The following is a 1,051,100-nucleotide window of genomic DNA, read 5'->3' as shown; positions in this document are numbered from 1 at the left end:
AAAATTGTTAAAATAGATTTTATTTATTTATTTGTGAGAAAGAGAGACAGCACAAGCAAGGTGAGGGGTAAAGGGAGAAGCATACTCCCTGCTGAGGGGAGCCCAATGCAGGGCATGATCCTGGGGCCTCCCGGATCATGACCTGAGCTGAAGGCAGACACTCAACCAACTGAGCCACCCAGGCACCCCAGGTAATTTGAATCTTTATTGGACTACAAATCAAAGATGTTCACGGCTGGCTTACTGATAGATAACAAATGCAGGTAATGATAGATGCCATTTTCAAGTGCTATGGATCTGGAGGAACTCTATTTCTAAAATTAATATAGTCATTTTCCATGTCAATTTTGAAAGGATAAATACTTCCCCAATCACCAACACTCTACATATTCTTATAAATTTAAAAGAAGGAGGAGGAGGAGGAGGAGAAGAAGAAGAGGAAGAAGAAGAAGAAGAAAAAGAAGAAAAAGGAGGAGGAGGAAGAAGCAGAAAAAGAAGAAGAGGAAGAAAAAAATTTACTTTAGAAGCCTTAGGGGCACCGAAGTGTATTAGGATCTTCACCAAAATATATGTGGAGCACAAAGCCAGTGGAAAGTGACCAGAATCTATAAAGAATTACAAGAAAACGGGTTATTTCAAAAGAAACTCTAATTCTAGAGTTTAATCTAAGTATTAATAGTATTGCCTATTTCATATTATTTCATCTACTTTCATTAACAACCAGCCTCTCTTCACTCCTGAAATGTCTCATTTCTAACTATGCCTTTCTATTCCAGATGACACCTCAACAATATTGAGATTTGCTTCATAGCTTCTTCTTAGAGATGTGGTTTGGAGAATAGTCTATGAGGAAAATTAACAATCATTTTCAGGCACATTATAGGAAATATTTGCAAGATCAAGTTGGATAATGATTACTCTGAAAAGAAATTTTGAAGAATGGGTTAATGAGGGAATACTAGTTTCTAAAATAAAATATGGGGATATCTGGCTGGCTCAGTCAGGGAAGCACACAACTCTTGATCTCAGGGTCAAGAATTCAAGCCCTATATTGGGTGTAGAGATTACTAAAATAAATAAATAAAAACTTCAAAAAATTCTTCCAAATAAAATAAAATATGAACCTGCAACACAATTTCTGGGAAGCTATCGGTTTTTAGATTGCATGAGGTATATGGAAATGTGTATGTATGAAAGACAGAGAGAGAGAAAATTTCTCCTTTTGTATTATGCTACCATTAATAATAATTTTCAAGAAATACCAAACAACTCCTACCTTTAATTTAGTCCCTTCCTTTAGTAAAGAAATGCTAATACACACAAGCAAATAAAAGTTCTCAGGATTGGGGCCTCCTGGGCAGCTCAGTGGGTTAAGCCTCAGCCTTCGGCTCAGGTCATGATCTCAGGGTCCTGGAATCGAGCCCCGCATCAGGCCCTCTACTCAACGGGGAACCTGCTTCCCTCTTTCCCTCTGCCTGCCTCTCTGCCTATTTGTGATATCTATCTCTCTCTCTCTGTCAAATAAATAAATAAAAATCTATGGGGGGAGGGGGGTTGGGAGAAAGGGGGTAGGATTATGGACATTGGGGAGGGTATGTGCTTTTGGGTAAATTGGAAGGGGAGATGAACCATGAGAGACTATGGACTCTGAAAAACAATCTGAGGGGTTTGAAGTGGCGGGGGGGTGGGAGGTTGGGGTACCAGGTGGTGGGTATTATAGAGGGCACAGCTTGCATGGAGCACTGGGTGTGGTGAAAAAAATAATGAATACTATTTTTCTGAAAATAAATAAATTGGAAAAAAAAATAAATAAATAAAAATCCAATATATATATATACATATATTCTCAGGGCTGGGAAAATTCTGGCACCCTTCTGAAAAGACTGAGCTAGGCATGGGACTGGGTTTATAATTCCAGCCAAAAGAGAGAAAGCTTGAAAGGAGAACAACAACAACAAAAAAAGACAATAGGGGAATGAATTTAATGTTTTGTTAGGGTGGAATCTTTCTAATGGCACACAGTTCAGAAACCACCCTTTCCTGTCCCCAAAACATAGACCTCAAAATCCTTAAAGTAATTTAAATTAAGCTCATAATGGGATATCCCCACACACCTACTAAAATGGCTAAAGTTTAAAAAATTGATTTAGCAAATGTTGGCAAGGATAGGGAACAACTAAAACTTTCATATACTGATGATGGAAATGCAAAATGGTAGCCAGTTTGGAAAACATGCTGCCAGTTTCTTATTAAATTAAACACATAGTGACCAAGTGATCCAGCAATCTCAGTCCTAGGTATTTTGCAAAGAGAAAAAGTATGTTTACACAAAAGCCTATATGTAAATATTTATAGCAGCTTTATTTATAGTATGAATATGAGATGCACATAACTCATTTTTCCACTGGCGAGTAGATATAAACTGTGTTATATCCACAACAATGGATAAATCTCAACCACATTACAGTAAGTGGAAAAATCAGACTCAAAAATGCTACATTCTGTATGATTACACTTAAACGACCTTCCCCAAAAGGCAAAATTGTAGGGACAGAAAATAGAGCCACTGTTGCTTGAATGGAAGTTTTGGGAGAGTTAGAAGTATTCTATAACTTGATTGTGGGTTACAAGGCTAAATTCATTCATCAAAAATCATAAAAATATACACTGAAAAAGTTGAAATTTACACTACATAAAGTATTTTTCCATAAACCTAGCTTTATTTTTCTTTAAAGATTTTATTTATTTATTTGACAGAGACTGAGAGATCATAAGCAGGCAAACAGAGAGGGGGAAGCAGGCTCCCTGCTGAGCAGAGAGCCTGATGTGGGATTCAATCCCAGGACCCTGAGAGCATGACTTGAGCCAAAGACAGAGGCTTAACCCACTGAGCCACCCAGGTGTCCCTCCGTAAACCTAACTTCAAAAGAAGAAATATAGGACATAAATTTATAATACATCTAACCTAGAATCTTCAAAAATTCAAGGTTATGAAAATAAAAACTAGGATATCTGAACTAGATGTAAATAGACTAAAGAAACAAAAATACCAAATGAAATGTATGAACCTAGAACAGATTCTGGTTTAAAATATTGTAAGAGGGGCGCCTTGGTGGCTCAGTGGGTTGAAGCCTCTGCCTCTGGCTTGGGTCATGATCCTGGGGTTCTGGGATCAGAGCCCCTCATTGGGCTGGCTCTCTGCTCGGTGGGGAGCCTGCTTCCACCTCTCTCTCTCTCTGCCTGCCTCTCTGCCTACTTGTGATCTCTGTCTGTCAAATAAATAAATGCATCCTTAAAAAAAAAAAACTAAGAAAATTATCTTGTACAATAGGGATTTGAATATGGACTGGCTATTGGATGATATTATATAATTATTGTTAATTTTCTTAGGCATCAAAAAATTATGATTATATAGAAGAATGTCTTTTTTTTGTTAGGAGATTCATACTGAAATATTTAAGATGAAATACCATGATATTTACAATTTACTTTCAAATGGTGCTACCAAAAAAGCTGATTTTTTGTTTGTTTGTTTGTTTTAGAGAGAGGGAGAAGAGAAGTGCAGAGGGAGAGAATTTTTTTTTTTTTTATAGATTTTATTTATTTATTTGACAGGCAGAGATCACAAGTAGGTAGAGAGGCAGGCAGAGAGAGAGGAGGAAGCAGGCTCCCCACAGAGCAGAGAGCCGGATGCGGGGCTCCATCCCAGGACCCTGGGATCATGACCTGAGCTGAAGGCAGCGGCTTAACCCACTGAGCCACCCAGGTGCCCCAAATCTTTTTTTTTTTTTTTTAAGATTTTATTTATTTGACAGAGAGAGAGATCACAGTAGGCAGGCAGGGGGGGGGGAAGCAGGCTCTCTGCTGAGCAGAGAGCCCAATGTGGGGCTCGATCCCAAGAGCCTGAGATCATGACTGAGCCAAAGGCAGAGGCTTAACCCACTGAGCCACCCAGGTGCCCCGAGAGAAAGAATCTTAAGCAGGCTCTGTGCTCAATGCAGAGCCGGGGACTCTGTCTCACAAACCTGAGATCGTGACCTGGGCCAAACAGTTGGATGCTTAACAGACTGAGCCATCTAGGTGCCCCCAAATGCTGATCATTTTTAAAACCAGGTGAGGAGTCTGTTGACATGAGTTGAGCTCATTAGAAAAATGTCTTTTTAAGTGCTGTGATAACACTAGAACCTGAGATATTACCGTTTTTGCATACCAAATGCCCATAGTGGTTATTATTAAAAGGAAAAATCTAGGAAAATAAGTATTGCATGATTCTAGGTTTTAAATCTTTTTAAGTTCCTAAATAATTTGGTGTTGCTATAGATCATAATGAAGTAGTAGTACTTACTGGTAAATGAGGCGAAGGAGCAAAAATTGGAAGGATCCAAATAGAAGTTTTATTTAAATACTTTAAATACTTATTATACTTTACTTTTTTATTTTTATTTATTTGGGGCACCTGGGTGGCTCAGTGGCTTAGGCCGCTGCCTTCGGCTCAGGTCATGATCTCAGGGTCCTGGGATCTAGTCCCGCATCGGGCTCTCTGCTCAGCGGGGAGCCTGCTTCCTCCTCTCTCTCTCTGCCTGCCACTCTGCCTACTTGTGATCTCTCTCTGTCAAATAAATAAATAAATAATCTTTAAAAAAAAAAAAAAGATTTTATTTATTTAACAGACAGAGATCACAAGTAGGTGGAGAGGCAGGCAGAGAGGAGGAAGCAAGTTCCCTGCTAAGCAGAGAGCCCGATGTGGGGCTCGATTCCAGGACTCCAGGATCATGACCTGAGCCATATGCAGAGGCTAAACCCACTCAGTCATCCAGGTGCCCCTTTATCACACTTTAAAATGTTGAAAAACTTTTGGATGATTTCTACTTTTGTTGTGGTAAAGACGCAAGGTGGAAAGAAGGTAGAAAAGGAGGTCATCTAAAACCTTATTTTTAATGCTTAATTTCCTATCTGTACAATGAGATTAAAATTCTTTCCAAAAGACTTTTGACTCTTTCTAAAACCAAATCCTGTTTAAACGAATGAATATCTACACTGAGGTATTCATAATAGAACACTTCTACATTTCAAAGCAATCTTACAGAAGAATTTGAAGAAATATTGTCAACAATAACAGCATCATTAGAAAAAGATATGCAATCCATGAATAATAATTAGGCAGAAGAAGTCAAAAATTCATTTGTAAATTATTACTAATCTTGTAGTGATACAAAATTATGAAAGTAGAACCTTTTCCTCTTCTGTTCGAGAAATGTAGAAATGTTACTAATGTTTTTATATAATCAACAAAAGCTACTTGGAATGCATAACACATTTCTCCCACACAACATTGTTGAACATGTTGGTAAGGCATGAAAGTGCGTATTGGAAAAGTTTATTTAATCCAAATGTGATGGAGCTATAGTAGTAACAGTAAGCCTCAGTAAATATCTGTAGTATGAGAGAGTGAGAGAATGGATAAGTCAATAGAAAGAACCAGAGTTTCACTAGATTGTGAACTGAGAGGAAGGAACTATTCTTCCTTACTCATGTTTGTATCCCCAACATTTTGCCACATAGTTGGTTATCAGTAAGTGTTGAATGAATACAATAATCCAAAAACTATCTTCATTTTGCCTGGGTATGGAACTGGACATTAATAGTAAATTGTCTTAACTCGTTGCTAAAGGATACTTTTTTTTTTTTTTTAAAGATTTTACTTATTCATTTGACAGACAGAGATCACAATAGGCAGAGAAGCAGGCAGAGAGAGAGGGAAAAGCAGGCTTCCTGCTGAGCAGAGAACCCGATGCGGGGCTCGATCGGATCCCAGGACCCTGAGATCATGACCTGAGCCAGTCAGAGGTTTTAACCCACTGAGCCACCTAGGCGCCCCAAAGATACTTTTTTTTAAAAAGATAGAACCACGAAGGGCGCCTGGGTGGCTCAATGGGTTAAGCCTCTGCCTTCAGCTCAGGTCATGATCTCCAGGTCTTGGGATTAAACCCCATGTGGGGTTCCCAGCTCAGCGGGGAATCTTCTCTCTCTCACCCTGCCTTTCCCCCTGCTTGTGCTCTGTCTCTCTCTCTTTCTCTCAAATGCATAAATAAAAATCTTCAAAAAATTAAATTAAATTAAAAATAAAGATAGAATCATGTGCCTTGTACAAAAATAAAATAAACATGTGTTAAAGAATGTTTCAACCCAATTATTGAGCAAACTAGAAAAGTGTTAAAAGGCCAGTTCAAGGAGATTGGGAAAATAGAGGCAATGAGGAATGCTAAAATAAATTTGTTAGTAAATGAAAAAAAAATGGTCAAAATTCACAGGGAAAAAACCAATTACATCTTCACCAGCAAAAATCATTTGTGTTGGGGTGCCTGGCTGCCTCAGTCATTGGAACCTATGACTTTTATCTTGGGGTTTTGTGGGTTTGAGCCCCATGTTGGGTATAGAGATTACTTAAAAAATAAAATCTTAAAAAAATAATTTGCGGGACACCTGGGTGGCTCAGTTGGTTAAGCAGCTGCCTTCGGCTCAGGTCATGATCCCAGGGTGCTGGGATCGAGTCCCACATCGGGCTCCTTGCTCGGCAGGGAGCCTGCTTCTCCCTCTGCCTCTGCCTGCCTCTCTGTCTGCCTGTGCTCGCTCTCTCTCCCTCTCTCTCTGACAAATAAATAAATAAAATCTTTAAAAAAAAAAAAAAAAGAAAGAAGACTTATAAAAAAAAATAATAATTTGCATTACCAATAGTTTACTGCAACTAACAGACTGAATAAGACTCAGACACAATGAAAGATAAAAATAATGAGAGAGCTAGGCAACACTGGGCCTTTTATAGGACACTCAGTGATATTTTTTCCTTTGTCATTTCAAAGTCTTTCACAATTCTTCTGGATAGTCTCTTCTTGTGAGCATAATAATTTCAAAGATTATTCTTAATTACACCAAAAGACTGATTTTATTAAGTTTGGCTTCATTGTTTTCACAACTGAAGCAAGAGCAGGAGGAGTTAGCTCTTACAAAAGAGACGACACCCCCCAAATGGATGCTAAACCAGTGTCACCAATCTGAGACTTATAGTAACCTAACTGCAGTTTCAATCTCTCCCAGGAATGTTATCTTAAACCAGCATATCTGGAATTTCCTGGTCGGCATCAATGAGGCAATCTACCAGATAGACCTCCTCTGTGTAGCCCAAAGAAAGATGAGTTATTGTGCTATTTCCTTGTCTCTGTCTTTTTCTGCCTATAAAAGTCTTGTTTTGTTCAGCTTTTCAGAGTTTCTTTTTATTTGCCAGAAGGGATGTTGCCTGATTTGTGAATTGTTGAATAAAGTCAATTTAATCTCATTTGATTTTTTTTTTTTTTTTTTTAAACACAGCAAGCTACAACCTGAGGGCTGATTCCAGGTTTTGTAACTCCTGGAGCTAAAAATACTTTTTACATTTTTAAGTGGTTGAAAGAAAAATCAAAAGATAAACAATGAAAATTTGTGACACATGAAAATTCTGTGAAAATCAAATTTTGGTCTCCATAATTAAAGGTTTATAGGAATACAGCTAGCTTATTCACTTGTATATTGTTTGTGGCTGCTTTCCAACAATAATGACAGAGCTGAGAAGTTATCACGGGCTCACAAACCATGGCCAGAAGTAGGGTGAGCAGTTGAGGTACTTACCTTAGGCACAAGGTTTGAGGGGGCACCAAGAACTAAGTAATGAATAGAGGTGCCTGGCTGGCTTTGTAGGAAAAGCATGAAACTCTTGATCTTGGGGTTGTGAGTTTGAGCCCCACATTGGTTGTAGGGATTACTGAATAAATAAATAAATAAATAACAAAACCCTGAGTAATAAATAATGAATGAATTTTACTTTGATGCAATATTTTTAAAAATCAAAAAGAATGAAAAAAAAATACTTAAAGATTTAAACAAACGCAGAATGACTATTACTGATTTTTCCATTTGCCTCAGGCTCCAATATAGCTTGGCAAAGCAGTGCTACATCTCACTCACCTCACCCTGTTCCTGGCCTTACTGGAAGCTTAGATTATTTACTACTGGCTTTTGGAGAAATGTTTATGAACAACAGTATTAACCAATTATATAAGCTACCTTGAGGTTGCTATTCCAACTTAAGCACTAAGCTTCAAGTCCACAAAATAAACTTCTGATTGGGAGATTTAATAAGGAGTCTCGGACCGGAATCTTAAAAGCTTCCATTATTGGCTATCCTAAGGCTAAGAAATCAAGTCCCAAAACATCTCTCCCAAAACCAGACTTCTTCTGCAGTACCAATAAATTCAGTGATTGCCTCATTTTTGAGGTCCTCAAAATGGGCCAAGTTTTCTGGCTTGCCAGTAAGTGGCCTTCTTCTTACTTATTTGTCGACCTCTTTTGTCTCTGATTTCAAAAGCACCACTCTCAGATCATACACTCCAGGCAATTTCTCTAATTATATCCTGGTTTAAAGGTAGATAGATTCTTATTGAACATATGCAACCATATGGTTATGAAAAGCAATGAGACTTAGTAAAGTTTCTGAATTTAGGTGTGTCAGTAAGAATCAAATACCGTGTGAAAATGTTTTATTTCAGCTTATAAAAGCAGAATACTAAATTGTTGTGGGTTATAGGGGCTCCTAACTGGCTCAGTCGGTAGAGCATGTGACTCTGGATCTCACGGTTGTGAGTTCAAGCCCCATGTTGGGCGTGGAGTCTATTTAAAAAAAAAAAAAGAAAAGAAAAGAAACGCAATAAATAAACAAATTGTTCTGGGTTACAGATTGCTTAAGAAGAAAGAAAAAGGGCTTCCTCATACACCTAAAAAACAAACAAAACAAAATAATAACACAATAAACATTATTCCAAACGAATAACCACAATAAAATTTCCCTCTCACTCCTCTATAATTAACTTTCACTCTGCTAGATCTTGATTAGTTAGCAGTCTGCTCTCATGAAGACACCAACCTCTGAATGAAAAAGAGTTAGAAAATTCTGACTCAGTTCATTTGTAAGGTCTGAAAGTTATCTAAGTGTTCTCAATTCAGAAGCTAGAACAAGAGTCTGTTTTTTGAACTGCCAATAATTGAAAGTACCTATTTTAGTCCCTTTCCACTAGTCTCTAACACTGTCCTTGTTTGTTGAAGACAAACTCTGGCCATAATTATTTTTTTATTTTATTTTTTTCTGGCTGTAGTTTTTTTTTTTTTTTAAGATTTTATTTATTTATTTGACAGAGAGCAAGATCACAGGTAGGCAGAGAGGCAGGCAGAGAGAGAGAGAGGGAAGCAGGCTCCCCGCTGAGCAGAGAGCCCGATGCTGGGCTCAATCCCAGGACCCTGAGATCATGACCCAAGCCGAAAGCAGAGGCTTTAACCCACTGAGCCACCCAGGCGCCCCTGGCTGTAGTTTTTAACAGTCCCTAGGCAAGCTTTAGAGTAAACAAAACGAAACAATTTTATCTGTAGATGTCAAAGTCTCAATGGCTATGGTTCATTTATTACTGCACCCAATAATATTAGAGTGGAAGAAAGTAAAATTCTCAATTGGGGTGCACTGCATAACTATTTCCTAAGTTGTATTCTGGTTTCCCCTGGAAGTAAAAATATCATAGACAGCAAACATTTAGGGATGTCCCATAAAGCATGTAAGTTCTGAAAATGTATCTCAGTAACGTTTCTTACAAATCTATATGCTAGTGAAGAGGAACATCTCTTCTGATCTGACAACTCTTGCCATCCACTTCTCATAATAGAAGTATCTCAAACAAACCAAATTGTTTCTAGCATCTCTCTTTCTTCTTTTTTTAAAGATTATTTACTTATTTATTTAACAGAGATCACAAGTATGTAGAGAGGCAGGTGGGGAGAGAGAGAGAGAGGGAAGCAGGTTCCCTGCTGAGCAGAAAGCCCGCTGGCTTCGGGGCTCCATCCTAGGACCCTGGGATACTCTGACCTGAGCCAAAGGCAGAGGCCTCAATCCACTAAGCCACTCAGATGCCCCAGTATCTTTCTTTCTATAAGGTGAGAAAGCAAATCTTTTTTACTTTTTCCTGGGGTCCTTTGAAAATCTCAAAGATGCTTATAGGCATAACAGGTATACTGAACTATTTATTGATTTGTGAAATTAGGGTTCTGATTTGGAGCAGGCAATTTCATAAGAGCTGTCAGAGGATGTGTAGACAGATCATGGGTTACTGAGAAACAATGCTTAGTTACTTATTTAATCAAAGTGACAATAAAAGATTTTTAAAGTAAACCTAGAAGATTAATAGGACTGCAAAGAACCTTGGCACTTTCAAAAGTGGGAACACTTTGTTCTTTTTTTTTTTTTTTTCAGAAATAATAAAAAATGCTATAAAATCAACATAAAGCACAAATAAATTTATTCTGATAAGCTACAGAATTTTTGCTATGTAGGCAGATAGCAGGAAAGGTTAAGAATGAGCTTTCATCTTGTAAGTGATAGATATTAATCAGTGAACCAAGGAAGTAAGCTATTAAAACTAAGTAATCTTTGCTAAAATTTAACATATGTTATAACCTATTACAGACTGAGGTATTATAAAACCAAAGTAGATAAAATTCCTTTTGTAAGTCTTCTCCATTATATTATTTTATATTCTGGAATAAACTGACCCTTTTCTTAAAGGATTGTTTTAGTTCATTTGGGCTGCTAAGACAAAGTACCATGGCCTGGGCAGTTAAAACAACATTTATTTCTCACAGTTCTGCAGGCTAAGAAGTCCAAGATAAAACCACTGAAGATTTAGTGTCTGGTGAGAGCCTTCTTCTTGGTTCATAGACAGCTAACCCTTGTGTCATCCAATGGCTGGAAGGGGGTAAGGGAGCTCTCTGTGTCTTTTCTATGAAAGACCTAACCTATTCATGGAAGCTCCACCTTTGTGATGTAATCACCTCCTAATGCCATCACATTGGGGATCAGATTTCAATATATGAATTTTGGAGGGACACAAACAATCTATGGAAAGGACTGAGTGTGGTCTCAGGACCTGTAGGGTCCCAAAAACTCTTTTAGAAGATGTGTAAAGACTACTTTCATAATAATATTAAGATGTCATTTGCCCATTTCTTTCTCATTCTCTTGCAAGGATAGAGTACCGAGTGTGATATCACAACAGATTAAATGCAATAGCAGATACAAGAACCTAACTATTTTCTAGTAAGCCAGACATTTAAGAGATTTCCAACAATGAAAAATGCCATTCTTCTCAAATTTTTTGGTTTTAGAAAATATAGTTATTTTTCATAAAAATGGTATTTATTTTAACATGTGATAGGTTCATATGATATTGCTGTTTTCCAAAGATTCAAAAAAATAAATGTTTTTTACATTTTTTCACATAAACAAAATCTCTGGAGTCCTGAATAATTTTTGATTTTTTGAAAAGATTTTATTTATTTATTTGACAAAGAAAGAGAGCACAAGCAGGGAGAGTGGAAGAGGGAGACGCTCCCCTGCTCACCAGGGAGCCTGATGCAGGCCTTGATCCCAGGACTCCAAGATCATGAACTGAGCTGGAGGCAGTCACCAACAGAGCTACGCAGGAACCCCCTCGATAATTTTTTAAGTGTAAATGAATATGGAAATTTTTTTAAATTACAGTTTTTGGGGGCACCTGGGTGGCTCAGTCGTTAAGCGTCTGCCTTGGGCTCAGGTCATGATGCCAGGGTCCTGGGTGGAGCCTTGCATTGGGCTCCCTGATGCGTGGGAAGACTGCTTCTCCCTCTCCCACTCCCCCTGCTTGTGTTCCCTCTCTTACTCTCTCTCTCAAATGGATAAATAAAATCTTATTTAAAAAATTACTTTTGGGGGGTGCCTGGGTGGGTCAGTGGGTTAAGCCTCTGCCTTCAGCTCAGGTCATGATCCCAGGGTCTTGGGATCGAGCCCCACATCGGGCTCTCTGCCCAGGGGGGAGCCTACTTCCCCTCCTTCTCTCTCTCTGCCTACCTCTCTGCCTACTTGTGATCTCTGTCTGTCAGAAAAATAAATAAAAATTTAATTTTTTTTTTTTTTTTTTTTAAAGAGAGGGAGAAGTGTGGAAGAGGGGCAGAGGGAGAGGAAGAGAGAGAGAACCTTAGGCAGGCTCCATGCCCAATATAGAACCTGATGTAGGGCTCCATCTCACAACCCTGAGATCATGACCTGAGTGGAAATCAAGAGTAGGATGCTCAACTGACTGAGCCACCCAGAGGCCCCTAAAAATTACATTTTTTAAAAATATTTTACTTATTTATTTGACAGAGAGAGAAACAATGAGAGAGGGAGCACAAGCAGGGGGAGTGGGAGAGGGAGAAGCAAGCTTCCCACTGAGCAGGAAGCTCAAAGTGGGGCTCAATCCCAGGACCCTGGAATCAAGACCTGAGCTGAAGACAGACGCTTAACAACTGAGCCACCAAGACACCCCCAAAATTACATTTTTTAAAAGATTTTATTTATTTATTTGACAGAGATCACCAGTAGGCAGAGAGGCAGGCAGAGAGAGAGAGAGGAAGGGGAGCAGACTCCCTGCTGAGCAGAGATCCTGATGTGGGGCTTGATCCCAGGACCCTGGGATCATGACCTGAGCCGAAAGCAGAGACTTTAAGAGCCACCCAGGCGCCCCTAAAAATTACATTTTTAAGAGAAAAAAAAACCCTACTCTTTTTCTCGGAAAAACAAAAGCACATGCATAATTTTATTTCTGTCACTCTTGCTCCTATTATGGCCTCAACCACTCCTAGTAATTCTAACTTTATTTTTAGAAAGATTTTATTTATTTAATTGACACAAATCACAAGTTGGTAGAGTCAGGGGGAGGGGTGGGGGTAGGAAGCAAGCTCCCTGCTGAGCAGAAAGCCCCATGCGATGCAGGGCTCCATCCCAGGACCCTGAGATCATGACCATAGCCGAAGGCAGAGGCTTAACCCACTGAACCACCCAGGCGCCCCAAATTCTATCTTTAAAAAAAGAAATTGGCTTTTATTTCATAGAGAAAATGATGGTGGAGGGGAGAAGTGATTAGAACTATTTTAAACTTAAAACATCTGACCAATCAGCAGTCACAGAAACATCTAAACTGAAGTAAATACTCCCCAAAATGCAGCTGCCATTGACCTCTCTCTGAGAGATTTTCTCATCGGGAAGAAGTTTGGCCCTTAACACCAGGATGTAGAAATTTAGCTTCCATTAGCATCATAAAGACCAACAGAAAACAAAATAATAAGGAGCAATGAAACCTTCCAAACTTTCCAACTGAAGCCCTAAACCTATCTGTTTATTAGTTAGTATATAAACCTTTACTTCTGTCTATTCAGTGAGTCATTCATTACTGGTGACTTTTGTGAGCATATCTAAATAAACCTTGTCTTTTCTCCTGTCTATAGTTAGTTAATTTGCAGGTCCCTAGGAAATGAACAGAAGTGGCTATAGAAAAATGTTCTCTCTCAACAGGGATGGATTGTTGAACAACTGTTCACTATACACAATCATTTGAGCAAACTAGCATATGAACATATGTAGCATAATTTCTATAATAACATATATCTCTTTTATACCTTGTTAAGATGGCAAAAAGGAACACCTCATTAATATGACTGAAGGTTATAGCCTTCTATAACCTTCTTCTTTTAACATATGAACCAGGATGAAAAGTAGGTAAATTTAAAACTTTGCTTCATAATCAATGGTTCAGTATTCTGATTTGTATAGAAATTGTCCTGTATTCCGTGATTATCTATTAATTCAACTTAATAACAGTCCAAGGTTTGGGTTTTTTTTTTTTTAAAGATCTTATTTATTTATTTATTTGATAGATCACAAGTAGAGAGAGAGGAGGAAGCAGGCTCCCCACCGAGCAGAGAACCTATGCGGGGCTCGATACCAAGACCCTGGGATCATAACCTGAGCTGAAGGCAGAGGCTTTAACCCACTGAGCCACGCAGTCGCCCCACAGTCCAAGGTTTTAAGTTACCTAAAGATCTTGGAAATTATCTTGAAGCCAACATACTAAAAAACAAAATTACTGTTGCAATTACAAGTTTGTCCGAATAATGACTCAATTAGTTGAGCAAAATTTACATTTAAAAAATTCTAAACATCGGGGCTCCTGGGTGGCTCAGTGGGTTAAGCCACTGCCTTCCGCTGGGGTCATGATCTCAGTATCCTGGGATCGAGTCCGCATCGGGCTTTTTGCTCAGCAGGGAGCTTGCTTCCCTCTCTCTCTCTCTCTCTCTCTCTGTCTACTTGTGATCTCTCTCTGTCAAATAAGTAAATAAAAATCTTAAAAAAAAAATTCTAAACATCATGTAGTAGCGATGTCAGCTTATTTGTTAATAAAAGTGAAGCTTAGGGGAAAAAATTCTGAGTAAAATAAAATATACATGAAGGAGTCCAAAATATGATGCCTGCTGTGGTATGGAATTTACTTTGAGCAGAAGGTATTTACGCCCCTGAATTCTCTTATCTACCTAAAAGCAGAAACATTCAGGTTTAACCACTTTTTTAGCTCTTCATTTCCTTATGAAGTCTCCCATGTCAGAATTTCTGGCTTCACAGACAAGTTCACAGCCAAGTTATATGAGTTCCAGTGCTCAGGGGAATAAAGATGAGGTCAGTGGTCCTCAGGGGTATATTGGTGAGTTTTTTATAAGAGCCATGTTTAGAAATCTGTAATTGTCTGTTTTTTGAAGGGGACAGTAATCACTAAGTATATGACTAAGTTCTGGTTGTTTAAAATCTTTTGTTTATGTAAGTCATCTTGTAGTGACAAAATGCTATGAGGAGTATGGTTCTTATTTTGTAGAAAATAGAGCTGTTATCAAGTTTTTTATTTAGTTAAAACAAAAGTAAATACTTCAATGTGATGATTTAGAGCACTTCAATTTGGTAATGTCTCCTATTTTTATTAAAAATGAGTCAAAATAATTAAATCTTCAATGTTATAGTCTTTAATATTATTTTTATTTTCACCTTTTTTCCATCTCCTGGCATTTTTAACATTTCAGAATTTATTGAAACTTACTACATATGTCGATTTTTTTTTAGGGGGAGAGAGCAAGAGGCAGGGGAGGAAAAGAATCTAAATCAGGCTCCATGCCTGGCTCAGAGACTAACACAGGACTTGATCCCACAACACTGAGATCATGACTTGAGCCAAAATCAAGAGTTTTTTTTTTTTTTTTAAGATTTTATTTATTTATCTGAGAGAGAGAGAAAGAATAAGAGAGAGAGAGAACATGAGAAGGGAGAGTCAGAAGGAGAAGCAGGCTCCTGAGCAGGGAACCCAAAGCAGGACTCTACCCTGGGACTCGGGGATCATGACATGAGCCACAGGCAGTGGCTTAACCAACTGAGCCACCCAGGTGTCCCTACATATGTCTATTTTTAAACTATTAAAATATTTTCTCTCGCTGATTATGATGATGCAGATTCTTTGCTTCACTAAACTTTAGTCAGGATCCTGAAGCTTTTCCTAGGCCCATCCATGCACTTCCTTATAAAATACAGTTTTAAAAAAATAAAAAATAAAAAAAAATAAAATACAGTTTTACCAAGAACTCTGTTAAGTTAGTTTAACCAGAATCCCCTACCCTGCAGATCTGATCACCCCTGATATCTGTCAGGTTCCACATCACCCTACCCCACCCCATGATGTTTGATCACCCTGTCTTGTCTTTAGCAAGAATCCTGGGGCACCTGGGTGGCTCAGTGGGTTAAGCTTCTGCCTTCGGCTCAGGTCATGGTCTCAGGGTCCTGGGATCAAGCCCCGCATGGGGCTCAGCAGGGAGCCTGCTTCCCTTCCTCTCTCTCTCTCTGCCTGCCTCTCTGCCTACTTGTGATCTCTGTCAAATAAATAAAAATAAAATCTTAAAAAAAAAAAAAAGAATCCTGTTAGGTTGGCTTAGCCAGAATCACCCTCACCCCTGGTATTTTCTTGGTAATTTTCCATTCACTGACCCCCCGCCACTGGTCTGTGTTATATTCAGCACGGAACCCAAGCTCTCCCAGAAACCAACTGTAAAATCCCATCACAGTGGCCCCTACACCCAACTTGATGCTCCTGAATAAAGTCTGTCTTACCATCTCTGACAAGTGTCATTGATTTTGATTTTTCTTTAAGGGGCACCTGAATGGCTCAGTGGGTTAAGCCTCTGCCTTCAGCTCAGGTCATGATCTCAGGGTCCTGGGATTGAGTCCTGGTGTTGGGCTCTTTGCTCAGCGGGGAGCCTGCTTCCCCTCTCTCCCTCTAACTGCCTCTCGGCCTACTTGTGATCTCTCTCTCTGTAAAATAAATAAATAAAATCTTTTAAAAAATGGTTTAGAGAAAAACTCTGTAGGGAAAATTATGCATTTGATTTTCATTAATTAAGGAAACACAAGAGAAGAAAGAAGTGTTGACAGATGGTATCTTGAGAAAGATTATTATCCTCATTTTTGAGAAAAAGCAATCAATAAAGAATAGTATTCATCTTGGGGCGCCTGGGTGACTCAGTTGGTTGGGCCTCTGCCTTCAGCTTGGGTCATGGTCTCAAGGTCCTAGGATTGAGCCCCACATCAGGCCCTCTCTCAGTGGGGAGCCTGCTTCCCCACTCCCCCACCTGCCTCTCTGCCTACTTGTGATCTCTCTCTCAAATAAATAAATAAACTCTTTAAAAAATTGTATTCATTTTATCATCTCTTCAGACTCTATTTTTATAATCTACTATCTTCAGAAAGCTAGAATTCATTTCTAGCTCTCTTTCCTTTCTTCAAACTGAATTTCTAAAATTATTTTGAGTAAGTACCAAATGTATATGTCAAAGCCATAGCATAAGAAATTTTTCTCATTTGCCATCACTTGCCTCTGACAGGAATTAATGACTCACCCTGGCTGTGTTAAAAAGTCATAAACAATATACACCATTTCCCAAGTCTTTTAAATATTCCTGAAATCTTGTGAGAAATCAATTGCATCTTAGAAAAACACTAAAATGTTCCCTCTTCGTATACATCTTGTAGAAATCTTAAGGAAATACATAGCAAACTTTGCAGGTGAATATGAGGGGCACCTGACTGGCTCTGACAGAAGAGCATGTGACTTTAGATCGCAGGGTTGTGAGTTCAAGCCCTACATTGGGTGTAGGATTACTTAAACAAACAAACCGAAGTTGATACGTCAAGATGCCCTCACTTGGAAAACTCATAACAGGGAGGGGACAGGAAAAAGCAATTAGCTAGGAAAGAGACGGAATGAAAGGAATGCTGAGAATGAAGAGTATAAGGAGTCTTTTGGAAGGGAAGAAGGGAAGAAAACTAAGGATCATCTAATTCCAGTGAGGGAAGGGGAGAGATCTTTTGAAAAGGCTTCTTCAGAATAGGGAGTTGAATTTTTAAAAAATTAATTAATTAATTATTTGACAGACAGAGATCACAAGTAGGCAGAGAGGCAGGCGTGGGTAGGTGGCAGGGGCGGGTAGCAGGCTCCCTGCTGAGCAGAGAGCCTGATGCAGGGCTTGATTCCAGGACCCTGGAATCATGACCTGAACGGAAGGCAGCTTTTTAACCCACCGAGTCACCCAGGCGCCCAGCTGAATTTTTTTTTTTTTAAGGATGATACTGACAATGACAACAGTGAAGGTACTAGATGCGCTTTGATGCTGCTGCTTGATGGTGGTCTGAGGCTGGTATGAAAGATAATTTGGGGAAGGTAATTGAAACCCAAGTTATGTTAAGTCTGGAATTACTCCAAGGGAATCAGCAATAGATAGGCAGTCTTGCAGAACAGATCTTGACTGGCAAAATCTACTGTGGGAGAGTCACTGTTCTCTTCACCTTGGTATTTGTCTGTTCTTCCAAGCTGAGTATTTTAAGCTCTCTCAAATGCTGTAACACAACTATCTCCTCCCCACAGCTTTCTAGTGAGTTTAGTGGCCCTTCAAAAATCCCATTTATGGGGCGCCTGGGTGGCTCAGGGTATCAGGTCATGATCTCAGGGTCCTGGGATCAAGCCCCCGCATCGGGCTCTCTGCTCAGTAGGGAGCCTGCTTACCCCTCACTCTGCCTGCCTCTCTGCCTACTTGTGATCTCTGTCTCTCTCTAATAAAAAAATAAAATCTTTTTTTTAAAATCCCATTTATCACAATGAGCAATCATAAAGAATACACAATATTCCAACTATATCAACCCCACACTTTTACATAAAGAGTAGGAAAGGAGGTTTTGTTTCTGTGAGTGGTGGTGGTGATGTCAGAATTTCCTAGGAGAGGCTTCAGTTACCTCTTAGAAAGTATTAATAATTTTTGTAACCCAAAACTCATTTGGGCCCCATGCCTTCCAAAATTTTCCATTTTGATTTTACTTTCAGTCAGTGAGTCAGTACTTCAGTCAGTGGATACTTCCCTCTCTACCCCCAACACACACACACACACACACACACACACACAGACACTCTTTTGGATGGTAATAGTGCATTTAATTGTTCAATGTCAGCTATTCAAATCCTTCAGGTGGGGGATAGGAATCATTAACATCCCAATGATGGTTATCTCTTATCTAAATCTTTCCTGCTATGCAAAGGAAAAGTCTATTTAAATCCATTAATTCTCTGTGAGAGCCTTCACCAGATCATTTATAAAAATGCTAAGTAAGACGGATACTACCACTAATTCTTAAGAAATGAGGCTTTCATATTCTCATTTATCTCCTCCATTCACTTCTTCTCTCCTGGCTGGCTTTCAGTTTTCAACAATTCCCACCAATTTCCCTGTCTAATTTCCATTTTAAATCATTAGGAAAAACTATGTCTGCCCTTAGTCCCGTTTATCCACATTTTCTGCTTGGAAGAATTCCAGTAAAGCAAAATTTCATTTTGCAAAATAGCACCCATGTTTTTGCTTGGTAATCCTACCGTTTTTAAATCCACTAGTTTAGGTGCATAATAAAGAGAAAGTTAAGGCAAATTCCTTCTCTGGGAGTCAGTTTTCTTATCTGTAAAAAGCTCTGCACCACAGACCTCTTAAATGGTTAATGAGCAATTCTGAGAGGCTCTACCTAACACACAGCCTGTAGGTTCACAATCACCCAGTTCGAAAGTGCCTCTTCCGCACACCACGGATCCTCTGTGACTGGCTTCTGAGGCTCCAAAACTATCAGGTTTATGTAGTTTGGCCAATAGTCATTCAGTTTTATCCTCAAATGTCTTCACAGTTCCCAGATGTTTTACTCATTTTTTTTTTTTCTGCCTTAAATCCTTCCATTAACCAAGCAGGGTAGTATACATGTGCGTGCACATTTTTTTTTTCCAGTGGAACTTGCAGCATTTTAGATATGAATCTCTCTTTGATATGGTAACTCACATATATGCAGTTGGGGGATCATTTACGCATTCAATCAGCGAATAGTTTTGAGCACCTACTCCGAACCAAACACTTCTAAGACACAGTGCTGAATAAAACCATGAGAATACCTGCTCCTAGTGAACTTAGATTGTAGAATAAAGAGTATATATTGTTGGGGGCTGGGAGCTATTTTAAATAAGGTGATTAAGGATAGCCTCTAGGTTAAGTAATATTCGAACAGAGCAAGGAATGCAATATATAAGTAGGCTATGCTGATATCTCTAGGAGGGAAGGTAATGGAGGGGTAGGGGCAGTAAATGCAAAGTCTTTGAGGTGCGAATCCCAGAACGGCAAGGAGCCAATGTAACTGAACCAGACTGATGGAGGCAGAGTATAGTAGGAGTTACAGTGGCAGGTAAGGGCAATTCAAGAATTCCTTTCTTTACCATAATAATGACTTGGAACTTCATTCTGAATGGTTGGAAAACCACTAGGCACAATTCCATTTCAAGCTGGATTTCTCTGCCTTAAAAGAGGACTAGTGCAGGGGCGCCTGGGTGGCTCAGTGGGTTAAAGCCTCGACCTTTGGCTCAGGTCATGATCTCAGGGTCTTGGGATCCAGCCCCGCATCCAGCTCTCTGCTCAGCAGGGAGCCTGCTTCCCCCTCTTTCTCTGCCTGCTTCTCTGCCTACTTGTAATCTCTGTCTGTCAAATAAATAAATAAAATCTTTTTTAAAAAAAAAAGGACCAATGCTGAAAATCAACTCAGTCTGTACACCATTTTTTTTAAAAGGATGAATACTTAAAAAAAAAAAAAAGGCTTATTTATTTCTTTTAGCGAGTGTGTGAGCAAAGGGAGAGAATCCTCAGACTCCCCACTGAGCAGGGAGCTGAGTGTGGGGGTGTGATCCCAAGACCTTGAGATCATGAACTGAGCCAAAATCAAGAGCGGGATGTTCAATTGACTGAGCCACTCAGGTGCCCCTCTTTTTTTTTTTTTTAAAGTAAGCTTCATCCTCAATATGGGGCTTGAACTCACAACCTTGAGATTAGGAGATACACACTCTACCAGCTGAGCCAGCCAGGTGCCCCAGTATGTACACCATTGTGTTTCTACCCTGGAGCATACTCTTAACTGTATGATAATAATGTGATATAGAGATCAGCAAACATTTTCTGTAAAGGACCAGATTGTAAACATTTTAGACATTTCATTCTGTGTAATTTATGTTGTGAAGACTCGACTTTGCTATTAGGGTGCATAAGCAACCATGGACAAAAGAATATGGAACACCAATAAAACTTTATGGACACTGAAGTTTGAGTTTCATATAATTTTATATCATAAAGTACTGTTTTTCTTCTGATTTTAAATTCCAACCATTTAAAAATGTAGAAACCATTCGTAGCTCATAGACCACACAAAAATATGCATTGGGCCAGATTTAACCCACAGGGCATAGTTTCCCCAGCTCTGATTTTCTGTAACTTGTTACAATAATTAGGTTTTTATTTATAGGCCACTGAAAGAAAAAATGAGAAATTATGGGGCGCCTGGGTGGCTCAGTGGGTTGAGACCTGTGCCTTCAGCTCGGGTCATGATCCCAGGGTCCTGGGATCCAGCCCCACATCAGGCTCTCTGCTCAGCAGGGAGCCTGCTTCCCCCTCTCTCTCTCTCTCCGCCTGCCTCTCTGCCTACTTGTGATCTGTCAAATAAATAAATAGGATCTTTAAAAAAAAAAAAAAGAATGAGAAATTATGGCAGAAAGAGAAAAACTAATCCCATTTAAAATCTGTCAAGCAGTGCATTTATATATTTTAGACAAACATATACACGAAAATGTAGTGAAATCTTCTTAAGTAATACAAGATTTTTCATTATGACCAGATTACATATAAAATAGGAAAAAAATAGCCTTTGAAAGTAATCTGAAAAAGACATCTATGTTTTGTTTTTAAAGATTTATTTATTTGACAGAGATAGATTATGAGAGAGGGAGCACAAGCAGGGCGAGTAGGAGAGGGAGAAGCAGGCTTCCCGCCGAGCAGTTTGCCCAACAGGGGACTCAATCCCAGGACTCTGGGATCATGACCTGAGCTGAAGGCAGACACTTAAAGACTGAGCCACCCAGGCACCCCAAAGTCTATGTTTTAATAGCTCAGAAGTAAAACACGAGGTATATTCAGAAATAAACCTTAAATGTGGATTTTTTCTCAAGAACCTAAAGCCAGAGCGGGCTTTATTCATAGACTAGATGACAGCCATCCCTGAGTAATTTCCAGGGCAATGGACAAGTTCTAGCACTCTTAGAGAAGACCATTACATTCTAACAGGATACCTAGAAGTCAGCCATGAGGAAGTCATGGCCAGCTATCAGGAAGGTCAGAGGCCTGGCCTGGCAGCACCCTACAAGAGGCCAGATCTAACCAGACAAGCTCAAGGATGGTTGCCATGACAGGAAATCCCTGACCAAATTAGGAAGAAAAAGCAAGAAATGCTGTTTCCTGCTCCCAGGTAATGAATATTCTGTCCCCTAGTTGAGAGCTGACAATAAAAAATAGAAACACCCCCCCCCACCCCGGCCTAACCCCCAGGCAGGGCACACAGCTCTCTCTCCTTGGAGCTCACCAGCACTCATATCTCAAGAGCGTACTTTTGTTTTAATAAACTTTTCCTCTTGTGTTACTCACCCGCTGTGCTGTGTCTGTTCTTGAATTCACTGGTGTGACAAGACCAAGAACCTTTGGCGACTCCTTTGAGTCTGGCTAGATCAAGGCCTCAGGGCCCAGGGACTCCCCAGTTCACCCAGCAGCAGCACCTTCCCAAATACTTTTCACTACCAGCTTTATGATACCTGAAAGTTTCTTTAAACAGGATTGTAAGGGCCTATTTAGCCAGAGCAGCTCCATCCGGTTAAACAGTGATTTTGTTGTTTATGCAGTAAAACTTAAACTGACCCTGCCTGACACCCCTCCCCCGCAGGGAACTTACTTAAAAACAAAACAGAGAAAATATTTTTTAAATGATTACTCAAATTATTTGTTCATATCTTTTTTGCTCATTTCCTAATGGAACTGTTTGTCTTCGTACTACAAACAGTAAGAGTTCTTTTTTTTTTTAAGATTTTATTTATTTATTCAACAGACAGAGATCACAAGTAGGCAGAGAGGCAGGTAGGAGGGGGTCGGTAGCAGGCTCCCCACAGAGCAGAGAGCCCAGCATGGGGCTTGATCCCAGGACCCTCAGATCATGACCCAAGCCAAAGGCAGAGACTTTAACCCACTGAGCCACGAGGTGCCCCTACAGTAAGAGTTCTTGGTAAATTCTGGGTAACAGACCTTCTTCAGTGGTGCTTGGGTGGCTTAATCGTTAAGTGTCTGCCTTTGGATCAGGTCATGATCCGAGAGTCCAGGGATGGAACCCTGAATCGGGCTCCCTCCTTAGCAGGAAGCCTTCTTCTCCCAAGAACTCTGAGGGAGTAGAAGTAATCCCCTCTCCAAGCTGATAAAGGAAATGAGGTTGAGAGAGATGAAGCAAATCAGTTACAAATACAGTTATTAGGGGGTAGGGACAGAAAACTTGAACTCTGTATTCTGGCTCTAAAATCTATGTTCTTTCATCCATCCCTCAATTTCACAACCACGTGGGTACCCCAGGTTGAGTCAGTGCTTCTCATTACATGATGTCGTTCTTCATCAGAGAACACCATCTCATGTCTTAGGGCTTGCAAAAGAACAGGGTATTTGAAGTGGAAAGGAAGGCTACGGCTTCATGCAAAACTTCCTCAATAATTAATTCCCCAGTGTGTTTGAGATTTATTAAAGCAGACTTCTCACAAGAAGCCAGTGACTGTTAAAGGTGAAAAAGAAGTAGTGAGCCCCAGAAAATTTTCATGTTTAAGAAATTCACTCTCACTTTTAAAACTAGGCTACTAGGAGGGGGAAACGCTTCATTAAAAAAAAAAAAAAAAAAAACGCTTTCTAGCCCAGAGGAAGGAAAAAAACTTCTATTAAGTAGAAGAGAAGGATGTAGAATTGGGGACAGCCTCCAAAAGTATTCCCCAGGGCCTCCTATGGAGTTTTCAATTTCTGCCAAGAAAGAAAATAGGGAGAAAGAAAGAAAGAAAGAAAATTGCTTTGAAGATTCTCATTTAGAAAAATCTACTAAGTTCTTTAAGAACATAAATTTGGCAAAGAAAGAATAATGTATTTTTCAAATTCTCCTAAATAATTTCCAGAACCCCTAAAACCTTCATGAAGACTCTTTAAAATCTTCAGAGTTCTGTTGTCCAAGAAAGAATTCACTGATGGAGCGCCTGGGTGGCTCAGCGGGTTGAGCCTCAGGTCATGATCCCGGAGTTCTGGAATCAAGCCTTGAATCAACTTCCCTGCTCAGTGGGGAGCCTGCTTCTCCCTCTCTTTCTGCCTGCCTCTTTGGCTACTGTGAGATCTCTGTGTGTCACTCTGTGTCAAATAAATAAATAAAATCTTAAAAAAAAAAAAAAAGAATTCACTGACAATTTAAGCAAATAGATATTTATTTGGGCAATTACAACTGTAATTTGGGAGATAGAAATTCAGGTAGAAACCTGGATCAGGTTCCTGGGGAGACAAAAAGGGAGCAGAGTTATATAGGCAAAAGGCTACTAATATAGTTCACATTCAGGCCTACATTGAATAGAGATTGAAACTCGGTTACCTGGGATTGGTTGGATTAATATGCAAAAGAGAGATCAAGCTTGTTAAAACATTGGCTCCTTTTACATGAAGAATGCAGATGATTCGGGTGTCATGGTGAGGAGGAAGTTAATTAAGTCCAGGCTGAGGGGCTTACAGCTGGCTAAAAAAATCTGGTTTTTTTTTTTTTTTTTTTTTTTTTGCTTTTATGGTTGGTTTGTTTTTTTAAGTTCATGATTTCCCTGATGAGAACTTGCATAAATTCCTCCTCCCTTATGGCAGCCTGAACCTGTTTTTAAAAAAGTCTCTCTTAGCTAGGCTTGATTGCTTCATTGCAAAATCTCCTTTTACAGCTCAAATTAAGAAAATGGTAGAACTTATTTAAAAGCAAACAGTCTTAGATCTGTAAGAGTATGAGGAAATAAGAATATTTGTGGGGAAACTAGAGAAGCTCCATGAAAACTTTTAAATTTTTTTTTTTTTAAGATTTTATTTATTTATTTGACAGAGAGAAATCACAAGTAGGCAGAGAGGCAGGCAGAGAGAGAGAGAGGGAAGCAGGCTCCCTGCTGAGCAGAGAGCCCGAAGCGGGACTCGATCCCAGGACCCTGAGATCATGACCCGAGCCGAAGGCAGCGGCTTAACCCACTGAGCCACCCAGGCGCCCCTCCATGAAAACTTTTAAGAAAAAAAAAAAAAAAAAAGGCCCAGATGCAAAACAAAGAGAGAAAAAGACAACACAAAGAGAATATGTTTAGTGGGGAAAAAATGGGTAAATTCACATAAAAATCTTCCAAGATGTTAGATGATATGGATTATACTATCTGACATTTTTAGGCTTGACTGCTCAAACAAGAAGCATCAGAACTGGTTAAAAAGTTCACAGAAGTAATTGTTTTAAATAAATTTTTTTAAAAAAAAGGGGGGGGAGAAAGGAAAAAAAAAAAGAAGAAAAAGAAAAATCATTGTACAAGATTTCCTAAATAATTAATTCCCCTGTGCCTTCAATAATTACGATAAACTACTTTGGAGGGGGAAAATATTGGAGAAAGAAAAAAGAGTATTGAAGCAACTGCTTTTGCAAAATGGTAGGTTTTCTAAATGTACTGTAGTAATTAAAGCTAAATATTGGGGCACCTGGGTGGCTCAGTGGGTTAAAGCCTCTGCCTTCGGCTCAGGTCATGATCCTGGGGTACTGGGATGGAGCTGGCATGAGGCTCTCTGCTCAGCAGGGAGCCTGCTTCCTCCTCTCCCTCTGCCTGCCTCTCTGCCTACTTGCGATCTCTGTCAAGTAAATAAATAAAATCTTAAAAAAAAAAAAAACCCTAAATATTTATATGAGAGGTTTTTGAATGTAAATATTTTATAAATAAATCATTTTGGTATTTGGTATTAAAAAACAAACCCATCCTAGACTTTATGACTTAGCAAGTACGAAGAAGATTCAGTTTCTCTTTTTTTAGCCAACTTTTCAGTTTGGGTCATTGATGATCAACCATAGTCTCATACTAGAATCATATAGGGGAATTTAAAAAAAAATATGCATATGCCAGGCTTCATTTTCCTAAGATTTTGATTTAGTTGGTCTGGTATAAAGAATTAGCACTATTAAAAAAAAAAATCTTTCCAGATGATTTTTTCAAGTATATCAAGTTATACTTGTGAATGTAGCAAAGGTAATAAATTAATGGGTGCAAAGAATTGAGGATATGGATTAAGAAACTGTTAAACCCAGAGAAAGACAAATGCCATATGATTTCACTCATATGTGGAATTTAAGATGAACATAGGGGAAAACAGATGAACATAGGGGAAGGGAAGGAAAAATAAAATAAGATGAAAACAGAGTGGGAGGCAAACCATAAGAGACTCTTAACTCTAGGAAAAAAAGCTGAGGGTTGCTGGAGGGGAGGGGGACAAAGGGATGGGGTAATTGGATGCTGGGCATTAAGGGAGGCACATGACGTAATAATCTCTGGGTGTTGTATGTAATTGATGAATTACCAAACTCTACATCTGAAACTAATGATGTACTATATGTTGGCTAATAGAATTTAAATAAAATTTAAAGGACAAAAACCTGCTAAGGCCAATTTGACAGAATAATTTTATGCTGTTGAATTTAATGGTAAAATATGTTTTTAAAAAAGATTTTATTGGGCGCCTGGGTGGCTCAATGGGTTAAGCCTCTGCCTTCAGCTCGGGTCGTGATCCCAGGGTTCTGGGATTGAGTCCTGAGACGGACTCTCTGCTCAGCAGGGACCCTGCTTCCCCCTCTCTCTCTGCCTGCTGCTCTGCCTACTTGTGATCCCTCTCTGGGTCAAAAAATAAATAAATAAATAAAATCTTTTAAAAAAAGATTTTATTTATTTATTTGACACACACACACACACAGAGAGAGAGAGAGAGAGAGAGATTGAGCACAAGCAGGGGGAGTAGCAGAGGGAGAGGGAGAAGCAGACTCTCTGCTGAGCAGGAAGCCGGAAGCTGCAAGCAGGGAAGCAGCAGGAGCGTTGCTAGATCCCAGGATCCTGGCACCACAGCCAGAGCCAAAGGCTGTTCCTTCCTTAATCAACTGAGCCACCCAAGTGTCCCGATGGTAAATTATTTTGACTCATATTTTATTTGCTTTTATTTTGATTTTTTTCTAATTAATTGATTTGTAACTTACCAACATATTGGTCTATAATCAAGTGAAATTTTAAAATGGAGAATCATTATAAAAAGGGCTTAAATACCTTCAACATGGATTTTAAAGATTTTTGCTGCAAATATAGAAGTCTTTTTCGAGCAGAAGGAGCAAATTATTTTTTCTTTCTGATAGAAGTAATAGTTGATGTACTATCAGAAGGGTCTTAAAAAAATAACTGTACAGAGATGTGTCGACAATAGCATGAGCAAAGGCCCTGCAGTCATACAGACCCCAGAGGAGTTCCAGAGGGCAGGAAGAGAAAGTGGTCAGGTTGTTCATTCTTGCCATGTGGAGGTGGGTTAGCTGTGTGCCTCTGTGGAAGGCCCCAGGGTCTGTCAGTTGCCCCCTCCATGCCCTTCCTTCTGCTTGTATTATCTGCTGCTCCCTTTACTTAACTCTCAGGCCAAGGGGTCGCCAACCATTAACCACCTGCCTTAAATCCTACCCACATCAGAAATTCTTGCCAAATTATCCCGTTTAAGGGCGTTTGTTGCCTGTTCCAAACTGGACACTGACAAACACCATCTTCATATTTTTATACTTAAAAAGAAGACAGGGGCGCTTGGGTGGCTCAGTGGGTTAAGCCTCTGCCTTCAGCTCAGGTCATGATCTTAGGGTCCTGGTATTGAGCCCCCCCCCAGTTGGGCTCTCAGCTCAGCAGGGAGCCTGCTTCCCCTCCTTCTCTCTCTGCCTGCCTTTGCCTGCTTGTGATCTCTGTCTGTCAAATAAATAAATAAAATCTTAAAAAAAAAAAAGACAAAACCCATACATTTCCCAGTTTCCTTATTTTCTTGAATGCAAACATGAATTAGATCCCACCAATCAGATGTAACCTCTGGGATTTGCATTTGGAGATTAGTTTTGCAGGGATACAGGTGGGGTAACAGGGCATCCCTTCTGCTGTCATAGATTATTGTAGAGGGAGAGTGTCAGTGAAGTTCATTCAGGGAAGCGGGGCACTATGAATATATGAAATAAGGATTTATTGTAGGAATCGGACAGTTCACAACTGGAAGAAAGGCTGGGCAGTAAATGCCCCCTCCAACACTGGACGATTAGGGAAAAGGCCAGTGGTTCTGCAACGCTGGGATGGGTGAACAAGTCAGACGTGGGGAACCAGGCACATCCAGCTGCTAGAATGGGACCCTGAAAGGCTGGTGTTGAAGTGAGCTCTTCCCTCACCTTGGCGGTTGTCTCTGGGTTCACAGCAAAGAATTTGATGGTGGGCCTGCGATTGCTTTGCTGTTGGTCAGAACTGTCTGCTGTTGGAAAGGACTGGGAATGGGGCCAGAAAGAATGAGTACAAACTGGATCCCATCAGCACCTCTGTGTCCGTCTCTCACATGGTCTCTAACCCCAGTGACCTCCAGAGAGCAATGGCTGCCACTTCTCACCTTCCGAATCTCTTCCCTATTTCTCTTATGGTCACCTCTAACCCCGAGCCATACCATTGTTCTGCAATCTTTCAGGGAGGTTTTTTTTTGGGGGGGGTCTGCATTTCCATCAATGGTCACTAGAGGACAGCAGGACACTGACAAGACTCCATTGGGATGTTAACGCACAAAATCACGTGTAGCCGCAGATTTGGTTTGAATGCTGAGTTGGCTGCAGTGGAGACGTCCATACAGGGTTTGGCAAATCTCTGTGAAGTTTTCCCCTACGACCCCAGGGTTATGCCAGCTTGTCACTGACGTTCTGACGTCACCTGGACTGTCATGTAACTCCACCTGGCCTTGCTGGACAGACCATGGCAGCAGGAGAGTTTGTTAGCACGACTGGAGGACAAGCCCCTGGAGAATGGTGACCATCTGATCGGCAAGGCTTCTGAAAGGAATACTGCATTCGTTTTGTCCGTTTTACCTGCAACTAAATCCTTGCCCCACCTGGAAGCACCTTGCTCCAACTGGCCCCTGAAGATACAGAGTTTCTAATCTATTATCAACTAAGGATGATTATTTTCTTCAGAAGAAAGGGAAAATCCTCTATTTGAGAAACAAAGCATGAGCGTCATCAGTTGTAAAACAAAAGCCTTGTCGATATAAATCTGCTTTGCAAAGAGATTTATTAGAGAAATAAATCTTATAATCTCACCTCTGCCTTCTCTTTTTATAAAATATTTGGTAATTAAAATTAAACACCAACAAGGGTATATACCATGTAAAGTATAAGGAGTAAAATAAAAGCCACAGTCTCTTGCAAGAATGACTGATTCATTCAGCAAGCTGCAGGAAATCAGTAAGACAGAAATGCATAAAGATAAATTTAGTCATGGCCTCTCCACGTTCTCCCTGTTGCTCAGGCATTTCTTTGCATTTCACTTTATCCAGCTTAACTTAAGTGGTTTATTGTTTTAATAATACCTCCTGCAATTCTCTAAACTCCTATGCCCTTTTATCTTTTCATCCCATGTCTAGCAAAATCTTTATCCTGGATAAAGCCAACTATGTGCTCTGCTCATGTCTGCAAAACCACCAAACCACAGCTGAACAATGATGACGGAAGTCACACAACAGAGAAGATTGTCCCTACTACACACTCATGATTATTGACCTCAGTCCTGCTGGGTTTATCCGGGCAGTTCATGGTCTTCCTCTACGAGGCTTCCAATCTTCCTAGCTCCCCTCTGTATCCCCTCAAACACCCCAAAACCTTCCCCTTTGCTCTCAGTCATCACGCATCCCTTACTTCACAAAGATAATAGAAGCAATCCGCAATGCTCTCTTCCCACTTCGAAACATCCAGACTCAACCTCCTCCGTGCTCTGTATCCCTGTGACGCAGGCACAGAACTGTATACTGGGCAGTCCTGTCCAAGCATTACACTTCATCGCCATAATAATCATGTAAAGAGGGTCTTATCATCTCTAACTTTTTTTTAAATATTTTTATTTATTTATTTGATAGACAGAGATCACAAGTAGGCAGAGAGGCAGGCAGAGGGAGAGGAGGAAGCAGGCTGATGCAGAGCTCGATCCCAGGACCCTGAGACCATGACCTGAGCTGAAAGCAGAGGCTTAACCCACTGAGCTGAAAGCAGAGGCTTAACCCACTGAGCCACCCAGGCGCCCCTCTAACTTTTTTTAAAATTACAAAAGTAATCTTGCTTATAGTACTTGGACTTTTCCAAGAGCCCCTTTTAGCATTTTATATTCCCTGGGGCTGGTATTGCCCTCACCGAAAATGTTTAGCTGGGGTGGGGTGGGGGCCCAGGGACATGCAAACCTAGGGCCTAGTTTGTGTCATCCTAGATAATTAGTTGACAGTCATGCTGTGTTGAGGAATAAAGCAATCAGGGCTGGACCACTCATTTCTCTCTTAGGACTACTACTCAGGGAAGAGAGGCTGCCTCACTTTATTATAACTGCTAAGCCCATGATTGCGGGGGAGGAGTGTGGGTGGATCCCTGATGATATGAAAGGGCAGTGAGATGGGAGAATGTTGGCCCTTACCGGCTTCAGCCTGTAGCTGAGTTCTTACACTAGCTGATGTTACCGAACACATTGGTCTTGCACCTGCATGGAGTAGCTACCCAAGATATGGCAATAGCCAATGGGCTTGTCTAGGAAACGTGGGGAGATACAGGGGAAGAACTAATGAAGCCCTCTCTATCCCATGCTTGTCCCTTGTGTCCGGCCTTCATCTGCTCTAACTTGCATATCCCCCTCCCTTCCACGAAGTGATCCTCTCCAGGCACATTCTCCGCGACCGTTGTGCTTCCCACAGTTGGGGGTTAGCATTGGGACACACCAACCACCCTCTAGCTTTAGCACCATATATGTGGCTGGTTGTAGGGGAGGAAGCCACAGGCCACGCTGGTTAGGGACTGGCGATGTTACTTTCTCAAACGCTTTGTTTTCAGTTCAGAATAACTTGAAAACATTTCGATATCATTAAATAGAACTGTCACAATTTGGGTGCAAGCGGCTTCTTTGGGGGGTGATCTCAGGAAGGACACGTGGACAAGTGGTCAAAGTGAGACAGGATGGCAGTGAGAAGGATAAAAGTGAAACTTCGTAAAGAGGGCAACGAGGAGCCTGCTGGTACCAGGAGCAGCTCGAGGACCCCAGAGCCCTCCCAGGAAATGTTTAGAAAATACCTCTGAGCTTTAGTCTGGAGGGGGGAAGGATGAAATATTTATTTATCCATATCCTTCCTTCATGGTTTGCCCCTCAGGGTCTAAAACTCCCCTATCCTGCCAACTATTCCTGCTGGCCAGGAGTAAGCTCCTTGGGTGTCATGAAGAGCTCTCAGGCGAAGAAGTGAGAGGCGTGCACCCCACTGTGCTGGAAACTCTCTACAGAGGATGCAAGTAAACTCATGGGGTTGAGGGGGCAGGGGATGGTGAACAACCATGTCTGATGACTACAGAGGGACCAAACTAGTGGGAGGATAGCTTACGTAAAGGATAATAATCAGACCCATCACGGGTTTTTGTTTGTTTGTTTGTTTCTTTTTGTTTTGTTTTCAAAGATTTTATTTATTTATTTGACAGAGAGAAAGAGAGCACAAGCAGGGGGAGCAGCAGAGGGAGAGGCAGAGGCAGGCTCCTCGCTAAGGGGGGAGCTCCATGTGGGGCTCGATCCAGGACCCCCAAATCATGACCTGAAATGAAGGCAGACACTTTATCGACTAGCCACCCAGGTGCCCCCAAACCCTTTGTGTTTTAAGAATGAAAAATAGGGGCACCTGGGTGGCTCAGTGGATTAAAGCCTCTGTCTTCAGCTCAGGTCATGATGATCCCAGTGTCCTGGGATCGAGCCCCGCATCAGGCTCTCTGCTCAGCAGGGAGCCTGCTTCCTCCTCTCTGCCTGCCTCTCTGCCTGCTTGTGATCTCTCTCTGTCAAATAAATAAATAAAATCTTAAAAATAAAAAAAAGAATTAAAAATAAGAACCCAGTCCTGCCCTAGTTCTTCTGGCCTAAGAGAACCCCTGAGAGGCGTCTGTGTATGAAAAATAGAAGGAGCTGAGCACAAAACGTTCCTCTCCCAAGGAGCCCAAGCAGGGGACACACTTGGCTGAGCCGGCACTGAGGGGAGGGACCACCCCCCTTTCAAAGGACAATGTACCTCTACTGAGATTTATGTCAGGATTTTTTTTTTTAAAGATTTTATTTATTTATTTGACAGAGAGAGGGATCACAAGTAGGCAGAGAGACAGGCAGAGAGAGAGAGAGAGGAGGAAGCAGGCTCCCTGCTGAGCAGAGAGCCTGATGTGGGACTCGATTCCAGGACCCTGAGATCATGACCTGAGCCAAAGGCAGTGGCTCAACCCACTGAGCCACCCAGGTGCCCCGATTTATGTCAGGATTAAATGAATTATATGGACTTAAAAACACTTTTTATTTTGAAATAATTCTGGACTTCCAGAAAAGTTGTAAAATAGTATAGAAAGTCCCATATGCCCTTCACTCAGCTTCCCCTAATGTTAACAGCATACTACATAATCATAATGATTAAAACCAATAAATTAACACTGGAACAAGAATATCGATGAAGCTGCAGGTCTTATTTAAATTTTGTTAGTTTCCTCACTAATATCCTTTTCTATTCCATTGAGGAACCCACCTTGCATTTAGTTGTCATGCTTTCTTCATCTCCTCTAATCTGTGACATTTCTTTAGTTTTGCTTTGTCTGTCATGATCTTGACATTTTTGTAGAGTACTTACTGGTCAGTTTTGTTTTTTTTTTAAGATTTTCTTTATTTATTTGAGAGAAAGAATGAGAGAGAGCATGAGAGAGGAGAAGGTCAAAGGGAGAAGACTTCCCATGGAGCTGGGAGCCCGAAGTGGGACTAGATCCCGTGACTCCAGGATCATGACCTGAGCTGAAAGCAGTCGCTTAACCAACTGAGCCACTCAGGTGCCCTGGTCAGTTTTTTGTGTGTTTTTTTTTTTTTTTTTTTTTTTAAACACCCTTCAATTGTGTTTGTCTGGTATTTTACCATGCATGGTTAGATGGAAGTTATGAATTTGGGGCAAAAAACCATAGAAGTGAAGACACTTTTCTCAGTCTTATCAGAAAGAACATGATATTAATGTCATGATACTGGTGATGACATTAACTTTGATCGCTTGGTAAAAGAGGTGTCTGCTGGCTTTTTCCAACATAATGTTTCTGTTTTTTCCCTTTTCAATTAATAAATTATCTTGGAGGGGCACCTGGGTGGCTCAGTCTGTTGAGAACCTACTCCTGATTTCAGCTCAAGTCATGGTTTCAGGGTCGTGAGATCGAACCCTGTGTGGGGCTCCGTGCTCAGCATGGAATCTGCTTGAGATTCTCTCTCTCCCTCTCACTTTCTCCCTTCCCCCAGTTGTGTGCTCTCTCTTTCTCAAATAAATAAATTAATAATTTATTTATTAATAACTTATTTATTAATAAATTAAATAAATAAAATCTTTTAAATAATGTCTTGGAGAGAAATTCTTTGATGTTTGATATTTCTTATTATTCTTTACCCACCAATTTTAGCATCCATTGATGGTTTTTGCCTGCACAGTATTACTGTGCTGTTTGTCTAATGGTGATTTGCTATTTGCCCCCGGTTGTAGGAACTGATTTTCGGTACCTGTGGGGCGTCGGTGGAGACTAATGGCAAGAGTAGGCTGATCATGGTGCAGTTCTACCTGCGTAGATGTAGAGGTGGATGGATCTCCTTCTGACCTTTAGGGGATTATAATGGCCGTGAGAATTATTGGATAGATGTGCAGAAGGATGGAGGTTCGAAAGGGAGACACTAAGACTTCCTGCTAATAAGTCAGCTGGGGAACTGAATAATTAAGTCAGAAATACGTGGATATATTAAATGTGTTTCAGTGTTATTGGTTCACTTTTCTGTAGGGTAATATTTGCTCCTAATGAATTTGGGGTCCTGCAATGTTATCAATTTTCTCCTAAAATACTTCATGCTAATCTATTTTTATTTTATTCTTCTACATCAAAATTTCCTGACATTATTAAACATTGCTTTCTAAGTTTTTTTCTTTTTGTCAGAAGAAATTTCTTCCTGAGTATGCTCTTTTTTTTTTTTTTTTTATTTGACAGAGAGAGAGATCACAAGTAGGCAGAGAGGCAGGCTGAGCAGAGAGCCCGATGCGGGGCTCGATCCCAGGACCCTGGGATCATGACCAGAACCAAAGGCAGAGGCTTTAATCCACTGAGCCATCCAGGTGCCCCCAGGGTATCTGGGGGCTTCTGGTAACACCAGTGTTCACTTCCTTTTTTCCTTTTGTTATACCTTCATAGTGTAGTGCTTTGCATCATTAAAGATTATCTCTTTTATTCTCACTATGAATAAGAATAGTTTATCCAGGTTTATGATTTGCACTCCCCCCAATACCATTTATGGCTTCTTGTTGACTTCTTTTCCTATTTTCCCAGGCAGTTTTGGAGTCTTCAGTTATAGCTAGAAGACTAGATATGTTGGTTTGTATTCCCTGTTCAATTATGCAGCTGTATGAGATGAGTGGGAGGAAGCTACATCTATAGGCAACTGTATTCAGAGAAATTTATCTCTGCTCTCTGTTTCTTCATAATTCTGTTGAAACCCCTGCACCCACAGCTGAGTTGGGACAGTGATATTTCCTAACAAATTGTGAAGACATATTACCTTCAGTGTTTTGTTCTTCTTTCAGGATGAATGAACCATTTTGGTGAACAGTTACAATATTTTTTGTCTTCTGGGGGGGGGCAGGGCGAGCTATGCCTGTATCCCCACACTGATTTGCCTTCACTTGACAATATCACTCAGGATCAAGATAGTGGCCCCTGGCAATTATTCCCGTCTCTCTCCCACTTTGTAATGCATCTAGGGGAAAGCCTCTTGCTTGGTTTCTCTTCCAGTTTCTGTCTCGGAGTGTTGGTTAGAGGACTTCAAAGAATATATTCCATATCTTTCTCCTAGTATGCTACTGTCATTAGTTCTGGTATTTCTGAATTGGATAGCTCCAAAGAAGTTTTTGACAACATCTTACTCTCCCATTTTGGTCTTTCCAGAAAGGAAATTCTCTTTGACTTTTGGTATTTACATTTACTGTGCTCTAAATTGAATTATTCTTCATTGGTGCTTCATGAAGTTTGTAGACAAGATCAGATATGTCCCCTTTGTCCAATACCGATATTATTGTCTTTGTACTTTGCTTTTATTCGTTGTTGGATATTTTTTTGTTGTTTCAAATTCTTTTAAATTCATTTATGGGAGGAATCAATACACTTTCTGCAGCATAAAAAGCAGGTTTCAGGGCGCCTGGGTGGCTCAGTGGGTTAAGCCGCTGCCTTCGGCTCAGGTCATGATCTCAGGGTCCTGGGATCGAGGCCCGCATCAAGCTCTCTGCTCAGCAGGGAGCCTTCTTCCTCCTCTCTCTCTGCCTGCCTCTCTGCCTGCTTGTGATCTCTCTCTGTCAAATAAATAAATAAAATTTAAAAAAAAAAAAGGCAGGTTTCACCTCTCCTACCAATAAAACAAGATATATCTAATTGCCTTTTTTTGTGTTTTGGGAGTTCAAAGTATCCCCTAGTTGATTTTCATTGTAACGAATCTCTTATTAGTTTCATAATCGTTTACGTGTTTTATCTAAATACAAATTTTGGAGTTCATAAAATGTGAAAGTACTCACTTAAAAGGTTTTGTTTCTATTAAAACTTTTTTAGGGGCGCCTGGGTGTCTCAGTGAGTTAAAGCCTCTGCCTTCGGCTCAGGTCATGATGCCAGGGTCCTGGAATCGAGCCCTGCACCCGGCTCTCTGCTCAACAGGAGCTTGCTTCCTTCTCTCTCACTCTCTGCCAGCCTCTCTGCCTACTTGTGATCTCGCTCTCTGTCAAATAAATAAATAAAATCTTAAAAAAAATTTTTTTTAGATAAAAAGAGGCATTAAAATACAATTGAAATAATTCCAAGGACATAATTATATGTGATGAACTTATAGGACCACCAGATGTCACTCTTGCTCCATGTCATATTTCACCCAGTGCAGAGTAAGGTAACCAGAATGCTGATTTTCAAGTGGTGAAATATTTTTATCAGCAGGGAAGCTTTATATCCTCTAATTAAACAATAGGACATAAAAGGGAGTTCACTTTGATAGTGGAAAAACAACAATAAAAAAACCTTCTCTATTGACTTTAATTATCACAAGAAAGAGGTAATTCTTTAAAACACCTGTCACCTAAGGAATGAAGAAATTATCGCGTGGAGCTTAGCTTGCTGTTAATTATATATTGGCTTTATTAAATTGACATGTACAATGGCTGTTTCATAGTTTTAATTTATCCCAGCACAATTATGGTGGAAATTTAGAGTATCATTTTCTCCTCAGTTTTGGCAGAACTGATTAAGTACAAACTAGAAATTATTATAAATGTCTTGAATTTTCCTATTAAGGAAATAGCAAGTGTTAACTTTTTGGAGATCACTCTTTCTGGTGGCATGTAAGATGATTTAATTTCATAAATACTATACAAAAGTTATCTTAAGGATTTGCACATTTCAAAAAAATTTAATGTCAATATATGAAATTGCATCTCGATTCTAATTCCTGAAGTTTATTGTATACTCCCTAGACACTAGGCGCTATTCAAAGTGCTTTTTATGTTTTAACTCATTTATTTCTCTCAATAAACCTATGGGGTCCATACTCATCATTTCTTTCTTTCTTTTTTTTTTTAATTTAAAGATTTTACTTATTTATTTGAGAGAGTGAGAGAGAGTGAGAGCGTACGTGCACAGCATTGGAAGGGCAGAAGGAGAGGGAGAAGCAGACTTCCTGCTGAACAGGGAGCCCGCCGCGGAGCTCACATCTGTGAGATCAAGACCTGAGCTGAAGGCAGGTGCTTAATCAACTGAGCCATCCAGGCTCATTTCTCATCAGGCATCATTTCTTTCTTAGAACTGACCAAAGTCTTTCTTTGACCTTGAGAAGATTTCCATGAACTACTCAAGATCAGATCATGAAGTCTGGTTTGGGAACCTACTGTCATGCCACCCAGTAAATTTTTATACGCCAATCAACTATTAAAAATTTGTAGAAGTTAAAAATAAATAAATAAATAAATAAATAAATAAATAAATGAATAATAAATGAATAAATATTTGTTGAAGTTAAGCTACCACAGAATATAGGGTAGTTAGCCATTTTATAGTGGTTTTGCAAGTGTAGTTTTAGATCAGAAAGCTATATACGTCAGCCTACAGGCCAGATTATTTTTGTGTCAGTCTCACCTACTCACTTTCAGAATCTAATGTTCTAGTGGAAAAGAAACTTAAACACTGATTAGCAGATAGAGGGGAAAAAAAAGTATATACAAAAATTAGTTGTTAAAACAAAACTATTAACACTTCTAGTGAACATGCTGAATAGAATCAGTGATATTTTAATAGAGCCATGTGGGAGCAGATGGTAGCCACACTTGTGGTCAATGCAGGGTAATAGATAAACTTGTTGAATCACTATGCTGCATACCCAAAACTAACGCAACGTTGTGTGTCAACTGTACCCAGATTTAAAAGATAAATACAAAGATGTTGACTGGGATAAGATGGGGCATCCAATTTAATTCCTTACCTAAACCATATTAAAATTACAGACAAGGTATATTTTAAATAATCAAAACTAAACATGATGACAACCTGATAGGAGAAAACAGCAACAAAATTTTGTAGGCTGGAAATCGGTTGAGAACAAACAAATGGAGAGACCAGATCTCAATCTAACAGCCTACAAGGCTGTGAGCAAATACAATTTCTGATTTACTCCAGAGTCTTGAAAAAGTTCAGAAACTGTCAGTTCCAGGTACATTTGGAACTGGATGTTAAATGTGTTCAATTGTGGAGCGCCTGGGTGGGTTAAGCCTCTGCCTTCGGCTCAGGTCATGATCTCAGGGTCCTGAGATTGAATCCCCCATCAGGCTCTCTGCTCATCAGGGAAACTGCTTCCTCCTCTCTCTCTGCCTGCCTCTTTGCCAACTTGTGATCTCTCTCTCTCTCTCTCTCTCTCTGTCAAATAAATAAATAAAATCTTAAAAAAAATAAATGTGTCAAAAAAAAAATAAATGTGTCCATTTGTGGATGTATGTGTGCATTGGAGTCATGCTATAATAAAAAGAATGGGTGACTGCTGTTAGATTTTTAAATTTCCTCCTTTCCTTGGCTATGTGCAACTGCTCATTGTCTATCTGGATAGAAGACTAGGAGTTTATATCTGGAGACTGTAAAGCAGGATCTCTGCACAAGGGGTAATGGAAAAGAGCATTTTAAGCAAAGTTGAGAGAACATGACTACAATGCTAAAAACAGGAGGAATGAGTTACCATATACTGAGTGTTGAATGCAGAACGCTCTAGACATCATCCCTTACTTAGCTTCCAGATTAGTCAGCCAGCCTCTCATTCTCCAGGCAGGGTCAGAAGATTCTAAAAATATGACTAAGCCAAAAGAAAGTACCTAAAAATATATCGATGCCAGGGCTTTCCTAACAAATGACTCGTCCAGATAAACTTAAAGAGAAGCCCATAGTTGATAGGTCTCATTCACATGCCCGGAGTTTCTTAATGAGCTTTTTAGCTCCTTTTCTTCTTCTTCTTCTTCTTCTTTTTTTTTTTAAGATTTTATTTATTTATTTGACAGACAGAGATCACAAGTAGGCAGAGAGGCAGGCGGAGCCCGGGGTGGGGTGGGGTGGGGTGCGGTAAGCAGACTCCCCACTGAGCAGAGAGCCCAACACGGGGCTTGATCCCAGGACCCTGAGATCATGACCTGAGCCAAAGGCAGAGACTTTAACCCACTGAACCACCCAGGCACCCTGGTTCCTTATTCTTAATCAAAGGCAGACGGCTAAGGATTTCCAGGTATATGAAGAAAGCTAACAAAAAAAAAGTAAGGACAAAAAACAAACAGAAAACAGCAGGTTGGAGGAAACAGAAGCTATCCAGGTAGAAGAAAACTTAAAAAAAAAAAACAAAAAAACTGAACGAAACCAAAACCCAACCCAGAATGATATTCAGTATTCTCAGAGAGACGGAATGTTGTAGCTGTGAAACAAGAAGATGATGATAAACAATTTATAAAGAACAACAACAAGAAAGAAGATGTGGACATTAAAAACAGCACAGCAGCAGGAAAAAACCCAGCAGAATATTCAAAGATGGAATTGAGACGAAGCCCCTGTAAGCGGAGCGAAGATGTGAAGAGATGGAAAATGGGAATGATAAGATAAGAAAATTAGAGGAGGAGTCCGTTATCCCATGTCCAAATACTAGGAATTTCAAGAAGAGATAACGGAGAGAACTGAATCATTCAAAAATCGAAGGATGTTCGTTTCCTGATTGAAGGAGCCCCAGAAGCTTTCGGGACGATGGGTGCAATGGGCAAATAGACTTGAAGGGCCGCGAGATTGGCTAAAATTCTCACTGTGGGGTTCACCGAATCAGCTGGTTGACAAGCTAACTGGCATCAATTTACCTTCTCTGCCAACTGGAGAGGCCGTACCCAGATTCAGCTTCTCCTGGGATCAGTGACTTCTGCCCCCTGGAAAAGGGAGTGCTAGCCCTTTCCACAGACCCCATCATCATCAAGTGCAAGCAGCTAGTATTCTCACACAACTCCTATGGAAGTCCCAAACCAGACTATGTAGTTTTTTCCCCCTGAATCTAGGCTTGCCTAAGAGACTTGCTTGACCAAGACTAACAGAATGTTGTGGGCATTTGATGTCCAAGGCTAAATCCTAAGAAGTCTTGTCATGTCCACCCTGGTCTTTTGGAACACTTGCTTAGGGAACCTAGCTGCATGTTGGATAGAAGCTCAAGCAACCCTGGAAAGGAACTGAGGCTCCCCTGAGAATTGCAGCTAGCCTTCTAGAGGGCAGTACGTATGAACTTGCTCCATGGAAATGAGCTGACCTGGCATTTGAATTGACAGCTGCAGTCAAGCCACGTCAGCAAAAACCGTAGGGAGCCGAGTTGGAGTACATCTACCAAAGCCTGCTCAAATCTCATGAGAAAATAAATGACTGGTGTTACATGTTTTCCTTTTAATCTGCTAATATGGTGATCTCCATTAGTACATTTTCTGATATTGAACTCCTAGGTTCTTGGAATATGCCCTTTTCTATCTTGATGTACTCCCACTATATGTACCCCATACTGAGCATCATGATCATTTATGGAAAAAAATGAATTTATGGGGCACCTGGGTGGCTCAGTGGGTTAAGCCTCTGCCTTCGGCTCAGGTCATGATCTCAGGGTCCTGGGATCCAGCCCTGCACCGGGCTCTCTGCTGGGCAGGGAGTCTGCTTCTCCCTCTCTCTCTGCCGGCTGCCCTGTCTACTTGTGAACCCTTTCTCTCTTTCAAATAAATAAATAAAATCTTAAAAAAACAACAACAATTTACCAAACAAGTTAATAATGTAAAAAATGCGTCAAAAATGTTCCCCCTGTTTCAGAAAATCTCAGACATATGGATAGAACATGATGAAGTAGTCCAGAGCAATTTCTGCCTGGTAGCACTGAAAAGTACAGTTTGCTTTACTTTGTATAATTAGAATTTTCTTTAATTTGGAGCACTTACTCCAAACTAGGTAGTTTCTCCTAAATTTTTCAGCTATTTTGAAGGTTGTGTTTGAAGTTCAGTGTTTCCATTTGTCTTTTTTGTGATTCAATTTAGGGACTTGATTAATGGCATTCCATTCAGAAAGCAACTGAGGCTTCACTAATCTGAAATAATCTGAGGTGGGACTCTCTCTCTCTCTCTGTCTTATCCCATTGAACATTTCATTTAATGAATGTAATCAACTGTTTGTGTAAAAATGAGCCTTGAGAAGCTTTCGAAAATGAAAAATAAGAAAAAATACAAGTAACAAGGCCACCTAGAGGCTTGGGGCTGCTCTAGTTTGAGAAATTTATCAAGCGAGGGGCGCTGGAGTGGGTCAGTCAATTAAGCATCTGACTCTTGATTCCAGCTCAGGTCTTGATCTCAGGGTCATGAATTCAAGCCCTGCACTGGGCTCTAGCATGGAGCCTAATTAAAAAAACAAAATTATCAAGTGGAAAGATGTTTTCCTGCTTTTCAAATATTTAGGAGAGAACCTCCTACTCACCACCATCCCCCACTCTCCAACTCAGCCCACACCCCCGCCACACACACACACACACACACACACACACTCACTCACTCATTCCCCTATACCTCCCACCCCCTTAAAGGTGCTGTTCTTTTAACCAGTTCCCCAAAGCATCCTTTCTAAGACAGAATTGACGGACCCTCCCCTTCCTCCACCATCCTGTCATCACCATCCTTAAGAAACTTACTTTCTACTATGGTGAATGCTGTGAAGTGTGTAAGCCCTACGATTCACAGACCTGTACCCCTGGGCTAATAATATATTATATGTTAATTTAAAAAAAAAAAGAAAAGAAACTTACTTTCTAGGAAAGAGAAAGAGAGAAAGGCCTTAGCAAATTCTCTTTGGGTGCATTTCCATTTCTAAGATTTTTCAGTAAGAATTGTCCCTAGACTAGTTCTGGCTTGGAAAATTTACTTAAGTCCCAAATAGCAAGGGACCAGCATTTATTGCCAGAAGTGACACTAGTTAGAGAGTAGAGTTCCCAGCTGGGAAGCTGTCATTATGTAAATGTATCCTTGTGACAGCCCTTGGAGGAGGACAAACGACTTGTCAGTGACTTCTTAATCAGCTTGTCTCTAGCAATAATAATCTAATCACTGGTCACCTAATTAAAAATGAAAGAAATTAGTGCCTTTCCAAACACTGAGCTTCTAGAATCTCAGGTTACAGTCTGTCATTAAGCAGAGAGCTGTCAGCTGTTTACACGTCACACCGCAGAGAGGCTGAACTTTGTGGGGTGCTTCATGCTCATGTATGTGATTCGATTACACCTGCCATCATTCATTTAATGCATTGATCTGGATGATTTGTTGCTATGGGCCCCTCATTCATGATTTCCACCACTGGCATTTACTACAGGCTTACTGTATGCTAAGGGTTATGTCCTGGGGATATAAAGATGAATAGGAAACTGTTCCAGCATTTGGAATATATCACTGCAGGGGAAACAGATATAAAAATATTAAACTATAACCTAATTTGATCAAACTGTATTAGGGATAACGAATATGCATGCCTATTGCATATTATGGAAGAGGCAAAATGGTAGCCCACTGGAACCAGTCCACAGAATCTGAGATCTTTTTGGGGGGGGGGTGGGTATATGCTCTTCAGGTTACCAAAAACTCCACCATATCCTATTCTTTGAAACTTAGTCTGCTTCTTCCATTTGTGTTATATGCTGGTCCTTGTTAAGCTTTTGAGTTTGAGATCCCAGTATAGAAACAAGCTTGACAAACAGACACCTGTTAGGAGAAGCTACATTATAATTGATTTAGGTACTGTTCTTGTAAATGAGTTTTAAAGAAAATTTTGCATGCTGTGTTAAAAAACTCTTTACTATACTCCTCTCAGGTATGGAAAAAAAATACCTCACTAGCACCTGTGCTGCACAGCAGGGGAAGTAAAGAAAATTAAAAGTTGTCAATCAATTGCATCTAATAGTATCTGTTTCCATTTTAATTGTCTTTTGAGGATGTTCATCTTCTTTGGGCTCGGTGCTCAGTCTTTAATTTCTCTTCCCTCTTACTTGCTTCTCTTCAGATAATGTTAGGTGTTTGGGGGCTTTCTTGACTCTGGGATGGTAGGGAGAAAAACATCACAGACTCATTGCTGGTCTTCCTGCCAAGTGGCTGCTCAGCTGCCCCAGACCACTGATTGTGGAAGGAAGCTAGTCTGTGGCCTGTCGTGAGCTATTTGGGCATAGGTACCACTGCTGAGTCAGTCTTTGATCACGATTATTTGTCCTCGGATCCAGCATTTCCATTCATGGTGGCCTCTTTCTTCTGCAGTCAGACTTTTGCTCATGTATATTCAGCTGTCGTAACACTTTCAGGCTAACTTTGGGCACTGAAAACTTCTGGATTCCCACAAATTCATGAATTTTGATTGTTGTTATAATTGTACTAGGATCAAAGAATATAGTTTATAAGACACCAATCTTTGAAATTTGCTGGAACCGGCTCTAAGATATTGTTTGTGATCAATTTTAATAAATATTGCATGGGAGATTGAGATGAATATTCATTTCTTAAAGATTTCATTTGAGGCGCCTGGGTGGCTCAGTGGTTAAGGCTTTGCCTTCGGCTCAGATCATGATCCCAGGGTCCTGGGATGGAGCCCCGCATCTGGCTTCCTGCTCTGCGGGTAGCCTGCTTCTCCCTCTCCCACTCCCCCTGCTTGTGTTTCCTTTCTCGCTGTGTCTCTCTCTGTCAAATAAATGAATAAAACCTTTAAAAAAATAAAAAAAAATTCATTTATTTGTTTGAAAGACAGAAAGAAAGAGCACGAGTGGGGGGAGGGGGAGGGGGAGAAGGACAAGCAGGCTCAATCCCAGAACCCTGAGATCGTGACCTGAGTCAAAGTCAGACACTTAACTGACTGAGCTACCCAGATGCCCCCAAATATGCTTTTCTTTCTTTCCTTTTCTTTTCTTTTATTTTTTTAGATTTTATTTATTTATTTGTCAGAGAAAGAGAGAGAGAGAGCAAATGCAGAAGCAGGGAGTGGCAGGCAGAGGGAAAAGCAAACTCCTTGGAGAGCAAGGAGCCCAATGTGGGACTCAATCCCAAGAACCTGGGATCATGACCTGAGCAGTAGGCAGACGCTTCAAGTACTGAGCCACCCAGATATCCCGAGAATATGCTTTTCTTTTTCTTTCTTTTTTAAAAGATTTTATTCATTTATTTGACAGAGATCACAAGTAGGCAGAGAGGCAGGTAGAGAGAGGGGGGAAGAGAATATGCTTTTCTAATGGTTGAGTGTATATTAGTTTTCTATTCCTGTGTAACAAATTAACATAATCTTAGAGGCTTAAAATGATATCCATTTTTATTATCTCATGTTTCTGTAAGTTGGAAGTCTGGGCATGGGTTCTCTGCTCAGAGTGTCGTAAGACTGAGATTGAGGTATCTATTAGTAGTGTTCTCATCTATAATGAGTTTGGGTCTTCCAAACTCATTCAGGTTGTCGGTAGTATTCAATTCCTTGTCATCCTAGAACCGAGGTCCTCCTATTTTAGCTCACTGTTGGCCAGGGGTTGCTCTCAACTTCTAGAGCCCCTCTGGTCCTAGATACGTGATCCTTTCATACATGGCAGGTTACTTTTTTTAAAGCCAGGGGGAGAATCTCTCTCCGGTCTGAAATGACGGAGTCCTATGTAACATAATGTGATCAAATAAATATCTATCTTATCATATCCATGAGTCCTGCACGAGCTAATCATATCCATGAGTCCTGCACGAGCTAAAGGGGAGGGAATTATATAGGGCACACACGTCAAGGGGTGGGAATCACAGAGACCACATCAGATTCTTCCTACCACAGAGTATAGGGGTCTTCATATGTTGATTAAATCCAGTTTTTAATTTTTATTTATTTTTCGAAATGTTTATTTATTTATTTGTTTGACAGACAGAAATCACAAGTAGGCAGAGAAGCAGGCAAGAGAGAGGAGGAAGCAGGCACCCCACTGAGCAGAAAACCTGACGAAGGACTCAATCCCAGGACACTGGGGTCATGATATTAGCCAAAGGCAGAGGCTTTAACCCACTTAGCCACCCAGGTGCCCCAAATCCAGCTTTTTAACTGTGCATTCAAATCTCCTTTCTGTTTATTGTTTTCATCTGCTTGATCTATTTTAATCACTAATGATGTTGTGTTGATGGTGTTGGATTTACTGTTTTTTTCTTGTAGTTCCATCTTTTTCTTTTTTTCCTGTTTTATATATTTTGAGAACAGATTATTAGGTGTATACAGTTTAGAATTATCTTGACTCTCTTTGACTCTACAATGGCTTTTGTCTTAAAATCTATTTTGTTTGATATTAAAATAGAAAGCTGGAATTTCATCTTGTTAGTATTTGTCATATATATGTATATATGTGTATGTGTGTGTGTGTATAATCAATCTTCAGCCACAATGTACCTTATTTTTTTAGTGACAGTTATCTCCTGCTTCTTAACACACAGCTCCAAAATTTAGTAGCTTATTAGAGCAACCACTTGTTTTGCTCATGTTTTTATGAGTCAGCAATGTGTGTTGGACACAGACAGGCAATTTTTCTGCAGGTCTTGCTTGGAATTATTCATGTAGTTACAAGTCACCTAGCAATCTGACTGGTGCTAAGTAGTTTGAGATCCTCATAAGTCTGGCAATTACTGTCAACTGTCAACTAAGCCATTCTCTCTGATTTTCAAGAAGGATGCCTGGGCCTTTTCATGTGGTGTTGGCATGTGAAGACTGAGAGCAGAAGTTGGAAGTTTCCCTGAGGACCAGACTTGGAAATTCATAGGTTACATCTCTCATACTCTCACTGTGTTCAGCCAATGGCTAGGAAGAGTCACAGGCTCTCAGGTCTTTGCGTGAACTTTGCAAGGATCCAGAGGCATGTCAGTCGATAATGCTCCTCATGGCAGTTTCTCTGAGAGGGAAGAATGAGCAGTGCTTCTCCATGGCCACCACATAGATATGGTTTAATACAATAATTAAAAAATGTTTCAGGGCACCTGAGTGGCTCAGTGGGTTAAGCCGCTGCCTTTGGCTCAGGTCATGATCTCAGGGTCCTGGGATCAAGTCCCGCATCAGGCTCTCTGCTCAGCAGGGAGCCTACTCCACCCCTCCTCTCTCTTGCCCGCCTCTCTGCCTACTTGTGATCACTCTCTCTATCTCTGTCAAATAAATAAATAAAATCTTTAAAAAAAATGTTTCAGACTTTTGATATTAGTGAGAAACTTTGTTATTGACTTCTATTTTGAGATTTCAGTGCTTGTGATTTCCTCTCACATGTATCATTTGAAGAATTCAAAATGAGAAAGAATAAAGATGTACTTATTGGGTAGGGATTCACCTTTAAAAACCAACAGTCTTAACCATTGATCGATTAACTTGCACAGAAAATATAAATTTGTTTCCTAATCTTTATAGAAATTCAAGTATACTTTTTTTCCTAAATAACAAGCTATAAATGACTATCATTTTTTTAAAAGATTTTATTTATTTATTTGACACAGAGAGATCACAAGTAGATGGAGAGGCAGGCAGAGAGAGAGAGAGAGAGGGAAGCAGGCTCCCTGCCGAGCAGAGAGCCCGACGTGGGACTCGATCCCAGGACCCCGAGACCATGACCTGAGCCGAAGGCAGTGGCTCAACCCACTGAGCCACCCAGGCGCCCTGTAAATGACTATCATTAAAACAATGTAGGGTCATCTGGGTGGCTCAGTTGGTTAATCGTCTGCCTTCATCTCAGATCATGATCCCAAGTGGGATCAAGTCCCACATCAGGCTCCTTGCTCAGTAGGAGTCTGTTTCTCCCTTTCCTTCTGCCCCTCCGCCTGCTCATGCTCTTGCTCTCTCAAATAAATAAATAAATAAAATCTTTAAAATAAAATAAAATAAAATAAAACAATGTAATTGCAAGTGAAGATTTTAAAAGATGTTAAAACAATAATTAAATTCTGTTTCTCAACCCTATTTTTCAGCCCAAGAGTGTAACCTTCAGAGTGATATTCATTCTGATCCTTTCTGCAACACAGTCCATTGTCTTTAATATTTGTCTTTCGTTTTTCAACTTTTAGCTGGGCATATGGCTGCCACTAATGAACTACTAGTTGTAGTTGTATAACTAAGTTCTGGAAAATGGGATTTTGGTGAAAATGATAGATGTGACTTCTAGAAGTGTCTGTAAAGAGAAGATGAATGCTCATCTCCTCCTTTTCTCTTTCCTGCTGGCTTAATGTAGATACACAAGAGAATTGGAGCTGGAACAGCCATTTTTAAACAAGTGATGGCTGCAGAATGAAGTTGACAGAGCAGCAAGGTAAATGAAGCCTAATTCTATCATTCCAAATCTAGATGATAGATCTGGACATTTCAATGAGAGAAAAATAAAATTCTATTATGCTTAAGCCATTGGTATTTTGGGGGTTTCTATCACGGGTTGCTAAAGTGAATCCTAAGCAATTCTTTTTTATTTGTTTGTTTTTACTCACCATTTTATCCCCAACATCTGTTATGGGACGAGGTGGGAGCTGAAGAGTGAAAGACAGCCATCTAGCAGAATAAATGTGATGGACTTTGCCTAGCCTGGGAAGGGGCATGTAAAAACATGAGTCAAAATTAAGGACAAAACCATCTCTGGTAAACAATATATAGTCAAAAAATATTTGTTGAATGAATTAATGAATATAACAGGTAGTTGTCATATTGTGACATACATACATACATACTGTGACTTGCTTCCCCAAATTCTCCTGGCATTGGGTAATGTCTACCTCCCTCTGCATGCCTCTGCATCTCTTCTATATTTGCTATCATCTTATTGTATTGGAACTTCAGAGCAGGGCCCATGATTTTCCATTTTTGTGTTTTTAATACTCAATATTATGGCTGGAAGGACAGAGGAGAAGCAAGGACACAATTCTTCCAAACATACAAACACTGATATAGGACTTTCCTCTGACGATTTGCTTCCTCTGTGATTTAGGAAAAAAAAAAAAAAAAAAAAAATATATATATATATATATATATATATATATATATATGTCTTTATTTTAAGGAACTGGCTTATGAAATTGTGGGTGCTGGCAAATCTGAAATCTCCGACAGACTGGTAGGTTGGAGACCCAGGAACTGAGCTGATGCTGCAGTATCACATTTCAAGGCAATCTACTAGGAGAATTCTTTGTTCTTTCTCTTCTTTTAAGGGCTTCAGCTTATTGGATGGGACTTATTATAGAGGGTAATTTGCTTTACTCAAAGCCTATTGATCTAAATACTAATCATACCTGAAGAATACTTTCATCATAACATCTAGATTGGTGTTTGGTTAAAAACTAGGGTACCAAGGCCTAGCCAATTTAACACATAGACTTAACCATCAGAGGAACCATAAAGAGAGGGGGATTTATTTAATAATTTTAAGTTCAAGTAATATTGTTCAGATGACCTTTGCCAAGAAAATTGCATTTACTATTCAGTATTATAGCGGTCATCATAAAGCCAAAAACCCTCTTGATTATGACAAATGAGAGAGAGGTCCTATAGAAAGCAATTAGAGAATATAATCAAATGTGTTTGATGACTTCAAATGCATTACTACTGCTTACATAAAGAAAGTTCACTCTCACAGAGCATTTGCAATGTGATAGAATTAGGCCAAGCTCATATGAACCAAGAGTTGTGGTAGAAAAACAAAAAGAACGTGCACATCAGCAATTTCATTTAAGGTTAAAAGATCTTTACTATTATTAATCAAGAATTTGAAAACCTTGAAGATATAATACTTTTCCCAGGACAAGATGTCCTATTCATAGGCCAGATGAAAACTATATAAAAAGGAGGAACGGTGGAAGTGATTCCTAGTATGTGTTGATCTAGATTAATGGTTCCAGTGTGCAATGTTGTAAATTTAACTTTTCTTGCTGTTTGTGCACTAAAGGGTTCTCAATTGGCCCAAAAGAAATAATGCAACTTCTAAAAGTAGGCCAACTAATTTATAGGCAATAGCTTACATACCAGGAAAACTGGATCAATAAGTAATGTTATATTTATTTCCAAGAAACCTAGCAATATTTTCTCAATGAAAAGCGAGCAGGGATAAAGTCAATCATAAAGTGCTTTTTTGAGCATGAGCATAGGGAAACACCTCTCTCTGGAAGGTGTATAATGCAGTGAAGGTGTGGAGGAAGAGAAGGAAAATGCACATGGCGAAAAATCCAATAGATCTTTCTCAGTCTCGCTGAAAAGGAATGTAAAGAATTAGGGTCAAAAGTAAGGGCAAGAGGTGCCTGCGTGGCTCAGTCAATTAAGCATCTGCCTTCGGCTCAGGTTATGATCTCAGGGTCCTGGGACTGAGTTGCATCTCAGACTCACTGTTCAACAGGGAGTCTGCTTCTTCCCCTCCCTCTCCCTCTTCTCTACCCCTCTTGTTTGTGCTCTCTCTCTCAAATAAAATCCTTAAAAAAAAATTAAGGTCAACACCAAAAAAGAAAAACCAGTCCTTTCTGACATTATTACTAGAAACCCACTTATCTTCTCTTTTATTCATTCATGTATCAATCTACTATTTATTCAGCTATAGTTATAGAGTATACACCAGGTGCCAGAGCCTGATCTGTGAACTGATGCTGTAACAGGTCTAGTCTACACCATTCTTGCCCAGCCCATGTCTGCCCAGCCTGCTCTGGAGGATGCTTGTACACATTTCTTACACAGGCTACCTAAGTTTCTCTGCTGAGGGTCTTTGCCAGATGCGGGCATATGCTCAGAAATGTGTTAACACCTCTGATGGGCTCCTCAACCAGTGAGATCCAGGAGATGTTTGATAAATGTAATAGTCCCCTTACCCTTGGATGACTGAGGCCCAGTTTGCTTCCAGTGGTGATCTGCTCGTTGACGTTCTTTTCATTGGTTTTTCCTCCCTTCCCTGTCTCTCTTCCCTGTTCCCTCCCTTCTAGTATTGTTTGGGCTTACCTCACCATCACATCTTTTTCAGTTTCGTGGGTTTTTGTGGGTTTGTTTGTTTGTTTGTTTTGTTGGGGAGTAGGGAACCAAACTAAGCTGGAAATAAAGCAGATATGGTCTTCTTCTTATGGAATTTATCATTTGGGAGAGAGACACAGTAAACAAGTCAAAGAAATAAATCTGCAAAATAATTAATTCTGATTATTGTCAGGACCCAAAGAAGGTAATAACCAGGATTATTGGGGAGTTGGAAGGGAGTGGGCCTTGTCTGGGCAATCTCAGAGAGCTTCAGGGAGGAGGCGACCTATGAGCTGAGGCTGAAAAGAAGGAGCCAGGTTGGTAAAGAGATGTGGGAAAATTCCTTTCTCATGAAGCTCTTTCTAATGTCACCATAATCCCAAGGTTCTTAGGGATACTTCTTTCTCTTCCAGAGCTGTCCCCCATTCCCACAGGGCCCAAATATGTCTGGTCGTAGCACCATTCTTCATTCTGAAACTTGGGCTATGTCCACTGAGAATGAAAGAGGTCTGTGGAGCAACGTGGGCTTTACTACTTTGGGGCTAGGCATGACAGGATGTTTGGGGTAGTCTTCCGGGACTTGTTCTCCCCAAGATCACTGTCTGAAGTCCCTGGCACTGCGGTAGATGGTCTCTGCTGTAAAGCAAACCCCTTCTTTGGATCCATCCCTTTCCCTCCTGCACAGCCAGCAGTGTCTCATTCTGACCCTTTTTCAAAGCCCAGAAGGACCCGGGCAGAAGACAAGAGACCCTGTGGCTGCAGCTACTAGAGTTTCCTTTCCCTTTTTCCACTGGTCACAGCCCCATGGCCTGGAGCTTCTTCAGTCATCACTCTGGGCTGCTCTGGGTGGGGGAGAAAAACACGGAAAGCCATAATGAAGGGGTTTCCCTATACCAGGCTTTTCCTTTATTCTTTCCATCAGAAGGGAAGATGATTTAGGTTCTCACCTGCATAAGATTTGGGGCATCACCCCCCCACACTCCCCCCATCCCCCCACCCCCCCACCCCTGCCCAAACCCCCATGCCAATTCTAACTCATGGTATACATACAGAGTACAGGTATGTATTTGTACTCTGAATTTAGTAATAACGGCATCATTTTATAAGGAAAAACTGTTGATTTCTTTTTTCTTTCTTTAAAGATTTTATTTATTTATTTGACAGAGATCACAAGCAGGCAGAGAGAGAGAGAGAGAGAGAGAGAGAGGAGGAAGCAGGCGCCTCACCGAGCAGAGAGCCCCATGCGGGGCTTGATCCCAGGACGCTGGGATCATGACCTGAGCCGAAGGCAGAGGCTTTAACACACTGAGCCACCCAGGCGCCCCCAAGTCTGTTGATTTCTTTATGAAATCACATACTGTCCTGCAATGATCATGATGGAGGACCGCAGAGCCAGAAAGTCCCACCCCTTTCTTTTAAAGATTTATTTATTTATTTGAGAGAGAGAGACAGTGAGAGAGAGCATGAGCAAGGAGAAGGTCAGAGAGCGAAGCAGACTCCCCATGGAGCTGGGAGCCTGATGTGGGACTCGATCCGAGGACCCACCCCTTTCTTTTAAACTCGTAGCCAGACATCTTGTTCCGGCCACGCTCCATCCGGTTCCAACACGTTCCAACATCCGGGTCCTGCAACAACGTGAGGGCCGGCATGCGGTCAGAGTTCCTCCACCTGCACACTAGCCCGCTGCTGCTCTGTTGCTAGTTCCGGTTTCCGGCCTAGAGATGGGGCCCTGCTGGTTCCTGAGTGATTGGCGGCCTCTGCTCAGAGCTGCCTTCTCGCCTCAGCGTCCGGCGGAACACAGGACGAGGCGCGTGATCCCGAAGGTTCCCCACGCCATGTCTGCACCAGGTTGGAAGGGGCGGCAGCGGGAAGGAGGTTGTTTTGCTACCATGCTGACCTTTGAGAGAACAATGTCAGCGTAGATATTGTTCCGGGAACGGGGTTATGATATGACGGGAAGGATTGGGTAGAGAAGAAGTAGAGAAGGAAGTGTTCATTTGAGATTTTGGCCATTAAGAAAAGAAAAAAGAAAAAAAATCCCAAGAATGGGAACTGGAGGAATGCACAGGGTGAAGGAACTTTTAAAAATTTTTAACCAAAATGAGGTATATCTGAGCATATTAGAAAAGAGAAGGACTGAAAGAGGAGAAGAGAGGATTTATGAAGGCAGTTTCTCAGTGTCACAAGCCTTGTCTTACTTGTGTTGTACAGTCCCCAACATTGACAGCCGTCTCGTCCTCCCATCACCTTCTCCTCCTTTGTCCTTTATCGCCTTGTCCTCCCTTCCATTGACTTAATATTTCATGCTGGCTCTATAGAGAGAGAATATATAATATAAGATAAAGGTCTCAGAATCTGTACCCAAGCTCTGTGATAATTACTGATGTACAACAGTTTGGTGACTATTCCTACAGATTTAAAATATATTAATACACACATAAATGACTTTTTTCGAATATCAGATTTTCAAATATCAGATCATATTATATGTTAACCATTCATTTGTTTCTATTGTAATGACATATGTATAATTTTAATATACCTACACTTTCTTTTCTAAGAGGTATTATTGCCATGTGGTTAAGAGGCAGTATTCTTTTTTTTTAATTTTTAATTTTTTTAAAATAAACATTTAGTTTATTTTTAGCCCCAGGGGTACAGGTCTGTGATTTGCCAGGTTTACACACTTCATAGCACTCATCACAGCACACACCCCCCCACGATGTCCATAACCCCACCCCACCCCCCTTCCCCCCAACAATCCTTAGTTTGTTCTGCGAGATTAAGAGTCTCTTATGGTTTGAAGAGACAGTATTCTTGTGTCAGACTGCCTGGGTTCAAATTCTGGCTAAGGTACAACAGTCAGTCATTTCTTTGTGTAGTTTTGTTATGCCTGAATTTCAGTTGCTACAATTTAGTTAAACAATACTAGACTCTCAACAACACAATTCATAGGGTACCTGGGTGGCTCAGCTGGTTAAGCACTTGCATTCAGCTCAGGTCATGATCCCAGGTTCTGGGATAGAGCCCCATGTCAGGCTCCCTGCTCGGCAGGGGAGCCTGCTTCTCTCTCTTTCCCCCTCTCCCTCTGACTCTCCCTCTGCCCCTGCTCATGTGCTATCTCTCTCACTCACTCTGTCTCTCAAATAAATAAATAAAAAAAGATTTTATTTATTTGACAGATAGAGAGAGAGATCACAAGTAGGCAGAGAGGCAGGCAGAGAGAGAGAGAAGGAAGCAGGCTCCCTGCTGAGCAGGAAGCTGCATGCAGGACTCAATCCCAGGACCCTGAAATCATGACCTGAGCTGAAGGCAGAGGCTTAACCCACTGAGCCACTCAGGCGCCCAGTAAAATCTTAAAAATCTTAAAAACAACAACAACAACAAAAAAAACCCGAACACAATTCTTAAATCTTAAAAATCTTAAAAAAAAAAAACCCCGAACACAATTCCGATTTCAGTTTACCACGTGAGTAATTGCTCAAAGAAGAAATGTTGCTGCTACTTTTCAGACCAGTGACCAGTCACATCATTTCTTTCAAAATCTGTTGGCAATTGATCATTGTACATCTGTTACTCAGTTCACCCGCACACAATAAAACACATGATTTGTGATGCTTCCATGTTTCCTATTGATAAACCCATGTGACATTTTATGGTTAATAAAAAAAGAGAGAATTGGCTAATAACAATGAAAAAGCAGTAAAAAAACAAAAAGTGATAGTGCTGAAAGTGAAATTCAGTAGAATTTCTAGAAGAAATGACTGACTAGGGGGATGTTGACATTGCTGCCATGTGAGAGACACAAATATGCAGCCAAATGACTTAGTGAGGGTGCATTGACATAAATGAGGAAAGTGCTTGTGATGGAAGGAAGATGTCCCAGAGGAAGTGACACTTGCAAAAACTTCACATCACAGACACCATGGGAGCTATTTCACAACATTGAAAGCATAAAGGATTAAATACTGGAAAGTGATTCAAACTTAAAAGTGAAATTACAGTTTGGGTGCCTGGATGGCTCAGTCAGGTAAGCATCCGACCTTTGATTTCAGCTCAGGTCGTGATCTGAGTTGTGAGATCAAACTCGGTATCCAGCTCTGCATTGGGCATGAAGCCTGCATAAGATGCCCACTTTACCTCTCCTTCTTCCCCACCCCCCCAAAAAAAAGAAAAAAAGAAATTAGAAACATTACAGTTTGCCAAAGCATAGAAAGATGCTCCCCAGCACAAATTATATGAGATACAATTTGAATGAATGTTCAAACTATTTCTGAAGAGTGTTTTTACAAAGAAAGAAAACACTTTTAATTCTCAGTGTTCCTAATATTTAAATTGGAGTGTACTTTCATTTGTATTGTTTTCATTTCTCTGTGCACTTATAATAGACAGTAATAGTATGAGTATTTGTAATCTTTTGATAAAAATCTTTAAATCATGGGGCACCCAGGTGGCTCAGTTGGTTAAGCGGCTGCCTTCGCCTCTGGTCATGGTCCCAGGGTCTTGGGATTGAGCTCTACATCGGGCTCCCTGCTCAGTGGAGAGCCTGCTTCTCCCTGTGCCTGCCACACTCCCTACTTGTGCTCTCTATCTCTCTGTCAAATACATACATACATACATAAATCTTTAAAAAAAAAAAGCTTTAAATCATTATTTTCTCATTGATTACAAGCTCACTTTACCATATTCAACATGTGTTGCCATTTTATGGTCCTATGTTAGTGTGTAAAGGAAGGAATACTTGCATCTCGCTGAGTATCTTGAGTGAGTTATTTGTCTCACTTGTTATGTCTTTGGCTCATTTTTTTTCACCTGAAAAAAATGGGGATAATGATGGTATCTACCTTATAGGGATGCTGTGATAGTTACCTGAGTTAATATCTATAAGGCAATTAGAATAAATAATAGGTAATCAGTAAGGAAATAGCATTAATTGAATGCCCTATTATATTTCATTATATGACCATATCTTAACTTTGAAATAGTCCCTTATTATTGGAAGTCTATACTGTTTATAATAATTATCTGTGATAAAGTGTTGCAGTGATCATCTGTGTACATAGATCTTTGAACACTAGATGCTTTTTTAAAAATTTTTTTTAAAGATTTTATTTATTTATTTGACAGCTAGAGAGATCACAAGTAGGCAGGCAGAGAGAGGTGGGGGGAAGCAGACTCCTTGCTGAGCAGAGAGCCTGATGTGGGGCTCGATTCTAGGACCCTGAGATCATGACCTGAGCTGAAGGCAGAGGCTTAACCAATGAGCCACCCAGGTGCTCCTGAACATTAGATGTTTTTGTTAGATAAATTCTTAAGAAGGATAGTTGTGTTACATAAAATGACCTCTTACAAATATAATGATATATTAAATATAATCATATAAATATATAGAAATGCATATTATATATAAATACAGTATGTCATATATTATATGTAAATATAACTAAATATAATATAATATAATATAATATAATAAATATTTCTAGATTGCCTTCCAAAAAGGTACCAAGGACATATAAGTCCCTATTTCCCCATAGTCACACAAATTCTGAATATTAGAAACCTTTTAAGTTTTTGTTAATGTGCTAGGCAAAAATAATACCTAATTTTAGCTAGTATTTCTTTCTTTTCTTTTTTTTTTTTTAAGATTTTACTTATTTATTTGACAGAGCACAAGTAGGCAGAGCAGCAGACAGAGGGAGAGAGAGAAGCAGGCTCCCCACTGAGCTGAGAGCCCAGTGTGGAGCTCGTTCTCAGGACTCTGGGATTATGACCTGAGCCAAAAGCAGATGCTTAACTTACTGAGCCACCCAGGCACCCCTTAACTAGTATTTCTTTATTAAGGAATGAGCATGATCATTTTTCACATGTTTATTCACCATTTTGTATGTGTCTTGCTAAATGGCCTCTTATAGTTCTTTGCTTATTTTTCTATTGATGTTATCATTTTCATAGTGGTTCTTTTCCTGTTTTCCTTTATTTTCACACATTAAATAATGAAATTAAATGTTGCAAAAACAGTCACTATACTATGTAAATAAAGTTAAAAGCAATTTTTCCATACTTATCAGTCCGTCAGTCTAGGCAATAACATACTTACTCATATTTAAAGCTTTTTGTTTTAAAATAATTATAGACTCCCCTGGAAGTGGCTAAAATAGCATGCAGAGCTCTGTGAACCCCTTACCCGTTTTTTCCCAATCATGACATTTTTTTAGATTAATATATAATGTATTATTTGTTTCAGGGGTACAGGTCTGTGATTCCCAATCATGACATTTTATATAGCTATAGTGTTAAATCAAAAATAGGAAGTTGATATTGGCACATAATTGTTAACTCGATTATAGACTTTATTCAGTTTTTGTTCCTCTGTGTATGTAAAGTTTATGCAGTTTTTATCTCATATAGAGATTGGTGTAACCACCATCATAATCAAGATACAGAACTCTTATCCCCAAAAAGGAAGTTATTTGTACTTCACATTTATAGTTGCACTTACACCTGTCCTGTCCCCTAATAACCACTGATCTGTTCTCCATCTCTTTAGTTTTGTCATTTTAAGAATTGTATTTGTACAAATGCAAGCATATAGTATATAACCAGTTGAGATTGGAATTTTCTACTAAGTATAATGACCCTGAGATCCATCCAAGTTGTTTCATCAGTAGTTTATTACTTTTTACTGATGAGTAGTATTCCACTCTATGAATATGCCAGAGTTTGTTTAACTGTTCACCTATCGAGGGACATTTGGGTTGTTTCCAGTTTTGACAGTTGTGAATAAAACTGATATGAACGTTCTTGCACAGGTTTTTTTGTGTGAAATGTAAGTTCTCATTTCTGTGGGATAATTGTCTAAGAGTGTGACTAGTGGGCAGTGGTATGCCAGATGCATGTTCAGTTTTATAAGAAACTGCCGAATTATTTTCCAGAGTGGCTATACCATCTTACACCCCCAAGTAGTGTATGAATGATGTATTTTCTCTGCATATTTGTCAGTGTTTGATATTATCACTGTTTTTTTTTTTTAAGATTTTATTTATTTATTTGCCAGAGAGAGAGAGAGAGAGAGAGAGAGCGAGCAGAGTGGCAGCAGAGGCAGAGGGAGAAGCAGGCTCCTGCAGAGCAAGGAGCCGGATGTGGGACTCGATCCCAGGACGCTGGGATCATGACCTGAGCCGAAGGCAGCTGCTTAACCAACTGAGCCACCCAGGCGTCCCTTATCACTGTTTTTTATTTTTGACATTCTGATAGGTGTGTAATGATAACTCATTTTTGTTTTATTTTTTTATTTTTATTTTTATTTTTTTAAGAGGCAGACAGAGACAGAGGGAAGTGGTTCCCTGCTGAGCAGAGAGCCCAATGTGGGGCTTGATCCCAGGACCCTGAGACCATGACCTAAGCTGAAGGTAGAGAGGCTTAACCCACTGAGCAGCCCAGGTGCCCCTCTCATTGTGGTTTTAATTTGCATTTCTCTAGTAGTAAGTAATGCTGAACATCTTTACATGGGCTTAGTATCCATTCATAACTCATCTTCAGTAAAATGTCTTTTTACCCATGTCTTTCACTCATTTTCTATTTCTTTCTTTTCCTTCTTTTCTTTCTTTCTTTTTTTAAACTCTGTTTATGAGAGAGAGAGGGAGAGCAGAAGCAGAGGGAGAAGCAGGGTTCCCACTAAGCAAGGAGCCCCATCCAGGATTCCATCCCACACCCTGGGATCATGACCTGAGCTGAAGGCAGATGCTTAACCCACTGAGCCACTCAAGCATCCCTTTCACTCATTTTCTTACTGGGTTATTTGCTTGTTTGTTTTTGCTATTGAGAGTTTAGAATTCTTTATATACTCCAGATGAAATTCCCTGGTGGTTTGCAGCTATTTTTCTTGTCTTTTCATCTTTTTTTTTTTTAACAGTTTTTTTTTTTTTTTAAAGATTTTATTTATTTATTTGACAGAGAGAGATCACAAGTAGACAGAGAGGCAGGCAGAGAGAGAGAGAAAGAGAGAGAGGGAAGCAGGCTCCCTGCCGAGCAGAGAGCCCGATGCGGGACTCGATCCCAGGACCCCGAGATCATGACCTGAGCCGAAGGCAGCGGCTTAACCCACTGAGCCACCCAGGCGCCCTTGTCTTTTCATCTTAATAGAGCCTTTCACAGAGCAAATGTTTTAATTTTTGATAAACTTCAGCTGATCAGTTTTTCTTTTATGGCCTTCTTATTGATTTTTAAGTGCTCATGTATTAGGGAAATTGGTCCTATGATAGGGGTATTGGAAATATTTTTTCCAGTTTTTATGTTAGTTTATTCATGGTACTTTGTTCCACATCAAAGTTTCTCTTTTTGTGTAGTTAGATCATCTTTTTTTTTTTTTTTTTTTGCTTAAGATGGGCACACTTTATTTTATGTAAATCACTCCTCAAAGTTGATTTAAATAGAAATTAATAATTTGGGGGCAAAGTTATTTAAGGTGATAAATTATAATTTCTTAGCATAGCAAAATATTTTTTTTTTATCATTTTAATATGTTACATCTTTTCTGCTACGCTGTTTCTAAACCTCTTCCTTAAAATTCTGTGCTTTTTTGGCTTTTCCTTGTTCTCTGTGATTTATTCAGGTGCCCAAAAGTAAGTCGTTGGAAGAAATTCTCAATTATTGACATCTTAATGCATTCACTTTTTTCTCTCTGTATATTTTTTCCAGCTGATCTTGTGTATTCTCACAGCTTCAGCTATAATCCCTAGCTTTGGTTTGTATTTATAGCTCCAAACTGATTGGACAGTTTCACAAGGATAGCCTTCTATCTCCTGAAACTCTCAAATGTCCTCAGAGGAAATCATTATTCTCCCCACTTTGGTTAAGGACATTCCTATCATCCTAGGCTAGAAACTGCAGATCATGTTAACCTTTTCCTTTCTCTTATAAACACATCAGTAGTCATCAGTTCCTACTGATTTATTTTGCAGGACCCATTAAGTTCTTTTTCCCTGGCTCAGACTCTGGTCATCAAGAATTTGAGATGGCACAGTTGTCTCCTAAATGGTGTTCCCATGTCTTCTCCTTTTTAATCCATTCTATACATTATCGTGATTGTTGTCTTCCTGGGACAGAGTCCAGGTTTATCATTCTTCTGCTCAAAATCCTGCAATAAAAGGAGAAGGTAAAAAAAGAAAAAGAATACATATATATCAGTGGGTAGATGAGAGACTAAAACTTTTAAAAAATTTTGTTTTAGACTAAGACTTTTATGGAGGAATATTATGTATAACTCTGACAGTTTAAAAATCTGGGAAATTGCTTTTTTCCTAGAATATAAATTATCAAAATCGAATAAATAAAAAAACTTGAATATGTCCGGCATTGTGAAAAGGATGCAGGAGATTTATCATTTGCAAAGGTGCTGGGCCTAGTGTTAGTTCCTGCAGAGGAGGAAAAAAAATCCAAAACAAACATACACTCTCTACCAAAATGAACTTAAGGCCCACTAAAAAATTTTCAAAATCAACTGTAAACAGGTTCTATTTAATAGTACACAGGTTGGATCTAGCAAAGCAAGAATGTGACTGGTTAGATTACTTCTTGATTCTTTTAAATTAATGGTCTTTATCATTATTTCCCCCAAATCAAATACCTTGCGTATAGAAATGACAAACAGAAACAGGATTTTTTTGTTTTGTTTTTTGCATTATTTTTGTTCTCTGGAAACCTGAAGATGGCAGCATTTTACTTTAGAAGAAGGTATTTATTTCCTGTGGTACCCATCATGCATTTTTATTCATAACAGCACCCAGGAGCCAGGCTGTTGATAGGGGGAAAGGAAGGGAGACAAGGTGGTATATGTTATTTCATAATAATCTGACCTTTGCATTTTTCTCTAATTTGCCATCCACAAAGAACCTCTGTAAATTGGTACTTGAGGTAAACCTTCAGGTAAGCAGTTTCAGGTATTTCATTCTAGCCACATCTGCTCCACTCCAGTTAAATAGCTGATTTTTCTGTTCCCAACAAATTTTACTTTTCATCTTAGAAATTAGGCAGTAGAGAGTCAATTTTATAATTGTGTATTGGTATCAGACCCTGCCCAGACTGAAATGGTTCCTTGCCTCCTTAGAGCCTCTTTTCCAAACTTCCTATCAGGTCATTCTCTCATTCCTAACATCCTGTGGGAATATCCATTGCAATTAAAATAAACCCAGACTCCTTACTGTGATCTGCACACACTATAGGATCTGACCTTCCCTGCTTCTGTGGTCCTCTGGTCCTCCCTGCTTCTGTGACATCATTTTTATCATTCTCTTTCTTGCCTCCTCATTTTGTTCTAGCCACTGTGATCTTGCTGTTCTTTAACACAGTGAGATTGTTCCACCTCAGGGCCTTTGCACTTCCCGATTGTCTCTGATTTTTGCATGGTTTACTTTCTTATTTAAGTCTCAAAATGTCACTTATTAATTTGAGATCAATAGAGTGAGAGGGAGAGAGAGAGAGCATGAGCTGGGGGAGGAACGACAAGGGAGTGGTAGAAGCAGACCCCCTGCCAAGCAGGGAGCCGGACACGGGGCTTGATCCTAGGACCCTGAGATCGTAACCCTAGCCAAAGGCAGACACTTAATGGACTGAGCCACCCATGTCACCCTGATGTCTCTATTTCATCTCTCTTTGTATGTGGTTGTATGCCAGATACTGGGAAAGTAGCAGGGTAAACCCTAATGAGGCAGTCTTGCACTAATTCTTTGAATTTTTTAAGACACCCATGACCATCTACATTTATTTATTAAAGATAGTTGATTTAAAATAGTTTCTCCTGAATTGCCACTAAAGCAAAAATGGTCAGGTAAATGATAGCAGTTAGATATCTTTAGCATTTAAGTAATTTCAAAAACATCAGAATTAGCATCAGATTATTCTATAATAGATCTGTGGAATTAATTTTTAGATGAGGTAAATTTTACTGAGAAGTTTTGCAAGTTACCAAAAGAACTTGTCACTTATGTCAAAAGAGTAACTACATTACTAATCCTGGATGTTATTTTGTCTGCAAAACAGCTCTGAGGCATAGAATATTCAGGCTGCAAAGAGAAGACTGTAAATAATTAAGATGTAAATTCAATTATGGCTGTGTCCCCATTACAGTTCTTTTTTTGGTAATAGCAATATACCGTGTCCTCAATTTATAAATGGAATTGGATTGGATATAAGCATGTGGAAGGAGAAATTATGAAAAGTTCTTGGTAAATAAAAAGGAGTTCATTAAATTTTCCCAGCTGTATGGATCTAGTTGTACTCAAAATATTTGATTCAGTTTTACAACCACATAGAATCCCAAAATTTAATTATAATTTAAATAGTATTCTGAAACATACTAAGATAATTTTCTACATTCTTTTTTTAGCGATAATAAACAATCATTAAGCTGAAAAATACTAAATACCTTCTTATGTGAAGTGGAATTAGGAATTAAAACAAATAGGTTGTTTTTTCATAGTAACACACTGAGTATTCCTGTCTGTCATTTTTGTAAATGCTCATTAGTTTAGCTCTTAGTATTTAAAAAATATTTTGATTATTTTGCTCATTCTTACCATATTATAACCAATAGTAATATCATTTTTTAAAGATTTTACTTATTTGACACAGGCAAAGAGAGAGAGAGAGAGAGAATGAAAGAGGGAATGCAAGCAGGGGGAGTGAGAGAGGGAAAAGCAGGCTTCCCCCTGAGCAGGAAGCCTGTTGTGGGGCTCCATCACCGGACCCTGGGACCATGACCTGAGCTGAAGGCAGATACTTAACGACTGAGGCACCCAGGCACCCCCACAAATGAGACTTTTAAACACAATGTATATATAAGAAGAGAACCACCTAAATCAGGCGACTGCAATGAACAGGGACCTATGCAGCATGACAAATTGGATTAAATTAGAATAACTTTTGTGTGTAGGAGAATATTGAAGCTCTTTCATATTTTATTTTTAAATACCGTTCTTGGCATTTAAAGGTATTAATGCCGGCAACATTTTTCTCTGCCTGTTTGCAAAACTACAGAGTCTGATGCATGCATTATTTGCATTTATTTTCACAATAGACATTATCCATGTGAATTTTTTTAAAGATTATTTATTTATTTGACAGACAGAAATCACGAGTAGGCAGAGAGGCGGGCAGAGAGAGAGGAGGAAGCAGGATCTCTGCTGAGCAGAGAGCCCGTTGCGGGACTCGATCCCATGACTCTGAGATCATGACCTGAGCTGAAGGCAGAGGCTTAACCTACTGAGCCACCCAGGTGCCCCATCCATGTGAATTTGATCTCTTGACTGTGGTATGGCAAAGGACTTTAGAACCAGTACCTGTCTACCCTCTCTGCTAAAGTTTGCCTTTGCCCAAATAGCCCCATCATCTATGACTGCCAGAATTGGCTAAGTTTCCTGCTGCTGCTGTGTCTATACATCAGCATTGATACGATTCCGTGAAACCTTGTTAATGTTTTTCAGCTCACTCATGCTTTGACTCACTAAAGATTAACTCATTGTAGGGAGGTCATTTTGATGAAGAACTCAAAATCTCCTCAAAGTGATATGACAAAATGGCAACTCTTCTTCTGGCATGCCAGGGTAGATATAATGGACATCTGTGGTTTATCCATACTCAACATCCATTTCCCTGTGTTGAGGTAAAAATGTCCTCCTTAAAAGAACCATTCTCTTTCATTGACTCAGTTGATGCCTGTGGTTCACTTGGAGTTGAACCTTCCTCTAGAGCCAGTGGTTGGTACATGAAAGTTGAGAGCAACATATGCCCTGGTCATAGAGACAAGTTCAAAGGTAGTTCATAGAGACTGTGATCCAGGCAGTTCAGTCACAGCCATAAACATCAGTTTAGGACTTTCTGCTGGAACCAGTGAGAAAGAGAAACTCTCTTTTGTCTGCAGGGGTTGCTAAGCCTATACCTTCTGATGGGCATTTTGCCACCATTTCTGCTCAGCCTGAGAATGAAAGCAACATGGGGTAAGCCAAGCTGGGACATGGAGAATATACAAACTACATTGCTTGAGTACCTACATCTAGCTTTACCGGAAGCCAGTAACAAACCCTTAATATTGCATTAGCTTAAGTTAGTTGAGTTGTTTTCTGCATTTTGCAACCAAAAGAATCCCAGATAACACAATGAGGATGACCATAAATCACATTTTAAGAGCAGTGATGGGGCTCTATTTGCCTTCTCAAGGATGTAAACAGTTGACATTTTCCTGAAGAGTAGAAAGTGTGCTTCACTTTCTGGTGTTAAAAAGTGTGCTTCACTTTGCTGGTGTTGTGTTTTACAGTTCTGCTTTGCTGTCCTTTATCCTATTTGTAAAACTAGAATGTCAGAAAACAATAATTAGGGAAATGCTGGTGGTATATCATCTTGTCAACTCTGTAATCATAAAACAAATCTTAGTATTTGGTTGACAGGTATAGTAATTAATCAGTAGAAGGGGAAATTTTAATTGAGGTATCAAAGAATTTCCGTGTGATGAATGTGCTTTTGAATTTAGGCTCTGTTTTCCAGCCTTGTGATCATGGTCAAGTTCCTTAATCTCTCAGCCACATTTGCTTCATATTTAGACTAGATATAATAGTCCTGACTAATAGGGCTTTTAAAAAAAATAGATGGGTTAATTTAAGGAACAAGTTAGAACAGTGTCTGGGCGTAGTAAGTACTCAAAATACATTGGTTATGATTATCATTCCCCTGTGTTTTTAGACATTACGACATGTGGTCCCAGAAAGGAACTCCAGATTTGTTCATGGTGATACCATCCTCATCTGTTTCTCCACACGTATTTGGATGTGAGTTTGGCAGCCCAGGGTCCGAAGACAGACCCTAGGCTAGACTTGAGCATGTTTTCAGTTTCTTGTGGGTTAATGGTTAATATAGAAATGCAACAAAGTATGACTGCTATATCAAGATTATATTCAGCCTTGAAGCAATTTCCATTTTTATATGCCTTCAAACCTTGTTATTTATTTATTTATTTTAGAGATTTTATTTATTTATTTGACAGAGAGAGAAAGAGATCATAAGGAGGCAGAGAGGCAGGCAGAGAGAGAGGGGGGGAAGCAGGCTCCTTGGGTAGAGAGCCTGATGTGGGGCTCGATCCCAGGATGGACCCTGAGATCATGACCTGAGCTGAAGGCATAGGCTTACCCCACTGAGCCACCCAGGCACCCCATAAACATTGTTCTTTAAAAATTTGTTCTTTCCGGGACGCCTGGGTGGCTCAGTTGGTTGGATGACTGCCTTCGGCTCAGGTCATGATCTCGGAGTTCCAGGATCGAGTCCCGCATTGGGCTCCCAGCTCCACGGGAAGTCTGCTTCTCTCTCTGCCCTTCTCCTCACTCATGCTCTCTCTCCCTGTCTCTCTCTCAAATAAATAAATAAAATCTTTAAAAATAAAATAAAATAAAATAAAAATTTGTTCTTTCCTTGCAAAAATGTGATTACAGCATTACAAGGAAGACATTGTAGTTGCACAATAGCCTTCATTCAACTCTCTTCAAGCAAATATTGTAACTGTCTAGTGTAAGTACAACCACATATTATAATGGGAAAAAAGTAAAAAGATGTAATGGTCAGAAAATCATGGAACTGTTGGCTTTTTGGTACATTTTTAGGCTGTTATTTGTTGGCTTGAATTGCTCAATATGAGCTTCTGTTAAAGGAACAAAATTGTTAGAGAATAAAAATAAAGCATTAAGGTAATTTAATAATTTTTTTACTAAGGTAATTGATCTCAATTTCGGTAAATAATTACCCACATCTCTCATTTGTGACTGCTTTTAATACTTTTCTGCTTCCTTCATTGTCAGACTACCAACTATCAAATATTAAAACTGTCAGCATGCCTGAGTCTAGAAGCTACCCCTTTTAAGTTCTTGCTTCTAATCTGCAGTGGAGAGGAGAATTAGATCCCTTCTTCCTTCCTCCTCTCCTCTCCTCCCTTTCTCCCTTCCTCCCTTCCTCCCTTTTTCTTCTTCCTCCCTCCTCTTCCCTTTCCTTTCCTTTCCTTTTTTCTTTTTTTTTCTTCCTTCCTTCCTCCATCCTTCCTTCCTTCCTCTCTTCCTTCCCTCCCTCCCTCCCTTCTTCCCTTCCTCCCTTCCTTCCTTCCCTCTTTCCCTGCCTCCTATTATCTCTTTCCTTCCTTCCTTCAGTAGGCTCCACACTGGGCTTGAACTCACAACCCAACACGGGGCTTGAACTCGCAACTCTGAGATAAAGACCTGCGCTGAGATCAAGAGTCAGACGCTTAATGGAGTGAGCTACCCACACGCTCTAGATTCTTTCTAAAATAAAAGTGAACAGGCTCTGAGAGAGAGTCAGTTTTGTAGTGGTGAACTGAGTTATTTTAGTGTGTTGGTTTGTGATTTCCCCCCGGATATATTTTAAAGAATTTATTTATTTATTTATTTTTTATAGAGAGCACATGCGCACACACAAGCATGAGTGGAGGGAGGGGCAGAGGAAGAGGGGGAGAAGCAGACTCCTCACTGAACAGGGAGCCCCACATGGGTTTGATCCCAGGACCCTGAGATCATGGCCCGAGTTGAAGGCAGATGCTTAACTAACTGAACCACCCATGTGCCCCTCTCCCTCTATATTTAAAGGCTTCTGTTACTTCTAGGTTTCTCATCATGTCCAGGTGAAGATGTAGCCTTTGGTTAAATAATATGCTTTTATAACAAATTAAAAATTTCAGGGACTTTTTCCGTAGCCAAGCTGTATACTTACCTATAATTTATTTTCACTTGCTTAATACCTTGCTTCTGACCATCCAATCGGAGTATTTAATTTCAAGAGGAATATATCTAGATTCTATATTTTTTGTCAGTTGTTCTTCCAAATATCATTTGTTCTTCTAAATTTACCCTTTCCCTTCTCTACCAATCTACGACGGTCATGACCTCATTACTGATTCCTTGATATACCTTGCTTATGCACAATATTTAAACTGTTGCTTTGAGTTAAGGCACATTTTCCTATCCTGTCAACCTTCTTATCTTTCTTGCCTTTCTTTTCTTTCTCTCTCTCTCTTTCTTTTTCCCTTTCCTTCCCTTCCCTTCCCTCTTTTCTTCTTCTCTTTTAAAGTAATCTTTACACTGAACAAGGGGCTTGAACTCATGACCCTAAGATCAGAAGTCCCATGCTCTACCAACTGAGCCAGCCAGGTGTCCCTCTTCTTAAGTTCCTTAAGTCATCTCACAGACAGATGTTTTCATGACTCTCAACTCTGGACCACATGAATCCCTTCCCATTCTAATTGCCTGTAATTACATAGTTTTTCCCTCTGGGGAGCTGGTCAAATACTGTTACTTATCATTCTCTATTTGGGTGTATATATGCTTATTATCTCTAAGTATGCTGTTATCTACTCTGAGCAAATATATGTTCTTTCAGTACAGAGAAGTTCTTTCAGTACAGAGAAGAAAAGAATATTATTGCTATCCCTTTTATATTCTTCCCATTGTCTTGTCTTATGTCTGGAAGAAAGGAAATGACATCTATTCAATGAGGGGTGACAGTGAGGCGCAAGAAGTCTAGTGATTTGAGCAAAATTGTTTGCCCTTCTTTGTCTGTATCTTTATTTCTCCTGGCACAAGCCTTCTTTGTAGAAAAGAGTCTGGATGTTGTCATACTTTATTGGAGTGGGTGGGAAAAAGCGATTCTTTGATCACTCGTGTATTTGTGCAGGGCTTTAAAAGAAATTTGAGTTCAAAGGATCTAGTTGCTTACACAGAAGTGAGATATCAGGTCCACTTGTAGATATAGGATGGTTTCAGGCATTTTTTTTCAGATAGAGGATTTCTTGTCTTAAGTATATGGTTCAGATATATGATTGATACATTGTCTAATCATGGACCGCTAATATGTCCAATTATGGAAGAGCATTTTTTTCCAGAAGAGCATCTTTTTATAATTGTTATTCCCATCTCCATGTTTATGTTTTGTCAAAGGGAGTCTTTTCCATTAAGTTTCTTCTTCACTTTGAAACCACTCTAATGGAAAATTTGCTCTACTGATTTTTTTTTTACCTTCAGATGAAAGTTATTTTCCTCTTACTCTAACTACTTGTTAATGAGTCACATAAATCCTGTGGGTTTTCTTGACCTAAATTCCAAGTGTGTGTGTGGTTTGTTTGTTTTTTTTTTAAATCTCAAAACAATATCACTTCTCAGCCTTTTGGCTAAGATCAAGTGAAATCTCACAACATGACAAACACTTATTAGGAATGAATAAAACCCTTCCTGGAAACGAAATGTGTATCATTAATTGAGCAAGTCATCAGAGTCTCCACTTAATAATTCATGGAACCCAGGAAAGGATTCAAAAGTATCTGAGTTTGGTTACAACAGGATGCTAGTGATGGTAAGGTCAGAAGAGCCCGGTTAGTTTTTATGCTGATGAAATTTCTGCTCTAAATGTGTACACTATTTTTTTCAGTGTAGGCAGCTATCTCAGTGATCCACCTGCTGTCAAGAAGGAACTGAGTGGCAGCCTCACCACTGGGAGTGAAGTTTCAAAGCAAAGAGCCCATATTTCTGTGTACGCAGGGTCAATATATGTCAAACCATGGTTATTTATTTTTAAATAATCTCAGAAATTAAAGATCTCTGCAATGCTGTGTTCCAATTTGTGTTGACCCAGGCCCATTCTTTTTTTGGCGCCATAACTGGCCCACAAAATGATACAGGCATCAACCTGCTGCGATTTCACCACCTGTACTCCTACATTCTTCCCCAAAGCTTGTTATAAAGAAGAGTTAATTACAGATCTAACTACACAAAGCGGACGCATGTAACACATAAAAAGCTTTTTATTGCCATATAAATGCTTTCTCAGTTGTAGTCATATTGAACAGCAAATGGTAATATCCAAGGATGGATAATTATAGGTCTAAATTCCCAGTAGATTATATTGAGGTTGTATCCTGCACTCCACCTCCTATTTCAATGCAGAGGCATGAATATGAATTAGGTAAAACTTTTTACTGTACCTGTTATAGCAAAAAAATTTGAATTTCTTGACTCAAAGGGGCAAAGGATTAGTATAAACTATATTTTATACTTAAAATATATTAAATAACAAGATAATACTGGAATTTGATGTCTTATAATTTTATACAAAGAGAATTTTGATATTTTCACATTAATTTCCCACCCCTTTCTTGTGAATAACATGTTTCTTCATAAGTTCTTGGTGGAGATTTGGAAGTTTGAAGGGAAAATGCCATAGGAAGAAGAAAGGTTTGAAAAATAATCCAGAGGGGCGCCTGGGTGGCTCAGTGGGTTGGGCCGCTGCCTTCGGCTCGGGTCATGATCCCGGGGTCCTGGGATTGAGTCCCGCATGGGGCTCTCTGCTCAGCGGGGGCCCTGCTTCCCTCTCTCTCTCTGCCTGCCTCTCTGTCTACTTGTGATCTCTGTCTGTCAAATAAACAAAATCTTTAAAAAAATAAAAAATAAAAAAAAAATAAAAAAGAAAAATAATCCAGATTTTTATTCCATTATACTTATAAGCAGCTTTTGAGCTCTTATTCTTTAGATGTCTAGCAGAAAATGACTCTTTATAACTGTAGAGCTTAGATAGTTTTTGTTGTCACTTTCTACTTTCTGGGTATTGTCCAATTGTCCATTTGTTCTTTGCCTATAGAGGATTGTGGTTCAACAATCATACAGTAGGCCATCCTTATCATAATGTTGATTTTTATTGTGACCACACATTAATGAAACCTCTCTCATGGAAAACTTTTATTTTATTATTTTTTAAAAAATATTTATTTATTTATTTGACAGAGATCACAAGGAGGCAGAGAGGCAGGCAGAGAAAAAGAGGAAGCAGGCTTCCCGCTGAGCAGAAAGCCCAATGCGAGGCTCGATCCCAGGACTCCGGGATCATTACCCAAGCTGAAGGCAGAGGCTTTAATCCACTGAGCCACCCAGGTGCCCCCTTTTATGGTTTGTTAAGAAAAGGATCTATTTGTACAAGATTATTCTATCAACAATTTTGGGTGTCCTCTTGATACCAATTATCCCATTTAAAAATTAAATTTTTAAGTAGGCAATACATTCACAGAAGAGATTTTAAGAGTTATAAAACATATATATATACACACAGTAAAAAGTGAGCTTTCTTACTGATCTGTAGGGCCACCACTGTTACCAACATTTTTTTTTTTTTTTTACCTTCTGGAGATATTCTGTACATATATACACAAATCCATCTATTTTTATACACAAATGGCAGCATGATATATTACATTGTTACACCTTGCTTTTTCATATAACAATATATCTTGGAGATCTCTTCAGATTCAGCAATCTTTTGGCTTTTATGGTGAATATAATATTCTATCACAATTCTTAAATACACAAAGGACCTCTGATCTTTTAAGACATATTTAAAATGAAAATACATTTCTTTTTCTGGTAATCAGAATACATGATGGTTTATCTTCCTACTCTAATTTAGAATATTTTTGCCCAAGAAAATTAACATAGTATGCATACTCATGCAAATGCCATGTGGTTTGCAGTACTGACACTTTCTAGCTAAGTGGTTTTGGACATACTACTCTCTCAATATGAGTTTTTTCATTTGTGAAATGGAGTAGTATATCTCAGAGGATTGTTAGAAAGATTAAATAGACATGTGAGCATGACACATTTTAGCTCATTACATGGCATGTGGTGCTATGTCTAAAACACTTACATCTGTATTTACCTGTGTATCTATATTTATGTTTATATTTATATACATGTCTGTGTTCATGTCTACAAGAATGCCCATATCTTTCCTGTATGAAATTAAAATGGGAGCATTTGGGCAGCTCAGTTGGTTAAGTGTCTGCCTTTGTCTTAGATCATGATCCTGGAGTCTTGGGATCAAACCCCACATCAGGCTCCTTGTTCAGAGGGAGTCAGCTTCTCTTTCTCCCTGCCCTTCCTCTTGCTTATGCGCGCTCTCTCTCTCATATATAACATCTTTAAAATAAAAAAAGAAAAGTTAAAATTAAGGTGACTCTCTCATCATAACCAGTCCCGGGTTTCTGTATTCCTTTTCTGTACTTTTTCTTCATAGCACTTATTAAGTGACATAACACAGCTGACATTATATGATTATTTACTGTTTGTTTCTATGAGAATATAAGCTCCAAAAGAGCAAAGACCTTGTCTAGCTTATTTACCACTGTGTCCTACAGAGTCTAGAATTATGCCTGACATGTCATAGGTACTCAATAAATATTTGCTGAAATAATGAAGGAATTTACTAAATATTTATGAAATTTATATCTTAGACCCTTACATTGAACTTGACTCTTACAGTTAAAGTGTACATTGAATATCTACCCAATATCCTTTTACATATGACACATGCTATGTGATAGAATCTTGGAATCAAAGCCAAATGATGTGCTTGATGTACACCATCACAGCTTCTGGTCAAATAAAATAATTAGTATTAGAATCAGATTGTAACAGGTGGAAAGGATCTGGATCAGGATACTGGTTCCTTAGTTCACAAATAAAAAGAATTCAGTCTGGGGAACCTGGGTGGCTCAGTTAAGCATCGACCTTCGGCTCAAGTCATGATCCCAGGGCCCTGGGATCCCAGAGCCCCACATCAGGCTCCCTGCTCTGTGGAAGCCTGCTTCTCCCTCTTCCACTCCCCCTGCTTGTGTTCCCTCTCTTTTTACCAAATAAAAATAAAATGTTTAAAAAAATTTAAAAAATTAAAATGCTTATTAAAAAATTATTCAGTCTGAGGAGCAAAGCTTGAATTAAAAAATTAGTCTGACTCAGATATTTTCTACCATATTAATTTGTCTCTGAAGCACCTACTGTGTGTTTAACACTTTGCAAACTACTATGGGAGTCTAGGGTTATAAAGCAACATTTCTGTCCTCAGGAACCTTATTTGAAAAGACAGGTTTAGCACATGTGAACTGTGAGAAAATACTTTGAGGTAGCATGGTTCTAAAAGCTATAATATATAGTAAACTAATTCAGAGATAGTCAAGGCAAGGCATCATAGGAACCATGAATTTCAGCTAGGCCATGAAGAATGAACTAATTTAGATGGAAAATTTGGGAGCAATATTACAGATGGGGGAGACACATGGAGAACACCTGGGGATGAACATGAGCGTTTATGGGTCAGAAAGACAGGGAAGCAGGTGACACATTGCAGAGGTACATGATAGGAAAGCAGTGGGAAATACTGTTGGTTAGGGGATGTTGGGCAAATGAAATAAATGGCTTTTACAACATTTATTTCTCTGTGATAAAAGAATTGAGACTTTTATTTTAAAAAGGAACAGATGAGGGGCACCTAAGTGGTTTAGTTGGTTCAGCATCCAATTCTTGATTTTTGCTCAGGTCATGACCTTGCATGGGCACTATAATCTCAGCCTGTCAAAACTCATCTCATCTTCTTTCCCATACTTCTCCTTTTCCACCTTACTTTCACCACCACAAACCCGAGAGTCAACTAAGACTTCTCCTTTTCCTTCTCTTACTATTGAACCAGTAAAATTTTTATTTAAAAAAAATTTTTTTTAAGTAAGCTCTAGTGGCCAGTGTGGGGCTTAAACTCACGACTGCTACATCAGAGGTCACATGCTCGGCTAACTGAGCCAGCCACATGCCCCTGAAGCAGTCTTTTAAGTCCATTCAGTTTAAACCCCAGTGTATGATCACTTTTCTTTATATCCCGACTGGCACTGACTTAGTCTTGGTTTAATGGATTACTATATTATTGTAACAGCTTTCCAATCAAACTCCTGTTTTCAGCTGTGCTTTTCTAAATTGCCCTTCAGGTATTGTCACTTCCTTTCTTTCTTTTTAAGATTTTATCTATTTATTTGACGGGGTTGTGGGGAGTGGGAATGAGCAAGCACACAAGCAGGGGGAGTGGCAGGCAGAGGGAAAGGGAGAAGCAGGCTCCCTGCGGAGCAGGGGCCCTGTTGTGGGGCTTGATCCCAGGACCCTGGAATCATGAATTGAACTGAAGGTAGATGTTTATCTGACTGGGCCACCCACATGCCCCAGGTATTGTCAACTTCTAAGAAGCAAAACCATTATGTCCTGCTCATGCTTGAAATATTTTATTTATTCTTCATCTTTAATATAAAATTTAAATTTCTTGGCATGGCAGTAATAAGCTCTTGGTGATTTGGCTCTAGCCTCCCTTTCTACCTTGCCTTTTGTTTGTTTAATAAGCAAAGAATATGTGCCAAGTGCTCTGCTAGGCAGTGGAGACAGAGAGAGAGAATGAGATGCAGTCCCTGTTTTTAAGGAATAGGGTAGAATGAAATATAAACAAATGTTTCCAAATGGGGAAGCAGATAGAATACCAAGAGCCTAGTCCAGGCTCACCTGTGTAGTCTAATGTCAACCTGGGCACCCAAACAGGTGCAGTTGACAACTCAAAGAGCTGGATCAGGGCAGAAGATGTGTTATTTTCCTGTGGCTGCTATAACAAATTATCATAAATTTAGTGGCTTAAAACAGCACAGATTGGGGCACCTGGCTAGCTCAGTTGGAGGAGCGGGTAACTCTTGATCCCAGGGTGGTGAGTCTGAGCTGCACATTCAGTGTAGAGACTACTTAAAAATAAAATCTTAAACTTTTTTTTTTTAAACCGCAAAAAAAAAAAAAAAAAAAAAGATTAATTGTTTTCTAGGTCTAGAGTCAAATTTGAAATCAGTTTCACTGGGATAAAATCAAGGTGTTAGAGGGTTGGTTCCTTCTGGAGGCTTTAGGGGAGAATCCATTTATTTACCTTTTCTAACTTCTGAGACTGCCTTGGCTCCTGACCCCTTCCTCATATCTTTCCATCCTCTTGCTTCCATTAATTATCTCCTCTCCCATTTCCCACCTATAGTCAAATCTTCCCTACCCTTCCTGGTCTAAGGACACTTAGGATTATGTTTAGGGTCTACGCAAAGAGTCCAGGATAATCTCCACATCTCAAAGTCCCTTTTGCCATGTAAGGTAACATATGTACAGGTTCCAGGGATTAACACTTGGATATCTTAGGGACCATTATTCAGCCCACCACAAAATTCATAATATGTTTGGTTTCGCCTATAGAGTGGTAATTTTAAAAAAAGAAAACTTGCTAACCATGAAAAAATATAAGGTATTACATGAAAATCCAGATTTCTGGCTTCTCTTGAGACCTCTGTGAGCCTGCACCCCACGTGGCTACTATATGGCCTTTGAAATGGCCAGCATTCTCCAGTCAGCTCAGTGCCCCCCAGTTCTTACTGCCTTGCACTGAGCTGGCTTTGCTCATCTATACTGACTTCGGAACCTCTGCCCTAAAATCTGTTTCGTACATAACTCTTCATCTTTGTAGATGTTCATCCCCTCATCCTGGAGTTCTTTTCCTTATTCTCTCTTCTCTGCAGTCACCTAGATACTCTTACTCATCCTTAAGGAGTATAATTGTCTTTCTCTGGGAATTCTTCTCCACATCTCCTGTTCACTTTTAGCACTGGTGTTTTAACATCTGGCTCACTACATTTGTTATCCCCGTGGAGGCAGAGTTTTGAGTCTTTTTTGTGATGTTACCATATCACCCACAGTAGGACTCAGTAAAGGTTTACTGAATGCATAAATGTGATGGACGAAACTGGTGGTATATTTAATGTAAAGTAAAAAGTGCTATTAAAAGAAGAAATTTCAGAGGCATCTGGGTGGCTCAGTGGGTTAAAGCCTCTGCCTTTGGCTCAGGTCATGATTCTAAGGTCCTGAGATCAAGCCCTGCTTGGGCTCTCTGCTCAACGGGGAGCCTTCTTCCTCCTCTCTCTCTCTCTGCCTGCCTCTCTGCCTACTTGTGATCTCTGTTTGTCAAATAAATAAATAAAATCTTTAAAAAAATAATTAATTTTAAGCTTATAAAACAGGATAATTTAAATTTTCTACTATAGAGCAGCTTTCTGGAAAGACTAGATAGGATGAGATTCTTCTGAATGAGAAAAGATTTGAATCCAGAGAAAGTCTTGGGGAATATGGAGAGGAATCAGGGCAGAATCAGGAGAGTGGAAAGCCCTGCAGCAAGGCTCAGCCCTGGGATCTTGTTTTGTCCTGTAAGACTTGGTCAAAACTGCTTTGCCTCACAGCCTAAGAACAGATCTACAAATAGTAACTTCAGAAGCTGTGACATCTAGTATCATTTCAATTCTAGCCTGGCTAAAGTGTTCTAAGGAGGCACAGTTTGAATAATAAAATTGGTAAAATCTTGTGGAAGACACAGGGGAGATGGAAAGCTTACCTGAGTCATGAATTATTCATGCTTCGCTGGAGAACAATGAGGCAGAACTTGGCTTTTATTACTGCTTCTGATACACAGTGATTAGTTTTAATTTAGATGATTGCACATGCTTATGTAACACACTAAATTCTATTTGGATATTAACATTTTTGTTTCGACCATTCCAATTTAAGACGATTTACTTGAGGTTATGGAATTGTTTCTTTCTAATGAATGCATTAGAATTGAATATTAAGATATATGGAAAACTTCTTCCCAATCCTCACAGTTAATCAGATAAAGTAATTTTTGTCTCTGATGCAGAACCAGAGATGAATGACTCTCTGAACTAAAATTAGATTAAAATGAAACAGTCATCTGAAGAGCAGAAATATACACATCCTTTGCTAATATTTATTACAAGAGAACATTCTTGTTTTCCACTGTTGATCATAGAGGTGCTGGCTATACCTAATACAGTGAAAGTGAGCTGAAGTCACAAGTTGAGTCTCTGAACTTGGCAAAGGTGGGTTCAGCTCTTTCCCCACAACTACGAATATAAACTATGTGGTGGTAGATAGCAACAATTTAATACCAGAGTCATTGACCATAATAATTACTTGAATTTAGCCATAGATAACTTGTTCAGTTTTTGCTGATTAACAGTTGCCACAGGGATTTTAAATCCATAATTTTTTTTTTGGTTTTCTTGTATATCCTGCTTGTTTTCAAGTTCTGGACAAAAGTAGTTATGGATCCCTTATAAAACTTGAAAACTTTTGGTATTTTTATGTATATTAAAAGTAGATTCATTTACCTATTGTTTTGATTCCTGAAAAGAAAGTTGACCAAAGCAGAGAAAATGGTCATTCTTCTTGTGACATGGTGTGTTCTTTTGCTATAGGGAAAATCAAAAGAATGACTGCAATAATTTAAAAGACACTGGGTGAATTATTTTCCAGTTAACTAAGATCTGTCAATAGAATTATATTAAAAATCCTGATTTTACTCATAAGGTGATGATAACCTTTAATATTATGATCAAGACTTAATTTAGATTCTCAAGCATTTAGAAAATAACAGCTCTAAATGCCATTAAGCCTCTAGTGATCATAGACTGTGCAAACCTCCCTTAGAGTAAAATGAGTCCCAATAAGATGAACCGCAAGTGTTTTTCAAAAATTCTTGTGATGGCCTGGATCTGAAGAGAAGTTTTAATTTCTACATTTGCAACACTGAAATGATGATGGCAGAAAATGATCTTTTTTTCACCTTGACGTTATGCATTTTGAATTAAAAATGTATATGTAGATCAAAGAGTGGTTGTGGAAATAATTGTATACCCAAACACTTGCTGTCTGTGCTGGGATCACCTGTTAACTTGCCTACCTTTTTTTTTCCCCCCCTGAAATGACAGGAAACCCACCCACTAATATTTAGAGGTAATTTTCATGACTGAATTGTATTTTTAGTATGAACAGAGATAAAATGGATTTGAAAGTCTGAAATGTAATATTCTCTCCCAAATTGTAAGGATAAAGGTTCATCACCACAAACTCTGTCAAGTGACATTTCTTAAAAACCCTTTTTGAGAGAATACAGGAGATAACAATCTATATTTTTAGGGTCAAGAATGACAGGGCACTTTGTAGTTGCCTTCAGTCTGGCTTTAGCTACCAATGGCATGTCTTGTACTGTATTTTGTAGGTGTTTCTTGTCTGGCCATTTCAAATGCATCTTCCCATAGCACAAAGTGGAATGCTCTCCCTTCCTTTCTGATTTAGGAGTTACTGTGGTAGTGTCCTTCCTCATGCTTCTTGAGAAGGGCTTTCCCCATCTAGTCAGAAGAGCTGAAGAACCACCACCTGCTTAGCCCTAACTAAATGAGCTGGTCTTAGTCATCACACAGTCCCATCTCCCTCACATTTCCCACTCCCATGCCCTGAAAACCAAAGCCCATCAGGTGACAGATGATGACCATTAGGATATTGACTCTGAAAGATTGATGGCGCATACTTGTGAGATTTTGATTTTGATTAGATTCTGAAGTTTTTTCTTTTGTCTTTCTTGTCAGTTTTTTGCTTTATGTTCTCATGTCATACTTTCTCAACAGGAGAAGAAATTCAGTGGTAACATCTACTTCCTTTCATAATCATTCCTAAGAATATTGCTTTTGTTTGCTTACTTCTTGAAGGTTCTTGTAAGAAAACTGCTATGTGCTTGGAAAAGGCCTGAAACATTTTTTTTTAAAGATTTTATTTATTTATTTGACAGAGACACAGAGAGGGAACACAAACAGGGAGATGGGAGAGGGAGAAGCAGGCTTCCGGCCAAGGAGCGAGCCCGATGGGGGCTTGATTCCAGGACCCTGAGATCATGAGCTGAGCCTAGGCAGGAGCTTAATGACTGAGTCACCCAGGCACTCTGGGTAAAATAAAATTTTATTTATTTGTTTATTTTTGGGTTTGTGAAGAGATTTGCCAAATTGAATGCCTCAGAATGAGACTGAACTTCTTTCTTCTTTTGGAGAAGAAAACCAGGAAAATGTGAGAAAGCACTGTATTCATCTGAAGTTTGAAAACTCTGTGAGTTGAATTTCAGATTTTAGAAGGGTTAAAAACTAGAGTGAGAGAATGTGGTTGTGCTCAGTTCAGTGGGTTTCAACTAAAAATTTCTTTTGTTTAATATCCTTGAGGAGTCTTTTTGTTTTTGTTTTAGAAGATTTTATTTATTTATTTGAGAGAGACAGATTGTGTACCTGAAAGCTGGGGGGTGGGGGCAGGAGCAGAGGGAGAGAGACACATGCAGACTCAGTACTGAGTGTGGATCCTGATGCAGGGCTCGATCTCATTACCTGAGCCAAATTAAGAGTCAGATGCTCAATCAACTGAGCCACCCAGGCACCCCTGGCTTGAGGAGTTTTGATAGTGACAGCAAATCTATAAACTGTGATGTCTGAAAACATGTGAAGTGTTCATGAGGAATTCAGTTGCTTTAATAAACTGAGATAACTACTAAGGAGAAGCACTGGGAGGCTCTAACAATCTGTGGAGGATTAGCTACACTATGAGAACTACTTTAGGGAGAAATATCACATTTTATAATGTAGTAGTATAAAATTCTATATTCTCTTCTTACTCTGAGGAAAAATATTCTCAATTTTAAATTTGCATGGGAGAGAAAACAAAACCACGAGAAGAGGCAACATCTATGTCTGGTATTATGCATGCCAAGTACTGTTAACTAAGGCATCATACCTCTCAAAGAGGAATTTGGATTGAGAAGGATGGACATATAATCAAATAACTAATTATAACTGATTAGTTGAGCTCCTCAGAGAACAAAATGGTCAATGCTTGCTTGCTAGATGTTGCCACATATAGTTCTCTTACAAGTCATACTCTACAGACCTTACTATATCTTTTCTGTATGGATATCATAGGTAATGTTGTAGGCTTCCTGGCAAAGCCTTCACATATGGCCATAGATTACAGATGCATGGTATGCTGTGGAGATACGTAGTGCATTACCTACATAGGGCAGGTGCCGTGGCCCTGTGCCTAGAAGGGATTACTTATGGAGTAAACAACTTCTGTTAGGTAGAAGAAGAAAGGGAGGGAGCTTGAAGGTGAAGCAGTTTTTTCTTGCTTCAAAATAAAGTCCTCTACATAATAGAGAAAAACTCCCTTTTATAATAGCAACAGGTATTTAAGAATAAAGTTAAGAAATATCCACAAACCTATGAAAGGTAAATCTTGAGACACTTCTGAAAGACACAAACATGGATTTGAACAAATGCAAAGTATGTCCTCTATTCTTGAATAGGAAAGTATGACATTCCCCCAAAGTGGATTTATTAATATGATGCAAATCCAGTAAAAACGCCACCAGGCTTTAATATAGAGTTAGAAGAGTTAATTCTAAATTTCCTATGGAAAAAGAAACAGTAAGAATTGCCAGGGGAAAAAAAAATCACTAAACAAAAATCAAGAAAGGACTACTCTTACCAGGCATTAAAATATAATACAGAGTTCCTATAATTAAAGCAGTATGATACTGGTGCATGAATAGACATATATTTTGGAATTATTACATACTCAGCACACAAACTCAAGCTAACTTGAGTAACTTACTTCGGAAGTATATTCACACAATCAAAAAAAATTCCCAAAGGAATTTTTGGATGTGCTGAATAATTTGCCTCTAGTTAGGTTTCAAAATGTAAACTGTGGAGATGCGCATGGAATGAGCTTAAGCCATTTTCCTTCTTCACACCTTATGGGCTGAATTATGAAATAAGCAGTTAGTCCACCTCTGTTTTCAGAGTTGCTGTGAAGACCAACAGGTGTGGGAGATATATTCAAGCATATGTTCTACAGTTTGTGAGTATAGATAGTGTAAGAGATTGAACAGGGGACATAATTAGGAAAAACATATCATATGTAATAATCAGCATTATTGAACTTGGAGCTAATTGGCTCCCAAACAGCCAAACCTGAATCATTGCCAAATGACTGAACTGATTGTGGCCAGTGATCTATTGTTATTAGTATCAAATTACATCCTTAAATGTAGATTCCACTTATCCTTCCTGGTAGAATTGCTTAGTTTTTACCCTCAAGGGTAGGTTTATTTGGGAGGAAGGTGATGGGGAGCTTTAAATGTAAATCTAATTGTCTCTGGTGTTCCGGTCTTTCTCCCCAGTGCAGTGTGACTCAGAACTTATCTTTTGTTACTGTTCAAGAGCTAGTACTGTCCAGGGGTCTCTCCCTTCTCCTCAGTAATTCTCAGTGACCCTCTCCAGGGCAGCAGGCTTCTGACCCTACACAGTGTCCCTATGTACTTGCACAGGCAGTCGTAAATCAAAAGAAACCAGAGCCCCATCCTCATCGCTTTTATTTCTGAAAGTGCACCGGAGTGATGAATTTTATTTCAGACTTCCTACACGGAGCCACAAGATTTATTTTCCACTACTTGCCTTCTACTTTTCAATAAAAGCAGTTAAGCTGACCACGGTAATCAGGTCTTTTCACTAGCAGTAAAGCACAAATATCACAGGTTTGAGTTCATTTTTAAAAGAAGCACAATTTAAAAACCTTTAGAAAGTTGATGCCTAGAGCTGGGTGGTATAATGACCTTTCCTTTCAAATCAACATTAGACCCAGATTGTATTTCCAAGTGGAAAGGCTGCTGGGCCACAGAAAGTGACCTTTGGCTGAGTGACTACTTGTTACCTTGTCAGCTTCGGTACTGCCTGCCATTAGGAAGAACTACCAAGTAATAAACTATTTACAGCCTGCACTTATCTATCCCCTACAGGGCACTTTCTGAGGAGGGGAAAAAAAAGGCAATCGATTTTCTCTATTCGATAGTCATCATCTTATACTTAGGTGATCTAACTGCCTAGTACTGCTTATGTTCAATTCTCAGGGTACCTTTACATAACAAGGGTGGCTTATTATATTTTTTTTAACAGATTTTAAAAGCCTCATGCTTTTGTACAACATAAAAAAATACCTAAAGCCATAGACAAATGAGGTGCAGAGACCAGGAAGACAGATAGAAGCTTTCTTGTCCTAAAGGATCTCATTTGAACCAAGCTATAAAAGGAATGTCTAAATTCTCTCCCGATCCACTCCAAACATTTTTATTCTGATGAACTAAGAATTATCTTGAACTCAGAAAATTTCCTTTGAAAATGTTTTAAAAAATGAAATCACTTAATCTCCAAATCTTGGTTTTCACATTTGAAAAATAAGGCAGTTTTTTCACCTCTAAGGTTGCTTAATTCTAAGAAGTAGATTCTAGCGTCAGTTGGTCAGTGGCTCAGTCAGTTAATTGTCTGAATTGTGATTTTGACTCAGGTCTTGATCTTAGGGTCATGAGATGGAGCCCTGCATCAGGCTTTGCTCTGGGTATGGAGCCTGCTTAAGATTCTGTCTTTCCCTCTGCCCTGCTCTGCTTGTATTCTCTCTAGGAAAAAAAAAAAAGTAGATTGGAATAATATGTGACAAGAAACTTTAATTTTTATGGTTAGTTTATGTGATAGAACAAGCTTTTAGACAAGGAAGCCATTGTAAAATACTTTTTAAAAAGAAAACTTGCATGTAAATATTTTAATAGGTATATTTTGAAGATCTTGTATTCACCAGCATCAGGGCTATCTGGGTGCCAGAGTTCACCAGAAGCCTAAGGCTTGGTTCTTATCTTCAGATCTTTTAACCTTGCTGGAGAGATAAGATGTGTACAAATATAAACCAAGTAGAGACTAAAATAGTACACATTCCTGTGGGGCTGACAGTAGACCGGACAGAACTGCTAGGATGGGTCCTAGTGTTTGCCTTCGAGTGCAGTAAATATGACTTAAGGGAGAGACAGAAAGCAAGTTCCCTACACTAGTCTGTAGGACTTTACATTTTGTGGAAGATATGTTTAGAGAGAAGGGTGGTAAGGGGTTTTAGAGGAGAAATACGAATTTGAACTTGGACGTAGATCCTCTGGGAAATGCCTTTTATTTTGAGCCTTTGGACCAGTAGCATCCAACAGGGTGCACACATACCAGGAGTTGCACAAGGTAATTCATTGGGACGTGGAAAGAAAGTAGTAGAACTTTTATTATATTTGTGTTTCTAAATATAAACACTGTGTTGCACCCTTCAAATAGTTCTTTTTTAAAAATATTATACATAACACATTGGCATATGTGCATATCATTTATAAAGAAATATATATATGTGTTGAGTACATTATTCAAAAAATTTTTTTCTGATAGAAGTGAATAATCAAAGAACTTTGGAGATCATAGTTTTATATCATTTTTGTTATCATAATAATTACTACCTTTTATTGAGTACTTAATGTGTGCCAGGGACAGTGTTAAGTATTTTATGTCACAATGTGTTAAATCTAACCAGCACAATAAACTCTATGAAGTCAGTAGTGTATATTATTCCATTTTATGGTATTTGAAACTCAGAGGTAAAGTACCTTGCCCATAGCTACTCAGATGGTAAATGGTAGAACCAAGATCAGACCCCAACCTGCTGGCTGGCTCCAGAGCCTATGAAATACATTTTCATTGTTTTGGTTTGACAAAACCTTAATTGTCAGATCTTGCTTGATACAAGTAGTTTAGACTTTTTACCCTCTCATATATAAAGCAAAGGTGAACTGTTTTCATAATAATAGTTTATGAGAAACCAAATGGTAGGAAGCTTTCCGAATTCTTTTTTCTTTCTGTCTTTCTCTCTCTTTTTCTTTTCTTTTTTTTTTAAGGGAGAGAGCGAGCAAGCGAGCTGGGGCACCTGGGTGGCTCAGTTGGTAAAGTAACTGCCTTCTGCTTGGATCATGATCCTGGAATCTCTGTTCAGCTGTCTGCTTTCTCCCTCTGGCCCTCCGCCTGTCATGCTCTCTCTCTCTCACTCTCTCTTGCTCTCTCAAATAAATAAAATCTTTACAAGAAAAGAGAAAGGAGGGACACGTAAGCAGTGGAGAGTGGCAAATAATCTCTTTTTAATATATATAATATTTTATGGATATACCACATTTTTTTAGTCATTCATCAGTTAATAGACCTTTAAATTATTTCTACCTCTTGGCTGCTGTAAATAATGCTGCTTTGAACATTGGTATACAGGTTTTTATGTGGCTATATGCTTTTAATTTTTAATTTTAATTCAGTTAATTAACATGTAATGTATTATTGGCTTCAGAGGTACATTTTCTTTTCTCTGGCATACTTTATTGTAAGAATACAGTATATATTACATATAACATACAAAATATGTTAACCAGCTGTGCTGTTGGTAAGGCTCTGTGTAACAGTAGGCTATTAGTATGTGAGTTTGGGAGGAATTAAAAGTTATGGTTGGATTTTTGTCTGCACAGGGAGGGTTGGTGTCAGCACCCCTAACCTTCGTGTTGTTCAAGGGCCAACTGTAATTCTGTTAATTTGGCAGCTGGTCCTCTAAATCCTTTGGGCATTTTTGGGGTAGAGGTTAAGTTTTTTAACTATGTACTTGATACTTCTAGCAGCCAGGAGAGGGCACCATCTATATGGACTTAAAGGCATGTGGCCAGACCTCATGAAGAGGTCTGGTAGAGCTATATGGAACATGAAACTAGAAAAAACAGAGAAGCCAGAGGTTAAATTCTGTTCTGTAGAATCCTCTGTGGGGACAGCAGTGGACTCTTCTACTCCTTGTGTTGCCCAGGACCACACTGACAGAAAACAACTGAAATCTGGGAGCTGTGGGGGCTAGTTGCAGGGCCATCTCTCTCACTTATAACTTGGGGGTGGGTAGATACAAGGCATTTATCAATTTCCACTACTTTGCGTATACACACAATTGGGAGTTTTTGCACATTGTAGTATGCAAATATAGTGTTTGATACCAAGCCAATCGGAATTTTCCAGTATTGATCCATCTATAGGGCTAATTGACCTGAAGCTTCAGTGCCTTGGAATAATAATTCCTATAGAAGTGCCTGGCATGTCTAAAATCATGTACATTAAAAAAAAATAAAATAAAACCATGTATATTATGTTCATATGTGCAATGTTGGTTTAAACACAACCGCAAATATATCTAAGGCAAAGATTCTGAGTTTGTGACTTAAAAAAAAAAAATGGCATGAGTCTATGTTTGCTAGGAAAATTGCCCAACAGTACCTCTTGTCTGCCTAGTTAATGGTCAGGCTTTCACAAATTGTAGTAATTTACTCCACTTTTACCATTAGAAGATCCATGTTGTAACAACACAGTATATAGCGTGGTGATTTTTTATTGGAAAGTTGGTTCTGCCAGTTATTTATCTGTAGTATAAGGCAAATTACTGAACTTCTCTGTGTGTTTCCATTTGTAAAATGGTTAAAAGAATAGTTCCCAGTTCATAGATTATTGATAGAATTATATAAACTAATATGTTTAAAATGCTTATCTTGGGGCACCTATGTGATGCAGTTGGTTAAGTGTCTGACTCTTGGTTTCAGCACAGGTCATGATCTCAGGGTCCTGGGATTGAGCCCTGCATCAGACTCTGCTCAGAATAGAATCTTTTTTTTTTTTTTTTAAAGATTTTATTTATTTATTTGACACAGAGAGATCACAAGTAGGCAGAGAGGCAGGCAGAGAAAGAGAGAGGAGGAAGCAGGCTCCCTGCTGAGCAAAGAGCCCCATGCAGGGCTCAATCCCAGGACCCTGGGATCATGACCTGAGCCGAAGGCAGAGGCTTAACCCACTGAGCCACCCAGGCGCCCTCAGAATAGAATCTCTTTGAGATTCTCTCTCTTCCCTCTGTCCCTCCTGCTTGTGCTGTATCTCTCTTTCAAATAAATACATAAACTTTTTAAAAAAGATAAAATGCTTATCTCAGTGCACATATGAACATAATTGCACATATGAACATAATATACATGGTTTTATTATTTTTTTTAATGTACATGATTTTAGACATGCCAGGTACTTCTATAGGAATTATTATTCCAAGGCATTGAAGCTTCAGGTCAATTAGCCCTATAGATGGATCAATACTGGAAAATTCTGATTGGCTTGGTATCAAACACTGTATTTGCGTACTATAATGTGCTAAATGCCCCCAAAATATTAAGTATTATTGGGCACCTGGGTGGCTCAGTCAGTTAAGCATCTGCCTTTGGCTCAGGTCATGATCCCAGGGTCCTGGGATTGAGCCCCATGTCAGACTTTCTGCTCAGCGGGGATCCTGCTTCTCCCTCTCCTGTTCCCCCTGCTTGTGCTTTCTTTCTGTCTCTCCCTCTCAAATAAATAAGATCTTAAAAAAAAATTTTTTTTAAATTAAGTATTGTTGCAGTTATTTAAAAGACTTCTGAATGGCCTCTTGTACTTGTTACCCCCTATTCTACAGGGTGTGGAAGCTTTGTCTGTGGAGCAGGAAGTTTTGCCTCAGTGGTGGTAAACTGATGTTGAGCCGGGGGCTTGAAAGGGAAAGGCTAACTTTACTGAAGACTTATTATATGCCAGGCACTGTTGTAAGTGCTGGGACTCTAAGCAATATATTGTTCCTTGCATCATAGAATTTAAGAGTTTGATGAGGAAGGAAAAGTACAAGAATTGATGGTATCAGACCGATGCATGGTTACAGTTGTGAGATGTGTGTGTGTATTACTCTACTATCAAAAAGAATGAAATCTTGCCATTTGCAGCAGTGGGGATAGAGATAGAGTATATTATGCTAAACAAAATAAGTCAACCAGAGAAAGACCGTTACCATGATTCTACTCCTGTATGGAATTTAAAAAACAAAACAGATGAACATAGGGGAAGGGAAAAAAGAGAGGGAGGCAAACCATAAGAGTCTCTTAACCATGTAATATATATTATATAATGTATATATACTATGTGTATATATATAAAATATATATATATATATATTATATATACACAGTAAGTATAGTGATCATTTGTCACTAGGTTTATCCCTTTACTATATGATTGGGGTCTAGGGAGAGAGAGGAGATAAGCACTTGTTCTGAATTTGCTGCTCGAACCAGAAATCCCAATTTGTTATCTTGAAATTTATAAGAAGTACATTGTATTTCTATAGAATGTTAAATATTTGAATAAGAGAAATAATTATTTTACTAAGTGACAACGTCACTTAGATTGGGACATCTTGGCCTAAGATAGAGCTTCTTGCACTGAATTTAAGCTGAGAAAATCATATTGTATAACCTTCTCTGGTCTAGTCTTTTGATGAAGTTTTAAACATGGCATTCAGATAAATGCCTCCTATAAAATATAAAATGCTGACTAAGCACACAATTGTAAAACACTCATCAGACCCAGGCTCAGATAAAATGAAAAACTTCATAGGAAGCAAAAGGATAAAAGGAGTAGTTGGGAGAGGGTAATGAATTCATGAGTCAGCTAGTAGAATTTCTTGTATCAGAAAAATGAATACCACATTTTTCATAAACATTTAATTTCCATTTGAACGTTGCTATTGAGTTTGCTATAATTACCTCTTTAGGGAAATGGTTCCACTTTCTGACTGTAATTAGCTCCAAGAATATTTTCCCAGTTTCAGTTTGAGTTTGCCCTTTGCTCTTGCTTTACTCTTCTTCAGACCTCTTCAGTCTAAAGTCTGTTTTCCTCTCAAGTCAGGCACTTTTTGAAAGTTTTTTTCTACCTGAAATGTCATTTCTTTAATCTAAATAAATCAGATTTCTTGACCTCTTTTTGGTAGCTTTCTTCTCATATCAGCAACTATTTTCATTTGTTTCTAGAATTTAAGGTTTTTCTCAGTATTTTTTATTTTTATTTTTAAAGTTTTAAAAAGATTTTATTTACTTATTTGACACAGAGAGAGAGATCACAAGTAGGCAGAAAGGCAGGCGGGGGTGGGGGGGCAGGCTCACTGCTGAGCAGTGAGCCTTATGTGGTGCTCAATCGCAGGACCCTGGGATCATGACCAGAGCTGAAGGTAGAGGTGTAACCCACTGAGCCATCCAGGTGCCCCATGGTTTTTCTCAATATTTTAACTGACAAATTCAGTTTTCACATAATATCTAAATGTATCTTTTATGTAAATATAACATAGCACCCTAACCATTTGGTAGTGAAAACTCTTCTGTCACCTTTCAAGTCACAGTTGGGTGAACCTTTCTTTAATAGAAAGGTCACATACAGGGACACCTGGGTGGCTCAGTGGGTTAAAGCCTCTGCCTTTGGCTCAGGTCATGGTCTCAGGGTCCTGGGATCTAGCTCCGCATTGGGCTCTCTGCTTGGCAGGGAGCCTGCTGCTTCCTCTCTCTCTGCCTGCCTCTGCCTACTTGTGATCTCTGTCAAATAAATAAATAAAATCTTAAAAAAAAAAAAGACACATACATACTGTAATTAGTATATTTAAAAACGAATCTTTTGGGGTGGGCTCCTAAGGCAAAGTCGGGCACTATTCAGTGCCTTTTATGAACTTTTTGTGCTGTGAACTCATAGATTCTGCAAGTGTTACTTTATCAACTAATAAACCCACAGCTATTCATGGAATCTCTGCACCCAGCCATTCATTTGTTCAACACCAATTATGTGCTACTGTGTTAGCCACTGTGAAGCCATAGTGAATTAAAAACAAACTGACCCTGCTCTCTTGGAGTTAGGAATCTTATAGGGGAAAAAGTTTCAAATGTGGTAAGTACTATAAGGGAATATCATGGAATTAACTTTGATGGACTAAAAGGTGCTCAGGAAGGCTGCTTGGGATCACAGGTGCAATGTGCAAACATATTTTCTTGGGTACATGTGTGTAAATGATGTTTGAGAAGTATCTGGGGCTTTAGCAGCAATAGCTTGTTTTTTTTTTTTTTTTTAAGATTTTTAAATTAGGGCACCTGGGTGGCTCTGTTAAGTGGCTGACTCTTGATTTATCTGCAGGTCATGATCTCAGGGTCCTGGGATCAAGCCTTGCATTGGGGCTCCACACTCCTCGTGGAGTCTGCTTCAGGATTCTCTCTTCCTTTGCCCCTCCCCCCTCATGCTCTCTCTTTGTCATTTGAAGGCAAGAGAGAGCATGAGCTTGGGGAGTGGTAGAGGGAGAGAGAGAGAATTTCTAAGAGACTCCCATGCAGGGCTCAATCCTATGGCTCTGAGATCATGACCCCAGCTAAAGTCAGGCACTTGATGGACTGAGCCACCTAGACATCCCAGCAATAGTTTTTTTTTTTTAAAGAGTTATTGAAATATAATTCAGATAATGCACAAATTACCCACTTAAAGTATACAAACCAACAGATTTTGGTATGATACATTATCAAGTTTTAATTTTGGTTTTGTGGTGTATATGTATATAACCGAAAATTTGCCATGTTAATGATTTTAACTGTACAATTCAGTGACACTAATTGCATTCATATATTAATACAATGTTATGCAACCATCACTATGAAAACTTTTCATCACCCTAAACTGAAATTCTTTATTTGTGAAGCAATAATTCCCAGTTCCCCTCCCCCATCCTCTGGTAAACCCTATTCTGAATTTTGTCCTGGAATTTGCCTATTCTAAGTACCTCCTATATTTGAAATCATACAGTGTTTGTCTTTTTATGTCTGGCTTATTTCACTTAGATAATGGGTTCAAAGTTCATTAATGTTGAAGCTGTTGAAGCATATATCAGAACTTCATTCTTGTAGCTGAGTAATATTTCATTGTGTGTGTGTATATATGTGCATACCACATTTTGCTTATCAGTTCATTTGTTGATTCCCACCTTCTGACTGTTGTGAACAGTGCCTCAGTAGATATTGATAAATGAGTACCAGTTGGAGTTCCCACTTTCAGTGCTTTTGAGTAAACATCTAGAAGTAGAATTACTGGATCATATGATAATTTTATGTCTACCTTTTTGAAGAACCATTAAATCATTTTCCACAGTGGTTGTGCCATTTTCTATTCCCATCTGTAATATATGAGTATTCCAATTTCTTTACATTCTCACCAACACCTGTTATTACCATTTAAAAAAATTATAGCCATCTTAGTAGGTATGAAGTGCTGTTTTGTTTCTAACTTTTGGGGAAACTGGCAATCTATTTTCCAAAGTGACTGTGCCATTTTACATTCCCACCAGCAGTGTATGAAAGTTTCAATTTCTCTGTGTCCTTGCCAACATTTGTTATTACCTAATGATTTGATTCTAGCCATCCTAGTAGATATGAAGTAATATCTCATTGTGATGTATATTTTCATTTCCTTGGGGAGCCTGGACGGCTCTGTCAGTGGGAGTATGCAACTCTTAATCTCAGGGTTCTGGGTTCAAGCTGCATGTTGTATATAGAGAGTATTTAAAAAATAAAATCTTTAAAAAAATAAATTTGCAATTCCTTAATGACTGATGATATTGATCATCTTTTCATGTGCTTATTGGCCACTTGTATATCTTTGAAGAAATGTCTATGCAGATCATTTGCCCATTTTTTAAGGTAAAATACCATTTTATTGATGATTAATGTGAGATTTCAATAATCTAATACAATGCTATTTTCAAAGATTTTTTTTATTAACATAATATATTATTTGTTTCAGGGGCATTTGCCCATTTTTAAATTGGCTTATTTGTCTTTTTATTATTGAGTGATATAAGTTCTAACAGCAGTAGTTTTTTTTTTATTTTTTAAGATTTATTTATTTACTTATTTATTTGACACAGAGAGAGAGAGACAGCAAGACAGGGAACACAAGCAGTGAGATTTGGAGAGGAAGAATCAGGCTCCCCACTGAGCAGGGAGCCCAATGCAGGGATCCCACAACCCTGGGATCATGACCTGAGCCACACAAGCACCCCGCAGCAGTAGTTTTTAAAAGAATTTATTTATTTATTTATTTGAGAGAGAGCATGTTGCAGGGGAGCGGGGGAAGGCTGGGGGAGAGGGAGAGACAGAGAGAGAGAATCCCAAGCAGACTCTCCACTAAGCATAGAGTCTGAACGGGGGGCCCAATATCAGGACTTTGAGGCCAAAACCAAGAGTCAGACATTAAACTGACTGAACCATGCAGGCCCCCCTAACATAAGTAGTTTTATTTTTGTTTATTTTTTTTAAAAAGAGATAGAGAATGAAATGGAAAGTGAGAGTTCAGAGACAGCAGGAGAGGGAAAGGGAGAAACAGGCTCCCCACTGAGCAGAGAGCCCAGCTCCAGACTCAATCCCAGGACCCTGGGATTATGACTGGAGTTGCAGGCAGATGTTTAGCTGACTGAGCCACTTAGGCGCTCCGCAGCGGTACTTTTCATTCAAAGCTGCTGGGCAATGGTTTGAAACGGAGTTCTTCTTCAGCCCAATAATAAAATATGCCTGTAATTCCTGGGATGTTTTAATGAGTCTTTCAGTACTTCAGGGATTTATGGAGGTTAGTTTCTTGATTCCTGTGGGGTTTTCACAAAAGTCAAATGATTAATTCTAAAAAGAAGAGACTCATTTTAACCCAGTACAATAGTCAAATACCTAAATCTTACTATTTCCCCCTACGATTTTGTTATTTTTCTGTTTAACAGTTCTCCTTGGGTTTTCCAAACTGTTTTGGTTTAGTGTGTAACTATTTTCCAAATACTTAAAATTATTTCCACTATTTCTTCCTTCCTCTTTGGTCAGAATCATTGAGTTTCATAATAAATCATTTTTTGGAGTTATAACTGATACACAACATTATATTAGTTTTGGAGGTACAACATAATGATTCAGTATTCGTATATGTTGTGAAATGGTCACAGCAGTAAGTGTAGTTAACATTCATCACTGTGTGTGGTTATAGATTCTCTTTTTTGTCCTGTGATAAGAAATTTTAAGATTTACTCTCTTATCAACTTTACAGCATGGTGACTATAGTTAATAATACTGTATTGTATAATTATATCATTTATACCACTCCTGGGTCATGGGCAATTTTCATGTCAAATTAATTCACATTTGATTAATGTCAAATGCATTCAGGGTTATTAATGAGAAATTGTACTTGGGACTTATAAAGTAATTTCTACGTACAAAGTACTCTTCAGATTGTAACTAATTATACTTTACAATACACCTGAAAGATAGATTTACTATTAATAATATTTGTCCTGATGTCAAATTCCATGAAACACCCCTTGACATAAATGTCTAATGTGATATAAGTTAATTGAGAAGAACCTTTGCTTCTCAACTTGCAGGCAGCTGTTTATCCAGATATCACATCATTTATCTCTTGGCAGATGTTTTTTTCAAAAGCAATACTCAAAGTGTTACAAATACTTGATAAATTATACCTTGTCTTAATAGAGGAACCATGAACAAAATCTGCCTTTTGGAATTTGATTTCAAGATAAAAGGAAAGGAAAATTATTCAAAATTTTTAGTTTGAAAGGTGAATGTCTTGAGAAATGATCAACTTCTTTAAAGCACTGTGAATTTCAAGTGGGTTATTTGAATACATAACAGTGGAATAAGTTCAATGATTATTTAAGATAAAGGGAGTGCTAGGGACCACAGGAGTGGAGTTCTGTTCTAAACCCTGACACTGAGGACTTCAGTGATGTTTGGGCAGGTCTCTTAACCTCAGTTACTTTACTTTCACAATCTGATGTCTCTGTAAGACTGTTCTATAACTGATAGTTCTGAATGCAGCCCTAATTACAAATTGTTTAGCCCACATAGTATTTTTTAAAAATTTGACCTAGTTGCATACGTTTTAAAAAATGGCAGATTACATATACAGATTCATATTTGTAACATCTCTTGAAAAAGTCGGGTGATCTGACAATAGTTTTCCATGTCTTGACTGACACATACTTGGGATTAAGTAACTGCATACTTCCTTTCCTCCCACCCCTGGCTAAGCAGAACGCGGCTGTATTATTTACCACACCTGGTTCAGGTTATTCGTTTATGTTACCTGCCCAGCCTTTGTAGTCACTTCAGTGTACTACTACAACAAAATAGAATACTTAAAGTTAAAAAAAAAATGTATCTTTGGTATCTATAGCAGAATTCTAAGATGGCTTTCAGATTCCTGCCTCCTGGTGAGCAACTTCTGTATAATCATTTCTCTTGAGTGTGGTCTGAACCTGTGAAAATGATGGATGTCACTGTTGTGATTATGTTATATGGCAGGAAATATTATAGGTGCAGTTAAGTTCCTTAACAGGTAACTATGACTTAATTGAAAGGGAGATTATCGTGATTGGGTCAGACCTAATTAGGTGGGCCTTGAAAGAAAAAGGAAGCAACAGCAGATACTTTCCTCATGATTTCAAGGAAAAGAAAACAGTCATAAACTATGTACATAGAAGGGTAGTCTCTAGAAGCTGAGGTTCTTTTTTTTTTTTTTTTTTAAGATTTTATTTATTTATTTGACAGAGAGAGAGATCACAAGTAGGCGGAGAGACAAGGGGAAGCAGGTTCCCTGCTGAGCAGAGAGCCCGATATGTGGCTTGATCCTGGACCCTGAGACCATGACCTGAGCCGAAGGCAAAAGCTTATTAACCCACTGAGCCACCCAGACACCCCTAGAAACTGAGGTTCTTGATCCTACCACTGAAGAAACTGAATTCTGCCATCAACCTGAATGAGCTTGGGAAGATGACCCAGAATATCAGATGAGACCCTATCCCTTGGTGACAGCTTAATTATCTTAATTTCAGTTTTGTGAGACCTTAAGCAGAGCATCTGGGTAATTCATACACAAAGTCTTGATCCAGAGAAACTGAGATAATAAAAGGATATTGTCTTAAGTCATTAATTTTGTGATATTTTGTGGTACAGCAGTAGAAAACTAAATAGTATCTCTGATGGAATAAAGAAAAAGATACATATTTGGAAATGAAAGGATATGCCAAGAAATTGAATTTTCTTAATGTATCATATTCATTTAAAAAGAAAGTAATGGAGGTGCCTGTCTGGCTCAGTTGGTAGATAGAGCATGTGACTCTATCTCAAGGTCGTCAGTTTGAACCCCATGTTGGATGTAAAGATTACTTAAAAAAAAAAAAAAGAAAAAAAAAAAAAAGAAAAAAAAAAAAAAGAAAGTAACAACTCTAAAGAGCATGAGAGAGTTTTGGGTGATGAAACTGCTGTGTATCCTGACTGTGTTTGTGGTTACACAAATCTATCCATAAGTTAAAAACCATAGAACTAGGGCACCTGGGTAGCTCAGTGGGTTAAGCCTCTGCCTTCAGCTCTGGTCATGATCTCAGGGTCCTGGGATCGAGCCCTGCATTGGGGTCGGCAGGGAGTCTACTCCCTCTCTTTCTGCCTGCCTCTCTGCCTACTTGTGATCTCTCTCTCTGTCAAATAAATAAATAAAATCTTGAAAAAAAAATAGAACTATATACCAAGTGATAAAAGTTCAATTTTATTATAAGATAAAAAGGCCAAAAATATCTGAAAAACCAGAAAGAAAATATAATGACTTAGGATGTAGATCTGAAATGTTAAATATCCTGGGTTTTTATTTTTATTTGTTTATTTTTATTTTTTAAAAGTTTTATTTATTTAAGTAATCTCTGCACCCAGTGTGGGGCTCAAACTCACATCCCCAAGATCAAAAGTCAGATACTTTACCAATTGAGCCAGCTAGGCACCCTTATCTTGAGTTTTTACCCAAGAGTTTGTCTTGACTATTATATTACTTCTCAAAGGCTCAAAGTTAATGAGTTTCATGACTCACATAAGGGCACTAATGCCATTCACGAGGAGTCTGCTCTCATGACCTCATCAAAACCTACTCGCCTCCCTAAAACCCCATCTCCTAATGTCATCATATTTAGGGGTTAGGGTTTCAACATACGAATTTTAGGGACACAAATATTGAGTCTATAACACTCCACTATTTAACATTATTCTGGAGGCATTAGCCAATATAATTAGACTAGAGAAAACAACTGGAGGTGTAAGTACAAAAAAGGAAAATTATCTCTGCAAGTTATATGATAGTATACATGACAAATTCTTGAGATTCATGATAAAAGCAACATAAACAAAGAGTACAGAGGTGTGGTGGCATATACAATTATCATGCAAAAACAAATAGCATTTATATACAGGAGTAATAGCAAGTTACAAGGTAAAACAAATTATGAAAAACCCTATCCACAATAATAGCAATAAGCAAAATACTTAGGAGTAAACCTAACAAGAAATGTTCAAAACTTATGTATTAGTTTCCTATTGCTGCTATAGCAAATTACTATAAAATTAAGTGGCTTAAGCACTACAGATTTATTATTTAACAGTTCTGGAAGTTCAAAGTAAAAAATGGTGAGATGTGGACTATAATCAAGGAGTCTGTAGGGCTGCCTTGATTTCTGGAGAGACTGTGGGGGAATATGGTTTTTGTCTTTTCTAAGCTCTAGAAGCTGTTTGCATTTGTTGGCTCATGGCCTTCTTCCACCTTCAAAGCCAGCAATTGCTGGTTAAGTCTTTCTCATACCATGTCACTTTGGCATTGACCCTTCTGCCTGCTTCTTCCGTGTTTCTGCACTTCTGTATCTCTCCCTCCTCTCTTTCTTTCTCTTTGTTGTTTATTTTGAGCCATCCAGATATCCAGAATAATCTCCCTATTTAAGATAAGCTGATTAGTTACCTTATATTCATCTGCTATTTTAATTCCCCTTTGCCATTTAATGTAAAATTTTCACAACTTCTGAGGATTAACATGTAGGTAGGCATCTATGGGAAGCCATTTTATGCCTACTACAACTTATATAAAAAAATTATAAAACACTCCTGAGATACAGAAAGTAAATTTTCCATTTGATGTAAAATATTTTATTTATTTGAGTAAGTGCAGTGGGGCGAGGGAGAAAAAGGCTCCCTCTTCTCGACATGGAGCTCAGTCCTGGACGATAGAATCATGACCTGAGCTGAAGGTAGACACTTAACCCGACAGCCACCCAGGCACCTCAGAGATAAAATCTTGATAGAAAAAGTTGAGGAAAGGATATAAACAGATAATTCATAAAGATAGATATAAAACTGGCTCTTTAACATAAAAAGATGTTCAACATCACTCATAATCAGAGCAATACAAAATAAGGCTACACTGAGACAGCATTTCTTCTTCAACAGAATAACTAAAATTGAAAAGCTGGAGAGCACTTTCTGTTGATAAGGCTGTCGGGAAATAGGCACTCTCATACTTTGCTGGTTGGAATGCAATATGGAAGTGAGTTTGGCAATGTCAAATAAAATGATGCATGCATTTAGCCCTTGACCAGAAATCTCACTTCTAGGAATTTCTCCTGAAGATGCATCTCCAACATATAAAAATATGTATGCATGGCTAATTTACTTTAGCATTACAAGTACAAAATATTATGAATTGCCTAAATATTCCAGCATAAACTATGGTACATATAATGGGACACTATGCAACTGCAAAAAAGAATGAGAACAATCTCTATGAAATTATATAGAATGATTTACAGGAAACAATAGTAAATGGCAAAAGAGCATATATTGTATGCATTATTTTGTGTAAAAGAAAGGAAAATAGAACATCATACTCACATCCTGTTGCAAAGTAAAAAAGCAGAAATGATAAATAAGAAAGTTTACTTATAATGTGTGGGAGGGGATAAAGTGGAAAGGACACTTGTGAGAGTAACACTTCTCTGAGTGTAACTTTTTGTATAGTTTTGGCTTTTCAAAGCATGTTAATATCCTATATATTCAAGTAAAATTAAATCAATAAGTATGAGAACAGGGAAAAAATCTTGAAAGAAATTATACTGCTTTTATATAAAATAAATACCAGAACCATCCCCAGGGAGAGAAAACAAAGAAATCAAGAAAGAAGTAATACAATAACTTATGCACATGGACTTTCCCTATATACCCTCATTTTGGAATAGGGAAGAGGCTAAGAAGAGAAAAGAATTGCAAACAGACTGTGATCACTTTTTTTTTTTTTTAAGATTTTTATTTTTAAGTAATGTCTACACCCAACATGGGACTTGCACTCACACCCCCAAGATCAAGAGTTGCATTTTCTTCTGACTGACCCAGGCAGGTACCCCTGTGACACTTTTAAGTAGGTTTATTTATGTGGTGGTATGGCAACAAATTCTGAGATGACTTTGAATGTATAATAGGATTAAGCAAATGAGTAAACATATTGATATTGGAAGCAAGAATTCTCATTGGAGGGTTGCCTGGGTGGCTCAGTGGGTTAAAGCCTCTGTCTTCAGCTCAGGTCCTGGGTTCGAGCCCCAAATTGGGCTCTCTGCTCGACAGGGAGCCTGTTTCCCTTCCTCTCTCTCTGCCTGCTTCTCTGCCTACTTGTGATCTCTGTCTATTAAATAAATAAAATCTTAAAAATAAAAAAAAATTAAAAAAATTAAAAATTAAAAAATTAAAAAATTAAATTAAAAAATAAAAAAAAAGAATTCTCAATGAGGAAGAATGGACATACAGATGTGGAATATGAGCAGGGGTTGGAATTGGAAATATTGGTGTATAGTCATGATTTCTAAAATGTGTATGTGTGTAGATGCATATATTAATATATTTCTAACAGCTTAAGACAACAAACATTTATTATCTTACAGTTTCTGTGGGTTAGGAATCCAGGAATAGCTTAGCTGGGTGACTCTGACTCCCTGTCTCTTGAGTTTGCAGTCAAGCTGTTGACTAAGGCTGCAGTCATCTTCAAGGTTCTTTGAGGCTGGGGGACCCACTTCCAGCCTCACTAATGTGGTTGTTGGTTGAGAGCATTATATTGGTTGTGCATTATATGGGCTTCTTCACAGGCTGCTTAAACCATGGTAGCTGACTTCCCAGAGAGAATAAAGGGAGGGAGAAAGAGGGGGAAACAAAAATGGAAGCCCTACAATGTCTTTAATAACCTGATCTCAGAAGTGACATATCATCAATTCTGCTGTGTCCTATTGGTTACTCAGACCAAATCTCTCACAAAACCTTACACCAGGGTGTAAATGCCAAGAGGTAGGGATTGTTGGCACCATCTTGAAGTCTGGCTGTCACAATGCATGTGTATGTGTACGTGTGTATATGTGTATGTCTACATGTTTATTTGTATGGATGCACATGTATATATGGCTAGACATACATGTATTTCCTGGCTCTGTCTACCGAAAAAGCCAAGAGGCAAAGTCACGGCAGTAGCAATCAGCATACCTAGTAACCAGATTTTGATCTCTAATATCATTCTCAGTAAAAACTACTAGAGCCTCTCAGATAAGTGGTTGATTCCAGGGTTGGAGCAGGTAGGTAGAAGATGATACAGGAACAACCTTTGCTACTCCAGAAAAAAAAGAAATACCCAAACACATGACAGGGAAATGTCACAAGGATGTAGAAGCTGGCTGGAAGGATCCACCACCAAATCTTGACTCTTTGAACATCTAAATAATTTAGTAAAATAAGTTATCAATGATTGAAAAAAATGAACTCATGCATTTTTACTGATGATTGTTAGGAAGGTAGATAGATAGATGAGTTCTCTTGCTTAAAGGAGAATGACTGGGCCTTACTGGTAAATGTAGATAGAGTGCTGGATTTAGGAAGTTGTCATTTGCAACTATACTGGTAAAGACTGGATCATACAAGAGTCATCAATGCATGCTAAACTTAAGATGAAATTTTAGTGAAGAGCAAGATATTTATATAGTCTTGAAGAGTCTTCCCCACAGATTTATTGGTTGCAGCTGAGGGAAAAGATCCCAGTGATTACAGAATGGAGAAGTTGGGTAACACCTTGACCAGGTGATGAAAATCACGAGTGAAGGACAGATGTACATTGCACCACCCAGGTGCCCCTCCTTTTGAACCTTTAAAGCAGGAGGAGATCAGTTTATGCACCTATAGCACTTCTTATCTATTCCAGTATGCAAGGGATTTTAGGATTACTCAAGCGGAAGAAATTCATGGGCATATTTAAAAAAATGTATATTTTTATTTTTGGAAATAAGAAATTCACTTAGTTCAATATTCAGAATGTGCAAACAGCCAAATAGTGAAAAGTCCTCCTTGAACTTTTGTTCCCAAGCCACCCTGTTCCCTTCTCTGGGCAATTAATGATAGGAGCTTCTGGTATATCTTCCCAGGCATATTTTATGAATATACATGAAAATATTAGTAATATACTGTCTTTCTCAGGTGAATGATAGTGTGTTATTTATACACACTATCCTGCACCTTATTTTTATTTTTCACCCATGGTAGATCTTGGAAATCCTTCTATGTCAGCTTATAAAGAACATTTCCATTCTTTTCTGAGGTTAAGAATATTTCATCGTGTGAATGTACCATTGTTTAACTAGTCTACTGATAGACATTTAGGTTGTTTTCCATCTTCTGCTTTTGCAAACAATGCTGCCATAAATATACTTGTATATGTGTCACTTTTCACATGCTTAAACATACCTATAGGTTAAATATTTGGAAGTGGAGCTCCTATGTCCAAAAAATCCATTTGTAAATATGATAAATACCATCAGATTGTCCTCTTTGAAAATTGTTACCAGTTTACATTTCTCTACAGTGGGGAAGCATGTCTGTTAATCTACTTGATTCTACCACATAGTGTTTGGTTTTTTTTTAAGATTTTATTTATTTATTTGACAGACAGAGATCACAAGTAGGCAGAGAAGCAGGCAGAGAGAGAGGAGGAAGCAGGCTCCCTGCTCACAGAGAGCCCGATGTGAGGCTTGATCCCAGGACCCTGGGGTCATGACCTGAGCCGAAGGCAGAGGCTTTAACCCATTGAGCTACCCAGGCACCCCTCTACCACATAGTGTTAACCAACATTTTTTGACTTTTGACAAGCTTGTAAACAAAAAATGCTGTTTCAGTAAAATCTTATTTACATTTCTCTTGTTCTAAGTGAGATTTAACATTATCTTATATGTATAAGACCCATTTGTATTTCTTTTTTTGTGAATTCTAAGTTTATATCATTTGTACATTTTTTCCCTTGGTTTGTGGATTTTTTTTATTTTAGAAGGTTTATATATAATTAGGAAAATTAACCCTTGGTCTTTGATATAATCTGAGAATACTTTTTCCAAGTGTGTTATCTTAGAGGCTTTTTTTTTTTTTTAAAGATTTTATTTATTTATTTGACAGAGAGAGATCACAAGTAGGCAGAGAGGCAGGCAGAGAGAGAGAGAGGAGGAAGCAGGCTCCCTGCTGAGCAGAGAGCCCGATGTGGGACTCGATCCCAGGACCCTGAGATCATGACCTGAGCTGAAGGCAGCGGCTTAACCCACTGAGCCACCCAGGTGCCCTCTTAGAGGCTTTTATAGTAGCTGTTTTTTAAAAATTAAATTTATTGAATAAATAAATTTATACACACAAAACATACTTAAATTAGTGATTAAAAAAAAAAAAAGTGAGGGCACTCATGTAATCACCATCCAGATCAAGAAATATAATGTTTTCAGCATTTGTGGAAATACTGTTAATTCCAAAAAGAAATGCAGAAATAAGTCTTTCAAACAGATAAAGCATTTTGTATAGAGACTATAGACAGCATTTTAATTGTCATTATTTATTTAGTGGAATTGTTCGGATACTGATATCAAAAAGTTGTATTTGTAAAAGAGCAGAAAATTATAAAGAATAATGATTTTTTTTTCTGGCTAGATTGCATATTTTAACACTAGCTTACTCATATTTTTTGATGAAGTGAAACATACCCTACAGTAAGTGCTATAAAGAGAGTCTTGAAGAATATTAATTTTAGATGAGCCACAGAAGAGTGATTCCTCACTTTGCTCTTGGAGCAAGGAGCTAGGGATGGTCCTCTGTTCTCAAATTTGCTACTAATTATTTTAGGGTTTCTGATGCATTTTAAATAACATGGAAGCTTTTCTTGTTTGGGTCAATAATGATTCATTCAAATGCTCATTTCCTCTGAGTATTCTAAATGTTCTAGATGATTATCCATTGAAACTTCTCTCCAAGTACATCACTGAGCCTGTGGCAGCAACATCCGAGAAAATAATTTCAAGGCTGAACACACGGTGTCAAAAAGACCTCTTTAAAATATCTTGATTTTAAAAGGCATGCATAAAGTTTGATCTTAGACCGCTTCTAATGGCTATTAAGAATGACAGCAGAAGGGTGCCTGGGTGGTTCAGTTGGATGGGCGACAGCCTTCGGCTCAGGTCATGATCCTGGAGTCCTGGGACCGAGTCCTGCATTGGGCTTCCTGCTCAGCAGGGAGTTTTCTTCTCCAGCTAATCTCTCTCCTCTCGTACTCTCTCTCATTCTCTCTTCCCTCTCTCAAATGAATGGGTAAAAATCTTAAAAAAAAAAAAAAAAAAAAGATAGCTCTCTTTAAAAAAAAAAAAATGATAGCAGAAGAACTTTTCTTTGAATAAATACAATCCAACCATACTCTCAAATTGGTGAAATTATGTTTTGTCTTTCTGTTTTAACTACATTTTTTAATAAGAAGTCTTCATACCCGGTGCCTGGGTGGCTCAGTGGGTTAAAGTCTCTCTGCCTTCAGCTCTGGTCAAGATCTCTGGTTCTTGGGATAGAGGCCCATATCGGACTCTCTGCTCGGCGGGGACCCTCTTTCTCTGCCTGCCTCTCTGCCTACTTGTGATCTCTCTCTCTCTCTGTCAAATAAATAAATCTTTAAAAAAATTTTTTTTCATACCCAAACTGGATTTTAGAAATACCCAAATTTATATATCAGCATGGTAGCCCATGAGAATAACAAATGAATAACAAAAAAGTTCCAAAGGCAGGAATTCCATGTAAGCTCTAGCAGTATAGTGTGTTCCCACCAAAATTTGATCAGTTTTAATTTTTACTTTGACTGTGCCCCTCAGGTATCATGAAAAAAATGTATGAATTTTATAAATTTAGTTTTTTTTTGCCTGCTTTACATATCAAACTCACCAAAGACTTCTTTCTTGCATAGCATTATTTTAAGTTGCCATCATGAGTGATGTCCCTGTATCATAAGACTTTCCTGTAAATATGATGAAATCAGAAAATCAAAGGAACAGAGATTAAGAGAATAGCTAGAAGCCATAGTACATATAAGAATTTTTACAAATGAGGAAAGAGCCTTATCAGCTGTGAGAGAATTTCACCTCTCTCTTTTTGTAACAAACAGAATGTGAAATCATGAGCCAGAAATCCTCTCTTCAACCTTAGGACAAGAATTATCCTCACTGTTGATATTCAAATACATGTTCTGTATGTGTGCTTTGAAGAGCCTCAGAACATCTTGCAAAACTTCACTAGAAAGGGACATACATCAGCTTTTTTAAGGCTAGTTCAGTATTCCAAAATATGCAACTTGTCTCTCTTAATCAGATTTGATCAAGAGCAAAAAAAACCTCAGCAAAATACAAAAGCCAGGAAATGCTTTTCATCTGTATCTTTTGCTTCTAAAGAGACCAACATGAACTGGAGACCAACACAAATTATGTAATAAAGATATATGGCTTAAATGTTGCCAAGCTAAAAATAAGATATTGGCCCATATTTCTAAAGCTCTGATATTTCTTTCGATCCTTTACTGATATTATAGTTATTTTTCTCTCATCAGAATTTCACCTGAAGAACTGGAATAAAGACAGACATACAGACCAATGGAATAGAATATAGAGCCCAGAAATAAACCCTTGCAAATAAATCAAGTTATTTTTGACTGGGGTGGCAAGACTATTCAGTGAAGGGGAGGATAGTCTTTTCAACAAATGGTGCTGGGAATCCTGGATATCCACATGCAAAACAATGATGTTAGGGACGGTTCAGTAGGTTAAGTGTCTACCTTCGGCTCAGGTCATGATCTCAGGGCTCTCTGCCCAGCAGGGAGTCTGCTTCTCCCTTTCCCTCTGTCCTTCCCCTGCCCTCCAACCCCCAACTCATGCTCTCTCTTTCTCAAAAAAAAAAAAAAAAAAACAAAAAACTTTGAAACAGTGATATGATCCTTGCCTTACAGCCTATACAAAAATTAATTTTAAATGGACCAAAAACCTAAACATAAAAGCTAAAAACTATAAAACTCTCAGAAAAAGATGTCAGGAAAACGATGTATGACACTGGATTTGGCAGTGATATCTTGGATATGACACTAAAGGTACAGGCAACAAAAGAAAAAAATGATTTTTTTTAGGCAGTAACTCATTTCTTTGTTTGTTTTTCTTCCTTCCTATAAGTTGATTGAAACATTTTTCCTTATATGCAGTTCCACACCATTTGGCATCCATACCAGTGGGAGGCGGTAACTATATATATATAAATCTTCCTTGACCTGCTCCATACTCCACCAGAATTTGCATGATTTCCATTCATTTCTACCATAATCTGTCAGAGATTTGACTAATCTGATATATTATAATCAGGTAAAATATTAGTCCCTGATAAGAACTTCATTATTTCCCAAACCACATTAGCATTGCAAGGAAACTTCAGGTAGCCCCAACCAAGGAGTTTGGCAGTTCAGAACTTCAGTCAGTTTCAGTCAATGGAATGGGAGCAGAAGGAGGGCTGAGGGTAAGAAACAGTTTGAAGGCGAAAGGATTTTGATGTCCCTTCAAATTATACCCTGTAAGGATTAACTCCTCTTTCTATACAAATAGCAAGTTGGTTATAGCCTGTGCTGTCAAACTGATGGGGATGAGTCTTCTTTTCCACTGTTAGAGGAAAGTTTCACTAGGTGAGCAACCATTCTAATTTTTCCAAGAGGGAGGAATTTCCCAAGACATGGGACCTTCAGTTCTAAAACCAGGAACATCCTAGACAAATCATGACAGAGCAGTCACTTCCCAAAATGGAATGACTCTGTAGGTCTCTAAAATTTCTTAAATCTGAAACTTCAGTATAAGCCACATATAATTATTGTCACTGAATTGCAGAAGTGCACTTGTGAGTTTGTTTGGATATGGTGAAGGAAAATGATGTAGGAGAAAAAATATACCATGTTCTCAGTCATGCAAAATCTAATTATGAGTTTATGGAAGGCCCAGCTTCCCCATTCACTTTCCCACTTTTCCTTTTGGCCATTTCACTGCCTGTTGTTGTTGTTGTTCTTGTTGTTGTTGTTGTTGTTGCAGGAACACCAGATTGGGCACTGAAGCTGTTGGGAAAACTCTTGTGGGTTAGTGCTGCTACTGGTGTTCTGACCCTGCTTTACCTTCAGTTCGCAGTACCTCAGACCTACTGACTGATGTGCATCCAGACTTTCCATTATTGGGTTTTGGCCATCTTCTGTTTGTTTTGCTTTCCTAGTGTTATTCTCTAATCTTTTCATAAAAAATAAGAATGATGACCAACTTTTACTATGTCAAATATTGTGCTATAGATTTTGAATACATTACTTTGTCTAATTTTCACAGAACTTTGAGATAAAAATAATAATTTATCCCCATTTTACTGATGAGACTGGTTAAGCAATTTGCTTGAGGTCATAATGGAGAGGGAAGCTAGCATGGAAATATGGGTTATCTGACTCTGTACAGCAATTCCTAAGCCCTGCCCTAACTACACTGTCTCTGTATCCTTCTAAGGTTGGAGAGAAACCTATAATGCAAACCTAACTTGGTAACTCTAGGCTGTCATCACCAGGTGAGATGGGTCTGAATGTTGGGAAAACTCTTTATTATTCTGACTGTCAGATATATGTATGTACATAGACCTATTTCAATAGCTGGATTTCCTCTTTTCTCCTTGGTTGTTTCTTAGTTTCATTTGCATAACTTGCCTTCAACCGGTCAGTAAATGACGGCATTCCTCAAATCTCCTCTCTCTCTCCTTTCTTTTAACTCTTCATTCTGTCCTTTAGTTACCTGATCCATGTTCATGTCTCACAGATGTTCATCTTTAAACCCTCTCTTCCAAGCTCCAGACCTTACATCCACCTGGCTACCTGCCCTCATCATAGATGTCCCAAGTGCTTCTCATACTAAACATTCTGTATCAGATTAAAGGAACTTCTCATTGTACTTGCTTGAATGGACTTGGAAGACCATATGCATTGGGAGACCAATATGCATTTTCCATATTATGGCTCTGAATTATCTGATTATGCATACTGGGAAACCTAGGATTAATCTTCATTATCTCCTCATCTAATCTATGACAAGTACTGCTAGTGTTTCTTGGACAATTGATAAATTTTATTAATCAGTCTCCCCATAATCATTCTGCCTTCCTTACTCTTTTTAAAAAAATTACAGCCAGAGAAATTTTAAAAACTTTTTAATTAAGTTTTTCATTTTAATTCCAGTATTAGCACAAGTGTTATAGTAGTTTCAGGTGTACAGTATAGCTGTTCAACACTTACATGCAACACCTGGTGCTTTCTTTAATTCCTTACAAGTGCATTCCTTAATCCCTATCACTATTTCACTCATCTCTCTACCAGTCTCCCCTCTGGTAACTATCCGTTTGTTCTGTAAAGCTAAGAGTCTGTTTCTTAGTTTGTTTCTCTCTCTCTCCTTTTCCTTCGTTTGTTTGTTGTGTATCTTAAATTCCACATACGGGTGAAATCATATGGTATTTGTCTTTCTCTTAACTTATTTCGCTTAACATTGTAATCTCTACCTCCTTCCATGTTGCTGCAAATGGCAAGATTTCATTTTTTTTTTTATGGCTGAATAATATCCCCCCCCCCCGTGTGTGTGTGTGTGCTTGTGTATCACTTCTTTACATCTTTATCCATACATCTGTTAATGGACCTTTGGGATGGTTCCATAATTTGGCTATGCTGCAATTAACATAGGGGTGCATGTATCTCTTTCAATTAGTGCTTTTGTATTTTTGCAGTAAATACCCAGTAGTGCAATTACTGGATTATAGGGTAGTTCCATTTTTAACTTTTTGAGGAACATCCATACTGTTTTCCAGAGTGGCTCTACTAGTTTGCATTCTGATTAGCAGCAGTATAAGAGGGTTTCTTTTTCTCCACATCCTTGTCAGCACTTTTTTTTTTTTTAAGATTTTATTTATTTATTTGACAGAGATCACAGGTAGGCAGAGAAGCAGGCAGAGAGAGAGGGAAGCAGGCTTCCTGCTGAGCAGAGAACCCGATGTGGGGCTCAATCCCAAGACCCTGGGATCATGACTTGAGCAGAAAGCAAAGGCTTTAACCCACTGAGCCACCCAGGCGCGCCTCAGCACTCGTTTTTATATGTTTCATGGATTTTAGCTATTCTGGCAGGTATGAGGTGATATCTCATTTTAGTTTTGACTTGTATTTCCCTGATGATGAGTGATGTTATCATCTTTTTATGTGTCTATAGTCCATCTGGATGTCTTCTTTGGGAAAATGTCTATGTAGGTCCTCTGCCCATTTTTAAATTAGATTATTTGTTTTTTGGTGTTTAGTTCTATCAGTTCTTTGTATATTTTGGGCACTAACCCCTTATTGGATATGTCATTTGCAAACATCTTCTCTTATTGCCTTTTAATTTTGTTGATAATTTCCTTTGCTGTGCAGAACCTTTTCATTTTGATGTAGTCCTCATAGTTTATTTTTGCTTTTACTTCCATTGCCTTATGAGACATACGTAGAAAAATGTTGCTACAGCCAATGTCAGAGACATTACTGCTTGTGCTCTCCTTTCGAAATTTTATGGTTTAATGTCTCATTTTTAGTTTCTTGGTCTATTTTGAGTTTATTTTTGTGTGTGGTGTAAGAAAGTGGTCCAGTTTCATTCTTTTGCATGTATCTATCCAGTTTTCCCAACACTTTGTTGAAGAGACTGTATTTTTTTTTTAAAGATTTTATTTATTTGTAAGAGAGAGAGCACAAGCAGGCAGAGCTGCAGGCAGAGGCAGAGAGAGAAGCAGGCTCCCCACCGAGCAAGGAGCCCCACGAGGGACTTGATCCAAGGACTCTGGGATCACTCTGGGATCACGACCTGAGCCGAAGGCAGTGGCCTAACCAACTGAGCCACCTAGGTGCCCCTGAAGAGACTGTCTTGTCCCGACTGCATAGTCTTTCCTCCTTTGTTGAAGATTAATTGACCATGGGTTTATATCTGGGTCTTCTATTCTGTTTCATTGATCTAGGTGTCTATTTTGTACCAGTAACATATTGTTTTGATCCCTATACCTTTGTAATGTAAATTGAATCCCAGAACTGTGATTCCTACAGCTTTGCTTTTCTTTTTCAGGGATCTTTTGTGGTTCCATGCAAGTTTTAGGATTATTTGTTCTAGATCTGTAAAAAATGCTTGAGGTATTTTGATAGGGATTGCATTAAATCTGTAGATTGCTTTGGGTAGTATAGACATTTTAAAACAATATTTGTTCTTCTAATTCATGAGTGTGGAATGCTTCTCTCTATCTTTGTGTCCTCTCCAATTTCTTTTATCAGTGTTCTGTAGTTTTCAGAGTACAGGTCTTTCACCTCTTTGGGTTAAGTTTATTCCTAGGTTTTTTATTATTTTTGGTGCAATTATAAATGGGATTTTTTAAAGTTCCTCTTTCTGCTGCTTCATTGTTGGTATATAGAAATGCAACAGATTTCTGTACATTGATTTTGTATCCTGCAATTTTACTGAATTCATACATAAGTTCTAGTGGTTTTTGGTGGAGTCTTTAGGGTTTCCTATATACAGTATCATGTCATCTGCAAATAGTGAATGTTGTACTTCTTTCTTACCAATTTGGATGCCTTTTATTTCTTTTTGTTGTCTAATTGCTGTGGCTAGGACTTCTAGTAAGTACTATGTTGAATAAAATTGATGAGAGTGGACAGGTTTTTCATCATTGAGTATGATGTTTGCTGTGGGTTTTTCATTTAGGGCCTTTATTATGTTGAGGTATGTCTCCTCTAACCCTACTTTGTTGAGGGTTTGTTTTTGTTGTTGTTGTTTTTTATGGATGGGTGTTGTACTTTGTCAGATTCCTTTTCTGCATCTGCTGAAATGATGTTTTTAAACCTTTGTCTTATTGATGAGTTCTGTCACATTGATTGATTTGTGAACGTTGAACCACCCTTGCATCCCAGGAATAAAACCTACTTGATCATGGTGAAAGATTTTTTTAATGTATTGTTGGATTCAGTTTGCTTGTATTTTGTTGAGGATTTTGCATCTGTGTTTATCAGAGATATTGGCCTACAGTTCTTTTTTTTTTGTGGTACCTTCATCTGGTTTTGGTTTCAGGGTAATGCTGGTCTCCTCAAATGAATTTGGAAGTTTTCCTTCTTCTAATATTTGGAATAGTTTGAGAAGAATAGATATGAACTCTTCTTTAAATGTTTGGTAAAATTCACCTGTGAAGCTCTCTGGTCCTGGACTTTTGTTTGTTGGGAATTTTTTGATTACTGATTCAATTTCATTGCTGGTAATCAGTCTGTTAAAATTTTCTATTTCTTCCTGCTTCAGTTTTGATAGGTTATATGTTTTTAGAAATTTACCCATTTCTTCTATATTGTCCAATTTGTTGGCATATATATATATATATATATATATATATATATATTTTTTTTTTAAGATTTTATTTATTTATTTGACAGAGATCACAAGTAGGCAGAGAGGGCGGGCAGAGAGAGAGAGAGAGGAGGAAGCAGGCTCCCCACTGAGCAGAGAGCCCAGTGCGGGGCTTGATCCCAAGACCCCAGGACCATGACCTGAGCTGAAGGCAGAGGCTTTAACCCACTGAGCCACCCAGGCGTCCCTGGCATATATTTTTTATAATATTCTCTTAGAATTGTTTTAATTTCTGTTGTGTTGGTTATTTCTCCTCCTTCATTTGTGGTTTTGTTAATTTGAGTTCTCTCTCTCTTTTTAGATGAGTCTGGCTAAAGGTTTATCAATTTTGTTGATATTTTTAAAGAACTGGCTCCTGGTTTCATTGATTTGTTCTATAGTTTGTTTTGTTTTGTTTTAGTTTCTGTGTCATTTATTTCTGCTCTAATCTTTGTTATTTCCTTTCTTCTCTTGGTTTTAGGCTTTTTTTGTTTTTCTTTTTGTAGCTCCTATAGGTGTGAGGTTAGGTTGTTTATCTCATAGATTTTTCCTGCTTCTTGAGGTAGGCCTTTATTGTTATAAACTCTCTCTTAAAATTGCTTTTGCTGCATCCCAGAGATTTGGACCATTGTTTTTCATTTTCATTTGTTTCCATGAAATTTTTGATTTCTTCTTTGATTTCTTGGTTGACCCATTCATTGTTTAATAGCATATTATTTAACCTTCATGTATTTGTGGTCTTCCTAGATTTTTTCTTGTGACTGATTTTTAGTTTCATACTGTTACGGTTAAAAAAAATGTGTGGTGTGACTGAATTTGTTGAGACTTACTTTGTGGCCTAATATGTGATCTCTTCTGGAGAATGTTCCATGTACACTTGGAAAGAATGTGTATTCTTCTCTTTTAGGATGGAATGTTCTGAATTGATCTGTTAAATATATCTAGTCTAGTATATCATGCAATGCCACTGTTTCCTTGTTGATTTTCCATTTGGATGATCTGTCCAATGATGCAAATAGAGTGTTAAAGTCCCCTACTATTACTTTATTACTATTGATTAGTTCCTTTATGTTTGCTGTTAACTGTTGTATGTATTTGGGTGCTTCTATGTTGGGTGCATAAATATGTACAATTGTTATATCTTCATGCGACTCTTGATCTCAGGGTCATGATTTCAAGCACCACATTGGGCATAGAGATTACTTAATTAAAAAAAAAAAATGGGGGCACCTGGGTGGCTCAGTGGGTTAAGCCGCTGCCTTCAGCTCAGGTCATGATCTCAGGGTCCTGGGTTCGAGTCCCGCATCGGGCTCTCTACTCAGCAGGGAGCCTGCTTCCTCCTCTCTCTCTCTCTGCCTGCCTCTCTGCCTACTTGTGATCTCTCTCTGTCAAATAAATAAATAAATAATCTTAAAAAAAAAAATGGGGGCGCCTTGGTGGCTCAGTTGGTTAAGCGTCTACCATCAGCTCAGGTTATAATCCCAGGGTCCTAGGATTGTGCCCCATGTCATGTACCCTGCTCCCTGCTCCCTCTCCCCACTGCTCATGCTTCCTCTCTTTCTCAGATAAATAAATAAAATCTTCAAAAAAAAAAAAAAAGAATTAAGGGCTGCCTGGCTGGCTCAATAGCATGCAACTCTTGGTCTCAGAGTTTGAGTTCAAGTCCCATATTGTGTGTAGAGATCATTTAAATATAAAATGGTAGGGGAAAAAATGCAATTGTTATATCTCCTTGTTGGATTGTCTTCTTTATTATTAATGTCCTTCTTTGTTTTTTGTTATAGTTTATTTTGTCTGATAAAAATATTGCTACCTTGGCTTTCTTTTGACATCCATTGTCGTGATAAGTATTTCTTCATCCCCTCACTTTTAAAAAAAATTTATTTAGTTATTTATTTGTCAGAGAGAGAGACAGCAAGTGAGTATGAACAGGGGGAGTGGCAAGAAGAGGGAGAGGGAGAAGCAGGCTCCCTACTGAGCAAGGAGCCAATGCAGGCCTCCATCCCAGGACCCTGGGATCATGATCTGAGCCAAAGGCAGACATTTGACTGGCTGAGCCACCCAGGTGTCCCTCACTTTTAATTTGCAGGTGTCTTTACGTCTGAAATGAGTCTCTTGTGGGAACATATAGATGGTTCTTTTTTTTTTTTTTTTAGTCTACTCTGTAGCTGTTTCTTATGATGGAGCACTTTTTCTGTTTACATTCAAGGTCGTTATTGGTAAGTATGTATTTATTGCCGTTTTTTTGCTTGCTTTTTGGTTGTTTTTGTAGTTTTTCTCTCATTCCTCTCTTGTTCTCTTTTATGGTTTGTTGGCTTTCTTTAGTATATATTTGGATTCCTTTCTCTTTATATTTTGCATATATATTACTGGATTTTGATTTGTGCATACCATTAGGTTTGTATATAACATCTTCTGCACATAGCAATCTTTTGTTTTTAAGATTTTAATTATTTATTTGAGAGACAGAAAGAGAGAGCATGAGAGCAGGGTAAGGGGCAAAGGAAGAAGCAGACTCCCTGCTGAGCGTGGAGCCTGATATGGGGCTCCATCCCAGGACTCTGGGATCATGACCTAAGCTTAAGACAGAGACTTAACCGACTGAGCCATCCAGGCACACCTGTATATAGCAATCTATATTAAGTTTGAACCATTCTTTATTCCTCTCCCCCCACATTTTAGGTATATGGTATCATATTATATATTTTTCTAATTTGTGAGTCCTTTGGCTACTTTTTGTAGATATACTTACTATTTTTTAACTGCTTTTGTGATTCCTACTTTTCACATTCTTGCATATGGTTTTTCCTTTCTTCTTAAAGAGTCCCCTTTAATATTTCTTGTAGTGCTGGTTTAGTGGTCATGAACTCCTCCAGTTTTTGTTTGTTTGAGAAACCAATCTCTCCTTCTATACTGAGTAATAACCTTGCTGGATAGAGTATTCTACAGAATTTTTCCTTTTAGCACTTTGAATATATCATGCCACTGTCTTCTGGCCTACAAAGTTTCTGCTGAAAAGTCCCCTGATAGCTTTATAATATTTCCCTTGTATGTACCTTTTTTCTTACTGGTTTAAAAATTTTTTCCTTTATCACTACCTTTTGCTATTTTAATTACTTTGTGTCTTGGTGTGGACTTCTAGGGTGGATTTTGTTGTGGAATCTGTCTCTGTGTCTCCTGGATCTGGATATCTTTTTCCTTTTCCAGATAAGGGAAGTTTTAAGCTATTATTTCTTCAAATACATTTCTGCCCCCTTTTCTTTTTCTTCTTCTTCTGGGACCCCTATAATGCAAGTGTTACTATGCTTGGTGAAGTTGCTGAGATCCCTAAGTTTATTCTCAGTTTGCATAATTTTTTCTCTTACTTGCTCAGCTTGGTTCCTTTTCATTACTCTGTCTTCAAGGTCATTAATTCATCCCTCTGCTCCTCTAGCCTGCTATTTATTCTATCAAATATATTTTTAATTTCATTTACTGTGTTCAGCATCTCTTTTAACTCTTTGTTAAGGGTCTCATTGAGGTCCTCCACTCTTTTCTCAAGTCCAGTGAGTATCTTTATTATCATTACTCTAAAGTCTTTATAAGGCATATTACTTGTATCCATTTTGCTTAGGTCTCTTGCTGTGGTTTTGTCTTGTTCTTTCATTTGGGACATAGTCCTGTGTCTCTTCATTTTGTCTGACTCTCTGTATCTGTTTCTGTATTAGGATAGCCAGCTACTCTTCCTGCTTTTGCAAGTGATGGCTTTATGAAGAAGTTCTGTAATGCTCTGCAGTGCAGTGTCCTATGTTCCTCAGGACTTGGTGCTTTAGGGAGTGTGTGTGTTGCCTATGCCCTGTGTGTCCTGGCTGCTTTTTTGTTGTCCAGTCATCTGCAGAGATTCTCTTTGCCTGTTGTGGGCAGTGTTTGGTCCCAGCCAGGGTGGGGCACATCTTAACAGCATACACACTGGTCTGCTTGTGAAATGAGACCTGCCTCTGCCCCTGGAACCAGCACTCCACAAAATGCAAGGGTCAGAGTCATCGTGTTGGCAAGGTTTAACCTTTCTCCTGGGGGAGGGGCCCTGCAACATGGGGACTGAGGCAAGCATAATGGGAAGGGTGGATCAGAGAAAGTGATGCGACATGGGGCTTGGCGTAAGCAAGTGAAGTAGCCCGTGTCAGTGCTGCACTGGTTCTTATAGGTAGCCATGTGTTTATGCTACCACCAGGGGAGGGAAATGGCATCTGCCAGATCTTTTATTCCTGGAGGACTTTCCCTGTCATCCCATACTCTAAGGTGAGTACATAACTCTCCCTCCCATATATGCCCCAGACATTTTCTAAACTGTTGCTTCTATGCTGTATCTGCATGGGCTGTTTATCACCTCTTTCTTTAGGTATAGGGACTCAGATTCCTAACATGCTCTGGGCTCTCCCAAAGCTGAGCCATTGATTTTTAAAATTCCAGGGTTTTAAGTCCCGCTGGTTGTAAGATCTAATGAAATTCAGCCGCTCTCGCTTTCAAATCCAAATGTTACAGGGATCCATCTTCTCCTGGGCTTGCCAGTGTGATAGTCTGTTTTTCACCCTTCTTCATGCCACTGGCCCTGTCCTGACTACAGATAGTCTGTTAAGCTCCCAAACCACTTCTCTCTGCCATTCATTCCTTCTTCAATGTAGTCTCCTGTGTACTTTTAGTTGTGGAGTTTGTTCTGCCAGACTTTCAGTCATTATCTGATTATTTGCAGTGATGAGAGTGTTATCTAGTTGTATCTGTGGTATAAGATAAGCCTAGGGTCCTTCTACTATAGCATCTTCCCAGCTTTCTCCCAGAGAAATCTTTAAAACAAAAACAAAAACAAAAACAGAACAAACAAACAAACAAAAAAACCAGACCATATTAGTATGGTTATTTCCTTATCTATCTCTTTTGTCTCATCTTATACCAAAATTATTCCTCTGTATCATACAGGGCTCCTTCACAAATTAGATGATAAAATCGAGTTGGATAATTTGAGGAGAGGCTAATAAAGTTATAGGCAGTGTTAATGATCCCTGGTGCTAGTAGTAGTGATACTGGGACCACCTAATGTCTGAGTTGGGGGAAGAATTACCATAACCAGGAGATAGTAACTGTATAGAAATATTATCTGATAGAAATATTGTCTCTTGGGTAGGAGAAGGCAGATAATCCATGACTGTCTTGTCAGGGAATGTCCTGGGGAAATAAGTAACTCGACTTATTCTCTTTCTGATGCTCCAGTCCCATCCAGGTTCCTCTCATTAGTTGAACTCAACAGAAAGTTGGGTCCAAAAGAGACCATTGTGACAGTGCCTCAGCATCCAGGGAACTTCCAGAATAGGGTAGAGGCTAGATAATGGGGAAGGGACAAATGTAAGAGAGCTAGGATACTTAATAAATTTGGAATAATTTTCAAATATAGAAAGAGTATCAAAGCAAAATAAAAAGCACTTCATACATCCAATAAAAACCAATTATAACTATAATACTTGAATTTCAGATGCAATAGTAGTCTACTTGATGTGCTGTGTACAGTTCTAGAACAAGACTTCCCAGTCATCACAGAGTTCCTTTTTCCACTGGCCATAACTAAGAATTATACTTGCTTATACCATCATCACTAAAATTCTCCTTTTCTAGATGTTGGGCCCTTCCTCATATCTGTGTTAGTCAACCCCATTCATAAATGTTTTCCCTCTAAGCCCTGCCTGACCACTTTGGAGATTCTCCCCTTCTTTGTTGTCATCGTCATCTTTTTTTTTTTTTAACTAATTGCCTCTAAAATATTTCACTGTTTTATTCTAATCAAGAAAGTCTGTTAGTTTTCCTTTTTAACATATTAGGCATGTGTTGTTATTCCTTATTCTAAAATTTTAAAAATATATTTACGTAAACAAAAATAATATAAAGATACACTGACAGGAAGTGAGTTACTTAGATGAAATTGATATACCTCTTTAAAAAGCAAGTGTTTTATAAATATTTGTCAGCTATTTAAATTGTATCATTCTTATGGGAAATGACTGTATGCTTGTGGTGACTATAATATATTTAAAATATTTAACAAATACTTTTATGGCTTCTACTTCTAGAAGTTTGGGAGATGTAGATGTTCTGAAAAACTCTCCTACTATAACACTACTCTCCTACTAAGAACACTGCTTAAGATCAAATATACATCTTTTAAAATGTAAAGATGAGCTCACAATAAAACAGTGAAAAATCTTTAAGTGTCAAAAATGGAGTTGTCTGCCTCTCTGCCTACTTGTGATCTCTGTCTCTCTGTCAAATAAATAAATAAAATATTTTTTAAAAATGGAGAGAAAGAAAAGCCTGTTCGTGATGCCCACAGGTTGCCTTGGGACATCTCAAGTCTTTTTTCTTTTCTTTTCTTTTTTTTTTTTTTTTTTTAAGATTTTTATTTATTTATTTGACAGACAGAGATCACAGGTAAGCAGAGAGAGAGGGGAAAGCAGGCTTCCTGCTGAGCAGAGAGCCCAATGCGGGGCTCGATCCCAGGACCCTGGGATTACGACCTGAGCCAAATGTAGAGGCTTTAACCCACTGAGCCACCCAGGCGCCCCAGGACATCTTGAGTCTTAAGGAATCTAGAGAGGAGAGGTTTAATGGCTGTGAGGGGACCTGAGACTAGGTATAGGGCCTCCTCCACATGTGGAGCTGGAACTTACCCACCTGCATAAAGTCCAGACCCTCAGAAAGTCAGTGTTCTCTTTTTCTTTGTAGAAGAGAATGATATATACAGATATATACAGTTTTTTTTTTTATAAATTTTTTTATTTTTTATAAATATATATTTTTATCCCCAGGGGTACAGGTCTGTGAATCGCCCGGTTTACACACTTCACAGCACTCACCAAAGCACATACCCTCCCCAATGTCCATAACCCCACCCCCCTTCTCTCAGCCCCCCTCCCCCCAGCAACCCTCAGTTTGTTTTGTGAGATTCAGAGTCACTTATGGTTTGTCTCCCTCCCAATCCCATCTTGTTTCATTTATTCTTCTCCTACCCACTTAAGCCCCCATGTTGCATCACCACTTCCTCATATCAGGGAGATCATATGATAGTTGTCTTTCTCCGCTTGACTTATTTCGCTGAGCATGATACGCTCTAGTTCCATCCATGTTGTCTCAAATGGCAAGATTTCATTTCTTTTGATGGCTGCATAGTATTCCATTGTGTATATATACCACATCTTCTTGATCCATTCATCTGTTGATGGACATCTAGGTTCTTTCCATAGTTTGGCTATTGTGGACATTGTTGCTATAAACATTCGGGTGTACGTGCCCCTTTGGATCACTACGTTTGTATCTTTAGGGTAAATACCCAGTAGTGCAATTGCTGGGTCATAGGGCAGTTCTATTTTCAACATTTTGAGGAACCTCCATGCTGTTTTCCAGAGTGGTTGCACCAGCTTGCATTCCCACCAACAGTGTAGGAGGGTTCCCCTTTCTCCGCATCCTCGCCAGCATCTGTCATTTCCTGACCTGTTGATTTTAGCCATTCTGACTGGTGTGAGGTGATATCTCATTGTGGTTTTGATTTGTATTTCCCTGATGCCGAGTGATATGGAGCACTTTTTCATGTGTCTGTTGGCCATCTGGATGTTTTCTTTGCAGAAATGTCTGTTCATGTCCTCTGCCCATTTCTTGATTGGATTATTTGTTCTTTGGGTGTTGAGTTTGCTAAGTTCTTTATAGATTTTGGACACTAGTCCTTTATCTGATATGTCGTTTGCAAATATCTTCTCCCATTCTGTCAGTTGTCTTTTGATTTTGTTAACTGTTTCCTTTGCTGTGCAAAAGCTTTTGATCTTGATGAAATCCCAAAAGTTCATTTTTGCCCTTGCTTCCCTTGCCTTTGGCGATGTTCCTAGGAAGAGGTTGCTGCAGCTGAGGTCGAAGAGGTTGCTGCCTGTGTTCTCCTCAAGGATTTTGATGGATTCCTTTCTCACATTGAGGTCCTTCATCCATTTTGAGTCTATTTTTGTGTGTGGTGTAAGGAAATGGTCCAATTTCATTTTTCTGCTATACAGTTTTTTAAAAGTAGAAATTGATTTCAGGTATTTGGGGGAGGTATAAAATATAAATGCCAAACTCTGTCTATAGAGGAGGACAGGAGGGAGAAGGAAGAAAGTGAATGCAATAAAAAAAGGATATACATGGGGCTTCTAGTATATTTACAGTGTTTTACTCTTGGGGTATGTCCACCTGAGTTTTTTATATTTTTGTATTTGTGAAGTATTTAGGAGTGAAAGACCATAAAGAAAGTTTAAAAATGAGGTTACAAAGTAGCATATATGGTATGTCTGTATCAGTGTGTGACATGTATATATCATATATATATAATATATTTATATTATATATATATATATATGGTATACTTCTAGAAGGATGTACTCTTAAATATAGACTGAGACAAATTGCAGAAGAATTCATATTGTAAGGCAACACAATGAAGCAATACTATTAGTACTTTCAGATATGTATTCACATAATACCATTATTAAAAGAGAGGTGTTATATATGAGAAGTTATATATGTTAATATATGTGTGTATATGTGTGAGTGTGAGTGTATGTGTGTGTGTGTGTGTGTGTGTATAAACACCAAGTAAAGTAGTGGTTTTACTGCAGGGGAGGGTGGGGAACTCACCTAAAAAGGGCCACACTAGGTGGATTGAACAACTTTGAAAATATATTGTCTCTTAAGCTAAGTGGTAGTGCATAAGTTTTAGTTATGTTTTTCTTCATTCCCCCTTTTTAATTTTTTAAATATTATAAAATAAACTAAAATTTTTATAATGAATAATTTGGTGTCATAATCTTCTGAATAGCCCTTGGGCATGCTTGAAGCCTGTGGAAATGCTAGTGATCTGATACCTTTGGAGAGTGACCACCTTAGCTCAGAATTGCCCCTTTGATTTTTTTCTTTTTTTTCTTTTTTTAAAAGATTTTATTTATTTATTTGACAGAGAGAGATCACAAGAAGGCAGAGAGGCAGAGAGAGAGGGGGAAGCAGACTCCCTGCTGAGCAGAAAGCTCGATGCGGGGCTCGATCCCAGGACCCTGAGATCATGACCCGAGCTGAAGGCAGAGGCTTTAACCCACCGAGCCACCCAGGCGCCCCTGATTTTTTTTCTTAATGCAGTGATTTATTTTATTAGGAGTATTTATTGAGCTCCTACTATGTCCTGTCCCTGTTTTAGTTGCTGGAGATGCATCAGTTATTAAAACAGACAGGAAGTATAATCTAATGCATATGAGATTCATATAATCTCAAGTCTTGACTCTGCAAGAAAAATTGCTAAATAGACTCTCTTATTTGTTGTTAATGGGGTTGCTAGATGGCTGGTAGAGAGTGCTGGAAGATTTTTGGGATTCATTTCTGAGAGTACGGTATTTCCTCAATAAATCTAGAAATCATGATCAAATCCTTGGGTCAGCAGCTGAAAAAGTGCACCAATAATTACTACATCACACACTGTTTGGGTATATTCATCAGATAGGTCTGGAGGAAAACGTAATTGAATTAAACTAAATATTATGGCAGCATTTTTCATTTATCAGTTGTTCTGATAAGATAGTCTTGATATTGCTGTGGTTTAGATTTGCATTCTAGAAAGCAGACAGGAATCTGCTTCTGAACCTGAGAAGTCACCATATATCACCCTCCCTCCCAAGTATTGATTATGGTTTATTTGCACCATACTGTTGACTGATTTCCACTATCTTTTTCAAAGGAGTGGAGGGTCATGCCCTCTTGAAAGGATAAAAGTTAACCTGCTTTTCTAGTCACCACCTATCCTCATCACTTAACAAATCACTCAAAATAGGATGCCTTAAACAATAGTCATTTCATTAAGCTCAAAATCTGTGGGTTAAGAATTTGGGCAGTGCTTAGATAGGCAACTTCTGCTGCATGGAGCCCTGATGGGGGTCACTCAGTTTTATACACCTTGTGGCTATTTAGCTTTGGAGAATCCAAGAAGGATTCATTCACATGTCTGGTGCCTTATTTATATTAATAATGTCTGAGCTCAGTTGGGTCCCTCTCCCTTTTTTATTGTTTCAGGGCTTTTCCACATGGTCTCTCCACAGAGTAACTGAACTTCTTATATGGTGGCTCAAGGCTATAAGAGGGTGTGTTCCTAGAGGCAGAAAGTGTGAGCTAAGACACGGGATTCAAGAGGAGTGGATATATCTTCCTGAACATATATCCCCTGTTGGCTAGTGAAACTGGATTAGGATCATTGGTACTCTTTGTCAGGACTGCATCATATGCTTAGCACACTGAGATAAGCAGACTCAGTCAAAGCAGAATAGGTCAAAACAGGACTGGTATATTAAACTCTCTTTTGGGATGCCTTTAACCAGAGGAAAGTAAGATAATGTAGTACCGGACAGCATGTTAGCCAGTTAGCTGGAATAGTGACTCAGCAACCGAGAATTAGATGTTAGAGCCAGAATATCATTCATTCATTTATTCACTTCATTCCACTTAATAAATACTTACTGAGTGCTACTACCTACCAGATAGTACTAGACACAAGGATGAGACACTTGTTCTCATGGATTCTATAGTCTATTGGAGGTTAATAGTAAATGGGTAAATGAATAAGTAACCTACAAAATATGACAGATTTGGCAGGGCTAGAAAGTCTGTCAGTAGTCAGGAATAAATCTCTATATAGAGTCGAGGTTTAATCTGATTATCAGAATGGTACAGAAGAGCCAATTTCAGAAAGAAGCACATTCTGGAAGGAGAAAGAAGTAAACACAAGGTAGGACAAACAGGATGAAGGTCAGGGTGTTTGGAGCACTATGAATGGTAGGAGAGTTGTAAGAGATAAAAATGGAGAAAGAGAAGTCAGATAATTGAGGGCTTGGAAAGCCATGCTCAGAAGTTTGGGTTACATTTCTAGTATGAATGGAAGCCATTAAAGGAATTCGGTTCAGGAGAGTGGCATAATTTGATTGATGTTGTAAAAGTACCTATGGCTGCTCTGTGGGGAATGGACTGTGAGAGCACAGAACAGGAAGAAGGAGACCATGGGTTAGTGCAGGGTGTGTGTGTGTGTGTGTGTGTGTGTGTGTATGTCTGTCTGTCTGTGTGTGTGTCTGTGTGTCTGTGTGTCCCCTGATGAGAACTGAAGGCCAGGTATTAGTGGTGGAGATGGAAACAGAAGAGGGATTCAAGAGATATTTAGGAGGAAACCTCAATAGGGCTAGGTGATAGATTGGAAGGGTGTAAAGGAAGAGGAAGGCCTCAAAGGGAGTGAAGGTTTCTGGTAAGTAGGAACCACTGTCATCCCAGCTTACCTTCTCACCCAGGTTAGGACAGAATATTTAGATCATTATTTTCACTCATCTCGAGCTTGCTTTTGAGAGTGAGGCTTCTATATCACCATGTGGCTTCTGTAAATGCTACCAGCAGCGAGCCCAGAAATGTTCAGAGATACTAAATATATTTTCAAAGTGCCTTTCAATTCACTAAGGGAAAAAAGAGGGGAAGTGCCTCCCTAACCCTTTCACTGTCAGCATATCAGGCTGAGCCAAGAAACACAAGCTCTTCCCAACATGAGTGTCATAGAGCATCTTTGAAAAGTAGCTAACCTGATTATGAAAATGAAGTTGAGAGACTCAGGCTCTGTGGGAAACTATGACTTGTTCCCCCAGCCTGCCACAGAAATAGCTCTAGGATACCTCACTTCCCTGCTACATGATGGTGTTCCTCTTGATTTATTTTCTCAGATGAAGGAATATTGAGTGATCACAACTCCAGCTTTGTGCCATCACAATCAGCTTTCATCAATCATAGTTTCAGACACTGGACCAAACAAGATGCCAGAAAAAAATCTGAGTGAGAATTATTTTCTGGGCATGTCGTTACAATTCTTCAGAGTGTAGTTTATCATTCTAGTCTGTGTAGGGGTGAGTTTGGGCTCCAGGATAAAAAAGAGAGGAGTTCAGGCATACCCTGAAGATGTAGCAATGGAGGGAAGTAAATGTGCTTCACTAGCCAGGAAACGCTGTGGGTTCAAATTTTCAACCTACTTTGCTTCACTTAGCTGCTTGTTCATCTCCCTTGTAAAAATGTCTAGATTCGGGTGAGCAACATATACAAATAAATCTAAGGATCAGAGTCAAAGCACTTTAGTATTCAAAAATCTGTGGTCCTTATCTTTAACCAGTAAATTTTGCATCAACTGAACTGCTTCTCTGGCTCTTCACATGCAGCAATATGGTCTGCTCAACTTAGAGCAAGATGTTTTAGAATTATTTCTAAATCCAGTCTAAAATGCGCACAAATAAACAGAAATTTGTACTCAGTGTCCTCTGTCTGCACCATGCTAACAGTTCCAAAGACCTCCAGTGTGCAGACTAAATATCTGGCACTCAGGGCGGGTTTGTGGAACAGCTCCAGTAGACACCATTCATACTGTATTGTCTTTGAGTCCTGGCCACTGGATAGTTAGCCAAGGGGTGTCCTTCACATGTCCTGTCAAGGTTGTGGAATGAGGCAGCCTTGTTACCATCCATGAATCAGCTCATGAACCTATGAACTACCCTCTTCTTGCATGTGGCATCACCCATGGTACCTAGGGTAAACCTCCAGCTATTCTTGGGCTTACCCAGCTACAGACTTCAACCTCATGGTGCTTCTGTAATTTATAACTCGGCTTTTGCTTTGGTTTCTGAATGTATTCCATCCTACTGTACTAGAAGCCTACCCTAAGCTCCACATAGCTCTTTTCATTCCCTTCTCTAGAGGACTAAAATCTGTTTCCTGTAGCCACCCTGTGCTCTACTCCAACACTTGGCTAGAGTCGTGGCCCAGCAAGCATAATTTGCCTTAATCTACTCCAGAAATTCTTTCTGGCAAATTTCATCTATCAGATCCAATTAAGGGTGTGCTTACCCCCTAAAACATTGTGACTTGTCTTCCTGTGAAATCATGCCCAGACTTCATCCTGCCATTTTGGGCTTACTCCCTTTTTCTTGCAGGATCACTTTGAGGAACTGGTGGGCAACACAAGAGATGACATTATTCCATTTTAAGTCCATATCATTGGACGTCTGAATGTGGGCTAAGTTACAAATAACTACAATTCAGAGCCTCTAGCAGGAATGTTTTAAGTTTAATTGATGAAACATATCAATAAATACCACTTTTGGGCACCTGGGTGGCTCAGTGGGTTAAGCCGCTGCCTTCGGCTCAGGTCATGATCTCAGGGTCCTGGGATCGAGTCCCGCATCGGGCTCTCTGCTCAGCAGGGAGCCTGCTTCCTCCTCTCTCTCTCTCTCTCTGCCTGCCTCTCTGCCTACTTGTGATCTCTCTCTGTCAAATGAATAAATAAAATCTTTTTAAAAAATTTAATAAATAAATAAATAAATAAATAAATAAATACCACTTTTTTCCCCCTATTTTCTTTGTATTTGAAAAGCACAAGGTATTGGGATGATAATTTCTCAAGATTTGGATCCTCTTGCGTTGGGTAGGCTAGTGACATAAACTGCACTGTCATTCTCTCCTTTCTGTCCAAGCTTCTCTATCTTTTCACCCCAGGGAATCCTTAGAAATTTGGACCAAAGGAGGAAGTTAGATATAGCAGAGGCAAGCCACAGGTTGTCTTTAATTGTTGGTTTCCTTTGTGGTGAGTAGAATGAGATCTGCCCTTGTCTTCCTAAAGGGACCCATAAAGCTCTGGACATAATGAATTCTATTCTGAGAAATAAACCAAAAATTGAAATTTGGATTATTTTAGTGCTGCACTCCAGTGATCCAAAGAAAACAATGAGTTGAATATTTGCAAATACTGTAATGTGACTTAGTTACAACATTGTAATCTAGATACAGATTTAAGACACATGAAATCCCTGTGCTCCCTGGTCGCCCTCCAGGGTTGACATCACTTGTTATGAGGTTAAGAGGGAGTAGCTCAAAGAATGTAATGGAAAAATCCCAAATGCATATGTAATTGGTTATGAATCCCAGAAAGTTCACTGTGTTTACACTAGGAAGACTGAACATCTTTTAGGAATCAAGAGTCTTTTGTTGTTACCACAAAACTGTCTGTTAAAGATCCTGTTCTTCCTATTTATACACCCAGATTTTGTTGGAACACATGTGAGTTTGGGGAACCTTTAGCTACAGACTTTTTGGCAAGAATGGGAGGTGGGATATCTAGGGACATGGGGTAAAACCCCACTGCTTGTGTCTAAGAACCTTTTCCATTTCTAGAGTGAGAAGGTTTGGGTAAATGGCCAAAGACTGTTTTCCCTGGTTATGTGCAGTAGGCACAGCACAGTGAAAAGAGCCCTGCTTGGGTATCAGACTCACTGACCTGGGTTTAAATCCTGATGGATACTGACTGTGTAGCCCTATAGGAAAATGCCTTGATCTCCCTAAGTCTGTTTCCTTGTATGCAAAATTGAGGATAAAAATACCTACCCTGCAAGAATTGTTGTGAGAACTGAAGATAATAAACTATTTTTCATGTTTCCCATGAAATAGAAATTCACAGCCAATAATAGCTGTTATAAGTATTCATAATTATTATTACTACTTAACTTACTACTTAACTACTACTTAACTTATCATCTCCCTTTCCTATCATTTCCTCCTGAGAATTTCTTACAAATTCTCCAGTGACAGTCAAGTTCTGAGGAATATTCTGGTTCTTCTTTTCTTTTCAGGTGGTCTAGCCCCCAAACTTATCCCAAACGGCTAAGAATTCCTCAGTCTAATGCATACCTGAGTCTCCTGACTCAAAACCTGAACATGAAGAAGCTGTCGTGCTTCACTCACCTTTACGGAGCCCCTTCTCTCATGCTTAGGAAGTCCCAGAGACAGTCTGTAGCTCCACTGTTGTAGTAGTTCAAATCAGGCCACCAGCATGTAGCATTGCATCTCTTCATGAGAAGTTCAGTCATTGTTTGTGCCTTGAATAAAGGAATTAGCCTAATCATGACACTTTGCTTAGATATCAGAAATGGTCCCTTATTTCTAACTTTTAATAACTTTTATGCCATAACTATAAGTCTACCTATGACCATAGATTTTAAATTTCTATACCACGGAAGTATGCAAAAATGCATTTTTTTGTATCTCCATGATTTAATTCAACTTTCTTAGGACCCTATCCTATCTCCACTCACCGTTTCTTCAGATGTTGGGAAAAATGATCTTGATTTTGCAGATTAAAGGTTATTTAGTCACATTCAATTTAAAATTTAGTCTCTCTGCTAATTATATTCAGGTCAGAATTTAGAGTCACACAATTCAACGTTTGTAGCCTTTCTTTCCATTCCCCAATATGTACTATTATGTCAGGTATCATGTCTAGTCTACAGACCAGCCTCGGCTCTTCAGAAGCTTCCTTTGGCTCTTTAGGGATTGGCCTCTGAAGCACCGTATCTGCTGCTGATATATCTGATCACACCTGCTTGGGGAACTTGGACAGAAATATGATGCTGATGTTTGTTGTCCCTGCCAGAACCTCTGGTGACTGGGTCCATGTCTTCTACATCTCCTCACACCAACTGGGGTCTCTTTCATTCCTCTGGCCTTTATGGCCCTGCTCAGTACCATTTAAGGGAGGCATGAACTTGTGCATGACCACCATATTGTGCTTAGGTCTTCTCTCTGCTTAAACATACAACCCCTGCCTTGCTACCCAACTCCATCTACCCTGTGACAATCCTAGCACACTGAGAGGAAATCTCCTTTCACAGATTGAGACAGCCAGGTGGGCCAGAGAACTTCTTGCTATTCAGCCTACTTCCAAGCCACCTGGGATTTTTTAGTTTTATATTCTTTCCTGAGACAGGCCTAGGGGATGGGGATGGGGGGATTGCTGTTCTAATAGCTCTTCCTCTGGTCTTTCCTGCTAAAAGAAACCCAGTTTGTTCAGGATACCAGTGTGATTAGTATCAATATTCATCTTTTCAGATTTCCTTTTACTTAGTGATGGGCAATAAGATATAAACGGGGAAAAAAGATATAAATGGAAATAATTGGATAAGTTTCTCAGAGGTTTTTGTTTGCAGGAGTTAAAAAAATAAAAAGCTGACATTACGTTTGCTTTTGCCTTTTCTCCTTCTTGCTTATTGAAGTGCATTCATGTTGCTAATAGGTAGAGTACCCATCTTATAACTGGCAAGCCATAAGCTAAGAGTGCAATAGGATGCCAGGAGGAGTCTGGACTGCTGATGAACTACTTATCTTCAAATTTCTTGTTAGAGAGGAAAAATAACCACTAAATAAGTCATTGTGATCATGTCACTTGTACATGTATCTAAAAGTAATAAAAATTGATCAACTTGGGCACCATATTAGATCTTAGTCTTGCTATTCCTAAATATGCATGGCCTCCCAACTTCCACTTTCACCCTCAGACTAACAAATGCTATTGACATTCTGTGTGTCAGGAAACCACTGTTATATCATTGTGGGGAAATAAAACTTCCTGGATTCCTCAGCGCTCATTCAAAAAGCTGGAGTCTCCTGAGACACAGAAATGTAAAAGATACAAAGATTGAGAATATTGGCTTTCACTTCCCCTGGATATGTTTTCGCATGCCATAAGGATTAGATCTGTAGCCATTTATTTTTCTAATGATGTAGCTAACAGCCCTGATCTGAAAGGATAATAAAACTTCTCTTATCTCCCCCAAAGTCAAACATCCTGAGGTAGCCACCTAGGTTAGCTCCTAGGAATTTATATATAAAAAGAGATGGAGGCAGGACCTCTCTAAATTGGAACACTCCAGGCTTTTTAACACCTAGAAAGATTTTATTTACAGACCAAACAGGGTGAGAACTCAGCATTGTTTCCATCTCCGAAGAATCAGAATTTTTTTTTGTTTTTTTCCTTTCTTATTTGGGGAATGGCATAGAAGCAGCTGCTTCTCTCCTGTGTATACATGGAGAAAATCCATTATTCTCTGCCCCACTCCCCCCAAGTTAAAAGATTCCAAGGCTGTCATTGAGAAGTCTGGGAAATCGGTATGGGGGACAGACACTGTAATGTTATTCTGGTTGTTGATCTGGTTGTTATCAATAGAGGATTCTTTTCTCTGCCCAGAAGCCTCATGTTTGCAGCGTACACATAAAAAGACTAGGTCACTGTGCGAGTGGCATAACACGTCCCCAGTTCTTGACAAAACAATCACATCTGTATTCTTACTATTCTGTGGTCTACTTTATAGCCTCTATTCTTTTTGATTTTACTAAGTTCAGGCTCATTTATTTATTTATTTATGGTATACATACCTCATTTTTACTTAATTTTAAATTAAAAAAAATTTTTTTTTATTTTATTTTTTTCAGTGTTCCAAGACTCATTGTTTATGTACCACACCCAGTGCTCCATGCAATACATGCCCATCTTAATACCCACCATGAGGCTCACCCATCCTCCCTCCCCACCCCCTCTAAAACCCTGTTTGTTTCTCAAAGTCCACAGACTCTCATGATTCATCTCCCCTTCTGATTTCCCCTAATTCACCTATCTTCCTTTTCCTAATGTCCTCCACATTATTTCTTATGTTCCACAAGTAAGTGAAACCATATGATAATTGACTTTCTCTGCTTGACTTATTTCACCCAGTATAATCTCCTCTAGTCCCATCCATGTTGATACAAAAGTTGGGTGTTCATCATTTAATACAAAAATTTCTTCTTGCTCTAAACAACCTGACTCTTACACTCTTATATGAAGTGAACTTCATGAACTTAATGTGGATGTCTGAACAGGAACATTAAACCTTTGGTCTTTGCTGTGCTCTTTCCTTATTCTGAAGAGGGCCTTTAGAGAAGTAATCTTATGGGAAAAAAATATCCATAGTACAATATCTCAAAGTATGAGCCTGTTGTATTTTTAAGTGTTAGCTAGTATAACATTATCATTAGTTATATCATGTTATATCTTTCATGACATTATAAATTTAACCTGTTGTCAGACTTCTTCAGAACTACAGTAAACAGTACCTCTGGTGACCTTACCATTCATTTTGCATTGCACTCTTTCCCTCTTGTCTCTTTTTACAGTGTCTTTCTTACATGGACATGGTACTTGGCATCTTGGGGTGGTGTAATGTATGTCCATCAACCTGCTTGTCTTCTTTTTTCATTCAAATCTGGGGTTAAGTGGCCACAGATTCTTTGATCCTCTTCCCATTGAGAAGTGAATTCTGTTTTCCTTCCCTCTGAATCTGTGCACCATCTATGTGCAATATAGAATATGGCAGAAATGACACCGCACTAGTTTATGGGTCAAGCCCCTAAAAGACCAGCTACTTCTTCATAGGAAACACTCTTGCAGCTTGAAATCACCATGGAAACAGCCCAGTTCCCCTGCAGAAAAGATCCCCTTTGAGAGGACAAGAAGTCCAGCTATGTTTATGCTTCAAACTCTCCTTGTCAAGGCATTGAGCATGTGAAGGAAGTTAGCCTGAACCTTCCAGACCAACTCCAGTTGAATACCCAAGTGACTCAGGATTTCTTGTGGAGCAAAAGAATTGCCCAGCTGAGCCTTACCTGAATTCATGACCACTGCAAATTATGAGATATAATTAAATTGACTTGTTTTAAGTCACCAGTTTTTAGAGGACTTTATTACATCGCAATTCATAACCAGAACAACCATGCTCATTGCTGTCTTTCCTCTTGGTCACCAGCACCCATTTTCTCCCCGTCTCTTGAGGATGGTCTCATAGCATCCCCAACATTGATTATATCCAGATGCTGTTTATTATAATAACAGTGTTTCAAGGAACCATATAGAAATCTAAATGCCAGACAAATTGCTTAATAGCATAGGATGCGAATTGTAATAATTATATTTGGATATCTTTAGGACCTAGGTCTGTCTTCTACTTGGTAGGACATTGTATTCACTCAGAAAAAGCCTTTATCAACACTATCATTCCTTATGCTGACAGAAGTATTGGTAGTAATAAACCTTGAATAGCCTCAAGGTTTGATTTCTTTTCCATTTAGATCTGCTAGGATTCATATAGCACAATTTTGATGAATGCAAAGAGATACATCAACATACAATGATGTAATTTTTGTCCAAAATCTTTGAAAAAAATTAGTATTTAAAAAATTTTAAAGCAGAATCAAGATTGAGTATCTGTGCTTTCTAGAGAGATTTAGAGAGATGAGAAAGGAGAAGGTGAAGATGTTTTAGTGTGTTTGCATAGTCATGTCATCTTGATTTTTCTATTAAAATTTTAGAACCTTTCTTCCTTAAAGTTCTTTTTTGCTCATGTGGCAAGGTAGACAAATCTAAAATCCGGGGTAACTCAAGCAGTGAGTATTGACTCAAACACAAGTTCCCTTACTGTTGTGAGATGAAATTCATAGGTAACATAATCTGTCTCTGCAATATTTTGAACAAAATATATAATGTCCTAACTTAAATATAAAAGAGAAATAAAAGGAAATAATTCATAATACAATATTTTAGCATGTAAGAACTTGAGTTCAGTAATACTGCAAGAATAATGAAAAATCAGAATCAGGTGCTTGCATACACAGATACAAGCTCTATGATGGTGAGAACCACACATGATTCAGGTGTGGCATATTGGTGACTCAAATACCACTGTTGCTAAAGGTGATACACAATTTTCTGGAATTATGAACGGCTATTGGTAACATACTAAGCAAAAAGTAAAATTATCCCTTGATTTACATACTTGTTGCATTCTTATTTTTTAAGATTCCATTGTATGTTGAAAAAAATTCATTGTACATTAAAACTATCCCAGCTTACTTTGTTTTCATGAGTGTCCAATGGGATATTCAAAAGTCATATGGCTATGAGACAATTCTCTATTATGTAAGATTGTCCAATACATGAATAACATCCAGCATCCCTGCTCCTTCCATCATTGTGATGAAAAAGTTTCCCTCCACAAATTTTGGAAAGGCTCCGTAGGATAGGGTTGCCAAATTAAATCTCAGATGCCTTATTGAGTGTCAGAGATACAACAAAATATTTTTTAGTATAAATAAGTCTCATGCAATATTTGGGACATACTCTCATTAAAAACAATTATTTTTTCTCCAAAATTCATATTAACTAGGCATCCTGTTTTTACTTGCTAAATCTGGCAACCATACACTACTTGGAGGTACTAATCTCTTGAGAAGCTCTGCTCAGCGGTCTACTCTCAAGACCTCAACATCTGGAATCATGACCCCAGGGAACACTGAGAATCTCATGAGAAGAGGCAGCATAGAGTACAAAGCAGAGCTGCTTTCCCTTTGTTTCATCCACTGCCCACAACATGCAGAAGTTCTCTAACTTGAGACACTGTTTTCTGGGGTTAGTCAAACTTGCCAATGGCTCTGCGTTTGTTTGTAATTCAGTTCTTTATGCTAGTTTTAACTTAAAGGAAGTACAAGAGGTCCAAGTTTGATTTTTTCTAATAAGTCATTTAAAACATTTCCTTTGTGAGGAGAAAGGGACAGTTAACCTGTCACTGATTTTCATGTCAGCATGTTTTCTCTCTGGATACAATAAAGATAAATGGAGAAATTACATAGCACTTTACTGTATCTTTTGCTGCAGATATTTCTTCTGAACACCGAGTACAGACATGGGTGATATTAAGGTGGGGGAGGAAGAAGGGAGTGGGATAAAGGTGTACATGTCTGTCTCTCTATGTAACCTTTCTGATGAGAGGTGTTATGATTCTTACTCGTATGTCTGCCTAAAGGTGTCTGGCATAGTACATTGTAATGGTGGAACTTCAGTTTCTTTCTAACGTGACAGAAAGACTCAGGCACCAGAGTAGAATCGATCTCATATTAAATAATGTAATGATTTATGTGTATCAGAAATAAATTATTTTTACAAGACCCAAGAAAATTTTGGAGCAAATTTCCTCAATTTTATAGATGAGGAAAATAAGATTCAAAAAGTCTTAGCTTCTTTGAATAATACGCTGGAGCTAGAAGCCAGGCATCCTAAAAATGTCTCCAGATTTTATTTCTTTAGACATATTCTTAGCGGGACCTCTGGGTGACTCAGTTGGTTAAGTGTCTGCCTTCTGCACAGGTTATGATCCCAGGATCCCAAGATCAAGCTCCCACATTGGGCTTCCTGCTCAGTAGAGAGCCTGCTTCTCCCTCTCCCTCTGCCACTCCCCCTGCTTGTTCATGCTTTCTCTCTCTCTTGTCTCTCTGTCTCTGTGTCAAATAAATAAAATCTTGAAAGAAAGAAAAAAAGAGAAAGAGAAAGAAAGAAAGGTAGATTGATTCCCAGAAGGAGCTCAGTTGCCCACAATAGCAACTGTTATCGCACGCGTGCACACACACACACACACACACACACACACACCCTTTTTTAGCTTTATTCCCTTCCTCTCTCACATCCTCACTCCCTGTGATCACTTCTTTTTTTTTTTTTTTTTTTTTTTTTAAAGATTTTTTATTTATTTATTTGAGAGAGAGAGACAGTGAGACAGAGCATGAGCGAGGAGAAGGTCAGAGAGCGAAGCAGACTCCCCATGGAGCTGGAAGCCTGATGTGGGACTCGATCCCGGGACTCCAGGATCACGCCCTGAGCCGAAGGCAGTCGTCCAACCAACTGCGCCACCCAGGCGTCCCCCCTGTGATCACTTCTAAAATAAATACTTATACTCAATTTCTCATCTCAGGGTCTGCTTTTAGGGGAACCCAAATTAAGACAATGGTGTGTAACAGTATAATTTTCTTGTTAATTTTCTTTAAAAGATTTTATTTATTAGAGAAAGAGAGAGAGAGCGAGCAAGCACAAGCAGTGGGTGGCACAGGGGGAGAAGCAGGTTTATGGCTGAGCAGGGAGCCCCATGTGGTACTTGATCCCCAGGACCTGAGCCAAAGGCAGACATTTAACCAACTGATCTACCCAGGTGCCCAGTTAATTTTTTTTAAAAGATTTATTTATTTGAGGGCAGGAGGGGAAGAGGGAGAAGCAGATTCGCTGCTGAGTGGGGAGACCAATGTGGGGCTTGATCCCAGGATCCTGAGATTATGACCTGAGCTGAAAACAGATACTTAACTGAATGAGCCACCCAGGCGCCCCCTTGATTAATTAATTAATTAATTAATTAATTTGACAGATAGATCACAAGTAGTCAGAGAGGCAGGCAGAGAGAGAGAGGAGGAAGTAGGCTCCCTGCTGAGCAGAGAGCCCGATGCGGGGCTTGATCCCAGGACCCTGAGACCATGACCTGATCCGAAGGCAGAGGCTTTAACCCACTGAGCCACACAGGTGCCCCTGATTAATTTTTAACCTGTTATTTTATGGATTATTTGTAACTGATGAATTCCTTTACAGAGACCAAAGTGATTTTATTTCATAGACAAAATGTGGTTTTCACTGGGACTATTGGCAAATGTTCTGTTTCTCCTTACTTTTACTTTCTTCCTTTTTTTCTTTTTTTCCAAGTAGGCTCCATGCCCAGCATGTAGCCCAATGTGGGGGCTGAACTCACGACCCTGAGATCAAGACCTGGGCTGAGATCAAGAGTCAGACATTCAATGAACTGAGCCACAGAGATACCCCCTGTTTCTCCTCTTTCTAAGCATATCGTAGGATTGCGTGCCCCCTCTTCCAAGACAGATATGGCTATTTGACTTGACATGGCCTATGAAAACTAAGTGGAGGTGATATATCTTTAAGATCCAGTCCATGGCCTCTCATGTTCACTACTCTTTTTTTTTTTTTTTTTTGTCTTGCTGGGTGGTGGACAGACTCTAAGATGACCTTTAAGATGATGGTGTGTATTGTTTTAAGCTGCTAAATTTGCGGTAATTTGATACACAACAATAGAAAACTAATTGTCAGTTGTAGCAGTACAGAGATGTAACCTCCTGCGAACTAGGTCCCAGCTGACCCAGTGAAAATGTAGTGTTACTGAAAAATAAAACTTTGAGGGGGTCTGTCCGGCCTGTTCGGTGGAGCATGTGACTCTTGATCTCAGGATTGTGAGTTTGTGCCTCATGTTGGACATAGAGAAAATAAAATCTTAAAAAAAAAAAAAGAAAGCTTTGGTATTTAAAACCTCTGTGATTTAGGAGTTGTTGCTGTAGAGTAGTTTGGCCTATACTAGCTGAATTATAATGCAAGTCTTTTACTTCCCCCTCCGGTAACCTATATTATTAAATAAAGAAAAAATCCCGCTGTGATATATGATAGTCACCTTGAGTTACACAAAGAATAGAATTTTGCATGGAACCAAACTTGGTTAAAAAGTATTTTCCTTTAAATTAATATTCACCTATAATAATCTTCATCTTTCTCAGCTACTGGTTTTAAAATGTAACCTCATCAAAGTTAAGACCTATTCAGATCTCATCTTTGACATGCAAATGCCCTAATACTAATGTGCTAATATCCTACCAGATTTCTCAGTAGTTGCCTCAAAACCTAAAACATCTAGTTCTACCCTTGTTGAAAATAACAACCCAGCATCTTGCTCTAGTTTGGTGATTTGCCTTTCTGACATTTTGTGTTTAGCAGGAGGTTAATTAGACACAATTGCAGCACTGCTGTGCTGCCCTAGGGCACAACACAAAGGGCCAATTTGGAGACAACTGTATCTTGGAAACCCTAGGAGATACCAGCTTGAAATTTCCAGCAGGTTTAAAACAGAATCTTCTTTACAAATTTAGTAGCTTTATTGGAACCTTAGGTTTGCAGCATAAACTAATTGGACTAAAGTTTTCATGGCAATGATCTGCTCAAGGACATAATGAAAAGTCAACTTCTCTATGTGTTTATCTACTTCTTGACTCCTAGGCACAATTGGAAATGCTAATATCCAGATGCCCTTTTACAGAAAGAAACAGGACTTTTAATTTGAATTATAGAATGCAGTTTTTTTCTGTCCCCAAAATGAACTCACATGGTTAGACCACCAGGGCAACAGAAAGTAAATGTTAACATGGAAAGTGAGTATAGTAGAGACAACTGCTTAGCTCACTGTATGCTGTAACAAAAGGAAGAAGTAACCTCTCCTAGCATTTGAGGCATTTCCTGGGTAGGCAGGTGAGCCTCAGGCTCCTGCCTGCCAGTCCTTTGTTACCTCAGACACTAACTGTGAAGGCCCTTGTTCTTTTTTGGTCAAATGTACTTTCCTCTAAGACTCTACAGAGGTCAGGTCACTTTTCCTGAAGGGTCTAACTGGCCCACTGAATTCAAGTCATTGTAGGATTCAGGTCTGGATTCCAGTTCCAGATCCCTCACTTACTCATTATATGAATTTAATCAAATTGCTTTTATCTCTCTAATTTCAGTTTCCCCAAACGGGGTTAATACTTCAGAGGTTGTGGAGAAGATTAGGTGAGACAATAACTGGAAAGTCCTCCTTGGCCCCTGGCTGGGTGCTTTGTTAAGAATTTGACTGATTTTTTATACCACTCATTCTATTTAGCAGCTAATTAGTTTGGCCTTTGAAGTCTCTGAAAAAAGGCTACTTGTCATATTTTTGTTTTGCTCCTTAGCCATCTTCTAAGTTTCATAAAAGCAAGGACAGACTGTCATTATTCTTTAGATCAAACCAACTCCTTTTTTTTTTTTTTTTAAGATTTTATTTATTTATTTGTTAGAGAGAAAGAGAGAGCACACACAAGTCTCGGGCTGGGGGCAGCAGGCGGAGGAGAAGCAAACTCACTGATGAGCAAGGAGCCTAATACAAGACTTGATCCCAGGACACTGGGATCATGACCTGAACTGAAGCCAGACGCTTAGTCAACTGAGTCACCCAGGCACCCCTAGATCTAAATCAACTCCTAACACACAGTAAGAACTGGTCTTATGATGTAAATGGGAAGGCATTCCTGTCACAGGGCAATCTGGCCCTCAAGAGTGACTTAATGTATTGAATGATTGATGAGACACAATAGAGAGGTTAGAGAAATGCTAATTTCAGTGACCTTGCTAGAATATGATAATTTCACTAATGTGAATTGTAAATGTAAGCATTTAAAATGAATAACTTGTATTTTCAATATCTTTGGGGAGGAGGCATTCAGTTTGCTGTGCTTTATAAAGTTAGAGTCATTTGATTTGTCCCTATATGAGTGTTTTCAGACACATTCCTGTATTAATTAAGTCTGTTTTTTTAGGGATTTTTAGCAGCACATGCCCCATGTATTCAGGCATGAAAGGCAAGATCCTCTATACATATTCATACATTTGGAGAGGAGATTTGGAGCTTCTCAGGGGAGGGTAAAATTTGTGGAAGGAAGCTCTCAGATGCTTGAGGCTGTTTTCTCTTCCAAGGAAAAATTCTCACATTGGCCTCTTTTCCAGATGGTACAAAGGAATACACACATCTATGAAACTTCTAAGACCCAGAGACATTGCCCTGAATCCAGAATAAACTCTTTTGTGTGTCACTAAGCCAGACTAGTGCATATACAAGTATTCTAATATATTCCATTGCTGCATTAAAAATCCTTGGAAATGGAATTCTCATAACACAGAGAAATTTAAAGATAACTTCACTGCCAGGAATTCCTGTCAGCCTGCAGCTGCTCTGAATCTGAGGAGTGGCAGAACACAGGCCTGATGCACAGCAGTCAGAACAGGTGATGGATTTTACCTAAAGGCACAAATTGGATGATTCATGTTATTCCTGTGCCTTTTTGCCCTCAGTGGGTAGCATATTTGCCCTCAAGTTTTACTGAAACTGTCAATGTTAGTTTAAAGATTTATTTTAGTACCAGTTCCTTGCAGCAAATGTGTGTCTAAGAGAGAGAGAACTTGTGGTTCCACACTTAAGCCACATCTCCCTGTTTTCATTTCCCATTTACATTCTGGCCTTTCTCAAAAGATCCTTGGGCATGTCCCCTCCTCTCTGATACTCCAGTCTTTAGTGAAGAGCTGAGAAGTCTGCACATGCACAGTACTCAGCAAAATGGGCTGTTCAGGATGCACATTTGCTGTTGTCATTATAACCTACACCATGGGTTCTATCGCATGTATTACCCTGTGTGTTGTTATTGTGGATTTATTAATAAAGTAATCTCGACATGAGCAGTTTATTAGTGGATACATCAGTTGATAACAAATGGTTCGTTGTCATGACAATGAAAATGATGATGATGTTGAGGCTGGTTATTACTGTAGTTGAAGTTTTCTGAATTGTTCCATCAGAGAGGACATAGGATTAACTGTGTGATAACAAAGTTAATAACAAAGCGATCCCAAAATACAGTGACTTAATTTAGAGGGAAGTTTCTTTCCTTCTTATGTACCAATCCAGAAGCAAACGTCTGCTTTGTGTGTTCATCCAGAGACTAGGCTGCTGGGTTGGCGCAACAATCCTTAATGTGCAGCTCCGTGTGTAGGTCCAATGCAGCTCTTCTAGTTGTTGCCATTTCTCCTGATGTCTGGAAAGAGGAAAGAGGGAGCCCAGAGTTTCTTTATGGACAAAATAAGAAGTTCACACATCAGTTATAGTCCCATCCCAGTGACCTGAATCCCATTTGGCCTCACATGGTTGTATGGTAGCTGAGAAGAGTAGTATCTAGCTGGTTAGTGATGTGCCAACCTAACCTTTAGGGCATTTTTTAATTAATGGAACTTATGGAGAATGAATGAGGGATAATTCGCAGTATTTGCCAAATACCTTTAGGACTAACCAAAATGGAGCAAGACCCCCACCAGAAAGGCCTTTCGTTTTTTTTTATGCAGTTCGTCTCCAAAACATATATCCAGAAATGTTTGATGGTCAAAGTAAGACACATATTTCTGATTTCTGATTACTCTAACCTAATACAGATTTATGGTATCAGTGGATCTACCAAATAAAATAGTTTTAGAGAGTATAGAAGCAAGAGGCCTACTCAGACCTGAACATTCCTTTCCACTTACAAGAGTTAGTTTTCTGGCATAATGGAAGCAGTCATTAGTCCATCTGTAAGTCTTGTGAGCCCCGTGTATGGGGACCAACATGACATGTCCCACTTAATGGAGTACCATCATGTGGAGAAAAGGGACAACAATAGACATTAACCCAAAAAACCTAACCCAGAATGCATCTGGATCCTGAATGTATATGTATTTGTCAACTATATAGAATTACATGCAATTAAGAATCCTGCTTTGGTTTTGCTGACTGGTAAGTGAAAGAGGTCACCATTTCCAGAGCTGAACCCTTTCTCTATTTTCGTGAGGCATAGATAGCATTAGATAATTGATCAGTGGATAAATACACCTTTCTTTTTGTTAGCTCCAAAGCCTCAGTTTATCTGACTCAGGGTTCTTTTTGTTCCTGCAGATAGCAGATAAAGAAACAGTCTTCTGATAGAAATTTAATAATTAAAATGGTCAAATTTTTGCAGAAATGTTTTTTGGCAAGTATGTATTTTAAAAATGTAACTACAAAGAAAAGTAAATACTCTAAACACATTTCTCTGATTGCATTTTATGCAATTCCTGAAGAGTAATATATGTAAATTTAAGCCTCTTTCTGCTGTTATATCCATAGTCATAATTGTATCACTCTACTGAGCAAAACGTATTTGCATTTCAGAGGTAGGTTGATATTTGAAAATACTGTGTCACCTATGTCTATACAAAATAAGCTCCTTGGCTAGATATTCTTTGAATGTATGATAAGACATCCTATGATCTGCTTAGTAAACAACTCTCAAAGTGGGGGGAGGGACAAAATTTTTTGTTTAGTGTGATTATAGAACACTAAAAAGAGTGTTTAAGAGCTTTTAGAGAAAAAAAAGATGAGCTTTGACTCACAAAGTCATAATATGGAAAATTTTTTATTATAAATGATAGAAAATTAATGTTAGCCCACTTTTCTCTTTTAAATAACACTCTGGTGAACTTAGCCATGTACAGCAGATTTTTAAGAGAAAAGTTTACATGTGATGAAGAAATTTCTAATTCTTTGATTGCTTTTCAATTTTTTTGCTTTTAAAATAAAAAAATGTAATCACATTTACACTTCTGATTTCCTAGCATCCTCCTCTGGTTAAGAATTTCAGGGAATGAAAGGTCTAGTTGAGTGAGTTTTATAATATGAATCTTCAAATCAAATCCAATTAAGGTGGCCTTCAAGGACTAACCAAATGCTATATTTATACTACAGTTCAGCCTCAACTTGTAAAAAAGCAAACTATACAAGTATATTGGCTGCGACTCAGGGAAATTTATAGTCTGTAAAGATTTCTATTGGGATGTTATTTCCAAAGTTGGGATTTAGCCTGAGGCTGAATGAGTGAAGCCTTGTGGAAGGGCCACTAACACCAAATACAGGCCAAGAATTGGCAAGGAAAACTAAGCAAAAAATCACAGTGGTCCCAGCATCACTGATAATTGCTGATGTCAGCCACAAGCAGGTTGCATTATAGGACTGGACTAGAAATATCAGGAGTGGAATGACAAGCAGATGTTAGATGTTTACATTATATAAAAAGAAAAGAAAAATGTTCTGTGCCAGACTGGTCATATTTGGAAGACATCTTCATATTATAACCATTGTTTTTTGTGTGTGTATTTTCCTCATTACTGTAGATATGGTTGACAGTGCTGAGTGCTTTATTGAATATCTTATCTTCCTAGATATTCTGAAGTTGTCTGATAGATGTTGAAAATAGAGATAATAAAATTTCCCATATTGTAAATATATTTTTGTTAAAATTCATATGAAATACTGTTTTAAGGGGAAGGGTTTAGAAGAACCATCTCTTCAAGCAGTACACATTGTATTTGTGCACTGTTTAAGGGAGGGAGGAGAAGGAAATGCAGAGAATTCTATGCCAGTGTGTTTATAGTGAGGTAAAATTAACCATTGTTCCTTATGTTCATGCATTTTTTTTTAACTCTTCAGGATATAAGGGTATAAACAGACAATTGGGTCATCATTTACAGTATCCAATCTTTCTAGATGTTAAGAAGGTTGCCAATATATGACAAAAGTAGAGTTAGTAAATTAACATATTTTTTACATTTTGTGCTAAAATTCTTAGGAAAGGTTGTCTTCTGAAAATTTGAACATTATGGTCCACTGGGTCCAATGTTCCATATGGAACATTATGGGTCCAGTGAAAGAGGGAGAGAAAGGAAGATTTTAGGCCAGAATGTTTATATTTTAAAGACACTTCTGAACTGTAATTGTTACATGTTTGCAGTTTAATTCAGTGATCGCTGTATCATGAACAGATTAAGTCCTTATTTGAAACATCTAATGGAAATACCTGATATATGTTAAAAAGTAGAGGAGCTAGTAAAATAGCACTTTGTAAATATCTTTTTGCTAAAATTCATAGGCAATATTGTCTCTTGGGAATGGAATTGTTAAATCTCCTCTGTGAATAGTATACTACTATCTATACTTGTTCAGTGGTTTGAAGGAAGTGGGAAAGAAAGAATTGTAAAAGTTAATATGCTAATGTGTTCATTCTTTGACATCTCCAACAAAACTGTTTTTCTGTATGTTATGTGCATTTTTTTTGCTGTGATTATAGTTTAACTAATGAAAAATGAATCCTAATGTTGCAACATCTAGTCTCTAGATATCAAAGAGGTTGCCAGTGTATGATAAATTAGTAAAATTAGCACGTTTTGTATCCTTTGTCTTGAAATTCATAGGTAAGGTTGTCTTTTGTACGTGGCCTTTGGATATCATTTGTTGAATTACCTCTAAGCATTACACACACCCATGCTTCTTGTCTACTGGTGTAGTGGAAAAGAGAGGGAACTGAGAAGGGAATGTTGCAAAACCAAAATGGTTATATTCAGAAGATATAACTTGATTATAACCATTTTTACATGCATGCAATTTTATCGAACAGTGCTGTGTACATAGTGAACAAATAAGATTCTGTGTGCAATATCTAGTCTTTCTAGATATTTAGAAATGCTTGATGTATTTAAAAATAGAAGTTGAATAATACCTTTTGTAAATAGCTGTATGCATGTGTTTATGTGTTTACATACTCCATTTTTTTAATCCATTCATCTATTGGGGGATATTTAGGTTGTTTCCATATGTTGGCTAGTGTAAATAATGTAATAAACATAGGTGTGCACATATCTTTTCTAATTAGTGTTTTCATTTTCTTTGGGTAAATACTCAGTAGTGGAATTACTGGATCATGTGGTATTTCTATTTTTAATTTTTTGAGGAAACTACATACTGTTTTCCACACTGGTTGCACCAGTTTACTTTCCAACCAGTAGTGCAGGAGGCTCCTTTTCTCCACATCCTTGCCAACACTTGTTATTGTCATTTTGATACTAGCCATTCTAACTGGTGTGAGGTGATACCTCATTGTGGTTTTAATTTGCATTTCCCTGATGATGAGTGATGTTGAACATCTTTTTATTTGTCTGTTGGCCATCTGTATATCTTCTTTGGAAAAATGTCTATTTAGGTCCTCTGCCCATTTTTTAATTGAATTGTTTGTGTTTTTGGTATTGAGTTGCATATGCTCTTATATATTTTCGATATTAAGCCCTTTTGGATATATCATTTGTAAATATTTTCTCCTATTCAGTAGGTTGTCTTTTTGTTTTGTTGATGGTTACATCTTTTTTTTTGTGAATCCCTTGACTGATTTTTATAGGTATAGTTGATTTTAGTGCTTTTGTGCTTTAACCTCTGCACTGGTTTTATAAGTGATTAATCTGTTGCTTTTATTATGTTTGCATTTATCTAAAAATTCCCAATTTTCTTACTCCTGATTATGGCCTTTTCTTTCCACTCAAGGAGTCCCCTTTAACATTTCTTGTACGGCTGGCCTCGTGATGATAAATTCCTTCAACTTTTCTTTGGGAAACTCTTTCTCCTTCTATGCTGATAGTCTTACTAGGAAGAGTATTCTTTTTTTTAAGATTTTTATTTATTTGACAGAGGGCGATCATAAGTAGGCAAAGAGGCAGGCAGAGAGAGAGAGAGACAGGAGGAAGCAGGCTCCCTGCTGAGCATACAGCCCTATGCGGGGCTCGATCCCAGGACCCTAGGATCATGACCCGAGCAGAAGGCAGAGGCTTTAACCCACTGAGCCACCCAGGCGCCCCTAGGTAGAGTATTCTTGGTTGCAGGGTTTTTTTTTCCCCCCTTCAGCACTTTGAATATATCATGCCCCTTTCTCCTGGCCTATAGTTTCTGCTGAAAAAATCAGCTGATAGCCTTGTGGGATTTCCCTTGAAAGTAATTGCTCTCTTTTCTCTTGCTGCCTTAAAATTCTCTATCACTACTCTTTGCCTTTTTTTGTTTTTTTAAAAGATTTATTTATTTATTTGACAGAGAGAAATCACAGGTAGACAGAGAGGCAGGCAGAGAGAGAGAGGAAGGGAAGCAGGCTCCCTGCTGAGCAGAGAGCCTGAGGTGGGACTTGATCCCAGGACCCTGAGATCATGACCTGAGCTGAAGGCAGGGGCTTAACCCACTGAGGCACCCAGGCACCCTACTCTTTGCCATTTTAATTATTATGTGTTTTGTGTGGATTTTCTTTTCTTTTTCTTTTTTTTTTTTTTTGTTGTTTGTTTGTTTTTTGGGGGGGGGGGCTCTTTGTGCCTTCTGGATCTGCATTTCTTTTTCCTTCCCCAGATTAGGGAAATTTTCAGCTGTAATTTCTTCAAATAAATTTTCTGCCTCCTTTTCTCTCTCTTCTCCTTCTGGGATTTCTATAATGCTTTTATTATGCTTGATGATGTCACTGAGTTCTCTTAACCTATTCTCATTTATTATTATTATTTTTTCTTTTGGCTGTTCAGCTTGGTTGCTTTTCATTACTCTGTCTTCCTTATTGCTGATCCTTTCTTCTGCCTCCTTTAAACCACTATTGATTCCCATTAGTGTATTTTTAATTTCAGTTATTGAGTTCTTTATCTCTAATTGGTTCTCTTTTATATTTTTTTTATCTCTTTGTTGAAGGTCTCACTGAGATCCTCCACTCTTAAGTCCAGTAAGTATCTTTTTGAGCATTACTTTTGAATTCTCTATAAGGCATATTGCTTATCTCCATTTCATTTAGCTCTTTCACTGTGGTTTTGTTCTGTTCTTGCATTTGGGATGTACTCCTTTGTCTCCTCACTTTGTCTAACTCTCTGTTTGTTTCTATGTATTAAGAAAGTCAGCTACATCTCCTGATCTTAAGAGTAATGGCCTTATGAAGAAGAGATTCTGTGCTGCCCTGTAGGTCAGAGTGCCCTATTCATCAGAACCAGGTGTTTTAAGAGAATCTCTATGTGTATTGTGTGTGTCCTATTGTGGCTAAGCTGTATTTTCCTTCAGCCCAGTTGACTGCAGTGGCTCTCTTAGCCTGTTTTGGGCAGGATTTGATCCTGTGCTGGTGAGGGGCAAGTTGGAGACTGTCATGGGCTTGTAGTTGGGAGGTGACAATAGTTGGACCCCATGTCTACCCCCAAGGGTGTGGTTGCACCATGCTACAGGATTCTCTCTGTGGTTCCTCTTGAGAGGTTTTTGTTGATCAGCTGGGCAGCAATCAAGCCAGATGTCTGCCTCTTGTCTGTCTGCTGGGGAGGCAGTCAAACTGGTGTGTATGGTTATCTTCTCTTCTCCCCAGGGCAGGAGTCACTTTGGAGTAGTGTTAATCCCTGTTGGGGCTGCTTGCAGGTTGTGACATGGTAGGATTCACTTTGGAGGGACTCCTGCCAGGTAGGGCAGGTTGGATCCAGGGATGTCCCCAGAAAAATGCAGGAGTCCAGTGAACAATGTAGGTGGAAGGTGTTCATGCTGGTTCCCACAAATGTCTGGCGGTCTAGACTTGGGGTGGGGAGAGAGAAAAATTGTTTCCACCAGCTCTTTTGTTCTTGGAGAAGTCTCTGATCCCTGCCCTCTAATGCTCATTCTGAATTTAGTAAATAAATCTTCACATAAATTCCAGGTGCTTTTCAAACTTTTACTTTTATGCTGTATCTCAGCAGGGTTGTTTGTTATACTTGTTCTTTAAGAGTAGGGACTCAGTTTCCTATAGCCCTCCAAGCTCTGCCAGAGCTAATCCTGCTGATTTTTAAAGTATTAAAAATTAAGTCCTGCTGACTCTAAATACTTGCAAAGTTAAGCCCAGTTGCTTTTCAAAGTCAAATGTTAGGTATGGGGACTCATCTTCCCAGTGCCTGTCCCCCATGTCTAGGGTGCCTGGTGTGGGGTCTTCTTCCTTTTTCATTCTTGTGGTGTCCCTCCCATTTGTGGTCAGTCTCACTGGGAGTTTGGCTCCCAACTGCATCTCTGCCCCTCCTACCCTTTTTTCTTCTCTACAATCAGCTGTGGAGAGTCTGTTCTGCCAGTCTTTGGCTTATTTTATGGGTTGGACACACTAATGTGGTTGCCTTCTAGGTGTGTTCATGGAATGGGCTGAGTCTAAGATCCTCCTACTCTGTCATCTTCCCAGAAGCCCATCTATATGTGATTCTTCTGAAAAATGAAATGTGACACACAAGGAGTCTCTAATACAGTTCCCTGAAGAACAGTTTGGAGCACTGAGGCTCCTAGTATTGAGTGTAGGATAAAAAGAGAGGGAGTAGATGAATAAGAAAATGCTTTTTCAAAAAAAAAAAAGTTGGATAAAGATGTAAATGAAGAGTTGGGATTTGGTAAGAGTGGTGTTATATATGAATGGGGTTACTGACTAGTGGGATAAAGAGTAAATGTGAGGAGGTTGGGAGAAGGGGGGTGGGGTTATGGACATTGGGGAGGGTATGTGCTATGGTGAGTGCTGTGAAATGTGTAAACCTGGCAATTCACAGACCTGTACCCCTGGGGATAAAAATATATATGTTTATTAAAAAAAAAAAAAGAGTAAATGTGATTTGAAAAAATACCTTGAGGGAAATTTCCAGACTGAGGACAAATAGCAAAGGTGCACATTACAAAAAACATGTATCTTTTTTTTTTTTTCTTGCATCCCCACTAAATCACAGTGATGGGATTTAAGAAAACATATACCTATACGGACACCAGAGAACAGTTTAGGAACAAAACAGCAACAATATTTTGGAAGTCAGAAAGCAGAACATTGTTAAATATCAGGACAGATGTGAAAAAAACTATACATTAAGGGGCGCCTGGGTGGCTCAGTGGGTTAAGCCGCTGCCTTCGGCTCAGGTCATGATCTCAGGGTCCTGGGATCGAGCCCCGCATCAGGCTCTCTGCTCAGCGGGGAGCCTGCTTCCCTCTCTCTCCCTCTCTGCCTGCCTCTCCATCTACTTGTGATTTCTCTCTGTCAAATAAATAAATAAAATCTTTAAAAAAAAAAAAACAAAAAAAAAACCCAAAAACTATACATTAAGCCAGCTGTGAGGAAAGCAGAGAAACAACCTGATTTATATCATGGAATCCCCAGATGCCTCAGAAATAGGTAGTACTATGTGCCTCTAGAGGTGAGAGTAAGGGAAATTCAGAAACTAAGGAAGTCTGGGTGAGAGTCTGCTTAAGAAGCAATTAGATCCCTATATTTTCTCCCAGCTCTGCGTAGCCGGGTACCTGATGCTTCCCTCCTGCAGCAAAAGTCTTCCTTGAAGAGAATAAAAGAGAAAGTATCTAGAATAGGGGACACTGAAAATGAGGCAGTTAATTGGTTGTTTCCCTACAGAAGGCTAAAAGCTTCAGAGGACAACCAGTCATTGGGTAAGAATTGCCAACATGACAGATTAAAACTAGAAAACAAAAGAAAGCAGTCTGGATGCAGCAGATTCTTCAAGGAGAAGAACTTTCAGAAAAGAATATTTGTGTGTGTGTGTCTCTGTGTGTGTTTGTGTGTGTGTGTGTGTGTGTGTGTGTGTGTTAATGAGAGAAAGAGAGAGAGAGGGAAAATCATGGTTATATATTTTGTATTTTTACTGTGTATTTTTTATAATAAAAGCATTGGGTAGAATAATAAAAATTACCTGTAGCCCATCTCTATCATAATAGGAGACAGAATGCTCTAAACCTCAGTTTACATTAGAAACAAACATCCAAGACAAAAACCATCAATTCCAAATCACACAGAAGATTTAGTGTTTAGGAAAGGATCATGTGGAAGATGATCATGTGGATGTTCACCCAAAAATCATATGGAGAGGATCAGGTGGAAGGAATCATGTGGAGGATGGAGTTCATCTCAAAAATGGTGAGCGTTCTGCTTGCATGGGAAAATCTTAACAGCAAATCTGTGACCTGAACATTAGGGAAAAGAAAGGGGTTGGAAAAAAAAAACAAAGAAAGGGAGGGAGGGAGAGAGGAAGGAAAGAAAGAGAGAGAGAGAGGGAAGGAGGGAAGAAGGAAGGAAGGAAGGAAAGAAAGAAGGAACGGGTTGGAAAATGTATTAAACCAGAGGTGTCAGTCTTGGAAAAGCACTATTTCTGGTTGAGAGGGAGGTGGTATCTCTTATTAACTTAGTGGTAAAGATACAGAAAGAAGTAGCTCCGTAAAAGGACCTTTAAAGTAAAATAAAAATTTAAAATAACATTCTCTAAAGCAAAATTTATTAAGGGAAATATATTTTAATCAACAAAAGAAGGCAGTCCTGAACTAAGAAACAAAGTAAGCCACGAAATCCCTTCTTACTTGCTATTGGACTGCTTATTGTTTCTGGGCCTAGAAAACACAATTCAAATAATGATGAAAAATAACTTAGGCTACATGCAGAGTTATGTGAAAAAAAGGTGACACTCAAAAGTTTACTGCAGATGAAAACAAAAAACAAAGTGAAGGAAAATAAAAAATGAAACAAAAATCCTGTGATGAGCTAAATATAATCACAAAAGTAATCATAGCTGTGAATGAACCCCACAAATCAGACATTAAGAATTCAGAATAGAAAGGAACAAGCAGTAAGAAAATATGAAATAGGATCTGAATAAACTCAGGGAAAAAAAATTTTTTTTTTAAAAAGACAAAATCATTTTTTTTTAAAGACAAAATCATTTTGATGGTGAAGACTAGGTGATACGGTGCCCAGAGAAAATGTATAGGACCCAGTACACTAAGGATCTTAGAGAACAGAATTAAAGGAACCAAGAAAATTTTAAAAATTAAGTCGGAGACAGAAAAGGAACAAAGAAAAGTAATTCAGGAAAAGAAGATCCAAAGTACATATAGTTGAATTTCAGGAAAGGAAATACAGCATGATAGAATACAACTATATTTAAATAGAACTATATATTTAAAAGTAAATTCAAGAAGTTTTTTGAAAGAAAAAAGTCCTGAATCTACATATAAAAGAATCCAGTCTATACTGGGGAAAATTGTCCCAAATAAGTCAACTTCAAAGGATGAATTAGTAGGATTCCTTGATCTTAAAAAAATAAATACCCTTTGGGTTCTGTGAGCACTTACAAAAGAAAATAAAACTGGCATCAAATTTCTCAATAGCAATAAAAAAAAAGACAGGAGAGAAACAATTTCAAGATACTTAAGGAAAATGTGAACTAAAGATTTTAAATCCAGCTGTTTTCAAGGCTATAAAACATTATTTTTAAATGCAATAGTTCAGAAAATATTTATAGTTGATTTAAGATGGTCAGAAATTGTTTTGACACTCCTTCCACTAATTTCTAAGCTCCTTCCCCTTGAATCTGGGCTCCAATGACTACTTTGACCAATAGAATATTGTGGAAGTCACGCTGAGTCAGTTTTTAGGTTCAGACTTTAAGATATTGAGAGTTTCCACTTCCTATATCTGGAAAAACTATTTCAAGTAACCCTAAAGTTACAACTTATGCAGTCTACTGTCCTACTGGGAAGACCACATGAAGAGATGAAGAAGCCTTGAGACTACATGGAAAGAAGGAGACTGAGCTCAGCCTCTCAGCCATCCCTGCCAAAGCATTAGCTGTAGGGGGAAGCCATCTTGGACCATTAAGACTAGCACAGATGCCAGCTGAATACCACATAGTGTCATCAGTTAGTACTACATGGAACAGCAGAATCCCAGCCAAGCTCCATCTGAATCCTTGGTTCACAGATGAACCAAGTTCATTACAGATGAACTATAATAATGTGATTTTATTTATTTATTTATTTATTTATTTACCCTCTCCCCCCCCCTTTTTTTTTTAAAAGATCTAATTTATTTATTTTAGTGAGACAGAGAGCATGAGCATGCATGGGGAAAGGGGCAGAGGTAGAAGCAGGCTCCCCGCCAAGCAGGGAGCCCAAAGTGGGGCTGATCCCAGAGTCCTGGGATCATGACCTGAGCCAAAGGCAGACACTTAATCGACTGAGCCACCCAGGCACCCCTAACATGATGTTTTTCAATCATGAAGTTTGGGAAATTTTATTGTGCAAAAATAGTTAACTAGAAAAATACAGAACTCTAAAACTTCTTAAAGAATCTGTAGGGAATAAGTTTAACTACGAGATAAATTAGAGAAACTTCAGCAAAAGGACTAGTGGTGCACTTGAAAATATTTAATTGAAGATTTAAGATTAGAACAAGATGAGAAGAGTGGAAGAATAGCATAAAAATGTTATATGTTTTGAAAAATAAAAATAATAAAACTAAAACAAATATGAGGAAAAAGGGGAAAGAAAGGAAGTAGAAAAATCTCATTGATTGCTGTAGAAAGAACTGATAGCAGTCAAGGCATAGACTGTAACATTTTTGTGAATAGAAGCTTATAAGAAAAAAAGGGACTAGACATTATCTAAGGTATTTGTATAGAGGCTGCCATGAACAAAACCCCCGAACTATTATAAATATTAAACATTTTCCTTAAGTTTTTAAAAGAGCAAAGAGAACAGATTACATATGGAAAGACACATTCACATAAGATCCATTACACTCCTGAGATAAAATTTGTCTTTATTCATAAATGTTAAGTGGGCTTAACTCATCTGCTAAAATAAAGGATTTCAATGTCTTATAAAACAAAGCAAAGATATATACCTAAAACAAATTAATTCTGAAAGACTGAAAATAGGGAAAGGTATATAAGGCTAAAGCAAAGAAAAAAGAAGTTTGTGTTTGTGTTTTTCATATGTGACATGGTAGAATAACTGAAAAAACAGTAAATGAGGGGCATGTGGGTGACTATTGGTTAAACAACTGCCTTTGGTTCAGGTCATGATCTCCAGGTCCTGGGATCAAGCTCCGTGGTAGGCTCCTTGTTCAGCAGGAGCCTGCTTCTCCCTCTGCCCTCTCTCTTGCTCTTTCTTTTAAATAAATAAAATCTAAAAAAAAAAAAAAAAAGCAGTTAATGATAAGGAAGAGCATTTTATGATGTTAGAGGCCATAATTCACAAAGAAATGGTAGCAGTTATAATTACCTACACATAAATAACACAGCAGGTAGGTAAGACAAATTATAGGAAATGCAATGAGAATAAAAATATCTAACAAAAGGAGACTGACATTACTGTTACAGCAGCCATATGAAACTAGTACAAAAGCCTTTTCTCAGTGAAGGTGTGAGAACTATATGGTATTTGGAAAAAAATAATTAGATCCATAGCTTGTGTCATTTACCAGATAAATATCAAACAAATTAGAGCTCTAACTGTAAAAATTGAAATGGGTTTCAAGAAGTCAAGGGTAGTTTTCTTTATAAGTTGAGAATAAGGAAATATTTTTAAACTATGACTCAAAATCTGGATGCAATAAAAAAGGGAGATAAATTTGACTACATAAAAACTGGGAGAAAAAAAAAAAGCCCAACTAGGGGCGCCTGGGTGGCTCAGCGGGTTAAAGCCTCTGCCTTCGGCTCAGGTCATGATCTCAGGGTCCTGGGATTGAGCCCCGCATCGGGATCTCTGCTTGGCAGGGGGCCTGCTTCCCCCCACCCCTGCCTGCCTCCCTGCCTACTTGTGATCTTTCTCTGTCAAATAAATAAATAAAATCTTTAAAAAAAAAAAAAGCCCAACTAATAGTTATAGAAACTAAATCAACTAGTGGTTGCTTTAAGGCTGGAAGTATGAAGTGCGGGATACCTTTTTAGGGTAATGAAAATGTTCTAAAATTATGGTAATGAATATACAAATCTGTGAAAATACTAAAAACCAATGAATTATACAGTACATGAATATTTTAATAAAGCTGCTAAAAATCAAGACAATTAAAAACTCCAGTGTCAAACACAGATGACAAGCTGGAAGGTAACTTTTGCAACTCTTATCAGATAAAGAACTAATATTCCTCATATATAAAGAGGTCTTGAAAACAGAGCAGAAATTGAACAAAAATCTGAAGGAAATATTAGCAAAATACCTGTTTAGAAAGGCAAGTGCTCTTAAACAGGAAGAGATGCTCTATTTTGAGTACATATTCAAAACTGACATCATTTTTCATCCATTAGACAAAAATTCAGAAGTTGACGACTTATGCTATTGACAAGACTTTGGAGAAACAGACATTCTTTTTTGTTTTGTTTTACTTTTAGAGAGATAACATGTGGGGGATGGCCACAGGGAGGGGTAGAGAGAGAATCCCAAGCAGGCTCATACTCAGTGCAGAGTTCAGTACCGGTCTTGATCCTATGACCCAGAGATCATGATCTGAGCTGAAATCAAGAATCAGATGCTTAATCAATGGAGCCACGTAGGGACCCTGGAGAAACAGACATTCTTATACATTCCTAGCAGGAATGCAAATGGTACAGCCATTAGGGAGAAGAATTTGTCAATCCACTGTAATAAATCTGTCCTGACACTGTATCTATGCAAATGTACAACAAACATATACACAAGGTTATAAATTGTAGCACTACTTTTAATCTCAAAAGATTGGGAATAACTGGTTGAATAAACCATAAAGCATCAGTATAAAGGACTATTTATCCATCTATCATAAAATAATTAAAAAGATCATAATAACATATATAAAGTGACCTCTAGGCAAGTGAAAACAGAAAGTTTTACAACAGGGTATATGTCCTATGCTAGGTTTTGTATAAAAAAAGATGTAAGAATATATACATACTTGCTAAATATTAAAAAGCTAACATAAATCAGAAACTAATAAATGATTTTCAATGGAGGGAAGAGGAGTTGGGTAGGATAGAAATAAATATGAAATTTCTTTGATATATCCGACTTCTTTTTGACTTTTGAACTAAATAAGTGTTTGATGTATTCAAAAATTAAATAAAAAAGAAAACCTCTAAATAAAAAAGAGTGAAATAAATGAATCTAACTGTATACCAAATTAGTAACTACACAGAAGAATTATTGCAAGTGACTTTTGTATATAAAATTCTTACTATATATCCTTAGATGATGACAAAAAAGAACTGCAAAGAAATTTTAAACTTCACTCAGTAGTTTTACTATTAGGAATAATACGATACTGTAACTGAAACTATATATAAAGAGAAAATACATAATTGTAATAGATATAAACATAGTTTAAATATATATAATGAGATATTATATAATACATAAATATATATAATTATGAACTGATTTTTAGTGTAAGGGAAAATAAAGACAAATATAAAATCAAAGAAATTAAGGAAAAGTTCTGTAATGTTATACTTGAGTTGGAAAATTTTAAATGAATCTATGGTTTAAAATTTAGTGTATTTTTTAGTTCCATTTGCTGAGAGGCAATGACATAGTGATATCCGTGAGCATATCTTGTACTCAGATCCTTATTTCCATATTTCCTACTAACAGGAATCAGGGCTGCTTGGAGAAATTGCTTTTTCTAGGGTTAGGAGAGGTAAAGTATAAGCTGTTTTGCCAAAAAGCAAATATGTTGTCAAGGATTTCTAATGAAGGTGTATTAAAAGAATACAGGAGCCATCTTTTTTTTTTTTTTAAAGATTTTATTTATTATTTACTTGACAGACAGGGATCACAAGTAGGCAGAGAGGCAGGCAGAGAGAGAGGGGGAAGCAGGCTCCCTGCTGAGCAGAGAGCCCAATGTGGGGCTCAATCCCAGAACCCTGGGATCATGACCTGAGCTGAAAGCAGAGGCTTTAACCCACTGAGCCACCCAGGTGCCCCTGCAGGAGCCATCTTAAGGGGGTCCTACTAGGGTTACCTGAGTGGCTTAGTTGGTTAAGTGTCCATCTCTTGATTTTGGCTCAGGTACTGATCTCAAGGGTCTTGTGATCAAGCCCCATGTCTGGCTCCATGGTCAGTGGGAGTTGGCTCAGATATTCTCTCCCTCTGCCTCCCCCCCCACCCCATTCACTCATGTGCGCACTCTCTCTCTCAAATTAATAAATAAATCTTTTTCAAAAAAGAGGGACTCCCACTGTGAAATCTGAGACAATTTTAGCAAAAGAAGAATAATTGTAACTTACGATTAAAAAAAAAAGTTGAAAACCATAAGAGACTCTTAATCTCACAAAACTGAGGGTTGCCAGCGGGAGAGGGGTAAGGGAGAGGGTGGTGGGGTTATGGACATTGGGGAGGGTATGTGCTATGGTGAGTGCTGTGAAGTGTGTAAACCTGGAGATTCGCAGACCTGTATGCCTGGGGCTAATAATACCTTATATGTCTATAAAAAAAAAAAAAGTTGAATAGATAAAAATCCATGAGGCCTAGGGGGTGCACACAAAAATGGGCACATTTTTGACACTGCCTGGCTAAGATGAAAAGAGTACATGGTGCAGGGCCATGGTTGCTGGACTGATTAAGTAATCACTAAACCAAAGTGAAAATTAGATGAATCAATCAAAGTTGGAGGAAAAAAGCTCCAGCAAGGCTCTGACTTATACATTGTAAAAAAAAAAGAAATAAAGAATAATGCATTTGTTGGACTTCTTCCCACCAATGTCAGTTGAATAAAGAGCATATATCATATCTTCTCATGTTTTCAGAATATAAGCCAAAGTATATTCAAAGGTGCATTTTGGGAGAAAATGTTAAGCATCTGTGATACTTGCAAATTCTGGAGAAGTGACACTTGCCCATCAGAAATGTACATGTAGGATTTATGAAGGCCAAAAGATGATTTTGAATATTACACGTTTCCCACAGAAATTGTCTGCATGCAAAATGATAGGATCTGAGGAAGAAAGGACTAGTTACGTGTAAAATAATTTTAACTGCAAGTATCATTGATGCAGTTTAATTTCAGGGATAGTCTGGACTCCCATGCATACCATAAATGTGGAGCACTAGAACTTTCAGATGAAAGAACTTGGACAATTGTTGCCCTGCGCCAGAAATAGTGGAAAACATTTTGAAAAGAGAGCCAAGTTAACTCTCTGTAGTCTGACTTACACATCTTTCTTTTTGGACTCCAGACCTCTAAACAGCTCCTGTGGACAACCTCACTGTCCTCAAGGCAACCATGAATGAGAAGGAACAGCTAGAGAAGTCTCTACTCAGGCAAGAGTTCATCTGGTCAGCTGAATAAAGAAAGATTCATGTCTGTGCCCACATTGTGCTGGACAAATTGAGGGCTTAATCAATGTGCTGAATTAAACACTTGGTATTAAACTCAATGGAATTTTTCCATTGAAATTCCATTTCAAATTCCAGGGCAAAACTGCCCTGACTCACAGACCACAAGTCCAAGAATATTCTTACGAAGTCACAACCCATATTAAAGGACAACCAAAATACTAAATCTAACCTCTGTTTTTCAAACTGTTTTATTAACTTCACACAGGGCATAGGCTGCATGTCCATTGTGGCAAGGAGAGTCCCTGCCCAAGCAGAGAGTACCCAAAGGTCCTATTTGAGGGGCTCAGTTCACACTGTTAAGCCACAGTGACTCACATCTTTGCATTGCCAATGTGAAATGAAGACTGAAATCTGAAGCTGAGAAAAGCAATCGGCACGAGTGTGAAAAGCACGCAGATGGCAAAGATGCCAACAATAAACTTTTTCATGATACCAATAGGCTCAATTCATCTAGGCAAAGAAATATAGGCACACAATGAATACAAGTGTACTTTCCTTCCCCAGTCACTTAGCAGCCTCAACATGCTTCCTTAACATGGAAGAACAAAGAACTTCCAACTACAAATCTTTATGTACTTAAAAAAGAAAACAACAACAACAACAAAAAAACCCATAGTAAATTTTCCCAGAAAAGTCCAGGATCCTAATTTGTCTCAATGGTGGGTCAGAGTGTTGACTGTGAATGAAAAAGACCAAGAGAGACATGTGGGTGGCTCAGTGTCTGCCTTTGGGTCAGGATCCCAAGGTCCTGGAGTGGAGTCCGGGCATTGGGTTCTGTGCTCAGCGGAGAGCCTGCTTCTCCCTCTGCCACACCCCCTGCTGTGCTCTCTCGTTCTCTCTCTGTCAAATAAATAAATAAAATCTTTAAAAAAAAAAAAAAAAGGAGGAAAAGAAAAAGACCAAGATACAAAATCAGGTTGGAAAACAGAAGAAAAATCAGAATCACTCTTTCTTAATATTTTAAGTAATATGTAGCAGTTACTAGAAAACTGGCATGCCCTTGAGCAGAGCTTTACTTCCAGCTTTAAAAAGAAGAGTTGCAAAACAGAAGATAGAGTAAATGATTGTTCTTTTTTTTTTTTCAATTTATTTTTATTTAAATTTAATTAACATATAGTGTATTGTGGGTTTCAGAGGAGGTCAGTGATTGATCTCCCCTTATGTAATACCCAGTGCTCATTACATCACATATCTTCCTTAATGTCCATCATCCATTTACCCCATTCCCCCAACCTTCTCCCCTCCAGCAACCCTGAGTTTCTGTAGTTAAGAGTCTCTTGTGTTTTGTCTTCTCTGATTTCGTCTTGTTTTATTTTTTCCTCTCTTCCCTGTGATCCTCTGTTTTGTTTCTTAAATTCTACCCATCAGCAAGATCATATGATAATTGTCTTTCTCTGATTGATTTATTGCTAGCATAACACCCTCTAGTTCCATCCATGTGGTTGCAAATGGCAGGATTTCATTTTTTGATGGCTGAATAGTATTCCATAAATGGCTATTTTTATTATGTTTGTATGACTGCAAAGTTCAGTAATTCAATCATGTCAGCCCACTTAAATGAGGATTATTTTAGCTACAGAGGCATTCTTATGGAAATCAAGGGATAGGGACCAAACTATAGCAGGACATCATGAGAACAGGTATGAAATCTGGGAAGGCAACAGGTTATGGAGCAAATTTCTTCATATGTTCAGTGGCCATGTGGGAAGTACAAAAGGACCAAGAACAAAATTACCTGAATTAACTTATTCCAAGTTTTTGCTTTAACTTTGTTTTATAGAAAATTATCAATAGTTGTCTTTCATTCAAAGCTAGTTAAAACATTTAATGAAGAATTAAAAGTTACAGCTCAAATTGAGAAAACTAATAATGTGCTTATACTGGAATATTTTTAATGAGCTTGTAATTTGTACTTGGGTTTTTTTCTTTTCTTTTATTGAGATATAATTCATATACCCATATTCACACTTTTAAGGCATATAATCTGTGATTTTTTGGTATATTCACATAGATGTGCAACCATCACCACTGTCTAAGTCCAAAACATTTGCATTACCCCACAAAGATATCCTCTTCCCATTAACAGTCACTCTCTATTCCCCATTTACTCCAGTCCCTGGAAACCACCAGTCTACTTCTTGTCTCTATGGATTTGCCTATTTTGGGCATTTTATATAAATGGAATCACTGGAACTATACAATATATGGTCCTCCGTATCAGGTTTCTTTCACTTACCTAATTTTTTCAAGGTTCATTCATGCTATAGCATGAATATCTCATCCTTTTTATGGATAAATGTATTTCATTGTGTGGCTATACCATGTTTGTTTATTCATAAATGATCGACATCTATGTTGTTTCCACATTTTAGCTAATATGGACATTAATGTACAAACTTTTGTATGGACATATGTTTTCAAATATCTTGGGTATATACATAGGAGTGGAATTGCTGGGTCAAATGGAAACTCTATGTTTAATATTTTAAGGAACTGCTAACCTATTTTGCAAAGTGGCTACACAATTTTAATTCCTACAGCAAAGTATGGAGGTTCTAATTTCTCCTTATCCTTATCCCCAGTTATTTTCCTTTTTTGTTCTGTTTCTTTATGGCTATCCTTGTAGATGCTAAGTATATCTCATTGTTGTTTTGCATTTCCCCAATGACTTACAGTATTGAACATCTTTTCATGAGTTTGTCTGCCATTTGTATGTCTTCATGGGGGAAATGTGGGTTCAAATCTTTTGCCTTTAAAAAAAAATTATTGTTGATTTGCAGTAGTTCTTTATTTATTATGGATACTAGATGCTTTTTAGATGTGATTTGCAAATATTTTCTCCCATTTTGTGGACTGTCGCTTCACTTTTTTTTGATAGTATCCTTTGAGGCATAGAAATATAAAATCTGGGGGGAGGAGTCAAGATGGCGGAGAAGTAGCAGGCTGAGACTACTTCAGCTAGCAGGAGATCAGCTAGAGAGCTTATCTAAAGATTGCAAACACCTGCAAATCCATCGGCAGATCGAAGAGAAGAAGAACAGCAATTCTAGAAACAGAAAAACAACCACTTTCTGAAAGGTAGGACTGGTGGAGAAGTGAATCCAAAGCGACGGGAAGATAGACCCCGGGGGGAGGGGCCGGCTCCCGGCAAGCGGCGGAGCAACGGAGCACAAAATCAGGACTTTTAAAAGTCTGTTCCGCTGAGGGACATCGCTCCGGAGGCTAAACCGGGGCGAAGCCCACACGGGGTCGGCGTGACCTCAGGTCCCGTGGGGTCACAGAAGGATCGGGGGTGTCTGAGTGTCGCAGAGCTTGCGGTTATTGGAACGGGAAAGCCGGCTGCAGAGACAGAGCCCACAGTAAGCTCACAGCTCGGAGTTGCCTTGAACCGGTCGCAAGCTCGGTGAGCTCGGAGCACGGCCGGAGGTTAGGCAGACGCGAGTTACTAGGAGCTGTTCACTGAGGGCGCACAGGGAAGCGGGGCCCTGGGCTCTCGGCGCCTCCGGGCCGGAGACCAGGAGGCCGCCGTTTGTATTCCCGTCCTCCGGAACTCTACGGAAAGCGCTCAGGGAAAAAAAGCTCCTGAAAGCAAAGCCGAGCAGATCACTCAGCCCGGCCCCTGGTAAGGGCGGTGTAATTCCACCTGGGGCAAAGACACTTGAGAATCACTACAACAGGCCCCTCCCCCAGAAGATCAACAAGAAATCCAGGCAAGACCCAGTTCACCTACCAAGGAGTGCAGTTTCAATACCAAGGAGAGAGCAGCAGAATTCCAGAGGAGGAGAAAACAAACCACGGAACTCATGGCTTTCTGCCTGTGATTTTTTAGTCTTGCAGTTAATTTAATTTTTTTCTTTTTCATTTTTTTTTCTCTTCTTCTGCTAAAATTTTTTATAACTTTTACCCTTTTCTTTTTTAACGTTTTTTAACTAGATTATCTAATATATATATATTTTTCTTTTTTATACTTTTCTTCATTCATTTTCTTTTTTTTTAATTCTTTTTTTTCTTTCTTTCTTTTTGAACCTCTTTTTATCCCCAAATCAGAAGAGATCCTAATCTCTTCAATCTTTTTTTTCTTAATTCTTTTTTAAATTCTTGATTGAATTTTTAATTCAATCTCTTTTTTTTAATTCTTTTTTTCTTTTTTTTATTTCTTTCTTTTTGAACCTCTTTTTATCCCCAAATCAGAAGAGATCCCAATCAGAAGAGATTGGGAGATCCCAATCAAAGGAGATCCCAATCAGAGGAGATCCCTCACCCAATCGTGAGGGGGGAGAAACCCCCCCTCATGATTTGGGATCTCTTCTGATTTGGTTAAAGCATATTTTCCTGGGATTGTTGCCACCCTTTTAGTATTTTACTTGCTCCTTCATATACTCTTAGCTGGACAAAATGACAAGGCGGAAAAATTCACAACAAAAAAAAGAACAAGAGGCAGTACCAAAGGCTAGGGACCTAATCAATACAGACATTGGTAATATGTCAGATCTAGAGTTCAAAATGACAATTCTCAAGGTTATAGCCGGGCTTGAAAAAGGCATGGAAGATACTAGAGAAACCATCTCCAGAGATATAAAAGCCCTTTCTGGAGAAATAAAAGAACTAAAATCTAACCAAGTTGAAATCAAAAAAGCTATTAATGAAGTTCAATCAAAAATGGAGGCTCTCACTGCTAGGATAAATGAGGCAGAAGAAAGAATTAGCGATATAGAAGACCAACTGACAGAGAATAAAGAAGCTGAGCAAAAGAGGGACAAACAGCTACTGGATCATGAGGGGAGAATTCGAGAGATAAGTGACACCATACGACGTAACAACATTAGAATAATTGGGATTCCAGAAGAAGAAGAAAGAGAGAGGGGAGCAGAAGGTATACTGGAGAGAATTATTGCGGAGAATTTCCCCAATATGGCAAAGGGAACGAGCATCAAAATTCAGGAGGTTCAGAGAACGCCCCTCAAAATCAATAATAATAGGCCCACACCCCGTCACCTAATAGTAAAATTTAAAAGCCTTAGTGACAAAGAGAAAATCCTGAAAGCAGCCCGGGAAAAGAAGTCTGTAACATACAATGGTAAAAGTATTAGATTGGCAGCTGATTTATCCATAGAGACCTGGCAGGCCAGAAAGAGCTGGCATGACATTTTCAGAGCACTAAACGAGAAAAACATGCAGCCAAGAATACTATATCCAGCTAGGCTATCATTGAAAATAGAAGGAGAGATTAAAAGCTTCCAGGACAAACAAAAACTGAAAGAATTTGCAAACACCAAACCAGCTCTACAGGAAATACTGAAAGGGGTCCTCTAAGCAAAGAGAGAGCCTACAAGTGGTAGATCAGAAAGGAACAGAGACAATATACAGTAACAGTCACCTTACAGGCAATACAATGGCACTAAATTCATATCTCTCAATAGTTACCCTGAATGTTAATGGGCTAAATGCCCCAATCAAAAGACAGAGGGTATCAGAATGGATAAAAAAACAAAACCCATCTATATGTTGCCTCCAAGAAACTCATTTTAAGCCCGAGGACACCTCCAGACTTAAAGTGAGGGGGTGGAAAAGAATTTACCATGCTAATGGACATCAGAAAAAAGCAGGAGTGGCAATCCTTATATCAGATCAATTAGATTTTAAGCCAAAGACTATAATAAGAGATGAGGAAGGACACTATATCATACTCAAAGGGTCTGTCCAACAAGAAGATCTAACAATTTTAAATATCTATGCCCCCAACGTGGGAGCAGCCAACTATATAAACCAATTAATAACAAAATCAAAGAAACACATCAACAATAATACAATAATAGTAGGGGACGTTAACACTCCCCTCACTGAAATGGACAGATCATCCAAGCAAAAGATCAACAGGGAAATAAAGGCCTTAAATGATACACTGGATGAGATGGACATCACAGATATATTCAGAACATTTCATCCCAAAGCAACAGAATACACATTCTTCTCTAGTGCACGTGGAACATTCTCCAGAATAGATCACATCCTCGGTCCTAAATCAGGACTCAACCGGTATCAAAAGATTGGGATCATTCCCTGCATATTTTCAGACCACAATGCTCTGAAGCTAGAACTCAACCACAAGAGGAAGTTTGGAAAGAACCCAAATACATGGAGACTAAACAGCATCCTTCTAAAGAATGAATGGGTCAACCAGGAAATTAAAGAAGAATTGAAAAAAATCATGGGAACAAATGATAATGAAAATACAACGGTTCAAAATCTGTGGGACACAACAAAGGCAGTCCTGAGAGGAAAATATATAGCGGTACAAGCTTTTCTCAAGAAACAAGAAAGGTCTCAGGTACACAACCTAACCCTACACCTAAAGGAGTTGGAGAAAGAACAAGAAAGAAACCCTAAGCCCAGCAGGAGAAGAGAAATCATAAAGATCAGAGCAGAAATCAATGAAATAGAAACCAAAAAAACAATAGAACAAATCAACGAAACTAGGAGCTGGTTCTTTGAAAGAATTAATAAAATTGATAAACCCTTGGCCAGACTTATCAAAAAGAAAAGAGAAAGGACCCAAATAAATAAAATCATGAACGAAAGAGGAGAGATCACAACTAACACCAAAGAAATACAAACTATTATAAGAACATACTATGAGCAACTCTACGCCAACAAATTTGACAATCTGGAAGAAATGGATGCATTCCTAGAAACATATAAACTACCAAAATTGAACCAGGAAGAAATAGAAAGCCTGAACAGACCCATAGCCAATAAGGAGATTGAAACAGTCATTAAAAATCTCCAAACAAACAAAAGCCCAGGGCCAGATGGCTTCCCGGGGGAATTCTACCAAACATTTAAAGAAGAACTAATTCCTATTCTCCTGAAACTGTTCCAAAAAATAGAAATGGAAGGAAAACTCCCAAACTCATTTTATGAGGCCAGCATCACCTTGATCCCAAAACCAGACAAGGATCCCATCAAAAAAGAGAGCTATAGACCAATATCCTTGATGAACACAGATGTGAAAATTCTCACCAAAATACTAGCCAATAGGATTCAACAGTACATTAAAAGGATTATTCACCACGACCAAGTGGGATTTATCCCAGGGCTGCAAGGTTGGTTCAACATCCGCAAATCAGTCAATGTGATACAACACATCAATAAAAGAAAGAACAAGAACCATATGATACTCTCAATAGATGCTGAAAAAGCATTTGACAAAGTACAGCATCCCTTCCTGATCAAAACCCTTCAAAGTGTAGGCATAGAGGGCACATACCTCAATATCATCAAAGCCATCTATGAAAAACCCACCACAAATATCATTCTCAATGGAGAAAAACTGAAAGCTTTTCCACTAAGGTCAGGAACACGGCAGGGATGTCCATTATCACCACTGCTATTCAACATAGTACTAGAAGTCCTAGCCTCAGCAATCAGACAACAAAAGGAAATTAAAGGCATCCAAATCGGCAAAGAAGAAGTCAAATTATCACTCTTCGCAGATGATATGATACTCTATGTGGAAAACCCAAAAGACTCCACTCCAAAACTGCTAGAACTTGTACAGGAATTCAGTAAAGTGTCAGGATATAAGATCAATGCACAGAAATCAGTTGCATTTCTCTACACCAACAACAAGACAGAAGAAAGAGAAATTAAGGAGTCAATCCCATTTACAATTGCACCCCAAACCATAAGATACCTAGGAATAAACCTAACCAAAGAGGCTAAGAATCTATACTCAGAAAACTATAAAGTACTCATGAAAGAAATTGAGGAAGACACAAAGAAATGGAAAAATGTTCCATGCTCCTGGATTGGAAGAATAAATATTGTGAAAGTGTCTATGATACCTAAAGCAATCTACACATTTAATGCAATTCCTATCAAAGTACCATCCATCTTTTTCAAAGAAATGGAACAAATAATTTTAAAACTTATATGGAACCAGAAAAGACCTCGAATAGCCAAAGGGATATTGAAAAAGAAAGCCAAAGTTGTTGGCATCACAATTCCGGACTTCAAGCTTTATTACAAAGCTGTCATCATCAAGACAGCATGGTACTGGCACAAAAACAGACACATAGACCAATGGAACAGAATAGAGAGCCCAGAAATAGACCCTCAACTCTATGGTCAACTAATCTTCGACAAAGCAGGAAAGAATGTCCAATGGAAAAAAGACAGCCTCTTTAATAAATGGTGTTGGGAAAATTGGACAGCCACGTGCAGAAAAATGAAATTGGACCATTTCCTTACACCACACACAAAAATAGATTCAAAATGGATTAAGGACCTCAATGTGAGAAAGGAATCCATCAAAATCCTTGAGGAGAACACAGGCAGCAACCTCTTCGACCTCAGCCGCAGCAACATCTTCCTAGGATCATCGCCAAAGGCAAGGGAAGCAAGGGCAAAAATGAACTTTTGGGATTTCATCAAAATCAAAAGCTTTTGCACAGCAAAGGAAACAGTTAACAAAACCAAAAGACAACTGACAGAATGGGAGAAGATATTTGCAAACGACATATCAGATAAAGGACTAGTGTCCAAAATCTATAAAGAACTTAACAAACTCAACACCCAAAGAACAAATAATCCAATCAAGAAATGGGCAGAGGACATGAACAGACGTTTCTGCAAAGAAGACATCCAGATGGCCAACAGACACATGAAAAAGTGCTCCATATCACTCGGCATCAGGGAAATACAAATCAAAACCACAATGAGATATCACCTCACACCAGTCAGAATGGCTAAAATCAACAAGTCAGGAAATGACAGATGCTGGCGAGGATGCGGAGAAAGGGGAACCCTCCTACACTGTTGGTGGGAATGCAAGCTGGTGCAACCACTCTGGAAAACAGCATGGAGGTTCCTCAAAATGTTGAAAATAGAACTGCCCTATGACCCAGCAATTGCACTACTGGGAATTTACCCTAAAGATACAAACCTAGTGATCCAAAGGGGCACGTGCACCCGAATGTTTATAGCAGCAATGTCCACAATAGCCAAACTATGGAAAGAACCTAGATGTCCATCAACAGATGAATGGATCAAGAAGATGTGGTATATATACACAATGGAGTACTATGCAGCCATCAAAAGAAACGAAATCTTGCCATTTGCGACAACATGGATGGAACTAGAGCGTATCATGCTTAGCGAAATAAGTCAAGCGGAGAAAGACAACTATCATATGATCTCCCTGATATGAGGAAGTGGTGATACAACATGGGGGCTTAAGTGGGTAGGAGAAGAATCCATGAAACAAGATGGGATAGGGAGGGAGACAAACCATAAGTGACTCTTAATCTCACGAAACAAACTGTGGGTTGCTGGGGGGAGGGGGGTTGGGCGAAGGGGGGTAGGGTTATGGACATTGGGGAGGGTATGTGCTTTTGGGTAAATTGGAAGGGGAGGTGAACCATGAGAGACTATGGACTCTGAAAAACAATCTGAGGGGTTTGAAGTGGCGGGGGGGTGGGAGGTTGGGGTACCAGGTGGTGGGTATTATAGAGGGCACAGCTTGCATGGAGCACTGGGTGTGGTGAAAAAATAATGAATACTGTTTTTCTGAAAATAAATAAAAAAAAGCTCAACTAAAAAAAAAAAAAAAAAAAGAAATATAAAATCTTGGGCGCCTGGGTGACTCAGTGGGTTAAGCCTCTGCCTTCAGCTCAGGTCATGATCTCAGGGTCCTGGTATCAACTCCCACATCGAGCTCTCTGCTCAGCAGAGAGTCTGCTTCCTCCTCTCTCTCTCACTGCCTGCCTCTCTGCCTACTTGTGATCTCTGTCTCTCAAATAAATAAATAATTTTAAAAAATATAAAGTCTTTATGAAATCCATTTTACTTACTTTTTATTTGATGACTTGTGTGGTGGGTGTTATATCTAAGAAGCCGTTGCCCAATTCAAGGTCACAAAAATCTACTTTTACGTTTCCTTCTAAGAAATGTGCCATTTCTGGGTGCCTGGGTGGCTCATTTGGTTAAGCGACTGCCTTCAGCTCAGGTGCATTATCCTGGAGTCCCAGGATTGAGTCCCATATCGGGCTCCCTGCTCAGCAAGGAGTCTGCTTCTCCCTCTGACCCTAGCCACCTCATGTTTTCTCTTTTTCTCATTGTCTCTCTCTCAAATAAATAAATAAAATCTTAAAAAAAAAAAAAAGTGTATCATTTCTTCTAAGATGGTGTCATGCCCCAAAAGGGAGAACAGGAGGAAGAATACTGCCCTGGTGCAACAATCTACTTGATTTGCTTTCTTGGTTTTGCTTAGAGTTTTTCCTTCTATAGCTTTGACTTTTTTTTTTTTTTTTTTTTTAAGATTGCTATTTGTTTATTTGAGAGAGAAAGCAGGAGCAGGGGGTGGGGCAATGGGAGAGCGAGAAGCAGACTCCCTGCTGAGCAGGGAGCCCAATGTGGAGCTCAATCCTAGGACCCCAGAAACCTGCCCTGAGCCAAAGACAGATGCTTAACTAACTGATCCACCTAGGTGCCCCTAACTTTGGCTTTCTTAACACAGGTCATCAAGGCCTCTCTGTGCTTTCCTTTCAGTGTTACTGCTAACTGATTGAGTTTCTTGATTCCCCAGTTTCAGGAAAAGAATCTTATTGACCCAGCTGTTTTTTGTTTTTTGAAGGAAGTCACATAGTCTATAGTTGGATCACAAGCATTTGGGACAGATGCCCACCAGATCTAGTGAACTTTGACTTTTAGAGGGAATAGAGAGACCATGTTAATAAACACCTCCACTAATACTGTATTTTGGACAGGAAATTAATTTAGAGAGATAGTTCTCAACATATGTAAAAATGTATCTGATGTTGTGTGTGGGAGTTTAGAAAATAAGCTGCCAGGAATCACTTGTAATATTAAATATTATTGCAGTAGGCCCGTGCCCGTGACCACCTGATTCCACCAGTTTCCCCTTAAGTTCTTTTGCTCTTTTTGAGTGCTTTTAGCCAGACCCCAAGTTAATGCTAGTTCCCAACCACAGGGCACTTTCGTATTGGGGTATTAGTTTCCAATGGGTTGCTTCTGGTGGCTCCCTCCCCATTCTGTTTATCCTTCGGTATCAGTCCAAGCATTCCCATTCCTCTTTACCTCTCCACTGGTGTCTTCTGTACCCATAGAGATCCAGAAGTGTATAGTCCTACATCTCAGGCTGATTTCATGGGTGTTCAGAGTTTTCTGGTAGATATTTAGCTCACTTTAGGGGACTGATTGAAACAGGGTCTCCTACTTCTCCGCCATCTTGCCCCTTCTCTACCAAAATGTGTTTTATAATAAGAGGTTGGCATTTGCCTGGCTCCTCTGAATAAATCTTCTCAATGCGGTGAAGGTAATACTATATTATCCTCATTCTGTAAAATAACTTGTCCCAAACCTGCCTCAAACACATTGTTCATTTTAAAACCATCAAGAGAAGATGCCTGGGTGGCTCAATAGGTTAAGTGTCTGTCTTCAGCTCAGGGTGGCTCAGTTGGTTTATTGTATGCTTTCAGCTCAGGTCCTGATTCCAGGGTCCTAGGGATGAAGTCGAGTCCCACATCAGGGTCCTTGCTCAGGGGGAAGCCTGCTTCTCCCTCTGCCTGCCACTCCCTTGCTTGTGTGCTTTCTCTCTGACAAATAAGTAAATAAAACTTTTTAAAAAAATAAATAAAACCATCAAGAGAAATCAATCTCTATTACACAATGTAACTTGGAAATCTTAGTAATTTTTTGAAGTGTAATTAATATACAATGTTTTATTAGTTTCAGATGTACAATATATTGGTTCAACAATGGTATATGTTACTCCATGCTCATCACAAGTGGTCACCATATATCACCATATGACAGTGTTATAAATATTATTGACTATATTCCTTCTGCTGTACTTTCCATCTCCATGACTTAATTGTTTTATAACCGAAGTTTGTACCTCCCAATCCCTGTTATCTATTTCACCCATCCTCCCACCTACCTCCCCTCTAGCAATCATCAGTTTTTTTCTCTGTATTTAAAAGTCTGATTTTGTTTGTTATTTTTTTGTTTTTTAGATTTCATATGTAAGTGGAATCAGATGGTATTTGTCTTTCTCTGACTTATTTCACTTAGCATAATACCCTACCCTCTAGTTCCATCCATATTTTCATGAATGTGTATCTAAATATACATATGTATATATAATTAAGTTTAATATTCAAATAACTGAAATTCCAGAAAGAGGTAAGAAGGAAAAATGGAAGGGAAGAAATCATCAACAAAGTAATAGGGGAAGAAATTCCTAGAATTTCTAGGACTTAATTTCTGGACTAAAAGGGCATACCAAGTATATAGCACATATGAATGGAAAGAGAAATATATTGAGGTTTATTACTGTGAAATTTTAGAACATAGAGCACAAAACAAGAAACAGAGAAAGGGGGAAAATTGGTCAAACGCTAAAGAAGCTAGACTCTGAATACTTCAGACTTTTTAGCAGTAACATTGAAAGCTCTAGAGGTTGATAGAATAATGCCTCAATAATCTGAAAGAATTTCATGCCAGTTGAGATTTCTGTTCCCCAGGTAACAATGTGTTAGAACAACATAAAGCATCTCCAGAACACACAGCTTCCACAGAACATCACCTTCCATTTCTGTATTTTCAGGACTCTTGGAGATTAAGTCAAGAAAGAGAAAAACATAGGACAAAGACCAGGAGAGCCAACCGAAGAGGAGACTAAAAGAGTGCTAGGATGATGGTGAAAGATCCCAGGATGAGAGCTATCCATTAGACCTCAAGTGCTACCATTGCAGACTGGAAGAAGTCAGAGGCTGTTTGAGGCCCTTCATTAGGAAGACAAAATGGAGGTAATGCTAATGAATCTCACAGTTTTGAGAGGAGCTTTTGACAACTGATTAAGAAGTCAGGGGATGAATTAGTGAAAAGTAAATTTAAAAAATCAAGACAACAAAAAATTAAGATAGTTATTAATTCCTGAGAAAACAAAAAGTTATAAAAGAAAGAATAAGTCATTAGAGTTTACCATTTATTTTTGCGAAAGCTAACTTTTACATCAGCATAATAAAGTAAACCCTGGTATTAACCTAATTAAAATTATTATATAATCATATTGGAAGGATGAGATAAAGGAATGAGAACACATGTATGATAAGAATGTGGAAGGAGGGACGCCTGGGTGGCTCAGTTGGTTAGGCAGCTGCCTTCGGCTCTGGTCATGATCCCAGGGTCCTGGGATCGAGTCCCACATCGGGCTCCTTGCTCGGCAGGGAGCCTGCTTCTCCCTCTGCCTCTGCCTGCCTCTTTGTCTGCCTGTGCTCACTCGCTTTCTCTCCCTCTGTCTCTGACAAATAAATAAAATCTTTAAAAAAAAAAAAAAGGAATGTGGAAGGAAAAGGAGCAAAACCTTCATCTTCTATGGTGGGAGGACATTAGATAATGTCTAAAATAACCGTCAGTGGTAAAAATTCAAGTACAGTATTTTGAGTGATGGAGGTAAATACTAAAATATTTAACAGAGTTTAAATTGGTTGTTTCTTGGAGAGGTAAATGCTGGGGTGGGGATGGAAGAGTCTTCTCTCTCATTACAAACCTTGTAGAACTATTTGATTCTAAAGTAAATGCATATAAAACTTAGATTTTATTAGTTAAAAATAGGGAAAGAGACAAGAGCTAGAGAAGAAAAGAGTCCAGAAAAACAAAATCAGTATAAATGCAGAGGTTTATACCTTATTTAAAAGGAAGATATGGAATGTTTTTGAAGTCTACAGAAAAAAATATGAAAAATAGCTCTTTTCAAAATGTAGTCTGAGAAAGTTATAAGATATTTATTTAATAAATCCAAAATGGCAATGTATGTGACACACATCCAAAAATAAAAGGACCTAAATGGTCTTAAAGAAATCTATCAACCAGTCACTTCCATGGAGAACTAGGGCATATTGCTGAAAACAAAGACAAGAGCATGGTAGGTGGAAAAGTGAATACAGAACAAATGTGTTATCAGTTCACAGATGTGTTATCAGTTTTTAAGAAATTTTTAGTGATTCAAGTCACTATCATCTGGTTCTTATGTCAGCTACTGTTATGGTACAGCTACTGAAAGAGAAAAACTGTAAACAACTAGGCAGAGGAGCTATGTCTAACATAAGGCTTAGATCTTTGGGGAGGATACGTCCTATCAAAAAAACTCCCAGGGAGGAAAGAGGGAGAATGCTGCATAATTGATGGATGTAGGTGTCAATCTATCATTGTATGTGAGCCCTCTAAATTTTATTTGCAAAATTAATTTAAAACAGACTTGAATAAGAATCTAGTTATATTAAAAATGCTTGGGTGATGATAAACAATGGGCAAATGATTAATGATAGCATAATTAACTCTAGGGCAATGTGTAGTCAGGTGTTGCAAGGGTCTGTGTTGGGTCTGGTCTAGTTTAATGCCTTTAATGATCTGGAAAAGGGAGTGAATAGAATTTATAGATGCTACTCAGTTTTCCACTGAGTTCATGGCCCTGAATAGAATGTTTTCCTGGCACGGTATGGGTGGCACTCAATCTGGCATAGAAAAGGATAGATTACAATCTCTTGTCCTTCACCCTTGAATGCTTGCCTTGTATATTAGAATTAATATTCTTTTCACCTGCTCCATTTTGCAAGACTTGGCTTTCTCTGAAACATTTATCCTCTGATTCCCTTTACTCTACTTTCTGCTGAAAGAACATGTACAACAGCTCTCCTCTGTCCTATATGTCAGTTACTATTACTCTCTCAGGGCTCGAATTTATGCTCTGGTCTCTCATATGCATGTAGCATACAAGTCTACTGTAATTTTAGTTCAAATATGACCATCTTGTTCTGTGAATTGGACAAGCAAATTGTTTATATATTTGTATATATTTATAAGTCATATATGTTGTTTGATCTCAATATTTTCATGTCCCTTTCAAAACCATTTCTTTAAAATCTTTCCCTTAGATCATGGGCTAAACAATGCCACGTTACCTATTGATAAGGCATCCCGCACTTTGTAATCCAATTAGGAAACTATTATTCTGTGTGATGTTGTGCTGTCAGTACTTCATTCTTAGTTCCCCAGGAGAGGTTACCAACCTGATTACACTTTCTTCTTGCTTTTGGTGGCTTATTGAATAAGCTTATTTCATCAAAATATTCTAGTCACTTGAAGGTTATGATAGTGCTCTGTTATCCATGCTTTGGGTATTCAGATGGGGAAGAAATCTACTAATACTGCAGGGCTTTCATTGTAGCCAGAAATTTCAACCAAAATCAGCTTTTTCCCATGGTAGAGGAACACAGAAGGAAATGTGGCATTTGATTTTAATTATTGCCTTCTCTCTGTTCTCTTTATTTAAGGAACTAAGGAGGGAAGAACAAAAATTAGGTGGGGACATCAACTTGAGAGTTGATTAAATCATCTGCTTATAGACAGCTGACCCTAATTACAAAAAACCTTGACGTAAAGTTAAAAGATTCAAAATAGAAATGAGAGCAAAATAATGCAATGAGCACATGTATGTACTTCTCTTGCTATATCAATCCCTTTTAGCAATAGAAAATATATTTTACAATGAATAAATCTTTAGCAGCACAAGAAAGCAAATCTAAAAACTGTGCTATCAACAGATAAAGAATTTTGGGAAATTCTTGAAATGCAGAAAGCAGATAGGACAAAAATGGAGGAAAAAATAGCCTTACACACACACACACACACACACACACCTGTGCGCATGTGCGCACGTGATCACAACCAGCTCCATCACTACCACCACCACCACCAAAAACAACAACAAACAACTTTAAAGGTAATGACACATCCAGAGAAACTTCAAGTTCTGACTGAGTAAATAGCACGTTTAAGAGGGGGTCTTGGACTAGCTATTAGAAATATTAAATAAAGAGATGGATGAAGAACGCCAGGGCCAGTGGAATTCCCAACTCAACCTCAGCAGTAAGATGTAGCGACACTTGATCTTAGGTTAAAATCCAAGACCTATGTGATAAATAAAGTGAACTGCCTACTAGAGAGCGTTCTCCATTGAGGGTAGGGAATTAAGGGGAGGAGAATAGACTTTATAGTTACTGTATATTCAACAGATAAATCTCTTTTATCCTGGAGTAAAAAGTCCTAAGGACCTTCATTCCTCTTGTAAAGCTTCCTTATTTTAAGTAACTTGTAAAACCAGCCAGCCAGTGTGCCTTAACCGCCAATTCACTTTGCTAGAGTTTTCAGTTCACCATCCTATAAGATAAATGACGAGCCTGTAGGGGAAAAAGATCCAGACTTAAAAAAAGAAAGTCAGTGCACATGTGATAGGCAGAATTCTGAGATGGCATCCAAGATACCTACCCTCCGATGTACAAATCCCTAATCTCTTTCCCTTGCATGTGGGTGGGACTTATGAATACAATAGGATTTTGCTCCCTTGATTAGGTTACTTAATTGACTTTGAGTTAATAAAAAAGACCATTGCACTGGATAGCCCTGGAATTATCAGGTGAACCTGCTAAAGATGTCAAGGAAGTTTTTAACAGCAGAGGTATTTTCCTGCTGTCATAGAAGAAGAAAAAAATTCATGTGGTCAGCTGCTTATTGCAAGATTCTAGAAGGTGACAGTGGCCCTGCAGAAAGTCACCAAGGAAACAAAGGCTTCTGTTCTACAACGACAAGGAACTTAATTCTGCCAACAACCAGTAAGCCGGGAGGAAGATCCTGAGCATCAGATGAGACTCCAACTCTGAATCTTCATTTCAGCCTGGTGGAACCTTGAATAGAAGACCCAGATGACGCATGCTGATTCCTGACACACGGAAACTATGAGATAACACATTTGTTTTGTTTTCAGCTGCTAAATCTGTAGTAATTTGTGATGTGGCAATAGAAAATGAATGTACTACCTTTTATTTGACCTAGTGTTTTCAGTCATTGAAGTACCCTGATAACCACGGATACCAAATGCATGAATAGGAAGGACCAAGAGGAATGAAGAGAATGGCTTCTGAGAAAGCAAAGATAATTCAGAGGACAGAAAAGAACTGTAAAAAAAAAATCCTAGCAACTTTTGTTGTTTCAGAGAAAGGGGAACCCTCTTGCATTGTTGGTGGGAATGCAAGCTGGTACAGCCACTCTGGAAACCAGTGTGAAGTTTTCCTCAAGAAGCTGAAACTAGGGAGAAGTAGCAGGCTGAGACTACTTCAGCTAGCAGGAGATCAGCTAGATCTTATCTAAAGATTGCAAACATCTACAAATCCAACGGGAGATTGAAGAGAAGAAGAACAGCAATTCTAGAAACAGAAAAACAACCACTTTCTGAAAGGTAGGACTGGCGGAGAAGTGAATCCAAAGCAACGGGAAGATAGACCCCAGGGGGAGGGGCTGGCTCCCAGCAAGCGGCGGAGCAACGGAGCACAAAATCAGGACTTTTAAAAGTCCTGTTCCGCTGAAGGACATGGCTCCAGAGGCTAAACCGGGGTGAAGCCCACGCGGGGTCAGTGTGGCCTCAGGTCCCGCAGTGTCACAGAAGAATCGGGGGTGTCTGAGTGTCTCAGAGCTTACAGGTGTTAAAACGAGGAAGCTGGCTACAGAGATAGAGCCGACAGTAAGCTCACAGCTCGGGGTTACCTTGAACCGGTCGCAGGCTCTGTGAGCTCGGAGCGCGGCCGGAGGTCAGGCAGACGGGAATTACTGGGTGCTGTTCTCTTGGCGCACTGAGGAGTGGGGCTCCGGGCTCTTGGCTCCTCTGGGCCAGAGACCAGGAGGCCACCATTTGTATTCCCGTCCTCCGGAACTCTACGGAAAGTGCTCAGGGAACAAAACCTCCTGAAAGCAAACCCGAGAGGATTACTCAGCCTGGACCCTAGTAAGGGTGGTGCAATTCCGCCTGGGGCAAAGACACTTGAGAATCACTACACCAGGCCCCTCCCCCAGAAGATCAGCAAGAAATCCAGTCAAGACCAAGTTCACCTACCAAGGAGTGCAGTTTCAATACCAAGGAGAGCAGCGGAGTTCCAGAGGAGGAGAAAGCAAAGCACGGAACTCAAGGCTGTCTCCCTATGATTCTTTAGACTTGCAGTTAATTTAATTTTTTTTTTCATTTTTTTTTCTCTTCTTCTAAAATTGTTTTTAACCTTTACCCTTTTCTTTTCTAATGTTTTTTAACTATTTTATCTAATATATATATATATATTTCTTTTTTATACTTTTCTTTATTCGTTTTCTTTTTTTAATTCTTTTTTTCTTTCCTTTTTTTTTTTCCTTCTTTCTTTCTTTCTGAACCTCTTTTTATCCCCTTTCTCCCCCCTCATGATTTGGGATCTCTTCTGATTTGGTTAAAGCATATTTTCCTGGGGTTGTTGCCACTGTTTTAGTATTTTACTTGCTCCTTCATATACTCTTATCTGGACAAAATGACAAGGTGGAAAAATTCACCACAAAAAAAAGAACAAGAGGCAGTACCGAAGGCTAGGGACCTAATCAATACAGACATTGGTAATATGTCAGATCTAGAGTTCAGAATGATAATTCTCAAGGTTCTAGCCGGGCTCGAAAAAGGCATGGAAGATATTAGAGAAACCATCTCCAGAGATATAAAAGCCCTTTCTGGAGAAATAAAAGAACTAAAATCTAACTAAGTTGAAATAAAAAAAGCTATTAATGAGGTGCAATAAAAAATGGAGGCTCTCACTGCTAGGATAAATGAGGCAGAAGAAAGAATTAGCGATATAGAAGATCAAATGACAGAGAATAAAGAAGTTGAGCAAAAGAGGGACAAACAGCTACTGGACCACGAGGGGAGAATTCGAGAGATAAGTGACACCATAAGATGAAACAACATTAGAATAATTGGGATTCCAGAAGAAGAGGAAAGAGAGAGGGGAGCAGAAGGTATACTGGAGAGAATTATTGCGGAGAATTTCCCCAATATGGCAAAGGGAACAAGCATCAAAATTCGGAGGTTCAGAGAACGCCCCTCAAAATCAATAAGAATAGGCCCACACCCCGTCACCTAATAGTAAAATTTACAAGTCTTAGTGACAAAGAGAAAATCCTGAAAGCAGCCCGGGAAAAGAAGTCTGTAACATACAATGGTAAAAGTATTAGATTGGCAGCAGACTTATCCACAGAGACCTGGCAGGCCAGAAAGAGCTGGCATGATATATTCAGAGCACTAAATGAGAAAAGCATGCAGCCAAGAATACTGTATCCAGCTAGGCTATCATTGAAAATAGAAGGAGAGATTAAAAGCTTCCAGGACAAACAAAAACTGAAAGAATTTGCAAACACCAAACCAGCTCTACAGGAAATATTGAAAGGGGTCCTCTAAGCAAAGAGAGAGCCTACAAGTGGTAGATCAGAAAGGAACAGAGACAATATACAGTAACAGTCACCTTACAGGCAATACAATGGCACTAAATTCATATCTCTCAATAGTTACCCTGAATGTTAATGGGCTAAATGCCCCAATAAAAAGACAGAGGGTATCAGAATGGATAAAAAAACAAAACCCATCTATATGTTGCCTATAAGAAAAACACTTTAAGCCCAAAGACACCTCCAGATTTAAAGTGAGGGGATAGAAAAGAATTTACAATGCTAATGGACATCAGAAGAAAGCAGGAGTGGCCATCCTTATATGAGATCAATTAGATTTTAAGCCAAAGACTATAATAAGAGATGAGGAAGGACACTCTATCATACTCAAAGGGTCTGTCCAACAAGAAGATCTAACAATTTTAAATGTCTATGCCCCCAATGTGGGAGCAGCCAACTATATAAACCAATTAATAACAAAATCAAAGAAACACATCAACAATAATACAATAATAGTAGGGGACTTTAACACTCCCCTCACTGAAATGGACAGATCATCCAAGCAAAAGATAAACAAGGAAATAAAGGCCTTAAATGACACACTGGACCAGATGGACATCACAGATATATTCAGAACATTTCATCCCAAAGCAACAGAATACACATTCTTCTCTAGTGCACATAGAACATTCTCCAGAATAGATCACATCCTCGTTCCTAAATCAGGACTCAACCAGTATCAAAAGATTGGGATCATTCCCTGCATATTTTCAGACCACAATGCTCTGAAGCTAGAACTCAACCACAAGAGGAAGTTTGGAAAGAACCGAAAGACATGGAGACTAAACAGCATCCTTCTAAAGAATGAATGCATCAACCAGGAAATTAAAGAAGAATTGAAAAAAAATCATGGAAACAAATGATAATGAAAACACAATGGTTCAAAATCTGTGGGACACAACAAAGGCAGTCCTGAGAGGAAAATATATAGCGGTACAAGCCTTTCTTAAGAAACAAGAAAGGTCTCAGGTACACAACCTAACCCTATACCAAAGGAGCTGGAGAAAGAACAAGAAAGAAACCCAGCAGGAGAAGAGAAATCATAAAGATCAGAGCAGAAATCAATGAAATAGAAACCAAAAAAACAATAGAACAAATCAACGAAACTAGGAGCTGGTTCTTTGAAAGAATTAATAAAATTGATAAACCCTTGGCCAGACTTATCAAAAAGAAAAGAGAAAGGACCCAAATAAAATCATGAATGAAAGAGGAGAGATCACAACTAACACCAAAGAAATACAAACAATTATAAGAACATACTATGAGCAACTCTACGCCAACAAATTTGACAATCTGGAAGAAATGGATGCATTCCTAGAAACATATAAACTACCACAACTGAACCAGGAAGAAACAGAAAGCCTGAACAGACCCATAGCCAATAAGGAGATTGAAATAGTCATTAAAAATCTCCAAACAAACGAAAGCCCAGGGCCAGACGGCTTCCCGGGGGAATTCTGCCAAACATTTAAAGAAGAACTAATTCCTATTTTCCTGAAACTGTTCCAAAAAATAGAAATGGAAGGAAAACTTCCAAACTCATTTTATGAGGCCAGCATCACCTTGATCCCAAAACCAGACAAGGATCCCATCCAAAAAGAGAGCTATAGACCAATATCCTTGATGAACACAGATGTGAAAATTCTCACCAAAATACTAGCCAATAGGATTCAACAGTACATTAAAAGGATTATTCACCACTACCAGGTGGGATTTATTCCAGGGCTGCAAGGTTGGTTCAACATCCGCAAATCAATCAATGTGATACAACACATCAATAAGAGAAAGAACAAGAACCATATGATACTCTCAGTAGATGCTGAAAAAGCATTTGACAAAGTACAGCATCCCTTCCTGATCAAAACTCTTCAAAGTGTAGGCATAGAGGGCACATACCTCAATATCATCAAAGCCATCTATGAAAAACCCACCGCAAATATCATTCTCCATGGAGAAAAACTGAAAGCTTTTCCGCTAAGGTCAGGAACACGGCAGGGATGTCCATTATCACCACTGCTATTCAACATAGTACTTGAAGTCCTAGCCTCAGCAATCAGACAACAAAAGGAAATTAAAGGCATCCAAATTGGCAAAGAAGAAGTCAAACTATCACTCTTTGCAGATGATATGATACTCTATGTGGAAAACCCAAAAGACTCCACTCCAAAACTGCTAGAACTTGTACAGGAATTCAGTAAAGTGTCAGGATATAAAATCAATGCAGAGAAATCAGTTGCATTTCTCTACACCAACAACAGGACAGAAGAAAGAGAAATTAAGGAGTCAGTCCCATTTACAATTGCACCCAAAACCATAAGATACCTAGGAATAAACCTAACCAAAGAGGCACAGAATCTATACTCAGAAAACTATAAAGTACTCATGAAAGAAATAGAGGAAGACACAAAGAAATGGAAAAATGTTCCATGCTCCTCGATTGGAAGAATAATTATCGTGAAAATGTCTGTACTATCTAAAGCAGTCTATACATTTAATGCAATTCCTATCAAAGTATCATCCATCTTTTTCAAAGAAATGGAACAAATAATTCTAAAATTTATATGGAACCAGAAAAGACCTCGAATAGCCAAAGGAATATTGAAAAAGAAAGCCAAAGTTTGTGGCATCACAATTCTAGACTTCAAGCTCTATTTCAAAGCTGTCATCATCAAGACAGCATGGTATTGGCACAAAAACAGACACATAGATCAATGGAACAGAATAGAGAGCCCAGAAATAGACCCTCAACTCTATGGTCAATTAATCTTCGACAAAGCAGGAAAGAATGTCCAATGGAAAAAAGACAGCCTCTTCAATAAATGCTGTTGGGAAAATTGGACAGCCACATACAGAAAAATGAAATTGGACCATTTCCCACCACACACGAAAATAGACTCAAAATGGATGAAGGACCTCAATGTGAGAAAGGACTTCATCAAAATCCTTAAGGAGAACACAGGCAGAAACCTCTTCCACCTCAACCGCAGCAACATCTTCCTGGGAACATTGCCAAAGGCAAGGGAAGCAAGGGCAAAAATGAACTATTGGGATTTTATCAAGATCAAAAGCTTTTGAACAGCAAAGGAAACAGTGAACAAAACCAAAAGACAACTGACAGAATGGGAGAAGATATTTGCAAACGACATATCCGATAAAGGCTAGTGTCCAAAATCTATAACTTAGCAAACTCAACACCCAAAGAACAAATAATCCAATCAAGAAATGGGCAGAGGACATCAACAGACATTTCTGCAAAGAAGACATCCAACAGATGGCCAACAGACACATGAAAAAGTGCTCCATATCACTCGGCATCAGGGAAATACAAATCAAAACCACAATGAGATATCACCTCACACCAGTCAGAATGGCTAAAAGTAACAAGTCAGGAAATGACAGATGCTGGCAAGGATGCGGAGAAAGGGGAACCCTCCTACACTGTTGGTGGGGATGCAAGCTGGTGCAACCACTCTGGAAAACAAAATGGAGATTCCTCACAATATAGAAAATAGAACTACCGTATGACCCAGCAATAGCACTACTGGGTATTTACCTTAAAGTTACAAACGTAGTGATCCGAAGGGGCACGTGCACCCGAATGTTTATGGCAGCAATATCCACAATAGCCAAACTATGAAAAGAACCTAGATGTCCATCAACAGATGAATGGATCAAGAAGATGTGGTATATATACACAATGGAATACTATGCAGCCATCAAAAGAAATGAAATCTTGCCATTTGCGACAACGTGGATGGAACTAGAGCGTATCATGCTTAACCAAATAAGTCAAGCAGAGAAAGACAACTATCATTTGATCTCCCTGATATGAGGAAGTGGTCATGCAACATGGGGGTTAAAGGGGTAGGAGAAGAATAAATGAAACAAGATGGGATTGGGAGGGAGACAAACCATAAGTGACTCTTAATCTCACAAAACAAACTGAGGGTTGCTGGGGGTGGGGGGTTGGGAGAAGGAGGGGGATTATGGACATTGGGGAGGGTATGTGCTTTGGTGAGTGCTGTGAAGTGTGTAAACCGAGCGATTCACAGACCTGTACCCCTGGGGATAAAAATATATTACATGTTTATAAAAAATAAAAAATTTTTTAAAAATTTAAAAAAGAAGCTGGAACTATAGCTAACCTACAAACCAGCAATTGCACTACTAGGTATTTACCCCAGAGATATAAATGTAATGATCTGAAGGGGCACCTGATCCACAATATTTATACCAGTAATATACACAGTCGCCAGACTATGGCATGAGCCGAGATACCCATTGACAGATGAATGGATAAACATGTTGTATATATATACACAATGGAATATTACTCAGCCATCAGAAAGGATGGAATCTTAAAATTTACATGGATGGAACTGGAAGGTATTATGTTGAGCGAAAGAAGTCAATCAGAGAAAGACAATTATCATACGGTTTCATTCATATGTGGAATATAAGAAAGAGCACAGAGGATCATAGGGGAAGAGAGAGAAAACTGAATGGGAAGATATCAGAGAGGAAGGCAAACCATAAGAGACTCTTAACTATGGGAAAGAAACTGAGAGTGGCTGGAGGGGAGGTGGATGGGCGATGGGCTAACAGTGATAGGCGTTAAAGAGGACATGTGATATGATGAACAGTGGGTGCTATATGCAGCTGATGAATTACTGAATGAGTAAAGGATAGGTTATTTAGTAACAGTTGGATCAACTAGTTTTCCATCTGGAAACATGAAAAGGTTAGATTAATACTTTAACTCCGTATGCCAATAGAAATTCGTATGAATAAGGAATGTCTATATGAATAAGAACCTACAAAAGTATTAGTGGCAAATATAGAGAATATTTTTGTAACATTGGAGTGAAGACTCTCTTAAACAATACCCTAATATAAAGCCGTAAAGAAAGAAACAAAGGACTTGGGTTACAATTGAAAACTTTTGAAAGGTGAAATGACATCTTAAAAGATGAGTAAAAAATAACCCCAATCACTATCAAAATGATGTAATGAATTCATACAAATCATTAAGAAAAAGACATTCAAACTTTAAAATGCATAAGGAGAACAAGCATTATAAAGAAAAAAAAATACATGAATAGCTAATAAACATAAAATAGTTAACTCTTTTGTTTTTAAAGACTTATGTATTTATTTGAGAAAAAGGGAGCAGGGAGGGGCAGAGGGAGAGAATCTTCAAATAGACTCCCTGCTGAGTATGGAGCCCGACACTGCGCTGGATCCCACCACCCACGAGATTATGACCTGAGCCGAAACCAGGTGTTAGAAGCTTAACCGATGGAGCCATCCAGGTGTCCCTAAAACAGTCCACTCCCTTAGATGTGAGAACAATGCTAGTAAAGTAAATAGACAAAATGTGTTTTCTATCTTATTTGCAGAATATTATCAGCTGAGGGCAAGCGTGTGAGGGAAACAAATTCTCTGGCATTCTTTGTATATAGTAACCAAGTTTTTATTAGAGGACAGTTTTGTATTATCTAGTAAAATCTTTTGATTTAACCTATGACCTAGAAAATCCACTTCCAGAGATCTATTCTAGAAAAATACTCAGAAATGTGCACAAAGAGACAAGAACAATAATGTTTGAGATATTATTTGTGGTAGTGAAAAACTAAAAACCACCAAATATCCATCACATAGATGGAATACATGGTGTGAGCATTACAGTGAAATATTGCACCAAGCAGGTTTAAAAAAATGAGGTGGATCATGGCCAGGGAGAGTTTACCAAGATACATCATTAAGTGAAAAAGGCAAATTGAAGTACAATCTACTGTTATATGACTTCAGTATTATTATGTAAAAGTAAAAATAATTCTGTATGTTTTTATGTGTGCATATACATATATGGATAAAAAGAAAAAGGCCTGAAAGAAAGGAAGGAGATAGGGAAGAGGAAGAAAAGAAGGAAAAAATAGTGAAGAGAGTGGAAAAATTGAGGTTTATCACAGTTCTGATCTAACAATTATATTCCCTGTTATGCTTTTATGTTTGGAACTTTGGTGCAGAAGAAAAGAGTTCTCTGCATATAGATTTTATTTTTAATTAGCATTTGATCATTTAAGTCAGTTGTCATGCTTATCAGAAAAATCGGAACTTTACTTTTTCCTCTCTTACAAATAAATTTGCACTCACAAGCCAAGAAAACTGTGAGAAAATCTCACCTAAATCTATCCCTTGTCTTTCATTCAAGTAAATGAGGGAAAATAAATGTGTGTGTGGGTGTGTGTGGGTGTAGATCAGAAACTAATAAAAATGATTACCTTCAAGTGATGGATGATAACAGAATGGGAGGAATAGGGAATGCAGTGTTATATGTTAACATCAATTTTACTTTTAAAGCAAGTCATTATTTTACTCATTTTAAACAATACAGTTATATCAACAAGGAAGAAAAAAAAACTAAAATTGAATATAAGCAAAAAAAAATGAACCTAAATTTGTGAATGTCTATTTACAATAAAAGCACAAAAACGGGGGCGCCTGGGTGGCTCAGTGGGTTAAAGCCTCTGCCTTCAGCTCAGGTCATGATCCCAGGGTCCTGGGATCGAGCCCTGCATCGGGCTCTCTGTTTGGCAGGGAGCCTGCTTTCCCCTCTCTCTCTGCCTGCCTCTCTGCTACTTGTGATCTCTGTCTGTCAAATAAATAAATAATAATAAAATCTTTAAAAAAAAAAAAGCACAAAAACGAATCAATTCAAGTAGGGCCTTAACACATTACACTGTATGCACACAGTTTATGTATGCAGAAAGGCAAAGAAATGTGGGATTTTACCTGGCTTGTTACTGGTAGTAGCAATACTATAGTATTGCTATAGTATTATAGTATTATATAGTATAATAGTAGTAGTATACTGATTCAGAAATAATTTTGTTTTTATTATAGATTGCAGCCAATGATTATATGTGTTAATGTTTAGAACCAGTATTCCCACTGTGGGAGTGGAAATACAGTAAGGAATAGATGGTGTTGAAGTAGAATAGACTTTGAGTCAACATACCGGGTGGGGGGAATGGTTATACGCATGGGCCAAGAAGAAGATAAGTGCGGCTTTCCTTGCCCATGTGCGTACTAACACAAGACCTACCTGTCACAGTGGGCCATATATATTAACAGAAGAACATGGAGGAAAGAAGATAAAATTATTAAATGTCTCCAAAGGTGACAAAAAACGTACTTCTGACAAGTTAGCTTTAATTTGGTGTGGCACTTTGTGTGTGTGTGTGTGTGTGTGTGTGTGTGTGTGTGTGTGTGTAAGAGAGACACCAGCAAAGTTGAATACATTCTCATGTGTTTATTAGCTATTTGGATATTCTCTGTTCAAGTAAAAGCTTATTTTTGTATTGTCTGTCTCTGTTAATTTGCACGATTCTTTACATAACCTGTTTCCAGGTTTTTGGTTGGTTTTCTATATTACAAATGTCTTTCCTCACACCATGGGCTGTAGTTTTTCTCCTAAAATGGTGTCCTTTGAAACAGTTTTTTTAATCTAATAGTCCAGTTTGTTGGTTGTCTTCTTTATACAGTTAAATGCTTGTTGTGTTTTGTTTAGGAATTGTTGCCGGAGTCACAGTCATGAAGATACTCTGTTTTCTTCGGGAAACCTTTACCGTTCACATTTGCATCTACAGCCCTCTTAGAATTTTCTGTTTGTATATGGCTGGGGAAGGGTTATAGATTCTTTTTTTTTCCTTTCCATATAGATAGCCAATGTACCCAAGCACCAGTTATTGAAAAGATAATCCTTTCCTCCATTGCACTGCAATGTCAGCTTTCTGATGATTCAGTTCGGGAGACCTACTGTAGAGCATGGTGATGATAGTTAACAATAGTGTATTGTGTACTTGGAATTTGCTTAAGTGTTCTTACCATTAAAAAAAAAGTAAAAGAAAAGTATGGTAGCTATGTGAGGTGATAGATGTGTTTCTTAGCTTCATCGTGGTGATCATTTCACAATGTATACATATGTCAAAACATCAAGTAGTACATCTTAAATATATATAATTTTTGTCAATTATACCTCAATATATCTATTAAATATATATATATATAGCTATGCAGATAACAGATACTGTTCAAGTAAAACCCACTGATTCATATCAATCCTGACATTAACTATCCACTCTGAGTCCAGTAGTTTCATATCACAGGGTGTAGTCAAGGCAAATAATGGTGAGTGAGAAAATAGAAAGAAATCAGAGTTCAGGGGTCACATGAAACTTGCTAAAATCAGACATCTTTGCAATTCCAGTTGATATGTTTCACTTCCTGTCATTTTGCTCCTTTACACTGGCTGAAAGGAGACAAAAGTGGAGCCATGTTCCAGCATTATCGCTCATTATGCAGGTTATGGCTGCTGTCAAATTCTCCTCTAAGGAGCAGCCCCTCATTCCCCAGCTGTGTATGTTATCACGGTCTGCATATCTTCACTGTCTTTCCTCCTAATTTTCGCATTCCATTTGCTGTTTCTGGATTTGCTCTGTATCATTTCGGTGTTGTCTCTGAGTGACAAGTGAGTCTTCAACTTTCTCTCTTTTCATGAGAGTGTTATAGTATCTAAAACTGAAGAAATGCCGTAATATCTTTGTGAAACTGATGTAATACTGTCAAACCTATGGAAAATTTCTTTAGACATGGGGATAGGGAATATATTTTTGTCAACAGGCTTATCTGTTCACTAGATTGAGAATTTCATGCAAGCCACATTTAAAGTCTTGTATGATATTAATACTAATCAGTGTTTATTAACATTCAGACATGTCCACAACTGTTGTAGCAGCTGAGTGCCTGTAAGTTAAATTGATTTCAGTCCTTAGATACCCATTAACAGCACTGCTTCCTATTTTGGTAATGGAGTACAGTTGTTTGGGGTGTTTATGAAATGACATCTATTTGATTTATAAGTAACCTTGACTAGGAAGTCTCTGTGTGTTAGAATGTAAATGATCACCTCCCCCACTTTGATTGCCACACTGCAGCTGTGCATTCCCATTTCCAAACCATAAGAGACCAAAAAAAGATCTGCAAACACAACAAATGCTAAGTTAGAGTCTCTCAGCCTCAAGCAGATATTTTAGGGGAGATAGCATTCAGATTTGTCCTTAGCCAGCCCAAACACCACAAGCCCACTAAGGGGACTGTGTGGTGATGTAGTGAAGCAACCTCAGGAGATTTTCTGGATTCAAAAGAAATTTTTGAATTCTGGCTCAGTATGCTGACAACCTGTTCTCAGGTAAATTTTAGTCCTGAAAAACTTGAGAGTGTGACTTGAATTGTATTGATTTGAGACATTCTATTAAAGCATGCTCCAGAGCTATAGCTCTGCCTTCTGTAGAGGGCAGAAAATACCATCATCTGGATTTCTGCCAAAGGGGGACTTAGAGTTGGTTTAGAAATTTGCTGAAATCAACCTGGTTGCAGACCCTAGAGTCTTGACACCTCTCTGATTCTCTGAAGAAGTGTGCACAGAGCAAGGAGAGGGATTGACAGACTGTTCCTCTGCTTCAGTGATATTCCTTTCAGGATACATGTATTTGAATTTTTTTTTTTTTAATCTTGGCAGAGTATAAGTGCATTGACCAAGGAAAGATAGCTCCAAGTGCTACTCTTCCCTAAGGAGGGGTGCAGAATCAGGCAAACACTCTGAGAGGGTTCCCATTCCGATCCAAGCCCACTTTTAGATAGTAACAGTCTACTTTCTGAATTTTAGCTTAAGAATTCTGTCAGTTTTATTTTGAGCACAACAGCAGGCTCAACAGTGTTTTGTAATTCAGTGTTTTATTATTCAAGGTTGAATCACAATGTCCCTTACATGGGTGTTGCAAGGCAAGTTTATTTAATTGATAGGAGAACTCTTTACGTACCAGATTATTCTATGTGTAACACTAAAGGGGAATGTTTTTATAAGAGAACAGTTCCCTTGGGTTTCATGGCTAAAGAATTATCTGGATGCTGATGTTCTGAGTGTTCCATTTTACTTTGTAGGTAGTAATGCAGTTACCACAGACAGTAAATCTTTTTTTAGGGAATTTTGTGAAAAGGAGGCAGATGAATGGCTATAGAACTAAGTAGGAAATGTGAACTTATATTTGGAATAATGTAGATAATAGAAAACATGTCAAGAGAAATGAGGTAAGAAAACATGTAAGATTGAAGGGCAATGACATGTGTGCATCAGGAAGATTATCCTCACAGAAAGGAAAGGAACAAATGCATTCTCTGGGGGGAAGAATGGAGCTGTTAGCTGTTGGGATTGGGAAGTGCTGACCTAAGGTCATGTAACAACAATGACAACAATAAAGCCCCCATATATTTTATGGATCATTTCTGTGAGTCTCCATCCTGTGTACTTTTGCATTCTGCCACATACCACCCACCTTACTTGTGGTATTCTTTAAAAATTGGGCCATCCCAAAGTGGAAAGATTTGCATATTCAAAGCTGTTATGGTGATTGTCCTCACTCTTGTTTCCCCCTCCTTTTACCTAGATTTCTGCTTCCACCTGATGCTAACCTTTTGGCTCTGCATTTTCAGCTTCAGTCCTACCTCTGACCCTGACCCGCATCTCCTGAAGGGTGTTGGGTGACTTCCTTTATCTTTTATCTCTCTAAGCCCTGGGCAACCAACCTCAGGACAAACCCTCAGATCCACCCCAGCCATATGAGTAGTGGCGAAGCCAGCCAAACCACTATTCACTTCCCAGATGAGTTCCTAGTTCTTGACGAAGTCCAAGACAATGATTTCTTTCCATAAGTTCACCAGCCAGGCTGGGAGACACATGCAGAATTTTTCTGAGAGGGTGTGTGTGTGTGTTCATTCCTATATGTTTTGTTGTTGTTGTTGTTGTTTGTTTGTTTTGTATTTGTTTCTGGGAATGGTGACTTTCATCTTTTTTAGATTTGTTTATTTATTTTAGGGGTTGGTGGGGGAATGCAAGTGGGAGGGACAGAGGGAGGGGGGGGAGAGAGTTCCAAGCAGACTCCACGCTCATTGTGACACGGGGTTTGATCTCACTACTCTGAGATCATGACCAGAGCAGAAACCAAGAGTTAGATGCTTAACAGACTGTGCCACCCAGGTGCCCCAGGAAGCGTGACTTTTGAAGAAGGAAGGAATTATATGGGTTCTCCTGGGTGGCCACTTTTTTTAGAGGAATATAATTGTATTTCTTCTAGAATTACTATTTTATTCTATTGCAAATTCCCATGCTTATGGAAATAGGAAAAAGGAAGAGAAAGTTGTAGAGGTGTAAAAACAGGAGAGAAATTTTTATTATTTTAGGTATTAGTAATTTGCGCCCCCCCGGCACAATATTCCCATATAGTACTTACTCTTAAAATTGATCAGGCCCACAGTGTGAAAGGTTTACTTAAATCTATTTTCTTGTAGTCACATACCCAGAATTGAAATATGTAATGAAAAGAGCATAGAGGTAAACTGGTCAAATTCTAGTTCACTCACTCTCTGCCTAGAAACTTCATCCTTTTAAATATTGTCAGTTTCACTATTCTTACCTGTAAAAATGGAAGTTAAAATTTTTGTAACTTCCTAGGACTCTACTAGGACTGTATGAGATAATGTATATGAAAATCCCCTACACTGAAGCCTGACCCCAAACAGACACCCAAACATGTCACCATCTTTGTGGATGCCAAATGAGGAAGCTAGTGCCCTTTAATTTATTGCTCCCATTTTTGATGGGGATAACAGTTATCTGAGCATATTAGAATGATTCGGTTATACATTCCCACTAACTTGTTCCTTGGCATGTGTCTTTAATAATTAGGTTTCCCCTCCAATCATGAGACTGTGTAATATGGGTATTTCATAAACAAAAGTTGTCTTTAAGCTGCATCTACTGAAAGGGAGGGTCTTTAAAACATGTTTTGAATTTACCTTAAGAAGAACTATCAAACAGAGCAATAATCCCAAGGAAATACTGAGCTGGAATTCAGGAGCAAAAATTTGATTAAAGCTAGCTTTACCAAGCTTTGTGGTCCCTTTCCCTCTTAGGATTCTCAGGCCCTCTATACCTTAACCTCACAGAGGATGTCATGGTTGGAAGAGGTACTTATTTGTCCCCAGACCACACAGCAATCTTCCATTCCTATTTTGTGTTTCTGGCCCATACTCCCAAGCTGGGTGCACTGGATTTCCCCAGTGCAGTCTGCTCTCTTGGTTGTTGTTGACAATTAAGATTTTACAGCCTGTAGTGATTTGTTTGAGGGAGGGAACAACAGCTTTGGGTGTCCTTTGCTGTGATTGGAGGAATGAGCTTTCAGCCTCCGTAATAATGCACAACAGCTGCGGAAGAACATCTCATTCTAAGTGACACCACATTGGAAATGGAGAACCAGCCTCCACAGTCATTTATACAGTCATTTGTATGATTGAATTTCCCATTTTGAGGGAGGCAGATGACATTTTTATCTAAAAACAATTTAGCCTTCTTTCTGTGTTAAGGAGGAACAAGATCTACCAGCAGAATACAAAACAGGTTATAGAAAAAGGGAGAAGGTCTTGATGGGAGGAAATGAAGCAAACCAAACAAAAAATAAAGTGGGGAATTTGCATCCACCTGTTTTTATACACAATGATAACAAAATAACTGTTTTTTTCCTCAAATTTCCTTAAATTGGCTCCACCAGAGTGATCATAATAAAGTTGGGGACAGCCAAAAGTTTAATTTGTATTTATTACATGGTTGAATTTCTGGGCATTTGAGCAGCTTGGGAAACAGGAGAACTGTTAAGGAGAGAAGTGAGAGCTGTTCTGAGACATCATGGATTCCCTTGCCACCAGACCTTGAGACATTTAGAACTGTTGTCCACTGGCTGAACTCTAGCAGTGGGTGGCATACTTTTAATTTGTTGTCACTACTGAGGTGGTGGTAGACTGTATTCTATCAGTTGTGGTATCTAAATCAAAAAGGGCATTGTCATGGGGAAAAGCTGGGTTGTAGACGTAATTCCATATATGGTTCCAAATAATGGCATTTTGGGAGAGAATTATGAACCTGAACCACCAAATCTAATAATGTTTGCTGTAACATCTGAGCTATTTGTGTTGTGTTTTCCAAATTTCCAAATTCCTTTCTATGCTTACTCTTTTAGAATTTCTCAGAAGTTCTTTTAAGAAAGAAAAGATCTGGGACGCCTGGGTGGCTCAGTTGGTTGGACGACTGCCTTCGGCTCAGGGCGTGATCCTGGAGTCCCGGGATCGAGTCCCGCATCGGGCTCCCAGCTCCATGGGGAGTCTGCTTCGCTCTCTGACCTTCTCCTCGCTCGTGCTCTCTCTCACTGTCTCTCTCTCTCAAATAAATAAATAAAATCTTTAAAAAAAAAAGATCTTTTCCCCTAACTTCCCCCAGGTCTTCTGTACATCTCTATACATTTCACAGATATGGAGTCAGAGGGTTGGACCCTCTGACTCCAAATTGGGAGATTTCTAGGAATCACTCTAACTACATCTTCCTCATAATCTGTTTTATTTCCTTTTTAGTTGAACATGTGTTGGACATTCTAAGTTAACCTATATTATACAGGAGCTTATAATACTTGAGCTTATTATGAAAATGGTTTGAATTCTATTTGAAAACTATAATGTGTTTGCTTATGCCTTAGTGAAAAGGAATAGAGCAACAAGAGCTGATTGTAAAATACAGCTGTGTTAGGCACAAAGTGGCGCTCAGGGACTCTTTGCAGAGCTAATATAGAGGTGGAAGAGCAGACTGCAACCAGATATCTAAATTCCAGAGTGTGTGTATAAGTTGGTAAGATCATTCCTATGACTATTTCTCTTTGAAGGATGACTTTCTTTCTACTGACCTCTCTAAAGAGCAGGAGGAGAGTCATAAAGGAAGAGGTAGCATAATAGAGTGTTCCGTCCTGGGACAACTTCTTTCCCAAAGTTTTTCCATTTTTGTCAACACCCATGTGTCCTTCTTGCTCTCAGACATCAATTTAGAAAGAGGAAAAATTGTTCTATTTGAGGGCAAAAGGAAAATTGAAATGGGTCTTAGAGTCTGGTAAGAGAAAAGCGTGCTTATCATGAAGTATCCTGAAATAAAATGCTTGTGAAAATAGCTAAGTGGACTGAGATTTCCTATCTCCTTATTTGGTGAGGGAATTATATTTTATCAGGAGGTACCTGTTGAGTTATACATGAAGATGGGGAAAGCATAAGCTACAGCTTAGTTGTGAACCAGAGTCTCTCTATTATGTGACAGAAACAATGTGAAATTTAGAGAGAAATTTAATATTTGTAAACAAAAAACCTGTAACCTTGGTAGCCATTGGCAGTCATTTCATTACCAGGAAAGAAGCCAGCCTGAAGACCAGACTAACACAAGGAGAAGGGCAGAGCTGAGGACCAGGGAGAAACGGAGCCAGAGCCCTGATCAAACCATGCTTGAAGCCTACCTGATTGCCAAGCTCTTAATTACATGAGCCAATAAATCACTTTTGATGTTTAAGCCATTCTGCATGTTGTGTTACTTCCAGCCAAATACATCTTAATGGACAGAGAATTTGTCTCCAGAAATAAGGTGTTGAAAATAACAGACTATAAAAAGTGGGGGTTGCGGAGTAGGAATTAGATGGAAAAGTGCGAACACACCTTTGTTCTAGTCTGGGATGTTGGCAGTTATTTTCATGTGATAGCAATCTGTGTTTAACTAATTGTTTTGCTATGTGCCAACTGAGGCTATTAGAAAAACTGGTAAGAAAAAATTCAATAGGATAGAATGCCACATAGCCTTCAGTATGATTCTAAAAGACAAGCTTAGGCTTAAGAGGGTTTGTACAAAGACAAAGCAGGGAGTATACATTTTCTTAGAGAGTGCCTCTCTGGAAGACTGATAATCTGGAGTCAAGCCATGTTTAAAAAGCCCAGACAATTGCAGAAAAGGGATGCAACCCTGATCAAATTTCATCTGAAACCCGAAACATAAATGATGTAAGCTATAAACCTCCTTTCCGTGCTTAAGCCAGTTTGAATTGCATTTTCAGTTATTGTTACTAATTTCCGTTGAATTTTTACTGACCCTTAGTTACTTTCTTTAGCCAATACAAGGCCTAAAATATGTTATTGTTGTCATTGTTTTTCTTTCCTTTCCTTTCCTTTTCTTTTATTTATTTATTTTTTCACATCCCCATCCACCTCCTGTCCGGTAACGAGCAGTTTGTTCTCTATAGTTAAAAGTCTGTTTCTTTCATTATTATTATTGTGTTCGGTTAGCCACCATATAGTACATCATTAGTTTTTGATGTAGTGTTTAATGACTCATTGGTTTACTAAAACACCCAGTTCTCATCACAACACGTGTCCTCCTTAATACCCGTCACCCAGTTAGTGCATCCCCCCGAGCCCCTATTTTCTGTAACCCTCAGTTTGTTTCCCAGAGTCCAGAGTTTCTCATGGCTGGTCTCCCTCTAATTTCTTCCTGTTCAGTTTCCCCTCCCTTCCCCTGTGGTCCTCCATGCTATTCCTTATGATCCATACAAGTGAAACCATATGATAATTGTCTTTTTCTGCTTGACTTATTTCACTTAACATAATCCCCTCCAGTTCCATCCATGTCAGTGCAAATGATAGGAATTCATCCTTTCTGATGGCTGAGTAATATCCCATTGTATGTATAAACCACATCTTCTTTATCCATTCATTTCTTGAAGGGCATCTATGCTCCTCCCACAGTTTGGTTATTGTGGACATTGCTGCTATGAACATTGGGGTGCATGGGACCCTTCTTTTCACCACCTCTGTATCTTTGGAGTAAATACCTAGTAATGTAATTACTGGGTTGTGGGGTAGCTGTATTTTTAGTTTATTTTTTCTAAGATTTTTTTAAAAAATTTATTTATTTGACAGAGAGAGACACAGTGAGAGAGGGAACACAGCAGGGGAAGTGGGAGAGGGAGAAGCAGGACTCTTGCCGAGCAGGGAACCTGATGTGGAACTCGATCCCGGGACTCCAGGATCATGACCTGAGCCAAGGGCGGTCTCTTAACCAACTGGCCACCCAGGCACCCCATCCATTGGATGTTCTTTCCTGCTTCATTGAAGATTAGTTGACCTTAGATTCGCAGGTCCATTTCTGGAGTCTCTCTTCTTTTCTTTTGATCAGTGTGTCTGTTTTTATACCATACCATGCTGTCTTGATGATCACAGCTTTGTAATAGAGCTTGAGGTCAGGCATTATGATGCCCCCAGCTTTGATTTTCTTTTTCAACAGTCCCCTGGCAATTTGGGGTCTTTTCTGGTTCCATACAGTTTTAACATTGTTTGTTCCAGCTCTGTGAAAAATGTCAACGGTATTTTGATAGGGATTGCATTGAAATCCCTATGCTGGATAAATATTGTTCTGGGCAGCATAGACATTTTAACAACGTTTATTCTTCCAATCCATGAGTATAAGATGTTTTTCGATCTCTTTGTGTCTCCCTCCATTTCTTTCATAGGTGTTCTGTAGTTTCTAGAGTGTAAGGATTTTACCTCTTTGGTTAGGTTTATTCCTAAGTCTCATATGGTTTTTGGTGCTGTTGCAGATGGAATACATTCCTTAATTTCTCTTTCCTCAGTTACATTGTTAGTGTATAGAAATGCAACTGATTGCTATGTGTTGATTTTATATCCTGCCATGTTGTTCAATTGCTCTATGAGTTCTGGTAACATGGGGTGGAGTCTTTTGGGTTTTCCACATAAAGTATCATGTCATCTGGGAAGAGGGAGAGTTTGATTTCTTCTTTGCCAAACTGAGTGCCTTTTATTTCTTTTTGTGGTCTGATTGCTGTTGCTAGAACTTCTAGTACTATGCTGAACAATAATGGTGAGAGTGGGCATCCCTGCCATGTTCCTGACTTTAAGGGAAGAGCTCTCAGCCTTTCACCATTGAGAATGATATTTGCCGTGGGCTTTTCATAGATGGTTTTATGATATTGAAGTATGTTCCTTCTATCTCTATACTTTGAAGAGTTTTAATCAGGAAAGGATGCTGTATTTTATAAAATGCATTTTCTGCTTTGTTGAGAAGATCATATGGTTCTTGTCTTTTTGTTTATTAATGTGCTCTGTCACATTATTGATTTCTGAATGTTGGACCACCTTGACTCTCACCTGGTTGCGGTGAATAATCCTTTTAATGTACTGTTGGATCCTATTGGCTAAGATCTTGTTGAGTATTCTGGCATTCATGTTCTTCAGGAATATTGGTCTGTAATTCTCCTATTTGTTGGGGTCTTTGGTTTTGGGATCTGGGTAATGCTGGTTTTGTATAATGAGCTTGGAAGTTTTCCTTCTATTTCTATTTTTGGAAAAAGCTTCGGTAGAATAGGAATTATTTCTTCTTTAAATGTTTGGTAGAATTTCCCTGGGAAGCCATCTGGCCCTGGACTCTTGTTTTTGGGGAGGTTTTTGATTGCTTCTTCAGTTTCCTTGCTGGTTATTGGTCTGTATGGATTATCTGTTTCTTCCTGTTTCAATCTTGGTAGTTTATAAGTTTCTAGGATTGCATCTGTTTCCTCTAGATTGCTTAATCTGCTAGCGTATAGTTGCTGATAATAATTTCGAATAATTACTTTTATTTCTTTGCTGTTAGTCCTGATCTTTCTCCTTTCATTCATGATTTTATTGATTTGGGTCCTTTCCCTTTTTTTCTGGGTGAGTCTGGCCAGAGGTTTATTGATATTATTAATTCTTTGAAAGAACTAGTTTCTAGTTTTGTTTATCTGTTCTACTGTTTTCTGGCTTCTATTACATTGATTTCTGCTCTTGTCTTTATTATTTCTCTTTTCCTGCTTGGTTTAGGCTTTATTTGCTGTTCTTCAGATCGTTTAGGTGTAAGGAGAGATTGTGCATTTGGGATTTTTCTCATTTTTTGAGATAGGCTTGGATGGGAATGTATTTCCCCCTTAGGAGCTTCTTTGCAGTATCCCATAGGTTTTGGACTGATGTGTTTTCATTCTCATTAGTTTCAGACTTTTTTTTTTTAAGATTTTATTTATTCATTTGACAGACAGAGATCACAAGTAAGCAGAGAAGCGGGCAGAGAGAGAGGAGAAAGCAGCTCCCCGCTGAGCAGAGAGCCCAATGTGGGGCTCGATCCCAGGACCCTGGGATCATGACCTGAGCCGAAGGCAGAGGCTTAACCACTGAGCCACCCAGGTGCCCCAGTTCTCATTAGTTTCAATGAATTGTTTAAGTGCTTCTTGAAATTTCTGGTTGACCCAAGCATTCTTTAGCAGGATGCTCTTTAACTTCTAAGCATTTTGAGTTCCTTCCAAATTTCTTCTTGTTGAGTTCCAGTTTCACAGCATTGTGGTCTGAAAATATTCAGGAAATAATCTCAATCTTTTGGTATTGGTTGAGACCTGATTTGTGACCCAGTATATGGTCTATTCTGGATGAAGTTCCATATGTGCTCGAGAAGAATGAGTATTCTGTTGTTTTAGGGTGAATGTTCTGTATATAGTTACGAAGTCCATCTGGTCCAATGTGTCATTCAAAGTTCTTCTTTGTTGATCTTCTGCTTAGATAATCTCTCCATTGCTGTGAGTGGAGTGTTGAGGTCTCCTACTATTAATTTATTATTATGAATATGGTTCTTTATTTTGGTTATTAATTGGTTTATATAATTGACTTCTCCTATGTTGGGAGCATAGATATTTACAATTGTTAGATCTTATTGTTGGATAGACCATTTAAGTATGATAGAGTGTCCCTGTACATCTCTTACTACAGTCTTTGGTTTGAAAATCTAATTTGTCTGCTATGAGGATTGCTACCTCAGCTTTCTTTTGAGGTTTATTAGCATGGTAAATGTTTCTCCATCCCTTCACTTTAAATCTGGAGGTGTCTTTAGATTCAAAATGAGTCTCTTTTAGATAGCAGATAGATGGGTCCTGCTTGGTTTATCCAATCTGAAACCCTCTGTCTTTTCTTAGCTCATTTACACTCAGAGTAACTATTAAGAGATATGAATTTAGTGCCATTGTATTGCCTATGAAGTCCCTGTTTCTGTGGATCTTCTGTTTTGTTTTGCTTTGTTTTTCCTGGTCTATGTGGCTCCTGGGGGTCTCTCTTTACTTACAGAATCCCCCTTAATATTTCTTGCAAGGCCAGCTTGGTGGTCACATATTCTTTCAGTTTCTACCTGTCCTGAAAGCTCTTCATCTGTCCATCCATTCCGAATGAGAGCCTGGCTGGATAAAGTATTCTTGGCTGCAGGTTCTTTTCATTTAGTACCCTGAATATGTCTTGCCAGCCCTTTTTGGCTTGTCAGGTTTCTGTGGACAGGTCTGATGTTATTCTGATGTTCCTCCCTCTGTATGCAAGGAACCTCCTCTCCCTAGTTTTTCTCAGGATAATTTCTTTAGCTGTAAAATTTGCAAGCTTCACTATTAAATGTTGAGATGTTGATTGATTTTTATTGATTTTTGGAGGCTTCCTCTGTGCCCCTTGGACTTGAATGCTTGTTTCCTTCCACAAATTAGAGAAGTTCTCAGCTATGACTTACTCAAATATAACTTCTAGCCCTCTCTCTCCAAGACCCCCTCAGGGATCCTAATAATTCTGACATTGGAACCTTTCATGGCATCATTAATCTCTCCAATCTTTTTTTCATGTGCTGTTAGCAGTTTATCTCTGTTTTCCTCAACTTCCTTCCTTTCCATCAGCTTATCTTCTAGATAAGAATTCTAATTCTCTCTTCTACCTCATTTACCCTGGCTTTTAGAGTATCCTGTTTAGTCTGCCTGTCATTCATAACATTTTTTAGTTGGGCCGGATTAGATCTCATTTCTGCTTTTAGAGATTCCATATTGTCAATAATGCTTTTTTCAAGTCTAGCTATTGACATTATGATTGCTATCCTGAATTCTATCTCTGAAATCTTGCTTATGACCATATCCATTATTTCTGTGGTAGATGACATTGTCTCTGTTTCTTTTCTTTGTTGAGAGTTCCTCCTCTTAGTCATTCTGTCAGGGGATGGTTGAGTGATTGAGCAGTTCAAAATATTAACCACGACCCAAGCAAGATGCACCCTAGCAAAATCCAGAGTGGAGAGAAGCCACCACTGAAAAACAAAGCCAAAATGAAGCACAAGAATAAAATTTAAAAATTTAAATTTTTTTAAAGGGGGATGGGGAAACTAATCTCTCAATGTGGAAAAAACAGGGTGTTTCTGTTGTTCCTGGGTGTATTCTGGTCTGTATGTTGGAGGACACTACATCCCAAAATTACAAGGAAAGTAAAACGTGTGTGTGTGTGTATATATATATAAAGGTAAAATTGAATAGGGTAGAAAAAGGACTAAAATGAGGCATATATGTATAAAAATATAGGTTTGAAAAAATAAGTTAAAAAGCAACTAAGAGGGACGCCTGGGTGGCTCAGTGGGTTAAGCCGCTGCCTTCGGCTCGGGTCATGATCTCAGGGTCCTGGAATCGAGTCCCGCATCGGGCTCTCTGCTCAGCAGGGAGCCTGCTTCCCTCTGTCTCTCTCTGCCTGCCTCTCCGTCTACTTGTGATTTCTCTCTGTCAAATAGATCACATCTACTTGTGATTTCTCTCTGTCAAATAAATAAATAAAATAAAATAAAATAAAAAATAAAAAGCAACTAAGAAATATAAGTTGATATAATAAACATCTAGTTGAAATGAGGGGAAGGTAAAAAGAAAAAAAAAGAGAAAAAGCATAAGAAAAAGAAAAGGAGAATTTTATCTGAAAAATAAGCAAGTCATGAGGTCACACCTAGAACTCAATGTACATTTTCCCCTAGCGTTGGGATTTTACAGTCTTACGGGATCCACAGGATTGTCATCCACCTGTTCTTCCAACCTGTCTTAGAGAAGGGCCTGCTGCACTGTTTGTCCGGTAACCCTGACTGTCTGGAGTTCCCCTGCCCCCCTGTCAGGGGGATGGGCTCAGTGGAAACGGATCCTTTGTGTGGCTTTGGTTCCTTGGGAAACAAAATCCTCTTCAGAGGATCAGAGCAAAATGATCACAAAGAAATTTTGACCCAGAGCAGAAAATTTGCAGCCTGCCCTCTTTAATAAACCCTCCAGCACAGTTTCCACTTCTGTATGTGCCACGGAGAACCACAGCCTCCAGTGGTGCATGCCCACAGCAACTCTCTCAGAGGTAGACCCAGGGGCCTGGGAGTGTCACTGCCCTTTGTGATTCTTAACCTGCAAGTGGCTGCAGGCTCATATGCACACCTGAAGCTCCTGGATCATGTCTGGGTACCACTCTAATGTCCTTTCCAGGTTGCTACTGCCCTGTGAGTTTTTGCCTGGTCATGGATCCAGGTTCCAGATTTTTTTAGGCTGCTCAAGAAAAGAGCATTATCAACCATCCAGGCTCATGGTTTATAGCAGTTTGACCTGATAGTTCCCTCCTGGGCTTACTGACCATAACCTGCTTCCCAGCAACACTGCTCAGGCCCTTTACCAGTTCAGGAACCCTCTTTTGCTGTGTAGTTCCTCGTATCCCAAGACCACAATGTCCTATTAAGAATTCTGCTTTTTCATTTCCAGAGCCTCTTTCAGTGAGGGATGTCTCTCACTAGAGCAGATTTCTAAGGGTTTCTAAGGGTTCTGGTGTTATATCTCCAGGAGCCAGCTTATGGAGGCTCTCTCCCCCTTGTGTTTATCTTCCAATATCTCCCTGCAGATTCACCACTTTGCAGGTTTTACCTTGCAAAAAACAGGTGCTTTTCTGCTTGTTAAGATCCCGATATATATTCTTACATCTCAGGCTGATTTTGTGGGTGTTCAAAATGGTTTGATATAGATATGAAGCTAAATTCAGGGAACCGGTTGAAACGGGATTCCCTAACCCTCCACCGTCTTGCCTCCTTCCTTGTCATTGTTTTAAAATCTTTATTCTGTTCTATTGTTCTTGCCTTTTCCAGGAGACTCAAGGTTTGAATATTCTTATTTTGAGTGCCTGGCTTCTGCCTGATCTGAAAAAAAATGGATGAGCTAAATACTACACTGCTTGAATAGAGTAAATTCTTAAACTATGTAATCACAAATTTGAATTTTCAAAACAAACCTGAGTTTGTACTTTATCAATTACTGCATGATAAGATCATCTTCATTGAGGCTGGCTCTGGACAGATCTGGTATCTGAATCATGAATCAGCTGTCACTTATTGGTGTTGGCTTGTGATTTGATCCTTGCCTTCCCTGGTTTTTACTGAGGGCTTGGTAATTTTCTTACCCAGAAAGGGGCTAGGTGAATTTTTGACCAGCTGGCCAAACCTTGGGAATATAGTTTTTCATCTGTTTTTTGATCTTCAACTTCTCAATATACACTTTTCTTTCCAACCCTTTTTCTTTTTTAATCCCTTCTAGGATAGTCATAACTATGTGGTTGTCTCTTTCCATTTTCTTAGCTAAAGCAACATTGTCCATGGATACTGAAGACTTCAGTTGTAATGTACAGAAACACAGTTCCAGCTACCTGAAGGAGGAGTTTTCTGGTTCACATTATACACCATAGAAAATCTGGGATCTGACCCCATGGATGATTGGATAGAAGACTCAAAGGTCAACAGGACAACTCTGTTTGTGTCTCTGAATTTCTTCTCTGCTTCTTTCTGTATGTCAACGTTGGTCTTTGAGGCTAGGTCCTCACAAGTCTCTAATGATGTCCAGATTTAGGCTTACATCTTGATAAGTTCTTTCTTTCTCTCTTTTTTTTTTTAAAGATTTTATTTATTTTCCAGAGATAGAGAGAGAGAGAGTACACACAAGCAGGCAGAGAGGCAGGCAGAGGCAGAGAGAGAAGCAGGCTCCCTGCTGAGCAAGGAGCCCGATGTGGGACTCAATCCCAGGACCTTGGGATCATGACCTGAGCCGAAGGCAGCGGTTTAACCAACTGAGCCACCCAGGTGTCCCACATCTTGATAAGTTCTTAACTAGATTTGAAAGAGTGTTCTTCCCTGCCAGCCCCAGCTGGGAAAATCCTGAGGAAAGGCTCTCATTGGCTTGACATATATCACACACTCAACGTTGTCACTGTGGCCGGGGGAAGGGATACAAGGTTTGGCTGACCTGGGCAGGAGTCTACTTCTCCTGATAAGAGTATGATGATCTGCATCCCTCAAGAGAGTTACATGGTTGAAGTGAGTAAGGAACAATTCCCAAGGGAAGGGGAGAGGGGAACTATCTGTGCAGTAGTGAGGTGAGTGTGCATAATAATATAATTGGTGACTTACATGCAATAGGTTCTCAATAAATGCTACTAAATGGATGGATTAGTCTTGAGTTCTCCAGCTTTAAAAATGGTTTTTACTTACTTCTCTTAGTCTGGAGGTGACTGTTTAACCTTTGTCTCACCCCTATTCTCAGTCTGAGGTCTTTCTGCCTAACTTCTCAAGAAATCTTGATGACTCAGAAATAAAGCTACCAGTAAGTCAGGAAATTTACTTGTCTCATTCCTTCTGCAAATTGAAATAGATTCTCTTCCTCAATCTTTGCTACCCCCAGCCTCAACTCTTGGCTCCCCCTTGAACTTTGTGGTTTCTACAGCCACAGTTACGAGAGTTTTCTAGAAGAGTTACCCTGTATTCCAGATGGCAAGATTTACTTATGGTATGTAAACACCAATGCAAAAGTGCAATCACACGTATAGCCTACATTTAGGAACCTAGATTACTAATCACATGGGGATGCCTCCATTTATTGTAAATCCCTGATGTGTTACTGATGACATGTGCAGAACGAGTACTTCCTGAGTCCTATTTCTAACCAACAACAAACATGGAATATCCTGCAGCCAGTTTTTGAGGGGTTTCCTCATCGAACTTTCTTGCCAACTGACTGCCTTTTTACAACACATGTGGAACACAGACAAAGTTCCGGAAGAGTGATCATTAGTTGACTATAAATAACTGGGAGACAAATGTACGCTGGAAGCACGAGGAGGATTAGCTTGGCAATTAATGTGACAAGAAAAGAAACAGAAATGTATAACTGCTTCCTTCTTAATGGTAAAAATTCAGAGAAATAGAATAATTTCTCAATGTCTTACAAATAAGAAATTTTATTCTTCTAAAAAAACAAGGCAATAAAATCCTTGGGAGAAAAGGAGACTCAGAATCACACCATCTTGCAGCATAACTACAAACAAGAAGCTCAGATAATTTCAAATAGAAACACATGGTATACAGCATTACCACTGCTGTCTGAAACCAACACAAGAATTTAAAATATTGATTCTGGCAACACTGGTATGACTTTCCATTACAGCAAAGTTACTGAAATGGAAACATGGACTGCCGTTTTGCAAAAAGCATAATCTCAAAAATATGGCCATGTGGAGAATAAGAACATGTAGACATTGGACTCTTTATTTTTTCTCTATTATTGTTAGTTTCTCAGAATTCACAAAAACAAAACAAAACACTTCATTAGCATTTACTAAAATGGAAAAAATAAGAATCTCCTATCTGGTATGTCAGATTAGTCATTGAGAAAAATGCAAATTAAAACAGCTTGTGGGGGAAATGTGATATTCTGTGAATATATCTAACAAGTTTAAAAAGGAAAGTGGTAGAGAATAAAAGGAAGCTTATAATATTAATAGCTGACATGAGTTGTCCAAAAATATCTGTCAGGAACTTGTGTGCTGTGAGTTTCATAGCTGATCATTGAAGTATCATATCCTCTTTTATTAACTAATACTGATTTATGGTTAATTCAAAACACTAAATTTTAATTATATATTTTTAAAAGATTTTATTTATTTATTTGACAGAGAGAGAGATCACAAGTAGGCAGAGAGGCAGGCAGAGGTGGGGGAGCAGGCTCCCTACTGAGCAGAGAGCCCCATGTGGGGCTCGATCCCAGGACCCTGAGATCATGACCTGAGCTGAAGGCAGAGGACTAACCCATTGAGCCACCCAGACACCCATTACTTATATTTTTTAAAGCAAAATATATTTCAAGACAAAATCATGAAAACTAAAACTCAAGAAAATTTCAAGTGCCAACCAAATAAACTGTTTGTGAAATTAAGACCGTTTTTCCCCAAAGAAAGTCATATTTTAAATGTACATGTACTGTATTTCTGTCATTATAAGAAAGGGTGTGAATCTTGGGATTCATGTCTAGAAGATGACATAACTGAGTATTGGCATTTCCTCAGGTAATTCCCAATCATCCAAAAAAAATTGAAGGGTGGGGATTAAAGTTAAAAAAAAGAAAGACTTCGAACTTCAGCAGTCATGGAGATGATGGCTGTGACCAAAGCTACAGGATTCATAGGCAGTGGGAAAAGGAGTGACGTGTTGTACAGGGGTTTTTTATATGGTGCCCACTCCCACTGGTTGTATGAAGGGAAATCATGAGTTTATTTCAGTAGCGTGTGAATTCCTGGAACATTTGCCCTCGAAGAGACCTTTGATGGGCTCTCACCCCACACTGGACAGATAGGTAGACCAAAATGGGCTGGAAGGTTAACTCCACGTACAGCATCTGTTCAACTCTTGCTGGCTGATGACCATTTATAGATGAGAGCTTTAGTTCTCAGCACCACAAACACAAAATCTCTGGGGGCCCTGCCCCTGGAAATGAAGCATAGGTTTAGTTTTCATTTTACAGATTTTCATTTTCTGTCTTTTAAAGAGTGGCTTCAAATCTGTACTATAGAAAATATGTGCTTTGAAGAAATCTAGCCAAGGTTTTTCCTACAACTTGCATTTTGGATTAGCCCATGGGCCATAGTGAATTTTAGAGGTGAATTATAGAATCCCAGTATATTTGCATTTAAAAGGTCTTAGAAATCATTAAAAGCCTATCTTTTTTTTTCACTTATTTTATTTCTTTTCAGTGTTCCAGAATTCATTGTTTATGCACCACACCCAGTGCTCCATGCAATGCATGCCCTCCGCAATACCTACCACCAGGCTTACTCAACCCCCCACTCCCCTCCTGTGTATTATTCATCTGTTGATGGATACTTGGGCTGCTTCCATAATTTGGGTATTGTGAATAATGCTGCAATAAATATGTAGGTGTGCACATGTCTCTTTGAATTGGTGTTTTTGTGTTTTTGCAGTAAATAGTATTGTAATCACTGGATAATAGGGTAGTTCTATTTTTAACTTTTTGAGGAGCCTCCATACTGTTTTCCAGAATGGCTATACCAGTTTGCTTTCCCACCAACAGTGCAAGAGGGTTCCTTTTTCTCCACATCCTCATCGGCACTTGTTGTTATTTATGTTGTGATAGCTATTCTGACAGGTATGGAGTGTTATCTCATTTGAGTTTTGATTTGTATTTCCCTGATGATGAGTGATGTTGAGCATCTTTTCATGAGTCTGTTGGCTGGCCATCTTGATGTCTTCTTTGGAGAAATGTCTGTTCATGTCTTCTGCCCATTTCTTGACTGGATTTTTCATTTTTGGGGTGTTGAGTTTGATAAGTTCTTTATAGATTTTGGGTCCTAGCCCTTTATTGGATATGTCATTTGCAAGTATTTTCTCCCATTCAGTAGATTTTCTTTTAGTTTTGCTGATTGTTTCCTTTGCTGTGCAGATGCTTTTTATTTTGATGTAGTCCTAATTATTATATGTATTTTTTTGCTCTTATTTACTACCTCACCTCAGGAGGTATATCTAGCAATGTGTTGATTCAGCCAATGTCAAAGAAATCACTGCTCATAGTCTCTTCTAGGATTTTAATAGTTTCAAGTCTCACATTTAGGTCCTTGATCCATTTTGAGTTTACTTTTGTGTGTAGTATAAGAAAGTGGTTCAGTTTCATTCTTTAGCATGTGCAGTTTTCCCAACACCATTTGTGGGAGAGACTTTTTCCCATTGCATATTCTTTCTTCCTTGGCAAATATTAATTAACCATATAATAATGGGTTTATATCTGGGTTCTCTATTCTGTTCCATTGGTCTGTGTGTCTCTTTTCATGCCAGCTTTCTATAGCTTTGTAATACAACCTAAAGTCTGGAATTGTGATACCTCCAGTTTTGTTTTTCTTTTTCAAGATTGCTTTGGCTATTTGGGGTCTTTGTGGTTCTATACAAATTTTAGGATTGTTTATTCTAGTTCTACGAAAAATGCTATTGGTATTTTGATAAGGATTGCATTAGATCTGTAGATTACTTTAGGTAGTAAGGACATTTTAACAATATCCATTCTTCTAATTCATGTGTGTAGAATGTCTTTCCATTTCTTTGTGTTGTCTTCAATTCCTTTCATCAATATTTTATAGTTTTCAGGGTATAGGCCTTTCACCTCTTTGGCTAAGTTTATTCTTAGATATCTTGCTTTTGGTGCAATTTTAAATGGGATTGTTTTGTGAATTTCTCTTCCTGCTGCTTTATTGTTAATGTCTGTATCAGAAGTCTTGTACTGAAGATGCTGGTAATGTGGACTTTCTGTTATCACTCCCACCTCCATGAGTTTGGAAGCTCCCTAAGAAGACAACTTATATAAAAGAGATTTTCATGACAGGAACTGCTGCCAGACCCGTATTGGTCTTGCTTGGCTCTAACTTCATATTTCAAAAGCCCAAGTGAGCTCCATGTTTGAAGACAGAATTCATTCATTGTGGAAACTGCCCTAGGAAGGTTGTTGAACATAGGTCAGTCAGTTGAACTGTTGAATAGTCTTTCGTCTAGTCCAAGGGCACTATCCCTCCTCCATTAGTCATAGCTCAGAATATTCACATGGGTGGTATACTGGAATGTTCAGGCTCCAAGGTAAGAAATGCAGATTGGTAGTGGGGAATTTGAGACTGGAAAGGACAAATGTGTGATACTCACTTGTTAACACTTATAACTGGGCCTGAAATTACATACATCCTTCAGTCTATGCATAGGATTCAAACCATGACTTGAAAAGTGTTTAGCATTAACAAAGGACATTGTCTACTCCCAGGATCCCCACCCACCTATACTCTTCTCTCAGGTTAAACAAAGGTACTTTCCCCTTGTACCTGGTGACCTTCCCATAGCAACTAGCTCCTCTTCATCCCCTGATCCCCCTAGCCTTCCCTCTGTACTAGGCAGAGCTGAGTTGAGTTATGGCCAGTGCCTGCCTAGAAAAGGAAATTAGTTTGGTTTTGAGTGGCTTCAGAGGATGAATTTAGAGCCATTCAAACAATCTGGAATCAACATGGGCTCCCTTGTTGTATATTCACCTTTAGATCTCTATAGGGTGGAATGGAAATCTAGATGACCACTGATTGTAGACATTGCTGAGGAAAAGATGGGCCTCTGGCTTTCTCACCTTTCTTTCAATACTAGTCTATGACTTAATGATGTCTTTTGTTCATTTAAATCAGTTTAATACTGGATAGAACTTGGGAATTGCACAGAAATAAGCTAAAAATAAGGTAATTATTGAGATGTTCATATCAAATTTATTCCCTAAATGTATGCAAATAGACAGGGGAAAGTCTAGGCAACTCAGAAATAAAAGAAATTTCTAAAATACTTGTGATCAGAAAATGAATTATCAGCATCCATTTATTGGAAGGACAGAAAGATGAACACTATTTGGCAGATATTCCCAGCAGATATTCCCAGAGAGAGAGATAAAAATGAAAAACAAGACCAGAAACGTTTAGCTCATCCTAAGGATGTATTTGTGAATATGTCATTCTTCTGAACTGGTGAACTCTAGAGTCCTGTGGTTTGGTGTATGAAGACTGATTGCTTTATTTAAATTATACAAAGGTTTCATGATTACAATTTGCTTGTCTTTATGGATTTCTCCTAGCAATCCCCATTTTTTGTAAGAAAATACAATCAACAAATAAGTTCTTTTATCTTCAAAAATCTAAATGTTAGGTTAGTAGCAATTTTTTTAGATTTGAAGAGACTTTCTCACTTCTACTTATATAAATAATTCAAGAGTTACTGTTGTAATTTTGGGTCTTTTCCCCCCCTTATTTCTTAGAGAAATCTTCTGTTTGTGGTTGAATGATTGAGGGAGAGTAACTGCTATGTTCCTGGCTATATCTAACCTCTGAACCAAAAATTTGGTGTTCTCCCTTTGAATTGGTCGCAGCTTACATATTTGGCAATCCACAATGTTTTGTACACTGAAATCCAGAAACCTCAGAAATAAGTCTTGCTTTGTTGTTTAGAGGCTTCAGGGTAATAGGCAGCAAGTATATGCAAATTCCATTACATTCTGGACTGTGTACTAGCTCAGGTGGGAAAACATCACAGGTGAGAAGCAGGGGAAAAACAGAACTCGCCGTGATGACCAGCACTGCCACATATGATATTCTAGCACAAAATTACTACAAAGCTAGCCTTAGTCAGAAAGTCCTGGATTGAAGGTGCCAGAAAGAAGGGTGGGGATGGGTCCCAAGTGAGGACATACAATTTGCATGTATTATTTCATTTAATCATCATATTAACCTCTACTGTTTTATAAATGAGGAATCTTGTGTGTCAAGAAATGAAGCAACTTGCCCCAAGAACTAAGAAGTGACAGCAGCAAGATTAAATTCTTGCTATAATTTCAGGTTCAGGGGAAGGAATTTACTGGGAGGACAAGTTTATCCTCCTACTGACTGACTCATGAAATTTTGTTGTTTATATTAAATGAAATTTAGGGGCGCCTGTGTGGCTCAGTGGGTTAAAGCCTCTGCCTTTGGCTCAGGTCATGATCTCAGGGTCCTGGAATTGAGCCCCATATTGGGCTCTCTGCTCAGCAGGGAACCTGCTTCCCCCTCCCTACCCCCCCGCCTCTCTGCCTACTTATGATCTCTCTCTGTCAAATAAATAATTCTTATAAAAAAATTAAATGAACTTTATGTAGTGGTTTTCCAAGTACGTTGTTAGAAAAACAACTATTTTTGAAGCTTTCATGGTTGTTCAGTGGTTCTGGAATGTTTTATTTTAGTTTTATTCATGAAATGGAGTTCTACTGTTGATAAAATGCTTGTGTTATAAACCAATGCCTAGAAAATCATGAAATTATCTGTTTAAATTATTACCAGTTAATTTCATATGTAAATGTAATGTATTGCACCTTACAAAGGAAGGAATCAATGGGGGAAAAAAAACCCTCTCTTTTGTTATTCTACAATTAGAATTCTGTCACCGTCTCATTTGTCGCCTCTTTTAAGCAGTATTTATTGAAAGAATTCATGTTTTTTGATTACATCTGAACATGCTCTCTTCAACCCACTCCAGTCAGGTTCAGTATCAGTAATGTCTTCTCTAGCTTGCCACTACTTTATTGGCCAAATTGAGCCAGCCAAATTTAAGGTCTTTCTTTTTTTTTTTTTTTTTTAAAAAGATTTATTTATTTATTTATTTGACAGAGAGATCACAAGTAGACAGAGAGGCAGGCAGAGAGGGAGAGAGAGAGAGAGAGAGATAAGCAGGCTCCCTGCTGAGCAGAGAGCCTGACGCGGGACTCGATCCCAGGACCCCAAGATCATGACCTGAGCCGAAGGCAGCGGCTTAACCCAATGAGCCACCCAGGCTCTTTCTTCTCATTTTATGTGACCTCTCAGAAACATTCAGCATAGATGACAGCTCCATTCTGCAAACCCTTTCCTTCCTTATCTTCAAGGATACCACATTCACCTGGTGTTCCTTTTGCTTCCTTCCCTAACACCTTTTTCTCAGTGTACACTGCTGATCTCCCTCCTCAGTTTGGCCCCTAAATATCAGAGAGGGCTGTACTGTCCTCTCTGTTCCTCTTAGTCCTCCTCTTAGTCCACAGACTTAAATATTATCTACATGTTGAATAACTGACCCCTACCTTTAATTCAGATTCATATATTCAGCCTCTCACTTGATATCACTACTGAGAAGTCTAACAGATCCTACATTTAACATGCCCAAAATAAAATTCCTGACCTTTCCCCTCTCAAACTATCCCTTGTCTCTTCTGGACCATCCTGGTAAGTGACAGCATTGTTTACCCAGTTGTTCAGAGTGAAAACATGGGAGGCATCCTTGACTCATTTTTCCTTTACTTCCTACAGCCAATTTTATCAGCAGGTCCTCTCAACTTTATCTCCAAAATATATCCTTAGTCACTTTACCTATCTCCCAACACTCCTGTTGATATTCTAGTCCAAATAACCATAATTTCTCATCAGTTACTATCCTACCCTTCTGCTTCCACTCTTCCCCCTTCTTGAATAATCTATTCTCCATACCATACATAGCTTAGGGAGTCTCAACCTCAGCACTACTGATATTTCAGACTAGCTGTGTGTCGTGGGGGTTGTCCTAGGCATTATAGGATGTTTAGCGCTATCCCACTGGATGTTAATAGGGCTCCCAGTTGTGATGACCAAAAAGTATCTCTACACATTAACAAATGTTGCTTGAGGGGGCAAAAAAATCACTCTATTCTGAGAACAACTGCCTAGCCAGAACGATTCTTATCTAAAACATGAATCATGATTAATTAGGTTAAGCGGCTGCCTTCGGCTCAGGTCATGATCCCAGCGTCCTGGGATCGAGTCCCACATAGGGCTCCTTGCTCAGCAGGGAGCCTGCTTCTCCCTCTGCCTCTGCCTGCCATTCTGTCTGCCTGTGCTCGCTCACTCTCTCTCCCTCTATCCCTGACAAATAAATAAATTAAATATTAAAAAAAAAAATGAAATAATAAAAAAATTATGTCACTTCCCTCCTTTAAACCCTCCATGACTCCCTCTGTCTTTCATCATGTCTAGGAAGGCTCTGCATGCTCAAGCCCCATGTCAGCTTCAGCTTGACTTTAAGGTCCTCATTGTCCTTATTTCTGTTCCTCACATGCATTAAGCTCATTCTCACCTCAGGGCATCTTACTTCCTATTCCACCTAGAATGCCTCTTCCACAACTTCTGAACTTCTTCCTTGCTCCTTTCTCCACATATTGGATTCAGCTTTTTAGCAAGCCCTGCCCTCACCACTCTACTTTACATTTTCAGATCTGCTTTCTTCATAGCATCTATAGTTACCTGAATTTAGTTTATGTATATATTTGCTTGTCTGTCTCCCCGCCTACAACATAAAGAGGAAGCCTTTAGTCTGTTGTAGAGCCCTGTTCCACCTCCGGCACTTAGAGCTGTGCTCTGCACACAGATGAAGGCCAGAGAAATATTCATTGAGTTTCAAAATTTTTCATGTCTTGGCTTAACATACTGATACAGTTATGTGTGAAGCTTCACAGTCTAATGTTTGCAAGTGTTTTTAATAGAACAGGATGCTAGTCACACAAAGCTCAAATGAATTCCTGTGTTTGATGAGACAAGTGTGGAGAGTACCTCTTTGGTAAGGAAAGCTGCCAACATGATTGGATTGTGACTGGAGCCCAAATGCCAATAAATAAAGTTTGGCAAAGTTAACACCATGAAATTCATCTTTTTCAAGTGACCTAGGCTGTGTTGAAACCCATTCCCAGAGGTGAAAGCCTAATGAATCTATCTATTGTGCCATTGAGCCTTCTGTTTGATAGAAGTTTTGTCAGGGGAATGAGGTATTGACGTTTTAATGTCTGTGGATTATGTTAATGTGCTTAACTATATTGATCTGTTCAGCATTCTGTACTTGCTTTGGATGCCATCCCAAAAACTCCAAGAGAAGGAAGTGTCCAGATGGCCATAACATGGTCTATAAAAAGGGATCAAAGAAGTAGCACATCACTATAATTCATAAAATATTAGTCATCAAATTTTGACACCTCACTTAAGCCACAAGCCTAATGGGAAGGTGCTTAATGAGCTAAATTAATCCTACCACTGACAAAAATCCATGTGTGTGACAAGAATGAGGACTTTCCAGCTGACCTGCAGTCTGGGAGTAACTTTCCATGGGGGAGGCCTTGGGTTCTGCCATTCAGGCAAGGACCACAGAAGTAATGCAGGAATGGGTCACACAGACAAGAGGCACAGAGCACGGGCAGGTCCAGACAGGCCTGGTAACAGAACCAAGACAAGAATTAGTGGAATGAAAAGTACTCAGGATCTGAAATTGGGTGGCTCTAGATTAACTCCCCACCCCTCCCCCGTTCTGCCAGTTGCTAATAACTTATCGGCATGCCTACCTGTTGGTTACTTTATTTCCTTATACCTTCATTTTTTTCACCTGTAAAATGAAAGAAATAATGTTGCTTCTCTCCTAACATGGTAAGAGAATAAACTATGCTAATGTAAAGTACCTGGACTAGAAGAGGCATACAGGTCTTTCCTTTTTTTTTTTTTTTCCCATTCCCTTCCAGACTTTGTAGTGTCTGTTCTAATTAAGACACTATGTACATTACCTACCTGACCTTGAAACAGCAAAGACCTTCAAAGAGGGAGCCCAGAGTCAATCTTCTGTTCTTAGCAGCTTTTGTCAGCTGCCTCAGAGGAAAGATTAGCCTATGTGAGTTGCTGACATTGAGTTACCCTCTGTTCTGTAAAGGTGATCTAAGGTTTGGCAGGAGCTGTTGGGGAGGGAGTGCTTGGGGAGCATCTGTGCCCACCTGCCAGCCCACAGGAGAAGAGCAGGGAACAGCAGACCCCTGTCCTGCCAGGCTGATCCCCATCACAGATGCCACAGACACTTTACGGCCATTATAATAAACGCTGAGTCTGCCAGCCCTGGCTTCATGAGACGAGGGGATAAACAATAGCTAGCAGATTAAATAACACGGGACATTTTATATTCAAGTTTGAGAGTTTAGTAGAAACTGAGAGCATCATAAATAAAAAGGACTGCAGTAGACTTTAATAAAGCAAACAGACCAAGGAGTCATTCATTTACAATATGAAGGATTTGTTTTCCAGGGCAATCATGCAAAAAGGCTTAGCCTACCCTGCAGATGAAAAACTAGCTTGACCCTATCCTGCCCAGCTGAATGAACTCCACAAACAGGATTTTCAAAGTGCTCTTTTTCAATTAATGTTTTAATATTTTGAGCCCTTTCATGGAAATTATAGCTTTAACTATTCAAGATGACTTAGTGACTGCCTGATTCACAAATGCACCCAAGCAATGCCAATGGCCTTTGCAAATTAGATTTTTAAAATAATTCACATGGTGGCTTTTTAATGTACTCAAGTGCTTCCCATATGCCGCCTTCTAGCCTCATTCTGAAGCACAGATTTTTCAGAGCCTAGTACACATTTCAACTCTTCTTTCATACTTGCCCCCTTCTTTTTTAGTAATTTCAACACCACTTTTCTTTATCGTGTAATGAAAAGAGAACCACAGGGCTCAGGATGAGGAGATGTCAGTATTAAAACTTCCTTCCCATTGAGTCTCAGATCATCACCAAATCTTCAACCCTCTCTCATCATTTTGCTTCTTATATTGTTTCTGTAGTGTCTTGCTGTTTTGATCCACTCTATACACTGTGAAAAAAGTATTTTAAAAAATAATAATAAAAAGCTTTTATTTATTTGTCAGAGAGAGAGAGAGGAGCAGACTCCCCCCTGAGTGGGGAGCCCTATGTGTGTCTCGATCCCAGGACCCTCAGGAACATGATCTGAGCCAAAGGCAGACTGACCCACCCAGGCACCCCAAAAGTATTCTTAAAACATTGCTCTTACCACATTGTTCCCAGGTCAGGAGATATAAGAGCACCCTGCTCCCTCTAATCCAAACCTTTAACTCCACATCCTGAATTTCCTCTCCCATTTAAAAAAAGACTATTATTTCTTTATTTACTTTTTTTTATTTATTTTTAAACACTTTATTTATTTAACAGAGAGAGCATAGAAGCAGGGGGAGCTGCAGGCAGAAGGAGAAGCAGGCTCCCCTCTGAGCAAGGGCCCCCATGTGGCACTCAATCCTAGGACTCTGGGATCATAACCTAAGCAGAAGGCAGACACTTAACTGACTGATCTACCCAGGCATCCCAAAAAATAGACTATTTTTTTTAGTAGTTTTAGGCTCATAGCAAAATTCAGAAATTATAAAGAGATCCTATACATTCCTTGACGTCACACATGCACAGCCTCCTCCACTATCAACAATCTGCACCAAACTGGTGATTTGTTAACATTGACACATTATCACCCAAAGTCCATAGTTTATATTAGGGTTCACTCTTGATTTGCACATTCCTCGCACATTCCAAAGAATGTATCCACAAATGTACAATTATGTGTATCCACCATTGTAGTGGGATATAAAGTAGTTTCACTGCCCTAAAAATCTTCTGTTCCCTGCTTATTTTTCCCCTGCCTCTTCCCTAATTCCAGGCTACCACTGATCCTTTTACCTTCTCCATAGTTTTGCCTTTTCCAGAATGTCATAAAGTTGGAATAATACATCATGCAACCTTTCCAAATTGGCTTTTTTCACTTAGTAATGTGCATTCAAGTTTTCTCCATGTCTTTTTGTACTTTTTAACGCTGAATAATATATTCCATTGTCTGGATGTGCCACAGTTTATTTCTCCATTCATTTATTAAGGGACATCTTGGTTACTTCCAAGTTTTCACAATTATGAATAAAGCTGCTGTAAACATCTGTGTGTAGGCTTTGTTTGGACGTAAGTTTTCATCTCATTTGGGTACATCCCAAGGAGTGCAGTTGCTGAAATGTATGACAAATATATGGCTGGTTGGTTGGTTGGTTTTTTGTAAGAAACCACCCAAATTGTTTCCAAAGTGGCTGATCCAATATGCATTCCCACCACCAGGGAATTAGAGTTCCTCTTGTTCCACATCCTCACCAGGATTTGGTGTTGCCAGGGTTTGGGGTTTTCTTTATTCTAATAGGTGTGCAGTGTGACTGTTAAACCCCTCTTTTAATTCACCTTGTCTTTGCAAATTTATTTTTACTCTTCTCAAACAGGAACATCCTACTGTCGTGTAGCTTGTGTTCTGGGCTCCCACCGGCCTCCCACCAGCTCTTTGCTTTTGCTCATGTTTATCACTACGTGAAACTCTACCCTCTTCTTCTGTGCCAAATAGATCTATGCCCTTCTTTATGGGATTTTCTTGACTGCACCAGACATAATTTTTTCCCCTTTGCTGTGAATTTCTCTAAAGATATTGTTCTCAACCTTCAGGAACTTTAAGAGATACTAATGGCTGGGTTCCATCCCCAGAGATTCTCATGTTATTGAGCTGGGTGCAAGGACTTTTAAAAGTCTCCAGGTGACTCTAAATGTGCTGCTAATGTTAAAAACAAGCACTAGGACTTGCAGTCCTCACCGGACAAATACTTTACTGTATACTAAGTACATTGTATAATGGATATCAACCCTGGTATTTTTTTAAAGCTCCCCAGGTAATTCCAATGTATAGTTAAGGCTGAGAATCACTGGCATTCCACCTTACAATTTGCTTCAGTATTATCTATCTTATCTAGCTAACTAGATTGATAGTTAATAAATAGTGTTCCTACTTTTTGATTGCTGATCCCATTCCACTCCTCCATCCTTAACACATGCCATAATACTGAACACACTACAGAAAATAGTAAATAAATATTGGGGTGCCTGGGTGGTTCAGTGGGTTAAGTCTCTGCCTTTGGCTCAGGTCATGATCTCAGGGTCCTGGGATGGAGTCCCGCATGGGGCTCTCTGCTCAGCGGGGAGCCTGCTTCCTCCTCTCTCTCTGCCTGCTCTCTGCCTACTTATGATCTCTCTCTGTCAAATAAATAAATAAAATATTTTTTAAAAAAGAAAATAGTAAATAAATATTTAAGTAGATAAGTACTTTCTGGTGGCCTGTTGATTTTTCCCCATCTAGGGTCCATGGATTAGAGGCACGATCACGTTTTTTTGTTTTTAAAGATTTTATTTATTTATTTGACAGACAGAGATTACAAGTAGGCAGAGAGGCAGGCAGAGAGAGGAGGAAGCAGGCTCTCTGCTGAGCAGAGAGCCCGATGTGGGGCTCGATCCCAGGACCCTGGGATCATGACCTGAGCCGAAGGCAGAGGCTTTAACCCACTGAGCCACCCAGGCGCCCCACAATCATGTATTTAAATCTCAAATGGGTTACTGTCCTTGCTCAGATTAAATTCCCACCCCACAGCCAAAGGCTAAATATCCTCTTGGAACTGCCCTGCAAATAATATATCCCATCTTTTAGAGCAGAAACCAGCTGAGCAAGTGTTAATGATTTTTACAGCCTATTATATCACTGAGGAAAAGAAGAATATCAGTAAGAGATGAGGAGAATTTACTACAAATTTTTTGTTTGAGGATTTTGCTCCTGCTTGTTCTGTGGTTGTGTTATGATGCCATTTATACCAACTGCTACTTCAAAACAAAACAAAACAAAACAAAAGCCAATAACATAATTAACAAGAAAACAAATGCTACTTGCTGGCCTACCTGCGCTGAGTTTCTAGATTTTTTTTTTACCCACTTCAGCCCATCCTGAAAATATGATTCAGCCATCTAGAAATTAGTCTTAATTTCTTTCGCAAGTGCAACATAGATCTTGAAAAACCCATTGATGATCAGTCACAGCAAAGTTTCCGGAGGATGGTTCTTCCTCATGTAATGAAACCACAAATTAGCCCATTGACTCAGTTGCCTGCAGTAGTGTTCAGACTTTGCCTTTCCCAAAATTTACCTCTTTTAAAGTTTCTTGTTCAGTGTGTTACCAGATTAGTAAGAAGGGTTACTTTGTGAAAATATATTGCTTTCAAGGATGCAACTGATGTTGAAATGAACTAAGCTCATCAAAATGCAGAAGCCAGGTTCTGATTTAGGAAGATGACTGAAAACCTGTATTTATTTCTCCTCTCCAGTGTCCCATAGAAATGACAGTAAACTGTGAAGTATGTAAACCTGGCGATTCACAGACCTGTATCCCTGGGGCTAATAATACATTATATGTTACTTAAAAAAAAAATATATATATATATATATATAGTCTTGTAAAAAAAAAATGAAATGACAGTAAAGATATTTGAAGAGGGATAAACCCAATAATAATACGTGAGACTCATCCTTTCTTTTCCTCTTTCAAAAAAATAATCTCCCTCAAGAATCCTTTACACATTTCTCTAAAAAGAGATTGTAACATTTCCCATTATCATAAGGTTGTAGAAATCCTTCCTCTTCTTTACCATTTATAGATGCTCTTGTAGGCTATACTGCGGACCATATATCAGCTATACATTATAGCTGGCTTGTCTTTGATGGGTCAAGCTTTAGACTGTCTGCTTTAAATCTTTTTCAGAAGAGATCATACCTAATGGGGCCTCACTGTTGTATATGGCCCCAGGAGAATGAACCAAAGTAACCAATCAAACCCACTGGCTGGGGACACTTTAGGGGGCAACATGTGAGCTTTGGCTAAATAGATCTTTCTCAAGGAGTTCTGCACTTACAGCATTAGAATGAACCATTCATTTTGGGAGCAAAGTGAAGCGCGCAGAGGGAAAGTAAGACACCGAAGTCATAGATACTCAGGAGGAATGAAATAGAAATGATGTAGAAAAGAGAGGGAAAGTAGAGAGAAGGTAGTTAGAAGCAGCAGAAGCAGTAAAAATAGAGATAAAAAGTAAATGAATGCTCCAATAGAAGCTGAAGGGGCTTTGGGGAATCCTTTTATTTTATTTTATTTTTTAAGATTTTATTTATTTATTTGACAGAGAGTGATCACAAGTAGGCAGAGAGAGAGAGAGGAAGAAGCAGGCTCCCTGCTGAGCAGAGAGCCTGATGCGGGACTCAATCCCAGGACCCTGAGATCATGACCTGAGCTGAAGGTAGCGGCTTAACCCACTGAGCCACCCAGGCGCCCCTGGGGAATCCTTTTAAAGAGGATGGCCTTGGTTAACATGCTCCTTTGGCTTTTAGACTTTCATGAAAATGAAAATCCTATACACTAAGAATGTCAGCGCAGGAAGAGATAAGGAATCTGTTCCTTGCTTAAGCCACTATAGATGAGTTTTCCACTACCTAAAAATGAAGAATTTCAGGTGATGTGTCCTTTCTTTTTATCTTTGTATTTATTTGTTTTCCTTTGTTTTTTAACTCTGGACTTCAATGCATAGAATTGGATTCACTTTAAATTTAATCTTCGTTAATGGCATACTGCCATTATTGGTCCATTCATAGCTCTCTTTCATTTTCTGTCTTTTTAAGATTTTATTTATTTATTTGACAGACAGAGATCACAACTAGGCAGAGAGGCAGGCGGGGGGGAGGGGTAAGCAGGCTCCCGGCTGAGCAGAGTGCCCAATGTGGGGCTCGATCCCAGGACCCTGGGATCATGACCTGAGCCGAAGGCAGAGGCTTTAACCTACTGAGCCACCCAGGCACCCCTCTCTTTCATTTTCTTTTATTTCTTGGTAATACCCACAAACCACTACACAATCCAAGAATTAGAACATTAACAATGATTTGAATCTCCCATGTCTTCCTCCCCATAGCATGCTCTTGCCTTCCTGACAGAAATAAACATTTTCCTAAAATCAGGGCTTACCATTATCTTGCTTTCTTATTCCATATATGAATGTATGCTTGATCAAAATATTTATTTAATTGGTTTTGAACTTTGCTAAAAGGGCATCATGTTGTATATAATCTAAAATTTGCTTTTCTCATTTAATAGTATGTTACCAAGATTCAAATATACTATGCCTATAGTTACAATTCATTCATTTTCATTCAATTTCATTCATTTTCACTGTTGCATAATATTCTATACTTAATGTATACATTTCCCTGTTTCTGAGCATTTTGGTTGTTTCCAGTTTTTGTTTGGTTATTGCCATTACAACATTGCTGTAAACATTCTTTTATAAAACTCCTGGTGCATGTTCCTTTGGGTAAATACTAAGGAGTATAGTTCCATGCCACAGGGTATGTGAATGTTCAACTATACAAGATAATGCCAAATTATTTTCCAATAATTTGTGAACCAGTTTACACTCCTAGTTGCAACATATAAAATATGCTGTTGCTTTACATCTTCTCCAATACACAGAATGCCAGATTTCTTAAATTTTGCCCTAAAAGTAGTGATAAAATAGTATTTCATTGTGGATCTTGATTTTTTAGCAGTGAATATGTGTTGCTTATGAAATCAGGTAGAAACAGTAAATATTTTAGTTCAGAAATTCACATTACATACATATAAACCCTAAACTTAGAAGTTCCCTATGCTTCAGTGTCAGTAAGAAAAACATTTCACAATGATATTATGAGTGGAATGTGAAAAAGGGCATAGACTATGTAGAGTTTCTTTTCTAAGCTGCTTACCAAGACAAATATACATTCTCTGATTCTTTTTTCCTGCTTAACAGTAAAGCAGCTCTTCAAGAAGATGTAGCATTAAGGGGGAAAAGAAAGTCTGGATTTCAGTCCTAGGATTTCTTTGAATTCAAAGTCTGATTCCATAGGTTGTGTTTATGTGACATCAAAGTAACTATTTTAACTTAAGGGGCAAAAAGTGGGTCTGTGGCATCACACAGAAAAGCGACTTGAGGCACTGGATTATATTTTTCATGTATAACCACTCCAGCTAGCATTTATAGAAAGAGCCCCTCTTCAGTCAGACTATAATGTAGTTATTTTCCTCTTCCATAGAAGATCTGAAAATTATTTAGAAGACCAACTGGCAGGTGTTATATAAACACCAAATTGCAAGTGAACATTCCTTTCAAATAGTGCTGTAGTAAAACCAACAAGGCTCAAAGAATTGCAGTACACCAAAGAACAAAATACAAAAGCCTCAGAAATACTGATATTATTAGTGAAATAAATCTACAACTTTGAATTTGAGGGGGGAAAAACAAATACTAACATGGTAAGGACACCAAAAAAAGAACAACAAAGTCTCTATGTAAAAGGAAGCAACCAATATTAAAGTAAATAAAATGCCCTCCTATAACCAGACGTACTGCTGCTTCCCACAGGTTCCAACTAAAGTGTTTTTATGCTGCAGAATTATAATTTACAGTGGCTTGTGTGGTTAAGAAAGTAATAGTGAAAATGCCTATCTCCTGCAAGAAACAAAAGCCAGGTATAAAGTAGGAAGGTTAAGCTTCCCTATCCTTTCCACCAGATGGAAGTTAACATCTGAAAGAGACCTTAAAAGATCAGGCTGGTGGAGATGGCTGCAGACTGTGTTCCAGATAGAGCACCAGGAGCAAAAGCAGAAATGTGTAAAATCATTATGCTTTAAGACAAGAGCAAATAGTTTAACATAATTGTGGAAGGATAGGAGGAGACGTTCAAAAAGATAAATGGAGGCTGTATTGGTCAGAATTCTTTAGATGAAAGGTCACTGCAGTGCAAGTAAAACTGGACAAAGCTCAGAAAGGCACACAATGGCCCACTTCCCTGGAAAGACAAGGGATGCTCTCGCTTCAGTAGAGCTGGATCCAGGGACTCCCATCTTGCTCTCCAAACTTCACCTCTCTTCTCTCTGTTGGCTTCATTATCATGTTATACTTGTTAACTCCTGGCAGCTCCGATCTTTTATCATTGTTACACCTAACAGTTTCCACAGAAAATGAGCTTCTTTCTCAAATGTTTAGGCAAAAGCCTCAGAATAGAGACTCATTGTTCTGATTTAAGTCATTTCTGCCTCTCCCTGAACCAATTACTGTGTCTTAGAGGTTATGTCATTTGTCCACGTCTAGAGCCAAGAAGAGGGATCAGTGCCAACCAAACCAAATGTATTAGTGAGTAGGGGGCCCCCACAAGGAATCTTAAAGGCACTTACTACAAAAGAACTGGCTTCTGGGGAGGAAGATTTGTAGATGTCCCCTCCTATGAAGCTATTTTGGGGGCTCTGAAACCATGCTGATGAACACGCACCTGATTCAGCAGTGGAAGACCATTAACCATTTTTATGAAGAAAAGTACAATGATTAGAGCCGCCCAAGAACGATCTGGTCCAGGATGGAAGACAAGGAAGAGGTGGGAGTGACTGAAAGTCAGACAAGAGGTGAGAGGAGCCAGTGATAATTGTCTGAAGAATAAAATGAGGGCATGAATTAGAAATGTTGGCCCTGATATTTGAGAGACAGTGGATTAAAGAGACATTTTGTAAGTTGCACCAATTGGTTATTGGATGAATTCTGTGGAAGAGAATGAGGCATCAAAGATAATTGTGTTTTCAAATCTAGTCAACTGGAGAAATGGGTGTCAGAAGTTATTTGAGAATGAAGCTAGTTTAGCTTGTCAGTGCTGAGTTTGAGGATAAGTGGTGCTCCCAGTAGAGATTTTATCTGGCATCTGGGAAGTGAATTCTGAGTAAAATCCAGAAGCCAGATCCAAACAGTGGGAAACACCAAGATAACCCCAGAAGGCAGAAAAGTCAGGATAAATAAGAGCATTCTGAAGCAGGGAGTGACCAATCCAAATGCTTCTTATGTTTGTGGCCAGAAGTTGTGTGTAGAGTCCCAGCAGGTATTGAAGACAATCAATGACCTGGGGTTTTTGCCCAGCTGGTCACTGTGGATAAGAAACAGAGACAAGGAAAAGAGTACAGGGCAGATTATGTGACTAGTTGATTCTTTTCTTCATCTCTCCCCTAACAATTGAAAATTCTCATTTCTTCCACTTTCTTACTTTTTAGTCCTTGTGTATAGACTAATCCTCCGAGTTGGTTTGCCAGTCTGCAGATTTTTATCATTCCCCAGTCTGTAGTTAGTTGTTGTCAGAATAGCTCCTCTGTGGATTATCAGTTTCCCCATGTTTGTAACATTCATTCCAGTGGCTCCTGTGAAGGAAGCCACCTAAAATTGGACTAAGATTTTTGCTATGTATCAGAGTTGCTGGGTGACTGTGACTGAGTTACTAGCCTTTTGAAACCTGTTTCCTCATCTGAAAAAAGAGAGTTAGTAACATACCAACTTCATAGGGTTGTCCTGAAGATTAAGTGAAATACATGTGGTACAGAAACAATAGTGTTGTGTTTAACTTGCCTGGTTTTGTGTCCTAGTGAAAAATAATTGTCAAGTGAGGAGTTCAAAGCTGGAAAAGTATTCAGTCTTCCTGTTCTTGAATTTTTCACTTCACTCGTTATAGGATCCTCCTCCACCTCCAACCTCCCTCCACGCCAGAATCACATGGACACACTTTGAGAGTCTTATGGACAGTCTTCATTTCCACAGGGACATTGTGCCTGAGCAGAAGAAAGTATGTGATCTCTCCCCTTTCACCTTCACTGTGAGCACAGTGTGGCTGTTGTCATGGTAAAGGCCCTCATGAGGTTCAGGGTGTGCAGAAGCAGAGGAAGGTGGAAGGACCTTCCCAACCCATGAGCTGCTATCTCTTTTTCTCAACCTTCATGAATAAATCAGAATACTATTTTAGCATTAGTGCTAACATAGAACTAGAACATAGGGGTATGATGTGGGTAGGGGCATATTGTCATTAGATGTACTGTAGGAAGGAGCCTGGCACATAATAGAAAAGGGGCTGGGTGCAGGTGTGGGAGTCTCAGAGCCCTGGGGGAAGGGTGATGAGCTCAAGTGTACAGGAGGCCTGGGAAGACAGACGATGAAAGGGAAGCGGTGCCATTTGAGAGAGGCAAAAGGCAGGACTTTCTCCTTTGTCCTTTTGCTACAGATTAGAGTCAAAGTCTACATCCTCCTTGTCTTTTAAATATTGTGGTATCTTGACAAAAGGAGTAAAGTTAAGAGGATGTGCACAGCCACCACAGGTGACATTGGAGGGGACTGGGAGGTGTGTGTGTGCTGCAGATGGGGAGCAATTCCTCATTCCCACAGTGGGACCAGCCAGCACCAAGTGTATGCGAAGGAATGACTCTTTAATGAATCTTGCTGTTTTGAAAAGGCTGTTCATCTGTCAGGCTGACCAAAATAAATAGAAGCCCTAAAGAAAAGCCCTTCTCTTCAGTACTCTGATTACAGCTGGCGCTGACGTTCCACAGAATGTAATGATTTATTCAGCCTGAAGATGACTGGCTGCAGGGCAACAGGGGGATTTTCTTCTGCAAGAATTTCTCTTACGGCCTTTTTTGACCCTTCACCCTGGTGATTGAAATTTAAAAGTCAAATGAATGCATTTGCCATGAGTTATTGAGTTTTCCTACCCTGCATTTAGCATAGCTTGCTATTTGGGGGAAAACAGGATAAAGGGCTCTGTTCAGTCAAATGTCTGAATTAATGATCTCCCCAAGCATCTTGGATTTAGATGGTGGATTTGAGGATATAGAGAACATGGGTGTTTTTTAGTAAGGGATGCAGCTTTACTGGGGTTTGTTAGAGAGCAGCATATCAGCACAGCGGTGATGAGACAGAAATGAGGAAGGCAACTGCAGCTGGAGAGGTGATTTTAGGCTGTTCCAGTGAATTGTGGTTTCCAAGCCCTCTCTTCTCCTGCTGACCTGGTTTCAGGAATTGATTCATGAAAGTAGCAGCCTGGACCTTACCAAAGAGGGTGGTAGAAAGACAAATTGTTTTAACATTATATATGCCAAAACGAATCTGGAGATTTAATTGAAAAAGAATGGGTATCAGATCTTGGGGCAGACAAGGCCAAAAGGAATCATAAGGCAGTTCTTTATTTTCCTGAAATTGCTTTAGAGATAGTTTTTATATTTAAGCCAAAAGTTTGCAGGATCGATAGTGATCTGACACTACAAGAAAGGCCATGTCAGAAAGCCAGAGAAAATGAATGTATGTTGTAATAATATGTGATATACAAAAACCTATGCACTTGGGACCAGCCTGTGGTTGGCATTGTTTTTTTCTAGCTAGAAGTTTTTCCCTGAAACTGTCAGAGTCAATGACACAGCAATTTAAAGATAATAAGGCTAGAAATACAGATATCCAAATTAAATAGCTGGGACACACAGCATAACTCAGAGAACAGTGCCGGATCGGAACTAGGAACACCTTTTTCTAAGATGGCTGCTTGAGCAGCCCTGACCACAACAGCCTTCCACTGGAAGGATAAAGAGAGAGCTGAGAGGCTTCCTAAAATTCTCTCATCCACTAAGCATCCCTACTATGCGTCAATGCCAAGAGACTATACACAGAAGCAAGGCACTCAAAAATTTGAAAAGTGAGAAAATACATAAATAGCCATGGTGTAACACATAATATGGTAAATATCATAAACATACAATAATCTCACAGCTAGCTTTCTGGCAATTTTTGGGACCCACTGAGCTGCTGAGCAACTGCCTGGCAAATCAGATATGACTATAGTATTTGGCAAACATTTATTCAGCAGCACCTATTAAGAAGTAAGCCCCATGGGGCAAGGAATTTAGTGTGTTTGGTAGATTAGTATTACTGTTGCAGTAAGAACAGAGACAGCAACAGTAACAGCCGCTCCTTATTGAGAGCCTATGATATCTATCACTGTGGTGCCGATTTTTCAAATATTTGCTCGTTTAATCTTTCACCAGCCTTATGAAATATATATTATCCCCATTTCATTGCTGAGGTAACTGTGACTTGAATTGGAAAAATCAACTTGCCTGATGTCACACAGAGCTGAAGGATAGAGGAGCAAAGATGAAACCTGAGCCAGCCATTGAAGAACAGGTAAGAGGGCATGGCCACAAGGAGGTGGCCAATCGACAAGAAACATGGAAGAAAAGTACGAGAGTTTGATGCAAGTCACAGGGCAAGTTATGGTATGACAGCTGTGCCAAGCCCATACAGGAGAATCGTAGATAACAGAGAATGTTCCTGCTGGATAGCATCTGGTCTAAGGCTTCTCACACTTTAATGTGTATATGAATCACGTGGGGGTCATTTTAAAATGCAGACTCTGAATTCAGCGCTTCCAGCAAGCTTCCAGGTGATATGATGCCCTAGGCAAAGGCTCCAATTTGAGTAGTAGGAGTCATCCATTGGTCTCAGATGCTGATCTAAGAATCAGTACTCAACAAAGTCCAGAGTTCAATGAAAACAATAAAGGTTAACAGACTGAACTTTTTATATAATTTTATTCAGTTTTTTCTTGTTATTTATGTTGTTATAATTCACTTTATTTGCAACACAATATTAAGATAGACTATATGAATATCAGAGTTAATCATAGACTAAAACTCTGGCAACCCTATGTCAGTCTCCAATTTTTTCTTTTTTCTTTTTCAAAAAGCCTAGGAACCACTAATCTAATCCAAACTCTCATTTTAGAGGTGGAGAAGCTGAGGTGTAGAGTGGCAAAGTGCTTTCCCAATTAACAGAAAATGCAGGCTGAGAGTCTCCTGGCCCTGAAAGTAAAAGCTAAGGCTGCAAAAGTAGTTACATTAAAATACACTGCAGAGAGCATTACTAGTCACATTGAGAAGCCTCGATTTTGTAGTACAGGGAAGGGCAGATTATGGAATATTTTGATAAGGGGAAGTGACATAATGAAATGATAAGTTGGGGCAACTGGTCTGGCAATGAAGCGCCTAGAGGCAAGGAGATGAATTCAGAATCTAATGCCCGATTACCTTCATCTATAAAATAAAATCTAAGATGCCATCTGTTATAAGAAGTAGTTATATACCCCCCCAAAAAGAAAAATTCCTATCAATAAAACTATAACAAAATGGTTTATCATTTTGGAATATTATCTTATGCATATTGAATTGCTCCTGTAGAGTTATTTAGATATTGTTCTCGTTTTTATTGTATATTACTCTTGAGCATTTATAAAAGTGAACTATGAGCCCGATGGATGGTTAAAGCCATGGTTCCCAAAATATGCACCAAGACACCTCAAGAAACTCACAGCAGGGATCATGGGATATTTTATATTTTCATGGGAAACACAGTGATCCTTGGACATCTGTTATTCCTGGTGCCAACAACGAGCTTGAGGTTATTCATAATTTTAACATTAGGTCAGACTACATTCTACATTCCTTTCAGTATTTTGTGAAGCTGGAGTATTGGCAGTTGCTGTGAGAAAAAAACAAATACTGAACTTCCAGTTATGAAATAGATAAGTCATGGGGATTTAATGTACAGTGTGGTCACTATAGTTAATAATGCTATATTTGATATTTGAAAGTTTGCTTAGAGAGTAGATCTTTAAAGTCCTCATCACAAGGAAGAAAATTACAACTATGGTGATGGTTGTTAACTAGACTTATTGTCATGATCATTTTGTAATATATACAAATATCAAATCATTATGTTGTACACTTGAAAATAATATATGCCAATTATAGTCATAAAAAAGCAAATAATGCAAAATAATGTGGAATAGGATTAAGAGTTGTGCAGTGCCCAAAAGCATACCTGCCACATTAGAAAGTAATTCTAGTTATTTAAGAGTGAAACAAATTTGGGGCGCCTGGTCGTCTCAGTGGGTTGAGCCTCGGCCTTCCGCTAAGGTCATGATCTCAGGGTCCTGGGATCGAGCTCCGTATCGGGCTCCCAGCTCAGTGGGGAGCCCGCTTATCTCCGGCTTTCTCTGCCTGACTCTCTGCCTACTTGTGATCTGTCTGTCAAATAAATAAATAAAATCTTTTATTAAAAAGAAGAATGAAACAAAGTATTATTTTTTCAGATTTCCAAATGGCTACTAAATTGTTGGACCTAAGTATTTAATAAATACAACTGTTAGATATTTCTTTTGGCCTCATGCTGTGAAAACGAGCTGAGACCCTAGAAATGCAGTGAACTAGGGAAGTTTAGGAATCTGTGGGTTGAGATGTTCCTAAAACTTCTTCACATTCATATAGCAACTCTTCTGGATCACTCTTGTGATTCAGAGTCTGCACCTCTGTTTTATCTATATATTATCTTTTGTGCCGTCATATGCATTGGTGTAAAGAGTGCTCCACTAGAGTCACTGCAATTTTTTTCAAGCCCCTTTCATTCTGAAAATTTTGTTTATGGAAAAAAATCTCAGGGTGTTTAATAGAGGTTTTCAGATAATAATCAGGGCTCATATTCCTTCCTTAGGCATTCTGTTAGGAGCTAGCGGTCAAGAACAGTGAATTCCATTCATACCACCAAGAAAAATATGTCAGACTGAGCTAACATAGTCCATGACGAATGCACTATGACTGCTCTCTGGCCAATAACAACTGTAAGTTGCCACAGAGTGACAAACCTATTTCACTTGCAAATATGTTAAAATGTGAGAAAATATATGTTTATCAACAAACCAACAAAATGTATTGCTATCTATATCACATTGTTACGGGAGCTGAGGTAATAATGTGGAAAGATGATCTGTAAACCATAAAGCACCACCAAAAATATTTTAGTTAGGGACCAGGTGATAAGGGCTGAACAAGGGTATTAAAAAAGGCTGTAGGAGAGGGGCTACACTGGGGTTGAAGCACTGAAATAGAATCAATAGAATTTTAAAATCAGAACACAAAGTAGGTTGTTCAGCAAGTCTCGGGCTAAAGAAGACTATCCTTTAAGTGCTTGATGAGGTAGTATGAGAAATGTATGATCCATCTGGCAGCCCCTTGGTCCTCCTTGTTATAATCCCATTCCACAGTTAGAGCTGTAGACTCAAATTATGTGCTCCTGACCCTGATGTTTATCCCATGGTAAAATTTAGAGTCCTTGATAAAATTATGATGGAAAGAAAGAAAATGTTCTAGATATTTATAGCAAATCACTTATATACTTCATTTTTAAAAAGCAGTTTAAATTTGTAGTTAAGGTATAAATTTACCTGCTTTGGTAGAAGCTGGCCTGGGTTACAAGTTCCCACGAAACCTTTTAGTAGCTGTATGACCTCGGACCTCCAAACCTCAGTTTCCCTCTCTCATAAAATAGGACTAATTATAATGTCAATTCATATGATTGTAATGAGAATTGAATGAGATAAACCATAAGTCACCGTGCTTGGCTTACATTTAATATTTAAATGTCAAAAAGACGAAGATACTTTACTTCTTTTGTCACCTCCTGGCAGGTTTGGAATACTTTCTCATGGGAATTTGTTCCCATGCCTAAAATTTTGTTTTGAAAAGTTTTATGATGTATTAATAAACAGAAGCAAAAGTCAATCATATGTAGGTTCTGTCCACTGATTCCATCTTCAACTAGTTTGCCATAGTGTATGCTACCATCATGTTTTTTACAACTCAGAATCCTTCTACCTGGACATCTTTCTGCTCTTTATTCACTGGAATCTATTCTTCACCCTTCTTTTTCTTCTTTTTCTTTTTTATTTTTATTATGTTATGTTAGTCACTGTGCAGAACATCATCAGTTTTTGATGCAGGGCTTAATCCCAGGACCCTGAGATCATAACCTAGACTGAAGGCAGAGGCTTAACCCACTGAGCCACCCAGGTGCCCTGAGATTGTCTTTTTTCCATTGGATATTTTTTCTTGCTTTGTCAAAGATTATTTGACCATAGGGTTGAGGGTCAATATCTGGGCTCTCTATTCTGTTCCATTGGTCCATATGTCTGTTTTTGTGCCAGTACCCTCTCTTGGTGAAGACAGCTTTGTAATATAGCTTGAAATCAGGCAATGTGACGCCCCCAGCTTTTTTCAACATTTCCTTGGTGATTTGGGGTCTTTTCTGATTCTATACAAATTTTAGGATTGTTTGTTCCAGCACTTTAAAAAGTGACAATGGTATTTTGATTGGGATGGCACTGAAAGTATAGACTGCTCTGAGCAGCATAGACATTTTAACAATGTTTATTCTTCTGATCCATGAGCATGGAATATTCTCTCCATCCTTATACTCTGAAGAGTTTTAATCAGGAAAGGATGCTGTATTTTGTCAAATGCTTTTTCTGCATCAATTGAGAGGACCATGTGGTTCTTCCTCTTCTCTTACTAATTTGTTCTATCACATTAATTGATTTGCAAATCTGGAACCACCCTTGCATCCCAGGGATAAATCCCACCTAGTTGTGTAGATAATCCTTTTAATGTACTGTTGGATCCTATTAACTAGGATCTTGTTGAGAATTTTGGCATCCATATTCATCAGGGATATTAGTCTGAAATTCTCCTTTTTGATGGGGTCTTTGCCTGGTTTTGGGATCAAGGTAATATGGAAGTTTTCCTTCTGTTTCTATTTTTTTGAAACAGTTTCAGGAGAATAGGTATTATTTCTTCTTTGGATGTTTGGTAGAATTCCCCAGGGAATCCATCAAACCCTGGATTCTTGTTTTTTGGGAGGTTTTTGATGACTTCTTCTATCTTGCTACTGATTATTGGTCTATCTAGGTTGTCAGTTTCTTCTTGTTTCAGTCTTGGAAGTTTATAGGCTTCCAGTAATGCATCCATTTCTTCTAGGTTGCTTAACTTACTGGTATATAGCTTTTGATAATAATTTCTGATGATTGTTTCTATTTCCTTGGTGTTAGTCATGACCTTTTCCCTTTCATTCATAATTTTATTACTTTGTGTCTTTTTTCTTTTGGATAAGTCTGGTCAGTAGTTTGTCAGTCTTTTTAATTCTTTCAAAGAACCGACTTCTAATTTCATTGATGTGTTCTACGATCTTTCTGGGTTTCTAATTCATTGACCTCTGTTCTAATCTTATTTTCCTCCTCATGCAGGAGGATAGACTTAATTTGTTGATTCTGCAGTTCTTTAAGGTGTAAAGATAGTTTGTGTATTTGGGATTTTTCTATTTTTTTGAGTGAGGGTTGGATGGCTTTTGTATTTCCCCCTCTGGACTGCCATATCCATGGACTGTCATATCCCATAGCTTTTGGACCAAAGTGTTTTCATTCTCATTGGTTTCCAGGAATTGTTTAAGTTCTTCTTTGATTTCCTGGTTGACCCAAACATTATTGAGCAGGATGGTCTTTAACTTCCAAGTGTTTGAATTTCTTCCAAACTTTTTCTTGTGATAGAGTTCCAGTTTCACAGCATTGTGGTCTGAGAATACGCAGGGAATAACCTCAGTCTTTTGCTATCAGTTGAGACCTGATTTGTGACCTAGTATGTGGTCTATTCTGGAGAAAATTCTATGGGCACTTGAGAAGAATGAGTATTATGTTGTTTTAGGGTGGAATGTTCTATATGTATTTATGGGGTCCATCTGGTCCAGTATGTCATTCAAAGCTCTTGTTTCTTTGTTAATTTTCTGCTTAGATGATCTGTCTGTCTCTGAGAGTGGAGTGTTGAGGTCTCCTACAATTAATATATTATTATCAGTATGTCTCTATTTTGATAAACAGTTGGCTTATGTAGTTGGCTGCTCCCATGTTAGGGGCATAGGTATTTACAACTGTTAGATCTTTTTGTTGGATAGACCCTTTATGAATGATATAGTGTCCTGTATCTCTCACTACAGTCTTTAGCTTAAAATCTAATTTGTCTGATATGAGAGTTGCTATCCCAACATTCTTTTGAGGTCCATAGGCATGAAATATAGCTCTCCATCCCTTCACTTTCAGTCTGGATGTGTCTTTAGGTTCAGAATGAATTTCCTATAGACAGCATATAGATGGGTCCACTCTTTCTATCCAGTCTGCAACTCTGTGCTGTTTTATGGGAGCATTTAGGCTGTTCCTATTGAGAGTGATTATTGAAAGATATGATTTTATTGTCATCCTGTTGCCTGTGAAGTCCTTGTTTCTATAGATTGTTTCTGTAAATTTCTTGTCTATACCACTCTTGGGGCCTTTCTCCTTTTATAGAACCCTCCCCGCCCCCCCACCCCCATATTTCTTGCAGGGCCAGCTTAGTGGTCGCATATTTCAGTTTTTGCCAGTCTTGGAAGGTCTTTATCTCTCTATCCATTCTAAATGACAGCCTTGCCAGGTAAAGTATTTTTGGCTGCATGTTCTTCTCATTTAGTACCCTGAATATGTCTTACCAGCCCTTTCTGGCTTGCCATGTCTCTGTGGACAAGTCTGATGTTATTTCCGATGTTCCTTTCTCTGTATGTAAGGAATCTCTTCACCCTAACTGACCTTAAGATGGTTTCCTTGGTTTTAAGATTTATAAGTTTTACTATTACATGGCTGGGCATTGGTTTGTTCTCTTTGATCTTGGGAGGGGTCCTCTCTACCTCTAGGACATGATTGCTTGTTTCATTTCCCAGATTAGGGGAATTCTCAGCTACGATTTGCTCAAATATATCTTCTGGTCCTCTTCTTTCTCCACCCTTTGGGGATCCCAATCATTCTGACATTGGAACATCTCATGGCATCATATATTTCTTTAATTCTGTTTTATGGATTTTAAGCTGTTTGTTCTAGGCCTCCTCCTGTTCCTTCTTTTCTATCAGTTTGTCTTTTAGATCACTAATTCGTTCTTCTGCCTCATTAACCCTGGCTGTTAGAGAATCTAGATTAGATTGAATCTCACTGACAGCATTTTTAAGTTCTGCCAGGTCACCTCTCATTTCTACCTTTAGAGAATCTATGTTGCCATTAATGGTTTTCTCCATCCTATGTATTGTCTGCCTAACTGTTACCCTGAAGTCTATTTCTGACATCTTGCTTCTATCCATTTCCATTAGTTAGTTAAGTGGCAGAGATCACAGTCTCTGAATTTTTCCTATATTGGGGGTTCCTACTCTTAGTCATTCTGTTGAGGGGTGGTTGAGGGAATGTACAGAGTCTAAATTAGTGACCACAACTGAAGCAATATGTACCTGTTTTACAGGGACCTTAAGGTTGTTGGCCTTTTGTTCTTCCAGCCTGTCTTCTGGAGGAGGGGCCTGCCACTCTGATATTCAGGCAACCCTGTTTGGGCAGAGTTGCCCTGCACCCTGCTGGGGGTGGGTGGGATGGGCTCAGTGAAAACCTGTTTTGGGGGGCTTTTGTTCTTTGGGTGCTTTCCATGGTGGCTTTCTGAATCTCTTCCCAGAGTCAGAACAGAACTGACTGTAACCAAATGTCTGTCTCAGAACAAAGAGATTAGTCTGTTTTCCAGAGAGCCCTCCAGGCCACACTGACTCTGTTTTTGTCTGTGCTGCTAAAAACCACAGTGTCCTAGGTTGTGCCCCCACAGCAACACTCCCAGCCCTCGCTTCCAGGTCCAGGCATGTCTCTACCCTTTGTGCTTCTAAAAACCAGAGGCTGCCCCAATTTGCACACGTGCCCCTGCAACTCCAGGTTTCAGTCTGGGGGGCTAAAGTCCTTTCCCTCCCACTACTAGTCTGCGATTCTGTGCCTGGTCCCCAGCGCGGAAGGCTTTTGCACTCTGGTAGCACAGGATCCCGGAGGCTTCTTCCCCCTTCTGTTTAGCTTCTGATATCTGCCCACAGAATCATGGCTCCCCACTTCATACCTGGAAACCAATTGCCAGAGATCTCCTGTTTGCAAAGATCTGGGTATATCTTCTTACATCTCAGGCTGATTTTGTGGGTGTTCAGAGTGGTCTCGTAGATATCCAACTCAATTTAGAGGACTGGTTGAAGTAGGGTCTCCTACTCCTCTGCCATCTTTGTGCCTCCTCTCAGCATTCATTTTTAAATGTCCTTGCGATTCTGTCATTATTCAGGTTAAAATCCTTTTAACAGTTTCTCATTTCAGTGAGAATAAAGCTCAAATTCAGTACCTGGATTTTCCAAGTCTGATGTTCTATCTCACATCCTACCATATCGCTTCTCTCCAGCAGTGTTCATCTGCCCTCTGTTCCTTCAGCATGCCAAACCCATTCCCATTGTAGGAAATTTTATGTTCCCTGTGAATAGCACTTTTGACTCACTATTTTTCTTGTTCATTAGTTTATTTAACAGCGATGTTTTCTCCATCTGCTCCCAGTTCCATCCCTCAGAATGTAAACTCCATGAAAGCAGATGTTGTCTTGTTCTTTGTTATATACCCAGTGCCTAAAGCACTATCTGGCACATACAAAGCATTCTATAAATAATTGCTTAATCATAAATGAACACATACAAATTAAACATAAGCAGAGTATCGTTATATATTTACCCTTTGGGGTGTACATTTCTTTTCTTTTCTTTTTTTAAAATATTATTTATTTATTTGACAGAGATCATAAGTAGGCAGAGAGGCAGGCAGAGAGAAAGGGGAGCAGGCTCCCTGCTGAGCAGAGAGCCTGATGTGGGGCTCAATCCCAGGACCCTGGGATCATGACCTGAGACTAAGGCAGAGGCTTTAACCCACTGAGCCACCCAGGCGCCCCTGGAGTATACATTTCTTAAGAGACAATATTCTATAAGCAATAAATAACAGCATACATTATAATTTATATCTGGTAGTAAATGATTGAAAGAGTCCCGCCCAGGTACTGACAGACTGAATTTGCACAAAGCCAAGGAAATGATGTCTTATTGCCGTTCCCTTTGTTTTAAAAGTATTCAGTAACTAAGAGCTCACTGTAGTGTTTTTCCTTTTATATCTAAAATGCCTTCTGGTTCTAGTTCCTAAAAGATTTCCTTGTCAGTTTATTTGAGCAAACAATTCATTGCAAAGATTGACATTCCATAGCAATTTAAATCCCTTACAGTTACTTATTTTCCTAGTATTTAACATATAAGCCATTCTAAGATGCCAGGCTAGAGTGTGCTCTGAATAGCCAGCAAGTGGAGGAGACATTTATCTCTCCATTTATCTATCCACGTATAGGACTCAATCTCCCTCTGTCTTTCATTTCCTCTACTTGTTTTTGGTAGAGAAAATTTTGATTTACAAATAGAAATTTATATCTTTGAATTCTTTACTCACAAAGCTGGCAAAAACTGGGGGCCAGACACATTCATTCCAGCATGGAGGACTAGTCTCTTTCAAGCACTCAGCAGTAACAGCTTATAAATCTGTCTGCATGATAGTATTTATTCAAGGAAAATCTGTAACTTAATTACTGGGAAGGTACAGCAGAAAGAAATGGTCCTCAAACTCTGAATCAGTGTAAAAGGATTCTGTTCAGTTTATTTAAATTAAAATGTTTATTGAACAACCACTATTATTCCCCAGCTATAGGCAGTCATCAAGTCAGACACCCAGGGTGGAAGAAAGAGCCTTGGGAACAGCATGTAAAATGTCAAGCACAAGCCTAGACACATAAAAGGTACTCAGCAAATATTGGCTTTTGCCTCAGTTTCTTGGTTCCTCCTTTGACCCTGAAGACGTGTTTTCAAAGGTAGTGTAACTCAACTCAGATATACACGGAGGTGGGTAAAGGTGGGGGCAGCAGCCCAGTGTGACAGTATTCTGTGCCCAGAATAGGGTAGGATAATTCACATACATAAAATCTCATTTCGATCCTTGTAGGTAGGTATTTGCCAAAGTGGGAAATGGAGGCACTGAGAAATTAAATAAACTGCCCAATAATATGTGGTAGACCCAGAATGCAAATTAAATCCTGGTCACTCACAGCTATGTTCATTTTGCTCAGAACACATTTATTGTTCACCTTGAATCCCTGAGGCTGAGGATTCAAACAAACAGGACATGCTCCAAATGCTTAAAGAGCTTTCACCCAATGTGGGACGAAACATAAAATAAGTAACTTTTTAAAGTGAAAATATGGGTGCATGGGTGGCGTAGTTGGTTAAATGTCTGACTCTTGATTTTGGCTCAGGTCGAGATCTCAGGGTTGGAGCCTGCCGAAGATTCTCTCTTTTCCTCTCTATCTGCCCTTCCCCTGCAAAAAAGGTGAAAATATTTTAACAGAAGTATGCCTGGTAGGACAAAAGAGAAAACGTCTCACTTTGCCAAGCTAAATTGGGCAGTGGAGAGTACCCAGAGAGGTACATTTCTGAACTTTTGATTCAGAGCCTCAGCCTCTCTTGCCAGGACTACCAGTGCAGAAGCCTTTTCTCAGATCAGATTTTTCAGAGTGAAGTGAGGGTGGGCAATAGCAAAGACTTCCCCAGGATGTAGTAACAGAAGCGTCTTGAAAAAATACACAACCACTGCAATCTTTGAGCAATCTTTGGAGAGGAGGAGAATAAGGAGATGAGGTGGTAAAGGAGTAAGGGGGGGAGGAAGACAGTCTGGGTGTTAGGAATTGCAAATGCTAGGTCCAGAGGACTTTAGGGAATATAGATCTTCCCATTTGGTCTGGAATGTGAGTGTGTGTGATGGCAGTGGCAGGAGATAAGCCTGAAGGAGGGAACAAAGGTTGGGCAGGAGTGGCTTGTGACAGGCTGAGGGCTTCAGACCTTACCTTGTAAGTAATGGGGACCCAGTGAAAGATCTTGAGCCAGGAGATGACATTCTCAGAATGAAGGAGTCAGGGAGATCTGAGAAAAGGCTTCTGCACCGGTAGTCCTGGCAAGAGAGGCTGAGGCTCTGAATCAAAAGTTCAGAAATGTACCTCTCTGGGTACTCTCCACTGCCCAATTTCGCTTGGTGTGCTCCTTGTAGCAGCTCTGGGCCTTTGGCAACATTAACCAACTTCCAGGGACAGGAGAGAGCCCTCTTCTCAGCCAGTGTCTGGTACTCACTCTTCTGTTCAGTCCTCCAGTTAGATTTTATGTAGGTTGTTGTCCCAGTGATGTTGACTTTGCAAGGGTTCTGAAATTAGCCCGTTAGTCACCCTTCACATCAAGTTAAGGAAACTCCTATTAAAGTACACCAGATTCCGTAGGAGGAATGCAGCGTTATCAGCCACTAATGCCCTGCCCTTAATTGCTTCACCAGATTAATTGGGTGGCTCCCCAGCAGGACCTTAATCAAAGGAGGGCAGAATAGGTAAATGTTGATGAAGTGACAGAATAAATGAGATTCAAAGCATTGGGCACAAGCTGGGGAGAAAGAACTGTGTTCAGCAACCTGGGCAGAACTGGAGCATCAAATACACAGGAGAAGATCAGGAAAGGAGGAGGAGCAAAGAACTTAAATACAAAGGATGCCAAATGGGCTCATCAAGCAAGGAACCAACTTAAAGTATCCCTTTTACCATCTATGACCTTCCCTCAATCCTAAAGAGAGACCATCTCCTGAGAAAGGAATGTAGAATAATCACTGTCATTCCTACATTTCATTCAGCTCTTACAATGTGCTGAACAGAGTACCTGATACTTTCTATGCATTTTCTCAGTCAGCCTCTACTACCATGATATGAACTAGGCTTACTGTTTCCAGGTTTCCCAGGAAGAGACTGAGGCTCAGGGAGCTTAAGTAAATTGCTCACATTCATTCAGCTGAGTAGCAGAGTCAGGATTTGAGTCTAGATGCATCTGGTTCCAGAGTCTTAACCAGTAACTCAACTACTTCACCATTCCATCAGTCACTACCTCAACTCTTCTGACTGGTGTGGGTCAGCCTTTAGTAATCATTGGGTGCATTTTAAAAGCGCCAACCCAGCTCCCATCTGCACCAAATCTAGGCACCTTACTATATCCTTCCATATCCAAGAGCTGCACTCTGTGGCTCACCAGGAGATTCATTATACCTGTAGTTTGAGCACAAACAAAAGAACGTACATCCTGAGGAAGCTGCTGGATTCTTGCATAGTAAGAAGTGTCTTCTTACTATGTAAGAAAACTTCTTACTAAGTAAGAAGTTTAAGATCTGTCTGACCTTAAAGCAAATGCATGTCTATTTTATGACTCTCTCAGGAGATGATGCTTGAGCTGAAATTGAATGATAGGTCATAGAGGTGAAAGTGGAAACTGTAGGCAGAGGTAATACCATAGACAAAGGCATGTAGGCATGATGTAGTCAATAAAAAGCTTGGAGAATGATGAGGAAGGTGTTTGTGGAAGAAGACAGATAGCAGGAGATGAGAATGTTATTCAGTTGTACTGAAGATTTACAGAGGGATAAGTAGAAATTTTAATAAGAACTGTTAACAAACAGTTAAAAACTAAATGTGAGTACTTACCTGATAGTTTACCAAAAAGCCCTATCTCCTGCTGCAGGAGGTAATCACATCTGAGGAGCAAGATCAAGATGTGATCATTGAGGTTCCTGAACTCTGATATTTGAATGCTCACAGTCAAAGTAGGTCTTATGTACTAGGGTAAGGGCTGACATTGGGAAAACTTGGGACCCTGAAACATGAGAGGGAGACATCTGAGTGAGTGCGTCTTTGGCTCTTAACTGTGTAGAATGCCCCCAAATCTCAGAGCTTGAAGAAATGGCCCACCTCTCTGGAGAAGAGTTAGAAGCCCCAAAAGGGAAGATTCAGCTAAGCTCTTTTCCCCCATGAAGCAAAAGATAACCCCCTTAGGAGCTCATCACACCTTCACTTCTGGCTGCCAGCCTAATTACTAGGATTAAATCCCCACATAACTTGGCTGAGAACATGCTGGGCTTGAGAAGGATGGAAAGAGATTTTGGCTAAAGAAATTGGAAGAATTACCCTATGTATATACATGGGCTAGGAGAATATCCCTGGGATTGAGTTTTGAAGGTGCTTAATCAAAGGATCAGAGCATAAAACTGAATAAGCAGAAAATCAGCAACTGGTAACACTTTCTCAGGACATAGAACTTACCACCCTGGCATGGACCCAAGGGAATGAAGCAAACTTTCAACTTGGGTGACTTTTAGGAGCCTAGGGGGGGAAAATGTCATCTTGTACCAGACAATGGAAATGCCTGAGTTGCCATGCATATGGTCGAGGAAAGCGTAAGAAGGCTGCAGGAAGTGGGATCCTGGAGTTGATATATTATGTGAAACTAAAAGACCTCCTGTAGGAAAATATTCCATGGAAGACCCCAGAGCAAGTATCATTCACCGAGGCCATCAGGAATGTATACCAGCAGCACCCAAAGGTTCAGTGATGGCCTCCTCTGTAGGCCTGGGATGATGGTAAAGAGATGGTCCCAGAGCTGGACTCATGATGGGGAAGCAAAGTAATGGAGGCCAAGCAGTGATGCTCAGCTACTAAAAGCCAGAAGGTCACAATTACTGTAACAACCAGTAAGGAGAGTGGGGCAGCCAAGGATGCTTGACTTTAGGGAGTTGTGGAAAAATTCATAGAGGAAAAATTGGCCAGTATTAACTAATATCTACAACCAGAAGCAAGACCAGAGGGCAAAAGTAAGCTGCATGAGCAAGTAGCCTACTCCTATATCACAGTTGCATCAGAACCATTGTCCCACATCTATGACTGTATGTGGGGCCCTTTTGATCAGCTATAGGTAGAGGAAAATGTCTAGGCTTTGTTTGCAAATGGATCAGCTTAGTAGATCTGTACAAGCGAAAAATGGATGGCAGCTATATAGCCACATTCAGGGAGAGCTTTGAAATACAATGGAAAGGGAAAATCTCCCCAGTGAGCAGGTGATATGCCTCATGATTTGCTTTGTGTGCAAGAAAAAGTGGCCCAAGACAAGAAAGAAACCACACACACACACACACACACACACACACACGCTCTCTCTCTCTCTCTCTCTCTCCTGGGCAATGACAAGTAGCCTAACCAGATGGCCAGGAACCTAGAAGACCAAGCACTTGAAAATCAGAGATAATAACTTCTGGTGTAAAAGCAAATGGATAGCATATGGAAGTGGGTACAAAGTATGAAGATTTTCACACATTAATGCCCAGCAGAAAGCATCAACTATGGAGAAGACAGTGAACAATCAACAAGTAAAAATGGCAATTTACATTCACTAGCTTTCATCACTGCCACCCCAGAATTGGAATGAGGGACATATAATCAGAGTGGCCCAGTGGCAGAGATGGAGACTACCTATGAATATAACAGCATGTATTCTCATTTACTAACTGTTACAGTTAGCAGAGATAATACATTTACTAACTGTTACAGTTGGCAGAGATAATAGCCAACCTTTGAGCAACAGAAATCAATCAGTGTTGATCCCTCAGTCTGGTCCTGTTCTTTCAGCAAATTGACTATCTTCTTTGTGGTAACTACACTGAACCCCTTTCACTTTAAAAGGTTCACCCTCACAAGGGTAGATGTATGAGTTTGCCTTTTCTTTCCATAGGTCCTCAGGCAGCATCACTATCTGGGAGCTTACAGGATGTTTGATCCATAGGGTGAAATCCACATAACATAGCATCTAATTAAAAAAAAAAAAAACCACTCCTCAGCAAAGAATTCACTGTTTGCATCACCCATTGCTCCTTCCAGAATCAGCCAACCTCATACCAGACTGTACTAGACCAACCTACTGAAGACACATCTGAAATAACATTCTTAGATGCAGTGCTCTGCAGGGATAGAATGCCATCAGAGACCTCTAAATGGCCTCAGTAGGAAGAAAACATGGATCTGGAAACATGGAAGTAGAAATAGAAATGGTCTCATTTATCATCACTCTCAATGACCCAGTGGAGATCTCTGTGTTTCTTATTGCTTCAACTCTGGCCTCTGTAAGATTAGAGGTCCTGGTAACCAAAGGGGTACATTCTTATGAGAAACAGAGTAAGGATCCCCATGAACTATAAGCTATGATTCCTGCCAGATCGCTGTGGACTCCTTGAGTCCAAATACTGGCAGGTAAAACGTGGAGTCAACATCTTGGCAGAGATAATTGAACCCAACCAGCAGGAAGAGGTAGGGCTTCTTTGACAAAACAAGGACAGGAAAGAAGATGTGTGCAAAAAAGGTGGTTTGGTTGGGTGTTTCTTGGTAACTTTCTTGCTAGTAACTGTGAATGGACATGTGCGTCAACCATAGCCTGAGAAAGTTATGATTTCTAAGAGATCAGACCCATTAAGATTGAGGTTTTGGGGGGTGGGAGGTTGGGGGAGCCAGGTGGTGGGTATTAAGGAGGGCACATATTGCATGGAGCACTGGGTGTGCTGCAAAAACAATTAATTCTGTTATGCTGAAAAAAAATTTTTTTTAATAAATAAATGAAAGTAAAAATAAAAAAAAAAAGATTGAGGTTTTGGGTTATGGCACAAGATCAGCCAACAAGACTGGCAGAAGAGACAGTTTAGCGTAAGAGGAGGGAGAAGATGAGTATCATTGAGGCTCAAGATCAATGGTAGCAATGGAGGCTGTAGTTTTCCCTACAGAATTCCCTCTTCTAAGTTTCCCCTCAGGAATAGAGGTACATGAGGAACATGGAAAACATGAATGGAGAAGTGAATCTGTGTAGCATATAGTGTAAAGTGAGGCATTCATGGAGATATGCTAGTTCGGACCGCCAAACTGCTGTAAGATACACAGTTAATGGATGAATTCTGTCTTCTACCCTGGGAACACTGAGACCATACTTTTCACAGACTGCCCCCAATTGCTAAGTACAGCAGGGTCATAGAGCCAGTCCACTTCTGCTCAACATGGGATTCCTGTAACAGGAAACTTGGGCTCAGTGATGTCTCATCAGCACAGCTGAGATTTTCTTAGAGCTGTTCTGTGGTCTGTGGTTTTCCCATCTAATCCTGACTTCAATCTCTACTTTCATGGGTATCAGATCTGCAATGGGATTTAAAAGCTCTCTCTGGCTACTTCAACACCTTTCTCTTGCACAGGCACTTCCCCCAGTAGATCTCTTGGATGTCTAATTCCATCTTGGTAACTCTTTCTCAGAAGTCCCGGACTGACACACTTACTATATGTTCCAGAAAACAGGAATCATGTCTGTGTTATTTACTACTGTATCCCCAGTGCCTAGCACCATTCCTGGTAATTGAATTAACCAGTGCACTCGTTAATCATAGCAGCATCAATAGCATGGTAGCAGTGGGACCCAGACTGGATGGAAATGGAGCCAAGTTGGGAAGTGTGGGACACTCTTTCAGGAACTGAAAAAGAAAAGGGAAAGAGAAGTAAGATTTGGGGTTGAAGGTGACTAGAAAAGAAAGCAGTATTGAAAGGAGCTCTTTTGGGCTTAGAGAGGTTTAGTCACATAAGCTGAGGAGAAGTCAGTGAAGAGGGAAACACTGAAGGTGCACCAGATATAGGATAAAATTAAAGAAATGAGGAATAGAGGATGGGAGCAGGGAAGGGTTGAGAAGCTGAGCAATTGCCTTGGAGTCCCTATTTTTCTAATGTTATAGGACAAAAGATCATCTGCTGAAAGAGAGAATGGGAAGTGAGGGAGAGTGGAGACTAAGGAGGGATTGGGTGGAAAAGCCCCTGATGGTGAATGGACATAAGAACATTCTGGGACATGTTGAAGACTAAGGGGAGGGGCCTCTGCTAAAGCTGGAACCATGCATCTGTAAATCAACTATGGGATTTTCTTCAACATCTCCTAGGGGCCTAGGGGCCTCTAGAATGGAAATATCAGACAACTATGATAATACAGAGTTGGAGTGGCAGGCTCTGACAGGGACTCAGATGAAATAATGGTAAGAGGAAGGTGATGGTAACTTATTTTAAACAGCGATTTACCAGAATCCAGATTTGAAGGAAGGAGACCTAGTCCCACTTAATGGAATATTAAAGTAAACACCTTTACTCCTGCATCTTGTCTAATTGTCCCATATGAAACTATTTTCCACCCACAGTTGAAGTCCTGGAGGCTCAGAGAGTTTTGAAGAACATGACCATGTTCCCTCAAGTTGTGTGTGTGGAAAAAGTCTTTCAAGGTTTGGAATTGACTGGGTTTGAGGTGTGGGTGGGGAGAGTGATGTCTCATGCTTAAATCTCATCTGAACATTATTTTATGCTTACTTTTAAGAAGGTGTACTTATTTAAGATTTTTTTACTTATTCTTAGGAATATTCAAGAAGGGAAGCTATGACTTATATGGTTCGAATACTCTAGGTCATTAAATAAATAGTAACTATCAATTTTTCAAAAACGTATGAGCCAGTGTTTGGGCTGAGTTCCATTTTTTTCTTCTCTTTTAACAAACATCAGGGCTGTTTTATATATAAATTTAAAAATGATTTTTATCAAGCAGATAGACAGCTTTGTAGGTAAGCATACCAACCTTTTCTGTGTGTGGGATGATACACCGTATTTTTATGGTGTGGTTGATAATCTGTGTGGATTTCAAATTTGTTTTTTTTTCCCCCTAAGATTTATTAAGAATGAGAGAGAGAGAGAGAAAGCGCACATCAGTAGGGGGAGGGGCAGAGGGAAAGGGAGAATCCCAAGCAGACTCCTTGCTGAGTATAGAGCCCGAGGTGGGGCTCAATCCCAGGGACCTCGAGATAATGACCTGAGTGGAAATAAAGAGCTAGCTGCTTAACCAGCTAAGCCAGCCAGGTGCCCCTGAATTTCAGATTTCTTAAGGTGCACTTATTAAGTGAGTTTATGGTTTTGGCTGTTGTCTCATTACATGTTAACTGTAACATATCATAGATAGTAACTAGGTCAAGGAGGTTTTTCTTAACAAGAACAGAAAAAATTGCCCTGACTATGCTCAAAATGGGCTCTGACAAGAATTTTAAGAAGTTTTGCAAATGAGGTTGCTCTTGGAAACTTGTTTACTCATTATGAGGCCCTTCATCCATTATCTGATAAAGATAATTTGAGTCAAGTAAAGGGCGAAGTTCAAAATGAAAGCAATAAAGGATTCATTTTCAAATCTAACGATGACTATATTCCCATAAGCATTCTAGTGAATTTAGATTTATGGACTTATGTGACTCTGCAACATGTCGTAAAATTATCGTGGATTCCCTGTGGTGCCATCTTTAACAGCTGGCCTCATGCAAATGTGAGACTGGACTATTAACCACACAACATTGCAGACAAATATGAGAAGCATGGTTCAGGCTGTCATTCTTTTGTTTTTTAAGAAATTAACTAGAAGAAATGTGAGAAGATTCATTGTACACAAAAGAGGCAACGGAATTGCTTTCCTTGTGTTTTTTTCTAGTAGAGCTGAAGAACTAGTTTGCTGAATTATGTGTCATGAATAAGCACTTCTTTGAGGAGAAGTTTTATTAAAATAATATTTTTAAAATCCAAGATGAGTCAGATCTGCCAAATTTTTTGTGAATTGTTTTAAAAAAAAAATGATAGTTCACTAACGGTGCCGGAAAGAATTTGTGCTGCCAGTTGATTCTGGATCACTGTTAATGAGGTAAGACCCCCAGTTATAAGTAGTACACAACTTACAGTAGGTTTATGTTTCCACTTATTTTGTAAGTGGGCATTTCAGAGCTCAGGATGCACGTGCTGAAGAAAAAGTACGGCCAGCAAGCCAGCGTTGGCCAGATTCATATCACAAGAGGAGTTTTAGGTACCAAAACCTTGAGATACCTGATCCCACAAGGCTGCCCATTTTTTAAGTGAGAGTGGAGGCTCACAGGTAGCCTGCATGGAGCTATAGTCAGGACCAGCGGTGTCAGTCTGTGGTGTGTGTCCTGTGAGAGGGCCATGGCACTCAAGACGGAAGACACAAAGCTCAGAGAAACTCTATCCAATTCTTAGTCTGGTGAACTGCCAAAATAGAGATTGCCACTGCCACATGCAAATCTTTCTTTCTGGCCCAGCTTTCTTCAAACCTTGGTGCCTCTGACACCTCCCCACTCTCCCTTCCAGAAAAACTGAAGCTGTTTCTTGCCTGAGCTGGCACCTGGTTCCCCAGCAGCCTGCCCAGGGGTAAAAATAGTATTTACCCATGGGTTCTAACATACGCAGAACTGCAAAAACTGTTTAGAAACAGAACCCAGCCCAGCTCATTTTAGACCCCAGGCAGAGAGATAATCAAGATTTGTGGCAATGGGAATGAGAGCAAGAAAGCTCTACAAAGAGGATGGAGAATGGAAGGGCGATGAATTTCCAAGCCACAGAGAGTTTGCAGTAGCCTGATAGTCATGGCTGGACACAAGAGAGAAGGATAAACAAATGGGAGGAATAAGTCATTTCTTCTTTTTATTTTATAAGCTCTTATGGTGGTTTTTAATTACATCCACAAATTCTTTCACTCTCCTCTCATCAGCTGATATAATCTGTAGAGCCTCCCCTTGAAACTGACTGGACCTTTGTGACTGCCTCCATGAACAGAATCCAGTGGAAATCACACCGAGTCACTTCTAAGGCTAGATTAGAAAAGCCCATGCAGCTTGTGCTGGTAGCTCCTGTGATACTTGCTCTACTCACTCCGGGAGGCCTTGGCAACCTTGTAAGGATTTTGCTACCCTAATGCTACTTGACACCACATGGAGAGACCACAAAAAAAAGAGAAAAGGACCCAAAACATCCAAACTGTTGTAGCCCCAGCTGTTAGTGTTTTCCTAGTCCAGGCTTCAGTTCTGTGAGTGCCTTCATGATGGCCCCAGTTCCCGCCACTTTTCCACTGTAACCACATGAGAGATCCCAAAGGAAATGTACAAGTCCTGTTGACTCCCATATTTGAATGCCAAATAAAGGATTCCTTTTGTTTTGAGCCAACCTGGTATGCTTTGTTACCTAGCCATAGACAACCTGAACAAATAATGTCTCTATAAAAAAGAGGCTTTTACTTTTCCTTTCTCAAAATGGCAAATATTCTGAAGGCCTGGAGCCTTCTCTGCTCAGGGGAAAGTTAAGAAGTTTTAGTTTTCAAAAACCTGCCCTCTTCTTTTTTTTTTTTTTTTTTTAAGATTTTATTTATTTGACAGACAGAGATCACAAGTAGGCAGAGAGAGAGGAAGGGAAGCTTGCTTCCCATTGAGCAGAGAGCCCCATGTGGGGCTCGATCCCAGGACCCTGGGATCATGACCTGAGCCAAAGACAGAGGCTTTAACCCACTGAGCCACCCCAGCGCTGCCCCCCCCTTTCTTTTTAACAGGATTATTATGTAGTGAGAGAGAGCTCTGATGATTAAGCAAGAGAGAGGAACCTAGCTATTAGAATGGATGCCCTCCCTCCCGAGACTAGAAAAAGTGGAAGGTTGGTGGGGTCTGGGGATTGACAGTCATGCCAGTGGCTAACTTGGGTGCAGAGGTAGCAGGGGTCATGACTAGCAGAAAACCACATTAGCACGAATGAAGGAGGAGCTCAGTACTGCTATGATGAGTGCAACACCAGGTTCTCCTCTCTTGAGTTTTTTTAACTGCACAAGCTTTTTGAGATTCTTACATCATGCTAGATGGGAAGAGGGCCTCCTAAACGTGACTGATACCAAATTTCCTGTCACGTGATGTGATTTTGAAAACTTAAGGAAAAAAATCCTCTCTTGTCCCAAGATTTATTAAACCAGTCTCATCTAGTTATATATATACATTTGTGAATGACAGAAATTACCTTAATCCTCCCAAAGGTGTTTGTTATCCTGACAAGAGGCTTTGACATTAAAAAATTAAACGAATTTCTCTTTGAGGAGAATTTTAGACAATGTAAAAAAAAAAAAAACAACAAAACAAAACATTTAAGAATAATTAAGTCATGGGAAGATCATCATCTGGGGCTTTAGAAGATCCATTAAGCTGACTTTGCTCCTGAGGATCCCTGTTCCTCCATTTCTGAAATGATGAGATCTTTCAAAGCTCCAAGGTGGTTTGAGCTTTTAAAGCTCCAAGGAGATTTTTGTTTATTTGTAGAGATGTCAAATGTGAAGTTTGTTTGACACAAAATGCCGGGCCCACATAGCTGTTGCTATGAATCATATCCTCTGTATACCAGGGAAGATACCTCAAACTGTTCCCATTTTATTTCCAGATAGCCTTGAAAATAACCAAGTGAGATTAGTCATTTAGATTTAAAGACACAGAAACTGATTTCCTGGAAGCATTTAATCCTTAGTGTTGCCTCCTCTTCCTTCCTGGTCTCCCTAACTAAAACAAACCAGTCATTTGTCTTTGTCTGTGAAGTATAATTAGATCGACTAAGGTCTCTTTGCAATTATTTTTTTCTGTCTTAACCATGTCTAACAGTTGATCAGAATAATTAACAGCGATCCTATCTAGGTAGGAAAGTATTTTGATAACCCTACAACTGATCTGAATTCCAACTCTATGCATACCATATGAATTCCAATTATATGCACTGTTCAAAATGAAAGAGGAAAAAAAATGAAATCCTGGTAAAGGTGGTGCGAGATGAAAGCACTGAACTCTCGTTCCTGAGAACTGCTGATGAGTTCTTTTCAAGGTGAGGTGTGCCCTTGCATGCAGACAGGACAGGAAGGGATCAAAGGAACAAATAAACAAACAGAATGTGTTCTCAGAACTCCTGGCCTGATTGCCTCAAAGAAGAAGTAGAAATAGATCAAATCAAAGCATTTTTTAAAAGATGCCAAGGTGGCTTTTTAAAGATCAGCGTCCTAAATGCCAGGTGGCTAATGAAGGTCAGACAGGCAACTTCCATAATTTGTCTTTATGTGTTTAGTTGTGCGCCTTTATTAGGAAAATGATGGATAACTTTCTCCTTAGCAACTTTTCGAGAGTATTTTTTTCTATAATTTGTAAACTATTAAAAATATGACTGCAAGCATGGAGTAGCATAAAAGCAATTAAAAAAAAACTTTATTCATTTGACAGAGAGAGAGATCACAAGTAGGCGGAGAGGCAGGCAGATGGGGAGAGGGAAGCAGGCTCCCCGATGAGCAGAGAGCCCGATGCGGGGCTCGATCCCAGGACCCTGAGATCATGACCTGAGCCAAAGGCAGAGGCTTAACCCACTGAGCCACCCAGGCGCCCCATAAAAGCAATTTAAAGTTTATTTTTTTTCTGGTAGCGCTAAGAGAGCAAATGAACCTCACGATAGCCATGCTTATGCTCCAAATGAGATTAATTGCTTTGCTTACACCTAGAGGAGTCTTAGTGAATCTGAACCACATTTTTGCTAACTTTTGACTTCAAGAACCAAAGCTGAAGAGGGTAAAGCTAATGCAAACACTTAATGTTAAAATGGCTTTTGTAGTACAGATTTTAGAGACTAGAGGGCATAATTGTTTTAGCTGATCCAAGGCAATGGAAAGCAAAATCTATTAATCTGTTTATTACACAGTGACCTAGAGGCTTTAAAATTTGGATCATGAATGCAAGCTTGTTTTTCATTAAAAATCCAAATCACTGTCTGCTGGAAGGAGCAACAGAATAAAATGTGCATTTTCTGTGGTTGTTGTAGATGTTTTGCAGAGGCCCTAGGCTTATGACAGAAACTAGAACACGCTGAGAGGGGCCTTTTGCTTTAACATATTTTTCTGTCTTAAATCTATCAAGCTGTCCACTCGGTCTTCACTTGGCCTTTTCCTCCCCAAAATAACAGTCCTCCCTCTCCACAAAGAATACGTATGTGCATATGTACATGCGTATGTGTGTGATGTACTTGACAAGGATCTCAATAATTAATATTATTATGAAATTATGGAGTTGATTCTAGGTAGAGATGATCTTTTATTTATTTATTTCTTAATGTGCACCTCTCAATAAATATTTCTTCCAAAGCAATTAGCTAGTTGATGACACTGTGTGATCCTAATGCTGTTTTCGTCTTTCTTTGGCCTCTTCTTACTTAAGAATTCTTGGATCTTCTTTACCATTTTACCTTCTTTGATATGACACGCTTCTGGTTTTCACTCCTTAGTATTATATGTGACCCCAAGCCCCAAATCACTTTCCTCTGCGTTAATTTCTTCTGCTCTGTCATGTCAGCACACCCATGTGGAGGGGGGATGGTGGAAAAGTGACTTCCACACTACAAATTCCTGCTTAATTTCATCATGTTTTTGCTTCACAAACCACAATTCTTATTACCACTGTTAAAAAAAAACAAAATTCAACTGAGTAAATTTGAAGATCTAGTTGGCTTTATTTAATGATTCATGAATTGGGCAGCATCCCATCTAGCAAGTAGAAAGGAACTCCTAGAAGTTGTACAAAATGGAAGGGTTTTTATAACAGAAATAGGGCAGGTCAAGGAAGTTATTAGCAAAAGAAAAGAAAGGATTATTTCAGACAGGGCATTCCCTTCAGGGCACGGGCAAGGGGTCTTATTTTGCAGATTACTTAACTAGTGCTGATCAGGAAATTCCAGGCCGATTGGTTTAAAATACATTCTTGATTGGGGGGGGGCTCCTGGGTGGCTCCGTGGGTTAAGCCTCTGCCTTCAACTCAGGTCAGGATTCCAGGGTCCTGGGATTGAGCTCTCTGCTCAGCAGGGAGCCTGCTTCCCACTCTCGCTCTGCCTTCCTCTCTGCCTATCTGTGATCTCTGTCTGTCAAATAAATAAATAAAATCTTAAAGAGAAATAAAATCCACTCTTGGGAGAGGCTGAAATTGTAGTTAGGGTAGGTATTAAGCCTTGCAGGGGCTTAGCAAAAGTAACTCTATTTGGGGTCTGTTCTTTCTTTTTAACCCCACATTCAAATTTTCCTTGACTGATAGGTTGTCCTTCCTCTTTTTCTGCACACTGAAAGCCCACAAGCAGATTATCTGTAGACTAAGGAATGCAAGTATTGAAGGAAATGGTTGAGGCCTTTAATAAGTTTCTAGATAACGGATAAACATCTCATTAGATAAAATGTCAAATACTTTTCAAAACAAGCTTTTGACTTCTACTTCCAAAATCTATTTCAGATCCATCTGAGATAGGCAGAATTTTGGTCCCCATGACCTTTCCCCCCGATTTTACTCTTGTGAATGTTACTTTTCATGGCGGAATGGATTTTGCAGGTGTAATTAAGGTTACTAATCAGATGATCTTAAATAGGAAGATTTTCCTGGATTATCCAGTGTAATGAAATGAGCTCCTAAAACCAGAGCTATTTCTCTGGCTGGTAGTAAAAGAGGAACTCAGATATTTGCAGCCTGAGAAGGATGTAATACGTCATCGTTGGCTTAAAGATGAAGGAGCCATAACAAGGAAAGGAGAGCCTAGTTCTATAACCGTCAAGGAACTGAATTCTGCCAATAACCTGAATGAGTTTTAAAGCAGAAACTTGAAAGCAGAGTTTGAAATCTCTTCCTAAGAGCCTATGGATAAGAACCCAGTCTGGCTATTCCTGATTTCAGTCTTATGAGGTCCTGAGTAGAAGACCCACTTAAGAAATGTTGGACCCATGGGGCGCCTGGGTGGCTCAGTGGGTTAAGCCGCTGCCTTCAGCTCAGGTCATGATCTCGGGGTCCTGGGATCGAGTCCCGCATCGGGCTCTCTGCTCAGCAGGGAGCCTGCTTCCCTCTCTCTCTCTCTCTCTCTCTCTCTGCCTGCCTCTCCGTCTACTTGTGATTTCTCTCTGTCAAATAAATAAATAAAATCTTTAAAAAAAAAAAATGTTGGACCCAGAGTTGAGGGCCACACCACTATGTTTGTAGTCATTATTTACAACAACAAACTAGGATAGAAACTATCATATCATTAACTTTTCTTATGTAGGATTTAAAAAGTCTTTATTGTTTAAGCTGTTTTCATTTCAGTTCTTCTATTGTTTATAATTGAAAGTTTGTATCCTTCTCGAGCTGTGAAAAGTAAGTCCTTAAATTAGAACGTTTCCTTCTGTACCAGTGGGCCGTTGAATGTGTTAGCACTTTGATGAAAAGAATTCTCTTTGCATTGGCTGAATGCCTGTTAAGGTCTAGGTTCTGTACTATTCAGTTTACATATCCTACTTTCAATCCTTATGGCAAGTTTTATGTGCTATGAGGGAATATAAATGATCATATTGGGGGAAAAATACTAACCATCTTTGATGGTAAGAAGAACAAGAAACATTCCAAAGGGAAGCAGGCATATAAAGAAAGTTTATTTTTTAATGTGACTCTAATATGCAAAATATCCAGGATTTCAAAAGCCAGCTACAGAGCAGAAGTGATTCTATTTTTAAGGCTAATGAATTGTAGACCACAAGCTGAACTGTACAATAAATAGAAATTTTTTATTTTATATGGCAGCTTAATTGTTTACTTTTAAGTCCTGTAAAGAAGAATTGTGCCAGACCAGTTAAATAGGCAAGGAAAACTTTATTCAAGATTATTGCAAAAGGTGAGAGAGACTGTTGCAATACAGAGAAGAGGAGAGAGAAGGTGAGCCCTACTGAAGGAAAAGGCAAGAAGATTCCTAAATGCTGGGGTCAGCTAATGGAGAAGTGCTGGAGAAATTGAGGGAAAGTTAGTCAATGACATTAGGCCACCTGCGTTTACTAATTTTGGGTTAGTTTTATTTTGTTTTGTTTTTGGTTTTTTTTGAAGTTAGGATCCTACTCTCTCCACAAGAGTGGAGACAGGAGCTCTTTCTCAACAATTCCCTTTCAAAGGGATGGCTCCCCTGTGTTGTAGAAAATTTACATTTAAAGGAGAAAGAGAACGAATTTATAATTGCAAATTTTCCAAAGTAACTGTTCTAAGAAAAAGGGAGCCAGGGCCACCTGACTGGCTTGGTGGGTGAAGTATTCGACTTTTGCTCTCAGGATAGTGACTTTGAGCCCCATGTTAGGTGTAGAGATTACTTTAAAAAGATAAAATCTTAAAGGGAAAAAAGAGAGAGAGAAGGAAAGAAAAAGGCAGCCAGAAGCCTGTAGTCAGGAAGATGTTTGTCTAACATTTCGTCAAGTTGAAGGGAATGTTGATCAGTCTCAATTTTGCTTAGCCTTTGGAAAATTTAAATGTAGTTTTTTTTTTTTTTTTTTGAAGAGTTTTATTTCTCAACTGCCAGACTCATTCCAACTCCTACCTACCTCTCACCAATTGTTCCATGGTTCCAGGCACCAAGGGCCAAGGTGGACTCCTCTGAATATCAATTGTCTACAGCTCAGCTTATGTCAGAGTGGTCCATAACACAGCTCCTTATAAAGCCAGCAGTTCTCTGAAACTTCTGTGGCAGATTTGGGGCACAGAAATTTTACTTCTAAATGGTCTATGAGCCAGTCAACCTAGATAACCAGGATGCTTTTCTCTCTGACACATTGTTCATCTGGTCAAACTAACAGCCTGATGGAGAGAAAGAGGGTACAAGAAATAAAAAGAAAAATAATATAGTTAATTTCTCAAACAGGTTTTTCTGCCACATCCTAAAGAGTAGGCTGATTCATTCAACAAACATGAAAGCATTAAGATGCTAATGTTTGAATTTATGTGCTAATTAAGGAAAACAAAGAAAAATGCATCTCTTAGCCTGAAATCATCAGAGTCTGAGTTTAACCATCATATAGTTTATATAGTATTTAAGGACTTGTCTGAATTGGAGCAGTAAATTTAAATATTAAATAATTTTCCCCCCCTAAGTAGCATCTAATACTAGAAACCATGGTAATCATTCATTTTTAAAATATGCCTTTATTCTCATATTCTTAAAAGTTTTTGATTACATACTATTGCTACCTGTGTAGGGATTTTTATAATTTAAGTTTTTTTCTCTGCCTTTCTGATAATCACATTTAGTGGAGGAAAAAGAAAGGACAGTATATAACATACAATATAGAATGTATCTATTCATGTCATTCTACAAAGACAAAATTTGGTTTTGCACATAATCTCTGTACGTGAGAATGAGGCCTATGATAAAATTCTTAAGAGATCATTTATGTGTTGAATATGGCTCTGGTGTTCCTGTCAGGCATAAGCATTATAATAAGTCCATGGAATGATTTCTAAGGAGATTGAGAGATAAAATATCAAGAATTTTTTTTTTTTAGAAAATCGTGCAGTTTTAAATATCATAGCAGATACCAACAAACATTAAGGTTGAACTCAATTCATGATGTTGCCATGACAACAGATCTTGAAAACTGCAAGTGAGGATAAAGATGAATAAAAATTTGGTTTGTGGACCTCAAAGAAGGATCAAATCCTTAATTTTTTAAAAAAAGAAGTTTTCCAATGCACAAAGTTTCTGTAGCTCCCTGGGCAAGTACACCCCCTCCCAACCGGGTTTTACTTCTTTCTTTGCCTGCTAAGGGTTTCCTGATGCTTCTACCCCACCCAGCCTCTTGAGTCTTTCTGCTTCCCTTGGCTCTTGACTGAAAAGTGGCAAAAAGAAAAAAAAAAAAAAAATCATTTCTTTGTAGAGCAACAGAAACAGCCTGGAATGTTCCAAGAGAGATTTTAATAGGAAAACAAAAATAAAACTTTAGCTCCCCCAAATCATTTTTCAGGGCTTTCCAGGTTTCATAATCTGGCTTGAGCAGATTATGAAACTGTGGCTAGAGAGACCAACCCACCCCAGCTTTCCCAGGAATTCCCTGGTTTTAGCACACAAGCTGGGAAACCTCCTGATCTTGGGAAACTGGGATGGTTGGTCACCCTACCTGTCTGAGAGGATACCCTTGAAGCCGCCTTTTCCAGTTCTTGGAGTTTTTCCCCTACAATTTCAACTCTTTTTTTTTTTTTTTTTAAATTTGGGTGTGAGAGTGAGAATGAGAGTGCGAGAGCACGCACAGTCAGGGGGAGGGAGAAGCAGACTCTCCGCTGAGCAGGGAGCCCGATGTGGGACTCCATCCAAGGACCCTGGGATCGTGACCTGAGCCGAAGACAAACACTTAACCGACTGAAACACCCAGGCATCCCACCTCCCCAACTCCTTTAGTGTCCCTTTAAGGTAGACACAGATGGTAAGAAGGTTGAATGAGCTGATTTGGCCCACGCAGAATAGAAGAGTCCCACTTATTCCAGTATTTTAGTATGGCAACAATTAGAAGGCCATTGAGCCATACTTATAAAGAAATATTTCACCACCTTAACCAATACTCTTAGAAATAGATGTCCTCAAGCCCCAACAGTGGACAGCTGCCCAAAAGTTTATCACAGGTATTGCAAATGCTGATATCAAAGATAAGATGGATCTTTGGGTGGTGTGAATAGTAGAACAACAGCTATTGGACTGCGTACTTCCTCAACACTTAAAGTGGCTTTAAAGACTTCTTGATCAAATAATCCAGCACACTTGGTCTATTGTAGACCCAACCCACAAGTATGGACAAAGAGAATACCCTCAAATATTCTAAAATACCATATATAGTGAATAATTAGAGGTGAAGAATTGACTTTACTGGAATTAGAGTTGCCATTTACCTCAAATATGGGTGGAAAAAAAAATTTTTTTTTTTAAGCAAGGTCCACATCCGGTGTAGATCCCAACATAGGGCTTGAAATTATAACACTGAGATTAAGACCTGAGCTGAGATCAAAAGTTGGATGCTTGACCCACTGAGCTGCCCAGGTGCCCCATGAGTGGAATTTTTATAAATAACTTTTATGCTTTTTAAATTTGTATCCATGTAGAAAAGAATGAAAAATACAAAAAAAAAAAAAAGAGAGAGAGAAGACAATGAAAATCATCAGTAATCTTATTACACAAAGATATTCATAGTTAATATTTTATCATTTGTTTCTGACCTCTCTCTGTATATATCAATACATGTACATGTATGTATCCTATAACTATCATGTGCATTTGGTTTTCTAATCTCCTTTTTTTGTTATGGACAGAATGTTTGTGTCCCTTTCCAAATTCATATGTTGAAGACCTAATCCCCAATGTGATGATGTTATTTGGAAATGAGGCCTTTTGGAGGTAATAATTAGGGTTGCAGTCATTAGAGTGGGACCCTCATGATGAGATTAATGATCTTATAAGAGGAGACAGCAGAGCCCTTACCCTTTCTATCTCTCTGACATGTGAGGACAGAGCAAGAAGGCAGCCAGGAAGAGAGCTCTCAGCAGGAACTGAATCAGTTAGTATCTTGACCTCGGACTTCCTAGCTTCTAGAAATGTAACCAGTAAGATTCTGTTGTTTAGGCTGCCCACTCTATGGTATCCTGAGCTGACTAAGAAAACATTATATAATGAAAAACTTCTGTGGTAAGCATTCTTTGAACACAGTATTTATAATGGCCAGATAGCAATCCATCATATAGTGCAAATGTACCATGCTAATTCTACCAAACTGCTGGTTTAATACATACACACACACTCTTACTTTTGGTTGTTCTCACTGTTTTCCAAAAAGAAAAGTGATTTTGTTCAGAAATGTACTCCTTCTTCATGTAACCATACACTTCAAAGAGAATGCTATTAGGAGCTCCAGTAATGGACCTGGTTGGCCTAAAAATAATACAATTCTTTTTCCCTGGCATGTGGCCACTTCTAGCCAAAAAGATGTGAAGGGAAGTTCTGATGAAGAGATTTGGGGAGTTTTTCTTCACATCTAAGACAGAGCTATAAGAAGAAATAATCTCTCTTCTTCTTATAGACATTGTGAATTGTGGGTGGATAGCCATCTTACTTTCTGCCAGCTCTGAAGATCACAGAACCTAGTTCTTTGATGACATTGATGAATTACTGAATCACAACCCTGAAACTTACCTCCTCTATTCTTCCTGTTATAAGTTTCCCTTATATTTAAGTCAGCTTGTGTCAGGATTTCTGGTACTTGTAGTTGGACACAAAATATTTTATAAGCTTTGCTGTTAAGCCATCTTTGTGCATAAATCTTTGTCCATATTTCAGATTATTTTCCAGAATAGAATCTCTGAATGAAAAACCCTGAGTCAAAGATAACGAACATATTTAATATTTTTCATAACTATTGCTAAATTTATTCTGAGAAAGGATGTATCAGTTCACACTGTCAGCAATATGTGAACAACTATTTCAGTGTACCTTTACTAGCCCCAGATATTATCTTTTTAAAACTTTTTTAAAAAGAATTTTATTTATTGGAGACACAGACACAGAGCATGAGCAGGGGGGAGGAGGCAGAGGGAGAGGGAGAAGCAGACTCCCTGCTGAGCAGGGAGTCCCACCAACCAGGGCTCAATCCCAGAACCTGGAGATCATGACCTGAGCCAAAGACAGATGCTTAACCATCTGAACCATGCAGGCACCCCTCTTTTTAAAAACTTTTTATTGATGTGGTAGAGAAATAATGGTACCATCTGTGATATTGTAATTTGCATATTTATTAAAGGGATCAAACATGTTTTCATATGTATTTATTAGTCATTTGTATTTAGTCAAACGTACATTGTCTCTTCATGTCCTCGACTACTTTTTCTTACTGTTTTCTTAAGTGAAATTTAAGGATATGTAGTCGTTTTTAAAAGTTGGTCAAAATATACTTTTCATTTTAATATATTTGTGGTTTGGATGAAAGACATATTATCATAGGACAGAAATTAATCTTGGCTTTTTAGTTTTTAAAATGAAAAACAACAACAACAACCACCCTGAAACTCACTAGAGACATAAAAAGCTTCTTTTCTTTAAAAGATGTTCATATCAGGGATGCCTGGGTGGCTCCATTGGTTAAGTGTCTATCTGCCTTCAGATCAAGTCATCGAATTCCACATTGAGCCCTGCATTGAGCTCCTTGCTCAGTGGGGAGTCTGCTTCTCCCTCTCCCTGCCACTCCCCCTGCTTGTGCTCTCTCTCTTTCTCTGACAAATAAATAAATAAAATCTTTTAAAAAAGTAAATGAAAGGTGTTTGTATCTATGGAGTTTGGGTAAAGTCATGCAAGAATTTAATACTTAAAATCCAAATTCACATGAAGTCTTCTACTTTTTTATTTCTCTAATCAGTACTCTTAGGCTATTGAACTGCTCATTTTAAAGCTTCATTTATGACCTGCTCAGCAATATTTAGGTTTCCCTCCACTGCTTTAATAACCCACTATGACTACCCTCATGCACTCTCTTGCTAGAAATTGTTTTATGTCAGGGCTTAGCAAATTTATGATCAGCTGGAGAGAAACATGGGTATGTGAAAGGAAAAATGAGTCCTAATAATAATATATACTTAAAGTATTGGAGGCAACACTTGTTCATTTTTATTCTGAAAGTGCCAGTTTTCAGCATTTCTGCAACTCTGGAAAATAGCGTAATGCAGTCTTCATTATTAATGTGTTCCATTATACCTTTTTATATAGGTTGGCCTTAGCTAGGTACTCTCTTGAGAGAAAAAGGGAGACGTGATGAATGTTACTCATTCCCTCATGCCAAACTCCTCCCATAACTTTGGCTGGGGTGTAAAGAAGAATATTACAAAGTATAGCAGTCTGCTTTGCCCCGGATGTTAGAAGGAAAATCTAGTTCATTTTTGGGTCTGGCTACCAGGCAGCCTTTTCAGTGTGATTCAACAGGTCCCTCTTAGGCAGGAGTGCAGGAGCCAGGAATAACGAATGGGTGATTCCCGAGTTAGATGGGCCTTATCCTAGAAATCAGGTAGAAGGGCTGTAATCACTGAGGTTTGGAGGCGGGACTTTAGTGACCCAGGAGCAGTTGGCAAGGGGAATGTCAGTAGCAGGACAAAAAGCAGAGAAAAAAAGCATATCCTGGAAAATGAAATACACAGTGGTGAAAAGAGCTTCTGTCAGAGGACAACAGGTCTCTTCCATATTTGACAGGCAGCAAAGGACACTCAGAAATGTGGACTCCTAGTGGTTGGCTCTGGAAAACCCAAATTCCAGGTCTGTTGAAGGGTAGCAAAACTCCACAAACACGTTTCAGTGAAGAGAGGGATGCAGAGGGGAATTGTAGGACCCAAAGGCAGGAATTCAAGAAGAAATTGGAATTAAGAACAGGAAAATCACCAGGAACTCAGGTCCTGGTCTGCTGTCTCTTTTCTCAATGTACATCTGCTACTTTCTTCTCTCTGTATGCATATGGATAACTCATTGTGGTCCACGATGAATGCTGCATCTCCTAGCTTCTGAGTTTATATGTCATATTCTACCCACACAAATTCTGAATCTCTCTTTATTACCCTTAGTCTTCTGTAATTTTATCTCTCTAGAAAGTTAGATAGAAGATAGCTAGATAGCTAGATAGATAATACTCTATTGCGATTTCTATTCACTGATAAGCCCAGCTCTAGTCCAGGCATTTGTGTTCATGGCACGTAGGGTCAAAGTGAACAGACAAGACCATGCAAACTCAACTCTAGAGAGTGGAGCCATCTACTCAAGGTTATTCTGAGCCATCTACTCAAAATCTGAATCTTACTGGATTGGAGAGGAAAAATGAGACTCTCAATTTACTGGCTGTTCCATATTGAGATTGGTCTTTGATCTATGGACCCAGCTGTTGTTAAGGACAGTAGATTGAATTGAGCTTTGGTCAGTCTTAAGACAGTATCTGACATAGTTCCTGCCTTAAGGAATACTTCTGAGGAGTGGTTACATAAATGCTTATAATTTCTTCTGGTAAGTGTATATATTTAATATATATTTGTTTTTATACTTTAATAAATACTGAAAACTTTCAGCCATGATGGAATAATAGGATCTGGATTTGCCCTCCCACCATCAACAGTTAAAATACCAGATGAGATATAGAAAATGATGATTTTCAAACATGAGATAATAGGTAGTGCCAGGATTGTGATCCACAAGAGAGGAAGCCTGTGATTACCTCAGTTTACTGCCAGGAAAGGCTTACAACACAGGTAATGGAACCCAAATAGAGGCTGGCAGTTTTATGAGTTGAAAGTCCAGGAAGGCCAGAGAGGCTAGAATTTGTGGGACAAAGTAATGAAGAGAAGGAAGCTGCAAAGAGAGCAAGCCCCAGAGATCTACAAAGGGCTTTCTTCAACTCTTCATCTGAGTAATGATCTGAGTAGGCATGCTTGTGAGGAAACTACCCAAGGCCAGGAAGTGAACCAACAAAAGGGATTAAGAACAAGCATAAATATCACTAGAATTAATGCATAGCTAGGAGTAGGTTATATTCACACCAGCCAAAAGGAAAAGATTTCCTAATATATGAGATATTAGGTAGACCTCTCAAATAGCTGTTGCCTTAGTGGTGGGGCCAAATTAGCTTTAGGTTAAAGACTGTTCTGGGCAAAATCAGACAAACTAAAAAGCAAGCCTCTAAATGATCAAAACAAATTCTAAATTTATCCAAACAAAGCCCAACAATAGTTAAATGAAAGCAACAAAATATAACACTCAATAAAATTCAAAATGTCTGGCATCCAATAAAAAACTACCAGGCACGCAAAAAGCAGGACAATAGGATCTTTAACTAGGAGAAAATCAATCACGTGTATGTTAGAATCAGCAGATAAAAATTGCAGGTTGAAATAAGTATTGTAATATATTCCATATGTTTAAAAAAGTAGAAGAAACATAAACATGATAAGAGAAACTAAAGATTTAAGAAAGACCTTTGGAACTTCCAGAGATGAAAATATAGTATCTGGAATGAAATCTGAAAACCATATCTGAATTGGAAACTACATTGTTTGGAATTAACAGCAGATTAGATGGTACAAATAAACAAAGATTGCTGGACTTAAAGACTAGCTATAGAAATTATCAACAGAGAGGGGAAAAAAAGATGAAAAAAAAATTAATAGAGCATCAGTGACCTGAGGAAACATATCAAGCAGTCTTATACACATGTATTGGAGTCACAAAAGGAAGAGTGGGCTGCAAAATAAGAAAAAAAACTTTCTTAAAGAAATGTTTTCCCGGGGCACCTGGGTGACTCAGTGGGTTAAGCCTCTGCCTTCGGCTCAGGTCATGATCTCAGGGTCCTGGGATCGAGCCCCGCATTGGGCTCTCTGCTCGGCAGGGAGCCTGCTTCCTCCCTCTGCTAGCCTCTCTGCCTACTTGTGGTATCTCTCTGCCAAATAAATAAAATAAAATAAAAACTTTATTTAAAAAAAAAAAGGAATGTTTTCCCAAGGTCAATGAAAACTGTAAACCCACCATTACAAGAAACTCAACATAATTCAAGTAAAGAAACATGAAAAAAACCAGCACTTTGGTAGGCAGAATCACGGTCCCACAGAGATAATCACGTCTTAATCCCTGGAGCCTGTGAATATATTACCTTATATCATTGTAAATCAAGAATCTTAAAATGGGAAGATGATCAGGACTATCTGGGAAAACCTAATATAAAGTCCTTGTAAGACCCAGGCAAGAGAGGCAGAGAGAAAGAGATGTGACAGTGGAACTGAGGTTACAGAGTGATGTAAGGAGCAGGCCAGGGGCCAAGGAATGCACGCAGCCTCTGAGAGCTGAAAAAGACAAAAAATGGATTCTTCCCGAGAGCACTTAATAGGGGGCAGCCCTGCCGCAACCTTGATTTTAGGTCCATCGGACTGATTTTTAAATTTCTGACCTCTAGAACTCTAATATGATAACTTTGTATTTTTTGTACTTACTTTTTTGAAGATTTTATTTAGGATTGTCTGGGTGGCTCAGTCGGTTAAGCGATTGCCTTCGGCTCAGGTCATGATCCCGGAGTCCTCTGATGGAGCCCCGAGTTGGTCTCCCTGCTCAGTGGAGAACCCGCTTCTCTCTTTCCGTCTGCCTTCTACTCTGCCTGTTTGTGCTCTCTCTATCTCTCTGTCAAATAAATAAATAAATAAATTTTTAAAATAAAGATTTTATTTATTTATTTGAAGAGAGAATGAGCACAAGTGGAGTGGAGGGGCAGGGAGAAGAGAGAAGCAGACTCCCCGCTGAGCAGGGAGCCCAACCTTTCGATCCATCCCAGGGCCCTGGGATGATTACCTGAGCCGAAGGCAGCCGCTTAATCAACTGGGCTACCCAGGGCTCCCTAAATTTGTATTTTTAAAGTTGAAGTATAGTTGACACACAAAAGTTGTATTGTTTTAAGTCATTAAATTTGCCATTATTTGTTGCTGCAGCAGCAAGAAATTATATGAATACCTAAGCACTTCATAGAGAAATTGCCAGAACTAAGTGCTAAAGAGAAAAATCTTAGAAGCAGTCAGAAAAAAAAAAAAAGAGCACATTGAATAGTGAAGAAAAAGATATATTTTTCTTAATGATTTTATTTATTTATTCGAGAGAGGGAGAGCTTGAGCAAGGGAGGGGCTGAGAGGGAGGAAGAAGCAGACTCTATGCTAAGCCCGGACCTTGAGATCATGACTTGAGTTGAAGGCCGACATTTAACTGACTGAGCCATCCAAATGCCCCTGAAGAAAAAAATCTTTTTTTTTTTTTTTTGAAGATTTTATTTATTCGACAGAGAGAGATAACAAGTAGGCAGAGAGGCAAGCAGAGAGAGAGAGAGAGAGGGAGGAGGAAGCAGGCTCCCTGCTGAGCAGAGAGCCCAATTTGCGACTCGATCCCAGGACCCTGAGATCATGATCTGAGCTGAAGGCAGAGGCTTAACTCACTGAGCCACCCAGGCAGCCCCAGGCAGAAAAAAAATCTTAAAAGCATCCAGAGGGAGGGAAGATTCTGAACACCACTGACTTTATGTTGGAGTTCACTCATTATGCCTTCAGTATATGTTTTGGTTCTCATTTTTACACAACTTGGAATGTTGTCCTTTTATTAATAATTGCTCTCCTTTTAACGAGCCCTTGCTAGAATGGGCAAGATTATTGGGATAGATTATTACTATTCCCAACCTTACCCCCAAAATAAGCAGTGAGGTTTTGAACCCAAAGATAGGTGATTAGTAAATTTAAGAGCAGGGTTCAAAACCAGACCATCTTGAGAGGACATGCTCATTTCACTGTGAGCACTCTTCTTTCCTTAGGAAAAACCCATGTATTCTTCAAATCCTTACGTAGGTCCCATCTCTTAAGTGAAATATTTTCCTCAATAATTCCAAATGCAATAATCCTTACTGTCATTGAGCTGTGGTAGCTTTTCTTTAAGGATATGCCTTCCCCTTCCCCTACCTCCATGAACCAGACTCCTGATATTAAGGTGCTGTGTAACCCTGGTCTGGGATGACTCTGTAACTCACTTTTGACGAATAGTATGTGATGGAAATGGAACTGCATAACTTCCAATGCTAGATAACGAATAACCTAGTAGCTTCTTTCTGGGTCTCTGAAATGACTTCCTCTTGGAACACTTGCTCTAGGGGAGGCCAACTGTCATGTAACAAATCTGACTACCCTTAGACTGCCATGCTGTGAGGAAGCCACTCTAGTTATATGAAGGAGACATGTGGAGAAAGAGTTGAAGGTCTGACTAACCCCTAATGGTTCCAGAATCCCATTCTCAACTGAGGCTGAAAAAAAATTATATCAGATGGAAATTTGAATCTGGACAGAGAGATGAGGAGAGGCAAAAATGGCAAATATGTTCAGAAATAAAAAATAATTATTTTTTCTCATTTAAAAAAACTTTTAAAAAAGATCAATGACATTAATCAAACACAATAACAGTATATTATGGGAGTAATATGTAGTACTAAAATTATGACAATATGACAACAGCACAAAGCAAGAGGAGAGAAATGAAGGCATACCGTAGTATAGTTCTGAAAAGACACTTTGAGGCGGTATAACATTATTTAAAGGTATACTGCGATGAGTTAAGGATGTGTATTGTAAACCCTGGAGCAGGAGTTGGCAAACTAGGCCTGCGAGCCAAATTTGTTTTGTAAATACAGTTTTACTGGAACACAGCCAAGCCCATTTGTTTTCATATATACAGCCCACAAATCTAAAATATTTGTTCTGTGAACACTTAGAGGAAAACTTGTCAATGCTGCCTTAAACAAGCACTAAAAAAAGCCCCATCAAACAAAGAAGTATAGCTAACAAGTCAATAGTGGAGATAAAACAGAAACATAAGAACTTAATCCAAAGGTAGACATTAAAAGAGGAATAAAGTAATAATCTCTCTGCCGCATCCCATACAGTTGAGCATGCTAACCTTGAGTTTTCTTCTCCCTCTTTGGTTGCTTCTCCTTCGTCTTTTTCACCTACCTCTGCTCCTCTCTTAAATGTTGGCCCCCATCTACCACACCAGCTGGTCTGTCACTCGCCACATGTATTCCCCCTCTCCACACCTGCAGAATCATCTACAGTTCTAAATAGTCCACACTGTTTCATGCATCTGGATCTTTGCCCATGATATTCTTTCTCCATGGACCTCCTCACTCCTTTTACCGTCAGCCCTTACCTCGGCTACTGCCCTGTGCCCTTGCAAACTCCATTTAACTGTAGCTCAAACTAGAGGATTCAACTTAGACATGATCTCATCCATCCCACAAGCCTTCCCTCACCCCACTCCGACCCGTGCCCAAGCTTCTTTCTTCTACTAAAGCACTTGCTGCACTGAATCATAATTATTTATTTACTTGTTTTTCTTCTCCCTGAAATTCTAGGATCCTTGAATCAGGAATAATGTCTTTTTTTTTAATTCCTGATACCTCTATGGAGTGGGTGTTGAATATATATTTGTTAAATAAGTAAATGAAAGATGAAATGAATATTTACTTATGAAATGAGGATATTATAAAATAATAACAGAAGCTAACATTTATTAAAGGACACTTGTGTGCCAGACTCTGTCTAATGTGCTTTACATTCATTAGCTTATTTAATTCCTATTAGTCCTATTCCTATAAAGTCCTATTAGGTAGGTGTTATTCTCATCTTCACTATTTGATAGGTCAAGTCTGTTACTTAAAGTGGTGAAGAAATAACCAGCATTCGAACCTAGGCATTCTGATGCCACAGCCTAATTTCTGGAATGTTTGAGCTGAAAGAAACCCTTCAAGATTGTGTGTCCTACCCCCTCACTTTACTGATGAGGAAGCTGAGATTCACTGAGCCAGTAATGAGGTTCACAAAACGATACTTGATCGTTCAGAAGTATTTATAAATTCTTTGTCTTATTTAGCTTTAATGGTAATGTGTGGTTACAGTTGGGTTACAGAGAAGCTGCAGTTACAGAAAGCCTCTTCTAGGGATCTGTTGTCTTATGAAAGAGTGGAATGTGCATGACTTAATAAATATGTGGAAATCCTTGGAAGAAAGATGTTTCCAAAGGTAGAAGAAGAAGCTTCATTCAAAGAGAATTTACAGGTTTAAACACAGCAGAAGAAATGTTTGTACTGAAACTTGAAAGTGAAAGGAAATAGAAACAAATTTAATGAATTTTTTATCTATAACAAACTCTCCTAAGTGACACTATATGAAACTTATTTGTGCTTGTGATTATGGAAATGTAATATCCTAAAAATCTGTATGCTGGAGTCCTGCATTCCTATCCATTCCACAGTAGTTAGGTTTTGTTTTTTCAGCTTTAAAAATAAATAAGATGGACTCTGAGATTGGCTCTTTTACCACCCCCTAAATAGAATTTAAATTTTTTCTGTCATGTTTTGGAAATGGTTATGTTTTATTATTTCTAGTAAAGGATTTTTATTTCACCTCAAATATTTACCGGTATCTGTTGAGCAGATATTAATAGCAAAATAATCCTATACTATAATTCTAGTGGTGAGACAGGTGATATTAGTTGTAAAGGATAGGTAGAATATGTTCTGTATTCCCAGGATCCTAACATAAACAGATTATTAAAATAAGTTGCAGCTGAGATTTAAGAAATCAGTGCAGACAAAACAGGTAAGCAGAGAATTTCTCAAGAGTAATTTCATATTTACAAGGTAAAAAGTCTGGTAGTTTTAGATTCAGTTTTTGCCTAATGAACTTGCAACAGGAAGATTCCCCATATTCCCAAAGAATAGGCCACTTAGGTGGCTTCAAATACTGAATGTTAAATTAGAAACGTGATTTTGACTTTGACTTTGATTTATTATTTATTCTCAATTTATTTATATTATTTATATTTATTCTCTACTTATATATTTATATATTTATTCTCAATTTATTATTCAGTCTACCATTTGAGTTAGTTTTCTTGATTTAAGGAAAATACCCAAGGTAACAAAGATACATTAAATAAAAATTACGTCCTAAAGGACATTTGGACCTTTTACCCACTTCTATTAGAAAGCCAAATCCTGCTTGCATGGAGCACTGGGTGTGGTGAAAAAATAATGAATAATGTTTTTCTGAAAATAAATAAACTGAAAAAAAAAAAAAAAAAAGAAAGCCAAATCCTTTGAATGAGTACACGTTTCCCATCGAGGAGTGTAGTTTTCAACTTTCCTAACTCTGAGGACTTTGAGTCCTCTGAGACCCACTTCTGGATTAAACACCAATCTCTCTCCTTAAGGAGATAGGCTGCGGATGCTTTCTTTTTATGAGGCAATAACTGCAGTCTCTACTGAATAAACTCAGCAGCTGAGGTATTTATAGGAAATAAACTCAAGGCTAAAAAGCTAAGGGTGTTTTTAGCCTAGGATAGAATGATAATTGAGTATTTCCAGGAGTACACCCTCAGGTTAACTCTATTATACTCAGGCATGTCTCTCCACCTTGCCATTTTTCTCAAGGTCTTTATTGACTCTCTCCCCCTTTAGAAGGTAGATCCAAATTTTGTCATAAATTTCTCACTTTTGCCATAACAAATGCCTTATTTTTAAATAGTCAGTCCTTAAACCCCCTGCGAACTTGCTAATTTTTAGGTCATCACCTAAAAGAAAGGGCTTGGGTCTCCTTTTCATCAGCTATAAGAAGCACAGGGAAAACATTTATTAGAAACCTTGATTTAAAACCAATTAAAAACTATAGTCATAAAAAAAAAAAAACTATAGTCATAGGATAAGGAAATAAATAAACAATTGTAAAACAGCCTTCAGCTGTGTCCTTTGGGGACATTGTGATTTCACCGCTTATTACGTTAGCTGATTTTAGTTCTGAAATCCAGTTTGTTACCGATAAAAAGAAAATGGGCTCTGCAAATAAAATGGAGTCTCTGCTTGCTTACTGCTACATTGCGAGAAAAAGTAGCTGAGCAGATTTCACCAAATCTGAAGGGTATATTGAAGATGGTCTGATATAACAAAAAACAAATTAAAAAAAAAAAAAGCAAAAAGGACGTTACAAGTGTGCCCACGCAATTCATTTTGAAAAATCATTAGGATGGTACTTCAGAGAGACAAGAAAGTCCTCCAGGACAACTGCAGGCTTTCCAAAGGGCGATCCAATCACTCGTACACATGTATCCCGTATGTCTCCAGCATGAGTAAAAGCAGTGACCATTTATTTGACAATGGTTAGTTATCGTCTAGAACAGTATTTGGTTGGCCTGCTTGATGCCGCAAATATTTCTTAATATGTGACTCTATAATCAGTTCTAGTATGTTCTTAGAAATGGATATCATTTTTGTTTCTTTTTTATATTATAAAGGTTCCTTAAAGAGGAATTTACAGGATGAAAGCTAATTTGTTTTATGATACAATTTCACTGAGGCAGAAATCCATTATCATTTATTTATGGAATAAACTGTTTTAACACAATAAGGAAAATTTCTGGCAATTACTTGTTTTGAATTAATTCATATCCTGTAGCAGATGCTGTCAGTGTCCCACACAGATCCAATGAGCTAATGTGCAGCTCACCTGTAACTTCAGCAGTCGTTCTCTAGACACAAAGAGTTCTCCTTTCTTAAGTGCTTACATCTCCTTCTCAGCCCACACATGCTGCAGGCTAGGAATACCAGGGAACTCATCACTTTAGGAACAGTGGCCAATCTGAGAAGGATGAGAATTGGTAGATTAATGTGCCAGCTTCCTTGCCCCTTGGCCGGTCAGTTCTGAGCCACATTCTATAGTCTATCAGAGTTCCCTGGGGGATCGAGCCCACACAGCAGTTTATTGATAAACCCTTTATCGGCTTCCCTCTTTTCTCTGCCTTACCTCCTCGGATGTGTACTTCTGAGATCACCTCCCAGATGAGCTTACGCACTTCCAACAGGTTGTGTCATATTTGCCTTGAGGAGGAACCAAACTAAGAAAAACTTGAAGCATTGGCAATTTCTTATCCTGGTAGCACTTTTCACCCCCCCCACCCCACCCCCCTTTTTACATCAAATTTGGTGGTTAAAATCATGAGCTTTTGCATTAAACAGACTTAGATTTAAATCCAGCTTTCCATTTGGGGGCAAGTGACTTAACCTCTCTGAGCTTCAGTCTTCTGTGTCTGTAAAATGGGGTTAATAATGGTACCTGCTTTAAGGTGTTGTGTCTTGTATCTGTTAATTTAGGTAATACATTTAGCACAGTGCCTGATACATATCAATAAATCTTAGCTGTGGTTTCATAACTTCCTGGTTTTTTTCTGAAAGAAAAATTATTTCATCTTCTTCTGAAGTATGTAATTAGGCTTCAGGGGCACCTGGGTGGCTCAGTTGGTTAAGTGTCTGCCTTCAGCTCAGGTCATGACCCAGAGTCCTGGGATTTGAGCCCCACATCGGGCTCCTTGCTTCAGCCTGTTTCTCCCTCTCCTCCCTACTTGTGCTCTCTCTCACTATCTTTGTCTCTCTCAAATAAAAAAATAAAATCTTTTAAAAAAAAAAGTAATTAGACTCATAGGGGAAGAAAGTGGTTACTCACTGAGAATTGATATGCGAATGAATATTTAGAAGCAGCCTCCTTTTGTATAGCCCTGTAAACTGTTCAGTCAATTAGCATCTGCCTTCTACTCAGGTCATGATCCCAGGGTCATAGGATAGAGCCCCGCATTGGGCTACCTGCTCTGTGGGGAGCCTGCTTCTCCCTATCCCTCTCCTTCTCCTGCTGGTCCCCCTGCTTGTGCTCTCTCTCCCTCTCTCTGTCAAATAAATAAATAAAATCTTAAAAAAAAAACCCTATCTCTGTCTAAAATTTCATATTGGTTCTTTCTCTCTAGAGTATCCTGACTAATACAATCTTCATAAAGTTTAAATCACGTTCAAAATTCAGTGTTTTAGGAAACGCTATGTAAGAAATCATCTTTGGATGACATTAAGAACATATTTATTAATATTTATTTACTTTATAAATTAGTTTTGATTAATTTTAATATAATACACATATTTAAGACAATTATATTACAGAGTAACAAATTATTTTCGCTTCAGACTTCTGGTGAAAGTTAATGTTTCAGGGTCAGAAAGACAAATTATGTCAACAATAAAAGCAAAGCTTATTGTGTATTACTAGCAACCCATAACCTGTAGATATTTATTGAATAATAAGTAAATAAAATGAATTTAAAAATCCCAACCTTGGATTTCTGGAATGATCAAGAACCCTTATAGAATCTTAGCATAGCATGGGCTTTTATGGGTGCTCCGTGCTGCTCACTGTAAAGCATGAATAAGAAACTTAAACCTAGGAAGGTCACCTGACTAGTAATGGGTAGTGCTTGAATTACAACTTATGGTTCAGTGTTCTTTTACTTCAGCCTAACACTTCCCTATAAACAAGGTGGCACTCAAGGACCTGTGAGAGTTAGCCTGGAGGCCCTCCTCTTGCCAGTGTTGTTTGTGTATAGCAGCGACCCAAGGATGTTCTTCAAGCCATCCCCCAGACCCCCGCCACTGGAGACACATTGCCACTCATCACTCTCAAGCCCCTACGCCAAAGTTCCCAAACCACCTATTCCTCTAGATTCTTTATGGCAAACAACAGTTACTGATTCTGGCTAATTCAGTCTAAAAAGAAAATGAATCTATTGTAAAGTTATCAAGTAGCCCACTGAGCTGGTAGGGCAGCTGGAATTCTGATCTGGAAATGGGCAGGGACCAGCAGGGTCAAGTTGCACATCAAAATCCTATCACATTAGTAGCTTGCTGCCATCAGACACTCATGCAACCCTGCTGGCCTCCACATTCCTGGGTGCTGGCTGCCATGAGGCAACCATTGCAGGCCATCCCCGCCTCACATAGGAATATCTGATTGGCCAAGATTGGTAACATCCACCTCCTCCTTCCCCCTCTCCAAGTCAATGAGCTGTTGGGAGAGGGAATATTTCCCATTCTTGAAGTTCATACATGGGAGGTAGGGGCCTTTTTTTTTTTTTTTTATAATTTTCATGGGAAATTTTTACTAGTGTGTTTTGAAAAGATTCTTATTGTCTTTAGTAGAAATTAGAACTAATATTAAAAATACATGCAGTTTTCATATAGTTGAAATTTGAACTGAGCATGTAATAATGTCTTGCTGGTTACTCCAGTTGAACTGAAACCTGTTCATTCACTGTTAGAGCCACTTTATAGATTTTTTTCCCTCAATCATACAACCCCTATCATACAATGATAGGAACATATTTAAAGCGTGTTTAAAAATTAAAGTGTAAAAGGGGCGCCTGGGTGGCTGAGTCAGTTAAGCATCTGACTTTGGCTCAGGTCATGATCTCAGGGTCCTGGGATTAAGTCTGTGCTCAGCAGGGAGTCTGCTTATCCCTCTCCCTTTGCCCCTCTCCCCCACTCATGCTCGCTCCTTTTCTCTTTCAAGTAAATAAATAGAATGTTAAAAAAAATTAAAGTGTGAAAGTTTTTTTTTTTTTTTTTTTAAGATTTCATTTATTTATTTGATACAGAGAGAGAGATCACAAGGCGGCTCCCTGCTGAACAGAGAGCCTGATGTGGGGCTTGATCCCAGGACCCTGAGATCATGACCTGAGCTGAAGACAGAGGCTTAACCCACTGAGCCACCCAGCTGTCCCTAAAGTGTGAAAGTTTTTAAGTTGCACAGGACATTACAAAGACACTGTACTGTATTTTACTTGAATTGTTAGATTTCCTTGAGAGCGTAAGGGAAGATGCGGGTTGTATTGATTTCTTAGTTCCCATAGACCTCCAGGATTCTGTAAAGAGCAACCAGTTAATGAGTGAATTACTGCCTGGATGCCTGGCTGCCTGGCCAACTAACTAAATGAATAGATCTGTGTACCATGCATTGCTTTTCCCTCATGGTTTCATCCTAAGGGTTAAATGAAGGAGTAATGTCTGGCCTCTGGCAAGCGCTCCAAGAATGCTAATCATCGCTATGACTTCTGCCTGTAGGTGGTGTAGGTGGTAAAAAGCACACTGCCCTAGGGAACTCATGGGTTGCAGCCCTGGCGGCCTGGTTAAATCTGGGCCAAGTGTTGGCCACACCCTTCTTGTGCCATCCTGTGGGCAGGACTGGTAAACACAATGAAGCTACAGGGAAACCAAGACTTTGGTGAGAGGCTTAAACCTGTAAACCTAGCTCAGCTCCACCGTAGGTTTTAAGATAGAGGAATGAAAGTGTTTCTAAAATATTTCTGTATATCACAGATATAGCAGAGCAAATGGGGGTGGGGGCTTTCTTCTGTAGGATTTAAATGTTACATGATTAACACTGAAAAAAAAATTTTAAATCTACCCTTGATGATATACTTGAGTTACCAATGCCATTTTGTGTTCAGGCAGTGGGAGATGTGCTTTTTCCTTTCTTAATTATGTAAAGAAGTGTAGAGCCAGCTATTAATGCCGCTAATTTTATTTCCTAGAGTTTGTGGTATTCTCAAAGATGCTCAACGATATATTTATTTATTTATATTTTTGAAAAAGATTTTATTTATTTATTTGAGAGAGAGACAGTGAGAGAGAGCATGAGAGGGGAGAAGGTCAGAGGGAGAAGCAGACTCCCCATGGAGCTGGGAGCCTGATGCAGAACTCCATCCCAGGACTCTGGGATCATGATCTGAGCTGAAGGCAGTCGCTCAAACAACTGAGCCACCCAGGTGCCCCTCAAAGATATATTTAGGCTGAAATTTGTTGTCATCTAGTTTGTAATACAAAATACTGTAAGTGGCTTCCATATCACCCCCTTCACACACACACACACACCCGCACAGTCAATTAGCCCTCAGCATCCATTTCTACCCCTTTCTCTGTGCCTTCCCACAGGATAGAACTACTTTTCTCTGACTTTCTTGCAGCTGTGGTTCTGGGTGAGAATTTGCTTCCACCAATGAGATGCTGGAAGTATAAGGCAGGCCTTCTTCATAGTGAGCTGGCAGCTCATTACTGTTCCCAGCCGGACTCAGCATTCATTCCACTGTTGAGTTACCAGCTTTGTCATGCTTGAAGGCAGTGTCCTAGAGGCTCTTGTCACCAACTTCAGTGGGAATTGAGGAAGTCCAGCACCCAAGCAGTGGAAACAGCAGCATTTCTTGACCTGTGGATTAGAGTGGTCCTCGAAATCAATATCTGGTAGCAGACCCCTGCCTTCTACTCCTTGATACTGTCCCACAATTTTGTAAGTACCAAGTTTCCGGCATTAAGTTCCTTTCTGTCTGAAATACCTAGAGTGATTTCTTTTTTTTGTGCTGTATCCTGACATACTGTTTGGATGTCACGAAGAATTAAAATCTATATAGGCTACGAAACAGTAACTGTTAGAGTAGAAAAATAAAAGTAGGGAAAAGGTATGTAAAGTATACATTTATTCGTGTAAGAATACACGCACACACATATACTTGTTTATGCATAGAAAATATCAAGAAGATTTTAAAGAAAATGAAATTAGTAATTATTTCTGGGAAAATAAAAATAAAACCTGAGATTGGAGAGAGTTTTCCATTTCATTTATATACCCCTTAATAAAGTGTTGTCTTTTTTTTTTTACCATGCTCACAAAATATTTTTTCAATTAAAAAAATTTAAAATACAATAAATTGGCAAGTTTCTATAACAAGTTGCAAAAGGAAAAAGCATCCATTAACCCATCGATCTAACATAATGTAACGTGTTTTTACATATTCCCGCTAACTCTTTGTTGATTGAAGTTCTACAGTGAGATATGTACACATACAACTTTATAATTGTTTTGGGGGTTTGGATTTTTTGTTTTGTTCTTTGGGTTTGTTTTGTTTTGTTTTATTTTGATTGTTACAGTATATGTAACTAACACTTAGAAAATATTTACCATGTGCCAGGCATGGTGATTAGAAATTTTCTTGAATCTTAGTTCATTGAAACTGAGATATTACTGATTGTAACATGCACCATTATCTTGTGTGTCATTAAGAAAGAACTTAAAAAAACTGCTCACTAAAACTCTAACACAAATAACACTTAGGGTTTTTTCCCTTTATTGAACCTCATATCTCTAGAAGGTAAGCAACTTCTGTCTAAAGGCCACAGCACATTTCTGACATCCTGACACTTGACACTAATGATGGTTCCTCATAAGGCATAAATTGGTTATACCAGCCTCTATTACTTTGAAATACCTTTCATCTATTTCAAGGGATTTCATAGTTGTCTTTCTTTCAGTGGCTTTGCTGATGTACGATAGGCTCATAGTTTAGTCCCAAAATGTAAGACAGCTTCCTCTTCAAGGTTGCTTTGCATGAAAGTAGGGAGTGGCAGTCTTTCCTTCAGGGACAAATAGTTGTTTTGCTAATATCAAATTTAAGTTCTACTCTCCTTCTGTATCTTTGTCCGTACACACTAACCTTTATTTCCATGCTGAATCACAATGTAATTTTTAAGGCATTTTAAACATCAATTAAATTCAAATTATAAATTACCACAATGTACATAATTCAGTTGATGGTGACAATCACATGAACAGTGATGATGCTTACATGTGTAGACGACTCTGTGCTTGTAAGATACCATCAACTGCCAGTGATTGCCCAATATCAGAGATGTTAAGATGTGGAAAAGTTCTTATTAGAATGGATAAGATGTTATCCATTTGATCCTCAAACAACCTGTAAGTCAATTCTGTTATTCCTCAAATAGAAAGCTGAGAAACAAAGAGGTTATCGAGGTGCTTCATTATTAGGAAACAGGTCTTTTAAAAATGCAGTCAGTCTGGTTCCAGTGCTCACCATCTTAACCATTAAGCTACGTTGTCCCTTGTTGTTTTAAAACTTCCCTTATTGCTACAGAATAGTCCTATTATAGTTGTTTAATGTTCCATCAAAAGGACAAACTAGAATTTATTTGACCATTAGCAAATATTAGATAATTAGATTGCCTCTAATTTTTCCACCATAAGTTATGCAATTAACATATCAATGCATATGGCTTTTCATGACCCAAAGGGATATGTTTTATTTTCTAATAAAAATATAATACTTATTTTAGAAATTTTGGAAAATACAAAAATTATAAATAAGCAAACAGTAGTTACTATGATTTCTTCATCAAGGGGCTACTATTGCTAACAGGGTGGTGAGTTTCTTTTCCAAAATTTTCCATAGCTCTTCTCATATAGCTGAGATTATAATAGAAATGCCTTTCTGTGCTCTACTTTATTCTCTTAGAGTGGTGTATTAGTTTTCTGTGGCTGCCATCATGAATTACCACAAATTTTCGTGACTTAAAACTACAAAAATTTATTCTCTCACAGTCCTGGAAGCCAGAAGTCCGAAATCAAGATGTGGGAAGGGCCTTTGTACTCCCTCATTTAGGACCGATCAAAACATGTTGCTTTTATAATGTTCTAAGATTATAATCATAAATGAAGAGAATAATAACCAGTTGTGACAATTGGCAGGTCACTGCATTGCTTTGGGGGCCAGACATACTCCCTGTTCCTCATACAACCTGGAACCTAGCACAATGTGGCTGGAACAGACTCAGCACCTGATGTTTTTGAATGAATAGTCTATCTAGTAAGGCAGTGTTTTCCATTGTGGGGCAGCATCATTGTTTAGAAAATTTTCACAGATAGAACCCACTAAAGTAGTTATTATTAAATATTTGCATTTCTATTCTATTCCCCTAGCATTCTCCATGTGATATTGATTCATTAGATAGAAAAAGGGGAGCTTATTAAACTTATAATTAACCTTTTCTCTTGACATGTAATTAGCTAGGATTTATGAGATGCTAAAGGCTGCAGTGTCTGAGAAAAGGAGCATAAATAAGGATATTTTTGTTTTACTGAGCTTGGAATAGTACAGTCATTTATTTTCATTGAAATATTATTTATCTGATTTATTTTTCTTTTTAAAGTGGCTAATGATCTTCTGAACAACTTTAGATAAATTATTCTAGTCCATTCTAGGGGTAGAGATCTGATTCTAATTTTTTCCACCAAAATTGAGGATCTGATTAGGTCAAATCTATGTAAAACATTGAGAAGTGTGAATTTACTTTTCATCCCCATTTTGTTAAGATAATTTTATTATTGTCATGCTATCATAATTCAAAATATACTAGGGTATATAGGGTAACATTTTAGGGTAACATTTTAGATGAACCAAATAAATAGGGTAACATTTTAGATGAACCAAATAAATCTTAAAGGAAAGATGTATTAAAATTTATATTGAACTACAACTGAGAAGGGGTTGTTTTGCACTATGTTGCAAGCAAACTTTTACCAACTAATTTTTAAGTTTTCTTCTTATTTAGGAAGAAACATACTTTTTCCTCAAATATAATGGGGTACCTTCAAAATAAAGAAATGCCTTATGGTAAGGAAACAGATTACAAAGCATCTTATTTTTCACTTATTTGGAAAAAAATTTTAATTGCCTTGCCAAATGAAATGTGAGAGATTCTTATTTTTGGAATCCTCCTACACTTAAAAATGGCTCACATTCTCTGTGTTGTCAAGAACATAGACATCCAACCTCATTCCCAAACTGTCTTTTACTTTATAGTTCTTGGGCTTCTCTAGCGAAAACCTCTCTAATGTCACTTAGACCAGATATTTTCATGTACTGTACTTGCATGTCATCCAATTATGGAGGCTAAAACAAGCTACTGGACCACCGATTCCAAGCACCACTTTTCCTTATCCATGCTATGATACATCATTTAAAAAAATTATTTTAAATTCACTTTCTAAAGTTTAAAACAAAAAAAGGAGGCATTTCTATTAGGCTCAGCAGTCTTCTGTGGCTTCCTGTTTATTTCAGTTCTCAAATAGGAGCTTTCCCCATAATCATTGTCATTATTATTACTATCTCTGGTCTTTCATAAGTACATCATATGTTCTGCTAATCCCCCTCCCCTCTTGCTAGTTAGATATATGTGATCTTTTGTTAACAGGTTTTTATTATAGTCTTTATAATCCTCCTTTCCCATATTTGCTTTTCCCAATCATTTTAATAACATTTATTTATTGTTTTCCATGATTTGACAGTTGTTACAGTGACTTTTATAGTACACTGTTTAAAACGTATTTTAATAGCATAAAATATGTGATTCAAAGGAAGTAAAAATGCATAGAAATAAAAAAGCTATAGGAAAAGAAAGAAGCAAAGTTTAGTTAGCTGAATTGTGGTATCTTGCTTGGGAAGTTATCTTTCTTTCTTTTTTTTTTTTAAGATTTAAATTTATTTATATATTTGAGAGAGAGCACAAGCAGTGGGGAGGATCAGAGGGAGCAGGAGAAGCAGACTCCCCACTCAGCAAGGATCCTGGTGCAGGGCTCCATTCGAGGATCCTGGGATCATGACCTGAGCCAAAGGCAGATGCTTAACCGACTGAGCCACCCAGGCATCCCGAGTTTTGTATCTTATGAGACCTGCCATAAGTCAAAGATAGGATGATCTAAGTTCTTGATCTGTGCTTAAGATGAGCAGGAAAAATGGTTTCAGTTACCTGGTCCAGTATGTGTTCACCAATAATCTGGGTGTTAGTTTTCATTCTGTATTTTGAGTACGATCCCTGGAAAATTTTCTGTTTCCTGTGATAGCAGTGATTTTTCTCTTTTAGAGTTGCTAATGCAAGGTCAAAACTAATTATCTCCCAACCCTTTTATAAGGGTTTTATTAAACGGCATCTATCTGTGCTTAAATATAAGGTACCAGAGCTATTAGGAAGGAAAGCAAGGAGGATGACAAACATAAATACCTTTATCTCTGCTGCTAGGACAAGGTGACCTGAAAGATAGTCACTGTATTGATGTTAATGAGGATAAACAAGCCCTGCAACAAGACTCAGATAGCAGAACCTAAATCACCATGTTTAGTTCCCAAGCACACTAGGCTCTGCAATCTGAATGCAGAGATGAATGGGATGCTCTGGCCCCAAGAAGCCTGTGTAACTTCCTTGTTCCTTTGAAGATGGGAAACCCTATAGATCTGGGGCATCACTGTTGGAATAATGTAGTCGAACCCTCAGAGAAAGCCAGTTAAGTATATCTTGGATTGAGAAAGGTCGGACACTGTGTGACATAAATTTTTTTAGAAAAAAAAAATTGGACTTTTTGCAACTAATATGATAAATCTGCAAACTTTTATTACTAGACTTATCAAACAGCTCATATTCTACTGCCATCTTGATTTCCTCACCACTTAATTCCTTAACCTCTGGAGATCACCCAGCCTGATCACTCCTTTGAAACTACCTCCTGATCACTTAACTGAAACTACATTCTAAAAGGACATAATTTCCTGATTGTTAACTTAATGGTAAAATATAGGCAGACCAGCAAGGTAGTTAATAGAATGGTCTTGGAATCGGGCGGACTTGCATTTAAAATCCGAGTCTACTGCTTACTAACTAGCTCTGTGACCTTCAGAAAGCATTTTAAAACCTCTTCTGTGAAACTGGGATAATTAAATCAATCTCATAAGTGTATCATAAGGATTAAGTGAGATAAAATATATAAAGCATCTAGCACAGAGCAAGGCACATAGCTGTTGCCCAGTAATTTCATACGATTATAATTTTTTAAAGGCTTTCACAGTCTTTATTTCTCCTGACATTTCTAAAGCACCTGAAACATGTCACCATTCCATACTTACTAAATATGTTTTTTTCTTCTAGGCCATAAGCCTTAAATAATCTTTAATGTCCAACCCTGGGATTGCTCTTCTTCATTTCCTAAGAAGCTGTTATCGGTTTTTGCCCAAAGAAGGAGAGAAGGTTGGGGGCACTTGGGTGGCTTAGTTGGTTCAGCATCCGACTCTTGGTTTCACCTCAGGTCACGATCTCAGTGTTCTGGGATTGAGCCCTGTTGTCAGGCTTGTGTTCAGCGAGGAGTCGGCTTGAGATTGTCTCCCTTTCCTTCCCCATAGCCCCTCCCCCATGCATGCTCACATGTGCATTCTTTCTCTCTCTCTCTCTCTCTAAGCAAATAAAATAAAAAATTTTTAAAAAAGGGGCGCCTGGGTGGCTCAGTGGGTTAAGCCACTGCCTTTGGTTCAGGTCATGATCTCAGGGTCTTGGGATCGAGTCCCGCATCGGGCTCTCTGCTCAGCAGGGAGCCTGCTTCCTCCTCTTTCTCTCTGCCTGCTTCTCTACCTACTTGTGATCTCTAGCTGTCAAATAAATAAATAAAATCTTTAAAAAAAAATTTTTTTTTAAAAAGAGAGAAAGTTGTACTACTTTGAGAGAAATAACTCTAAGTGAGACTCAGGGAGACAGAGCCAACCTAAGGCAACCCTTGCTTAGTAGTCAATAAATCGGACCTCACTCTTCTCCTTCTCTCTAGTCTACTGCTGGGGTCCTTACTGGCTGAGAGCATAAGAGACTGTGGATATAGTCCCCAAAGTTCAGCCTCCCAGAGTAGAGAACAAAGTGAAGAAGAGTGAGGAATGGACATAGGGAAGCCAAATGGGAGATACCTAACACAGATACCTAGAAACAAATCTAAAAAATATGTGTAGGGGCACCTGGGTGGCTCAGTGGGTTAAGCCTCTGCCTTTGGCTCAGGTCATGATCCTCAGGGTCTTGGGCTTGAGCCCTGCATCGGGCTCTCTGCTCAGTGGGGAGCCTGCTTCCTCCTCTCTCTCTCTGCCTGCCTCTCTGCCTACTTGTGATCTCTGTCTGTCGAATAAATAAAAATCTTTTAAAAAAAATATGTGTAAGATGTCTATGAAAAAATGGACAATTTTCTAAACAGAAATCTATGTTTATGGGTAAGTAGACTCAATATTCTGAGAATGTTAGTTTCCCAGAAATCAATTCATAATTTAATGCAACTTTTAAAAATACCAAGAATATTTGATGGAACTTTTTTAAAAACAGTTTTTTATTTAAATTCCAGTTAGTCAACATACAGTGTAATATTAGTTTCAGGAATATAGTGTAGAGATTCAACACTTCCATACAACATCTCATGCTCATCAGAAGTGCACTCCTTAATCCCCATCACTTATTTCACCCATTCTCCCCACCAACTCGCATCTGTTAACCATCAATTTGTTCTCTATAGTTGAGTCTTTTTTTTTTTAAGATTTTTTTTTTTTTATTTGAGAGAGAAAGAGAGTGTGTGAGTGGGAGGAGGGGCAGAGGGAGAGAGAGAGAGAATCCTCAAGCAGACTCCCTTGCTGAGCATGGAGCCTGACACTGGTCTCCATCCCAGGACCTGAGATCATGACCTGCGCCAAAATCAAGAGTCAGCTGCTTAACCAACTGAGCCACCCAGGCACCTCAAGAGTCTGTTTCTTGGCTTGCCTCTACCTCTCTTTTTTCCCCCCCTTTACTCGTTTGTTTTGTTTCTAAAATTCCACATGAGTGAAATCATATGGTATTTGTCTTTTTCTGACTTATTTTGCTTAGCATAATACTCTCTAGCTCCTTAATGAAATTTTTAAAGCTGATTCTTAAATGTATAAGGAAAACCAGGGTATCTGGCTGGCTCAGTTGGTGAAGCATGAGACTCTTGATCTCACGGTTGTGAGTCTGAGTCCCATCCTGGGTGTAGAGATTACTTAAAAAAAAAATGTATAAGGAAAAACCAAACAAAACAAATGAAAAATGCCAAGACAATTTTGAAGAAAAAAGTACAGGATTCTTAACTTAGAACTCTCAAGGCTAATTATAAATTTATGATAATTAAGACATTAGCAAAGCCCCCAAACAAACCCATATATATATATATATATGGAAACCCAATATATAACAGAGGTGGCATTATAGAACAATGAGTAAAAGATGAGCGTTAATGATGCTGAAAAAACTAGTTATCCATCTGGGGATTAAAAAATTTTGAGGGTGCCTGGGTGGCTCAGTGGGTTAAGCCGCTGCCTTCGGCTCAGGTCATAATCTCAGGGTCCTGGGATCAAGTCCCACATTGGGCTCTCTGCTCAGCGGGGAGCTTGCTTCCTCCTCTCTCTCTGCCTGCCTCTCTGCCTGCTTGTGATCTCCCTCTGTCAAATAAATAAATAAAATCTTTAAAAAAAAAAAAAAATTTTTGAGAAGGGCACCTGGCTGGCTCAGTCAGAACATTCAGCTCATGATATTGGGGTTCTGAGTATAGAAATTTCTAAAAATAAATAAATAAAATTTTGACTTCTCACCTCACAGAATATATGAAAATTAATTTCAGGTGTGTTAAAGACCTAAATGTGAGAGAAAAATATGAATATGTAGAAAGTAAATATAGGAAACTATCCTTATGATCTTGGTATAAGGAAGAACTTTTTTTTAATCCTACAAAAAGTATTATGATCTTTGATAGGAAAAATTCCTAAAACAAGACACAAAAGGTATAAATACCTTAAAATTAAGAACTTCCATTCTTAATTTTAGACACGGTAAAGAGAATAAAAGACAAGTCACAAATTAGGCAAAGAAGGCAAATATTTGTGATACAATTTTTTTTTAAAGTTTTATTTATTTATTTATTTATTTGACAGACAGAGACCACAAGTAGGCAGAGAAGCAGGCAGAGAGAGAGAGGAAAGCAGGCTCCCTGCTGAGCAGAGAGCCCGATATGGGGCTCGATCCCAGGACCCTGGGACCCTGCACATTAATTCTTCTATGGTACTACTTTTAATATGCTGTATAGGAAATGTATCTGTGATCTTATGAATGACTGAGCATGGTATATAGAACAGATACAATTAGATAGAATTATAGCAATGATGAATTAATGATCCTATTAAAGAATCTGTTATTTCAAAATATTTTACTCTCCTATTTCTCAGTGGTAAACTTAACAGATATATGTAGTTCTCTAATTGTCCTCAAGCAGGGCTGATTTTGCCTTCCATGAAACATTTGGCAATGTCTGGAGTCATTTTTATATGTTATGGTGGGTAGAGGGTCAGCCCTACCAGCACACTGTCTAAAGCCAGATATGCTTCTAGACAGCCTACAATGCACAAGCCAGTCTCTGACCAAAAAATTATTGTATAATTTTATTAATATTAAATTTGATATTAAATTAGTTTTATTAATATCAAAATATTAATAGTGCTAAGACTGAGAAACCTCCTCTAGCCCAAACTAAAGGACTCACTACAAATTTCTGTCTTTACATTTTTGGATGTTAAGAGAGATAAAAGATGTATACACATATGTGTGTGTATCTAGTCACACTGAATACACATGTTATGAGATGGGCTTATAAAATGATGAGGCCGCTTTATTAGCATATGAAATTAATTGCTAACATTTACATAATGTTTATAAATACTTTCTTGAGTACTGTCTCCCAGGTAATATTATCTATACCCATAGAGTCAATTTTCATCTCTATGATTATGACTTTCAAATGTTTATCTCTAGCCCAGACTCCAGTGTGTTACCACATCCCACTGATTTTCTGTAGTCTATTTCCTCTCTCCCATCCTTTGCCCTCAGCACCAATGCAATGTTTTGGCCTCATCCTTATTTGTCTGGATTACTATGTGACTCCATTGTCAATAGTCACCCCATCTTGTAGCTATAAAATAAGGAAACCCTATCTTCTTAGTGCACAAATTATAATAGCTTCAATCCTGACTGACTCCTGGAAATCAGCTGTCATCACATTACCTGCCAGCTGCCTCTAAGAGCTCCCAGGGTTCGACCATGCAGTCTCTTGAAAATGTCCATGGGGTTCTTGTTCCACTAAGCCTGGATGGCAGCAGTGTCTTCCTGTAAGGTCCCACTGACCATTCAGCAGGGCATGGCTTTCTGCCAACTGTTACCAACACACTGATCTCAAGGAGGAGGTGTCCTGCTCTCACCTTTTCACCTCTTCCTGAAGCATAGGACAAGCCCTCTCCGAATTCCCCACAGTAAAACTAAATCCAGACCATAACTTTCAACAAAATTTTCCTGCAGGTTTAGAAATAAAAAGAAAGGATGTAGAATGAGGTAGTTATGTACAACCTGCACAGGCCCAGACCCATGCAAAGATTCCATGCAGGGACCTTATTCCTAGCCAAACCTCCCTGGCCAAGATGACTTTGGCTCTAGAAATGCTCTAGGAATCTCCATGACTTGGAGTCCATGCCAAGTGGATTCTGGCACCAGAAATAAAAGGAAAATTTCCCCTCACCTGTCTGAGATCTGTCAGTTTCCATTCTCAGTATGATTGACAGAAGAATTTAAATTCCTTGCAGACAAAACTTCACCACCTCCCAACTGGGATATGAGCCAGCTCCCAAAGATAATCATATCAGAATACACTGCCAGAAAAAAAAAAATACACTGCCAGTATCAGTTCATTTCCTAAAGTCTGATTAATTCAGTTTTAAATAATTTTTCATGGGACATCAATAATCCAGAGGAAGCTGGACTGCATCAACCTTATTCTAGCTCATTTTCAGTCTCTCCTCACAAATGGTTTAAAATCTTGGTGTCAGTCTCACAAAGAATCACACTGTTATGACAGAGGTGACTTTCTAACCATTCTCCTTCCAGTCTGGCCTCATTGAGTCCACATCTTTGCTGCTGCCTGCGTTCTATAAGGGATGCAAATCTGATCAGTTGCTGCTGCTGCTGCTCCTTTCCTTTTTAATTCCATTAAAATTGTGGCAATCTGAATAGCAGTTAGGAGTTTGAAAAACAGGAACCTAGGCAAAAGTTGAAGATATTGCTAATAAAGGGCCCAACCCTGACGCAGCCCACCTTCAAAAACCTGGCCCCGTTTTTATGTATTTCCATGGGTTTGGAGACATGGTAGTTAATTCCAAGTTGTTTAATGAGTGGGAATGTGGGCCCAGAGGTGAGAACCAATAGGGACAGTGTAGAGAAAGAAGTCCTCCAGTATGTCCCTCCTCCTCTCCCTGGGGTGGATTCAATAGGCTTACCCACAGGGTACCCATAGGAACGTGGTGTTGCCCGTATAGCCCTGAGTACACAATTGCTGACTGCTCACTATGACCTGAGGTGTGGCTAGCAGTCCCAGCCCACCTTCTTGTGTCCTCTCAGTCATGGGAGGTACTGAAAACCTCAGGCAGGGCTCATCAGGTATCTGTCCCTAAGCCACTTGAGCTGGACCAGGCTAGGCTGAGTTCACCTCCCTCAACCCACTTCTGCCTGCCCTCTCCTCTCCAGGAGAGTAGCTCTTTAAATTTCAGTAAGCAGGAACTTCCTGCTCCATTCTCAAGTAGTCTTTTCTTCATGTAAAAGTCCATAGTGGTTCCGCATGGCCTTTATGAATCCCCTCTTGTTTCTTTAGCCCCATCACTTCTCTTTCTGCATCTACACCCTATGCTCAAGTACAGTCAGGACTACTACAAATCCCTGAACTTAGATTCTTTCTCATGCCTCTGCCTTTGCTGTGGTCTAGGCCAGGAATGCCTTCCACCCCATCATCAATGGGACATATCTTATCAGCTGCCATCTTCTCCAGGAATTCTTTCTTTGCCTCATCCCCAAGCCTAGATTAAGATCTCTTATCTGTAGTCTGGGGAACGTAATATGTATCTCTGGCACACCTCTTATCATACAGAAATGGTTTGTGTCTTCCAGGAGTCATGGGAACTTCCTAACGGCAGAGGAAATGTTGTTACCCTCGGTACTCTCAGGTCCCTGGCACAGGGCCTGCAATATACTAAATGCTCAGTTAAATTCCATGAAGGTTGACTCCGTATTTTCATTAGATCCTCTTGACAATCCTGGGAAGCTAGTATTGTTTTCCAACAGTGCTTGTAAGCAGTGAATCCATTTAATTTAAGACTAAGATTAAAACAACCACGAAAATTATGGTTACAGATTACAATGTAAGGTGTAGGAATCATGACAATGTAGAAACAAAGTAACTAACAAAAGATGATAGGAGAAAGGGGTGAAGAAGTTGGGTGTGTGGATGATGTTGATTTTCTCTGTATTGTAGCCAAGGTCACAAAGTCAAGTTTTAAAGTTGACAGATAAGTCATAAATGTACAATCACATTTCAAGATATAAAAGTGAACATTAGAGGGTTACCTGGGTGGCTCAGTTGGTTAAACATCTGCCTTCAGCTCAGGTCATAATCCCTGGGTCCTGGGATCAAGCCTGGCTTCTACCTTGGCCTTGACCTCTGGCTCCGTGCTCAGTAGGGAGTCTGCTTCTCCCCCTCCTCTGCCCACCCCAAGTGGCTCTCTCTCTCACTTGTGCTCTCCCTCTCTTTCAAACAAATTAAAAAAAAAGTAAATTTTAGAAAATGTAGAAAAATAATTCAGTTAAATAAACTCAGCTTTTAGAGGATGAGGAGTGGAAAAGGGGGATATTACTCATGGTTAGGAGTGTATGTAAAGTAAAAAGAAATAGAAAATAAAGTATATTATATAAATTATGGTAAGTTTTAGCCTAGAAACAACCTAAAATGCAAATTTTTAACATGTTCAGAAGAAGCACACACATGTGAGATATAAAATGAAAATATATAAAAATATAGACATTCACATCCTCGGTCCTAAATCAGGACTCAACCGGTATCAAAAGATTGGGATCATTCCCTGCATATTTTCAGACCACAATGCTCTGAAGCTAGAACTCAACCACAAGAGGAAGTTTGGAAAGAACCCAAAGACATGGAGACTAAACAGCATCCTTCTAAAGAATGAATGGGTCAACCGGGAAATTAAAGAAGAATTGAAAAAAATCATGGAAACAAATGATAATGAAAATACAACGGTTCAAAATCTGTGGGACACAACAAAGGCAGTCCTGAGAGGAAAATATATAGCGGCACAAGCCTTTCTCAAGAAACAAGAAAGGTCTCAGGTACACAACCTAACCCTACACCTAAAGGAGCTGGAGAAAGAACAAGAAAGAAACCCTAAGCCAGCAGAAGAGAAATCATAAAGATCAGAGCAGAAATCAATGAAATAGAAACAAACAAACAAAAAAAAACAATAGAACAAATCAACGAAACTAGGAGCTGGTTCTTTGAAAGAATTAATAAAATTGATAAACCCCTGGCCAGACTTATCAAAAAGAAAAGAGAAAGGACCCAAATAAATAAAATCATGAATGAAAGAGGAGAGATCACAACTAACACCAAAGAAATACAAACTATTAAAAGAACATACTATGAGCAACTCTACGCCAACAAATTTGACAATCTGGAAGAAATGGATGCATTCCCAAACATATAAACTACCAAAATTGAACCAGGAAGAAATAGAAAGCCTGAACAGACCCATAACCAGTAAGGAGATTGAAACAGTCATTAAAAATCTCCAAACAAACAAAAGCCCAGGGCCAGACGACTTCCCGGGGGAATTCTACCAAACATTTAAAGAAGAACTAATTCCTATTCTCCTGAAACTGTTCCAAAAAATAGAAATGGAAGGAAAACTTCCAAACTCATTTTATGAGGCCAGCATCACCTTGATCCCAAAACCAGACAAGGATCCCATCCAAAAAGAGAGCTATAGACCAATATCCTTGATGAACACAGATGTGAAAATTCTCACCAAAATACTAGCCAATAGGATTCAACAGTACATTAAAAGGATTATTCACCACGACCAAGTGGGATTTATCCCAGGGCTGCAAGGTTGGTTCAACATCCGCAAATCAGTCAATGTAATACAACACACCAATAAAAGAAAAAACAAGAACCATATGATACTCTCAATAGATGCTGAAAAAGCATTTGACAAAGTACAGCATCCCTTCCTGATCAAAACTCTTCAAAGTGTAGGCATAGAGGGCACATACCTCAATATCATCAAAGCCATCTATGAAAAACCCACCGCAAATATCATTCTCAATGGAGAAAAACTGAAAGCTTTTCCGCTAAGGTCAGGAACACGGCAGGGATGTCCATTATCACCACTGCTATTCAACATAGTACTTGAAGTCCTAGCCTCAGCAATCAGACAACAAAAGAAAATTAAAGGCATCCAAATCGGCAAAGAAGAAGTCAAATTATCACTCTTCGTAGATGATATGATACTCTATGTGGAAAACCCAAAAGACTCCACTCCAAAACTGCTAGAACTTGTACAGGAATTCAGTAAAGTGTCAGGATATAAAATCAATGCACAGAAATCAGTTGCATTTCTCTACACCAACAACAGGACAGAAGAAAGAGAAATTAAGGAGTCAATCCCATTTACAATTGCACCCAAAACCATAAGATACCTAGGAATAAACCTAACCAAAGAGGCAAAGAATCTATACTCAGAAAACTATAAAGTACTCATGAAAGAAATTGAGGAAGACACAAAGAAATGGAAAAATGTTCCATGCTCCTGGATTGGAAGAATAAATATTGTGAAAATGTCTATGCTATCTAAAGCAATCTACACATTTAATGCAATTCCTATCAAAGTACCATCCATGTTTTTCAAAGAAATGGAACAAATAATTTTAAAATTTATATGGAACCAGAAAAGACCTCGAATAGCCAAAGGGATATTGAAAAAGAAAGCCAAAATTGGTGGCATCACAATTCCGGACTTCAAGCTCTATTACAAAGCTGTCATCATCAAGACAGCATGGTACTGGCACAAAAACAGACACATAGACCAATGGAACAGAATAGAGAGCCCAGTAATGACCCTCAACTCTATGGTCAACTAATCTTTGACAAAGCAGGAAAGAATGTCCAATGGAAAAAAGACAGCCTCTTTAATAAATGGTGTTGGGAAAATTGGACAGCCACGTGCAGAAAAATGAAATTGGACCATTTCCTTACACCACACACAAAAATAGACTCCAAATGGATTAAGGACCTCAATGTGAGAAAGGAATCCATCAAAATCCTTGAGGAGAACACAGGCAGCAACCTCTTCCACCTCAGCCGCAGCAACATCTTCCTAGGAACATTGCCAAAGGCAAGGGAAGCAAAGGCAAAAATGAACTAATGGGATTTCATCAAGATCAAAAGCTTTTGCACAGCAAAGGAAACAGTTAACAAAATCAAAAGACAACTGACAGAATGGGAGAAGATAGTTGCAAACGATATATCAGATAAAGGACTAGTGTCCAAAATCTATAAAGAACTTAACAAACTCAACACCCAAAGAACAAATAATCCAATCAAGAAATGGGCAGAGAACAGGAACAGACGTTTCTGCAAAGAAGACATCCAGATGGCCAACAGACACATGAAAAAGTGCTCCATATCACTCGGCATCAGGGAAATACAAATCAAAACCACAATGAGATATCACCTCACACCAGTCAGAATGGCTAAAATCAACAAGTCAGGAAATGATGGATGCTAGCGAGGATGCGGAGAAAGGGGAACCCTCCTACACTGTTGGTGAGAATGCAAGCTGGTGCAACCACTCTGGAAAACAGCATGGAGGTTCCTCAAAATGTTGAAAATAGAACTGCCCTATGACCCAGCAATTGCACTATTGGGTATTTACCCTAAAGATACAAACGTAGTGATCTAAAGGGGCACGTACACCCGAATGTTTATGGCAGCAATGTCCACAATAGCCAAACTATGGAAAGAACCTAGATGTCCATCAACAGATGAATGGATCAAGAAGATGTGGTATATATACACAATGGAATACTATGCAGCCATCAAAAGAAATGCAATCTTGCCATTTGTGACAACATGGATGGAACTAGAGCATATCATGCTTAGCGAAATAAGTCAAGCGGAGAAAGACAACTATCATATGATCTCCCTGATATGAGGAAGTGGTAATGCAAATGGGGGCTTAAGTGGGTAGGAGAAGAATCCATGAAACAAGATGGGATAGGGAGGGAGACAAACCATAAGTGACTCTTAATCTCATGAAACAAACTGTGTGTTGCTGGGGGGAGGGGGGTTGGGAGAAAGGGGGTAGGGTTATGGACATTGGGGAGGGTATGTGCTTTTGGGTAAATTGGAAGGGGAGGTGAACCACGAGAGACTATGGACTCTGAAAAACAATCTGAGGGGTTTGAAGTGGCGGGGGGTTGGGAGGTTGGGGTACCAGGTGGTGGGTATTATAGACGGCACGGCTTGCATGGAGCACTGTGTGCGGTGAAAAAATAATGAATACTGTTTTTCTGAAAATAAATAAATTGGAAAAAAAATAAATAAAAATATAGAGATCATATACAGTAAAAGATAGAAATTAGGAAATTTAGAAGGAATGTCTATTTTATCAATAAATTTACCAATGGAAACAAAATGACCCTCAAAAAGACTATGGAACAAAATCTAATTAAATATGATATAAAAGATATACCTAATACCAACTACCTAGAAAGGTTGAGAATTAAAAAGCAAAGAAGCAAGTTACAGAGTGAAACAAATAACTGATTGAGAAAATACTACAAAATATTAAGAAAAAGGTTGATGGAAAACTCAATAGAAAAGTGGGCAAGAAACTTGATACTATCAAAGAGCAAATTTTTTCATGAACACATAAAAAGGTATTCTACTTCATTATTAATAGGAAAATGCAAATTAAAATCTCTATAAACCTACCTGGAAGGGCTTAATACAAAAAAAGACTAAAAATACCAAGTGTTGGCAAAGATGTAGTGAAATTAGAAGTCTCACACACTGCTGGTAGGGTATAAATTGGTAGAACCACTTTGAAAAGCAATTTTGTGTCATGTTCTCTTTGATGTGGCAATTCGATTTCTACCCATATACCCAGCAGAAATGTGTGCATATGATTACCAACATGCATGTATAAGAATTGCATTGGCCAAAAGCCTGCAACGATTAAATGTTTGTCAGTGGTAGTCATATATATTCATAGAGTGTAAAACAATGCAGCAGTGTAAATAAATGAATTTTAATGGGAGCTGTGACCCAGAAGAATCTCACAAACATAATGTTGGTCTAAGGAGAAAAGTCTACACAGTGTTCATTCCATTTATATGAACTTCAAAAACAAGTTAAATTAAACTCTAATGTAAGTAAATGCACACTTAGATGGTAAAAGAATAAAAAGAACAAGGAAATCCTACGTAATGTTTCCCATCAAAATAAGAAAGGAGAGAGGGAGGAAAGCAAAGAAGAGAGAAAGGAGAGGATGCTGTGGATGGGAATAGATGTGGGAGTAGTGCTTCTTGAGCTTTACCAGTGATCTACCTCTTGACCTGAATTGGTGATTACATGATGTTAACAGTAGTTTATACCTTAAACTGCATGTTTATGTTGCTTGCAATTTTCTACTTACATGTTTTATTTAACAATAAAAACATTTTTAAAGTGAAATATAGCAAACTCTAAAAACTTACTCTGAATTTTTTAATACCCTTTGAAAGATGTTTGTGAAATTTTAGTATAAGAATATCCTTCTTTTAGGGGCTCCTGGGTGGTGCAGTCGGTTAAGTATCCAACTCCTGGTTTTGGCTTAGGTCGTGATGGCAGGGTGGTGAGATCAAACCCACATCTGCAGCTCGGTGCCCAGCATGGAGTCTGCTTAAGACTCTTTCCCTCTCCCTCTGCCCTTCTCCTCCACTCTCACTCTCTCAAATTAAAATTAAAAAAAAAAAAAACAATATCCTTGTTTTAGAGGTCTTGAAAATTAAAAATATGAGAGGTTACCGTGTGTCAAATACATTATATCTGCATATGGAAGCTTTATCAAGTTCATTTAGCAAATTCATTCCTTTCAAAGGTTAATCAGGCCTAATGTTCTTATAAAGCTATGTCTTTGCTTTAAGATAATTTTTGCTTTGTTCACTCAAAATCGACTTTTAAATTTGAAACAATGACAAATCCATGGGTCATAAAGAACATATTCTAAAATGATGAGCCTGTTGACATTACTTCAGAGTTTAATAAAAAGTGTTAAACATCTAATTTTTTAAAATTTCTAGTATTCATTTAACTATTTCTAAATACATATATCATATATATGATATAAAAGATACACCTTTCTAAATATATATATTATATATATCAAAAAGAAAAGCATTTGCAATTGATTTTTTCTTTTTTTTTTTTTTAAAGATTTTATTTATTTATTTGACAGAGAGAGATCACAGTAGGCAGAGAGGCAGGCAGAGAGAGGGGAAGGGAAGCAGGCCCTCCGCTGAGCAGAGAGCCTGACGTGGGACTCGAACCCAGGACCCTGAGATCATGACCTGTGCTGAAGGCAGCAGCTTAACGCACTGAGCCACCCAGGCGCCCTGCAATTGATTTTCTAATAGTCATTAGGTAGATAGGTATTGAGGGAAAAAATGATCAAAGTTATATATTCTAATATATTATTATATGAATTAATCAGTTCCCCAGGGACATTTGGCAATGTATGGAGATATTTTTGGTTGGGGCAATGAAGTGGGGAGTGGTACTAATGGCATCTACTTGGTAAAGGCCAGGGATGCTGTTAAGTATTCTACAAAGCACAGGAACACCCCTGATAATAAAAAAATTATCTGGTCCCAAATGTCAATCAAGCTGAGGTTGAAAAACCCTGCAATAAATGAGCAAAGAGAGGAATTGTCCCATATTGTTAAACAAAAAAAGATTAAAATTAGTGTAGTTCCATTTTTTGTTAAAAAAAAAAGTGAGTGTATGTATAGTGTATATACATGCAAAAATGTTAACAATGGTTGGCTGGGAATGCTGAAATCTTGGAAGAATTTTATCTCTTTTTCCTTTTATTTTGCTTATCTGAAATTTCTGATTTTTTTCTATCATTAATTACATTACTTGAACCATAAGAAAAATGCAAAGTTTAGTTTCTACAAAAGAAAAACACTGGTTTTGGTATCAGAGGAACTAGATTTCAACATTGGTTGGATTTCACTGAAAGTATTACTATTTTTAACATTCTGAGAGTGTTTTCTTTGGGTAAAATGGGGACTTGATACTTCTAATATTGGCATATTGGTCCTTTTCTTTATTTTAGTTTAAATAAAAGTACACACACACACAACCCAACTCAATTCAAGAAAAACTTGAGTAAGAATTCATTTTACTACTATCTTTAATGTTTGAGGGAAAGTATATTTAGAGGGTAGGAAGATAGATGAAGGAGATTATAAAGGTAATTTCTAGGCATGTTCACAATTTAGAAGTTAGCTTCCCATTTATACCTATTTCACTTAAAATCTCTGATTTAACAATGAATTCCTTTTTTCATTCAGAATACATTAAATGAGTACCTGTAATGTACCAGACATTGTGCTAAGCACAGTGAAAACAAATCGGGGGGGGGAGACTCAGCCTATTTTCAAGGGAGTCTAATAATACACCACTGGTAATAGCACACTGTAGCAAATACAATCATAGACACATCCAAAGGATATTGTGGGAACAAAGAGGAGGAACAATTAGGTGTGTTAGCTAGTATTACTAGTATCCTTTAGCACTATGCTTACTCTTCATGTTTAGATCCATTTTTTGGTTCATAAATAAATCTAATAAAGTAATTTTCTAATCATAAGCAGGAAAGACAAAAAATAATGGACATGAATGTACAGAAGGTGCTTAAAGTAGAATTACAGTGTTGTGAGCAGCAGTGAGCAAAGGAAATTAAAGAATAAGAAGCAGAAGGTAGATGGTGGGATGATGTTGAATCAGTCTCCATCCTGTTACCATCAGATGGTTCTGAAATGCCTGGCGAGCATCTGGGGTGGAAGAGTAGGAGATGAAAGGCTCCTGAGTGGGAAGAAGAAGAATCAGTGCACAATCAATATGTGTTAGATTGGGATAAAATTCTTACAAAAATCTGCCTATATTCAATAATTGCAACTATTGAAAGTGCTAGTATTACTCTATTGTGCTAGCAGGAAGTGGTTAAGAAATAAGCATTTTGTGGAGGTAAGGAGATATTTGGGATACCAGGAACCCAATGTGCTTCATAGTGCGCGATGCTTTGAATAGCTTGTGATCAAAGAATCGAGAGGAAGAGTAAGTACATGGTTCCAAAAGAAGTCAACATCAGCTGAAGAACAGAGTGACGGGTGCAGCAGAACAGAAGCTGGAATTGAGTTTGGATCCTTGGTTTGACAGAGGATTTTTCAAGCAAGTTAGTTGTTTATACAGCAGTCCCCCCTCATCCTCTGTTTCACTTTCCACGGTTTTGGTTACCAGTGGTCAACTGTGGTCCAGAAGTAGATGATCCCCCTTCTGACATACTAGGAGGTCAGCAAGTGGCCTAACGCTATGTCACAGCCCCTCCATCACTCATCTCACTTCATCACATTACATAGGTATCATCTCATAGCATCACAGGAAAGGTGAGAACAGGACGATAAGAAACTTTAAGGGAGCGAGAAAGAGACCACAGTCAAATAACTTTTATTATAGCGCATTATTATAATTGTTCTATTTTATTATTAATTATTGTTCATGTTTTGCTGTGACTATTTTTTTTTTTCAAAATTTTATTCGAGAGAGAAAGCATGGGAGAGAGCACAAGTAGGGGTAGCCACAGAGGGAGAGGGACAAGCCAGCTCCCCGCTGAGTAGGGAAACAGCCCCAGACTTGATACCGGGATTCTGGGATCATGACCTGAGCCAAAGGCAGATGCTTAACCAACAGAGCCACCCAGGGACCCCTACTGTGACTAATTTATAAATTAAACTGTATCACAGGTATGTATGTATAGGAAAAAACCATAGTATATATATAGGGTTAGGAACTTTTATGCATCCACTGGGGTCCTACTATGGGGCTACGGAAGATAATGGGCAGGGAACACATCTGAGGAGTTCCACTGTTGGTGCTAGGCCAGTACTGGAATCCTCCAGCTCAATTCCTCACGCAACCCTATTCCGTAGGCCTAGATGAGTATCATTGGAGTCTGGCTGATTCCTCCTCATCGTTCAGGTCTCAACTGAAATAGTATTTCCTCAAGAAAGTCTTTTCTTTTCAGCCCTGTCTCCATCCCCTCCCCATGTAATGAAATAATGTTTGGTGGTTAATTAGTCAGTTCTCTCATTCATAGTCCAATCAACCTCTCATCCTTAAATAATCTTTAGAAGGGCAGAAGGGTGGCGACCTTCAGTTTTTATCGCCAAGGGGTGAGCGTTCATCTGCAGCACCTTGTAATATTGGCATAGCATGTAATCAATAAGCATTTATTGAATCAATGAATGAGCTTGTCTTAACCGTTTAACACTACTAGGCCCCCGGGAAGCACTCAACAAATAAAGAGAACTTACTGATACACACATTCATTACCTCATTTAATTTGCACAAAACCAGAGACGTATTATCCCCGGTACTGCGGTCTAGAAACCTAAGGCCGGTACGCAGCCCGCCGGGAGGTCAGGCGACCCCTGAGCAACAGCGCCGGAACGGGAGCCAGCCCTGTCCACTTCCCTGGGCGGCGGCCCCGGGCTCGCCCTCTGCGGCCTGCCATCCCCGGCGGCCTGCCCCCAGATGAAGCCCGTTTCCGCACTGGGACGGAGTCCCCTGGAGAGAGGCAACGCCGGGGTCGGAAGGAAGACCTTCCAGGGCCAGGCGGGTGGGAACCCGACTCGTGGAAGGGGACCGCTCCGCCGGAGGGTCGCATCCCGGCCTGGGGCGTCAGGTGGTCAGCGCCCAGAATGCCAGAGGTGCCGCCACTCCAAGGACCTGGAGCGCGCGGCGGAACTCCCACCGTCAAGGCTCCCCGACCCGCAACGGGGCTCGGGTCCCCGCCCGCGGCCGCTCTAGGACGCCGGAGTGGGGGGGAGGGGGCTCCTCTCTGTGGTTGGGCCTGGGAGGCCCCGCCGGGAGCCGCCTACCTGGCCGGAGTCCCGGCGAGGCGCAGGCCCGGCGTTCAACTCTGCAGCCCGCCAGCCCCGGCAGGACCTGTGAGAAGGCGGGGAGGAGAGGCGGACGCTCTGGCCTCTGTGCCCCACTCCATGAACGCGTTGTCTCTGGAAGATCTGATTTCTAAATATCTCGGAGAACAACGCGGTCAGTTTTGCCCAAAATTCCAGTCCCTTTGCTGCGTGGCAAGAAAAAACAAAACAAAACAAAACCTGCTATTTCTTAGTTTGTCTTTCTTATTCCCTTGATTTTGTTTCTAATTGTTGCTATAGAAGCTTTGATGTGGTGGAAGCAGTTTTGAGAGTTACCCTCTCTGCAGTTCCCTAAGGCTGAGTATGGCCCTGGGACCTCTTTTTCTCTCTCCAAGCAGAGCTAACAGCCTTCGAGAAAGGATGAAACAATTGCTTGACTACCCATACTGTAGCCAACTGGGTTAATTAGCTCAGACTTTGTTAAGTACACAACGATGGAGGAGAGGGAAAAAAGGGCAGCACCATAAGAACCACAAACATTAAAGATGAGGAGGCGTAGAGCCCAGGACACTAAATGCAAATGGAAATAGAGCTAAATGCTAACAAAAAGGGAGGTAAATGAAACAGCAAGGGCAATGAACTGGTACATGTATTTCCAAATGTACAATTATTGACTCAAGAAAGTCGTCATGACCAGGTTTATGAAGAATTATTGGAATACCTTGCTGGATCAGTCGGTAGAACCGATGACTCTTGATCTTAGGGTCCTGAGTTTGAGCCCCATGTTAGACGTAGAGATTACTTTTAAAAATGTATATTAAGAATTATTAGTAATTCTTAAATGTTCTGCAATTAGAAGAGTTTCTGCCTTATGAAGACAATTCATAGGATTTTAGCAAGATGATGAAGCGTGATTCCTTCACATGCTTATTCTTTGTTCAAAAGGCTTTTGTCAGTTCCCTGGGTCTTTAAGAAGTAGTCTAATTCCATTTATTTTCATAGGTGTACTCTGATAAATACTAATACCCAAATCAAATGTTTCTTTAAGTTTAAACCGGTATAGGTAGAAACATTCTTGCAGTGGATTAGCAAAGAGGTATGGATACTTTAACAAAACAGAAAAAAAGTAAAATAAAATTGATGCCCCTGACTAGTTAAAAACCCCAAGGAATTCAGTTCTGGTTGGAAAGCGTTAGAGCTATTTCAGAATACTTATTAACGAGCTTATTATATTATCCATTTTAGAAATCTGTCTTGGCAATCTTTTATTCTTAGTGGTTCCCTCTAATAACGTCCTCATTTTGTTGCTGTGTGCATAATGATGTTCTTTAGTATATCCAAGAGAGTTTTTGATGTTGGAATGTGCAATGACTCAAGTTTCACTCTAGCAGCTTGAAGGAGTGATAATGAGGTGCTCTCCTTTTTACATTTATACTCCCCTTTCAGGCGTATAATTTCATTTAAAAGTTGGTATTATTCTTCTCGATTTTCTATTCAATAATGAAATGCAAAGCAATGATTGTTCCCCTAAGAACAACTTTAAGTTTTCTGAAAGCCATGATAAGGACCTTGCAGCAAACTGTAAAGGTATCATTTGGGAATTTAACACAATATGCTCCAAACCCAGATAAAAGGAAAGGCTCTAAATTAAAATGTGTGGATGAAAATCTATAATCTGGCACTAAATCAGTGGAGATATAGTGGGTGGCAAATAGAATTGCAGGAAGAAAGTGAAGATATCTGGTTGCATATTTTATTAGAACTGCTCAAGTCCAGCTCAGCGTTGTAGGAAAAATTACTTAGATCACAAACACAGAGGGAAAAGGGTATCCGAGGGTGCGAAGCTCAATACTAAAAATAATAGTAACAGTAATTAATGTTTATGGAGCGTTTATTAAATGCCAGGCACCATGATAGACATTTTATGTGCATTATGCCATTTAATTCTTGCAACAACCCTATGAAGTTGGTGCTTTTATTATCCTCATTAAGACTTAGTTAAGTAATTTCCCCAAGGTGGGAAATTGTGGAGCATGTTCTCAAACTTAAGTTTGTCTCATTTTTAAAGCTATACAGGGACTTTTTTTTTTTTTTTAAGATTTTATTTGAGAGTGAAAGTATGAGCAGGCAAGGGGAGGGGCAGAAGGAGGGGAAGAAACAGTCTCCCTGCTGAGCGGAGAGCCCAACTCAGGACTCATCCCAGGACCCCAAGATCATGACCTGAGCCGAAGATAGACACTTAACCAACTAAGCCACTTAGGCATCCCCAAACAGGGATTTTTTGTATCAGCTGTGTTCATTTTAACTTTGCAAGATCTGATCATCCCTACTGTCTTGTCATTTTGCACAGATAGTGGTCATACTTCTTTCCTTTCAAAATCACTCCTCTTCTTCTGAATCAATAGACCTAGTTACCCAAGCACCTGTGATGACTAAGTGACTCTGGCATTTGGTTAGATCACTTGGATTCAAATAACAATACCCCCCCCCCTTTTTTAAAGATTTATTTATTTATTTGACACAGAGAGAGAGGTCACAAGTAGGCAGAGGGTCAGGGGGTGCGGGGGAAGCAGGCTCCCTGCTGAGCAGAGAGCCCATTGTGGGCCTGGGTGCCTGAGATCATGACCTGAGCCAAAAGCAGAGGCTTAACCCTCTGCCACCCAGGTGCCCCACAATATCCCTATTAATAAGCTGTGAGACTGCGAATCATGTATTTAACCTCTCTGCCTTTCTTTCTTTCTTTTTTTGCATCTGGTAATATTAAAGCCTACCCCATAGGGTTTTAATAATACTTAAGTGAGAGTGTGTATAAAAACAGTTGGTAAGTATCTGAGTACATAAGTACTCAGTTTATACTATTTTTACTGAAACCCAATAGTGCATGCGATTGCATTTTCTAACAACAGTCTATGAAGACTCGGAGGCATAGCTGGCATCCGCTGTAGGAGAAAGAAGTAAAACGTTTACTTCTTCCTGCTTTTGGAATGTGTGAGTAGTTCACTCAGGGATGGGGAAGAGGAGAGAAGTAAGAGTTTATCAGAGACTAAATACAGTCTATGACTGTATAGGAAAAGCAGTTTCTGGGTATTGTACACAATTAGTGATGGACTAAGTACTAAAGCATTCTTCCTAAATTTGAACACTCACTAATATCACTAAATACTCAGTAAAGACTCGGGCTTTCTCTCTAAGGAAAAGATTTATAAAGAATGCCTTTGTCATACCAATCAAACCTAGCTTATTAAGGTTTCTAGTAGATCTTTCTTTTTTTTAAATTTATTTATTTTAAGATTTTATTTACTTATTTGACAGAGAGAAATCACAAGTAGATGGAGAGGCAGGCAGAGAGAGAGAGAGAGAGAGAGAGAGAGAGAAGCAGGCTCCCTGCTGAGCAGAGAGCCCGATGCGGGGCTCGATTCCAGGACCCTGAGATCATGACCTGAGCCGAAGGCAAAGGCTTAATCCACTGAGCCACCCAGGTGCCCCTCTGGTAGATCTTTCTTAACACACATAATATTGATCGTCATTATTGCTGCACTGTGGTTTGAAGCCTACTTATGAACATCCAGATTCAGAAAACAAACACATATGGATGTAGTTAGTCTAAGTTTATTTTGAAAAGGATTCACGAAAGGATTTCTTTAAATTCATTATTTGTAACCTTATTTGGCATTTGAATTTTACTGTGAATAGAGTGTTATTGAAATAATAGTGAATACTTAGCGAACTCTCGCTGTTCTGTTTTTATACATATTAGTGTATTTATTGTCAAGATTACCCTTTGAAGTTGTTTGTATTATTATCTTCATGTTACAGACTGGGAAACTGAAGTACACAGTTTAAATAACCTGAGTAAGATCACCCAGCTATGATCTTACCAGAGCAGGTTGCCTCCAGAGCCAAGAGCTTTGACTTGAACATTTTCCTCAGGAAAGTGTGCCTTACTGTACATATCTATATCACAGAACCTTCCAATTTTCCATACAATTTTATGGCACATGGACTCCCTGAAGTCCGATTATAAACCCCATGATAAAACCTTCTACAAATAGTAAATATCTCTAATATATGTGTGTGTGTTCCGAAAATATAACTTACAAACAATCTGTTAGGAAATTCTTAATTTTATAAAAGTTCTCATGTTCTGAAATGGAAAACAGCGTACAAAATCCCCATACTATCTGTCCTCTTTTAGTGACCCGTAATCAGTCTTTCTGCAGCTGCTCGTAGTGGTAATCTGTGGTAGTGATTAGCACCCATCCCTTCTTTGGAGAACTGCTTTGTCCACCTAAGCTGTGTGATTCCAGCAGAAATTGCAATACACTAAGCTTCTAATATTGTCAGATTTTAGCTTGCATGTAATGTATTTGCTTCAATGACACATTGTCATCTTTTGACATTGCCTATTGCAAACATCATGCCATTGTAGCTTTGATTATTTTAATAGTATTTCTAAGTATATCTATTACATTCATTTTTCTGTTTTGTTTTTCTCTTTTGTTTTATTTTCATTTGTGTCAAGTCTTAAAAGATTGTGTTGGGCACCTGCGTGGCTCAGTCGGTTAACCTTCTGCCTTAGCTCAGGTCATGATCGCAGGGTCCTAGGATTTGAGCCCCTTGTCAGGCTCCATGCTAAGGGGAGAGTCGGCTTCTCCCTCTCCCTCTGCCCCTCCCCACTGCTCATGTGTGCTCTCTCGCATGCTCTCTCCCTTTGTCAAATAAATAAATAAAATATTTTTTAAAAAGTTAATTTTATATTAAAAGATTGTGTTTGTTTTATATTAAATATATTATATTAAAATTGTGTTTACATTAAAACATTAAAAAATATCATTTTATATTTAAAATATTTATGTTATTAAAAATATTATTGGGCTGATGGGTATAAATCAATGCCTTGGCTTATATGTCAGTTTGCTAAGGCTGCTATAACCAAATACCACAGACTGGTTCGTTTAAACAACAGAAATTTATTTTCTCACAGTTCTGGAGATAAGAAGTCCAAGATCAAGTTTTTGGCAGGTTTGGTTTCTTCTGAGGTCTTTCTCTTTGACTTGCAAATGGCTGCCTTCTTGCTGTGTCCTTACACAGTCTTTCCTCTGTGGGTATACATCCCTGATGTCTCTGTGTATGTCCAAATTTCCTCTTCTTATAAGGACACCAAGTCATATTGGATTAGGACCTCATTTTATCTTAATCATCTCTTTAATGGGCCTGTCTCTTGTCATATTTTGAGGTACTGGGCTTCAACATACAGATTTGGGGGAGACACAATTTAGCCCATAACAGCATAGCTTTTGCATTCTTGCACATTGCAATACCAAATTTATTTTCTTTCCAGAGCATATCTTGGAGCTTCTTTCTTAAAGATTGCATATGATAAAGTACTTATTAATTTTGTATATGGTACTATAGGATTCCTGGTGATTATTTAGAACTCTATCAGTTTTCAAGGTGCCTGAAAAAAGTATCCAAATCTCCTTACACACCAGTAGTTTGACAGTTTGAGAGAGAGAGAACTGAGTTCAGACCTCTTTTCCTAAAGTTTTACTACTTTTTATAGAGACAGCCATGATAAAATTATTTATTTTTTATTTTTAAGTTGTTAATGGACTTTGTTTTTGGATAAGTTTTAAAAATTGTTCTTTATTGGAGATTGCTTTATCACTACAGGTATTTCCACAAATAAAATACTGTGCTTCTTGACAGCAGAAATACTTTATGAGTAAGGATTCATACAGCAGAAAACCAGGGATTTGTTATGTAATAAATAATTGTTGGATCAAGTTGAATTATATTTTTGTTACAATTATGTGCAGTTATATTAGAATCTGTTATTTTCAACAATAACATCACCTTAAAGATACTTCCTATGGGGTACCTGGGTGGCTCAGTGGGTTAAGCTTCTGCCTTCTGCTCAGGATCAAGCCCTGCATTAGGCTCTCTGCTCAGCAGGGAGCCTGCTTCCCCACCTCTCTCTGCCTGTCTCTCTGCTTATTTGTGATCTCTCTCTCTGTCAAATAAATAAATAAAATAATAAATAATAAATTTAAAAAATCTTAAAAAAAAAAAAAGATACTTCCTAATATATCCTGTGTTCCTTTCCCTGTTTTCCATCCTAGTGTTACCATGGTAATCCAAACCAACCACCATCACCACTTCCTAGACCATGTTCACAGTCTCCTGGTTCCCCTCTTGCTCTCCTACAATTCATTTTCCACATAACAGCATGAATGATCCTTTTTCAAAAAGCAAAACTAATCATTATTAACCTGCTTTGAACAATCTGTTGGCTTCTTATTGCAGTTAGAATAAAATATGAAGTCCTGTTCTTACTGACAAAGCTGAGCTCAGTTTCCAATTTATCTCCCTGCCTCCTTTGCATAGGTTCAGTATGTTCCATTCACATTGGTTCTCTTTTTTTCTGTTCATGGGATACTATGTAATTTTTAAAATATTTATTTTTTTGAGAGAGAAAGAGTGAGCACAGGGAAGGGCAGAGGGAGAGGGAGAGAGAAACTTCAGCAAACTCCCCACTGACCGTGGAGCCCCATGTAGACTTCATCATACAACCTTGAGATCATGACCTGAGTGGAAACCAAGAGTTGGAGGCTTAAGCGACATCTAGAGGCCCCTCCCCGGGACATTTAAAATTGTTTCCATCTCAGGGCCTTTATATGGGCTATACTTTGATAATCATTGTCTAGAAGATTCTGCTTCTAGGCCTTCCCATGACTGGCTCCTTCTTCCCCTTCAAGTCCCATTTCAAGTGTCACCTTCTCAGATTCTTCATGTAATACTTAGCAGGACCATCTCTGCACCTAGTAACACATAAGCTATTTCTCATATTAATTTATTTCATTTTCTACATAATTTCAGTGTAATCTGAAAATGATCATATTTACTTAATTGTTTATCATCCTTCCCCCACTGAAATGGAAGATTTACTGCTAGTATATTTTAGAAACTTAAGAAAATACCACTTGGCAAAGTAATAAACATAAAATACAAAGTATTTATTTAAAGGTAAAATTCTCACAAAGCTATAGGAATTAAAACAAAATGGTACTGCCAAAAAAAAAGAAAATGGGGAACAGAATAGAGATCCCAGAAATAAGTCCCCACATATATGGTCATATTTAATATTTAACAGGGGATCCAAGAACACTCAATGGGGAAAGGATAGTTCTTCAACAAATGGTGTTGAGAAAACTGGAGAAACACGTGCAGAACATTGAAATTGGGCCATTATCTTATACCACTCACAAAAATTAACTCAAAATGGATTGAAGACTTACATGTAAGACCTGATTCTATAAAGTTCCTAGAAGATAACAGGGGAGAAATTCCTTGACACTGGTCTAGGGAATGATTTTTTTTTTCTCTTGGATATGACTCCAAAAGCATAAGCAACAAAATAAAAATAAACTGGTGGGGCTATATCAAACCAAAAAGATCCTTCACAGCAAAAGATACAATAAAAAAAAATGAAAAGGCAACCTATCGAATGAGAGAAAATATTTGTAAACCATATATTGGCTAAGGGGATCATATCCAAAATATATAAAGAACTCTAACAAGCCAATAACAAAAAATTCAATTAAAGGATGGCAGAGGAACTAAATAAGACATTTTTCCTAAAAAGACATTCAAGTGGTCAACAGACACATGAAAAGATGCTCAGCATCACTCATCATCAGGTAAATGCAAATCAAAACCACAATGGGATATCATCTCATACCTGTTAGAATGGCTATAATCAACAAGACGAGATAGCAAGTATTGGGAAGGATATGGAGAAAAGGGAACCCTGGCACTGTTAGTGGGAATGTAAATTGGTACAGAAACTATGGAAAACAATATGGAAGTTCCTCAAAAAATTAAAAATAGAACTATTATTTATCCAGCAACTCCATTTCTGGATATTTAGCCAAAGGAAATGAAACAGGATATTGAAGAGATATCTGTACTCCCATGTTTATTACAGCACTATTTACAATAGCCAAATTATGGAAATAGCCTAAGTGCCTGGCAATGGATGAGTGGATAAAGATGTGATTATATATTAAATATATATAAAATATTATTCAAGCCATGAAAAAGAAGAAAACCCTGCCACTTGTGACAACATGTATGGGCCTGCAGGGCATTATGCAAAGCAAGATAGACAGAGGAAAGCAAAGACTTTATGATATCATTTATATTCGCAATATAAAGAAGCCAAACTTGCAAAAACAGAGTGGAATGGTGGTTACCAGAGTTTGGGGTTAGGGGGAGTGGGGATCTATTGTTTAAGGGTGCAAACTTAGAACTAGTAAATAAATCCTGGAGAACTAATGTATAGCTCAGTAATTATAGCATAGTAATTATAGTCCACATTATGTATTATAAACTTAAAAGTTGCTAAGACTAGATCTTGATTATTCCTACCACAAAAAAGAAATGATAATTATGTGATGTGATAGAGGGCTAACAAATAGTAATGTGGTAATCGTATTGCAATATATAAAATGTATTGAGCCAATCTGTTGTTCACCTTAAATTTACACAATGTTATGTGTTAATTATAGCTCACTAAAATAAAAAAGGAAAATCCCATTAACTGCAATTAAAAAAACAATTCTCTCTTTGTGAATGAAACATAGTGATTTCTGGGGTGGGGGGGGACCAAACAAACTATAGTTTTGGCCAGGCTTGGAGAAGGAGGAGATAGACAGTATATAATTTCTATCACTCTTATTTGGAGAAGGTCTCTCAGGTTAATACTTTATGATAAATTAAAATTTTTAAATATAAGTTGTTAAAGACCTTCATTTTGTATCACTTACTCAGTTTCTTCTTAGTAGTAATCAAACTGTTACAGAGCTTGTAACAAAGCAAGTAAGGACAAACTCAATTGTTTTCCTCGAAAATGCCCCTAGGAATAAATAATGAAAAGATATTCCTGTATTTAGTTTCTTTTGATATTCTAGATATCCTTCAATGAGTGAGATGATGTAGATAAAATTGTAATCTCAAATTAGTTCTTTTTAACTTAGAATTGGAAAAGCAATGAAACACAAACTGCTGACATACATATTTTACCTGCCCCCTGTGAGACTTTTTTATCAATCCCGATTGTAAACTGTGGTTATAAACTACATGTCAGCACGAACAGATTGGCTCAGGCAAATGAACGGCTTTGTCAATATCTCTTTCTCAGTTAAGCTGATGGACCTGTGCAGGACTCCTCAGTATGAAATGAAGTTTTCCCTTTGCGTTACAAAAAGCCAGGAAAAAATGCCTCAAGGTGCTAAAATAGAAGGGTTTTTTCCTTTCTTCTTCAGCCTCTTTCTCCCAGTTTATGATGGGGAGTTTTATTTGCTAAGTAGAGAATCTTTAAATTATTAGCATGACTTTTATTGTTCATCTTTCTATTACATAATTTTATTTTATTTAATTTCTTTGACGCAGAGAGCACGCGAGCACAGGTAGGCAGAAGGAGAGGGAGAAGCAGGCTCTCCACTGAGCTGGGAGCTGGATGTGGGATTCGATCCCAGGATTCTGGGATCATAATCCGAGTTGAAGGCAGTCACTTAACCGACTGAGCCACCCAGGTGCCCCACATAATGCCAATTTTAATGCAAATATAACTGGTATGTAGAATCAGCAAAATTACAGAATTCATATTTTGTAGCTTGTACGCCAGGATGGTGAAAACTACACAAAACGAGCTCAACTTTTTAATTTCGCTTCTTGGATATGTGCACATCTAGCAACCCTCTCTAGCTTTCTCTGATAAGTGAGAAAGGGCAAGAAGGGAAATTAAATCTTTGATGTCCTGTCTCTCCCTTTTCTCCTCTGTCTTCATTTTAGTGTAAGTAGTTGGCGAACACAAGAAGTGACACAAGTGACAAAGAATCTGATACCGTTCCTTGGATGCTCCCCTTTCTTAGAATGCCAAAGCCTTCTCTCTGTGTTTGAATGACAAGCATGTTCTCTCGGGATTGTCGGTGCCTCTGTTTACTCTGTGACAGACGTAACACACTGACCTTATACTCGCTTCAGACTCGCTTAATCTTATGCATTGTGAGTCCCCTGGAACGCTGTACTCATGAGGCCCTGAGAATACTAATGAGAATAGAATGGAAAGGAACAGTGTACACACACATTGGGCACATCTTCTCTGTTTACTTCTATGCTCCACTGTCCCTTTAGACTTTATTTGCAAAACACAAGTTCAAAGATAAAAATTATTAACATTTCAAGAAGGTGGGGCGCCTGGCTGGCTGTCAATGGAGCACGTGACTCCTGATCTCCGGGTTGTGAGTTTAAGTCTTAAAAAAAATGTGATGGGAGAGCATTAAATCAAGGACAGGGCCTCTCTGAATGGACGGACCTGAACAACTATGCTGTACCTGCGCCAGCATTGTTACCTGTACCCACCTCCCTGAATGCACCCACCTTTCCTTTAATATATCTATGGGGAAACTTTGTATGTGGCAAACTTGCCATCTTAAGATCTTTGAGGGAAGCATCAAGGTTACATATTTTCCTGGACCCCTAGAATACCACTGTCCAAGGTATTAATTTTTTAAGAGCTCTTCAGTTGATCCTTAGTAAAGGAGCTGTATTAAAATTTAGCAAATCAAGTGTTCTTGACTAACAGTGTCTGAATAAATGGTCTCCACAAAAGCCAAAAGCTTTTGATTTTATTTATTTATTTATTTATAAGATTTTATTTATTTGACAGACAGAAAGGACAAGTAGGCAGAGAGGCAGGCAGAGTGAGAGGAGGAAGCAGGTTCCTGCTGAGCAGAGAGCCCAATGTGGGGCTTGATCCCAGGACCCTGGGATCATGACCTGAGCTGAAGGCAGAGGCTTTAACCCACTGAGCCACCCAGACATTCCAAAAGCTTTTGATTTTAAAAGGAAATAATAATACAACAGCATATTTGATAAGAGCTAAAAGTAAATAGGAGGATTGTTATTTCAACAAAAGAAATGAAATATGTAACTGAAAGACTCCGCATATAGACACCCCCCCCAGCCATTGATTAACTAACTGCTTCTTGGCTTTTCTGTAATCGCTCGCCCTTCCCCTGTTAGACCCCTCCCCCAGTTAATTGTTTAACCACTCCCTTGCCTTTCTGTAACCACTTGGCTTTTAGGGGGTGATACTGGTCTCCTGTTTCAACAGGATACTTTATGTGCATAGTCATGTAGGCAAGGGGGGTCGCCTAGGTACGTGGGCCTAGTCACGTAGGCAGGATGCTTCTCTGCTGAGTAATAAGGTCCAACTCCCCCTCCTCACTCCCCCTCCCCACCTTTCTCTTCGCGTGCCGGGGTCCTTCAAAGCCAATCTACAAACACCGAGTATGCCTTACATTTAAACCAGCCAATAAGAACCTTGTAACTATGTTTCTGCTTCTGTACGTATGCTTTCGCTTCCCCAAACCCCATAAAAAGGCCCTGAACAAAGGGCTGGCGCGCGAGTCTTCCTAAGACTTGATCGCCCGCAGGTACCTGTGTCAACTCAATAAACCTCGTGCTGTTTGCATCTGATCAGTGGACTCGGCTTGGTTTTTGGGTCCGGGGGTCTCCTCCTGAGAAGGGGTCCATTCCGGGGTGCTTGGAGCCCCGGGGGATCTTTCATTTGGGGGCTCGTCCGGGATACGAGACCCCCCACCCAAGGACCACCGACCCACTGTCAGGAGGTAAGCTGGCCAGCACTCTATTCGTTGTGTCTGTTCGTTGCGTCTGTGGCTGCGTCTGAACCTGTTACTTGTGAATTTGCGCATGCGTTTGGTTTGGGGTTCGATCGGATCCATTTGTATTTGGCGGGGGCCAGAAGGAGCTGACGGGCTCGGACTTCTCCCTCGCAGCCCTGGAAGACGTTCCAGAGGCGTTTGTAGTCCCGCCGGACGGGACATTTGAGTATTTGCGCATGCGTTTGGTTTGGGGTTCGATCGGATCCATTTGTATTTGGCGGGGGCCAGAAGGAGCTGACGGGCTCGGACTTCTCCCTCGCAGCCCTGGAAGACGTTCCAGAGGCGTTTGTAGTCCTCCCGGGCGGGACATTTGAGTCCTTCGGGACATTTGGGCCCTGGTGCAGCGGGGCATTTGGAGCTCAGCCTGTATCAGAGAGATACGTGGCCTTGGTTGGAGAGGGGGAATCCGGACCCCCAGGATCTCCGCTTGAGTTTTTGCTTTCGGTTTTGTACCGAAATCGCGCAGCGTCCTTCTTGTTAACTGTTTTGTGTGTCTTACTTATTGTCCTTGGTGTTTTCTTTGACTCTAAAATGGGGCAAACACTTACCACCCCCTTAAGTCTCACTTTAGGTCACTGGAGAGATTCTGAGTTTCTCCTAATAGATGTGGGGTTTCTCCCTCACTCACTTCCCATGTTAATGGCTATAACTGGAACCAACGGGTTGGTCTAACTCGAGACAGAGACCATAAGGAATATTCCCAAGCAGCTGCCGAAACTCTCTTTGTTTCGGGGAAGTTTCCCTGTGTTCTCTGGCCCGACTTGGACTGCTTAACCCCTCCCCCCTTGCTGATGGGAAAGCATGGCATCTGCTCCTCTGTTGGGGCTTATGAGCTCTAAAACCGGGAATCTTTTCTCTGCCTCCTGGCAGCACTTTGTTTCTTCTGTTTCCCCCTTATCGTATTTCTGTACCAATGTGCGTGCAGCCTGCATGACTAGCCTCTCGATCATGCACCACGGCTCCTTCTCTCTCCACTGTCAACGAGCAAGAAGAGCACCCCCTGGACCTAACACCCCACTCCAGATCTTCCCACTTGTGTCTCAGGTAAACATTTGAAATGGAGTGGGTCCAGGTGAACTGTAAATCAGTATTAGAATGAAGTTAAGTTTGTTGGTTTAACTAAGATAAGATGTGTCTTTTAAGTTATCAGCAGTAAATGTGAAACTTCGAAGTTTACTGAAGGTCAAATAAGCTCATGTTATTTGTTAAAATTTGTTAGCAAAGAGATGACTAAACTGATGGTTAATTGTCTGTCTCAAAGTTCTAATGGGTAATTGCTGAAGTAGCTTTCAAAGTCTTTGGTAACCTGAAAGTTTTAAAGTTTTGCTTGGATGACAAACGGAATTGAATTGTGGACATCTATATCTTAACCAAACAGGATAAAATGCTAAGTCGTTAATTACTGGATGTAGGTTTATGCTTTTGACTTCTTACTGCAAAGAAACTAAGAGTATTTAAATCTGCTGGTAAACTTGTTTTCCACTTAACTGATTCATAAATTTGCCACCTGAAGAATTCTGTTGTAACAGTTCACAAATGGCTAATAACTAAAGGTGTTTCTAACAATACAAAGTTCTGCTTAGTGTAACTAAGACTGATGAAAATAAAGGGAAACTATATATAGGAAAGTAGGAGATATGTAAGAAAGATTTAAGGAATGGGAATACATTTTGTTGAAGATTAGGGAAGGTAATTTTGTCCTCAATAAAATGGTTGTTTGAAAGAAAATGGCTTGGGACAAAACCTGAATGCAAAGGAAAGATGTAAAAGGTTTGTGAAGGGAAATCTTCAGAAAAGGAATTTTAGATACGGTCAGGACAGACTAAAAAGGAAGAAAAACAACCTCCAAGGTGATTTAATACTCTCCTGACCTGCCTCCACATAAATTATACTTCCAAGTAAAGTATAAGGGCCATTTGGCCTTGAGAGATTAAGGAAGAAGCCCAACCTTGAGAGACTGCGAAAACACCCGGTTGCCATCCTCCATTGCCTGTAACCATAGAAATTCACTCTAATCTGTAAAGAGTAAAAAGGGAGATTGATCACCTCCCATTAGCCAGAGATACCCAAAAGGGAGGGTATCCAACCTGTTTGAATCTGAAGAGTGCCTGACTGTGTAAATCTGTCTGTACGGCTTCACTGCTTCGGCTACGGAGTCTGAGTGGGCTGCACCCTGAGTCTCGCAGGGCGTCATATGGCAGAACGGTCATCTACTCCACGGAGTAGCCTGGTCTGGGGTTTATTTGGACAGGCCTTAGCTAAAACGCTCCTAAGTTCCTGTGGGGAATGCGAGCAGGACAGCAGGGGAAAGATCCCCCTCCCTTGTCTGCGACATCATTCATGATGGGAGAAAAACCCAGAAAACTCCTATCTTAAGACTGCACACTTAAAAATAAAATTAAAAAGGGAAAAGACACTGGTATAAAAAAAAAAAAAAAAGCTGATTTTCTTTGTTTAAAAGGACAAAGTTTTCTTAGATTAATTGATCAGATAAGAGAATGTAAATGGTTTCCTCTTTGCCAGCCCAGAAAACCCAGTCTCTATGTTTTGTTTTATCACGTGTTTAACATCCCTAATTATATTTAGGCATGTGCTTTAAAACTTTCTAAGATTTTAGCAATTGTTGACAAGATTTAAACCAATGATAAACCTTGGGTTACATTTGGGAAAATGCTATAATTATTCTAGAGATTCTATGCATTTCCTAAAGTTTTAATGTTTTGAGAGATCATCGCTTGATATTGTAATTACAGAAATGTTATGTGTCACAAAAATAACCTGATTTCCTTGCAGCTAAATTGTAAACTCCCGTGTCTCTTCAGCTCTAACCATATACATTCCGAGTTTTTGTCATTTATAATTGTTTTAATTCTCTTGTAAAATGAGTTTTATCTTAAAGGAGATTCATATAAAGGACTTCCAGGACAAATACAGATATTTGATATACTTGAAAATCCTAAAACTGAAATGGGTAAGAATTTCCAAAACTAACTAAAGGTGCATTCACCAGAATTAGTAACATGGAACTAAATGAACTAAAAGATTATAATGTTGTGTCTCTTATTTTAGACATTGCTGGTTCTCTCTAATGTTTGCTCTTCCAGACTAGGGATACTTTTTCTTAAGTTATCTGTAACTCACAGAGATGTAAAAGTGCTCAAGGCATTCAACTTTTCTCTCTATCTAAACCCTCTGAAACCAAAAGGTCTCAATAAGTATTCTTTCTTCCATGGCAATCAGTCATTTGCATAAGTTCAATAAGAATCTGTTCTCTTTGTAACAGGACAGCATTGGAAACTGGTTATTTTACCAAGGCTTTGACTGGAATGTCATAGTTGAAAAAGACATGCATAGACTCAGATATGACCAGACAGCTTTAAGGAACTAAGGTTGACTTTATGAAACCTGGAGCCATAAAGCCCCTTGGGACTATTGGCCTGATACCTTGTTTACAGAGTTCCCAGCAGCCTCACCAGGTGAGTAAAGAATGTCACTCCTTGGTAGGTGCAGAATCTCATGAAGAGGCATATGCCCAAATCGACAGGTATTGCAGGCATGCCTGATGGCAAATATGTGGCTTGGCTTCTGGCCTGGAGAGGCTACTAGAAGTTCAACCTAGAGATTCCTTATAAGAAGTTCCAGCAAAGCAGATTCTAAAAGATCTATATGATCACACTCAACTGTTCTTGCTGAGCTTATGTAAATAATGGGCCAAGTTTGTTAAAACTGGACTTGTTTCACAAGTGACTTAGTCCTGATTTGGCTATCTCTGTAAATGAGGGTTATCTTAGAAAGAAAAATTATATTTTAATAACACACCTTTATGGATATTAAATTCTAGATTCGATTGTCTTTAAATGTTTGTTTACCTAAGCTAAACAATTTGAGGTAAACTTCAGAGAAGTTACACAATAGCTTCTTTAATCAATCTTATTATCTTGTGGGTATATTAACAAGACCCCACGGCACATGATTAAACAACTGGAAAATGGGATTGATTCCCCTATAATTGTATAACTTAACTAACACCTTGTTTGTGGCTGGGATAATGAAATTGCCTAAAGGCCAGCCTATTGCACTCCATAGGATTAACTATGGACTTATAGAGATAATGGATGACCCCACTTTCTTTATGATTAGATCGGATGATGCATGGGGAACTCCCCTTATCTCTTGACAAGTTTTCTCACTTGCCAGTGATCCTCTGTAATCAGGATATTGTTAAGGCTGGACCACTCAAAGGTCTTCTTATTGGTTTCATCCCTTAGTCATATTTATCCTAGAGGCCACCTCTGTTGAGGTGCAATTGCAAACAGATGCTTTAGCGAAACCTAAAACAGCCCCTAACTAATGAGTTCACATCAGGTCCAGATTTTTCTTAGAATTCAAAGGCCACCAAAGAATGATGAAGGCCGACTAATTAAATATTGGGCTATACTTACAGATATGCCAGATGAATGACAGTTTACTGATGACAATAGTTTTCATAAAAAAAAAAAAAATAAGAAAAGCTAGGTATACTGTAGTGTTCACTAGCACTTTGCAATTGCCAAAGCCTAAGAATAAACATTAACACTGACTCCAAATATGCCTTCCTGGTACTACATGCCCATGGAGCAATTTGGAAAAAAAAAAAAAAAGGGGATTGCTGTCAAGCCATAACTCCCCAATCAAATATGGGCCTAAGTTACAAAACCCTCCTTAACTTACTAAGGATGGTGTATATCAAATCTGGGATGCATATCTGTGGCTTACACCCACGATTGGACGGCTCAGTCAGAAGGCAGTTTTATGCTGGGAACAAAGAAATCATACGAGTGATATTTGGGCAAATAACACACGATATCTAGGATGGCTATCACTAGAAATGTGTTCCCAAGTAACAGTACTCCAGGCTACTGACTGGTTTGCTACTGACTGGGCAAGGCGACCTGGCATTAGATGGCCAGCTCCAAATGGAACCCAGTGGATATGTGAAACAAACCTGTGGCCCTGGCTTCCTCCAGGGTGGATAGGTCGCTGTACCTTAGGATTTGCCTGGATTCATGGGCGCATTACTAAAACCATTACAACTCCAGCTAGTCTCCCCAACTTAAAACAAAGATGGATGCGATCTATTTTTTAAATGGTATAATCACTTAGCATCCATTTTTGTTCCATCTTTGTGACTAGAGGATGTCATGTGGCATATATGTAATTATCAAGACAGAATGTTGTGTGTACATCCCAGACTATCACAAAAGTGTCACAGGATTAATAAAGGATATGAATGCCCAGATTAAAGCTCTACAAGATCCTTCTCTCTCTCTCAGCAATTGGTTAGCTTACTGGTTTGGAGGAGGACTGTAGCCAAATCTCCTTTTTGGGCTTCTCATTCTTATCGCCTTATTAACCTTAACATGTTGCTTTGTTCGCTATTTCTCTACTTGGTGCCGAGACTCCATCGCTGCAATGACTTCACCACGACAGATGATCCTTACCATGCGCAAAGATACTTTTTCACTGTCAGCACTGGATTCAGCTGCCTCCGCCTTTCGTAACTCCCCTATACATTCCTCCACTGATCAATGTTGACCTGAGTAGGTAGGGACAGCTCTACGCCCCTATTCAGCAGGAAGAAGTTACAGAAGATAAGACCTTCCACCTTCAACCACCTTAAAGATTTAAGGGTCAAAATTGTTCAGGAGGCTGGCTGAAGAGGGAGCAGGGGCTGGCGCCTTGCACCCCCCTCTCCACCCCTCCCCTTGATAATATGTATGACATTTCACAGGCACCCCTGACTGCCCTGAAAAAAAAGAACAAATGTTTATATTGCAGAGATCACAGTCTTGTAAGGCAGGAGTCTCCCTTTGTTTGCAAATGTCCTTGAGATTTACAACAAAGAAGTTACCTTATCAATAGCCCAATTTCCAAAGACACATAACTCAGTTCCTCAAGCCCATCTGCAAGCCCTGCAGCTAGTACACCCTAACATCTGCAAGCTAGCAATGGGAACTCCAGCCAATTAGGACGTAGAAAATTACTTTGACCGCCTTCACAACCATCCCCCCCCGGGGTGACTCGGGTTAAATCCTTGGGGAAGCTATGGGGACTGAAGTCAACAAAGTATGTTAAGAACACTTATGCCCCGGGTTTCACAGACCCAGAGAGTGGACCTACTGTAGTGGGACATCCCACTTTTATAGTCGCTATTGGGGCTGCGAAACCACTGGTGACACAGCAATATCAGCTAATTCGACAGACCAGATCCCAAACTGACCTGGTACAGGACCAGAGCGAATGGATATAAGATTCTATCCATGATAAAGAAAAAGGGGGGAATGAAAGACTCCGCATATAGACACCCCCCCCAGCCATTGATTAACTAACTGCTTCTTGGCTTTTCTGTAATCGCTCGCCCTTCCCCTGTTAGACCCCTCCCCCAGTTAATTGTTTAACCACTCCCTTGCCTTTCTGTAACCACTTGGCTTTTAGGGGGTGATACTGGTCTCCTGTTTCAACAGGATACTTTATGTGCATAGTCATGTAGGCAAGGGGGGTCGCCTAGGTACGTGGGCCTAGTCACGTAGGCAGGATGCTTCTCTGCTGAGTAATAAGGTCCAACTCCCCCTCCTCACTCCCCCTCCCCACCTTTCTCTTCGCGTGCCGGGGTCCTTCAAAGCCAATCTACAAACACCGAGTATGCCTTACATTTAAACCAGCCAATAAGAACCTTGTAACTATGTTTCTGCTTCTGTACGTATGCTTTCGCTTCCCCAAACCCCATAAAAAGGCCCTGAACAAAGGGCTGGCGCGCGAGTCTTCCTAAGACTTGATCGCCCGCAGGTACCTGTGTCAACTCAATAAACCTCGTGCTGTTTGCATCTGATCAGTGGACTCGGCTTGGTTTTTGGGTCCGGGGGTCTCCTCCTGAGAAGGGGTCCATTCCGGGGTGCTTGGAGCCCCGGGGGATCTTTCATAACTTAGAATTTTTCCAATTTTAAAAAATTTCTATTACTGTATATAGACAAATACACATTCACATGTCCATGAAAGACATTATACACAGTTAAAAAATACACTCTTTCAGCCCTGCCTTCATTAGATATACCTTCCCTAGAGCTAAGTCATTAATGTGAGCACTGGGGGATCTATCTGTTAAGATGAACCCATCCATCCATCCATGGTACTTAGTACTTATTTCAGTCAATAGGGTTTCCTATCATTCCATGGTAACATACTGCAATAATGACAAATGTCTGACAAATAAATATAGATTTTTAGTTAAGAAGGGGACCAGAATATTAGTATATGTTTATTACACTAGTGTATATTTATTAGAGTATATTATTTTATAGGAAAGTAATAATGGCTGAGAAATGCTCATTCATTCATCTGCTAGTGGTCCAGACATAGGAATTCTAGCTCATCTGGTCATTGATGTTTTTGTAGAGATGAAATTTGAGTTAAGCCTGAAAGCTTTCTTTGGAAGTGAAGAGTTTTATACTAGCTACATGGCCTTTGTCAAATGTCTGATTTGAAAAAATTTCTCTGGCTTATCTTTTTATCTCCTGCCAATATCTTCCACAGAACAAAATTTCCTAATTTTTTTTCTTGTTGAACTGTAATTAACAGACAATGTTATATTCGTTCCAGGCATATAACACAGTGATCCACAATTCTGTACATTACACAGAGCTCACCATGATAAGTATAATCCCCGTCTGTCACCATACCATGTTATTAGAGTACTATTGACGGTATTTCCTATGCTGTACTTTTCAACTCCACGACTTAATTATTTTATAACTGGAAAATTATATCTCTTAATCCCCTTTATCTATTTCACCCATTCCCCCCATCTACCTCCTCTCTGACAACCACCAGTTTGTTCTCTGAATTTAAGAGTCTAGTTTTGTTTGTTTGTTTTGTTTTCTAAATTTCACATATAAATGAAATCATATGGTATTTGTCTTTTTTTCTGAATTATCTCACTTAGCATAATACCTTCTAGGTCCATCCATGTTGCCACAAATGGCAAGATCTCATTCTTTTGTATGGCTGAACAATAATCTGTTATATATACACACACACACTTTATCCATTATATATATTTTATGGGTAGACATTTGGGTTGCTTCCACATGATGGTTAGTGTATAAAATGCTGCATAGACATAAAAATGGATATACCTTTTAGTATCTTTTCACTTTCTTTGGGTAAATATCCAGTAGTGGAATTATTGGATTATATGATATTTCTATTTTTAATTTTTTGAGGAACCTCCCTGTTGTTTTCCAGAGTGGCTGCACCACTTTACATTCCTACCAACAGTGCACAGGGATCCCCTTTCTCCACATCTTTGCCAACACTTGTTATTTCTTTTTTTTTTTTTTTTTTTTTTTAAGATGCTAAACCATTTTTGGGACGCCTGGGTGGCTCAGTTGGTTGGACGACTGCCTTCGGCTCAGGGCGTGATCCTGGAGTCCCGGGATCGAGTCCCGCATCGGGCTCCCAGCTCCATGGGGAGTCTGCTTCGCTCTCTGACCTTCTCCTCGCTCGTGCTCTCTCTCACTGTCTCTCTCTCTCAAATAAATAAATAAAATCTTTAAAAAAAAAAAAAAAGATGCTAAACCATTTTTTTCCCAATTTATTTATTTTCAGAAAAACAGTATTCATTATTTTTTCACCACACCCAGTGCTCCATGCAAGCTGTGCCCTCTATAATACCCACCACCTGGTACCCCAACCTCCCAACCCCCCGCCACTTCAAACCCCTCAGATTGTTTTTCAGAGTCCATAGTCTCTCATGGTTCATCTCCCCTTCCAATTTACCCAAAAGCACATACCATCCCCAATGTCCATAACCCTACCCCCCTTCTCCCAACCCCCCTCCCCCCAGCAACCCACAGTTTGTTTTGTGAGATTAAGAGTCACTTATGGTTTGTCTCCCTCCCTAACACTTGTTATTTCTTATTTTTTTGCTCCTAGTTATTCTGAAAGGTGTGAGGTGGTATCTTCATTGAGGTTTTGATTTGCATTTGCCTGACGCTGAGCGACGCTGAGTATCTTTTCATGTGTCTGATGGGTATCTGGATATCTTCTCTGGAGAAATGTCTATTCATGTCTTCTTCATTTTCTTTTTTTTTTTTTTCCCCAAAGCTGTCATTTTTATTATTTGCATATCCACTTAGGATATTTGTATTTGGTATTCCCTTTGGAATTCTATTCCCTAGATTTTTTTTCCCTTTTTTTGGGGGGGTATTTTTTAAATTAATTTTTAAATTTTAATGCCAGTATAGTTAATATACAGTGTTATATTAGTTTCAGGTGTACAATATAGTGACTCAACAATTCCATACATTGCTTAATACTCATCATGATCAGTGTACTCTTTAATCCCCTTCACTTACTTCACCCATTCCCTTTAACTCCCACCTCTGGTAACCATCATTTTGTTCTCTAGAGTTAAGAATCTGTTCTTTGGTTTCTGAATATTTTGTTAGTGTTCAATCATATGAGATTTTTGTATTTTGTGTATTGACCCCTTATTGGATATGTGATTTGCAATTATCCACTTCCATTCACCGGGTTGCTTTTTTGTTTTACTGATGGCTTCCTTTGCTATGCAAAGCTTTTTATTTTTGGTGTAGTAGTCCCAATAATTTATTTTTACTTTTGTTTCCCTTGCCTGAGGATACGTATTCATAAATATTTCGGTAAGGGTGATGTCCAAGAGATTAATGCCTGTGTTTTCTTTTAGGAGTTTTAAGGTCTCCCATTTAGGTCTTTAATCCATTTTGGGTTTATTTTTGTCTGTAGTGTAAGAAAGTGATCCTTTTGCCTGTAAGTGTCCAGTTTTCCCAACACCATTTTTTTGAAGAGACTAGCTTTCTCCCATTGTATATTGTTGGTGAGAATGAGGAGAATTGGAACTGATAGGAATGTGAAATTGCGAAATGTGCAACCACTGTGGGGAAAGTTTGGCAGTTTCTTATAAAGTTAAATATATACTTACCATTGGGCCTAGAGATCTCAGCACCTAGGTGTTTGCTAAAGTAAAATGCAAATATATGGCCACACAATAAAACCTATGTGTGAATGTTTAGAGTAACTTTATTCATAATCACCAAAAATTGGAATAAAATTGTCCCTCAACTGGCAAATGGATAAATAATGAAATGCCTCCGTGCAATAAAATGGAAGAAACTGGTAATACACACAGTAACATTAGATCAATCTCAAATACACTATGTGAAGTGAAGGAAGTCAGAATCAAAAGGCTATATACGATGTGATTATATTTATGATATTTTTTAAAAGACAAAACTGCGGAACTGAAGAACAGATCAGTATTGTGTGGGAGGAGGGCTGACTACCAAGGGGTGACATGAAGAGATTCTGTGTGTGTTCATGGGCATGTGTGTGCATGTGTCGGCCTGCAGTTCGGAACTGTTCCACATCTTAATAATGGTGTTGGTTACGTGCCTGTGCTTAGTCAAAACTCATAGAACTGTACACCAAAAAGAGTGAATTTTACTGTATGTAAATTAAAGAGAAATTAAACTACGTGTAAAGGCATAAAGTATTCCATTGCTGACGGGGAAGAGGGAGAGGTAACAGTGAGGGGAAGAAAAGCTTAGATAGTTAAATTGCTTGTAGATTTATAAAGGGCCCTGAAGCCAAGTTCAGAAACTAGATTTACCTCTAAGACAAGGCATCTGAATGTGAGAACAACAAAAAGAAAATGATAGTTAGTTGGTTGAATCTGTTGACAGTGTGCACCATAGAACCCTAAGGAAGCAGGCAAAGAAACCAGTTAAGAACTTGAGAAGGGCTCTCGTAACGTTAAAAATCTTATATATGAATAGGAATTTATAAATGGAAAATCCATTCATTTACTCCATCTCAATGAATCCTCAAAAGAACCAGTGAGGCCAGACTTATTATTTGTGATTAATAGACCCAGAAAGGAGGGCTGAGGAAAGTTACAAAGGGAGATGTGCTGAAATTCATAATTCTGTAACTGTGAAGCTAAGACCTGAATCTTGGCCTTTTGATGCTTCCCGTTCTCTTTATTCCCTCACACCATTTTATTCATTTCCTTCCTTGCATTTATCACAATCTGTAGATTGTCTGTGAATTTGTTTTCAAGGGTACTGTCTGTCTCTCTCTCTGGACTCCAATGGAGGAGTCCTGACCCTGTGTTTCCCTGTCATATCCTCAGAACCCCCATAGTGTTTGGCACATAACAGGTGCTCAAAAAATTCCTTGAGTGAATAAGTGATTATGTCTGATATTATCCTTTTTTTTTTTTTAAGATTTTATTTATTTATTTGACAGAGACTACAAGCAGGCAGAGAGAGAGGAGGAAGCAGGCTCCCTGCTGAGCAGAGAGCCCAATGCGGGGCTTGATCCCAGGACCTTGGGATCATGGCCCAAGCCAAAGGCAGAGGCTTTTAACCCACTGAGCCACCCAGGCATCCTGGTATTATCCTTTTAAATATGTATGCCATCTGTAGTGATGGGGGCAGATATCTGCTCATTGACCTGTTCTTTAACCCAGTAGTTCTCAAATCTGGCTGGACAGCAGACTCACCTACAGATCTTTTTAAATTATTTATTTATTGTTTTTAAAATTTTTCATCAAAGCAAGACAGGTGAAGTGATATCCTAAGATTTATAACATGAAGGATCCCCAGCCCTGCTGTTACTTTTCAGTTCCCCTCACCAGCTCCCTTGCTGGACTCTTCTCTCAGCACTGGTGTTTATCCTTCCTACTATGAAGCCGACTTATAGCAGCCTTTCTTCTGTTCTCAGTGTTAGGAATTATCTGTTGATTCCTACTACAGAAGAAATAGATTTGGCTCTCTCAATTCCTTTCACTCAAGAGTTTCCCTCATCTTATTCTTTTTTTTTTCTTTTTTAAAGATTTTATTCATTTATTTGACAGAGAGAGAGAGAGCACATGCAGGGGGAGCAGGCAGAGGGAGAGGGAGAAGCAGGCTTCCCACAGAGCAAGGAGCCCAATGTGGGGTTCGATCCCAGGACCTTGGGATCATGACCTGAACCAAAGGCAGACACCCCGGGTGCCCCGCCCTCACCCTATTCTTTTTATTTTATTTTTAAAATTAGCATAGAATGTATTATTTGTTTCAGGGGTACAGGTCTGTGAATCATCCGTCTTAACAAGTTCACAACACTCACCATAGCACATACCCTCCCCACTGTCCATCACCCAGTCATCCTCTCCCTTCCAAACCCCTCCCCTCCAGCCACCCTCAGTTTGTTTCCTGAGATTAAGAGTCTCTTATGGTTTGTCTCCCTCTCTGGTTTCGTCTTGTTTCATTTTCCCCTCCCTTTCCCTATGATCCCGTCTTGTTGTTTCTCAAATTCCTCATATCAGCACCCTCACCCTATTCTTAAAATATTGTAGTACCTATAATATTATAATTTGGGGCTAAATCAACATTCAGTTCTTAGATTAGGAAGATTATGCAGTTATTTTTTTTTTAAGATTTTTATTTATTTATTTGACAGACAGAGATCATAAGTAGGCAGAGAGGTAGGCAGAGAAAGAGGGGAAAGCAGGCTCCCCGCTGAGCAGAGAACCCGATGTGGGACTCGATTCCAGAACCCTGAGATCATGACCTGAGCCGAGGCAGCGGCTTAACGCACTGAGCCACCCAGGCGCCCCTGTGCAGTTATTTTTTAGGCTGAGTCACATGCATACTATGATTACATTTTTAAAATGCAGAGTTTAATATAATTTTTTGGATAGTAATTGCATCATTTTCCATTTGCTTCATTTCTTAAATGCGTGCTCTTAAGTCATCTCCAAATTGTGCTATAATGCTCTCTTTATATATCTATAAAAACAGCTCTCTTGTAGTGAAATATGTTGAGAATTCATTGACCCCATGTTTTTTCCCTTGGAGATAATCAGTTCTGGAGACTTACCTTCTCCTGCCTTAGTCTATACTTGTTGCTTTTTAGGCCTGTCGTGCAGTTGCAGTCCTAGAAATTACTTTCACCATCATCTTGGGTATTTCTTTTCCTTTCTCTGGTGTTGATCCATGCCTTCATCTTTTTTAAAATTCCCACTTTTGGTGGAAAACATCTTTGAGTACCTCCCTGAGAAAAGGTTCCATAGGAATAAAGCTTTTTGTAATCTTGCGCGTCTGAGGACACTTTCATTTTATCTTAAACTAAATAATATTTTTTAAAATCTTATTTGAATCTTACTTTTTTATACAGCATACATTTCAAATGAATTGTTTGCTGGGAAATAATTAATAGTAACCTGTAAATTTTCATAAGATATTTATAATTGCCAGAGTTACTATTCTTGGCTAATGATTTTCATATATAACTTTTTAAACTGTTTTTAAGGTTGCTTTATTTTATCTTAGACTTTATTGGTTGGATTTGTAAGGAATTCTAGGTTGTAAATACTCTCCCTTTGGAGTTTAAAGATGTTTGTCTGTTTTCTTCTGGTTTACAGCATCATTATCGAAAAGCCCAATTCTCTTCTCTGTTATCATGCCTAATCCTCTGTATGCAGTCTTTTACTCTATCTGAAGTATTTAAGGGATTCTCTTTATCACTGCTGTTCTGACATTGCCAGATTAAATGCCTTTCTGTGAATCTTTTTTATTCATTTTGCAAGGCAATCACTAGATGGATTTCAATCTGGAAAAACACTTCTTTCATTTCTGGGAAAATGTATTTCTTTGATAATTCCACCCCTCCTCCAACCAACCTCTTCTTTTGGAACTCCAGGCTGGATGTTCTATCTCCTTGATTGGGTTCTAGGTACTTTGCCATAAATATCTTTGGGGTAGGTATCTTTGCTGCAAGCATTTTTGCCATAAATTTTTCACTGCATAACTAATTGGCCCTAAAGCAATTTTGTCATAAAGGATAAAACAATGAAAAATTAAAGAGGGACATTTAAAAGCTCATAGCAAAACACGAACAAATTAATAAAAGTATTAATTTTTTCACTCACTAAGAGAGGCATCAGTCTTCCAAATACTAAAATGCAGTATATATATATGTATGTATACTAAATGCAGTATATATGTATTTTTTGTATATATGTATATATATGTATATATGTATATATATGTATATGTATTTTTTTTTGAAGATTTTATTTCTTTATTTGACAGACAGATAGCACAAGTAGGCAGAGCGGTAGGCAGAGGGAGAAGGAGGCTCTCCAATGAGCAGGGAGCCTAACATAGGGCTTGATGCCAGGACTCTGGGGTGGTGACTTGAGCCGAAGGCAGATGCTTAACTGACTGAGCCACCCAGGTGCCCCCAAAATGCAATATTTTTAACTGAACTTTGGTTAGCACTCTGGACTCTGTATTGCATTGTGAAAGCCCTCTACACTGTTGTTTGCTCTTGGCATATCCTCACATGCTCTTTGATAGATGTTCTAAAGTTCAATGGGAAATGTGGAAGACATGCTAATGTTGTAACGCATTTCTAACTGAGCTTTGTTATTGTTGCAACTGATGTGTTACCATTTTCTAGGACAGTATGTAATCTGGCTTTACACTATTTCACACTTTCAGTAAATTTTATCACGGTATTTTCTATCAAGGCGATAAATGTAGTTGTTATTATTCACTGTTTTAAGACCACCATGTCTGCTGTATAGACCATTATGAGGCCTACCTAAGATTTATATAATATAAAAATGGGAGCTTTGTCACTGGAGAATTGAAGCAAAACTGTCAGTCAGTTATTTTATCTTTTATGACAAAACTGCCTTACAGCTAATCAGTTATGTGAGAAAATGCTTGCAGCAGTGATGATTACAGCAAAAACGTTTATGGTGAAAATACCAGACACACCTGGATTGATCCTAGATTTTCTTTTCTCTCATGTTTGTTTGTTTTTTTTTTCTCTCATGTTTTTCAACTGCTTGTCTTTTTGTTTTTCTTTGGAGACTTTGCAACTTCATTTTACTTACTTCTTTTCAACTTTAAAATTTATTTTTTAATTTCCAAAAGATTATTTTTTTTTCCTTTGAAAATTTCTTTTAAAAAAGAGCACCCTGTTTTCAATCATGAATCTTTTCTTTGTTTAAGGATATCACTAATAGTTCTCAGATTTTTGTTGTTGTTGTTGTGGGTTTTTTTGTTTGTTTTCTGCTGTGGTTACATTCAATTCCACCCCACCCCCAACCTCTGCAGATTTTGTTTGTTTCTTTTATTGTCTGGTTTTCATGACGGTGGGTTTCCTCAAAGAGTGTGGTGATCCCCAGATGTTTATTCATATTGGGTAAATTGGAAGGGGAGGTGAACCATGAGAGACTATGGACTCTGAAAAACAATCTGAGGGGTTTGAAGTGGCAGGGGGGTGGGAGGTTGGGGTATCAGGTGGTGGGTATTATAGAGGGCACGGCTTGCATGGAGCACTGGGTGTGGTGAAAAAATAATGAATACTGTTTTTCTGAAAATAAATAAATTGGAAAAAAAAAAAAAAAAGAATGAAAGAAGTTGCCTGCCTGGCTGGAACTTGTAGATTGGCAGACCTCATTTTTTTTTTTTAATTAAAAAAATTTTTTTTTATTTTTTAAGATTTTATTTATTTATTTGACAGATAGACATCACAAGTAAGCAGAGAGGCAGAGAGAGAGAGAGAGGAGGAAGCAGGCTCCCTGCTGAGCAGAGAGTCCAATGCGGGGCTTGATCCCAGGACCCTGGGACCATGACTTGAGCCAAAGGCAGAGGCTTTAACCCACTGAGCCACCCAGACGCCCCAGCAGACCTCATTTTAATGTGATTAGGCAGGTGATCGCTCTATTGGAAATCACCTTCCAGTATCCATAAAAGTATTTTTCATTAGGCAAGTCGATTTCCTTTCAAAGGAATCCTCTGATATCCTCTCTGCTGGATACAAATCTGGAAAATGCCATTATAGGAGCTAAGTGGGACAGGAATTCTCACAGTTCAGTATGCAGACCTTCAGTTTCTCCCTTCACTCCAGTGAGCAGTAGGACACCTCACCTCTATACTCAGCTAGCTATCTCCATGTCTTCAGGGCCAGAGCTTCTCCAGTTCACCCTAGCCAGGGAATATATCATCTTGTCTCTGGATTAGGTTAGGGCAATATGTTACCTAGCTGTTTGGTTGGGAAGTGATGTGAAGGTTTACCAACTCCTAATATAGATTATCAACCAGTTCTGTTGTTTTCAAGGCTTTCTTCTCATGAATGGCTTCAGAGATCCCTGGGCCTTGGATTCCTAGTGATCTGGATCTGTCTTTATGGGGTGCCAGGGAGTTTGGGGAAGGAGCAGAGATAAGTGCCTATATTTAATCCACCATGTTGACCAGATTCATTGTTCTCATTCCAAACAGATTTTCTGAACTCTTCCCAGACTTTTCAAGTTGGAACCTTTGGAGGGTAAATCGAGGAGTAGGTATTTTTATTTTTATTTTTTTTAAAGATTTTATTTATTTATTTGTCAGAGAGAGAGGAGCGAGAGTGAGCACAGGCAGACAGAGTGGCAGGTAGAGGCAGAGGGAGAAGCAGGCTCCCTGCCAAGCAAGGAGCCCGATGTGGGACTCGATCCCAGGACGCTGGGATCATGACCTGAGCCGAAGGCAGCTGCTTAACCAACTGAGCCACCCAGGCGTCCTGAGGAGTAGGTATTTTTGAAAAGGTTCTCAGGTGCTTCTGATTAAACTAGTGTACTTATTCACATTTGGAGTCATTATTCCAGCGTTCCCCTACTGCTACACATTTGACAGTTATCTTTGAAGTCCCAGTGAACTAGAAAGAAAGGAATGAGGAAAAGGAGAGGTAAATTCGGAGAAAAGGATGACGTAAAAAAGGACAGGCCTTGAGTGATCCAGGGCATTTTGGGGAGGATATGTCTTGATTGGGGATACTGACAGTCATATATCTCAATGGTGAGCCAGGCAGGGAAGCAGGGGAAACTAGATCAGAGTGCTAGAGGACAGCCAGCCTTTTGCTAGGAGGATGGTTGTGCTGGGAGATGGTGTTTTAATGGCTTTGTTATTTGAAGACAGAATAGAGATTTTCCTCCTCCAACTCTATCTCACACTTCTTTTCTGCCCTCCTTCCCTCCTTCATTTTCCTTACACACATCTGTAAAATAAAGGAAGCCATGTAGCAATTTGGAAAGCCAAGGGGAAAAACAAGGCCAAAAGAAAATCTCACATAAATGTGAACACTAGTGACAGTATTTATTCAAGAGAACATGTTTCAAAATCTAGGAAATTTATATATGTACTGAAAACAGACACTGCAACATGTATAGAATAAAGACAGTTATGATTTCCATAATGCGTGCCTCATCACGATCTCCATTTTATGAGGTTTGTGCTGGTAGATAAGTATGAATTGTGGATTAGGGTAGGCAGAGTCATAAAGCAAAGGCGATGGCAGAAAGGAGGAAAGAGAAGAACTATAGGTTAAGGAAAAGAGTGAGGGGTAGGTATGGTGACTGTTGTACTGAGATGGCACACAGCCAAGATTTCTCTTGAAGTGAATTATGAGAAACTATTAAACAGGAAAATGGGAGAGGTAAAGATAAGTGGTAGAGAAATAGGGTAAAGAAATAACATTTATTTATTTATTTATTTATTTAAAAAGATTTTATTTATTTATTTGTCAGGGATAGAGGGAGAGAGAGCGAGTGAGCACAGGCAGACAGAGAGGCAGGCAGAGGCAGAGGGAGAACCAGGCTCCCTGCCAAGCAAGGAGCCCGATGTGGGACTCGATCCCAGGACGCTGGGATCACGACCTGAGCCGAAGGCAGCCGCTTAACCAACTGAGCCACCCAGGCGTCCCAGGAAATCACTTTTAAAATAATTTTTTTACAAAGATTTATTTGTTTGTTTATTTATTTATTTAAGTGGGGAAGGGAAGGGCAAAGGAAGAGGGAGAGAGAGAATCTCAAGTAGAACCCTCCTGACCGTGGAGCCTTACATAGGGCTCCATCCCATGACCCTGAGATTATGAACTGAGCTGAAAAAGAGCTAAAAAAAAATAAAAGTCAGTCACTTGACTGAGCCACCCAGGTGCTCCTAAAATCATTTTTAATTAATTGTTGAAGGTTTGACATCCACATTATTGTATTCATTTGTCCAGGTAAGTAATATTATTAGAATAGACAAAAATTGGTATTTGGTAAAATGGAATATATACGAAGGACTTTTTTTTTTTTTATCTATAACTAGACAGTACTGTGGCATTTTAAAAAGTCATGGTAGAACTTGGTATAGATCTAAATTTTAATGATAGAAGAGTCTCTTAAATTCTATGCTAGGAGTGCCTCGGTGGCTCAGTCGTTAAGCGTCTGCCTTCAGATCAGGTCATGATCCTGGGGTCCTGGGATTGAGCCCTGTTGGGCTCCCTGCTCAGTAGGGAGCCTGCTTCTCTCTCTCCTACTCCCTCTGCTTGTATTCCCTTTCTCGCTGTGTCTCTATCAAATAAATAAATAAAATCTTAAAAAAAGAAATCCAATGCTAACAATTTCAACTAAGATACATGTCCCTCTAGGCTATGTGGGGGTGTCTAATATTTTATAAAGCCTATGGATCATGTAGACAGGAAATTATTTTCCTTTATTCTTTCATACTTTCCCTACATTTACAAGATGTAAGAAAAGTTGCACAGTATTTTTGAAATCAGATGAAATCAAGTGTTTATTAAATTTGTTGCAATGCAAAGTGATAATTAAAACAGATGGAAAATTTAAAGTGGATTTGCTGTAATTGCTTTTTTCAAAAATGCAGTATAGGTTTTTGCCACATTCATTTACTTCAAGTACATTCACTCAAACTTAAATTTCTTAGTACAATGTTTGGCATATGGCACACAGGTTTTACGTTTCTTGAGTGAATAGGTAAGAAACCAGAAAATTGCTGAGGAACTGGAAAGATTCTGTTTTCAGAGATTTGTGTTCCCTATCACACACATAAAAACATATACACACACACAATGTATATCAAGATGTTCTAGTTCACCATTAGACTTTTATTTGAAACCAATTTCTCCAAATATGTAATAATTAATTTACCAAACACATCCTTCCAGATTTAGATTCTCTTTGTATAAAGGTATAGAAATCCTCAGGTTCTTGGAAAAGACATGCCTTGGTGGAGCAATCCCCGAAGCTGTATTTTGGCTTTACATAGTGATTTAATACACAGACATTCATGGATTTCATTTATATTGACATGATATATATCACAACATTTAATATTCACAGAAAACTAATTTGTTTTACATATGCTTAGTTTATGCAGTTAGCAATCACTACAAAATACATATCAAACATTAACCTTGTTATTTCTGATTCTATTAAAATGTATTTGTAGTTCAGCAATTAGGTATCATCTAATCTGAGATCATTTTTAGAACAAATTAAAAACTAAAATATAACAACTTTCTTTACCTTCCTAGTCTCAGTATTTTGGGCATAGGTATATGAGGAAATAAAATTAAAAATAAAATCTTCTCACAACCCAGAAATCCTTTTCACAAAGGTAATGAAGGAATAAAACACAGCGTTAAACCAGCAGGTGATTAGGAAAGAGATTGTATAATTTTTTTTTTTTTTAAGATTTTATTTATTTATTTGACAGACAGAGATCACAAGTAGGTAGAGAGGCAGGCAGAGAGAGAGGGTGAAGCAGGCTTCCTGCAGAGCAGAGAGCCCGATGCGGGGCTCGATCCCAGGACCCTGGGATCATGACCTGAGTTGAAGGCAGAGGCTTTAACCCACTGAGCCACCCAGGCGCCCCAGGAAAGAGATTGTAAAGACGAAAAAAATTTCACCTCTTTGTATCGCCAAACAGATTAACAACCCATTACATAAGTTTTCAAGATAAACAATAGCCACTTCTCAAATAAGAGGCCTTGACAATACCATTTGCACACATAATTCTTCTTAATTTTATTGTGTAATTGGGGTGACCATACTGTGTTAACTGATTACCTTTATCCAGAGGAGAAACAACCTTCTCTTATCTTCATGAAAGAAGGTAGTTTTGCGGGCGCCTGGGTGGCTCAGTGGGTTAAGCCGCTGCCTTTGGCTCAGGTCATCATCTCAGGGTCCTGGGATCGAGTCCCGCGTCGGGCTCTCTGCTGGGCAGGGAGCCTGCTTCCTCCTCCTCTCTCTCTCTCTGCCTGCCTCTCTTGTGATCTCTGTCTGTCAAATAAATAAATAAAATCTTAAAAAAAAAATAAAAATAAAGAAGGTAGTTTTGCAAGTTGGAGTGATTTTCCCACTGAAGTTAGACTCTTAGTTTCCCACGGAAAGTGGGGGCTATCCCCCTTTGCTTTTAATGGCAGTATAATTGACATATTATATTGGTTTCAGGTTTACAGCATAATGATTTGGTATTTTTATATATTGCCAAATTATTATTAACTCTATTGTTAAGTAGAGTTCACATTTGGAACCATAACATAGTTACATGAATTTTTTGTTTTTGTTTTTAACTTGTGATGAGGACTTTTAAGATTTTCTACATCAGCAACTTTCAAATATTTAGAATAGTATTATTAACTATATAGTATTTTTAACTATATATATACACCATGATGTACATAGTTACATACCCATGGCGTATTTATTTTATAACTGGAAGTTTGTGCCTTTTGATTCCCCTCATCCATTTCAATCCTACTCCCAATCATCAATCTGCTCTTTGTATCTGAGTTATTTATTTATTTATTTTAAAGATTCCATATAAGGTAAGTGCCTTGGGTATTTGTCTTTCTCTGTCTGACTTTTTTCACTCAGCACAGTGTCATCAAGGTCCATCATCAAGGTTGCAAGTGACAAGCTTTTGTTCTTTTCTTCTGGCTGAATCATATCTCATTAGGTGTATGTGCATCTGTCTATCTATATAGATATTTATATCTGTATATCATATTTTCTTTATACATTTCTGGGAACTGGTATGTCTGTTGATGTTCACATTTCAGAGTGGTATCTTGATTATCTCCCAAGTTTTTTTTTTTTTTAAGATTTTTAAAAATTTATTTGACAGAGATCAAATTTTATTTGACAGAGATCACAAAGGCAGAGAGGTAGGCAGATAGAGAGCAAAGAGGAAGCAGGCTCCCTGCTGAGCAGAGAGCCCGATGTAGGGCTCGATCCCACAACCCTGGGATCATGACCTGAGCCGAAGGCAGAGGCTTTAACCCACTGAGCCACCCAGGCACCTCTACCAAGTCTTTAAAGACATTTCTGGAGTGTAAAGCTGACAAAACATTAGCTGAGGGAGACCTAACTAGTTTTTAAAAGGACGTTTATACATATACGATTCAAAGAAACAAGAATGTATTTAACAATTACAGGTTTTCTAAAGCAAATGTTGAGAAAGGAAATCTCTTCTCACATTTTTAAGAAGAATCAACTCTTATTATTATTATTATTTGTTTTTACAGCATGTTTTGCTTTCTCTTGACTTTGAAACAGTGGACAAGAAAGTCCAATTTAAGATTTATGTGTAGAGCTGTTCACTATGGTTAAACAACTAACACTGTCGGAAAAAAAGTATTCATCATTCTTCTTTGGCTTCCACATAATCCAAAATTTTAGAGGGGGAGGGTGGAGATGGAGGTTGACGTTAATTTGCCCCAGGCAAAGAATGTGGTTCAACCAATGTACAGGATACAATGCCTTAAAAAAGTCGGCTGCAGGAACACACCCTCCATTAGTGACTAATAACACCTATCATACTGTTGCAGATCACCTAGTTATCTTTGTTTAGCTCACATTACTCATTTTCCACCAAATTCTTTTGGTGAAGGACGCTTCTGAAACAGTCTCCACTGGCAGAGCAAACCAACGCGGGTTCTTCGCGCTTTCTAGACTCTGGAAGAGGTAAGGGCTTATTATTACATGGGACCACTCGTAGGACCTGCTTTAGGTTTAACAGCATCCATCCCAATTCCAGCCTTGAGTGTCTAACCTTCTTTTTAAAAAAGACAGTCTGAGGCATTGGGAATTACAGGAATGAGAAAGACACAGTTCCTGCCTTAGCCGAAAACCATTCTAAAAGTATCAATGTACAGTAAAAAGTCAATGATTCTGAGCGTAAAAGTGCGTATTCAGGGGTGTGGGGTCCGCGGCCCCAAAGCAGCTTCCGTTCTTTACGATTCAGCTCCCGGGCTCGCCCAGCACCCCGCGGGCACACTTAACATTTTAATCACGCCTCCGCCCCCACCCTCCGAATTCCTTTCTGGCTGCCGACCCGTGGGGTAGTCCCTTCCAGGCGGCCCCAGCTTATCAGCCCCTGGCCGGGCCACTTCCCGGTCGCGGCCAGGCGAGCCTCCCAAAGTTTCCTGTGACGCCGCCGTCCGCCTCCCGCCCCATCCCGCCCTCACTCCCACCCCCGCAGCCCTGGACGCCGGGTAGAGAGGAGCGGGTCACAGGGACCAGGAGGGCAGTACGAACGGGAGGACCTCGAGACCCCACCCGAGCCGGGTAGCGGACCCAGAGGGCGGCAGCTAGACGCCCACGCCTCCCCATCGCCGCGCCCGCAGCCCCAGGTCCGCGCGCGCCCACCTGGCCTGGAGCCCGAATCCCACCCCTCCGGGTCCAGGGCCAATCGGCCGCGCCCCGCCTCCTGGGAGGTGGGGGAGGAGGGGGTTGGGGGCCGGGCGGCAGCTCCCGCCTCCAGCTCGTGCCCATTGGCTGGGGCCTCGAGGGAGCCCGAAGACCGGAGTGTAGTTTGATTGGGCGCAGAGGCTCGTGACAGCTGCGCCCATTGGCTGTGGCGGCCCCCGTGACGCGGGGTGGCGACTGGCTCCCGGTTCTGAGGGGCTCCTGCTTGTCAGGTTCTAGGTAGGTGAGTTTCGCGCCGCCGGCGGCTGGCGCTGTTGCCTGGGGCAACGCCGAGGTGGGGGGGAAGTGGAGGGCAGACAAGCGGAGAACGGGGGCAACAGTCCCTGCCCGCAGGGGGGCGCCTGGGACTCAGCCCTGGCTGCGGCGGCTGCGCCGAAGGCTCTTCCTCCGCCCTCGGCCACCCCCCACTCCCGCCCCAGGCTGCAGGGTCTCCCGCCCGTCCTCCACCCGCTGCGGAGCATTACCGGTTGGGGCTCAGGCCCGGCTGTAGACCGGCCCGGCGAGGCCGGCCCCTCCCACCAACCCGGGACTGGAGGCTGAGGGGGCGGGTGCCGGCGCGAAAGGGCTGAGGCGAGCGCAGCAGCCCCGCCCCGTCGCCGGGTCGGTGGGCTGCGGGGTGTGGGGCGGAGTAAGCGCTGCTGTGGGCACCACCCGTCACGCCCGCACCCCCTTCTCCTCTAGCGCTCCTCTCCTGGCTTGGTCCTCCAGCCGGCGTGGCTAACCCCCAACCCTTAGGTGTTCCCTCAATGCCATCTCTCGGGCCCTGAAGTCTTCCTTGACGCGCGCAGCCGGTCCCCAGCCCATCTCCCAAGCATCAGCTTCCCGGCCTCCCTCTTTTATCCCCCACCTTCGATCCCTGCTCCTGGCCAGAGGTGACCCCCAGGACATAGTCAAGAGAAAAGCTATTTAAAGTGTGAAGCTCATGCAGCCGGGCAATTTCTGCTCTGTAATCTCATTGCCATTTAGGGTTGAGGAGGTGTTTCGAGGCTTAGTTTTCTGCCTCTGTCTTACTATCAACTTTCTGAAACGCTAATTTCGGTTGGTGTTGGTAGAGCTGGGCCGGGTACGTCGTGCACAAATTAACTGCGAGGTTGTCGTTTTTTACTTTGTACGTTTTTGTGATCTTGATTTTTAGTGCTGTGCAGTCCCAAATTTAGTAATTTATTAAGGCTGGTAGCCTTTCGTTTTCTTTCTTCTTAACGGTGAAAAAAAAAGGGCTTTATCTTTCTTTTTTTAATTCGTAAGTGGCTGCGTGTATTCTTAGTGCTCTCACTGTCAATTTGACACAAACTGTTCTAAAGGTGCAGTAGTACCATTTTCCTCTTTCCCAGGTATTTTAAGATAATAAAACAATTTCCCCAGCGAAGGCGCTGTGTATTAAATTGTTTTACAGAAAAATTAATAAAAAGCCAAAGCTATTTCAGTGATTAACACTTTAACCTATGGAATGGGAATAGGATTTGAAAAAACCTTGCAAAATGTAATTATTTCACGAATGTAGTGTGGTAGTCTTGGTATACCTTTATAGTCCTTAGAAAGAAATATTCAAGAAGCACTCATTTGTCAGAATGCAAAGGAAGACTGAATGTAATCTTTGGTAATCCAAGAATCATTTTGGCTAGTACTCTTGAACCAAAAGAACTATACTTCCAAAGGTACTGAGAGTATATTAAGAGAATAGGTAGGCATACTTGGAAACCTTCCCCTGTTTTTTCCCTGAAAGGCTTTTGGTCAAGATCTGTTTTTTTTCTGCACTGATGGTAGGCAGCATTAGAAACATACCCGGTAAATTATTTAGGGTCTAGTTAATGCAGCTTCTGCACTATCTTAAAGGTTGATGTCAGTAGTTTGGAAGTAATAGCTCACAGTTTTGGTAGACAAATCACTTTCATTTCATCTTCAACTATTACATTGTTATAACTCTGGTCTGTGAACTTTCAAGCTGCCATTTAATTTTCTTTTTTATTTTACCATGAAAATTTTCAAACAATGAGGTAAGTTTGAATTGTGCAGTAACTACCCAACCACCTACACAGCAGTAACAGTTCCCAGATAGCTGTTACGTATTGTAAATATTAAGGAAAAGGGGACCTGAAATGATCAAATTTGAAAACTGCATAAATATATAACATACCATAATATTGTAAGGAGCTTAATTTCGGCTTGCAGATGGAAATAGTGTTTATAAAAACTATAGTGATTTAATTTCCATGAGACTTACAAAGCAATCTTGTGAGTGAGTAGGAAGTCATGTTTGTACATCAGGGCCCAGATGAGCAAGTTGCATTTTGATAATAAGAAAAAAGAAGAAATCAAATAAACTTGTTATACAAATAAAAGCTTGTTTTAAAATTGGACTCCTATAGTAATAGATGATAGTTTTGTACTTGACTTTTGAATGAGCATCTTCTTCTGAGGACAGGTCTAAAGGACTTTTTGGATTATTCAGTGTTTTGATTATTAGTGTTTATCGATTATTCAGTGTGTCAATAATAAACTTTTTTTTGGTAGGACTAAAAAGCAAAGTAGAACTTTAGTGGGAACTTTTTTTAGTAGAGCTATTTCATGGACATTGAAGTAATTATCTAGAAACATTTAAGTCAGTATTTTGATAGGACTCAAAACTATCTTGGGTGTTGTTTCATGGTGTTTCTAGAAGAACGTTTTAACACAGAACTTTATAATGAAAGAATAATAAATGAATATAAGTTCATGTATATGTATATTTGTAATTTTTCCATACTTAGGAAATTTCTGCATCATTCGAATCCTGCTTTTTTAGTTTTAGTATACCCTAAATGTTTTTCCTCCTTAGCTCATTTATATGACTAATTTCTTAAATATTGAAATTAAGAGCTATCTATGTCTCAGAATCTATAGATCTTAGACTGTCTTTATACTATTTCTCCATATTTCATTTGACTTTGGCATGTATGGTTATGTATGGTTAATTTACCACTCTACCTGAGAGATTAAAAAGAACAAGCAGATCATAGTTTTGGAACTTCAAAAAGAATAAGATGTTTAAATATTTTTTAATTGAAGGTCCAGTTTTTTTTTTTTTTCTTTTACCCCCCCCTTTTCTTCTTTCTTTACTATTTTTATCTTTTTTATAAAAGTTAAATGCTTTAAGATCATCTAAATAGATTTTAAAGATGGGGTGCCTGGCTGGCTCAGTCAGTAGAGCATGGAACTTTTCATCTCAAGGTTATAAGTTCAAGCCCCATGTTGGGTGTAGAACTTACATTAAAACAATAACAACAGGGGCGCCTGGGTGGCTCAGTGGGTTAAAGCCTCTGCCTTCGGCTCCGGTCATGATCCCAGGGTCCTGGGATCGAGCCCCGCATCAGGCTCTCTGCTCAGCAGGGAGCCTGCTCCCTCCTCTCTCTCTGCTTGCCTCTCTGCCTATCTGTGATCTCTGTCTGTCAAACAAATAAATAAAATCTTTAAAAAAAAAAAACACAAAAAAACAATACCAACAGAGGATACCTGGGTGGCTCAGTCAGTTAAGCGGCTTCCTTCGGCTCAGGTCATGATCTCAGCGTCCTGGGATCGAGTCCCACATCAGGCTCCTTGCTCCGCAGGGAGCCTGCTTCTCCCTCTGCCTCTACCTGCCACTCTGCCTGCCTGTACTCTATCTCTCTGACAAATAAATAAATAAAATCTTAAAAAAAAAAAAAAAAACCAATAACAACAACAACAACAAAAGAGTATGGAGAAGAAAAGTCACCAATAATTCCATGATAGTTAATGCTTGGGAAAATTACTGAAACTTTTGTTTCTTCTGTAACACTCCATTGCAGTACTTTGGTCTTTATTACATTATATCTGCACCTGCACCTAAACTTGCAGTTCCAGAACTTGAAACTTGGGTACCCTAATATAAAAGAGGGTTCCACAATGGGTGTGGTACGTAAAAAATGAATTTTGGAACACTGAAAAAAAATAAAATTAAATTAAATTAAAAAAAAAAAGAGAGAGAGAAGAGGGCTCCAAGATCTGAAGGGAAAATGGAAAACAATAAAAAGAGTACAGATTAGAGTCAGAATAAGAGAAATTAGACAAGCAATTTCCCACTTTTTCTTAGTTTATAAATATAATCATAGTTCCCCATGTGAAACTGCTGTATGGCCGACAAAATATGGGACCTCTCAAGTTTTTTCTTTGTGTTCAAAATATCTAGGTCAGATGAAGTTTACTTAGTGCATTTCTGTAAAAATTTTCAGATTTCTCCATTTGGGGGCATATCAAATATTTAGCTTTATAAAATTTATTTTATAAATTTATAAAACTATAAAATTTATAAAATTGTCATGGATGACTGGGAATTATTTCTTAAATACTTATATACTTATCAAACAATGACTAATATTTGGTCTTTATATCCTCACTTATTATAAGCTTGATATCATTTCCTCCTTTTGAAGGTTTTAATTAAAATACGAATATTTTTAATGTAGGTGTTTTTTGCCAGGTTACAGGGTGTAGTGAAAGAAGATTCATTTCTTTTGGAGCTAAACTAATCTGGGTTTCAGTCACAAATCAGAATTTCCTTTTGTGGGATCTTGGGCAAGTTATGTAACCTCTTTAAATCATAGTTCCCTCATCTGTAAAATGAGGATGGTAAGATTGCCTCACCAGGTTTTTGTGAAGAATGAGACAATCTAGGTAAAATATCTGAATTTAGGAAGTTCTCAACTTTCATATTAATTTCCCTACATGGTAGCTTTAATTTTATCTCTCTTAGTATTTCTGTGTTTATTCTACCATCCTAAAAGTCCCCAAACTTTAGACTTTGGATGTTTGGTAATCTACATTAAGGAAATCGAATGACATTTGTATTTGTACAATGGAAATAATTAGTATTATCTCCTATTAGCTGTTCTTTTATAGTTCTTCAATTGCCGTGTCTCAGTAGGGGTAATTGGAAATCAACTTTTTTTTTTTTTTTTAAAAGATTTTATTTATTTATTTGACAGAGAGAGATCACAAGTAGGCAGAGAGAGAGAGAGAAAGAGGAGGAAGCAGGCTCCCTGCTGAGCAGAGAGCCCGATGTGGGACTCGATCCCAGGACCCTGAGATCACGACCTGAGCCGAAGGCAGTGGCTTAACCCACTGAGCCACCCAGGCGCCCGGAAATCAACTTTAAATGCTTTTGACCTCAAAATATGTCTAGTTTGTCTGAATTCCTGAATTATTTTTCTTTCACCTTAGATTATCATCTGTTGGTGGATGGATTCCCAAAAATCCTTTCATTTTAACCTCAATTATTAACTTAAAAGTGGTACAGAAAATCTAAATGTCACTTTCTTAAATCTTTAACTAGTATTCCTCCTTTCCTTAAACTGCATTTACTTAACCTGTATAAAACTTAAGCTTTATTTTCGGGGTAATAGTACTTAAAACTCTTATGTGAGTCTTTTCCTGCTACTACTAATGTGTATGATTATTCTTTAGGGGACTTTACATATATATCCCCATTTCAAAATGTGTATTCTATAAGTATAGGATTCTAACTCCTAAAAAACACCCACTTGTAATTTAAATGCATAGACCAGGGTGTCATGAAATAAGCACTGAGCTGAATAAAGAGTTAAGAGTTGGACCATATAGTTTTTATATCTCGTCTGGCAGTAAAACAAAATTTTGTATCTAAGTCAGTGACTCTCAATTTTTTTCCGACTCAAGGACAATATATTTATATGTATGACGTATTCTAATGTATAGTTTCCTAGCATGCTATCTGTAATTCCATCTCACCCAACCCCCATGTAAGAAAGCATATCAGAATGCAAATGACTAAGAGTGATATCATTATGGGGATAAATTTGAATCTACTCTGATGTCTCAAGGAAAGCAAGTTATTTAAGAATGTGTATAACTATTATTAGTAGTTGATAATCCTTGAGACACAGTTTATAGTACTCGTGTTGAGACCCAAGTTACTTCTACATTTTCCTGAAATGAATGCCCTTCATTTGTGAGTCTTGTAATGCTACAGAAGAAAAGACTGCTATATTAATTTTATGTAACCAATAATGAAGAGTCTTCATTTAAAAATCAAAATAACTGATAATGAGCATTTCAAAACACATGAGCAATAACTCCATGGTCTTTATTGTAGATAAAGTAGTATGGATTGTTCTAGAAATATTGAAGTTTTCCAGTATAAACTATTTTGTTTGCAGAAAAGCATTTTTGTAGTGGGACAAATGGTTTTATTTATTTATTTTAAAGAAAGATTTCATTTATTTATTTGACAGAGCAAGGAGTGGGGGAGAGAGAGACAGACCAAGTAGAGGGAACAGCAGAGGGAGAGGGAGAAGCAGATGTCGTGCTGAGCAGGGAGCCCAGCACAAGGCTCAGTCCCAGGACTCTGAGATCATGACCTGAGCCAAAGGCAGATGCTTAACCTACTCAACCACCCAGACACCATAGGACAAATGGTTTTAGGAGAAGGGGAAGCCCTTAATACTAGAATATTTATACCCTAGGTGTTTAGTATATGAAAATGGCTCTTTACACTGATTCATTCAGAAAAGTATCTTTAAAATTACATTGCTGTGCTTTTAAATAGGTCATCCAGAATGGATGTAGTATATATAATATACAGGTAGAGGTGAAAGCTTAGAAAACCGATGTTTATTGAATCCTTGACATTAGCAAGTGCTATTTCTCCAAAGTTTTGTGGATCTAGGATATAACTATCTCTATAAAATACCGATCAAATTTAATTGAAAATTTTAAGTGATCCCTTCAGACCCATAACAATTCTATTGTTAAGTAATTTTTTGCTTCTAAAATGAAGTCTAGATAATTTTGCATTACATCATTAGTATGTATTACAGAAAAGGTTTTCATTTTTTACTCTTGTGCCCTGGGGTTTGCAGAATAAGAATATTTCTGATTTGATCAGAAAGGCTGCTGCATTGTCACAAAGATGAAGAGTTATTTCTTGGACTGCAATACCTAACACTTGCTGTTTCTTGGATATGTTGTCCTTGGAGTTGAACACTTCTATAGTTCTGTCCTTCCTGCTCTTTGAGTATCCAGTTTGGCAGGACTTCCCAAGCGTCTCTTGTTAGCTGGTCCGGGCTTTATTGTTAATACCACGTTATACAAAGGAAAAGTCATTTGATTCTTAGTAGTAATCAGTTTGCATCATAACTGGATCTGTATCTTCTCTAGTAGCCATACCACTTCTTCATGAAAATGTTTATACAGTGTCTCTACCTTCTCTTGAACTATATTTCCTTCAGAATTACATGCTTTGTGTATATTTTCTTATATAGGTTAACGATTATTTCAGCTTTCATTAAGGTTTTTCAGATTTTCTAGGAGCAAAGGAAACATTCTCTAGCAACACCTGTTTTTTAGTATGCAATCTGGTTTTTTTTTTTTTTAAAGATTTTATTTATTTATTTATTTGACAGACAGAGATCACAAGTAGGCAGAGAGGCAGGCAGAGAGAGAGGGGGGAGCAGGCTTCCCTGCTGAGCAGGGAGCCCGATGTGGGACTCGATCCAAGGACCCTGGGATCATGACCCCAACCGAAGGCAGAGGCCTAACCACTGACCCACCCAGGCGCCCTGCAATCTGTGGTTTATGGTAGACTTTCTAAAGATGCAGATCCAGTCACTGTCACATTTCATATCCATTCTGAATTTACTCTAAATGTATATATTCTGGTAAGTATCATCACTTTGTGTGGCCTTTTAGCTTCCTATGTGTTGAATAAATTGGCACTACTAAAGTAGTTAAAGAGATCTAAATAATGCATTTGTCTCAGATAATTTTTAATGACAACTTGCTAGTTCACTATTCTGATTGTTTATAAAGTTATATTGGACAAAGCATACGGTCTTTTTTCATTTTTTAAAAAATATTTTACTTATTTATTTTTGAGAGAGAGAGAGAGAGAGCATGAGCAGGGGGAAGGAGCAGAGGGAGAGGGAGAGGGAGAGGGAGAAGCAGACTTCCCACTGAATAGGGAACTGGATACAGGACTTAATCTTAGGACCCCAGAATCATGACCCGAACTGAAAGCAGACGCTTAACTGACTGAGCCACCTAGGTGCCCCCTAGGATCTTTATCTAGGTTTATATATAACAGAAAGTTTTTACAAAGCAAGAAACTGATTTCTTTCTCTGACTACTGATACATACAAGTATGTATATATGTGTATAAATAACATAACATATTGTGTTAAAATTATTTGTTCATATATTTACTTTTTTTCTTCCCTCTTGAACATTTTAACCATTGAGGTAGAAACAATTTCTGTCAGTAGAAATTTTTGAGTAAATTACATGGATTCAGACACTGTTATGGGGGAGGGGCATTAACATTTGTTTGGTGCCTGCTGAAAGTGTTACACACTTTTATTTATTTTTATTATTATTTTTTTAAATATATATTTTATTTATTTATTTATTTGAGAGAGAGTGAGAGAGAGAGAGCATGAGAGAGGAGAAGGTCAGAGGGAGAAGGTCAGAAGCAGACTCCCCATGGAGCTGGGAGCCCGATGTGGGACTCGATCCTGGGACTCCGGGATCATGACCTGAGCCGAAGGCAGTCGCTTAACCAACTGAGCCACCCAGGCGCCCTGTTATACACTTTAAAAAAAAAGATTTTATTTATTTATTTGACAGAGATCACAAGTAGGCAGAGGCAGGCAGAGGAGGGGCGGGAAGCAGGCTCCCTTCTGAGCAGAGAACCTGATGCGGGGCTCGATTCAAGAACCCTGAGATCGTGACCTGAGTGGAAGGCAGAGGCTTAACCCACTGAGCCACCCAGGCGCCCCTGTTAGACACTTTTTATGCATTTGTTTGATTTTCTTAACAACTCTGTAAATTGGATACTTGTTTTTTCTTTCTTTTTTTAAGGTTTTATATACTTATTTTTCAGAGTGAGAGAGCAGGCACAAGCAGGGGGAGGGGCAAACAAGGGAGAAGTGTGCTCCCTGCTGAGCAAGGAGCCTGATGTAGGACTCGATCCTGGGACAATGGGATTATGACCTGAACCAAAGGCAGATGCTTCACCCACTGAGCCACCCAGACATCCCTAGCTTTTTTTTTCTTTTTCTTTTTAATATTTATTTATTTGTCAGAGACAGAGTGAGAGTGAGAGAGTGAGTGAGCACAAGCAGGGGAGTGGCAGGCAGAGGGAAAGGGAGAAGTAGGCTCCCTGCTCAGCATGTGGGGCTTGATCATGATCGTGGGATCATGACCTAAGCTGAAGGCAGATGCTTAATCGAATGAGCCACCCAGGTGTCCCCCTAGCTTGTTTTTTCTTTTTGTGATCTGAAACCATTGTCAGATCACATCCTATATCCTAGGAGACCCAGCTATAAAGTGTTAACTGGGTTTTGAACTTAGTTCTTTTATAGGCTAAACCTGAAATGAATGGAAATGGTAAATGTCTAAATACAGCAAACCTGGATTTGACAGCAGTTTAAACTATCTGGAAGTGATTCTAAAGGTCTGTATTGAAATATTTGCAGTTTTGCTCCAGTGAATTATTATCAGAAGTGAGATTCTCTCGTATATGCATGACCCTAGCTAATTGCCCAATGTTTACATCTCGTCTTGGCTTTGTTTTCTGCTTGAGGTTGCTGTATATTATAACTTTTGTCAAGTGATCAAACATTGTTTCTTTGTAAAAAAAAATTTCCTGAAAAAAAAAATCAGCTGTTGGAAATAAAGAAAAAGTAAATAAGTCCAAGGAAGTGGTAGATGTTAGCCAGAAAGTAGACATTTTAGAGTAGGTGTAAAAATGGTATGTTGAATCCAGTGAGTCTTTGACGTGGTTGTGAATCAGTCCACCACACCTAGGAAAACAAAACTTGACTTGTGAAGCATTGTTACTGGGTATGCCAGCTCTGTCAAAAATTCTCATGGTTTTAGACAGATTTCTTGAAAATGTCAGGGATTTTATATTCATAAATCCTGCCCCACTTCCCTTCTCTGTCACCGTTAATAATATTTGAAAGAGATCTGACTTTATAAATAGCTGCTCCTTTTTGGAAGTTAATGTAGTTCTTACAAATATCTTAAAATATTAACTTGAACAGTAGTATCCTCACTTATATGTTAGTGTAGGTGTCCTCTGAGTTTCACAGTTAATTATTACAGAAGAGTAGCTAGACCTTGGTGATGGGCTTTTTCTAAGGTTCTGATTTCTCTTTTGTAGTTTGGAGCCTGTGGTTGGATTTACCCTATGGCTGGAACTGGCATTCTAGAATCGAAGCGTCTTGGCTTAGAGACACTTGCTTTTATTATATATAGTAATACAGTTTTTGGAGGAGGGCGAAGGTGGTAAAGAAAGAGACATGTCCTCAAGTAGGTCTACATTATAAAAATAATTCAGAAAGGTTCCGTGTAACATGAGAGGTGGGTTGTACAGGAGCAGGAGAGAGAGCAGGAGGACATATGACTCTTCCTTTTTTGGTCATGCAACAAATGTTATTAGAGTACTCACTCCATGTAAGGACTTACCTTATGGCTCCAGATAATTATAAAATAAAGAGAAGTTTCATACTGTTATCCTGAAAGAGAGTATGAGGTAGTGGAAAGAGCATTCATCTTGGAACCAGACCTACCTAGGGTTGAATCACCACTACCAGTTATTTTTTGTATGAATTTAGGCAAATAATTTAATTCTTATAGCTTTAGTTTTTTTTATTTGAAAATCACCTATCAGTTTCTCTGATAAACTGATGTTAATATTAAAATTTTCAGTTCATTCTAGTTGCATGAGATCAAAACCCTACCCATACTAGCTTGGGCCACGGGCTCAAACAGGAGTGTGCTTCTTCAAATGCAGTTGGTTTTAAGGGTTTGAGCAGTGATCTCATGACATACTCAGTGGCTTTCTTTTGTGTTACAGGGACTTTCAGGTAGGTTTTCTCCATATGGCACCCTCTGATGGCTCTAGGCTTACAATCCTTCAGTTTAGCAGGCCCACTGTAAAAAAATGTTTCTCTTACCCATAGTTTTAGTATAAATACTGGGATTACATCTCATTGAAGGAATTGGGTCATGTTTCCATCCTTGATGTCTGTGGTCAGAGGGATAGCATCTGATAATAGGCCAGATCTGGATCGAGGTACAAATTGCTGGCACTGGGAGTAGGAAGTATGGTCACTTACATGGTCTGAATCATGTGGACTGAGATCACTGACAGAAAGACTGCAGTGTGACTTGACTGTGGGAAGGGGCAGTGGATGCTGGGCAAGCATAACCAGGAGATTCACTATAATCCTCCCAGTGTGCATTCATACCCTTCCATATATACGCAACCTTGAAAAAAATGCCCTCACCTGACTTAATGCAAAATTTTCACTTACAACTTCCAATACCTTTACACCAGCCCCCCAGCAAAGGAAGGCAACTCAAAGACTCATTTAAGTACTGCGTCTAACTTTAAGTCTAAGTTGGGTAATTTCTCTCAGTTCTGTTTGCATAGATAACCTTAGGGTCTAGGAACTTATGGTTAAATGATAAATATAACCAGTTGTAATAAAGCTTGTGTTCAGTGGTAGAAGAAAAATAGCATAAAGACCATAAAAACCCTCAATTAGGGAAGAGAAAAAAGAAAAACATCCCACAGAGATTTTCCATTCCATGACAAGTGCATATTTCATGATAGGTATGGGAAGGACTTTTTGCCCTGTCAGTGGAAGAAGATTTTTGATTAGCCAATATGGGTGTTTTGTTTCTGCTACCTGGGAAGGTCTTTTTTTGTTTTCTTTTCTCCTAGTTACAACCAAGATGAACATTGAGAGATTCTTGTACTGGGGACTGCATTGCCTCAATGGCTCTCTTTTGATGAGGTTTTGGGGTCACAGGAGCTATTTTAGAGGTTGAGCAGTAACAAATCTTTGTTGGGAGTTTCTTAGGCAATACAACTTTTTATAAACTTAGTGTTTTATTTATTTGTATTTGATCAACTCCTCTCAAGTACCTAAAGTCTGAATCCTAGTTCTTGAACAAATCATTGCCTGGTAGGCCTCTAAACAATTTGCCTATCACTGTAACCCAGTGTTTCCACATCATGGGGCAGTTCTTACCTCAGGGGACATTTGGCAATGTCTGGAGATATCTTTGTTTCATAATGGGAGGCTGGAACAGGGGAAGTAGGTAGATGTTGCTAGCATTGAGTAGGTAGATCCCAATAATACTGTTAAACATCCTACAATGGATAGGACAGCCTCCTAACAGAGAATTTTCCAGTTTAAAATGCCAGTAGTAGTGAGTTGAGAAACCATGTAGATCCTAGATTTCACAGTTTTCTTGTTGGCTTCTTTTTCTAGCCATTGAGATCATTGTCTCTCTGTAATAACTCAGAGCTAATTTGTTCCTGCTTCCAGGATGTGTCACAGTGGATAGTCCTTTTTTTTTTCTTTTGAAGATTGATTTATGCATTTGAGAGAGACAGAGAGAGAGAAAACATGAGTGGGGGAAGGGGCAGAGGGAGAAAGAGAATCTCAAGCAGACTCTTTGCTGAGTGCTGAGTCAGATGCAGGGCTTGATCTCCTGACCCTGAGATCACGACCTGAGCTAAAACCGGGAATCAGGTGCTTTACCGACTGAGCCACCCAGGCACCCTGTGGATGGTTCTTTATAATGAGTAAATATGCTAGGGTGCTTGGGGATGGGCCTGGAGCATTAGGCTTCTCTCATATTTTGTTTTTGTGTGGTTAAATGCTCTAATTTTAGTTTAGGGGTATTTAATTTTCATCCCTGTAAATTGCAAGATTATCAGCTGTCTTGGATTTGTAATGAAAGACTGAAAGATTTTCTTTTCTTTTTCTTTTTTTCTAAACGTTTTATTTACTTATTTGACAGAGAGACACAGCAAGAGAGGGAACACAATCAGGGGGAGTGGGAGAGGAGGAAGCAGGCTTCCTGCTAAGCGGAGAATCCGAAGCAGGGCTCAATCCCAGGATCCCGAGACCATGACCTGAGCTGAAGGCAGATGCCCAGTGACTGAGCCACCCAGGTGCCCCAAGATTTTCTTTTATTAAGAATTTACTCTGTGTGCCTGGGTGGCTCAGTTAGTTAAGTGTCTGCCTTCAACTGGGATCATGATCCCTGGGTCCTAGAATTGACCCTGTGTCAGGCTCCCTGCTTAGTGGGCAGCCTGCTTCTCCCTCTCTCTCGGCTGCTCCCTGCTGCTTGTGATCTCTCTCTCTCTCTCTGTGTCAGGGGGAAAAAAAAAGACTTCACTCAAAGTGTGCTTCTTTTTTAAATGACCTTACTGAAGGCTGTGGCATAGTTGACAATATACCAGTATCCTAACATTTTTTTTATTAAGTATCCTATCCTTAGTAGGCCCATAGTCCAGTTTACAAGAGGTGGCAGTTTGCTGGCAGCTTTGCTGATTAAGGATTGTTGACTTCTTGTCCTACAATAGAGGGATACCAAGTACCCTCCACTTTCTGCTATTGACTCAGTTCCACATTTTAGGGCTGTCACTTGTATTACCTGATTTCTGGCATAAATTTTATAATTGTCTGGTTTCTTTTATATTGTAGTCTAGAAAACTAGTTAAAAAAATTAATCCTTCCCATATCTGTAGGTGGCACTTCCATACTTTTTTTTTTTTAAAGATTTTATTTATTTATCTGATAGACAGAGATCACAAGTAGGCAGAGAGGCAGGCAGAGAGAGAGGAAGGGAAGCAGGCTCCCCACTGAGCAGAAAGCCTGATGTGGGGCTCAATTCCAGGACTCTGGGATCATGACCTGAGCTGAAGGCAGAGGCTTTAAGCCACTGAGACACCCATGCACACTCCATCCTTTTTTTTGATCAAACCCTAAACCTTGAAGTTATCTTTGACTCTTTTTCTTTTATTTCCACTACACAGTAATTCAGCATACTTTGTTGCCTTTAAAATATATATGAAATCTGACCAAGTTCTCACCCACTCTATTTGGAGTTCACTCTGATTCAACACCATCTGTCCTCTCTTCTGTGTAACTCCTAACAAGGTTCCTTGCTAGTACTTGGGCTCTCAGAAAATTAGACTCAGAATATTAGTGTCATCCTTTTAACAAGTAAGAGATAATTTCTTTCCTCAGAATCTTGCAGTGACTTCCCATGTAACTCAGAGTAGAAGTTCAAGACCCCATAATGAGCTAGTTTTTGTGGTCTTGCTCTTCCTTCTTCATGCAGGATCTTTCTCTGAACTCAGATTTTTCTATTGTCTCTATCATGGAGGCCTCCTTGCTTGGTCTTAAATAAGTGCTTCACACTTACTATTACCCTGGACTGGAATGCTCTTCTCCAGATATCCATGTGACCTCCTTCGTTATCTCCCTTAGGCCCTTGCTCAAATATCACTTTATGTTCTAAGTCTTTGATCAGCTAACATCAGTTTGTAATTGCCTCCCTCTCCCGTACTTCTTGTTACCTTTTTCTGCTTTGTTTTTTCTTTTCTTTCTTTAATTTTATTATTTTTTTAAAATTTAAGTTCGATTAGTTAATATATAGTGCATTATTGGTTTCAGAGGTAGAGTTCAGTGATTCATCAGTCTCATAATACCCAATGCTCATTACATTACACCCCCTCCTTAATGTCCATCACCCAGTTACCCCCCTACCCTTTCCCCTTCAGCAACCCTCAGTTTGTTTCCTATAATCTAGAGTCTCTTATGGTTTGTCTCCCTCTCTCATTTCATCTTATTTTATTTTTCCCTATTATATTTCGAGGAGTTGACCTATTTTTATTGATTTTGAGGGGAGTTCTCTCTGCCTCCTGGACATGAATGCCTGTTTCTTTCCTAATTAGGGAGGTTCTCAGCTTTTGTTTGTTCCAGTATACCTTCTGCTTCCCCCTCCTTTCTTTTCTCTTCTCCTAGGATCCTAGTTATTCTAGTATTTCAGTTTATGGTATCAGTTATCTCTCGAATTCTCTCCTCATGATCCAGTAGTTGTTTATCTCTCTTTTTTTCACCTTCTTTATTCTCCATCATTTGGGCTTCTATATCACTAATTCTCTTTTCAGCCTAATTTATCCTAGCAGTTAGAACCTCCAATTTTTATTGCATCTCTTTGATAGCCTTTTTAATTTCAACTTGATTAGATTTTAGATTTTAGTTATTTTATTTTTCCAGAAAGGGATTCTCTGTTGTCTTCTATGCTTTTTTCAGCTAGTATCTTTTTTTTTCCTTAAAAGATTTTATTTATTTATTTGAGATAGAGAGAGAGTGAACAAGCAAGAGAGAGAGAGAGTGCGCATGTATACCCAAGTGGGGGGAGAGGGAGAAGCAGACTCCCCACTGAGCAGGGAGCCTGATGCAAGGTTCTATCCCATGGCCTTGGGATAATGATCTGAGCTGAAGGCAGACACCCGACTGAGCTACCCAGGCATCCCTGCCCAGATAGTATCTTTATAATCATTATTTTGAATCCTAATTCCAACATGTTACTTATATCCATACTGATTAAGTCCCTGGCAGTCAGTACTGCCTCTTGTTCTCTTTTTTGAAGGGGGTTTTTCTATCTTGTTGTTCTGTTCAGAGAAAAATAGATAAATGAGAGAACAAAATACTAATATAGCAATAACGACCCCAGAGAAATATACAGTAAACAAATCAGAAGACACTTGAAACTGAAAAAGAAAAAAACTAAAAAAAAAAAAGAGAGAATATAATCAGGAGAACAGAACAGAGCAATACACTGGATCCTGTGTGTATTTTGGTCTGTTTGTTAGAAAACTGGATCCCAAAATTGAGAAGAGAAAGTTATTTATGTATAAAAATAAAATTAAATACAATGCAAGGATAGAATGTAACTGTAAAAACGAAAATTAAAAGAAAAAAAAAGAGTATAGATGAAGAGTATAGGTGAATAGAACAGAAAAACATACTATATCCGGGGTGTATTTTGGCCTTTTTGTTAGAAGAAACTACATCCCAAAATTATAAAGAAAGAAAAAAATATATTGTGTATATATATATACTCAAAAATAAAATTAACTATATTGAAAGGATAGAATATAACTGTAAAGATGAAAATTAAAAAAGACTCAAATAAAAAAAGAGATAATATCATTAGACAGGTGAAGAGAATGGAGCAATACACTAGAGTCTGGGTATATTTTGGGTCAGTTTGTTAGAAGAGACTACCTCCCCCCCCCCAAAAAAAATATATGTGTGTGTGTGTGTGTGTGTGTGTGTATGTATATACACACACACATATATGTATAATTAAATACAATGAAAGAATAGAATATAACTGTAAAAATGTAAATTAAAAAAGACTTAAAGAGTTGACAAAATAAGAAACTGGTTGAAAAGAAAACAAAAAAAAAAGAAAGACTGAAGAATCATGAGGAAAAAAACCATGCATTCTATATGCTATTTTTTCCTAGCGCTGGAGTTTTGCAGTTCTGTGTGATCCATAAACTTGGTCTTAGCTGGATGTTCTTACTGATCTTCTGGGGGAGGGGCCCATTGCCCTGATGCTTAGGTGTCTTTGCCCCAGGTAGATTTGTACCCCCATTGGCCAGGGGGCCAAGTTAAGTTCAAGTGACTCCGGATTGCTTTATGTGCCTTTTGTTCCCTGAAGGCTTTCTGTGCTGCTTCAGAAAATGAGAATGAAAATGGTGGCCTCCAGTCTCCAGCCCTGGACCTGAGAGCTTGGGGCTTCTCTCCTCCATGTGCCCTCAGGGAAAAGCAGTTAGTTATTCCTATCTCCTTGGTCTCCCTCTGTACTTCATGCTTATCCAGTCTGTGACCCAGGATTTCTATCTCAGGCTCGTGACCCCACATCAATTCTCCAAACCCTGCATACTCCTGTAAGCATGCTTCTGCCCTGCTCCTGCAGGAGGAGGGGAGGGGGTCTCCCTGTGGTTCTGCTGCTTGCTGGGGCCCTGCTCCGAGAGCAGTGGCTGGACTGTGCTGCAAGGGTTCATGGTTTATGGCGACCCCAAGCTGAGAGCCCACTCCTGGCCTTGCTGATTGCAGCCAGCTTCCCTAATCTGATGTCTGGGAACTCCGCCTGTTCTTCCTGTGACCTGAGGATCCTGAAACCACACTATTCCACTTAGGATTCTGTCCTATTTTGTTACCAGAGTGCCTTTCAGGCAGGGATGTTTCTCACCTGAGCAGACTTCTGAAAGTTCCGATGTTGTGCTCTGCTGCTATATCACTTTCCAGTAACTGGCATAGGGATGCTCCCCCTGGCTTACACAGTTTATCTTCCCATATATCGCCCCAGATTCACTTCACTTATCCATAGCCCCTACCTTGCAGAAAGTAGCCACTTTTCTATTTGTAGAGCTATAACTATTCTTTTTTTTTTTTTTTTTTTTTAGAGCTATAACTATTCTTTTCTTTGATCTCTGAGTTTGCAGGCATTCAGGGTGATTTGATAGATCTAGCTGAATTGCTGGGACCAGACAAAACTCAGGTCTCCTACTCCTCTGCCATCTTAGTGATCATTTTTTTTCTTTTTTCAGATTTATTCATTTATTTTAGAGGGAGTGGGGGCAGGTAGGGTCAGAGGGAGAGAGTCTTGGAGCAGACTCTGCACTGAGTATGGAACTTGACGTGGGGCTCAATCTCAGGACTCTGAGATCATGACCTGAACCAAAACCAAAGGTGGTACACTTAACCAACTGCACCCCCCAGGCCTTCTTCCTGCTTTTTCTTGATAGCACTTATCAGGACTTTATACTATGTATTTTATGTATTCATTTTGTGCTGTGTTTTTTCTTTAGAATATAGTCTCCATGGGGGAGGAATTTTTGTCTGAGATGTTTTGTAGGAAAGTGCATGGCACATCACTAAATAGGCTCTCAGAAAATATTTGTTGAATAAATTAATAAAAAAAGGTAATTTATTGCTGCATGTAACTATTAAGCCTGAAACACTTGTAGAACTGAAATTACCCTATAGAGGGAGAGAGATTATTCATTAAGCAAATCTCTCCAGGGGAGAATGCGAAACTGTTTTTAGGTTTAGTGCCCTCTAGAATATAAGTAAATATAAGAAAAAAAAATAAAGTAACATAAGAAATATGAGAAAAAAATATATAGGTAAATATCTTCCAGGGGAGGGAAAGAGAGGGGTTTATTTCTCCAGAGCTTATTGGAGGTCTCTGTCTTTAGGGATACATGCTCTCTAGCTTCCAAGGCTGGATATTGTGCAATTATTCTTGTAGTACCTTTTGCTCAGAAGCCTCTGATTATGCAGGAACATGGGAAGTCCAGAGAGAATTGTTTCTCAGCAGCAATTCCAAAATTCTAGAATCTACATCTATTCACCCCAGAATTCACCTGAACTCAAGTGTGATTAGTTCAAGGGACGAAATATTTTCAGAGCTTTCATTTCTCTTTCCATCTCTTGGCTTTTGTTTTTTCTGGGTTGGCTCTCTGACAAGTTGGCATCTACTGCATTCTTTCGGTTTAGCAACCTCAGCCAAACGAGAACTTTCTGATTAGTTCTGGCAACAATTTTGGGACTGAGTTTTAGTTGTCCGATTGGGTCACATATCCATTCCTGAACTCCTGCTTGGGGAAGGAAATATACTGATTATCCAGGCCTGGGTTATGTACCTGTTCTAGGAACTTTGTGCTTATTTCAGGAACCTGAGAGTGGGAATGGTTAGTGTCACTCAAACTACATGGCTTCAAAATAAGGGAAGGTAGTTCAACAGAAGAAAATTGGGATGCTGCTACCAAAAGAAGGGGAATATAACACAACACAGCTCTGTCACCCGTATGTACGTGCAACCCAAACTAGTTAAAAAACCCCCAACAACATAGAATCTTGTTATATGTGTGTGTGTGTGTGTATAATAGGTATCACTGCCTCATGCTTTTTCATCATATCATCACATCATGAACAAGAAATTTTCTGTGAAAACATGATTTTAAATGGATGTAAAATTATATTTAAATTTATCACTTCATTTTAGATATTTGGCTTACCAGAATTAAATTTTGGTTGATCACAATTGGGTGTTACCTATTAGAGAAGTAAGAGGGGTAGAGGTAGGAAAGAGTAGTATGCACCATGAGTGTGAGAGGCAAGGGAGATGCCCAAGACGTAATTTAAGACTGGATTTCAGGGTCATGTGGCTACAGGGTGGAACTGGTATGACCCTGAGAGTGAATTGCACCCTCGGCACCCCTCTTGCCTCACGAAGAGAGGCACAGTTAAGGAATAGGGACTATATTTTTACTATGATTGTGAGTTAAAGATGGTAGCCTATGTAGTTGGTGAAGTTGGTGGGGAATATTAAGGTGCATAAAAAAGTAGTTATTATGCATTTTCAACTTGTCTGTAGGACTCTTTGCTGAGTTCTGATGAGGATGGCAATATTTTTGAGATAACATAAGGAATATAATTTTTATTCATAGTTTTGTACTAGTTTGAAGAAAGTAATGTTCCATTTAGAAATGCCACCAAGGAAGTTGTTACTTATTTTTAACCCAAACTATTTCAATATCATATGGAAAATTGTTTTTTTTTTCATTGAAAAATAAAAATTATAGAAACAAGTTGTGTTGGAGAATGACAAATAACAGATGGGTGCTTTGACTAGCTTCCTTGAGAAAGACACTTGACACTGCACTGCTCAATGTTTGGCATGTAATCTTATTTGAATAGTTATCTTTCTTGTTCTTAGGTCTTTGAAAATAACTGTTTCTGTATCACAGTGAAAGGCCAGAATATGAAATTCTAGGTATTCTTAGCTTTCTTTGCTGATAGAGGAGTGGCTAAAAATACTTCAAATTAAATGGAGTGTCCTGGGGGTTCCTGAGTGGTTCAGTGGGTTAAAGCCTCTGCCTTCGGCTCAGGTCATGATCCCAGCTCCTGGGATCGAGCCCCGCATCGGGCTCTCTGCTCCGCAGGGAGCCTGCTTCCTCCCCGCCCCCCCACCTCTCTGCCTGCCTCTCTGCCTACTTGTGATCTCTGTCAAATAAATAAATAAAATCTTTAAAAAAAAAAAGGAGTGTCCTGTAATTTTGGGGTCTGTCTCTGGGGTAGAATCTGTAACATATATAATATGTACATTTATGTATGCGCTCATATGTTTTGTTCTTTGGAGATCTTTATAAGTAATATTGTTTATTAGCTCTACAGGGCTTAACTGAAGATAAGCTATTGACAGCAGCATGATTAAAATTTTCATATTTAAGTATCATTTAAAGTCATAAATTTTATCATTTAATGTAGAAACTCTTGTCAAAGCCCTACTTTACACCAACGTGTACAAGTCAGGGAAAACCATAATTTACTTTGGAAATAAATTCATTCAGTACTCACTTGTTTGGTGGCTACAGTGTTCCGGGGATTGTATAAGATGCTGGCTATATTAAGATGATAATCCCTGTTCTCAATCATGTCAGAGTTTAATGGAAGAAGAGGAATGTAATAATACTCTTATTACATGTAGATTAAATTTCCAACCAGTTCTAGCTTTGGGAACCTTGCCACATCTACAGCAGAACATATGCTTGTGTAGGGGACCAAGAAGGAACCTTTTTGGAAATGAATAAAAAGCTTAGAAGAGTAGGAGACTTGGAAGGTATTCCTGACATACTTTGTTTGGCCAATTTCCTGACCAGAGGAAGGAATTATCTTACTGATAACCTCCATGAAGTGTCCTTTGATTCTTGAGAAAGCCAAGGAAGTGGGGGAAATGACAGGAAATAGAATAGGCAAACATTCTTATAACCAAGAAGTCAGGATTAGAAATACAAGGGCCTGAGGCAGAAAATGAGACCTGGTGACAGAGCTGTAAATGACATATATTGACATTAGTAATAAAGAAGAGAGCCAGTGACCAAGAAGCACCTTAGCAATTCTCCTAGTGACAAAAATTGAGAGAACAGTGACAGAGGAGTTAGGCTTTGGCATGCTAAGAGGTATTAGAGAAAATGCCTGTTTGCTGGGAGACTTTTTGGCAAATCTTCCCAGACTTTGAGAGTTTTTTTTACATATTTAATTACTTCTTTAGGCTGTGATAATATTTTAACAAATGTAGTTACTTGCCTCTTTTGATATGCTTCAAACTTGAAATGAGTTTTATGCTCTGAAAAATGGAGAAAAACACAAATTATTTATTCAAAACTGAGGGAATAGATTAGGGGAGAAGGTAAGATGCATTATACCTTGAGAAAGTTGTGGAAAGAAATAGGAGAGAGTAAGCAGGGGATAGAAGAGTTAGGTAAATATAGCATTCTTATTTTTAATGGGGTGACTCTGATATATTGTCACAATTGATTTCCGATAGCAGCCTGCTATACTCCATGTGTACGTTTTTACTTTTTCTCTGTAGTTAACGTTTCTGACTCCTTGAATTTCTTCTTGCAGCTCATGTTTTTCTGGCCAGACCTGTGGTTATTCCCGTGAGACTTCACTGCACATTTTCTGAAGTGTCTTCCTCATCCCTAATGTGTAATCCTTCAACATGGACCTGCTACTTTAGCTAAGATACGACCAGCGATGAATAGTAGTCAGGTAGGATTACTTTAGTCTTCTTAGTGAATTACTAAAAACAAACTGTGAAACAGTTTTGACTTGTCTTGATTTTGTAGTGTTTATATTAGATTATTCTACCTGCACAATCATATCATATTTGTGTTACGTATTTTCTGCTTGTCATTTATCCTGCTGAATTCTGTCTCATTTGAGATGTAATTAATGTTTTTTTCAAATAGCATTTATAATCAGCAGAATGCTGATCCATAACCCCTTCCAGCCTGTGTGTCCCCTAGTCCTGTATTTTCAACCACGTGGCACCAAACTCAGTATATATTATTTTCTTCTCAGTCACTCCTCCTCTGGCTTCTGTATTTCCATTAATAGCATTATTAGTCCCATTGTTTAGTACAGTCATATATTCATTCACTGTTTCACTCATTGTTTGCTGTACATCAATAGACTTCTACTATGTATTAGACAGTTTGCTGCTTCTGGGGATATGATGATGAATGAGCTGGATATTCCATCCTTATAGCCATATTTTAAAGTAGGGGGAAGGTTTAAAAAGAAACCAACAAAATAGTTATGAATTGTAATAAACTTTTTTGATGGAAACCAAACAAGCAGATGGTTTGGGGATAATGAGGTAGGAGCTACTTTATTTTTATTTTTATTTTTTTTTTTAAAGATTTTATTTATTTGACAGAGAGAAATCACAAGTAGGCAGAGAGGCAGGCAGAGAGAGAGGAGGAAGCAGGCCCCCAGCGGAGCAGAGAGCCCGACATGGGGCTCGATCCCAGGACCCTGGGATCACGACCTGAGCCAAAGGCAGAGGCTTTAACCCACTGAGCCATCCAGGCACCCCAGGAGCTACTTTAGATACGGTGGTCACAAAACTGATATTCAAGATGAACATATATATGAGAAGAGGTTGTTTTAAGAGTAGGTGATGTGTGTGTATGTGTGTGTGGTATTTTTGATGGGAAAAGCATTCTCATTAGAAGGACTAGTGGAGTCAGAGAAAGACAAATACTGTGTATACTTATGTATAAATTCTTTTTTTTTTTTTTTAAAGATTATTTATTTATTTGATGGAGAGAGATCACAAGTAGACAGAGAGGCAGTCAGAGAGAGAGGGAAGCAGTCTCCCTGGTGAGCACAGAGCCCCATGTGGGACTCTATCCCAGGACCCTGAGATCATGACCGGAGCCGAAGGCAGAGGCTTAACCCACTGAGCCACCCAGACGCCCACTTATGTATGAATTCTTAAAAAGACCAACTCATAGAAATAGAGTAGAATGGTGGTTGCCAGGAGCTGAGGAGTAGGGGAAATGGGAAGATGCTGGTTAAAGGGTACAAACTCTCAGCATTAAGATTAAATAAGATCTGGGGATCTGATGCACAACTTGGTAACTATAATTTACAGTACTGTATTATGTACTTAAAATTTGTTGAGAGTAATTTTTTTTTTTTAAAGATTTTATTTATTTATTTGAGAGACAGATCAGAAGTAGGCAGAGAAGCAGGCAGAGGGAGAGGAGGAAGCAGGGTCCCCACTGAGCAGAGAGCCCGACGTGGGACTCGATCCCAGGACCCTGGGATCATGACCTGAGCCGAAGGCAGAGGCTTTAACCCACTGAGCCACCCAGGCGCCCCTGTTGAGAGTAATTCTTAAATGTTATCACCACATTCTCACATACACACAGTTATAATTACCTGAAGAGATGGAGATGTTAACTAATCTTATTGGGGTAACCATTTTGTAATATATGCATAGAGCCAGTCATCACATTGTATGCCTTAAAACTTACACATGTTATATGTCAATAATATCATAATAAACCTGGAGGCAGTAGAGAGAGAGAAGGAATAGTGGGTACAAAGACTTTGGGGGCAGGAAAGTTTAGTGAGTTTGAGGAATAGAAAAAAACGCCAGTGTGGCTGACTTAGTGAAAGAGGCAGAGTTGGGTAGGAAGAGGTTATAGAAATGTGCAGGGCTTTGACAGGTTTGGTAGGAAGCTTGTATTTTATTCTAGGTTATATCATCATTTCACCTGCTATGCGAGGAATGGACTGGCCAGCTGAAAGTGAAAACTGGCAGTTTTAGGAACTGAGGTGAGATAGTGATGGCCTGAGAAGGTGCTAGCAACATGAGACAGAGAGATGAATGGATTTGAAATGTATCTGAATCAGAATTTATGGGACTTTGAATAGTTTGGGTGTGGAAACAGAACATTCTCAAGGTTGACTTTAAGATTTTTGTGTTTTGAGCAACTGGGTGGATGCTGGCCTCATGCCCAAAAACCTTTTAGAAAACTTTCTCATTACGTTAAAGATTGGTTAGTTCACCAAAAGGGCAATTAATTATAATGTTAGAAATGATGTTAGTGCTGGAAATAAAACCATCTAGCAAATTTGTAATATGTTCTGGTTAATACTTTGTTTTGCTTTCCCCCTGGAATTTAATTTATGTGACTTTTTGCCTTTTGTTTTTATTTTTATTTTATTAAATTTTCTTTTATTTGATTATAAGTGTTACAGCAGTTCCTGATGTACAACAGAATGATTCAACAAGTTTATATATTATGCTATGACCAGCACAAGTGTAGCTACTACGATCTGTCAGCACACAGTGCTATTATAAGATCATTGGGCGCCTGGGTGGCTCAGTGGGTTAAGCCGCTGCCTTCGGCTCAGGTCATGATCTCAGGGTTCTGGGATCGAGTCCCGCATCGGGCTCTCTGCTCAGAAGGGAGCCTGCTTCCTCCTCTCTCTCTCTCTCTCTGTCTGCCTCTCTGCCTACTTGTGATCTCTCTCTGTCAAATAAATAAAATAAAATATTTAAAAAAAAAAAAAGATCATTGACTGTATTCCTTGTGTGGTACCTTTTAATTTATATGACTTTTAATTAATTATGAATTTAATTTCATTTGACTTTAGAATCTTCTTAGAAGTGAAAATAATTGGTTATACTTTGTACTGATTTTATTTATTTTTGAGTGTGTGCACGTATGTGAGTAGAAGGAGGAGCAGAGGGGAAAGTGCAGACGGCGAGGGGCAGAGGGGGATAGAGAAAAAACCTCAAGCAGACTCCAGATTGAGTGTGCAGCCAGATGTCGGGTTTGATCCCAGGACTCTGAGATCACAACCTGAGGTGAAACCAAGAGTCAGACGCTGACTCAACTGAGCTACCCAGGCAACCCTATTTTGATATTGAATTCTAAATCTTCTCTCCTGTGCTTCCTTTTTAAAAAGAGATGTCTTTAAAAATTTTAAGTCTGTCTGAAACATTCTGAGACTGTTACCCAAAATTCTGGTATATCATTTTATTGTTACTTTATCTTGCAAATTCTGAAGCATCCTATTTGTAGATGTATATCATACTGTGTTCACTCGAAGACATGCAGCTTATCTAAACTCTTAGGAGATTCACTTATTATGGTTTTTCTTTTTGTAGCTTCATCATAGTATATTCATATTTTACCTCTTAGGTTAGGTATTTTATGTGCAAACTGAAATTGAATAGATATTAAATCTTTTCGATTCTGTGCTACTTATTTCTTTTAAGTTAATTTTTTAGTCCTATCTTTTTTTTTTAATGAGGAATTTAAAAAATATTTTCTCAAAATAGAGGAATTACTATTTATTGTCTGTGTTCCATATGACAGGCATTTGGCTAGCTGTTTTAAATACTTTATTTTATCCTTAGAATAGTCCGGTGTGTTTCTCCACTTTGCATATAGTTATCTTTTGGATTCTAGAACTGAGAAGAAGTAGTAGAATAATAGAACTCTGTGGATGGAAGGACCTTGAAGTCATCTATTTCTTCCTCTTTCAGCTGATGCATAAAGAAGTTCTGTGACCTGCCCAGAATCACACAAGCTGATTTTCACTTTTGCTGAGACTAGTGCTGCTTGCACTCATGTTTCATTCCAGCCGGCCTCCTCTCATGCCTTCTATCTTCCCATCCCTTTACCATCTCATTATGATAAAGTTCAGTGCTATATAACACTGAAAAATGTAGGACAGTAAACACCCATATTACCTTTCATCTGTAGTCATTCAGTGTTCACATTTTGGCACATTTTCCTCTTCATATATATGCATATTTTAAAGATTTATATTTATTATATGTATGTATTTTAAAGATTTGGGAGAATGTTCGCATGTGCACAAGCAGGGGCAGGGCAAAGGGAGAGGAGCTCAAGCTGACTCTGCACTGAGGCTGATTCCGACTCTGGGCTAGATCCCAGGACCCTGTGATCATGACCTGAGTCAAAATCAAGAGCCGACCGCTTAACCTCCAGAGCCACCCAGGTGTCCCTATTTATATATTTTTCAAGTTATTTGAAACTATATTGAGCGTATGATAATATCTAGTTTTTATCATGTGTATCCTAAGAACATGGACAATTTTCTGCATGGTCCTAATATCAATATCACATATAGGAAAATTAACATTAATTTAAGAATACCTTAATTAATGGTCCTTATTCAGATCTTCCCAATTTTCCCTAAAATTTTTTCTTGAGATTTCTGGATCCAGGATTCAATCAGGTTTCATGCATTGCATTTGATTCTTATATATCTTTATTTTCTTTTGATTTTGAGCAATCCCTCTTGTTTTTCATGATTTATGTTTTCTTTAAGAGATACAGTTTGTGTATACTTCGTGTCTCTCTTGGGAATTGCCTGGTTTCTTCGAACATTACTCATCTAAAACTTATTTGCAGTTTGCTTCTTTCTTTCCATTTCTCTGAGGTTGCTGGAGATAAAATTGTTTATTCCAAGCTTTTTTCTTTTTCTTTTTTTTAAACTATCATTCCAACATTAAATGGACATTGGCTGAGGTTTTTACATTTGATTGCATTAAATTAAGGATAAGAAAACAAGGAGATCTGTGTTGCATTTGATCCACTCACACCAGTCAGTTATTGGAATTCATTTAGGATGACAGAAGTCTAGGAGCACCTGGGTGGCTCAGTGGGTTAAGCCTCTGCCTTCGTCTCAGGTCATGGTCTCAGGGTCCTGGGATTGAGCCCCTTGTCAGGCTCTCTACTCGGCAGGGAGCCTGTTTCCCCCTCTCTCTCCACCTGCCTCTCCGCCTACTTGTGATCTCTCTCTCTCTTTCTGTCAAATAAATAAAATCTTTAAAAAAATGACAGAAATCTGAAGGATTGCCTCTACTATCCACCATTACCCACCCTCACCTTCTAACCAGGTGGTTATACTTAGGAATGTATATTTAGTCTTCATGAACATTACAAAGCAGCAACAGTCCAAGGTTTTGTCTTTTAAAAATGCCCAGTTTCAAGCAGAAAGCAGATTAAATGCAAATGATATATAAGCATGTTTGTAGAGACAGCCAGAACTAGGCACAATGAGGAAAGATTTAAGTACCTGCTCTCTCTGGTACTTGTGTAGAGCTGGCATTCAGTGAGTATTCTCCTTCTTTCCTTGCTTGCTTTTGAGTTTTACAGATTTGGTTGGTTTTCTTTAAGCATCATATGGCATTTAGGAACAAGTGATGTTTTGTGGGGAAGCAGTAAGAAGTAATAATTTACCAGCATTTTTAAAGAAGGGAGAGTGATATTTTAGCTGAGAGGATAGAAGAAAGTGTCTGTGAGGAAGGGACTACTCATGGTAGTTTAAGGAAGTCTACGAAGCTTTTACTTCTTTTTGCTCAGCCAGGTTTAGATTATACTCTGTGCTTCTACTATACTTTGTACAGGGATTCCTGTAGCAATTACTGCTGTGTGTTAGAACTGCTTTCCTTAATAAGCTCCCTGAGGCTGTGACCAGTAATTTTTTTTTTTTTTTTTTAAATATCTTTGTATACCCAGGACCTCACTCGGTGCCTGGCATATTATAAACATTGAATAAATACTATTGGATGAATAAATGAATGAATGAATGAATGAATGGAAGACTTTTACTAAGACCTAGTGCAAAAGGACAGATTCCTTTGCTGGGCCACCACAGTAATGGCTGGATGTGGTTTGATCAATTCAGTGTTGAGGTGCTCAGTTAGAGCTGGAATTCTTTCAGGAGCCTAGAAGAGGGATAGAGATGAAGCCAGAGCACTCTATGAGTGAGAATATAATTGGAAGATTTTTTGGAGAAGTAGCTATCATGATGTAAGCATCTTTGTCAATTTTCTAAATAAAATAAATATATTTGAAAGAGAATTTTTTTTTTACTATTAATCATTCCATCTGTGAAATTAGATTTTTACTAATATTCAGTTTTAAAATGTTTGTTGAGGGGGCGCCTGGGTGGCTCAGTCAGTTAAGCATCTGACTCTTTGTTTTGATGCAGGTCATGATCTCATGGGTCATGGGATTGAGCTTAGCATCGGGCTCTGTGCTCAGTGGGGGCTCTGCTTGAAGATTGTCTCCTTTGTCCCTTCCCTGACACATCTGCGTGCTCTCTCTCTAATAAATAAATAAGTCTTAAAAAAAAGTTTGTTGGGAAGTCTTTTTTTTTTTCTTATATATTTTTTTGCATTATAAAACAAATACCTGCTTATGATAAATATACAGACTAGAAATACATAAAATAGAAAGTGATGTTCTTCTTGCCATTCCAGGTTTCAGTCTTCAGAAGTAGCTAATGTTAACAGTTTGACTTATAGAATTTGGACTTAAAAAAAAATATATATATATATATATATATATATATATATATATATATAAAACACACATGTTTATGTTTGTATAATTTTAGAAACAGGATCATTGATGTGCATGTTCTGAAATTTGCTTTTCCTGCTTGTCCTTTGAATTTTACCTATGCTCCATATAATTCCAAAATTTATTGGCTATGTAGGAAGACAGAAATAGCAGGAGAGAATAATAGCCTAAAACCAGAGTAATTGAATGTATAAGGACGATAAAATTTAAGGAGCTCAGAATAAGAAAAAACCTGCTAGTTTTTATTAGTATAATTGCTGTTAATTTAGAAGTACTTCTTTTTGACTTGTTTAACCTAAATGAAGTTATAAAAATAGTCATTTTTCATATGACGCATTGTAGAATAAATACAAAGAGAGTGAAACTTGAAGATTTATTGAGTACATGAATATGTGGTCATGAATATAACACACTGTCATTTCTGAGTGCTATGATAACAAAGAGTAGAGGCCAAGAAGCCTGCCTGGAGGAGGTGATCTGAACACAATCCCAAAGTACTGATTAGCTAAGCTTTTTTAAAAAAATGGCTAGAGGAAATGAAGAAGGATTGATTCAGAGCTGAAGGCTATTAAGAGAAATGCCATATCAAGACAGAAGGTCAAGGGAAGTCAGCTAATTTAGTAAGTGTAGGGAAAGAAGTATGGGGGTTACATGCCCCAGTTTGCCTGGGGCAGTCCAGGTTTATATCTGTTGTCCTAGACTAATAAAGAGTAGCACCCCATTTTACTCTTAAAAATATCCACTTCTGGATGATCAGTGGCATACCTTAAAAGGGAGAGAATATGGGGGTCCTGAAGCATTTTAGGAAATATAGTTCAGTCAGTGGATGGCTAGACATCTCTGTGAGGTTGGAGAGTACGTATAGTAAGTAACAGCTGTACCAGAGAGATGGTAATTAGTAGGTTATGGCCTAAAACTAGAATATTAAAATTTACCATTGCAGAGATGAAACAGTTTAGGATTTAGGCTATGGGCAATAGCAGTGGATAGTTGAAATGAAGTTGTATTGACTGGATCTTGGAGAAGAGAGGCTGCAGATGTTAAAATCTCCATGGATGAAGATAAGAATTGAATTAGAGAATAAGATTTGGAGGCAGGTAGAGACTGAAAGATTTGGAGACAACAGAGGTAAGTGGGATAGGACTTGTTAAAGCTGAATAGGAAGAAATTTTTGAATGAGATTGGAAGAGCAGTGATTTGGACATGGCACTAAGGAATCAGGATAATGTTACCCATCCTTCTACCCCTTCAGCCCCATGGCTATGGGTTGTACCATGTAGGGAAGGTGTGGCCTCCACCTGTGAGCATTATGTTTATGGGGATCTAGTTTTCAGATAGAGTAAGCAGTTGAAAGGTAGAGATATATATTTTTTTAATTTTTATTTTTTTAAAGATTTTGTTTATTTTATTTGACAGACGGATATCATACAAGGAGGCAGAGAGGCAGGCAGAGAGAGAGGGTGAAGCAGACTCCCTGCTGAGAAGGGAGCCTGATGCGGGGCTCGATCCCAGGACGCTGGGATCATGACCTGAGCCAAAGGCAGAGGTTTAACCCACTGAGCCACCCAGGCAACCTGAAAGGTAGAGATTTAGGGAAATTTATTTACAAACTGAGTGGAATTCTAGAAGAACAATTTGGAAAGATATGACTTTAGAGAAAGCATAGAGTAGGTGTGGAGATTAGGCCTTGCCTTTTCAGTAAAGCTAAATTATAAAAAGAAGCCAACAATGGAACTGACTTTCCTCTACGTTCTCATGAAGTTTGTCTAATCTGGGTTTTCTGAGAGGCTGTGTCATTGCAGGGTAGAAACCGGCTTTGTCTTAGTTCATTTGGATTATAATTTATGAAACCTTCATGGTTGCTATTCTGCTACTATATGACTTTAATGAACCTATTTGAAAGTACTCGTGTGGATTTAGAAATTATTTTGACTTCTTCCTGTTCTGCTGTTCTCTTTGAAGGGAAAAAAAATTGTTTGACCTTAATTGAAACACTAATCTCTTTTATAATAATTGATGACTTAGGAAGAGTAAAAGGTTAAGAGGTATCTAGATTATGGTTATATTTCTAGAATTTAGACCACCCGGGGTAGTATGCATTGTATCTGTACTTAATCTTTTTAACTCATGTTCCCCTGTTTTCCTTCAGATTAACAATGTTTCACTGACATGTCCCACATTTTCCTTCCTGTATAACCTTGCTTATGTTTAAATTTCTACTTGGAAAGTAACCCTCCTTCATCACTTGCTCTTCCATGTCCTGTCTTGTGTGGAGCTGCTGTCTTTCTCATGCTTTATTAGTAATGACTACTTCTTTTTTTAAACAAGAATTTAATTTTTTATTTTTTATAAACATATATTTTTATCCCCAGGGGTACAGGTCTGTGAATCGCCAGGTTTACACACTTCACAGCACTCACCAAAGCACATACCCTCCCCAATGTTCATAACCCCACCCCCCTTCTCCCAACCTCCCTCCCCCCAGCAACCCTCAGTTTGTTTGTGAGATTAAGAGTCACTTATGGTTTGTCTCCCTCCCAATCCCATCTTGTTTCATTTATTCTTCTCCTACCCACTTAAGCCCCATGTTGCATCACCACTTCCTCATATCAGGGAGATCATATGATAGTTGTCTTTCTCTGCTTGACTTATTTCGCTAAGCATGATACGCTCTAGTTCCATCCACATTGTTGCAAATGGCAAGATTTCATTTCTTTTGATGGCTGCATAGTATTCCATTGTGTATATATACCACATCTTCTTGATCCATTCATCTGTTGATGGACATCTAGGTTCTTTCCATAGTTTGGCTATTGTGGACATTGCTGCCATAAACATTCGGGTGCACGTGCCCCTTTGGATCACTACGTTTGTATCTTTAGGGTAAATACCCAGTAGTGCAATTGCTGGGTCATAGGGCAGTTCTATTTTCAACATTTTGAGGAACCTCCATGCTGTTTTCCAGAGTGGTTGCACCAGCTTGCATTCCCACCAACAGTGTAGGAGGGTTCCCCTTTCTCCGCATCCTCGCCAGCATCTGTCATTTCCTGACTTGTTGATTTTAGCCATTCTGACTGGTGTGAGGTGATATCTCATTGTGGTTTTGATTTGTATTTCCCTGATGCCGAGTGATATGGAGCACTTTTTCCTGTGTCTGTTGGCCATCTGGATGTCTTCTTTGCAGAAACGTCTGTTCCCGTTCTCTGCCTATATCTTGATTGGATTATTTGTTCTTTGGGTGTTGAGTTTGTTAAGTTCTTTATAGATTTTGGACACTAGTCCTTTATCTGATATATCGTTTGCAACTATCTTCTCCCATTCTGTCAGTTGTCTTTTGATTTTGTTAACTGTTTCCTTTGCTGTGCAAAAGCTTTTGATCTTGATGAAATCCCAATAGTTTATTTTTGCCCTTGCTTCCCTTGCCTTTGGCAATGTTCCCAGGAAGATGTTGTTGCTGCTGAGGTTGAAGAGGTTGCTGCCTGTGTTCTCCTCAAGGATTTTGATGGATTCCTTTCTCACATTGAGGTCCTTCATCCATTTGGAGTCTATTTTCATGTGTGGTGTAAGGAAATGGTCCAATTTCATTATTCTGCATGTGGCTGTCCAATTTTCCCAACACCATTTATTAAAGAGGCTGTCTTTTTTCCACTGGACATTCTTTCCTGCTTTGTCGAAGATTAGTTGACCATAGAGTTGAGGGTCTATTTCTGGGCTCTCTATTCTGTTCCATTGATCTATGTGTCTGTTTTTGTGCCAGTACCATGCTGTCTTGATGATGACAGCTTTGTAATAGAGCTTGAAGTCCGGAATTGTGATGCCACCAACTTTGGCTTTCTTTTTCAATATCCCTTTGGGTATTCGAGGTCTTTTCTGGTTCCATATAAATTTTAAAATTATTTGTTCCATTTCTTTGAAAACGATGGATGGTACTTTGATAGGAATTGCATTAAATGTGTAGATTGCTTTAGATAGCATAGACATTTTCACAATATTTATTCTTCCAATCCAGGAGCATGGAACATTTTTCCATTTCTTTGTGTCTTCCTCAATTTCTTTCATGAGTACTTTATAGTTTTCTGAGTATAGATTCTTTGCCTCTTTGGTTAGGTTTATTCCTAGGTATCTTATGGTTTTGGGTGCAATTGTAAATGGGATTGACTCCTTAATTTCTCTTTCTTCTGTCCTGTTGTTGGTGTAGAGAAATGCAACTGATTTCTGTGCATTGATTTTATATCCTGACACTTTACTGAATTCCTGTACAAGTTCTAGCAGTTTTGGAGTGGAGTCTTTTGGGTTTTCCACATAGAGTATCATATCATCTACGAAGAGTGATAATTTGACTTCTTCTTTGCCGATTTGGATGCCTTTAATTTTCTTTTGTTGTCTGATTGCTGAGGCTAGGACTTCAAGTACTATGTTGAATAGCAGTGGTGATAATGGACATCCCTGCCGTGTTCCTGACCTTAGCGGAAAAGCTTTCAGTTTTTCTCCATTGAGAATGATATTTGCGGTGGGTTTTTCATAGATGGCTTTGATGATATTGAGGTATGTGCCCTCTATGCCTACACTTTGAAGAGTTTTGATCAGGAAGGGATGCTGTACTTTGTCAAATGCTTTTTCAGCATCTATTGAGAGTATCATATGGTTCTTGTTTTTTCTTTTATTGGTGTGTTGTATTACATTGACTGATTTGCGGATGTTGAACCAACCTTGCAGCCCTGGGATAAATCCCACTTGGTCGTGGTGAATAATCCTTTTAATGTACTGTTGAATCCTATTGGCTAGTATTTTGGTGAGAATTTTCACATCTGTGTTCATCAAGGATATTGGTCTATAGCTCTCTTTTTGGATGGGATCCTTGTCTGGTTTTGGGATCAAGGTGATGCTGGCCTCATAAAATGAGTTTGGAAGTTTTCCTTCCATTTCTATTTTTTGGAACAGTTTCAGGAGAATAGGAATTAGTTCTTCTTTAAATGTTTGGTAGAATTCCCCCGGGAAGTAGTCTGGCCCTGGGCTTTTGTTTGTTTGGAGTTTTTTTTTTTTAAAGATTTTATTTATTTATTTGACAGGCAGAGATCACAAGTAGGCAGCGAAGCAGGCAGAGAGAGAGAGAGTGAGGAGGAAGCTGGCTCCCTGCCGAGCAGAGAGCCCGATGTGGGACTCGATCCCAGGGCCCTGGGATCATGACCTGAGCCGAAGGCAGAGGCTTTAACCCACTGAGCCACCCAGGCGCCCCTCCTTACTGGTTATAGGTCTGTTCAGGCTTTCTATTTCTTCCTGGTTCAGTTGTGGTAGTTTATATGTTTCTAGGAATGCATCCATTTCTTCCAGATTGTCAAATTTGTTGGCGTAGAGTTGCTCATAGTATGTTCTTATAATAGTTTGTATTTCTTTGGTGTTAGTTGTGATCTCTCCTCTTCCATTCATGATTTTATTTATTTGGGTTCTTTCTCTTTTCTTCTTGATAAGTCTGGCCAGGGGTTTATCAATTTTATTAATTCTTTCAAAGAACCAGCTCCTAGTTTCGTTGATTTGTTCTATTGTTTTTTTGGTTTCTATTTCATTGATTTCTGCTCTGATCTTTATGATTTCTCTTCTCCTGCTGGGTTTAGGGTTTCTTTCTTGTTCTTTCTCCAGCTCCTTTAGGTGTAGGGTTAGGTTGTGTACCTGAGACCTTTCTTGTTTCTTGAGAAAGGCTTGTGCCGCTATATATTTTCCTCTCAGGACTGCCTTTGTTGTGTCCCACAGATTTTCAACCGCTGTATTTTCATTATCATTTGTTTCCATAATTTTTTTCAGTTCTTCTTTAATTTCCCGGTTGACCCATTCATTCTTTAGAAGGATGCTGATTAGTCTCCATGTCTTTGGGTTCTTTCCAAACTTCCTCTTGTGGTTGAGTTCTAGCTTCAGAGCATTGTGGTCTGAAAATATGCAGGGAATGATCCCAATCTTTTGATACCGGTTGAGTCCTGATTTAGGACCGAGGATGTGATCTATTCTGGAGAATGTTCCATGTGCTAAACAACAAATTTATTTAAACAAGAAGATGCTTGACTTGAAGGGAAACTATCTAGGATTCATTTCTTTAAGAGTAATTTATCCCTACTTAAAGACAGATTGCCTTACATGTAGCAGCTACATACAAAATGTTATAAAATTGTCCTTGGTCTTATAATGATAAATGAAAAGCATTAAAATTCTCCAATTAAACAAGGTATGCAAGGATTTTTATGTTGTTCTTTTTTTGTTAAACAATGAGAGCAAAATAACTTACTGGAATATAAAGATAAGTGTTGACTGAGCATGCCATTAATGGAGAGAGGGGGTATTTTCCCCCGTTGCTTCTCTATTTGGTGACAACCAAACATATGTTGACCATTTAGTTAAAAAGTAGCACATTAAAAAAATTTAAAAAAGCACATGACCATTTAGTTAAAAAGAAAAGCTTGTGCACATACACATTTACTTTATGTACAATAAAGGAACGGGGAAGGGAAAAATGAAAGAATAGAGGAAACTATACTGTAGTAGTCAGGATGTGGTGGAACCATATTGTGGCTTTCTATTTGAGAATGTCTCTTGGTCTGGAAGAACAGAGTTCTGGAGTAAAGTAGCAGGTTCCCTTTTTAGTAGACACCTCTTCTCTGCTGCTGGAACATATCAGTTGTGTCTTCATCCTCTATTTCCAACGGTGCAGTTCTGTTTCATTGACCGGCTGCCCATCAAATCAGAATCTAATCTGCCTCATTGACAAACCCGTTCATTAGTTTATTAAGGTGTATGCCTTTTAATCTTTTTTGTTTTGTGATGAGTACTTTATTTTTTAATTATTACTTATTTTATTTTATTTTTTCAGTGTTCCAAGATTCATTGTTTACACATCATACCCAGTGCTGCCTGCAATATGTGCCCTCTTTAATACCCACCTCCAGGCTCACCCAACTCCCTAACCCCCTTCTTTCCATAACTCTCAGTTTGTTTCTCAGAGTCCATAGTCTCTCATGCTTTGTCCCTCCCTCTGATTTACCCCAATTCACTTTTCCTTTCCTTCTCCTAAAGTCCTCCATGTTATTCCATATGTTCCACAAGTATGTGAAACCATATGATAATTGACTCTCTCTGCTTGACTTATTTCACTCTAAACTGCACCATAGAACCATCCTGCCCTGCCACCTTCAAATTAATATGATCGTTGTTCTCAGTCTGGACCCCTTCTTTTTAATAAGTGTCTCCAAACCCAGGCACATTGTATACTTTATCTCACTAATGTTCATAACAACCGTGCAAAGTAGGTTTTAATATCCCAATTTTAAGGATAAGGAAATTGGGCTTCCAGAAGGTTAGTTAAAATGTAGTTATACAGCTCTTAAATGGTGGAGTTAGCATTTTAACCCAGGACTGTCTGTTCCCAAAGCCACCTCCTACATGTATGTTTGCAGATAGACCCATGTGCATGTACTCCTTTCATAACTACCCTCCAGGGTTGTTGGAAATGTTCTCTCTCTTTTCTTTTTAATTAAAAAAAAATGCTTTCCAGCTTTCTTGAGGTACTTTTGACATCTAATGTTGGGTGTTTTCAGGTGCACTATGTGATACATGTATATTATTGTGACGTGATGTTCTCTTCTTAATAAAGGCTTTTTGAGCTCCCAACTGAGCTGTGCTCTTTCCTTTTTCTGTGTCTTTGTAGCACTTTATCCCTCATGCTTTATATTCTGTGACACCTTCCTTCATGACTTCTAGAAAGATGTATGCTTCTTCTGTATCCCCACCGAGTTTGTAACACATTTATATTTGTGAACCAGTTGAATTATATGACATCTGTATGTTTACATGTTTGTCATCTTTGGTAAATTGTGTGCTTTTGAGACCAAGCCTATAATCTTATGGGTCTTGATATTCCTGGCACTGAGAAATATGTCTGACACGTAGATGTTCAATACATGTGGCTGAATGAATTTTGAATGAATTGTATCATTGTTACCTATGAAGTTGTCTATTTATTCTTAATGTACTATAAGTATTTAAAAGTAGTAATCCAAATTTTATTTATCTTTGTACCCCTAACAGTATCTCTGCATGGTAACTCAATAAATACTTGTTGATTTATATTAATACTTTAAAACAGAGAAAAAAATTCTGTTAATAATTCTGCTCTCTCCATTTCAGGTCAGTACTTCAAATACATTTTTGAAATTAAAAAAAACAGTTCATTTAAAAACAAGCATATTCTTCATTTGTTAAAGATTGTATGGTGTTCCTTCTCAGTGGAATACTATCACCCATTAATGTTGTTCCAGTAGGCTGGCTGGACAATCCAGGGCTATTTCAGTTGAATTAACTTTTATTTTAAATTAAACTAAAAGCAACACTTTCAAATGCATGAGAGGAGTTTTAAATATTGAATCTGTAAGGTGGCCAAGGTAGCATATATTAACTGGTAATGAATGATGTTGTCTTTGTAGTTAAACTTTGGTGACTGTTCATTCCTGCCTGTTTAACTGGTTATGAAAAAAACACTTCACTTTGTATTCAGATGACCTCAGTTTTTTGGTTTGTAATCTTGGTTATTACTTGCGTACTTGGTGGCTTTTTATGACTTTGTTTCTGTCTTGCTGCAGGCAGCTTAATAGTTTGTTCAAATAGAGTCACTATTTCTGATTTCTTTCAGTATTGAAGGATATGAAAGGTAAGAAATGCCATTAGATAATTGTATTTGTGCTTTGACTGATTAATGATTTTATAGTCTTTATTAATGAACAAACATATAGTAATAAAGTAATTTGAACCGTAAACTGATTTTGATGGTTTTTATTAGTCAAGGACTATAAATTCAAACTCATTGAATTTCTTGCCAGCTTGTGAAAATATCTTTTGGGGGAATAATGAAATATTTCCCATTTCTATTACAGTTATTATTCACTTATTTGCAGATTTTTAAAAAAATTAGCCTACCTTCGTGGTATATTTGAATTTCTTTGTCAGCGTTAAAGGAAATAACTAAATAGACATTTTTGACCACAAGACATCATCTGTGTTAAAATAAATCATCCTTACTTGAAAGAGAATATTCAATACCCAACAACTTTCTTTATGCTATATAAAAACAATATTTACATCTGTATTCTCAGAGAATGTAAAAGTTGCCAGTTGTGGAGCCAAAAGTTGAAAAATAGGAGACATTTTACAATAAATACTTGCATATATCCTTATACTTATAAGAAATACAATGAGAATTCTATTATTTTACTAAGGAAACTAGTTACCAGTTTTATATTTTGCTATTTAATAAATGCCATTTTAAAAAACAATTTATTTATTTATTTAATATATATATATAGAGAGAGAGAGAGAGCGAGAGCGTGTGAGTGCACAGTAGGTGGGGTGGTAGGCAAAGGGAGAGGCAGAAACAGACTCCCCGTGGAGCAGGGAGCCTGATGTGAGGCTCAATCCCATGACCTGAGGTGAACGCAGATACTTAACTGACTGAGCCACCCAGGTGCCCCAATAAATTCCATTTTTGTTTAAAAGTTTGTATAGATTTCGGAGTGACTGGGTGACTCAGTGGGTTAAAGCCTCTGCCTTCAGCTCAGGTCATGATCCCAGGGTCCTGGGATCGAGCCCCACATTGGGCTGTCTGCTCTGCAGGGGGCCTGCTTCCTCTTCTCTCTGTGCCTGCCTCTCTGCCTACTTGTGATCTCTGTCTGTCAAATAAATAAATAAAATCTTCAAAAAAAAAAAAAAGTATGTGTAGATTTCTTTTATACAATGTCAACTTCTAACTTTTGAAAATGTAGCAATTTTAATGGTTATTTTCAACTTTTTAATAACTCTGGTAACTTGAAAACTCACCATAACTCCCTTGATTCTTAATAACAAGCCAAATAAAACAAATTTAAATAAACCTAAATAGTCAATAATAGTTCATTAGTTTCATTATTTTCACTTTTTAGAAGATGCCATTTAAAAGTAGGCGTCTTTGCTAATAACATGCATGCATTTTTGTATAATACTGTTTTTATCTGATTTGTACTTACTGTCTACTCAATTATAGCTATTTTTATTTTAAAAGTTCATTTATAGATCTTTCAAAAAATGAGTTTGCTCTTGCAATTATTTGCAGTAAATTGAATGCCTGCTGTATCCTGGGTAGTAACTTAAGCCCCTGTGATGTAAAGATGAAAAATATGTGCTATTTCAGAGTTTAATGGGAGAAATATATTTCAACAAATAGCTAACATATACCATGAGAAGTGTTCTGTTAATCACAGATACTTAGGTGATGCCTGAGATCTGAGGAAAGGGAACACGTAAATCAGCCGTGGTGGTTATGATTGTGGGGTTAGTCAGAGAAGCCTTCACAGAGAATACTACTTTAAAGTTTAGCTGTTGATAATTCTTTAGATAGACAAGGGAGGAAAAGAGTTTGGACTGAAGGAACATCTTCAAAGACACAGACTAAATTTAAGGAGCCATAAGTAGTAAGGTGCGGTACTATTGCTGAGGGTGGGAGGTTATCTGGGGCCTGCTTTGATTATCAGGCAAAGGAGTTAGAATTTGAACCTGTATGTTAGGGTTGTAAAATTAATACCTGGTATTATTATTATTATTATTACTTTTAAAGATTTTTATTTATTTATTTGACAGAGATCACAAGTAGGCAGAGAGAGAGGAGGAAGCAGGCTCCCTGCTGAGCAGAGAGCCTGATGCGGGGCTCAATCCCAGGACGCTGGGTTCATGACCTGAGCCAAAGGCAGAGGCTTAACCCACTGAGCCACCTAGGCGCCCCAATACCTGGTATTATTAAGACTAAAGAATGAAGGGGTGCCTGGGTGGCTTAGCGGGTTAAGCCTCTGCCTTTGGCTCAGGTCATATCTCAGGATCCTGGGATCGAGCTGTGCATCAGGCTCTCTGCTCAGCAGGGAGCCTGCTTCCTCCTCTCTCTGCCTACTTGTGATCTCTGTCAAATAAAAAAAAGAAAAGACTAAAGAATAAGGACTCCGAGGTAGGGACTGTGGAGCATAAGAGAATGCATGTACAGTGCTTGGGGCTGTGTACCTAATTCATTTAATAGATATTTATTGCAGCTGTATGCAATAAAGTTTTAAGTTTTAAGCAGTGGAGATACACTGGGGGAGCAGAACAGAGTGCTTCCCTGACTGATTGGAACTTACATTACATATCAGTCTATGATATAATAGCCCCTCTGACCTACCATTCTGCGTTTATGTCTCTCTCTGTAATTTTTGGCTGCAGCGTAACTAACTGAATGCTTCCCTTGCCATTTTTTTCATCTTCCATAGGGTTAACATAGGCAGCTCTTTTGTATTATTTCTGGAAGAATGTAGCTGAATTTGTAATGCCTCTCCACATCTTGTTCTTCCTCAGAGCTATAGTTTGAGATCTGGACATAACTTTTTTTCAAATTGGAATTTCTCTAGAGGTAACTGTAGACAACATACAGTTGTATGAAATAACAATCCCTGGTACATTTTGTTCAGTTTCACCCAATGATAACATTTTGCAAAACCAAATATAAAATGACGACCGGTATATTAATATTGACACATTCTACCAATGTTATTTATAAAAATATGAATTTTAATTATACACAGTTTTAATTATATTCATTTGTTGTGTGTATATTAAGTCCTATAAAATTTTATTACCAGTCTAGGCTCATGTATCCACTACTATCATCAAGGTATCAAGTAGTTCCAATACAATAGAATCCCATGTGTTCCCCTGTTATAACCACACTTGATTTCCTTCCCTGTTCTGTAAGCCCTAAACCCTGCTGACCCTTCCTCTGTCCTTTTTCCAAAATTTTGTCATTTCAAGAATATTACATAAATGGAATCATACAGATGTAAATTTTTGGAATTTCCTTTTTTCATTCAGCAGGACTCTTGGAAATTCATCCAAGTGGTTGCCTATATTGATAGTTTGTTCCTTTTTACTGTGGATAGAATTCCATGGTATGTGTTCACTCATTGAAGGATCTCTGGGCTGATACCTGTTTTTGGCTATTATGAATAAATCTGCTATGAACATTTGTTACAAGTTTTTGTATGAAGATATGTTTCATTTCTCTGGCATAAGTGTCCAAGATTGCAATTGCTGGGTCATAATGTAGTTGAATGTTTAGTTTTATCAGAAACCAGAGCAGATGTACTGTTTTGTACCAGCAACAAATGAGTGATCTGTTTTTTCCCATATTACCACAGCCATTTGGTTTTGTCATTATATTTTACTTTAGCCATTCTGATAAGTGGGTAATGATATCTCATTGTAGCTTTTAAAATGATTTTATTTATTTATTTATTTACAATATTATTTATTTATTTGTCAGAGAGAGAGAGAGAGCACAAGCAGGTGGATTGGCAGGCAGAGGGAGAAGCAGGCTTCCCGCTGAGAAAGGTGCCTGATGCGGGGCTCAATCCCAGGACCCTGGGATCATGACCTGAGCTGAAGGCAGATGCTTAACTGACTGAGCCACCCAGGCATCCCTTATTTTCAGTTATTTTTTAAGTAGGTTTCATGCCCAACGTGGGGCTCGAACTCATGACCCTGAGGTCAAGAATCACATGTTTGATCAGTGAGCCAGCTAGGCATCCCTTTCGTTGTAGTTTTAATTGCATTTCCCTGATGGCTAATTATGTTGAATATCTTTTCATGTGCTTATTTGCCATTTTTATATCCTTTTCTGTGAAATGTCTGTTCATGTCTTTTGCTCATTTTCTAGTTCGATTTTTGGTTCTTGTTAACTGTTGAATTTGAGAGATTTTTCTATATTCTATATACTGGTCTTCTGTCAGATACGTCTTGCAAATATTTTCTCATAGTCTGTCGGTTGTCTTTTTATCCTGTTCACATGGCATTTCACAAGCAAAAGTTTTTACTTTTGATGAAACCCAATTTATTGACTTTTCTTTTTTATGAATTATGTTTTTGTGTCAAGGCTAAGACCTTTGCCTAGCTTTACTTTTTTTTCCTAGAAGTTTTATGTTTATATTCAAGTTCATGATCCTTTTTTTCCCCTTTTTTGAGAGAGAGAGAGAGCACACGTGTGTACGTGTGTGCACACACACAGGAGACCTGGTGGAGTACGGAGGGGCAGAGGAAGGGGCAGAGAAAGAATTCTAAGCAGTCTCCATACCCAGTGCAAGCTCAGAGATCATGACCTGAGCCAAAATCAAGAGCCAGACACTTAACTGACTGAGCCATTCAGGTTCCCCAGTTTATGATCCTTTTGAGTTAATTTTTGTGTAAGTTGTTAGGTCAAGATTGTCTCTGGCTCTCTCTATCTTTTTTTTCTTGGCCTATAGCTATCCATCTGCTTCAGTACCACTGAATTGCCTTTGGACCTTGTCAAGAAGCAGTTGAGTGTATTTGTGTGGATCTATTTCTGGGTTTCCTATTCTGTTCCATTGATCTGTTGTTTATACCCTCCCAAGATCACACTGTCTTGATTTCTGTGACTTTATATTAGCTTTTTCCCCAAGATGGACATACTTCTTTGAGTAATCTTTCAGCCCCACTGTCTTTTTCCTCTCTTTCCAGAACTCTGATGATATAAATGTTGGATCTTTTGTTATTGTCCCACAGGTCTCCAAGGCTTTATTCTTTATTGTCAGTCTATTTTCTCTCTTGTTTGGATTGGTTGAAATCTTTTGCTCTGTCCTTATATTCACTGATTGTATCGTCTTTGATCTCCATTCTTCTATTAAGCTTATCTAGTGAGTTTTTTTATTCCTGTTAGTGCATATTTTAGTTCTGTAATTTTCATTTGGTTATTTTTATAACTTCTGTTTCTTAGCTTAGATTTTCTTTTTTTACATTTGTTTTTAAGAGAATTTATAACTGATGAAGCATTTTTAAGATAGCTGGTTTAAAATGCTTTTTAGGTAATTTCAACATCTAATTCATCTCAGAGTTGATATTAGTTGATTGTCTTTTCTCATTCAAGCTGTGATTTTTCTTGGTTCTTAATATGAGGTGATTTTCAGTTGAATCTTAGGTATTTTATCTATTAATGTCTGAGACCCTGGGATCTATTTCAATGTTTTATATTCACAGGAAGTCCCTCTGTTTGGGTTTTGCATGCAGACCTTTTGGCCTATTTTTATGGGCTGTGGTTTCAATGACAGTTAATTGTCAGAGTCTTTGTGCTGTTATTTTGGTTTGCTTTGCTTGTCTGATGTAACTAGGGCTCCCACTAGTTCCTGCTAGTGCTGCTTGACAGAGCAGAAGATTTTTTTCTCAGGGTGAGCTACTAAGCATCTGTTGGTAGAAAAGGGCTAAGGTCGAATTTCCCTACTGTGCCCCCTAGCTGTCCTGATGTCTCTGAGCAGGAGAGGAAAGTCTTGGAGAACAGCAGCTTCGGCTGGGTTCCTTTTGTTGGTTTTGCCTGCCTGCTCTGGTATCTCTGGTGGGGAAGGAGGTCCTCAGACCTGTGAGGACATAGTTTCCTGACCTGATAGCCGTCTCTATTGCTGGTTCTTCCTGCCTCATTCAGTTTCTGTTGGCAGGAAAGGGGATTCTCTAGGCCTAGCAGGTAAGGAGAGTGTTTCTCCTGGCTGTTTATTTCTGGTGGGACTCATAAATAATTTCTCTTTTGTTGGTGTCTGGCTCTCTGTTGTCAAAGGGCCTCCTATTCGATCCTGAGGGAGTTAACCTCCATATATGGGCTGCCTTTTGTTACTAGATGGGAGGTTCAGAAAATTCAGGTCTCGGTGACCTCCTGTTGGGTGAGGAGAGCATGAGACACTTGGCCTATGTGGTGTTCTTCTAGTCCTAGGGCCAAAGGAGGTTGCCTTTGATCAACCCTTCACAGTTCTTCTTTGGTAGTCTCTTGTGCCATTTCTTGTGTTTATAGTTGTGTTTTATGCGATGGAGCTGGAAGAAGGGTCTGTATCATCTTATCTGGACCAGAAGCTGGGTTTTACTTTTTATTCTTTTTTTAAAAAGATTTTATTTATTTATTTGTCAGAGAGAGAGAGAGAGAGAAGAGAGAGAGAGAGAGAGTGTGTACAGGCAGCCAGAGTGGCAGGCAGAAGCAGAGGGAGAAGCAGGCTCCTTGGAGCCTGATGGGGGACTTAATCCCAGGACGCCGGGATCATGACCCAAGCTGAAGGCAGCTGCTTAACCAACTGAGCCACCGAGGCGTCCCTGGGTTTTACTTTTAATTTTGATTTCTTTGTTGTATGGACTTGGAGGTAGTAGGGTGATATTGGCTGGGGCTGAGTTTGACCTTGTTTGGAGGCCAGAGATTTACTTTCTCTTATGACATTCCATTAAACATCTTGTATTTCTGGATTTAATTTCATCTACCAATTCTTCACAGAGCCTGGAATATTGCAAGCCAAGGCTTCCCTGTCTACATTTTATAACATCCTATCCTGCTGCAGAGAGGCTTCTCTCTTCAGACATTTTCTTGACTTTCCCTAGGTTGGCCTACTAACTATACCTGCTTCTTTTCATATTGGAGCATCCAGTGTGAATTCTCAGGATTTTGTTTAACTCTGATTCCTCAGAAAGTCTTCTGGAAGTTGGGGTATTGTTGGGCACATTTCCATAGTACCTAGAGCCCCAGAATTTTCTCTTTCTTTTCTTTGAAACCATGCTGTGAATGTTGTAGCATAAAGATGGTATTTACTCTACTGATAATATATTTAAATTTTTGCTTTTTCTTAAAAACATTTTTTGTTCTTTTTGTTATGCCCAAGTTTTCATGTCTGAGAGACCACCAAGGAGCCAATACCAATGCAATCATATGAGGGTTTATTTGACAAGCTTAAGCTTGGGCCCAAGTATACCCGGTGCAGTGGAGTAGGGACTTGGACCCTGAGGTCCAAGTTAAGGTCCCTGTTAAGGCAGGGGTTTTTATGGGTCATTACAAGAGGCTGGGTGGGGGGAGGAGGAGAAGTTTCAGACTTTTCTGCAGTAAGCTGATTAGTTGTTGCCGGGGTGTTACAGGGTGGGGTACTTTCTTAGAACTAAAGCAGGTTGGGGGTCCCTGGAACGAAAGTAAAGTAGGGGAAAGTTCAGCCCTTGGTCACAGGGGCCTGAGATGGCTTCCGAAGCTAAGATGGCTGTACTTGTGCTAATGCTAAACGCGAGGTGGGATGGCCTTAATTTTCTCAGCCTCCACACTTTTCATTAGTTATTGGTGGTAGGAGCTTCTGAGATACTACTTCACTATACTAAATTTATCCCCAAATTCCATTAATGACTTTTTTTTTTTTTATGTTTTCACATCTTCTGATAACATTTGGTATTGTAAATACCTTCTTTTTCATCCTGGCATCCATAACTTTACCAAATGTCTTTTACTTTTTCTCTAAAGGAGCTTTGTATTCTCATTCTTCCAATTCTATTGGTATTGCCAACATTTCTTATTAAAGCCTTGAAGTTGTCTTTGGATCATCTGTCTCTCTTTTGTTTTCTAAATTTTTTAAAAAAAGATTTTGTTTATTTATTTGCAGAGAGAGAGGTCACCAGGAGGCAGAGAGGCAGGCAGAGAGAGTGAGGGAAGCAGGTTCCATGCTGAGCAGAGAGCTCGATGCAGGGCTTGATCCCAGGACCCTGGGATCATGACCTGAGCCGAAGGCAGAGGTTTAACCCACTGAGCCACCCAGGCACCCCTTGTTTTCTAAATTTATACACCATGTCAAGGATCCTTCTTTTTAATTCTCACTGATACTGTCGATTATAGATTCTCATTTTTCAAGTTGTATATTGCTAGGACTTACTTGTTTGTCTTATGTCTCATTTATGTTTTTTTCCTCTCTTCAAGCTATTTTATCTCTAGCTTTCAGATTAAAACCTATCTCTATGTCCCTCTTTCTATTTTAATTGCTGTAACATACAGATAGAAAAGTACATGAATCACAGGTGCTCAGATGAAATTTCACAAACTGAACGTACGTATGTAACTAGTACCAGTAAATTAATCATTTAAAAAAAAATCACGTTCGTGATCATGTTGTTTTGCCTTAAAAACCAATCAGCTCAAGGAGTTTGATCCTTATTAGTTTCCTGTATAGTGAAATAAAGCAGATAAATTGGTATGGCATCTCCCACTGCTTGCCATGTATAGGTTGATTTTGGAGACATTTTTTCTTTGCTTTACCTCATCTTTACTTTTTTTTGGTCTCATACTGCTCCTATTTCCTGGAATACATTTCCTCTTTGACTTGTTACAATCTACAAATCATGGTTATTTTCCACCCCTATCTCAACTCTTGCTATTTCTAGGAAACTTTACTGGGCTGGTCTAGCTTTCATTATTTTTTTTTTCCTCTTCAAAAATTCTTTAATTAATATATTTTTAGAATAGGTAATATCAGTTTATTCACTTAGCACAAAATTCAAATGTACAAAAGGATATATAGTGAAAAGTTCCTCTCCTGCTCCAGTGCCCCAGCCACTATGTGTTCTTTGGGAAATATTTTTTGTATTCATAAGAAAAATTAATTTCTATTATTCTTCCTTTTTTATACAGTGTAAGCATACCAAGTTCTGTGTCTTACTTTTTTCAGTTAGAAGTTTTTAATGACAGTTACAGATCAATACACAAAAGATTTTCTTATTTTTTATTAGGACTGAATGATTTTCCGCTGAATGAATATACTGGAATCAGATCTACCATATTATGATTGTGAAGGTTGGACAGTGAACACATTCACATAGACTGTAATTTGAATGGTGGTCCCTAGAATTTTTAAGTTAGAATCATATGCAGCAGCCTTGATTGTAATTTACCTAGTCAGTTTCTTTTGATGGATATTTCTGCTTTTCTTTTTTGTATTGTTATCTTAAACACTACTGAAACAAATAGTCTTATTTATATCATTTGTCTTTAGGATATCATTCCCTTAATTCCTAAAGTATTTACAAGCTCTACCAATTTAACAGTTAGACAAGGTCTTAATTTATTATGGAGTTGTTTTAAAAGTTTTTATCATTTTCATTCCTTGAGAATTGGTAACATAAATGAAATTATTTTATATTTATAGACCTAGAATACTGGTGTGTATAAATATACCTTTTTTTTAAAAAAGATTTTATTTATTTATTTGACAGACAGAGATCACAAGTAGGCAGAGAGGCAGACAGAGAGAGAGAGGAGGAAGCAGGCTCCCTGCTGAGCAGAGAGCCCGATGTGGGACTCGATCCCAGGACCCTGAGATCATGACCCGAGCCGAAGGCAGCGGCTTAACCCACTGAGCAACCCAGGCGCCCCTATAAATATACCTTTAGGATGGCCTGGAGGGTTTCTCTTATAGCTGCCAGATTCTATTTCCTTTTTTATCCTTTTGAGCTCTTCATAATCCTTTTGAAGTTCCTGGTAATGGAAGAAAAAAATATTATCAAAGTTTAGTTCAGAGGTAGGTGTATTTAGAAGCAGAAGTGATATTTATCCCAAGTTTTGGAATAAAATGAACCACAATCTCATATATAGTCTTTGAAAGAAAGGAAAATGTTTCACATTTCTTTGGCCTCAAAAATTACTCCTTATTTTTCCACTGAAAGCATGGGATAAGACAGAATGTATCTTGACTGAGATTTAGATGAGCTGTAGGTAAAATAACAGAAAAATGTCCATTGTAAATTTTTGTGTCCTATAAAGATACAATATATCCAAGTAAAGATTTTATTTTTTTTATTTCTTTTATTCATTTATTTTTTAAAAGATTTTATTTATTTACTTGACAGAAAGAGAGATCACAAGTAGGCAGAGAGGCAGGCAGAGAGAGAGAAGGAAGCAGGCTCCCCACCCAGCTGAGAGCCTGATGCGGGGCTAGATCCTAGGACCCCGAGATCATGACCTGAGCCAAAGGCAGAGTGTGACCCGCTGAGCCACCCAGGTGCCCCTTCAAGTAAAGATTTTAAGGCTGCTACATCCAAAGTCAAAAAACTGGAATTATCCTATTGATATTAAAGTGAATAAGTCAATTACTTTATATTGGCTTAATTATGTTAATTATGTTAAGGTTGCTACTTTGGGAACTTTGATGGTGTACAGTTTTCCAGAACCTTTTTTCTCTCTTCTTCTTGCTTGATAGATCACAGAACTGGCCAGTTTTCTGTTGGGGGAAAAATTGTAATTTGTTCTCTGTTTGGAAAACCCACATTTTTACCATCTCTTTAGATGTTACCACTGAGGTTAGAAACATAAATCTCTTCTCATTTTTCTCTATAGCTTGGAAGATCTCCCTGAATTAACAAGAAAGTGACTTCTGGTATGGCTAAGCCAGAACTAAAAATAAGGGGTGTGTTTCATCATTTCTTCTATTGGGCCCTGAAAAATTGATTGCCTGAAATTTTAGTGGTCTGGAGAGCAGAATAAATACTATCATAGTTTTTGGGATTTATAGCAAACAAGCTGGGTATTTGGGGGGAAATTTCTGAGAACTGACCTTTAGATGATCATAAGTTATACTGTAGTGATTTTTTAAGCAACTTTATTGAGATATAATTCACATACTGAAGAATTCACCGACTTAAACTGTATATATAGTTCAGTGGCTTTTATTTTGTTCACAGAGTTGTGCAACCATTACCACAATCTATTTTAGAACAGTTTTATTGCCCCAAAATGAAATCCAGTATCCAATGTCAGTTACTCCTCATTTCTTCCCAAATTTGCCAGCCACAGGCAACTACTATTCTACTTTATATCTGTACATTGTGGACATTTCATATAAAGAGATTATATCAAGAGATCATTGTGTCTAGGTTTCTTTTACTTAGCATAATGCTTACAAGGTTCATCCATGTTTTAGCTTCTATCTATACTTTGTTCCTTTTCCTTGCTAATATTATATTGTATGTATATGTCATATTTTATTTATCCATTCATCAGTGAATGGATATTTAGATTATTTCCGCTTTGTAACTATTATGAACAATTCTGCTAGAATATTGATGTACAAGTGTTGTGTGGGCATATGTTTTCATTCCTCTTGGATTTGTAACCAAGAGTGGAATTTCTGGGTTATATCATTGCTCTGTGTTTAACTTTGAGGAACAGCCCCATGTTACATTTCCACCAGCAGCGTATTAGGGTTCTAATTTCTTCACAGTCTCCAACACTTGGTACTATCTGTCTTTTGATTAAAGACATCCTAGTGGTGTGATGTGGTATCTCATTGTGATTTTAATTGGTATTTTCCTAATGGCTAATGATACTGAACATCTTTTTGTGTGCTTATTGGACATTTGTAACTCTTGTTTGGAGAATGTCTATTGCCCATTTAAATTGGTTTGTCTTATAATTATTAATATTATATTTTAGATTTTGTTTATTTATTTGTCAGAGAGAGAAAGTGACAGAGTGGCAGGCAGAGGGAGAAGCAGGCTCCCCACTGAGTAAGGAGCCCGATGAGGGACTCAGTCCCTGGACCCTGGGATTAGACCTGAGCTTGAAGGCAGATACTTAACTGACTGAGCCACCTGGGCATCGCACGTTTGTCTTTTTACTATTGAGTTGTAAGAATTATATATTCCAGATGAAAGTCTCTTATCAGATAAGTATTTGCAAATATTTTCTCCCATTCTGTGCTTTTTTCACTTTCTTAACAATGACCTTTGAAGTACAGAAGTTTTAAATTTTGATTAAATGCAATTTATGTACTTTAATTTTGTTGCTTTTGCTTATGGTGTCTTATCTAAGAAACCATTTCCTGAGCCATGGTCACAGAGATTTACTATTGTGTTTTCTTCTGAGAGTTTTATAGTTTCAGTTATAGCTTAGTTATAGATATAGTTAATTCTTTGAGTATGGCCTAAGGAAGACATCCTGCTTCATTCTTTTGCATGTGGAAACCCAGTTGTCCCAGCACCATCAGTTGAAAGACTTTTACCCTTATAGAAAGTCATAAATAGGAGGAGTCACATCTGGACCCTCTCTTCTACTCCATTGATCTCTCTGTTTGTCTATGTGCCAGTACCACATTGTCTTGATAATTGTACCTATTCATTAGGTTTTTGAAATCAAAAGTCTGAGTCTTACAGCCTTGTTCTTCTTTTTCAAGATTTTTTTTAAGATTAGCTTTTCAAATTATGTAAAAAAAAATCCATATGTTAATATGGATTAAGTTCAGTCTGTAGATCAAATTAGAGAAAATTGCTTTCTTAATAATATTAAGTCTTTTGGATCCATTAACATCAATCTTTCTGTTTATTGAACTCCTCAATTTCTTTCAACAACACTTTGTAGTTTTAAGAGTATAGGTTTTTAATTTATTTTATAAAATTTATTCCTAAATATTTTAGTCTTTTTGATGTGGTTGTATCTAGAATTGTTTTTTAATTTCATTTTCAGGTTGATCATTGCTAGTGTATAGAAATTTAATTGATTTTTGTATATTGATCTGTAATCTAACTGTAATCTGTAATCTAACTAAGCTCATTTATTAATGCTAATACTTCTTTTTATTGCATTCCTTAGGATTTTATATATACAGTCTCATGTCCTCTGCAAATACAGTTTCACTTCTTTCTTTTTCAGTTCCCATGGAGATTTTTTCATTTGTTTCATTGTATTGACTAGAACCTCCTTTACAATGTTCAGTAGAAGTAGAGAGAGTGGACATCCTCTTCTTGTTTGACATTGGGGTGAAAGCATTCAGTTGTAGTGATTTTTTTTAACCCTAAAAAGAATAGGCCACCACTTTGCTTTGAAGACAAATTTCCTTTTTTTTTTTTTTTTATTTTTTTTTTAAAGATTTTATTTATTTATTTGACAGAGAGAGATTACAAGTAGGCAGAGAGGCAGGCAGAGAGAGAGAGGAGGAAGCAGGCTCCCTGCCGAGCAGAGAGCCCGATGCGGGACTCGATCTCAGGACCCTGAGATCATGACCTGAGCCGAAAGCAGCGGCTTAACCCACTGAGCCACCCAGGCGCCCCGACAAATTTCCTTTTGATTTAAGATCTTTTTCCCTTCTGTTTACATACACAGATATGTGCTGATTAGAAGGCTCACAGTGCAGTGTGGAGGATAAGACAGTGCCTTACAAAAATGGGGTTTGGGAGTGACCTGAAGAATTCACATGAAGCTGTGCTAAAACTGCAAGACTGGGAATTACGGTTACTGGAAACAGTGAAGAAATTTATGGCCCTGAGAATAAAAAGTGATAAAGAATATGCATCTACTTTACAGAACCTTTGTAATCAAGTTGATAAAGAAAGCACTGTTCAAATGAATTATGTCAGCAAAGTATCCAAGGTAAGGAGAAAAATTTCATTATTTATTGTATATAGCATCATAATTGTGCTTAGGACAAGTAGATAATACTGTTGAAGGAGCATACCCAAATTAGCATTCTAAAGCAGTGCTTCAAAATCTTGCCGATTATCAGAATCTCATGGGGGAAAGTTTCAAAAATTATACATTTTTGTGCCCTACCTCCTGTCTGAGTCAGTAGGTCTGAAATTTTTGAATTTTGAAATAAAAAAAAATTAATGTCTAGATTACTGTAATGACTTTGGTTTGAGAGCCATTTTTACTAATTTTATTATTACCCTATTTCCTTGAGTCTCTTGAGACCTGCTATTTTCTTTTGACACAAACTTTCATTATAACCCATCTTCTCTGAATTCTGTGACTCATTGTATACTGAATCACATGGAATATTTTAACAAATAATGTTCTTTGCTATCATTCATTTTACTAAAATAATAATATACTGATGAGTTAGTCACACAAAAATTCTTTGAATAAACAATATGTTTTTTTTAACTGTAAGCTTATAAAAATAAAAAATTAAAAATTAAGTACCATAAAAATAAAGGACAAATTGCACTGTTAATTGCTCTTTGATGGCATTAAAGATGAAATATTACATAACTTAATAGTTCTTGGATTTCTGCTCTATTTATTTCCATTGTCTTACTTAAATATCACATTTCATTGTACTTATTCAAAATTAAGGGAAATTTTCCTTGTTTTACTATGGAAAGTCAAAAAAAATTAGTGTGTTTCTTTTACCAACATGTCTTATAAATGATTTGAGTAAATTTTAGAGGATACTGTTTACTATGGAATGTGTATGTGGTGTGTATGATCAGGTAAGGATCTGTGATTTCATTGAGAACTCCTTAATGTTAATATCTTTAACTTCCTTTCCTAGGCCACTCACATTCTCCAAAAAGAAATTCTTTAGTCTCTAGTCTGACGGTGGGGTCACTAGACATAGCAAATAAAAATATAGGACATCAGTTAAATTTTGCATGCAGTATTTGGGACACTGTACACTAAGAATTATTTATTGTTTATCTGAAATTCAGATTTATCTTGTCCTGTGTTTGGTTTGACTACACTGTTAAGTTACAAGACCTGATAGGGAAAGTAGGTTGAGTGTACTGAGTTATACTTTAGTTAATCCTTCTGTTTTTGGTAAGCAGCCTGATGTCTCTTAGTCCAAAGTTCCAGTTTCTTCTGAACCGGGGAAGAACAGTTGTGTTTATGTGGGCTGAGCAATAGAAATGAGAGTTCTTTCTGCTCCTTATATAGACTTTGAATCAATTCCTCTGTTTCAGTAATGTCTCCTCTTCTTTCATATGGTTTTCTCCAGTTTCTGAGGTTTACAGGAGTGATAGGTCTGATCCTGTAAATTGGCCTTTTCTTTTTTTTTTAATTGAGAAATAATTGATATACATACATCACTGTATATAAGTTTAAGGTATGCAGCGTGATGGGTTGTAAGGACCTATTCAGCCAGAGCGGCCGCACCCAGGCTGAACTGCCATTTTGTTGTAAAACTTAAATTGATTTTGCTCTCCACCCCCCTCCCCCAGGGGAACTTATTTAAAAGCAAGTCCAGGAAACCAGTCCCAGGTAACAAAAGTCCAAATACAAGGGTGGGTCAGGCCAGGTGGAGGTATTCAATCAGTGGGGGTGCATACTGTCTCCTAGCTACCAAGGAGTATGGGCCCTGCCCTTTGGGCACCTTTTGGGCGCCAATTCTGAACTAGGTGATAGGGTGGTTCAAATGTCTGCTAGGGTAAATTGTAATTCAGTTGGTCGCCTAGCATCACTGTGGAGTTTCCTGTGTGTGTTATAATCTCATTGGCCACCTGGGTGTGGCCAGGACAAACCACATGGCCTTTGCTCTATAAAAGTTAGTCTGGAAAACAGGGAGGGGTTGCCCTCTCTGTAGGGGCGGCCCTGACTGGTCTATTTGACGGTCTGTCTGATTCCTGATGCTTGGCGTGAAATAAAGCTTTTCTTGACCTTTGCTTTGTATCAGTCTTGCTCCTTTATAATCATGGACCCATTATTGGGGTACCCAATTTTTGGGGGACCCAACAGTTTGATTCACACATATTATGAAATGATTACTACATAGGTATAGTTATCATCCATCATTTCATGTAGATACAATAAAAAGAAAAGAAAAATTCCTTTTTGTGATGAGAACTCTTAGGATTTCCCTCTTAACTTTTATGTGTATCATACAGTGATGTTAATTATAGCCATCATGTTGTACATTACACATCTGGTACTTACCGATCTTTTAAGTAGAAATTTGTACCTTTTGATTACCATCTTCCCCTACATGGCCTTTTTTTCTTGACCTACCCTTTGCAGAACATTTATTGTGGAGGCCGAGAAAAACTAAGGCCATCCCACCTCAGGTTTAACTTTAGCATAAGTACAGCCTTCTCAGACCCTGTGTCCAAGGGCTGAAGTTTACCCTACTTTACTATAGTTTCAGGAAGCCCCACCCTACTTTAGTTCTAAGGACTCCCACCCTACTCTAGGAAGCCTCACCCTACTTTAGTTGCAGAGACCCCCACCCTGCTTTAGTAAGAGGAACCCATAAATAGCCCTGCCTTAACTAAGCTCAGGGTCCAAGTACCTACTCCACCGCATCCAGTATACTTGGGCCCAAGCTTAAGCATGTCACCTTGGGGTCCAAGTCCCTACTCCACTGTGTTGGGTATACTTGGGCCCAAGCTTAAGCTTGTCGAAAAAACCCTGTGTGATTGCATTGGTGTTGGCTCCGTGGTGGTCTCTCTGATGCGAAAACTTGGGCACAACATTAGGTTTCAACAGTTCTTGAGATGCTAATAAGTTACCATTTACCTACTTTTAATTGTCTTAAGTTTTGTTGACATGTCTTATCTGTGGTTGTCCCCTTTTCTATTTTCTTTGTTATTGTGAATTTATACTTTAAGCAACTACATTATATTTTAGTGGTATTTTGGAAAGAAGTGGAGAAATAGCCAGGTGTTCTATTTACCACGTTTAATTGGGATTACACTCTTTAGAAAAGTAAGATAATGAAAGTAACAAGAAATAGGACTAGTAGGTATAGAATATTGAAGATTTATGAGGTCGGGTCAGTGGAGGAATCATCAGTGTAGACACTGAAGTGTCAAGTATTTTGGTGAAGGATAGGTGGAGACAAATGCTAAAATAATTAAGGAAGTCAGGTAAGTTTTTGGATTGTGAAGAGGGCTAGGGAAAGTGATAAAGTTTGGGAGGGATGGTTTAAGGGGGCAGGATTGCCTTTCAAAGAGGAAGTGTTGAAAGGTGAGTGGACAATGGTTGGAAACCCAAAGAAAAACAAGGAATTTGTCAGCCTTTCCTCTTAACGCTGAAAAGTCGTCATTTATTCTACCTAAAACAAGTTCAGTATATCAGTTTTTTTCTCTAGGGTGTTGTGTTTTTGGTGTTGCATCTAAAAAAAAAAAAAAAAACAAACCCCACAGTTGCCTGACCAAAATTTGCAGAGTTTCTCCTGTGTTTGCATCTAGAAGTTTTATAGTTCCGCTTTACATTTAGGCTTATGATTCATTTTTAGTTAATTTTTGATAAGGGGCAAGGTATGATTAAAGTTTGTTTTTGCAAACAGATATCCATTTATTCTAGCAGCATTTGTTGAAAAGATTAAACTTTCTTCTTTGCCTCTTTGTCGAAAATCAATTGACTATAATTTGTAAGCCTATCTCTACATACTTTATAATGTCCATTTGTGTTTTTGTCTACCCTGACACTGATAACTTCTTATTTTTATTGTTTTATAGTAAGCACAAAGTCAGTAGTGTAATTTTTCTGTTTTTTTTTTCTTTCAAAACAATTTTGGCTATTTTAGTTCCTTTGCACTTCCATATGAATTTTATATATTCATTTATTTTAAAAATATTTTATTTATTCATGAGAGAGAGAGCAGCAGAGGGAGAAGGCAGAGGGAGAGAGAGAGAGAAGAGGCAGAGAGAGAAGCAGATTCCCCGAGGATCAAGGAGCACCATTTGTGACTTGATCCCAGGACTCTGGGATCGTGACCTGAGCAGAAGGCAGACACTTAACCGACTTGAGCCATCCAGGCGCCCTCATATGCATTTTAGAATTAGCTTGTTAATTCCTATTTTAAAAAAGCTACTGGATTGTGATTGGAATGCCCTGACTATATAGATAAATTTCAGGAAAATGTATATCTTAACAGTATTGGGTCTTCCAGTCTGTAAACATGGTATGTATTTTCTTTAATTTTTCTGAATAGTCTTTCAGTATACAGGTCTTTCAGATTTATGTACATTATGTATTTTTTGATACTCTTCTGAATAGTATTTTTTTTAAAAGGTTTTATTTATTTATTTGACAGAGAGAGATCACAAGTAGGCAGAGAGGCAGGCAGAGAGAGAGGTGGAAGCAGGCTTCCTGCTGACCAGAAAGCCCGATGTCAGGCTCGATCCCAGGACCCTGAGATCATGACCTGAGCCAAAGGCAGAGGCTTAACCCACTGAGCCACCCAGGTGCCCCTAAATAGTATTTTTAAAAAATTTTAGTTTCTCACTATTCATTTTTATTATGTATACTAATCTCGTAAACTAAACTTTGTGAAACTCTCTTATTTGTAGCTTTTTTGTAGATTCCCTTGGATTTTCTACACGGGTGATTTTGTCTTCTGTGAACAAAGACAATTCCTTTTTCTTTTCCATTTGGATGTCTTTTATTTGCTTTTCTTTCATTTTTGTACTGGTTAGAACCTCTAGCAGAAACCCTGGATGGACATATAGAAAATAGATATCCATGTCTTGTTGCTTATCTTAGGGGAAACACATTTAGTCTTTCACCATTAAGTATGCTGTTAGCTTTAAGTTTTTTGTAGATCTTTTATAAGCTTGTGGAAGCTTCTATTCTTATTTAGCTCAGAGTTTTTTTCATGCACTGATGTTGGGTTTTGTCAAGTGGTTTATCTTTTTCTGCTTAGATAATTGTACTGTTTTTTCTTTTCAGTTTGATAATATATTGAAATATGTTCATTGATTTTTAGATGTTTCAGATGTTAAAACAATCTTGTATTCCTGGATTAAACTCCACCTAGTTTTATATATTGCCCATTTAAAAGAAAAATCTTTGGATTCAGTCTGCTAAAAAATTTTTTTTTTAAATTCTTTTCTTAGTTTTACTGAGGTATATTGGTCTGCAGGTGTCTTTCTTGTAATGTTGTAGCAAAACCCTGTTTTGGTATCAGGGTGATGCTGGCTTCATAGGACAGTTGGAAAGTATTTTCTCTTTAGTTTTCTGGCAATATTTGTGTAGAATTCGTTTTGTTTCTTACTTAGATGTTTGATAGAATTCACCAATGAAATCATCAGGGCCTAAAGTTTACTTCAAGACAAGATTTTTAATTATACATTTAATGTGTAATATAGTGGGCTCTTAAGATAGTCTTTTTTCTTCCTGAGTGAACTTTGGTATGTTGTGCTTTTCAAGGAATTTGTTCACTTTTGTCTAAGATATCAAATTTTTTGTTGTTTATTATTTTGCATTATTGTCCTTTGAATACATTTTTTCATTCCTGATACTGGCGGTTTTTGTCATCTGTCTTTTTTTCCTCATCAGACACACTAGAGGTTTATCAACTTTACTGATATTATCTTAGAATTACCCTTTGATTTCATTGACTTTCTATTTTCTGTCGCATTGATTTCTCCTCTGAAATCTATTAATTTTCCCCACTTAATTGGGGTTTTATTTCCCCTGATTTAATAAGTAGAAACAGATTATTGATTTAAGATCTATCTTCTTTTGTAATATAAGCTTATAGTTTTCTTAATTTTCTCTGAGTATGGTTTTAGCTGAATCCTAGAACTTTTTATATGCTATCTATTTTCATTTTCTTTCAGCTCAGGATATGTTTTAACTTTTTTTTTTAATTTCTTTTTTGACCCATGTATTCTTTCAAAGTCTCATACTTAATTTCCAAATATTTGGGGCATTTTTTTCCCTCAAAGACATTTCTGCTGTTGATTTTGAACTTAGTTCCATTGTTTTACAAGAGCCTATTTTGTCCTGTTAAATTTATGAATACTTGTTTCATGGCCCAAAATATGGTTTGTAACTGTTTCATGTACACTTGATTCCTGTTGTTGTTGGGTGAAGTGTTCTATAAGTGACAGGTTAAGATGGTTGATAGTGGTGTTCAAGTCTTTTATTTCTTTACTCATTTTTGTCTTCCTATTCTCTCAATTATTGAAAGATGAGTATTGAAATCTCTGATTATAATTGTGAATTTGTCTATTTCTCTTTGCAGTTTCATCAGTTTTTACTTCATGTATTGTGAATTTTCTATTATTAGGTACATAAATGCTTAGAATTGTTATGGGTTTATTTTGACAAATTAATTAACTTGTGTATTAGGTGACTGATTTTTTGAAGATTTTAAAATTCTTATGAATTGACTCATTTTTCATTTATGACATTACCTTCTTTATCCCTTATACAATTATTTACTATGAAATCTACTCTGATATTAGTAGGACCACTTCAGTTTTCTTTTGGTTAATGTTAGCAAATTATGTGTTTTTCATCCTATTTGGTTGTTATATTTAAAGTGGGTTTCTTGTAGGTAGTATGTGGTTGGGTCTTGCTTTGTTTCCTAATATGACATCACTGCCATTTAATTGGTGTGTTTAGACTGTTTCCATTTAATGTGATTTTTTATATGGTCAGGTTTTAATCTATCAGTTTGCTGTTTGTTTTCTTTTTGCTCAGTCTGCTTTTTCTGTGTTCTTATTTTCCTTTTTTCTCTTATTTTGGATTGAGGTTTTTTATGATTCTGTTTTTACCTACATTGCTGGGTTATCAGCTATAATTGTTTATTGTGTTATTTTAGTGGTTGCTTTCGGGTTCATAGGATACATCTTTAACTTACTATACAATTATATTTTAGTCATATATAGTCATATATATATAGTCATATATATATAGTCATATGTATATCATCTGTGATAATATACTTGTAATGGTATACTTTCATTTCACCTGCCTATACCTTATGCTATTATTGTTATGCTTTTTAATTCTACTTGTGTTATAAATCCCACAATATATTATTATTATATTGCTGTGAATTGTTGATTATCTTTTGAATAATTTAAATAATAACAACCTAAGTCTTTATATTTACCCATTGAGCTACAACTCACAGTACTCTTCATTTCTTTGTAGATCCAGGTTTCTATCTGGCATTATTATTATTTTTTTTTTCTGCTTGGACTTCCCTTAATATTTCTTATATTAGAAGTCTGCTGGTAATTTATTTTTTCTGGTTTTGTAAATGTGAAAATATCTTTAGGCTGTGTTTGTTTTTGAAAAGTATTTTTGCTATATACAAATTTCTAGTTTGGTGCTTTTTTCTTTTAATATTTCAAAGATGTTTTATTGTTATCTACATTGTTTCTGATAAAATAATTGTGCCTAATGTTTTTTCCTCTGGCTTGCTTAAGATTTTTTTCTTTATCACTGATTTAAAACAATCTGTTTTATGCCTCTGTGTAATTTTTTTTTATTTTTCTTGTGCTGGGGGTTTGTTGACCTTCTTTTATCTGTGGACATATAGATATTCTCATCAACTTTAAAAAAATATCAGCCATTATTTTTTTCAAAAAAATATTTTAGTCCTTCCTGTTTTCTTTCCTTTGGGGACTCTAATTATATACATATTGACTGAAGTTAAACTACATTTTACTGATGCTCTATTTTTCTGTTTCATTGTGGTCACTTTCTATTGTTGTGTCTTCCATTTCATTAATCTTATTTTATGTAATGTCTAATCTGTCATTAATTTTATTTAGTCTGTTCTTCATGTCAGAAGAACATGCTTCTGGTACCCTTTCATAACCCTATCAATGAATTTAATTCTCACTCTCTCCCGACCTCTCTTTTTCCAGCAATGTCACTTCATCCCTCCTTCTTCTTCTTCCTTTGGCAATACTACTTACTCTCTTGCCACAATTTAAATTTAAATATGTCTTTGTGGGACACCTGGGTTGTTCACTTGGTTAAGCGACTGACTCTTGGTTTCGGCTCAGGTCATGATCTCAGGGGTTGTGAGATCCACCCTGTGTTAGGTTCTCCAATCAAAAGGGAGTCTGCTTGAAGATTCTCACCCTCTCCCCCTACTCATGGGTGTGTGTGTACTCTCTCTCTTTCTCATAAATAAATAAGTCTTTTACAAATATGCCTGTTTGTTCTTATTCCTTTATCTTCTCATACCTGTCCAAACCCAGCTCTTCCTTCTGCCCCACACCTGTGCTTTAGGGTAGAGAATTGGAGAGAAGGAATGAGAAACTGAGTAGCTGAGCCATTTCTGTGTGGAAAATGAACAAGTCATAAATAAATGAATTATTTTTAATAGTTCAATTTGAATCTTTTTTTGTATCTTCCATGTGTCTACTTAATATTCTTTCCTTGAATGTCTTACAATGTAGTTAAAGTAACTGTTTTATTCTTCTTGGCTTTTATAATCTTTCTTACTTCTAGGTCAATTTTGATTGAATGATTTTTTTTTTCTCCTCATTTTTCTCCTGCATCTTTATGCTTGGTAATCTCTGATTTGATGCCAGGCATTGTGGATTTTACTTTTTTAGGTTCTGAATATTTTCATAGTTTAAAAAATATTCTTGAGCTTAGTTTTGGGATTGGTGACAGTTAATTACTTGGAGACAGTTTGATCTTTTTGGCTTTTACTGAGCCAACCCAGGCATCCCTGGCTCTTACTTTTACATTTGTTAAGTACTTGTAGTCTAGGGTGAGTTTATCTCCTCTACTGAGGCAGCATCATTCTCAGTACTTAAATGATGCTCCTGATATGAGGTTTTACATTGTGGTTATTGGGACCTGGCACAGTTCCATGGTCTTGTGTGAGCTGTAGACTGTGTTCCCTTATAATTACTTTGAGTGGGTTATTCCCTTGGTATAGGGTAATTTCCTCACACCCTTGGGCCGATCAGTACTTAGCTAAACAATCAAGGGGAATCTTGCAGATCTTCTGAGTTTTAGTGCTGCTCTCTCCTCTGAACTACTCTGTTCTTGTCCCTTCTCCAGGACAAGAATTTTGTCCCTGGAGAGAGGGCAACCTTACTATCTTGTTGCTCTGTGCTTTGAACTCAGTCTCTTTAACTTGCAGGTATTACTGAATTTCGTGTGGCTCTTCCTCTTCGGATTTTTTTCTCCATTCAGTGAGCTGAGATAACCTTAGGGCTCAGTTTGTTGATCTGTAGTCTCTCTCAGGGTTTACTGTCCTTCATTGCCTGATGTCCAGTGGCTTGAATGCTGTTGTTTCATATATTTTGTCACTTTTTGGTAGCTTTATGCAGCTGTGTAAAGAAATGCCCGTTTCACTATCTTGAGTGGAATCAGAAGTCTTGCAGCTAGTGGCTTTTATCTCTTTATTCTTTGGCTCAGGTCATGATCCCGGCGCCCTGGGATTGAGTCCCGCATTGGGCTCCTTGCTCGGCGGGGAGCCTGCTTCTCCCTCTGCCTCTGCCTGCCATTCTGTCTGTTTGTGCTCGCTCTCTCCTTCTCTCTCTCTGACAAATAAAAAAAAAAAAAATTAAAAAAAAATTAAAGCGTACAGCTGAGTTTCAAGAGTAAAACAAAGATATCCCTGTACCCTCTACTCTATTTCCTTGTTAACATTTTGTTTTATATACTCTACAGTTTGTTTTCTCTCTCAATATAATTATATATTACTTTTTTTTCCTGAACAATTTGTGAGTTAGTTGAAGACATCATATCCTTTCATTCTTAAATGTTTATTTAAGTATTTTTAAAGAACATACCTGCAGTATAATCAAATTTGGGAAATTTAGCATTATTACCATGCTATTATAAAAAATATGTTCCATACTCGACTTTTGTCATTTGTGCCAATAATGAGCTTTTTTGGGAATTTTTTCTTTTTTTGCCCTGATTCAAGATCTAATCCAGAATCATTCATTTCATTTAGTTGTTTTGTCTCTTAGGTTCCATTAATCTAGAACATGAGTGTAAGAAATCATACTTTGTGCTTTGGTAAATTCTTTCTTTCTTCTTCCTCTTCCTTTTTCTTTTTTAACTGAAAGTTATTTTGAAGTATGTACATTCTGTCTTTAATCCTGAGGGCATGGTTTTTGTGTACTTTTATTTTTCCCTTTTTGTTGTTTGTATTGCTTTTGGTGAAATATTGGGAGATAGAAGCTTTGGTAGCCATCTTTGCTTTCAATTACCTAGACTGTTTCCCTATCATTTTTGAACACTTCTTTACTTCCTGGCATATTAAGATATCCCAGGCTCATCTTGAATGTTCCTTTCCCAGTTCTGAAATAAACCCTTTCTCCTAGGAATCCTGGTTCCTTCTATCAGAGATAATATTTAGATATTCAACCAAATTACTGTGTATGAAATTTTGTGTCTCACGGTATTTTGCAATCACAAATAATGATGCAACAAATAACTTTGTTACATATGTATTTTTGAATATTATGACTATCTTCAGGGTAAATTCCTGGAAATGAGATTTCTAGGTCAAAGTATAAATGTGCATGTCATTTTGTTATGTATTGCCATTGTAATTATGAATTTATTTTATAGATCTTGTACAGTTTTGTATACCCACTATATCTAAGAATGCCATTTCTACTTAATCTGGGCAACAGAGTACGTTGTCAGACTTTTGAAATTTTGTTAGTCTGGTATGTAAAAAATGATTTCTAGTATAGTTTTAATTTATACTTCTCTAATTATGAGTGAAAATAAACATATTTTCATATGTTTAACAGCTATTTTATTTTGAGACGTTGTAAGGTGAATTTTCTTTGTATTTTTTTATTCATTTAAAATTACACCTGTCAGAAATAAAAGATACTATGATGGCAAAAGAAGTAAAATTGTCTCCATTTGCATATGATACAATCTTATATATTGACATCCCTAAAGACTCCACAAAAAACTGTTAGGACTAATAAATTCAGTAAAGTTACAGGATACAGAAAACAGGTGTTTTTATGTACTAATAATGAACTATCTGAAAGAGAAATAAAGCAACATCCCAATTTATAATAGCATCAAAAAAATTCTTAGGAATAATTTCACCAAGGAGGTGAAAGATCTATACACTGAAAAGTTATAAGACATTGGTAAAAGAAATTGAAGAAGACACAAATAAATGGAAAGATATTCTGTGGTAATGGATTGGAAGAATTAATATTGTTAAAATGTTCTTATTCTCCAAAGCCATCTATAGAATCAAGGCTGTCCCTATCAAAATTCCAATGGGATTTCCCACACAAATAGAGAAAAGAATCCTAAATTTGAATGGAACCACAAAGGCCGTGAGTAGCCAAAGTTATCTTGAATAAGAATCAAGCTGAATGTATCAAATTACTGATTTCAAACTTATTATAAACATTTAACAATCAGAACAGTATGATATAGCATAAAAACAGACATGTAGACCAATAAAACAGAATTGAGAGCTTGGAAATAAGTCCATGTTGTATATAGTCAACTAATATTTGACAAGAGAGCCAAGAGTAATAGTCTCTTTAATAAATAGTGTTGGGAAACTGGATATTCATACAAGAGAATGAAATTGAACCTCTCTCCAAAAGTGCAGGCAGCAAAAGCAAAAATAAAAAGATTCTGCACAGCAGGAAGCATTCAGCAAAATGAATAGATAATCTTAGGAATGGGAGAAAATATTTGCCAAATATCTATCTGATAAGGAGCTAATATTCAAAATATTGGGAACTCCTACAACTCAATAGCAAACAAAAACAAAAACAGACCCCCCCCCCAATGGTGGAGAATCTGAGTACAGTTTCTCAAGGAGCACATAACAAATAGCCAGCAGACTCATGAAAAAATAATATCACTAATCATCAAGGGAATGCAAGTCAAAACCACAATGAGATGTTTCCTCATAACTATTAGAATGGCTATTATCAAAGAGAGAAAAGATAACAAGTGTTGGCAAAGCTGTGGAGAAGAGAGAGTTCTTGTATACTGTTGCTGAAAATGAACATTGGTAATGCTACTTTGAAAAACAGTATGGAGATACCTCCAATAATTAAAAATAGACTACCATATGATCCAGCAATCCCACTTCTGGATATAGATCTCAAGGAAATGAAATCGTTATCGTGAAGAGATACTTTCACTGTTGTGTTCATTGCAGTATTATTTATAATAGTCAAGATATGAAAATAATCTAAACATCCATCAATGGTTGAATAGATAAAGAAAATGTGGTTTATATACACAGTGGAATATTATTCAGTCATGAAAAGAAGAAAATCCTTCCTTTCACGACAACAGGGTGGACTTGAGTTCATTATGATAAATAAGTCAACTCATAGAAATAGAGATTGGAATGGTGATTGTCAGAAACTGGGAGGTGGTGGAGGCAGGAGAGAAATGAGGAGATGTTGATCAGCAGGTACAAACTCCCAGTTATAAGATGAATAATCTCTGGGGATGTAATGTACAGCATGTGACTATACTTAACAGTACAGTATTATATACTTGAAAGTTGTTAAGGGAGTAGATCTTAAAAGTGTATCACCACAAGAAAAAAGGACAATCATGTGAGGGGGTGGAGGTATTAACTGACTTTACTGTAATAATCACTTTGCAATATATACATGTATCAAATCATTATGTTGTACACTTTAAACTTGCATATGTTTTGTTATTAGTATCTCAATAAAGCTGAACAAAAATGAGTAAATATACAATTACATCTGCCAGAATACAGTCAGCTCTCTTCTGAAATAGTGTAGTGATACAGATAATTCTCAGCACAACTTATTGAAGAGAAATATTGGTTTACCTTTTGAATACAAAGTGGACTAAATATTGGCTATGTTCCATATACTACATGGTAATTAAAAGTAATGGATGGGACGCCTGGGTGGCGCAGTTGGTTGGACGACTGCCTCCGGCTCAGGGCGTGATCCTGGAGTCCCGGGATCGAGTCCCACATCAGGCTCCCAGCTCCATGGGGAGTCTGCTTCTCCCTCTGACCTTCTCCTCGCTCATGCTCTCTCTCACTGTCTCTCTCTCTCAAATAAATAAATAAAATCTAAAAAAAAAAAAAAAGTAATGGAAACTGCTTTTTGATGAACCAGCTTTATTATTTAGTAGTCACATAATAAGTATATATTGTAACTAGAAATCTGTATAACTAGATTTTCAACTGTATGTATTTTAAGACAGTAATTCTTAAGCCTGACTGTGGAGTCAATTCTGCTATAAAGCCTGCTTTAAAAACATGAATTTGTTCCAATGCAATGATATATTGGGGAACAATTTGAACATAATCTGATTTTGTATTTGTTCATGCACAAATCTGGAAGAAGTGCTAGGTGAATACCAAAGACTACCTAGATGAATTGAGCTGTTTAGGAATGCATCAAACTTGGGGCACCTGGGTGGCTCAATGGGTTGGGGCCTCTGCCTTCGGCTCGGGTCATGGTCTCAGGGTCCTGGGATCGAGCCCCACATCGGGCTCTCTGCTCAGCGGGGCACCTTCCTCCTCCTCTCTCTCTCTGCCTGCCTCTCTGCCTACTTGTGATCTCTGTCTGTCAAATAAATAAATAAAATATTTAAAAAAAAAAAAAAGGAATGCATCAAGCTTACACAGGCGCACTCTTTCATCATTTATAGGCTACCTGTGTTCATCTGTTGGGTTATGAGCCACACCCATCCTGTGGTCTTGCAACTTTCTGTCTAAATTTAGATAACTCTTTCTACTATTTTACAAAAACTCAGAAGTTGCAACCCTTCTGACACCTACTTTTGATAAGCAAACCTCAGGTCTTTTCGAGATAAAGTGCCATGTCTTTTTTAGTACTTATGAGTTCTTAACCACTTCATCTATGTAAAACCCTGCAAAGATTTTCTTAGTTTCTGTCTTTTTTAAAAAAATGTGTCCCTGATAAATTTTTTGACTGTTGTAATCTAACACTTTTTAAAAATAAAATAAGCACTGTGATTTTCAGTGTATTTTGCATAACACAGTGATTATTAAGGACACAAATGTTTTTGTACATTAGAGCTTTAAAATACTGATGCCAGCACCCCATTCAGAAACCTATTGGGTCAGAATCACTGGTCATGGGATTCAAGATTTGGTATTTTAAGAAGGCTGCCAGGTGATTCTTATTGCAGGCAGAATTGGGAACCACTAGCCTGGGTAAACCAGGAAGTTTTGAAGGAAACTCAAGGACAGACTCTTTTGAATAGGTAGTACTTTGCACTTGAAATTCAGTCTTTGAAATCCTCAGTTTTAGGGAAATTTAATGACTTGTCTTCTAGATTTCTGTGTCTCATAAAGACTCAGAAATTCCAAAAACATTCTTATGAATTCAAACTTTGAATAAAAACTGTTGGTTCAGGGGCGCCTGGGTGGCTCAGTGGGTTAAGCCGCTGCCTTCGGCTCAGGTCATGATCTCAGAGTCCTGGGATCGAGTCCCGCATCGGGCTCTCTGCTCAGCAGGGAGCCTGCTTCCTCCTCTCTCTCTGCCTGCCTCTCTGCCTACTTGTGATCTCTCTCTGTCAAATAAATAAATAAAATCTTAAAAAAAAAAAAAAACTGTTGGTTCAGAGAACCATTTATTTTGAATTATTGTGTGACACAGAAACTATACATTCTTCTTGGAATTTTGTTGTTGTATTTAAAAAATATTCAAGCAGGAAAGAAAGCAAGTAGTTGGAAGATACAGTCTGTACAGAGAAAACGTATTTATAACAACTATTATTTAGGTATTTTTCAGGTTTGAGTCATTTTGTTGATTATTTTCAGTGCTTTACTGTAATTATAGCTGCAGTAGTTGTGTGTTCTTTGACTCATTGTCCAGGATAAATACTTTTTGATATAATGAACTCAGAACTTTAAATTACTACCTGTTTATGGAATACTGATTTATCTCACCACACATCTGCTAGTTCAGAGGTGGAAGCATGATTTTCTTTTCTAAAAGATATAATTTTTTCCCTGTATATAGTTTTCATTTTCCAGAATTTGAGTGTAGTGTTTACTTTTTTTAATATTGGGTATTCATCCAATAACTTGTACTATTTACCTCTATTGGTTTCCTAAGATTGAAATAGGCATTTTAGGATTCATGTTTAATTATTTTGGAAATCTGTGATGCTCTGTAGTGTATGCAGTGCAGTGTATGGTCTCTTTGTTTTAGGGGGTGGAATGATAGGGGAGCATAAAAGTTCTATAAATGAAATCATTATTCCTTTTTCACTGTGAAATAAGAGATGCATTTATTTCTAGGAATTACTTTTGGTCATAAAACAACAACATAAAATCACATTTAGGGATGTGGAAAATCTTTTGAAAAATACATTTCAGGTAGAAACAGTATTTTATAATGTAATATTATTTTTAAATTAACATATATTGTATTATTAGCCCCAAGGGTACAGGTCTTTGATCACCAGGTTTACACACTTCACAGCACTCACCATAGCACGTACCCTCTTCAATGTCCATAACCCCACCACCTTCTCCCTCCCGCCCTCCCCCTAGCAACCCTCAGTTTGTTTGTGAGATTAAGAGTCTCTTATGGTTTGTCTCCCTCCCGATCCCATCTTGTTTCATTTATTCTTTTCCTACCTCTCAAACCCCCCACATTGCATCTCCTCATATCAGGGAGATCATATGATAGTTGTCTTTCTCTGATTGACTTATTTCGCTCAGCATAATACCCTCTTGTTCCATCCATGTCGTCGCAAATGGCAAGATTTCATTTCTTTTGATGGCTGCATAGTATTCCATTGTATATATATACCACATCTTCTTTATCCATTCATCTGTTGATGGACATCTAGGTTCTTTCCATAGTTTGGCTATTGTGGACTTATAATGTAATATTAATATTCAGTTTACAACTTAGGATTCTAAAAGATGATCTAAACTTAAAAGTCTCAAATCAGTAATTTTGTTCCCTTGGGGATAGGGAAATGTGTATTATATGTATATTTCTCTTAAACTGGTGCTATTTCTTTCTTTCTTTCTTTCTTTCTTTCTTTCACCAGCATATAGTGGTACTATTTCTAATTATGCAGTGTGGTGCTGGTTTTGGTTAGAAAGAAGAAGATGCTGATTTATTTCTTAATTGTTCTGCTTAGGGAAGTTTGAAGTTTAGGTCATTATTCTAGTTAGAAACCAAAATATAGTGCAAGGCCACTTTTATTTTTACTTTCATATCAAGAATGACTCACTAATCCTGGCCTAGAAGGACTTACTCACTTTAGATATTACTCATGCTGCAAAATAGGTAGCCTAAAGGAGTAGATTAGATTTTCTACAAGGAAAAATCTACTTATTTATTTATTTATTTATTTTTAAAGATTTTATTTATTTTTCTGACAGAGAGATCACAAGGAGGCAGAGAGGCAGGCAGCCAAGAGTGGGGAAGCAGGCTCCCTGCTGAGCAGAGAGCCTGATGCAGGGCTCGATCCCAGGACCCTGAAACTATGACCTGAGCTGAAGGCAGAGGCTTAACTCACTGAGCCACCCAGGCACCCAGGAAAATCTAATTTAATGATAAGGTACTAAATAGGGATTAATTAAAGATTACTATATAATTTGTAACCAGTTTATAAAGTACTCTCATTAGTTTAGTTTGATAGTTATTCTTGATATGCATGTTTTTTGGGTGTATAGGAAAAGATGAAAATAATCTTTTGATGCAGGTGTCTTTAGGATCCCATACTTCTGTATCCTCCAGCATCATAGGTAGCACATTAAGAGATAGGCTTATGTGACCTTGGCAGATTATTTAATTTCTCTCTCACCATTTATAAGATGAAGATATTGCTTCAAAGTGTTGATGTGAGGGGTATGTAAGAGAAAGTGTGAAGTGTGGACATAGAGGAAGCAGATATTAAAGAGAAGGAGCAGAGGGTCATCTAGACAAGCAGGGTTAGACTCAATAGGGGTGACGATTAGGGAGAAAGAATGGAGACCATCAACTCCTCCTCTTGGTTCTGTGTTACACAGTATGTGAGAGAAGAACACATCATTTATTGGACAGAGATTTAGAAAAAGAGAGGGTCCTAAGTATATAGGCTGGTTTATAACTTCTGGGAGCAAATGCCGAGGTTCAACTTTTTTCCCCAAAGGTTTATGGGGGGAGGGGTTAAAAAATTCGATTGAGCAGTAACTGGAAGGATTGGTTGGATTTGGGGAGAAAAGGGAATGCTGCTTTTAAAGAAATGTTAAGCTGAAAGAGGCAATCAAGGAGATTTGGGGGATATAGGAAGTAGAGAATAATAAAACAACTGCCTTAGAACTTGGATGGAAGTGAGAATGGGATGCAACATGGTGGTGAACAAACAGGCTTATCTCACTGACGCTGGAGGGGAGTAGGTTAACATCTCCAGAAGCCTTAGGGTAATTTATTGTTTTCTTTAAAACACCCAAATCGGTTAGCCCATCATTAACAAAAATCTGCTAGAACTGGGTCCACAAAGTAATCTTCTGTGGACATGATTTATAAAACTCAAGTTGCTTATGAGGATAACAGTATAGAGGGAAGTAGCTAAGTAGTGAAAAATCGCAGGGTGCCAGAGTCGGAGGAGACTGCAGGGGTCTTTAACTCAGCAACTAACTTTTGGTAGGAGAAATTGCCAAGGTGATATGATATACTTCAGAAGGGCAAAGGTAACTCTGGCCTGTTCCCTTTTGTTCTTCCTTAGAAGAACAAGAATTGTGGCTTTGTAAGCCCAATAGCAAAAGCAAATGAGGGACATTGAATCCAGAAAAGCTGGAAGAAAAAGTAGCAGGAAAGAAAAGGTAATGTAGTTTCCTTCTGGGTCTGATCTGTGTTTAGATATCTAGATTTACTCTTTGTAATAGCAATAGTAATATTTTGGTAGCCATGTGATTTCTGGAAATGGTTATTTTCTGAGACTGGGCGATGAGTGAGCTAATGTGGCTCAGTATATATGGTACCAGTCTTTGGAACCCAACTATTGATTTCAATTAATTGATTATTTTGATTTTATTTTATCTTAAAAATATTTATTTAATTTTTTTTTGTTACCTAATATTTATTATTTGTTTTGGTTATTGCATTAGTGTTTGGTAACTAAGCCCTTGAAATAACAAGGGCTTAAAAGTTTCAACCCTTCCATTTTAGAAGGACCAATTAAATAGAGAGGCTGAAATTCCCCCTGCTGTTCTATATGCCACAACATATACTCTGCAGGGAAGGAGACTAGTGTATTCCTGCTTGATTCATGGGGGAAGAAATTGTAAATGTTGTAAGAAAAAAATAAGATATCCAGGAACTCATCAAATGAATTATAAAATTGACAGGGTTTGTATATTTAATCATCTTATTTTGTGAAAATTATTACACTGTCATTATGAAGTATTTGAATGTTCCTAAGCTATTTGCTTCAAATATAGTACTGATAGTGTAGTTTTCTTTTCATGCTTCTTGTGCTTGGATTCATTGAGCTTCTTGAATCTGTGGGTTTTTTGGTTTTCGTTGAGTTTTGAAAGTTTTCAGGCATTATTTCTTCAAATACTTTTCCTATCCCTCCTCTGTCTCCTTGGTGTTTTCTAATCACACATATATTAGGTGTCTAAAAGGTGTTCTGCAGCTCAGTGATGTTCCATTTATTTATCTCTACATTCTTTTTTTCTCTTAGTTTCATTTTTGATAGTTTATATATGTTTCATTGAGTTTTGTTAGGGAGCGCAGTTAAGTTACATGGAAAGAGCCTGATCCTTTGGATCTTGATTATAAGATTTGTTAGGTAGGGTCAGAGTAGCGTCAACTCTGGGGCTAATGATTCCCCACTAACAGGGCTCTACCTAGTGCCCCATGAATTATGAGTTTTTCGGGTGGCTGGTGGAAACAGACGCTATTCCTAATCCTATACAAACAGCGGAACTGTTGTTCCCTGTTATCTTTTCAGCCATTTTTTCCCCTCCAGTTCATGTAGCTTCTTCATGGGCACTCTGCTGAATATCAGAATAAGGGTCACTGCGAATCTCCAGGCTTCTCACTCCATCCTCCTCTAGTCTGTGCCATGAACTCTAGCTGCCTGTTCTCAGACTCTCAGCTCTGACTTCTCAGCTCAGGGATTCTGCTCACATTTCCTTTGGTTTCTCCTCCTTGTGCTGCAGCCTCTCAAGTCAGTAAGTCAGGGCAATTGTAGGACTCATCTTGTTTGTTTTCTTTCTTTCAGTGATCACGTCATGTCCTTCATTGCCTGATATCCAGTATCTTGGAAACTGTTATTTCTTATATTTTGTCCATCTTTTTTCTCCTTCAGGTAGAAGCATAAATTTGTCTTGTTACACCACCTTGACTGATTTTATTTTAAAATATTTTCCTAATGACATTTTATTTTTTCTTCTGGTAAGGTATAATTAGCGTTTATGAAATCAGAGTATTTATTTAGAATTCAAGATAATTCATATCAGGTGAGGTTTTGCATTATTATTAAAAGAAAAGAAAGAAACATACAGACAGTGTGAAGCCCAGAGTTTTTTCTTTGGCCTTTTAATTTACCACCTGTAGTGGCTGTGTCACTCCCCTGCTTAAAATTCTCTAATTGGACATTGTAATTAGCATAAAGTCCAACTTTTCACTCTGACATTTAAGTTTATGCTTGTTTTGAACTTACACTCCGATTTTCTCTTTGCACGTCCCTTTGGAAAGACTTCCAGGCAGAAAACAGGCAATTTCAGGTCTTTTTCTTCTCTTTGGGATTCCAGTTCTTTGCTGCCTGTGGTGCTGTTACCTGATAACAGTTTCGTATATTATGCTCAGTTTTCTTGTTGTTTTAGTGGGAAGATGAACTTGATTCCAGTTACTATGTCAAGGCTGGAAGAAGTGCCTTACTTTAATTATTCTTTTCTCTCCTCTTTCTAGCATTCTTCCTATCACAAAGGAATCATGGACAATGATTTCTGGTTTCCTTCAGCTCATTGCTGTGTATCTGCTAATATGAATGGTTAATTTGTAAATTATAAACTACTAATACATATAAATACATTATTGAAAAATAATACTAATACATACAAGTACTAATAACTGGTAGGATCTGTACTTCGAATTTCATATCTGTCTACTACTGTAAATTAAGATAACTTCTTATCTTAAAGTTAAGTGGATGCCTCAATGGAATAAAGTTCTTTCTGTGGAAACAGTCAAACATTTAATTTAAAAAATTAACTTAGACTTTATTTCCCCAAAATAAGCTAAACTATCAAATTTTTACCTTCTTTATGGAAAAGCTGCTAGTATTTTCTATTATCTTTAACTGGCTATTGTTTTATATTTTCTCACACTATCAAGTAATGATTAATGAAGTAACTCATCTTGTGCTATTATTATTTTACTTTTTTTAAAAAGTTTTTAATTTAAATAATCTCTGTACCCCACATGGGTCTTGAACGTACAACCCTGAAATCCAAGAGTCACATGCTCCGCTGAGCCATCCAGGAAGGAGCCCCTATATTATTTTACTTTAGATATTATTTTGGCTTCTAGTGTGATGAATGTTTCCTGTTATGCATGAGAGCTGCAATTTAATTTCATGGAAGCATCTGTACTAAATTTGGAGTGATACATTCAAGGCTGGTGTTTCATATTTTAGTAGGCTCTATATTTGGAAGTGCTATTGTAGTGTTAGGTCACAGTGTATGTGTTTTGAACAGCTTGTGGATGGAATTTGAAATGAAACATGAATCTTTTTGGTTTTGATTAGTTCTAATATTTCAATTTTTACAAGGCAATTCAGGTTTGAAGACAAAAATATCGTTTGTTATCTTTTCTACATTTTGCAAATAGCTTCCTTTATTTTTATTCTCTGTATATTTTTTATGAATACACCCACGAGATGTTTGTTCATCTTATAGAAATAGCATTGTACTCTATAAACTATTTTGCAAAGTTTGACTTTTTAGACTCATTATATACCTTGGGCTTTCACATTTCACATGAAGTTATCTTAATTTTTAATGGCTGCATTTCATTATAATTTATTGCTTTGATTTCTTATTGATGGACTCTTTTTGCTATTAAAACTGTGATAAATGTCCTTGAAAATATAATCAATATACCTGTGCAAATCTTTTGTGTGGTATAAATTCCAAGAAGTAGATTTTCTGGGTATGAAGTTTTGCGCACTTAATATTTCAGTAATTTACTTTCTACTCCATTAACAATGTGTTAGTGAACCTGTTTCCCAAACTCTTACCTATAGAAAGTACTGTTTTATTTAATTTTGTCAACCTGATACATGAAAAATAATAATTCCAAATGGCTTCATTTGTGTTTTTTTAATTAAAATGGGTAAACATCTCTCTTTAAAATATTTTTACTCATATTCTCTCTTTTAGAGGCATTTTGGAAACAGTGTTAATAACATTGTTGACATTAAGTGGCCTTGTTTGTCTTTGACTTTTATGGGAATACTTCTACATATGACTAGTAGGTATGCATTTTTGAAATGTCCCGAAATTGGCTATCTTTTTTTAAGAAAAAAACAAGTTATTTTTCTTTTAATGGACTTTTGTCCATAATAGGACTTTTGTCCTATTAATATTTTGTTTAAAATTTTGCATTGACATTTATAAGAGAATTTATTTTTGTAGTATCTTTGCCACTTTCTGATGTCTGTGTTATGGTGACTTTAGGAACTTTTTTTTCTCATTTCTTTGAAACATTTTAGGTAGTATCAAATGTATCTAATTCATATATTTGGAATTATAGCAGAACATTTTGAGCTTTGTACTTTATTAGTGATTTTTTTTGATAATTGGTTCATGATAATCATGGAATTCATAGTTATTGGTGTCTTTGAATTTGCTCTCTGTTAATGTGAGGATTCAGTTAGGGAAACAGAATCCATACCAGAATCCATACCAGAAATGTTTTATTTCTTTTCTTCATTTCTTTGTTTCAACAGATAGGATTTGATTTGGAGAAATATGTTTTAAAGATTGGGGTAGGAAGAATGGGCAAAATAGGCAAAGGAAAATAAGAGGTACAGACTTCCAGTTATAAAATAAAATAGTTGGGACACCTGAGTAGCTCTGTCGTTAAGCATTCACCGTTGGCTCAGGTCATGATCCCAGTGTCCTGGGATAGAGCCCCGCATCTGGCTCCCTGCTCATTGGGAAGCCTGCTTCTCTCTCTCCCACTCCCCTTGCTTGTGTTAACCTCTCCACTATCTGTCTCTCTGTCAGATAAATAAATGAAATCTTAAAAAAATTAAAAATAAATAAGTCATGGTGATTTAAAATACAGCATAGGTAATATAGTCAATAATGTAATTGATAACCTTATATGGTGACAGATGGAAACTATACTTGTGGGAATCATGTCTTAATGTATAGAAAGTTAAATCTGAAAATCTGTTATATATCTGAAACTAATATAATATATGTCAACTATATGTCAATTAAACAAATAAATATTTAAAAAATAAATTAACAAAAAATAAAAACAATAAATTAACAAAAGACCGATTAATAGGAGAAAAACATTTTTTTCTCAAAGATTTTGTAGTTTTGTCTTAATCTTTGGTTGTTTCTCATTTCCTAGACTTAATTTTAGATACTTTCTTTTTTTCCATTATTGTCAGCTCTCCCAATGATGTTATTAACATTATTTTTCTCTGATTGTTTTTATTTTTGACTAATACTTTTTGTTTTTTTTTTCAATTCCCTCTTTGTATTTTCATTAGGTTTTACATTGTTCTTCCTTTCCCATCTTCTAAAATTGAATATTTAATAGCTTTAGTTTTTCTTACTTAGAAATGGAAGTGTAAAGACTGAATCTTTCAGCAAATTGAGCTGTATATCAGAGATTTTGATAGTATTTTACTTGCTGTTATTTCCTAGGCCTTATGTTAGTTTTAAAAACTTTACTTCCTGGTCTATGCTATTTTTAGGAATGATTTAATTTTTTTCCTTAAAAAATTCTGTCAATGATATTTTTCCTTAATTTTTTCCATGTAAGAGGCTAGCTAAAGAGTATAGTTAGTATGAACTATTTTCTATTTTTGAAGTTTATAAAATTTTTTATAGCCCAATATTATGTAATTCTTAAAAAATTCCATAGATTCTTTAAAAATAGATATCTGCTCTACTGATAGTGTATAGATTTTTAAATATAACCATAAATCAGAAATGTAAGTAATTATTAAATTACTTATTCAGATACTCTGTATTATTTATTTTTTAAATTTATTTGCCACAGGTAGAGATAAATATGTTTAATTATCCCAATTACTTTTGATTTCTCATTTCATTTTCCACTGTTTTGCTTTGTGTGTTTTGATGTACTATTTTCTAGAATGGAAAGGTTCATGGCAGTTATATATTCATTGTGATTGATACTCTTTTACATCATAATGTGCCCTAATTTGTTTTTAATTTTCAAATTCAATTCAAAATTCAAATAGAATTCAATTTTAAATCATTTGAACAGAATAACTACTGAATCTTTTTTTTTTTTAAAGATTTTTATTTATTAATTTGACAGACAGAGATCACAAGTAGGCAGAGAGGCAGGCAGAGAGAGGGGAGGAAGCAGGCTCCCTGCGGAGCAGAGAGCCTGATGTGGGGCTCGATCCCAGGACTCTGAGATCATGATCTGAGCCGAAGACAGATGCTTAACCCACTAAGCCACCCAGATGCCCCAAGAATGACTACTGAATCTTATTGTTCATATTTTTCTGGGGGATTTTTACTTGTCTTTTTGTTGTGTTATTTTATTTTACTGGTGTTATTGCCTATTGCTTATTTATTGCTTATCGTAAAGCTTCCCCCTCTGATTTGATAATGTTTTCCTTTTCACACATGTTTAACAGATGATGTTTAACAGATGTGTTCAGTATAATTTTTATTTTGCAACTTATTTTTAATTGTGAGTAATTTTTTGTTTCTTTTGTTATCCCTTTTTTTAATGGACAATGTTAAGGTTCCTCAAAAATTACTTTTGGTAATTTAGAAGGTCTGTATCATATTTTTTCCTAAACATTCACTTACTTAACTCTTTAACTTACGAAACTTAAGAATTTTTAAACTTGTCTGTATTTCTTTGTTTACAAACTTTAGGAATAAAGCTGTCTGTTGACTCTTCTATTTGAAAAGTTAGGAAGTGGACACAATTACACTTTTCTTGCCAAGTTCTCATTTCTGATTCTTGGTAGTATCCTTTAGGATTTTTGTCTACTTTTTATAGTTATGTTATTACTGCATTCACATTTTGTAGCTCATCTCTTAGTAGTTATGGTATTTATATTCTGTTTTATAAACTTAACCACAGTGGTTTTGTTTTCATGTTGTATTATTTGTTCTTTGCCTATGATTAATTTTTTCCAAAGTTAAACTTCAGATATTTTCATTTTTTAATAATTCTTATCTGGATCAGTGACTGACTATTGATGATACCCTTTTATGGGGAACATTATTAACAGAATTATTATCCTTAAGCTGTATTTCATATAATAAAGCACTTAGAATGCCTGCTAGTGGCCTACAGTATTTTATTAGGCTACAAAGAATAATCTTGCCCCAATTTTTCTAATCAACACATAATTTATCTATGCACTGACCATTCCTGTGCCATAACCAAAGAGCCATATCTGCAAAGTGCTCTGCTAGTGTTATCGCAAATGTTGAAGTACATTTTTACTTTTGTGTTTGTCAAGCAGCTGTTAATATTTTACTCTCTTCTTTATAACAAATATTCTAGCCACCTATCTAATTCAAGTTATATATCACCCACATTTTTTGCCCACTCACACATTCCTTTTAGGCAGGTTTCACGTTGCATTATGTCTACTCTTATCCCTCTCTTTTGTCAGTTGAAGATAGGCCTGTTAATTTTCCTTCCCTGTCATAATTGGCATTACTACCACACTATCTAATTCTAGTTTTAAACAAAAAAGTCTTTTAATGGCATATGGCATATATTTAATTCATGGTTTTATTTTATATTTATGCCTCCCTCCCTCCCTTCCTTTCTTCTTTCAAAGAATATTGAGTAGCTATTGTTTTTTTTTTAAAAGATTTTATTTATTTTTTTGACAGAGAGAGATCACAAGTAGGCAGAGAAGCAGGCAGAGAGAGGGGGAAGCAGGCTCCCTGCTGAGCAGAGAGCCTGATGTGTGGCTCCATCCCAGGACCCTGAGATCATGACCTGAGCCAAAGGCAGAGGCTTAACCCACTGAGCCACCCAGGCGCCCCTTGAGTAGCTATTGTTTAAGGCATCACAGTAAATACCTAAATTAGTGCAGAAAGAGACATGGTGCTGTCCTAATGGAGCTTCCATTCTAGTTGGGGAGACAGAAAAAAACCAACAAGTATGCATACAGTTTAATAGTTGTTTTAAGTGCTGAGAAAGAATAGCAAGGATTAGATCTGCCTGAGATTTTGTTGCTTCCTCAAGGAAGAGAGGGATCTTGCCGTGTGAAGGAGAAGATGAGCCTTCAGGAAGAGTGAATGTTCAGGAAACTGAAGGAAAAACAATGGTTCTGTAATTTATTTAGCTGGGTAGAGAATGGCAACTATGAAGTTGAAGGATGGACAGAGGATAGATGATCTGAGACAAATAGGTCTTAGAAAGAAATTTGGATTTTCTTTAAATGAAAAGGAAAGGCAATGTAGGGTTTTATGTTAGAGAATTATATTTTCTTTTTCTACTTTAAGGGCAGTGGGTTAGAGAGGAGCATGAGTAGAAGAATGGACACCAGTTTGGAGGTATTCTAATAGTTTAAGCCAGGGTTAGTGATAACCTCCAAAATGGTTGGCAGTGGAGATGGAAAGAAGTGAGTGGATTTGTGGTAGACTTTGAAGGGAGAATCAGAAAGACTTGCTGATGGATTGTTGGGGAAGTGTGACCTGAACTTAAGAGGAGCAGAGACCTTTTTAGGAAGAGAATTAGTAGTATTAGTATTTTGGGATTGGGATAAAGCCAGGTTTTTGTTAAAGCTAGAATATAAATGGAAAGTCCTGATAAGAAGTATAAGTAGTTTTCTAATAATAGAGCAGGACTTTTTGAGGGTACGGGATTCTTTGAGAGAGTATCCTGGATCAGATTAGGAAATATTGAGGGCAATATAAGGTTGATAATTAGGGTCATGATACATACCTTGGAAGGCTTGGACTTCCCACAGTGACTACAGTAAACAGGGCTTTTAGGCAGGATGAGATGTGCCCTTCTGGGAGGAGGAAGCCAAGGCCATATTAGTTGTGTCATCTTTAGTGTTAGCTTTCAAGAAGGCTTCTCTCCTAGGCTGCAAAGATTCTAACACAGAATTTCAAAAATTTGTTGCTACAAAGAACTTAGAGAATATTTATTTTTTGAAGGTAGGTAATGAAATACTGATTCCTCTCACTTTTTTCCCCTTTTCTTTTCTTTCTTTCTTTCTTTTTTTTGGGGGGGGGTAGCCTTAACATTCTGTACATGCTATAGAATGTTTTCCCAATGTTATGTTTTTTAGTGGGATATATAAATATATATATATGTATATATATATAAAATATAAATATAAAATGAAAAAGACAAAAGTATAAGAGTTATTAGGACATTTAGTTTGTTTTTAATCCATGTTTATATAGTTTTGTTTTTTTTTTTTTTTTAAAGATTTTAAAAAGAGAGGCAGGCAGAGAGAGAGAGGAGGAAGCAGGCTCCCTGCTGAGCAGAGAGCCCGATGTGGGACTCGATCCCAGGACCCTGAGATCATGACCTGAGCCGAAGGCAGCGGCTTAACCCACTGAGCCACCCAGGCACCCTATATAGTTTTGTTTTTCACTGTTTTCATCTTGGTTAAATTTTATTTTTTAATTAATTAATTAATTATATAAAGATTTTGTTTATTCATTTGAGAGAGAGCTAAAGAGAACACAAATGGAGTGGAGGGGTACAGAGGGAGGGAGAAGTAGGCTCCCAGCTGATCAGAGAGCTTGACTGTGGGCTGGATCCCAGGATCCCGTGATCATAACTGGAGCCAAAGGCAGACACTTAGTGACTGAGCCATCCAGGTGCCCCTAAATTTTATATTTTAATGGTAGAGGTACATCCATTTTAAGTTGCTTTGTGCTATATAGAGCATATTATTAGTTAGATTTTTGAATTTCAAAGTAAGTATGATGATTCATACGCCACATTTTATTCCATGTTTATAATAGCATTTCACAACTACAATGGCCCTTGTCCCTAAACAAATGTTAACTTTTAAAAAAGGTTAACTTTTAAAAAAAGGTATGTTGAAGTGTATCAAAAACAGATTATCAAGTTAGACCCTGGTGAGTTCTGACTGTGATTAAGAATTTGCTTCTTTTTGGCTATTATTTTGATTTGGGTGCTTACTCAGATTTTTAAAATTAACATAATGTATTATTTTCCCTGGGGTACAGGTTTCTGAATCATCAGGCTTACACATTTCACAGCACTCACCATAGCACATACCCTCCCCAATGTCCATAACCCAGCCACCCTATCCCTAACCCTCTTCCCCACAGCAACCCTCAGTTTGTTTCCTGAGATTAAGAGTCTCTTATAGTTTGTCTCCCTTTCCATCCCATTTCATTTTTTATTACTAAAAATATAAATAAATATAAATATAAATATAAATAAGTAAATAAAAAATAAATGCTTGTTTTTTCCTTCCCTATCCCTCATGGCCCCTAGCCCTACCTCTCAAATCCCTCTTATCAGAGAGATCATATGATAATTGTCTTTCTCTGATTGATTTATTTCGTTCTACATAATACCCTCTAGTTGCATCTGCTTATTCAATTTTAATTTAGGACCCTTTTGGAACATTAACAATGAAGAATAATTCTGTTCATTCACAGAGCAAAAGTAATAGCATAGAAAATTATTCCTATCTTCAGTAAATGTCTGACATCATATCTTATCTATTTTTTTTCTTATCTATTTTTTAATCTTTAACATGGATCTTTCCTGACCATGGAAAACCTCGAATTGTTTCTGAATAGAATTTTGAAGACCTATAGTGAAGGTATTCCTCAGTTACTTATTTTAGTATCTAGAAACTAGAATATCTAATAACAAATGACTTGTTCTTCTAGCAGTATCCATATGCCCGCTTGTCTCATACCCGACATTACATGTGTCTGCTTTAATGAAGTATGTTGTGCTGGAAAAACCTTTGAGAGCTAATGGTATTTACTAAGAAATGAGAATAGATAGAAATACAGGGATTACCAGTATTTAAGACATAAGCAGCAAAAAAGAAGCAGGTACAAATATTGAGAAGGGATTTTTAGGAAGAGGAGAAGACAAGTTGGTATGTGGGAATATGAGAAGGCATGCAAACTGAAAAAGAGTTTCAGGAAGAAGTGAGTCAGCAGAACCAGATCAAATGCTAAGAATAAAGGTGATTAAATTTCTGTTGAATTTGACTGTTAGGGAATGGTGACCTTACTGAGGCAGTAGTATGGTGTGGCAGAAGCATATATCATATGTTGACAAATAGACAAGAAGTGGTAAAATGATGACTGCAGGTGTGGACTCTCAAAGAGCCCAATATCTTTCATAGAATATTACATAGTCTCTGATTACTAAATTTTGAAGTATTTGTACTTGCAGTTGAAGATGTTAAATATGAACCATTCATAGCTGTTGCACAATTGCCAGAAACCTGGAATTTTATATTAATGTAATAATTTGTGTAAAACTAAATATCCTGAATACTTACAGCACAGTAAAATGGAAATCTTTAATACAGGTGCTAATTTTATTTCTTTATTTTTTTCAAAAGTCTTGGCTACTTATGATTCAGCAGACGGAACAGCTTAGTAGAATAATGAAGACACATGCAGAGGACCTAAATTCTGGACCCTTACACAGGCTCACCATGATGATCAAAGACAAACAGCAGGTGAAGAAAAGTTTTGTAGGTGTTCATCAGCAGATAGAGGCAGAGATGATCAAGGTTAGTCTTTCTACTCTGGAATTCTTTCGTTAATGTGATTTTCAAATTCACGATATTATTTTACCTTGTTTGACTTTAAAAATTGTTTGTTCATCATTTTATGATGAGAAATAGGTTTTGGGGTCTCTAATAAGTACTATTTTATTCTTACTGAATATAAAACATAATTGATTATAAGATATACTGTTACTTTATGTTCTCTGAAAGAAAAAGAATGCTGCCAATTAAACTATGATGCAGTGCTTTCTTATCACTTAGAATTTGTATTTTTTACTTACTGAAATAGCTCTTCTAGGTTTTATTATTTTTATTATTTTTACTCTGCATATAATAAAAAAGAAAATCTGGACAAAGTAAGATAAGATAATTTTAAAATTTTCTTCCCGAGTTTGTCCCTTCTGGATAACTTCTTACAGTGTTTTTTTATTATAAAAATTTCTAATGTACAAAAGAAGAGAGAATAGTAAAACAGACTCCTATTGACTGATCCACTCACATAGTCAATTTTTTTTTTATCTATATTCATGTACTTTTTCTAATACACTGGGTCATTTTAAAGAAAATTGCAGGTATCATTTTGTCCATAAATATTTTAGCATGAATTACTGAAATAAATACTCTTAAAAACAAAAACAAAAACTTAACCATATTATCATTAACCCACCTAAAAATAACAGTAATTCCTTTGGGTTATTAAATATCCTGACTGTGCTCAAATGATTGTTGTTTAAATGTTTTTTACAGTTGGTTCATTTGAATCATGACCCAAACATGGCTCATACATTGTTTTTGAGTAGTTTTCTTTTAATCTGAAGGTACTTCCCCTGAAGTACCTATTTTAAATGTTATTTAAAATACCATTTTAAAAATGCTATTTATTTGTGGAAGAAACTGGGTACTTCACTAAAGGTTCCAGTGCTGCCAGCCTGATCAACCTATTGAAAAAGTTTCTCTTCAGTCATTCACCAAATAGGGTTAGAAACAATTGATGTTTGCTGCTTAGATCCATTATTTAGTAGGGGTTATAAAATGGCAGTATTTTACTTCTATCATTCCTAATACGATTGTTAGCTTTAATTTTTCAGTAAAAACTTTTCTTATATCAACTGTTTGGCTACCATGAGATATAGTTCATAAACAACAAGCAGGATAAATGCTTGCTTTTTGCAGTTAATTAGCCAGTTTGGAGAACAATGAATTAGTTCTTTAGCAAATTCAAAAGTTAAGACGTCCAATCTTAACTTCCAGTTTCCAGTCTGGCCTATAAGAAATTTGGAAGTTGTGACTCCATCCTAACAAAGAGTTAAAATTTGAATAAATTGAAAAATCAACATCTCTTCTTGATCCTTAAGAGAAATGAGGTGACAGAGCTAACGGCTCCGCCTAATACTGGAGAGACAGACAAGTGAATACAGAGAATCACAATTTATCAAAGCAAAAACCTCTTTGGGAAGCAGTGCTGTGTACAGGAAAACCTGAACTGTAACTGATGAATTCTGGATGCTCAGTGTGGACAATCTGACAGTTAAAAACTCCAGGAGGAGCCAGTTATTGAGAGGACTCCATGCTGTTGTGACTTTTATTTCCCAGAACCTCTACCAGGTTCTCACAATGAATATTAAAGAGAAAAATCTCATGCTCCAGTGTGGGGAGGGGAAAGGGAACCATTTTGATACATGCCAAAGCATTCTGTCCTTAATAAAGTCTGCTTTCAGGAGAAACTGTTTATCCTTAAACTGACTAATCTGGGGGAAGGGAAATTCATAACTCCTACTCACTCTGAGTGGGGCGTGAGCTAGTCAGCTGAGTAGCACATGTGAAGTACATAGCCAGAGAGACACAGACTCAGTAGAAGACTGAGATGTACCCTAACCATAGGGTATAAAATGCTTCCTCTTTTCTGACAGCTTATTATTAGAGGCCTATTTAATCAGTTTCTTTTACCTGGTACATCCTGGTATATCCTGCCTAGCAATCAAGAAAAAGTAACAATGGATAGCAAAAGGCAAAAATACACAACTGGAAGACACAGAACAAGCATCAGACCTAGACACAGTAGAGGTGTTAGAATGATCAGACTAGGAATTTAAAACAAGTATGTATAATATGCTAAGGGCTCTAATGGCTGTAAGCACAAAGATGGAAATTCTAAGACAGAAAAAAAAGGCATTCTAGCATTCTCTAGCATTCTAAAGAGCAAAGATGGTGTAACAGAAATGAAGAAGGACTTTGATGAGCTTAATAAGAGATTGGACACAATTAAGCTGAGACTATATCATTTGAAGTCTACAAAATTGAAAAGCAGAGAATAAGGACTGAAAGAAAAAAAAATGGAACAGAATAATGAAGAACTGTGGGGGTAACTAAAAAAGGTATAGCATATGTATAATGGGAATACCTGAAAGAGAGGGAAGAGAGAAAGGAACAGAAAAGATTTTTGAAATGATAATGACTGCAAATCTCCCTAAGTTAATGTCAGACAGCAAAGAGCTGATCCAGGAAGCCCAGAGAACACCAAGCAGAATAAATGGCCAAAAAACTACACATAGGCATATCAATTTCAAACTACAGATAACCAAAGGAAAAAAAAGAAAAGAGGCCTGATTAAAAAAGCACATTTACCTATAGAAGATCAAATATAGGAATTACATCTGACTTCTCAAAAGTAAGTAGGCAAGAAGGAAGTGGAATGAAATATTTAGATGTTGAGAGAAAAAACCCCCACAATCCTAGAATTCTAAACCCTGTAAAATTATCCTTCAAAAGTGAAATAAAGCATTTCTTAAACAAAAATTGAAGAAACTTGTAGCCAGTGGATTGAGAAGGAAAATGAAAAAGTTCAGAAACTCAGATGTACATAAGGAACGAAAGAGCATTAGGGAAAGAATGTGAAGATAAAATAAAAACTTATTTTTCTCATTCTTGATCTAACATGTAATAGTTTATTGAAAATAATAATAGCAATAATATTCAATTATGTATGGTCATATATCTTGGGTGTGTACATTTGTATACATACATATATAAGTTTATGTTGCTTATATATAAGTAAAATGAAAGACATTAATGATATACAGGATAGAAAGGAGGTATTAGGATTATTTTTGTATTGTAAGGTACTCATACTACCTGTGAAGTGCTGTAGGGTTCTTTGAAAAGAGTTTTCATTAGTTTTAAACACATATTGCGAACTCCAGGAAACCTACAAAAAAAAAGTTAAAAAAGAAGTATAACTGGGGGTGCCTGTGCTCAGTTGGTTAAGCCTCTGCCTTCAGCCTGGGTCATGATCTCAGGGTCCTGGGATCGAGCCCCACATTGGGCTTTCTGCTCAGCAGGGAACCTGCTTCCCCCTCTCTCTCTGCCTGCTGCTGCTCTGCCTACTTGTGATCTCTCTCTCTGTGTCAAATAAATAAAATCTTTTTAAAAAAGTATAATTGACATACTAGAAATGAGAGAGAATAGAATTGTATAAAACATCAAACCACAGAAAAAATGGTGGAAGACAAAAATAGGAACAATAATAAGGGTACCAAATAGGAAATTAACAAATATGATTGCCATTAATCCAGGTATTTAAGTAAGTTCTTTGATGGTTAGTGGTCTAAAGGAGCTGATTAAAGGACAAAGACTGTCAAAGTGGATTTAGAAACAAGACCCAAATGTATGTTGTCTACACGAAACCCATTTTAAATATTAAGATGTAGATTGGTAATAAGTGGATGGAGAAAGATATTCTATGCTAATCCTAATTAAAAAAAAGGTATATTAATGTTAGAGCAGTCTTCAAAGCAAGGAAACTTACTGGGGATAAAAAGGAGGATTACATAATGATAAAGGGGTTAGATCTCCAAGAAGATGTAACAATCCCTAAGATGTATGTGCCCAACAACATAACGTCAAAATACTGATGAAACTGCAAGAACTGATAGAATTGCAAGGAGAAATAGATGAATACTCCGTTACAGTTGGATACTTCAATACCCCTCATCAGAAATGAACAGATCCAGCAGGCAGAAAATCAGTAAGGACATAGATGAACTTAATAATACCATTAATCAGTTAGATACAGTGAACATCTACAGACTGTTTCATGGAATAACAGCAGAATACACATTCTTCTGAAGCTTACATGGCAGATTGAACAGATGCACTACATTCTTGACTGTAAATCATACCTTAATAAATTTAGAAGAAGAGAGATCATCCAGTGTCTGTTCTGAGATCACAGTGGAATTAAACTAGAAATCAGTAATAGAAAGATAGCTGTATCATAGTGTACTTCTATTTTCAACTTTTTGAGAAACCTCCTTACTGTTTTTTAGAGTAGCGTCACCAATTTGCATTCCAACTAGCAGTGTAAGAAGGTTCCTCTTCTCTGCATCCTTGCCAGCACCTGTCGTTTCCTGTGTTAATTTTAGCAAATTTGATGGTGGAGGTGATATCTCATTATAGTTTTGGTTTGCATTTCCCTGATAATGAGTGATGTTGAGCATCTTTTCATATATCTATTGGCCATCTAAATGTCTTCTTTGGAAAAGATGAAACGAAATACTTCTAAAAGGCACATGGATCAGAGAAGAAATCTCAAGAGAAATTAAAACATATTTTGAACTAAATGAAAATGAAAATAAAACTTACCGATATTTGTAGGTTGCAAAATCAGTGCTTCGATGGAAATTTATAGTATTGAATATATGCTAGGAAAGAGAAAAGATCTAAAATCAATCCTCTGAACTTCTACTTTAGGGAATTAGAAAAAAAAAGAAAGAGCAAATTGAATCCAAAATAAGCAGAAGAAAAGACATAATACAAATTAGGGTGGAAATCAGTGAAAGTGAAAACGTAAAGTCAATAGAAAAGTCAACAAAACAAAAAGCTGATTTCTTGAAAAGATCAATAATATCAGTAAGTTTGTAGCCAGGTTAAGTAATAAAAACAAAACGGGCACAAATTACTAATAATAGGATTGAAAGAGGGGACGTCAATAGTTCATATTAAAAGGGTAATTAAGGAATACTGTAAACAACTCTATGCCCACAAGTTTGGTTACGTACAAGAAATTTGACAATTCTCTGGAAGACACAGTCTGCTAAAAGCTCACACAAGAAGAAATAGCTGATCTGGATAGGTATATATCTATTGAAGTTATTGAATCAATAATTAATAACCTTTCAAAACCCAAAGCACCATGCTCAGATAGTGTATTCTTTCAAATATTTAAGGAAATAATCATACCAATTCTGTATGAATTCTTTCAGAAAAAGAAACTGAGGGATACTCCTAAATAATCCAAGAGATCACCATTACCAAACCAGACAAAGACATTAGAAGATAAAACTACAGACCAGTATCTCTCATGAACATAGATGCAAAAATCCTTAACAAACTATTAGAAAATCAAATCCAACAATGTATAAAAATAATTATGTATCATGATCAGTGAGATTTATTTCACGTATGCAAGGCTGGTACAACATTTGAAAATCAGTTAATGAAGTCCATCACATGAACACATTAGAAAAAAGAAAAATCACATGAGCATGCAAATAAATGTAGAAAAATCACTTGACAAAAATTACAAAACCAGTACACATTCATGATAAAAACTCTCAGTAAACTAGGAAACCTTCCTCAACTTGATAAAGAATATTTACAGAAAACCTACAGCTAACATCATAAGTAATGATAAGAAACTTGAAACTTTCTCAGTAAGATCAGAAGCAAGTCAAAGATGTTTTCTCTTACTGTTGCTTGTTAACATCATACTGGAAGTCTTAGCTAATGCAGTAAGTCAAGAAAAGAAATGTATACAGACTGGGAGCAATGAAATAAAGCTGTCTTTATTCACAGATGATATGACTGTCTGAAGAAAATCCAAGTGAATCAACAAAAAAACTTGTTATTAATAAGTGATTATAACAAGGTTACATATGAAATGTTACTCTACAAAAGTCAATCACTTTCTCTTGTACATCAACAATAAACAAATGGAATATGCAATTAAAAACACAATATCATTTTCATTAGCTTCTCTAAGAATGAAATACTTATATACATATATGCAACATATATACAAGATCTATAGGAGGAGAACAACTGAATTCCAAGGAGAGAAATTATAGAAGAAATAATTGGAGACGTATTCCATGTTTGTTGATGAGAAGACTCAGTATTGTCAAGATGTCAGTTTATATCAGCAAGATGTCAGCTTGCTCTTTAGATTTAACACAATCCCAATATTGACAAACTGATTCTAAAGTTTATGTGAGAGGCAAAAGACCCAGACTTGTCAACAGAATATTGAATATGTAATATTACTTAGTACTCAGAGAAATTAGCTATCAAGCCATGAAAAGACCTGGAGGAAATTTACATGCATATTACTAAGTGAAAGAAGCCAATCTGAAAAGGGTACATACTACCCTTCTAACTGTATGATATTCTGGAAAAGAAAACTATAGAGATAATAAAAATATCAGTGGTTTCCAGGAGTTAAGGGAGAGAGAGGAATGAATAGGTGCAGCCCAGAGGATTTTATGACAGTTAAACTACTTTATATGATACTATAATTATAGATATATGTTGTTATATATTTGTTCAAATCCATAGAATATACACCAGGCATGAAACCTAATTTGAATTTTGGATGATAATGATGTATCATTGTAGGGTCATCTGTTGTAAAAAGTGTACCACTCTAGTAGGGGATGACTGTGCATCAGTACGTACAGAAGGTATATGAGAAATTTCTGTTATTTTCTGTTCAATTTTATAGTGAAACTAAATCTGCTCTAAAAAATAAAGTCCAGTATACAAAGTTAATTATTGAGTTTTCTTTTATTTTGAAGATTTATTTATTTATTAGAGAGAGAGAGAGAGAGAGAATGAGCAGAGGGAGGGCAAAGGGAGAGAGAGCGAATCCTCAAGCAGACTCTGCAGAATGTGGAGCCTGACACAGGGCTTGCTCCTAGGACCCTAGGCTCATGACCTGAGCTGAAACCAGGAGTCGGCTGCCCAACCAACTGAGCCAGCCAGGTGCCCCTTGAGTTTTCCTTTTCTTTTTTCTTTCTTCCTTTCTTTTTTTAAGGTTTTATTTATTTATTTGACAGAGAGACATCACAAGTAAGCAGAGAAGCAGGCAGAGAGAGGGGGAAGCAGGCTCCCCACTGAGTGCGGGGCCTGATGCAGGGCTCAATCCCAGGACCCCGAGATCATGTCCTGTCGGCAGAGCCTTAACCCACTGGCCACCCAGGCACCACGAGTTTTCCTTTTCTTAAAGGAATGGTTCAGCCTCATTTATATCTGTATCATAGCTATCAAAATTTTTTGTGTTTTTTTTTTGTATATTGTTGTCCTCTGGTCCATCCAGAGCAATGGTGATGCAGAGTTCGTTAAAAGTGGACTCTGGAGGGGGCGCCTGGGTGACTCAGTGAGTTGAGCCGCTGCCTTCGGCTCAGGTCATGATCTCAGGGTCCTGGGATCGAGTCCAGTGTCGGGCTCTGTGCTCGGCGGGGAGTCTGCTTCCTCCTCTCTCTCTCTCTGCCTGCCTGTTTGCCTGCTTGTGATCTCTCTCTGTCAAATAAATAAATAAGTAAATCTTTAAAAAAAAAAAAAAAGTGGACTCTGGAATATTCTTCCAAGTTGCTTATGCCCTTTTTGCAAGTTTTTGATGTTGCTGTTATCTTAGTTTTCTCAAAGATATATTAGAAGTTTTTCAAATACCATCTAAGACCATTATTTTTTCCTTAAATGCTATGTAAGTGGGTGTTTGACTATAGAATCAAGGACTTTCATTTGCTTAGTTTTTCCAAAGAAATAAAAAATACTCATATTAGAAGTGGTAAATTAGAACAAGTCCAAGTTACTCTGTATAATTAATATAAATATTTAAATTAGCTTTTTTATTAGAGAAAATATTTCTATATACAGCATCTTAATCTATTGGTCTTTAAAGTTAATATGATGACAGCAGTATTTCTTGACTTGCTTTTCTAAGAAATGTTATTCTTTTTTCATATGCTGTTGAATTTATTATTGATTTCTAAACCAATTTTTAATATATTATCTATAATATATATTAAGGAGCAACTCTGTTCTGTAAGCAATAAAATATATATCAGTTAGTACTCTTGGATTTAAGTTTTTGACCATAAAATTTATTCTTTATTATTCTTTTTGACAGGTTACAAAGACAGAATTAGAGAAATTAAAATCCAGCTATAGACAGTTAATAAAAGAAATGAATTCTGCCAAAGAGAAATATAAAGAAGCTTTAGCTAAAGGTATGGAAAAGTTATGAAAAATTACTTATTTTAATGATTTTTATTCTTATCATTTGAAGATTGTCTTAATGAGTAGCAGATTGATTCCACTTAGGCCATTCACATTTTAAAAATATCAAAATATGCCAAAATAGACTAATTGCCAAACTATTTAATAAGTCTTTTTATTTTTTGTTTTTTTAAATGACATATTTTTGAGTAGTTCATGCAAAATGAAATTACATAGCACTTGTAGTAGAATGCAAAGAATGTTTAAAATTTTTTCTCCAGCATCAGATTTACTTATTTAATTACTGAATACTGAATAAGAAAAATAAGGTCATATTTGTTTAGATACCTCTTTTAGTCCTCTTTTTACCTGTAGTATTTAAAAGCCATTAAAAGACAAGATTATTTTATGTCATTATTTTGCTTTCATAGCTTAATTTTATGTGCCTATATTGTTCTAACATTTTCACAAGAGCCTTTTGAAATAAATAGAAAGAGAAACATTATTTTTATTTTAAACAAGAGTTTATGGTTATGAGTCTTTAAATGTGAGTAAACAGTCTTCATATTTAAATTTTTTTAAATTATAAAAGTTGGAGGGGTTTTTTTTTTAATTCTGTCTGTCTAAATATAAGCTTTATTAGCAGCTCTGTCTTCTTTTTCTCAACATATTTTCTCTTGGTCTTTTACTCGTGTATATATTCTTGTTTTGCTGAGGTAAATCAAATAAATAGCTGTACATTTGAATATATCTTGCACGATGAAAATACCATGTTTTTGTTGTTAATCCCAGTAGATTAAATGAGATACTGATGTAGATGGATTTCTCCCTCCTTCCGTTTCTGACTTCTTTCCTTTGTCTTCACTCTCTTTCTCCTCTGGCTGCTCTCTGGTTGCTTTCTCCTCTTCCTTCTCTCTGTCCTTCCCCATTCTCTTGCTTACTCTTTGCTCCCCATTTTCCTACCAACACAACATTTACTTTGTTTCTGTCTGTTCCTGTCTCCACCCCTTACACATGTACCTCATGTTTCTGTTTTTTTGCAGTGTTTCTGCTACCGTTTTAGGGAAGATGAAGCTCTGTTTAAAGTTTTCTAATTTCTGCTTACTTACTTGTCATGTACCTCAATCAGTATTTTGAGATCATGATCTCCTTATTAATATAAGCATATCTTTTAAAATACATTTATAATTCAGTTATCTTAAACTATTTAAAAACTTAAATTATTTAAAAAATCATTTAAAAAATGGCATTGTATAAAGATCATATACATAATTTGGAGTCAGATAGTATTGGATATAATTTCCAACACTGTGATTACTTCATAGATTTTCAAATTTCATATATTTAATTATTATCCTTTTATTATTTTAAAAGATCTCTAGATAATCAAGAAGTATTTACTGAACATTTGCTGTTTATAAGTTATTGAAATTCAAACAGTATTTCCTAGACATTCAAGGAGCTTACCCATTTCTAGTTGATATTCTAATTTCTGAACAAGTCTTACCCTCTTTCAAAATTCAGTTTATGTGCAAGGGATCCCTTGCTAAATCAAGGGTAGTTTAGAAGTAGTTTTGTACGTTAAGCATTACTACTCAGTCTGTCAAAATAGTTAATTTTATAAGGTCTGTTACTTAATGCATGGCTAGCATTCTCAAATTAGTGCCCTATATTAAAAATATCTATATTTAAATTCACTCAGAGCAAGTGATGAATTAATCCAACTGTATTATAATTCAGCTGTGCTAAGTATTTCACACTAGGTTTGTATCTGTTGGAGAATGATTATTTAAAAAAAAGATATAATTACTCCCTAGTCTTTGATATTCAGTTTTTTTTTTGTTTCTTTTTGTTTTTTAAAGATTTTATTTGACAGACAGAAATCACAAGTAGGCAAAGAGACAGGCAGAGAGAGAGGAGGAAGCAGGCTCCCCACTGAGTAGAGAGCCCGATGCAGGGCTCAATCCCAGGACCCTGGGATCATGACCCGAGCTGAAGGCAGAGGCTTAACCCACTGAGCCATCCAGGCACCCCTGATATTCGTTTTTTTAATGATTAGTTTATTTTGGTTGAAAAAATTAAATTTAATTCTGATGTCATAATAAAATTTTTAAATAGTTCTTCTGTGTAGGGCTTATATTTTTAAATATTTTTCACAGATAATAGTTATTCTTTATTTTTTAATTACTTTTAATTTAGATAAAATACCATTTAGTGTCTTAATAGTAGGAAGGCAACTAGATTTGAAGATTATAGTTTTAATTGGTCCCAAGAATTGTTATTATTTGGCTGAATGTCATGAAATTAAAATATGTGAATTTATTTACATTTCTCCTTCTAAAGGTATTAGTGATAATATTTTCCAGTTTTCAAAAATTTGTTGTCATTAAATCAATGTATAACCTATAGAATATATATATATATAACCTATAGAATATATATAACCTATAGAATACATATTTTTAGAATAAGTTCTTCTATGATTGTGTTTGATACATGACTTGTAAATTTATCTTTTTATAATCAGAACTATCTTTATGCTCATGTTTATGTGAAAAAGTATAGAATTTTATTTTTGAACACTTTGTTTCTGTTATCAAACTACTTTTTATGTTTAACATGGAAATTTTCTTCTGTGAAGTTATTTTCTATTTACATGGATGGCAAAATTTCCAACATTTGCAGACTTTATGTCAGAACCTTAGTTCATTTGTATAGGCCAGACCAGGGCAGTTCTGGAATGGTCTCTAGGAACTGCCGGGCAACAACAATGAATATCCTGGCTGTGGTTCTGGCCACCAAAGATATTAGGAGGTCTTAAGACCCCAGTCTGACATAGAGCTTCCAGTTAGAGAAGATGAGGCTTTAGGGAAGACAAGGCTTTGGGGGAAACAAGGCCTGAAATAATTCCTATAGTAAGGCTTAAATTCTGGATTTGAGAATGAATTCACAGTTAAATGTTCAGTTACTGCAACTGGAGGTTTAGCACTTAAAGTTGATGAGAAGGAAGGCAGGGTTAATGCTTAAATTCCAAATTCCTGACCCCTGTTGTGTGGCTTACACAAAGGAACATTAGTTTATATTGTCTAATGTAAAATATAACACTCATTTGCCACATAAATGTAGCACTTTAATTAATTTCTTTGTAATATACCTTAAATATTAAACTTTTTTTGCTCTGTGCTGTGCTGAGAAAGCAAATATTTGTCTTAAATTGACTTGGACTAATTTGAGCACTAGTCTGTTGGTTATTATTTATAACATGTAAACTGAGAACAACCAAAATAATTTTAGTCTACTGAGCTGAAGTCAGTTATTAAAAATGTTTCTTGATAGCAGCACAGAATAATGAGTTCTTGAATACAAAATATACAGGTTTTACTTTTCTATTGCAGATTAAGTTCTGAGTACTTTAAGTTGAGCAACCGTTTATGTTTAGCCAAAAACAATTCTATGAATCTACAAAGCTAAGGTTTTGGCATAATGCCTGTAAATGTTGGCAAAATTTTCTGTCACATTTATCCATATAAAAGGTAAATGAGGGGCACCTGGGTGGCTCAGTTAAGTGCCTGCCTTTGGCTCAGGTCATAATCCCAGGGTCCTGGGATCAAGCCCCATATTGTCTCCCTGCTCAGAGGAAAACCTGCTTCTCCCTCTCCCACTCCCGCTTGCCCTGCTTGTGTTCCCTCTCTGTCAAATAAATAAACAAAATATTTTTAAAAATTTTAAAAGATTAAAAGTAAAAAGTAAATGACTTCACAAAAGAACTCCTATAGGATCTTATTATCTATGAGTAAAGAAAGTTTAACTTTCTCTTTCCTATCTTGATAGCTTTTTCTTTTTCCTGCCTGATTGCCCTAACTAGAGCCTCCAGTATAATGTTGAATAGAGGCAGAGAGCAAAGCTATTGGTCTTTTTCCTTGAACATAGGGGAAATTAAGTATTAAATTAGCTATAGTTTCAAAGTTTTTATCAGGTTGAAGTTTCTTTCTATTCCTGCTGGATTTTGTCAAATGCTTTCTTAGTATCTATAGAGATAAATATTTCTTTTTCTTTTTGTTTGGTAGGAATTGCTTTGATTGATTTTCATATTTCAAATATTACACCTGATCTCACATTCTTAGGATAAAGTCCTTGGTATGATGCACTATCATTTTTTAAATATTGATGAATATGTTTGGCTAAGTTTTTTTTTCATAATTTTTATCTATATCTTTGTTTCTTGTATTTTTGTCTCATTTTATTATAAAGCTAATGCTATTCTGTGAATGGTTACTTCTTATTCAACTTTTTAGAAAGATTTGTGTTCAATTGGGTTCAATTGGTAGTATTTCTTAAATATTGGTAGAATTCACTTGTGAAGCCATCTGGGTCTGCTTGTTTTTGTTTTTTACTTTTTGGCAAAGATTTTTAAACTACTAATTTTTTTGGATTAATGTAGACTCTTTAGTTTATCTGTTTCTTTTTGAGTTTTAATAGGTCGTATCCATCAAAGAAATGTCCATTTCACTTAAGTTGTTGGATTCATTGCTATCAAATTGTTCATATTTCCTTATTGACCTTTTAAATTTGTAGAATCTGTGGTGACTTCTTTCCCCGTCTTGACACTGATATTTTATGTTTCCTATTCTTGATACTGGTATTTTATGTATTGATACTGGTGTTTTATGATACTGGTATTCCTAAGCATTCTGGCTAGAGGTTTATCAATTTTATTTTCTCAAAGATCAGCTTTTGGCTTTATTGGTTTTTTTTCCCCTGTTTTTCTGCTTTCTGTTTAATTGACTCATGCTCTAATATGTATTTACTTTCTTTCCTTCTGCTTGTTTTAGGCTTAGTTTGCACCATTTAAAAAATTTTTAAATGGGGCGCCTGGGTGGCTCAGTGGGTTAAAGCCTCTGCCTTCGGCTCAGGTCATGATCCCAGGGTCCTGGGATGGAGCCCTATTGGGCTCTCTGCTCAGCAGGAGCCTGCTTCCTCCTCTCTCTCTGCCTGCTTCTCTGCCTACTTGTGATCTCTGTCTGTCAAAAAAAAAAAAAAAAAAAAAAATCTTAAAAAAATTTTTTCTTTTAATGTTCTTAATGTGGAAGTTAAGATCACTGATTTGAGAGCTGTCTTTTTCTACAGGCATTTTGTGCTATAATTTCCTTAAGTACTATTTTAGCAACATTCCAGAAATTTTCATACACCATTTTCATTTCATTCGATTAAAAATACTTTCTAATTTCCCTTTTCTTTTTTTTCTTTGCTCGATAGGTTATTTAAAAGTGTTTGGGTTAGTTTTCTAAACATTTGGCATTTTTCTAGAGATGTTTAAATATTTTATTTTTAATTTAATTCCATTTTGATCTGAGGATTTTTTTTTATGACTTCATTTCTTTAAATTTGTGTATATATGTTATCTGGCCCACAGTATGATCTGTTTTGATAAATTCTTCATAACTACTTGGTAAGAATGTGTATTCTGCTGCTATTGGTTAGAGTGGTCTATACTGTCAGCTTGGTCCAGTAGGCTAATCGTATTTTTTGATATTTTTATGTTCTTACTGATTTTCTGTCTATTTGTTATATTAATGATTGAGAGAGGGCAAATGAAATCTCCCACTGTAATTGTGAATTAGTCTATTTCTTGTTGTAGTTGTCAATTTTTTGCTTCATGTGTTTTGAAAATCTGTTACTACGTAAATAAGCAGTTATGATTATTATATCCCTTGATGAATTGACCCCTTTATCATTATGAAATGATCTTTATTATCCCTGGTAGTATTCTTTGCTGTGTTATCTATTCTACCTGATATTAGTATAGCCACGATTATATATTACTTTGATTAGTGTTTACGTGTTATATCTTTTTTTCATTCTTTAATCTGTTTCAGTCTTTATTTTTGAGTTACATGCTTTATAAGCACCGTATAGTAAGGTTGTGCTTTTTTGTCTTGTTAATCTCTACATTTTAATGGGGATGATGAGACTATATTTAATACGACTTTTGGTAATTTTAGGTTTAAATCTGTCATCTTGCAGTTTGTTTTCTCTTTGTTCCACTTATTCTTTATTCTCCTTTTCATTTTATCTGCCTTCTTTTGGGTGAATTGAAATATTTTCTTTTTATTTTGTTATGTTATCTTTAATAGTATATCTTCAGGTGTTATAATGTTTTGCTTTTAACATGGGACTCTTAACAATGGTATAGCCTTCTGGTCTATTTGCTGTTGTTGTAATATATATTACTTTTGCATATGTCGTAAAGTCCACCCTACCTTGTTAATATTTTGGTATTTATTTGGTCAGTTTTTTAAAAAATTACAACAGAACAGCTCATATATTTATGTAGCTATCTTTTCTAGCATTCTGTATTCCCTCTGGTATCATTTTACTCATGCCTGAAAGACTTATTTTAATGCTTCTTGTAATGTAAATCTGTAGTAATAAATTCTTTCAGTTTTTGCATGCTTGATAAAGTTTCATTTCACCTTTGTTTTTGAAATATATCTTTGTTGGGTATAGAAATCTATTTTGGCATTTTATTTCCTTTTCAGATCTTTAAGCAATTTGTTCATGATGTACATTGCTGTAGTTTTTTTCCTCTCTCTTTGTGGTTTTTGAGCCACTTGTATCTGAGAATTTATAGTTTTCATCAAATTTGGAAAACTTTTATCCACTGTTTCTTCATGTATATTTTCTGTCTCCCCATCTCTGTTCTCTAACTCTGTTAGAGACTCCTGTTACACATATACTAGGTTGCCTGTAGTTGTCTTACAGCCTATTGATACTCTTCATTATTTTTCCCTGTCCTTTTTTCCTCTTTCTTTCTTTCTCTCTCTCTCCCTAACATTTATTTATTTTAAAAGAAGAGAGAGAGAGAAAGAGTGCGAGTGCAGAGTTTATGGGGAGGGGCAGCGGAAAACCGGGTGGAGGGGTGGGGAGTGGAAATAGAATCTCAAACAGACTCCCTGCACAGCGCAGAGCCAGAGGCAGAGCTCCATCCCAGGACCCTGAGATCATGATGTGAGTCAAAATCAAGAGTCAGACTTTAAACCAATGGATCCACCCATGCATCCCTCTTTCTGTTTCATTTTGATTAGTTTCTATGGCTATGTTTATAAATTTACTAATCTTCCTTTCTACAATGCCTAATCTGCCTTTAATCCCATGCAACATAGTTTTCATTTCAGGCATTGCGTATTATGCCTGAATAATTATGATTTGGGTTTTTTTCTTAAAAGGTATCTACTTAACATTTTAACATAAGTTTACAATCTTAGTGGATTTCATCATTTTTCTTCATTTTTTCTAAGAGTTGTATGAGTTTATTCATTACCAGATTTTTTTATTTCACTATAATCTTCCACTTGTTCGCGTTATAAAAAATACACATAGCCTTTACTTGTATACCTACATGCAGTCCCTTTGTTCATATGACACGTAGCATTTTTTTCCATAGTTAAAAATATTTTTAAGGATAAATGTAATGTTTGGTAATTTTATAAAAGGTAAGCAATACCATATTGAACCTTATGGTATTGAATTAAGTGAATTTAAATACAATTTTGCTTTGCAGTTTTATAGTTTTACTTGAAGATGTACTGAACTAACAGAAAAGATGTTCAAAATAACTCTTACGGTTATGTATTCTTATATAGCCTATTTAATTGATTCTGTGTGGCTAGAATTATGCTAGGGTTTTATATTTACCAAGCCTCAAAATACCCACAATAACATTTGTGGGGGTTTCTCATACATGAGTGGAAGTCTGAATGTTTTTGCTTTATCATACATCGTATTCAGAAAAAAGAAGATAGGATGAGCTATTCCACATTACACATGCCCATAACAGTCAGTCTAGCAAAATTTAAAAGGAGCTCTCTTCACCCACTTTTATAACAAGAGTAGGGAAACAAACTCTCCTTCAAATTTTCTTTCTTTATGGGAAACAAAACAGAGTGCTAAGAGATTTGTAAACTCCCTGATTATTTACAGCCCTCACTTATCCTATGCAGACAGAATAAGAGGATACCTACTGATAGAACTGTGGGGAGCTAGCTACAAGTCTCATTCAAAAGTAAATTTTTCTGTAATTGGGAAGTAGATTTTCTTAAATTGCTTCTTCATGCATTATGAATAGTTCTGTGGTATTTTATAGCCAATTAAAATTGATTAGATCCATTGAGTTGTCTCTTTAGAGTACTTTAATTATGAAAACCAGTTTGAAATGAGTCCAGATTTGAGACAGATGGTTAAATTTATGTTTAAATAAATCCAAATTTAAAAAAATGAGTAAAACTTTTTAAAGCCTCTTTAGTTGATTTTCTCATTTTTAGTCCAACAAGAATGGCAGCTGGCCTTCCTGTTCAATAATCTCTAAATCTTGGAGACTTCCAAAAATTAGAATCTTATATGCATGATATATGGAGGTCTTCTAGACAAATATTCTGAAATTCATATTTATTTCTCAGTTCAACCTAAGGAAAGAAATCCATTTTGGATACAGAACTTGCTAAAGACCAAAGCTGAGTTTAAGCTGTGTTTGTTGATCATCACTTCTATTGATGTGGCTTGAAAGTGAGAGGTTTTCTTTTCTTTTTTGGACCTACTTATTAATACATGATATATCAGCAGCTAACTTATGGCATGAATGCTTTTCACTGCATGGAGCTTAATACAGTAGGAAGTTTACAAGGTCATAAAGACTAATGACATTCTTCATTGTTAATCTAATTTGCATTGGGTTAAAGTTGCAGAAATTGAAGTGACAGTTATAATATTCTCATTAGATGCTGAAATATTATGTGGGATGGGATATGCTACATGATTCATTTATTTTCTGCAGATAACTTCCTAAAATTAAAACAAAATTAAAGCACAATAATTTGATTTGTTCCTATTTTTCATAGTTTTATTGAATAAACAAAGCTAAGTTTCACATACAAAGAGATTAAGAAAAATGATATCCTTTTGGCTGATTTTCCTCTATATTTTATAGGTGAGCTCCTTAACAATATTAGTTTTGGACTTGATTACTATAAAGATGATATAAACAGATGCAGAAGGTAAAATTGTAACCTTTCTATAACTTTTAACTTTGTAAAAATTTTTATTTAAGCTTAAATTTATTTTTTAATAGTAAGAACTATATCAATTTATATATTTTCTTTTGATGTGCCAGGCACTGTTATTTGCACTAGGAATATTGTAGATAACAAACCATACAAAAATTCCTTGCTCTCTGAGGCTTACATTTTAGAGAAGATAGCTAATTAATACACATAAGTGAAATGTATAATTTATTAGATGGTGATAAGTACCATGGAGAAAAATGAAACATGTTTGGTGGATAGGTTGTTGAAAGGATGATCAGGTCAGGCTTCATGGAGAAAGAGACATAATAAATGAAGAGTGAAGGAAGTAAGGAAGGGAAGTGAAGAAGGGAAGAGTAGTACAGGTAGAGGGAATTGTCAAAAGGAAACTCATTGAGATGGGATCATGTCTGGCATATTTGAGCAGTGGTACAAATACTTGTGTGGCTTAACTGGGGGACTGATAAAAGACAGAGATATGGGATGAAATCAGAGAGGAAGAGTGACGGTGAGAAGCAAGTGAGGCCCAGATTTTGTAGGATTTTGGTCGTTCTTTGAAAGCACTTTGGCTTTTACTCTGTCATAAAATGGGAAGCCATGGTGGGTTTTGAGCAGAAGAGTGATATGAACTAATTTACATTTTATAGGATAATTCTGGCAGCCTTGTTGCGACTAGGAGGGGTATAGGGAGGATGGAAGTAAGGAGATTACTTCCAGGCTATTGACATAATCCAGTCAAAGGCTCATGCTTGCCTGCACCTGGGGTGGTAATAACAGAGGTGGTGAGAAGTGGTCAGTTTCTGGATATATAGTCGATTCTTGTTATTTATAATAGTTATGTTCTGTGAAATTACTCTGAACACTGACATAGTGTTAGCTGAGTACTGAATCATTGCTCCTACTGGGTATAACATAAGGGGTTATGTTCCTATAAGCAAGGTCACAACATTTTTTTTTTAAAGATTTTATTTATTTATTTGAGAGGGAGAGCATGAGTAGGGTGAGGGGCAGAGGGAGAAGCAGACTCCCCACTGAGCAGGGAGTCCCATTTGGGGCTCCATCCCAGGACTGGGGTATCATGACCTGAGCCGAAGGCAGATGCTTAACTGACTGAGCCACCCAGGCCCCCCAGGTCACAGAATTTTTGATGACTGACCCAGTTTATCATCCTGTTTTATGTGTGTATCTCTTTAAAGACATATTCTTTAATATATGTTGTTGATTCATTAACACTGAACTTAAAGCCAGCAGTGTTACAATTCATGACTAAAGAAAGCTATCTGACACATATTTTCTTTTCTTTTTTTTTTTTTTTTTAAAAGATTCCATTCATTCACTTGACACAGAGAGAGAGAGATCACAAGTAGGCAGAGAGTCATATGGAGAGAGAGAGGGAAGAAGGCTCCCTGCTGAGCAGCGAGGCTGATGCAGGGCTCAATCCCAGGACCCTGTGACCATGACCTGAGCCAAAGGCAGAGGCTTAACCCTCTGAGCCACCCAGGTGCCCCACATATCTTCTCTATTAAAGCACGTTATAGCCTTCTTTTTTAAAAATTAACATATAATGTATTATTTGCTTCAGGGGTACAGGTCTGTGAATCATCAGCATTATAGCCTTCTTGATCATAATACTAGACAATGCTTGAGCCCTATGTTTAGCCATTTTAGAATAGCAAAATCATTAATTAAAAGCACAAGAAATGCAGGCAGTGTGGAACTAAATAGACTGCAAAATGGATAGCTTACAGCACAGGAGCTGAAACAAAAAGGCAACCATAGCCTTTTTGATGGGAACTTGTGATGTGTATCAAAGGACTCCTTTATTGCTGTGCACATGTGCATATCTGCAATTGGCCTGGAAAGCACAATGTGGGATTTGGGGATTTTTGGGATTTGGGGATTTTGGGGTTTGGGGATCTTGAATTTTGGGATTACAAATAATTTTAGGTGGTAGGCAAATTCAGAAATAGGAATTTATGAATGTGTATATTGAAAATTGAGCCTAAAGGACTTGCTGATGAATGTGGTGTTGTGTGTGAGAGAAAGAATTCAAGGATGATTTCAAGATTTTTGGCCTGAACAACTGGAAGGATGTATTATTATTGTTGTTGTTGTTGTTGTTATGCTTTAGGATGGTATTATTTTTAACTAAAATGGAGAAGAATGCAGGAGTAGCAGATTTGGAAGTGAAGATCAGGAGTTTGGTTTTTAGATTCTTATTAGGTATCTAGGTGGAGATAACAAGTTTGTACTTGAATCTCTAGCTCTAGAGAATTCCTGGGAGAGGTCTGTAGTAAAAATATAAACTTGAATATTAGTTGGTATTTAAAGTCATGCTGTTAGATGGCATTACTAAAGGTGTTAGTTAAAATAAGAAAGAGAAGAGTCCTAAGACAAAGCCCAACATTAAGAAGTCAGGAAAATTAGGAGGAAATTGTAAAGAACATCAAGAAAAAAGGAAAACCAAAAGAATGTGTTATTCTGGAAGTCAAATGGAGGAGGAAAGAATTTCAGGGAAGAATAAGAGATCAGTTAGGTTAAAGTAGTACTAGTACATAAGATGAGGACCAAGATTTGGATTTTGTGAAGTGTAGGTAATTGGTGACTTTGAAAAGAGCAATTTCAATATTGTAGTAAAGGGAAAAGCCAAAATGGGATGGGTTTAAGAAAGAATGAGAGAAAAGAAACTGGAGATCACTGGTACAGATAAACCATTTCAGTAGTTTTGCAGTAAAGGAAAGAAGAAAGAGGGAGGTAACTGAAAGTAGCCAGGGGAGCATTTTTTTTTTTTTTAATTTTTAAAGATTAAGAGCAACTACAGCTTTTTTGCTGATGAAAATGCTCTAGGAGAAGAGGAAAAGCTGATGAGGCAGCTGAATGAAGGAAGAATGGCTGTAGCAATGTCCTTGAGTAGGTAAAGAGGTGATGAATCTAGTACCCAAGGGAATGGATAGGTTTTAGTGAGGGGTGAGGGCAAGTTATTCATAGTAATAGTTCAAGAGAGAAGGCCAAATATACAGCTTTATTCAGATAAGAAGGTAGATCTGCTGGTTAGGGCTTATTGAAGTTTGCCTGAGATTACTTTTTTTAGTGTGGTTTCTGGGCTCCCTCTTTGCACTTATGTGATTCCAAATTCAAAATCACAGATATAAACCAGTAAGTGTACATTGAAGAGTTGGTCTTCTACCCATTACCTATTTTTTTTTCCTCCTGAGGCAACAAATACTTTGTTTCTTCTAGGTATAGTTTATGTGTATCCTGGAGCTTTTAAACCACTTAATTAAAGGTATTCACCGATTTATTATATAATCTTATGCATTATAGTACATTATTCAGAGTTTGAGGTCACTTATTGGTGGGGTATTCATGCTAAATAAAAGACGATCTCTACACTTCTTCCTCTATAATCATATATCCTCACATTATATCCTAACATTATTATAACTGTTTTGTGAGCCTTTTGTTTTAATTTTCTTGTCAAGCATCTTTTAAGAAAGGACTGTCTGTCCCTCACAGAACAGCCTTTAAAAATTTAAAGGATAAAAGCCCCACATTTGCTGGAAATGTTGTATTCCACACATTTGACTAGTCTTATAAAGTAGAATGATAGTTTTTTGTTTGTTTGTTTTTTCATTCTGGCTAGCTTTATATATTAATATTACTCCTAGTGGAATACCTGTTTTGAAACATAGATGTTGAAATCAAGTTTTCTTTTTTATTTTGGGAATTATTTTGATATTTAAAGAAAAATCATTGAGACATTTCATCTGTAGACTAAATAACTCCAATTTTTTAGATTTAGAGAATATTCACATAGTTTTGAATCTTGGTCAGATTTCCACAGCTTTTGATTTTTAACCTTTATTTTAACATTATTTCAGACTTACTGATGTGTTGAAAACCTAATACAAAGAACACTCATATACTCCTCTCTTATATTCCCCAAATATTAGTATTTTACCACATTTGCCTTATCTGTTCTTTCTCTGTATCTGAGAGAGAGAAATTGAAAATGGCTCCTCTGTCCTTCTGGTGTGTTCCTGTCATTCATTGAGTACTTATTTTCTCGCTCATATCATATTTTTCATGCTCTAAATCCTCCTCCATTTCTCTAAGGAACCATAGTTCCTTTTGATGGTTTTTTCCATTTAGTATTTAGAAACCATCATTTGGGCACAGTGTGTGCTCATTGCTACTGGGGTGTCTTTTGTCTAGGTCCCCTCAATGGACAGAGATAAGAAATAAGCAAATGTATATACATACATGCACACAAGTATATCTATTTCTAATTTCTGTTTATCTATACTAAAACTGAAGAGTTTGTATTGATGCTTCTGGTTCTAGTCCAATGCCATGTGTTCATTCTGTATTTTCCTATTCATGTATTTGCAACTTCTTTCTCTGACAGTGGGAAATCTGGCTTCTGTTAGTTACAGTCTATTTACTTACTTGCTCAATCCTAAAATAACAGAAAATAATTTCAGAATACTGACTCATACCTCTGAAAAAAGAAACTACAATTCATAATTTCTTTAGAGTTCTTTTGTCTTTAGTTTTTCACTGTAATCAAATATTGTTTCCAGTGTTACTTAGATTAATTCTTTTCTTCCCCACTCTTTTCAGTGTGATTATGTATTCACTAGAAGTGTAGGTTGGTTCACTTGTTTTGTTGTATCCCATTTTAAATTGTTTTTTTCCTCTCTTATTGATTTAATCTGTTTCATTAATGGTTAAAAATTAATGGTTCCAAAAGTCAAAACTACATAAAACTATATATTTAGAGAACTCTATCTTTTTAAATTATTTCTTTCTTTCTTACACAAAAACTGTCATACTATGATACTCCTCTTCATTTTGCTTTTCTATTTGATATTTTATCCTAAAAATCACAATACTTCAGTTTGTAGCTTTATTTCTCATTCTTTTTAACTTTTGCATAACACTTCATTGTAAGTTCATTCAAGTACTTTCTGTATATTGACATGCAGTTTTTTCTTATTTTTCCAGTTATATACATTTACTAGCATGAATAACCTGTGTGGGTTTTTTTTTTAATCATTAGAGGAATATCTTAAATGTAAATGCCTAGAATTGTATGATTGCAGGTGTAAAAGATAAATGTTGTGTGTAGTTTTTACCATTTATAAAGATTGTACCAATCTGGGGCACCTGGGTGGTTCAGTGGGTTGGGCCTCTGCCTTAGGCTCCAGTCATGATCCCAGGGTCTTGAGGTCAAGCCCCGCATCGCATCGGGCTCTCTGCTCAGCGGGGAGCCTGCTTCCTCCTCTCTCTTTGCCTGCCTCTCTGCCTACTTGTCATCTCTCTCTGTCAAATAAATAAAATAAAATCTTATAAAAAAAAAAGATTGTACCAATCTGCATTCCTATCAGAAATGTATAAGTGTATCTGTTTCTCCATACATTTGCCAAAACAGAGTGCCGATTTACTAGGTGAAAAATAACATCTCTTAATTTTACTTGGCATTTCTTTTATTACGAGTGAGGGAGTAAGGTTGACTATTTTTATATGTTTAAAGTCCATTTTAAAGTATTTTTTTGGGTGTGTGGATTGTCTTTTGCCCATTTTTCTTTCAAGTTTTTGATCGTTTTTTTCCCTTAAATTTTTAGTGTACTACAGTGAATATACCTGTATCTGTTATTCATGGTAAATACATTTTCTACTAGTTTGTTGTCATTTGACTTGGTTTAATGTGTTTTCCTCCACTGACGAATGATGTTACTCTAGCTACTGATATTACTATGAGAAATAAACTGTCCTTTTTCTCTGTCCCAGGAGGCTTGTGTCTTCTGCCCACCTCCATGAAGTTGAGGCAGGCTAAATTGTTAGCTTGCACGTAGAGTAAAATCTTATAACCTTCATGCTCTTGATAAAGACTGTTGTGTCCTTTTATTTAAAAAAAAATATTTTAAAAACATATTATTTATTTAACAGAGAGAAATATATCTCACACGTAGGCAGAGCAGCAGGCAGAGGGAGAGGGAGAAGCAGGCTTTCCACTGAACAGTGAGCCCGACTTCGGCTCATTCCTAGGATGATCTGAACCAAAGGCAGATGCTTAACCGACTGAGCCACGCAGGCGCCCCTTATTTACCTATTTTGATTTTCATTTTTTTTTCCTGCAGAATTATGTCCTTTCTTGCTTCTTTTTTACTTCATAGTTTCCAAAGTTTCTTCATTTTAACCATTTCTCCCCCTGGAGTATTACCTTTCTAAGACTGTTTCCCTTGCCTTTCACATGTACTTTTAGTTCCCTTTCTTGAGTCAGTGCTGTGATCTGCCATTATGCTTTTCCAGTATTTTTCACTCGTGGAATGAACCTTCTTCTTCTGATAATGTTTTTTGATCAGTCTTTAAGTACACTGCTAGCTTTTCTCTTTTTCTTTCTTTTTCTTCTTCCTTTTTTTTTTTTTTTTCCCCCCCCAAAACAGCTTTTGGTGCCCATGCAGGCTTGCTTGGGAGGGTGAGAGATCTTTTGCAGCGATTTGGTGTTTGTTTTTCTACTCGTAGACAGTTTAAAATTTGGACATTTTCTGCCTATTTTGCTAAGGATGTGGGCTTATTTATTTTTCTTTTTGTTTTTTATTAAATTTTCAGGTGCTATGTTAGAAATTTAGAATTATGCTGTTGCTTCATTACATCTATCCAGAACCCTCTCCTTCACAGCTTTGTTAGATTATGGAATATAGATTTGCACATGGCATATCATTCAATTTGCAGGTTATTAAAAGGTTGTTGTCAGTTGAATCTAGCAGTCACTATATGCAAGGAAATATATAGCACAGTTAAGAGAGCTTACTCAGTAAAGGTATTTTGCTCAATTTTTAAATAAAATACCATTATAGGGACGCCTGGGTGACTTAGTTGGTTATGCGTCTGCCTTTGGCTCAGGTCATAATCCCAGGGTCCTGGATGGAGTACAGCGTTGGGCTCCTTGCTCAGCAGGGAGCCTGCTTCTCCCTCTGCTTGCTGCTCTCCCTGCTTGTGCTCTCTTTCTCTGGCAAATAAATAAATAAAATCTTAAAAAAAATACTGTTTTAGTTCCTTGAACATTTTAGAGCCCATAACACATCCAGCAAATATTTCTTGATTGATGTATCAGTTTTTTCATGTGCCATGAAATTTATTAAAAATAGCACAGTGTGGATATACCTGTTGTACTTTTTAATGCTTTATAGGAGCATATGATCAAAAGGTTTTTTTTCAGCTCTCCATATTCTGTGTCTTCCTTAGCCTTTGCTGTTGCATATTGATACTTTTGGCTGTTTAGTCTCCATTCACAACCCAGTGAATCGATAAGGGCAGATAATTTAACTCCCAGGACTGGAAATCAGAAGCTAAAATTTAGGTTATGAGACTTGCTTGAACAGCTAATCAAAGGAGAAGCTGATAAAAAAATCCCGACTTCTTAAGTCTGCTTTTGTCTGAATAGCATCGCGTTAAATGGGTAGCTCATTCATTGTTCCTTTATGTCATACTTGAATTTTAACTTTGATGTGAAAAAACATGTGTAGACATTTGGCCCAAGTAACTCATACACTAGGATGAATTCTTGTTTATTTTCTTCTTGCTCAGAGTAATAAGTAGAAATCGTATAGTTGAGGAGGAATTTTTGAAAAGAAGGAAAAATGTAAGATGGTAGTCAGTTACCCAAATGAAAGTAAAGTCATCTTGTAGGCATTCTACTTTGTGAAAATAATCACTTCTCGTTTATTATCAGGGGCTTTCCACCATAATATTTAACAAATGGTAAATACTTCCGAAATTTATAATAAAAAATACTTGACTTTCTAGGCTAGCTTAATGAGTAGTCTTGCCTGTCTCTTGTAAATGTCAAACTTACATAATTGAGTTTTGCTAGCTTCATAATATTGTTTATGACATGACATGTTGTATATACACTCTGTTATTACAAACATTAAACAGATTTGTCAGCAAGTGGTGGCAAAAGACTTATAATTCAATCTCTTTGTGAACTTCATTATATGGAGGAGGAAAAATGGGACGTTTTCCTCCCTGTTAATTGACACATAGACAACTTCATTCCTTGCTTCGATGCCTCTCATCATTAAAAAAAAGTCATATGGCAACAGAGGTATAATTCTGTGTCTGTCAATAAAAATTTACTTGGCTCTGCATACTTCACATTAATTTTAAGCTCAAATGTAGTTATTTAAAAGTCAAGAAAGGTTAATAGTGATGTGAAAGATTCTGCACCAAGAAGCTATGTGGTGGGGCACCTGGGTGGCTCAGTGGGTTAAAGCCTCTGCCTTTGGCTCAGGTCATGATCTCAGGGTCCTGGGATCAAGCCCTGCATTGGGCTCTCTGCTGGGTGGGGAGCCTGCTTCCAAACCACCCCCCCACCCCCACCTGCCTCTCTGCCTACTTGTGATCTCTGTCAAACAAATAAATAAAATCTTAAAAAAATAAAAGAAGCTATGTTGCAAGAATCGTGTTAATTTTTTGCAACGTATTTAAGAAGTGAATGGAATGAAAAGAAAATTTATTTGTAACTGGTTTTCACAGAGTACTACTATTTCTTGAACTATATAGTTTTCATGGGACCTAAATAATTATTTTAAAACAAATCAGGAAAAAAAAAATAGAATTCCTTTCCAAATGATGGCAGGTGAACATGTTTTTGAAACTTTTTGTTGATTTCTACAGGGAAAGGAAAGTGGGAGGTAGATATAGATAGGTTGATCAGTCATGTGCATGCACAAGTACATCTTATAACCAAATACATACATGTATGTGGGCTATAGAGTACAAAAGCAACAAACCAAAAACCTACTAAGACATATACCTAAATTCAGTTTAAAACCCAAAGCTCTTTTTAAAAACTTTATTAGTAGTAGTATTTTAATATAATGAATTCAGACTTGGATATTTTCGAAGGCATTTAAATTTTCTGTAAATTCTGTTAATGACCACTGATAAGCTGTTGATAATTCAGTTTGGTTGTTACAGCCTTTTTCAGGTTGTTTGTCATAAAGAAAAAAAAGCGAGAAATTTTTAACTTTTCTAATGTTAATTTAGATTACAAAATCTTAGCTGAGTGTTGCCTATTTAGTGCATCATCACCACCTAGAAAGACAGATGGGTAGTGTGCAGTTTAAAAAATCTGCAAATAGGAGGACAGATGGGTGGTTAAAATGTCTACATGAAAATGTTTGTGTGGAGAGCTTGACTCGTGAAGTTACACTAAAAAATCCAAGTACTTAATTAAGAATAATAGAGTTCATATAAAAAGAAATATTTTTTAAAAAGTGACATAAAATATGGAATTAATTGAATTTACTATATAATCATACTTTTTGATTTTATGATAAAAATGAACAAGTTAGAACACAGTACTTAAATACTCTTTTCTGAAAAATGCTTGCTTTATTTTCTTCTCAATATTTAGACTCTAGAAAATGTCTTTATTACTTGCGATCAATTTGTCTGTGTAATTTATATGACTTTTTGAACTCTTGTCAGATTTTGCCAAATTTTAAGTGTCCATAAACTAGCTTAAAAATGATAAATGAAATTAAAAAAAGAACGAAAGAAAGGGCCTTGAAAGGGCTGCTCTGACAGCTTCTATAGTATGTGTTTGTGGATTTTTCTGTCGCCTTCAGACATTAATGTAAATTGGCTCCCAGCTGAAACATTGATTTCCATTTAGTCAGGTATGCGCTTTGGCTCCTGGGTATTAGTTTCATTTAGGAGTCTTGTCCTGACTTGTGGAGTTAGGGAGGAAAAGGGGTTGTTATTTTAGAGGGAGATTCTGAGGCTGGCCATAGATGTGTCAGCTATATTGACTCTTGGGATATTTTTTGAAATGTATTTTTGCAAGAAGGATGCCAAGTAGCAATATTTATGGATAAATAAATATAGTAGTCAATGTAAAAAATGATTGTAATGATTGAACATGTAGGGGAATGTGTTCCTGAGAATCTTTTTTTTTTTTTTTAAAGATTTTATTTATTTATTTGACAGAGAGAAATTACAAGTAGATGGAGAGGCAGGCAGAGAGAGAGAGAGGGAAGCAGGCTCCCTGCTGAGCAGAGAGCCCGATGCGGGACTCAATCCCAGGACCCTGAGATCATGACCTGAGCCGAAGGCAGCGGCTTAATCCACTGAGCCACCCAGGCGCCCCTGTTCCTGAGAATCTTAAATATCATTCATGATGAGTATTGTTGAAGTGATTTGTAGTTGTGACATTAAAAAGATTATCCCTAGTGCCATACAGAATGAGTAAAAATTTCTCTAGGGATTTGTATTAACTGAGGTAAAAAAAATTTATTGGTTTTTCAATGAAGATTTTAAAAAATTGAAAATCAAGTATAATAGAATTTTTTGAAATCACAGGGCATCCTTCATATTAAGGATAGTAAGGATGTCTTTCATGAGTTTATTTCAATTACATATTTAAAAATGTATATGATTATTGGCTCATGACATAAAATATATTATCCTATGAGCTGTAGTCAAAAACTGAGAAAAGCCACTTCTGTAGTAGCTCATGTTATTTTTTTCTGATCCCTTCAGATCAGAGCTGAATTAATATATATACTCCCATCCTCCCAGTCTGGCATTAGAGCCCATTTCCAGAGAAGGGTTAGAAAAGATACTCTGGTGATTAAAATAATTTCTCTTTGAGAAGTTCTTTATTTTATAACATAAAATAGGTTGTCTCGGGCAGCGATTTGTAAATAACTTGGGTAATATCCCCATGTGGAGGAACTGGCTAATGGACTGTGGCTAGAGAGTTATGCTCTGTAAAATAATTACGTTCAGCTCCCTAGAAGTCCATGGTGGCTCTAGTACTTGGAACCAGTAGAGTTTGTAGGTAGCGGAGATCTACCAGTGTGCCAGAAAGATTTCCTTTTTTACCAGCTAGATGTGGTTCCATACCTGAGAATTGGAGGGGAGATGAGAAAGGCAAGGGAACTGTTCTTACTCTGTTGCCCTGCCCGTGCCTATCTGAGGGTCTGCGGTCTCCTCTCTCCCCCAAAACACTGACTTTTTCTCTGCTTTCAGCCCTGGGCTAGGACATCCTCCAACAGGGAATGCTTTTCCAACTCCTACATATAGGGACTACTCAAATGGGTGCCACACCGAAACAGAGTGGCAGCAGAGGGGAGCCTGTGTCATCAAAAATTCTCAACATAGATCTTTTTTTGGGAGAAGATTCATTTGGAGGATTATGCTTGGAAAGAGGGCAAAAATTAATAAACATTTTGAAAAGTTTATTCCCTAAATCTAAATAATTGACAAGATATATTTGTTCAGTTTGCACCAAAAATTGAAGACATGCTTAAAAATTTTACTTATAGAGTCATTTATACTGTCAATCTGTAAATACTTTCTGAACGATTTTACTAAAGTCACCCCAAAAGGTTTTAGTTCATAATATTATCAGTATCTCCTGGACTTCTCCCATATCGAGTTTACATTTCCCTGCTTGATTTTCAAGTCTTTGACAACTAAAATTGCCCTACCTCTATAGACATAATGCCTTTACTTCCTTGAAACTTGCCCTCTTTGAGCTTATTTCTTTGCTTGCCTATGTAATTTCACTTATTCTCAACATATTTTCCCTCAGTATTCCAATTCACCAGACCAGGGGTTCTAGGTCGAGGACTCGGTTTTGCTGGGTACTGAATTCCTAATGTTTTGCACAGTTCTTGGTGGTGATCAGTTCATAATATGCGTTGAATGTAAGGAAGATAAGGAGGAATTTTTGTCCATTCTGTCTTTTTTATACCTTCCTGGATATACCCCATGTTTGGTTTTTCTACAAAGCCTCCTCTGACTCCCCTTGTCTTTATTGATACCTCAAATACAGACCTAAAACTTTAACATTATATTTATAAACTTTACTGTTTCCTTGATTAATACAGTTTCATTTGCATTGTTGTTCCAATTTGGTGTGAGCTGCTTGAAAATGAGAAGGATCACTTTTCTGTATAATTTTGTAAAAAATTATACATTAATTTACATTCACCAAACATTTACTGTAATATATGCCTCCTTCATAGCAGCCTGTGTGCATAGTACTGGGAAATTAGTAGTATTTGCATAGAGCTGAAAATATAGTGAATGTTCAATAAAATTTTATTATTATTCTTAAAATATGTGAAATATAAAATAGTGGTCACTTAGTTTGCATGTGGAGAAGATAAAGTTTTTTTATCTCCTTGTAAACTTTCTTCAATGTTTCTTTCAGGGAAAGAAACCGAAAAGGCCAAGGAACGATATGACAAAGCGACAATGAAACTTCATATGTTGCATAATCAGTATGTATTGGCATTGAAAGGAGCGCAGCTGCATCAGAATCAGTATTATAACACCACACTTCCTTTGCTTCTGGACTCTTTACAAAAGATGCAAGAGGAAATGATAAAAGCACTGTAAGTTACATTTCGTATTTGGTATTTTCATTTAATTTAATTAATGTTATTTTCTCTCCTGTGTAAGCTTTTGGATAGAAGTTGTCTGTGTTTTGTGAACTTCATTATTGATCCAGGCCAATGGACAGATCTGTTTTACCTTGGTCCTGCTTGATTTTCACTTCTGGTGTCCATTCAGTTTATTATCATCTCCTAAGCCCTCCCGCTAGCCCTAAAAATGGTCCTTCTTTTTGTATATTTTTATTCTACTCCCATTAGCTGGAAATTTAGGTAAAAAAACATTCATTAGTTCACAAGTGTTAAGAAGTGAGTATCTATATTCAGAGGGTAGTGTTTTAAATATTGAGCGACTGAGTAGTCCAAAGGAAATAATTTTTTTAAGTTTTTAATTTTAATTCTAGTATAGTGAATATACACTGTGATTATCAGTTTCAGGTGTACAATGTAGAGACTCAGCAATTCTATACATTATTCTTTGCCCACAGCCACCCATTGTGATGAGTGTATTCTTTATCCCCTTTATCTATTTCACCCATCACCTCACCCCCTCACCTCTAGTAACCATGTTTGTTCTCTTAGTTAGGGTCTGTTTCTTGGTTTCTCTGACTCTCCCTTTTGTCCCCTTTGCTTGTTTTATTTGTTAGTTGTTTCTTAAATTCCACATGAGTGAAATCATAGGGTATTTGTCTTTCTCTGATTGACTTACTTCACTTAGCATTATACTCTCTAGCTCCATCAAAGGAAAGAATTTTTTGAAGATTTATATGCCAGCTTTTATTGTGTGAGATCAAAATCAACAAATGTTTATTGAAGTTCTAATGTATGCAAAACATGTGGCCTGTGATATGGCTACAATTTTTGCCTCCAAGGAGCTAACGATATACTTTGGACAGTATGTCAAAAGCACACATGTTTCCCATAGATATCAATACAATAGGAAAAGATTAACCACTCTGGTAGACTTCATCTGCTTTATTAGCTGTTTTAGGTGATCTCCCATTTTCCCAGTAAAAAGATAAAAAAGTTTTTAGTTCACTTGAGTATGTAAGCTTTTAATGGTATTATAAAATATCTCCTTAAAATATTTAATGTATAAATTTATGTATGTATGCTTTATTTTTTTATTAATTTTTTAAAGATTTATTTTAGAGCTTGCATGAGTAGGTAAGGGGGGGTGGGGGGGAGAGAGTCTCAAGTAGACTCCCTGCTGAGCCCACTCCGGGCTCTCTCTCAGGACCCTGCAATCATGATCTGAGCTGAAATCAAGAGTCATATGTTTAACGGCCTGAACCACCCAGGCACCCCATAGTTATGTCTACTTTAAATTATATAGTTTGATTCAGAAATACTTCCTTTCCTACTTTCATTTCATGAGTCATTATTTTTTCAAACTCTTCACATGAATCTTCAGTAATGGCATCTACATCATCCCTAAATGTCTTTTTGAGACATAGTAGTTTCCTATAGCATATTATCTTTAACAATAAATTATTTGAGTTCCAGCATTTAAAATATTCAAGCATGATAATATCACTGAAATTGAATTCCATGTGACATTCACATAATAACATTAGAATTTGTTTTTTAAAATTCCATTTGTCCTAAAGGTGGATGTTAATAATCATCTCCACATCATATTATGGTATTGCTTTATGAGAGTTATCTAGATAGGGTCATTTACATTAATATCATTCAGTACTTTCACTTCTGTGGTCAGAACCCCAAGGATGTTTACTAAATCTGTTTTAAATTTCCTCTGCCTTTGCCTTTTCTTTAAAATTTGTCAGGTGATTTTCTGTAATCATTTCAAATTCACATTGCCTGAAGCAGTTTGAATCTTTTTTTTTTTCTTAAACCCCAAAGAGTATTTGGCTATTGGGAGAACACTGAATAAGAGAGATTTTGTAAGTAATAATTTTTTATGAGTGATGATTTTAGAGAAGAAAAGCAAACTATGCCTTTTATTTATTTGGGAAAAGGCAAGATAAGCCTGTCTTTCCACACTTGTTGAGGCCACTTTTGACCAGTGGTATATTTTTACAGCATAGCATTCTTAAGTTGGGATCAGGTCTTTGCTACAGAGTAGTTTTTCTTTTGTATTCAGTAGATAAAGCTAATGTGTTTTGTGACATTTTTCATACTGACTAGAGGTCAGGAGAAGAGCTCTTGATGTCATTGAAGGTATATAGAATGAGTTGAACTCTGTAATTAAGTATACAGGAAAGAGCAGGGGCCCAGGAGCAAGAGAAAACCAAGAGGTCGGATATTTGAGGAAGAAGCAGCCACTGGAGAGAAACATTAAAGAGACAGGAGTTGATCCACAGTTCCATGTAATGGACTTGAGCATTTGTATGACACTCTTTAGAAATAGAAAATGATCAACCTGACCTTACATTTTGGATATGTCAAATACATGTTGGAAAAGGTAATGCCTTATTCTAGATCATTTGCAGTTATTATGTTACATCAAATGTTAATCTCTGCCTTTGTATAATCCCCTAAGTATCCAGGTATATGATATAAGGTGGTGCATAAAATCACCATCTATAAATGTTGGTATTACATTTCTTATGTTTATTGTTCTGAATCTTTTTTGGGCCTGTGTTTCCCTTGAAGACTTAAAAATGTAAAATTTTATTTTTGTTTTCAGAAAAGGCATATTTGATGAATACAGCCAGATAACCAGTCTTGTTACAGAGGAAATAGTGAATGTCCATAAAGAGATTCAAATGTCAGTTGAACAGATAGACCCTAGCACAGAATATAATAATTTCATAGATGTTCACAGGTATGTATAATATTTTCATTCTTCTTTCAGTATTTGTGACAGTATTCTTTTCTTTTCTACTACATAGTATTTAACTAAATTAAAATAAGATATTGAAGAGCTTGTTAGGACATACGATGTTACTGATTAAGTAATCTGCTTTTAATTATTTTCAAAGTTCTTTCTCAGTGATAACTAATTTATATAATTATCTTTATGTTTTTTAAAATTTAAAATTTGTCAGTTGTTACTGTATCATTGCTTAAACCTGTATTTAATTCATGAAATTATATATTTTTTCAACATTTTATAATGATAATATTGACTTTATATGTATGTTAAATTTATAATGCATCAATTATTTATCCAGGTATACTCATTACCATTATGACAGGAATAAAACAGGTTAATATCCATATTCCACAAATGAAATTAAGGCTGAAATTATGTGACTAGATCTTAGTGCCTGGGGTTTAATATGATTTATTCTATTTGTATTTACTCTATTTTGTGAACATAATTTTGGGTAACAAATACTCTGCCTTTGGTGTGCATTAAGATATATTATGGTAGTATAGTCATATTGATCAAAATTATTTGGCATGCTTTATTAGAACAACGGCTGCTAAAGAGCAAGAAATTGAATTTGATACTTCCTTACTAGAAGAAAATGAAAATCTTCAGGCAAATGAAATTATGTGGAATAATTTAACAGCAGAAAGTTTGCAAGTAATGTAAGTATTTTAGTGTTATTGTTTATAGTTGTACTTTCTCAGATTTAAAATTCATTTTTTGCAAGTAATGAAAAGTAAATTTAAAATGAACTGATTATTGTTTGGTCAGAAAGAAATGTTTTGAAAAATATATTAACTTCAGTCATTGTGATCACTAATTTTGGTGATTCTGAAAATCAAATTTCTTTTTTTTTTTTTTTAAAGATTTTATTTATTTATTTGACAGAGAGAGATCACAAGTAGGCAGAGAGGCAGGCAGAGAGAGGGGGGGGAAGCAGGCTCCCTGCTGAGCAGAGAGCCCGATGTGGGACTCGATCCCAGGACCCTGAGATCATGACCTGAGCCGAAGGCACCGGCTTAACCCACTGAGCCACCCAGGCACCCCTGAAAATCAAATTTCTATGTGATGTTATAGTCACTTGCCCAGTTACTTATATTGGAATACTGGTTCATGCTTTTCAAAACTAACTAACTAACATCCATCCTTGCTGCCTGCCTGCCTGCCTTCCTTCCTTCCTTCCTTCCTTTCTCTTTCCTGTTCAATGCTTAATACTATTTGGCAGAACCATTTTGGAAATGAGAACATTGAGTGATAAAGAAGAGACTCAGGTGTCAGAGTGTTTAGTATAAAAAGTTGACTTTGGGGGCGCCTGGGTGGCTCAGTGGGTTGAGCCGCTGCCTTCGGCTCAGGTCATGATCTCAGGGTCCTGGGATCGAGTCCCGCATCGGGCTCTCTGCTCAGCAGGGAGCCTGCTTCCTCCTCTCTCTCTGCCTGCCTCTCTGCCTAATTGTGACCTCTCTCTGTCAAATAAATAAAATCCTAAAAAAAAAAAAAGTTGACTTTGAATTCTTTTCTTTGTGAGCAGGGATGTCTTCTGTTACAGGCTTTTAAATAAATTAGTTCTTCACCTTGTTATTGTTGCCAAATAGTTTAAAGGAGTTTTGAGAAATCTTAATGTGTTTTTCAGTCCTTTTCAAGTATTAGAGGCCACCAATAGTATATTTTTAAATTTAGAAAAGAGAGTTAATGGAGGTACCTGGGTGGTTTAGAAGGTTAAGCATCTGCCTTCCACTCAGGTCATGATCCTAGCCCCATGGGGGAATGCTCATTCTCCCTTTCCCTCTGGCTGAAGCTTCCCCTGCTTGTACTCTCTCTCTGTCAAATAAATAGATGAAATCTTTAAAAAAGAAAAAAGAAAAGGAAAGGAAAGAAAAGAAAACACAAAACATAGTTAAGCCATTCTACTTGTAAATATTTAACTCATGGGTCTCTGGGTGGCTCAGTGGTTTAAGAATCTGGCTTCAGTTCCAGTCATGATTCCAGGGTCCTGCCCAGGAGGGAGCCTGATTCTCCCTCTGCACCTGCCCTGGCTCATGCTCTCACTTTGTCTCTTTCAAATAAATACATATTTAACTCATCCATTAATAATTTTTTTAGGAGCAACATAAAAACATTTATTTATTTATTTATTTATTTTTAAAAGGTTTTATTTATTTGACAGACTGAGATCACAAGTAGGCAGAGAGGCAGGCAGAGAGAGAGAGAGGAGGAAGCAGGCTCCCCACAGAGCTGAGAGCCCGACGTGGGGCTCAATCCCAGGACCCTGGGATCATGACCTGAGCCGAAGGCAGAGGCTTTAACCTACTGAGCCACCCAGGTGCCCCCATAAAAACATTTATTAATAAGCACTATATACACTTGTCTTCTGGATCAGAACCACAGGTAGGAATGATTATGTACTCATTTGTCTTCAATATTAGATACATAATATCATCTGAATTGTTGGCACTTTACCTCAAAAGACTCAGCCAGAAGTCCCCATCTAATATAACTTAACAATCTCCTTTCTATTGTTCAGTAATATTGTGGTTTTATAGATGAATAACGGAGTGGATCGGATCCTGCAACTAGTTATTGGAAAGGGGTTAAAAACTTTAAAGTTGAGCAAGTGGAATGGAAGAAACTAACAAATACTTGTTGAATCACCTGAAGGCTTAAAAGTTATGGTGGATCGGGTTGCCTGTGTGGCTCAGTGGGTTAAAGCCTCTGCCTTCGGCTCCGGTCATGATCCCAGGGTCCTGGGATCGAGCTCCGCATCAGGCTCTCTGCTCAGCAGGGAGCCTGCTCCCTCCTCTCTCTCTGCTTGCCTCTCTGCCTATCTGTGATCTCTGTCTGTCAAACAAATAAATAAAATCTTTAAAAAAAAAAAGTTATGATGGATTGACTGTTGAGTGGAAGGGAGGCATGGGAGTATACTGAATTAGGGAGGTTTTTCTAGTAACCATATTGGGATTCTTGAAGCTGTTCCCAAATTTTGAAGTCCTTCATGGGAGTCTCACTTTCGTTTTAGATATATACTTGCAGTGTTAGCCATCTTTAAACCAGTGATCCTTACCCTGAGTCATTTTTGTCCCCAGGGAACATCTGACCGTATCTGGAGACATTTTTGTTTGTCAGATGGAAAGGTGCTGCTGGTAACTAGTGGGTAGAGGCCACAGATGCTGCTCAATATCCTACAGTGCATAGGACAGTCATCTGTAATGAAGAGTTATCTGGTGAAAATGTCAACAGTGCCAAGGTTGAGAATAATGATAGGGGTAGATTTATGGCACAAAATGGATAATAGAGTTTCTCATTTCTTGTGCCGTGACAAATTTCATTTTTCTATTCCTTGCTGCTAGGTGAAGGAATATGGCATAAATTACTCCTGGTTTTTTTTGATCATTATGTCATTCCCAAGTAATTTATTCATTTATTCATCAAAATATGTTTACTGTATATTTGAGGTTGCAAGGGTTAATACCTTCAAGGTATTTATGCTAAAATCGGTCAATTTATTTTAATAAACACCAAGAAAGAATGAGTATAAAAACATTGGAGTGTAATATGGCAAAATTAAAAATAGCTACCTGTTAAAAGCTTATGTAAAATAAGAGATTTTGTGACCAAAGAATAATTTGTTTTATTGCTTTCCAGAGTATAATGAGAATAAAACTAGTTATGCACATAAATCATTATTTCTTAATTATGTGGATGAAGCAGTAAAAAAAAGTCATAAATTAAGAATAATAAATCTTTGATAATGTGATAGAAGATTTAATTGCTTACATCTTATTGGGGCACCTGGGTGAGACAAAACTTTAGCTACATTTCACTGAGCAGGGTCTAAATCAGGATATGAGTTTAAGAGCAGATTTTCCTCAAGAATTTTATTCCAAGAATGAATTATTCAATGTGTTTATTGGCACTGTTAAAATAATCTAAGGTAAATCCACAAAATATGTGTATATATACACACATATGTATATATTTAATATGATGCAAAGTCTTTTTACCATAATATTAGTGCTTTGAAGTTGAGATAATTTCTTTCTTGAGGCATTAATTTATTAATTTTGTTGTTCAATGTGTTGAAGTATTATGTCCAATAGAAATAAATAAATAAAACAGATGAACAGATAGATAGCTTTGGAAAAATAAATATAAATGACCAATAGTCCTGTGACAATAAAGAAATATCCATTTTTAAAAAGGCAGCTGTTCCTTCTCCCAGATTGTCAAGAACTAAATAATTTGATAATACACACCGTTATGGAGGGTATGGAGAAATAAGCCTTCTTATAACGTCTTGGCAGAAAGATAAATTAGTGTAAGCTTTTTGGAGTATAATTTTGCAACATACGTCAAATTGGACTTGCTCTATGTTTTGAGTTGGAAATTTTACTTCTAGAACTTAACCTATAGGTAAACAAGGATATAGGTCTAAGTGTAACATGGTGCATTGCCTGATTCTGAATCTTGACAGTATGACATTACCTCTGTGAAACTGGACGGATTACTTAGTCCCTATATGTGTCGTTTTCCTCAAATATAAAATGGTGATAATAATGGCCCCCAACTCATAGTGTTGTTGTAAAGCTTACATGCATGAATGAATGTAGAATACTTAGAATAGTTCCTGGCACACAGCAAGTTTGAGGTACTGGCTTTGTCGTTTATTTCAATGACTGCTTGGGGTGGACGCCCAAGCACGATGCTTAGTTTTTCATGGGCTTTTGGAAATACTTTTTTGTTAGTTACTAAATATGAAAAGAAAGCTATGTTATAAGGTATATTATGTCACTTTCATTAATTATTAAATTTGGTAAACACAAAAATATTTCAAAATTCATAGGTTAGATTTTCTTTTTATTTTTCTTTTGGTTAACATTAGTGTTGTATTAGTTTCAGGTGTACAATATGGATTTTAATATCTGCATATGAATGTGGATTTCTGAGAAACCACATTTTAGTATATATGACATTAATTTGAATAGATACTGAGGACTATAAAGGTCTTAAAACAGTCCTTTTGTTTTGGCAAAACACTAGAAACACCCTAAATATTCATCAATAAGGGATCGGTTGAATTATGATATTTACATAATACTATAGCTAGAATTTTCCAGATTATGCAGGTTTTAAATAGAGTAAGATATCTTTATTTATATATATACATATACATACATGTACACGAGTATACATATATATGCGTATATATATGTACATATATATATATGCTTTTATGGGAAGATCTCCAAAGTATATGATAAATAGCAAGTTATACAGTAATATTTATAGAATGAGTCTGTTAATTAAAAAATAGTACATATATGTATTTGTATATATGTAGATCATATGTTGGAATGGGGGTGAGTAGATGAGGTGAGTAGGAAAGCTTGTTGGGGCCAGTGTTTATAATAATGTTAAGTAAATGTAGTTTTATTTCTCTAATCTTTGCAATTTTATTGTGGCATGACTTTCCAGAATATTAGCTATTTGTTTTTCCTCCCATTGCGTCACTTATCCTTTCACTAAACACTTGTTCCTGAATCACAGTGCTCTGTATCGTTTTAGAATAGAACACTCTCAAAGGTGTTATTTGAAAATGCCAATGTTTTATGGCCCGTGCCTCCCCATGTTTTACATTTTTCCTGAGCCCATTTAAGAGCTGTAATAAGAGATAGTAGAGGAAAACTTCAAAACTGTGTTCATTTTGCATTTCCTCTATGTTTGTTTCAGTGATCTGGTGACCTTCCTTTGTGAAAGGTTATATTAGTTTGGAAGTGAGAATCATTAGTATTTGACTCCTGGAGAATTTTTCTAATAATGCAAGTCATAGTGGCAGACTGCCAGACTGCTGATTCGTGGTGACTGTGTAACAGAAAGAACTGGACTACATTTCTCTAGGACTCTTCAGAATTTTTGGCTAAATGCCAGAGGTTGCAGATGATTAATTAACATCTTTGTTGAATGAGCAAGTGAATGAAGAGGGTTTTATGGAGAGATTTCAGGAAGTTTTTGAATAGTGGATGTCATCATCTCTGGCTTTATGTTAGGATCATTGAAGGAGCTTTAAAAAATGCTGCCTGGGACCTCACCCAAACCAATTAAATCAGATTTTGTAGGGGAGGGTCTAGGCATTGGGATTTTTGGTAAGCTTTCCAGGTGACTTTATCATGTAGGCAGGATTAAAACTCTGTGCCATAAACCCAGTAAAATTGTGTGTAGAAATGTGTGTGTTACTTTCTGTGGGCGGGTTCCTGCAATTTTTCAGAGGGTGCTCTGTTTGAATATGTATCTTTCATATTTAAAGAATATATTTTTGTTAAACTTTTCTGACAGATTTATATTCCTCAAGTTGTCTTGTGTCATTGGATTAAAATTAGCAGTTTTACAGTAGTCTAACTGGATTCCTTTTTGACTCTTTGTATTTTCTTCTCCTCTGCCGTACTTCTGGGTCAGAGTTAAATTGTAAGGTATTTGAAGTTCAAGTAGATCCTCTATCCCTAAGGTTATATTTTTCACTTTGCTATTCATAAAAAGACATCTTTTAATTTGGAGGGGGCTTTTTTTTTTAGATTCCCAAATGTAACATACAAATTGTCATTTTTATTAGCAGAAATTTATTCATATATTTAATAATTTCTATTCTTGTTTCCCACTTATGGTGTCATGTAGAGTTTTCTCAGCTACATGTAAGAGGTTCTGACATTATTACGTAACTATTATTCATACCCAAAAGGAGGCTTGTTGGAAATCTAATGTTGTAATAATAGCAAATGGCAAAGTTACTGCATTTACCTATCTAAATATGTGCCATGAAGCGTTTTATCATATTCTCATAATTTGTATCAGCTACATTGATAAAGGTGTGGTATATAGAGACTTCAACTCATGTATTTGTAAGATTGTTTATTGCCTACTTATGGGAAATTTTTTTGCAAGTAGATCATGATGTGGTAGAGGGCCGCTTCCTCAGCCTCCAATAATTTCTAGCACTGGACACCTGAAATCGTACACTTCCCATCACACATCCATTTTAGCTGTATTACCTTCAAGCTGCAATCTGAGGTTGTTTTCTTTGTCTCTGTGATCTACAGCCTGTTTTCTTCACCTTCATCACTCTTTCCTCATCTTCCTCTGTTTTGAATCACTCTTCTTTGCAAAATGCTAGAAAAGATACTATATTGATTTTAATCATCCATTTATTAAGATGATATATGCAAATATTTGCTCTCATCTAATCACTATTTAATTGAATAATTTGGGACTCTGTAATTTTAGCTCATCAGAATAACTTGAAGAGGACAGGTCTATAAAATTTTGAACATTAGAAAAAAATATATGTAAGTATTTATTACATTAGTTTTGGCATTTGGGGTAGATGAGGCATCCATCTGCAATTTGTGGCAAACTTAAAGCAGGTAAATGGAGTTCTGAACAAGCACATCAGTAGTTTAATTAAGGCAAATTAAAGATATCGAGTTATTTCAAAACAAAGTGAACATTAACATGTCTGCCCAAAGAGGAGTTAAGGTTAATTTTAATAGAATGATGAGGCATTATGGTACTACTTAGGTCTTTTTTGATTCAGTTTTCTGGTTTGAAATGAGGTTTCTTTTATTATAAGTTATTCTGCCTATCAGTAGCACATATATTAGAATTCTAAAAGATTGTGTTAAATAGTCTTATGTTCTTTTTTTTTTTTTTTTAAGATTTTATTTATTTATTTGACAGAGAGAGAGAGAAAGCAGAGAGGCAGGCAGAGAGAGAAAGGGGGAAGCAGGCTCCCTGCTGAGCATAGAGCCCGATGCTGGGCTCGATCCCAGGACCCTGAGATCATGACCTGAGCTGAAGGCAGAGCCTTTAATCCACTGAGCCACCCAGGTGCCCCAAATAGTCTTGTTTCTAACTAAAGCCCAACCTCAAGCTGTGTTTGCTAGTACATTTTGCTAGTATATTTTGTTTGCTAGTACTGTGTTTCCTAGTACATTTTTAAAAAATTAAAAGTCAGAATGTGGTTAGCTTTTATAATAGGGTATAATAAGATCTTTCTCTCTCTCTTTTAAAGATTCATTCATTCTTTCTTTCTTTCTTTCTTTGAGAGAGAGAGATAGCAACAAAGAACACAAGCAGGGAGAAGAGGGAGAAGCAGGCTTTCCACTGAGTGGGGAGTCTGATGTAGGGTAAGAGGGGGAAGCTTGATCCCAGGACCCTGGGATCATGACTTGAGCCAAAAAGGCAGATGCTTAACTGATGAGCCACCCAGGCACCCCTAAATAAGATCTCTTAACTGAAGAATGGTGATTATGTGGAAAAGTCATTCTTTTGGATTTTATGGGATATGAGTTAGCAAAATATGGGCTGTGGGCCATATCCAGCTTGCTACTTAATTTTATGCTGTCTGTGACCTAAGAATATTGTTTACATTTTTAAATGTTTAAAAAAAATCAGTGGAAACATATTTTGTGACACATAATGATCATGTGAAGATTAAACAACAGAGTACATAAATAAAGGATTATTAGAACACTGCCATGCTCATTCATTTATTTATTACCGTTGCTACAATGACAGAGTTGAGTATTTTGACAGAGACCATATATGGTGTTCTCCTCACTTCACACTGCTGCTTGGTGTACTACAGACCACAGTGACACCGTTTGAACTCAGTAGCATTTTGACTGCCGCACATATTGCTGTTTTACAGCATTTGAATGACTTTCTGTTATCAGCCCATTCCTATTATGTCAAAATAAAAAAAAGAGTATAGATTTTGAATGTTGCACTTTTTAAAATTTTTTAAAAATTTTAAATATTTTAATTCCAGTGTAATTAACATGTAGGTGTTATATTCATTTCAGGTATACAATATATATTACTGCGGTGCTTATCAAGATAAGACATAGTGGAGTGTGTATTATTTTGTTATTGAATTAAGTGGCACAGTAGTGTGTTTATTATGTAGTGACACTATGGCTGTACTAAAATGATATAATATATGTTGGCATTGTCAGTCTAAATACTCATTTCAGTATCACTAACTCACAGGAGAGCATTAGTTAGGAAAATTATAAAATTTAAAATGGACTACCTCATCACAGCAGACTTTCTTCAGGAAAATATGAAAATAAGGACGCAACCAAAATAAGTTTCCGGGTGGCTCATTTGTTATCGAAACAGGGAAAGTAATTTACTAGTGGTGAATTAATTAGTGTTTCACTGTGGTAACTAAGGAAATAGGAAATATGTCTAGACAAAATAAACCTGTTTATGTCTATTAGTCTTTCAGTGAGAACATTCCTTGAAGAGTTGAGAAGGTTGGAAGCTACATCATTAGTTAATTTAAAAAAATAAATGATTTCAAGTGGCTTTCCTGTCTCTTGATAAGTCAGCAGGTGTGATCAAAACTGCTCAGTCGTTGTTTGTTTGAGGACTGAATGGCAAGCCTGAAGTGACTGAAGAATTACTCTCTAGGAATGGTCTTTGTGGCTCAACTACAGACAAGAATATTTTCAAAGAGGTTGAGAAAACACTAATCCAGTACAAACTGAAGTGGTCTCTCTTGAGATGTGTTAAAACTGATGGTGTTAAAAATATTTGAGTCAGAAAGAGGCATAGTTGAACAAATTTGCAAAGCTTGTGAAAATGTTAGGTGTTTACCTAGTATGATTATTCATTGTGTTTTTCATAAGCAGGTACTTCTTGGAAAAATATCCAATCTAATCTTGTGTTCTCAAATTAATAATGTCAGTAATGACTTTCATTTGTTCTCATGGACTTGACCATCATCAGTCCATGAATTTTTGTCAAAAACTGGAATTGAATACCCTCACTTGCCCTATTACATAGGATTTTGATGAGTTAGAAGTAGTAAAGTTTTATTGTTATTTTTTTTTTGAGGTCAGAGCCAAAACTGAAATTTTTCTAAATAATCAGATTTTCCCTCAACTACTATTATTCAACACTGAATTCCAAAAGTTTCAGAAAAATTAGCTTGTGCTAAAGACTTGAATATTTTCCTAATGAATTTGACCTAAAATTGCAAGATAGGACAATGCTTATATGCAGAATTTATATTGTAGTAAAATCATTTAGATGGCAACTAACATTTCTTGAATCCCAGGTATTGGCAGGCTATTGTATATACTTCCTGTGCCATCAAACATTAAAACATGAAGCAAGGTTACCATTCTCACCAATTTATAGCTGATGTATTTTCTATGCTCAGACTACGTTTCTAGCAGTGAGTTTTGGACCTCTGTGCAAGTATTTTGGCATTTCAAAAATCCATTCAACTGCAAGTAAGGAGTTCCCACCTAGGAGTGGGAGTCTGGAGTGATGAGTCTGCAATGTAGAGATATGCTAAAAATCATGCAATATGATTTTATAAATGTCTTCTAAGCAGTAAATATACTTATTTAAAGTCATCTGCTTATGACTGTTAATGGTATATTGCCAGTATCCATTTATGTGAAAAGATCCTTTCAAAGATGAAAAACATGAAATCTCATGATATATCTGCCTTAACAAATGAACATTTACGGTTGATTTTATGATGAGCACTAACTTTGAACCCCAATGAAGGGAAACATTATTTCCTTCAGAAGATTTCTATCCTTCTCATTGATACACTAGTCTTACAATGAATTGTACCCAATTAATATTATGTTTTGAAATTTTCAGTAAGATATTTATATTTGTTTTCTCTTTTGTTGTGTTAATACCTACATAATAGCCTTGATTTTGCCTCTTGATGGCAGACCCTAAAATATTTATTTTCTAGAAAAATGTTACTGACTCCTGTTGGAGGCAATGATTATGCTGAGTGAAATAAGTCAAGCAGAGAGAGTCAATTATCATATGATTTCACTTATTTGTGGAGCATAACAAATATCATGGAGGACAAGGGGTGTTAGGGAGTTGGGGTAAATTGGAAGGGGAGGTGAATCACGAGAGACTATGGACTCTGAAAAACAATCTGAGGGGTTTGAAGTGGTGGGGGTGTGGGAGGTTGGGGTACCAGGTGGTGGGTATTATAGAGGGCACGGATTGCATGGAGCACTGGGTTTGGTGAAAAAATAATGAATATTGTTTTTCTGAAAATAAATAAATTGAAAAAATTAAAAAAAATTAAAAAATAATGTTCTATATAGCCACTAAAAATATTTAATATTAAAAAAAACAAAAAAAAACCAAAAAACAAAAACAAAATAAAGATTTAGATAGTGATGGCCAATGGTTTGAGGATAGAAAAGTTAACTGTATAAGTACTGAAAACTTGTTACTTTCTACAATTGTTTTTGGCTTTTGTGTCTTTAAATAACATTAAGTCTTTAAAAAGTATCCAACTAATGCTTGCAAATGATAAAATCCATAAAATCTTACAAAAGGATGTAGAGTGAAAATCAAAGCTTTCCTTTTTATAGATCCCATTTGTGGGACGCCTGGGTGGCTCAGTTGGTTGGACGACTGCCTTCGGCTCAGGGCGTGATCCTGGAGTCCCGGGATCGAGTCCCGCATCAGGCTCCCAGCTCCATGGGGAGTCTGCTTCGCTCTCTGACCTTCTCTTCGCTCGTGCTCTCTCTCACTGTCTCTCTCTCTCAAATTAAAAAAAAAAAAAAAAATCTTTATAGATCCCATTTGTACCTTCTGGTGTTAATTGGTGGAAAAAGGTTCATGTATCTTTCCAGAATGTATATATAAGCATTTCCATATATATAAATTGTTTTCTTGACTTAAATGGGCTTATTCTATGCATACTTTTTTGCCTTATCCTCTTTTCTTAATATATATGAAATATTAATAGTGTACAGTATTTTATTGCTTACATGTAATAAAATTTATTTAATGTAGTTATTTATAGATGGCCATTTATTTCCAGTTTTTTCCTGTTGTTAGGGGTAGATACGGGTTTTGTAGAGGCTGAAGCATATAAAATTGGTGTGTGTGTGTGTGTGTAAGGGGCATCTTCAAAAAAAAAAAACTATAGTGACTTACAAATATGAAAATAAGTGCAGAGTCTGGGTCAAGATCTTGCAAGTGTGGTGCCTGAAGGTTAACTGTCATTAGCATCGCAGTGAATTCACCTTTGGTGATTCTGATTACAAGCAGTGTTTCAATAAATATCCTTGTGTTTATATCTATGTGTATTTGTTGAAGCATATATATTAGATAAATTTTATGGTATGAAATTACTAAAACAGGATATTAGTTATTAAGTTCATGGACTCAGGATCTATGTTTTTCCACTTACCAGCTCTGTGACCTTGGACAAAATCCTTAATCTCTGTGCCTCAGTTTCTCATGTGTAAATGGAGATAATAATATTGTTTTAAAAATGTTGTGGATTTAAGTCCTTATTTATAAAGTGTTTAAAACTGGTTGGCATTCAGTAAATGTAAAGTATTTATGTCAGTTTTATGAGGTTTTTTTTTTAAGGCAGTCTCATGAAATTTAACTGTTTTGCATAAAATTATTTAAGTGTAACATATTTAATTTAAAAATGTGAAGAACAGGGCACCTGGGTGGCTCAGTTGGTTAAGCGTCTGCCTTTGGCTTGGGTCGTGATTCCAGGGTCCTAGAATCGAGTCCCACATAGGGCTCCTTGCTCAACAGAGAGCCTGCTACTCCCTCTCCCTCTGCCTGCTGCTCTGCTACTTGTGCTCTCTATCTCTCTATCAAATAAATAAATAAAATCTTTTAAAAAAGTAAAAATAAAAATGTGAAGAATAAGCCATTTGAACTGTTGCATTATATTAGTGTACAAACAATGGTGAATAGTGCTTTGAAATTTGCAAACTATCCTGACATGTATTATGTCATCTATACATGAACTGTAATTATGAGAATATTTTCCCTTTCACTGGATCCATCCCACCCTAGGTTTTTTTTTTGTTTTTCTGTTTTTTTTTTTGTTTTTTTTTTTTGTTTTTTAGGGGGATGGTAGTAAAGAAGAGAAAATATTTTCCTCATATAATTCCATTCTTCTAATCATTTCTCTTTTCCACTTTGAATTTACAACCAGGGATCTTTAGAGATTTAGAATATTAAAAAGAATTTTAGAATATTAAAAAGTTTTGACTTCAAAGACTTACTTATTATTATTTTTTAATTTAAGAAGACTATGTGAAGGTTAGTTATGCTTTATTTGTGCTAAGGCATCCAAAACTTAAAGCCTCAAGAAGACATACCAATTTTTTGCCATGATCAGGAGCTGGAAAAAGTAGGGCAACTGATACTATTTTTCTGTTCCCTCTCATCTCCTTCTTTCCTTACTTTTAGTGTCCTTTCTTTCTTCCTTGGGCCTTCTGGCCTTCATTGGAAAGTGTTATAGGTGGTGAATTCTAGCTAACAGAACAGACCTGGAACAGAAGTATTGTTAGCTCTTCTAGGCCTTTACGGAATCTAGTAAGCTGGGGTAGGTTTCTCTCTTTCTGAGTTTAAGTTGTTATAGCGCAAATCGGGAATTTGAAAAGAAATCATAAGCTCACCCCATTCTCATAATTGAGCTGACATGTACTCACATAATTTAGCATATAAAAAGCATCAAATTTAATTTCTCATTGAAAGCTAAAGTGATATTTTCAGGAGACTAAATGATTACTAAAGGAAGGGAAAATATTAGCAGATTTGGATTTTAATATACTTTGCTAGAAGTGGCAGTGATGAATGGGGTCTAAGGTAGTTTAAACTTGTCCATTGTAGGAGTGGATGGGGACTCTGGCTTTTACCTCATTCTTCCTTTCCAGAGTGAAAATAGCAAATAAAGAGAGGGCAGTACTGTAATTAGTAAGATAACTCTGATGTTTACCACAATCAAATATCTTCCCTTGAATTTGTCCAAATGATAAAATATGAAGGGGTCAATAATAGGATTTCTCATTTTTTGCTTCCTTTAAGATCTGTGGTGATATTACTACTGTTAAGTCACATAAAATCAACATGTATGTACGTGTGTGTGCACGTGCATGCGCACACACCCATAGGCATACTTACTCTTTTACTTGGACCAAGGATTACAAAGAAATACAAGTTTATATTAATTTCTCATGGAACTGAAAATTTTCACACTTTGTTGGAAATAACATTGTTTTGAAGGGAAAACTTTTAAATATCAGTGGCTTCTCTATTTTTCATGTAGCGTGTTTGCAGCATTCCTTTATTGTACTTACCCTCAATTGGGAATAATGCATAAATAATAAAAATATAACCTATCCTTGAGTTTTATTTAAAATATATTCAATTCTGCCTCTGCCTTGGGAGCAACATTATTCTTTTGCACCTAAAATTAATAAAATATTCTTAAAAGGTAGAAGGAAAAATTTAAAGTTACTTCTCTAAAAAAATATTTCTATGAAACTAATAAAATTGGTTGATAATATAAAGTTACATTTATAGAGAACATGTTATGCTTCAAAATCTGTAAGAGGAACTTAAAAAATATGCATCATAGTCATAGGAACTCTTTAAGGTAGGTTTTATTTTATTTATTTATTTATTTTAAAAGATTTTTATTTATTTGACAGACAGATCACAAGTAGGCAGAGAGGCAGGCAGAGAGAGAGAGAGAGGAGGAGGAGGTGGCAGGCTCCCTGCTGAGCAGAGAGCCCGATGTGAGGCTCGATCCCAGGACCCTGGGATCATGACCTGAGCCGAAGCCAGAAGCTTTAACCACTGAGCCACCCAGGGCCCCTTCAGTTAGGTTTTAAATTGACTTCCATTTTATTAGCAGAGGAAATAGAAGTTTAAAAAAGCTAATTAAATATTAAACCTCAGGATGTCTGGTTCTAGACCTGTTCTCTGTTATTATATCAGAGTAAGGTGCTTTCCAAAACGTAGTAAAGATGTAGTTATAATCACAAATACTTATCTTTTTCTGAGGTGGTAAGGTAAAATGTTTAGCTTGATGATACAACTTTTACATGAAAGGACTATTAGCCCTGTACTAGTGACTCCTGTGTATAGAACTAAAGCTTCCTTCATTGAGTCATTGCATTAGTGGTTTATATATCTTTTTAGTTCCAGAATTAGTCAGTGCGTGAAAGTCATAAATTATGTTGTTCCCACACTGCCGTAGCTCTTTGGTTTCATTTTCTAGATAATTCAGAATGATAGGATCAGGGCAATCTTGAGAGTGAGGGAATTGTCAAAAGAAGGTTAGGAAATTGTCAAAAAAAGCTTCATATGTGGATTTCTCTAGATTAACAAGACGTGGAGAACTTAGTTAAGCACATACTATGTGTAAGACAGTGTGCTAAGTGTAAGGAATGTACTGTGGAGAGTAAGCCATTGTACTGCATCTTACAGTTTAGTAGGACTATGTATTTATTTCAAGATGGAGTGGACCATATGGTACAGTGAGAAGAATTAAGAAAAAACTATGGCAAGTAAATAGTAATAGTCAAAGAGAATTAAGGAAAGAGAGGGTTGGAAGAAAAAAAGTTGATATTTCTTCTATTAGAATATAAGTTTCCCGAGGCCAGACTTGATTATTGTTATACCTCTAGTGTATAGCACAGTGCCTGATAATGTGCTTAGTAAACACTTGTTTAAATGAGTGAAGAGTTGAAAAGAGATGAATGGAAGATTAAACAGGAGAGAAGAGAATGACAGTAAGGTATAGGGTATAGGGGAGAGAGGTATAAACAGAGGAGTGAAAAGTATTAAAGAGAGCTTTCTATCAAATTCAGCTTTTATGTAACATGGCCAAGACAGTATGGAGAGGCTGGTCTTTACTGTCTTACCTTCAGGCTGGGGTGACAGAAGGTGGTTGGGACAGGTTCTGAGATAGTGTCCTGTGATCTGGACTTTCATGAGATCATGTAACAGCAAAGCATTACATGTGAATACTATTTATCTATTTATTTATAAGTGTTTAATAAATTACTTGAAACCAGAAGTTGAAATGTAGCTTTCTTGAGAATGTGCTTGAATTTTAATATAGTAAGGTTTTTTTTTTAATCTAGTAGTGTGGATATGAACTATTCTACAAAAGTGTATTTTCCAGATAACTGAAGTTTCTATCACCATCAAATGAAAAAATGCAATTTTACTAGATTTGATGTAAATTTATTTTAATATTTTATTCATTTGAGAGAGAGAGAGAGAGAGAATGAGTGGGGGAGGGGCAGGGAAAGAGGGAGAGAAAAGCAGAATCCCTGCTGAGTGGGGAGCCTGACTCAAGGCTTGATCTCAATCTCCTGAGATCATGACCTGAGCTGAAGTCAGACTCTTAACTGATGAGCCACCCCAGGGCCCATAGATTTGAAGTAAATTTCTTATAAATATATGTAAACCTAAAGAAAATTAATTTTACCTTTTCCTTCTGATTCTGGATCATTATTATATAGGCAACATAGATTATCTTTTGCTGCAGTAATGTCTTCAGAAAGTATTAAGATTTATTATGTTACTTAACTCTAAACAAAAATGAAATAATCTGGATTGCTGTATTTTGAGCAAACTCTCCAGTGCCTCTTCTTATAAAACACTAATCCCATCATGAGTTCTATACCCTCAAAAACTCATCTAACTCTAATAACCTCCCCAAGGTTCCCTTTCCAAGCACCACACACTAGGACTTAGGGCTTCCATATAGGAATTTTGAGGAGATACAGTTCAGTCCATAGCCCATACACATACATGTATTTTAATATAAATGGAACCATGCTATATTTATTCTTCATCATGCCTTTCAATTTAAAAATATTTCTTTGAAGAAAGTTACATTTGTATACCTCATTCTTTTTAGTGACTATGTGCCACTTTGTGTGGATTAAAATTTATTCAATCATTCCCCTGTTGATGGACACTTAAATGTTTTCTTGTTTTTTTTTTTTTTTATAAACAGTGTTGCAACGAACCTTCACATGGGCAAATTTTGTGTACATTGTAAAGTATTTTGGTAAGATAGATTTTTAGATGTTGAGGAATATTCTTAATGTTTTTAGATATTCAGATAATATTCTAATTTGAAGTTTGAAAAACAATTCCAAGTTGATTTCTAAGAAATTTGTGCCAGTGTTGTCACATCAACAGTGTATGTGTTTCTGTTACTATTTTTTACAATATTGAGAATACTGGGTATTATCCCTTTTTTCATACTTACCAAAATTAGTATATGAAAAATAAATTTGCTATTTATTTCATCTGCAGATATTTAATTGTGGGTCAGGTTGTAAATATTTTCATATGCTTGTTGATCATTTGCATTTTTTCTTGGTGAAATTCCAATTATGTTCTTTGTCCATTTTCATAATTGGTTGTCATATTCTCTAAGAGGGCTTTTTTTTTTTTTTTTAAAAGATGATTTATTTGATAGAGAGAGAGAACAGGGTAGGGAGGGGCAGAGAGAGAAAAACTTAAGCAGAATCTGTGCTGAATAGGGAGCCCAGTGCAGGGCTTGATCTCACCGACCCTGAGGTCACTACCTGCACTGAAACCAAGAGTTAGATGCTTAACTGAGTGCACTACCAGGTGCCCCATTGTAAGAAGGTGTTTGCTTGTAATTTGCACTGCAAATATTTCTTTATAGTTTGACTCTTAATTCTGACTTTCTTTATCATCTCTTTAACTTCTAATAAATTTAAACTTTTATAGAGTTGGATTATTAAATATTTTCTTTTATATATTTTGGGTTTCATATATTGCTTTAAAAGGCTGATGATAAACATTTTATTTTATTTTAGATTTTATTTATTTATTTGACAGACAGAGATCACAAGTAGACAGAAAGGCAGGTGGAGAGAGAGAGGAAGGGAAGCAGGCTCCCTGCCAAGCAGAGAACCCTATGAAGGGCTTGATCCCAGGACTCTGGGATCATGACCTGAGCCGAAGGCAGAGGCTTTAACCCCCTGAGCCACCCAGGTGCCCTCCCTAAAAATTTTAATGTGATATGATAGCTGTGTGTGTTTTTGTGGTAGGGATATTTCTATTTAGGACAAAGTGCATTTTGTGCAACCAGAATTTATCTGGTATATATGTACATATTAATTTTGTCTATTTAATTGTTAATACCTATATGGAAAATACCTGTAAAGCATTATTATATTATATGAAAAGAAATAGCTTATTATCCACTTTAATTGCCCATTCAACTGAGCCTCACTTTCTTTTCTTTAAAATATGGATAATACTATCTATCTCATTGGTTGTTTTGAGAATTAAATGAGATAACATATGCCAAAAATACTAGATGCCATTTACTCAGTACCTACTAAGTACCAGTTGTTATATATACATTAGTTTATTATGATCCCCAAAATAATACTTTGAGGCAGGTAGTACTGTACTCAAATTACAAGTGAGAAAATAGACCTAATGAGCTTGTGCAACTTGCCCAGCATCTCATAAAAAGTAGGAAAGCCAAAATGTAAGTACATGTTTGTCTGAAAACAAAAACCATGGTCTTTTCTCGATACCTTCCTCCTGGGACAGTACGGGTATTTATTTGCTTAAATCCTTTCTTCTTTTTTAATTTTCTGTTTCTCTTTTTCTATTTAATGACTAAGACTTTCAGACTTGCCCTGCAATACTACCTGTGATTATTGAAATATTCCTTTCTGCATTGTCCAGTAAGGTTGCCACTAGCTACATGTGTCTGTTTAGCAGTCAAAAGGTGGTTAATGCAACCCAGGATTTTTACTTTATTTTGAATTAAATTACATGTGGCTACCATTTTGGAAATCACCATCTTAGACGTATGAATGCTCAGGGTGTGGGCATACAGTGAGTGTAACTGACTTTATTGATTGATGATGAGGAAACTGTTCATTCTAGGTTGAAAGCTTTAGCAGAGGAACTTACACAGACACAGCAGATGCTTTTAAACAAGGAGGAGGCTGTCTTGGAACTAGAGAAGAGAATTGAGGAATCTTCTAAGACCTGTGAAAAGAAGTCTGAGTGAGTAAAACAAAAATAATTTGAAGGAAGAAAGTTTAATTGATTTATTTTTACGGAATACTTCAGTTATATATTGTCATGGATGTAAAATTTCTAGAAGCTGAAATTTCATTTTAAGTGTAAAACTTGGTGTTGTTGAGTTACTTTCTAGGACTCTGGAAAACTGATCTGGGTTTTGTCAATGTAGGATACCAATCATGTCTCAATATTTTAACAGTTTGAACTACTTTCTGAAAAATCTTGTTAAAAGTTGTCTCTATTCCCCTCATCAGTGTCTACCAGATTCACTCTGCATTCCTTGTTGAGAAAGTAGCAGATCAGCGTTATTTAGAAATGGGCTTCTCTGTGTTAGAAGGAAGCAAACACACTTATGAGAAAATAGCAGTCTGCTTCACTTATAAAAATCCCTTTAAGATTTGCTGTGCTGTTCTGTCTTACTGTTGTTTTTCTTGCTCATTTCTGGATCTGTAAATATCCTACTGGATTTTTAAACTTTACTTGCGTGGGAATACTGTTGTTTTCACTGATAACGACTAATTATATTTTCTGCTGTTTTAACGTTTACATTTTGATCTATAATTTAAAATTTATATTCTGGTTATAGTTGTTATTTGCATCTCCAACAGGTGTTGTGACTAGTATGGTTTCTCTACTCCTGACTGGAGTATATATAAATTTCTTGCTATCATTTTCTCATCACTGTCTTGATTTATCAATGTTCTCAAGGAAATTTTGATATGTCAGATTTCTCTGGTCTATACTTGCTCTTTCTACATAACTTCTCAGTTATTCTAATTCCTCTCAAATCTCGTATCCTCTCATCTCCCCCATCATAGGCAGCAGATGGATCTCTTCTGTCTACATTACAGAAAAAAATTAAAATCATCAGGTGGCAACTCCCTTATTTTCTGTGACTAGATATACACATCCACTGCATTTGTACCCATTCTCTGTGCCTGCTTCCAGAGCGGAACTTCTCCTTGTCCTAAGTCCACTTTTTGGGCCTGTTTTTGGTATCTTGTCATCTCATACTTTCTCAGAGAATTTAAATTATTTATCATATTATGTTCACCTTTTCTTCTCAATTGGGTCCAGTGCTCACTTTTTAAATACGATTAAGTCTTGGCTCTTATATTTTCCCTTTATGACTTAGTTAAAAAATTACAATTACATACTTAGTCAGTGGTAGAAAAATCCATGAATTCCTGACTCCACAGTGTATGTCTTTTTGATCACAGCATCAGATTGATCTTACTATTTTGAAAATCTTCTTATGAGAGTAAGTTAAAAAGGGATAAGTGTGTCAAGCAGTTCAGGGGAGGAGTCTTCATTAACCCAAATTCTGTTAACCCTTTGTTATCATGATGTTTTTATTGTTAGCTTCATGGCACAATCTTGAAAATGTTAAGTACATTTGTGTAACTAAGCCGTCATTGTGAAATCTCACTAATTCAGATATTAGTAGGATTGAAGTTTGTCTTTGACTTATATATTAAAATATTTTGCTAAACAAATAACCTGAAAGGGATTCTAGTGAAAATGTTTGCATTTCAGTTTCTTAATAATTCATAAACGTTTCCTTTTTTGTGTATGTATTTGTATAAATCTACATATCTATTTGTATATATCTACATATGTATTTAAGTACACTTATATAGTTGAAAGCAATTTTAATCCAGTTTTAGAAATAAATTTATAATTTTTTTACTGGGCAGTACTTTTTTAGCTTCATATACTGTTAATTGGAAGTAATAAAACAATAAAACAGAACTATAGCTCTTCACAAATGCTGTAAGTATAAGTTATGTATTTGTACTCATGAATTATTGCAATTATACTGAATTTTTACCTAACAGAAAGCATTATTTGTTTGGTTGAAATATAACATAATAAGAAACTGAAGTTAAAAGCTTTAAATTTGAGTTTAACATAAATGTCTCTAAAACATCTTATCGTAACAGGGAAAAAATAAGTAATATAAGAAATCATTTGATAACTTTGATTCCTGTAATTGAATAATCTCAAGTGAAAAATAAGCTTAAAGAATGGTTTTATGTGACATTAAATTCACACTAATGAGTCAAGTTTTAGTTTATATAAGTGATGCAGGTCTCAGTTGAAATGTAGCTGTTGTAGAATTATATTTTAAAAAAATAGAGTAAAAGGAATAAAACCAACCACTTGAAATGGTATAATTTTAATACAACACTAAGTGTTACTGTAGTATATGTAACTTTACTCATTACTTCTAAAGAATATTTATTCAAATGGAAATAATATCAATCTTATCCTGATTTATGATCCTTGAATACTGTATTAGAAAACAGTTTATGGGAAAGTACGCCAAGCATATGTTATTTATGGCTCAATGGCATGAAAAGCAAGTATTATTACTATTGGTTTTAATGTTTGGGTTGACTTCCAAAAATTGAATGATTACTCAATTTTGTGTTGTTTTGTGCCATTATCATCTAATACTTAAAAATTCTTTATATATTATAAAATCAAAACTCTTAGAGCCATGCAGAATCTTAAGAGCTCATTTGATTCAGCCTCCTTGTCTTTCAAATTATGTGACATCAGAGGCCCCGAAATTTTAAGAGACTTGCAAAATGTCACAGCTACCTTATAGTTAAGGTAAGACTTGAGCAATCTAAGTTATTATACTAGTCTACAAATTCAGGGACCTTTTATTTTTGTCTCAGGATTTAAAAATTATGTGTGTCACAAAAAAAGTCCTGCCTAAATAATTCATTCAGTAATATTTATTGCATGTCTTGTTAGGTGCTGTGAATACAATGAAAGATAAGATATATATTGTCCCATGTCTTATGAAGCTTACACTTTCATGGAGTAGACTAATACAAATAAGAAATTAACAATTATGATAATTGCTATAAAATAAAGAATTCAGATAGAAGAATAATAGAGGAACAGCTACTTAAGATAGGTAGTCAGGGGTCTCCCAGAAAGTGGCATTTTTGCTAGATGTTGAAGGACAGAAGATGCCCTCCATATGAAGAACGCATGCAAAAAGTAGTCAGCGATAGGAAATAAGTTGCACAGGCAAAGGTCCTGATCTCATCCATGTTTTAAATTTATTTATGGTTTCCTATATATCTTGTGTTATGTAGTCATTTATTTTCTATAATTTTCTTCTTACTGTAGTATGTATAACTTGTTTGCTAAATGGTATTATAAGCATAAAAATAATTATATAGTAAGTGGTATAGTGATTATAACCATACCTTTAAAAAAGTAACTACTGAACAAAAGCAAGACATTACCGTATGTGAAATTATATCATTATACATAAGACTCAGTAAGATTAATTGTTTAAAAAGCTAATGTTGCTCATTAATTTCATGATTAGACATGTCAATTAAAAAAAGTTAGGACAAAAGCCATACAACAGGACATATACCTCCCCAGAAAATCTCATTGTTCTTCAAAACCGCTAAACTACAAGCCAGGAAATGTGTATTTTAATCTAATTCCTGGTATTAGGATAATGTCTCAGAATGACCAAGTGATTGCCATTATGATAAAGTACAATAGAGATTTAGAACTACTGAAGGAGAATAAAAAAGACCTATCCTTAAAACAGAGTGCATATGAGATTATAAAAACCTTATCTCACCGGAGGAGGTATGATGCAGCAGCGGTGATACTATTTTTAAACAATTTTAAAAATTTTCAGATAATTATAGATTGACATATAGTTGTAAGAATCAATACAGAGAGATCCCATGTACCCTGTACTCAGTTCTCCCGGTAGTAAAATCTTGCAGAGCTATGATATAATATTATAATCCAGATACTGACATTGACACAATAAAGGTACAGAATGTTTCCATCATTGCAAGGGTCCCTTGTGTTGGGTTTTTGTAGCTACTCTGCCTTCTATCTCATACCCTTTTCCTAACTCCTGACAACTGTTAGTATGTTCTCCATTTCTACAGTTTTTTTCTTTTCAAGAATTTTATGTAAATGGAATCACACAGTATGCAGTCTTGAGATTGGCTTTTTACATTGATTGTAATCCATCTAGGTATTCTCATTCCTCTTTATTGTTAAGTAGTATTCTATGGTGTGGTGGTAGTTTCCTAAGGCAGCCGTAACAAAGTGCTGCATACTTGGTGGCTTAAAAAATGAATTTATTCTCTCCTAGTTCCAGAGGCCAAAAGTCTCAAATGTGGTGTTGGCAGGCTGGTTTCTTCTGATGGCTCTGAGGGAAACTTTGATCCATACCTCCCTCCTGACTTCTTTACTGGCTGGCAAACTTGGGCTTTCCTGGTTTATAGAAGCATCACTTCAGTCTCTGCCTCCAACTTCGTACAATGTTCTGGGTGTTCTTCTCAGTATCCGGTTTCTTCTTCTTACAAGGACACGAACCATAGACATTAAAGGCCGATCCACTCCAGTATGACCTCATCTTCATTAATTACATCTGCAACAACCCCATCCCCAAATTAAGGTCATCTTCTGAGGTTCTTGGTGATAGGATTTTTGTCTTAGAGGACACGGTTTAGCCCATAACAGTATGGATAATTTGTCTAATCATTCACCCTTTGAAGAACATCCAGTTTGTTTCCAGTTTTTGGCTATTACAAATAAAAATGCTTCCAACATTTAGTAAGGGTTTTTGTGTGAACATAAGTTTTAATTTCTCTGGGATAACCATGAGTGTGATTGCTGGTTTTCTACCAGCAATTTGTGAGTGATCAGTGTCCCTTCTCCTCATCCTTGCCAGGATGTGGAATGGTCACCATATTTTATTTGAGCCATTCTCATAGATGTGTACAGATACCTATTTTTTTTTATATTAAGATTTTATATTATAGAGTAGCTTAAGTTTCACACCAAAATTGAGGGGACGGTTCAGAGATTTTCCATACACCCCTGCCCTGACACATGCATATTCTACCCCATTATTAGTATCCTTCACAAGAGTGTTAACATTTACAGTTGATGAACTTACAATGACACATCATTATCACTCAAAGTCCTTAGTTTAAATTACATTTCATTTTAGGTGGCTCAGTTGGTTAAGTGACTGACTCTTGATTTGGCTCATGTCATGATCTCAGGGTCCTGGGATGAGCCCCATGTTGGGCTCCACGCTCAGCAGGGAGTCTGCTTGAATTTCTCTCTCTCTCCCTCCTGCTGCCCCCACCTCTGCTCATACATGTGCATGCTCATTCTTTCTCAAATAAATCTTTAAAACCTTACATTAAAAAAAAATAAAGTATGCTTCACTCTTGTACATTCTGTGAATTTGAGCAATGTGTAATAATGTGTGTCCATCATTATGGTATCATGAAGAGTAATATTTGCTAAAAATCATCTGTGCTCTAGTTGTTTATCCTCCAGCCCCATCCTCAACTGTTGTCAACTGCTGATCTTTCCATTATCTCCATAGCTTTGCCTTTTCTAGAATGTCATGTATTTAGAATCAGACATGATGCAGCGTTTTCACATTGGTTTCTTTCACTTAATAATATGCAGTTAAGTCTCCTCCATGTCTTTTTGTGGTTTGGTTAGCCCATTTGAGGACTGAATAATATTCCATTGTCTGAATGAACCGCAGTTTATCTATTCACCTTCTAAAGGACATCTTGGTTGCTTCCAATTTTGGCAATTATGAATAAAGCTGTTATATAAACATCTGTGTGCAGGTGTTTGTATGGACATAAGCTTTTAATTTCTTTGACCAAATACTAAGGAGTATGATTGTTTGATCTTATGGTAAGAGTATTTTTATTATTTTTTGTAAGTAATTGCCAAACTGTCTTTTAAAGTAGGTGGACCATTTTGTATTCCCACCAGCAATCAATGAGAGGTCCTGTTGCTTCACATCCTTGTCAGCTTTTGATGTTGTCAGTATTCTGGAGTTTGACCATCTCATAAGTCCGTCGTGGTATCTCATTGGTGTTTTAATTTGCATTTCACTGAAGACATATGATATGGGGCATCTTTTCATGTACTTATTTTACATAAGTATATCTCATTTGGTAAAATGTCTGTTAAGGTCTTTGACTATTTTTAAATCAGGTTGTTTTTCTTATTGTTGACGTTTAAGAGATCTTTGTATATTTCAGGTAACAGTCCTTTATCAGATGTGTGTTTTTCTCCCATTGTGTGGCTTATCTTACTGTTCTCTTGACATTGTCTTTCAAAGAGAAAAAGTTTTTAATTTGGTACAGTCTAGTTCATTGAATATTTCTTTCACAGATTGTACCTTTAGGGTTGTATCTAAAAACCTATCACCATACCCAAGGCCATCTAGGTTTTCTCCTATGTATTGTCTAGGAGTTTTGTAGTTTATGTTTTGCATTTAAGTCTGTGATCCCTTTTGAGTTAATGTTTATGAATGGTATAAGGTCTGTTTTTTTAATTAATTTTTTTGATTTGGATGCCCACTTGTGCCAGCTCCATTTGTTGAAATACTAACTTTTTTCTTTTATGTTGATCCTTTTGGAAGACCCCATTTATTATCTGGAGTAAAATAAAGATGAAATAATAGTAATACAGAGATTGTAAATGCCATGAGAAGTCATGTTTAAAAATAGAGCTTTTTAGGGACCCTGGTTGGCTCAGTCAGTTAAGCATCTTCCTTTGGCTGAGGTCATGATCTCAAGGTACTAGAATCGAGCCCCACATTGGGCTCAGCAGGGAGCCTGGTTCTCCCTCTCCTTTTACCCACCCATATCACTTGCTCACTCTCTCTCTCTCTCTCAAATAAATAAATAAAATCTTTAAAAAAAAAAAAATAGGGGCGCCTGGGTGGCTCAGTGGGTTAAGCCTCAGCCTTCGGCTCAGGTCATGATCTCCGGGTCCTGGGATCGAGCCCCACATCAGGTTCTCTGCTCAGCAGGGAGCTTGCTTCCCCCCCTTTCTCTCTGCCTGCCTCTCTGCCTACTTGTGATCTCTCTATCTCTGTCAAATAAATAATAAAATAAAAAAAACTTAAAAAAAGAGCCTTTTCTCTAAATTATATAATATATATGACTTAAAATATTTTAATTTATTAATTATTATTTTTATTGAACTACAATTGTTATACAATATTATATTAGTTTCATGTGTAAAACATAGTGATTCAACATTTGTATACATTACAAAATGATCACTATATATCTAGTTACTATCTAGTTACTGTCTGGTATAGATCTAGTTACTGTCACCAACAAAGTTATCATATTATTGACTAATATTTCCTATGCTGTACTTTATATCTTTGTGACTTACTCATTTTATAGCCAGAAGTTTATACCTCTTAATTCCCTTTGTGTATTTTGCCCATTCTCCTTTCCCTCTCCCCTCTGACAATCACCAGTTTATGAGTTTGTTTCTGTTTTGTTTTTTAGAGTCTACATATAAGTGAAACATACGGTATTTGTTTTTCTTGGTCTGATATTTTACTTAGCATAATACCCTCTAGGTCCATCCATATTGTCACAAGTGGCAAGATTTCATTCTTTTTTATGTTACATATTTAAATATATTTGTGTTTTATATATATGAATAATCTTTATGCACAACACACCACGCCACATCATCTTTATTTATTCATTAATAATGGATACTTAGATTGCTTCCATATCTTGAGAGTTGTAAATAATGCTGCAATGAACATAGGGATGCAAATATCTTTACATGTTAGTGGTTTTGTTTTCTTTGGGTAAATACCCAGGAGTGGAATTGCTGGAATGTCTGGTATTTCTGTTTAAGTTATATTTTTAATTCTTTCTATAATGGTTTAATCCTTCAGAAAATTTGTTTAGTACTTAATAAAGCTAAAACTAATATATTCACATCCTTCTTGTAACACAGGCATTTTTTTCCCTGACTGAATAATACTTCTAACTCTTTAATATTTTTCTCCTAAGTCTATATTCTCTTTGTTACTGGCTACTGCATAATCATAACAGTCCTTCTAGTTCAGCCATTTAAAATGGACCAAAAATAGGTAGCATTTCTCTTAGAGTTTGTATGTTAACTTAAAACAACACCAATTTATTCTCTTATATTTCTGGAATTTAGTTGTTGGAAATAAATCTTATGGACCTAAAAGCAAGTTGTTGATGGGGTGAATTTCTCTGAAGGCTTTTGGAGGGAGTCTACTTTTTCTGTTTTTCCAGCTTCTAGAGACTTTCCTCATTTTTTTTATCACAGTGCCTTCCCTTTTTTTTTTTCTTTTCACATTGCCTTCTCTAACATCATCCCTTTTACTTCCCTCTTATCAGATCCTTATGAATATTGGGCTCACCTGAATCTTCCTAAAATAACTTCCTCATTCCAACATCCTTAACTTACAAAACTCCTTTTTGTTCTATAAGATAACATATGCACAGGTTCTGGGGTGAAGGATGTTGTTATCTTTGGGGGCCTGCTGTACAGTTGAAGAGATAATAAAATGTATATGTTTCACTCCTGTAAATGTATTTCTTTGAATTTTTTCAGCCGTTCAGTTAGTATTTGCTTTTTTGCAATTGTTGTTCCTTATTTGTCACTCCATATTTTAATTTGGTAGTTTATTTTCATTCTTTTGATTATCATTATTTTATTTTGCATTTTTCCATATTTATGAAATTTATTTACAAAAAGCTAATGGTAGCAGTAATGGTTTTAGAGTGTTAGTATTTTCAAGTATACTTCCCTGTTAATTGGTCCGCATTTGTGAAATCATTCACCCTCTTTTTGGACTCATCCTGCAGATGTATGTGAATATGTGTTTTTACCATCTTATCCTGTACATTTTGAGTTGTCCCTTATCTTCTTGTCATGTGATTCTTTTGGTAGCTATGTGATGCAAAGAAGGAAACTTCAAGAAGTTTTAGGTTCATAATGGGTGTAATCTTTTCCAGAACCCAGTCCTCATGAATTTATGTTCACAAAAATGGTTGTTTTAAAAAATCAACTTTCTCTGAAGAGATTCACAGAGGAAAAATACATAAACAGTTTCTTATGAAAAAAGGCTTACTATCTAATATGCAAACCACATGAATTTATCAGGAAATTTGTGTGGATTTAGAACATAGGTCACAGATTTTTGAATGATGGTGACAGAAATGATAATTGCTATTTACTGAATTCTTACTTTATGGTAGGTACTGTGTTAACAATTTTTAAAGTATTATTTCATTGTATTCAGAACAACCCTGACAATTTGATATATTATCAATTTTTCCAGTGCTAAAACTGAAGATGGGAAAAACAACACGATTAAGTCATTAAGTTGAATCTGTTCTCATTCAGTATAATTACACTCTTTCCATTATGCCATGATGATTTTACTTGGGAAGTGTTAATGAGCTCTGACAGTATGGTATATCCTTCTTCATTGCTTTTGCTGTGAACTCGACTGGTTAAAGGGTTTGTCTTTTGAACATTGGTAGATTTCTGGTAAAAATAATCTTACTCATTAGTTCTACTTTTCCCAGTTCTCTACATGAGTTATTATTTTGTTAGGATACTCACCTGGAACTCACTGCAGTACAATGAGGAGATTATAGCTTTCCTTATAGCATTCACTGAGGCTGCATCCTGCTCCATTTGATTGGAATTGAGTTTTCAAAATGTTGATCAACATCATATTTATAAACAAATCTGTCTTAGTGGGCATTCCTTCTGCCTATGATTACTTATTCAATTAATATTGATCCATGTAAGTTCCAGTTTAAGGAGGTAACATTTTCTGATCTTATTCTCTGGTTTTGAAGTTTTCCCCTACTGATAATCTATTGTTGCTTACATATTAATAACCTATTTTCAATGGTACATAGCGCAGTTTTTTAAGATATTAATAGACCATGTATGACAGTGTTTCCAGAAGGTGTTCCGTACCACCACTACCTTTTATGGTTTTCATGTGGATGAGTTAGTTTGAAATTCCTTTTAGGGCAGATCTCAGGGAATGGAAGTTCACAATAAGGCAACATGTGGCCTATGAAGTTTTCTAAAGAAGAAATGGGGAAGTCAACTGTCAGAACAGTTTTTTCCAACTCTAAAAACAGAACAGAACAGAAAACTGTCAGAACAGTTTTCTCCAACTCTAAAAACATACCCCTTGCAACATAAACACAGCTTTTTTCCGAGGTTGTCACCTTGATTTGATTTCTTTTTCCCAAGGCATAAATCTGAGTTCAACTATATTCCATTTGAGATTTGAAATAATTTGAGATTCTGCTTCAGTCATATTAATTCACTTTGGGTTCCACACTTCTCACTGTCAATGTCCGTATTCTGTGAGGTAGATGACTTCACTGTAGAGTAAAATGAACGCCATAGATGATACTGTATTTGAAAGCATCCTGAATTTGGTTTTCACTTCCAAATATTTTATTCCACTTTGTTGTTTTTGGTTTTCCATTTTGTTAATGCTAACATTTAGTAACTATTGTGATGACTCGAAAGCTGTTTAGTTTTATAATTCAAATGATTCTGAAGGATGGTTATAAAGATAAAAATGAAATAGAAGCATAATATGCTGATGTAGTTTCCTTTAAAATCTTATTTCTTAAAGAAGTTGAAATAATTTATTCTTAATGTGTTCTCTTTCAGTATTGTGCTTCTACTAAGCCAAAAACAGACACTTGAAGAGCTGAAACAGTCAGTCCAGCAGCTGAAATGCGCTGAGGCAAAGTTTACAGCACAGAAAGAATTACTAGAGCAAAAAGTACAAGAAAATGATGGGAAAGAGCCACCTCCAGTAGTAAATTATGAAGAAGATGCACGATCAGTTACATCTATGGTAAGCCTAAAAGTAATCAAAAGAGAAACTTAAAAGCGTACTGTCTAGGTAATAAGTGGGTACAAAAATTAATTCTTTTGCTATGACAAATTATTACTCTTGTTAATATGCAGGTCCTATTAAACTTGTCTGTAAATGCAAAGTACACTTGTCAGTCACCTCAGGTCACCTGGAGAACACTTTCAGGAACCACCTGTAGAGTCAGAGGAAAAAACTCTTCTCTTGCCTTCAAAACTGAATGAAAGACTGCAATATTTTTATTGCTGGGAGACAGCAGGAAGGTAGGGTGTTATTCTTAAGATAGAAGTAATAAGGAGAATATTTTTCATTATTTTCTTCTTAAGAACAGTAGAATCTTATTTATCTGAGATTGATGATATGTTTGTTTGATATTATAAATATGTGATTTTGTTTAAAAATAGATTTTTCCTTGTGAATATTCTTAAACTACAATACACACATTCAAATCCACCAACTAGAAATTCAGATTCATTATATATAGTTTTATTAACTGTTTAAGAATGCCTAGTACGATTATTCTCCCTCCCTCTTCCCTTCCCTTTCTCCCTTCCTTCTTCTCTCCTTCCTTCCTTCCATCTTAAGTTGGTGGATCTCACCAAGCAGCAGTTTTGCTCTCCAGGGGACATCTGGCAATATCTCCAGTTATTTTTGGTTGTTATAGTTAGTGGGTACTATAATAGGATCTGATGTGTAGAGGCCACTGATGATTCTGAGCATCCTGTAACGCACAGGACAGCCCCTGCCTTCACACTCCTAACAAAAAAGTATTCTACCCAAAATATCAGTAGTGCTAAGTTTGAAAAAACCCGAGCTCTGTCCTTGGCTTTTTCTGTGACTAGCTGAATGTAGTCCATAAATAGAACTATCATAGTTAATGATGCTGTAACTGATATTTTAGTCATTTTTACCTTATGGAAATAGTACAATTTGATTGTTAAACATATTTACATGTCTCTGTAGGGAAAAAAGGCAGTATTTGAAAATGTGATGAATGTGGAAATGAATATGAAGTGTTTAAATTATTGTGGTTATTGGGGCGCCTGGGTGGCTCAGTGGATTAAGCCTTTGCCTTCAGCTCAGGTCATGATCTCAGGGTCCTGGGATTGAGTCCCACATCGGGCTCTCTGCTTGGCAGGAAGCCTGCTTCCCCTCTCTCTCTGCCTGCCTCTCTGCCTACTTGTGATCTCTCTCTCTCTGTGTCAAATAAATAAGTAAAAGTCTTTAAAAGGAAAAAAGAAATTATTGTGGTTATTCCCATTTTGTCATTAATTGAATCATACTAGTCTGTATATTATATATATATTTTTTAATGATGAAAAAAATTAGATTTAGCCAACTGGACTCAGTTTAGATGATCCCAATTTTGTTGGCAACATCCAAAGCATCATAGTCAGGGACCAGTCAAACACTTGCCTTCTTCTCTCCATCAGGCCTGATCAAGGTGTTGAACTTGGCCACATCAATGCGGTAGAGCTTCTTCACAGCCTGTTTGATCTGGTACTTGATGGCCTTGACATCTACAATGAACACAAGTGTGTTGTTGTCTTCTGTTTTCTTCATGCTGACTTCAGTAGTCAGGGGGAACTTGGTGATGGCATAGTGATCAAGCTTGTTTCTCCTGGGGGCGCTCTTGGGCTGCCTTCAGGGACACAGAATCTTGGGTTGTCAGAACATAGGTGACCTGCAGATCATCTTTTTTTGTGTGACTGTGGATGCCTTTCAGCACCGCTTTCTTGGCCTTCAAAGCCTTTGCTTTGGCTTTGACTTTGGGAGGGGCAGAGGCTTCCTTCTTAGCTTTTGATACCATCTTTGTAAAGGGCATATTGTTATTTGTAAAGGGCATAAACAATTCATTGTTAATTATGAATTATTTCTGTTCTCTCCTTTACTATCGTATCAGATAATAAGGATTTTCCTATATGTACCTCGGGCCTTTTCTGGATTCTTGATAACTACCTGGTATATGTATTCTTTCAGAGGAACTTCTGAAATTTTTTCTTTTACTTAGGTTTTTAAATCCTTAGCTGATATGTCTTTTGTACCCTGAGTGTAGTTTGTAATACTTCCTTATCTCCATGTGATCTCTCTGTCAAAATAAAAAATAAAATAAAATAAAATAAATAAATGTATGTTATCTATTCCTTGGGGCAATGCCTTTAGTAAGTCTGTAAGGAATTTACAATGGAATGCCACACTATGTAGTTTAAAGTAATAAAATAGCATTTTATAAATCAAAGGGCATTCCCCCAAATTGATGCCAATTAATGAGATTTTACACTTGTTTATTTTGTTTACGTAGTTCAGTAAGAATGAAAGGCTATTAATTTATTGAAATCTAAAGAAAATGTGGAGGCAGGTGATATAATCCTCTTCATCAGGAGAAGTCATCCTCCTAATGTAGTCTTTTTTAAACCTAGGTCTAATTTTGGTTAAAATACTAAAGGAAAAATGATGAATATTAAGTATTACACAATAATTTTCTATTGTCTGGGCATAATTACTCATTCAAGAAATACTTATTGAGCACCTACTATGTGTCAGGCACATTTCTAGATGATTGAGATATGTCAGTGAATGAAACTAGTTTAAAAAACCCCTCTCTTAGAGATCACAATCTGTGGTGAGTGGCAGTTAACACATAACTATTCCATTGTAAGATGGTAAATGCCAAGGAATAGAAGCCGAGCAGGGTAGAGGGTTGGGTGCCCAGAGGTTGGGACACAATTTAAATCTAAGTCAGGATAAGCATCATTGGGAAATTGACATTCGAACAAAGACTGGTAACAGGGAGCTACTAAATCCCTTCATTTTTGGGGTAAAAGCTTTTCGGTCAGAGGGTGTACCTGTTGCAAGGGCCATAGTGAAGGAGCGTGTTGGACTAATGAAGCGTGGTTAAGGAAGTCCGAGTGGAGGGGAAGGTGAAACTGTAGGAAATGAGGTTAGAGAAGTATTGAGGAACAGATCTTGGACTTTGTGGACCAATATTAAGGATTATGGCTCTTCTCTGTGTGAAGTGGAGCCACGGGCTTGGAGAGTAGTAGCAGAGGAATGATGTGCTCTGACTTTTTATTTAAATAGATTACTGTGGCAACTGTATGGAGAATTACTTGAGGGGAACAAGGATGGAAGAATGAGGTTATTACAGTAACCCACATTATAGAAAATTACAATTTGAGCAACGATGGTCATAGCAGGGGAAGTAACAAGAAGGCTTTTGCTTTTGGATATATTTTGAAGGTTGACCCCAGGGGATTTCCTGTGGATTAAAGTAAGGTATGAGAGAGAGTGGTCAAGGATAATTTTAGCATTTTTAGCAGGAGAACTAGGTGAATAAAACTTGTTTTGGGTACCTAGAGCAGCTTTAAAGAGAAAGAGCAAGACTTCAGTTTGTCTTTCTAAAAAAAAACAAGTCATTGTCAAAACAAGTCATTATCAACATTTCGTATTTGGGCCACAAGTTCAGGAGTATGATTTGGACTGGAGATAGGAATTTAAATCGTAGGTATCATTGGTATTTAAAATCATTTGACTCTAGGTGGTCACCAAGTGAGAGAGAATAGAGAGAAAAAGAGAAACAAGGACTGAACTCTGGGGCACTTCAAGTTAGGTGGTCTAGAAGAAGAGGACTTAGTATGAGATTATGGAGTGACCAGTGAAGTTAGTAGAAAATCAAGAGTTTGGTGTCCTCAAAGTGTTCTGAGGAGAAATGAGTTCCAGAATTTGGGAACTGCTGAGTTAAGACAAAAGAAACCTTTGTATAATTGCTGGAATTTTCTAAACCTTTAATATCCTAAGAGGGTAAATACAGCATGGAATGCAGTGTCTCTGAAAATACTGACCTAATTCCTTTTCAAAGAGTGTGTGGAAGGGACCTCAGTGCAATAGAACATCCTTCGGGAAATACTGAATTAGGAGATAAATCTTTCTTATCTGATTGGGTTGTTTGTAGATTAAATGTGCTGATAATTTTGAAGGCATTTTGAGTTGTTTAAATGTTCTATAAACTCAAGGATTATTTTATTTTATTCTTTAATTCTAACTCTGCAGGGCAGAAGAATCTGCCTTTTGGAGCTTATTAGGAAGGTGAACTCTTTTTGTTGGCTGTCCTTGGCTAATGATGGAAATACCAGAATTTTCTAATCCCTGAGTAACATTGATTTTCCTACTTTTGAAATTAATTAATTAATTAATTAATTTAAAAGCATCACTTTCCCTCATGTTTGTTTATGGTCGTCTAGTTGTAAGAAGATGAGTTTTCAATCAGTATCTGTTGAATTGAGGAACTGGACTTCCATTTTACTCCAGAGTAATCTGGTTGTTTTACTTTATAATAGCATGTGCTGAGCACCAAGTGTAATGGTTTTTGTTGAAAGAATCTTTCTTATATGTCAGGTATATCTAGAATTGATGGCTCCTTGTAATGAGTTCTTACTTTTTAAATATGGTTAGCTATTCTGTAAGATAATTGCCTTTACATTGATGTTTCTGAAATTGCACATTTTTAAAGTCTTGTGCTAGACTAATATGCAACATAAATTTATCTTCTCTGCAAATCTTATTAAGTTCTGCTTAGTTGAACAGCACTATCAATAAAATCCTGTTTTGTAGTATTTGCAACCAACAGAATAGCTGGTATGTTGACTAAGTATTGTCTGTCACTATGACTCAGTAGTAGTCTGTTTTATAGAAGTGTCTGATGGATTTTCAGTTTTATGCTTAAACTCTAAAATGGACTGATACCAGTTGAGATTGACAACATCATCGAAGCTTTATCTATTTTCATTATCAGGTACACTTTCTTTCTTTCAATACGTAAGATCGATGTTAATTTGAAGACTTGCTCCTCAAGTACATTGAGAAAAATACCAGACCAAAAAATCATGAGACTGGAATTGAGCTTTGCCTCTGCTTTGTAATCATAGTCAGGTTCCTTAACCGTTTTGAGTTTTTCCTTTCTGTAAAAAGAAGGAATGATTATATATCTACCTTGCCTGACAAGATTTTTATAATACGACGTGAGATAATGTGTGTGATATATTATTGAGACACATAAGATTTTATTTCAGTTTTTTCTAATAATATGCCTTAGTTCCCATGTAAATTAATTAGTATTCATTGAGTTAAGTATAGATTGTAGATTTTTCTGCAGGATTATCTTATGTATTTCTTATATATAAAGGCAAAACCTGAATTAATTTCTCTGGATAGGTAGTACAGGTACAAATACAGTAGTCTGAAGTGTCCCTTCCTTAGTCTCCCAGTTTCCTACCTCAGAGATAGCCTTCCAGAAGCATTGTATGCAGATAAAAACATAAATGTTCATTATATGCCTTCTGCTCTTATACAAAGGATAGTGTATACAACAATATTGTTCTGTACCTTAGTTTTTAACTTAATATGTTTTAGGTTTTAGGCATAAAACCTTTTTTTTTTTTTTTTTTTTAGTTCAGTCAATAAATATTTATTGTCAGGAGTCGCGGTCTCACTTTAGATTCGGGGGATATAGTAGTGCACAAAATAAATACAGTTTTTTCTGTCCTCCTGGACCTTTCACTCTTTGTAGGTACAGACAGTTAAATATATGTATTAAATGGCAAATATATTAAATATTAAATATATAGTTATATATGTGTCATGTGGTGGTAAGTTTTTAGGAGAGAAATAAATCAGGATGGAAGAAAAAGGGTGATGGGAGGTGTTTTTATAAATAGGGTTGTCAAGTAAGATTTCACGGATAAAGTGACATTTATGCAGAGATCTGAAAGAACTAAGGGAGCAAATGTCAAGACTGCCTGAAATAAGAGTATTCCAGAACACAGTGAGAAAGAAGAAATAAGAGATGGGGTCAGAGAATTAATAGGCATTTAGATCATGCAGTTAGGCAGATTATTGTAGACTTTGATGCTAACTGTTAGGGAAATTAGAAACCACTGAAGATTCTGAGCAAAGGAGTGACATATTTACATGGTTTTCAACCTTTTATTATAAAGACAGCTTCGGTAAAATCTTTATACTACTACTATGTGTATGAAAGGAGTTTATGTGTGAGACACATTTTAGAAGATTTTGTGCAGCTTTATAGGTTTTACTCCCAAAATAGTTTAAAAGTTTTTAAACCTGATTACAATGTTGGTTATAGATGTTAATTATTATATTCGCATTGAATTAATGTATCAGTTTTATAGATAAATAAATTTCTCTTCTAGCTTTCCTATGGCATGAATTTTATCATGCTGAACTTTCAGTGGTTTTGTAAGCTGTTAAATTATTAAATTATCCTAGGATCTGATACCTAAGTGTATTTACAAGTATTTGTTATGCCCTATGTTTATTTAGTTTATAAATTTCTAACATATAAAACAAAGAAGTTAAGAGATGATTATGGTTAGGTTACAAAAGCTTTGTTACTTTTTCAAATGACTCAAGTCAAGAGTCCCTAACATCACTAATAATCACGGAAATTTTGATCAAAACCAGAAATGAGACCAATCAAAAGAACCAGAATGAAGTGCCAATCAAAACCTCATGCCTGGGGCGCCTGGGTGGCTCAGTGGGTTAAGGCCTCTGCCTTTGGCTCAGGTCATGATCCCAGGGTTCTGGGATCAAGCCCCACATCGGGCTCTCTGCTCAGCGGGGAGCCTGCTTCCTCATCTCTCTCTGCCTGCTTCTCTGCCTACTTGTGATCTCTGTCAAATAAATAAAAAACAAAAAAAAACAAAAACAAAAAAACCCCAAAAAACTCATGCCTGGGGTGCCTGGGTGGCTCAGTGGGTTAAGCCGCTGCCTTCGGCTCAGGTCATGATCCTCAGGGTCCTGGGATCGAGTCCCAAATCGGGCTCTCTGCTCAGCGGGGAGCCTTCTTCCCTCTCTCTCTTTCTCTCTCTCTGCCTGCCTCTCTACTTGTGATCTCTCTCTGTCAAATAAATAAATAAAATCTTTAAAAAAAAGAAAAAAAAACACTTCATGCCTGTTAGAATGGCTATTATTACAAAGACAAGAAGCAACATGTGTTGGTAAGGATGGGGAGGAAAGGGAATCCTTGTGCAAACTGGCGCAGCCACTATGGAAAACAATATTGAGGTTACTCAAACAATTAAAAATGGAACTACCATATGATCCAGCAGTTCCACTTCTGGGTATTTGTCTGAAGGAAACAAAATATTAACATGAAAAGATATCTCTATACCCCCATGTTCATAGCAGCATTGTTTATAATAGCCAAGATATGGAAACAACCTAAGTGTCCATCAGTAGATTAAATATAAAGAGGATGTCACACACACACACACACACACACACACACAGAGAGAGAGAGAGAGAGAGAGAGGAATATTGTCCCTCGTAAGAGATAATGAAATCTTTCCATTTGTGATGATATGGATAGACCTTGTGGAATTATATGCTAAATGAAATGAGTAAGGCAGAGAAAGATGAATACTATATGCTATCTGTAGAATCTTAAAAAAAAAATGAGTTCATAGTTACAGAGAACAAATTGGCAAACAACAGACTGGTAAGGAAGTGGGCACATGTGCGAAGGTGGTCAAAAGGTATAATTTTCCAGTTACAAAATACGTAAATCCTGGGTATGTAATGGTCAGCATGTTGACTATAGATAACAATACTCTAGTACATATTTGAAATTTGCTAAGAAAGTAGATCTTAAAAGTTCTCAGTATGGGAAAACAAATTTTGTGACTATGTTTGATGATAGATGTTAACTAGACTTACTGTGATTATTTCATAATATATGCAAATATTGAATCACACCTGAAACTAATATAATGTTTTATCTCAATTATATTTCAATTAAAAAAAAGGATTCCTTTTAATATTAATTTTTCTTCGGTTCGAATAAAGTCATTTCATATCATGGGCCAATTAATGGATGGTGCTGGTGAGGTTCTTCTGCGTTAGGCTGTAGTATCTTCTATTTGGAAAAGAACCCTTAAAATTTCAAAGTGTTTTCAAATTATATTTTAACTGTTTTCTGTGCTCATATGCCTATGCAGTGTATATATAGGCCAAATCAAGCAAATAGTTTAATAAAAGTAACTTTTTCATTTATATATGTATATATGTGAATATGTATATATGTGTATATACATAGCACAAATGAAATGAAAAAAACTACCTTTCATTTTCATTTATGTATGTATGTTCGTATGAATATAAACATGTGTATATATATTTCAAACTAACCCTTTAAATTATGAATTTCTTAATATCTTAGCATAAACTAATGGCCTGGGGTTAATTAGCCCTAAAAGGATATAAAAAGAGAGTTAGGTGAGAATTAAATATCTAGTATGATTAATACAAATAAAAGAATTAAACACTCAGATTCATTCAGTCATTTGGAAGTCATCATGTTTTATGATTATTTAGTACATGGATATTATGTATGGGGTTTTTTGGGAAGTATGTGTCAAAGATAAAATAGATTTAGACTTTGCCCATAGAGTTTGGTGGGAGAGATGGAGCAGAAGTAATTGATTGATCATTAATGGAAAGTGACTGCTTTTTGACTTTTATAAAGTATCCTTGCATTAAAACATTTCAAAAAAATTAGGTGCCTAGAGGTACCTAGATATACACTGAGCAAATGATTATAGAGGTAATGAATAGGTTCAGAATTTCAAAATATCCTTTGGCAGGTTATAATTGATGCACTCAGTTTTAAAAAAATGGTTTAAATGTTAAAGTTGGTTTCTATCAAATATTTCTCACTTTATAAAGAATTATGGCAGTGATATTTAACAGAGTGACAAAGTCTCAAGTGGTTACAGAGATAATGACTACTATGTGATTGCAATAGAACCGTCACTATAGAGAGCTCTCCAGCTGCAAAGCCAGGCTGCTTGGGTTTGTATCCCTGCTCCGCCACTTAGTAAATGTGTGATGTTAGGGACTTTTCCCTGTCCTCATTTCCCAATGTCTAAAATGGGAATTACAGTTTTATCTACTCTTGGGTTTATTGTGAGAAATGGTTAAGTTTACACATTCAAAGCACATAGAATAGTCTCTGCCACTCAGCAAATCACTGTTCTTTTAATAGCTGGTATTTGATTGTTTGATTATCACAGAAATGATAATCATTTAACATGTGTGCTTATTTCTCTGATAGTTTTTATTCCTTAGTCTTGATATTATTTTTCATTAAACATAAATCTTTTCTTTAAAAAATATAAACTGTTAATTTTTAGATGATAAACAATGATAAACATATTTCGGACCTACTCTCTATTTAAAGTATTGTTGTCTTTTGTCCACAATAAATTACAAATTATTTTTTAAATAAAGTCTCACGTTATTTTCTTATGACTTATATATTGCTGACATCGGTAGGGTTGACCACCTAAATTTTTGAAGAAAAATTTTAGTGTGATTACCTACTTGAAGTTCACTTTTTTCTACTCCTGTGCCACTGAAGTTTGTGTTTAAAATTGAGCACAAGCAATTTTTATAAAAATATAACTTCTAATCAAATATTGTTAGGTCCCCCTATAATGGGTCCATGATTAAAGGAGGGAGACTGATATAAAGCGAAGGTCAAGCAAAGCTTTATTTTGGGCCAAGAATCAAGAATCAAACTGAATGTTCGGGGCCGCACCTCTTACAAGACAGGGCAACCTCTCTCTGTTTCACAGACTAGCTTTTAAGGGCAAAGGCCATGTGGTTGGGCCTGGCCACGCACAGGTGGCCAATGAAATTGTAACACACAGAGAAAGCTGCACAGTCATGCTAGGTCACACATAAGTGACCAATTGAATTACAATTTACCCTATAGTAGACATTTGAACCAGCTTATCACCTTGGTCAGAATTGGCGCCTAAAATCCTGCCCCAAAGGGCAGGATCCATACTCTTTGGTAACTAGGGAGACAGTATGCAACCCCCCACTGATCGATGTCTCCACCTGGCCTGACCCACCCTTGTATTTGGCTTTGTTACCTGAGGCTGGTTTCCGGGACTTGTTTTTGAGTAAGTCCCTTGGGGCAAGGGAGGCAGGGACAGTTTAAGGGTTAAACAACAAGGTTATTATTTAACCTGGATGGAAGCCTCTGGATAAATAGTTCCTTAAAATATTAATGCCAGTTTTCTTTTATAGTTTAATGTAAATAAAAGAAAAAAAATCCCTAAATGCCATTCTATTTTATGATTATTTATTCATTCCTGAAATAACATTTTTCTTTTAGGTGTACAGTTATGGAAAATTTAATTAACAACTTTTAATTCTCATATTAACTTTTGAAAAAATAACTCTCCTTGTAAATTTATGCAATACTACTATTGACTCTGTCAGTTGAAATCTGGTTTTCTTCACACTCGTTTTGTCCTCTTCTCTCAGTATTATTATAAGACTCTCTTTGTAGCAGCAGGGCAGGGTGGAGAAACTGGGAATTTGAGTGAAGTCATTCTAAGTTTATTTGCCTTTATGTGAATTTTTCCCTCCCTGCTCCAACCTCAGTTTCTTCATCTGTAAAATGTCGTTAGTAATATGCACCTCATAGGATCAATGTCAGGACTAAATGAATGAATGCAAAGGCAGAGGCTTGTTATAGAGCTCCAGACAAAGTTAAGAGGGTACATATGGTTTTTGTTCCTTTTCTTTCCTCTGTCTTCAACCTTTCTTTTTCTTTCCTGTCTCTTCCACCTTTGTCCCCAAAACTCCTCTTCCCTCTTCTGCCTATTAAACACAATTAACCAACTTTTGTGACTATTATGCATCATGTTCATAGACACTGGGGATAATAGACAAAGTCTCTGTACTTATAAACTACATTTAGCAGGCAGAAAATGGCAATAAACAACTGATTAACAAGAAAACATCAGAGTTAAGTGCTGTGATGAAATCGACCATTAACATTCCTCAGGCTTTAGCCCTCAGCCCTTGGTTTTCAATCCTTTCTTTGTAATCAAGTATCTGTGGGCTTTTCTTCCCTCCTTCTGTCATTCTTCAAACAACAAATGATGACTCCTAAATCTGCTTTTCGAGGGAAATTGGAAATACTGGAATGCCAGTCAAGATAAAGATGAAAAATGAAAGCAGAGAAGTTAAGTGAGTTATTCAAGTTCACACACAAAAAAGCTAAATGTAATAAAATGTTTAAATTTATTAACAGCAATTTCATTATTATTCACACACTAGATATTCTTACTTTAAAAAATTTCCCCAAGATTAACTGTTTACTTAACTGGTAGACACACTACCAACTGGCATTCTATATTAATTAAAGATTAAAAAAATAACAACAGATATCAGACTGTAATAATGTAGGTTAATCTGCTACATTGTTTGAAAAGACAATAAATTTTAATTACCTAAAGAAAAAAGATATTTAGTTACATGGCTGATTTGTCTTAATGATTGTGAATAATAAAATTGCTAAAATTTTGGGGGGTGCCTGGGTGACTCCGTTGGTTAAGCCTCTGACTCTTGATTTCAGATCAAGTCATGATCTGGGTGGTGGGATAAGGAAGCCCCATCTCGGGCTCCATCTCAGCGGGTAGTGTGCTTGAAGGATTCTCTCCCTGACCCTTCCTCCCACCTCTTTACAGGTGTGTACTCTCTCTCTCTCTCTCTCAAATCTTAAAATATTGCAAATAATTTCCATTTATGATGAATGCAATTCTTCCATTTCTCCTATACTTTGGCTTTTTAAATTGTAAGGCACTTGCAAAGACCTCAGTAAATGAAGAGCTGTGTCTGAGAGGCCAGTAGATTATAGCATTGGGAGTGAAGATGCCCTGGCTTCATTTATACTGTTACTGTACATACCTCATCTCTTATAATTATGTTCTCTTATCCTAATGTAGATATGCTGGTATTAAACACAGTGCCTGGCAAAGAGTAGATGCTCAATAAATTTTTCTTCAATATGTCTGATGTTGCAAAATGAAGCCATCAGTCATTAGATTCCAATACTTAGTAAAAAGCTGGGCTCTATCTGTATATATTCCAGTATATAAGCACCAAACCAAACCAAACACCTACTCAGTTAATGCAGAGGGGCAAATTATTCCAGAATATATTTTAGAAAGTAATAAAGTCTTTATAACACTGATGGGAAGGAAAGAATGCTGAGAAACAGCCTCAAGTAGCATATTTATCACTTCTTGATAGACAAAGTAAAAAAATATAGTATTTCCTGTCATTTAAGCAGGGCCAGAATGTACTTTGTTCTCAAAAACATTTTAGTGGTAAAGATTCTTAGTGTAGTGATTGCAACCACTTTCTAAAAACTATTTGGCACTACCTACTAAAGACAAACATGTGCATAACCTTTATCCCATACCTCTATTCCTGGCCTTAGATGCAATAGAAATGAATACATACACTTCCCAAAAGATATGTACAAGAATATTCACAGGAGCACATTCTTTATATCAGACCCAAACTTAAATTACACAGGCCATCTTTTATCTCCCTGTCACCCATTCCCTGCCCATATAATGATATATTTTTTTTTGGACTCTATACTTCCCTCCCTTCTCTTCTCTTTTGTTAACAAGCCAGGGTTAACTCTAATGTTTGCTGAGAAAGTGTTGTGTCTTTCAGGTCTGTTGGGTTGAAAAAAGTTTGAGGACTATTGCACAAAGGATGTTGCCTTAAACAGCTCTTTTAAATTCTGAGTGCCTCTTGGGAAAGTAACATATTAAGCTTTGTGAGATATTAATAGTTACCTCCAATCATGGGTCTTAGGAGAGCTGAAGAAAGTGCAAGTCACCCTGCAAGGAGGTAGGGCAAGCTTTGCAGTTCTAATACAGATCGACAGCCTAGTGAGTGGGTGTGGTGTTGGAAAGCAAAGTTAGAGATTGCTGAAGATGAATTTAGTCTATTTTGCAATTTTGTCTAAACCTGGCTCTTTCCTTTTCAGAAATAATTTTGATTGAGAGAAGTATGTGGAAAAAAAGACTAGAGGAGAAAGCTAAGGAAAAGTTCTTGAAATTTTGGGAAGGAGAACTGACTTCTGTAGTATTGGCAGGAATGGGAGAGGGCTATAGGGGAAACAAATGGGCTTAGCACGTGCAAGGAGGATGTGGGTTGGCAGGTAATATGGGAAGCAATTGAAATAAAGTAGTCTATAGATTATGAAGGGTGGCTGGTTTCAGTGGCTGAAAGACCAAGAATTTGACTGGTAGAGGTGGAAGGTCAGACAGAGTCAAATGGGATCCAGTTGGTAAAAAAAGCTTTAGTTGTTTTTTGAGATGTTTCATTAATCTAAGAGCCAGTAGAATCTTAGATGTTCCAAATAGTCAGAAACTACTGAAATGGTTTGTGTTTAAATGGTTTGTGTCCCTTTTTCTTTTTCTTTTTTACAATTAGATACAGTGTTTGTGGAACCAGAACATTGTTCTTATCCCACAAAGGTGTTTTGTGGTTTTGACTAGGGGATAAATCAGTCTCTTCTAAATAAAATTTACTTTTGGAGAGAACTCTTCTTTCTCCCCATCCTTTGTCTCTAAGGCCGTTAAGGAAGAATCAAGAAAGGAAAAAAGAGAGATCTGGTGAGAGGAGAACAGTAACAACAGAAACAAATGACTATGTATCTTCTTCAGAGAGGTGAAGAAGATGAAAGATAAAGAACAGGAGAGACAGCAGAAAATACAGAAATAAGAGGTAGGTCATAGTCGAAAGAGAAAAGGACTAGGAAAAAGATGTCAGAGGAGAGCATATGAATTTAAAATACAATAAGAATATTATTGAACCAAGCTAACTCAAAGGTGTCAACATTTTTACTTTAAATAGTTTAGTAAAATCTATCAAGGGATAAAATTTGTGGTTCAGATACTTAGTAAAATTCATTCTCATATTTTCAACTTTTTTTTTTTTTTTTAAGATTTTATTTATTTATTTGACAGAGAGAGATCACAAGCAGGCAGAGAGGCAGGCAGAGAGAGAGAGAGGAGGAAGCAGGTTCCCTGCTGAGCAGAGAGCCCGATGCGGGCCTCGATCCCAGAACCCTGAGATCATGACCTGAGCCGAAGGCAGCGGCCTAACCCACTGAGCCACCCAGGCGCCCCATATTTTCAACTTTTAAGTCAAGAACCAAATTATAATTTTTAAAAAGATTTTGAGAGAGAGAGAGAGAGAGAGACAGAGAATATGAGTGGGGAGGAGGCAGAGAGAGGTGGGGAGAGAGAGAAACAAGACTCCCTGCGAAACAGGGATCCTGACTTGGGGCTCAATCCCAGGACCCTGAGTCAAAGGCAGAGCACTTAACTGACTGAGCCACCCAGGTGCCCCCCAGATTTTAATATTTTAAGAATTTTTTTTCTATGTATTTATTTGATTAACACTAAATTATTAATTACCAAGTGGTTTTGGGAGTTTTTAATAAGAAAATATTAAAGTGGACTATTTTGATGTTTTCTATAATAATGTAGTCCCTCCAAATGAAATCTGAAATATCATAATTTATTATAACATTTGTGGGTAGGAGGTATGGATGAATATACACTTTCATTATATAGTTACTTCAATTTGCTATTAATTATGTTACTTAGAGCTTATGTTAGCAGTGTTTAATTATTACAGATATCTATACTTCTTGATATGGTGAGCCTTTTTCAGTTTTATTACTTATAAAATATTCATAGTCTTTTGCCATTTATTAGTCTCCAGTGCAGGTATATTATTAGAAAAGAAAATTGCTAGATAACTCCTTCACGTTCACTCAAAGTTAGATGACAAAGATGAAATTTAAGTCATCATGAAAACTCTTACTGAAATCCCTTTTTGTCTACTCTTTGTGCATAATAGAATTATATAGACATTTTCTGTAACTATAGTCAATTTCATATCATATTTGATCATGTTCTCAAGGATTTAATTTTGGAACTTAAAACTAATAAAAATTAATTGAACATGGGATTTTACATTTTGATCAGAGTCTTTTTTAGTATGATACAATGAATATTTTATGTCATCTTTTATTTGTATAATTGTTTATTAAAAATGTGTTTAAATTGGAAAGCCTCTTTTCCATCCTCTTTTGATAATAATGAAAATACATGAGATTTCTTTTTTTTATTTCAGAAACTATCTAATGGTATAGATATGCTATACAAACATGTTGATTCTGACTTTTCACTAGCTCTTTAACTCACCAAGAGAAGTTAATACTTATGCACTTTCTAGCATCTTATGAGAACATAGAGTTTAGAGGTCTCATTTTAATTTGGTGGTTCCTTTTAATTTCAAAAGTAGTACTAGGGAATGAAATCATAACTTTTTATTTTGAATGATATACCATGCTTTTAAGGTAATGTGGTAAATTGTGCAGATACTTAATACTTGGTATATGAGAAGTAAAACCAACATGGACTAGACATAGTGAGAAACACACTGTTCTTTTATTCTCCATAGGAATTTGAAAGCCCAATTTAATTTCTGTCTGTCAATCTGATAGGCTTCTCGGGTGATTTTTAAGGATGTTGCCTCTTTGCTATCTCCCAAAGTCAAAGTCAGAGACAGCTTTAACCTCTTGCTTAGCAGCTGTACAGTGTGATTCGAAATTCAAATGATAAAAACCAAGAATACGAGGAAATCTTCCTGTATCTTTCCAGCTTTCCTTAGAGTTCTTCATCTGATTGGCAGGAAGGGAAAAAGTGCCGATGCTTTAAGGGTCAGCTGTATAATTTCTAAGAAAGACAGCCCAGTATAATGACCATGTCTAGGGGACTAAAGATGGCAGGGAACATGATGCCATCATATATAGGTAATCACTATAGGTAATCAGGCTTTTGTCTTAAATTGTTAGGAGAAAAATCTGTTAGCTCTGGGAATGTGTAAACTGCATGTTGCAAGGCTTTTTATATAGATTTATATATTTTTTATGTGCTTATGTTCATTCACTCATTCATTCATTCTCTGTCCTAGTACCCTGAGTATCTGAGCTAATGTTAACAAACATTAGCAAAATGTTAACATTAACAAACATGAGCAAAACAGAAACAGAAACTAAAATCAGGACCAGGAAAAATAGGGTTCTAACAAGTTATCAAGACTGAGGTGGAAACTATATAGATCATAGCATATATAATTACTACACTAGAGCTGTTATTTTGTCTCTAAGCTTCCCAAAAGCCAAAATGAAAAAGGAGATAAAGTCATATAACACTTACTATTAAATAAAAGAAAGGATGTCACATTTCAGGGGAAGCAAAGCTTTTCATCGCATTTAGCTCTAATAGAATTTCTTACTGGAGGCTTTAACCCTGACTTCTGCAGTGACAGTGCCCTTGACAATATCACTACAGCTAATGCAGGAAGGAGATTGATAAGGCCATCTCTTGCAGAATCTAGAATCCCTTAGTGGAGTGGAGACCATAATACCAAAATCAGTTTGGTGGGGGTCTGAGAATGCAGCTGTCTATAAGCTGGTTTTATCCAAGAATATAATCTAGACTTAGAATAACATATGCTTTTAACAGTTCTCTCTTTGTCCTATTTTTCTCAGCTGCAGTTTTGATATACAATGGATAAATATATTCCCTAGGAAAGATTCTCAGTTGCAGGTATTCTATATGTGTTCAAAGATGGATCCATGAAAAGAATTTATTGGTGAATTTATTTGCTGATTTTTTTAAAAAAGAAATTAAAGGCTTGTTTTTTTTTTCTTTGAAAATTATTGGAAATATTTTATATATTAAAATAATTTATGCATGTTTGTGAAAACATAACCTCCATAAAATTATTTAAAGCTTGTACTTTGTTGTGATTAAAAACTAGTATTGATGATTCTCAGTCTTAAACTTCAGACTTTCTGCTTGCAAAAGTTTCTGTGATATACTATACTTATTAATTTCTCACTGTTTTCTACCTCATTCTTAATTTCAGCTTGTAGATTGTTGTTGTTGTTGGGTTTAGGTGTGGTCACTCTTTGTATAGATTGTAAAAATAAATGGTTAAGGAGTACCATAAATCCAACTATTGTGTGAAATGTGTTCCATTGTGGAGGGAGTAGGGTTTTTTTGTTTTTTTAAACATTGATTCATTTATTTGAGAAAGATCACACATATGGGGATAAGTTGAGGGAGGGGAAGATGGAGAGGGAGAGAGAGAATCCTTATGCAGACTTCCCTTGAGCGTGGTGCCCAATATGGGGCTTGACCCCAGGATCCTGAGATCAAAACCTGACCTGAAATCAGGAGCTGGCTGCTTAACCAACTGAGCCACCCAGGGGCCCCTGGAGGGAGTAGTTTTCTAAGCAAAATTTAAAATTTTAAATATTTGAAAAATCTATTGCATTTAAAATCTCCCCAAAGGTCATTCTTTGAAAGATACTTGGTTTGGGTCATTAACATTTCCTTCTAATATGTCACTTAAGGAAGATTACTAAAAGAAATGCATGCTAGACATAACATATTATTACTGGCAAATAATCCTGCAGGGAAGGTATTATTCCTACCTTTCATATGAGATTATTAAAGCTTGAAGAGGTTAAGGAATTTGATCAGAATCAGAGTGGCAGATTCAAACTCAAAATTTTCTGACACTGTAGGCAAAGTCACAGTACCTCTCTGAGCTCAATTTCCGTATTGGTAAAATGTGGCAAGTCATAGAATCCTCACAGAAGTATTTTGGAAATTAATGAGGTGATGTTTATAAAAATTATCCCAGTGCCTGGCATATAACTAAACTCAATAAATAGTAGCTATAAAGAAAGAAAAAGGTACCATGGTATGTCCTAAGTATGGTTTTTCAACATAGTTAGGTTGGAGGCTATATTTCACTTTAACATAGTTTAATTCTTTTTTCATAATATAATAGGTCAAGATAAGAAATTCCCAGACCTAAAGATAAGAAGTTACCAGCAGGTGGAGCTCAGTGTCAGAGAAACCACATTTCTGAAATTGAGATATTTTTCACTTTATATTTTAAAAATAAAACTAAACACATACAGTTTTGAAATTTATTTGTGAAGTTTTTCTATTTTAATATGCCTATCAAAAGTCATCACCCTGCAACATACTTCTTAAATATGTAAAAATAATGCTTATTTATTGGTGTCATAATGAATTCTTTGTTTTATCATGATGACAGTTCATGTGCATGACCAAGATGGTTAAAGTGAACTTCATTTATACAAACTGGCTTAGAATTTCATCATTTTTTTCAGTAATTGGACTGATAATCTCAAATTTAACTTGTTAAAACCCTCACATCTGCCACTCTCTCAGTTTTCCACTTCTTAGTAAATGGTATCACCCATAATCAACTACTCAAGCCAGAATCTTGGGAAATACCTTTGTATTCACTTTTTTTCCAAATCTCCCATTCACTCCATCGGCAAGTTCTCTTGATGCCACCTCCAAAGCATAACCAACATCCTACCTCCTGTCAGCATCTCCACTGTGATCATCCTAATAAGAAACCGTAACTGTGGCTTGGATTACTTAAGTCATGCTATCTGCTTGCTTCCTTGCCTTCCTGCCTTTTATTTTCTGTACAGTAACTAGAGTGATCTCAATGTGATCTTATCTGTCTCCTGCTAGGAGCCCTCCGGTGGCATCTCTACGTAGTTAACCTAGAATTCAAATTTCTTACTATAGCCTAAACTACATGATCTTCTCTCTGCCTGTCTCCTCCCAGTGAAGCCTCCTTCCTCATTCCCCATACTCTAGCCTTTCTGACATGATTGCCCTTGGCTACCCAAGATTATTCTCATCTTGAGGCCTTTCTGTTTTCTCTTTTCAATATTCTTTTACCAGTTTTTCGTAAGAATGACTAACTTCTTTCCATCACTTTAGCTCAAATATCATTCCTTTGAGTATCTCTAACTGCTGTAGGCGTAATGGGCTCTCTTATTATCTGTGTGCCCTTGCTGTCATTATGTATCCTGTTGACCCATTCACTTCTTACCTAGCACTTACTGCTAGTGACTTTATTGCTCCTCCTTTTCCTCCTTCTCCTGTTATTTTGTTGTCTAACATTTACTATGTAGTAGGGTTCTTCAAAGCATTTCTATGCATTAGATACTTTAATATGTGTATTTATATGCACTAATTTATTTAATCATCGTATTTGTTTATGTATATATGTTTTTAGTATCTGTCTTCTTTTCCTATAATCCCTGCCAGGTTCCCAAACTGTAGCTCCAAGAAGATAGTTATTTTCATTTTGTTTACTGCTATTTCCTTAGCTTTGTGCAGTACTTGGCACATAGAAGTGGGTCCATAAATATTTTTTGAGTACTGGGCCAGCTCTTGGAATCCATAATAACAAATAGAGTCATTGAATATTAAAATAATCTTCCAGGGGAAAGAGAACATTTTTAGGGAAGAAATAATGTCTGACTGATTATTCTTAGAGTTCTTTTCTATGAAGATAATAGGGTATAAACTTAGGTTTTGGAAAAAACTTTGACAATGTTCTTTATCAAAGATTACTAACTAGTCAGTCACCATTGGATGGGAAATAGGCTTTTAGCATGTCCCAAGAAAAGGTTTAAAATCAGAAACCAAAAGGTAAGAATCAATAGATATTGATTTAACTGGAAAAGTGAAAGATTAAGGTGCCTCAGCAATTAATAATCACATCCATTATGGGTTGAATTGTATCCTACAAAAAGAGATGTTAAAATCTTAATACCCAGTTCCTATAAATATGACCTTATTCGGTAATAGGTCTCTAGATATAATGAAGTTAAGAAGAGGTCACTGGCTGTAATCCAATACGACTGTTGTCCTAATAAGAAGAGAAGAGAGATTGACACACAGGGAATACAGCCATGTGAAGGCAGAGGCAGAGATTGGAGCTATGCCACCATAAGCAAAGGATTGCCTGGGGCTACCAGAAGCTATAAAATACAAGGAATGATCTTCCCCTAGAAGTTTTGGCCCTCCTGACACTTCGATTTCAGACACTGAGCTCCTGATCTGTGAGAAAATAAATTTCTGTTATCTTAAGCTGCCCAATTTGTGGTACTTTGTTATAGCAGCCCTAGGAAACTAATACAACATCAATTGTGTTTATTATCTTTGTAAGTGATCTGGAAGACTGCCTAGTGAGATATCTAGGTGACATCAAAATTTTATTGTTCTGAAAAGCAAAACCAGTGGTATTAGATGATCACAGGGGACATACCTGAATTAGCTTTTCTGTGGGCTAGACCAAAAAGAAAGCAAACTAGCTACTCTAGATTCTCTGTTCCTTGATTGTAAATATTAATTTTGATCTGTTTTATCTCCAAGATTATTTCCAGATTTAAATTTTGTGATTTGCATGAGCTATGAATTTACATGCCGGGTACTCAGTAAATGTTAAATGAATATTGAAAGAAAAAATGAATAAGAGCAAATGGAAAATAAGAGATAAAGATGGGAAAATAAAAATAAATTTATAGGTATAAAAATATGAATTGTTATGTTTAAAATGATCTAGGGGGAAAAATGAGACCAAGGCAAGAATATTGAGAAACCATATGTATTGTTTCTTGAGTATATCAACCTATTGCAGAAAAACAAAATGAGTAAGTTGCTAATACATCCTTTAAGACTCTTTTTTGGCAACAGAATACTTGTGGTGAGGTGTAGCAGGGACCCAGCCCAGGTAACACAGTATGATGGTTAATTGCATGAATTCTGAAGCAGAGTTGCTTGGACTTGAATTGCAGGTTAGCCACTTATTGAGCATGTAACCTTGGACAGGTTATTTAAGCCTTCTGTGCTTCAGTTTTTTTATATGTAAACTAGGACTTGTAATAGAACCTATCTCACAGGGTTATTATAGGAGATTAAATGAGATAATCCACTTAAAATGTTTAGAACAGTGCCTGGCTCATAAGAAGCTCCCTATCTCATTCTGTCTTACTATTTATTAAATATAATATTTTATGAAAATTATTCCCAGAATATAAAATAGGACTTTTCCCTGATGGGCATGATGTAAAGAAGAATCGTTATGGACAACAAAATCAAAATGTGCCTATGTTTAAAATGGGAAAATTTTAGAGGAAATTTTACAAAGAGGTAAATTTCATTTATTTATTTTTAAATTTCACTGAATTGGAAAGGGAGACTAAGGGTGTAGAGGAGGAGGTGTTAGGACAGAATTGTAAACCCAGAAAAGTTTTACTGAATCGACTTTTGTGTAGTAGGTTTCTCTTGCTTTTCCTATTTTTCTTATCTATCTTCATAAAATAGCTTATAATTATTATTATCTTATTTATTTTCATAAAGTTCTTTAAAGTTCGGTCCATTTTAAAGAATATGCTGCCCAGTATCTTGGCATGGTGTCTGGTAGCTAGTGATTGCACAGTATCTTTTTAAAAAAATGAATGGATAAAACAAGGATTTACATAGCAATTAAGAAATTATTATAGAATAAAGTATCAAAATAGGAGCCTTATATTCAGATTAAAAATAAACGATTTTAAGTATCCCAGACATTCTCTTTTTCTCCAGCCCTATCACCTCATTATGTTAAGCTCAAAAATTCTTGCTGCAAGGAAATTTTTAATTTTATTTTTATTGAGACCTTAAAGATCATTCATGCATAATTCAACTTCTTTCTTTTTGAATCATAAGACTTATAAAGCTCTGGACAGTTAGACCTTAGTAAAATTAATTAAATAGCACTGGATTAACAAAAGCTGTATAGCACAGCTATTTGCACGGTGTTGTTTCAAGAAATGCTTAAAAATTTGGTTTATTCTCAGAGATCTCAAGATCCAAGTTTCTGAAGCAGAAAGACATTTATAGAGTTCTATAGGAAGAAAACAAATTATTTTATTTCAAAAAAATCAATTAGAAAATAGATTTATTTCCTAAATAATAGATCTTCCCATAATGCATGAGGATTTTCTCTGTATTGCTGGCTAAACAACAATACTTATTGGATGTACTGATTCCTTTTATCCAGAGGTGACTGGTATACTTCCATGCCAACAGGGGGAGATAGTATCAGATAGGAGATCCAGATCTATGCCCCTTCTAGCCTGCATTTGGCTCAGACAGGAAGGTCTGTGGACAAATTGATTTCTGTGGGCCCACAGTCACCAGCTCTTGGCTAAGATTTGAGATGGAAAAGCAAAATAGATGTGTGTTTTGTGAGTGTAGGCTGGAGCCCGAGTCTGACTCCCAGTCCTGTAAAACTTGTGCTTTAAGGCACAGCTTTGATATTGCTGCCTCTTCTACCTCAGAAGCCAAAAAAGATCAGGTAAGGGGGAAGCCTGGCTCAGGCCTACTTGAGCCACAACTCAGAAATCGCCTGAGTTCAGCACAGCATCTGCTCTATGCTGCGTCTTCAAATGGGAAGAATAATTTTTCTTGACTGACTTCTGAATATGAGCGTAAACAAAACTCTTTTGAGGGAATACTATCACTCAGATGCCAAATGAACCCATTAAAAATGAAAGTGGTTTGTTTTCCATTTCTATTTAATTTCATTTTTTTAAAATTCACTGCTCAGATTTGTGAAAAACATGTGCTTTCTACTATGCCAAAACATGGCATAAAAAGGGGGAAAAATGCACTTTTGATTAATATCTGAGAAGCATTGCTCACTTTAAAACCTGTGATGGTATTAAGATTTTTGTTTTCCAAATTTCAGTTTTTTATCAGTTGGTGAACCCAATTTTACCTATTTTCAGTTTCTGTGAGGAAAGGAAAGTAATATTTTTCTTGTTAAGTATTAAATAATTGGTGGCAGTACAAGATAAAGCCTTTCACTATGATGCTATAGTGATCTAACTATATAATTCAATATGAATTTTATAATCAATTCTTATGGTTTAATTTACTAACCCAGAACACACCGATTTCTTAATATTTTAATGTATAACATATAATTTCTATGAATAATAGCAGTAGAATCCTGTCTTAAATCTGTTGTGTGAGTAAAGAATTATATTTATACATTATTTTGCAGTTTAAACTTAATTGCCTGCGGCCTCCAAGTTCCTTAATTAATGCCCCTGTATTTTAGGCTCTCATTCTTCCATATTCACTATGTTAGGAAAAACAAATTCTGGCTCTTTAAATACGAATGGAAAATGTCAGGAGAGTATTCAGTGATTATATACTTTCATGTAGTTTTTCTTATATTTGTTGAGAGTTGTAGTAGATATATTAATTCCTGTTTTAAAGTCACTAAATTCCACATTTTAGTTAAGGTGCTCTGAATATTAGTGTCCTGCTGTCATTTAGTTAATACTATTCATAAATAGAAGAATCATTTCTTACACTTGTAAGTTTTGTGTTATCTTGATTTATAGAGTCATAAAAATATTAGAGGATGTAGAATCCATTGGTGTCATCCTGCCCAATCTATCATTTTGTATGTAATAATGTCTCTGAAGCCCAAGATAATTAGTGACTCACACAACTTGCTAGTGACTTGTACAACTCTAATTTTCTGTAGCTTTGAAGGAATGTTTTGCTTCTTTTTTACCCTTTGTTTCTGGATATATATTTTTATGACCCTTATTTGGTACTTTTGTGTATTTATATTTTTATTTTTTTATGTCTCATTATTTGTTCAGAAACAATTTTATGCTCTTTATTGTTTTTGAAATCGTTTTTAATTCTCAGTGGGGTTTTTTTTGAAGATTTTATTTATTTACTTGACAGACAGAGATCACAAGTAGGCAGAGAGGCAGGCAGAGAGAGAGAGGAGGAAGCACGCTCCCTGTTGAGCAGAGAGGCCGATGTGGGGCTCAATCCCAGGACCCTGGGATCATGACCTGAGCCGAAGGCAGAGGCTTGAACCCACTGAGCCATCCAAGCGCCCTTAATTCTCAGTTTTTATTCATTTTTCCTTTCTTTTGCATCCACCTATGCCTCTGATGATTTATCTTTGGCTATTAGCTATTGACCTAAATATAATGTGATTACTTATGATAAATCTCTAAATATACTTTTAAACATTTAAACATTTATCATTGTCAGTCTGCTTAGTCAGATGTTACTACCATATTCAGATCCACATGTAGTAGCTTATGTGATGATTTCATACCTGAATTGTTAAAAGGAGGGTTTTTGGTTCTTAAGAAGTCACTAACCTTCTTTCAGAGGGATGTTCTGACATCTTTGATTTTTACTTTCTCTGATATTCTTTCATAATGTTTCCAGTGAATCGTTATGACCACAGGATGCATACTGACTTACAAGGGCTTATTTTAGGCAGGAGCCTTCCATTTTACCAGAAACCCGGATTCCCCTGGAAATGCGACCTTGTCCAGGGCTAGTTTGTCTTCCCTTGGTAAGCTTTCACCTCCCCTCACCCCAACTGTGATGCTGTTGTTAGCCATCTGTTTTCTCCTTTAAGTAGTCTTATTAACGTAATACTAGTTCTGTATTGTCTATGGTAGATCCATTCTTTACTGTTTCTTCACTTCCCTAAAGCATCCTCATACAGGTCTCCATCTTCTCCAAATTTTTTACTGTTCCCTCTGGAATCTTATTCTAGTAAGCAAACTCCCTTCTCAAGAGAGGATTCCTCATTCTCCCGTATTCCGTGTCACTCAGCATTGAGAAGTGGTCCTTGATGTTCCTTTATTGTACTTTTGCCTTAATGTGAAAGCCTCTGTGTTTTTAAGGCTTGTGAAGTTCGGTTTACTCCTCACAGATGAACTCTTTCATACTTCTGTTCATTCCCCTTCATTTATCAAAGAATAAGTTCCCTGGCTTACTGTCTCTTTTTATACCCTGAGGCATTTGGGATGACTCGATCATTCATGTGGCACACCCATCCCAAACCTTAGTTTCTGTGTTCATCAATCTAATATAGTATTGACAGACGGATAGTAGCTGATAGTTTAGGTCAAGAGGCCTTTTGTAAGGATGGAAGCGAGCTCTTTGGGCTTTGTCCCTCTTGAGTAGCTGGCACCATCTCTGGACTGCTTACTTTACACACTTCTTGTTCCATAAGAAAAATAAAACCTTACACGGATAGGTTAATTTTAGATGTATTTCTCCTGCACATAGCTGAGTTTAATCCCGACTGAGAGAATAAGCAAAATTTTGATGAAAATAGGAAAACATCAGTCAGCACAGTACGGCTGTTTTTATTGTTGTTGCTTGTTTGTATGTTTTAGAAGGTACTTGACCACAGGAGCTTGTTGTAGCCTGTTAATTAAGGTAGAGGAATTTTAGTCATCACGAGACATAATGATAGATTATAATATTTAAAATTCTGGCCACCACATTGTCTTTAGTATATATCTATATTTTGAAGACATAGGATTTTCCTTCCCCCCAGCTCCTAGTTTTTGGTTAAATTCTTATGAGGCATATTTGACTCTGCCAGTTGACAGTATGTCAGGTGTTTTAAAGTGATATACATTTATCAGTGTTTGGTAATGTGATTAACAGTATTTGTGAAAATAATTAAGTTGATGCATTCTAGATACTTAGCATAGAACTTAATTTCTTCATAAGAATAAAAAAACTTGTAAGGATTTTAAGAGCTATTTTATATGTTAAGAGAAAGCAAGGTAATTGTACATTATTTCAGGATGTCTTTGCTAATTGTATGGTTTTAGGTTATTACTTTGTATGCTCAATTTCTAATTAATGTCATATAAAAATTTATTCTAGTTATGAATAATATAATTTTTTAAATTATTTTTTATAAACATATAATATATTTTTATCCCCAGGGGTATAGGTCTGTGAATCACCAGGTTTACACACTTCACAGCACTCACCAAAGCACATACCCTCCCCAATGTCCATAACCCCACCCCCCTTCTCCCAACCCCCCTCCCCCCAGCAACCCTCAGTTTGCTTTGTGAGATTAAGAGTCACTTATGGTTTGTTTCCCTCCCATTCCCATCTTGTTTCATTTATTCTTCTCCTACCCCCTTAACCCCCCATGTTGCATCACCACTTCCTCATATCAGGGAGATCATATGATAGTTGTCTTTCTCCGCTTGACTTATTTCGCTAAGCATGATACGCTCTAGTTCCATCCACATTGTCGCAAATGGCAAGATTTCATTTCTTCTGATGGCTGCATAGTATTCCATTGTGTTTATATACCACATCTTCTTTATTCATTCATCTGTACCCAGCAATTGCACTACTGGGTATTTACCCTAAAGATACAAACGTAGTGATCCGAAGGGCCAGGTGCACCCGAATGTTTATAGCAGCAATGTCCACAATAGCCAAACTATGGAAAGAACCTAGATGTCCATCAACAGATGAATGGATAATGAATAATATAATTTTTATAAGGCATCCCCTTCAAAGTATATATATACGAAGATTGTTTTTGCTCTTTTCTTTCTTTGAAGATTTTATTTATTTATTTAACAGAGCACAAGCAGGGGGAGGGACAGGCTGAGGGAGAAGCAGACAGAGGGAGAAGAGGCTTCCCACTGAGGAGGGAGCCTGACACCGGACTGGATCCCAGTACTGCTGAAGGCAGATGTTAAATCAGCTCAGCCACCCAGGTGCCCTTTTACTCTTTTCTTTTTTTTTTTTAAACTTTTTTTTAAAAAAATTATTTATTTATTTGACAGGGAGAGAAAGAGCACGCAAGCACAAGCGGGGAAAGTGGGAGGCAGAGGGAAAGAGAAACAGGCTTCCTGCTGAACAGGGAGCCTGAAGTGGGGCTCCATCCCAGGACCCTGGGATTGTGATCTGAGCCAAAGGCAGACGCTTATCCAGCTGAGCCACCCAGGTGCCCTTCTTTCTGCTCTTTCCTTAAGGAGAATGAAAGGGAGGGGAAGTGGTAGAAAGTATGGTCAAAATTTTAAAACAAAACAAAACGATAGATGGCAGGTGAATACTTCAGACTCTGTCTAATCATTTAGCCAAATAATTACTGAGACCTTTATAGTTTACTTTTTATTATGCTTTTCTATGGACTTAAGAATATTATTTGCACAAACTTTATTCTGATGAAGCAGCATGTCTATAGGCATATGAGAACACTGAACGTATGATGAAAATTCATCACAGAATATAGACTCTAGTGCTTCTGTAGGGACTGGGGAAAGAGGATGTGCATGAAATGTTTTTTTAGCCTTCTCGTTCCATCACAGCAAGTGAAGTATTTCTGTATCCTAATGTTATAAAGTATATATTCTGCAGTAATTAGTAAATACTGACTGTTTTGCTTGTGGTAGCAAGAAAGTTTTGGCTGCCTTAAAGCTTCTCTTTGCCAAGAAAAAAGAAAGTCTTACATTGAAGAAGCACACAAAAATGATTGCTCTGTTCCAGAATGTATTATTGCTAATCCACTCTAAGTGCTGACAGAAGCAAGGGCAAATACTTTATTAAATAAAGCCACTTGCAAGTCGATTCCTATCATCACCAAATGTTTCCAGCTGGAATCTAGACATCATTCAAGATACTGTTTACCAGAATTCCAGAAATCCTTGATGGCATGGTTTATTTACTGCACAATTTCACCTAATGAAAGGTTAGCTTTTCCTTTGTATTTAAGTTAACAGAAATAAGACACTTGAGCATCATGGGGAATTGAGCTTATAAAGATTATAGGGTATTTGTTTGTTTGCTAAAGGAGTAGTCACCGAGAGTAGATAGCCAACAAGAAATGAAAACTCTTTAACTTGCTAATGATGGGCTGTAATGAGAGAAACAATAATAGAGTAGGATTTGATTGATTTAAAAATTGTTCCAGAATATGGCCTCATCTCGTAGTTAAGGATACTCTAAATCTAGTATTAAACTATGTTTTTTTTTAATTTATTATTTTATTTTATTTTTAAAAAAGATTTTATTTATACATTAAGAGACAAACAGGGAGAGAGAGAGGCAGACTCCCCACTGAGCAGGAAGCCCTATGTGGGACTTGATCCCAGGACCCTGGGATCGTGACCTGAGCTGAAGGGAGGCCTCTAATTGACTGAGCCACTCTATGTTTTTCTTTTCTTTGTTTTTTAAAGGGTGGTCATGAAATATGGTAGGCAAACTATTATTTTAAAATTATAATTCTCTTCTTAATCACAAATGCATGCTATCATTCATTTTGAAGTATATATAGAATACTTATAAACATAAAGCCCTTGAACTCCACTATTAGTTGATGGTTCTTATAAACTTAGCTTTAGGTTTTGGTTAGATGTTCATGTTTGTATTTTATAAATTATTATAGGTTTTTAAATCTAAGGCAAAAAAGCAAGTATGATTTTGAGGGGTTAAGAGAGTAGGAAAGAGTGAGTAACTTGGCTCTACAGAGTGAATGAGAGGGAAAGGCATAGGTGTGAGTGGCAGAGGGCTACCAGACACCTGGGTGGCGGAGGTCCTACTGGTTCTGCTCACTAAGTAACTGAAGTGGGAGGAGCAGATGGGATCTAATGATTTCAGTTTGGGATGCTAAGTTTGATGTGTCCTGAACTTTCTTCTAGACATGACTGGCAGGCACTTTGGTATGCCCTTCTGAAGCTGGAGATTAAGACTTAAGAGTGATCAGTATAATTAAAGCAGAGAGGAGACAAAGAAAGAGAAGAAATATGAAATATAAGGACTGAAAACCTTTCTTTGATTTTGGCAATTTTTTAGGAGATTGTTAGTGACTTCAGTGGGAATAGTATCTGTAAAGTGGTGAGGGTGGCGATCAAATTGCAGTGGAAGTGGGTGTGAGCAGGGGGAAGAAGTGAGGTTTCACTTGAAGAAGCAGTTTCAGAATATTTAAGAATAACATATACTTGCAATTAAGTCCAGAATGTGGGACTTTAGACAAGTCATTTCACCTTGCTGAGTCTCAGCTTTTCCATTTGTAAAATGGAGATAATAATGATTTTTTATTTTATTTTTTTTAAAACTTATTTATTTACCTGAGGGGGAGAGAACACAGAGGGAGAGGGAGAAACAGACCCCTGCAGAGCAGGGAGCCTGATGGGCTTGATCCCAGGACCCTGAGATCATGACCTGAGCGGAAGGCAGTTGCTTAACAGTCTGGGACACATCAGCATCCCTTTTTTTTATTGTTTTTAAAGGATTAAATGATAAAACAGGAAGGTTGCCTTGTAGTTTGCTTTATACAACAGTAACACACCAAATAATTATAATTAATTTTTTAAAAAAGATTTTATTTATTCATCTGAGAACGAGAGAGAAAGAGAGAGAGAGAGAGCATGATCAGCAGAGAGAGGCGAAGGGAGAGGGAGAAGCAGGCTTCCTGCTCAACAGGGAGCCTGACTCGGGGCTGGATCATGACCAGAGCTGAAGGTGGATACTTAACTAACCGAGATATCCAGGCACCCCATAATTGTAATTATTAACAGAAGACAGTGTACACTATTCAGGAGAATTTTGGATAAGCAGGAAAGGGGAGTAATGACATGGTAGTTTTGAAGGATGCACAGGGTCAAGAAAAGTGTTATTTTTTAGTTTTAGTTTTTTTAGTTTTAAAAGGATGGGAGAGTTGACAGAATCAGTAGATATAGAATTACAGATGACTTCCACTTACAGAATTTCATTTGTAAAAGTATAGATGACTTTGCTTACAGGAATGAGTAGAGAGGAATAATCAGCAGAGAGGAAGACATTAAAAATTTAGATGAAAGAGTCCATATCTGGGCTCTCTACTCTGTTCCACTGATCTATGTGTCTGTTTTTATGCCAGTACCATGCTGTCTTGCTGATCACAGCTTTGTAATAAAGCTTGAAATCAGGTAAGGTGATGCTGCCAGCTTTATTTTTGTTTTTCAACATTTCCTTAGCAATTCGGGGTCTCTTCTGATTCCATACAAATTTTAGGATTATTTGCTCCAGCTCTTTGAAGAATGCCGGTGGAATTTTGATCGGAATGGCATTAAAAGTATAGATTGCTCTAGGCAGTATAGACATTTTAACAATGTTTATTCTTCCGATCCAAGAGCATGGAATGGTCTTCCATCTATTTGTGTCTTCTTCAATTTCTTTCATGAGTGTTCTGTAGTTCCTCAAGTACAGATCCTTTACCTCTTTAGTTAGGTTTATTCCCAGGTATCTTATGGTTCTTGGTGCTATAGTAAATGGAATCGATTCTCTAATTTCCCTTTCTGTATTTTCATTGTTAGTGTATAAGAAAGCCACTGATTTCTGCACATTGACTTTGTATCCTGCCACGTTGCTGAATTGCTGTATGAGTTCTAGTAGCTTGGGGGTGTAGTCTTTTGGGTTTTCCATATAAAGAATCATGTCATCTGCGAAGAGAGAGAGTTTGACTTCTTCATTACCAATTTGGATACCTTTTATTTCTCTCTGTTGTCTGATTGCTGTTGCTAGGACTTCTAATACTATGTTGAACAAGAGTGGTGAAAGTGGGCATCCTTGTCTTGTTCCTGATCTCAATGGGAAGGCTGCAAGCTTTTTCCCATTGAGGATGATATTTGCTGTGGGTCTTTCATAGAACAGAGTAGAGAGCCCAGATATGGACTCTCAACTCTATGATCAATTAATCTTTGACAAAACAGGAAAAAATATACAGTGGAAAAAAGACAGTCTCTTCAGTAAATGGTGCTGGCAAAACTGGACAGCTATATGTAGAAGAATGAAACTCGACCATTTTCTTACACCGTACACAAAGATAAACTCAAAATGGATAAAAGACCTCAACGTGAGACAGGAATCCATCAGAATCTTAGAGGAGAACATAGGCAGTAATCTCTTTGATATCAGCCACAGCAACTACTTTCAAGATACGTCTCCAAAGGCAAAGGAAACAAAAGCGAAAATAAACTTTTGGGACTTCATCAAAATCAAAAGCTTCTGCACAGCAAAGGAAACAGTCAATAAAACAAAGAGGCAACCCACGGAATGGGAGAAGATATTTGCAAATGACAGTACAGACAAAAGGTTGATATCCAGGATCTATAATGAACTGCTCAAACTCAACCCACACGAAACAGGCAAACACATCAAAAAATGGGCAGAAGATATGAACAGACACTTCTCCAATCAAGACATACAAATGGCTATCAGACACATGAAAAAATGCTCATCATCATTAGCCCTCAGGGAGATTCAAATTAAAACCACATTGGGATATCACCTTACACCAGTTAGAATGGCCAAAATTAACAAAACAGGAAACAACATGTGTTGGAGAGGATGTGGAGAAAAGGGAACCCTCTTACACTGTTGGTGAGAATGCAAGTTGGTGCAGCCTCTTTGGAGAACAGTGTGGAGATTCCTCAAGAAATTAAAAATAGAGCTTCCCTATGACCCTGCAATTGCACTCCTGGGTATTTACCCCAAAGACACAGATGTCGTGAAAAGACGGGCCATCTGTACCCCAATGTTTATAGCAGCAATGGCCACAGTCGCCAAACTATGGAAAGAACCAAGATGCCCTTCAACTGATGAATGGATAAGGAAGATGTATGTGGTCCATATACACTATGGAGTGTTATGCCTCCATCAGAAAGGATGAATACCCAACTTTTGTAGCAACATGGACGGGACTGGAAGAGATTATGCTGAGTGAAATAAGTCAAGCAGAGAGAGACAATTATCATATGGTTTCACTTATTTGTGGAGCATAACAAATAGCATGGAGGACAAGGGGCGTTAGAGAGGAGTAGGGAATTTGGGTAAATTGGAAGGGGAGGTGAACCATGAGAGACTATGGACTCTGAAAAACAATCTGAGGGGTTTGAAGTGGTGGGGGGGTGGGAGGGTGGGGTACCAGGTGGTGGGTATTATAGAGGGCACGGCTTGCATGGAGCACTGGGTGTGGTGAAAAAATAATGCATAATGTTTTTCTGAAAATAAATAAATTGAAAAAAAAATTAAAAAAAAATTTAGATGAAAGAGAGGATAAAGGGAGTAGGTTAATAGAATGAAATTGAAAGGAAGTAGAAGTGCATCGTGGGATAGGTAGAGAAGTTGGTCTTGAAGAGAATCCAAACCATCTCCTGAAGAGAGGAAGGGAGGAAAGCGGTGTGTGTGGATGCAGTTGAAAGTGCAGGGTAAAATATAAAGTTCAATGAAAATAATAAGTGACAGTAAGAGACTTTGGAGGATTTCAGTGGAGAAATCTGTAAAACACCTGGCTATTTGAGTCTGGAACACAGGAGACAAGTCTGTCTTGGTTGTCATAGAGAAAGGAGTCATTTCTGAACATTCCACAGGAACAGATATTTGTTGTTGTTGTTGTTGTTGTTGTTTCTCACTGATAGCTCCCTAGAGTCTAGATTATAGTCTGGAACAGTATAGTTGTTCATCAAATATTTGCTCAAAATAAATATGTAAATAAAACAGACCATGTAGGAAGATGTTGTAGTGTGAGGAAAAGGCTAAGGCCAGAAGCTTGGGGAACTCCAGGTGGGTAGGACAAGTAAGGCTTACAGTGGAGACTGGGGAGTAACAGAAGAAGGGAAAGAGGCCATCCAAGAGAGCAGATGCCTCATAAAGAATTTCAGGAAAGGAGCAGCCAGGAAGAGGCAAATGCTGGGAGACCTTCTATTAGTTTTTTCTAGGCTGTATAATCAATTACCACTAACTTGATGGCTTAAAAGAAGACCCATTCATTGGTTCACAGTTCTGTGGGTCAGAAATTCAGTCATGGCATCTGAGTTTTTTGCTCAGGGTCTTGTGAGACTAAAGTCAAGGTGTTAGTTGGGTTGTATTTTCATCTGGAGCTTGGAGTTTTTCTTCAAGCTCATGTGGTTGTGGTAGAATTCATTCATTTCAATTGTAGGATTGAGGTCCTGATTTTGTTGCTAGCTGTCAGCGGGCGACCACATATAGCTTTCAGAGGCCACCAAAATACCTGGCTATGTGGCTTCCTCCAGCCAACTTCGTCACCTTGAATCTCTCTCATTCTGTGAATCTCTGCCTTCAAGAAGAGACCAGTCTGTTTTAAGGGGTTACCTGGTCATGTCACATAATCATGTCAGAGTAATCTTAATGAGATTTCACAAATGCATGTAACTACGTTCACATCATAAAGATCATATGCTTTACTCATCAAGAATCTTAGAACTTGGGGCACCTGGGTGGGTCTTTGGGTTAAGCCATTGCCTTAAGCTCAGGTCATGATCTCAGGGTCCTGGAATGGAGCCCCGAGTTGAGCTTTCTGCTCAGTGGGGAGCCTGCTTCCCCCTTTCTTTCTACCTGCCTCTCTGCCTACTTGTGACCGCCCCCACTCTGTTAAATAAAAAAGTAAAATCTTAAAAAAAAAAAGAATCTTAGAACTTTTTGCTCCTATTTAGAAACAGTTCTAATAAACTTACTTTCATGTTTTCTGAAATACCATAGATTAGAAACAGCAAAGGGCCAATACCAAGTGTAGATGTTGGACTGGTGGAGGAGTGGAGTCAGGCACTGTTGGTAGCAGAAGTAATAACCCATATTTTAGTTAGGATTTTATTTATTTGAGAGAGAAAGAGAGAGATAGCAAGAGAGAACAGAGCAGAAGGGAGGGACAGAGAAAGAAGCAGGCTTCCTACTGAGCAGGGAGCCCGATGCAGGGCATGATCCTGTGACCCTAGGATCATGACCTGAGCCAAAGGCAGCTGCTTAACTGACTGAGCCATATTTTAGCACAAGGGAGGAATCTGGGGGAAAAAAATTACAAAATACAGATGGAAGAAATTCCAAAACTACGTCTTATAGCCTTGACTCAGCAAGATAAAGTCAAATTATATTCATTTTGAACTCTATAAGAAGATAGAAATACATAATTTATTTTGTGAGGGTAACCCTTTTTTAAAGCTATGGCCAAATGAGACATCTCATTAATGCCAATTTAGTTCCAAAGTAAATCATTCTTTTAAAAATTCTGAATTTTTACTCAAGTTTTAAGATACTATAATTAGCCACTTGATTTTTTTATACCTTTAAAGCCTCAAGAGAATTTGTGGATATTAAAAAAAAAACCTGTGTATAATTCTTAGAGCAGTGAAGCTGATTTTTAAAAATTCCAGTAATTAATTCTTTGGTTCTATAAATTATCTTGTTGCTGCCCAGTCAGTGTAGGGAAGGGAAGAAATCATTTGATTTAGATTACATTATAGATTTGCACTTGTTATTTTTGTCATTGGGAAAGTTACTTAACCACTCCAAACTTGTCTTTCTAATCTATAAAATGAGGATAACAGGACATGCTGTATAGTGTTATAGACAATTAAATCTACAGAACAATGCATGTATGTACAGTGCATAGTTAGTGCTCAGTAAATGTTAGCTACCTTCAGTGTTAGAGCTATTTCCCAAGAAGGTCAATATTTCTGTTTCAGCAGAGAATTAGAGTGGTATATGGTGTCTGTCTTCTCTGACATAATACTTAAAACTTAGCAGTAGTGGAATTACTTTTCATCATGTATTAGACAGTATTTAACACAAAAATAATTTGGCTTTTCACCGAACTACTTTGAGATTTAATAAATTTATAAGCCACTGAATAAGGCATTTCTGAAATATGGATCCAGACTTTCCTATGTCTATATTTCCTGTCTCCACTATTTTAGTGTTTTATCTTTCATAAAAAATAGATCATTTTATCTGTCAGTAATATTTTAATTCATATCTAACCTTTCACCATTCCGTCATAATGGCTCTGTGTTTGTGCATGCATTTGTCTTCATATTATCAGAATTCCTCTGTTTTATAATTATTATTAATTAAGTACTACTGCTCCATTTCTGTTTTTATTATATGTCTTGAGATGTGGTATTGAAAATACCACATCATTTTTTAGGTGTAAATGAACAACAGTTTTATACTTAATGTTATAAATTTGAATGTAATAACTGTTTCAGCATAAAAATTCAACTTGAGTGTAATTACTACCCCCCACCAATGCCTTAAATTTTTGAATGAGCGATCAATGCCCTGCATTTGGAAGACTTGCTGGATAAAATGTAGGCAATGTGTTATAGTGGAAAGGAGAGTAAGGGAAGAGGTAACTTTGTCATCATATGTGTGTCATGGGTCAAGTCATTTCACCTCCTCTGAGGTGAAATTTTCTCATTTCTTACGATTTTTTCTCATTTCTTACGAAGTAAAAGGTTGAAGTAGAAAATCTCTTAACTCACGAGGTTCCTTGTGCCACTGATTCTATATAAAATAGTTTTGTTATATAACTACTTCATGGGAAAAATGTGGTAGGATAAAACTTTGGTCCAGTAATTTTTATACTTATTTTCATTGTTGATCTTTTTAATATATGCTCTGTCTGCATAAACTTTTATTGATCAACTTATTTTTTGTCCTGGGAGTGAGTTGACTTTGAAATTTCTTCTTTATTTGCTGGCACCTTATTATCAGAAACAAAATTGGGCCTTAGAATATCAAAAGAAACTTCAAACCACATGTGCTAATTAGTGTGAAAGTAGATGCTAGCAAAGCAAATGAAAAAGTTAGCCAGTGTTTCGCTACTGCACTTCAGGTGAATGAAAACCCAGAGAGAGGAAATCTTGGGACCTCAGTAATGCTGAGCTGCTAATATTGCTGTATAGTTTCTGGAATGACTGGGACTCCTGCTGAGAAGAACTGTCTTTGGGACTGCAGTGATCCTTCTGACAGATTTAGTGGCATGGTGTTGTTCTAATCAGAGGTGTTTCTAAGATCTGCAGTGGGAAATGAAAGAGGAAAAAAGTGCATATATGCACATTTTAATCTTATATGAGAATTTATGAGAATAATGCAATGTTTGACCTCTTTTCTTGATTAAGGGTCATCTTTTTGGTTTGTTTAGGGTAGCTGATGATTACAAAGTAAATACCTGTTGTTTCTTTGTCAGCTATGTATTAGTTTCCTAGCAAATTCCCACAGACTTGGTGGTTTAAAAACAATGTAAATTTATTCTCTCACAGTTCTGGAAGCCAGAGGTCCAAAATCAGGGTGTCTGCAGAATTGATTTCTTTTGGAGACTCTGAGTAAGAACCATTCCATGCCTCCCTCCCAGCTCCTTGTGGCCACTGATCATCCTTGGTGTTGATGTGTAGACACAGCACTTTGGTCTCTGTTTCTTATTTTACATTGCTTTCTCTTCTGTGTTTTTTCCTCTTCTTAGTCTTGCAAGATGTTCGTCATGGATTTAGGACCCATCTGGGTGATCTCACTTTGAGACCTTAATTTAAGTATGTCTGCAAAATCGCTTTTTTCCAAGTAAGGTCACATTTACATACCTTTGGCGGGGGGCCCCATCCAACCTATTACAGTTTGTGTGTGTCTTCTCTTTAATCATCAAGAAAGTTTTCAGAAGTTGAAGCTTTGATTGTGGGTGAGACCTTTACCTTTAAGAGAAGCTAGTTCTATTGGCTGTTCATTCAGATATTTTTTTAATTAGCTACTCTGTGAGCCCCAGAAATATTAAGTGAATTTGTCCAAGGTATTGTGGTCAAGCAGCTGAAATTTAAATTCAGCTTTGATACCATATTTTTGCTCTTAATGACCATTCTGTCTTGCCTTCCTGGAATAGCTTTTGCCAGCCCCTCATCTCATACCTCTCAAGCACTCTCCCAAATCCCCCAAAAAGAAAAGTTGTTGAAATTTTGGTCAATAAATGTCTGCTTAATTGCTGCAAAGGTACAGTAAATAGAGGACCTTCTGGGCTCATAGTGTAGGTGGAAACACTTGATTCTAGTCTTGGCTTTGACTCTAACTCAGAGTTGGATCACAAAACTCTCAGAGCTTCTGATAAAACTAGATTATTTTTCTAGTATCTTCCAGTTCTAAAATGTTATGATTGTTTTTTAAAATGGATTTTTCTGATTGTATTTATAATACATACTTTTAAGAAATAGAACTTTTCCTGTATTTTGATTATGGTGGCAGTAGTGGCGTATTTAGAGAGGATTTACTAGTAATTGGTGCCAGGAACTTTGTTAAGTCCTTTCCATGACATATTCAATACTTTTAGCTGATTTACTAGGTAGAACTATTACTATTCCAAGCAGACAGTGCTGTTATTATTCACAATTTATAGAGAAGGAAATCAGTGTACAGAGAGCTAAGCACCTTGTCCCAAGTGATATAGATTGGAAGTGGTAGGGCTAGGATTTGAACTCTCTCTGTCTGACTCCATTATATACTGTCCTAACAATTGCTTATATAGGTTCTGTTGTATAGTTTCTATAATTTAAGTGATGTAATATAACAGCAGTTGAAAAACCATCACCCATGGGCCAGATCTGGCCAACTGCCCATTTTTTTGATCTACAAACCAAGAATTGTTTTTACATTTTTAAGTAATTGAAAAAAAAACCCAAAAGACTATATTTTGTGACATATAAAAATTATGTGCAATTGAGATTTCAATAACCATAAATAAAATTTTATTGGAACATAGCCATGTTCATTTGTTGATGTATTTTCTGTGGCTGCTTTCATGCTACAGTGTCATTATGGGCAGAGTTGAGTAGTGGTGACAGAGACCATATGGCCAAAATATTTCCTATCTAGCTCTTTACAGAAAAAAAAAGTACCAACCAATGTAATATTGCTGTTATTTGTTATTTTTGTCTTTGTGTTGTTTTTATAACAAAGACATTAAACAGAACTTCCTTTATGTAATACAGTATCTTTTTTCAAAGGCATGTTTTAAATAAATTTTAGAGTATTTCAAATTTCGTTTTTTTTGTGTGGCTACACACTCCTGTCTTTTTAAAAGTTTTTTGGAGATATAATTGACATACAAAATTTTGTAAATTTCTTTTTAATATTGCATGACAAAAGAAACATTTGTCAGTAACTCGAGGAATGATAAAAATATTTAGGAAATTTATTATTGAAGATTGTACATGAAAAATATATGTGTAGGTATATTACTAATAGTTTATAAATTTTCATAGACTATTATATCAACTTAATAACATAATATCCAAAAGTATATTAAATGTCTACTGTGTTTAAAGTAATTTTATATATAGGACAATATCCTTTGTTTCTTTTCATGACTCATATTTAATGATTCATATTCAAGATTTACATTCTGCATTGATATTTTATCCTTAGTATGAAGAGAGTGAAATTATTGTTTAAGTCTTAAGTGAAAAAGTATTATTAATTACTTGGTAAATGTAATAACTGTATTTAAATTAATAATCCAGTTTGTTAATCACAAATAGCCATTCAACACAGATTTCTCATTTAAATCTGCCTCAAATGTCTTTTTAAGAAAACCAGATGTTGTATTTATGGTGAAATATTCTTGCATTAACATATCAAATGATTCTAATGAACTGGGAAATGTGTGTTAAAAGCAGAATTAATTATGAAATTATAATAGACCTCATGTAGACTAAACAGATGAGTATTAATCTTTGTGTATATATATATGTGTATGTATATATATATATATATATATATATATTTTTTTTTTTTTTTTTTACTGTCCTGGTTTATGTAAGCATTATTTACATGAAAACAAAACTGGTTAAGAAAGCATTTTCTTTTTTTTTTTTTTTTTTAAAGATTTTATTTATTTATTTGAGGCAGAGAGAGTGTGAGAGAGAGCATAAGCGAGGAGAAGGTCAGAGAGCGAAGCAGACTCCCCATGGAGCTGGGAGCCTGATGTGGGACTCGATCCCGGGACTCCAGGATCACGCCCTGAGCCGAAGGCAGTCGTCCAACCAACTGCGCCACCCAGGCGTCCCAAGAAAGCATTTTCTTTACTATCATAGGCATTCTGATTAGGAATCACCATTTCATAATACCCAAAGAAATGAAGTCAAAATGATTAGTATTAAATCTGCATGGCTTGTATTTTGCTTCATTTTCTCATATCTTTTTAATATGAATTTTAAAGCAATGAGCTCTTATTAATTTTTGTAGACCTAATATTATCTAAATAACATTGCTTTCTGTTAAGGTTAAGGGAATGTATAGAATCAGAATTATTTCCAACTGATTTGAATGTGGTTTCTTAAAAATAGTTTTATTTAAACTTATTTTTCAAAAGTCTTTACCAGTCCAATGATTCAGTGTGCTTGAGTACTTTGCTGGTTGAATTGCTTTGCTAAGAATTCATTGGCTGATACAGTTTTTATTATACTTTTAACTTGTTCACTCTTATGTGAAGACTTTAAAAGAATGAAAATTATGTATAATGTACCAGTCAGCATTTAATTCATGTATCTTTATTTAAAAGTAAATTTTTCCAGTATTATGGTCTTATTTTAATTCAAATAAAAGAACTTCTGAAGGATAATGTTTACAAGTAAACATAAGTAAATGGTAGGACAAGTATCTGTTTACATTTAATTGTAAAGACCCAGTTAAAATACTTTGTTCTGATATGGAGATTATTACTTTATAAGTAGCTCCAGAACTTTCTTTTTTTTTTTTTTTTTTCCCCCAATTTATTTATTTTCAGAAAAACAGTATTCATTATTTTTTCACCACACCCAGTGCTCCATGCAAGCTGTGCCCTCTATAATACCCACCACCTGGTACCCCAACCTCCCACCCCCCCCGCCACTTCAGACCCCTCAGACTGTTTTTCAGAGTCCATAGTCTCTCATGGTTCACCTCCCCTTCCAATTTACCAGAACTTTCTATCTCAGTGTCAGACATTTAAAAAATGTTATTTCAGGGGTGCCTGGGTGGCTCAGTGGGTTAAGCCTCTGCCTTCAGCTTAGGTCATGATCCCAGGACCCTGGGATCCAGCCCTGTGTCAGACTCTCTCCTCAGCAGGGAGCATGCTTCTTCCCCTCTCTTTGCCTGCCTCTCTGCCTACCTGTGATCTCGCTCTGTCAAATAAATAAATAAAAAATCTTAAAAAAAAAAAAAAAGAAAATGTTTTTTCAATGAAAGGTTTTAGAGACAACTTCTCATGTTACTTTTGCAAAACAATAATATAGTTAATAGTTTATATCAGTGCATTAAGATATCATAAAATATTAGTTTTAATTGAAGCCAGAGATGGAATGACTTCAAGACAGAAAAGTAGATATGAATTTTCTTAAGTCAGAAAAAGAAAATATGGCTTTTCATAAGTCAGTAAAAGAACTTAGGCATATTGAATTTTATATTAGGAATTTGGACAAGCTAAGGGGAAGAAAGGTAGAATATTTCTTTAAGTTAAAAACCTCTCATCCAAAGAGAGTGGAAAATTGAAGATGACCAAGGAAAAGAATTTAAAAGAGTTATGGATAACTAGAGCTAGGTTTAAAGTAGATCCAGAACTTGATTATCCACTTTCTAAGTTTTTTATGGGATCAGCTCTCACTGTCACATAACTAAATATCATGGTGCTAAAAGGAGATTATCCTGTAAGATTTCATAGGCATACATCATTGAAATTGAGGATATCTGTAGGTTTGTAGACCGCCTTTAAATGCTTGTAGGGTCCATTATTCATGCCTGTATCTTGCTCTGATCACTTAACTGTGCTTCAGTGTTCTCATCTATACGAAAAAGAAAACAGTAGTACCTACCTCATATATTGTTGTGTGGATAACATGAGTTAATATATGTAAAGGTCTTTTAAAAAGTTTGTTACCTAGGATTAGCTCTGATTATTTTTATCCCTTCATCATCACCCTCATAATTTTTCCATTTCAATATTCACTATTCATTTCCCAATGAATATATTTAAGAGTGGTCTTAATTTGTTTATAATTCCTGTTTCAAGGACTCTGAATTTAAAAAATACATTCATGTAGGGGTGCCTGGGTGGCTCAGTTGGTTAAGTGTCTGACTGTGGCTCAGGTCCTGATTTCAGGGTCCTGGGATTCAGCCCCACATCTGGGCTCTCTCCTCAGCGGGGAGTCTGCTCTGCCTCTGCCCCTCTCCCATTCACGCATGCTTGCTCTCTCTCTCTCTTTCAAATAAATAAATAAAATCTTAAAAAGATATATTCATGTAAAACAGTCAAACATTTAGCTTTCCTTTTCTATGTGAACTATATTACCAGGTAATTATTATTGGTTAATTAAATAATAGATGAAGGAAAACACCTTTTTATGGAAATATTACAACCAATAAATAGAAAAGAAATGGTACAATTTGAAAGAATATAACCATTTGACAATACACAATGAATTAGTGGATCTAGACATTGAGCATCAATAGCTGTAGGTATAACAAAAAGAGAGACAACCAGACATTATTTAATCTCCTGACATATGCCATCATGATCTCACTAAAAGTACTGAATCTGAGTCTGACCTAGCCTCTGATCTCAGCTGCCAGTTGATAGGAAAGAGGAGAGAGGATGTGTTGGACTGCCTCATGGCAGGAAATCATCAAAATCCAGGATGTGGCAAACTATGTCAATTGGTTGGGTTTTTAAACAGCTAAATAATAAGGAAAACATAGGGCTGGAGAAGGAATTTATAGATTAAAAGATGCTTAAAGATAGATTAAGCATTTTTGAAATGATCAAAACTAAACTATAGTGTGTAGGGGATATATACTAGAGCAAATAATTCAAGTATGTGATTACTCTAGATTTCATGATAGTGGTTTCTTTGGAGGAAGGCATATAGGTGGTTGTGATTAGACCAGGTCACATTGGGGCATCTGGGTGGCTCAGTGGGTTAAGCCCCTGCCTTTGGCTCAGGTCATGATCTCAGAGTCCTGAGATTGAGCCCTGCATCCAGCTCTTTCCTCAGCAGGGAGCCTGTTTCCCCTCTCTTTCTGCCTGCCTCTCTGCCTACTTGTGATCTCTCTCTCTCTCTCTCTCTCTCTGTCAAATAAATAAATAAATAAATAATCTTTAAAAAAATGACAGGTCACATGGAGGCCTTCTGCAATATTTGGCAAAGTTCTATATCTCAGGCTTGCTGCAAATTACAGAGTATTTACCTTTATCTGAGTTTTTCTGTTTGATTTTCTAGAATTATTTTTTATAATGAAAAGGGCTAAGATAATTTAAGTATCTGAATTAGAGTATTTGGTATCTGTTCTCTAATTCATGCAGCATGTTTGATTTGGGAAACTTATTCACTGAATCACTGAACTTTGTGTATATGTGTGTTGTATGTGTGTGTACAGTGTGTGTACATGTGTGTTTATGTACTATAGGACAGGCACTCTTCTGCTTATTTATTGCTATGTAACAGATCACTACAACGCTTAGAGACTTAAAATAATAATAATCATTTAATTTGCTCATGAATTTTCATTTGGGAAGAGTTCCATGTAGAAGGCTTATCCAGCTCCATGTGTCATCAACCGGAACAGCTGGATTAGAGGCCGTAGGATCTATTTCCAATATGGTTCACCCACATGACTGGCAGTTTGGATGTTGGTGGCTAGGAGCCCAACTAAGCTCTGTTCATCTCCTTGTGCCATCTGTCTGTGAATTGCTTGAGCTTCCTTATAGCTGGAGTGTCTGGGTTTAAGAATGTGTCCCAAGACGACCAGGAGGGAGCTGTTTTTATGACCTGGCTTTGGAAGTCATGTAATGTCACTTCTACCACAGTCACTTGACTGCCCAAATTCAAGTGTAGGGAACACAGACCCCACTTCTCAATGGAAGAAGTGTCAGATTCTTTATTGTAAAAACATGTGTGATGGAAATATTGTTGTGGCCGTTTTAGAAACTGCAGTATGCCATCTGCACTGTCTTGGCTTTGTATACAAAGCAAGATGATATAAAGTCCTATCCTGAAGGAGCTCACAGTTCAGTGAAAGACAAGTTAAGAGATAATTATAACAGAATATGATGAGTTCTGTAAGAGTAAATACTAGGTGCTATCTCAGTACTTAAGAAGGGTGCTGTAGATTTAAAGTGCTTGAGCTCAGAGTAGAATTGTATGGATGTCTACTTTCGGTCTTAAAGGTGGGTAAGAGGTATCCAGCCACACAACCTGCACCACAACACCACCAAAAAAAAAAAAAAAAAGAGGAATAGTATTTCAGCAAAGGTTAGAAGAATCATATATTGCTCAAGGAAGTGAAAATATGTATTCTAAATCTTCAATATATATAGGTAACTAGATGATAGGCAAGGAAGGTGAAATGCTAAGAGAGGGGATTGAATTAAGTATGTAGGGGCTATATTATAGAAAAATCTTTGTGTGTGAATTGAGATTTTTTTGGTGGGCCCAATGGGGGAGCCATTCAAAGATGTTAAGCAACAGTGTAAAAGGATCTGGTTTATTTTTTTACAGAAAGCTCTGTGAGAGCTATGATTATATGATTGTTTTTTTATGATTTCTCTAGTAGCATTTTGAGGTAGCTAAATTTTGGAGGGAAGGGAAAGTTAGAATAATGATCATGGGCAGAGAGAATTAAATAAGATTTTACATTTAGTTTTTGTGTGTGTGATTTTTTTGTTTTTGTTTTTTTGTTTTTGTTTTGTTTTTAATAATAAGAGAGGCAAAAAACAAAACAAAACCAGTAAAAAGCAGAGGTAGCCTCCAGGAGAGTGAGGACTTCCTGGTGAACCCCAATTCTTTCCCCAAGCAGCGAAAGAGCAGAGCGGGCCAGAGAACACTAGAGGATAGAGGTCCCCTGACCCGGGCAGGTGGGATGGAGGTTACATTTGTCAGTGGGAGGATGAGGAAGAGCAGAAAAGTCCTGGGAATTCCCACCTGATCATTTCTATTTTCTATGAGGAGAGGTGAGGCTGTTAGTGGGGAATAAAGATGGTCATGGAATAGGTGCTTAGAAAAAAGATAAAGTTTTGGGGGAAAATTGTTGCTAATGAGGAGTTCACAGCCTGTGGAGTAAAAGTTTGTATTTGCTGTTATAACTTTTCAGTCTCAAAATGGCTCGACTGTCCTTAATTCAGGAGATTATTTCAATTGCTGAATTACTTTGATTTTAGAACTCTGTGTGGAATATAAATCTAATTTAGTTGGAATACTATACACTTTTGAATTTGATCATTGGAGGTGCTGGCCTTTTACCCATTAACAGAGTATGCTCTAATTTTATGCTATTCTTATATAATTTTCCTCAGTTAACTGCTTTATTTTATTGGATGAAGCAGAATAAGTAGTCTAGGTGCTTTTTGATAATACTTTTATATTGAATCTGTTGTATGTTTGTTTTTGTTTTGTTCCTTATGAGAAGGAAATAACAGATTCCTTTCTTAATTTTTTTTTTTTTTTGGTAAGATGACCTTTTTTCTTTATTCTTTGTTTAGGATTATTGTTTAATTAAGATTCATCCTTTATTGAATTGTTGTTTCTCTTGGTATTATTTCAAATGAAAATATCATATCTCTGTCAGTGAATTATATAGCTGTTATATCATAGTTTGAGTAGTAGTAAAAAGAGATCAGGATTTTGCTTGGAATAAAGTATAGCTGTACAGAGGTATTCTGGTTAGAAGTAATACAAATAATGCAAGAATAATATAGTTTATAATTTCAATGACAGAGACTAACGCTAAGGAAATCATTGATATTTTTTCCTTACACTGAAAATTAGAAAAAGTATGCCTCTTCTTTCAGCATCACATCAGTTAGCAATAAAGTTTTTTACACTCTGCATTTTAAATGCTAATTGTGAGTTTATCAGGAGTTCAGCTGGTTTAAAATACTCCCCGAGGAGTGAATTTTGACTTCTGAAAAGCTCTGGTTAATTATGGCTAAATGGTATTTTGGCGCTTTGGAAGAATTTTTGCAGGGTCTAAGGCCATGAAAGTAGATATTAGAATCTAATGCCTTACACCTATCGAATGTTATTCAAATTCCCTTGGATATTTAAAAAAAAAAAAAATCTGCTGAGCTTACTGTGCGGTTTTGGGCATAGCAGTTGGTGCTAGCTAGGCCTAAATTGGCTCTGAGCAACTTTCTCTTTTTCGTGCCCTTCCTAGAAATTCTGAATCCGTCTGATTATGACAAGACATTACAAATATTTGTAGCAGCTTCTCTTCTCCTTTACAGGAAAGTTTCTTCTCCCTAACCTTTTCTGAATCTCAGATAAAACACTTTGCAGCTGCTCATAATGCTTGGCAAGGAGAGAAAATTTACATTATAGATCTTGAAATACCGCTAGCCTGACAAAGGACTGAAGATAGTGGAGAACAATTATGGTTCCTTTCAAAATTATACTCTGTAAGAGATGTAGGTCATGTGAGTGTAGGGAGATTTAATCAAGACATACATAAGAATATATACTCCCTCTGGCCATTCTTTTAATAAAATAACACCTCTCCATATTTAGTGCTGCCACTTCTAATTCAACAAATCAGTTCTTTACTTTAATTACATCTTGAGTCAGAAAATATATAATCATAGCCAAAAAGAATGTTTTGGGGTGGAAAACTCGTCAGGAATAAAACTTCAAGTACCATTCATAACTTCTCAGACACTTTATTAGAATCTTCACAAGCTTTTGCTCTAAATGAGTTAGCCACAGGAAACCTTTCTAGAGAGGCCTTGTTAGGGGTTTAGTGAGCTCTGTAGTCAGAGCTATATAGAACCTTTGCCTCAAGCTGCTGGGTGAAAATGAGATTTGTTGTTTTCTATGAGCCTTTCAAGTAGATATAGATTACAGTATTCTTTTCTGTAAGGATAGGGATGGCCAACACTACTTAAGAAATTGCTGGGGAATTTAGTAGGAGCAAAGGGATTTGGTAAATGTTCAAGTGATCAGTCTTTAAATTTTTCTTCAATGTAATGATTCTTATAGAAATACCATTTTATATAATAATGGCCATTGTTGTAACTTTAATAATTTTGTGGAACCTTTGATATGGTTATGTGGTGAATACCCACTATTAAGTTTTGGATGAAAAATTGTGGTTTAATGCTGACACCTAATCAAAGATATTGTTGATTTCAAGTCTGATATTTGGAGTCATGACTGACTGCTCTAGGCCAGTAGTTTAGTATACTATTCACTTTTGTTGACTCTAGACTACTTATTTCCTATTGATGAAATAGTTAATGAACTTCTGAAAATAACAGTACATCCAGTAGGTACTTTATTAACTTAAGCAGATTGGAACCTATTATAAAAGGAATAGAGCCTGGTCCTGAGATTTCTAGCGCTCATATTGATTAAAAAGTAAGTCCTGGAGATAGTATTTAATTTTAACTGACAAATTTTGATTAAATAATACATTTTTATTTCCGGATACATATTATGCCACCCCTGAACTTGTTTTTAATAAGCTAAATGCTCTTTATACCAAAATTTTGAACAACATCTAAACATAATTAGCTACTTTACAAATCAAAATAATTAATAAATAGCCAGAGGGAGTATATATTCTTATATATGTCTTTTTTTTTTTTTTAAAGATTTTATTTATTTGCCAGAGATAGAGAGAGAGTACACACAAGCAGGCAGAGAGGCAGGCAGAGGCAGCGAGAGAAGCAGGCTCCCTGCCGAACAAGGAGCCCGATGCTGGACTCAATCCCAGGACCTTGGGATCGTGACCTGAGCCGAAGGCAGCGGCTTAACCAACTGAGCCACCCAGGCATCCCTCTTCTGTATGTCTTGATTAAGTTTCCCTATGCTCGCATGGCCTCTGTATCTTACAGAGTATAACTTTTAAGGAGCCATAATTGTTCTTCACTATCTTTAATCCTTTGTTATGCTAGCTCTCTTATCTCAAGACTCAATCTTTTTGAAAAATGCCAGAAGGAAAAGTATTTTAACTCCCAAGATGCTTTTCTGTTGTTTTTGAGGGTTTCCCCAAATTTAAATAAAGGTAACTGCAGATTTCCTAAAGTCAATATGAGTTAGAATGTTATGTGTAATTGGAATGACTGGTTAAATTTGAGTCTGTTGTTTTTGTTTGTTTCAAAGAGTCCTTTGAGATTCTTTAGTATAAAAGAGGAATTAAATAAATGTACCCTTTTATTTATTTATTACACAATATCTGATAGCTACTGTCTTGCTTCAGTATGTCATTAATATGTAGCATTTATTTGGGGTGCCTGGGTAGTTCTGTTGGTTAAGTGTCTGACTCTTGATTTTGGTTCATGTCATAATCTCATGGTCATAGGATTGAGCCCCAAGTTGGGCTCCATACTCAGTGGGGAGGGAGTCTGCTTGAGATTCTCTCTCTCCTGTCCTTCTGGCCACCCCCTGGCCCCCATCCCATTTATGTTCTCTCTTTCTAAATTAAATAAATACATCTTTTTTTTTTTTTTAAAGATTTTATTTGTTTATTTGACAGAGATCACAAGTAGACAGAGAGGCAGGCAGAGAGAGAGAGAGGGAAGCAGGCTCCCTGCTGAGCAGAGAGCCCGATGCGGGACTCAATCCCAGGACCTGAGATCACGACCTGAGCCGAAGGCAGCGGCTTAACCCACTGAGCCACCCAGGCACCCCTAAATAAATACATCTTTAAAAATATGTAGAATTTATTTAATGTTTACATATTTGAATAAAAAACTGATAGGGCCCTCTGACTCTTGGAATATATATTATGAGTGTGAGTTTGGACTTTAAGATATCTGGTTTGTGTAACAGGATGATTAGTACCATTCATGGAAATGAGAAACTCCTAAAAAGGGGCTATTTGGGAGTTGGGAGTTCAGTATGAAATATGTTGACTTTTTCTGTCTTCTCTAGTAGAGAAATCACATGGGTGTTTTGATATGTATATGTTTATAGCTCAGTGGTAAAGTCTGATTTGGAGATTTAATGAGTGGGCTTGGCTAGGTGGTAATTGAAGTTGGAACATGTAAAATGTTACCCAAGAAGGAAAGATAGAGTGAGGAAAGAGGAGATCTGAGCCAATGGATCTTAAAAGCAAATGATCATATTATGCCTGTTGAGGGAGAGTGGGCCAGGGCAGTACAAGTTTCAGGTAGGAGTATTTGATCAATAGAGGGGAATTATAATACCAAGAGGTCAAGTATAATAAGTAAGAAATGTCTCTGTTGGATTAGTAAAATGGAATTTGCTGGTTAATTAAAAGCATCTGCTTTGCTTGAGTGATAAGATGAAAGCCAAATGGGAGCAGATTGAGTAGTGAGTAGGAGGAGAGGAAAGTGAAGACAGGAAGCATAAGTCTTTTAGGAATTTTGTTTATGGAGAATGAGCAGTAGCAGAAGGAGGATGTGTGGTGAGGGAATAGATACATCCCTTCCTCTCTTCATTCCTCCTTCCCTATCTTTCTCCATCTTTTCTCTCTTACTACTTCTCCTTTTTTTCCTCTATAAGAGCAACTTAAACCCGTATAAATGATGGGGTAGGAAAAACAAGTTTTCAAACAGAGATCTATCAAGTTTTTGTAAGGTTTAAGGTTCTTAGGAGAGCAGGAGGGGATGCAATACAAAGTACAAGTAGAGAGGTCAGCCTCAGATGGGAGATAGCTACATATTTCCAAATGGGGAAACAAATTAGAAGGGAAGAGAAATAATAGATTTTTAGGTTTGAAAAAGCAAGATGAAAGTGTTTCTGGCTTGTAGTTTCTTTATACTGGAGGGGGTAGAATGAAGCAGATTTAGACCCAAGAAAAATAGGAAATGTTTGAAATGGTTGACAGTAACTGGGAGAGTAAGAAGTGAGTTGACCAGAGAAATGTGGAAGTACTGTTAGGTATTTGGTGCCCATTTGAAGTTAAGAATCTTGTGATTCTCTCCAGCAGAGATGAATTGTTTGAGTGTATGGTTGGATGGTTGGATCTATCCAACTATCCAGTGTTGGAGATTACTACATGTGTGCAACTAAAAGGTAGGATAACAGGAGAATTTAGAATATTGGTGAGAGCATCATTAGAATGATGTATTATGGCATCTCAGTTAGATAAAGAGAGAAGAGAAGAAAAGAAAAGGTGATTGATTAGGCGAAACAAAGAGACTCAATGCCTTAGGGTGCAGTGAAGTTGAAAAATGCTTATGATGTTACTGGTTGCAAGCAAACTGATGGGATAAGAGATTGTGGCCAGAAAGAGAGGAGCTTTAATTAGTTAATTTGGAGCTTTTACATGTGATGATAATATCCAAGAAGAAGCCATGATTGATGTAGAGTAGAAGAGAATGTTTTGCCTTCTAACCCCACAGAATGGGAAGCTTTGTGACATTTCTTGAAGTGAATCTTGCAAAATAGTATTTTGTCCCCCCAAAAAAGTACATGTACTAATGTGTTATTAAGGCTTTGAGACATACTGCATTTAAGAAACCTGCTTAGTGCTCGCTTCAGCAGCACATATACTAAAAAAGAAACCTGCTTAAATTTGACTAATGGGGCAGTTCTAAAATCTATGGGACTACTGAACCTTTTGTAGTTAGATGTTAGATAACATCTGTTAATCATTCAAACCAGGGTTTTTCCAAACATGTTGAACAATTACTTTGTATGTCATGTGCTGCTGTTCTGTTTTGTTTTTAAAGATTTATTTATTTATTTATTTGAGAGTGCATGCATAGGGGGAAGGGCAAGGGGAGAGGGAGCAGACTCCTGCTGAGTGGGGAGCCAGACATGGGGCGCCATCCCAGGACTCTGAGATCTTGACCTGAGAGGGAAATCAAGAGTTGGCTGCCTAACCAGTTGAGTCACCCAGGCACTACTGAAATTGATGAATTAATAGGAATAAGTAAAAGTAATTATCACAACATAATATGACACAACACAAGAAGTGTTCTCTTACAAAGAAGTTTTCCATTTATATTAATGTATTTCAATATTAGAAGATTTGTTTTCCTATTAAAAGTAAATATATGTCCAGAAGGAAAAAAAATGTTAAGTTAGTGTATTATTTTGTTAATGAAAATTGTGACTTTCATAATTGCTTATTGGAGATCTTCAATTACTAGTGGATAGTCTAGGAAACTCTGCTATATTAGTTCCCTATAACAGTCAACCAAAGCAGTAGAGCTAAGTACATTAGAGAGTTTATTTACATTCGCAACTAGATATATCCAGAAATTTAAACCATATCATCAAGAAGTTGTCTGTCATCATTTCTCAGCTCTATCCTCTGTTGTATTGCTCTGTTCTCAGGCAGCCAGTACCAATAGTCCCATAATTTGGTAGCTTCTCTTGTAAGGGTGAGAATGAGATAAATGCTTGGAACCTCACTGACTTCTTCCTAACAGGTCTCCTAGTTGGATTTTATTTGCTGATAATAGAAGTGCAATATTATAAGCACCAAATTCCTATCTTTAACATTTTATTTTTAAAATTAAGTTCTAGGGGCGCCTGGGTGGCTCAGTGGGTTAAGCCACTGCCTTCGGCTCAGGTCATGATCTCAGGGTCCTGGGATCGAGTCCCGCATCGGGCTCTCTGCTCAGCAGGGAGCCTGCTTCCTCTTCCTCTCTCTCTCTCTCTCTGCCTGCCTCTCTGCCTACTTGTGATCTCTCTCTGTCAAATAAATAAATAAAATCTTAAAAAAAAAAAAAGAAATAAAATTAAGTTCTAGGATTATTCTTTTAGGTCCTACAGTTTCTGATTCCATTCTAATAAGTAAAATCTTGCCTGAGGCCTTGAAACTCCAAACATTTCCAGTTATTAGTTCTAGTAATTCTAGTAACAAAAGGAACTCTGAACAGATAGTAGGATTGTTGATGTGTGTGCACTATGAGAATACTAAAAAGTCAAACCATTCAGAGAACTTTTTAGATGAAGTTGGAAACTTAAAACATAGTTCATACAAAACTGAAGTATGTTCATACTAGACCTTACAGTAACCTTCTATGGTTCTCTACCCCAAATACAGAAACAGTAAAACTCATCTTCCGTATTCCTCAAAAGCAATCAACAAAAGAAAAGAAAATCAAACCAAAATAATAAGAGTGAAGACTTTTTCGATATTTGGAGTTTAACTCTTTAAATGATCTTTTGAGGAGTATAGGCTTAAACTCTGAAGGCCTTTTGTGGTAATTGACTGCCTTAGAATATGGTAGTCAAATATAAGTCTGTAACTTTTGATAAATTAATGGCATTTTCTTTTGTCATACTGAAGATCCTTAACTTGTGTGTTTGTATTTTCTTGGCTTATGACTAACGATCAATAAAACGATGACTGGCAGGTTACTCGTCAATAAGAATGCAAATGAATTTCTGTAGCCAGTTTGGATATGGAAAGTTACAAGGGACCATATGTAAGGGCTGAAAGTTATCATCTTAAATACAGAAAGTTGTGGGTGTGAATGGAAAGCAGAGAGAACTCCCTAGCACACCTCCCCCTCTCCCCCAAAGAGGCTGCAAAGCTTGATGAGATCTCCTTTAGTTCCTAAAGCTGGTGGATTGACTTTGAAGCTTAGGCAAGATACTGGAATCTTGCCTGGGCTCAGATTCCATTCTTAGCTGAAGGAAAACTCCTGAAACAGCTCTCAGAATGTTTGAAGCTGGTGGTGAACTGATTCAAACTAAAGCTGCAACAAAGACCAGACCCAGCTTATTACCTATAGTCCCAAGCTAGCAGCCTGACAGACAAAGGAGCACGTATCCCTCTTTACAGATTCTGCTGTTCTTTTATACAAACCATTTGGCACACAATCAAAAATGACACACTAAAAAGAGAAATGGAGAAATAAGAAATGTGACTTACAGCTAAGAAAATAGACACAGGTGACCTAGTTATTAGAATTATCAATGTCTTTAATATAGCTGTTACAAGAATGCTAAGGGATCTAGTGGAAAAGATTACAACGGGTATGAAAGATGGGATATTTCAACAGTGATATGGATGCATAAAAAATGAAATTCTGGAAATGAAAAATATAATATCAAAACTAAGGAATTCATTAAATGGGATTGTTAATAGTAGATCAGTGACATGTGATTATAGGTTGATAGAAGGTATGCAAATGGAAACAAAAAAGGAAAAGAAAAACTGAGTATTTGAGATCATAGAGTGATATCAAATGGACGAACATACATGTAATTAGAATCTAAGGAGGGGAGGAGAGAGAGATGGGAGTAGAAAACATATCTGAAGGGACAATGATCGAGTATTTTGTAACACTTTCAACCCACAAGTCCATGAAATTTAACGAACTCCAAGCAGGATAATTAAAATAAAATTACATTTACTTGTATCCTTGCTTATTACAAAAGTAGTCATGGAAAAATGTTTATTATATATAGGGGAATAATGATATGAATTATAGTTGACTTTATACCAGAAACACTAGAGACCACAAGACAAAGTGCTGAAAGAGAAAAAAAAAAAAAAAAAAGGAATAGAAAAGAAAAAGAAAAACATCATTGAATTCTATAAGCAGTAAAAAAAAAAAAAGTTCTTTAAAAATGAAGGCAAGATACTTCAAGGATACTTCACACCCATTAGGATAGCTATAATCAGAAAAACGGAAAGTAACAAGTTTCAACAAGGATGTGCAGAAATTGGAAGCCTCATACATTGCTGGTAGGAATGTAAAATGGTTCAGCTACTATGGAAAATAGTTTAGCTGTTCCTCAAAAAGCTAAACACACAATTACCAAACGACCCGGCAATTCCACTCTTACATGTATCCCCGAAAGAGTTGAAAACAGGTACTCAAGTACATGTGTACCTACCGTTATAACAGTACTATTCACAATAGCCAAAAGATGTTTTTGTCAGTATTAGTAAAGCTAAAATAATAATGGCTAATATTTATAAGTATTTATTATGATAAGGGGAGAGAAGGAGGAGAAAAGAAAGGAAAATGGGAGTCAGAGGCAAAAAAGAGAGAAGACTCAGGAAGCTGCTGTTGGAAAGAAATGAGCAGCTTATTCAGGAATTGGCAAAGGATTATTTTGACCTGATCAAAGTAACTTGTTAAGTAGAGTGGTGAGCTTAGAGTCTGTGAGGGTGTGGTAGAGTTGGCAAAGTGCCTCCATTATTAGACATAGGGGCCTCTAATGAAATAGTACTTTTGCTCTCATTATAATGCATTCTTGGTCTTACAAGTTATTAGTTTAAGCAAAGAAGATAAATTTCATGGCTTAACATTATGCCCCTTAGTTGTTTTAAAGGCGGACTCTCAAGTACGTGGGTGGCTTAGTTGGTTGAGAGTCTGACTCGTGATATTGTGATACCAGCTCAGATAATAGGTCGTGTGTGTTGTGAGATCAGGGCTCATCTCCAGCTCCATGCGCAGCAGGAAGTCTGCTCAAAATTCTCTCTCCCTCTCCCTGTGCCCCTCCCAATGCTCACTCTCTCACTCCCTCTCTCAAATAAATAAATTTTTTTTTAAAAGATTTTATTTATTTATTTGAGAGAGAGAGAGAGAAGAGGAACACAAGCAGGGGAGTAGGAGAGGGAGAAGTAGGTTCTCTGCTGAACAGGGAGCCTGATGCAGGACTCAATCCTAGGACCCTGGGATCATGACCTGAGCCAAAGGCAGATGCGTAACAACTGAGCCATCCAAGTGCCCCAGTAAATAAATAAATTAAAAAAAAAAATAATAAAGGCCTTGGCGCCTGGGTGGCTCAGTCCTTAAGCGTCTGCTTTTGGCTCAGGTCATGATCCCAGGGTCCTAGGATCAAGCCCTTCATCAGGCACCCTGCTCAGTGGGAAGCCTGCTTCTCTCTCTTTCCCACTCCCACTACTTGGGTTCCCTCTCTCAATGTGTCTCTGGCAGTCAAATAAATAAATAAATAATCTTTTAAAAAAACAAAAAGGCAGAATCTTAGTTAAGAAGTGTCTTGATAATTTAACTCAGAATAGTATAATTTTTTTTTTTAAATAACCTGAGACACACAGTTGTTTACTGAGCAGAGCCTATCAGCATTTAAATTGTAGACTTAGTGAGGTGCTCATAAGGAAACTGGTATGGATTTTGCACTATTGGATAATTTATGAAAAGAATATATATAGACATTTAGCTCATCCGTTTGAGCAAAGCACCATGGAACATGAATTGTACTTAGATTTTGAATAGCAAAGGAGCTGATTATAGTCTCCTGCTTTGGTCTTATTCCCCTAGAGACATCATCTTAGTTAAGAGATATATACAGTCAAGAAAGCAAGAACAATATGACATTTTACAACCTGGGTTTCAGCGAACTCCATTGTACTATAAATTTTCTTAGCATTGTTATTTTAAGACAAAATCTGAATAATCATTCAAATGTTCCTTTTGCACATTTGGTTTCCAATTTCATTATTTCAAAATATGAAAATGGTTGACTTAGCAAGTGGTCTGTCTTTCTTTGAATAAATATTCTTAATATGCAAGCATCAAAGAAAAACAGCATGACAAACTAGGTTACTAGGCAGTGAATACTTCTGAAATGATTTGTCTTCAGTCAGAACCCAATTGCTAAAATAAATCACTTACAAACTGTTTCAATACTTAAATTCTGTATCCTGATGGGAATAAAAACTGTGTATTCTTCATTCTTCCCAGCAAATCAACATCTGCAAAAGACTAAGTTATTCGTTTATTTATAAATGCATTCCTTTTATGAAGGACATACCGATATTTGCAGTATTTCATTTACATTATGGAGTCATTTATCAACAGACAAGAATTTTTTTTCAGGAGACAATCTTTTCTGAGGTTATAATTTCCCTGTAGTTATTTCTCACAAAATCCCTCCAAATTTCATGGCTGCTTTGCATAAGTAGTCTCAAAGATATTTGGCACTCAGCCTGGAGCTTGAGCATGAATATTGTTCTCTTTTCCTTGATCCTTAGTGCCTCCTGATCTGAATATGTATCTGAATGTTCCCACAGGGCCAAATCATCACTTTCATTGTTCAATGTAAGAATGTTATTAGGTTGGGATTATTTATTGAAATAATGTGAGAAAATAATGTGAGAAATAATACTTATTGTTTCAGTGACTTATTAGCATAAAAAATGTTCCTGTGGCACCTTTCACTGTAGTTGGCCTTTCCATTGGAGGTCAAGTTCTGAGGCCACCTCAGGCAGAAAGTGACTAGCCCTCAAAGGGAGGTGACCAGCCTCCCACATGAAACTCTTCTGTGGGAGTTTGGCCAGCGATCAGTGCAATGAAGTGACTGGGGAGCTGGACAATGGTCACAGAAATTTTGAGATGAAGATTTTGTCCAGGCCAGTGTCCTTCTGTGTACTGATACAGAAACTAAGAGCCACGCTAGTGAAGTAATTTAATTTGCCCAGATTCATACTTGTTACGCCTTCTGACATCAAGAACCTTATTCTTTCTACCTTAGTGCTTCCTTTAGAGGCCGTGCTCTGAGAACCATTATGTGCTTTGTGGTTAAAGTCATTAATTTGTAACTTACTCCGCCATCTAGTCACGCTGTCATTTGGAAGAACTGCTGATTTTTGTCCCTTACTTTAACCAGCAAAACTTTGCCTCTTGCCTTTTATATCATTGCCTGTGCTTCAGTGAGCAGAGGGTGGAGATAACCTGACAGCCTGTTTTACTGCAATTTGGCTGTTTTATTAAGAGTAATTTAAAAACCGGATAGGTATGGTTTTACTTGAACTGTAAGTAGTTTAGGTATTATTTCTTAGAGGTCTTTTTTATCAATTGATAAGAAGGAAACTTTTTTAATGACTATGAAAGTTTCATAACAATTATGAAACATCTCCATATATATATGGAAAGAGAGATGGGGGGGAGACAGAAATTGTGAGGCCCTTCAGTCAATTTTACTTTTTATTTTATTTTTTTAAAGAGTATGTTTGTAGTGAGAGAGTGTAGGAGGAGGGGGCAAAGGGAGAGAATCATCAAGTAGACTCTTTTGCTGAGCACGGAGCCCAACATGGGGCTGGATCCTACCATCCTGAGATCATTACCTGAGCTGAAACCAAGAGTTGGATGCTTAACCAACTGAGCCACCCAGCTGTCCCTACACTTTAGTTTATTTTAAAATAATGACAATGAAAAGCTATTCTTGAATGATATGAGAAAGTGATAGTGCAACTGGAACTTTCCTTTCAAGATAGATTTACAGCTATACTTATAACATTTTTCTGGGCATCTCATTAGACTATTATTTCATAACATCTTCCCTTTTTCCCCCCCTTACCTGGCTCCCACCTTTCTTCACTGTGAGGGGCCATGCTGTTGCCCAAACCAATCCCTATATTTGTTACCTGGAGAAGGCTCTTTACCTCGTCATTACTTGAGGGGGGTAAAATGAGTGCGTCATCACCAGCCTTAGCAGGTCAACAGGCAGGATTAGTTATTATATTGATGGTAATTAAAAGGAAATTTTTTAAATTTTAATTTCTAAAAGTAGCCATTTAATTCATTGATAAAAATTCAACCTGTCAGTGAATTCAGCACAGTCTGAAGTATTATGAGACCATAATTTAAATCTACAGTATAATGCTACATAGACCAGCTTTAGCAAGTGAGTTTCATGTTCTCTATTTGTGGAAATCTGTGCACCAATGGAACTTACACTGGTTAAAATTTTTTTAATAAACTTGATTATTCCTGTTTGAAACTTAAGGTTTGTGATAATACAGTTTTTAGATCAGCCTATTTAAAGAATACTTTAAATGAAAGGGTGCTTTTTAACTAATTGTATCCCCTCAAACACACAGTGTATTATGCTTCATCACTTAATATATAGGAAGCACTTTTTGAAGTCTTCTTTACCCACACCTGGACTTGCACATTAGACTTATCTGGTGTTGGTTTCTTAAGAAGGTATATTTTTTTAAGATTTTATTTATTTGATAGAGAGAGATCACAAGTAGGCAGAGAGGCAGGCAGAGAGAGAGAGGAGGAAGCAGGCTCCCTGCTGAGCAGAGAGCCCGATGCGGGACTCAATCCCAGGACCCTGGGATCATGATCTGAGCGGAAGGCAGAGGCTTAACCCACTGAGCCACCCAGGTGTCCCTGTTTTTTTTTTTGTTGTTGTTGTTTTTTAATTATCAGAAGTTTTGGGGGAAAATGGTTCTCTTTCCTGTCATAAGTTTTGATACCAAAATGTAGCTTGAAGAGAATTACTGTTGTCATTTCAGTGCATATTATTAAGTCATACACTACTAAAACACTTTCTCATATATAAAACTCTGTCCTGATTTTTCTACTTTTCTGTATCACCTCTCAGTGCTTTTCAGTTCTCATAGTGCTCTTATGTTAGCACCACACTCTCTCCAGTATTTTAAGAGCATTAACGCAGAGGAGAGGCATAAATTCATGGTAGAGGTGCTCAGAACTCTCTTGTGAAGCTTTCATTGCCAAACAGGTGAAGTTAGCCCTTTCCTCTCATCTTCCTGTCAGTAGTAGCAGCCACAGGGTCAGCAGTGGTATCACTGCTTCTGCTAATGTCACTGCCACCTCCACCTCCATGGCCACTCAGAGTCAGGGGGAGAAGTTCCCCAGGGGAAGAAATGGGTAAATTGGGCTGGGAAGTAGAAAACTATAGTCCCTGCAGTGCTTTCCAGTATGTGTGCTATATATAATTTTATTATTATATTAAAACATATTTTACTATATATATTATACTATAAATAATATAAAGATATATAAAAATTGTATATGCTATAACTATACTGTCTATAAATATATGGTTGTATATACATGTGTTAGCACTATAATATATTTTATAGTATAATGTGCACCTGCTGCGTATGCCACCCTCCCCACTTGTGGGTTTTGTGTATTCTGGCTATATGTTTTATTAGGTTTTACCCTCCCAAACTTTTTTTTTTTTTCCAGAAGACTTCTCAAGAATCAGGTTTGATTTTTATTTTTTAAAAGATTATTTATTTATTTGTTTGTTTGTTTGAGAGAGAGAGGAGCAGAGGGAGTGGGAGAAGCAGTCTCCCCACTGAGCAGGGAGCGCAACTTGACCACCTGACGTGGGACTTAATCCCAGGACTCTGGGATCTTGAACTGAGCTGAAGACAGACAGATGCTTAACACACTGAGCCACCCAACACCCTCCCTCCTCCTCCCCCGCCAAATTAGATTTGTAAAAATCCCATAACACTCAAGTTGAAGATGGGCGTGCATTAAAGAAACGTCACTGTATTTCAGTACTTCAAGGCTGTTTTTTCCTTTAGTGCTTCTTATGACTCAGTACAGGGTTTGTTTTTTGTTTTGTTTTGTTTTATTTTTTTTGTATTTGACTTTTTAAGAAAATTTATTATTTTTATTAATATGTAATGTAATGTATTACATTACATTGTAATGTACCCCAGGGGTACAGATCTGTGAATCATCAGGCTTATACATTTCACAGCACTCACCATAGCATATACCCTCCCCAATGTCCATAACCCAATCACCCTCTCCCTCCCCCCTCCCCCCAGCAACACTCAGTTTGTTTTGTGAGATTAAGAGTCTCTTATGTTTCATCTCTCTCCTGATCCCATCTTGTTTCATTTTTTCCTTCTCTATCCCCCAAACCCCCACCCTGCCTCACAAATTAGTACAGGGATTTTTACTAGAAAGTAAAGTGAAGCTACAGCTAGGATTAAGCCTATAGAATGTAATGCTCACATTCCTAAGGTGATGACCATTTTTACTACAGGAAATATTTATTTTTTTAAAGTAAATTTTATCAAATACTTACATGCTTTTAACATGTTAATTTTTAATCATGTGCAGTAACATAAATGTGCTCTGAAGAAGGTTTGTATTAGTTTTTTTCATTTTATAAATGACCAAAATGAGGCATAGGTAGTGATTTACATGGACTCATAAGCAAGTTAGTAATGTAGATAATGATGAAAAAGAAGTTGAGGTCATTTGTTCGGTTAGGTTACTGTACGAGTACTTTAAATTATTAATGTGCATATGTTTGTAGAATGATAAGAATATTAGAACTGCAACCATTAGAATGAAAAGTAGATAATGTGGGAGTAGGCACTTGGAGAGACAGAAGTTGAATTTTGGAAACTACAGTGTTTATCGAGAGTATATGGCTAAAAATGTCTGCATTTACTGAATAGAGACGTATACCCTACATATTAGAGACAAAGGAAACAAATGATGTTATTTGTGGCCTGCTTTACTTATTTCCCACTGATAAATAAAAACTGAGCATCACTACTAATGGAAGACATAAGAAATACAGCACATGGCAATAGGATCTCAAGTTCTTTTGTCTGCTGCTGCTGAACAGTTGAAATGTCATTATTGGAAAATTGACCAGTGCTTCCATTACAAACCCTCACACATCCTTCCTTATTTATTACCTTCTAGGTCTCATTTTTGTTCTACTTTCTCTTCTTTTCTACCCTCTTACCCCTCTTCATTTGCATTTATTATATGGATCTAAAGATATAAAATTTTAAGGAAAGTTTCCTTCAATTGTGATATATGATGCTTAGAAATATACATCCTAAAGCAAGTAGCTGGATTGATTTTACTTAGTGGAGTTCTACCATCACCCCCTTATTTACCTTTTTGGTTCTCCTTTGGTGGTGTTGTCATCATCATTGTCATTGTGATCCTGTGAATCTTTGCGGAATTCACTATTTTAAAAAATGTGTTCAGTATAGTTCTCCTGCTGATTTTTCTCTATTATATTTTGTTTGAAAATCCCTTTCAACTACAGTGCTATCTGAAATGTATGTTAGACTGGTTCCTTATAGCTTGTATCTTTTGTTTTTTTCTCCCACATGTTAATATTTGGTTTCCCATGAACTTCCTATACATTTCTTTTTTCTCTCGTATTAGGAATTTTTCTTTCTTTCTTATTTTTCTGCAAAACCAAGACATTCATTAAGAAATGAAAATACTATAGAGTTCCTATGCATTTGATTTTTTGCCATCTTTAATGTCAGGAAGATTGCATTTTATTTAGTTAGAATATGTGATTAGCTGTGGATAAATATCTAAATGCCTAGCATAACTGTATATAAACTAGTTTACTATTGCTGAAGGCTTCTTTCTTAATCTCTCCAGGAAAGAAAGGAGAGGCTATCCAAGTTTGAGTCTATTCGCCATTCAATTGCTGGAATAATTAGGTCTCCAAAATCTGCACTGGGCTCTTCAACAGTAAGTAGAATGAACTCCATGTGCTACTGAAAATAATCATTTTCTGGCTTCTTTCTGATAAATAATGAATATCATGTGTAAATTTGTCCTTACAAATAGAAAACTAAGTACATAATGTAATTGTTTTGTATGCATATGATTCTGTTCATACATGTACATAGTAAACACTGATATAAGGAGGAAGGAAATAAACTTGTATTAGGACTTCCTGTACCACATATGAATAATTATAGGAAACATTTTAGGTATTTTGAGGCTTTATTGGAAAAAGAGCAGAGATGGGGCGCCTGGGTGACTCAGTGGGTTAAAGCCCCTGCCTTCATCTCAGGTCATGATCCCAGGGTCCTGGGATCAAGCCCCACATCGGGCTCTCTGCTCATCAGCGAACCTGCTTCCCCCTCTCTTTCTCTCTGCCTGCCTCTCTGCCTACTTGTGATCTCTGTCTGTCAAATAAATAAATAAATAAATCTTTAAGAAAAAAAAAAAAAATCTTTAATTAAAAAAAAAAAAGAAGAGCAGAGACAAATTTTTTTCCAGTGAAACACATTTTTATAATAGGGACTATTGTATATGTATTTTTAAAGTGTATCAGTTTATATATGTGTTCATATTTTCGAGAAGATTTTAATTATTAAATTGAAGTCTATTTGAAATTTAGGTTTGTCATATCACAGTGGTGCATAAAATATTACCAATCCCTGTAGCAACAGCTATAGTCAAGCAAGATAAAGTATATTCTTTTTCCCTTTATAGAATAAGATTTTAAAGTATTTTTCTTATTTCATTACCTTTAAGACTAAATTAACAGACTTTTTTTCCTAGCTATCCCTCATGCATAATAGTGCTTTAGAATGATAATAAATGATTGTCAAAACAACAATATTCAGTACAAATTAATTATGTGCTCTGCTCCCCCATCTTTCCAAGTTTCTACATAGTAATATCTTAATGTTATTTCTTACTGTTTAAAAGTTCAGCTGTTTAAAATAATGTGATCTAGTCTTACTTCGAAAATAATGTGTTTCCTAACCATAAGTTAAATGTCCATTCACATTTTGGATTTATTTGCTATAATTCTTTTTTTAATATATAACACATGTTCCTATATTTATTCCACTCAAGCAAAACTCTCTTATACACAATTGAGGCAAAGCATAAAGTGTTTTAATTAACAAAAAAGAAGAAAATTATAATTTTATATAAAAGGGGTTTTCTACTTCAGTGTTAGCCTTTGATGCTGCTATTATCACATACTTCTGAACTCCAGAAGTACTCTATGGGAATAGGGAAGAGCTATGAACGAATGTAGACCATCTAACCCGGCATTAAATAGCAAATACAAAAATAAAAATAATTTTAGGCAAATACTACATGGTAGAGTAAGTCTCTTTTAAGTCCCATATCCTAATGTTGTTTTCTTAAGTTAATGATTTATAACTTGAGATAAATAGTAGTTCTTAAGACTTGGTTTATTTTGATTTGACATTCAAAATCAAGTATAGGAGGCTTGATTAGAAATCTATGATATATTCTAGAGACTATGAGGACAGGTTTTGATGACTTAGGAGAAAAGAAAAAGAGTTCTCAAAATATTTAAAAAGTTTTTTAAAAAAGAAAAAATAGTTATCGAAAGGAAAGTTCATGTGTGTTCTTCAAAAAGAAAAAAATCAGTTTTTAAAAAATAATTATTATTATTTATTTATGCACGCATGTGCGAGAGAGAGAAAGAGGAGAGAGAAAGAGAGAGATAGATTGATCTCTTTAGGATAGGCAACCATGTGTAACTTCATGGTGGGGGGGGTGTGAGCAGAGGGAGAAACAGACTCCCCACTTAGCAGGGAGCCCGACATGGGTCTTAATCCCAGAACCCTGGGATCTTGACCCTAGTGGAAGGCATGCTCAACTGATGGAACCACCCAGGTGCCCCAAGAAAATCATAAAAAGAAAAGTTCAGATACCTCAGTGAACACTTCATAAAATTATTTATCATTGAAATAAGTCAGCAAAACACATGACATCGTGACGTTGTCATTAACTCACCTTTATTTCACTTAGTCAGAGGTCTTTGTGCCAGCAACTAGTAGCAGTTTACTAGTGAGCTGATTTATGATTTATGATTCCCTGCCCAATTTTCCTTTAGTCAAGTATTTTACATACGTGAGAGAAGGCCTATTACAAACTCAAGGTTATTTTCAGCTTTAGTCTTCGGTGTAAAAATTCGGAGACTGGAATTTAGAGCTCCAGATGTTAGCTTGTGACAGAAACATAAGAATTTGGAGATAGTAGAAATGGGATAACACTCCCAATGTTTGTTTTCCCGACAACCTGGGATTCCCAAGAATTTTGTGCCTTCCAGACACTTGTCTGGGAGTGCAACAGTGGCTTCTGAGACTTCATGTCACATACGCCACTTTGAAGTTTGTAGTTATGAGAGCTTCAGCTTTTGGCTGTAAAGGAGCCTGTTTTGATAGATGGGTTGATCTGAGGGTGAGCAAGGTTTTTTTCTTTTATGTATATAAAAACACATTCATTTACATATAGAAACAAAGGAAATCCAGTTAGTTCAATGTGATGAAGTTACACGTGGTTGCCTATCCTAACATTATAATTTGAAAAATCTTAATGAATTAATGGTACAAATCTTAACTATTTAAGATTTGAAGTTATTTTCCATGTTATCTTCTCCATTTAAAAATGGTCTTTACTTTATTCTTAAATAAAATTACCAAATTGACAGTGACTGATAAACGTAAAACTTTGGTATCAACAAACTACTTTACTGGAGTGAATTGAAGTGACTTTCCCACAAAGCATGTACCTCATTCAAATATATATTGTGATCTATTTTTGCATAAATTATCAACATCCTGAAAGCTATGAAATGCCCATTTCTTCTAAGAAATTATTCACTCTGTAATTGAGAATTCTAGAGAATGTTTACTTCCTCAGGGCCCATTTGGTCTATTAGGATCTTCTAGCTGAAGGAGATCATTACTTCTATCAGTTGTGTTCTTTGGTATTTCTTTATTTATTCAGAAATCTCATGAACCAAAAACACTGAGGCAGTCTGCAGTTTATGACACTGTTGTTCACGCTGAATAAATACACACAGGTTTTTCTCTAAATCATTAGGTATCCTACTTATTTGGAGAAGTGGTCTCTCTCCTAAACACACAGGTAATTGAGGTCTTGGGTCTTAATATGAACATGGAGGTTTCAGGTGTTAAGTATGATAATTTAAGAAGCATAACAAGTTAGAGACTACTTAATAATAATTAAATATTTTTTCTGACACAGTATAGAATTTTTTAGAGTATTCTAATTTGGTAAATAGAAAAATAGAAATAATTTTTTATTGCTCTAAACAGTTTTTTTTCTGTAAAAAACTTTAAAAAAACCTTATCAAAATGGCATAGTTAAGCATATTTAAAATATTTATGGTGATATACCTCACATAACATGAAACGCTATCATTTTAAATTGTACACTTAGTGGTTTCTGGTATACTCACTGTGTTGTGCAACCATCTCTACTGTCTGCTTTCGGAACATCTCAATCCCCCTAGTAAGATACTTCATCCTAGCAGCGGTTGGTCTCAATTCCCTCCTTTTCCCATTTTCTGAAAATCACTAATCCACTCTTGATCCGTAAGGATTTGCTTATTCTGGACATTTCACATAAATAGAATCATATAATATGTGACCTTTTGTGTCTAATTTTTTCCAATTAGTCTAATGTTTTCAGGTTTCATCTGTGTTGCAGCATGTGATGTACTTCATTTCTTTTTATGACTAAATAATGTTCCATTTATGAATTTATCACATATTGTTTACCCATTCATTAGCTGATGGCCATTTAAGTTGTTTCCACTTTTTGGCTCTTAAGAATAATGCTGCAGTGAACATTGATGTACAAGTTTTTACATGAACATGTATTTTCAGTGCTCTTTGTTACCTTGCTGGGTCATATGGGCATCCTATGTTTAAATTTTTGAGGAAGTGCCGAACATTTTCCCCCAGTAGTTGCACTATTTTACATTTCCACTAGCAGTATATGAATGTTCTAATTTCTTTAAATGTCATCAGTGCTTGTTACTTTCTGTTTTTTTTAAATTATAGTATTACTAGTGAATGTGAAGTGATATATCTTTTATTTGCATATTCCTAATAACTACTGATGTTGAGCATCTTTTCATGTACTTATTAGCCACTTGTATATGTCCTTCACAGATATGACTGTTTCTTTTCTTTGAACATTTTTTAATTGGGTTGCTTTTTAATTCTTGAGTTATAAGAGTTCTTTATATTTTTTGGATACAAGCCCCTTAACAGATATATGCTTTGCACTTTTTTTTTTCTCATTTTACGTACTGTCTTTTCATTTTCTTAATAATACCATTTGACAAAAGTTTTTGACAAAGTCCAAATTATCTATTTTTCTTTGATGGTACATGTTTTGGGGTGTCATATTTTTCAAAAATCATCTAATTCAAGATCATATAAATTTCCAAATGTCTTATAGTTTTAGCTTAATACATGTAGGTCTTTGATCCATTATTAGTTAATTTTTGTATATGGTGCACAGCAGAGGTCCAGATCCATTACTTTGTATGTAGAAGCATATTTAATTATGCATAATTAATTCAATTTAAAATCTTAAAAAAGCAACAACTATTCAAACGAACATGTAAAAATTGGAACTTTAAAGCGTATTTTTAAATAAAATAAGGAAATTAATTGCATTATACATAAGGAAATGAAACTAGAATTAATAGTATTGCCATTGGACTTGTCATAGCTATTTATTTCAACATTTTTAATAGTGTGGCTAAAATGTAGTGCTTATATGAAGACAGTCCCATGGAATCCTTCAATCAACAGTCTTGATGGAAGGAAGAATGTGAGATAATCAGATGATACATAATTTGTCTTTAATCAAAATAGCATTTGATGGTTGATGTTTAATATTTATTGTTATGGTCTGAGTAGTTTTTAAACACGTTTTAACTGCTCCAAGAATGTGTTCTTTTTCTCAAAGTACTAAAAGCCTTAAATAACCTTTTCATTAGTAACTCTGGGCTCTAAGAACTAATCCACATCCAGCATCTTCCTGTGCTGCGGGAGGTTGTAGTCTTCCCTTGAGAACTATTTCTCAGAGACTGCTTCTGAAGTCAGAGCCAGAGAAGTTAGGATTAATTGCATAATCTGGAAACCTACTGGTAATTGTGCATATCCATTTCCATTGGAAGTCTTTCAAGTCACATTCTATTTAATGAGATCTGTTCTAGTCATATCAAGAATACTTCCCTTTCTCAGAGCCATCTTTTACTGCACAATTTCTGTAGTAAGTGGTTGAGCGAACAATTTGTTCCATCTTACAGCCCCTTGTGAGTACTACTTGTATCAGTGCTATGATCACACCTTTTGAATAGTAGTACTCTTTGAAAAGTATGCTTTAAAAACAGAATAAAGCACATTTTGGTCTAAATGGTTGTTCTTAAGACCTCAGAAAAATTACATTATTTAACTCTTGGAGCACCTGGATAGCTGAGTGGGTTAAGCATCCAACTCTTTATCTCAGCTCAGGTCTTGATCTAAGGGTCATGAGTTTGAACCCCACATTGGACTCCATGCTGGGCGTGGAGCATACTTAAAAAATTAATCAACTCTTGCTTCTTGAAAATTCACATTTTTATACATATTGATATATATGTTATTTCAATTTTAGAATTACTTTGTACTAGAATTGGAAAATAAAAATATTGGGAGATAAAGATATGCTTCCATTATATAGAAAAATATAGTAAGTAAGATTTGCTGGCTTCCTTTATTTTAGAAAATTAGAAAATTGTAATTCAGCTATGTTTCAGTTGTACATCATTGTAATGTTAGTATTATAATGCTTGGCTTCCACCATTGACATAAGGAAGTGTAGTTCTTTTCATGCATAACATAATAAAATGCTTGTGGTTTTTAGTGTTCTCCTTAAAGCCTAGCAGAGCAAACTTGTACCTCCTTTAACAAGACATGTTGTTAACTTCAGGTTAAATACTATATATTTTAAATCTTAGTTTTCTTTGTTTATTCCTAAAGCTTTAATTTACCTCCCTTTTTCTAGCTATCCCCACTCCTCAGACACTAAGATGTGGAAAAATGAGAAATAAGGGAAAATAAAAATTGCAGCATCTCACTATCATACATACATTGGATTCTCCTGCCTAGTTAGTAGTCATGTTTAAGAAGACTAAATATTATTCTCAGAATTGCTAGCTTTGAACCATTAGCATTATCACATACAATTTTTAAGAAAGGCTTATTGGATTTATTTTCTGTAACCTGTCATTTTACTATATAGAGAGCACGTCTGTTCCTTTACATGTTTGAACAAATACTTAAATAATCTGATCATGTCCAACTGATACTGTATTCTTCACCAGAAATCTCAACTTACTGATAAATGTTTAAATTTATTGAAACATGACTCTTAGAATGAGTTGGTAATAGTTTTAGTTGATATTTGTAACATGAAATTAGCACTGAATATATTTAGTTGATTGAAATGTGTTATTATTGATATTGTGGCACATTTTATATATAATATGAGCCCTTAAGAAAATATTAGCTCCTGAAAAAAAAATAAAACCGTAGAAAACAAGCAGTGAAATGATCAGATGAGAGAGCATGAATGAGAGTCAGAAGTACAACTGGAAAAAGTAAATGGATAAAAATAATAAAGTGAAAAAAGAAGATGATTATGAATAAAGAGAAGAGTAAGGGAACTAAAGTAACACGGAGAAACAAACAAACAAACAAACAAAAAAACAAAGCCAGAGGAAATCAGAAGGTATTGGAAGAAACAGAGGCATTAAACCAAAAGCAAAAGACTTCTAAGAAAATTACTTTGCTAGAGATGGTGTCTCTTATGAGAGATCCAAAAGGTACACAAAAAGGCAACCAAGGAAATGGGAAGTTGTGGAAGTAAGGTAATATTTGAATTTGACTTACTTGTCTATCTTTTTAGGTAAAATTTTAGAAAGAATCGTATGAGAATGCAAATCTCTGATTAGCATGTAATTCTGACTAGTTATGCTGGACAACAGCTATATTATTGGCTGAAGACTGAACAAACTCAGGTTCTCAAAAAGTATAATAGATCTTTAATCAAGAAATTTATGAATAAGAGTTTTTTGCTAGTTTCATTGTGGAAAATAAACAGTAGGTGAAGTATCTTTGTTTTGGTTAAAGATGTTGGTACATGAAAAAATGATCAATTCTACTTTATTGCTAAAAACATTGGAGTTTGTAGAATTAAAGATAGGCCTTAGTGCCTCATAAAGACAGAACATTGCTCTAATTAATTTACATTCTGTTTTTCTAGCCTGAGGCAATGATCCTGAAGATCAAATATCTAGAATATTTTTTATTTTTCACTGTTTTAAGAGTTAACTCATTCCATAAATTCAAGACAGAATTATTTAGAAATATGGAAAAATGTAGCAGGAAGAACATTATTATTCATGTTCTCATTCTATTTTTATTTATTTATTTTTATTAAAGATTTTTATTTATTTGACAGACAGAGAGAGATCACAAGTAGGCAGAGAGGCAGGCAGAGAGAGAGAAGGAAGCAGGCTCCGTGCCGAGCAGAGAGCCCAATGCGGGGCTCGATCCCAGGACCATGAGATCATGACCTGAGAGGAAGGCAGAGGCTTAACCCACTGAGTCACCCAGGTGCCCCTTGTTCTCATTTTAGGTTAAACATTTGTTCAGTTATCACTCTAAATGGTATAAAATATGCTTTCTACCCATGATTACATTTTCCTTTCCCTGAAAATGGCTTTTACTACTACCTGCCAGATTCCTATTCAATAGACCTAGTCCAAGCTTTTGCAAGTAAGTCATTCTCTTACTTCTGCATGACGTTTGATCCCTAATCTAAAATTTTCCAGTGATACATAGCTTTAAAATTAAAAGTCTTTATGGAATTTTTTGGAAATTTTCAAAACCTCAAATTACCTGTTCTCCCCCATATATTATTTATTTTTTAAAAAATTTTTTAAAAATTTTTTATAAACATATAATATATTTTTATCCCCAGGGGAACAGGTCTGTGAATCACCAGGTTAACACACTTCACAGCACTCACCAAAGCACATACCCTCCCCAATGTCCAAGACCCCACTCCCCTTCTCGCAACCCCCCTCCCCCCAGCAACCCTCAGTTTGTTTTGTGAGATTAAGAGTCGCTTATGGTTTGTCTCCCTCCCAATCCCATCTTGTTTCATTTATTCTTCTCCTACCCCCTTAACCCCCATGTTGCATGACCACTTCCTCATATCAGGGAGATCATATGATAGTTGTCTTTCTCTACTTGACTAATTTCGCTAAGCATGATACGCTCTAGTTCCATCCACGTTGTCGCAAATGGCAAGATTTCATTTCTTTTGATGGCTGCATAGTATTCCATTGTGTATATATACCACCTCTTCTTGATCCATTCATCTGTTGATGGACATCTAGGTTCTTTCCATAGTTTGGCTATTGTGGACATTGCTGCTATAAACATTCGGGTGCACGTGCCCCTTTGGATCACTACGTTTGTATCTTTAGGGTAAATAGCCAGTAGTGCAATTGCTGGGTCATAGGGCAGTTCTATTTTCAACATTTTGAGGAACCTCCATGCTGTTTTCCAGAGTGGTTGCACCAGCTTGCATTCCCACCAACAGCGTAGGAGGGTTCCCCTTTCTCCACATCCTCGCCAGCATCTGTCATTTCCTGATTTGTTAATTTTAGCCATTCTGACTGGTGTGAGGTGGTATCTCATTGTCATTTTGATTTGTATTTCCCTGATGCCGAGTGACATGGAGCACTTTTTCAAGTGTCTGTTGGCCATCTGGATGTCTTCTTTGCAGAAATGTCTGTTGATGTCCTCTGCCCATTTCTTGATTGGATTATTTGTTCTTTGGGTGTTGAGTTTGCTAAGTTCTTTATAGATTTTGGACACTAGTCCTTTATCTGATATGTCGTTTGCAAATATCTTCTCCCATTCTGTCAGTTGTCTTTTGGTTTTGTTCACTGTTTCCTTTGCTTGCAAAAGCTTTTGATCTTGATGAAATCCCAATAGTTCATTTTTGTCCTTGCTTCCCTTGCCTTTGGCGATGTTCCTAGGAAGAGGTTGCCGCAGCTGAGGTCGAAGAGGTTGCTGCCTGTGTTCTCCTCAAGGATTTTGATGGATTCCTTTCTCACATTGAGGTCCTTCATCCATTTTGAGTCTATTTTCGTGTGTGGTGTAAGGAAATGGTCCAATTTCATTTTTCTGCATGTGGCATTCCAGTTTTCCCAATACCATTTATTGAAGAGGCTGTCTTTTTTCCATTGGACATTCTTTCCTGCTTTGTCAAAGATTAGTTGGCCATAGAGTTGAGGGTCTATTTCTGGACTCTCTATTCTGTTCCATTGATCTATGTGTCTGTTTTTGTGCCAGTACCATGCTGTCTTGATGATGACAGCTTTGTAATAGAGCTTGAAGTCCAGAATTGTGATGCCACCAATTTTGGCTTTCTTTTTCAGTATCCCTTTGGCTATTCGAGGTCTTTTCTGGTTCCATATAAATTTTAGGATTATTTGTTCTATTTCTTTGAAAAGGATGGATGATACTTTAATAGGAATTGCATTAAATGTGTAGATTGCTTTAGGTAGCACAGACATTTTCACGATAATTATTCTTCCAATCCAGAAGCATGGAACATTTTTCCATTTCTTTGTGTCTTCCTCAATTTCTTTCATGAGTACCTTATAGTTTTCTGAGTATAGATTCTTAGTCTCTTTGGTTAGGTTTATTCCTAGGTATCTTATGGTTTGGGGTGCAATTATAAATGGGATGACTCCTTAATTTCTCTTTCTTCTCTTTCTGCATATAGTATCATATCATCTGCAAAGAGTGATTTCTTTGCCAATTTGGATGGCATTAATTTCCTTTATTTTGTCTGATTGCTGAGGCTAGGACTTCTAGTACTATGTTGAATAGCAGTGGTGATAATGGACATCCCTGCTGTGTTCCTGACCTTAGCGGAAAAGCTTTCAGTTTTTCTCCATTGAGAATGATATTTGTGGTGGGTTTTTCACAAATGGCTTTGATAATATTGAGGTATGTGCCCTCTATCTCTACACTTTGAAGAGTTTTGATCAGGAAGGGATGCAGTACTTTGTCAAATGCTTTTTCAGCACCTATTGAGAGTATCAAATGGTTCTTGTTCTTTCTTTTATTGATGTGTTGTATCACACTGATTGATTTGCGGATGTTGAACCAACCTTGCAGCCCTTGGTATTTACCACTTGGTCGTGGTGAATAATCCTTTTAATGTACTGTTGAATCCTATTGGCTAGTATTTTGGTGAGAATTTTCACATCTGTGTTCATCAAGGATATTGGTCTATAGCTCTCTTTTTTGGGATCAAGGTGATGCTGGCCTCATAAAATGAGTTTGGAAGTTTTCCTTCCATTTCTATTTTTTGGAACAGTTTCAGGAGAAGAGGAATTAGTTCTTCTATAAATGTTTCGTAGAATTCCCCTGGGAAGCTGTCTGGCCCTGGGCCTTTGTTTTTTTTGGAGATTTTTAATGAGTATTTCCACCTCCTTACTGGTTATGGGTCTGTTCAGGCTTTCTATTTCTTCCTGATTCAGTTGTGGTAGTTTATATGTTTCTAGGAATGCATCCATTTCTTCCAGATTGTCAAATTTGTTGGCGTAGAGTTGCTCAAAGTATGTTCTTATAATTGTTTGTATTTCTTTGGTGTTGTGATCTCTCCTCTTTCATTCATGATTTTATTTATTTGGGTCCTTTCTCTTTTCTTTTTGATAAGTCTGGCCAGGGGCTTATCAATTTTATTAATTCTTTCAAAGAACCAGCTCCTAGTTTCGTTGATTTGTTCTATTGTTTTTTTGTTTTCTATTTCATTGATTTCTGCTCTGATCTTTATGATTTCTCTTCTCCTGCTGGGTTTAGGGTTTCTTTCTTGTTCTTTCTCCAGCTCCTTTAGGTAGGTGTAGGGTTAGGTTGTGTAGCTGAAACCTTTCTTGTTTCTTGAGAAAGGCTTGTACCATTATATATTTTCCTCTCAGGACTGCCTTTGTTGTGTCCCACAGATTTTGAACCGTTGTGTTTTCATTGTCATTTGTGTCTATGGTTTTTTTCAATTCTTCTTTAATTTCCTGGTTGACCCCTTCATTTTTTAGAAGGATGCTGTTTAGTCTCCATGTCTTTGGGTTCTTTCCAAACTTCCTCTTGTGGTTGAGTTTTAGCTTCAGAGCATTGTGGTCTAAAAATATGCAGGGAATGATCCCAATCTTTTGATACCTGTTGAGTCCTAATTTAGGACCGAGGATGTGATCTATTCTGGAGAATGTTCCATGTGCACTAGAGAAGAATGTGTATTCTGTTGCTTTGGGATGAAATGTTCTGAATATATCTGTGATATCCATCTGGTCCAGCGTGTCATTTAAGGCCTTTATTTCCTTGTTTATCTTTTGCTTGGATGATCTGTCCATTTCAGTTGGGGAGTGTTAAAGTCCCCTACTATTATTGTATTATTGTTGATGTGTTTCTTTGATTTTGTTATTAATTGGTTTATATAGTTGGCTGCTCTCATGTTGGGGGCATAGACATTTAAAATTGTTAGATCTTCTTGTTGGACAGACCCTTTGAGTATGATATAGTTTCCTTCCTCATCTCTTATTATAGTCTTTGGCTTAAAATCTAATTGATCTGATATAAGGATTGCCACTCCTGCTTTCTTCTGATGTCCATTAGCATGGTAAATTCTTTTCCACCCCCTCACTTTAAATCTGGAGGTGTCTTCCGGCTTAAAATGAATTTCTTGTAGGCAACATATAGATGGGTTTTGTTTTTTTATCCATTCTGATAACCTGTGTCTTTTGATTGGGGCATTTAGCCCATTAACATTCAGAGTAACTATTGAGAGATATGAATTTAGTGCCATTGTATTGCCTGTAAAGTGACTGTTACTGTGTATTGTCTCTGTTCCTTTCTGATGTACCACTTGTAGGCTCTCTCTTTGCTTAGAGGACCCCTTTCAATATTTCCTGTAGAGCTGGTTTGGTGTTTGCAAATTCTTTCAGTTTTTGTTTGTCCTGGAAGCTTTTTATCTCTCTTTCTATTTTCAATGATAGCCTCGCTGGATATAGTATTCTTGGCTGCATGTTTTTCTCGTTTAGTCCTCTGAATATATCATGCCAGTTCTTTCTGGCCTGCCAGGTCTCTGTGGATAAGTCTGCTGCCAATCTAATATTTTTACCATTGTATGTTACAGACTTCTTTTCCTGGGCTGCTTTCAGGATTTTCTCTTTGTCACTAAGACTTGTAAATTTTACTATTAGGTGACGGGGTGTGGGCCTATTCTTAATGATTTTGAGGGGCGTTCTCTGAACCTCCTGAATTTTGATGCTTGTTCCCTTTGCCATATTGGGGAAATTCTCCCCAATAATTCTCTCCAGTATACCTTCTGCTCCCCTCTCTCTTTCCTCTTCTTCTGGAATCCCAACTATTCTAATGTTGTTTCGTCTTATGGTGTCACTTATCTCTCGAATTCTCCCCTCGTGGTCCAGTAGCTGTTTGTCCCTCTTTTGCTCAGCTACTTTATTCTCTGTCATTTGGTCTTCTATATCGCTAATTCTTTCTTCTGCCTCATTTATCCTAGCAGTGAGAGCCTCCATCTTTGATTGCACCTCATTAATAGCTTCTTTTATTTCAACTTGGTTAGATTTTAGTTCTTTTATTTCTCCAGAAAGGGCTTTTATGTCTCCTGAGAGGGTTTCTTTAATATCTTCTATGCCTTTTTGAAGCCTGGCTAGAACCTTGAGAATTGTCATTCTGAACTCTAGATCTTACATATTACCAATGTCTGTATTGATTAGGTCCCTAGCCTACTGACTCTTGTTCTTTTTTTGTGGTGAATTTTTCTGCTTTGTCATTTTGTCCAGATAAGAGTATATGAAGGAGCAAGTAAAATACTAAAAGGGTGTTAACAGCCCCAGGAAAATATGCTTTAACCAAATCAGAAGAGATCCCAAATCGTGAGGGGGGAGAAAGGGGATAAAAAGAGGTTCAGAAAGAAAGAAAGAAAGAAAAAAAAAAGAAGAAGAAAAGAAAAAAAGAAAACAAATAAAGAAACGTATAAAAAAGAAAAAAATATATATATATTAGATAAACTAGTTTAAAAACGTTAAAAAAGAAAAGGGTAAACGTTAAAAAAATTTTAGCAGAAGAAGAGAAAAAAAATGAAAAAGAAAAAAAAATTAAATTAACTTTAAGACTAAAGAATCATAGGGAGAAAGCCATGAATTCCGTGCTTTGCTTTCTCCTCCTCTGGAATTCTGCTGCTCTCCTTGGTATTGAACCTGTACTCCTTGGTAGATGAACTTGGTCTTGACTGGATTTCTTGTTGATCTTCTGGGGGAGGGGCCTGTTGTAGTGATTCTTAAGTGTCTTTGCCCCAGGCGGAATTGCACCGCCCTTACCAGGGGCCGGGCTGAGTAATCCGCTCGGGTTTGCTTTCAGGAGCTTTTGTTCCCTGAGCGCTTTCCGTAGAGTTCCAGAGGACCGGAATACAAATGGCGGCCTCCTGGTCTCCGGCCCAGAGGAGCAGAGAGCCCGGGGCCCCACTCCTCAGTGCACCCTCAGAAAACAGCACCCAGTAACTCCCGTCTGCCTGACCTCCGGCTGCGCTCCAAGCTCACCAAGCCTGCGACTGGTTTAAGGTACCCCCAAGCTGTGAGCTCACTGTCGGCTCTGTCTCTGTAGCCGGCTTCCCTGTTCTAATACCTGTAATTTCTGCGACACTCAGACACCCCCGATCCTTCTGTGACCCTGCGGGACCTGAGGCCACGCTGACCCCACGTGAGCTTCGCCCCGGTTTATCCTCTGGAGTGATGTCCTTCAGCGGAACAGACTTTTAAAAGTCCTGATTTTGTGCTCCGTTGCTCTGCAGCTTGCCGGGAGCCGGCCCCTCCCCCCGGGGTCTATCTTCCTGTGGCTTTGGATTCACTTCTCCGCCAGTCCTACCTTTCAGAAAGTGGTTGTTTTTCTGTTTCTAGAATTGCTGTTCTTCTTCTCTTCGATCTGCTGATGGATTTGTAGGTGTTTGCAATCTTTAGATAAGCTATCTAGCTGATCTCCTGCTAGCTGAAGTAGTTTCAGGCTGCTACTTCTCTGCCATCTTGACTCCTCACCCCCCGGAATAATATTAAACCAGATTTGAAATAGTTCTTTACTTAGATTATTAAATTAATTACTAAATTTATGTAAGAATAGAAATGAGAATTAAATGTCATTTTATGGTTATTAAAAATTCATTAAAAATTTTTATGTTTGTGGTAAAGTTTTATTTAGCTTGTCCTAGTTCCTTGAGAGGTTTACTTACATGTTTTCCATGCTGTTTTATTTTCTTCTTTGTTGTTTAATCGCTTCTTATTTGGATGCCTGATTTTAATAGAATCCAGAGCTTGATTTCTTTTTTGAAGATTTTATCATTTTTTTAAAAAAGATTTTATTTATATATTTACTTATTTACTTATTTTAGGGAGAGTGTGTGCATGAGTGTGGTGGGGAGAGGGAAAGAGAATTTCAAGCAGACTTCATGCCGAGCACACAGCCCAATATGGGGGTTTCAATCCTTGACCCTGAGATCATGACCTGAATCAAAATCAAGAGTTGGATGCATAACCTACTGAGCTGCCTAGGTGCCCCAAGATTTTATTTTTTAAAGTAATCTCTATACCTGGTGTGGGACTTGAATCTACAACCCTGAGATCAAGAGTCTCAGGCTATACTCATCGAGATAGCTAGTTGCCCCTGCTTTTTTTCTTTTAACATTTTTTTTTTTTTTTTTGCCTCTCAACAGTAAGGCTCTTCTTGCACTGAAATATTTGCTATAAAGGCATACAAATTGGGCCACCTGGGCTTCGATTCTTGGTTTTGGCTCTGGTCATGATCTCAGGGTTGTTAGAGGGAGCCCCACTTTGGGTTCCCTTCTCATAAGAGAATCTGCTTGAGATTCTCTCTTTCCCTCTCCCCCTACTTGAGTGCGTGCTCTCTGTCTCTCTCAATCAAATAAATAAATAAGTAATATATATAAAGAAATAAGTAAAGGCATACAGATTTGCATGACATACTTGGAAATTAGGCTGAATAGGACAAGAAAAAAAATAGGCCCTGTCAAAAATATTTTCATTTTCTTAGTACTGACTCCTCCTTGCCTCTTCACTTAAACAAATCTTCTTATTTCACTAAGCCCAACATATTTTGTTTTGTTTAAAGATTTTATTTATTTATTTGAGAAAGAGAGATGCAGCGAGAGAGGGAACACAAACGGAGGGAGAAGCAGAGGGAAGAAGAAGGAGGCTTCTCGCTGAGCAGGGAGCCCATTGCGGGTATCAATCCCAGGACCATGGGATCATGACCTGAGTCGAGGGCAGATGCTTAATGACTGAGCCACCGAGGTGCCCCAAACCCAATATGTCTTTGCTGGAATGTTCTTTAAGAATAAGGCCCAGGAAAAATAACTAAACACCTAGCCCAGTCAATCAGGAAAACTTTCCTGACTCAGTATAACTAATTAACTATGTTAGATTAACTAGTGACTTCAAAAAAAGAACCTCTCCCCCAATATCTTTGGCAAAAATCTTAGATGACTTACTGATACGGAAACATCTTATCCTAATCAGGATTAGAAAGATATAATAGTTCATAGTACACTACCTCAAAAACTAATGCTTATTGTATGGTGACTAACATAACACAATTTTAAAAAAAGAAAAAATAGAGAATGATACAATATTTGAAGTAAAAAGCTTCATTTCCTTTTTGATGTAATTATGACAGCTCTTGGGATGTTGGATTTTGTTGCTGATGGATTCTACATTCCATTACAACAAGCTTGCAGAATTGTGTTGGAATTTAATTGAAATCATGTTAATAAAAATGTTCCTTTCATTGCTTGCAGAGAAGTTCCTATAAAACCTGATAGGCCCAGACTGGGCATATATAGGACATTTCCCTATGTATGTGTATACAGATGCATGTACACATGCATACACTCACAAACTGTTCAGCTTACACTATTTTTTCTTAAAGATCATTATTTATTTGATAGAAAGAGTGTGCGCACATGCTGGGGGAGGGGCTCGGCACAGGGGGTATGGGGTGATGGGGGGAGTGAGGAACAGAGGGAGAGAGACAAGCTGACTTGCACTGAGTGCCTAGCCCAACACAGCTCCATCTCACAACCCTGAGATCATGACCTGAGTCTAAATCGAGAATCAGAAGCTTAACGGACTGAGCCACCCAGGTACCCCCAGCTTACACTTTGTATTGGTATTAGATCTCTATTTCAAAGAAACTAATAAATCTGAAGGACTGGTATGTAATTCCTGTGATATAGTAGTGTAATTTCCTTCCCATTCACTTATTTTTTAAAGCAAATAAACAAATGTGGATGTTCTTTCAAGATGATTTACCACCCCCAAATAGATTCTTCACATTCAAATCCTTAAATGAATTTCTCAGTGTTAGCTGAGCTTTTGTACTTCAGATGCCCTTCTTACTTAATGACTTCTCCAGGCTCTGCATTTTACTGTTATAAATAAATCAACATTTGGGAGGATAGGTTGAATAGGACAAGAAATCAAGCACATTGACATCCTTGTTTGTGATACCTTTCTAATATGTAGACGTTCTTGAAAGATAATGATGAAAACAAATTCTTTGCACGGAGGTGACATTGAATTTCTTAATTTATTGATTTTTTTCTTAGAAAAAAATCAAAATACTTTCACCATTGGCAACACTTGGAAATATTTTTGTTATAAATATGGAAATATTTTTGTTAGTAAAAAATTTGGTGTTTGTTATAGTGAGATACATTGTGATAAAATTTTGGAAAAGATTCATTTAATAATTTTGACTACATATTTTAAGAATTATAAACTATCAGTATACACAAAAATTTAATTTTGTGTGGATTATGCATTTGTTTTTACCTCATACTGTGGCTCGTTCCCTATAATTTGTCCTTTAAATCCATTTTTGAAAACACTAATTAAAATTTTTTATAAATATTATATTTATCATAATTAGTACTAAAGGAAAAGCCTTATTTAGCTTACTAAAACCTTCTGTGTAAGTCACACCATGTATATATTAAAGAAATTAAATGTATAATAAGTGGAAGAAGTAGAAACAAAAGTGTGAGCCCTTCTTTGATTCCATTTGGGATTTTTCAAGGTTGTTTTTTTAAATCAATAGGTTGGGTTTTGGATAATGTAAAATGGAACTTTGACCTAAAAGGTTTAGACCTCTTCAGTGGTACAAAACAGTAAAGGCTATTTTCACAACTAGTTTTCATTTACTGCGAAGATGTCATACTTTGTCTCTACATAGAGTTCATAACATCAGCCTGAGAAACTGTATATGTGAATATTTGCCTTTCATTTATTATTAATTCTAATTTCTCCAATTTGTAAATTACTTTCCCATGAGACATTGTGCATATTGTATTCTAAGTATCTTAAGAGTTAGTGCATATTACTGTTCCTTACCCACCCAGTACTCTTAACCATTTGGGGCAATTTAGTTCTTTGAATGATAAAAACAAACTTTTTACTTGTAACTAGAAAATGTGTTTCCATTTAATATCAGTTAGAAACATTTCAAGGACATATACTCGCTCCTAAGTTATCTGTTTTTTGATTTTAGCATGTGGTCTCATAAAATAAGATAATCTACTTTTCCTGCCATGGTCGTGGCTTATCGTCCTTTCTTGTTTTTGCCACGTGTTTATAATTTTGTGGTGGTGAGGGCACCTGGGTGGCTCAGTGGGTTAAAGCCTTTGTCTTCGGCTCAGGTCATAATCCCAGAGTCCTGGGATCCTGCCCCACATCAGGCTCTCTGCTCAGCGGGGAGCCTGCTTCTTCCTCTCTCTCTGCCTGCTTCTCTGCTACTCGTGATCTCCGTCTGTCAAATAAATAAATAATTTATTAAAAAAAAATTGTGGTTGTGATTTCAGGTGATGCTATTTCTCCTAAGGCTTTATTGGCATTGCTATACAGGATCAGGACCAACCATATGGCAGTGGTAATGGCTAAGTCAGTCAGGGGAATGAGGGTAAGAATGGGAAGCCATGGCAGCAAGGCAGCTTCAAATAAAGCTTTAGATATTGCTTCTGGAACATAGGACATGGGCAGTTTACAGCCTGTCTTGTTGAAAGTTTATTCCATAAAAATACCTAGCTTAATTTAAATAAAAATGAAATTTTTTTGTGACAAATTTCTCTGATAATACACCCTTTTGTTGTAATTCTCTGGTAAATTTTAAATATATGGATTTCTTTTATATTATGGTGAATAAGACTATAAATTCTAACACTAAAGGCTAATATTGTATGCATCTATAGATCTATAGATAGAATATCTATAGACAAAATAAACAAAGTATTGAAGGATATGTATTTGAGCTGAACTTCAGCACTGGTGTTCCAAGAGATATTTTCTTTAAAAATTATGAAAAATTCAGATTCATCATGAAGCTTTTAATTGGTTGATTAAAAAGAGGAATGTATGTAAAAAGTATTTACAATTGCTATGAATTTTACCAGGAAGAATTCCTATTTTCTCTAATTTATTATTATTTTTTTTTTCTCAATGTTTATACAAGTTCTCTGATACGATCCCTATAAGTGAGAAGCCCCTGGCAGAACAGGACTGGTACCATGGAGCAATTCCCAGAATAGAAGCGCAAGATCTATTAAAACAGCAAGGAGACTTCTTGGTGCGAGAGAGTCATGGGAAACCTGGTGAATATGTCCTTTCTGTATATTCTGATGGACAAAGGCGACACTTTATCATACAATTTGTTGATGTACGTTTTCAATTTAGTTTATATGTATATTCTTATGCAGTTCATTATGCTATAATTATAAGAAAATGATGAATAGTTTATGATAAGTGCCCGTAACATTTTATGCTTAGTACTTAATTTTACTTTTTTCTGAATTCCTTTAATACAGTGTGCAAAAATTCACTAAAATGTTAATCTTATTAAGGACATATTTATTTTAAGTTATTATAAATTACAAATAGTTGTTACAAATTTACATTAAACTCAAATGCACAAACATTTAAAAAATACACATTTTTAAAGATTTTATTTATTTATTTAGAGAGCACAAGTGCAGGGAGAGGCAGAGGGAGAGGGAGAGAGAGAATCTCAAGCCGACCCCAAGAGAAGCACAGAGTCCAATACAGGGCTCGATCTCACAACCAGGAGATCATAACTGAGCCGAAATCAAGAGTCAGAAGCTTAACCGACAGCCACCCAGGTGCTACAGACATTTAAAATATTTTAAGCTAAACATTTAAAATATTTTAAGTTGAAAATGAACATTAAAGTTATTTTAAATTAAAAATTAAAAATATTATTATAATTTTTCCCTTTTTTCATTAATAACTTTAATAATAAATTTTATGCTCCTGAAACTAGGCCTTGAAATTGCTTTAAAAAATGTACCATGACAGGGGTGCCTGTGAGGCTCAGTCAGTTAAGCATTTGCCTTCAGCTCAGGTCATGATCCCAGGGTTCTGGGACAGAGTCCTGCATTTGGCTCCCTGCTCAGTGGAGAGCCTGCTCCTCCCTCTTCCTTCACCCCTACCCCAGTTTGTGCTCTCTCCTGCTCACTCTCTCTCTCGAATAAAATAAAATCTTTAAAAAATATATATACCATGAGAGATTTTTAAGATATTTGTAATTAAATAGGGATAATGAAATTCCCTAATAAATGGGACAAGGATAGTTGAATTAGCTTTATTATTAATTTAGGTTTAAGGCTCCTTTTTCACCTTTATGAGTAAACTGTTCCTTACTGGCATTAATAAACAATAAATAGAAATTGATGAAAAAAATTTTAAGTGATTTGTTCACACTGCTGCTTCTGATTATTTATTAAAGTTTATTAAGTACTGCTAAACTACTTCTTAGGTTTGTCTTACTTTTGATTAAGCATTGGACAGATGAAAAGTAATCGCGAAGTTTTGTTTAACTTTACCTACTGAGAAATTCTGGATATTTTTGGCGTATGAAGCCCTCTGTCATTTTTCACTCCATCATTTCAAATAGCATGCATTTTCAAGCTGGCTATCTTAAGATTTCAGTTTATGTCCAGGAACTGGAATGCTACTAATTATCTTACAAACAGAGTGAACCATTATTGCTAGATAAAGGTCAAAGGGTTTTAGGTAGATATGTATCTACATATCTTTCTCTCTGTGTGTATATGTATATCAAAGTATGTATCTGTAATTCTGAGGTGAAATTCACATACCATGAAAGTGACCATTTCAGTATACAGTGACATTTCATATATTCACATCTAGAAATTATATTTAAATGAAAATAGATGCCATTCGAACGGATTAAAAGGAATAAATCCATCAAGGTTTATAATTTTCATTGCATTGTTAATTTTGTGTAGCATTTAGACCTCAACTTCAAAATCATATTTTTCTACATCTGTACATCCCACCTACTGTTTCTAGTAATGTGTCCTTCCTCATTTCCTTGGCAAACTCTTTTATAATTTGTATGTGCCTTGAAGTTATGGATGTAGATAAGCTTGCCTATTCCAACCTGTGACCATGCTGGCAATATTTATAAAACAGTTCGTGAATTGTAGAAGGAAAAGTTATAGGTAAAGTATAAACTGAAATCTATGTGAATGTCTCTATCTGTTTTCTAAGCTCTAAAAGTTACTATTTCATACATTAAACAAGACTGAAATATTTCCCTTGTTACCACTTATAGTTTAAAATGTAACTGTAAGGTAAAAACAAACAAATAAATAAATAAATGAAATGTAACTGTAGGAATTTAAATTACTATCCTTAGAACCAAAAGGTAGGGGTGTACTTGCAAATTAACACTTGTCTTTAATATTTTCATTTTGTAAGTGACTAAAATTAATAGTATGATATATTCTGAAAATAAATTGTTGCCCATTCACATTTGAAGATTTTATTTAGCTTCTTTCTGTGATTGAAATTTTGCAGAGATCTCTATTAAAGATGAGATTCTTATATATCTGTGAAAGCATCAGATTTTCCACTGCCTAATTTTATTAATTAATTTTATTAATTCTTATTATATAATGTTGTGCTATTCAGTCAGTTGAAAATAGGAGTTTTGAGATGATCTAGGCTTTTTGGGAAGTTTTTAATTCTTTTTCATTTTGTGTGGGTAAATCTTCCATGAGTTAAAATTATCCCATTTCCTTCCTCATATATGTGTTGCCTAGAAGAGCCCAATAAATCGGGAAATTCATTATCAGATATTTAATAATTGCCTATTATAATCCATCAAGGAGTTTATAATCTAATAGTAGATTATAAAGGCTGTACATAAATAAGGGATGGCTGTCCTAAGAGAGGAAGACAAAGGTGAGATTTTAGAAAATGAGAAAAATACCAAATAACATGAAAAAAGCATTGAACTTGTTATCATAAGACTTGGGATTCCAACCCAGTTCTGCTCTCTAGAAGGTCCGTAATTTGGAAAGTAATGGGGTTAACAGCCTATATCATGATTACGGAAATCAAATCACTAAATATGTATTTTGTAAGGTATATAAGGTGCTATGCAGAGATTAGGCATTCTTACCACTGTTTAATGACTTTATTTGAGAAAAATTACAAATGCATTTTCTAAAAAATATTTGTGTAATTGGAAAAGTTACTTTAAAACTGTCTTTTTGGGGGGCGCCTGGGTGGCTCAGTGGGTTAAAGCCTCTGCCTTTGGCTCAGGTCATGATCCCAGAGTCCTGGGATTGAGTTCCACGTCGGGCTCTCCGCTCGGCAGGGAGCCTGCTTCCCCTCTCTCTCTGCCTCCCTCTCTGCCTACTTGTGATCTCTATCTGTCAAATAAATAAGTAAAATCTTAAAAAAATAAAATAAAAATGTCTTTTTGGTTTCCATGTGACTTATTTGTAAAATTTAAATAATAATGAAAGTGTTGTTTTAGAATTTATATTTTAAAGTTTGAGGTATTCATCAATCATAGATAATGGGATTTTTAGCAACATTGTCTCTGTCACCTGCAGTGTAAGATGACAATTATTTTGAAGCTGGATTTTTTTAATGTGTATCTCAGTTACTTTTTAACATGTGGTGAAACTCTGCATGCTGTGAGCATTATATGAATGATCAAGATGGACACAGATATTTGCAATTTTTACATTTTACTATTCTAGCAAAGAATATCTATCTTTCATCTTAGCTCTTCAAGCAAGAAGGGTTGTACTTTTTAATCGGACACTAAATATATTAATTTCATAAGGCCAGATAATGTTAAGCATATCTAGGAGCATCTGAGTCTCAGTGTAATTCTAGCGTTAGTCACCGACCTGTTCCATAGTTAACAGCCTGGTTAGGGTATTTGATATAACAGTTTGTACCTAAACATATTTAAGATTTGTTCCTAAAACTGTTTATTTTGTGTCATAAATGTTGATAGATTTTCATAGAGATTAAAATAGCATTGTTCCATATAGATGCAAATCCTTATTTTTGTGTATGATAAAACAAAAATACATTTAATAAAACAAAAGTGCTCCAGAAAGATCTTATTAATGGGAAAGTACCCATTATATTTCTCAAATTTATTTATATAACAGGCATTTGCTAAAAAACCATTTTTTGCAAAGAACCATGTTATTCAGTGTAAGGAGATAAAACTGAAAAATGTATGGCCTCCTTCTCAGTGAACTTAAAACCTAGTAGGTAAGACATTGATGGAATTCATTAACAGGGAAATATTAAAGTTGCAGAATTGGAGATGATGGAACCAAAGAATTTGAAACAACGTGATGAATTAAAAATAACAATATAATATAAATATTTTAAAATATAACAAAAATCCTCTGTGTAAAGGCATATCATCATCTTTTATTTCATTAACCATTTATAAAGGAAATACTAATTGAGTGAGTAATGTGTAAGGCCCAGGGATATGAGTCAATAAAACAAAAATAATTCCAAAGTGGATGTTGTAATTATTATATAAAAATGGGTAGCTTAATGTATTAAGTCCCTGATTCATTCACCAGGTATTTATTGGATGTCTGTTATGTGCTAAGTTCCACTTCGAGCTGGTAGATTTAGTCTCTGCATGTACCAGACCGGTTTACTTTGTTCTGTTGTTGTCACAATCTCTAGGCTCTTTGAACTACATGTATTTTTAAATTCATGCCATGAGCCTTAAAGAAGACTTCTCACTTAAGTGAAAGTGAGTAAACCCTAAATTTGTTTGAGTGACAGTTGTTTGCAAGTTTGTGCCTTACTGTTGTATATTTAGAGTTATTTTAATTACTCTACTCCTATCCCTCAAGGATCCAAGAGAAGGCAATAAGTAATTTGAAGTCAAAATGAACTGTCATAAGATATCATTTTCTGTGTCCCTGACACATGATTAAAGACTTAGGAGACTTTCTTCTTAACAATTAAACAAAGTTTTTCCAAAACCTCATTAATATTAACTTCTAGGAAATACTGATTGAGTGAGTACTTTTCAGGCCCAGGGATATAATTGTGGAGCTTATAGTCTAGGAGAGAGGCTCACAGTCCCTTATAAATCACACATGTTATATATAATTATAAACTGTAAAGTAATAATTATAAGGCTGTAGATACACATTGCTATAAAAGCTTTTAACTGGGATATTTAAGAAAGTTAAGTTTGAGACAACATCTGAAGAATGAATAAAAGTAACTAGGAAAAGACATACAGAAACCTTATTAATGCTATTTTCCCAAACTCTCCAGCAATCCATCCTGTGTACCGGTTTAATGAGTTACTTATAAATATTCCATGTGTCGTTTTTGTTTGAGAAAGCTAGCGCTTATGTTTTGTATTTTCATTGTTAGGTATTTTACCAAAAAAGGAATGTTTTATTTAGCCTTTTGTTTTTTACTTAGCTTATTCATCTTAGCTGCCTCTTTCAGAAATCATCTTGCTTGCTTGCTTGCTTGCTTTTCCTTAAGTCTGCTTATTTTCAGTTCTATTTCAGGGGATCTATTCAGGCATATTATTTCAGATTATACATTCACTGAATCCCCTCCTCATTTTTATGTGTGTATTCTGTCCCATCTGACTTCTTAGTATAACAGTACTCTGCAAGTATGTATAGCAACAAAATCAGATTCTGTTTTTTATGCTTTTCATCCATATGCATGATTAATTCTTTTTTTTTAAAGATTTTATTTTTTTATTTGACAAGATCACAAGTAGGCAGAGAGGCAGGCAGAGAGAGAGGGGAAAGCAGGTTCCCAGCAGAGCAGAGAGCCCGATGCCGGGCTCGATCCTAGGACCCTGGGATCATTACCAGAGCCAAAGGCAGAGGCTTTAACCCACTGAGCCACCCAGGCGCCCCCATGATTAATTCTTAAGTAGCGCCGTGATAACTCAGAAACAAATTCTAGATGGAGCAAATGTTTTCATAACACCACCTTCTGGGTTCAGTATATATTCTTTGAGGCTTTTTTGATACATTCTAATTATATGTAACTATATAATTCATATTGTAAAAAATTTGTATTATATCATTTTTATTCATACTTTTTATTTTTAATGACATATTACATGATACTTAGTCATGTAATACAAATAATAACAAAATGATCTTTGTAGAAATTTGCAAAAATTTATTCTGTATTACTATTTTTTGTTGCTTCTGTTGGAATTTACTTAAGGGGTCATATTAGTAGCAACCTTAGTCCAAAAAAAGTGTCTGATTTAAAGATTAGTCTGGATTCTCTCTGTTGTATTATTGTCGAAACTGTAGAAGACTTAAGAAAGAATCCATTTGTATGTGAACCAAACCTCATGTCATCTGAGCTACAAAAATTAATACAGATTTATAACAAGGTCAAATTATAATATTTGGAACTTTGAGAGTATCAAGAAACAAGTCCTCAACAGTTTTTGTGAATGTGCTGTTCTTGACCTTATCTCAAGGCTTAGCTAAACTTTGTAAGCATGTGTCATCTTAACGTTGTTTTTAGATTCATTACTTTATCTTCATCATTAAGAAAGTGAGTTAACTGGTTTTGCACAGTTAGGACTCCAGAACTTCACTGATGTTGAACTGATTGCTTTAAAAGGATAATTGTTAGAAATCAGTTTCTTATTTCATCCTATGAAGTAAATACTGCTGCTTGTATCACTCACTGTCTTCATCCATAATGATTACTACGTCAGTGGCAGAAAACTCTATTTAACTTAAGTTAGATATGTTCTTAAATGAAAATTCCCATTATTCCATTCTCTGTTTCTCTAGTTATAGAGGTGTGTTAGAATTTTATGCAAGACTTTGGTGACCGATTTGAAATTTGATTCTGTATAAATTTTGTCATGTTACCTACTTTTTGTCAAACATTGTACTCTAGTGTGTTGAGTTTGCTTGAGTGTGTGTTTTCAGTATTCATTTCCAAATTATCTTATTTGTCTCTTTAGCTTCCCACTCATTTTATATGCATAATATTTCATTTATTCATACATGTTTATTTATCCAGGCAATACATGCCAGGCAGTGTTCTAGACTATGATGATACAGTGATGAACAAAACGAATGTAAGAATTTATCACCACATGAGCTTACCTTCTAGAGAAGGAGATAAACAATGAATAAGAAAAATAAAATATACATGATATTAGATGGTGATAAGTTCTGAGGAGAAAAATTCAGTAAGGAAAAGAAGATAAATTTAGTTGGGGTGAGGAAATGGGGAATTGAATATCATATAGGGTGGCCAGAGAAGACCTCACTGAAAAGGTGACTTAATGCTGAAAGACTGGAGCAAGTAAGGGAGCCATTATCCGTATGGCCATCTGAGGAGCTATTCAAGCGGCAAATGTAAACTCCTTAAGGAGTATATATGGTGTGCTTTACAAGAAGGAAATGAGCGTGGCTGGTGGGAAGTATTGGGAGGGGATATGTAGTGGTAAGAGAGATGATAGAAAACAGATTATGTAGAGTCTTATAGACCATGGCAAAGACTTTGGCTTTTATTTTGAGGGAGATAAGATTATAGCAAAGTAATGGCAATGATCTGCTCTAAGAGGAACTCCTGATGTTAAGAGTGGACTGAAGGAATCAGAGAAAGGGAGAAACAGTATATAGATTTTTAACTTTATGGAAGAATACATTTTCAGGAAATATTGACTAATAGAATTGTATATATTTAAAGTATACAACCTGATGGTTTGATATACCTTGTAAAGTGATTTCTAGGATCAAAATAATTAACACCTCACAGTTAACTGTGAGTACTTTAAAGTTAAATACTTTCTTTTGTGCATGGTGGGAATGCTTAAGATTTATTCTCAGTGACTTCCAAGGATATAATGCTGTATATTTGGTTGAAATATTGTAGTTGTATGTTACACTTTTATAACCTTTTACATTTCTTTATTTCTTAATCAATTTAATCTAAGAATGCCTTTCAGGATCTCTGATTATTTACAGATAATTTCGTTAAGAAAATGTGATTTAAAATAGTCTTTGAAAATGTTTCTTTTCCTATATCTGAGTGTAGAATTATTTTTGTAACCCAGGGATTATTGTTGCTTTAGTGATTTAATAATTGAGTGTGTACCCTGTGCCATATACTGGGCACTGGGGTTTGCTTGTTGATACTTGGTCAAGCCTCATACTTACTCTTTGACAGGATCCAAATCTTTGTTTCACCAGTGAATAAACTGAGACACTGAGAGAACTTGCTCAGTGCATTGCATGCCTAATAACAGCTTAGCATCTTCAGTATGAGATGTTCTTAAGTATCATTGTTAATTTGTCACAGTAGATCTGGCTGCAATATACAAAAATTCTTTAGGCAATTTATTAACAATTTGCCCTGAATTGACTCTTACACATACTGCATTGAATTGAATTATATTCTGTGGTTAATTTTATAGTAAGCTAACTCCTATTTGACCCTCACTTGATAAAACAAATATCCACGTAAAAGTGGTCTATAAGTTGAATTCTGGTAAATTGAATCTTATTTTATACTTGAAAAGGAGCTTTAATTTTTTTATCTTTTAACTATGAAAATAATCTTCCAGTAATATAAATAATATCCAAATTTAGGTAATTTAAATGTTCTTATTTATTAACATAGAGTTTTCTTAGAGCACATTCATGTTGGTATCTGCACATGTATGGGCGAACATTTTGTGAACAATCCAATAGAAGTATTTATTACATCACATTGCATTCCAGTGCTTCCTGCATTGAAAAGTACGGCCAGTAAGATATTTTTCATTTGTTAAATTTATTGCTGTCAGTTTATTCATGTGATAACTGACCTGCATGCCTATTTGAAATATGAAGACAGAGAAAAGGGGTTGTGGCAGAGTTTGAGAAAATGTTACTTATCTAATATTATAAAACCACAAAGTGCAAGATTTGAGCATGCTGATAATTGCAGTTTTGTCACTGTGCATTTTATTTCTTTGTCAATAATGTGTAAAGGACTAGATGCTTTTGGTGAAAGAATAAAACATGAATAACCCCATAAGAGAAATACCAATTACTACTATACTGATAAGTAGGAAATAGTGATCATCTGAGGTATTCTTCAGATATTTATTATTATATTGGATATAATATAATAGCCTCAAACTTTTGGCATTATTTTTTAATCTTGGAAGTTTTATCAGATGGGACATATGTGTAAACATTATGTAAATGCATGTCTTGTTTATTAAGTCAAGTGTTTCTCTTGCTTTATTTCCTGTGATTATCATTTAGCAAAATGCATTCAAGGTCATTTTCTTCCTTCCATTCTTTCTCTTTTTTGACAGTTTGAATTATGTTTAGTCATTATAAAAATTAGTTTCTTTATGGAAAGTTAAAATTTTTCAGCATATCGAAGTTTTATCTATTTATTTTTATTTTTGCCATTTTATCCATTCAGTAGTATTATGTACATTCATATAATAGTTTTTCTTAGTGAAACTTAATTTATTGTTGAACGTAGTCTTGCTGAAGCAATATCTTTATATTTATTCTACTTTTTTCTTCCTCCAGAATCTATATCGATTTGAAGGCACTGGTTTTTCAAACATTCCTCAGCTTATAGATCATCACTATACAACAAAACAGGTCATCACTAAGAAATCAGGTGTAGTTCTGCTGAATCCTATTCCTAAGGTAAGTGCATTTATGTATACACACACACAAACACACCCCACACACACACGTATTCTTTTTTAAATGTGAGTTAACATTTACCACAACAAATAAAGTTCTTAGATTATTTATAAAAATTTGGAAACGAAAGGGCTTTGTGATGACCACTGGTACTAATGTTGAAACATAGCACTTCCTTGGTTTTATTAAGATGGGTTGCCTTTTTAATTCAGTGTTTGCTGGGTTACAAATGACCTATTCTTTTTTTATTTTTTTCCATTCCCAGTTTTCCTTAAAAGACTTAAGACTTTGAAAAAAAAAAAAAGACAAGACTTTTTTTACTTTATAAGGTTCAGATTTTGAGTTCAGTTTATACAAGATCTTCAGATGTAGACGTCAAAGACTATGTCCAGCAATTATGAGTAAATTAGAATTTTAATTTTGGATATTAAGTTTACAATATATTATAAGACATTAGAAGTTTTAAAAACTACACTACTTTTCTCAAATACAGTAAATCATAAGTTTCTTACATAGAGCCAACAGGTAGCTACCTAGATGAGAGATTGTTCTAGGTAATTTTTACCTCTGAAATCTAGCACAGAACACATTGCTTTCATTTAGGAGATTCATGAGGAGAGTGGGCATGAACATGGCTTGTGTTTTAGGATAAAGCCTGTGGGACCGGGCCCAAAATAGGGCAATGGAGCTGGCTTGGCTTCTGAGTACTTTAGACTGGGGTGGTTAAGAGTCCTTCTCTTTGAGGCCATCTTCTATGAAGAATAGCGTAGCCATGAACAGCCAGAAAACCTTGTAGGTAAATGTCTATCAATTCAATTTTTGTATATCTAGGGATGACTTTTTAATATGAAGCAAGTGTTATTCCTAAGAGCTAATGTGTAATCCAGATTCTGCTAAAGAAATTAAAAAAAAATCAAAACAACTGTTAGACTGTACTTTATTAGTCAGGAACACAATGTCTATATTTGTACTCACATAATATTATTCAGTCATTCCCGAGGGGCTGAGCCTTAACATTGCTTTCACAGAAGATTTTGACAGTTGCTAAACACCGATTCTGTGGCTAAGAAATTGGCCTCCTTGCCCAGTTTTCTAGAGTTATAAGATTGGCTTATTCTTCATTTATGTTTTTCCATTTGCTATTTCCCCCATTTTAATTTCAGGAAATCCTATAAAAATTTTCCTTAGTTTGGAACAGGTTGTCACTTTTTTCTCTAGAAAAACAGAGAAGTCTGTCAATGTTTCCTCTTCCATCAATGAATAACTGCTGTTGTTCTACGGAATTCTAGTTCTTTTCTTTGATTAAGGTGATCTATTCATGCAGTTTCATTTACTGTTTATATATCAGAAGTTTACAAATTTATATTTCTACTTTACATTTATGTCTTTCCCAAAAGACATGAGATTTTTTCTACTCTTTACATAAAACTGAGTTTATCACCTTTAACTCCAAATTTGGTCTTCCTTTTTAAATAAATGGCACCAGTTTTCCCCACTATTCAAAAGTAGAGGTTCCTATGAAACCTTTTATAAGCCAAAATGACTTAAAGCAAAGAAGCAATTACCATTTCACAAAAGTGAAAATCCTCTTTGAATGTCTTTTGTTAGCTAAAACAGGTACTAAGTCTTTTGTAAGAGCAGAGGAGCATAAAGCAAACTTTTGAATAATGTGGGGAACCTTTGCCATCAAATACTTAGCTGCTCAAACCACAAATGTAGGGGTTGTCTTCAGCCTCTCTACCACTGCCCAACCTCTATCATTGTGACAGGAGTTTTGTATCCTTCCCTGTACATGTAAAAGTATATACTTGAATTCCAGTATAATTCCAGCATGAAATAAAGTTCAGTGCAGTGAAGATACACTTTTTACCCATGTTAGGTCAACAAGATATGCAACTGCGTTTTCAGAGATGTTGATATCCCATTTTACAGCCAACCAAATATTTGCATTTTCTACTTGCTGAGCCAGGTCTAAATTGAGAGACCAAAGTCATAAAAGAGGCACATAAAAATGCATATCTGGGCTTGAATAAGAATATATAATTTCAAATAAAGCTATATCCTTCTCTGTATAAAGTTTTCCATGAAATGAGTCTAGATAAATGGAATAGATTCTGTGGACTGTTAAATGGTCAATTATTCTCTTTCTCCCAAACCCCTAATGCTCTCTGTGGAGCTGATTATCTCATCATTTTATATAACACTAGCTGTGAAAATAACTGTAGACTGAAAGCTATAGAAGATTAAGGAGCTATGTATGATTGTTTTATGAGGTAGAAATTTGAAGTTTATCTAGTTATTAACCTGATGTAAAGTACTGGTATTTGAAATAGGCAGATCATTATCTGTTTGTTGTAAATATTGTTATGCATGTTATTTAATGAATTATATTATGCTTTTAAAAGAAAATCACAAAGCAGAGGTTGTAGAAGTTAGACAATTTTCAATTATGAGTGAAGAACAAATTGATACGGATTTTATTATGGTGGTATTATCTGTTATATATCTTCCTTTAAGAAATTATTTATACTCTTATAATAGGAATCTATTTCTTGATTTAATTTATATAAGAAGTTATTGTCTTTGACCATATAATATGCTGTAAAACATCTCATTTCCATCTTGCCAGACTTAATTTTTAGCCTACATAAAGAATGCTATTTTGGTTTCAATATAATTTCTGTTTCTAGCAACTTACTGCTCACTTCCTATTTATTTCTTTCTTACCCATGAAAATACAAGTACATCATCATAATGCCTAACTGGAGGACACAGTAGCCAAAGGATTCTCTTTCCTGTCTTCAGAAGTACAGAAAACTAGACAATCTAGAATTAGGATTTATTTAACTTTCTCATGATAATAAAGCTAGTGGGTGCCCAAGCCATCCCTCCCTCACCCTCCACAGGCTGATTCTCCTGCGCTGCTTCCCAGAGCCTGTGAAAAGGTTTGGAAGATGCAAGGCATTGTTGTCAACAAGGGTTATCGACCACCCAGTACCATCTTTATGTTAGCAAGCACATTGGATATGCACAGAGCCTCTTCTTTGCTGAGTCAGTTTCTGTGCCAATGTCACTTCATCACAGAGGCCTTTTCTGACTACCTCGCGTGAAATAACCTCTTACCCCCTTATATTCCCCTCTTCCCTTACTATCTCTTTGCTACAGTTGTGTTTACTTGAAATTATCTCATATGATGTATTTTTACTTATCTGTCTTCCTCAAGTGGAATGTAAATTCCGTAAGGGCCAGAATTACATTTAACAATTAGTGGAGCTGTAGTGCCAGTGCCTAGAACAGTGCTCGCCCATAGTAGGCATTCAGGAAATGTTTGAAACATTGAAATCATTGAGTGATTGCTAGAAACCAGCTACTTGCTGAGTTTTTATATGCATTATTTCATTTAACCCTTACATATTATTATGGAGTATTATAATTACCCCATTCAAGATTAGTGTTGTTTTTAACCTCATATTTGTTATGAATGAGGAGCTAAAGCTTAAAATCATAAACAATTCACACAAGATAACACAATAGGTAAGACGCAGAGCTGAGATGGGAGTCTCTGTTCTTATCTACTGTTTCTGTGCACTGTAGAGCCTAAACTTCAGAGACTAGAATAAACAAGGGACGGTTAAAGGAAAAGGAAATATCTTTGATTCCATAAAATATTAAATTGAAAAAGACTGTAACATATAAAAAAATGTACCATGAGTCTTTATGAAAGAAAATCAATAAACAGTAATATTAGGTGCCAGAACTAGGATTTGAGGTAAAATATAGGGCTTAGTAAAATTTAGTTAAGAAAGACACCTAGTTCAACTTTAACATTTAAATGGTGACTTGAAAGTTTATTTGCCTTGTTAAGTTTGATATATCTTCAGATTTAGCTGTTTTTTAAAAAGAAATTTCGTTCAGAATGGAAATTAAAGTTCATGAATAAATTCAGGTGAGTTAGGCAAGGAGCCATTAAGTTGAATTTCAGACAAATGATTTGCCTGCCAGCTTAAATCGTGTACTTATGGCTTTTCATCAGAATTTGGTTCGGGACAGCAGAACAGTAGAGGCAGATTTTTGCAGAGAATAAGTCTTTCTGCAACAGACCGGTCTGAGGCAACTTTCACCAAATCTATATTATGTCCCGCAACAGATCCATAGTATGTCAGAGTGCAGTAAATGCTACGAAAATGAAGCCTGTCAGAAAGATGATGATCTGAGTGTATGGGTTAGGTAGTGTGTATATGTGCATATATGTGTGTGTTTATGTGTGTACATAGGAGTAGCTACTTTTTTAAAACATGTGATCCAAGTAAGACTCCTAATGAATTTTGAAGAGAAATGAGAACCAAACTAAGGACTTTTCTGTATGGTTATATGCAGGAGTAATAGTAAAAACCTTTAACAGCACAGCATGATTACTGGCCTATGGGAACAGATGTCAACTCTAGACCGCTAGAGCCATGTTGGCATTTATTGACTGAGTAGCTTCCTTGAGTGTCTGGGGAAAGAGTGTTCCTTGGTGTAACTGAGGAGCTGTAGAAGCTAGTGTGGCAGAAAGAGCATGGCTGAATGGAAGAGTGATTGGAGGTGAACACAGATTTAGATTAATTTAATAACAAATATGCATTATCTTAAAGGGTCAGTTGTTTGTACTTTAAGAAATTCACTTCATTCAAGTAGAAGCTCAGTATAAAATTTTACAAGTTTTCATAGTGAGTCTCTTTAAAACAAAAGATTCATATTCAGTAGTGCTAGTCAATTTAATTTCCAGGAACATTTTTGCAGCAATATGGTCATCTGGATAAATTAGAGTAAAACCCATGTTTTGATTTCTAAAAACTTTTCTCTCTAGCCCATTGCTGTTTTTTAAATTTCTGTTTTGCTTGGTTTTGGGTTTTTTTTTTCCTCCTGTGCCACCAGGCAGTTCATTCAGTTCTGACACTACCTGGTTATGACTCAGATCCCATAGGTTCAGGGCTCATTTCTACAAGACTGCCCCCCAAACTGCCCAACTTCACATGCCAGTCTTAAATCCAGATTGTCAGTTGTGCTCTTGACCTACTGGTGATAGATGTGAAGTCCCAACAACCCCCTCTTTAGGTTCAGTTAATTTGCTAGAGTCCCTCACAGAACTCAGAAAAACATTCTCATAGTAGATGACCAGATTAATATGAAAGGACATAACTCAGGAACAGCCTGATGTTAAAGATGCTTAAGACAAGGTACGAGGAAAAGGAAACAGTACTTTCTTGATTTCTAAGGGTACAACTGAAGAAGTTTCAGAATATAAGTGAGGTTCAGTGAGGTGGAGTCCAGAGCCAGTGACCAAGAAAGAATTCTTGAGACGTCTTTGGTGCAAAATGGTGGTTTATTAAAGCACCGGAACAGGACCCGTGGGCAGAAAGAGCTGCTGCCTATAATCCTGAGGAGGGGCTGATTATATACTCAGGAGTTGGGGAGGTGAGGACAATGAGGGTGTTCAGAAGGGCTGTCGTATGTTAAAGACTGTTAAGATACTGGAGGCCTGGTTATTGTTGAGCCAAGGCGGTTTTTCCCTCTAATGAGGCACGAACATGAAGACAATTGGGAGTTTCCTGGTGGAATGTCACATTCCTACTATCACACATCCTTGTCAGTGAACTTTAGGGTTAGAACAAATTCAACTTATTTACATTCCTTCCACCTCAGCCTCCCTCAGTTTTATGGAGGGGAAGGTAATCTTTGGGCTTCAGGAACAGAGTTATGGGTTTCTGGAAGTTACACTATTGTAAATCACTAGGACATTTGTAAACTGAGGGAGACTCTTGTCTTGCATGACTGTGATCTCTATTAGTTTACCATTTATTTTTCCTGTAGGGCAGCCAGGAGTTCCTGAGGAATGTCACACATGTCACATGGGGGGCGGGGATGCGAGGTGTAGGGTGCTAGCTTCTGCTTTGTCCTTAGCTAGCCTTTTGCTCCTTCATCACAACTGTTCCCAAATTTCCACACTATTACCAACTTGGAAGTTCTCCCTACCCTGTCTTTCTGGGTTTATGTGGAGGCTTTATTACATAGGCACGATTAATTAAATCATTGAGCACTGGGACATGAACTCAGTCTCCAGCCTCTCTTCTCTTCCTGGAGGTCAATGGGGTGGAACTGAAAACCCCAACTCTCAAATCACAAGGTTAGTATTCTGGCAACAAGCCCTACCCTTAGGTTACCTAGAGGCTAGCCAACTATCATCTTTAACATAACAAAAGACACCTTTATGGCCTTCAGCACTTAGAAACTTCCAAATGTTTCTTTGTGCCAGAAATGGAGACAAAGACAAAATACAATTTCTTACTATAAATCATAATAACACACTCAGTAATATTATTTTAGGAGAAAAGCGTAACAAATAACATGGAGGACATGGGAAGATGAAGAGGGGAAGGGAGTTGAGGGAAATTGGAAGGGGAGGAGAACCGTGAGAGACTATGGACTCTGAAAAACAACCTGAGGGTTTTGAAGGGGCGGGGAGGGGGGGAGGTTGGGGGAACCAGGTGATGGGTATTGGGGAGGGCACGTATTGTATGGAGCACTGGGTGTGGTGCAAAAACAATGAATACTGTTACACTGAAAAGAAATTTAAAAAAATTTAAAAAGTTCTGGTATAGAATGCTTGCTGTTAAGATTCCTATTTAATTGCCTCTTTTAGATCAGTTATTAGGTCTATTGAGAGTGGAAGAACACAAAAAATTACAAAATGCCCTCCTCAGGATAAATTCATCAAGAATACATAAATCTCCATGTGGACTTCTGAATTGAGCAGAAGGAATCCAATTTTAAATAGTAATATTTTACCACTCCCAACCATGTGATCTGGGGCAAGTTAACTGCTTATAGTAACCCTACTTGGTTGTTGTAAACATCATGCAAGAAAATCTCTGTGGCTATATGTTGGAAACCATAAAATACCATGTTCTTACTTCTTTAAAAACTTTTTCACATGACAAATCAGAACAGAGGGCAAACTTGGAAGACTTTAAATTATGAAGGAAGAAAAAAAGACATTTATTGAGTCCATAGTCTGTTGACAACACTCTACTTTTATTATTTTATTAAATCTTTTCAACAACTGTGAATTGAGTATTATTATCCCCATTATTAGGTGAGGAAAGTCAGAGATTACAATTTACCCTAAATCATATTTCTTATAAATTTTCGAGGTGTGTCCTGAAACTTACTCAGTTCTATTTATCATCTTTTTACTATAGCCTCTCCAACATAAATTATAGTCTACTGTCTCGGTCATGTCAGTAGTTTAGCAAAAAAATTTTTTCTATAGTCCAGTATTCTAGCACTAGGAAGTAACAGTGAACTTGACAGTCATCCTTTATGAAAATTAGTCCAGCAGGAACTATATAGCATGTTGTGCTAAGGAAAATATTGAAATATTCAGCCTTCATTTAACATAGTCTGTGAAGTCAAATTAAACTTGGATTTTAGGCTTGACCCATTTAATAAAGTAAAGGAACCCTGTTGTAGGACATGTAACATGTAGACTGACTTTTAGTTTCTTATTTCAAACTTTACTAGCAGTTACTTTGAGGAAGAGCAATGTTAGACTCAAAATTAATAGGCCCTGGAGACCACTAATGTTCTTTAAATGACCTCTCAAGAGTATTTTATACATAAGCCTACCTCATACTTTCTTAAATATTATGATTTTTTTCAGTCTAAGGAGCTAGGCTTTTCAGTAATCATTCCATATATTTCTTATTTACCTTGTAAATATTTTAGGGATGATAGGAATAGGTAGATGAGTCCCAAGAGGTTAAAAGATTAACTCATTGGAATTTTTTTTAAATGCAGGTAGAAGAGCAGGATTTGGTATTTATAGCACAAACATTGCCCAAAGTATGTCATGTCTTCACTTTAAAGTACTTGTGAGCCCTTTCTATGTGCATGACTCAAAGAAGCATGTAGAAACATATAAGAAAATGTATAAGAGGATTTCTGGCATGAACATGGTTGCATGACTTAGCGTTTTTTACTGTTGCCTACTGGAAACCATAGCAAAAGAACATCAAAAGTAAAATATCCATTAACTGTATTTTTCATGAAACTAAGAACCATATATAATTCACCAACTTTAAAATACATATCATGGTAGCCAACCTTAGACTGGGCAGAAGTTTTATAGCACAAAATTAAGACATGATCAGATAGCCCAGCTGCCATAGATCTTACCAAGCTCCAGCAAAAATACATTTTGAAAGAGGAATTTACCCCACAGTTCTCAGGCTATATTCATTGCTTGCATCAATGAATGTGGAAAATGGGTGGGGAAAATAAAATTTTACATATAACTTAAGTGATGCAGCCAAAGCTGCACTCAGAAGAAATTTTAGAGCCTTAAATACTTGCATCATAAGACAAATAGTGAAATAATTGAGTGAAGCATGTAACTCCAAAAATTAGGAAAAACAAATCCACAATAAATAAAAGAAAGCAGAAAGGAGGAATTATTAAGATAAAAGCATAAAGAGATGAATGAGAAGAAGAGAAAACAATATTTGTATTTATATAATAATTGCTTTTAAAATGATCAATACATAATTAAGAACACTTGTCAATTTAACCAGGAAAAACCTATATACCACAGAAGTACCAGTCTCTTTAATATACAAAGAGCCTCTAAAACTTGTTTAAAAAGAGAGAGAGACAACCAAATAGAAAAATTGGCAACGGGCATGAGGTGATAGTTCAGAAAACAAATATACAATTGGCTTTTAAAGATACGGTAGTTAATTGCTTCACTTGGTGGAATAAAAAGAGATTAAAACTATAATGAGATACCATTTTTTCACCTATTACATTGGCGTGAATTCACAGTTTAGTAATTCACTTTCTTGGCAAAGATGTGCAGAAGAGGCTCTTAGATACTTTGCTAATGAGAGTATAAATTAGAAGAATCTCTGTAGATGGCAAATTGGCAAAAATCCTTCAGAATTATAAAATGTATGTGCTTTTGACTTAGCATTAACAATTCTGTAATCCTTTCTTTAATTGTATTTGTGTACATCTGAACAGATATCAATACAGGATTAGTCACTGCACCATTGTTTGTAATATTAGGAGATGAGAAATAGTTGAAATGTTCATCAATAGGTATCTAGTTAAATCAACTATAGTATCTTATCCAATGGAGTATTCTAAATGAGGAAGCTTTCTATGTACTCACTAGAGACAGCTCCAAGGTGCACTGTTAATAAAAGAAACTATAAGGCAGAGTTTATGTTGTGTTGTCTTTTGTATAAAAAGTGCAAGGAGTATAAGATTATGTATCTGAATTTGCTTTTTTAATGATAAGGAAGCTTTTTATATACGCAGGATGCTACAACTAATAATGATGATGTCTAACAGAGGATACATGTTTTGGTGGGTTTGAAATCAGCAGCAGTGGTTTAAGGGAGACTTTTTACCATTTACATTTATTTTAGTTTCCTGTTTATATTTTATTTTTTGAAAACATTGTGAATCTTTTATCCATTTAAAACTTAAATTGAAAAAATATTTGAAACTGTGGTACCTGCTCTGAAACAGTTAAAGTTTTTCAGAGAGGTGCTTTATTGAAAAATTATTGTTATAAGGATAAAACAGTCATGTTATATGTTGTTAAAGTAGAAACAATTTATAAAATATTATAATGGTATTATCTCATTTTTAAATAATGAAATAGACATACACATACAGAAATGTATGTGTATACATACACAAAAAAGTTGAATGACAGTACTCCAGAATATTATGATTATCTCCAGTTAGAGGAGTTATGGGTAATTTTTTTTTTTTTTTTGCTTAAGTTTGGTTTTTAGATTTCTTTCATTGAACATGTTATTAATTTGGTAACATTGAAATTTTTCTGAAATAATATTATATAATAATGCTTAATAGAACACTAAAGCAATGTTTTAGGACTTTTTTCCCCACAATGCATAGAAAGAAATTGTATTTTATATTGAGACCCAGGACTCGCAGAATTTTAAGTGCAGATATGTATGTGTGTCTATGCCTGAATCAAATTTTATAAAACAACTTTTTTATGTTTCTTATATGTGATGATTTCTATTATCTTTTTTAAAAGTCTACATTCAAAAAAATGTTTATGAAACTCAATTTGAAAAATATTCATAAAAGGTTTTTTAAAAAAACAATAAAATAGATTTTTAAAGTACCAGTATGTTCCATTATGTACCGGTTTGGAAAAAGAACAAATGGCTTGAAAATGGTTCACACAGGAAGGTGGACTTTGAAGTAGGTCTTAAGGATAGGCAAAAGGAGTAGGGAAATTTTTTTGTGGTTATGGTAAGGGAATAATCTAAGACAGGGGAAATAATGGCAAGGGAATAATCCAGAACATGGGACTTGTTTTAAGGAAGTAAAGATCAGTTTGATGGAAGTAGATGATTTAGAAAGGTGAGTAATCGCAAAAGTTTTGGCTAAAGTCAGATTTTTTTAAGACCGTTGAATACCAAGATTGGGATTTATCTATGGAAAACGTCATTCTACTGCAGATATGTAAGCAAGGGATAAATGTGAACTAAGCATATCTAAAGAATAGTTGATGATACCACATACTCCATTAAAATGTTGAAGGCTGTCTACCTTTTTAATTGCTTGAAGAAGTTAAGGCATTTATTGGCACATTTAAAGAACAAATCAGTTTTCATTTTAACTATGTTTCAGAAACAATGTGTATAGCCATAAACAAATTATAGTACAGTGAAAAATGTTAAAATAGAAATAGAAACAAATTATTAGTACCAGTGAAAAAATAAGTAATGGTGGACATTTAACAATAGTAAATAAAATACAAAATGCAGGCTCTTAAAGACTGTTTATAATTTCTGTGTTGAGCTTGAAATTTAGGTATAAATCATTATAGAAAAAGAGTTAACTTACTTCATGGTTAGAGAGGAGGAAGGATATTAATTTGCTTAAAGCAAAGTTTTACTACCAGTAAGTTCCAAAGGAAATTTCTGTCTTGGGATTTTAGATATAACAATGTCTTTAACAATATTTCTGCAAAAATTTAGGAAGAGATTTCATTGGTTGTTGCTTTTAGTGTCCTTTAATAGCCAAAGGCATAATATAAAATATAACGTAATATAAAACATTCTGAATCAGCATTTTTTCTCTATTTTTAGTTTTTGCTGAATAGAATAGTAAAACTCTCTAAGATCTAGATTTATGATTAAAATATTAATAAAATTAGCATCAAATATATTAAAAAGTTTAATCAAGTTCCATAATACCAAAAGATTACACCTATGACATTTACAAATATCTCATCTTAATTGTATACCTGAACAATTTAACATTTAGCTAAGTTTATGGAGAATCCACACAATGAGTGTAAAAAAAAAAAAAAAAAAAAAAATCTTACCACAGAATGGGGTATTTCATTCACACTTTACCTGTACAAAAAAAAGTCCACAACATGTTGCCAATAATATTTATTTTATTTTGGAAATTATCAGTGCTAAATAATTGGATGGGAATCACCATCTGTTTTAATGTGTTACTTTTCAAATCTTGAACTTAGATAGCGAGAACCTATTTGATGTTCTAAATGGATTAAGGTAGTGAAAGCAAGAAGTCTCTACCAAGAAAGAGATAAAGGCACTCTGACAGAGAGTATTTATTATGTTAGTACTTCTGTAATTGAAGCGGGAATGAAGGGGTCAGTAGAATAGAAGGGGCAAGGAGTGGTAAGGTAAGGAGGAGGTAAGAGGAGATAGTAAGAGGCAGAAAGACACCAGGAGAGGAGGATGCTCTCTGCCTCCAGGCTGGCTGGTCTCTTCAGCCACATCACCCCTCTTCTTCACAATTACTTTCCTCTTCTCTTGCCCCATAGCCTGGGGCCTGCAACAACTTCTGAAGTAGAAAACCTTTGATAATGATATGCGATTTCCACTTTATTTTTTTGTCAACTTTATAAGGCACAGATATTCATAAAGTAACCCATACACTCACAGTGAACTTTGCAGTAGTTACAGTACTTAACTTTATGCAGCTATTGTTAGTTTTTTCTGAGATCCCCGTTAGCTAATAAGCCCCTTAAGAGCAGTAAGGCAGTCTTTATTCATTTTTATGCATCTCAGTGTCAGTTGCATAATTCAATAAATATTTGAAGTTATTTTTGAGAAAATCTGGACATTTAATAAATGTTTGATATAATATGTGGAAAGATATTATAACCAAGACTTTATATTCTATTTTAGAACAATTTTGACTTTTATTGTTTCCAAAGTGAAGCATGGTTGAGGCTTATGAATGAGATCTCTTTGGAAATAAGATATGTTATGTTTCATTTCCATTTGTACAATAGTTAATTTTCTACATTTTCATTTTCTTCTTCTGTGGTTTTGTTCTAGAAGTTACTTTTTCATGTGATTATCATGCTCTTAGCAAACTTTGTCACTATTTTTTAAGTACAGATGGAAGATATTTCTGGTGCACTTTTACTCGGCTTGTCTGTGCTTTATACTATTGTGAAATATCTTTGATTGGCTCCGTAAAATTCATTTGACACCTTGATGAGACTTATCTCTGATACCACTTTAAAGTGGTCAAGCAATCTTACATAATATTTAGTATTCTTTATTTGCAAATTACTGTCTTGTATTAACCTATTTCAAAAGTGAAAATGAAATACAAGAACAGGCATTGCTTGTTTTCACTTTTTAAAAGAGCCATTTATCTTTCTTTACTGTGTTAACTAAATTAGTGTTCACCTTTTGCTACATTGTCCTTGAAGGGAACAATTTAATTGTGCCACAAAAGACTTGTCCCACATCCTACTTTACTTTACATAGACTAAATATGCATGCTAAGAATTTTAATGACTTTGAGATAATAGGATTTAAATTAGAAAGACCAAGGACATTAAAAAGATATCTGCAAGTGATTTTTTAAAATGGAATATCTCATTCATCTATAAGCCTTAGAGAAAATGAAACTTTAAGTTTTTCCTTTTGTTATTTATGTAACAACTGCTATATATTAAAACTAGACCAAAAAATGAGGTCTTATAACAGAAATACCTATAGAGAGAAATTATCTTGTGGGAAATCCTGAAACCTTGATTGGTGACTATTTAATGAGAAATAGAAGCAAGATCACCAAAGTTCATTTATTATTTCTTGTGTGTCTCATAGTAATAAAGAACCTTCATGTTCAAATCATAGCCCTCATTGTTCTGTGGTTTACCATTACAGATATTTCCTAATGGTGGACTCAAGGGTTAAATGATTTAGCAATACTTTCTGGCAATGCTCTGTTCTCTTTGGAATAATAAATCTGTATCCTTTTTTGGTCCTGGAATCATTTCAGTTGGAGACCATAATAATCTTTTTTTTCCCCCTTTGGTGCAAAAGGGTGATTTTATTAAAGCACAGGGACAGGACCTATGGACAGAAAGAGCTGCTTGCACTGGGATTATGGGGGAATGGCTGACTAGATACTTGGGGGTTGGGGGAGGTAAGGAAAAAGGGAGGTGTCCAAAAGGATTTTCATATACTAAAGAAAACTCTTGGGATACTGGTGGCCTTACTATTGTCAGGCTAAGTCTGTTTTTCCCTCTAGCAAAGCAAAAAAAAAAACAATGAATACTGTTTTTCTGAAAATAAATAAATAAATAATAATTAAAAAAAAAGATATAAGATATATACTCTGCCTATCTCAAGTATTTATCAAACTGCAGTTTAGAAGGAAAATTTATTTTATTTACATTACCTTCTGCCTTTTCTTTAGGGCAGCCAGGAGTGCTTGAGGACTGTAGCACATTCACACATATTCCACGGCTGGGGGGTGGAGGATGGAGGGGTAGGGGGGTGTTGTGTGGTGTCAGCTTGTTCTTTGTCCTTGCTTTCCTTCGGCTGCCTCATCATTTCCCCCTTGAACAGTTTTGACCCCAAATCTTTAAGGTTGTTGAAGGTGGAAGGTCTTACCTTCTGTAACTTCTTCCTGCAGAATAAGGATATAGAGATGTCTCTCCCTATGGGTCAATATTGTTCAGTAGGGGAATTTGTATATATAGGAGTTACCAAAGACAGAGGCAGCCAATCCAAGGTAGACAACATATATGAGCCTCCTTGAATAGAAAGGATCATCTGTCAGCTGGAAGTTATAGCAGTGAAGGAGTCTTGGCAACAGGCAGGATTAGTACCAACAAAATAAGGTAAATAAGGTAAATATTACTCTGAAAAGAGAAGCCTGAATAAAAGACCCTTGATAGTTGACCATAATTTTCATTCAGTCCAACAAGAGTTTTAACCAATCACTAAAGGAAAGAGAGATTGTTTAAAGCACCAATTTGAGTAACTGTATCTTTTAAGAGTCTTGTTGCATTTTGGTGATATCTGGAATATGTACATAACATTCTGTTTTTTGTTAACATTTATTCCACATTGTGTAGCCATTTAGTGCCATTTAATGGCATTCTATTTTATAGAAGCACTTTACATATTTGTGTTACTTCAGTATTTAATAGAGATATGCTATTTGAGTGTCATTAGGGCTTTGACTGTGTACTTTTTAAAAAAGATTTTATTTATTTATCTGACACACAGAGAGAGATCACAAGTAGGCAGAGCAGCAGGCAGAGAGGGGGGAAGCAGGCTCCCTGAGCAGAGAGCCCTATGTGGGGCTCGATCCCAGGATCCCGAGATCAAGACTGGAGCTGAAGTCAGAGGCTTAACCTACTGAGCCACCCAGGTGCCCCTTGACTGTGTACTTATAAGGAGCTTCCATGTACTAAACAGCATCCTCCAGTCCAAAAGAAGGAACAAAAATGGGTGTTAGGTGGCCTACCAACGAAACACAAAACATGTTTACTGTTGTTTTAAATTTGGAAGGTTGGCTGGGTTAGTAATGATTTTAATAAGGTGTCCATCCATCCAGGCAAAATCCAGAGTACAGTGGCCTATCCAGCCCCGAGGATGCTGTGGACACAAACATCTAATTCTAGACCTCCTTGACCTACAGTCAGGATATCAAGGGCTATTCAGTTTTGGAGGGCCACCTTTTAAATTTGTGGGTGACTGCATGTCAAGCTTAGTTAAAGTGGTCACTGTATGCTTGACTAAAGCATTTATGTGCAATTTTACATCAGTAGAGGTGGCTTCTAGGATAAATATGACTAAGGAATAAAGTCATTAAGAAGCCCTCTTTGTTTGAGGTCTAGCCTGAACAATATTCTAATTTCAAGGAATCACTGGGAAGTAGGAGAAGACTTGTCTCAGGAGATAAGGCCATCCCCAATGCATCATCCAATCCAGTCTTAGGGAAAGTGGGGTTATCCATTATCTTCACAGAATAACAGGCACTAAGATTATCTATACATGAGCTGTTGTGGCAGTTTCTCTGAAGTTTACTGCAAGTTCTCCAGCATCAGTTTTTAGGGTTAGGAAAAAAGACAGTTTTAGTTTTTAATGACTTTAAATCAAGAGAATGGAAGAAGATTGGAAACCTTAGTTAGAAAGCCATAGTCAAATGTTTGAGAAAACTCAAAGAATTTAGGATCTGGTCTAGTTTATAATAAATAGTATTAAAATTTAATATTTACAAAGATGTGTTATTGAAATATTTTCTTTATATAATAGCCCCATTTTTAATCAGAGATAGCCAACTTAAGACTAATGTATTTGAAAAGCAAGTCCAGTTTTAACAAACTTGGCCCAATTATTTACATAGGCTCAGTAAGAACAGTGATTGGCCATATAGACCTTTTTAAAGTTGCTTTGTTTGGAACTTTTTTAAGGTATCTCTAGAGTGAACTTTTAGTAGCCTCTCTAGGCCAGAAGCCAAGCAAATACTTGGCCATCAGACTTGCCTGCAATACCTGTAGATTTGGGTGAATTACTCTTCTCAAGTACCCTAAAGCATCCTGAGGTACCTCTAGGAAGTGACATTTTTTTACTCACCTAGTAGGGCTGCTGGGAACTCTATAAGCAAGGTATCAGGCCAGCATTCCCAAGGGGCTTTATGGCTCTATGCTTCATAAGGTCATTCTTAGTTCCTTTAAGTTGTATGGTTATATCTGAGTCTATGCATGTCTCTCAAATATGATGTTCCAGTCCAAGCCTTGGTAAACCGTTGTTTGCAACGGTTACAGGGAGAACAGATTCTTATTGAACTTATGCAAATAGCTGTAATTGCCATGAAAGAAAGAGCACTTACAGAGATTTTGAATTTTAGAGGGTTCAGGTAGAAAAGTTACATGCTTCAATTTATTCACAGAATGTTTTATCACATTTTTGTAAGTTATAAATATCTTGAGAGAAAGTTTCCTTAATCTGGAAGAGCAAACATTAGAGAACCAGCAATGTTTCAAACAAGAGTCACAAAAACTATAATCATCTTTTTTAGTTCATTTATTTGCATGTTACTAATTTTTGTTTAGTTTGAATGCAGCTTTTTACTTAGTTCTAGAAATTTTTATCTGTTTTAAAAATATGAAAAAACATGTTATAATAATAATTTTAAAATGTCCTAATACTGGACTATGAGTCAGTAGAGTTTTTTGAATCTTCTCAGTAACTTTAAGAGACTCCTTCTCTGCTATTACAGCCTTGATAATGGGATTTCTGGAAGGTCATCAGTGTTCATCTGAAATAAACAGGTCAGAATTTTCCAGGAATCCATAGGTTTTAAGCATGTGTCTGACAGGCCCTTTACTTAGCATTAAACAAATACATATTGAGCACCTATTATATGGTAGAAAACTAAGCACTGAAGATACTGTGATGATTGTGAAAATCTTTGTCCCAAAAGAAATTCGTCTGTACAAATTGGAATAGGGTTTCTCACCTCAATCATAATTCTTATTTACTTGTCTGTCTTCCCAATCAGACTAATTTCTTTTTTTTTAATTAATTTATTTATTTGAGAGAGAAAGAGAGTGTGTAAATGGGAAGATAGGCAGAGGGAGAGAATCTCAAGCAAATTCCCCACTGAGTGCTGAGCCCTACATGGGGGCTTGATCTTAATGACCCTGAGATCATGAACTGAGCCAAAATCAAGAGTCAGATGCTTAACCAACTGAGCCATCAAGATGACCCCCAGACTTAAAAATCCCTTTCATTTTTCAGAATGTGATCTGCTGTTTCATACTTTTTTTAAAAAAAGGATTTTATTTATTTATTTGACAGAGATCACAAGCAGGCAGAGAGGGAGGCAGTGGTGGGGTTGGGGGGGGACCCTGAGATCATGACCTGAGCTGAAGGCAGAGGCTTAACCCACTGAGCCACCCAGGTGCCCCTGTTTCATATTTAAAAACAAAAACCAAAAAACAACATTAGTAATGCTGCTTTTTTTACCCCTAGAATGTATTTTGAGAATCATTTCCTATTTAAAGTCTTTCTTCACTTCACTAGTTCAAGTTAGGTACTGTCCCTGTGCTTCCATAGAATTCTGCACAAACCATGATTATATTACTTATTTTGTAATATTGAGGTTATTTTGTTTTATTTTATTTTATTTTTTTTTTAAGATTTTATTTATTTATTTGACAGATAGAGATCACAAGTAGGCAGAGAGGCAGATAGAGAGAGAGAGAGGGAAGCAGGCTCCCCACTGAGCAGAGAGCCCGATGCGGGACTCGATCCCAGCACCCTGGGATCATGACCCGAGCCGAAGGCAGCGGCTTAATCCACTGAGCCACCTAGGCGCCCCGTTTTATTTTATTTTTAAGTAGGCTCTACATCCACCATGCGGTTTGAACTCATGATCCCAAGAACAAGAATTGCATGCTTTACCAACTGAGCCAGCCAGACACCCCTATTTTTTATATACTTCTAGTTATATATCTGTGAAGTCAAGGACTATATTAATTTACTTTTGTCTTCCTTGTACTGGTTTAATGGTGGCACATAGAAGGTGCTCAATAATTACAAGTTGAAAGAGTATTTTAAAGAACATAGGATGATATAAACTCACAGATGCACAAAAAGTAAAAAAAAATATCAGTTTTAATAGGAATGTTATAATTAACAAAACAGAGGTGGTAATCTGGTCCTTATTCAGGGCATAGTGTAGGACCTAAATGGCTTAGATTATAATTCTAGTATTCACCTTCAAGAAAGAGCAATAAAACCAGAAAAGATCCAAGTTGGGTGAATTATAGGGATTACTAATTTGGAAATGTAATATGACTACTAATAGTTTAGGAAACAATTATTGTTCAGTGGTTCAGTGACTTCTTGTGTATGTCATCATTACACGGCTTATTTGTAGATATTAGAGTAAATTTCTAAGCTGGTAAGAATGTGGAAATTATTCTCAGCTACCATAGATCTTGTGAATCAAACTATTTCTTTAGGTATTTGGAAAAGCCTAAATCATTAAATTAATGGATGGCAAGTTGCATTTCCTTTATTAACCCCTTAGAAATTCTAGTTTGGAGTTAGAAGCAATTAAAGCAATGTTCTTCACTTACGGGTTTTCCCCAGTTATTTCCTGGAGGAACTGAGTAGGTGAGAAAGGCCATTCAGAGTGACAGCTTGGCCCTTCCTCCACCAAATTTATCCTTCCTAGATTGTTTTTCTTATAAGACTTTAGACAATATATTTGATAACTTTGAAACCCAATTTCTCTCTCTCTGTACTTACTTCATCTGCCTACCTTGTTGTGGTAAAGACAGGTAATGAAAGCATTTTGCAAACTTTCAAGTACTTTAAAAATGTCAATTATTATCATATGTATGCAATGAAACTATGCCTTTCTGGGTTGGAAAGTATAAGATCTATTGACTTGGGAAAATGTGTTATCCACTAAGGTTTGGAAGCTTTTAAAAAAATCAAGATATCTGGATACTAGGTCATCTTTTTCATAATAGTACTAAGTTCTTTAATATCCATTAGGTTCCTGTTACAGAAATATAAGTTTGACCTAGATATATTAAACAGATATGCTTGCAATCTGGGACAAAAGACAGGGGAGACTCTATATCATTGTGTGGGTTAGAGATTGAACTAATGAGTTATACTGAATTCATTCTGAAAATAGAAATGAATTTAGGTATATATTGATAGTGAGCTCTCATTTAAAAAACTTTAAGCAAATAATGAAAAAGGATGTGGAAGTCAAGTTATTAAAATGGAAAGTGGAATAATAACTGGAAAATGAACAATTTAGAAAGTTAGTGTTTGTAAGTTACAGCTTGAGAAACAGATGTATTTTGCATTTAAATATCAAGTCATATTCAAGAGTTCAAGAAATGTTACACAGCATTGAGTAAAGAAAAAGACACAATTTTAAAAAGTCATTTATAAAAGAAATCCATATTGTAATATTCATTTCTTATCTAAGTATATCATTAAGTGTGATACACAATCATCATAATCCCATTAATACTGGATACTATACAACATTAGTTCTCTCCATTTTTGTAGATGAATTAAAATATAATTTTAAGTTAAATGTAAAATTATATTTAGATAGATATATTAAAATATAAAATATAATTCATACTCCAGGCCAATGTTACTATGTCAGTTAAGTGGCCATGAAAGACACCATTTCCTGTTTGGATAAACTGTTGTAATTGTTCTGATTTCTCTATCTAATGGAAACCATCCAAGCCAAAATGCCACTTAAAATAATTTCTCCAGTGCCATTTCACATGAACTGTATAAACATATGACTTTTGATCCTGGATTTCCAAGTCAAGAACTAATGTATTTGAAATTAGTTGACTATTCAGACTTGTTGGCAAGAACATAGGGTATATTTAGAAGTCATAATGAAGAAACATTGTTTGAGGGTATGGACCGAGTTTTTAAAAATGTGAATTTCTAGAAATTCTGCAAAAGATTAAACATTTAAAAATTATTATTATTATTTTTTAAGATTTTACTTACTTATTTGACAGAGAGAGACAACAGCAAGACAGGGAACACAAGCAGGGGGAGTGGGAGAGGGAGAAGAAGGTTTCCTGCTGAGCAGAAAAGCCGGAGGCACAGCTACATCCCAGGACCCTGGGATCATGACCTAAGATGAAGGCAGAAGCTTAATGAGTGAGCCACCCAGGCGCCCTTGAACATTTTATTATTGTCACCAGATTCCCTAGTCCTTAAGGAGTCATCAAAAATCCCCAATGGCTCTATGGTTAATACTAAGTGATGTGAAGGAGCAAAAGTAACAGATAAACTCTGACCTTAGTTACTGTGTTGCATAGATATGACATACAACCAGATAAAGTCTACTGCTATTTGCTCACATTTTACTAAAGACTGAATGTTTGTTAAAAGGGCAAAAGAATGACTTATTAGGTGGGATTTTTTATTACGTAGGATGGATTTGGGTCATCTTTTGAAGTGAATGCATGAGATAGCATATTCTATATAGTTCATGATTGTGTGAAAGGCAGTAGAGCTTAGCTGAAGTCATTATTATAATTATAGTATTTAAAGATAGGAAAAAGTCAGGGCTTTAATATTTATTAGCTGGTTGACTTATGCATATTTTGCTTCATTCCAACAAAGGATTTGGAGACTCTTGCAAAAATATGTTGAATAAAACAGACTGAAAATGAGGGGGTGGTAAAACTGGAGTGAAGAGAAAAAGGCATAAAATATTTAATGAAGATAAAATTATCATACAGAAGTTTTGGCAGAAGTGGATAAGGTTGGAAATTCAGTTCTGAGTTTATAAACAACAAAAGTAGGATAAAAAAGGAAGCTGCACCAGAGGACAGCTATGCATAGTTCTGAAATCTGAGGAAATACGCCAGAAAGTCTTTATTGAGAAGATCAGCTTTTATGTAATAAATACTACATATACTATAAGCCAGACATTGTTCTAAGTACTTTCATTATTTACATCTCATAAGTTAACTCTGGAGATGGGCATTATTATTTCCTCGATTTTATATATAAGGAAACTGAGACACCAGGAAGTTAAGTAATTTTCTCAAGAAAACATACTATTAAGTAGCAGAGCTTGGATTCCAACTCAGGCAGTTTGCCTTCAGGGTGTTTGCTCTTGAACATTGTCTTGTTCTGCCTCTCCCAGTGCAACAGAAGTGGATGGTACCTGTAATTTCACCTTTATAATACATATACTGAGTTTTATGTACTGTTTCTCAATATGACCATCAGCGATGCTAATTAAGGACCAGGGAAATTTAGTTAATTTAGGAAATATAGGTACTTTTCCACTTTCAGTTGCAGGTCTCCCTAAGGTTCACCTCTTAGATGTGTGATTTTGAAAGTGCATTTCCTGGAGTGGTAGTATCAACATCCTTTGAGAGCTGATTTTCTGGCCTTGCTCCAGACCTACAGAATAAGAAATTCTGGAAGTGGGGCCGTTAACAAGTCTTCTAGATGATTCTGGTACTTTCTAAAATGAGAGCCACTAATCCAGATAGAAAAAAAAAAAAAAAATAGAACTATCCGGAACATATAAATTTTCTTCATTACCTTATTTCTATAATATAGGTAGGGAAAATATAGGAGGAATTTGGAATAAAAGTGCATGTATTCTACCCTTGGAAATAAGAGAAGTCACTTTTATCAGGGAATAGACTGGTAATTATTTGAAGTATAAGCAGTGACCTCTATAAACTTTAATTATCTCAAGGCATCCTAATGATCAAGAATCAGTGAAGCAGAAATGCCTATTTTATGGCTTTTTGGAGAAGTTGATGTTCCAAAATTGATTTTCACAGCCTCATCAGAATTCAAAAGAAGATATCTAAAATGATATTCTCCATGAACACTATTTTTTTGGTCTTCCCTTTATGAGCTGTATATTCACTGCAATCATTCTGAAGTGATTCGGAGATAGAAAATAGTAAAATTCATCTATTTAAGAATTACAATTTTTAAGCCTGTGTTTGGTCAGTTGTATTTTAGATTGAACAAGAAAGCTAAACTGTAAACATTAGTTTCTCAGAGAAATGTCCCTGACTTACAAGAAAAATTAAATATCCCACTACACAATTTAAATTTCTTTTTTAACACTTTTATTTCTTTGTAATTATATATTTAGTAGTTTAATCTTTTGAAGCCTTGCTTCTTACCCATAAAATAGTGATAATCTTACCTTATTGGCTCTGTTATCTTAATAACACTTGCGTGAGAAATTTGTAGTTGTTTCTGTTGTTATTTGTTTATATAGCTAATATTGTAATATCACTACACAGTAATTAATCCTCATGAGGTCAAGGATAGTATATATTTCATGCCATTGTGTTTCCTAGTAATTAGTAAGTAGTTTGTAGAATGAATTTATATATTGAATGATTCTAATCTTGATGAGATGCCTTAGCAATGTGGAAGTATGTGCAGGGCCAGAAACAATTTTAGAGGTAATTGAGCATCACATTTGGCACTTCTGGGGAAGAAGTTACCAGCACAAAATTACAAGACTGATAGCATCTCTGACCAAGATTTGTTCTTAGGCCGTGATATAACACATTTTCCCAGTTTTACACTCTTTCCTGTTTCCTCAAAACCCCTATTCTCGGGACGCCTGGGTGGCTCAGTTGGTTGAGCCACTGCCTTCGACTCGGCTCATGATCCCAGAGTCCTGGGATTGAGTCCTGCAGCAGGCTCCCTGCTCTGTGCAGAGCCTGCTTCTCTCTCTGCCTCTGCCTGCCACTCTGCCTGCTTGTGTGTGCGCGCTCTCTCTCTCTCTCTGACAACTAAATAAATAAATTAAATATTTAAACAAAACAAAACAGAACAAAACCCTATCCTCCTACTTTATTGCCTGCTTCCTTACAGTGTCTTGGTACTTTGGGTCTAAACCAAGTTGAGATCTAATGATATTTTAAAACTGAGTTGATTTTTGTCAGAAATCTGGACAGCTGATTCATAGTCTCCTTCTAGGTACGAAATGTATGCAAAGTAGTAAAATAACTTTTATCATCTTATGACAGTGAAGTTTTTGACATGACAGTCATTCTTAGCAGTTTTGTCAACACAGCAAGGAGATGAGTGGTATTTCTAAGCCATATGGAACTTCTAAGATGAGAGCAGAGGGAACATGGAAGTTATTCATCTGGAGTCTGTCAGCAAAATTTGATTTTAGACACTTTCAAATTTTAATAGCAGAATCAATGTCACAGAGGAGCAAGAGAATCAGCAGAATTCAAGGTCACAGAAGACCAAGAGAGAAAAGGTGGCTTAAAAAATTTCAAGTCCTTCTGGGTCAACTAACATACGTTACCCAGATTCTTCTTCCAAAAATGGGTAAAAATGGGCAGGATTGTGAGACAAATTAATAAATCTTCCCAAGGCACACTGACACAGACACACTCGCATTCGCACAGTCTTTTCTCTATCACCTTCTCTCTGTGTGTCATTTCAGTCTCTTTCATACAATCAGCAAAATTTACTGAGTACCTACTATGCCTCCGGTGCTGACAATGTAGTAAAAGACAAAACAGACATTTTGACAACTCTTGAAATGTATGCTGTCAGGACTGTTGCACAATTTTTCCAGATGCTTCCCTTAGGTCACCTAATCCTACTAGTATTTGTCTTGTATAACCTTCTGAATACTTTTCTAGAAGTAAACAATAATTAAAAGTCTTCCTAGAACCCTGTACTTTCTTACTTCTTAAACTTCTTGTGTAGAGTTAAACTGAGTGCAAGCAAAGATCTAGAGGAATATGGAAAAAGGAGCCGCGAATATGCTCACCAGATTTACAGAAACCACATGATTACTCCAGTTAATATTAACTTAGAAGATAGAAATGTAAAAATAGAATAAAATGCCCCACCAAAACTACTTAATTATATGCACAAATGTAAGTATTTTTAGAAGCTAAATCTAAAAAAATATATAAAATTGGAATGAAGAATTAACTAAGCATATTTGAAAATATAGAAGAAGAATATCTAGGAGATGCTCTTAACCCAAGACATCATGCAGATGAATGAGTACCTATGAGTCAGTAATTATTTCTGTACATTTTGATAGTTAGATTTTATTGAGTATTATGCTCATTTCTTCTCATTACACTTAAAAAATACACAGATGTGACAAATTACTATTCATCTGGAAGTCTGATAAAGGATGTATCTAAAAATCAATTGAGAAGGGGTTTATTGCTCAATCACTGATGGTAAGGTAAACTGCTTAGCTGTTTGGTAAAGCAGCAAGTTAGACACTGCTTCTCACAGTATTAAACATTTACAATTGATTGGAATTACATATAAATATCAAATCATAATAGGGAAGAAAATTAAATTTATTATTTTTAAACTTTTAAAGTTAGAGACAAGACTTTCAAAGGTTAAAAAATATACAGAAAATAAAAAAGGATAGTGTGAGTAATTTTGAATATGTAACAATATGCTAATCCTAAATGTTAAAAGAAAAGAGATCTAAGATAACAAGACAAATCACACATTAGGACTAGTGCATATCAGAAATAACCCATAAAAAATGAGGAGAGACATGCTAAAAGTCCAAGACATAAATGGACAAAGGACATGGGCTGACAGCTCACAGGAGAGGGTTGTGTAAACAAATAAATATAGAATGTACCAGTTCAATATAAACATTTGCAGATGAAGCTATAATTAGCTTTCTTTTTAAACTTTTCTTTTTTAAGATTTTATTTATTTATTTGACAGACAGCTATCACAAGTCCACAGAGAGGCAGGCAAAGGGAGTGGTGTTGAGGGGGTAGGAGGTGGAGTGGGGAAGCAGGCTGAGCGGAGAGCCCAATGCAGGGCTTGATCCCAGGACCCTGGGATCATGACCTGTGCCGACGGCAGAGGCTTTAATCCGCTGAGCCATCCAGGCGCCCCTCTTTTTAAACATTTTTAACAAAATTAAAAGCCAGTAGGATGACATCTTCACAGTAAGTGGTTATATAAGTCATGCCATTGTTTGACCACTTAATCTTATTGCCAGGAATCAGTCTGAGGGGAAAAACCTTGAAATGGAAAAAGCCTGGATGCCCAAATCCACTCATGATGTTGTTACTTATAATAGGAGAAAAATTAGAACTAGTGATTATTGAAAAGATTATGAGAGTGCATGAAGAGTTGATAATACCGATCTTTTGTTCTTTGTGAATTCTTTAATATAGAGCCACAAATATGACTAAACTCCATTCTGCAAGAATATTTTAGTTCAGGTACTGTATATTACAAATATTAAAAGTATAGGAAAATAAGAAATACTAGGTTCTAAACAAATAATTACATCTGTAAATTCAGTGAAATATTGACATTTATGAGCATACTGAATATTCAAAAATCTTAGGTCATTTGACACATTCTTTTCTTTCATACTGTGAAATATTACCCATATTTCCATTTTTTTTAAAAAGATGAACTAATGCTACATATTCTGTTTTTCTTTACTTGACCAGTTTAGGATTTTTTACATGTTGTATTTCTTGTGTATGACTACTTCTCTCCCTTTGTGTCTTGATGATTAATATAAGCCTTTGAAAAGTGTCCAAGAAAGCAATTATGCAAATATAGTTATTTTAGTAGTATTTCCCTGATAAAAATTGCAAGCAGATCAAGCATGAGAACACATAACTATTAATATGAAGGAATTTAATAGGATATAGCTAGGCACTTAATACATTTCTATTCATTTGAATAAGACCATTTGTACTCTATTCACCAATATTTGTTTTAGTCACATTGTCTCTGTAATCAGCCTAAAATCAAGGAGTATGTATCATAATAACTTTTTATCCCTATAACACTTTGTACTTAGGGACTCAATATGTTTTTCAAGAATTCGTTAGTTGATTCAGGCCATGCCACAGATACAATCCATTTAATTTTTTATCACAATACACAAACATACAATATAAACAGCTTCTTACCATATACTTATATCAGTACAAGCCAAAATTTTTTTTAAAATTAGTTTAGGTATGAAATAAAATATTGATGAATCTGAAAGCAAGTTAATACGTATATGATTACCTTGAGAAGTTGCTTGACTCAGGCAAGAAGAAAAGGCATTAGAAGAAAAATGTATGATTTTGCTAACTTGTTTTATCTTGTTGGTTCTCATTTATATTCCACTTGTGCAGATAGATATTGTGATCAAATTGAAAAATTGTGGTTGATAATTAATGAGTTTCAAAATGCCAGAAGACCAAGATTCTGTAAAAAGTGTTGTGAATGATATCTTGACTTAAAGAGAGAAACATTTCAGCTTAGAAAATCATGCTGACGCTTATTACAGCATTGGTGTATGCATGTGTATGTGTGTGTATGTGCCATCTGAATGGCCCACTTAATGCCATTCAAAGAAACACAAAAGGAAAAGTAGGGATTTTTAAAAAAAATTGCAGGTGAAATAAGTCAATCAGAGAAAGACAATTATCATATGATCTCCCTGATATGAGGAAGTTGAGAGACAACGTGGGGGGCTTGGAGGGGCTGGGAAAAGAATAAATGAAACAAGATGGGATCGGGAGGGAGACAAGCCATAAGAGACTCTTAATCTCACAAAACAAACTGAGGGTTGCTGCGGTGGGGGGTGGGCAGGGAAAGGGTGGTTAGATTATGGACATTGGGGAGGGTATGTGCTATGGTGAGTGTTGTGAAGTGTGTAAACCTGGAGATTCACAGACCTGTACCCCGGGGCTAATAATACATTATATGTTAAAAAAAAAAATTGCAGGTGAAGAGAGAATGAAGGAAATGAATGAGAGGTTAACAGTAACTGTGATAATACTGTATAAATATTTTAGAGGTATCAATAGGAATGCCATCTTGGTAGTTGAAAGAGACGAAATGAGAAATAGTCTCAAAATAGACATGGGAGATACATCTCTATAAGGCCAGAAGTAAGAGAGAAAATGATGAGAATAATTATTCAGTGAAACAGAGAGCTGTCATCTTCATTGGCATCTGTAAAATGAAGTTTAAATGAAATCAAGCAATACAGAGATCCTCTACCAAGTACGCTGCAGATCTGAAATATGTTTTTATACTAACATTTTCACATGGATAACTACTAAAATAGTCTCAGTATTCTACTCTAAACATTGAAATATGTAGACAACTGATGTGGCATGAAATAAGATTTTGCTAGAAATTAGGGATATGTATTTACACATTGCGCCTATGAATTTGACTTAAACATTTTATAATGATACATACATATGTTTATGTATGTGAATATATAGGTACATATGTATATATATTTACACACATATGTGACCACATTGTACATGTATATGTAGATACATATACACAGATATACCTTATGCAGTGGTACTCTTATTTATAATGAGAAAGAATTTTAGTAATATAATATGTTGGAGATAATGTCAGTATTGAGATTAAATATCTAGGCTGCACGTACACCTCCATATGTGTACTTCTAGCTTAACATTAATGAAATTGATTAGTTTATACATAGTTTAATTGCTTTGGTTATTGGTAAGCGAAGGGGAAAATAAGTATAGGCATATTTTGTAATCCTGAGTAATTAGAGACAATGAGTTCTTATGGCCCCTCCAAAACAAACATACTGAAAACACTCAAATTAACCAAAAATTATTTATTTGATCATCACCGTGGAAGGCTTTAAAATTTAATGAAAAGATGCAGAGTCAATTGAAGTAATCTTTTTGGATGGTTGAATCAACTTTGATCTCTTATTTTTTGAGGGTTATATGTGATTTTAAGGATTGCTACTTACATTTGTGTAAACTTTGTAATCTTAGGTGAGCAGTATTTTGGTTCTTTAAGATATTCCTTATTCATTTTTCCTTTATTCATTCATTTGTTTTTAATAAGCTTTTATAAAGTGCTATTATTTTTTGTTTTTTAGTACTTGCTAGTTTACTCAGAAAAAAATCTAAGCAATTTCAAGCCCTCCAACTATAGCTTAGCCACAGAAATATATTAAATCATCTCAAATTTTTCTCTTTCTTTGACTGAATAATTCTAGTTCTTTTCCCTTTTCATATATCTCAAATTCGAAATGAGCTTGTTCATCTGGTATTAAATAGTTGAGTGAAATATATTGCCCCCAAACTCAAAGCTATCTGTCTTTGTATCGAAATCTTAATGTCAAACTTGAGACAGTTTTGAAGGCGAATAAAAGGACAGGACCTTTGAGCTTGATATTTGACATTTAAATATCATTTTGTGCCCTGTACATTGTGGGGATGCTTGATGAACACTAAGCAATAGTGATAATAAATAAAATTGGTAGTATGAATTGAGGTGAAGCTATAGCTAGAAACAATTTTGCAGAGCTGCATCAGATTTGGTATAAATTCTTAAGGAGTGAAATCCAGTCTCTATAAAAAAGGAAAGTTAGTGAAAGGTTAAGATAAAAAAAAAAAATAGGATAAGGAATCCAACTTAGATAAGGGGATTAGAAGGGGAAGTCATATTAGATTTTTTTTTCTATATTTACACCTGAAAAAGAAAACAAACAATAGGACATCTGATCTAGAAGAAGGAACACCAAATAACAAGATTATCCTAAATTTGTGAAATTCCTGCTATCCTGTCACTACCAAAATTAGTTTATTAGTGTTTTCATGTTGGTTCTATATTACGTGATCTATGAAGCATAGCATTTCTTGGGTGAATGTTTTAGATTTTTTACTAAATGTGAACTTCCAAGCTGCTTTTTGAAGTTTAAAAATACAAATTTTAAATTTATGTTTTTATATGTATTTACTATTTTTAAATTAATTTACTTAATATAGTAAAATGCACTCTTTTTAGTATACAGTTCTCTGAATTCTGACAAGTATTTTGAATCATGTGAGCACTACAGAAATCAAGATCCAGCACTTTTTTTTTCCAATTCACAAAATTCTCCTGTGCTTGCCCTTTGTAGTCAACCTTTCCCTTTAGCCCCTGGCAGATACTGACCTGGTTTTTTTTTTGTCCCTATCATTTTGCCTTTTCCAGAATGTCATATAAATGGAATTCTAGTGTATATACAACCCGAGGGTGAGCATGGGATTTGTGTTTCAAGTGGTCAAGCAATTTTGAGGAGCAGCATGCTGGGATGCTGCCAGGTTTGTTTGCCACGCTTCCATGAACTTGGTTGGTAGAGAAACAGCCAGCCGCAGGGATGTAGACAATCCCTTAGTCACGGTGTAGCAGGCAGCCTGAACTTTGTATCAGTGCTCCTTCCTCACAAATCATAAGGGGAGACCATCCCTAGTTTCTAATGCTGTCTGCTATATAACGTTCTTGAAAAGATAGTTTGAAATGTGTAGAAATGCCATGGACATACACCTTCTAACATTGTGTTGTGTCATATACAAAATTATGGGGTCATCTTCTCCAGCCATTTTCTCTTCAAGATGACTACCATAGTCTCTTATTTCCATTTTTTCCAACTGTGAAGAGGGGTTTCTCTTGGAGTTTCAGCCGTTTCTGCTGCTGTGCGGTTCCACTTAACCAGGGTCATTTTTGGGTTAAGAGCAAGAGAAAAACAAGAGAAGAAAATATCAGGATATATCCCCAGGACTTTTGGAACCACCAGATTGTCTTTTCCTGTTTCTGTTTGGGTGTTTAGGTGCTCCCCTCATCGCCCCCACTGCAGTGTACATCTGTGACTGCAGCCACGTTCCGGGGCTGATCTGCAGGGAAAGAAGGAAGAGGGGAAAAAGAGGGGAGATGCTCTCTCTACTCTCCAGCTAAGAAAGGTCTATTTTCCTGGTTCCCTGGCCAGGAAGGCAGGGTTTCTCTCAATTTTTCTTTTTTCTTTCTCTCTCTTTTTTTTTTTTTTTTTTTGGTGCCCTTTAATGTTATGTATTTCCTCTCTATCAAAGTCAGGAGATAACAGAGGAAGAATAACCAGCAAACATCCTTGTCATGAGTTTTTGTTAAGTTTTGCGTCTCTTTCCCAGTCTGCCTTTCATTGTTAACTTTTTTGTGTCCTCAGGTAATTGGTTCTCTGTTTTGTCCAGACTTTTGGTTGTAGGAGCAATAGATGATAGTGGATTTCTCCATCTTGTTTGTTACCAGAATTTCTCCATCTTGTTTGTTACCAGAAGTCCACTTAAATTGCTTATGTGGTTTGTATACATTTTATTTTGGAAAAGGCTTTTGGAGGATTCTTTGTAGGTTCTTTCTTGTTCATTTTGTAATATAAATTATTTCCAGTATGGGAAAATACAGAGAATGAAATCCTATGTACCCATATCCAAAGTCATTTTAATTTTTTTCTAACATTTTGCCATACTTAAAATTTTTTAGAAATAAGAATTGAAACAATATGGACAAACTTGAAGGCCTCCTTGATTCTGTTCACTTTTCTAGCTCCAGAGTTACCTACATCTCTGATTTATCTTTCCTTGTATTTTTATACTATAGCCTTACTATATTATTTGTACTATCTATAAGCATTGTTTTTAAGTTTTACACTTATTGCATGTTATTAAGATTTTGCTATGTTTATCATTCTGCAACTTGCTTTTTTACTTACTATTTAAACTTTTGTTTGCTCATATTAATAGGGAAGATCTGGTTCATTTATTTTAACTGGTTTCAACTTTTAAATCTGTTTTTAAATATCAAGGATATAACAATTCATACATGTTCCTATTAATGAATATTTTGATTTTAAAAATTTTGCTTTTAATTTTCACTAACACAAACAATGCATAGAGAGAGCATCCTTGTCTAGATGTGGGATACCTGTGTCTCTTATCCGAAAGTAGAGGAGCAAGATGAAAGGATATGCACAGCTTAAATTTAGTTAGATGTTGCTAAAGTTGTTTTCCCCTGTGTTTGTGTCAACTTATACTCCCATCAAGAGGGTGAAGGAAGTCAAGCAGAGAGAGTCAATTATCATATGGTTTCACTTATTTGTGGAGCATAACAAATAGCATGGAGGACAAGGGGCATTAGAGAGGAGAAGGGAATTTGGGTAAATTGGAAGGGAGGGTGAACCATGAGAGACTATGGACTCTGAAAAACAATCTGAGGGGTTTGAAGTGGCGGGGTGGTGGGGTGGGAGGTTGGGGTACCAGGTGGTGGGTATTATAGAGGGCACGGCTTGCATGGAGCACTGGGTGTGGTGAAAAAATAATGAATACTGTTTTTCTGAAAATAAATAAATTGGAAAAAAAAAAGAAAAAAAAAGGGTGAAGGAGGGGCACCTGGGTGGCTCAGTGGGTTAAAGCCTCTGCCTTCGGCTCAGGTCATGGTTTCAGGGTCCTGGGATCAAGCCTCAGCAGGGAGCCTGCTTCCCTCTCTCTGCCTGCCTCTCTGCCTACTTGTGATCTCTGTCTGTCAAATAAATAAATAAAATCTTTAAAAAAAAAAAAAAAAGAGGGTGAAGGAATTCCCATTTCTTTACATCTAGACCATGCTTACTAGTTTTGCTCTTCTGATAGGTAATAATTTCAGTTGTATCCCCTGGTAATTAGAGACCCTTCTGGTTTCCACCTCTTTGAATTGTGTATTTGCTGTTTTAAGCAGGGATCCTGGATCTCTTTTTAGTTCCTTTTACTAAGTAGGAGAAAGGCCTTTATTATAATAGTCAAATTCATGACACATAACACAGAAGCACATCAAGTGTGTAGCATCAACTCTACTCAATGCTTTTTGTGTCTTTATTTTTCAGTCTTTATTTTGTTTCTGAGTCCTGCACAGCCTTTTTGATTATTTCTTTTTATATTTAATCCACCATTACTATGTGTTTGAGGCAGGGGTAAGGTTTTAAAGCATAAGTCCACTATTTATTCTTAACTTTTTGTTTTCATAAAGGTGATGAATAAATTAGGTAAAGTCGACTTGAGACCTTATGTAAATTGGCTTGCAATACAGACACAAACAGAAGATCAGTAAGCTTGCATTAAAATAGAAAATTTTTGTGTGTCAAAAGGCACAATTAGAAAACTCTTTGCAGCAGATATGGCAGGCATTAATTATTTAACATATAGAGTATATATGTTTTAAGAAAAACAAATTTATTCTCTCCTAGAAAAGTAGGCAAACAAATTCATGAAGGAAAAACAATACATGGGAAAAAAGATTTAACCTGAGCATTCCCAAAATAATATAAATGAAAAAGCAATTACACTCTGTCTTTTCCTAACAAACTGACAAATATTGGAAAACAATAAATGCCATAATAAATGTCTGAGGACAGGGGCACTCTCATTGTCTGCTGATGAAATGTAAATTGCTGCAACTTTTCTGTATGATAAGTAGGCATGAATTAGACAGCAAGTGCTATGCTGTGAAATACTAAATAGCCACTAGCCACATCGGCTATGTAAATTTAGTATTTATTTCCCTAGTCTCATTCACCACATTTCAAGTGCTCAATGAGCACATTGGGCTAAGGGCTACACATTGCACACAGCAGATATAGAACATTTCCACAGTCATGGAACATTTTATTGGGTATCACTATCAGTGGTTTCAAGAGTCATATCCATTCCCCAGTGACATTACCTCCAGGAATATATTCTAAAGAAATACTAGAAGTTCAGGGATCATCACCAAAGCATTGAAAACAATAGTAAAGATTTAGACATAATCCAAATCTCTGCAAAAAAGAACAGATAAATGATTATAAATTCACATAATTGAATGTCATGCAGCCTATTAAATATGTTTTTGTGTTAGTTAGTTATAGTAATATGCTTAAACCATGCCCTTAACTGAACAAACAAGCTACAAAATATTATTTAAAGCATTGATTATAAATTCTCTTTTAAAGATTTTAAAGTTTATATTACAAAACATGGTAGTGTTGGCAGTCTCTCTTTGTAATATGTCTGTTAGATAGACACACACACACACACACACACACACACACACACACACACAGTACATGGGTTTGGGATCTGTCTGCTTTGAACCCCTGAAGCAATTAGTAGTTATGACCATTTGGTTACTGTCTTTTGAAACTTGATGTTGGTTGGTATATTTATGTAATGAAGTATCATATTGCATACGTATGGGTGATATATCTGTGTGTGATGTATGTGTGTAGGCCTGGTAGAAAACACAGTTCCACCCAGATGGATTAAATGAAGAGACTAAGTTTAAATAAAGGAACTGCTAATAGAATCATGGGCAGGATTAAGTGAGCAAACTGGCGATGGTTAGTTGCCCAGAAACTCAACAAAGTGAGAAGTCATTCCATCCACAGGAATAAAGGGATGAGGGAAACCTGGGTGGCTCAGGCTTTAAGCTTCTGCCTTCAGCTCAGGTCATGATCCCAGAGTCTTGGGATAGAGCCCTGCATCCGGTTCCCTGCTTGGCGGGTAGCCTGCTTCTCCCTCTCTCACTCCCCCTGCTTGTGTTCCCTCTCTTGTTGTTGTCTCTCTCTGTCAAATAAATAAGTAAAATCTTTAAAAAAAAAAAAAAAAAAAAAGAATAACAGGATGAAAGACAGTAATAGCGTTGCCAGAGCGCAGTGTGTGCTGGAGCTTTACAGGTGGGGCTTTTAAGCAAAAGTTTTAATGGTGAAGAGATGCCGCAGCTGCTGAACATACAGCACTAAGCAGGAGAGTGCAAGTATATCTTGTTTTTTGTGTGTGTGCTTCGCAGATAGCTGCATTTTTTTACAAATTAAAGTTTCTGGCAATCTTGCATCCAGGGAGTCTTTTGGTGCCATTTTTTCAATAGCATTTGCTCTCTTCATGTCTCTGTGTCACATTTTAGTAATTTTTGCAATATTTCAGATTTGTCATTATTATATTTGTCATGCTGGTCCATAATCAGTGATTGTGACTCAGTGAAGGATAAGATGATGATCAGCATTTTGTAGCAAGAAAGCATTTTTTTAATTAAGGTATGTACATTTGTTTTTAGACATACTTCTATTGCTCACTTACTAGACTACTGTACAGTATAAACAAAACTTTCATATGCACCGGGAAACCAAAAATTAGTTTGACTTGCTTTATTGTGGTATCCACACTTTTACGGTGGTCTGGAACTGAACGTATATAAATACATGGTGGGAAATAAGGTAATTGTGCTGTGTGTATGGCGGAAAGCTCACCCCCCTGCGTTAAGATCATTAAAGAAATATACTGATTCTCAGCAAGTCTGTAGAGGAAAAGCTTTGGTAAAACTTGTCTGCAATCCTTTGTTTTAAAAGTTTAACTTTGGGGACGCCTGGGTGGCTCAGTTGGTTAAGCGGCTGCCTTTGGCTCAGGTCATGATCCCAGTGTCCTGGGATCGAGTCCCACATCGGGCTCCTTGCTTGGCGGGGAGCCTGCTTCTCCCTCTGCCTCTGCCTGCCACTCCGTCTGCCTGTGCTTGCTCTCGCTTCTCTCTCTATGTCAAATAAATAAATAAAATCTTTAAAAAAAAAAAAAAGTTTAACTTTGGTATTGAATAAAATTAAACCAGTATGGAATCTACGCTTTATATACTATGTTGTGCTAAGTAAATGCCATTATTATTGGAAAAGCTCTAGTTCACCATCTTTTATAGATAGGTAATTGGAAAATTGAGAAGTAATCTCTAACTATATTTCATTTATATGATATGAAAAACAGTTTTAATTACATATTTATTGATATTTGTTCAATGGGGTTTTGAAATAATAATAGTTTACATCCTAAAATACATGTATTAATATATTAGTATAGTGGTCCTTTATGTTTGGGCCCAAAGTAGTACAAGACAACAGTCTTTGAAGTATTTTATTTTGAAAAGGCATTTTACATTGTTTTGGTCATACGTTTGGAGGGATAATTTATATGCAGATAAATAAAAATTAATCCTTTTTAGCATACATTCTTTTTTTTTTTTTAAGATTTTATTTATTTATTTGACAGACAGAGATCACAGTAGGCGGGAGGGGGGGTGGGGGGGAGAAGCAGGCTCCCTGCTGAGCAGAGAACCCGACGACGTGAGTCTCTATCCCAGGACCCTGGGATCATGACCTGAGCCTAAGGCAGAGGCTTTAACCTGCTGAGCCACCCAGGTGCCTCGTTAGCATACATTTCCAAAATGACTATAACATTTTGCAGACCCACCAATAATGCATGAGAATTCTATTCACTCGAAATTCTTGCCAATGCTTGCTTTGTCAATTGAAAAAAATGTAAATTAGTTACTGTTAGTCATTCTCATGGGTATGTAAAGGTAATCTCATTGTATGGTTAATTTGCATTTCCCTAATGCTAATGAGGTTAAGCATCATTTTTAAGCATCATTTCATATGTTTTCATACATTCATACATCATTTCATACGTTTGTGATCCACATATCATCTTTGGTGGGTATTAAGACAGAAACCAGGAGATTAAAAGGACAATCCTGTACTCATGGATGAAATAAAGTGTACTTGCCCCTCCTTTTTTTAAAGTAGCCTCTACACCCAGTGTGGAGCCCAACTCGGAGCTTGAACTCACAACCCTGAGATCAAGATTTGAGCTCAGATTAAGAGTCGGATGCCTAACCAACTAAGCCACCCAACCCCAAGTGTGTCCCTCTTTTAACATTACTTTATTGTGTTTATTAATACATGAAATTTATTTTTAAAAAATGCAGTCCTTATTGTCTATTTAAATGACAAAATGGTCATTTTTCTCACTGACTACAACTTCTATCATTACAGATATTCACCATTTTGCTTGAAATAATAGTTCTCATGTCTATTTGGTTTTGCTCCCCATTTTACACAGCTTTTTCCAAAGTTTGCCATTTTTCTCTCAAGCTGTTAAACTATTTACTGTTCCTCCCATCTCAGCAGGTGATCTTGCTTCTTTTACTAAGAACCTGGATAAGTAAGAAACCCTGGTGCGCTCTCTCAACAATTATTTTTACCTGTCCTAACCTCCATCTTTCTCTCTTATGCCAGCTCGAATCAACTCTCCTCCTGGGTTCTTTGATTTTTCGTTTTTTCTCTGGTGAACTCATTGTTATGGACTGCACGTTTGTGTCTCCCCCACTGCCAAAATTCATATGTTGAAACCCTAGTCCCTATGGGATGGTATTAAGAAGTGGGGCCTTAAGGAAGTAATTAGGTTTAAATGAGGTCATGAAGGTGGAGCCTCCATAATGAGATTCATGTCCGTATCAAAAGAGAAAGAGACACACACTCTGTTTCTCTGCCATGTGAGAATACAGCAAGAAGGTGTTCCCAGGAGAGTGTTTTCGCCAGGCACTGTGTTGGCCGGGCCCTTGAACTTTGACTTTGCAGCCTCCAGAAACGTGAGACACAAATGTTTGTTTTTTAAGCCTCCTAGGCTGTGGTATATTATTGTGGCATCTTACCTCCCTTAGGCGTTTGATATATTAATTTTATCTATTTTTTAAAAATTTTTTTTAAATATTTTTCATGTCCCCTTACAGTCTTTTTCCTCAGCCACTCCATCCTTATCTTATACAATAATAGCCAAAGCTTTCATTCAACTCGTCTTCTCCTTTAGTCTTTAATAACTCATCTCATTTTTCTCTTATAAAGTAACTTATAAGAATAATTTGTCATACCACATTGATTTTTCTCATCAGTGACTCTTTGAAACCCATGGAACAAGGCTTCTACCTGGACCACCTTACTGAAATTGAACTTGCAAGTATCCAAGATGACTTCTCCTTACTAGCTTTAGTAACCTGTTTCCTGCTTTCAGCCCATGTGAAACCTCTGCTACTTTCTGAAAATTCTGATTACTTTTTATGGGAGCTATCTTCTCCTTTTTGCTTTTTCCAGGGTCCAGACCTCTCTTGGTTCTCACTTTATTTACTGCTGTATAATAGACACCACAAAACCTAGTGTCTTAAAACAGTGTTTATGATTTCTCATGATTTTTGTGGGTTGCCTGAGCCATCCTGCTGATTTAGCTTGGGCTCTTGCTTGTGTTTACACTCAGCTGGCAAGTTAAAGGGTGGGTTCTGCTGAGGCCTCTTAAAAGGCCAGTCTTTAATCCCAGGCTTCTTAACAGCCTCATAATCTCAGGGTACTGTTCCAAGATGGCAAAGATGAAAATGTCAAGGTCTCTTGAGGTTTGGTCTTGGTAGTTGGCACAGTACCACTTCTGCCACAATTTATTTTCACATTAAGTAACAGGGCAAGCCAAGATTCAAGGTGAGGAGGAGAATCCACATTGGACGGGAGAAAAAGCAAAGTCCCATTTCACAATCCACTAGAATTTGAACTTTTGAAAATTTGCTTTCCGTTTTCTCTTTTGATTCTCCTTTTCTGTCCCTCTGTACATGTGTTATGCTGCCATTCTCTTACCAATCCTATAAGCTTTTTTCCCATAATAATTGTCTGCAGATATCAACACCTGGATTTGGGTGTCTCAAAATAAAATCATATAGAAGAGAACCACACCTTGATGACTTTTCCTGATTTCATTTCTTGATCCATGGCTCATGAAACTGTCATCTGAACTATCATCATTTGTGCAGACTAGATTTCTGGGCTATCTTCCCTTATCTGCCATACCCAGTTGCTCATCTGGTTGTGCTGATTTTAAATCTTCAGTGTCAGCCTGTTCTTCTGCTCAAGCCATTATTCAGAGACCCGTTAAATTCTTTACTTGACTATTATTTTTACAATGTTTTTGAGTTTTGAACATTTATGTTTTGGCGCAGTAAAATTTATTTTGAAAGAAGAACTATGCATATGCAGAAATAAATTAATCATTCTCTTTTCTGGTCTTGACATTAAATTCATAGTGCTAATATAATGCTGTTATTGTATTTATCGTGAAGATGCTAATGATTGTGAGCTTCTTAAATATAGAGATCCTACAGTAATGTAGGCTTGCTTAAAAAAGTTTAACAAATTAGGTTAGTAAAAATAATGGTAACAACAAAGATAATGGTCCCAGAAATCAATAAAAATCAGCTGGGCTTGTGATTAAATGTAGAGAGAATGCTTGTGGAGAAACGGGGAATTGCTTATTGGCTTTTCATAGCAGGGGTATGTTGATTGGCAAGTTCGATCTGTGGGAATTAAAATTTTATTTACTTACTTTAAGGCTAAATCTGAAGCCCTACCCATTGAGTTCATTTTAGGAGGTACTTAAAGCCCCATCCTTTGCTTTTTGACTCATTTGTTTCAAAGTAAAAAGTTTCATTTTTAAAACAACTTTTCTTTACATAATGTGTAAAGAAAGACTTTCCAGAAAGTCTTTGCCAAGGTTGCCCTCTTTGTGGCCTATGTTGTGTTAATGTGAAGGCACTCCATCAGTAGTGTGCATACTGGAGAGGTTTGTTCAAAGAGGTATTTTTGTCTTGAAAGGACATTGAATGGATAGAGGTGTGGATGGAAATAAATTCCAAATACAACCTAACTTATGAAGCATTGCTTCCCCTTACCCACCTTTCTTAAGGAAAAGACTACATACTTAACTCACTGATTGCTCACTTTGCTGAACATGGGAAATGGTATTACCTATTAGAGTCGTTGATGGTGGAGTCTTAAATGCATTTTCTGACTTCATTGTTACCTTCGTTTTTACGGTAATTTTTGTAATGTTGATTTTTTAAAAGATCATTTTGTTTTAAATGTCTCTGTAGTTGTTAATATGAAAGTATGGTATTTGTGTCTCCAGAAATAATGTCAGTCTCAATCTAGTTATACGAAAAAGTTGGTCTTGTGTTTGACAGTTACATAGATCTTGAAACTTGTGTATATATGATTTCATAAGCTCCTTCTAACACAGCAATACAGCATTTTTATCAAAGCAACATCTGCTAGACCCTTTGCAGTCATCACAGTGGTATCATCATTTCCATTTATAAGTTTTGCTGTTCAAGGCTTTTTAAAACTGCTGTATCAGTTTCCTTTGTAGTAAAACTTGAAATATCAGTTCTTGGCATCATATAAGTTTTTCTTTTTCTTTTAAAATTGATTTTTAGATAAATTTAGAAAGGTTAAGATGCTGATGGGGAGGCAAATTCTTGACTGTCTTTAAAAATCATAGTTGGAGGGAGCATATATTCATTCTTTCATTTATGCAATAGTAATTGACTAATACCCATTACATGACAGCTTCTTGACAAACTCAGAAGCTACAGTGATGACAAAGACATAGTCTCTGCCCTCAAAGAGCTGCCAGTCTGCTAGGGAAGCTTGACAAGTAAACAGATAATTATGATACAGCGTGACAGGTGAATAATACAAGTATTCGAACAAGAGAACTGGGAGAGGCACTCGATATTAGTGTAATATGGTAATTTAAAATGAAATAGGATCATGAACAAAACTATATTTTTGAGCAGAAATGTGGTTTTCTTACTGTAGGTTGAGCCATCTCTTTGCTGTGTCCTGTTACCTCTTTAATTTACCTTCTGTGTCTTCGAGTGCCCCTGAACGGAGGGGAATATTTGCTATTCCTTCATTCCTCTTGGAGGACTTGGTCACTTTTAGTTGAATAATCACTATAAGTGGACAAAGAGTAGAGACACAGTGAGCTGAGAAAGCCCTGTTCCCAGGCAGCCTTTTTCTTCTAAGACCTGAGTTGTCCAATCTTTGAAAGGCCAGAGAATACAATTACATGTTTCTGCATATCCCTGTCTGTATTTGTGTCATGAGGTCTTTCTGCACACAAGTGCTGCTTGTGTAGGAGAGTGTACAATATATTGTTAATTTTGGACCACGTTATTAATTCATCTCAACTCTATAGACTGATAATAAGCTGCTGGAGGAACAGCTTCTTAGTAGCTAAATACTCTTTGCTAACTGAAAATTCATTGCGTATCAGGCATTCTGTTTAGACAGAGGCCGAGAATGAATAACCCCAAAATGAACCAGTGCTAAAAGGCAGCGTGAAGTTGTAGGTAGAGCTTATGGAACACTGTTTTCACTTTAACCACAGAAACCAATCCATATGCCTATAAACATGTTTGGTGTGTCTGATTTTGTCAGACCAACATTTTGTTGGTCAACAATCAAACAGTGATCATGAATATAAATCAAATGCCTTAATTTTAGGTCCTCCTGTCTTTTAAAACAAAAACTTATTTTTGAGAAACAATACCAAAACTGTAAAATGTATATTTATATGTCTAGTCAGTGTTTAGAACCTAACTATCCCTTATTTGAGAACTGTATATATTTCCTTTAAGATCATTCTAGAGTTACACCCTGTGTCTGAATTGTTCCCCCATCCAGCCCCCACATTTTATATGTTGAAACGCTAACTTAGAATGTGTCTGCATTTGGAGATTGGGCTCTTAGGAGCTACCTAAGGTTAAATGAGGCGTAAGAGTAGGATCCTATTCTAATAGAATGGGGGTCTTAAAAGAGTAGACAGACAAGGAGAGACAGATCAATCCCTAGGTACATGCATCTAGAAAATGCTGTATGAGGACAAAGGGAGAAGACTGCCCTCTGCAAGCCAGGAAGAGAGCTGTCACCAGGAACCCCACTGGCTGAATCTTGATCTTGGATTTTTTAGTCCCCAGAAGTATGAGAAAATAAATTTGTTGTTTAAGCCATCCAGTCTGGTATTTTTTTAACGGCAGGCTGAGTGGACTAATACACATTGTAATAATCATGCCATTTTCCCCTATATTTCTTTTTTCTCCTGCATAGTTACTTCAGAAATTTTGCATTAGTATCTTTTAGTGAAATGAGACTGTTATTTTATGATACCATTAAATGCATGATCTTGAGAAGATAGCAGGGCCTATAAGAGTCATGAAAAGAAAATTTTCCTGTATTTGTGAATTTTCTAGACTAAGCCACCAAATTTGTTCAAAAGATATTACAGGTTTTGCAAATCAGAAATTGTTAAAGAAGACAATGTAGTTATTAAAGGTTTTAAAATGTTATTGTTTTCATGGAATTCTTTATGCAAACCATATCGATCTAAGAATTGTTTCAGATTGTTTGAAGCAAAATGTCGGGTATGTCCTTTGTTCATGATTGTTGAGTTAATACACAGGGACATAATATGATTTTTATGCTGTATAAGTATTGTACAGTCACACATTCTGTAATTCATTTTTGGACTCTTTAAAATGTAATTCACAAGAAAAGATAGAACTTTTTGCATGTGATATGTGGATGGAATATTTTTACTAAACTATAATAAACCTATAACAAGTTGTAAGTTAAGGTAGACAATGCATTGATTTGACATATTTATATATTGCAATATAATTACCACTGCAGTGTTAGTTAACTGCTGTGAGATGAAAACTCATTGTGGTTTTGATTTGCATTTCCCTGATGATTAGGGATGTTGAGCACCATTTCATGTACTTCCAGCCATATGGATGTCTTTTCAGAAAATTGTCTGCCCAGTTCCTCTGCCCGTTTAAAAAAATGGATTATTTGTTTTTCTTATTATTGAGCTGCCGGAGTTCTTTATACATTTGGGTATTAGCCCCTTGTCCAATATATGGCTTGCAAATATTTTTACCTATTTCATAGGTTCTTTCATTTTTAAAATTTATTGATTAATTGATGTACAGGAGCTTTTTAGTTTGGTATAGTCTCACGTGTTGATTTTTGCTTTCATGCTTGTGCTTTGGAGGTCATATCTAAAAAATCAGGTTATCCACAGGAATTACTTACATTGACTGGAAATAATAATCATTAAAGTTTTTAGTTCTGCTTTATATTGCCCATTGAGAAAGAGATTTGTTTTCATATCAATCATAGAAAGATTTGGGGTTGATAATCAATTTAATATGACTTCAGTGTAGAGTTAAAATAATACCTATCATCAGGGTTATATAGGTTGAAAACTTTAAATAACCGAGATTTTTATACCCCCTTTTAAACTTTCATTTATCTTTTCACAATGTTAAGTACAGTTTGGTGTTCTGTGTACTGTCTGTGTTCTTCACAAACTTTAATACTTGACCTCCTATGTAACGATGTAGAGAATGGGTAAACTATCAATCTAAACTTCAGTTTTTTTATCTATAAACTGGACTTATAATTACCGAGTAGGTTTATAGAGATTAAAATGGGATCCTACATATATAAGATCATCTGCGTCATGTACATAGAAACATTGTAATGTCTGGCATAGTATAGTCTTGTAAAATGTCATAGTTAAAATAATTTCACAGAGCATTTATAAAGAATTCACTGTGTTCTTCAAAGAAAATAGGAACTTCTAGAAATTACTAAATTGTAGACCTGCATTTTCCCCATGTTATTTCTGAGTTAAGTATCTTTTCCTAGCCTTTGACTGGACAAATAATTGGCAAAAATGCAAAACCAGAATATTTGAAAACTCGACTACTAGTTTGAGTAATATAGCTATTAAACCATGTGACTTTGAGAAGCCACTTGTCTTAACTCAAAAGATGAATTGTCAAAGCTAATTCATGCAAATCATCACAATTAAACAACACCAAACTGTTATAATTTAAAAGATACAAGCAGAAACCTGCACAAATTAGTATTTATTAAGGGTCTTTAATTCATCCTATTCATGTTCAAAAAGTGTCCTTTCTTCACATTTGGGTAAGTTTTGGTCTTGGATTAACAGCCAAGTTCCAGGCAATGTATGCCATTTGGAATTGGGGCTCTTCATTCTATGGCTCATTAATTTCATTGAAAAACTATTTTATGTGACTACTTACTTTTCTCCAACTAGCCCTCATACATCCTCAGATTATGTTATATTTTTAGTAAACAATCTAGAAGACCAGGTATATCCTGCTAAAATACTATACGAAGAAGAGAAAGTTACCAGGGAGGACCTAAGTAAAGAGCAAACTATTAGTAGTAGTAATGGCATAATGGGACTGTAGATTGGCAGCATTAGTATCACCTGGAAATTTATTAGAAATGCAAATTCTTGGGCCATATGCCGGACCTACCACGTCAGTGATGGTGAGAGCCGTCAATCTTATTTTGCAAATTTTCCAGGTGATTCTGAGGCAGGCTAACTTTTGAAAACCTTCTACTTGTAACTTTATAAGGAGGTCTGATGGATGTCATTCATTCCTTCTGGTATTCTTTCCAGAAACTTTCTGGATTCTTCCCCAGATCCAGGGAAGAAGTAAGTCATAAGGCTATTTCTGTAGATTATTAAGACCAATCTCAATGCTCATAATGATAAAAGCTTATTAGCAAGATTTTATCAAGATCATCTTGGAGATATGTTGCCCACTTGAAACTGAGATGTATTTTGACTATATTTCAATTAATAAAAAAAAAGATGAGTTTAGAGGGAAAAATTTAACAATGCTGTATTTTCCTAGAAATTAAAAAAACTAAATTCTTTTGGAAGTGGCTTCAGGATAAATTTTCAACCATCATAAAATGCATCTTATTACTTTGCAGTCCAGTTGTTTTTTGCCAAGTTTGACTACCTACCACAATTAACAGATTTGACTGTTAATGATTGACCCTAGGCAAATTACTTTTTATTAACATATAATGTATTATTTGCTTCATGGATAAAGGTCTGTGAATCATCACTCTTACATGATTCACAGCACTTATCATTGCACATACCCTCCCTAATGTCCTTAACCCAACCACCCTATCCCTCCCTCCCCCACCCCAACAACCCTCAGTTTGTTTCCTGAGATTAAGAGTCTCTTATGGTTTGTCTCCCTCCCTGGTCCAATCTTGTTTATTTTTCCCCTTCCTTTCCCCCCATGAACTCCTGCCCTGACTCTCAAATTCCTCATATCAGAGAGATCATATAATAATTGTCCTTCTCTAATTGACTTATTTCACTCAGCTTACTACCCTCTAGTTCCCATCCACATCATTGCAAATGGCATGATTTCAGGTTTTTTTGGTGGCTGCATAGTATTCCATTTTGTGTGTGTGTGTGTGTGTGTGTGTGTGTGTGTGTGTACACATACATACCACCTCTTCTTTATCCATTCATCTGTTGATGGACATCGAGGCTCTTTCCATAGTTGGGCTATTGTGGATATTGCTGCTATAAACATTCAGGTGCACGCGCCTCTTCAGATCACTACATTTGTGTCGTTAGGGTAAATAACCAGGAGTGCAATTACTGGGTCGTAGGGTAGCTCTATTTTCAACTCTTTGAGGAACCTCCATACTGTTTTCCAGAGTGGCTACACCAGCTTGGATTTCCACCAACAGTGTAGGAGGGTTCCCCTTTCTCCACATCCTCACCAATATCTGTCTTTTCCTGACTTATTAACTTTAGCCATTATGACTGGTATGAGGTGGTATCTCACTGAGGTTTTGATTTGTATTTCCCTGATGCCAAGGGATGTTGAGCACCTTTTCATTTGTCGGTTGGCCATCTGGATGTCTTCTTTGCAGAAATGTCTGTTCATGTCTTCTGCCCATTTCTTGATTGGATTATTCTTTGGGTGTTGAGTTTAATAATTTCTTTATAGATTTTGGATTCTAGTCCTTTATCTGAAGCCATTTGCAAATATCTTCTCCCGTTCTGTCAGTTGTCTTTTGGTTTTGTTGACTGCTTCCTTTGCTGTGCAAAAGCTTTTGATCTTGTTGAAGTCCCAGTAGTTCTTTTTTGCCCTTGCTTCGCTTGCATTTGGCAATGGTTCTAGGAGGTAGTTGCTGCGGCTGAGGTCAAATAGGTTGCAGGCTGTGTTCTTCTCAAGGATTTTGATGGATTCCTGTCTCACATTGAGGTCTTTCATCCATTTTGAGTCTATTTTTGTGTGTGGTGTAAAGAAGTGGTCCAGTTTCATCCTTCTACATATGGCTGTCCAATTTTCCCAACACCATTTGTCGAAGAGACTGTTTTTTTTTTCCACGGACATTCTTTCCTGCTTTGTTGAATATTAGTTGAATATAGAGCTGAGTGTTCATTTCTGAGCTCTCTATTCTGTTCCATTGATCTGTGTGTCTGTTTTTTGTGCCAGTACCATACTGTCTTGATGATTATGGCTTTGTAATAGAGCTTGAAGATTGGAATTGTGATGCCATCAGCTTTGGTTTTCTTTTTCAACATTCCTCTGGCTGTTCAGGGTCTTTTCTGATTCCAAATAAATTTATGGATTATTTGTTCTATTTCTTTGAAAAAATTGATAGTATTTTGATAGGGATTGCATTAAATGTGTAGATTGCTTTAGGTAGTAAAGACATTTTCACAATATTTGTTCTTCCTATCCATGACCATGGAACATTTTTCCATTTATTTTTTGTCTAATTTTCTTAGTACAGATTCTTTGCCTGTTTGCTTAGATTTATTCCTAGTTATCTTCTGGTTTTGAGTGCAATTGTAAATGAGATCAACTACTGAATTTCTCTTTTTTCTGTCTTGCTCTTGGTGCATCTGATTTCTTTGCATTGATTTTATTTCCTGACACTTTACTGAATTCCTCTATAAGTTCTAGCAGTTTTGGAGTGGAGTCTTTTGGGTGTTCCACAAAGGAAACAAAAGTGAAGATGAACTTTTGGGACTTGATCAAGATCAAAAGCTTCTGCACAGCAAAGGAAACAGTCAGCAAATCAAAAGGGCAGTCCATGGAATGGGAGAAGATATTCGCAAATAACACTACAGACAAAGGGCTGATATCAAAGATCTATAAAGAACTCCTCAAACTCAACACCCAAAAAACAGATAATCACATCAAAAATTGGGCAGAAGACATGAACAGACACTTCTTCAAAGAAGACATACAAATGGCTAACAGACACACAAGAAAATGTTCATTAGCATTAGCCATCAGGGAAATTCAAAATAAAACCACATTGAGGGACGCCTGGGTGGCTCAGTCATTTGGCGTCTGCCTTCGGCTAAGGTCAGGATCCCAGTGTCCTGGGAATGAGCCCTGCATCGGGCTCCCTGCTGATCGGGTAGCCTGCTTCTCACTTTCCCACTCCCCCACTTATGTTTCCTTTCTTACTGTCTCTCTCTCTCTGTCACATAAATAAATAAAATCTTAAAAACAACAACAACACACCACACATTGAGATACCACCTTATACCAGTTAGAAGACCAAAATTAACAAGATGAAACAAGAAGTGTTGGAGAGGATGTATAGAAAGGGGAACCCTCTTAACACTGTTGATGGGAATGTAAATTGGCGCACCCACTTTTGAAAACAGTGTGGCAATTCCTCAAAAAATTAAAAATAGAGCTACTCCATGACCCAGCAATTGCACCACTGGGTATTTACCCCAGAGATGTACTGAAGAAAAGGGCCATCTGTACCCCAATATTCATAGCAGCAGTGGCCACAATCGCCAAGCTGTGTGAAGAGCCAAGATGCACTTCAACAGATGAATGGATAAAGAAGATACGGTCTATGTATACAATAGAATATTATGCCTCCTTCAGAAAGGATGAATACCAACTTCTGTATCAGCATGGAAGGGACTGGAGGAGATTATGCTGAGTGAAATGAGTCAAGCAGAGAATATTATTATTATATGGTTTTACTTACTTGTGGAGCATAAGGAATTACACAGAGGACATTAGGAGAAGGAAAGGAAAAGTGAATTGGGGGAAATCAGAGAGGGAAATGAAGCATGAGAGACTGTGGACTCTTAGAAACAAACTGAAGGTTTTGGAGTGGGGTGTGTGGCGTAATGGGTGAGCCTGGTGGGGGGTATTAAGGAGAGCATATATTGCATGGAGCACTGGGTATGGTGCAGAAACAATGAATCTTGGGACAGTGAAAAAAAGTAAAATTTTAAAAATATCATCATCTACAAAGTGTGAGAGTTTGACCTTCTTTGCCAGTTCAGATGCCTTTTATTTCTTTTTGTTTTCTGATTGCTGAGGCTAGGATTTCTAGTACAATGTTGAATAGCAATGGTGATAGTGGATAGCCCTGCTGTGTTCCTGAAAACTCTGTTTTACCCCATTGAGAATGCTATTCATTATGGATTTTTCATAGGGGGATTTGATGGTATTGAGGTATGTACCCTCTATCCCTACACTGTGAAGAGTTTTGATCAAGAAAGTATACTGGACTTTGTCAAATGCTTATTCAGCATCTATTGAGAGTATCATATGGTTCTTGTTCTTTCTTTTATTAATGTATTGTATCACATTGGTTGATTTACAGATGTTGAACCAACCTTGCAGACCAGGAGTAAATCCCACTTGGTTGTGATTAATGATCCTTTTAATGTACTGTTGGATCCTATTGGCTAGTATTTTGGTGAGAATTTTTCCTTTTTGATGGGGTCTTTTTCTGGTTTTGAGATCAGTGCAATGCTGGCTTCATCAAATGAGTTTGGAAGTTTCCCTTCCTTTTCTATTTTTTGGAACAGTTTCAGGAGAATAGGAATAGGAATTAATTCTTCTTTAAATGTTTGGTAGAAGTCCCCTGGGAAGATGTCAAGCCCTGGGCTCTTGTTGGGAGATTTTTGATGACTGCTTCAATCTCCTTACTGGTTATGGGTCTGTTTAGGTTTTCTCTTTCTTCCTGATTCAGTTTTGGTAGTTTATTTGTCTCCTGGAATGCATCCATTTCTTCCAGATTGTCAAATTTGCTGGTGTATAATTGCTCATAATGTGTTCTTATAATTATTTGTATTTCTTTGGTGTTTCTCCTCTTTCATTCATGTTTTTATTAGTTTGGGTCCTTTCTCTTTTAGTTTTGGTAAGTCTGGCCAGGGGTTTGTCAATCTTATTAATTCTTTCATAGAACCAGCTCCTAGTTTCTTTGATTTGTTTTACCATTCTTTTTGTTTTTGTTTCATTGATTTCTGCTCTGATCTTTATTATTTCTCTCCTCTTTCTGGGTTTAGCCTTTCTTTGCTGTTCTTTCTCCAGATCCTTTTGGTGTAGAGTTAGGTTGTGTACTTGAGACCTTTTTTGTTTCTTGAGAAAGGCTTGTATCACTATGTACTTTCCTCTCAGGACTGTCTTTGCTGTGTCCCACAGATTTTGAACAGTTGTGTTTTCATTTTCATTTGTTTCCATGAAGTTTTTCAATTCCTCTTAATTTCCTGGTTGATCCTTCATTCTTTGGTAGGATGCACTTTAGCCTCCATGTATTTGAGTTCTTTCCAACTTTCCTCTTGTGATTAAGTTCTAGCTTCAGAGCATGAGTTCTAGCTTCAGAGCATTGTACTCTGAAAATATGTAGGGAATGGTCCCAGTCTTTTGGTACTGGTTGAGACCTGATTTGTGACTCAGGATGTGATCTATTCTGGAGAATGTTCATGTGCCCTAGAGAAGAATGTGTATTCTGTTGCTTTGGGATGGAATGTTCTGAATATACCTGTGATGTCCATCTGCTCTAGTGTGTCATTTAAACCTTTATTTCCTTGTTGATCTTTTGCTCAGATGATCTGTCCATTTCAGTAAGTTGAGTGTTTACATCCCCTACTATTATTGTATCAATGTGATTGTTTGATTTTGTTATTGATTGGTTTATATAGTTGGCTGCTCTCATTCTAGGGGCATAGATATTTGTTAGATCTTCTTGTTGGACAGACCTTTTAAGGATGATAAGGTGTCCTTCCTTATCTCTTATTATAGTCTTTGGCTTAAAATCTAATTTATCTGGTGTAAGGATTGCCACCTCACCTTTGTTTTGATGTCCATTAGCATGGTAAATCGTTTTCCACCCCTTCATTTTAAACCTGAAGATGTCTTTGAGTCTAAAATGAGTTTCTTGCAGACAGCGTATTGATGGGTCTTGTTTTTTTAATCCATTCTGATACATGTGTCTTTTGATTGGGGACATTTAGCCCATTTACATTCAAGGTAACTATTGAAAGATATGAATTTAGTGCTGTTGTATTGCCTGTAAGGTGACTGTTACTGTATATTGTCTCTGTTCTTTTCTGGTCTACTACTCTTAGGCTCTCTCTTTGCTTGGAGGACCCCTTTCAATATTTCCCGTAGGGCTGGTTTGGTGTTTGCAAATTCTTTTAATTTTTGTTTGTCCTGGAAGCTTTTTATCTCTTCTTCTATTTTCAGTGACAGCCTAGTTGGATATAGTATTCTTGGCTGCCAAATTGTCTCGTTTAGTGCTCTGAATATGTCATGCCAGTTCTTTCTGGCCTGCCAGGTCTCTGTGGATAAGTTTGCTGCCAATCTAGTATTTCTACCATTTTATGTTACAGATGTCTTGTCCCGAGCTGCTTTCAGAATTTTCTCTTTGTTACTAAGACTTGTAAGTTTTACTGTTAGATGACAGGTTGTTGACCTATTTTTATTGATTTTGAGCGGGATTCTCTGTGCTTCCTGGATTTTGATGCCTGTTCCTCCACCAAATTAAGGAAATTCTCTAGTATAATTTACTCCAATATACCTTCTTCCCCCCCTTTCTTTCTTCTTCTTCTGGGATCCCAATTATTCTAATATTATTTTGCCTTCTGATACACTTATCTCTCGAATTATCCCCTCGTGGTCCAGTAGTTGTTTCTCTTCTGCTCAGTTTCTTTATTCTCCATTATTTGGTCTTCTATAGCACTCATTCTCTCTTCTGGCTCATTTATCCTAGCAGTAAGAGCCTCCATTTTTTTATTGTACCTCATTAATAGACTTTTTGATTTCAGCTTGGTTAGATTTTAGTTCTTTTATTTCTCCAGAAAGAGATTCTCTAATATCTTCCATGCTTCTGTTGAGGCATGCTAGCACCTTGATAATCATCATTGTCATTCTGAATTTTAGTTCTAACATATTAACGTTGTCAGTATTGATTAGGTCCTTCAGCTGTCAGTACTGCCTCTTGTTCTTTTTTTTGTGGTGAGTTTTTGGCCTTGCCATTTTATCCAGAGAAGAATATATGAATGAGAGAGTAAAATACTAAAAGGGTGGCAAAGACCCCAGAAAAATATACGCTAACAAAATCAGAAGAGATTCAGGAGTAATTGGGGGGGAATAAAAAATCATATATATTAGACTGGTGAATAGAACAGAGCCACCAACCTGATTTTGGGGTGTATTCTGATCTCTTAGAAGAAACTACCTCCCAAAATTTAAAGAAAGAAAAACGTCTATGTATATACAAAAATAAGGGTAAACATGATGAAGGGTTGGAATATGACTGTAAAGAAGAAAATTTAAAAAGATTCTAAAAAAGGTGTTTAGAGAAGTTTGTTGAAAAAAAAAATAGGGGAGAGGATGTGATCAGGCTGGAGCTAGATTTAGGGTATATTTTGATCTATTTGAAAAAATTGTATCCCAGAATTTTAAAGACAAAAAACCTGTATGTATACAAAAAATAAGGTAAATACAATGAAGGGATAAAGTATAACAATGAAAATTTAAAAAGATCTTTTTACGAAGTTATTGATAAGATAAAATAGTTAATGTAAAAGAGAAAAGAGGAACAGTTAAAAAATAGAATAAGAAAAAAATGAAATTAAAGAAATTTAACTTTGCAAGACTAAAGGATCATGGGGAAAAAACGATGAATTCTTTGTGTTGCTATCTGCAGCTCTGGAATTCTGTAGTTCTCGCTGATCAGTGAACTTGGTCTTGGCTAGATGTTTTTGCTGATCTTCTCGGGGAGGGGCCTGTTGCCGTAATTCTCCAATGTCTTTGCCCCAGGTGGAATTGTGCCGCTTGTCAGGGACCGGGCTAAGTAATCTGCTGTGGCTCTGGGGAGGTTTTGTTCCCTCACTGCTTTCCATAGAGATTTTTTTAAGTAGAGATTTGGAGGATGGGAATGAAAATGGCCACCTCCCAATCTCCAGGTGGGAGGAGCCAAGAGCTTGGAACCCCACTCCTCAGTGTGCCCTCAGAGAAAAGCAGTTAATCCCTCCCGTCTCCCTGGTCTCCAGTTGCACTCTGTGTTCACTTGGCCCCTGAACAAGTATTTCTATCTCTGGTGCACAGCCCATTTGGAGTCTTCAAACCCAGCAGATTTCTGCATTATGCTTTTGAGACACTCCTCCTGGAAGAGGTTGGAGGGAGTCTCTCCAGATCTGCCACTTGTGTGCCACTGCTTGAAGAGCAGTGGCCTGACTGTGTCTTGGATCATGGTTTAAAGAAACCCTGATCTGAAATCCCACTCCCCAGATCCGTCTCTGTAGCTGGCTTGCCTGCTCCGATACCCAGGAGTTCTGCCACACCCAGACATCCCTGGTCTTTCTGTGACCCTGTGGGTCCTGAGACCACACTGTCCCTGTGAGAGCTCTATTCCCTGCTTAGCCTCTGGAGTGACATCCCTCAGTGGAGCAGACTTCTAAAAGTTCTGATTTTGTGCTCCGCTGCTCCACCACTTGCCAGGATTCAGCCCGTCCCCGTGCGGTCTATCTTCCCCGAAGCTTCAGTTTCACTTCTCTGTATGTCCTACCTTTCAGAAAGTGTTTAATTTTTTGTTCCTAGAATTGCTGCTCTTCTTCTCTTATGTCTCCTGTTGAGTTTGTAGGTGTTCAGAATGGTTTGGTAACTATCTAGCTGAATTCCTGGGACCTAATCCTATTTCAGTCTCCTACCTCTCTGCCATCTTGCTTCCTCCCTCCAGAAGCACATTTTCAATATGCTGAATATAGAACATATTAGAATATTTTCTTCTAAGCATAAGCTTTCTTATTGCCTAATTCTTAACTACTAGCCTTTAATTTAAAATGAAAGATTCTCAGTCTTTATCTTACTGTTTTATGAAATCATTAAGGCTTTTGGATAAACAACATAAATCCCATGTTATAATGTAAGCTGGTTGTTGTATTTTCATGCTATATCACTGTAAGAAGTAGGATGCTGTAGGTAGTTATTAAATACCCACCATGTGTTTCTCAGACATTGCAGGACAGACAAAGCCCCTATGAGTGGGCAACTTATCTTCTAGAGGGAGGAGATACAGAAAAGGGAAAAAAAAATGTTAAGAGATAATTATAGAAAATAAAAAAAGAAAAGAAGTGATGTCATCCTTAGACCTAGAAGAGTTCACACAGCTCTCACTGTGACCCCACTTTAGCACTCCACTAGTTGAAGAGTTTGTAGTCCCTGGCATACATGCCCCTCAGAGTCTCTGAGTTTCAGCTTCCTTGTCTCAGCAACCCTCAGCCCACTTCTATGGCCTGCCCAGACCTCTGACTCAGGTCCATTTTCTCAGGGTACACTACCTGAAGTATGGCCAATAGGTGATTATTCATTGGACATACAGATGCAGCTTGGGTTTTAAGGATGGGGTGTGTATAGGCATACACATGCTGACTCCTTGAGTGTGATGGGATTATGAGTAGGAAGAGAAAAGGGCAGGCTTTTCTCCAGGCCTGGAATAGACTTCCACTGTGCTGCCAAGTTCTAGGGCAGACCTCTGTAGAAGTAAATATTTGACTTTCTAGCTTCTTAGGGAGGTATCTTTGTCCATATATAAATACAACCTTATTTAACAGTTGACTTGATAAATACTTTTACATGTTTAGATATGTGATATTAGGCCCCACAAATGTTCATGATCTAATATATATAGCACTATCTTTGGAAATCCATTTTACATAGGATGGTCAGGTAAATTTTCTCTGAGGAGATAAAAATTGAGTCAAAGACCTGGAGGATGAAAATTAGTCCATCTATAAAAGAATTTATAGAAATAAGTTCCAGATAAAATGACTTTGTACTACAAATGTACAGAGGTTCAAAATGAATGATAACCAAAGGCTTAGTCTGTAATAAAGAACAAAAAGAAACCCTCGAAGGAGAGAGTAAGAATAGAGATCTGTAGGAACAAGATCATGTCCTGGTATCCTGTTGAAAAGAGTTTGTATTTAATCTAAGACCAGTGGGACACTTTGGAGGATTTTAATAAGAGGAATGACAGGTTCTTAATCACACTAAAAAATCCCTGAAAACTCTCCTCATGCATTCAGAATATATATGAGGGAAGGATAGAAAAAAGAAATCAAGTTAAGACGTTTTTAGGGGTCTAGGGGAGAAATAATGTTGCTTGGTCTTGAGTGGTGGGGAGTAGAGATGGACAGAAAGTACATGTGTTATCCGTTGGAAGTAAAGCCAACATTTTCTGTTGGATTGTATATGGGGAGTGAGGCAGAGAAAAGACTTAGGAATGACTCTTAAGATTTTTTGTTTGAGAAACTGGATGGATAATAGTTCCTGAAATGGAGAATTCTATGAGAGAAATACATTTATCTGGTGGAGATGGGAATAGAGTGTTCTGTTATGAAAATAATTAGCTTGAGATACTGTTAGACATTCAAATAGAGACACCAAGTAGATAATAATATATTCAAGTCTGGAACTCAAGGGATGAATATGAGCTCTGCTTCTTGAACTTAACACCCTTTTTCCACATCTTGGAGTCTTTGTCCAAGCTCTTACTTCTATCTGGTATATTCTTCCCTGTGTCTTCACCTGGTTTCAGTCTCTGCTTAAATGCCATTCTATCTAAATGGTTACCTCCACTTTTATTTTCTGTCTTAGTATTTGTGTTGTGTGTCCTTTTTTTGTTGTTGTTAATTTGAAAACTTGTTTTTATTTTTTTCCTGTCCTCAAGAAGAGGGGCTTTGCTTCTTTCACCTTCTTCAGCCAGTGCCTCGCACAACAACTATTACTGAATAGATACTCAAAAAATACTTGTGGAAAGCAGGAAGGAAGGAATGATTTGAGCAGTATAATAGTTCCCTGAAAAGGAAAGACAAGGTGCTTGGGGTAGATGGGTGCAAGAGATAATGGGCTCTTCTCCTGCCAGAGGTTTAAGGGTTCATGAGTAAAAAGGATGCTTAATGTTCAGTAAGCACTTACTGTGTGTTGGGTACTTTGCTGAACACTTTATAGAAATTTCATTTAATAATTAGAATCACCAGTATAGGGGCACTTGGGTGGCTCAGTCAGTTAAGTGTCTGCCCTCGGCTCAGGTCATGATCCCAGTGTCCTGGGATCAAGTCGGCATCAGACTCAAAGCTCAGTAAGGACCCTGCTTCTCCCCTACAGCTCTGCCTACTTGTGCTCTTTGTCTCTCTGTTAAAGAATGAATAAAACAGGGTGCCTGGGTGGCTCAGTGGGTTAAGCCTCTGCCTTCAGCTCAGGTCATGATCTCAGGGTTCTGGGATTGAGCCCCACATTGGGCTCTCTACTCAGCAGGGAGCCTGCTTCCTGCTACCCCCCCCCCGCTTCAAGCCTGTCTCTCTGCCTACTTGTGATCTCTCTCTCCTGTCAAATAAATTAAAAAATTCTTAAAAAAGAAAAAAGGACCCAATTAAAAAAAAAAGAATGAATAAAACAAACAAACAAAAAACCCACCAATATTATGGCAACAACTGGTTTTTTTTTTTTTTGTTTTTTTTTTTGGCAACAACTGTTTTAATCTTAATTTTGTAGATAAGGAAACTGAGGCTCAAAGAGGCAAAGTTGATGAAAATCGCACAGCTGTATTTTAAGACCAAGCAGTTTGCCTCCACAGCCTTCTCTCTTAGCCATTGCATAGCACAGAAGGCTCATGCTGTGTTGCCAAAGATCTGTTTCCTTAGCCATCAGAGATACCAAAGAAGGTTCTGATAAATCCCATAGAATTGTCCTCAGTGCCACTCAGTAGCTTTTTGCCAGTTTCAGGTTCCAGGGGTAAATCCACTGACCCTACAGAAGGACCACACCATGTACACCTTGCGGAAAGGCAAGTGTCGCTTCTTGCATACCTCTTTCTTATGAAGTTGCCACACGTACAGGGTGGAGAGTGGTCCCTATGAGCAAGACCCTGACCTACTTGAACTCAGGAACATGCCTTCTCCTTTCTAGTTAGCTACTGGGAAGAAATCCAACCGATCTGATAGGTACCTCATCTTCTTGTAGAAAGAATTGGGAAGTTTTCCCTGCTCTTCTACTTTTTTGAAATAGAATCAGAATTAACCCCTTTTTTAAATGCTTGGTAGAATTCATTTGTGACACCAGGTGGTCCTAGACTTTTGTTGGTTAGTTTTTTGATTATCGATTCAGTGTCCTTGCTAGTAACAGGTTTATTCGAATTTCTGTTTCTTCCTGATACAGTTTTGGTGGATGGTTTGTTTCTAGGAATTTATCCATTTCTTCTAGATTGTCTGACTTGCTGGCATATAGTTGTGTGTACTATTATAATTCTTTGTATTTATGTGATGTTGCTTGTCCTTTGTCCTCTTTAGTTTCTATTTGAGTCCTCTTTTTTTTTTTTTGGTGAGTCTGACAGCGACCATATCTAACTAATGGTCAAAGTGTGTCAGGGTAGGGAGGAATGAGCATAAAGTTACTCCCTAATTTCCCATCTCCTATTCTCACTGGATAATAAACTCCTGAGAGCAGAATCTGTACTTTGCTCTAATAGTAAGGAATTTTTATTCCTCTCACATTGTTTGTTAAACTGAATTCCATTGGTAAAAAGGATAAATGTATATAGTACAGATGAATAGTAAGTTATTTCTTACAGGAATTTGATAGACTAAGTTGAACCTGCATATTTTTCTAGTTGATTCTTTTCATTTACTCAGTTTCCAGAACCTGAAAAGGGTCTGTATCAGCATTTTTTCACTTAGACCAGCTGTACTTCTTCCTCTGGAGGGTGTAACTGTTGGCTCTGAGAGTTTTAGTCAAGAAACATGAAATCTTCTAAAGTCAAGATGAATGAAAATGAATTAGGAAATTAATATATGTATTGAGAGTTATACAGCCTCCCCCTCCATAATGGTACGCTGGTAGATAAAAGTTTATTATATAAGTAAAGAGATTGAATAGACATGAATTTTAAAAGGAAATAAAAGTCTCTCTAGAAAGACAAGATAAAAGTATATGATACACATAAAAAAAACTATTTCATGTAACTTGCACAAGTAATGAAATATTTTCTAAGGTGATAATGTAAGTCTTTCCTAAATAAAAATAATTTTGGGGGAAACAACTTTTGGATTATTTATTAATTTATGGAGCATTTAAACAAATATTCAATTGCTTCTTAAATGGACTTCATACATTCAGACTACTTTGCATACATGTCAATAAGGATTTTTACTCTAACATAACCCTGATAACTTCAGTGACAAAGCTGAACACATTTTGAGTAATCCTTGGACTCTGAAAATAAGCTATGGCTGAGAGTTAAAGTGGAACAAATGTGCTTAGCAGGCTAAGCAGGTAATGAAGCAGACTGAAAACTTGTGTATGGAAGAAAAGTAGAGATACCAATTATTTCTCAGTATGAATAGTAGAAAAATTATAGACTCTGACAATCATTTTATGTTCTGTATTGTGGCATTTTGTTAATTATTCTAAGATAATATGTTAGGTTTGTGGCTTCAGAATAAAAAGCTCTAAAATATCATGTCAATGTATTCAGAAATCTATCTACTTAAAAATTTTTTCACTCTGAAGATTTAAAACCTAAAGTCTGTTATTTAAATGTTTGCCTTAAAACAAAAACAAAAACAAAAACAAAAAAACAAAAACAAACCTATTACATTGGATGATTACTCCCATCCTTTTGACCATGGTATGGATAAAAAAAAAAAAAAAAACTTTACATCTCCACTATTTCTGGTAGCTAAATTCAAAAGTTGGACCTACATTATATTGGCTAAAGCTACAATATAGGTTGTAATATTAGCAAGTTGTTTTGTATTTGCTGAAGTCAGAATTATCAAACAAATTGAAAAGTGAAAATGTTGCACTAAAATAAATGCATCGTCACTATAGGGATAGAGAAGATACTTCTGCAGTATTATAAGGGGCTTCTGTAGGTGGGTTTTCTTCATAGAGAACTAAACAAAAGTCAAAAGAAATATTAATTTACATCACACTAATTACTCTGACTTACCTGTTTGAGATCTAATTTTAAATATGTTCCTGTATGTCTATAGACATAGAAATGCACAGCCATCCCAGAGAGATTTGGCAGGGATTGGTGTGCATAATAAATAATGACCATCTGCACCCTGTGGCAGTGCACCAGGAAGTGCAATTAGTCCCCTGCAGCCCAGGCAGACTGTGCTTCGTTGTCTTCTGCAGGTGAACAAAGGAGAAATGGCGTATTTGGTACTTTGTTCATTTCATTTTAAATAGCTACTTTTGTGAGGCCAAAGTAATTCTACAATTTAGGTTTTAACATTTTAAAGCTGTAATTAGTTTTTATTTCCAGTTATTTTTATAGTTCATGCCTACTATTACACCTATTCATGTGCAAAGATGGAGGATTTATAAGAATAGTGTTTTCATGAAAGTGGGAAATTCTATAATAATGGCTTAATTTCATTGATTGCTGTTTAAAAGATTTCCTTAAATCTTACAGAACAACTGGTACAGAGTCATTACAGGAGAATGGATGGAATATTTGTCATATATTATCTAGTCCTAATTAGTGGTCTGGAGACTGAAGTATGAGTTCCTTTTTTTAGGTTGTAAATTATATAAAGATTATACAAAATTGATTCATAATTCTGCCAGCTATTTATATATTTTACTTGATTACAACTTCGAAGTTTTATTGTATTGTTTTTGATGACAAAATTGTGAATGTGCAAAATATAAAGCTTTAAATTAGATTATAATCTAGTAAAACCAGTGAACGAAGAGCAATCCAGAACTGATTTATATAGGACTTATTTGCTGAACACAAAGTACATCAACCACCGTTCAAATCTTTTTTGGACCAGAACTTGAAAATTGAAATAGAAGGTATGGCCCATTGTGTTTCAGTTAATTAAAACTATTAATTGCATGATAGCCGATCTCTGAACTTGAGTCACGGGCATTGTTTTAAATTATTTTAATTTGGTAGGTGGTGGGAGGCTGTGTAATCTGTTAGAAATAACACAGCCTTTAGAATCAGAAAGATGTAGGTTCTAGCATGGCTTCTGTCATATGCTATCTTGGTAATCCCTCTCTTAACTGCACAGTGTCTTTTTTTTTTTTTTATTTCTTTTTAGTGTTCCAGAATTCATTGTTTATGCACCACACCCATTGCTCCATGCAATTCGTGCCCTCCATAATACCCACCACCAGGCTCACCCAACCTCCTACCCCATACCCCTCCAAAACCCTCAGATTGTTTTTCAGAGTCCATAGTCTCTCATTGTTCATCTTCCCCTCCAGTTTCCCCGAACTCCCGTCTCATCTCCATCTTCCCATGTCCTCCGTGTTATTTCCTTCCACAATTGTATTTTCCTTCCACAAATAAGCGAAACCATATGATAATTGACTCTCTCTACTTGACTTATTTCACTCAGCATAATCTCTTCTAGTCCCGTTCATCAAAATTGGGTATTCATCCTTTCTGATGGAGGCATAATACTCCATTGTATATACGGACCACATCTGCCTTAACCATTCACCCAATGAAGGGCATCTTGGTTCTTGTCTTCATAGTCCCACTACCACCTATTATTTCACTGATTCACTGGAAGAATTCCTATAACTTAATCGAAAGTTATACTCAAGGCTAAGATTTATCCCAGTGAAGGACATATACAAGAACAACAGGAACAGCAAAGGGGAGCTCTGACACAGGCTTGCTTACCTTACTTATGCTGCAGTTATATGTTCATGTCTTCCTTTCTGCCCACAAACTACAGAGTCATTTGTGATATGCCATTTCTCAGGAAATCCTCTTTGAGTCTTGGAGTCCAGAGTTTTTAGAGGTAGCTAATCACACACCTGCCACATGAGCGGCCATGGTGAGGACCGAAAACCAGGCACCGAGTGCACAGCAGGACTCTTTATGTTTGCCTTAAACATGCTGACAACGTGTTCATTGTGGCTGCCACTTCAGGCATATGGGCTAACATTACTCGGTAACTTTTAAACATTCGAGTAGTTGAGCTAAGGCTCATCATCATACTGTGGAGATAATCCAGAATCTAGTGATACTGACCTGCTCTGTGAACTCTTTGCTCATAAAGAGTTGGGAAAGGTAAACAAGGTAGAGTCGTCCTACAAACCACTTTTATTATGTCTCTCCTATCCTGATTAACCTTCTGTACTGTCTGCAGTGTCTGCCCCATTGGAGTTTCTGGGATATACAGAGCAATTAATTCATGGAGGTGTAGGAAGAAAATATTACAACTCTTCTTAGGTTTATTGTTGACTGTGTCCTTTGAGTATTGCTTCATCTGAGATATCTGTATGTTCCTTTCATCCTTAAAAGATAGTTTTGCCACACTCATGGCAGTTGACAGTTCTTTTTTTTTTCAACACTTGAAAAACACTGTGCCACTTACTTTTGAACTTCATAGTTTCAGAAGAGAAATGTCTCCTATTCAAATGGGTATTCCCTGTAAGTAATGTCTTCTCCTTCTAGCTGCTTTCAAGCTTTTTAATTTTCAGAAAGTTAATTATGATATGTCTTAGCTTGAATTTCTTTGGGTTTATTGTAGGTAAGTTTCTTTCAGCTTCTTAAATTTGTAGATTTTCATCTTTGACCAAATTTGGGAAATTTCCAGACATTATTTCTTTGAATAGTCTTCAATCCCACTCTTTCTCCTCTCCTCTTGGAACTCTGATGGCACAAATATTTGATCTTTTCTGATTGTCCCACAGGTCCCTGAGGTTCTGTTAATTTTTTTCTAACCTATTGTCTCTTTGTTTAAATTGAGTAAATTCTGTTGATCTACCCTCAAATTCAGGGATTATATTTTGGGTTTTTTTTTTTTTTTTCCCACATTACTATTGAGTCTATTCAGTGAGTTTATTTTTGTTACTTTTTAATGTTATAATTTCCATTTGTTTCTCTTTTATAACTTTGTTTTCTATTGCCGAGATAATCTGCGATTCCATTTGTTTCAGGAGAATTTATGATTGGTTATGATTGGTTATGGCTGCTTTAAAATCCTTAACAAAATTACAACATCTGATCTATTGATACGTTAGTGTTAGTTGACTGCCTTTTCTCATTCAGGTTGTAATTTTCGTATATATCTGTGTGATGGATGATTTTTTATTGTACCCTGGACATTTAATCTATTTTGTTAGGAGACTCTGGGTCCTACTTAAATCTTTTATTCTTTTCAGGCAGTCACATAGTTTAAGTTTAGCATGCAGATCCTGGCCCATTTTTGTGAACTGTGGTTTCAATGATGGCTTAATTTTCAGTCTTTTTAAGTGTTTTTTGGTTTGCTAGTTTATCTGGTTCCCACTTGCTCCTTTAGTGCTGTGTTTGGGTGGAAAGAGTTTCTGTAGGCTGGGCTGCCAGATGTTTCCCTGTGGGAGAAGGGAGTGTCAGGCACATGAGCTTTGCTTGTTAGTATTTCCCTGCCTGTAGGGAATACAGTGCACTGTCTGGGCTGGGTGCTTGTGGGATTCTCTTCTGTCGGTGTCCTCAGCTGCCTGTGTCTGGGAAGGAACTAGAAGTCTTAGGTCTGTGGGGACAAAGAGGCTTTGCAGGGAAGGCTACTTTTTGTGGTGGCGTTTTCCTTGAAAGTACAGCGCAGCTATCTTGGTATCTTGGTGGGGGGAGAACATAGGAACAAAGAGACTTGACAGGTTTGGCTGCTTGTTGTGCTCAGGTCTGTATTGGTAGTGCTTCAGGGCCACCTCAGTATTCTTTCACAAGGCAGGGGAGTCTCAGGGCCAGACAGAAAGAGAGCATTTCTTCTGGCAATTTACTGTGAGCAGACCTTCCAATCCATCTGCCTGCTATTGGTACTAAGTTTACCTGGTATGGGGGAGGACTACCTTTTGATCCAGGAGAAGAAGAATGGGTTTACCTGGACTGCCTTCTGTTGCTAGGTTGAGAGTTAAGCCTCCTTCTGTTGTGTAGATGAGACAAGACACCCTGCTGTGTTATCCCCCCGCCACCCCCGCCCCCACTCCTGGGATTCCAAAGCAATTCACTTCTTTCACCACCTTTCAAAGTTCTTTCACTGTTCCTCACATTATCTCCATGGTTTACAGTTGTACTTAGTGGAAAGGAGCAGGAATCATTGTATTTACACCAATTTGTCCAGTACCTATATCATTTTAATTTCTCTTTTTGAGGATGCTGTATAGTACATATTATATATTGGTATAGTAGAGCAAATGCTCACATTTAAAAAAATAATTAATGGGTTACACAATAGAAAAAAGAAAAAGTTTAGGGACTCCTGGTTATGAGATTGAGTGAATACTGGATGACTTGGCATTTAAAACACCATGGTTTGGTCAGAAAGTATATTTTTAGTTTTTCATCCAATACTGTTCCCTTTTAAGATTTCTTGACTTTTATCATAATGGTGTATTTAATCTCTAGGAGATTCCCACTTCTTTCTATGCTTTAGCTGCATATGTTTTCTAATTTTAGTATATCAGAATTATATTTATGGTCAAGGTTATCTCAAATTCTACCTCTTTTGTGAAGCTTTCTGTGACTTCTCTAGCAAAATATGGCTTTTTTTCGGAGTCTTTATCATCTTCTATATTTCTCATATGACATTTTAAATAACATTTTGAACAGTGTACTCTAAAAGTTTATCTCTATTTCATTTTTTGAAATGCGCTTTCCTAGAGAAGCAGTACTAGCAGTGATTATCAGTAATGTATCAAATGTATGGAACTTAACCACCATTTAAAAGGGTTTAATGTAATATACACATATGCTTTGGGTGTTGTATCTTAAAATTCCAGGACTATATCCCTCCCCAGTCTTGCATTTTTCCCCTGCAGTGTAGTTGTAACATTGAGTTCCATTGAAGTGGTGGCTTGGGAGGGGTGGTGTAGTTGCTTAAGCATCAGACTCTTATTTTGGCTCAGGTCATGATCTCAGGGTTGTGAGACCAAGCCTCACAGTGGGCTCTGCACTGGGTGTGGAGCCTGTTCAAGATTCTCTTTCTCTCCCCACCACCTTTTCTTTCTGTTTCCCTCTCTAAAAAACAGGGTGGGGAATGGCTTGGTACCTGTTGCAGAGACCACTGCATGGTAGAAAATTTGGAAGTGAACTAGTAAAAACAAACACTTCAGTTTGAGGAGAGTCTGGAGAGAAGAAGGCTGGTATTGGTAGATATGACAATCAACAACCATAGGTAGTAGAAACATGGGAATTTCTGGCCAACCTCTATGCTTCACTCATGTACAGATACACAGACACCACTTCGTCTCATTTTTCTACCCCAGACGGCTTTAATTTAGTCTTTTTTTTCTCTTTAAAGTCTGCTGTGAGGTAGCATACAGTTTTCTTCCCCCACGAACACTACATTTGACTTCTGACCATCTAAAGCAAGAGCTTTATGGTTTTCCTTATTTAGTAGCTTATAGAAAGCTAAGGCAAAGTTATTTGGGGAAATCTGGGAGACCTTTCTACCTGTTCTGTGAAGCCTTTTTTAACCATCTTCTTTACATTGACCACACATATCTCAGTGTTCAAGCTCCATACTATTCATAATTCTCTCTTAGATTCTACTTTCTATATGCTTAAATATTAATCCCTGAGAATAAGTCCTATATTTAGTTTATCTCTGAATTCACTTAGCTTTGAATTTTTAGCGTAACTCCCTGTACATATGTATACAATAGGATGTATTTGGGATTGGGCTCTGTGCAGTCTCTCAGCTTCCATTCTTTATCCAGAATGCTATTTCACTGTTTGGCTTTCTTTTAGTAAGCTAGCATAGGATGGTATATTCCATATTGTTTCGTATCTTCTTGTTGTGTTACATAGTGCCACAAGTGAGTCCTGGAAAAAATCTTTCCTAATAGTCTCTTTGAGTAGAGGGAGCTGATTGATATACAGTGTGAGCTAGACCAGACCTCTTGACTGCTCTGCTCTCTTCAGGAGATATGCTTTCTTCCAAAAGAATGTATTTACATTTTATTGTCTTACTGTTATGGTAGGGGCAGACTAGCTTTGAATAGCATCTCAGATGTGTATTTCTTTTTTGTTTGTTTGTTTGTTTGTTTAATTTTTTCAGTGTTCCAAGATTCATTGTCCATGCACCCCACCCAGTGCTCCATGCAATATGTGCCCTCCTTAATACCCACCACCAGCTCACCCATCCCCCCACCATTCTCCCCACCCAAACCCTCAGTTTGTTTCTTAGAGTCCACAGTCTCTCATGGTTTGTCTCCCCCTCTGATTTACCCCAACTCACTTTTCCTTTTCTTCTCCTAATGTCCTCCATGTTATTCCTTATACTCCACAAGTAAGTGAAACCACATGATAATTGACTGTCTCTGCTTGACTTATTTCACACAGCATAATCTCCTCCAGTTCCATCCACGTTGATGCAAAAGTTGGGTATTCATCCTTTCTGATGGAGGCATAATATTCCATTGTATATATGGACCATATCTTCCTTATCCATTCATCTGTTGAAGGGCATCTTGGCTCTTTCCACAGTTTGGTGACTGTGGCCATCACTGCTATGAACATTGGGGTACAGATGACCCTTCTTTTCACTACATCTGTATCTTTGGGGTAAATAATCAGTAGTGTGTATTTCTATTTTTTACTCTCCAGTTCACCATTTGTTTGTGGTCCCTTTCAGGAAAGGAAAAGAAAACATGATGAATCTAAAGTCAGTTAATTTTTTCTGTTCTGGGGCTAGAATAGATGAAGTTTGAAGCTGTAAGCTATAATAAGTCTATTGAATAAACTTTCAAGTTTATATTATGCCAATATAAACTGGGTTAAATATACTTTGCCTATATAATATTAATTATAATATGTTTCATTGCATGAAAGATTGATATGTAAAGATTCACTCTAATATAAGGAATGGATTTGGAAATTACCTGATGACTCGGTTATGAATTCTAACCTCATTGTGCTTCAGAAAATTCTTTCCCTATAATTCACTTTGTGAAACTTTTTAATCAATAGTGCTTCCTTACATTTCAACATTTCCTTCTACCTTTTGTCCATATTTACTAGTTAAGTTTTGAAAGCCAGAAGTTTTTCTGAGAAATAAGAAACAAGGTTTTACTTAGCAAATAGAATTTTAGTGGTATTCTGTTGAAGGATACGGTGCAAAGATTGGCTTAACTGTTAAGGGACTTTCTACTATTTTTTGTTTTATTTAAACTTTTATTCTTCTTACCACTCTGTACCACTCTGAAATTTTTATGTAAAACATAAAATTAACCCTGGCTAGTTCACTTCATTTCTTATAATTAATTTTGAGTAAAAAACAAAAAACAAAAAACCCTCATATTTTCTTAAGTTATTAGCACTTTTCATAAAAGTGTGATTTATAAATATTTTTCACATTCGCAGAAAATTTGGCTTTTCATTTGCTTGAACATATTATAAAATCACACCATACCTAAGAAAATAGAATTAATGAGAATATTAGGCAACTTTCAAGTGTCTTGAGTATTTAAACAATAAAATGTTTAAAAAGTATTACCCTTGAAAGATTTTTTTAAAGATTTTATTTATTTATTTGATAGAGATCACAAGCAGGCAGAGAGGCAGCCAGAGAGGGAGGGGGGAAGCAGGTTTCCCATTGAGCAGAGAGCCTGATGCAGGGCTCGATGCCAGGACCTGGGATCATGACCTGAGCTGAAGGCAGAGGCTTTAACCCACTGAGCCATCCAGGTGCCCCCCTTCAAAGATTTTTAATGAGACATTGAAATACTTTCCTAACAATCATTGTCATTGTAATTTTTACTTCGTATATGGTAAGTCTTAAATCAGCTGTTTAGAAATAGATAAAAGTACATTCCGTTGGATTTTGTGGAAAAAAAATTGAAAGCTATTTTATTTTAATAATATTAAACTTAAAGAATATGGATACTATGGATATTACTGCTAGAGTGCATTGGTTTTTCCCAGAGATAAAACATCTCCTTTCTTAATAATGAGGATGAATTCCAGAGGCATATTTTGTCATAAATCTTAAACTAGAGATAGTTGATGCACAGCTATATATTCCAGAATAGAACATAAGAGGTTCAGGGTTAGGTCAATACAAACAATACTCACACCAAATATTAACCAACATAAAATAAGGAACCCAAATGTAAACTGAACATTCTGTAAACTAAATTTGTTAAGCTTACCCGAGTCATCTAATTAGTTTAGCTTACCTAGCTGTAAATTAGAATTGCTTAAGACTTTTTCTTTCACCCATGAATCATTTTAAAAAGTGTCCTATTTAGGGACGCCTGGGTGGCGCAGTTGGTTGGACGACTGCCTTCGGCTCAGGGCGTGATCCTGGAGTCCCGGGATCGAGTCCCACATCAGGCTCCCAGCTCCATGGGGAGTCTGCTTCGCTCTCTGACCTTCTCCCCTCTCATGCTCTCTCTCACTGTCTCTCTCTCTCAAATAAATAAATAAAATATTTAAAAAAAAAAAAAGTGTCCTATTTAATTTCCAAGTACTTGGAAACGTTCTGTTAACTTTGTTACGGATTTCTGTTAAATTTTGTTGTCAAAGAACATAACTTGTATGACCTCATTTCTTTTACATTTCTTAAGGTTTGGTCCGTGATCCAGGTTTATGATATGACTTAGCTTGGTGTATTTTCCTTATGCATTTGCAAACAGAGTTTATTCTTCTGCTTTATTATAAATAAAACAATTTCACTATAAATAACAATTTGATCCCCTTGGTTGGTGGTATTATTCAGTTATTTTATACCCATGCTGCTTTTCTCTCTACTGTCTATTACTGAAGAGGAGTTTTAATATCCCCAACTATAATTGTGAAATTATTCTTGCAGTTCTGTCCATGTCCTTCATTTTGAAGTATTGGTGGTTGAAGCATAGACTTTTAGGACAATGACATTTTCTCAGTGAATTGACATTTTATCATTACATGATTTTCCTCTATCCATGGTAATTTTCTTAGTTCTATATTTACTTTCTCTGACATTACTAGGTGTTCTAGCTTTCTTATGATTTATGCTTGCATTTTATTTCTATTTCTATCCTTTTGAGATACCTGTATCATTAAAGTTATGGTGAGTTTCTTAAGAAAGCATATATTGTCTCCTTTTTAAGATTCTTTTAAAAAATTTGTCTTTTAAATGGTATATTTAGATAGTTTATATCTAACATAATTATTGGTGTGTTTGGATTTAGGACTACCATTTTATATTTTGTTCCGATTTTTGATTTTACAGCCCTGGAATAAATCCCAGTTAGTCATGGTGAATAATCCTTTCAATGTACTGTTGGATCCTATTGGCTAGTATTTTGGTGAGAATTTTTGCATCCGTGTTCATCAAGAATTTTGTTCATCAAGGATATCCCCCTTTATTGATGGAGTCTTTTTCAGATTTTAGGATCAAGGTAATGCTGGCCTCATCAAATGAGTTTCGAAGTTTTCCTTCCATTTCTATTTTTTGGAACAGTTTCAGGAGAATAGGTATTAATTCTTCTTTAAATGTTTGGTAGAATTTCCCTGGGAAGCCATCTGGCCCTGACCTCTTGTTTGCTGGGAGATTTTTGATGACTGCTTCAGTATCCTTACTGGTTATGGGTCTATTCAGGTTTTTATTTCTTCCTGGTTCAGTTTTGGTAGTTTATATGTCTCTAGGAATGCATCCATTTCTTTCAGATTGTCAAGTTTTCTGTTGTATAATTGCTCATAATATGTTCTTATAATTGTATTTCTTTATTGTTGGTTGTGATCTCTTCTCTTTCCTTCATGATTTTATTAATTTGGGTCCTTTCTCTTTTCTTCTTGATAAGTCTGGGAAAGGGTTTATCAATCTTTTTAATTCTTTTAAAGAATCAGCCCTAGTTCCACAGATCTGTTTTATTTATCTTCTCTTGCTGGGTTTAGTCTTTCTTTGCTTTTCTTTCTTCAGCTCCTTTAGGTGTAGGGTTAAGTTGTGTACTTGAGACCTTTCTTGTTTCTTGAGAAAGGCTTGTATCACTATATACTTTCTGGACTGCCCTTGCTGTGTCCCAATGATTTTGAACAGTTGTGTTTTCATTTTCGTTTGTTTCCATGAGTTTTTTCAGTTCTTCTTTAATTTCCTAGTTGACCCATTCATTCTTTAGTAGGATGCTCTTTAGCCTCCATGTATTTCGGTTCTTTCCAACTTTCCTCTTGTGATTGAGTTCCAGTTTCAGAGCATTTTGCTCTGAAAATATGCAGGGAATGGTCCCAATCTTTTGGTACTGGTTGAGACCTGATTTGTGACTCAGGATGTGATCTATTCTGGAGAATGTTCCATGTGCACTAGAGAAGAATGTGTATTCTGTTGCTTTAGGATGGAATGTTCTGAATATACCTTTGATGTACATCTGCTCCAGTGTGTCATTTAAAGCCTTTATTTCCTTGTTGATCTTTTGCTCGGATGATCTTTCCATTTCAGTAAGTGGCATGGTTAAGTCCCCTACTGTTATTGTATTATTGTTGATGTGTTTCTTTGATTTTGTTGTTAATTTGTTTATATAATTGGCTGCTCCCATGTTAGGCTCATAGATATTTAAAATTGTTAGATCTTATTGGACAGACCCCTTAAGTATGATATAGTGTCCTTCCTCATCTCTTATTATAGTCTTTGGCTTAAAATCTAATCTATCTGATAAAAGGATTGCCACCCCAGCTTTCTTTTGATGTCCATTAACATGGTAAGTTGTTTTCCACACCCTCACTTTAAATCTGGAGATGCCTTTGATTCTAAAATGAGTTTCTTGTAGACAGCATATTGATGGATCTTGTTTTTTTATCCATTCTTGATACCCTATGTCTTTTGATTGGACATTTAACCCATTTTCATTCAGGGAAACTATTGAAGGATATGAATTTAGTGCCAGTGTATTGTCTATAAGGTGACCGTTACTGTATATTGTCTCTGTTCCTTTCTGGTCTGTTACTTTTAGGATCTCTCTTTGCTTAGAGGACCCCTTTCCATATTTCCTGTAGGGCTGGTTTGGTGTTTGCAAATTCCTTTTTTTTTTTTTTTTTTAAAGATTTTATTTATTTATTTGACAGACAGAGATCACAATTAGGCAGAAAGGCAGGCAGAGAGAGAGGGGAGGGGTAAGCAGGCTCCCCGCCGAGCAGAGAGCCCTATGCGGGGCTCAATCCCAGGACCCTGGGATCATGACCTAAGCTGAAGGCAGAGGCTTTAACCCACTGAGCCACCCAGGCACCCCTGCAAATTCTTTTAATTTTTGTTTGTCCTGGAAGTTTTTTTAATCTCTTCTTCTATTTTCAATGACAGCCTAGCGGATATAGTATTCTTGGCTACCAATTCTTCTCATTTAGTACTCTGATTATATCATGATAGTTCTTTCTGGCCCACCAGGTCTCCTTGGATAAGTTTGCTGCCAATCTAGTATTTCTACCATTGTATGTTACAGACTTCTTGTTCCAAGCTGCTTTCAAGATTTTCTTTTAGTCCCTAAGACTTGTAAGTTTTATTATTAGAGACAGGGTGTGGATATGGCTTTGATAACTATCTGGCTGAACTCCTGGGACTTGATGATATTTTGGTCTCTTACTCCTCTGCCGTCTTGCCCACATTTTTTTTTTTTTACTTTTGGTCTTTTCTTAACCTAAATTTAGGTTCTCAGTTCTTACTATTTCCCTAGCTTTTCAGTCCTCTTGAATAAGAGGGGCTTTTTTTGCTTTTGTTTTTAAATTTTATTCAGGTTTTTCAATGCTTTGCAGGGGGATTGTTGGTGTGATCCTCCTTACCACTCTTTGAAATGAAAAGTTCTCAACAAATCAGTTTTGCAATTTAAAATAATAACTCTTCTGCCTGCCAGACTGCATTCTTTTGGTAGTGTACTTTTGGTAATATATGTGGTGTGGAAATTAAACCAAGAAATGCTACTCAAATGAAAGGTAGAATTTTTGCAATATGTGCTTTTTTACATTTCTCATTTTTAAAAATCAGCCTAATGGAAATACTTTACATATAGCAAAATGTATAGGTTTTAAATGTTTAGTTCATTGAAATACCAATAAACTGAATATTTCCCTAAACCCCTCAGAATTACTTCTTGGCTGCCCATCTTCTCCAACCTTTGCCTCAGGCAACCACTGCTCTGTTTATAGCATTACAGATATGTTGTCCACTTCTAACAATTTATATAAAGCAACTCATTATGTCTGCCTGTGTGTAATGTTTCTTTGGCTGTAGTAGCTTGGCCAAATATTGTGCAAATGCTCTGTTTTATGTATTTGGAATAAATTCCTATTTATTGGTGAATAATAACTAATTGCCTGACTACACCAAAATTTGTTTCTTGATTCTCATCTTGATGTGTATGTTGAGCTTCGTAAGCCGCTGCCAAATTGTCTTCCAAAATGCTGTACCATTTTATGTCCTTACCAATGGTGTATGCGTACTCCAGTTGCTCCACACCCTCACAATCTCCTGATGCTGTTCATATTCTTAATTTTCTTATTCTTTCATATTCTGTTATCTTTTTAATTATTTGTATTTCATATTGGCACCTTATTGTGGTTTATAGTTGTATGTCACTGACTAATATTATCAAACATATTTTGATGAACTTACTATTTGTCCATCCTCTTTCAAATTTTTTATCCAACTTATTTTTTGAAGTTTTTATTTAAATTCCAGGTAATATACAGTATAATATTAATTGCAGGTATACAGTTTAGTGATTCAGTACTTATATATAACACACAGTGCTCATCACAAGTGCACTCCTTAATCCCCATCACCTATTTCACCCATCCTTCTACCCATCTCCACACTGGTAGCCATCAGTTTGTTCTCTATAGTTAAGAGACTGTTACTTGATTTGTCTCTTACTTTTCCGTTTGCTTGTTTCTTTTGTTGCTTAAATCCCACAGATGAGTGTAGTCATATGGTATTTGTCTTACTCTGACTTATGATTCTTAGCATGATACTCTCAAGCTCCATCCATGTTGTTACAAATAGCAAGAGATTATTCTTTCTTATGGTGAATAATATTCCAGTGTGTGTGTGTGTGTGTGTTTGTCTGTGTCTGAGATATATCACATAAACATTTATTAATATAGCACTTATTTATTTATTTATTTGTTTGTTTGTTTATCTTTTTTATCCATTTATCAGCCCGTGGACACTGGGGCTGTTTACATAAAATTTGGCTATTGTAGATTATTTGTAACCAATTTCTTAAAATTCAGTTGTTTCTCAACTTTTTCCTGAGGTATGAGTCCTCTACACACAGTTATTTGTTAGATAGATGTAATGCAAAAATGTTTTTTCAGATGTAGTTTGCTGTTTCATTTATCAAATGATGGCCTTTGGAAGAAAACATGTTTATAATTTTGATGAATTACAGTTGTTTCTTCTCTACAGTTAGTGCTTTTTGTGTCCTAAAAATCTTTGCTTACTCTCTTGGTCAAGAAGCTATTCTCCAGGGTGCCTGGGTGGTTTAGTAGGGTAAAGCCTCTTCCTTCAGCTCAGGTCATGATCCCAAGGTCCTGGGATTGAACCCCGCATTGGGCTCTCTGCTCAGCGGGGAGCCTGCTTCTCTCTCTCTCTGCCTGCCTCTCTCTTTCTGCCTACTTGTGATCTCTGTCAAATAAATAAATAAAATCTTTAAAAAAAAAAAAAGAAAAAGAAAAGAAACTATTCTCCTGTTTTTCCTCCAGGTCCTTTTTAACTCTAGCTCTGTATTTAGATTGAAAGACTGTACATGTAAAATATTATTGAAAAAAGTCAATGTGGTTCTCTTTGTTGACCGAGCAGAGGGTGGCAGTCATATATGTTTTAAAGTGTTCCAGAAGGTAAAGTGCTTCAAATGGCTGTCCAGAATATTTTTAAACTATTTTTACTTGAATATTTTTACTTGAAGATATGTGATTACTTGTTGTAAGTCATTCCATAGATCATATTATATTTCAGTCTATATAATGGGGGAATGCTACACTTTAACATTTAATAAAAAAATAAGTTACATAGAAAATATATTACCCCAGAACTTTTTTTCTTCTCTCTTCCCCCCTGCCCATGTTTTTCCTTTCCTTCTTTCCTTCATTTCTTCCTCTCTCCTTCTTTCTTCCTTCATTACTTTTCTGTTTTCTTTAAAAAAAAACTTATGTCCTCTTTTAACCTTATGTTATTGTGTAGTTTCCTAGTTGAGATTTTTTAGATGATAAAGTGGTCCTATGTAGTAGTTAGTTCTTGAGATAATAGGATATTCTTTTATAATGGCATGTTTGTATTACTAATCTTGTGTATCCTAGTGATATTGTAGTTGATACTTGTTGCTTTATTATACTACAAGAATGTACTTGGGAAAGGTGAGGAAACTGCATGTAGTGAGTGTCATAGACACCTATAACTCGTGACCAGTTTACATGTGGAAGATTAGCTCTTAGTAATGTTATCTTAGATGCTCAAGTGGGAATTGGACATTTTGCACTGTACAGTGATACTCTCTCATGAACTTAGGACACAACTGTTATGAAATGATGAAGTAAAGGATAGCCAAATTTTATGGTGGGAGGAAAATGCGTGCTATGTTCTAGTTACAAGGATACTACCATTTTGAGGGCTGAGATTTCTGATAGAAGTTAGCAGTAATGTCGATTTTAAAATCCTCTTGTTTAGTAACATTTCTTAAACCTGTTTCATAACCTCTTGAAGTCACAACTTGTGAGAATGCTGTTGATTTAATGGTCTAAATGAAATACCCCTTAATTCTCTTGCCCACTGCCTCAAATGGATCTTACAATCAAGAGAAATGCACTCTTGCTTTGGGCTAAAACTGTTGTTCTCTTTCTTTGCCCTAGGATAAGAAATGGGTTCTCAATCATGAAGATGTCACATTGGGAGAATTACTGGGCAAGGTACGTGGTCAAATGAACTAAATAACCAAAAGTCTTTATAGTAACTGTGCACGCTACGGATTTCTTAGTTTTCTCCAGAGCCTTTCTTGCATTCTAGCACACAGCAAGGCACATTCCCACATGAAGCCAGGAGGACACAATACCACATCTGCTACAAATACTGCAGTGTTCAATGAAACATATAGGTAAAAATCTGTGAGAAGTTTAAGGATGATTCTTGGCTTTTTAAAATAGTATACGTCTGTTTTCCTCTGGAAGGACTTAAACCGTAATGAGTTTATTACAGTGTGATAAAACCAAAACTAGTAATTGGAGATGGGAAAGAGACTATAGGGTAATAGAAGTTTAAACACCTAATAGTCCTACTCCATTTGTTTCTGGTTATACAGGATAGCTCAGAAAAAGTAGCATATGCTACTCTCTGATATTTCAGGATTGTGTATAGTTCACAGTATCTAACAGCACTAGATGCATTATTTCATCTAACAACTATGTGGAGAAGACAGGTTTCAATATAAAGATTCATTTTATAGGTAGGTCTGGTAGTGGTCAGAGAAGGCAACTTGTATGTGATGAAAGTCCCTTTTTCTTCCAGTCTAGTTTGAAGTTTATTCCAACTCATAGGCCATATGAATGTATATTATGTTGAATAATAATAGTAGACATTTGATCTTTAATCAAATGGACTATTTGCAAATTATTAATTGCTGATTCATGATTGAGTCCCAGTAGGTAAATATTAACGTCTTTGTCAATGACTTCATTGATGTTTCCATTTGAAAGTTTGAATTGAGTATAGTTTTATAGGTGCAGTGTGAAAGATAGTATAAAATACAGATATTAGAGAAAACTATTACTCATGTTTTTTGAGTGATGAATACTAAAGGCTCAGCATTTTACGTAAAGAAAGGGATGATTATTAATTTTTTATTCAAATGTCAACTTGATGAACTGACAAATTTTTTCTTATACTCCCTTTTTTTAATCTCTGATATATATAGATAAAGCAAATCCCTGTTGAAATAATCCATTTTGTAGGATTTTCTTATTATTTTAAAATATCCTTTCCATATGGGAGCATTAAATTGCTATTGGAAAGCAGTTTTTATTGACTGCTAATACTTAATAAGTAAATTATAAAGAATCTCAAGCTAAAAGCAGTAGCTTATGTGTTTATTTCATTTGCATTGCAGTCATCATTCTTAAGGAAGTGTTCCTTCTTTCCATTACTTTAGGTCAGTAACTCAGGAGCAGTAATTGGACCAAAAATTATTACAAATAAATTAAATTTCCATGAAAATACAACTAAAAATTATAAAACAAATCACTTACTGAAATAGAATGTGTTGAGGAACACTGCTTTTTTAAATGCCAAGAAAAACTATTTTCAGTTAAAGAGAAATATTTCAATTATTTTTATGTTTAGTTTAATATGTGAGATATGGTACATTAGGAAGGATTTTAATCTCTAGATTCTTACTAAAGTTATTTCGAAGAATAATATTTTCTCAGTGACAAGGCAATAGCATGAGGTCATTTTAAATAAATTTAATCACTTTAATAAGACTGAAACTTTAAAGACACTGTATTAGTTTAGTTTCAGCTAATATTTTTGAGTATAAACTGATTTATGATTTAATCTTTTCACTACCTATTCTTTTTTTTTTTTAATTTTTTATTTTTTATAAACATATATTTTTATCCCCAGGGGTACAGGTCTGTGAATCGCCAGGTTTACACACTTCACAGCACTCACCAAAGCACATACCCTCCCCAATGTCCATAACCCCACCCCCCTTCTCCCAACCCCCCTCTCCCCAGCAACCCTCAGTTTGTTTTGTGAGATTAAGAGTCACTTATGGTTTGTCTCCCTCCCAACCCCATCTTGTTTCATTTATTCTTCTTCACTACCTATTCTTAATAAATATTTACAGCATACTCCTTGAGAGTGCATGAGGAAAAAAGAATTAGTCATGGTTTCTATACTGTCAGACTTTGGAATTGTGTAGTTATAGAAGATTGAGGTAGGAACTTTTAACTTTTTTATCCAGCAATATGTAATTAGACTGTACTTGATATATGGTTGGTATTCAAGAAATATTTTATTCACCCCTGCAATATTTATGGAATGTCTCCTTTGTGCTATACTCTCTTCTAGACACTCAGGATACATCAGCCTATAAAGGAGACAAATATCTTTGCCCTGTTGGAGCTTATATTCTATCTAGCAGGGGAAGATGGAGAAATTATAAACAATAAATAGCTAAATTTTATATTAGAGGATGCTAAGCCCTGTAAAAAATACAGGGAGATTGGGAGTGCTGTTGGCCAGGGTTGCAATTTTTAATAGAGAGATCTGGGTATGCTTTATTATAATTGTTTACGTTTATATAAAAAGTTGGAAGGGTTTTAGCCATGAGGACATCTGAGAAAGAGGGTTCTAGGAAAATGGAGTAAGCAATGCGAATTTTCTTTGAAAAGCGAGGCAGACAGTTTGGCTGTAAGTGAGTTCAGTAAGCAGGCAGGTAGGTGACAGGACAGGAAGTGGGTGAGGCAGTGAGGGTGTAAATCATGTAGAACCCTGCAGGCCATTATAATTGCTTTGGCTTTATGTATGAGAAGATGAGTTAGTGGATGACTTTGAGTGGAGGGGTAGCATGATCTTACTTAGTAAAAAGATCACTGTGGCCGTTATGTTGAATACAGGCTGACAAGTTGGAAGTTTAGGCGGCACTTGCCCTTACCAAACTAATAGATGGTAGTTGCTAGATCAGGGTGGTAGCAGGGGTGGTGGCAGAAACTTGTGAGTTCTGGTTGTTTTTGATGTTGAACCAACTGAATATCCTAATGAAGTCCATGTGGGGCATGAGAGAAGGGGAGGTCAGTGGAGGTGCAGTAAGTTTTGGGGGAATAAATTTAGGAGTTAGGTTTTGGATGTATTAAGTTTTGTCTGTTTGTCAAATGGAGAGTCTGGAAAGATGGCTGGCTCTCAAGTCTGGAGTTTAAAAAAGCGGTCTGGATCAAAAGTACAAATTTGCAGCTGTAGCATATATTTTTGGTAGTTATATATATATGTTATTTAAGATTTTTAATTAGAATGTATTTGATATATAACGTGTACATTTAAGGTGCACAGTATACTAAATTGATACGCCATTGTAGTGGTATTTAGCGTCTCTAGCACATTATGTATTTTTTTTTTTTTTTGTGGCTGAAAAGTTGTAGCCTCTTAGCAAGTTTGATTATAATATAATAGTATTTGTATTCACTATCTTGTGCATTAGATTTCTAGTGCTTACTTCTCAAAAGTTTAGTTAGTACCCTTAGACAATATCAATCCTATCTGCCCCCCCTTCCCCATTCTTTGTTACCTCCATTTTACTCTCTGTTTTTATGAGTTTGGCTTTTTTGGATTTCATAAATGTGATGGTATATTTAGTATTTGTCTTTCTTTGTGTGATTTATCATAATGTGCTCAACTTTTATCTGTGGTATTGCAAATGGCAGAATGTCCTGCTTTTTCATGGTTGAATGGCATTACTTTGGATATATACCACATATCGATGGCATTTAAAGCCATATGACCAGTTGAGCTCAGTAATGGAGTAGGTCTCTATCAGAAGAGAGGATGGAGACTGAACCCTGGTCACTGTTATAATAGGCTTCAGACAAAGATGCAGTCACCGAAAGAGGCTAAGAAAGAGAAATCAATTGCAAAGATAAAAAAAAAAAAAAAACCACAGAAGATAAGGCATCTTGGAAGCCAAAAGAAGAAAGTATATCAAGGAAAACAGAGTAATCAATGGTGTTAGGTTCTGCTAATAGGTCAAATGAGATGATGACTGGGAATTCACTGTAGACTTTAGTAAGGAGATGGCCACTGGTGACTCAGCTGAGCAGTTTCCTGGGAATGATTTAGCAGAAAGCCAGATTAAAATAGATGAAGAGAGAATGGATGGAGAGGAATTAGAGATAGCAAGAACGAAAGTCTTTCAAGCTTTGTTGCAAAAGGAAGCATAGATATGTGGTGGTAGTTTCAAGAGAATGAATTGTGTTGTTTTACCCTGAGAGACACAACAGCATGGTGGTTTGCAGTTGGGAATAAGCTAGTGAAAAACAGACTATTTTAGTAGGAGAGATGAGAATTGCTGGAGCAACATTAAGAGCCCTCTAGAGGGTTGTCCTCATGAATTTAAAGTGAAACCAGTCAGTGGGGTGTGGATTTTCTTCAGCCACATTTAGCTGCATAGGTGCAGAGTAGGCAGAGTGTTGAGTTTAATCAGGATTGTAGATTTGACAAGGGAGTTTAATAGATGAAGATCAACAGTGAAGTTGAGAAATGTACAGTAAGCAGAATGTATATCAGCAATTGCTGACTATAGAATTTAAACTGGATAAGCAAGGAAGGAAGGGCGTTAAGGGGGTGTTGGATAATGAAAGCAGTAAGAGCTAAAGATTTGGAAGTTCCTGAGTAGTTAAAGGATTTCTGGAGTCTGGATACTAAAGGAAGTAAGCTACAAAAGTAGAAGCCAGGTAGAAGATGGGATGAATAAAATGGGTACTACAGGGGAGTTACATTATTGGCGGTGGCAAAGTTGTTCTGTTTTGTTTTTATTTAGAGCGGGGGAAGGGGCAGAGGGAGAGAGAGAATCTTAAGCAGGCTCCATGTCCAGCACAGAGGCATGGAGACCAATTGAGGGCTTTATCTCAAAAGATCAATATCATGACTTGAGCTGAAATCAAGAGTCAGACACTTCACTGAGCCACCCAGGTGCCCTGGCAGTGGCAAAGTTTAAGGCATCATCCTAGAAAAAATAGGTTGGAGCACAAGATTACTGGAGAAATGATGTTCAGAGGAACCTGAGGGTTTGAAGTGTTGGAAGGTACTTTAAGTGTCTATTGAAATGGACAGGAATTAAGACAAGAGTAACCCTGAATACTGTGTCCTAGGGGTTAAATTGTTAATAAACAAAAGAAGATACTTTCAAATCAAATGTTAGCTACGGTAAGGGGCAGTGGATATATAATCAAATTATAAAGTTTCAGAGCTTGATTTTGGGAATGCAGGAAGGAAAATGTTTTGACAAGGAGCTAGTTGAATACTCAATTATCATCTCCAGGCCAGTGGGAGAAGGGAAAGTGAAAGGGGAATTATAACTTAAGTTCAGAAGGCAAAAGGAAGCTCAGCCACCATTTGACTGCTCAGGTGAGAGCCAAGTTTGTGAGAACAAAAATGTGAAGAGAATCACCAACGAATAGAGTCACGATAAAATATTGATGATGGTGGACCATGAATTTCAGAATGAATGAATTCCGAAATAGACCTACCTTCCAATCCAGCAATCGCATTACTTGGTATTATCCAAAGAATACAAAAATAATGATTGAAAGGGATACACGCACCCCAATGTTGTAGCAGCATTATTTACAATAGCCAAGATATGGAGGCCACCCAAGTGTCTATTGATTAATGAATGGATAAAGAAGATGTGGTAAATATATACAATGGAATATTATTCAGCCATAAAAAAATGAAATCTTGCCATTTGCAACAACATGGATGGATCCTGAGGGTGTAATGCTAAGCAAGTCAGAGAAAGATAAATACCGTATGATGTCACTCACGTGTGGAATTTAAGAAACCAAATGAACAAAGGAAAAATAAAAGGCAAACCCCAAAAAACCCAGATTTTTAACTGTAAAAAAACCAAACAGATGGTTACCAGAGGCAGGTGAGAAGGGGATAGGTGATATAGGCTAAGGGGAGTAAGAGTACACTTACCAGGGGATGCCGGGGTAGCTCAGGCGTCCCCTGGTAAGTTAAGTAAGTTGGTTAAGTGGCTGCCTTTGACTCAGGCCATCATCGCAGTGTCCTGGGATCGAGTCCTACATTGGTCTTCTTGCTTGGCAGGAAGCCTGCTTCTCCCTCTGCCTCTGCTGCCACTCTGCCTGCCTGTGCTCTCTCTCTCGCTCTCTCGCTCGCTCTCTCTCTCTCTCTCTCTGACAAATAAATAAATAAATAAAATCTTTAAAAAAAAAATCTTTATCGCTATGGGTACTAAGTAATATGTGGAATTTCTGAAGCACTACATTGTATATCTAAAACTAACATAACACTGTTAATTACACTAGAATTTAAAAATTTTTCTAAAAATTTCTGCTGACAGAAATTAGATGTAAATAAATGTACAGTTATAAAAATATACATTGAAATAAATATTTTAGTAATTTTAAATTTAATAATGACATAAAACGTAGACACCTTGAACTGTTGATTGAGAGTTAAATTGCTCAGGGCTCCTGGGTGGCTCAGTTGGTTCAGTATCTGACTCTTGATTTCGGCCCATGGCATGTTCTGGGGACTGCACAAGGAATCTGCTTGAGATTCTCTTCCTCTTGTCCCTCCCCCTGGTCATATGCATTCTCTGTCTTTCTCTCTCTCTAAAAAAATGAAATAATAATAAAAATAATAAATCTTTTTAAAAAAAAGTTACATTACTCCTAGAACTCAAACCCAGTAATTAGCAGAGTCCTAGTTCAGTTACTTCTTGCTCAACAATAGTGTTGACGCTTATTAAAAGGCTTGCATATTAGGATTATAGTTATGTAAAAGATATATAAACATACATAAAAACTTGAACACTAAAAACTAGTTGTTGTGTTAGCTTTATAGATCTTCTTTGTCATATTTGGTTTTATATTAATAGTAAAAAACAAATGACCCCAAAGTTGAAATAAGGCATGTTAAGTCAAAGTGGGTTAGAGCCATAGCATGAGGTTAGGGATTTATATGTTTGATAGAAACTCAACATGGGTGACCATGGCATTTGGGTAAGTACCTCCTCTTCCTCGGTGCCTTTCTAAGATGGACAGTCCTTGATCTGCCTGGTTCTGTTGCCTCTCCCTTATTCCCTGACACTCTTCAACTGCCATTCAGTTTTAGGAATCCATACCAAGTCTCCTCATGGAGTCTTTGCTTTATCTTGAAACATTAATTGATAACTTCTTAATCTAATAAAAATTTAGAGCTTGGGGGTAATGAGTACTGCAAGACATTAAACTTAAATACTTCGGATGGCTTCACTTTGAGTTTCTCCTTTTATCCAAGTCTCTTAGAATTTTTTTCCCTTTTTTCTTTTTTGGTTTTCCTCAAGCTTCAGTCTCTTAAATGGTGGGTGGGTTGAGTACTATTTTTAAAGTTGGAGGTTTGGAAAGAGCAACATTTCCAATCTTTGTCTCCACTTAAGAGTCTGAATAAAGCTAACAGAATACTTTGAATACAAAACTCATTATTATGTGCTTTCCTTGTATTTTGCAAAGATTGATGTGTCTGTCTTATATCCTAAACAGTAAATGTGTTTGTATTTTCAGGGAAATTTTGGTGAAGTATATAAGGGCATATTAAAGGATAAAACTGCTGTTGCTGTTAAAACATGTAAAGAAGATCTTCCTCAGGAACTGAAAATTAAATTTTTACAAGAAGCCAAGTGAGTTTGTAAAAGTTATATTAAACATGTATTTATAAGTTAATACTATAACATTAAATGTGAAGTTTGGAATTAAATTATGATTTACTGAATAGAAGTAAGCACTTTTAGAATGTTCATAAGGAAGCACTTAATCAGTGTAGAAATGAAAAGTTTGTTTTTGAACTAGACTATATTAGTTACACAATCACAGCCAAAAGAACCAGATGCTAAAAAACAGTGTATTCTTCAATATTGGTATACTGCAATATTTTTTGCTTTTATCTCATATACATATACATAGGCATGTATATATGCAGTGTTATGGTTGTCTTTATAATAAAAATATAACTGTATTCTATATACAAATACATAATTTATGTATATATATTTAGATACATATAATTATATCTATCTAACCTTCCTTAGATGTTTTCAGTTGATAGTCTTTACTGAGCTGTTACCTTTCTTTTCTGAGAACCTCAGATTTCGTCTTCAACTCATTGTTGGGCATTTGTTCCAAAATCTGCACATTGTTTTTTTCCTAATCTTCTAGGATGATTGGCTAAAATTTAATGTTCCAACTTGCTATCGCTGTATTGCGTGTGGTTAACACTGTTCTGTTAGTGGCAAAATACAGTATATACAACACAGCACAAAACAAATAGAAATGGACAGAGTAAGGATGAACACTCATTCTGAGATGCATGGATACATGGATGGGAATGAAAGAGACTACACAGAGATTTGTATTGTAAAGGGAGAAAGGGAAAGGTGCGTGTGTGTACGCGCACATATATGGATATATGTTTCTATCATGGCATAGTGTGTAAAATTGAAGTTCCTATATAGAGGAGAGAGGAGAGAAATGCAGACAATCAAGATGATGGCAACCAGAGAACTAAGTGCATAGGTTGGAGCATTTTGATGTACATTTCTCCATTCATTATCTAAAAATGAATATTGATAACAATGTATTAACCTAGTTGGATGCATTTATTAAATATTGTCATAGAATCAAGTTGTAAACTTTCTAAAGGTACGTTTTTGGAAGGTCAAAAATATGCTATGATAAAGGCATGCTATCACTAAAGAAATTCACAAAAGAACTATGAACATTTTGCAGGTATTCATAGGTTTTCTTAGGTACAAGGTTATATGTTATTTTGAAAAAGTTAATTTTCATGCTCTCTAATTTGTGATTTTTTTACTACAAAATAAAGTATTAAACTTCCTAAAGTGGAAAAGCCCATTTTCTAAAGTGGAATTATGAATTTCTAGGTAAAAAATGAGAGTTGTATCCTTGAAGTCCCAAGTTTCTTTAATAGACGATAGAGAGCTATATATTTAGATACTTAATATTGAGTTCAGGCTGGCTATTTTGTGGACTTTCTTTACTAAGAAGTTTCCAACCTAAGAAATGACATTTTGGATTAAAGTCAAACATTCTAAGACTTGCTTTTAATTCCTCATAAAAGTTGTAAGCTCGAAGTTGGTGACAATATTTTCCTTATCTCTGGAATTTTTCCCACTCTATCTTTTCCCTTATAAATCAATATATATTTTCAATCTAAAGCATTTTTCTTAGTTATCTCCCCTTTGGTTGGAGTTGTACAAAACATTTATAAACTGTTTTGTCTTTCTTCCAACAGTTATTTTTTTCATTCTCTTAGGAAAGAAAACTGCATTTTCAAAGATAAGTGAATTTATAACTATGTCAATAGGATAATCTAGAATAAAATTTGGTAACAAATATTCAGGATAAATAGGCCTATAAGGGAATATAATTTATTTTTAACTTATGCTTGGAGTGCCATGGATGAGCTGTGCTACTTTTATAGCCCTCTGATGAAATTTTGCCTTTATCCAAGCAAAGTCCCCTCTGCTTCAGCTGAAGTCTACATTGAAACTGTCACTTAACCTAGTTTTCATCTTTAGCCACTTTCCTCAAAACTTTTGAGTTTTTACCATTTTGAAATTGATTGTGTTCAAGATAATATTTTATAAAATTTAATGAGATGATTAGTCTATAGCATTTACCAATACAAATTGAGTCCTTATTTAGGTCTTTTCAATCAGGTGTGTCCTAAAACAGAACAAAACAAAAAGATGCAACTCTAGCAGCTTACAGTTTCTGGTCCATTAATACTTGTCAATTATGCTTTTGTGGTAGCGGCTAAAACAAGATACTTTGAAGGGAGTTGTACATGTTTGAGACTAAGTAAGTTGTTCATACTTACCATGGTTGTTAGTATTCAGAGTGAATAGTAATTTTTATATGAAAATTTAATTGGATTAAGGAGAATTGACTCATTTGTACCTGTAGTTTGTCAGTATTTATCCAAACTTGTATACATCCCACCATTTATCGTACTTTGGCTTCATACTGAAGTTTTAAAAGAGAATTGTGTCGAGTAGAGTATATTCTACTTGGGCACACTATTCATGACGATTTAATGCTTTAGTGTTTAAATGATAACTATTTTTACACTTCTCTTATCCAGAATTCTCAAGCAATACGATCATCCCAATATTGTCAAACTTATAGGCGTTTGCACACAAAGACAGCCTATCTACATCATTATGGAACTGGTTCCAGGTAATGATTTTAGAAGTTTCTTCGATGACATGTTAATGTCATGTTTTATTATTTTTATATGTTCAGTCTTTTTTATTTCTCCTTGTAAAGTTCTCAGCAATTTTGTTTAACATTTTCCTGATGACAGAGAGCTGTACACATGCTTGATATTTTTATACTCTATATTACTTTGCTGTTGTCTAGAAATGTCAGCCAAGAGGAGGATATATATATATTTTTTAAGAGGAGATATATTATTACAGTGGGATTACACATGGAATTTAGTTATGTATGTTTTTGTTAGAAAAGCTGTTTATAAAAATAGTCTACTTGGTTTGACTTTATAACAATGGTAGTACTATCTTACATTTTGTTCATTGTGTATTATTTTCCAGGTACAATACCACACATCCTCTTGTTTGGCTGTATATAAAATTCCATAGTGTTTTAAATCCTTTATGAACTATCTTTCATAAGCAAACCAAAGAAAAAGTAATCTTTTGAGGAATTTGTCCTACATTTCTTTTTGGTCACTTTGACCACCTTTCAGGTCTTGTGGTTAACCATTTTTGCCAACAAACAAGGATAACTTTTGACTGATAGAGTATATTTTTAAGTTTCTTTCACTGTATATCCTCTTTTGGTAGAAAATATAATTAGCAGTAAAATTTGATTTTGGTAAAAAATATATACAGTGTTTAGTAATTGACAAAGATTTGTTTTAGCCAGTATTTGGTCATTTAAAAAGAAATTTAAAGGAACATGAAAAATATTTCTAACTAGAAATATATGGTAAATAAACCTGATATTATAGATTGCTCATTAAATATTGCTCACATAAGTCTTCTATTAAGGATAGTTGCTCTCATTTTTATCCCATTGCTTTGCTTGCTATTGCAATATAGTTTTTTTTTTTAAAGATTTTATTTATTTATTTGACAGAGAGAGATCACAAGTAGGCAGAGAGGCAGGCAGAGAGAGAGAGAGGAATGCAGGCTCTCCGCTCAGCAGAGAGCCCGATGCAGGACTCGATCCCAGGATCCTGGGATCATGACCTGAGCCGAAGGCAGTGGCTTAACCCACTGAGCCACCCAGGTGCCCTGCAATATAGTTCTTAATAATACTATGTACCTGCAGGATTTAGGATCATCAACGTCATCTTCATCCTCATCAAGGTAGCACTGTTAGGTACATTGTGTGTTTGCATGGCTTATGCTATTTATGATCCGTCCCTTAAAGTAGCTTTCAATATATTTAAGAAATATGATAGATTACAGTCTAAAATTTAAAAATAATTGAATAGCTACAGTTTTAACCAAATGATACTATATACATATAAATAGTCAGATTCGTGCAAATGAAGTCCCCAGTTAATAAGGGATGTCACTGAGAAACTTAGATTTGAAAGGTGGGGCAGAGTTGGTAAGGAAAGGTGATTTTGGTCTTAGGAAGGATGGATGACAAATACCAGAGAGTAGGTACAAATTGAACAAAAGAAGATAGCTTTGCAGGAGAGGCAGGGAAGTGTTACCTGACACTAATAACCTGTATTGATAATTTTTAAAGGAATAAGAATAATGAACTACATTAGAAAACTGAAAATGTAATGAAAGAAAATTAAAAGTGAAAATTTCCCACTCAGTAATATAACCCTTTCCAAAGCTAATTATTATCTAATTGTGTGTGTGTTTATGTGTGTATGTGTGTTTCAAAGAAAATATTTAATACAGATACCCAGTTTTTATGCACGTCCTTTAAATTTAATTATAGAGACATACTCTAATACTTTTCAGGTCTTTTTTCTTATTAATATAACTTAGAGTTTCATTGTTTCATATTCATCCATATAGTTCTATCTTTTCTTTGTAATAGTTTTAGAGCATTCCATATTACAGATTTGTGTAATTTTAATCAGTCTTCTACTTACAGATACTTTGGTTGTTTCTGTTTATATATATATATGTTCTGCTTTGTTTTTTACAAATGATGCTGAATTAATATCTTTGGAGTAATAACATAAGAAGCATTTTGAACTATATAGGGTAAATTTTTAGCAATGAGATAGTTGGGTGCAAGTTAATGTGCATTTTGACTTATAGTAAATGTATTAGCTTTCTTTTGCTGTGTAACAGATGATCACAACCCGACAGCTTTAATCAATATCCATTTATTACCTCATAGTTCTACAGAATACAAGTATAGGCAATCTTGATTGTGTTATCTGCTCAGGATATCATAAAGCCAAAAATCAGAATTTCAGGCTAAGTTCTTCTCTGGAGTCACTGGAGGAATTCACTACCAACCTCCTATAGGTTGGTGGCAGAATTCTGTTCCATGCAGCTGAGAAATGGTCTAAGGTTCTCTTTTTTTGCTTGCTGTCAGCTGAAGGCATTTCCCACCTCACCTTTATTCCTTTTCCCATGGTGTCTCCATCTTCAGACCAGCATGTCACATCTTTCAAGTGTTCTGATTTTAATGTCCTCTTCTATTACCAGCTAGAGAATATCCTTTTTTGAAAGATCTCATGTGATTTGATGAAGCTCCCATGGTCAGTCTCTCATCTTTAGGTCACCTGTGCCGTATGACAACATAATTAGGGAGGTGATATCTAGTCATGTTCACATGTTCCAGAGCTTAAGGTAGATCATTTTTGGGAGGCCATATTCAAAATCTGCCTTAGCACAATAGATTTTGCTAAATTTTTTCAGGTGTTAGTTGCAGCATGGAATCTGAAACCACTTTGGTGAACTTTTCATACTCTAATATGTTAATTCCATTAGTTGAACTTGCACTTTTTAAAAGATTATTTTTCTTGAGAGAGAGAGTGTTTGTGTGTGGATAAGCGGGGGAGAGGGAGCAGGGATCTCGATTTGGGGCTCTATCGCTGGACCCTGGAATCATGACCTGAGTTGAGGTCAGATGCTTAACTGACGGAGTCACCCAGGCACCCCATGAACTTGGAATTGAGTATATCTTTTATCTATGTATGATTTTGTAGCATCATGCTTCATCATTTGGGATATATCAGGTGACCATGTTATGCAGGTCCTCAAATAGTGACATAAATCATTATATAACATCAAAAGATGACATTTCTTAATGTCATCAGTAGTCTTTTTAGACAAGTAATGAGAAGCTATTAAGTTCATGATGACAAATACATGTTTTCCAAAACTTTAATTTTCACTTGAAAGCTTAGATTTTTAATCACTGACAACAAAAACTTCCAGGGTTTTTTTTTTCCCCCCTTGAATTTTTTCAGCAATAAAAAGAATGAAGTATTGATATACTTTACAAAATGGATGAATCTCAAAATTATGCTAAATGAAAGAAACCAGATGAGAAAAAAAGAAGAGTGAACAGATGGCACATCAGTGGTTGCTTGCTTCATTATTTGAGAAAATGGCTATCAAATATCTAATTTTAATTTTTTTTTTGAGAGCAAGAGAATGTGTGCATGCATGAGTTGGGGGAGGAGGGGAGAGGAGGAGGGAGAGAGAGAGAATCTTAAATCTTAAGCAGGCTCCAGGATCAGTGTGGAGCCCAATGCTCAATCTCACAACCCTGAGATCATGACCTGAGCAAAATCAAGAGTCAGATATTTAACTGACTGAGCCACCCAGGAGCCCCTTAAATATCTAATTTCTAATCGGTGTAATTTGTCATTTATTCTTTCTGGAAAACACTTTGATATAATAACATTTTATATATGATACTTTATTATCTCTGTTTTATGTATACCCTTCTCTACTCCTATCCCAGTCAACCACTGATGTGCCTTCTGTTCTCTCTATGTGAGTTTGTATTTCTAGAGTTCACTATAAATGGAATCATATAGTCTATATATTTTTTTCTGCTGGTTTCTTTGATTTAGCATAATTTTGAGATTCATTCATTTTGTAATGTGTATCAATAGTTCATTCCTTTCTATTGCTGAGTAGAGTTACCTCAAAGGAATATATCAGTTTATCTATTCAGTTATTAGACTTTTGAGTTGTTGGGCAACTACAAGTGAAGCTGCTGAGAATATCCATGTACATTGTGTATGATTCCAAACAGATGGAATTCTAGAAAAGGGAAAACCATAGAGGCAGTTAAAAGTTCGTGGGTTGCCAGGGGTTATGGAGGAGGTAGGGCTGAACAGGTAGAACACAGGGGAGTTTTAAGATACTGAAATTACCACATATAATAGTGAATACATGCCATTTATTTTTGTCCCAATTCATAGAATGTACAAACCAAGAGTGAATCATAATGTAAACTGTGGACCTCAGAGGGCACTGATGTGTTCATCAGTTGGAATAGATGTGGTTGTCTTTGAAAGTGTAAGGATCTTTGTCTTCCTTACTTCTGCATTCACTTAGCTCCTTCCTCTCTCCTGTCCAACATTCTGTGACACATGCATGGTCACTAAAAGGCCAAAGAGGGTAGTGGTGGAGCTCTTGAGTTCTGGCAAGTATTAGTGAGAGTGTGAAAAAAACCAAATTCCTCGTACATTACTGCTGGAATGTAAAATAACAGCCACTTTGGCTATTTCTCAGAAAGTTTCTCAAAAAGTTACACATAAATTTTCCATGTAAACTGTTTTGATCCTAGGTATTTACCCAAGAGAATTGAAAATATTTGTCAGTAGAACTGTATGCAGGTGTTCATAGCAGCATTATTTATAATAGCTGAAAAGTAGAAATAACCTAAATGTCCATTAACTGATAAACCGATTTACAATGTAGTATATCCCAACAAAAGATACTATTAGGCAATACAGAGAAATGAGGTAACACACAGTGCCATATACAGAAGCTTCTAAAACCCTGTGCTAATAGAAACAAGTCCGATGCGGGAGACTGCGTGTTGTTATGGTTCCATTTCTTTGAAATGCCCAGAAAGACATCTATAAGTAAAGGGGATTTATGGTTTTTTAGGGCTAGGGGTTCTCATGGGATTGACTATACACTTAGTTCTTGAACAACCTGGGTTTGTACTTTGTGCATCCATTTACTATGCAGATTTTTTATAGTATGTAAACATATTTTTCTTACGATCTTAAGTTTTTTCTCTAGCCTTATTGTAAAACTACAGCATATGATACATATAACACGTAAAATATCTTAATCAACCAATTGTTATTATTAAGGCTTCTGCTCAATGTAGGCTGTTAGCAGTTTTTGGGAAATCCATAGTGGATTTTCCAGTAGGATGCTTCTAAACCCTGTTATTTAAAGGCCAGCTGTTTACTGGTTTGAGAGAGTTTTTTTTGACATGATGAAAATGTCTCCGCTGGATTGTGGTGACAGTGCACACTTGTAAAATTGTCAAAACTCATTGAGTTGTACATTAAGTTGGACAAATTTTATTTACAAAAACAACTTCAGTACGGCTTTTTAAAAAATAAAAAAGCCCAAGAGCCAGGCAGTGTTGTGTGACCTTGCTCAACCGACGTAATTCTTCTGTGCCTTGGTTTTCTTGCCAGTTAAGTAAAATTAATAGGGTTGTTGTAAGGTGTAATGTACTATGACTTTATGTAAAAACATATATATACATTCTGTATCTCTATATATTGTGTAGCACTTTACACATGACCACTTTGTGTTCTCATCATCATAAATTTTATTATTTTCTAGTTGGCTAAAAGAGAAAGGTGATTGATTAAAATCTCTGCTATAATCTAGCCAAAACTGACCCAAACTCTGAACCTGCCCTTGCTCCTGCCCCTAACTCTACTCCTAATCCTAGATGTTCTAGCCAGGAATGATTGAGAACAAATTGAGAAATATAACATGAGTTCAGTTCTTCTCTTTCTACCATCATGTGTGACTGTTCTGTTGATATGTTTTATATTTAGCCTTCAAGAATCTTTCCTTATTATATAAAACTCAAGTGATTAGATTAGATAACCTCTGAATTTTAGTACTAACCTGTATTATTTTAGTTGTTAGGAAAATGTTTCTTAAGTTTGAAATCTCAGTTCTCAGACTACTTCAAGATAGTATCTTTCCATTTTTTCCTCTCTTTATGAAAGGTGTGATGAGGAAATAACCAGCTAGTTTTCATTTTCGTTTATATAAAAGTAGTATAATATACAATTTTTTACACTTACACAATATTTTATAGTTGTCAAAGCACTTTCATATTAGTTCATTTGTTCTATCAGGCTGTATTGTTATCTTCATTTACAAATAAGCTAAATTAAGTTCAGGGAGCTGAAAGTGGCTTGTCAGCATGAGTTAAATAGCAAGTAAGAAAATAGTACTCTATTTTGTTATGTCATTCAATTTATAAGTGGGTCAAAATATGTAATCCTTACATGAATTGAAAATACAAATGAAAATGCAAGCTAACCTTCTATGCAAGGTCTCCTATGGGCAAATACATTAATCCCTCTTCCATAATTTCTCAACCTTGTGCACAGATAAGTAAATAGCTTATTGCAGTAAACAGGAAAATTTTTGTTTGAGTTACTTTTTTCTCTGCTGGGAATCAAGCTGTGGAGGGAAGATTTAGAAAACTGGTAGGTTAAAGCAAGATTTAATAAATGCTTAGTGTCTAATGTGCATGCCATTTCAAAACTGTATTATGCAGAGACTTAATATGCTCCTGTTCTCGTCAGATAACTGAGCCCTTTGAAATCATAAATCCGAAATATACTTGAACCAGAGTAATGTTTAAAGAGATTAGAAGCATTTGAGGATTCAAGTTTAAAGTGAATACTCCAAGATGATCCTGTCTTCATTCGAATCGTCTCTTGAATTACAAATACTTTATTTACTGACTTGCTCATAGGTTGCTGGATAAGTAAAATCAAACAAAAGGCAATTCTAAATGGCACTAGGAAAAACAAAAACAAAAAGCTCTAATATGCTAAAAAAAAAAAACCCTCTCCATTTTATTTTACAAACATGTTTATTACTTAGAAATTGAAATGAGGGGCTCCTGGGTTCCTCAGTCAGTTAAGTGCCTGACTCTTGATTTTGGCTCAGATCATGATCTCAGGGTCATGAGATCCAGCTTTATATAGGGCTCTGTGCTCAGCAAGGAGTCTGCTTGGGATTCTCTTCCTCACCCTCTGCCACTCCCACTTACACACTCTCTTTCTCTCTAAAAATAAATCTTTTTTAAAAATAGAAGGAAATTATGAGAGAAAGTTTTAAAGTGATAATTAAGCATAACTTAATATTTATGGTCCAGGCAGCTATCATTTATTTTCACATATGTGGTTAAATTAGGGCTGCCACCAATTCCTGGCTAAAGAGAAGATGAAGCACCTTAACCTCTAAATGTAACAATGTTTCTGCAGATACTGAGTACAGGAGATTAATTTTAGTAAGCCCTAAAAAATGTCAGTCTCCACCTCCTTTTACTAAAGACTTGTAATTGCCCTCTTCTTTCTGATCTGGTATTCTCTCTGAATTCAGAACTTTCTGGAATCAAATAATAAATTATCTGGGTCATGCCTTAGCTCACACAGATCCTGCCCTTTAGGAGTCTTCAAATTTATCTTCATTTTAAAATGACTTACAGATTTGAAACTTTCAGAATTATTAAAGTTTTTTTTTAAAACCAGGTTTTAGATAACATCAAAATATATCTCCCCTCTATAACATGTTTAAAAAATGAGTTCATAGGGGTGCCTGGGTGGCTCAGTCAGTTAAGTGGCCACATTCGGCTCAGGTTATGATCTCAGGGTCCTGGGACTAGATTCTGCTTCTCTCTCTGCACAACCCCCTCCCTGCCCCTGCCCATGCTCATGCACTTTCTGTCTCTCTCTGAAATAAATAAATAAAATCTTTTTAAAAAATTGAGCTCCTATAGTTTATATGGTCTAGAGATTTTTGATGTAGAAATCACAACATAATTTTTTTTTTTTTTGGTCTCCTAAATATTTTTAACCTCTCAGTTGAAATATATTCATCATCAAAATTTCTTTTCTTTTAATTTAGTTGTGGGGTTGAAACTCTTGGTTTCAGATCGGGGTGTGGTCTCAGGGTCTGCACTCAGCACAGTGTGTGCTCCAGATTCTTTCTCCCTCTTCCTCTCCCACCCCCTGTTCACATGTGTGCGCTCTTTCTCTCTCCCCTTCTTTCTCTAAAATAAATAAATGGAGGGGTTTCTGGGTGTCTGAGTTGGTTAGATGTCTGCTCTGGTCATGATCTCAGGGTCCTGGGATGGAACATAGAGCACTGAGCATCTGGCTCCCTGCTCAGTGGGGAGTCTGCTTCTCCCCCACCCCTACTTATGTTCTCTCTCTCTCAAATAAATAAAATCTTTAAAAATAAATAAAATAAATAGATAAAATCTTTAAAAATAAATCACTTCAGATGATAATTTCTATGGGTAATTTCACTAATTTTTGCTGGGATGTTAAATTTTTTAGGAAATAAACCTTTTACCTGTCTGACTCATAATGACATTTTATATATGTGATTTTGGTGGGTTTTTTAAAAATTTTTATTTATTTGAGAGAGAGTGTGTGTGCATGTGAGTGGGGGTAAGCAGAGGGAGAGAGAATCCTCAAGCAGACTCCCCACTGAGCATGGAACCCCACACACGGGTTTTATCTCACCACCCTGGAGATCATGACCCCAGCTGAAACTGAGACCATTGTTTAACCAACTGAGCCACCTAGGTGCCCCTATCTCTATGTGATTTTAACAGAACCAATTTCAGGTACATGACATCACAGCTTTGGAAGGTTTTTATGGTAGTCACTGGAAAATGAGAGTTCCTGCTTTCTTGGGAAGGAACAAAGGTTCTGGATACTTGACTAGCAGTTGTTTCTTTCACTCATCATAAATGTAGCAAGGGTAAATTGTGCCTAGAAATGATTAAGGGATATGGTTCCTGACATCCACTAAAGGAGAGCCCTCAAAGTCTGAGTTGGTACTTTGCCTTACATACATCTGGCACATGACCAGTATGACATCTGGCACATGACCAGTATGACCAGTTTTGAACTGAAGGGAAAAGAAAACATAGTAACTCTCAAATTAATATTTTTTTTACTAAAAATTTTGCCAACTCAGTGGCTGAATTTTTTTGTTAATAAAAACCTAATTTTTATTTAATATAAAAATTTACTTCTAATTTAATGTAAATTAGAAAAACATAATTTTGTGAATTTATATTTGGAGTTGTTAACAAAGTACTCTTTTAAAATAACTTTAGTATGTGTCTGAGTGTAAAAATTGGTGCTTTGTAAATTTCAGTTTTGGAGAATGAGTAATTTTTCTTTTAAATGTTAACTGATGTTTCTAAACTTAGGCATTTATTTCTAATTCAAGCCTATTACATTAATGAAGAACAAAATAAATACTCTCTGTTGCCATTTTATATTATAGATAATAGTTTGATATAATTTAAAGCACTGCCAAAACAGTTTGAAAAGATAACATCTTCAAATTGATATTTCTTTCCCAGCCAAATGATAGGTTGGTTTGCCCCTGTGTTTCATTTGCTGCCTAATATCCCAAAGCAAATACAGATGGAATAATTTAAACTGGCCAGTTCTTCAGATGCTAAAAGCAGTAGCATCCTTTGAAATTAGTTACTTTAGTTACACATGACATGAATTGATAACCACACAGGCGGTATTGGCATTTTCCTATAGTTTTTCAAGTTTATCACTTTCTTCTAATAGTGGATATTCTTTCCCTCAGGAGATGCCAAGACAAAGAATATAAGAAAATAAACCTAAAATAAAATAACTCTTGACTACTACTATATCACCTTTTGGCTTGAGTGACTCTAAAGAAGTGTACAGAGATTTTCCTTTTCATCAGTGAAATGAGCAAAAGGATGCCATGTTATAACAATAAGTTTTCATGGTTCATTTGAGCCATAGATGCATTCTGTATCTCTGAGCAGTATTACTCCGATGTTTTTTTATCTTGTAAGCATCTGATGGCACCAATACCTATAAGTACCTTTTGCAAAGAGGCATATTGCCTGGTGAGCAAGACAAAGCATGTTCTGAAATATATTCTTGTCTTAGATTTGGTTTTTAAAGTGACTGTATGGTAATAGAAGTTTCTTAGTGATGGAAAGGGAGGTGTAGGAGTAATGAGTACATATGCATCCTTCCACTGAATAAACTGTTCTTTAAGGGACTGATAGCATTAACTTTTTTGTTGTTATTTATCGATTTTAAGTTTTTGTTACTATTCATGGCAATGTATTAAGATTCTCAGGTAAATTTCAAAGTAATATCCTAAGTAAGAAAATTTGGGGCCCCTGGGTAAGTCATTCAGTTCAGAGTCTGCCCTCCACTCAGATCAGGATCCCAACATCTTAGTATTGAGCTGTGTTGGGCTCGCTGCCCCATGGTAAGTCTGCTCTTCCCTCTCCCTCTTGCTAATGCTCTTTCTCTCTCTTAAATCAATAAAATAAAATAAAAATTGCTTTAATGTCAAAGCCTACTTATATCTGATGCAAATGTTAGAAGTACGATCAGGACTAATAATACTGGAGAATTCAACTGAAATAAAAATGAAAATTTACATCTAATGTCTCATCTTTACAAATAAATAGGTTTTCCCCTATAGCTTATCTGAGGAATATGAATCTGAAAGCTATTAGTAGATTTTTTCCAATTATTAGGGTTATAAGGAAAACAGTTATTAAAACAATAAAGAGCACAAACTATTTTTCCAAGGTTAAAAGACAGCTGAATACTGGTTGAATCAAAATTCCTATAAAATACTTATTTTATATTTAAACTATTGTAATATGCTGTAAATATTTAGACTATTGTATGGAGAAAGTAAACAAATGCATCTTGTGAGCATTAGCCAAAAATACTGCAATGCTATCTCCTTACCGTAGTGTGTAAATTTTATCCCTTTCTAGTTGTAAGTTACTCTTTGTGTTCAGAAACAATAGCCAGACACACACTGGGCTTTTCTTAAATCGGTGGAAGAAATGAAAACATTATGCATTAACATTTGAGAAGGTGTGTCATTCTGTTCATAGCCACTCATTTAAATCTAGGCTTTTTTAGGTTATTCACTCACCCTCAACCAGTGGTTACTGCACGCCTAGTACGTATGCTAGGTACTGACTGTTCATCCATGAAGAAAACAGACCAGTAGACTCCACAAAAAGCCCAATCCCCTTCTCATGAAGCTTACATTTTAGTGAGGGAAGAAATATGTTGGATAAATAAGTAAAATGTGTATTATATTGAGTGGCATGAAACAAATGAAGCTTAAAGGGAAGAGGACAGCAATTTGGGGGAGGGGTGGTTGAAGGAGAAGCTGAAGTCATAGAGAAAGTGTCCAGGGAAGGTTCGGTAAGGGCGGAGCACATGAGTCAAAGCTGATGAAAGGGGGAGGGCAGGCTCCATAGACATCTGGAGATTGGGCATTCCAGACTTGAGAGCTGCAGGAAGAGCAGTGGGGATGAAATCGGGGTAGGGGAGAATAGTAGCAGATGAGGTTCAAGAAGCAATGGGGTTCAAATCCTGCGAAGCCTTATAGATCGCAGTAATGACTATTTCAAATTCAGCAGTCCTCTTGTCCTCTTTACGTTGAACTGCACTTGCTGGATTCTTGCTATCTTATCAGCTTTCAAGGGTAACTGATCTAAAGAGAGCTTCATGTTTATGACAAATTTCTTGGAAAATGCTGAATATCTCTGAGGTTCTCTGGGCCACATGTTTTTGGTTATGTCAAGTGAATGGGAATGCATGTAGTTTTGCCTTCTCCTTTTGTCCCTTCATAAATTTGAATAAACTTTGAGGATGAAATCAGTCTTCTTGCTAAATGCTCATTTTATGTCCAGCCAAATTAATTACTTTTGAAAATCCATTATGCATTTTTCTTTTCTCATTTCTTCACTGGTTTTCTGGTCATATTTAATATCTCTCTTCTCATTTAGGTATCCTTTTTTCCCTTACTAGGTTTTCAGATGCTGTGTAACATAAAACATCTTCACAAATTCATCTTGAGAGATTGCACTTTATATTAAACATTGTATAGCCTCTTGTCATTGAAAATATGAACATAATATTTGAAACTGTCATAACAAGGTTTTATGTATGTGGAACTTTCCTGTTCTGTATTTGCCTTCATTTGTCCTTCTCTTTAAAACTGAAGTAGATTGTCACTGGTACCCATTTATGGGCATGAATTTCAATACCAAGAAGAATATGATTCAGTACCTGACACAGCTGGGCCTGAGATCGAGTGTCTAATAAATATACCTAGAAAATGTAACTTTTGCTAGAAAGAAGTTTGCCTAAATTCTTCTGTGTCAAACTTGAGAAAACAGTATTATATTTGACAATATCTGCTTTCAGGATGACAGGTTTTCTATAGCAAACAAGGATTAAGAAATGACTTCATGTAGCATCTTTAATAATTTTGTATCTCAAGGGATTACATATATTAAATATTTTCAGGTTAGCACCTGGGTTTTAAGATTTTGGTTTATTTTGCTTTGATTTTCCTTTTTTCTTTCTCTTATGCATCAGTCTGTCTTTGGTAGTATTGGGAACATTTTCAAGTCTTTGATAAAGACTTCCAAAAAAAGCTATCTTCTTTTTTTTTTTTTTAAAGATTTTATTTATTTTTTTGACAGACAGAGATCACAAGTAGACAGAGAAGCAGGCAGAGAGAGGGAGGAAGCAGGCTTCCTGCTGAGCAGAGAGCCCGATGTGGAGCTCGATCCCAGGACCCTGGGATCATGACCTGAGCCGAAGACAGAGGCTTAACCCACTGAGCCACCCAGGTGCCCCAAAAAGCTATCTTCTAAAAATGATATTTACTACCAGCAAGTGGTTGGAGCTCCATATATTTTTTAACTTTGCTATTAAAATTAAGAAACCCTTCTTATAGTTACCGTCTCTCATGTGTTGAATAGAATGAAAGGCTTTGATACCTGGCTGTAGTTTTTTACATCTTTCAATGTGCTTTTTAAATAAAAAGAATAGGTAATCATACATGTAATTTATAAATATTAGGTCATAGAGATTACTTATTTTTAAGAGTTTATAGTCCGTTCTTTTAAAATTGGAATTTCTAAGCTAGTGAGGCAGTAATTTGAGTAGATTAATTCTTGCAAAAAAAAAAAAATACCCCCCAAATGACTATCTTTACCAGAAACATATATCATCCTGGATTAAGTGACTTTGAAACTTAGAAATATATCTCTCATTCTTTGGGGTTTGTCATTCTTCATAAACCATTTATTGTGAACTTTGGACTAACTACTTTATTTGATAAACACTTATTGAGCACCAACTATGTTCCAATGCCATAAACATCGGTGAAAAATACATCAGTGATCTCTTCCTTCACTGAATTCAGTGGTGGGAGAGATATACATTAAAAAATAATTGTAAATAAAGCTATTATTGCAGACTTTGCTATAGTGAAAGATTTTGCTTTGAATTGGTAATAGGTGGCACCTAAATTATTTTAGAGACCTGAGGAAGAGTGACATCTTTGTTAAAACCTGAAAGGTAAAAATAATCTTCCTCTGCAAATGGCTGGGAAAAGGCACAGAACAGCAAGTGCAAAAGATGTCGGTGGGAATGGCTTTTGTGTTTGAGAAACAGGAGGGAGGGTAGTGTCACTGAGGCATGGTGAGACTGGAGATAAGTTGGAAAGCTAAGAAGGAGAGGATGATGAAGGGCCCTCATCAGTCAGGATAAGCAGCTTTCAGTTTAATTCCCGATACAGTTCTGTTGGTGGTGGTGGAATAACTTTGTTACTTTCAAAGAGTACATAGGAAACACAATGAAAAGCCTTTTTTCTGTCCCTGCGTATGTTTATGCCCTGCTTTATGATTGTTTTTCTAGTCATCTGCTACCACAGAGAGTGCCTTAGGAAAAATTTTTGTACATTATGCTTACTCATGTGGAGATAAACTTTAGGTAAATTCTGCTGTTAGACTATCTAAATAGGTATGTTATAAAACTCGTGAATATTTCCCAACTTCATGTCCCTGCCCCCAGGCAGCATCCAGTCTGAACTTAAGAGATTTTCTAGAAAGGCTATTCAGCCCTTGGGAAGCCTGTGCTTCCCAGAAGGCTTCAACAGTATTTTATATAAAAGCAGGCCTATATAAGAGGTGATTCTATAAATGACCAACTAAACCCCATACCTTACTCTTAATAATAGAGATTTGTCTTTATGAATAAGACTATCAGAAAATATCCTTATCTCTATATAGTGTCACTTTTTACCAAATTAATATCATCCGAGTGTGCTTGATTATAAAGTCAGGCTTTCTTTAGAGGACTGTTTAAGAAAGCTCAGTGGGAAAAATACCCCCAAAGTATTGGAGACTTCTCAGTGATCAGTTATCACAGCCGATATGTAACAGCTGTCCTCTTGTTAGTCACTACAACATTACAGTAAAAGAAATGCTCAGTGGGATTCAAAGGACACTCTCACTCTGATTTGGAAGCTGGAAAAGTCACTTCAGAGTGACTTTTGTCAGTGTAAATATGATTGCTGTGGTTTTGGAGCCATCTATAAATTTATATTTCTACTCATTACTTTTAGCTGTGTGACTTTAGGAAAGTTACTGAATCTCTGTAAGCCTCAACATCTTTACTTATAAAATGAAGGTGAGAATAATAATGTTTCCAAAATTAAATGAAATAATATAAGTAACAAATGGGGGCACAGTTCCCAACACTTTCTAAATTCTTAGTAAATACTACCTGCTACTAAATTCATCTGAGTTGAGACTAACATTAAGTGTAGTTTGCATTTTCAGTTCAGTGAGCTATCAGATTCTTATAGTGCCTAGATACTTCAAAGTAAACAATATCCAACCTTTGAAAACTGTTAGTATTTTCAAAGCATTGGTGGTTACTTGTTTAGGCTGAGATTGTTCAGTACAAATGTTAATTAACTAATTAAAAATTAATCTGAGGCATTCATTTCTTTTTCTTCCTACTAGAGCATTACCAAATAATTACATTTTAACACAAGAGTGCTATTAATGTGTCGGTCAGTAAATTTTTCCTTCATATCTTTAAATATTAAAATTTTACATTTGCAGAAAATATATATGCAAACACAGTAGAATGTCAGCAGCTTTCAGTGGACCAAACATTTTATCTGAAGTTAACCATAAATATGCAAAGAAATATGATTGAGATGCAATTTAAAAAAAACGTATTTGTAATAGGGAAGAGTTTAGAAAGTAGTTCAAGCCAAATCACAGTTGAAACTCTGAAATTTATCACAGGAGATAGACAAGTCAAAGTTAGAAGACAAGTGGATACTGAGTAGGTGGTTTGGAGTACAAGTGTTCTTCAGAGAGCTTAAAACCTGTCAGATATGGAGAGGAATGAATAAAATAACAGTTTCTGAGATGTGTTGGGATGTATGGAAAACCAGAGTATGTAAGACAAGGTTAGAGGAGGAAATAATTTGGCTGAACTGTTTACACCCCCTGAGTGTACTGAAGATAGATTTATGAAGAGTTTAATTTTAACAGTTGAGGTGGGAAATGATTAAGCTCTGAAGAGTAGTTTTCTAGTCCAAAATAGGATGGTTTTTGGCAATATTCCGGGGAAGATGACAAGGTTTTTGCCAAAGGAAAGATGTTGATGTCAAGCACCTTTCAAAATGTCCTTGTATTTCCAAGATAATGTTGAGGTACATGTGTCATCCATTTCAACAAGATGAGCCATATGGGTTTTTGTATTTGAATAATACCTAAGTTGCTAAGGATATAAACCCTGTTAAGTGTGGTAGATGAAAGATTTGATCTGTTTCACTTCATTTTTTTAGACAGCTGCAATTTACATTGTAGAATGGACATTGAAGTTATTTTATATAATCCAAAGGCAAGTATAAACTTAGATTGTTGAACAATTCCCAGAATGTGCTGCTCCAGCTTTTAACAGTAGTTCAGCATAAATAAACCTTGGGATTTATGTGTTCTCCTGTTGAGTATAAACTGAACTCACTGACCTAAAACTCTACTGAAGATACAGTATGTTATAGATTAAGAGATGTAAAATGGGGGCAAATTTTAATTTAATGTGCTAAATATTCACTGATATTAACATAGAACTTAATGTCATAGAACTTAATTAACACAGAACTTAATGTCATAGAACTTTATTAACATAGAACTTCAAAACACATGATGATGCTCTGAAAGTATAAACAGAGACAAGATTAATGAGTTGATGACTTGTCCTTAGTATTCTTTCCCTTTGTCTTTCTTTATCTGTCTGTCTCTCTTTCCATATATGTATGTATGTATATATATATATATATATAAAATTGAATTTTTATCTGAACCATATATTTTTAATTAAACTAAAATCAGTTTTTAAGCATCACAATGCCATGTGTATGATTAGTGTTCTAACTTTTTCTGTGTCTCCTCTGTGTAGTCCCCTTGACAAATCATTCAGTCTCTCTCTCATTTCTCATCATCTCTCACCTCTCTTACCTTGGCCTTTCTTAAAGCAAAGGCAATTTCAAAAATCCTGATTAGTTAAGACTTAGGAAAAATTTAATGTTGGAAAATATAGCTGTTCCATTAACACTGTTGCTTGCCATTTTTCTGTTTTTATGGAAGCCTAGTATATTATACCTGGCCGTAAAACTGATCTATAAATTATAGCCAAAAATATAATAAAAGTACCTAACTTTTTAATACTACCTTCTAGACAATTCCTTGACTAAAATAGCTTGAAACTGGTGTTTGCTTAGCATTTTTAACATGTGGCTGTCTATTCACCACCTAGAAACATCTAAACTAATCATGATTGGAAACTAATCATGGTTGGAACTTACTATAAATATAATTTGTAATAAGGAAGAATATTATCTTTTCCAGTTTAAAATATTGCTTCCCTTGTTACAAAATAGTTACCTGAGATTCTTCATATATTATTGGCATATTAATCTATGAACATAATACTGTTTGTAAGCATTTTTATTTTATAATGTATTTTCAGAAAAGAATCATAGAAAAATAATTTGGGAGCTATTTAAGCAAGGTATACCCTCTTTGACATTACCTTTCAGTTTTTAATCAGTATGTAATTTTCCAAAGATGAGGTCTTTTTAATTGGAACCTTTATAGCACCTAGGTAAGTTTCTACATTGATTATGTGTAGCGTTATTTTCCTTTGTGGCCGTTTTGGGTTTTGGGGGGTAAGGACTTAAATCCCCACATAAGCCACATTGCATATCAGGAAGAAGATAGACAAGGAAAGGGGCAGAGAGCAGAGCTGACAACAGAGATCAATAAAATTTCAGAAACTAGACACCCTTCTATCAAGTAACAGAACAGTGACAATCTATTATATGTTAAGTGCAACATTAGTTATATATCACATTAGACTGAACAATTTTGTTAGTGCACTCTAATAAAGTAACTTGTGTTATCTTATTATTTTCTTTTACTCTCATAGCATTAGATTTTTTGTGGTAATTTTAGTGGTCATCTGAATGGCTGCCTTGTGTCTACCTGCAAGTCACTGGTACACACCCTTTCCATAACCTTCTGCTGCAACATTGTTCTCAAACTGCACGTCGGGGGCGGGGGGAGTTCAGTTTAATAGCAGTAACAATATTAGCAAGCACCAGAAAAATATATTTTGAGTTTGGCGTTCTATGTGTCCAGCACTGTACTAAATTCCAAATTCTTACCAGAATCCTCTTTGGTGGTTATTGCTTGGCCACAGTTAAGCTTGCTGAGCCTGGGGCTGAGAGAAGTTAGTGCTTTGCCAGGGCAGTGAGCTAGAGCCACAACAGTCTACCCACTCCACAAGCTGTTTATTACTAGTGCACCTCTGAGTGGGACAAGCCAGCTGTCTTTGCCTTCTTTCTTCTCCTTTCAGTTTTATCAAGATATAATTGAAATACAGCACTTTGTAAGTTTAAGGTGTTTAGCATAATATTTTGACTTACATATATTGTGAAATGATTACCACTGTAAATTGTTTAGCATCCATTATCTCATGTAGATGTAATAAAACAAGTAAAGCTTTTGCCCTTTTATGAGAACTCCTAGAGTTTACTCTTACAACAACTTTAATATTTATCACACAGCAGTGTTACCCATAGGCACCATGCTGTACTGACTTATTTACCTTGTAACTGGAAGTTTGTACCTTCTGACCACCTTTCTCCTGTTTCCCTTTCCCCATTCCCTTTCTCCACTAACCTCAAATCTGGTCCCTTTTTCTCTTTTTTCCTTTTCTTTTTAATTAGAAGGTTTTTTCCTGTCTTTAAAAGACTTTGTTTGTTTGTTTATTTATTTATTTATTTGACAGAGAAAGAGAGAGAGTGAGTACACAAGCAGGGGGAGTAGCAGACAGAGGGGAAAGAGAAGCAGGCTCAGCAGGGAGCCAGATGTGGGCCTCCATTCCAGGACCTCCAGACCATGATCTGAGTCCTTGACAGTGCCACCACCCAAGCACCCACCCTTTCTTTCTTTTTATTAGAGATTTTATTTATTCATTTGAGAGAGAGAGAGTGAGAGCGTGCGCAAGCTGGGGGTGGGGAGGGTGGGGCGGTGCAGAGGGAGAGAGGGAGAAGAGAAAGAGAGAAACGGGCTTTCCACTGAGCACAGAGCCTGACCGCAGCTTGATCCCATGATCCTGAGATCATGGCCTGAGCCAAAATCAAAAGTCTGATGCTTAACCCACTGAGCTGCTCAGGCTCCCCTGTTCCCTTTTTCTTTGAGTTTGGTTTATTTCTTGGCTTTGTTATGTTTTGTTTTTATGTTTTTGTTTTTTTTAAAGATTTTATTATTTGACAGAGAGAAATCACAAGTAGGCAGAGAGGCAGGCAGAGAGAGAGAGGGGAGAAAGCAGGTTCCCTGCGGAGCAGAGAGCCCGACATGGGGCTCGATCCCCGAACCCGGCGATCATGACCTGAGCCAAAGGCAGAGGCTTTAACCCACTGAGCCACCCAGGCGCCCCTGTTTTTATGTTTTGTTTTTAGTCTCCACATATAAGTGAGTTCATACAGTATTTGTCTTTCTTTGATAATGCCCTCAAGGTCTATGCATGTTGTCACAAATGGCAGGATTTCCTTTTTTATGGCTGAATAATATTCCATTTTATGTATATATGTCAAAAATTCTTTATCCATTTACCCACAAATGGGCACTTAGATTGTTTCTATATCTTAGCTATTGTAAATAATGCTGCAACAAAATTGAGAGTGCATGTATCTTTTCAAGTTTTTGTTTTTATTCAGATAAATACCGAGACATAGAATTGCTGAACACATTGTAGTTCTATTTTTAAATTTATGAAGAACCCCCATACTGTTTTATAGTGGTTGCAACAATTTACATTCTCATCCACAGTCACGGGATTCTCTTTTCTCTACCTCCTCATCAAGACTTGTTATTTCTTCTTTTTAATAATGCCTATCCTAACAGTCCTGAGGTAATACCTCATTGTGGGTTTGGTTTTCATTTCCCTGCTAACTGGTGATGTTGATCATCTTCTCATGTACCTATTGGCCATTCATATATCTTCTTTAGAGAAAAGGTTATTGAGATCTTTTGCTCATTTTTAAATTGGATTATTTGAGGTTTTTGTTATTGACCTTTTTTGAGTTCTTTATATATTCTGGATATTAACCCTTATCAGATGCACAGTTTGCAGCTTTTTTTTTCTATTCTGTAGGTCATATTTTCACTTGGTGATGGTTTTGCTGGGCAGAAGGTTTATAATTTGATGTAATCTCACTAGTTATTTTTGCTTTCGTTGCTTTTATTTTGGTGTCAGATTAAAAAATCATCACCCAGGCTTATTTTGAAGAATTTACTACTTGTTTTCTTCTAGATTTTATGATTTCAGGTTTTATGTTTATGTTTTCAGTCCATTCCAAGTTTATTTTTGTGTGTGGTATAAGATAATGGTCTATTTTCATTCTTTTATGTGTGAATATCCAGTTTTGTCAGCACTGTTTACTGAAGGAACTATGCTTTCCCTATTGTATATTCTTGGCTCCTTTGTCATAAATTAATTGACAGTATATGTGTGGGTTTATTTCTGGGCTCTTCATTCTTTCCATTGATCAACGTGTCTTTTTATGCCGGTAACATACTGTTTTGATAGTATAGCTTTGTAATGGAGTTTGAAACTAGGGACTGAGATATCTTCAGCTTTGTTGTTCTTTTTCAAGCCTGCCTTAGCTATTCATGGTCTTTTGTGGCTCCATACAAATTTTAATATGGTTTGTTCTACTTCTGAGAAAAATGGCCTTGGGATTTTGATAGGGATTGCATTAAATCTATGTATTACTTTAGGTAGTATAGACATTTTAGTAATATTAGTTCTTTCAATCCATGAGCATGGAATATTTTTCCATTTATTTATATCTTTTTCAATTTCTTGCCTTAATGCCTTGTAGTTTTCAGGATATAGATCTTTTACTTCCTTGGTTAGATTTATTTTCAGGCATTTTATTACTTTTGATATAATTGTGAATGATATTTTCTTCTCTTTCTGATACTTCATTATTAATGTATAGAAAGAGCAGATTTTGTGCATTGATTTTGTATTCTGCAACATTGCTGAATTTATTAGTTCTAACAATTTTTTGATGACTTCTTTTGGATTTTCTGTATGTGATATGTCATCTGCAAATAGTAACAGTTTCACCGCTCCCTTTCTATTTGGGGTACCTTTTATTTCTTTGTCTTTCATAATTGCTCTGACTAGGACTTCCAATACTAAGTTGAATAAAAATGGCAAAAGTGGACATCTTTATCTTACTCCTGATCTTACAGGAAAAACTTTTCGGTTTTTCACCATTGAGTATGATATTAGCTATGGGCTTGTCATATATGGCTTTTATTATGTTGAGATACATTTTCTCTATAGCCACTTTGTTGAAAATTTTTAAGCATAAGTGAATATTGAATTTTTTAATACTTTCTCCACATTTATTGAGATAATCATATTTTTTCATTCTATTATGTGATGTTTCATGTTGATCGATTTGTGTATGTTGAACCATTCCTTGCATCCCAGCTATAAATCCCACTTGGTCATGGTGAATGAGTCTTCACATCACTTAAAGGTACTACCTCATATACATTTGATATTAGGTACCTCGTTTGCCTTTTATACATTGTCTCTAATACCAACTACATTCTTAAAAGCAAGAATGAAACTACATGGTGGGAAATTTTGACAATAGTGGTAAAGTAAAAGAAGTTGAGACCTTGTGGGGGGGAAATTTGTGAGGTGCCCTATCAGAGAGTCTGTTGTCACAGAGGATTATTCCAAGAGAAGTTATATTTAGGGCACAGGATCACCTGTAATGAAATTTTGTTAGATTTTCATGCTGTTTTGATTTCCCCCTACTATATAAATTAACTCCTAGATCCATTCTAGTTTGACCATTTAACCAGAAGGTCTTAAAAAAAATAGTACCTTAACTTAAGGTAAAAGAAAATATTTTGTAGCATCAATAATTACTACATTCAGAATAATTTTTAAAAATTATATACTTGTCTTATTGGGAATTACCTACAAAAAGCAGACTGCAGAATTTAACTTTTCAACAATGTTCTTTCCATTTGCAGCTCATTTAAAAAGAGTATCAATTTGTTATGGACCATTTACATTTTAAGAACTTTGGGAAACTATCTGTCCTTTAACCTAATGGAAGCAGACCACTTACTCTGGGCCATCCACAGGGTGATACTCCTGGTTTCCTGGCCTTTTCTGGATAGCCCAAGGGTTCATTTTCATTACTTGTATCCCTTTCTCTTTTGTCTAGTTTCACTGCCTTGTCATTAACTACTTATTTGATTTGACTTTCCTTCCTCCGGGGCCAGTAATTATTATACATGTCATTTGGGTCACTAACAGCAAAAACAGCCAAACAGAAATAAAAGAATAATGGCAAAGAATGGATCTCACACCACACCACTAACATTATTATTGTGAACTTAAAAAAAAAAAAACTTACAAATTTGACAAGTAAAAAGTCTATATTTTACATAAGATTGCCTAACTTATCGCTTAGTTTTTCGTAATCATAAATAATCTGTTTTACCCTATATAGTATTTAAGTATTACTATAATTTCTATTTTATAGAGGAGGAAATTATGGCTCATAAAGGTTATTTAGTATAAACTTATAATTCAGAAGAGTTTCTGAAATAAACTGACCAGGACTAGTATTAGCTATCACCACCTCAAGGATTTGTCAAAGTCCAAGGCTGGGCCCAGGAAGTATTTGAGAGTATTTCAGAGTGATCCAACAGCTATGTGAGAAATATCTAGAGTATAAGAATACAAAAGGAGCAAATTTAGACGTATACTACTCCTGACATCCCTCTTTACCTCATATTACATAGCAATTATGGGTTCAAGGATAAGTCCATGGGATCTACAAACTATCACAGCAAAAGTAATCTTAAAAACAGTGCTTGCAGAAATACTGGTAATATTTCATTGTTAACCAGAACTTTTTTCCCCACCACTCCTCATTGTTAATCAGGTGATCGAAATCTTCATGACTAACTTAGTGTTGCATTATTTATAGACTCCCACCTCTGAGTAATTTCTTTGCATCTCTCTTAAAATGGCTGGTCATTGTCTGACTTCCAGTTTCTTCCTTTTTTCTCATGCATTTTGGAATATTTGGAAAATTGAGCTAGCTCTTACTGATGACCTTTATTTTTTGGCTTCCCTTAAGAATGGGGAGTATACCTCTGATTGGGTCTTACTAGTTCCTCTTCTTTCACATCATCTAGGCATGAGAATAAGATAGTGATAAATTGATTCAGAGTAGACAACTGTTTTAGAAACTCGTACATTCAGCAATATTTACCAAGTCACTCTCACATGATGGACATAAACTATAGGTATATCAAAGATCATAAACTCTTTACCTTCTAGGAGTTGCCCTCTAGGAGTTTACATTTGGAAAATGTTTCCACCAACAGATACACATAGAAGATCCACATTATTTTCTCATATTTGAATACTATCAAATTTGACTCCAACATAACTTATTTAATCCACAAGATAACTATAAATTGGGTTTTGAAATACTGTTACCTCGTAAATTTTCTGCCAAAATTCTTACCCATTCTCTGTGATGAAAGGAAGACAATAAAGTGAAATTACATTCACTTTTTCCTTGTTCCCATATATCTACAGACTATATTTGAGATCCAAAATCTTACAGGTACACTCACCAAGTTCAGTATCAGATTGAGTGAGTGATGGTGGGGGTCGTTCAAGGAGGGACTGGTTTAAAGATGTATTTCTATACATTTCTATTTTGTTTTAGTAGTGGTAGAAGAAGACTAAGAAGAACAGATATTTACCAGAACATATTTTATCGTAGTTGAATAATAGAGACCTATTCAAAACCAACTTAATATTCAAAACCATGCTAACCACTGCTATACCTGGGAGGAAGGCAGGAGAGAAGAAATAATCCATAACAGTGAAAAAAAACTTCTACAAGGGGAGATAAATATTTGTTAAAAACACCTTCTTTCTGGAAAAGTGGAGAGATATTGGGAAGTTGTTGAAGGCTTTTTTGACATATGTATCTCCAGATCAGTGCTCTGGAGTGTGAATTGAAACATACATTCCTTCACCCTAAGTCCTGACTACAGGTCTTATAGTGAGTGCAGCATTGGACCATATTTCCTAAGTGAATGAATTGCAAAAAGTGGTGATTTTTAAAATTTTTCCCTAGCATTAATAAATTATTTTTCTCTGTATGTATAGTTGGAAGTCAGATAAACAGTGTCCTGGTTATAGGAGGAAGACTGATCAGTATAGATACTAGAACCCCTGTGAAAGATTCTGGCTTGAGGGCACTGTGGCCATATAAGAAAATGATACCCAGAAAAGGTTATAATTACCTCAAAGAGATGTATTCAAGCAGGTGTCATGTCAGATTAGATCCTGCAAAATTTTAGGGTCTCTTTTCCCCATGTAAGCTGCCCTGCAGAGTACTGTCAGATACTGAAGCTGAGCCAGGTCAGCTCAACGGCTTACACGCCTCCTGACCTTGGTTCTAGACTAAACACTAACATGTGCTCTTGAAATCATTGCTGCACGCTAGGAGTCACTTAAAAGGATTCATTTCCTTTCACCAGTCTGCTCACATTATTTGAATAAATTATGATTGCACTATGGTCTACATTTAAGATAGTAAGTTTTTTAGTTTAATAAAAATACTTAAAAAAAAATAAATCCAGGGTTTTTTTTTTTGTTTTAGTAAAATGAAAAGGTGTAATAAGGTGAAAGGAAAGTACTAGTTATTCTAGGCATTTTTTTCCTCTCTGCTTATTCATTCAGCTTATATTCGTGTCATAAAATGAAAATAATATCCGATAAATAACTGACAATAACTTGAAAAGAATGCCTGTGTAATCTAAATTCTTCTGATGGTCCCTCTGTGTCATTTAATCCTTCATTTTAATAAAAACAGTTTTAGTTGTGTATTTGCACGTTGTTTTGTACAAAACAACTTACTTACTAGGCTGTAACTTCTTGGGATTGATGATAGAAGACCCAGAATACTGCATGTGCGTAGTTGTGAAAAGGTCATATAAATAATAACTTAATAAAAAAAACTATATAAACAGTTAATGAAATATTTACTGTTTGTAAAATAAAGTTTCTTGGGTGTGAAGGGGGAGACGTATTATTCATTTTGGGTTGTTGATATTGGTAAAAGCCATCTTTTGTTGAATGAGGAAGGAAGATACTCAAGGATTTAAAGTCTGAATAATAGGAGTGACTTAGCTGGCAAACTGTAAGGCAGGGGTATTCCATTTTCTTGGTAGAGTTTGAGATCTAAGGAGAAAGTTCTTACTAATCCAGAAGTGAGTAAGTAAAGAGCCGGGGCTGAAGCAACCATTCTGAAGCCTAAGTGGCAGATGCGCAGAAGAGGATTATAAACTGGACATGCAGAATGGAGCACCTTAGTAAACACATCACTGTTCTCAGGTGGTTTGCATCAGGTACGCAAGAAATGAGAGCCCTCATTATTGGGGAGGGGAGAGTGGAGAACAGGGAGAACCACAGAAGAGATCAGCTTTACCGATAGGTCATACGTGCAGGTAACAGTGCTAGAGTATTCATGGAGAGGGATGGTATTGGGTAGTAAGAGTGGAGGACTCCTACAGTTAATAAAACGGTTGTATGCAAAGTGTCCGAAGTAGAGCATATTAAAATTGGAAACCCAGAAATGGGGACCAGATAATCCCCACATTTCCACTTTCCACTGGACTGACCTTCTGGGTCTACATTTGACTTTAGAGATCATTCTTGACCAACCTCTCTATGTAATGGACAGAATCCAGAGAAATTGAGCTCCTTACCTAACTTCCTACATTTGATTACTGACCAAGATGGCATGAGAAGGCCTTCTGCAAATTTATATAGTGAAAGCCCATTGAAGTTAATCTTAAAACATATAGAAACTCTTATTTTTCCTAGATAACTAGAATTTTATAGCATGCAGGGTTTTTAATCTCTTTCCTGAAAATACTTGTCCTACGAAAAACATTTAAGACTAAATTACTTAAATGTATCTTTTCCCCTACTTAGATTTAAGAACATTCAGCATAGTTGGGAGCCTCTTCCTAGTGATCTGAATTAAGAAAAATATCTGTTGATGGTCAAACTTTCTTATGCTTGCAGAGGATCATCATTGTTTCTAGCACAGACTTAAATTCACTAGAAATATTCCAAATAAGGCACTAATGTTTATTTCATATCCTAAATGAATTTTAAAGAAAAAGATATTTTCAATAACACAGCGAACCTGATTTAGCTTTTCCTTCCAAGCAGTTTCTTAGGAGAAAACTTCAGTATTCATCAGTGGTAGTGCCAATTTCGCCCAAAAATTTCAGCACAATAAAAATAGAAACAAATACAAACAGAAATTTGAATCTTGGTTCTCTGGATGTTTATACTTCTCAAGAGCCCTTTCTTTGAATTTATTCTATTCCTTTAAAAATAAGTACAGGTGCTCTTTTTTTATTTGCCCTGTTGAAATCATGTTTCATCCTTCAAAGCCATTAACCTACCTTCTGAATCCTTGTCCGATCCTATAAGTCAGATTTCACTGCATATTAATGAATCATTATAAGGTATTATTGATGCATCTATTTAGCTATTATTTCACTATTATTTTACTTATAGTTAATTTCTGATATTTCTATCTTATTGGATTGAGAACAACTAGAAGATAGAAAATATGTTTTCATTTTAGTGGAATTCTGTGGAATTGAATTAACCATGCTTATATATATATATTTATATTTACATATAAAATATATTTTTATTATATATTATATATTTTAATATATATTTACATATTTATATATAAAATAAGGTACATCTATAGATAGCATGATAGATATAAATGTCTTATTTTTTCTACTGTGTATATATAGCTTACTTTTTTCTACTCTCAAATTCTTTGAACATTATTCTTATATCCTTTCTAGATAGAACTCTCTGCTTCTGCCTAATGTATCATAAGAGGCTATCTGTGAGATGGCTGGCAGCAAAAGTTAACTGTCACTTGAGAGGCTACCCACTGTGCAGTCTGCCAGGAACCCCCCATGGCTCCCTTTTTTGTGGAAGATTTTGGTGTTCTTCACTGTCATATGTGCCCCACTTGACATATAGCAAATGCTCACTCTTTCAGGATACAATCACTGCTCTATACTTGGAAAGCTACTGTAGCCAAGTAAATTCTCATCTCTAGACAAAATACATGGATTTGAGACCCAGCACTGCCCCTCTGTAGTGTATTCTTAGGAGAGTCTGTTAATATTTATATTATTATTATGAGGGTTCAATGAGGCAATGCCTATGACAATATATAGTCATAAACTATTAAATACATGAACCATGATTTTATATTATTTTTTAAAAAATTATTTAAGAGAGAATGTGTGAGCAGTGGGGAGGAGCAGAGAGAGAAGGATAGAGAGAATCTCAAGCAGACTCTTTGCTGAGCACAGAGCCCTACACAGGGCTCTACCCACAATCCTGAAGTCATGACCTTGGCCAAAATCAAGAGTCAGCTGTTCGACTGACTAAACCACCCAGGCGCCCCTGAAAGATGATTTTAATATTAAACTCCTCTACCAAGGGTTTTACTTCTTAGGGAAGGGGAATAGTGAAAACTGATCTTTTTGTGGGCTAAGTACTACTTGTAATAAGATATTACCAAATAATTATATTTGCTGACTTTCTTAGAATGTCAGCAGTCTTATTATAATATATTTGTCTAAGGTAGGTCAAGTTAAGGATTTAATTGGCTAGAAAAGTCAATCCATACTAGGAAATTTTAATGCCTCTAATTCTTTTAATCTAATATGGGAAATCATTTTTTTCATCATTGACTATTCCTCTTTGTGGAAATATATTGGACTCATCACTTTGTACTTTTTAATTTTATAAAAGAGTTTATTTATTTATTTGAGAGAGTGAGCAAGAGAGAGGGAATACTAATAGACTAGGACCAGAGGGAGGGGGAGAAGCAGACGCCTTGCTGAGCAGGGAGCTCCATGTGAGGCTCGATCCCAGGACTCTGCTTAACCAACTGAGCCACCCTAGCACCCCAGTACTTTTTTATTCTAAATGCTAAATACTGTAGCTTTTTTGTTCTAAGCAAAGGCAGGAGTTAACTTACCTTGAAGTTAAAAAAAAAATAGTGTAAACCCATACATTAGGATTTCTCTTAGTGTGTGTGTGCATGTGCTTGTTTTAAGATTTATTTGCTTGAGAGAGAGAGTGCACATGGGGGTGGGGTGTGAGTGGAAGGGGCAGAGGGAGAGAGAAACAAGCAGACTCTGGGCTGAGCAGGGAGCCAAGTGCAGGGCTTGATCTCAGGACCCTGAGATCACAGCCTGAGCCAAAGCCCAAGTCAGATGGTAACCAACTTTGCCACCCAGGTTCCCCTCCCTTAGTGTTTTTGAAGAAATAACTGAGACATGGTATCCTAGCACACTTAAAAACAAAACCTTACTTGAAACCTGAAATTATACAGAAAATTATCAACTTCTTACTACATGAAAAAGGCTCTTCAAATATTTGAAAGCAGTTTGGTACTGTCATTCATATATATATATATATATATATATATATATATATATAGGATATCAGCAATTTCAGTTAATTTTTTGTATTATATGCAGCATATCTCTTATGTCTTAACCAAATTCTTGATAAATATTTGAAAAAAAAAAAAAAAACCAAAACCCTGTGATTCCAAGTCATTCATACCCCTGATAACTTCCTCACAGATCTCCATCAAGCCTTAAGTCAATATTCCATGGATATCATTCTTAAGCCCACAAATCCACTTGACTATGACTCTGACCAGCCTGCTTCATCTCCATTTTAACCACAGGATTGTAATGATGGGTTAAATGGCTTGCTGAAATCTTGTTGCATTTTATTTATGGGCTTCCTCTGATCTATTGTTTTTATAGTACAAGAAAAAATCTAGTAAGCTTTCTATTAAAGTATGTTGAGAGATACTCTTCATTGATCTCTTGCATTCCTGTTTGTCTTAGAGGGTATGCTAAGAATGAAAGGCCCTAACTGATCTTTACCTGGGCCATTTCCCAGGGATGTATTTGTAGTAAGCAACTTTGAGGAATGAGGTAATGTCTCTCTGAGACAAAGAGCAGGCTTTCTCCCTGCCTGGTATAAAACAGAAGCTTTCCCAAACTCAAAGTTCCTCTTCTGTATTGTATCCTACTCTGTGTGCAGGCATCGCATCTGGTCTTATCCACAACAGCTCCATTTTGGGCTCTGCATAATAAAGCCCTTCATCTCTGACCCATGAAGAAACAACAGGCTAACTTATTAGCTAGTAAGTAGGGTAAAATCTTATATCAAACAAAACAATATGTATGGAGGAGTACACTAACCTTAAGTATACAGCTCAATCTTATAAAATAGATTAATTTTGCATGGTTTTGAACTTGGCATAAGTGGAATCAAACCTTATATATTCTTTTGGTCTAGTTCTTTTCTCCAGCATCATGTTGAGAAGACTCATCCATATTTTGTTTGCAGAAATTCATTAATTTTCATTGCTATATGTTATTCTATTGTGTAAATACAACACTTTTTTCTATTCTATCATTTATGGACATTTGTGTTGATTCCAGTTTGGAGCTACTATGTTACTTTGAATATCCTTTTTTTTTTTTTTAAAGATTTTATTTATTTGACAGAGAGAGCAGAAGTAGGCAGAGAGGCAGGCAGAGAGAGAGAGGAGGAAGCAGGCTCCCTGCTGAGCAGAGAGCCCGATGTGGGGCTCAATCCCAGGACCCTGGGATCATGACCCAAGCTGAAGGCAAAAGCTTTAACCCACTGAGCCAGACAGGCACCCCAAATATTCTTTGTTTTTAAATACTGATAACTAATTGCCTTTATTTATTTATTTTTTATTATGATCAGTTAGCCATTGTATAATACATCATTAGTTTTTTATATAGTGTTCAGTGAGTCATTAGTTATGTATAACACCCAGTGCTTTGAATATCCTTAAATATATTTTTTTGGTGTACATATCTGTTGGACATATCTACTTGGAGATAAACAGCTGGGCTATAGCACATACATATGTTTAGCATTAGTAAAAAGTGCCAAAAAGTTTTCTGTGATGGTTGTACAAACTTACACCCCCATTAACAAATAGTATCTCAGTTACTCTACATCCTTGCCAAAATGAGGTGTGATCAGTTTTGTAACTGTGGCTATTATGGTAGGTATGGAGCACCAAGATGGAGTTTTTTGGGTTTTGTGGGTTTGTTTGTTTTTTTTTTAAGGTTTTGCTTATTTGAGAGAGAGAGGGAGAAAGAACATGTGAGCCAGCGTCGGCATGAGCTGGGAACGGGGTGCTCAGAAGAAGAGGGAGAAGCAAATTCCCCACCAAGCAGGGAGCCGACGGGGCTCCATCCTAGGACCCCGAGATCATGACTTGAGCCGAGGGCAGACGCCTAACTGACTGAGCCACACAGGAACCACAAGATATTCTGGTTTTAATTAGCTTTTTAAACTCACTGATTATGTTGAACATATTTGCATATACTTCTTGGTTCTTTGAATAGGCTTTTTTTGTGAAGTGCCTTGTTCAAGACATTTGCTCCTGTTACTCTTAGCTTGTCTTTTTCAAATAAGTTTGGAGGCGTTCTTTATATATCTGCATACAATTACTTTTTCATTACATGCATTATAAATATCTTCTTTTATAGTATGGTTTACTTTCTCACTATCTTAATGATTGATGTCTTTAGATGAACAGAAGTTCCAAGTTTTAATGTAATGGAATTTATCCATCTTTTCCTTTAGGAGAACAGCTTTATGTGTTCCTATCCCTATGGGCTTTATTTATGTGTGTTATTTTCTAGAGGTTTTATTGTTTTATCTGACATTTACACATGTGATTTACCTGGAATCTTTTTTTTCATCCGTAGTAGTGCATGCATCAGCATATATTTCTTTTTATTTCTGAGTAGCATTCCATTGTATACATGTGCAGCTATCTATCCACTTGAGTTTTCTCCAGTTTGGGGCTGTTATGAATGACACTGCCATAAATACATTTGTACAAATCTTTTTATAGCCATGTTTTCGTTTCTTTTAGGTAAATACATAATAATAGAATTGGTAGTTCCTACTGTAGGTGTGAGTTTAATTTTTATTAGAAACTGTCAGTTTTCCAAAGTGGTTATAGCATTTAACATAGCTACCAACAATGTATGAGAGTTTCAGTTATTCCACAATTTTGTTAGTATTTGATGTTGTCAGTCTTTTTAATTTTAGCCATTGCAGTACGTGTGAAGTGATACCTCCTTGTGGTTTTATTTGCATATCCTAATCATAAACAACATTGAACTCTCTGCATGTGCTTAATTCTATATCTTTCTTTGGATATTTTTCTTGCCCATTTTTATTGTGTTGTTTATCTTTTTGTTACTAAATTGCAGGAGTTCTTTCTATAACCTGGAATAAAGCCAATTTTGAAAGTTTGGGAGATCTATTGTACAAAAGTGTGGATAAATTTAACACTCCTAAACTAAACTATAGACCTAAGTATAGTAAAGTTGCTACATTTGGTTGTGTTGTTTTTACCACATTTTTTTTTAATTTAAAGAGAAAGTCAGTTCTATGGCTTACCTATTATTCACTTTCATGATGTCTTTTGATAAGCAACAGTTTTCTTTTGTTTGGTTTTAATTTGGGTGCTGTCCATTTTTTTAAATTTATTTTTTTATTATTTTTAGGGGTTGCTTTCCATTTTAATTTGCTTTCTTTTCCTTTGTTTTCCTTTATGGTTACTGCTTTTTTTTTTTAACATTTTATTTATTTATTTGACAAAGAGAGAGATCACAAGTAGGCAGAGAGGCAGGCAGAGAGAGGTGGGGGTAAGCAGGCTCCCCACTGAGCAGAGTGACCAATGCGGGGCTTGATCCCAGGACTCTGGGATTATGACCTGAGCTGAAGGCAGAGGCTTTAACCCATTGAGCCAGCCAGGCACCTCTATGGTTACTGCTTTTTGAGTCCTAAGAAATCTTCCCCTGTATCAAGATCATAAAGATGCTTTCTTACATTTCCTTCTAGGAACTCTATACTTTAGTTCTAGAAGTCATTTGAATTAATTTTGTTTATGATGAGAGGTAGGGATTGAACTTCTGTTTTCCCATGCAATTATCTAGCTCTTTCACTACGAGTTCTTCACAAGAATTTCCTTTCCCCATTGAATTGCTTGACGTCTATGTGGTAAATGAGTCAGACACATATAGGTGTGTTTATTTGGGGGCTCTGTTCTGTCTCATTGATCTGCTTGGTTATCTTGAAGCCAAAACACGTCCCTGACTACAACTTTATAGTAGTGCTTCTCTTCCCAATTTGCTCTTTTTCAACATTTTCCTTTATTTTCAATCTTTTGCATTTCCATGAAAAATTTAGAAGCAGCTTATAAAATTCAACCAAAAAAGCCTGCTTAGAATATGATTGAGATTTCATTCATTCTGTTGATCAATTTGAGGAGAATTAACTCTTAACAGTCAATATTAATCTTCCATTTTATGGGCTTAATATATTGTTGGATTTAATTTGCACTTCTTTAATTTCTCTTAGCAATATTTTGTAGTATAAAAGGTGTAACATATTCCTCTTTAAAATTGTTTCTAAGTGCTTTGTTGTTGGGTGGATTTTTTTGATGCTGTTGTTACAAAGGATACTTTTCTAGTTTTGGACTCTTGATTCAGCCAATACAATTCAAGGTGAATTACAGTTAAGATAACCCCGGGTGGATGAAATTATCAAGAGCTACTTCAGAAAAGAACAATCTGTCATAGAGAGAACCACTTGTACAGAGACATGTGGGTCACATAAATAATCAAGTTTTATGGTTAGTGAGTCACAAAGTCAGAAGAGATTCTGCTGTAGGCTATCTCAGATTTCTGATGAGTGATTTAAAAATTTCTATACTTTTCTCCTTGATGGCTGAGGATGGCAGTTAGGATTTGGCATGAAAGTAGGGAGAGAAACAGTTAGATTTTGCTTTAATAACAGACAGTGGATTACAGTTGGGAAGGGTGGCAGAAAATTTATGTTCTCAATATAAATGTGTTTCATGTGTGAATGTGATACAAGGATAATTTAACATACAAAAATATGTAAATGTGACATACCACATTTGCAGAACAAAAGACCAAAATTCAGGATCATCTTAATTGATATAAAAACGGCATTTGGCAAAATTTGGTGAATGAAAGGAAATTACCTCAAGGTAGTAAAGTTCATATAAAAAAGTTCTCAGCTAACATTGTAATCAATGATGAAAAACTGAAAGCTTTTCCCTAAGATTAAGACAACCCAATTTCACCCTTCTGTTCAACATAATGCTAGGGGCTTTAGCCAGAGCAATTAGCCAGGAAAAAGAAAAGACATCCAAATTGGAAAGGAATAAGTAAAGTCATCTCTATTCTCAGCATGATCTTATTTGTAGAAAACGTTAAAGATTGCACACAATAAAACCTGTTAGAACTAATAAAGAAGTTTAACAAAGTTCCCAGACACAAAATCAGCACTCAGAAATCAGTTGTGTTTTTATACAGTAATGAACAATCGTAAAAGGAAATTTTTCTTTGAATCCACTTATCCTAACATTAAAAAAAGAATAAATTATGTAGGAATAAACCTAACCAAAGAGCTAAAAGATTTGTACACTGAAAACTATAAAACATTGCTGAAAGAAATTAAAGAAGACACAAATAAATGGAAAGTCATCCTGCTTTCATGGATTGGAAGTCTTAATATTGTTAAAATGCCCATACTACCCAAAGCCATCAATAGATTTGATGTACTCCCACCCTACAAAACCCCAATGGCATTTTTCTTTCAGAAATAGAAAAAATTCTAAAATTTGCATAGAATTTCAAAGGATCCACAACAAGCAGTCTTGATAAGGAAGTATAAAATTGAAAATCTCACACTTCATGATATCAAAATATATTACAAAGTTCCAGTAATCAATAGTATTATATGGTATAAGGACAGATAGAACAACGAAACAAAATACAGATCCTAGAAATAAACCCCGGCATATACAGTCAAATGATTTTTGACAGGGATGCCAAGAATAGAGAGAGCATAATCCCTTTAATAAATGGTGTTGGAAATACTGGATATCCACAGGCAATAGAATGAAGATGGATCCCTATCTTAACCATATAAAAATATTAACTTGACATGTATTAAAGATCTAACTGTAAGACATGAAACTATAAAAATCCTATAAAAATCATAGGAGATAATCTTCATGACCTCAAAATGGGCAATGATTTCTTGGATATGATACCACAAGCACAGGCAAAAAGAGATAAATGGGACCACATCAGACTTAAAAACTTCTGCACAGCAAAAGAAGCAGTCAGTAGAGTGTAAAGGTAATATATAGATTGGAAGAAAAATTTGCAAACCACTTATCAGATAAAGGATTAGTACCCAAAATACATAAAGAATTCTCACAACTCAATAACAAAACAAAACAACAAATATCTCGATTAAAAAACAGGCAAAGGACTGGAATAGACATGGCTCCAAAGAAAATACACAAATGGCCAACAAGCATAGGAAAAGATGTTTGATATCAATAACCATCAGGTAAATGCAAACAGGTGATATTACCTTACACCCATGAAGATGGCCACCATCAGCCTGGAAAATAACAAGTCTTTGCAAGCATGTGGAGAATTTGGAATCCTGTGCACTGTTGGTGTGATTATAAACTGGTGCAGTCACTATGGAGAGTCTTCAAAAATTAAAAATGAAACTCAGTGTGATCCCTCAATTCATCTTCAGTGCATTTATCCAAAAGAATTGAAAACAGGATCTTAAAGAGATACTGCACACCCATGTTCATTGCAGCATTATTCACAGTAGCTTAGAGGTCGAAACAGCCTACCTGTCCATCAGTGGGTGAGTGGATTAAGAAAATGAGCCATATACATACAGTGGAATGTTTTTCAGTCTTAAAAAGGAAAGAAACCTATCCTATTCTGCAACATGGTTGAAACTACAAGACATTAAATTAAGTGAAGTAAGTCAGCCACAAAAGGACAAATACTATATAATTGCGCTTACATGCAGTTTTAAAGTAATCAAACTCACAGAAACAGAAAGTAGAATGGTGGTTGCCGGGGCTGCTGGCAGGGGGACACAGGGAGTTGGTCAACGAATATAGAATTTCAGTCATGCAAGAAAAAAAAGTTCTAGAAATCTATTGTATCACACTGTGCATAGAGTTAACAACATACTATTCACATAAAATTGTTAAAAGATAAGTTCATGGTATGTGTTTTTTACTACAACTTTTTAAAAAGTGAAAAAGGAGACTTTGTTATTTTGGTTTAGTCTGACTTTTTTTTCTTAACGCTTAAGACATTTCCAGCTCTTTGCTTCAATGTGTTCTTTAAATGTACATTTTAAAGTAATATTTTTGTAATTTCATAGGAAGTTTCATAACTGGTGAATATATCTGTGCTCAAAACCATTACATATATTCTAACTATAACCAACAAAAACTGTGTAAGATGAATATGTAAATATACATTTCTTTTTTTTTTTTTTCCAATTTATTTATTTTCAGAAAAACAGTATTCATTATTTTTTCACCACACCCAGTGCTCCATGCAAGCTGTGCCCTCTATAATACCCACCACCTGGTACCCCAACCTCCCACCCCCCCTCCACTTCAAACCCCTCAGACTGTTTTTCAGAGTCCATAGTCTCTCATGGTTCATCTCCCCTTCCAATTTACCCAAAAGCACATACCCTCCCCAATGTCCATAACCTTCCCCCCTTCTCCCAACCCCCCTCCCCCCAACAACCCACAGTTTGTTTCGTGAGATTAAGAGTCACTTATGGTTTGTCTCCCTCCCTATCCCATCTTGTTTCATGGATTCTTCTCCTACCCACTTAAGCCCCCATGTTGCATTACCACTCCCTCATATCAGGGAGATCATATGATAGTTGTCTTTCTCCGCTTGTAAATATACATTTCTAATCATTTTAAGATTTTATTTATTTATTTGACAGACAGAGATCACAAGCAGGCAGAGAGAGACAGAGGGAAGCAGACTCCCTGCTGAGCAGAGAGCCCAATGCTGGGCTGGATCCCAGGATCCTGAGATCATGACCTGAACCAAAGGCAGAGGCTTAACCCAGTGAGCCACCCAGGTGCCCCTCTAATCATTTTAAAAACTACTATGAAATAGATCTTATAAAGTCATCATTGGTATCACTGATTTGGAGACCTTAATGTCCCTAAAAATTGAGCCTATGATAAGTTCAATTTCTAAAAATACTTTTAGCTTTTATAAACATATTTCTCTTATTGAATTTAAATGTATTTTTGCATGTGTCCTTTTATCCCATATCTCTTTATCATATGATCTCTCTGATATGAGGAATTTGAGAGGCTGGGCGGAGCATTATGGTGGTAGGGAGGGAAAAAATGAAACAAGATGACAAACCATAAGAGACTCTTAATCTCACAAAACAAACTGAGGGTTGCCAGGGGACATGGGGTATGGAGAGGGTGGCTGGGTTATGGACATGGGGGCGGATATGTACTATGGTGAGTGCTGTGAAATGTGAAGCCTGATGATTCATATACCTGTACCCCTGGGGCACATAATACATTATATGTTAATAAAAATAATTTAAAGAAATCTGACTAAGGAAACTTGAATTGATGCCTTTTTTTTTCTCTGTTAAGTTGTCCTATAGCAGATAGAGGCATCAAAACAAGCATTCCACTGATTTCTTTTTAAATGCGTTATAGCATCTAAGTATTTGTACTGTGTTCCAGGAGGCTTTAGAGCTAACGTCTTCTATACCTGATTTTCCTGTCTTTTCTTGTCTTTATACTTTATACCAAAGACAGTTTTGAGGAACATAAGCCACAAAATGGAAGAGTGAGTAGTTTGGCACAAAGGAGAGAGATGGGCAGTGGAACTTCTTTGCTTCGGTGGCAGACAGTGTGTCGTGGACAGGAGGGGTCGGGGATTTACGATCCCAGTACATGTATTTTTGTGTATATAAGTATATTTATAGGTCTTAGGAATAAAATTAGTTGATGAATCTATTTTTCTAGCTTCCTCTTTGAGCATTAAAACATATCACTATCAAACTGTTGCAATTAAACACATAGTAAAAAGTAAAGTCTTGGTTGAAAGTAGACAAGGGAACCATGGGAATCATTTAAATGAAAGGGACTACACCTGTCTGGAATACTGAGCAATAAATATCTTAAAACAAGAGTAAAGAACAAGATAACAACTTTTTTAGGCTTTGAGGGCCCTACAATCTCTATTGCAACTCTCTGTCACAAAATGAAAACATCTATAGACAATATGTAAAGGAAGTAAAGCTTTATTTAACAACAACAACAACAAGAAGAAAAAAAGCAAGAAGCTGGTTTTGGCCTCCAGACATAGTTTGCAAACACTTGCCCGACAATTTCAGTAGTATCACCAAAAGCACCACCATAAAAATAAAAGGTAAACTCAGTTCCTTCCTCCATAATGTGAAAGAGCTGATTATGTCCCAAGGGCCTTCTAGCACTGACATTCTGAGACTTTGTGAAAGTTGACTCTCTCATCTGTTGTGGCAATTCATATAATGTCTGGCAAGATTGTAGCTGGTGCCCCTTGAACCAGCAAGTTAAACATACTGTGAAATGTACTCCTTTATTTCATAGGACTGTTATCATGATTTCTATTGAGTAATGTTCTCACAGAGCATCAGCAAAGGAGAAATGCAAAAGGTTCCCACTATTGTGCAGTGTTAGCAGAACATGGCTATTAAGGAACTTTGTCAGAAAAGACTGATGTCATGTATTAACCCAAATTGGGAAAACCATACACTCAGCTCCACATTTGGCCTAGCTGAATGATGTTACTTAGGTACCAAGCTGTTCCGTAAGTGCTGCTTTAAAAAGAAAATGGAATCAGGGGAGCTAGTGTATTCTTGTAGTCATTTTCAGTTATTCATTGTTTCATCTTACTCATCTTCACAAACTGACCCATTTCTAGCTTATTGCTGAGTCTTTTCCTATCTAATGCTTTAGTCTTCACTTAGGAAATTCTTAATATAAGCCCTCAGCACGACGGCAGACAACAAGAGCATCCTCCTGGCTAATCTCCTTCTGTGCTGTACATCTCTCCTGCGTGTACCTTATATGTAGCATTTTCTTCTTCAAGAACTTGTTTTGGCTTATCTCCTATTATTTAGAATCATTCTTTGTTGGGGCATCTGGCTGGCTCAGTCAGTTAAAGCATCTGCCTTTGGCTCAGGTCATGATCCCAGGGTCCTGGGATTGAGCCCCCGTGTTGGGCTCTCTGCTCAGCTTTTTCTTTTCCCTCTGCCCCTTCCCCTCTTCCTGCTCTCTCTCTCTCTCTCAAATAAAGTCTTTTAAAAATAATAAAAAATAAAATATTTTGTGTTTCATGGAGAACAGTTTCCATCACCACTCGTTTATGATTATCATATGTCTTTTTCCCCCTTTTTTTTTTTTTAAGGATTTTATTTATTTACTTGACAGATAGATCACAAGTAGGCAGAGAGGCAGGCAGAGAGAGGAAGGGAAGCAGGCTCCCTGCTGAGCAGAGAACCCGATGCGGGGCTCGATCCCAGAACCCCGGGACCATGACCTGAGCCGAAAGCAGAGGCTTTAACCCACTGAGCCACCCAGGCGCCCCTCCCCTTATTTTTGATGGTTCGGTTAACTTAACCTGTAACTCTCATCACTGTGGATTAAAGAGAAAAAGTTGTTTGTTTTTTTAAATAAAAACTCTGAACAGTGACATAAATGGGGCCTCCAGAATACCTCCCTACAACTTAATAGTTGCTTATCCTATTTACATTTCTAAGTAAACACAATTAAACCAAACTTGTCGGGAATAAATTTATATCCTAAAAAACAAGGGTAATGAACTATATATTTTATATATTACTGGGGACTGATATCTCTTAATTTAATAAACTCTGAAGCTATTTGAAGATAAATTAAAATCTCTACATGATTCAGTGACAAGAAGTTATTAGTGGTATAGCCCCGACGATCCCTTTTCTCTAATAACAAATTGATAAATTAGTATTCTTATTTATATAATAATCTCTCTGAGTTTATTGAATGTGATCAGTTCCCCACAGTCCATGAATACTGAAAGAACAGATAAAATCAAATTTCCATATCATAGAGTAAAAAATCTTTTGAGAAAGTACTGTTGAGAATAACAGCCTTCTATTCTACTAGAAGTTGGCTGTAACCAATAATAAACACTTCTATTTATTGTTTCCTACTTATCCCAGACATTTAATATATATTACCTCTTAAAATTCTCAAATAAACTTCTGATACAACTAGGTATCCATTAGGAACCTTGGTGTAGCTGGTACAGAAGATGTATTAAAAATTACTGAGATTTGGGAAAGCTGGGTGGTTCAGTCAGTTAAGCATCTGACTCTTGGTTTCAGGAGAGGTCATGAACTCAGGGTCCTGAGATCAAGCCCTGCTTGGGGCTCCACACTCAGCGGGGCCTCTGCTTGAGGCTCCCTCTGCCCTCAGTCATGGGTGCCCTCTCTCTCCCAAAATAAAGAAATCTTAAAAAAAAAAAAAAAAAAAAAAAAGAATGCTGGAACACTGAAAAGAACTAAAATAAAATAAAGTCAAATTCATTTATTTAAAAAAATAGGTTAATTGTCTACGGCCATACCACCCTGAACGCGCCCAATCTCGTCTGATCTCGGAAGCTAAGCAGGGTCGGGCCTGGTTATTTTTTTTCTTTTTAAATACTCCATTGGATATTCTAGGATTTTTGGATTTCCTTATACACTTTAGAATCTTTTGTAAATATATACATCATACTGTCATTTCAATTAGGGATTTTATTTAATATATAATTTGGGAGGTATTCTGTCTGCAGTCAATATATAAACATTTTACATATGTCTGTATGTGTGTATATATATATATCTTTATTAATTTCTTTGAACATTAATTTGTAAATATCTAAAACTAAGTCTTGTACATATCTTTAAATTATCTTTATTTTATTTTTCTGATATTGTTAGTGATATCCTTTCATTTTATTTTCTAATTTTTCATATATAATTGAATTTTGTATTTGTAGATTTAGTTTATTTTCTGAAATAATTAGGGCAAAATTAATACTATTTCTTGCAATAATTAGTATTATTTAAGTGGTTGCTAAAATTCACCATTAAAGCAATGTGAACCTTGAAAAAAAAATAAAATAGGTTTATTAGTTCACTTACTTGAAAAATCTAGAAGGAAGTCCCTGTTTAGTCAGTGTTTGATCCAGTGACTCACATGTGTCGCCAGAAACCATTCTCTTTTCTTCACTATTTTCTGCTTTCCTTGATGATAGCTTTACCCCTAGTCTGCCAATCCTCGTGGTGCTGTATGCTGTCTTGTACACTTCCAGTGGCAGAGAATGCTTCTTTCCTGGTGCTTCTCTCAAAAAACAAAGTTTCATTCCCCTCTTAAGCATCTCCTTTTGTCTCAGTGGCCCAAATTAAGCCATGTGCCTATCCCTGAACCAGTCACTTGGACAGGGGAATGGGCTTCATTCATTGCGTGAAGCCAATCTAGGGCCACCTTTCTTGTTGAGGGTGAGGTGAATACTTCCCAAAATGGGAGAAGGGCAGGAAATTGAGGCAAGCAAGGGAACATAGATATGTGACTAACAACCTGTCTCTACTACAACTCTTTCTTTCTTTAGATTCAAAATAACTCAAGCAAAAATAAGAAATAGGAGTAGTATTGTGTGTATGATATGTTCTAGGCAGGGGCTTAGTGTTTTAGATATATTTTTAGTCTTCAAAACCATCTTGAGAAATTAATGGAATTAATTCTTATTTAAAAGGAGTTTAGAAAGGTAAGGGGCACCTGTATGGTTCATTCGGTTAAGCCTTCGGCTCAGGTCCTGATTTTAGACTCCTGGGATTGAGCCCCACATCAGGCTCCCTGCCCAGTGCGGAGTCTGCTTCTCCCACTCCTTCTGCCCCTTCCCCCCGTTTGTGTACTCACTCTCAATCTTTCTCTCTCAAATAAATAAATATTAGAAAAAAAAGATTAAACAGATTTTTTAAAAAGATTAAAATTGCCCGAGGCCACATAGGTAATCAGACCTAGGTCAGTCTGACTTCAATATCCATGGTCTTTTCACGATGTCATACTATCTCCCTAATAAACCAAAAATTGACTATACAAACATATGAAGTATCATCTTAGAAATTTACCACTGATGAAGAATTCTAGAAGATAATCCATCCTGTTGTGGTTTAATGTACAGTATGCCTATATAGAAATAATCCTTGTTAAGACAGATTTACGAAAGGGAAATTAATATCTTGTTTTGCCCACTTTGAACACCCAGATCCTTCCCTCAGTGGTCAGGTATGTTACTCCATACTATATGCATAGAGTATGTCACTGTATACTATATGCACACATACATATATACATACATGCATACACATAGAAACATATGTATTATATATATGATTATTGTGTCTATCACAAATTCTAAGAGAGGCTCTTTAACTTGGCACTTAATGAAAATGGCAGGGGAATGAGTGAAAAGGAACAGACACTATCCTCTACAATAACTGACAGTTATTACTAAAAACTCTATCATCTGATGTCACTCTCTGGTTGTTGTTCACTTAATGGTAATAATCAAGTATTGTGCCTCGGGGAACCTTTCTGGCCCAGTCTGAATTATTTCCTAGGCCAGAAATGTCTCATACTCTGTCCCCCAGGGAGTTTACTTCTTGCTTCAGGGTTCTTACTGCTTGCATCTGCCCGAAGCTCAGGCTTTCAGTACTGAATCACAATTATTTAACTTTTATATAAGGCTTTGCTTCTCTACAGTATTCTGCAAGAAGCTGACTAGGGCTGTGGAATGGTGCAGCTTTCCTCCTTTACTTAAGATCATTCTGTGTCTTGAATAACTATAAGTTGGAAATAAATTTAAAATTTACTTTGATAATTTAATGATTTTAAGCAAGAAATTTCTCTAAGTCAGAAATATTTTGGGATTAACTAAGAGGCAATCAGATAAGCCTTCCTCTGTATCTTTGGCTGTGTCTCAGTATTTCGAAATAGCTGTAAGTCATTTGCTGTCTAGTACTTTACCTTTATTGTCTTGGCATCACTTTTCAGGCAATTTGTAATGCTGTTTAAGTGCTGTCTTTTCTTTATTATATTATGCATTTGTTATTTTACAATTTTATCTACCAGGGATTGCCTCTTTGCAAATCATTTTTAAAAAGATGCAGTTTTCAAGGCATTAGTGTTAGGGAAGCATCTATCAAAATGAGCTCAGTCTTAAATGGGCAAACTTTTATTGATGGAGTTTAAAGAATTTTATGGCATCCATCGGGTGCCATTGATAAGAAATGTAATATCCTTTTTTCAACACTATTTTAACATTTAGCAAGTATTTGAAAAGCATAGTTCTCACCATTGGAAAGGGACTAGGTAAGAAATGTTAAGATTAATGATAAAATGATTCTGGTCTTCATGGGAAGCTAAGAAGCTGCAAGAGGAGATACGTATACGTTGTTTACTCACTCATTCAAGCAATGTTTACTGAGGTGTTGCTATATGCTAGAACATGGTATGGTAGCCTCTGAAATTATAATATTGAGCAGCAGAGGCACAATTCTCTTCCTAGGGTTTACCGTTTGGGGCAGGGTTTAAGGGGTGAAGGAGGATTCACCAAAGAAGTAAGTTTAAAGAAGAAAAGGAGGCAGATGGAAAAATGCTGAATATGATCTAACTTGGGAAAGAAATGTTAGGATTTCACAGAACACTGAGGTTATGTCATAGGATGCTTTAAATCAAATTCCAGAAAAGCTCTTTCCATTTGAAAGCTATTCCAAAGCTTAAACAAAATGCTGTGTGGTTTCAAGACCAGAAGTCTGAATTGTTTCTAAAATAGGTCAACATATATCTAACAAAAGAATATTGGTTATATATATTATAATTATATATGAATATTGGTCCAAGGAATAACTTGAACTAAATATTGATTTCAAGTCCACTTAATTGGTATACCTATTAAAGTAGAGAAATTAATGGTTAATTTTGCTGTTTACTCTTGCTTTTATATGTTCAGAAAATTAAGTTAAACTTGACAGAGACTGTGTCAATAATCTTCCTAGTAATTGAATACATTTGATATTTTCTTTAAAAGAACAGAATAAAGAAATTATCTGACACCATTAAGATTATTTTTAAGCATATAGCTGTTGATTTTATAAATAGTCCACCTAAATTTTCCTAACACTGGATTTGTGAATAAGAGAAGTTGTTAGAGAAAGACCTGGCGAGTGTTTATTTTCCAGGTATTCTCCTTAAAGAAAAAGCTATTAAGTCTTCACCTCTAGAGTTGTTCTATTTAAGGAAGCCTGGATCCCTGGTGAAGAGGATTACAAAATTCAGGAAATGGCAATTAAAATGCTAATCCCTCTTGAAAAATTCTGGTTTAGAATCTGAGGCACTAATAGAGAAAGTGGGAATGATTGTTTTGAGAGAACATTCATTTAACTTTTTTTTAAAAAATGCAATTACACTCTACACTAACAAGGAAGAATAATCAAGCCTTCATGCAGCCTTTAATGCGATGTCAAGAATGAATGAACTGTTGAAGTTTAACACTATTCTAATATGGTTGTGACTGGTGGTCGATGACTCCTAAACTTTGGGAACTGTGGCTAGTGCTTCTAAAAATCTGAATTTTGGGGGCACCTGGGTGGCTCAGTCGGTTAAAGCCTCTGCCTTCGGCTCAGGTCATGATCCCAGGGTCCTGGGATTGAGCCCTGCATCAGGCTCTCTGCTCTGCAGGGAGCCTGCTTCCTCCTCTCTCTCTCTCTGCCTGCCTCTCTGCCTACTTGTGATCTCTGTCAAATAAATAAATAAAATCTTTAAAAAAAAATCTGAATTTTGGATCTCATTTAATTTTATTCAATTTAAAATGGATATGATTGAATTACTAGAAAATTTTAAATGTTTGAAACAACATAGGCATGTGAATCTTCTGTTTCGACTATAAATTTTATGAAATTTTAACACAGATCAAATATTTGAGATGTCCCACGAAATGTAAAATAACCAACATATTTTAAAGAATGAGGATGATAGAACTGTAAACTATTTTTACTATAATTTTGTAGTGATACATATTGGTATATTTTGGATATATTGGGCTAAGGAAAAAATACATTATTGAAATGACATTCACCTTTTTGTTGTTGTTACTTTTCCAAATGTGGCTACCAGAAAATTGAAAGTTACTATATCTCTTTTGGACCATGCTGATTTAAAGAGTTGCTCTAAGACATCACTGAAATTCATTCGATATGCAAAATGCAATCTGGTTCAGCAATTAAATCATATCAAAGACCATAGTTCTCCCCTCTCTTGCTCTACCATCAGTGACTTGTTATAAGCAGTCACTGCATCTGATAACTAATTTGATACCATTTACATTTTAAATTCATAATAGCTATAATCTTTTATTTGCTATTAGAAAAAATAAAATTTTGCATAAAATTTTACCCAGGGAAATCAGTGAGAAATTGCAACAGAGGCATTATATGATTTTGTTTGAGTATTATTTTGTGTTGGATAATACACAGTGTGAAGCACTTAAAGTACTTAAACTGTACCTGGGAAAGTTTATGGTATCTATTTTCTAATAGGTGTGTTCTTTTCATCTTTTGTTTTATCCTCACCTCAAACAAAATGGGCAGAAAGCAATGGCTGATGTGTAGTTCTTGCGGTTTTGTCCAGTATCTCCAGTAAGCAGTACATCATGATTATATCTCATTGTTCATCTGTCAATCCTTCTAGGAGGTGATTTCCTGTCCTTTCTGAGGAAGAAGAAAGATGAGATAAAACTCAAACAATTAGTGAAATTTTCATTAGATGCTGCTTCTGGTATGTCCTATCTCGAGAGTAAAAACTGTATACACAGGTAAGAAGAACATTTTTTGAACATTTTCTGGTTTTACCAATAGAATGCTAGAAAAATGACATATTTACTGCAATACAGCACTGATGTTCTTTCACAAAACTTACATATTTTCTTGTTGGATTTCATGTTTTGTGGGAAGCCTTCTTGGGTAGTTGTTTTTATATAGTTTACAGAAACATTTGTCTTTTGTCTTACTTGAGGTAGGTACACCTCATTAGACAATAAGCTACATCCTGATTAAAATCTTTTGTATTTTAATGATGAATGACATACTGATAAGATGTACCACAAGTTTGTCATGTAATCAGCTACAATCTTATAGCCAAACAAGACTCTTCATCTGCCCCCATTCTCATTTTGCAAAGAAATTACTTATAAAGTCATGGAAGAGCATAATAGTAAAACAATTCGTGACAGTGAATTGGCCAAGGGTAGAAGATACTAGCATAATAGCTGTTTCAAAGGAGATTTTAGAAAACTTTGTCCAGTTACATCAAGAGCAGTGACTTGGTTGTAATGTTTTTATAGATTATGGTTTTAGGTGCTTATAGCTGCAAATGTTCTTTACTGCTAAATGTCAGTACAACATAAGATGTCTTGCTGATTTCTTGAGAGATCCTAAATATGGCTAAGTGTATGTAAGCAAAAGGAAGTGGGGGCAGTGATGCAGTTTTTATTCACTGGAAATCGCATGTAATACTATTTAACATGGAGCAAAGTTCATTGTCAGGTTGAACTATTATGGACATGGTCTAAATTGGTTCAGTTATTGATGTATGTTTTCTCTGATGTGTTTCATTAAGCACGCTTTGATTTAACATTCTGGTAAAATTGTGTAATGTGTGATTATATAGCAGAAAAAAAGTACCTTCACCTGAAATGTATACTGATTTGATCTCAGTGTCAGTGGCATGTCCCATCTGCCCCACCCCAGCCCCTATCCCCTGCCTCCGTTTTCTAGTTGGGCCAAGAAAGAATTTAGAGCCCAGCTCTCGAGTAAACAAGAATTTAATAGCAGTGAAAGCAAAAGTAGACTCTTAAGGTGGACGAGTGGACAGACCTAGAGACCGCAACTGCACTAGGGGTTGGTGTGGTCTTTCTCTTTTATGCTTGCAAGGGTTATAGCTATTGTGGTTTCTGACTAGGGTAGTCTATGAAGGAGTTTTGGGCCCCATATGGCCCTTATCAGAGCTGTCATAGACCCATATTCTACTGCAAGGGGAATAGAGGATCAAGACCACAGTATAAATGTGTTCTCCTGAAGCTATAGGTCATTGTACGACAGCAGTTACAAGGAAGAGTACATGTGTGTGCCCCCAGAGTTTTTCCTGGCTGTTTGAAACTTGGTTTCCATCCTTTGTTAACAGTCAGAAAACACCTGTTACCTGCTCATGTCTGCCTACTTTATCAAATAGATTACTTAATCTTTCCAAAAAATTGTGCTGCATTTTCAATTTTATTCTAAAACTGAAATGATGGCTTCTGTTTCCACTATCACTCAGTGGTCACATATGAAACCCAAATGGTTTCATCATTTGGGTATAACACCCAATGCTCATCAAATCACATGCCCTCCTTAATGCCCATCACCTAATTATCTCATTCCTTCACCCACCTCCCCTTCAGTAAACCTTAGTTTGTTTCCCATAGTTAAGAGTCTCTCATGGTTTGTTTCCTTCTCTGATTTCTTCCCATTCAGTTTTCCCTCCTTTTCCTTATGGTCCTCTGCACTGTTTCTTCTATTCCACATATGAGTGAAACCATATGATAATTGTCTTTCTCCAATTTTTAAAAGATTTTTAAAAAGTATTTGATTTTGGACAAGAACTGAATTATCATTAATTTCATTAGAAGAAAGCAGTTTTTGTTAAAAGTAACAATGAAGGGTTTTATTCTTTATTTAGAGAAAATCTATAATTTTGGCTACTCGGGTGTTAAAGGTACTTTAGGCATCAAATTTCCTACTGTAGTTATTCACTTTGTCTCATTTTAAAAGATATATATATTTTATAAACAAATAATGTATCATTTGCCCCAGGGGTACAGGTCTGTGAACCGTCAGGCTTACATGCTTCGCTCACCATAGCACATACCCTCCCCAATGTCTATAATCTAACCACCTTCTTCACAGCCCCCTTTCCCTGGCAACCCTCAATTTGTTTTGTGAGAATAAGAGTCTCTTATGGTTTTTCTCCCTCCCGATCCCATCTTGTTTTATTTTTTTCTTCCCTACCCTCCAAAACCCCAACTTTGCCTCTCAAATTCCTCATATCAGGGAGATCATATGATAGTTGTCTTTCTCCAGTTGACTTATTTCGCGAAGCATAATACCCTCTAGTTCCATCCCCATCATCGCAAATAGCAAGATTCATTTCTTTTGATGGCTGCATAGTATTCCATTGTATATATATACCACATCTTCTTTATCCATTCATCTGTTGATGGACATCTAAGTTTTTTCCATAGTTTGGCTATTGTGGACATAGCTGCTGTAAACATTCGGGTGCACGTGCCCCTTTGGATCACTACATTTATATCTTTAGGGTAAATACCCAGTAGTGTGATTGCTGGGTCAACTTTTTGAGGAACCTGCATACTTTTTTCCAGAGTGACTGTACCAGCTTGCATTCCCACAGTGTAGGAGGGTTTTAGATTAAGCAAATGAAACAATCCCAGCAGTGTTTGAAAAAAATTAGTTTCACAGCAGATTTTAGGATGGAATGAGACAGTATGAGATTAAGGGCAGGAGGATCGATTAGGAGGCCAATTTAACAGTCCAGAAAAGGGTTAAGCTCCCAAACTCTGGCAGTAGCATATGGGCATGAGTATATGGGTTGGATGAGGGTAAAAAGAAATTTAAAAGAAACTTTTTTAAAAATAAAAATAAATATAAATATAAATATATATATTATATAAAATATATATATATATATATATATATATATATATATTTTAGACTGGTGAATAGAACAGAGCCACCGCCTTGATTTTGGGTATATTTTGGTCTCTTAGAAGAAACTACTTCCCAAAATTTTAAAGAAAGAAAAACTTATATATATACAAAAGTAAGGGTAAACATGATGAAGGGATGGAATATGACTATAAAGATGAAAATTTTTTAAAAAATCTAAAAAAAGGATTGATAAGATAAGTTGGTTGGAAAAAGTAAGAAAAAGAAAGTGGAGAGAATTTGCTCAGGCTGGAGACTAGAACAAAGCCCTGTGCTAGATTTAGGGTATATTTTGATCTATTAGAAGAAATTGAATCCCAAAACTTTTTAGAAGAAAAAACTATATATATATATATGTGTGTGTGTGTATATATACACACACACATACATATATATACCATATATATACATATATACCATATATATATACACAAAAAAATAATAAAGTTAAATACAATGAAGGATAAAATATAAACTATAATAATGAAGGTTTAAAAAGGTTTTTTAAGAAAGGTATTATTAAGATAAACTGTTTAAAAAACGTTAAAAGAGGGGCGCCTGGGTGGCTCAGTGGGTTAAGCCGCTGCGTTCGGCTCAGGTCATGATCTCAGGGTCCTGAGATCAAGTCCCGCATCGGGCTCTCTGCTCGGCGGGGAACCTGCTTCTCTCTCTCTCTCTCTCTCTCTCTCTCTCTGCCTGCCTCTCTGCCTACTTGTGATCTGCAATGTCTGCAACGGAGCAGACTTCTAAAAGTTCAGATTTTGTTCCACCGCTTGCCAGGAGCTGGCCCCTTCCCCCGCGGTCTATCTTCCCATGGCTTCAGATTCACTGCTTCAGATTCTAAAAGGTCCTACCTTTTAGAAAGTGGTCGATTTTCTGTTTCTAGAATTGCTGCTCTTTTTCTCTTTGATTTCCTGTTAGGTTTGTACGTGTTTGCAATGGTTTGATAACTGTCTAGCTGATCTCCTGCTACCTGATGTCATCTCAGCCTGCTACTCCTCCACCATCTTGGCTCCACTGTCTCCTTTTTCTCCAAACCATTAGACTATCTATAGCTTAAAGTTACAATGAATAAACAGCATTCAAACTTTTTAATTTTTTGTCAGTTACCAGTTCCAGTCTTTAATTTCTGTTGCAGTGTGGTTGAGGGAATTGTTTCAATTTCTTGCTACTTTTGTAGTGATTGCTTTTCTTACAAATGGATGCCTGTATTTTTTTTAAATGCGGTATCATCAGAATTAAAACCATTCTAAGTTGTATGACAGGTTTTAAAAACTTATCCTACTCACTGGATCATAACATTATCTGGTGTAATGTTAGTTTCCCGTTTTCCTTGTTAAGAACTATTACGCATTCACACATTTTTGAATGTTAACCCCTGCTTGAGCACATATCCTAGAAGGCTGTACTTACTCCTGTACCATTTGCCTGTGGGGAAGGTTCCTGATTGAATGTCTTAAACAGTATCACTGAGAGCAGGTTTAACAAATAGATTTCAGTGCCAGTTTTCAGTGATTGGCGGTGGCTTTCTTTGTTGTGTATTGAGAAGGATTCCAGGATCAGCAACAAAGAGCCCACTGATTGATCAGTCACATCTGTTAGTACCCTGATAAGCATTAACGCACAAGGCCCAAATTTGTCGTCCATGGCCTAGAATATTTTCTTTTTGTGTTTATTTTAATAAATGCTTTTCTTTTTTATATGATTGTCCTTATTAGCTATATATACCAATAATTTAATGCTTTCTGACCAACACTTCTGATTTCTTCTAAATTATGTGGTATTCTAATTTTCTCTGTTGATCCTGAGTAGCGGATGAATAATATGATACCTCTAGCCAGTGGTCTTTTGTTGCTCTTGAAATTTATGTAAATGCTCTTTTGGATGAATTCCTTTTCTTTTTCTTTGCATTTCAGTACCTCACCAATCTGTGAAAATAAAATATTCTTTGTATTGAATTTTTTATAGAAATGAATTGTGCCATAGAACCCTATTCCTATGTGTTATCCTATGAAACTGTTTCTGTAGTAGTAATAGTAATTGTAATGAATTTCAACTGATTTGTAGTTGAAAGATGCACTCAAGACATGTTACATATTTTTTCTTCTAGGAAATACCTAATATATAAATATAAATATATAGTATTCACTACAGTGAAAAGCATTTTTCCTCATTGGAAATGAGGAAATTTAAAATGCATTGTTTTAAAAATTGATTAATCTGAACACGATCAAATCTTGCAGTTTCCAAGTAGTAAAGAAAGGCACCCAGCTCTATTCTTGACATCCCCAAATGTTACTAAAAATAAATATATATCTATGAATTATGAAGTCTTTGTCCCACAGATCAAAGCAAAAATTTTTAATGTGCTTTAAATTTTAAATTTTATCCCGTTCAATGATTAGAAGTCCCTGGAATACAGTACTTGAAAATATTTCTAATTGTGTCTCCTCAAAATAGTATCTTAAGCTGGGGAGACACATTTTCTTTCTTCAACTTTGTTTTATTGTTTTGATTACTATGGGAAGAGCAGAGCAATGTTTTATGATAGATAAACAAGTATGACAGCTATAAAATGGAAACAAGTAATTGCATAAAGAAATGGCCTGCTTTTGGAAAATGTTCTTGTTGAAATTTCCATTTAACTTCCAGAAGGATTCTCTTGATACTCTAAGTTTCTAATTGGAACTATTTCTGTTTATAGCTAGTGAATTGCTGGATATTTTGTGTTTAGTTGTAATCAACTGCATTTTCTTTATAATTATTCTATAGACGAGTGTAAGATTTTTTTTCCTACTTGTACTTTATTTGAAGATTTGAGGCACACTGATAAACTTCAGGCTCTGTGTGTGTTTGCTTAAAATGATGTTACTAGATTGTTAGATGTCACTCTAGAAAAAGCATTAAACCGGATTAATTTTGGTGTTAAGTGGATTGAAGCTTGACATTACTCTAGATATAAGTGGAAATGGCATTTATGGTTTTATTGCTGAGGAATCGTACTGCAAGATTTCTTTTTATTTGGGTTTATTTCTGAAAGTTGGCTTTCTGCCGTGTTCCTTGGTGTCTGTGGAAAGTAAAGAAAGGATAAGCTTTTGATTGGTATGTATTTGTGTTAAAGACCAATCTGTGAGGAATTTTGGAAGTGTTTCTTAATTTCATGATATTCTGTGTTAAAACCAGAAAAGGTGTTTTTGGAGAAATGCTTGTAGAAAATGATTTTGTTTTCTAATTTTAAATATTGGACTGCTTTCTCTTTGTTTTTGGTCACTTTACTGCAGTGATGTTTTGTTGCTATGGAGTAAGGATAAAAACTTTGCAAATTAAAGTTCGTAAGATCAGATTGATTGTTTAATAAGGGTTTTGCTTATCCATTGAGAATGAAGATATTTCCAGCACTTCACTAATGTGAACAGTTGTCTTCTCTGTGCCAGGCTGATGTCAACAAGAATCATTCTCCCTGCCATCAGGTAGATGTAACACAGATAATAATTGTGCAAAAAGATAATCAATTTAGTGATAATTTGTGCAAAATGCCATGAGAGTAATATTAAGAGTGTCTAATATGACTTTCTAGTATGGGGGTTATGCTGGGAGTAATCAGGGCTATGGTGAGAGCCGTCCGTAATTCAGGAGATATACTGTTTGGGTGAGATTTGGTAGATGGATGTGTTACTGAATATTGCAGCTGAAGGAGAGCTGAAAGCAAAGTTAATAGGGGTTTTTCATAAGAGAGCAGGACTTAATCATGAAACTATAAAGAGTTCAGTATTATCAGATTGGGAAGTCCAAAGGACGGAACCAGGTAAACAGGGTCATTCTCACCAGGGGCCATTTAACTTGGCTAAACGGCAGGAGTATCTAGCTATACACTGGAATGATTTTAAGAAAGTCAAAATGCTATGTTTTTAACTAGAAAAGTAACTCGAAAATAATTTACAAAATCCTGAGAAATGAATCATCTTATGAAAAGGAGTAGGAATGGGACTGATTTTATTTTTAAATTTCATTAGAAAAACTGATTTAGGAAAGCTAAGACTATCCAGAAAAAAACAATAGTACATTTCACTGAAATATGTTCTAGAAAGAGGTTATTTGACCCAGGGATTTTTTTTTTTTTAAGATCTTATTTATTTGACAGAGAGACATCAAAAGTAGGCAGAGCAGCAGGCAGAGAGAAAAAGGGAAGCAGGCTCCCTGCTGAGCTGAGAGCCCAATGTGGGGCTCGATCCCAGGATCCTGAGATCATGACCTGAGCCGAAGGCAGAGGCTTAGCCCACTGAGCCACCCGGTGCCCCGACCCAGTGTTTTCTGAATAGCCTAAGGAATGTGTACTTTCTTTCTTTCTTTTTTTTTTTTTTAAGATTTTATTTATTTATTTGACAGAGAGAAATCACAAGTAGGCAGAGAGGCAGGCAGAGAGAAAGAGAGGGAAGCAGGCTGCCTGCCGAGCAGAGAGCCCGATGCGGGACTCGAGGACCCTGAGGACCCTGAGATCATGACCTGAGCCGAAGGCAGCGGCTTAACCCACTGAGCCACCCAGGCGACCCAGGAATGTGTACTTTCTAAGATAAATTTAAGTTGCTGCTTCTGTCTCCTTTTAATTTTTTTGTGATTTCATATTTTATGAAGCTAAAGGTTTGGGTATGATATTTTTTTTTAAAGATTTTATTTATTTATTTGTCAGAGAGAGAGGGAGAGAGAGCGAGCACAGGCAGACAGAGAGGCAGGCAGAGGCAGAGGGAGAAGCAGGCTCCCTGCCGAGCAAGGAGCCCGATGTGGGACTCGATCCCAGGACGCTGGGATCATGACCTGAGCCGAAGGCAGCTGCTTAACCAACTGAGCCACCCAGGCGTCCCGGTTTGGGTATGATATTAATCATCTACATTCTCCAGTGATTCTTGAAGGTTTCTCTCTCTTTTTTTTTTTTTTTCAAACTACAGCTGATAACCTAGCATTTCAGCTCTCCCTATGCTTTCAATATACAGAAAATGCCAAATTCTTGTGCCAAATGCATCCTCATATCATTTTTTAGAATTTCACCTTTTATATCTCTCACGAATTGCCCATTTATTCAGTATAAGCGACCTTTAGATCAATTTGCAGATTAAATAATTGCAGCCCAGAGATTACATGAAGGTGATCTAAACAGTGGCAGAGCCACTGCTAACTAGATCTTAGATGTGCTGACTTCATTCCAGCACATTCCCAGTCGTTTGAATGCAGGTGTTTTGCTCCATCTCATTCAAGTGTTTGTAATCCCAACAGCTGCCCTTCATCACTTACCGAAGACTAGGCATTGTGCTAATTACGTGCTGTAGATGCAATATGTGAGAATGGAAGCTTCCTGAGGGCAATGATTTTTACCCATAGTGTTCACTGTTGGATTTCAAAAGCCAGGAACAGTGCCAGGTACTTAATGGTAAATGAAGAAATCCTCAAAACAACAATAGGTATGATTGTTAGGCCCATTTTATACACGAGGAAACTTATGGTTAGGGAGGTTGATTATCTTGCCCAAGATGGTATGAAAAGAAAGTGACAGCTCCAAGATAGGGATCTTGGCACTCTGGTTTTAGAGCTCATACTCTGAATCACTGTCCTGAACTCAACTGCCTTCTGTAAGAAATGCATCTTCTGACCAATTAGGAGATTCAAGGAAGAAGGCCAGATGGGATTCTGAGCATGATGGCTCAGCTTATATTTAACATCTGGACTCTTTATGTTCATGAGTAAAAACAGAAGAGGATGTGGAAGCCTGTGATATATAATTTTAGAAAGATATACCAAGGTGTTTTTGTTATTTTTGATAAAGAGTTGCTGGAATGAACCAGCATTTTGTTATTGCCTCTCATTTAATTAGAACTTGAGAAATTATTTTTGTATTTTTTCATACACTATTGTTTAGATGCCCCCTTCTGCTTTATCCGTTAATTAAAAACACAGGATTAGCATAGAAATGTGATAATCTCTGTTAGTTGACTAAGCATTTATGACTGATTTTCTTGTTCCAACATTTGATTACAATTTTGAATATATTAAGCTGTAGTTTTATTTTTAGCCTCTAAACCAATTTTCCTACAGTACAGAAAAGGAGTGCTCAATAATTTCAAATATTTCAAAAATATGCAGTCCTTCTCTAACCTTTTTTTCCCCTACTGCAGTTTGGTATTTGCATATGCAATGTGATTATCATACAAAAGATAGCACAAAAGCACCTTTCTAAAAATTATCCTGGTACTTTATTCAGTGTCAGAATTTCCCATCACTAGTTTCATTGATTTTTAATTAAGGATTTTTTTCCTTAAAGTCACATGCCTGTTGCCAGGAATGAAAAAGGAGGTGTTCTCTTATATTTCAATCAATTGCCATGTTGGCTTGGGTTAATGTACGAGTATCTAGCTGCCTTCTTAGAAAACAAAAATGAGGGATTTGGGGGACAGGGTCAAAAGACAGATAGGTTTTGATTTATGGTTACTGGTAGGAAAGACAGAGCATATATAAGACACTGTGCAGGAATTTAGGGCCCTCCAGTAAGCATGAGAAATATGAGAATGAGAAGGGAGGGAGAGAAGGGAATAGCAGCACATTAAAGCTATTTCATAGTTTGGTTAGAGCTAGCTTTGTCCTATGTTACATAGGTATGATGGGGGAAATTGGCCTATATACTCTTCTCTATTATTTCTCACTTTCATTCCGTTAATTACAGTAAATACATTTCTGGTTCAGAATGTTAAACGTGAGCTTTTCCATTAAACTAATACGAATGTTTAGGTTACCGCTTTTTCTAAGGACCTCTTTGATGACAAAGAACAGAAACATCTTAAGCTAACTTAAGCAATAGGACATTTATTATAAGGAAATGGAATTTTCTCACAGAACTCAGGACAAGGAAACTTAGCCAACCTTGAGAGCCATTGGAATTAGGAACTGGGAAGTGTTCAGGGACCGAGGCAGTATCTCTTTCTTTTCCTCCATGTTCACTTGGTCTTTCATTATTTCCTCTTTTTCTCTCACTGCTTCATTTCCCTCTTGTTCTGAAGACTGCATTCCTCTGCCCCATTTGCAAAGGGCTCTCAAGTGACATTTGAATCAATATAACTTTCCAGGCCTAGCATCCGCGGATAACTAATTAGTCTTTGAGGTCTAACTTCAAATTCTTAGCAGAAAGAATTGATTGGCCTAGCTTATATTAGGTGTCTACCCCTGTTTTAATCAATAAGATGACTAGACAGAGGAGAGTATGCTGGACCATTGTTACATAGATTTTCAGAAGTCAATTCTGGTGTGGGAGGGCATGATTCTGAGAGGATGGAATATATATGAAGCAGGATCCCCAAAAAGGATATCATGCGTTCATCTAGTGCTTACTCTTTGGCAAGTACATCCACTATCTTATTTAGTCCTCATATTTCAATGAGAATGGTAGTACTTACCTCCATTTATAATAGAAATTGAGTCACACAAAAAAAGTACATAACTTGTCCAGTGTCATACAGCTGGTAAGAGGAAGAAGGTTTACTTCTAGATTGAGTTGATGACAAAGCTTGAGAATCTAAGCAAAACATTTTAAACTATTTGTTGGCTATATTTCTAGTTTCTCTTACAAAGCAAAATGTAAAACCATTTAATCAATACTGATTTAGAGAAAGCCTGTCACAGGTATAAAAGATTCCTTTACAGGCCTTATCTCTATATTTTCCTGGAATGATTCATTCCCCCATGGTCCATGGTGTCGGGCTGCCAGCTTGACTCTTTCCTGAAGTCGGTCCATGTAGTCTTTTTGAATCCTAGTTCCTACCGAGTCTAAGTAATAGACAGGAGATCACACTCAGAACTGTGGAATTGGGTTAGATTAGCCCAGAGATTTGGGTGACCACTGGTTGTATTCACGTTCTCAGGTCAGACCTGATTTATGCGAGAGTAGCTAGCTTTTTCTAATTAGTCTTGGTCAAATGGAAATTCTGGCCTCTAAGAAATCTGTTAGAATATGGATGACATAAAAACAAGCCTAACCTTCTCACTTGCAAATTGTTCCCAAGGCAGGGTCTGAGCAGTCAACATATGGACCTAGAAAACCCAAGCCTATGACATTTACCAGGCTTTGACTCACCTTGTTAATTTTGAGAATTACAGGACTTTGGGAGATTGCCCAATTTTTGTTGTCAAATACTGTTCATATATTAGATAGAGGGCACCATGAGGAACACTTTTGATTCTCAGGTTTCCTTTTTAAAGTGTTTCTATCCAATCAGACTGTCTCTCTCTGCATTGCCAGCTCTAATAGACTGGAAGGTTAGCATTTGTAGAGCCACTTAGCAGCTTCAGCATAGGGGTTAGGACCACAGATTTGACATTGGAATGTGTTTGAATCCTGGCTCGACACCATGTTAGTTGTGTGACTTTAGAACCCTCCCAACCTCCATCATGGCATTCCTTATAACCTTTCCCCTGCTTTATTTTTCATCAGTCCTTATCATGACCTGACATTTGTTTGTATCTACATATGTGTAAATGTGCTTGTATAAATATATGCATATGTATAAAAGTGATATATGTATAAAAGTGTGTGTATCTATCTGTCTATCTATCTTCTAAAATAGTGGTTTGCTTTTTGTCTGTCTCCCTCAACCAGAATGTAAATTTCATGAAGATACTGACTTTATTTTGTTCATTCCTCAATACAGAGAACAGTTACCAGCATCTAGTTGGCGATCAGTTAAAAAAATCATTGCGTTAGTGAATGAATGAAGTTACTTATTATGCTTTTGTTTCTTCCAATATAAAACCAAGAGGGTAATATTCTTTCTGACACACTGATTTGGATTAGAGAAGGCAACTGTGCTTGAGTACATAAGAAGTATTTCAAGGTTCTCCACTATGAAATATCCCCATAACATTTCAAGGGGACCATAACCTAACTAGAAAGACCACACATGTCCACACCATTGTAAAATTAAATTCATTTATCTAGTTAGCCAAGGATACAGAAACTTTTCAGGAAAAGGTGGCCATATAAAGAAAGAGCAAATGCAGGATATCTCTGATCATTTTACCATGGTCCCCAGACTTTCTAACAGTGTCCAAACAGGTTTGGACCTTGTTGAATCTAAGAAGCTCGTTTTCTTGCTAACATGGTAGTATGGACCATGTAATAAAACCATTTGGAGTATCTATACATCTGTGTGATTTGTTTAATATTTTAAACATTAGGCTAAGCATTTCTTATACCAAACTTCATGTCAACAAGGCCACCTCCTCACTCTAATTAAAGCCTGGATGTCTCTGGGCAGCTGATCTCTATCTCCAGCCCATAGCTCCACAGTTCCCCACCTTACTTCTGTTGCTCTTTCATCTGTGTGTTCCCAATCCTAGGTATGTTTGGACCAGGCACTCCTCTAGACACTGTAGCTGTGGTGGTATAGGGGAGGAAAACTAATGTGCCCTCTGATCTTCTAGGGTTTGCCTGAGACGCCCCTGTAATGAAAGGTTAACAGGGAAAAAACAGAAGTTAAGTAACATGTATGACTCCTGTGTACATGGGAGAGACCCCGAAAAACTAAGTAACTTCCCATGATGGCCCAAACCACTACCTTAATTACCAACTCCAGCTAAAGTCTAAAGAAGGTATGTAGAGGGAGGGAGGCCAGTTGTGGAAAGTTATCAGGCAAAGCAGTAAACCAGGGTAGGATTGTTATACAGATTTAAGGTAGTGTCTTCTCAATATATTGGTAAGAGTTTCTAGAGATTTAGAGTTCACCTTCTCTTCTTGGTACAGGGAGGGAGACAGTCTTATAAATGAGAGCTCCCTTGTAAATATCTCTTACAAAAGGGTAACTTATACTTAGTTGTAAAACTTCCTCTGTATCCACAGTCTCTAAAAAATAATCAGCTGAAAATAATCCTTATGCCAAAGAAGTGTATTTTGGGGTGACAAATTCTGCCTCCTTTCAATAGTGAATGAAACAAAGCCCTGCCCTTCTGAAGTTTACAAAAATGAGGGAAAGCAGACAATGCTTTTAAAAAGTAATAAGCAAGTAAATACAAAATATTTCGTGTGATGGTGAATGATATACTGAGTAACAAAATAGGATAAAAGGGAAAGGGAGGCTGGAGGGGACAGTATTTTATAGAGAAGACCTAGAAGAGATGAAGGAGTGAGCCATGTGAATTTCATTGAGAACTTTACTAGCAGTGGGGATAGCAAGGACAAAAAGGCCCTGAGATGGGAGCATGTAGGTGTGTCTAGAGAAGACCAACAAGGGAAATAGAAAATGAGCTTAGTTATTAGGTGGCCAGATCATGAAGACCTTGTAAGTCATAGAAAGGGCTTTTTGTCTTTACTCTGCATGACATGGGAGCTATTGAAAACTAACTTGGTCTGTCCCAAGTTTTTGAAAGATCTGTTGGAATTCTTTCTTTCTTTTTTTTTTTTTTAATAGATTGTAAGAGGGCAAGTACAGAAGTAAGACCAGTTAGAGAGTTTTTGAAATAATCTATATGAGAAACAAAGGGATTTGGACCAGGATGGCAGTGGTGGCGATATTGAGAAGTGGCCAGGTTCTGGGTGTATGTTGAAGGTAAAGCCATTAGGATTTACTAATACATTAGACTCTTTACAGAGAAAGAGAGTAAAAGATGACTTTACATTCTCACACAGACTTCAAAAAAATGGTCTTTCTGTATTTTCCTCATACATTCAGGTAGCTCTAAGACTCTCCAAGGCTTTATTTTCTCTAATTCTAATAATTCTAGCATCATTGCTTCAAACTGTAATGAGCCAAATAAAAGCACACCGTGTAATTCTGATTTTACTGGGAGCCTGCTATATGCGGAGAACTTTGCTAGGGCTAATGATACAGCTGAGACTGGGCAGACTCCCGCCACTTCTGGCATTTTCATTGTACCACATTCTTGAGTTATAATTCTTGTAATGGAATAAAGAAAGTGACCTTGAAATGAATGGCACTCAAAATCTCATCTGCAGGGTTCTTTTTGCATTTAAATTGAACATATGTTTTCTAAATAAGTTATAGATCATTAAGAATTGTACTTTGCAAATAGTATCCTAGTTTGCAGACCAATTGATTTAAAGGGATAAGTAAAATTAAATGTATGCATAGTTCATCATAATTTGTAGTGGGTCGTATTTTCCCTCAGAGGATCTGGGCTTCTGACTTGTCAATGATAATGATTATCTACTGAACTGAACAACTTGGTGTTGCAACTAGTGTTGTTAGTTAATAATGCCAGTGGAGCGTGCCTGATTGTTGGAGAAATAATGTCATCTGTGGAACTGAAGTGACGTGAAAGAGAAGATGTCATTCAATTGCTATTTTGTCTAGTAGACAAAAGGTCATTTCCTTCTAATGTAAAGTTATATATTATAGAATAAAATGACCTCTATTATATTAAATATTTATAAGATGGCCTGGAGAGAATAGTTACAGATTGTAATCTGGTACACTTACTTGTATTTCTTGTGGATAAATATTTTTACTGTGGAAAAGAAATACTGGACTATTTTGTATTCTTAGATTGATCTTTTAAGGCTGAACTTTTTTTCATTACACAGTCTGATTTGCTTTGTTTGGGGAAGAAATACTGCAGATTTTCTGTGAACATTTTTTATTGGGTACTTTTCATATCGTAGGAGTTTGATAAACATCTGAAATATGAATGAATAAATAAATAGATAAATTAATGAAAAAATAAAATAGGTCTTTTATCTGCTGTCCAGGGTACTGATTGAATGCCAATAGATGACTAAAGACTTTCTGGAAAAATAATCAGAATTTCAATGAAAATGTTCATTTTGCATTTTTATTTTTTTCTGGGTCATTTCTTTATAATGCATAAATGAAGAAAAAAATGATATCTTATGCAAACCTGGAAGTATTACACAAGCAGACCAAAATTCTTTGCCTGTTGTGCATTAGTATGAAAGTTTTAGGATGCTTAGGGCATTTTTTTGAATTGTTTGAATTCAAAACTTAGGGCATTGGTTTGAATTGTTTGATTATTTCAGAGTTTTATTGAGACAATATCACTGCTCTTGTCAGGATAGTTTCCTTCTCCAAGAGTCATGGAAGGTGACCACTACCCTGATTTAATCTGGTTCTCATCTAACAGTTGTTATTTGTTATATTGACCCTGTCCTATCTCAGACAATAACCGTGGCTTAAGCAAGCAGTAGTTTCTAACATGCCAGAAAGTATTGATTTTTAACATATACTTGGAAATAATTGGCAGTAAACAACAGATGTGTTATTATGTATTAGAGTGCTCAGTAGGCAAATATTTCATTTAGCCTCTTTCTCCCTTCCCTGCCCTCTGTCCATTCATTATGTAAATATCATGAGAGTGTGAATGTTATGGCTAGAACACTGCCAAGGTACTTAGTTCCTTACCATTTAAGCTCAAGTGAGTAACTTTAATTCTCAGTGAGTAATATTTTTCCCTTCATTCTTAGAATTCCCATAATGCCTCTTTAACATTAGGCTTCTATTTACTTACATAAATTAGTGAAGGAATAAAATAAAAATAATTGTATCTGCTGTTTGAGATTTTTTAGAACCCAAGGCAGGACATAACCATATGGCATGATAAACAATCTATAAACCTCTTTATAACCAAATGAAAATATAATTGGTATGTAATTTGAATTTTAGCCTTTTTTTAATCACATCATGCCATGTTATAAATTTTTAAGTATTATTTTTCCTTAATATATATCATGTGAAGGAAAATTGTAATTACAGTAATTATTATTTTCATGTGAAATTTATACTATGTACATGTCCTGCTAGAAACAGATTATTGGAGTTACTGTATTTTTGCTTTTATGATATCATATAAAATTGCCTGGTGAAATTTCTCATTTTATTCATAATTTCTAAAGCCCTTCTGTATACTACAGATTAAATCAGTCATAAACCATGTTTTGAATAGCCTTCTTTGTAAAAGGCCCTGTTTAGACATGTTCCCTACTCTCAAGAAAAATGAGAGAAGTAAGTTAAAGATAAAAAAATTCTTGATAATTTGATAAACAGTACATTGAGAGAGGGGAGTGAACAAAAAAGAAGAATAGGGTTCCTAAAGGCCTTTCATAATAGCAAGAAAAAATAGCAGTCAAAGTTGTAAGAGTCACCCAACAAATATTGGGGCAATTTATTGATTTCTTTTATGTGATTACCTATGTTAAAAATAAGATTAATCCCCAAGGGATTTCCTAACTGACATTTTACCATATTTAGCAGAACTTTAAAAGGTTTTGCTTTTTCCTATAACTTTCTTAAAGAATACTGTATCTGCTTTGTAAGCATCTGGGTGTTGAAAAGCAGTCACATGGCACATGTTCCATAATGTTTAACTGAAGTCATTAAATATTTACTTAAGCACTTTCTATTTGTCAAAGCACATGTTGGCATTTGAGATAAAATGCTGAGCAAAGCAGAAGGGGGTCTCTGTCCTCATGGAGCTTAAAGTCTAGTGAAAGAGACATACATTAACAGATAATCGTTCCAGAAATCACGCAAATGCAGAAAATGACCCCATCATAAGGCCATGGAAGACATCTCTGAAGAAGTGACATTTGAACTGAAAGTTAAGAAGTAACTAAGAGAAGGTGGAAAAGAGAGCAGTCAGTCAGTTGGGAGTGAGAATGGCCTTCCTAGGCAATGAAAGGCAAAGCATGGGTAGGTTAAATGTTGACTTGAGATGTGACTGGAGCAATAGCAGGGATCAGACCCTGTGGGTGCAGGCCAGATCCAGGAGGTTGGTCTTACCCCTTAGAACAATGAGAAACTACTATAGAGTTTTGAGTAGGCACCATTCAATTTCTCTTTCATGCAGATTACTCTAGCTGCAGTATGGAGACTGGACTGGAGGGAAGAGGGGGTAAAGATGAGGGAAGCTTTTAAGGGAGTTCAATGTCAAGTCTTTTGGGTTTCTGGCCTATGACACTGGGTGACAGTCTTTATTCATTGAGGAAACACAGGAAGAGGGATGGTCATGTTTTGGGGTTTTTTTCGTTGGGGGAAGTTGGGGATAACTTGTGGATGGAAATTATGAATTTATTTTGGTGCATGTTGAATAAGAAGTGCCTATAAAATACTTGTGAAGCAGTTGAGTAGGCAGTTGGATATTTGGAGCTAGAACTCAAGGGAAAGGTCTGACTTGGAGATAACAGTGTAGAAATTATGAAAGGAAAATGAATACATGAGTGAGTGACTCTCGGAAACTTTTAATTAATTATGAATCACTGAAAGAACTATTTGAGGATAAGAAACGAACATGGAAGACTATATCTATGATTTTCTGAACTCTAATGTATCTTAAAAGTAACAGTTCATTTTGCCTCTGGGTTTTTTAAATAAGGAGGCAATTTCAAAAATTACTTTTAACTTTGATGGCAATATCCAGTTTTGTCATTTCTGGTACCTTTCATCTAGTTTGATAGTACATTAACTCTAGAATAATATTTATTTAACTTATTTGCTTTACTTAAGAAATCATTGTGCTGTTAAATGCTTCCTTTAAAATCTTACATTACATCAGCCTTGACAACTTTATATTCCCACAAATAATAATGACAACTGGAGAGTAAAAGAGAAAAAATATATATTCATTGTATTCAGAAATATCCTGAATTTTGTATAAAGAAATTACCAGTAGGAACAAGGAATTTGTAAAAGCACCATTCATAGAAGGAAGCCTGTTTCCTTTGGAAAGTTTTCCTTTCTGGGAAGAAAATGAGGAGAATAACTGATTTTTCCTTCTTAAGAGTCTTCCTTCCTGGCCAGTAGAACTCACTATAACATGTAGAATAACAATGAGGTATGTGAACATGGAATTCAGCTTTGTACTAATCTCCAATGACTACAGTTTAACAGTAGCAACACTCAAAGTGTCTCTTGCTGTTTTTTTCCACATCTCAAGGCATATATATTTGCTTACCAAAAATAAAGACATTTCCCTAGTTTTTCAATGTTAAAAAACGAAGACAAAAATAATTATCGTGTGAAAAAAGAGTTTTTCTTAATATCCAGATTTCCCCCTTCCTCTGTTAAGAGAGGATTAGCAAAATCTGTCTCACAGCCCGTGGCTGTCTAGTTAAATTAAAATAAGAGATAGGAGAGGCTTTGGGAAAACTGAATGTCAATTCATATTATATGTAGTGCTAAATTACTGCTGTTAGGAGGAGGGGGGATTTGTTCCCGAAGACATATGAGAAGATGAAAAGAAAGATGAAGGAATAAGTATGCTGAAGATATCAATTAAAAAAAAATAAAAAGGGTTTGGATGAGGTATAAGCAGATGTTAATCATTATTCTGATTTTAGAATGTGGCTGCTCTGTGTGTCTGCAGCCAAGGACCTGCGTGTCACCTGGTGGTCTGAGGTAGAGCTTGCTGTGGGCAGCAGTGCCAGTCATCTTGGTGAGGCCTCCTAGGGCTGTGGCTCCAAAGCAGCTACTGAAATTGGTCACTCTGCCCAGGGCTATGTGAGTGAATATACCTTCTCTCTTATTTTCATATTTCCATTTCCTTTTTTAAAAGATTTTACTTATTTATTTGAGAGAGAAAAAGAGAAAGAGAGCACAAGTGAGAGTGTGTGAGTGGTGGGGGTAGGATCAGAGGAAGAGGGAGAAGCAGACTCCCCACTGATTGTGCAGCCTGATGTGGGGCTCAATCCCAAGACCTTGAGATCATGACCTGAGCCCAAATCAGTTGCTCAGCAGACTGAACCACCCAGGTGCCCCTCATATTTCCATTTTTAAGGCTTTAATTCTTTAGAAGAGAAACACTACAACGTAGCAAAAGGTTCACCCGATGTGTTTATGCCTGTTGGTTTTCCTTATGAGAAGGGAGAGAAATGAACTTTTCCTCCATCATCTTTATTAAAGCTCTGTTTTAGAGCTGAATTGTAACCATTTTATGAAACATTTGAGTACTGCTTAAGAAGGCATGTCTAACGCAGAAGGGCTACTGCAGTCTTACCAGCACAGGTTCCTACATCCTGTTCATCATGGTGCCGTTTGTCTGTACCCCACTGAAAAGAGCGGACAGCCAGCTTTCTGATCTGACATACCAGATACACTGCCTCTTTGATTCATCTGTCTTTCCTGATCCATCTGCCTGTTCTTCTTTCCCAATGCAAGGGAACATGGTGATGGTCTAGAATCCTCTACATTTTGAGGAGAGGTGGGAGTAGGCATCCATCCCTCCTGAATCTAAACCAGCCTGGTGCTGCCACAATCCGATGCCTGACTTCCACGATCACTCAGTCGACTATGGCAGAGTTCATCACTGAGCGGGGCTTGTTACATCACTGCTAGAATGAAAAGGGCTTCTCTCCTGCCTGATCTCAAACTACCCTAGGATCTTCTGCCTCTGTATCTATGACTTGAATGACTTGGACATATCAGTAGTCCTCAATGAAGTAGGAGGAAAAGATACAGAAAAAGTGTAAATTATATATATATATTTTCTTATTTCTTTTAACATTAAGAATCAAGGGAAATAGGGGTGCCTGGGTGGCTCAGTGGGTTAAGCCTCTGCCTTCAGCTCAGGTCATGATCCCAAGGTCCTGGGAATGAGCCAGCAGCAGGCTCTCTGCTCAGCAGGGAGCCTGCTTCCCCTCTCCCCACGCCTGCCTCTCTGCCTACTTGTGATCTCTGTCTGTCAAATAAATAAGATCTTTAAAAAAAAAAGAATCAAGGGAAACAGTATTTCAGGGCTCTTTTTACATCACATTATGAAAAGTTCTAAGAACCACTACTTTGAAACAGCATCTGTTGAAGGATACCTTTTTTTACCTCTTGGGGCAACACAAATTTACTTTAATTTTCCATTTGTAACTTCCCTTTGAGTTACTCAGTTCTGAAGTTGTTTAAATGTCATTGCTTTATATGTACATGCATGCACAGCAAAGGCTAAGAACCCCTTGAGGAGTGAAACTTTACTTATTTATGTTAAGGTCCTATTCCTACTGCCTGGCACAGTGTTGGGCACATAATACAACTGAGTAACCCATGCATCACAAAATGAAATATAAAGTTATTGTTGAGGAATCTTAATTTTTTATAGCACAGATTATATCTGACCTTTATAAATATTCTTTGATAATGATACCTATTAGAAAAAAGCAAATTTCCCTAATTTGTACCAAAGAGCACAATATACTCAAAATGGTACCTAATGTTAAATTATTTAATATGTAAGAGGCATGGTAAACAGTTAACAAATGAAACAAAACACCAAAGAGAAACATATGAATCAAAGACCTAAGAATGGCCTTTCTAAGACAGTGTTGCCCTTACCATTTCTAAGTGCATGTGGTAATGATGCTTAGTGCCAAAGGACAGTTTTGGAAGTGAAAGTCTGTTGTTTGTGCACAATGTGCCATTTCTAGGCAGCAGTGTGTGTTCACTTCCCTACCTGCTGTGTTAATGTCCCTCACTCTAAGGCATAAAGACTTGTCATAGAACTGATTCCTTAAACCATGTTTTTTGTAACTTACCATGAAGGCAAATTGTGAGCATGGTGTACCTGAACTAAGTTTAATATCAGTAATTTATTTCTTTTAAGGTTACTAACAGCTATCAGTTAATAATTTTTCATTTGTCACTTTTGAATTGGGCAACACAACAATCACTTGAATAGACAGAAGTAAATTTGAGTAAAGCAATACTCTGTAAATGACAATACTTTCTTCATTTTCCACATGCTAATACCAGGATCTCATTGCATATAAAGATTCCTCTAATTAATGTGTGCAAGGTTTGGATTTGGAACTTTTGAGGATAATAAAAAGATTAGACAAAAATGATCTGTGTTCTAGAACTTTCTCTTATGGCCAGATATTAAATATTTCACTTCCCAGATTATATGGTGTCCATCACAACTACTTACCTCTGATGCTGTAGCACAGAAGAGCTATTAAAAAAAAAAGTGTGAACAAAAGGGTGTGACTATGTTCCAATAAAATTTCATTTGCAAAAGCAGGCAGCAGACCAGATTTGTCCTGCCGGCCATGTTTTACTGACCCATCCTCTAGAAGAACTATAAACATTAAAAAAAGTTTTACAGCCCTCTTCTCAGCCTGTGTCTGATTTTCCTTTGAGAACTCAAATCCTACCCCCCCACGAGCTATCCCTCCCTCTCTGTGTCCCTGTTATCTGTTCTATATCTTCCTGTCTTCCAAAATGAATGTTCTGTGTCTTCATCTACATTGTTAGCTATCGATTTCCTTCCTTCCTTCCCTTCTTTACTCCTCCCTCCTTGCTACTTCCCTCTTACCAAATGAGCCAGTAGATACTTGCTGCTAATAATGATGGTCCTAACTATCCTTATAGGAGATATTATGAAAATAATTAATTATTTTACTTTTATTTCTCAGACCCTAGCAAAGTAGCCATTAAATATTTGTTTTTGATAATGAAGACCTTAATTTTTTTCCTAATAGTTTTTGTTTTGCTTTTTAATTTTGAACACATGAAACCAGGGAGACCAGGTAGGCAAAATATTTCACAGGCCTAAACTATAGTAGAGATGGAAAACAGATGTAAAATTAAATATTACTTAATGGATAAAATTCACATTGATTTATTTTATAATATAATTTTTTTCATTCACATTGATTTATTGATAGGAGTCTTTTATCTCAGATCCAAATTAATGCCAAATGTTTTCCAAGTAATACTATCATACATACTACCCAGCCTATGCAGTTTTAAGTACAAAGAGCTCACCTGGGCATAGCAAAGTAAGTAGCATATTAACAAGTTATCTCTACCTTTAGGGGTTTTTTAAGATTCATTTATAACAATTGTCTCATCCTTAGGGTTTTCAACCTGGAATTATGAAAACAGTCCTGATTATTTTTAAAGATCTCTATAAGTAAGCTTCTGTTAATACTTTATCAGACAGATTTTGTGGGGTGTGATTTGCCAGGAAAGACTCTGTTCTTTTGGAAGGATTAGAATTTTCAGCTTCCAGTGGCTTTTTGTGGTTGGTGATATTTTTATTCTTACATTTTGTAGTTAGATACTTTCTCTTTATAATTCAAAATTATAAAAATACATCTCACAAAAATATTACTTTAAATTCTTTCATTTTCTTCCTACTCACTCTTCCTCTCTTTTGCAAGCTATGTTGGTCTACTCTGTTCAAGGCATACTCTGTTCTGTTAGAGAACTCTAAAATGAATATGAAACTCCCATCCAAGATGTTGTTCATATAAACGGACATTTAAGACATGCACATGCAAGCAGGATAGAACCCGGAAAATTAATGAACTTTAAAAGAAGTCATAAGTAGCTTGAATTGGAGAAACATTCATCAGGTCAGATGAGTGCACAGGAGAGACAGGACCCTGTGTAAGTTTCAGTATATCTGCTCCCTTGGCTACCTCCGACCAATGGTACTGGTGTCCTGAAGAGGTCGCCACACTTCCAAAAATGCTTTTCACCTACACTAGAGAGCTGGAAACCTGTGAAATATGACTGTTGCCAGTTTTCCTAGCTGATAGATGTTGACAAACCATGTAACACTCCTGATTCCAGATATCAGTTATAATGGAGTTATTTTAGCAGTAGCCTTGATAAAAGCTTTGACTGCTCCTGTTGCTTCATAGATTTTCTCTTTGCCCTTTTTAAGGAGGACAGTCCATCAGATCATCAAAAACAAAATAACAGTGTCAATGGATTGCTTTATTTCTGTTTGCAAACATAATTTGATGATGTGTTATGTAAAATGTGAAGAAAGGAATCACTCTTCCCGTTCTAAAGCCTACCTGGTGAACTAAACCAAATCTGTATCCTTACTTGTTTAAAATGTTCCTATTCTGTTTTATTCTGAAAAACAAATGGATATTTACATTCTGCTTGTGCTGATGTCCTTGATTGTAGGCTGTTGCCGTATTTCAAGATAATTGTTACTGATGCTGCCTGTCTTCATACACATAAAACATTTGCATTGCATTTTGCCATTTGGGATGCCACTCTTTGTAAGTAAAGACAAACACATAGTTTGAGTGAAGACAAATGGCATCTTAAGCATGTTATTTTTTACTTCTTCCTGATGTGTAAATTAAAATTACTCAGCAATTCAGAATAAGGGCCAAAGTGAAGTGAATAATAAAAAATATTGTGTTTTTTTTAAAAAACAATAAAAATTTTATGTTTTTTAAAAATGTCAGAGAACAGAAAAAGAACAATTTCTAGGTTTATGAGAAAAGATTTAGCTATATTTAGCTACATGTATATTCTATCAATATACGTGTCAAAGCTCTTGGATAGGAAGCTATTGTAAGACAATTTGTCCCAATTGTTAGGTTTCCTTTTCATCTGCTATATGGGATTTTACCTTTATTTTAGGTACTTTGTTGATAATTCTAAGTTGTGGTATGCTAACTCCATTATGATCATAATGTTACAAATTCAGAAAGCTTCTCTTCCCTCTGGGATAATGTTCTGAATGTTCTAGAATACTAAAGATGACATGAAATGTTGCACCCATTTCTGTAACATTGGGTGTGATCATTGTATGCAATTCTATGGGTGGGAAGTGTCATTGTACAGTGTAATGATTCATATGTATTTTCAGTCCTCTACACACTATAGTTCTTCAGTTGCATTTCAAACAAGGAAAAGTCAAACTCTTATGAATCATAGGGACATTGTGGTACACTGTACTAAGGTGGGAGTAAGTGTACATCTGCTGTTGTGGATTTTTAATATAAATGGCGGTAAACCTTAGGCAAGGTGAGGTTCCTGGGAATCAGATTTTTATATGCCTGAATTTTTGTTGCAGGTAGCTATTTGTCTGACATCCTTTGTAGATAGTGAAATATGATAATAGCTCTGCCTCTTAGTCACTTAGCATGGGACTTTGCATGAAGGTAGTGATCTAAATATCTGTTCACTAAGTGATAATGTGATAATGTAAATAAAGGTAATCTTAAAATGCAGAACTATACAAATAGGTAATATTATTATCTTCATTGTATAGGATGACACCTAGAAGCTATTTTGTTGAAGTAAAAATAGAAAATCAAACTATTATGTATTTCTAGTAGAGTATATTTTTTTAATATACTCAAGTGTACCTGACATAGTTCTCATACCCATGAGGAACAGTTTAAATATTTTCTCTTTATTTTCTTAGTAACACTGCATTCACATTTGCCTTTTGGATTAGAAGCTGAGTCATCAGTTTGTGCTGCATTTAAAAATTAAAATTTAATTCTAAGATCAATAACTTCTAGACAAAAGAAGGTGAATTTACATTTTCATCACTTTTCCTTACAGCTAAAGAACATTTTAACTTGTTTGCTGAACATCTCAGTCGGTGTCTGACTACACTTGTGGGCTTATGGTAGCAGTGACAATGGCCAGAAACATTTCACAGGAACAGAAAACTAGGTGCTCGGCAGCTTTCTTTACCCTTGTTGCAATAATCAGTTAGAATTGAGAAACAAAATGCAGTGGGAAATTATCAGCAGTATTTCCCCTTCAGTAACTTGTGCTAAGACCAGTAATTCATAGGGAGTATGAACACTTTGTGTGCCAGTGAGATGGAAGAAGTTTTTCTTTAGGTGCCTATTAAATTCCTGAAAATCAGTTTGTGGATCCTTTTCCCTTCCTTTGAATTCAGAAGAGCATCAGTTGTTCTTAGAAATATAACACCTGTCAGCTGCAAGATTTTGTTTTATCCTTTCTTAGAAGAAAGACACTTTTGTTAGTGTTTTTCTTTGCTAGCTTCCCTGATGGACGGCAGCCTTAAATTGAAATCTCAAAACTATGACCCTGAGCCAATTACTTAACCTCTTGTGGAAGAAAAGCACTTATTAGGAAGAGAGAATAAGATTAGAAATCTAAGTTCTCCTTTTAAGACAGAAGTTCACTGCTAATCAGTAGGTAAAATCTCAAAGCAAATAATTTTTTTTTCAATAAACTTACTGTTCTTAAGTCCAAACACCCCAGAAGATAAAGATTTTGAATTATGGGCTGTACTTTTCTCTTGCATACATCAGAATTCTTTATATAATATAATGGATCCAAGTGATCTGTGAACCATTGTTTGGATAATTATATAGTCAAAAGTAATAGTCACTGTGAAAATTGTAATTTGAACATCTTAAAGTTTTACGTGAATTCTTTTACATAAATAAGTTTACTGGTTTTTCTTAGAGAAAAACACTTATATTTAAACACTGTGAAAACATCTACAATTAAATTCACTGTCTCTTCCTACTGCAATAAGATTTTTAAAAATAACATAACTTCGGTACATCTCCATCCCCCGGCCCCCCCGCCACCTCCCTGTGCCCAAATTTCATACCTAACACAGTCTTTAAAATTAGGATGATGATAGTACTTGATAGAATTTTTGTGAAGGTATGTTTAGCATAGTGCCTAGAATATTTTAATCACTCCATAAATACAAGCTAGTAGTAGTAGTAGTAGTATTGTTTCTGAAATGTTAAAGTAACAGACAAGAATTGAATTTTTTTTTAATCTCTTCATATATGTCTTCTGAAAACCTGATATTCCCGTGTTTTATATTATAAATCATCTCACGGAAGACTAGGAGGTTTAAGGTAATAGCATCCACATATTGTCCTTTAATATCCTTGTTCCTGAATTGGAAACACTTTTCAGGCATCACCTGACTCCTCCCAGAGTCATTGTCAGGATGAAACAGTGAGAACTGAGAGGGCTGCCTCCAGGGCTGACTCGTTCTTTACTTAGCACTGGGAACCTCATATCTATCATTATTTTTGCTTTCCTGATTCAGCCAGTAATTGGCTCAGTTCCAGAAACCATACTTTGGGTCTGAGAGACTCCCTAACCTTTATTGAATTCTCTATGGATAACTGCAGTTACGTGCTTGGAAATAATTGCTCTTGTTACCTTTGAAACACAGAAGAATGCCTCTAAATATTCCTGGTGTGGACTGGGATAGCTACTGAAGTCCAAAGGGCACTTCCTTTCTGCCCTCCCTTGCACCCCATCTTCGAGTCACCTGAGCTCCTGCTTCTGTGCACAGAGAGGTTGGGAGCCTGTGCTTTGCTATGCTTGCTTTATCTTCAAGCAGCCCAGCCCCCACTTCTCTTGGAAGGGCTAGAGCATACCCTTGATTTGCCTTCTGTTGACTCATTTACCTTTTCCATCATATGTGGAACCATCACACAGAATGTGTTTGGAAAAAAGAGTGTGAAATCTTGATGTCAGAGTGTGCCTATTAAAACCCACGCATGGATACCAGGAAATTTTTAAAAGTCAAACTAATTAGATAATTTTCAGTTTTAATAAGGGGATTGATTGATTAATGCATAAGAACTCGTTGCCTAGAACATTTCCCACAGCCCTGAACCTACAGTCAATAGAGAAAAACCTCCTGAAACCTAGTTTCTACTTTCTTTCATTTGCTTTGTGGCAATTTTCCAGTTGTTAATTGTGCCAAGCATTGCGCTAGGTACTGGCTGTTTCACGCCTTGTAATTATGTAGCTTATACTCAGGTAGGGGAGGCAGATAAAAAGGTAAAGAAACACATAATAAGGTATTCACTAGTGATAAATGCTTTAAAGGCAGTAACAGGATGCAGAAATGAGAATAAATAGTATGGAAGTGGGAAGAGAAATTGACTCACATTGGGAGTCAACAAAGGGTTGGAGAATTCTCCATTTTTGTGAGAACTGAAAGAGTTAGCTGTATGAAGACTGGGGGGAACAGCTTTCCAGGCTCTCTTTGAAAGGTCATGAGGTATCCACCAGCCAGCAGAAAACATGATAGGCTTTATCTTAGCTTTTCCAGAAATCATATAATTCCAAAACACAGGAACTTAACTAACTAACTGCTGCATTCTTACTTTGGGGAAGTTTCAAGATTATTTTTTACAATGCTTCAAGTAGTTATTGGCATTTATTATACACATTTTTGTCTAATCATGGATCACGTATTTCAGTATAGACATTTCTGGGAAACGAGAAGGCATTGTCACCCATTTGTATTGAATGCCAATACAAAAACCCAAATATAAATTATTTTAAGATTATCTATCTAGGGGGATGTTCTGTGCTACTGTTACATTAGAACACATAGTGATAAGTTGTATTTGTGTTGTATGTTGGTCATACCTAAAAAAAAGATTAATTTTAATCCATACAAAGCACACTTCAACTCTGCATTTTTATTTTTTAATATTTTTTAAAAGATTTTATTTATTTATTTGACAGAGAGAGATCACAGTAGACAGAGAGGCAGGCAGAGAGAGAGAGAGGGAAGCAGGCTCCCTGCTGAGCAGAGAGCCCGATGCAGGGCTCGATCCAAGGACCCTGAGATCATGACCTGAGCCGAAGGCAGCGGCTTAACCCACTGAGCCACCCAGGTGCTCCTGCATTTTTATTTTTAAAGATTATTGTTTTAAGAAATATATTCCTAATTAACTACATTAGGAGTTATGAAAGTAAAAATTTTCTTCATGGTTTTATGTTCAAACTTAATTTTTAAATTTCACTAGGGACCTCCTGCTATGAGGAGTAAGTCCGTGAAATCAATATATATGTTCTCCGCGTAACAATTGTTGTCTTTCAGAATAGTATTGAGATTCTGACGTATGTTCTTGATATTTTTTCCTCCTTCTCTCATTTTCAACGTTTGATTTTTACCTCTGGTATATAGAAACTAATAAGTACTATGTTAGAGTAATTCATCATTCACTGAAAAAATAAGTTCCCGCTGTGTACAAGGATCTACACTGTATGTCAAAGGTACAGATACTGAAATAATTCATGTGTCATACGAACGTATTATTTTTTCTTGAGTATACTGAATATATACTAGTATTAGGTGACTCTAATATAAGCAGATTGTTCCTCCATTCATTGTTGCTATAAATTTTTAATCACTTTATAACTCATCTGTCACTATGTTATGAAGGGTCATTGCCAGTAAGAAGAAATAACCATGTTTATACAGATCAGGCATTTTATCTTTTTTTTAACCCCAGCATTGCTTCATCTGTGTTTGGTTTTAACTTTTTCCCAGTTTTATTGAAAGTTATAAATCAGATATTTTATAAGCCTCTGATTTAGCATTTAAATTGCTCAACCCAGCAATTTAAAATGGCCCAGCCAACAGCAGGCAGCAGTGTTAAAGGTTAAGTGTATCCTAGCATGAACAAAGAACATATATTTCCTCAGACTTTCCTTCCCCACCCAATTATTCTTCACACAAATCGTTGTCATACCTTTTAGATACACAGATTTTTTCATGAGAGAAATACAGATAACTATTTCTTAATTACGAAGTGATATTTTTTCAGTGCTCAGGTCCTCCAAGTACATTCTGTAAGTGTAATCAAGAATTTTAGTCTGTTATTAATGTCTGTAACCACTTTAATTGTCATTCTTGTGGGCATAAGGCAAGTCCTCATCTAAATAAAGATTCCACCTTAAATGTGTTCAGTATCAATATGGGAGGTTGGACTGTTTTTTTCATCCTCATTAATAATGTGGTATTTCTAATTCATTTGTAGAAATTACTTAATCAAAATCAAGAAAATTGCAATTAGGATAGTTTGTCCCTATTTGGGTGTTTGCTGCTTTACAGCATACACTTTGTCATGTTCTTAGTCTCAAATGCAGGATGTTGAGTATGGATTGCAAGTAATATGAAGTGCACTACCATTCAGCAGTACCATGGGTTTATCAAGCCTAAATTTCTGTGGGTTCGTGGGTGGTAATGTACTTAATGAATTCACATAATATGCAAATAAAAAATGAGTCACGTTTTTATTTTAATAAGTGGGGTGTGCACTGGATATACTTTCTACCAATCCAAATGTAGTTTTGGTTTGGAAACTTTATAAAATGATTCTAAAGTATATATGGGAAAAATAAATATGCCACAGTAATGAAGAAAACATTGTAAGAGACAGACATAGAATTTTTTCTATTTATACGCTAAAACATTATATAAAATTATAGTAATTTTAAAAAATGTGTGAGCAGAGATATATGCAAAAATATTTGTGAAAATAGAATAGAATGTCAAGAGATAGACTAAAATGTAGGTAGAAATTTAGAATACAGTAAAAGCGATGTTTTAAATCCTAGGAAACACTTATTTTAGTAAGTGGTATTGGTATTGGTGGTAGGGCTGGAGTGAGGGCAGAGCAATACAGTTAAATTCTCACACCTCATCTCAGAACAAAATAAACTCCAGATGGAGAATCTTCATTAACAATTTGTTAAGGTTAAATAATAATTATTGGTGTAAAAATGAAATCCCACTAATCCGTACCTTAATACGCTCATTAACTATTCTAAAATCTTCCATACCCCATACATTTATTTGTTTTTTTCTCCTTCTGCTTAATCCTAAACATGATATGTTAAAGTTCTCTATTATTTAGTAATTTTATCAGGACCTCCTTGAATTTCTAAGCCTCTTGGCATTCTGTTTCATTGCTGTGTATTTCCATATACCAGTCAACCAATCACTGTTAAATAATGACCTGGAAAACTGGAGGAAAAGTTTTGAAATATATGTGATAAACTAAGTCTTAATATTCCATAACATATCAAGAGTTCTATAAAACAATAGAAAAGCAAATAGAAAATGAGTGGAGGATATGAACAAGCTTCTAATTTAGAACATGAACAGGTTAACTTCTAATTAACATTTGAAAATGAAATACAAATTTAAAACAGTGAAATGCCATTTTCTGTCATACTGATAAGGATTTTAAAATTTTTAATTCTTATTATTAGTAAGTAGAGAAAAACACATACTCTTATAAACTCCTGGAATAGGTATAAATTGATAGGTCTTTTGGACTAAAATTGTTAAAGTGTACTAAACTCCTGTAAGAATGGATGCCCTTTGACACAGCAATTCAACTTTTAATAATTTAACTCAAGGCAATAATCAAAGGATATGTCAAATATATATGTACACAGTTAACTCTTGAACAACATGTGTTTGAACTGAGCAGGTCTACTTACACTTACATGAGGGTTTTTTTGATAATACAGTCCTTTATACAGTATATAGTATAATACAGATAATATATATACTGTATATATTATACAGTATATAGTATAATACAGATAATACAGTATTTACAATACTGTAAATGTGTTTTCTCTTTCTTATGCTTTTCATAGTAACATTTTCTTTCCTCTCATCTATTTTAAGAATACGGTATGTAATACACTTAAAGCACAAAATACTTGTTAGTCAACTGTTCACATTATTGGTAAGGTTTCCAGTCAACAATATGCTTTTAATAACTCAGTTTTAGGGGAGTCAAGTATATATATGGATTTTTGGACAGAGCGGGGTGTCAGAGCCAGTAACCCCTGAGTTGTTCGAGGATCAACTCTAGTGTGTTTTTAGCTGTCTGTCATCATGGGTATAACAGCAAATTTTGGGAAACATCCAAAATATCAACATAGATGGAATCCTATTTTTATATTGATAGGCATAATCACAATACTAAATAATACATATGGTATGTCATTTTTATAAAAATAAATATTTCCTTCTCTGCATAAATACTTTAGAACACATAGCAAAATATTAATAATTGTATTTTTATAATTATAAATATTTTATATATGTAATAAATATATTATGTATAATTCAATATATTTGTAGTAAGTATAAATGTGATTTATTATAAATATAAGAATTGCATTTTAAGGGTTTTTTTTTTACATTTATACTTACATCTGATTTCAAAATGATTCAGAGAATAACTTATCTGTATCTTCTATTAGATATGTCCAATACCTATTTAATATGAACCCCTATGCTATTTAAGTTGTTCTAGCCACCACAGGAAAAATGTAAAAAGAAAAAGGTAAAATCGATTTTAACAATACAGTTCATTCATTCAGTATATGAAAAATTTCTCATTTCAACATGTAGTTAATGTGAAATTTGTTATTGGGGTATTTTACATTTTTGTCGTGTACATTTTCAAACTCCAGTATACATTTCATAGTTAGAGCACAGCCCCATTGTACCAGCCATGTTCCAGATGATCCCGTGGGGCTAGTAGTTGCTGTACTGCCCAGTGCACCATTAGACTGTTAAGCTCTCTGAGGACCAAGGGATCACTTTTATATCCCCAAAGCCTAATATAGTGCGTGCAATTCTGTAAGCACTTTTAATATTTGAATCTGCTTCCCCAGAGTTGTTTTTTGTTGTTGTTTGTTTTTTCGGCTTTTTTGTTTTTTGCTACTCCTAACTCAGTAGTTTCCCTTGCTGGGTTGTACTTTTCATTTACATGCCTGGCTCCTGCATTAAAGAGTATGCTCTCAAGATAGCAGCCATGTTTTATTCAGCTTTTTATCCCTGACATGGTAGACATACAATATGTTGATTAAAAGGAAGTTGAGGAAGAAGAGAAAACCATTTTTTTGTCAAAGAACTTTTTTCTAGTAAATCAGTCTCTCAAAATATTACATGTTAAATCTTACAAGGTCAAATTGCACTTAGCAATAGAAATTGAAAAACCTCAACTCCTGATTTATCTGGGCTTTAAATTATGCCATCCAAAATGGTTGATTGCTGATTTTCTTTTTGAAGATCAGTAGGGGTTAGAGATTCAGCAACCTTACTTAATATAACCTTGTGCCATGTTGAATAAATTTTACAGCTACAAAATTCTTCCCTGTCAATCCTAATAATCCCTTACTGTAACATAAGACTTTTCCCCTGTGATCCTCAGTGGAGACAGACAGCAGTTGGTCAGTATTAATTATGTAGTGAGCTTTCACTATAATGTTACTTACTATATTCTCCTTATTATACTTTATAATAAGTAATGTTATTCCTTATATTTTCCTTCAGCTTTCTTTTTCCAAATTATAGAACATTACTTTTTAAAAATTTACACCATGGAATTTTAAAAATACATTTTTCTAATAGACAAGATAATCACTAATGTGTTTATTGAGTTTGTGAGCTATCTTCCTCACATAAATGATGTTATAAATAACGCTAGTGAGTACTTTTAAGCTGTCAGTAATAATAACTGAACAGCCATCATATGCCAATATAGTATTAGTTGCTAAGAGCAAGAAAGTGTTTATAGCCTGATGTGCTCTTAGATAATAGTTTTATTTTAGGTAGGGGTCTAGGAATCATTGTTGAACCATGTAAACATCATGCATACTGCTTATTAGTCAGATGTGTAAATTAAAATAGTTTTGCTCTTAGACCCAATTCAGCTCCTGGCCTTGCTACTAGCCCAGCATCTCTAAATCTTTTCTCTCTTTCTTTTTTTTTCTTTTCAGTGTTCCAAGATTCATTTTTCATGCACCACACCCAGTGCTCCATGCAATATGTGCCCTCCTATAATACCCACCACCAGGCTTACACATCACCCCATCCCCCTCCCCGCAAAACCCCTCAGTTTGTTTCTCGGAGTCCGCAGTATCTCATGCTTCATCTCCCCCTCCAATTTTCCTGAATTCACTCTTCTTTTCCTTCTCCTAATGTCCTTCATTTATTCTTTATGCTCCACAAGTAAGTGAAACCATATGATAATTGACTTTCTCTGCTTGACTTATTTCACTCAGCATAATCTCCAGTCCCATCCACGTTGATACAAAAGTTGGGTATTCCTCCATTCTGATGGAGGCATAATATTCTATTGTATATCTGGACCCTATCTTCTTTACCCATTCGTCTGTTGAAGGGCATCTTGGCTCTTTCCACAGTTTGGAAGTTGTGGCCAATGCTGCTATGAACATTGGGGTACAGATGGCTCTTTCCACAGTCTAGCAATTGTGGCCATTGCTGCTATGAACATTGGGGTACCCTTCTTTTCACTACATATGTATCTTTGGGGTAAATACCCAGTGGTGCAATTGCTGGGTCATAGGGTAGCTCTATTTTTTGAGGAATCCCACACTGTTTTCCGAAGTGGCTACACCAACTTGCATTCCCACCAACAGTGTAGGAGGGTTCCCCTTTTTCCACATCCTCTCCAACACTTGTTGCTTCCTGTCTTGTTAATTTTGGCCATTCTGACTGGTGTAAGGTGGTATCTCAATGTGGTTTTTTATTTGAATCTCCCTGATGGCTAATGATGATGAACATTTTTTCATGTATCTGTTAGCCATTTATGTCTTCTTTGGAGACGTGTCTGTTCATGTCTTCTGCCCATTTTTTGACGTGATTATCTGTTTTTTGGGTGTTGAGTTTGTGAAGTCCTTTGTAGATCTTGGATATCAGCACTTTGTCTGTAGTGTCATTTGTGAATATCTTCTCCCATTCCTTGGGTTGCCTCTTTGTGTTGTTGACTGTTTCCTTTACTGTGCAGAAGCTTTTGATCTTGATGAAGTCCCAAAAGTTCATTTTCGCTTTTGTTTCCTTTGCATTTGGAGACATATCTTGAAAGAATTTGCTGTGGCTGATGTCAAAGAAGTTACTGCCTATGTTCTCCTCTAGGATTTTGATAGATTCCTGGCTCACATTGAAGTCTTTCATCTATTTCAAATTTGTCTTTGTGTATGGTGTGAGAGAATGGTCGAGTTTCACTCTTCTATACACAGCTGTCCAATTTTCCCAACACCATTTATTGAAGAGACTGTCCTTTTTCCACTGTATATTTTCTCCTGCTGTGTCAAAGTCAAACTCTCTGTCTTTGCAGATGAGATGATACTTTATATGGAAAACCCAAAAGACTCCACCCCCAAACTACTAGAACTCACACAGCAATTCAGTAATGTGGCAGAATACAAAATCAATGTACTGAAATCAGTTGCTTTCTTATACACTAACAATGAAAATATAGAAAGGGAAATTAGAGAATTGATTCCATTTACTATAGCACCAAGAGCCATAAGATACCTGGGAATAAACCTGATCAAAGAGGTAAAGGATCTGTACTCGAAGAACTACAGAACACTTATGAAAGAAACTGAAGGAGACACAAAAAGATGGAAGACCATTCCATGCTCTTGGATCAGAAGAATAAACATTGTTAAAATGTCTATACTGCCTAGAGCAATCTATACTTTCAATGCCATCTCGATCAAAATTCCACCAGCTTTCGAAGAGCTGAAACAAACAATCCTAAAGTTTATATGGAACCAGAAAAGACCCTGCATTGCTAAGGGAATGTTGAAAAAGAAAAACAAAACTGGGGCATCATGTTGCCTGATTTCAAGCTTTACTACAAAGCCATGATCACCAAGATAGCATGGTACTGGCACAAAAACAGACACATAGACCAGTGGAACAGAGTAGAGAGCCCAGAAATGGACCCTCAACTCTATGGTCAAATAATCTTTGATGATGCTTCTATCAATAGCACTTCACCTAGTAATTCTGCTGAACACAAAAACCCCTGAGAAAAGGGATATACAGGCTCTGTTCTGGCAGAGTGGACAATCTTTTTTGGAAGAAGGAACAGCGTATACATATGTTAATGAGACAACTGTACTTGTAAGGTATGTTCCTAGAAACAGTACACAAGAGGAATGATTCACATTGTCAGTGGGCATCAAGGACAACTTTGTAGGGTACATGACTCAGGGATAGAACCTTAATTTCCAAATGGAAGGTCACCAACAGTCTTTAACCAGTCAAGTTTTTCTTGTTAAATCATGAACTCCATATAGGCACAGACCTTGCATAGTTTATTCACCACTGTGAATAAAGCTGCTTCAGAGCAGCAGAGCCACTGCTTCAGAGCCTAGCATACTCATAGTGCTCCAGGAGGTATTGCTGAAGAAACCCATTGAGGACAGAAAAGAGCATACCAAGTAGAGAGGTAATAATCTACATTGGTTGTATGGGAAACCATAACTTGTGGGTGCTCTTGGAGCAAATCAGGAGAAGTAGAAGAATGGTTAGAGATAAAACTGAAGGGACAATAATGATAGGTAATATTTAATTAGTGCTAAAGCAACACACATTATTTAAGCACTTTCTATAAATATTAATTCATTTAATCCTCACAGACATTCTTGAAGTATGTGTTATTATCTCCCCCCCTTTTTTTTTCTTTAACAGATGAGAGCAGTGAGGTCCAGAGAAATAGTTTAACCTGCTGTCATGCAGAGGAGTTTTGGAACACATGATTGATTTTGAACAGGGGAAACAAGATGACATTTATTTTGGGCAATGAACAGGGACTCCCTGACTCACCAACATCTTACAGAAAAGGACACAATAGAGTCATTCTCCAAAATTATCCAGGACTCTCTCACTCCAAACCTGATTTACTCCCATTGCTTTATAAATTGTCCTTATTCCTCACCTTTTGGTCTCATTCCTTTGGCATTTTTTGTCCCATGGACTTTGGCTGACTTCTTGCTGTGGCTGGTGACTTCTGCCACAGGAAGGTGGGGTTCTTTCTTTATCTCTTTAATTTTATTTAAATTCAATTAATTCATATATAGTGTATTATTAGTTTCAGAGGTAGAGTTAAGTGATTCATCAGTTGCAGAAACACCCACTGTTCATTATATCACCTGTCCTCCTTAATGTCCATCACCCAATTTTCCCATCCTCCACCCACCTTCCCTCCAGCAACCCCCAGTTTGTTTCTTATAGTTAAGAGTCTCTTACGGTTTGTCTCCATGTCTGATTTCGTCTTCCTCTGTTTTGTTTCTTAAATTCCATACGTGAGTGAAATCATATGATAATTGTCTTTCTCTGATTGACTTATTTTGCTTAGTATAATACCTTCTAGTTCCACCCACATTGTTGCAAAAGGTAAGATTTCATTTCTTTGATGGCTGAGTAATATATATATATCTTATATATGTGTATATATACACATTTATAATATATATTATATATGTGTATATATATACACATACACACACATATATACACACATATATATGTATATATATATATATCTCACATCTTCTTTATTCATTCATCTGTCAGTGGGCTTATGGGCTCTTTCCATAGTTTAGGTGTTGTAGACATTGCTGCTATAGACATTGGGGTGTAGGTACCCCTTTGGATCAGTGTTTGTATCCATTGGTAAATACCCAGTATTGCAACTGCTGGGTCATAGGGCAGCTCTATTTTTAACTTTTTAAGGAAACTCCATACTGTTTTTCAGAGTGGCTGCACCCGTTTGCACTCCCACCAGCAATTAAGAGGGTTCCCCTGTCGGGGCGCCTGGGTGGCTCAGTGGGTTGGGCCGCTGCCTTCGGCTCGGGTCATGATCTCAGGGTCCTGGGATTGAGTCCCGCATCGGGCTCTCTGCTCAGCGGGGAGCCTGCTTCTCTCTCTCTCTCTCTGCCTGCCTCTCCATCTACTTGTGATTTCTCTCTGTCAAATAAATAAATAAATAAAAAGGAGAGGGTTCCCCTTTCTCTGCTCCTCACTAACACCTATTGTTTCCTGACTTGTTAATTTTAGCCATTCTGACTGGTGTGAGGTGGTGTCTCATTGTGGTTTTGATTTGTATTTCCCTGATGATGAGTGATATTGAGCTTTTTTTTAATGTGTCTGTTGGCCATTTGTTTGTCCTCTTTGAGAAATGTCTGTTCATGTTTTCTGCCCATTTCTTGACTGGATTATTTGTTTTTTGGGCGTTGAGTTTGCAAAGTTCTTTGTAGATCTTGGATACCAGCTGCAAGGTGAGTGTCTAATAAACAAGTCCTCTAAAGTTGAAAAGACAGTAAAGAAACTCTTTGTAAAATCCTCCTATACTAACTTGCTTCCTTCTACTTGGTCTGGGCTATCCCAGGTCTGTTCATGAGTCATATTTATACAAAATTGGATAGGAGATAACTTCAACTGTAGGAGATAAAATAAAAAAAATTAGTACACAGATATTTTTAAAAAGTGTTTTCATTGGTTTTTTTCTGTTTTGGAAATGTTTCTAAGTATGTGTGCATATCATATACAAAATAATTTTGGAATATTTCTCACAATTATTCTCTAGGCCATACTCTTTTGAAAGACAGTCTTGAGACTAATGATAGCAATTACATTTATTTAGCTAGTTACAACTTACAAATTATCTTCATGAACAGCTTCTCATTCGATCCTTACAGTAACCAAGGGAGATAATTATCACCATTTTATAGGTAAAAGAACAGAGATTTATTGAGGATACATGGGTTTCCAGAGGTTTATCTGTACTTCCTCATTTCAGATATGTCCTTTTTCCCTACAATACAAAATATATCCATGTTTTGTAAGTTTACTAAATCAAAACAGTATTTTATTAATGGTGGAAACACATGGGTTTCTAGTCCAAACTTCAAGTTAGTTATCTCTGTTGTATTTGTACAAACAAAGTCACCTCTCAACTCTGTGGTAAGTAATAAAGTTTCCTATAGCAGTCTTATGGTCATAAAAGAAATTTTGATATTGTTAATATAAAGTAAAGAAGCCTCATCCTAATTTAACACTGAAATAACAGGCTGTACAGTTTGTCTGTATAATCTAATGCTGTAACTTAAATATTCCTAAGTTGCTTAATATCTTTGAGAGGAAATTTTTTAACTGCATCTTAATTCTAACAGTGGCTTTTATAAATTGTGTACTTGGTTTGTTCAGTTGGGCCCTTACTAAACTCTCTGAGGGATGAAGGAGGAAACCTATAACCTAGAGCAAGTCATAAAGGGCCTCAGGATTTACTCATGGCTTTCAGAAGAAGAAAGGGGATATGCCAGAGGATGCTTTGTGTCTTCCTCAACACCATACCAATCAGTGTGCCCACACACCATGCACTCATTGACTCTCCCTTAACTTTCACTGAAGTTGTATACTTGTGCCATGATCGTTCCTGGCCAGCTTTCATGCCAGGCAGTTCCTTCTCTCTTGAAATGTCTCTAGAGCCTCTGCTATGGTACCAGTCTTGGTCTGGCTTTTAGGAATTTGGGAAAGTACAAAGAGGAGGGCAAGACTGGTTTCCAGTTATAGGGACGAGGGCCGTGAGGGGATTCCAAGATGGTGTTCAAGGTGAAATCCAGCTAATTAATCACAAACTGATGTGATGAACTTTCTATCCAGAGATGCCAAAAAGAAAACTAATGTCTGATGGAAAGATCTACAAATAGGGGTAGAAAGATCAGTGGTTAGAGTATGGTGAAAGACCCATAAAAGATAAGCACTTTTTGTAGTACCTCAGTGGCATCAGACCTGTGAGGAACGAATCAATTATGGACCCTAAAACCTATTTTTCAACCCTGCTCTAGTCTTTGGGGCTTGATCTCCCAGCCTTGATTCTACTCCTTTCTTAATGGACTTGGCCTCAAGCCACTGAACTTGGGAAGGGTAGCCTTTCCTGATTCCCCCTGAATACATTAACAGGCTACCTTCCAGTCTTAGCCCCTGACTAGTGCACTGATTGGGTTTTCCCAGTTTCCTACATCCCAGCCCAAGCCAGGAGACTTTCTGTCACATTGGACCTGGAGGGACTTCTGCCATGGGAAGTGTATGAGAGGATTTCAGATGTAGAGCTACAACAAAGGATGTGCAGGAAAAGCAGAGTGGGGAAAAGAGGAACAGCTATTCTACCTCTGAGCTTAAAAAAGAGGAAAATAATTTATCTCCTTAAAACGCTCATGGGATACTTGGAGGTCTTTGGGATGTTTTATAATTCATATTTCATTACCTTACATATTTCTTGTCATGGGCATTATCAAAGACAGTAATATTAGAAGACAAATTCAGTGAGACCAATGTCAGCTAAAAGCCTTAGACTTTGTTACTTTTTCCAGAACTTCTGTTTTTCTTGTTTGAAACACTATTAGGGCCTCCGAAATTCTTCACTTCTCTAGTTCTCCTACTCACTTTTATTATGCAGTCAGCTGTCCCTGAGTTTCCATCTGACGTTTCATAGGCTGGGGACTGTGAAGTCACTAACCCTCTCTTTGTGCTTAGGAGGCATTAGAGAAGTCCCAGAAAGAAGGGAGGACCTATTCTATGACATGTGCAGCATGAATGCCAAGGAAGGGTTTAACTCAAGAACTTCAGAGGAAGAATAGTTATAAATTGTTGACATGATAGAATAAAGGAGAGAGGAGAATCAAAGATTTTGAGACTGGATTATGTCATAGTTAGGGGCCCATGAAAATTCATGGACCAAGACAGATTTTGTGGGGAGGAACGATTTGACATTTGCTTTGGACTTGCTGAATTTGACATACTAGTGGAAGAGGAATGTAGAGGAGTCCTCCATGGGAGTACAAGATATAAAACTGGGATCTGCTGACCCCTGTGATCTTGAAAGCCGTGGGAGAGAATAAGATTGCCTAAGGAGAGGGAGGAGAAGGGGCAGCAGGCAAGAACAACATTTAAGGAATGGGAAGAAGAGCCATTGGAACAGAGGGTCCAAGTCTTTAATATTGTCTATCAAAATCTTCCTTGTCGCTCACAGACTCCATCCACACAGCACCACATCTCTAAAGGACAGGGCCCACGTTTTTACATCTCATTCTTTATAACTTAGAGACCTTGCTGAGGGATGGTTCCTATTGAACATTACCAAGAGAGCATTTTTAAGGAAATATAGTTTGTCACTTCATTTTCAGATGTCAGAAGTGGTTTTTACTTCATTTTATCCCCCACTAAGATTTAGAGGTGTTTTGGTTAAAGTAGCATAAATATTATAGTAACTATATGCCCTGTTCTGAAAGCAACCCCCCCAGTTTTCTCTTGGATATGATATGTTGACATGGGAACACACATTTTGCTGACATATTCTGAAGCTTAGTATTTTGATGAACTGACCTGGGAATAAGAATTGATCAAAAATTTCTCATTTTTACAATGGCTGAAGTTGGTATCAGTTAGGAAGATGGGCAGCCAATTAGCTGACAGCATCAGCACAGTGCTAGATAGATTGAAATAAAAAAAAAAATTGAATTGAGGAGAGAACACTGCTATCAATTACCAGCTGACTGGCAAGTATGTTATTGAGTCACATTGAAATAAAAGCCAAAACTTTTTTCTCTGACTCCCCCAAAAGCCTAAATTGCAGATAGCAATAGTACCTGGTAAGAAAAACAGTACTCTCTTATGTAATATGTAATATTCTTAGTTTTTTGTTACCAGCAGGGTAAGACTATTTTTATTCTGTGCACACAAAAGCCATATTCATATTACATAAAAAAGCAATGCATTATTTTAGTGACATTTGATAGTGATTCAAATAAAGCTTTAAATAGGAAAGAATGGGTTAGAGTAGAAGAGAATTTCACCTTTAGTAAAATAAAATCTCATTTCCCTTTTCATTATATTGGATAATTATACCAATACTACAAATAAAGAAATAGTACAGAATATATCCTTTCTAAAACATTATTAAAGTTGTCTTGAAATGGGCAACTTACCACATCATTAATCATAAGGTCCATCCATTTCTTGCTCATATTGACCAAACTCTTCATTTAAATCCCAGGGGAAGGAATTTAGCTGTCATTTTGTAAGAGTTTATGTGACCCGTGGTATTTTTACTAGGAACCCAAAAAACAGAAAAACAGTATTGTGAAAGACCTGTGTATTTTTTATTTTATTTATTTATTTTTAAGATTTTATTTATTTATTTGACAGAAAGAGACACAGTGAGAGAGGAACACAAGCAGGGGGAGTGGGAGAGGGAGAAGCAGGCTTCCCACCGAGCAGGGAGCCTGATGCAGGGCTCGACCCAGACCCTGGAATCATGACCTGAGCCAAAGGCAGACGCTTAACCGACTGAGCCACCCAGGTGCCCATAGTAGGTCTTTTTTAAATCATCATTGCAAAGCTATTGATGTTTGAGAGAACAAAAAAGAAAAAAATACTAAATACTAGAGCCTGTTGAGTTGATTTTGGTATTTGATTTTGCTTCTTATGAAAGTCTTAGGCTTCAAATGTGTTTTCCTTTAACACTGCTGCTAATGATAGGGTAATGTTAAAGTCTCCATCTTATAACTGAAGACATTAGGAATACACAGAATGGGCCTTTCTCAGTCTGAGTCATCGGATAATAGGGTCGAGTGTATTTTAAATTGTAAGAATTGGGAGGCAAGAGGTTGTTGTGTGGTGGACCTAGACATCCTCTTTTATGTAAGTGGAGAATTTGAGAGTAGAGCAGGAACCTCATAACTTATTATCCTTCAACTCAGAAGCAGTGCTTTTGAGACGCCAGCATTCATTGAGAAGCAGGAAATCTCAAAAGCAGAAGTCTTTTGAGACAATGAGAAGTCTTCTGAAGTGGAACTCTGGATCCATGCTCTGTGATAGTTCCTCCTCTTCCATATTTCTTGAGCATTTCGTGTTCAGAGAATGGAAAATTGTAGGAACTAGAAGCTACATGTGAGCAACTCTTAGGGTCTACTATCAAGTGTAGGATTGAGTGGAAGCCGAACTATATCAGCATCTCTAGAGGGCAAAAAGTTTGGTCTGTCTTGTGTTCCTAAACCAATGAATTCCACATGGCACTAGAGAGGATCTTTTTCCACTGTAAACAAAAATTTCATATGTTGAAAATATAAATTCACCTTCCTTTCTCTATTCTCTCACAAGCCATGTTAATATTCTATTTCATCAGGAGTGTCTCAAATATTTATTAGGAATAAAGAAAACTCTTGTAAGAGTTTCAAGTTATGATGAAGAACTTATACATAAAGGCAGCAGTTTTGGGTCCCCCCCCCCGCATTGGACTGACTGAAGGTTCACTAAACTGAGATATCATAGGAGGAACTGTAGGCCAACTGCAAATATCACCCATGCTCTAGGCATCACAGAGGACAGGGAAGCTTTTTGCCTTTTGTACCAGCTGGGACAAGCTAGATTATGCTTCAATAACGAACAACATGTGGATCTTAGAAACTTAAAATGCCTAAATTTATTTCTCACTACAGTCTATCATAGGTCAGAAAAATTGATCTGCTCATAATATGGGAAGGGACGCAGGAAGATGGAAAGTCTATTGCTTCTACAATCCCAGAGACAGAGAACTTGCCAAACCATGCACTGACTCTTAAAGCTACTTCCTAGAAGTGACAACACTTCTGCCCTGATTTCAGTGACTAAATCAAGTTACATAGCCATGCCTGAGTTCAGCATGGGGAGGATTGGACGATCTCCCTGCAGAGAGAGGCACCATGCACTTGTGCCAGATAAGAATACCACACCTGCAATTTTATCTGCTCTGCCAATGGGGTGTAGTTTTCAGAACAGTTTTGTTTGTTTACTGTGTTTTTAAAAACCACCAGCTTAAAAATATCTAGGTACATCAATGGGGAGAAGGCTTGGATTTCAGGACTTACTCTTTCCATTACGACTACCAGAGTACGGATCCCAAGGTCCTCTTTTCCCAGCTTATCAGCACCAGTGAATTTTCCATGCAGACTATCACCACCTCCCCCCAACACCATGGATATTTCATAGTAGCTTTGGGCTCAGGGGAAAATAGCATTCATAGTCATCTCTGTTAGGAGACTGAAGATGAGAGAAGGGCGCGATGAACTGCTGGAAATGCCTATTTCCCTTCTATTAGGTACTTAATGGGATTTGTCATTGGGAATTGCTTTTTACATGAGTTACAGAAAAAAATTAAAAATAAGTTGTCATTTAATATTTGAAATCTCATTCCACTTCTTCCTTTGCTTAATTCTAATAATCTGACCCCAGCTCCATTCTCCAGTGTTTTTATTATATAAGTTATATAGATGATGGGAGGGTATACTGTTTGATGGTTAGCCACTAAACAGGTATGGGAATTACAGAAACAAGGAGGCTTCAGTCTGGGAAGTTTTCACAGACAAAGTGGAATCTGACAGACTATGAAGCTTATTCTAAAAATTAAAATGGTAAAGTTACTTGAGGGAAATAATAAGAATGACATGCCATGCCTCCGTGGAACATTTCTTAAACAACTGTTGTATAACAGGCTCTGTTCAGGGTGTCAGAGGGCCAAAGAAGAGTAAGACATGATCTTCCCTTGGAAGAATTACAAACGGCACACCTAGCATGTGGTATGGTTTGGGGAAGCTTGGAGGGGGACTTACCCAAAGGCAAATTCAGCAAACAAAAGAGAGGATGGCCTGTAGAACAGGAAGAAAGGAAGCAGCAGGCCTCCCATGACTAATCAATATTGTATATACCTTAGCTCTGAGCTCCTTTTACATTTCATTTCGACCTCTTCTGGGAAGTGCTGTATTTTATATAAAAATGTGAGAAATATACAGAGGATTATAGATTGTATTCTAGTGGCAGATACTAAAGGAACCTGGAAATTTCATCTCTTCAGTGTTAGGGAAATGGATGGCCAGACAGTGACAAAACTGTCTTGTTTTTGTTTTTATCCTGTCACTAAAGGAGGGATGTGGTTACTGTATGACAAAGGCAACATCCTTGCATCCCTTCTGGCCACTCTAATTTAGGCAAGAACCCATCTATGTTGAGTGATCTCTTCCTGTTTCATTAAAAAGGAGTTTGGGGTCAATGAAAAATGCTAATAGCTCTGTCATGCTATTAAGTAACTTGGACAGTGCCAGTCAGCCCCTGCAGCAATCTCGGGAGCATCAGGAAGAGTTATATGAGGGAATAAGACATTGTGCTGCTTGAGCCAAATCCACTGTGGGGCACAAAGTAAAGAACTTGCTGTCTGCAATAAAAGTCTTGATTATAGACACATATACTGAGTAGTCCTCTTGCCAGCCTAAAAGATGGATGGTCTAATTAGTCTTGTGAGAACTGAGTTAAAGGACAAGCAAAAACATTTGAGGAAAACAGAGCCCTAACTAGGGTCCAGTATGAATAAGTGTTTTTTTTTGTTTTGTTTTGTTTTGTTTTTTAAAGATTTTATTTATTTATTTGAGAGAGAGAGAGACAGTGAGAGAGAGCACGAGCGAGGAGAAGGTCAGAGAGCGAAGCAGACTCCCCCATGGAGCTGGGAGCCCGATGCGGGACTCGATCCCGGGACTCCAGGATCACGCCCTGAGCCGAAGGCAGTCGTCCAACCAACTGAGCCACCCAGGCGTCCCTGAATAAGTGTTTTTTTAACCTGACCTGTATTTCATCTCAGACCTTTCCGCCAGCCAGACCTGAGCCCACACTTCCAAATTCAAAGGTCTCCTCTGCTCAGTATCACCTCCTCAGAGGCTTTGCTGTCAACCCCACTAAGGGTCTCCACCCACCTCACCCCTCTTACGCTCCATCCCCATAGCTGCTCTGTTTTTCCTAATAACCTATGTAACTATCCATGCTTGCATTACTTATCTTCTGGTTTATTATTTGTGTACCCAACTAACTTTATAAGCTGCACGGGGAAAGGAATTACTCTGCTTATTGCCATATCTCAGGTATGTGTTCATTGTCAAAACCCGTCTTCACCACAGAAGCATGTTTGGAGCCAACACATTTTCTCTGATGTTTTATATAGCTGAAAGTAGAGAACTCTCTGGACTCCAAATCCCTTCTTCCCTGCCTTTGTTTTTCCTCATATTCTTCATCCTACCATTTTTTTCATGATCATTGTTTTTATAGAAGTAAATGGCATGAACATATTGATCATTTTATGAGGCATATATGAACGTAGGTCCTTTGTCTCAGAGGCTGTGGGGATCCTTTATGAAGTACCCACTGGAAGATAGTAAACATGCATTATGGCTGTTGTGTTGGTACCTGTCACCAGTTATGGGGCCCTGGCTTCCTCAGGATCCCAGTGTTCCCTCATTCAGGAGGAGCTTTCAGTGAATCTGTCAGGGCCTTCCACTCTAAAGCCTGCAAACTGTGATGATGTACATCTGGCTGGTCTTTTCTCCCCCTCATTCATATCCTAAAAGTGAGAATATCTGAGATACAGATTTTGTATGTTTATTTGTTGTAGGGTTTGGTCTGGTTTGGTTTAGTTTTCCTGCTGCTGGGCTAACCAGAACATGAGTGTCTTTTAAGGATCTAGGCGATTTCCCTTCATTCTTGGGAGTTGCTAAGGGCCAGAGAACTAGGTTTGGACATACCAAGCACACAGTGTTCCTTTCAAGAACTTGCTGCCTCCATAGGGCCGGAAAGGAGGTATAACAAGTATGAAAATGAATGTGAATGCCTTTTGTATTGATTCTAATTCTAAATTCAGAAAATGGGAGACTATGAGAAGACATAGAGTATTTATAAGAGTTTCTCTTTAATTCTCCCCTCTGAGTCATTTTCAATTTGTAAAGAGACAAATGTTGCTTCCTCTCGCTCTCCAACCTCCTTTCTTGTTCTTTCAGGGGCTCAAGAAATCTGATTGGGATTATGTCCTTTGTTTCCTTTTCTTGATTGAAAACATAACAAAGTTTTTGTTGTTATGTTTCTTTAAGACAAGAGTATATGTTTGTGCTAATAATGTGTAAGGTGCTCAGCTATAGAAAACTTTAACTAACAAAATTCTTTTTCTTAGTTGTAAACTTAGTAATAGTTCCAGTGTTGCAAAGCAACTCTCTCCTTGAAGAAAATGCTCTCTTTGAAATCTCCAAGCTTAAAAATAGAAAAAAAAAAAATTCCATTGCAGAGTTTTACTACAATGACATGAAGAAGGAAACAGGATGTTTAAAGGAAATTTTTTCATGTCATTTTATGAAACTAAATTTACTTTCAAATTATGCGCTTCAGTGCTTTATGTTTGCATTACAAATGTTTCCTTGCCTGAGTTGTAAAAAATTCTCCCCACCCCTGCTTAAATCACTCATCTATGTTTTGCATTTACTTGGCATCAACTAATATCTTTCCATGGAGGCAGACTGGGAGGCAGCCTGATTGCTAGCAACATCAAACATTCAAAAGCAAAACAGTATTTTTCAGGGGATCTTTTATTCAAGTGTGGTAGAATACTCTGAGGTTATTCAGGGTTGAGATTTGTGGGAGAGAGGCTGTATATAGAGAATGTTGTTATGGGGGCTTTGTTATTGTCACAGTGATGTTGCAATTCTCAGGATATGCTAATATGTTTCCACTAGATTTTTTTTTTAAGGCCTTAAGTACATAAGCCAATGTTGAAACTATTTGGCTACCTAGAAAATAGACCTTACCATTTATAAACTCCTTGTTATTATGTTTAAAAAATAATAATCTCCTAGAACTTTGTATAAATAACAGAGAAATAAACTTAGGCGGTTTGCATCTTGGTATTTAGTTTTTAAGATATGTACAAATGGCATACCAGGCAGCAGTAAAGAAATATGTGAAATAAACATCCTTGACAAAATTAAGAGAATTTTTAAATACCTATTTCCCATTTTAATTATCTGATTTTAAACAACAAATGTGGAGGTCTGATAGTATTAGATACTTGTAGCAAAAATACCTTTAGGGGTGCCTGGGTGGCTGGGGTGCCTGGGTGGCTCAGTTGGTTAAGCAACTGCCTTCGCCTCAGGTCATGATCCTGGAGTGCCAGGATCAAGTTCCACATCAGGCTCCCCGCTCAGCTGGGAGTTTGCTCTTCCTCTGACCTCTCCACTCTCACACACACTCTCTCTCTCAAATAAATAAAATTAAAAAAAGCAAAACAAAACAAAAACCTTTAGTTTTTAGCACGTCCCTAGTGGTTTTCAAATAGCTGCTAGCCATGAAGTAGAGACAGAGAGCCAGCCCTTCCCTTTTCAGAAACACAAGCAGAGATCTCCTGATCTAATCCAGCTGGCAGTAGAGAGATTAAGTATGTGTATTCCACAGTTAACTGACGTGAGTAATATTATTGATTACTAATCTTTTCATGGTTATAGCTATATTTATTCAACTATGATATCTCTTTCATTATCATATTTGTTTTATTTGGCTTGTTCTTTAATTTTTGCATGCAGTAACACTTCCTTGTATGTCAGAATTCCTCAATTATGATTTTCTAACACTTATCCATGTATTCAACATGTATGAAGTGCCTGTGCTTTATAAGACATTCCATGCACCATATAATCATGCAGGCTTCACAGAAGACACAGAGTCCTTCCCAATCCACATGTCATAGATGAAGTACTAACAGAATGAACCACAGAGTTTAAAATGTTGCTCCATATGGCAAGTATGGCATTGGCACAACTTTACCTACCATGTTGTATGCATCATTATCTCAGAACTGATGGGTTGGGAGGAAGTCCAAAGGAAGTTAAACAAAAACAACAACAACAAAAAAGCAAAGGAGAGCCTTGGAAATGTATCAAGGGATTCAGTAATGTGATAAAGCAAAGATTAAAGGACAATAGGTTTTTTAAACACACCAAGAATTAAATTAAGAGATGAAAATGTTAGGGAAATAAATATATTATAAAAGACAGCTTTTAATCATAAAGATTGTTTATAAATCAATAAGTAAATAACACAATGGAAAAAATTAGTAAAGGCAACTGAAAAATGAGGAAGAAGCAATTTACCAAAAAATGATTATACAAATACCCCATCCCTAAAAAAATGGAAAAAATTTGAATTTGACATATTTATGTATATAACAAAAATTTGACGTTTGAAAAATGTTAAAATCCATTGGTCATAAAGAAATATAAATTCAGAATAAATAAGCTATCATTTCTCTCCTGCAGAGTGTTAGGAATTAGAAAGAATGCTATGAATCAGTGTGGTTGAGGAAGTGGGAAAGCTGACATGCATGTGCAGCTGGTGGGGGGTATAAATAGCAAAGCCTCTTTGGGCAGTAACTTGAGAATGTCTTTGAAACTCGGCACATTTGCGTATACTTTATCCTAGATATTTCACTTCTAGGAATATATTGTGTGAAACTAACTACAGATGTGCAAAGACATGTGTGTGACCAGGTGTTCATTGCAACATTATTCATGGTAACCAAAAAAGAAGGGGAAATCTGGAAAAATAAACTAAAATATCCAATGATCAAGTGTTAGGTATACCAATTAAATTATGCCCATTGATGGAACACAAATGCTGACATTATAAATCCTGTGCTATAAGAATATTTGTAGCAGAAAATGTTCTCTGTGTATATTCTAGTTATAAAAGGCAGGAAAAACTTCAGAATCTACATGATACTGATCTTTGAAATATGTGTGTACACACAGACAGATCCTCTATAGAAAGAAAAAAATTATATATAGAAAGAGAAAGTACTAAGAAAACAGACCAAAATATTAAGAGTGATTCTTTAGTTAGATTCTTAAGTAATTTTTTCTTCTGATTTGCCATATTTGTTCCACTGAGCAATAACGTTTGTAATTAGGAAAAAAAATCATTTCTCCAATTACATATAATATCAGTCTTCTTCAATTATGTATTTGTTTGATTTTTTCCTTATGTCGTATGTATATATGGTTAGCCATAGTAAGGACATCTGTTGTAGCTAGGTACATTTAGGCATTATGGAATCTATATATAATAGCTCATTTACCTGGGATGCAATGATTTAACAATTCCATTTACCCAGAGAATGGTTAAGAATGAGAAATAATCTATGAAAGCTCTCTATACCCTAAATAAGTACCACCAAGTTACCTGCCTTATAATCCTGACACTCCAATATGGGAGTTTTCCTTTGGGGCATCTTTATTTTTACTTTAAGCATAAGTCTCATAGGTTTGGTTTTCAGGTACTCATAGATTTGAATCAGCAAATTAGGAAGGCCATGGGGAAAGGTAGAGACGAAGGAGAGAAGAAAGACACTTTAGAGAACGCACAAGACATATAAGAAAAAGGCAAAGTTTTTTTTTTTTAATTTTTTTCTAGTTTTTTAAATTACAGCTAGTTAACATACAGTGTAGTATTAGTTTAATGTCTACAATTTAGTGGTTCTACGCTTACATACACCAGGTTCTCATCACAACAAGTGCCCTTCACCTATTTCGCCCATCCCATCACTCATCTCCTGTCTGATAACCATCAGTTTGTCCTTAATAGTTAAGAGGCAAAGTTCTTTTTTTTTTTTTTTTAAGATTCTATTTATTTATTTTACAGAGAGAGATCACAAGTAGGCAGAGAGGCAGGCAGAGAGAGAGAGAGGAGGAAGCAGGCTCCCTGCTGAGCAGAGAGCCCGATGCGGGACTCAATCCCAGGACCCTGAGATCATGACCCGAGCCGAAGGCAGCGGCTTAACCCACTGAGCCACCCAGGTGCCCCAAGAGGCAAAGTTCTTAAAACAGCAGAGAGCATGTGAGAGGAAACCCGCTTGCAAGTCTCAGGAATCACGCTCTTACATCAGAGTTTAGCCACTGTTAGTCATAATGATTACCCTGAGTCCTTGGGGGCAGTAAGAGGTCATTTTTAGTCTGCTTAGGAATATAAAAAAGTGTGTGCTGCATTTTAGAAAAGTTTTTATTACATTTAGATGTTTTTCTCAAAGGGTAATTTAGCCCTTAGTTACTTGGGTGTTGTTCTGATATAAACAATCTATTTCCGAGGCCAAGCCAGTTAAAATGACTGGCTGTGTGTATATATTCTTTGTTGCTGCGTGTATATATTCTCACTGAGCAAAAGAGTCACCTGAAGCATGCTTTATGTTTGGGATCATAAAATACCAGCGTGTCAGTGAGTGTGAGAGTTGATCTTGGAGATGCTGGAGGTTAGAAATATGACAAAATAAGGATCTTCTAGATCTTAAAGATCCTTTTAGATTCATTTTAATCTAAGTTAATTATAATATTTAGGAAAGCAAACAGTTACCAAACTATATCTGCTTTCCCCATTGCTACCAATTATCACCTAACCAAGTTCAATCAGTCTTAGGTCAAAATAGTTTTTTCTTCCATATTAAAAACACTAAATGCAAAACGAGGTTATAAAAATTGTAACAGCTTCTTAATATCTAATCAGAATGTCTCTGTGACTGTAGGTGTAACTTCACTTAGAGATGATGAGAAAAGTCAAATTTGAGGCTTTCCTAAATATAAGGGCTCTACAAATGGCTCTTCTGCTTCTCCCTTCACTACTGTCCCAAAGAGCAAAGAAGACTAAAGTAGTTCACTTATAATGGGGATGAGAAAAAGAAAAGATAATATCCTGGGCATAAGATACCTCAAACCTTTGAATGCCTACAATGTTATCCCTTAGACTGAGGATCTGAGAGTTTAATGTCCCTCAAGCTGATAGACCTGATCAACTGGTCCTTCATTTCCTGTCACTCACCCCTGACTTCCTCTGAACTCACTTATTCCATGGAACCTCTCTTGCCCTGTGGCCTTTAAACATACTTTCACTTCCCTGGGAGCTTTCTACATCCATCTCACCTTTTTACTTCCTTCAGGTGCTAGATAGTCCTCATTTCCCTTAGCAATCAAGCCTTGTTTAGCTGCCTTTCTTACTATCCTATCACAGCACTTTCTCCACTGAATTGTGATTGTTTACTTTTTATCTGTCTACCCTGTAGACTTCTGAAACACTGCTCTGGAACATAAAATACTAAGTTCAGTTAATGAGGAAATAATAGTCAGCAAACAAATCCATAGAATAGCATGGAAAACTGATAGATGGTTCTTGAGAGAGGACATAGAACAGGAAGTTCACCCTTTTCAGGTCACAGAAGCCAATATATCTTTGAAGTGATTGTTGTTGGGTTAGTCCCTGTCATTAGTCTCCTCCTGGCATATAAATTTATTGAGAGGTCATTGAAAATGAAGTTTCATAGGTGTTTTCTGTACTATTATCAAAACAATCTGTAAATTATTTGTGACATTTTAAATGTTGGACCTTGAAGTAGAGCCCATTGCAAATTTCTCATCCTTAACTCTGAATCATCCAAACAGAATAGATTACAATTTAATTATAACTAAAAGATTTTAAGGTAATCAAAATGACATTTTATAAGCAGCTATTATACCGGAAATAAGTGATGGGTTCTATGAAATAGCAGTAGGCAAATATTTGTAAGAGCTTGTATCTTTGGCTAGTTATTTTTACCTTTGAAAGTAGAAAAATGGTCTAAAATGGCCCACAGCACAGAAAATTGTTATAATTCCCTACATGACACTCTCCTGCTGTGCTATAGTTTTTCTGGTGGAAGTTTCAAATTTTTTTGTTTTAAAATTTTTTTTTCTACATTTGTCTTCTCTGTTTTTGAGGGTTAAGGGTTATATTTTTTCCACAAACCACTTGAAACACAAGAACTAGAATCACAAGGTTAAATCCAGTCAAGTCGTGTTGGTGGGAAACTACTAAATTCAAATTAAAATTTGGGTTTTTTATTGTATATGTGATATATTGAATTATCAGCCCAAAGACCGTAATCAAGAAGAGAAAATGCAGAGGTGACTGAATTTACAAAATACAAGAGCAACAGACATACATTTACCCAGGATCCAAGATGAGTAAAATTTGCCAAGTTAGAAAACATGTCTAGGCTATGTAATTTCTATTTTGCTTTTCCTAGGGGGATTTGTTTTTCTTCGTTGATAAATTAGGGCATTTGTTGTATCAGAAATTATAAGAGAGTCACAATGACTGTGGTCAAAGCAAATCTGATATCATCTCAAAACGTGTTTCATATTTCTGATGTTTTAGACAGTCCTGTGGACATATGTACAGCCATTTGAAAAGATTTTCCAAGCCTTGTCCCATAATTAACTTGCAAAAGCAAATAACTACATTAATGTTAGCTCCTCAAAAATACGTCTTCAAGACTTGTGTTTTAGTCTGGTGCCTCCTGCTCTTAGGGAGAGTCAATTCAAGAATTGTCCATTTGTACAACATTTCTGAAACTTTTGGGCAACCATAATGGAAGATAAAGATCTTTTATTTTAGGAGATAAATGCTATTTCCACATGAGTTTAGCTCTAGGAAAAAACTTGCATGTACAGATGATTTTGTACATCACATAAGGAAAAGAGGCTGTGTAATCCCCATATTTTTCTTTCTGCCTTAGCTCCCAAAAATGAAGAATCAGAATCAATGCCAGAATATGATAAATCTGCTTTATCATCGGCTTCTTCTTCTGTTTACCATAGTCCACATTTTTCAGTCCCGTATCTGTGTTGTAACCTACCAGAAAAAGTCATCACTATAGCTACATTGTGCTCTATACTAGGAGGGTATGGGAAATAAATGTAGCCTGTGATCAACCCAAAGTTCCCACCCAAATTTTCATAAAGTCACCAGTAAGACTGGAGGTGGTGCCAGTACCATAAAGCCTTGAATATATTGAATATATATATATATATAATATATTATAAAGGAAGAATATAAGCCATTAATAAATATAACTGTTAGTTTTAATATAAATGCAGCTCTCTGGAAAAAGGATTGAGTTATTTATTGTCAGAAGAAAGTCAATATATGTCTCTGGTTTCTGTGTGTATAAAATACATAAAACAAATATAACTCAGACACATCCTGAATTCCAAACATTTGTCGAATAATTTCACTGTAAAACTATTTAGCATATGTATGCCTACCTTATACCATGGCTCTGTTTTCTGTTTAATTATCATGTTCAGGAAAGTACAGCCCTTTCAGTGGACTTGTAGAGCTGTGTCAAGGAGAGAAGTAAGAAACATGCAGTTTCATTTACTACTCTATTTTTTGTCATTTTAATGAAACGGAATTGTAAATTAAACCACTAGAATGTGCATTTTTGCAGATTTTATTTTATAGTATTGAACTTTCAGACATTTATGTTGTCTCTAAAAACAAATTAATAATGGATTAACAAAGTATACATTAAAAAGAGAAACAAAAATGTAGGAAGGTCACATAGCTTTATATGTGTATACAGCCAAACACAAATGATATATTCTTTAGAATTAGGAAGATTTGGGGACGTCTGGGTGGCTCAGTTGGTTGGACGACTGCCTTCGGCTCCGGTCATGATCCCGGAATCCCGGGATCGAGTCCCGCATCAGGCGCCCAGCTCCATGGGGAGTCTGCTTCTCCCTCTGACTTTCTCCTCGCTCATGTTCTTTCTCACTGTCTCTCTCTCAAATAAATAAATTAAAAAAAAAAAAGAATTAGGAAGATTTGTTAACTACTCAGTCAAAATGGAATTGAGCATGATGCCTTTTTAAAGACTTAATGAAGCAAATAAAATCCCATTATATTTTGTGGGTGCTGTTTCCCTAGTGAACTGTTAACTCCGAACTTCAGGGTTTTTTTAAAAAAAAAAAAAGGTTACTTCAAATATCCATTTGAGTTTTCATTAAAAATATCATTATAGTATGATTAATAAAATTACCTACCAAATGATATAGTAAAGTTTTCTGGGTGCATACATACATAGGGAGATATTCTAAGTGAGGGGATTTGGGGTGATACTTTTTCTTTTTGATTTTCTGTTATTGCTTGAATTCTTTATCAAAAACCTGTATTATTTCCCCCCAAACAATAAGAACATGCTAAAAATTGTTTATTTGCTGTATGGTTGCATTTTTAGTCATAAAGCATCCTACCATGTCAAGAATATCATATTTGGCTTTAAGGATCCAGAATAGGGTAGTGGAAAGAGTACCAGATTCACTTCTAACCCAACCTCTATCATGAACTTACTACATAACAAAATTACCTCCAACATTTAGGTAGTGCTGACTATGTGCCAGGATCAGTTTTAAGTCTTCCTTAAGGTGAGGTGGTTTATATTTTCCCAATTTCACAGATAAGGAAAATGAGGCCCATGAATGTACAGGTAGGAGTTAAGTGACAGAATTTGGATTCGAACCTAGATTCCAGAGTCCTTGGTTGTTTTTTTTTTTTCCAACGATTTTATTTATTTATTTGACAGAGAGGGATCACAAGTAGGCAGAGAGGCAGGCAGAGAGAGAGGAAGGGAAGCAGGCTCCCCACTGAGGAGAGAGCCCAATGCGGGACTCGATCCCAGGACCCTGAGATCATGACCCGAGCCGAAGGCAGCGGCTTAATACACTGAGCCACCCAGGCGCCCCCAGAGTCCTTGTTTTTAATCATTAGCAATATTCTGCCTCTCACCTTAGGAAAGCCACTTTGGAGCCTGCTTTCTCATTTCAAAAATTAAGGTATTGGCTCCAAAATGTTCTGGACACTTCACTTAGAAACAGCAGAAAGAATCGAGTAGCAGGGGAGCCGTGAGCGATCCTTCCCTGTTGAAGTTTCTTACAGACTTCAGCAGATGTTTTCTCTAGTCATTGTCTTACATTTAAGTGTATCTGAGGTTTGCAGAAACCAACAAGAGTGCAATTTAATATGACACATGTTTGAGGAAAGTGCAAACATCACATACTGCTGGAAGGGTGGACGCACCCAGTGCAAGAGTTTAATTCTGAGAAGTCTCCCAGGTGGAACAAAAAACAGATGTAACAGGTATTTTGCCATTATACATCTTTCATCAGGTGTCAGGAATAGCTATAACATTTATGAGCTTTGACCAGAAGTATGAAAACTGAAGGAATGGGAACAATCCTTCAGAGATTGTAGCATGTGTATCTTCCTGCTGGAGGATATGCCCAGCTCTGGGAATATTAAATGCAAGGTATAGAAGGTGAAATGCTTGACGAATTGATCTCTGGGTTCCAGTTTTTGGGGGAATATAGAATAAATAATTCAGAAATGGGAGTAGGAAAGAAATTTTTTTATTGTAAAGAAAGAAGAAGCAAACCCATACCTTTAAGGTAAAAATGGTAAAATCTGTGAGTTCAAGAATACAGGGAGAAGAAACAAGCTCTCATCCAATAGCCCTTAACCATTAACATTTAGATAAGGGAAAGAAAGAGGAGCATAGTTTAAGACAGTTTTTATGTACATTTACCTTAGACTTTAGAAAGTCATTTTCAAGATGTTTAGAGAAAGGAAAGTGTATTATTTCATACAAACTTAGTGTTTTAACACAGTACAAAATTATTTTCCTAATAGTTCTAAAGGTCGGAAGTTTGGAATAGGTCTCACAAGACTAAAATCAAGGTGTTACCAGGTCTGCTTTCCTTCTGGAATACTCCAGGGTAGAATTTGTTTCCTCGCCTTTGCCAGTATCTAGAGACTGCCTGTACTCCGTGGCCTTTGGCCCCCTTCTCCGTACTCAAAGTGTACCACTCCAACCTCTCATTGTCATGTTACCTTTTTCTGACCGACTCTACTGCTTCCTCCTTTTTAAAAAAAAAAAAAAAAAAAGATTTTATTTATTTGAGAGAGAGGGAGCACCCACATGTTCATGTGAGCAGAGGGGGTGGGGCAGAGGGAGAAAGAGAAGCAGGCTTCCTACCGAGCAGGGAGCCTGATGCAGGACCTGGTCCCAGGACCCTGAGATCATGACCAGAGCTGAAGACAGAGGCTTAAAACTGAGCCACCTAGCTTCCCCTTTACTGCCACCTTCTTATAAGAATGTTTGTGATTACATTGGGTCTGCCCAGATAATTCAGGATATTCTCCCATCTCAAAATCCCAAGCTCCCTTTGCCATGTAAGGTAACCTAGTCCTACATTGGGAGGATTAGAACATAGACATCTTTGGGAGTGGGGAGTAGCTAATTATTCAATCTACTGAGGCATCTTAAAATCCTAAAGGGGTAGAAAACTCAATAGAATGGGAGCCCTTTAAAACTGAAATTTTAAAATAATGGTGAAAGATCCTGAATTAGCTAGGAAAGCCTGACCTATGTGCTGCAACCACAAATAAATACTACATCTCAATGGCTTAATGTATAAATAGCATTGCTTGCTAGTGGAGAATCTGTGAGTGGTCCTGTGACTCAGTGACTCAGAGAGCCAGGGTGGTCTCCTCTTAGGAGTCTAACATCTTAGTACGTGCAACCACTTTTGCAAGGAGAGAGATCGATGGCTGTGTGGGAGCTTTTCACTGCCTTGGCCCCAAAGTGACGTATGTCACACATCCCTATGTCATATGGTCTACCTACCTGTAGGGAGGCTAAGAAGTGCAGTCTTCACGTGTTGAGGAATAAAAAAACCAGATACTGATGTGACTTAAGTAACTCTCGTGTTACTGCCTAGGATACTCCACTCTAGTGAGAAACTGTGAAAATAGCATCAGCAAGTTAAAAATTAAAATGAGCTGAGCCTATTGACAAATGTGCAGAGTAGTCCAAAAAAGAGATGGGTTTTTGGGTATTGGGTTTGTTTTTTTTTGTTTTTGTGCTTGTTTGTTTGTTTTGTTGTTGTTGTTTTTTGGGGGGTTTTTTGGATGGAGAGTGATGTTCAATTTAGGAAGAAAAGAGCCAGTATTTGGGAAAGATGTGATCATTTTAGCAAGTGGCAGGGCAACTAAGGAGAACACAGGAAGAAGGAGGACAGACATTGCTTAGAGGTCCTTGCAGTTCAGGAGTGATGAGGAAAACATAGCTCCTGGGATGGGTTTCCTGGCTATGCAGATCATAGCCCAGGGGGCAAACAAGCCTGCTAGTGAGATCTACAAACTGTGGAGGGTGATCGAAAGATCTCTGGTGAGTCGAAAAGGAATTAATGTGCCGGGTCTGCAGATACCATGTTGATTTTTCACAAGGATGAAAAGTAGATTCAGAAACCTTCATACCAGTGAGCTTGATGATACTCTTACCAAATTCTCAAATGGATTATTAAACAGATGGTAAATCCCAAGAAGGCAAAGTGATGTCAACAGAGCCAGTATGAGCTAATAAAACACTTCTTTCTGTTCATTTTTTTTTCCCCTGAGAGTGCAGATGCTGGTAGATGAGGGATAGTGTGGTTACATCTAGATTTCACTAGAGCCAAATCATGAAAATCCTTATGAGCTATTCTAAGAGATTTAGATGTTTTCTTGAGAGCAATTTGGACTCATTAAATAAGGTTGTGAAATGATTAGATTTGCCTTGTAGAAATACCACTATCTCCACAGTGCAGAAAACAGGCTGAAGGAGCCTAACACCAAGCAAGCTAGCAGATGACAGGTGATGGTGGGCTGAAATAAGGAGCTGCACTGTGAACAGACAGCAGCTAATGAATTTAAACAATCTTAAGTTGGTAAAATGGACAAGGTTTGTCATTAATAGAATGTAAGGGGAAATATGGGGTACAGTATCACACACAACACTCCTGACTATGACTTGAGCAACCCAGTGGATGGTGGTACCATTCCTTGTTAAGGGACCACAGGGGGACCCGGGAGGATCATGACCCGGGAGGATCAAACTTAGGTTGCTGTAGGGGATACAATGGAGATGTCCAGAGTCCTATAGGTAAGCTCCGGAACAAAGAAGGGATCTACAGACGAGATAAGGACTTAGGAGTCATGAGCTTGTAGATAACAGAGCCATAGGGGTGTATGAGATCATCCAGAGAGAGACTGTAGGTGGAAAAGAGGGTGCTTGGGACCAAACTTTGGGGAACATTGACATTTCAGGATTTCATAGGCAGAAGAGATCAAGAAGTTGTAGTTGAAGGCGGTCTGGTATCCTAGAAGCTAAAGGAAAATTTTCAGAGAGACCGCAATCAGTAATGTCAAGTGCTAAGAAAAGAGCCAGGTGTTAAGAGGCCAAGAAAGTGGCTCATGAGCTGGAGTGTGCATAGCAGATAGCCGCCGAAGACAAGAGCACTCCAATCAAGTGAGGGGTAAAGTCATGTTATAGTGCTGAGAAAGGAGACCAAAGGGGTAGAGATACGGAAGACAGAAATGGAAGGGTGCCCTCAGGTCAAGGGCAGTGTTTTTATGTTCAGATGGTAATGGAAAGAGTCACTGGAGAGGAGGGGGTAGAACAAACTTGGTAAGTAAGTAAACTGAGCAGAGACCCAGCCAGTTATATCCCCTAGGCCATTTAAGCAAAAAATGTCAGTATTTTGTAAAAAAAAAACTGCTAAGCTATGTGGATTTCCTACTGATTATGTTGTGATGAAGCTCAGGGTAGCCTCCTACTATCTCCACAAGCCAGTCAAGCCTGTGGAGTTACTATTTTTCAATGAACGAAAAATATATACACAATTATATTGAATTAAGTCCTTAGTAGCTTCTCAGAAACACTTGTGTTTTAAAATCTTCTGGCAGTTCAGCATTATACGAATTTTCTTAGTGACTATTTCTCTGAAAACACTTTAAAATGCAATTTGCTGCTGTGAACAGCAATAGGGGAAGGCTGTGAAATTTGCACTGTTCTAAATTCCATTCCCCTTGATCTGCTGTGCCTGGACTGTAATTTTTTTCAACCATTTATCTTCTGGTTGGACTTTTTGGCTGCCGTGTACATTGCTAGTGGTTTTATTTGATCACTGGCAACGAGCTCTGATATTCTTTTTCTGATATTGAGCATTTCAAGCAATTCCCTAATGAGTCTGCCTCTGTGCTCCAGTGCTGTTAACTTTGATACATTTCCTATTGTGAGAATAAGCTTCCAAAAATAATTGACTCATTTTCCTTAGGGAAAATTCCATTTTTATGGAATTTTATTATTTCTAAGTTGTAAATTTTAGTTTGCCTACCCAGAACTTCTCTGCTATAAATTGAGCTTCCCAGTTTAAGTAACATTTGAATACCAGAGACTTGGGGACTTGGATGCATTTATTTAGCGAACATGTATTGAGAAGTACTATGTCACATGGGCCTGGGTGTTGAGGTGCCAGACTCGTAAGAGGCTCTGCACAGAGCAGGCATTTAAGACCAAGTCAGACAAGTAAGTCTGTGGTTACCATTCACTGAGATACACCCTGAATTGTGCTGTGGTCCACACCAGGAAGGACATGCCAAAGGGAACGATCCTCGAGTTCGGTTTTGAAGAATGAGTAGGATTTTAGTCAAATGAAGAAGGGAGGGAAGATCTCTGTCTGGAGAACAAAATGCTTATCTAAAAAATAGCCTGTATTTTACATAAAGAAGCTGGGGAGTCTGTGAAACGAGGCAGTTAGAAAAATGATGGCAGAAAGAATGCCTCACTTAAGAACACCAACCTCGTCCTAGAATTATGGTCTCTATTCCTTTTCTTCAATCAGCCACCTACCTACCTTTCTCTTGATAATCTTCTAAATCCCAGCTGTGTCCATAATGCCTCCTGCAAGAACTCTTCGGTGGCTCAGCATTGCCGTGTGATGACATTCAGACCCTAAATCCAGTCTTCATGGGCTTAAGGCCTACTGCTGATACTCAAAACCCTACCCTTTCTTTCTTCAAGGGGCCCAACTCATTGTGCTTTCTTCTTACCTTGTCCTGCCATCCACCAGGCAGAAATAATCTTTCTTTCTGTCTGCCACCATCACATATTTTTGATCTGCTCTTGTAACATCAAACCACACTCTACCACATGACATGGTGCTATGCTTCCAGCCCCAAAGTGACCGGCCACTGCTGGGTACAGAGATCACCCTGTTTGTGGCATGAATCAATGAATCAAAGAATGCTTATGAGAATTAAAAGCAGAATCATTCTTTTCCTTAAAGAGATTAAAGTCTTACTGGGGAGCTAATACAGGTAGACAAGAGAACTAGAAATGTTCATTTGTAAGACAATAGAACAATAACTGTCAAAAAGCATATAAATGTGGTGTGTGTCACAGCGAAAGAGGAATCCCGTCAACGGTGTCAAAAGAATCCTGTTTCCCAAAATGAGATCCCAGGATTGTAGCTTAGATAGACAGGTGCCAAAAGAAAGCACTTTTGCTGTGAAACGTACTTCAGTGACAACTGAAGGTCAAATTATGAATGCAGAGTCACGGACTGGAGTCGGTGAATAGTCCCAGCCCACCCTCCGCAAGCCTCTCCCACTGGCTCTGCACAAAAACAGAATGTGACTGCAGGACTCTACAGAGAAGATCATCTGCGCCGATAACAGGCCTTCTACTAGTTTTAATTTACCTGCCTATTGAAATTCTGTTTTCCTAGTGGTGGTTATTAACGTGGCAAAGAAAAGGACTGCATTTCTTTTTTTGTCCCAACTTGAATATTGTAAGAGCGTCTGCTGAGAGGAAAGAAAATGAACCCAAGCCATCTTTCTGTCTCAAATCAAAGAAATATTTTGTGATAAATTGGACTGCCATTCACACTTACTATTTTCAGATGTCATACAATAGAAATAAGGTGTGCCATGTAGGTTTCTCCCCCTAAAATTCAAAGTTAGCCTGTGAAGCTATACAGCTAGCTCTTCAGTCATATTATAGATTTAGTGATACTGATTTTGTCTTCAGACCGCATGGGAGGAAACAGGGATGAATCAAATGACAAGCATGAGGAGAGATTCATGAGGCATCCTGTCCACCAGCAAGCCTGGCCAGCTGCCACATCCAGAACCGGTTCAGTTGTCTCTCATTTCTGTTCTGTATCGGAAGCTTAATAACTTTCCTTGAAGGAATATTATATATGTAATCACAAATATTATTCATAAATGTTTCATAAGAAGAAAAACCCTATCCTGGAGGCTTTCAGTCCTAACTTGGCTGTGCAGTATACCAGCCCATCACGTAAAATTTCTTCCCTACTTCAGGTGTTCATACTCAGAGCTGTTAAATTTCAGTTCTCTGTATTATGTAAGTTAATTCATCAAAATCCTGGTCCAAATCGCCTCCTTTAAGACTTCATGTTTTGTTTTCATTTCTATTACCTTTAATTTCATATTGTCTGAGTTTAAAATGGAAAGGAGACATAACTTGGCAGACTTTGAGCAACACCACAGGAGCTATTCCGGGTCTCATTTTGTACACACAAAGTCACCTGTCTGGGTCCTAGATGAAGACAGGCCTTTGGGACCAGACCAATTTTGTGACTTGGTATAACCCACTTGAGAATTCTTCTGTCTGGATTCTGAATTTAAGCTAAACGTAGACCTCACGTACTTGAACTTTCTCTTGGGAATCTGGTAGACTGATGGATGCAGCATGTGGGAGCATGGGGGAAAACCATAGTGTGATGTATTTTCTTTCTTGTCGCTGTGAGTATGATGATCTTTTTCAAATTCTGTCTCTTCAAGGTGCACTTAAAGGCTTTGGGGGATTTGACACACATAAACACCAAATGCAAAGATCACAAGCAAAGTAAATGTATAAGACTAAAAATAGGAAAAACAGGGCCAGTTGCATAATGCAAAGTATTACCCTGACACTGTGACCATGTTCTGCTCCCCAACAGTTGTTTATAAAAGGTTCACTATTTAATTGTTCTTTTCTAGTAGTTTCTATAGGTAGAATTTTTTTTCACATATTAGGTACTTAATAATTTTTAATTATTTAATTTTAATTCCAGTATCATCAACATACAGTGTTATAATAGTTTCAGGTGTACAATATAATGATTCAACAATTCTATACATTAGTTGGAGCTCATCATAGTAAGTGTACTCTTAATCCCCAACACCTGTTTCCACCCCCCCCCCCCCGCCCCACCTCCCCTCTGGCAACCACCCTTGATCTATATGTAAGAGTTTGGTTCTTGTTTGTCTCTTATCCTTTGTTCATTTGTTTTGTTTCTTAAATTCCACATATGAATGAAATCATATGGTATTTATCTTTGTCTGACTTATTACTTAGCATTATACCCTCTAGATCCATCCATATTGTTGCAAATGGTAAGATTTCATTCCTTTTTATGACTGAGTAGTATCCCATTCTTTTTTTTTTTAAAGGAAGGAGTTTTATTTTATTTTTTTAAAGATTTTTATTTATTTATTTGACAGACAGGGATCACAAGTAGGCAGAGAGGCAGGCAGAGAGAGAGGGGGAAGCAGGCTCCCCGCCGAGTAGAGAGCCCGATGTGGGGCTCGATCCCAGGACCCTGGGATCATGACCTGAGCCGAAGGCAGAGGCTTTAACCCACTGAGCCACCCAGGCACCCTGTATCCCATTCTTCTTAATCCATTCATCTGTGGATGGACACTTGGGCTGCTTCCATATCTTGGTGATTGCTGCAATAAACATAAGGGTGCTTTTGTAGTGAATATTTTAAAACTATTTTTAAATTTGAAGCCGGGAGAATCTTGAAGTAACTCATTAAATATTTCTAGTGATCTAAAAAAGTATGTACTTTTCAGGAATGCCTTGCTTTCAAGTTGTTTTTGTACCATTAGTATCTTTTTAAAATATGAATTAAAAAACAGGTAAATGAGTTATATTACATTTAATAATATAACTCAATCTCTAAGTTATAAGAGTTCTAGTTCTTAGTTTCTTTTTTAAGAGTTTGGCATTTTAAGTGCTTAAAGGAAAATAAAAGGATTTTATTTGGGTATTAATGTAAACACCATCTTTTGTTATGGGATAATATCATTAAAGTAATACAAAGACAGTTTATTGAATTTTAGTTTGTTTTACAAAAAAGGCTATAACAGAAAATATAAGTGCCATATAGACCAGTTAGCTTTTCAGTATTGGAAAAAGCCACATGCTTTAAAATGTACACACTCTTATCCAAGCTTTCCTTCTTCTAACAATGTTCATCTCTTGGGGTGCTGGTCCTGTGAAAATGACTGGACAAAAATCTCCCCAAGATAACACAGCAGAATATTAATCCTCAGAAGCGTTTTCATCTATTAAAGAGAGGCAATATTTTAATATATTTATTTGCTTGGTTTAAGTTAAATTTAACAATAAATCATTTGACTATGTGATCCTTAAGTTATTTTAAAATCCCATGTTAAGATATCCCATATTATCATCTTGCATGATTTTTACCAAATGTGTATCATCATGTGATGAGCAATACACTTCCATTACCCCAGAAGGTTCCTTGTGCTGCCAAGTATGCAATCCCCTTCTCCTACCCTTGGCCCTGGGGATACTAATCTGTTTTCTCTCACTATAGTTTAGCCTTTTCTAAAATTTTATTTAAATGGAATCATTCATTATATAATCTTCTGTTCTAGATTTTTTTTTTTTCACTGAAAACAGTGCTTTATAGATCCATCCATGTTATTACATATAGTCCTTGACTTTTGAATTCAGAGGGGTATTCCATTTTATACCATAGTTCATTTTTCTAGTCACCAATTGATGAACATATGGATTATTTCCAGGTTGGGACTATTATAAACAAAGTTGCTATAAATTTTCATATGTAAGTCTTTGTGTGAACATATATATGTTTTTATTTTTCTCAGGTAAATCTCTAAAAGATGAATGGGTGGGTTGCATGGAAAAAATTATCTTTAACATTATAAGAAACTGCCAAGTTGTTTTCTAAGTGGCTGTTCCATTTTGCATGGCCACCAACAATATATGGGAGTTGCAGCTTCTCCATACAATTAAGCCACACCTCTTATTGTTAGTCTTTTTTCAGTCATTCTGGGGAATGTAGTGGTATCTGGTTGTGGTTTTAATTTTATTTTTCTAACAACTAATGATGCTGAGCTTCTTTTCATGTGCTTACTTGCTATTCACATGTCATCTTTTCATGAAGTGTCTGTTCAAATCTCTTGCCCATTTTTTTTATTAATCAGACTGTTGTCTTGTTTAGTTGTAAGCATTTGTTTCATTCTTTTTTATTAACATATAATGTACTATTAGCCCCAGGGGTACAGGTCTGTGGCAAGAGAAGTTTCTGATAATAACGATGTCTAAAATTAGCAATTTTTTTCTTTTATGGATCATGCTTTTGGTAGCATATCTAAGAATTCTTTCATACCCTGAAGATTTTCTCCTGTGCTTTTATTTCTAAAATTTTATAGTTTAGTTCTGGCTTCCAGATCTAAGACCTACACAGTGCCAACCTCTTGTCCTTGCTTATTTGAAACCCTTTCTGACGCTTCCCATTTAGTTCTTTGCTTACTGATCTACCTTATTTCTGATTTTGCACCTTCTGTTCAGAATATATTCAGTTGCCTTTCCTGGGAACCCCCAGTTCGAGTCCATGTCTTCCTGGAACTCAAAAGACATTAGAAATCCCCTGTTAATTGTCTTTTTCTTTTCCTTTTGTTTTTCTGTAGAATTTCTAAGAATATTCCCTTGGGTGTCATGTACATACCTTTTTCATACCACCCTGCAGGGAAAAAAAAAGCAAATATTTTATTTTTTTGCCTGGTGAAATATCCTAAAAATCCCTATAGATAGGAATTCTGCTGTCTCATTTGCTATATAATTTAGACATACTTTCATCAACATTGTCTTTTTTCTTACTCATAATCACACCAACTAAAATGTTTATCCATTGATTTTCACTCTCTTGCATACTATTGACATTTTACTAAACGCAGTAGATGCTTTTGAGTTTTTAGTAAATGATGATCGCTTTTTTTTGAGCTTGGGCCTTATCTTTCTGTCATTTATCTTCTAAAACAGGAAGAATTTTCTTTTTCATAAATCATCTTCCTGAACCATTATTAGTTCAGCATGTGTGGAATTCATTGTTATTGTTGGAAAGAACTTTGGTGAGACCATTTTTAGAGAAAAAAAATAGATATTGGTATAAAAATGAGCAGCTGCTCTTCTATGATCAAACAAGAATAAAATTACTTTTAGTATGAACAATTCAACTTTATTTTTTTAATCTTTTTTTTTTTTTTTTTTTAAAGAAGAGAGGGAAGGGATAGAGGGAAGGGGAGAGAGAGAATCTTGAGGAGGCTCCATGCCCAGTATGGAGCCCAGTGCGGGGCTCTATCTCACCATCTTGAGTTCATGACCTGAACTGAAATCAAGAGTCAGACACTTAACGAACTGAGACACCTCGATACCCCCAGAATTCAACTGTATTTTAAAGAAAATACTGAACACTCATTTTAAAACATTACTGCTTAGTATATTATTTGATAATATGACATAAGTAGGATCTGGAATATGAGAAAAACTGTACAGAATCGTCAGGTTGCCTGATTAGGTTTTAGACAATAACTTCATTATTTAGTATATGGCGTTTTAATGAGATTTACATATCTATTCTATAGTTAATATAATGGTCTACAGAAATATTCAGAAAATAAAACCAATTCCTTATCTGCATAGTGGTTGTTTTGCCTATTGTTGTATTAATAGAATCAGTCACCAGAATAACTAATTTGCAGAAAACCTTAAAACCTAGCTTTAAAGAAGTAATTGGTTCTGAGGTTACAGCTGGAGAGGTCCTAGTAGAAGACTTGCCCCTTCTTTCTCAAAGACGCATTTCTCCCAGTAAGGTTTTCCCAGAGGCAGTGGTCACCCATGGTTTAAACAAGCCAAGTGGTGAGGACGGCACAACTTCTCCACAAAATGACATCACTGCCTGTTTAATAATCAGACCACACACTGCTATCATGTGGGATTCCATAATTACTCTGATTTTTTCCACAGGGATCAAATCTTAATGACCTTCTCTTCCATTAGTGATAAGTATTATTAAAATACTCAAAGGTGGCCTCCACTTTCCTTTTTTTAGTATTTGTTGAGTTGCTGCTTGTGTAGAAAACAGATCCTCTTGTCCCTGTGTGATATTTGCTGCTGCTCATGTCTCCCTCAGGGACATGAATTCTTGTCTGTTTTGTTGCTGCTTTGGCTAGAACAGTGCCTGGCAAATATTGAAACGCTAAATAGATAGCACTTTTTTAAGGAATCAAATCAGTTTATCTGTTGGCCGTCTCCCCTCCAATTTTAAATCTTTTTAATGGAAATAATGATAAACTATCTACCACATATTTCTGCTTGGTGATACCAAGTATACCCCACAACAGTTAACCTTTATTGAAAACTCAGAGTCAGTAATATCCATATTACTTATTGTGATTTGTTCTAATCTGAGATCAGAATTAGTTTCAAAGCATCTTGGGGAAGTTTACCACTAAATTAACTAGCTTCCATATGCTAGCTGTTTTCATATCAGGTTAGAAAGGGCCCTGTGGGAATGGCATTGGCTAGACACAGAGATATTCCAAGAAGTAGCACTTAGAAAAGATAGCAGTCAATAGCCAGGACATCACTGGTTCAAAAAAGCTTAAAAAGGGGAAAACTCAACTAATAAAAAGCTAGATGCTAGAGAGAAAGCAGATTGAAAGCTGAAGATCAGAAGCTAAACTAGGAGAAATCATTGTAAGAAGGTGCCTGCCACAGTTTTCTATTAGGGATGGATGAGAAAGAAGGTGGCCTTTCATAAACAGTGACAGTTTTCTTTGGTCTCTTACCTCCAACTCTGCCCTACCCATCCTTGCTGTTGAGCTGTCATTCTCAGTGTTACTAAATCTGTTGTACCAATTACCTATTGCTTTATAAAACACCGTGCAAATACAGTGACTTAAAACAAAAATCATTTATTTGTTTTTGTTCCATCAGTTTGGCTCATCAGTTTGGGCAGGGCTCAGCCGAATGGCTTTCTGCTATTCTCCCCTGGGGTCACTTATGTGGCTTCAGATACCCAGTAGACTGACGAGGGCTAGAGGGTTTAGTTCGGTCTCACTCACATGGCTGGAGCCTTCCAACGGACTGTAGGCTGCTCCCTCTCCCCACTCCCCACCATGGTGTCTCACTCAGGTTTCTTTACATGGTATCAGGAGTGTTCAGGAAGATAAAAGTAGAATCAGAAAGTCTCTGGAAGCCTACACTCCAGAGCTTCATAATATTAGTTCTGCCAAATTCTGCTTGTCGAAGTAGCAGGTTAGCCTAGACACAGGATGGTGAAGTACAAAATATTATGGCCATATTTTTCATACCACACCTGTATCAGAGAGCTTACTCCTAACCCTCACACTTGTAATTTCCAGTACTGTAGTTTATGTGCTTACATAGCTATCTCTTCTTACAAAATTGAACTGCTCGAGGACAGGAATTAGGTTATCTTTATCTCTAGCACATAGTAAAGGCCCTGGTATCTAATAAGGTCTTAATAAAGGAAAGTTGAACCAATGATAGACTGACTGATTAATATGTACATACATATGTCTGTACGGATATACGTATGTATATCCTCGTTTCTCTTTAATAGCTAGATTCTGTGATTATAAGATTAATGGAAAAGTACTTTTAAAAAGTACAAAGTAAGTTAGAAGTGTGTCTTATGGTATAAAATACTGAGAGTTTTGGGGCATCTGGGTGGCTCAGTCGGTTAAGCATCTGACTCTTGATCTCAGTTCAGGTTGACCTCAGGGTTGTGAGTTCAAACTCCATGTTGGGCTCCACACTGGGCATGGAGCCTACAATAAACAGACAGATACATACGTACATACGTACATACATACATAAAGATTGTTTTTGTGTATGTCAAGCAGCAACCCTAGAATACTGTGCTCTGGAAACATACGAACTCATCTGTGTAGTGGAGACTTAGTAGTGTTTCCTTAATCAGTTCCCAGATCAAATAACCAGAAATGATTTCATTTCTAATTTCCACCATGACTGTTATCAAATATGTTGGGCCTCATTGTCCCAATTATATATTCTCTTATAGCATGTATTCAGAAGAATGACTACTTGTGCCAAAATAACAAGGTCTTAATAAGGAAAGTGTCAAGGGTAGCCCTAATTACTTGGCTGTAAAAATACTTCAAATCTAAAACGTCCATCTATTAATATCAGCCCAAGTTCAGTTGATGGCACTAAAATGACAATTTAGTATTTCATGGAATTTAAAAATCCTGTGCCCTAATTAAGTTCCCACACAGGTAATTATTCCATGTGTAATTTCACCAAGAGACTGTGATACTCACTTTGAAGCGCTGCTACTGCTACACATTCTCACTAAACGCTATTCAGCAGCTGTCACATTTTTCCTCCAGTAGCTTGGAGATCACTATAAATTTGCCAAAATTTTTTTGGAATTTTTCATGAATAGATTTTACATTTATATACGTTACTTTGTCCACTTTGAGTCTTTCAAACACTTTTGTTTTATGTAACTATGGTCTGCAAATTGGTAAAAGAAAATTTTGTTAAGAGATCAAAAGGACACATATGTATGCAAAGTTAATATTTGTTCAGACAAGTAATCCTTCACGAATGCAAAATGCAGATTTTTTATGAATACATCAAAGAATCAGGGAATGAATAACAACTAATTATGGAAGGACGTTTGGTGAATATTTTTAAAAACTTTTATCTTGTAGAATTACAAGAAGAGAAAAACAGCTACATATATGAAATCAAGTCTTAAGACTTTATTTTTGTGGTATTATATTATCAAACAGAATGCAGAATTAGAATTGAACAAAGCTAAAGCAAGCTCTCCTGACTATGGAAAGAAAATAGAGAGAGACAGAAAAGAAATTGAATTTCAGATATTTGTTTCAAGATAAAAATGAATTATTATAAAATAGACCTGTATTCTTAACTTAGATTCTCCTATTTGGATTTCATACACTGAAAGCAATCATAGGACTGAAGGGAAATTTATTATAAAGTCACCTGGGATAGCACTTCATAAACACAGAAAACAACATTAGAAATTGAAATGGGAATAATGAAAGTTTCATGTTAAAAGAATGTAAATGAGAGGCAAGGAAAGAATGGTTGAGGCACATGAGAGAAAAGCATTCAACCTCTTGAACTCCTATAAATTCTGACAAGTGTTGTCCATGAACAGGATATTGATGCCACAGAAAATAGGACTGGATGTCTCCCCTCTGTACCTAGGGGCTCAGCCTGTTCTGAGGACTCTTGCTGTGTTTGTACACTGGATGAGTCTATCTTCCCACCTCAGGCGTACAGCCCAAGAGTCTATTAGGGATCTCCAAACCAGAGACAAAAGTGCAGGCTGGCCAATAGCTCTGTCTGGTTGGGGGACAGAAAGGGTTGGTCAGTGGGGCATTTGGTTAATGGGGTATCCATTACTGACCCTCTCAGCAGAGTGCAGAGTTGGTGCCATCCACTGCGCAGGCACAATGATCCTGTGAAGAGTAAACCACAGCAGATCATTCAGTATCTAAACCTAGGTGCCTTCCACCATAATTAGAGTGTGTTTGTTCGTCAGTAGCTGAACATTTTGCAGACTGTAAAAATGTAAATGGTCCCGAGGCTCGTTATTGCACCTTGTGCATCACAGAATACACAGTCGCTCTGCTCCTTTATGTGTCTTTTATATCTTAATTTGGGCCCTAGTGTGAGTATGTATATTACATCACGAAAGTATAAACTACAACAAAAAGATGCTGGAGGAATTGGTATGTGCCTTGATTCAGAATAGAAAAATAATGTAGATTTTAGCCCTCTCAATACATTCTATATTCCAGAGCCCAAGTACTGAGTCAGGGATTCTGTTCCACAGAACTTAAATGAGAAAGAAATCACATCTCAGGAACAAAATGGCAGACGTCTATCTCATCAGGTACTGCAAGGGGTTGCTTTTGTCCAGATAAAATTAATAATATCAAAGAAACCAAAGGAACACTCAGCCCTGTAAAATACGAAAAGAACATGGTCTTTGGAGTAAGAGAGATACTATACTCACTTAATGTCTCTGTATTCTTGGGCAAGTTACGGACGCCTGGGTGGCTCAGTTGGTTAAGCAGCTGCCTTCGGCTCAGGTCATGATCCCAGGGTCCTGGGATCGAGTCCCGCATCGGGCTCCTTGCTCAGCAGGGAGCCTGCTTCTCTGCCTCTGCCTGCCTCTCTGTCTGCCTGTACTCACTCGCTCTCTCTCCCTCTGTCTCTGACAAATAAATAAATAAAATCTTTTTAAAAAAAGAATATTTATTCATCTATCTACTTATTTTTTTAAAGATTTTATTTATTAATCTTTTAAAAAAAGAATATTCATCTATCTACTTATTTTTTAAAGATTTTATTTATTAATCTTTTTTAAAAAAGAATATTCATCTATCTACTTATTTTTTTAAAGATTTTATTTATTAATCTTTTAAAAAAATATTTATTCATCTATCTACTTATTTTTTTTTAAGATTTTATTTATTTATTTGTCAGAGACAGAGGGAGAGAGAGCGAGCGAGCACAGGCAGACAGAGAGGCAGGCAGAGGCAGAGGGAGAAGCAGGCTCCCTGCTGAGCAAGGAGCCCGATGCGGGACTCGATCCCAGGACCCTGGGATCATGACCTGAGCCGAAGGCAGCTGCTTAACCAACTGAGCCACCCAGGCATCCCTAAATAAATATTCGTTATCTGTGTAATAGATATCTACACTCAAACAGAGTTTAGGAATAATAGGTAAAGTTCCTATTACCTACTAAGTGCTTAATAAATAGTCAATATTATTCTTACAGCATTGGGACGTGTATTTTCTTGGTTGTACCCAAGTTCTTCAGCAGAGGCAAGCAAGAGGATGCCTGTATTGAGAATCTTTGGCCCTGGGGTGGGTGGGACTATTGGCCACGTGGTAATGCACTTTTGTAACTTACCCTCCAGGCTTTACTTTCATTCTTCAGCTGTAACACTCATTGTTGCACTGGAAACATGGAAAACTCTTCACAGAGGATCACCTAGCACCACTGTGTGGCTAGATTTATCCAGCCAGTTACAGGAACACAATGCTTTTAACCTAGAGTATAATAGAATGTTAGAGTTGCTACATATGGTGACTAGCAACTGGTGGACCATGGGCCCCTGGTCCTCTGAGTTACTGCATGTGTTCCAAGTGCACATTGAGCATTTGAGACAGAGTAATGTTGTGTGTGTGTGCATGTGTGTGTGTATGCAGTACTATTTTACTGTAGTGATTAATAAGATATAAATTCATTTCAGAACATTGTTGAATTCTTAATAGCCTTTTATCATGTTGTATTTCCTCTGTGAGCCATTATAAAACATACAACTCTTACATCAGGATGGATATGTACAAAGGAATCATAAGATCGTTTAATATTATATAGGAGTCCTCATGCTGAGAGGAATCAAGAACTGGTGCTCCCATTTCCAAGGTCCAGGAGAATGTTGTGTGATGTACTCACTTAAACAACTTGTTAAGAAAAACACCGGTGAGAATTCTGGTCTCCTGATCCCCAGTCCAGAACTCCCAACAGTGGAAATGTTTGCATTGTTGCTTCTGGAAAAATCTGAGATGTACTTAATGTTTAGATTAGTATGCATGAAGTTGAGTATTGACATAAAATGGGTTACATGGAAAACATTTAAAACAGTACCTGACACATAAAGCCCTCAGTAAATTATAGATATTATCATGATGGCTATTCGGTAAGGAGTGGTTTTGTCACTTTTTTCTCTCTGTTGCTCAGAGTAACTTATCACAATCCAAATGTAATATTTTAGGTTATATCATTTGTCATTCAAGCAAGTGGCTTCCATTTTTACTTCCCATATTCTCACAGTGGGAGTGGTGGGTATTTTAAAACTCTCCCTTCGAGAAGTCTTGTAGGAGTATAGGCTCTTGGCATTAGTATGGAGGCAAACTTCAGAGGCAAGCCCTTGCAATGCATCTTACTGCAGCCTCAGACAGCTAGTGGCCTTTAATGTGCATGCTTGAGACAGAAGTCAGTTTTGTGGTTGAATTACCCATCGGGATTTGGTGTATTTCTTTGAACTAAAGAGATTTAAATGTTTACTTACCATTAATATTTTTTAATGTGTCCTCCACTGTTCCCCTGTGCCCTTAGAGCAGATTTTTTATTTCTTAAGAGATTTAACATTAGATCAAGCTTTATTCAAACTGTGTACCCAAAGCTAATCTCTAGAGATTTGGTATCGCATGGCACAATGTTGCCCAGAGGTGACAGCAGAAAACAATGGCTGAGAATTTTATACCTGACTATACAAATAGAGTACCCATTTCATCAAACAATAAACCATCCAGGCTAATCATAGTAGTTAAATACAAAGTCTGTCTTGGGTTCTGCAGGTAAATTTAGGACTGAAGCAAGTGTTACCACTATATGTGTTCAGTTCTGAATTTGTTGTCAATGTCCATATTTAGTAGGAGTTCTTTTGCTTTAGCCAACTACCTAAGAATTTTATTTCTAAGCTCAATACAAGAATATGTGGAGTTAGTATTTGTGCCTTGCCAAACAGAACTCTCTTAGAGGGAACTTGCCCCAGGAAAGGAAATGAAAGAGCCAAAAGGAGTAAGCACTTCTGTATGTGCTGAGCATGTCCATTTTAAGTAAAGGCAGATGACTTACAGTAGCTTCCATAAATGGTTCTCACTCAGTCAGCTGCATCAGGCAAGGACTTGGTCGCGTTGTGTCCCAGCTATTGGGCAGCAGCTTCTTTAGACAAAATCACCAAAGGCCTCAGTTTCTTCACAGAATGCAGCCCCAAGGGAGCCTTACTCCCCTATCAGTCGATTTCACTGGCCAAGGCCTTCAAGCCCCAGTGATGATCCTACCCTGCTGTTGAGAAGAAAGTAACCTGGCTTAGAATAAATGCACAAGACACAGTCCCAGACAGACTTTTTAGGAGTTACATTTGCATTATTCCCTTACCCACGGCCACAGCACATTTTTAAATGTTCACCCCATGACTCTTCCCACAAGAGCCCACTCTGTGCCTTGCCCAGGCCTGTTTGTAGCCAGTTCCCTAGGCTGGTCCACTTTCCCTTCCCCCTCTTCTCACAAAACTGCCCTATCATCCCATTCCCTTAAGACTTTTTATGTCTTTATATTTATTTATTTGTTCAAAACATTGATGACAAAACACAGCTCAGTGATAATAGATGCCCCTGTCCCCACAGGTAACATATTTGCATTTTAGCAGCGGCTGTAAGCAAATGAGGATTCAAAGCAATACTGAGGATTCTGTGTCCTGACGGGCTGCAGGAGGGCCGTTTCAGGAACAGGGAGTCCTTTGGCTGTCACCATGTGTACCCAAAGGACCTCGGATGAGCCCTGAGCAAAAAAGCATAAATTATACTCTAACCCGCCCTCCACCTGGTCTGTTACTGCATTCACAGAAGTAATACTTTTGTTTCTGACCTCCCAGAACACTGTGACACTGAACAATTTTTCCAAGGAAGAGAAAAGCACAGTTTAATAATGGGATTAATTTTCAGTTTTGTAGCTGGGACTTCCTTTGGGAGCTATACTTTCAAAAATAAGTGCCTCAATAATAATGGGCAGAGAACTTGCCAGATGAGGGGTATGGAGCATGATGGAAGAGACTGTGATGGCAAGAAAGACCAATGGAAAACCAGGGGTGAAATCAAATCAAGGGTGTGCTTGAAAATGAGAAATGTAGGACGATGTTCATATTTACATAAATTTTTTTTTGAAAATTTTTTTTAAGATTTTATTTGAAGAGAGAGTGAGAGACACAGGCAGGCAGAGCAGCAGAGGCAGAGGGAGAAGCAGGCTCCCCACTGAGCAGGGAGCACTATGCGGACCTCGATCCCAGGACTCTGGGATCATGACCTGAGCCAAAGGCAGTCGCTTAACCACCTGAGCCACCCAGGCGCCCCTTACATATACCTTCATGTAAAGATTCATTATTTTTTTAATTTTATTTTAGAGAGAGAGCACAGGGTAGGGGGAGGGGCAGAGGGAAGGGAGAGAAAAACTTAAGTAGACCCTGTGCTGAGTTTGGAGCCAGACACAGGGTTTGATCTTACCACCCTGAGATCATGACCTGAGCAGAAACCAAACATCAGAGGCTTAAATGACTGCACCACCTGGGGGCCCTAAATATACTTTATTCAGAGGAAAATTAAGGTAGATTCTGAAGTGGAAATGAGCAACATCTGACTTGTAGAAGAATAGGCTGGTCATCTCTTTTTTGGCTAATCTCTGATCCCATCACTGTCTGCTCAATAGTGGCTTTGGTATTGGCCAGTATAAATGGCCAATGGTATTGGCCAGTATAAATTGGCCAGTATAAATGGTCCCCAGAGGGTCAGCTCTGTTGCCAAAGACACTCCTCTTTGCCCAACCTTGCTCTAAGGGACAGTTTACTGTTCTGTTCTTGTTATTGTAGGCAAAATTTTGCAAAAGAAACTGGCATTCCTACTCTCCTTCCATCAAAACACTCATAGATATTGTTCTAAAGCCATTGAGGCCACTTGGCTTTTTCAGAAAACGGGTTTTTCATATGCTTCTTACACAGATAATTTTTATTTTCTCTTTTAGGGGAGGGAGTTTGAAGTGTCACTTTTTTTCTTACAGGTAATGAATTTTAGCTCTCATTTAAAATTCAAGGGTCGTAGCCAGCCATTAGGCATGGATTAAGTAATACATGGTTTGATTACATCAAATATCTGCTTCACTGACCACCCACCCCACCGCACTATTACTGCTTTTATGCCATGTTTTAATCAGAATAAGGAAACCTTGGGGTCTTAAAGAGGTTTTCTCCTCCTAAATGTTGCTAGATATTTGTGACCCACTATTATCCAGTCCCAGTGGGAATAGTTTTTATATTAACACACACACACACACACACTCACACACACACACACACACACACAGACACCCTCTAACTTATTTCCTGTGTGAAGGATATCCTGACTTTGTAATTATAGCTACAAGCAATAAAAAATGATGTCTAGGGTAAGGCATCAAGACAAAGAGAACACTGGCTTGGCCTCCTGGCTGTTGCTGGTTTACCACAGCATTAGCTCTGAGAGGCAACATCTCCACAGGGCACCATGCCCACTGTTGTGCTTTCTAGAGAGCACAGAAATTGACTCATCTCCACTGCCTGCTGGAGTTGGATTTCCTATCACTGCTCTCTGTTCTCATATGATCCATAATTAGCCTGTCTCATGTTATGTATGACTTTGTAAGATACCTCTGGTACACACTCAGAAGTTTGACTTTGTATCTTCAAGGAAGATTACTCAGCAGACCCAAGTGGAATATTTCCATACCCTTCTGGCAGTCAGCAGTATTTGCTGGTACATTCCTCCGCATGTGGTGAGATACAGCTATCTCTGATACCTCCTGTGAATGACAACACCAGCCTATTATGAGATTTCTCATCACCGAGTTCCTATAGGATTTGCAGTCTGTAGCATGCTGGCTCATTTGTTTCTAGCACTTTCATGCATGAAGAGCAGGGATCACCAGAGTGTTTCCTAGACTGTCGGACTCAGGGCTGGAAAGCAGCAGGCTTAATAAAGGATGGAATGGAGAAGGAAGAGGAAAGGTGTGGGTCTGCCTTATTTTCCAAATTAGATCATTAGCAACTCAGCGCAGAGATCATATCTGCTTTTTCTATCTTAAGACTTAGTAGAACATTAGGCAAGCAGTGCAGATACAGTATGTGCTGACCGCCTGAAGGCCTGAGGTTTTATTTTAATTCATACATGATGCCAAAAAGATAGTATTTCTATTCACTTGAACTTCTTGCAGCCCCCAAAACCAGTTTTCTGTAACTGTTACTGAGTGTTATTTACATTGACTTGAAGGTAACTCTAAATTGGTTTTAGGTGGCTCCCTCACGGAACTGTAGTCCTCACTGCAGAGAACAAGCCTCCTGGCCAGTGGTGCAATAAACATAGTTAGGACACCGGAAGTGTATGTGGTTGTCAAGTGTAGGTGTTCAACCGAAGAAAGCATGGCCACCCAAATTCCATAAACCACTGAGATGCTGCAGTGAAAATAATCTCATTCTGACCAAGAGTAATGCCATGTGGTCCCAAGAAGCGTCTGTGGCCCACTAGGCTTCAGAAATGTGCACTGTGATGCCACTGTACTTCTGTCAAAAATGACACCCCAGGTGGCTCAGTCGGTTGAGTGTCCAGCTCTTGTTTTCGGCTCAGGTCATGACCTCAGGTCATGGTAGAACCCTGTATCAGGCTCTGTGCTCAGCAGGGAGTCTGCTTGGGATTCTCTCTCTCTCTTCCTCCAGCCCCAATGTGAGTGTTCTCGCGCACTCTCTTGGTTGAAAAAATAAATCTGCTCAGGTCATGATCTCAGAGTAGTGAGATTGAGCCCCCTCATCAGGATCCCTGCTCAATGGGGAGTCCACTTGAAGATTTTCTTCCTCTGCCCCTCCCCTCCACTCACTTGCTCGTATGCTCTCTCTAAAATATTGAAATAATTTTTAGTTAAAAAAAAAAAAAGAAAAGAAATAATTTTTAGTTAAAAAAAATCTATAAACAAAAAATAATGAGTTGACCATACATTTGTGGGTGTATTTCTGGACTTTCTATTCTGTTCCATTGGGCTATCATATCTTTTTGCATTTGATGAACTGTGCTAATAATATTAGCTTTAAATTACGATTTTAAATCACTTTAGTAAGTTCTTCAACTCTCAACTTATTAAAAAATTATTTTGATTACTTTAGAATCTTTGGATTTCCATATTCATTTTAAAAGCAGCTTGTCTAATTTTACTAGATCTTGTCTAATTTCACTAATCTGCTAGAACAATGGCTGGGAGTGTATTAAATTTGCAAATTTGGGGGAAATGGCCCTTTTAACAGTATTGGGTCTTTTCAATGAGCATGGATTGAATATCTTTCCATTTGTTTATTCACTCTTTTTTCTCAATCAAGTTTTGTAGTTTTAAGTGTAAGGGACGTGGTTGTCTTTTGCTAGACTTATTTGTAGGTATTTGTCTTCTTAGCTGGTTCATAGGGTAATTCTATATTTAACTTTTTGTGGGAACTTTTGTTTTCCAGAGTGGCTGCACCAGTTTGCATTCCCACCAACAGCGCAAGACATTTCCCCTTTGTCCATATCCTCACCAGCACCTATTGTTTTCTTACATTATTGATTTTACCCATTCTGGCAGGCGTGAAGTGATATCTCATTCTAGTTTTATTTGTATTTCCCTGATGATGAGTGATGTTGAACATCTTTCCATGTGTCTACTGGTATGTCTTCTTTAGAAAAATGTCTATTCATGTCTTCTGCCCATTTTTTAACCTTCTACCCATTTTTAATTGGATTATTCATTTTGGGGGTGTTGAATTATAAAAGTTCATTACATATTTTGGATGCTAATCCTTTATCAGATATGTCATTTCAAGTATCTTCTCCCATTCTATAGGTTGCCTTGTACTTTTGTTGATTGTTTCCTTCACTGTGCAGAAGGTTTTTATCTTGATGGAGTCCCAGTAGTTTATTTTTGCTTTTGTTCCCCTTGCCTCAGGAGACATATCTAGAAAGAAGTTGATACAGCTGATGTTGAAGGGGTTACTACCTGAGTTCTGCTCTAGCCTGGGATTTTCTATGTCTGTAAATAGTGCCAATAGAGCTAGTTTTACTTTTGTCTGATATTTGTGTTTCGGGGTTTGTTTGTTTGTTTGTTTTGCTTTTATGTGTTATTTCAAAGCCTAAGACCTCAAGAAAAAAAAGTGGTTTGATCTCAGGGAATAGCATGTTAGTCTTTTAATATTAAGTATGATATTGTTGGTTGAATTATTTGTAGATGTCCTTTGTCAAGTTGAGGAAGCTCCTTAGTATTTCCAGTTTGCTGAGCATTTTATCATTAACAGAGATCGAATACTGTCACATGTTTTTCTTGCTTCAGTTGGAATGATCAAATGGTTTTCTTCCCTGTATTCTATCAATCTAGTGAATTACACTGATTTAATTTTCAAATGTGATACCAACCTTGCATTATTGGATAAGCCCTACTTGGCCATGATGTGTTATCCTTTTTATATATTACTGGATTTGATTTGCTAATATTTTGTGTTTTTTAATTTTTTATATTTTAATATAATTTGATTTTTTCAGTGTTCCAAAATTCATTGTTTAAGCACCACAACCAGTGCTCCATGCAATATGTTCCCTCCTTAATATCCATCACCAGACTCACCCAACCCCCACTCCCCTCCCCTCCAAAACCCTGTTTGTTTCTGAGTCCACAGTATCTCATGCTTTCTCCCCCCCCTCCGATTTCCACCAACTCACTTCTCTCCATCTTTCAATGTCCTCTGTGTTATTCCTCATGTTCCACAAGTAAGTATCACCATATGATAATTGACTTTCTCTGACTGACTTATTTCACTCAGCGTAATCCCTTCTAGTCCCATCCATGTTGATAAAAAAGTTGGGTATTCATCCTTTCTGATGGAGGCATAATATTCCATTGTATATATGGACCATATCTTTATCCATTCGTCTGTAGAAGGGCATTTTGGTTCTTTCCACAGTTTGGTGACTGTGGCCATCACTGCTATGAACATTGGGGTACAGATGACCCTTCTTTTCACTACATCTGTATCTTTGGGGTAAATACGTAGTAGTACAATTGCAGGGTCATAAGATAGCTCTATTTTTAATTTCTTATGGAATCTCCACACTGTTTTCCAAAGTGGCTGCACCAACTTGCATTCCCACCAACAGTGTAAGAGGGTTCCCCTTTTTCCACATCCTCTCTAACACTTGTTGTTTCCTGTCTTGTTAATTTTGGCCATTCTGACTGGTGTAAGGTGATATCTCAGTGTGGTTTTTGATTTTAATCAAAATCTAGTGATGATGAACATTTTTTCATGTGTCTGCTAGCCATTTGTATGTCGTCTTTGGAGAAGTGTTTGTTCGTGTCTTCTGCCCACTTTTTTTTTAAAAAAGATTTTATTTATATATTTGACAGATCACAAGTAGGCAGAGAGGCAGGCAGAGAGAGAGGGAAGTAGGCTTCCCACTGAGCAGAGAGCCCGATGCAGGGCTCAATCCCAGGATGCTGAGATCATGATCTGAGCTGAAGGCAGAGGCTTAACCCACTGAGCCACCCAGTTACCCTTCTGCACATTTTTTGATGTGATTATCTGGTTTTTGGGTGTTGAATTTGAGAAGTTCTTTATAGATCTTGGATATCAGCCCTTTGTCTGTAGTGTCATTTGCAAATATCTTCTCCCATTCCCTGGGTTGCCTCTTTATGTTGTTGACTGTTTCCTTTGCTATGCAGAAGCTTTTGCTCTTGATGAAGTCCCAAAAGTTCATTTTCACTTTTGTATCCTTTGCCTTTGGAGACTTGTCCTGAAAGAAGTTGCTATGGCCTATGTCAAATAGGTTACTGCTTATGTTGTCCTCTAGGATTTTGATAGATTCCTGCCTCATGCTGAGGTCTTTTATCCATTTTGAGTTTATCTTTGTATATGGTGTAAGAGAATGGTTGAGTTTCCTTCTTCTATACATAGCTGTCCAATTTTCCCAGCACCATTTATTGAAGAGACTTTTTTCCACTGGATATTTTTTCCTGCTTTATTGAAGATTATTTGACCATAGCATTGGAGGTCCATATCTGGGCTCTCTACTCTGTTCCACTGGTCTGTGTGTTTGTTTTTGTGTCAGTACCATGTCATCTTGGTGATCACAGCTTTGTTATATAGCTTGAAATCAGGCAACATGATGCCCCCGGTTCTGTTTTTCTTTTTCAGCATTTCCTTGGCAATTTGGAATATCTTCTGGTTCCATACAAATTTTAGGATTCTTTGTTCTAGCTCTTTGAAAAATTCTGGTGGAATTTTGATCAGGATGGCATTGAAACTATTGTTCTAGGCAGTATAGACATTTTTAACAATATTTATTCTTCCGATCCATGAGCATGGAATGTTTTTCCATCTTTTTGTGTCTTCTTCAATTTCTTTCATGAGTGTTCTGTAGTTGCTTGAGTACAGATCCTTTACTTCTTTGGTCAGGTTTATTCCTAGGTATCTTATGGTTCTTGGTGCTATAGTAAATTGAATTAATTCTATTATTTCCCTTTCTATGTTTTCATTGTTAGTATATAAGAAAGCAACTGATTTCTGTACAATTGATTTTGTATCCTGCCACATTACTGAATTGCTGTATGAGTTCTAGTAGTTTGGGGCTGGAGTCTTTTGGGTTTTCCATATAAAGTATCATGTCATCTGTGAAGAGACAGTTTGTCTTCTTCTTTGCCAATTTGAATATTTTTATTTCTTTTTGTTTTCTGATTGCTGTTACTAGGAATTCTAGTACCTTTTGAACAACAATGGCAAGAGTGGACATCCTTGTTGTGCTCCTGATCTCAAAGGGAAGGCTATCAGCTTTTCCCCATTGAGGAGGATATTCACTGTGGGTATTTCATAGATAGATTTTATAAACTTAAGGATTTATATGTGGCTATTTCAAGATAGATTTTATAAACTTCCTTCTATCCATCCCTATACTTTGAAGCATTTTAATCAGGAACGGATGGTGTATCAGATGCTTTTTCTGCATCAACTGAGAGGACTATGTGGTTCTTCTCTCTTCTCTTATTGATTCATTCTATCACATTGATTGATTTGCGAATGTTCAACCACCCTTGTATCCCATGGATAAATCCCACCTGGTCATGGTGGATAATCTTTGTAATGTACTGTTGGATCCTATTAGCTAAGATCTTGTTGAGAATCTTGGCATCTATACTCATCAGGGATATTGGTCTGAAATTCTCCTTTTTGGTGGGGTCTTTGCCTGGTTTGGGCAGCAGGGTAATGCTGGCTTCGTAGAGAGTCTGGAAGTGTTCCTTCTGTTCCTATTTTTTGAAACAGCTTCAGGAGAATAGGTATTATTTCTTCTTTGAATGTTTGGTAGAGTTCTGCAGGGAATCCGTTAGGTCCTGGGCTTTTGTTTTTTGGGATGTTTGTGATCACTGCTTCAATATTGTTACTAGATATTGGTCTATTCGGTTGTCAGTTTCTTCCTGATTCAATTTTGGAAGTTTATAGCTTTCCAGGAGTGCATCCATTTCGTCTAGGTTGCTTAACTTATTGCCATATAGCTGTTGATAATAATTTCTGATGATTGTTTCTTTTTCCTTGGTGTTAGTCGTGAGCTCTCTTTTCATTCATAATTTTGTTAATTTGGGTCCTCTTTTCTTTTGGATTAGTTTGGCCAGTAGTTTATCAATCTTATTGATTTTTTTCAAAAAACCATCTTCTAGTGTCATTGATGTGTTCTACTGTATCTCCAGTTTCTATTTCATTGATCTCTGCTCTAATCTTGATTATTTCCTTTCTTGTGCATGGGGTTGGCTTAATTTGTTGTTGATTTTCCAGTTCTTTAAGGTGTAAAGAGAGCTGGTATATTCTGGATTTTTCAGTTTTTTTGAGTGAGGCTTGGATAGCTATGTATTTCCCTCTTAAGACTGCCTTTGCCATATCCCATAGGTTTTGGACCGATGTGCCTTCATTCTCATTGGTTTCCATGAATTGTTTAAGGTCTTCTTTGATTCCCTGGTTGATCCAAACATTCTTCAGCAGGGTGGTCTTTAGCTTCCAAGTGTTTGAATTCCTTCCAAACTTTTTCTTGTGGTTGAGTTCTAGTTTCAAAGCATTGTGGTCTGAGAATATGCAGGGAATAGTTTCAGTCTTTTGGTATTGGTTGAGCCCTGATTTGTGACCCAGTATATGATCTATTCTGGAGAAAGTTCCATATGTGCCCAAGAAGAATGAGTATTCTGTTGTTTAAGGTGGAATGTTCTTTATATATCTATGAGGTCCACCTGGTCCAATGTGTCATTCAATGCTCTTGTTTTTTTATTGATTTTCCACTTGGATGATCTGCCTGTTACTGAGAGTGGCGTGTTAAGATCCCCTACTATTAATGTATTCATATCAATATGACTCTTTATCTTGATTAATAGTTGGCTTATAGTAGTTGGCTGCTTCCGTATTGGGGGCATAAATATTTACAATTGTGGGCGCCTGGGTGGCTCAGTGGGTTAAGCCGCTGCCTTCGGCTCAGGTCATGATCTCAGGGTCCTGGGATCGAGTCCCGCATCGGGCTCTCTGCTCAGCAGGGAGCCTGCTTCCCTTCCTCTCTCTCTGCCTGCCTCTCTGCCTACTTGTGATCTCTCTCTGTCAAATAAATAAATAAAATCTTTAAAAAAAATATTTATAATTTTAGATCTTCTTGGTAGATCCTTTAAGAATGATGTTGTGTCCTTCTTTATCTCTGACTACAGTCTTTAGTTTAAAATCTAATTTATCTGATTTGAGAATCACTACCCCAGCTTTCTTTTGAGGCCCATTGGCATGAAAGATGTTTCTTCATACCTTCACTTTCAGTCTGGATTTATCTTTAGGTTTCAGATGGGACTCTTGTAAACAACCTATGGATGGGTCCTGTCATTTTATCCAGTCTGCAACCCTGTGCCATTTGGGGGGAGCATTTAGGCCATTCACATTGAGATTATTGAAAGATACGTTTTTATTGACATCATGTTGCCTGTGAAGTCCTTTTTTCTGTAGATTGTCTCTGTAAATTTCTGTTCTATGTCACTCTTGGGTTATTTCTTCTTTTATAGAACCCCCCTTAATATTTCTTGTAGTGCTGTCTTGGTGATCACATAGTCTTTTAAACCTTGCCGGTCTTGGAAGCTCTTTATCTCTTCAATCATTTAGAATATCAACCTTGCTGGATAAGTATTCTTGGCTCCAGGTTCTTCTCACTTAGTGCCCTGAATATGTCTTGCCAGCCTCTTCTGGGTTGTCAGGTTTCTGTGGACAGGTCTGACATTATTATGATGGACCTTCCTCTGTACATAAGGAATCTCTTCCCCCTAGTTGCCCTCAGAAGCTCTCGTCTAAAATTATGATTCATAAAGTGCCTGAGGTCTTTCTCGATTCATTGCCTCTAGGACACAAATGCTGGTTCCATTCCCTAGTTTGGGAATATTTTCATCCAGAATTTGTTCAACTCTATCTTCTAGTCTTCTTTCTTTCTCCACCCCCTCAGGGAACCCAATAATTCTGATGTTGGAATGTTTATGGTTTCATTTACTTCCCTAATTATGTTTTCATGGTTCTAAGTTGTTTCTTCCATGCCTCCTCCTAATCCTTTTTTCTCTATCAGTTTGTCCTCTAGATCACTAATTCTGTCTTTTGCCTCAGTTTCCCTAGCTGTTAGAGTATTTAGATTAGATTGGGTCTCATTGATAGCATTTTTAGCTTCTTTCCGGGCAGATTTCACCTCTGCCCTTAGAGATTCTATGTTGTCACTAATGGTTTTCTCCAACCTACCCATTGCCTGGATTATTGTTACCCTGAATTCCCTTTCTGACATACTGGTTATGTCCATATCCAATAGTTCTGATGGAGAAGGCACAGTCTGAATTTTTCCTCTGTTGGGTATTCCTACTCCTAGTTATTTTGGTGAGAGGTGGTTGAGGGGATGTGTAGCTGAATATATCAACCACAATCCAGGCAAGGTATACCCTGGAATGCTTCAGAGCAATCAGAAGTCACCACCAAAAAGAAAAAAGAGAAAGAAAGAGAGAGACAGAGGAAAAAAAAAAAATAAGACCCAGCCAGAATGAGCCCCAAAAGTAAGACTTATATGGTATACAAACAAAAACAGACAAACAAAAGACTGACAAAAGTAATGACAAGAAAAAAGAAGAACCCAGCCAAAATGAACCTCAAGAATAAGATTCTTATAATACCAGAACAAAAACAAATACACAGAAACACTGACAGAGGAAAAAGATGGGAGGGTAGTTATAAATCCTCGGATGTGGGCGAGGAAGGTTATTTTGATTCTTCGTGGGTGAATCTTGATACCTTTTTAAAGGACTCAACTTTCCAGAGATAAAAACTGGTTTATATATAGGGGTAGTACTGATTAGGGAATGAAGATTACCTTGAAGCTCATATCTATAGGAATATTTTAAAAAATAGAAAAGAAAAAGAAAAACACCAGTATATGTATGAAAAAAGTTCTAGTTAAAAGGTTATTATGGAATTTGTTGTATTAAACCTCTAGTTGTAATGGTAAGTAGGTTAAAAAAATTTTAAAGTACAAGAATAGTGAGAACGAATTAAAAATAAAGTTGTATCTATGAAATATATAGGTTTTAGGGTAACAGCAGGAGCTTAATATACTGGTTTCCCCTGATGTTGGGGTTTTACAGTTTTATGGGGACCCTGTGGTGGTTGTCATCTTGTTCTTTTGGCTTGCTTTCTGGGGGAGGGGCCTGCTGTGTTGTGTTCCGTGGAAACCTGTTTTTCAGGCTTTTGTTCTCTGGAGGTTTTTGTTCTTTGGCGGCTTTTTGCAGCTTTTCGGAGGTTTAGTGGAAAGCAAACTGCATCCAGACCTCCGTCAGAAGCCTCAGTCTGCTCCCCTTTGGGTGGTCCAGAACACACAGACTCCCCCTCTGCAAACTCTGCTAAACCATGCAACCTCCCATAGGCAATGCGCATCCCCAGCCACCGTCTCAGGGGTCCCCCAAAGCGCCCGCTTGTCTCTGCACCCCCGTGCCACTAAAACCGTGAATGATATTGGTCCAGGGAGCCCGCTTCTGGTGGCTGTCTTTGCCAGGTCTGCTGTCTGGGGTCCAGACCTCATGGTTGCACAGGTTGCTGTGGAAGGATCCCAACCAGAGATTGTGCTGAGTTCCTTCAGGCCCAGGCTGGGAGCATCCAGACCCTGGTCCAATCCTAGAGACCACTGGCTAGCACCCGCCCGGAGCTTCCCCAGGCATGAGCAGGGAGTGGGTCAGACCCTGGTCATGCAGTGCTTGCAGACTGTAAAAGGCTGTAGGTCTAGAGAGCACAGGCTGGCACTCACACCAGCCTCCCTCATATGGGGATGGGAGTGCACCCAGCCAAGCGGTGGTGCAAGCTGCACAACCCCGGAGGCTCAGGGACAAGGAACTGGAGGATCTGCCACACTCTCTCTGGTCCAGGTGATCACCGGCGGTGGCTGTGACCACCGGATTCCACCAGTTTCCTCTTAAGATCTTGGAGTCACCAGACTCCAAGTTAATGCTGGTCCCCAGTCACAGGGCACTTTCATATAGGGGTATTACTTTCCAATGGGTCACTCCTGGTGAGTTCCTCCCCATTCTGTTTATCCTCCAATTTCAGTTGGAGTATTCCCCACTTCACTTTACCTCTCCACTAGTGTCCTCTGCCCCTGCAGAGATCCATACGTGTATAATCCTACATCCCAAGCTGATTTCATGGGTGTTCAGAGTGTTCTGGTAGATAATTAGGTCACTTTAGGGGACCAGTTGAAACACGGTCTCCTACTTCTCCACCATCTTTCCCCCACTTCCGATTTGCTAATATTTTGTTTAAAATATTTGGCTCTATCTTCATGAGGGTATTTTTCTGTATTTCTCTCATAGTGTCTTTGCCAGGTTTTGTATTAGAGTTCTGCTGGCCTCATCAAGTGAGTTAGGCAGTTACTCTCTGTTTTTTTAAAAAGTTCCCATAACATGGTTATTTCTTCCCTGAATGTATAAAACCTACGAATGAAACCTTCAGAATTGGAGTTTGCTTTTTGGGAATATTTTTTGAAACCAAATTTGTATTTGTCTATAAATCCTGAACCATCTCTATCTTATCCTGTCCGTAGAATCAGTAGTAACAACCACTTTATAGTCTAGATACTGATATTTTGAATATTTGACATTTTGAATATATAATGTTTGATATTTTTTAGCATCCTATATAATTTAGTCTTTTGACCTTTTAGCTATATCTCTCTACATCTTTTTTTAGGAGTTGCTTTATAGAATACAATACATATACCTAAACTTCCACAAACTATTTAGAGTTAATATTGTATCATTTCATGGGAAATGTAGAAAATTTGCAACCATATGGGTCCCTTTGTTCACACTCAATTTTTATCTAATCTGGTAGTTGTCATATGTATAACATTTACATACACTGAAAACCTGATTAGATAATGCTATAATACTCATTTTCAATATTCAGTCACATGTTAAAGAACTTAAGAGGGAAAAACATTTATATTTGCCCACATATTTATCATTTCTCTTGTGCTTCCTTTTGTCCTGATGTTTCAGATTTCTTTCTGGTATCATCTTTTAGGCTGAAATACTACTGGTATTTCTGCTGGAGTAGATCTGCTATTGGTCGGTTAATCCTGCTTTCTTTCATATGACAGTGTCTTTATTCTGCCTTCATTTCTGTAGGATATTTTTGCTAACTATGGAATTCTGAGTTGATAGAGATATCTGCTAGAATTCAGACTGGGTATACATTGAGTCTGTAGATCAATTGGGAAGAATAGCCATCTTAACAAATGAAAGATGTTATTCCACTGTCTTCTGCCCCCATTTTTTTTTGAGAAATCTGTGATTATTTGAATCATTTCCTGTACTAAATGTGTCATTTTCTTTATCTACTTTTAAGACATTTTCTTTTCCATGGATTTTAGCAGCTTAATTGGGATATACGTAAGTGGATTTTTTTTTTCTCTCTCTCTTTGATTTTTATCTTGTTCGGAGTTCACAGAGATTCTTGAATGTGCAAACTTACTTCTCACAACTAAATTGGGGACTTCTGTAGTTATTATTTTTTCAAACAGATTTTCTGCCTCATTTATTCCTCTACTTCTGGGACCCCAGTAATGTGTTTTCAATCTTTTGATATTATATAGGTCCCTGATGCTCATTTCACATTTTTCTATTTTCCTTTGTGCTCTTCAGCTGGGGTATGTTATTTCTATAATTTTTCTAGTTTTTATTTCTTGACTTTTCTATTATTTTTTTCTATTTCAAAAGTATTTTCCTTTATTTTATGGAGTATAGTTGTAATAACCACTTTATATGTGGTTACTATGATGTTGGTATTTGTTGATTGTTTTCCCCATTAGAGTTGATCACATTTTTCTTGTTTTCTGTATGTTTAGCAATTTTGAGTTGTACCCTAGATGTTGTGAATGTAACATCGTACAAGCTCTGAGTCCCTGTTATATGGTGCTGGAGGTAGCTGATTGCTTTTGTGTTTGTTTTAGCACACAGTCAACCCAGTTAGGTTCAGAATATAGGTTCACTGCCTCACAGTGATTCATCTCACAGTTAACTTCTCAAAGTCTTTGTCTTGGTGTGCCCTGTGTGAGACAGTCAGGAGTTACTTTGAGACATGGGAAGTGGTTTAAGAGAGTTTAGTTCTCTAAATGGACTTAGGTCTGCCCATCAAATGTGTAGCTCTGTGTTTAGGCTGAAACTTGTATGGGTTCAAACATGGAACCAGTAAGGGTCCTAGGGTTCAAACATGGAACCCTTCTCTGGCTATTTCCCCTCCATGATTTTCCCTCCACTTGCAAGGACCTCTTTTCCTGATTCCTCAGCTCACAAAAATGTGATTCCTTTTGGGTTTCAGACACTGATGTTGCCTCCCTTGTATTACTGTGTAATTTGGGTCCACATAGGGGAAAGCAACAAGAGAAATGAGAGGGGAAACTACAGAACAGGAAACTAAATGATGGTGTGCTCTAAGGCTTAGTACCTGAACACCTCTATTTCTTTTCTACACTCACTCTCTAGGTGAAAGCATTCTGTAATTCTATAGCTTCAAATCTGAAAGCTGACAACTTTTAGCTCTAACCTCCAGACTAATATATCCAGTTGCCTACTCAACATCTATACTTGGATATCTAATAAACTCTACTTGTCTAAAACCAAGGCCCTCCTCCACCCATACTGGATTACTTTTGACTGCCTATAACAAAATACACACATGAGAAAACATACATTAAAAATAACAAAAAGTCCACGGATAAGGAGGTAGACCGTCCAGAACAGGTATGGCATACTCATTAGGCACCCAAGCCCCTTATGTCTTGATGCTTTTCCAACTTTAGTATGCTTTCTCTTTATGTTAGCAGGAGGGAGAAATGCAATGGGGAAAAAATTTTTTTTAATTATAATATTGGTTTCAGGAATAGAATTTAATGATGATTCATTATTTACATATAATACCCAGTACTCATCACCAGTGCCCTCCTTAATGCCCATCATCCATTTAGCAGACCCCCATCCACCACCACCACCCACCCCACAGCAACCCTCAGTTTGTTCCCTATAAATTGAAACTCAATTATGGTTTACCTCTTTCTCTATTTTTATCTTTATTTTTCCTTCCCTTGCCCTGTATTCATCATTTGTGCTTCTTAAATTCCACATAGGAGTGAAATCTGTGGTGTTTGTCTTTCTCTGATGGTTTTATTTTGCTTAGCATAATACTCTCTAGTTCCATCCACGTTGTTGCAAATGGCAAAATTTCATTCTTTTTGATGGCTGAGTAATATTCGTGTGTGTGTGTGTGTATTACATCTTCTTTATCCATTCATCTGTTGCTGGACACCTTTGTCTTTCCATAGTTTAGTTATTATTGATAATGCTGCTGTAAACATCAGGGTGTATGTGTCCCTTTGAATCTGTATTTTTTTTAATCCTTTGGGTAAATACCTAGTAGGGCAACTGTTGGGTCATAGGGTAGTTTTTAGCTCTTCGAGAAGCCTCCATACTGTTTTCCAGAGTGACTGTACCAGTTTGCATCCCACCAACAGTGCATGAAGTTTCCCCTTTCTCTGCATCCTTATCAACACCTGGTGGTTTCTGAGCTGTCAATTTTAACCATTCTGACAGGTGTGAGGTGGTATAAGAAACTTCCTAGAGATTCTGAACACATCTGCTTATATCTCATTGTCCAGAACTTAGATTATGGCCATATCTAGTTGCAGGGGAAGTTGGGAAGTATAGGAGTTTTTAGATGGATGGTAATATATTCAACTAAAATTGGGATTATTTTACTTTAAAAAAATGGAGGAAATGGACAGTGGGAGGCAAGTGGCCACCTCCACTCAACTCCACGAATCTTTTCCTCTAACCTCCAACGAACCTCCATTTTAAAAAAAAAAACTTTAAATTGAATTTAATTACTGTGTAGTATATTATTAGTTTCAGAGGTAGAATTTAGTGATTTATCAGTTGCATATAACACCTGGTACTCATCACTACCATATAATACCATATAATGCCCTCCTTAATGCCCATCATCCAGTTACCCCATTCCCCCATCCACCACTCCTCCAACCACCCTCAGTTTGTTCCCTATAGTCAATAGTCTTTTTTCGTTTGCCTGTTGTTGTCTTACTTTATTTTTATTTATTTTACTATTATTATATGTAAATAATCAATCATTAAATTCTGTTCCTTCCCTTCCCCAGTGTTCATCAGTTTCATCTCTTAAATTCTACACAGGAATGAAATCATATGATATTTGTCCTCTGACCGACTTATTTTGCTTAGCATAATGGCCTCTAGTTCCATCTACATTGTTGCAAATGGCAACATTTCACCTTTTGATGGCAGAGAAATATTCCAGTGTGTGTGTGTGTGTGCGCGCACACACATCACCTCTTTATTCATTCATCTGTTGATGGACGTATGGGCTTCTTCCATAGTTTGGCTATTGTGGGCATTGCTGCTATAAACATGGAGTGAATGTGCCCCTCAAATCACTATGTTTGTATCCTTTGGACAAATTCCTAGTAGTGAAATTGCTGAGTCATAGTGTAGTTCTATTTTTAACTTTCTAAGGAACCTCCATATTGTTTTCCAGAGTGGCTATATCAGCTTGCATTCCCACCAACAGTGTAAGAGGGTTCCCCTTTCTCTGCATCCTTGCCACCACCTGTTGTTTCCTGAGTCATTAATTTTAGCCATTCTGACCCATGTGAGATGGTAACTTATTGTGGTTTTGATTTGTATTTACCTGATAATGAGTGATATTGACCATCTTTTCATGTGTCTGTTTGCCATTTGTTTGTCTTCTTTGAAGAAATGTCTTACCATGTCTTCTGCCCATTTCTTGACTGGATTGTTTTTTGGGTGTTGAGTCTGATAAGTTCTTTATAATCCTTTATCATTTGCAAAGATATTCTCCCATTCCATTGGTTATCATTTGGTTTTTTCAAGTGTTTCCTTTGCTGTGCCAAAGTTTTTTATCTTGGTGAAGTCCCAAAAGCTCGTTTTTGCCTTTGTTTCCCTTGCCTTTGGAGACCTGTCTAGCAAGAAGTTGCTGTGGCCAAGGTCAAAGAGGTTACTGCCTGTGTTCTCCTCAAGGATTTAGATGGATTCTTGTCTCACATTTAGGCACTTTACCCAGTTTATTTTTGTGTGTGGTATAAGGAAATGATCCGGTTTCATTTTTCTGCATGTGGCTGTCCAATTTTCCAAACACGATTTGTTGAAGAAACAGTCTTTTTTCCATTGGATGTTCTTTCCTGCTTTGCCAAATTAGTTGACCATAGAGTTGGGGGTTCATTTCTGGGTTCTCCATTCTGTTCCCTTATCCATGTGTCTGTTTTGTGTCAGTACCATACTGTCTTGATGATTACAGCTTTAAAATACAGCTTGAAGTCTGGAATTGTGATGCCTCCAGCTTTGGTTTTCTTTTTCAACATTACTTTCGCTACTCAGGGGGTCAATTCTGGTTCCATACAAATTTTAGGATTGTTCCAGCTCTGTGAAAAATGTTGATGATATTTTGATAGGGATTGCATCGAATGTGTAGATTGCTTCGGGTACCTTGGACATTTTAACAGCATTTGTTCTTCCAATCCATGAGCATGGACTCTTTTTCCATTTCTTTGTGTCTTCCTCAATTTCTTTCATAGTTCTATAGTTTTCAGTTTCCTTTACCTCTTTGGTTAGGTTTACTCCTACGTATCTTATGGGTTTTGGTGTAATTGCAGTGAGCAAAAAAGCAGTGAGCAAAATTGATTTCTCTTTTTTTCTGTCTCATTGTTAATATATAGAAATGCAACCAACTTCTGTGCACTGATTTTATATCCTGTGACTTGGTCTGAATTTCTGTATCATTTCCAGCAATTTTGGGGTAACCTTTCCTATTTCAATAAATGTCAGGTCCATCCTTCCAGGTGCTCAGGCCAAAATATCTTGGAGTCATCCATGATTCTTTTTCTCTCCTACTCTACAGCCAATCTTACCAGCTAATGTTATTGATTATACTTTCCAAATATATACCAATATATTTGACTGACTCCATCTTCGTGCAGGCTGTTATTGCCTTTCATGGACTTCTAAAATAGTCTCAAGTGGTCTTTCTGGATCTGCCCTTTCCTGTATGCAGAACTCTCTGGTTACCTTCCAGCTTAATCTGAGTAAAATTCAAGGAATGTGCTAATAAAAAGCTATAATGTTATTTGGTCCTGGCTAACCCTTTGATTAAATTGACGATTCTCTTCCCCTCACTCATTCCATAAATATACCAAGCATGTACCAATTTCAGGGTCTTTTTTATCTATTGCTTTTTCTATCTTGAATCTATCTTCTCCACGATATCCCCATGGCTTGCTTCCTAATTTCCTTCATATCTTTGATCAAATACCAGACTATCAAAGAGACCTTCCGTACCAATCTATCTAAAATGGGATTCCTTGCAGTAATCCCCCCGCTTTATACAACTTTCTTCTTAATACCCAACACCCATTGGACATACCTGATTTTCTGTGTGTATGTATAGATTCGTAAACACATACATAGTCTCTCCTCCTCTATACATATATAAATATATAAAAATGTATAAGCATTTAGGTATATATAGGAATTTGATTATTGAAGGGCTTCTCACTAGAATTAGAGTAGGGACTTCACCCTTATCTAATAAGGAAGATAGCAGTGAGCAAAAGAGATGATCAAGACAGATTTCTCTAAGAGGGTATTTGAGCTAAAAATGAATGAAGGTGAGCCAGCTATACTATAGCCGAGAAAGAAAGCCCTCCAGGCACAGGGAACAGCTGACAGCAAGGCCCTACAGTGAAATAAGCTTGTCATGCTAGGGTTTTTTTTTTTTATTAAATTTGAGGACAAAAAGAAGCCCAGTATGGGTAGAATTTAGAAATTGTGTAGAGTGCAATAAGGTAAGGTGGGAGAGACCAGCAGAGCCAGATCAGACAGTTTTGCCTTTCCCAGATGCAATAGAAAAAGAGTCGTAAGCTTCTCAGGCACCTCAGCCATTCTCCCCACTGTGGGAAGCTCTGAGGCCAAAACAGCCAAAGGCTGTCTAGTGACATGCAGCTATTTACATTTAATTAACGAAAAGTAAATTTTAAAATCCAGATTCTCAATCACCTGATTTCTCCATTCCAAGTGTGTAATAGTCACACGTGGCTAATGATGACCTGTTGGGCAGCAGAGCACTGATAGAAAACATTCCATCATCACAGAAGTTATGTAAAACAGTGCTGCTCTAGGAAATTCAGTCCAATAAGGAATAATGCCAAGTTTGCTTAGCCTCTCCTCTGTGATTTTTCCCTTACCCCTAGAATCTGTTTTTCTATTTAAATGGGAATATAGGTGATGCCTAGAAAATTAGCATGGGGCCTATTTCCTATGCAAATATTCTCACTGATGATTTTTACCTATGACAGAAAAGATGAGAAGGACTGGTAAATCACAAGCATTCTTAACCTCATTATAAATACACTGTAAATGTAAAAATGCAAAGTGTGGAAGTCATAAATGTGAAAGCAGCTTTCAATTTGTTTTAATAGGTATTTTCTATGTCTTATTGTAACCTAGGGATCTTGCTGCAAGAAACTGCCTGGTAGGTGAAAATAACATTCTGAAAATCAGTGACTTTGGAATGTCTCGTCAAGAGGATGGGGGAGTGTATTCATCTTCTGGCTTAAAGCAGATTCCCATTAAATGGACAGCACCAGAAGCTCTTAATTATGGTAAGACTAGACTGTTTTGCGTTTTGGTGGTAAGAATGTACTCCATCAGCACAAAACATAGAGAAGCAAAATTACAGGAGTAAACCAGAGCCCAAGTTAAAATGATTTGAAAATCAACACAATAATGTGTAAGCATTTATATTTTGTACTTACATATGAGCAGAAACTTAATTCATTAACCTTATTCAGCTGATTTCCATATGTTAAGATTGCTAGGTTTAAAAGATGGATACACTTACAAGCACTATGGAGAGGGTAGTTTCTAATCCAAAAAAAAAAAAAAAAAGATTATTTTTAAAGTGTTGCTGTGTGTCTGGACCATTGCTTTTGAATGTCTTACAAATAGTACAATAACCACATGTAATAGGTTTTGAAAATATTGTCAAGTGTATAGTTTCTCACTCTATAGTTTCACTTTAAAAGTTAACATGGTTTCTTAGCATTTTGGTTTCTGGAACTTGAATAAGTCTTGTGGAGAGAGATGGAAGTTACATTTTTAAAATGGCAGGAATTTTTGAATGAGTGTCATTGTAATTGGAAATAAATACAGGTTGTGTTATCTTTATATCTAGAATAAATTAAAACAGGTACTCTGTTTTTATTGGTCTATAACAAAATGGGTAATAACTCAGAATTGAGAGAGATTGTGCTTTAAATGAAGTTATAAATTACATTTTCATTAAGAGAAGCAGCATATGAACCATAAGTTGGTGAATGGGTATAGTATGTTTTAAATGGAAATATCATAAAATGATTCTTTACTGATTTAAAATGAATTACTTCATCATGAAAAATGGGGCATTTATAAATGCTTTTAACTTAATGCCTAAATTAAAGACAAAGCTTTTAAGTGAGGTACAATTCATATAACTTGAAATTCGCCATTTTGGAGTAATTCAGTGGTATTTAGTAAAGTTCACAGTATTGTATAACCACTTCATTCTAGTTTGAACATTTTCATCACACCAAAATAATAACCTTTACCCATTTACTCCCTATTTCTTCTTTCCCCCAGCAACTGGCAACCACATGTCTATATTCTGTTGCTATGGATTTACCTATACTGCATATTTGTTCATATAAATGGAATATACTATACATACTATACATTTCTTAAATGTTTTTGAGGTTCATCCATATTGTAGCATGTATAATTAACTTAATTCCTTTTTACAGCTGAATAATATCCCATTGTACATATTTTTAATTTGTTTATCTGTTTATTCGGTGCTGCATTTTTGGGCAGTTTTCACTTTTCAGCTACTGTGAATAGTGCTGTGAACGTTTCTGTACAAGGATTTGAGTACCTGTTTTTATTTATTCTAAGTATACATTAGGAGTCATATGGTAATTCTGTGTTTACCTTTTTGGGGAACAGCCAGGTGTTTTCCAGATACAGCTTCGGAATGTGATTGGTTTGGAAATTAGTTGGGGCTGATTCAGACACCAGGATCTGTTCTATATTTTGTATACTAACGATACTATGGAGTACATGTTGTATGTAGTTGTCATTATGAGAAATTGACTAATTTGTTCTAATACCCAGTGATGAAGTTTTTGAGCTTAACACTCCATAGATACTAATCCACACCCTAATTTGTCTTCCCATGTGCTGCCAAGAGAAGTTTTTATAAGCTTTCTAATGATAGCAGACTAATTCCACTATTCCTCAGCATCTAGAGAAAATGGCAGCCCTGCTATTTTTGACAGTGATAGGACTTTAAGATTATATTCAGTGATGAACAATCACAGGACAAAAGACTGTAACCTGTTATTTATGCAGAGGTTTTCTTTAAATGACAAAACGTTGTTAACCCCTTCTTGTACCTTCCTATAGTATTCCTATAAGGGGGATGGAACTGGACTTGGGAGACCTGAAATCTAGCTAGGATTTGTTTTAACCCTATTAACCAGATCCTCTTTGTTGCCTTTGAATGTCCTCTTACTATTCTGCCAAGTGAAATTCTGCCTTTCAATCAAAATGTATTTTAGGTGCATTTCAAGCTGCCGTATTTACAAATCAAAATTCTATTTCCAGATATCTCTTAGAGCCAGACCTACAGCATTTTAAGTAATAAAGAGATATGAAGGTCTTTGGTTGGCAATGAGGGACATTTTTTCTTTTAGCAGTCTTTACTTTTAATACAGTGCAGAGCAATTTACATGACAAAGGGGGAGATTTTTTTTTTAATGTATTTATTTGACAGAGAGAAATCACAAGTAGATGGAGAGGCAGGCAGAGAGAGAGAGGGAAGCAGGCTCCCTGCTGAGCAGAGAGCCCAATGCGGGACTTGATCCCAGAACCCTGAGATCATGACCTGAGCTGAAGGCAGCGGCTTAACCCACTGAGCCACCTAGGCGCCCCAAAAGGGGGAGAGATTTTAACAGTAGATGAGGAAGAAGTCTGGAATACTTATTACCCAACCCAATGAGGGAATTCCTCAGAGGTTAACAAGAGTGGTAAATATCTATTGAAAGACCTATTTCTTGTTACACTTATTTCATATTTTATGCAAATATTATTTTATGATTGGTGGCAAGATTCTGCCTTTTTTCAAAGGGTCTTTTCTTCCCCACTGATGCTTCCCTTCACTCTTGCCTGAGAGTAGCCAAAATACTGCCAAGTCTCCCATGATATGTGAGAGCAAAGTTGACAGAAAGATCCTTCCATCTAAGGAAGCTCTCAGAAATTTTGCTTTAAGGCCATAGAGTTAAACTTATTTTCACCATTATTTTGTCATTAGTGTTGCTGTCATTTAATTTTCTAAAAAATGACACTATTTTTTTTCAATCAAGCAATAGTAAAGAGCCTACAATGGCATGTAAGCCTTTCTCCTACTTACCTCTAGCCACACGACACATCATTGCATATAAATTTCCTCCCCTACTTTTTGAACACAAAATGGCAGCATACTTAATAATCTTTTCAGAATATATTGCTACCATGCTCAATATGGCTGTTGCCAAAGGAATGTTCTTGTAAAGAGCAAATAGGATATTCATCTTCAACTAAGAAATAATCTTAAAAAGACATTTTTTCATTTGTTACCTAAGAATTTGGGGCTGAACCTTCCTCTAATTAGCCTGATATGACTAAGTACTCTGAAATGAGGAAGAGGCAGGATTTATAGCGAAGAGTCCTGGATCAATCATCAGGGCCAAATTTCCCACCAGTTATCTCATTAGTTGCAGACCTTGGCAAGTCATCTGCTTCTCTACACCTGTGTTTTCTAATTTGCAAGATGAAAAGATAGATAGTGCCTTTTCCATATAAGGGTATTGTGAGGACCAAATGAGATGGAGAAGTAGCAAAATTCTATACAATTGTAAATTGCTCTTAGTCCATTACAATTATCCAAGGAGTTTCTTGTTCAACATGATGATGTAGGAAGATCCCAAACTCACATCTCCTCTCACAGACACAAGTCTATGGAACAATTTTCTCAATAAAAACCAAAAAACACAAAAAATCCCCTAAAAACTAGCTAAGCAAGTGCTACGTAATAGGTAAACAAAAGAAAAAACCTGTATCTTAGCAGGTAAGAGAGGCTAAGACACAGTCTCACCATAAACTCCACCCCCAGCACCAGGAACTATCATCAGGAGGGAACTAAAAACCCACAGCTTCTCCCTGAAGAGCAAAGGGTTTAAGCCCCCCACTTCAGGGATCCCAGCATTTAAGACCTGCATCTGAAAGGTGAGCTCTCAAAAATCGACCTTTGAAAACCAACAAAGCTCACCTCAGTACTCACAAGGCTACAGGGAATGTAAAAACAACTCTTAAAAGGCCCCATGCTTGGAATCACCTGCCCTAGGATGCAGAGCAGAAGCAGTCAATGGACAGGCTATGTGAAAGAAGCTCATCTGATAGTCTTAGAGCATCAGCTTGAGAGGCATCTTATTAGTACACATCTATGGGTCTGCTGGAGATACCTTCAGGGATGAAAGCTGGCAGATGCCATTTGCACATTCTCCCTCTGCACCCCAGAACACCATTATCTCTCAGAGGGGAGTTTTTACTGGTTTTTGCAGTTGCCACATAGGGAAGACCCCTTGATTGTCAGACTCTGGAAACCAGGGGGTTTGCATTCCTGTGTACCATATGAGTGTAACAGAGAGAGAGTTCTTGGCAGGCTCCACCCCAGTGCCCTGACAGAAAGCAACATATCCACAGTCTTTACTCACTTGTCCAGGAGCTGTGTCCCATGGACAGACTTCTGATATGACATCCACCTACAGGCCTGTGGAAGTTCTGTCCAGGAACAAAGGCCAGTGGACACCATCTCTGTACTCTCCCTCTACTTCCCTTGCCAGAATCTCCCAGAAAGGAGCTTTATACCCTTGTCTGGTACTCGGGTTTTAGCAGATGCTACCTGGGAACATCTCTGTATCACCTGACTCTGGTGGTCAGCAGGGCTTATTTTCATAGATTCCACAGGATTGTAATCAACAGTGACAGAGTTCTTAAACAGCTACCACCCTTAGGACACAGTAAGAGGCAATAGGCCCAAGAGCTCTGTCTTTCTGTGAAAGAGGCCTATTGGCTTACCATCATAGCTATAGCCAGAGGTGCAGGCTTCTAACTGAACACACATCTAAGACCCAACTATAATCCTTTCCAGAGACATTAGAAGGCAGCGTAATCCTCACACTCTGAAGTATTCCATAGCACCAGTATATTCCAGAACACCAGTATCTCTCAGAAGAGAGCTCTTACCCAACTGGTGTCCCAGTTTTAGGGGCTGCCATCCAGAGAATGCCCCTTTATCTGGCTCTAGTGACCAAGAGAAACTTGTATTCCTGAGTCCCAGATGACTGTAACAATCAGAGTTCTTGGCAAGTCAGCATTCCCCAAGGCACTGCACCAACAGCCAACTATGAAAGAAGCCTATTTGCCTGTTGGGAGCTTCAGACTGTGGGGAAGCTCCCCCTGTGTGTGCCACAGGTTTGGCACACATCTAGAGGCTGAAGTAATGGAGACTGGTAGACACCATCTTTGCACTCTCCCTTTGCCCCACTACAGCCCCCTGGTATCTCCCAGAAAGGAGCTTTTGCACTCAGCTAAAGCCCCAGTTTTTACAACTGCTGCCCAGTGGATAACTCCAGGTCAGCTGGCTCTAGTGTCACTGGGGCTTACACATGTAGTCCCACAGGACTTTGGGACCACAGCCAGTAATTTAGGGTCTGACTGCAAATCAGACTCAATTTCAGTGCTGATATTCTTTGGGACATGATAGGTCTAGGAGCACCCTCAACTACTGTGAGCTATTAAAAATAAAATAGTCTGCATGGGCAATCACACAGGTTTGAAAGACAAAGAGCTAGAGCAAGGCTGAATGATGACATTCATGTAGTACATGAGGGTGTTTCTTCAAGACTGGGAGAGGTGGCTGTTCCTCAAATGCATAAAAACCAAGAGTCAAGAAAAAATGAGAAAACAATGAAATATGCCAAGTGAAAGAACAAAAGAAACCCTCAGGAAAATAAAATTTTAGTGAAGGAGAGATAAATGATTTATCTGATAAAGATTTCAAAGTAATCAAAGATGCTTACCAAACTCAGAAGAAGAATGAACATGATGACACCTTCAATGAAGAGATAGAAAATATAACAAAAAACCAAACTGAAGTCACAGAGCTGAAAAAAAAAAACCCAAAAAACAAAAAACCGAAATAATTGAGCTAAAAAAAATACACTAGAGGGGTTTACTAGCAAACTAGATGAAAAAGCAAGGGTCAGTTAACTCAAACATGAGGCAGTGAACTCACCCCATCAGAGCAGCAAAAAGAATTTTAAGAAGTGAAGGTAACTCAAGGGACTTACATAACACCATGAAGCAGACTGACATTTGCATTATAGAAGTCCCAGCAGAAGAAGAGGGGAGAGTAAGGGACAGAAAACTTATGTAAAGAAATAATGGTTTAAAACTTCCCTAATTTAGGGAAAGAAACACATCCAGATCTAGGAGGCCCACTGAGTTCCAAATAAAATGAACTCGAAGAGACTCACACCAAGACACATTACAATTAAAATGTTAAAGTTTAAAGATAAGAATCTTAAAAGCAGCAAGAGAAAAGCAAATTGTCACATACAAAGGAGCCCCCATAAGACTCACCAAATTTTTTAGCAGAAACATTGCAGGCCAGAAGAGTAGCACAATATATTCAAAGGTTGAAAGCAGAACACTTGCAAACAAGAATACTCTACTTGGTAGCTAACATTTAGGGCTGAAGGAGATACAAAGAGTTCTCCAGATAAGCAAAAGCTAAGGAAGTTCATCAAGACTAAACCAGCTATAGAAAACAACAACAACCACCACAACAACAACAAAAACGAGAAATGGACTTCTCTAAGCTGAAAAGAAAGGGTAAGGGGGGAAGAGCAAGATGGCAGAGGAGTAGAGGACCTAAATTTTGTTTAGTCCCAGGCATTCAGCTAGATAGTTACCAAACCATTCTGAACACCTACAAGCTCAACAGGAGATCAAAGAGAATAGCACCAATTCTAGGCACAGAGAAGTGACCACTTTCTGGAAGTGTATATTTTCCTGGAGTCTTTGTTAGCCTTTTAGCATTTTGTCCTCTTACTCATCTGTTCTTCTCTGGACAGAATGACAAAACTGAAAAACTCACCTCAAAAAAGGAACAAGAGGCAGTACCGACTACCAGGAACCTAATCAATATGGACACTATAAGATATCAAAACTAGAGTTCAGAATGACAGCTATAAAGATTTAGCTGGGCTTGAGAAAAGCATTGAACATACAGAGAATCCCTTTCTGGAGAAATAACTAAAATCTAACCAAGTTGAAATTTAAAAAAGCTATTAATGCGGTGCAATAAAAAATGGAGGCTCTTACCGCTTGGACAAATGAGGCAGAAGAGAGAATTAGTGATATGGAAGACCAAATGATGGAGAATAAAGAAGCTGATTACGAGGGGAGAATTCAAGAGATGAGTGATATCAGAATACCAAACAATATTAAAAATAATTTGGATCCCAGATGAGGAAGAAAGAGAGGGGCAGAAGGTATGTTGGAGCAAATTAGAGCAGAGAACTTCCCTAATTGGGGAAAGAAAACAAGCATCAAAATCCAGGAGGAACAGAGAACCACCCCCCAAAAATCAATAAAAATAGGTCAACACCCTGTCATCTTAGTAAAACTTACAAGCTCAGAAACAAACAGAAAATCCTGAAAGCAACTCGGGACAAGATATCTATATCCAACAATGGTAAACATATTAGATTGGCAGCAGACCTATCCACCTGACCTGGCAGGCCAGAAAGGACTGGCATATATTCAGAGCACTAAATGAGAAAAATATGAAGTTAAGAATACTATATCCAACTAGGCTGTCATTGAAAATAGAAGGAGGGATAAAAAGCTTCCAGGACAAACAAAAATTAAAAGAATTTGCAAACACCAAACCAGCCCTACAGGAAATATTGAAATGGGTCCTCTAAGCAAAGAGAGAGCCTAACGGTAACAGACAAGAAATTAACAGAGACAATATACTGTAACAGTCACCTTACAGACACTACAATGGCACTAAATTCATATCTTTCAATAGTTACCCTGAATGTAAATAGGCTAAATACCTCAATCAAAAGACACAGGGTATCAGAATGGATAAAAAAACAAGACCCATTGATATCCAGTCTGCAGAAAACTCATTTTGATTCAAAGACACCTCCAGATTTAAAGTGAGGGTATGAAAAACAATTTACCATGCTAATGGACATCAAAAGAAAGCTGGGGTGGCAATCCTTCTATCAGATAAATTCAATTTTAAGCCAAAGATTATTTAAAATGATGAGGAAGGACACCTTATCATACTACTTTATACTTAAAGGGTCTGTCCAATAAGAAGATCTAACAATTTTAAATACCTAGGCCCCTAGCATGGGAGCGGCCAATTATATAAACCAATTAATAACAAAATCCAAGAAATACATCAACAATAATACAATAATAGTAGGGGACTTGAACATTCCACTTCCTGAAATGGACAGATCATCTAAGCAAAAGATTAACAAGGAAATAAAGGCTTTAAATGACACACTGGATCAGATGGACATCACAGATATATTCAGAGCATTCCATCCTAAAACAACAGAATACACATTGTTCTCTAGTTTACCTGTAACATATCCAGAATAGATCACATCCTGAATCACAAATCAGGTCTCAACTGGTACCAAGAAATTGGGACCATTCCCTGTATATTTTCAGACCACAATGCTCTGAAACTAGAATTTAGTCACAGAGGAAAGTTGGAAAGAACTCAAATTCATGGAGGCTAAAGAGCATCCTACTAAACAATGAATGAGTCAACCAGGAAATTAAAGAAGAATTGAAAAAATCCCTGGAAGCAAATGAAAATGAAAACACAACTGTTCAATATCTTTGTGACACAGCAAAGGCAGTCCTGACAGGAAAATACATAGCAATAGAAGACTTTCTCAAGAAATAAGAAAGGTCTCAAGTATACAACCTAACCCTACACCTAAAGGAGCTGAAGAAATAACAGCAAAGAAAGGCTAGACCCAGCAAGAGAAGAGAAATAAAACAGATTAACAGAACTAGGAGCTGATTCTCTAAAAGAATTAAAAAGACTGATAAACCCTTGCCCAAACTTATCAAGAAGAAAAGTGACTCAAATTAATAAAATCATGAATGAAAGAGGAGAGATCACAACCAACACAAAAGAAATACAAACAATTATAAGAACATATTATGAGCAATTATACACCAGCTATTTTAACAGTCTGGAAGAAATGGATACATTTCTAGAGATATTAAACTACCAAAACTTGAACCAGGAAGAAATAAAAAACTGAACAGACCCATAACCAGTAAGGAGATTGAAGCAGTCATCAAAAATGTCCCAAGAAACAAGACCCTGGGGCCAGGTGGCTTCTCAAAGGAATTCTACCAAACCTTTAAAGAATTAATACCTATTCTCCTGAAACTGTTCCAAAAAATAGAAATGGAAGGAAAACTTCCAAACTCATTTTATGAGGACAGCAATACCTTGATCCCAAAACCAGACAAAGACCCCATCAAAAAAGGAGAATTAGGGACTAATATCCTTGATGAACACAGATGCAAAAATTTTCACCAAAATACTAGCCAATAGGATCCAACAGTACATTAAAGGGATTATTTACCACAACCAAGTGGGATTTATTCCTGGCCTGCAAGTTTGGTTCAACATCCGCAAATCAATCAATGTAATACAATACATTAATAAAAGAAAGAACCACCACATGATACTCTCAATAGACACAGAAAAAAGCATTTGGCAAAGTATAGCATCCTTTCTTGATCAAAACTCTTCACAGTGTAGAGATAGAGGTACATACCTCAATATCATCAAAGCCGTCTACAAAAAACCCACAGCGAATATCATTCTCCATGGGGAAAAACTGAGAGCTTTTCCCCTAAGATCAGGAACATGGCAGGGATATCCACTATCACCACTGCTATTTAGCATAGTACTAGAAGTCCTAGCCTTGGCAATCAGACAACAAAAAAAATGAAAGGCATCCAAATCGGCAAAGAAGTCAAACTCTTATTCTTCACAAATGACATGATACTTTATATGGAAAACCCAAAACACTCCACCCCAAAACTTCTAGAACTCACATAGGAATGCAGTATAAAGTGTCAGGATATAAAATCAATACACAGAAGTCAGCTGCATTTCTATACACCAACAACAAGACAGAAGGAAGAAAAATTAAGGAGTTCATCCCATTTTCAATTGTGCCCAAAACCATAAGATACCTAGGAATAAATCTAACCAAAGAGGAAAAGAACCTGTACTCAGAAAACTATACTCACGAAAGAAATTGAGGAAGAAATAGAAAAACGTTCTATGCTTATGGATTGGAAGAAAAATATTGTGAACATGTCTATGCTACCTAGAGAAAATCTACAAATTTAATACAAAATACCATCAACTTTTTTCAAAGAAATGGAACAAATAATCCTAAAATTTATATAGAATCAGAAAAGACTCTGAATAGCCAGAGAAATGTTGATAAAGAAAAGCAAAGCTGGTCGCATCACAATTCCAGACTTCAAGCTCAATTACAAAGCTGTCATCATCAAGACAGTATGGTACTGGCACAAAAACAGACATACATAGATCAATGGAACAGAATAGAGAGCCCAGAAATGGACCCTTAACTCTATGGTCAACTAATCTTAACAAAGCAGGAAAGCATGTCCAATGGATAAGACAGTCTCTTCAACAAATGGTGTTGGGAAAATTGGACAGCCACATGCAGAAGAATGAAACTCGACCATTTCCTTATACCACACACAAAAATAGATTAAAAACAGATGAAAAAACCTCAATGTGAGATAGGAATCCATCAAAATCTTTGAAGAAAACCCAGGCAGCAACCTCTTTGAACTCAGCTGCAGCAACTTTTTCCTAGAAACGTTGCCAAAGACAAGGGAAACCAGGGCAAAAATGAACTATTGGGACTTAAACAAGATCAAAAGCTTCTGTGCAGCAAAGAAAGCAGTCAACAAAACCAAAAGACACCTGACAGAATGGGAGAAGATATTTGCAAGTGACTTATCAGATAAAGGGCTAGAATCCAAAATCTATAAAGTACTTATCAAACTCAACACCTAAAGAGCAAATAATCCAATCAAGAAATGGGCAGAAGACATGAACAGACATTTCTGCAAAGAAGACATCCTAATGGCCAAGAGACACATGAAAAAGTACTCAGCATCACTTGGCATCAGGGAAATACAAATCAAAATCACAGTGAGATGTCACCTCACACCTGGCAAGGATGCGGAGAAAGGAGAACCCTCCTACACTCTTGGTGGGAATACAAGCAGGTGCGGCCACTCTGGAATACAGTACGGAGGTTCCTCAAGAAGTTGAAAGTAGAGCTACCCTATGACCCAGCAATCACACTACTGGGTATTTACTTGGAAGATACAAATGTAGTGATCCGAAGGGGCATGTGCACCCAAATGTTGATAGCAACAGTGTCCACAATAGGCAAACTATGGAAAGAGCCTCAATATCCATCAAGAGATGAATGGATAAAGAAGAGGTGGTATATATACAAAGTGGAATACTATGCAGCCATCCAAAAAAACCAAAAAACCGAAATCTTTCCATGTACAATGATGTGGATGGAACTAGAGGTCATTATGCTAATCGACATAGGTGAGGCAGAGAAAGACAATTATCATATGATTTCACTGATACGAGGAATTTGAGAAACAAGACTAAGGATCATAGGAGAAGGGAAGGAAAAATGAAACAAGATGAAACCAGAGAGGGAGACAAACCATAAGAGACTCAATCTCAGGAAACAAACTAAGGGTTGCTGGGGGAGAGGAGGATGGGAGGATGGGGTGGCTGCGTGATGGATATTGGGGAGGTATGTGTTATGGTGAGCACTGTGAATTGTCTTAAGACTGATGAATCACAGACCTGTACCCCTGTAATTAATAATACATTTTATGTTAATAAAAAATTTTTAAAGCAAATACTAACATACCTAAAGGGATAAATAAATAGCAACAATGTAGAAGAGTTTAATATACCACTTATCTAAGGATAGATCATCCAGACAGAAAAATCAATAAGGAAATAAGGGCCTTAAGTGACACATTGGACTAGGTGGACTGCATAGATATATACAGAACATCTCATCCAAAAGCACCAAAATACACACACTTCTCAAGTGTACATGGAACATTCTCCAGGACAGATCATATCTTAGGCCACAAAACATGTCTTAATAAATTTAATAAGATTGAAATCATATCAAGCATCTTTTCTGACCACAATGGTATGAAATTTCACAATTACTGGGATATTAAACAACATTCTACTGAAAAACCAATGCATTAAAGAAGAAATCAAGGGCGCCTGGATGGCTCAGTAGGTTAAGCCTCTGTCTTTAGCTCAGGTGGTGGTCTCAGGGTCCTGGGATCAAGGCCCGTGTCAGGCTCTCTGCTCAGCAGGGAGCTTGCTTCCTCCTCTCTCGCTGCCTGCCTCTCCGCCTACTTGTGATCTCTCTCTCTGTCTGTCAAATAAATAAAATCTTAAAAAAAAGAGAATAATAATAAGAAGAAATCAAAAGAGCAATAAAAAAAATACCTTGAGAGGCACCAGAAGGGCCTCTCAGTAAGTTAAGTGTCCCACTCTACATTTCAGCTCAGGTCATGATCTCAGGGTCATAAGATCAGGCCTCCCACAGGTCTCCTCACTCAGTGTTGAGTCTGCTTAGGATTCTTTGCTTCTCCCTCTGCTCATGTGTGTTCTCTCTCTAGAATAAGCAAATAAAACCTTAAAAAAAAAAAAAAAACCTTGAGACAAATAAAAATGGAAATACAATATACCAAAATTCATGAGATGAAGCAAAAGGAAGGAGGGAAGTTCATAGTACTAAATAAAGAGAAAAATGCAAACATTATTCATCAAGTAACTAGAAAATGAAGAAGACATGAAATCCAAAGTTAGAGAAGGAAGGAAATAACAAAGCACAGAACATAAATACATTAAAGAGAGACTAAAAAGACAATAAAAAAGGATGATGAACAAAGCGATGGTTCTCTGAAAAAAATAAAATTGGCAAACCTTTAGCTAGTCTTATCAAGAAAAAAGAGAGAACTCAAAATGAGAAATGAAAGAGGAGATAATTACACCAGTACCACAGAAATACAAAGGGTCATAAAAGACTACTATGAACAACGGTATGCCACAACACATAGACATAGAAGAATAGATAAAGTCCTAAAAATATACAACTCACCAAGACTGAATTATGAAGAAATAGAAAACCTGAACAAACCGATTACTTTTTTAATTTCCTTACTAGTAGACAAAAACCAACAACAAAAGTCCAGGACCACATGATTTCACTGGTGAATTCTACCAAACATGGAGAAAGATGGGCATTAATTCTTCTTTATTTAAAACTCTTCCAAAAAAATAGAAGAGGAGGAGATACTTCCAAAGTCCTTTCACAAGGCCAGCATCACCCCAATATCAAAACCAGACAAGGAAACCACCAGAAATGAAAATTACAGGCCAATATCTATTATAAACATAGCTGCAAAACTCCTTAACAAAATTTTACCAAACGAAATTTAACAATACATTAAGAGGTTTTACACCATATTCAAGTGGGATTTATTCCAGGGGTTCAAGAATGTTTTAACCTCCACAAGTCAATCCATGAGATAAGCCACATTAACAAAAGGAAAAATCAAAATTATCATCTCCATAGATGCAGAAAAAGCATTTGACAAAATTCAACATCCATTTATGATAAAATCTCAACAAACTGAGTATAGACAGAATATAACTGAGCATCATACAGGCCATATATAACACAAGCCCACAGCTATCATCATACTCAACAGTTAAATAAGATAAAGACAAGGATTCCCACTTTCACCACTTTTATTCAACATAGTATTGGAAGTTATAGCTAGAGCAATTAGATAAAGATAAAATAAAAAGCATGCCAACTGGAAAAGAAGAAGTAAAATTATCACTCTTTGCAGATGACATTATTATATATAGACACACTAAAGACTACCAATAAACTGTTAGAACAATTAATAAATTCAGTAAATTTGCAGTATACAAAAATCTGTTGCATTTCTGTACATTGAAATAGACTATCAAAAAGAGAAATTAAGAAAACAGTCCCATTTACAACTGTATCAAAAGAATAAAATACCTATGAATTATGAATAAATTTAACTTAGACGTGAAAGACTTGTACTCAGACACTGAAAGAAATTAATGAAAGGAAATGATGACAATACAGATATATGGAAAAATATTCCCTGATCCTGGATTAGGAGAATATTGTTAAATACCTGTAATACCCAAAGCCTACAGATTGAATGTGTTTTTGGAAGAAATACAGCAAACAATTCTAAAATTTGTATGGAACCACAAAAAAGACTGTGAATAACCAAGGCAATCCTGAGAAAGAACAAAGTTGGAGGCATTGTGCTGTCTAACTCTACTAAAAAGCTATAGTAATTGAAACAGTAGGGTATTAATATAAAAACAGGTACACAGATCAATGAAACAGGAGAGCCCAGAAATAAACCAATGTGTATATGATCAATCAATTTACAACAGAGGAGCCAAGAATATACAGTAGGGTAGGGACCGTCTCTTCAATAAATGCTGCTATGAAAACTATAGTCACAGGCAAAGGAATAAAACTGGACCACCATCTTATACCATACACAAGAATTAACTCAAAATGGATTCAAGACTTTAATAGAAGACTCAAACCCAGAAATTCCTAGAAGTAAACACAGGCAGTAATTTCCTTGACTTGGTTTTTTGGAGATAATTTTTTGGGTCTGACACCAAAAGTAAAAGTTTTCTACTTTAACAAACTAGTCGGACTACATCAAGCTACAACTTTCTGCACAACAAAGGAAGTTATCAATGAAATGAAAAGGGAACCTACTAAATGGGAGAAAGTATTTGCGAATCATGTATCTGATGAAGGGTTAATAATATCCAAAATAATTCATACAGCTCAATATCAAAAAAATTCAATTAAGAAATACACAATTTGACTATACAGTTTTCCAAAGAAGACATACAGATGGCCAATAAGTACATGAGAAGATGCTCAACATCATTAATCATCAGGAAAATGCAAATCAAAACAACAATGACATACATGCCCCAGATGCCCTGTGGTACTGGATGGTGGCGGGGGGGAAGCTATGGTTTAAGAAAGCAACTAGAATATAAAAGATCCAGCTCTAGAACTCTACCAAACAGCAGGGGAGCTGCTGAAACTCTCTCCAAATCAGAGGGGCTGGCAAGTGTCATGGTTTATATTCCCTTGTACCTTGAAAGCCAACCTACCTCTTCAGTAAACCCAGAACCCCTAGCCCACACCAACCCAAGGCAACCCCACCCAGCACAGCACACACCAGGACATGACTGATCAGTGCTCATTACATGTCTAGCTGTCCTCACCAAGGTGACACAGGTACAACTCACCCTAAAAGACACCAGGCCCATACCACTTTGGCTCCAGAAAACTTGCTAGAGCACTCCTGTTGCAGAGTGCTTTGGGACTCCACTCCCCAGCCCACACCTTGCCATGGCTCTAGCCACCCTGCCAGGATGCATCCTGAATATAGCATCCCAGAACAGCCACGTCCATGCATCCCTCCATGTCAGCCACCCCACCAGGTGCTCTTTGCCTGCGCTGAACCCCTAAGAACCCCTGGCTTGTACCCACTTTTGCCACAGCTTTCATGCCAAGGTGACCTCTGCATGGAGGGCCCCAGGAACAACCCTAGCCCATGTTGACTTCAGCTTTAGCTCTCCTGCCAGGGCATCCTCTACACACACTGTCTAGGATTGCTCTGGCCCATACCTACTTCTGTTCCAACCATACCCCAGAGAGGCCAGTATGGAAGCCCCAGCCCATATCAGTCACAGCTCCAGCCAGCCAGCCAAAATTACCAGGCACAGATAATCTACACAGAGGATGGCCATACACAAGATCTTTTTCTCAAGTTTAGGAGACATAGCAGTTTTGCTTCATTCATAGAAATAAACACAGAAATATAAGCAAAATGAGACAGAGGAAGATGCTGTAAATGAAAGAACAAAACAAAACCTCAGAAAAAGAACTAAATAAAATGAAGATAATCTGTCTACTTGACAAAGAGTTCAAAGTAATGCCATAAAGATGCCCCCCACACTGGAGAAGAATGATGAACTTTGTGAGAAGTTCACTAAAAGATATAAAATGTAAAAAAAGAACTAATCAGAGTTGAATACAATAACCAAAATGAAAAGTACACTAGAGGCAATCAATATTAGATTTGAGGATGAAGAAGAACAGATCAGCAACCTGTAAAAGAGAGTAATAGAAAGCACTCAAGCAAGAAAGCAAAAAGTAAAAAGAATTTTTAAAATGAAGTTGTTATGGGATCATAACCTTGATCTTAAACATCAAGTGAATAAATACTCATATTATAGTGGTTCCAGAAGGAGAAGAGAAAGGAACAGAAAATGTATTTCAAGAAATAATGGCTGAAAACTTAGCTAACCTGGGGAAGGAAACAAACATCCAGGTTCAGGAAGCAAAGAGAGTTCCAAACAAGATAAACCCAAGGAGACCCACACCATGACACATATAATTGAATTTTCAAAGATCAAAGATAAAAATGTTAAATCAGTAAAAGAAAAGCAGCTTGTAATATACAAGGGAAATTCTATAAAGCTACTGCCTTACTTTTCAGCAGAAATTTTGCAGGCCAAAAGAAAATGCATCATGATATTCAAAGTGCTGAAAGGAAAAAACCTACAACTGAGAATACTGTACCTGGCAAGGTTATTATTCAGAATTAAAGAAGAAATAAAGAGTTTTCCAGACAAACAAAAGTTAAAGGACTTCATCACCACTAAACTGGTCTTACAAGAAACATTTCTTACAAGAAATGTTAAAGGGACTGCTTTAAGTGGAAAAGAAGACAACATAATTAGAAGAAAATTATGAAAGCAAAGGGCAATGTTCATATAAGACCAAACAGACTTTAAAATAAAGACTGTAGCAAGAGGCAAAGAGCAATACATAATGATAAAGGGATTAAGAGGATATAACAGTTGTAAATATCTATACACCCAATATTGGAGTGCTTAAATACATAAAGCAAATATTAATAGACATAAAAGGAGATAATAATAAACTAATAAAATAATAGACTTTAACACCCAAATCACATCAATGGAGAGATCATCCAGGCAGAAAATCAATAAGGAAACAATGTCTTTGAATGGCACAACAGACCAGATGGACTTAACATATATATACAGAAGACTCCATCCAAAAACAACAGAATACACAATCTTTTCAAATGCACATGAAACATTCCCCAGATTAGATCACATTAGGCCACAAAATAGCTCTCAATAAATTTAAGACAACTGTTATCATATCATACATTGTTTCTGATCACAACAGTATCAATCTAGAAATCCATTACAGGAAGAAAACTGGAAAAAGCACAAACAGATGGAGGCTGAACAACTTACCACCAACCAAGCAATGATTCAGTGAAGAAATCAAAGAGGAAATAAAGGGATGCCTGGGTGGCTCAGTTAAATGTTTGCCTTCAGCTCAGGTCATGATCCCAGGGTCCTGGGACAGAGTCCTGCATCAGGCTTCTTGCTCAGTAGGGAGCCCACTTCTCCCTCTGCCTGCTGCTCCCTTGCTTGTGTTTGCTCTAATAATAAAATCTCAAAAAAATAAAAGGAAATGAAAACACAATGTTTCAAAAATCTTTTGACATGCAGCAGAATTCTAAAAGGGAAATTCATAGCAATACAGGTTTTCTTCAAGAAACAAACCAACAAAAATCTGTAACAATCTAACCTTACACCTAAAGGAACTAGAAAAAGAAGAACATACAAAGCCCAGAGTTAGTAGAAGGAAGGAAATAATAAAGATCAAAGTAGAAATAAATGAAATAGAGACTTAAGAAAGCTATAGAAAAAAATCAGTGAAACCAAGATCTGGTTCTTTGAAAAGATCAACAAAATTGCCAAATCTTTAGCCAAACTCTTCAAGAAAAAAAAAGAGGACCCAAATACAGAAAACCAGAAGTGAAAGAAAAGTAACAACCAAGGTGACAGAAATATAAAGGATTACAGGAGGACTATTATGAAAAATTATATGCCAATGAATTGGACAACCTAGAAGAAATGGATAAATTCCTAGAAACATATCTTCTTCTAAAAATCAGGAACAAATTGAAAATCTGAACAAACCAATTGCTAATGACAAAATTGAATTGGTCATCAAAAAACTCCCAAAAAACAAAAGTCCAGAACCAGATGGATTCATGGGTGAATTTACTAAACATTTAAAGAAGACTTAATACTTATCCTCAACAAACTACATGAAATAGAAGAGGAGAGAAAGCTTCCAAATACATCCTCTAAGGCCAGCCTTACCTTCATACCAAAACCATACCAAGGCAGTACAAAAAAAGAGAACTACAGGCCAATATCCCTGATGAACAAAGATGCAAAAACCCTCAACAAAATATTAGCAAACCACATTCAGCATTACATTAAAAGCATCATCCACCACCATCAAGTAGGATTTATTAAGGGCAAGGATGGTTCAGTATTCACAAATCAAAGTGATACACCACAATAACAAAACAAAGGGTAAGAATCATGTGATCATTTCAGTTAGATGCACAGAATGCATCTGACCAAATTCAACATCCATTTGTGATAAAAATTCTTAGTAAGGTGGGTTTAGAGGGAACATACCTCAACATAGTAAATGCCCTAAATGAAAAACCACAGCTCACATCATATTCAGTGGTGAAAAACTGAGATCTTTTCCTTTAAGATAAAGAATAAGACAAGGATGTCCATTTTCACCACTTTTATCAAACACAGTATTAGAAGTCGTAGCCATAGCAATGAGACAAAGTAAAAGACAAAAGGGTGTTCAAGTTGGTAAGGAAGAAGTAAAACTATCACTATTTATAGATGACAGGTTACTATAAAAAGAAAACCCAACAGCCTGTACCAAAAACCATTAGAATAAATAAATTTAGTAAAGTTGCAGGATATAAATTAACATATAGAAATCTGTTGCATTTCTATACACTAACAACTAGCAGAAAGAGAAATTAAGAAAACAATTCCAATTATAGCTGCACTAAAAGAATAAATTACCTAGGAATAAACTTAACCAAGAAGGTGAAAGACCTGTATTCTGGAAACTGTAAAATATTGATGGAAGAAATTGAAGAGGACAAAAGCAAATGGAAAGACATACCATGCTCATGGATTAGAAGTAGCAGTATTGTTAAAATGTCTATACTACCAAAAGCAACCTACAGATTCAATGCAATCCCTATCAAAATACCAATAGTATTTCTCAAAGAACTAGAACAAATTATCTTAAATTTGTATGGAACCAATATTGAGAAAGAAGCACAAATCTAGAGGTATCACAATCCCAAGTCACCAGATGTACTACAAAGCTGTAATAATTATAACATTATGATATTGGCATTAACATAGACACATAGATCAATGGAACAGAAGAGAATCCAGAAATAAACTCGTGCATATGTGGTTACTTAATCTATGACAAAAGAGACAAGAATATACATTGAGGAAAAAATCTTTTTAATAAATGGTACTGGGATGGACCTCCTGGCTGGCTCAGTCATAAAACTGTGTGACTCTTGATTTAGGGGTCATGAGTTTGATACCCACTTTGTATATAGAGATTACTTAAATAAATATCTTTTTAAATAATAATAAATGGTGCTGGGAAAACTAGACAGCTGCATCCAAAAGAATGAAACTGGACTACTTTCTTACACCATACACAAAAATAAACTCAAAATGAAGACCTAAATGTGAGACCTAAAACCATAAAACTCTTACAAGAAAACATAGGCAGTAGTATTTTTGATATAGCCTTAGCAGTATTTCTCTAGGTATATCTCCTCAGGCAAAGGAAACAAAAGCAAAAATGAACTATTAGGACTACACCAAAATAAAAAGCTTCTGCACAGCAAAGGAAACCATCAACAAAATAAAAAGGTAGCCTACTGAATGGGAGAAGATATTTGCGAATGAGATATCTGATGAGGGGTTAATATCGAAGTATATAAAGAAATTACACAACTCAACACCAAAAAAAAAAACACACAAATAGTAATATTAAATAATGGGCAGAGTACCTGAACAGACATTTTTTTTTTTCCAAAGAAAACATACAGGTGGCCAACAGGCATGAAAAGATGCTTAATATCACTAGTCATCAAGGAAATGCAAATCAAAACCACAATGAAATATCACCTTATACCTCTAATAATGACTCGAATAAAAAATAAATAACAAGTATTGGCAAGAATGTGGAGAAAAAGGAGCGCCTCACACTCTTGGTAGGAATGTAAATTAGTATAGCCATTGTAGTAAACAATTTAGAGAAAAAAATAAAAATATGATCCTATAATCTCACTACTCTTTGATCAAAAGAAAATGAAGACATTCATTCAGAAAGATATATGCACTCCTGTTTATTGCACCCTTATTTAAAATAGCCAACATATAGAAGCAACCTACATGTCCATCGAGAGATGGATGAATGAAGAAGATATGGTGTGTGCGTATACAATAGACCATTACTCAACTATAAAAAAGGATGAAATTTTGCCACTTACAACAACACAGATGGGTCTAGAATGAAATAAGTCAAAGACAAATTTCACTTACATACTTAATCTAAAAAACAAAACAAAAGCAGGAAAATATCCATAAACACAGAACAAATTGATGGTTAATAGAGGGGAGATGTTTGGGGGGAATAGGCAAAATGGATGAAAGGTAGTAGGAGGTACAGCTTCCAGTTACAGAATAAGTTAAAGAGATGAAAGGTACAGCATAGGGAATATAGTCAATGGTACTGTAATACCAGTGTATAAAAAAAACTAAAATGAGATCCCCTTGCACCTGTTACAATGATTATAATCAAAAAGACAACAAATAACATGTTTGTTAGGATGTGAAAAAAGAGAATCTCTGTGTGCTGCTGGTGGAAGTATTTATAGTGCAGCCACTATGGAAAACTGTATGATGATTCCCCAAAAAAACAAAAATAGAACTAACATATGATAAAGTATTTCCACTTCTGGGTATTTATTTGAAGAAAAGGAAAACACTAACTTGAAGAGATATGTGCACCCCCCCATGTTCATTGCAGCATTATTTATGGTAGCTAGGACATGGAAACAAGTGCCCACTGACAGATAAAAGGATAAAGTAGGCGTAGTATACATATACAATGGAATATTATTCAGCCATAAAAAATAGTATCTTGCCATTTGTGACAATATGGATGAACCTCAGGCTCATTATGCTACAGGAAATAAGTCAGAGAAAGATAAATACAATATGATTACACTTTCATGTAAAATCTTCAAATAAAAGAAAGAAAGAAACAAACAAACAAACCAAGGTCATGGATACAGGGAGCAGATTGGTGGTTGCCAGAGGTAGGAGATGTTAATATGGGTGAAGGGGGGCAAAAGGCACAAATTTCCTGTTGTGAAATTAATAAACCATGGGAATATAAAACACAGCATCGTGACTATAATTAATACTACTGTATTGCACATGTTGAAGTGGCTAAGACAGTGAGTCTTTAAAGTTTTCCTCACAAAAAAAAAATTTTTGTAACTAAGTATGGTGATGGATGTCAGTTAGTCCTACTGTATTGATCATTTTGCAATACATACAAATACTGAATCATTATGCTGTACACCTGAAACTGATATAATATGTATCAATTATACCTCATTAAAATAAGCAGAGAAATTAAAATGTTTTTAAATTAAATTATCCAGCAAAACCAGGTTTAAGGTCAAGGTTATAGAATTCGGTTATTAACTTTCACTTTTGGAGTGTGATCTTGGTTTATGTGCAACATGCCTTTTTCTTGATCTCTACCCTGATATATCATCGTACAAAAACAAAGTATTTGGCTCTGTACACCTTTCTTCAAGAATTAATCGTAACTTATAGTCATTAAATGATTTCCATGCAAAGTATTAAATTATTGGATGGCAAACATGAAAAGGGTTGATATGCAGACAAGAAAACTAATCTCGCCACCAAACAGCATAGTGAATTTCCGTAATTACTGTCTAGTAAGAAGCAAGCTAATTCACACAGCTGGAGGGAATAATCAGCAACTACACTCTAGACTCTGACGTCACAGCAGTTATCAAAGCGCAGGCACACTGTCATTCTCATTTTACTTTGTTCAAGAGAGAGAAAAAGCCATCTTACTTTAAAGTAACAAGATGTTTTTACCCAACGGGTGTTTATAATCCTACAGTGGCAGAGTTGAGGTGGGTAGCTTACAACGGGGATAGAAATGAAATCATTTAAGAACCGTTTTACACAACTACAAATGGGGTTTAGTTATGATAGTGTATGCTCTATATATAAAATTAAAATATGTTATGAAAGTCTTTAAATTCTTTGCATCTTGGAGGATGGAGAGGATTTTTCCATTTCCCTCCTTGATTTCATATCCATCTCCAGAAGGTATCTTGTGTTTTTATATCTGTGCTTCTCTCAAAGACTACCAAACAACAACAAAAAAAAATCCAAAGAACTTAGCTCATGTAGATGTAGCTCAGTAAAACAGGTACACCAAGATAGCTAACAAAACAAGGCACCATGTAATTTGAAGAAGTTGTTCTTATCAGCCAGCTATGTTAATTCTGCCATATTCAAAATACACGCAGAAAAAAGTATATTTTCTATAAATGAAAGAGTGGAGAAAAATGAGACCTCTAAGGATGTAAGAATATCTGTAAACAGTGACAAGTAAAAAATTGAAGTCAAGAAACTTTCATTATTGCTTTAAGTTTGTTTGTAATTTTAACAGAAAGAAAAAGATGGAGGCAGAACACAAAATTGCAGAAATCTAACTTATTTAATCTCCTAGGCATTGATGTGTACCAATTTGTATCTTTTTTTTAATAGAAACCATCCATCTCATTTAGATACTACAGGGAAAGTAAGCTTGCATGCTGGCTGAATATTTGTTTCTTTGGTGGGGGAAAAGTCATTTGAAAATTGCTTTTGTTAAGCAGCCTGATGAGTATTCATTAAATTGGTAATATTACTAGTCCTAGAAAGTAAAACTAGTGAAGAAATAAGATCACTAGCTATTGCGTTCCACTGGTCAATTTAAATATGCTGACATGTAACTGACAAAGGCATGTTTAACCAGAAATGGTCCCCTACTTACACACTTACCTGTTTGGGTTTGTTTCCCTCCAGGGAGATACAGTTCTGAGAGTGACGTGTGGAGCTTCGGCATCCTCCTCTGGGAGACATTCAGCTTGGGGGTCTGTCCATACCCTGGAATGACAAATCAACAAGCACGGGAGCAAGTGGAAAGAGGTGAGCCAAAAACGGGGGCAGCAGTGTTCGCATCCAGCTCCCAGGGACGGTGCTAGTGCCGTGTCTATGGAGGTCCTAGCGGGAGGAGGGGATATACCACTTTTGTGCTTTTGCCTCCCATGGACGGTGTGGCTCTTCTGTGACCAAACCAACCACAGCAAAAGAAACTGTTAAAGACTCCAAGAGTTTAAAAACAGAGCTATAGGCTTTCCTTGCATTCCCCCTGCCTGGCATGACGTCTGCAAGGTTGTGCCATGCACTATCTTCAAGCCAAAGAGAGTAGCGTTCCTCCAACTCCTATTTTTTTATTCTATGCCAGATGAACACCACTAATAGTATTCTTAATCAAAATGTAGTTGGACTTCAGAGAGATGTTTTTGAAAATTGTCTAACATTTCTGAAGAAACCATAAGCTGTTCCCAGATCAGAAACAGGAACAGGTCGGTGCTGGGGGCCAACTGGCGTGCTCTAGTGTGATCTAGAGCTCTCACCAGAGAGAGTGCTTCTGACCCAGTAATGCCCTCGTGGGAGGCCCCTCTCCAGGAGGCTGGCTGTCGAACTGGGTGCAGGAGGAAGACTCGCAGCCGCACAGGCACGTCTGTGCCGCCCAGACAGCTCGGAATTCACAGTTCTTGGGCTCTCAGGGAATAGAGCTCCTACTCATTTTTATTTCACTTGTAGCATTTGTAAAATCCTTATCTTCTCTTCATCTTCAAAAACCTGGGTTGTATTGATGATGGAAAAAAAAAAAATCTCTGCCCACAGCATCTATAAAGCAAATTCTAAAAGCAAAAGTAAATACTTAGAACTAAAATATGCATGTGTATGTGATTTATCTTACCTCAGACTCTGTGACAAATAAACAAATGGAAAATAAGCTATTGAAGCTAGAAGGTAATTCAATGCCTCTGTAATACTGAACTGTAATACTGAATTCTACATCACTTGCAGAAAACAGAAGTCATTTTGTCCTGAAATGGGTTTTGGGGGGTTTCTATTATACCTGCAACATAAGGTACTAAGATTACACACTGCATAATGCCCTGTGTGACTATTCCTATCTTCTCTCCATTCTAAACTCTGTTCTGTTCCTCTTGGGTCTTCAGGGTACCGAATGTCAGCCCCTCAGCACTGCCCAGAGGACATTTTCAAAATTATGACGAAGTGCTGGGATTATAAACCTGAAAACCGCCCCAAGTTCAGTGAACTTCAGAAAGAACTCACTGTCATCAAGAGGAAAATCACACAGTGACGGAACAGTGCAAACAGCTTCTGGGACCTGGTCCTCCAACAGAGTGACACTGTTCTCATTAACAATGATTTTTATACCGCATTACCTACAACAGTCTTCTAAGGTGATTTTTGTTATTAACTGTTTTTTTAAGTATGTGCCACTGACAGAAAAAAAAGGCAAAGGCCAATGTATTCCAGAAACAGACACTCTTACCAAGGGCTTTATTAGCTCACCACAGCAATCCTGCCATTTTAGGCCATTGTAAATAGACAAGCACAGCCCCTCAGTGGGAGGGACGATCAGATCTTTTACACACCAGGACCACTGATGTTTCTCAAAGGTTTTCTACTTCAGGCACAGTTCCCAGGCTGCTCTCCTGTGCCTCAGACTGACTCCATGGGTGCTAGAGCAGCACTGGTAATGCCATTGTCTGCAAGACACATTCCAACCAAAAGTGGCTTTTTGCTCTGCCAAGGCAAGATTCTGTTTGTCAACATCATTTTCTATTGGGAGCTAGTTGGACCACTTAGAGTCTTCCTCTTCTTTCTTGCCAGAAAGAAGGGCAGTGTGAGAAGCATCACACTCCTCTATTATGAGGAAGCTAGTGTTCCCCTGCTCCTTGGTCTGGGCATCGGACAGTGACGCATGGAATGTTCTCAAGAGCACGCTCTTAGGGTTGCAACAGCAGCTCTTAAAAAGATGTTTTTGAGAGCCGTGTGCGTGGGAGAGGGGTCTGGAGAAAGGAACAGCTAGAGAAAGAGAAGGAGAATATAAAATCTGCCTTCTTTTCAGAGTTTTTACATACTCACACACCTTTTATTTTATGGTCTGAAATCACAGGAAAAGTTCTAAGAAATGTTTTCAGAAGTTCATACTTAAAGCCTAATGGCAGAAAAAAAAAAATTAGTGAAACTATAAAGCACACGTCCACAGAAATAACAGCCTACTTTTGGTTAAGTTACTTTCACCTCAGAGGAGGCATCCTGGTATTTAATTCCCTTTATTTGTGTCAGTTTCCAGAGCCAAAGGAATTTCATGATTCTAGTTCGTAAACACACGGATGTACATACACACATGCACATGTGCCTGCATACACACACACACACACACACACACACCATTAAGCAGTAGTAAATGGTAAAGAAGTCAAGTGAACGTTATTGAAGAAGATAGAGGAGCATCCCTCCTGTTTCCACTTTCCCCCTTCATTTACCCTTACACTGCTGCCAGGAATGTATCCTTGTCTTAGGATAACCTTATCTTATCCGACCCATATGCGAGCACCGTTCTGGAGACACGTCATGTGAGTAAGATGGAACACAGAGTTAAGAGGAAGAGTCTGTTGAGCTGCATGTTAGTTGCATCCAGGGAACTTACCCCGTGTTCTGTATATAGTTGCCTCTCAGGATAAATATGTGTGTAGGAGATGGTCACACTCGGGTAAATGTGGCTTGGGAGCTTTTACTAAGTGCTCGGGCCTGTGTTCAGATAAATAGCACCTTAGTGATCGTTTGGTTATATCCATTGGAAGAGCTTATGGGATAGAAAGTTCCTCCTTTCCTCTCCAGCTGTTGTTCGCTGCTTAGGAATACCATGGCACAGAACTCACACCCAGTACTTTGAAGAGTATAAAGAAAGAGAACAAAATAGCTCGAGTCTATCATTTCAACTTCCTTGCAAGTTTTGTACACGTTTGATAATTACTACATCCAGATCAAAATGAAAGCCAAGTAAACTTTCCCTCAAAATATATTATAAATACAAAGCAACTTTTACAAAAATCAGCAATGTATTCCTTTCTGTCAAATATGGTAAAAAATGGAAACTTCTTTTGATGGCCTATACTGCGGTAAATCGAAGCCCGGATGCATTAAGTGCTTGCTGTGGTCTTCAGGCACTTGCCAGTCTTCAAAAGAAGAGTCAGGTGGGACATTTTTACCCTTTGTCCATATTTCCAAACGAATCTCTTCATGATATTCTTTGTTTAAAGAAAACAGACCCTCATCACTTACTAGCCTCAACGCTAAGCTCTCAGCAAGGAGAGGGAATGATGGTTTTGGCTTTAATTTTGTGAACAAGACCTGAAGCTTAATCTTTGCATTCTGGTGTAAAGAATGAACATGGCATTGATATTTCACTCATCCAGGCTGTTAGAATTTGCAATTCACATCATAACTCTGTGCTTAAATTAAAGAAGCTTTTCAAAACATCGTGACATCTGCAGCATTTAAATTCTATTTTATTCTTTGTCCCAAAGCAGGCAGTGGTATAGTTCAGGATTAATCACTCATTGGGAGTCTTTCAGGATAAGTTGTATGGAATATTAAATTTAATATAGGCGCATGCATTAAGAAAAACTTATGCAAACCATTTTTTTACTGTTAATTTTGTTGTGCTTAGAGCATAATTTATTCATCCCTTCTGTCACTGATAATTATTGGAATTATGTACTTTAAGAGGCTAATCCATACCCAGAAAGCACACATACAAATACCGTTCTGAATCTGCAAGTTGATGTAGGGAAAGAAGGCTTCAGAAATGCACAAAGCCTCATAACTTGTTTAGTAAGAAAACAGAAACCAAAATTGCCACTAGACTGAATGTAATTAAGCCAGGTCACAAATCTGTGTTGTTAATGGATTTTCCAAGAGTTCCATCTATCACTCCTATGCAGTTCCTGTCATAATTCCTTAAATTTATGAGTACAGAGTAGGGGTGGGGGAAAATAAGCCCAGGCAGCCTGACCTACCTGCATTTTTTTATCGTGAATCACCAGCAAACCTTTATGACAAATATTTAGGTAGTTCATCATTTTTCAAGAAATCTTTTAATGTTAAATTAACATTTATTGCCATATTTGAAACCTAAAATTAATTTCATATTCCATGCAATCTAAGGCTACTTCTCAAAGCCAATATATTCTTTCTCTTCTAGAAAAATAATAATAAAGGATGAATAAGTTTTATTTAAACTTTTAAAACCAGAGGCCTTATTTCAGCCCATCTCACCACTGAGTCCCCAGTGAAAGGTCTCATGTAATCATTTCCCTCTCATCTCCCAAATTTAATATAGGCAATAAAGTTCTTCATCCATAATTCACCATTTTATCACAAATACAATATTATTGAAACATCTTACTAGCACATCAGTATAGACCATGAGCCTAATTGTATTAGCCATTGTTCAGTACACATTTCACAACTGCTTTTCATTTGAAGGTTATTTTTAAAAGAAAAGCTAATGTTTACTCATTGAAATAGGTTTGATTTCCTTTAAGCCATAGAATGGTTTTCTTGTCTATGTTGTATTTTGGTTTTGCCATATAGTTTTTTATAGTTTGGCTAATACCACTAAAATAACTCTGCAAGATTGTGTCAAGAAGAAAGTGTTTTAGTTATCACCTATGCCCCACACTGAGAACCTCGTTAGTGGGATACACCTAACACTTACAATGCAAAAATCAGCGACAGCACATTGCTGTCGTTCAGTTGTCTCAGGCATTCCACTTTCAGGGGCTTGCTTGTGATTAGGAGATGTTCTCAGACTGTACCTGACAACCAAAGGGAGTAAACCCTGTGGACACTGTTTTGTGGCCAGGGGTTATCCGAAGTGAGACAGACAGACTCTGCAAGGAGGCACTTTGTCTCAGCACTCTGCTTTTTACACATACTCCCTTGATCACACCACTGACACTTTAGAAGTTTCTTAGCAACAGAACTGATTGTCCATAAGCACTCTTCTGAGTCATGTGAAGACTGACTTTTGTATTTAGGTCAGAGCCTTCACACAAAACAGAGAATAACACAAAATAGGGCAAACATGGGGCGGGCACTGAAAAAGACACATCTTCTTTATGTATTAATATGTTAATTAAATGGAAACAAAGATTTTATATGAAAATGAGTTTATATTACATTCCCATTATACCATTAAGTTAGCATGAAGTTTACCATTAAAATAAAGTTACCCCTTTTATTACTAACTCTGATTTGCTTATGCATACTAGAAATTTTTTATTAAATATTTATTTTTCTCTGTTTTGGTTAATTTCACATCAAGTCTGAATACAGTATTACTTGGGAGAATCCAGAATTGCATATTCATTTCTACAAAAGAAAATACTCATGTACAAGATTACCTACTTGAAGGAGATACTGATAGTCTTAGAGTCCCATAAAATTCTCCTTTAAAGAATAATGCTATAATGCAGAAGGTGTATAAACTACATATCTCGGTCATAATTCAATTTAAGGAAATATTTATTACCCCTTGAAAACCAGCCTACCGCCTCCTACTGATTCAAAGATTAAGTTCTGAATTGTTGAGTATAGACATCAAGACTCACTTAGCTCACTAATAAGGACGGAGAGTCTTAGGTGGTGGAAGGATCCCGCTGAACTAAATTCCAGTCACTTTAAACTGCACGGAAGTAATGAGCAAAGACTTTAGTTTGTCTGTTAATAAGGAGCTGAGGTGGGCATCTGCAAAGGCAAGAGAGCAAAGAACCTGTTCTTCTAAGACACAATGGTGCAGCCGCTGCAGAGAGTGTGGAATGATTCAAGTGGAACAGACACTTGGATAATGTCACTAGAAAGCTGGAGGAGACCAGTGCCTCCAGGCCGGATCCTTCCCTACAGATAATTAAAAAGATACAGAGCCAAAGAAGCAAAAGAGGTCACCCGCCAGTATGTGGGCCTTAGTGGGAGCAAACCAAATCCCTCTCCCTTGCATTGGGAGCAGTTTTCTATCCCTGGCTCTGGGCACCCCGTGCTGCGGGACCACACCTACCCCCATTGTCTTGCTGACTAGGATCTGGACCTATCAACTAAGGTCCTTCATTATTCATCCTTTGTTACAAATTTCTAGTTGCAATAGGGTATAGTAGTCTCAATGAGAGCACTCAGATCAACCCTGTTTCCCCTCCTGACTAACGTCCACTAACTGGCTCCTGGGGTCATGCGCAGAGGGACCTTCCTGGGGTGACCTCTACTCTGGGGAAACGGAATTCAGCAGGGAAGGAGGAAAATGAACAATGAACCAACTGAACAATGTTTCTTGTCTTTGTCCAGTCATGTTTGAGGGGAAAGAATTGTAGAAACATCCCAAAGCCAGTGGTGGTGCAGCACAGCTGAGCTGAGATGCAGAAGGCAGACCCAGAGGCTCGGAAAAACCAAGACTGAAGGGGTGGGGGGCCGGGGCAGTGACAGAGTCCCCACGCAAAGCCGCCCCAGGGCTAACCTTCAAAGAAATGCAGCAGCAGTGAGAGAATGCCTGTCCTCAAAAGGGGGTTTTGAGGAGCTTCCTGCTGTATGTTATTAAACATTACATTCCTCTCAAGCCTCTACAACATTTCTTAAAGGACACTGAATTGGATATTGATTTGATTTTCTTTTATGCCCCTGATAATCTCAGTAGGTAGCCATTGCGCAATGAAAAATCACCCTGGCTGGGTTTTTCCATAAGGCCTGGCCTGCTCCCCACGCAGCCCACGAATGTGTAGGGTAGGCGCCCTTGGAGGACGTTTGCAGGCAAAGCTCCTGCTTTTTATTTTATTAAAGGAATCTTGTAGTAGGTATATCTGCCTGCAGCATGAAGACAGATTTAGCTTCCCTCCTTGCCAGCAAACTTGTAAGAACCTTGAAACATGAATATTTATTTTATTCTAAGGAGATTCAAATTCTGAATTTCTAAATTCTCTTCCCACACATTCCCAGTGAGACTAGCAGATTCAAATATTCTACAAAGAAGTGTTCTAAGTGATAGTAAGGACCCTGGTAGCAGAATTTCATCATGTGTTTTCTCTCCTCTTTATTCACTCAGGAAGCTTTTCCTGAACATCTGCCACGTCAGGTACAGGGAACTGTGCTGGGTGCTACTTTTTTTTTGTTTCTTGTTTTTGCTTTTTTTAACTTCTGGTTGGTATTTCCTTTTCTCATATGCAGCTACTAACAGGAAGGCCTTTATCATCAGCCTTAATTGGATAACATCGCAATGGCCTTAGACCAGAGAGTTTCTCCTCAGGTGCTCAGGATGCCCTGCCTTGTAGGGAACTCCCAGGCATCCATTTACTGAAGCCAACTGTATGGCCACTCTGGGAGCAGCCCCATGGTACATGCAGTTTAGAATATAGCTTCCTTGTCGTCCTTGTGCTGGAGACAGGACAAGTGGGTAGAAGCCTTAGTGGAGTGACACTATCAATAGAGGCTCTTGGGAGATTTTTCCTAGGACACAAAGACCACCCTGAGCAGGTATGTCCAGGGAAGCAGCCTATTGACTTGGCCAAGTAAGCTCATTAGGTGACCTACCTACCTACAAAGAAATGTCAAAACACTAGCAATGACTACTCTATCTTAAACCCCTGGACATATTCAATTTTACCATTCCTCTCTTCCATGCCAATATTTTGTGTTGTTTCCTGCACATTCCCTATGCATAAACGTCTAAAATCATTTTAACTGTGCAATGCTAAAGACTTTCTCCGTAGATTCAGAAAAGAGGGTCGTGGACATGAAGACAAGTTCAGAATAAGCCAACCTACCTAGATATACAAACCCAACAGCACCACTGTGTTAAAACCTCAGCTGTACTCTATACTTCCCCCAACGCAGTACCTTTCCTAAAAAGCCAAATATCACATCTTTCTCCCATTTGCTAAGAACATCTTTAATATCAGAATAAGCACACAGCAGATACTATCCAAAGCAGATTTTCTAAAGTGACATACTAAGAAACCAGACTTTGGTCATCGGACAACAGAAACACCACCTCACCCTTATGTGCTCAGTTAAAACATCCTTGCAAAAACTATAACCATCTAGGCAATCCATCTGGTCACAGGAGGGAATACCTTATTTTGAAAGTATAGGACAGATATTAGTGGAAAAGGTCAAAGCTCTGAGCAACACAGGGTAAATGTAAGATGGCCATTAAAAAAAAAAATCCCAATTCCCACACCAAAGCAGCAAAAATTTGAGTAACGAAAATGAAGTATAGAAGTCCAAATTCTTATTAATATTTTCTTCATCTAGCTCTTGTCAAATTATACAACCTGGGGGTCTTTTAAGTTGCCTGAACAATCTTTATGAAGATTAAACCCACCCACCCACCTCCAAATGGAGGCTCAAATTTCTCAGTTGCCCTGCCTGGATTCAAAACTTCGGTGTCTGAGAGTGAGATCTGGAATCTGTTTTTCCTGAGATCAGGCAAATGACCATCCTTGTAGTCTTTGCCAGCTTGCCAATCCATGCCTTTGTTCTTCTTTAAACACAGAAGGGGAAAAAACTAAAAAGCAAAACACCCTATTCTGTAGGAATTTTCCTTTTACAGATAACTTGACTAGGTAGAAATAAACTTGCCTGCCTGCTCTTAAGAAATGCCAGACTGCTGGAAGGGAATGCACAGGGCAGGGTGCCCAGAACTGTTCTTAATAGGACTGATTGTTTTCTCCTAACCCAAAGTACAGCACACTTCTTCTAGTTTGACTGTGGGGTGCTTTGAAGGCCCATCTCCTGGCAGTCTGAATTGTTTTTGCTTCAAGCAAAAGACCATTTCCCATAGAAGTGAATTTATTCACTATAGTTCTTCCTCAGGTGCTAGGCCTTTCTTGCAATGTACAGAAAATATGCATGTTTTAATGAAATTTATTATTTTGGCTTTAGAGTCAGAGAGATTCGTTCCACAAAGTTCACCTGGTTCCCCACAGCAAGTGTATTTCATAACCCTACAATTCTAAGTCCAACCCCAGGTATAGACTCTGAGCATCAAATCATAATCATAGATAAAGGGGAGCTGGTAGGAAAGGGTCTTGGTTGGGAAGGGTCTTGGTTATTCCCAATTTGTGACCAAAGTGGCCAAAGATAGGAAACTCTCTTTCACTTGATGAACACTTCACTGCACCATATGAAATGTCAGTTCCCCAGGACCATTCTGTGACCCAGTCTGACTCTCAGAGTGTGCCAGGAGTGCACACTTCATGACCTGTTTCAGCATTTTCCTTCAGAGAGTACGGAGCTTTCTCACTGCAACAGCTTTGTTAGTCAGACATGTTCAGATTTCATATTTATGTTTAAATACATTAGAAGCAACACAAGTATAAAGGGGGTGTGGGGGGTGTGAATTCTGCCAACTTTTATGTTATGGCCTTCTCTGCTGTTCTTGGTGGGTTCTGGGGAGTACCCTGGAAGGATGGAATTCTCTGAAGTCATACCCAAACAAATCACATAGGGTTAGGAAAAGCCAGATAAATGCAGGAGAATAAAACCAAATTGTCCAGGTCCCAAGAACAGCCCTGACTTCTTCAGGAACCCAAGCAAACTAAAAGCAAAGATGAACTATACAAATAGTGCCCAGGCCATTTGACTGTGGGTAGCCCACTGGATTAAGACACTGCCATTTTCCTGGCACGGGTCCACAGTGAGTGGTTGCAGAAATTCAATTTTCTGGGTTGCTTCCTCTTCCCTTTGATAGAAGATGATTTTGAGAAGATGGGGTACGAGTGGTGCCTGCTCCCAGCCTGCCAAGGTGTAGACGTTCCATCGATAAGCATCACTTTGAGCAAAACACTCCTGTGGTTTACCAAGTTTCCCTCTAGTGCCAACACTATCAGGTTAAAGCACCTTTAATCTTTTTTGTTGCTGTTTTAAAATAATTTATTTGTGAAATGGATAAAAGAAACACTGGAAATAGGGTGCTTCTTATAAAAAAAAAAAAATTCAAGTGTAGAGCATACCCACAAGGCCTTTGGTGAGTTTCTCTGGCTTTGTAAACAAGTCTGACAATGAATGACAGCTAACTATAGAAAACGGTTAGTTGTCTGTCTCTGACCATTTTTTAACTCTGGTCTGTATTTAACACTTATTTATTTGTTAGCTTTTACACCCAGAAGAAAATATACTTTCAATTCTAACATTGTACGATGTTTTTCAATTGTTTTCTGATCTTTTTAAACATGATTTCACCATTTTTGTAAACTTAGATCATTTTCGAATAGCCTTTTTCTTTTCCGATAGACCAATTACCATGCATAGGTCTGCAGAACCTTTCTTTTTACTGTATTCTTATAATAAATGTAAAGTATTTGTAGCAAACTGTGCCATGTCTTGTTTAATGTTTCCATCATGTTTATATTTCACTTCCTTTCCCATATAAATACGTTCTAAGTAGAAGAAAAGGAAGGAGAGATTTCCATGGTAACTGGCCTCCTAGGGATGTAACTGTGCATAAAAAATTATTAGCTTTCAGTTTCTCTGTAATTAAGCTTATGAGTTCTGATGATAATGGGTGTGTGTTGCTTAGAGTCCAATCACTGCTCCCTCTATTTGGAAATCAAAACCGAAATGTAATTTAAGTCCCATTTCTCTGTGTGGACTGGCTTTTCGCCAGGTTTTTTTTGTTGTTGTTGTTTCATAACAGGATTTGTTTAGACATAACAAAAGGATTTCGGGGAGAAAGGTGGCTGAGAGGGATGTTTAGAAAGAGAAGCTGGCAGTGGCGGAAACACAGTAGTCGCAGGCGTGTGCCGTTGGCTGGCTGGTGCACAGGGCTGAGCTGGTCACCGAGCCAAGACGCTGGACTGCTGATACCCTTTGGTCAGCAAATCAATCATCTTTCTAAAGCAGCATGCTGTTATTTATAGAGGTTTGCCTGCATTAAACCAAGTCTTCTCCTCCTCCCTGATCTTGGATTAAAAGAGTCAACCACCCCCTCTCCAAATCACAGGGGTTTACGGTTTGTGGGACAGCGCCAAGCTTCTGAGGACAGGCAAATCCAATCTATCCAGATCTTTTCCGCCTCCCTGCGTCTCTGCGTCCCTGCACTCTGACCAGAGCTTCGCGTCTGTGGGCCCTTGGTGAATTCCTGTTCAAGGCAGTTCTTAATTGTCGGTCTAGGGCTGCTTCCTTGTCTCCAGCAAGTTTGATTTCTGACACAGCACCCTTGACAACCTGCGCTTTTCCCGACTTCAATTAATTAAGACCAGCTGCATCCATCACCAAGGAAGGCTGGCCATCTGACTGAAATCCCATTCCCGAGCGGGGAATGAACGGCATCTCTTATATTCCCTGGGGTTCTCCTGTTACTTCAAGTTCCACACTTCACTGTCCATCCTCCGCCAGCTTACGATTTCTTCGGGCAGACAGTGATGATGGGACTTATAAAAAAACATAAATGGGAGAGCTAGTTTCTATTAGAAGTGTCAGTGATTGCTCTTTCAATTAAAAGCTGAGTCCAAATGAGGTGCTCTTTTAAATTCTTTAAATCTGATACAGATGGACTGACCAGCACACTGAGGCCAAACTCCTGTGAGAATGGCTGAAGAAGGCTATTTGTGCTGCTTCCAGCTGCTGTTGAAAGGCACCAAGCTGGGAGCTAGAAAACCCAGGTTCTGATCCCTGGTTGGACTCTCACTTGTGTAAACGTGAACAAGCCATTTCACTCTTCAAGCCACAGCTCCCTCCCCTGTAAAATGAGGTTGGACTAAAGAATTACCTAGTATTCAACTTTTTCTTTTCTTCCCCCAATGCCCACCTTTTTCTTCTTTTCTTCCCATCAGCCACTCCTTCTTCCTAAAAGCATTCTGATTTCCAACAGAGGAATTTCCTCTTCGGGGTTTGGTGTGATCTTCATGGGGTCCGCCCACTACAGAAGCCAAAGGATCCATATTTAGTCAATCAGATCCTTTCTCCCAGGACTGAGTCTTGAAGGATGGGAGGAGCAACTGGAGGGTATTCCTCCCAGGAAAGTATTGTTGTTAACTCCAGCTTCCTGGCCCTGCAGAGTACCCTTGGTTTCTCTGCATTCCTAAGTCTTATTCTCCAGCCTCCCATTGACCTTGGAGCTTTCCAATGTTCTTCTAGCTAATTCCCTTCTGCCCACATTACCCACATTATATCATTATATTATATATCATTATTATATTATTACTGTATCATTATTATCCGCATTATTATATCCCAGGTCTGTTGTCTATGGCCAAGGATCCTAACTGACACAACCATCTCTAAGGTTAGGTCCCTTCCAACTTTGAGATTCTGTGATCTTCCCAGTCTTCTTAGAGTCATTTTGGAATCCCTGAACAACAGCACAATTTAGGATTGGTTCTGTTCCTTTGCTTCTTATGGTGTAGCTGTGAGAATTCAAGACTGATGAGAAAAGGGAAAACTTCCTCACAGTTGGGTCATGGAGTGGGCTACTGATTATCCAGACTAAGCCTTTTAATGTTTCCCCAGCTTTGGACCTAGGTAATTCAAAATTATAAATGTTTCTTTTGCAGGCTCCCTATGGTGACAGTAGCACCATAAGATAGCTAAATGATAAGGTCAATGGACTAGAACATTGTGAGAGGCTAATTGATCACAGTAATATAAATGCCAAGAATTAATAGAAAAATAAATGTCACAGGGAGTCAGGGAACTGACAACCTTAGAAGCTACTCTCTTCTGACCTCTACCTCCCAACTTTGAGTAGGGTTTGCCTTCATTCCATATACAGAAAGGTCTTTTCCTTTCCTGCAAAACACACATGAACACAGCCCAAATGTTTCCTTCTAGACCTGGATAAAAGCCAGTGAATAAGTTAAGCCTATTGGGTTTTCATCCCAAGCTAATTTTCCAAGAACCCCTGAAGACATTCCTCTACTTGCAAGTCTTTGTCTCCCTGCCAAATGCCAAGGAATTATTATGACATAGTATCATAGCACAGAGGGATTCTAAGGAACACACTTATGATGCCTTGCCTTATGAAAGGGAATGAGTAGAAAGTGGGAAAATTTGTTCACTGGTGTCCCATCAGGCTCACAGTCTTACGCACTAAGAGCAGGGAAGCCCCTGTCAAAGCCAGGCCCGAAACCCAGACACTGCACACTTCATTAGTCTTCCATGCAATACCAGTCAGAGGTGGGAAGACCTCATCTGTTATGGTTGAACTATTACTTTTCATCTCCATCAGATAAGGAGACCAGCAGCCATCTGCCACACCAGGTTAACTCCTTTTTTTTTTTTGGATCAAGCTAAATCCAGCCTCCTTCTGTATAGCTCTGATGCATACAGAAACCTACAAATGGGAGACAGCAGACTTACAATATCATCCCTCCTCCTTTTATTTCCTCCCATTTATTGTTTCCTCCCATTCTTTCTCCTCCTCTCCCTCCTTCATCTCCATGTTTGAAATGAGTCCTATATCCTATTGCCTCATTTTTTTTTAACCCCAAAACAGATCACCCATGAATATAATCATTGGTGTATTATAAATGTGGATTTCTCAATACTATTTTGGGAAGGCCAGAAGTCATCTACAAGATTGAACATAAGGTAAAATAAATAAACAAACAAAAATTGAATTATAAATAATAAAACCAAATATCTGATATTAATTAGAGCAATTAGACAATAAATTTCACTGAATATCCTGACAACCAAAACAAACAAACAAACAAAAATAAAAGGGAGTACTTTGTATTAGAAAAGGGAAAAGGGTTGAAAATTCATGAGGGAAGCATTCAACTTAAATGTTTTTAAAAATGATTCAAGAACTTTGTTTTCTAAGATTGAACATAAAAGTCATGGCAGCTGTTCTCAACAAGAAGCAATTCTGTCTTCCAGGGGATATTTAATAATGTTTGCAGACATTTGTGGTTGTTACAACTGGTAGGTGCTATGGGCCTCCAGCAGGTAGAGACCAGGTGGCTTCTATCCATCCTACAGTGCTCGGGACATGCCCCAAATGTGAGAACCACCTTCCCCAAAATGTCAGTAGTGCCATGTTGATAAACCTTGAGTTATATGGCTTATCTGAATTTCTATCCAGGAGCAGTGGAAGACTTCAACTGGACAAATTTTCAAAAAACAAACAACAAAAACAAAAAACAATGGAAGACCAAAAACAAAAAAAAGGCCTTTTAATTTATTTTATTTCCCTAGGTTGAGATGTCTGACATATTGCTTACACAGAAAAACAAAAACAAAAACAAAAAAACCCTAGAGGATCAACAAAGCCAAAATTTCGTCCTTTAAAACCTTCCTCTGATTTACCACGAAAAAAAGAATAAATATCTAGGGATTAAAAAGTAGATGTAAATAACCATTAAAACAGAAGAGACTATAAAGAAAGTAAGTTAATACTATGAATTTTTTGCTAATAAATTTGAAGACAAAATTGACAAATTCCCAGGAAAAAATATAACCTGCCAAAAAATCTAGTACAAGAAGAAATATTCAGAATAGTTCAATAACAGTTAAAGAAATTAGTAGTTTAAAATCTTCCCACAACATTTAACCCTGTGAATGATGAGTTATTTCATGCAGAAACTTGTACACAAACATTCATAGAAGCTTATTTTTCAATACTGAAATGAAGCTGGAGGAATTACTACCAATACCCTTTAACGTGGTTCAAACCACTATTAGGCTATTCAGGGATAAAATTCCTAGGCTTAGGAGAAAGATGTTAGAAGTATATTAGCAAGATACACCATTATCTTTAAAACAATTTTCTTTAAACCTTCAAGATCCATAGAAGCATTCAAAATAAATTTTAACCGTGTGCAGTTAATTTGATAGCCTTTTTTCTAAATAGCCAAATACTGGGAACTACCCAGATGTTCTTCAATTAGTCAACTGTTAAGGAAACTATGGTGTATCCATACCATGAAGCACTTCTCAGCATTAAAAAGTGAACTAGGGATAAACACAACTTGAATGAACCTCAAGAAAATCATGCCAAGTAAAAAGCCAATCTCAAAAGGGCACATACTACATGATTTCATTTGTGCAACATTCAGTATGTAACATAATAGAGATGGAGAACAGATTCGTGATGCCAGAGGTAGGGGAAGAGAGAAAGGATCGGTGTGGCTATTAAGGAGTTGCAGAAGGGATTCTTGTGAGGATGGTATTGTTCATTATCATAATTGCAGTGGCAGTTACACAACCCTCACTCATGATAAAAATGCAGAGAACTACACAAACACAAACACAAACACAGGAATGAGTGCTTAGATAACTTGGTGGAATCTGAATAAACCCTATATAGCTTGTACCAACGTCAGTATCTTGTGGGAAGCTAGGGGAAATATGCACAGGATTTCCCTACACATTTCTGTGAAACCTCTTCTAAATCTATCATTATTCCAAGGTAAAAAGTTTAAAAAATGAATATATAAGAAAACAACTTCACAAAGACAATACCAGGCCTAGAGGTACAAATTTTAGATGTGATCTGACAAGCTTTCAAGAAACGGATAATTTCCTCTTACAAATTCTTCCAGACAGAAGGAAAAAAAAAAAAGAAGAAGAAGAAGACTCACCAATCTACTTAATGAACTAATATAAATTTGAAAACAAAGAGCAAGACAAGTACAAGAAAATTACATGCCAGTCTTCCCCATGAATATGAATGAGCCTCCCCCAGAGTAAAGGCAAACTTACCCTAGCAATGAATAAATATGTGAGATACCAAGTTTGAATTAGATTTATTCTAAAAATGAAAGGGGTTTAATTTTATAAGATCTATTAAAGTAAATTATCAGATTAACAGAGAAAATAGGAAAAAAACACATAAAATTCTGCCAGGCAGTCAAAAGCTCTTAGTAAAACTGAGGAGAAAAGTGCAACTTCTTCAAAATAAAGGAATCTAACCCCCCCCAAACAAACAAACAAGCCCACAGTAAACATTGTTGAAACATTAAAAGTATTTCCTTGAAAATTAGAGACAAAACAAGGCAAACAAGGCAATATCTATCATCATTTCTATTTAGCCTTGGACTGGAGACCCTAGCTAGTACAGAAAGCAAAGAAAAAGAAACATATGGTGTCATAATTGGAAAGAAAATAATTGTTAATATTCATAGATGACATGATTGTTTACATTTCAAACCCCCAAATTCTAACAAATTATTGTAAGAATTTAGCAAAATTTCTAGAGATAAGATCAAATTGGAAAAAAATCACTTATAATTCTTCATCAGTCTTTCTCTTATCAAAAGAGAAAGAATATTTCTTAAATATTATCTCAATAACAACAAAACCTATAAAATACCCAGGAGTTAACTAATGAGAAATGTGCTAGCCCTCTATGGACATTAGCCCCCTAATATTTCAAAACATTAAAGAAGACAAATAAATGGAGAGCTGTATCTTTTAATGGCAAGGAATACTCAGTATTGTAAAACTATCCATTCTTTCTAACTTATTTTTTAAAAAATTCTAATTATTTTTTCATGTTCAGTAGAGATCCTTTTATAAATTAACAAGATTTTCTAAATTTTTAAGAACAAAGACGAAGAATAGCCAAGACATTCCTAAAGAAAAATCAAGAGGTAAAAAAAAGACAGACACTTGGCCTTTTGAAAAGACTTTGTATAAAGCTCTAGTATGGTATTATCACAGAGAAACAAATACAAAAATAAACCAGAATAGAAAGACTGGAAATAAACTCAAATGCAAATAGATATACATTGCAAAGGTGGTGCTACAGATCAGTGGGGGAAAAACAGACTACTCATTATAAAGCACAGGAATACCAGGTTTTCCATGAGGGGGAAAATCTTATTAAACTCTTAATTTACATTCTATGTACTCAAAAAACAAAATTCAAAGTGGATTCAAAACTTCAATAATATGGGATACCTGGGTGGCTAAGTCTGATAAGGGTCTGACTTTGGCTCAGTTGGTGATCTCAGCTGGTGATCACACTCAGTGTGGGGTCTGCTTGTCCCACTCCCTTTGCTTGTGCTCAGTCTCTCTCTAAATAAATAAATAAAATGTTTAAAAAACAAACAAAAAATTCAATGCAAAATAAAGCCAAACATGTACCAGATGACTTGGCGATTCCTTTTCTAAAGTTTATATCTGAGAGAAATACCTGCACAGGTATACCAGGAGACATTTAAGTATAAAGTTTGTAATAGCATTTCTTGTAACAGAAAAAAAAAAACAAACCTGAAATTTTCATCAAAAGGAAACTGTATCTTCTAGCATCAATAAGAATGAATCTCAAAAATACAATTTTGGAGGCTTCTACTTCTGCTTAAGATGTAGAAATCCACAAGAAAATGTCACTCCCACCCTAAACAATGAGAAAATAAAACAACTATACACAAAATCATTAATTTTTTTAGACCATCAGAGAGCTGATGTCACAAGATAACCAGGTGAAGTAAACTGCAAAGAGTAACAGGTCCTTTGAGCAGACAAGGGACACACAAAGAGTTTCACCTTTGGCAGAGCACAGAAAGAAAGGAGAGACATTACAAAAGCCGTTCAACAGACCACTAAGATGATAACAAATCACTAAAGCCAAAGTGTGAAATACTCTGACAGTCTTGGGAGTCCCAGTCACAAACTGCATCTGCCCCCACCTGCCATCTCTTCTGTGCAGGAGAGAAGACGGGAAACCTGAGTCCTTCTGGGTGACAGACACGAAAAAACTGCCAAGATCTGAGAGTGGAGGAATTGTACTAGAGAAGCCTATCTTCAATCTTCACTCCTCAGGACAAGGTCACGACTGGCAGCAGCTAAAGAACAAACAAGGAACCTGCCCATGCTCTAGTTATTAAACCCTTCTATAAAAAGAAACAAAAGCGATCTGTCTCTGAGGCAGGGAACTCCTATGCCCTAGAACCTACACTGAGTAGGAGGTGTACAAGTAGTCTGTCATTGGGGTGGGCACAGGAGTGATGAGAAAACCCCATCCCTAAACTCAATGAAACTGGAAAAGCAAAACATTAATTTCCTGGTATACACTTAAAGCAAGGTTTAGAGGGAAATGTATAGCATTCAAATCTTACTGAAAAAGAAAGTTTCCAGAGTAATGATCTAAAGTTGGAAGAAGAAACACAAACCCAAAATAAGCTGATGGGAAGAAATAATAAAGTGCAGAACTCAATAAGATAGATTAACAGGTAAACAGAAGAGAAAAACTAAGGAAACTAAATATTAATTTCTTATAAAGATCAATAAAATCAACAAAGGTCTACCTTTGATTGATTGATTAAAGGAAAGAAAAATTTCAGGTGACCACTATAAGGGATGAGAAAAGGGTACAAGCCCACTGACTCTGTACACATTACTAGAATGAGGAAATATTATTAATTCATAATTACCAACTTATTTAAATTCAACATATTCCTTGAAAGACAAAAAATATCAAAGCTCAGTCAAGAAGAAATAGGAACATAGATACAAAAATGCAACAAAATATTAGCAAATCGAATCCACCAATATGTAAAAAAGGATAATAAATCATGAATAAATGGGTTTTATCCCAGGACTATAGGGTTGGTTCATCAGTCAAAAAAGAAAAAAAAAAAAAAAAGCAATGAAACACATCAACAAAGCAAAAATGAAAATCCATATGTTCATCTCATTGGATGCAGAAATAAATTTAACAAATTCACTATCTCCTAATGCTAAAAATCCTCAACACACTACAGTAAGGGGATATCCTTAGCTGATAAAGGGCATCTATGAAAAATCTACAACTATCATATTTAATTATTTAAGAAATGAATGTTTCTGTCCCTAAAATTGGGAGTGAGTCAAGGATATATACTCTCACCATTTTTACTCATTATTATACTGTAAGTCATAGCCAGTACAAGAAGGCAAGAAAAAGAAATAAAAGTAATAATATCTGAGAACAACAAAGTAAAATCATCTTCATCTGCATTAATATGACCCTGCATGTATAATACCCTGAGAAACTCCCAAAGTTACTTGAACTCAAGAAGCAAGTTAACAAGGTCACAGGATAAAAGGCCAACATATAAAATCAATCTAGTTCTATATTCTAGCAACAAACAATTAAGAACTGAAATCTCAGGGCACCTGATGGTCCAGTCAGTTGACTGCCCAACTCTTGATTTTGGGTCAGATCCTGATCTTGGGGTCATGAGATCAAGCCCCATGTCAGGCTCCACGCTCTGCACAGACTCCCTCTCCCTCTCCCCTGCCCCTCCCACTTGTACCTGTGCTCACTCCCTCATGCTCTCTAAAATAAATACATGCTTAATATAAATGTTTAAAAAAATATTTAAAAATAAATTTTAAAATTCAACAATAAATGTTGAAAAAAAACCCAAACAAACAAACCCTGAAATCTCACAAAACCATCTATAATGGTATCAACATGAAACATGAGGGATAAGTTTAACAAAATCACATAAGAACTCCACACTAAAAAATACAAGTTATTAGTGAAGCGACATCATGCTCATGGATTAAATGACTCAATATTAAAATATCAATTCTCTGCAGATGGTTTCCCCTGATTTGATATAATTCCAATCAAAATTAAAGCAGGACACTTTTAAATAGTACCGAGTTGATTCTACAATTTATGAGTAAAAGCAATGGACCTAGAATAGCCAAGAATTTTGGAGGGAGGGGCCGAGGGAGGGAAGAAGGAGAATTATACTACCTAATTTACTATATAGAGCTACTGTAATCAAAACAGTAAGGTATTTGCATAAAGACAGACCTATAAATCAATGGAATCAAACTGTGATTTCAAAATAGACCCACACACAGTGTATATGATCAACTGACTTTTGACAAATGTTGACAGAATATCAAATATGAAAAAAATTAAACTTTGCCATTACCACATTAAAACTAACTCTAAATGGATCACAGACCTATAAATAAAGAGTAAAATTATAAAAATCCTAAAAGAGAACACAGGAGAAAATTATTGTGACTTTAAGTTAAAGAATTTTTCAATAGAATACAAAAGGCACAAAAGAAAAAAAAACAGGCTATCTCAAAATTAGAAAATTTTGGTCTTTGAAAGACAATAAAAAGACAAGTGATAGGCTGGGAGAAGATTATAAATTTGAACATGTTACCAAGAGAAATCATAAATAACCAATAAACTCATAAGAAGATGCTCAATGTTGTCATCAAGGAAAAAAAGAAAAATAAAGGGATGTACCGCAGAGCCAGCAGAATGGCTACACTGAAACATTACCACCCCCGGCAAGGATGCTGAACATCTGGAAATGTCATATATTTCCAGCAGGGAGATAAAATGGCATGGAAAACATTTTGGCCTTTTCCTCTAAATTTAAACACATAACAATCACATGACCCAGAAAATTCACTTCTAGATATTTTTCCAATAGAAATGAAGCAAAAGATCACAAAAGAACCTGTTCGCGAATCTGATATGCTAAGTGAAAAGAAGCCCAGTACAATACAGATTTTAGATGGAAGGACTGATGTCACCATTAGGGTGACATAGATCATTTCTGACTTCGCTCGCCCTCACAAGACACCACTAAGAGAATCCTAGAATACGAGAACACGGCTCTAGCTCTCTCTTGCATTACAAAGACAGACTGCATCGATAGTATGAGGAAAAGCACCAATACTTGACTGTAGCTCATCCCCCAGGCCAGGACAGCACCATGCAGAGAGATCTCCCCTGGGCCTATGGTTCCTCCAGCAGGAAAAGAGAGACTAGGGTGGACATTGAGCTCCCCGAGCAGAGTGGGTCATTTTTTTGGCACCCTCCTCCCAACTCCAGTCTCATCCACAGGGACTGCAAGGGAACCCACAGATCTTGACCACTGGGAATCAGAGAAGATAGGTGAGGCTTGCAACAATGAGCCCTCTGATCTTAGCAGACTGAGCTTCTCCCTGCAATGCCCAGGTAGTAATACCAAACCAGCATCTTTGTTCATCCACAGAGCCAAGATGGTGGCCCAGTCTGACCAGGGAATTTAGGAGGGTGCAGGTCTGCCTGATTCAGGTTCTCAGATGAAGAGCCCTGTTGCCCTGGTGTCCAATTTTCCCCTGCCAAGGCAGGGGAGAGCTGAGTGACAGCCTCGATTTTGCTGAGTGTAGCTGTCAGCCCTGCCTGGCCAGAATGCCTGGCCAGAACACCCAGAAAGTTGCTGGAGTCTCCCAGGCAGGAGAGCTAGTTCATATCCCAGCACACCACTGAATGCCACTCCCTGACTCCTCCCAACCAGAAAGCCCTATTGGGAATACCTGGAAGCTGCTTAGTCCAACAATGCTAGAGCAGGGCATTACCCCAGGCAGAGCTGATCATCTGCAAAGCGGAACCTGTGGTATGTGTGGCCAGAGAACTTGGAGAATAGGTCAGCTTGAATAAAGACCGCAAAGAAGGAGCCTTACCAGGCTTGGAGGTTTCTCCAGATTCTCCCAGGCAGGGGAACTAATTCATATCCTCGTTCACATTTCAGTGAAGCTCCCAGCTCTTCCCAACCAGAAAGCCTAATTAGAAGTACCTGGAAAGCTTCTTAGAGCTGGTCTTCCTGACCCTTCAGGCACATGACATAATTCATAGCCCAGCCCACTTCTGAGTGTAGCTTCTGGCCTCACCTGACTAAAAAGCCTGGCTAGAACGACTGAAAGCTACTTAACCCAGCAACACTTGAACAGGAAGTAGAGAAGGCAGAGCTGGCCATCTAGAAAGCAAAGCACCATGCTTGCCATGGGTTGGCTTGAGTTAAGACTATAAACAAAGAGCCTTTCCAGCCTTGGGATTGGTTCTCTTATTTGCCCTGCCAGGGAAACTAATTCATAACCTTGTCCATTGCTAAATACAGCCTTCAGCTGCACCTGTCCACCCCACCCCTCACCACCAGAGAAACTAGCCACAACACACAGGAAACTATACAGCCCATCCCACAGCCCTGCTTATAGTGGCACTTGAACAAAGGGCACAGCCCATGACTTTCCTCATCATCAGAGCAACACCAGTGGCCCTGCCTGGGCAGGAAATTCAGTGCACAGTCTTACCTGATTTGGCAAGGCCCTGGGGTCATCCTGCTGCCCAGCTAGGACAGGGAATTTAAGTCATAGATTGACTCACTGCCCAGGACCAGATGACTTCACTGAATTTTAGCAAACATTTGAAGAATAATTAATGCCAATCCTTCTCCAACTCTTCCCAAAAAAATCAAAGAGGAAGAAACTCCCAAACTCATTTTATGAGGCCCAAATTACCCTGATACCAAAACCTAAAAAGGATACTACCAGAAAAGAAAATCATAGAAAAATATCCCTGATGAATACAGATGCAAAAATTCTCAAAATAGTAGCAAACTGACTTCAACAGCACATTAAGAGGGTCATTCACCATGACCAAATGGGATTTTCCCTGGGACACAAGGATGTTTCAGCACTGACAAAGCAATCAATGTGATACGTGATTGAAAGAATGAAAGAAAAGGTCATATGAGCATTTCAACAGATGCACAAAAAACATTTGACAAAATTCAACATCAATTTATGATGAAAACTCTTATAGATTAGGTATACAAAGAAATTACCTCCACATAATAAAGGGCATATATGACAGACTCAGCTAACCTCATACTCAATGGTAAAAGGCTAAAAGTTTTTTCTCTAAGATCAGAAACAAGACAAGAATCCCCACTCTCACCACTTCTACTCAATATAATATTGGAAGTCTAAGCCGGAACAATAAGGTAAGAAAGTCATCAATATTAGACAGGAAGGAGCAAAACTGTCTCCATTTGCAGAGACATGATTTTATACATAGAAAATCCTGAAAACTCCACCAAAAAACTGTTAGAACTAATCAATAAACTTCATAAAGTTCCCAGGACATAAAATTAACATACTAAAATCAAGTAAGTGGAAAGGCATCCTGTGTTCATGGATTAGAAAAATTAATGTAGTTAAAACGTCAAAACTACAAAAAGCCAACTATGGATTCAATGCTATCTCCATCAAGATTCCAATGACATTTTTTACAGAAGTAGGAAAATCAAACCTAAAATTTTTAAAGATTTATTTATTTCACTGAGAGAGAGAGCGAGAGAGAGCGAGAGCGAGCATAGTGGGGAGAGGCACAGGAAGGAGAGAGGAACCCAAGCAGACACCCTGCTCAGCACAGATCCCTACACGGAACTTGCTCTCAGGACATTGAGACCAGATCTGAGTGAAAACCAAGAACTGGATGCTTTCAGGGAGATTCAAATTTTAAAACCACATTGAGATACCACCTTACACCAGTTAGAATGGCCAAAATTAGCAAGACAGGAAACAACATGTGTTGGAGAGGATGTGGAGAAAGGGGAACCCTCTTCCACTATTGGTGGGAATGCAAGTTGGTGCAGCCTCTTTGGAGAAGAGTGTGGAGATTCCTCAAGAAATTAAAAATACAGCTTCCCTATGACCCTGCAATTGCACTCCTGGGTATTTACCCCAAAGATACAGATGTCGTGAAAAGAAGAGCCATCTGTACCCCAATGTTTATAGCAGCAATGGCCACGGTTGCCAAACTGTGGAAAGAACCAAGATGCCCTTCAGCGGATGAATGGATAAGGAAGATGTGGTCCATATACACTATGGAGTATTATGCCTCCATCAGAAAGGATGAATACCCAACTTTTGTAGCAACATGGACGGGACTGGAAGAGATTATGCTGAGTGAAATAAGTCAAGCAGAGAGAGTCAATTATCATATGGTTTCACTTATTTGTGGAGCATAAAGAATAACATGGAGGACATGGGGAGATGGAGAGGAGAAGGGAGTTGGGGGAAATTGGAAAGGGAGGTGAACCATGAGAGACTATGGACTCTGAAAAACAATTTGAGGGGTTTGAAGGGGCGGGGGTTGGGAGGTTGGGGGAACCAGGTGGTGGGATTGCATGGAGCACTGGGTATAGTGCAAAAACAATGAATACTGTTACACTGAAAAGAAATAAAAAATTAAAAAAAAAAAAAGAGTTGGATGCTCAACTGACCATGCCTCCCAAGTGCCCCAATCCTAAAATTTATATGGAACCACAGAAGACCCTTAATAGACAAAACAATCCTGAGAAAGAACAACAAAATGGGAAGTATCACACTTCCTGATTTCAAGCTATATTATAAAGCTATCATAATCAAAACTGTATGGTATTGGCAAAAAATCAGACACACAGACAAACAGAACAGAATCAGGAGTTCAGAAATAAACCCATGCATATGCAGTCAGCTAATGTTTGATTAGGGAGCCAAGAATACTCAGTGGAAAAGAGGTATCTCTTCGCTAAATGGTGCTGGGAAAACGAAATGGAAACTAGACCCAAAGAATGGAACTAGACCCTTATCTTACACCACCCACAAAAATTAACCTGAAACAGATTAAAGATTTAAATGTTAAACTGGAAACCATAAAACTCCTGGAAGAAAACACAGGAAAAATATAGTTGACATGGGTCCTGGCAGTGAATTTCTGGATATTACACTTAAATCACAATCAACAAAATAAGAAACAAGTAGGACTACATCAAATTTAAAAACTTTACGGCAAAAAAAAATTTAGCAAAATGAAAAAAACGGCCTACGAGATGGAAAAAAATGGTTGCAAACCTAATAAGGAGTTAATATTAAAAAAATATATTTTTATTAACATATATTATTTGTTTCAGAGGTATGGGTCTGTGATTCATCAGTTACACAATTCACAGTGCTCACCATAGCACATACCCTCCCTAATGTCCATCACCCAGCCACCTTATCCTTCCTACACAACCCCATTTGGGGTCTCCGAACCCAGCAGATACCTGCAGCATGCTCCTGCACTGCTCCTCCCAGGGGAAGAAGGGCAGTCCCCCCAGATCTGCCGCTTGTTGGGTCCCTGCTCCAGGAGTACTGGTGGTTTATGGCAACCCCGAGCTGAGAGCTCACTCCTTGGCTCCGTGTTTGTAGCTGGCTTCCCCTGATACTTGGGAGCTCTGCCACACAAAGGCACCCCTATTCTTTCTGTGACCCTGACAGTTCTGAGACCACAAGAATTCCCAGCAAGAATTCCACCCCCCATCCCTACCCCCCCCACTTAGCCACTGGAGCAATGTCCCTCAGCAGAGCAAACTTCTAAAAGTTCTGATTTCAAGTTCCCCTGCTCTGTCACTTCCCTGTAGCCAACTGATGGAGGCTCCCTCCCCATGTGGTCTATCTTCCCAAATATGGCCTCAGATTCACTTCTCCACATGTCCTACCTTCCAGAAAGTGGTCACTTATTTGTTCAGAGAATTACTGCTATTCTTTTCTTCTATCTCCTCTTAAGTTCATAGGTGTTCAGAATGGTTTGATAACTATCTAGTTGAATTCCTAGAACCAGAAAAAATTTAGGTCTCCTACTCCTTCAACATCATGCCCTCCTAATACTAAAAATATTTCAAGAACCCATAAACCCAATAGCAAAAAAATCCACAACAATCAAATTTAAAAATGATGGGGCGCCTGGGTGGCTCAGTGGGTTAAGCCGCTGCCTTCGGCTCAGGTCATGATCTCAGAGTCCTGGGATCGAGTCCCGCATCGGGCTCTCTGCTCAGCAGGGAGCCTGCTTCCCTCTCTCTCTCTCTGCCTGCCTCTCTACTTGTGATTTCTCTCTGTCAAATAAATAAATAAAATCTTAAAAAAAAAAAAAAAAAATTTAAAAATGATGAAAAGACCTGAACATTTTTCCAAAGAAGATATGCAAATGGCCAACAGGTACATGAAAAGATACTGAACATCACTAATCATCAAGGAAATGGAAACCAAAACCACAATGAGATATCACTTCACATTCATTAGAATGGCTATCATCAAAATGACAAGAGATTACAAACGCTGGTGAGGATATAGAGAAAAGAGAGCCCTTGGGCATTGTGGAAAAGTAAATTGATATGGCCACTATGGAAAACATTATGAAATTCCTCAAAAAATTTAACTACAATATGATCCAACAATTCTACTTCTGGGAATATAGTCAAAGGAAATGAAAACACTATGTATCTGTACCCCTATGTTGGCTACAGCATTATTTATAACAGCCAAGACGTGGAAACAACATAAGTGTCCAATGATGGATGAATGGATGAGTTGTGAGATACATTTATATATATGTATATGTATATATATATACATATATATGTATATATATACATACACACACACATATATATGACTGAATATGATATTATTCAGTCATAGAAAAGAAGGAACTCCTGCCATTTGCAGAAACATGGATGGACATGGAGGGCATTATATTAATCAAAATATTAAGACAGAAAGACAAATACTATATGATCTCATTGATATGTTCAATCTAATTTAAAAAAGAAAAAAAGAAAAAGTCACAGAAAAAGAGATCAGACTTGTGGTTACGAGAGGCAGGGGTTGGAGAGGACTGGCTAGAGAAGGTAAAAAATTACAACCTTCCAGTTATAGGATAAATAAGTACTAGGGATATAACATACAACATGATGACTATAGATGACACTGCTGTATGGTATACATAAAAATTAAGAGTAAATCGTAAGTATATCTTATCACATAGTAAAAATTTTTTTCCTTTTTTTCTGTATCCATATGGGATGATGGATGTTAAAAAATTTATAGTACTTATTTCAGAATATATATAAGTCAAATCATTATACTACACACATTAAGCTTATACAGTTCTGTATGTCAGTTACAACTCAATAAAACTGAAAAAAGAAAACTTCATACCATGAAATTCTATTTATATGATATCCTGGAAAGGCCAAAAAAAAAAAAAAGTGGCAGAAAACATCAATCGTTGCCAGGAATTTAGGGTTTAGGGGAGGGACTGATACTAAGAATACAAGGAAACTATGAGGAGATGAAAATGCTACTCATCTTGATTATGGGGTTATCATGCAGGTATATACCCCTTATCAAAACCCATCTGAACTATACACTTTAAAAGCTAAATTTTATTGTATGTAAATTATACCTCAATCTCCTAATTTCAAAAATTGTGAATGTAAAAGCAAATCAGAGAAGAATACATACAGCAAGAGCCCATTTACATAAAGAGTGAAACTTCACATAAGATCCACAATATTGTTTTAGGATACACAGGTATGTAGTTAAACACAAAATTCTAAATAGGGGTTTTCCATGGGAGAACAGGAGAGAAATAGGACCAGGAGAGGTACAGAGGGTCTTTAAAAGTCTTCTATCCTCTACTTTTTAAGGGAGGTGACCTCTCCATTGGCTTCCTCAAAATAAGGCCTTATTTTCTCTCAACAAACAGCTAGGTTCAAAGTGCTGAGCATGACACGTTGTTGCCCCTTATTCTAGCACTCAGCCTAAAATGTATTTGGCTGTCTTGGTCCAGGCAAATCCAAGTGAACAAAAGAGCCTATGAGAGAACGCACAGAGTACGGGGGAATTCTAAGCAGATGTCTTAGTTTGGATAGCTCCCAGGAAAATTTCCAAATTTAGCTTTCCTTCCCACTTCCAAATCCCCAGCCCCAAAGTCTGGATTTGTGCCACCTGCTCCATCCCCCCAAATTTGTCCATATTTCCATATTTATTCTTAAGCTGCCCATTGGCTGAGCTGCCATACAGTACCCTTCTCTCCCTGGAAGAGATCAGATGCTTCCAAACGTGGACTAGGACAACACAGGCAGGGATGAAATCATGAAAATGGTACAACGACCACTGGGCTGGCCAGCCAAGGTAGTGGGAAGTTGAACAGTTGCTGATCTTCCTATAAACTCGGGACTTGTGTCATAAGTTTGCCTGGCCCAGCTCACTGTCCTCTTCTAAACTGTTAAGGTACTGCTGTTAGAAGTTTGGCTCAATGACCACCAAATGTGAGAAATGCAAAAAAACTACATTGAAATACCATTTCTTACCTATCAGAGTGGCAAAATTATACACTTAAAACATTTTGAAAAACAGCAAGAACAAGCAATTCTAAAGTACATAGGAAATTTTACAGGGTGTAGAATACCCAAAGCGACCCTATAAAAGAAGAAAAAAGTAGGACTTACACCAAGGTGGTGGTACAGGCATAAGGGTTGACTTGGGTTGGGAGAGGGATGGTCAAAAGTTTATAGAAAAGAAAAGGCAATAACCTTAAATGTTTGATAGTTTGATTTTATCAAAATTGAAAACTGAGACTCAACAAAAAAGACAATGAATAAGCGGTGCGCTTAGGGGTGGCTCAGTGGTTAAAGCCTCTGCCTTTGGCTCCAGTCATGACCTCAGGGTCCTAGGATTGAGCCCCACATCGGGCTCTCTGCTCAATGGGGAGCCTGCTTTCCCCCACCCCCGCCTGCCTCTCTGCCTACTTATGATCTCTCAAATAGCAATGAATAGGCAAACCACAAACTGAGAGAAAATAACCACAAACGACTTATTTAACAAAGAACTTCTACAACTCAATAACAGACAATCCGGTTTTTAATGGGCAAAAGAACTTTTAAAATAAGAAATCCAATAATTTTACTTATTTATTTTTAAAGATTTTATGTATTTATTTGACAGAGAGAGACACAGCAAGAGAGGAAACATAAGCAGGAGCGGTGGGAGAGGCAGGCTTCCCGCTGTTCAAGGAGCCCAATGCAGGGCTCAATCCCAGGACCCTGGGATCATGATCTGAGCCAAAGGCAGAGGCTTAACTGACTGAACCACACAGTGCCCCCCAAATCCAATAATTTTTATTTTATTTTATTTTATTTAAAGATTATGTTTATTTATTTGACAGAGATCACAAGTAGGCAGAGAGGCAGGCAGAGAGAGAGAGGAGGAAACAGGCTCCCCGCCGAGCAGAGAGCCCAATGCGGGGCTTGATCCCAGGACCCTGAGACCATGACCCGAGCCAGAGGCAGCGGCCTTAACCCACTGAGTCACCCAGGCACCCCCAAATCCAGTAATTTTAAATGGGCAAAGAAAACAAATTCACAAAAGATATGTGATTTCAATGAATATGCACCAAAAAAGACACTCAACATCATTGATTATCAGAAAAATGCAAATTAAAGCCATAACTAAGTACTTCCACACATGCACCAGAAGAGCTAAAATTATAGATGGATGATACTAAGTGCTGACAAGGATTGGAAGCAATTAGAATTCTCATTTATTGCTGATGGGAGTGTAAAATAGTGCAACCACTTTAGAACATGTCTAGCAGTTTGGAATAAAAGTAAACATGCACAAACCCTACAACTTGCTAGGTATTTGCTCATGAGAAATGTAAACCTGCATAATATGTTAACAAAAAACAGAGTATTCATAGCATGTTAATGACCCTAAACTAGAAAAAGACCAAGCGTCAGTAGAGAAATGAATAAACCGTGGCATACGGGGTTAGACATTCCTATAAAACGGGATCCTATTCAGCAGCAAAAAGGAGAGAATTACTGGATCAACATTACAATATGAATAAATCACAGAAGTATTAGCTAAGTGAAAAAACCCTTATATAAAGGAGTATACACTATATGATTCCATTCACACGAACTTAGGAAAAAGTGCTCTGTGGTGGTGGAAAAAATCAGAACAGTGACTGCCCCTCCGGTGAGAGTAAGGGAAGACTAAAAGTCATGTGAGAACATCACTGAGAAATCATAATGTTCTATATTTTGGTAGGGGTTTGGGTTTCACAGATGCATCCGTTTGCTACAATCAGCAAATGTGCATTTAAGATTCATATACTTCATTATTTATAAATTTTACATAGAAAGAAAAATGTACATATTGAACTTTAGTGATATTCATGCTGAGCTACATAGGAATAAGTGGGATGATGTCTGTAATTTGTTTTGAAATACATTTAAAATAAGGATGAGCTGGTAGAAGAGTAGAGGAATAGAAGAATTAATAGGTAAGGGATAAAGCAGTTGTAGGATTTAGGTGATGGGTATACAGCTGATCTTCCAACTGTTAAAAAAAATTACCCAACTTTGCAGTTTGAAATTTATCATAATGGATGCTTTTAAGAAGGATGCAGAATTGTGTATATAGTATGTTCTCTTTTATTTAATAGGAAGAAATAAGGATATACATTCATCATTCGCTTTTATTTGTCTAGAGAAACACTGGAAAGATAAATGGTAGGGGGTAGACAGGAGCTTGTCGGTGCATACCTTTTAATATTGTTTTGCTCTTTAAATCATGTAGATATATAACCTGTTCAAAACAATTGAATTTTTAAAAAAGAAGACAGTTTGCCCATGGAATGAAAAGGGCTTAGAGAATCTAGCTCACCAGATCCTCATTTCTCCTGCCCTCCCATGTTTGAAATCCATTCATTCTAAGGTCTTTGGGAGAAAAGAGAAAAGGCAGATGGTTGAGTTTCTTGGAAGTTGCCTTGACACTCTGCAATAGGGACATTGGTCTTAGCTACACCTTCCTCCTCCATCCTGTTCTACACATGCACCCGCATACACTCCCCCGCGTAAGATTGTGCTTGCGTAACCCCGAGGAGCCATCTCCAGTGTGGCCTCCTCCACGTTCGCACCCACACTCCTCAGTTCCTCTACCTGCTCTAAGCTCCCCTGCTCAGGGTAAGGTTTTTCCAATCAGGTACACAGGATGGCCCAAACCACCTCATCCAGGTTCTCAGGTAAGGATCCTCCCTGAGAGGTGCCACTCTGAAATGCTGCCAAACTTGAAAGGATAATATGACCCTGGTGAAGGAAATCACCAGCTTGCACAGAGTTTTCCTAACACGCAGCAACCTGGGACTGATACACAGTCCATTGATACACAATCCTGCAACACAGTTTCCCTCACCCTCCCACCACACTCAGAAGCACGCACCTCGTCTAGCAGCTGGTCTCAAACTGCTAGAAAACACTGCCTTTGGGGCAACTACATTCCAGGCACCGCCCTCTGGTAGACCAGATGTCTGTGGCAAATCAGTGAGCCAGAAGGGTAAGGAATTTGAGGATGACAGACAATTTGGACAGATGAAATGGATAGTATTTTTCTCAGGTAGAGGAGTGCTTGTTAAGACTGATTACTTTGGGGAAAAAGCTGGGGAAGGGCAAAGACATTGACCTCAGAGCTCAAAATGAGAGCTAAGAACAGCAGCCAAGAAACCCTTCATGATTGCGCTGCCTGTAAAGGAGAAACATCAGAGGAGAGGAGAAATGAGAGCAGCAAGTTTTAAGTCATGGATGGGCTGTCTATCTTCATCAGCTCACATCACTAATGAAATCCGAATCTCCATGGAAAGCAGGAGGATAATACAGAAATAGAAAGAGTGTCAAGGGGAAGCTGGCTGGAGAAACGACTGTCCTGAGAGAGGTGGGATGTTTAAAATTAATCAGCTGAGCCTTGCAGGAACTATCTCTGATCTTCCGCTTTCCATCCTGGAGCTCAGCTCCGACCCTGGGAGAGACTGAGCTCCTGACATGCAGATCTAGGGAAGAGAATCACTAGAAGGAAGAAAAGGGATGACAGAATGCAAGCAAAAATTACCAGGACTGCTCAGGAGAGACTTTTATGCCCAGCACCAGGGGTGGCCTTGGGTACGGTAGGACAAGTTGCTCCCTGCGATGCCCAGACTGCCAGGGGTGGGGAGCTCCTGGCATGGTCCCCGTATTTTTTTCCTTTTTGGCTGTCAGACTGGAGGTTGCCTGTGTAGGGAAAACTACCTTCTCCCTAGGTGAGGCTAGGGAGGCCCTGGCTCTCTAGAAAGGCTGGCCAAGTCTCCTCTTCACCCCTTGCTCCTACTAGGGAACCAGGAATGTTCTCATTTGTACTAGAATAAAAAACACATCTCTTCTTGCTTCTGCCAGTGAAGACATTGTTCAGGGAGGCCCTGCAGGGATGTAGACCCGGAGAGTAGATATTTCTCCAGTTCCTGGTAGGTATGAGCACAGCCACAGGCTGTCCTTGGAGGGGAGTACAGGGGCCTTCCTGACAGAGTCTGAAAGAACCCTATTAACCTTTCCAAGTAGACTCGGTCTGAGAAAATTGTTACTGAGAGAGGGCTTCAATAGCTCTTCCCAGCCTTTGATTTTCTTGAACCCTGAATTCTAGAAGCCTGACATCTAGAATCGTCCTCCATTTTGGCAATGTCTTCTACCAGGGAAAGTCTGCTTTCCATTTTTTTTTTTTTTCCTCAACAAAAATGAGACAGTGGGATATAGCAAAAAGTATGTGAGCTTCAGGAGGGGAGTCAAGATGGCAGAGAAGTAGCAGGCTGAGACTACCTCAGCTAGCAGGAGATCAGCTAGAGAGCTTATCTAAAGATTGCAAACACCTGCAAATCCATCAGCAGATCGAAGAGAAGAAGAACAGCAATTCTGGAAACTGAAAAACAACCACTTTCTGAAAGGTAGGACTGGCGGAGAAGTGAATCCAAAGCGACGGGAAGATAGACCCCGGGGGGAGGGGCCGGCTCCCGGCAAGCGGCGGAGCAATGGAGCACAAAATCGGGACTTTTAAAAGTCTGTTCCGCTGAGGGACATCGCTCTGGAGGCTAAACCGGGGCGAAGCCCACGCGGGGTCGGCGTGGCCTCAGGTCCCGCAGGGTCACAGAAGGATCGGGGTGTCTGAGTGTCACAGAGCTTGCGGGTATTGGAACGGGAAAGCCGGCTGCAGAGACAGAGCCGACAGTAAGCTCGCAGCTCGGTGTTGCCTTGAACCGGCCGCAGGCTCGGTGAACTCGGAGCGCGGCCAGAGGCCAGGCAGACGGGAGTTACTGGGTGCTGTTCTCTGAGGGCGCACTGAGGAGCGGGGCCCCGGGCTCTCGGCTCCTCCGGGCCGGAGACCAGGAGGCTGCCATTGGTATTCCCGTCCTCCGGAACTCTACGCAAAGCGCTCAGGGAACAAAAGCTCCTGAAAGCAAAGCCGAGCGGATCACTCAGCCCGGCCCCTGGTAAAGGCGGTGCAATTCCGCCTGGGGCAAATACACTTGAGAATCACTACACCAGGCCCCTCCCCAGAAGATCAACAAGAAATCCAGGCAAGACCAAGTTCACCTACCAAGGAGTGCAGTTTCAATACCAAGGAGAGAGCAGCAGAATTCCAGAGGAGGAGAAAACAAACCACGGAACTCATGGCTTTCTCCCTGTGAGTTTTTAGTCTTGCAGTTAATTTAATTTTTTTCTTTTTCATTTTTTTTCTCTTCTGCCAAAATTTTTTTTAACTTTTACCCTTTTTTTTAACATTTTTAACTAGTTTATCTAATATATATATATTTTTTTCTTTTTTATACTTTTCTTTATTCGTTTTCTTTTTTTATTCTTTTTTTTTTCTTTTTTTTCTTTCTTTATTTTTGAACCTCTTTTTATCCCCAAATCAGAAGATATCCCAATCTCTTCAATCTCTTTTTTTAATTCTTTTTTTAATTCTTGATTGAATTTTTAATTCAATCTCTTTTTTTTAATTATTTTTTTTCTTTCTTTCTTTTTGAACCTCTTTTTATCCCCAAATCAGAAGAGATCCCAATCAGAAGATATTGGTAGATCCCAATCGGAGGAGATCCCAATCAGAGGAGATCCCTCACCCAATCGTGAGGGGGGAGAGAGATTTGGGATCTCTTCTGATTTGGTTAAAGCATATTTTCCTGGGATTGTTGCCACCCTTTTAGTATTTTACTTGCTCCTTCATATACTCTTAGCTGGAAAAAATGACAAGGTGGAAAAATTCACAACAAAAAAAAAGAACAAGAGGCAGTACTGAAGGCTAGGGACCTAATCAATACAGACATTGGTAATATGTCAGATCTAGAGTTCAAAATGACAATTCTCAAGGTTCTAGCCAGGCTTGAAAAAGGCATGGAAGATATTAGAGAAACCCTCTCCAGAGATATAAAATCCCTTTCTGAAGAAATAAAAGAACTAAAATCTAACCAAGTTGAAATCAAAAAAGCTATTAATGAGGTTCAATCAAAAATGGAGGCTCTCACTGCTAGGATAAATGAGGCAGAAGAAAGAATTAGCGATATAGAAGACCAAATGACAGAGAATAAAGAAGCTGAGCAAAAGAGGGACAAACAGTTACTGGACCATGAGGGACGAAACAACATTAGAATAATTGGGATTCCAGAAGAAGAAGAAAGAGAGAGGGGAGCAGAAGGTATACTGGAGAGAATTATTGGGGAGAATTTCCCCAATATGGCAAAGGGAACGAGCATCAAAATTCAGGAGGTTCAGAGAACGCCCCCATACTCAATAAGAATAGGCCCACACCCCGTCACCTAATAGTAAAATTTACAAGCCTTAGTGACAAAGAGAAAATCCTGAAAGCAGCCCGGGAAAAGAAGTCTGTAACATACAATGGTAAAAGTATTAGATTGGCAGCTGACTTATCCACAGAGACCTGGCAGGCCAGAAAGAGCTGGCATGATATTTTCAGAGCACTAAACGAAAAAAACATGCAGCCAAGAATACTCTATCCAGCTAGGCTATCATTGAAAATAGAAGGAGAGATTAAAAGCTTCCAAGACAAAAACTGAAAGAATTTGCAAACACCAAACCAGCTCTACAGGAAATACTGAAAGGGGTCCTCTAAGCAAAGAGAGAGCCTACAAGTGGTACATCAGAAAGGAACAGAGACAATACACAGTAACAGTCACTTTACAGGCAATACAATGGCACTAAAATCATATCTCTCAATAGTTACCCTGAATGTTAATGGACTAAATGCCCCCAATCAAAAGACACAGGGTATCAGAATGGATAAAAAAACAAAACCCATCTATATGTTGCCTCCAAGAAACTCGTTTTAAGCCCGAAGACACCTCCAGATTTAAAGTGAGGGGGTGGAAAAGAATTTACCATGCTAATGGACATCAGAAAAAAGTATGAGTGGCAATCCTTATATCAGATCAATTAGATTTTAAGCCAAAGACTATAATAAGAGATGAGGAAGGACACTATATCATACTCAAAGGGTCTGTCCAACAAGAAGATCTAACAATTTTAAATATCTATGCCCCCAATGTGGGAGCAGCCAACTATATAAACCAATTAATAACAAAATCAAAGAAACACATCAACAATAATACAATAATAGTAGGGGACTTTAACACTCCCCTCACTGAAATGGACAGATCATCCAAGCAAAAGATCAACAGGGAAATAAAGGCCTTAAATGATACACTGGATGAGATGGACATCACAGATATATTCAGAACATTTCATCCCAAAGCAACAGAATACACATTCTTCTCTAGTGCACATGGAACATTCTCCAGAATAGATCACATCCTCGGTCCTAAATCAGGACTCAACCGATATCAAAAGATTGGGATCATTCCCTGCATATTTTCAGACCACAATGCTCTGAAGCTAGAACTCAACCACAAGAGGAAGTTTGGAAAGAACCCCAAAACATGGAGACTAAACAGCATCCTTCTAAAGAATGAATGGGTCAACCGGGAAATTAAAGAAGAATTGAAAAAAATCATGGAAACAAATGATAATGAAAATACAATGGTTCAAAATCTGTGGGACACAACAAAGGCAGTCCTGAGAGGAAAATATATAGCGGTACAAGCTTTTCTCAAGAAACAAGAAAGGTCGCAGGTACATAACCTAACCCTACACCTAAAGGAGCTGGAGAAAGAACAAGAAAGAAACCCTAAGCCCAGCAGGAGAAGAGAAACCATAAAGATCAGAGCAGAAATCAATGAAATAGAAACCAAAAAAACAATAGAACAAATCAACGAAACTAGGAGCTAGCTCTTTGAAAGAATTAATAAAATTGATAAACCCCTGGCCAGACTTATCAAAAAGAAAAGAGAAAGGACCCAAATAAATAAAATCATGAATGAAAGAGGAGAGATCACAACTAACACCAAAGAAATACAAACTATTATAAGAACATACTATGAGCAACTCTACGCCAACAAATTTGACAATCTGGAAGAAATGGATGCATTCCTAGAAACATATAAACTACCAAAATTGAACCAGGAAGAAATAGAAAGCCTGAACAGACCCATAACCAGTAAGGAGATTGAAACAGTCATTAAAAATCTCCAAACAAACAAAAGCCCAGGGCCCGACGGCTTCCCGGGGGAATTCTACCAAATTTTTAAAGAAGAACTAATTCCTATTCTCCTGAAACTGTTCCAAAAAATAGAAATGGAAGGAAAACTTCCAAACTCATTTTATGAGGCCAGCATCACCTTGATCCCAAAACCAGACAAGGATCCCATCCAAAAAGAGAGCTATAGACCAATATCCTTGATGAACACAGACACAAAAATTCTCACCAAAATACTAGCCAATAGGATTCAACAGTACATTAAAAGGATTATTCACCACGACCAAGTGGGATTTATTCCAGGGCTGCAAGTTTGGTTCAACATCCGCAAATCAGTCAATGTGATACAACACATCAATAAAAGAAAGAACAAGAACCATATGATACTCTCAATAGATGCTGAAAAAGCATTTGACAAAGTACAGCATCCCTTCCTGATCAAAACTCTTCAAAGTGTAGGGATAGAGGGCACATACCTCAATATCATCAAAGCCATCTATGAAAAACCCACCGCAAATATCATTCTCAATGGAGAAAAACTGAAAGCTTTTGCGCTAAGGTCAGGAACACGGCAGGGATGTCCATTATCACCACTGCTATTCAACATAGTACTAGAAGTCCTAGCCTCAGCAATCAGACAACAAAAGGAAATTAAAGGCATCCAAATCGGCAAAGAAGTAGTCAAATTATCACTCTTCGCAGATGATATGATACTCTATGTGGAAAACCCAAAAGACTCCACTCCAAAACTGCTAGAACTTGTACAGGAATTCAGTAAAGTGTCAGCATATAAGATCAATGCACAGAAATCAGTTGCATTTCTCTACACCAACAACAAGACAGAAGAAAGAGAAATTAAGGAGTCAATCCCATTTACAATTGCACCCCAAACCATAAGATACCTAGGAATAAACCTAACCAAAAAGGCAAAGAATCTATACTCAGAAAACTATAAAGTACTCATGAAAGAAATTGAGGAAGACACAAAGAAATGGAAAAATGTTCCATGCTCCTGGATTGGAAGAATAAATATTGTGAAAATGTCTATGCTACCTAAAGCAATCTACACATTTAATGCAATTCCTATCAAAGTACCATCCATCTTTTTCAAAGAAATGGAACAAATAATTTTAAAATTTATATGGAACCAGAAAAGACCTCGAATAGCCAAAGGGATATTGAAAAAGAAAGCCAAAGTTGGTGGCATCACAATTCCGGACTTCAAACTCTATTACAAAGCTGTCATCATCAAGACAGCATGGTACTGGCACAAAAACAGACACATAGATCAATGGAACAGAATAGAGAGCCCAGAAATAGACCCTCAACTCTATGGTCAACTAATCTTTGACAAAGCAGGAAAGAATGTCCAATGGAAAAAAGACAGCCTCTTTAATAAATGGTGTTGGGAAAATTGGACAGCCACATGCAGAAAAATGAAATTGGACCATTTCCTTACACCACACACAAAAATAGACTCAAAATGGATTAAGGACCTCTATGTGAGAAAGGAATCCATCAAAATCCTTGAGGAGAACACAAGCAGCAACCTCTTCGACCTCAGCCGCAGCAACATCTTCCTAGGAACATCACCAAAGGCAAGGGAAGCAAAGGCAAAAATGAACTTTTGGGATTTCATCAAGATCAAAAGCTTTTGCACAGCAAAGGAAACAGTTAGCAAAATCAAAAGACAACTGACAGAATGGGAGAAGATATTTGCAAACGACATATCAGATAAAGGACTAGTGTCCAAAATCTATAAAGAACTTAACAAACTCAACACCCAAAGAACAAATAATCCAATCAAGAAATGGGCAGAGGACATGAACAGATGTTTCTGCAAAGAAGACATCCAGACACATGAAAAAGTGCTCCATATCACTCGGCATCAGGGAAATACAAATCAAAACCACAATGAGATATCGCCTCACACCAGTCAGAATGGCTAAAATCAACAAGTCAGGAAATGACAGATGCTGGCGAGGATGCGGAGAAAGGGGAACCCTCCTACGCTGTTGGTGGGAATGCAAGCTGGTGCAACCACTCTGGAAAACAGCATGGAGGTTCCTCAAAATGTTGAAAATAGAACTGCCCTATGACCCAGCAATTGCACTACTGGGTATTTACCCTAAAGATACAAACGTAGTGATCCAAAGGGGCACCCGAATGATTATAGCAGCAATGTCCACAATAGCCAAACTATGGAAAGAGCCTATATGTCCATCAACAGATGAATGGATCAAGAAGAGGTGGTATATATACACAATGGAATACTATGCAGCCATCAAAAGAAACGAAATCTTGCCATTTGCGACAACATGGATGGAACTAGAGCGTATCATGCTTAGCGAAATAAGTCAAGCAGAGAAAGACAGCTATCATATGATCTCCCTGATATGAGGAAGTGGTGATGCAACATGGGGGCTTAAGTGGGTAGGAGAAGAATCCATGAAACAAGATGGGATTGGGAGGGAGACAAACCATAAGTGACTCTTAATCTCAGGAAACAAACTGTGGGTTGCTGGGGGGAGGGGGGTTGGGAGAAGAGGGGTAGGGTTATGGACATTGGGGAGGGTATGTGCTTTTGGGTAAATTGGAAGGGGAGGCGAACCATGAGAGACTATGGACTCTGAAAAACAATCTGAGGGGTTTGAAGTGGCGGGGGGGGGTGGGAGGTTGGGGTACCAGGTGGTGGGTATGGGCACAGCTTGCATGGAGCACTGGGTGTGGTGAAAAAATAATGAATACTGTTTTTCTGAAAATAAATAAATTGGAAAAAAAATATTAAAAAAAAAAGAAACCTTATGCTTACTCAGTCTTTGTGGCATATGATCTACCACAGTTATGGCCTATCATTGGAAGAATAAACTCTGTCTTCTCACTGTGATTTCCCTATTCCCTTATTATTCCTTAAGAACAGAAGAATGTATATTTATTTTAATTTTAAGATTTATGATTAAAAAAGTTATTTAAAAAAAAAAAAGTATGTGAGCTTCAGGGCGTGCCTGGGTGGCTCAGTCAGTTAAGAGTCTGACTCTTGATTTCAGCTCAGAGTCATGAGATAGAGCCCCACATCAGGCTCTGTGCTCACCTGGAAACTGCCCCTCCCTTCCCCTGCCTGTGCACATGCTCTGTTTCTCTAAGTAAAGAAATAAAATCTTAAAAAAAAAAAAAAAAGTATGTGAGCTTTGGCATCACACTGATCTGAGTTCAAATCCTAACTCTACCACACCCCATAAAGCACTGAGCAAACAACAGCAGCCTCTGAAAACCCTGAGTCTCCCCATCTGCAAAATAAAGATACTAATTCCCAATCTGGTGACATGTACTTTAATTAGCAGCAATTTGTACACATGTGCCTAATGTAGCACTCACCACCCAAAAGTGCTGTCTGAATGTTCCCTTTCAACCCTTTGCCAAATTTATCCAGCGATCTCCACTTCAAATTCTTTTAAAATAATGGAAACTTTCAGGAAAAATCCTACCTATCCCCAGTTACATTATTCTCCAATTTTTTTTTATTTTTATTTTTTATTTTTTTCGTTTAAGTGAATTTAGGTGGACTTTATACTAGGTGTCTAGCACTCATTTTCTTAAGCACCTTTACTCAACTGCTCTAACCTGAGGGCATCTAACAAAGGCACCTTAAGCTATTCCCTGCCTTTTAATTGCTATATCAAATTTTGCTCTGTGGCCACTACAGCCTGGTTATCTGGGAGGCACTGGCCTTAGAGAGGCTGAGAATTACCCTTCAATATCTGTTATGGGCTGAATTGTGTCTCTCTAAAATTCCTAAAGTCTCCACCTCAGAACCTGAGATTGTGACTATATTTAGAAATAATGTCTTTAAAGAAACAATGACATTAGAATGAGATTATTAGGGTGAACCCTAATGCAATACGACCGCTGCCTTAATAGGAAGAGGAAATGTGGACACAGACATACATATGGGAGAATGCCCTGTGAACATGAAGAGGCCACCTGCAAGCCAGAGAGGACTTAACGATGCTGACACTTCGATCTCAGACTTCTAACTTCCAGAACTGCAAGAAAATACATTTCTGTTGTCTAAGCCACTAGTCGGTGGTATTTTGTCAGAGCAGTCCTGATAGACTCCTATAATATCCATTCTCTACTTCTTCATTTTGGAAATAGAGTCTTGTCTTCGCTAAACATTGGGCTGTCGAGCTACAGATGACTTTTTGCAGGCTTCAGCCACATGATGAGGTCTGAACCAGTGAGATAGAAGCAGAAGAGATGTGGTAACTCCCAGGTCATACCTTTCAAGCAAAAACTGCTTGCATTCCATTTGCTTTTGTCCCTTCCTGTTCACCAGCAGATGGCCACAAGCAGAGCAGCTTCCTTAGGCAAAGAGATGGAAAACACAGCTGAGTTGCCCTCCAACAAAAGACCACACACCTCTGTACTCAAGCAGTTAAGTGAGAAGTACATCACCACCTTATCCATGCCCCTCTCGGGTACTTTGGGCCTCTTCCTTAAAGCAGCTTGCCTTCCTTTGGGCTAATATGGCTGTTCTCCTCCAACACTCAGATCCTCTATGGTCCAGCTTTCTTAGAATCATCTGACTGTGAGAAGAACAGAAACACTAGTGCTGTGCTCCAAGTAGAGACCCTCAGAAACTGGCTGGCTGAAGGCGCAGGATTCCAGGATCTTAGAGAGACTGAAGTTACCATCTGGTTTCCTTTCCCACCTAAGGGAGTTTCAGAAATCTCCTCATCCATGTGGCTCACATGTCCAGCCCCTGTTGGAAAGTCTCCCTGAACATGGAGGCCACCTTTCATACAAGTGTGTTCATGACTGGGTGCAGGACCACACCAACAGACAGTCCATCCTGTGTGATCTGCAATCAGCCTCCTGTAACTTTGCCCTCCAGTTCTAGTCCCAGAGTGACTGGGATTTAAGAGTGAGAAAGGATTTAGCCCTTCAAGCACTACGAGACTGGGCTGCTGAATACAGGGGTACCCAAAAGTCTCAGTGTCACAATAACTAAACACAGTGCCTCCAGGCCAAAAGAAATGCCAGGCAATTCCATTTGATAAGGAGTTACTCCCAACCACGTATTTATAGTCTAACAACTTGGTAGCCTGAAATAAAAATACACATAAAACATTTTGATTTTGTTTTTAAATAACCACAATTTCTTACTAAGGGATGTATGTATGCCTGTTGGATATTGCACAGCTTCTCAAACCTTCAAGTCACAATGGACTTACACAACCTTATTACCTGTTCCATGCTGATTTTAATTTAGTACTTGCTTTTTACTGTGGCAACCACTGAAAATCCACCTTCACAAAGATAGGATGTCAAGTCAAATACAAGGTAGCATGTTCTAATGTTGACACTAGACTACATGGAGCAAGTAATACACACGATATCCAAAAGATATTTCCCTCACAATTTAAAAGTATCCTGCGGGGTGACAGTGAATTTCTATGATACCTTGGGGTGTCTCCATATACAATTTGGGAACCACAGGCCTAGTCAGAAATATTCAGTTATTAAAAATCTACCTGAGTTCACATGTAATCAGTTCCTACAGCTATAAAACTGGTAAAATTAAGTTATCTACTTCATATGGGTCTTGTGAAAATTAAATGAAATTACACATTTTTAGATGTCAAGCCCAGGATCTGACAAACAGAAGGCCTTTGTATTAGTTTTATATTGCTGTATAACACATTATCATAAAATGAGAGACTTTAAAAAATTACATCATTATCATCTTACAATTTCCATCAGGAAATATAACTTAGCTGGATCACTTTCTTTAGGGGCTTAAGAGACTGCAGTCCAGATATGGACCAAAACTGTGGTCTCATCAGGGACTCTAATGGGGAAAAAAATTCACCAGTAAGTCCACTCCCCAGGTTAATGGCAGAATTCACTTTCTTACAAGGATAGGACTGTTTTATTCCTGGCTGTGAGCCAGGGGTTGTTTCCAACTCCCTCAGGCCCCCACAGTACCCAATCATGGGATCTCCTCCACTGGCAGTTCACATGAAAGCAGCTTGTCTCTCCAAGGCCAGTGGATGAATTTGTCTTTCCAGGTTTGAAGGCAAGAGTCTCATGTAATGAAACATCATCACGGGAGCACATTTGCCATGTGAGGTAATCTAATCAAGGGAGTGACTTCCCATCACTTTTGCCCTTGTCTGTTGAATAGAAGAAAGTCACAGGTTCCAACCACACCTAAGAGAAAGTTAATAAAATTTGAGCATTGTAAAAACAATGAGCATGACTCATTGAGGGTCAACATTGGGTTCCACCTGCCACAACTTGGAAGTAGTATCATGTCCCCCTTCTACTTTCCTGGCTAACCATATGCCCACATGTATCTTCTGTATGTAGGTTCTGTGGCAAGATTAAAGTTTCTGGTTCTACCCTCTATTAAGATGTCAGGAGACATCTGCCTTGGGAGGAAATGGGTGGGGGACAATGCTGACTTTGTTGTATATGGGAACAGAGTCCCAGAAGGAGTTCTAGATGACATAGTGGAGGCATTTTCCATTTATAGTTAATTCACTCACCCTTGCACTCATTTATTCAGCAAATTTTTATTGCTCTATGATCTGGGCCTTGGTCTGGCCTTGAATTGGGACAAGAAGTAAGGAAAAAAATCATCATGGTCCCTGCACACAGGATCCCAACCACCCACACTGGACCCAGATTCCACTGTTTAAATCCACCTGAAAGATATCTTTAGTACATTTCTCAGCCTTGTGGCATTTTTGAAGTCTGGGAATTGCCATTCTGGGAAGAGCTGTGGTCATCTATTTAATACAGACATGGTCAAGAGCCATTGGCTCTAGGGAGTAAGAGGGGTAAGTCACAAACATAGGTGACTCAGAAGAAAGAGAACAGTATTAGGTCAGGATACTAGAGTTTCAGTTCTCGGTCCCAAAATATGCTCCTGGAAATCTCCAGAGCTCATTTTTCATTTTTTCTTCATTTTTATGGGGAAGAGGTAGTCTGAACCAATGGATATCTAACTTTCCACCACTGAAAATCCATTTTTATTTTTCCCCCAACACTTATACATTTTGAAAAATTAGGTCTATCTAAGTCAGCAGCACATATTAAAAAATAGTTAGTTGGTTTTCCTGTGAAATCAGTAGTGTTACACCAGAGTCAATATCATTTCATTTCAATATCATTGGCTGAGAAGCCAAAGTTTTTGGCAGACCTAGACATCCAGGGCGTATACAACTGAGTGCAAGAAATTTAGAAATTGGGAAATGCTCAGGGCATCCAATACTACTGCGAAGGCCCTTCACACATGCAGGAGACTGGCCTATCCACTATTTCCTCCAAGTGGTATATGAGCCCCTAGGTAATCCAGGAGATGACTTAGGTGTTATATCATTTTTATAGATATGCATTTATTTTAATGTGCAGTAATAAAAAGTTATAACTAGCCCATCAAACCAATGTGATATTAAAATAAACTGCATGAAAAAGACTTTAAAGAATAAATAAGTACCAATCCAAATGCTATACAGCGATGGTAAATAGAATGAGGGCCATATGCAAATGACCAGCGCTTGATAAACTTCTGTTTCCCACACCGTGCATTCTGTGAGGCTGTTTGAATGTATTTCCTTTCTGGCCAGCCCCCACACACCACTCCAGTTCCTCTTGGCTCTACAAAGAATAGGACTCTCAGACACACTGAGAAAATGGTGCTCAGATCAGCCAAACTGGCTAACCAGCTATTTGATTTCTCTGTTTTGAATTGCTGATCAGCTATTTTAACAAGAGCCCTAGCTTTCTCATCCCTATAATTTGCTGTCAAGAATCAGACTGCAAATCAAAACATGACAATGGTCAGGGATATTTTGCCTTGAGATTTAAAAAATAATATTTTTCTCACTAAGGATCAAACATAGGCTGTCCCACTCAGAAACACATCAAGCACCGCACCTGGTGTTGCCTTAACGCTACTCCTGACCTTCCTCTGGGTGACACATTAGGACGCCTGCTTTAAAAATCTTTCTTTTTACTCCTTAGCATTTTTTCTGGCAAGAAGTTGACAGTGAAAAAGTGCATAATAAACCTAGAGCCTTGACACTGGTGATTACTAGGAGACTAAAAGGGATCTCTGTCTGTCTGTCATTGTTTGTCCTCACGCCCCCCTTCCCAGCTCAAGCACTGTGGACACAGAACCATGCCACGCTTTCTTGACTTATTTGTACTCACTGTGTTCCTCAGAAGTACATTTCTCAAAGAGAGGAAATTGGCATTTTTTATATCTCTTATGGATGGCATACTCTCTTCCTATCTTTAATAATTTGGAATGCTTTTGAGAAACCCAGATGAGGAGGAAAAGAATAAATCTTTCTTTCACCTTGGAGTTCCCTGAAAGAGGAACTATGAATGAAAGCCTCACACCAAGGCCAGGAGGGCAACAATACTATTTCACGTGTCCAGAAGAATTGTGCTACATCCCTGTCCTATCCACCCCCTCATGAGGCAGGAGGTAGGGGAGAAGGGAGTCATCCCAAACCTAGCTGCAGTACTGGGATTAAGGGATAAGGGAGATTGGTCTTGTACAAAGGCAAATGCACTAACAATGGCTTGTCAGATGGCGGCAATTAACATCTTCTTATATAGAATGAGTAGTAGGCATGTCATCTGTTCTTTCCTCTGAAAGATTTTGAATACTTTTACCTCTTCCATTGGTAAATGTCATTGCTGAAAACTTCCCCTATCTTCTTTTCTCCCCTCACCTCTGCCCTTCTAGAATTTACTTCCAGCCTGTCCGAATTCTAAGTTCCCTCTAGTATCCCTGGTTTCCATTATATCTATCTTCTAATGTGATTCAGCTCTTGGGCTTACTGCTCCTTCTTGGCCTATGTTTTCCATATCCCTCAGGATACTCAGAAGCCCAGCAAAGGGAGACAACACAACTTGCAGTGGAAATACTCTGTAAGTTCTGGGAGGAGGAGGAATAGAGGAATTAGAGAAAAAAGTGATGGACACACCTTTTCTTGGGAGGCTGTCTTTTAATTTTTATCCCTGTTGGAATTTTGGGGAACACAGTCACTTTACGAACATATTTTAAGCTCTGTTATGCCAGTCAAGACAATAACAGCAACTATAATATTTCACATCAGTACAGCCTGCGTTACACTGCAAGGATCTATCCTACCTATTGTCTCATACACCCCCAATGCAATTCTAGCACAGCGAACTCTGAAGGACTTGTCTTGATTGAACATCTTCAAGGAGGTGGTGTTAACTAACAGAATTCACAAGAATCTCCCTACGTTCACGCCAACAAAGTGGAGCAACGCCTTCAGATCACTAGCTAACAGATGACAAAGGGGGTTTAGGAGGATGAAAGGGAGGAGCCCATAAAAATTTATGGGATAATTTTGACAGTGAAAGGGGAACCCCTTAATGATTCAGCTGGGACCACAGGACCATCCTAGGCAAACTAGAAGGTACAGTTACAGTTCTGAGATGCAGGGGCCCTGCTAGATTTTCACCCCCACCTGTCCCATTCAGAGCTCCTTCCCTGCAACAACTTAACTTTGTGATGCTGAACTTATACAAACTGAGATTTATTTAGTATGCATGTAAAACCCTAGAGATGGAGAAGGGTAGACTTCCAGAAAACATATCTAAAGGGCATATAGGAGAAGAAAAAAAAGTATTGCTCATCAGATTGAACCATATGGGAAGGTACTGGCAATGTAATTCAGAGTAAAGTATGTGACTCTGTTGAAATAGGGGAATATTCCACAACAAACCACTCCCTTACAATATCTTGTCAGCCCAATGGTAGCCATATTGGGCTATTCTGCCTAGTTGATTTTAAAGGTAGTAGGCTGCTCATAGGACTCAAAGCTGGCTGGTGGGGATTAGAGGGAGAAAACTAGGTGAAGATATTAGCCTAGCAGATGAAAAAGAAAGCTTCCCCAGCAGTGGAGTCATAAGCAAGTGATGACTTTCCTCCAAATCTGGGTTACCTAATCTGTGCATGGCAGGGGTCACAGTTCAAACAAAAATCACACCCCTGCAGAATCTGACAGCAGCTCCAATTTAGACTGTATCCTGGAGGATTCAGGCCTACCTGGGGATAATTAGAAGACTGTTGGGGCAATCTTCTGGAAGCTCTAGTTAGATAAATAATTGGGGAGTCAAATCAGTAAGGATGGAGGGAGTGATTTCAGGGACACAGTCTGTCACTCAAATGGTCCCCAACTAATACAGTCCCTCTAGAGGGGCTAATTTAGATGGCTATATCTCTTTTTAAAATACCAACCCCAAAGCCAGAATTACCCTAATACCAAAGCCCCGAGAAGGATGCCTCAATAAAGAAAATTACAACCAATAACCCTGATGAACAAAGATGTAAAAATCCTCAACAAAATATCAGGAAATCAAATTCAACGATTAAAAGCATTATACACCATGACCAAGAGGGATTTATTCCAGGAATGCAAGGATTGTTCAACATCTGCAAATCAATCAATGTGATACACCACATTAACAGAGGTTAAAAATTATATGATCACCTTAATAGATACAGAAATATTTGACAAAATTCAACATCCACTGATTTTTTAAAGAGGTAGATAAAGAGGGAACATACCTCAACATAATAAAGGCCATACAGGACAGGTCTACAGCTAACATCATAATTAATGATGAGAAGCTGAAAGCTTTTCCTCTAAGGTCAGTAAGAAGACAAGGATGCCCACTCCTGCCACTTTTATTCAATACGGGATTGGAAGTCTTAGCAAAAACAATTAAGCAAGACAAAGAAATAAAAAACACCCAAATCAGAAAGGAAAAAATAAAACTATCACTCTTGCAGATGACAGGATATTCTATATAGAAAACCCTAAAGGATCCACCAAAAAAACTGGTAAAATTAATCAGAGAATTCATTAAGGTTGCAGAGTACAGATTAATACACAGAAATCTGCTGCATTTCTAACTACCAGAAGAGAAACTAAGAAAACAACCCCATTTACAATTGCATCAAACCTAAAACAATACAGAGGGATAAAATTAAGGATGTGACATACGTATACACTGAAACTATAAGACACTGATGGAAGAAAGTGAAGTTGATACAAATCAATGAGAAGGGCGCCTGGGTGGCTCAGTGGGTTAAGCCGCTGCCTTCGGCTCAGGTCATGATCTCAGGGTCCTGGGATCGAGCCCCACATCGGGCTCTCTGCTCAGCAGGGAGCCTGCTTCCTCCTCTCTCTCTCTCTGCCTGCCTCTCTGCCTACTTGTGATCTCTCTCTGTCAAATAAATAAATAAAATCTTTAAAAAAAAATCAATGAGAAGGTATTTCATACTCATGGATTGGAAGAAGTAATATTGCTAAAATGTCCATACTTCTCAAAACAATCTACAGGTTCAATGCAATCCCTATCAAAATCCCTTTTTAACAGAAAAAGAACTAACACTCCTCAGGTTTGTGTGAAACCACAGAAGACCTATAATAGCCAAACAATCTTGAGGAAGGAGAACAAAGCTGGAGGCATCATGCTCCCTGATTTCAAACTCTATTACAAAGCTATAGTTTAGTAAACAAAACTATAATATTGGCACAAAAAAAGACACGTAAATCAGTGAAACTGAATAGAGAACTCTGAAATAATTCCAAACAAATATGGTCAATTAGTTTATGATAAAGGAGCCAAGAATATACAATGCGGAATGGACAGTCTCTTCAACAAATGGTGTTGGAAAAATTAGACAGTCACATGTAAAAGAATGAGACTGGATCCCTATCTTATACCATACACCAAAATTAATTCAAAGTGGATTAAAGACTTGCACATAAGACCAGAAACCATAAAACTCCTAGAAGAAAACATAGGCAGTAAGCCACTTTACATCCATCCTAGTGACAATTATTTTGGATTTGACACTAAAAGCAAAGGTAACAAAAGAAAAAAATAAACAACTGGGACTACATCAAACTAAAAAAAGCTTCTGTATAACAAAGGAAATCATCAACAAAATGAAAAGGCAATCTAACAAATGCGAGAAAATATTTGCAAATCATTTCTGGTAAGGGGTTAATAGCCAAAATATATAAAGAATTTGTACAATTCAATACTGAAGAAAACAATCCAATTTTTTCCCCAATTTATTTATTTTCAGAAATACAGTATTCATTATTTTTTCACCACACCCAGTGCTCCATGCAAGCCGTGCCCTCTATAATACCCACCACCTGGTACCCCAACCTCCCACCCCTCCGCCACTTCAAACCCCTCAGATTGTTTTTCAGAGTCCATAGCAATTTTTTAAATGGGCAGAGGATCTGAACACTTTTCTGAAGATGATATACAAATGACCAACAGGCACATGAAAAGATGCTCAACATCACTAATCGTCAGGGAATTACAAATCAAAATAATGAGATACTGCCTCACACTGTTAGAACAGATACAACCAAGAAGATAAGTAACAAGTGTTGGCAAAGATTTGGAGAAAAGGGAATGCTTACTGTTGGCTGGAATGTGAACTGGTACAGCCACTATGGAAAACAGTATGGAGGTCCCTCAAAAATTTAAAAACAGAACTAGCATATTATCCAGCAATTCTACTTCTGGGTATTTATTAAAAGAAAGTGAAAATACTAATTCTAAAAGATATCTGCACCCCCATGTTCACCACAGCATTATTCACAATATCCAAGGTATGGAAACACCCTGTTTCTACTGATGAATGAATAAAGAAACTGTGATATATATATATATATATATATATATATATATATATATATATATATATCAGCTATAAAATATATATATATATATATCAGCTATAAAAATAAATGAAATCTTGATGTCTGCATCAACGTGGGTGAGATTTGAGGGTATTATGCTAGGTGAAATAAGTGATACAGAAAGACAAATACTGCACAATCTCACTTACATGTGGAATTTAAAACAAAACAAAAAACCACAAAACACACACACACAAAGCAAAGAGCCAAACTCATAGATACAGAAAACGGACTGGTGGTTGCCAGGATGGGGGAGGGGGGATGAAATGGATAAAAAAGGAGTCCAAGGTACAAATTTCCAGTTATAAAATAAATAAATCCTGGGAATGTACAGTGACTATAGTTAACAAAACTATATGGTATATTTGAAACTTCCTGAGAGTAGGTCTTAAGAGTCCTTAAAAAAAATGTGTAACTATGTATGGTGTCAGATGTTAACAAGACTTATTGTGGTGATCATTTTGCAAAATATAAAAACATCAAATTATTATGTGATACACCTGAAACTAATATGTTATGTCAATTACACTTCAAAAAAAAAAAAAAAAAACAAGCAACAAAGTTAATTGCTCACAGCAATAGTTCTAGGCAGAGTAACATCTTGCACCTGTTCTCCAAATCCCAATTCCCACAGAGGAACATGATTAGGACCAAGTGCTGCCTGCACATGCAGTGGGGTGGGTTATAGGAAGGGGGCCTTAAGATTAGAAAATCCTCATCCCATATAAAACTGTCTGGAAAACCTGCCCATTCTCCTTTCCAGAGAGAAGCATTATCTTTATTACCCTAGAATGTAAATCTGTTCCAGGGAGAAGACAAAGATGCCTCTAACTTTTAAAATCTGTGATGAAAGAGACAGCCCTATCTTTCCGAGCCTGCCTGCTTATACAAACACTCTCCAAAACATAGTCTGAGTGGAATTGGCTATTAATGCCAAGGCATCTAGAAACCTGGAGATTGGTGGAGAATCGTTTCCCACTATGTATGCCAACGCTGATAAACTTATCTGGCAGAAGGGGGAGCTAAGAAAGTTAACATCTGATGGCCTTAATTTTTTTTTTTTCAGCGAAATGCCAATTAAAATTATTCACAAAGAAAGGGTTGCTATTGGGGAGAGTTTTTTGTTTCTTTCTTTTTTTTTTTTTAAGATTTTATTTATTTATTTGACAGAGATTACAAGTAGGCAGAGAAGCAGGCAGAGACCGAGAGAGGAGGAAGCAGGCTCCCTGCTAAGCAGAGAGCCCGATGCGGGGCTCCATTCCAGGACCCTGAGATCATGACCTGAGCCAAAGGCAGAGGTTTTAACCCACTGAGCCACCCAGGCGCCCCTTTGTTTGTTTTTTCAAGGCAATGGAGAATGGAAAAGTCCTGGAGGACAGTGGGAGAGGTAGTTGGCTAAGACCCTGAGAGTGCTTCTCCAGCATCAGGGACCCAGCTAAGTTTGGTGCCCGTGAATGTGGTGCCCCAGCAAAGACCTCACGCTGGAAGATGACGAAAGGCACGGGGCATTGCAGAGCAAGCACAATGGGCTCCAAGAGAGGCGAGGGCAGAAGCTGGAGGACTGAGGTGGTGGCTCGAGGGGTAAATGGAGGCAACTTGCGGGGGAAGTCACAACCTGGGATGGCCTCATACCTTTACTCCATTGGGACACGTTGGAAGGAAGCTAAGAGCTACAGAAGGAAATCAAGTTCGAGGGGAGTTAATAAACTGGGAAAATATCCAAGGTCAACATACTGCTGAAGAATCTGTGTATTAGGAATGAGAGACGGACACAGCTGGAAGGGCTAAGGCTGATCCACAGAGTAGCCATACCTCAACAGTCCCGAGTCTTCTGAAGCACAAACACAGACCCTCAGGTTGTGCAGGATTCCACACCGGAATATGGCACCATGTCCCCCTCGTTCAGTCTCAAAGGCACCTGCAGACCTAGTAAGGCTGCCAGTTCATGGCCTCACCACGGCTCCTTTCCTCTGCTAATGCCCTCAGATGCCTCTAGTTTCTGCCTCTTTCTATCCCTGCATCTCGCGGAGAGGTGGGGCGACGGCGGCGGTGCTCCCGCCCACCTTCACCAGCACCTACCCGCCCAACCCTCCCCCGGGGGCTCCCATTTTCTCCACAGTGGGCTCAGATTTGGGAAGTAGGGTCCTTGCTTTTCACACATTTTTAAAATTTCTTGATTGCCTTAGGGCTTAGGCTGTGGAAACTTAGAAATTCCTTTTTTGTATTTCTGCAATAAGAACCCGTCCGGGTGGAAAAGGCTCCCACGTGGTCAGTGGAGGGAGGGGCAGGTTTAACAGGAGCTACCAGAGGGAAAGAATCATCCAGCAATATATGCAATATATTCTTTCATCCCACTGCAGTGTTCATCCCACATGGCACAAAGCCCCGCATCCAGCGGCCATGCTAACTCTAGAGCACTTCTCCCCCAGTCCCCTTTCATCTGAATTTCTTTCCAGATTCAGCATCTTCTGTTTCTCCACAACTGTGTGCTTCCCACACACAGGTGCTTCCTATAGCTCGGACGGAGTCCTTTCTCCCTCCTTCTCCTTTCCCTTACTGCCCCGCCTGGGGGCTCCCCGGGGTCACTACACAGGAAACTTCCAGAAGAATACAGAGCAGCTGGGAAATGCTTCTCTCCGTGAGGTCCTGTGCTGCCACCAGCTATTCTGACTTGACCATCCATCTTGTATAATAACCACTAAATTCGGGGCTTAAGTGCTTATGTGGGCCCCCTGAATAAATCTAAATAAAGCCTTGAGGAAAAATAGGGGACCCAGAATGAATCAAACCGGGTTTGCCTTTGCCGTGGGCATCAGCTTGTTAATGTCGTTTGGCTTCTTTTGATATGAAGGATCCCAGTCACAGTCTGATAGTTAGCCAGAGAACAAAACTCTGTTCAGGCCCTGAAGTTTCACCCAGTGGGAGGCCCAGGGCGGCTCTGGCTAGAACACCCCTTCTCGAAGACCTCATTTGTGAATCCAATATGTTCTCTGTAGAATTCTCCATCACTTCTGAAATGCTGAGCCCTGAGTTTTGTCCATGGCACAGGTTTGAAGTTTGAGACTAAATTAATTTCTTTGGAGAATAATCATTCCAAGGATTGTGTTCTAGTCAGCAAATCTTAACAACTTGGCCTTTAAACCTAGTATGGTTTCCCTAGCTGATAAACTAATCAAGAAGCAGCATTTAGCCAAAAAAAAAAAAAAAAAAAAAAAAGGGAGCTGGAAGGTGGCAGAAGTCTGAACATGTACTCTGTAGGAGAGAGCACAGGACGCCATCCTCGAGACGCAAGACACTGAGGTGCTAAATGAGAAAGAAGGAAGCCCCAGTGCTCCTGGGTGGCTCAGTCAGTTAAGGGGCTATCTTCAGCCCAGGTCATGAACCCAGGGTCCTGGGCTCAGGGACCCTGTCAGTCTCCTTGCGGAGCAGGACCCTGCTTCTCCCTTTCCCTCAGCTTGCCACTCCCCTTGCTTGCTTTCTCTGTCAAGTAAGTAAATATAACCTAAAAAAAAAGTAAAAGAAAGAAGGGAGCCTCATGTTTATAGAGAGCTTTACAGTTTATAAAGGGCTCTCCCATATGTCACAGCATTTGTTTTAAGGGTTTACTCTGGCAGTAGCCCAGAGTTTCCATGTTCTAGAAAGAGGGCTGAGCTGGGGCCAGAGCCTGGGGTCTGCTCTTAGCTGCATCACTGATCAGTTACTAACAAGAGCAGAGAGCTCCCTCCTGAGAGGTCGCATGATGATAAACTGTCCCTCTCCCAAGATGTTTGTTGCATGTGGGGAATCTGGGTCCTGTCCCCCTCAATAGCCTCAGCATCTTTTGAGAAGACTGAAGATTTCTTTGAGGACCTCTTGTATTCCTCAGAAGAGACCAGCCAGCCAACAGGTCCTTTCCCAAAGACAAAGTGCATGAGTCAGCTCCCCTACCTGCCTGCCTGCAGGAAACCATGTGATGGTGTCCCCTGTTGTCCACTACACTGTTCACCTTGGCCACACACTGTGAGTAAACAGTGGAAGAGCAATGGAAGGAAGCAGGGATTTTTTCCCAACAGCTGCAGGCAGGATTGACCCAACGTCAGTGCCTTCCGTTCTGACCGTCATGCTTCTGCTTTGGAAAATGCCCATCCTGACAACTGACACGTTCCAGGAATACAGGGTGCCTGATATCAGTGTGTTCACAAACTCCTGACGCTCTAGAGGGACACATGGCCCGTCAGGCTGGGCATCTCTCATGACGGTCTGCTTCTGTGTTGGCAAAACAAGGCATGCCATGTCCAGTAGCTGTCACACGAATCTGCTCCGGGATTTCCTTTTCCAGGGCAGCTTTTAAGAATGGTGGCAGGAGGGGCGCCTGGGTGGCTCAGTGGGTTAAAGCCTTTGGCTCAGGTCATGATCCCTGCTCAGCGGGGAGCCTGCTTCCCCCCTCTCTCTCTGCCTGCCTCTCTGCCTACTTGTGATCCCTCTCTCTGTCAAATAAATAAAATATTTAAAAAAAAAAAAAAAAAGAATGGTGGCTGGAACCCTGGGCCCCAAACCAAGGGGGAACATTGATCCTGACCCTGCCAGATTTGGTGGGGGTGGTAGCTAACTAACCCTACAATACCAATCAACAAATGCAAACTTGGGAAGACCATATGGGTATCCTAGCAGCTCTGAGGTGCATTTGTACCCATGACCAATAGCCCCATGCCTCCAGGCCTTGCAGCAGCACCCCAGAATTTCAGTGCTTAGCAGGTCCTCAGGGTTATTCAGTGTCAGCCAGAAACTAAAGAGGAATCATCTATTCAACGCAGAAAACATCAGAAGGAAGAAGCAGCTCTGCTCAACCTGGCCATGTTCTTTCTCATTTTTCAAAACCCTTTACCTTCCTCTCAGAAGCTTCTAGGGGTAGAGAAAGCCAAGGGCTGACTCCAGCTTTTCTTCCCTGCCTTTAGTTTATTGGCTTTGAGTTTGGTGTTTCCGTCTCCCAATTAGATACTAACCTTTTCTAAGGCTATTTGATTTCTCTTCACTGTTTACATTGTTTTTAAGTTACTTTACCTGCCTTCAAAGAATGGATTCATATCTAGCTTTCTGGATAAGATTTCTCCTCCAATAGCACAGGGCCCGGATCTGGGGTGCCTCATCCTTATTTTGCCTTCAAAACCAGTTCTGCCCATATCTATCCTTTTGGGGTGGGAGAATTGCTTTGGGAATTGCTTTGGGAATTGTGGACCTACCTTAGCCTGGTTTTCTGACCCAGGATGATCTCAGCATCTTTCATGGAAGACTGTTCTCATCCTGATTTGGGGGGGAAATGGTAATATTATCTCAGGAGAGGCATCAGGAGACTTGCATGGTTGAGAAACGCTACCTCACCCAAGCAACTGGCTATGGTATCCTTTCTTCTCCAAAGTCAATTTACTTTTCCTGACTCACTTGCATTTCTTCACAGGGGTGTGAAAGTCATGAGACCAGCCAGGAAGGAGAGACAGACCTGTGGGCAGAGCTAGAAATAAATGTTAGATCCAAGGGGGAACAACGGAGACTAAAATTGGTGTGAGAGCCTGGCAGGCTCCATCCATCACAAGAGAGGGACTCTGAATATTCATTCCTCATCCCCCAAGGCTGCCTGCTCTGAGACAGTGAACTCACTACCAGCAGGAAGAAAGAAGCAGACAACAAGGAGGTTTTAATTCCCAAGAGCCAAACGTGGTGCAGTACATGCACCAAAAAAATCCAAACTTCTTGCTTGAACCAATGATTTCTGGCGCTCTTCCTACACTGGGTTGCACAAACCCACTGCAGAATAAGGAAGGACAGAGACCATGAAAAGCAAGAGCACTGAGAATACTAGGTCTTACAATTAATGTGGAGATACTAGGACTGGGGGAATTGGTTCTCAAAATGCTTGAAGATGGCTCTAGCCAGTTAAGCAATGAGATTGTGTGTGAACTCTTCAGAGAGTATAAAACGGTATAAAACTTCAGGCCTGCAGAACAGCCTGCTTTCTTTGAACACCTGTCAGCAATGAACCTGGGGATATGCCAATGATTTGGTTCAGGCCCCAAAGTCTCCACCAGTGGCCTCATGAAATGAGATTATTCTCTAGGCATGCTATGAAGATTGTTTGAGTAAGCATTACTCAGAGAACAAGGCAGCCCGCCAGGGCCTCTTTTGTTTTGCTGGGGTTAATGTTCCCACTTGTGGTTTAGTTTCTCCTTTCTTTCTCCTTTTTCTCCCCTCTCCACCTCTCTTTCTCTCAAAGTGCTGCCCTTGATCATGTAATACTCAGATGGTATGGTTGATTTGCAAACTCAGCCCTCAGGAGATTCATTTCAACACACAACCTCTGGCCTCTCTCCCCCCAGGGACTGGTTCAATGGCCCGTAGACTCACAGCCACCAAGCAAGAGTCAGGAAGAAGCAAGGGTAATTTTGAGGTAGAATGAACGTTTTCCCCAACACGCATAAAAATTAAAGTTACTGAAATAATTGAACATAACATTACTAGGTATTGCTAATCACTTAATAAGAATTATCATCTTGTCCCAGATTTCCTGGGTTCCTTTAACACACCTACAGTCACCTACAAATGTGCAGAAGTTTCCAGAACATTCTTTGTAGCCTCTTCTTTTCTAGATGCCTTTTTTCTCTCATCAGCTTTGACCACTCAGCCACTTTAGTCCACACTGACTTTCTAGGGAAAATAAGGGGACTCAGCCTGCTAAATTTTATTCAACTCAAAGTATTTGCATTTGTAATAGATTGGGTTAGCCTTTTCTAGACACCCCTAGAATTTTATTTTTTCAATTGTTTACCATCCCTTCCTCCAGGCTAGAGTCAAGCTAATGCTTTAGAGGATTCCCGATACCAAGAAACAAATCAATGTGCACCTTGATGCTTTTTGCCTGATGATTGAAGGTTAGAATCATTACTAATTCTAGCACTACTTTTTTCCTTAGGACTGAACAAGGTCTGATTACCTTGATTTGAAAGGCGACTTTATGGAGGCTTTCTAATCAGAAGCATTCCTTGTAAAAGTGGCATTTTCTAAGGAAAGCTGTTTGTGTGCTTGACTCACTCTGAGCAAATGAGAGATCTGAGGTTCAGGGAAAGAAGAAAAGCAGTCTTTGGGATGGCCTAAACCCAGACGTGGGACTGAAAGACCTGTCTCTCTCTCTCTCTCTCTTACACACACACACACACACACACACACACACACACACACACACACGTGCACCTCATGGTGACACATGGTGACATGCTGACATAAACATCAACCTTTTTTTTTTTTTAAAGATTTTATTTATTTACTTGACAGAGACAGAGAGATCACAAGTAGTCAGAGACGCAGGCAGAGAGAGAGGAGGAAGCAGGCTCCCCGCCGAGCAGAGAGCCCGATGTGGGGCTCGATCCCAGGACCCTGAGATTATGACCTGAGCCGAAGGCAGAGGCTTTAACCCACTGAGCCACGCAGGTGCCCCCATAAACATTAAACTTTTTACAGAAAAGGTGAGAACCTCTCTGTGAGGCTCACCCTGGGCTTTAATCCTTCCACTCTCCAAGCACTGCTCGTTGACTTCCATGTGTGCCCTGCTGCTTTGATCCCAACCCAGTTGCCTTGGAATGATGTGCTTTTGTGTCATGTCCCCACAGATTCAAACACACACTGACTCAAAATGGAGTGGAGTCCCTTTAGTGCTACATTCAAGGGAGGCTTTGCATTCCCCCACTCTCTGGAGCCCTGCCAGGGACTGACCCTGGGCCTGAAACCCCATAGTCTCAGGGTTTTCTCCTCTCTGTGGTCATGAGTGTCTGTGCTGCTAAGTAGTTTTTGTGATTGTGGGGGTTTGGTTTTATTTTTAAAACAGCCTCCGGTCACGGCAGGTAGGTGAGGTACCAGACATCAGGCAGATCACAGTCGCCCTGAAGCCCTTACACCGCTTCTGCCTTGTATGATTAAGAGGTGCTTTCAAACACCTCAAGTGCAGTGGCTTACACAAGCCAGAAGTCTGTTTTCCTCTCACACACAAGTCTGAAATCAGGCGGACCAGCGCTGGTTTCTTTGAGGCCTCAGCCAGCTAGGGCCCAGCTCCCTCTCTCTCCCTGGCTGGAGCTCGCATCCCCAGGCCGCCTGGAGGTGGAAGCTGGCTGTCCCGGCTCGAGCTGTCTGGTTCTCACTCCCTTCAGAAGGAAGGAAGAGAGCAAGGAGAAAGGCATGCTCTCTTCTTGTAAAGATGCTTCTCAGGGATGGCACACACCATTTCCGCTTACATCGCACCGACTAGAACTTTGTCACATTGCCACGCCAGCTTCGAGAGGGTGGAAAATAGATTCTTTTTTTCTGAAAACCCTATGCCTTGCTACAAAATGGGGTTTCTATTATTATAGAAGCAGGGGGAGTGGATGCTTCGGAGAACTGCCTTCCACACAGCCTTCATTCCATTCCCCTCAGCACACATATTTTTATATTGCCACAGTAAATTATCTTTAATCTTATTCTGTGCTCAAATCCATCCCAGACATTGCCAACAGACTCCAAAACTTCAAACTAATTTGGATCAAAATCTCCTGAAACTTCCCTCGGCGGCTAGCTTTGCATTTCTTACTGAAAACCCACTGGCCTTTCTTAATCACACAATAGTGCTAGCACCTTGCTTCTTAACTCCTTGAGTCACAGAGCAGAACACACAGGCGTGTAAGCACATACACACACACACACACACAGAGGTTCCTGAATTCCTATTTTTCTGTTAATCTCCAAAGAAATTATAAACACAGATGTTGATTGTTGATGGAACCCTGTGGCTTTCTTTTGTGACTAGAAGGTAGTAATTTTCCCATCTCCCGTTGAGGAGGTGACAAAGGTTCCTCCTCCAAATAAGAATCACCAGAGCTGTGTGCCTTGACATCTTGGGCTATCTAAAAACAATGCCTTCTTACTCTTTTTAGGAAAGACTGATTTTTAATCATAACAGTAACATTCTAGATAGAACACAAGGAAATGGGTAAAAGAAAAAAATATGTATTATGTATTATCCAGAAGCTCATTAGTCTCACACAGGCACGCTGTCATTGGGACAATTTTCTTTCAGCCTTTTTTCAAATGGGCTTAATTTTATAAAATGCATATATACATCTTTATTTGACATTATTTCCTAACATTTTTCATATTCCTCATTAGTTTTCAATAAGCCCATTATTTTAATAACTACGTAATGGAGTAGATATATCATAATTTCTGTAATAGTTCCCTGTGGATGGCATGTAGGTTGCACCCAATTCTTTTCCTTTCCCTGAGATAATAAACAACAGGGACTCATAAAGATTCATTGTATATTCGGAATCCCAGGGATTCTGAAATTTATTTATTAAATAGATATTTTAAAGACTAGTTTGTTTTTATTACACGACTAATACATTCATGTGTTTAAAAGAACAATAAAGGTACCTAGAGAGGAGTGCACCCAGTGACACCCCCCCTTGTCCCGGGCACTAGCCCCACTCCCCAGGGCTATGTTTCTGTTTTCATTTCCTGGTGATGACCTTCCATCCTAACTTTCAACAATACTTATGTGACTTTCAATATTTACATCTATGAGCTGGTGACTCCTGAATATATATTGTCCTCTTGAGCGAGGATTCTATGTGCATCAAAGTCTAATGGATTCATTTTTATTTACTCTCTCTGCTTTTTTCACATTCCCTGGCTCATACTCAACTGTCTCCATTTCTTGTTTCTGATGCTATTTATCTTCTGGACTCCTTCCTTGTGTTTTTCTGGAATACGACTTCGAATAATTTTTTCAAAAGGATGTATTGGGGGTAAACTTTATGAGTGTTTTCAGGTCAAAAAGCACACCCGGACCCCACCCCTGGGTCAATAATTCGGCTGGGCACAGAACTCTAAGACTAATCCCTTTTTCCTCAGGACTCTGAAGACAGTCCTGTAAAGGCAAATCTCACAATGGTGCAGAAAACTCTGACGTGACATCAGTCTGATTCTTCCTCCTTGGGATCCAGAGGACTCGTTCTACAGCACAGTTTCTCAGCTTCCACACTACTGATGTTTGGGGCCCAGTGATTCCTAGTTGTGGGCTCTGTCCTGGACACTGTGGAATCTTCATAGCATCCCTGCGCTCAACCCACTAGGTGCAATTAGCACCTAGTTACAGTTTAGTAACTGTGCTAACAGTTAACAGTCATGGTAGTGTTAGGACACGGAGGGGGATTTTATCCTTGGTGGTGTCAGGGAGGCATGGAGGGTATAGGGTGACACTGGAGCTGGGTCTGAACAAAGGAGAAGGAGGGTCAGTTGGGCAGAGACTGGGGAGACCATGTTCCTGGCAGGGCAAAGAGCAGGAGACTTCAAACAGAGCTATGTGACAGGGACCTTATGGAGAGGAGGGGGTGGGGTGGCAGAGGAAGGGAGGGCCAAGTCCTAGAGAGGGGGCTGTGTTCCAGGAGAAGGAGATGTTCATCAGGACTGTTAGGGTGGCAGGTGACCCCAAAACCATCATTTTTCCTTCTCCTTCTCCCTTCCATCCCACCCTTTCTCCCTCGATCTCTCCTTCTCTTGGCTCAGACCTTCTGGATCTTCTTGGTCATTGTCAGATAGTCAGTCCTCAAGTGATGGATCATCAAAGATTAATGATTCCAGAGAGCAGGGGATGCTGATTTCCTCAAGGCTCCAGAAAAAGCCCCTCAGAAAATGTCAATGGATTGTCAGGGCATCTCTGTCCAGGTCAGTGGGGATGGGGTAACCTGGGGTAGGTCTAGGTATGCATCCACCCGTTAAGCAGGGAAAGGGGTGGGAGATGTTGACGGGCAAAAAGGGCGTTCCCTCTATAGGATGCTACTGAATGGATTTTAGAGTGATAGTTACCATACCGATGTAGAATATGGATGGGAGGGAGGGAACAGCAGCCAGAAAGATGAGTTGGCAAGTCTTATAAAGCCCAGGACTGGACTGAAGAGGGCTGTGCGGCTAGAGGAGAAATGTCACACTGAAAAGATGTTCATCAAGAAGAATAAACTTGAGGTGAGGGCTGCTTGAGTCTGGGAATGAAGCAGGGGGTGTCTAGGTTGACGGGCTGATTTCTGATTTATGAGAGGGTATCCTCCTGCTAAGCCTCTGCAGATAGACCTTTCCTTGCTCCCTGCAGCATTTTGGAACTGAAAAGCACCATGAGCCGAGAGAAAGCACATCTGATAAAACAAAGGGAAGTGAAGAGGGTCTCAGGAGTACTGGGGGATTTTTATTCCCTTTCTCACATTTCCTGCTTTTCTAATATAAATGTAAATTTTTTAGCAAGAAAAAGGGGCAGGGGCCTCTGACTAATTGAATCAGTGTGTATTAATTATGCAGCAGTGATGATGATTCCACAATTCACTGCAGTCCTCACAATCAGTCTTCAAGCGAAAGGCAAGTGTAGAATATAATTTTCCGCGATAATAATGATATCTATTGGAGAAAAAGAGTTCTCTGCACCACTCTAGCTGGAAATCTAATCAGGAGTAAAGTACTTGACACTCTGTCTGTCGGGGGTTGACAAGCAGCCAGTCTCTGTGGCCAAACACCACGCTTGGGCAGAGGCGAGCTCCAGGCTGTTCTGAGGGAGGTCTCTGAATGGGCTAACCAGACACAGACGCCACAGACTGGGTGGTTTCAACAACAGAAATTTATGTACTCACAGTTCTGGAGGCTAGGGGGTCCAAAATCAAGGTTCTGGCCTATTTGGTTTCTGGTGAGAGCTCTCTTTTTGGCTTGCAGAGGGCTATGCTGTCACCATGTCCAGGCATGGCTTTTCACTGGTATGCCTATGGAGACAGAGAGCTTATAAGGACCCCCGTTCTACTGGATCCGAGCCTACCCTAGGACCTCACTTAATCTTTATTATCTCCTTAGAAGCCCTATCTCAGGTACAGTTACAGCGTTAGAGTTCTAACATATGAAATGGGGGTTGGAGAGAGACACAATTTTCACAATGCAAACAGTTCTCACAGGGGGCGGGAAAAAGAGTACTACCTCATTTCTAGAAATTGCGAGGTTACTTGAGCTGGAATGGGGGGGTGACAGCTGGAATGGCTAGATCTAATATGACATCGAATGTTTTTTCTCCCTTTTGCAAGGCTCCCCTGGCATTCCTTGTCCAGCCTCTGGGTCAGAGAGGGCAGACAAGACCAGCATTTTCTCTGAAGTCCCCACCCTTCCCAAAAACCCAGATCTGGAGCCTTGAACATTTATAATAGGGAGAAGCAACAACAGAGCCACAGTTGGCAACGCTACATGTGCTGGCTGTCAAAGGCCCGGAATTAAGAACCAGAGGTTTCTCGGGGAATGTGTTCTTCGGGTTTCTCGTGTACAAAACAAGGCTAACGATAGCAGTCTCACAGGGTGGTCACGCACATTAGATAAGACAATGCATGCACATGGTTAGCCTTCCACAATTCGCTGCTTTTGGTTTTCTATTCTGGCACAATGGGGACAATTCCAAGAACTTCTACTTTCATTGCCTAGGACAGATAGCCAATATAGAGATTCTGCCAGCTGCTAATTTCATCTTTTCTGACTAGACAGAAAAGAACCTGGGAAGTAGGACAGACCCACCAGACACGCTGTGAGATGGACATGGACCAAAATGTGAAGTTGTGCCCAATAGCTGATCTCACATTCTGACTGGTAGCTTTGAATGAGCTAAGACCAATGACTCACTAAGTGGCTGGATTTTTTTTCCTCCTCCAATGCATTGTTACCCTGGGAAACATCTCCAGGTCCCTGAAAGAAAGGCTAACGGGGAGATTTGGAGGACGTTTTCTTGACTTTATCATCAGATCCTTCCTCAAGTTTATATCACACCCTTTCACTCAGGAAGCTCCAGATCTGTGAGCCACCTCCAGCTTGGGAATCAAGTAAAGGGCCTTGACCTTCTATGATCATTCAAGTCAGCCTTCTATTTGTGAGGTGGAGTTTCTTCAGCTACACAGTTGGAAGAGTACTTCAGTGCCCATTCATCTGCTGTGAGTCATCAGCCACCAACAGAGTTTCCTGAGGTCAAACCATTCTGATATGCCATCTAGTCATTTGTCTGTGACAGAAACTCTACCAACCTCACCCCCGGGAGGGATATGCTGCTCCTTGGCCTCCCCAGGCCAGGAATCTAAATATCCACCTCAAGACCAAGGAGGCCGTTTCCTTGACACCATTGTCCCACTTTCATCCTGGCCCTCAGAGCACAGACACCTCTGTACTTTTCAAAGATATGAGCCATCATGGCTCAGGTAACCTAGAAGCAGGATTTATTTGTGTAAATAATTTACTGAGGAGTGCTCTCAGAAGAAGGCACACAACAGAAGCAGGAGAAAAAAGCTAAGCAAGGAGGTCTTGGCCTGGTCCCCAGGGAGTGCTGAAGTATGAATTGTACCACAGAGCTGGCCATCTGCTTGAGGCAAGGGGACCTACCTCACAGTCTTTGTGTCAGTCAGTCTTTGGCCTCTGGCTGCCTGGGAGGGCATGGAAGTGATATAATCTCCCAGGCAAGTGGCTTCTGCTGGCTGGAAGGGAATTCTATGGAGAAGGCAGTAACCAGCAATCAAAGCAGCTGAACGGTAGATGTTCCAGCCTCATGAAGGAGATCTGGGCACAAAACCAACAATATCTACCATTCTAATACCATGTATTGCTCAGTGCCATGGTGAAGGACGTGTCCTCTGGGCTCTTTTAGCGGCCACAAAGGCAAGTGTGCCAGTAGCACATGCTGAAGTTGCTCCAACATTCCTTCCTAAATCCCTAAATCTTTGGAATCCTACATTACACCAAGAAATTTCTGATATCTCATCTTTGCTTGCTGTATACCTGAATGGAGAGAGGGCTCCAAACAGAGGAAACAACGACTATACAAAGACTCACACCCAACATGAAAAGGGCAAGTTCAAGGACCTGGAAGAAGCTCAGTACACCAACTTGAAGAGAGTGAGGGACGACTGGCCAAAGGCAAGCTAGAAAAGTTAAGTCCATGGTATACAGGGGCTAAAGGCATAGCACTTCCAGCAGTGGGGTCATTCCAGGGTCCTGACCATGGAAACAGAGTGATCACACTTCATGTTCAGAAACTGCACTCTGGCTGTGGGTCAAGATTGGGAGTGGATTGAAGGAGAACGAGAATGTTCAAGGAGCAGTCTGGATGGAGGCTGCTGTGGCCATCCACGCAACAGACAATGGGGTCCTGGGCTTAGGAGACAGCAGTGGAGAGGGACAGAAGGGACCAGGTCCAAGAGGTCACTAGAATGGTTGGAGATCGTTGGGATGCACAGTGCTCCCCCAATACACCTCTTAGCAGTTGTGAGGTGGCCCCTCTGCAGCATTTCCTGCCCTTCAGAAAAGGCACCAGCAGCTCCTAGGCTTTGAACAAGGTTCCAGATGCCCTGACCCTGGACCCCTCCCGGGGGCTTCACCCACTCGAGTACCAAGTGGCCCGTATGCCCATCACCCATTCTGCAAGGGAGGCTTGCAGAATGATGGTGGTCAGTGCCGGGGATTTCAGCCTCATAACTCACAGCCTGCTCCTGGGATGATGGATGTCTCTGCACAGCTTGCCATTGATCCGGGTCCTTGACCAAGACTAGAACAACGGTGGCCACAACATTTACATCAGGCTCTGACTCGTGTCTGCAAAGCAGCGCCAGGGCCCACGGGACTGTGCTGGGCAACATCTGTGTGTGGCAGCGCACGGCTCAATTCCTGCTTCTCTCACCCCTTTGTAAATTGCCTTTGTCAGCTTCTCCTAGCGGAAGCTACTCTCTTCATCAATCAGAACCAATGGCCTGTTGGAATGAAAAATTCCCCTTCCCAGCCAGCTGAAGAAAAGGGTTTCAGGTCTGAGTGCTCCCTCTTTGCTCCTAGGGAGCCACCAATGGGCTCCCACACCCAGTGCTGGGGAGTTGACCTCCAGCCACCCCCCTCCCCACAAATACACACACCGGTTTTGCCAGCCAGCTGGGGCCAAACACTCATCTCCCCACCCGGCGGTTTTGGTATTTCAGCAGAATTCAGATTTGTATCGGTCAGAACTGCCCAATTTCTGATCATAATAAAGACAGTATCTGCTTATGTGTGTTTGACACTTAATGAATCCATTCAATCTTTCACTTGTTCCTTACACAGCACAGGCTGAATGCTTCCTTTCTGGAGGCAGGAGACTCACATAGATGATCTTGGACAGGATGCCACGTAAGGTCAAGAGAAATGCCCCGTAAGGTCAAGAGAAATGCCCCTGGGACCAGGCTGCAGGATTGGGTTTTGCCCTGCTACTGCTGGCTAGCTGTACACCTTTGACCGGTGAATCACCGAACCTGTCCTTCTATAAAATGAGGATTGAAGACTAAATGAATTAATGTCATGTGCTTAGACCAGTGCATGGATCATCGAACCATGCCTGGAACATGACAAGTGCTGTGTAAGTGCTGCCTATTATTTACTATCATCATCATTGTCAACAATAACAAGGTCATTATGTTCATCAATATTTGATTAACCCTGAGAGAGAGGGTTATTACTATGCCCATTGTATAGATGGAGGAACTGAGTCTCCGAGGCTTAAAGATGTGAGGTAACTAACTGATACCTGACGCCAGCAAGGGTGTCGCGACTCGAAGCCTAATGCTCTTTCCAGGTCAGTCACATAGTTCTATAGAGTTAAGAAGGCTCTTTTACCTGCACTAGATAAAGAATCCAGAGCTCATCACCCGTATATGATTTCATATGGACAATCTCCTCCTTGTAGGCAGGATAAAGCAACCCCCCCACAAAAAACAATCTCCCTAGGAGATAGCCTTTTCAAGGACAGCTGACACACTGGTCGGGGGACTGGTCAGGGACAGAGGAAGTGTCACTGCCCTGAGGGCCACCATCTAGCCATCCTTGTGAGCTCTCCTAGGCCACCCGTGTGGGACAGGTGTGCCCTGGAAAGGTAGGCTTATCAAGTAAGTTGTGAATAGCTTCCCAGGTTGTTGAGGATACACAAAGCTACCGGTGTTACCATCAGTCCCTGTCTTACTGCATCGCAAGCTGCTGGCTGGCCATGAGCAGAGCTGGAGAGGACAGCCACCAAGCAGGATACACTGCCCCCAGGCAGGGATGAATGTGTATTGGCTTCTGCCTCCTGTTCTGCTGGGGATGGGAGTGCAGTGAGGGACCAGGGCAATCTTTTGATGTAGGCACATCATCTGAGCCAGGGTCAGTCTGCCATGAGGCCCCTAGGCCCCTTCTCTCCTGAGGCTGGTTCAGTCCTGGCTCCTGTTCTCCTGAACTTTGCCTTGTCTCACCAGACTCCCCCTGCAGCACCCTCCTCTAGGCCCCTCATTGCTGTCTCCCTTCCTCTCTAGACCTGACCTAATTCCCCATACATAGTGGCCAGACCTGGCTTCCTGAGGGCTCTATCAGGTCGGTTCTGAGCCCTCAGTGGATGGTCGGCCGAGCACACATTCCGTACCCCAGCCCAGAGCCAGGGGATTCGGTCACCTCCAGGAAGTACTGGCCTTTCTTCAAGGGTGTTCCTGCCTAACTGCCCTGAACATGACTGCCAACAGAGCCGGGTGCTGCCTGTGGCTTCCTTCCACAGCCCTTAGCCATCCGTTTGCCTTCACGCTGTATCTCCTGAGTGACAGGGCTAATCAATCTCAACCGGCCCGCCTCAGAGGCATTAATGCAGCTGATCGCCTCCTGACAACAGCTCGTGGAAATACATGAATCTCTTCTTGCAAGGTGGGGGAATGCTTGTGTAAACTGAGAAGCCCCAAATATTAACCTAAGGAAGGACTAGACACGAGTATTGGAAGTTAGAGTGAAAGGGTTTATGTGCCCTTACAATCTGTATCTTCCTGCCTTCTACCCAGCTTCTTTCCAAGAAATTTTATGCGTCCTTGCCACTAGAATCCTGAACATGCCAAAAGCCAAAACAGCAACGATCCAAACAAGGAAGGGATATTTGCTGACACGCACACTCATTCTGGGCCACATGAAGTATCCTTGGACGGCTAGACCTGAGGGCAGCAGAGGTTCCTTCATGAGACACTCAGGACACGTAGACAGGCTCAGGAGCTGATGTCCACGCTCCTCCTGGTTAACGAGGTGCTCCGAGAGCCTCTGCTCACGCTGAGGGCAAGGAAGTTGAAGTGTTGAGAAGACACTATTTGCAATGTGACTGCTTAGCACTGCTTCCTCTGCAGTCCTGTCTGGAACTTTGGGGGGTGACCCTGGTGGTGGCTGTGGTAAGCAGAGGCAGGGACACGGCTGCCGTCCCTGAGCACACAGAGAAACGTGTCCATGAGCACCATGGTGCAACCGCACATTCCGTGCCGGGTCCTTGAGGATGTGTTCCCAAGTGCTGGCACAATCACCACGTGTCCATGAAGACTTTGGACCCACACTAGTGTGGGGAGAGAAAACAAAGACTGGGGACTCGGTACTCATGAACACTGGGTGCGTATGGGGCCAGGAATTGTATAGGTTCTCCGTGCCCCCCTCCCCCTCCACCGGCCGCCACGATCTCTCCCGTTGCATTCAAACGAGGAGGTCCTTTGTGGTGCCAAGGGGTACAAGTGTGGTAGGTTTTGTTCTGGTTGGCATTAAGCCTACAAAGAAACAACCTAGGTAAGTCCCCCCAGATTTACCTGTTCATTGATTTATTATTTGCCATTTTCATCCCCAATTTCCCATGAGAACAAAATGTTTTTGTTTTAGGCTTTATCAAGCTAGCGCTGCCTCTGTTCTCTGGACCAAGCAAAGCTGATTCTGATTTTATTGCGATGAGCAAGAAGTCACAGGACACAAGAGACAGACACATGAAGAGCTTTCTACACTCCTCATTCCATTCGAATGCCACGTGATGTCCAGATAGAGTATCCATACTGCGTCCAGCTTCCTGTGCACACTGGGATTCTTTCTCCCCCTGGTTAGGTCTAGTACTCAGGACCGGAGCTGCTTCTTCAGCAGTGGTTGTGTGGTAGGTGGCACAACATAGCCCCAGAGGGGCGGCCCATATCTCCGGCTGGCTCACAGCATGTCCCACAGGCTCTGTTCTAAGGCACAAGGTACAGGGACCCAGACACTTCAGGTTCCCTCCAGTTACAAATTGTGGACCCAGGTCGATATACAATGTCAACTCTCTACCTTCTGCAAGATAACTAAGGGCGGTTTCCCCTGTTCTTTAACAGGAACATAAAACATAAGTACTCATGAGTTCTACGCCAGAAGTATAAGAAAGGGATTTGCAGATGTTACCTGCTCTCTACCCATTCTGTGGCAAGATGCCCTCTCTTTGGGGAAGAGGGCACCTGGGCCTAGGTGTATTTTGCTTCAAGAAAATGGAGAGAATTCCTGTATGTTGGCGTCTCAGGGTCTCAGATCCCTGTGGAGGGACTGTTCTGAAAGCCCCCTGGATAAGACGTTGTTGAGCAAGAGGTTTCTTGATACAAGAAAGATTTCTGGTTTTGGACCTGCTCATCTCCTGCAGAACCCATTTCAGAGCAGATGAGAGTGGCAAGTGTTTGGTAGCCGCGGTGTAAAACCGTGTTGAATTCCACTGTGCGATGTTCGAGGGGTGGAGATACATTTTTTGTCGGAGAACCAAACTCTACTGCCTTCCTGTCCCCGGGTTTCCCGTGCAGCCAAAACTCCCGGTTTATAAACACTTTCCCTTTCTCCACCACCCCACCTGGGCTATTTTTGGTCCCTTACTGAAGAATGGAAGTAAAATTACATTTCAAAACCAACCATTAGTATATTGATGCTGAGAAGGTTTGTTAATCAAGTCAGACTTTTTCCTTTCTTAATCAATACCTATCTGGCTTGTCCTGCTAATAGACAGTTACCCAATTACCTGCCTCTAATCGCAGGCTCCGCATCTTTTAAAACTTGGGCTTGTTTCATTGATCAGGTAACAACTAAATTGGCACCCAGACTCTTGCAGAACAGATCGAATCTGGCCTGCAGTTGATTAAAACGCCTCACCCAAGCCGGTGCCAGATGAAATTTTATCACTTTTACAGTGTATTCAGTACTGGTCACAGCGGAGCATGTGACAAGGCCTTGCAGGGGGAAAGTGAACTTAACTGTCCACTGACTCCCAAATGTACAGAGGGATAAATGTGTCCCAGAAACACTGAATTCCTGGCTCTCATCTCCTTGAGATTAATTTCTAGAGTGGAATTCTTAAATCAAAGGGGCAGCTTCTTAACATATCTGATGATTTGTTGGTTGCAGAACAAGGAACACCAGAATGTAAGTATCACTAAACTTTGATGATGGGAAAATACACTGTTCCCATTGTAAACTGATTCAATACAAGGGAAACTTCCTGGGAATCACAGTGTGATAAGTCATCATCTTACAGAAACCTTTAAAACAATTCCTATGTCCTCAAGCATTTACATTGTTAAAATTTACTTAACAAATCTCATATTCTGAAAAAAATTTTAATTAAAATGGAACTATAGACTGCAGCTCACTCATACAGACTATAATCACTTACCCTGTCCTTGGGGATTAAATAATGAAGCTGAAGGCTTTCTAATTAACAAGGGAAAAAAATCTAACTATTATCTATGACATTCGTTTTCACCTCAACCTTACAAGAGGAGAAAATGCAATGAATTCATTTGCAATAATAATTTGAAACTCTAAGTCGAAAATCCAAATATATCCGATATTTTATAATGTATAAGTGATATGTGATGTAACTATAAATTATTTATAAATGGATTACATTATATTTGTAATGGGGGAACAAGGAATTCCTTGTCCAGTGTCATACAAATGAGGAACAAGTTATCCTAGTGTAAGATGCCTTGGAAACTAGGGCAAAAGTCTGCCTTGACTTCTGCCAAGAATTTCTGCCATGACTCCACATACACCATCTAAGGCAGCTATACAAAGGAAGCTCAAAATTAAAACCGGTACTGGGGCACCTGGGTGGCTTAGTGGGTTAAAGCCTCTGCCTTCGGCTCAGGTTCTGATCCTACGGTCCTGGGATCGAGCCCCAAGTTGGGCTCTCTGCTCGGTGGGGAGCCTGCTTCCCTTCCTCTCTCTCTGTCTGCCTCTCTGCCTACCTGTGATCTCTGTCTGTCAAATAAATAAATAAAATCTTAAAAAAAAAAATCAAAATCTGTACTCACAAATACCTGAAAGGAGAGAAAAAGACCTGTTGTTTTTGGAATAATGCTTTGCAGTCTCATTTAAATGATATTACAGTTGGGTTCCAATGACATACCTTAGCTTCCCTATTCACAACCAGAAAGTAACAAGAAGAAGAAGAGGAAGAGGAGGAAGGAGGCAGGGAAGATGAAGAAGAGTATAAACATATCCTTATTAAATGGTTACTTACCACCCACTCCCTCCCCAAAGAGGTGTCAATTTCCCTTCTGTAAAAGTCAGACTATATAATAAAGTGGAGACAAATATGAAGGTAACAGATAAAAGAAATACACGCAAACAACAAATCAGAGAATTTCCAGATTGCACCTTCCTAAATCAGTCATCCTGCTCTGAGATGAACTCTTCCAACACAAGTGACATTGGTATTCGGAGCGTCACAGAACAGGAACAGAAATAGGAAATCTTGATTGCTGGGGACCACACATTTCTGGCTACTTCCTGAGCACCAGAAACCCACCCTGTTTGCTGGGTTAAGCAAGACCCTGTCTGCCATTTCACAGGACAGTGTCAAGTACCCGCACAGATGAGCGGCCTTTGGTTAACTTCTCCAGGAATTCCCACAAGGTCTTTCTTTCCCTCTTTCTCCCAGCCATCCACCGTGGCCTTTCCCTGCTTGCTTTCTTTCTTTTTTTTTTTTAGATTTTATTTATTTATTTGACAGAGAGAGACCACAAGCAGGCAGAGAGGGAAGCAGACTCCCTGCCAAGCAGAGACCCCAATGCGGGACTTGATTCCAGGACCCTGAGATCATGACCTGAGCCGAAAGCAGCAGCTTAACCCACTGAGCCACGTAGGTGCCCCCCTTTCCCTGCTTTGATGTCTCCTGGTGACGGGGGCTTGGGGAGGCGTGACTTCATTACAGCAGGCCTTTCAGCTTTGCTCAGGGGCAAACTGGCAGGTTCTCCCCTGTTGTGACTCGTTTTAGTTACTACTTTCTGAGGAGGCAAAACAACTTCCATTCTTCCTCCTGAGCAAATGTCAGAAACCATCTCTGTGCTGAAATACCCGGTGGAACTATCATTCAAGGTTGATATCATCTTCAAGCTGGGAGTGGGACATTGAGTGCGCACCCAAATTGTCCCCAGACCCCCAGATTGGAGTAAAACCTGGGAGCCCTTGAATGGAAAGAATGCTTTTTTAAAGAGGGACACTGAGAAAGAAGTGTGAAAGTGTTTTCTACTAGTGAGGAATTGGAGCCAACTTGGCACACAGTAGGTTCCTAGGCCTGGTGCATAGTAGGTGCTTGAAGATTTGCCTGGATACATATACCAGGCAGAGGAGTTGGGTTTTTATTGCCACTTCTGGCACGAATCTCTCCATGACCGACCAGGGCACCTAGGAGTCAGGGCTGGCCATGGACCCAGGCTGATCCGCTTGGTAACATCTGGAATAGTCTAGTCACTACAAGGTTTCCAGTGGAGTTTAGGAACTTTCTGATGTTTATATTCTTCCTCCAATGCCACAACCTCTATCTTAACTTCACTCTAGTTTGTTTACCTTTCTTTTTTTTTTTTTTTTTTTGAAGTTCTTAATTTAGGGACGACTAGGTGGCTCCGTTGGTTAAGTGTCTGCCTTCAGCTCAGGTCATGATCTCAGGGTTCTGGGATCAAGTCCTTCATTGGGCTCCCTGCTCAGCAAGGAGCCTGCCTCTCCTTCGGCTTGTGCCTGCACACAGACTCTCTCTCTCTCTCTGACAAATAAATAAGTAAAATCTTTTAAAAAAATTCTTAATCTAACTTCCAGTTAGTTAACATGCAGTGTAATATTAGTTTCAGATGTACAATATAGTGGTTCAACACTTTCAAACATCAGCAACTGCTACTTATAAAATGTGTCCTTCTTAATCCCCAATTTCACCCATTCCCCTACTCACCTCTCCTCTGGTGACCACCAGTTTGTTCTCTATAGTTCAGAGACTGTTTCTTTCTTTTTTTTTTTTTTTTTAAGATTTTATGTATTTATTTGACAGAGAGAAATCACAAGTAGATGGAGAGGCAGGCAGAGAGAGAGAGGGAAGCAGACTCCCTGCTGAGCGGAGAGCCCGATGCAGGACTCGATCCCAGGACCCTGAGATCATGACCTGAGCCGAAGGCAGCGGCCCAACCCACTGAGCCGCGCAGGTGCCCCAAGAGACTGTTTCTTGATCTGCATCTCTCTCTCTCTCGCTTTTTTCCCTTTGCTCATTTGTATTCTTCTTAAATTCTATGTATGAGTGCAATCGTATGGTGTTTGTCTTTCTCCGACTGACTTATTTCCCTCAGTGTGATACTCTTGCTCCATACACGTCATTGCAAATGGCAAGATTTCATTCTTTTTTATGGCTGAGTAATATTCCATGGTATGTATATATGTATGTATGTATGTGTGTGTGTGTATATATGTATGTATATATAAATATACTATATCTTCAAATGTCAGCTTGCTTAGTCCCCTTTCCCTTAATGTAGCCCCAAATCATAGACTTCAGGAGATAAAAGAAGCATTAGTGATTTTCTACTCCAGTGCTTTCATTTACATATGAAAAAATCAAGGACCAAATAATTACGTGATTTGCTCAAAATCATATAGCTGGTAAGTAATATTTATGATCCTTAACACCTGAATATTTACTATGTGTCAGGCACTGTTCAAGTGATTTACAGTTATACTTTATCCTTACAACCACTTGTGATGTAGATCCTTGTGATATATCAACCTGGTACCAGTTATACAACCATAGGCTAATCAAGGTGTTGCTAGGAAGATATTTTGTAGATTTAATTAAATTGTGTGATCAGTTGACTTTAAATAAAGGAAATTGTCCTGGATCATCTGGACAGGTTTTTGGAATGGTTTAGCCAGTACCCACAAATATGTGAGCCAATTCCATATAACAAATATATATCCTATTGATTGTGTTTCTCTGGTTGAACCCTGACTATAGTACTACTGCTATTATGTTCATTTTACAGATACAGAAACTGAGGAAGTATAGAGATTAATTAACTTATCCAAGGTCACATAGGCAAATAGTAGAGTGAGGGTTCAAAGCTCAACATCCTGATTCCAAATCCTGGGCCTCATCCACTGCTTCCTGTCCAGGCCACAAAATAACCGAAATAAATTCTCTTGCTCCTAACCCTGTGATTTGTTTCCACATAAAGGAGTCTATTAGTTACACATTAGCAACAATAAATTGCCAATTATTTTGAGCTGTTTTGTTAACTTTTTCCTGATATAAACATGAGCCACTTTGTCTTCACTCACTGATGAGTGATTTCTAACAGACTAAAAACAATTCACTGTCTAACAGAAATACCAATGGGTTGTCTCTCATTCAATTTGCTTAAAAACAAGAACAGTACAGCTAGCCATAAGACTTGTAATTATTACAGATTTGGTAGTTTGACGAAGTATGGCTATCAAAGTTAAAAATCAAACAGAACTATTATCTGTACATGGAAAGAAACTTCACATCATCATGAATTAAAGTTTCCTTAATATTTCACTTGCCAATGTCAATCATTTGTTAAACTGAGGTAATATATAAACATTAAAAAAATCATTAGCTTGGGGGCATCTGGGTGGCTCAGAGGGTTAAAGCCTCTGCCTTTGGCTCAGGTCGTGATCCCAGCGTCCTGGGATGGAGTCCCACATCAAGCTCTCTGCTTAACATGGAGCCTGCTTCCCTTCCTCTCTCTCTGCCTGCCTCTCTGCCTACCTGTAATCTCTGTCAAATAAATAAATAAAATATTAAAAGAAAAATTAAGAAAAATCATTAGCTTTCTGAATAGATATTAAAATTTTATAATTTTAGTTGATAATAAAGAACTAAGTCCAGCCAACACTTTCAAGAAATAAGGTCTAAAATTTAAAAAGAAATCAGGCTGCATTAAAGAAGTGGAAATGATGTAAATTTAGCCAGCTGTCATTCCCTCAGATATGCTCGTTGTCTTTTCCTTATGGATTTATATTAAAAAAAAAATTCAAAGCATAAGGATGGTAAGAGTTCAGATGATCCTTAAAGCCCCTGCACCTTCTGACAGTACAAAAAGTTGAGAATTTGAAGCATTTTGTCAGAGGTGGGATTTGAAGAAATCTTTCTATGAGGGTGGCACTCAGCGGTAAGACACAGGTGTCCTCACCTTGTGGTGGGAGATGGAGACAAGAACTGTTTGAAGGAAGAGGAAAGCCAACCATGACTTCCTACTGCTTCCTACTTGGAACAGGCCCTTGGTGTGTAGAGATACCTCAATTTTAAACCAAATTCAGATTTTGATTATTATAGGGGACCGGGCTTGTAAGTTCGGAATAAAGACCGCACTGAAATATAAAATAACTGGAGGATTATTATGACTTAAGGGTGACAAGGAAACCCATGCACTGTCCTGGTTTTTTTGTTTTGTTTTGTTTTTTCCCTTCAGAGAAGGTGTTGGCCTCAACTAAGTTTAAATGGAAACAAAAATAAAGTGATTTTTTTAAAAACCTGAAGAAACGGTTACATGAGACAAGTCTATTCTAGGTATCTTTTACATGAGTTACAAAATTTCCATAAAGTTTAGCACCCTCAGTGCCCTCCACATCAGATGACTTCCTTTCCAGAGCACACAGCACTGTTCTGTTTTCTTGGAGCACTTTTGTGTAGTCTCAGGTGCTTGGAGCTACAAATTCAAATACCTGCTTCCTTCTTTGAAGTTACTCGTTATCCTGTGAGTTACCCTATTGACTGTCAATATGAAAAGAGAAAAATGGAAGCCAACAACATATTCTTCTTGTTTGTCCCTCTACTTGTGACGAATTATTAACTATCACAACTTCTTCAGCAGCCATCCTTCTCAGCTGTGGCTACCTTTTAAGCCTTTTAACTTCAAATATTATTTTGGGCCCCAATGATGCAGTCAGTACCTCTGCAGGAATGAGCTCCATGGTATGGCTTAGTGTATATGGTTTTCAATCTGTTTCATGAGGAGGTCAGAGAATGGGAGATTGCTTTTTTTTTTTTAATCAACACACACACGCATATGCACACACATTTAGAGGGAGATGCTTATGGATTTGTACTCAAACAGAAGACTATAAAAGAAGATTGCTACTCCCCAAAGCAGTAATCTTACATAAAATTTGCTTGTGGATGTACGTCCTATGTTTGGCCTTATCGCTCTCAAATTTTTTTCTTTTGGGTCCTTCCTTTCTTCTCTCCCTCCTTCTGTTCCTCCTATCTTTCTAAAGTAAGCCTCTGTTATAATGTGAGAAGTTATGTCTTTTCCTTCCTCTGTGGCAAGAACACCTTTGCTCATCTCCTATGACAATGCAAATCTTTCGCTAATAGAAGTTTCACAGAATCCCTTGCGGAGAAGGATGCACTTTCCCCTTCTAATCTATAAAGGGGGATAATTGTCAAATATGTAAACAATGAACTGGGCAGGGCTACTGCTAGACGGGTGATCTTGGATCTTCTCTGTGCATCATGTTAAATGTCTTGGCTCTGTCACCTTCATGAAAGACAGAAAGAAAAAGAGATCAAGCAAAACAAACTCCAAATCCCACAGAAAGCAAAATAGGTTTCCGTTAGCTCAAGTAGCAAAAGAAAGCAATTGTATAGGCTTATATATTGGAAAAGCCTCTTTGCATTTCAATAGCTTGCCACCTGCAAATATAGCCAGCAAAATTGAATTTACGTTAAATGGATAAGAGGCAGCATCTAACATGAAAAACAGGTATTCATTAGCAGATTAAAGTTACATTCCATGTTTGTTACAGGGTGATAGGACTCAGGTGCTGATAAGAAATGCGATGCCCAGGACCATATATGTGTTTCCACCCAGTCACCCTTTTCGAGTTCTACTACATTCTCCCAAATTGCCTTCTTTTTCTGAGAAAATTGTATTGCTGTTTACATGGGCTCCTTTCTCCTCTTGACATTCCTCTGTTGGCAGTCACTGTCACAGAATATTATATTTTCCTCCCTTGATTCAAGTCCAGGTCAGAGGCAGGATGGAAGTAAGTGACACATTCATTCAGGCAGAAATTTCTGACTGTTTTCTGGCCTGACCGTGACCTGAGAATACCTGTGACCCTAAGAATGACCTTCTCTACTCTTGACCAGAAGAGTCAATGACCATTTACATTCATTTTTAGTTTCCCCGGGGTATTTTTTTTGGTCTATGATATGACCAGCCTTGAGTAGGTGGAAATCACTGCAAAGAAACTAAACAAGCTGATCCTTAGTTTGCCTACAGCCAACCTGGAATCACCTTGAGAGAACCTCCTCTAATGTCACCTGGTCAGAGACGAGCACACTGCTGTAAGGACACGGAGGATCATGGGTAAAAGGACCAGCACTATTGTGGGCAGTGCTGGGGCTAGAACCCAGGTTGGCAGAGCTTCACCTGCCCCTTCCCTGGGCTCCCTCAGTTTGTCCATCAGAGTTGTCATGGACCCTCATAGCCTCAAGGGTCTCCTGAGCAGTTGAAGCACTTGTTGCATCTCTGGTGAAGTGGGAGATTATTTGGAAATGTAAGAAAGGATTAGCTCAGGTCACTTGGATGGCTCAGTGAGGCAAACCTCTGCCTTCAGCTCAGGTCATGATCTTGGGGTCCTGGGATCGAGCCCCGCATCAGGCTCTATGCTCAGCGGGGAGCCTGCTTCCCTCCTCTCTCTCTCTGCCTGCCTCTCTGCCTACTTGTGATCTCTGTCTGTCAAATAAATAAATAAAATCTTTTAAAGAAAGAAAGAAAGAAAGAAAGAAAGAAAGAAAGAAAGAAAGGAAGGAAGGAAGGAAGGAAGGAAGGAAGGAAGGATGGATGGATTAGCTCAGCAACTTTGTTCACACCAGCCCAGACTTGCCACTGCCTGGCTATCTACCCCACAACTTCCGTCCTCATTTTTATTTTAATGAAAGTTTATTGCAGTATAATTTATGCATAGTAAAATTCACCCCTTTTTGATGCAAAGAATGATAAATTTTGAGAAATCTATGCTGGTGAGTAACTGTCACAATCATCAAGAGATAGACTATTTCCCTCATTCCATAAAGGGCCCTTCTGTCCCTCTGTAGTCAACTTGCCGCCTAGTCCCAGTGCCTGGTATACTCTGATCTGTTTTCTGTTTTTATAATTCTGCTTTTTTTTGGAGTGTCACATAAATAGAATCACGCAATGTGCAGCATTTTGTACCTGACTTCTTTTTACCAAACACAGTGCTTTATGATTCATTCATGCTGTTACACTCGTCAGTCTTTCATTCCTCCCTGTGGCCCAGTGCTATTCCATTGTATGGTTGTTTCATACTTGCTCATCCATTCACAACCGATGAACATTCTGGTTCTTTCCAGTCTGGGAAGATTATGACTACAGATGCTACACAGATCTTTTTGTGGACATAGACCTTCCATTATTTTTTGGGTAAGACTTAGGAGTGGAGTTGCTGGGTCAGATAGGAAGTAAATGCTAATTTTATAATAACTTGCTAATTGGCTTCTGAAGTGACTGCGCCATTTTGCATTCCCAGTGGCAATGTAAGAGAGTTCTGTTTTCTTTACATCCTTGTCAGCACATAGCACTGTCCATTTAAAATAATTTAGCCAAATGAGTGAATGTATAGTGGTATCTCATCATTGGCTTAATTGTACATTTCTTTCTTGTTAATGATGGTGGACATATTTCATGTGCTTATGCGTCATCCACATTTCTTTTTTTGTGAAGTAAGTCTTCAAACCTTTTGTGCCTTGTTTAGTAAGTGATCAGTTTTGTTGCTGAACTGTCATAGTTTTATTTTGATTCACTTGGCTCAGGCCTCAAACAGGGGCTGCAGGAAGCAAGAGGCAGATGTGAAGTTGTGGGTTTGTGGTTCAAGCTGCTTCTGACACTTTCAGGCTTCTGGAGCTCTGGCCCTGGGGCTGGGCTTCCTCCTTGAGCCTTAGTCCTTGGAGCAGGGTCTCTGGTACCTGCTGCCAGGCCTCCCTAATGACCATCCTCTGCCCAGCCTGGGCAGTGGTTAGGAGGTCCTTACCCTTCTACCAGATGTGAGCCAGTGAGTTTCTTTAGACTTTGTACTTTTATTTTTGAGTGTGTATTTTGACTGTCCATCCTTATGTCTCATCCTGTCCCAGCCAGCCAGCACTTATGATCCAAATCCAACCCCACATGTCAACAAGACCAAAGCATGTCGATATAATACCGAAAGCTTTCTAGAGGTTGAGACTCTGCTGTTGCATTGATTTCGTTGTATATCTCTGTCTGCATTGAATCCTCTGAGAAAGTTAACAGTTTCTTGTGTCTATCTGTGGTGCTCATCCACTGGGGATGCCCTCTCCCTCATCTAAATCCCACTGTGATTTCAGAGCAAATTAAAATCTCATTTTCTCTATAAAGTTCCCACTGACCTCCCCCCATCTCCCAATCTATCCCCAAAGACAGCTGTTTGCTCTCTCATGCTCTCATTTTCCTCTGCCATCTTTAGAAAGCACTGATTATTTCTTCACATTCAACACTACTTCCCACAGTTAGAGGATTTGTGGTGTCTCTTACCTCTTGGGCACCTTGAGGAGTTTTTATGTTTAGTGTTTGTCTCACCTGTTAATGGCAAACTCCTTATGAGAAGAAAAATACTGTCTTACTCATTTTCATACCCTCCACACAGTGTTTTGCATGTACTCAGCATTCAATAGTTGCTTATTTACATCTCTTCTGTCTAATCAAATTCTCTGTGTTTAAAGATTGTTTTTTCCTTCTTTTTGTTGTGCAAGGAGAGTCACCAACAGCTGTGGGAGGGGGCGAGGGGCTGTGGAGGAGGAGCGGGAGAAGGAGCACCATCTCCTTAGACTGTACAGTTGAGGCAGTATCCCCAGGGCCAACTACGGTCTGAGTGTTCTGTTCCCCCCAAATTCACATTGAAATCCTAAGGCCCAGTGTGATGGTATGAGAAGCTGTGACCGAGAGGGCTCCACCCTCGTGAAGAAGATTGGTGCCTTAATAAAAGAGAACCCACAGAGCTCCCTAGCCTCTTCTACTCTGTGAGGACACAGTGAGAGTTGGCAGTATGGAACTGGGACGAGCCCCGTCACCAGAACCCCTCCATGTCAGCTCCATGATCTTGGACCTCCGGCCTTCAGGACTGTGAGAAACAAATGTTTGTTGTTTCTAAGCCACCCAGTTTATGGTAACTTTAGTACAGCAGTTTGAATGGACTAAGATAAGGTCTTTTCTTCCTGCCAAGGGACCTGGTTACCATGCATCTGGTGACCCATCGTGCAGATCTAGTCTTTGTCTATAACCAGCCCCCATGCCCCTCACCAGCTGTGCACAGCAAAGGCTGCTGGACTTCTGATTTCTGCCACTCTCTGCCTGAGTACTTTCTTTTCCTTGCTGTAGAGACTGTGCACCAGGAAACCAGAAGGGCTGATGAGTTCATGTTCGAGGAAGCAGCCTTCAAGCAATGACAGATGGGGAGTTGATGGGTTAGCATCTCAGCTGCCTTGCCACGTCCTCCCAAGGTAGGAGGACAGGTGTGCTCTACACTGTCCCCTAAGATCCTGGCAGGGCTGAGCTGCGGTTCCCCCTGCCCTCTATTGGCTTCCTTCTTCTCCATCGCACCTCCCCACTTTCCTGCCAGGGTTTCCTAGGGGCAGCCTCCAAATAACCTACTTGCACTTGAAACCTTGTCTTAGAGTCAGCTTCTGGAAAAACCCTAATGAGGACAATTTGTTTTCCATTCTTTTGGACATCTTCCCCCATATGTCGAAAACAGAAGCCAAATCTTTTCAGAGCAAGCCCTGGTTGATGCCAAGAGAGGCAGAAAGACTGCCTCTAGCAGGCTGGTAGCAGGCTTTTCTGAGTGGCCCATGCAGCCTGCTCTAGGATGCCTCCCACTGCTTCTAGCAGATTCCAGGTCTGGTCATTTCTAAGAGAATTCACTGGGTCTTGCTTGACATGCTTCATGCAAAACCATGCTAGCTTCAGATTCTCTGACAGAAGTGACTGTAGATAGACTACATTTCCATAGAATTATCAACAACCTTCACCTACGGACAAACCAAAGCAACCGTTTATACTCACAAGATTTGCGTAAGTAATTTCCTAAGCTAAATAGTTGGGAACATTTTATGTAACAGACCGGCAGAATGCTTTAAGAAAATTAGAAAATATTCTTTCATTAAGTAAGGATCAGTCTAGGATTAGAATAAACCTATTCTGAGATACCCACTAAGGAGCAATCCACATTTAATACAGTACAATTTCTTTCTTTACTAGTCTATGCCATGTTTGAATCCATAAAGCAATATGACCCAAATTTGAGATTATTTGTTGGTATAAAAGCATGGTGTTCTACAAAGAATTATAAACACTTCACCAAATGCTAGTAGCCAGTCTTCTCTTGAAAAATGGAAATCAAAGTCTACTGTAATATGCAGCACTCTTAGAAATGAGTCTATGGGGGTGCCTGGGTGGCTCAGTGGGTTAAAGCCTCTGCCTTCAGCTCAGGTCATGGTCCCAGGGTCCTGGGATCAAGCCCCGTATCGAGCTTTCTGCTCAGCAGGGAGCCTGCTTCCCCCTCTCTCTCTGACTGCCTCTCTGCCTACTTGTGATCTCTGTCTGTCAAATAAATAAAGAAATCTTAAAAAAAAAAAAAAAGAAAGGAAGGAAGGAAGAAATAAGAGTCTATGTGATGCCTGGGTGACTTGGTCAATTAAGCAACTGGGAGAGGCAAGCTTTAGCTCCGGTCATGATCCCAGGGTCCTGGGATTGAGTTCCAATTTAGGCTCCCTGCTCAGCAGGAAGTCTGCTTCACCCTCTCCCTTTGCCCCTCTCCTCGCTTGTGCTCTCTCTCTCACAAATAAATAATCTTTAAAATGAAAAAAAAAAAAGAGAGAGAAATAAGATTCAATATAAGTGACACAATCTTGCCTGAAACAAGCTGGAGTATGTTCAGTCCAACCATTGTTGTTATTACTAACAATGGATGAAACAAGTTCTTAACAGAAGGGATTGGGAATGCTGGATCTACAGGGCAATGAGAACCGTATAGGACATACTGTAGCGTTAGCATCAACCACTACACTCACTGTCTAGCGGGGTCGCATATACAGGTCTAACGTGGTGTCCATAATTATTGAGAACACTTGGCCCGCTGTCACTAGGGACTTGCGCCTCTTTTGGTCTTCCTGATTGGGTGTGGGAATCTCTTTTAATGTTGTCAAGTTCTGCTGTTGTTTATCTATATAGGTGTTGTGAATGCTCCTACTCTCCTCTTCATGATCACATTCTTGACTCACTTGCAGAAAATTCTCAGCTTCTGCCTAGTCAGTTGTTCAGGTTTACATGAGTCAGAATCTTTACTCGGTGGCTGAGAGTATTCTACTTCCCTTCATTGTGTGCAGCAACGTACTGGCCACTGGTTACTCACAACCCAGAATGGCATCTCTCTACTGTACTGTGGGCGGACTGGCTCTGTGTCTGTGTGTCCCCATGCAGCCACCAATGCAGCCGCATAGGAGGTTTATAATGCACGCTTGCTTGTAGGTGGGGGGGGGGGGAAGAGCATCCAAAGCTCTTAAGATTTTAAACAATGTACTAGAATATGAATTCCAGAACTAAATACCATTCCCGTTTGCGTGATATAGATCTTTCCCATCTGCATTTTCTATAAGGTTCCCTTTTGAAAATTAAACCATTAACACAAAGATATGTTATGCTGACCGGTATATCCCTTTGGCTCAGGTCTTTGTTGGTCAGAGCTGAGCTCTCTTGAGATCGCATGGAGTTGGAAGTTTAGGTCAAACTCATTTATGTCTCTGCAAATGTCTTGCTTGGAGATGATGCTTGTTGTTAAAACAATTAAAGGCAGAGCAGATGCAATAGATCTTTAGAGGGGAAAAAAAAAGCTCCCTGGATAATGAAAATCAATTGGATAATGTTAATGTGGAAATGGCTTTCAGAAATGGTTAGAAGGGTTTATCATAATATTAGTCGCAGACCTCAGAGGACATTAAGAAAATGTTATGCATGTATGAGAGTACAGGGAGTCTTTTCTGGATCATGTAACTTTAGATGTAGATGACCTGTCATTTCTTAGATTTGTTTAATGGCTCCAGTGCTCAGAATCCTACTGAATGATGAAATTGAAGCTTCTTCGATGTGCGGAGCCAGCCAGAAATATTTCCCTGCACTCTTTTGCTGGATCTCAGGTCAAAGCAACAGGTCAAAGGCCAGGCCAGAATCATGTACCGTCTCGCATTAAAATCACATCCTAGTTCAGGGCCTTGTGTTATTGATTATTACCTCCTTTGTGGTATCATCAACCTGTTCCTTGCAACTGGCTCCTTTCCATTAATGTTTAACATTTTAAAATGCTTGAGGCTCTCCTGCCTTAAAACTGAACTGCCTCACTCCAGCCCCTTCTTTCCATAGTCAGATGTCTTAAACAGGCTGGCTTCAGTTCCTTCTCTCTCATTCGTTCATCAGCCCTGCAAGAACACTTCTCTTGCCCAGGTCACAAATGGCCTCCTTGTCCTTGAATACAATGGCCACCTTTCAGTCTAAATTTCCCTTGACCTCTTAGCTCCTTTTGGTGGTGTTGACCTCCCTAGGTTCTCCCTGGGATGGGGTAGAAGCTGGCGCGCATTGAGGAGAAAGCTCGCTGGGACCCCAAGTGAAATGATAAGAGGTAGAGGGTGTGCAGAGGAAGTGGGAACTAGAGGGATAGAAAGATTCTGAATCAGGGGACACACATCACCCCTTCGCAATTTTGCCCACAGTGCTATGAGAGACACAGCCCAGCGCCCTGTGTTGTTTGTTACAGGGAGGAAAGATCATGAGTGGCTTTGGAGCACCTATTTTTTTTTTTTTTTAAATCCACCCAATCGAGTATGGATAAGATGACAGTTTCCAGGCAACATGGAAAAATAAGTGTCTCACCCTTCTCTTCGAAGTTCTGGTAAGTTTATCAAGCATAATATGCTACATTATAAGGAAGTGTTTTTAGCTGCTAAAACTAGTCATGTTAGCTTTCGTGTGTTTTCCTGTCCTTTTCTCTCCAGTCACATGACCTTCCTCCACATCAGCACCATGCCAGCTTCATGAAATTCTATAAACAGCCATAACTTTCTGATTTACAGACTATGCCTTCACCCTTGCCAATATATTTGTCTTCACCATGATACGGTAGCCATGACTTCTCTCCAAGTACCTTTCTGAGGTCCCTAGAGAAGCAGTCATGAATTTGTTTTCTTTCCAGTTTTTTTTTTTTTTTAATTTCCTAGACAGAGCTTTCGGCATATAGATATATGAGTCCATAAACGGTATTCTTCACAGTGGTGTTCTTTGCAATCTCCTCCTCGTTTCCCTTTAAGCACTTAAGTAGCCGTTTTGTGGTTGTGCCTGGTTCTGGGTAATGCCTACTGTTGAGCAGCTCTCTCTGACAGGAAACCCTTCTTACACACAGTAGTGCTTAATGTCTCTGTTGAATCTCAAACCTCTCCCCACCTCCACTGATGTTTGTTCTTCCTTCTGGGGTCTGCCTTGAGCCGCTGCTCAAGAATACTAGTGTGTTTGGCTCTAGTGCTGTGTTCCTGGGACTGACTGTTCTCCATGACCATGTGTCAGGTGGGTGAAGACTGATGTCATGTTTGCAGTCAGGGCAGGGCACCTCAAAACCCTCCCTCTCTTCTCTTACAGTAAAGCAGTAAAGGAAAATGTTTTCTCCTTTGACTAAAAAAAAAAAAAGAAAGAAAAGAAATCTGAAGACTTGACAACAGCTTAGAAGGCCATTTAGCCATTCTCCGGCACAAACCTCCTGCTCCTTTCCTCTCACTGTGCTCCAGCCACCTGGACTTCTGCTGTCCCCAAGCACTCCTGCCTGAGGATTCTCCATTCCCTCTGCCTGACTCTGAGCACTCCTCCTCCCTACTTCCCACTGGGCTTACTCTTCCCCTCCACCAAGTCTGATCAAATGAGATCTGAGCCTCCAGCGCCTGCACACTCTGTCGCAGAACTCCAAGGCCTTGAATTCTTGCTCTATTCTTTTGTCCATAGCAAATGTTATAATATACTCATTTACTAAGTTTATTGCTTATCGTCTGTCTCCCCAGTGCCTTGCCAAGAGTACAGGGATAACTGTCTCTTCATGCTCTCCAGTGCATATCCCAAGTGCTGAGAAAATATCAGGTGTGTGGTAGTTACTTGCTTTTTAAATTATTATAGGACTATTCTATGAATTATATGAATTCACATAATAGTCATATAATTATATGACTATTAATGAGGGAGGTGAATGTAAAAATTGCATTATTTCCTTTGTAAGTAAATTTCAATTGGTTGTCTTTTTCCTTTTCTGACAAGTGTCCCCAACTCTATCTTATATCTTCATGTTTTTTTCACAGCTCAGAGAAAAATTGCTGCTTGGAAAACGATTGAAGAGTTTCAATTGCCAGAGACTATAATTTTGTCAAAGGGTTGTGTAGTGGGGTGGGTCTGAAAAGGAGGAACAGTGGCACCCCAGATAAAAGCATGAGCCGGAGGGATATAGATTCAGGAGATAGTCCTGAAGGGTGAAACAGCAGAACTGTGTGCTGACCCACTGATTGACCAAAAATGAACTCTGTTTCTTGTTTGGAAGGGTCCCAGGCAGGGAAGTTGGCTGCTGCTGCTGCTGCTGCTGCGTTTGCTTTAAGCTGTGCTGGCCCTCCACCATACTAGCAGAGCCGGAGCAGGAGGGCCAGGAGACCATGCCCGTCGCCCAGGTGCAGAGAACAACTGACTCAGGGAAGATAGGCCTCTTGTAAGAATGTAACAGGAACGTGTTTGTGATGATATTAAGGTTTTGTGGCTGCTGACACTGTGGTTCCTCCCAGAGGTGAGTGTGTTATGGTATGGACCGTGAACTCACCCAAGAGCTGTCCTTGCCTCTTAGCACCCTCGGGGCTAGAACTCACCACTCTCAACTTCCCCAAACTAGGAACAAGAGCTTTACTGAACCATGAATTGGGCTAACTACTCTGGAGCACCTCCTCTGTGCCAGACCTGTGCTCAGTCATGGGAGACGCGAGAGAGCCATCAAGATGGTAACTGCCCTCAAGACGCTTCTCCTTGAGGGAGAAGACCATTGTGTATACAGATAATCGATGCAGTGGCCATTGATGATGGTAATAAAAAGCCTTTCATCTGATTGTTGAGAGGTGTTTTCTGTTGAAGAATCGGGGTCGGGGGGGCTGTTTGTAGAGACGGTGGTGGCTTAGCTGGAATAGGAGAACAGCTGGGATCTTGGCTGTGGTGGGTGGTTCATTCCTGGCAGAGGGGACCACGTGGGAGAAGACATGATATTAGGAAGAGAAAATGGGACAGATTTTCATTCAATAAAATGCATAGCACTCTTCAGGAGCCATAGGTGATAAGGACAGAGAGGAAAATAGCATGGGAACTGGAGAGGACCCTTGGCAGCAATGACACATCATGGATGTTTTTGAGCAAGTGTTTAAATGGATCAGAGTGAAGTTTCCCCTTACATGTTGAGAAGTAGATACTAAACTAAACGGACCCCCACCCGGCGGGGGAGGAGCCTGCCAAGTGCTGAATCATTCTCAGGTCCAGCTATCATGATAGACATGGGAAATCAGAAGGCACCATGGAATAATACCAAAGCCCAGGAGGCCACTCCCCCTGCTCCAAGCTTTAGATCACTATAGCCAGGCCTCTCTCCGGACCTCACTAAGATGGAGGCCACAGGCCCTAGAGCTGAAGAAAGCATATCCAGGCCTGGGAGAAACAGCAGTCATATATCTAAAACTCATGTTCCCTGAATAGGTTTTTTACCTCAAATTGTTTCTGCCAGGTTGCCAATTTCTTTTTCTGCTTTTACATTAAGTCAAATGTTTTCTTTTTTTTTAATACAACCTTTAAAAGGAAACATAATAGACATACTCAGTGAAAAATAAGCAGAAGGGAGCTATAAATCATATTTCTAAAAGTAGTAAGATAGAATAATCACATCCATTTGAGAACTGTGGTCACAAAGGCATCATCTAATCTCTGATTAGATAGCTCTCGTCAAGAAATAAATATAGATGTTGACAATTTTGTTGCTTTCTGTGCATGTCATCATAGGCCTGAGTCCTTTAGAGGTTACAGGGCCTAAGTAGAAAAATTGCTCTAAAAATAATGCTCTGTCATTTTTCAATTTTTAAATAAAATTGGTTACTTGGCTCAGAAAGTACTGCACAAGAGATAAATCATTTTTAAGAAACATTGAACTATTAAATTTTTTTCTTTATGTGCTAGACATTCTCACTTTAAAAATAAATATATACTTTACAAATTAAAGCATAGCAGGAGCATTTGTTCTACCAAAGTTGACAAGAAAACATGTTTAAAGGAGCATACCATCTGTTTCTCTGCCTTATGTTGACACGTCCCTGTTCCTTCGTATGTACCTACACGCTTCGATGTACATCATGTATTAATAACAGAGAGTGTGACAGATGCTCCCATTTTTGCTGCTTTTGGAAAAATGTAACAGATTGTATTTAGCTATTCCATGATTATATTGTCTCATGTTGAACCACCACTGTAGACTTACATTGTTCTATAAGTAGCCAAAGCTAACCATCCTCCCATGGCTTTTTACCTTACCTGAGGGTTCTAGCTAAGGAGCTGTATTTTAAAAGCAAGAAGGTTATTTTAGTCCATTTTGGATGCTATAATAGGATTCCTTAGAGTGAATGGCTTGTAAACAACAGAAATTTATTTTTCACTCTTCTGGAGGCTAGGAAGTCCAAGATCAGGGTGCTGGCAGGTTCTGCGTCTGCTGAGAGCCCATTTCCTGGTTCATAGACTGCCATTTTCCTGGTGTGTCCTCACCAGGTGGAAGCAGAGAGTTCCTTCTGAGGGTCTTTCTCATAAGGATACTAATCCCATTCATCAGGGCCCCAACCTCATGACCTCAGCACTTCCCAAAGGCTCCACCTACAAATACCATCCCACCAGAAATTAGACATGTGCAAGTGTCTAATAAATTTTGTGGGGACACACCATTCAATCTATGGCAAATGTATAGCAGCCCTGTTTGGCCTCCTCAGACATCTTTGTTCTCTTTTCTGCAAAAGGCATTCACAGGAATTTGGGGTTTTAAATTTCTTACATATTTTGATTAACAGCTATGTGCCCAGAAATACTTCATTCTTAATCTAAAATTATTGTGTATATGCACACATGTGCATGCCCTCACACATGTATACATACCAGGGGGAGGTTTCACTTTTCCTTTAAAGATACTTGGCTAAAGTCCACAGGACCATCCTGCTGTTTGAGGTAAAATCCAGTCTAAGTTCGCTTTCAATCAATCTATGCATTTGTTTCCATAATGCCACTCAGTTCTACTCACTCACATCTTTGTCTTTTCACGGTAGATCTTTGGAGTGTTGCTACTTAGTTAAAAAGCAATGCTTAATAAGCTTTACTGTTTTAATACAGTTACCAGGTAAAAGCTCAGTATGTGTCTGTCAGTGAGAATTTCTAGACCTGGTTTGATAACTCTGCCCCTCCACAATGTGTAGATATTTTATAATGTGTTATTGGATTATGGCTTATTTTACAGTGAAAATGCATTGATTAGGTTACACTAAGGTTCTGTGTTCACATGCAACCATAGTTTTATTTTCCTTTAATTATAAACAGCTCTGATGAACATAATGTATCCTTCATTTAAGTGTGACATTTTCATGCTTCCCTTCCACCTTGCCTGACCTTTTACATATCCACTGAATACTGTTCTGCTACAGGACATGTACAGCCCTTCCCATGGCATGATGAATCTAATCAAAAGTGTGTCTTCAGAGAACATGTAAGTATTGATGCTGCTGTTCAAGGAGGATCAGGGTGATTCAGGAAGCTGGAGGGAAGAAAGAATTAGGGAGGATAGGCCATTCCGAGGTGTGTATGTCACTAGGAATATGACCCGAGTAATTTATCTTATAGTCGCAATCCAACAAACATAGCTTCCAGGGAATCATATTTAAAACACTATCCTTCTGGGTGAAGCACAGAAGAGTCCAGAAACTGCCATATGAAGAACAAGGAAACTGCTGAGGAGCTCCCTCTCTTCCTTCCCTCTAGCTATACACACACACACACACACACACACGCACGCACGCACAAATGGCTAACGGAAAAGGAGGGAGAAAACTGATCTTGGGTTGTTTCTGGGCACAAGTTAGTATCAAAGTGGGGAAGTGCAAAAGGACCAAGTTTAGCATTATAATGATTGCATGTAATTTGTATGTGGACTTGCCCACTAACAAAATGAATGGGCTCGGGAACTCTGGGGCACCAGTGCTTCCACAGGAACCGCTGATGTACTTCTCTATTGGAGGATAAAATCAGCCAAGATCAGTGGTTCTTGGCACTGGCTTTACTTTAGAATCACCTGGAGAATCTCTTTGAATTCAAGATTCCCGGACCTTACTTCAGACTTACTAATCTGAAGATCCCAGGGAATCGCTTCTCGGCCTTTTGGCTAAGATCAAGTGTGAAGATCCCAGGGCAAGCCCTTAATATATGTTCTGTCCTAAACTCTACAGGTGGCTCAGATGTGCACCAGCAGTGGGCAGCACTTGGAACACAGAACTCTCAGATGCCATTTCAAATTGAACTTCTACCCATGTATTCACAGTGACAGCAACAGCCGTAACAATCATACAAATAATACCTTTGTGACCAGATATCTGTTCCTCTTTCCACATTCACACTTTGCTTTCCTCCATCTTAGATTCACTTTCAGCCAGGATCTCTCCAAGGGATGATAAGCTGACAACTGACACATGGTTTCTCCAAGTAATATTCATTTTCCAAAATCTTATATTTCCCATAATAGGAATAGAAACATGAAACGAAGCTGGGAGGAATTTTTAAAGAATTATGCGCTGCTAACCTGAGAATAGTACAAGGTAAATTAAGTTTGGTTTAGACCCAATGACAAGCATGGTGTAGCTAACAGGCATCACACCTGGAATATGCTACTATGGGTATATGCAAAAATTCCTTTCCAGGAATCTCTGGAAACCAGGTGGGATCCTACACATCCAAGATGACTGAGTCCTACCTAAAGGTCAGAGACTCTTACCAGCCTTAATTTTGTATTAGCTTCCAAGCCCCAAATGCATCTGCAACTCCAACATCTTTTGCAGGTCTAGCTTCAGTGTCTCTCTGGGATAGGGTGTGTATGTAACCTAGTGGCAAGGGATTGTAATAGTGGTGTGGCCTAAGGCGTGGCTTCAGTTTTCATAAAGAACCTTCATTTTCATGGTTTTCTTTGAAACCAGGATACAGGAAGAGGATTGGACTTTTGTAGTTGTTTCATTCATTTTTTTAGTTTATTACTTAACTGCCTTCTCTAGAATGAGAGAGTTAAATTTGTTTGATTGGTTCAAGGATGTATATCCAATACCTATAACTTTTGTTGAATGCTTAAATCAGAAAAGTAATTGGTTTCCTACTGGAAACAGTAGGGAGATTCATAGCCAAATTATAAATGTTGCTTACTTTCTAGGCAGAGACTTTGCACGCACTTGGTCCACCTGACCAAGCACAAGGTCTCTCTCTTCCCTTCTGGGGAGAGAAACTCTAAGCAGGTGATTCTCAGAATGATGAATACCAAAGAGAGTTTGTGGTCAACAAGCTGTGCTTGCCTTGGGAAAAGGTCATTTTGTTGAGGTCTTGAACTTCAACAGTCCCAGACCAGTGAATACCATCCTGCCAGGGGCTGGGAAGGTGTGAGTGGTATGCAAAGTGTGAAGGGCGGTTCACTACACAGAATATCTAGATGTTCCATGGGAGTGTCCAAGAAACTCCATGTTGTGAAATCAGGGTACTGAAGACAGATGTTTAGTGGTATCAGTGGAACAAGATCAACCAATTAGAAGCCTTTCAATCTCTTCCTTTTGCTACATTCTTCTTCTTTTTATTTTTCCTCCTCCTCCTTCCCACCCCCACACCTTCTCTTCTTTTTCAGGAAAAAAAAAATTCTTATTGTCTGGAAATATATATTTAAAAATTCCTCACAAAAGATGTTATTCTCTCATTTCCCCATCTTCTTCCTCTTTAACATCCCTGATACAAAGGACATTATTATATCTCATGAAAACTTCACCCAAATGTCCAGACAATGCTTCATCTGTGTACTCCTCTGTGTTTGCAACCTGCATGTTCATATAACTATAGATACCAGGTAGCTTTGTACTCCATTCCTCACTTGAATTTCACCATACTGGCTTTCCCATGAATCCCTGAGGAAAGGTTTGGGATTGAGGAGCAAACTCATCTCAACTACGAGCAAATGTTGTGGGCCACTCACCACCAGCCCAGCTGTCGTCTGTCTCTCGAGACAGGAGTAGCTATAGCTGGGCACAAATCCTCATTTTACTTTCTCATTTATCTGTATTAGTAAAGTTTTCTTCTTTGGACATGTCAGTGTGGCAAATGAAAAATACTTTACTGCTTTTTCCTATAAAAATTCCAATTTATTGAAACTACCTCTCCATTTCTAAGCTTGTATTTGACAGAGAATGCTCTGTGTTCATGAGAATCAGTTGCAGGAGTGATCTAGGTGGTGGTCTGAGAGCCAGAAAGGGGTATTTTGGAGACACCATTCCACTGGTAACCTGTCCTCCTTGGGAGCTGCCAAGTGGCCTTCACTGCACCAGCACAAATTATTTTTGGATTCAACATTCTATTATTCACACTTAAACAAGAGACAATGGAATGAACATCTTGAAATTTTTTAAAAGAATTTCTTTTGCCACCTACCATCTAAACATGACAGACCAAATCTTCCAAAGAGTTTTCAACACCCACAGCCTGGCAACTAAGAGTAGGAAAAAAAAACTCATGCACAATATACACTTTCAAAAAGTATTTTTAGTTTCTTCCATGAAGTGACATTTTCTTTTACTCTTCTTAAAAACATTTAACTGTCAGCAATGGTTCATGTCTGGTAAGTGCTATAATTCCTATGAACAATTTGCTTAGTTCTTCAAGACAATGGACAGTTTCATTAATTTGTTTGCCCAAGTTACAGCAGGCTCAGAGCAATTTGGTGTGGTTGTGAAACAATGGAAATTTACCAAGGGGAGTGGTAGAATCTTCTCTTCTAGAACAAATAGAGGCCAAGTCTTAATCTGGAATAGGATAGACTTAGATCTAGCCAAGTTTATATATTTGAGATATATTAGTGTCCTTGGTGAGGAAATGGCAGATCCAAAGTGGGTAATTTGATGGTAGTTTTAAAAATGGATTACTTACAATGGTGAGGGTAGCATTTGAGGAACTAGTATGGAAATTCCCAGGGCTAGCAACAGCAGGGAGTCACCATACCTGGGCCTTAGATGGAACAGTTATAGAAACGCAGAAAAAGTAGCTATATAAAGAGAACCTCCTAGTCCAGACCTCACTCTCTTGCCCACCTTCCAGTCTCCTGCCACTGCATCTCATTGGCCAAACCTTTCAGAATTCAGATAACAAAGGGACACATTGATTTGGCCTCCGGGGCAGAATGTAGAAGGTGGACAATGGATTCCAGGACAAAGAGAAGATATCAGTAGACGGAAATTGAGGGAGGGTAGGGTAATCAAATGAATGCTCTTATTTGTCTCTTTGTTCATTCTTTCATTCATCAAACATACATTATTTAAGCACCTTCTGTACGTGAAAGCACTTTGGAAAAGACAGGTGAATGATGAGAAGTTGTCGCTTCTTTCAAGGAGCTTCTATTTTTTATTGAATGTTCAAACAAGACATACCTATGTGGAATTTCATAAGACAAAAGCTCACTGAGAGTAATAGTATGGCAGAGCGTATCAGAGGTGGGGCAGTCAGTGTGGGCACTGAGGGAAGGTAGGCTCCAGGGAAACATAAGAGGATTTTAACAGGGCTTTGTGGGACTCAAGGAAGAGTCTCAAAGCCTTTAGTCTTCACCTCAGTACCTCTATGGAGCAATGGACTGGACTGGCCTAGTGATTTCTCAATGAATTCTAGGACTACATAAAAACTAAATATATGTACCATTTTTTTAATTGAGTACTTACAATCAGTTATTTCACATGTAATATCTCATGGAAGCCCTACAATAAGATTGCTGAAATGAATGTTATTTTTCATATTTTACATATGAAAACGAATGAAATTCCAAGAGGTGGAGTGACTTATCTAACGTCAGACACCTGGTGTTAGAGAAACTGGGATTCAAAGCCAGGCATTTCTGACATAAAATTCTAAGCTACTAACCTCTTTAAATAATGACAATAAGGGACTCAGCAGTGGTGCCTGCCTTGGGTATAAACATTGTCCTGGTAACACCTTTGTTTTTTCTCAGATAACTGGTAGTTAGAACTTTCTCCCTCTTTTAAGAAGCTGCTTGACTTATAATAGGTTGTGTTTTCACAAGTGCTGCCTGCACTTAGTTACAGTATTGGCCTCTGAGGAAGTCTGAGCAGAAGCACTTCGGTTGTATCTTTCCTATGGAAAACCATCTAATGACTTCTCATCATGCTTGGAATTAATTCTTTGAACTATACAGCAATTGATCTGGCTTCTCCTACCTCTGATTTGATTTCTTTTTTTTTTTTAAGATTTTATTTATTTATTTGACAGAGAGAGATCACAGTAGACAGAGAGGCAGGCAGAGAGAGAGAAAGGGAAGCAGGCTCCCTGCTGAGCAGGGAGCCCAGTCTGATTTGATTTCTTACTACCCATCACTTACTCACTCTGCTCCAGCCACACTGGCTTTCTTTCTCATCTTTGAATAAGCTTTGCTCTTCTTACCATAGGTTATTTGCCCTAGGTGTTCTCCCTGTTTAGAATCTTCTCCCCACAAATCTTCACAAACTGGCTCCTTCTGTTAGTCAGTCTCAACAGAAATATCAGATTCCTTTTCTGACCATGTCTCATAATGCCCTCCTACTCAATCTACAGAACATCATCTTGTTTTATGATCATTGTAACACTCATCTTGTTGGTCTATTCACCCTCTGTACACAGAAGACTTGGAAACTTTCGCTGCCTTATGCAATGCTAGATAACCCCATGTCTTGGATAGTGCCTGGATCCTTAAATCTTTGCAAATGAATGAATAAACGCATGGAGATGAGCCCTCGTTCAGAAAGAAAAGTAGTAACGGTATGGTATATGTATTCATTATTTAATATCACCTATCTCTCAGGTATTATTTCTATTTCAAGATGAGAAAAATGACATTTAGAGATGCTCAAGGTCACCCAAGCAATAGAGCAGGACTATACTCACCTTTTGACTCAAGCTCTATTGAGCTTTCAAAGCCACTATGCATGAGTTATGGCCCCCAAGTACAGTCTTAAGTGAGGTCAACACTGATTTTTCTCTCATGTGTTAGTATAGAAGTGAATGTCTCCACCAGATTGAAGGTGTCACCTCTGGGTCTGGGTTACTCATTCTGGTTATTGCCATTTCCTCACCAGAATAAAGGGAGAAAGAGGGAAGGGAGGGCCACAGCTTCCTTGTGAAGATGTGATCTTCCTTGTGAAGAGGCATCCCCTTCACCAGAGCTACAAGAAAAGCTGGTGGATGTACAGCTGGTTTGGAGAGTATGTGCCCAATCAAAATTTGACTAATTCTATTACTAAAAGGAAGAAAGGGAGACTAGATGTGAAGGATAGTAGACAAACCACTCTAAGTAAAGATTAGTATCATTTTCATTTTATATATGGAGAAATTGGGGCTCAAGGAGATTAAAGATCACATCATTAGTCAGGAAGAGGACAGAACTCATGACAATATTACATTTCAGTTCCCCATTTCTTCATTATCATCTCTCTCTCTCTCTCTCTCTCTCACACACACACACACACACGCACACACAGAGCACAGCGCAGTGTTCGGTGCTTAGATGGAATTTACTCCATTTTTATCCTTGGAATCTCATTTCAGCCTTAATCTATTAAGGAAAATTTAACCAACAAGACAAGGAAGTAAGTAGAGGTGAGGGTCCTGAGGGCTAGACCTGGTCTGACCATCTACAGCAGAGCTTGCCTTCTCCTGGTACAGTGGGTGCCTGGGGAAGCTGCCTCCGGGATAAGTGTGTTCTGATAAGTCAGAACCTGGATCTTGGTTGGAGAGGTTTGTAAATAATGAGTCACGAGCCCCTGGTTTCTGAGCAACAAGAACAAACGGGCTCTGAGTAGGTATGGTGGGCACATGTCTCGTGTACTGGGATAATCCTTGTTTACAGCTGTTGTCCCAGTGCACTTATTAAAAGTGTCCCCCTCAAAATTGCCCCATTTCAAATGATGAATTATATGGTCACCCTATCAATAGCCCTATGTTCCCATTGTTATTCAGCCTTAAAAATATTGGGGCAAAGACTACATAGATGTTGGACAGCTATGCAGAAAAGGTGCCTAAATAAGAGTCCTTGAATTTGACTGCCATTGTAAAGTCCTAGTAAGAAACTGATCAGCTGTCTAAATTAACAGTAATTCCATTCCTCTGGATAAGCCAAAATAATCTAATTATAAAGGTTAATTTTATAATTCATTCTTAGATTACCAAAAGGAGTAAAAATGTCTTGGAGGGTGTTTTATGCTGCAGCATCATTAATGATTAAAATGTCTGGGCACAGAAGCATGTATAGTTACAAATTATTCAAACCACATAAGACTTTATAAAATTCCATCTATGAGAGGCATTCAATAAATAACCCAGAATTCATCTATTTCATGTCTATGCCCTTTGGTTTCAATGACATTCTCATTTTTCAAAACAATATTGAGTTACACTGCACATGGAGTTTCAGAAAAGTTCTTCCCAGTTAATCAAAATTTACTCAATTTGTAGCACAACAATTTTATTGCCCAGAGGTCGTTATTGACACTCTGTATCTATGAACCTGGTTGAAAAAATCCTAGAGGGAGACTTGCAAAATGACAGTCCTCAAGTAATTTTGTTTTTCGGGAGGGATCAGAAGAATGAAATTAAAGATCAACACATAAAAGAAGTTTCTGCTTCTTGAAGTTAGAATGAAGTAAAGGACACACTCATTATCTAAGAATAATGGGCAAAAGAAAAAAACAGCAATCTAAAATGAGCTCACTTAAAACAGAGAAAAAAATTGTACAGTAAGTGAAAAGTTTTCATAGGATTCAAGAAATTAAAACCTGCAGATTTTGGTGTAACTTTCCATCAGAACTATACTTCAGCATGTACCATATTTCATTTGATCTTTAAATGACCATAAAGAGGATTTCTTAATAAAAATGTGTGAGGGCGTCATTGGTTTCCTCAGGGGAGTGTCCTCCACATGTTCACATCCAAATATTCTTAGCTACACAGTCTCCATGTCCTTCTCTCCTCCAGCTGTCAATAAGTCTAACTCTACCAGGGCCTCATTTATCAAAGTCTTAGCTTGTGTGATTGTAAGCGGTTTTCTAACATCACCTCCATCAACTTCATGAAATCCCTATCTTTGGTAAGATTTGCCTTTTCTCTTTGCAATCAATGTGTACTGTATTAACAATGAATTGCTGGTTATTCTAAACAACAAATGATCCTCGAATCCAATCATCAAAGACATTGATGTGCTGGGAATCAACACTACACAGAGCAGAATATTTGAAAGGGAATAACTTTATGACTCTTTGGTCCATAGAAAGTATCTTCCTTTGCAGGCCCCCATGGCAACTGTATAGGAGCAGGGCCTTAGGTAATAATCCCAGGTAGCCAGGACTTCCCGACTTTAGGTTTGAGCCCCAACTCCATCAACTTGATCTGTGGTCTTGAGGTAGCCACTTCATCTCAATAATCTTACAGGCCTAAAACACCCAGATTCTTTTTCTGGGATCTAAGAAGTTCTGCATATATTTTTTAATGTGTGTGCTCTCGGGGAGTGTGCTCATGTTCCTTTCAATTCTCATTAAGAATCTAAACCAGTAATTATGAAGTATCTCACATGATCTCTAAAGCTGCTTCCAGCTTTCACATTCTCTGATTTCTGATTTTCCCTGGGTAAAACTATCTATAGGGAATGAAAGTAGAAGCTTGGGTAAGGCCACAGGGGGGCGGGGAGGGGGGGGAAATCTGTAAATGGTTACCAGTAATTAGTGCCGAAATATACGTAGGTAATCCATCAGTTCTACCCAATGATCCACCTCCCAGCAAACCCTGGAAACTTGTTTGGAGAAACTAAATTAAAGATTTTCAAGTTTGCTGTTCCAGAGAAGGCAAAATGTTATAGAGAAGATTTAATGATATATGTGCAAATTGTTAAAGAAATATTGGACACTCAGTTCAATCTAAGGATTTGAAACATCACTAAATAATTACCAACCTATTTTAGTAATTAATTATGACTAAGATCATTGCAAATATCAGAGCTGGAAAGATAGAAAATGACACATACTATCTGATGTGGGCAGAGCAAATAGGGTTTCTGAAAGCTGTAGTAACTGGTCCTTTAATACAACTATTCTAAATCTTGACATCATCATAGCTATAACTTTATTAAATATCAAATTTACCTTCTGAACTTTAAAGAGACCGCAATATGACATTTTTGCAACAACAAATAGAAAAGAAAAATAGGGAAATTGCTTTGATGACATCAGTTCCACTTTTAAGACTCTTTAGAATCTTCTTCATTGAATTAAAAAAAATCTGAGTCTCATTTATTTACTCATCAGGAATTCAGGATGGGAAAATCTGGTATGACATTATTGCATTAGTGTGTATAAAATCTTGACAATATTTGGCAGTGGAGAGGCTAAGGCCCAGGACTGCAGGAAAATTGTTTATATTTTTTATTTAGCATTCATAGGCAAATAAAACCTACCCCTCTATCAATGTGGGTCTTAAGAAGTGTATGGAAAGACTTGAAGCAGTTTTAGAGAGTATATAAACTCAAATATAATCAGAAATTAGAACACAAATACTTGTTAAAGTGATTTGCTGATGTACTTTCTCAGCCAGAGAAGGGTTTTTTTTGTTTGTTTTTTTAAAGGGGTTGGAAAGACCATCTGTTAGATTCCTGATCAGACCTGATTCCTTACAGGTATGAAAAAATCATATGAACAAAACAACAGAACCTGTCTGGAAAGACAAAGAGCATAGTTCACTAATTCTAGAATATGCTAGGATTAAGATTCAAATTGGACCGAGATAGTAAGTAACTGACAATAAGAAGAAATTATTTCTTATTGTCAAACTACCAGGAGCCTATGAAAATCACAGATTTTCCAAATGGCACCATGTGAAAGTAAATTAATAGTTTTGAAAGAGATTGATAGGTTTTCACGTCCATGTAGTAGTGCTCATTTTGAACATTAGTGGACATTTGCCCTCCCAGCATTCATTTTCCCTTCTTTCTCCTCCTTCTCCACTGGGATCCTCCCTTCCCCACTGTTAGTCCATAGGTCTATGGAAGTCCATTCAGAGCTCCGCGGGTGTCCTTGTGCTCAAATATGTGACTCGGGCCTGACAAATTACAGCAGCTCTTCCTTTTAGTGACAGTGATTGGAAGAGTAATGAGTATGACCACAGTATGGTAATAATATTGAATGTCTGGGCTGCTGGGGATGCAACTGAAAACAGTCCTCTTTCTCTAGACTCAAACCTAGAAGGGTATGATCATGTAACTGCTGTAGCAGCTGTACCAGGCACCATCTTGTGAAACTCGAGTATGATATATTGCTACCATCTGAGCCTCAGATCTCACTCCAGTTTAATCGAAAAGGTCCAGTTCTGAATCATGCACTGCATTTGTAATGCCTGAGAAGTTCCCATTAGTGTAGAACAGTTTTCCAGTTTTCCTTTGGCTTTCCTGACCTCAAATCTTTTGAAGATTATAGGCCAGTCACCTTTGGAATTTCCTCGACTTGGGTTTTTCTGATATTTCCTCACAGTTGAATTGAGATTATACATCTTTTGCAGGAATATCACAGAAGTTCTTCTAAAGGCCTTGCATCAGGTGGCACAGGATTTCAATGTGTCTCACTGTTGATATTTGCTCTCTTTGGCAACTTGAAAAGATGACATCTGCCAGATGTTTTCACTATAAGCTTACCTTTTTCCCCTTTGCAATTAATTAGTGTTCTGAGGAGAAGTACTTTGAAGTACTATTTTTTGTAAATCAAACTTCCATTTACTTATTTATATCTGAATGGATTCATAATTTCCTCTTTTATTTCATAGGTTATAGTTTTTCATGTTCATTATTTCTTCCGAAGCACAAATTGTCCCGATTTAGCCCATCTCACTTGTTTCTGAGTTTTTGTGACCTATCTTCATCATTTGCTGATCACTTATTTTTCTGGCTCTGTGATGTAGAAAGATCCTGAACTCAACCCCACTGTGGACATACCGAATCTACAGCTGTGTTTGGAACAACTTCCTCTGAAAACTAGCTGAACAGCTCCTACGCGTGGGCAAACAAGAAGAAGGCCACAATGAAGTGGGCCACAATGAAGGGGCTGAGACACAATCTCACCATAAACCACACGCCCAGCACAGCGACCCACAATCAGAAGGGAACTCACAAACCCAGAACTTCAACCCGAGGAGTGAACTTTTCACATCCCACACCAGGCACTCCAGATTTTTAAGATCTGCCCCTGACAGATGAGCCTCCAAAACATGAAAACCAATGTGGGACTCACTTTCTCAAGATCCAAGAGGCTGTGGTGACCTGAGTGATGTCTCCTGAAGGGCTCATGTGTGGACTCACTCACTCCTAGGCCCAGTGCAGAAGCAGCTATTTGAAAAGTGCCCAGACCTTATGCAAAAGGGATTAATTTGCTAATCTTATTAAAGCATCAACCAGAGACGCAGGATCTATTGGGATACTCTCCAGGGATGAAGGAGATGGCAGGCACATTTTTCAAGCTTTTGCTCCACTTTGCTAAAGCTGGCAGAATATCTTCTTTTTTTTTTTTTTTTTTTAAACACTAACTCCCTTTCTTCTCAGTGGGTGGTATCTTTACCCTCTAACCAGTGGGTTCCATCTTTGCACTCCCTCCACATCTTCTACAGGGGAGTTTTTATAGATGTTTGAAGCCCTGGTTCTTAGGTCTGGTGCCCTGATTTTTGCAGCTGCAGGCCAGGGATGCCCCTTGATGATACAGTTCTGGAGGTCAGGGGAGCTTGCCTTCTTGGGTCTCCTGGGACTGTAATAATTGGAAAGATAGTTTTTGGCAGACTACCACCCTCCAGGACCTTGCTCAGACAGCAGACTGAAATACAACCCCAGGTGTTCAAAGAAAGAGACTTTATTCTGGAGCCTGGGGGACAGGGTTCAGGTTTGGAGCACATCTAGAGGCCTAAGGAGGGGTTCTCAGGGAACACAAGCCAAGTGACACACCATTTCTGTGCTCCCCCTCTGTCACATTAGGGATACATTAGACCTTACCAGTTTCTAAGAAAGGAGATTATATGCTTGTCATATAATAATAATAAAAATAAAAATAAAAAATCAGGAGCCGTGATTTTTGTGACTGTTGCCCAGGGGATACCTCCAGATTACCTGGTCTGCTTGCTTCCAGGGCTTACACTTGAAGTCCCACAGGAATGTATATATTTGCATACTCTACGAGCTGCTACCTAAGAATCTGACTTCTAATCAGCTTGAATCTAGGTGCTTCCTCAGATCTCCCTCTTTGGGACACTGACAAATCTTAGCCCACCTTCAACTACTGGGTGTTACTAAAAACCAAACAGGCTGCTTGGACAATCATGAAAGCTTGAGAGACAATGAAAAGCTAGAACAAGGTAAATGATAAGGCTTATCTCCTACATGAGGCCACTCCTTGAAGACGAGGACAGATGGCTATTCCATCTAATACATAAAACAAACACAGAGAATCCAACAGAAAGAGGAAACAAAGAACAAGATAAAATGTCAGGAAGAAATTTTAATAAAATGGAGAGAATTATCTACCTGATAAAGAGTTTAAAGTAATGGTCTAAAGACAGTGACTAAACTTGGGAGAGGCATGGATAAACACAGCAAGAATCTCTTTTTCTTTCTTTCTTTCTTTTTTTCAAGACACTGAATACATTTTTATTGAGCCTTTTGGTTAACAACATGAGGTAAAAGGAAAGTCATTCAACGTTTCCTCTAATATCAGAAATAAGACAGTAAGACAGTTGCCGCTTTTGTTCAACATAATACTGAAAGTCCTCACCAGGTAAATTGGGCAAGACAAAGAAACAGGCATCACAATTGGAAAGGAAGAAGTAAAACTGTAACTATTTGCAGATGATATAATATTATATATAGAAAAACCCTAAAGACTCCACCAAAAAGGTGTTAGAACTAATCAAAGGATTCAGGAAAAAATCACAGGATACAAAATCAATACATAAAAATCTGTTGCATTTTTAATAATAAACTATCAGAAAGAGAAATTTAAAAAACAAACTCATTTACAATTGCATCAAAAAGAATAAAATACCTAGAAATAAATTTAATCAAGAAGGTGAAAGACATGTGTAAGACATGTATGCCAAAGACTATAAAACACTGATGAAAGTAATTGAAGAAGACACAAACAAATGGACAGATATTCTGTGCTCATGCATTGGAAGAATTAGTATGTGTTAAAATACCCATATCACTGAAAGCAATCTATAGATTCAATGCAATCTCTATCAAAATTCCAATGGCATTTTTGACAGAAATAGAACAAAAAATTCTAAAATTTGTATAGAACTGCAAAAGACCATGAATACCCAAGGCAATCTTGAGAAAGAACAAACTGGAGAGAGGGGTGCTTTGGTTGTTCAGTAGGTTAAGGGTCTAACTCATGATTTGGGCTCAGGTCATGATCTCATGGTCATGGGATCAAGCCCCACAAAGGACATCATGCTCAGCAGGAAGTCTGCTTGTGATACTCTCTCTCCTCTCTACCTAGGGCCCTCGCCCTGCTCCCATTCTCTCTCTCAACTAAATTAATAAATATTATTAAAAAAGAACAAAGCTGGAAGCATTGTGCTCCCTGATGTCAAATTGTACTAAAAAGCTATAATAATTGAAATGGTATTATATTGTCATAAAAATAGATACATAGATCAATGAAACAGGAGAGCCCAGAAATAAACCCATGCATATATGATCAATCAATTTACCACAGAGGAGCCAAGAATATACAATATGTAAGAGACAGTCTCTTTAATAAGTGGTGTTGGGAAAACTACACAATCACATGAAAATAATAATGTGACCCCTATCTTAAGACATACACAAAAATTAACTCAAAATTGATCAAAAGATAACCTTGAACATAAGACCTGAAACCACAAAACTCCTAGAAGAAGACATAGGTGGTAAGCTCCTTGACTTGTCTTGGAGATGAATTTTTGAATCTCACTCTAAAAACAAAGACAACAAAAGCAAAAATAAACAAGCAGGATTGTATCAAATCAAAAATCTTTTACACAGCAAAGGAAATGATCAACAAATAGAAAAGGAAAACTACTGAAGGAGAAAAAATTTCAAATTGTATTTCTGATAAGGAGGTAATGTGGAAAATATATAAAGAACTGATACAACTCAGAAAGAAAATAAATAATCTGGTTTTAAAAAGCAGAATGGACCCGAACAGACATTTCTTCCTAAAGAAGATCTACAGATAGCCAAAAAGTATATGAAAAGATGCTTAACATCACCAATCATCAATCACCAGGGAAATGCAAATCAAAATCATGACATATCACCTCATGCCTCCTGTTAGAAATGCAATAACACCAGCATTTTTCATAGAACTGGAACAAACAATTCTGAAATTCATATGGAACAAGAAAAGACCCCAAATAGCCACAGTAATGTTGAAAAAGGAAACCGAAGCTGAAGGCGTCACGATTCTGGACTTCAAGCTGTATTATAAAGTTGTAATTATCAAGACTCTATGGGTACTGGCACGAAAAGAGACACACAGATCAATGGAATGGAATAGAGGGACCCTCAACTCTATGGCCAACCAATCTTCAACAAAGCAGGAAATAATATCCAATGGGAAAAAGACAGTATCTTCAACAAATGCTATAGAGAACACTGGACAGTAACATGCTGGGCCACTTTCTTACACCATAAACAAAAACAAATTCAAAATGGATGAAAGTGGGGGAAGGGGGCAAGATAGCAGGGGAGTATGCGACTCTATTTCAACTGGTCTCCTGAATTGAGCTGGATATCTACCAGAGCACTCTGAACATCCATGAAACCAGTCTGAAATGTAAGATTATACACTTCTGGATCTCTATGGAGGCAGAGGATCATCAGTTGAGAGGTACAAAAAACGGAGTTAGGGGGCACCTGGGTGGCTCAGTGGGTTAAGGCCTCTGCCTTCGGCTCAGGTCATGATCTCAGGGTCCCGGGATCGAGCCCCGCATCGGGCTCTCTGCGAGGCAGGAAGCCTGCTTCCTCCTCTCTCTCTGCCTGCCTCTCTGCCTACTTGTGATCTCTCTGTCTCTGTCAAGTTAAAAAAACAAACAAACAAACAAACAAACAAAAAAACGAAGTTAGGATTGAGCAGAAAGATATGGGATGATAAAAAGAAGGGGAGGGAGCCACCAGAAGCAAGCCATTGGAAAGTAATACCCCAAAGGAAAAGTGCCCTGTGCTTGGGGACCAGCAGATGCGAGGTGGGAAGGGACTGATAACAGCACTCAAACAGAACAAAGGGACTTAAGGGACAATTGCTGGGACCAGGTGGTCACAGGAATGGACCTAAGCCCATGGCCCCAGGAATGGCTGCAGCTGCAGCCCGTTAGCATCTGAGAGGACCCAGCATGAGTCAGTGGTCCTGGGAATAGCAGACCCTGAGGCCAGGCTTGCCTGGATGGGTACTGCTTGTGGTTTTGGTGGCACAGGGGGTGCAGACACAACAGGGCTCTAGGTCAACCACTGAGAGAGTCACTAGGGGCACACACCGCCTGTGGGAGGTTGTGGTATTCAATGGGGCTTGCAGCAGGGAGACTGTGTGCTCTGGAGGAATCAGAGAACAGCAGTCTTTGGCTTCTCTCTGAGGCAGAGGTCAGGGTGCAGACAGTTTATTTTGCTCTGACCCTTCAAAAAGCCACCAGAGAACAAAAGCCTCCAGAGAACTAAAGCCAGAAAAACCGGTTTCCACAGAGCCCAGCCCTTCATTACAGAGCAGAGCAACTTCGTCCAAGCAGGACAGACTGAAAAACAATGAGGCAGGCCCCTCTTCTAGAAGACAAACTGAAAGAACAAGTGGACAACAACCACAGGGTCCCTATAATACTGCAAAACCCCAACACCAGGGGGAAAACAGAAAGCTCCTGGTATTTCCTCACAGCCTATATATTTCTTAGATAAAACTCTTCTCTCTCTCTCTCTCTTTTAAATTCCTTCTCATGATTCTTTTTTTTCCTCACTTATCATCTCAACTAGATGTTTAAAACAACATATTCCATAGTAACTTTTTAACTTGAACTTTTTCATACATACATTTTTTGTCTTTCCCTTGTTTTTATATATATAGAAATAAGCTTTAATGTAGTCCTTTTTTCCCTATTCAATTATATATATATATACCAGTTTTAATTTCCCTTTATCTCTGGAAAGTTGAGTTCTCTAACAAAGATAACAAGATACATGAGGAAGAACTGAAATAACCCTTTCTCGCCCATATTGAGGGATTATAACAACCTTCCCATCACCCAACCTTTTTATTTTTTTTTTCTTTTTCTTTTGTCAGTCTTTTTGTTTGTTTGTTTTTGTTTTTGTACTTTATAAATATTACTCTTAGGGCTCATTTTGGCTAGGGTTTTTGGTTTTTCCTTTTTTCTTTTGTTTTTGGCAGTGAATCCTGATTGCTTCAAAACTCCCCAGGGTGCACCCTGCCTAGATAGTGTTTGATATTTTTGGCTGTACATCTGCTCAATCACAACTCAACAGAATGACAAGGAGAAGGAATTCCCAGAAAGAAAAGATATAGAGACGATGGCTGCTCCAACAGTTCTAATGGATATGGAGCTAAGCAAGATGTCAGAAATAGACTTCAGGGTGGCAGTTATGAAGACAATAGTCAGACTGGAGAAAACTATTAATAGCAACATAAATTTGTTAAGGGCAGAAGTGAGAGCAGATCTGGCAGAACTTAAAAATGCTATTAATTGAGGGGCACCTGGGTGGCTCAGTAGGTTAAACCTCTGCCTTCAGCTCAAGTCATGATCCCAGGGTCCTGGGATCGAGCCACACATCAGGCTCTCTGCTCAGCAGGGAGCCTGCTTCTCCCTCTCTATCTGCCTGCCTCTCTGCCTACTTCTGCCTACTTGTGATTTCTCTGTCAAATAAATAAATAAATCTTTTTAAAAATGCTATTAATGAGATACAATCTAATCTAGATATACTTAAGAGTTAGGTTAAATGAGGCAGAAAAATAAATTAGTGATGTTGAAGACAAACTGATAGAAAAGAAGGAGCTGGAGGAGGCATGGAACAAATAGCTTAAAATTCATGAAAACAGAATTAGAGAAGTAAATGATGCTATGAAAAGTTCCAATGTCAGAATTGCTGGGATCCCTGAGGAGGTAAAGAGAGAGAGAAAGAGAAAGAGAGGACTAGAAGATATATTTGACCAAATTGTAGCCAAGAACTTCCTTAATCTGGGTAATGAAACAAGTAATCATGTCCTAGAAGCAGAGAGGACACCCACCAAGATCAATGAGCGCAGATCATGCAATAGTAAAACTCGCAAATCTTAGAGCCAAGGAAACAATTTTAAGGGCAGTTAGGGGGAAGAGATTCCTTATGTACAGAGGGAGGAACATCAGCAAAATGGCAGACCTGCCCACAGAGACCTGGAAAGCCAGAAAAGACTGGCAAGACATATTCAGGGTACTAAATGAGAAGAATATGCAGCCAAGAATTCTTTATCCAGCAAGGCTGTCATTCATAATAGATGAAAACATAAGAAGCCTCCAGGACTAGCAGAGACTGGAAGAATATGTGACCACTAAGCTGGCCCTGTAAGAAATATTAAGGAAGGGCTCTGTAAAAGGAGAAAGACGCCGAAGTGATACAGAACAGAAATATATAGAGACAATCCATAGTAACAAGGACTTCACATGCAGCATGATGACAATAAAATCTTATCAATAATCACTCTCAAGTGAATGGTCTAAATGCTCCCATAAAATGGCACAGGTTGCAGAATGGATAAAAAGACAGGGCCCACCCATATGCTGTCTATAAGAGACCTAAAGATACATCCAGACTGAAAATGAAGGGATGGAGAACTGTATTTCATGCCAATGGACATCAAAAGAAAGCTGGGATAGCAATTCTCATATCAAACAAGTTAGATTTTAAGCTAAAGACTGTAGTTAGAAATACAGAAGGACACTATATCATTTTTTAAAATCTATTTCTTTTCAGTGTTCCAGCATTCATTGTTTATGCACCAAACCCAATGCTCCATGCAGTATGTGCCCTCCATAATACCCACCACCAGGCTCACCCAACCCCCCATTCCCCTCCCCTCCAAAACCCTCAGTTTGTTTCTCAGAGTCCACAGTCTCTCATGGTTTGTCTTCCCCTCCAATTTCCCCCAACTCATTTCCCCTTTCCATCTCCCAATGTCCTCTGTGTTATTCCTTATGCTCCATAAGTAAGTGAAACCATATGATAATTGACTCTCTCTGCTTGACTTATTTCACTCAGCATAATCTCTTCCAGTTCTATCCATGTTGATACAAAAGTTGGGTATTCATCCTTTCTGATGGAGGCATAATACTCCATTGTATATATGGACCATATCTTCTTTATCCATTCGTCCACTGAAGGGCATCTTGGTTCTTTCCATCATTTGGCTATTGTGGACATTGCTGCTGTGAACACTGGGGTACAGACGGCCCTTCTTTTCACTACATCAGTATCTTTGGGGTAAATACCCAGTGGTGCAATTGCTGGATCATAGGGTAGCACTATTTTTAATTTAAGGAATCTTCACACTGTTTTCCATACTCTGGTTTCTCTTCAGATCGCATAAATCTTTCCCCTTTCACACTGTTTTCCAAAGTGGCTGCACCAACTTGCATTCCCACCAACAATGTAAGAGGGTTCCCCTTTCTCCACATCCTCTCCAACACTTACTATTTCCTGTCCTGTTTATTTTGGCCATTCTCACTGGTGTAAGGTTGTAATCGATGTGTTTTGATTCGAATTTCCCTGGTGGCTAATGATGAACATTTTTTCATGTGTCTGTTAGCCATTTGTATGTCTTCATTGGAGAAGTGTCCGTTCAGGTCTTCTGCCCATTTTTTGATGTGATTATCTATTTTGTGTGTGTTGAGTTTGAGGAGTTCTTTATAGACCTTGGATATCAGCCCTTTGTCTGTGACACTTTATCATTTTTAAAGGGTTTATCCAACAAGAAGATCTAACAGTTGTAAATATCTATGCCCCCAACATGGGAGCAGCCAACTATATAAGCCAACTGTTAACCAAAATAGAGACATATTGATTATAATACATTAATTGTAGGATACCTTAACACTCCACTCTCAGCAATAGACAGATCAAGTAAGCAGAAAATCAACAAAGACAAGAGCTTTGAATGACACACTGTACCAGATGGACCTCAGATATACACAGAACATTCCACCCTGAAACAACAAAATAGTCATTCTTCTCAAGTGTACATTGAACTTTCTCTAGAACAGACCACAGACTGGGTCACAAATCAGGTCTCAACCAATACCAAAAGACTGAGATTATTCCCTGCATGTTCTCAGACCACAATGCTGTGAAACTGGAACTCTATCACAAGAAAGTTTGGAAGAAATTTGAACACATGGAAGCTAAAGACCATCCTGCTCAAGAATGTTTGGGTCAATCAGGAAATCAAAGAAGAACTTAATCAATTCATGGAAACCAATGAGAATGAAGACACATTGATCCAAAGCCTATAGGACATGTGAAGTTGGTCCTAAGGGGAAATATATAGCCATCTAAGCCTCACTCAAAAACACAGAAAAATCTCAAATACACAAACTATCTTTACACCTTAAATATCTGGAGAATCAGCAACAAATTAAACTTAACCCACACATGAGAAGGGAAATAATTAAGGATAGAGCAGAGATCAATGAATTAGAAACGAGAAATATAGAATACATTAAGGAAACTAGAAGCTGGTTCTTTGAAAGAATTAATAAGATGAACAAACCACTGCCATACTTACCCAAAGATAAGAGAAAGGACCCAAATCAATAAAATTATGAATGAAAAGAGAGAGATCATGACTAACACCAAGGATAGAAATACAATTATCAGAAATTATTATCAACAGCTATATTACAATAAATTAAGCAACCTGGAAGAAGCGGATGCATTCCTGGAAATGTATAAACTACCAAGACTGAAACAGGAAGGAATTGACAACCTGAATAGACCAATAGCCAGTTATGAGATTGAAGCATAACCTCCCAAAACACAAGAGTCCAGGGCCTGATGGATTCCATGGGGAGAATTCTACCAAACATTCCAAGAAGAAATAATACCTATACTCCTGAAGCTGTTTCAAAAAATTGAAGCAGAAAGAAAACTTCCAGACTATATAAGGTCTGCATTACCTTGATCCTTGATACCTTGAAAGGTATCAAGACCCCACCAAAAAGGAGAATTTCAGACCAATATACCTGGTGAATCCAGATGCCAAATTCTTAACAAGATCCTAGCTGATAGGATCCAACAGTAGATTAAAAGCTTTATCTATCATGACCAGGTGCGATTCATCCCTGGAATGCAAGGGTGGTTCAACATTCACAAATCAAACAATGTGATAGAACACACAAATAAGAGAAGAGAAAAGAACCATAGGATCCTCTCAATTAATACAGAAAAAGCATTTGACAAAAATACAGCATACTTTCCTGACTAAAACATTTTAGAGTATAGGGATAGAGGGAACATTCCTCAACTTCATAAAATCCATCTATGAAAAACCCACAGTGAATATCATTCTCAATGGGGAAAAGCTGAGAGCCTTCCCATTGAGATGAGGAACATGACAAGGATGCCCACTTTCACCACTATTGTTCGATACCGTACTAGAAATCCTAGCAACAGCAAATAGACAACAAAAAGAAATAAAAGATATTCAAATTGGCAAAGAAGAAGCCAAACTTTCTTTCTTCACAGATGACATGATACTCTATTACATGATACTCTCTATCCCCAAATTACTAGAACTCATACAGAAATTCAGTAATGTGGCAGGATACAAAATCAATACACAGAAATCAGTTGCTTTCTTATACACTAACAATGGAACTGTAGAAAGAGGAATTAGAGAATCGATTCCACCTACAGTAGCACCAAAACCCATAAGATACCTTGGAATAAACCTAGCCAAAGAGGTAAAGGATCTATACTCTAGGAGTTACAAAACACTCATGAAAGAAACTGAAGAAGACACAAAAAGATAGAAAAACATTCCATGCCCATGGATTGGATGAAAAAAATCATTAAAATGTCTATGTTCTCCTATAGGAGAGCAAAGACAGTAACCTCTTCAACACAGCCACAGCAACTTCTTTCAAGACACACCTCCAAAGGCAAGGGAAACAAAAGAGAAAATGAACTTTTGGGACTTCATCAAGATAAAAAAACCTTTTGCACAGCAAAGGAAACATTCAACAAAACAAAGAGGCAAACCACTGAATGGGAGAAGATATTTGTAATGATAGTGTAGACAAAGGGCTGATATCCAAGATCTATTAAGGAACTTCTAAAACTCAACATCTAAAAACCAAATAATCCAGTCAAGAAATGGGCACAAGACACAAACGGACACTTCTCCAAAGAAGACATACAAATGGCTAACAGATAACATGAAAAAGTGTTCATCATCATTAGCAGTCAGGGAAATTCAAATCAAAACCACTCTGAGGTACCACCTTACACCAGTTAGAATGGCAAAAATCAATAAGGCAAGAAACAGAAAATGTTGGAGAGGATATGGAGAAAAGGAAACCCTCTTACACTGTTGGTGGGAATGCAAACTGGTGCAGCCACTTTGGAAAACAGTGTGGAGGTTCCTCAAAAAATTAAAAAATAGAGCTACCCTATGACCCAGCAATCGCACTACTGGTTATCTACCCCAAAGATACAGATGTAGTGAAAAGAAGGGCCATATGCACCCCAGTGTTTATAGCAGCAATGTCCACAATAGTCAAACAGTGGAAAGAACCAAGATGCCCTTCAACAGATGAATGGATAAAGAAAATGTGGTCCATATATATGATGGAATATTACTCAGCCATCAGAAAGGATGAATACCCAACTTTTGCATCAACATGGATGGGACTGGAGGACATTATGCTAAGCGAAATAAGTCAAGCAGAGAAAGCCAATTATCATGTGGTTTCACGTATTAGTGGAACATAAGGAATAGCATGGAGGACATTAGGAGAAGGCAGGGGAATGAAGGGGGAGAAATCAGAGTGGGAGACAAACCATGAAAGAAGAGACTATGGATTCCAGAAAACAAACTGAGGGTTTTAGAAGGGAGGAGGGTAGGGGGATGGGTTAGCCTGGTGACGGGTATTAAGGAGGGCAGAGATTGCATGGCACACTGGGTATTATACACAAACAATGAATCATGGAACACTACAACAAAAACAAATGATGTACTGTATGGTGACTAACATAACACAATAAAAAAACAAAACAAACAAAAACAAAATGGATGAAAGACCTAGATGTAATACAGGAATCCATCAAAATCCTAGGGGAATGTAGGCAGCAACCACTTGGACCTTGGCCACTGCAACTTCTTGCTAGGCATGTCTCCATGTCTAGGAGCATAGGAAAAGCATAGGAAAGCATAGGAAACAAAAGCAAAAATGAACTACTGACTTCATCAAGATAAAAAGTTCCTGCACAGTGAAGGAAACAATCAACAAAACTAAAAATCAACCCATGGAATGGGAGAAGATATTTGCAAATGATATTACAGATAAAGGGTTGGTATCCAAGATCTATAAAGAACTTTTCAAACTTAACAACCAAAAAACAAATAATCTAGTCAAGAAACGAGCGGAAGATATGAACAGACATTTCTCTGAAGAAGACATATAAATGGCTAACAGACACATGAAAAAGTGCTCAACACTACTCAGTATTGGGGAAATACAAATCAAAACCACAATGAGATACCACCTCACACTGGTCGGAATGGCTAAAAGATTTTTTTTTAAATTTTATTTATTTATTTGACAGAGAGAGAGAGCAAGCAAGCAAGCAAGCAAGCACAAGTTGGAGGAGCAGCAAATGGAGATGGACACAGGGTTCAATCCCATGATCCCGAATCATGACCTGAGCCTAGGGCAGATGCTTAGCCAACTGAGCTACCCAGGTATCTCCAGAATGGCTAAAATTAACAACTCAGGAAACAACAGATGTTAATGAGGATGCAAAGAAAGGCAGACTCTCTTATACTGTTGGTGGGAGTGCAAATTGGTGCAGCCATTCTGGAAAACAGTATGGAGCTTCCCCAGAAAGTTAAAAATAGAGCTACCCTATGACCCAGCAATTGAGCTACTAGGTATTTTATCCAAAGGACACAAAATAGTGATTCAAAGGAGCACATGCATCCCAATGTTTATAGCAACAATGTCCACAATTGCCAAAATATGGAAAGAGCCCAGAGGTTCCTGGACAGATGAATTATTAAAGAAGATGCGGTATATACAGACAATGGAATATTACTCAGCCATCAAAAAGAATGAACGCTTGCCATTTGCAATGGTGTGGATGGAACTAGAGGTATTATACTAAGTGAAATAAATCAGAGAAACACCATGTGATTTAACTCATGTATGGAATTTAAGAAACAAAACTGATGAACATAGGGGAAGGGAAGGAAAAATAAAATAGGATAAAAACAGAGAGAGGCAAACCATAAGAGACTGTTGACTATAGGAACAAACAGGGTTGCTGTAAGGGAGGGAGTTGGCAGGATGGGGTAAGGGGGTGGTGGGCATTAAGGAGGGCCCTTGATGTAATGAGCACTGGGTGTTCTATGCAACTGATGAATTACTAAATTCTACCCTGAAGCTAATAATACACTACATGTTAACTAATTTGAATTTAAATTAAAAAAAAAAGAAAAAAAATACAAAAAAATCACATATAAAGAAAAAATAATGTTATGGTCAAAAAGATAAGAAATAATAAGTGCGGGGGTGCCTGGGTGGCTCAGTGGGTTAAAGCCTTTGCCTTTGGCTCAGGTCATGATCCCAGCATCCTGGGATCAAACCCCGAATTGGGCTCTCTGCTCAGCAGGGAGCCTGCTTCCTCCTCTCTCCCTCTTTCTCTGCCTGACTCTCTGCCTACTTGTGATCTCTGTCTGTCAAATAAACAAATAAAATCTTAAAAAAAAAAAAAGAAATAATAAGTGCTGACAAGGATTCAGAGAATAGGAAACCCTTACTCTTGGTGGGAATATAAACTGATGCAGCCACTATGGAAAACAGTATGTAGTTTCCTCCAAAGTTGAAAAATGGAACTTTCATATGATCCAGCCATTTCATTTCTGGGTATTTATCTGGAGAATATGAAAACTAATTCTAAAAGATATATGCACCCCCATGTTTACTGCAGCACTATTTACAATAGCCAAGACATGGAGGCAACCTAAGTGCCCATCGACTGATGAATGAACAAATATAATGTATAAACACACACACACACACACACACACAGAAACTGGGATACTATTCAGCCACAAAGAAGAAGGAAATCTCGTTATTTGCAACAACATGGATGAATCCTAGAGGGCATTATGTCAAGTGAAATAAATCAGACAGGGAAGGACATAAACCATATGATCTCACTTCTGTGTGAAATCTAAAACAGCTCAAAAACCAAAATGCAAGAAAGCCCCACGCTCAGAGATATAGAAAAATGACTGGTGGTTGGCAGGGGTGGGAGGGCCTTGGGGTAAGGGCAAAACAGGTACACAAAGTTAAAGAGTACAAACTCACAGTTATAAAATAAATAAGTCCTGGCAATAGAATGCACAGCATTGTGCTCTAGTGACTAATACTGTACTGCGTATGTGAAAGTTCCTAATACATTTTTAGAGGCCTCATCCCAAGGAAAATTAAATTTGTAACTGTGCATGACACAAACATTAACCAGGCGTATTGTGGTCATCATTTCATAATAGATGCAAATATATGTTGTTTGAATCACGATGCCATATACCTGAAAGTAATGTTATAGGTCACTTATACCTTATTTTAAAAGTGTAACCCAAATGTGTAAAAAATGGTAACAGGCAAACTTTATTGGAGTGCTTACAATTGGGGACTTAGAGAGGATATGAATAAATAGCACTCCTTTTCCCTGATCAAATTCTAAACAAACTGAGAAATAAGACAAAAGAGGGGCTGATAGCGGCCAAAGCAGCACCTTGTTACAGATAGAGGTGAGGGGGCGGGAAATGACTTGTTTCTATGAGCAAATACTTCTCTCCAGGGCCACCCCTAGGATGGGCAAGACCCTGGAAAATATTTTTGTTGGTCTCTTGTCTATATAGACAATTTGAATTAAAAAATATTATAAAATTCATGGGTCCACGTGCGGTATTGTGATTTATCAATCAAGATTTAGAACAAATAAGGAATAGAGAAGACGTTCTTACCTGCTTGTTTGTGGTTGTTGTCAGTGTACGTAAGGATTTTTCATACAATTCAGGCATCACTTCTTCCTGTCCAGGTCCATGTTCTTTATTGCCCTATGCGATGTTCCTAGCTAATTTCAGATCTCTTACACTGAGGAAATGATAATAGCAATATTACTCATGATGCTATGGCCTTTCAGAACCTGTTTGTATTGAAACAATACAGGTCGTCTTGCCTCTGCAGTTCCCTAATTCCATTTACTTAATGCTGGTTACATCAGTACTTCTGATGCTGCATCATCCAAAGTGTCACCTGAGAATAGCAGCATCCAATGAGAGACCAGATCAAAGGTCATTACTGTGCTTTGTTGATGATGACCACATATGTGACCCTCATTGAGAATATGCACGAAAATATGAATAATTTCATTTTCCAAATTCGTTACATGTAGGGTTGTGAATCTTACAGCATAAACAGAACATTATGTCCTCCAACTACATCCTCTCTTGAATTCCTTAGGCTATAGTCTCTGCATTTCTAGAATGTCCTCTTTCCATGGGGACAGCACCCCTGCCTTCCACACACCAGGAGCAGGGAGGAGGGGTTACAAGCAGTTCCCTCCTCCAGCACAGTTTAAAACCAACTGGTGAGAGCATTGCATCGCCCCGTTGGAGGCAGGAGAGGGCATAATGGAAAGGGCCTGTTGGTGTTGTGGAAGAATGGTCTCAAGTGTCCTCGGAGTGGATGGGCATCCCTGCTGGGAGTTGGCACCCTGGGTGCTAGTGGTGGGGGTGGAACAGGGGAGAAAACACCTGCGGTCCCCACTGTGAGTCAGGTAGACCAGGTGGCACTTTGGTCATGTAGGCCCACACATGGAGCTCAAGCCACGACCTCAACCTGGATTGTCTCGGGTCCAAATCAGCTTGATTCTGGGGGCCTGATCTTGCCTACTCTTGGAAAAGAAACATCCTGCCCGTCAGCGGGAGACTTGCCGCCGAGGACGCCATTCTGGAACCAGAGCCTGGCTGCGGGGCCCCGGAATGCCCCCATGCGGGGGAGTTCAGGGCAGCCCTGGGAACGTCCCTTTCAGCTCACGTGCAGGGGAGAGGAGCAGAGGGCACCCCGGAGACAGACACAGGGGTGGGGCCCACACTCACCCCTGCTCAGATGGCACCACCTGCCAGGCCAGTGCCAGGCCCTGGAGGGGGACTTGCAGAAAGGGACCTCCCGTTTTGAGAAAGAGACTTGGAGGTGCGGGACCCCCTGCGTTGGGGGGAGGGAGGGAAGTGTGAGGGTAGTAGTGCCTCAGTGGTGAACCCCGGAGTTAGTGTGACCGAGCGGTCCTTCCAGCATTAGCAATCTCCAAGCAGCGCTGCCCTGAGGAGAGCAGAGGCAAGGGGTCACTTCTCACCGAGGAAAGGAGCTTGAGCTCGACTCACCTTAATTCTAACCAGAAGTGAGGGGTGGAGAGAGCCCAGACGTGTCTCAGCAGTAGGGTTAACTCTCCATGCACGGGAACCCGGGAGGTGCAGACTAAGTGTTCCCACCTCACCCAACCTGTGTACCTGACAGAACTCTAAGGACTGCGCATGTCTGAACTCACTCAGCCCCACCAGAGACGTGCCGCCCGCCCCTGTTTTATAGATGGAGGCAGCAGACACCTGGAGGTCAAATAAGCTACAGGTGAGCTCACAGCTAGTACGTGGTCAAACTTGGGATTTAAACTCCGGCAAAGAAAGAGCAAACAAAGAAGAGGGAGGAAACAGAGGACAGAGGAGAGTAAGCAAAGGATAGGACCTGTTGCCTCCGGAGTAACGGGCAGGATCAAGTGTGTCAATATTGCTGCAGCCTCCCTCTTTTCAGGCTCTTTCAAGAAGGTTTGCCCAGAACAACCTTAAATTTGAAAAGAAAAAATAGGGGTGCCTGGGTGGCTCAGTGGGTTAAAGGCTCTGCTTTTGGCTCAGGTCATGATCCCAGGGTCCTGGGATCAAGCCCTGCATCGGGCTCTCTGCTCCGCAGGGAGCCTGCTTCCTCCTCTCTCTGACTGCCTCTCTGCCTACTTGTAATTTCTGTCTGTCAAATAAATAAATAAAATCTAAAAAAAAAAAAAAATATATTCTTCCCGGGTGCAAAGAACCTTATCCTCACTTTTGTAGACATCACCTTTGACATTAACAGGTCACTAAGGAACGTTGTTACACAATTTACAAGACAAAATGTTCTCTTCATTGTGATTTTTTTTCTCCCCCACCCAGCAGGTTTCCTACTTCAGGACCATGAAGGAATCACGGGGCTCCTAGGGATTATTAATCAGTATTGTTATACTTTAAAAGCCCCAAATTTCACCCTGTACTTTCATTTTAATGGAAGGCCTGCTGCAGAGCAAGCCATCAGGAATGCCAAGGCAGGCTAGACTCTGGTCTAGAATAGATGAGATGTGCTTAACCTTCAAGCCCAGAGCTGTTTCTACAGGGTTTCCCATGAGGCCTTCTGCTGACTTTGCAGGGGTGAACTGTGGTGGCAGCAACCAGAGCAGAGGTTAGATGGTGGAATTTTCTGCAGAGAGAGTCCAATGAGAGAAGGACAAGCTCATTTTTTTCAGACATGAATTATGGATGTCTTCCTGAATGCAGTGTGACACAACTTTCTCAGTGATTTGGGAGCGGAGCGTTACAACAATGCAGTCTCTTAAAGCATGGAGGGAAGGAAGGTTCTCTTGCTTCCCGGGTGAAGGAGTGTGGCACGTCCCCTTGTGAGCGGAGACATGGTGGGGAGTAACGAAGTAGAGCTGTGAGCAGGGCTAGATCTCAGGCCCCTACCCTGCCTTTCCTGAGCCTCAGGTGGATACACATTCCCAGTCCTGGCACTCGCTTTCTGAGCCAATATTCAACAGTACATCCTGCAGCCAACTGATCAGAGGTGAGGAGTCATGTTGTGGAGGTTGAAGTCAACTTTCCTAGGGCCTGCTGCACTTTTTTGAGGCAAAGGTACAATTATACCTACATAAATATACACATGTGCATTTTTGGCTAATATGATAAAATGTTAATAATTCTTAAATTTTTTAAAGTCATAAAGGTAGATGATAGATACACAGGGGTTTGTTATATAGTATTCTAATTGCTCATGTATTTTTGAAATGTTATTAAAATGTTGGTTTTTTTAAAAAAAAATATATTGGCATATCTTTTTAAAAATCCCTTAGAAGGTTAACATTTGTGCTCTGCAAATGTGGCAAATACCTGTGGAGAAAGTCTCAGCTGCTGGAACCTAGAGAACCACTGACATTTGCTTTTGTTTTCTGTCTCATTGTAGTTCTCCTGCTCTGCACACCCATTCTCTCTCCCCATGTCAAGACTTTCCTAACTTAAAACTGACCCCAAAATGGAAGCAGAAATAAAAGGAACTCACAAGTAAATGTCTTGATCTGCTCATTTGTCACTATTTTCCCCCTTGGTGGGCTTGCAGCTGAGGACCTATGCACAAAGCAGGCAAATGCAACCCATTTCTCATTTCACCTTAGCAGCTGCTCTGATTCACCAAAGGATTACACTGGGCAAGAAAGTAGGAACACAGCTTTTGGCCAAGTAGGACAACTGTTTGTGGTCAGAACACCTGAATTTAAGTCCTAGCTCTAGGGCTTCCTGGCTGTGTGCACATGGGCCAGCCCACTGCCTCCTCCTTAAGGGAGGTCATGTATCAGTGATTTAATCGTTAACTATTCAATGATCCTAAGTACAAAGCAGTCTATAAATAGATAAGCTCTTTCTGCTAAGTTGCTCTGGCAATGCTCTCCTAGCCTCCATGGTATCTGTTACTGGAGATGATGAGGCCATGGGTTTTCATTAACCAAAAGGATTAGCTGTCTGGGACAAATTAGGGTAGAGCAAGACCATGTAGAGTGGATTTAGCACAAATAACAGTAGGGACTCAGTATTTACACCGATTCAATTATTTGCTTTCTACTTAGGCCTTATCAGTCTGTAGAAATACGACAGGTTTCCTTTGACCACATCACTGATCTTACTTGGAGATGTGGATAGTGGTCACTGACGCTGTGGGGGCCACAGACACTGATAAGAGAAAAATGGTAGAGGCAGAATTCTCTCCATAGTGGATCTGAGAGTTACATAAACACCTGCATCTGCTGAGATGATGTTTTGCAGGTAGGAGAATAAATTGATGTAATATGTTTAGGTTCCTCTCTGTGCATATTCGCTGTGTAATACAGGTAATTCCCAACTTCCAAATCATTTTTGATCCAGATATAGTGTTTTCATCTCCACTGAAACAGTGTTACAAAGGGTTACTGAACTTGCAGGTGAGCCTGCAAGGACTATCAGTACCGCAGCCGGAAGTTACCTTATTGATACTTACCTTGAGTGTTAACTCACTCACCTGAGCAGGAGGCAATATACCAGAGCATTGGAGTCAAATCCTGGCTTTTCTACTTCCTAGCTGTGTATGTGGCCCTTGGCAGCTACTGAACCTTTTGATGCCTTTTATAGATTAGAAAAGTCTACCTCTAACAATTTTTTAAAATATTTTATTTATTTATTTGACAGAGAGAGATCACAAGTAGGCAGAGAGGCAGGCAGAGAGAGAGGAGGGGAAAGCAGGCTCCCTGCTGAGCAGAGAGCCCAATGCAGGGCTCCATCCCAGGACCCTGAGATCATGACCTGAGCCAAAGACAGAGGCTTTAACCCACTGAGCCACCCAGGCGCCCCTACCTCTAATACTTTTTATTAGAATTAACTAAGATGATGCATATAAGTCTACCTATAAAAGTTCCTGGCATATAGTATGCACTCAACAAATATTAGCTGATTTACTCACTATCCTACATCTCTCTTTTCCTCCTCTGTTCTTTATAACCCAAACAGCATTCAGCTCTTGTGAGTTACAATGTAGCAAATTTGACAGTTTGACAGTGGTGCTTACTCCTTGTCAAGCCCGGAGTAAGGCAGTTTCCAGGGTCTGTTATTTCTGGCCCACTAGCACAGTAACCAAAATGTGTAAGATATTTTGACCCAGATGCCGCACAGCCAGCAGGAAAGCCAGCTTCAGAACTGCCTACTTCTTGTTCCAATATCAGGTAAATACACATTGAAGGCTTCTGTGTATGTGCCATAGAACACCAGGGCTAGAAGGGAAAGGGAGTAAAAATATATAGCACAGGAAAGAAGGTAAAATACTTTTAAGTGTTGCTGTTTCCCTCCATTCTGCTCAGCCCCATCTTTGGAAAATCAGTTTTTCAACTTCTCTGATTGTGAGATCCCATGACCTGCTGCTGGGAGCCACAGGGCCAGTCCCTCCAAAGAGATCTTCAGCCTGCACACATAGCACCATCGCTGTAGTTTCTTTCAGCTTGAGGGGATTTGGGAGAGCTAGTCACCTTGGGACTTAGTATCTGTTGCTCTTTCTTGGTTTGGTTTGTTTCTAGCTTTGATAACCATAGAAGAGAGAGAGATCACAAGTAGGCAGAGAGGCAGGCAGAGAGAGAGGAGGAAGCAGGCTCCCTGCCGAGCAAAGAGCCTGATTCGGGGCTTGATCCCAGGACCCTGGGATCATAACCTGAGCCAAAGGCAGAGGTTTTAACCCACTGAGCCACCCAGGTGCCCTCATAGAAGAGTTCTTAAAGCTCTGTGAGCCAGGCATTCCCCCGGCCGAGACGAAACCCTTCCCATCTAGTGATTCTTGGGACGGGTGATGGCTTGGGATGGGTGGACGGGCATGGAATAGAGCCTTCTCACGGCAATGGAGACTTCAGGAGGTCAGAGAATTTGAATATCTTGTTTATAGTTGTGCCAGAGCAGCACTTTGTTAAGCAGATAGTAGCTTGGGATATTGCAAACAGGTCATCTTTTGGGTTTGCTGAGGCCATTTTATCAGCAGATTCTGGAAGGATGCCAGGCTGATAAGTCCTAATATACTATTTCCAAAAGCAGACTAATTTCTATTAAAAAAACCCACAAAACTTTAAACATCTTCTTTCAGGTGCTACTTATTTCAATGTGGGTCGTAACTAAGGGATTCAACTGTGATTTCCCATTATACCAGACTAAAACTTACTATTCACAAGAGGTTGATTTTGTAAGCTCCCCAACCCTATGCTCATCTGCCTTAAATGTGAATTTAAAGTAATTTAGAAGCTGACATTCTGTAATGGCATCAAACTTAGGGTACTGCAATTATCTCAGTTGAAGGACCTTAGTCCAGGTCAAGAAGGATTACTTGTTGAGGCCAAGCCTTGTCAGTAGGATGGTATGAAGTAGTTCTTTTAAAAACAACAACAAAACAAAACAAAACAAAAACAAACTACCCCCCCCCCCAAAAACCAAAAACCAGGAAGCCAAATGCAAGGAGGGCATAGCTTAAATCCCTGGGAAGAATTTAAAATAACATTTAAGGATGGAAATTTAAAGGAAACCCTCTGTCAAGTATCTATTCCTACTGATGAAACAATTTGGGATAAGGTTCTCTACACTTTGGCGTGATCACAATTGTTGATGGAAAATGCCCATGGCTTTTTTAAGGAAAACTTCCACAGACTTTTGAAAAAGATGGGGTTGAGTCACTTACAGACAGGTGTCTACATTAGTGAGGACTTACTGGCTGAAGACACTATTATACTATATAATAATATATAATAAATAATAACATAGTATATTATATATAATTGTATGATATTATAATAATTAATAATTAATATAATAACTAATATACTAGCATGACACCATCTCGGGCCACTCAGAATAATTTCAGGATACCAAATTATCAGGCAGTTAGGAGGTTCTTATCAGATCTTTCGTTGTTGTTGTTTTTAAAAAGATTTTATTTTATTTATTTGACACAGAGAGAGAGAACACAAGCAGCAGAGGGAGAGGGAGAAGCAGGCTTCCCGCTGACCAGGAAGCCTGATGTAGGGCTCCATCCCAGGACCCTAAAATCATATATGAGTTGAAGGCAGACAATCATCAGACTGAGCCACCCAGGTGCCCTTCACTAGATCTTAATAGTGACTAAGAAACTTTATGAACCAGGACATTAGAACTTTGGTCAGCAGTACATAACTTAAGGCAAAAATATGTCTCTGTAGGGGCGCCTGGGTGGCTCAGTGGGTTAAGCCGCTGCCTTCGGCTCAGGTCATGATCTCAGGGTCCTGGGATCGAGTCCCGCATCGGGCTCTCTGCTCAGCAGGGAGCCTGCTTCCTTCTCTCTCTCTGCCTGCCTCTCCATCTGCTTGTGATTTCTCTCTGTCAAGTAAATAAATAAAATCTTTAAAAAAAAAGAAAAAAAATATGTCTCTGTAACAATTTAGCAAAGTAGTATCGCAAAGAAAACATTTTTTTCAGAATTTTGAACGGCCTCCCACCCCCTACCATTTCTTTTCCTCGTTTTTAAAATTCAGACTGCATCCCAAGAAAGTTATTTGAATATTAACAATGATCAGATAGGCTGCTCCTATCCAGGAAGGCGGCATGAACAACAAAGAACCCTTGAATTCTTGAGAACCAGGACTCAATTGTTTAATTTGTAAAGTCAGAACAAAACAACCTACTTTGCAAATGAGAGCGAGAGCGTGAGAGCAGGGGGTGGGGTGAGAGGAAGAAGCAGACGCCCCGCCGAGCAGGGGGCCCATTGTGGGACTCAATTTCAGGACTCCAGGACCAGAGCCGAAGGCAGCTGCTCAACCAACTGAGCCACCCAGGCGCCCCAAATGAAACTATTCTTATAATGTAAAAATGCATTTTTTTTTTTCTGGGCACCTGGGTGGCTCAGCAGTTAGGCATTTGCCTTTGGCTCAGGTCATGTTCCTGGGGTCCTGGTGGGATCTAGCCCCACCTGGGGGCTCTCTGCTCAGCAGGGTATCTGCTTTTCCCTCTCCCTCTGCCCCTTCCCTTAGCCCCGGACCAGCTCATGCTCTCTCTTAAATAAATAACTAAAAGCATTTTCCTCAATGAATCCTAGTAAGAAGAGATGCTGTGTTATAATCAAAAGAAATCACAGTGCTTATAGAATTTCTTACTGCACTGAATGGCTAACAGGTGCTATCTTTCTAAAAAGATGAATATCTCCTTCCAATTTTCACTATAAAAACTGTATATGGATTATGAACTAAAAATTCAAGATGGGAATAAATTGCCATAGCCAGGCATGCAGCCTTTTAGTAAAATTATTATTGGTTAAATTTTACTTATTTTAATAAAGTTCCCCTGTCAAAATCTTTCAACTTCTGAGAGATTAAGATGCTTTTATGATTTTCATCTGAAATGTTCATCAATCCTCAAAGGTAGTGCCAAAATCAAACAATGATGGAAAGCAACCATATTTCTCCATGACTTTGCATATCAACAAAGAACTTTTTTTTCAAACCTTTTCCCATGCACAAATGGTAGTACTGAACCTGTAATTTAGATTCAGTACTTTATAGAGAAAACAAGCAGAACAACTAAGCGTCTTGTCAAGGTCATGTTACATCAAATATCACAATTTTTGAGAGGAAAAATAGATTATAAAAATTATAAAAATGAGGGGTGCCTGGGCGGCTCAGGTCATGATCTCAGGGTCCTAGGATTGAGCCCCATATAGGGCGCTCTACTCAGCGGGAAGCCTGCTTTCCCCCCTCTCTCTGGCTACTTGTGATCTCCGTCAAATAAATAAATAAATCTTTAAAAAATTATAAAAATGAGCTTGATATTATCACTTATCAAATTCTAGGACGGATTAATAAACAGATGGCATGTGAGCAGTTGGAAAAGGAGGTAGTGTCGTTTCACTAAGAATAAAGGCATTTCCAGCTAACTTCATTTCCCTTCTTGACTTAATATATTAGCAGATTAGGCTACTTCCATAGACAGTGCAATCTGCTTGTCTGCCAAACATGATACAATCTCTTATGGTGTCCTTTTAGGGAAGATGAAGAACCATAAGCACATCACTGATTTTGGCAGTTGCTTCCACAACTGGACCTAAAGTACTGATGAACGGATCCAAGTCACCTGGAGCACAGCCTACGGTGGCATTCTTACGAGGGTCTGCATGCATTTCATCTTGTTATTTATCATTAACTTGAACAAAGCCACTAAATACTAAAGGCATGCTTCATCAAAACTGAAACTGACACAAGGCAAAGAGAAAGAATAAGAACTCCTTCCTAAGGACCTTTACAACTTATAGCAAATAAGGACAAATGCAGTGCTTCAATTAGGTTACCGAGAAATTGTTTAAGTAATTTAAGGAATGGATTTGGCTTGCCAGCAATGCCTGTCAAGTTCAACAAGAGGTAAACAGTAGGATATGTTTATCTAATGGTGATGGTAACAGATAACATCAACATATTCCAATCCTAACAGTCACGAGAGTCATTCTGACGTCGGCAATACAGCCTCTGGACCCCGCTGTCAGACCATGGAAGAACGGTGCTTAGTGCTGAGCAGTGTACTTAAGAGAGGGATTGGAAGGACCAATGCCAGGTTGGACTGGAATGGACAACTTTAAGAACTGAGAAAAATGTGAAATCTGAGGGAAGTTGTGAAGAGGTTGACCACACTGAAGAGACAGGACCTTTCTGCCCAGGCTCACAAGTGTGCTATTTATAAACACATGCAAGTGACACGCTTCTAACAATGAAACCATCCTTTGTAGGAGTGCTGAGTAGCTCTAACTCTGGATAAAAGTTATCCAGGCTGGATAAAAATCAAATGTCAATTATAAGAGGATATGGCATTAGAGAAGAGGTGTGCCAACCCTGTCTCTAGTTCCAAGACTAGTTTTCTAGTACGTGTCTATTCTATTAAGTGGGAATCACAATTCTAAACATTTTAAAGCTTCTAAACAAAATGATTTGTTTTCTAATTTAATGTGTGCATAACCTATCAGCACTCTATTTACCCTTCTGAAATGGGTGAAAACTTTGAACCCTTTGGAAATCATGAGAAATCTTCCTCAACAAGTAGATTTGGTAACAGTCCTATGCCTGATCTGGAGCAAGCCACTGAGGGAAGGTGGGCCTCTATCTGGGAACTCTGAGGGTTTCTGCAGTCCCGAGTCAGTATGGAAATCAGGCTCTGCTGAACCCACAGGACTGCTGAGAACATTAGGCAGGAGAGGGCAGTGACTACTCTTTCAGAGCCCTTTCCAAGTCCATCAACCATTTCCGTATAGCTGGGCTGTTAGGGCCTTCTTGGGCCACAATTCAAGGACAATGAAATCATGTGCCCAGGAGACTATTCCAGACTTTCTTAATAGCTGTGTTCTTTGCCATTAATGCTAAATCCTCCACGGGTTTAAATTATAGAAGTGACGTGACTGCACAATTAAATATTAGAAATGACCACTGAGTACATCCTGTTTATTGTTTATGATTTACACGGAAAATGATGGACTAGGGTTGTTGAACAATAAACCAATCATTACATTTAGACCTGGGCTTTTGAAAACTTGCATTCCATTTTAACAGTTCATATATATTTAACAGCTTATATATAAATCCAAATCACAAATAATCTTAAGAGTTAGTTAGCTCAGAGATAAACAATTAAGGAACACAATAGAAAACCACATGGATCTACCTTTAAATATCAGCATTCATATTACAAGAAAGAAGAAAATGTTTAAAAAAAATAGGATTATTAGGTCAAGTCACTTAACATAGAGAAGTAAGAGAAACAACATTTTTATCAGTATTTATACTTATTCCTAATTTACCTTCATATATTCTTAACTTTTCCAAAAGGATCCAAACAGTATTTCAGAGAATCAAACAATATTTTGGTATCTGAACTTTTCCGCTTCTGCTTATATTAACTTGTTACAATGAAAATCCTAAAATTTCAATTTTCTTAAATTTTTTTTTAAGCCAACTCTTATTCAACTTTTCTCCTTCACAGCAGCTGTTTATAGATAGTAGGGAGCCAAGAATGAAGGATAGAAACAGATGGAAAGCAAAAAGTACAACTGCTATCTTAAGTTCAGCTCTCAACACTACTGGTTGAGTTTGGAACCAAAACCTTTTAACAACTGGCATATAATAGCTAAATCTTAACAGGCAAAGAAGAAATATTTTCTTTGGGACAGCTGCTACTAGGAGAAGAAAACTGACGTCCCTTAATGCTGCCTAAATATAAGGGGGCGCTTGGGTGGCTCAGTGGGTTAAAGCCTCTGCTTTCGGCTCAGGTCATGAGAGTCCTCAGATCGAGTCCCGCATCGGGCTCTCTGCTCAGGGAGGAGCCTGCTTCTTCCCCCCTCTCTCTCTCTCTGCCTGCTTGTAATCTCTGTCTGTCAAATTTAAGAAAAAAAAAATTCTTAAAAAAACAAACTAACTGCCTAAATATAATTTGTGGCTTACTACAGAGCAATCTGTAGCAATGTCAGTTTAACCAGTAAGCATCACAACTGATCAATATTACTTAAAGGAAACAAATAACAACAAAAAAGAAACAAGAAAAAGAAAGAAAACAAATTAAAAATCACACTAGCCACGAAGTTCCACAATATACACATGAGAATTAAGTTTAATCTGATTTGACTCCTCGACACTGATCGTCAATGAAATATGGTATGGAAAGATCACAGAGTAGAAAACAAGCAAAGATTAGTTTATACAACAGTGACTATATACATCAGAAGGAAAACATGCTAGCTAATGCAACATTAAGGCCTGAATGTAAGCATTTCCAAAGTCACAGAAGCCCCAAAGAACCCCTAAATTACAAAGTCACCACATTACATGCATGCAATGTTCAGTTTTGTTTTACCCATAAAAGGATACACAGTATTTTGCTGTAAATACCAGACACACATTTACAATATATGCAAAAATTAGAATGCAAGTGTTATGTTCCTTATAGTTAAGCCTCAAATGTGCCAACAGTGAAAATTCATTTAAGAACGAAGAAAAGAGATGGAATATAAATACTCAAAGAAATTACACAAATAAAATGTAACTTTGCATTTGGGAAGCCATATAAATATTCCTTTTATGTGTCCCAACTAAATTACCAATGTACTACTCAGATGGATGTACACTCGCTACATGCTTTACAATTTTACTTGATCAAATGCAATATTCTAACACCTATCATTCTCTGGTACTGAGAGCAAATCACATCTGTAAGTTAAATATTATGTCCATCTTTGTACATATTTGCCTACTGGGTGTGATCACCTAAACGGAAAGCTATGCAATCTTATTTTGGAGTTACATAATTATGGATGACCCTAAAGGCCAAATTTCCCATAAAAAACAACTAAACAAAGCTCACTTCCTCATGTTTATAGAAGAATCTGAAAGGAACTCTTTGGGAGGGCAAATCTGGGGTCAGGGTCTTCTCTTCTCTTTTAGAGAAAGGAAAATAAGAAAGGAACCATGTTACATGTTCAGTTCTACTCACAGTCACTAGATGATCACCCTACTCCTTTTTTCACCCAGGGCTTAATTTGGTTTAATATGAAACAACCCATTTTTATTATTTATTTCCAGGTGAATAATTTTATCAAAATAAATTAGTGTAAAGAAACAAATGTACTATGAATAATCCTTATTCAGGAATACTTTAAAGAAATAAATTATAACACAGTAAGGTTTAGATATGTTATAAAAAGATGTGGCCAATTCTGTCCTATACCCCGTTAATTTTATGCTTTACACAAGTTGGTACAATTAACCTTCCAGGTTTTAAGGATCAGATTTCCTCTTGGATACAACAGAATGAATGTTTAAACACGTGATGCATGTTTTCAGACTTTCTAAAATATTTCTGAACCAAAATTACTTTAAACAAACTGTATCTAATATTTATAAATTTATAAACAAGCATATTTATAAATTTATAAATTAAAAAAAAATTATCTAAGAAATGTGCCATGAATGTTCTCAAGTATAATTGTAACCAGGTAGAAAGGGAAAAAGGATTTCATAAGGCCATCTAATTCACCTCATCATACCAAACACTGAGCACACTAGATTGTTCATAAGCTTTACTAACCTTACCTCAAGCACCAACCATAGTAAAACACTCATGCTTTGCTAACCTTACTTTAAGCACATCCACCACTAAGAAAGAGGAAAAAAAAAGTTATTTTACTATCTAACCATTCCAAGGGGATTACATTTAAGATCTTAAAATTTTGTGGTGATTAAGCCAAAATTTTGGCCTTTGTTTTGATTCTAAAAAGTCCTAATTTTAAACAAAGATGGAAGAGTAGACACCTTCCGAAAAAAACCACTCAGTATCATGAACCAAGAGGTTCTGATGTAGCAAAAGCAAAGCGACCAATGAAAAAAGCATGTTTTAGAATACTTTTTATTTCCAATGAAACCAAATTTTACTACTGTTGTGATCACAGTCTTCACATTTGATGCAAATAGGAGAGTTTAATTATAATCACTTAGTGGCAGTACTTCAGACAAAACCAATAATATGTGCCACATACATGATTATTTCTTCTGGAGAGAGTTAACTGGTAAGCTTGACTTTACAATTAATACCAACATGTTCAACGAAAGAAAATGGATGCACTGCTTCAACATTCAGCTTGAAAATGTTTAGTACTTTCTGCGAACCTAAATTTAGTTTAGAAAGGTTAATATTCTTCTTTCTAAACTATGGTATAGACTATATATAGGATTTTAAATTTATTTATATATAATTATTTGCACATCAGATTGAGAAGGGATTTGCAGAATGACTTTTAGACATAGTGATCTCATTCAAGGATTAAAGTTTAAGGGGCTTCTGCAGAGCTGTCAGCGGAAGGGGGGGCCTCCTGGTCAGGCTCAGAGGACGGAGCTGCCGATGCTTCGATGACGGCGGGTGGGAAGTGGCGGCGGCACACGGGGCACGTTCCCGACTGGAGGGGAAGAAAAACAAGGTCAGAGCCAAAGAAAAGGTCTTAACTGCCACACAGTATCTTAGCAAGGAAAAAACCCAAAAAACCCTCATTCTCATTCTCAAAGAAACAATGGTATCTGTTATCCTAAAAATCAAATCAAATAACTTAAAAACAAAAACTGAATCAACTTCAAACCCACATAATCCAGAGAAGCAAAAGTGTGATGCTATTTCCTCTTTATCCCAATCAGATTCTAATTTCTTTGAGGGTGAACAGCATCTCCTAATCATGTTTGTATCTTTCAGGTCAGTCATCTTTTACTCAGGATTAGTGGAGAGTCTACTACACTCCTTGCTCAGCGCTGTGCAATGTGAGCAAGGAGTCACTGGAAAATGAATAAGGATATGTTCCAGTGTGTCCCAGAGTTAGTGTGAGAATTAAATGAGAAAATATACAAGTCATCTACCAGTGCCTGACACATAGCAGGAACATTTAGATCCTTCTTAAGGCTTAGATACTTAATATGTGGGATTTTAAATACATGGGAATTGAAATAAAGGAGATATGAAGGACAGAAAAGGTGGAATTTAAGCTGGCCCTGCCTAGATCATCTAATCCTGCAGATGATATGGGGGAAAACCACACCAGCTAAGCAAATATAAACAAATGTACACAGGAGTCAATGTGAGCAGACAGGCTGGGGGCTAGATCACAGAATGCCTTGAAAGCTAAGAGAGAAATTTTAGATTTTATAATGGAATGGTGAAAATTTTCCACATTGGATCTTACAAATCTTTTTTAAAATAATTTTTTAAAAAAAGATTTTATTTATTTATTTGACAGACAGAGATCACAAGTAAGCAGAGAGGCAGGCAGAGAGAGAGAGGAGGAAGCAGGCTCCCTGCTGAGCAGAGAGCCCCATGCGGGGCTTGATCCCAGGACCCTGAGACTGTGAGCTGAGCTAAAGGCAGAGGCTTTAACCCACTGAGCCACCCACGCACCCCTGGATCTTACAAATCTTAAGTAGAACTTTGACAACCATGAAGTGGCAGTAGAAGGGTAGCAACAGCAAAGAAAGCAAAAGGAAAGAAAGGAAAAGGAGGAAGGAGAGGAGGAAGAAAGAAGGGGAAAAGGGAGGGAGTAGCTATAGGGAACAGAGGGAGTTATATCCCTAAGTACATAAGCTGTGAAAGTGATTTGGGAATTTCTACCTTACTGCCTATAAAAATACTTTGTGTAAAAACAGAGTTCACAGAGAAGATTTTAAATAAGACTCTTTGTTTTTTTCTTAATTCAAATATAGTTAAAAATAATTGGGTAAATATTTAGGGAGAATCTATATAGTTGGAATAGGAGGTTTCTTGTAGGTGATTACATATTTCTCATATACATTTTCAAAGACCTTGATTTATATTAGCGGAATATATGTATATTATTACAGTACTTTGAGAGGTGCCAAAGGCTTTTTTTTGCTTGTGATATTTTTGAAAACACAAATTTCAGGGATATGATTAAAGATCTACTAGGTTTATCCTAAAATGATTTTTTGATATTTAAGCATTTCCAAAAATGATTAAATATGCTAAGCAATTAGTGTTTTCTATGTTGTTTTTCAGAAATGTTAGTAAAGTAAAATAGTTTCACATTATCATTAATCTGTAATCATTAAATTGTAATCAATCTTTAATACTTAATTAAAAAGTACTACAAGTGTATAGCTGAATAAAATAGGCTTAAAAGATACTATCATCACTAACTTACAGGAGGAACTATTAAAATATTAATTTCAAAAAAAGTAAAAATAAAACTCACCTTCTGTAGCCAAATTGAGACACAAGGTTTGTGAAAGAAATGGTGACAGGGAAGCTCTGTTGCTATATCATCCTTAATATACTCACTGCAACAGATTGGACAGCACTGCTCTTGACCAATTGCTGAAAATCAAAAATAATCTGATCAATCCCATAGAGTTCAATTTTAATAAAACTGAAAACCAACATATTAACTCACAGATGATACCTATGACAGAAGAGCCATCCTTGAAAAAGTAATTGCCAAACATGCTTCTGTAATAAATGACAATTTGGAATTTAATAAGTACTGCTTTTGTAGAAAAGTTGGCTGAGGCACATTTGTTCCAGTCCGTGACTTAATAAATTAAAAATATTCTTCCGTTAGGTGAAAGTTTGTCAGAATCTGGCTCCACAGAAAAACTAAGGAAAGTTTCTAGTAGTCAGTATTTTATCTTTCAGGTACATTGATAATATATGAAAACATGAAATGTGTTATGTGACATCAGAGATCAACTTTGCCCTTACCGGTGTGGTCTTCAAGAACAAGGGTCTCTGGAAGACCATCAATGCTTTCCTTACTGGCTGGTGGATTGGCCACCTCAACATCCACTGCCAGAGACTCTAAATGTGCCAATGCAGTCTAAAAAAGAAGTCACAGCTCCTTGTTAGAAAAATACTTTAAAACAGTAATAAAAAGCAATTTTTTAAGGTATCTTTCAAAATTATATGCACCACTAGTTTCTTCTGCTTCAATACCCTGCCCTTTTTGTCTCCTCCCAAAAGGAATCATCGCCACACCAAAACGTCAAAAAGTATCCAAAAAAGCACCGTACTTCTCATAAGAACAACAAAAATCTATCTTGTCTCAAGAATCATCTACTTGCCCACCACATCTGTATCTTCAGAAGAGTGGTTACCTCTACCAACTTATGAGGTCCTGTGTGAAAGCAATAAGATGCAACAAAGTGAACACTTTTGGACAGGCTCAACATATGAAAGATAAAATGTGACCGAGGTTACCAGATGATGTTCAAGTTATAGAAGCAAACAAATAATATATTTCTGAATGGCTGTATCTATCACTGGCAAAGAGTCAGCACATCCACATGACTATTTTTACTAATATTACTGGGTTATCTGAGATGTGAACTTTAATCAGGGGTTCAATGTCTATATAAATTTACCATTCTAACAACGATGAAAGGAACAATAGATCATATAACATCTTAGTATAATCCTTCTGTGGCTTGATTAGCCCTTCCGGCTACAATTAGAACTACAGGTAGGACTTATATTCATGGGATCCAAAAGGTAGAAACCCAAACACCCATCAACAGATGAATGGATAAACAAAATATGGTTGGTAAAGTGTATAGTCAAATTCAGAGTACTTTGATACTATAATTTAATGTGTCAACTGCTTTATTCTAGTATAAAGGTTAAAGGAAAAGAGTTATCACTATAGCACAATAATTTGTTAATAATATACAATATAAAAAGAGGTGAACTGTAACATCAAATACATAAAAGGGAGGAATAAAAGTAGAGGTGTTTTTTTTTTTCTTTTAAAGATTTTATTTATTTATTTGACAGACAGAGATCACAAGCAGGCAGAGAGGCAGGCAGAGAGAGGGAGGAAGCAGGCTCTCTGCCGAGCAGAGAGCCTGATGTGGGGCTCGATCCCTGGACCCTTCGACCATGACCTGAGCCAAAGGCAGAGGCTTAACCCACTGAGCCACCGAGGCACCCCAAAAGTAGGGTTTTTGTATGTAATATAAGTTTAGTTGCTATACCATAAAACAGAGTGTTAAGATTTTTTTTTTTTATATAAGCCTCATGGTTACCACAAAGCACAAATCTATGTTAGATTCATAAAAGATAGAGAAAAGTAAATTAAACACCACCACTATGGAAAATCAAGTCACAAAAGAAGGCAGCAAGAGAGGGAGAATGGAAAAAGAGAACTAAAAAATAACTAGACAACAACTAGTAAGACGGTATAAGTAAAGTCCTTACTTACAAACAATTATTCTAAATGTAAATGGACCAAATTCTCTAGGCAACAGGCAGAAAGTGGCTGGCTGGATTGAAAAAGCAAGACCCAACTATATGCTGCCTACAAGAGACCCACTTCAGCTTTAAGGACACACAGGCTCAATGTGAAGAGACGGAAAAAGATATTCCATGCAAACAGAAACCAAAGAGAGCAGGGGTAGCTACATTTGTATCAGAAAAAATAGACTTCAGGCCTGGGCACCTGAGTGGCTCAGTGGGTTTTAAGCCTCTTCCTTCCGCTCAGGTTGTGATCCCAGGGTTCTGGGATTGAGACCAGCCTCAGGCTCTCTGCTCAGCAGGGAGCCTGCTTCCTCCTCTCTCTCTGCCTGCCTCTCCATCTACTTGTGATCTCCATCAAATAAATAAAACCTTTAAAAAAAAAAATAGACTTCAGGCCAACAATGGTTAACAAGTGACCAGGTTATTTTTTTAATAATAAGGGGTCAATTGCTCAAGAGGATAAAATAATGACAAATAAATATGCACCCAATATTAGAGCACCTAAGTATATTAAGCAAATAAAAGTAGATCTGAAGTGAGATTATACAACAATAAATAATACTAGGGGACTTCAATACCTAATTTTAAAGAATGGATCATCCAGATAGAAAATGAGAAATAAAACATTAGACCTGAACTACACTTCAGCTAAAATCGATCTAAGAATATACAAAAAATTCCATGCAACAGCAAAAGACTACACATTCTTCTCAAGTGCACATAAAACCTTCTCTAGAATAGATCATATGGAAGGTTATAAAACAAGTCTTAGCAAATTTAAGAAGACTGAAATTGTACAAACTTTCTTTCTGACCAAAATGGCAAGAAACAAAAAAATCAACAACAGAAAGAAAATGCAAAAATTTACAAATATGTGAAAATTAAAAAACACATTCCTGAAAAACCAATGGGTCAAAGAAGAAATCAAAAGGGATCTTGAAATAAAAACAAATGGACTGGAAGAGATTATGCTGAGTGAAATCAGTCAAGCAGAGAGAGTCAATTATCATATGGTTTCACTCATTTGTGGAGCATAACCAATAGCATGGAGGACAAGGGGCGTTAGAGAGGAGTAGGGAATTTGGGTAAATTGGAAGGGGAGGTGAACCATGAGAGACTATGGACTCTGAAAAACAGTCTGAGGGGTTTGAAGTGGCGGGGGGGTGGGAGGTTGGGGTACCAGGTGGTGGGTATTATAGAGGGCACAGCTTGCATGGAGCACTGGGTGTGGTGAAAAAATAATGAATACTGTTTTTCTGAAAATAAATAAATTGGGGAAAAAAAAAAAAGAAAATTATAGGAAAAAAAAAAAAAAACAAATGGAAACAACAGCATGTCAAAATCTACAGGCTGATGCAAAGGCAGTTCTGAGAGGGAAGTTTATAGTGATAAATGCCTAAATATGCTACATATTAAAAAAAAAACCTCAAGTAAACAATCTAACTTTACAATTCAAGGAAACAGAAAATGAAGAACAAACAAAGTCAAAGTTGGCAGAAATTAGAGCAGAAATGAATGAAACAGAAATCAGAAAAACACAAAATACCAAAACTAAATGTTGTTTTTTTTAAAAAATAAACCAAAATGCTAAATCTTTAGTTAGACTAAGAAAAAAAGAAGAGACTCAAATAAAATTAGAAATGAAAGAAGATGTTATAGCTGATACTACAAAAATACAAAGGATCATAGCAGACTATCACGAATAATTACACACCAACAAAATGGATAACCTATAAGAAATGGGTACATTCCTAGAAATGTACACAACATGCTGACATCAAGAAGAAACAGAAAATGTGAACAGACTAACATAAGTAATACTGAATCAGTAGTCAAAAATATACCCCCCAAAAAAGGCCAGGATCAGATGGTTTTCCTGGACAATCCTTTCAAACATTTAATGAATTAAAAGCCAATCCTTTTCAAGGATTTTCCCAAAAAAATGAGAAAGAGGGAACACCCTCAAATTCACTGTTTAAAGCCAGCATTATCCTGACGCCAGAGTCAGATTAAGACATAAGAAAGAAAATTAAAGTCCAATCACTCTGATGAACATAGATGCAGAAATCCTCAACTAAATTCCTGCAAGCTGAACTCAACAGCACCTGAAAAGGTTCATACACTACAATTAAGTGGGATTTATCCCTGGATGCAAGAATGGTTGCAACACATGCAAGTCAATAAATGTGGTATTACGGAGTAAGAGATAAATATCATATGATTATCTTAATAAACACAGAAAAAAACATTTGACAAAACTATCATTCTTTCACAACAAAAGCTCTCAATGAATTAGGTACAGAAGGAATGTACCTCAACATAATTAAGGTATCCATGTATGACAAGACCACATCTAATGTCATAATCAACAGTGAGAGGCTAAATGCTTTTAAGATTAAGAACAAGATAAGGGTGCCCAATCTCAGCACTCCTATTCAATACGGTACTGAAAGTCCTAGCCAGAGCATTAAGGCAAGAAAAAGGAATAAAAGGCATCCAAATTGGAAAGGAGGAAGTAAAACTGTCTTTGTTTGCAGATTTCATCTTTTATGTAGCAAATCCCAAAGACGCAAAGACCCAAAGACCCAAATCTCAAAAAGTTGTTTGGACTAATCAACAAATTCAGGGAAGCTCTATGGTATAAAATCAAGATATAGAAATCAGTTGGGTTTCTGTACACTAACAAAGAAATATCTGAGAAAGAGATAAAACAATCCCAATCACAATGCATCAAAAGCAATAAAGTACTTAGGAATAAACTTAACCAAGAAGGTGAAAGATTCCATTTACTGAAAACTGAAAAACGAAAGAGAATGAAGATATAATGGAAAGATATTCCATGTTAAGGAACTGGAAGAATTAATATTAAAATGTCCACACTACCCAAAGCAATCTACAGATTAAATGCAATTCCTATCCAAATTCCAATGGTATTTTTGACAGAAATAGAAAAAAAATTTCTAAAATTTGTATGGAACCACTAAGGCCCGGAATGGCCAAAGCAAAGAACAAAAGCTGGGGGTATCACACTTTCTCATTTCAAACTATACTACAAAACTGCAGTAATCGAAAACAGTTTGGTAGTGGCATAAAAATACTTAGACCTGTGGAACAGAATCAAGAACGCAGAAATAAATCCCGGCATATATGGACAATTAATATTTTTGACAAGGGAGCAAGGAATTTTCACTCAGGAAAGGATAATGGCTTTAATAAATGATATTGGAAAAACCAGTTAATCGCACACAGAAGGGTAACTGCATATATAAACTGTATCACTACCTTAGCACCACTCACAAAAATTAACTCCACATGGACTAAGGACTTTAAGACCTGAAACCATAAAATTTCTAGAAGAAAACGCTGGTCCTTGACGCTGATCTTGCCAATGATTTTTTGAGTATGACAACAAAGGCACAGCAACAAAAGCAAAAATAACTAAGTGGACTATGTTAGATTAAAGAGCTTCTGCATATCAAAAGAAACCATTAACAAAATGAAAAAATCAAACTACAGAGTAGAGGAAAATATTTGCAAATCATGTATCTGATAAGACATTGATACCTGAAACATAAAAGGAACTCTCACAACTCAGTAAAAAAGAAACCAAAACCAAAAACTGACTTAAAAATGGGTAGAGGAATGAGCAGATATTTTCCCAAAGAAGACATACAAACAAGTAAGTACATAAAAAGATGCTCAACATCACTAATCATCAGAGAAATGGAAATCAGAATCACAGTGAGGTATCACTTCACAAGGGTTAACAATGGCTATCACAGAAAGACAAGAAAGAACAAGTATTGGCAAAGATGTGGAAATAAGGGAACCCCTTGAACTTTTGGTGAGAATATAAATTGGTACAGTCATCATGAAAAACAGTATAAAAGTTCCTCCAAATATTAACAGAACTACCATATGATCCTACAATTTCACTTCTGAGTATACATCTAAGGAAAATGAAGTCAGGATCTTGGAGCAATATCTGTACTCCCATGTTCACTGCAGTATTATTCACAATAGCCAAGATATGGGAATAACCTAAATGTCCATCAATAAATGAACAGATAAAGATGAGGTACCTATATATACATACTGGAATTATTATTCAGTCATAAGAAAGAAAAAATTCCTGCTACCTGAAATATGTCAGGCAGAGAACGTAAATACCCAATCATATAATTTACAGGTGGAATCTAAAAAACCTGAACTCACAGAGAGAACAGAGGATAGAATGGTGAGGAGTAGGGGAAGCAGGGAGATGGTGGCCAGAGGGTATAAACTTCCAGTTGTAAGATCAATAAATTCTGGGGATCTATGCAAACAGGGTGATATAATTAACAATACTGTATTATATACATGAAAGTTGCTGAGAGTAAAAATCTCGAATGTTCTTACCACAAGAAAAAAATGGAAATTACGTGAGGTGATGCAGGTGTTAACTAACCCTACAGTGATAATCATTTTGTTCAATGTAAGTGTATCAAACCAACACCTTGTACACCTTAAACTTATAAAATATTATATGTCCCTGATACCTCAATAAAGCCAAGAAAAATGTGGTATATACATACAATGAAATATTACTGAGCTTTCAAAAGCAAATTCTGACACATGCTACAACACGGATGAACCTTTAAAGCATATGCTGAGTGAAATAACTGGTCACAGAAGGATAAATACAGATGCCACTTAAACGAGGTACCAAAAGTAGTAAAGCTCAGAGACATAAGTAGAATGGTAGTTGCCATGGGTTGGGGAGAGGAAGGAGCAGGGACTTACTGTTCACAATGTACTTAATGCTCCTTAACTGTATACTAAATAGTGGTTAGGTAATTTTACATTATGTATATGTTACCACAATAAAAAGGAAGCTGGGCCTCCCATGTAGGATTCTACCTGACAGTTAACATTGCCCTCTCTTGGATGGCAGACATAACCTTTTGTATACTCTTCAGGATTTAGCTTGGATAATGTCACAATGAATTATGTCTTTCCAAAAAGAATCTGACGTAACTTACAACAGACGATATGGCCAAGGCCTAAGCCAAGTCAGAACAAAGAAAAGGAGAAAGCAAAAAAGGTTCATCATAAGAGTTAGTAAATACACCTAATAATTCTGAACACCAATTTGACTCTGAGTTTGCAGAGACTGCAAAAAGAAAAACAGTGTGCCAGAAAAGGAATTACTGACTCCTACCTCCAAATTCACCTTTCATTTCTGTCTGTTAAAATAGATCTGGGCCTTTTGAGTATTTTTCCCTTGTTGGCCTACATGACCTTAGGTTTTGTCAGTAGAGAGCTCTGGCGAGATCTCACAGAAGTACTTTGCTGCTTGGTTCTAGTGGGCTTGCTGGGAAGGCCCGTAATGTGGAAGGGTTTCCTATGGTGGACTTCTGTGTCACAGATGACTTCTCCAGCAGGAGGCACCTCTAGTGCCAGGGGCTTCTCCATCGCCTGGCTCCAGAAGCACATGTCATTTCTCCAGCGCCTGACAGATGCTATATAAGGTAGCCAGCAGATTCCCCTGGCACCTGTCTTGGGTGGCTTTGCAGCAGTGTGCTTCCAGTTAGTCATGTCCTTGTAAACAGTTTCTTTAACGCTCCAGAAGGCGGATTTCCAGCAAGTTCTGCCAGCAGAGTAGCACAAGCATTTCTCTAAGAGCCATAGCTATGCCCTCCCAACAGCCTGGATCTCAGCCCCAAGCGGAGATGGGGGTGGGGTGTGTGTGCTCTTCCTAAGGTTATTCCTTAAATCTGCTATTCCTGCTTCTGGCCAACAGAAATGACATGTTATCAATACAAAGCCTGATTACAAATAATCACATTAATCACAATCAAACTACCATTGGGGTCCACTGCAATGAAGTGCCAACTAATACATGTGTCTTGGGAGCCCAGGTGCCTGCTGCACTTGACCTTATGACAATAATGATGACTGTAAAATCTAATGTGGGATGAGATCCTTTAGAGTGTCCCTGCTCACATACGAAGAGAAAAGAGAAAAAGACAAAAGAAAAAGGGCCATTAACTCTCAGAGCAAGGTACTGTGTAAGAATCACAGTTTCCACTGTAGCCCTAGAACAAATATCTTCTCTCTGAAAATCAAACACAAAATTTAATTGTGTGAAATGCTAAATTAAAATGAGAGTTTAATTCTGTCTTGTCAAGTTTCTTGAAAGTTGTGTCACTGACTGGCTTAATCAGGATTCTGATACTTAAAATGGGAACATCTGGTTGGGCTCAGTGGAAAAAGACTATTTTGAATTCCCAAGTCACTCAGAGCCTCCTTCTTCCAGTAGAAGTAGCATACCTTCCACAGACCAGCTTTTCTCATCTTGAGAATCCTGTAATAATCCCGCTTGGAGTGTATATCTCTTATTATTTCTATGCCCAACAGTGAATTATCGAAAACAACATCGTCCAAAAAAAGGGCAGGATGATCAAGAACACACACTCTTCAGGAATGTAGGTTTAGGTCACTCCATCAGGTAAAGATGCCTAACCAGCTGAGATTCTTGCTGAAGGCACACAAAATATAGAATGGGTTACTGAAGAAGGAATCCACAGCTCTCAACTATAGCCTGTGACCAAATATAAAAACAAGGACTAGTAGGCTTTGCATATTTTCTATGAGCTTGTTACGTGTTTATTTGTATCTGCTAACCATTTTCTTTTTCCTTCCCATTTTTATTTCATATGGCAGTTAACTTTACAATTTAGTTTTATATAAGAGAATGCTCAATGTGACTGAATTTGTAGAGTAATTAATATTTAGTGATGGATATAATGACCCTTGGAGTCTGCTCATCTGTTCATTCTTGAGCTAGGGTGAAAACCTCTCCACTTTAAGAATAGGTGTATCTCGTTAAGTGGAATAGTTGCACTGCTGCTGAAAGGAGCTCAAATGCATGTAGAAAGGTGTATGGGATCCAACTGGACTCTTTTCCAGTTATTACTGTTCCTCAAATCTAAGTTCACTGTTTTTGTCAGCTCTGTGAAAACGGATTTGGGCTATTTAAGTATTTTCCTCTGATAGCTGTCACACATTAAGCTTTGTTCACAGAAGACGCTGCAGAGACACTGCAGAAGGAAAAGGGCTTTGCTTCTAATCCCAGCGTGTCTACTTGACACCGGTTTCCATGGCATGCGTGGTTCTCTCCAGCAGCAGACTTTGGCAATGCCCACAGCTTCTCCAGCATCTAGCTCTTATAATGCAAGCTGCCAGCAGCACTCAGGGGCCAGCAGCTCCCCCAGCATCCACCCTGGACAGTTCTGTAGCGGACTGCTTCCAGTTAGACATCTCCCTATAAATAGCCTTCCCCGGCAACACCCCAGGGCTGATTTCCAGCAAGTTCTGCCAGTGCAGCACTAGACTTCTATGCCATTCAGCAAGTCACAGCTGTGCCAACTCTATCAAAGTTTAAATCCCAGCCCTGGAGTGAAGTGGGACTCTTTCTTAAGTGATCTGAGCCCGACATGTGGTGGCTATTCCTTGTATGTGCTTTTTCTATATTCTTTAGAAGTATCTTTATTTCTTACTAAATAAATCCTTATTACTCTAATCACCAATTATAGTTAACAATTCTTTATATTAAACTTCCGCATCAGGAAACAGAAAATGGAAAGTAATAGCCTAATACTTGTCCCTTCTTTCTCATATAACTATAATCATGAATCTCCTCCAATTCCCTGCGTACTTCTCAAGACAGAATGCAAGAATTCATATGTACTAGTACCACATGTTTTAAAAAAGAGGGGGGCGGTACTATTTAAAGCAAGTTCCATTTTTGGTAAGATACTTGTGCTTTGATACATGTTTGTCTCTATAGGTTCATTATTCCTTTATGAGGATTATCCGCCCATCTGCAAGTGCTAATACATACCTGGAATTTCACATATGTAAAAATAATTTATTGGCTTGGTACTGACAAATATTTAAGGTGATCTGGAGTCACTTATAAGTAACAAAAGTAAGAGAGACTCCTTTAAAACCACAGCTAAGAAAATCCATAAAAATACAAAAATCTATCTACACCCCAAACATTATACTTTTGTAAGTTAGTCCAAACATCAGAAAGACAACAAAATAGACTAAACAGCACAACTGGAATATACTTAGGTTTAAAGTAGCATAATCCTTTGTCAGTACAAAATCTTTTTTTTAAAGAATAAAGCACTATTTAGTTTTGAAAGAATGAAGATTTACAACAAGTGATTTAATACTGATTTTTGAATGATAATTGAATCCAGATTTGCCAGATGACTACCATCTGTTTGACTGATTTGAATAAATTTTCAATACAGCCATTTACTGAGAACTTACACTGCACCAGCTATTTTTCTATGTGCTTTAACATAATGTCAAAATAATCCATAAGGTAAATTTTATTACTCCCATTTTGTAGATGAGGACCTGAAACTTGTGGAGGTTAAATGGATGGTACAAGGTCACACAGCCTAAATAAATCCATCTAACTCAAAAGCATGTGCTCTTCCTCATGAACTACTTTCTTAAGGCTGATAACACAGTATATATGAGGTGCTCTGTAATGTGTAAAGACTTTCCAGGGGCCCATGGGTATGGAGAGTGTTAAGAGACTCAATTTCAATTCAATTAACTTTCTTTCATAACCTTTCCTTAAACTGATCTGCCTAAAAATGTACCTGCAGTCAAAGTATCATTGCTGGGTCTACAGTCCCATATTCCTTTTTATATTAATCTTCTCTCACGTTATAAATAAAAGCATACTTCTTACCCATTCAAAGGGGCAATATGAAATACTGGGGTCAAACTGAAGTAATGACTGAGTAACAATTTATTTATTTATTTATTTTTTGACAGACAGATCACAAGTAGGCAGAGAGACAGGCAGAGAGAGAGAGAGAGAGAGAGAGAGAGAGAGGAGGAAGCAGGTTCCCTGCTGAGCAGAGAGCCCGAAGTGGGGCTCGATGCCAGGACTCTGGGATCATGACCTGAGCCGAAGGCAGAGGTTTTAACCCACTGAGCCACCCAGGCGCACCATGAGTAACATTTTTGTAGGTAGGTCCAGTCACCTGCTTTCAAGAAAACTGGAGGATCTAGATAATCTGTCAAGTTGATGTGACTCTGGCAAATTGCTCAGAAAAACTAAATGACATTACTATGATAAACTCCTTTCATTCCCACCAATTTATTATGTGAACGAAGTTTCTCAAGCTTACATTCATAAAGATGAAAAACAAAACTGATGTTGAACTATATCTCATCTTAGGAATACATAAAATTTAATAAGGAAGGAAATTAAGAAATGCATTTCCGGTAAAATTTTACTTTATGTTTCAATATTTATCAACATTTATAAATTTGTTTTTGATCAGCTGGATGCAACAATCAATTTTAACTCAATCTAAACCAATTTTGTGTATTTAAATTCTTTTTTTTTTTTTTTAAGATTTTATTTATTTATTTGACAGACAGAAATCACAAGTAGGCAGAGAGGCAAGCAGAGAGACAGGTGGAGGCAGGCTCCCTGCTAAGCACAGAGCCTGATTTGGGGCTTGATCCCAAGACCCTAGGATCATGACCTGAGCCGAAGGCAGAGGCTTTAACCCACTGAGCCACCCAAACATCTTGAACATGTTTTTATTGTAAAAAGATATGATAGGGTAAACAATACTGTTTAGGGTTTATGTTAAAAAATTTTAGATGTCAACGTAACTGTGCAAAGGGAAATATTTTTTTTCCAAAACTGGTTTGGAATAAAAAGCTTTATTATCTTTGTATCAAACAGTTAAAGATCTTAAATATTTTGTCCTGTTCACACCCAAATTTGAGACAAGATAGGAGACACATGTTTATTGTCAGTATTTTCACCAAAAGCCTCTATCTGGAAAAACAGATCAGTCTGCTATTAGGAAAATAACAGAAATGAAAACAACCAGCGCCGCAGAGATCAGATTGCTTGAGAAAAAAACAAATAAAAGCACACAGTTTGTGTTTTTAGTTGTTGTTGTTTCATTTAAAGACTGTTGTTAAATTTAAAAGGAAAAATCATAAATTATAAATTATTTCAGATAAATTATTATAATTTATAATAATATAAATTATTTCATGATTAAATAACTGGATACTAGACATAGAAAAAGAAAGATTTCTAGACTGACAGGAAGACTGAACTGTATTCATTGTCAACTGAATTCAAATAAAATAAAGCTGAGCATTAAAGCTGAGGAAGCTGTAAATAAATAAAATCTTTAAAAAAAAAAAAAAAAAAAAAAAAAAAGCTGAGGAAGCTGTTAAACTGTAGTGAAAAGAGACACTTAAGACCATCAGTCAGAAGCAGGAGGACAGATTGGTCAGAATGACCTGTCACTGGGTTCCCTAAGAGCATCAGCCAACACTGTGGAGACCGTAAATTCCCTGGACACACTATGCTTCTTAACTCTTTCTTTGCCCGCTCTGCTAATGCTTCTACACAGAACAACCAATCTTTCTGCTGCTTTTTTCGAGAAGCCAATCAAATGTCACATTTTCCACTGGTAACAAATAATAAAACTCCTATTTTAATTCTCAAGATTTCTTTTTAAAGATATCTCTATACTGCAGGAAATCATAAACCACTAGCATACTAATGGGAAAAACTGTTTAAGAACTATGAAACCATACTCTAGGATATATATATTCCATTGCAGTCACTTAAAATTACTGAACTCAAGGAAGTTAGTGATCCTTGATCTTTACATATTCTATTTCTGATACAAGCTATCACACTGTGCCACTATGTCATGTGTCGGACTCTAGTAAGGCAAAAAATAATCTGCAAAAAGTCCCAAGTGTCTTGTCTTATGATGTTCTTTCTGACTTTTCTCCTAGTACACAGTATTCCTGCTATGGTTACTTTAAAAAAAGAGATACCAAACAAACATATAACTGATCAATGATCTCTATGGAAGATTACACAAGATGTTAAAAAAAAAAAAAAAAAAGTGATGCCAAAACAGACCTATCTTTAAATGTGTGTATATCTACCCAACCACCTACCTACCTACTGTCTAATTTATGAGTCTATTGGACTTTCTAACCTCAGAAAATTTCAAGATAAGATGCTATTATGTCTCTGGAAGTTTTCTCATTCATTTTTGTTCTCTCACTTTTGACTGATTCACATTATCATTTTTCTACTTTGGAAATCACTTCAGAAATAGTAATTTGAAAAAAGACTTTTAATAATGGGATCTACTAGTGCAGTGGAAGTTTCCAAACATGAAAAGTTTGGGCTTCTGACCTTATGCAAATACAATTACAAGTAAGTATTTGTGTTTTAGTCAAATAAGGAAAAGAAGGCAAGACAAAATTATGTGCCACACTTATTTAAGTATATATGTGTATGGAGATAATGGGAGTAAAATTTCTAAATTTGTTAAGTGGCATTAGAAGCCATGAGGACAAAAAAAGAGAAGTGATTTGTAATATATCCTTAGAGATTGCCAATTTCATTTCACAAATATACCTTTGTGTGTATATAAAATATTCAGATTCACAAACCCAGATAATTCAATAAAGGAAAAGTGTATTTTCTAAATGTAAGCAAAACATTTTCTATTCTGTACTAACTAGGAAATACTGCAAATTATAGGCAAATTGGCACAATGTCTAAAGTAATTTATGTACATATACTAGTGGCAATCACTATTCAGTAAGTGTTATTGATGAAAAACTATTCACCTTTTCCTAAAAGCAGTTATAAAATCCTTCAATTTTTATTATTTTGCATCCCACCAACTTAAAATATGGGCATCAGTGTGAGTCACTAAAATACCTCCATAGCCTGGGCTAAGCGTTCTTCCAACGCCATGTAGGTGAGGAACTGAGGATCCACATAAGAAATCGCTTCAGCAACTCCTAGTCCATCTGCAAAACCATCAAACAGGCTGGGAAAAAAAAATACAAACATGATTTAAGAAATCTTTATGAAGACATAATTATATTAGCACACCAACAGTGTATGCAGAAAACATTAAATATTTTAATGATATTTTAATATAAAGATATTTTAAAATAAACAAAATACTTTAATAGAAATCTTGTGTGATAAGGGGCAGGGAGAACCCAACAGAAAAGTAAAATACTAAGCATGAGAAGTTAGAATACCACAATCTCTCCCAATAAGCTGCCATATTCGTGACATAAAATTTATAGAAAAATTCTTGTGTTTCTAGTTCTAACTCCAGGGATAGCTTAGGGCAGGAATAAAGGTAGTACTTTTCCCTCCTGTCTTTCCCATAGATTTTCTTCTGTTCCTTTGAACTGCTAACCCAAATTTACATGAGATCATGGTAAAGACAGTTACTGCATTTATTTCAATTCTATCATAGTCAAAGCCTCTTTTTCTTTTCTCACCTTCTATTGCTTGATCACTGAGGCCTTAAAAAAATACTTTATTTTCTCAAGTCTCTCTCTTTAATCTCTCTTACATTTTCCTGAGAAGTAGGCCTCCTCTGTCATTATTCAGACTAAAAAATATTTAGCTCTTAACTGCCCCCCCTTTTTTTAAACTAAAGGACTATAATCCCCTTGTAGAAAGTAAGTTTTATTCTGGTCCTAATCTCCTTCCTCCACCCCTCGACATACATAGATTCCTCCTTTTCCTCTAGTCTTGGAAATACCATATACTTCAAAATTTGGAAACCACAGTATATGCTCAGTCCTCTTCTTTCTAATCTTGCCTCCTTGGAAATCATATTAAAGTTCATTTCTTCAGTTATCCTCTCTGTAGGTTAATTCCTAAACCTACATCTAATTCCAAACCCTCTTCAGATCTTGACCTACATTTTTAGTTTTCTGAGGGGCACTTTACCTTGATTAACTCCTGTCACCTCAAATCTAGTATCTCCAAAACTGAGCTTATTTTGTCTACCTAAAGGCAAACTTCCGTTGACTTCTGTGTTCCTACGAGAAGTCAAATACAGTCAGGAATATCCAATTATACAAGTTAGCTCAAAATAATTTTGATGTCAATTTTCGTGCCATCATTAAAATTACAAATCTATTGCCAAAAGATACAAACATATTCTTACAAGATTAAACCTCAGTAGTATTTTAAAACTAGCAGAGACCACATAGTATGAAGAATCCTTCTCATATAATCACAGATTTTAAAATTAAAACTAGAAATTAGTGAATCCAACCTCCTCTGGAACACTAGAACTCCTTCACCTAGCAGTGAGATATAGTGCAAAGATGAAGAGCCATGGAGTCGATAAAATAGGGATTTAACTCCACATTTAACTCAGAGCTAGACAATGTGAACATTTTATTTAACTGGTACTCTATTTCTTCATCTAAAAAACAAATTAATGAGTCAATGCATATACATGCCTGGCACAGAGATCGCACCAGAGAAGGCATTCAAGAAACGCAAAACTATTTCCTCCATGTCGAAGAACCCTATCAGAAATTTGACTCATGTCAAGTAAGTGCTCTAGTTCTGCCCGCTGAAGCAACACAAATTATGTCTACTTTCCTTTACAGAAAACTCCTTCAAATGGTTAGAGTAAACTATATCCTAATTCTTTTCTTCTTTAGAGTAAAACAAAGCTGGACATTCAAAGCAAAATATCTGCTTGTAAATCTGGTCACTGCAAAATAATCAGCTAATACTAAAAATTGTAGTATCATTCATCTGCCAATCACCATGGTAATTAAGTGTTTCAGATAAAAATCACTAAGTACTCAAAGAGGGAAAATACTCAAAATATTTTCCCTCTAGAGGCCAATTATTTATTTAAAAATATGGCAACTGTACAGTGAAGAAACCTGAAAGATAACACGTTAACCAACTGATCAGAATTAGCATGACCAGTAGTGGGACACTTTGTGCCCTCTGATATGAACTAAGAAAAACAAAATGTCATTTCTTTGGTGGTTCGGCTGAAAATCTGTAACTTGAACCTAATCATGACACCAAATCTAAACTAAGAGACATTCTACAAAATAAACGGCCTGTACTTTTCAAAAATGTCAAGGTTATGAAAGACAAAGAAAAACTGAGGAAATGTTCTAGATTAAAAGTGAAGAAACATGTTACGCAAGAACAATGAGTCATCTTGGTTGGACTAGAAAAAAATTCTCTAATGGCATTAGTAGGACAACTACAGACATTTGAACAATGTCTGCAGATTAGTGAACAGTATTGTTATCAGTATGAATTTCCTGATTTTGAAGATTTTACTTTGTTACGAAAGAAAATGTTCTTGTTCTTCAGGACTTCATTCTAGATTATGGGTAACAAGACAACTTACTCATAAGTGGTAGGGAAAAGGTATCACAAATATAGAGAAAGAAAGGAAAGAGAAAATGATAACACAAATGTGCTCAATGTTAACATTTAGGGAATATTAGTGAAGAGTATATGGAAATTCTTTGTTATTATTTTTGCCACTTTTCTGTAAGTCTGAAGTAATTTGAAACTGGTTTAAAAAATTCATGGTCACATCCACAGGGAATTAATTTCCCACAATCTTATTAGGTTAATAATTATAACCCTAGTTTCTTATAGGAAGATAGAGAGGTTAAGTAGTTATCAAAAGGTAAATAAATGGTATAGCTGGAATTTGTCTAAATCTGAAACAACTCCCACCACACTAGTTTATATACTCTCTGGGTATTCTGTAACATTTCTGTGACATCATCAAAACAAATAAACTTTGATAGAGTATTTTTTAAATTTTCTTTTAAACTTAAATAAAGACCAAAAAGCTTAAACTTTTTTTAAGTTGTGGTAGAACAACAACAAAAAAATGTTAAGTTTTGGCTTTAGAGATAAGAATTGCTGCTGTTTGCCATGAGTTTTCCTTTCAGTTGTCAAAATGACATTATTTTAGTATGAAAATCAAATCATATTTTCACTTTATCAACTTGCAGCGATTGCCACATAAATTAATATAGTACCACATAAGCAAATAATGAGGTATTGACAAATCTACATAAAATTCAGAAGAGTAACCTTCAGAATTTTGTCTTAAAAATCAAAGTTAAAATGCTTTCCATATTTATTTATTTATTTAAAGATTTTATTTATTTATTTGACAGACAGAGATCACAAGTAGGCAAAGAGGCAGGCAGAGAGAGAGAGGAGGAAGCAGGCTCCCCATGGAGCAGAGAGCCCGATGTGGGGCTCGATCCCAGGACCCTGGGATCATGACCTCAGCTGAAGGCAGAGGCTTTAACCCACTGAGCCACCCGGGCGCCCCATGCTTTCCATATTTAAAACAAAACAAAACAAAACCAAAAAGCGCAACTACCCTGAAGCTCCCCAAATCTGGGAACAATCAGCAACATCTCTAAAATCTTAACAAAACAGCTGTGTCCAGAAAGATCATCAATGAATTAGAACCCAAAATAAAAAGTTTTCAAGTTTAAAAATTATATTCAAGAAAGACTTCAATTATTTCTTTAAATTTTTATGTGTTTTGAAAGTTATTTAAAATAAGTATCAAGATCTTAATAAATACCACTTATCTCAGTAATGTTACCTCTACTAAGCTGTCCTAAAGATATTAACCTGAAGTACAGAACAAGTTATATGAGAGGAAATGTTAACTGCACTATTTCAATAGAGAAATGATCAATTAAATTTTAGTGCAACTATAGAGTAGAGCATCTACATAATGGAGCTGTAAAAAAATTATTTTCATAAAAATTTGAAAATGTGTAAAAGAAAACATTTCCTCATATTAAACCGTAATTGCCTCCCAACATGCACAGATGATGCTAACTAAATCAACAATTCTGTCATCTGCTGAGCATTATGAGGAATGATTTTGCATAAAGGAGACAAAAGACAGCAACAAGGAGTTCAGTGTAAGAGGGTAACAGGCAGGCATGGGGGAGGGGAGAGGAGAGCACCAAGATCAGCAAGACCAGGACCAGGTGAGTCACTGCTTTTCCATAAAGTCTGGGAAGCCAGAACATGGGTTTTGGAGCCAGGAATGTTCAAAATGGAATTATAAACTGTTTGTGTGGCTGTGATGGAAACACTACTTCCTGCCTCCACAAAATGGTTAACGAAAGTCTGCTCTGCACATAGAATTTTTTTGCCCCCTGGGAAGTGAGAACAGGAAATGCTAAGGATTTCAAGGAGATGCTGAGTTTCATATCTGGAACAATTTGGAGAACTACAAAGAAGTAACTACACACACAGAAAGAGACACTAAAGATACAGAGGAGGACTCAAAAACATAAAATTCTATAAGTCTGCAGTTATCAGGGCATATCAGTGAGTTTTTTGTATCTTTATTCTTCTAAATTTTCTGTAATGGAATTTTAGCTAGAAAAAAAAGAAAACAAATTCTTAAAAATATATCTGTGTAGAGATGGAAACAAAGGTAGTACTAAGCCATATTTTCTTCAGAAAAAGTAACAAGAGATTAGTGGGACTGTATATTCTTTCTACATCTCAAAACTAGTTGCTTCCAGAGACCTTCTGCACATTTGAAAGATAAATCTAACTGTAAGCCAAACCAATTAAATTCTGACCATTACATCATGAGACATAACAATTCTATAATCCACTTAATTTATAGGCTTCTTCTATTTGAAGTTCATTATTCTTTTTCAGCATAAAGTAAATAATACTTTCAGCATTTCTGGGAAGGTACAATTATTTTTCCATATTTTACATACAGAGAAGGATAAATATATTCTTATGATTCTTCTGATTTAATCACAGGTTTTGAAATTCTTCAGGTAGTATTTATTAAGGACTCTTTTTTTTTTTTTTTTAAGGATTATATGAAGTGCTACATTTAAAAGTTAGAAACCTCAAACCAGGAATTTATGAACAACTAGGCTATAAGGTGGGCTTCAGGAGAGTCAAAGGTCAAAGAGGAAAAGAGGTCACTACCTGGAGTAAGTAGGAGGGAGTCTATGTAGGAAGTGACATCAGAATGAGCCCTGAAGAAGTCTGACAGATGGGAAAATGGGAACACGTCTGAGAGATCCGAGACACAGCTTTCACAATTTAGAATCATGAACAAATTCTACTCAATTAACAATTAATCATGGTAATAAGATGTGTTACATACCTCCAGTCCACATCTAAGTCTTCACTCACACTAGAGTCATCCTCAAGGTTATTGTTCCCATCCAGCATAAAAGCTTCTGGCTGTGCAAATTCATTGGCAGGCTCATTACCCTCATCACTGCTGCTTTCATTGACTTCATTGTACTGTAACCAAGGAATCTCTCCCTCTTCCAAGGATGTCTGTTCCCTAATACAAACATTTTAAGGGAAGAAAAAAATATTATTTTGAAACACATTATAAAATTGTTCTCTAAAAAAAGTTCTATTTAGGGCAATCAGATTCTTTATTCTTTGAGTTCTAAACTCTTGGCACTTACAAGATTCTAAAAGTCTGATTTCTTTAACTGCAAAATTGTTTAAAAGGTAAGCAAATTTGTTACAGGGTCATATGTATGTAGTAATAGCTTCCAATTACATAAGAACCTATTTATTTGACATACAAATTACCTATGCTCCTGTATTTCCTCTTTGTGCAGAAAAAAAATAAAAAAATTCATTCTAGACTATTTTAATTTTTAAACACTGCTCTTGAGGTGCCTACATGGCTCAGTCAGTTAAGCGTCTAACTGTTGATTTCATCTCAGGTCATGATCTGAGTTGTGAGATTGAGCCTAGTACTGGGCTCCTCGTGGAACCTGCTTAAGATTCTCTCTCCCCCATGCCTCTCCCCACAACCTGACACCCTCATTCCTATTCATGTATGCTCAATATCTCTCTTAAAAATGAATGAATAAGTAATAAAACTGCTCTTGAGTAGTTTCCCTTCACAGTTGAAGTCCAAATTCTTCAGCCTGGCCTATAAATCCCTACATCATAACATGCTTTCTCTTTGGACCTCTTCTCCAACTGTTACCTCTCACCATTCTTCCCCCTAACTACTGTATTCTTATTAAGCTTTCTACCTTTGGAATACCTGGAGATCATTTCAACCTTGGGGCCATTTCCTCTACCTAAAATGTTCTTTCAACAGATTTTTGCACAGCTATTCCCTCCTCAATATTCAGGTCAAAGTCAATGTCAGCTCCTCAGAAAGGCCTGTCTTAATCACTCATTTTAAGTAGCTGTCCAGTCACTAACCACATAACTCTGCTTATTTTCATTACAGAACTTACTTCTACTTGTCATTTTCTTGTTCATTGTTAGTCTTTTTCTCACTAGAAAATAAGCTCACAGGAATAGGGACAAACAAACCAGTTGTATAGATTAGAACAAAACAAAACAAAGAAGTGGGGTGCCTGGGTAGCTCAATGGGTTAAGCCTCTGCCTTTGGCTCAGGTGATGATCAGGGACCTGGGATGGAGCCCCACGTCGGGTTCTCTGCTCAGCAGGGCAGCCTGCTTCCCTCTCTCTCTGCCTGCCTCTCTGCCTACTTGGGATCTCTGTCAAATAAATTAAATCTTAAAAAAAAAAAAAAGAAAGAAAACAAGGAAGAGAAAAAAGAAGCATTTCAGAACAACAGAAAAAAGAATTATTCAGTAAATGACATTAGGACAACTGAGTATTCATCTGGAGGGAAGGAGGTTAAATCTCTATGTCATTATTTACCTATTAGCAAATTCTAAATCTACATTTAAAAAATGCATGTGTACCCATCACCATTTCTAAAACAATATAAGTACTGGAAGAATCATGAGAGAAATTTTTACAAAAATCTGTGTGTCATTGTAAGCATGATGTAAAACCTAGAAGCCACAGACAAGACTGTTAAATTACACAACTCATACATTAAAGAAAAGTATGGACACAAAGATCACACTGAGAAGAATTAACTGTAACACCTGAGCAACAAAAGTTAAGGCTGCAATGACTAAACAAAAGGTACTTTATGAACTTATAACTAAGAAAATTATACTGGCAGGATTTTATTTATATTTATTTTATTTAACAGAAAATAGTGTTTAGTATATCAAACGGAGGTTAATTATAAGAGCATAATTCTGACAAAGATAAATTTTAGTTTTTGGATTTTAAGAAGAAAAATATTATACAATAATATATATTGCAAGAACAGTTCTAATTAGAATTTTATTCATCCTAATGTGCAAATTTAACTATGGGGATAAAAACATTTATGAAAGAGATGTAGATGATGCCCACATATAAGAATCAACACATTTTAAAGACACAGAATTAGTATCTCTTTATACACCTAAACCCATACATGTTTCTTTAATCTCAGGTCCTAAGTAACACTTCAAAAATAACAGGTTTATAAGATTTAGTATCTAACATTGTCTGTCTAGTAAAATCAGAGAAATCAGCGTAACAAAACATGCTTAATTTGTTGAAGGTTTAATACCTAATATATAAAGATAGTGGATATTTTCCTTTCATGCATTATACTTAGGTCCAAAGAAAAACGAGACCCAAAATGGATTTAAAATACAAAATCAAGAATTCCTAACCAATAGTTCTTTGTTTATACCTTTATGAAAGCAGTCACCATACTGTTTTATAACCTTTCTGGTGACTCACCTATCTCTTCCCAGACTGAGAGTTTTCCAAAGGCATATAGTGCTGTCTTTCATCATTGTAGCTTCACCCCTTTGCAATAAATGCTGAGCACTTAATAGGTACTCTATTTGTGTTGCAAATGTTAAGAATAAATCCTTGAAAAACAATCTTTTAATAAATAAATAATTTGGGGATTAACCCTGGAATAGTTCTTGGAAATTTTTGTTATTTCTAATGTACTCCTACAAAAAATGCTTTTCTTTTTCCTATTATACAGACATCAAAATGATTCAGTTACTACTCTGTACTTGGACACAGAACATAAAACTCTAATATGCTGGTGAAAATGATTCAGTGTAAGAAAAAAATATTATGTCTGAATATAAGTAACTTACAACACTCATTAATACTCTTTTACCATATGAGGAATTCTTGGCTATATACTTTGCTTAAACATTTGATTCTGTCTTTAATGCCTCATAATAATGTAGTCACAGTAACAGAAAATAAGTAGTATACAGTATATACTTGCAATATATTACCTAAAGTTCATATCATTTACACAAAATTTACCAGGCTAGAAGCGTGGCACTATGCTGGGCCAGAAAGTTGTCTTGATATTGTAACAAAAGGAATTTTGTTCTTTACCCCCAACAACAACAACAAATTCTGACAAATAGGGTCAAAAGTATCTTTCATTTTGTGAGCTAATAAAAGAAACAAATATCTCTATAGGAAGGTAAGCATATAAGGTAAGTTCAAATGCTTCAGAAACCTTGCAAATATATAAAGCAGTATCTTAGTCTTCTCTCTCTCCTTATACATACACATTCACACACATGCCAGACATACCATTTGTAACACATTCACAAAAATTTAGACCTTTCTTCATTTTGGCAACTCAAAAATTAATAAAATGCCATTGTCAAGTTTTACAGTAATTTGTGAGATTTAAAAAGACATATTATCTAAACAGGTCTCCAAAGGCTCAATTCTAAAAAAAAATTCCAGTAGATGGAAGATGTGGAAGCCTGTGCCTACCACAACCACCACTCAAGTCCCTTGGTGTTTCAACTGGGAAGGGAAATTGCCAGGTTGTCCTTTTGAGCACTTCCAGCACAGTGAAGGAAATGAATGCTGCTGCCACGAGAGGAAACTGAAAATGCTTCAAAATGTATCCCCACAACTTACTTCCAGTTAAAATCCTAGAAGACCATCAGCATCATCAAATTTCTTGACTATGCTTTGACTCAAAGCTTCAGATAAATAGACTGATGTTCTCTTCATGCTACATGATTAAAAATCCCCATTCCTCAATAATAGAAACTAGATTTAATAACATGTGAATAACAATATTAAAATTACCAAAATATATTAACAAGTCAACATGGAATATTTTAAAGAAATTTTCATTTAAAAGTTTTAGAATATGCTATTATATAACCATGCATCACAGAATCTTCTGAGAAATGAAGAAAATGAAAGGCAGACAAATCAAATAAAACCTCTGAAAATACTAGTCCAACTTTACATTCTTTTTTTTAAAAAAAAAAAGATTTTATTTATTTATTTGACAGAGAGAGATCACAAGTAGGCAGAAAGGCAGGCAGAGAGAGAGGAAGGGAAGCAGGCCCCCTGCTGAGCAGAGAGCCCGATGCGGGACTCGATCCCAGGACCCTGGGATCATGACCTGAGCCAAAGGCAGCGGCTTAACCCACTGAGCCACCCAGGCGCCCCCAACTTTACATTCTGAGTGGTTTCCTTTAGCTAACTAATGAGCAATTTGAATATCAATTATTTGCCAACACAAAATTTAAACCTTTGGGTTAATGCTAACATTTTAAAGGGCTGAGGTTTTCATGAAATAATCTATATTATAAGAAACTTTATAAAATCCTGGACAGCATAATAAGCATTCCTAATTAACTGATATTTAATTAATTGGTTTTCATTTTCTAAGTCAAGATACATGTTAAGTATCTGCTAAGCTTGAGGCATAAGCTCATTTTTTTTTAAAAGATTTTTATTCATTTATTTGACAGAGATCACAAGTAGGCAGAGAGGCAGACAGAGAGAGAGAGGAGGAAGCAGGCCTCCCACCAAGCAGAGAGCCCGACGCGGGGCTCAATCCCAGGGTCCCGGGATCATGACCGGAGCCAAAGGCAGAGGCTCCAACCCACTGAGCCACCCAGGCGCCCATAAGCTCATTTTTAATAAGTCTAATTGTATAGCAAATTTTTTAAGATTTCAAGTCCCTATCCTGGAATTAAAGTACATAGGGAAGTAACTGAAATTTTAATTAAAAAGTCAAAAAAGCTTCAAAAGGAATTAGAGCTTATAAAATCAATGGTACCCTGTTCCATGTCATCCAGTCACAAAGATGGAACCCTAGCACCTAATTTGAAGAACCATTTCTTTTTAATAAATAGAAATTTATTATTCTAATAAATAGAATAGTAAGGAAAATACTAAATTTTATTAAAGCATTTTAAGAATATTTATTTACAAAGTTTGTAAAGTCACCAAAACAGCAGGAAAAACTTAAAGTAAAATATACAAGTGTGATACACTAATTAATATTCAAAAATACTAATTTAAAATACTAATTTCAATACTGTCCAGCAATTATTTAATGTTTACCTAATAAGTTTGTTATCTAGCTTTCTGAAAGCCTATTTCCCACCTTTTCTTCTTTCCTTCAATTTCACAATCATCACATCCTCCCCACTTTCAGTATCTATTAACAAGAATACTGTAGTCACCAGTGACTCATCGTTTCCTCTCATTACAGAACCTATAGACTTACCTACACCTGTACCTTCTCATTAGTTACAATGGCAGTCTCTGTTCCTAAAGGCCTTTTGCTTAGCTGTGGATCCTAATCCTTCTCATCTTCTCAAAAACTCCACCTTTCCTCTAATTACTAGCCAGTTATTCTCCTCTGCAACATTCTATAAGCAAATGATCAAGCTTCCAGTTTGGGGAGGTGAGGACATTTTCCTAGGCCCAACATCTACCTGTGGCTCCTTCCCTTTCTGAAGAAGGTATGGTGACTGAATCTACTCTCTCACCTACAATTTCCTTTAATTCCCACTCACCCCACCGCCAATGTAAAATATATACCATCTATTTAGGCTATACAGCATATTCTATTTAACATTCATAAACACACCAACCAAACCAGGAACTAGAATATTATCACTGACTAGCAAACACCTTGTGTCCTCCACCTATCCTATGCCCTGGCCTTGCCCTCCAGAGGAAAGTACTATCTGGATGCCACTGTCATTCCATTGTTTTCTGAAACAAGTTTTCACTAGTTTTATATACTTAAACATGATATTTAACTTCTGCTTGTTTTTAACTTTGTGAAACAGATGTCATACACATTATTCTTCCAGAAACAACTGTCTTCATTCAGCATTGTATCTAAGATTCATTCTTTTTTTTTTTTTTTGCTTTTAAATGTGGCTCATGCATTCCCACTGCTATGTAATACTCCATGTATGAATACACCACTAACTTTTCTCCTATGAGTATCTGGGTAATATCCAGTTTTATAGGTTTCATGAAAAATACTGTAACGAACATTCTTGTACACAACTCCTACGCCACATGGGGAAGTTTCTCCAGAGTACACACTTAAAAGTGATACAGCTGATAGTCTACCATGCGCATGTTAAAATTACTACATAATTTCAGTGCATGTGACCTACTTCACACCTCAGCAAGCATTCACATCCTCAAAACACCGGACATTATCAAATTCCTTAGTGTTTGTTATTAACAAACACTAGGAAAATTTCCTTTACCTACCAAGGAAATTTGGTAGGTAAAAAATGATACCTCCTTATGATCTTAACATATACTCCCTTGATGACTCATGATCTAATTACCTTTTGGTATTTTTACTTACCATTAATATTTCCTCTTCAGTAATTATTTGCTCAATATTTTGAACATTTTGCAATTAGACTGTCAGTTTTTCTTCCTGATTTCTAGGAGTTCTCTGTATCCCGCACAATTTATATTCTATAAATATATACTACTAGTTTCTTTCTTTTCTGCTAGTTTCTGCTTTTTACAGCTTTTTCTCCTTTATTATTTTCCCATCGTATTTTATTTTTATTTTCCTATCATATCATGCCCACCAAGACCTCTGCCACGATGACTGCTAAATTGGTGTTACCAACACCCTTGTCTTGCTCGTGATTTTAAGGGGTGAGGGTTTAATGCTTCATTACCGAAAATGATTACTACTGATTTTTTTTTTTTTTTTTTTTTTTTTGTGGATACCTTTTATCAGGTCAAAGAGATTCTGTTCTGATCCTAGTTTCAGAGTTATTACCATGTTGAGGTACTGAACATTACTATGTGGTTTTTTCCCCCTTTATCTGTAGAATCTATCATATGATTTTCTCCTGTATTCTGTTAATATGGTGAATGACATTTATGGGTATTTTTATATTAAAACACCTTTACATTTCTGGAATAAACTCAGACTGGTAATTGAGTTTTATCTTCAAAATATACACTTACGAATTGAGATTTCCAATTCTGTTTGGGATTTTGACATGCATTTAATAAGGATGTGGTTTTTTTATTTTTTATTTTTTTAAGATTTTATGTCTGACACGGAAAAAGCAAGAGAGAGCGAAAGAGCGCACACACAAGGAGGGAGAGCGGGAGAGGAAGGAAGCAGGGTCCCCGCTGAGCAAGAAGTCAGATGCAGAACTTGATCCCAGAACCCTGGGATCATAACTTGAGCCAAAGGCAGACACTTAACCAACTGAGCCACCCAGGCACCCCAATGAAAGCCACAGGTTTATATTTTCCTTCACATACTCTTTTGGTGTTAGGGTTATACTGGCCTTTTAGGATGATTTGGAGAAATAGCTCTTTCTCTTTCTCTTATAGAGTGAAGTGTCATGATCCTTGGAAGTTTAGTTTAAGAGAATTAACTCTAAAACCACATGGATTAGTATTTTTTCCACAGTAAGATTTTATCTTATTTTTTTTCCAATTTATTTATTTTCAGAAAAACAGTATTCATTATTTTTTCACCACTATCTTATTTTTTTAAAAAGATTTTATTTATTTATTTGATAGAGAGATAGAGAGATAGAACAAGCAGGCAGAGGGAGAGAGAGAAGCAAACTCTCCGTCGACCAGAGAGCCTGACGTGGGGCTCAATCCCAGGAGCCAGGATCATGACGTAAGCGGAAGGCAGAAGCTTAACAGATTGAGCCACCCAGGCGCCCCTTCACAGTAAGATTTTAAACTACTGATTACGTATCTGTAATACTTATATTATTATTCAGGCTTCCCATAAGTTTTGGTGAATTCTATTTTCCTGGAAATTTATCAGTATCTTCTAAGTTTTCAAATTTACTGGTACGAAATTCACAGTCCTCTTTTTACTCTATCCAGTCTTTATTGTATTTGTGGCTGTGTACACTTTTGTATTTCAGTATTATTTATTTGTGCCTTGTCTTTATTTTCTTGTTCACTATACAACTGGATTATCTATTTTTCTTAATCTTTTCAAAGTATCACCTTCTGATTTCTTTGATCCTTTCTATCATAACTCTTTTCTAACTTACTGAGTTATGATCCTATCTTTCCTAATTTTAATTCTTATTTCCTTTTTTTCTTCATTTTCATATTCCTTTTCTATTTTAAGTTAAATGTGTAGTTCCTCCATGTTCAGGTTTTTTTCTTTTCTAACTTAAGCATTTAGAAAGATAAATTTCTGTTTACCAATTTCACTGCATCCCTCAAATTTTAGTTATGGTGGTATTCTTATTATCAGCAAGTAGAGAGCAGTTTAAACTTCAGTTACAATTTTTTTTGTCCTACTGGTTATTTAGAAGGATGAACAATTTAAAATGTTACGGATTTTTAAAATTTTTATATTTTTATTATTTATTTCTAAGTTAACTGCATTGTGTCAGAGAATATAGTCTGCAGGATACTGATTCTTTGAAATGTGTTAATCTGTGCTTTGTAGCCTACTACATGCTCAGTTTTTTGTGTTTGTGTGTTTCACAGGGTGGAGTGCTTGTTAAACCATCCCTCACTTTTATTTTTTTTAATGAATCACTGGCCTTTATTATTGTACGGTATCAATGCAAGTAGCTAATGACTACCATAAATGTTTTTGTTTGTAGTCATACATTTCTATATCTAACTATAATCTGGGACATTTCTTTTAAGCTTAAAAATATTCAAGCATCTACTTATCATCTACACTGCATATCTAAATGGCACTTAAAACTTTCAAAGAGAGTTCTTACTTTCCATCTCAATGACAGTAACAACTACTCACTGCTCAACCCAAAAAACCCAGCCATAACTGATTTCTCATTCTCCCTCATCTCACACTCAATTGCTCCGATTATTTATAACTCAAAAATATTCTCAAACTTGTTTACTTTTTTTTAATCCTCACTAGTCCAAGGGCTAGTCCAACTTTCTTTTCTCTTTTATACTTTAATACCTTTCTAATTCATTCTGGAGACAAATCAATTAGAGTGAATCTTTTACAAATTTGTGTCGGATCAATTATGCAATTCACTGTCCACTTAAATGTCCCTGCTCTATGAATAAATTCCAGCTGCTACATATCCTGCATAGTTTGGTACCTGCCACATCATCTCCTATCACTCTTCTTTTCACTCCTTCACTTCAGCCCCACTACCTCTAAACATATCAAGCCCTTTTCTTTTTAATACCTCTGCTCTTACCTTTCCTTTTGCCCAGGAAGCTCTTCTCAACCATGAATTCTTATCTTTTAGATTCCAGCTCAAAGGTCAGTTCCTGAGAGAAGTACTCCCTGGCCACTCTAATTAATATAGGTGCCTATTACAGCAAAGGACACAGTCAAGAAAGAGGCAACCCATGGAATGGGATAATATATTTGCAAATGACACTACAGACAAAGGGCTGATATCCAAGATCTATAAAGAACTCCTCAAACTCAACACACACAAAACAGATAATCATGTCAAAAAATGGGCAGAAGACAGGAACAGACACTTCTCCAATGAAGACATACAGATGGCTAACAGATACATGAAAAAATGTTCTTCATCGTTAGCCACCAGGGAAATTCATATCAAAACCACATTGATTACCACCTTACACCAGTGAGAATGGCCAAAATTAAGAGGAGAGTAAACAACATGTGTTGGAGAGGATGTGGATAAAGGGGAACCCTCTTACACTGTTGGTGGGAATGCAAGTTGGTGCAGCCACTTTAGAAAACAGTGTGGAGATTCCTTAAGAAATTAAAAATAGAGCTACCCTAGGACCCTGCAATTGCACTACTGGGTATTTACCCCAAAGATACAGATGTAATGGAAAAAAAAAAAAAGGGCCATCTGTACCCCATAGCAGCAATGGCCACAGTTGCCAAACTTTGGAAAGAACCGAGATGCCCTTCAACAGATGAATGGATAAAGAAGATATAGTCCATATGTACAATGGAGTATCATGCCTCCATCAGAAAGGATGAATACCCAACTTCTGTATCAATATGGACAGGACTGGAAGAGATTATGCTGAGTGAAATAAGTTAAGCAGAGAGAGTCAAGTATCATATGGTTTCACTTACTTGTGGAGCATAAGGAATAAAATGGAGGACAGTGGGAGATGGAAAGAAGTTGGGTTGGGGGAAATTGGAGGGGGAGACAAACCATGAGAGACTGTGGACTCTGAGAAACAAACTGAGGGTTTTGAAGCGGAGGGGGGTGGGGGTTAGGAGGGCCTGGTGGTGGGTATCAAGGAGGGCATGTATTACATGGAGCACTGGGTGTGGTACATAAATAATGAATGCTGGAACGCTGAAAAGAAACGAAATAAAATGGAAAAAAAAACACAGGTGCCTATTAGTTGCTTTCTATCATATGAGTGTTTTCTTTCCTTCACAGTCATTATCACAGTTTGTAATTCATCAAGTTTGTATTTTGCTTAATACCTGCCTCTCCCACCACCGTGTAAGCTTCAAGCTGGAATCTTAGTTTGTCTTGCTCATTTAATTCCAGAATCCAGCACAATGCTTGGTACATACTAATTCCTAAATAAATATTTGTTGAATGAATAATTACTATCACAATTTAATAATACTTAGTAAACTAGTATTGATTCAAGAAGATCAAACATAAAATCAGATGAGGAAAAAACCCACCATTTTCAATCACTGTCAAAACAATTACATTCATAAATTTCTTTCTTTACAGATTTTCTAATGTATTTATACCTTACAGAATTCATCTCAAGCTGGAAATTTATACCTTTTGAGAAGTACAAATTTTAATGTTAGTCCAAGGTGAAAGTTATGAAAATATATCTACCAAAATAGATTCCATGAGAGACTAAAAATTAGAACTGAGCAATTATCAGAAAAAACACTTAAATAGATACTACCTCACAATAAAACACAAGCCTAAGTTTCATAAGAAAATACTAAATCCTATGTCAAATATTAGCAAACAGAATCCAGCAGCTCATTAAAACAACAAACTATCACTATGTGATCATTTTTGTTTATTTCAGAAGCCAGGATAGCTATCAGGAAATCTGGTAACAAAATAATTCCTTGGGCACCTGGGTGGCTCAGTCAGATAAACTACTGTCTTTGGCTCAGGTCATGATCCCAAGATCCTGGGATCAAGCCCCACACTGGGCTCCCTACTCACTTCTTCCTCTGACACTGCCCCTGCCTGTACTCTCTGGCTCTCTGTATATCTCTGTCAAATAAATAAATAAATAAAATCTTAAAAAAATAATGTATAAAATTTTAAAAGATAATTTCTCATTATCATTAGGTCAAAGATGAAAAATCACTATGATAATTCCCACTGATGCTTAAAAAAAAAACTTTGATAAAATTTGACAAATATTCCTGCTAAAAACCTATAAAGTAATAATGGGGATATTTCCTTAGTGTGATTTAGAAAAAAAAATTGTGTGTGTGTGTGTGTGTATAAATCAACCTGTACTGCTTTGTGTGTGTAAATCAGCCAGAATCATTCTTACTTGGGAAATATCAGAGCAAGGGTTATAAACCATGCCCATGGATTATTTTCAGCCTGCCAACTGTTTTTATAAATAAAATTTTGTTGGAAGACAGCCACACCCATTCATTTACAAATCATCTTACGGCTACTTTTACACTACAACACCGGAATTGAGTAGCTGCAATAGAGACTGGCACACAAAGCTGAAAATATTTACTATCCAGCCCTTCACAGTGTTAAGTCTGACAGCCCCTAGAACTAGAGCATTCCTATTAAAGTTAGGAAAAGACAAAGGCGCTTAATAACAATCACTGATTTCAGAGCTATCGTCAGTTGCAGTTAGACAGAAATATTAAAACTTCAACTTTTGTAACTTTCTCCATATCTGTGAATAAATCACTGATTTCCCTCTTGTGTCTACCCCTTCCCTCACCATCACCTCCACTGCAGAGCAACAGCAGCTCTAATTCACTCACACCTAACTCAATCAAAACATCATTTATTTTTTTAAAAGATTTTATTTATTTGACAGAGAGAGATCACAAGTTGGCAGAGAGGCAGAGACAGAGGAGGGAAGCAGGCTCCATACTGAACAGAGAGCCTGATGCGGGGCTCGATCCCAGGACCCTGAGATCATGACCCGAGCCGAAGGCAGAGGCTTAACCCACTGAGCCACCCAGGCGCCCCACCAAAACAGCTTTTAAATGTCCAAGTTTTCTTTAACGTAAAGTGGAAATATATACTGTATCTCAAGAAAAGATAATGAAATTACTAGAATTTTCAATCTAATTGATCTTTGTAAAATACCAAAAGCATAATGAAAAAAAAAAATCAGTAGGATTTACTGGTCCTATATAGAGGCTTGTACATGCAAATTAACAGCATCCCCAACATCTGAATGTGATGGGATACAATTCTCAGACGATATACATAAAAATAATAAATCTCACTGTTAAACATACCCTTCCTGTAGAGACAATTCTTGGTTTTCTTCTTCAGGACCACTGCTATCACTCTGTAATTCAGGTTCATTCTCATCTTTTCCTGGCAAAGTTTCCCAGCTTTCATCACTTGATGACTGATCTTTTTCTGTACCAGAAAACCGATGAGGCAATGAGGCAGACCATTCTCCGTCACTGCATTCTGAACTGCAAATTCAGAACAGAAATACAGTAACTGTCACTATTTGTATATTTGTCATTTGGAGGCATCACAGTATAGAGTGTACGACTATGCCACACATGCTTCATCGGGTACCAAGTCAATTTAAAAAAAATATTTTAAAAGTAAACACAGAAATAAATACATTCAGCAGAATGTAACTTTTTCCGATGAATAAAGCATATGGCAAGTCACAGAAATGTCAATTCATTATTTTCTTCACTAAAGTAAGTAATTCCATGGTGCTTAGATACAGGGTTCCTTATTTTTTAGATGTATATCTAAATAAAATTTTAATTTGGTAATCATAAATTAAATGTTTTCTGAAATAAATAATAGATTTATTACTCATCTACCCCGACTAAAACAACATTCTAATTACATACTGACAACTGGGGACATATTCTCTATGAATAAATTTCCACTATTACCATGTTTCAAAAGCTTAACTATTTTTTCCTTCCTTTTTTACAAAAGACTTTAAAGTGAAATGAGATTCAAATTCATAAAAAGCTGCACTGACTAATCTTTACTAAAGTCTTTTGGTAGAACTGTGAACACAAAATAAATTTCACTGCAAGAAAATATGTAGATAAGGAACCAAAATATACGATAGAAGGGTTAATGAAGAACCTCAGAAAATGACTTTTGGTTATATTTTTTAACTTTGGTTAATTTGGTTACATTTAACTACTCTTAAAGTACAGTTATCTTGTACTTATTAATGGTGAAAATAAATCTTAAATGCCCTTTCCAACCGTATCAACCATGCTGATCAAGAATCCCCTTGGGACACCTGGGAGGGGCGGTTCAGTGGGTTAAGCCTCTGCCTCTGGCTCAGGTCATGAGCTCAGGGTCCTGGGATCAAGGCCTGCATCAGAGTCTCTGCTCAGCAGGAAGCCTGCTCCCCACCCCCCACCTACTTCTGATCTCTTTGTCAAATAAATAAAATCTTTTTTAAAAAATCCCCTTAAAGATTTCCCTTTGGTGCCATGATTTTTAAGAAAAAAAAATTATAAATTTTAGTTTGTTTCTGAAAGAAGTGGTAATTAGTAGGAAATAACTTTTCTTTATGATGATGTATTACTAGTGGTTATATTAATAATGATATATTAACTAGACTAGTTAATGAGCTCCTCCTTCTATAGGCAGATAAACCGAAGAGATCAAAATGCTATTAAAAAAGAGTAATGTAATGTAAGCTCTGAGAAGTTAGACGTAAAAAGTAAAATCAACTTCCAATCTTCAGTAAATGATAGGCAGCAAAGCACAAGCATTCTGGAGAAGGAATGCTATATAGCTCTGGCATAGCAAGTAAAAGATATTCCTTCAGTTGAATAGGACCCTAATTGCTTTTATTCTGTAAAATTTTCTGTAATCTAAAAAATAATCTAAGTAAATCATTTCTAGATTTGTATCAGTGTAAACAACTAACATAGATAATAGTTTTAAAAGAGTTCTTGAACTAAGTTTCCTCAACTACGAAGCCTCTCAAATTTGAAGCTATATTCCAGTTCCAACTTTGGTATCTCATTAACAATTACAGTAAGCTTTCTTCATTAATTTCTGGCAACTTAACCTATTTAAAAAGGAAATCTCATATTTTAAGCATTTTATATCCTGTCCAGAAACAGTATATAAAAACCTCTGAATTTTTTTTTAACTTTGTGAAATAATTGATGGACTATCTCCAAACTGTAACATAAAAAGAATGCCTATGATCAATAGTCAATATATTTAAGAAGCCTATGTCACAGATTGGTAAATTTGTTTTTCCTAGGGTCTCTGGATGAAAAATATGTTTTTTCTTTTCTTTTCTTTTTTTTTAAGTTTGTCTTTAATTCTACCTCTTACAAAATTTAAAATATATACTCTCTGGCCCTTTAGGGAAAAAATCTGCATATCCCTGCCCTGTATCACTGTTATTCATTATATATAATCCATACCCCTAAATAGGTAACTTTTAAATATATATACTAGCCCTGACCACCTAGCCATCCAGAAAGTTTCAGATTTTCACCCTCCTTTTCAAAAGCTATAAAATAAAACTTATTTGACAGGTAAATTTCTTGATTTTCTATCTGCTAGCAGTATTTCCCTGCTCACAAGCTGAAAATCATGTATCTTTGACATCTCATAAACTCCTATGTTTAAATCCTTTTTACATTCCATTCTTTCTGTAAAATGTCTCCTTTGTCTCCATTTCCCCTAAAAACCCTGGCTTCAGTATTCTTTTCCAAACCTAGACCTGGAAGTCAATTATTAATTGGTGTCCCTAAATTTAATCTCATTCCCTCCCCTCACTTAAAAGATGCATTTTAAATATCACTATTGCTTTAATTTATATCAAATAGTACATACATAATATTACTCCAAAATCCTTCACTTTACTAAAGCAATATTTCATAAAATTAAACCATTTACCTATTGCCTTCCCTATTTTTACTGCAGTCATACATTAATGCTATGTCTTAAGGTACAGTTGTTGAGAACACAGGTTCTGGAGTCAGTCTGCTTGGATCTGAATCCACCACTTAGTAGTTGTGAAAAAGTAACTTAACCTTACTGTGCCTTTATCACTCATACATCAGGTGAATTTAGTAACAGTATGTAATAATTCACTGAACTCATATGAGAAGTAAATGAATTAATACCTGCAAAACATTTTAACAGAGCCTGGTAAATAATACGCCATCAGTAACTGTTAGCAAATCTTTTTTTTTTTTTTTTTCTTTTAAAGATTTTATTTATTTATTTGACAGACAGAGATCACAAGCAGGCAGAGAGGCAGGCAGAGAGAGAGGAGGAAGCAGGCTCCCTGCTGAGCAGAGAGGTTTATGATGTTTAAATGAATGCTGTAAATAAAATGTTTAGAATAATTTTTGGAAAATGACAGACATTTAGTAAAGGTGGTAGCTACTTTATTATATAAGCTGTCTACTTAGGCATTTCAACTGGATTTCCAACCAGCACACCACCATTTTCCTCTTTTCTCTACCTAAGAAAATCTACTCTGAACCCTTGGTTTGTCTTACTGAACATCAAAATCAGCCTCCTGGTCACCCAATACGCTTTAGTCTTAGTCTCTCTTTATACCAGGGGTCAGAAAACTATGCTCTGACCCTTGAACCAAATCTGGCCACCTGTTTTTTAGTGGCCTGAAAGCTAAGAATGTCTTTTGTCTTTTGTTTGTTTGTTTGCATTTTTAAACAGTTATGTAAGTACCTAGATAGTATCCTTGATTTTGTCTTTTGGTCCACAAAGCCTAAAATATTTACTATCTGGTTACCCTTTTAAAAGTTTGCAGACCCCTGAGGTTCAGAGAAGACACACCAAAGAGAAACCAAACATAGGTCAATAGAAAAGAAATCACAGAACAGGAAAGGGTGAACAAACTGCTTAACAGAAGTATTAAAACAAAACAAAACTGGGTACCAAGAAAAGTCAACTGGATGTGACAAAGAAGAGGTCACTGTTAACATCAGAGAATATAGAAAGAACACTGGGAGTTAGATTTCAAGGCATTTAAAAGTGCAGAGTGCAGGAACAGAAACAGTGGGTATGGAATATTTATTCTGAAAATTCAGCAGTGGAACAGAAAACAAACAGGCAAGTGGTTAAAGGAAAAGCAAGATCAAGTGAAGGTTTCCCCTTGAGGTTTAGAAAATTACAGAATGAGGTAGAGGGAAGCAACTTTGGTATAAGATTAATAAAGTCAGGTATCGGATATGACTATAGACACAGAATGAGACTAGTCACCTCTCTTCATTAAAGAAAAAAACAGGAAAGGATATTAACATGTTGCTATATGGAGAAAAGGAAAACAAGAAAAAGTTCATATTTGATCATTTTATCATCTCCAGGAAAGCAAGAAACAAAGTTATTTACTGAGAGTGACAGGAGTATATGGAAATAAAAGCAGAGAGAAAAGATTTAAAAATAACTTTTCAAGTAGAATAAGCAACAGAACAAATAGGATACAAAACAATGATGGGATAGTGAGGACCCATTTGTCCTTGAATATAAGAGCAAAGGAGTTAAAAAATTTTAAATTCTCAAAATAAAACTTAAGTACCACTTCGATTTTCATATGGTCTCTCATTGGTACTGTCTCCCATTAGCATTTAGAGCTATATTCAAAAGCAGTCAACTATAACTTCAATGTTACATTTTACACATTCAATTGTGAACCAAAAACATTTTCTCACATATAGAATAAAAGTACATGTGATTTCTACGCAAATAAGAATTTGTGTAGTACAAATTTTAGATAGAAATATGATACACAAGTAAAAGCATCCATAAGCAAACTTATTCCTTAAATTCCCCCAAAGAACTGGTTTGTTAGTCTTCTGTGGCATTTATCACATCCATAAAAACTAAACTATATTTTGGATAATTTTGTTATGTGACTAGCTGAGGATCAAAAACACTTTTTGAATTTTATTGAAAACACTTTGGATGGAAATGATGTAGGACATATCATTTTCAGACAGTATACTGAATATAATAATCTAAGCAGTCTGGGACATTTTATCATTAACAATGAACTATGCTGTAATACAATGCTACAAATGGAGTTGTTCCAATCTATAAGTCTGCTTCATTTAGTAAATAAGGCCCAGATGGTTCTGAACTGTGCCTGCATTTTACAACTTTCCAGTCTTTTCCCTAAATATCAGAATATTGTCATCTGTAACTCCCTAACATGCCTGAGGAACAAAGCTCTTTATCCCTAATTTACTCCTTCTAAACCTTTATGAACTTGGAAATAAGATAAAAAGGTGTGCTAAAATGTTACAGCATATGCTTTAGGATCTCTGCTGGCTGCTCATAGATGCTTTATTTGTAGGGATATCAGAGTAGCTCCTTCAGCAAGGAGCTTAATTTAGTCTCATGATAATTACCTTTACGTTTTATCTTCCTCAGAAGGCTGGTGAACACCAAGAGAACAGGGATCATTATTTCCATTTACAGAGTACCTGGCAGAAAGTCTGACACTTAGGAAGATTTCAACAAATCCTTTTTGAATATAACAAACTGAAATCAACTAAAGAGCTAATACTCCTTTTTTTTTTCTCAACATCATCCACAACAAAAATATTCAACATTTATCTTAGGTAAGTGTTTTGGTTTTTGTTTTTTGTTTTTTTATTTTTAACCTTTTAACCTTTTAAGCAATGTCAAGGCTTAGGGACAGAAAAACTGTGGAGGAAACCTCAACTGCTCTAAGAAATGGTCAGTGGATGGCATGCCTCTTCCTTCACTTAGAGCCAAGGTTAAAATGTGCTGGCATGGTTAAAAGGTTCTGTTCATCTCAAGATCTTGTCATCAAACAGTTATTAAAGTTCTCAGGGTATATTTCAAAAGAGCAGGATGTTAACCTTAGCTCTTTGGTCTAATTCCAAGTCTGGTAATTACATACTGCCTATTAAAATTCCCCTCGCAATTCTAATTTAATAAGGTGGTGTTCAGTTCCTGTCAAACAGCTCAGAGCAATTCTACCAGCTGCAATGCTTATTCTATATAGTGTAATGTTTCAGATATGATTAAGTGATCATTTAAAAAAGTTTTCAGGATGGAAATCGATCATGCATTCATTCAAATACTTTTTACTTTAAAGAATATATGAACTATGTATTTTTTTAACTATATTTTTAAAAAGTGGCCAAAATTTCTATAACTAAAAATGTCACGGTGATTTTAGTTAAGTTCTGGATAAGAGGGTCCTATTTGTAGCTATTATAATATAAACATGACAAGAAAAATTTTCAAGTACAGCATCTTTAAGTTTTACAAAGCAAAGAAAACTCAAAAAGAATCTCAGACTCAAGGTAAAGGGTATTTATACCTTCTTTCTCAAGACACTCATTGTGTAGTCACTGTGTTTCCCCATTTCTCCAGTCTGCTATTATCAGAACTCAGCAGGACTACAGCATCAACATCAAGTAGATGAACAAGTGACAAAATGAAACTAAGCAGGAATGCATGTTTATTCAATTTCAACCTTTATCTGACAGCATACTAAAAGACATTCTGGCAACTGTGATCCTTTGCAGGGAGTTGAGGGCAGAAGAACTGGAAACAGCATAGAAATACTCCTCAATCCATCCAGACTGTTGCAATTTGGTCTTAAACCTATCCCAAGGGTTACAGATCCAAATGGGAGTGGAATCCTAGGTAAAATCATTATCCTTGGGAATTTATTCATTGATCGTAGTCTTAAACAAACAAAAAAATCCCTAAGTATTTCTGGCATTCCATTGTGTCTTAAAGATTGCTCCAAAATTAGTTTCATCTTTTAAGGCCAACTCAACTTCAGGTTCTGTAAATCAATATATTACCAAAAAATGAAAGAAAAAGAAGTTCCTACTAACTGTGTTTTCTCCTCTGTCTATTCTATTTTTTAAAAAAATCTATCATTGTTTAGAATACTGGTGTATCATTTAAGGAACCCAATTATAATTAAACATATTAAGACAACACCCTATAACCATTCAAAGTCCACAGTCATTCTGTGACTAACCCTATAAAATACTAACCCTATTCTCTCTCTCTCACACACACACACAATCAATTTAAACGAAGAGCCAAGAAAACCACTTTTGAGGCTGATAAACGATGCAAAAGTTTCATCAATTTTATTATATGACATTAGGCCTGACTATAAAAAGCAAAAAAAAAAAAAAAAAAAAAAATGCGGGGGGGGGATTGCTTATTTTTGACTAGTGTGTCTCCAAAGATGAAGGTCTGTCCAACTTAAATTATTTTCTTCAAGAAAGCAAAAATGTAACTGGTGTAAAAATGCAACAGTTTTATACTCTGAAAAAGGTAAGTTATCTAAAATGGTAAGTTGATGTTATTATTATTTTTTAATAGTAAAGTAAACTGAACTGTGCCTGCATTTTACAGAGGTATAGTAAAGGTTCATAATCTAATCCAAAAATCTTAGGGTTGAGTATGTTTTAAAAGTCAGATTTTTTCCTGCTGAGATTCAGATGTATTATTTAATAATTCCCAGTGGGGTCTAACCCCAAAACTTAGTAATCAAACACTTTCATATTTCTGCAATAAATGTTAGGAATGCTTCAAAAAAAGGCCTCACGTTAGTTCAGAACCAGATCTGCATCAAGTAAGTTAGTACCAATTAAGGTTCTGATTTCAATTTCCATTTTAAAAAGAACTTTGTGGATTCTCCATAAAAGACTGTGGGCCTAAATTGAAAAAACAAGTAAGTTAGGGAGAAGTTCTTAATGAATTTTACTCTTAGACTTAAAAAACAGTAGGTTATATAAATATTGTCTGCTAGCCCTTGAAGTTTACAACTTAAAGACAGTAGTAGATGGGACGCCTGGGTGGCTCAGTGGGTTAAGCCTCTGCCTTCAGCTCAGGTCATGATCCCAGAGTTCTGGGATCGAACCCCGCACCAGGCTCTTTGCTTGGCAGGGAGCCTGCTTCCCTCTCTCTCTCTGCCTACTTGTGATCTCTGTCTGTCAAATAAATAAATAAAATCTTAAAAAAAAAAAAAAAAACACAGTAGTAGAAATTATATTTCAACTGTTCCTACAAGTTACTTATGCTACATTATACAAGCTTTATCCATATGTCCAAAGAAAACCAAATACATTTTATTAATTTTGTGACATGAAATGCATTAGGAAAAATTTCTTCCTTTGTAGTACTCTCTAGTTAAAAATAAAAAGTAACCATTATTTCTACAAGTCAGTAAGATCTTGAAACTGCACTGTTAACTGAGCAAGATCTATTCCAATTAGCTCCAAAGTCTGTGAAAATCTGGACTCCAAGGTAATGAAAATCAGAAGCTGGACAAAGAAATTTTCCATTTCTCTCTTCTTTTTATGGTCTTACAGTTTTGGGGGGGAAAGATTCTATATACGAGGAACACAGAATGCTTACTCTCTGAAAAGCTGTGGGACACCTGGTGGCTCAGTCAGTTAAGCATCTGACTCTTGATTTTGGTTCAGGTCATGATCTCAGGGTTGTTAAGATTAAGCCCCAAGTCTGGCTCTGCCCTGGGCATGGAACCTGCTTAAGATTCTTTCCCCCTCTCCTTCTGCCCATCCACTCCTCAACTCCTCACCCCGCTCACGCTCTCTCTCTCTCCCTCTTATAAAAAAAGAAAAAAAAGTTGTATGTTCTCTTGAGATACCCATTTGTATTGGGCAGTAAGTAGAAATGCAAATTCCAGCTCCAGAATTTACTAGATTCGTTACCTTGGGAAGTCAACTCTCCTGTGCTTCAGTTACCAGGTCTATAAATAGGGGAAATAATATATACCACATTATGGTGTGGTATATATTTTTATACATACATTTTACCTATAAATAGGTAAAAAATAAACCTAATGATAAAAAGAGCAACAAGGGGGCGCATGGGTGGCTCAGTGGTTTAAAGCTTCTGCCTTTGGCTCAGGTCATGATCCCACGGTCCTGGGATGGAGCCTCACATCGGGCTTTCTGCTCAGAAGGGAGCCTGCTTCCTCCTCTCTCTCTCTCTCTCTCTCTCTCCCTCTCCCTGCCTACCTCTCTGTCTACTTGTGATCTCTGTCAAATAAATATATAAAATCTTTAAAAAAATAAAAATTAAAAAAAGACCAACAAGAGGAAGAGAGAAACAGGTGACGTTAATAAATATTGGCAAAGTTAATACAATATTATCAAAATTTTCTGTGATCTTAAATCACTTTTTAAGTCCAGGATGAATTAACACAGAATTTTTTTTAAAATATAATGTTTACTTTATAGTTTATAAACTGAAATACTATGAATATGAAATACTAAGAACTGAAATAATTAGTATCTCTATCCTTTTGTTAAGAACTAATCATCAATTTCTGAAATTACAATTTCTATAAACTCCTGAAATGCCCCAAAGGAAGTTTCTGTACATAACTGTAAATAACTAAACGCAGTTTGCATGTGTGGTTAGCACTGAGAAAATAAGAATATTTGGCCAAAGTACCTAATTCCCTGACCATGTCAAAGAGCCCATCCATCACATGTTATGGTTGGTAGAAATAAACCACTTTGAAATAAACCACACAATCTGACAAAGTACAAAATCTTACCTATCTTCATCCTTGTCATACAGCTGGTAATAATCTCCACAGCCGTTCCAAAAGGTGTTATCCACCACTTCTTGCCTTCCTGCTGTGGCTCCACTTTCCGCTGTTACTTGGTTATGTTCTGTTTCCCTATGCGTAACTCTTGAGTAAGGTGGATCCAAGAACATGCAGTCATGTTCTCCATCGTAGTCATCACATTTTATTAATAGGTCATCTGAGCCATTTTCCTCAACTTCCAAAGCCTCCCTCCATCTCTGAACACTTCTTTGTTTAGCCTCATGCCTATTAAAACCTGTTTCTTGGTCCACCTGGCTTGAACTTATCAGTTTTCTAACTTTGGGCCTTACTACCTGTTCAGGAAAACTTCCCTGGTTCTTTCCCTTATCACTAGTATTTTGTTCACTGCAGATATGCCCGGGAGCACACACTGCATCTTCAGCTGCATTTTCTCTCTGACTCTCCTGGCTAGTATCATTTTGTTGTTTCTTTCTAACAACTTCAACTTCAGAAGAAGACCTCTGAAACTCCTGATTGTTCTCACTGACAAACTCAGTATCACCAGTAGAACTTTTGACTAAAGGTGCTGAATCTAGCTCTTCAAATTCATCTCTTATTTCACAGTTAAAAGAGGGAACCGGTGGTGAAAGACCAGTGTATGCCTCTACCTCTCCATTTGCCAACTCAAATATTGTATTGCCCAATGCTTCCTGATAGCCACCACCTTCCACAACTTCTGCAGAAAGCTGAAGACGGTCACTGGCCTCTCCATGCGTGCCATCTGGATCATAAGAGTCAGTCTGAACCAATGAAATTCCATTTTGTACACTTGAAGCATTGCAAGCTTCTGTAGTATATTCTCCCTCAGAGTGATTCTGAAGATCTGTACTGCTTCCTAAAGTCTCCCTGCCCTCCTCCCTATGATGTACCGCAGCAAAGGATGGACTGCTCTCAATGGTTTGATTCAATGTTGTATCACAAATGGGAATTTCGGTTTCACTTTTTTCAAATAAAGTGTCATTGGGTAAAGAAGAATGAACTTGATCCGATGGACAGGAACCTTCACAGAGAATAAAGAAAACATATTTGGAGACAATTTTAAATATAATTTTATTTACTAATGACTATTTAAGCAGATATTATACTAATAATTATGTGCTTGAGTATGACTGAATTTCTCTGGCAGGTACTTCTATGCTCCCACCCTTAACTGAGATGGCATACCGGTTACCCTATGAGTTCATTTATGCCATTGTATAGCCCTTCAGTATTCTCTGCCTCAGATGTCTTTTGGAGGTTTTTTGCCTAAATCCAGATACCTAAAACATTCTGTAAAAGACATTAAAAGGAGAGGTATAAGTCAAATCATAGGGTAACCAATCTGCCCTCCCAGTTGTTAGGGTGCACAATTCAAACTTAACTTCTTTTATTATGGGCAGCTAAAATAACTGCAACAGTATTTTTCAGAGATAAAAGAACAGGTTACAGATCTAACAGAAATGAAATTTGATTGTATCCGATGTCAATTCAGAAGATTATATCTCAGTTCCCGGATATATAATATTAGATTTCTACTCCCAAAATGGATTCTTATAATGCATCTATAATAATGAGTTAACTTTAGATATGTTACAGCTATGACTGCAAAACAACAAAAAGTCAACAAGCTGAATCTCTTTGCCACAGTCTGTCATATCTTGGGACAAGAATAAAACCATATCTATTCTATAAATCACTTTAAGCTTGATTACCTTTTATTACTACTAATGTAATAATAAAGAATGATGACATCTGAGTCATCATTTCTGATATCCCGTTTTGTTGGAACAAAAATTTATAAATTATAAATAACTAAAGAGCAGTCTCATCATATCAGAGAAAGGCTTCTTTAACAGAATGAGCTTATTAGCTAATGATTTAGGCTCTTGTTTATAAATGACAGTAAAAATAACCTAGAATTATCAAATTTGTTCAGAATAAGATGACCACAGTCCAGCCCAAAGATGTGTAATTAAAGTACATGCATATATGCAAAATACTTTCCCAGACCACAGAATAATTAAGAAATTTTAATTAAATAACTATTATTTGACATTCATACATCATAAAATGATTTAAAAAATCAAATTAGCCAACCTAAATTATTTGGAGATACAATTAAAACAAAAAAGCTATTAAATATAATATGCAAGAAAAATATATTCAGTTCACATTAAAGTTTTTTTATTGAAAGCTGAGGATCTCCACTGGCTAAAGGATGTGATAAGGTAATCACTGCCATGGCAATGTAGCTGTATTTTAATGACTGGCTGTATTCTATTTTCGTCTATGTTTAATTGTATAGAGTATTAATATTAAATTCAATTAAAATATCAAAATGGAATTCTTGAGAGGAAATGTAAAGTATTTGTATTCATAGACACATAAAACCCACACACAATCTCAAATATTATAAGATCAATTCCTACATGCTTATTGATAGCTCTTATATAATCCCATGTTGCGCACCTGAGGAATTTTCCTTTGGAACATCATCTAGTTCCAACACTTCATAGTCATCACCAGCCCGACCTAAACTTCTTTCATGCCTGGTCATACATGGTTTAAAACTGACATATGCATGTCTTCTTCCATATCTCCTGCCTGTGATTGTCTGATATCCTCCTGCTGGTTTGGGCCAGGCAGCCTTGCTGGATTCTTGATCCATTGCTGAAAAACAGAGTTAAAAATAAGAGGCATACAATGACTTTTATTCTGGTGACCAGTAGGGGCAATATTTCAACATAAATGCTATTACTTGCCAAATCATATGCTACTGAACATCCAGTACACCTTATTAATACTGTAAAACATACCTGAAAAGTAAACATTAAATATTATGAGAGTTATATGCCTATTTACCCCCCAAAATAGCTTTTAAAGTTGGTATCTTTAAGAGATTTTAGATTTTTATGATGTAACCTAATAAAAGCAATTTCTCATGTGCAAAATTCATACACCATACTGCAAAAGCTCATTAAGGATTGGACAATGATCCTCCAAATTATCTAAGTAAAGTACCTTATGTATAACTCCTTAATACCTCCTTGAATTACTAGTACATGAAATGATGGTTTCAATTACATTAAAAGTGAATGCATTCCTATCCAAAGTAATAGGTAACTTTAACTGGCATCTGTACTATCAAGAAGAACCAACTGGACCATAATAAAACATACTCCAAATATTAGGGTCAGATAAAATTCTCCAAAAGAAAAGAGCAATGAGCCAAGTCAAAGACATGCTACCCCACCTTCCAAAACTACCAATGGTATACACTATGGTAGCAAAACCCATCAACATTTGAACAACTTTAATACTAAGTTCTGATGGCTGAAGCATATATAGTAGTAAACAGTAGCACCTTTAACTAAGAACATTATCACATCTATATATAAAAGGTTTAAATTTCTTTAGTCAGTTAGATTTTACATATATTATACAAGAGGTAAAAAAATTTTTTTCACGGTATATGAAACAAAGGAACAATTACATATTTTTGTTTTATTGCATTAAAACAAATATAACTGCTTCCAAGCACAGATAAAAAACACATTATTTATAACATAGAGTAATCAAGTTTTACATTGTTATTTAATTCCTGCAACAAACTTATGATAGATACTGTACTTCATTTTAAAGACCAAAAAAATTAAAGTTAAAATTCAGTATTTAGTAACCGTCCAGTAACTGAAGAGTTTGACTACAGAAACAGTACCCTTAACAACTCCTCCAAAGGAATAGTCTCCAAAATGGAAAGCAAAATAGTAGCCAAGGGGGTACAGAAAGAAAACAAGAACTTTTACTTATAGTTATTGTCATATCAAAAATTGGAAATTAAGCTTTATATTCAATATACCAATCAAAAATGGCTTTAAATTAAGACCATTACTCCATGTCATGTACACTATTCAAGGTATCTAGAGAGAAAAATACAAAGTCCTCAATGTAGAGGAACTGAAAAACTCTGCTTACCTGCTGGCTCTTTTTCAGTATACTGTGACATATATGGCAGTTTTCTTGTGCCCAGTTCAGTGCAATTATGGATATGACTTGGTTTTTACTCATACAATGAATAAGCTGCAGAAGATTCCTACAAAGAAACCATGGATTAAACAAAATAATAATACAAAACACAAAACAAAAATGGCAAAACTAATACTCCTCCTAGTGAAGCTCTTTGTTAGCCCCATAATAGAAAAATACAATGTGATCTGACAAGTCCACAAAAACCTTACAACTATCAAGATGGTTATTTGAAAAGTTACATCTCCTCTTAAAAAACCTTGTTATTAGTATATATCATCCTTGAGACTGACAATGATAACACAGATATAATTTAAAAGTAAATAAGCAGACAAACTGGAAGAAATGTTTACTGAGCTATGTAACCAAACTATCTGGGGGTCTACTACGCTATGCTCTCTCTGCTTCTCCATCAAGCACTGGAATTCCTTTAGCCCTGGCACTGTTAAAAGAAGTTAACCCTAGGAATACAAACTTTATTTTAAAAATGCATAATGGCTTGGAACAATTTAAAATTAGTATGTGTAAATAATGATATTGTTTAAAAATAGTCAACTTATCATTCAGATTTTTTTTAAAGATTTTATTTATTTATTTGACAGAGAGAGATCACAAGTAGGCAGAGAGGCAGACAGAGACAGAGAGGGGGAAGCAGGCTCCCTGCTGAGCAGAGAGCCCGACTGAGGGCTTGATCCCAAGACACTGGGATCATGACCTGAGCCAAAAGCAGAGGCTTTAACCCACCCAGGTGACCCTCATTCAGATATTTTAATCCCAAATTAGAACCTACTCTAATTTAAGACTAAATATTTTATTATCATGTAACAAATATAAAATGACCTTCTGATTTGCAATTAATTCATTTACTATCTCAAAAGTTGCAACCTGTGCTTTTTTTAAAAGTGTGGTAAGGGCTTACATTTCTATTTAAACACCTTATTTACTTAAACATTGGAACTATGGCTAATTACCTGTTAATTGCCTATCACCACTTAGCAGAAGATGACAGTTCTGCAAATGAGCTTAACTGTACATGTTATCTGTCTAGCCATAGATAGCTATATATTAACATACATAAGAGTACACACACACATTCTCCAATATAAATTACAAATTCAGCAACAGGTTGTGAACCACGTCAGACTATTAGCAACAGCTAAAGGATAAATAATACCGCCCCTCCCAAATTTACTATACTGGCAAAAACGTAAGCTCTAATTAATTGTTTTAATACTAAGAAAAATGATCTGAAATAACTTGAATCTGAATGATCTGAGATAACTTGAATCTTCACATATTCATAATGTGATCATGTAAAGCATGATCATGGATTTAAATTCACGAGTATTTTACCGAGTCTTTTATTTACAATAAAGCTTTATTTCACCATATTCCCATGCACTACTTCTAGTGCTGACGATAATGAACTAAGTGTACAAATATTCCTGACCTCTTAAAATTACAGTATATGGTACAGACACTAAACAAAACAAGAAGTAAATAAATATATGTTAGACAATACATAATGTGGAGCAAAATAAAACAGAGACTGAAGAGTTGCTGAGGGAATGCAATTAGAAATAAGGTGGTTAGGGAAAACCTCACTGGGAAGTGATCATCTGATCATCCCACACCTCACAGGTATGGGATTTACCATGTGTAAATCTAGGGAAAGAACATTTTAGGCAGAATAAAAGGAAGTTCCTGAGGTGAAAACTTTCAGAAGTGATCATAGCAAGAAGTCTGGGATGGAATGAATAAGAGAGAAAGCAAAAGATGAGGTTGGAAAATTAGTTAGGGTGGGTAGGTGCGGAGGGTTAGGTGGAACAGATCACTTAGGCCCTTATAGGATAATGCAAGAAATGTAGGTTTTATTCTAAGTGAGCCGGAAAAGCACTGAAGAGTTCTGAGCACAGAACAGATACTACCTAACTTCTGTTTTAAGAGGAACACTCTGGCTACTGTTTTGAACAGACTGAAGGAAAACAGGTCAAAGGCAAGGAGCCTGGTTGCAAAGCTATCAAAATAATACTGGCAAGAGATGACAGTAGTTTAAACCAGGGTAAAAAAGTGGTGAGAAATGGTCAGATTCTGAATAAATTATGAAAGCAGTGTCAGCAAAATTTTCTGATACAGCTTATAAAATAAGGTAAGGAAGGAGTCAAGGTTGACTCTAAGCTTTATAGTCTGGACAACTAGAAACATAAAAGAGTTACCATTAACTGAAGTAGGAAAACCTGTGGAAGAAGCAGGTTTGGAGAAAATATATTTAGTTTAGTTTCAGATGTGTTAAATTTGAGATCTCTTTCAGACATTGAAGTAGAAAATGTTAAATAGGAACCTGGAGTTGACTGAAGAATGTTGAGCTGCCAGTATTATTTGTGAGTGATCAGTATTTAAATAATATTCAAAGAAGCATGAACTTGGACATTTAAGTGTACTTGGTGAAGGAAAAAATTTCAAGGGCTGAGCCCTGAGATGATCCAATACATAAAGGCCAGGAAAAGAAAAAGAATAGGAAAATCTGGCATAGGCTAATGAGAGAAAAGGAAAACCCAGTGGTGTGGATGCCAAATGAAGAAAGTGCCTCAGACAGAAGAACTGTCTGATCCACTGTGCCAAATGCTACTAAGAGATAAAGTATGAGGAGGATCTATAACTGGCCGCTGAACTCAGCAACATGGAGGATACTGAAGATCCTGACAAGGGCACCTTTGGTAGAATGGTGGATGTAAAAGACTGAGCAGAATGCTATAAAGAGATAGTGAGAGAAAAGGAGCTGCAACTGGAAAGAGTACAAAGAACTGAAAACCATAGTTTGAGTAAGAGGGTTTGTTTTGTTTTTAAAGAAGCGCCACACCCTGCATGGAGTCCCAAGCAGAGCTTTAACTCAAGACCCGGAGATCAAGACCTGCGCTGAGATCAAGGACACTTAACCTTGCTGGACACTTAACCAACTAAGCCACCCAGGCACCCCTTAAAAAATGTCTTTAATGTGATTCCACCTGCTTCCTAAAGATACTCTCTTCTGAGGCCTCCAACATCCTCGTCTATACTTTTGAAAACAAGTCTACTTGTTTTCAAGGCCCATGACCCTGGCTCTGATATCTTTTGATTGTACTTCTGAGTTAAGTCCCCTGATTTGAATCCCATGTTCTCATGTGCGTGTGTTGTCTGTCTTTACTAGAAGATCAAGTAACTGTTTCAGAAATTTTACAAAAGAAGGTAAACTCTGGGTCACATGCCTGAAAAGATTTCATCCCTCTCTCATACTTTAGGTATGGCCCAAAATCACTTTCTCCAAACTCTGAGACACATTGTTTTCCAACATCCAACATTCCAACATTCCAACATGTTGGAATATAGCATTCCATTCTGCCAATTTATTTCTCCTATGTAAACTAATTTTTCTCCCTGGAATATTTAGCTTATCCTCTTAATAAATGATATTCTATAATGCAACAAGGACTTTTTAAGGGGCAGGCCATTTTAAAATTTCTCCTACATGGCCCTAATTGGGCTGTTTTAAAGACCTGTGTCAGTCTGTCTCAAAGATGTCCTTTTTCAAAATTTGTATTTTCTCTGTATTTTGCCTACATAGATTAATCCTTTGTCTGCAAACTTTTCTTTCTCATTTTCACTCTGTGAGCTGGTAAACTTCATCTACTTTTACTTCCAGTATTCTCTGTAATAATCTTCTAAATGTCTTATACTTTCTTGTTCTCTGCTTCTTTTATTCTTTTCAAAAGTAGTTCATGCCTTATGAATAAAACACAGAATGGAATCCCTCTGTAAATACTAATTATTTTTATTTCACCTAAGGCCAGCTATAGTCAGGTATCTGTAACAGATACATTTATTTTATTTCCAAATAAAAAAGTATGAAAATTAAAAAAAAAAAAAAAGCAGAACAGGGAGGAGAGAGGATGAAGAGCAAGAAATAAAAACCACAGTGGTGTGTCAAGATTAAAATAGTTAATTCATCAGTCCCAAATTTCTATCCCAAGTATATCAGAAACATTCAGTCCCAGTTCTTTCTGAAGAGATGTTTGCTTTACTGAATTAGTCTCTTGCTCTATGTAGTAGTCATGTAATAAGTAACATATGATTCAATTATTCAATTCAAATGCTTTGGGACTTTCATATATTTCTTATGAACTGTCATCAAGTAAACTACATAAATATGCTGCTGTCTAAGAATTAAAAGAGTGAATCAGCAAAGTATTAATTCTAGATCTTATTAACCTGGAAGTCATCACTTTATCATTTTGACTAGGAAAAATATGCCAGCAGCTACAGAGAGACAATAAAAACAACCTTCAAAAGAATACAAGGGAAAGCATGGTTATGGGATACACACCTCCTACAGCAGAATTTAAAGAGTAGTGATTTTAGGGGCTCCTGAGTAGCTCAGTGGGTTGGGCCTCTGCCTTCGGCTCAGGTCATGATCTCAGAGTCCTGGGATCAAGCCCCACATCGGGCTCTCTGCTCAGCGGGGAGCCTGCTTCCCCCTCTTTATCTGCCTGCTGCTCTGCTTACTTGTGATCTCTCTCTGTGTCAAATAAAAAAAAAATCTTTAAAGAAAATAAATAAAGAGTAGTGATTTTAAAGACATAAACCTTGCTTTTTTCTTCTAACTTAAATGCACTATTAATGCAATCTATTAAATGCACTGGTTCTAACACATTGTCTAACACGGTATGAATTCAAATGTCTGTTGAACAAAAGGATGAATGAATGAACAAACAATTCTGATCTACAAATTCTTGGACACTTCTTCAAAAAGCAAAGCTGAATCTGTACCTCTTCAGTGTGGGCTGTATTTAGCAACTTGTTTCTACTGAAGACAATATATAATGTACAAGATGAGGGCATAAAAGTCATTGTGGCTTCCTCCTTGCTGTCTCTCAGCTCACTCTCTCTGGGAGAAGCAAGCTATTACACAGGAGATCGTTCAAGCAATCCTAAGGTCCACATGTTGAGGAACTGGCAGTTTCTGCAAGAGCCAGAAGGAACTCACGTCTTCTGGTAACAGCCATGTGAATGAATCACCCAGGAAGCAGCACCTTCGATAAGTCCTAATCAAGTCTTCAGATGACTGTAGTCCCAACCTATACCTTGACTGCAACCTCCCGAGAGACCTTGAGACCACCCAGACAGGCTACTCCTGATTTTCTGACTCAGAAACTATGAGATATAATAAATGTTCACAGCTATTAGTTCTATTGAAGCATAACAAATTATCCTGCAATAAACAATAAACACAAATAATTTAAATTACATGCACTAAGATACTGATTTTTTCTTATACTTCTACTTAATATTAGAACAAAGATTTCCTACCCCCAACTCATGAAAGCATATTTTCTCCCCTGTAAAAGATCTGCTTATTCACAGCATAGGTAGTGCCATACTAGGATCGACGGTACCAAAATGAATTATACTGGTGTTCTGCTGGCGGGCAATGTCAGACCTGCTGCTTAGCTCCTATAATCTACCTTTCCTCTAACAGATATTCACTACATACCTACTGCATCAGGAACACTTACTTTTAGAATTTAAATCTGGCTGATTTAAGTGAAGTTTTAGGCAAAGGAAAGGAGAAATCCGCTGAACTTTCAGAAGAGTTTCAACTAAAAGCTTGGATCTATACCCCTGTGACATATTTGCTGGGAGCCAAAAATAACTCAAAAAAATAAAAACAAAAAACAAACAGAGGTGTAACTGGCATATTAGTACTGAGTATACAACATAATGATTTGATATTTGTATAGAGTGCTAAATGATCATCAAAGTAACATCCATCTAGTTAACATCTATCACCATAAATAGTAATGAATTTTTTTCTTAAACTTTTAAGATTTATTGTAGCAACCTTCAAATATATAATATGTCATTATTAGCTATAGACACCACAATGTATGTTAATTTCCATGACTGACTTACTTTGTAACTGGAAGTCTGTACCTTTTGCCCCTCTTCACCCATTTTGCCTGCCTCCCACTCCCACCTCTGACAACCACCTATCTGGTCTCTGTATCTATGAGCTTTTATTGATTCCACATATGAGGTCATAGCAGTATTTGTCTTTCTCTGTCTGGCTTATTTCAGTTAGTATAATACCCTCAAGGTCCACCCATATTGTTGCAAATGGCAGGATTTCATTCTTTTTTTCATGGCTGAATAATACTCCATTGTACGTGTACACACACACACACACACACACACACACACACTGCAACTTTTTCCTTCCCTAGGACAATCCCTTCTACTTGTCTTTCTTTCCTTAAAAAATTCTCTCACAGTTCTGGAGATTAAAGGTCCAGAATCAAGGTGTCAATAGGGCCATATTTCCCCCAAAGGCTCTAGAAGAGAATCCTTTCTCACTTCTAGCTTCTGGTGAATGCCAGCAAACCTCTGCATACCCTGACTTTATGCCACATCTTCTTTATTCATTCACCAAACAATAGACACTTAGGTTGTTTCCATACGTTGGCCATTATAAATAATGCTACAAAGAATATAAGGGTGTAGTTATCTTTTCAAGTTAGTATTTTTGTTTTCTTCAGATAAATACCCAGAAGTGGAACTGCTGGATCATATGGTAGTTCTACTTTTAATTTTTTGAGGAACCTCCATTCTGTCTTCCATAGTGGCTGCACCAGTTTACAATCTCCCCAAGAGTACACAAGGTTTTTTGTTTGTTTGTTTGTTTTCTTTTCATATCCCCGCCAACACTTGTCACTTCTTTTCTTGTTGATAAAAGCCGTTCTAACAGATGAGAGTTAATATCTCATTGTAGTTTTGATCTGCCTGTCTCTGATGATTAATGACACTGAGCATCTTTTCATATACCTGCTGCCCATCTGTATGTTGTCTTTAGATTTTATTTACTTATTTGACAAAGAGATCACAAGTAGGCAAGAAAGGCAGGCAGAGAGAGACAGGTGAAGCAGGCTCCCCGCTGAGCAGAGAGCCTGTTGTGGGGCTCGATCCTAGGACCCTGAGATCATGACCTGAGCCAAATGCAGAGGCTTAACCTGCTGAGCCACGCAGGTGCCCCTGTATGTTGTCTTTAGAAAAATGTCTGCTCATATGCTCTGCCCATTTTCTAACTGGGTTGGTTTTTTGCTATTAAGTTGCATGATTCCTAATATATTTTGGGTATTAACCCTTTATCACATATCTAATTTGCAACTATTTTCTCTCAGTTAGCAGGCTGCCTATAAATAACTCACTGTCAACTATCTTTCCTAGAAATAGAAAAGTAAGTTGATAAACAAATATAATTTAATCCAACTATTTGAAAGGCAAAGTCTTGATTACTCTTCCGAGCCCACTGGAAAATTTGTTTTACATTCTCTCATATTTGCCTTTATAAAAATGCCTACAAAATGCCCTAAAAATGTTACTTAAAATTCCTCATAAAACAAACTTCTAAAATTACATCATAGTCTGCATTTCCTTTCAGTAAAATATTAGTCATACAAAATTCTGGTTAATTATTATCACACTTGAGTTATAAATTCAATAATACAAACTTTATGACAAAATGAGTTTATGACAAACTATAACAAGTATTGCCAGAAATCTGTTTTGTATATGATGGAAACAATTACATTTTAACTTAGTTTAAAGATTTTATTTATTTGAGAGAGAGCAAGAACAAGAAAGATCACAAAAGGAGAGGAAGAAGCTGACTCACCGCTGAGCAGAGAGGCCAACACAGGGCTTGATCCCAAGACCCCAAGATCATGACCTGAGCTGAAGGCAGACCCCTAAACTGACTGAACCACTCAGAGGCACCTTAACTTAGTTTACTAACATTATCTCATCTTTCTATTTTTAGCTGCTAAGGCAAAGTAAACATTCCAAGAGATTAATAAAGTATCTACTTTGAATAACAATCTAAGCTTACACTTAAACTATTTCTCATACTTACATATTCTTTTTAATTTTTCTCTAGATTTTTCATATCTTCTAGGCACAAGCACAAAAGGTTGCTTGTACATAGTACAACTGCAAAATATTCTACTAAATGTAACAAGCAGATACACAATAATTAAGGACTAAGGTGATATTATTCCTATATATTGCTACAAACAAGAAGACTCAATTGTAGCAAATCAAATAATGTACTATCAGCCACTAGACTTCGAAGTTACAAGCTGACACACAAGAAAACTTTCCGGATATGACTACAGATTCTGTAAATGAACAACTGTAGAAATGACAATAGATAATTCAGAGAGAAATTTTAAAAGTACAACTGTTAAACTTCTGAGATCAAATGGGTTTACTATCCCTACTAACACAAGGAGATAATCTGATAAAAGGCTAGTAAGCTTACTTAAATACCAATTTTCGTGACTTTTCTGTCAATTACTGTAAAAGCTTTAATAAACTCGGCACGGATACAGTGAAAATTCCACTAAAAAAAAACCATAAAATATATGTAATTGGAAACAGACCTTTAGATAATCCAAAATTTTTATATTTAAGTAGATAAAAAAACTGTATTTCCAACTTGTTATGGAAAAGTCTATATCTCATCAAAAATGGTTTTAAAAATTGTTTAAAAAATTGTTTAAGTTTTATGCAAATGAGCACCTAAATGGCTCAGTTAATTAAGGTCTGCCTTGGGCTCAGGTCTTGATCTCAGGGTTCTGGGATGGAGCTTCATGTCGAGCTCCCCGCTAAGCAGGGAATCTGCTTCTCCCTCTCCTGCTGGCCCCCCACGGTTCTGCACACTCTCATGCTCTCTCATGTGAGCGCTCTCTTGCTCTCAAATAAATAAAGCTTTAAAATAAAGAAATAACTGCTACAAAATGCTATTTTTAAATGAATATCCATAGAGAGAAATCTGTGAAGAATTAAATAGGCATATAGCCAACACAGTAGAACAATAAAGACTTTTTATGGTTTACTGCAAATATAACTGGCAAAGGGGAAAAAAAAGATTAAAGTCAAAGACAAATTGAAATGGAAGAATAAAATACCAAACCATTAAAAAAAAACAAAACAAAACAGGATGAAAGCTATTTCTCAAATTTACCTCTCAATTAGATAGGAAGATCTGATTTAAATGTGACCTAACTAAGAAAGGCCCTGCTCAACACACCCTCCTCTGGGATGCCAAGTCAAATCAGTTCCAAATAAAGAAACAGCTTAGAATTATTTCCATGTCAATAAGCCAAGAAATGAAAAAAAAAAAAAAAAGTACAGGAAAAAAGAAAAATAGAAAATTCAATGTTGTGCATATTAAATATAGCAAACCTGACATGATGATAAAAATTCACAAAATGTGTCCAAAACAAATGAATATACCTATGATATTTAGACATTTGGATGTGTCTTAACTACAAAAAAAAAAAAAAGAGCTTATATGAGTGGGTTTGGAGAAACGAAGAAACAAGCATGGCAAAATGTTGATGCAAGTTGTTGTATAAATGTGGTTTCCTTGTACTCCACAGAAATTTGTTTAGAAATTTTCATGATAAAGTCTTTTCAAGTATTTTCCTTTTCTCTGCAATCATTTGTTGAAGAACTGTTTTTTAAAAAGTACAAAACTCTTCAGCATGCATTATATAGTTCAAAAAATTTCTTCCTATATCATATATCCAAATAACCATCACCTACATCAAGATATAAAACATCATTTCAGAAGGTTCTCTCTCACCCCTTCCAACTGATTAAACTTCTCTCAAACCATAGGCAACCACCTTCTGGACTTCTACCCTAGATTAGTTTTTCCTGTTTTAAACTACGCAAGTAGAATCATACAGTATGAACTCTTTTGTGGTCTGTCTACTTTTGCTCAACACAATGTTTCTGGGATTCATTCATGTTGTTATAAATATTCTTATACACATTTTTTACCTTTCTTGGGTAGTATAACCTGGAATTACTGGGTCACAGTACACACAGCCATGCTTAACTGTAACAGTTGTTACCAGTTTTCCAAAGCAGTCCTCACTAGCAACATATAGTAGTATCAGTTGCTTTGTATCTTTAGCAACCCTTGTTATTGTGAATCTCTAACAGGGGCCATTCTGGTAGGTGTATGATGATGACATTTCCTTGAGAATAATAACATAGAGCAACTTTACCTGTTTACACTGCCTTTTGTATACCTTCTTTTGTAAAGAATCTGGTCACTTTTTGGCATGTTTTTAAAAACCGAGCTTTTTTCTTTTTGACTTGTGCCTTTTTCTTTTTGACTTGTAATTTATGTGTATTTTCTTGATACAAGTCCTTTACCCGACTTATTTATCCCAACTATTCTAACAGTCTGTGGCTTGCCTTTTCCTTTCTTAATGACAGATTGAAAAATAGAATTTTTAAAAAAAGATTCTATTATTTATTCATGAGAAACAGAGAGAGCCAGAGGGAGAAGCAGGCTCCCCACTGAGCAAGGAGCCTGATGCAGGACTCGATCCTAAGACCCCAGGATCACGACCTGAGTTGAAGGCAGATGCTTAATCATCTGCTCCACCCAGGCACCCAAAAAATAGAATTCTTAATTGTACAGTCTAATTTATTAATTTTATGTTCTACTTAAGAAATTTTTGCAAAGGTGATACAGATTCATCTACGTTTTCTTCTACAAGCTTCATAATTTTAGCTTTTACATTTAGATATAAGATGAAACGCAAATGAACTTTTGAAGATATAACATCAAGTATAAATCATGATTCATTTCATTATCATGTGGATATCTACTTTATCTAACACAATTTATTAAAAGTAAATGCATTCTCTTCTTAATTTCGTGGCACTCTTGTCATAAACCAAGAACAGTTTATATGAAGGGCTATTTCTAGATACTCATATTCTTCCATTGACCTTTTTATCTACCTTGTTCTAATATACATGGGTTTTTTTTTTTTTAAAGATTTTATTTATTTATTTGACACAGAGAGAGAGATCACAAGTAGTCAGAGAGGCAGGCAGAGGGTGAGTGGGAGGGGGAAGCAGGCTCCCTGCTGAGCAGAGAGCCTGATGTAGTGCTCGATTCCAGGACCCTGAGATCATGATCCAAGCCAAAGGCAGAAGCCTAACCCACTGAGCCATCCAGGCACCACAATACACACAGTTTTAATGACTATAGGTTCACAATAAGTCATGACATCTGACACATTTATATTTTAGTATAAATTCTGGAATCCATTTGACCAAAAAAAAAAAAAAAAAAAAAAAAATCTGGAATTTTCAGATTGTATTGAACCCATAGTTCAACATGAGGGAAATTGACATGGTAACAATATTGAGCTTCCTACTACATAAAGATGGAATATTTCTCTATTTATTAAAGTATTTTAAGATGTCTCTAGGAGCACCTGTGTGGCTCAGTCAATTAAACATCTGACTCTTGATTTTGGCTCTAGTTAAGATTGAAGGGTTGAGAGAGACTGAGCCCTGAGTCAGGCTCCATGCTCAGCACAGGGAGTCTGCTTGAGATTCTCTCTCCCTCTGCCCGTTCACCCCCCCCACACTCTTTGTCTCTAAAATAAATATTTTAAAAATAAAATAAGATGTTTCTGAGCATTGTTTTATCATTTTTGGCACAGAAGTTTTCCTCAATTTTTATCATACTTATTCTTAGAGATATCACATATTTTGGTTATTTTACTTACTTACTTACTTACTTGGGAAAGAGGACAAAGGGAGAGGGAGAAGCAGACCCCCACTGAGCAAGGGGCCCGATGTCCTGGGATCATGACTTCTGCCAAAGGCAGACACTTAACCACCTGAGCCACTCAGGTGCTACATAATGCTATTCTTTTTTTTTTTTTTTTTTTTTTTTTTAATTCATTTGACAGACAGAGATCACAAGTAGGCAGAGAGGCAGGCAGAGAGAGAGGAAGAGAAGCAGGCTCCCCACCGAGCAGAGAGCCCGACATGGGGCTCGATCCCAGGACCCTTGGATCATGACCTGAGCTGAAGGCAGAGGCCTAACCCACTGAGCCACCCAGGTGCCCCTACATAATGCTATTCTAAAGATACTTTTCTAATTTTATTTTACACATTTTTGTTGCTAGTATACACCTTAAAATTCATTTTTGCATACTGGCCTTGTATAACATATATAACAATATAACAGTGAATAGAAGAAAAGATATTAGACATGAAACAAGACTTTTCATTGAGTATGCTGTTAACTGTATGTTTTCTGATACTCTTTTTTTTTTTTCCATTTTCTGATACTCTTTAAGAAAAAAAAAGATTTGAGAGAGAGAGAGTGCACATGCATGAACAGGGAGGGGAGAGGCAGAGGGAGAGGGAGAAGCAGACTCCCAACTAAGTAGGGAGCCTGACATGGAGCTCCATCCCAGGACCCTGAGATCATGACCTGAGCAGAAGGCAGATAGATGTTTAACTAACTGAGTCACCCAGGTGCTGCCATTTTCTGATTATCTTGAGAAAATAAAGGATATTTTCTTCATTTGCTAAAGATGATGAGGATTTATATCATGAATGGATGTTGAACTTTGTCAAATTATTTCTCTTTATCTGTAGAAATGATCCTATTGTTTCTCTATATTGTTCTGTTAAAGTGATGAACTACACTGATTAACTTTAAAAACATTAAACCAACCTTGCATTCCTGGAACAAATTTCTGATCTGTATTATCCTTTCTATATATCACTGGATTATTTCAGTATCTATGTTCATGATAAATACTAGCCTATAATTTTTCCCTTTTTCATGCTTTTGTTAGCTTTTCCTATCAAGATTACACTAAAATCATAAAATATTGTTGGTCATGTTTATACTTTTTTTCAGACGAATTTGTGTAAAAGTGGCAATGTATCTTACTTAAATGTTTACAATTTACCAGTGAAGCCACCTGGGCCTGGGTTTTTATAGAAAAGTTTTCAAAAAGTCAACTTGTTTAATAGACATTAGTCAACTCATTTTCCATTTCCTATGTCAGTTTTGATTTTAAGTTGTGTTTTTTCAGAGATTATCATCTTTCATTCAACTTATCAAATACTAAAATAAAGCTGCTCATAATTTCTTCTTATTAACAATTTACTATCCAAAAGATCTCTATTAATGCCTTTTACATTCCTGGTATTGGTAACTTATGTCTTTTCTCATTTTTTCCTTCATCAGTTCATTACACATTTATTGTTTTTAAAAAGTCTTCTCAACAAACTGACTATAAAACATTTGTAGCTCCTTAATTTCTACTTTTCTATATACTATTTCCATCTTTCTAGTTTCTTTGCGTTTGATTTGCTGTTTCCTTCAGCTGCAAGCTTAGAGTAATAATTTTTAACCTTCTTTCTTTACTAATATATGCACAGAAAGCTAAAGAGTTCTCGTAAAGTACTGCTTCAATTTCATTCCATAAGTTCTGATAGAACATTTTTTTTTTAAAGATTTTATTTATTTATTTGACAGACAGAGATCACAAGTAGGCAGAGAGTCAGGCAAAGAGAGAGGAGAAAGCAGGCTCCCCGCTGAGCAGAGAGCCCAATGTGGGGCTCGATCCCAGGACCCTGGGATCATGACCTGAGCCGAAGGCAGAGGCTTTAACCCACTGAGCCACCCAGGCGCCCCCTGATAGAACATTTTTGTTGTTTTTCAGACTTAAATGTTTTCTAATTTTTATTGTGACTTTGTTTTTGATTAATGCAGTATTCAGAAAGGTCTTGCTTAACTTTCAAACATCTGGAGCTTTCTGATTATTTTTCTGTTACTGAACCGTAATTAATTCCTCAATGATCAGAAAGCATACACTATGTAATGTCAATCTGAAATGTGATAATTCTTTAAGAATTACTTTGTCAAATGTCAGAAGTGCACTTAAAAAAAAAAGTATGGTCTTCAGTTGTTAGATATGATGTTCTATCAATGTCAATTATGTCAAAGTGATTATTCAATTGTATTCCTTTACTGATATTTTTTGTACATGTATATTTGAAATCTCAGCTATAAATACATATACATCTTTCCTGTTATTTATGCTAACTTCTACATTCAAAAGCTGTATTATTAGGTGAACGCACAGTTAGAATTATTATGTCTTCTTAATGAATTGACCCACTTACAATACAGCCCTCAATTTCTTATAATACATCTTGCCCTATATCTATTTTGTACAGGATTATTATAGCCACATCAGCTTTCCTTTGGTGTTTGCAGACAATACTCAATTTTTTTTTACTTTCGTCTTATTTGTACTTTTGCATTTAAAGTGTCTTTTATAAGCAGTATATAGGTGGGTCTTATTTATAAGGCCTAACAATATATGTATTGCTACTGAAGTGCACAGTCCATTTACATTTAACATAATTATCAATATAGTTGAGTTTAAGTATCATCTTTCTCATTTGTTCTTTGTTCCTTTATCCTTCCTTTCTTGACTTTGGTACTGGTCAAAAAAAATTTTTTTTTTCTAACTATTCCATTTTACTTCACCTATTAGCTTGTTTGATGTACCTTTTGGTACCAATCTTTAAATGGTTCCCCTTGAAATTACAAAATGCATCCTTCCTATATGTTGAATGTTATTTCCTAGAGGATCAGGATAATTTACCTTCCCTAAAGAGTGTTTTACGTTTTCTCATCTCAGGTAATTATATTGCAAGTAAAGACAAAGTGTGGGTTGAATTAGAGTACAAAATCTCTGAGAACTGCAGAAACATAGAAAGTTGGCACCTACTCAAAGGCTCTTATCCAGGAATGCTGAAAAAATTGGGAACTAGGCTGAAGACTAAGGAGGTATCCTTCAGAGGGGAAGGAAGATACTGCCTTCCAACAAAGAAAAGAATAAAGTCCTACCTGGGCCTTTTACCCATATAGGGGGGAAAAAACCTTACACTAGTGACAGAAGGACACCAATCACTGTTCTCCATTGTGGTTAGGGGAGAAGTAGAAGAAAAAAAAATGCTTCTGGAATAGAGCTAGGAAACAGATCAAGGATTTCAAGAGATGGAAATGCAACTCCAAGAAATAAAAGACATATTAATAGCGATACCCCCCCCCCAAAAAAAACATTTTATGGGCTCATCAAATGACCAGGAAGGAGGAAGTACAAATGCACTTCAAGAGGGGTTATGAAAAATTACCCAAACTGAAATACAAAGTAATTAAAAAAAAAAAAAAGTGTGGGGAAGACACAAACAGAGCCTCCAAGAATTGTAGGACTTTATCAAAAACTCCCAGCTATGCAACGGAAGTCTCACAAGAAGAGAGAGTAAGTGGTGCAGAAGAACTAAGTAGAAGAGAAAATCTAGAGAAATTTCCAAATATGATTTAAGAGATCAAACCTTAAATCTAAAAAAAGCTCAGCAACCACTCACAAAAAGCCCTACAAAAAGAAAACATGCACACCTCAATACAAATCATTTTCAACCTGCAATAAAAACCCAACAATAAAGGAAACATTTTGATGCAGAGGAATGAAGAATTACAACCAACTTCTCATCAGAAACTATGCAGTCAAGAAAAGATTATATATAGCATCTTTAATGTAAGAAATACTGCTAACAAAGAATTCTATACCTAGCAAAGTACTCTGCAAAAATAAAAAAGAAAAAAAAAAAGAGTACATTTTAGCCAATCCAAAAGATGTTGTTACCAATAGACTGAAACTACAGAAAAAGTAGAAAACAGACATTTGATTCTACAAAGAAATGTGGAACTCCAAATTATCTGCACTTAATGTGAAGATAAATGTAAAACCTATTTTTGCCTTCCTTTTTAATTATTTCAAAACAAAAGTGTGTGAAGTAGCACTCACTGATTTTTTCTGAGATGATGGAAACCTTCTTAGGTGGTTCAATCTCAAAGCTGAAACCTACAGGTGGCTACTAAGCACTTACAAAATGGCTAGTACACAAAGAAAATTAATTTAAACTTAATATTAACTATTCTAAATTCAAATTAAATAGTCACACTGGCTAGTGACATAATGGACAAAGCAGGTCTAAAGCAATCATAGTAGCAAGGTATTATGAGCTTATGGCACATGAAAAATAAAATGTATGACAATAATAATGCAAAAAACAGTTAAGAAGAAGTTGACAATATACTGCTGAGGAGCTCTAAGACTATAAAGTTGTATAACATTGCCTGAATATAGAGTAGAATTAAAGATGTATAATATAAATCATAAACCAGTATAAAATTTTTAAAAAGGCAAAATGAGTGTAAGTAGCAAGCTAATAATGAGGATAAAAATATAGAACATTCAGCAGATAGATTAACTAAAAAACAACTACTAAGATGGTAGATTTATACCTAATCACATTAATAATTACATTAAATATAAACAATCTAAACAACCTAATTAAAAAGCCAGACTGGTCAGGATGGATCAAAAAAAAGTTGGTTGTCAAAACCAAAACTACTTTAAATATAAAGGCATAGATGTAAAGTAAAAGGATTTATCATGCAAACACTAACCAAAAGATAGACTGGTGATATCAAATAACATTAGATAAAACAGACTGCAGAAGAAGGAATACAGTCAGAAATAAGAAGGCATATTATATAAAGGGGTCGATTTACTAAGAAAACATAAGAATCCTAAATATATATGCACGTAACAAAAGCGGTTCAAAATTCATAAAGCAAAAATTGTTAGAAAAGGAAAAATAGACAAATCCACAATTACACTTGGAGACTTCAACACTTCTTGCAATGATCAACAAAACAAGCAAACAAAACCTCAGTAAGGAAATATAAAACCTAATAAGGACCATTAGTCAACTTGACCTGACAATTACAGAATACTTAATGTAAAATATATAATATGCAATACAGAACTTATAGAATACTCCACTCAAAAACAGCAAAATGCACATTATTTTGAAATACATATGGAACATTACAAACTTTTACATATTCTGGGCCATAAAACAAACTTCAAAGAACTTAAAGAAATTACACGAAGTATGTTATCTGCCTCAAAAAAATTAAACAAAGAAATCAGTTACAAAAAGCTTTAAGCAAAATTACCAAGTATTTGGAAATTAAACAATATACTTCCAAACAATCATGGGTCAAAGTGAAAGTCACATAAGAATTTAGAAAATATTGGGGCACCTGGATGGCTCAGTCAGTTAAGCATCTGCCTTCAGCTCACATCACGATCCTGGGGTCTTGGGATCCGGCCCTGTATCAGGCTTCCTGCTCCACAGAGAGCCCGCTTCTCCCTCTCCCTCTATCTGCTGCTCCCCCTACTTGTGCTCTCTCTCTGTGTCAAATAAATAAATAAAATCTTTTTTTTTTTTAATAAATAAAATCTTAAAAAAAAAAAGAACTTAGAAAATACCAACCTAAGAAAATTTGTGTGGCTATCTAAAGCACTGTTAGAAGGAAAAGAAGGTCTCAAATCAATGGTCCAAGCTTATACCTTACAGAATTCTAACAGAATGGATTTAAACCCAAAAGCATACAAAAATAAATAGTAAAGACCAGAAATCAATGAAACTGAAAAGTTGTTTTTTTTTTTTTTTTAAATGCAATAAAACAAAAAACTGGATCTTTGGTAAAATTGATAAACCTCGACACAAACTAATAAGACAAGAGAGGACACATGGCCAACATAAAGAAAAATGAAAAGACATCACTACAGTAACTACAGACACTAAAAGGACAATAAAAGAACAACTCTATGGAGATGAATAGATGAAAGACAAACTCCTTCAAAGACAAAAGCCACTAACACTCACATAGTGAGTAAAAGTGATTCACGTAGTCAAAAACCAAAAGCTTTCAAGCAGATAACCCTAATCATCTTACAACTATTTAAGTAATTGAATTAATACTTTAAAACCTTTCAAAAAGAAAACTCTGGGCCCAGATGGGTTAGCTTGCAAACTCTAACTAAGATTTATGAAACAAATACCACTCATCTGAAATTTTTCAGAAAATGTTAAGAAACACTTTAAAACTCTGTAAGACCAGCATGATCCTAATACAAAAAAAAAAAAACAAAAAAATCACATGAAAAAGCAACCTTCCTGAACATAAATACAAAAAAGTAGTCAACAAACTGAGCAAATCAAATCCACAAATTTATGAATATGATAATACATTATGGCCATATGAGATTTATCTCAAGAATGCAAAATTGATTTAACATCTGAAAATAAAGCAATGTAATCCAACTTATTAACAGACCAAAGAAAATAAGCCATATGATCATCTCAATAAATATGATAAAATTCAATGTCCACTTCATAAAAATTCCCAACATTAAGGAACGGAATGACAACATCTTAAACTTGATAAAAGGCCTAGTATACTTAACATGGTAATATATACAAAATAATACTTAATATATAATAATAACTTGATGAAATAACGAATATATTTAATCATGAAAGACTGAAACCACTAAGTCACTTCTAAAAAATTTTATGGAAAAACAAAGAAACTAGAATAGCAAGAATGATTTTGAAAACCAGTAAGTCAGTTAGAGAAAGACAAATACCACATGATCTCACTCCTATGTGGAATTTAAGAAATAAAACAAAAAAGCAAAGGGACCAAAAAAAAGAGAGAGAGCAAACCAAGAAACTCTTAAAAATAGACAACAAACTGATGGCTACCAGAAGAGAGGTGGGGAGGGGATGGGTTAAATAGGTGATGGGGATTAAGGAGTACACTTGTGATGAGCACCAGTGATGTATGTAAGTGTCAAATCACAGTACTGTATACCTGAAACTAAATATTACACCATATGTTAACTAACTAGAATTCAAATAAAAAACTTCAAAACAACAAAAAAAAGTAAATACCCCCCCCCAAAAGAGCAAAGTTCAAGGACTTGCACTACCTGATTTCAAGACTTATTATAAAGCAACAACATAATCATGACAATGTGGTATTGGCAAAATGATATGTGGAAAGATCAAGGGTTAGTCCACAAATAGACTCCTTTGTATTTGGTCAATTGATTTTTGACTAAGTTGATTCAAAAAGGAAAGAAAAGTGTTCTTAACAAATGGTGCTGGAACTGAGAAAATGAGCCTTAACTCTTCTCACACCATATACAAAAATTAACCCAAAATGCATGATACACCTTGTCATAAAAGCCAAAACTATAAAGCCTGTAGAAGAAAATGTTAAGAGGAAAGCTGCATAACTTTGCATTGACCAAACTTAGAACACAAACACAAACCATCAAAGGAGGGCTGATGAACCGAATTTTTTTTTCACGATTTATTTTGAGAGAGAGACAGAAAGAGGAGCCTAAGGTGTAGGGTGAGAGGAAGAGGGAGAGAGAGAATCTCCAGCAGACTCTCAGCTGAATGTAGAACCTGTGAGGGGCTGGATCACATGACCATGAGATATCAACCTGAACTGAAACTCAAGAGCTGGACGCTTATGAATGTAATCAAAATTAAAAGATCCTCTAATTTGAAAAGTTAGGAAACACAAAAAGGTAAGCCTCAGACTGCATTGTGTACATACAAGTCTGTGTAGGTCAAAGGACTTACACAAAAATATACAAAGAATTCCTAAAACTCAATGAAACAAACAACTTAATGTCTAAAAATAGGCAAAAGATTTGAACAGATACTTCACAAAAGAAGACCTATGAACGACCAAGAGCAAATTTTCAGTGTCATTAATCATCAGATAAATGCAAATTAAAATTAACAGCGTGATACTACTACATACTCTTTGGAGGACTAAAATTAAAAAGACTGAAATAACCAAGTGTTGATGAGGGTACAGAGCAACTGGAACTGTAAAACAGGAAACAGTGTGGCAGGTTTTTATATTTAAATATTCATTTCCATACAGTGCAACAAATGCATTTCTAGGTATTTGCCCAAGAGAAATAAAAATCTGTCTTCAAACCAAATGTCATAAATGAATGTTCACAGCAGCTTTACAATAATGGCCCCAAAATGGAAATAGTCTATATATCTATAAATAGGGTGAAATGGTCAACAAATTGCACTAAATCAACACCACATACTACTCAAAATTAAAAAGTTATGAATCGGTTAAACACACAAAAGTATGTATGATTCTCAAAAACATCATGCTGAGAGAAAAAAAGCTAAATGCAAAAGAGTACATATCATGTAATTCCATGTACATGAAATTCTAGAACAAATGAAACCAAATTATAGTGAGAGAGAGAGAGAGAGAGAGGACAATGATTTCATGGGGCTGAGGGATATAAATGTCACTTACTGTACATGGCACAGGGAACTTTTGGGAATGACAGATATTCTTGACTGTGGTAATGAAAACATTCTACTCTTGAATGTGGTGGTCATAATAGGAATGTACGTATCTGTCAAAAGATACTGAGTTTTGTATTTTAAATACACACATTTTATTGTATCTAAATTATCCTCTATAAAGTTGAGTCTTTAAAATGGAGCTCTTTGGGAAAATATTAACCAGGGAATATTGGTGATGCCCTTATATAACCACTAAAAAATCAAAAACATCAATAAAATTCAACATCCACTGATAGTTTTTAAAAATGTCATCAGAAATAAAAGAGAACAAAAATCATTTTGGAAAGCCAAGAACAGAAAATATTTTAGTATTCTCCATTTACCAGGAAGTTTCACAAAACATCATACCTGATGCTAAAACATCAGAAGCATTCTCTCAAAGTCAGAAACAACACATTTTTAGCTATCACTGCTATTCTTCAAAATTATATAGGAAGTATACTAGCCAAAGCAATGAGGAAAACACTTAAGTTATAAAATATGAAAAGTAAGCCAGAAAGCTATGAATACTTTCAGATAATTATCAGCTCAAGTGAGCAGATACATGATAAACAGAAAAAATCCAAAAGTTTTCCTATAACCAGAAAGAGAGAGAGAGAAAGAGAGAAAATGTCACTGAAAGTTTCCATCCACTAGAGGAAATCAAAAGATAGCTAGGAATACTAGGAAGGAATGCCATTCATATGGGGGCGGGGGGACAAGCTATAAAACTCTAACCAATAATATAAAGCAAGATGTGAATAAAAGCGAAAGACATATCATATACGCATACAGAAATGAGGGGAGAGACTCAGTATCATACAGGTCAGTTCGCCCCCAATTAATCTAAAATTTCAATGTAACATCACTCAAAAAACCAAAGCATTTTTTTTTTTTTAACTTCTAAGTTGAGTCTAAAGTTTATCTGGAGAATGTATAAGAAACAGTCAAGAATAATTCTGAAAAGAGGGAGAAATGGTTATCAAAATTTAAAATATGCGTAACATTTAACCCAGCAATTCCATTTGCAGGAATCCATGCTCCAGAAATAGTCAGAGGAAGTTTTCCTAATAGTCGACTTTTAAAATAAACGTAGGACTACAAGGGGGAAGTGAGAGCTGCACTTTTCACCTTACATTCCTCCAATTTTTTAAAACTTTTTTTAAGATTTAAAGTTTGTAATTAAAATTAATCAAATTTAATGTTGACTTCAAATAAAGCATTATTCGTGATAGCAAAAAGAAACTAATTAAAGGTCTTTCAATAGGTTAAATAATTACAGGTCTCATTCAAACCAATGAAATCCTACTTAACCTTTATAAAGTATCAGAGAGACCTATACATAACAAATAACGATGTGCAAGACATACAAACAAGAGAAAAAAACAAGTGATATACCAATGTGTTTGGTATTCTTCCGCGCCCCCTCCCCCACAAAATCCAACTTCTTATATGTGCTTAAAAACGCACTTATAAAGATGCTCAGTAAATGGTTAACTTTACACACCGAATTAAGACTGGAGGATGAGAAATGTTCACATTTTACCTAATAGTCCCTTTTCTATATTGTTCAATTTTCCATCACGCCTGCATGTCTGTGGTTAATTTTCAAAACTTAAACTTACTTCATATAAAAATGACATGAATTCTAGAAGACAACTCTCAAAAAAAAAAAAAAACAGTTAAAACGTTTATTTGTTATCTTCGTATTTATTTACATACTCTCCAAATGATCGGTAGTGTTCAGCACAGGTGACTGCCATTTTAAGGAAGTTTAACTGACCAAATAGGTCATGATAAAAATAAGAACACACTAAGCCTTTTTTTTTTTTTTTTTTTTTTTAAATCGTAAACTTCACAGAACCACCAGACTCAAAGCAGCGTCCATCCACACGCAAAAATTTCTTATGCCCGGAGAGGGAAATCTCCTAAATAGAGGATTCCTCCTCCTTGCAAAAAGGGTATTTACCTCCTCCCTTTTTCTTTTTCAACTTGGTCTGGGCGACTTTAAACTCACCATTTTGAATATGCGCAAAATGTTTAACAGGCAGTCAATCTGAGGGAGGCCGAAACTGAAGGCAGATGTACTGGAGTGCTCTGACCTGACATCGCTACCTGGCCCCAGCACTGATGGAACGGTGCTAACATCGGGAGAACGACTGCTATGGTTTGAACTGGGTGTCCGCGTGCCCGAGGTTCGGTGACAATCGGAAAAAAATGCAAATACGGCCAAGAGAGCGGCCGCAGCGGAAGGTTTCTCGGGGGACGGGGGCTGCAGGCCTGTGGCGTAAGACGGCTCCGCTCTATGCGGAATGACTGGAAATGGGCTGAGAAGGCGGCTGTGAGGGCTTTGGTGGGGGCGCACACATACAGCCGCCAGTGTCGGGAGAAAGGCAGCGGGGTCCTTGGCCACGGCACCAAGGACAGCAGAAGAGGCAGCGGGGAACAGCGGCCGGTGGAGACCCCCAGATCAATCGATACCATTCGCTGGGGGGGGGGGGGTGCGGTGCGGCCCGGCGGCCACGGACTCGAGCGCGGCCTCAGGTCCGGGTTGGACCGGGCCCAGGACGCGAAGAAGGCCTCTCACAGCCATCAACCCCACCCACCATGGCCGGCGCAGCGGGCAGGGACAGGCCCTGCTCCTTCTCGAGGAGAGAAATTAAGAAATGGAGGGGGGGAAGGCAGCAATTTCCTCGCCCCGACCCTCACATTCCTGACATCAGAACAAGCTAGATTTAAAAAAAAAAAAAAAAAAAAAATCCCCTCACCGAACCGTGCAGCGGCTCCGGAGCGAGAACAGCGCTCGATCCTCCAGCCGCCACCACCGCCTTCTTCTCCGCCTCCGACTCCTCCCCCGCCGAACGCGCAGCGACAGGCGGCAGCGGCGGCGGCGGCGGCGGCGGCGGCGGCGGCGGCGGAAGCAGAGGCGGCGGCCCCGGCGCGTCCCGCCCCTAGCGCCACGGTAGAGGCGAAGGAGGAGGACATGCAAGCCCCGCCCTCGAACAGCACCGACCAATAGACTCAAAGGACCTCTGCGGGAAAAATCCACCTATCCAATCGGAACCCGAGGAGTGGGCTCACGTCAATGGTTGGGACGTGGCAGAAAAAGGGAAATATACTTGGACTGGGTCTACTCTCCGGACCCCCTTCTGGCTCAGAAGGATTCCACCGATTGGTGGAAGAGGGGAAGGATGAAGCTACACTCCCCCTAACCGGGTCCCCGTCTGGGCCCCCCTCCTTTCCCTGCAGCACTGCGACGTTCGGGGAGGGGGCGGGGCATCGTGCTGGTGCTGGGACCGGCACGGCCTTTTGTGGTTCGGGCTGGGAGAAAAGGCGGGGTCTCAGGGAAAGGGAAAGGGGTGTGGAGAACTAAGGAAAAGGCTGGCGCAGCTAGATTTTTTCAGAAATCCCAAAGCAACAACCAAAATGGAGGCATTAAAATCAATCCTAACTGGGCTGGAAACCTGAGTAACAAGGTTGTCCTCCTGGCATAAGATTCAATCCGTTGCAGTTCAGATATGGGTGGGACAAGAAAAAATAGAAGAAGGGCACTTTTCCCCACCCTGACTCTGAACACTATTTAGTGCCTTTTCCCCTCCCACGCTGCAGTAAGACCCTTGCATCCTCATTTCTCCTTCTCTTGGCGCGGGGGCTGGGGGATGTCTGTGGTTCCTCTCTAGAGCCTTGGCCTGACCGGAGCCTTCCAGTTTGCATCTAGAGACTAATCCGCAGTCAAGCCGAGAAGTAACAGCTCCCATCACATGCAACCAAAATAAATACAACAGCTGTAGTCCCTGGACATCTTGCTTAATTTAAACAGGGGTAACAGTTTACTTAATCATGTCAGTGATGCTAAATTGTTTCTTCGTCCCACATATATCCTTTTTTTTTTTCCATCCTGAACATGTCTGCTTCTCTGATTACAGTCCTGCTCTCCTCCCACCTTATTCCCCAACCCCCTCAACTCTTTCCACTTACACGCCCAGTGCCCTGGATATATTTATCGCGTCCCTCCCCCAAGAATTAAGCGCCCCACTTCTTGTGCTGTCCCTGGCAACTGCAAAATCTGCTAGTGAACTGAGACTTTACTTTTTTTTTTTTCCCCTGTAGATTGGAGCAAATTATCCAAAATTTACTATGGGAATTTCAGTTACAAGAATTTGATATAGACATTTGTGAAATCAAATCTCAGTCTCAGCCCACCCTTGTAGTACACGTCTTACCAAGGAATCGTTCCTCACTTGATGTTTCTCTGCTTTACACATGTTGCTCTAGAAGCTGTGGCTCTTTTCCATCCAAGTCTCTCCCTCTTTGAAAGATAATTCATACTTTAATCACACTTCTCTAATCTCCCTTTGGGATGTTGCGTATTGATTCAATTGGATATACTGAAAAGTTTGTTAGGGCAGGGTTTCTCAAATTTCAATCTTTTTCATACCATATCTCTGTGTGTATACTACTAACAGTATTGCTTACTATGTTCTTTAAATAAATGTATTTTTTCTTTCAATTTCTTTAAGAGGGAAACTTTATAAAAAGACTATGATGGAAAATCTCCATCATCTATCCTAGGTTGAAAGCAATGGTAAGAAAAGTAGACAAAACCATTTCTTCTTCCTTTTTTTTTTTTAAGATTTTATTTATTTATTTGACAGCACAAGTAGGCAGAGAGGCAGGCATAGACAGATGAGGAAGCAGGCTCCCCGCTGAGCAGAGAGCCGGATGTGGGGCTCCATCCCAGACCTGAGCCAAAGGCCGAGGCTTTAACCCACTGAGCCACCCAGGCGCCCCTGACAAAACCATTTTTAACGTTATAGCTAGAAACAATTGCCTACTAATGTCCCAGCCTAAACTCTGAGCCTGTTAAAAGGGGAGGTTACCAAGCATTAGACACATTAAAGATCAAGCATGCAAATGGTGTTTTTATTGTGATGTAATCAAAGGATAGAAAATTAGAGCTAAAATAGGAATCACTTTCTCACTATGTGAGTCACTTTTTAAAATCCTGCATGCATGCCCCAAGTGAAGTCATCCAAGGCACCAGAAATGATCTATGTTACTCTTTGGGAAACACTGCTGTAGAGGCCTAAAGCATGAATTCTAGAATCAAACAGACCATATTCTTTATAATAATTCCTGAATTTGTAGCTTTGTGCCTCTGAGCTATCTATTTACCCCGCTGGCCTTGATTTCCAACTTAAATATGGGAAAAGTGATAATGTCTACTCATGAGTCTTTGAGTAGATTAAAAAACCTAATAAAGGTAAAGCATATCATACCTACCATCTTGTAAGTACTAAATACACATTAGCTTATGTATTATTTTATTATGTATATATAGAGATAATAATATATATTATTAGCTTATACATATAATAATTATTGATTCCAGAGTTAAGAAGCACTCCCTAAGGCAATAGGTTGAAGGTATGGTGTAAAAGAGTGGTTCTTTTTTTTTTTTTTAAAGATTTTATTTATTTATTTGACAGAGAGAGATCACAAGCAGGCAGAGAGGCAGGCAGAGAGAGAGGGGGAAGCAGGCTCCCTGCTGAGCAGAGAGCCTGATGCGGGGCTCGATCCCAGGACCCTGAGATCATGACCTGAGCCGAAGGCAGCGGCTTAACCACTGAGCCACCCAGGTGCCCCAAAAGAGTGGTTTTTAAAGAGTGATCCCCAGACCAACAGCATCAGCATTGCCTGGGAACGTCTTAAAAATGCATATTCTCAGTTAGTTCCTGAATTGGAAACTCTAAGTGTTGAGCCCAGCAACTTGTAGCTTAGCAAGCCTTCCAGGTGATTCTGATGCACATAAAGTTTGATGACCACAGATAACATAGAAAGAGGACTTATTGGTCAAGGAGTGAGAGGGCCTGAGTTTTAATTAGATAGTCTTACAGTGACATCAGCAGAATGGAGACATAAGGACCTCTGAAAATTCTTCTACTAAAGTAGTGAAAAAAAAAAAAACAACCTGGCAAAATTGTCAGAATGAACTTCTTCTGAATGCTGGATATTAACCAAAGGCTTGCAGCAATCCAGGAAGCATTTTTTTTTTTTTTCAAGAAAACAGCTGAATCTTTCAGTAAGAACAGCAAGCTTTTGTGATGTTTTGACTTGTTTTAACCCAATCCCTTCAGCTCCAGCTTTGCTGTTGCACTGAAAAACAGTAGCACACAATCGTGGTGAAAACCAGCCACCTGGCAGCCACTGAAGGAGGCTGAATGAGATTGGAGTGTTTTCAAAACCTAATTCTTTTCTTTTTTTTTTTTTAAGATTTTATTTATTTATTTGACAGAGAGAAATCACAAGTAGATGGAGAGGCAGGCAGAGAGAGAGAAGCAGGCTCCCTGCCGAGCAGAGAGCCCGATGCGGGACTTGATCCCAGGACCCTGAGATCATGACCTGAGCCGAAGGCAGTGGCTTAACCCACTGAGCCACCCAGGCGCCCCAAAACCTAATTCTAAGAGAATAGTTTCACCTAACTGGTGGTTCCCTAGAAGTTCTCACTTGCAAGGCTGTCTTCATTTGATTTGATTCAGAGCCAAACCAGTGCAAAAAGCCTTTACTCCAGAAGCATTTGTCAAAAACAATGAATGAGAGGGAATTGATGGACTTTCCAGTCACTTTAAAAAGTGGAAATAGTTGGGACAAACAATAGAGTAACCAAAAAGCTTGAAAAGTTGGAGAATGTCTGTAGGGACTTTGAAAAACTCCAGCCTATTCACAGGAATCTAGAAACCCCCACACACCCAGGGCTGTGTTAACCTGTACATCAGATCAGGAAAAACCCAAGGAGGCCAGAAGCATTTACCATAGGTTGACCTTGAGGCTCTGTAAAAGCCAGAAATGAAGGCTAAGAGAGAGTTGGCAGTGCATGGCTTAGTGTTGATGTCATGTCCCAACACACCCAGACCTTCAGTAAACACTGGAAGACATAATGGTTCCAGACATTTAAGGAAGTCTGTCTAATCATAAGCTGAGCACTAAACGAACCAAGTAGAATCTTTCATGGTCACACACAACAAAGAATGCAGACTTTATGTAGGTAGTTCAGAAAAGCCCTGAACAAACAAAAAGCAACTATAACAAACAATAACAACAAGAAGCCCTGGAGGAAGAATATGATTTCCAGAGTTTCTACATTATGTTTCTTTTAAATGTCTGGTTTTCAACAAAACCAGAAGTTGCTTCTTCAAACAGATCAACAAAATTGACAAACCTTTAGCTAGACTGAACAAGAAAAAAAGAATACTCAAATTACTTAAAACACAACTACTAGCCTACAGAAATTTTAAAAAATTATAAGGGAAAACAGAACATTTGTATGCTTAACAAAAATGGACAAATGTCTAGAAAGATGCAAACCACAAAAACTGACTCAAGAAGAAATAGAAAGTCTAACCTTAATCTTGTCATTTATGAACTGAATGACCTTTATTTACGTTGGTCATTTAATTGTCTTGAGCCTTATTTTCTTCAACTAAAAAACAGATATAATAAAAACTATGCCATATGTTTAAATAAAGTAATAGAGAGGTTATATTAGGTATATATTAAGTATATTAAGATACTCTAGCCATTGAAACAACTGAAGTCCTTATTAAGATAGCACCTACATGAGATTACTTACATCCAGTAGGATGGGCGGGAAGCTCTGCTTCACATTTAAGGACCTGAGCCCTATCATCTTCAATACAGGCTTTCATTTTAAGCTTGAATGCCAACATTTACCTAATAAAATAAAGGAAACATGGAGGAAAGAATGTGAAGGATTTCTGAGGTTTTTTTATTAGCCTAGCGTGGATATAGCTTAGTTATTGGTGATTATCATCTACTGGCAGGTCACCTTGAACTTATGGAGGCTTGGTTTTAGGCTCTGTTAGACTACTCTACTTTGGTTTTGTCCTTACTATTAGGATATAGACCTTATACCTAGGATGTGGTTCTGACTCTTAGGGCGTGACCTTTTGGGGGGTCTCAACTGGAAACTTGGGATATTTACTAAGATCCCTCTTCTTGGCAGGACTGAAATTCCTATTTTTGACTCCCAAACTGTATGACTACTGAAACCTCTGCTTCATTCTTTATAATCTCAGTCACTGTGTTCTGCTGGGTTTCTTGGAGTCTTGTTCTTTGCCTGCATCATTTAAGAATCAGCCAACAACTTAAAGGACATTTAAAAAATTTTTTTAATTTATTTTATTTTTTATAAACATATAAAGTATTTTTATCCCCAGGGGTACAGGTCTGTGAATTGCCAGGTTTACACACTTCACAGCCCTCACCATAGCACATACCCTCCCCAATGTCCATAACCCCACCCCCCTCTCCCAAACCCTCCTCCCCCCAGCAACCCTCAGTTTGTTTTGTGAGGTTAAGAGTCACTTATGGTTTGTCTCCCTCCCAATCCCATCTTGTTTCATTCATTCTTCTCCTACCCCCTTAACCTCCCATGTTGCATCTCTACTTCCTCATATCAGAGAGATCATATGATAGTTGTCTTTCTCTGATTGACTTATTTCGCTAAGCATGATACCCATTTGTTGTCTCAAATGGCAAGATTTCATTTCTTTTGATGGATGCATAGTATTTCATTGTGTATATATACCACCTCTTCTTTATCCATTCATCTGTTGATGGACATCTAGGTTCTTTCCATAGTTTGGCTATTGTAGACATTGCTGCTATAAACATTCAGGTGCATGTGCCCCTTTGGATCACTACATTTGTATGTTTAGGGTAAATACCCAGTAGTACAATTGCTGGGTCGTAGGGTAGTTCTATTTTCAACATTTTGAGGAACCTCCAAGTGTTTTCCAGAGTGGTTGCACCAGCTTGCATTCCCACCAACAGTGTAGGAGGGTCCCCCTTTCTGCACATCCTCACCAGCATCTGTCATTTCCTGACTTGTTAATTTTAGCCATTCTGACTGGTGTGAGGTGGTATCTCATTGTGGTTTTGATTTGTATTTCCCTGATGCTGAGTGATGTGGAGCACTTTTTCATGTGTCTGTTGGCCATCTGGATGTCTTCTTTGCAGAAATGTCTGTTCCTGTCTTCTACCCATTTCTTGATTGGATTATTTGTTCTTTGGGTGTTGAGTTTGTTAAGTTCTTTATAGATTTTGGACACTAGTCCTTTATCTGATATGTCATTTGCAAATATCTTCTCCCATTCTGTCAGTTGTCTTTTGGTTTTGTTAACTGTTTCCTTTGCTGTGAAAAAGCTTTTGATCTTGATGGAATCCCAATAGTTCATTTTTGCCTTAAAGGGAATTTATATGAAGGTTTTGAGGTTCCTTCTATGCAGTTCCTTTCTCCTGGGGATGTTCCACTATAGTTCAGCCATTTTGACAACTTTGTAGTCTGACTTCTTGTCTTCACCATGTACTAAGAATACCACATTCTGCTTGAACTCTAGTCCTTGGTACCACAGTTTGGTGTATACACTCAGGATAAAAGACAGAATAATGTGAAGCTAACCTTGTGCTTAACCTCTCTCAAGAATCATAGGCTACCAAGTCCTACCTGCTTTGCTAACTCTTCAATGCCTTCAAACATTTGTTTTACATGTTTCCCCAGTTTTCATCATTGCTTTCAGTGGGAAGGTTAGTCAGATGGAAGTTAATTCATTGTGCTTGCAACCAAAAGTTTACCAAATAGTTGTTTTAAAGTTCGAACAGGGAAATGTTTTTCTAGTCTAGACTCATAGTTCTTTATCAATAGAATTCCTTCCAAATCTTAATGAAAGTTCTGATATTTTTCTTCCATGCAGTTTTATGATTAGCCATATCCAAAGTTCTGTGCCAGATTTAATTCTCAAGTCTGGTTTAATTCTTTGCATCTTAACCTCCATGCCTCTCTTTTAATTTAATGGTGACTACCGTCAGGTTTGGGTGAGAAAGTCATACTCTTAAACTGGACTTTTTCTCCCAAAAGATTAGTCTTAATTGTCCTGTGTTGATCAGAACTTTTCCTAGTTATGTATCTACAGGTTAGGGTCTGGAGAAAGTCCACTTTTCCAGTCATTTGCAGCCCCAAAGTTTCTGGAATTTCTCTATTTTATTTCTATTTGCATACAACCATTTTTTTTTTTTTTTTGGTCCAACCTCATCTCTTTGATCTCATACTTTGCCAAACAGTCAGTACCAACAATATACAGCTCTAACGTTCTGTTTTCAAAACTTTTTCCCTGGAGTTACAGACTGCACACACTTTATCCGCCTCCCAAATTACTACAGTGATAGCTGTTTTTTAACCAAATGCTTAGACATTGCAAAGCAAGGATCTCTATCTTTCCAGCATTTGAAATCAATTGCTTCACCACTCACTGACCAACCACTAAGTCACTGCCATGTATTTACAATATTTTATTACAAAAAATCATGTATTTTTTTTAAAGATTTTATTTATTTATTTGACAGAGAGAGATCACAAGTAGGCAGAGAGGCAGGCAGAGAGAGAGGAAGGGAAGCAGGCCCCCTGCTGAGCAGAGAGCCCGACGCGGGACTCAATCCCAGGACCCTGAGATCATGACCTGAGCCGAAGGCAGAGGCTTAACCCACTGAGCCACCCAGGTGCCCCACAAAAAATTATGTATTAATTAAGCAACCCTAGATAATGTAACAGACAAAGACTAAACTGTTATGAAACACTGGAAGTATATTCCTTGAAGAAGTAAGATCCACCTAGTGGTGAGAGAGAGGTGTGATGGGGGAGAAGTCCTTCCTTACAAGGGAATTCAATGACCCATACTGGCTGAGGAAGAGCCATCTTCAGTCATGTGTTCCAAGTTTATGCTGAGAATCCCCACCAAATAGTTAAAGAACTTTATCCAGCTGTGTTCTGGTTGAAGGCAAGAGAACAAAAGAGGAAAAAAATGAAACAAGACAAAACCAGAGGATACAAACCGTAAGAGACTCTTAATCATCGGAAACAAACTGAGGGTTGCTGGAGGGAAGGGAGGTGGAGAGATGGGATTACTGGGTGATGGACACTGGGGAAGTTATGTGTTGTACTGAACACTGGTTATTATATAAGGCCCGTATCCCTGAAACAAATAATACATCATATGTTAATTAATTGCATTTATTTTATTTATGTATTTATTTATTCTAAAGATTTTATTTATTTATCTGACGCAGAGAGAGAACACAGGAAGGGGGAAGCAGGCAGAGGGCAAAGCAGAGAGCTCCATGCAGGACTCAATCCCAGGACCCTGGGATCATGACCTGAGTGGAAGGCAGCGGCTTAATGACTCAGCCACCCACGTGCCCTAATTAATTGACTTTAAATGAAAAGAGAGGGACAGAGCAAAGAACATGAAATAGGTAGTTGAAAGAAGAAAATATAAATACTTAACCAGTTACAGCCTGTGACATAATTTATTCTATGGGTTACACCAGGGGTTCTCATACTATTGAAACCTCACGAGCAGCATCAGCATTCCTTAGAAACTAAATGGAAATTTTCATTTTGTATCCTAATCCTACTAAGTCAGAAACACTGGGAGTGGGGCCCAGCACTGTGATTAATGAACTCTCTGGGTGATTCTAATGCAGGCTAGGATTTGAGAACCACTGGGTTTCAGGACATCAACATAGGACTAAGAAGTGGATGTGGTGATTGATAAAGATAGTGGTTCTCTCCTTTCCCAGAGAGACTAAACGCAGTTATATGGCAGCTGTGAAACTTTAATCATGAAGAATGTGGGCTGTACTATAATGGACAATAAAGACTGGCTTCTTCAGCCTTCATTCCAACCTTCCAACATAGGTTGCGGTTCTGGAGCTGGGAACTACAGTGATGGTTTCCTGAATTCACCGAACAGCTCTTGATGCTCTGTTTTGCTTCTGATGGCAAGGACAGAAGTTTTCTTGGTGGTCCAGATTTCCAGTGTGATTTGGGAGATCATTCTTGGATGCCCAAATTAGAGCCTATTTCATCCCCTCTACCAGCCACTTTGTAGAATATAATAAATCCTTTTTCTGCTTAAATTTGCAAGAGTGTATTAAGTTTTCTGAAACTGATTTTGAATATAACAGTAGGTGACCTGTTTTTTTATCTCTGGAAGCTTTTAGCACATTTTCTGTATCTTTTTTTGTTCTAAAATTTTGTAACAATTTGTTCTAAATGTGGGTCTATTTTGATTCATCTGTTTAGGCATTCAGTAAATTTTTTCTGTATAGAGAACTAAATCTTTGAGTCCCAGAAAATTTTTCTGTATTACTAGATTGCTGATATCCTCCCCTCTCTTTGCTTTTTAGATCTCTTCCAATTCTTTTCTTTCACCCTTTCATCTTCTCTATTTTTCTCCAGGTTTCTTAGAGTTCTTAAACTTTATCCTTAATTCCTTCCATTGAATTAATTTTTCAGCCATCACATTTTTAATTTCTAACTTTTTTCCCTTTTGCCATACTGTTCTTATTTTGGGGGGATATAATTTTTCTTGAATCGATCCAAAGTTTCTCCCCCTCTTCACTTTTATGACTGACAAATAAAATCATATATATTTAAGGTATGCAATGTGATGTTTTGCTATACATACACATTGTAAAATGATTAGCACAGTCAAACTTATTAACACATTCGTCACATAATACAATAACCTTTTCTTTCTTTTTTTGATTTTTACCCTCTCAGCAATTTCAAGTATGCAAAAATTATTATCAACTATAGCTACCATGCTGTACATTAGGTCTCCAGGACTTGTTCATATAATTAGAAATTTGTACCCTATGACATTTTTACCCCAATTCTTTCACCCTGATAACCGTTATCTTGCTCTCTGTTACTATGAACTGACTTTCTGACTTTCCACATATAAGTGAGATCATGCAATATTTGTCTTTCTGTCTTTCTAGCTTATTTCATTTAGAATAATGTTCTCCAGGATCATCCATGGTGTACAAATAGCAGGATTTCTATTTTTTTTGATGCAAAATAATATTCCATTTTCAGAGGTACTCATTCACTATGTTCTCACTTTCCCCAATGGGAGAAATTGTGGATTAAACAGATCTCTCTTGGCCCTGAGCTGTGCAACCTTAGGAGAGGGATGTCACAGGTAAAATGAAGCTGTTCTTCCTACCCTCTTCAAGAGACACAACACATTCTTGGATTTTTTGCTTCAAAGTCTTCTCTGGACTCGTGGACTCCCACCAAAGTACTCTGATCTGTGCGTGGTTGTCAAAAATCAGCATTATGTGGGTGAATGACAATAGAAAACTGCTATTCTGCCATTTCACTGATCCTAAAGATTCTAATTAGAGGCTTATTTTATTGTTTTTAAAGTTTCTTTCTATTCTTTGAAGTAACTCTGTTTCCTTCAGTATTATGTACAATATTTTTAAATCAGTACTCTTCTTAACACGAGCTTTCTTCATGTATACGATAATCCTTGAATTGTGTTCTTATTTGAAAGTAGTAAGTAAATTATAAGTCAAGTGAATCTGAGTGGGGCCCGTTGAGGGGAAGACCTCACATTAAGGGCCACTAGCTCTTTTGCTGAAAGAATCATAAATACTAAGATGCCAAAATTTTGCTCCAGGGTCATCCAGTTTCTTCAGGAGTATGAAAACATGTTTAACTTTTTCATCTTGAAGAGATACTTGACTACTTTATTTTTCTTCATCCTGTAGCTTTCATATAGAACGACACTGTGCAATATAGGAGCTATTAGCCACACATGGCTACCAAACACCTGCATTATAGTTCCTCTGATTTGAGATGCACAGAAGGGTAAAATACACAACAGCTTGTAAAGATAGAGTTCAATAAAAAGGAAAATATCTCAAAAATTGTTAGGTTTTTATCTTTATTCCATGTTGAAGTAATATTTTAGGTATGTTGGGTTAATTAAAATACATCAACATTAATTTCACTGTTTCTTTTTATTTTTTAATTTGTCTTTGATAATATTCAAAATTGTAACTTTGGCTCAAAGTGTATTTCCACTGTTCAGCACTTACAGAGAGTTTTCAATGATCTTTCTTTAGTTCTGTATCTTCTGCTCTTCATAGTACTCATACCTAGCTTTCTGAAACATCAAGTGTCTCTGAGGTTCTTTAAGTGTGCTCGTTTTCCAGCTCAGCTGTAATAACTCCTTCCAAGTATCCTTGAGTATTTAGCTTTTTTTCCTGCCTGACTCCAGTCAGTTAATTCCTCCATTTGATCTTTGTTTTCTAAAAATTTTTGATATCTCACATGTGCTGATGCCCTTCTTCCCATTATCTTTATAATTTGTGGTTTACACTGTTAAATTTCTTTAATATTACTTTCATGTAGATTCATGAGGGGAATCTACGTGGTTTGAACATACTCTGTGTACACAATACATTATTACACCCTAGAGAACATTCTCTGGATCATATACCTGGGTATGCCCTTAGTATTGCTTCTCTGGATCATATACCTGGGTATGCCCTTAGTATTGCTTGGCACAGAGCACTAAAAACAGTAGAGATTCAGTTTCTAACGAATCTCATGCTTGTAAAAGAAAGAAATGATACAGTTAAATGGAAAGTGATGAATACTATTTCCTTATGATGGAGACTATATCATTAAATTACAATTGTAGTTGACCACAAACTGGTTAATTAAAGAAAATTATGAAAAAAAATATTGGGTAGCTATAGAGATGTGTAAAGAGACTGCAGAAACAAGCTTGGGAAACTGGTGGGAACAAACAGAGGCTGGGCATGCAGAACCATAGCCTGAGGCATGCCACGTAACCAGACAGGTGAGGACACTGCTATGACCCCACTGAGCACTGTATGACACAGCCTACGCCAGCACAGAATGGTGCTTCTGGCAATTCTGCCACTCAGAATTGGCTGCTGTTTTTGCCAAACAAATTCTTCCCTGAGTGCTTTTTTGCAACTACTACCTTCTGAGTCAAAGTCCCTGGAGAGGGCACCTGATTATGAGAGCCCAAGTCATTTGGCAGTAGAGAGTAGGAAAGCAAGTATCTGGCATTTTCTGTGAGTGTAACGGGAAGCTCTGTCTTCCCTTAAGATTTGTATAGTAGGGAATTCCTCAAACAGGAAACAGGTTGAGATTGGAGGCAGCCAAAAGAAGTGACACAGAAGCTTCAGAAGATATGACATTTCAGAGAACATAGCCAATATTCAGAACCAACATTCGGTATAACTTACAGAAATGTGGATGTTTAGATACCTTTAGAAATATATTCTTCTAAGTTTAGTAGTTGCAAATTAAACAAATGGGCTTTGAGATCTACAACACTATCACACAATTAGTGAAAAGATAAAAAATCTGAAGGTTTAGAAGGAAGAGTTGATACCAATTGGTTCAGCTTCTTACTTAATGCAGAAGTCCTTCTGTAAGACCCATTCCAACATTTATAGTATTGGGGGAGCTCATTGAAATAGGATTTCATTTCATTTCTAAATTACTAGAAGTGGAATATTAGAAATTTCCTCCTTATGTAAGATGAAAATTTCCTTCTTATAACATCCACCCATGAGACCTAGATCTGATAACTCTAGCTACTCAGAACAGAACAGAGTAGTTAAAGGTTTTATTTTAACTACTGGGGTCAGACCAATATTTGATCCTGGCCTTGTATCTTAGTTTTCTACATTGTTGTTTTCTACATCTGAAAAATGAGGATTATAACAGCATCTACTCTAAAGAGTTATTGTAAAGTCTGAGATAATTTAGGGCTTAAATCAGTAGCCAGCACATAGTGAACATTCAAAAAATTTTGGTGATGATAATGATTGATTGATAATAACAGATCTTCTGAAATTGAATATCAGCTGCCATGGAAATTTAGAATGATATTGGAGAAAAATAGTTGTAATTCTGATTTTACCACTGACTGATTCCTTAACCTAAAAGAAGTCACCATGTTATTATTTTTTTTTTTTACAAAATGAAATATTTGGATTAAATTTTCTTAAAATAATCCCTTTCAGCTCTAAATTTCTGAAACTCTATATGCACTATGTCATCTGTTTTTATTACTGAACATTACCAGTATCATCAACTATACCTCATGTATCTTGATCAACAGATGTACCATAGCTTCTATCATCTTTCCTCAGCAATGCTTGTCAGTGTTCACCCAATTATTTTATTAGTAGGCTTCTTTCTTCTACAAAATTCTTATCCATATTTTAAAAAATTGAAAACAGATCATAAGGTCATACATACGAAATATAGTAGTATAAAGCATTAACTCTTTGTGAAAAGAAAGGAATCTTACAGAAGCAAAATTTGACAATTGGCATTGTAATGTTTCATCCCTTTTTTTTTTTTTTTAAAGATTTTATGTATTCACTTTAGAGAGAGAGAAAGAGGGAGTGCGGGGTGTGGCAGTAAGAGCAGAGGGGGAGGGGCAGGGAGAAAGAATCTGAAACGGACTCCACACTGAGCATTAGACCCTGATGCTGGACTCCAACTCACAACTCTGAGATCATGACCCAAGCCAAAACTGAGAGTGGGAGGATTAACCTACTGAGCCACCCAGGCACCCCCATTATGTTTTAAATAAAGGTCTTAGATGCCTTGATATATATACATGTATATTTATATATAGTCTTTATGTTTGATCCCACTCATCTATACACTCCATGAAGACAAGATAAATATCGACTTTGTTCACTACTGTACCCTGGTATTTAGCAGAGTATACATGTATGGACACACACACACACGCGCGCACGCGCGCACACACACACACACACACACACACACACTGAATTGAAAACTTACAGCATTTGGGCAACCCTAACTCTACCTCTAAGCAAAGACTGGCATTTTCCTTTTCAAGTGTTGACCTTGTTTTTGGGGAGTGGTATTATTTAGAATTTTGAATGGCAGTTCAAAAAAATATGGTGCTATATATTTTCCTAAATTAATTTAATCCAACCATTACAGCCATTACCAAACCTTTGAGAAGTCAATGTTGCATACTCTTCCTATTACCAAGAGTTTGGAAATGTTGACTTAGAACTGGGCATAAGTAGCCAGAAATTGCTCTTGTAGAATACCCCCTAATTTTGTTTTGGAGAGAAACTAAGTGTGGATGAGGACACTGAGAAAGAGAGATATTTTGGACTGCAGGGCCATCATTACGCAGATAATACTGAGCTTTATTCAGCCATACATCTCCCTTTCCTTTAGCCCAGATGGTGAAATGACTCATCGATTCCACTGGCCAGAAAAACAAGGGAGATAGAAGAGGAGCTGTTATAATCCAGATAAAAACGGATGATGTTTCAGAAGCAAGGGGAAAATATTTCTAGGCAGTGATGATGGTACATTGATAGTACTTGTTAATAGTTTACATTCCTTTTCAGATTCACAGCATGAGTTTCATATTGCTTCTAGGATTCCTTGGTAGTTCTGACCAGGAATTCTTTTTATATTCATCACGTATGTAAGTTGCAAACATTTTTGACTTTCAAACAACTTACTTTACTAATTTCTTTTTTAAAAGCCTAGTCATCAACCTTCAAATGTGTGACTTTATTACTTTCCTTGAAAATCATCTTTAAAATTTTATGTGGAACATATTCTAGTTGAAGATGTGGTTAGGATGAAAGTGTAATTCTTTTACTGAATAACTGGGGAAAGTGACTACTGGATAGGTAAAATAATGAGGTAAATAATTATGGAATCTGATAGATAAAAATGAGGAGTGAACGATGAAGAAGGTTTGGTATATGCTTGCTTTTTTGGTTGCTATTATAGGAGATGATGCTGAGTCTGTCTGTAGGAGTTTTTAGATATATCGTCACAGAAGATCTTGAATCTTGCATCCTTCTCCCAATATCTGAAAAAAAAAATAATTGATTTCTAGGAAATCAGACTCATCTTTCACTAGAAATTCAGTTTCTAATGGAAGAGAAAGTAAAAATAACTAAGTAGGATTTGTTCTGTACTATTAATGGCATAACTGTATCTCTGAATCTGACTTCCTATTCCATTTGGTCCCAAATCCATTAACCTGAGCCTCCTTAACTAGTTTCAATCGTATTACTCCTCAGTCCTAAAATATTCCATTGCTATATATTCCCTAGGACACTAGGTAAAATCTTTCACTTGTGCACTTAGGAGCAGTGCTACACAGCTGAGCCTACTTTCCTATTGTTATTTTGCAAGTATAATTTCATGTTCTATGCTAGATAAGCTAAACCTTAAAAAAAAAAAAAGATTTACTTATTTGAGAGGGGAGGGGCAGAGGCAGAGAGAATCTCAAGCAGACTCCCTGCTGAGCATAGAATCTGACTCAGGGCTCAATCCCATCACTAAGATCACCTGAGCTGAAATCAAGAATTGAATGCTCAACAGACTGACCTTGACCCAGGTGCTTCCAAACTAAACTTTTTCATAAAACATACAAATTTTCATGATTCTATAAACAACATAGCTGACACTGCTGTACTATAGTGGGCGTCTCCTGTTTTGTCTGCCTGACATCTATTTCTCCTTCTTCTAATAATAATATCTACTTTTTATTGGAGAAGAACCACCCCTCATTGTATACAAACTTGGTGGGTTCCTCAGTCGAAATGTTCATCCCAGCTCTGGTCAAGGAGTGGACACACTCCACATCTTTTCCAACACAAACTTATTCAGCTTCTCTGTAATTCTATCAGTTAAACCTTTATCCACCTAATAAATTCCCTATCTGCTTAAGTTAGAGACAATTTCTATTGCTTGTAAACAAAGAATACGTGATAGACACAATGGTAGGCAGAATAATGGGCTCCTCAAAGATATCCATGTCCTAATCCCTAAAGCTTGTGAATATGTTATTCTACATGGCATGGAGGAATTAAGTTGCAGATGAAATTAGGATTCAGCTGACTTTTTTTTTTTTTTTAAAGATTTTATTTATTTGACAGAGAGAAATCACAAGTAGGCAGAGAGGCAGGCAGAGAGAGAGGGGGGAGAAAGCAGGTTCCCTGCGGAGCAGAGAGCCCGACGCAGGGCTCGATCCCAGAACCCTGGGATCATGACCTGAGCCGAAGGCAGAGGCTTTAACCCACTGAGCCACCCAGGCGCCCCGGATTCAGCTGACTTTAAGATGAAGAGACTCTCCCAGGTGAAACTAATGTAACAACACAGTACTTAAATGGGGATGCGGGAAGCAGAAGAGTCCAAAAGAGAGAGAACGCATCTTGAGAAAGACATGACCCACTATTGTTGACTTTAAAGATGGAAGGGGACTATGAACCAGTGAATGTGGGTAGCCTCTAAAAAAGTTGGAAAAGGTAATAAAATGGATTTTCCCCTAGAGCTTTCAGAAAAACACAGCCCTGCTGACATCTCCATTTTAGTCCAGAATTATATTGGACTTCTGACCTTCAAAACTGTAAGATAATAAATATGCATGGTTTTAAGGCACTAATTTCATGATAATTTATTACAGTAGCAGTAGGAAACTAATAAAGACTGATAAAATATGTATATATAAAACCTATATATCTTTCAAGGCAAATAATACTTTCTCCATGAAGTCTTCTAAATTATTTTTTAGGTGTGAAATGTCTCAAACATCTGTACGAATTGAGAGAAATTTATCATGAATATACATCATTACCACCCAGTTTTGCCAAATTATAAAATTTGCAATATTTGCTTGGTATTTTTGGAAACAAATAAAACGTAACAAAGTCCCTTGAGTCCCCTCTTCCCTAAATGTATCTCTTAAACTGAATGTAACATTCCTGTGTGTACTTTTCTTAATTTTATTTATATCTAAACAATGTAACTTTCTCTTTCACATTTTTTACCTCTACAAACCTGTCAGTTAATCATTCAGCAACTTACTTCTTTTCATTGGAAATTGTAATTTTTACTTTTATTCATGATGAAATATATAAATCTAATTTTTTAAAAAATTTTTATATCTGGGGCACCTGTGTAGCTCAGCCAATTAAGCATCTGCCTGCACCTCAGGTCTTGATCCCAGGGTCTGGAATAGAGCCCAACGTTGGGCTCCCTACTCAGAGGGGAGTCTGCTTCTTCCTCTCCTTCTCACTCTTCCTGCTCTCTCTCTCTGTGTCTCTCGAATAAATAAATAAATTTTTAAAAAATGGTATATGATAGTATATAAGCTAAACAGCAGTAACAAACACCCTCAAAATAGAGTGGCTTGGGCACCTGGGTGGCTCAGTAGGTTAAGGGTCTGCCTTTGAACAGGAATGATCTCAGGGTCCTGGGAATGAGCACTGCATTGGGCTTCCTGCTCAGCAAGGAGTCTGCTTCTCCCTCTGCCCCTCCCCATGCTTGCACTTTCTCCTGAGCTCTCAAATAAACAAAATCTTAATAAATAAATAAATTGGCTTACAGCTAAGTAAAAGTATAATTTTTTTCTCACATGATGATCCAGAGGTGGGTGATACAGGCTATTCTCCCCTCTTCAACATGTGATTTCTATCTGTGGGATGAAGACAGCTCTATTATAGCTCTTCCCCTCTTCCCAGACAACTAAGATGGAAAGGATAAGAATAAGGTAGTTCCATCGGTTTTTTGGTATAACTAGGAAATGACATACATTACATCAGCTCATATCCCATTGCCAGACCTTAACCACAAGTTCACACTCAACTGTAAAGAAGCTAGATAATGTGACCACAAGCTCAGCAGAAAAAGGCCCAGCAATAATTTGGAAGTTTTGTTTCTAAAAACGGGAGAAATCTCAACATTCTCCTTTCAATAAAGGAGAATGAATATACCTAGAATATACCTAGTAGAAAGGAAATCAAGGAGAAAGGGAACATGAATCCAATCAACAGACAGAACCCAGTTGCCACTGATAAAGCACTCTTCCCATCAACAGCAGAATACACATTGTTTTGAAGTGCACAAACATTTACCCAGAAAATCATATCTTGGCTCATAAAACAATATGAACAACTGTAAAAGAGTGAAGTCATGCAAAATACATCCTCTAGCCATAATGGAATTAAACTAGAAATCCATAAAAGAAAAAATGACAGGAAGATCTTTGAACATCTGGAATTTAAAATACACTTCTAAATTCATCAAAGAATAATTCTCAAGGGGAATAAAAAATATTAAACTAAATGAAAATACAATGTAGCAAAATCTGTGGGATACCACTAAAACTACTTAGAGGAAAATTAATAGTATCAAATACTTACATAAGAAAAAATTTCAAATAAATAATCAAAGCCTCCTGCTCAAAAAACTAGAAAAAGAACAAAATATCTCAAAGCAAGTATGAGGAAATAAATCATAACATAAGACAATAACGTTAAGACAAGAAATGAGTGACACTGAAAGTTTAACTATAAGATACAATATTGTCTATAAGACAGTAGAGAAAAATCAATGAAAATTAAAGCTACCTCTTTAAAAAGATTAATAAAATCGATAAATTGCTACTAAGACTGACAAAGAAAAATAGAAGACATGAATTACCAATTTCAGGAACTCAAGAGAAGAGATACAGACTTTGTGGAAATTAAAAGATAATAGAGGATCACTACCAAAAAACCTCCACACACGTAAATTTAATAACTTGAGGGACACCTGGGTGGCTCAGTTGGTTGGATGACTGCCTTCGGCTCAGGTCATGATCCTGGAGTCCCAGGATCTAGTCCCGCATCGGGCTCCCAGATCCATGGGGAGTCTGCTTCTCTCTCTGACCTTCTCCTTGCTCATGCTCTCTCTCTCAAATAAATAAATAAAATCTTTTAAAAAAATTTAATAACTTGATAAATTGGACAAATTCTTAGACTAAAAGATGAAATATATAATGAACAGTACTATAACTACTAAAAATATTGAATTAGTAGTTCAAATAATCTTCCCCTCAACCAAAACCTCCATGCCAGATGGTTTTAATGGCCAAAGCTGGAATAATTAAAAAAAAAAGCAGTATTGTTTATAGTTCAGAGTATAAAATAAATATCTGAGCTCATATTGAAATAACAAATGATTAAATAAAGTAGTAAGTGGGAGAGAATAGACAAATCTGTGCAGAAAAATTCCAAACAATTTCTGATGAAATTTGGAAGTCCAGGGTTCATGAGTGGAATGGCTAAGAAAGAATACTTGAGACAATTTTGGTGCAAAAGAGGTGTTTTTATTATAGTACGGAGATAGGACCCATGGGCAGAAAGAGTTGCATCTGCAGGGTGAGGGGACACTCATTATATATTTTCAGTTTTGTGGAGGGAGGAGTGGTAGAGATAGTATAGCTCTCTAAGGAACTTCTGTATGCTGAAAGCAGGGTCTTACAGCACCATGAAGATTTAGCTATCGTCAGGATAAGGTTGCCTTTAGTCTTTAGTGAAACAGAAACATTAAAGCATTAAGGCAGTCATGAACTCCTTAAAGAATGTCATGTTCTGCATGTCTCAGGTATCTATCAGTGGGTTATAAGTTGTAAGGAGATTTAATTTAAATGACTTTTTTTTTAAACCTTTGTTCTCTTCATCAATTTATGTAGCTGCTCCACCCTCAATGATGGGTAGCATAACTCCCCACTCTTGACGTGTAGCTTATGCACAATGATTTCCTCTTAAAGAGTACTCCACAGAAAGTGGGGAATAAGGTGTAACTTTACAATGGAGAAACCTGACAAACACTAGCTCATAATGATAATCAAGCTCAACATCAATATTCATAGATCATTTGCTGATAGTATGCACCCTTGATACAATGTTATGAAAATAACATTTTGCCTGTGTGGTCTTCCTCCAAAAAGTCTGTAACCCCAGTGCTATGAATAAAATAGAAGAGAAAGAAGGAAGGAAAGAAGGAGGGAAAGAAGGAAGGAAGGAAGGAAAGAAAGAAAGAAAGAGGAAAGAAAGAAAGTAGGAAAGAAAGTAAAACAGAAGACAAATAATAATACTGGGGCATCCTATAAAATATCTGACTAATACTCTTCAAAATTGTTGAGGTCATCCAAAACAAGTAAAATCCGAGAAACTGCACAGCTCAGAGGACCCTAAGAAAATATACAACAAAATGTTATGCTGTACCCTGGATGTGATCCTAGAATAGAAAAAGGACATTAGGTAAAAACTAAAAGCATCTGAATAAACAATGGGCTTCAGTTAATAATAATGTATCAATGCTGGCTCACTGTCAGAAATGTACCATACTAATGTAAGATGTTAATAATAGGGAAAACTTGGTATGGGGTGTATGGAACGCTCTGTGCTATCTTCTCAAGTTTTCTGTAAATCTAAAATTGTTCTAAAACATGAAGTCTATTTAAAGAAAAAGATAAAAAATAGAGGGGAAGAAGATCAAAATCACTAGAAAATGTGGGAAAGACAGAAACAGACAACTCGCAAAGAGGATATAAAAGTTTTCCTTAATTATATGAAAAGCTGTTCAATTCCACTCACGTTTAGAGAAATGCAAATTAAAACATTTCTTATTTTGTCTTTTCAGAACATTTTTTCTCTTCTGGTGACTATGGCCCCTTTTGTTAAAAAAAGTGTTCTTCTACCCAGCTGCATCCCTGTGGTTCTAGTTTAAACTATCATAACCACTAGAAACATAGTAAGCACAAAGTCATTGTTGGCTAACAAACTGTTATCTGACTTGTAGCAGAATCCACACTTGAGAAAATTTCTATTCATGGTTGGCTTGAAGCTGAAACATGGCCCTCCTCTTAGGGCTGGGAGATTGGAAAGAAGTTAATAGTCACTAGAACGATCATAATGGAGGCAGCAATGCTGGCAGAAGAGTTATACAAATATTAGGACATACTGTCTTATACTTATACTTATAATATGTTGGGATGCTATATTGGATCAAGCCCGGGATATGTGATACGCAACTGCATGGTGAGGCACCTGCCACTGTTCTCCTTTTCCTGCTCCCATGATTGGTACCGATCACATTGGCCACCACCGTGAAAAGTTCAGACTGGTATTTGATTTATAGGCCAGCCATCGGAAAAATCTACTAAGGGACTTCCTCCTAACCCCCCTTCCTCTCTACCTCTGTCTCTGCCCTTTCTCAGACACAATTTGTTCACCATAAACTTAAGACATATTTGGGGAAGAATATTTCTCTTCAAAGGATGCTTGGGCCATATTCTTCTCTGTCCTAGCCCTGAGAAGATGCTTATTGGTAGGTTTCACAGAATTGAGCCATCTACCTGGTGGTGGTTGCAGAAGTCCAACTCACAACATCACCCCCAGCCCTTTTTTTCTTAGTGAATTATGGTTTCTCACTTTGCTTATAGGAGTCTTTTTGATTTCTAATATTCTAGCTATGGTGGCTTAGTCTTAGATTCCAGCATAGAAATCTCTGGATAGATCAGCTTTTGCAAGTAGTCTCAAGGAAAGGCCACTAATAACAGTCAATTTCTAGAAGGCCTGTGACACTGATTAAACCTATGCCACCCAGGAGACTGAGGGAGATATCAGAATGTGATTTACTAACTTCAGATGAAAAATAATTGTCATAGAAAATAGAAGGCCCACAGTTGGAATGAAGAACTTACTCTCCCTCTGTAGTCAAGGTACATGTGATTAAAAGGTTGCCTGGTGAACAGAGAAATTTAAACAAGAGTCAGTAGATCAGTCAAATATTTGTTATTATCAGGGCAGATGTGTCCATGTCTCCACAGACATAGTTTTACCAAGGTATTCAAAATATGATGCCTAAAACTCCCTCTCATCAAGAACCTGTTGGGATGGATACCACCAACATTATTCCCTATAACTTTCCTTTGTGTCTGCTGTGAGGGACCTCAAACTACTCTCTCAGACTCTCCTTGTCTAGGTTTCCTTGGCTGATCTATCAGGTATATACGTAAATATCACCTTTACATTATAGCTTTGAAGGCCCAGAAAACTGTCTCTTTTGCAGAAGGATTTGCCCACCAAAGATAGGGTAATTACGCTCACTTTGCAGTTTTTCTCTTGAGACGATCTATTTCCTTCATTTTCTAAGTTCTTGAGGGCCACTTCTATATATACCTCTCAATACGCACCACATCCAGCTTCTGATGAGCACAGCACTTTCAATTTGTTGCCATATGGAGAAAAACTTGTAAGAAACTGATGGAAAATAGCCTTAAAAATTTATATCATGAAATGCATTAGACAGGTGCAAAAATGTTGAGTTGCCAAGTTAAATTAATTACAAAAGATATGTATGTTAAGTAAAGCAGATATTTGTTCCTAGTCTAGATGGCATGCAATCCTTTTGGAACATTCCTCATGTTTTTTGCAGTTTAACTGATTTTAAATATTAGAAGCATTTTTATCTTAATAAGTGTATAGAAGTAATTAGCATTAGATAAAGTTAAATTTGTTTCTAGAATGAGTGAACAATGTCCTAAAATCCTTTTGTGAAAACCATGGCCTGTATTTGAGTAAAAGACCCAAACACATTAAGAGTATAAAAGAAACTTTATTATCAACTAAAAACTATTTGGATGAGATTGTCTGCATATTATTTTTCTTAAAGTCTCATGTAAGAGATAGTGCCAAGTCTCAATTATTTTTCAATTAAGCAAAGCTTAAAATTATGAAGTGCCATCAACTCATTTGCAATTTATATTTTGACTATTAGCCAAGTTAACTTCATTTCTCACATGGCTTCTATTTAGAACATTTTTTTTTGAAGCTTACAATATGTTAGTTGTACAAAATAGCTTGTCTGCTGGAAGGGTCCTGGAAAGGAAGGCATCCTTCTATCTTGTTTTTTGGTTCACACAGACCAAAATTCTGACTTTGCAGCCTGGAGGAAAACTATGGTTTGGGGTCCACATAGTAACTGGCTGTATATTTAAGCCAGTAACTCCTGGACAGTCACTCTGAGGGTCCCTGGGTAGGGAAGATGGTGTTGGTGGTGGCGGTAGGAGAACTGGTGTTAGTCTCTTCATACCATTCTTTTTGCAAGTTTGGCTGTGGGTCTAGTTCTCCAGCCTTTACAACAATTCTGTAGCCCACAAACAAGAAACTTCCCTTCTGTTTAATCCTCAGTGTCTTTAATAAACTTCCATTCTGTTTAATCCTCAGAGTCAGAGTCTGTAGTTACAAGTAAGAACTCTTGACTAAAATGTACTACTGTAGATATAGACCTGGAATTTCAGGGGTTCTGACATGAAAATAGGTTGTTTGAAAATGAAGTTAGCATAGAAGAAAGAATGGCTGAGAGATCAAGAGTTAGAGACAGGCTGAGGTTTTTTTTTTTTTCCCCAATTTATTTATTTTCAGAAAAACATTATTCATTATTTTTTCACCACACCCAGTGCTCCATACAAGCCGTGCCCTCTATAATACCCACCACCTGGTACCCCAACCTCCCACCCCCCCGCCACTTCAAACCCCTCAGATTGTTTTTCAGAGTCCAGAGTCTCTCATGGTTCACCTCCCCTTCCAATTTACCCAAATTCCCTTCTCCTCTCTAACGCCTCTTGTCCTCCATGCTATTTGTTATGCTCCACAAATAAGTGAAACCATATGATAATTGACTCTCTCTGCTTGACTTATTTCACTCAGCATAATCTCTTCCAGTCCCGTCCATGTTGCTACAAAAGTTGGGTATTCATCCTTTCTGATGGAGGCATAATACTCCATAGTGTATATGGACCACATCTTCCTTATCCATTCGTCCGTTGAAGGGCATCTTGGTTCTTTCCATAGTTTGGCGACTGTGGCCATTGCTGCTATAAACATTGGGGTACAGATGGCCCTTCTTTTCACGACATCTGTATCTTTGGGGTAAATACCCAGGAGTGCAATTGCAGGGTCATAGGGAAGCTCTATTTTTAATTTCTTGAGGAATCTCCACACTGTTCTCCAAAGAGGCTGCACCAACTTGCATTCCCACCAACAGTGTAAGAGGGTTGAGGTTTGATGAGTGCCTGGATCCAGACCTTTTTTGAAGCTGGTATGAATAGAGGTGCAAGCCAATAAATACAATCTTTTTTTTTTCTGTTGAAATGTATGTAGTTTATTATTTTTTTTTCTCATTTACAATCTTTTTTTTAATACACACAACATTTTGGGTTGCATTATCTGTCATTGCACTTGAAGGCATTCTGATTAATGTAGGTTCTTGGTTAATATCTATGTCTATATTTGTGGAGTGTCAAAGAATTTGTTGGTGTTTTAAAACCACAACAGTCACATGGGTGGTAAGTGACAGAGTTGTGATTCAAACCTGGGGAGTCTGAATCTTACCTACTATGCCAAAAAGGAACTATGAATCAGACTATAGTATGTATATGTGTGCCGAAAATTATAGACATTAAAAATAATATAGAGACATACTTTTCAAGTTTTCTCTTTAACATCAGAAATCTTTAAACAAAGGAATTTTTCAAAAAGTAAAATATACTTGTATATTTTGCCACTTTTTTTTTACTATATTTACTATATTTTTTTCAAAAAGTAAAATACTTGTATGCATATATATGCACATAAGTAAAGCACACTGTCCAAAAAACTTCACATGATGAAGATAGGATCCGGGTTGGAGAAGTAGGAACGGAATTCTGCCCACTCAGCTACACTCCTAACACTGAAAATCCCTTCCGCATCTCACAGGAAGCTGTAGGTCTCCTTAGTGTGGCCATTGGAAACTGCCTCTTTATACATGAAAATCCAGGGTTAGGTCAAAATGTTCAATATATAGTATTGGTAAAAAAAGCAAGTTAAAAAGCAGTAGATGCACTGTGGTCCTGTCGTTGTTAAAAAAGTAAGAATCCCCATTTATATATGAAAAAGAATTTAAGAAGACTAATATAAATAGTAATGGACTAGTGGGTTTTCAGGTGATTTTAGTTTTTTAAAATTTTTATTTTTTATTTATCTGAATTTAGTAAGATTATTTTTGTGTATAGGAAATCAAGGCATTTTGGCTGTTAAATGTAACCTTTCTGTGAGATGACTTCTCCTATACTTCAACACTGATCTCATTACCTTAAAGTAAATCTTTGATGCTAAAGCAAATTAATTTTTCAAAGTTATGAGCAAACTGAGAGACGCAGTGATGCCTGGGAAGTCATGCGTTTAGCAATATTAGCAGCACGCTGACACTCATTCCAATTCTGAACCAAAGTTAGAATTCTTGATTCTTGCCTTTTTTTCTATTGAATAGAAACCCCAAATTTGCTTCATAGTTCTTGGACTAGCCAAAGAATAGATGCCTTTTTCTGAAACATGGCTTTTGAATAGGTACCACAGCTTCTTGATGCAAATAGATAATTTATTCAAAACAGAGGCCTCATCTCCTCTTCTCTCTCTCATCAATGCCCTTTGCAGTCTCACTAAGATAGACTTTCTCACAGTCATTGGATCTGTTCTGGTTCAGTGGTGGACAAAATTAGCCTATATGCAGATAGCATCTTTCCACATTTGCATGAATAAGAGAAAATTGTTATCAGGACTTTATTAGCACCACTAAAGATTTTGCCTCTCTGATTAAAAACTGTAGGTTTTAAAACTCATTGACATAGACTGAGAGACTCAAACTCCATTCTGTTTTCCCCTTCAACAGGTGACATCAGGATGTGTGTATTTAAGGAAAGCTGTAATGAGAAAACTCCTGGCATGTTGGAGCTGTAAGGGATCTTAGAAGTCATACAGACTTGCTGGTAAAGAAACAGGTGCTACAAAGGCTGTGGCTTGTCAGGGTGACACAATACAAAAATGGGATTATAAGCCTCCAGCTCTTTTCACTTTGGGGCTGTTTTGTTCAATCACACCACACTACTTATTATGAGAGCTTCCTGAAAACTTCCAAATGGGCTCGAGACCTCTGGCATTTCCAGGTAATGGTATTTTTCTCTTATAGGAACATAGAATTATTAGCTCGTGACCATTGTTCTTTGGCAAAGTATGCCAGGGTCAATGGGCCCTGTCTGAAAAGAAGGCTTTATGTCCGCAGTGAGGGTATATGAATAATATCCGTGCATCTCCTGCAATGAAGCTGTAATTGAATATCTCATGGAGGTCACAGTTTTGCCTAGTGGGTCAGGATACACCCTTTTTTTAATGTGGAGGTCCCACAAACTTGGTTTTAGAAACCAAGGAAAAGATTGTTTGTCATATATTCCCCGATTGCCAGTTAAGAGACCTCAATCCTGGGCTCAGTACAGCCAGACAGATTCTCACCTTCAGGCAGAGGAATGGAGGTGATATGGCTATTTATTGGGAATTCACAGGGTTTCAAGGAAGTATGAAATGGTCTACAGTGTCATGTTAATTCCTTCTCATTGTAATAAACAGAAATAACCCAAACGGGAGGTAACTCCAAGTTTGGAGTTAAGAGATCCTTACAATCACTGTGGGATAGAATTATATCAATTCAAAACCAATTTTAGGGACACCTGGGTGGCCCAGTCAATTGAGTGGCTGACTCTTGATTTCAGCTCAGGTCATGATCTCAGGGTTCTGGGATCAAGCCCCATGTTGGGCTCTGTGCTCAGTGGGGAGTCTGCTTGAGATTCTCTCTCTCTCTTTCTCTCACATAAATAACTAAATCTTTCAAAAAATTTTAAAAAGTAAAAAGTAACTTTATTTCATGCGAGTCTCTTATTGGTTCTGTGACGTTAACACAGATGAGGGCAATGAGGCTCGGAGAAATGAAGTGACAGGGCTTGCTCACAGTTGTGGCTCTGTATGAGGAACCACTCTTCAGGCCCTTCGTCTATTGTTGATGAAGCTGTAGGGATCTTACAGACATAAAAACGACCAGTTCAGAAGAACATAAAGATTAAGCCACAGAAAGTGTTCTGTTAAGGGCAAAAATCCCATCACCTAGACCGTCAAAACGCTGTCCTCACAGAGGCAGGGATGTTCTTCAGCTAAATTTACTGAGTGGCTTCTTTTCATTCTAGCTTTTGGGCACAACTTTGTAACTTTTGGAGACTATTTTATTCTCTCAGCTGGTGTAAGAACATGAAAATGTTTATTTTTTAAAACTGTTTCCAAAAAGGGAACAAATGCTTTTCATACTGTTTCATGTGTCGTTGGGGTGTTAGATTAGAAAGCAACTGGGTTTTGACATGCCCTCATTATGGCTGATAGACTTAAAAAGCAGTACAACTGGAAATGAAGGTCTTCCACCCCACAGGGAAGTGTACTTTCAAGTTCTGCTGCAAAATCTTTTAAAGCATCTGGAGACAGGTTCACAGATTGTCAACCCACAAAGCTGTATGGATGACCTTGCCACATTAAAGCGACGTAAAGCAGAGTACTGTGTTCATAATATCCAGCAGACTGAGATGCAAGTGTACTGGTTAGAACATGTGATGGGTTTCACTTCTATTCATACTTCAAATTACTCAGAGACCTAGTTCTTTTAGGTTTAGTTCAATCTCATCCAGCTTCTACAATTTCCATGGCTGATTTAGCAAAGTAATTACTTTTAACCCGATAAAACAAATTCCTGAGATATTATTCATTCTTTCATTTGATAGTCACAACAAATACTTATTAAGTTACACATTGAACTGATCACTGTTTGGAAATCTTGGCCATCTTATGGGGTGCTGGGGCGGTTCAATGGGTTAAAGCCTCTGCCTTCGGCTCAGGTTGTGATCCCAGGGTCTTGGGATCGAGCCCCACATCAAGCTCTCTGCTCAGCTGGGAGCCTGCTTCTTCCTTTCTCTCTCTCTGCCTGCCTCTCTGCCTACTTGTGATCTCTGTCTGTCAAATAAATAAATAAATAATCTTTTAAAAAATAAAAAAATAAAAGGAAATCTTGACTCTCTTCTTCAGTTTGTGTCTTTCTATGTACACTTCCCTCCTTCTAGATGTCTCCCCACCCTCTTTCTTTCCTAACTCCTCCTTAGCCTGTATACTCTTCTCTGAAAAGAGTTTCTTAGCACACAGAAGTACTTTGCTGCCAATAATTTTATTTACTCCCCAATGGGACTAGGTGAGATCACTTGGGAAGAACATGTCTCGTGAAAACAGAAGAATTGGTTTGTAAGGGATGCATGAAAGAAGGAATGCCTGCCAGGGAGATGGAGTAGAGGGGGCTAGCAATGTAGGAAAGAAGCCAGGAAAAAAGCCAAGGAAGGACTGTTTCCAGGTGCAGAGCTTGGTCAGCCCTGTTCACTGCTTCGGAGAAGACAACTAAGTTAAGAAGTGAAAACCATCATTGGTCTGTATCTGCTTGTAAGCACATAGAGTAATATTGGAATGATTCATAAAAATCTAAGAACAGGGTTATCAACAGGGGAGAGTAGACCCTGGGCCAATGAGTGGGTGGATGACTGACAATTTTTTTTTTAAAGATTTATCTATTTATTTTAGAGAGAGAGAGCACAGACAGAGGGAGAGGCAGAGTAAGAGGGAGAAAGAATCATAAGCAGATTCTCTGCTGAGCATGGAGCCCAATGTGAGGTTTGATCTCATGACCTTGAGATCACCACTTGGGCCAAAACCACGAGTCAGACACTTAACTGACTGAGCTACTCAGGCGCCCCAGAAGACTGACTTTTATATTTTGCATACCTTCTAAAGTTTTTGAGTTTTGAATTATGTGAATGTAATACATATTCAGTAAATTAAATTAACATTGATTAGACTAACTATAACTCTCTTATTAATGTTCATAGCAAATTAGCAAAATATACAAACTTCCAAAATTTTCATAAGAAATTAAAATTGAGTTTAATGGGTCAAATGATCTAAGCAACACTTACATGAAATTTATGCAATGACTCATTCGTAAAAATTGGTGAAGTGTACCAGCAATACCAGATTTATGTATATCTGATGAGCGATCAAAGCTTTATGTTCTTCATGGAGTTTGTTTAAAAATTAAGATGTTTTAAAAAGACAGCTTTCTGTCCAGGGATAGGGAAGCAATGAAAATACAGAATTTTTTGCTTTCCAAGATGTATTTGTCAAAATGTTTGTATTCAAAAGATCCCAAATCAGATAAGCTAAGGATTTTTTCTTATTTATATGTGGTGTATTCTATGATTATGGATTCTTAGTACTGCCTTCTTTCAATGTGCTGGGTACATGTGGTAATTTCTGTGTATTAAAGCTTTCACCATGTTTTTATTCAATTTGTTGTGGTTGATTTTGCTTTCTGTATCGAGACCCCCTTGTGGGGTCATAGGATGACACCCAACCCATTAAATCCTCCTTTTGGGGCTTATCTATATCAAAACAGAAGATTGTTTTTCACTGATTTTAGTTGAGGAGACTGAAATAAATTCTAATTAAAAAAAATTTTTTATAAAAATCCAAAATTTGGAAAAGTCCCTGAAGTTCAGTAAAAATCTAGTACCTCTTCTTTTAAAGAAGTATATAAAATATTCTTTTTTATACTGACTTTTCTAAGCCTTCCTAAAGGATTTTCTAAGAACCTAATAGTTAACTTTTTAAAAGTAAGATTTTCATCAGATGGTTAAATTTCATACTTTGACCTAAGAGAAATCCTTCAGGTGTATAAATGGATATGTATTAAATTTCAATTTAGTAATTCCAAATGCTGATAATCCATCTTCAAATAGTTTTGCAAAGCCTAGTGGGCATATATGAGTCCTTAAGAAAAAACATGTCAAAAACCCAAGATTTGAGTCATTTACTATTTCAAAGAAAATTATAATAACAGCATAATCTACATTTTATTAACCATAAGAGAAAATAAACTGATTTTCAGATTTTGCTTTTCTTTTTAAGATAAAGTCCCAGTCAAATATTTTTTATACTATTTATCCTGAAAATCTGTTTCCCCAATTGAGTTAGGACAGGCTGTGCTATCCCGCAATAACAAACTAATCCTGGACTCTCTGTAACATAACACAATAAAGGTTTATTTCCTGTTTATAAAAATTGTAGTCCAGGCAGCTTCCATCCTGTGGTTTTACCATCTCAACATGTGGCCTGGATTGCTGTGTCAGAGGCACCTTGAACTCCACTTACAGATCATTGACCAGAATCAGTTCCATACCCACAATCTAACTATAAGGAAAGTTATAAAATGTTATTTTTCTGAGGATCAGAAAGAGAAAATGAACACAAAGATCGCCTTTGCTGCAGTTTTAAGTGTAAATCCTTTGAGAGTACTTTATTCTAGTGCCAGATATCCTTGGAAAAGAACAACCTCCAAGACTGAAACCAAATTACAGCTGTTACTCATCTCTGATTCCTTCTCTTCATGATGGAAAATGTTACAGTGACCATGTATTTACATACAGTTGGCCATCCAATCATGGGATTTGTGAACATCCCTGTCTTATAACCGCCCTCAAAGATTTAATGTCAACCTTTGTTTTATTTTGATTGGATATTGCATATAAGGAGGGAACAGAGATGTAAGAATGTAGCAGTTCATGGTATTGCCAAGCAGAGAGAGTCTCTCTTCATGACTTTAGTTTCCCTTTTGAAAATATTACCATCAAAACTGATGCATGCCTCTGATAATAAATATGGTCTTAAAAGTTTTATTGCATTAAGCATTTGATGGAGTCGAGAGCCTACATTAACAAAAATGAAATTATATCTAATAAAAATACTCTATAAATGTCACAGAGATAAATGAGGTATTTTCATAACTTAAAATTCTCTCTCTTCTGGGAGCATTTTAAATATAAAATAAGAACCAAAACTGTCCCCGAATTTTATAGTTTCTAGCTACTTTGAACTCTACCAGAAAGATTTTTTTTTTAACAAAAATTTACTTTCCAAACTTTAAAGTGTAGTCTGAGAAGGTTGAAATATTTGATGTTGGTTTGCTGTATTAATGCAAAGACATCATGGGCACAAAAGAAAATCAAAGGCTATATATCTAACCTACCTAGACTTTTCCTTGGCACACAGGGCACTTGGAACAGACCATATAGCTGTCATCTGAGGTCTGTGGGTTGACCTACTGGGTACCACATAAGGGTTATATATGGTAGCTGGCCTGGCAGGTCTGAGCATTGGTATAATATTTATGAGTTCCAGCTTTGCTCCTAGACTCTTTATAGTCTCAAATAAGTAACTGGTGAAATCCCAAAAAGTAACTTTATTGTTGGAAGTAATGCAAAGTTTTACTTTAGTCAAAATAATAAATAAATACACAGAGAACGAAGCAAGAAAATAAACCTTTTAAAAAATTCCACAAAAGAGATTTCTTATCTCACATTACTATTAAAAACATTGATGACAAAAGCTAACTAAGAGGGGCGCCTGGGTGGCTCAGTGGGTTAAGCCGCTGCGTTCGGCTCAGGTCATGATCTCAGAGTCCTGGGATCGAGTCCCGCGTCGGGCTCTCTGCTCAGCAGGGAGCCTGCTTCCCTCTCTCTCTCTCTGCCTGCCTCTCTGCCTACTTGTGATTTCTCTCTGTCAAATAAATAAATAAAATCTTTAAAAAAAAAAAAAAGCTAACTAAGAAAGGAGAAACATGGGAAAAAGCACATTTTGAGCTCTTAGCTCCTATTGACTGAGAAACAGGGAGACCAAAGGATAAAGATTTTTGTTTAATTCCTGCAACCTTTAGTTGTAAAGCCATAACTGTGGATTCTAGGGAACTTGTTGCATGAAAGAGGAAAAGAACTCAGAAAAAGTAGCTCTCTTCTGTAAGCTATTCTTCCTAGCCTCAAAACAAGGAACAGAAAACACCTATCTGCAATGTTCTCAAATATAAGCCACAGGAATCATTAAACCCAATGATCAGGGGAGCCAAGAGAGAGCCAACCATGTGATGAAATTGGTTTAAATCTTCCAGTGGTGAACATAGCCATTGGTCAAGATAGGATAAAAGAAGATGGTAAAAGACATGAGAGGGATAAGAGAGATTGGGAGAAGTCTGGAAGTGTCCTTAAATGTAAGACTTAAAGAACAAAGTCATGGATCTTCTAGCTGGTGGTCCAAGGTTGTAACCCATTTAAAGATCAGTAGAAGACACACCAGTCATTTATTGTTTAAAAAAATGTATATATGTGCATGTATATTACAGTTATATAACTTCCAGGTAAATTGAGGTTAATAGTTAGTAAGACTGTATCTGTAATAGACACATTAGTTATTTTCATAGACCATCCTATATAGTTTATATATATAGCCCATACCTAAATTGGTGGTTCAGTGTACATTTTACTATTTGCCTGTCTGTTTTCCAAAATATGAATTAGAAAACCTTTGAGGTATTATAAAAACTATAATACCTACCTGACACAGATGTAGCTATTTGATAATCTAGTGTCTTCATAATAGTCCATAGTCAGTGATTATTCCATAATTGACACGTGTAGAGAGATAGGTTCCTCAGTGTCTTCTGAGTAGAGGTTGGGCCTGGCTTTGACATCTGCGGGGTGTTGCACCTGCAAAAAATGGCTTAACTGTTGAGTAGTAACGTGATAAGTAGGTAACTATCACTAGAGGAGGCCTTTAGGAAAGAATGTATTCGCCCATCTAACCCCATCACATTCAAGAATACCTACTAATCGCCTACATTGTGCAGTCATTTGCATGAGTAAGACTGACACCTTTGTCTTTCAGATGGTGATAACTTAGAAGGAAGATAAACGATCAATGTAAGGCAAATGTTCAATTAATTTGAAGGAATGAGCGAAGTTAAGATTCAGTTTTGGAAAAAATAATGTGTGTTTTGAGGATTCAAGCAAGGATGGAGAGGTGGGAAAAACTTGGAAATCAAAGAGCCCTCTCAAGAAAGAGCTTTACTTACCTACCATGACTACCGAACTTTTCCAGCCTGGCAGAATTGACCAAACCTGACTCCCCCCACCCACCCCAGCTGTACCATGAACAGCTTTCAGTACAATTACCTTAAATTTTATTGCTTAATATTGTTTATTTTTCCCCCTTAAAATTCTGTCTTGTTCATTTTTGTATTACTAACCCCTAGTGTAATATCTGTTCCTAATAGGGATTTAGATGATAGAAGTTTTTATCTGCCATAGTGGTTGATATTGGACTAGTGGTTATCTGCACTTTGAGAGGGCGTTGATTATGAAAGCCACTCAAATAATTTCGTAAGTGCCGCACAAATGAATCGCTACTAGGGTACATTTTTCATCTACTTCATAGTACTTTGCTCAGTGCTCTGCAAAGATAATAGTTTTTGCTCAACAAATACACAATTACTTGCCATTTAAACAAGCTAAGCCAAGTGCTAGCGCTTGCTTTACTTGATGGCTCATAGTTGCTCTTCAAAGCAGATGTAAAGAATGTGGGGGAAAAAAAGAGTAACCGGAAATACCATGTTGGCTTTTAGAAAAATTCTCAATCTCTTTCACCATCAAAGAAGTGTAAATTAAAACCACATTGAGATATCATTCACCTATCTATTGGCAAAGATCAGGAAACATAATAGTATTTTTAAGAACATTCACATGAAAAATTTGCGCCAACTAGAATAGTAGTTTCTGGAAAACAATCTGACAGTGTGTATCAAAGTGACAGATGTATCTACTTTCTGACTCAGGAATTCCATTTCTAAGGATATTAGGATCAATATTCTCATATGTGGGAAAGGGTGAGTTGGCAAAATTATTCAGTGCAGCATTGTTTGTGAGAGAAAAATATCAAACAACCTAAATGTGTAGTTAGTAGGTGTCTGGTTCAAGAATGGTGCTTGGTACAGTGGAATACTGTGCAGTCATAAACAGAATGAAGTTTTCCTTTTTGTACTGGTGGAAGAAGAATCACTATGATATCCTAAAAAAAGACAGGAAAAGTAAAGAATAATTTGTTATAATGATGCTATTCTTTGTGTAAAAGGAGGGAAAAAAGATGTGTGTGTGTGTCTACTAGATACGTATCTCTGGAAGACAACAGCAGAAACTAGTAACATTGATTTGCCCTTGAGGAGGGGAACTGGGTAGCTGAGAGGCAGGAATGGGAAGCAGAGTTTTCACCGTGTGCCCTTTCTATTTTTGAAATGTAAAACCTTATGACTATATGGCCTATAAAATTAAATAAAAATAAACACACAACAGCAGATGTGGTAGTTCCCGGCAGGGAGCAGCTGTTGCCATAGTCACCTGCTGCAGCTGTCACACTGGTGTGGTCACCTACAGTGACATCTGCTGGTGCTTCCCGACAGCTATTTTAGGTCTGTGATTTTCAAACTGCTATTTTGAAAGTGGGCCATGCAATCAAGTTAGTGAGTCCAACTAGCATTCAAGAGAAAGAGAAAATCACATAGAACAGAAAATTTCAGATTACATAACCAGTAGTAAAGGTAAGTCCTGTTGTGTGAACTTTTTGTTTGATTTTTTTATATACATATGTGTTCTGACATAACCTATCTCTCTTACTGTGCTCACAAATGTTAGAAAGCCGCCATCCACAGTGGTAACCTTTCTCAGCCTATCTAGACTCCTATAGTTCCTCTTGAGCAACCAGTGTGTAATAGGGAAGTTCCCATCATGGTGGGGCCAGAATTTCAGACCATGGATGTGGGGTTCCCACCTTTGCAGCCTGGTCCCTCTTGCTTATGTCTCTGTTACAACTGCACAGAGTGTCTAGGCTGTGTGTCTCCTCACATGAAAGCACATTCATTCTTTTTAGGAGAGTGCATTCCACCCCAATAGTTAACAGGGCTGTTTGGAGTCTAGTTGGGGTGATGGGACCATGGACCAACCTGTGGTCCTTTGTGGGTCCTGAGTTTCAGTGACCCTGTGGCACCTTGGACCCCAATGCCTTGGATTACACAACTGCACCATCAGCAATGCCCTTCTCTCCATCCCTGCTTATTCTGTTCTAGTTTCCTTCAAGATCCTGTCCAGTGCTGTTTTCTCCATGGAACCGTCCCTCTTTTCCTCAGCCTAAAGTGATTTCTCATGTAGTTGTTATGCTCTCTTGATGGCAACTGAATGAAACTTGGTTTAGACTGGGCACAAGCAAAGAGGAGGATTAGCTCAAATAATTAAAAGTTCAAGAATGGTTAGGATCCACAAACTAAACCCACCATCAGAGTTCAGTCTTTCGCTTTCTCTCTTTCTCCTTGCTCCCCATTCCCTTGCTTTTCTCTATGTTGGCTTAATTTTTGAATATACACTTCTTTCATGGTGGCAAAATGTCTTCTGGAAGCTCAATGATTTGACCCTACTAAAAGTTCGAAGAATCTGTCCTATGGCCTAACTTAGCTTATGTATTCAGCACCGAATCAATCACTGTAGTCATGAGGTTAGAATTCACTCATTGGCCAGTCTCAGATCACATATTCACTCCTGGAGACTGGCCAGCCAACTTGTGGAGAACAGCTACATGGAGTATAGAAAAGGGACCGTCCCTCAAATGTATATTGAAAGTGCTGTCACCTGAAAGAGGGGAATGACAAAGCAGATAAAAACAGCAAGTGTCCTTGTCAAATTGTAATCTGTACAGTGAAAATGCGAATGACTTAGTATGTTTTCTTGTGTGACTACCTTACCAATGTGACAATGAATCACTTGAGGTAAAAACATGAGGCAAGTCAGATTAACTTGTCAATTCTCACTGAGTAAGCTAACTTATTCAATGGTTTTACCTATTTTGGGCCTCTCCATGATTTGTTTTCCCTCAGGATTCTATTTCCATCTCCCACAAACCAATTCTTACAGGACACTGATTAATTCATCAGTTTAGAAAATCTATAACAATGGTAGAAATATTGAACTCATTTTTTTATTTGTTTGTTTTTGTTTTGGGGTTTTTCCCTCCATCGATTTTGGCCAAATATTTTAAACACAATAGAAACTCAAAATCTATGAAAGAAGACTAACGTATACTCTGAGGAGCACATCTTACACTTCTGCGTTAGCTCATTCTTCCCTAGGAAAGAAAATGTTTTTAAAGAGAAACATATTAACACATCTGGTGTGATTTTCTAGTTATCCAGTTTAAGCCACACACACACACAAAAGTGGCATCATCTGTTTTTCTTTTATACGTTTTGAAACATGAGCCTCCGAAAGCTATTTCCTAACATATGTCAATTTAACATCTGCCAGCTCCTAACTGAAAGCCAGAAACAGCCGCGCTGGCAGCATCTGCAAGAGTGCCAAGGTATTTTCGATTAGAACTGTCTTCACTTTGGAGTTGTCAGTAATATTTTTACTCTAGGGGTAGCCAATTTCCCTAACTTGAAGGAGACACGTGAATAAGAAGCACAGAGCACGAGGAATAAAGAGGATGATGTCTTTACAGTTATGTGGAAATACAGCAGAGAAAGTTTCCCCAAAAAAGTATTAGATGAGAAAGCCAATATCATAAGTCACAGATTCAACTGCTTCTTCCAGAGAAAAAGCATGCCTCAAAATACCACATCTTCATTTCTCTTTATTATTCAATATCAAGAGTGTTTGCAAACAGAATTTAGATGCATTAACCATATCTAAGAGTACCCAACCACATCCGAAGCTTCTTTTATATCTCTTCTCTTTTTTAATCCTTTGATGGAATTTAAAGTGCATCAGCGAGCTTCACTTTCTGTCTAGAAATTCATAACAGAATGATATTTTGGCATTTACTTTGAAAGAGGTGGCCTAAGTATCGGTTGTAGGAGAGATCAATATTTTTACCTGCCCTAAGATAATCTGGTACTGAATTTAGTAGTTCAACAATTTTAAGACCTAGCAATTCAGGACCTCCCAATGATTAGTGTAATTTCTTCCCTTCATTCTCCCCACCCCAGTAACATTATTGCATTTCGTTTCATTGGATTTTAAAGGAGAGGCATCACTGTGGGCTCATAAAGGTCAAGGCTATCTGTAGGTCATATTATATGTGACAGATCCATCTATGTCAATCCATATACTAAGTGTGGAATAAATGAACCAATCCTGTCCTGAAATTATGAGATCCAACATTTGCTATTAGAGTCCTCAAATTTGGGCATCTTAGATAGTCTTACATAAGTTATAAAAATATCAAATTGACTTTGATAAAGAAAGAAGAAATGAGTTCTCAGGATTGGACTTTCATAGGAGAACTTCAGTGGTAGTTCTCTCTAAATAAATGTGGGAACTCACAAGTACTCTATACCTAATACTATTTATGGTATTGGCCACTTACTAACTTCAGTGAAGATAATGGTTTTTAATATAAATGTAAGGGTAGTGGAAAGAGAAGGAACTTTGAGGCTAATTTTGAGTTGAAATCTTAGATCCACTCCTTACACAGTTATTTAACCTTTACTTCCTTGTATTCAAAACAGACATAACAATACTACCATGGAAGCCTATTGTAACACATTGAGTACGACAATTAAAAAAAAAAAAAAAAGCTTAGCAAAGTGTTTGTTCCTTGAGGTCCTACACTAAGTGATAGTGACTATGATCCTTGTTAAAACTGTTCTGATATTATATAGTACAGAGAACAGACTTAGTTACGTATAACTGAAACCCTTTAAAGCTTTGTAAGTAAGTAAAGCCAAACTTTACCCAATGCTATGTTAGTCACCTAGCAGAATAGTAAATTGTGCTCCTTTTCTATCATATCTTCAGCATCTCAATTTTTGCCATGGCTATGAGGAAACAGCTCTAATAAAAGTCATGCCATGAGGCCTGTAAGACAGACACACATAGCTTTAATGGTAATGAGGTATGAGACACATTTAGTATTTCAAGCCAGGTTTCCCCTGTTGAAATTATACCTTCCCAATCTATGATATATTATTCTACAGACTCAAGTGTATATTTGCATTTTGTAAATCGCAGAGACTTAGCACAAATGTCTCAGATTAATTCTTAATGTGAGGCAAAAGCAGGTTTCTAAGGGAGCCCTCTCTGCCTCCCTCCCTTTATTTCTCCTTTCTTTCTGAACCTGTGCCAGGCACTGTGCATATAAAAAATATTTACAGTGGATGAGATAGGAGATGAAAAGGATTCCAATATGTTTTTTTATTTTGACCTATTCTGGAAAAGGTGAAAGCCATTCCACATAAAGTTAAGTGCTGTAAAAATACATTGACTCTCAGTTCACTAGATTCAGGCTGTGAGTTATGTCCTTAAAACTTTCTGACACATGAAAAGATTAAATAGAAATAATTCCAATTTCAACCTTACAGTCAATTTGCTGAAGTCTTTTAAAAAAAATAGTTGCCATAATCTTCCTTAACAAAATAGATGGAGCGCAGAATGCAAATCTTCCACACTGCATAGGTTAATGAAAGGTGTTTTTTGGAAATTACTTGACAACAGAAGCTATAAGCAAGGGTGAAAATTGTAGTTCTACCCAACTATTTAGTTTCATATTATTTTGGCAATAGTTTATCTCTAAAGTTATTGATTACGGTGATAAATTACTTAGAAGTTTACCTACTTTTAGAGAAAAAAAGAGATGTATAATTTTCTTTTCAGAGAGAAAGAGAGCATGCACACATGTGAGTGGGGGGTGAGGGGCACTGAGAGAAAGAGAGAATCTTTTTTAAGATTTTGTTTATTTATTTGACAGAGAGATCACAAGTAGGCAGAGAGGCAGGCAGAGAGAGAGGGGGAAGCAGGCCCCCTGCCAAGCAGAGAGCCAGATGCAGGGCTTGATCCCAGGACCCTGAGATCATGACGGGAGCTGAAGGCAGAGGCTTAACCCACTGAGCCACCCAGGTGCCCCAGAAGAGAGAAGCTTAAGCAGGTTCCTCACCCAGCACTTGAGCTGAAATCAAGAGTCAGATGCTTAACAGACTGAACCACCCAGGTTCCCAAGAGGCTTAGAATTTTCATATGGCTACAGTGTGTATGACCAAGAAAGCATTTAAATGCAACACACCTAAAGACATTCCAGCCAAAACTTTTTAGATATATTACTTATTTACAAACAATATGACAATATATAATCTTCAGGACATTAATTAGGTGTACCAGATCTGAAAGCCCCCTTGAACCTGTCAGAGACAAGAGAAAGTTAAAGAAGTTTGAATGTTGCTATTTCATGGATTTTAAGATTATTTGCTTCCTCCAAAGAATTCAAGACCAATACTGATCTGAGTCATTATTTGTACAATTCATAGGTTATAAAAGGTGATTATAATATGCTATTCAGTGAAATGAGTTAATGATATGTTATTATTTTCTGAGAAGCTTCCTCTTTCTGTCATGCATACTTTTAATTAAACTTACAGTTCACTCTAGATTTAATCAGACTTTATAGAGATAGTTATGAAACATGGATAATAAAGTAAACAATACTAAGTCCTCACTATAATTCTTGCTGATCCCAGCAATACCCTTCATACACCCAAGTTTCCCATGCTATTCTAATCATATGTTCTACCTTCACTGCTTTCCATTGCTTTCTCTTCTGGAAAAGGTATTATCTCCTTGTTTATTCAGGCTTGAAACTAATGTTTTCTTCTCTGCCTTTCTTCCCCTTCCAGGTACCAATTGCTGCATAACAAACCACCCTATAATGTGTTAGCTTAAACCCACAACAATCATTACTAATATTCTGTTAATTGCTCATAAGGTGCAATTTGGGGAGGACCCGGCAGGGACTGCTTTTCTCTGCTCCACCTGGTGTCAGTGGGCATCGCCGAAGATAGCTCCTTCTTGCAAGAACAACTAGCCTTCTGGCTGCAAACTGGGAGCTTACTTGTCCATTGGGGGCCTTTCTTCCTCTCCATGTGGACCTCTCCAGAGAACTTCTTGGGCTTCCTCACCGCACAGAAGCTGATTAACAAAAAGGAGCGCTCCAAGAGGCCCAGGAGGAAGCTATAAGACTTCTTATGATCTAGCCTATGCTACTACCTTTGCCACATTGATCAAGTAAGTCGCTAAGATGACTGAGATTCAAGGCAAGCAGAGTCTGTGGAAAGAGTAGCAAAGAGTTTGAAGACATTTTAAATCTACCACATCCTCTATATTTATCCAAGTTCTGCTGAATTGACCATCAAGGCATCTCTCACATCCATTTCCCATGCTTTCATCCACCTAAATCCGCTTGTGCAGAGCAGGCAGACAAACCTGCACTAGCAGTGCCAGTGGATCAGGAAGCAGATGATGGAAGACCCTTGCAGCAGTGTGGTAGCCTCGGAGTCAGCTCTGAACATGGCGAGGCACTGGGACATGTTACAGGGAAAAGATCTTTTCAAGAGAGGTTTCATGTGTGTTCTTAGAATCTGCTTTAAAATCGCTTACTACATTTTCCCTTCTACTCTCTGGAATGATCTCCAGAAACTGTATGTGGGTATTTAAAAGAAAAAAACAGTGGAAACATATTTTTGGATAGTTTGTTTTTTTGTTTGTTTGTTTTAAGAATCTGGGCCCCTGGAAACACGTTTTCCTCCCCTCTGGAATTCTAGAAAGGAAGAGAAGATTAATGCTGGTTGAATATATTAAATTCATTTGTGGTCAATTATGATAGCTGAATTTCATTTGTTAACGCTCTACAGGTACATTACCCGCTGTGTAATCAAAGTAGATGGAAGCGTCATGCTCATTTTATAAGATAAGAAGTATGAATTTTACTCTAAATTATTATGGATGTATCTAATTTTTGGACCTTTGTTTTTATGGTAAGTGAGCTGGCAACAGCTGCAGTTTATTTGCTTTTGTGTCCCTTATTGAGGACTATGACCCTCTGTTCTGACACTAGTCTTAAGAGGGAAATGATCAGTGTTACCACAGACCCCTATATGGTATGGTTTCCAGGAATGCATTGTGGACATAAACAAGGACTCCCTGTACTGTTCCAGGAAGTGGAAATGAAACAAACCAGCATTTGAGTGAACACTGAAATGTAACCTGCAAACAAACCCTGGATCAGGGTGCAAGACAAGTATTGTTTCCAATGGAACTCAGGAAAGAGCACTAAATGGGATTTAATATATTGCTACCTGACAGATCTCTGTTTATGACTCTTTAGGGTGCTAATTATTTTCCTCTGTCCTGTGACAAAAAGAACTGGAGGGGACAGGAAGAGCAAGAACAATTTGGCTCTCAGTGAATTCTCAATTAATATTGAACTTCACTGAGACCAGTTTAATACTTTTAAATGTAATAGAATGTTATCTATACAAATGATTTTTAAGCAGTATTTTCAAGCTTGAGTGGGGTAGATAACTTCTTAAACTGATCAACCTACTACACCCAATTATTCCAGTAAAACATGACTGGAGCACACACGTTCATTTTATTTAAATTTTATTTCCATTTGGGTCCATTTTCAAATATTAAAACCTTAAACTTTTTAAACACTTTATTATTATTTATTTTTGAATATTTATTTATTTATTTATTTGAGAGAAAGTGCACAAGTAGGAGGGTCAGGCAGAGAGAGAGGGGAAGAATCAGGCTCCCCACTGAGCAAGGAGCCACATGCAGGACTCGATCCTAGGACCCTGGAACCCTGGATCATGACCTGAGCTGAAGCCAGATGCTTAACTGACTGGACCACCCAGGTGCCCTTAAACACTTCTTTTTATTTAATATACTGTGTTTACAATGCTAAGTGAAAACATTGTAACTAAACTGTATTTTCCAAGTTTTCTACAATAATCAGAAAAATATTGTAAATAATTCCATGGGCGACTCTTAGAATATATCTAGTTGGTAAATTTGACCCAGAGTTGACCCTTACTTAGCATACCATTTAAACCAGAAGCTGGGACATTCATGTCCTCTTCTTCTAAACCTCAGCCATAGCTAAACATTCATGTATTTTTCCAGCAGGTGGATATTCCCCTCAATTTTTTTTTTTCCAAAGAAAGGAAAATGTTACCTCTTTCACACAAGCACTTTCTCCCCTATTGATTTTCATATTTCCTCCTTTTCTTGCAAACTTCCAAGATGGGAAACAAATTTGGCATTTATATTTTGAAATTTTCCCTGGATCGGTAAAAAAGCATGTGAATTGCATGATTTTGAAGAACAATGACACAGTGAATAGTTGATTTAGGGTGAAGATATGTAGGAAGGGATAAAATTCAGTCTTGTCTCTCATAAAATATGAATGAATCACTAAAATTTTCCTCCCATTACTTCACAGTAACTGGGTATAATTTACGGGATGCTGAAAGTGGAAGTCTCTTGCAAATTAATTCTCTTTGGTGGAGACTGATAAATAACAGCACAGGAGTGGTGGACCTTGCCATTTGATCCAGGATCCTGGAGACCTATGGCTAAGATTCTTTTTTTCCTGCTTACGCAGTGTATAATTTAATATGATTATTTGTAAATTGAAGCCAGAAACTTATTACATAAAAATGGCGTGTAGTGGATATGAAAAAGAAAAAAGCATGAGATGGAGGAATCTGGTCAGTTGAACTGTATTTTTGTTGTGTAAAGGATATGAATATAGTTTCTTTTCCTTGGCTGGACTAGGGTAGCTGCAAGATGAGTTGCTCTGGTAGCCAGGCAGATGACAAAAAACATACTTTTAAAAAAATCTTCCAATGATACTATAGGGTTCTGGTAACATGATTTTAATAGTCTACATGACTCTAGAAATAGAAATACCACTGCGTCTGAAAAGGGAGAAAATGCTAGAAGTAATTATTTTAAAAACAAAACAAAACAAAAGAGGGGCTCCTGGCTGGTTCAGTCAAACATATGACTTTTGCACTTGGGTCATGAGTTTGAGTCCCACATTGGACATAGCGATTACTTCAAAAAAATTTTAAAAACAAACAAAAAGCAGAACCTACTTTGTTATTTTTTATTAATATTGCTCCATGAAAACAAAAATAAGATAACATTGCAAAAGTGACTATAAAACTGTGAGGCCATTAGAGATAGCTGAACTGACATGTCAGAATGCTCTTACTTCTTTAAAAACAAAACTTGAAAAAAAACAAAACAAAAAAGAGAACTAAGCTAGAATGTTGGAGTAAAATTTTTTTAAAGTTATGACATATTTTAAGATATAATGGATACCCATATATTTCCTACTTAATTTTCTGTATCTCAACATTTTTCCTATTTGTTTTGGATTTATTATTTTGTAAAAGAAATGAAATAGTTGAAGTTTTCTGTGTCTTTCCTTCAACCCTCTCCAGAAAAACATGATAGTGAACTTGATGCTTATTTCCAAGAATTTCTTTATAATTTGATAAATAAATATCCATAAACAAATTATGGATATTGCCATGTTTTTAAACTTTATATAAATTGTAAAATAACGTAACACTATAAAAACCATACTTGCTTATCCATTCAATTATTTTAGAACATGTAGTTTGTTTCCAAATCTTTGCTGTTACAAAAGCTGTTACCTCTATTATATATCTAGAAGTGGAATTGCTAGGTTGTAGAATATGAGCATTTTGAGTCTTCACTAACATTGACAAATTGCCTTAAAGAATGATGACAAGTTACACTCTGCCGGTAGTTTACATGAGTTCCAGTATTTACCCATTATTCTGAAAACGTGAAGTTAACAGATATTTAAATTTTCATCAGCAGGACAGGTGACTTTCTAGTTTTAAGTTGTATTCTTTTAATAATAGTGAACTTAACCATCTTTTCCTATGTTTATTGGCCATTTAGCTTTCCTGTACTGTCCATTTTTCTGTTATATTATTCATTTTAAAAATTTACTTGTGTTCATCATCATTAGCCATCAGGGAGATTCAAATCAAAACCACATAGAGATACCACCTTACACCAGTTAGAATGGCTAACATTAACAAGACAGAAAACAACAAGTGTTGGAGACGATGTGGAGAAAGGAGAACCCTCTTACACTGTTGGTGGGAATGCAAGTTGGTGCAGCTACTTTGGAAAACAGTGTGGAGATTCCTTAAGAAGTTAAAAATGGAGCTACCCTATGACACTGCAATTGCACTACTGAGTATTTACCCCAAAAATACAGATGTAGTGAAAAGAAGGGCCATCTGTACCCCATTGCTTATAGCAGCAGTGCCCACAATCGCCAAACTGTGGAAAGAGCCAAGATGTCCTTTAATAGGTGAATGGATAAAGAAGATATGGTCCATAAACCATAATAGACTCTTAATCTCACAAAATAAACTGAGGGTTGCTGGGAGGTGGGGAGGGGGTAAGGGATAGGGTGGTAGGGTTATGGACATTGGGGAGGGTTTGTGCTATGGTGAGTGCTGTGAAATGTGTAAGCCTGATGATTCACAGACCTGTACCCCTGGGGCAAATAATAATTATATGTTAATAAAAGTAATTTTTAAAAAAGAAGATATGGTCCATATATACAATGGAATATTATGCTTCCAACTTTTGTATTAACATGGACAGGTCTAGAGGAAATTATGCTGAGTGAAATAAGCAGAGAGTTATTTATTATGTGGTTTCACTTACTTGTGGAGCATAGGGAATAACACAGGATATCAGGAAAAGGTAAGGAAAAGTGAATTGGTGAAAATCAGAGGGGGAGATGAAGCAGAGGGCGAGAGACTGGGGACTCTGACAAACAAACTGAGGGTTTTGAAGGAGAGAGGGGTGAGTGAATGGGTGATCCTGGTGGTGAGTATTAAGGAGGGCACATATTGCATGGAGCACGGAGTGTGGTGCATAAACAATGCATCTTAGAACACTGAAAAAATAAAATTAAATTAAAGAAAAATAAATTAATTAAAAAAATTTACCTGTAAGAAGTACATATGTATTTTTTTCTGTATTGCATGTATCTGGGTCCAGGGCTTGTCTTTCCTCGTTGTGACATTTTGAAACACAAACATTAATACAAGAAAATTTATCAGTCTTTGTTTTGTGATTTGGTATCTTATATGAGAAATTTTTTCTACCCTGAGATGAGAACAAGCAAACCAACCAACCAACCAACACAAAAACACTTTATTTTCTTCTTACAGTTTTAAAGCTATGGTTGAAAATACCTAGATCCTAGTTGTCCTGAAATTTATTTTGGCTCATGTGAGATTAAGATTGAATTTTATTTAAACTTAGTCTTTTTCCACATGAATAACCAACTCTGTCCTTGACTTTTGGGATGCCACCATGGGTTTTTTTTTTTTTTCTTGGATTTCTAATTCATTTTATTGGTAAAATAAGACCAGTTATTCCCTGCTTCCATATTGTTGTTAAAATTCTATTTTAAATCATGTGTTATTATATATAAATCATATGAATTATAATTTGGGGTTTAGTATCCTTTTGTTAATTTACACAAGCAATCGTATTGGTATTTTGACTGGAATTGTATGTTTTTTGAATTGATTTAATACATAGATTAATCTGGAGAAACCAACATTTGTATATTATTTAGTCTTTTCATCCATGAACATTGTATATCTATTCATTTATTTCAGGGCTTTTTAATGATGTTTAATAATCTTTGACAATTTCTATATAAAGGCCTTGAGTATCTTTTGTTAGACTTATTCCTGAGTACTTCATACCTTTTGTACTTACAGTGAATGGGATAATCTCATATATAATGTTCTCCACATAGTTATCGTGAATATATATATATATATACATATATATGTATATATCTATAGTAATGCACTTGAGTTTTTTATGCTCATCTTGAGATGAAAGATTTTAAGGCCAAGTTGCAATATTTACTAGCACGAATTTTTATTAAATAAATTTGACATTCATTCCAATTCAGCTACAGTCAAGGTTATCTAAAGACAAGTTAAAGGTGAGTTAATAATTACCTGCATAGGCGGAAAAAAAACCCCACACCTGTCTAGGAGTGCTGACTAAAACATTGCTGATCTGTTGCTTTAAGAACATTACATTTTAAAGGATCCAGCTTGGTAAAGACTTAATGACTCCATCTAGTGGTAGCTTGAAGTTCTAAGAGAATTGGCAATGCACTTCCAGGTTTTACTGGATAGCTACTTGTGTTTAAAATATCATGATAATAATCAATATCCTTGTTGGAAATGTCAAGAAACAGCAAGGATTAATTTGATACATCAAAATTAATTATTCATGTTGTCTTAAGTGTTGTTGATTTCAAGATTAGAATGGGATGTGTTATGGAGAATATTACGTACCACCTCCCATGCTGGAGCCAAATTGAGTATAAAATACAGATTTAATTTTATCATAGGTCATGTTCACATCATGCTTTAAAAATAACACCAACAGCTGGCCAAAGTCAATCCGTATGACCTTTAGAATAATAGGATCCTCACAGTCTCTACGCAATGAGGACTAACTTATCATTAAGGTCCCTTTAAAATTAGGATTAGTTTTATATTTTCCTAATTAGAATGTTTTCTTTGTGTAAGAAAAAACAAAATTTTATGCATTGGGACAACATTGGTAATCATTTGAAGAAAGCATATTTAACTCTAAAATAAACTCAAGATGTATTTAAAATTTATATGCACACACACACAATTTTTTTTTAAGATTTCACTTACTTATTTAGAGAGAGCACAGGCGCACGAGTGGGCAGAGGGGCAGAGGGAAAGGGAAAGAAAGAATCTCAAGTAGACTCAGCTGAGCGTGGAGCCCGACACGGGGCTATAACCCATGAACCTGAGATCATGACCTGAACCGAAACCCAGAGTTGGATGCTTCATTGACTGAGCCACCCAGGTATCCCCACAACAAGATTTCAAAAGTGTAATATGAAAGCTTATTTAATTTTGAAGTGGGGAAGATCTCTCTAATGATAGATGGAAACTCTAAGAGTAAAGGGTAATTAAAAAGTTCTGCAGACCAATAAAAAATAATTAAATTAAAATAACAGTGGCATATCTTTGCTAAAAATTTAAAATTGATAATGCCCTGTGTTAATACAGGCTGAGGGTGAAGACATCAAGAATAGGCTTTATTATATTGCTAGTTGAGAATATACTCAGAATAAACTTTCTCAAGGAAGATTTGGCAATGCTATCATAAGCCCTAAAATATGCACACCCTTTGCCCCCCAAATTCAGAATAATTATAGGCATGCAACAAAGAAATGATTACAAGAATATTCTTTATAGCACTATTTAAAATATTTAAAAATTACAAAAAATATAAATGTCCATATGTAGAGAGAATTAAGAAACTAATTATTAGAGCATATACTTACAGTAGAAGTCTATGCTATTATTAACCCTGATGCTACAGAATGATATTTAAAGACACTTAAAATATTTTATGTATTTAATTATGTAATTACACAATTAAGAGGAAAGTTATTCTCAGAATATAGTAAATGAAAAGCAAAGAGTGCATTGCAAATCAGTATATTTTCACTTTTTACAACATTTGTTTTTGTTCTTATGCAAAAAACAGAATGGAAATTCAGGAGGGTTTATATTCTGAATTGTGATGTTATAGACTGAATGTTTGTGTCTCCCCCCCCCCCCCACCAAGTTGGATATGTTAAAACCCTGACCTCCAATGAGATGGTATTTGGAGATGGGACATTTTGACTAACTGAGGCTAGATCAGGTCATGATGGGATTAGTGCCCTGTAAGAAGAGATACCAGAAACCCTGTTCTTGCTGAATCATGTGAGGACACTGTGAGATGAAAGCAGCCATCTAAACCAGGAGAGGTCTGACCAAGAACCAAGTTGGCCGGTACATTGACAAAGGGATTTCTGGTCTCCAGAACTGAAAGAGAATAAATTTCTGTTTTTAAGCCATCCAGTCTGTGGTAAATTGTTAATAGTCAGCCCAAGTGGACTAACTATACATAAGAGGTGATAAGATTTTCTTTTCTAGCTTATTTGTATTTCCAAGTTTTTTCCACCGAGCATACTATATTTGTAATTTTAAAAGGTATTATAAAATATATTAAATAGTATTAGAGAAAATTTCCAATGCATACAGATTATTCAGAGAGAAACTCATCATTAGTAAAATCAGTTATTCAAGACTTGTTTATGATTACCTTGCCATATCTTCACTAATTCTCCTCATAAACTAATTATTTGGCCTACAATTAGATTTAACAAAACAAACTGAATCTTTTTTAAGCTATGTATGTCAAAGATTGATAGGATTTCTAAATATACAACCAAAAAAGTTATTTTCTTACTACCTAAGTACTCTACAGTTATTGTTTGGAAACACGGACCATTTTAATCATTATATTTACAATTAGAGTGAGTAATTAGCATTCTGGCTTAGGATTGCATGCCTAATAATGGTGAAATTATTTATTTTCTTTGCATTATGAGGTATTTTCTAATTATTTTACCCATCCATCCTATTTTCCTCCTATGCTATGAAATTTCTAAGAAATAAAGTACTCCTTTCTCTTTTGTTATAATTACACCTAACCATAAACCAGAGGTGAGGTCATGAGTTCCTCCACTGTATCTAGTGTACACACACACACACACAATACACATACACACATATCTACACTGTCTCTCTCTCTCTTACACACACACACACACACAAACACACATTTATCAGTTTTATTTTTATCATCTCAGATTCCCATGTTAACATTGGGTATGCTTGTGAAGGGAGAAATGAAGAAAGTAGGGCTACATATTTGAAGAATGGCAAATTTTCTTTAGGGCAGTGAAGGGTTTGAAAAGTCTTGGGATCTGAGGAATATGGAGTCTATCTCCCAGACAGCTGAGAAATTGGCAGCAAGAAATTTCTCCTCTGGGACAGAAATCCACAATCAGTGCGGACAGAACACTCAAAATGTTTAACCCTGTGATATTCATCACTTGAGCTACCTGATAGCTTTGAGCACTCCTTACATTGTGATCATTTCCCACATTCTATGTCTCCCTTTCCCAAAGAGGAAGCCAAAAACTTGCAATCTCAAACTCCCTGAAGTAGGGGGCAGGCATGTGACCTAGATTCCTCTAACCAGAGGAACTATCCTTTGGAGACAGATCTGGAGAGAGCATGTGAGGGAGCAGATGCACCTCAGTTTGGGGGTAGTTCAGGTGGTGGAGGGCAGGAAATGGCAGTGTTTCTGGAATCCAGTTCTGAGCAGCACCTGTGCCAACTGTCAGTGGTGTTTCTGCCAGGAAAGGAGTGGTTGACCATTGCTCATTGATGTTCAGATTTATTGCTGGATCCTCTGGCCCTCCCAGATGTTCTGTGAACTGCCTAATATCCTTGCATCAATTCCTTTTCTGCTCAGATTTGCAGAGGTGGGTTCTGTAGATTGTAATTAAGCATTTTGCTCAACATATCATCCCAATCTCAAAGCAAAACAGAACAAAACAAAGCCTAACCCTAGTAAAATTTCACTGTGCATATTTTAATGACCATATTTTAATTGTTCATATTTTAATAACCAGATTTATGGATATTTATTTGAAAATTTTAAATGTAAATCGGTGCTAATTATTTATTTACAGAGCTTTAGTAGCTAAAAGCAAAACAAAACAAACCCCAAAAGTCTTTTTTGGCCAAAGTCTCTTCTGGCTCTCTGCAATGGTCAGAATTCATTCTGCTGGTTGCCCTGATTCCAAGGATTCAAACAGAAACTGTGAAGTTGACAACTTCCTCATTAACACATGTTCGATCTCTGCAAAACCTCTATTCACTTACTGGGTGCTTAACCACTTATTTCCCTGAAATTCTACTTCATATTGCATGCAATGTTGACTATTACATGAAAAACCCAGGGACCAGCCCACAGAAATCTTCAGTGTAAACATAAACACCAGCAGGCGAGTGTTTTTACTAGGAGCAATGTGTATCCAGGATGAAGGAAGAAAAGGACACAGGGGGAATCAGCCAAATACATTCCCACATACAAGGGCTATAATTAGTTAGAGACCACTGCACTCAACAATAGATGAGGATCAGATTCAAGTTATTGAAATTAGAATTTTTTCTAAATTCTTTTTTTTTTTTAAAGATTTTTATTTATTTATTTGAGAGAGAGAGATAGTGAGAGAGAGCATGAGCGAGGAGAAGGTCAGAGAGCGAAGCAGACTCCCCATGGAGCTGGGAGCCTGATGTGGGACTCGATCCAGGGACTCCAGGATCACGCCCTGAGCCGAAGGCAGTCGTCCAACCAACTGAGCCACCCAGGCGTCCCGAATTTTTTCTAAATTCTATGCCTCAGCTTTACTGAGGTATATTTGGCATAAAATATTGCATAAGCTTAAGTTGTACAACATAATGATTTGATATATACTTAAAATTGAAATTTGAAGAGATTGTAAGTACATAGTATTTCATCATATGTTAGAGAAGTTATATGTCATAAATAGTTTTTATTTTCCGCTTGAATACTATACCACATAAACATTTATATTTTATGAGGGTTATTTTTAGCTAAAATTTATTGGACATTTAGTATAGGCCAGCACTAAAACTTTGTATCCTCTAAGTCATTTATTCATCCTGACAGCATGAGGCAGATATTGTATACCTTATTTTAAAGACAAAGTGATTCCCAGAGAGGTTAATTAATTATCCAGTGTAACACAACTACTGAATGACAGAGGAAGCACTTGTCCTCAAGTCTGTTAGACAACCAAGCTGCCTACACTGAATTATGAAGTCTATGCAGGAACATTGAAATATTGTTTTTGGCCTTATGTTAAATGCCAAAAGGTTATATAAACATTATGGTGGAACAATGTGAAATGTTATACAACTATGGACAAAGGCTTGGAAGAAGGCATATGTCACGCATTGCTTGCTTTTGTGTCCAAGAAGTTAAAGAGAATCAGGAAACACACCTTAACACAAAACACACACATAAACACACACACTCACCAAAGGATTGACTGTGTGTGTGTATGGCTGTAGGCATAATTTTTAATGGGACAAGGAAAAGGGGTCAGGAAACTTGAACCCATTTACTAAACATGTAGAATACATAGGTTCAGTTAACACAGAGTGTTTTCTATGCATTTGGGTACTGGGATTTTGTTTTTCCCGGTATTTTTTCCCCAAAGTTATTGAAAGCTGCTACATTGTTTTTATAATTAAAAGAGAGATGAGAAGAGGCCATGCATAGAGGCAGAAATGTTTAGGATTTCAGCCGCCAGAGAAGCACTGTTAGTAAAAGTTGAGGAAACCAGGGTCAGTCCCACCCCACTGCCCCCAGGGCAACTGCTAAACTGTCCTCAGCCAAAGCCAAGTTTGGATTGAAAGTCCATAAGGTCACTGAGCAAACACCTTTAAGTCTGCGCTGTCTCACTGATAATCAGGGACCTGCAGGAAGGTAAACATGTCCAAGTTCCAAGAAGAAAAACATGTTATCCCAGGATCCTAGGGATGAACGCTTCCATGGTTGTTGAGAAATTGGCAGTGTTTTTAAAATCAGTGATTGATAATCTCTTTACCTGTGGGGTTCCTCCCGGCACTTCACATCTAACACACTGGCTTCCCGGACTAACGCTTTACAAAGTTTCATACCAATGGTAGCGTGTGCCCCCTTACTCTCCAATGGGTAAACAACAGAAAAAGAAATACACGACAAAATGTAAATGCAGCTCAGAGAAGGGAGGGATGATGGATCAGAGGGGGCTCCTTGAAGGAGTTGTCAATGAAGTTGGGCCATGAGAGAGAATATGAACACCTGGGGAATGGGGTAGAGAAAGCTATTTTGAATGAAGAAAGACTAAATGGAGAGCAAAGACTCGGAGAAAGACAATTCAAGGCAAGCATCTCTCTGAAGCCTCATCTCTTGATGATAGTCATAATTATCTGGCGTCTTATAAAAGGAGGATGTTAGATGTTAGATGCGGCATTGCCACTTACAGATATCTGATCCTTCCATTCTAGTAGCTAATGCTCTTCAATAAACATATTCAGGTTTACTTGGAAGAACAAACAGATAAAAGCATTAAAGTACCCATACTACCTTAATAGGGTCAATCTTTTGGCACGTGCTTTGAGAAAGGAAAACGTCAGCATCGTTCAGTAGTTCACGATAGTTTAGCATGGAAGGGAGAAGTAGAGACAAACTGGATCACTGGCATCAACAGGCTAAGTGCATCTAGGGGTGGCCAGGGCTGAAGAATAACTACCCACGAGAGGATGTGGCATCCAGCCCCCAAGATGTGCCCAAGGCTCCCTGCCTCCTGCTATACGTTCTTGATGTATTGTACAAGGGATAGTCTGTGTGACCAATAAAACACCACAGAAGTAACAGTATGTCTCTTCTGAGATTAGGTTGTAGAAGACAATGTAGCTTCTGGTTTGGTCTCTCTAGCTTTCTTGAATCACCTGTTTTGGGGAAAATCTACTCCCATATTGTGAATAGTCCTTCAAAAAGATCCACATGTTGAGTAAGTGAAATGTGCCTATAGCCACAAGAGTGAGCTTGGAAATGATTCTGCACTCCTGGTTAGCAGGCTCAATTTGTAGAGACCTCCTGAGAGATCTTGGGCCAGAACCACAAATCTAAGCTACTTCTGGATTCTTGGCCCTCAGAAATTATGGGATAATAAATGTTGGTTGCCTTAAGGTGCTAAATTTGGGACTAATTTGCTACATAACAATACGTAACAAATACCAGAGGAATGGTGGACACCATATTCCTATTCTTATTCTCTTATAGGGAGGACATTCGTGGAAGTCATCTGACAGAAAGCAACAGGTAAGGCCACAGAGCAGAGCATAATTACAGAGTCAGTGGCAGCAAGAAGAAGCAGTGGGGCTGACAAACTCTGGTTCTATAGCTTCAATGATGGCTTGTTAAATGGATGAATTTATGTGGCCGAACTTCCCTTATGAACCTCTTAACTAAAGATCTACTCTGGATCTTCTACCAGATTTTAAGGAGTGTCCGTTTTCTGTTGTTTCAGATCCTCGATTACAAACCAAAAGTCCTGTGACCCCAGAGAGCCATACCCTGGAATGCCTACACTTGGCAGCAGCACCCCTGGAGGCAGGTGTGTGAGGGGCTCACCCTTGTGGGGAGTGCTCTGAAGTGAATCCTGACTACTCTCTCTGAACACAACTAGAGGTTCTCACTGGTGGTTCTGGAGTTCCTATGGGGAACCTTCTTTTCATACCTAATAGGTAGAGTAGTTAACATTTTAAATGGCTGTGCTACTGACCGTCTGCTAAACATTTCACATGAATTTCATAATTAATCTTTATGATAATCTTGTTACACAGCACGGTACTTCTCATTTTAGACATGAGGAAGTGGAGGCAAGAAAGGTTACACATTGTCCAGGGCCATACGGATTTTAAGTGGCAGAATCAAGTATGGATGGGATGGGCCAGTCTGATGTTCCTGCCCATTGCTCTCAACCACCATGCAGTGAATGTCTGGAGGAAGATTTTGCCACCTGTACATGTCCCGTTTCTAGATATGCAGCAGATTTTGAGGATGTTTGATTCCTCACACAGAACCCCTCGTTCTGATTGATGGCAACATTCAAGCTAAACATCCCAGAATTCACCTTTATCAAATCCACAGTTAAAGCACTCTACTGAAAGAGAATGGTAAGTACTTCATTTAGGGAAAAAAAAAATAAGAGGGGAGAAAAACGGCTTTCTTACCAAATTGTCCCAATTTCTTACACCTCATCTAAAATCACATACTATGCTGTACCTCTTCACACTCCTTCCCACTGCTGTGGGCTTTATGATAGAATGCTTTAATTTGCTCCACATATAATATCTTTGCACCACTGTTTTCTGTAATTTATACCACATGCTGTCCACTTTCTTATACTATTTTATTCAGGAAAGTACTTTGGATATCAGTTTATATGAAAGATGCTATTTGAAATGAAGTTGTATTGCAAGCTCCATTATTATAATTTCCTTTTTGCTTTGGTCCTGCCTCATCTTTCACAGTTGCCTGATGTTTGATGCAGTCCTGAGATCTAAATGGAAAGAGTGTTTGTAATTGATGCTCATGTATTACTTATTTAATCTGCTGTCAGAGTGATCCACTGTTGAGTTCTCTGTTTTCAGTATCTTCCAAGGCCTGCTCTGACATCCATCTTACTTGTTTCATGGAGAAAATCTGTACCAGGTGCATTGTTATAAGTTAAGTGGGCAAGTTATTTTGGCTTTGGGATATGTCACAGGATACAACTTAATAACACTGAACAATTATGGGTAGTGGCAAAGTTTGTCGGACCTCGATCATTCGGGAATAATTGCCTTAGTGCTCTGTTTCTTTTTCCATTCTGTCCTTTTGTCTTTTAATTCATTCTCATGTTTTACTTTAGTATTTTGAGAAATTAGACACAGAGGAAGAAAAATTGAACTGGTCACTTGAATGACTTTTTGGCAGCTCTTGATAAAGACACAAAACCAGAAAAAAAGAAAAGATTACTCTGAATACAAAAATGAAGCTGGTGCCTGAAATTTTCATGCTTTCTTAGATTTGTAACTCTCTGGATTTGAGTATACTTATTAGTCGTATTTCAGGTACTGAATAAATATTGCCTAACTATTTTGCTAGGAGGGCTACGTTGATAGTGAATAACAATAAAGACAACAATAATGTTATTATTTATTAAAAAAAAAAGACATCCTAATGTCTTTTTGGTAGAAAGCAGATACGCTAATAAGATAGACAGCACACAAAGCTTTTGTGGGTTATCATTCTTCTGTTCCCTTGCTCCAGGCTCTAAGTGTTTAAACCTATCCTGTGGTTTAAGACCGAAGGCCCCTCCCTGCTCTGACTCCCAAAGCACTTTGTCTGAGGTGCTCTTCGGGCAGTGGATGTTTATAGATTATGCCCAAACCACAGCATGCACTCTTTGAGGGTGGACAGAGGCTTTGGTTATCTTCTATTCTTTCCACACCCCTTGCAGAAAGGAGGTGTACTTTAATAACTAGGTTTTCATTTTATTTTTTATTCCAAATAGTATACAATTTATCAGTAAGACACTATTGACGGGCGAATAACTGTAGATTCTCCCAGTTAGTCTTTGAAGTCAGGCAGGATAGAACTGGAGGAGGTCTTAGACCTCCTCTAACCCAAACCCAGATTTCCTGGTAAGGCGGCGGTTTAGAGGTCTCGAGTGGAGACCTGCTGCTCACAGATCAGCATGATCTTGGGCAAGGCGTCTACCAACATTGATTAAATTCTCTCTACTAAAAAAATAGAAATGTTTACCTTACATTTCATTTTTCACAAAATGTTGCTGTTAACATGAGATGAGGTGACCTATGCCAAGTGCTTTGAAAAACTGGAAGCCGTCTATCGGTGTTAGGGCAGGAAGCTAGTGCTTCGAGAAGCTAAGGGACTACTCCAGGATATATCTGCCAGTTGGTGGCAGAGCCAGGTCTCTTTAGGTGGTACAGAGTCATTGAGAAGAACTAAATGTGGAGTGAGAAGGAAGTTGCATTTCAAGCAGATCGTAGTTTTGCTTGGACTGTGCCCAGAATATCCTTGCCCCCTTTGTTAGTGCTGACTTGAAATATAACAACTAAAGTTGAGAGTTTTGAAAAATAAAACTGGCCTCAAGGTACTATTACTCTTAAGCCTCACTTGTTCGCGATAGGTAGAGTGGGGATGATGGCTTAGACAGAACATTGTGTCTACTGAAGCAGGTAATGCGTGTGGAGGTATTTCAGTGAACAGCAAGGAGCTATGTAAATGTCATTATTACTGCCTCCCGCTTCCTCCATGTAATTTTATATTGCCTTTCTCACAACAGGAAGAAGAAAAATAGTTCTCATGCAAATTGCACACGAAGTCACTGAGAGAGCTTCCTATAAAAGTTTTGGTGAAAAACATTGATTCTCTCACCCCCACCCCCAACCCCAGCATGATGAGCCCACTGAATCTTCTTTTCATGACATCCATTTCATTTTTCAAAAATTCTTTATTCTTTTATTTTTTTTCTCTCAAAGGCTGTAAATTTGTTATGTTTTGGTCCTGCCCTGTCTCCTACTGTTAATCATTTTGTCTTTTTCCTGTCATTAATCTGTACCATATACTCTTTTTATCTTACCACCTGAGTAACTCTTTCCCTCCCGCCACATCCACCAAACTTGCAGTGTCTTATAAATAAGTATTTTGAATGTAGACGAGATTCTTTCGGGACGTTTTCAGTTGCCATTTGGGAAAATGGCTAAGATTCTGAAACTTGTGCTTCTCTTTAAGAGAACTACGATAAAAGAAAACTGTCCTGGATCATAACTCTTTCTCCTCCCCAATTTATGGAGCTCCCTCTGCAGAAGGAAAGAATCCATAAAGAATCTCAAATAAACACCTAATAAAAGAAATTTAGCTCACATTAAAATACTAGAATACCAGATGGTGGAGTTTAAGTATTATTCAACTACTGTTTATCCTACCCAGTGCTCATTTTAAATTCAACATTTTTGAGAATTATTCATGGAGCCACGGTTGTATTTCATGCAGATAACAAGCTTAGTTTGGAGTGAATTACCAGAATGCACCCATAATTTCCATACTTCCTTGGTTATTGTTAATTTGGATTGCAACTATTAGTTAAAGTTGAGAGGCTTTCGAAAACAAACTGACATCAAGCTATCGTGGACAATAATTTGTTCCACAAACTGCGGGGAGGGCAGATCATTAAATTTTACAGGGTGGAGGAATTCACCAAAGAATGTGATGTTCCATCTGCCAAAGCTGAAAAACACAACTGTTTGATGAGCGCGTTTCTTTCTCTGTAGCAGCCTGCCCACTGAGCAGGCAATTATTCTTGCTTTTATCTAATGGCTATGGTGTAACTTTTAAGTGAAAGTAAAATGCAATTTCATCTTCCAACCCCCCCCCCATGTGAATGGATAAAAGATCAACAGAGCTGTCTCTAACATAGCACACCTCCCTGTGTGAAGTCAAAGGGCCCCTTGAGTTGACCACGACGACACACATGACAAGTGCAGATTACTGGGCTCCTCCCGTGTCTGGTTCCCACCATACATTTGTATTTTATTCACCTTGTGTTAGGGAAAATGACAAGCTATCCTGCTCCACTCATTAAAAAAGTATTAGGAGACCTTTTAAAAGAACAACATCCATTCCAATGCTGAAAGCTCATGCTTTGACAGCTTGAAGAGTTTCCACCCTACATTTAAAATTAACCTTTGAACAAAAAAGGTTAAATTCAATAGGACACATCCCCAATGCCTAAAAAAAGCTTTTACATGGGAAAACGGGTCTTAAAAAAAATCTCTTTCAGATTTTATTATTCAATTTTCCAAGTTTTGAGGTCAACAGAAATTGAAGGGACTTGGCTAGCAGTCCTCCCACATGTCATCATTACTACTCCCTATTGTTGAGCATTTACTATGTGCTAGCACACTATGCCAGGAGCACCACACCCGTGATCTCATTTAACTCCTACGATGAACCTGCAAGGGATTCTCATTTCATAAATGAGGAAACAGCCTTAGAGAGGTTAGTAAGTACAGAGCTGAAATTCCAACTTGACATTGTCTGATTTCAGGGCTTGTGTACTTCCTCCTCGAGCATAGTAGATGTAAAATTATGTATGAAACTTCATACTTACATTTTCTTTTTTTTTTAAAAGATTTTATTTATTTACTTGAGAGAAAGAGAGACAGAGAGCAAGCACAAGTGGTGGGGAAGGGCAGAGAGTGAGAGAGAAGCAGGCTCCCCACTAAGCGGGGAGCCCAATGCAGGGCTCTTCCAGGACCCTGAGATCATGACCTGAGTCAAAGGTAGAGGCTTAACTGACTGAGCCACCCCGGAGCCCCAATACTTATATTTCAAAAATGACATCACAAAGAGGAAAACACACTTTATTTTTTAAAAATGCCTAATGGAAAGTTTATCTTGGGTGCGTATTTTTGCCAAACCTCACTCCTATACCATTTGTGACACTGTGGGGAACACGTAAATAGTAACACACTCCCATGGAAAAGCATGTACCTTATGCCATCACTGAATGGCTCCTTATGTTCTCTCTAAGCTTAAAGTTACTCATTTGTAAGAGGAATAATTATAGTATCTACATCATGTTGGGAGGTAATTCTCCATGAGTGTCTTGCATTTCCATGTGTCCTGCCAGCTGAGGCAATGACTGCCTTTATTCTGGCCTGTTTGTTCAAGGATGTCTGTATAATAAATAGCCTCAGAAGATAGTGAAAGTGTCTCCTTCTGAAGCAAAGAGTGGCATGATTACTGTTTATTTCAAAATATTCAGTTTCCTGGGGCACCTCGGTGGCTCAGTGGGTTAAAGCCTCTGCCTTCAGCTCAGGTCATGATCCCAGGGTCCTGGGATTGAGCCCCACATCGGGCTCTCTGTTCGGCAGGGAGCCTGCTTCCTCCTCTCTGCTTGCCTCTCCGCCTACTTGTGATCTCTATCTGTCAAATAAATAAATAAAATCTTTTAAAAAAATAAAAAATAAAATAAAATAAATAATTCAGTTTCTCTACATTCAGGGCTCCTCTCCTAGAATGCAACCCACTGTATGTGCATGTGTCTCCTAACCTTCTTTGTTGTCCTCTGGGAACTGGAGCTTAGAGAATTGGCCCAAGAAAATGCTGATATTCTGGTTTCTGCTACTTCCATGGATAATGAAGTCCTTCATCTTTGACCCAAGAATCTCATGTCTTCTGCCAGCATTCATAAAACTGTGGCAGGCCATCTAGTTAGTTTCAAGTAGAGTGACATCTCAAATCCTTCATAATTCTTGATACTTCATAAAGCTGTGACAAATGAGACAACATGTATAGAAAACTTGGTGACTGGCACATAGAAAGTACTAAATACATATTGGATATTGATGATATGACTGACTCAGAAAAAAAAACTACATAACTGGTTCATTAATAAAATAGGTATTTTGATGTTTTATATGAATTTCAAATTGCTTTTTTATGTGATAAACTAATAGTAACATTCTTTTATATTCTTTTATATATGCTATAGTTAATTCATTGGGACACTTAGAGGGTCAAGTCAATTCTGCAAAGATAGAGTTCATGAAATTTTTGCCTCTTGTGGCTATGGCAGTTGGTACAGAAAAAATTCTGAAGGAATATTTTCCATTGTAACTTAAATATAGGTCTTGCAATGTTATAATAGAACATGGGGAGAAAATTAACAAACCAATCATACAAGTGGCATTCAATAGTCTACCAAAGTTTAATGACTCAGAAAACCTAAAGCCTATGGTTCTTTACATACATGATCTGAGGAACCCTAAAAATACGATTTTTAAACATTTGTGAACCATATAACTCACTTTTGCAAAGATGAGTTAAGAAATGCAAACAAGAGGTGCCTAGGTTGCTCAGTCACTTAAGCGTTCAACTCTTGATTTCAGCTCAGGTCATGGTCTCAGGGTCATGAGATTAAGCCCTCATCAGTTCTGTGCTGGGCGTGGAGCCTACTTAGGATTCTCTCCTCCCTCTCCCTCAGTCCCTTCCCCCCTAAAAAAAAGAAAGAAAGAAAGAAATACAAATGATAATGTAGCTCTGATAACTATGAAATCTGTCTGGAATTCCTTCTGTTTCTCTTCACAATTTATCTCTTTATTTTACCCCTTGAATTATCAAAAAAAAAAAAAAAGGAAGGTTTTGTTTTGTTTTGTTTTGTTTTGTTTAGTACTAATGGCAAAATGTTTCACTCCTTATGTCCTTTTCATGGTGCTCTGGTTTTACATGCTATGTCTTTAGCAGTTTGAAGATTCCCTACTTTAGGATTATCATAGTGGCCACCAATTACTTATGGCTTTTGTTGTCACGGGTGGAGTTCTTCTGTCTGTGGGTTACATTTACCTTTTCTTCAAAATTGAGCTGTTTACTGAGTGAAATTTAAGGAGAAATAGGATATTTGAATAATTTCAAAGTATCTCTTACTATAAGTAAACAAACGCTTAATTACAAAGGGGAAAAATAGTAGATGTGTGAATGGGGAAATTTGACAGACACAGCCTTACTCAAGATTAACATCAATAGGGGTGCCTGGATGGCTCAGTCATTGTTAAGCATCTATCTTCCGTTCAGGTCATGATATCAGGATTGGTCTTCCTGCTCAGTGGGGGGCCTGCTTCTCTCTATTCCTCTGTTTCCTGCTTATGCTTGCTCTCTCTCTCTCTCTATCTCAGTAAATAAATAACATCTTAAAAAAAAGATTAACATCAACAATATATGATGTACCCACATCATATACCCTCTGGTATGGCACAGTGATGACAGGCAGGCCACTTCTATGGTATTCTTTCAAATAATGCATCATCTCACTCTAAGCATAAGAAAACATTAAACAAATCTAACTTGAGGAACATTCTACAAAATATTCTTCCCAAACCGCAAGGTAATAAAATACAACAAAAGGCATAGGGGATGTTAAAGATTGGGACAGACCAAAGATGTGACAAACAAAATGCAGTATGGAATCCTGAGTTAGATCCCGGAACATAAAAAAAGGACATTAGTAGAAAAACTGGTGTAATCTGAATAAAGTCTGTAGTTAACTGCATCGTTTCAGGAGTAATTTCTTGGTTTAGAAATAAGCACTCTTACTTCAGGTTATGTAAGGTATTAACGTTAAGGAAAGCTAAATGAAGTGTACATGTGAACTCCGTACAATATTTTTCAACTCTTCTAGAAGCCTCAAATCACATTAAAATAAAAAAGATTTTTTTTAAAAGAAAAAGTGAGTGATTTTTTAACCATTGTGATAAAACCCTGGTTTTATTTTCTATGCTAGGAAATTAAGTTAAAAGGTGAAAGAATACAACAGATTACTCCTCATAAGCAAGAATAATTATGTAATAGCATGGAGGTACAAGATAAAGTGAGGTCATTTACAAAAGACATTCAGCAAAATGACATCCCTTTATTTTGTTCTCTTTTAATGTGCAGGTAGGTGTATAGACATAGTCTATCTTCCCGAATAGATTTTAAGACCTCCTACTCTATTTTCTTACTGTCTTGCTCAGGTTTTTAATCACACTAGGTGTTCAAAAAATGTATGTTTTGCTTGTTAAGAAGGTTAACCAGTGCTCTCTGCAGGCTCAGGATATGCTAAAAGGGGTTTTAGAATTAATAAGACCCAAGGTTACATTTTGGCTTTTCCATTTACTAAATTGCTAACTTTGGATATATCGCTTCCTCTCTTTTTGCTCAGTTCCTCTATGTGTTAAAGCGGAAGTCGTTAGCTCGCCTCCCTGGAATGTGTCAGATTTCAGTGAGCTAACAAATGTGAACAGCACCAGAACCAAAGCAGGTGATGAAGGATCTCTATTTTGCTCTTTTAAACTGAAGACAAACTTTGTCATCTCCCAGTTTTGACTATAGGATCGAATTTTACTAACTCAGAGGTCTCCACACTATCCACAGAGTCTTAAGTACAGGACCAGAGGCATCTTTTGAGCCCATCTCTTCACAAGTTTGGATCTTAGAGACAGAGTTCTGGGTGTGCAGTCTGCCATTGCTCAGCAGAAAGCAAGTAAAACAGCTGCTCTCTCCTTCCCACCAAGGTACAAGCTCATTTTCTTTCAATAGCCCTTTAGGCTGGCTTGATCTAGAAGGCAGTCAAGTTGGATGATGCAAAGAAGTTACCAATGACAGAAGAAAGTCTGTGTGACCTGGTGTTGAGGGAGGAGACCCAAGTGTATCACAAAGGATGACCTAAGTTGGAGAAGCCAGGCAAGGTGAAACTCAAGGGCTTTTTTGAGGCTGAAGAGATTTATGGGGAGGACAGTCCTATTTCCAGTTTCTTTGATGGAGATAACTGGACTTTCACAAGGACCTGATATAGGTCATCTGACCTTCAAGCACCTCTTTCTTGACCTGGAAAGGTGTAAGTCAGGCTCCTGTTTGTCCTGCCTTGATGCAAATACCATGAATTCCCATCACAAATTTGAGAACAATTTCTGAATAGCGTTCTTTTAGCAGCTGAAGGAAGCTTTTCTTGAGAGCTACTTTTAGAATCCAATTTGGCTCTTTTTCAGTAAAAGGACAATTAAAAACAGCAACAAAAAGCAATGCTTATTTTTCTCTGAGGCTTTTCACTGAGGTTTACTTTATTCATCTGTTTTTATATATTTACTTCAATTTTGCCTCATTATGTAGAACAACATTAACCAGCATGCACTTCTGTCATCATCTAAGCATTCTCTTCTTTTGGGATTTCTTTTAATGAGTATCACCTCTGAATAATATGAAAAAATACCACCAATTTGAAGAAACCATCAGAGGAAGCCCCACGTTATCTTCCATTTCCCTTCTATAATGGTTGTTCTCTATGCTTATGAGTGAGGATATATCTGTGTTTCAAAACCTACTGGCAATCTGCACAGTAAGTGTTATTACTTTACAGTCATATTATTTTGACTCAAACAGCATTACCCAGTTTGATCACTGACCTTATTTACCCGGTACTAATACCAATTGACTTTTTCTTGATGTTTTGGGGAATACAAAGATGGATTTTTAGGAAGTGATCTCCAGGCTCAGAGTTATCTAAGAGTATAAGTAGAATATCTAGTAAGAAATTTAAGTGTTTCAAGAAATCAAGTTTTATCAATTTTGAGCATATTCAAAAGTATAGAATGTGGGGTGCTAATGAATGAGTCAGTTGGAGAGAAACTGGTAGTAACAAGAGTTTTTAAAAATATACATTCTCCCTTTTCCAGAAATTCTACTTCTAGAAATTAAAATAACTTCTAGAAATTGAAATTCTTCTTCCATTGAAATAAATAGATGTGAACAGAAGTTCACATATGGTTATCCACTACAATGTTATTTATAAAAACAAATTATGAAAACATTATGCTATACCTGGCAATAAATTATTGCACATCTGTTGAAAACTATGAAGCCATTAAAATATAGTGATAATTATATTTAATTATCAGAAGAGATTTTATAGCACATTAACTGAAAAAATCAGGTTACAAAATGTGCAGTATGTTTTCCAAATTTGTAAAAAGTATACATGCATATGTAGGTAAATAAGAGAAATAAATAGAGTATATACCCAAACTCTTTTGTGATTATTTTTGAGTGGTAAGATTAACATTGATTCTGTATGTGTTTTGTACTTCTCAAGGTTTTCAGTAAAAAGCATATATTATTTTAAATTTCAAAAAAATAGTCACTTTTTTTAAGTGATTTGAATTTGAAGATGATTACAACAGAGAAATTTCAAAAATATTTTGGCTGTGTTTAGGTTATTATATAAAAGCTTCATGTGCTGATCACTCAGGATTACCTCTATGTCTTGTCAGTTTTCAAACACATTATTCTATAAAAACGTATTTTACATATTTGTTTAAATATGGGGGACATTTTCTTTTTCTTTTTTTCTTTTATTTTTTTATTTCATTTTTTTCAGTGTGGAGAACATTTTATTAAAGAAAACAGTTAATTCAAATAATCTGTGAAGAAGCTTCTGGGTGCTTGCCTTCTTCAAAGCTCTCTGCTATACCCCGTGAAGAACACAAAATAAATGAGAAACAGCTAAGTTGTCAGGGCATGCGGATTAGCTGATTTGTCCAAGGTCACCCATCAATGTGCAGGCAAAACCAGAAATTAAAAAAACAAGACACATTTGGCAGCCAAGGATCCTTAAGTCCCATAGATGATTCATACTATACCTCACAATGTGGGCGTTGACTTATCTTATCCCATGTGTTACCAGTTCTGGAGACACTTGGAGATCTAACATTAAACCATCACCAACCCAGATCTCTTTCCTCTATCTTCACTTTTCTGAGGCCTGTCACTGCCTTTCCCCCTCTTCACTCTCCTTTTCCTTTCAGTTTTTATTTGCAGTTAAGGGTGATCATATATAACATTGGAAGACTCTATTAGGTAAACTAGTTTGCATGAAACACAGCATAACCCCACCCCTCCTCAACTTTTGTCCTCCCCAGAATTAATAATTTTCATCCCTTTTACCTGATTATGTTGTCATTTAGCTTCCTGACTAGAGTAGTAGTCTTTGTTGCTACTTCTCAATTTTTCAGTTTCTGGCATTGTTAACTGACTTCCCATTACAGAAGATGAGAAAATGTATCTCTCTCTCTCTCCTTCCTCTTTTCCCTCTTCACATATGTATAGTCCTCTCATTTCCTTCTCCTCCAGTGGAGTTATATTGTAATTTTTGTTAAATTAATATTACATATTAATGCATTGTTATGACTACATAAATTCTATTTCTAGGGGAGACATAGTGTAAACTATGAGCACCATTCTTTGCCTACACAACACTTTGTTTTCCCCGGAGTTACAATTTTTTTCATTTGCTTCATTTTTTATGTGTGTAATCACTGTTCAACCTCTCCTCCATAATTGTCTAAATCTTCTCTCAAGAGTCTTCCTGAAAACTCTTCTGGGTTTCATTTCTGACTATAATATTTTTCATTTGTAAAAGCTCTTCTTTATAATCTGATTGGATTGACTCTTTATTATAGCAACCTGTTCTTGCTTTTGCTTACATGATCTTTCATTTCTGTAGATATTACTGCTGTTTTGTTTTTATTTTTAGGTTTCCTTTTTCCTGTAGTCTCTGTTATCTCCAAGTTACTTTAAATCTGTTTGTTTTGGTTTCTATCTTTCAAATTATATGCTGGCTTCCAATGTCTGATAACTCCTGATTGTCTTCTATTATTGTTATCTTCTCATATTTTGTAAGACTGTAGATATAATTATATATGCATATATATTATTATCTTCTCACAAGGATATATATTGTCTTTTCATAATTTCTAGTACTGAGTTTATTAATTTGTCTTATAGATTGTGAATTTCATTGTAGCATCATCAGATTGGGCTATTTACTTGACAAGTTACTGATGTCAGCATCTTTAGAACTTCCTTTTGAGTTGATATTGTTTTTAAGACCTTTAATTTCTTCTCTGGATAATGAAGGCCTGGCTACCAGCAAATGGGGAACTGAGTTGGGGAAGATGGCTAAATTTACTGAATTCCCCAATTTTTGAGGTAGTATTCATACCCTCAACTTTTTCTTTTTGTTCCCAGATCAAAGACACCCCCTGTCTTACACAATACAAAAAATAAACCTCCAGTCCTCAGTAAACATCGCTGACAGCTATTCAGAAATCTATTTTTAAAATAGCACAAACAGGGGGAACAGCAGGCAGAGGGGGAAGCAAGGAGCCCAACATGGGACTCCATCCCAGGACCCTGGGATCATGACCTGATCCAAAGGAAGAGGCTTAACCAGGTGAGCCACTCAGGTGTCCCTATTCAGAAATCTTACATAAGAATAGAATTTGTCCAAGCATGTCTGTCTATAGTCTTGTCACATTTTGGGGAGAAACATGCTTCACAATTCCTAAGAGCAAATAGTAGCTTAATAAGAATAACAAAATTATCACGTATCAAAAGTACACATCAATCATAATGGTTTGTATTCCAAGCATATACAGTAGGAGTGGTCAATTTCAAATTAGACGGAAGTGAGGATAGGTATTGAGGCCCTTGCTTTCTCAATACTTAATCCTGAGCATCCTATCCTTTCAAGAGAAGATGGCCCAGTGTAACATGTCTCCCAAGGGCAGAATAACGCCATATAAATTATATTCAATGGTCTACATTGCAATGTGCTTCTAACCATATTGCTTAGTTAACTTGGAGTGCCTTTTCAGACTACCTCTCTGAGATCAAGGTGAACTTTAAGGTAAAAATACATATTTGCTCTCACTACTAAAGTAAAATTCATCCCTAGCATTTATTTATAGTGCCAGAGTTCCTAAAGCACTTTGTTCAACAGAATATTCTTTTCCTAGGCTCCTATTTATAAAGACATCAAAGAGTTGAGGGAAAAACATTTCTTTTCAACCATAATGTGAAGCTTCTTTCATGTTTTGAAAGATCTTAACTTTTATTTGGGTTTGAGTATGGGTTTCTTTCTGATGGCATCTGACATTTGAGTAGGTCTTGTTAATAAAATATAAGCCACCTTCCATTTGACTGAGGATGATTAATTTCATCAATAGGGCTTTCTTATATTTTTTTCTTGTAAATTAAGTTTCTAACTTTGAAAAATATGAGATAATCAAGTTATTGTTATTTGAAATAGATACAGTGTGTCATGCTGCAGTTTGGTTTATAATGGTAGCTTATAGCCATACTTATAACCATATAATGGGAGCTTATAATCATTACGGTGAATTATAGGAGTTTCCTGGCTGGCCTTCATTAACCATCTGGCTTTAAACATTGATTTGTGGTTACATGTGTTATTTTTAGGGAAGAGCACCTGAACATCTATTGAAAACATTTGTTTCATCTTGTTCTACTTATTTTTAAAGGGCATGATTCTCAGTGTTGTTAAAATCTCTTAGATTCTATTATATTTTCATCTTTGACTTATATATAATTTATCCAAAGGAAATTCCAGTCATGTTATCAAGTCTTGGTCCTATAAACTTCTTTTCTTCAAGAAATTTCCTAGGTAGTGTAATAGCAAAAGAGAGTAGATGGAAGACAAAACAAATCTAATCCTATAGATTTTCATTCCAAAAATAATAAACCTTTTAGGTTTATTTATATACTTTATATAAATATTCTTTCAGGACTTGGATGTTGGGGTGTCTTAAATTAGAGGATGCCAAAATCATTGACTCATTAATTTAGTTAGCAAATATTCACTAAGAACTTTTTAGGGAATAGGTGCTGAAAATACTGGAGTTACAACCGTAAATAACAAGGCCCCTCCTCCACGTAGCTGGACAACAAACACAGGAAAGGACAAAAATAATCTATAGATAAGAGTATGAATGAGATAAATTGGACTCTGTCATGGAAAAAAAAATTAGGGGAGGAAAGCTACTTTAGATTTGGTGGTGAGGAAAAGCCTCCCTGAAAATATAATAACTGCAACCATGTGAACAACCAACAGAAGAAACTTCCTGGTCAACGAGGCAATGAATTCCAAGGACCTCAGTCTGTAAAGAGCTTCATGTGGTATGGGACAGAAAAGGGGCTTCTGTGTTTAGAGCACAGTTAGTGCCAGCAGTTAGTGGTAGGGAGGAGTCTGGAAGTGCTGGCAGGCATCAGATCCTATATGGCCATGATAAGGAGTCTGGATTTAATTTTCACTGTGAGTTACATTTTAAAAATATTATTATGACTAATATATTTATTATTTATATTTAAATATAAATTAAAAAATTTAAAAATATATTTAAAAATATATTATGACTAATATAAAAATATTATTATGACTATTATGATATAGAAAAAAATTCTAGCGGTACCTGGATGGCTCAGTTGGTTAAGCGTCCCACTCTTAGTTTTGGCCCAGGTCATAATGTCAGGGTCCTGGGATCAAGTCCTGCGTCGTAGGGCTCCAAGCTCTGTGGGGTATCTGCTTCTCTCTGCCTTTCACTCTGCCCCTCCCCCCACTTTCACACTCTCTCTCTTTAAAATAAATAAATAAATATAAAGGGAAAAAATAAAAAAAGAACATCTAGGAAGGGGAGAGTTAAAACATAGAAACAACTTAGAAGGCAGGTACAGGAAACAAAGTGGCAGATAATGATAACCCAGTGGTAGATAATGATAACCCAGACTAGGATAATGACGTGGAGATGGAAAGGGATAGACAGGTGTGTGGTTTTGAAGGTGGGTCAAGATGACATACTGATAGATTGTTTGTGAATAGTCAGGCAAGGACAGGAAGCAAGGATGGCTTCTAGGATTTTGGACTGAACAAATGAATGGATAAATTTGCCACTTACTGAGATGGGGAATTCTGGAAGAGGAAGAAATGGGTGTCCCAGGAATTCATTTTTTTTAATAAGATAAATTTTGAGGTGTCTATTAGACTCTAAGATGAAGACAGTAGAAGGAAGTTGATTATGATTTTGAGAGGTACAAATGGGTCAAGAAAAATAAAGATTACCTAGGAGAAGAGTATAAACCAAGAGAAGAAAGCCCAGAGTAAGTACTGCCCTGGTGATGTTCCAGGAAGGAAACAAAAATTATAATAATTAGAATTACAGTTGACTCTTGAATGATGCAGGGTTTGGAGGTGTCCATCCCTGTGTAGTTGAAAATCCACTTTTAACTTTTGACTCCCCATAAACTTAACAACAAATAGCCTGCTGTTGACCTGAAGCCTTATCTATAATACAATCAACACATACTTTGTATGTTATATGTATTATATACTATATTCTCATAGCCAAGTAAGCTAGAGAACAGAAAATATCACTTAAAAAATGATAAGGAAGGAACAATACATTTACAGTAATGTACTGTATTTATTGAAAAAAATCTGCTTGTAAGTATATTCATGCAGTTCAAATGTGTCATGTTCGAGGGTTAGCTGTATAGGGAACTGGTTATGCAGAAGCTGGAAGGCTGAAAGAGCAAAGGGAAGATGCTGAGGTGCCTAGAAACTAATGACTGACCGTAGGAAGCAGCTACTACTCTCAAGCTTGGAGATTTTAGGGAAGAGGCCCTTAACCAGAATCTTTGAGCGAGGAGGAGGAACCCTACAGATACAGTGGTTGGGCTTCTGGGAGAAAACTCCACACAGCACATGAACTCTGGAGGAGGCGCATAGACCAGTGGGCTTTCCCAGGGCACAGGAAGTGTAGCACAGTTGGTAAGGGGATCCTATGTGCCCCCTAGGAGGACTGCCAAGCTTGGTTCCTACTAGGCATCTTGGTGAGAAAGAAATTTTGATTGCTGGAAGAAGGGTAGAAGTTGTAGCCAACTTTTATTCTGGGCTATCATTGAAGAGTGTTCACAGGAAGTAGAAAAAAGGAGATAAACCCTTCCTCTTCTCTTAACTGTTTCCAGTATTGGAATATAGGAATATTCCAATCCCATGGTAGAACCTAATGGGAAGCCAAACGACAAGGAAATCTTGGAGATACGGTTTGAGTAATCCCAATCCACCTAGAGAAGGTAGGCTTAGAACTGTGAAATGGCTTCTGAATATTCCTTGATTTTCAATGTGAGGTGACAATTCTGCCTTTATAGCAGGTATGAAGTTCCTGCAAGAATATAAAGTGAAGACTATTAAGGAGGCATTATTATACTGATGGTCCTGCAAGGGCAAAGAAATACCTCTTTACCTATCAGCAGACCTAGGTCAGGCATGGTGTCTCATCTAGTTTCTCTCTTATGATGAAACCAGAACAAGAGTTTCCTTCCTGATCCTCCCCTGGAAGAAACAGCCTAACATTTTCCTGGGCACTTCCCAGAAATATTTTTTGCATGTATGGGAATCTTTTTTAATTCACCCATTTGTTCAACATTTATTAAGAACCTATTCCTAGGGGTGCCTGGGAGGCTTAGTTGGTTAAACATCTGCCTTTGGCATTGCACTCCCTGCTCAGTGGTAGTCTGCCTCTTCCTCTGTCTTCTTCTGTCTGTCTGTCTTCCTCTGTCCCTCTCCCTGTTCTCTCTCTCTCTCTCTCTCAAATAAATAATTTAAATCTTAAAGAGAGAGAGAGAGAGAGAGAGAGAAAGAGAACCTACTCTGTATTTGGCGCAGCTCTAAATATTGGAGGCATAGGGATGAACATGACAACATTCCTGTCCTTTTGGACCTTAAATCCTAATAAGTTGGAGTATGTGCAAAAGGGAAGGGTTGGTAATAAACCTATAAAACAATTTTTTAAATGGGATGTTTTTAAGTAGTGCTATGTCCTATGAAGAAAATCAACCCAGATAACAACACAAGTGATGGAGTTGGAGCACTGTAGCTATTACAGACTCCATTTCACAAACATATTGGTAATATCACACAGTTCCCAGCAAAAGAGGCTGATTCCTTCAGTGAGATATGGCTACTAGCAGGTCAAAGTTCTCTCTAAAGAGGGATCTGCACTAAAATGTAAAAGACCAGTAGAAGCCAGCCATGTGAAAATCATGACATTCAGACAGAAGAGATAGCAAGTACAAAGGTCCTGAGGCTGAAATGAGTCCGGCTTATTGGAGAGCTTTGTTTCTTTTATATGGGGGAAAGGCCTGAGGGCAGTGAATGAGGAAGAGTGACAAAGTATCTGCAGGTTCCAGTACCTATATTACTTCCTTTAGCAAAATATCTTAGAAATTAGACCTATCAGAATATCCCTCTTCTTAATTACTGCGTTTTACTATTGGCAGACATTTAGATCGCTTGTATTCTTTTGTTCTTCCAAACTGTATTTGTGCTGTAATAAATATCATTGTACATACAGTTTTGCAGTTTGGGGTGATTACATCTGTAAGAAAGCTTTAGAGGTATGTGTGCATTATAAATTTTGCCATGTTCATTTTACATTTTGGTAGATATGTCCAAAGAGACTTCTAAAAATTTTATCAATTTCCATTTCCACCAACAATAAGGCACCCTGTCCAGTGAACCATAAAATGTTCGGTTCTTAATCACATGAAAATGGTATTTCACTATAGTTTTATTTTGTCTTATTTTCTTTGTTAGAGAGATCTAGTTTATTCTCATGTGTTTAAAAGTCATTTGCTTTTCATGTATATGTGAATTCTCAGCTCATGTTTTTAGCCAATTTCCATTGGATTACTAAGTTTATTTCTGTAATGACTTCATTACTGGTTGTCTCCTCCAGCCAAGCTATAGGGTTAGTGATTATGCCCATGAATGGGAAAGATCAATGAAGATCCTTATCCTCACTTACCACCCCCGCCCAGTACACTATTACCTTTGTTACCAGTCTACAAATTGTTGTGGTAACTTTGGATTCTTCCCTATACTCTAGCCCAGGAAGGTAAAACAGAATATTTCTAGTGGAAGGGTAGGGGTGGGAACCAAGATCCCATCTCTCTAGTCCCCCACCACATCCAGATTCTAAATCTTCGGCACAGAGTTGAGAAACATCCCCCACCCACAAGGTATTCTGAGAAAATTCAAATGTGATCACAGAGACTTCTTCCCAGTTCCACGTATTTCTCTTCCCTGACACAAACTGCAAAGGTTCTTGGTGGTAATTTGTCTCATGCTTGTTCTTATGGCTGGATGAACATGTGAGAATCTTTCTATTATGCATTCAATGTAGTTATGGCCATGAGTAATAGAATACAAATATGTTAATCAGAAGAAACAAGAAGAGGATAATATAATATAGTTCTTGTCTCAAAATCCTTCCTGCATCACTCCCTTCTTCCCAACTGACTTCCCTATTCAAACACACATACACAATTTTGTATACATATTGGAATCTATGTTTGCTGTGATTTAAAAACAGTAATCAGAGAGATATTTTTCTCACAGAAATGATTAAACAAAGATGCATAATTCTGGAGCTCAAATAATCACACATAAAGAATATTTTTCCATAGTGGAGACCCTCCCCCGCCCCCACCCCACCCCAGTTGATGTCATTGTAAATAACCGGGTAGTGTCAGATTTACCTAAATCCATTCCCATTTTTGTAAACTACAGATCATATATACTGTATCATATGATCTTGAGCAGAGAATCTGATGGGGTGAAAAGAACTTTTATAAAAAGGTATAAAATCGGGGAGCCTGGGTGGCTCAGTGGGTTAAAGCCTCTGCATTTGGCTCAGGTCATGATCTCAGGGTCCTGGGATCAAGCCCCGCATTGGGCTCTCTGCTGCTCAGCAGGGAGCCTGCTACCCCTGCCCCCCTACTTCTCTCTGCCTGCTTCTCTGCCTACTTGTGATCTCTCTCTGTCAAATAAATAAATAAAAATCTTTAAAAAAAAAAAAAGGTAAAAAGTCATTTATAGGGATTTCAAAGGCTTCCTGCAGAAATACTTTAATTTTAGGGCCTCTACAACAAGACAGTCATGCTCTAAAATTTAGAAGAATTACTAAGTGTTAATTATAATATAATTTACTCTTACAAGTTCTCCATTTTACTTCTTGCCTCTGTCTTACCTTTAATTAATGTTTCTCTTTGAGCTAGGAGAGCAGTAATTTTCTTGGCTGTTTTTTTACTAAGAGATTTGTTATTCTTTCCAGATCTTGATCTTTAGCTTCTTTTCTACTAAGAGAAATCTTAAAAAAAAAAAAAAAAGTTCAGAGTCAAATATAGGGATTCTTTTTTTTTCCAATTTATTTCTTTTCAGAAAAACAGTATTCATTATTTACATTCTGAAATATTCTTAAAATATTGTCGATTTCAGACATCCCTGAGTCAGTGCTGAACAATATTTCCTATTTCCCTCTATGGCTCTCATTAATTCATTCATCTGTTTGATCATTTGTTCATTTATATATCTATTCATCCAACAAAGTTGTTGGGCATACTTTGGTTTTCTCTGAAGGCATTTCATTTATAGGAGAGATGTGGGAACGAAGAAGTGTAGTATGAGTGCTTTATTCTATTCCAACCTCAAACTGGCCCTGTCAGTTAGTGCTGTGGTCTGAATGTTTGTGTCTCCCTGCCCCACCCAC

General features: G+C 37.5%; 2 protein-coding genes, 1 long non-coding RNA gene, 1 other non-coding gene and 1 pseudogene across 7 annotated transcripts; 2 read left to right on the top strand and 3 right to left on the bottom strand.

Annotated features, from left to right (window-relative positions):
* The first annotated feature begins 8,621 nt into the window (after positions 1-8,621).
* TRNAQ-CUG lies at positions 8,622-8,694 on the top strand. Its single transcript has one exon. It is a non-coding gene; the product is annotated as a tRNA-Gln (tRNA).
* Positions 8,695-257,488: 248,794 nt separating this feature from the next.
* FER (FER tyrosine kinase) lies at positions 257,489-794,112 on the top strand. Of its 3 annotated transcripts, none has more exons than XM_044264382.1 (20): positions 257,489-257,545; positions 334,698-334,844; positions 363,468-363,734; positions 392,565-392,738; positions 400,921-401,020; positions 422,322-422,505; positions 425,156-425,293; positions 425,887-426,006; positions 444,110-444,232; positions 454,799-454,988; positions 514,524-514,616; positions 533,342-533,545; positions 542,763-542,885; positions 614,217-614,273; positions 621,645-621,760; positions 624,244-624,338; positions 668,735-668,858; positions 760,629-760,783; positions 783,670-783,792; positions 784,899-794,112. In XM_044264382.1, the coding sequence occupies exons 3-20, from the start codon at positions 363,528-363,530 to the stop codon at positions 785,042-785,044; spliced, it is 2,472 nt and encodes an 823-aa protein (XP_044120317.1). In that variant the 5' UTR covers positions 257,489-257,545; positions 334,698-334,844; positions 363,468-363,527; the 3' UTR covers positions 785,045-794,112. The 3 variants fall into 3 exon arrangements, with proteins under 3 accessions (XP_044120317.1, XP_044120303.1, XP_044120311.1); XM_044264368.1 differs by lacking the exon at positions 257,489-257,545 and adding an exon at positions 312,553-312,621; XM_044264376.1 differs by lacking the exon at positions 257,489-257,545 and adding an exon at positions 313,530-313,584.
* Positions 794,113-872,766: 78,654 nt separating this feature from the next.
* On the bottom strand, positions 872,767-873,017 carry LOC122900926 (annotated as a pseudogene).
* A 33,846-nt stretch (positions 873,018-906,863) lies between these two features.
* On the bottom strand, positions 906,864-978,972 carry PJA2 (praja ring finger ubiquitin ligase 2). 2 transcript variants are annotated; one of them, XM_044264353.1, is made up of 10 exons: positions 978,877-978,972; positions 955,853-955,970; positions 954,347-954,547; positions 951,845-952,898; positions 942,558-942,743; positions 930,123-930,308; positions 924,857-924,968; positions 911,527-911,641; positions 911,021-911,142; positions 906,864-909,226 (listed from the first exon to the last, which is right to left on the bottom strand). In XM_044264353.1, exons 2-10 carry the CDS (start codon positions 955,881-955,883, stop codon positions 909,101-909,103), a joined length of 2,133 nt encoding a protein of 710 aa, XP_044120288.1. In that variant the 5' UTR covers positions 955,884-955,970; positions 978,877-978,972; the 3' UTR covers positions 906,864-909,100. The 2 variants fall into 2 exon arrangements, with proteins under 2 accessions (XP_044120288.1, XP_044120292.1); XM_044264357.1 differs by lacking the exon at positions 978,877-978,972 and adding an exon at positions 960,264-960,362.
* A 23,947-nt stretch (positions 978,973-1,002,919) lies between these two features.
* Positions 1,002,920-1,050,654, bottom strand: LOC122916990. The gene is made up of 3 exons (XR_006386346.1): positions 1,050,582-1,050,654; positions 1,011,212-1,011,363; positions 1,002,920-1,002,974 (listed from the first exon to the last, which is right to left on the bottom strand). It is a non-coding gene; the product is annotated as an uncharacterized LOC122916990 (long non-coding RNA).
* Positions 1,050,655-1,051,100: the final 446 nt, after the last annotated feature.

This window comes from Neovison vison, chromosome 1 (assembly GCF_020171115.1).
Source record: "Neovison vison isolate M4711 chromosome 1, ASM_NN_V1, whole genome shotgun sequence".
Lineage (NCBI taxonomy): Eukaryota > Metazoa > Chordata > Mammalia > Carnivora > Mustelidae > Neogale > Neogale vison.
Note: the sequence above shows the minus strand (reverse complement) of the source record. Positions and strands in the feature narration are given on the sequence as shown.

Coding starts and splice junctions, on each gene's coding strand:
- FER (XM_044264382.1), top strand. CDS start 363,528: ATGGGGTTTGGGAGTGACCTGAAGAATTCACATGAAGCTGTGCTAAAA. Junction 533,546..542,762: donor TTATCATACAATTTGTTGAT/GTACGTTTTCAA, acceptor TTCTTCCTCCAG/AATCTATATCGATTTGAAGG. Junction 621,761..624,243: donor AAATTTTTACAAGAAGCCAA/GTGAGTTTGTAA, acceptor TCTCTTATCCAG/AATTCTCAAGCAATACGATC.
- PJA2 (XM_044264353.1), bottom strand. CDS start 955,883: ATGTCACAGTATACTGAAAAAGAGCCAGCAG. Junction 952,899..954,346: donor TCCAAAGGAAAATTCCTCAG/GTGCGCAACATG, acceptor TTCTCTGTGAAG/GTTCCTGTCCATCGGATCAA. Junction 911,143..911,526: donor TGTTCTTGAAGACCACACCG/GTAAGGGCAAAG, acceptor TTTGATTTTCAG/CAATTGGTCAAGAGCAGTGC.